At 47.2% G+C, this 966,990-nt stretch overlaps 10 protein-coding genes, 1 long non-coding RNA gene, 2 other non-coding genes and 2 pseudogenes across 24 annotated transcripts; 8 read left to right on the top strand and 7 right to left on the bottom strand.

Annotated features, from left to right (window-relative positions):
- Positions 1 to 62,315: 62,315 nt before the first annotated feature.
- On the bottom strand, positions 62,316 to 73,223 carry LOC140721134 (N-acetyllactosaminide beta-1,3-N-acetylglucosaminyltransferase 3 pseudogene; annotated as a pseudogene).
- On the top strand, positions 68,706 to 821,543 carry LOC140721129 (NACHT, LRR and PYD domains-containing protein 3-like). Its single transcript, XM_073036004.1, has 9 exons — positions 68,706 to 68,808; positions 70,368 to 70,427; positions 797,556 to 797,730; positions 803,315 to 803,425; positions 816,933 to 818,667; positions 819,943 to 820,029; positions 820,185 to 820,355; positions 820,511 to 820,678; positions 820,843 to 821,543. The coding sequence occupies exons 4-9, from the start codon at positions 803,332 to 803,334 to the stop codon at positions 820,928 to 820,930; spliced, it is 2,343 nt and encodes a 780-aa protein (XP_072892105.1). The 5' UTR covers positions 68,706 to 68,808; positions 70,368 to 70,427; positions 797,556 to 797,730; positions 803,315 to 803,331; the 3' UTR covers positions 820,931 to 821,543.
- Positions 84,705 to 89,349, bottom strand: LOC140721091 (uncharacterized). Its single transcript, XM_073035956.1, has 2 exons — positions 89,321 to 89,349; positions 84,705 to 85,212 (listed from the first exon to the last, which is right to left on the bottom strand). Exons 1-2 carry the CDS (start codon positions 89,347 to 89,349, stop codon positions 84,705 to 84,707), a joined length of 537 nt encoding a protein of 178 aa, XP_072892057.1.
- Positions 102,188 to 404,180, top strand: LOC140721127 (NACHT, LRR and PYD domains-containing protein 3-like). 2 transcript variants are annotated; one of them, XM_073036001.1, is made up of 13 exons: positions 102,188 to 102,302; positions 122,349 to 122,447; positions 126,614 to 126,901; positions 127,332 to 127,498; positions 130,265 to 130,436; positions 130,535 to 130,600; positions 134,093 to 135,830; positions 137,263 to 137,349; positions 137,510 to 137,680; positions 398,290 to 398,460; positions 402,631 to 402,801; positions 402,957 to 403,124; positions 403,262 to 404,180. In XM_073036001.1, exons 2-13 carry the CDS (start codon positions 122,438 to 122,440, stop codon positions 403,347 to 403,349), a joined length of 3,297 nt encoding a protein of 1,098 aa, XP_072892102.1. In that variant the 5' UTR covers positions 102,188 to 102,302; positions 122,349 to 122,437; the 3' UTR covers positions 403,350 to 404,180. The 2 variants fall into 2 exon arrangements, with proteins under 2 accessions (XP_072892102.1, XP_072892103.1); XM_073036002.1 differs by lacking the exons at positions 398,290 to 398,460; positions 402,631 to 402,801; positions 402,957 to 403,124; positions 403,262 to 404,180 and adding exons at positions 137,838 to 138,005; positions 140,605 to 141,345.
- On the bottom strand, positions 153,716 to 160,583 carry LOC140721132 (uncharacterized). Its single transcript, XM_073036008.1, has 2 exons — positions 160,566 to 160,583; positions 153,716 to 155,479 (listed from the first exon to the last, which is right to left on the bottom strand). Exon 2 carries the CDS (start codon positions 155,073 to 155,075, stop codon positions 153,768 to 153,770), a length of 1,308 nt encoding a protein of 435 aa, XP_072892109.1. The 5' UTR covers positions 155,076 to 155,479; positions 160,566 to 160,583; the 3' UTR covers positions 153,716 to 153,767.
- On the bottom strand, positions 170,068 to 173,866 carry LOC140721084 (uncharacterized; annotated as a pseudogene).
- LOC140721083 (uncharacterized) lies at positions 215,746 to 240,806 on the top strand. Its single transcript, XM_073035950.1, has 8 exons — positions 215,746 to 216,031; positions 217,324 to 217,549; positions 223,933 to 224,101; positions 225,194 to 225,357; positions 228,660 to 228,756; positions 231,459 to 231,818; positions 232,394 to 232,560; positions 240,591 to 240,806. The coding sequence occupies exons 5-8, from the start codon at positions 228,747 to 228,749 to the stop codon at positions 240,804 to 240,806; spliced, it is 753 nt and encodes a 250-aa protein (XP_072892051.1). The 5' UTR covers positions 215,746 to 216,031; positions 217,324 to 217,549; positions 223,933 to 224,101; positions 225,194 to 225,357; positions 228,660 to 228,746.
- On the top strand, positions 240,876 to 271,495 carry LOC140721128 (NACHT, LRR and PYD domains-containing protein 3-like). Its single transcript, XM_073036003.1, has 8 exons — positions 240,876 to 240,935; positions 245,105 to 246,842; positions 261,623 to 261,709; positions 266,255 to 266,425; positions 269,799 to 269,969; positions 270,125 to 270,295; positions 270,451 to 270,618; positions 270,783 to 271,495. The coding sequence occupies exons 1-8, from the start codon at positions 240,890 to 240,892 to the stop codon at positions 270,868 to 270,870; spliced, it is 2,640 nt and encodes an 879-aa protein (XP_072892104.1). The 5' UTR covers positions 240,876 to 240,889; the 3' UTR covers positions 270,871 to 271,495.
- trnas-gcu (transfer RNA serine (anticodon GCU)) lies at positions 283,910 to 283,991 on the top strand. The gene has a single exon. It is a non-coding gene; the product is annotated as a tRNA-Ser (tRNA).
- trnas-uga (transfer RNA serine (anticodon UGA)) lies at positions 335,744 to 335,825 on the top strand. Its single transcript has one exon. It is a non-coding gene; the product is annotated as a tRNA-Ser (tRNA).
- LOC140721090 (uncharacterized) lies at positions 482,781 to 666,338 on the bottom strand. The gene is made up of 5 exons (XM_073035955.1): positions 666,282 to 666,338; positions 665,402 to 665,573; positions 665,238 to 665,303; positions 546,863 to 547,250; positions 482,781 to 482,859 (listed from the first exon to the last, which is right to left on the bottom strand). The coding sequence occupies exons 1-5, from the start codon at positions 666,336 to 666,338 to the stop codon at positions 482,781 to 482,783; spliced, it is 762 nt and encodes a 253-aa protein (XP_072892056.1).
- On the bottom strand, positions 666,502 to 679,606 carry LOC140721139 (uncharacterized). Its single transcript, XR_012097321.1, has 3 exons — positions 679,530 to 679,606; positions 671,920 to 672,012; positions 666,502 to 666,646 (listed from the first exon to the last, which is right to left on the bottom strand). It is a non-coding gene; the product is annotated as an uncharacterized lncRNA (long non-coding RNA).
- On the bottom strand, positions 723,391 to 740,347 carry LOC140721138 (uncharacterized). 4 transcript variants are annotated; one of them, XM_073036017.1, is made up of 4 exons: positions 740,190 to 740,347; positions 738,599 to 738,766; positions 727,000 to 727,125; positions 723,391 to 725,668 (listed from the first exon to the last, which is right to left on the bottom strand). In XM_073036017.1, the coding sequence occupies exon 4, from the start codon at positions 725,259 to 725,261 to the stop codon at positions 724,545 to 724,547; it is 717 nt and encodes a 238-aa protein (XP_072892118.1). In that variant the 5' UTR covers positions 725,262 to 725,668; positions 727,000 to 727,125; positions 738,599 to 738,766; positions 740,190 to 740,347; the 3' UTR covers positions 723,391 to 724,544. The 4 variants fall into 4 exon arrangements, with proteins under 4 accessions (XP_072892118.1, XP_072892121.1, XP_072892120.1 ...); XM_073036020.1 differs by having other exon boundaries at positions 738,599 to 738,762; XM_073036019.1 differs by lacking the exon at positions 740,190 to 740,347 and adding an exon at positions 739,815 to 739,922.
- On the top strand, positions 761,739 to 763,903 carry LOC140721131 (uncharacterized). The gene is made up of 2 exons (XM_073036007.1): positions 761,739 to 763,282; positions 763,367 to 763,903. The coding sequence occupies exons 1-2, from the start codon at positions 761,739 to 761,741 to the stop codon at positions 763,464 to 763,466; spliced, it is 1,644 nt and encodes a 547-aa protein (XP_072892108.1). The 3' UTR covers positions 763,467 to 763,903.
- A 67,375-nt stretch (positions 821,544 to 888,918) lies between the features above and the next one.
- On the top strand, positions 888,919 to 950,180 carry LOC140721153 (NACHT, LRR and PYD domains-containing protein 3-like). 8 transcript variants are annotated; one of them, XM_073036035.1, is made up of 14 exons: positions 888,925 to 889,037; positions 897,798 to 898,033; positions 899,120 to 899,185; positions 906,425 to 906,587; positions 919,741 to 920,095; positions 922,393 to 922,734; positions 923,298 to 923,464; positions 931,486 to 931,657; positions 931,768 to 931,833; positions 945,629 to 947,366; positions 948,554 to 948,640; positions 948,792 to 948,962; positions 949,118 to 949,285; positions 949,450 to 950,180. In XM_073036035.1, exons 5-14 carry the CDS (start codon positions 920,068 to 920,070, stop codon positions 949,535 to 949,537), a joined length of 3,027 nt encoding a protein of 1,008 aa, XP_072892136.1. In that variant the 5' UTR covers positions 888,925 to 889,037; positions 897,798 to 898,033; positions 899,120 to 899,185; positions 906,425 to 906,587; positions 919,741 to 920,067; the 3' UTR covers positions 949,538 to 950,180. The 8 variants fall into 8 exon arrangements, with proteins under 8 accessions (XP_072892139.1, XP_072892136.1, XP_072892135.1 ...); XM_073036034.1 differs by having other exon boundaries at positions 899,120 to 899,207; positions 906,429 to 906,587; XM_073036040.1 differs by having other exon boundaries at positions 899,120 to 899,207; positions 919,741 to 919,835.
- The last annotated feature ends 16,810 nt before the right edge of the window (positions 950,181 to 966,990 follow it).

Raw genomic sequence — 966,990 nt, 5'->3', positions numbered from 1 at the left:
CTAATGTAGCTAAGGGGGCATTAATTGGCTTAAGGGACTTTCCTCCTGGTGTATAAGGGCTCACTGAACCACCGCATCTGCGCAAGTTGGCACTTTTCGTAAAATGATCGACGCTTCTGGCAGAAAATGGGATACCCAGCAATTTATTGTATCGTCTCAATTTACTATCCCGTACTGGCAGCCGTTGGTATTCCAGGTAAGGTCACGGAAATGCCGAGATCTGCGACATACTGTAGTCTTTAATTTATGCGCTGCAATTTAGAGCAGTCGTGTTTCGCTGTTCAAGTCTTTTCATATAAAATCACTCAGGAAATAATGAAAAAAGAAACAGTTTTCCTCGATTTGTTTAAAATGTGAGTTCCGTGACTTCGACGACTTTACTGTTTTTTTTTTTGTTTTAATGTACTGTATCATAACCTTACACATTTTTGTTTTGGATGTAATGAATTTGCCGCTGATATTAAACCTGAGTCTGGTTCAGATTCTAATACAAAGTGATTGTGTTTGATTCATGATGTCCTCTATCTGGAGTAGTTATGGTGACTGTCCTGTGTATTCAGCCAAATGGTATGTGCTGTCCTGGCTGTCAGTCCATTGGAAACTGATATCTGAAGGGTTAACGAAATTTTATAAGGTATCCAGGAGAAAAGTGAAATTAATCCAGAGGGAAAAGTGTTCTATGGAAATACCTCGAATTTAGGATTAACGAGAACCCAGTTTATTCTAGAGGGGTAGAGCTATGCAGCACTAAAAAGAGTTATTTCATCCAACGATTCCATGTCAAATAAGATGCTGCGCGATGTTTCAGCGTTCGCCTCACAACCTTTCAAACGCTTTATAACAATTCACCCGTCCAACTGCCTTTTGTTATTGGATCTCCTGCAGCCACGTCATCGCACAGCATGTTTCACCTAATTGCCACATTTGTATAAAAGTTGCCCCTCAAATACCTATTGAACCTTCCCCACTCAATTTATACCCGCGCCGTCAGGATCAGGATTCCGCAACCCTGTAAGAATAGACTGGGTGAATTTACACTGTCTCTGTCCCTTGTGGTTTTCTGTGCGTCAGTGTGATTAACTCCCATCTACCTGCGCTGCAGCGAGTAATGTCCGGCTCTGATCAATCTCTCTCTGCAAAGCAGTTTCTAAAATCCTGGAAACATTCTGGTAAATTGTTTCTGAATTAATTCAGTGTGAGCCTCTTCATTTAGAATGCGACCGCGATGTACAGGCATAACGTGCGCATTTGCATCCCCATCCAAAATTCTCTACCCCATTCCTTCACTGATGAAGCTTATCGATCCTAGCTTCGTAACCACCCTGTCCTCCTTATGTTCCACTTTCAGTGAATCATGTTCTTGAAATACAAGATCCCTCTATTCTCGAGACTCCACAGAGCCCTAATGTTCGCTGAGAAACTCCTACCGCGCTAATCTTTCCAAAACAAAAAAGTCCATGTTTCCCAATTAAGCTTCAGCATTCCATTATTTGACCAACTTACTGAACCGATAAAGAAAGCAGCCTGATGTTTGATAGCTGACCTCGCTCTCCATTAGACAATCTATTTAATTGCCGTCTGTAAATTTATTCCCAGGGTTTTGCACATTGTTATCCAAATCTTCGATATAGATGACACATGACAATTGGCCCGGCAACGATCGCCGAACCAATCACTATTCGCTGACTTGCGATCCCAGAAACAAATTTCTACAATGGATTTCTTCTCCCTACCACCAAGGATTACCATGATGGAACTGACGGCTTTGTAATGCATTGATCGGAACTCACACGGAGTATCGTGAGCAGTTGTGGGCTCCACCTCCAACAACAGATGTGCTGGCATGTGGGAAGGTCCAGACGAGGTTCGCGAGAATGATCCCAGCAAAGAAAGTGCGAACATGTGAGGAATGTTCGATGTTTCATGGACTGTACACTTTGGGGTTCAGAAGTGGGATCTCATTGTAATATATCAATATTGAAAGCCCGCATACTGTTGATGTGGAAAGGATGTTTTCAATGGGGGGGGGGGAGTCTAGGGCCAGAATTCACAGCCTCAGTTATGCGTCCAATTAGAACAAAACTTAGGGGGAAATATAATTTGACTCCTTGGTGCTGATGAATCCATCCCCTGTCAATTTAATCGAAATATAGCAAATCCATGGTTGTTGCCCCTCTGACGTTCAGGTGTAAACTGTTCTCCTTGTGCAGAACACATTGAAAAAAGTGATACCAATATTCCAATATTCCAGAAATCTGAGTCTTTGCGCTTTCCACATAAACTGCAGCCACGAATTCAATTGACTTGACTTCCAATTCTTAGCATCACTCGCAGAAGACGCTCGCATTAATCCACATTTATTAAAAGGATTGCATTACCACTTCCGTGGCTTGCTTTTAACCTCTTCGCGAGCTGCTTACTTTCACCGAGAAATACTCCGTCCGGTTCCCTGCCTGTGTCTGTTGTGCAATCGTGCACAGCCAGTCCCCTCTGAACGCTGGGAAAGAACGCGAGACCAGCATAAATGAACATCTCCATCGGTATTGACCGGAGAGAAGAACATGGGGCCAAGAGAGTTAATGAGGGTTGCCCTCAACCGGTCTGATCCAAATATACCCTGTTGTCTGTTCTCTGCTTCATAAAACCATCGGAGTTCGAACCGCTTTCCTTCGCGGAACTGGCGAGAGCTCAGTTACCTGTCGCTGAAGGGGTGTCAGGGTGATCGATCACCAACATCTCATCTCAGTCAGCGCAGGCATATTGTGGGAAGTGGCGCGATCTGGACTATAAGCCTTACAATGCAAATAAAATCACGCTGAGCATTCGAGACCCATTAAGCAATGAATATTTTTCTTTTGTTTCAGTTAATTTAGCGGCGATTGTGATCCTGTCTCGCAGAAATTGTGGGCTCTCCAAATGTATCACTCGCTACCTCGTGGCCATGGCGGCAGCTGATCTGATGGTCGTTGTCTTTGGTGTTGTTTTGGAAAGAATCAATGCTCTCTATTTGTATGCTGACTTCTTGATGAAACCTGGGCTGTGTGCTCTGGGACTTATTCTGGGGAGTGCAACCATGGATTGTTCCGTTTGGCTGACGGTCGCTTTCACTTTCGATCGCTCCGTGGCGATCTGCCTTCAGAAGCTACGGCCCCGATATTGTACGGAGAGAATAGCGACCGTGGTGATCGTGGCAGTGGCCGTAGGTAGCTGTGTTCAGACATTTCCATTTTACTTTGCAGGAGAACCAGGGGCGTGCATTCCCAAACCCGAGTACTATACATCATCCCTGTGGAGAGGTTACGAGTTATTTGATATCATCATGACCCCATTATTACCAATTGGTTTAATTCTGCTGTTCAATGTTTTAACCACCAGATCTATTATAGCAGCGAATATGGTTCGCCGTGGACTTCGGAGCAATACTGACAACAAAAGTGATCCAGAGGTTAAGAACCGGAGAAAGTCAATGGTTTTGTTGTTCTCTCTGTCCGGCAATTTCATATTATTGTGGATAACGAACATTGTACACTCCATGACCTGGGCAGCGGTAAACGTTCATTTCACAGACAAATATTACAACACGCCTTCATTTATCCTACAAGTGTTCGGGGATATGCTGATGCTGCTCAGTTCCTGCACCAACACGTGTATCTATGGACTGACACAGAGGAAATTCCGGGATGAGCTGAAGAATGGGGCGAAGTATCTGTTTACACTGAATGGGAAGCTCTGTAAATAAAATGTAAATGTAATTATCACAAATTGTGTTTTGTCATAAATATGTAGATATATTTGTATCGCTGTTCAGTGGCGTACTAATTTCTATTTTCACTCTATAACTCATTGTGTTTTGCATAGAAACGTGACCAGCGAATTAAGCAGCAACAAACTGATTATTATCTTTGCGCACCACGTGCTTATTTATACCTAAACATTAGATTAAATTCCTCTGTGGTAGATGAAGAACTGAAACTCAGAACTAAGAATGACGAAGTTCAAATATCAAAGTAGTTTTATAAAATAATACGCCGATGACACGAGATACGACAATGAACATGCAAAATCAGACAAAATGTACAAAGCACTGTGAGTCTGTAGAAATTTGTAAACGTTTAAATGCCGAATCTGGGGAAACTTTTACCAATATACCTGCAATACATTTGCAATATCTGGTCTCCAATCCAACCACATTACTCCGAACTCTGCTAACTTCTTTTCCATTGCGAAAGAGGTCGGAAGTCACAACTGCAAATTTCTCTCCATAGATGCTGCCTGAATTGCTTAGCTTTTTGCTGCGTGTATAAAAACTCGGCTGAATCTAAATGCATGCTGTACGTCAGTGACCCTTATGCATGTGCAGATATCAATCATGTCAGTGTCACGTGCTAATATTCAGTATTACGAAATCAACAGCTATGCATGTTGTGGAAGTGGGGTGTGATTGGGGACATCCTATTCCCTTCACAAACACGTAATCAGGATTGCAGGAATTCATGACCATGTAAGGGTTTCAGGCACCTGAAGGATCACCAGTGCCTTTCGTTATTACGTCCTTTTCCCGCGTTTATACAAACTCATTGGAATTATAGTACTGTGTCATTTAGTTTCCTTCCATTAAATCAGATCTAACTATGTTGTAGTCCAAGAGGTTCCGAAACTATTTATGCCATGTACTTTTACCATTAGCAGAGGGGTTCGTGGACACCAGAATGGAAACTCTATTGCAACGGAAAATATTACTGTTGAATCTTGCATTATATTTAATAGATTTCAAAGCACAGCATGTTCTTTTTTTACATTTTGTGAGCAAGGGACGGAAGCATTCCTTCATTGCCTGTGTGACCACTGTAGCTTTGCCACAGATGGTTATTTAACTGAGGAGCAGGAGAGAACATTACGCGTATTTTCCCGATTTCTTTTATAATTGAAACGTGAGCAAGTATTGTGTTGCAACTGTTATGAGTGATGAACAGTTCTGATGGACAGTGGGGTGCAGAGTTACCCATCACCCCCGCCCCGTGAACCACGAACCATTACTGTTGCTATGCTGCTCATGAGAGAGAGAGATGGAAAACATGCAAGAGCATCTGCTACAGATAAGAGAGGGGAGACAGACTCTTGATTTACTGTATTATGACTTCTGCAAGGGTTATTTATCTTCTACTATTTTGCTCATTAACATTCCTCAGTGGAATGCAGGAGTGCGCTGGTTTGACGGACACAGTCATTCAAAATTGATTGATATCTGAGTAGGGATAAAAGACAGGTCTGGAGAGACACCCTTCAGACACACCAGGAGACACACTAGTGGACACTGATTGAGTGTTGGAACCCACAAGGAAAGGTTGGGGCATCGGAGACCGAACCAGGAGATCGGTCAGTTAAACTCACAGTGTTACAGCAGGGCCGGTGGAGACTTGAGTGTGCGTCCACTCATGCCAGAGTGACGAGTCCACCACAGAGGAACGGTCTAGCTGAATGACAGAGGGGTCATAACTGAATGGCCACAACGACCCGACGGATTTAGAAAGGAGTAAAAGGTTTGCCTGCCGCAGCAGTTGCTGTTACATCTCTCTCTCTCTCTCTCTCTCTCTCTCTCTCTCTCTCTCTCTCTCTCTCTCTCTCTCTCTCTCTCTCTCTCTCTCTCTCTCTCTCTCTCTCTCTCTCCAACGATTACAACACAACAACCATAACTACATCAGCACTCATGAACTGAACTGAACTTTATACTTTTCTATAACAATTCATTTGCCCCTAGACATCGATAGAGCTTGTTTATTATTGCTTATTATTATTCCTACACTTTTAGGTTTATTATTGCTAACTTGTGTTTTATATATATATATATATATTCATTAGTGGTATCGTTTTGCTTATTTTACTAATAAACACTTTTGAATATAGTACCACCAGACTCCAACGGATTCTTCGTTCTCTGCTGGTCTGACACCCAGTTACGGGGTATGTAACACAACACCCGAGTGCAAAATGTCCTTCCATATCCGGACAAAGTTCTCCGGCGATAAAGACCCCAGACAAATCCTAAAGAAGGGGCTCGATCAGAAACATCGACTGTTTATTCAGCTCCAACATTTTGAGTGAATTTCACTAGATCTCCGTCATCTGCGTTATCTCTTAAATTTGAGATATAATCGGCATGATAATTGTTTGATGTAGTAGGCATTCTGTATGAATCATTTATCACCGAGAGCGGCCATTTCAAGCGCATGGCTTTGCGTCTTTCTCTGTCCGGGTGTTATTCTCTGCCTCCGGGATGAACTAAATGCCGATCAGTCTGTACGTAATTAGCAGTGTTCTCCTCTTACCGAGGAAAAAGGCCTGGCAGCACAGAAGTCTTTGGAAAACATAACCACCCTCCTAATTTCCAGAATTAAGTTGACAGCCCAGGCTGTGTTTTCTCCCTACAAAGGACCAACCGTTTACTTCTGCATTTTGTACGAGTTTTGAAGAATCACGGCGAATTTGAAATTGAGACAGAAAAGATGTTAAAGAACCCTCAATTGCCCGCCACTGCTGAACAAGACAGATTCTTGATCAAAATCTGATTTCAATTGAAATGCATTGATACAACGTTCCCTGAAATGCAGATCATTAGAAATAGCTCCTGCGAATTGAATCGAGTTAAAGCAATGATGCTGCTCTCTGGGACAGTGATTATAAATTTCTGCAAATTTGCTGATATTTTGTTCCACTCCTGAAGCTGAAGTGACCTGAATTGATAAAGTGTGACTGTATTACACTTTATTTAATACTGAAGTTATTAAACAAACTGTGTTAGTTTGAGATGCACCACCGTTCTGAGGTGTTGTGTCGTTCGTATAAAATCCATCACTATTAGGAGCAGATAATTAGGCGTGATTAAATTTTGTTTATTTTAGAGGAGGGGAAAGGTGATAGATGAATCCAGGTGAAAGGCGAAGAGCTGGAGCGGAAGAAATCTGATAAGAGAGCACAGTGGAGTGCAGGAAAGCTGGAAGTAGTTAGGGACGCCGTGTGAGGTGATAAGCGGGTGAGAATAGCCCAGAGTGGGGAATAGAAGGAAAGGGAGAGGGGGGGGGGGAGGGATCTCTTTTTATCGACATTCATGACACCAGGTTGGAGGCCACCTAGACGGAAAATAAGTTGTCTCTCCTGCCTCTTGAGGTCAGCCTCACTGGGGCACAAGAGGAAGCAATGGACGGAACATGTCGGATCGGGAAAGGGAATCAGAATTAAAATGTTTGGACGCCGGGAAGCTCCGCTTTTCACGGATGGGGCGGTGGTGCTCGAGGAAATCAGCCCCAGTTTATCCCGGGTCTCTCCAATGTAGAGAAGGCCGCACTTGGAGCACCAGACACAATGGACGATCACAGCAGATTCGCAGGTGAAGTTTTGCCTTACCAGGCAGACTGTTTGGGCCCGGTCTGATGGTGAGGGAGGAGATGAAGGTGCGGGTGTAGTACTTTGGGTGCTTGCAGGGATATGCACCGCGAGGGAGATAGGTGCCGAGGGCTGAATGAAACAGGGCGTCATGGAGGGAGAGATCCCTGTGGAAAGCAAGAGATGGGAACGGGAGCTAGTGATATCTTTGTTGGTAGCATCACTTTAAAAATGGGATCATCCCATTCACGCTCACCAAGTTTTCCGCCACTTTACCGGCGATGGACTTCCTACCATCCCATGACGTTGCGCACCCCAAAAAAAATCATTATTTTCAACTTCCGCCATCTCCAAAGAGATCGTAGAAACAATCTTATTTTTACCTCTACCCCCAACCACACTCCGCTTTTCACAGCGATCGCTTCCACCGTTATTCAATTGCCATTCCGTCCGTCACCATTCATCTCCCTCCCGGCGCTTACCCCTGCAAGCGGCCACAGCGCTACACCTGCCCATCCACCTCCTACCCCACCACGGTCTTTGTCCCCAAGCAGCCCTTCCAGGCGAGGCAACAATTTACCTACGAATCCACTGGGATAGTCTGTGTGTCCAATGTTCCCGAAGCGGCTTTCTCTACATTGGCGAGATTCAGCGTTAATCGTGGGACATTTCGTCGAGCAGCTCAGCTCCATCCGCCAAAAACAGATCTTCCCGCAGGCCAAACATTTTAATTTCGCTTCCTACTCCTGTTTGGACATGTCGTTCCGCAGCTTCCTCTCTTTTTCTATGATGAGACCATCCTCAGGGTGGAGGAGCAACAACCTATATGTTGTCTGGGTAGCCTCCTCCCTGACGGCATGAATATCGAATCTCCTTCCGGTATAAATAATGATCACCCTTCTCCTTTTGTTCTCTTCCTCAATCTGGCCTTTTACCTCTTCTCTGCTGCCTATCACCTCCTCGTCGGTCCTCACCAGCTTCCCTTTCTCGTAGGGTCCATTCTCCAGTTTAATCAGATTCATTCCTCTCGATCCTTTTCGTTTTCCTGTCAACCAGGCTTGATCTATTACCTTCCAGCTATCCGTCTCCTCCTCTGTTACCTTCTTTATTCTGGCGTCTCACCACTTCGTTCTGGAGGAGTGTCTCGGCCCGACACTTCGCCTGTTTATTCATTCCCAAAGATGCTGCCTGACCCGCCGAGTTCCTCTCGCAGTTTGTTTCTGTCGCTTTTAGTGTTTTTGTTGAGAGACATCGTGACGGAGCTGAAAGTCAAATGTGTCATTGCGATATTTTTGAGCCATTGATGCCTCTTGCATTTCACAATAATGAAGTTGAATTAAAAGCCGGGCGCCCCATAATGTTCATGTTATTAATGACTCTGAAAACCTGTACTCAGATAAAGCACTTTAATGGCCAGGAGCTTTCCATCCTTGCGGCTGCAAACATTTGGAACGAGTTACTCTCAGAAACATCAAGCTGTCATTGTCTCACGATGTGATTCTGAAGTGGTCATTGGTCTAATGATACATTAGTAGATTTGTAGGTGGACAGTGTGGGATTTATTTGTCAGTTTCATGGCTCCGATTTGTGACTATCCCATTGACGAGGTGAATGCTATGAGTGAGTTGATTAGGTAGTAGTTCGTTATAACATTGAAACTTGCAATGTGTTTGAACAACATTGCTTGATATTCAGGGTGTGTTCTCCAGTATTCTCATTTTGTTGGTCTGGCGCTAACATTTGGGATTATGTCACACCATGTATTTTGTTCTAGTCTACTTTATGTGATACATTCGAGAGGTTACCGAGTGTTTCAGCCTGCTGAAGGAAATGAGCAAAGTTCCGAATGACAATAGATGAGCTTGGCAGGGATCCTCAGGGAAGAGTGAAGGGCATAAAGTGTTGAAACTGGAGAGTTCTGTCCATTCATCCAGGGAGAATTTGGAGTGACACCGATAATCAATGGGCAACATTCTGATCTCCTTATTGAAAGGAGAAGAGATTGACGCTGGTCACGTAGGCCACCAGTGTGGAATCCATTTCACAATGAGTGACAGAGGAGAGTTCAGCACCTCCTCCGGCTGCTGCCTGAGCTCAGTCTGACAGACGAGGTAAAGAGCTCAGATGTTGCAGCACGTAGCACAGGTCATAAAGAATGAAGGCATTTTCAAACAATGTGGGACGTCCACCGCATGAATCATCTTGTTCCAGATAACCATCACCCCATACAATGTCCATACAGGATGAAATCTCCTGAGAGGACTAGCAGGTACAACCGAAGATTTTGTGAGGTCCCGCATCTTGGGGTCGCTGAAACTCTGACTACTACTAGAAGCCTGGAGTCTGCCGCGGGCTCTACTGGCCACTGAATTGTTCGTGATGGTGAAACCATCGAGCAGGACGACAACGAGGAATGGGATCAGAGTTGAAAATACAGAACGAAGGACACCCATTACTGTCCAAAATAGTGACACAAGTAACTCTCATCTCGACATGCAAAGGCATGTTAAAGGAAGGATATATATGGCCGACAGATAGCGGTTGACAGTTTCAGAGATTGCACTCTTTCCCCGCGATGGTATGACAATCGTCACCACGTTCACTGTGAAAAGCAGAAGTACAGAAATCATACATCAAACTGAGAGCCTGGGTGTGCCAATGTCTGTTTTATCGCCCCAATATATCAGCCACTATCGTTACAAGTGAATGGACAAGACATTGAACAGGTGCGGAAGTTTGAATAGCTTGGCAGCTGTCTGAAAGATGACGGGAGATGTGAAGTTGAGATCAGAAGGGGAATAGGTATTGGCTAAGACCCAGTTCATGAAGCTAAATGATCTACTATGCAATCAGAAGGTAGACATCCAAAAGTAGAATCCGCTTCGTCGAGTGTTACGTGTGGTCAGTGCTGAGGTGAGGATCAGAAACATGGACCCTGAGGAATGATGACATGAAACGAATTGATGCTTTTGAAACGTGATGCTGTCGACGAATGTTGAAGATCAGCTGGTAGAGTAAGTTTCAAATGAGAGGGTTTTGTCTGAAGTTGATAGACCACGGAGAGCTTTCTAAGCCCCTACCTCTCCTTGTATAGAAAACCTATCATCACCCACCCACCGTATTTTCCCACTCGTATTTGTTATTCACATCTTGGAAAAAAGGCACAAGCGGTTGAGTCTATCTTTGCCTCTTACGATCGTGCATAACTCTATCAAGTCACCTCTCATCCTCCAAAGAGATAATCCCAGGCTCGCTCCAGAGCTTTCCAATCCAGAACGAATCGATTTTTGCTTCGCAGTAGCAACGTATCTAACCAGATCCACATCTCTACCGTTTTCCGGAACTGTGCCAATGAATATACAATTTTAAGAGTTTAAACTTTCTTTCAAATACCCATACAGTGCCTATGAAAAGTATTCACCAACTTGGAAGTTCTTGTTTTATTGTTGTACAGCATTGTATAATAGTGGATTTAATTTGGATTTTTTTATCAGCAATAAACATAAAAAATTCACTCCATGTTAAAGTGAAAGCAGATCTCTAAAACGTGATCTAAACTAATTACAGATATAAAACTTAGCGTGACTGGGGTAGAAGAAAGAGAATGTGGGAGGGCGAGATTGGGGTGATATATGGGGAGGGGGAGCGGGAGAGAGAAAGGTGGCGAGAGTGATAGAGCTAGGTAGAGAGAGTGAGAGAGGGGAAGAGGGACATGGAGACGGAGAGAGAGAAACTGTGCAGAAAGCGAGTGTGGAGAGAGGGGGATTTGGGGGTAGAAAGAACCTGGGAGTGAGGTAGGAGAGAGCAATGTGCAGCGAGAGAGAGAGAATGACTGGAGGGGACAGTGGAGAACAGAGACAGGAGAGAGAAACCGTGTAGAGAGAGAGGCTGGGTGACGAGAGAGATTTCAAATGGCTGAAGATATAGGAGCCTGGGGGAGACCGAGATGCCCAGAGAGACACAGGGGGGAGAAAGTGACCAGGCCTGGGCAGAGATGTGGGAGACTGTGCGGACGTGGTAAGTCATGGATGAGGGGGTCTTGGGAAGAGTGAGTGAGTGAGTCAAAACCGAGAAAAATGTACCCTGAGGGTCTAGAGGGCTTTCCGCCACGCATAGCATTCTGGGACTGCAGTGCCACCATTGTAAAGTGGGGCCGAATAATCCAACCCGCATCTGCGCTCTCCCTCCCTCGTAACATTCTTCGCCACCGCTCTCTCTCTCTCTCTCTCTCTCTCTCTCTCTCTCTCTCTCTCTCTCTCTCTCTCTCTCTCTCTCTCTCTCTCTCTCTCTCTCTCTCTCTCTCTCTCTCATCTCCAACCTCCCTCCTTGTGGACGACATTTCCGAATATAACGTTTACAGTGCTGTATGCTGCTTTCGTCGTCGTCGTTAGGTCGCATCTGGAATTTCCAGCTTGCGAACGATTTCCCGCATGTCGCTCTGTCCCGACACTTGTCCACAACATCCCTAGTCTTGTCCAGCTTGGTCCAAACCTTGACGTTATCCAGCCACGTTGTTCTTTGCCTTCCTCTTAGTTTCTTTCCCTCCACCTTTCCACATAGCAAGTCCGACACGATGTTATCTCTCCACGATATGTCCACAATAAGCAACTTTTAACTTTATGATCTTTTCCAGCAATATCCGTGGTCTATCAACTTCAGACAAAACCCTCTCATTTGAAATTTACTCTACCAGCTGATCTTCAACATTCGTCGACAGCATCACGTTTCAAAAGCATCAATTCGTTTCATATCATCATTCCTCAGGATCCATGTTTCTGATCCTTACCTCAGCACTGACCACACGTAACACTCGAGGAAGCGGATTCTACTTTTGGATGTCTACCTTCTGATTGCATAGTAGATATTTTAACTTCATGAACTGGGTCTTAGCCAATACCTATTCCCCTTCTGATCTCAACTTCACATCTCCCGTCATCTGTCAGACAGCTGCCAACCTATTCAAACTTCCGCACCTATTCAATGTCTTGTCCATTCACTTGTAACGATGCCATCATGAGTGAGTCTTCAGTGTTTGTTTTGCTTACCACCATCGATTTTGTTTTCATAGGGTTGATTTTTAGTTCGCATTCAAGGCTTTTCTCATTCACTTTATTCAGTATAATTTGCAGTTCTGTCAGCTAACAACGCGGTTTCGTCCGCATACCTGATGTTTCCCACCTTCCGGCCTCCGATTGGAATACCTGTTTCCTGATGGTCTCATTCCCGGAATATCCATTCTCCGTAGAGGTTGATCAAACCAGGCGAGCCAACGCAACCTTCAGCAATATCCGCACACCTGATGTTTCCCACCTTCCGGCCTCCGATTGGAATCCCTGTCTCCTGATGGTCTCATTCCCGAAATATCCATTCTCCATAGAGGGTGATCAAACCATGCGAGCCAACGCAACCTTCAGCAATATCCGCACACCTGATGTTTCCCACCTTCCGGCCTCCGATTGGAATCCCTGTCTCCTGATGGTCTCATTCCCGAAATATCCATTCTCCATAGAGGGTGATCAAACCAGGCGAGCCAACGCAACCTTCAGCAATATCCGCACACCTGATGTTTCCCACCTTCCGGCCTCCGATTGGAATACCTGTCTCCTGATGGTCTCATTCCCGGAATATCCATTCTCCGTAGAGGTTGATCAAACCAGGCGAGCCAACGCAACCTTCAGCAATATCCGCACACCTGATGTTTCCCACCTTCCGGCCTCCGATTGGAATCCCTGTCTCCTGATGGTCTCATTCCCGAAATATCCATTCTCCATAGAGGGTGATCAAACCATGCGAGCCAACGCAACCTTCAGCAATATCCGCACACCTGATGTTTCCCACCTTCCGGCCTCCGATTGGAATCCCTGTCTCCTGATGGTCTCATTCCCGAAATATCCATTCTCCATAGAGGGTGATCAAACCAGGCGAGCCAACGCAACCTTCAGCAATATCCGCACACCTGATGTTTCCCACCTTCCGACCTCCGATTGGAATCCCTGTCTCCTGATGGTCTCATTCCCGAAATATCCATTCTCCATAGAGGTTGGACAAATCCGGAGAGCCTTCCGCCTGGTTTAATACATGCCCATGGTGATAGCCCATTTTCTGCCCTGACCGCCGCTTCCTGTTTCCAATACAATTTCCTTATTCTCCCATCCCAGATCGTACTTGTTCAGCATCTCTGTTACTTTCTCATGTCTTTCTTTATCAAAAACCTTTTCATATTCAATAAAGCATAAGTAGATGGTCTTTTGTGCCTCAGTGCATCTGTCCAGGAAGTTTTCCATCGCAAATGTTCCTTCCCTTGTTCCTGAGCCTTTACGAAAACCAAACTGTGTTTCTTCAGTTTCACCGCTGATTGTACCTTTCATTCTGCCGAACACTTTTTTCAACATTAACTTGACGCAGTGAGACATTATGCTTATCGTCCTGTGTTCGTTACATTTTATTGTCCATGGCTTTTTTGGTAAGTCGATAAATACCGATTTGAGAAAGTCCTCCGGAAGATTTCCTGTCATATAACTGTTGTTTAGTATCGCTGAAAGGTTCGATTTTCCCTTCGGGCCAAGTGATTTCAGAATTTGAGTGGAAATCTTATCTTCACCGGCCGCCTTTCTGACTTTTAGACTCCAAATCGCACTTTCCATCTCTGACATCAATTGTTTTTCTGCTGATTAGTCATTTGATTTGATTGTGGTAAATCCTCAATCCTGCTATCTTCAAATAATTCCGAGATGTATTAAACTCATCTGTCCATGATCTCTTCTTTATCATGGCATGGATTACCACTACCGTCTTCCATACACCCAGCTGATGGCACAGTCCTCCTTCATTTCCTCATATCCTTTGCCTGTTGGTGGAGGCCTCTATAATCATGACTTCGTTCATTCTGCTCAATTTCACCGCACTGTTCATTCATCCAATTCTCTTTCGCTTCTTTACATTGTCTTTCAATCAATCGGTGCAAGACTTTGTATCGTTCATTATCCCGATGTTGTACCTGATGCTGCTTTAGGTTGTGAAATCGCAGACCTGCGTTTTCCTCTTAAGAATATCCTCTCCTCACCAATACTCCTCGCAACGATCACGCGGCTGCACAAGTCAGATGGGTGGAAACGGATGAACCACAAATCAAGAAAACAACATTATGACCGGATTCTATTGTTCTACGGTTTCGCACGCTTCACTGCTACTAGATCTAAAGGCAAGCCTTGTACTTGTACCTCAGAGTTCCACACATGTGGACTCTCCATGATATCTTGCTCAAATAAAAGATTATCCAATTGAAATCTGGTGTCGAATTTCATTTTGAAATATCTCTGACAAATTGCTGTAGTCCAGCAGGATCCCGACAAAACGGGGTGGCCCGATGGAGTAACTGAGAGTCGCAGAGGCAATTTCGAGTTCGCCACCCTTTGGGTGTTCCGCTCTGTGCCTCCCTGATCCTGGCCCATGACCGGGTAGAAAGGATGGGATCGGCGGAACCAAGTAGGAAAGACCACAGTATTATGTGAAGTATTGTCTGAAATAAGGAGATCCGGATCCGGATCCTAGTCCCACCCAAGATATTCTCCGATTAGTAAATAAAACCAATAGATATAAATAAGACTTGAAGAGAGGAATGTAACAAAATTTCTTTCGCGCTTGTGCCTGCGACTGACTGTCTTTCCTTTGCAGGACCAGGTAAGTAGATTGAAGTAGGATGGGAAGTAGTACAGTAACGTTGATCAGGAATGCGGAGGAGTTGAGAGAATTCCCTGTAAAGATAAAGATGAAAACAAGGTAAGTAGATTGAAGGAAGATGATAAGTAATGATAGTAATGTTGATGAGTGAAATGCGGGGAGAGTTTTATCTGTAAAGGTAAAGAAGAAATCAAGAAAGAAGCATCCGAATGTTGAACGAGGAAAGAAACCACTGGGAGATCCGCTGGTGTCTCCCGGCTGATGAGGTCTGGTTGGAAAGTGGGTATACTAGCCATGTGATTCCTTTTACTAGTGGCTTGTGTAGTTGGACCAAAGGACGGTGGCTCTACGGGGATCATTTTAGTTAAAGTATATCAAATATTTTCAACAGGAAACTGGTAGCGGAGACGGAGATCCTACGTGGGATTATGATTATATAAAAACGTGCTTTGACTTATGCACTTAACTTTGTTTATTGGTGCCTGTCTCATCGGAGGATGTTGTCCTTGCTTTGATAAGTGGTTGTGTGTTGTGTATGTTCTGTGTGCGCTGCTGTGCTTCACACCCTGGGTCGGAGAAACGTTGTCTCGTTTGTCGGTGTGCGTGTGCGTAGTTAAATGACAGTAAACTGGACTTGAGTTGAATAAGTGCTGGAGTCATCTAAGAGACACCAAACTCCGAAACAACAACAACAACAAAAAATAGACTGACTGACTAAACAATGTCCAAACAAAAGAAAGTGGAGGCGTCTCAATGTTTATGTCCTCACCTAGACAGCCTGTGACCAGGCCGGAATCAGGTCTGGACAAAGTTTTCATGTCAGCAGAAGCGATACGACAGAATCAAACACCCCGAACCCGCTCAGTCAAACGAAGCAGAGGAGCAGGAGGGGGACAAACAGCAAGACAAAGAACTATGCAAGGAAAGATGAGCCCAGTTTTAAGGTCGCTTCTGAACGGTCGAGGGGTCTCAAAAAAAGGACATGTCTATAATTTGCGTATTGGAACAGGAAACGGGGAGAAATAAGAAAGAAGCGAATTCAGAACTCGATCTTGTTACAGAATATCCAAAAAAAAAAAATATTATTGGCACCACCGCAGTAATTGGGCTATAGACCCCGTATGAAGTTCGGGCTATGGGACAAATTTGTGAAATTTATAACTCCTTGCCTGGAAATGTTGAGATGTTCTGAAAACTTGTGTGCGGAACCGACTTGGACTGAAGTACAAAGCGCGTTTGAATTCCCCAGAGGAATAGAGGGGGAAACGATAATGATGGATCTTCCGTTACCATGGGGACGTGGTTAAAGGGGACCGTGTTCGACTGCCCGAGTGGGGCAATCAGTCAGCAGAGTGATTTTGGAGAGGGAACCTACCCGAGTGGGGCAATCGGTCAGCAGAGTGATTTTGGAGAGGGATCCTACCCGAGTGGGGCAATCCGTCAGCAGAGTGATTTTGGAGAGGGATCCTGGTGCAGGCAAAAATCAGAAGACAATATAACTGACTTCATTTCCCGTTTCCCTGACACATGATAGAATTGCAGAACAACTCTGCGCTGCCAAAGACAGAATTCAAAAAAACACTTGGACTAAGATTTTAACCAACGACAGCTTATCCTGACATGCCGACCTCTGAAGCATTTCCATCGCACCGCCCGATACACTGAAACATCTCAGCCGAGCGATCACCAGAAGCTCCTTTCTGTGCGTAACAGAGCAGAAACTCTTTCTTTAACTGGACACATCTATTATGGTCCAATGGACAAAGTGGCAGTAGGGTTTTTGAGTGAACAACAGAATCAACGAGTTGAATTGCCAAACTCAGCCCCTCATGTCACTATAGTCAGAAAAGACTGCAACTTCTCAACTACTCGGACCCGTGCGTCAGACTTTACTGGAGTTAAACGGCACACAGTGTCTAACTCTGCCTAATACTAACGCTGCTCTACAACTCCATTCCGCTCAGGCTGGATGTATAATATTTCCTTCTTCATCGTTAAAACAAAGTTTGTCATCTTTGCTCCCCCTGCTTTGCCTGAGCATGTCGTACACGCGTGGCTTTCGCAGGCACCTCCCTCTCGGTGGGCGATAAACAAACATCACGAGGGGCTTGTACATTCCGCCCCACCACACGAAGACTCTATACATAGAAACATAGAAAATAGGTGCAGGAGTAGGCCATTCGGCCCTGCGAGCCTGCACCGCCATTCAGTCAGATCATGGCTGATCATCCAACTCAGAACCCTGTACCTGATTTCTCTCCATACCCCCTGATCCCTTTAGCCACAAGGGCCATATCTAACTTCCTCTTAAATATAGCCAATGAACCGGCCTCAACTGTTTCCTGTGGCAGAGAATTCCACAGATTCACCACTCTCTGTGTGAACAGGTTTTTACTCATCTCGGTTCTAAAAGTCTTCCCCTTTATCCTTAAACTGTGATCCCCTCGTTCTGGACTTCTCCAACATCGGAAACAATCTTCCTGCATCTAGCCTGTCCAATCCCTTTAGAATGTTACACGTTTCAATAAGATCCCCCCTCAATCTTCTAAATTCCAGCGAGTATAAGCCTAGTCGATCCAGTCTTTCTTCATATGAAAGTCCTGCCATCCCAGGAATCAATCTGGTGAACCTTCTTTGTACTCCCTCTATGGCAAGAATGTCTTTCCTCGTGCTTTTATATACACGACAGATCATGTATACGGCTACATGATTTGTCACTGGAGACAATGTAAAGCATGAAACCTGTCATAAAGCACTATTCGATCAGGAAGGGCTTGTATCAACCTGCAGTCCCGGCAATTCTCTTAGTTTACCAGTTCCAAAAACAGGTCGTGATAATGAGTGACTTTTTTTTTGCAATACTTAAGGGCGATTAGCAGGATAGCATGTGAAGGGTTTACTGATGGCAAGTTATCAGAACGACACGGGACCGCAGAGAACCCAGTGCATAGTGCTCTGCACAATTACCAGCAGTTGTGAGAGGCATACCTAGGTGTCCAACATCTGTCACCGATACTACAATTAAAAAACATAGAACATAGAAACCTACAGCCCATTACAGGCCCTTCGGCCCACAATGTTGTGCCCACCATGAAACCCACTCTAGAAACTGCCATGGATTTCCCCAGTGCATAGACCTCTACTTTTCAAAGTTCCATGTACCTGTCCGAGAGGCTCTGAAACACCCTATTGTATTCGCTTCCATCACCGCCGCCGGCAGTGTATTCCACGCACCCAACACTCTCTGTGTGAAAACTGAACTCTGACATTCCCTCGGTACCTATTTCCAAGCACCTTAAAAGCATACCCCGCGTATTAGTCATTTTGTCCCGGGGAAAAAAAGCCTCGGGTTATCCACAGGATCAATGCCGCTCATCACCTTATACATATAATTATGGTAGAAACGTCCGATCCTATTAAATGGGATCTCGCTGATGAAGTGTGTCGGCCCGGAACATTGACTGTTTACTCTTTTGCATAGATTCTGCCCGGCTTGCTGAGCTCCTTAGGATTGTGTGGGTATTACTTTGATTTCCAGCGTCTGCAGATGTCCCCAGTTTGCGATTAGACGTCAACAGTCAACAACATTGGAAACTGCGCTGCCTTCACCAGGCAAAATTAACCCCGGGTCATTACCAACTCCGGAATGCGAAGCTCTTGTCATTTAATCTTGCCAGGCAATTATGTTGTAGTCTTTAAGCCACTCAATCTGATTGGGAGATAAATTGGACAAGACTAGAATGTCGTCGCTTGGGATTCACGCTGCTTTTGTGCTCACGGTGGCCAGAGATTGGACATAATCCTTACGTATCACTCGAAACATTATTTCTGATAAAGCGTTGAGTTAGTATTAACTGGCGTGAGATGCATAAATCTATTCTGCGCTCGAAAAGGTATCTGCCGTGTCGACTCTTGCTTCCGTCAACCCCGGGCGAGGAGAATCACCAGTGTTGTATAACGCTGATCGGTGGCAGGACAGACATCAGTGAGACGGAACTGGAAATGCAACAGAGTGAGTAATGTTCCGTCAGAAAGCGGTAAAACATCTTTTAAAGTAATTTTAATTCGGATTTCCGGTATCATTCTTTTATTTTTCATACATCGATAAAACTTCCAGGTAGAGCTTAGTTAGTCGAGAGAGAAAAAAATAAACAAAAAACTTTTTCCTGTTGCTCTTGACGTTCATTAAATTTCAGCGTACTTTGGTGATCAATATAAATATATGTTCCTGTAATGAGATATACTTTGCTCAGTACGCGACCGGACGGAAGAGTGGTCAGAGAGAAAGAGAACAGAGGGAAACAGAGGGAAAGAATCAGACTGTGACGGGGCCTCGGGATGTGAACAGAGATAAAGCCGGAGAGATGCGGGGACAACGAGGGAGCAGGTCGGAGATGGAGATGGAGTTGAAAAAGAAGGAAAATAACGCACACACGCTCTGTTCCAGCCCGATCATGTTTCCCTCACGGTGAAACTCACTCGTCTACAATGAGATTAGATTTTGTTCAAAACGGGACCGGACTTGTGGACAGAGAGAAACAGGCAACAGAGGAAACAGATTTTCACGGGACCACCGAATGTGAACGGAGATAAAGAGGCAGATAGGAAAGGACAAAGCGGAGCAGTCCGGAGATGGAAAAGGAAAGAAAACACACACACACACACACACACACACACACACACACACACACACACACACACACACACACACACACACACACACACACACACACACACACACACACACACACACACACACACACACACACACACACACACACACACACACACACACACACCTCCGCTATGTTTCAGTCTGATCACGTTCCCCTCACCGGCGTGGGGGAAGGAGTGAGCGAGGACAACGTGAGAGATATTGGGAGTAAAACACCGTGAGCGTCACTGAAAAGGATGAATCAGAAACAACGGAGAGAATGGAGAAAAGGGAGAGGATTCTTCCTAACTGGACCAACCCAGAGTAAAACGCTGTCAGATGTAAGGGAGTTTATTAAAATAAAACGGGCAGGGACTGACTATAGACCCTCCATCGGGGTGAATTACAGCTGAGGTGACCGCTACATATTACATATTTGATGAAGGACACATTTCACCTGTACGGGCTAAACAGTGAGTGAAATATATCATCACAAAACACATGCGTATTTCAGAGCGCTCAGTTGTTACCCGTGGTTCTACATATCGGAAAGTGGATAGATTATGGAGGAAACATGGTGTTCGACTGAAATCTCTGGCAGAAACCAACAAGTGGCTCTATGTTTTGAGGCATTTGGTTAACAGTTTTAGCGGGTATTTCACCGCGTTTTTCAGCTCCTCTCTGAACTTGCTCTGAGTCACGGCGTAAATACATGTGTTGGTGCAGGAGCTGACGATCTGCAGAATCGTCGCCGTGGATTCTGCGATATAAATCGGATCCGTGTCCGTGTCACGAGGGATGTTTGCAATCAGTACGTAAATATCAAAAACCAGCAGTGTTAACCACAGAAATATAAAACTACCGGTTACACTGAATAGTAAAACGACCGATTTCTTTCGGTTCTCCATCTCCGGGTCCTTGTCATTCTTTCCGTTACTGCGGCCCCGGAGCCCCATCCGGACTTTATTAGCGGACAAAATCCGTCTAACTGTCAGAGCATTGAACAATAAAATCAGAATAAACGGGAGACAAGGCATGTAAATGCGATGTATCATAATAAGTGCGGCCCACGAGGGAGAAGTATAGAAGCTCTCTTTGGTGGCACAGCCATAGAAAACTCCATCAATTATCACCACAGGCTCCAATGTAAAGTAGAAAGGGATACTTTCCAAACAGCCCAACACACTCACTGTCCCGATAACCACAGCCGCCGTTCTTTCGGGACAATATTTTGTTTTCAGCTTTTCACAACAAATGGCCACAAATCTGTCACAGGTGAAAGCGACTGTCAGTCAGACAGAGAACCCGGTGCTTCCTATGAGCAGGCAACGGGCGACCCTGCAAACGGGAGTCCAATGGAGGAAGGAAGACCTAAAGTATATGAGAACAGTCCACCTCAGCAGAGGGTCAGAGATAACGACCAGGAGTTCGGCCGCTGCCATTCCCAGCAGTTAGCGAGTGATGCATTTGGAGAGACCGCACTTTCCTCGGGACAGGATAACAATCGCCATCGGGTTAACTGAAAGAGAGAGGGAGGGAAACAGAGAAATTACTGACCTGTCAGGGCAATAGAACAAAATTATTATTATTAGATTTCATCTTGTGTTTTTTTTATCCTGCTTCAAATGGTGGATACTGGACCCAGAACATATGAACTCGCTGACGGTGTGCAATATCGGCGTGACAGAGAACTCTCCGCGAGTTTTGTAAATGGGTTCAATCTGGGTGAATTCCCAAACCGACCAGATGACAGCTGGGTAAACGTTTCCTGGCCGCAGTAAGGAATGGGTCTGATATACCAACGTCACTGGTCTGAGCCGCACAGGAATGAAATGAAATCCACATCGGCGGTTCCCTCTGCTCATATTTCTAACATAATGAGCCATTTTCGTTGTTCCATCACCCAGTCAGGCAATTCATAGTCGATTCATACGGACGGAACAGAAGGTCGTCTGGCTCCCACGGATGCAGTGTAGCCCGGAGTCATCCTGTGCAGACATTTCGATTCACAATTATTACATGATACCGAGACAGCGGAGAGGATTTCAGTCAAAGGCAGCATCTCGGCTCCAATATGGAGCACTGCCTGCTACGAAAACAATGGGATTAATATTGTCAGCGCCTTCCGCCCGTGACTGAAATGCGGGATCTGGACAGGTGGCTGTGGAAACAAGTAGCGAGAGAAACACTTCAGAACATCGGAATTAACTCTCAGTTTCTGCCGTTTGCAGGTGTGACGGCGGCTTACCGGGAATTCCAACGGCTGAAATAACAGGGTAGTAAATGTCTTCAATCCGCCAGATTACTGGATATCCCATTTGAGTGACGCAGTGAACGCTATTGCTCTGAATTCCACAGCTCGGCAAGCCACTCTGGGCTGACGTACTGCAACAGGCTCTGATTTATACAGGGAATCGATCTCCAGTGACAAGGTCCCACCTCTGACCATTGTTATTGAACACACAAATTAGATCACCGGCAGTGTCTCAGATGTGAATTATGTGGGGATGTAACGCGAACACATCAATATCATTAGCATTACCTCAGTCAGATCCATTTGTGTAATTCGAGCAAAATGTGCAATGAGACCAGTAAGTGAGCAATCAGCTTCATTTACAACATTCCACAGTTGTATTGACAGAGATTCCAACTGTTCCCATTTTCCAACCTGAAACTTTCACTGTGGTTCTCTTTCCACAGGCATTCCGGAATCGATGTTTCCAGCATTTTCAGCAATTTTCACTGTTATGCCTGCTGTTTCATCTACAAATAGCTCCGGTTTCCCCTCAGTGTGCTCTGGATCCAGGGACACATGAAAACCCCTCTCAGTCTCCTCCCGCGGACTTTAATTTAATACCATTCACTTTTTCTTAATTCAGCAGTTCCACTCTGGCCGCTCAGACATCAAACCCATCCCACCCCGTCCGACGATGTGTCACCATATACAAAACATAGTCGTTGTGTACACAGACACTCTGTCCAGTTCTCCTTCAGACTTTCACTTTGGTTCTCTTTCCACAAGCAAACGGGAATCGGTGCTTCCAACATTTTGGACAATTTTCACTGTCACATCTATTGTTTCATCTACAAATAGACCTGGTTTCCCCTCAGTGTGCTGTGGAACCAGGGACACTCTCAGTCTTCTTCTGCAGACTTTCAGCTAATGTCATTCACTTTGTATTTTTTTTAAATTCAGCAGGTTCACTTTGACCGCTCAGCTGTTAAACCCGCCCCATTATGCTCCATTATGTGCCGACAGATATAAACATACCCGCTGTGTACACAGACACTCTGTCCAGTTTTCCTTCAGACCTGGACGGCATCGATGTTTACGTCAGTTTGATCACTTTCCCTGTATAATGTTTATTTTCGACACCGTCGATAATTCCAGAACTGTCCACGTTTCCCTCCAACTCTTAAACTATCTTCTCCACATCTGTAGTATCTGTGTGTACCTATGTTTATATGTATGTGTGTGGGTGTGGGTTTGTGCGTATGAGCGCGTGCGTGTTTTTATGTGTATATGTGTCTGTCTGTGTGTGTGTGTGTGTGTGTGTGTGTGTGTGTGTGTGTGTGTGTGTGTGTGTGTGTGCGTGTTTTATTGTGTGTGCGCATGTGTATGGATGTTTGTGTGCAACTCTTATATATCACAAAATTTATACGCATAAAATGTGTTGTTCGTGCTGTGGATTTTGAACAGTAAAGTGACGGACAAAGCCGCTGTTGAATCCGCCTGAGGAACAGCGAGATGCTGAAACACTGTGGCGTTCAATTAGCTGTAGGAATATAATGAGATGATAAGGCTTTCATTCACTGTCCTGTGGGTTCCGAGCACAACCACAACACGTTTCTCCATGGTGTAAATACCGGCATCATTTAACAAAATACTTTCTGACGTGTACAGATTCCATTCCGATATGATCTCATGGTTTAACATAAAAATACCCATGTCTTTGGCATTTCCTTTACAGTGTCCTTCGCAGGACCATCAAATAAAGCCATATTAAAAGTATTATGAACGCACACACAGACACACACACACACACACACACAGACACACACACACACACACACACACACACACACACACACACACACACACACACGCACACAAACACACACACATACACATAAACACTCTTACACACATGCACTCACACGCATGTAAACTTCCACATACACATATACACTATTTATGACATACACACGCACATACACGCACGCGCACACCGATACACTCTCTCATACTCACACACACTCTCTGTGCATTTCATACTGTATATACCAGTTTCTCCTCTAGTGCGGAAGTGTGGGGTACATTCTGTATCTGACAGTCTCTGCCACAGTGTGAGACTGGGGTTTCATCTTGTATTTCTCAGTCTATGCTACAGTGTGAGAGTGTGGGTTTCATTCTGTACCTCTCAGTCTCTGTTACAGTGTGAGAGTGTGGGTTTCATTCTGTAACTGTCAGTCTCTGCTGGAGTGTGAGAGTGTGGGTTTCATTCAGTATCTGTCAGTCTCTGCAAAAGTGTGAGAGCGTGGGTTTCATTCTGTATCTGTCAGTCTCTGTCACAGAGTGAGAGTGTGGGTTTCATTCTGTATCTGTCACTCTCTGTTACAGAGTGAGAATGTTTGTTTCATTTTGTATCTGTCAGTCCCTGTTACAGTGTGAGAGTGTGGGTTTCATTCTGTATCTGTCAGCCTCTGCTACAGTGTGAGAGTGTGGGTTTCATTCTGTATCTGTCAGTCTCTGATCGAGCGTTAAGTGTGTCCTCTCAGTCCTGTAGCCGGAAGCCACTGATTCAGTGGGAGCGGGTCTATTTTTTACCTTAATTCTCAAATCTAGTAACTGATCTTAAAGTAGTTGCTGTCTCCCCCGAGCTATTTTTGGAACAAGAGTCTCCTACGGTTGGTTTATGCTATAATTGTGAGATAGAGAGATCATCAATGAATAATGTCGGTTGTTCGGAGCAGTACATTCAGGATAATAGAGTCATGGGGCAAACAGACTATTCGGCCCGGCATCATTCTGCATGCTATTTCTTACACAAACAGATACAGCCAAATAGAACAGCACCTGGTCTGTAATTGTCTATGGCTTGGCAATGCAACTTCTTCAATGTTGATTGAAAATAAACACTTTAGATAAGTGCTGTAATTTAAATATATAAGTGAGTAAGTAAATTCATAAATTGATGGATATAAGACAAACAGAGGCAGAATGTTTCATATTCCAGCAGCATGTATATCAATAGATTTCCCTCAACAATTCTAAATTGCTTCCTTCACCGAGTATCTTCTCTCTTAAGAGTTTGCGGATTATTTTATCCGTCCCTCAATGTGCACAACTGTGTGAGTTTGTTCCAGTGATGTCCCACTCATAAATGATGTAATATTTATTTTGATTTTCTTATGTGAGCTTCAGATTGGTCTGTATCGCGTCATCCATGTTTTATTGATTCCCATCCTCATACAACTCCCGACCATTTCTGCTTTCTGCAGGGATGACACCCTATGTGACTTCCTTGTCCCTCCCCACCGATCTTCCTCCTGGCACTTATCATTACAACTGGAACAAGCGCAACATCTGCCCTTACACCCCCCCTCCCTCAGGCCCCAAACAGTCCTTCCAGGTGTGGCGACACTTCACCTGCGAGTCTGTTGGTCATCTAATGTATCCGGTCGTTGAGAGCTCCTATATATCAGTGAGACCCAGCGTAGATCGGAAAGCCCCTCCCCCTCGTCGAGCACCTGCCACGAAAAGCGGTGGCCTTCCATTTCGATTCTACTTCCCGTTCCCATTCTGATATGCCCGTCCGCGGCCTCCTCTACTGCCAAGGCGGCGACACACAGATTCGAGTACTGACACCTTGTATTCCGTCAGGGTAGCTTCCAATATTATGGCATGAACATCCATTTCTCTAATGGCTGGTCATTGCCCACACTCACCCCCACAACCTCTTCACCATTCCGCATTCATGTCTCCCTTTCACAACCCCTTACCTGATTATCCCCACAACTTATATATAAATGACAATACCTCATTTCCTGAATTAATGGAAAGGCTGAACTGCTGGGAACAACAACGTTTTTAGGAAGTTCAGTTTATTCATGCGCTTGTAGAGCAGGTGTGGATTTATTTTCGGAATGTCAAAATTACTTGACCCTTTCGACCGAGCGGTAGAGACTTCTAAAATGTTTCAAAACAAAAGTAGCGGGGGAGATCAAAAGAACTTCCAACTGCTCTCTGAATCTGGTCTGGGTCACTCCGTAGATAAATGTATTCGTGCAGCTGCTGAAATTCTGAATCACAGAACCCCAAAACTGTGCCTGAAAAAGCCGAATGGACCTTTCCAGGTCTGTGTAGAGGCATCGCATGAGAATGAAGACCAGAGTGGTTGTCGCCCAACAGAGAAGGAAACTCGCCGACAGGCTGAAGAGCAGAATGATGGATTGTCTCCGACTCTGCATCTCCGGATCCCGGTGTTTCCCGCAATTTCCCCGTTCCTTCAGCCCCCTGCGGACTCTGCTCGCCGCCAGTATCTGTCTGACGGTCAGAGCATTGAGGGTCAAAATGAGGAAGAAAGGAAGTAACGGATTCAACAGACGGTCCACCCAATAAAACCCCTCAAACGATGGCGAGAAAGGCACTATGGGTCTACTGAAACAAATCCAATTACCCCTCACCAACAACGCTATTCTTTCCATATACATGAAATAAAATGGTATGTTTTTAAGAAAGAAACCGAGAGATAGTGCGCCCATCACCATACCCGCAATTCTGGGTGTGCAGTATTTTGCTTGAAAAGTAGGCGAGCAAATGGCCACAAAGTGATCGAAAGTGAAAGCGACAGTAAACCACACGGAACAGTCAACGGCCACGTGACACCGGACGTAGTGGACAAGGCAGAACGGAGCGTTGTACAGGACTCCGTCACGAAATCCGTATGCTCGACCCAGCTGGTAAAACAGGACTTCGATAATCACCAACATTAGATCCGCCGCAGCCATCGCCATCAGGTAGCGCCTGACGCATTATGAGAGACCGCAGTTTCCTCGGCAGAGAATGATGATCGCCACAAGGTTAACTGCAGTGAGACAAAAACGACCAACATTAAGAATTTAACAAAACCAAACACATTTTGCGTGAAGATACAGCCATGATCTGTTCGCTTGAAGTAAAATCCGTTGTTCATCTCTGCTGGACATTATCAGTGGAAGTAAAGAATACCTGTGTTTTTGCGGTTTGTTTGAAAGCCTGACCGCAGCACAAAGCGCTTTACAGGAGCACCTGCTGCTTTGTCTCCTCACGTTCACCGATGCAGCAGCGATGAGTAGAGTCCAAGAATGATAGATCTCAGAAACGATCCCTTCGGCCCATATCTCCATGCCATCTGAGGCCATCTGAGGCCATCCAAGGCCATCTGAGCTGCTCGCGTTCGTTCGCTTTTGGATCACATCTCTCTAAGGCTTTCACATTTGCCAAATTGCCCAGGTGTATTTTAAATATTGTTAATGACTCTCTATCGCCCATTTCCTTTGTCAGGCTGTTCAATACCCAGAGCAACTTCTATGTGAGAAAACGTCGCTCGGAATCCAGCTACATTTCTGCCCTCTGATCTTAAATCTACCCCCTTTTGTTCACGATCACCCAACCACACGGAGATGAATGACTGTATCTATACATTATCATAGCTTTATGCATCTTTTATGGTGAAATGGAATCCTACTGCACGGCCACGCCGTTGGAATTCCTGACTTTAGACGAATCTCTTACACCCTTTCCTAACAAGCCGGCCTCGGTGACGAAGCACATGACACTACTGAGTTGCTGTCAAACCTCATTTGTTTCACAAATGTCCTTTAGGGATGGAGAACATTCGCCTTTTTCTGGATCTTATGTGACTGTAGACCCAAGATTGCGGTGGATTGTTACGTTAATCATCCGATCGGGAAAATTAGAGAGACGGTAATAATATCAGAATTGCCTGTGATGCTCACTTCCCGTGAACCTGAACCAGAAAAGGGAACAGAATTTCACAAGTTGAAATCAAAGTTATTTACTGCCAGTGTAAACTTTAATCTACTGCTCACGTGACAGGGTTGGAAGGAATGAGGTCCGCTAATGACGGGAGGTTATGCTGGACATGGGTTGTTTGTGTTGTGTCTGTACAATTCGAGGTCTCACGTCACAAATGAGAAGACTACAGGCAGTTCCAGTGACAAGTCTGCATGAACCAGGTTAAAATATTAACAGGGCAGGAGATTGAGAGGAACGAGACGGCATTTTAGGGATTTTTAATAAACACCGATTAAAATCACATCAGCAGTAGCAGAGAGCGGCTGGAGGTCTCTGCTTCCGTATAAGTAATCGAAAGGCACTTACCCGGGATGCCGACAATTGTAATCACTGTGTAACAAATAGCCCTGTCTTCAGGCATTGTTAATCCAAGGCTGTTAGTATTTGCAATTCTTTTCGGAATATTCCCAATTTCTAAATATCATAAAAGTTGTAAATAGCCACTAAGTAAACTCAAACAGTTATAACAACGCCCAGAGAGCAAATTTCTTTTATGTCTGCAGAGTAAAACTTTTCACGGATCACACGTTGTTGAGAGTCCACCGCGTCTGGATGTTTCCGTCCTCAGTGTAGCTGAAGCACAGAATGGCATTCTTTCTTAGAATAATCAGTTACTAATGATGAAAACAACTTGTACATTACTACTATTTACTACAAATAATTACTACTAATTAGCAATTATTTCTCTGTTTTAGCGAACCATAATGCCAATGGGGAAATAATACGCCTTATTTCATTGAACTGAAAACAACACCAGTCTTGTAGCCTCAAGGGACGGCTAACGCTAGAACTACATCACCTTTGCCCAGTAACTCGTTTTATTGCACATGTTAAATACAGCAAAATAATACAGAAAGACATGGCAAAAGTAAAGGCAAACAAATGAGGTAACAACAAATTTCACTTTTGCCCAGTAACAAGCCTTATTGCATTCGTTGTATCTGTCGTCCCTTTCATCGGTGAAGACACAATGGATGTAGGAACTGTTTCCAGCGTCACCTCTCTGTGGGAGTAGGGAAGATGTTGTGCAGTGGTGCATTGGGGCCACCCGGTGGTCCGTGTGTCCGTGTGTGTTGCTATTGTAGTGGCTGTGAAGCTGGTATTGTGGCGGTGAAAAGTACTCGGGATGAGCCATCATATTACTCATCACTGCAAATCCCTCTGCAACAGAGTCAGTCAGTTTTTCAATGTTCGTCATCAGTCGGGTCATACAATCCGTGAACTCCCTGTCGGTTGCCTCCATACGCTCCGGTGTTTGCTTTTTTTAAGTCCTCCTGCGTGAGAGCCAACAGCTGTCCGTCGTTTGGCAATTTCATTTTAAGTTTTTCTAGTCGCACCAACGCGCACCAAATCCTTCACGGCGAGGTTCGACACCAAACATGTCGCTTGATTTCGGTAAATGTGGCCTGCGCATGCCCAGTAGGAGAAGATTCGCCCAAATAACCATTTTAATGTGGACGGAGGTACTTTCAAAAACGCCTCGGGTGGACGCCTATAGTTTTTACACGAAACCGGCGTTTTCAATATTATCCGGTATAATGATTCACGTAGCTTATGATTCACTTACATTGCACCGGTGACTTTTTCCTGCAGATGATACATTGACATTAATGTTTTGTACTTTTTGGCGCAAACCCTCACTGTTTGCACTGTCACCGAGTCAGTCACAAACACAGATGTTGGCAAGTATGTGGCGCGAAATGCAAACCAATGACCCCAGCATAACAGACATTATCCGCTGCTGTACCCGACAGAGAGAAAAAATAGAAAGCATTGTATCAACATCAGTGTAAATGCAAATAAGTACCAGTGAAGATATTACAGAGTCACCAGGTTGGATTTCAGAAAGAAATTGATTCGGGGGAAAAAGTGCGTATAAAGCTGCTAAAGTTACGTAAGTAAGTGTGTACCTCTAATATACATTATAACGTGTCTGTATAAAATTTCCTACTCGTTCTGTGGATTTTGAAACGATGAAGTAACGGACAAAGCCGATGATGAATCCACTCGAGGAACAGTGAGATGCCGAACTTCTGTGGCGAGCAATTCGCTGTAGGAATACAATGGGCTGATAAGGCTGCCATTCACTGTCCTGTGGGGTACGAGCACAACCATCCACACGTTTCTCTCCGGTGTGAATACCGGCATAATTTAACAAAATACTTTCTGCCATCTATAGATTCCAAACGGATTCTTCTCATGGTTGAACGTAAAAATGCCCGTGTTCTTGGCATTACCTTCGCAGTGCCCTGCAGAAATAAATGCAGAACCGAAAAGTAGGGCCACACCATCACATAAAACCATATTAAAGACATTATTAGCACACACACACACACACACACACACACACACACACACACACACACACACACACACACACACACACACACACACACGCACGCACACACAGCCCATACACACACACAACACACACACACACACACACACACACACACACACACACACACACACACACACACACACACACGCACACGCGCGTGCGCAGGCAAATGAGTATCAGCACGCGCATTAAATTCTTTGTCGATCTCCCAGTTCATGCCTTTCTCCTCCCAGTCGGAACGCGTTGAATACGATATTTCACGGTGGAGTCAGAATATCGATTAAAGGATTGAAGAAACAAAAGCGACATTGAAACAGCTGCAAGGCCATGTTGTAGAAATAAGGATTATTCACAGTAGAATTAAAGAAGAAGAACAATAAAGTGTGTAACACTTACCCAACAGGCTGGTATATGTCTAGGGAGAAAAGAGATCCAGCCACACACCAACCCACTTCCCGTACACGCAGGTGCTGTGAGAATCGCGTTCATGCCTCGCGCCCGCCAACAGTATCAAACCCACAACAAATACCGTTATGAAATACACTTTAAAGAGTTTACTAAAATTAAAAGAGTATTAGGCAGTACAATATATATATACAAGAAAAAAGCAAAAGACGCCAACTTATCAAAGTTCAGTCAGTTTAGTGCACATCGGTGGAGCTCATCCAGCGAACCACTCGACCCCTCGGTCGTTGTCCTCCCGAAACTCCCACTTCGGACTCCCCGGTGGTCGTCCGAGCGCACGTTCTCCTTCCTCGGCGTCATCCTCCGGACTCTCCTCACACCCCAAGCCCGCGCAACCCCTCCCCCAAGTACCCAGCCTCACAAAACACAGTAACATTCCGCATTGATTAACAAATGAATACAATTACCATATCAGCCATTCCAAAGCGAAACAACGGCAAGAGAAACTTTTAACAGACAAAGAAGCATTCCTACTCGTAAGAAACCAAAGAAGTCCTTTTTAGTAACATACACAGGACATTGTACAAGTGGGAGAACAGAGTAATAGGATTGAGCATGCAGTTGATTACAAGGTAAAAATGAAGAGAGGGTTACAGTGCTATAGTGTGAGAGTGTGGGTTTCATTCTGTATCTGTCACTTTCTGCTACAGTGTGAGAGAGTGGGTATCATTCTGTGTCTGTCAGTCTCTGTTACAGTGTGAGAGTGTGGGTTTCATTCTGTGTCTGTCAGTCTCTGTTACAGTGTGAGAGTGTAGGTTTCATTCTGTGTCTGTCAGTCTCTGTTACAGTGTGAGAGTGTAGGTTTCATTCTGTATCTGTCGGACTCTGCTACAGTGTGAGAGTGTGGGTTTCATTCTGTATCTGTTGGACTCTGCTACAGTGTGAGAGTATGGGTTTCATTCTGTATCTGTCAATTTCTGCTACAGTGTGAGAGAGTGGGTTTCATTCTGTGTCTGTCAGTCTCTGTTACAGTGTGAGAGTGTGGGTTTCATTCTGTATCTGTCAGTCTCTGCTACAGTGTGAGAGTGTGGGTTTCATTCTGTATCTGTCAGTCTCTGCTACAGTGTGAAAGCGTGGGTTTCATTCTGTATCTGTCAGTCTCTGCTACAGTGTGAGAGTGCGGGTTTCATTCTGTATCTGTCAGTCTCTGTTACAGTGTGAAAGTGTGGGTTTCATGCTGTATCTGTCAGTCTCTGTTACAGTGAGAGAGTGTGGGTTTCATTCTGTATCTGTTGGACTCTGCTACAGTGTGAGAGTATGGGTTTCATTCTGTATCTGTCAATTTCTGCTACAGTGTGAGAGAGTGGGTTTCATTCTGTATCTGTCAATTTCTGCTACAGTGTGAGAGAGTGGGTTTCATTCTGTGTCTGTCAGTCTCTGTTACAGTGTGAGAGTGTGGGTTTCATTCTGTATCTGTCAGTCTCTGATACAGTGTGAGAGTGTGGGTTTCATTCTGTATCTGTCAGTCTCTGTTACAGTGTGAGAGTGTGGGTTTCAGTTTTTATTTGTTTGCCTCAGCTTCACCGTGATATTGGTAACTGATATTGTCCTTCCCAACTCAGACTGGTTCAAGCCAAACACTCGGCGCAGACCAACAGGTCACAGGTTGTTCCTTCTCATTTGAAAATGGTTTGCTTTCGATCATCAAAAACAAAACAACTCATTGTGTCCACCTGTAGTTGCTTTGATGAAGCCATCCCTGAGAACGGACCTCCATTCCTGAGATCACATGGCAAGAACAAAAGCATCTTCTTTGTCTATTTCCATTGCCTTTGCCTCGGTTCTGTTCACTGATTTGCAGATTATAGTTTTCTGAACAACATATATGTTCGTCTGTCGATATGCGTGTCTGCACATCTACTTATCTATCCATGTATCTCTCTAACTATCTGGTCGTTTGCCGGTGTGCCTGTCATCTGCCTGCCTGTTTCTCTGTCTGTCTGTCTATATAAATATATATCGTTCATCTACTTCTTCCCAGATATTGTGACTTTGATCAAGCGCACTTCACAAGAGTGCAGACAATGAGAAGCCGTTTTGAATATTTAAATACTTCTTTTCTCAGTCTTAACGGATTGATATCCACAAGGTAGATACGCCGTGACATGGGGGTGATGTCAGTTCACCATTCAATTGTCACTTCAAGGATATTTACAAAGGCCGACTGAATTCCATAATCCAGTAGACAGCGAGTCGGCAGAGTGTAATCCCTCACTTGCTGTCCCAGTTTTAACTGTATTGATGATATATGGTTTGTTGGACATGGAGTACAACAATGAAGTGAAGGTTCACGTGAACTGGCTGCGAAAATGAAGCACAGTGAGTGGACAATCAACTCAAATGAAAATACATGTTCTCAGCCCTAATGTGGTGTCTGGACATGCAACGTAATAATGTAAAAGAATGAATGCCGTTCTCCCTTATCAGAGTGCCAATTATTGCTGTCATGTTTATGCATGGAAAGTCCCTGCATGAAGTCCTCGTACTGAGCGCTCAGGGCTCAATCGGAAGAGTTGCATTTTTCGTATTACTGTTTGAGATATCGCCAATGGATTGTGTTTATATCGTTTTGTTAATTTTGAGTCTGAGTCTGAGCTAATTCCAGACTTTACTCTGCATTTGAGTTTATCCTGATCCAAACCTCTCTCGTTACGTTCACAAGATCATACGGCTCCTGTGTCATCCAATCTCAAGATCGCTGTGTCGTTCGTCCCACAACCGATATAAAATTTGACCAGGAAGGGGAGGACTTCTAAGTGGAACCTAATCAACAAACTACTAGTGGCCGCGGACGAAGCAACCTTGAATGACTCCCCGAAAGTCTTTTGAATTTTGGAGGAAAATAAAATGTCGGTGAGAAACACAGACTACTGCAATTCGAATACGCTGCACAGTAAAATTCTGAGGTCAAGATCTAATGTGATAGCTAAAACTATATGGTCATAATTTTGCACTTTGCGACATCCCGTCTCCACTAGCAATGATTATTCTTGTTAATGCACACACACACACACACACACACACACACACACACACACACACACACACACACACACACACACACACACACACAGACACACACACACACTCACACACACACACACACACACACACACACACACACACACAGTAGTAGATATTTAATGCATTTTTTGTTTTTTTTAATTGTTGGACTTGAATTATTTTTACACATTCACCAACCATATGTTAATTTTGCGATCAAATGCACGTGTTTGTTTAATCGAATCCATAATCACGAATACTTAACGCACAGTCAAGCTAAGATTCTGTTTTAATCGAATAAGATATACAAATTCTATTGCTCTACCCCGATGCAGCTTCATGGGGAGTAAATAAATATCCCCGAGTCTAAAAATACGTCAGTCACCTTGTCAAACTGAAATGCAATATTTACATTATTAGCACCACGTTTCAATTATAAATGATTTTTTTAATGACGACATGCTTTATGGTACAGTCTATTGGAAGACAAAGCGATGTTTTGCAAACGTCTTCCCTAAATATTATTTATGTATATTTATAATCTATTACATTTATATAATATTTATATTTATTTTAATATTTATTATAATATTATAATATCATTTAATTATAATATTTATAGTCCTTTAGCGGTTTTATTTAAATTATTAACGCTATTTTCTTCATCTCTGAGAGTAGTGAAACCCGTAAAATCTGCAGGTGGTTGTGAATGACAGTATTATGGACACCTGGTTATGGAAATGTGTTTGACGTATGAGTACGATTGGCATCTCAGGCTTACCGGGTCCGAATGCGCTGCTAAAGAGGAAACTAAGTGAGGAAGAGAGTTGTACCACCGACTGCGGCGAACATGTCAGTAGTTGACAGGGAGGATTTCACTTTGAAGGCGACGAACAGCTGGTCCTCTCGGATCAATTTAAACAGGGATGGCCATATTCAGAGTTCAAAGTAAATTTATTACGAAAGTAGCCACATGTCACCAAATAGGTGGAAACGACTAGCCACTTGTTGCTTCACTTTTTCTGGCAAAAGAACTCGGGTTTCTAGGTACACAGCCAACAGCCATCTTGCTGCTTTCGATCTGCCTATCAGGAGACACCAATTTCCTGTAGAAGCACCAAACTCGATTCCGCCCGCTTCCATGGCCACGAAATCCGGAAGCTCCGAAGGCGCCCTTATATTCTAGGCTGAGTGGAAGAACGGCCAGTCGTGAGACCCTGATGGCGGGTCCATTCCCAATAATAATTCAAGTCAGCGTGTAACGCCAGGCCAGGATCTTCAAAATAAACCTAAAAGGGAAGAAGAGAGGTATTAAAGACAGAAATAGAGCTGCTTCCGAAGATGCAAACAAATGAGTCGCCGTTAGACGCCATTTTGCTCCTAAGCTACAGCCCCGTAATTACCACTGTTAAAGAAAAGGTGAACCAATGGAAGAGCATGGTTCTTCATGGAAGACATCCCCACGATCTAAGCAAGCTCGATAAATTTAAAAAAATGCCAACAAAAAAAAACATAGTCATTCGAAAGCATTACAGGACCTTGTAACCGCTCAACACAATCTGAATAGTTACACAGCCACAATCAAATGCAAACATCATTCATCTAAATCTGGCTTTAAAATGCAAACCTGGAAATGACGTCACACCTTACATGCATACAATTCGATTCATTTTTAGAGTCAAAATACCATAAATTATATTATGTCAGATCAACTGATTGCAGACTGGACAATCCATAATAACAGGTCGGTGCAGTAGTACAGGATAAACAAGCAAGGGCAACTTATTTATTAGATCTAGCCATTCCAAAGACACATAAAATACGGAAATCAATAAGAGACAAATCCCGAAGTCGAGACCTCGGGGACGCGGATCTCAGTCTAATTTCACAAACAGGCGAGTCTTAACAGTCTCCGAATAACCAGCCTTACACGTGTTATATGTTCCTCACACCGGTTAGAAAAGATCGAACTGTCATCGAGATACCCTCACTATATAGCATTGTCATGGCACCGATGGGGCAGTAGTGTGGTTGCCATCTATTTACTAAGCACCTCAAGGAAGTCAGAACACTCGGGGGTGAGGTCGTATTTGACATCATCAGACGTCACAGACTCGGTACATTAATGGAAAGTATTCTTGGAGAGGGTATATATAATTTTCTGGACAGACAGGGTCTGATTAGGAACAGTCAACATAGATTTGTGCGTGGAAGGTGATGTCTGACAAATTGAATTTTTGCCACATTTCTTCATAGGCTTTCTACATATTGTGTCAAGAATCCTTCCAGAACACATTTAACGTGGAAGCATTGGAAAGGGTACAGAGGAGATTTACCAGAATGCTGCCTGGTTTAGAGAGTATGGATTATGATCAGAGATTAAGGGAGCTAGGGCTTTACTCTTTGGAAAGAAGGAGGATGACAGGAGACATGATAGAAGTGTACAAGATATTAAGAGGAATAGACAGAGTGAACAGCCAGCGCCTCTTCTCCAGGTCACCACTGCTCAGTACAAGAGGACATGGCTTTAAGGTAAGGGGAGGGAAGCTCAAGGGGGATATTAGAGGAAGGTTTTTCACTCAGAGAGTGGTTGGTGCGTGGAATGCACTGCCTGAGTCAGTGGTGGAGGCGGATACACAAGTGAAGTTTAAGAGACTATAAGACAAGTATATGGAGGAATTTAAGTTGGGGGGTTATATGGGAGGCAGGGTTTGTGGGTCGGCACAAAATTGTGGGCCGATGGGCCTGTAATGTCCTGTACTATTCTATGTTCTATGTTCTAACAAACTCCACTCCATCTAAACCCCTAGCTCTTAGGAGATGCAATTCGATATTTGGGATATTAAAATCTCCCATCACGACAACTCTGTTCTTCATACAACTTTCCAGGATCGGTTTCCCTATCTGCTCCTCGATGTCCCTGTTACTATTGGGCCGCCTATAAAAAACACCCAGTAAAGTTATTGACCCGGTTCAGTATCTACAGAATGGAGTAACGAGCGGCTTCACCGGGAATGACGAGCTTCATGAAGATTTTGCACATTTCCTTGCACACACAATCTGGACTGAGTTTGTCACTTTAACGTTTATACAGCCTGACGGTGTTGGGACGTTACGTTGTCAGATATTACTGATACCCGTCTCAGAGTCGGCGTATAGTTAATGAACAGATCTGTAGCCTTCAAATAGAACACAATCCAGAAGTGTTACAGTTCATATTGGATGGTTTTGATGAATTCAATGACAAAATTGTTTTTGCTGACAGCCGGAGAGACAGAGAACCCCAATACACATGCACAGATCCTGAATTCCGTTGCAGGATGTCTGACATTGTGTACAGTTTAATCCAGGGCATGCTGCTCCCAGAGTGTTCAGTGCCTATGACCAACCGTCCCGCTGGGTTACTGACGACGCTGAACCTGAGTGAAAATAAACTTGGAGATTCAGGATTGAAACTGGTGTCTGCGTCTCTGAGGAACCCGGAGTGTAAAATACAGACACTGGTGTTAAGTACCAGACTGTGGGAGATCGCGTTTACAGTCACTGGGTGTCTGACACTGAATATTAATGTGATCAGTAATTGTGTTACTGATAAACACTGGGGATTTGTACTGTCTCCTGTCTTTCTGTGTCCTTCACCCTCACTCTCTCTCATCTCCAGGCTGCACATTGTCGGCTTCACAGATTCTGGTGCCGAGGATCTCGACTCCGCTCTCAGTACAAACCCATCACTGACAGTGCTGGATCTGGTATCAAACTGGCTGACACAATGATCTGTCCCTGCTCTCCAGCGCCTCCTACTGACCTTCCCAATCGGATAAGTGCTTGTGTTTATAATGTGATAAAGTTTCAGCCGATTCGTGGGTTTTCTGGCAGCGTTTGTGGATGAGTGTTATTGAAACTTTAATCCACTGTCCTGTTACTGACACTGTTGTGTAATATGTTTATTTCATCTGTATCCTTCCATCTGTTTCAGTCCGCGGTACAATCAGTTCAGTCAGAAATGGAAGAAGGAACTGAGATCTCTGCAGGAAACCACACCCGGACTGAGAGTGAGATTGTGAACAACTGAATGTGTGAACCGTGGTTTGGGATTGGGACATTTTGGCCGCTTCCCCGCCGTCCCCTTTAAAGCCATCCTCCCCTTTAACGGCCGCGCTCCGGGTTTCATTCCCAACTGTTCCATCGGGCCCGGCTCCAGTCGAACGCTGTGACATTGAGGCAGCCCCGCAGTGAGGCTCGTTCCTCATCCTCGCATCACTCACGGAGTCAGACACACAGTGAAGCTCATTCGACCTCGTCTCCTCAGACACTGAGTGAAACTCCCTGCACGTTCCATTCAGCATTCCGGGGATCACAAACACAATGAAAGTCGGTCCACATCATCCCAACAAACACGCCCGGGGCCTGACAGAGAGTGAAGCTCCCTCCGCACCATCCCATCCCACACTCCTTGTGTCCGAAAGAGAGAGCAGCTCCATCCGTATCATCCCATCCCACACTCCTTGTGTCCGAAACAGAGAGCAGCTCCATCCGCACCATCCCAACCCACACTCCTTGTGTCCGAAACAGAGAGCAGATCCATCCGCATCATCCCATCCCACACTCCTTGTGTCCGAAACAGAGAGCAGCTCCATCGGCACCATCCCATCCCACACTCCTTGTGTCCGAAACAGAGAGCAGCTCCATCCGCATCATCCATCGCACATTCCTCAGGGTCAGACGCAGAGTGAAATTCCGTATACACCGCCCAATCACTAACACCTGGGGTCAAACACTAAGTGACGCTCTTTCCGCATCCTCGCATCACACATTTACGGGGTCAGCCACAGGGGGAATCTCCCTCCCCACCGTCCCATTACACACACCCGTGGTCAGACACAGAGTACATCTCACTCCACACTGTCGCATCACACTCTCGACATGTCAGAAACAGTGAAGCTACTTCTACAGCGTCGCCATGGATGAAATGATTAACCAATGGATAGACATGAACTTCTATGGACATCACCTAAATCGGAGCAGATAGATAGATAGATAGATAGATAGATAGATAGATAGATAGATAGATAGATAGATAGATAGATAGATAGATAGATAGATAGATAGATAGATAGATAGATAGATAGATAGATACTTTATTCATCCCCATGGGGAAATTAAACTTTTTTCCAATGTCCCATACACTTGTTGTAGCAAAACTAATTACATACAATACTTAACTCAGTAAAAAATATGATATGCATCTACATCACTATCTCAAAAAGCATTAATAATAGCTTTTAAAAAGTTCTTAAGTCCTGGCGGTAGAAGTGTAAAGCCTAATGGCATTGGGGAGTATTGACCTCTTCATCCTGTCTGAGGAGCATTGCATCGATAGTAACCTGTCGCTGAAACTGCTTCTCTGTCTCTGGATGGTGCTATGTAGAGGATGTTCAGAGTTATCCATAATTGACCGTAGCCTACTCAGCGCCCTTCGCTCAGCTACCGATGTTAAACTCTCCAGTACTTTGCCCACGACAGAGCCCGCCTTCCTTACCAGCTTATTAAGACGTGAGGCGTCCCTCTTCTTAATGCTTCCTCCCCAACACGCCACCACAAAGAAGAGGGCGCTCTCCACAACTGACCTATAGAACATCTTCAGCATCTCACTACAGACATTGAATGACGCCAACCTTCTAAGGAAGTACAGTCGACTCTGTGCCTTCCTGCACAAGGCATCTGTGTTGGCAGTCCAGTCTAGCTTCTCGTCTAACTGTACTCCCAGATACTTGTAGGTCTTAACCTGCTCCACACATTCTCCATTAATGATCACTGGCTCCATATGAGGCCTAGATCTCCTAAAGTCCACCATCATCTCCTTGGTAGATGTCGACAGGAAGCGTCCAACGCCTGTTTCAATGTTGGAGTCCACCTTCCAGACACGGAGTGGTTGCTTGTGGTAAAAGGGTGTCAGGTGGTTAGCACAAAAATATCAAAATTACACAATAAAATTCCAACAAATTCAAGACGATGAAAGCAGAAAATGCCGAGGAAAACACAGAAGCTATCGAACACATTACAGAATCCTGCAACAGTTTAATTTAGTCTGATTTCTTACACAGGCAGAAAGCAGTGGTAAGAGTCATTCACCAAAACCGTGCTTTACAATAGAAACGCCTGATACAAAAGGTACTATACTTTAGTATAAATACAGTTTCAGAGGCCGAGTCCTACAATTATATTACGACTGATCGTTCATTGCAGATAGGGCAGTACCCGATACCCGTCCGGATATAATATTGCAGGGTAAACCAGTAAAATCAACCTATAAAGAGGCATGGCTATCCAAAACACGCAGAACACCACAGAAATCAGTAAGGGAGAGTCATCTGAACTACGCTGGCGTAAAAGAGGGAAATGAAAGATACAACCATTCCAGATAACACACCACTTACAGAAAATCGAAAAGCGAAGATACCGGAAATATGCTGACTTGAAAGGGGAAATAGAAAGTCCATAGTACACGATCAGGGTAAACATTGTCCCAATATAAATATCTACAACTGGTGTTATCCCTAAGTCACCACACAATGACATAGAACTATTACCCGGCAAAATCTATGTAAATCTCTCGAAAGCCACAATGCTAATCACCACGAGAATAGTCCGAAAGTTGCTAGCAATTGAGAAATGAGTGTGCTTTCCCATGTCCATACCTCAGGCTTTACCAGTTTTAGCTGAGAAAAGTGATAATAAACTTGCGACTGTACTGGAGAGAATGCAGAGGAGATTCGACATGCAGTTTCCTCGGGTGGGAATTTAATCGAAATCGTCAGGTGAGATGACAATCTTTCCCTGGAGCAGAGTGGGCATCTGGGCTTTCCATAGGAATTTGCACAATTATAATCAGAATGCATGATTTCTGCGGTGTTAAATATTTCTCCACAACAGGGTTTTCTAACGCGAAGGACAAGTGTAAGGTTTACTGTAAGTTCGTGCGGACTGTTGACTTTCTTTTTCGTTTTATTCTTGTGCAAAAGTAACGAATGGCTTACATATCTGCCGATTTGGTCTTAAATGTCCTCAGATCCTGAACAGCCCTATCATTGTCTAAAGGGTTGTGGCTGTAACGGGAGCGGGAGTATGGTGAAGAAAATGCTGGAATGAGCTGAGTAATTGTTAGGAGGTGGAGGTCGCGGGCTGCGGACGCCGAAGAGTCTGTTCCCGTGCTGTGTCTATCTCGGGCTATAAAACAGTTTATTTCTCACCTCTGCCTCGTTCTCCGGTGACCGTCAGTTCCATAGTAACAAGATGAAAACACTGCGACCGCCTCTGACAAAATCTTAGATATTCTGTTCATTAATTAGTTGAATAATTGGCGTGAGTGGATATTTCGCTGCGCTGATGAACTGCTCTCTGAATTTGGACTGAGTTACCCCATAAATAAACGTGTTTGTGCAGCAACTTAATATCATCAGCATGATTCCAGAGTGTTGAAGTATGTATTCCGAATCGTTGTAATTATTTGGATCCAATCCGGCGATGCTGTAGTAAAGGAATTCGGCAACTTTTACCGACCACAGGATGATGAAGCTTCCAGAGATTGTGAGAAGTAAGATAACAGACCTCCTCCTGCTCTCCATCTCCGGGTCACTGCGGTTCTCCGCCTTGTTCTGACCCCTCAGACCCTTACGGACGCGACTAGCCACTAAAATGTGTCTGACTGTCAGAGCGTTGAACTGTAGTATTAACACGAACGGGAGTAATGGCGTTAGAACTGTGGTAAACCAGTCATATCCCACCCACCCGGGATCCGTATAGTAGCCCGGCTTTATAATACAGTCCCAGGGTATATTGTCAATCACTTTCATAGAGTGATATATGAAGAAGTAGGGCACACTGGTAAAGCAGAGCAGAACGCCGGTTGTTGTGAGAACCACAGCCGCAGTTTTCCCGGTGCAATACTTTGCTTTCCGTTTCTGACAACAGATGGCGACAAACCGATCAAATGTAAACATGACGGTGAACCAGACAGAACAGTCAGTGGCTGTCTCTGCCAGTGCAGAGATCACACTGCACACGGGGGTGATGTCCAGGAAAGTCCCGGGGAAGTAATAATAACTGATCCGCCGCAATATGACATTAAACACGAAGGTTAGTAGATCCCCCGTCGCCATGGCCACCAGGTAGCGAGTGGTGCAGGTGGAGAGGCCGCACTTTTCCCGGGACAGGATCGCAATCGCCACTAAATTCACTGGGGGAACAGCAAACAGAATGAGTGAATTACTGTCTCACCGATCAGTGGGTCTCAGAGCAGAGACAAGCTGGAAATTGAGAACAATCAAACAGTGAAGACAACTCATTTCTGGGGGTTTAAAAGGAGTAATGCGTGAATCTCAGATCCTTCTCACGAATGCATGCGGGGTGAACGGAGAAGGTACTCGATACTGGAAAAGGAACAGGGTTTGGGAAGGAGGCGTTATCAACGGATCGCCGAGACCGCTTGAGAGAAATCAATATAAATCTCCCCCCGTCAGGTTTTGGACTGATGTGTAAAACCTGGGTACCTCGGCAACTTTCTCAGCGATGCTGGTTACCGCGTTCCTGTCACCTATGTCCTGGCACTCTCACTGTGCAGCGAAGTCCCGCTCCCTCCACCTCTGTCCATCTACAAAGTTCAAAGCAAATTCATTTCCACCGTTCCAATGCCTGCGTCTCCTTCTTGACCCCCCGTTTATCACCCGCACACAGCACCTCCCCCACCTCCGCTTGGATGGCTTCTTTTAAATTCCGCAACTACCCTTGGCCGGGGTTCCTTCACACGCTCTCAACGAATCCGATCAGAAAGTTTCAATTTTCGTTTTTGAGGTTTATGCTTGACCCGCTGAACTTTAAAGTATTTTGCGCGCTAGTGCTTATAGCATCAAAGACAGTGTAGGTACTCCAAAAGATCTGTCTCTTTTGGGGCCGCTCCGAAATACTTCAACATTATTCTAAATGTTCCGAAGCATATTGTACAAGAACGGAGTATCGCGTGCACCTTACCCCATCTGACCCCTAACGGACACCGCTGGGCTTGCTCTTAACTCCTGCTTCACTTCACGGATAACAGGGCGTGGTAATAAACCCTGGTACAAAACACGCACACAGGTCCTTACTTGACTTATATTCGGATTCTGACTTACAAATAGATAGATAGATAGATAGATAGATAGATACTTTATTCATCCCCATGGGGAAATTCAACTTTTTTTCCAATGTCCCATACACTTGCTGTAGCAAAACTAATTACATACAATACTTAACTCAGTAAAAAAAAAATATGATATGCATCTAAATCACCGTCTCAAAAAGCATTAATAGCTTTAAAAAGTTCTTAAGTCCTGGAGGTAGAATTGTAAAGCCTAATGGCATTGGGGAGTACTGACCTCTTCATCCTGTTTGAGGAGCATTGCATCGACCACTCTCCCCAGAATCTCAAAGTCCATTCGCTTCCGGCGTTCCCTTCAAATTTGCAGGTATTTTTTTAATCAGAGCGCAATACCTTGAATTTTGAATTTAAAGCACGTTGCTCTAATGAAACGGTATTAAACCAACTAGCCGTAAAGGTGGCGAGCGCGCTGGATTATCGGGGTTTACTTGACAGCGGCTTTGCATTGATAAATCACAACTGCCTGCTGTGAATCTACAAAATGAATCCATCTACCCGATCTTCCTCTCTACGGCCGCTTCAGCTGCCGGTTTACTTCCAGCAGAAGCCGTGAATTAAAAAGCAAGGGAACTTCTGAACGAACACAGAGATTGGTCGCAATGTGAACACCGCACTCTCTGACACTCCGACATCACAGCGCTGTCGGTCACTGAACGAGTCCACGGACCGCGCACACAAAACTTAAAATGTTAATTTGCTTGTGTTCTTACCAGGAACACCGATCACGGCAATGACCAAGTACCATATCTTCCTCACACGGTAAAAGGTTGCAAGCATGAGATTCACCCTCTCTTCCAGCTGTCCGCGATCTCGCTGGAGAAACTCTGAGCTGACGAATCTCCACGCTCACTCATTTATACTCGGTCCATCACACGGACTATTTAATATCACACAAGGCTGACGTGTTTTCGAACAGCTGGGGTTAAAATAAACATGATGTCATTCAAGTAAACTCCCAGTTGTGATGAGATATGAATAGCTTGACACGAAATTGCAAAATCTGGAAGATGAAGAAATGACGATTGGAGAAGTCAGTGAATGTTGTTGTGAGACAATCTCAGGCTCATCTCTCGGTTTCATGATTGTTATTGTTGATCTTGTCCATTCCGAGGATCCATGGACTTTGTCACCATAGACCAATATTATACTATCAATGGGCTGTTCTGTTTCACTCTGGTAATTGTCTCGGTTATAGATCTTGCAATAGAAATATAAAATAAAGAATAACATGTTTGTATGTTCCTGTAACGTAGTGAAGAACCTTAAACTAATATCATATTCAGGCTCACGGAGATATTGAATGCATGTAAACGTTTAATCAGATTTACTGCAACACGCACAAAATGCTGGTTGAACTCAACAGGTTAGGCAGCATCTTTGGAAATGATTAATCTGTCGGCCTTTCTGGCCAAGAACTTTCTTCACATTAATTAACACTTCGTCGCACCTCACCTCCTTCAACAGAAGCAGGATTTCCCAGTGGCAAACCATTTTCTTTCCGATCCCCGTTCACGGTCCGATATGTCGACCCGTGGCTTCCTCTCGTGCCACAATGAGGCTACTCTCAGGCCGGATGTGCTACACCTCAAATTCCGTCCAGGTAGCCTGCAATCTCATGGCAAGAACATCGATTTCCGTTGAGTTCCGATATTTTCCCCTCCTTCCTTTCCCCACTTCGGCCTCTTATCTCTCCGCCTGATCTGCCTATCGCCTTCCCATGACGCCCCTCTTCCTTGGATCCACTCTCCTCTCCTATCAGCTTCCTTCTTCTGCAGCCCTTTGCCTTGTTCACCTATCATCACCCAGACTGTTATTTCGCCAACCTGGCAACACCCATTCCCTTCTAGCTTGTACTTCCCTCTTCCCAAAAGGTTCTTATTCTGCCATCTTCCTCCTTCCTTTCTGCCCCCTAATGAACGGTCTTGGCCCGAAACGACTTCTGTTTGTTCATTTCCATAGATGCTGCCTGACCAGCGGAGATACCCCCAGCGTTTTATATGTGAATACAATTGATATACATGCAGTCCTTCGTGTAGTAAACCAGCGGCCACCAATGCTCGCACCGGAATGAAGCAAAGTAATTCAACCGCCGTACACACGACCCTCGAATTTGTGTATATGTTTAAACCGACATAGCATCTGCATTCATTGCATTTGTAACAAGAATTGTTTGGCAGATGCGCTAAATTGCTAGCGTTGTTGATAGTGTTGTAGACAATGGTATTTGCCTATTGTTTTAATGTTCCTAATATGCCACTTCGATTTACTTATGTATTGAATGGTCTGAACAGAATGGCTCATGAGAAGAGCCCTTCGCTCAATGGGTCGTCGGTTGTGGGATTAAATTGGTCATTTTGTCAGCTCATCAGCGAAGGGCAGACAGGGGTCAATATTGAGGTACGAGATTCCCTTCCATGGGTGAGTATGGCTGGGATATTCACGAAGAGTGACGGAGTTCTCGGGAGTGCTGATGTGGACAGGAAGAAAAAAATGGAAGTCCAAACATCAATAAAAGTATGGAAGCAGATTTACAATGGGGCATCCAATACGTTCTGAACAGATGCCGTCACGGACGGGAAAAGTCATGATGCAATAATATATAATAGTAGTCTGATTTTCTGCTCCCCGTGAGTGATGGACGTGATTGCTGTGGAGCCGCTGCACAAGTGTTTCACCAGGAAATTGCCGAACGTAGAACATTTCCAATATCAGCGGAGAATCTGTCATTCTCTCCTTGAAGCGGAGGACCAGAGGACCAGAAGCTAAACTATTATTAGCGACATACAGTGGCTTGCAAAAGTCTGGGGCACCACTGGTCAAAATGTATGTTACTGTGAATATTTAAGTGAAGAGAAGTTGAAATGATTTCCAGAAGTCATAAAGTTAAAGATGAAACTTCTTTTCATCATTTTAAGCAAGATTAAAATGAGTGGAGGGTTATGGGCTGAGTGCGGGTAGGTGGGACTAGGTGAGATTAAGAGTTCGGCACGGACTAGGAGGGCCGGAATGGCCTGTTTCCGTGCTGTGATTGTTATATGGTTATATATGGTTATTAGTATATTATTTTTGTTTTGTACAATTTTACAGTGAAAAATAGGGAAGGTGCACCATTCAAAAGTTTGGGCACCGCAAGAGATTTGAGCTCTGAGATAACTTTGTCCAAGGTCGGTCTCAGACCTTAATTAGCTTGTTAGGGCTGTGCCGTGCCGACCGAGCCTACTGCACTTTCAGGGTTCACAATGATGTCTCCACTACATTGGAAAATAAAACACAACCTGGATTTGCTCGGACAGCGAGCATGGTTGATCCTGAGCTCATCCCAATTTAATGCTTAATCCACTGATATTCGGACTTCTTTCTTCTGTCTGGGACGTTGTCCACTGCCAATTTAGTCATAACATAAATGAGGAGAACAACATCTCATCTTCCAGCTGGACACCTCACAACGATAGGGAACACACTGCTGTTTTTTTACTTATTCCGGCTGAATTATCTTTCGTTGTTACTCCGATGATGCCCATGACCCCTTCCTGCCCCGGTACCATATAATCCTAAATAACGGCCAGTATTTCTCATAAAGTTCCATGGTCTAATTGATCTTTCACCGCTCTGTCATCTCCACGTTGAAAATTGTCACACTTGCACCCCTGACCCAATCCCGTGGGTTAGGGTTAACGGGGTTTCACTTCCTACACACTCTGCTACTTTGGGCTAGGAATAACGAGGATAGCAGAACCAGGACATGGAACTCGGAACTAGGAGCCTGGGCTTGGACTCCGAGCCAGAGACTGGACAAGGACCCAGAACCTGGGTCTTGACTCGGTCTCGGACTCCAGAACCAGGCGAGGACAAGACGAGGCAACAGGACGAGGAGAGGCAACAGGACTGGACGTCAGACTCATGGATAGGACAAGGGAACCCCAGCACAGGACGAGGGAATCCCAGCACAGGACTGGGCAAGATACTCTTGGGCTGGGCGAGGCACATGACAAGACGAGAACACAAAGCGCTGGCTTGGACAGGACAAAGACCTTGGAGGTGACTGGGACTGGACGAGACTCCGAACCCTTGACTTGGTCGAGGAAGAGACAGGAACGCAGAGCCTTGATCAGGGAAGAACAGGAACGCAGAATACGGAACCGAAGGAGAGACAGGAACGTGGAACACAGAACAGGGAACCCTCCTTGGGTATAGTACGTAGGGCCGGGACACATTACACAGAACACTGAAAACAACGAAACAGGTCCCAACGCTAGGTAGCGACGAAACGGCCGGACCTACCTAGAGGAGTCTTGGACTTATTGAGACAGTTACAAACAGGGTGGTGCTCCAGACACAGGCAAGGCGAGGCAAAGTTCCAGGCGGAGACAAGGCTAGGCGAGGAAAGGCTCCAGGCAGAGGCAATAGACAATAGGTGCAGGAGTAGGCCTTTCGGCCCTTCTAGCCAGCACCGCCATTCACTGTGATCATGGCTGATCATACACAATCAGTACCCTGTTCCTGCCCTCTCCTCATATCCCTTGACCCCGCTATCTATAAGAGCTCTATCTAACTCTCTCTTGAATGCATCCAGAGGCTTGGCCTCCACTGCCTTCTGGGGCAGACCATTCCTCATATCCACCGCTCTCTGGGTGAAAAAGCTTTTCCGCATCTTAGTTCTAAATGGCCTACCCCTTATTCTTAAACTGTGGCCTCTGGTTCTGGACTCACCCATCAGCGGGAACATGCGTCCTGCCTCTAGCGTGTCCAATCCCTTAATAATCTTATTATTAAGGCGAGACAAGGCGAGGAGAAGCAAGGCTCCAGGCACAGTTTGCAGGGCAGGGCTTCAAGCGTAGGGAAGGAAGGGAACAGTTCTGCCTTAGGGTAACGGCAATGATGGCCTGACTTGCCCAACGGAGGCAAGGACCGGGAGGGACAGATCCCATCGTAGGGTAACGGCAAGGACGGCCTGACGTACCCCACGAAACCCTCACAGAGGCAAGGACAGGATACCGACGGCACGAAACCCACACAAAGGCAAGGACAGGATATTGACGACAGAAACCCCACAGAGAAAAGGACAGGATACTGACAAGACGAACCAGCCACCCGCCTCGAACCCAGGGCCACTTAAATTCCCGGCCACAAGACGAGAATCAGGTGCCTATGATGAAGCCCAAATGAGACAAGGGACAGCCGGAAGACGCGGAGTCTGGAGTCCACGGACCGTGCTGTGTGCCGGAACGCGAATTTCACGGACCGGACCATGACAGTTACAAAGTAGTGGGGCAGCTTTTTTTCCAGTAATCTGAATTCGTTTACCAGAATTTGATCAGGATTGGTCGTTGTCCCCCTATCCAGATACTTCTGACAGACTGTAAGGCTGCTTAGCTTCGCTAGGTGCTGAAAGGTTTATATGTTGAAAGGTCCAATTCAATTAAAAAATTGTATGCAATATACATCCTGAAACGTATTTCCTTCTCAAACATCCACAAAAACAGAGAAGTGCCCCAAAGAGTGAACGACGGTTAAACGTGAGAACTCCAAATCCCCCCTCCCCAGCTCCCCTCTCCCCGAGTGCGGCAGCGAGCAACAATCCCGGCAAAATGCGTCAACACCACCACCGAGCACAAACGTGAGGTAGGCAACACCAAAGACACAGACTTGCAGTTACCCCAAAGACTTCTCGTTACATCTGGCATTCGACAAACCACAGGTTATCTCTCCCCCTAATAAGGGAGAGGGAGGTGTCCCCCATTTTCACGGCGAGTGGGAGACATAACAGCAACCGAGATCCGTGCCTGAAAACAGTAAAGCTCTCGGGTCTTCTGGCCCACAGCAAAAGTGTTTCCGGCCTCACCGGTGACACACGGGTCTCTTGCCGTGACACCGACCCTCGACCCGGCCATCTCCAGAGCCCCGAGATCTCAGGCTTCCAAGTGCGGCCGAGACTCTCAGGCCGAACCCTTGGCATATCGGATAACGGACAGTTCTGATACTCCAGTCCCATTCCCGCAAAGAACCGAAGTCAGCGTGTAACTCCAGGTCAAGGTCTTCGAAAGAACCCTGAAAAAGAAAAATGAAAACATGAAAGATGTTAATAGAGCTGTTTCCGAAGATGCGTGCGAAGGAGTCATTTAGTGGCATCTTAACTCTGCCTCCACATCCGTGCATCTTGTTTCCGATCTGTGACCACTCTCCCTCTGAGGGGTAAATGCACATTTCCCACCCGATCACGGTGCTCTTCATAATAACACATGTCGGGCAAACGAATTTAGACCACAGCCTTTCCAGCAAAAAAATGGCTGCCTATCATTGGCTGATATTCGTGTCTCTCTGAGCCACAGTGTTCTGTTCTTGTTCCGTGCTGGGTCCTCTTTTGCAGCCCCTGTTATCATCTAGCATCTCAGAATTGTTCCCCAAAATGTCATAAACTTGGACAAAGTATTCTCTCCTCTTTCAGTCCACAAGCCTCACTCAGCCCCGCAGTTATTCTCATTTAAGTCCATTAGGATATCGGCTACATTTCTGGTGAGTCGCAGCAGAATTTTACCTTGCCTTTTTGAATCCGCCACTGCAAACCCCTTTTCGAATATGAATACCGGCGAAAATTATTAATTGGTGTCTCTACTATACATTCTTTCTCGCCGTCTACTTTATCTCGATTGTTCCTCTTAGTCCAAGCACTTTCTACGACAGGTCGATTGACCTCAGTATGTTCAGTAACTGATTGTCGCTTGAACCAGTTTCAACCAAGTTGACCAGTGAACTGTCTTGATCACCTCTCTCCATCCTCATTCATTATTGAACATTCCTCTCAAATTTTAAATACACTTGACAGACCCCTATGACATATAACCCAGGAATTCTCTACTGAGGCGAAAGTTTCGAGACATTGGAAAAGTTTATCAACTTCTGCACTCAAAATTCTATCCTGAATTGTTACAGAATTTCAAATCTAGACAGACCTCCCCTCTTATCGGTGCATTAACATACCGCGTCAAAAAAACAGCAATTCACTAACATAATGAACTCACTTCCCTGTAATCCATTTGCCACTTGGTTCTCTCACTCAATATTTGGGAAATAAAAGCCCCCTGTACCTATAGCATCAATCTCAGAACTTGCCTGTTTTGTAATTGAGAAGAGGGTAACGCAAAGTCTCAGTGTGGAGACTCCACTGGTCATGGTGAATGAAGGAAAATAAAGAAGCTGTGATAAAGATTTGGATGATTATCCATGGGACAATGTGAGGCAAGGAGGGTAAACGAAACCAGAGAGAAAGGATGCTTAATTGAGAATTGGGTAGAATAGCGGCAGTAAACTGAAGTGCAGCGGGACCGATTATAAGAAGCAATAATGTTTTCCATGACGTGGAGACTCTTCTTGAAGAGAGGTTGTCCACCTTAAGGAGAGGGCAACATATTTGCGAGGAGGGCGGGTGCGAGGAGCGAGAAAATAATGCATTTGAATCAGTTTCTGATGGTTTGTGAAAGAAGAGTGAGTGATAAGAGGCAAATCAGCTTGTAGCGATGTGGAAGGATTGAGTGCAATGTATACTGATTTAAATCAGGAGTGGTGCAATTCCTCATGGTTATGACTATGATCGGCAGCCCACTTCCAAACATCTCCCGCCAGTACCCAGACAGGACTATGCTACCTTCTTCCATCCCCTTCCCCACATGCGACCAGTGAGAAAGTCGCAACGGAAGGAGACAGAGGCAGGAATCTGAAAGCAGAATATACCATGCAATGCATCCTTTCTGCCTCACCCAGAAGCTTTTGTGCCAGAACACTTAGCTGCCTTTTAAAGTCTCAGAATTACATTCTCCACACTGGACTGTGCGAAAATACATGGATAGGTGAGCAAGTGAAGAATTAAATAATCCGTTAAGTCACTTCTAGGTATTAACAGAGGATACCGCTAGACGTGCAAACCAGACAAGCGCCAAGCACCTGACCACATTTACGTCAGATCCATGAATGGTGGTCCAAGCGCTATAATTATTCAACATTACATCGAGAAATTTTAGAGCCAGAGGTCACATAAATTTCGTTCGGAACTTTACTGTGTCGCAGCACTGACAACATAGAAAATCCATGGTAATGTTTCATCGGTCTGTCATTACACCCACGGAGTGGAGACTCAGTATGGAGTATGGAGTACTCAGCATGGGGACTCAGTATGGAGTATGGAGTACTCAGCATGGAGACTCAGTATGGAGTATGGAGTACTCAGCATGGAGACTCAGTATGGAGTATGGAGTACTCAGCATGGAGACTCAGTATGGAGTATGGAGTACTCAGCATGGAGATTCAGTATGGAGTATGGAGTACTCAGCATTGAGACTCAGTATGGAGTATGGAGTACTCATCATGGAGACTCAGTATGGAGTATGGAGTACTCAGCATGGAGACTCAGTATGGAGTATGGAGTACTCAGCATGGACACTCAGTATGGAGTATGGAGTACTCAGCATGGAGACTCAGTATGGAGTATGGAGTACTCAGTATGGAGTATGGAGTACTCAGCATGGGGACTCAGTATGGAGTATGGAGCACTCAGCATGGAGACTCAGTATGGAGTATGGAGTACTCAGCATGGACACTCAGTATGGAGTATGGAGTACTCAGCATGGGGACTCAGTATGGAGTATGGAGTACTCAGCATGGAGACTCAGTATGGAGTATGGAGTACTCAGCATGGAGACTCAGAATGGAGTATGGAGTACTCAGCATGGAGACAGTATGGAGTATGGAGTACTCAGCATGGAGACTCAGTATGGAGTATGGAGTACTCAGCATGGAGACTCAGTATGGAGTATGGAGTACTCATCATGGAGACTCAGAATGGAGTATGGAGAACTCAGCATGGAGACAGTATGGAGTATGGAGTACTCAGCATGGAGACTCAGTATGGAGTATGGAGTACTCAGCATGGAGACTCAGTACAAAGTTATCGGCTGTGAATAAGTAAGTGCAGGAGTGAGTATATTAGGCAGGACACACACTAAAGTAATATACCTTTAATTAGGTGATAAAGGCGATAGTTCCGGACTGGATTTGGTAGGCAAATGTTCCCAGTAACACACACAAAATGCTGGTGGAACGCGGCCGGCCATGCAGCATCTATAGGGAGATGCGCTGTCGACGTTTCGGGCCGAGACCAGTACCCTGTTAAATATATATTCATTCAGCGGTGGTTATGGGGATTACTAAACATGCTTCTATACAGCAAAACTTTCAATTAAATTACATCCTATGTTTGAGCGGAATTTAGAGGCCAGAAAACGTGGAAGCCGCTAGGGATTCGGTGACGCGATGACTGCATGTTTTAAATTGTTGAATATCAACTTGAGACGATACATAGCCTCCAGCGTCCATATGCTTGAAACTCGAAAGGATTTCTTAAATGTTTGAATGATTCTAATTATTGCTTAGCTGTGAACTGTTCAACACTTAATAGTACGACGTGTTCTGCAAAAGTTTATAATGTGAATGCATTGAGATTGTAAAATATTGCACGAGGACAGGACGTTTGCGGGTTCACTTGACAAACAAGGAGAGGTAATTCGGTCGTAAATGAACGGAAAGCAGTCGTGTCTTTGTTAGGTTTGTATTGACAGGATGTTTTAATTAATCCTCTGTTTCATCACAGGATATGACTGTCTGGAAAAGTCTAGTTCGTTGAGTGAAATGCATTTCCAGGTATATGAGTTGAATTTCAGAGAGTGGGTCTTTCCGAAATTACATGAAGTGTTAGTGTATGTGGGCCGCAACCACCCCGATCTTTCTTTCCTCTGGTCCTTGGAATATCTGATAAGGGATTACAATCTGGTATTTAACTGTTTATTCTGTATGCGCCAATTATCTACAACGGGTTTGAACGCAGAAAAGGACATGCTTTCACTTTGTTTTGCATGTACCTGTGTACTTATATTGTGTTCTTTTACTTGTCTACCTTGTTATTGATTTCAGAGGGAGTCGCCGATTTCACACCGGCCAGGTGGAATCGTGGTAAAAAGGTATCCATGTATGATAAACCCACTGTTCAAAGGGAAATTGGTATTAGGATAAATGCATTTGTACTCGAATTAGAAATTTGATTTTGGCATGTTGGAATGCTGGTTCACTTGCCTGGTCAGACTTTAATTTGACCATCCTGCAGCACTTAGATAAACGCTGAGTCTCAGAATGCAACTGCACGTTATACTGTATCATCCGATATATTTGGATAGCACCACAAGATGCTGCTAAATGTCGACTTTGGGGCCTCCATTGGAAAAGGTTGTTCCGATGTTAATGTAGCATCCGCCCTGTTCTATGTAACGGGTGTTCAGATTATACAGTATAACGTGCGGTTCCATCCTGAAATTCACCATTTTGCTGACATCGGTAAATTATCCAAGTGCTGCAGGATGGTCAGATTACAGTCTGCCTCTCAGAGCACTGTAACAGCAGAGTCGAGACAAACTAGTATACTGTACTAAACTTTATACCCTCTTGCAGAACATCACTGGTCCCTGTCCTCCAGGCAGAATTCCCTCCAATTACTATCTAATCTGCCAATTTGCTAATTCTGAGTCCACGAAACCAGGTTTCCCGAGATGGAATGCCGTCTAGCTTTCTGAACGTGCCTACCATGCCTAGCCTGGTGAAACACATGACCAAGTTAATACATCCCACATCGGTATTTGTGGGACTTAAGCGGTATTTTTTTTTACAATTTCAAAGAAATCAGTCATGGGCATAAAGGATGACCATCCATTACAAAACCACGCTGCCTATCCCCAACTAGAATACGTTTCTCGAGATACTCAAACATTTCCACCTTAAAAATCCTCTCCAATAGCTTGCCAACAACTCACGGAAGACTCATTGGCCTGTAACACTCAGGACAATCCTCACGGAATTCTTAGAACAAAGAAAAAAACATTTGCCACCCTCCAATCCTCCGGTACTACTTCTGTGGATAGTGAGACCACAAATATCATGCCCAAATTCGCAGCAATATCTTCGCCCGCTTTCAACAGCGTATCTCCCTTCTAGAAAAGGCGAATGATTATTTTAATATTTTATAAGTTTCCAGCGCGTAATTGTTACCGTCGGTATATCTGTGTTTTGTTACGCTTAATCCTAATTAATCAAGGTCCCGCTCACTGTTGAATGTATAAGCAAAGTATCATTAAGGACCTTCACTGCTTCCTTGCACTTCAGACGAATGCTTACCATTTTATCTCTCAGCTCTCCCACCCTCTGTCTCGTCACCCTCCTGTTCTTCTCGTACCTTAATGCGATTTTCCAAAGTCGCCTCATGTCCCTTTCTAAGTTCATTGTTCGTTTCCGTCCAGGCTACATTGTGACATTCCACAGCCCTGCCTGATCGTTTCTTCCTGACCCTCAAATATCTTTCTTTCTTCTTCTTGACGAGGTGTTCAATATCGTTGTCAATCAGGTTTACTTTACACTACCGTCCTTACCTCGCCTCAATGAGACAAGTCTATACTGAACCCCAATGCAAGTCGATAAAGAATCACCTGTTGTGCAGATCAAGGAGCAAACCCTCTCCCGAATTCGGCTCCCAAGCTGTTACCCATTAGCACCAATTAAATACAGTCTGCATCTATCCCGGTGTATTTATCGGACATTTCGAATAGTTGACCCGCGAAGAGATCTATTACCTGATCCTTCTCCTTTTCTGGTGCAGGATCCAGGAGGGCCTGTTCTCCATTCCACCTGTCCGATAATTGTGCCAGGACTCATTTCTGGACACAAATGCGAAATTCAGTCATATCTATACCCTTTAACGCGAGGAAGTCCCGAAGAATTTTATTGAAATTTAAGCTGCCTGTGACAACAGCTTGTTAATATGGCACCTGTCCAAAATATATCTACGCATCTCCGCGCTGTTTCTGTATCTGTGTGTGTGTACACACACCACACACACACACACACACACACACACACACACACACACACACACACACACACACACACACCACACCATACACACACACACACACCACACACACACCTCCCGCACACACACGCACACATCACACTCAACACCCACACACACACACACCACCCACACAGACACACACACACACACACAAACACCACCCACACACACACACCCACACACACATACACCACCCCCCACACACGCACACACCACCCACACACACTCACACACACACAGCACACACACACACACACACCACCCACACACACACACACACACACACACACACATATATATTTTATTTTATTTATTTATTTATTTATTTATTTATTTATTTATAATTTTTGGTGATGGGGTGCGGGTCTGCGGTCTGTACAGAATGCTCACAAACTAGTGATTGCTCCCTTTCTGCTCTGAGATCTACTCCCAGTCTATCAATAGACAGTCACTCCACGGTTCCTTCCCTTTCGGACTCTGCGTGCTATCATACTCTCCCCGTGTTTCAGTGGGACTTCCTTTACTTTCTTTTACCTGATTCCATTTTGAAATATATGAACCCGGGAAAGTCCAGCAGCCATTCCTGCCCTTGCGGTCTGGCATAATCTCTCAGTTGTGTGCTGGAAGGATTCATGTCAATATAAAAAAGAAAGACAATCTATCGAACAGTCCATACCGGATCTAAAATTAGAATAGGGAACGGATGAGGTGACAGATCTCTCCGCAGGTCACATTTTTAGAACGACAGGGCAGAACTCTCCTTCATTTACCGTACACGGGGTTATGACCAGGGAGCATGAGATGTATTGAACTGGAGATCTGCGATGTGTGGTGCTAACTGGCCAGAACATGGAATGGTAAATAAGGAAATAATGTACTGAAGGAAATGCACAACAGATATGTGGAGATTATTCACTAAACACTTACATGGGTTCAGTATAGGCTTGTCTCATTGAGGCAAAGGATGATAGCGTAAAATAACCCTTGCTGACAAGAAATATGGAACAGCTCGTCAAGAAGAAGAAAGGAAGATACTTAAGGTTTAGGATCAGATAGGGTTATGGCGAGTCACAATGTAGACAGAAAAGAATTTAACAATGGACTTCAAAGTTAGAAGCGGAGTAAAGATGCACTAAGATAAGTAAAGAACAGGAGGAAACCTGATAGAGTGTAGGCAGATCAGAGGTAAAAGAGGAAAACTTGTGTCTGGAGTCCAAGGAGGCAGTGAAGCTCCTCACTGAATACATTGATCAATGTGAACACAGCTTAAAAAGACAGATATGCTCGAACATGCCGACGCTGAAAAGAGGATGCGATAGAAACTTGGAAAACATGATAGATGATTCCCCGATACCGGAAGGGATATACTCCAGGTAATAGATGATTCCCCGATACCGGAAGGGATATACCCCAGGTGATAGATGATTCCCCGATAGCGGAAGGGATATACTCCAGGTAATAGATGATTCCCCGATACCGGAAGGGATATATTCCAGGTGATAGATGATTCCCAGATACCGGAAGGGATATACTCCAGGTAATTTTGGAAGGCGAGCTCAGATATTGTTGTGCTTTTGGGCAGGATATTTGTGTCTTCGCAGGCCATGGAAGTAGAACTAGAAAATTGGAGGGTGGAAAATGTTATTCATTTGTTGACGAAAAATAATAGGGATACTTCTTGGAATTATTGACCAGGGAGTCTTACATCAGTAGTGGGTAAACTACTGGAGGGTATTATTGAAGAAGGAATTTATGAGTATTTAGAGAAACGTAGTCTGGTTAAGGACAGACAACATGATATGTTGTCCTTTATGAGTCAGATTGAATTATTTGAAAAAGTGAAAATAAAACAAACAGAAGAATCAGAACAGTCGATGTGGGTGCATTAATTACGGTCAAGTATTTGATCAGCTCCCCAAAGTGGACGCATTCAGAAAGTCAGAGGCATGGAATCGAGGGAAACCTGGTTGTGTTGATTCAGGATTGGCTTCCTAACAGAAGGCAGATGATGTCGTAGACAGAATGAATTCTGGATGGAAGACAGCGAGCAGCCGTGTTCCGCATGCAGAGTCGAAATTTCGGTACACTTCATAACTTTCTTTCGAGTTTGCAGTTAAACTGCTGAAATAGGGCTGACGGAAATAGTCGATTTAATCTGAACACAGAGCAGCAGCTGGATAATTTATGGAGTTAAGACTGACGACGTAAGCAAATCGCTGAACGATTGACTGGACCGGCACGTTGTCTAAACTGACCTGTCATTTACGTATTACAGGGCAAATGCAACATTGACTTCAAAGCACTACAACTCAAAACCAGCATTTCAATGTGTCCAGCAGCAGCTTTTGCTGCTCATTAAAATAACCAGCCTTTGCAAAATGCCAATTTCAAATTCCCAATTGAAGTACACACCATTTTATCATAATGCCAATTTACCTCTGAATCGTGGTTTTATCGCATCCAGTGCAGATACGCTCATATTTCGATCTATTTAACCCTGAATCCACATGGCCGGTGTGGAATCCGTGTCTCCATCTAAAATCATTAATATATGAAACACACAAATCTACACAAACTAAAATCGCAGCGAAAGCAAAGCAAATATCCAGGCTTACACTTGTCTTCCTTCAAAACCATCACAGGCAATTGGGGAATGCAGAATAAACAACTTCAAAAGTTTCCATCTTCTCATGCAATAACCATCCATTAACTCAGTCTCCATGCTTCAGTGTGTGCGAGGCCAGAGGGATCGAACAGTATCAAAGACTGTCTAGATGGTTCGGTGCTGTGAGACACTGAAGTTCTAACCCAGACATACAGTCAGTCAGCCATAGGAAACCACTGCACAGAAACAGGGTCTCCAGCCCGTCAGGACCGGGAGGAATTGTTTAAACTGCCTACTGCCATCGACCTCACCCGGACCGTGGCCATCCATATCCCTCTCATCCGTGGACTTCTCCAATCAACTCCTAAACGTTGACATCGGAATCTCAATTATCATTTGTGTTGGCAACACTCTGACCACCCTCTGAGTGAAGAGGTTTTCACTCATGTTTCCCTTAAACATTTCATATTTCACCCTTCACCTATGATTTCCAGTTGTATTCTCGCCCAACATCAGTGGATAAACCCCTCTTGCATTTACACTCTCTATACGCCTCATAATGTTGTATACCTCTATCAAATCTCCCATCTGTCTTCTACCCGCTCGGGAATAAAATGCTGACATATGTAATCTTTCCTTTTAATTAAAAAATATTCAGTCCGTCAAGGCACTAGCCGTGTAATTTTTTTTCTGCATTATTTTAAATTTATTTTCATTTTTCGCGCACACAGTATTCCAAATTAGGCCCCGATAAAGCCTTAAACAACAGCAAGGTAACGTCACAACTCCTGCACTCAGTACTTTGGTCTATGAAAGCCAATGTGCGAAAATCTTTTTTTTTATGACCCTGTCTTACTCTGGTGTAACTTTCATTGAATTATGGACCTGCATTCCCAGATTCGTTTGTCCTATCGTATTCCTCAGTGCCCTATTTCTCATTGTGTCAGACCAACCCTGACTGGTCCGCCAAAGTGCAAGATCTAACTCTTGTCTGTGTTAAATGCGATCTGACATTTTTCAACCCATTTTTCCAGCTGGTCCAGATTCCGTTTCATGCTCCGGTACTCTTCCTCGCTGTCGACTACACCCGCAATGTTGCTGTCATCGGCAAATTTGCTGATCTTGTTAACGACATTATCATCCAGATAGTTGATATAGATTACAAATAACAACGGGCACAAGAACGATCCCTGGGGCACTCCACTCATCACAGGTCCGCAGTCAGAGAGACAACCATCCATTACCACACTCTAGCTTCCCCAACGTATCCAATGGCGAATCCAATTTGCTACCTCATCGTAAAAGCCAAACGACTGATCCTTCTCGAACATCCTCCCATACGGAACCTTGAGAAATTCCTTGCTGAAGTCCCTGTTAGACGGCATCCACTGACTTGCCTTCCACACCATTCCTGGTAACTACCTCTTAAAGCTCTGTGAGATTGGTTAGACATGACCTACTACGCACGGGCCCATTCTGACTATCGCTAATGTTCTTGTTTGTCCAGTTACTTCCCTTCATACTCCATGACCAGCGTAGTCTGAACAACAAGGACAATTCATCATTACATAATACTGAGCGAGTCCCTTCCAAGCAAAGCTATCGAGATCATCCAGCGGTCGGGACTGATATTTATGGCCTAATATTTTTTTAATTCTCCTGCACTTTATTATCCGACGCATTGAGAGTAGTCTGGAAGAGCTAGGCGTTGTAGCTTTAAATAATTAATCGATTTACTTAACTATAGCAAGATACGGTACGCTCGGTCGAACGCAGAACATAGAATATTACAGCACAATACACAAGGTTCTGATAGGCTTTCAACTAATGTAAGTTCGATCTAACACATCCCCCCTGCATCTCCATCAGAATCAAAGGTTTCAAAGGTACATTTAAAGAATCAGAACAGATTTAATATCACAGACATACGTCGCGAAATTGTTAACTTTACGGTAGCAGTACAAAGAAATACTGGATAAATAAATATAGAGAAAACAAAACTGAGATACAGGTGGCGGCGGGGAAAAAAGCTGTTCCTGAATCGCTGAGCATGAGCTTTCAGGCTTCTGTATCTCCTTCCAACAAGTATTTTTTATTATTTCTACTAAAAGCACGTAGATTTACACACTGTCGCTGACAGCAACATTGCGGGTGTAGTCGACAGTGATGAAGAGTACAGAAGCATGAAGCGGAATCTGGACCAGCTGGAAAAATGGGTTGGAAACACTTGTCTTAACAAGTAGCTACTCTTCTGAGCATGGTCTCGGGTTTATTGCTCTGATTAGATTGTCCCAGAGTCAAGAATCAGTTCAGAGTCCACGCCCTTCACATAACAAATGGCGACTTGTTTGAGAATGGTCTCAGGTTTAGCAGATCATTACCTGAAGCTTCCTGTGTCCACATTCAGCTCCTGTGATTAAATTATTCCAGTGCAAGAATCAGTTCATAGCCAACAAAATGGGGGAAAACAGAGAGAACTGGTTTGTATGCTTCCCTGTCCTTGATCAGTCTGTAGTTTCTTCTGGCCAACAGTGATTTATGAGCCATTCAATCTGACACGACGGTATCTTTCTCGGGTCTGCTGTCGTCTGAATGCACAGGGGTGGATGATGGAGGTTTTGCAGAGATGCCGAGTGCTGTAGGGGTCGAAGGGGTTTACAGAAATGCGGTGTGATGTAGGGGTTTGAACGGTTTTGTTACGTACCCTGTAACGGGTTAAAAGAACCAGCAGAAATGGAACACACCTGGAGTCTGGTATTGTTACAAATAAAACACTACTTATCTGTATCCACGTAATCTCGTAATATAAAACCAGATAAATCAAACAGGTTAGCAGAGTTTATGCATATATAAGTGTGTAAATATAAAACCCCAAACTTCTTCAATCTTAGGTGGTAAATGATACAGTCTTACGATGGTATAGGCATGACGTCAGTTCAGTTCGTGATATTAAGTTGAGTAGAATTGAGGAGCGAAAGAGAGAGGTGATTGTTTTCCAAGTAAGCTGATGTCGTCGATCTTTCCGTTGCCTTCCAAAGTCCTGTTAAAGTTTTGTGATCACACAAAAGAGTACCGCCTTCACGCAGTAAAGCTATCAAAGGTTAAACACACCGATAACATTCCACCGGTCACCCCTTTGCCACACTGCGATCAAAACCCACACTTTCGTGGGCACTGAATGTTCATCCAGTGTCTATTTCTTCTGCATTTCTGTCCGTGTCTGTGTGTCTGTCTGAAAAGTCAGCTGACCTTGAATATATCCCAAACATGCTGAACGCCAGCTGCCCATTTATAGCTCCGCCCTTCCGTAACCATGGAGACTCACGGCCTGCTCGGTGCTCTCTCGCTGTCTCTCTCTCTCTCTCTCTCTCTCTCTCTCTCTCTGAATCGGTGTACACCAAATTTCTCTCTTTTTAAAGGCACAGTCCATATTGAATACACCTTAGCATCTCGTCACAGTTTTTACAGATAGTGAGGTGTGTCAGCACACTTCTCCACCAATGTGGAAATGCAGTTTACTTGTAGTACCAAACTGGCATTCCTGTCTGTAACAAAATGAAACGCGTCTTGTGTCGGAGTGTTTTGCTAATAATGTTCGTGCAACATTATGCTGAGTGATCCTGAGTACCTGACTGCAGACCGCAGTCCCTACACTATAATGGCAGAATATGGCATTAAAGGCAAAACTTTTGGCAGTGCGTAGGATCAGAGGGATCTTGGGGTCCGAGTCCACAGAACACACAAAGCTGCTACAAAGGTTGACTCTGTGGTTAAGATGGCATATAGTGCATTGGCCTTCATCAATTGTGGGATAGAGTTTAAGAGCTGAGAGGTAATGTTGCAGCTATATAGGACACTGGTCGGATCCCACTTGGAGTACTGTGCTCAATTATCGTTGCCTCACTACAGGAACGACATGGAAACCATAGAAAGGGTGCCGAGGAGATTTACAAGGATGTTGTCTGAATTGGGGAGCATGCCTTATGAGAATAGGTTGAGTGAACTCGGCCTTTTCTCCTTGGAGCGATGGAGGATGAGAGGTCGCCTGATAGAGGTGTACAAGATAATGAGAGGCATTGATCGTGTGGACAGTCAGAGGCTTTCCCCAGGGCTGAAATGGCTGGCATGAGAGGGCATAGTTTAAGGTGCTTGGAAGTAGGTACAGAGGAGATGTCAGGGGTAAGATTTTTTTACACAGAGAGAGGTGAGTGCGTGGAATGGACTGCCGGCGGCGGTGGTGGAGGCGGAAACGATACGGTCTTTTAAGAGACTCCTGGATGGTTACATGGAGCTTAGAAAAAGAGGGCTATGGGTAAAGCCTAGGTAGGTCTAAAGTAGGGACATGTTCGGCACAGCTCTGTGGGCCGAGGGGCCCATATTGGGCTGTAGGTTTTCTATGTTTCTACTCAGACGACGGCAAAAGGGTTTGTCCCACCTTCCTTTAATTTGCTCTTACTAATCAATCCCAAATGCCGATTGGCCACTAGTTGATTGGTCACCGATTGCTCTATTGCACTGCCGTGAGCTGCCCCTCGGACAATGAGCCTTATTGAAGTCCCCTCCTCTCCAGATTTCCGATGTCCTGGTTGGCCACTAGTCAAAGCTACCGGACTTACCTCTCAGTGATGGCCATGGCAATGACAGCAACATGACACTGGCAACCGAGTACATTGTCTCGGACAAGACACCTGCCAAATCTAATGCCACTCCCCTTCGCACTACATATGGACTGCCGTCTATGTATGCATATTGACCTGTTGTCCGCACATGTTCATTGATCTCTTTCCCTCTCTGCAATGTGAATACTCCAGTTAAAGCCATCTCCTGCGTGTGTGCTTCTATTTGATATGTAGTTACACAGACACAATGCAGGCTGACATTTGACTACAGAAGTGATGACCATAAGTTTCTCTATTCCTCCAACCCTGAGACAATTTTAGATCTAGATTCTTTGTTGTCCTCACAGTTCCAGTCCAAGAAACACATTTGTGTCTTTCATATTTTGCAAGGGACATGTAAGAAACGGCAAGAAAAAAATACACAGATATAACTGCTACTAAAAATTTTATTGGTGGCTTATTATACAAATGCCCCAAGTGAACATGCTGTACCTATCTGCACGCAATGCAACAAGGACTGCTCACTTGGAATAACTTTACAATTGACTTAAATTGTGGTGCGCCTATCAATATTGTAATGTCATTATGGGTGCAGTAAGAATTAGGCTGAGTGATGACACCTGACAGCTTTACAAACATTTGTGGAATGTAGAAAGGCACCAACCCTATGAATTAATGTATCCTCCAATATAATTTAGGAATTAACCTTCTTACATTGCATAAACAACTGATTAACACATGTTTACAAACTGCATTACATTCCAACAGTTGCTACATTCTCTCATGACTCATGCGGTCCTTTTCGTGGATGCAGACTTCTGGGCAGCATGAGCACAATTCAGATTAGCATCATGCACCGCATCCCACATCAGTAGCAGTTTGAAAGGCTGAAAACGGTGCACTAGCAGTAACTCACGGTAATAGCAAGGATTGAAAGAGTCCTCTTGGGTTGAAGGAACACTGATACCAGCTGCCCTGAATCCACTATGGGAGCGTGGGGCTAGTCCAGCCTTGGCCAGGCACATCCCCAAAAATACATCATCAATGGGGTATAGTTCAAGGTCTTGGGCTATGTGGTAAATGATATGAGCTGTATACACAGACATAAGTATGCCCCCTCCATTAACGTATGGTGGGTAAGACTTGATAGTGGTCACTATTTCTGGCACATAATACTTGCTCGACTTCTGGCGTTTGGGCCCAAACCCATAAATGAGACGGCCCACAAACAGGTGTTGGTGAACCTTCATGCCTAGCAAGTAATCAACCATGTTATCGGTGTTGGCAAAGACATCTTCATCTCCATTGAAGATGAATTTAGCACTGGGGCAAAATTCACAGACCCACTGCAGCAACTTGTATTGTTTGAGGGTGAGGTTGAAAAAGGTATCCAAGAAATCCCATTGTAGGACATCTCTGTGTTCTCTGTTTTCCATTGCTAACAGCTGATTCAATTTCCTACTTTCTTTTTGGTCAGGAGAGACACCAGAGATAAAGACTCTCTTAATTAGGACCCCATTGAATTCGCGTTCTTTGCCCCAGGTCTTCCTTACCACTTCCCGCCGATCCTGGTTGAAAGGGTGAGATTTGATCACCAGGAGCAGGAAGACATTCTGAGATCCTTCTCGACCACCACATTTGTCTGGGACATTTTGAATCATGTTAAATTCTCGACAGTGTTTATACATCAAGAAGTTTTTTATGTGCTCTTTCTCTTGATGAAATGAGGACAGGTGCAACAATGTCCTGTTCGCGTGGCACTTTGGCTTGAGCACTGATTTAGTTGCATCAGCAGTAACAACCTTGGGCAGATCTTTGCGATGAACAGTTTCTGCAACATCATCAGTCTCTCGACGTTTGTCATTATTCCAGAACATGAAGAACAATCCCAGAGTAATCAAAACACCCAGCAGTACTTTCACATAGAATTGCTGATGTCTTCTCATCTTTCACCTGAAATAGAGAAAAAATATGGAGTAATTCAAAGAAAACTTTACATTTACATGATGCTTGAGAAGAATGAGAAGTTTAAACTGTAATGAGGTTCACTAATGCTTTGTAATATTAACCTCAAAATGGTGGTGAGGTAAGGAATAGGCAAGGCCCTACAGAAAGTTTAATTGACCTGAAGCATTCCATCCCAGCAGAAAAACAAATCTACCTATAGGATACCATCTGTCATTAAACTGAAAATCGTATAGTTTCTTTCGGTGCATTAAAGATATATTATTCCAAAGGCTTTATTCCACCTCGCTTCAGAGCTTTCATCACTCCTCTCGGGGCTTAAACTGAGCTGGGCCAGACATAGAGCAATATAGCACAATGCAGGCATTTTGGCCCATGATGTTGCACCAACCTTTTAATCTGCTCCAAGATCAATGTACCCCTACTCTCTCAAATAGCTCTCCATTTTTTTATTTCATTCATGTGTCTATCTGGAAGCCTCTTAAATCTCAGTAATGCATCGACCCTTATCACCACCCAGGCTGTGCATTCCATACACCCACCATTTTCTTTTAAAAATTACTACTTCTGACAATCCCCTAAACTTTTCTCTAATCACCTTAACATTATGCCCCATCTTATTAGTCATTTCTGCTCTGGGAAAATGTTGCTGGCTGTCCACTCTATCTATGCATCTTATCAACTTATACGCCTCTATCAAATCACATCTCCTCCCCCTTTGCTCTAAAGAGGAAGGCCCCATCTCGGTCAACATTCAGTTTAAGTTCACAGGTTATTGATACTATGGAAGATGATCTATTATTGACCATTGATTAGTAACTGAATATATGGCAGTGCAGGGAAGGTAACGTGTTAGTACAGCTACTGAAAGCATCTGATTTTCAGGGCATTTCAACCTGGTCTATGTATGCCTACAATAGGAGAAACAAAGAGAAGTATACTCAAGGACCTTGGCTTTTTGCTTCTATTTTAACCAGAGAAGTGTATTCAAAGTTAAATTAGCAGTGGCCCACCCACCCTGCCATCCATTGGTCAAACCACTTTATGAAAGGCTACAACTAAGGCATAACTAGTCCCAATGGCAAGGCTGATTCCACCCAGACATTCAGTAGTAAGCAATTGTGACAAGACAGCGAAGCCATCGCAGGCCCATATCTATTGAAGGAAAACGGCACCAGCATCACCTATGGCAGGAATTTACGCTTCATGAAGAGCAGTGAACCTTGTAATCCAGGAGCCCAGAGAAAGCACAAGTAACTGATAGCAGAACAAGGCAGATAGATAGCATGATCCACAATGTGTATGAGTAAAACCTTGGATGCCAGGAGCCGTGGAAAGACACCAGTGACTGATAGCAGAACGATGTGTACAAGTAAAACTATTTGCACAGGGATGCAACTTGTGTCACTTTAGAATTATGGAATCCTAGAGTAATGCGATCTAAACAAGCCCTTCGGCTCAACTGGTCCATACCAACCACAGCATCCTCCCTGCTAGTCCCAGTTTTCTAGTTTGGCCCATAACTCTCCAAGCCTCTCCCTTCCATGTACCCGTCCAAATGCCTGTTAAATGTGGCAGTGGAACCCACTTCAACCACTTCCTCTGGTAGCTTCTTCCAGGTATTCACAATCCTCTGTGTACTGAAGTTAACCCATTGATCTCTTTTCAATTTTTTCCCTCCTCTCTTCTATCTGTGACCTCTCATTTCGGACTCTCCAACTCTCCAATAATGACAATCCACCTTATCAATACCCCTTATGATTTTAGACTTCTGAGGTCACCTCTCATTCTCCAAGGAATAAAGGTCCAGCATGGCTAACCTCTGTGTAATCCATGCCCTGTAGTCCAAAGAAACATCCTCCTAAATCTCTTCTGCACCCTCTCCAACTTGGCAGTGTCTTTCCTATAACAGGGTAACCAAAATTGTAGATAATATTCCAAAAGTGGTCTCAACAACAAATTATGTAACTGCAAATAATTCGCCGCTCCTGAACTGTACACCATAACTGATGAAGGCTAGCATGCTAAACGAGTTTTTTCACCATCCTGCCTTTCAGTGAACTGACTTGTCAGCGCCTTGCCATTCATTGTACAAGTTCTACTTCATTTGAATGTCCATCACCTCACAAATAACCATATAACAATTACAGCACGGAAACAGGCCATCTCAGCCCTTCTAGTCCGTGTCGAATGCTTACTCTCACGTAGTCCCACCGACCTGCTCTCAGCCCAGAACCCTCCATTCCTTTCCTCTCCATATACCTATCCAATTTTTTAAAAATAACAATATCGAACCTGCCTCTACCACTTCTACTGGAACCTTGTTCCACACAGCTACTACTCTCCGAGTAAAGAAGTTCCCCTTCGTGTTACCCCTAAACTTTTACTCTCTGTCTCTCAACTCATGTCCTGTTGTTTGAATCTCCCCTACTCTCAATGGAAAAAAGCCTATCCCCGTCAACTCTATCTATCCCCCTCATAATTTTAAATACCTCTATCAAGTCCCCCCTCAACCTTCTACGCTCCAAAGAATAAAGATCTAACTTGTTCAACCTTTCTCTGTTACTTAGGTGCTGAAACCCAGGTAACATTCTAGTAAATCTTCTCTGTACTCTCTCTATTTTGTTGACCTCTTTCCTATAAATCGGCGACCAGAACTGTACGCAATACTCCAAATTTGGCCTCAGCAATGCCTTGTACAATTTTAACATTACACCCCAAGTCGTATACTCAATGCTCTTATTTATAAAAGCCAGCATACCAAAAGCTTTCTTCACCACCCTATCCACGAGATTCCACCTTCAGGGAACTATGTACCATTATTCCCAGATCACTCTGTTCTACTGCATTCCTCAATGCCCTACCATTTAACATGATTGTCTTATTATGAATAGTTCTACCAAAATGTAGCCCCTCACACTTATCAGCATTAAACTCCATCTGCCATCTTTCAGTCTACTCTTCTAAATGGCCTAAATCTCTCTGTAAGCTTTGAAAATCTGCTTCATTATCCACAACGACACCTATCTTAGTATCATCAGCATACTTATTATTCCAATTTACCACCCCATCATCCAGATCATTAATGTATATGACAAATAACACTGGTCCCAGTACAGATCCCCGAGGCGCACCACTAGTCACCGGCTTCCAACGTGACAAACAGTTATCCACCACTACTCTCTGGCATCTCCCATCCAGCCACTGTCGAATCAATTTTACTACTTCAATATTAATACCTAACAGTTGAACCTTCCTAACTAACCAACCGTGTGGAACCTTGGCAAAGGCCTTACTGAACTCCATATAGACAACATCCACTGCTTTACCTTCGTCAACTTTCCTGGTAACCTCTTCAAAAATTCAATAAGATCTGTCAAACATGACCTTCTTCGCACAAATCCATGTTAACTGTTCTATCTAGATAATTATATATACCATCTCTAAGAATACTTTCCATTAATTTACCCACCACTGACGTCAAACTGACTGGCCTATAATTGCTCGGTTTACCCTTAGAACTCTTTTTAAACAATGAAACCACATGAGCAATACGCCAATCCTCCGGCACAACCCCCTTTTCTAATGACATTTGAAATATTTCTGTCAGAGCCCCTGCTATTTCTACGCTAACTTCCCTCAAGGTCCTAGCAGATATCCTGTCAGGTCCCGGAGACTTATCCACTTTTATATTCCTTAATAGTGCCAGTACTTCTTCTTCTTTAAACAGCTAAGGTATTTGTAAAGTAAAGGAGATAGCGGGGTAACACACCGACGGGAGTAACTTAAATAGACCTTTTAGTCAGGAAAGTCATCTGATTGATAAGGTTATTTATTTCCAGTAAGTGAGCACTAATCTGATGGTGAAATATGTTGTATTCTTTTGGACGTGGTTATCTCCAGTTTGCAATCTCCACATAGTTGTTGCCCTTCAGTGTAATGGTCCAATTGTGGACAAATATTTAAGATTGCAGTATGAAGTTGTCTCTGAGATCAGTGCTGTTCCAGGTTGCCGGGGCACAGTTAAATCTGGCGAAAGGGAATGTCCAGTGTTCAAAAGAAAAGATTATTTCAAAATCATAACTTTTCACCAGAGTTCAGAAGTCCCATCCTGACTGCGTCTTTCCTACAAGCCCACAGCGATTTCTGCCCTCAGCTGTCACTGAAGTAAATTGGTCCCAAAGTAAAGAATAATTTCATGCGATGACACCACCCGATCTGAACCAGGATGCGGGTCGCGGTTGCTCCCTGGAGCAGATCGATTTGTCGTGAGATACTGTATGTAATCTTTGTCACCGTCTACTGAGGTGCAAAATTAAGCCTGGATCGAACAGCACATCAGAACCATTGGCTCGAAGGAGTTTTTGTGTCGTTTAGTTCTTGCGCTGTGGAGCAGGGTGTGGAGTTACGTGCTGATGAGTGTGACGTGCAGGCTTATGTGTGTGTTGTCAACTGAACATTACTCTGATTGTGTTCACTTACTGTTTGGTCCCACGGAACTCCGGTGCTCGGATTCGCTGGTAACAGAATCAGGAGCTCAGCACAGAGTAAACACAGAGACTGTAGTGGGTGGGCAACGTTACGATGAGTTAATACGCCCACTTGTGACGGCAGGTTTTCTAGTGTTTCTTGTTATGGTCCGGTCCGGAGCCCCTATTCCGGGTCTTGATCTGGTCCGCGGACTCCTGACTCCGGGTCTTGTAGCCGTCCCTCCTTTCACCCTTGAGCTAATTAGTCACACCTGTGGATCATTCTGGCTTGTTTGGACTCAAGGAGGCGCAACTGTTGCCCATCGGCTGGTAGGTGGATATAAGGGGCTCTGAGACTGAGTCTAGTTGGGGGTCGTCCTGCTCTGAACCTGTTTTGTCCTGCTTCCCTGGTAGGTGCTCGTCCCGCGGTTCCGTTCGGTTTGCCTTGCTCGCGCTGTCCGACTGTCCGACTGTCCATCCCGTTTTGACCTCCTCGTCCTGTGTTGCGCTGGTCGCCCTGTTTTCCCTGTGCAGACCCGTGCGTCATGTTTGTCCTGCTGGTGCTGTTCGCCTGGTCTTCGTTCCTGTTCGCCCCGGCTTGGTGTACCCATCGCTAATCAACTAGTTCTGTGAGTCAGTTTCAGAGTCACCCTGGACTTAGTCCCCTTCCTATCCCTTGCCTCCGTCGGGTAAGCCAGGCCAGATTGCCGTTGCCCGTCGGAGGACTTTGCTTCTTTCTTACCCCTCGCCTCCGTCGGGTAGGTCAGGCCAGATTGCCGTTACCTGGCGGAGGGCTCTGCCACTTTCCTACCCCTCGGTCCCGACGGGTGGTACCCCGCACCTGCCCAGTTTACCGCGTCTTGCCCAGGCCTCTGTGTTCACGCCTGGGAGGCGGCAGTGCCAATGAGTCATCCAAAGGTCTCTGCCCCTTACTTACCCCTCGCCTCCGTCGGGTAGGTCAGGTCAGATTGCCGTTACCTGGCGGAGGACTCTGCCTTGCCATGAACCCCAAGATCCTGCCTTGCCATGAACCCCAAGATCCTGCCTTGCCATGAACCCCAAGATCCTGCCTTGCCAGAATCCTCAGGATCCTCCTGCCTTGCCTGAGCTATCTCTGAACACCAGGATCACCTTTGAATGCCACGTTCCTCACGCCACGGTCACCCCAACTTGTTCTATCCTTTAGTTGTCCCTGTCCTGCCCCTAGTACTTCAGTGCCTGCGTCCTGCATTTGGGTCCATTCCATGTCCCCTTATGACATTTCTACCATTTCAATACTGTCTTTAACATTGAGTGGCTTTGCGGATCCGTCTGATTTTTTTGCAGGAGTGAGTGTGCTATTTTAGCAAAGACAACAAGTATGTGTCAGTGATATTAAAAATTAAACTTTATGAGTTAAATCTCATTGCTGATAACAAATATCGATGTGCACTGTGTTATGCTCCTCCGGTACCTAATAATACGGCCACTGATTGTATATCCATGGTCTTCTACTGCCGTTGCTCATTCAGTCCAATGTTCGACATGTTTCGCGTCCAGTGATGCCTCTCTGCACAGTGCAGTAGTTCGTGATTATTTGAGTTACTGTCTTCCTGGCAGATTGAATCAGTCCGCCTTTAACCACCGATCTCTCTCATTACCAAGGCGATTTTTCTCTCTCAGAATTGCCGCTACCTGATTTTTTTCACAGCATCATTCTCCGCAAACTGAGACTGTTGAACTTGACAATCCCAGGAGTTCAGCAGTTCCTGAGATATTCAAACTGCACCGTCTGGCAACGACAAACATTCCACTCTCAAAATCACTGAGATCACATTTCATCTCCATGGTGATGTTTGTTTGGAGACAGAACGTACCCTGTGCTAAGGAACAGGTCACGGAGTGACCCACTGATAATGCTGTGAGTTTAGTTAATGATTATCACCAGGAGCTGACTGAGCATTAACCAGCGTGTGTTCATTACTTACAGAACCCGTAACACAGCCTCACTGGGACAGGGTGGTAACAGAACCTGGAGCCGCGGTACACGGTAAGAAGCAGTATATACTGATATATAAACATCACAAAGGCAGTCAGCCACTTTTATGAACACGAATGGAATTGATAACGTTGATCGACATTAGAACTGTAGCGAATCGCTTTTAAGTAAATTAATAATTCCTTTCGTCTAATTGAATGCATCGACTTCCTGTGTATTTCCCGCGGGAAACCGGGGCAGTTGACAGTGTTATCGGAAACGCCGCACTTTCAACCCGGCTCCGAATCATCAGCAAAGACTCGGGAGCTGCGAGTTCCCCGCACCTCGGAACTGTCCGCGGGCTACTGCTTGCAGTAACAGGAAGACAGATCCGTCCATACTCGGGGCTTTACCGATCCCCGACCGAGGGAACTGAGGATTCGCTTTGTTTATTCCTTCACTGGCGGGATTGATACTATCTGTCCATCCTAAACGGCATTTCGGTTGGTGGACAAAAGTATGGAAACACCCACACTGGAGATTACAGCCGGGCGGGGGGTGGTCGTGGGGGGAGGCGGTGTAAGGAGTTGATGGTTCCATTATATAGTCGGTTGGTGAGATCTGTTGTGGATCACCGTCTGCAGTGTTGTTTCCCTTCTGTCAGATGTGAGTGGGTAGGTGGGAAACCAGAGGAAGGTTTACCAGACAGATATCTGCCCCTGCGAGTTTTTCTATGAGGAATATGTTGTGATCTTGACTTGTGGTGTTACATAAAACAGGGGAGACATGCTTATATACAGTACAGTTTTTTAAAAAAAAATAACAATGCATTGGATTTTATCCGCGGATATTTAATTTCATTGGCATCTTGCATTCACTGTGACCCACCCAGATCAGACTGTGATCTCGGCGCATCAATCCTGCCTCTCACCTGTAACATCTCACTCATTTGTGTATCACTACACTGCAGGATTACAATATTAAATGAAAGACTCTCCTTCTGCTGAATATTGAGGACGGTGATTACCATGACACACTAGACCCGGAGAGGGAGAGAGAAAAACATCTCGGCTGTCTTCAGCTGGCGGTGCTTGGTTTCAGACCCTCACAAAACAGGAACTATTTAGTCCACGTCCCTGTCAAACTCCGCAGCATACTTTATGTCTCATCGAAGTTCCCATTCATTTTACAAAATTTCCGCAGATACAATCAAGTAAATTGTTATAAAAAAATGTATACAAGCAGGTATACATTCCATCACCAACTACTGCTCTATACATGCTGGAATCTTTCCTGCCACACCCTGGGCTCGTAGCTTGTAACTCTTACCTCACCAGGTGTTGCATTCAACTAAACCTCTGGTAGTTCTACTAACAAAAATAAACAATTCCTGGGAAAACTCAGTGCAGGATAATACTTCACAATGATGTCAAATGTTACAGGAAACTTTACTGATATACTGTACATCATTGAGGTGGGTACACTGGGGCTGGAGAGAGGTTGCTCGAGATGTGAGTGAATGAGGAGATGGAACATTTGGGTGAGGGATCAAGGACAGTCACTGGTGGTCATTCAGCAATACACAGGGACTGAATAAAACGTTAGAAAAAGATTCTAAAATGACAAGCCTAGATCAAACAACAATGACTTTGGCTTAGGCACATTGCCCCTCCCCAAACCTTATCAAAGCGCCATAGAAAGTATCCCATCCGGATACATAACGCCTTCATAAGTCTACCGCTCTACCCTTGACTGCAAGGAACTGCAGGGAAATGTGGGCACAGCTGAGGACATGACAGAAACCAGACTCCCCTCCCTGGACTGTGACTGCACTTCCCATTGCATCAGTAAAGCAGGCAGCATCAAAGATCCTCAAAACCCTCGCTATTCTCTCTTCTCAGCCGGATCGAAGATTTAAAAAAAAAACATTGAAAACACACAGCACCAGGCTCCAGGAAACCGTCCAGGCTGCTGTTGTAAGCACATTGAATGTTCCCCGGTGATAAGTTGGACTCTTGATCTCCCAGTCTAACTCGATGTTCACTGCCCTCTCTCTGTAACCATAAGGATTTGTAACAATATGTTATCACCTCAATGTGCTGTTGTAATGTGCTGTACAAGTTTGAGAAACCCAGATCACTGGAAAAGGCTTATTTGTTGCATTTATTGGGGTTATAAAACCGGAAACATTGGCTGCGCTTCAGCAAGTCGGAACAGTGGCATGGATTCAACAAAAATAAACACAACGATGGCCACCCAAAACGAGAGGCCGTGAGAGATCTGGATCTCTCTGCCTTGTCTGAACGGGCGAAAGATGTATCTACTCAGACTGATGGAGCAGTGTCCCGAAGGTGCGATTACTCGGTTTAACCTTCTCTGTCTGCAAGAACACAACAGGGGGAAGGGCCGCTTCCCGTGCCCTGGAATAATGTAAAACAATTGTAGACACCGGCTATCGATCCAGGTGAAGTTTGGACCCGATGCGGGACTGGGTGACGAAGGTAAAGTTCCCGGGATAAACCTCAATGGATGAGTGCAGTCTCGGTATCACCACCCCATCACGCTCCTAGGACCAGGGCAAGAGGGACTGAGCGGCGGCTCATCTCAGTCGGTTTGTTGTGAAGGTCCCACAACACAGACCGACCCCGGCAGGTTCTGTCCAGCAAGCGCAGGGAGGCCACCAGATCGGGGAAGTTAACCTGGTGCATTACCTTACATCAGACGTCCACACTCGGGACTCACCGATGAGAACTTGTTTTCACGCCCGGACGGTGAACCCTCCCCCGGATTCCCGACTCTGGGGGTGATGGTCGTCTCCCAATCCGGATCCTACAGACGATCCGCCGCCGCCGCCGACCCGCTTCAACACAGAACTGAAGGAAGGCAGGACTGTAATTTATGTCATCAGAGCTGGGGGCGGAGCCTCGGAAACAAGGCAGATCTGCGGTAAAATGGGAGCGGGGAAAAGGTTCACGTGACTTACACATGCATGTACGTCCATGAAATGTTGCAAGGTTTTGAAATTTCCGCCATCAGCTGAGATTCAATCAATAAAGCTTTCTTAAAAAATATGCGAATATATCACAGATCTTGTAGCTATGTTTAGATTGTGACGAGATCCGAAAGATTATTGTAAAGTGGACTGTTCCTTTAAAAGAGAGAGGGGGGAGCGAACAGCTTGTGTGCTAAATCAGCAGCAGGGAGACAGAAAGTCTGTGAGTTGCCTTGGAAACTGAAAGGCGGAACTATGTGATGGACAGCTCGTGTTCAGCACTTGGAGATATATACAAGGTCAGTTGACTTTTTAATCAGACACACACCAGAGACACACAAGACACACCACAGGAGACACACACCAGAGACACACAAGACACACCACAGGAGACACACACCAGAGACACACAAGACACACCACAGGAGACACACACCAGAGACGCACAAGACACACCACAGGAGACACACACCAGAGACGCACAAGACACACCACAGGAGACACACACCAGAGACACACAAGACACACCACAGGAGACACACGACCCCTGAGGCAAGGAGGACACTGGTGAGCTTTGTGTGCCCACGACAAGGGTGGGGTTTTTGCTCGCAGTGTGGACAGAGGGGTGACGGGTCGGGAGCTATCAGTGTGTTTAACCCTGGTCTGGGGTTGATAAATTCACCACAGAAGACGGCAACCCTTTCTTGCGGTCACAGTCGGTGACTGTAAGCTTCGGGAGCAGGAGGAGGACGTGAGGATCGACATCGGCATTGGAAGACAAACCAACACCCTAACTCTCTCTCTCCAACTCTACTCAAACCAAATTCCTGAAATGAACTGATTACTTACCATCCCACCGTGAGACTGTATCACCCAATCACCTGAGCTGGGGAAGCTTATTTACTCACCTGTATATGTGCATAAGCTCTGCTAACATGTTTAATTTATCTCGTTTTATATTCCTTTATTCACGTACTTACTAATAAAATAGAGTTTATAACGGCAGACTCAGACTCCGTGTAGGCCCATTTCTGCTGGCTCTTTAACCCGTTACGGGGTACGTAACAGGCGTCCAAACCCAAAGGCAGTATTCCAAGTTCGGGCTCACCGACCTCGTCAATACCTGCTGCCTCCCGTCTGAGGTGTCTGACTTTGTCTGACTCGGTGGAAAAGGAATGCCGTCTTTTTCAGCCGGATGGTCTTGGTTCAGTGAATAAAGGGTTAACCTAGGTGCCGGTGGAAATTGAGGATTCTCAGTTATTTGTGTTGGACGGTGTTCTAAAAGTTGGTGATGAGTTGAAAGTTGGTGATGCGAATTTTATTGGAAATATGTAGAATGGCTGTTTCTGGATTTTTGAATAAAGAACTTGGGAGGTTTGGACTGGTTTCGCGACCTTTGTCCCTGCTTGCAGGGCAATGGCCTGTAAATTATGTGAATCTCTGTTGAATTTTGTTTTCGCAATAGGAAGTAAACACCTTCAAGGTTGTGGAGTTGTTTTTCACGATTGCAATATAGAGAGAAAGGATTGTTTTGGTTTTGAGAGACCACCTGACTGGGTTACTATGGAGACGAGTAAAGCTGAAAGTCGAAAGATCGGAATGGATGGGTTGTTTGGGAATTTTCATAATGTAAACATGATCTTCGTAAGCTTAGTAATGTTGCTGGGTTTGGTAAATATTAGGTTGGCACCTATCCAGGGTGAAGTTTATTCAACAATACAGCTAACAAGCAAGCTTGTGTCTGACGACACACGCACAGATACTGATGTGAACCTCACATGCGCAGTAGCCCGAACCCTGTCTAAAAAAGCTGCTGATGCAATTAGATAGATAGATAGATAGATAGATAGATAGATAGATAGATAGATAGATAGATAGATAGATAGATAGATAGATAGATACTTTATTCATCCCCATGGGGAAATTCAACTTTTTTCCAGTGTCCCATACACTTGCTGTAGCAAAACTAATTACATACAATACTTAACTCAGTAAAAAAATATGATATGCATCTAAATCACCGTCTCAAAAAGCATTTAATAGCTTTTAAAAAGTTCTTAAGTCCTGGAGGTAGAATTGTAAAGCCTAATGGCATTGGGGAGTATTGACCTCTTCATCCTGTCTGAGGAGCATTGCATCGACAGTAACCTGTCGCTGAAACTGCTTCTCTGTCTCTGGATGGTGCTATGTAGAGGATGTTCAGAGTTATCCATTATTGACCGTAGCCTACTCAGCGCCCTTCGCTCAGCTACCGATGTTAAACTCTCCAGTCCTTTGCCCACGACAGAGCCCGCCTTCCTTACCAGCTTATTAAGACGTGAGGCGTCCCTCTTCTTAATGCTTCCTCCCCAACATGCCACCACAAAGAAGAGGGCGCTCTCCGCAACTGACCTATAGAACATCTTCAGCATCTCACTGCAGACATTGAATAACGCCAACCTTCTTAGGAAGTACATTCGACTCTGTGCCTTCCTGCACAAGGCATCTGTGTTGGCAGTCCAGTCAAGCTTCTCGTCTAACTGTACTCCCAGATACTTGTAGGTCTTAACCTGCTCCACACGTTCTCCATTAATGATCACTGGCTCCATATGGGGCCTAGACCTCCTAAATTCCACCACCATCTCCTTGGTCTGACAGTGGTTTAATTTATGAGAATTTTGTCAGAGACTTTTCTGCCTTCCACATTGCATCAGAATGTGGGTAGTAAGGAGGAGGAGAAAGGTTTGTCCTTGTCCTGGGATGAATTTTTAGCGGAACAAAGTCGAGATTCTGAAATTGCTGCGTTAAGGGAGACAGCTCTCACAGGAGAGGAGGTTCAGAGAGAGTCAGTAGGATATTATCTTAAGGATGGGGTGTTACTGAGAAAGCGGAGATCACCTACTGTGCCTGCAAGTGAGAATTGGGCCATTGAACATCAAGTTGGGGTCCCGAAAGACTACAGGGCTGAGATTTTAAACATGGCTCATAGCATGCCTTTAGGTGGACACTTTGGAGTGAGGAAGACAGTAAACAGCATTATGAAGGAATCCGACTGGCCTAATTTAAGGAAGCATGTTGTGAACATTTGCAGGACTTGCCATACCTGTCAGGCTGCGGGAAAACCTGATCAGGTGATCCCAGCGGCACCACTTAGACCAACACCTGCTTTTGGTGAACCTTTTTCTAGGGTCATAGTGGATTGTGTTGGCCCATTGCCAAGGACTGCAGCTGGTTATGAGTGTGTGTTAACCATCATGTGTGCGATGTCTAGGTTCCATGAAGCTGTGCCTCTCGGGACCGTCAAGGCCAAGACTGTGGTAAAAGCACTTATCAAACTTTTCACACTGGTATGTCTACCTAAAGAAATCCAATCTGAAGTAACTTTACTTCGAAAACATTCCAGGGGGTAGTTAAAGAATTGAGAGCTAAGCACATTATGTCACCTTTGACCCTACTCAGAGAGCATTGATCAGATCAGAATGTGAGTAGGAGCGGGCTCAGTTACGTTTCCGAATTCAGAGACAGACTTAACAAGGCTTGTGACCTTGTGAAGCAGAATTTACAGCACTCTCAGATAAACATGAAACAGAGGTATGACAGAAGAGCGAGGGAGCAGAAATATCGTGCTGAAGAAAGGGTCCTGATGCTGTTCCCTCTCCTTACCAACCCCCTTCAAGCGAGAGTTAGTGGACCATATGAAATAATTAAGAAAATTGATCCTTTAAATTATGTTATTAGGACCCCTGAGCGATGAAAGGCTACCAAGCTCGTCCACGTAAAAATGATCAAACGTTATCATGACCCCGACCCTGCACCAGTGAGTACGGCCGGTGTGTTTAACCCTGGTCTGGGGTTGATAAATCCACCACAGAAGATGGCATCCCCTTTTCTGTGGTCACAAGTTGGTGACTTTTAAATAGGTTTCGGAAGCAAGGAGGATGACTTGGAGGATCGGCATCGGCACTGGAAGATAAACCAACACTCTAACTCTCTCTCTCCAACTCTACTCAAACCAAATTCCAGAACTGAACTGATTACTTACCATCCCACCGTGAGACTGTATCACCCAATCACCTGAGCTGGGGAAGCTTGGGCACACACACACACACACACACACACACACACACACACACACACACACTCACACACACAAACACTCACACACACAAACACACACACACACACACACACAAACACACACACACACTCACACACACACACTCACACACACAAACACACACACACACACACAAACACACACACACACACGCACACACACACACACACAAACACGCACACACACACACACAAACACACACACACACACACACGCACACACACACGCACACACACACACACTCACACACACAAACACACACACACACACAAACACACACACACACACACACACACACACACACACACACACACACACACACATATATATATAGATAGGTATGCGCACATATAAACTCTGCTAACCTGTTTACTTTATTTCCTTCTATATCACTTTATTCACGTAGTTACTAATAAAATAGAGTTTATAACGGAAGACTCAGACTCCAGGTGAATCTGCTGGTACTTTTTAACCCTGCCGGGTGATTGACTGGGTGAAGGAGGAGGTTAAACGCCGGAGTGGAAACATGAGGAGTGAAGCTGGTAAAAGGAGCCTCCTGAACACATTGCACTACCTGTTTGAGTCTCAGAATCGTGGACTGGCTCAGGCCGCACTGGGATCTGTGGAAACACTTTCATTCAGTGGAATGACACTGACTCCGATTGACTGCGCGGTCCTGTCTCATGTCATCGGACTCTGTGATACAATATAACATTTCGACCTGGGACACTGCCTCATTCAGTGTGAAGGAATCCTGCGGCTGGGACCCGGGCTGCACAAGTGCCAGGAGTTGAGGTAACTTGACTTGTCTCTTCCTTTGAACTGTGAAACCGTTCCATTGTGTTGGTTCAATGTAAAGGAATTTGGATAAAACTGTAGAAAATCAGATTAAGAAGAATTGTGACAAATGCCCAGGGGATCGATCAGTAAATCTCCAAGGCGGGAGGGTTCTGTGGTTCCTTGTGAAGGGATGTTGGAGACTTCATCAGATCAGTGAACAACGGCCATTGGTTTAATGGTAGTAAATCACAGGAATTACCGTGTTTCTCACTGCCTGTGACACTTCCATTGACAATATTCTTTCTCACTGTTACTGACACCCAGACCGACACTGACTGCAGCAGGTGGGTCAGAGATTCACACTCCCTTCCCGGTGAGGGACAAGAGACCGTCAGCAAACTGTCCCAGTGAGAAGGAAAGAAATAGCATTGTGAGATTGTACTCTCCTGCCCTTCCCCATGTGTGACTATCACCATCAGTCCACCTGTGTGACTGTGCTCACTACGAGATACCCAGAACCCATGCGCGCATCTCCTCTCCCGATTGTGGGACTTAAGTCACACCCACCCCTCCAGAAAAATCGGTTTCTGCGTCATCCGGTCTGTTGGATTAACTTCTCCCATCGGTTTACTGCTGTGGGACCGCTCTTCCCCATCCCCCTTCATCCTGCGGGATCTCTTTTCCCCATCCCCTTGCTCCTCTGTGGTCTCTCTTCCACTTCCCCCTTCCTGCTTTGGGATCTCTCTTCCCCATCCCGTTTCTCCTGTGGGATCTCTCTTCCCCATCTCCTATCCTCATGTGGAATATCTTGTCCGCATTTCCGTCCCACGTTCTTGTTCTGTCTTCCCCTATCTTTTCCTCAGATGTAGTCTTTTCTCATCGACAGTTCCACATTCATAAATCTTCCTCACTGTGGGCCTGCCCTTTTGACCATTTCACATCAGGAACACTTTTGTAACCATCGGGAAATGAGACAGAACATGAGGAGTTTACAAAATCACATTTGCCGACTAAATTGCTGCATTCGGTGAATAACCTGGATATGGACAGTGAGGGACATTGAGAGTGATGGGAACTCCGAATAGTGATTTACTGAAGTGCTTAACGTTCTTGAACTATCCGAATGAGAGAAATTCCCTCCGATGTACGGTTTGAATCACTTTGTTCTTCAATTTGTCTGTTTGTGTTTAGATTCGGAAAGAATGGACTGGGAGATTCAGGAGTGAAACTGGTGTCTGCGGCTCTGATAAACCCGGAGTGTAAAATACAGCAACTGTGCTAAGTACCAGACTGTGAGAGATTGTGTTTATGGTGACCGTCAGTTCCATAGTAACAAGATGAAAACACGGCGACCGCCTCTGAGAAGATCTTAGAAATTCTGTTCATTAATCAGTTGAATAATTGAAGTGAGCGGGTATTTCGCTGCGCTAATGAACTGCTCTCTGAACTTGGACTGAGTTACCCCATAAATAAACGTGTTTGTGCAGCAACTTAATATCATCAGCATGATTCCAGCGTGTTGAAGTATGTATTCCGAATCGTTGTAATTATATGGATCCAACCCGGCAATGATGTAATAAAGGAATTCGGCAACATACACCGACCACAGGATGATGAAGCTCCCGGAGATGGTGAGAAGTAAGATCACAGACCTCCTCCTGCTCTGCATCTCCGGGTCACTGCGGTTCTCCGCCTGGTTCAGACCCCTCAGACCCTTACGAACGCGACTGTTCACTAAAATATATCTGACTGTCAGAGCGTTGAACAGTAGTATTAACAGGAAAGGGAGTAATGGCGTTAGAACTGTGGCAAACCAGTCATATCCCACCCACCCGGGATCCGTATAGTAGCCCGGCTTTATAATACAGTCCCAGGGTATATTGTCAATCACTTTCACTGAGTGATATATGAAGAAGTCGGGCACATTTTTAACACAGATCAGGACGCCGGTTGTTGTCAGAACCACAGCCGCAGTTTTCCCGGTGCAATACTTCGCTTTCCGCTTCTGACAACAGATGGCGACAAACCGATCAAATGAAAACATGACGGTGAACCAGACAGAGCAGTCAGTGGCTGCCTGTCCCAGGGCACCGATCACACTGCACACGGGGGTGATGTCCAGGAAAGTCCCGGGGAAGTAGTAATAACTGAGCCGCCACAGTATGACATCAAAGATGATGGTTAGGAGATCCGCCGTTGCCATGGCCACCAGATAGCGAGTGGTGCAGGTGGAGAGGCCGCACTTTCCCCGGGACAGGATCACAATCGCCACTAAATTCACTTGGGGAACAGCAAACAGAATGAGTGAATTACTGGCTCACCGATCAGTGGGTCTCAGGGCAGAGACAAGCTGGAAATTGAGAACAATCAAACTGTGCAGACAACTCATTTCTGTGGGTTTAAAAGGAGTAATGCGGGAATCTCAGATCCCTCTCACGAATGTATGCGGGGTGAACGGAGAAGGTACTCGATACTGGAAAAGGAACAGGGTTTGGGAAGGAGGCGTTATCAACGGATCGCCGAGAACGCTTGAGAGAAATCAATATAAATCTCCCCCCGTCAGGTTTTGGACTAATGTGAAAACCTGGGTACCTCGGCAACTTTCTCAGCGATGCTGATTACCGCGTTCCTGTCACCTATGTCCTGGCACTCTCACTGTGCAGCGAAGTCCCGCTCCCTCCACCTCTGTCCATCCACAAAGTTCAAAGCAAATTCATTTCCACCGTTCCAATGCCTGCGTCTCCTTCTTGACTCCCGTTTATCACCCGCACACAGCACCCCCACCCCCCCACCCCCACCTCCGCTTGGATGGCTTCTTTTAAAATCCGCAACTACCCTTGGCCGGGGCTCCTTCACACGCTCTCAACGAATCCGATCAGAAAGTTTCAATTTTCGTTTTTGAGGTTTATGCTTGACCCGCTGAACTTTAAAGTATTTTCACTTCATAAGCTAGTGCTTATGTAATCAACGACAGTGTAGGTACTCCAAAAGATCTGTCTCCTTTGGGGCCGCTCCGAATTACTTCAGCATTACTCTAAATGTTCCGAAGCATATTGTACAAGAACGGAGTATCGCGTGCACCTTACCCCATCTGACCCCTAACGGACACCGCTGGGCTTGCTCTTAACTCCTGTTTTACTTCACGGATAACAGGGCGTGGTAATAAACCCTGGCACAAAACACGCACACAGGTCCTTACTTGACTTATATTCGGAGTCTGACTTACAAATGAAATCGACCACGCTCCCCTGAATTTCAAAGTCCGTTCGCTTCCCGCGCTCCCTTCAAATTTGCAAGTATTTCTTTAATAGGAGCGCAATACCTTGAATTTTGAATTTAAAGCACGTTGCTCTAATGAAACGGTATAAAAGCAAATAGCCGTAAAGGTGGCCAGCGCGCTGGATTATCTGGGTTTACTTGACAGCGGCTTTGCATTGATAAATCACAACTGCCTGCTATGAATCTACAAAATGAATCCATCTACCCGATCTTCCTCTCTACGGCCGCTTCAGCTGCCGGTTTACTTCCAGCAGAAGCCATGAATTAAAAAGGAAGGGAACTTCTGAACGAACGCAGAGATTGGTCGCAATGTGAACACCGCACTCTCTGACACTCCGACATCGCAGCGCTGTCGGTCACTGAACGAGTCCACGGACCGCGCACACAATACTTAAAATGTTAATTTGCTTGTGTTCTTACCAGGAACACCGATCACGGCAATGACCAAGTACCATATCTTCCTCACACGGTAAAAGGTTTCACGCATGCTGTCTGAGATTCACCCTGTCTTCTAGCTGTCCGCGATCTGGCTGGAGAAACTTTGAGCTGACGAATCTCCACGCTCATTCATTTATACTCGCTCCATCACACGAACTATTTAATATCACACAAGGCTGACGTGTTTTCCAACAGCTGGGGTTAAAATAAACATGAAGAAGAGGGCCTTTAAAGATGGTGATCGGTTGGAGCTTAAAAGAGTTCAGAAGGAACTCAGAGTACAGGTAAGGGGGGCAAAGGAGCAGTATAGGAGGAAGCTAGAACAAAAGCTGCAGAAAAAAAGCATGAAGGAGGTGTGGGATGGGATGAAGATCATCACCAGATGCGGTGCAAAGCGGGGGGCAAACATAAGTGGAGATGTGGAGAAAGCGAACCAGCTGAATAACTTCTTCAATAGGTTCGACAGCACAATCTCATCCTCACCGCAGAACTCCACACCAGGCTTACTTCCCTCACAGGAAAATAGCCACTCACAGGAGACCTTGCCCACGCCCAGGATTACGGTTGCACAGGTGGAAGGTCAACTGAGGAAGATCTGTACCAGCAAGGCGGCTGGACCGGATGGAGTTTCCCCACGATTACTGAGGGTCTGTGCGACTGAGCTGGGAGAACCACTACAACGCATCTTCAACATGAGCCTAGATCAGAGAAGAGTACCCAGACAGTGGAAAACATCCTGTATTGTCCCGGTCCGAAGAAACCACAACCAAAGGAGTTGAATGACTTCAGACCTGTTGCCTTGACGTCGCACGTGATGAAGACCATGGAGCGGCTGATAATACAGAATCTGAGGCCACAAACCAGGCACGCCCGGGATCCGCTTCAGTTTGCGTATAAGGAGAAGGTGGGAGTGGAGGATGCTATCACGTATTTGCTGCACAAATCACTCTCTCACCTAGATGGGGTCAGTTGTGCTGTGAGGATCACATTCCTTGACTTCTCTAGTGCCTTTAACACCATCCAGCCCAAGATCGTAAGGCACAAACTAACGGATATGGGAGTAGACTCTCACATGGTGGATTGGATAGTGGACTACTTGACAGATAGACCTCAGTATGTGCGGTTGGGAGACTGTAGGTCTGACACGGTGGTCAGCAGCACAGGAGCGCCGCAGGGAACCGTACTCTCTCCGGTCCTGTTCACCCTGTACACATCAGACTTCCAATATAACTCGGAGTCCTGCCATGTGCAGAAGTTCGCTGATGACACGGCCATAGTGGGGTGTGTAAGGAATGGACAGGAGGAGGAGTATAGGAAACTGATACAGGACTTTGTGATATGGTGCAACTCAAACTACCTGCGTCTCAATATCACCAAGACCAAGGAGATGGTGGTGGACTTTAGGAGATCTAGGCCTCATATGGAGCCAGTGATCATTAATGGAGAATGTGTGGAGCAGGTTAAGACCTACAAGTATCTGGGAGTACAGTTAGACGAGAAGCTAGACTGGACTGCCAACACAGATGCCTTGTGCAGGAAGGCACAGAGTCGACTGTACTTCCTTAGAAGGTTGGCATCATTCAATGTCTGCAGTGAGATGCTGAAGATGTTCTATAGGTCAGTTGTGGAGAGCGCCCTCTTCTTTGTGGTGGCGTGTTGGGGAGGAAGCATTAAGAAGAGGGACGCCTCACGTCTTAATAAGCTGGTAAGGAAGGCGGGCTCTGTCGTGGGAAAAGTACTGGAGAGTTTAACATCGGTGGCTGAGCGAAGGGCGCTGAGTAGGCTACGGTCAATTATGGAAATCCCTGAACATCCTCTACATAGCACCATCCAGAGACAGAGAAGCAGTTTCAGCGACAGGTTACTATCGATGCAATGCTTCTCAGACAGGATGAAGAGGTCAATACTCCCCAATGCCATTAGGCTTTACAATTCAACTGCCAGGACTTAAGAACTTTTTAAAGCTATTATTAATGCTTTTCGAGTTAGTTCTTACTGAGTTAAGTATTGTATGTAATTAGTTTTTGCTACACCAAGTGTATGGGACATTGGAAAAAAGGTTGAATTTCCCCATGGGGATGAATAAAGTATCTATCTATCTATCTATCTATCTATCTATCTATCTATCTATCTATCTATCTATCTATCTATCTATCTATCTATCTATCTATCTATCTATCTATCTATCTATCTATCTATCTATCTATCTTTCTATCTATCTATCTATCTATCTATCGTGAAGGGCCACCAGAAATGTCTCTTCAGAAGGGATAGAGTTCGATCGATCCCGGGATGGCAGGCGAAACGAGAAGTGCCCCCACTGGAGAACCTGAGACCGAACAGCGTCGGGCAGGAAGAGACGACCGGCGGGTCCATTCCCTGGGTCAGGATGAGTCCGTTGCGACTCGCTGACTATGGATTCCATCTCCCAGGTGAGGGCAGCCACCACACCGGATGGTGGAAGGATGGTCTCGGGGTTCGGAAGGCCCTACTCGGAGAAGATTGACGAGAGAGAGCTTCGGGCTTCCCGTTCTTGGACCTGGACGATAGGCGAGTGTGAATCTGAAACGGCCAAAAAGTAATGCTCAAATGGCTTGGCGGGAGGTCAGGCGTTTAGCGGTTTGGATGTATGCGAGGTTCCGGTGTTCCGTCCAGACGATGAATGGATGTTCCGTTCCCTCCAGTCAGCGTCTCCACTCCTCCAAAGCGAGTTTGACGGCCAGTGACTCCCGGTTCCCTACGTCGTAGTTCCGTTCTGCGGGGTTTAGGCGGCGAGAGAAGGAGGCGCAGGGATGGAGCTCTTGGTCTGGGCTGGAGCGATGAAAGAGGACCACTCCCACCCCAGAGTCGGAGGCGTCGACTTCCACAATGAATTGACCAGACGGGTCAGGTTGGACCAGGATGGGAGCGGAGGTGAAAGCATCTTTAGCTCCGAGAAGGCCGAGACGGCTTCGGGGGTCCAGTTTAAAGGTGTCGCAGGAGAGGTGAATCGAGTAAGGAGCGCTGCCACCCGGCTGTAATCCCTGATGAAGCGACGGTAGAAGTTTGCGAACCCCAGAAATCGCTGGAGTTGCTTAAGCGTCGTGGGGTTTGGCCACTCGGCCACCGCCCGGGTCTTTTCGGGATCCGCCCTCACTTGGCCGCCCTCAATGATGTACTCCAGCAAACTGACGGAACGGGCATGAAACTCGCACTTCTCTGCCTTAACGAATAGCTTGTTCTCCAAAAGCCTCTGAAGAACCTGACGGACATGGTGCGTGTGTTCCTGAAGACTGCGGGAGAAGATTGAGATGTCGTCCAAATAAAAGAAAACGAAACGGTTAATAAATTTCGTAAGGACATAGTTTATCAGGGCTTGGAAGACAGCGGGGGCATTGATGAGGCCGAATGGCATGATCAGGTATTCGAAATGACCAAGAGGGGTGTTACAAGCTGTTTTCCCACTCATCTCCCTCCCTTATCCTGACCAGGTGATAGGCACTCCGCAGGTCCAACTTAGAGAAAATTGTGGCTCCGTGAAGGGGCTCGAAGGCAGAGGTGATAAGGGGCAGTGGAGACTTATTCTTTATGGTGATGTTGTTCAGGCCACGGTAGACAATGCAGGGGCTCAGGGAGCTGTCCTTCTTCCGCACGAAGAAGAATCCTGCCTCTACAGGGGAAGATGAGGGTCGGATAATGCCCGCCGCGAAAGAGTCATTTAGGTAAGCCTCCATTGCTTCCCTTTCTGGTCGGGCAGGTTATACAGCCGACAGATGGGTAGAGGGGCGCCGGGGAGAAGGACCCACTTGTAAATTGTCCAGAATGTCCCGTTACTAACATGACTCAGTGTGTTTCATCATATTACTTTGCGGCGTTCGTAACAGGAGCCACCGGATGTGATCACAGAAACGGAGAGAAAGGGTGAAGACCGCGAAGACCAGTTTAGGAAAGCGAGATCGAGGATATGGTGTGGGAAGGAGAGTGGTTAAGCAGGCGGGGTGAGAGAGGTCAGCGAGATTACACGAGTTGCTTGTTTCTGAAGGACTTTAGAATGGAAGCGCTGTAATCCCAGAATTCCCTGCAGGACGAAAAGTCCTCTAATCGCTCAGTGCATTTATGGACAGTATTCTCTGACTCACACTTTCCGACCTAATCCCAGTCTCTCTCTCAACCCATAGTGTCTATTTCCCTCCCAAGTATTTTAATTTCGCGTCTCTCTGTATCCAGCAGTCTCCCCAACCCACCTTCCCCCCGGCCAATTTCTCTCCCTACCCGCTTTCACTCATATCTTACACCCCCCACCGCTGTCTTGGGCTCTCCCTTTCCGAGTTCTCTTCCAATCTTCCTCCTCACATTGATTTTTCCACATCACAAATTTCTGTTCTCACTCCAGATCTCTCGAGTTCCCCGGTCTCCCTCCCCCTGGTCTTTCTCTAAGCCCTCGGTCTCTCCCTCTACCCCGCCCCACCCGGTCTCGCTCAGTTTCTCTCCCCCACTGCCGTTTCTCCTCTCCTAAAATCTCGGCTGCGTCTCTCTCCCTCCCGTCCTTCTCAGATTCTCGCCACCGTCTCTTTACATTCCCCAGTCTCTTTCTCCTCAGTGAGGAAGACTAACGGAGCATTAAGCGGGATCTGGACCAATTTGAACAACGGGCTGAAAAATGGCGGGACGCATGTAACACATACACAAGTGTCAGATGTTGCACTTTGGGAAGACCAGCCAGGGTTGATCTGACACACTGAGAAACAGGGCACTGAGGAGTACGACAGAACAAATGAATCTGGGAATGCAGGTCCATATTCAATGGAAGTTGTGGCGCAGTTAGAAAGCTTTTCGTACATTGGCCCTCATAGACGAAAGTACTGAGTACAGGATTTGGGCTGTTATGTCGATGCTGCTTAAAAAATTATTGAGGCCTAATTTGGAATAATGTTGTGTTTTTGCTCAACTACCAACAGGGCAGAAATAAATACGTTTGAACGAATACAGAACAAAGTTACAAGGCTATTGCCGGGACAGGATGTTTTGAATTAAAAGGAACGATTAGGTATGTTAGCACTTTATTCCCGAGCGGGTGGAAGACTGAGGGGAGATTAAGATAGAGGTATACAACATTAAGACGCGTATAGAGAGTATAAATGCAAGCGGGCTTTCTCCACTGATGTTGGGCGAGAATACAACTAGAGATCATGGGTGAAGGGTGAAATGTGAAATGTTTAAGGAAAATAGGAGGGGAAGCTTCTTCACCCAGATGGACTCCAAAGTGTAGACAGTGCTGCCTACGTAAATGGTTATTGAGATTCCGATGTGAACGTTTAAGAGATGACTGGATAGGTACTGGTATATGAATGGCCACGGTCCGGGTGAGGTCGATGGCAGTAGGCAGTTTAAATAATTCCTCACTGACCGGACGGGCTGAAGACCCTGTTTCTGTGCAGTGGTTTCCTCTGGGTATCTCACTGGATATCTGGGTTAGAGCTTCAGTGTCTCACAGCACCGACCAATCTAGAAAGTCGTTGATACTGTTCGATTCCTCTGTCCTTGCACACACTGAAGCATGGAGACTGAGTTAATGGATGGTTACAGCATGAGAAGATGGAAGCGCAGATGTGAGATGATGATGGATGGAAGCTTTGGAAGTTGCTTATTCTGTATTCTCCAATAGCCTGCGATGGTTTTGAAGGAAGGCAAGTGTCAGCCCGAATATTTGCTTTGCCTTCGCTGCGTTTTTAGTTTGTGTAGTTTTGTGTGTTTCATTTATTATTGATTTCAGAGGGAGACACGGATTCCACACCGGCCATGTGGATTCAGGGTTAAATAGATCGAAATATGAGCGTATCTACACTCGATATGATAAAACCACGATTCAGAGGTAAATTTGCATTAGGATAAATTGATGCGTACTTGAACTGGGAATTTGGAATTGGAATTTTGGAAGGCTAGTTATTAAAACCTGCTGAACACTTTGAAATGCTGTTTTTAAGTTGTAGGGCTCCACTGTAAATGATTGCTTTGAAGTCATTGTAGCATCTGCCCTGTAATATGTAAATGACGGGTCAGATTAGATAACGTGGCGGTTCAGTCAATAGCTGAGCGATCTGTTTACGTCTTCGGCCTTATTTCCATAAATTAGCATCGTTACTGTAATATGTAAATGACGGGATAGTTAAGATAACGTGCCGGTGCCGTCAATAGTTCAGCGATTTGCTTACATCGTCACCCCTAATTCCATTAACTTTCCAGCTGTTGCTGGGTGGTCAAGTTAAATCGGTTATTTCACTCAGCCCTGTTTCGCGGAACACTGTAACTGCAGAGTCCAAAATAGAGTTGTAACTTGTACCACAATTTCGACCCTCCGTGCGGAACACGGTTGTCCGCTGTCTTCCAGCAGGAAGTCACCCTATCTACTACATGATCTACATTCTGTTAGGAAGCCAAATCTGAAGCAACGCAACCAGGTTTCCTTCGATCCCATGCCTCTGACTTTCTGAATGAGTCCACTATGGGGAACTGATCCAACATCTGACCAGAATTAATGCCCCCACATCGACTGTCCTGCGTCATCTGTTGGTATTATTTTCATTTTTTTTCCAAATAATTCAATCTGGCTCATAGAGGACAACATGCCATGTTGTCTCTCCGTAGCCAGACAACATTTCTCTAAATATTCATAATTTCCTTCTTCAATAATCCTCTCCAGTAGTTTACCCACTACTGATGTAAGGCTCCCTGGTCTGTAATTCCAAGAAGTATCCCTATTATCTTTCGTTAACAAATGAATAATATTCCCCCTCCCCAAGTCATCCAGTTCTACTTTCGTGGCCAGCGAAGACACAAAGATTCTGTCCAAAAGCTCACTAATATCTTCTCTCGCTTTCCCAAATTACCTGGACTATATCCCTTCTGGCACCGGGGAATCATCTATCATAATGTTTTCGAAGTTTCCCCCGAATCCTCTTTCTGAGCGTCTGCCGTTTTACGCTGTGTTCACATTCATCAATGTATTCAGTGAGGAGCTGCACTGCCTTTTGGGACTCCAGACACAAGTTGTCCTCTGATCTGCCCAGACTCTCTCCAGTCTCCGCCTGTTCTTCACAGTGCAATTCGCAAAAAACTTCTCAAGTCCCCTTCTACCTCTTCTAACTCGATTGTTTATTTTTTCCTTTCTACATTTTGACCCGTTATAGCCTTACCTGATTCTTTCTTCCTAATTTTTTACTATCGTTCTTTCTTCCTCTTGAAGAGTTGTTCCAACTTTCTTGTCACCCAGAGTTACTTTACGCTATCATCCTTTCCCTGCTTCAGGGAGACAAGCCTATACTGAACCCTATGTCAGTACTCCCAATAAAATCCCCTCATATTTGTTGCGCATTTCCCTGAGTGCATCATTTCCCAATTTACCTTCCCAAGTTGCTGTCAGGTCGCACCATAATTCGCTGATCCCCAATTAAATAGATCCCATGCTCCCTGATCAAGGTAAATGGAGGGGAGTTGTGCCCTGTTGTTCTGTAGTGCTGAGCCGCGGAAAGATCTGTCACCTGATCCGTTTCCTTTTCTAATATTAGATCCGGTACGAATTGTTCGCTAGACCACCTGTCTTCTTATAGTGACATTAATCCTTCCTGGTCACAACTGAGAAATTATGCTATAACGAAACATTTTTCCTTAGGGAGTTTCCAAAGAATATTATGGAAGTTTAAGTTACCCGTGCCAATAACATGACAAATGTCCATGTCCCGCTTCCTGATCGGTTCCTCACTGTTCCCGTTGCAGTTTTTTTTCTTTTGTTAGAGGGGCTGCTGTATAGAATAGTCCAAGTGAGCTGATCACATACCTCTGTTTGTCTCACTGCTGCCGTCCGTATCTGCAGCTGCGATAATATCCCTGGTTTCCCATCGCACTCACTTTCCACTTTGTTACCCGAACCTGCCCATTTTGAAACATCTAAACCCCGGAAATTCCTGAAGCCATCCCTGCCCTTGTGACAGTCGAGTGTCTGTGATAGTTTGGAAAATACTTCAACAAGTATAACAATCACGCCAGTAGCATTGAACGTTTGTATTGCTACCTACCTGAACTGTATGAAGTCAGCAATACTCCGCCAATTCTGCATTTTCCGGAACCCCAGGCATAAGATTGTTTGAATTAATGACATATTTGCCAAGCCTGTTCACTATAAAACGGCTTTATTTGAAAACTCCGCTGAATCGTCAGTAGACACGGGCATTATCTACACAGATGGCCATTTAAAGTAAACACATACTTCATTCCATTCCTCAGCTCCTCTCTGAATTTCCTCTGTGTTAGTGTATAGATACAAGTATTGGTGCACATGCTGAGCATTTGAAACATGAACCCAAATTGCTGTAGGATGTATACCGGGGAACTCAAATATCTGTCCTGGTAATAATAGTTTTGCGCTTGCCATTTCAGAGAATAGGCTACAGAGGGCATCGAAAATAATATGAAATTAACTGATATAGAAAACAACAAAATCATCGATTTTCTGCGTTTTTCCACCTCGGCATCTTTCTGATTGTCGCTGCTGTGCCGAAGCCTTCTGCGGACTCTATTTGCCACAACGATATGCCTTACGGTTAACCCGTTAAACACCAGGATTAAGCCTATTGGTATCAATGGCGTTAAAATACGGTCCAGTAATGCGTATCCTCTCCACACGGGTGAAGTAGCGTACTTATATGTAAGGGCGCAACGCCAGGGCATGTTATCAATGATGACGTAAGGTTCAATGGCAAAGTAAAAGGGGGCACATTTCCCGCAGCTCACTATAACAACGGTCACGATCACCAGCGTTGCTGTTCTGTCGTGCAGTATCTCTCCCGCAGCTTTCGGCAACATATTGCGATGAAGCGATCGAAGGTAAAACTGACCGTGAACCAGACAGAACAGTCCCTCGTTACAACCCGAAATACAAGTGTCAGTGCGCATACAGGAGTGATGAGCAGGGTTCTGGAATACATGTGGATATTGTTGGTTTGTTCCACTAAAGCAACAACGATAACCACCATTAGATCCGCTGCTGCCATTCCAACCAGGTAACGGGTGATGCATTTGGAGAGTCCGCATTTTCCTCGAGAAAGGATCACAATCGCCGTTAAATTAACTGCAAGAAATTTGGAAACAAAATAGAAATTTGATCAGCTCCCTGAATGCCCCCATTCTACCGATGCTATGCAGGTTATGGTCTGTTTGGAAGTGGAAAGCGGGAATCCAGTGTGTGCGGTCTCGGTCGCTGCACTCCGGCTGGAGGACAGTGACGGATGTGAGTGTCAGTGGATTGGCGACATTCCCACAGTTTCGAGCGAGGCATCCGAGTTCCACGACTCACGTACCGGTGAGCAGTCGATCGCTCCTGTAAACAACACCATTTCTATTATTAGAGGCGAAATAGCTGAAGGGATTGTTTGTAGCGGTGACAACGTGGCATCATGGAGATATAAAGCACGAGTGCTCCTTTACTGACTCACGGAAGAACAGTCTTACATGTTGGAAATATACTGGACCTTCATTTAAATAAACTCCCACGTTGTTATATGGTCGAAGAGTCTGCACTGATAGAGACTCGGACCTAGAAAAGCAGAGACCAGCATCACTTAAGAAAGCCTAGGATGGTTAAATTATGAAACTGTGGCAATGTCGGCACCAACATAATTGACAGAAGAAGAAAACACTTCGATCGAAGTACGGAAAATGGAAATAAAACCATTAGATGCCTGAATCCTCCATTCCGGAAACACGTTTCAGACGACGGTAGAAACTGTGCTCAGTAACAGTGCGGATACCGCAGCAGAGTAACGACGGCACCATACATAAAGTAACCAGCTCCGGCATCTTACCGGGGACACCAACCGCTACAAGTGTGGGATAGAAAATGGCCGCGATGTAGTAAATCGCCGCATATCCCATATTCCGTCAGAAGCAGCGTTCAGTTGTACGGAGCGTTTCAGCTGCTCAGATGGACTGGTGATCGGTTTAGCAGACTTTTATTGAGGAGAGAGCAATTCCACTGAGGCAATTAGCGTGGCGATCACGTCAGGGACATTAGTGTAAACCAACTGCAAAAATAATAACGTTAAACTATTTTTACTCAATGTCCCTGTGTCATTAATTTTACTCCTCAAGGGATATTGCAATCTATTTACTTTAAAACAAAATATGATGTGAATTTTCCATGTTAATTTCCATGATACATGGCTTCAGCTATTTAAATAGGACGTTTTTTGTATCTGTGTTACTTTTAAAGTCGGCATGCATATTGAAGTCGATTTATTTTGTAATATTTGACCGTGCACATTCGCTTCTGAAATTGAGGGAAGGAGTTTGTTCTGGCGGGTGAACTGGAGAACACTTCTTTATTAAAGGGGAACATCCGTTCATTCTTTTCTTTCGTTCATTCCGTCATTCCGGGCGGTGTGAGTGATGGAATTGACAATGCCAGCTGACATGTATTACAATAACACTGCACTTCTATTCCTCCAAATAATTCAAAAGATCGACAGCGATATTCCAGAGGCCTGTGATCAAAAAGGGAACGTGTCCTGGGAAATTAGCGAGGGCTGAGGACAGTTTGAAGAACAATGTTTTCCAGCGCACACATGGGCGGTTTGGCAGGAACCTGACCTCTGCCAGTGAATGACCTGACCACCACATACCCGTGACGTGCGATGCATTCTATTTAACTTTAAAGATATGCTCAAACCAGCTACAATTCTACCAGTATTTTGTCATCCATTCTATGTTTGAACAAAAGTAACAGGTAAAATCTGTGAACATTCCGCAGGTTTTCAGGATATTAATTGCCACGAAGTTGTCTGTTTTTCTCCTGATCTGCTTTCCGGTATATTGTCTTTCATACAAACATAGAAAACCTACAACACAATATAGGCTCTTCGGCCCACAACGTTGTGCCGAACATGTCCCTACCTTAGAAATTACTAGGTTTACCCATAGCTCTCCATTTTTCAAAGCTCGATGTACCTATGCAAAAGTATCTTAAAAGACCCTATCGTATCCGCCTCCACCACCGTTGTTGGCAGCCCATTCCACGCACTCGCCACTCTCTGCGTAAAAACACATACCCCTGACATCTCTGTACATACACCCAAGCACCTTAAACCTGTGTCCTCTTGCGTCAGCCATTTCAGCCCTGGGAAAAAGCCTTGAAACTTGGTTCGAAAAAAGAGGGATGTCTACAATAGATATAGGCAGCATGGAGTAAAGGAATTGCTCGAGGAATATAAAGAATGTAAAAGGAAACTTAAGAAAGAGATTAGAAAAGCTAAAAGAAGTTACGAGTTTGGTTTGGCAAATAAGGTGGAAGTAAATCCGAAAGGCTTCTACAGTTATATTAAAAGCAAGAGGATAGTGAGGGATAAAATTGGTCCCTTAGAGAATCAGGGTGGTCAGCTATGTGTGGAGCCGAGGGAGATGGGAGAGATTTTGAACGATTTCTTCTCTTCGGTATTCATTAAGGAGAAGGATATTGAATGGTGTAAGGTGTGGGTAACAAGTAAGGAAGTTATGGAACCTATGACAATTAAAGAGGTGGAAGTACTGGCGCTTTTAAGAAATTTAAAAGTGGATAAATCTCCAGGTCCTGACCGGATATTCCCCAGGACCTTGAGGGAAGTTTGTGTAGAGATAGCAGGAGCTCTGACGGAGATCTTTCAGATGTCATTAGAAACGGGGATTGTGCCGGAGGATTGGCGTATTGCTCATGTGGTTCCATTGTTTAAAAAGGGTTCTAGAAGTAAGCCTGGCAATTATAGACCTGTCAGTTTGACATCAGTGGTGGGTAAATTAATGGAAAGTATTCTTAGAGATAGTATTTATAATTATCTGGATAGACAGGATCTGATTAGGAGTAGCCAGCATGGATTTGTGCGTGGAAGGTCATGTTTGACAAAACTTATTGAATTTTTTGAAGTAGTTACGAGGAATGTTGACGAGGGTAAGGCAGTGGATGTAGTCTATATGGACTTCAGCAAGGCCTTTGACAAAGTTCCACATGGAAGGTTAGTTAAGAAGGTTCAGTCGTTAGGTATTAATGCTGGAGTAATAAAATGGATTCAACAGTGGCTAGATGGGAGATGCCAGAGAGTAGTGATGGATAATTGTTTATCGGGATGGAGGCCGGTGACTAGCGGGGTGCCTCAGGGATCTGTTTTGGACCCAATGTTGTTTGTAATATACATAAATGATCTGGATGATGGGGTGGTAAATTGGATTAGTAAGTATGTTGATGATACTAAGGTAGGAGGTGTTGTGGATAATGAGGTGGGTTTTCAAAGCTTGCAGGGAGATTTATGCCGGTTATAAGAATGGGCTGAACGTTAGCAGATGGAGTTTAATGCTGAGAAGTGTGAGGTTCTACATTTTGGCAGGAATAATCCAAATAGAACATACAGGGTAAATGGTAGGGCATTGAGGAATGCAGTGGAACAGAGAGATCTAGGAATAACTGTGCATAGTTCCCTGAAGGTGGAGTCTCATGTAGATAGGGTGGTGAAGAAGGCTTTTGGAACGCTGGCCTTTATAAATCAGAGCATTGAGTACAGAAGTTGGGATGTAATGTTAAAATTGTACAAGGCATTGGTAAGGCCAAATTTGGAATATTGTGTACAGTTCTGGTCACCGAATTATAGGAAAAATATCATTAAATTAGAGAGAGTGCAGAGACGATTTACTAGGATGTTACCTGGGTTTCAGCACTTAAGTTACAGAGAAAGGTTGAACAAGTTAGGTCTCTATTCATTGGAGCGTAGAAGGTTGAGGGGGGATTTGATCGAGGTATTTAAAATGTTGAGAGGGATAGATAGAGTTGACGTGAATAGGCTGTTTCCATTGAGAGTAGGGGAGATTCAAACGAGAGGACATGATTTGAGAGTTAGGGGGCAAAAGTTTCAGGGAAACACGAGGGGGTATTTCTTTACTCAGAGAGTGATAGCTGTGTGGAATGAGCTTCCTGTAGAAGTAGTAGAGGCCAGTTCAGTTGTGTCATTTAAGGTAAAATTGGATAGGTATATGGACAGGAAAGGAGTGGAGGGTTATGGGCTGAGTGCGGGTAGGTGGGACTAGGTGAGATTAAGAGTTCGGCACGGGCTAGGAGCGCCGGAATGGCCTGTTTCCGTGCTGTGATTGTTATATGGTTATATATGGTTATCCACACGATCAATGCCTCTCATTACCTTATACACCTGAATCAGCTCACATCTCATCCTCCGTCGCTCCTAGGATAAAAGGCCGAGTTCACTCAACTGTTTTCATAAAACAATCGTCACTATGAGTATGTACAGAACAGCGGATGTGTTCAAGCTCGCCTGTCAATCACACTTCCTTCTGCTCCTGCAGTGCACCGCTCCGTGCCGATTGTGGTTCTCGTACCGGTGAGCCACCCTCGGCTTATTGGAGAGAGTCTCACCACTCTGTTTCCATTGTGGAACTCGCACTAATGTGCGGCCGTCGGTGGATTCGAGCAAGTAGTACCTCTGCCTTCAAATGTATTCTCCCAAAGAGAAACACCTCGTAACATTCGGATTGAGCTCCATCTGTAATTTCTCAGGGCTGCTCTGCGTCCTGTCACTGTCCTGTTGAAATCGGTGACAACCTTCTAAAATCATTCATAAAAACCCAAAAGCCGGGGGTCTGAAACTGATCCGTGCAGGACACCACTGGTTACCGACATCCAGGGAGAAAACGCTTGATCTACAACTACAGTCTGCCTTCTGTGGGCGTCAGTCCTGAATCCACCAGCCAACTCTCCCTGGATAACAAGCCTTCTGACGCTATGAACGGTCCTACCATGTTTAACCGTTTCAAATGCCTTATTAAGATCTATTTATACCAGATAAAGTTTTCTACCTTTACCAATGTGTTTTGTTACATCCTCACCGAATTGAACCAGGCAGTGAGCTATGACCTGCCTCTCCCAAAGCCATTCTGATTCTCCGAAATCAAGTTCTCCCAAACCTTGCAAATTAGGTTTCTTGGAATGTTCTCCAATAATTTGCCCGTCACTGAAGTAGGATGCACTGGGCTATGATATACAATGGTATCTTTACTCCCTTTCCCGAGCAAAGAGATAATATTTCCATCTCCAATCCCCTGATAGTGCATGTGCGGCAGTGATAACGCAAAGGTAATCGCCAAGGGCGCAGCAATCTCTTCCTCCGCTTCCCACAGTAACCTGGGGTTTCTCGCAACTTCACAAGAGGACTTATCTATCCGAATGTTTTTCAATCGTTCCTGTGCATCCTCTTTTCTAACCTCGTCCAGTTGTCGCACGTAAGCCCGTTTGACGGTTCCTCACAAACGCCAGGATCTCTCACTGGTGAAAATTGAAGTGAAGTCCTCATTAAGGACCTGTCCCACCTCCACCAACTCCAGTCGTATCTTTCATCATTATCCCAGACCGGTCCTACTCTCACTCTACTCATCCACTTCTTCGCACACATCTAGAATGTCGCGGGATTTTCATTAATCCCGCTGTAGGCCTTCTGTAGAGGTTTCAAGTTCTCCTCATTCCATTCTTCAGTTCGTCCCTGGCTGCCTTGCAACTCTACAGCCGTGTCCGATCCTAGCTTTCTAAACCTGGTTAGTTTAATTCTTTCTCTTAACTAGATGAACATCTCTGTCAAACATAGTGGATTCACCTACCCAGAACCGTATGTATGTGCTGCCTAAAGTACCTCCTCATTTCTGTTGTGCATTTTCCAGGGTACATCCATTCCCAGTTTTAGCTCTGAGATTCCAGCCTAAACCATCGTAATTCCATTTAGCTAATTCATTAATTTGGAAATTTCGGTCCTGTGGAGAGATAGCAGGACAGTGTCGTCAGTTCGGGGACTGACATAGGTTCGTAGGGAGAGATCGTGGTAACGGGATTTGTTTGGGGACTGACAGGCGGGTGCGGGGACAGAGCTGGGCAGTGTGATTAATTCGGGGACTGACATAGGTTCGGGGGAGAGATCGCGGTAAGGGGATGCGATTGGGGACTGACACGCGGGTGTGGGGAGAGAGCAGGGCAGCGGGTTGGTTTGAGGACTGACTCAGGACTGTGGAGAATAAGCTGGGACTGAACGGGGCATTGGGGTTAGTTTGGGGTGACACGAGGCTGGGGAGATAGCGAGATGGTGGCATTATTTTGGTACTGGCACAGGTCTCTGGGATTAGTGTTGGTTTGTCCTTCAATGCCAATGCCAGTTCTCCACGCCGTCCTCCTTTATTTCGAAACTTATTTAAAGTCAACATCTTGTGGCCACAGAAAGGCGACCATTTCCACCGTAACGCTATCAACCCCGGCCAGGGTTTAACACACCGATAGCGTTCCACCGGTCACTCCTCTGTCCACACTGTGAGCAAAAGCCCCACCCTCGTCGTGGGCCCTCAAAGCTCACCAGTGTCCTTCTTTCCTCTGGCGTCGTGTGTCTCCTGTGTGTCCCGTGTGTCTGAGTAAAAAGTCGACTGACCTGGCATATATCTCCAAGTGCTGAACACCAGCTCTCCATCACATAACTCCGCCTTTCGTTGTCCAAGGCAACTCATAGACTTTCTCCCTGCTGCTGAAATAGCGCACAAACTGTTCTCTCTCTCTCTCTCTCTCTCTCTCTCTCTCTCTCTCTCTCTCTCTCTCTCTCTCTCGTTTAAAGGAAAAGTCCACTTTAGAATAATCCTTCAGGTCTCGTCACACCTCTCTTCTGTCAGGAAGAATTTTGATGAAACAGCAAAATTTGCGTCTTAACTATCGATTATGCAGCTTAAAGCAATACATGTGTAATTATTAGGTAACAGCAAAGCATTACAAACTTTAACTTCGCATCTAGTCAAACAATCTGCTGTATCACTGTCAGTGCCTTTCACGTGTTTTACTTACATGTCATACTCTTACAAGATCAGACTCCAGTTAAGCAACCTTCTATTCTTATCCTTCATTTTACACAGAAACACGAATGAATTATGGTCCGTGTAAACCACATGTGGTTTCCGCGCAGGACATATGTAGACATCGAAGCATTGCAATGCTAACATGAGCGCTAGCAACTCTTTTTCAACAGTGGAGTAATTTTCCTGATGCACATTAAATTTCTTTGAGAAATGAACTACGGGATGTTCAATTTCATCATCATGCTTTAACCATATAACAACTACAGCACGGAAACAGGCCATCGCGGCCCTTCTAGACCGTGCCGAACACTGACTCTCACCTAGTCCCACCGACCTGCACTTTTGCAACAATACCGCCCCAGCAGCTTCACCAAGAGCGTCTACCGCCATTGGAAATGGTTTAGTGAAATCAGGTGCTTTCAGTACAGGGTGACAACACAGAATGGTTTTCAGGAGGTCAAATGCCTCTTGGCAGAGGTCATTCCACACAAATCTTTCACTCTTCCCTAGGAGTTTCGTTAGAGGGAGAGCAATGTCTGCGAAGTTCTTACAAAACTTACGGTAATACCCAACCATTCCTAAAATCCTTCATAACGCTTTCCTGCCTGTCGGAACGGGAACCTCAGGAATAGTCTGAACCTTGGCCTGCATAGGTGTCAGCTGGCCCTGGCCTATTACATATCCAAGATACGTGACAGTGGCGCGGCCAAATTCACTTTCAGCGAGGTTTACAGTGCGATTTCCCTTTGACAGCCTTTCAAACAGTTTCTCTACTGCTGAGATATGCTCCTCCCAGGTGTTATTCCATACAGCCAAGTCATCAATATAAATCACTGTATTCTTTAAATCCTGAATCACTGAATTCATCATCCTTTGCATCATCCCTGGAGCAATTTTCATCCCACACGGTAAAACATTGTACTCATACAATCCAGATGGTGTCACAAATACAGATATTTCTTTCGCCCTTTCAGTTAATGGAACACACCAGTAACATTTCAACTGGTCAATCTTCGTAAGGTATTTAGCCTTCCCCACTCTGTCAATACAGTCATCCGCTCTTGGAATGGGATAAGCATCTGCCTTAGTTACTGCATTAACTTTCCTGTAATCAGTACAGAATCTCATACTCCCATCCGACGTAGGGACAATCACGCACGGTAACGCCCAGTCTGAAGTGGATGGCATAATTATGCCGGCTGTTAACATATATTCAATTCCTTGTTTAACCATTTTATTTTTGTCTTGGTTCATTCTGTAAGGGTGCTGCTTAATCGGATTAACTTCATCTACAATTACGTCATGCACCACAGCCGTACAGGGCCTTGGAATGTCAGGGAATAAATCTTTATACTTGGTAATTAAACTCTTCAGTTGTTTACGTTGCTTTGACTGCAAATGCTGAGTCTTTCCATCAAGATTTTTCAAAACATCAGAAGTTCTGAGTCTTGTGGAAACTACGCGGAGCTCTGGTATCCCAGTACCAGACACCACAATCTCCTCCGTTGTTATAACGGTACTCACTGGTGCAGGGTCTGGGTCATGATAACCCTTGATGATATTTACGTGGACGATCTGCGTAGCCTTTCATTGGTCAGGAGTTCTAATAACATAATTTAAAGAATCAATTTTCTTAATTATTTCACATGGTTCACTAAATCTCGCTAGCAGGGGGTTGGTAAGGAGAGGGAACATGATCAGGACCCTTTCTCCAGAACGATATCTCTGCTCCCTCGGTCTTCTGTCATAGTCCTGTTTCATGTTTATCTGGGCGTGTTGTAAATTCTGCTTCACAAAGTCACAAGCCTTGTTAAGTCTGTCTCTGAATTCCTAAACATAACTCAGCACGCACCTACACACATTCTGATCTGACCATTGCTGTCTGAGTAGGGTCGATGGTGACACAATGTGCTTATCTCTCAATTCTTTAACCAACCCCCGGAATGTTTTTGAAGTAACGTTACTTCAGATTGGATTTCTTTAGGTAGACATATCAGTGTGAAAAAATTTGATAAGTGATTTTACCACAGTCTTGGCCTTGATGTTCCCGAGAGGCACCGCTTCATGGAACCTAGACATCGCACACATGATGGTTAACAAATCCTCATAACCAGCTGCAGTCCTTGGCAATGGGTCAACACAATCCACTATGATCCCAGAAAAAGGTTCACCAAAAGCAGTTATTGGTCTAAGTGGTGACGCTGGGATCACCTGATTAGGTTTTCCTGCACCCTGACAGGTATGGCAAGTCCTGCAAAAGTTCACAACATGCTTCCTTAAATTAGGCCAGTAGAATTCCTTCCTCATGCTGTTTACTGTCTTCCTCACTCCAAAGTGTCCACCTAAAGACATACTATGAGCCATGTTTAAAATCTCAGCCCTGTAAACTTTCGGGACCACAACTTGATGTTCAATGTCACAATCCTCACTTGCAGGCACAGTAGGGGATCTCCACTTCCTCAGTGACACCCCATCCTTAAGATAATATTCTACTGACTCCTCTCTCTCTGAACCTACACTTCTGTGAGAGCTATCTCCTTTAAAGCAGCAGCTGATTTTTAGACATGCTTCGGGTCACTGCGCATGTGAGGTTCACATCAGTATCTGTGCGTGTGTCGTCAGACACAAGCTTGCTTGTTAGCTGTACTGCTGAATAAACTTCACCCTGGATAGGTGCCAACCTAATATTTACCAAACCCAGTACCATTACTAAGCTTGCGAAGACCACGTTTACATTATGAAAATTCCCAAACAACCCATCCATTCTGTTCTTTCGACTTTCAGCTTTACTCGTCTCTATAGCAACCCAGTCAGGTGGTCTCTCAAAACCAAAACAATCCTTTCTCTCCGCATTACAATCGTGAAAAACAACTCCACAACCTTGAATGTGTTTACTTCCTATTGCGAAAACAAAATTCAACAGAGATTCACATAATTTACAGGCCATTGCCCTGCAAGCAGGGACAAAGGTCGCGAAACCAGTCCAAACCTCCCAAGTTCTTTATTCAAAAATCCAGAAACAGCACCTTTCTCCATATTTCCAATAAGATTCACATCACCAACTTTCAACTCATCACCAACTTTTAGAACACCGTGTAACACAAATAACTGAGAATCCTCAATTTCCACTGGCACCTAGGTTAACCCTTTATTCGCTGAACCAAGTCCATCCGGCTGAAAAAGACGGCATTCCTTTTCCACCGAGTCAGACAAAGTCAGACACCTCAGACGGGAGGCAGCAGGTATTGAAGAGGTCGGTGAGCCCGAACTTGGAATACTGCCTTTGGGTTTGGACGCCTGTTAAGTACCTCGTAACGGGTTAAAGAGCCAGCAGAAATGGGCACACACGGAGTCTGTGTCTGCCGTTATAAACTCTATTTTATTAGTAACTACGTGAGTAAAGTAATATAAAACGAGATAAAGTAAACAGTTTAGCAGAGTTTATGCACATATATAGGTGAGTAAATAAGCTTCCCCAGCTCAGGTGATTGGGTGATACAGTCTCACGGTGGGATGGTAAGTAATCAGTTCAGTTCTGGAATTTGGTTTGAGTAGAGTTGGAGAGAGAGAGTTAGAGTGTTGGTTTGTCTTCCAATGCCGATGCCGATCCTCCACGTCGTCCTCCTGTTCCCGAAAGTTATTTAAAAGTCACCAACTTGTGACCACAGAAAAGGGGATGCCGTCTTCTGTGGTGGAGTTATCAACCCCAGACCAGGGTTAAACACACCGATATCTCCGCACCGGTCACCCCTCTGTCCTCACTGTGAGAAAAAACCCCACCCTTGTCGTGGGCACACAAAGCTCACCAGTGTCCTCCTTGCCTCAGGAGTCGTGTGTCTCCTGTGGTGTGTCTTGTGTGTCTCTGGTGTGTGTCTGCTGTGGTGTGTCTTGTGTGTCTCTGGTGTGTGTCTGATTAAAACGTCAACTGACCTTATATATATCTCCAAGTGCTGAACACGAGCTGTCCGTCATATAGCTCTGCCTCTCAGTTTCCAAGGCAACTCACAGACTTTCTGTCTCCCTGCTGCTGAATTAGTACACAAGCTGTTCGCTCCCTCTCTCTCTAGTTTAAAGGAACAGTCCACTTTAGAATAATCCTTCAAATCTCGTCACGATCTAAACATAGCTACAAGACCTGTGATATATTCGCATATTCTTAAGAAAGTTTTGTTGTTAGAATCTCAGCTGACGGCGGAAATTGCAAAATTTTGCACAATTTCATGGACGTACATGAATGTGTAAGTCACGTGAGTCCTTTTCCTGCTCCCATTTTACCGCAGATCTGCCTTGTTTTCGAGGCTCCGCCCCCAGCTCTGATGACATAAATTACAGTCCTGACTTCCCTTCAGTTCTGTTTTGAAGCGGGTCGGCGGCGGCGGCGGATCGTCTGTAGGATCCGGATTAGGGGACGACCATCACCGCCAGAATCGGGAATCCGGGGGAGAGTTCACTATCCCGGCGTGAAAACAAGTTCTCATCGGTGAGTACTGAGGCTGGTCCCGAGTGTGGACGTCTGATGTAAGGTAATGCACCCAGTTAACTTCCCCGATCTGGCGGCCTCTCTGCGCTTGCTGGACAGAACCTGCCGGGGTCGGTCTGTGTTGTGGGACCTTCACTACATACCGAATGAGATGAGCCGCCGCTCAGCCCCTCTTGCCCTGGTCCTGGGAGCGTGATGGGGTGGTGATACCGAGGCTGCACTCATCCATTGAGGTTTATCCCGCAAACTTTACCTTCGTCACCCAGTCCCGCATCGGGTCCAAACTTCACCTGGATCGATAGTCGGTGTCTACAATTGTTTTACATCATTCCAGGGCGCGGGAAGCGACCCTTCCACCTGTTGTGTCCTTGCAGACAAAGAAGGTTAAACCGAGTAATCGCACCTTCGGGACACTGCTCCATCTGTCTGAGTAGATCCATCTTTCACCCGTTCAGACAAGGCAGTGAGATCCAGATTTCTCACGGCCTCTCGTTCAGGGTGGCCATCGTTGTGTTTTCTGTTTTCTCTGCATGAGCTCTCTCTCTCTCTCTCTCTCTCTCTCTCTCTCTCTCTCTCTCTCTCTCTCTCTCTCTCTCTCTCTCTCTCTCTCTCTCTCTCTCTCTCTCTCTCTCTCTCTCTCTCTCTCTCTCTCTCTCTCTCTCTCTCTCTCTCTCTCTCACTGTAAAGATCAAAAATGGACTAAGCAATAACATGGATGGGAAGAAGGAGGAGGTCCTGCAAGGAGAGTTTAGGGAGTAAGGTGCAAAGTTGAAGAACAGGACCTCCAGGGTTGTAATCTCAGGATTTCTACCAGTGCCACGTGCTAGTGAGGCTAGAAATAAGGAGATAATGAAGCTAAATATGTGGCTAAGGAGCTGGTGTAGGAGGGACGGCTTCATGTTTCTGGACAATTGGGCCTCGTTCCAGGGAAGGTGGGACCTGTTCAGACGAGACAGGTTGCAACTGAACTGGAAGGGGACTAATATCCTTGCAGGAAGGTTGGCTAGGGCTGTTCCGGAGGTTTGAACTAGATTTGCAGGGGGAGGGGAGCCAGAGTATTAGGGCAGATAGTGAGGTGTAGAAGGATAAAGGTCATGCGAGAACTGCAAGCATAGTTCACGTAGTAAAGCCAGATCTAACATTTAAAAACATTTTGAGGAAAGAGAAGCAGAATAAAGGGTGTAAAGGTAGAAGGGCTTAAGTGAGTGTACTTCAATGCAAAAAGTATCAGCAACAAAGGTGATGAACTGAGAGCTTGGATACATGAATTATTACGGAGACCCGGCTGGCACCAGGGCAGGAATGGATTCTCAATATTTCTGGATTTCAGTGTTTTAAAAGGGATAGAGAGGGCGGAAAAAGGGCAGGACGGTAGCATTACAGGTCAGGGATATTATTAGAGCTAGAGAAAGGCTGGGTAATGTAGCAGGATCCTCTTCTGAGTCAGCATGGGTGGGTCAGGAACAGGAAGGGAGCAGTCACTCTATTTCGAGTATTCTATAGGCCCCCTGGTAGCAGCAAAGATACTGAGGAGCAGATTGGGGGGCAGATTTTGGAAAGGTGTTAAAATAATGGGTGACTTTAACTTCCCTAATACTGATTGGCACTTGATTAGTTCAATGGTTTGGATGGGGCAGAGTTTGCTAAGTGTGTCCAGGACGGATTCCTGTCACAGTATGTTGACAGGCCGACTAGGGGGAATGCCATACTGGATCTAGTATTAGGTACGAACCGGGTCAATCACAGATAACTCAGTGGGTGAGAATCTGCGGACAGCGACAACCGCTCCCTGGCCTTTAGCATTATCATGGAAAAGGACAGAATCAGAGAGGACAGGATTTTTTTTTTAATTGGGGAAGGGCAAATTGTGAGGCTATAAGGCTAGAACTTGCGGGTGTGAATTGGGATGATGTTTTTGCAGGGAAATGTACTATCGACATGTGGTCGATGTTTAGGGATCTCTTGTAGGATGTTAGGGATAAATTTGTCCCAGTGAGGAAGGTAAAGAATGGTAGGGTGAAGGAACTATGGGTGACAAGTGAGGTGGAAAATCTAGTCAGGTGGAAGAAGGCAGCATACATGAGGTTCAGTAAGCAAGGATCAGATGGTTCTACTGAATATAGGGTAGTAAGAAAGGAGCTGAAGAAGGGGCTGAGGAGAACAAGAAGGGGATATGAGAAAGCCTTGGCGAGTAGGGTAAAGGAAAACCCCAAGGCATTCTTCAACTATGAGAAGAGCAAAAGGATGACAGGAGGGAAGGTAGGACAGATTAGAGATAAAGGTGGGAAATGTGCCTGGAGGCTGTGGAAATGAGCAAGGTCCTCAATGAATACTTCTCTTCAGTATTCACCAATGAGAGGGAATGTGAAGACGGTGAGGACAATATGAGTGAGGTTCAAGATCTGGAACATGTTGATATTAAGGGAGAGGAGGTGTTGGAGTTGTTAAAATACATTAGGACGGATAAGTCCCCGGGGTCTCACGGAATATTCCCCAGGTTGCTCCACGAAGCGAAGGAAGAGATTGCTGAGGATCTTTCTGTCCTCGTTGTCCACGGGAATAGTAGCGGAGGATTGGAGGGAGGCGAATGTTGTCCCCTTCTTCAAAAAAGGTAGTAGGGATAGTCCGGGTAATTATAGACCAGTGAGCCTTACGTCTGTGGTGGGAAAGCTATTGGAAAAGATTCTTAGAGATAGCAGCTATCGGCATTTAGAGTATCATGATCTGATCAGGGACAGTCAGCATGTCTCTGTGAAGGATCGTGTCTAACAAGCCTGATAGAGTTTTTTTTCAGGAGATAATCAGGCATATAGATGAGGGTAGTGTAGTGGATGCGATCTACATGGACTTTAGTAAGGCATTTGACAAGGTACCACAAGGTAGGCTCATACAGAAAGTCAAAAGGGAGGTGATCCAGGGAAGGTTGGCCGGTTGGATTCAGAATTGGCTTCCCTGCAGAAAGCAGAGTGCCGTGGTGGAGTAAGTACATTCGGAATGGAGGGTTGTGACTTCTGGTGTCCCGCAAGAATCGGTTCTGGGACCTCTAATTTTCGTGATTTTTATTAACGACCTGGATGTAGGAGTTAAAGGGTGATTTGGCAAGTTTACAGACAACATAAAATCTGGTGGTGTTGTGGATAGTTTTGAGGATTGTCGAAGACTGCAGAGAGACATTGTTAGGATGCAGAACTGGGCTGAGAAGTGGCAGACGGAGTTCAACCCGGAGAAGTGTGAGGTGGTTCATTTTGGAAGGACAAACTCCAAGGCAGAGTACAAAGTAAAGGGCAGGATACTTGGGAGTGTGGAGGAGCAGGGAGATCTGTGGGTACATGTCCACAAATCCTTGAAAGTTGCCTCACAGCTAGATAGGGTAGTTAAGAAAGCTTATGGGGTGTTAGCTTTCATAGGTCGAGGGATAGAGTTTAAGAGTTGCGGAGTAATGATGCAGCTCTATAAAGCTCTGGTTAGGCCACACTTAGAGTACTGTGTCCAGTTGTGGTCGCCTCACTATAGGAAGGATGTGGAAGCATTGGAAAGGGTACAGAGGAGATTTTACAGGATGCTGCCTGGTTTAGAGAGTATGCATTATTATCAGAGATTAAGGGATCTAGGTATTTACTCTCTGGAGAGAAGTAGGATGAGAGGAGACATGATAGAGATTTTAAGAGGAATAGATAGAGTGGATAACCAGCGCCTCTTCCCCAGGACACCACTGCTCAATACAAGAGGCTGTGGCTTTAAGGTAAGGCGAGGACACTTCAACGAGAATATTAGGAGGTTTTTTACTCAGAGAGTGGTTGGTGCGTGGAATGCACCGACTGAGTCAGTGGTGGAGGCAGATACACTATTGAAATTTACGAGACGACTAGACAGGTATATGAAGGAATTTAAGGTGGAGGGTATTATGGGGGCAGGGCTTAAAGGTCGGCACAACATTGTGGGCTGAATGACCTGTACTGTGCAGTATTGTTCTATGTTCTATTATCAAACCTTTCCCACAAAAATGAGAATATTTAGTTCTCCTCTGGTCGGCTGGCACATCACCTATAACTATGACCGTTTTGTATGTCTCTGCCAGCGTTCGCGCAGTTTCAACACTAGCGTCCCAAATGTTTCCAGGGAATATGTTGTCAGGCCTGGCGATTTATCCATCTATACTCACTTCAAGCGAGCAAGCACATGTTTCGTAAACTGGACATAACCCATGACCTGACGAACGTTTCCTCATTTCTATGTCTCTATATCTGTCTCTCAAGTACATGCACACCCAGATAAATCATTGAAGATCTCCCCTATTTCTTTCGGCTCCATGCGTACATGAGCACGCTGATCTTCAGAAGTTCGTATAACCAGTTAACGGGCCAGTAAGGAAACAACGGGTTTTCTTAAATAAATATACTGCCACCAAAGAGTTTGTTATTCGTGGAAATGTGCTTACCACAGTAATTGTTTATAATAACGATTCCTGGAATGAGAAGCCTTATGTATTTGGAGCATTCGCTGTCCCTGGGCCTGTTCTCAAATGGCTGATGGGGGCACGCTGGGACGGGGAAACTCACTGAAACGTGGCAAATACTGACGTCTGCATCTAGTGGACGGATAAAGATGTTTTCATCAGGAGAGATGTCTTGGAACAGATAGCACAACCTCACAAATCACTGCGATGTATCTACAAACCTTCTCCTCCATCATTCTATCCATTAGTAGGGTCAGAAACTTGCCTGTATTGTCAACTGTACTTTTACGTTATTCGAAGCTACAAAAATTTGATTGAAAACTTTTAATCGCTTAACTAAGCAAAGAAGGAAATTTCATGACTATCACCACAATGTATTGTGTAATGTATTTTGTAAATAACAGATAACCGACTTTTGAAGCAGACTGACCGTATTTAATGACCAGCTTCAGCACTGCTGCAAGTGTTGTGGAGAAGGAACTGACAGCAGATTTACTTGATACTGGTATTTTAGTTTGAGCATTTCAACATTTCTGAGTGTTCAGTATTCATTCTGTTCATAAGCAAACTCAAAACATGTGAGGTTGAGACAGTTACTTCCTTTTTGCTTTGCTTCTGGTGAGCCTCTTCCTCAGTCACCGGGGTAACAGGACACCAGAACTTCAAGGAGGGAAGATTTTATCCAACTGTAATTACTGTGGAGGCACAGTGACCTCAGGAACCGGTGTGGATTCCAGGATGCTTTGAGCATTTACTGTATGGAATATATGACGCCTGTATTGCAATGAAGAGATGAGCAATGAATGTTGGGATTGCATCTTGCAACCAGTCAACATTTGTGCATTAAAAGAAAAGAAAAATCTACTCTACTCAGCTTCCAGGACTATAATAACTATTTAATATTTAAACAGATTGTTCCTGTTCCACTACAGGAAATAAGGCTAACTAACTAACCTGGTCTAGGTCTCACTCAACGATAAAATAATCACCAAGTATGCTCAGTTTAGATTAGTTGAAATATATCCGCGTCCGCGTTGTGACACAAGACCCGGAATTCAACACCGATCCCCGTCCAGACAAAGCTTCCTCTATGTTACTATTCCGTCATGGGTTGGTTCAGGAGTGTTATATTTGAACTGGGAATAGCTGAGACACTGCAGCACGTTACTGGGCAGTAAAGAATCCTGGGCCATGGGTTATAAGGCTAGGATGGGGAGACAAGGAATATAGTATTTGCAGTGTTTGGGCTTCGCCCGAGCTTATTGCTTCAACAGATGGGACTGACCGTTCCTCCTTCCGCAATGAAGCAAAAGTTTCGGTCAGATTGACATGGGTTGCGGGGCAATTTAATTACACTGTCTTGTGTGAGACGTCGGGAAGATGTGCGAATGTTTTGGCATGGATTAGGACCCCGTGAGGTTGGGTCCTGGGCTATCACAGAGGTTTTGACCTATATATAATGGACCCGTCGATCAAGCTGCTCGGGCACATAAAGTGATGAGTTAGTAGTTATGTTCTGTGCTCAGATGTTTTCTTCTGGAGGTCCTTTGGAATCAGTGAAGAAAATGAGTTACCCTTCCTTCCCTCACAGTGAGAGGCTGTGAATTAATGGGCTGCTCCATGTTTGCCAGTAAACACGATCCGGTGTTTAGTGTTCAATCCGTGTTTGGAAAGTCCCTCTCACTGTTCCCTGCGGTCAGCTAGTGCGAGTCAAATAGAAACTCCAGAGGGAGAAGCTAAAGACAGGCGCATCGATATTGCAGAAGTACTATCATTGCAGTGGTGTACAGGGAATTACCGAGGCAGGAGAGGGGAATTGGCCAGAATCACTCGCAGGGATGGCAGCAGAGCAGCAATTTGTGGGAAGATGGAGGACTGGTGAGGTTGTAAAAACAAACAAAAAGTCATTGGGAAGGTAAAGGTGAAATAACAAAGATAACGAACCAATATTAAAGATGTTACTAAACGTTTCTTCAGATTTATGAAGTGTAAAAGAGAGGCTCGACTGGATATCAGAACGCTGGAAAAGGACACAGGAGTGGTAGTAAAGGGGGGGGGGGCAGCAATGGCGGCCGAACTGAAGATACATTTTACACCAGTCTTCATAGAGGAAGACACTAGGACTGTATTGGAAGCTCCTGGTGTCAGGGGGCATGAAGTGTGTGAAGTTAGCATATTTAGAGAGAGAGATTTCTTGGGAAACTGAAAGGTCTGAAGTTAGATATGTCACCTGGACTAGATGGTGTGTACCCCAGAGTTCTAAAAGTGGTGGCTGAATGGATCGTGAGACATTAATAATGTTCTTTCAAGAATCACTAGCTTCTGTAATGGTTCCGGAAGACTTAAAAATTGCAAATGTCACTTCACTCCTCAAGAAAGGAATGGGGCAGAAGGGAGTCCATATGTCAGTTTGTTTGACCTCAGTATTTAGGACGATATAGAAGTTGATTATTAAGGATGTGGTCTCAGGGTACTTTGAGATCCGTCAGAAAATAGGCCGTAGTCTTGCCTGATAAATCTAATGGGGAGTTCTTTGAAGAAATAATAAGCATGATAGACAAAGGAGAATCTGTTGATGCTGTGTATTGGATTCTCAGAACACATGTTGCTTAACAAGCTGCGAGATCATGGCGTTACCAGACAGATTCTGAAATGGATAACGCAGTGTTTGATTGGAAACCACTCCCAGTGACTCGTGATACTCCACAGGAGTCTGCTTTTGGACCGATGATCTTCCGTCATATGTTAATGATTTTGACAATTGAAATGATGACTTTGTTGCAATGATTGCAGGTGGTATGAAGATAGTTGGAGGAGCATGTGGTTTTGAGGATTTAGAAAGGTTACAGAAGGACAAAGAATAATTAGGAAACTGGGCAATGAAATGGAATACAGTGTCGAGAAGTGTATGGTCATGCACTTTGGTAACGTAATTAAAGTGTTAAATATTTTCTAGATAGAAAAGAAAACTGAGGTGCAAAGGGACTTGGGAATCCTTGTGCAGGATTCCCTAAAGTTTAATTTGCAGGTTAAGTCTGTGGTGGGGAAGTCAAATGCGATGTTAGCATTCATCTCAAGAAGAATAGAATATAAAAGCAGGGATGTAATGTTGAAACTTCATAAAGCACCGCTGAGGCCGCACTGGGAGCGTTTTGAGCAGGTTTGGGCCTCTTAACTTCGAAAGGAATGTGTTGTAATTATATAGGATTCAAAGGTTGTTCACGGAAGTGATTCATATGTCATATGACCCGCGTTTGATGCCTCTGGGCCAGTATTCACTAGAATTCAAAAGCATGAGGGGTGACCTTATTGAAACCTAACGAATGGTGAAAATAACTTTGATAGAGTTGCTATGGAGATGATGGTTCCTCTGATGGGCTAGTCTACAAGCAGCTGACCGTACCTCAGAATAGAGGGGTGCCCTATTAGAATGGGGTGAGCAGGAATTTATTTTGCCATAGAATGTTGAATCTGTGGAAGTTTAGCTTTTGCCACAGGCAGCTGTGGTGGCCAAATCTTTGTGAATATTTAAGAGAGAGGTTGATAGATTCCTGATTGGTCAGAGCATGAATGGATATGGTGAAAAGGCAGGAGACTGGGAATGAGAGGAAACTTGGATCAGTCATGATGAAATTGTGGAGTAAACTCAATGAGCCAAATGGCCCTAATTCTGCTCCTATATCGTATGGTCGAGTGGAGATAGAACATAGAATAGTACATCACTGGAACACGCTCTTTGGGAGCAAACTTGGAATCATTTTCCTGAACCGCCTTTTAATCCTCTCCATTGTTAATGCATCCTTTCTTATGTTAGGGGCCCAAAGGTGCTAAGAATGCTCTAAGTGTTGCCTCATCAGGACTTTATAAATTCTCAACAGTACATCCTTTCTTTTATATTACAGTCCTCTAGAAATGAGTCCAAAGATCGCATTTGCCCTCCTCATCACCGACGTATCCTGTACATTAAGCTGCAGGAAAACTACACAAGCCTTCCCAAGTCTCTTTGCACCCTTTTAAAATAATTTTGGCCCAGTTTGTCCATTATCACACAATTAAAATGGGGAATCTTCTTATTATTCTCATGTAACGAGGTGCAATGAAAATCCTGTTGAGTATACCGTCCATACAGAACAACAGAACAGAACAGTACATTGAGCTGATATCAGATAAACAATAACAGAGAGTAGCAATGCATTATTGTTTCACAGAAACAGCAGGGCAGGTAGACAAATGGTGCAAGGTCATAACAAGTTATATTGTGAGGTTAAAGTCCACCTTATCTTGCTGTGGACCGTTCTTTTTTCTTACAGCAGAATGGAAGCCGTTCTTAACCTTGGTTGTAGTGTTTTCTAGTTTTTTAATCTTCTACCCAAGTAGGACTGACTGTCCAGCGCTGCGAGGTGATGCTGTGCCTGTTTTATCGATCACACAGGAAGCTACAGGCACAGTCCATGGTGGGCAGACAGCTTTCCACGATGTCCTCAGCTGTCCACAGCTCTCTGAAGTTCCTTGCAGTCATGAGTAAAGCGGGAGCCGTACGAACGCCTAAGGTATCTTGTTGGGATAATCCCTATGGTAGGTTGATGAAATTTAGTGAGGGACAAAGGTCACAATTCAAAGTTCCTGTTGTTTGTGTTACGGATTCAGCAACAATAAATATATGAGTGAGGCACGGGTTTTTATAACAAATAAAACATTTATTAATCACTGAAAAACAAACCCCCTAAAACGACTAACGCAACCGGAAATCAACTGCTGTGCGGCAGCTTAAACAGTTCTTAAAGGGTTAAAGCTTAAACAGTTCTTAAAGGAAAAAAGCGAAAACAGTTCTTAAAAGTAGTACTGCAAAAGTCCGAAATGCTTACAGTCCATTAAAGAAGAGACTTTTTAGTCGATTTAAATTCTCTTTCACGTCGTGTTGTTGCGGTTCCCAGTCGAACTATACTTTTCCCGGAGAATTTACGAAGATGAAAATGAAACGGCTTAAAGTCACTGACCTTTCCTTTACAAAACTGTACCCAACCCTTTCTGCTATTATTCGCAGGGGTTAACACGGGGACAGCCAACGAATTCCTTCCGAATGAGGATCAAACAAGGTCAAACCTGTTTCACTGACGAAATCGAATTTCCTCGATCTTTTAATTCCCGAACTCCGATCTTCACTCTCCACTGATTTTTAACTGGCTGTATTATAAAGAAACTGCCAGCAATGACCTTTTAAACTTTAGGCATTAAATAAAACTACACCTTTCAACTAAACTGCGTCATAATATTGGACCACGCAGTGGCATGGAGTCAAAATGGCAAATCCAGCCACGAACTGCCAATCTTCACAGGGAGGGATCCTCTTTTTATACCCTGTTAAAAAAACCTGTCACATGACCTCTACTGGCGGGAAAATGACGTCACTCCACCATCACAAGACCATTACCTTAAGTCCAGTATAGCTTCAACACCACTGTCACGTGACAAGAACAAAGATACCCACGGGTACGTAACATTTGTTCCAACTTCATCATCTGAGAATCTTTTCATTCAATATTAATTTAGTATCTGCGTGTTGCTGGTGGACCACCTGTGATTTTCATTGATTCCTTCTCCCACCTGGTTCCATCAGCTTACTCCATGTCGATTTTGTTCAACATTTTTCCAGCTTGTATCCCGTCAAGTTAATGATACATATCAACCATCTTGTTCAACCTCTGTCCAGTCTGTATCCCATCACCTCAATGCTATATATCAACCACCTAGTTTAACCTTTGTCCAGTCTGTATCCCACCACCTCAATGATATATATCAACCACCTTGTTCAACCTCTTCCCAGCCTGTATCCGACCACCTCAATGATATATATCAATCATCTTGTTCAATCTCTGTCCAGTCTGTATCCCACCACCTCAATGATATATATCAACCATCTTGTTCAACCTCTGTCCAGCCTGTATCCCACCACCTCAATGATATACATCAACCATCTTGTTCAACCTCTGTCCAGCCTGTATCCCACCACCTCAATGATATATATCAATCATCTTGTTCAACCTCTGCCCAGCCTGTATCCCACCACCTCAATGATATATATCAACCATCTTGTTCAACCTCTGCCCAGCCTGTATCCCAGCACCACAATGATATATATCAATCATCTTGTTCAACCTCTGTCCAGCCTGTATCCCACCACTTCAATGATATATATCAACCATCTTGTTCAACCTCTGTCCAGTCTGTTATCTTCCACTTCAATGATATATATCAATCATCTTGTTTAACCTATGTTCAGTCTGTATCCTTCCACCTTAATCATATATATCAACAAACTTTTTCAGCCTCTGTCCAGCCTGCATCACAACAACTCAATTATTATTTTCCCTTTCGTTTATTTTCGGTTCTTTATCTCTTGAGTGCGCCTTGCATTTATAGCTTGTAAATACATCTAACTGTGTGGTCATTTTCAAGGAATCTTTTACCTGTATTCCCATGTAAGTTCATCTTTTGACGTACCACAGACCATTGCCAATACCTGTGCAAGTCATACCCCGGTTCATCTTGCCAAATTGCAACAGCTCGCTGTTCTTTGCATTAAATTCCCCCGCTAGTCTGTAACCTGACTTCCCAGCTGCTCAAGATTACAACGCACCTTTGGTAGCCTTTCTCACTGCCTGCTACATTCCATCTCAGTGTAATCAAACTGTTTGCTGCTCTAGTTTGCCACATTTTCATCTGTTATCTCAATCATTACTATCAGTACCAGGCACCCAGTCGCTTTCCCTGCAGCACCTCGCGAGTTTCATGACTCCATTCAGAGCACTCTCTGGCTTTTCCGCTTGCTTCATCCTGAGTACTACGTACCTTTCCCTTTTGGGCCAGCCTCCCATGCAGAATAACTTGATAAGACATGACCTGCCAGTCTGACTGTCCCTCATCAAGCCCAGTATTTCGAAAAATGATAAATTCCATTTCTTAAAATACCTTCCACAGACATACTCAAGGCTGATGTCAGGATCACGTGCATATAGTATCCCTTCTTTTTTTTCTCGCCTTTCTAACACAAATGAGCAAAACCATCTATCGTCCCATCCTCTGGCATATCACCTGTAGCTCTATGTATTCTATATGTCTCTGACAGTGTTCGAGCAGTTTGTGCACTGGCCTCCCACAGGGTCCGAAGGAACACCATCTTAGGCCCGGGGTGTTTGTCCATTCTAATTCATCAAGCACCTGTTCTGTAATCTACATACAATCTATAACAAGACTAACGTTTCCCGATTTCTATAGTCTGTGTATCTGTCTGCCAAGTAAATACAGGCAAACAAAAATCATTGAACATGTACCCCATCTCTTTCGGTTCATTGACTAGATAGCACACTCATCTTTTTTGACTGTTAATCGGGCACTAAGAAACAATACATGTCGCTTAATAAATTATTCCGCCACCAAATTGTCTCTATCCGAGGGAATGTGTTCATTACAGTTGTTGTTTACAAAGTTCACAAGATTGATTCTAGAATGAAAAGTTTTATGTCTGAGGAGCATTTGGTCTTTCTGGGCCTGATCTCAGTGGAGGGGTGGTGACTCTGGAAACAGAAACGTCAATGAAATCCTGAGGTCTGGATAGAGTGCTAGGGACAGGATGTTTTCACCAATAGGGGAGTCTAGGATCTGAGATCACAAGCTCACTCTATTCAGTTGTATCTGGGGACTTTCTCTTCCATCATTCTGTCCAGTAGCAGGATCTGAATATCACCTGGATCAATGCCTGGGGTAGATCGTAGTTATTTGCAGACACAAGAATATGATGGAATTTTTAACAACTTAATTGAACAAAGAAGGACACTTAATGGTTATCAGCACAGTGTATTGTGTGATGTCTTTTGTAAATATCCCATAGTTGCCATTTGAAGCAGATAGGCCACATCCAACAACGTGTTTGATTTTGGAACAGCTTCTGCACTGCTGGAAGTTCTGTGGAGATGAAACTACCAACAGATTTACTGGAGGCACCTCGAGACAGGGTTAAAACAGCCATTTGAATTTTATCTTCCACATTACAAAATGGCTGAGAGCCCAGTATTCATTTTTGTCATAATGAAACTCAGAGCATGTGAATTCCTTATTTCCTATTTTTAGTTAGTTCTGCTGAGACACTTCCTCCATCACCAGGGTAACAGCTCACTGGAGTTGCAAGGAGTGTTGAACATTTTATTGCTCTCTCCACAACGTCCTTCAGTGGCCTCAGGAGCCGGTGTGGAGGCCCGGATGCCTTGAGCATTCACTGTATGGAATTTATCATGTTTATATTGGAATAAAGAGAAAAAGAATGCATTTAGATATTTATTTATTTATGCACATCCCTTCAGGATGCCACAAACATCTTGCAGTCAGCCTATGTCTGTGCATAAGAAAGACAATAACCTGTACTAAGTTTCCAGTGATTTATTTTCAGTTTTATATTAAAAGCATTTTCTTATTGTTTCATTATGGGAGATGTGGCGGCGAATTGCAGTGATCCTTGTCCCGCTCCGCAGTTCGATAACGATAATAAACAGAAGCGCTCAATTAACCTTCTGCAGACAAGTTAAAATATATTCCCACCAACTGGCGACCCATGGCCCGGGTTCCCCGCCCAGTTAAAGCATCATCAGGCTCTAGTTCTATTATGAGATGGAGCGGTGTGTTAATTTTAGAACTGGGATTAGACCAGATACTGCTGAATATTACCGACAGGAAAGAGTCCTGGGAGTGTTGGTTATTGGTCTATAATCCTGGGATGGGACTCCAGGATTACGGAACTGACAGTGTTCTCCTGAGAGATATTACAACTAAACATATCATTACCTTCCTCGCTCGCACCCCGCCTTCTTCTTTCAACAGGGATCACTCAACAATTGCCTTGTTCATTCTTCCCTCCTCATTAATCTCCCTCCAGCCATTTATCCCTGCAAGCGGACTAAATGCTACACCTCCCCGTACACCTCCGCCCTCACCTCCATTCAGACACAAAACAGTCCTTCCAGGTGAGGCAACACTTCATCTGCGAATTTGCTGGGGTCATTTGTTGTGTCCCGAGCTCCCGATGCGGCCTCCTTTGCTTTGGTGAGACCCACCATAAACTGGGAGACTGTTTTGTCGAGTATCTCTGTATCATCTGCCGCAAGGGGTACTTCCCAGTGGCTGAAGTTTTTCCTCTTGTACCAAAATGAGACCACCCCCAGGGTGGAGGAGCAACACCTTATATTCCATCTGGTACCCTCCAACCTGATTGTACGAATATTGAATTCTCCTTCCAGTAAACAAACTCCCCCACTCCCACTTCTCTATTCTCCACTCTGAACTTTCATTTCTGCTCACCAGCCTATAATTTCCCCGGGTTCCTCCTTCCCGTTCCCCTATTGACAACTCTCGGATTCTTTTATCTCCAGCCCTTGACCAGTCCATCACTTGACTTCACCTATCACCTTCCAGCTCGCCTCTTTCCCCTCCTCTACCTTTTTATTCAGATATCTTCCCCTTCCCCCCCATAGCAATGAAGAAGGTTCTTTTCACAGAATGTCGAACTACTCTTTCCATAGATACTGCCTGATGTGCTGAGTTCCTCCAACATTTTGTGTGTGTTGCTTTGGATTTCCAGCGTTTGCAAGCTTTCTCCTGTTTAAGTGTGGTAATTACCGTAACAATTATTTGGGTTTCGTTGAGATTATATCGGGATTACGTTGTAAAATCCCGCTCCCCATACTAACACGGGTTACATAGACCAAAGAACAAACTGCCAGAGGAACTCAGTGGGTCGGGCAGCATCTATGGAGGGAAATGGACCGTCAACATTTCGGGCCGAGCCCCTCCCTCTGGACTGAGATTGGACAGGAACTAGTCAGAGAAAAGAGGTGAGGGGTGGGGATGGGGCAAGAGCTGGGGAGTGAGTGGTGGATACAGGTGAGGTTCAGTTGGAAGACAGTCTGTACGTCACGGGATCCCCTTTCTCCCTACCATTTCGTTTTTTGCTTGAGGCCCCGCCCATGCTCTGATGACGCAGCTATCAGCGTAAAATACACACAGTCTTCGGATGGGCGGTGGTTTTCTTTCCGTTCTGTGTTGAAACGTATCAGCGGCGTGAAGCCGGGGGTCGAAACACTGTCTACGGGGCAGATGAATCAAGTTCCCATCGATGAGTATTGAGGCCGGTCGCGATGCGGGAACGAGACCGACAATTTCCTATCGGTGAGTCCTGAGTCCGATCCGGAGGGGGGAAGCCCGATGCGATGAGCGGGATGAGGTGGTGATGCCGGACTAAACCCATCCGTTAAGTTGTACCTCGGGCACTTCATCTCCATCACCCGGCCCGGTATCAGATCCAAGCTTCGGCCGGATCGATGCCTGGGGTCGATAATTTTCCCAGTACACTGGAAGGGGCCATTCGTCCTGTTGTGTTCTTGCAGACAGAGAAGATTAAACAGATTAATTGCACCGTCTGGACACTGATTATCTCATTGTTACAGTCAGGAAGGAGGTACAGAAGCCTAAAGACATACACTCAGTGATTCAGGAACAGTTTCTTCCCCTCTGCCATCCGATTCCTAAATGGACATTGACGCTTTAGATATTACCTCACTTACTTAATATACAGTGTTTCTGATTTCGCACATTCTTTTAAATCTATTCAATTCATGTAATTGATTTACTTATTTATTTGTTAGTACGTTCAAGTAAAATAATAACAGAGTGTAAGAAAGCATTATGCTTACAGTTTGCGAATGGAAACCGTCATTGAGCCCGTTGGAATGTTTCTGTTTTATTTTATCTTCGACCCGATGGGAGGGTGAGAAGTGAGAACGTTCAGGGTTGTGGTGATCGTTTATTTTTCGGCTGCTTTACTGAGGCAGCGGGAAGTATAGACAGATCAGTGGAGTGGATCAATGATTTGTTCTGCTGGGTCCACAGCCCTCTGCATTTTCTTAGTCACGGGCAGAGCAGTATCCATACGAAGGTGTCAGGGATATGGATGGGATACTTTTCATGGTGCGTTGATAAAGCTTGTTGAGTGGAAAACAACATATACCGAACTTCTTATTGTTTGTTCTGGCTTTGTTATTTTAGAACCTGTTAGCTAGTATCTAGTGGTATGTGTGTTGGCGCGTGTTCTAGTGGACAAGGTATTGGACTACTAACCTGAAGGTCACTGGTTCGAGCCTCAGCTGAGGCAGCAGGTTTGTGTCCTTGAGCAAGGCACTTAACCACACATTGCTCTGTGACGACACCGGTGCCAAGCTGCTTGGGTCCTCGTGCCCTTCGTTTGGACAACATCGGTGGCGTGGAGAGGGGAAGTCTTGCAGCCTGGGCAACTGTCGGTCTCCCATACAACCCTGCCCAGGCCTGCCAATTGTCCTGTTATTCCTGGAAATGTGTTCAGTACACTTGTTGCTAAGGAATGATCAGTTTTATGCATGAGGAGCATCTGATGACCCTGGGCCTGTGTTCAGTGGAGTTCAGTGGGATGGTGCTTGGGGGCTGGGGGTGTGAGCGGCGGTAATGATTTTCACAACTGAATAACGACAAGCCTGGATACAGTGGGAATGGAGAGGATGTCTCGATTAGACGGAGAGTCTGAGATCTAAGAGTTTAGATTCAGAATAAAGAAGCTTCACTTTAAAAAAGTCAACTAAATAGAGAGAGTACAGAGGAGATTTACTAGAATGTTACCTCGGTTTCAGCACCTAAGTTACAGAGAAAGGTTGAACAAGTTAGGTATTTATGCTTTGGAGTTTAGAAGGCTGAGGGGGGACTTGATAGCGGTATTTAAACTTATGAGGGGGATAGATAGAGTTGACGTGGATAGTCTTTTTCCATTCAGAGTAGGGGAGATTCAAACAAGAGGACATGAGTTGAGAGTTAGGGGGCAAACGTTTAATGGTAACACGAGGGGGAATGTCATTAATCAGGGAATGGTAGCTGTGTGGAACGTGCTACCAGTAGAAGTGGTAGAGGCAGGTTCGATTTTGTCATTTAAAAAAATTGGAAAGGTATATGGACAGGAAAGGAATGAAGGGTTATGGCCTGAGTGCAGTTAGGTGGGACTAGGTGAGACAAGCTTTCGGCACAGACTAGAAGGGCCAAAATGGCCTGTTTCCATGCTGTAATTGTTATATGGTTATAAAACTGTGATGAGAGAAATTACTTTAGTCAAATGGTTGATCTGTGGAATTTGTTACCGCAGAGGGTGGTGGAGACTGCCGATGGTTATATTCATGTTCTGGATTGCTAAATAGGTTGAGTGTTATAGCAGGGAAGCAAGAATATGGTGTTGGAAAAAAATCCTCCAAGATTGATTATAGAGCATGACCAAATCACCTAATTCTACTCCTATGTATTGTGATCTGTATCTTATACCATGACAGAACAATGACTTCATTGTATCCCATCATAAATAAGAGAAAATCTGCAGTTGGTGGAAATACAAGCAACACACACAAAATGCTGGAGGAACTCAGCAGGTCAGGCAGCATCTATGAAAGAGGGTAGAATCGACCTGGCCTGATGAGTTCCTTCAGCCCTTTGTGTGTGTTCTTTTGTATCCCATGTCTGGTTTTGAAACGTGTGAGGGACAGTTACAGATTCCTTCACTCGGATCATTATATATGCGTTCAAGATTTAAATTTTCGTTTAATGCTTTGTTCTCCTTTGTATTGTTAACATGCTTCATTATCTCTCTGGTTAAAGTTAGCCCTGGTCTGCGAGATTTACAGGAAGAAAAGTCCACGACTGGAAGCAACCCGCAACTGAAGACAAGGGAACAACAACAATGAACCAGCCCGAGGACTGAGAGCACCAATTCGAGAGAACCCATCTGACTCGGAGTTTCCATTGATTTAGTCAGGAGAAAGTTTGCTGAGTCTCATTTACCCAAACACTGGTTCTTTAGACATTACATTTCTGTACCAAGGAATAGAGGAAATAGCTGGAGTGGGACTGAATGAGCCTAGCAATACCAGTTATGACTCTATCAGACCCAGTTGCAATCATTCCAGATTTACAAATGTGCTGTCTGCATTAGCTCTGTGAAGCCACGCATATTCCCTTATTTTGTTTGCTCATTTCAAACGTCATCTCTGCAGTTTCTTTGCTTGTCTGTGCTCGGTCACAATGTTCTCAAAATGCGTTGAGAATTTCCTCCCTTTATAAGAGGCCGCAGTTGTTTCCAGCTGTAGTGATTGCAGAAATGTGGAATTACTATGAACTACAGCAACATGTCATTGACTCCTCTGTCTATTGCAAGCTGCAATGATATACTTGCCCTCGAGTATATCGTCGTGCAAGCCTCTGCTAACAGCAAACCCTCTTGAAGCCAAATGTCCCGGCACCACATTTCTTTCAGTCCGAACTAGAAAATGCCAAACAATATTTTACATTTACATACCCTGTCGTCATCAAGTGCTTTTCTACTAATAAATTGTCAGAACCTACGAATCTGTGATTAAGCAGAATTGGGTTTTACAATGAAGTTATTTTCCCATTTGACTCTGTACCAAAGGCATGGGTTAAATCTGTTCTTGAGATGAACAAATGTTCTTGCAGCAGAACTGCTGGAGCTGGCAAGGTCGGATTAAACTCAGTCGTTGCGGAATGGGAACCAGTGTGTTTGGTCAGATGATAGAAGAGTTGATATAAAGGCAGATGCAATGTTCAGAGAGACTGTGGAAGGATCGGTTGTGGACAGGGCATCATGTAGTCAGTTGGAAATATGTTTAATTCAATACAATAAGTATTAAGAGTAAGAGTAACTTAGAACATGGATGGTACATGTTATCACCATTACACAGACCTGACTGTTACAAGGGCAGGATTGGTGCTTGATGCTCCAGGTCTTAGTTATTTCATAATACGCATGGGGGGAGGGGGGTGAAAAGGGGAGAATTGTCTTTACTAATTAGGGATGGTATCACAGCAACATAAACAGAGGACATCAATGTAAGTGAAATTCAGAAACGGGAAGGGGGCTATCATTCAGGGAGTATTCAATAGGCCTCCCCCAAAGCCACAGGGATAATGTGAGAAAATAAGTTGACAGTTTTGGGAAAGGTGCAAAAACAACAAGGTTATTATCATTATTGACCTCAAGTTTCCTGATGTTGATCCCACCTCCTTGTTCCAAAAGGTGTCAGTGGGGCAGAATGCGTTGCGTGTCCAGGAGGGATTCTTGACATAGTATGTGGATGGGCTAACTGGAGGAGTTGCCCTACTGCATCTAGTATGAGGCAATGATGTTGGTCAAATGACAGATGTCACGATGGGTGACCTTTTTAGATAGTGACCACAACACCATAACTTTTATCATGGTCATGGACAAGGATAGTAGCAGACGATACAAGGCAGTATTGAATTAGTGGATGGATAGTTACAATGGTATGAGGAGCAACTTGGGAGTGTAAATTAGGAAAACATTTTCAAAGGGAAATGTACAATGGAACTGTGAAGGTTGTTTCAGGAACACTTGAGTGCGGTCGGGGTAGATTTGCTGCAGACGCAGTTAAAGAATTTTTATATAAACGAACCATGGTTCACAACAGATTAGAGCATTTAAGCATTTGGAGAAGCATAATCTTATTACAGGTTGCCATTTTGGCTTTTTGATGGTGAGTGGAGAAAATGGAAGGGGAGGTGCCGGAGATAATTTTCCGCAGGATGGACCAGTCACACACAGAATATCTACTAACATTTGTATCGACAGAGACTGATCAGGAGTCACCATGGCATGGTGCATGGAAAGTTGTGTTCAACAACACTTCTTAAAGTTTTTCAAGATGATTGTCAATAAGGGTGGTGGAGTGGATGTTGTACATTGAAGTCCACTAAAGCCTTTGGCAAGGTACCTCATGACAGCTTGGTCTGGAAGATAAGGTCCCATGCGGTACAGAGAGTGGAAGTTAGATGGATTCAAAAGTTCCCTCGAAGGTAGCAAGCAAAGAGTGATGGTTGAAGGTTTCTCCTCAGAATGGAGGCGGGTAACTAGTGGTGTACCGCAAAGCTACAAATTGGGACATTTGATATTCGTTATTTGATAGCAATGATTTGAATGCAAGTGCACAAGGCTTCACTGGTAAGTTCACGGATGACACAAAATTAGTAGATGGTACTCACGGTGAAGATGATCGTAGCTTAGAGGAGTTGTAAATAGATTGCAAGACCAACACGAGCAGCAACAGTTTCATAGAGAGGCTGGTGATTATGTGGAGGGACCTGCCAGAGGAAGTGGATGAGGCAGGCACAATGGTATAATTCAAGAAGTGGTTGGGATGTGAAGATAGAATGAAGAGGCCAGGAGGGAAATGGGCCAAATACAGGAAATTGGGGCCATCTCTGTGTGCACTGTGGTCAGCATTGTATCGATGGGCTGAATGGTTTGTACCTGTGCTCTTGCTCTGTGACTCTATCAGTAGGATGCCTCAGATATCACTGGACAGACGTACAACGTGGCGTAGGAGTTGATGTTTGGTCTCTAAGTGAAATGCTGTTGGGATACAGAGGACGGCGATACTGTCACATTTGCAAAGTAATCCTGCTCTCTCTGACTCACAGTCTGTTTGTTTTGTGTAATTCAGGACATCACCAGCAGGTGGGGCTGTCATGCACAGCGATCAAAGTGTAAACAAGACGACGACAATCAAAACAACCGTCAGTCGGAATCAGAATGGCTGCAGGTATGTTCACGGGGATCTTTATAATGAATCTTCTGCCCTGTTGGTGCACAATAGTTCAGACGAAGAAACTTACACAGGCGCTAACAGGGCTGAGAAAAGTTTCATCAAGCAGTATCATTGATCCCACTGGTATAGCGGCTTTGTGTAATCGATCAATCCAACAGTTCCAGTGTAGGGACCTGACTGACACCAGGCAAATGACTCCGCTCACCAGGCAAAGCTTCACCTGAGTGAAAGAAGCAGGAGACCCTGAATCAGCAGGTTGAGAGTGAAACACTAACAGGAATGTGACAGCGGTGTTGTTTGTTTCGTAAAAGTCCAGTTTCAAGGTTTGTTGCACATCAGGGCCTGTTTAGAGTTGAAAGACATCTCCAACTTTCGTTTATAAAATTTAGAGGCAGGAGGTAAGAACATTTCCGGGATTTCAGAGATTTTGTGATAATACAACATTTCAGGTGTTGTCAGGGCAGATATCAACTCCCCCCTCGCTGCACAAAGTAGATGAGGGGAATTTTCCGAACGGTGTTTTCTGTAGCCAAGCCGTGAACGTTGCCAGCCTTGGAAACGGCTGAGGATCAGGAGACACTTCATTTTAGATAGACTTGTTGTCTGCTTTGGTGCATCACTGTCTGAAATGGAGGGGCTACTGCACAGGACCGAGAGAAGCTGCAGAAGTTTGTAAGTCTAGTCAGCTCCATCTTGGGCACTAGCCTACAAAGTACCCAGGTCATCTTCAGGGAGCAGTGCATCAGAAAGGCAGCGTCCATTATTAAGAACCCCCAGCACACTGGGCATGCCCTTTCCTCACTGTTAGCATCAGGTAGGAGGTACAGAAGCCTGAAGGCAGACACTCAGCGATTCAGGAACAGATTTGTCTCCTCTGCCATCGGATTCCTAAGTGAATTTTGAATCTTTGGACACTACCTTACCTTTTTTTTTAACGTTTTTTTTGATGTGCACTCTTTCTGATTCTGCACGTTTTTAAAAAATCTATTCAATATAAGTAATTGGTTTATTTGTTTATTATTATTATTATTTTATTTTATTCATTAATATTTTTCCCTGCTAGATTATGTTTTGCATTGAACTTCTGCTGCTGAGTTAACGAATTTCACGTCACGTGCCGGTGATAATAAACCTGATTCTGATTCTGTTTTAATACCCCAATCCATGTCTGGTTAGTGGCCAAATGGTGAACGTGAGCTCTCTGTATTTCTCTCGTGAGATGATCTGCTACCTGAATTTAAATTCCCAGTATCTGTGATGAGAGACCTGGTACAACCAATGACCAGCTGTCTCTGTTTCCTGTAGGCATTGTGATGGTGCTCAACTCTGTAATTCCGGGTGGAATAAAACACAGATTACAGCCTGGACACAGGTCCCAGCTAATTCATACTGTTTTAAATGTCTCTGAGCTTGCCCGATTTCCCAGCCACTTTTCCCAGATTTCCCTTGCAGACTTCTTCGATCCTTTTTCCTGCTTACGTCTTCTCAACTTTGTAATTTTATTTGTGTTCACAGCCTCCTCTGGCTACACATAATTAATACACATCACCCACCTCGTGGAAAAAATGCCCCTTCAATCCCTTTTGAATGAATGAATGAAAGAAATTTTATTTCTGTCAGTACAAGCATAACCAAAAAAAAAACAAACATCATGTTCAACGATGATTTCATAAGACAAAACTAAATAATAAAAAACAACAAGAAAACATAGATATTCTTTAAAACTGACCGAAAGGGCGGAGGCTGAAGCTACAGCTTGTTATACAAAAAGCAGATTTGCAGACAATCGTCACATCAAAAAAAAATCATCATCTTTTAACACGAAATCCAATTCCAAGTGTCACAAGGTGGGTGTTGGGAGTGGACCCAAAAGCAAGACACAGACACTGAACTTCCAGGAACGGGAGTAGGCGTGAGAAGGAAGCAAGGGAAGTGAGGAAGAAAGGACGCTGGACATGACACAGGGTTCTGGTCCTGGGCTAGGACTTAACTAGGATAGCGGAACCGACATAGAACTGGGAACCAGGAGCCTGGGCTTGAACTCCGTGCCAGAGACGGTACAAGAACCCAGAACCTGGGTCTTGACTCGGGCTCGGACTCCAGAACCAGGCGAGAACAAGACGTGGCTACAGGGCAAGGCACATGACAAGATGAGAACACAAAGCCGTGGCTAGGATGGGACAAGGACCTTGGACGTGACTGGGACTGTAGGAGACCCCGAAGCCTTGACTTGGCCGAGGAAGAGACAGGAACGTAGAGCCTTAGTCGAGGAAGAACAGGAACGCAGATCACTGAGCCTTGCTCGAGGGCGAGCAGGAAAGCAGAACACAGAGTCGAAGGAGAGACAGGAACATGGTACACCGAGCCGGGACCCCTCCTTGGGTACAGGACGTAGTGCAGGGACTCATTACACAGAACGCTGAACACGGCAAGACAGTTCCCAACGCTAGGTAGCGGCCAAACGGTCGGACCTACCTAGCGAATGCGTGAAAATGGACAGTCTGTTCCATACAGGGCGAGACCCCAGGCAGAGGCAGAGGCGAGGCTCCAGGCAGGGCGTCGGAGGGAAGGAAGGAAACAGTACAGCCTCAGGGTAACGGCAATGACAACCTGACTTACCCAACGGAGGCAAGGACCGGGAGGGTCAGATCCCACCGTAGGGTAACGGCAAGGAAGAGAGGACCGGATACCGATGGGACGAACCCACACAGAGGCAAGTACAGGATACTGACGAGACGGACCACACAGAGATAAGGACTGGATACTGACAAAACGAACCAGCACCTAAACTCGAACTCAGGGCCACTTAAATTCCCGGATCAATGACGAGAATCAGGTGCCTACGATAAAGCCCCAAATGAGACAAGGGACAGCCTGAAGATTCGGAGTCTGGAGTCCACGGACCGGACCGTGAGCCGAAACGCGGACTTCACGGACTGGACTATGACACAAGTATCATTTATTTACATTACTCCCATTCATTTAAAATCACGTATTTTTATATTTGTTCATTAAATTATTTTTAAATAGTTTTTTAAACTTGTTGAATGTGGTGAATGTTTTTTTTTTTAATTCTTACTGCAACTGTTGCCCCCTCCGACTGAAATACAATGATTTTTTTACATTTGGACTTATCCTTTGTTTTTGAAATATACATGTTCCTCTTAAATCATGACGACTTTTTTTCATTTTAAACAACCTTTGGATACCTTGTGGTAACTGCCAATTTTTCACTTTATACATAATTTTAAATTTCTGCCCTCGAGTCTCAGACTCCCCTAACCTGGGAAAAAAGACTGTGACTATCTGCCCTACCTACACCATGATTTTTTTTATGTACGTGTGTAAGGGCACCGTTAAAGCTCCCATGATCCGGTGCAAACTGTCCCAGCCGAACCATATAACACAAAAACCAAACAACCCCATCCAGTAATGTTCTTGTCAATCTCCTCTACACTCTTTCCAGCTGAGTCACGTCCATCCTATAGATTAGCAACTGCAAAAGCGAGATTTTAAGTTTAGCTACTAGAACTGCACGCAAGACTCTCCATTTGCCAATAATTTGTACGGTTGTTCCCTGACGATCATTATCCAGGAGACGGGATGGGACCCAGGGGACCAGGCATCATGGACTTCAAGGTTATGGTCAGTCTGTAACCCAGGAGACTGGACATTGTTCGTTTCAAGGCAATAGTCATTCTGTGACCCAGGGGATAAGACAGTGTGTGACAAAGCAAACGGAGAACATTTAATCTGGAGGATTTGACCATGAGTAATCCAGTGGCTTGTCTGTGAGTGACACAGGTGACTGGACATTTTGTGATCCAGAGAGATTCATGTATGGGAAAGATAATCCCAGTGATAATTCCCGCTATCACCTGATGCCGTTCCAGTAATAACCTCTGGTTATCAGTCTGTTCAACTAATGTGTATTCGGTGATCAGTGTTACTGTGTCTGTCCAGTTCTTTTTCTGGGAGTGGATGTGTCCAGACACCGGCTTATCAGGATGGTCACCTGGCAGGAGGTGTGGTTCACATTCACCAGCACAGTCCCACTCCAACTCTGGTTTTGCGGAGTCTCGACTCTATTGCAGACACCCATTGTGAATGCTTGTTCGAGTATAAATCACTCTAAACCTGCTATTCATCATTTACTTCAGGTGGGAAATTAAATCGGGTACAGAAAGTACTCAAGCGGTTTTTACCAGGCGGATCATCGAGGGAAGATGATCGGGACACGGGAAACAAGGTACCAAAGCAGGGTCAGATTGAGAGCAATGTCCCAATGGAATGCGGTCCGGCCGCAGAGGAGGAGGAGCAAATTCAGCCCAGAGACAGTGACGTCAGAGACACCAATCAGGACCCTGGAACCAGCACAAGTGAGGCGACTGACGGTCAGCTGGGAAGCTCATTAAACACGGAATTGTCAAGTGCCCAACAAGGAGCAGGTGAGTGAAATATGAGGGTGATGTGTTCAAAGAATGAGGTAGGAAGCGGGTAAATGTGATTCCTTGTTGGAGGGCTGGTCAGAGAGGGAAAATGTGTTGATGTGGTGCATGTGGTGTAGTGAGGCACCTGTTACCCCACTACAGGAAATGTGCTACCTGCTCTGAGGATTTCCAAGATGTGTATCGGAGGAAATGCAGCTGTCTGGATAAAAGAGTATTTCTAGGATATGAGTTATGGGAAAAGTACTCACCAGGATGGAGAGAGTATCTCTGGGAAGCGACTATCATTGACAGTCCCAACATTTGTTGCCCATTTTAAACTGAAATCAGCAAGTGGGTGGGACGGTGGTAGAGACAGGTTTCTAGTGAATGTGGTCCTTCTGGTAACGTCATGCCCAGCGCATTGATGGGTCGGTTTTTATATTCGCAGAGCCGGTGTTTACAATCTCCGACCTCCTGGCACAGGGGGAGGAGTATCGACTGTACCAACTGACAAAGTACTACAGAGACAGACTCAAACAGGCGATTGAAGAAAAGGTTGAAAGACTCGGTTGGATGTTGACAAAGGAGGGACATCTCAGCAGAGAAGAAAATGAGGTGAGTGTATTTAGTGTATTGTTACTGAACTGCTGATATCAGAGGGAATAGTGATCAATATTAATCTCCTGCACGTTCTAGGAGTTCGACATGACAATGGAGACTTTGATCTCTGACTTGACTCCAACAGATCTGGTTTCAGCTGTTAAGGTGGGGAGCACTGGAAACTGCAGGTTCAGCGTCACCTTTTCCTCTCATACCTGCTGTATTTATCAGTGTGATATAAGAACAGTGACTGCATATCTGGACTGTTGAACAGGCAGTCAGTCTAAAATTAATTTTGTATTTTACCTGTACCGTCGGTCAAATTCACCTCAGTTCATTAATCCAGGATGAATATTAAACTGTCGGATTGTAAATTGGGCAAAATGGCTTCACTGCTGTACTTGAGCGAGGGAAACCTGCTAACCACAGCACAGCTTGTCTGAATTCCCAAGCAATGAGTGGCTGACTTGTCATAGTCATAGAAAAGTACAGTACAGAAATAGGCCCTTTGGCCCATCTATTCCATGCCGGACTACTGAAACTGCCTATTCCCAATGACCTGCACTGGGCCATGGCGCTCTACACCCTTATCATTCATATATCTATCCAGACTTCTCTTAACCGCTTGTACCACTTGCGCTGCTAGCCGCTTCCACACTCTCGCCACCCTCTGAGTGAAGAAGTTTCCCCTCATTTACCCTATCTGTGACCCTCATAATTTTGTGTACCTCTATCAAATCACCCTTTCATCTTCTGCATTCCAAGGTATAAAGCCCGACTTGTTCAGTCTTTTCTTATACCTCAGGTCCTCCAGTCCCGGCAACATCCCTGTGAATTTTCTCTCCACTCTTCCAACCTTCTTTACATCTGTCTTATAAGTAGATGATCGGGTCTGCACACAATACTGAAAAATAGGCCTCTCCAACGCTTTATACACGTTCAACATGATATCTCATCTCCTGTACTCACTATTTTCATTTATGAAGGTTAGTGTGCCAAATCCTTTCTGATCTATCTACCTTTGTCGCCACTTTTAATGAATTATGGACCTGTATTCCGGATATATTGTTCTACCACACTCCTTAGTGCCCTACCGGTTACTGTATGTTGTGCTTGTCTGCATTAAATTGCATCGGTCATTTTACAGCCCATTTTTTAGCTGGTTTCGACACCACTGCAAGCTTTGGTCGTCTTCCTCACTCTCCACCACACGTCCCCACTCTTGGTGTCATCCGCAAATTTACTGATCCAGTTAACCACATTTTCATCCAGATCATCGATATAGATGACAAACAACAACGGACTCAGCACTGATCCCTGTAGCACCACACGAGTTACAAACTCCCAGTCAGAGATGCAACAGTCTCTCACCACTCTCTGCCTTCTTCAGAAAAGCCATTGTCCAATCCAGTTTACCAGTTTACCTTGAATGCTGAGGAACTGAGCTTTCTTGCCCACACTCCTTTGCGGAACCTTGTCAAATGCCGTGCTAAAGTCCATGTAGACAACACACACATCCTTCGGTTCAACAACTTTCCCGGTAACTTCCTGGGAAAACATTAAGATTGCTTACACATGAACTACCACTCACAAAGCTGATATCTCATGACACCAAAAATCAATAGGTTGTCCTAAAAGGACATATATATCCAAAAAATGGTAAGCTATTTTACATTATTAGCCAGGCTACATTCATATTCTCTCTACGTACGGCTTTTTAGTTGCTTTCTGCTGTCTAGTAAAAGCTACCCAGTCCTCCAGCTTTCTACTATATTTTTCTATATTCTATGCCCTCTCCTTTGCTTTTGTCCTGGCATTGACTTCCTCGTCAGCCACGGTTGATCATCCTCCCTCTGGTATAATGTTTCATCTTTGGGATTATGTACCTCTACCTGCGCCTTCCGAATCGCTCCCAGAATCCTCATCTATCCCTGCTCTGCTGTTGCCTCTGCTAGTGTCCTCTTCCATTTTTGTTTTGCCCAGCTCCTCTCTCATGCCTCTGTAATTCCTTTATTCCACTGTAATACGGATACCTCTAACTTTTACCTTCTCCTCTCAAACTGCAGTGTGAGTTCTGCTATATTATGATCACTGCCTCTTTATTTACCTTAAGCTCCCCAATTAAATATGGTGCAATACACAACAGAGACTCCAGAGCTGCCTTTCTTATAGTGGGTTCAACCACAGGCTTTTCTCAAAAGCCATCTCAGAGGCATTCTGTGAAGTCCCTCACTTGGCATTGACCTGATTTTCCAAAGCTACCTGCATATTGAAATTCCCCATGACTATTTTAACATTGACCTCTTTACATGCCTCTTCAAATTCCCACTGGAATTTGTAGCCGACAACCTGGTTACTGTTCCATCAGAGTAATTTTTCCTGTGCAGTTTCTTCACAGCTACATCGTCCAGTCCGATGTCACCTCTTTATAAGGACTTTTATTTTTCTAAGAGAACAGAGTCAACCCAACCATTTAAGTATGTATCCATAGATGTAAGCACCCAACAATGATCTTATTTCAGCAACGATACAGTGATGCCCGCCATCCATTTCTTTTCCTCTCTCACTCTCCCCCTCTTCCGTTCTTGTTGTGGCATCGTTTTGCCGTAATGTTGCACATTGATGGACAAGTAAATTAATCATGTTGAATATACTGCAGGGTGTCAGTAAATCCCTATTCTTACACAATATAGATTTAGAGTTTCATTCAGTTACTGTTTCCTGCACATTCTCTATATCTGTCTGTCTGCTCCACAATAAGTCCATTGTTTCCTTTTGTAGAAAGTCACTGAACTGACAGAGAAAGGAAACCGGACAGAGGGTTCCAGACTCTTCCTCAGTTTGGTAAATGGCAAAGGCTCCCAGGCCCGGAGGGCGATGTGGGAATCCTTTGTGACATGGAGGTCTGAGTTACCAAAGTTGGACAGAATACTGAGGGAAATACAGGAGCTCGGTACGTTAAAAACACACACTGAACACAAAGACACATTGTAATAAACAGTTTTAATTATATTAGTTCTATTTTCATGGACATTATTTTGATTTAAACAGGTCCTGATCCACAAGAATACATGAACATTGCCCAAGGGTTATCTGAATTACCCTCTGGCCTGATAGGTGAGTGATGTTCAAACTCAGTTTGAACCAGTTCAAATCAGATCTGAAATGTTTGACTGTGACTTGATAGAACCTGGGAATCAAAGTTCACCAGTAATCATTCGCTGATCTCTGGTTCAGGGTACAATATCCCGTTGCAGCCTGAATATTCTACCATGCATATTTCCACTAATCCAGCTGGTGGCCCTGGTGAAGCCTTCACTCCATGTCCTAACGCTCTGGGAATGCCCACACACCCCAAGCAGGGTCTTGATATACTGTATCGTTCAGTCCAGGGGACTTTTCTATCTTCAGATACTTCACCTTCTCCTTCGTAATAGCAGTTGCAATCAATTCTGTCCGCTGATGCTCTTTACATTTTGTAATTTCGCTAGTGACTTCCACAGAGTTTGTCTGGCATTTCCTCTTCACCCGTTACTATATCTGCAACATCATTTTCCAGCTATCCGATAGCGACCCTCTCAATTTTACGAAACTACTTTGGTGTTCTCTTCTATATTATTGACCGTACCCTTACATTTCCTGCACATTTCATGTGTACATCTAGAAGAATGTATATCATAGTTGCCTCCGACATGACCCAGAAAATAAATTACAGGAACCCACTGCACTGTGAAAAAAATACCCACGTTTTGTAAGTTTACCCCATCTCATCCTAACCAAATGCCCTTTGGTATTAGATACCTGTCATATGTGAAAAAAACAACAACAAAATACAGGCTGTGTACACAAACTCTTATCTCTCAAACTTGTACACCTCTGTCAGATCTCTATTCTATCAACAGATAAATAAAGTAAACAGAGTAAACAAAGCAAGTTTATCAAACCTCTACTTGTAGCACATGCCACCGAATCCAGGCAACACCCTGATGAATCTGTTCTGCACCCTCTCCAATCCTTCCAAGAGCTGGACAATCAGAAGTGAGTACAATACTCCAGATGCTCCAACAAACCAGAAGACCTTGGAGCAGAACTAAGCCATTCGGCTCAGTGAATTTGCTCTTCAATTCCTCTCTACCCCATTATCCCAGTAAACGTTGACAATCTTCCTAATCAGGAAAATATCGACCTGCATTTTAAATACACTCAATTACTTGTCATCTTCAGCTGTTTATGACAATAATTTCACAGATTCACCACCGCCAGTGAAAGAAGTTTCTCCCAGTGTGGTTCCCCGTCAGCAAGGGCTATTCCCCGCATTTATCAAGCATGTTAATTTTCTGTATGAGCCTCCCATGTGGGACCTTGTCAAACACCCAAATAATATCCAAGCAGACAATATCCATGTGTAACTTCATCCATCACCTTTGGCACCTCCTCGAAGAACACAATCAGGTTGGCAAAATGCTACTTCCCCCGCCCAAAACCTCGCTGCTGAACCCCAAACCACCTCAAACATTCTCTCTTTCATATTCCCATGGGGCAGAAGATATAAAAGGCTGAATGTATGTACCACTAGCCTCAAGGACAGCTTGAATTCTGCATTTATAAGACGATTGAAAGGTCACCTACTATGTTATTATTGGCTTCTCAATGACAAGACAATTTTACATATAATATTGTAATATCATACATCTCGTAACTAATTACCACACACAGATAGCCACAACAAACATACAGAAGTGTAGTAAGAATACAGTTTGGGTGTGAACGGATTTAAGGAACAACTGATAATAGATTATGCAATTCTATAGCAAGCCCTGGGGAAAGCCGAAATCTTTCAATATTATATTGTCTATCAAAAACCATTTGATTCTGTCCCTCGCGTGTATAAGAGAAGTTCCTAATATATATAAGATGCACCCAATCTTTGTGAAGTTTCTACAACATCTGATGAAGCAGTGACTTATAATAATCGCCATATTAACAACCACCGGGGAACAACCACTGTTATCAAAATAAATGGAGACATTTTCCAGAGCGAATTACAAAGCCCACTATGGTTGTCTAATTTACTGAAATGGGCACAAAGCAGGTATCAAATCAGAAAAAAATAATGAACAGATTATACTTTGACACAGCTATTCAGGGATGATCGGAAATTAGTTCTTGCATCACTAAAGCTAACACAATTAATTCAAATAATGGTACTAATTTCCAAAGAAACCATATACAGCATAGCTACGCATATTTGTGTGATTCTATAAAATTAAATTAAATAAGTTGTGTAGAAATAGAAATAAAAAAAGAGATTAGTGAGTCACTATCGATGGGTTCAATATCCATTCGGAGACTGGATGGCAGAGGAGAAGTTGTTCCTGAATTGTTGAGTGTGCGTTTTACTCCGATGCTGTACAGTAGTCCCCATGAACCAGACGGTGATGCAGCCAGTTACAATGCACTCCGTTACACCTGTAGAAATATTCGAGTGATGTTGGAAACTCCTGATGAAATATAGCCGCTTTTGTGCCTTCTTTGTAGCTGCCTCGATATATTGGGGCCAGGTTAGACACTCGGAGATATTGACAGCCAGGAATTTGAAATTGCTTACTCTTTCCATATCAGATCTCTCTGAGGACTGGTGTGTCGTGTTCCCTCATCTTGCCATTACTGAAATCCACAATTAGCTCTAAGGATATATTTTCATCAACGCAAGGAGGATTCAGCACTCCGTACAAGCATATGTAATTCTGATAAGGGGTACACATCACTGAACAGAAATGAAAACATAAGCCATAAAAATGAAGAAACTATCATAAGAAAAGAAAGTTAACAAATGGAAGAGTGTCCTGTCTTGCGTATCCAGTCAGCTGGGACACAATATCCATGGTCGACTCTGATAGGCGGAGGCATCATAATACAGTGCCCCACACTCCACCGGCCAGACTGATCAGTAACAGTTGCCAAGACTTCACCACCCTCTCGACACACACACGACGCTTATGGTCTTTGCCATTCACGGAGATTCCTTTCCATCTTTCCTCCGCTCCTCCATCACTGAGACTGAAAAATATGCATTTTCATTCTTGTCGTTCCGATGGGCTATCGATCCGAATCTTCACTGTGATCCTGTCCACAGATGATGCCCGACTTGAGTATTTCCAACATATTCTGCTCCAATTTTCATACAAGAGCAGTGGACATCTGTAACCCCCTAGTGTGCAGCTTTGCCAAAATGCAGAGTGTCCTGCTCTCCATATTTCCCCACCAGATTAACATTAACCTATCGTCTGTTAATGATGCAAACAATGCTTTAAATACAGTGAAATGTTGTTGTAACGGGAGTGCAGTCAGGATTGGAATAGGATATCAGGGGAATGTTCACCTTCACAAATAATTCATGCCAGAATATGAGGACTGGACATTTTCTGGGACATCCATCACTGTCAGTTCCGGTGTCTGTGAACAGAGTTTTACTTTCTGTCCTAATATCCATGGAAGCATTGAATTACTCCATGCAATTTCAAACACTGAATGTTGGAATGTAGTTATAAAGTTCTTTATCAGATGAGCTATTTAACATTTTCACAATGTTCTCTCTTCCCATGGAAGATGTTCAACAGAAACACAAGGAGACTCTGCGGGCACAAACTGAAACGCTGAGAGTGAACACGATCCTGATGAGGGAGAAGGTGAAGGTTTTCCAGCTGGTTGATCGATACGCTGAGCTCACGGTCATTTCTACTGTTCGAGATCGGAGAATGGTGGAACATGAGCTGCTGGCAAGAGGCAGAGACCACGAGGAGTGGAGAGAGAAACATCTCCGCAGAGAGCTGGAGAAAATCCGGATTGATCAGTTCTTCCAGAGCAGCTTTTCCCGGAGTAAATCCAAATCTGGGAGTTCGTCAGCAGTGGCCGGAGTCCCGGGGATCGGAAAAACAACAATGGTACAAAAGATTGTTTATGACTGGGCAACGGGGAAAATATATCAACAGTTCCAGTTTGTCTTCAGTTTCAAATTCCGCGATTTAAACAGTATTAACTGTCGAATTAACCTGAAGGAACTGATTCTGGATCAGTATCCTTACTTTGGGAATATCCTGAGAGAGGTCTGGAAGAACCCAGAGGGGTTGCTGTTCATATTCGATGGTTTGGATGAATTCAATGACAATATTAATTTTGCCAACAGTCGGAGAGGCACAGAACTTCAGTACGCATGCACAGACCCTGAATTCAAGTGCAAGGTGTCTGACATTGTGTACAGTTTAATCCAGCACAAGCTGCTCCCAGGGTGTTCAGTGCTGGTGACCACCCGTCCCAGTGCGTTACATTTATTGGAAAAGGCGGAGATCGGGATCTGGGCTGAAATTCTGGGATTTGTTGGTGAGGAACGGAAGGGATATTTTGAAAGCCATTTTGAAGATCAGACAGTGGCAGCAGCTGTTTTCAGACACGTAGAGGAGAACGATATTCTGTATACCATGAGCTACAACCCCTCCTACTGCTGGATCCTCGCTCTGGCACTGGGTCCCTTCTTCACACAAAGAGTCAGGGATCCGCAGAGACTTCCCAAGACCATCACTCAGTTATATGCCTATTATATTTATAACATCCTGAAAAATCACGGCCGTGAGATTGAGAACCCCCGTGATGTGTTACACAGGGTAGGTCAGATGGCCTTCAGAGGAGTGTTTGATAAGAAGATTGTGTTTACAGATGGAGATTTGATCAACTACAATCTGCAGCCTTCCCAGTTCCTGTCCGGGTTCCTGATGGAGCTTTTGGAGAGAGAGGATTCTGCCCGGAGCGTGGTGTACACATTCCCACACCTCACCATCCAAGAGTTTGTAGCTGCCATCGCACAATTCCTGAATCCACATCCCGGAGATATCCTGAAATTCCTCATCACAGCCCACAGCATGACAGATGGTCGATTTGACGTATTTCTCCGTTTTGTTGCTGGTCTCTCCTCCCCAATGACAGCTCGGGGCCTGGAGAAGTTTCTGGGTCCATTTCCTCATCAAGCAACCTGCCGGGTGATTGACTGGGTGAAGGAGGAGGTTAAACGCCAGATTGGAAACACAGAGTGTGAAGCTGGTAAAAGGAGACTCCTCAACACATTGCACTACCTGTTTGAGTCTCAGAATCATGGACTGGCTCACGAAACTCTGGGGTCTGTGAAATCACTTTCATTCAGTGGAATGACGATGTCCCCGATTGACTGCGCGGTCCTGTCTCATGTCATCGGTCTCTGTAATACAATAAAACACCTCAATCTGCAGGGCTGCCAAATTCAATGTGAAGGAATCCAGCGGCTGGGACCCGGGCTGCATAAGTGCCAGGAGTTGAGGTAACTTGATTTATCTCTCACTCTGATCTATGAAACTGTTCCATTCTCTTGTTTCAATGTTAAGGAATTTGTGTAAAACTGTAGTAAATCAGATAGTGAAGAATTGTGACAAATGCCCAGGGGATCAGTCAGTAACTCCCCAAGGAAGGGAATCTTCTGTGGTTCATTGTGAAGGGATGTTGGAGACTTCATCAGATCAGTGAACAACGGCCATTGGTTTAATGGTGGTAAATCGCAGGAATGACCGTGTTTCTCGCTGCCTGTGACACGTCCATTGACAATGTTCCTTCTCACTGTTACTGACACCCAGACCGACACTGAATACAGCAGGTGGGTCAGAGATTCACACCCCCTTCCTGGTGAGGGACAAGAGATCGTCAGTAGTCCGTTTCAGTGAGAAGGAAAGAAATACCATTGTGTGATAGTCCTCTCCTGCCCTTCTCTATCACCATCAATCCATCTGAGTGACTATGCTCACTACCAGATACCCAGCCCCATGGGCGCACCTTCTCTCCAGATTGTGGGCATCAGTTCCCTTCCCGTGCAATCTATTTCTGCATCCTCTCATCTTGTGGGATTATCATTTCCCATCAGTATCCTCCTGTGGGATCTCAATTCCCCAATCCCCTTCCTCCTGATAGATCTCTCTTCCCCATCCCCTTTCCTCCTGTGGGATCTCTTTTCCCAATTCCCATTCCTCCTCTGGAATGTTTGTTCCCTATCCCACTTCCTCCAGTGGGATCTCTCATACTCATCCTCCTTCCTTCAAACCCCCTTCCTCATGTGGGATCAATCTTCCCGCGGGAGCTCTCTTCCCCATCCTGTATAATTCTCTGGGATCTCTCCTCCCCATCCAGTGTTCTGTCACTTCCCCATTCACATTCCTCCTGTCGGATCTCTCTTCTTCATTCCATTTCCTCCAGTGAGATCTCTCTTCCCCATCCCCCTTCCTCCTGTGGGATGGTTCTTCCTCTTCCCCCTTCTTCCTGTGGGATATTTCTTCCTGATCCCTTTCCTCCTGTGGGATCTCTCTTTCACAACCTCCTTCTTCCTGTGGGATCTCTCTTCCCCATCCCTCTTCGTCCTTCATGTTTTGTCTCCCTATCCCTTTTCCACAGGTGGTGTCTCTTCCACCATCTCCAATTGGCATTTCCCCAGTTACTCACTGACCCTCTCACATCAGGAACATTTTTCTAACCAACTGGGAACGTGACAGAATTTGTGGAGTTTACAGGGTCACACCGACAGACTATATTACTGACATTCGGTTAATACCCTGGAGCTGGGCATTGAGGGACATTGACTGTGATGGGAACTCCGATCAGTGATTTACTGGAGGGTTTAATGTTTGCTGAAATAGCCGAGTGAGAGACATTCCCTCAGACCCACAGTTTAAAACATGTTCTTCATCAATTTGTCTGTTTATGTTTAGACTTGGGGCGAATAAACTGGGAGATTCAGGAGTGAAACTGGTGTCTGCGGCTGTGAGGAACCTGGAGTGTAAAATACAGAAACTGGGGTAAGTACCAGACTGTGGGAGATTGTGTTTACAATCACTGGGTGTCTGACACTGAACATTAATGTGATGTGATCAGTAATTGTGTTACTGATAAACACTGGGGATTTGTACCGTCTCCTGTCTCTCTGTGCCCTTCACCCTCACTCTCTCTCATCTCCAGGCTGGAGAATGTCGGTCTCACAGATTCTGGTGTCGAGGATCTCGCCTCCGCTCTCAGTACGAACCCATCACTGACGGAGCTGGATCTGAGTGTTAATAAACTGGGAGATTCAGGAGTGAAACTGGTGTCTGCGGCTCTGAGGAACCCGGAGTGTAAAATACAGACACTGTGGTAAGTACTAGACAGTGGGAGATTGTGTTTACAGTCACTGGGTGTCTAACACTGAACATTAATGTGATCAGTAACTGTGTTACTGATAAACACTGGGGATTTGTACCGTCTCCTGTCTCTCTGTGTCCTTCACCCTCACTCTCTCTCTCAACTCCAGGCTGCACAATATCGGTCTCACAGATTCTGGTGTCGAGGATCTCGCCTCCGCTCTCAGTACGAACCCATCACTGATGGAGCTGAACCTGAGCTATAACTCTCTGACAGACCGATCTGTCCCCGCCCTCCGCCGCCTCATACTGACCCTCCGGAGTCTGGAGCGGATCCAGTGAGTGTTTGTGTTAATGTTCAATCTGATAAAATATCAGCGGATCCGCGGGTTTTCTGGTGATATTTGTCTGTGAGTGTTGTTCAAATATTAACCCAGGGGTGTCAAACTTATCTTAGGTCTCAGACCGGATTGGGCAAAATGCGACTTCATGCGGGCCGGATCAGCTGTGAATACGCGAGTGCTCCCACAGCTTTCGTTGCCTCCGTTTTTTCAACCTGCTCTCATGTGCCTCAGTCTCTGCGAGAACTACAAAGTGTTTCACTTTACGAATTTCGTTTCTTATGAAGAAGATTTCTTAGCAAGCATTATTTTTATTATTGGTATTAACTTACAGTCATAGGCTGCAAGAAAGTTGTGACGAGAGAGAGAAAAAAACGATGCTCTTTTAGCTAAGATTGTTTTGGGAGCCACACCCTTGCCATTAATAAACCTTTTGAAATCGAACATTAGCAGACACAAAAGTAGACCTAACGAAACAAACTGTTAATGTAGGCTACACAACTGCAGCTAATTTTTTATTAGCCTGCTTCCAGCAATCAAACTTAGACAATGAGCACAGTTAGCCTCTAATTTTTATTGAAGTAATCACATTTACAATAATAGAATAGTCAAAAAATGAATGAGTCACAATATTATGACACTCAATATTTATAATTTTTCACTTGCTGCTTCCAGACACCTGACATCTCTTGGCTTTAACCGGCCTCTCAATATTAGGGACCAGTTTCTGGGCAGTTGTGATTATCATAATGTCATTTAGATGTCTGTGTGTCAGCTGCAAGCGCAGCTTGAATTTGTTAATCTTCATTATGGAGCTGCCTACTCACAGATATATCTTGTCCCGAACATGCAAAGGATCTTTGAGACAAAGTCTGTCATCTCGGGGTACATCGGTCCCAGATATTGATAGAATGAGTCCAGATCCACAGTCTCAAATCTGTATTTCAAAGTTGAGTTACACTGAATTTTAATTAGTTCCATTTGGAGTTCCTCCGGCACATCTGATGCTGTGTTGACGGCAAACGGCGAGCAAAATAGTGAGAATTCCTTCTCGAGCTGAGGGAAGGCTTGGAAGCGATTCTGAAATTCACTTTTCGACCGTGATATTTTGTCCTTGTACCTGTCCATATTGTCATTATTCCCATGAGCGACACGCACAAACTGCAAAGAGGATAAATGAACTGAGTTGCTCCGGACAGCTACATCCCCCACAGGCCTAATTTAATTTGAAAGGCATGAATGCTGTCGTAGTATTCCATAAAAAAATTGTTGCGGCCTTGCATGTTAACATTAAGCACAGATAAGTGCTCTGTTATATGCAACAAAAATGCAAGATCATGAAGCCAGTCTGGGTCATCCAGCTCTGCCACTGGCTTCCCTTTCTCGTTCATGAATAGTCCAATTTCCGCACGTAATTGAAAATAAAAACTTTTGAGCACAGCCCCTCTGCTCAACCAGCGGACTTCTGTGTGGTAGGGGAGGCCGTGTCCAATATTACTTTCGGACAAATGAGTTTCAAATTGCCGATTGTTGAGTCCCTTGGCTCTAATAACATTAACTGCTTTGATAACTACATCCATGACGTTGTCCATTTTAAGGCTCCTGCTACATAATGCCCCTTGGTGTAAACTACAAAGAAAATTCCAGAATTTCTGCTCTGGATTCTCTCTGAGTTTCACAACAACACCTGCCGTTTTCCCGACCATGGACGGTGTATCATCTGCTGCCATGCTGACAGCGTGGCTCCAGTCAACCCCCAGTCTGCCCAAGGCCTCGTCGAGGCTGGAGAAAACGTCTTTCGCCGTTGTAGTGTTTGCGATGGGCACCATCTCCACAAACTCCTCGGTGACGGTCAAAGACGCATCAACACCACGAATAAATATTCCAAATAGAGCTACATCAGTCACGTTGGTGCTCTCATCAATTGCAACAGAGAAGGCAATAAGTGACTTCACTTTGTCTTTTAGTTGACTGTTCAAATCTCCTGCAAGGTCCCTGATTCTCTCTGCCGCAGTATTTCTTGACAAGCTGATATTACCAAAAGCCTGTCTCTTCTCAGGGCACACCAGCTCAGCCGCCGTCAGCATGCGTGCTTTGATGAATTGGCCCTTTGAGTATGGCTTCGACGCAGCAGCTATTTTGTTGGTAATGATATAGCTGGCCTTGACAGCTCCATCATGAGTCTCTCGACTTTTGTTGGCAATAATATAGCCGGCCTTGACGGCTCCATCATGAGTCTCTCGACTTTTGTTGGCAATAATATAGCCGGCCTTGACGGCTCCATCATGAGTCTCTCGACTTTTGTTGAACACTGACTGTTGGTGGTAGGTGCTTATGCACAGCGGGTGGTTAACTGCCGCCTATAGTTTTATAATTACACACAGTAAGCTGCCGGTGCAGCAAGCGACACACACCGCGGTGGAAAAGAGGGCGGCTGCCGTACAGATGCATATAACTGGTGGTGAATATACTTCTTTATTCCCCCAAATCATCCCGCGGGACGGTAGTTTGACACCCCTGAATTAACTCCAGTCCCCTGCTATTGATACTGTTGTCTGATCTGTTTATTTCATCGTTATTCTTCCATCTGTTTCAGGCTGTACGGGAATCAGTTCAGTCGGACCGGGGAGAAGGAACTGAGATCTCTGCAGGAACCCAGACCCAGACCGACAGTGGAGCTGTGAACATCTGAATATGTGAACATCCCCGCCCGCGGGATGGGGACATTTTAGCCGATTCCCCGCCCTCCCCTTTAACGTCCAACCTTACTTTTAATGGCCGAGCGCCAGGTTTAATTCCGAACGGTTCAAATGAAACTGGCTTCACTCTCTTGCTCTCTGACATCGGAAGCGTTCCTGCAGTGACGTATTTCCGCCTGCTGTCCAGCAGTGCGGCCTCCGTCGGATGTGCGCGTTTGAGGCTTCCCCACGTAAGATCCGGGAATTCACACAAACAGGAAGAGCCCGGGGCCGGGGCTCAGTCTGGGAAACCGGTGTCCTAGGATGGGATTATCCCAGGAGATAATCCTTTTGTTCACATTGGGTTGAGGACCGTGCATTTGGTAGACTGGCCAATGTAATGGTGTTAATTTGACAAATACCTTAGATATGACACTAGATCCAGGACACAGCCCCCAAATGTAATTTTAATGATTATCGGTTCCCCGGTATGGAGCGAAGGTGAGATCATTCAATCTGTCACCGGTTGTCGTCGGTCAGTTAATTGTATGTGACTGTGAGTGAGTCGGGAGCAGTTTATTAATTCCCGCACGTCAGCAGCTCACACATTGTTTAATTTACATTTGTCATGATGAAATCAATAAACCACTGTAACTTCCTGTCTTGGTGTGGGATTTGAGTCTCATTAGAGGAGATACAGTGACCTGGGGGATACTGCTGCCCGGTGAACTGCAATAATGGGTCTGAGCTCCTCATACAGGTACAGCAGCGTCTCAGCTCCAGGCTGAGGGATGTCAGTCTGGTGGTGTTTGGTCCCCAGGATCTCCTCACGCCCCATCCCCATCCAGGCTGTCCACCGTTTCCCCGCACCCATACGTGTACTATCCTGACCCCTACAGTCCTGCGCACTCTCCTTGCTCTCACAGCCAAAAACGACAAAAGAGATTGGAAGCTAATATACTGTATAATATCTGACCTGCGCCCACAGAGGTCGTGAAAAAGAGAATGGAACAGAAGCAAACAGCTTGGGGTGTCAGAGTGAAGCTCCGTCTGCATCGTCCCATCAATCTCTCCTTTGGTCAGACACAGATCAAAGTACTCTCCACAAAGAGACATCAGATATTTCTGGGGTCAGAAATAAAGTGAAGCCTCCTCCTCAAAATATCATCACACTCTCCCAGGGTTAAAGCACAGAGTGAAGCTCCATCTGCATCTACACAATTCCAGGGACAGAACCACACTGCAGCTCGTTCCACCACCATCTCGCCCCGACTAACTCCTCGACACCTACCTATCAAATAGTCCCCCGTCAGAAACTCAGAGAAGCTCCCTCCGCAGCATCATATCACACACTCCCCGGATCAGACACAGAGTGAATCACCCTCCACACCGTCCCAGCACACACTCCCGGGGTCAGACACAAAGTGAATCTCCCTCCACACCGTCCCATCACACACTCCCGGGGTCAGACACAGAGTCAATCTCCCTCTAGACTGTCCCATCACACACTCCCCGGATCAGGCATAGAGTCAATCTCCCTCCACACCGTCCCATCACGCACTCCCGGGGTCAGACACAGAGTCAATCTCCCTCCACACCGTCCCATCACGCACTCCCGGGGTCAGACACAGAGTCAATCTCCCTCAATACCGTCCCATCACACACTCCCAATATAAAACACACATTGAAACTCCCTCTGCAACATTCCATCGCTCACACACAAGGGCAGACACAGAGTGAAACTTCCTTCACATATCCTTTCACACGATCTCCCTCCGCACCACCCTACCTCACACTCCCTGGAGAATGCTCTCTCATCGTCTTTCCATTAAACACTACAGTTGTTGGCCACAGAGTGAATCTCCCACCAGCCCAACCCATTACACATTCCCTGAATCAGACACAGAATGCATCTCCCTCCAAAGCTTCTCATCAGACACACGCCGGCTCAGACGCAGAGTGCAGATCCATCCATACCATCTCATCACAGAATCCCTGGATAAGTCAAATTAATCTCCCTCCAGACTGTCCCATCACACACTCCTGGGGTCAGACACAGAATGAAGCTCCTTCCTCACCGACCCATCACAAACTGCCTGGATCAGACACAGAGTGATCTCCCTCCCCAACGTCCGATCAATCACTCCAGTGTTTAGACACGGGGTGAAGTTCCCTTCATTACGTCACATCACATACTTCCCAAATCAGACACAGTGTTAAGTCCTCCACACCATCCCATCACACACTCAGGGGTCAGACACAGAGAATTCCCTCCACACCATCCCATGATACTCTCCCAGGGTCATTATTGAGAACATTTCACTCTGGCCTGTGCCATTACAAAAATCCTGTGTCAGACACAGAGTCACATCACAGTCACAGGGTCAGATGTTGAGAGAATCTCACTCTGCACCGCTCTACATCACACACTCCTAGGGTCAAACACACAGTGAAGCTCCCTCTGCACCGTCGGATCACACACTCACCAGGAACAGACACAGAACGAAGCTCCTTCCACACTGTCCCATCACACACTCCCGGGGTCAGACTGATGCACCATCAATAACTCTCTGAGACGTGAGGCGAGATATCGACTTTAATTGAATGGAAGAAAGAACAAGCAGCAATTGACCACCATGCTACATCCTGGAGACTGAGGGCAGGGTTCAGGCTTCAATCGCCTTTCTACCGGGGCCTGTGGGAGGAGCCACGGTCAGTGGGAGGAGCCACAGGAGCAGTCAGCGGGGGGGGGGGGGGGGGCGTATCCAGACAGGTATATGTAGTTCACCACACAGACACAGCGTGGAGCCGTTCTGAATCATTTGGGAGAAATCGAGGAAAAACTGCTATACGAAGTTCGTGAGATCTTTGGAAGTGGCTCGAAATGTCTCTTGGACATCTGAGAGAGTGGCTGGGTGAGTGTGGAAGCATCGTTTGAAGTTTTCTGCCAGATTGGGCTGGGTTTCTCGACGGCTAACTGCGTAGCACCCAGCTGTGACCGCTGGCAACTCCCCAGGAAGCCGATTCGTGTTTTAAAACCGGAGACAAACACTGTTGTTCCCCCACTGACATCGGGACAACCTCCTTTCACCTTTATCGTCGTGACTCCCGTTCGGTGTAGGAGCCGAAACATCGTTTGAGACGTCTCGACCTCTCACGGCCTGGAAGTTCTGCAGGACTAACGGAGCCTTTCCTGGCGTTGGAATTTCTGGCGCCGGGCCAGCAAGGTACTGTCGAGTACAAACTTTTCCGGCCAGTTACTCAACTCGCTCCAGGACTTTATAAGCAGCAGCGGCATATAATTCTCGATTCGGACACAGAAGCAACATGCCGGACAGGTCTCCAGTGAGTCGCAGGCCTTCGGGGAGTTATGCAAAGGTGGCTGCCTCTCCAGCCTCGGACAACGTTTCAGTCGGTGAAAGTGGAACGTGGGGTGCAATGTATTTTGCGAACTGGAACTACCCTGGAAAAGTGCGCGAAGGCTATGGAGGACTTGTTGGGGAGAGATGGTATTTTGGCCACCGAGAAAGAGTTCGGGAAGGCAGTGTTTTATCTGATGAGTTGGTGCATCGGGCCCTCAGTAGGGGGATCACGGTGGAAAACATCTTTTTACAGATGGAGCTGGTGACAGCTCCCACACAACGCATCGTCCTCGGTCACGTTAAGCCTTTCATCCCCAACGAGGACCTACTTCCCACACTAGCACGCTTGGGGCAAGTAAGGTCAGAAATATCTGCCATCAGACACAAATTTAAGAGAGGCACCCTCCGTACCATAATCTCTTTCCGGCGTCAGGTATTCATGCTGGAACAAGAGGACGACGTTGAGGGCCGGTTTACTGTCCAGCACGAGGGATAGACTATCAGGTGTATTGGAGCTCTGAGCGCCCACGGTGCCATGCGTGCTGGGAGGTGGGGCACTTTCGGAGGGACTGTCCTAACACCCGAAACCCTAGGGAGTCCACTTCCGGCACCAATGCCCAGATACCTCTGCCCCTGATCCTATTTCTGCGCCTGCCCCTATTCCTCCATCTGTTCCAGTCTCTGCTCCTCCCCTGTGGTTCAGGCGAGTGTTCCTGAGGCTACGTGCAGGGAGGTTCAGGAGAGGGACGGGGTGGAGCCTGTGCGGAGCAAGAAAGCGAATAAGAAGTCCAAGCACCTTAAGAAGTCTTCTCCCGGGACCGCAGAGCTCACGCCCATTTGCCCTGAAGTGGAGCGGGAGGCTCGGGGAAGTGCGCAGTTGGACGGGGTGATGGAAGCAGAGAGTACCGCTCCATCGGTGAATCCCGCACCTGTGTGCTCCTCCGGCTTTAAGAGGAGAAGGGAATGTTCCCCCAAGGGGGCATGGAATATACATGCGGGGGAGTCGCAGGAAGGGTGGGAATCCGGGTAAAGGTTGGTTCTACCTGAATCCCCAGATGTAGCCACCAGTCCTGTGGTAGGTGGAATGGCTGTACCGGAAGCTAGTGCTAGCCCTGTTTGCACAACTAAGTCATACTTGGAGTACTTCACCCAGGACTTAGCAGTAAGCGCCTCCCTGGAGGCAAGTGTATTAAACAGTATGAGCGGAGAGGAGACCAAGCTCTCTCACTGTCAGCATCAGGCTGCCAGTGAATCCCTTAGATCAGAGCTGCTGGGGTCCCCTTCATACCTGTCTCCTGGGGAGGGTGATATAACCTGCATGCGGACCTCATCAACTAATGGCCTGCAGGGAGTCTCTGGGGATTATCCCTCCATCGTCGTAACTGTGGATAAGACTGATGCGCTGGTGGAGCGGGAAGGTTTGAGTGAGGTACCCGCTGCGCAGTGTGGGTTACAAGTGCAGCCACCTATTAGAACACATGAGGAGAAAGATGGGGGATCTGTCTGCAGTGAGGGGTTGGAGGGAGACTCTTTTGATAACGAGACAATGGACATCCTCACCATTCCTGAGAAATCGCCGTTGATACCTGTGGAGGAAATCAGAGAGTTCATTCACTCCTCTGTGGGTGCAAAGCATCGGCCTAAACTAGCATCGCTTCGCTGGCCGAGTCATCCTCAGACGGAAGGGGAAGAGGAATGCAGTGTCAAGGAATGACAGGCGGCAGCTGAAATCCTTCCTGGATGACCTGGTGAGGGACATCAGAGTGGAAAGCAGCCTCGCTCCTTCCGGAGACGGTGGGTCACAGGGTGACGTTGGCATCACTGGGGCCCGGAAAGCAAACAGCATTCTTGCTTCTTTTTCGGAATAGTGTGGTTGAGGGCGCCTCCGCTCTCACCGGGAAGGGTACTGGTGCTGAGGCCTAGTATACTCCCGACATGAAGCTCACTGTAGCTGGTCTAAATTTTAATGGTAGCAGGGGTTCTCTCCGCAGATAAAACAATCTCGCAGTCCTCAGGCATGGGAGATATGCGGTGAATGACCTGTAGGGAAACCATACCATCCCGGGAGACGAGTCCGCTTGGCTCCTGGAGTGGCCGGGAGGGGTCTACATGAGCCTCCTCAGCTCCAACTCTAGCGGGGTGGTGATCCTGTTGGCCTCGACCTTCCAGCCGGAAATGGTAAAAGCTCAGGATGACGTGCCCGGCCGCCTGCTCCATCTGGCTGTGCGCCTGGATGGTGAACCTCTGCATTTCATTAACGTGTATTCCCTGAGGATCGGGGTGATCTGGGGGAGCACCCGACACACAGCGGCCACCGGGACAAGAGGGCCATCATGGAGGCGGAGAGCTTCTGGATGATAGCCTCTCCCAGATAGGGCACGGCCAGAATGTCCCGTGAGTTGATCCAGATGACCAGTGTGCTCGGGACGCCGGCCAACGAGACGGCAGTGACACTGCCACACACCGAAGATGCCCTCACCCGAACGGCGGCAGAGCGGGCGGCCGTCAGGATGGTCACCCTGCAGAATCGACAGGCCCCGGATTACCTACTGGCGGCCGTCAGGATGGTCACCCTGCAGAATCGACAGGCCCCGGATTACCTACTGGCGGCTGTCAGGATGGTCACCCTGCAGAATCGACAGGCCCCGGATTACCTACTGGCGGCCGTCAGGATGGTCACCCTGCAGAATCGACAGGCCCCGGATTACTTACTGGCGGCCGCCAGGATGGTCACCCTGCAGCATCGACAGGCCCCGGATTACCTACTGGCGGCCGCCAGGATGGTCACCCTGCAGCATCGACAGGCCCCGGATTACCTACTGGCGGCTGTCAGGATGGTCACCCTGCAGAATCGACAGGCCCCGGATTACCTACTGGCGGCCGCCAGGATGGTCACCCTGCAGTATCGACAGGCCCCGGATTACCTACTGGCGGCCGCCAGGATGGTCACCCTGCAGTATCGACAGGCCCCGGATTACCTACTGGCGGCTGTCAGGATGGTCACCCTGCAGCATCGACAGGCCCCGGATTACCTACTGGCGGCTGATGGTGGTACCTGTGCAGTCATTGGTAAGGGGTGCTGCACGTTTACCCCTGACGTCTGGAGCAACATCACCCACTGGGCTGCTCACATTCGGGACTCGGTGGCAAAAATTCAAAAATCGAGGGACAAGCTCCTCCGGCACGACACCTCATGGGGAAACTGGTGGCCGTTTGGGTCCTCAGTGGGGTGGTGGGCAACTGTCATTCACTGATCGATTGCACTCAAACTCGTTATCATTCTGTGTGTATATTATGCTGTGCTTGTCAAACTATTCAGAGCACGTCTGCCTTTCTTTAGAAATAGTTAAGTGTAAGACTTACATTAAGATATGTTACTTTCCTTCTCACTGCGTTACATGTAATGAATTGGGAGATTCAGGAGTGAAACTGGTGTCTGCGGCTCTGAGGAACCCGGAGTGTAAAATACGGAAACTGGAGTAAGTACCAGACTGTGGGAGATTGTGTTTACAGTCACTGGGTGTCTGACACTGAACATTAAAGTGATCAGTAATTGTGTTACTGATAAACACTGGGGATTTGTACCGTCTCCTGTCTCTCTGTGTCCTTCAGCCTCCCTCTCTCTCATCTCCAGGCTGTGGGATGTCGGTCTCACAGATTTTGGCGTGGATCCGACGGGTAGACTGTATTGGAGGGGTCGTGACTGTCACGTGACGGAACTGCCCACTACCTGGTCGGAAGGCACACCACCTGCCAATCAAAGTTTGACCCCTCCTCGCCCATCAATGCGCACCTCACCATTGGTCCCTTTAATTAGCCTTCCTTGTACTTGGCCTCGAGCAATTGGCCTTTGTAATCGGCTTAATTCTGCTGGCACCCACCCATTGCCCCCACTGTGAATTACCAGGGCAGGACCCTCCAGCCCTGCTGCACTATAAGGGATGCCACGTGTGCTGGACCCTTTCCCTTTGCCAACTCCGAGGGGCCACCCTGCTTCACCCCAGGCTGAGAACCGTGGAACGGAGCTGGAGGAATTGTTGGTGAGCTGTGTATTGAATACTGTTGGGAGCGTTGATTACTGTCCCTAATAACATAGAGCCGAGCCTTCACAGAGTCAAGGGGTGGAAAGTATCGTATTGACTTTTCCCTTGGTTGTGCATGTGTGCGTGTACTTTGTTCCCAGGCGATTTTCCCACGTTCGATAGTAATTGTCGGTATGTGTTTTATTGCCGATCTGACTTTCCCCACGACTGCTGTAAATTGTGTGCGTGTTGCTTCTGTTGCCATTTTCCCACGCTTGACTTCTGTAAATAAAATCCTTTACTACCATTACTGTGTGTGTCCGAAGTCCTTGCCTTTGAGACCTACCGAATCTGTTTCCCCACTTAAACAATTGCTCAGCCAATTTACACTTTACTATGTTCATGCGATATGGGTGTTGTTTAATCGGTTTGGCTTGACCAATATCTATGTCATGTACTGCGACCGTGGTTTGCTTGGGAACATCGGGAAATAAATCTTTAAACTTCAGAATTAATTCCTTCAGCTGATGTTCTTGCTTTGGCTGCAGGTGAGCCAACTTGTTCTCAATGTTTTCTAGAACAACCGAGTTCATTAGCCTAACTGGGACCACGTTTGGCTTGTGAAATGTCTCAGACGAGTCAATTGTTTCATTCTCAGGGTTGCCAGATTCATATGATTTGACAACAACACTCACTGCCTGTCAAAAAAAAGGCTTTATCATATTATCTGTAACACCTGTGTTAGTTTACGTCGGTCGGGTGTTTTAATAACATAATTCACATCATTAATTTGAGAGACTATTTCATACAGTCTGTTGAATTTCGCCTGAGGTGGATTCGTCAACATTGGAGAAAAAATAAGTTAAGATAAGATAAGATATCCCCCACCTGGTATTTTCTTTCGCAAGCCCGCTTATCAAACCAACACTTCATTTTGTTTTGAGAAATCTTTAAGTTTTGTCTTGCTAGAGTACAGGCCTGGTGTAGTTTATTTTTGAACTTCAAAACATAGTCTAACAAGTTAACATGTACATTCCCATCAACCCACTGTCCCTTTAACAAGGTCAAAGGTCACCTCACTCTGCGACCAAATACAAGTTCAAATGGACTAAAGCCCAGTGATTCCTGTACCGACTCTTACTGCGAACAAAAGCAAATATATTCCTTCATCCTAGTCTTTTCCATTTTCAACACAGTATGTCTTTTGTTGGCGTGTGCGTGCGTGCCTCCGATTATGTATTTTTCAAGCCTTTACAAGGCACGGAGCGAGAGAGAGAGATTGTGTGGTACACATTATGTCTTAATCATTGTTTTGAGGGTAGAATGAAATCTTTCTAGAACCGACTGTGATTCCGGATGGTACGCGGACGATGTAATTTGTTTAGCTCCCAGTTCATAAACTACCTGCTGGAATAATCCAGATGTAAAATTACTTCCTTGATCAGACTGGATTTCTTTAGACAAACCAAATAAAGTAAAAAAACTTGGTAACAGCCTTCACCACAGTTTTAACTTTAATATTTCTGAGAGGTACTGCCTCTGGGAATCTGGATGCAGTACACATAATAGTTAGCAAATACTGATGGCCAGCTTTAGTCTTTGGCAATGGGCAAACTCAATCCAGGATAACTTTAGAAAAGGGTTCACCGAATGCAGGTATAGACTACAGTGGGCCAATGGGATGACCTGATTAGGTTTACCCACAACTTGACAAGTGTTACAGGTTCTGCAAAAGGTCACAACATCTTTCCTCAAATTAGGCCAGTAAAATTATTTCATAATCCTGTTTACAGTTTTATTCACTCGAAAATGTCGACCTAATGGCATACTATGGGCCAAAGTTAAAATTTCAGCCCTATAAACTTTAGGAACTACAACTTTGTGAAAAATTGCCCATTCCTCACTCGCTGGTATAGCAGGTGGCCTCCACTTCCTCATTATCACTCCATCCTTGTGATAATACCTTACTGGCACTTCCTTAATCTCATCATCTGAGAGAGCTGTTTCTTTCAAAGCTTCAATCTCAGGGTCTTCGTTCTGTTCTGCTATAAACTCCTTCCTAGACAGGGATAAATCTTTCTCATCAGACTTACTACCTGAATCCTGTTGAAACAATGAAGGCAGAAAAGTCCCTGACAAGTCATCATAACCTGAATCCCGATTTTGGCTATCATGGGTAGGTATCAGAATCATGCTGCACAGAACTGTCTGTGTCGGCAGACATTTTAGCCATACTTCGAGTTACTTTGAGTTACTGCGTAGGAAGGATAAATGTTAAAATTATCTGTGGGTCGTCAGTGGTTGGCTTAGTTGTCAACTACACTACAGGAACAACTTTACCATCTGCCAGGTCATTCCCTAACAGCAAAGTAACATCTTCACTGTGTCATAATTAGCTGCATTTTCAATTGATAGGGCAGAATGAGCTTGTTGAGCCTTACCCTTAATTATACATTGTAACTAAAGAGTCCAGCTTCCTTTCGGCCACTTTTGACTTTGAGCCACTTTATCAAAATGCTGTAAGTATTTACCAACCTCAGTCTCATCAAATGGAGGGACCAATTTAACTTCCTGGCTGGCAATAAACGGTGCAACCAACTCCTTTGAGACAGCAACTTCTTTCTCGAGCCTTAACTTCTCTATCACAAACTGCCTCTGTCTTTCTCCTTCTTCCCTCTGTTTTTCTGCTTCCTCAGCTTCAAAACTTTATGCTTCTTCTGTCTGTTTGTATGCCTCTTGAGCATCAAACCCCCTCTTTCTCTCGTTCTCTTCAGCCTCTAATTTAAGTACATCAATCTTCAATTGTTCCAGTCGTAACTGGATCTCCTCTTTACTCACAGGAAACCTCTTTAACACTTCTTTATCAAATACCTTCATAGATATATAGTGCTCAACTATTTTCCTCTGAATTTCTGGCTTTCTCATAGTCCCCTATGGTGGCTGCAATTCCCAGCCGCACCATCAACTGGGCATATTAATGTGTCCTGTAGCCGACCGTCCTCCTGATAATCTGGGAAACGACTGATGGGGCTGGGGCTGGATAATTGGATTGTGCCATTCTACTACAGCCAGAGGGGTGTTCTCTGGAGCTACTTCATTTATGGCATATCTTTTTAAGGAGAGGAATGTTTTCTCTCCCATGCAATTTACTATTGAATGGCCAGCATCCAATATAAGCCCACAGCCAGGAGCTGAGTGGTGTCTCTAGGTCTGAGGAGTATTTCGCTATGTTGTTGTAACCCAGTTTTGTTCCGTTTAGCTGATTCAAGTTTGGACTGTAGAACAGTTCTGTTGAGATTATAAACATTTTGGGTAATAAAACCCCTATTTTTTTCACCTGTACCTGCTCTCCCAGTTTTATGCTTCCCCTGGTCCTTCACACATTCTTTCCTCCTTAAGGTTCTGCCCATTTGCAATAGTCAGCAATTCATTCTTTTTTGCTTTTCCTAATGCCTCAGGGGGTTGGCGCTTCCAGACATATATAAATATCCATTGCTGCTGATTTCCACACACAAATAAATCAAAAGGGATTTTCCCCAATCAGATTGATAATTATTTGATCAATAAGCCCCCAAATTTGTTCATATCCCAGACGCAGGCCCCAATTTTGTTATGAACCATAATGCTTTAGAAACAAACCAGCAGCAATAGACTACACCTGGAGTCCAGTTTTGATGATAAAACCACTGTCTTTATTTGTAACTACTTATAAAATTGTTACTTAAACAATTTAAACAAAAGTTACCGTAGATTCCGGACTACAGAGCGCACCTGATTTTAAGCCGCTGGCACTAATTTTAGAAATAAAATCATTTTTTTAAATGTAAACGCCGCACCGGATTTTAGGCCGCACCGGATTTTCGGCCGCAGGTGTCCCACGTTGTAATATGAGATATTTACACAGAAAGATATTACACGTGAGGATTTTTTTAACTTTTAATTAAATCCATATGGTAACAAAAACAAATACATATTGCAAATGCTTTTTTTCGAACCGTGCCTGTACGCGGCTACTTTTAAATATACGTTGCGTATACTTCTTTACTGAACAACATTCCAATATCTCCTAACGACTGGTAAAAAATATATATACTGCAGCCTACCAGGAAAAGTTATTGATACCTTTAACTTAAAAGCAGAGTTCGCTCAGATCCAAAGCCGCTCGCGTAATCCGCTCCCCCCCTCCTTTCCGTTTCATCGCAAACGGCATTTAAAAGCAGAGTTCGCTCGGATCCAAAGCCGCTCGCGTAATGCCGCTCCCCCCTCCTTTCCGTTTCATCGCAAACCGGCATTTAAAAGCAGAGTTCGCTCGGATCCAAAGCCGCTCGCGTAATGCCGCTCCCCCCTCCTTTCCGTTTCATCGCAAACCGGCATTTTCCCACAAGACGCCGCGAAACCGGGTGTGACGTCATAGCATCCCGCGATGTAGTACAGAAAACAAATATAGTTTAAACTAAGTAGGGTAGGTAGCACAATGCTTCGAGTGTTTTCCATGTTGATGAGGGTGAGTACAAATGACTGATTTACAATAATTTAATTGTGAAAGTGCGCTTGATTTATCGTACAATTTCATTGGACCTCTGTGAACTACTCATCAATTTTATTGGTCTACTGTTACGAGGCAAAATGTTTACGAGGCGGCATGAAAAAAACCTTGCATTAGCCGCTTTGGATTATTGGCCGCAAAGTTCAAAGCTGTTCAAAATGTGGGAAAAAAGTAGCGGCTTAAAATCCGGAATCTACGGTAAGTGTTATGTGTATAAATGTGTGTAAATATAACTCCCAAACTACTGAGCTCGGGGGAAACAAGGCTTTGAGTCTTGAGATGGTAAAGTTCAGTTCATCCACAGAATAGGTGATCAGAGAGAGATAGTTGTAATCCAGGGTAAATGTCGAGAGAAGGCAATTATGTCGAATTCCACAGGTTCCACGGCGGTAAAATGAGAGAACAGTCGCTGTAGATTTTATCCGTCGTTCCAAATCCACATACAAATTATCACCGAAAGCGAATTGTCACAAGAGGTATCGTCGTCACACCCAGGAAAGGGTAAGACATAAGTGGTCTCCACAGGATACGCCAAATCCGATCCAAACCTATGGATCAAACGAGGTGACAACCACACATTCGATATACGGTGAATTGATAATTAACTCGCCCTTGTGGGCATAGGAAATTTCTGAAAAATGACCCTTGGCCACGAGCTCCCTGGTTTCGATCCTTCCATTTTTCCTCCATCTCCGTCTGACTCTGAGCGTCCATGTCCTCGGTTAAAACTAAACAAGCTGCAAGTCAAACTGATTCACCTTCTTAACCTCACACTTTCTCTCTAATAATGACAGTCCACAGCAAACGAAACCTAGGGATTCATAACAACGGCCACTCCCTGTTGTGATCTGACTGGTGTGCCAGTAGTTGAGATGACTGATTGAATCCTATCCCACATTCTGAGCAGGTGAACAGCTTCTCCCAGTGTGAACTCGCTGATGTCTCTGTAGGTAGGATGACTCAGTGAACCCCTTCCCACAGACTGAGCAGGTGAATGGCTTCTCCCCAGTGTGAACGCTCTGATGTACCTTCAGTTTAGATGAGGTAGTGAATCCTTTCCCGCACAGTGAGCAGGTGAACGGCTTCTCTCCAGTGTGAACTCACTGGTGCACCAGTAGGTTGGATGACTGAGTGAATCACTTCCCACAGACTCAGAAGGTGAATGGCTTCTCCCCAGTATGAACTGACTGGTGTGCCAGTAGTTGGGATGACCCAGTGAAACTCTTCCCACGGTCTGAGCAGGTGAACGGCTTCCCCCCAATGTGAACTTGCTGATGACTCTGTAGGTGGGATGACTGAGTGAATCCCTTCCCACAGACTGAGCAGGTGAACGGCTTCTCCCCAGTGTGAATTCGCTGATGTCTCTGTAGGTTAAATGACTCAGTGAATCTCTTCCCACAGACTGAGCAGGTGAACAGCTTCTCCCCAGTGTGAACTCGCTGGTGTCTCTGTAGGTTGGATGACTCAGTGAATCCCTTCCCACAGACTGAGCAGGTGAATGGCCTCTCCCCAGTGTGAACTCGCTGATGTCTCTGTAGGTAGGATGATTCAGTGAATCCCTTCTCACAGACTGAACAGGTGAATGGCTTCTCCCCAGTGTGAACTCGCTGATGTCTCTGTAGGTTGGATGAATCAGTGAATCTCTTCCCACAGACTGAGCAGGTGAACGGCTTCTCCCCCGTGTGAAATCGCTGATGACTCTGTAGGCTAGATGACTCAGTGAATCTCTTCCCACAGACTGAGCAGGTGAACGGCCTCTCCCCAGTGTGAAATCGCTGATGTCTCTGTAGGCTGGATGACTCAGTGAATCTCTTCCCACAGACTAAGCAGGTGAACGGCTTCTCCCCAGTGTGAACTCTCTGATGACTCTGTAGTCTGAATGACTGAGTGAATCCCCTCCCACAGACTGAGCAGGTGAATGGCCTCTCCCCAGTGTGATCTCGCTGATGTACCAGTAGGTTGGATGATGCAGTGAATCTCTTCCCACAGACAGAGCAGGTGAATGGCTTCTCCCCAGTGTGAACTCGCTGATGGACCAGTAGGCGGGATGACAGTGTGAATCCCTTCCCACATTCTGAGCAGGTGAACGGCTTTTCTCCAGTGTGAACAAACTGGTGTGCCAGTAGTTGGGATGACCAAGTGAATCTCTTCCCACAGACAGAGCAGGTGAATGGCTTCTCCCCGGTGTGAACTTGCTGATGTACCAGTAGTTGGGATGACACAGTGAATCTCCTTCCACATTCTGAGCAGGTGAACGGCTTCTCTCCAGTGTGAACTCGCTGATGACTCTGTAGGTTGGATGACTCAGTGAATCCCTTCCCACAGGCTGAGCAAGTGAACGGCTTCTCCCCAGTGTGAACTCGCTGATGGCTCAGTAGGTGGGATGACTGAGTGTATCCCTTCCCACAGACTATGCAGGTGAACGGCCGCCCCCTGGTGTGAAGTCGCTGGTGAGCCATTAGATCAGATAACCGAGAGAATCCCTTCCCCGAAATTCAGCAGATGACAGCCTGTGCCCAATGTGATCTAACTGATTGGTGTGTCCACAGGTGGGATGACCAACAGAATCATTTCCCACACACAGAATGGCCTTGCCCAGTGTGAACCTGCTGATGTACCTTCAGTTGAGATAACCGAGTGAATCCATTCCCACTGTCTGAGCAGGTGAAAGGCCTTTCTCCTGTGTAAAATGACGGGCGTGCCAGTTGGTCAAATGACCAAGTGAATCCCCCCCCCCACAGTCTGAGCAGGAAGGATGGTCGATTGAATTCCTTGCTCCACTTCTTAAATATCTAGACAGAGACAACAAAACTGGTGTGCCGTGTTTGAGCTTCATGGAGACAAATTCCTTCTTGTTTTTAACCTGTAAAAAGATTTACAAAATCCATCAATGGGTGTAGGACAATATTTCAGATGAGATTACATGAGTTGCCAAGGATTGATCTGGTATCACACTGTTACAGTGAGGTCCTACCCAAGTTGGACAGAGAAATCATCTCCTGACTGGGCAGAGTGCTGGTATCTGGAATGACCATCACTTCCCTGATGCTCTTCCTGTCTCTATAAGAATGGGGCATTTCTGCCGTCTCCAATCTGTGACCTGGCTCAGTTTGACTCTCCATTGGTATTATTCCCTGCTCCTGCTGAGCAGCATGGGTGCCTGGCCCCACAGTAACTGAAACAGTATCACACAAATAGTCTTTCTTGACGTGCAACTGGGATGTTCTCTTATGTATTATTAACTTAAAGTGCCACAATTTTAACGCCATATAAAAAATTCCTGCTGAGATGAATGGTTGGTCCGCACAGCTGTTAAAAGGGCTTAGAGTGAATGTTTGTAATATTTCAGGTTCGTGTAGAAAAGTACAACACAGAAACAGGCCCTTTGGGCCATCTAGTTTGTGCTGAACTATTTAAATAGCCCACTCTCATATATCCCTACCATCCAGGTACCTACACGAACCTCTTAAATGTTGAAATTGAGCTCACATGCACCACTTGTGATGGCTGCTCATTCCAAACCCAGATGACCATCAGTGTGAAGAAGTTTCCCCTCATGTTCCCCTTAACATTTCACCTTTCACCCTTAACCAATGGCCATTGGTTGTAGTCCCACACCAATCAGTGGTAAAAGCCAGCTTGAATTTACACCTTCCCTTTAGTTGAATATACTCAAACGGCGCTTTCTAAATGGTCACCTATGTCGATGTCATTGATAGGTCGAATAAATGCTATAAAAATGGCTATTCTACCAAAATTTTATATATATTTCAAGCAGTTCCCTCTTTTGTTCCAAAAACATTATTTGATAAAATAGATTCTTTGATTTTATCTTATGTTTGGAATAATAAAGGCTCTAGAGTGAATAAACTTTTATTGCAAAAATCAAAAAAAGATGGAGGACTGGCTTTACCAAACTTTAGATGTTATTATTGGGCAATTAATATTCGTTATATTACTTTTTGGATTTATGATACAGACGACCAAGATCGCCCTTCATGGTTACAGTTGGAGGAAAATCCAGTAATGGGGTTTTCGTTAGCTTCTTTATTAGGAGCTCCTCTTCCGTTTTCGTTCTCCAGAATAGGTAGACAAGTTCTTAACACTATTGTTAAACATACTTTTAAAATCTGGTTTCAATTTCATAGATTTTTTGAATTAAATTATTTTTTACTTTCTAGTAATGTTTATTCTAATTTCTTTTTTAAACCATCAACTTTGGATAAGGCTTTTTTAACATGGAAAATTAAGGGAATAAAGACTTTCTTAGATTTGTTTTTACAAGATTGTTTAATGTCTTTCTCACAGTTAATGGATAAGTATGATATCTCTAATACACATTTTTTCAGGTATTTACAGGTTAGGAATTTCTTACATGATTTTTTACCGAATTACTCCTTGGCCTGCTCTTCAAATTTGGCTTACGTTATTTTTCAGTTTAAACCTTTTCAAAAACAATTAATAGCTATCATGTATAAACAGTTAATGAATGCTCACATGTCGCCTAATGATAGGGTTCAACGTACCTGGGAAGTAGAACTTCAACATTCACTTTCAGATAATCAACGGAGTAAAATTTATTACTTAGTCAATAATTCATCTATCTGGTCATGCTATATCTTAATTCAGTTTAACATAGTACATAGGGCTCATATGTCCAAAGATAAATTGGCGCATATTTTACTGAATATAAGCCCTATTTGAGACAGATGTAACACAGAAATGGCCACTTTAACTCATATGTTTTGGTCATGTGTAAGTTTAAATAATTTTTGGAGGAATGTGTTTGGAATATTATCTGAAGTTATAGATATGGATGTTTAACCTAATCCACTTACAGCAATTTTTGGGATTATTCCAGAGGAAGCAAGCAAAGTGTCTGCTTCCACCCAACATGTGATAGCTTTTTCAACTTTACCGGCTAGGAGAGCTATTTTGCTACATTGGAAAGAATCTAACCCACCTACTGTTTTCTATTGGCTCTCCTCCATTATGTCATGTCCAAGCTTGGAGAAAATTAGAAGCCGAACATTTGATACATCCTTTAATTTTGAACAAGCCTGGCGACCTTTCATTCAAAATTTTCACATGATTTAAATTTATTATTTTTTTTAAAATTCTCTTCGGGGAAAATCCTTATCCATGAAGGTTTGGAGATGACTGGAAGGATGTATTTTTTTTCTCTCTGTTTTCTTTAATTTTATCCTCAATTGGACTGCCCAATCTTTCTTTTTCTTTCCTTTTTTTCTCTTTCTTTTTTTTTGTTTTTTGTTTCAGTTTAGTTAGTGGGTTTTTTTCCTTATCAATAAAATCTCCAATCTTTTTTTATGATTATTATGAGTTATAGTTTTTTTTGACCATTGTATATATAACAGGATAATATTTTACTTATTTGATTTTGATATTATATACTTTTTGTTTTTACTGTTGCTGTTTATATGTCTTTTATATTATCTACTTGTTAAACTCCTCTTCCGATTTGTATATTCTTTATTTGGAAATCAATAAAAAAGATTGAAAAATGAATTTACACCATCTATGCCCCTCTTTCACAATCAAATCTCACCTCAATCTTCGACATTCCAAGGAATAAAGTCCTGAGAAGATGAACTGATCTCCAAAAGTCATGAAGTTAAAGATGAAACATTCTTTTCAACATTTTAAGCAAGATTAGAGTATTATTTTTGTTTTTACAATTTCAGAGTGGAAAAAAAAGGAAAGGAGCACCATGCAAAAGTTTGGGAACCCCAAGAGATTTGAGCTCTCAGATAACTGTTACCAAGGTCCAGCCCTTAATTAGCTTGTTAGAGCAATGGCTTGTTCACAGTCTTTTTTTTTATTAAACTTTTTTTTATTGTGTTTTCAAATAATTACAGTCTTCATTAGGAAAAGCCAGATGTTGCAAATTTCAAAGCTCTATAAATACCCTGACTCCACAAACTTCGTCCCAACAATCAGAGCCATGGGCTCCTCTAAGTCCCTGCCTAGCACTCTGAAAATTAAAATACATGATGCCCACGAAGCTGGAGAAGGCTATAAGAAGATAGCAAAGCGTTTTCAGGTAGCCATTCCCTTAGTTCGTAATGTAATTAAGAAATGCCAGTTAACAGGAATGGTGGAGGTCAAGTTGAGGCCTGGAAGACCAAGAAATCCTTCCAAGAGAACTGCTCATAGGATGTCCAGAAAGGGAAATCAAAACCCCCGTTTGACTGCAAAAGACCTTCAGGAATATTTAGCTGACTGAAGTGGTGGTGCACTGTTTTACTGTGCAGGGACACCTACACAAATATGACTTTCATGGAAGAAACATCAGAAGAAAACCTTTCCTGTGCCCTCGCCACAAAATTCAGCTTCAGATATTTGCAAAGGAACATCTAAACAAGCCTTATGCATTTTGGAAACAAGTCCTCTGGACTGATGAAGTTAAAAAAGAACTGTTTGGCTGCAATGAGCAAAGGTATGTTTGGAGAAAAAAGGGAGCAGAATTTTATGAAAAGAACACCTCTCCAACTGTTTAGCATGGGGGTAGATTTGGGCTTGTGTTGCAGCCAGTGACACGGGGAACATTTCACTGGTAGAGGGAAGACTGAAATCCATTCAATACCTGCAAATTCTGGAAGCAAAGATCACACCGTCTGTAAAAAAGCTGAAAATTAAAAGAGGATGGCTTCTACAACAGGATAATCCTAAATGCACTTCAAAATCCACAATGGACTACCTCAGGAAGCGCAAGCTGAACATTTTGCCATGGACCTCACAGTCCCCTGGCCTAAACATCATCAAAAATCTGTGGATAGACCTCAAAAGAGCAGTGCATGCAAGACGGCCCAAGAATCTCACAGAACTAGAAGCCTTTTGCAAGGAAGAATGGGCAAAAATCCCCAAACAAGAATTGAAAGATTCTTAGCTGGCTACAGAAAGCATTTAGAAGCTGTGATACTTGCCAAAGGGGTTGCTACTAAGTACTGACCATGCAGGGTGCCCAAACTTTCACTTCAGGCCCTTTTCCTTTTTTATTATTTTGAAACTGTAAATGATGGATACAAAAGAGTAATCTTGCTTAAAATATTAAAGAGTGTGTCATCTTTAACTTTATGCCTTTTGGAAATCAGGTCATTGTTTTACTCGCTCAGCTATTCACAGGAACAGAAAGGTGCCCAAATTTTTGCATGTCACTGTATGCAATTTTCTTGCTAAATGATGCTTTAAAAAGCCGGACTTCCAAATATCACTCCCCTTCTTTCCACTTGCAAATTCTCCAGCAATTCTTGCATCACCACAATACACACAGGTAACACCAGTTTCTGTATTGGGCATAAATATTTCCCCTGAACCCTCCCTCAGGTGACTGACGGTGATGAACTTGGTGATGCCAATGAATATGAAGGGAAGGGCAGTAGTCTGTCTCATTGGAGTCTGGCACATTTGTGATGTGAAAGCTACTTGTTGCCCAGGGCAAAGTTGTTTGATATCATTATGTACCCAGACAGAATAGGTCAAAACATATCCTCACGTGTAGAAAACTCCAGAACAAGCAACACACACAAAATGCTGGAGGAACTTAGCAGGCCGGGCAGCATCTATGGGAAAGAGTACTAATGCTGAGTTCCTCCGGCATTTTGAGTGAAATTCCTCCGGATTTCAAGCAGCTGCAGGTTTTCTCTTGCTGCGGTTGGAGGCAGAACAAAGGTGATTTTCTCAACAGCTGATAGAAAGATTTTGTTCTCCTTTTCAGAGTTCCTAATCCTTGCATTCAGATTGCTCGAGCTCAGCTCCGTCTGTGAGATCTATCTGCTCCCATTCCCTGATTAGCCGGAAGCTTCCCGGGGCCCGCGTACGGATCCTGGGGCTGAGAGAGAGGAAAAAGACCTGCCTGTGCCGAGTTTGCGGGCTACAGTCTCCGGTTCTCACAGCAATTGTCACTCAATTAGAGTGGAAAATGCCCTTACCTTTCCGCTCCTCCCGACATTTTGTATACTGCGCGCATGCGTAATTATCGGAGACGGCAGCAATCCTGACGCCTGCGCATTTGATCGGTGCTTCAAACGACAGCGAAATTTTAACCGCGGGGCTTTATGGGTAATCATGGTGCCATTAAAAATTTCTGCAAGCGTCGGTTCCATGTCCATATCTCAGGTCTTTTTTGTGTGTAGAAAACTCAGCAGCTTTCTTAACGCAGAAAGCGGCGCCCATAAACGATACACTCAATATCAACAAGCACTTCGTGTATCTCATGCCAAAGTACAATCCTCTTACAAATGCAGATGTGAAACAAAAGCGATTTTGCAGTTGCTGGAAATACAGACAGACAGACAGACAGACACACACACACACACACACACACACACACACACACACACACACACACACACACACACACAATACTGGAGGAACTCTGCAGTTCAGGCAGCAACTAAGCAGAGGAGTGCACAGTCTAGACATGCAGAAGGGGCTCGGCTTAAATGCTGCCCATTTATTCCTCTCCACATTTGCTGCCTGATCTGCTGATTACCTGCAATGTTTTGTAGAAATTAACCATTTTGTTTTTCAATTAACCAGTTTCCAAATGTTTCTCATCTTTCATTCATAGCCACATCCTGCTGGTCTGGTTCCTCTTCCTCCTCCTGCTCGTAACCTCCAGACCCCGTCTCTTTCCTGAGCCCCAAAGCCCTGACTCAGGCTGGCAACTCTTCGGTTTCTGACTCTGCTCCACTGAAGATTCACTCGCTAGTCTGCTGTTAGGCTTTAGAGGTGCATTGCAACAACCCAGCTGTCTGAAGCACAGTCCTTTGAAATTGGTGAAAATGACACAAAATTTGAAAAGAGCAGGGAAAAAGGAGTTTAACCACCTTAGTCCAGAGCCCTGGGGAAGGTCAAATACTCAGCGAGCTCATCGTGTTAATTAGCCTGGGGGAAATCATGCAGGAAATTCATGCAGGTGTACAAGATGATGAGAGGCATTGATCGTGTGAAAAGTCAAAGGCTTTTTTCCCAGGACTGAGATGGCTAACACGTGAGGGGCATAGTTACGTACACAACGCTGGAAGAACTCAGCAAAAGGGGGGGAGGGCATAGTTAAGGTGCTTGGAAGTAGTTCAAGGGAGATGTCAGAGATATATTTTTTTATACAGAGAGTGATGGGTGGGTGGACTGCACTGCCAGTGACGGTGGTAGAGACGGGTACAATAGAGTCTTTTAAGAGAATCTTAGAGAGGTACATGGCCCTTAGGAAAGTAGAGGGTTCTGTGGTAGGGTAATTCTAGGCATTTTCTAGAGTTGGTTACATGGTCGGAACAACATTGTGGGCCGAAGGGCCTGTAATTTGCAGCAGATTGCTCTGATTCTAAGAAATTCAAGGGAAATCTCTTCTCCCACAGAGCGGTGACAAGTTGCAACAGGGAGAGTGAGACATAAATTTTAAAATACTGATATGGAACAGAAACCTGGGCAGAGAGCAGATAGACCGAGTGGCCTCTCTAGTGTACATTGTGAGTTTGGCAGTGACAGTAAGTACCTGCGACATGGGATTTGATACAGAACTGATTTATCTTTCACAGCTCCACAATATTAAACACCAGTCTAGTTTAAGGCTAACATCAGCAGAACAGACTCCTCCAATGCTCAGTGACCAGGGTTCAGTCCTGGGTGCGATGAGCAGCCACAAGAACTGCAGAATCTGACAGTAACAGTCCCTCATGAACCTGCAGCTGCCTTCAGTCACCGTGATGGTTAAACATTTAACACGGAGCTGATTTGAACTTCCTCCCTGATGTGAAGTTGCTGGTGTTGCAGCAGCTGGGATGATTGAGTAAAACTCTTTGCTCACTCCGGACAGAAATGTCGCCTCTATTTATTGTGAACTCACCGGAGCATCACAAGGTGGGTTAACTGAATGAGTCTCTTCGCACACACGGAGCAGGTGAACGGCCGCTTCCCAGTGCAAAGCTGTAGATCTCGGTCTTCGGTCTCGGCTCGAAACGTTGACTGCTCATTTACACGGATGCTGCCCGACCTGCTGAGTTCCTCCAGCATTTTGTACGTGTTGCTTTGACCACAGCATCTGCAGTTTACTTTGTCTTCAAGCTCTGGTGAACTGAGAGATAGAGCGGAACTAACGTGCTGTTATGTTTGAGATTCCCATACACAAATCCTTTGAATTTTCTATACTGTTAAAAGTTTATACAGCACGTCAGTGGGTGAAGGACAACATTTCAACTCAGGTCAGCAATGGTCTTGAACATCGGGAGTAGGTGATTAGGCTTTTTCGTTGGAGATCGATAAACTGCCGGTAGTGTGTGTCTGGATGAGTGGGTTGTTTTCAGACTGGAAGGAGGTAGCGTTTGGAGTACCCCAGAGATCAGTCCCTGACCACAGTTGTTCACAGTTTAATGTCCTGGCGGAGGCAGCGAGATGTGAGATGTCCCAGTCTGCTGGTGACGCAGAAAGAGTGGAGTTGGGGGAGGGGAGGCTATTCACATGCAATTTCGTAGCTTTGCAATCAGTACATAGTGCACTGTGGGGCTGCAGTGGCGGGTTCCAATCTGCTAATGACATTTGCTGACCACACTACATTGATCGGCCGAATCCCAAGTAACGAGGCAGCCTGCAGAGAAGAAGTCATCACCCCGACACACGTTGAGTTTCTTTTCCTTCTCCAGAGAGCCACGAAACAAAGAAAGAGCACGAAAGTCGTTCGATAGAAAAATCAAACTCCCACCACAACCCCAGCATAAAAAAGAACGACATCCCGATCATCAATCCACAACCCCCCCCCCACACACACACACAAAAGGGAACAATAACATCGAGCCCCCGCAAATAAACACCCCTACCCCGCACAACTGCGGAGGAGCCGGTGTCACCAGTGCAGAGGAGGCCGCATCGGGAGCAGCGGACACAATAGGCGACCCTGGAAGATTCACAGGTGAAGCGTCGCCTCACCTGGAAGGATGTTTGGACAACGGAGAGAGTTCGGCAGTCCGGCCCTTTCACTGTGACACCCCGAACTCCACATCAAATCCGTCCAAACGAATCTGGGCGAACTTTAATGACCAATAAATATAATTCCTCTCAGCGATCATCTGTCTGAATGATTCCCTGACTCTGAGAGGAAGGGGTATCTATGGTCCACACTGTCAGGGTGTTGAGTTTACCAGGAGACAAAGACTGCAGGGACGAGAGGTTTTCTGTTGACTAATACACTGTGTGTGGACCCCGCTGGCAATTCTGGTGTTGTGTCCCGAATCGAGACAAACACCACGCTGCCTATTCCACCAACAACACGGCACAGCCGGACACATAACAGGGGACTTCACATCCCACAACACTGGATTCAGTGATGAAACCCGTCATTAATGTTGTTGTCCCACTGAAAACTCCATTAAGGTGCTTTTAAATGCCAGCGCTCGCCCACAGGTGACGTCAGACACAGCTCCCCACGCGCCTGACGTCACACATGGGCTTCCCACACCGGGATCTGCCCTGACGTGCGCGGTGTCTTACGTCACCCACGCGCTGCTGTGCTCGAGCTTTATCGGTTTAACGGCTGGACTAATAATCATGTGACCAGCCCCTCCCCCACCGCTTTCAACAGAGGATTCAGGGGCTGCGCTATTCCCATTGGTGCGAAGCGATGTCAATCACCGGTTACAGCCAATCGCGGAGGTGGACAAGCCGAGTGGGCGTTACCCCGCTGAGTTCGTCTCCCGCTCAAGCGCCGACCGCCTCCTCAGAGCGGAGAAAACCTCAAAGTAAATGTCCGCTTTCTGATTTATTTCCATTTCCCTCCGAGGGAAGTTGGGGCGTTTGTGAAGCGTCTCCTACGGCCGAAGTCTGATGTATCGCCGAAAGGTAGGAGGAGACCGCTCGGCCCGTCGGTTTGATGCCGGTTCCCCGGGGAGGGAGGGAGAGGGGGATTTTATTGAAAGGATGAAAATGGTGAGAGAGGGGGCGGACAGGATGTTTGTCCCGGCGGGGACAGGAGGGGCTCATCTGTGGAAATGTCTGAGCCGACGGTGGCGTCGAGCAGAGGGATTCTCCACATTAGGGGGCAAACACCGGCAGACTGTTGCCCTGCAAGCGGGGCCGATGGTCCGGACAAAGTGACAATTATTTGTGCTTTGTTGAGATTGTACCTGGAATATGGTGTAAAATCCCGCTCCCCACACTAACACGGGTTATACAGACCAAAGGACAAACTGCCGGAGCAACTCAGTGGGTCGGGCAGCATCTGTGGAGGGAAATGGACCGTCAACATTTCGGGCCGAGACCCTCCCTCTGGACTGAGAGTGGACGGGAAATAGTCAGAGAAAAGAGGTGAGGGGTGGGGATGGGGCAAGAGCTGGGGAGAGAGAGGTGGATCCAGGTGAGGGGGGAGGTGGGAAGGTGGAAATAGTGACAGGGGTGGGAGGTGAGTAGTTGGGGCAACACGGGGCTTCAGAAGATGGAAATTAATTCCATAGAGGATTAACAAAGAGGTTAGAGAGTATTTGTTATAGAGAGTGCAATGAAGATTCACCTGACTGATCCCTGGAGTGGTGGGGTCATCATATGAAGAAAGATCAAATGTGATAACCCTTTCATTTAGAGAATCGAGGACTGAGAGGTGAACACATTGAAATGTTCAACATCATTACCAGTTGAACCAGGGATCCCAGTCTCTGAAACAGGGATGGACTGTCCGGGACTGAGATGAGGGGAAACGTCTCCACTCCGAGGGTGTTGAATGTCCGTAAATCCCCACCACAGAGAGCTGTGAAGACTCAGTGATCGTCCTCACATAAGACAGAGGCCGCCAGATGTGTGGAGACCGAAGGGATTGAGGAAATGAGGATCGGACAGAAACATATGGCTGAGATGGGAGAGCAGCCGCCACCTTGCTGATGGTTAGAGGGGCTGAATGGCCTCCTGCTGTTTCTCACTTGATGTTTCAGTGTTCTTGTCCAGCAAGGCTCCGGAGGAATGTGAATAGAAATTAGTGTTTATAAACACAGAACTGATTTAAATGAAACGTGAACATTTCCTGTTTGGGTCTGAATTATGTTTTGGACCTGGATGGGAATTGAGCCGGTGACTCTGTGAACAGGGGGTGGAGGGAAAGGGATCGGGGAAGATATGGTGTGGAAAAATAATCATGTATCTGGGGTAAATATGGAATAATGTGGGGAATGCGGTGGATGGGTCGGGCAGTGTGTGAGGGGCAAGGAGCAGAATCATCAGTTCAGGAGGGAGACCCTCCACCCGTCACCTGATCCCGTTTCCCATTCATGTTTTTCTGCAGATCTGCAGCATCTGCGGGTCACTGCTCTACGTGTACGTGTAGCTTCACCTTTCGCCCGTTCAGACAAGGCAGTGAGATCCGGATTGGTCACATCCTCTCATTGTGGGTGGACAATGTTTTTTTTCTCTGCAATAGTTTCTGCATGTTTCATTTCACTGTTTCAACGTGCTGAAGTGCAGCCGATGTTTCTGGGTGTCTGACCCGTTTATGTGAGAATTTAGTCTTTTCTATTTCTCTGAGCTTCTCATAAATGTGTAAAGTTCAGTTCAGCTTCACTTCAGAATTTCCAAAGCATCAGCCAGTCAGTCAAATTGCTCCACACAATTAAAATAGCTTATTACATTTTTTTCCATTTTTGTACTATATATATGTATATTCTTATTTTAAATCACAATTGTTAAAATCTATTGTTATGAATTAGGTTCTACTGCTGCCTCAGGGTCAACGAATTTCATGTCATATGCCGGTGTTATTAAACCTGATTCTGATATTGATATGGGAGACACACCACCAGTCACCTGATCCCAGTTACGGCAGATCGTAATGTGAGATTGAAGCATTTTCCATATATTTGTTTATCACTGAAATGACAACAGTTCAGCTTCCTTCTGTGGTTCCAGAGCAGAAGCTCAGTCTGTCTAATATTTCCACACAATTAAAATGGGGAATTTGTTTATTATCATCATGTACTGAGCTACAGTGAAAGTCTTGCCTGATGTACCATCCACACAGATCGATATATTACAACACTACATTGAGCTGATATATGACAAAACACTCACTGTAACTAAGCATTGTGGCTGCAGTTACGTACCCCGTAACTGAGGCACTTACCAGCAAAGATAGAGAGGTCTGTTGAAGTCTGATGGTACTATTTTTAGAAGTCTTTATTCATAAAGGGGCACAAAAATAGGATTAATACAAACAATCAGATAATATATGTCGTCAATACTCAATCTAAAGCGCGGGTATATTCATAATCATCAATAAGAAATAACTCTATCGTTTGTCTCGGGGTTACTGTATTGTCCGATGAAGAAGTAAAAGTCAATTGTCATTAAAGATTCAGCTCTTTTTCGGGTTGGGGAGAGAGACAGTCTTAAACTTGCCCGGGTCTTTTGATGAGGCCAATCCGTTGCGTCGGGGGAGTTGGTTCCCCGTTGTTAGTTCAAAGTCGTTTTCTGTGGTATCAGCCACCGGTTCCCAGACAAGGGACAAGCTTATGGCTTCCTTCAAATGGCCTCCCGCTATTACGGGATCGCTAGCGTTTCTTCTGGTGCGTCTGAGGGGCCGTCTCTACAGCCCCTCTTTTATCTTGACTCACAGGGTAGTAGATGTCAATCAGGATGGGGGTGATGCAATCTCTCTCTCAACCAGCCCACTTTGCCTGAGGACTTGCACGTAGCAGTCCCCAATCCACAAATACGTCTCCAAGAGACAATGGCCAATGTCGCGTCATTTTGCATCGTCGGGGAACGAGGCATTCGGCACGTCTCTCTCCCATTTCCTGGGTCCACTGACCCAACCCACTAGTGCCCTTGCGATTCTCACAAAGGAGGGGGCTGCGGGCATAACACTGCAGAGAAACTGCAGTGCAGATAGACATATGGTGCAGGGTCACGTCGAGTTACATTGTGAGGCCGAGACCATTTTATCATTCATTTGGCTTATAACTGCAGACAGGAAGCCATCCTTTAGCCTGGTGTTACGCACTTTAAGGCTTTTGTATCTCTTCCCCGATGGGGGAGCGGGTTTGCAGCAAGAATGTCCAGGTTGTGAGGATCTTTGAGTACATGGCCTGCTTTTCCGAGGGAGGGGAAGTGTAGGAAGAGTCCATGGAGGGGAGGCTTGTTTCTCTGATGTTCTCTGCTCTCCAAAGTTCTCTGCAGTTCCTTGCAGTCATGGGCAGAGCAGTAGCCATACAAAGGCATGAAGTATCGACATGGAGCTCAGAGACCTCGGCCTTCACCCTGCCTTGTGTAGCTGGATCCTGGACTTCCTGTCAGATCGCCGGCAGGTGGTAACAGTGGGCTCCATCTCCTCTGTCTCTCTGACCCTCAGCACACATAACTCACAGGGTTGTTTTTTTGGCCCTCTCCAATACTCTCTGTGCACCCATGACTTGTGCTGCCACCCACAGCTCAAAATCTGCTAATTACATTTGCTGACAGCACTACATTGATTGACCTAATCTCAAATAATAACTTTCAATCGATCAAATGCCACCTGACAAGGCTCGGTCCTAACAAACTTTTCACCCTTCTTCAGGAGATTAGTCAGAGGAAGAGCGATAGCAGCAAAGTGCTTACAGAACTTAAGATAACATCCATCCATTCCCAGAAACCTTCTAACAGCCTTCTTCGCAGTCAGAATAGGAACTTGAGAAATTGCTTGGATTTTTGCCCGAACAGGAGCCAACTTGCATTGACCTACAACATAGCCAGGACAGGTCACAGTGGCATTGTCAAATTCACTCTTAGCTAAGTTAACTGTCAGGTTGTCCTAGGAAAGCCTGTTAAAAAGCTTTTCTACTGCAGAGATATGCTCTTCCCAAGTGTCACTCCCTGTGACTAAGTCATCAATATAGGCATCTGTGTGTTCTAACCCTCGAATTACAAAATCCATCATTCTCTGGGATGTTCCTGGAGCATTTTTCCTTCCAAAAGGCAAAACATTGTATTCATACAACCCAAATGGTGTCACAAATGCAGAAATTTCTCTACCTCTGTCCATCAATGGAACACACCAATACCCTATCAACAGATCAATCTTTGTAAGAAATTAGCTATTCCAACCTTATTGATGCAATCATCCACCCTAGGGATAGGATAGGCATCTGTTTTTGTTACTGCATTTACCTTCCTATAATCAGTGCAAAATCTAACACTACCATCAGGTTTGGGCACATTAACGGGGGGTGACTCCAATCTGATGCTGAAGGACTAATAATACCATTTTCCAGCATTTTCAATTTCTTGCTCAGCCAATTTACACTTGTCTACATTCATGCGATATGAGTGTTTAATCGGTTTGGCTTGACCAATATCTACATCATGTACTGCGACCCTGGTTTGCCTGGGAATATCAGGGAATAAATCTTTAAACTTCAGAATTAATTCCTTCAGCTGTTGTTGTTGCTTTGGCTGCAGGTGAGCCAAACTGTTATCAGTATTTTCTAGAACAACCGAGTTCATTAGCCTAACTGGGACAATGTTTGGCTTGTGAAAAGTCTCAGACGAGTCAATTGTACCATTCTCAGGGTTGCCAGATTCATATGTTTTGACAACAACACTCACAGATGGTGCCTGCTTGTCAAAATAAGGCTTTATCATATTTATCTGTACCACCTGTGTTAGTGTACGTCGGTCGGGTGTTTTGATAACATAATTCACATCATTAATTTGAGAGACTATTTCATATGGTCCATTGAGATTCGCCTGAAGTGGATTTGTCAACATTCTTCAACATAAGGTAAGCACCTTATCCCCTACCTGCTATTTTCTTTAGAAACCCTATCAAACCAACACTTCATTTTGTTTTGAGAAATCTTTAAGTTTTGTCACACTAGACTACAGGCGTGGAGTAGTTTATCATTGATCTTTAAAACATAGTCTGACAAGTTAACATGTACATCCCCATCAATCCACTGTTCCTTTAACAAGGTCAAAGGTCCCCTCTCTCTATGACCAAATACAAATTCAAATGGAGTAAAGCCCAGTTAATCCTGTACCAACTCTCTTATTGGGAACAAAAGCAAATATATTCCTTCATCCTAGACTTTTCCATTTTCAACACAGTATGTCTTTTTTTTGGCATGTGCGTGCGTGCGTCCGATGATGTCTTTTTCAAGCCTTTACAAGGCATGGAGCGAGAGAGAGAGAGAGAGAGAGAGAGATTGTGTGGTACACAGTTTGTGTTAATCATTGTTTTGAGGGTAGAATGAAATCTTTCTAGAGCCCCTCGTGATTCTGGATGGTATGCAGACGATGTAATTTGTTTAGCTCCCAGTTCATAAATTACCTGCTGGAGTAATCCAAATGTAAAATTGCTTCCTTGATCAGACTGGATTTCTTTAGGAAAACCAAATAAAATAACTCGGTAAAGCCTTTGCCACAGTTTTAGCTTTAATATTTCCGAGAGGTATTGCCTCTGGGAATCTGGATGCAGTACACATAATAGTTAGCAAATACTGATGGCCAGCTTTAGTCTTTGGCAATGGGCCAGCACAATCCACTATAACTTTTGGAAAGGTTTCACCAAATGCAGGTATAGGCCGCAGTGGGGCCTCCTATCTAACTGACACCGACTTGACAAGTGTGACAGGTTCTGCAAAAGGTCACAACATCTTTCCCCAAATTAGGCATGTAGAAGTATTTCATAATCCTGTTTACAGTTTTATTCACTCCAAAATGTCGTCCTAAGGGCATACTGTGGTCAAAGTTAACATTTCAGTCCTATAAACCTTAGGAATTACAACTTGGCGAACAATTGCTCATTCATCACTCGCAGGTATAGCCAGTGGCCTCCACTTCCTTATTGACACTCCATCCCTGAGATAATACCCTACTGGCACTTTCTTAATCTCATCATCTGAGAGAGTTGTTTCTTTTAAAGCTTCAATCTCAGGGTCTCGGTTCTGTTCTGCTATAAACTCCTTCCTAGACAGGGATAGATCTTTCTCATCAGACTTACTACCTGAATCCTGTTGAAACAATGAAGGCAGAAAAGTCCCTGACAAGTCATCATAACCTGAATCCCGATTTTGGCTATCATGGGTATCAGAGTCATGCTGCACAGAACCGTCTGCATCGGCAGACTTTTTAGCCATACTTCAAGTTACTGCGGAGGAAGGATAAATGTTAAAATCCATCGGTGGGTCGTCAGTGGTTGGCTTAGTTGTCAACAGCACTGCAGGAACAACGTTACCATCTGCCAGGTCATTCCCTAATAGCAAGGTAACATCTTCCACCAGTAAACTGGAGAATAATCCAATTTTAACAGGTCCCGAAACCAACCCTGACTGTAAAGTTACCTTGTACAATGGCACGAAAACCATACCACCCCCAATGCCTTTAATAAGATTTACCTCACCATTTTCAGTCTCATCACCAAATTTCTAAACTTTTGTCTGTATGATTCTGGGACGAACTCATAAGCTTTGAGCACAGCCTGTTTCACTATGTCATAATCAGCTGCTTCATCAACTGTCAAAGCAGAATAGGCTTGCTGAGCCTTCCCCTTAATTACACTTTTGAAGAGAATAGGCCTATTTTTTTATTTGTTAAGAGGAGTTGTGGTTTCTTGATTATATTTATAACAGCATAACATTCTACTTCAAGTCCAGTCAAGTCACTGTTATTGTCATTTCGAACATAACTGCTGGCACAGTACATAGTAAAAATGAAACAACATTTTTGAGGACCATGGTGTTACATGACACAGTAAAAAGAAACTTATCTGATTTTCACAATATATACTTTTTTTTGCTGTTTACATGTCTTTTGTGTTATCGCCTCTGATTTGTATTTTTTTATTGGAAAATCAATAAAAAGATTGAAAAAGAATGAAATGAGAATAGGCCACTTTAAACTCTGAGCAACCTTCTCAAAACGCTGAAAATATTTAACAACCTCTGCCTCGTCAAACGCAGGTACCAATTTAACTTCCCGACTGGCCTCAAACATCACCAGAGTACCTTTCCTGCAATTTTTCTATCCTTTCCAGCTCGAGCAGCCTCTTTCTTTCTGCTTCCTTGCTGTTTTTCTGCCTCTCTACCCTCAAATTGCCTCTGTCTTACTGTAGCTTCCATCTTTAATTTTTCTAACTTCTACAGGAGCTCAAGCTCATGAGGTTTACTTTCAGGAAACACCTCCAACTCCTCCACTTTAAGCACACCCTCAGATACATAATGTTCCGCTATTATCCTCTGCATCTGTGCCCTCCTCATTGTCAATTTCACCTTACAAGTTTTAACGTTTTAGCAATACTCAACAACTCAATCCGTCTGGCATCCTCTAATGCCTCAGAGGTTGGCGCTTCCACAAACCTATCAGCATCCGCTGCTGATTTTCCACACACAAATAAATCAAACGGGATTTCCCCAATGAAATTGATCATAAATCAATCAAAACGCCCCAAATTTGTTCATATTTCAGATGCAGGCCCCAATTTCATTACGAACCATAACACTTTAGAAACAAACCAGCAGCAAATAGAGTTCACACTGGAGTCTGGCTTTGATGTGAAAACCCCCCTCTTTATTAGTACCTACTTACTATGTAGAAACTTGTGCAAGATAAACAAAAGTTAACAGAGTAATGTGTATATATGTGTATAAATGTAACTCTAAAACTATTGAGTTTAGGGGAAACAATGGTCTTGAGATGGTAAAATATGAAAGTTCAGTTCATTCATGGAATAGGTGATGAGAGAGAGATATTTGTAATCCAGGCTAAATGTTGAGAGAAGGCAATTATGTTGAATTCCACAGGTTCCATGGTGGTAAAATGAGAGAACAGTCACTGTAGATTTTATCCATCGTAATTCCAAATCCACATACAAATTATCACCGAAAGGGACTTGTCACAAGGAGTATTGTCTTCAAGTGAATTACCTCACCACAGCCATGCAAGGGTTAACACATCAGTTGTCTTCACAGGATATCCCAAATCAGATTGACTCCCATGGATCAAACGAGGTGACAAACACACATTCGATGTACAGTGAATCGATAATTAACCCACCCTTGTGGGCATAGGGAAGCTCCAAACAGTGACCCTTGGGCACCAGTTCCCTGGTTTCAATCCTTCCATTTTTCCTCCTTCATCTCCGTCTGACTCTGAGTGTCTGTGTCCTCGATTAAAACTAAACAAGCTGTGAGCGATGTAAACAAGCTGCAAGTCCAACTGATTTGACTTCTTTATCTCTCTCTCTTAAAATGACAGTCCACGGCAAACGAAACCTCGGGATTCATAACAACGGCAACTCCCCATTGTGAACTGACTGATGTGCCAGTAGTTGGGATGACCGAGTGAATCGCTTCCCACATTCTGAGCAGGTGAACGGCTTCTCCTCAGTGTGAACTCGCTGATGACATTGTTGGTTGGATGACTGAGTGAATCCCTTCCCACAGACTGAGCAGGTGAATGGCTTCTTCCCGGTGTGAACTCGCTGATGTCTCTGTAGGGTGGAAGATTGAGTGAATCGCTTCCCACATTCTGAGCAAGTGAACGGCTTCTCCCCAGTGTGAACTCGCAAGTGACTCTGTAGGTTGGATGACTGAGTGAATCCCTTCCCACAGTCTTGGCAGAGGAACGGCTTCTCCCCAGTGTGAACTCGCTGATGTCTATGTAGGTGGGATGACTGAGTGTATCCCTTCCCACAGTCTTGGCAGAGGAACAGCTTCTCCCCAGTGTGAACACGCTGATGTACCAATAGAGTGGATGACTCAGTGAATCCCTTCCCACAGTCTGAGCAGGTGAACGGCTTCTCCCCAGTGTGAACTTGCTGGTGTCTCTGCAGATGGTGTGACCGAATGAATCCCTTCCCACACTCTGAGCAGGTGAATGGCCTCTCTCCAGTGTGAATTCGCTGATGAATCTGTAGTATGGATGACTGAGTGAATCTCTTCCCGCAGACTGAGCAGGTGAACGGCTTCTCCCCAGTGTGAACTCGCTGGTGTCTCCATAGTGTGGAAGAGTGAGTGAATCCCTTCCCACAGTCTGAGCAGGTGAATGGCTTCTCCCCAGTGTGAACTGACTTGTGTACCAGTAGGACGGATGACCGAGTGAATCCCTTCCCACAGTCTGAGCAGGTAAACTGCCTCTCCCCAGTGTGAACTCCCTGATGTACTTTTAATTTAGATGAGCAAGTGAATCCCTTCCCACAGTCCAAGCAGGTGAACGGCTGCTCCCCGGTGTGAACTCGCAGGTCAGCCATTATGTCAGATGGCCGAGTGAATCATTCCCCACAAATTCAGCAGATGACCAGCCTCTGACTGGTGTGTCCACAGGTGGGAAGACTGACTGAATCCTTTCTCACACACAAAACAGGTGAATGGCCTTGCCCAGTGTGAATTTGACTGATGTATCTTCAGTTGAGATAACCGAGTGAATCCACCCCCACTGTCTGAGCAGGTGAACGACCTTTCTCCTGTCTAAAATGACGAGTGTGCCAGTTGGTCAAATGACCAACCTAATCCCTCTCCACAGTCTGAGCAGGAAGGATGGATGATTGAATCCCTTGCCACACTTCTTAAATATCTAGACAGAGACAGCAAAACTGGTCTACCGCGTTTGAGATTCCCAGCGACAGATTCCTTCTCATTTGTATCCTGTGAAAAGATTTACATAATTCATCAATGGGTGTAGGGCAACATTTCAGATGAGATTACTTGAGCTGCCAAGGTTTGATCTGGTATCACACTGTTACAGTGAGGTACAACCCAACTTGGAGAGAGAAATCATCTCTCATCTGGACTGCCAACACAGATGCCTTGTGCAGGAAGGCACAGAGTCGACTGTACTTCCTAAGAAGGTTGGCGTCATTCAATGTCTGTAGTGAGATGCTGAAGATGTTCTATAGGTCAGTTGTGGAGAGCGCCCTCTTCTTTGTGGTGGCGTGTTGGGGAGGGAGCATTAAGAAGAGGGACGCCTCACGTCTTAATAAGCTGGTAAGGAAGGCGGGCTCTGTCGTGGGCAAAGTACTGGAGAGTTTAACATCGGTAGCTGAGCGAAGGGCGCTGAGTAGGCTACGGTCAATTATGGATAACTCTGAACATCCTCTACATAGCACCATCCAGAGACAGAGAAGCAGTTTCAGCGACAGGTTACTATCGATGCAATGCTCCTCAGACAGGATGAAGAGGTCAATACTCCCCAATGCCATTAGGCTTTACAATTCTACCGCCAGGACTTAAGAACTTTTTAAAAGCTATTATTAATGCTTTTTGAGATAGTGATTTAGATGCATATCATATTCTTTACTGAGTTAAGTATTGTATGTAATTAGTTTTGCTACAACAAGTGTATGGGACTTTGGAAAAAAAGTTGAATTTCCCCATGGGGATGAATAAAGTATCTATCTATCTATCTATCTATCTATCTATCTATCTATCTATCTATCTATCTATCTATCTATCTATCTATCTATCTATCTATCTATCTATCCTGACTGGGCAGAGTGCTGGTATCTGGAATGACCATCAATTCTCTGATGCTCTTCCTGTCTCTATAAGAATGGGGCATTTCTGCCATCTCCAATCTGTGACCTGGCTCAGTTTGACTCTCTCCAGTGGTATTATTCCCTGTTCCTCCTGAGATGCATGGGTGCCTGGCCACACAGTAACTGAAACAGTCTCACGCAAATTGTCTTTCTTGACGTGCAGCTGGGATTTTCTTTTATGTCTTATTAACTTAAAGTGCCACAATTCTAACACCATATAAAAAAATCCTGTTGATGTGAATTGCTGGTCCACACAGCTGTTAAAAGGACAGAGTAAATTTTTCTATTATTTCAGGTTCTTGTCACAGTTATAGAAAATTACAACACAGAAACAGACCCTTTGGGCCATCTGGTTTGTGGTGATCTATTTAAACTGCCCACTCCCATACCCCTATCTTCCAGGTACCTATACAAGCTTCTTAAATGTTGAAATCGAGCTCACATGCACCACTTGTGCTGGCTGCTCATTCCACACCCGGATGACCATCTGTGTGAAGAAGATTCCCCTCATGTTTCCCTTAACATTTCACCTTTCACCCTTAACCCATGGCCTCTGGTTGTAGTCCCATCCCCAGCTCAGTGGAGAAAGCCAGCTTGGATTTACACTATCTATGCCGCTCTATCACAATCAAATCTCCCCTCAATCTCCTACAGTCAAAGGAATAAAGTCCTGACCTGTTCAATCTTTCCTTATAACCCAGTACTCCAGACCTGGCAACATCCTTGTGAATTTTCTCTGAACTCTTTCAAAGTCCTTACATCTTTCCTGTAGGTTGGTGACCAAAACTGCACTTAGTACTCCAAATTAGGCCTCACCAATGTCTTGTACAAAGTCAACATAACATCCATCTCCTGTACTCAGAACTTTGGTTCAAGAAGGCCAATATGTCAAAATCTTTCTTTCCGTCCCTATCGAACTGTGACACCACTTTCAGTGAAATATAGACCTGTATGTCCAGATTCCTTTACTCTACAACACTCCTCCATGTCCGACCAGTCACTGTGTAAGATCTACCCTGGTAGTTCCTACCAAACTGCAACCCCTCACAAGTTTCTGCTTTAAGTTCTACCTTCCATTTCTCAAACCATTTTTCCCGCTGGTCCAGATCTCACTGCAAGCCATGATAGTCTTCCTCGCTGTCCATTAGACCACCAATCTTGGTGCTACCCACAAATTTGCTGATCCAGTTAACCACACTATCATCCACATTACTGATATAGATGACAAACAACAACAGATCCTGCACTGATCCCTGTGGCAACCACTAGTCACAGGCCTCCAGTCAGAGAGGCAACTATCTGCTACCACTCTATGGCTTCTCCCAAAGACAGTGTCTCATCCAATTTACTGTCTCATCTTGAATGCTGAGTGACTGAACCTTCTTGACCAACCTCCCATATGAGACTTTGTCAAGTGCCTTGCTAAAGTCCATGTAGACAACACCTACTGCCTTGCCTTCATCCACTGTCCTGATAACTTCCTCGAGAGACTCTCTAAGATTGGTTAGACATGACCTACCATGCACAAGGCCATGCTGTCTATCCTTAATCAGTCCACATCTATCCAAATACTTATATATCAGGTTCCTGCACACACATTCCAGTAACTTTTCCACTACTGTTGTCAAGCTCACAAATGTAAAAACACCTCCACCTCTGTAATCTGTACAGGATCCATGAATCTGATGCTGCATTGCCTCACTTCTACAGACTGTGTTCATCTACTGCAATAATAGGAAGCAAAAAAAAATCTCCCCCATCTATGTTGTCTCCTCATATGGATTACCATTCTGATCTTGCAAAGGATTAATTTCATCCCTTGCAATCTTTTCACTCTTAACATATCTGCAGAATCCCTGAAGATTCTCCTTCACCTTGTCTGCTGGGGCAAACTCATGCCTTCTCTTATTTCTTCATAAGTGTTCACCTGAATTTCCTGTATTTCATAAGTACCCCATTTGCTCCTATCTGCCTGTACCTGGTATGCATCTCCTTTTTATTGATCTGGGAGAGGAAAGCCAAAGGGGTGATAGAGCTGCATGGTGGGAGGTGGGGGTAGAGGGGTTAATCGAAAGTTGCAGGGGGAACGGGAGCCTGAATAATGCGAAGTTAACCAAAGTTGTTTTGCTCCTTAACATATAACAGAGATATCTACAGCACATTACAGGCACTTTGGCTCACAGTCCTGTGCCGACCATGTAACCTACTCTAGAAGCTGCCTGGAACTTCCCCAGCACACAGCCCTCTATTGTTCTGTGTACCTATCTAAGAGGCTGTTAAAAGACCCTATTGTATCTGCCTCGAACAATGCTGCTGGCAGTGCATTACGCACATCCAGCACGCTCTGTGTAATAAACTTACCCCTGACATCCCCTCGGTATCAATTTCCAAGCACCTTAAAAGACTGTATGCCCCCCATATTAGCCATTTCTGCCCTGGGGAAAAAACCTCTGGCTATCCACACAATCAATGCCCCTCATCATCTGATACACGTAAAAAAAGGCTCTGAACATAAACAAGGAAATAATACATTGCTTTGAGGATTTGTTTGAGGTATAGAAGATAGTTTTTTCTCTCTCACACAGAGAGTGGTGAGTGCATGGAATGGGCTGCCTGCAGCCGTGGTGGAGGCGGAAATGAAAGGGTCTTTAAGAGACTCCTGGATGGATACATGGAGTTTAGAAAGTTAGAGGTCTAGGGGTAAGCCTAGGTAGATCTAAGGTAAGGATATGTTTGAGCCAAAAGGTCTGTATTGTGCTGTAGTTTTCCTATGTTTCTGTGTAGACAAAATATAAGGGTATAGAATGGGTAAATGCAAGCAGACTTTTCCAACTGATTTTAAGTGTGACAACAACCAGAGGTGATGGTTAAGTGGGGAGGTGAAAATTTATGGGGAATATGAGGAAAACCTCTCACTGAATTGACCGTGAGAGTGTGGAATGATATGCCAGCACAAGTGGTGTATGGTAGCTCGATTTCACCATTTAAGAGAAGTTTGGATGGGTATCTGGATGGTAGGTGTATGGAGTGCTATGGCCCAGTGCAGGTGATTGCATTCCACAGCTTGAATGTTTTTCCAGCATTGAGAAGATGGGCCAAATGGCATGTTTCTGTACTGAACTTCTCCATGTTTCAATGACAGAGAAGCTGGCCAGACTCGATTGGAAGGGATACTGGCAGCAGTGACAATGGAGCAGCAATGGCTGGAGTTTCTGGAGCAATTTGGGAGCTCAGTGATGGATACATCCCCAAGTAGTGGAAGCATTGGAAAGGCAGGAGGACACAACTGTGGCGAAATGACAAGCCAAACACAACATAAAAGCCAAACAGAGGGCAAACAAAAGAGCAAATATTATTGGCAAGCTTTTAGAAGCCAACAGATGACAACTAAAAAAAAGGTCAGATATGCTATGGGCATGGAATGATGATATTGTAGCCATTAATGCATCTTGGTTGCACCCAACAGCCTGAGGCATTTAGAGGAACAAAATATCTGGGGCCTCGATTCCTCTTGAAAACCAAGGTTCCCTGCACCATTTGCATCTCAACTTTTATTTTGACAGGCACACACAAACTCTACACCCTTAAAATTTCACTTCTGAAGGCCTCCCACTTACTAAGTACTCCTTTGCCAAAAAAGATTCTGTCCCAAACCACACTTGTCAGATCCTTTCTGATACCATCAAAATTGACCTTTCTCCAATTTAGAATCTCAACCTGTGTTCCAGACCTCTCTTTTTCCTTATTTACTTTGAATCTCATGGCAGTATGATCACTCATTTCTGTCACCAGCCCTGGATCATTTCCTAACTGATTATTTCACACTTCTACATCAGAAATTCTACATCCTGATGAAGGGCACATTTGACAAACTCTACCCCATCTAGTCCTTTTACAGTATGGGAGTCCCAGTCAATATATGGGAAGGTAAAATCGCTTACAATCTCAGCCTTTGTTTCTTGGCATAGTCTGTGATATCTCTACAAATTTGTTCCTCTAAATCCCTCGGATTGCTTTGTGTAACCAACTCCCAGTAATAGCAACAATATCAGAATTCCCTGTCCTGAGCTCATCTGGCTTTCCTACGATGCTTCTTGCATTGTGATATTCACAGCTCAGCTCATTCATCACACCATGCTCAACCTTTTGATTGCTGACTCTATCTGAGGTCTGAACAACATCTTGGCAGATGGCGTTTAATGTGAATAAGTGTGAGGTTATCCACTTTGGGAGTAAGAACAGGAAGGCAGATTATTATCTGAATGGTATAGAGTTGGGTAAGGGAGTCCTTGTTCATCAGTCACTGAAGGTGAATGAGCAAGTGCAGCAGGCAGTGAAGAAGGCTAATGGAATTTTGGCCTTTATTACAAATGGAACTGAGTACAAGAGCAAGGAAATCCTCTTGCATTTGTACAGAGCCCTGGTGAGACCACACCTGGAGTATTGTGTACAGTTTTGGTCTCCAGGGTTAAGGAAGGACATCCTGGCTGTAGAGGAACTGCAGTGTAGATTCACGAGGTTAATTCCTGGGATGTCTGGACTGTCTTACGCAGAGAGGTTAGAGAGACTGGGCTTGTACACGCTGGAATTAAGGAGATTGAGAGGGGATCTGATTGAAACATATAAGATTATTAAGGGATTGGACAAGATAGAGGCAGGAAATATGTTCCAGACACACACAAACACCACACCCTTAAAATTTCACTTCTGAAGGCATCCCACTGACTAAGTACTCCTTTGCCAAAAAACATTCTGTCCCAAATCACACTTGTGAAATCCTTTCTGATACCATCAAAATTGACCTTTCTCCAACTTAGAATCTCAACCTGTGTTCCAGACCTCTCTTTTTCCATATTTACTTGGAATCTAATAGCATTATGACCTCTGGATACAAAGTGTTCCCATACACTAATTACAGACACTAGCCCTGGATCATTTCCTAACAGCTTATTGCACACTTCTACGTCAGGAATTCTATGTACTGATTAAGGGCACATTTGACAAACTTTACCCCATTTAGTCCTTTTACAGTATGGGAGTCCCAGTCAATATATGGAAAGGTAAAATCGCTTACAATCTCAAATGTTGTTTCTTGAGATAGTTTCATGTTTCTTGGTAAAGTCTGTGATCTCTCTACAAATTTGTTCCTCTAAATGCCTCAGATAGTTGGGTGTACTCTGCTCCCTGTAATAGCTATAACATCATAATTCCATGCCCTGGGTTAATCTGGCTTTCCTACAATGCTTCTTGCATTGTGATATACACAGCTCAGCACATTCATATCAACATGCCCAACCTTTTAATTGCTGACTCTGTCTGCAGTCTGAACAACATCTCTCTGGTGTCTAGAAAACAACCTCTCCCTCATTGTCACAAAAACAAAGGAGCAGGTTGTGGACGACAGAAAGAATGGATACAGGATAAACACTTCTAACATCAATGGATCTGCTGTTCAGAGGGTGAACAGCTTTCAGTTCCTCAGCATACACCTTACCGAGGATCTCACCAGGTCTGTACATACCGGCTGTCTGGTGAAAAAGGCACAACAGAGACTCTTTCACCTCAGACGGTTGAAGAAGTTTGGAATGGTTCCCCAAATCCCAAGAACTTTCTACAGGGGCAACTTGAGAACATCCCGAGAGTTTGCATCACTGCCTGGTATGGGAACTGTACTTCCCTAGTCGCGGGACTCTGCAGAGAGTGGTGTGGACAGTCCAGCCCATCTGTATATGTGGATTTCCCACTATCCGGGATATTTACATTATTGTGTAAAGAGGACCTGCAGGATCATTGGGGTGCTCAGTCATCCCAACCACAGAATGTTGCAGCTGTTACCATCCGGGAAACGGTACCGCAGCATAAAAGCCAGGACACCAGGATCCGGGACAGCCTCTTCCACCAGGCCATCAGACTGATTCATTCATGCTGATACAATTGTATTTCTGTTATCTTGAATGCCCTGTTGTACATATTAATTATTATAAATTGCTAGAAATTGCACATTTAGATGGAGACATAACTTAAAGATCTCTACTCTTTAAAGAGTATGAAGGATGTACATAATAAAGTCAATTCAATTCACCCTCTCCACTATCTGTTCTGTCATTCTGGCTCCAATCCTCCCTGCAACTTTAGTTTAACCACCCACCCCACAGGGGAGCACTAGCAAGCCTTGCCACTATGATATTAGTCACCTTCTAGTTCTGTTCTCCTAACTAACAAATCCCCCATCTCCCCTTTGACTTTCCCCCATCAGGTAATCCCCCCCACAGCAGTTTCTAAAGTAGTCCACCAATTCTTGTGGGGGATGGCCACAACAGTACTCTGTGATGGCTATTTCACCTCATTCACCTTCCTGACTCTCACCCAGTTTCCGGTGTCCTGCAGCCTGGGTGGAACTCACATCTCTTCATTTCAAATCCATCACCCCATCTGACTGCCAGATGATCTGGAATTCATCCATTTCAAGTTCCAGCTCCTTAACGTGCAGGGTTACAAACTGCAGCTGGATGCACATCTTGTTGGTGAGGGCATCAGGGACACTGCAGTCTCCACACCTTCCCACCAATGTCCCCTCTGATTTAAAATATGTTCACAAAAACCTTGTGCTGCGCAATATTTACCCAATGACAACAATATGGTGTGCACTGAATTTTACATTTTGAGGTATTCATTCAACAGCTAGCAAATCACTGAAAGTAAGAACTTTGATCTCCTCTCAGTTCGATCGAGTTCATCTGCACTCTCACACAGCCTATGTAGCAAGCCTGTAGCTGGTAATGAACGATGTTCTCTTCAGAGCTTTTGCATACTATCCATATCTGATTTGTTTGCTAAATGATGATTTAAAAAGTCACATTTCCAAAGATTACTGGACTTCTTCCCACTTGCAAATACTCCAGCAACTTTTGCATCATCACAATACACTCAGGGTCCTCCACTTTCTGTATTGTACATATATATTCCCCCTGAACCCTCCCCCAGGGGACTGACAGTGATGAACTCAGTGATGGTAATCCCAATGAATATGAAGGGAAGGGCAGTAGACTGTCTCATTGGAGCCTGGCACATTTGTGATCTGAAAGCTACTTGTTGGCCAGGGCATAGGTGTTTGATATCATTATGTAACCAGAGAGAATGGGTTGAAGCATGTTCTCACCGGTAGAAAATTCCAGAACAAGACGTGGTAGAACAAGGCACACACACAAAATGCTGGAGGAACTCAGCAGGCCTAGCAGCATCTATGGAAAAGAATATTATTGCAGTAGTGATATCACGTGTCAGAACGTAATGTTTCAGAGTTCCGAGCATGCGCAGTAATGAAGAATGATCGAAAAGCATGGTAGCGTATAACATGGTTTTGTTCCTGTTAAATAGAAGGTCAACTCTTCCGGAATATTATTTGTTATGAGTAACCCACTGTACGTATAAAGCACACAACACCCCTGACATCTCCTTCCAACAGGCTTCCAAACACCCTAAAACTGTGCCCTCTCCACAGATTTTCTCTTTTTTTATGAGTGGAGGTAGAACAAAGGTGATTTTCTCAACTGCTGCTGTAAAAGATTTTGTTCCCTTTCTCCGAGTTCCTAATCCTTGCACTTAGATAGCTGGAGCTCAGCTCTGTCTGAGAGATCCTTCGGTTCCCATTCCCTCATCAGCCGGAAGCTCCCCGGGGCTGAGAGAGAGGGAAGAGAGCAGGACTGTGCCGGGATTGCGGGTCACAGTGTCCGAAGCTCAGAAAGATTTCCCTAAATCGGTGTTGCAAACTTCACGTGGCGAACACTCTTACCTTATGCTGATCCTTCCATTTGTGCACTGCGCGCATGCGTGATATCCGGGTAAGTGAACAACGCAGACACCTGCGCATTCAATCGGTCCTTCAGTGAAAGCGAAATTTTTAACGCACAGATTTATGGGTAATTACTGCCATTGAAAGTTTCTGCAAACACCGGTTCCATGACAATACTTGTTTTTTTGTGTGTGGCGGCTCCCATAAACAATATAGTCCATATCAGCAGGCACTTTGTGTAAGAAAAAAAAACCACCACACTAGTGCAGTCATCATCTCTGTACCAACTTCCACGCAACTTAAACTTAAACCTATGCTCCCTCGTGTTAGCCGTGCCAGCCCTGGGGAAAAGCCTCTGACTATCCACACGACCAATGCCTCTCATCATCTTATACACTTGCATGTTTTTCTCCAGGCTGAATAAGATGATATCCAAACTGTGGTTCTCAAATTCTTCAGTGCTCCAGGCTAAGGTGGTTAAACTCCTTCTTCCCCGCTCTTTTGAACGGTTTGGGTCACTTCACTAATTTCAAAGGACTGTGCCTCAGACAGCTGGGTTGTTGCAATGTGCCTCTAAAGCCTGACAGCAGACTAGCAAGTCAATCTTCGATGGAGAAGAGTCAGAGTTGCCAGCCTGAGTCAGCACTTTGGGGCTCCAGAAACAAATGAGGCCTGGAGTTTAAGATGAGTAGGAGGAAAAGGAATCACACCAGCAGGATGTGGCTGCAAATGAAAGATCAGAAACATTGTGAAACTGTTTGATTGAAAAAAGGTGGTTAATTTCTGCAAAGTACTGGAGGAAATCAACAGATCAGGCCGCAAATGTGGAGAGGAATAAATAGATTACGTTTATACCGAGCCCCTTCAGCATGCCTAGACTGTGTGCTCCTCTGCTTAGTTGCTGCCTGAACTGCAGAGTTCCTCCAGCATTGTGTCTGTGCATCTCTCTATCTCCAGCAACTGCAGAATCTCTTCTGTTTCATATCTGAATTTGCAACAGAATTCTACTTTGGCATTAGATACACTGATTTGCTGTTAGTATTGACGTTTTTGTTTATGGGAGCCGCCAAACCAAACAAAACTGAGCTGTGGACATGCAACCGGTGCTGCAGAAACTTTCAATGGCACCGTGATTACCTATAAATCCATGCATCAAAAATTTTGTGGTCGCCGAAGCACCGATGTAATGCGCAGGCGTCAGCGTTGTTAATGTACCCAAACATCACGCATGCGCGCAGTGCACAAACGGAAGTATCAGCATCCGGTAAGAGTGTTTGCCACGAGGAGTTTGCAACACCGTTTTAGGGATATTTCTCTGAGCTTCGGACACCGTAGTCCGCAATTCCAGCACAGTCCTGCTCTCTTCCCTCTCTCTCAGTCCCATGATCCATACACGGGCCCCGGGGAGCTTCCGGTTGATGAGGGAATGGGAACCGATGGATCTCTCAGACAGAGCTGAGCTCCAGCTATCTAAATGCAAGGATTAGGAACTCAGAGAAAGGGAACAAAATCTTTTACATCACCAGTTGAGAAAATCACCTTTTTTTCTACCTCCAATCACAAACAAGAGAAGACCTGTAGGGAGGGCACAGTTTTAAGGTGCTTGGAAGCCTGTTGGAAGGAGCTGTCAGGGGTGTTGTGTTCTTTATACGTACCGTGGGTTACTCATAACAACCATATTCTGGAAGAATTGACCTTTTATTTAACAGCAACAAAACCACGTTTTACACTGCCATGCTTTTCGATCATTCTTCATTTCTGCGCATGCTCGGTACTCTGTACCATCCCTTTCTGACACGTGATATCACAACGAGGGGGGAATTTTTTTTACGCAGAGTGGCGAGTGTGTAGAATGGACTGCCGGCGACTGTGATGAAGGCGGATACGATAGGGTCTTTTAAGAGGCTCCTGGATAAAAACATGGCACGTAGAAAAATAGGAGGTTATGGGGAACTCTAGGTAATCTCTAAAATAAGTAATGTTCAGCAGAGCATTGTGCACCAGGCCTGTATTATGCTGTGCTGTAGGTGTTTTCCAGGGGGGGTGGTTTCTATGTTGGAGATCCAAGAAACACAAATGCTGGAGGAACTCAACAATAATATTCTTTTCCATAGATACTGCCCGGCCTGCTGAGTTCATCCAGCATTTTGTGTGTGTTCCTTGTTGTTCTGGAACCTCTTGTTCTGGAATTTTCTACCAGTGAGAACATGCTTCAAGCCATTCTCTCTGGCTACACAATGATATCAAACACCTTTGCCCTGGGCAGCAAGTAGCTTTCACATCACAAATGTGCCAGATCCCAATGAGACAGACTACTGCCCTTCCCTTCATATTCATTGGCATTGCCATCAATCAGTTCACCACCTTCAGTCCCCTGGGGGAGGGTTCAGGGGGAATAATTATGTACAACACAGAAGCTGGTGTTACCTGTGTGTATTGTGGTGATGCAAAAGTTGCTGGAGAATTTGCAAGTGGGAAGAAATTGAGTAATACTTAGAAATCTGACTTTTCAAAGCATCATTTAGCAAGCCAATCAGATATGGACAGTATGCAAAAGTTCTGGTAAGAAAATCCTTCATTACCTGCTACATAGGTTGTGTGAGAGTGCAGATGAACTCGATCAATCCCAGAGGAGATCATAGTTCTTATCGACAGTGATTTGCTAGCTGTTGAAATGAATACCTCAAAATATAAAATTCAGTGCACACAATATTGCTGACACGGGGTAAACATTGCACAGCAGAAGGTATTTGCGCACATATTTCAAATTGGAGGGGACATTAATGGGTAGATGGGGAGACCTCCAGTGTCCCTGATGTCTTCACCTACAAGATGTGCATCCAGCTGCAGCTTGTAATCCAGCACTTTAAGGAGTTGCAACTTGAAATGGATGAATTCTGGATCATCCAGCAGTTGAATGGGGTGGTAGGTATGACATGAAGAGAGGTGAGTTCCACCCAAGGTGCAGGACACAGGAAGGAAGGAAGAGTCAGGAAGGGGAATGAGGTTAAATAGCCATCACAGAGTACTGTTGTGGCCATCCCCCACGAGAATAGGTGGACTATCTTAGAAACTGTTGGTGGGAATTACCTGGCAGAGGAAAGTCAAAGGGGGTGATAGGGGATTTGTTAGTTAGTGGAACAGAACTAGAAGGTGACTACTATCCTAGTGATAAGGTTTGCTTGTGTTTCCCTGTGGGGTGGGTGGTTAAACTAAAGTTGCAGGGAGGATTGGAGCCAGAATGACAGAACAGATAGTGAAGAGGGTGAATTGAATTGAATTGATTTTATTACTTACATCCTTCATATACTTAAAGGGTACAAAATCTTTACGTTATCTCTCCATCTAAATGTGCAATTGATAGTAATTTATAATAATTAATATGTACAACAGGACATTCAATTGTATCACCATGAATTAATCAGTCCAATGGCCTGGTGAAAGAAGCTGTCCCGGATCCTGTTGGTCATGGCTTTTACGCTGAGGTATCGTTTCCCGGATGGTAGCAGTGGCAACAGTCTGTGGTTGGGGTGACTGAGCTCCACAATGATCCTACGGGTCCTTTTTACACAATAATGTAGATAAATAGATAGATAGATAGATACTTTATTCATCCCCATGGGGAAATTCAACTTTTTTTCCAATGTCCCATACACTTGTTGTAGCAAAACTAATTACATACAATACTTAACTCAGTAAAAAAAAAATAATACCCTGTAGTAATGTAAATGTAAATACCCTGGGTAGTGGGAAGTTCACATCTACAGATGAACTGAGCTGTCCACACCACTCTCTCAGTTCCCTCAGACTCTCAGGATGTTCTCAAGTGTGCCCCTGTAGAAAGTTCTTGGGATTTCGGGAACCATTCCAAACCTCTTCAACCGTCTGAGGTGAAAGAGGTGCTGTTAAATCGAGGGATAGACTTTAAGAAATGTGATGTAATGATGCAGCTCTGTAAAGCTCAGGTTAGGCCACACTTGGAGTACTGTGTCCAGTTCTGGTCGCCTCACTATAGGAAGTATCTGGAAGCATTGGAAAGGGTACAGAGGAGATTTATCAGGATGCTGCCTGCTTTAGAGAGTATGGATTATGATCAGAGATGAAGGGAGCTAGGGCTTTACTCTTTGCAGAGAAGGAGGATGAGAGGAGATATGATAGAGGTGTACAAGATATTAAGAGGAATAGACAGAGTGGACAGCCAGCACCTCTTCCCCAGGGCACCACTGCTCAGTACAAGAGGACATGGCCTTAAGATAAGGGTAGGGAAATTCAAGGGGGATATTAGAGGAAGGTTTTTCACTCAGAGAGTGGTTGGTGCGTGGAATGCACTGCCTGAGTCAGTGGTGGAGGCAGATACACTAGTGAAGTTTAAGAGACTACTAGATTTAAGGTGTTTAAGGAATTTAAGGTGGGGGGTTATATGGGAGGCAGGGTTTGAGGGTCGGCACAACATTGTGGGCCGAAGGGCCTGCAATGTGCTGTGCTATTCTATGTTTTATGTACACGTGTATTGTGATGATAGAGTTTTAGTGAGAAAGAGCCCAGTGAACATACCTGTGTCTATTATGACTCTGACTGTTGTTGGTCGATTGTTGTCTTCTTGTCTGCCCTCCGGGTAGAAGAAAGCACCACCTGCTGGCGATGACCTGAATTACACAATAAACCAGAGCATGTCAGTTACTCTGCCCTTCATAATTTAAAACACTTCTGTAAGATTGCTGCTCAGTCTCCGACATTCCAGGGAGTAAAAACATAGAGTGGACATTCTCTCCCCAGAACGGACATCTCTGACCCTGACAACAGACTCACAAATCCCTGCACTCTTTCCACTTTAACCAAGCCTTTTCAAACATATAGCGGCCAGAACCATACTTTGTACTCCAAACACAGTCTCACCAACGACTTATACAATGGCCTAAGCCTTTACAGTTTGAACGACCTGGATGCAATCCCCGCCGCTGCCAGTAAGAGTTTGCAGGTTCTCACTGTGATCGCATGGGTTTCCTCCGGGTGATCCGGATGCCTCCGTCCCCACACAGTAGGCAGGTTATTTGGCCATTGTAAATTGTCCTGTGACAAGACCAGGATCAAATCGGGGGACTTAATAAGCAGCATGGCAATAGTCGGGCCATAGCATCACCGCAAATCCTTACAAACGTGCTGTGTCTCCAGTGCTACCTAATGCCATGATCGGGCTGGAGATAACCGGAGGCCCCGTGACTCAGCCCCATTCAGCGGAGCCTGATCCCGCTTCCAACGGCATGGAGCCACTCACAATGTTTCTTATGAATCCGTATTTGTTGCACAAAAGGAGAAAACCAAAAATAAAATTTTCCCGCAGAGGGCTATAATGTACACTCTAAAAATATTGTGACATATTGCGATAGCCTTGTCAATTGGCTCGTCTCTCAATACGTAGCTGCAAAACTTCAAAAGATACTTACCTTCACCCAATTGACAGATCTTATTCTGGGGTCTATGACACTGTACCCATAACAACCACAAAATGCTGCTGGAAATCATAGGTCACACAGCATCTACGGAGAATAGGCAGACGACGTTTCAGGTCGAGAGATTCCTCTCCATCGATTATGCCAGGCCTGCGGACTTCCTCCAGCATTTCGCGTGCGAATCTCTTTTTTCCACATCTGCTGGATCTCTATTGTTTACTATCTCCGGATCCCCCTTTTCACTGCTGTTAAGTATATAAAATCACACTTATTGTGCATTAATACTACCTCTATATCTTGAATTAAGAACATTCAGATTCCTTAGTTAACATCTACGCAGATTTTTCCCCTTTGAGCTGCTGTTCTTTCACAACACTGTGTAATCTGTAATAATGGACATCTAGACCCGGTCTTACAGTCACATCTCTGTAGCACTGTTCGGCCGGCCTCAGTTATGATGCTTTCAGAGTAGTAAAGAAAACAATATTAAAGTTTTCCTTTGGATACCAGAAGGGCTTAGACAATGGATATAATTTACTTGGATTTTCGGAAGGCGTTTGATAAGGTGCCACACACAAGACATGTTAAAATCAGGATAAAATCCGATTGCGTTATAGAGAAGATACTGCCATGGAGAGTGGAATGCCTGCCAGGCAAGAGACAACATGTGGGAATAAAAGGGGGCTTTTCTGGCTGCCTGCCCATGATTACCGGTGTTCCTCAGGGGTCAGTAATGGGATCGCTGCTTTTCACATTGTTAGTGATTTAGATAATAGAATTGATGGCTTTGTGGCAATGTTCGTAGATGGAATATAGCTGGAAGGGTAGGAAGCAATGCGATTGCAGCAGGAATTAGACAAATTGGAAGGATGGGCAAAAAAGTGGCAGATGGAAGAAAATGTTGGGAAATGTATGACAATGCGTTTTTGGTAAAAGAAACAATAGCGCAGACTATTATCTAAATAGGGAGAATTTTCAAACATCAGTGGTGTAGGGGGATTTAGGCGTCCTCGTGCAAGACTCCCAGTAGCTTAATTTACAGGTTGCGTCTTAGGGAAAAGGGAAATGCAATGTTGGCATTTATTTAAATAGGAATAGAATATCAAAGCAAGGAGGTAATGCTGAGTCTTTATAAGAGACTAGTCAGCCACACTTGTAGTATTTCCAACAGTTTTGGAAACAGTTTTCAGCATGGATGTGTTGTTTTGGAGAGTCCAGAGGAAGTTCACGAGCATGATTCCGGGAATGAAGGAGTTAACATACGAGGATCATTTGGCAACTTTGGGCCTGTACTCACTGTAATTTAGAAGAATGCGTGGGGATCCGATTGAAACCTACTGGAAGGATTAGATAGATGGCTGTTGAGGGGATGTTTCCGATGGTGGCGGTATCCTGAACTGGAGGGCACAGCCTCAAAATTGAGGGATAACACTTTAGAACAGAAGTAAGGAAGAGTTTTTTTTAATAGCCAGAGAGTAGTAAGTCTGTGGAATACTCTGCCACGGACTGCACAGGAGGCGAAGTCCGTGCGTATGTTAAAGGAAGAAGTTGATCGTTTTGCTGTTCCTTCTGGGCATTAAAGGATACGGCGAGAAGGCAGGTGTATGGGGGTTGAGTGGGATCTGGGATCAGCTATGATGGACTAGCAGAGCGGACTCGATGGGCTGAATGGCCTGATCCTGCTCCTCTGTCTTATGGTCTGAGGTTCAGGGGCTTGGAGATGCTGGATGTGGTGATACATTGGTTTGGCCATCGGCTTCGCGGGAGAAGCCAGCAAATGCTGAAAGATGGTTTAACCCTCTGACTGGAGACCAATGGGTAGTGGGATGCCCCAGGGACCGGTGCTGGGTCTATTGTTGCTTATCATCTATGTGAACGCCCTGGATGATTTAATTGCGGCTTTAGTTTGGCGACAGGTAATTTACATGTGTTATGGGCAGTTTGTATTAAATTGATTTACAATGACTGTAGTCAGAGCTTTTGTTGTGAACATACCACGCAGAAATTGACCACTCAGCCCATCGGGCTTTCTGCGCACACAGTGAAATCATGGTTTTCGTTCTGTAATACCACCTGCCGCTTTCTGTAACTGTTTCCCCATCCCCACCTCCAACTGTATCGAGGCCTGAAGCAAAATCAAAGTCTTTGCTTCTACATGACGCTGAGGAGATCAGCTCGAAACACCCAGAATAAACACAGTCACAAACAGGAAAGAACACACATTCATCTGAAATGACAAGTTTGGAAACGGAACCCGTGTTGGCAAAACAGCTTTTCACACGCTGGCTTTGAAATCGTAACCTCTGGTTCGAGAACTGTTTTTAACCTTGACATAAATTGTGGAAAATCTCACCCGTGCAAACAGCAAACTGCAGGATCACTGACACCACCACCGCCAGAGGAGGGTTACAATAGAACTGATGACTTCTTGATCACTGACCCAAAACACAGACAACGTGCTGATTGGGAATAAAGATCCGGAAAATAAAATCAGAAGCTGAGTTAGTCTCACCTGAATTCAACAAGAATGTTCTGTCTCCGTGTCGGTATATTTTCAAGTCGTTTGCTGCTAACTTCAGTCCAACCAGTCCAGCGACAGATATTTAGAAGCTGCGGGGGAGGGGCTGGTGTTGCTGTTCTGTGAGACTCACAGCGCGATTTTCTGTGTGCAAGCTGCTGCCAGTCCGCACGGCGGATTCTCTGCTGAAACCACACAGACCAGTTCGACACTCCTCTTCAACTGTGCACAAAGGTGGATTAATGTTGTATTTAAGTATTTCTGTTACAGGAAAATAAAACAATAAACACCCGTTGATATATAAAAGAAAGTTACCCAATGTCTGCAATCTGAATGACTACTGGTTATAATTGCTACCAGACTTTGTGAGATTCCAATATTTAATTTTACTCCAAACTCTCTACATTTATAGTTTTAATATCATTTTTTTTGCAATTTATTTAAATAAATTGATCTTTGACATTCTCCAGAGCGACTGTCCGAGTAGTAAAACAGCAAAATCTCACGGTCGCTCTGTTATTCTGAGTAGTTAGTTTTTATTTTGTGTGAGTGCGTGTGTCTCTCTGCGTGACAGAGTGAGAGAGAGAGGGCGGGAGGGGGAGAGAGGGAGAGAGGGAGAGAGGGGGAGAGGGGGAGAGGCAGAGAGTGAGAGAAATCGAAGAAGGGACCTGTGGGACATTTTAGATGTCATTCTCCGTGGGCAAGGTTCATCTGCACTGACTCAGTAGAAACCACCGTAGAAAATGTGTATGACAGAAGGGAACGTCGTCGTTTCTTGTAACGGATCTGGTCAACAATTAATTTGTTAACTTGACCGTCTCCCTTCTCCCCTTGTATTCCCTCCCGACCCCGACAAAAAGCCGAGCCCCGCTGTAAACGCTCACTGATTTGCAGAATCGGAGACAACATTTACCTCTGATGTTGATACCGGACGGGGTTCAGTGGCGGTCCCAGATGACAAACATGCCGACCATGCACCGAGAATTCAGTCTGTACTGCTGCTGCCGATGCTGTTCGGTTATACAGTGTCAGTCGCTGATTACAGATCCGGATGAGCCGGGGTTAATGAGGCAGTCCGCAGTTCTGATCCCTCACCTGCTCGCCGGTCTGGTCCAGGTCGGTCAGCGGGAGGAGAGGGGACCAGGACAAATGCAGCAAACACAGACAGAACTACAGAGACTTTGTGAACCTTCCCTCGCGGTCGCAAGTAGTTTCTGTCTGGATTTCCGTGCAGATCTCACTTTTCCTTCTCATTCCTCTGACGCAACCAGCGGGGCGGAGATTCTCCGTTTTATTCGGCCAGTCTCAGGCTGTGAGTTTGATCCAGTCGGGTTGAGGCTCCACCCTGTGTGTGAACGGGACAGACCGGCGCAGGGCGAGTTTCAGCTGAAACACTCCACACCCGTCACAGCTATTTCGGGGTCCCATTCTTTAAGACGTGACGGAGCGGGAGGATTAATGTAGGAGGGGGGAATCACCAGTCAGAGAAAATGTCACGACAGTGCTCCGGCAGGACAGACTGCAAACAGGACTAGTGAGGCGTTTTGTGTGGAGCTGAGAAATAAGAAAGCTATGGCCACTTTAACGGGACTGTGGCGACCCATTTCCTAGCACACTCGAACCGGCTCACAATTAGCCAGCGTGCAGGCACAAAGGCTAGGTCCGCAACAAAGGGAGAAAAGCCTGCGGGGTTTGCGAGTACGTGTCTCTTGGAGCATCCGCGCCCGGGGAGGGCGGGATGAGGGAGGCTTTAAAGCAAGGCTGTGGAGTTCGAATAAAATGGACAAGGGAGGATAGAGTTTGTCAAATGTGTCGAACAACTTTTCCTTCATCAGTACCAAAGGTCCCAACAAGCGAGTATACAGTATTGAATCTGTTATGAAGGAATGAGGCAGGGCAGGGGACAGAAGTTTGTGCATAGGAACACTTTGCATCCAGTGACAACGATGCCAATAACATGCACTTAAATATGCAAAACTTAGGCCTGATCCGTGCGTTGAGATTCTGAGTTGGAGAAAGCGCAATTTTGATGGTGTCAGAGTGGATCTGGCAAGTGTGGATTGAGACAGGCTGCTGCTTTGTGGCAAAAATGTACTTGGAAGGTGTGAGGCCTTCAAAAACAAAATTTTGAGACTACAAGCTTGCAAGTGCCACGCAGAACTAAAGGTAAGAATAGCAAGTCTAGGAACGCTGATATGCAAGAATTATTGAGGCGCCGGTTAAAAGAAGAAAGGAGGTGAATGGCAGAGAATGGCAAGTAGGATCAAATGAGGTCCTTATGGAGTCTAATACATGCAAGAGAACGCTCAAGAGAGAAATCCGGGCGGCTAAAAGAAGGCATGAAGTTCCTCTAATAGACAAGGTGAAGAGAATTATTGAGGATTCCACAAACATGATCCCAGCAAAAGGTTTGCACTGAATAAAGTTGGACCTCTGGAAGATCAAAATGATAATCTGGTGTAGTCTGATATAGCGGTATTTCAGTGGAGTAAGGGAAATTACTGTGTGAGAAGAGAGGAGTTGGCCAAAGTAAATTGAAAGGAGCTGCTGGCAGGGATGTCAGCAGAGTAGCAATGGCGTGACTTTCTGGAAAAAAATGAGGAAACCGCAGGACATGTGTATTCCAAAAATGAAGAAATGCACCTATGGCAAAACAGTATAACCGGGGCTGACAGGGGAAGTCAAAGCTATTGTAAAAGCAAAAGAAAGGGCATACAACAAAGCAAAAAATAGTGGGAAGATAGAGGATTGGTTGGCTGCCAGTAACTAGTGGTGTTCCGCAGCAGTTGGTGTTGGACGCATTTCTTTTCCTGCTGTATGTTAAAAATTTAGATGATTGAACAGATGCGTTTATCGCCAAGTTTGCAGATGATAGGAAGATTGTTGGAGAGGCAGATAGAGCTCAGGAAACAGGTCAGATGCAGAATGACTTAGACGGATTAGGAGAATGAGCATGAAAATATTCGAAAATGCATGGTCATGCACTTTAGTAGCAGAAATAAATGTGTGGACTATTTTTGTATAACGGGGAGAAAATCCAGGAATCTGAAATGCAGAGGGACTTGGGACTCCTTGTGCAGAACACCCAGAAGTTTAATTTAAAGGTTGAGTCGGTGGTGAGGAAGGCAAATGTCATGTCAGCATTCATTTCAAGAGGTCTAGAATACAAGAACTAAGATGTGATGCTGAGGTTTAACAAGGCCCGGGTGAGGCTTCACCTTGAGTTTTGTGAACAGTTTCGGCCCCTCTGCTTAGAAAGGATGTGCTGGTATTGGACAGAGTCCCGAGGAGGTTCACATGGACGATTCTGGGAAAGAAAGTGTTATCACAAGGAACGTTTGATGACTCTGGGTCAGCACTTGCTAGAATTCAGAAGTATGAAGGGGAATCTCATTGAATCCTTTTGAAGCTGAAAGGGCTAGACCGAGTAGATGTGGAAAGGACGTGGAAGAGTCTAGGAAGAGGACACAGCCTCAGATAGAGATCGGTGCTTGTCCCTTTGTTGTTTGTCATCTATATCAATGATCTGGAGGATAATGTGGTTCACTGATGAGCAGATTTGCGGATGGCACCACCTTTGGGGCTGTAGTGCACAGTGAGGACGGTATCATGGCTTGCAGAAGGATCTGCATCAGTTGTAAAGTGGGCTGAAAAATGGCTGATGGAAATTAATGCAGAACAGAGCAAGGCTTCGCACTTCTCTCAGACCTACCAAGCTATGTCTCACACAGTGAACATTGGGGCACTGAGGACTGTGAATAAACAAAGAAATCTGGGGACACAGCTACATAATCCAGTAAAAGTTGTGCCACAGGTAGATAGGGTCCTCAAGAAAGCTTTTGCCACGTTGCCATTCATACGTCGATGTATTGAGTACAGGAGACAGGCTGTTATGTTGAAGTTGTATAATACGGTGGTGAAGTCTAATTAGGAGAACTGTGAGCAGTTTTGGTCACCTACCTACAGGAAAGGTGTAAACAAGGTTGAAGGAGCACAGAAAAAATACCAGCATGTTGCCGGGTCTGGGGAACCTCTGTAATAAGGAAAGATTGCGGAGGGTAAGACTGGATTCCTTAGAGAGTGTAAGATTGAGAGGGGATTTGATAAAGGTAAACACAATTACAAGGGGCATAGATGGGGTAAATGCAAGCAGGCTTTTTCTATTTAGGTTGGGTAGGGTTACAATCAGGGTGAAATGTGAGAAGTTTATGGGGAACGTGGAGGGAAATATAGCAACATAGATAACCTACAGCACAATACAGGCCGTTCGGCACACAATGCTGTGCCGAACATGTACTTACTTTAGAAATTACCTAGGTTTACCTCTAGGCAATTCGTCTTCAGTCAGAGCGTTGTAACAGTATGGAATGAGCCTGCAGTACAAGTGGTGCGGGCGAGCTTGATTTCAATATTCAGTCGAAGTTTATATCAATACATGGGTAGTAGGGATATGGAGAGTTATGATCCCGGTGTAGATTGGTGGGGGTAGAAAGTTTAACCGGTTTCGGTATTGACTAGATGGGCTGAAGGGCCTGTTTCTGTGCTGTTGTTTTATATGACTCCATGTTCCGGGACAAGTAATTTCACCCTTTATTCTGGAAACAAACAAAAACCGGTTCGCCCCTGTACAATTCAGGAATGTTTATGAATATTCATTTATTGACTCCAGCATTAACTGATTATTGTATTTCCATCTGGGCAATTCTTGCCACAGAAACATCTTCGCCCTCGGTTAACCAGCGGGTTGTTGAGTCTCACTGCATCTGAAAGATTTGAGAAATTTATTTTTCTTAACAGATGCCCATTCTAAATGGCCAGAAACTGTGCCCATGTAGGGAGTGAGTGGTTGTTTGGAAATGGGCGCTATTGAGGGAGTGACGCACGAACTTGAGATGGGCGTCCTCACTGTTAATGGAATGGCCGTCGGGGAGGGAGAGACGGAGAAGCTGACTATCTTCACTGCAGTTAACCCGGCGGTCAGGGAGGGAATGACTGATTTATTGAAAATTAGAACCAGCCAGGGAGTTGTGTGGTAGGAAAAATGGGAGTCAGGAAGGGAATCATTTCCAATTTTAAAATATTTAAGGGAGTGCAGACAAAAGCGCTGATAACATTCGCAAACTGATAGGTTATGGTCTACGGCAGAGAGAGTGAGTGGAGAAGACAGGGACTGTGGTGAATGGAGAGAGTGGGGGAGGGAGAGAGAAAGGGAGGAGAGAGAGAGACACACACACACAGATATAGATGGAGAGTGAGGAACACCAGGAGTTGGTGACAGAAAGTGAGAGAGGGATAGATGAAACAGGACGGGAGAGATGAAGAGAACGCTGGGGAGAGAGAGGGCGAGAGATTGGAAAACAGTTAACTTCAAGGAAAGAGTTTGCAGCGTGGGATACGGAGACCTATACTGGGCGCAGGAAACCCCCGTTGTGGCGTAAGGAACAGTGCAGAGGCACACACAATTCTGATGGGTAGAGATAGGGTTAATGCAAGCAGGCTATTTTCCACTTAGGTTGGGTGTGACTGGACCTAGAGGTCATGGGTTAAGTGGGACGTGGAAGGTGAAATATTTAATATGAAGATAAGGGGAAACTCCTTCGCTCAGAGACCGGACAGAGTGGGAACTAATGGCAGTTGGATGTGGGTTTGATTTCCAATAACGAGACACAGATTCACAAAGTCATAGAAAAGTACAACACAGAAACAGTCTGTTCGGCCCATCTATTCTGTGAAAAAATCTGCCTATTCGCATCGACCTGCCCCGGACCACAGCTGTCCATGCCCCTGCCATCCAGGTACCTATCCAACCTTCTGTGAAACGCTGAAAACGGGCTCGCATGCAACAACTGCGGTAGCAGCTCGTTCCACGCTCTCACCATCCAGTGAGTGAAAAAGTTTCCCCTCACTTTCCTCTTCAGCGTTTCAACTTCCATCCATCGCCCATGACCACTGACTGTAGTCTCGCCCAACCTCAGTGGAAAAAGAAACAGGAGAAAACCTGCAGATGCTGGAAGTCAAAGCAACACGCACAGAATGCCGCTGGGACACAACAGGCCAGGCCGCATCTATCGAAAAGAGTAAACGTTTCAGGCTCAGTCCTGATGAAGGGTCTCGGCCCGAAACGTCGACAGTTTACACTTGTGTATGGATGCTGCCTGGCCTGCGGAGTTCCTCCAGCATTGTGTGTGTGTGTGTGTGTGTGTGTTGTTCAGTGGAAAAATCCTGCGCACATTTACCCTATATGTACCCATTATTTATTATGCCTCTGTCAAATCCCCTTCTATCTTCTATGCTTCAAGTATTAAAGTGCTAACCTATCTATACTTTTCCTTAAAATTCAGGTCCTCCAGATCCGATAAGATCCTTGGAAATTTCTTCTGGACTGCTTCAACTTGATTTATAGCTTTCCTGTTAGTAGATGACCAAACCTGCACACAATATTCCCAGTCAGGCCTCAATGGCGTCTTATACAACTTCAACATTACATCCTGTCTCCTGTAATCAGCACTTTCAATTATGAAAGCCAGCGTATCAAAGGCTTTCATTTCAACCCCTATATACCTCTGCTGCCACTTAAATGAATTACGGACCGGTATTGCCAGATCCCTTTGTTCCACCGCACATCCCAGCGTACCGTTCACTGTGGAAATCTTACCCTGGGTGATCCGACTGAAATGCAGCACCTCGCACTTGGCTGCATTAAAATCCATCCACCAGTTGTGGAAGGAACACCTTGGCAGGACCTGAGAGTTTGTCAACCGAATTTGCCTCCAGGCAGCAACGTGTCCGCCTCTGTAATACGTATATGGTCAATAAGCTGCTTCGCCTCACTTCTATATATTCTGAGCAGATTCTGCCTCCGTCTCCCGAGTAAAACTGATAACACCCACAGCACCTATAACTATCGGCTTCATGCATTGATGACCATTCTGGATTCCAATTCTGTCCCTCGCAAATCTACTGCTCTTTCCTTTTCTGTAGAATCCTCTTCGGATTCTAGTTCACGTTGTCTCCTTCGGCAACCTCATGTCTTCTTTAACTTTCCTGATCATTTCTTAAATGCTCTCTTGCATCTCCCATACCCCAGAAGTAACTCATTTGTCCCCACCTGCCGATATCTGCTAAGCGGCTCCATTTACTTCTTCAATATCTGCCTCAATATCTCTTGAAAACCAAAGTTCTCTAAACCTGTTATATTTACCTTTCATTCTGATAGGCATGTACAAGCTTGGTACTCTCACAATGTCACTTTTGAAGGCCTCCCGTTTGCCAAGTCACCATTGCCTGATGACAGCGTGTCCCAAAGCACAATTCTGAAAGCCTTCTTAGATACCATCAAAATTGGCACTTCTCCAATTTATGATCTCAACCCGCAGGCCAGACCGTTCCTTATCCATATTTACATTTAAAATAATGGCATTGTGATCGCTAGATGTAAATATTTAACCTACACAATCTTCTGTCACTAGCCGTGTCTCAGTATCTAATCGGAAATCAAATCTCACACACTCTCTCGATTGGACTTCCACGTAATGATGAAGGAAACTTTTCTGAACACATTTAACAAACACTATCCAGTCTAGGAATTTTGAGCATGGGAGGCCCAGTCAATGTGTCGAAAGTTAAACTCACCTACTTTCACAAACTTATGTTTCTTTGAACAGTCTGTGATCTCTGTACAAATGTGTTCCTCGAAATGCCTCGGACTGCTGGGTGGTCTGTGATACAGCCCCAGTAACGTGATCCTACAGTTCTTATTACTCAGTTGTACCCATAACGCCTCACTAGAGGAACTCTCCAGTCTGTTCTGATGGAGCACTACCACGGTATTTTCCCTGACTGGAAACGCGACCACTTCTCCTTTAACCCCTCCCGCTCTGTGGCGTCTAAAACAACGGAACCCCGGAATATAGATTTGTCATTCCTGCCCCTGTCATAGCCAAGTCTCACGAATAACTACAATATTGTAAATCGTGTCGATTCATGTCCTGATCTCATATGCCTTTTCTTCAATATTTCTTGCATTGAAATATACGCAGAGCAGGACATTAGTCTCAACATGCTTTACCTTTTGATCCCTGACTTTGCCTGAGGGCTTAACATCTGTTTGAGAGACTTGGGTAAGTATGTGGATGGGCGGGGTATGGAGAGCAGGTCAGTGGGAATCGGCAGATTAATAACTTGTCACGGAGACGGGGGGCAGTGAACAGTAACCTCCCGGTGTGGAATACGGAGACTGAGAATCGTGTGCGGTAAAACTCCCCGCTGTCGGATATGGCGACCAGAACCATACGCCGTAAAACTCCTGGCATTCAACCGTAAGCCCACGGTGGATTTGTTCGATGACTTGTGAACATACATGATTAACGACCCTGCAACTGGGGACTGAATGAATAGTTGGTCCAACAGTTCTAATCAGACACACCATCTCCCCGCCTTTCTCCCTCACTCCTCACAGTCCCTCTTCCTCATAGGGCCCTTTACTCCAGCCTTCCCTTCTTGCTCACTGTCTCCTCACCGTCTCACTTCTCCCTCACCTCTTCCTTATCATCATCCGTCTCAATCATCCTCGCTTCCTCACTGCCTCTCTCCCTTCCCCTTCCCTCTTCCCTATCCCTCTCAGTTACACCCCTACTTGACCAGTCTCCCACTTTATTTCACCCCTTTCCTCGCTATTTCCTTCTCTTTCACCCCTCTCTCTATATCAACAATAGGTCAACGGAGAACGCCATCTCCACGGCACTTCACTCTGCCCTGACCCACCTGGACAACCCCAACTCTTGCGTCAGAATGCTGTTCATTGACATTAGTTCGGCTTTCAATACTGTGGTCCCCTCCAAGCTGATCGGCAAACTTCGCCAACTTGGTATCAGCTCATCCCTCTGCAATCGGACCTTGCACTTTCTGACTAACAGACCCCAATCAGTTAAGTTAGACAACCTCTCCTCCCCTACTCTCACCCTAAACACCGTCGTGCCTCAAGGCTGTGTGCCGAGCCCTCCTCTGTACTCCCTTTTCACCTATGACTGTGTTCCTCTACATGGTTCTAACTCCATAATCAGGTTCGCAGACGACACCACGGTGGTTGGCCTGATCAGAGGGGATGACGAGACGGCCTACAGGGACGAGGTCCTGTACCTGGCCGCATGGTGTGCCGACAACAACCTGGCCCTTAACACCCAGAAGATCAAGGAGATGATTGTGGACTTCAAGCACGCTAGGAGCCACACTCACGTCCCCATCTACATCAACGGAGCTGTAGTGGAGCGTGTATCAAGCTTCAGATTCCTTGGTGTCCACATTTCCGAGGATCTTACCTGGTCCCTGAACTCGTCCAACCTGATCAAGAAGGCACAAGAGCGCCTTTATTTCCTGCTGAGCATCAAGAAAGATCACCTCTGTCCCAGGATACTGACGGACCTTTACCGCTGTACCATTGAGAGCAGACTCACCACCTGCATCTCAGCGGGTGCTATGTTACGTACCCCGTAACGGGTTAAAAAGAACCAGCAGAAATGGACACACCTGGAGTCTGTGTCTTCCGTTATAAACTCTATTTTATTAGTAACTACGTGAATAAAGTAATATAGAACAAGATAAGGGAAACAGGTTAGCAGAGTATATGTATATATAAGGGAGTAAAAAATGTTCCCAAACTTCTCCCAGCTCAGGTGGTGAATGATACAGTCTTACGATTGGTATCGGTATGAAGTCTGTTCGGTTCTGGATATTGAATTGAGTAGATGAAGAGAGAGAGAGAGGGGGATGCTTTGTCTTCCCAGTGCCGATGCCGTCGAGTCGTCCACGTCGTCCTCCTGCTCCCGAAACTTATTAAAGTCACCGACTGTGACCACACAAAAGAGAGTACCGTTTTCACGCGGTAAAGCTATCAACCCAGGCGAGGGTTAAACACACCGATAGCTTTCCACCGCTCACCCCTTTGTCCACGCTGTGAGCAAAAACAGTGTCGTGGGCACACAAAGCTCAACCAGTGTCAGTGTCTTCCGTGTCTCTGATTACAAACCCAGTTGACCTTGTATATATTCTACAACTGCCGAACACCAGCTGTCCATCATATAGCTCCGCCTTGCAATCTCCAAGGCAACTCATAGGCTTTCGTTGTCCTCTCTCATCTCAGAAAGAGCACAAGCCGTCCGCTCTCGCTCTCTTTTTAAAGGAACAGTCCATATTTAATAATCCTTCAGATCTCGTCACAGACACGATTGGCAGCTCATCCAGGGGATGGAAAACTCTGATCCCAATCTTCCGCTGCCTTGCAACTCGACCCCTCACGGGATGAAACCCACAAGGCAAAACCTGGAGCTGGGGCTCCTAAGGCAGTCTGATGTTGTGTTCAACGCAGACTGGCTACTCCTGTGATGCTTCTGGTGCCAAGCTGTGTCAGTCTCTGCTGTTCCTTTGGGTTGACCAGATGCATGGAGACGGGAGCGTGCTACATGGGCAACAGCTTGCTCTGCATAAGGCAGTGTCCTGGCTTGCGTATCGAGTCAGCTGGGACGTAACAGTCATGGTCGACTCTGACAGACTGAGACTTCATAAGACAGTGTCTCACACCCCACAACCTGCATACTCACCAGCTGCATCTCAGTGTGGTATGTTACGTACCCCGTAACGGGTTAAAAAGAACCAGCAGAAATGGGCACACCTGGAGTCTGAGTCTTCCGTTATAAACTCTATTTTATTAGTAACTACGTGAATTAAGTGATATAAAACGAGATAAAGTAAACAGGTTAGCAGAGGTTATGCACATATATAGGTGAGTAAATAAGCTTCCCCAGCTCAGGTGATTGGGTGATACAGTCTCACGGTGGGATGGTAAGTAATCAGTTCAGTTCTGGAATTTGGTTTGAGTAGAGTTGGAGAGAGAGAGTTAGAGTGTTGATTTATCTTCCAATGCCGATGTCGATCCTCACGTCCTCCTCCTGCTCCCGAAGCTTACAGTCACCGACTGTGACCACAAGAAGGGGATGCCGTCTTCTGTGGTGAATTTATCAGCCATAGACCAGGGTTAAACACACCGATAGCTCCCGACCGGTCACCCCTCTGTCCACACTGTGAGCAAAAACCCCACCCTTGTCGTGGGAAACAGAAAGCTCACCAGCGTCCCCATTGTCCCTGGAGTCGTGTGTCTCCTGTGGTGTGTCTGATTAAAAACTCGACTGACCTTGCATATATCTCTGTAATGCGGAACACGAGCTGTCTATCATATAGCTCCGCCTTTCAGTTTCCAAGGCAACTCACAGACTTTCTGTCTCCCTGCTGCTGAATCAGCACACAAGCTGTTCGCTCCCTCTCTCTCTCTCGCACTCCCTCTCTCTCCCTATCCCTCTCTCTCTCTCTCTCTCTCTCTCTCACTCACTCTCTCTCCCTATCCCTCTCTCTCCCCTCTCTCCCTCGCACTCTCCCTCTCTCTCCCTCCCTCTCCCTCTCTCTCCCTATCCCTCTCTCTCTCTCTCTCCCTCCCTCTCCCTCTCCACTCTCTCTCTCTCCCTCTCCCTGTCTCCCCCCTCTCTCCCTCTCTCCCTCCCTCTCCCTCCCTCTCTCTCCCTATCCCTCTCTCTCTCCCTCCCTCTCTCTCTCTCTCTCTCTCTCTCTCTCTCTCTCTCTCTCTCTCTCTCTCTCTCTCTCTCTCTCTCTCTCTCTCTCTCTCTCTCTCTCTCTCTCTCTCTCTCTCTCTCTCTCTCTCTCTCGTTCGTTTAAAGGAACAGTGCACTTTAGAATAATCCTTCAGATCTCGTCACAGGTACGGCAATTGTCCCGTATCGGACCGCAAATCACTCCAGTGTGTGGTGAAAACTGCCCAGCGGATTATCGGCACCCAATTGCCCACCATTGAGGACATCGACCATAAACGCTGCCTGGGCAGGGCGAAAAGCATTATCAAGGATGCATCTCACCCTAATCATGGACTTTTGACTCTCCTCCCATCTGAAGGAGCCTCCACTCCTTCACCAGCAGGCTCAGGGAGAGCTTCATCCCTGAGGCTGTGACCCTGCTGAACCTCACATCACAGCGCTAAGCAATGCTGCACCCATATTGTCCTGTCACAGTACTGTTATATTTGTGTACTGTAACACTTAATTCTATATTCGCAGTTATTTTGTAAATAACTCTATTCTTTGCATTTCTGGTTAGATGTTAACTGCATTTCACTGTCTTTGTACTGGGTACAAAGTTGAATCTAATCCAATCTAACCTAAAAACAAACCGTACTCCTCTCTCCTGCATCTCTTCATCTCCTCACTCTCTCATGCCTCGCTCTTCATTTTTCTCATACTCTCTCTCCCCTTCTCCCTTTCTATTCCGTCTGTTTCTCTTACTCTCCCATTCTCATTCCCATCCCGCAATCCCTGTCCCTACCCCTATCACCCGCCATCTCACTCTCAATCTTAGTCACCCTCTGTCTTCCCCTCTCTATCTCCCCTCCCTCTTACTCCTCTCTCACTCCATCTCAACTGCCTCTCTGTAACCTCCTCCATCTCCAGCTCTCTCCCTCTCTGTCTGTCTCCTTATGTCCCACCCTCTCCACCTCGCTCTCCCAAACACTCTCACTGCTGGCACCCGTATCCCACCGTCTTCACCTCTCTCTCACCCTCTAAATGTACCGCTCACACCATGCGTTCTCCCTCTTTACGCGTGCTCTCTCTCCTTCTCTCTCTCCCCCTCCCTTCCGTCACACCCTGTGCTCTCCACCTCAACCCAACAAATATCAACAGTATGTAAATGCCAAGCGGCATTTGTAATTGGGATCGTTGTAGGTTCCAGATCCTCAGCAATGGTCTCTATATATGAGGAGCAGAGGGTTCTTGGGGTCCGAGCCCACAGGGCACTTAAACCTACTACGCAGGTTGACTCTGTGGTTAAGAAGGCATACGGTGCATTGGCCTTGATCAATCATGTGATTGAGTTTAAGAGCCGAGAGGTAATGTTGCAGTTATATAGGACCCTGGTCAGACCTCACTAGGAGTACTGTGCTCAGTTCTGGTCTCCTCACTACAGGAAGAAAGTGGAAAGCATTGAAAGGATGCAGAGGAGGTTTACAAGGATGTTGCCTGGATTGGAGAACATGCTTTATGATAATGGATTGAGTGAGCTCGGCCTTTTCTCCTTGGAGTGAAGGAGAATGAGAGGTGACCTGATAGAGGTGTACCAGATAATGAGAGGCATTGATTGTGTGAATAGTCAGAGGCTGTTCCCCAGGGTTGAAATGGTTAGCAAACACTACCCAATCTAGGCATTTTGAGCATGGGAGTCCCAGTCAATGTGTGGAAAGTTAAAATCACCTACTTTCACAAACTTATGTTTCTTTGAACAGTCTGTGATCTTTGTACAATTGTGTTCCTCGAAATCCCTCGGACTGCTGTGTGGTCTGTAATATAGCCACAGTAACCTGGTCCTATCTTGTCTCATTACCCAGTTGTACCCATAACGCCTCACCAGAGGAATTCTCCAGTCTGTTCTGATGGAGCACTACCACCATATTTTCCCTGACTGGTAACGTGACCACTCTCCTTTAACCCCTCCCGCTCCATGGCGTCTAAAACAATGGAACCCTGGAATATGTATCTGCTACTCATGCCCCTGTTATAGCCAAGCCTCATGAATAACTACAATATTGTAAATCGTGTCGATTCATTTCCTGGTCTCATCTGCCTTTTCGTCAATGCTTTTTGCTTTGAAATATACGCAGAGCAGGACATTAGTCTCTACATGCTTTACCTTTTGATTCCTGACTTTGCCTGAGGGCTTAGCATCTGTTTAAGAAACCTGAATAAGTACGTGGATGGGAGGGCTATGGAGAGCAGGTCAGTGGGAATCGGCAGATTAATAATTTGGCACTGTTTCGGGGAGCAGTGCACAATAACCGGTGTGGAATATGGAGACTGAGAATCGTATGCGGTAACACTCCCCGCTGCTTGATATAGAGACCAGAACCTCAGGCGGTAAAACTCCCGGCGTAGAAACGTAATCTCACGGTGGATTTGTTCGGTGACTTGTGAACATACATGATTAACGATCCCGCAAGTGGGGACTGAATAAAAACAAAGTCTAACAATTCTAATCAGGCACACCATCAGCTCGCCTTTCCCCCTCACTCCAGGCTACTTACACTGTCTCCCTCATCACTTCCTCCTCCCAGTCCCTCTTCATTATCCGGCCCTCCAGCCTTCCCTTCTTGCTCCTTGACTCCTCATCGTTTCGCCTCTCCCTCACCCCCTCCTTATCATCGCCTATCTCAATCATCGTTACTTCTTCACCGCCTTTCTTCCTCTCCCTTCCTTCTTCTCTATCCTTCAAAGTTACACCCCTATGACCAGTCTTCCAGTCTTTCACCCCTTTCCCCGCTCTTTCCTTCTCTTTCACCACTCTCTCTACTCCTCTATTAACAAAATGTACTCCTCTCTCCTGTCTCTCTTCATCTCTTCACTCTCTCATGCCTCTCTTCATTTCTCTCACACTCTCTCCAATCTATCCATCTGTTTATCTTACTCTTCCATTCTCTCTCCCATCCCACAATCCCTGTCCCTACCCCTATCACCCGCCATCTCACTCTCAATCTCGGTAACCCTCTGCCTTCCCCTCTCAAGCACCCTCTCACCTCACTCAAACTCGTCTCTCTCACTCACTCACTCATATGCCTCTGTAACCTCCCCCAATTCCAACCCTCTCCCTCTCTATCTCTCTCCCTGTCCCACACTCTACCCCTCGCTCTCCCAAACACTCTCCCTGCTGGCTCCCGTATCCCACACTGTCTGCCCCCCTCTCTCACCCTCTAAATGCATCGCTCATCCAACCCGTTCTCCCTCTTCGCTCCCTCTCTTACTCTCTCAACCGCCTCTCCCTCTCGCAATCTATCTCTCTGTCCGTTCTCTCTCTGTCTGCTCTCTCTCTCTCTTCCTCCCTCCTGTCACAGCCTGCGCTCTCACCTCATCCCATACACACATCAACAATATTTAAATGCCAAGTGGCATTTATAACAAGGATCTTTGTAAGTTCCAGATCTTCGGTAATGATCTTTATATATGAGGATTAGAGGGATCTTGGATTCCAAGTCCATAGGACACACAAAGTTGCTACGCAGGTTGACACTGTGGTTAAGAAGACATCCGGTGCAATGGACGCTATCAATCATGGGTTTGAGTTTAAGAGACGAGAGGTAATGTTGCAGCTAAATAGGACCCTGGTCAGACCCCAATTGAAGTACAGTTTTCAATTCTGGTCATCCTCAGGGAGGATGTGGAAACCATAGAAAGGGTGCAAAGGAGATTTACAAGGATGTTGCCTGGATTGGAGAACATGCCTTATGAGAATTGGTTGAGTGAACTCGGCCTTTTCTCTTGGAGTGACGGAGGATGAGAAGTGACCTGATAGAAGTGTCCAAGATCATGAGAGGCATTTTGTGTGGGAAGTCAGAGGTTTTTCCCCAGAGCTGAATTGACTAGCACGAGAGGGCAATGTTTTAAGGTGCTTGGAAGTAGGTACAGAGGAGATGTCAGGAGCACAATCCCCACCATGCGAGATTCAGAAGACAGTTGGTCACATTTTGATCACTGATCCAAACACAGACAACGGATGTTTGCAAATGAAGATACAAAATACATTATCAGAAAACGAATTATTCTCATCTGAATTCCATCTTCTCATCTTAATTCCCCAGGAGTATTCTGAGAGGAGGGATGTTTTGAAGTTGTTTCTTTCAGCTAGCCCCGCCCGCTGCCTCCACACGCTCCCTCTCGCGGATCATTCGTAACCAGGGCAACACTCAAAATGCTTGGGAAACGCTGCAGGCCAGGCAGCATCTATTGATGGGAATAATAGGTCGACGTTTCGATCCAAGACCCTTCAGCAGGACTGGAATGGAAGGAGAAGAGGCCTGATCATTGATCGATTTGGAAGGTACGTGTTGTTGTTCTGTGAAACTCTGAGGCCAGGGTCTGTGTGCAAGCAGCTGCCTGTGTTGTCCCATTCCTGAGAACAGGGAGCCGCCTTTGGGCTGAAATCAAATCGAACCGGTTCCGTAAATCACTCTCATTAGGGTGTGTACAAAGTCGCTTTAATATTGTATTTAACCCTTTCCGCAGCAGGGAAGAGCGATAGAATCTGTATCTATCCGAACCTTCTTTTTCAATTTTTTAACTTAGATTACAATTTTCTACAGTTGTTTAAAAAATATTTTTCACGATTCATTTAAATAAAGGAGTTATCGTTATTCCCAACTGTAGCATTCCTTAATATAGAAACATAGAAACCCTAAATCACAATACAGGTCCTTCGGCCCACTAAGCTGTGGCGTACATGTCCCTCCCTTAGAACTACCTAAGCTTAGTCATAGCCCTCTATTTTTCTAAGCTCCATGTAGCCATCCAGGAGTCTCTTAAAAGACCCTATCGTATCCGCCTCCAGCACCGCCGCCGGCAGCCCAATCCATCACACCACTCTCTGCATATATAAAAAAAAACTTGACATCTGCTCTGTATCTACTTCCAATACTTTAAACCTGTGCCCTCTCGTGCTAGCCATTTCAGCCCTGGGAAAAAGCCTCTGAATATCCCCCCGATCATTACCTTGTACCCCTCTATCAGGTCACTTCTCATCCTCCGTCACTCCAAGAGACAAGGCCGAGTTCACTCAACCAATTCTCATAAGGCATGCTTTCCAATTCAGGCAACATCCTTGTAAATCTCCTTTGAACCCTTTCTATGGTTTCCACATCCTCCCTGTAGTGAGGCGACCAGAATTGAAACATTACTTCAAAGTGGGGTCTGACCAGGGTCCTATAGAGCTGCAATATTACCTCTCGGCTCTTAAACTCAATCCCATGATTGATAAAGGTCAATGCACCGTATTCCTTCTTAACCACAGAGTCAACCTGCGAGGCTGCTTTGAGTGCCCTGTGGACGCGGACCCCAAGATCCCTCTGATCTTCATATATAAAGAACATTACCAAAGATCGGGAACCTGCAAAGATCCTTGTTATAAATGCAACTTAGCATTTAAATATTGCTGTTGTATGTATGGATGAGGTGGAGAGCGAAGGGTGTGTCAGGAGGGAGGAAGAAAGAGAGAGAGGAGACAGAGAGAGACAGAGAAGGGAGAGAGAGTGAGAGAGAAATCAATTGAGAGAGAGGAGGGTTGAGAGAGTGCGAAGAGGGAGGACGCGTGGGGTGAGCGGTGCATTCAGAAGGTGAGAGAGAGGAAGAAAATGTAGGATACGGGACCCAGAATGGAAAGTGTTTGTGAGTGCGAGGGGGAGAGGGTGGGACGAAGGGAGAGAGGGAGAGGGAGAGAGGAGGAGATGGGGAGGGGAAGGCAGATGGTGACTGAGATTGAGAGTGAGGTGGCGGGTTATAGAGGTAGGGACAGGGATTGTGGGATAGGAGAGAGAATGGAAGAGTAAGAGAAACAGATGGATAGAGGGGAGAGAGTGTGAGAGAATGAAAGGCATGAGAGAGTGAGGAGATGAAGAGATGCAAGAGAGAGGAGTACGATTTGTTGATAGACTTGTAGAGAGAGGAGTGAAGGAGAAGGAGAGCAGAAGGAAAGGGGTGAAAGTGAGTGGGAGCCTGGTCGAGTAGCAGTGTAACTGAGAGGGTCAGAGAAGAGGGAAGGGGAGGGAGAGAGGCGGGGAGGAAACAAGGATGATTGAGAAGGGCGATGCTAAGGAAGGGATGAGGGAGAGGTGAGACGATGAGGGAGTCAGGGAGCAAGAAGGGAAGCCTGGGGTAGAGGGCCGGATAATGAAGAGGGACTGTGAGGAGTGTGTGGTGAGGAGTACGGGTTAAGTAGCCAGGAGTGAGGGAGAAACGCGAGGAGATGGTGTATCTGATTAGAATTGTTAGACTAACTATTCATTCAGTCCCCAGCTGCAGGGTCGTTAATCATATATGTTCACAATCACCGAACAAATCCACCATGGGAATACGACGGGAGTTTTACCGCATAGGCCACTGGTCTCCGTATCCGACAGCGGGGAGTTTTACCGCACACGGTTCTCAGTCTCCGTATTTCACACCAGCTCCGTGCCAAATTATTATTCTGCTGATTCCCACTAACCTGCTCTCCATAGCCCTCCCATCCACGTCCTTATCCAAGTTTCTTAAACAGATGCTAAGCCCTCGGGCAAAGTCAGGAATCAAAAGGTAAAGCATGTTGAGACTAATGTCCTGCTCTGCGTATATTTCAATGCAAGAAGCATTGAAGAAAAGGCAGATGAGATCAGGGGTTTCGACGCGATTTACAATATTGTAGTCATGGAGAGGCTTGGCTATGAGTGACCGATATATATTCTAGGGTCCCGTTGTTTTAGACGCAACGGAGCGAGAGGGATTAAAGGAGAAGTGGTCGCGTTACCAGTCAGGGAAAATACCGTGGTAGTGCTCCGTCAGAACAGTCTGGAGAATTCCTCTAGTGAGGCGTTATGGGTACAACTGAGTAATGAGAACTGTAGGATCACGTTACTGGGGCTATATCACAGACCACCTAACAGCCTGAGGCATTTCGAGGAACACATTTGTAGAGAGATCACAGACTGTTCCAAGAAACATAAGTTTGTGAAAGTAGGTGATTTTAACTTTCGACACATTGTCTGGGTCTCCCATGCTCAAAATGCCTAGATTGGGTAGTGTTTGTTAAATGTGTTCAGAAAAGTTTCCTTCATCATTACATGGAAGTCCCATCGAGAGAGTGTGCGAGATTTGATTTCCGATTAGATACTGAGACACGGCTGATGACAGAAGATTGTGAAAGCCTTGACACGCTGGCTTTCATAAATCAAAGTGCTGATTACAGGAGACAGAATGTAATGTTGAAGTTGTAGAAGACACCATTGAGGCCTGACTGGGAATATTGTGCGCCGGTTTGGTCATCTACTAACAGGAAAGCTGTAAATCAAGTTGAATTCAAGTCCAGTGGAAATTTACAAGGATCTTGTCGGATCTGGAAGACCTGATTTTTAAGGAAAGAAGGATAGGTTGGCATTTTATTTCTTGGTGCGTAGAGGGTATTTGACAGAGGTATAATAAATACTGACGGATACATATGGGGTAAATGCAAACAGGAGTTTTCCACTGAGCAAAACACACACACAATGCTGGCGGAACTCCGCAGGCCAGGCAGCATCTATACACAAGTGTAAACTGTCGACGTTTCGGGCCGAGACTGTTCATCAGGACTGAGCCTGAAACGTTTACTCTTTTCGATAGATGCCGCCTGGCCTGTTGAGTCCCAGCGGCATTGTGTGCGTGTTGCTTTGACTTCCAGCATCTGCAGATTTTCTTGTGTTTCTTTTTCCACCGAGGTTGGGTGAGACTACAGTCAGTGGTCATGGGTGACGGATGGAAGTTGAAAAGCTGAAGAGGAAAGTGAGGGGAAACTTCTTCACTCACTGGATGGTGAGAGTGTGGAACGAGCTGCTACCGCAGTTGTTGCATGCGAGCCCGTTTTCAACGTTTCACAGAAGGTTGGATAGGTACCTGGATGGCAGAGGCATGGACGGCTGTGGTCCGGGGCAGGTCGATGCGAATAGGCAGATTTTTTCACAGAATAGATGGGCCGAACAGACTGTTTCTGTGTTGTACTTCTATGTCTCTGTGAATCTATGTCTCGTTATTGGAAATCAAACCCACATCCAACTTCCATTAGTTCCCACTCTCTCCGCCCTCTGAGCGAAGGAGTTTCCCCTTATGTTCATATTAAATATTTCTCCTTCCACCTCACACAACCCATGACCTCTAGATCCAGTCACACCCAACCTAAGTGGATAAAGCCTGCTTGCAATAACCCGATCTATACCCTTCAGAATTGTGTGTGCCTCTGCACTGTTCCTTACGCCACAACAGGGGTTTCCTGCGCCCAGTATAGGTCTCCGTATCCTACGCTGCGAACTCTTTCCTTGAATGAATCTCTCTCTCTCTCTCTCTCTCTCTCTCTCTCTCTCTCTCTCTCTCTCTCTCTCTCTCTCTCTCTCTCTCTCACTCTCTCTCTCTCTCTCTCTCTCTCTCTCTCTCTCTCTCTCTCTCTCTCTCTCTCTCTCTCTCTCTGTATCCCCCCTCCCGCCCTCCCTGTCCCTCTCCCCCACCCCCTCCCTCTCTCCCTCCCTCCCTCCCTCCTCCTCCTCCTCCTCCTCCTCCTCCCTACTCTCTCCACTCACCACAGTCTCTGTCTTCTCCACTCTCTCTCTCTCTGCCGTAGACCATAGCCTATCAGTTTGCGAATGTCATTAGCGCTTTTGTCTGCACTCGCTTAAGTATTTTAAAATTGGAAATCATTCCCTTCCTGACTCCCATTTTTCCTACCACACAACTCCCTGGCTGGTTCTAATTTTCAATCAATCTGTCATCCCCTCTCTGACAGCGGGGTTAACTGCAGTGAAGATAGTCAGCTTCTCCATCTCTCCCTCCCCGACGGCCATTCCAATAACAGCGAGGACGCCCATCGCAAGTTCATGCGTCACTCCCTCAATAGCGCCTATTTCCAAACAACCGCTCACTCCTTACATGAGCACAATTTCTGGCCATTTAGAATGTGCGTCTGTTGAGAAAGATAAATTTCACAAAAGTTTCAGGCGCAGTGAGAATCAACAACCCGCTGGTTAACCGAGGGCGAAGGTGTTTCTTGTGGCAAGAATTGCCCGGATGGAAATACAATAATCAGTTAATGCTGGTGGCAATAAATGAATATTTATAAACATCCCTGAATCGTACATAGGCGAACAGGTTTTAGTTTGTTTCCAGAAGAAAGGATTAAATTACGTGTCCCGGAACATAGAGTCATGTAAAATGACAGCACAGAAACAGGCCCTTCAGCCCATCTAGTCAATACCGAAAATGGTTGAACTGCCTACCCACACCGACCTACACCGGGATCATAACCCTCCATATCCCTACTACCCATTTATCGGTACAAACTTGGACTCAACATTGAAATCAAGCTCGCCCGCACCACTTATACTGCAGGCTCATTCCATATGGAGTCTCGACCCGCTGAGTGAAGACGAATTGCCTAGAGGTAACCCTAGTTAATTTCTAAAGTAAGTACATGTTCGGCACAGCATTGTGGGCCGAAGGCCCTGTATTGTGCTGTAGGTTATCTATGTTTCTATATTTCCCTCCACGGTCCCGATAAACATTTCACATTTCACCCCGATTGTAGCCCTAGCCAACCTAAACAGAAAAAGCCTGCTTGCATTTAGCCCATCTATGCCCCTTGTAATTGTGTATACCTCTATCAAATCCCTCTCAATCTTCCACTCTCTAAGGAATCCAGTCTTACCCTGCTCAATCTTTCCTTATGACTGAGGTCCGACAGACCCGGCAGCATCCTTGTATTTTTCTGTACTTCTTCAACCTTCTGTACACCTTTCCTGTAGATAGGTGACCAAAACTGCACATTCTCCAAATTAGACCGCCACCCTATTATACAACTTCAACATAACATCCCATCTCCTGTGCACAGTACATCGATGTATGAATGGCAACGTGCCAAAGGCTTTCTTTACGACCCTATCTACCTGTGGCACAACTTTTACTGGATTATGTACCTGTGTCTCCTGATCTCCTTGTTTAATCACAGTCCTCGCTGTGTAAGAATTAGCCTGGTTGGTCTGAGAGAGGTGTGAACCCTTGCACTTTTCTGCATTGATTTCCATCAGCCATTTTCAGCCCATCTTTACAATTGATGCAGATCCTCTGTAAGCCATGATACCGTCCTCACTGTCCACTACAGCCCCAAGCTTGGTTCTATCCGCGAACCTGCTCATCAGTAAACCACATTAGCCTCCAGATCATCGATATAGATGACAAAGAACGAACGACAAAGCACCGATCCCTGTGGCACGCCACTATAAAGCCGAATCCTGAATGCATCCCAAATGCCGAGCGACTGAACCTTCTTGACCAGCCTCCCATGCGGGGCCTTGTAGGCAACATCCAGTATATCACCGTCATCCACTTCCCTGGTAACTTCCTCGAAAAAGTCTATAAGAAGGCATACTGACTATCCTTGTCTTTTTCCTACTCAACCCCATTTCACGGCCGTCACCCGGTAACTTTTGATGTCATGTCCAATCAAGAACCTATCAGTCTCTGGCTTAAATACACCCAACGAATTGACTTCCACAGCTGCATGTAGCAGCTACATATTCACCACGTTTAACTAAAGAAATGACTCCGCGTATTTGTGTTGAAAGGCTGACCCTCTATCCTGAGGGAGTATCCTCTTGTCCTAGACTTTCCCACCTTTCCACATCTACTCCGTCTAGGCCTTTCAACATCCGAAAGGATTCAATGAGACCCCCCCCCCCACCACATCCTTCTGAATTCCAGCGAGTGCTGACCCACAATCGTCAAACATTCCTCCTGTGATAACCGTTTCATTCCTGGAATCGTCCATGTGAACTTCCTCTGGCTCCACTCCAATACCAACACATCCTTTCTAAACTGAGGGACCCAACTGTTCACCATTCTCAAGGTGAGGCCTCATCAGTGCTTTGTCAAGCTTCAGCATCACATCGTTGTTCTTGTATTCTAGACCTCTTGAAATGAATGCAAACAATGCATTTGTCTTTTTCACCACTGACTCAACCTGCAAGTTAAACTTCCGGGTGTTCTGCACAAGGGCTCCCAAGTCTATTTGCATTTCAGGTTCCTGGATTTTCTACTCATTATACAAAAATAGTACGCACTTTTATTTCTACTACTAAAGTGCATGACCATGCATTTTCGAATATTTGCCACTTTCTTGCCCATTCTCCTAATCTGCCTGTCCTTCTGCATCTGACCTGTTTCCTGAACTCTACCTTCCTCTCCAACATTCTTCTTATCATCTGCAAACTTGTCGACAAATCATTTATTCTGCCATCTAAATCATAATTGTGCAACAGAGAAAGAAGTGTTCCCAACACTGACCTCTGCGGAACACCACTAGTCACTGGCAGCCAACCAGAAAAGGATCCTTTTATTCCCACTCGCTGCCTCCCATCAATCAGCCAATGCTCTAACTATGTTAATAACTTTCATGTTATACTACGGGCTCTTAACTTAGTAAGTAGCCTCATGTGTGGCAACTTGTCAAAGGCCTTTTGAAACTCCAAATATACAACATCCACTGCATCCCCTTTGTCTATCCTACTTGTCATTCCCTTAAAGAATTCCAACAGGTTCGTCAGGCAGGATTGTAAGGGATAAAACTGATGCTCTCTGTTACCAACTACATTATCATTTCGCTTTCATTTTTAATATACTTGAAAAAAATCTTTTACTATCTACTTTGATATTATTTGCTAGTTCGCTTTCATATTTTTTTCCATTCTAAAGGTTTTTTTCGTTGCTCTCTGTAGGTTTTTCAAAACCTCCCAATCCTCTATCTTCCTGCTAATTTTTCTTTGTTGTATGCCCTTTCTCTTGCTTTTGCAATAGCTTTGACTTCCCTTCTCAGCCACGGTTGTGTTAGATTGTCATTTGAGTATTTCTTCATTATTGGAATACACATGTCCTGCTCCTTCCTCATTTTTCTCCAGAAACGCACATTTTGCCATTCTGCTGACACCCCTGTCAGCAGCTCGTTCCGATTTACTGTGGCCAGCTCCTACCTCATAACACTGAAATACCCCTTACTCCACTGAAATACTGCGACATCAGACTACATCAGATTAACATTCTGGTCTTCCAGTGATACAGTTTTATCCCTTGCAATCCTTTTGCTCTTATCATGATTGTGGAATCCTCAATAGTTCTCTTCATCTTGTCTATCAGAGGAACTTCATGCCTTCTTTTAGCCCCCCGGATTTCTCTCTTGAGCGTTCTCTTGCATGTATTAGACTCCATAAGGACCTCATTTGATCCTACTTGCCATTCTCTGCCATTCACCTCCTTTCTTCTTTTAACCAGCGCCTCAATAATTCTTGCATATCAGCGTTCCTAACTTGTTATTCTTACCTTTCATTCTGCCAGGCACTTGCAAGCTGGTAGTCTCAAAATTCCGTTTTTGAAGGCATCACACCTTCCAAGTACACTTTCGCCACAAAGCAGCAGCCTATCTCAATCCACACTTGCCAGATCCATTCTGACACCATAAAAATTGCGCTTCCTCCAAATTCAGAATCCCAACCCACGGGTCAGGCCGAACCTTTTGTATATTTAGGTGCATATTACTGGCATCGTGGTCACCGGATGCAAAGTGTTGCTATGCACAAATGTCTGTCCCCTGCCCTGCCTCATTCCTTCATAGCAGATTCAGTATTGCACACTTACCTTTAGGCTTCTGTGTACTGATGAAGGAAAAGTTCTTCGACACGCTTGACAAACTCTATCCCACCTGTTCCATTTACAGTATAAGATTCGCAGTCATTATGTGGAAAGTTAAAATCACCAAGTGTAACAACCTTAAGCTTCTTGCAACAATATACGATCTTACAAATGTCTTCCTCTAAATCCCTAGGACTGTCGGGTTGTCTTTAATATCGCCCCATTACCGTGGCTGTACCTTACTTATTTCTCATTTCCACACAGAATGCCTCATTAGTCGGGTTCTACAATTTGTCCTGACGGAGCACTGCCGTGACATTTTCTCTGACTGGTAACGCCACCCCTCCTTCATTAATCCTCTCCGCTCTGAAACGCCTTAAATAATTTGACCTCGAATTAGCTGTGACGGGTGTGGAGTGTTTGAGTTGAAACTCGCCCTGTCCCGGACAGCCCCGGGTGGGTGGAGCCTCAAACCGGCTGGATCAAGTTCACAGCCTGGGATTGGCTGAATAAAACGGAGAATCTCCGCCCCGCTGGTTGCGTCAGAGGAATAAGATGGAAAAGTGAGATCGACACGGAAATCCAGACAGAAATTACCTGCGACCGCGAGGGGAGGTTCACACAGCGTCTGTCATTCGGTCTGTGTTTGCTGCATTTGTCCTAGTCCCCTCTCCTACTGCTGACCGACCTGTACCAGACCGGTGAGGTGGTGTGGGATCAGAACTGCGGACTGCCTCATTAACCCCGGCTCATCCGGATCTGTCTATCTGTAATCAGCGACTGACACCCTAAAACCGAAGAGGGTCGGGAGCAGCAGCACAGACTGAATTCTCCGTGTATGGTCGGCACGTTTGTCATCCGGGACAGCACTGTCCGGTTTCAACATTGGTGGTAAATGTTGTCTCCGTTTCTGCAAATCAGTGAGCTCTTGCTTACAACGGGGCTCGGTTTCTGTCGGGATTGGGAGGGAATACAAGGGGACAATGGAGCTCTGTCACGTTCAAGTTGAATTAATTATTGGCCAAATGCATTACAAGAAACGACGTCGTTCCCTTCAGTCATACAAGATTTTGTAGGGCAGTTTCTACTGAGTCAGTGCAGATGAGCCTTGCGCACGGATAATGAGATTTAAAATGTCCCCCGTGGCAGGGCCGGGTCCCTTCTCCAATTTCTCTCTCTCTGTCACAGTCACACACAGACACACACACACACACACACACCCACACACACACCCACGCACAAAATAAAAAGTCACCACTCAGAATAATAGAGCGACCGGGAGAATTGACTGTTTTACTGTCCGGGACGTCGCAGTGGAGAATGCCACAGAGCAATTTATTTAATTAAAGGGCAAAATATAATATTAAAACTACAAATGATGGGAGTTTAGGGTAACATTAAATGCTGTAATCTCACAAACTCTGGTAGCAATTGCAACAAGTAGTCATTCAGATTGTAGACACTGTGGGTCTTTTTTTTCTCTACTATCTGGTGATTATTGCTGTATTTTCTGTAACAGAAGTAATTAAATACAATATCAAGCCAGCTTGGTGCAGTTTAAGTGGAGTGTCGAACTCGTCTGTGTGGTTTCAGCAGAGAATCCGCCCTGCGGACAGGCAGCAGCTTGCACACAGAAAATCGCGCTGTGAGTCACAGAATAACAACACCAACTCCGACTGAGTGCGAGCAGAAAGCATCTTTCACTCTGATAGTAACATACGAAATATCCCACGGGCAGTGACCCGTCACCGATCTCTCTCAAACAAGAGAAAATCTGCAGGTGCTGGAAATCTGAGCAACACGCACAAAATGCTGGAGGAACTCTACAGGCCAGGCAGCGTCTATGGAAACGAGTACAGTCGACCTTAGAGACCCTAGCTAATGTATTTTACATCGCATCATTGGTTCTATCGCTCTCCCTGTAGCAGAAAGGGTTAAACTTTCTTCACGGTTGAATGACAGTGTTCTGTCGAACCGCTTTGGATTTGAATTCAGCGGAACGGAATGGCAATTGTAACAATTAACCTTCAGACTGCAGACACTGGGGAACATTTTTTTTTCTATATCATCCTGCTTTTATAGTTTTTTCTTCTGCAACAGAAATATTTAAATATTGTTATAAATTAGCTTTGTTCACAGTTGTATGTGAGGGCGGAATGTCCAACTGGTTTGCTTGTTTTCAGCAGAGAAGCCGCTCCCGCTCTGAGGAATGTCTGCGTGTCGGAATCCGTCCTGCGGACAGGCAGCAGCTTGTACACAGAAAATCGCGCTGTGAGTCTCACCGAACAGCAACCCGGCCCCTCCCCCGCAGCTACTAACTGAAGTTCGTCTGATTGTCTGATATGAAATTGGAAGAAAACGACTTGAAAATATATCCACACGGAGACTGAACATTCTTGGTGAATTAAGGTGAGAATAATTCAGCTTCCGATATGTATTTCGATCTTTATTTCAAATCATTCTGTGTTTTGGATTAGTGATCAATAGCTCATTCGCTCCATTTTAACCCCCTATTTGTGATCCTGCCATTTCCTGTCAGCGTCGTTGAGATTTTCCACAGTTTATGTTTATAAAGCCGATCGCTAACCAGGGTTTACGTTTTCAATGTAAGCGTTTGGAAAACCTGTTCGGTCAACACGATTTCCATTTCCAATACTTGTCATTTCAGATGTTTGAGACTGTGTTTGTTGTGGGTGTTTCGAAATGATCACGCTGACATCCTGTAGCAGCAAAGATTTTGATTCCTTTCAAGGCCACGGCAGACAGTAAACAGCGGGTGTGGGCCGGTGGTGGGAAAAGGTGGTGTGACCGGTTACAGAAAGAGGCAGGCGGCAGGCGGGATTGCGGAGCGAAAACCATGATTTTATTGCACGGGATAGAAGGCTGGATGGGATGAGTGGCCGATTTCTGCGTGGTATATTTACAGTAAAGGTCTGACTCCAGAGTTATTGTAAAACAATTTTAAAAATACGGACTATCTCTCATGCAAATTACCTGTCTCTGAACCAAAAACAAACATTGCAGTAATTAAATCAACCAGAGTGCTAACAGAGCTTATAAGCAACAATGGACCCAGCACCGATCCCCGAGGAACCCCACTAGTCACTGGTCTCCGGTCAGAGGACCAAAACATTTTCTACCGCTTACTGGCTTCTCCCAGGAAGCCGATGCCGAAGCTATGTTACCAACGCTTCCTTAACGTTAAGCCACTGAAGCTTCTTGACTTAACCTCCGATGTGGGAATCTGCCGAATGCCCTGGTAATTTTTTCTAAATTATTCAAGTTATTTTTCATTCGGTGAATTACCTCTTCCTTTCCCCCCCGGAACAGGAAGTGTCACGTTGTTCCAGTCTGATAATTCATGAACAACATTTTTGATTATTCGCTCACAGTTGCACTCAGACCCCACCCTCTGCCTTACAGTGTGTTTACAGAATTCACCCTACTACTGCACCCCTTTCGCCAGAAGAATTATCATGATCTGGCTCTGTTTTCCCCGCCCTCCCCCCATTCACACAGTTTTCTGAACTTCCCAGTCAGCGTCCTCTCCGTGTTTCTCAAAATCAAAACCCTACTTTTTATTTTGTTCTTAATGTCAGCTGTATGTTATGCAAAACTGTATCCGAGATCTTCTGAGTATCGATATGGAGGTCTCGACAGAATTTTTTTACTATTCCTAAATCATCATATTTGAGTTGGGCCTGTTTGCGATTGGGGAGATACGGCTGTAAGATGCCCGGGTCTGGGTGCTCACAGATCACACGAATGCTGTGAAGGAACAGCAGCTAAAAAGCAAAGATGCGACGTCGACATTAAGTGAGAGTTCCGAGCGTTTTCAATTTTGATATAAATTTGATGCAAAGTGGGTGTGATTGTAAATCAATGTCAGCAGGGAAATGATGCTACGAAAGGAGTGAACACCATAGAGTCTGCAAGAGATGTTTGAGATTTGGAACAGTTCTCTAACCAGGTGTTACAACTGCAAAGCGAGCGCGCGAAGAGCTGTTCAGGCAACATGAGTTCCCTTTTATCAGAACTTGCCGTTTCCGATAAATGTTGGTTGTCTTCTCTTTGAGAGTGTGTTTATTGTGGGTGTTTCGAGCTGATCTCCTGAAAGTCCTGTAGAAGCAAAGACTTTGTTTCTGTTCAAGGCCTCGATACACAGCAAACAGTTGGGGGGGGGGAGTGTGACCACTTACAGAAAGCAGCCGGCGGCATTGCGGAACGAAAGCCATGAGTTCACTGCTTGGGTCAAGAAGGCTCGGTGGGGTAGTGGCCAATTTACTCCTGCTATGTTTACAAGAAATGTTCTGACTACAGACTGATTGTAAACCAATTTAATGAAGTCGACCAAGCCTCAATAGTTTTCTTTACTATTCAAAAAGGGAAAAATAACTGTTTCGAGGATGATTGTACTGGCGTGGATGTTATGTAGCCTCTTCCCTGATGGACTGATGTGAGTGGGACAAACAGTCCCTGACCAGGGTGTGTTGGACCTTTAATGATATTATGGTACTTTTCCACCATCTTTCTGTGAATATGTGCTTGATGGCAGGTCGGACTTGCTTGGGAGTTTGGATTTGCAATCGTGTGAGCAGAGTGGACAGCAATGGTCTCAGCACAAGGCTGAGGGTCACAGAGGTTGACGACGATGGGAAGACAGAACCAGCTGTGCACCCTGACTGTCTGTCGTCTGTTGGTTAGAAAGTCCACCACCCAGTTGCACAGTGGTGTCTTTGGACGGAGGCGTGGGAATTTGTTCACCAAGGTTTGTGGGACAACAGCGTTGAATGCCGAAATGAAATCCAGAAACAACATTTTGACCTAATTGTCTTTTTTTAGGCATGTCAGGCCAAGGAGAATGAGAGATGCAATGCCATCTACCACTTAGCGATTCAGTCGGTAAGCATACTGGTGAGTGACCAGTGAACAAGGATTGGAATTTTTGATATATGCCATTATCAGCCGTTCAAAGCACTTAATGCTGATTGGCGACAACTCCACTGGGCAGTAGGTCACTTTGTTCTGAATATGTAGGGTTCCTTGGTACAGGGATAATGGTGGTTGATTTAAAGCACGTGGGAACAGCAGCCTGGATGAGTGAAGTGTTGACGATAGCTGTGAAGACATCAATGTGCATATGTACACTCTTTCTGTGAGCTCAGCCTGGATGCTTTCTGGCCAGAGTCCTCATTACCTTTGCTGTTACCGACATTGGATGTTCAGCTCTGAGGGTAGTGGCTTTCCTGGCTGGCTTGCGTTTGGAATGCCAGGGAGGGGGGCATCATTGGTACAGTCAAGCCTTACGTAGTCTATAAACCCTTGATGCCCAGCCACATACACCACTGTTCGTTTCACAGGGTTAGCGAGTCCGAACCGAAGGGCACAGATACAATAGAGCAGAGAGATCGAATAGACCTGCGAGTTAATCTCAATTGTTACGAAGGATGAACAACTCTGATGGGCAGAAGGGTGCAGATGGCCCCTGCCCCCCCCCCCCTTTGAGAATCGCCAATCACTACTATTTCGATGCTGCTACCAAGGAAGTAAGAGAGACAAAAGGAAATCTGCCAGGGCAGTTGTTATTGATAACAGCTCATGAAAGAGAATGAGAGAGAGAGAGAGAGACAGCTAAGAGACACAGCTAAGGAGGAACGTCTCCTACTGACAAAAGAGGAGATTTAATGCTATTGTCTTTTGGAGAAGGATTGTTTACTTGGTACTGTTCTATTCATTGAAATTCCTCAGGGAACAGCCAGAGTGGGCTGGTTTGATGGGTTACGTCATTCAAACCTGATTGACACCTGAGACCCCGTGAGTGGGGATAAAAGTGAGGTCTGGGGTAACACCCCTCAGACGCACCGGGAGAAACGCTAGTGAGCATCAGAAACCCACGAGACAGGGTGGGACATCGAAGACCGAACGAAGGGTCGGTAAATTTTAACTCACAGTGTTTTACAGCGAGGCCGGTGGGGGCTTGTGTGTGTGTCCACCCTTGCCTGGGTGACGAGTCCACCACGGAAGAACGGTCTAGCTAAAGGACGGAGGAGTCCCATTTGAATGGCCACAACAATGACACATCGACAGATCGAAATCATAAAGGAAGGTTGGCAATGACCATAGCTGTTACTGTATGAGCGCTCTCTTTCTCTCGTCTCTCTCTCTCTCTCCAAGTGCAACACATCGACCGACAACTACCGCAGTCTGCATGAACAGAACTGAACTTTATATTTCCATCTGACAATTCATTATCCCCTAGACAACGATAGAGCTTGTTTTAGTATTGATTACTATTATATCCACACTTTTAGGTTTAGTATTGCTAACATATTATCTGTATATTTGCATTGATATTGTTTTGTATATTTTTACTATTAAACACTGTTGAAAATAGTACCACCAGACACCAACGGACACTTCTATCTTTGCTGGTAAGACACCCAGTGACGGGGTTCATAACAAAATACACAGAGGCAGTGAGTACGTGGAGTGAGCTGTTCAGTGTTTGCATCGTTGGTTATCTACCGCGGGTTCAGTATCCTCACCGTGTTTGGAAATTCACACTCACCATCGCCTGTCTGTGAGCTGCTGTTTATTTAAATAAAAAACACTGGATGCTGGAGACCTGAAATCAAATCAAAAAAATGTTCAAAGCCATTTCGATACAGGGTGTTGGACCTGAAAAATCATTTTTCGACAGATGATCTTTATCTGTTGAATGTTCATTTCGTTTCTAGCTTTTTAGTACATTGCTTTGGAAGGGGTTAAGTCTCTTGGGAAGCGCAGTTGAGTGCAACTGGGAAATTTGGTTGAAAACTATCAGGTTGAATCTGTGTTGATGCCACCCAATGTGGAAAATGGGAAAGATGTGCTAAACTCTCGGTGTGGGCTGTGACCCAGTGAGGTTGGGTCCCGGGATAGATGCCACTATTTTTTTAACCAGATAAATTTAATTCGGGGATCAAGTTTCCCGGGTTTATGAAATGATCTGTTAGTATTTCTGTTCTGTGCTCAGATATTTGATTCTATAGTTCCTTTGGAAGAAAAGCAGGGAATTGAATTTCCATTCTGTCCCCCATAGGGTGAGCCTGTGATTAAACATGTTGTTTTGTGATTGCACCAGTAGAAATAGACGAGGGTTTCAGAATTCAATTCACATTTGGAAATTCCCCCTCACTCTCACCTGTCTATCTGCCAGCGGGAGTCAAAGTGAAACTCAAGATGCTGGAGATAGAACAGAACATGGAACAGTACATCACAGGAACCAGTCCTTCGGCCACAATGGTGTGCTAAACCAGCTAAAAAAGATATCAAGCCCCCCCCCCCAAAAAAAACTAATCCGTCCTACTTACACAATATCGATATCCTCTCGATCTTCCTCACACCCATGTGCCTATCTAAACGTGTCTTCAAAGACTCCGATGTATTGTCTTCCACCACCATAACAGGCAGCTCATTCCATGCATTCACCACTCCCTCCCTGAGTAAAACATCTTACACTCACATTCCCTTTGCATCTACTCCCTCACACCTTCAATGCATGTCCTCTGGTATTGGACATTTCTAACCAGCGAAGAGATACTCCCTGTCTACTCTATCAATGTCTTTCATAATCTTACAAACCTCTAACAGATTTCTCCTCAGTCTCCACCGCTCCAAGAAGAACAACCCAAGATTTCCAGTAAAAATTGGGTAATATTTGAATCCATTCTGATGAAAGGTTAGGAAACCGAATTGTTAACTTGGTCCTCTCCCCACGGAAATTCCTTACCTGCTGAGCATTTCTAGTGATTCCAGTTTCTCTTTATTACATTCACTCTGGAACATGTTAAATTTTCTGCGAATGGAGCAGTGCAGCTACACTCGTTTTGTGATTGTAGAACAGTAAAGAAATCAGAGCATTTCCCTGTAAATTATCCTGGTACCAGTTGTCTCTCCTTTTAATCTTGGACATGTGTTCAGTACAATTGTTGATAACAAGGTTCACAAAGTAAGTCGGGGAATGATGAGTATGCATGTGGAGCATGTGATAGCCCTCAGCCTGAGTTCGGTAGAGTTCAAAGGGATGGTGGTTGTGGGGGTGGGGGGTGGGAGTGATTATTTACAACAAGCCTGGATACGTGGGAATGGAGAGGGTGTCTTAATTAGACGGAGTGTCTGGGATCTGAGAGTGCAGCCTCAGAATAAAGAAGCTTCACTTTAAAACAGAGACGAGAGAAATTACTTTAGTCAAATGTTGGTTGATATGTGGAATTCGATGCCACAGATGGTGGTGGAGGCTATTGTTGGGTACATTCATGTTCTGGATTGTGAGGTTGAGTGTTATAGCAGGGAAGCAAGAATACAGTGTTGGAAATAAAAATCCTCCACAATTGATTATGGAGCAGACTAGAATGACCGAATCACCTAATTCTACTCCTATGTATTATGACTTGTATCTTATATCATGACTGAGCATCCCATGTGTATGTGTATGTGTATCCCATCACAAACAAGAGAGAATCTTCAGATGCTGCGAAACAACACATACAAAATGCTGGAGGAATTCAGCAGGCCAGGCAGCATCTATGGAAGAGAGTCGAGTCGACATACAGATGCTGCCTGTTCTGATGAGTTCCTCCAGCATTTTGTGTGTGTTCCTTTGTATCCCATGTCAGGTTTTGTAAAGTGTGAGGGACAGTTCCAGATTTCTGCACTCGGATCATTATTTATGCGTTCAAGATTTAAATTTCAGTTTAATGCTTAGTTCTCCTTTGTGTTGTTAACGTGCTTCATCATCTCTCTGGTTAAAGATAGACCTACAGTGAGAGATTTACTGGAAGAAAAGCCCACAAATGGAAGCAAACCATGACTGAGGACAAGGGAACAGCAACAAGTGAACCAGCCCGAGGACTGAGAGCATCAACTGGAGAGAACCATTCTGACTCAGAGTTTCCATTGATTCAGTCAGGAGAAAGTTTGGTGAGTCTCATTTACTCTAACACTGGTCCTTCAGACATTACATATCTGTAACAAGGAAGGTAGGAAATAGCTGGAGCGGGACTGAATAAATGTAGAAGTGCCAGTTACGTCAGTTGCAATCACTCCAGATTTGCTAATTGCTGTCAGCATCCCAGCTCTGTGAAGCCACACACATTCCCTTACATAACTTGCTCATTTCAAACTCTTATCGCTTCTGCTGTTTCGTTGCTTGGCTGTGTTAGGTTGCGATCATCTCAAAATGCATTGAGAATTTTCTCCAGTACATTATCCTGGAACCAATTGTCCTGTTTTCCCCCCCCCGGAAATGCATTCAGTACAGTTGTTGATAACAAGGTTCAGAGAATAGTCCGAGGAATGATAAGCATTATGCATGCGGAGCATTTGATGGCCCTGGGCCTGTGTTCAGTGGAGTTCAAATGGTTGGCGGGTTAGGACGGGGGTGATTATTTACACGGACTGAATGACAAGAAGTTTGGTTGCAGTGGAAATGGAGAGGGTGTCTTGATTAGACGGAGAGTCTGGGATCTGAGAGTGCTGCCTCAGAATAAAGAAGTTTCACTTTAAAACTGAGACGAGAGCAATTACTTTAGCCAAATGTTGGTTGATCTGTGGAATTTGGTGGAGGCTGTCGTTGGGTATATTCATGTTCTGGATTGCTAAATAGGTTGCGTGCTATAGCAGGGAAGCAAGAATACGGTGTTGGAAAAAAAATCCTCCATGATTGATTTTGGAACAGACTAGAATGACCGAATCACCTAATTCTACTCCAATGCATTATGATTTGTATCTTATACCATGACTGAGTGATGACTTCTTTTTATCCCATCACAGACAAAAGAAGATCTTCAGATGCTGCCAAGCAACACACACAAAATGCTGGAGGAAAGCAGCAGGCCAGGCAGCATCTATGGAAGAGAGTAGAGTCGACATACAGATGCGGCCTGGCCTGATGAGTTCCTCCAGCGATTTTGTGTGTGTTTCTTTGTAACCCATGTCAAGTTCCAATACGTTTAATTCTTTGTTCTGCTTTGTATGAGTAACATGCTTCATTATCTCTCTAGTTAAAGGAAGACCTGACCTGTGAGATTTATTGGAAGAAAAGCCCACGACAGGAAGAAAATCACAACTGAAGATGAGTGAACAGCAACAATGAACCAGCCCGAAGACGGAGAGCAGCAAATCGAGATAACCCATCTGACTTGGCATCTCCATTGATTCAGTCAGGAGAAAGTTTGGTGAGTCTTATTTACCCAAACACTGGTCCTTTAGACATTACATTTCTGTATCAAGGAAGGTAGGAAATAGCTGGACTGGGACTGAATAAGCCTCGGAATACCAGTATGCGTCTGTCAGACCCATTTGCACTCACTGCAGATTTGCTAATTACTCTGGGAAGCCACGCACATTCCCTCATATTGTTTACTCATTTCAAACTCTTATCAGTTCTGCTGTTTCCTTGCTTGGCTGTGTTACGTCACAATAATCTCAAAATGCATTGAGAATTTCCTCCCTTTATAAGTGGGCGCAGTTTTTTCCTGCTCTAGTGATTGCAGAAATGTGGAATTACCGTGAACTACAGCAACGTATCATTGACTCCTCTGTCTATTGCAATCTGCAACAATATACTTGCCCTCGAGTATGTTGTCGCACAAGTCTCCGCAAACCCTCTTGAAGCCAAATGTCCCAGCACCACATTTCAATCTTAACTAGCAAATGCCAACAAATAATTTACATTTGTATACCCTGTCGCCATCAAGTACTTTTCTACTAATAAATTGTCAGAACCTACGAATCTGTGATTAAGCATATTTAGGTTTTATAATGAAGTTATGTTCCCATTTGGCCCTGTACCAAAGGCATGGGTTATATCTGTACTTGAGATGAATAGATGTCCCTGCAGCCAGGACTGCTGGAGCTGCCAGGGTTAGTTTAAACTCAGTCGTTGCGGGATGGGAACCAGAATGTTTGGTCAGATAATAAAAGAGTTGATATAAAGGTAGATGCGAAGTTTACAGAGACTGTGGAAGGATCGGTTGTGGACAGGACATCATGTAGTCAGTCGGAAATGTCTTTAATTCAATACAATATGTATTAAGAATACGAGTAACTTAGAACATGGATGGTACATGTTATCACCATTACACAGACCAGACTGTTACAAGGGCAGGATTAGTGTTTGATGCTCCAAGTTTTAGTTGTTTCATAATACATATGGGGGGGGGGTGAAAGGCGGAGAATTGTCTTTACTAATTAGGAATCATATGATAGTTACATAAACAGAGGACATCAATGTGGGTGGAAATCAGAAAAGGGAAGGGGGCTATCATTCTGGAAGTATTCTATAGGCCTCCCCCAAAGCCACTAGGATAATGAGAGCAGATAACTTGGCAGTTTTGGGAAAGGTGCAAAAACAACAAGGTTATTATCATTATTAATCTCAACTTTCCTGATGTTGATCCCACCTCCTTGTTCCAAAATGTGTCAATGGGGCAGAATGCATTGTGCTTCCAGGAAGGATTCTGACGTAGTATGTGGATGGGCTAACTGGAGGATTTGCCATACTGTATCTAGTATGAGGCAATGATGCTGGTCAGGTGACAGATGTCACGATGGGTGATCTTTTTGAGATAGAGACCATAACACCCCAACTTTTATCAATGTCATGGACAAGGATAGTAGCAGACGATACGAGGCAGTATTTAATCAGTGGATAGATAGTTACAATGGTATTCGAAGCATCTTGGGGGTGTAAATTGGGAAAACATTCTCAAAGGGAAATGCAAGATGGAACTGAGAAGTTTGTTTCAGGAACACTTGAATGTGGTTCAGGGTAGATTTGTTCCACACACAGTGAAAGAATGTTTATATAAACGAACCGTGGTTCACAAGGGATGAGAACATTTAAGCAAGAGGGAAAAGGAAGCATTATTTAGGTACAGTAAGCAACATTCAAGCGAGGCTCTAGAGAATTATATGGTATCCTGGAAGGAACTTAAGAAGCGACTTAGAAGTCAAAGGGAACTTGAGAAGTTCTTGGGAAGTAGGATAAAGGAAAGCCCAAGGCGTTCTTCATGTGGGTGAAGAAGTGGAGGAGGAATAGCTTGAGGGTAGGATACTCAGGAGCAAAGATGGAAACATGCCTGGACGATGCAGTGATAGGTGAGCTGCTTAATGAATGCTTTGATTCAGAGTTACCAATGAGATGGACAGTGATTGTGATGATAGCATAATATTGCCATTCTGCTAAGAAAGTGATGTTGTTCAATCTACCAATAAACACCATGTTACTACAGAAAGTGAGGGGTGATTACAGGGCATTGACAATGAACATTGCAACCTCTCTGGCCACAGGGATAGTAACACATGATTGGAGGCTGTCAAATGTTGTTATGTAATTCAATAAACCGAATGGGTTTAAATCCTGGGGATGATAGACCAGTGAGTGTTACATCAGGGGTGGGCAAACCCTTGGAGTGGTTACTGAGGGATAAGAAATTTGAGCATCTGGAGAAGCATAATCTTACTACGGGTTGCCATTTTGGCTTTTTGATGGTGAGTGGAGAAAATGGAAGGGTAGGTGCGGGACATAATTTTCCACAGTATGGACCAGTCACACACAGAATATCTACTAACATTTGTATCGACAGAGACTGATTAGGAATCACTACGGCATGGTGCATGGAAAGTTGTGTTCAACAATACTTTTTAAGGTTTTTCAAGATGATTATCAATGAGGGTGGGGGAGTGGATGTTGTACATTGAACTCCAGTAAAGCCTTTGGCAAGGTGCCTCATGACAGCTTGGTCTGGAAGATAAGGTGCCATGCGGTACAGAGAGAGAAAGTTAGATGAATTCAAAAATTGCCTTAAAGGTAGCAAGCAAAGAGTGATGGTTGAAGGTTTCTCCTGAGAGCGAAGGCGGGTAACTAGTGGTGTACCACAAAGCTACAAGTAACATTTGATATTTGTTAGTTGATAGCAATGAAGTGAATGCAGGTGCACAAGGCTTGACTGGTCAGTTCATGGGCGACGCAAAATTAGTAGATGGTACTCACGGTGAAGACTATCGTAGCTTATAGCGGATCTAAATGGGCAGAGGAGTGGTATATAGATTGCAAAACCAACACGAGCAGCAACGGTTTCATGCGGAGTTTAGTGATGATGTGGAGGGAGCAGCCAGAGGAAGTGGGTGAGGCAGGCACAATTGTATACTTCTAGAAGCAGTTGGGATGTGAATATGGAATGAAGAGGCCAGGAGGGAAATGGGCTCAACACAGGAAATTAGCACCATCTAAGTGTACACTGTGGTCAGCATAGTCTTGATGGGCTGAAGGGTCTGTATCTGTGCTCTGTTGCTCTGTGACTCTATCAGTAGGATGCGCCAGGTATCACCGGACCGACATGCAGACATGGTGTGGGAGTTGATGTTTGTTCCCTAAGCACACTGCTGCTCTGATACAGAGGCTGACAGTACTGTCACATTTGCAAAGTAAACCAATTCTCTCTGACTCACTATCTGCTTGTTTTGTGTAATTCAGAGCATCACCATCAGGTGGGGCTGTCCTGCATCACGACCAAAGTGTAAACAAGACAACGACAATCAACAATCGTCAGTCAGAATCAGAATGGCTACAGGTATGATCACTGGGATCTTTATAATTAAACTTAAGCCCTGTTGATTAAGAAATTTACACAGGCACTAACAGGGCAGAGAAAAGTTTCATCAAGCAGTGTCACTGATCCCACTGGTAAAGCGGCTTTGTGTAGTCGGTCAATCCAACAGTTCTAGTTCAGGGACCTGACACCGGTAATGGTCGAATGACTCCGCTCACCAGGCAAAGCTTCACCTGAGTTAAAGGAGCCGGAGACCCTGAATCAGCAGGTTGAGAGTGAAACATTAACAGGAATGTGACAGCGGTGTTGTTTGTTATGTAAAAGTCCAGGTTCAGGGTTTGTTGCACATCAGGGCTGGTTTAGAGGTGAAAGACATCTTCAACTTTCATTTATAAAATTCAGACGCAGGTGATTGGAGCATTTCCGGGATTTCAGGAATTGTGTGATAATACAACATTTCACGTTTTGGCAGGGCAGCTATCAACTCCCCCCTCGCTGCGCAGAGTAGATGAGGGGAATTTTCCGAACTCTGTTTTCTGTAGCCGAGCCGAGAACATTGCCAGCCTTGGAAATGGCTGAGGATCAGGAGACACTTCATTTTAGATAGACTTGTGGTCTGCTTCGGTGCATCACTGTCTGGTATGGAGGGGCTACTGCACAGGACCGAAAGAAGTTGCAGAATGTTGTAAATCTAGTCAGGTCCATCTTGGGTACTCGCCTACAAATTTCCCAAGACATCTTTAGGAAAAGGGGTCTCAGAAAGTTAGCGTCCATTATTAAGGACCTCCAGCACCCAGGGCATGCCCTTTTCTGACTGTTATCACCAGAAAGCAGGTACAAAAGCCTGAAGGTACACAACTCAGCGATTCAGGAGCAGCTCCTTCCCCTCTGCCATCCAATTCCTAAATGGACATCCAATCTTTGGACACTACCTTACTTTACTTTTAATATACATTCTTTATGATTTTGCATGTTTTTTTTTTAAATCTATTCAATATACGTAATTAGTTTACTTATTTGTTTATTATATTTTATTTTATCCATTATTATTTGTTACCTGCTAGATTATGTGTTGCATTGAACTGCTGCTAAGTTAACAAATTTCACGTCACATGCCGGTGATAATAAACCTGTTTCTGTTTTTCATCCACCAATCCATGTCCGGTCTGTGGCCAAAAGGTGAATGTGATTTCTCAATATTTCCCTCTTGAGATGATCTGCTACCTGAATTTAAATACCCAGTATCTCTGATGGGAGACCCGGTATAACCAATGACCAACTGTCTCTGTCTCCTGTAGGCACTGTGATTGTGCTCAACTCTGTGATTCCAGGTGGAATGAAAGAGAGATTACAGCCTGGAAACGGGTCCTTCGGCCCAACGAATTCATGCTGTTCTAATTGTCTCTGAGCTTGCCCGATTTCCCAGCAGCTTTTCCCAAATTTCCCTTGCAAACTTCTTCTATTCTTTTTCCTGCCCACATCTTCTCAACTTTGTAATTTTATTTGTGTTACAGCCTCCTCTGGTTGCACGTAATTTATACTCATCACCCACTCCGTGGAAAAAAAATGCTTCTTCAGTCCCTTTTGTACGAATGAACGCATGAAAGAATGAATGAAATTTTATTTCGGTCAGTACAAACATAACAGAAAACATCATTTTCAACGATGATTTGATAAGACAAAATTAAATAATAATAATAAAACAAGAACATGTAGATATTCTTTAAAACTGACCAAAAGGGTGTCAGCTGAAGCTACAGCTTATTATGCCTTCCCCTCTTACTTATACAGAAAACATATTTGGCGTCAATCATCACATCAAAAATGTCATAATCTTTTAACAAAAATTCAGTTCCGAGTATCATTTATTTACATCACTGCCATTCATTTTAAATCATGCATTTTTATATTTGTTCATTAAATGTGTAAGGTTACCATTCAAGCTCCCATGATCCAGGGCAAACTGTCCCAGCGAAACCATTTAACACAAAAACCAAACAGCCCCATCCAGTAACGTACTTGTCAATCTCCCCGACACTTTTTCCATCTGAATCACATCCATCCTATAGATTAGCGACTGCAAAAGCGAGACTTTAAGTTTAGCTGCTAGAAATGCACGCAAGACTCTCCCTTTGCCAATGACTTGTACAGTTGTTACCTGACAATCATCATCCAAGAGATGGGATGGGACACTGGGACCAGGCATCATGGGCTTCAAGGTTATGGTCAGTCTGTAACCCAGGGGACTGGACATTGTTCGTATCAAGGCAATGGACAGTCTGTGACCCAGGGGACAAGACAGTGTGTGACAAAGCAAACAAAGAACGTGTGATCTAGAGGATCGGACCATCAGTAATCCGGTGGCCTGTCTGTGAGTGACACAGGTGACTGGACAGTTTGTGATCCAGGGAGATTTATGTCTGTGGAGAGATAACCCCATTGATAATTCCCGCTCTCACCTGATGCCGTTCCATTAATAACCGCTGGTTATCAGTGTGTTCAACTAATGCGTAGTCGGTTATCAGTATTACTGTGTCTATCCAGTTCTTTTCTGAGAGTGGCTTATTGGGATGATCTCCTAGCAGGAAGTGTGGTTCACATTCAGCAGCACAGTCCCACTCCAAATCTGGTCAGCCGGAGTCTCAGCTCCATTGCAGACACCCATTGTGAATCTTTGTTCGAGTATAAATCACTCTAAACCTGCTATTCATCATTTACTTCAGGTGGGAAATTAAATCGGGCACGGAAAGTACTCAAGCGGTTTTTACCAGGCAAATCACTAAGGGAAGATGATCGGGACACGGGGAGCAAGGTGCCAAAGCAGGGTCAGATTGAGAGCAATGTCCCAATGGAATGTGGTCCGGCCGCAGCGGAAGTGAAGCAAATTCAGCCCAGAGGCAGTGACGTCAGAGACACCGATCAGGACCCTGGAAACAGCACAAGTGAGGCGGCTGCCTGTCAGCCCAGAGACAGTGACGTCAGAGACACCGATCAGGACCTTAGAACCAGCACAAGTGAGGCGACTGCCTGTCAGCTTGGAAGCTCATTGAACATGGAATTATCAACTCCCCCACAAGGAGCAGGTGAGTGAAATGTGAGGGTGATGTGTTCACAGAATGAGGTAGGAAGGCGGGTAAATGTGTTTCTTTGTTGGAGGGTTGGTCAGAGAGGGGAAATGTGTGGGTGTGGTGCATGAGGTGTAGTGGGCACCCGTTACCCCACTACAGGAAATGTATTCCCTGCTCTGATGATTTCCAGGATGTGTATCGCAGGAAATGCAGCTATCCAGATAAGAGAGTATTTCCAGGATATGAGTTATGGGAAATGTATTCGCCAAGATGCAGAGAGTATCTCTGGGAAGTGACTATCATTGACAGTCCCAACATTTATTGCTCATCTTAAACTGAAATTGGTGAGTGGGTGGGACGGTGGGAGAGATAGGTTTCTAGTGAATGTGGTTCTTCTGGTAATGACTGGCCCAGCGCATTGATGGGTCTGTTTTAAGGACAATGTTGGAGATTAGGGCAAAATATGTGTTTCCAGCTGAAAGCAGGTGAACACTGAGGTTCAAGACATGACTGGTTTGTTGAGTTGGGTGAGAGCGGTGGAGACAAGCGATATTTGCGTCTGTGACTACATTCTCTTTTTATATTCGCAGAGCCAGAGTTTACAATCTCTGACCTCCTGGCAGAGGGGGGCGAGTATCAACTGTACCAACTGACAAAGTTCTACAAGGACAGACTCAAACAAGCGATTGAAGAAAAGGTTGAAAGACTCGGTTGGATGTTGACAAAGGAGGGTCATTTCAGTAGAGAAGAAAATGAGGTGAGTGTCATAAGGGGGGCGTTGAGACGGGACCCAAATGTTGACACTGAAGTACTAGGAACAGGGTGGGACAAAGCTAAGGGACTGGACATGGCGTTCCTGGAGCTCGTGGGGTTGCTGGCCATCGTGGTGATCTTCGAGTTCGTGGAGATCCGGAGGCTTGGGGTTCTTGGAGGCTTGGGTAGAACGAGGCTACAGTCCTGGGTTCTTGGGAATCTTGGAGACTTGGGTTTCTGATGTCCATGGAGACTTGGAGACCTTGGGTACTTGGGTTCCTGGAGTTCATGGAGACAGACAGACAGACAGACATACTTTATTGATCCCGATGGAAATTGTGGTCCTGGAGGAATTGGAGTGTTTGGAGTCTTGGGTAGCTCCAGGCTAGAGCCTTGGGTTCTCTGGAGACTTGGAGTGCTTGGAGGCTTCCGTACTTGGGCTCCTGGAGTTCTTGGAGACTTGGGTTTCCTGGAGGACGGGGTGCTTGGCGGCTTGTTTGCTCAACGCTAGAGTCCTGGGTTCTTGGAGCTAGCCTCCTGGGCAGGCCGCGGGACTCCTGAGCAGGACACGGGACACAACCCGACGGAGACAAGGAACAGGAAGGTACAGAACGGGCCAGAGTCTTGGCTTCTTGGAGCTAGCCTCCTGTGCGGGCCACGGGACTCCTGAGCAGGACGCGGGACACAACCCGACGGAGACAAGGAACATGAAGGTACAGAACGGGCCAGAGACTTGTGTTCTTGGAGCTAGCCTCCTGTGCGGGCCACGGGACTCCTGACTTACCTGACGGATGCAAGGGAAAGGAAGGAAGCTTGGTCTGAGGTGGTTTCAAGACTCGAGGTGGCCGGTAAACTCAGCGGGCTACAGAACAGTCAAATCCATAACTCACTGAAAGAACTCGCCTTCCACCAGTGGGTTACACCAAGCAGAGACTGACAGGACAACCCCCCAACTACCCTCAATCCCAGAGCCACTTTTATTCCCAGCTAACAAGATGAGCATCAGGTGCAAATGCTTGAGTCCAATCCGAAACGAGGGACAGTCAGAGGACCCGGAGTCCGGAGTCCGTGGACCGGAATGTGGATTTAGGACCGGACCATCACAGTGTGTGTATCTAGTGTATTGTCACTGAACTGGTGCTATGAGAGGGAATAGTGATCAATATTAATCCCGGCACGTTCTAGGAGTTCGACATGGCAATGGAGACTTTGATCTCTGACTTGACTCCAGCAGATCTGGTTTCAGCTGTTAAGGTGGGGAGCACTGGGAACTATAGGTTCAGCGTCACCTTTTCCTCTCACACCTGCTGTATTTAGCAATGCGATATAAGAGCAGTGACTGCATATCTGGACTGTTGTACAGGCATTCAGTCCAAAACTAATTTTTTCATCTTATCAGGGCTGTCGGTCAATTCCTCTCAGGTCGTTAATTCAGGATGAATATTAAACTGTGAGATTGTAAATTGGGCCATCTGGGTTCACTGCTGTACTTGAGGGAGGGAAACCTGCTAACCACAGCTGGTCTGATCTCCACCTGAGCTCCCAAACAATAAGTGGCTGACTTGTCATAGTCATAGCAAAGTACAGCACAGAAACAGGCCTTTTGGTCCATCTATTCCATGCTGGGCTACTGAAACTGCCTATTCCCATTGACCTGCACCGGGCCATGGCGCTCTATACACTTATCATTCATGTATCTATCCAGACTTCTCTTAACCGCTTGTACCACTTGTGCTGCTAGCTCGTTCTACACTCTCACCACCCTCTGAGTGAAGGTGTTTCGGTAGGGAACGAAATAGGTCAAGTGATGGAGGTATGTGTTGGGGAGCACTTCGGGCTCAGTGATCAAAATGCCATTAGCTTCAATATAATTTGGAGAAGGATAGGACTGGACCCAGGGTAGAGATTTTTGATTGGAGAAAGGCTAATTTGAGGAGATGCAAAAGGATTTAGAAGGAGTGGATTTGGGACAATTTGTTTCATGGGAAGGATATCATAGAGAAATGGAAGTCATTTAAAGGTAAAATTCTGAGGGTACAGAATGTTTATGTTCCTGTTAGGTTGCAAGGAAAGGTTAAAACTTTGAGAGAGCCATGGTTTTTAAGGGATATTGGAAACTTGGTTAGAAAAAAGAGAGATATCTACAATAAATATAGGCAGCATGGAGTAAGTGAGGTGCTCGAGGAATATAAAGAATGTAAGAAGAATCTTAAGAAAGAAACTAGATTAGCTAAAAGAAGATACAAGGTTGCTTTGGCAAGTAAGGTGAACATAAATCCGAAGGGTTTCTACAGTTATATTAATAGCAAAAGGATAGTGAGGGATAAAATTGGTCCCTTAGAGAATCAGAGGGGACAGCTATGTGTGAAGCCGGAAGAGTTGGGGGAGATTTTGAACAACTTCTTTTCTTCGGTATTCACTAAGGAGAAGGATATTGAATTGTGTAAGTAAGGGAATCAAGCAGGGAAGTTATGGAAACTATGACTATTAAAAAGGAAGAAATACTGGATCTTTTAAAGAATATAAAAGTGGATAAATCTCCAGATCCAGACAGGATATTCCCTAGGACCTTGAGGGATCTTAGTGTAAAAATAGCAGGGGCTATGACAGAAATATTTCAAATGTCATTAGAAACGGGGATGGTGCTGGAGGATTGGCGTATTGCTCATGTGGTTCCATTATTTAAAAAGGGTTTTAAGAATAAACCTAGAAATTATCGGCCTGTTAGTTTGACGTCAATGGTGGGTAAATTAATGGAAAGTATTCTTAGAGATGGTATATATAATTACCTGGATAGACAGAGTCTGATTAGGAACAGTCAGCATGGATTTGTGCATGGAAAATCATGCTTGACAAATCTTATTGCATTTCTTGAAGAGGTTATGAGTAAAGTTGACAAGGGTAAAGCAGTGGATGTTGTCTATATGGACCTCAGTACGGCCTTTGACAAGGTTCCGCACGGAAGGTTAATTAGGAAGGTTCAATCGTTAGGTATTAATATTGAAGTAGTAAAATGGATTCAACAGTGGCTGGATGGGAGATGCCAGAGAGTAGTGGTGGGTAACTAAACACAAAGTATGCTGCAGATGCTGTGGTCAAATCAACAGTTTCGGTCCGGAACGTTGACTGTTCATTGCAGCGGATGCTGCCCGACCTGCCGAGTTCATCCAGCTTGTTTGTATGTGGTGGATAACTGTTTGTCAGGTTGGAGGCCGGTGACTAGTGGTGTGCCTCAGGGGTCTGTACGGGGTTCAGTGTTGTTTGTCATATACATTAATGATCTGGATGATGGGTTGGTAAGTTGGATTAATAGGTATGCAAATGATACTAAGGTAGGTGGCGTTGTGGATAATGAAGTAGGTTTTCAAAGCTTGCAGAGAGATTTAGGCCAGTTAGAACAGTGGGCTGAACGATGGCAGATGGAGTTTAATGCTGATGTGTGAGGTGCTACATTTTGGTAGGAATAATCCAAATAGGACATACATGGTAAATGGTAGGGCATTGAAGAATGCAGTATAAGGGAGTGATCTAGGAATAGTGGTGCATATTTCCCTGAAGGTGGGATCTCATATGGATAGGGTGGTAAAGAAAGCTTTTGGTATGCTGGCCTTTATATATCAGAGCACTGAGTATAGGTGTTGGGATGTAATGTTAAAATTATACAAGGCATTGGTAAGGCCAAATTTGGAGTATTGTGTACAGTTCTGGTCACCAAATTATAGGAAATATGTCAACAAAATAGAGAGAGTACCGAGAAGATTTACTAGAATGTTACCTGGGTTTCAGCACCTAAGTTACAGGGAAAGGTTGAACAAGTTAAGTCTTTATTCTTTGGAGCGTAGAAGGTTGAGGGGGGACTTGATAGAGGTATTTAAAATTATGAGGGAGATAGATAGAGTTGACGTGGATAGGCTTTTTTCATTGAGAGTAGGGGAGATTCAAACAAGAGGACATGAGTTGAGAGTTAGGGGGCAACAGTTTAAGGGTAACACAAGGGGGAATTTCTTTATTCAGAGAGTGGTAGCTGTGTGGAACGAGCTTCCAGTAGAAGTGGTAGAGTCAGGTTCGGTATTGTCATTTAAAGTAAAATGGGATCAGTATATGGACAGGAAAGGAATGGAGGGTTACGGACTGAGTGCGGGCCAGTGGGACTAGGTAAGAGTAAGCGTTCGGCACGGACTAGAAGGGCCGAAATGGCCTGTTTCCGTGCTGTAGTTGTTATAATGTTATATGGTTATATGCACATATCAGAATGGGAATGGGACATGGAATTGAAATGTGTGGCCACTGACAGGGTGTAGGTTTTTGCAAGGGGGGGCGGGAAAGTAACTTCCGCCACCACCAACGGGTCCAATGTATAATTCTCCGTAACCTCTGCCACCTCCAATGGGATCCCACTACCAAGCACATCCTTCCTTCCCACCCCCTTCTGCTTTTCACAGAGATCACTCGCTACGCGACTCCCTTGTCCACTTGTCCCCCCCATCCTTTCCCACCGATCTCCCTCCTGGCACTTATCCTTGTAAGCGGAACAAGTGCTACACCTGCCCTTACACTTCCTCCCTCACCACCATTCAGGGCCCCAGACAGTCCTTCCAGATGAGGCGACACTTCACCTGTGAGTCAGCTGGTGTGGTAAACTGCGTCCGGTGCTCCCAGTGTGGCCTTTTATCTATTGGTGAGACCCGACGCAGACAGGGAGACCATTTTGCTGAACACCTATGCTCTGTCCGCCAGAGAAAGCAGGATCTCCCAGTGGCCACACATTTCAATTCCACGTCCCATTAACATTCTGATATGTCTATCCATGTCCTCTTCCATTGTCAAAATGAAGCCACACTCAGGTTGGAGGAACAACACCTTATATATCGGCTGTGGAGCCTCCAAACGGATGGCATAAACATTGACTTCTCTAACTTCCGTTAATGCCCCTGCTGCCCTTTTTACCCCATCTCTGATATATTTATTTTTCTCCCCCTTCTTTTTTTTATCTCTTTCTGCCCATCACTCTGCCTGTTCTCCATCTTGATCTGGTGCTCCCCTCCCCTTTCTTTCTCCCTAGACCTCCCGTCCCATGATCCTTTCCCTTCTCCAGCTCTGTATCCCTTTTGCCTATCACCTTTCTGGCTCTCAGCTTCACCCCACCCCCTCCAGTCTTTTCCTATCATTTCACATTTTCACTCCCCCTCCTACTTTCAAATCTCTTACTATTTTTCCTTTCAGTTAGTTCGGACGAAGGGTCTCAGCCCAAAACGTCGACAGCGCTTCTCGTTATAGATGCTGCCTGGCCTGCTGCGTTCCACCAGCATTTTTTGTGTGTATTGTTACGTATCCCGTAACTGGATCACTTACCAGCAAAGATAGAGAGGTCCGCTGAAGTCTGATGGTACCATTTTCAAACGTTTTTATTTATAAAGGGTTAGAAACGTAAGGTTAATACAAACATTCAGATAGCATACGTCATCAATACTCAATCTAAAGCGCAGGGGTAGTACTACTCAATAAGAAATAAGCTCTATCGTTGTCTAGGGGTTAAACGATTGTCCGATCGAAATATAAAAGTCACGCCAGTTCATGGAGGCTTTTTGCCGCTTGAGGGACCGCTGGATGTTCACGGGTTGGAGAGAGAAAATAAACTTGCCAGCCTTCTGGACTCAAAGCGTGAGATCGAGAACGGGAGTTCCTCGTTGTCAGTCCGAAATCCTTTTCGGGGTTATTAGCCACTCGATTCCCTAGCTAGGGAACCCAAATCACACGTGGCTTCCGAGCAGCTTCCCGTTATTACGAGAGGAATGAGCGATGGTCTCCGTCTGGTGCGTCGCTGGAGTACCGCCTCCAGCCGTCCCCTTTTTATCATGACTGGCAGATTTGTAAATGTCAATCAAGGTAGGGTGATACCATCCCCACACCACATGGCCCGAGGGTGTCCATGTCCCTGATAGCTGGCACGTACTATAGAGTTGCAATTCACACAGGTGCCTCTAAGAACAATGGTCAACTCCGTTGCATTGTCTCTCATTTCCTGGGTCCAAGACCCGAATTAATAGCGATCTTGCGATTCTCTTGAAGGAGGGGGCTGGTCCCGCACCCTTCGGCCCCTCAGAGCTGTGGTACATTCATAACAGTATCTAACTTTGCTGCCACTTTGAAATAATTATGGACCTGTATTCCAAGTTCACTTTGTTCTACCACAATCCTCAGTGCCCTACCGGTCACTGTCTAAGATTGACCCTGCTTCGTCCTTCCAAAGTGCAACACGTCACACTTGTCTGCATTAAATTGCATCGGTCATTTTTCAGCCCATTTCTCAGCTGGTTTAGACACCACTGCAAGCTTTGGTAGCCTTCCTCTCTCTCCACTACACGTCCCCACACTTGGAGTCATCTACAAATTTGCTGATTCAATTGACCACATTTTCTCCAGGTCGTTGATATAGATGACAAACAACAACGGACCCAGCACCGATCCCTGTGGCACAGCACGAGTTACAAACTCCCAGTCAGAGATTCAACAGTATATAACCTCTCTGTCTTCTTTGAAAAATCCAATGTCAAATCCAATTTACCACTTTAACTTGCATGCTGAGCAACTGAACTTTCTTGCCCACTCTCCTGTGCTTTACCTTGTCAAATGCCGTGCATTCCTTCGACAACAGCCATTTCCTTCGATTCATCAACTTTCCCGTAACTCCCTGGAAAAACTTTAAAATTGGTTAGACATGAACTACCACTTGATGTCTTATGACCCCAAAAATCAATGGGTTGTCCGAAAAGAGCATATATATCAGACAAACCTTTTGGTGAGCTATTTTACATTAGTAGCTAACCTACTTCATATTTCGTATTTTCTCTACTTACGGCTTTTTAGTTGCTTTCGGCTGTTTAGTAAAAGCTTTCCTCCATATCTTTTTCTATATTCTGTGTCCTCTCCTTTGCTTTTGTGCTGGCATTGACTTCCTCGTCAGCCACGGTTGATCATCCTCTCTCTGGTATAATGTTTCATCTTTGGGATTATCTACCTCTATCTGCGCCTTCCGAATCGCTCCCAGAATCCTCATCTATTCCTGCTTTGCTGTTGCCTCTGCTAGTGTCCTCTTCAAATTTATTTTCCCAGCTCCTTTCTCGTGTAATTCCTTTATTCCACTGTAATACGGATACATCTAACTTAAACCTTCTCCCTCTCAAACTGCAGTGTGGGTTCTGCTATTTTATGATCATTGCCTCTTACGGGTTTATTTAGCTGAAGCTCCCCAATCAAATCTGGTGCAATACACAACACCGAATCCAGATCCGCCTTTCCTAGAGTGGGTTCAACCATAGACTTTTCTCAAAAGCCATCTCATAGGCATTCTATAAATTCCCTCACTTGGGATTCAGCACTGACCTGATTTTCCAAAGCTACCTGCGTATTGAAATTCCCCATGACTATTTTAACACTGAGCTCTTTACATGCCTCTTCTCTCTCCCACTGGAATTTGCAGCCCACGCCCTGGTTACTGTTCCATCAGGGTCATTTTTCCTAAGCAGTTTCTTAACATCTACATCGTCCATTCCGCTACCACCTCTTTATAAGAACATTTATCTTTCTATGAGAACGGAGTCAACCCAACCCTTTCACCTACCCGCCTATCCTTTCGATTAACTATTTATCCTTGGATGTAAGCACCCAAATATAATCATCTTTCAACGATGATTCAGTGATGCCTGCCATCCATTTTTGCTGTCTCGCTCTCCCCTCTCTTCTGTTCTTGTTGTCACATCTTTTTGATGTAATGTTGCACATTGATGGACAAGTAAGTTAATCACATTGAATATAATCTAGGGTATCAGTAAGTCCTTATTCTTACACACTATTGATTTAGAATTTCCTTCAGTTACTGTTTCTCTGTTAATGACTGAACCCAGAGAGGATGAGGCAGCAGCCCAGTGACTGCATCCGTTCTGAAGCTACTGGGAACATGAACAGATATTTTCCTGCATATTCTCCATGTCTGTCTGTCTGCTCCACAATAAATTCATTGTTTTCCTTTTATAGAAAGTCACTGAACTGACAGAGAAGGGAAACCGGCCAGAGAGTTCCAGACTCTTCCTCAGTTTGGTGATGGGCAAAGGCTCCCGGGCCCGGAGGGCGATGTGGGAATCCTTTCTGATGTGGAGGACTGAGTTACCGAAGTTGGACAGAATACTGAGGGAAATACAGGAACTCGGTATGTTAAAACCACGCATTGAACACAAAGGAATATTGAAATAAACATTTTAGTTACATTGATTATTTTAGCTCTGTTTCCATGGATTTTGTTTTATATTTAAACAGGTCCTGATCCACAGGAATACATGAACATCAGGCAAGGGTTATCTGAGTTACCCACTCAACTGATAGGTGAGTGATGAAATGTACAGTTCAAATCACATCTCAAATGTTAATCTCTGACTTGGCAAAACCTCAGAATCAAAATTTGCCATTAATCATTCGCCGATCTCTGGATTCAGGTTACAATTCAGAGAATCTCTCTTTGCAGCCTGAATATTCTACATTGTATTTTTGTCCTAATCCAGCTGTTGGTACTGCTGAAGTCTTCACTCCAGGTCCTCATGCTCTGGGAATTCCCACACACCCCAGACAGGCTCCTGATACACTGTATGACCCAGTCCAGGTGACTTTTCTATCTTCAGACCTTTCATATTCCAAGCCCCTTTTCCTTTGTAATAGCACTACACTACACTTCTGTTTGCTGATATTCTTTACCTTTTGTAATTCCGCTCGTGACTTCCACAGAGTTTGTCTGGCATTTCCTTTTCGCCCGTTACTGCAACTACAACATCATTTTCCAGCGGTCATCTGGGAAAGAAAAAAAAATACTTTAGATACTTTGAAATCCTTTCTTATATTATTGACCATATCCTTGCACTTCCTGCACATTCATGTATATCTAGCAGCATCTATAACATATTTGCCACCGACATGACCCGGACAGTAACTTCCATGCACCCACAACTCTGTGAAGAAACTTACCACAATTGCTGTAAATTTACACCATCTCACCTTAACCAAATGCCCTCTGGTATTAGACATCAGTCTTATGTAAAACAAATAACAATAGACAATAGGTGCAGAAGTAGACCATTCGGCCCTTCGAGTCTGCACCGCCATTCTGAGAAACCATGGCTGATCATCTACTATCAATACCCGGTTCCTGCCTTGTCCCCATATCCCTTGAGTGTAGAAATCTCTCAGTGTTATATTGTCTATCAAAAACGATTTGATTCTGTCTCTCACATGGTTAAGAGGTTTCAATATTATATAAGATGCATCCAATACTTGTGAAATTTCTACAACATCTAATGAAGTACAATAAATGCCCTATTAACAAGAACAACGGAACAACTTCTGATACCACAATAAATGGAGATATTTTCCAGAGTGACACACTAAGCCCACTATGGTTTCGTCTGGCGTTAAACCCACTCTTGAATTTCCTGAAACAGACAAAAATTAGGTATCAAATCAGAAAAAAAACAAACGAATTATACCTTGACACAACTATGCAGGGATAATTGGAAATTATTTGCTCTTGCATCAGTGGAGTTAAAACAATTAATTCAAATAATGGAACTAATTTCCAAAGAAAACATATACAGTATAGCTACGCATGTCTGTGTGATTCCGTAAATAAGTGTGCAGAAATAGAAATATAAAAGAGATTATTGAGTCACTATCGATGGGTTATTTGTCCATTCAGAAACTAGATGACAGAGGAGAAGTTTCTGAACTGTTGAGTGTGCGCTTTACTCCGATCCTGTACAGTAGTCCCCATGAACCAGACGGTGATGCAGCCAGTTACAATACTCTCCAAGTTACACCTGTAGAAATATTCCAGTGATGTTGGAAACTCCTGATGAAATATAGCCACTGTTGTAGTTTCTTTGTGGCTGCATCCATATATTGGGTCCAGGTCAGATACTCGGAGATATTGACTGCCAAGAATTTGAAATTGTCCACACTCTCCACTTCAGATCCCTCTGTGAGGATTGGTATGTTGTGTTCCCTCATCTTACCCTTTCTGAAATCCACAATTATCTCTAACGATATATTTTTATCAACGCAAGCAGGATTCAGCACTCCATCCAAGCATATGCAATTCTGATAAGGGGTACACATCACTGAATGCAAATGAAAGCATAACCCATAAAAATGAAGAAACAATCATAATAGGAGAACGTTAACCTTGGAAGAGTGGAAGAGTGTGACTCCCCATGGAATACATCCCCACGATCTGAGCGCACTAGATGTCGACAAGGAAGCGTCGAGCCCCTGGCTCAGAGTTGGAGACCTCTTCCCAGAAACAGAAGGGAGCATACAGGACCAGGTGGTTAACACATCTAGTTATCAATAATGAGGAATAAAGGCCAACAGGTTCAAGATGATAAATGCTGAAAATTACAAGAGAAGCCAGAAACAATTGAACACATTACAGGATCCTGCAGTAGTTTTACTCAATCTGAGCACTGCACTATCAAGTGGTAGACAACTTTCACCAACATCTTGCTTAAACTACAACTGACAAAAAAACACCATCCCTCACTATAAATACAAGTCTGCTCCACATTTAGAGTTAGAGTCCGACAAATCCACCGTAACCGATTCATTATTACAGATAGGAAAATTCATAATAACTGTCCGGCTATAATTGTACCGGACAAACTAGCAAAAACAACTTTTTAAATAGATATTGCCATTCCAAACACACATAAATTACAGATATCAATTAATAAAAAACTTTAGAAATATGCTGAATTAAAAGAGGAAATTGAAAGATTGTGGAACATGAACACGATACACATTATCCCGATAATAATATCAACAACTGGTATCATCCAAAAAGCATTACACGATAGTAATAAAGAATTAGCTCCACACAGCAATGTTCATGTAAATCTTCCGAAAGCCACAATAGTATACACCACGAGAGTAATCTGAAATTACCTATCAATTTAAAATGAGTGTGCTTTGATTTGCCCGTACCTCAGGATTTGCCCGTTTAAGTTAGAAAAAAATAAAAAAATAAGTTTATTTATAAAGCACTTTTCATCGGGACGATGTCGTTCAAACTGCATTACAATGGGATAAAGTTCAAACTAGAAAATAAAAGACAAAATAATTTCAATTACAAGCAAGGTTCAAATTCCTAAAAAAAAAGTTTTACGCTGGTGCTTAAAAGTGACTAACAGAGTCTACATCTCTTACGTAGTACTTGCCTAAGTCTTGGTCTCCCTAGTTATATATATCTGCCTCAGAATTTTGTGCAGTACTGCACCATTTTTCTGTGTTGAATTCTACAGTTTAGGAGAATAGTTCAAAAACTTTAAAAAAATCTGACCTGTCAATGATCCTTTGGCCTTGTACCTTATAGTCTGCCTGCACTGTATTTTCTCAGCAACTGAAACACTGTTTCCCTGCACTATTCTGTTCCGTTTTTCCTTGTAGGACCTCATTGCACCGATGTGATGTAATGACCTATTTGGATCGCGTGCATAAGAGTTTTCATTATACCTTGGTACATGTGACTATAATAACCCAAATTGCCAAGTTATTGTTGTCAATATCACAGAGCTGCTTGGTTGCTTAAGATTGTTACACCCAGGGCTGGTAGTGGGGAAACACTCCCACGACCTATTAAATGCTCCCAGTGGCGTGCGACTCAAACAGCCTCTGACAATCAGGTCCAGCTCCTGGCCTTCACGTGTGACTTTGCTACTAAGCTTGGCAGAGGCATTTTTTCTGATAGGAGAAAGGGCAAATGCGGGTTACTGCCACCTGACAACCAGTCGCTTCGGGCAATTGGGGCTCGTCGTTCGTGACTGGCAGCTCATCCAGAAGAAGGAAAACAGTGATCTCACGCTGTTACTTTGGGAGTAAACCCAATGGGAAAAGTATAACCATATAACAATTACAGCACGGAAACAGGTCATCTCGGCCCTTCTAGTCCGTGCCGAACGCTTACTCTCACCTAGTCCCACTGACCAGCCCTCAGCCCATAACCCTCCATTCCTTTCCTGTCCATATACCTATCCAATTTTGCTTTAAATGAGAATACCGAACCTGCCTCTACCACTTCTACTGCAGCTGGAGCCCCTAAGACACTTAGGTTGCATTCAACGCGGTCTGGCAACTCCTGTGACACTTCTGGTGCCAAGCTGTATCGGTCTCTGCAGTTCCTTTGTGTTTATCGTCTGCTAATGATGCAAACAATGCTTCAAATATACTCAAATGTTGTCCTAACGAAAGTGCAGTCAGGATTGCAATTGGATATCGGGAAAATTCTCTTCAAAATTAATCAATAACAGGATATGAGTTAGGACATTTTCTGGGACATCTATCACTGTCAATTCTGGTGTCTGTGAACACAATTTTACTTTCTGTCTCAGTATCCATGGAAGCACAGAATTAATTCATGTAATCTCAAACACTGAATGTTGAAATGCAATTATGAAGTTCTTTGTCAGTTGAGCAATTTAACTTGGTGACCATGTTCTCTGTTCCCATGGAAGATGTTCAACAGAAACACAAGGAGACTCTGCGGGCACAAACTGAAACACTGAGAGTGAACACGATCCTGATGAGGGAGAAGGTGAAGGTTTTCCAGCTGGTTGATCGATACGCTGAGCTGACGGTCATTTCTGCTGTTCGAGATCGGAGACTGGTGGAACATGAGCTGCTGGCAAGAGGCAGAGACCACGAGGAGTGGAGACAGGAACATCTCCGCCGAGAGCTCGAAAAAATCCAGACTGAGCAGTTGTTCCAGAGCTGCTTTTCCCGGAGTAAATCCAACTCTGGGAATTCAGCAGCAGTGGCCGGGGTCCCGGGGATCGGGAAAACAACAATGGTACAGAAGATTGTTTATGACTGGGCCACGGGGAAAATATACCAACAGTTCCAGTTTGTCTTCAGCTTCAAATTCCGGGATTTAAACTCCATTAACTGCAGAATAAACCTGAAAGAACTGATTCTGCATCAATATCCTTACTTTGGGAATATCCTGAGAGAGGTCTGGAAGAACCCAGAGGGATTGTTGTTTATATTCGATGGTTTGGACGAATTCAATGACGAAATTGATTTTGCTGACAGTCGGGGAGACACAGAACCTCAGTACACATGCACAGATCCTGAATTCAAGTGCAAGGTGTCGGACATTGTGTACAGTTTAATCCAGCACAAGCTGCTCCCAGGGTGTTCAGTGCTGGTGACCACCCGCCCCACTGCGTTACATTTATTGGAAAAGGCAGAAATCAGTGTCTGGGTGGAAATCCTGGGATTTGTTGGTGAGGAACGGAAGGAATATTTCATCAGACATTTTGAAGATCAGAAGGTGGCGGAAGCTGTTTTCAATTATGTGAAGGAGAACGAAATCCTATACACCATGAGCTACAACCCCTCCTACTGCTGGATCCTCGCTCTGTCACTGGGACCCTTCTTCACACAAAGAGTCAGGGACCCACAGCGAGTTCCCAAGACCATCACTCAACTGTACTCCTACTATATTTACAACATCCTAAAAAACCACGGCCGTGAGATTGAGAGCCCCCGTGATGTGTTACTCAGGGTTGGTCAGATGGCCTTCAGAGGAGTGTTCGAGAAGAAGATTGTGTTTACAGATGGAGATTTGATCAACTACAATCTGCAGCCTTCCCAGTTCCTGTCCGGGTTCCTGATGGAGCTTTTGGAGAGAGAGGATTCTGCCCGGAGTGTGGTGTACACATTCCCACACCTCACCATCCAAGAGTTTGTAGCTGCAGTCGCAAAATTCCTGAATCCACATCCCGGGGATATCATGAAATTCCTCACTGAAGCCCACAACACGACCGATGGGCGATTTGAGGTATTTCTCCGTTTTGTTGCTGGTCTCTCCAACCCAATGACAGCTCGGGGCCTGGAGGAGTTTCTGGGTCCATTTCCTCATCAAACAACCTGCCGGGTGATTGACTGGGTGAAGGAGGAGGTTAAACACCAGATTGGAAACACAAGGAGTGAAGCTGGTAAAAGGAGCCTCCTGAACACATTGCACTACCTGTTTGAGTCTCAGAATCGTGGACTGGCTCAGGCCGCACTGGGATCTGTGGAAATATTTTCATTCAGTGGAATGACAATGACTCCGATTGACTGCGCGGTCCTGTCTCATGTCATCGGACTCTGTGATACAATAAAACACCTCGACCTGGGGAACTGCCACATTCAGTGTGAAGGAATCCAGCGGCTGGGACCCAGGCTGCACAAGTGCCAGAAGTTGGGGTAACTTGATTTCTCTCTCACTCTGAACTGTGAAACTGTTCCATTGTGTTGTTTCATTGTAAAAGAATTCTGATAAATTTGTAGTGAATCTGATTGTGAAGAATTGTGACAAATGCCCACAGGGTCAGTCAGTAATTCCCCAAGGATGGGAGGGTTCTGTGGTTCCTTGTGAATGGATGTTGGAGACTTCATCAGATCAGTGAACAATGGCCATTGGTTTAATGGTAGTAAATTACAGGAATGACCGTGTTTCTCGCTGCCTGTGACACGTCCATTGACAATGTTCCTTCTCACTGTTACTGACACCCAGACCGACACTGACTGTAGCAGGTGGGTCAGAGCTTCACATCCCCTTCTCGGTGAGGGACAAGAGATCGTCAGCAGACTGTCCGAGTGAGAAGGAAAGAAATACCATTGTCAGATTGTCCTCCCCTGCCCTTCCCTGTGTGTGACTTTGCTCACTTCCAGATACGCAGAGAGCGAGGGCGCATCTCCTCTGGGCCTCTGTTCAGACCCAACACACACGTACAAAAAATTTCTGCATCCTCTCATCTTGTAGGATTATCATTTACCCTTGGAATGCTCCTGTGGGACCTCTCATCCCAATCCCCCTCCCATTCTTTGGAATCTCGCCCCCATCCCCATTCCTCATGTGGGCTCTCTATTACTCTTTCCTCATTCTCCTGTGGGATGTCTTTCCCACACCCCCCCCCCACCCTTCCTGTGAGATCTCTCCTCCCCATCCCCATCCTCCTGTAGGCTCTTTACTACTCTTTCCTCATCCACCTGTTAAATGTCTTTTCCACACACCCCCCTTCCTGTGAGATCGCTCTTCCCCAACCCCCTTCCTCCTGTGTGATTTCTCTTCCCAATTCCTCATCCTCCCGTGGGAACTCTCTTCCACATCCCCCTTCTTCCTGTGGGATCTATTTTCCCCATGCCTCATCCTGCTGTGCAATCTCTCTTCCACACTCCCATGCCACCTGTGGGATCTCCCATCCCCATCCCCTTCTTCCTGTGGGATTCCTTCCTCCTGTGGGTTCTCTCTTCCCCATCCCCCTTCCTCCTTTGGGTTCTCTCTTGTCCATCCCCATCCCCCTTCCTCCTGTGGGTTCTCTCTTGCCCATCCCCATCCCCCTTTCGCCTGTGGGAACTCTCCTCCCCATAGAATCATAAAATCATAGAACACTACAGCACAGAAAACAAGCCATTCGGTCCTTCTAGTCTGTACCAAAACCTTATTCCGCTAGTCCCATTGACCTGCACCCAGTCCGTAACCCTCAAGTCCTCTCCCATCCATGTATCTATCCAATTTATTCTTAAAGCTTAAGAGTGAGTCCGCATTTTCTACATCAGATGGCAGCTTGTTCCACACTCTCACCATCTCTCAGTGAAGAATTTCCCCCTAAACCTTTCCCCTTTCACCCTGAAGCCGTCCTCCTGTAATTTATCTCTCCTAATCTATGTGGAAAGAGCCTTTTCGCATTTAACCTGTCTATACCCCTCAGAGTTTTGTAAACCTCTTTGAAATCTTCCCCCATTCTTCTGCGCTCCAAGGAATAAAGTCCTAACCTGTTCAATCTTTCCCTGTAACTCAACTCCTGAAGACCCGGCAACATCCTAGTAAATCTTCTCTGCACTTTTTCAACCTTACTGATATCCTTCCTATAGTTCAGTGACCAGAACTGCACACAATACTCCATATTTGGCTTCACCAATGTCTTATACAACCTCACCATAATATTCCAACTCCTAAACTCAACTTTGATGTATTAATGCCAGGGTGCCAAAAGCCTTCTTTACAACCCTGTCTACCTGTGACGCCACTTTCAGGGACTTATGTATCTGAACCCCCGGATCCCTTTGTTCCTCCGCACTCTTCAGTGCTCTACCGTTTATCGTGTATGTCGTACCTTGATTTGTCCTTCCAAAATGGAACACCTCACACTTGTCTGCATTAAATTCCATCTGCCATTTTCTGGCCCATTCCTCCAGTTGGTCCAGATTCCTCTGCAAGCTTTGAAAGCCTTCCTCGCTGTCCACAACACCTCCATCTTAGTGTCATCCACAAACCTGCTGATCCAATTTATCACATTATCATCCAGATCATTGATATAGACAACAAACAACAATGGTCCCAGCACAGATCCCTGAGGCACAGCACTAGTCACAGGCCTCCAGTCTGAGAAGCAATCATCCACCACCACTCTCTGTCTTCTCCCACACAGCCAATTCGAATCCAGTTTACAACCTCTCCATGGATACCTAGTGTCTGGACCTTTAGAACTAACCTCTTATGTGGGACCTTGTCAAAGCCCTTACAAAAGTCCATGTAGACAACATCCACAGCCTTTCCTTCATATGCATTCTTGGTAACCTCCTCGAAAAACACTACAATATTCATTAAACATGATCTACCACACACAAAGCCATGCTGACTATCTTTAAGCAGCCCTTGGCTGTCCAAATCCTTGTATATCTGATCTCTCAGAACACCTTCCGATAATTTACCTACTACTGATGTCAGGCTTACTGGCCTGTAATTACCTGGTGTACTTTTGGAACCTTTTTTCAAACAACGGAACAACATGAGCTGCCCTCCAATCCTCCGGCATTTTAAATATTTCTGCCAGGGCCCCTGCAATTCCTACATTAGTCTCTCTCAAGGTCCAAGGAAACATCATGTCAGGCCCGGGGGATTTATCTACCTTTATTTGCTGTAAGGCAGCAAGCAGCTTCTCCTCTTTAATCTCTATATGTTCCATGACACTGCTGCTTGCTTCCCTGAATTCCATAAATGCTATGCCAGTTTCCTGAGTAAATATTGATGCAAAAAAACTGTTTAAGATCTCCCCCATCTCGTGAGGCTCCACACATAGACGACCACTCTGATCTTCTCGGGGACCAATTTTGTCCTTTACTATTCTTTTACCCTCAATATACTTGTAGAAACCCTTCGGGTTTACCTTCACATGATCTGCCAAAGCAACCTCATGTCTTCTCTTTGCCTTCCTGATTTCCTTCTTTAGTATTCCCTTATATTTTCTATACTCTTCAAGTATCTCATTTCTTCCCTGTTGCCTATACCTGCTAAACACCTACTTAACCAGATCACCAATATCCCTTGAAAACCAAGGTTCCCAATGCCTGTTAACTTTGCCTTTAATCCTGGCAGGAACATGCAAACTCTGCACTCTCAAAATTTCACCCTTGAAGGCGTTCCACTTACTGAACACATCCTTGCCAGAAAACAACTTATCCCAATCCACTCTTCCCAGATCCTTTCTCATTTCAACAAAAATGGCCCTTCTCCAATTCAGAACCTTAACTGGTGGACCAGTCCTATCCTTATCCATAATTATCTTGAAACTAATGACATTATGGTCACTGGACCCAAAATGTTCACCTACACATACTTCTGTCATCTGACCTGTCTGGTTCCCTAATAGGAGATCAGGTACTGCACCCTCTCTCGTTGGTACCTCAATATTTTGATTCAGAAAACTTTCCTGAACACATTTGACAAAGTCCACGCCATCTAACTCTTTCTCAGAGTGGGCATCCCCGTCAATATGCGGAAAGTTAAAATCCCCTACTATTACAACTTTCTGTTTCTTACATCGGTCTGCTTCCTCTCTACAGATTTGCTCCTCCAATTCTCTCTGCCTATTGGGTGGTCTATAATACAACCCTATTCATGTGGTCGCACTTTTCCCGTTCCTCAGCTCCACCCATATGGCCTCTGTAGACAAGCCCTCCAGGCTGTCCCGTCTACGCACAGCTGTGATATTCTCCCTGACTGGTAATGCCACTTCTCCCCCTTTCATCCCTCCCCTCTATCACGTCTGAAACAATGGAAACCCGGAACATGAAGCTGCCAGTCCTGCCCCTCCTGCAACCAAGTCTTACTAATAGCAATAATGTCGATATCATTATGCCAATCCACGTCCTAAACTCATCTGCCTTACCTACCATACTCCTTGCATGGAAATAGATGCACCTGAGAACATTTCTATCATGTATAATCCTTTGATATCTGTCTGTACAAGCAGTCCTCGTATGACCCTTATCCTCCTCCACCTCACTATCTGCTCTAACACTCTGGTTCCCCTCCCCCTGCAATCTAGTTTAAAACCCCCCGGAGCAGAACTTGCTAACCTACCAGCAAGGATGTTAGTTCCCCTCCAGTTCAGGTACAAACTGCCCAATTCGAACTAGTCCCACCTCCCCTGGAAGAAATCCCAATTGTCCAGAAACATGAACCCCTCCCTCATGCACCATCCCCTCAGCCACGTATTTAGCTGCATTATTTCTAGCCTCACTAGCCCGTGGCAGGGGCAGCAATCCTCCTGTGGGATCTCGCTTTCCCATCCCCCTTTCATCCTCTGGCCTCTCTGTTCCCACTCCCCCTTCCTTCCAACTGTTGGATCTCTCCTCAGCATCCACCTTCCTCCTGTGGGATCCCTCATCCCCATCCCTCTTCCTCCTGTGGGATCTCTTCACCATCCACCTGACCCCCGTGGGGGCTCTGTTTCCATCCCTCCACTTCCTATGGGATCTTGCTTCCCCATTTCCCTTCCTCCAGTACATCTCTCTTCCCCATCCCCCTTCCTGCCGTGGGATCTCTCTTCCCCATCCCCCTTCCTCCTGTGGGATTTCTCATCACCAGCTCCCTTCCTCCTGATGAATCTCTCTTCCGCATCCCCATTCCTACAGTGGAATCTCCCTTCTCCACCCCGCATGCTCCTGTGGGATCTCTCTTCCGCATCCCCATTCACCCTCTGGGGCCTCTGTTCCTATCACACTTCCATCTGTGGGATCTCACTTCCCCCATCAACTTCCTGCTGTTGGATCTCTCTTCCGCATCCCCCTTCCCCCTGTGGCATTGAAGCTCCCCACCCCTTTCTTCCTGTGGAATCTCTCTTCCCCATTCCCCTTCCCCCTGTGGGATTTAAACTCCCCACCCCTTTCTTCCTGTGGGATCTCTCTTCCCTATCCCATTTCCTACTGTGGGATCTCTCTTCCCTATCCTCCTGAACCCTGTGGGGGCTCTGTTTCCATCCCTCCACTTCCTATGGGATCTTGTTTCCCCATTACCCTTCCTCCTGTACACTTCTCTTCCCCATTCCCCAACCTCCTGTATGATCTCGCTTCCCCACCCACTTCCCCCTGTCTCATCTCTCATCCCCATGCCCCATCATCCTATAGGACCTCTATTCCCCATCCCCCTTCCTCCTGTGGGATCTCTCTTCCCCATCCCCCTTCATCCTGTGGGATCTCTTCCCCATCCCACTTCCTCCTGTGGGATCTCTCTTCCACATCCCCCTTCCTCCTGTGGGATCTCTCTTCCACATCCCCCTTCCTCCTGTGGGATCTCTCTTCCCCATCCCCCTTCCTCCTATGGGATCTCTCTTCTCCATCCCCCTTCCTCCTGTGGGATATCTCCTCCCCCTCCCCTTTCCTCCTGTGGGAGCTCTCTTCCCCTTCCCACATCCTCCTGTGGGATATCCCTTCCCCATCTTCCCGCCTGAGTGAACTCTCCTCCCCACACCCCTTCATAGAATCATAAAATCATAAAACACCAGCGCACAGAAAACAAGCCATTCGGCCCTTCTGCTCTGTGCCGAAACTTTATTCCGCTTGTCCCATTGACCTGTACCCAGTCCATAACCCTCCAGACCTCTCCCATCAATGTATCTATCCAGTTTATTCTTAAAGCTTAAGAGTGAGTCCACATTTTCCACATCAAATGGCAGCTCGTTCCACACTCTCACCACCCTCTGAGTGAAGAATTTCCCCCTAAACATTTCCCCTTTCACCCTGAAGCCCAGTCCTCTAGTGATATCCTTCCTATAGTTCAGTGACCAGAACTGCACACAATACTCCTGATTTGACCTCACCAATGTCCTATACAATCTCACCGTAATATTCCAACTCCCATACTCAGTACTTTGATTTATGAATGCCAGGATGCCAAAAGCCTTCTTTACAACCCTGTCTACCTGTGATGCCACTTTCATGGACTTATGTATCTGAACTCCCAGATCCCTTTGTTTCTCCGCACTCCTCAGTGCCCTACCATTTACTGTGTATGTCCTACCTTGATATGTCCTTCCAAAATGCAACACCACACACATGTCTGCATTAAAGTTGTGACTAGTGGTGTGCCTCAGGGATCTGTACTGGGTCCAATGTTGTTTTGTCATATACATTAATGATCTGGATGATGGAATGGTAAATTGGATTAGTAAGTATGCAGATAATACTAAGGTAGGTGACGTTGTGGATAATGAAGGTTTTCAAAGCATGCTGTTCAAAGATTTAGGCCAGTTAGAAGAGTGGGATGAAAGATGGCAGATGGAGTTTAATGTTGATATGTGTGAGGTGATACATTTTGGTAGGAATAATCCAAAAAGGACATATATGGTAAATGGTAGGGCATTGAAGAATGCAGAAGAACAGAGTGATCTAGGAATAATGGTGCATAGTTCCCTGAAGGTGGAATCTCATGTGGATAGGGTGCTGAAGAAAGCTTTTGGTATACTGGCCTTTATAAATCAGAACATTGAGTATAGGAGTTGGGATGTAATGTTAAAATTGTACAAGGCATTGTTAAGGCCAAATTTGGAGTATTGTGTACAGTTCTGGTCACCGAATTATAGGAAAGATGTCAACAAAATAGAGAGAGTACAGAGGAGATTTACTAGAATGTTACCTGGGTTTCAGCACCTAAGTTACAGAGAAAGATTGAACAAGTTAGGTCTTTATTCTTTGGAGCATAGAAGGTTGATGGGGGAATGATAGAGGTATTTAAACTTATGAGGGGGATAGATAGAGTTGACGTGGATAGGCTTTTTCCATTGAGAATAGGAGAGATTCAAACAAGAGGACATGAGTTGAGAGTTAGGGGGCAAACACTTAAGAGTAATATGAGTGGTAATTTATTTACTCAGAGAGTGGTAGCTGTGTGGAATGAGCTTGCAGTAGAAGTGGTGGATGCAGGTCCGGTATTGTCATTTAAAGTAAAATGGGATAGGTATATGGACAGGAAAGGAATAGAGGGTTATGGGCTGAGTGCGGGTCAGTGGGACTAGGTGAGTGTAAGCATTCGACACGGACTAGAAGGGCCAAAATGGCCTGTGACCTTTCTGTAATTGTTATATGGTTATATAGTTATTAGTCCTGCCTCTCCTGCAACCAAGTCTTACTAATAGCAATAATGTCGATATCATCATGTGCCAATCCACGACCTAAACTCATCTGCCTTACCTAAAATACTCCTTGCATGGAAATAGATGTACCTGAGAACATTCCTCTCACGTACAAAACATTGATATCTGTTTATATCTGTCTATACAAGCAGTCCTCGCATGACCTTTATCCTCCCCCACTTCACTATCTGCTCTAACACTCTGCCCCCTCCCCCTGCAATCTGGTTTAAAACCCCCGGAGCAGAACTTGCTAACCTACCGGCAAGGATGTTAGTCCCCCTCCAGTTCAGGTGCAAACTGTCCAATTCAAACTGGTCCCACCTCCCCTGGAAGAAAGCCCAATTGTCCAGAAACATGAACCCCACCATCATGCACCATCCCGTCAGCCACGTATTCAGCTGCATTATCTTCCTATTTCTAGCCTCACTAGCACATGGCACGGGTAGCAATCCACCTGTGAGATCTCTCTTTCCCATGCCCCTTCCTCCTGTAGGATCACTCATCGATTCGGCTTCCTCCTGTGGGATCTCTCATCCCCATCCCCCTTCCTCCTGTGGGATCAATCATCCATCCGGCTTCCTCCTGTGGGATCTCTCTTCCCCATCCCCCTTCCTCCTGTGGGTCCTCTGTTCCCATGCCCCCTCAACCTGAGGGATCTCTCTTTCCCAAACCAATTCCTCCTGAGGTTTCTCTCCGACTCATCACCCATCCTCCTGTATGATCACTCTTCCCCGTCCCCCTTCCTCCTGTGAGATCACTCTTCCCCATCCCCCTTCCTCCGGTGAGATGGCTCTTCCCCATCATCCGTCCAGCTATATGACCTCTCTTCACCGTCCCTCCTCTTCCTGTCAGATCCCTCTTCCCCATCCCTCTTCCTCCTGTGGGGTCTCTCTTCAGAAGGAAAGGTGAAGGGGAAGGGAGATCCCACAGGAGGAAGCGGGATGGGGAGAGAGCCCAGAGGAGGAGGTCAGATGGACGAGTGATCTAAAACCAGGAAGGGGGATGTGGAAGGGAGATCCCACAAAAAAAGTGTGAATCCCTATTCTCCCTTTCTCCTGTGGGGTCTCTGTTCCCATCGCCCCACTTCCTGTGGGATCCTTCCACATCCCCCTTCCTGCTTTTAGATCACTCGTCCTCCTCTGATCTCTCTTCGTAATTCCCCTTCTTGCTGTTCGGCCTCGGTTCCCATTCCCCTCTTCCTGTGGCATCTGTCTGTCTCATCTTCCTTCCTCCTGTGGGATCTCTCATTCCCATCCCCCTTCCTCCTGTGCGTTCTCTCTTCCCCATCTCCCTTCCACCTGTGGGATCTCACTTCCCCATCCACCTTCCTCCTGTGGGATCTCTCTTCCCCATTCCTCCTGTGGGATCTCTCATTCCCATCCCCCTTCCTCCTGTGGGATTTCTCTTCCCATTCCTCATTCCTCCTGTGGGATATCTCTTCCTCTTACCCCTTCCACCTGAGGGATCTATCTTCCCCATCCGCCTTTCTCCATTGGAATCACTTGTCAATCCGACTTCCTCCAGTGTGAACTCTCTTCCACACCCCCTTCCTCCTGTGGGATCTCTCACCCCACCCTCTTCATCCGATGGGATTTATCTTCCCCACCACCTTTCTTCCTGTGGGATCTCTCTTCCCCATCCCCTTTCCTCCTGTGTGATCTCTCTTCCCCATCCCCTTTCCTCCTGTGGGATCTCTCTTCCCCATCCCCCTTCCCGCTGTGGGATCTCTGTTCCCCATCCCCCAATCTTCTTGTGGGATCTCCATTCCACATCTTCCTTCCTCTTCAGGGATCAAACTCTTCCCCATTCCCCTTCCATCTGTGGGATCTCTCCTCACCATCCCCCTTCCTGCTGTTAGGCCTCTGTTCCCATTCCCCTCTTCCTGTGACATCTGTCTTTCTCGTGTCCCTTCCTCCTGTGAGATCACTCTTCTCCATCCCACATCCTCCTGTGGGATATCCCTTCCCCAACCCTGCTCTTGGATCTCCCTTCTCCTTCCCCCTTCATTCTGTGGGCTCTCTCTTTCTCAACCCCCTTCCTCCTGTGGGATCTCTCTTCCCCATCCCATTTCCTCCCATGGGATCTCTATTCCCCATCCCTCTTCCTCCTGTGGGATATCCCTTCCCCATCCCACTTCCTCCTGTGGAATATCCCTTCCCCATAACCCTTCCTCGTTTGGGATCACTTGTCCATCTGACTTCCTCCTGTGGGATCTCTATTCACCATCACCCTTTCTCGTGTGAGGCCTTTGTTCCCATCGCACACTGTTCTTTTGGAATCTCTCCTCCACATCTTCCTTCCTATTGAGGGATCTATCTCTTCCACACACCCTTCCACCTGTGGGATCTCTCTTCCACATCCCCCTTCGTCCTGTGGGATCTCTGATCCCCACCCCCTTCATCCGATGGGATTTATCTTTCCCACCACCTTTCTTCCTGTGGGATCTCTCTTCCCCAACCCTGCTGTTGGATCTCCATTCCACTTCCCCCTTCATGCTGTGGGCTCTCTCTTTCCTAACCCTCTTCCTCCCGTGGGATCTCTCTTCCCCATCCCCTTCCTCCTGTGGCATCTCTATTCACCATCACCCTTTCTCGTGTGGGGCCTCTGTTCTCATCCCCCACTCTTCTTTTGGGATCTCTCTTCCACATCTTCCTTCCTCTTGAGGGATCGCTCTCTTCCCCACCCCTTTCCACCTGTGGGATCTCTCTTGCACATTCCCATTCCTCCTGTGGTATCTCTTTTCCCCATCCCCCTTCTTCCTGTGGGATCTCTCTTCCCCATCCCACTTCCTGCTGCTGGGCCTCTGTTCCCATTCCCCTCTTCCTGTGGCCTCTGTCTTTCTCATCTCCCTTCCTCCAGTGGGATATCTCTTTCCCATCCCACTTCCTCCTGAGGGATCACTCTGCCTCATCTCCCTTACTTCTGTGGGATCTCTCTTCCCCATCCCCCTTCCTCCTGTGGGATCTCTCTTCCGCATCCCCATTCCTGATGTGCGTTCTCTCTTCCCCATCCCCTTTCCTCATGTGGGATCTCTCTTCCCCATCCCCCTTCCTCCTGTGGGATCTCTGTTCCCCATCTCCCAATCTTCTTGTGGGATCTCCTTTCCACATCTTCCTTCCTCTTCAGTGATCAAACTCATCCCCATCCCCCTTCCTCCTGTGGGATCTCTCTTCCCCATCACCCTTCCTACTCTGGTTTATCTCTTCCCCATCCCCATTCCTCCTTTGGGATCGCACGTCCATCCGACATCCTTCTCTGGGATCTCTCATCCCCATCCCCCTTCCTCCGATGGGATTTATCCTCCCCACCCCCTTTCTTCCTGTGGGATCTCTCTTCCCGAACCCTGTTTTGGATCTCCCTTCCCCTTCCTCCTTCATGTTGTGAGCTCTCTCTCTCCCAAACCCCTTCCTCCCGTTGGATCTCTCTTCCCCATCCCACTTCCTGCTGTGGGATATCCCTTTCCCATCACCCTTCCTCTTTTGGGATCACTCGTCCATCTCATATTCTCCTGTGGGATTGCTCTTCCCCCTCCCCATCCTCCTGTGGGATCTCTCTTCCCCATCCCCCTTTCTCCTGTGGGATCTCTCTTCCCCATTCCTCCTGTGGGATCTCTCATTCCCATCCCCCTTCCTCCTGTGCGTTCTCTCTTCCCCATCTCCCTTCCACCTGTGGGATCTCACTTCCCCATCCACCTTCCTCCTGTGGGATTTCTCTTCCCTTTCCTCATTCCTCCTGTGGGATATCTCTTCCCCATCCCACTTCCTGCTGTGGGATATCCCTTTCCCATCACCCTTCCTCTTTTGGGATCACTCGTCCATCTCATATTCTCCTGTGGGATCGCTCTTCCCCATCCCCATCCTCCTGTGGGATCTCTCTTCCCCATCACCCTTCCTCCTCTGGTTTATCTCTTCCCCATTCCCATTCCTTCTTTGGGATCGCACGTCCATCCGACATCCTTCTCTGGGATCTCTCATCCCCATCCCCCTTCCTCCGATGGGATTTATCCTCCCCACCCCCTTTCTTCCTGTGGGATCTCTCTTCCCCATCCCCCTTTCTCCTGTGGGATCTCTCTTCCCCATTCCTCCTGTGGGATCTCTCATTCCCATCCCCCTTCCTCCTGTGCGTTCTCTCTTCCCCATCTCCCTTCCACCTGTGGGATCTCACTTCCCCATCCACCTTCCTCCTGTGGGATTTCTCTTCCCTTTCCTCATTCCTCCTGTGGGATATCTCTTCCTCTTACCCCTTCCACCTGAGGGATCTATCTTCCCCATCCGCCTTTCTCCATTGGAATCACTTGTCAATCCGACTTCCTCCAGTGTGAACTCTCTTCCACACCCCCTTCCTCCTGTGGGATCTCTCATCCCCACCCTCTTCATCCGATGGGATTTATCTTCCCCACCACCTTTCTTCCTGTGGGATCTCTCTTCCCCATCCCCTTTCCTCCTGTGTGATCTCTCTTCCCCATCCCCTTTCCTCCTGTGGGAACTCTCTTCCCCATCCCCCTTCCCCCTGTGGGATCTCTGTTCCCCATCCCCCAATCTTCTTGTGGGATCTCCCTTCCATATCTTCCTTCCTCTTCAGGGATCAAACTCTTCCCCATTCCCCTTCCATCTGTGGGATCTCTCCTCACCATCCCCCTTCCTGCTGTTAGACCTCTGTTCCCATTCCCCTCTTCCTGTGACATCTGTCTTTCTCGTGTCCCTTCCTCCTGTGAGATCACTCTTCCCCATCCCACATCCTCCTGTGGGATATCCCTTCCCCAACCCTGCTCTTGGATCTCCCTTCTCCTTCCCCCTGATCCCCACCCCCTTCATCCGATGGGATTTATCTTTCCCACCACCTTTCTTCCTGTGGGATCTCTCTTCCCCAACCCTGCTGTTGGATCTCCGTTCCATTTCCCCCTTCATGCTGTGGGCTCTCTCTTTCCTAACCCTCTTCCTCCCGTGGGATCTCTCTTCCCCATCCCCTTCCTCCTGTGGGATCTCTATTCACCATCACCCTTTCTCGTGTGGGGCCTCTGTTCCCATCCCCCACTCTTCTTTTGGGATCTCTCTTCCACATCTTCCTTCCTCTTGAGGGATCGCTCTCTTCCCCACCCCTTTCCACCTGTGGGATCTCTCTTGCACATTCCCATTCCTCCTGTGGTATCTCTTTTCCCCATCCCCCTTCTTCCTGTGGGATCTCTCTTCACCATCCCCCTTCCTGCTGTTGGGCCTCTGTTCCCATTCCCCTCTTCCTGTGGCCTCTGTCTTTCTCATCTCCCTTCCTCCAGTGGGATATCTCATCCCCATCCCACATCCTCCTGTGGGATCTCTCTTCCCCATCCCCCTTCCTGCTGTGGGATATCCCTTTCCCATCACCCTTCCTCTTTTGGGATCACTCGTCCATCTCATATTCTCCTGTGGGATCGCTCTTCCCCATCCCCATCCTCCTGTGGGATCTCTCTTCCCCATCCCCCTTCCTCCTGTGGGATCTCTCTTCCCCATCCCCCTTCCTCCTGTGGGATCTCACTTCCACATCCCACTTTCTGGTTTTGGGCCTCTGTACCAATTCCACTCTTCCTGTGGCATCTGTCTTTTCCACCTCCCTTCCTCCAGTGGGATCTCTCTTCCCCATCCCCCTTCCTCCAGAGGGATCACTCTGCCTCATCTCCCTTCCTCCTGTGGGATCCCTCTTCCCCATCCCCCTTCATCCTGTGGAATCTCTGTTCATTATCACCCTTTTGGATCTCTCTTCCCCATCCCTCTTTCTCCTCTGGGATCTATCTTCCCCTTTCCTTTCCTCCTGTGGGATCTCTCTTCCCCCGGTGGGATCTCTCTTTCCCATCGGCATTCCTCCTTTGGGATCACTTGTCCGTCCGACTTCCTTCTGTGGAATCTCTCTTCCCCATCTCCTTACTCCTGTGGGGTTAAACTTCCTCACCCCCTTTCTTCCTGTGGGATCTCACTTTCGCATCCCGCTTCCTCCTGTGGGATCTCACTTCCCCATCCCCCTTTTGCCTGTGGGATCTCACTTACACATCCCGCTTCTGCCTGTGGGATCTCCCTTCCTCATCCCCCTTCCTCCTGTGGGTCCTCTGTTCCATGTCCTCTCTTTCTGTGGAATCTCTCTTTCCCATCCCCATTCCTCTTGAGGTAACTCTCCTACTCTTCCCCCTTCCACCTGTATGATCTCTCTTCCCCATCCCTCCTCTTCCCGTGGGGTCGCTCTTCCCCATCCCTCTTCTTTCTGTGGGATGTCTCTCCCATATCCCTTTCCTCCTGTGGCATTTATCTTCCCCACTCCCTTTCATCTTGTGGGAATCTTTCTTCCCCATCCCAGTTCCTCCAGTGGGATCACTCTTCCCCATCTGCCTTCTTCCTCTGGGATCTCTTTCGCCATCCACCTTCGCCTATGGTGCCTCTGTTCCCATCCCCCGATTCTTCTTGTGGGATCTCCCTTCCACATACCCCTTCCTGCTTTTAGATCACTCGTCCATCCGACCTCCTCCTGTGGGCTCTCTCTTCGCAATCCCCCTTCCTGTTGTTGGGCCTCTATTCCCATTCCCCTCTTCCTGTGGCATCTGTCTTACCCATCCCCCTTCCTCCCGTGGGATCTCTCTTTACCATCCACCTTCCTCCTGTGGGATATCTCTTCCCCATCCGCCTTCCTCCTTTGGAATCACTAGTCCATCCGACTTCCTTCTGTGGAATCTCTCTTCCCAATCACCTTACTCCTGTGGGATTAATCTTCCCCACCCCCTTTCTTCCTGTGGGATCTCTCTTACCCATCCCACATATTCCTGTGGGATCTCTGTTCCCCATCCTCCAATCTTCTTCTGGGATCTCTCTTCCACATCTTCCTTCCTCTTCAGGGATCTATCTCCTCCCCTTCTCCCTTCCATCTATGGGATCTCTCTTCCCAATCCCCCTTCCATCTGTGGGCTCTCTCTTCACCATCCCCCTTCCTGCTGTTGGGCCTCTGTTCCCATTCCTCTCTTCCTGTAGCATCTGTCTTTCTTATCTCCCTTCCTCCAGTGGGATCTCTCTTCCCCATCCGCCTTCCTCCTCTGGGATCTCTTTTCCCCATCCACCTTCTGCCTGTGGGGTCTGTTCCCATCCCCCCACTTCCTGTGGGATCTCTCTTCCCCATCCCCTTCCTCCTGTGGGATCTCTCATCCCCATCCCCTTCCTCCTGTGGGATCTCTATTCACCATCACCCTTTCTCGTGTGGGGCCTCTGTTCCCATCCCCGACTCTTCTTGTTGGATCTCTCTTCCCCATCACTTTACCTCGGGTGGGTCTATTTCACTGTGTCCAATTGACATTTCTGCATTTCTGACAGGAACATTTCGTTTAGCCATCTGGAAATGAGAGAGAATATGTGGAGTTTACAGGGTCACACCGACAGACTAAATTACCGACATTTGGTGAATACGCTGGAGCTGGGCAGTGAGGGACATTGACAGTGATGGGAACTCCGACCAGTATTTACTGAAGAGTTTAATGTTTCCTGAAATATCCGAGTGAGAGAAAATCCCCCAGACCCACGGTTTGAATCACTTTATTCATCAATTTCTGTTTGTGTTTAGACTTGGGGGGAACCAGCTGGGAGATTCAGGAGTGAAACTGATGTCTGCGTCTCTGAGGAACTCGGAGTGTAAAATACAGAAACTGTGGTAAGTACCAGACTGTGGGAGATTGTGTTTACAGTCACTGGGTGTCTGACACTGAACATTAATGTGATCAGTAGAAACAAAGAAACATAGAAAACATACAGGGCAATACAGGCCCTTCGGCCCACAAAGCTGTGCTGAACATGTCACTACCTTAGAATTACATCGGTTTTACCCATAGCCCTCCATATTTCTAAGCTCCATGTAGCCATCCTGGAGTTTAAAGATCCGATCATTTCCGCCTCCACCACCGCCGCCAGCAGCCCATTCCACGCACTCACCACTCTCTGTGTAAAAAAACTTACCCCTGACCTCTCCTCTGTACCTACTTCCAAGCACCTTAAAACTATGCCCTCTCATGTTAGCCATTTCAGCCCTGGGGAAAAGCCTCTGACTATCCACATTATCAATGCCTCTCATTATCTTGTACACCTCTATCAAATCACCTCTCATCCTCTGTCACTCCAAGAGAAAAGGCCGAGCTCACTCAACCTATTTTCATAAGGCATGCTCCCCAATCCAGGCAACATCCTTGGAAATCTCCTCTGCACCCTTTCTATGGTTTCCATGTCCTTCCTATAGTGAGACAACCAGAATTGAGCACAGTACTCCAAGTGGGTTCTGATCAGGGTCCTATATAGCTGCAACATATAACCATAACAGCATGGAAACAGGTCATCTTGGCCCTTGTAGTCCGTGCCGAACGCTTACAATCACCTAGTTCCACTGGCCCGCACTCAGCCCATAACCCTCCATTCCTTTCCTGTCCATATTCCTATGCAATTTTACTTTAAATGACAATACCGAACCTGCCTCTACCACTTCTACTGGAAGCTCATTCCACACAGCCACCACTCTCTGAGTAAAGAAATTCCCCCTCGTGTTACCCTTAAACTTTTGCCCCCTTACTCTCAAATCATGTCCTGTTGTTTGAATCTCCCCTACTCTCAATGGACAAAGCCTTTCCACGTCAACTCGATCTATCCCCCTCATAACCTCTCAACTCTTAAACATTACCTCTCGACTCTTAAACTCAATCCCACGACTGATGAAGGCCAATACACCGTATGCCTTTTTAACTACAGAGTCAACCTGCATAGCAGCTTTGAGTGTCCTATGTACTCGGACCCCAACATTCCTCTGATCCTCCACACTGCCAAGACTCTTACCATTAATACTATATTCTACCAGCATATTTGACCTACCAAAATGAACCACTTCACACTTATCTGGGTTGAACTCCATTTGCAGCTTCTCAGCCCAGTTTTGCATCCTTTCGGTGTCCCGTTGTGAACTCTGACAGCCGTCCACTCTATCCACAACACCCCCAACCTTTGTGTCATCAGCAAACTTACTAACACTACCCTCCACTTCCTCATCCAGGTAATTTTTAAAAATCACAAAGACTCGGGGGTCCCAGAACAGATCCCTGAGGCACTCCACTGTTCACCAACTTCCATGCAGAATATGACCTATCTACAACCACTCTTTGCCTTCTGTGGGCAAGCCAGTTCTGGATCCACAAAGCAATGTCCCCTTGGATCCCATGCCTCCTCACTTTCTCAATAAGCCTTGCATGGGATACCTTATCAAATGCCTTGCTGAAATCCATATACATTACATCTACTGCTCTACCTCCATCAATGTGTTTAGTCACATCCTCAAAAAAATCATTCAGGCTCGTAAGACACAACCTGCCTTTGACAAAGCCATGCTGTCTATTCCTAATCATATTTTGCCCCTCCAGATGTTCATAAATCCTACCTCTTAGGATTTTCTCCATCAACTTAACAACCACTGAAGTAAGACTCCCAAGCCTATAATTTCCTGGGCTATCCCTACTCCCCTTCTTGAATAAGTGAACGACATTCGCATCCCTCCAATCCTCCAGAACCGCTCACGTCCTCATTGATGATGCAAAGATCATTGCCAGAGGCTCAGCAATCCCCTCCCTCACTTCCAGCAGTAGCCTGGTGCACATCTCTTCCGGTCCCGGTGACTTATCCAACGTGATGCTTTCCAAAAGCTCCACCACATCCTCTTTCTGAATATCTATATTCTCAAGCTTTTCAGTCCACTGCAATTCATCCCTACAATTGCCAAGATCCTTTTCCGTTATGAATACCGAAGCAAATGGTTTATTAAATACGTCTGCTATTTCCTCCGGTTCCATACACACTTTTCCATTGACACACCAGTTTGGTCCTATTCTCTCACATCTTATCCTCTTGCTCTTCACATACTTGCAGAATGCTTTGAGGTTTTCCTTAATCCTGTCCGCCAAGGCCTTCTCATTGCCCCTTCTAGCTCTCCTGATTTCATTTTTAAGCTCCTTCCTGCTAGCCATAATCTTCCAGATTCATATCATTACCTCATTTTTTGAACCTTTCGTAAGCTCTTCTTTTCTTCTTGACTAGATTTACAACGGCTTTTGTACACCATGCATCTTGTACCCTACCATCCTTTCCATGTCTCATTAGAACGTACCTACTCAGAACCCCACACAAATATTCCCTGAACATTTTCTACATTTCTTCGGTATGTTTCCCTGAGAACGTCTGTTTCCAATTTATGCTTACAAGTTCCAGCCTGAAAGCCTTATAGTTCTCCTTACTCCAATTAACGGTTTCCCTAACTTGCCTGTTCCTATCCCTCTCTAATGCCATGGTAAAAGAGATAGAATTGTGATCACTATCTCCAAAATGTTCTCCCACTGAGAGACTTGACCCCTGACCAGGTTCATTTCCCAATACCAGATCAAGTACAGCCTCCCCTCTTGTAGGCTTATCTACATATTGCGTCAAGAATCCTTCCTGAACAAACCTAACAAATTCCACCCCATCTAAACCCCTCACTCTAGAGAGCTGTCGATCAATATTTGGGAAGTTAAAATCTCACACCTCAACAACCCTGTTATTGTTACTTCTTTCCAGAATCTGTTTCCCTATCTGCTCCTCCATGTCCCTGTTACCATTGGGTGGTCTATGCAAAACACACAGTAGAGTTATTGACCCCTTCCTGTTCCTAACTTCCACCCACAGAGACGCCGTAGACAAGCCCTCCATGACGTCCTCCTTTTCTGTAGCCATGACACAGCCTGATCAACAGTGCCAGGTCCCCACCTCTTTTGCCTCCCTCCCTGTCCTTTCTGAAACAATTAAATCCTGACACTTGAAGTAGCCATTCCTGCCCCTGCACCATCCAAGACTCTGTAATGGCTTCCACATCATAGCTCCGAGAGCTGATCCATGCTCTAAGCTCATCCGTTTTATTCATCATACTCCTTGCATTAAAATAGACACATCTCAAACCATCGGACTGAGTGCCTCCCTTCTCTATCACCTGCGTATCCTCCCTTTCACACTGTCCCCAAATTCTCTCTAATTGTGAGCCAACCTCCCTCTCCACCATCACATCAATTTAGTTCCCTCCCCCCAGCAATTCTAGTTTAAACTCTCCCCAGTAGCCTTAGCAAACGTTGCTGCCAGGATATTGGTCCCCCTGGGATTCAACTGCAACCCATCACTTTTGTACAGGTCACACCTGCTCCAAAAGAGGACCCAATGATCTAGAAATCTGAATCCGAGATCACTACCTTTTGAGGACCTGCTTCTCAAATTACTTCTGAACACCCTGTACTCTGTTTTCAGGACCTCTTCCCTATTCCTACCTATGTCACTGGTACCAATATGTACCACGACCTCTGGTTATTCTCCCTCACACTGCAGGATATCTTGGACGTGAACAGAAAATCCTGGACCCTGGCACCTGGGAGGCAAACTACCATCCGAGTTTCTTTCCTGCATCCACAGAATCGTCTGTCTGACCCCTTAACTATAATCCCCTATCTCTGCTGCCTTCCTCTTCCTTTCCCTGCCCTCCTGAGCCACAGGGCCAGACTCAGTGCCAGAGATTTAGCTGTTGTTGCTCCCCCTCCAGCAGTACTCGAACAGGAGCACTTATTGTCAAGGGGTACAGCCACTGGGGTACTCTCTAGTACCTGACTCTTGCCCTTCCCTCTCCTGACTGTGACCCACTTCTTCAGTCTCCCGTGGCCCCAGTGTGACCACCTGCCTGTGACTCCTCTCTATCACCTCCTCGCTCTCCCTGACCAGACGAAGGTCATCGAGCTGCATCTCCAGTTCCCTAACTCGGTCCCTAAGGAGCTGCAGCTCGACACACCGGGTGCAGATGTTGCCGTCCGGGAGGCTGGGAGTCTCCAGGATCTCCCACATCTGACACCCAGCACAGAAAACCAGCCTCACACACATACTCTCTGTCTGTATTGTAAACAGATAACCTACCTCGCCTCGACCCTTTATCACCGAAGTCCCGTTGAGCCAAAGCCTTCCTACTCTGTCTCCCGCTCCTCTGACACTCGCTCTGTAAATCTGTCTTCCTTTTAAACTCTTCTCGCTCTTCTCACTGGCCAACTTGCGCAGTCGTGCTTAAGAAAATAATCAGTAATTGTGTTACTGATAATCACTGGGGATTTGTACCGTCTCCTGTCTCTCTGTGTCCTTCACCCTCACTCTCTCTCATCTCCAGGCTGAAACGTGTCGGTCTCACAGATTCTGGTGCCGAGGATATCGCCTCCACTGTCAATGCAAACGCATCACTGACAGAGCTGGACCTGAGTGGTAATAAACTGGGAGATTCAGGAGTGAAACTGGTGTCTGTGGCTCTGAAAAACCCAGAGTGTAAAATACAGAAACTGTGGTAAGTACCAGACAGTGGGAGAATGTGTTTACAGTCACTGGGTGTCTGACACTGAACATGAAAATGATCAGTAATTGTGTAACTGATAAACACTGGGGATTTGTACCATCTCCTGTCTCTCTGTGTCCTTCACCCTCACTCATCTCCCAGTTGTGGGGTGTCGGTCTCACAGATTTTGGTGCCGAGGATCTTATCTCCGCTGTCAGTACAAACCCATCACTGACCCATCTGAACATGGGTGATTCAGGAGTGAAACGGGTGTCTGCTGCTCTGAGGAATGCGGAGTGTAAAATATAGAAACTGGAGTAAATACCAGACTGTACGAGATTGTGTTTTCAGTCACTGGATGTCTGACACTGAATATTACTGTGATCAGTAGAAACAAAGAAATATAGAAAATATAGAGCACAATATTGGCCCTTCAGGCTCGTAAGGCACGACCTACCTTTGACAAAGCCATACTGTCTATTCCTAATCATATTTTGCATCTCCAGATGTTCATAAATCCTGCCTCTCAGGATCTTCTCCATCAACTTACCAACCACTGAAGTAAGACTCCCTAGGCTGTAATATCCTAAGCTATCCCTACTCCCTTTCTTGAATAAGGGAACAACATCCGCAACACTCCAATCCTCTGGAACCTCTCCCATCCTCAGTGATGATATAAAGATCATTTCCAGAGGCTCAGCAATCTCCTCCTGCACTTCCCACAGTAGCCTGGGGTACATCCCGCCATCTCCCGGTGACTTATCCAACTTGATGCTTTCCAAAAGCTCCAGCACATCCTCTTTCTTAATATCTACATTCTCAAGCTTTGCAGTCCGCTACAAGTCATCCATACGATCACCAAGATCCTTTTCCATCGTGAATACTGAAGTGAATGATTCATTAAATACCTCCGCTATTTCCTCCGGTTCCATACACACTTTTCCATTGTTACACCAGTTTGGTCCTATTCTCTCACATCTTATCCACTTGCTCTTCACATACTTGCAGAATGATTTGGGGTTTTCCTTAATCCTGTCCACCAAGGCCTTCTCATGGCCCCTTCTAGCTCTCCTGATTTCATTCTTAAGCTCCTTCCTGCTAGCCTTATAATCTTCCAAGATTCATATCATTACCTCATTTTTTGAACCTTTCATAAGCTCTTCTTGTCTTCTGGACTAGATTTACAACGGCCTTTGTACACCACGGATCTTGTACCCTACCGTCCTTTCCATGTCTCATTGGAACGTACCTACTCAGAACCCCACGGAAATATCCCCTGAACATTTTCTCCATTTCTTCTGTCCGTTTCCCTGAGGACATCAGTTTCCAATTTATGCTTACAAGTTCCAGCCTGATAGCCTCATAGTTCCTCTTACTCCTATTAAAGGTTTCCCTAACTTGCATGATCCTATCCCTCTCTAAAGGCTATGGTAAAACAAATAGAATTGTGATCACTATCTCCAAAATGCTGTCCCACTGAGAGACCTGACCCCTGACCAGGTTCATTTCCCAATACCAGATCAAGTACAGCCTCTCCTCTTGTAGGCTTATCTACATATTGCGTCAAGAAACCTTCCTGAACAGACCTAACAAACTCCACCCCATCTAACCCCCTCACTCTAGGGAGATGCCAATCAATATTTGGGAGATTAAAATCTCACAATTCAACAACCCTGTTATTATTACTCCTTTCCAGAATTTGTCTCCCTATCTGTTCCTTGATGTCCCTGTTACTGTTGGGTGGTCTATACAAAACACCCAGTAGAGTTATTGGCCCCTTCCTGTTCCTAACTTCCACCCACAGAGACTCCATAGATAACCACTCCATGACTTCCTCCTTTTCTGGAGCCGTGACACTATCCCTGATCAGCAGTGCCACACCCCCACCTCTTTTGCCTCCCTCGCTGTCCTTTCTGAAACATCTAAAGCCTGGCACTCGAAGTAACCATTCCTGCCCCTGCACCATCCTAGTCTCTGTAATGGCCACAACATCATAGCTCCAAGAGCTGATCCACACTCGAAGCTCATCCGCTTTATTCATCATACTCCTTGTATTAAAATAGACACATCTCAAATGATTGGACAGAATGTGTCCCTTCTCTATCTCCTGCCTATCCTCCCTTTCGCATTCTCTCCAAATTTTCTCTATTTGTGAGCCAACCTTCCTCTCCTCCGTCACATCAGTTCATTTCCCACCCCCAGCGATTCTAGTTTAAACTCTCCCCTGTAGGCTTAGGAAACCTTCCTGCCAGGATATTGGTCCCCTGGGATTCAAGTGCAACCCGTCATTTTTGTGCAGGTCACACCTGCTGCAAAAGAGGTCCCAATGATCCATTAATCTGAATCCCTCCCTCCTGCTCCAATCCCTCAGCCACACGTTTATCCTTAACCTCATCCGATTCCTATTCTCACTGTCTATTTGCACAGGCAGTAATCCCGAGGTTACTACCTGTGCGTTCCTTTTTCTGAACTTATATCCTAACGCCCTGTAGTCTGTTTTCAGGACCTCTTCCCTTTTCCTACCGATGTCATTTGTACCAATATGTACCACGACCTCTGGCTGTTCTCCCTCCCACTGCAGGATATCTTGGACGTGATCAGAAAATCCCGGACCTTGGCACCTGGGAGGCAAACTACCGTCTTCATGTGTTTCATTCCTGCAGCCAAAGAATCGCCTGTCTGACCTGCTAACTACAGAATCCCCTATCACTACTGCCATCCTCTTCCTTCTGAACCACAGGGCCAGAGACATGGCCACTGTTGCTTCTCCCCCCCCCCCCCCCCCTTAGGCCGTCCTTCCCTCGAGCAGCACATGATCAGGAGTACTTATTGATAAGGGGTACAGCCACTGGGGTACTCTCTAGTATCTCCTTCTTGCTCTCTAGTGCCTGCTTCTTGCCCTTCCCTCTCCTCACTGTGATCCACTACTTCAGTCTCCCGTGGCCCCGGTGTGACCACCTGCCTGTAACTCTTCTCTATCACCTCCTCGCTCTCCCTGACCAGACGAAGGTCATCGAGCTGCATCTCCAGTTCCCTAACTCGGTCCCTAAGGAGCTGCAGCTCGACACATCGGGTGTAGATGTTGCCGTCCAGGAGGCTGGGAGTCTCCAGGATCTCCCACATCTGACACCCAGCACAGAAAACCAGCCTCACACACATACTCTCTGTCTGTATTGTAAACAGATAACCTACCTCGCCTCGACCCTTTATCGCCGAAGCCCCATTGAGCCAAAGCCTTCCTACTCTGTCTCCCGCTCCTCTGACGCTCGCTCTGTAAATCTGTCTTCCTTTTAAACTCTTCTCGCTCTTCTCACTGGCCGACTTGCACAGTTGTACCGTCTCCTGTCTCTCTGTGTCCTTCACCCTCACTCTCTCTCATCTCCAGGCTGGAGAGTGTCGGTCTCACAGATTCTGGTGCCGAGGATCTCGTCTCCACTCTTCGTACAAACCCATCACTGACAGAGCTGGACCTGAGTGGTAATAAACTGGGAGATCCAGGAGTGAAACTGGTGTCTGTGGCTCTGCGGAACCCGGAGTGTAAAATACGGAAAGTGCGGTAAGTACCAGACTGTGGGAGATTGTGTTTACAGTCACTGGGTGTCTGACACTGAACATTAATGTGATCAATAATTGTGTTACTGATAAACACTGGGGATTTCTACCATCTCCTGTCTCTCTGTGTCCTTCACCCTCACTCTCTCTCATCTTCAGGCTGTTCAATGTCGGTCTCACAGATTCTGGTGCCGAGGATCTCGTCTCCGCTCTCAGTACAAAACCATCACTGACGGAGCTGAACCTGGGTGGTAATAAACTGGGAGATTCAGGAGTGAAACTGGTGTCTGCGGCTCTGAGGAACCTGGAGTTTAAAATACGGAAACTGGGGTAAGTACCAGACTGTGGGAGATTGTGTTAACAGTCACTGGGTGACTGACACTGAACATTAATGTGATCAGTAATTGTGTTACTGATAAATACTGGGGATTTGTACCGTCTCCTGTCTCTCTGTGTCCTTCACCCTCACTCTCTCTCATCTCCAGGCTTAAACGTGTCGGTCTCACAGATTCTGGTGCCGAGGATCTCGTCTCCGCTCTCAGTACAAGCCCATCACTGACGGAACTGGACCTGAATGAAAACTCTCTGACAGACCGATCTGTCCCTGCTCTCCGCCACCTCATACTGACCCTCCTGAGTCTGAAGCTGATCCTGTGAGTGTTTGTGTTAATGTTCAAACTGATAAATTATCAGCGGATCCGCGGGTTTTCTGGTGATATTTGTCTGTGAGTGTTGTTGAAACATTATTCCCAATCCCCTGTTACTGACACTGTTGTGTAATCTGTTTATTTCATCTTTATTCTCCCATCTGTTTCAGGCTGCGGAGGAATCAGTTCAGTGAGACCGGGAGGAAGGAACTGAGATCTCTACAGGGAGTCAGACCCGGACTGAGAGTGTTCCTGTGAACATCTGAATGTGTGAACATCCCCTCCCGCGGGATGTGGACATTTTTGCTGATTTCCCGCCCTCCCCTTTAACTCCCGCCCTTACCTTTAATGGCCGCGCGCCGGGGGTGATTCCCAATGGTTTTAACAGAACCGGCTCGGGTCTCGCTCTGTGTGTCGCTCGGAGCGTTCCAGCAGTGACGTGTTTCCGCCTGTTGTCCGGCGGGGCAGCTTCCGCCGGATGTGCGTGATCGAGACTACCACGTGACACCCGGAGAATGACCCAGACAGGAAATGCCCGGTGTCCGGGGCTCAGTCTGGGACACCGGTGTCCCGAGGTGGGATTATCCCTGGAGAGAATCCTTTTGCTCCCTTTGCTGAGGACGGTGCATTCGGCAGCCTGGCCGATATAATGATGTTAAATTGACAAATCCCTCGGCAGTGACCCTGGATCTGCAGTGATCCCGGACACGGCCCTGAAGTGTGATTTTATAATCAACGGTTCCCCGATGCAGCGTGACGGTGAGAAACGGGACTGATTATTCAAACTGTCACTCGTTGTCGCCGGTCAGTTAATTGTGTGTGACTGTGACTGAGTCGATTTACATTTGTCATGATGATATCAATAAACCGCTGTAACTTCCTGTTTTGGTGTCGGACTTTAGACTCATTAGAGGAGAAACAGTGACCTGGGGTTACTGCTGCCCCCTGCACCCGGTGAACTGAAATAATACATGGTAAATGGTAGGGCATTGGGGAATGCAGTAGAACAGAGTGATCTAGGAATAATGGTGCATAGTTCCCTGAATGTGGAATCTCATGTGGATAGGGTGGTGAAGAAAGCTTATGGTATGCTAGCCTTTATAAATCAGAGCATTGAGTCTAGGAGCTGAGATGTAATGTTAAAATCGTACAAGGCATTGGTGAGGCCAAATTTGGAGTATAGTGTAAAGTTCTGGTCATCGAATTATAGGAAAGATGTCATCAAAACAGAGAGTACAGAGAAGGTTTACTGGAATTTTACCTGGGTCTCAGCACCTAAATTACAGAGAAAGTTTGAACAAGTAGGGTTTTATTCATTGGAGCGAAGAAGGTTGAGGGGGGATTTGATAGAGGTACTTAAAATTATGAGGGGGATAGACAGAGTTGACGTGGATAGGCTTTTTGCATTGAGAGTAGGGGAGATTCAAACAAGAGGACATGAGCTGAGATTTAGGTGGCAAAAGTTTAGGGGTAACATGAGGGGTAACTTCTTTACTCAGAGAGTGGTAACTGTGTGAAACGAGCTTCCAGTAGAAGTGGAAGAGGCAGGTTCAATATTGTCATTAAAAAAAATTGCATAGGAATATGGACAGGAAAGGAATGGAGGTTTATGGGCTGAGTGCGGGTCGGTGGGACTCGGTGAGAGTAAGCATTCGGCACGGACTAGAAGGGCTGAGATGGCCTGTTTCCGTGCTGTAATTGTTATATGGTTATAATGGCTCTGATCTCCTCACATTGGTACAGCAGCGTCTCAGCTTGAGGCTGAGCGATGTCGAACTTGCAGAGTCTGGGTGCCCAGGATCTCATCTCCACCAACCTCCATCGTAACTAACTGCCCCCGATTTCACTGAGGTCCTGAGTAAAAAAGGGATGGGGGATAGATTACCGGCGTTGAGCACTGGGGTGAAGCTCCCTCTACATCATCCTATCACACACTCCCGGGTCAGACACAGAGTGAATCTCGTCCACACCAACCCATTACACACTCCCGGGGTCAGACACAGAGTGAAGCTCCCTCCATACCGTCACATCACACACTCCTGGGATCAGTTACAGATTGATCCTCCCTCCACACCGTCCCATCACAAATTCCCGGGGTCAGACACTGAGCTGATCTCCCTCCATCCCATCTCATCACAGACTCCCGGGATCAGACACAGCGTTGAGTTGTTCTGAATGTGCTGAGAGAAATCGAGGGAAAACTGCTGTATTAAGTTCGTGAGATACTTCGGAGGTGGTTCGATACGTCTGTGAGCGGCTGGTTTAGCGTGGAAGCTTCGTTTGGAGTTTTACTGCCAGTTTGGACGGGGTTCGTTGACGGCTGCGAACTGTGTAGCTCCCAGCTGTGGCCGCTGGCAACCCGCCAGGAATCCGACTAGCTCGAAAAACCAGAGACAAACGCCGTTGTTCCCCCCTTAACATCGGGACAACCTCCTTCTAACTTTACCGTCGTGACGCACGTTCGGTGTAGGAGCGGAAGCATCGTTTGAGATGTCTCGACCTCTCACGGCCTGGAAGTTCTGCAGGACTAACGGAACCTTTCCTGGCGTTGGAATTTCTGGCACTGAGCCAGCAATGTACTGTCGAGTACCAACTTTTCCGGCCAGTTACTCAACTCGCTCCAGGACTTTATAAGCAGCACCACCACCGTATCATTCTCGATTCGGACACAGAGGTAACATGCCGGACTGGTCTACAGGGAGTCGCAGGCCTTCGGGGAGTTATGCAAAGGCGGCTGCCTCTCCAGCCTCGGACAACGTCCTGTTTCGGTCGGAGAAAGTGGAATGTATTTTGCCTCCTGGAACTACCCTGGAAAAGTGCGCGGAGGCTATGGAGGACTTGTTGGGGAGAATGGTGTTTTGGCCACTGAGAAAGAGTTCGGGAAGGCGGTGTTTTACCTGAGGAATGATGAGTTGGTGCATCGGGCCCTCAGTAGGGGGATCACGGGGGAAAACATCTTTTTACAGATGAGCTGGTGACAGCTCCCACGCAACGCATCGTCCTCGGTAACGTAAGGCCTTTCATCCCCAGTGAGGACCTGCTTCCCGCACTGGCCCGCTTGGGGCAAGTACGGTCAGAAATAACTGCCATCAGGCACAAATTCAGGAGGCGCACCCTCCATACCGTAATCTCTTTCCGGCGACAGGTATTCATGCAGCTGGAAAAGGGGGACGAAGTTGAGGGCCGGTTTACTGTCCGGAACGAGGGGGTAGATTATCAGGTGTATTGGAGCTCTGAGCGCCCACGGTGCCATGCGTGCGGGGAGGTGGGGCACTTTCGGAGGGACTGTCCTAGTACCCGAAAACCAAGGGAGTCCACTTCGGGAACTAGTGCCCCTGCTAGCTCTGCCCCGATCCCATTCCTGCTCCTACACCTGTGCGGGCCCCTGACCCTGTCTCTATCCCTGTCCCCATTCCTACCCCTGTGCCGGCCCCTGACCCTGTCTCTACCCCTGTCCCTATTCCTACACCTGTGCCGGCCCCTGACCCTGTCTCTACCCCTGTCCCTATTCCTACCCCTGTGCCGGCCCCTGACCCTGTCTCTACCCCTGTCCCTATTCCTACCCCTGTGCCGGCCCCTGACCCTGTCTCTATCCCTGTCCCTATTCCTACCCCTGTGCCGGCCCCTGACCCTGTCTCTACCCCTGTCCCTGTTCCTACCCCTGTGCCGGCCCCTGACCCTGTCTCTATCCCTGTCCCCATTCCTACACCTGTGCCGGCCCCTGACCCTGTCTCTACCCCCTGCCCCTATTCCTACACCTGTGCCGGCCCCTGACCCTGTCTCTATCCCTGTCCCTATTCCTACCCCTGTGCCGGCCCCTGACCCTGTCTCTACCCCTGTCCCCATTCCTACCCCTGTGCCGGCCCCTGACCCTGTCTCTACCCCTGTCCCTGTTCCTACCCCTGTGCCGGCCCCTGACCCTGTCTCTATCCCTGTCCCCATTCCTACACCTGTGCCGGCCCCTGACCCTGTCTCTACCCCTGTCCCCATTCCTACACTTGTGCCGGCCCCTGACCCTGTCTCTACCCCTGTCCCCATTCCTACACCTGTGCCGGCCCCTGCTCCTGCCCCTGCCCCGTCTCTACCCTGTCCCTATTCCTACGTCTGTTCCAGTCTCTGCTCCTACCCCTGACCCTGTCTCTACCCCTGTCCGTATTCCCACGTCTGTTCCAGTCTCTGCTCCTACCCCTGTGGATCAGGCGGGTGATCCTGAGGCTACGTGCAGGGAGGTTCAGGCGAGGGACGGGGCGGAGCCTGTGCGGGGAAGGAAAGTGAGGAAGAAATCCAAACACTTTAAGAAGTCAGCCCCCGAGACCGTAGAGCTCACGCCCATTTGCCCTGAAGTGGAGCGGGAGGCTCGGGAATGTGCACAGTCGGACGGGGTGATGGAAGCGGAGAGTACCGCTCCATCGGTGAATCCCGCACCTGTGTGGTCCTCCGGCTTGAAGAGGAGAAGGGAATGTTCCCCCAAGCGGGCAGAGAATGTGGATGCGGGGGTGTCCCAGGAAGAGGTGGGAATCTGGGTGGATGTTGGTTCTAACCCCGAATCCCCAGATGTGGCTTCCCAATCTGTGTCGTATTTGGCTGAGGGACGAAATTCAACATTTCCAATTCTGTTATTGACGCTAAATGTATATTAACATATTGATCATGACACAAATATATTTATATATTGATTACGACACAGATGTATATTCATCTATTGTAAATTATGTAAAACGTATGTTCCCATATTGTTACTGACATGTGTTACCGCTCATCCCCTGTTGTTCTGCTCCTAAAACATATTTCAATATTGTCACTGACAGAGAATTGTATAATTTATGTTCCGTGTGTTATCTGAATGTACTTGGCTGTGATGCTGCCATAAGTCAGTGTTTCTCTGTTCCTGTACCTTCCCGTACTTGTGCACTTGGCAATAAATTCAAGAGGACCTGAGAAAACTCAGTGAGATTTGATTATTGATGATCATAAGACCATCAGACAGAGGAGCAGAATTAGGCCACCCGGCCATCAAGTCTGCTCCACCATTCAAAATGGTTAATCCTTTCTTTCTCCTCCTCAACCCCAGTTCCCAGCCTTCTCCCCGTAACCTTTGATGCCATGTCCGATCAAGAAGCGATCAACCTCTGCCTTAAATACACCCAACGACCTGTCTTGCACAGCTGCCCGTGGCAAGAAATTCCCCAAATTCACCACCCTTTGGCTAAAGACATTTTCCGAATCTCTGTTTTGAAAGTTCTCCCCTCTATCCTGAGTCTGTGCCCTTTTGTGCTGGATTCTCCCTCCATGGGAAACATCTTTTCCACATCTACTCTCTCTAGTCCTTTCAGCATCCGACTAGTGTCAAGTCAAGTCACCTTTTATGGTCATTTCGATCATAACTGCTGGTACAGTAAACAGGAAAAACGAGACAACACTTTTCAGGTGCAACATGAAACAATACAAAAACTACACTGAACTACGTTAAACAACGCAAAAAAAAAAATAAATACACCAGATTGCAGATCTACCCTGGACTGCATAAAGTGCACAAAACTGTGCAGGCTTTACAATAAATAATGAACAAGACAATAGGCACAGTAGAGGGCAGTACGTTGCTATCAGTTCAGTCAATGAGATCTCCCTCATCTTTCTAAATTTCACTGAGTACAGACGCTAAGCCATCAAACGTTCATCGTATGATAACCCTTTCATTCCTGGAATCATCCTTGTGAACCTCCTCTGGACGCTCTCCTCGGCACCTCGGTCGGTCAAATGTAAAGAGACCGTACACTGTCAAATGCAAGACCCTGAACTGTGTTGATGAGCAGAAGGATATTGATTTACAAGTTCGCAGCTCCCTGAATATACCTACAGAGATTGATAAGGTGGTTAAGGATGCGAATGGCATGGTTGCCTTTGTTAGTCGAGGCACTGAATTAAAAAACCAGGAAGTTACGTTGCAACTTTATAAAACTCTATAGCAGTATGTACAAATAATTCAGTGTCTGTGTATTGTCGCAGTGGCCACAGTCTGAGTGGAACGAGTGAGAGTGGTGATCTTCAGGCTTTAGATTTTTGGGGCTTCAACGAAGAGAGACTTCAGAGAAAGAAAGAAAGAAAGAAATAGATAGATAAATAAATAAACAAACAAACAAACAAACAGACAGACAGTCAGACAGATAGATAGATAGATAGATAGATAGATAGATAGATAGATAGATAGATAGATAGATAGATAGATAGATAGTAAATAAAATCTCGAGGTAAGCTACATCTGATCAGTTAGGACAACTGAGAGTCCAGGCAGGATAGTTGAATACTCCTCTTCACCAATGTCGGGAGGCAGGGAGACCTCCAGTGTTCCTGATGACTACAACTGCCAGAGGTGCATCCGGCTGCTGCTTCTAACAAACCGCGTTACGGAGCTGGAACTGGAACTGGATTAACTCCGGATAAATCGGGAGGCTGAGGGGAGGCAGCTAGCACAAACAAAGTGTTAGTTACACCCAAGGTGCAGGACACATGAAACTGGGTGACCATCAGGAAGAGGAAAGGGGTTAACGAGCCAGTGCAGAGTATCCCTGTGGCCAGACCCTTCACACTTTGGACACTGTTGTGGGGCGGTGATCTAACAGAGAAAAGCCACAGTGGCCGGGTCTGTGGCACTGTGTCTGCCTCTCTGACATGTTATCGGTTATGCAGATTCCTGCATATCAACCACTGATGAAACTAGTCAAACGAGTTCAGAGGGAGATACAAACCTGACCAGAGGGAGGAACCCCGGCATTTCGGGGCGGTTTTGTAACCACGGACTGGATCATGTTCAGAGAGGCGGCTACCTACGACGGACAGATCAACATCGATGAATATGCGAGATCTCTGAAGTGTATTGATGACGTCACCGTTATTAACAATATCTACCTGAGAACAAATCATGGCTAATGGCTGGCAATAGTCAGACAGACAGCCAGACAGCCAGACAGACATTATTGATCCCGAGGGAAATTGGGTTTCGTTACAGCCGCACCTACCAAGAGTAGTGAAGATTATAGCAATGTAAATCCATAAATAATTAAATAATAATAATGTTAATCATGCCAAGTGGAAAAATAAGTCCAGGACCAGCCTATTAGCTCAGGATGTCTGAAACTCCGACGGAGGAGTTGTAAAGTTTGATGGCCACAGGCAGGAATGACTTCCTTTGACGCTCAGAGTTGCATATCGGTGGAATGAGTCTCTGGCTAACAGTACATAATAGAATGGATGTGAGATCGGGATTCTGCCGTCATGTCGCGGGAATATGGCAGCTCTCAGGTCTTTTCTGCTCAGTTTGATACACGGAACGACGTTCCGGGACCGAATGCAACCCGCCCCCCTCCATACACCCAAGGAACAGACACTCCGTCTTGCCTGTTGATATGAACTGGGGTGAAGAGCAATGGCGGCGGCGGGTGTGCGTGAGGGAATGGGGAATGCGGGTCACGATCATATCAACCGGGTCCTTACTGAATAGCTGCTGCTGCGTGTTCATATATTTTTATTCAGATGTCCCCATGAACTATTTCGATTGGTGTCGTTCAGTACAGACAAGGTGGGACAAAGGGCATTTTTCTGTGTGTAATCTTCCATGTTCAGTGGTACTGACGAATTAAGTTAGTATTTGCCTTCCTCTTTGTTTATAATGAAGTTTTAAATAGTCGAGCAGAAAAAGTGAATCATGTTACATTCATGTAAATGTATTTACAAATTTCTAAATTTACCAACTTAGAAAGGGGCCAACGAATGGCAGGGGGAATTTAACTTGACAAGATGCTGGGCTTTGTAAAGTTAAGGCAAGGCAATTCTTGCATAGTAAATGGCAGGGTGCTGGCGAATTCGTAGAATTGGATGAACCAAGCCTGTGGAAGCATATTCGTTGTAACCGGTTATACACGTAGACAAGGCATTAGACTGGAAAGCATACCGGGAACGTTTCATAAGAATGTTACCTGGAACACCCGGTTTGAGTTATAAGGCGAGGTTGCGTAAACTGACAGATGTCTCCCTGCTGCACAGGACGCTGAGGGGTGGATTAACGAGATGTTTTATATCATGAGGGTCTGCAGCAGTGAGAGTGATGAGAAGGACTCTGCAGAGAGCAAAACCACAAAAACACAAAGTCTTACAGGTCGGCCTCCCTACCGAATATCTCAAGGAAATGCGATGCACGCTTCGAGGGATGCAACAGAACACTTCCCTGCTGAACAGCCGCTCTCTGTAGCAGCAGCAGAGACGAGAACAAATCTGCAGAGAGCCAGTCCCCGTCAACATAACACTTTCCAGCTGAGCAGCCGCTATCTGCAGCAGCGGCAGAGACGAGAGCAAATCTGCAGAGAGCCAGTCCCCGTCAACATAACACTTCCCAGCTGAGCAGCCGCTATCTGCAGCAGCGGCAGAGACGAGAGCAAATCTGCAGAGAGCCAGTCCCCGTCGAGATAACGCCTTACAGGTGAGCAGACGCTGTCGGTAGCAGTGGTACCGAACGTGAGATGGATTCCGCAGAGAGCAAACTCACATGAACATGGAGTCTAACAGATTGGCAGCCGCTGTCTGCAGCACCGGTAGACATAGGAACGACTCTGCACGCAGCCGGTCCCCATAAAGCTGCCGGGTCAGTCAAAATCCCAGGCCGACTGCTCAGGCAGTGTGCACGCCAGAGTACTGACGTCATCATGGACATCTTCAAAATCTTACAGGCTGCCGTCCCCATATACATCAAATCAGCCGGTGTGCTATGTGAGCAAACAAGAACACACACAAAATGTTCGTGGAACACAACGGGCCAGGCAGCATCGATAAGGAGAAGCACTGTCGACATTTCGGGCCGAGACCCTTCGTCCTGACGTCCACCAGCATTTTGTGTGTTGTTCTCCAGCTTTTTACCTCTTTCCCCAATCAGATCTTCCCTTCTCCAGACAACAACACACACAAAATGCCGGTGGGACACAGCGGGCCGGGCAGTATCGATAAGGAGAAGCACTGTCGACACTTCGGGCCGAGACCCTTCGTCCTGACGTCCACCAGCATTTTGTGTGTTGTTCTTCAGCCTTTTACCTCTTTCCCCAATCAGATCTTCCCTTCTCCAGACAACAACACACACAAAATGCCGGTGGGACACAGCGGGCCAGCCAGCATCAATAAGCAGAAGCACTGTCGACACTTCGGGCCGAGACCCTTCGTCCTGACGTCCATTCTCCAGATAACAACACACACAAAATGTCGGTGGAACACAGCGGGCCGGGCAGCATCGATAAGGAGAAGCGCTGTCAACATTTCGGGCCGAGACCCTTCGTCAGTTTGAATTTCCAGCATCTGCAGATTTCCTCGTGTATGAGACGTCAGCATTCATTTTGTATGGACTACAAAATTAAATGCTGAGGCTTAATATAATCAGACAGCACATCGGGGATAATGAGCAATTTCGATCACCTTATCTAAGGAAGGATGCACGGCCATTGGAAAGGTGCCCGGGAAAGCACACGGCAATTATCCCGAAATTAAAGGGTTAACGTGCGGGAAGCGTTTGATAAATGTTGGGTGATATCACTAAAAATTACAGAATATTGAGAGACTTTGAGAGTGTGGATGTGGTGGAAATAATTCACATAGTGGGGAAAGTCTAGGATCAGACGGCACTGCCTCAGAATACAAGGGCTTCCCTTTAGAAGAAAGATGAGGAGAAATTTCTGCCATCTCAGTGGTGAGTCTGTGGAACCCATTGCTATGGACGGCTGCAGAGGCGGAGTCATTGGCTGTTTATAAAGCTAAAGTTGGTAGTTTTCTGATCAGTCAGGGTGTCAAAGGTTACGGCAGAAGGCAGGAAAATGGGGGTTGAGGGAAATAATAAAGCAGAGCATGCAACAGTAAGCACCCCCCCCCCCCGCCACGTTTCAGGAAAAAGCATCAGCGCCCACCACCCACCAAATAAGCAATAGCAAAGTCCCCAAAGAGAGATGTGCCCAAAGGTGAGAGAGCTTTACCGGATATGTACTGGGCCGAACCCACCACAGACTGTAGGAACTCACATTCAAAGGCATTGAATGAAGCCATGCCGAATTTCCGCAAACTCCTAAGAAAACAGAGGCGCCGTCGTGCTTTCTTAACAATTGCACGTGATGGGTCCAGGACAGATCCCTGAAATAGTTGCACCCACAAATTTAAAGTTGCTGACCCTCTCTCGTCCTCCGAAGAGGACTGGCTCATGGACCTCTGGTTTCTCCTTCCTTTTGACTTACTTGCATGGAGTGAGACGTGGGGCAGGGTGGAAGTTGCAGACAAAGCTGATGCAATTGTCAAGCTCAGCACGACTGCAGGAAGCGGCAGCAATGCATTGGTCGACGTAGCGGTGGGAGCGTTGGGGTGCATTACCGGGGAAGGTTTGGTACATGGACTGTTTTACGAAAATGCAGACGTATCTGGGTCCTATGCGAGTTCCATGGATACCCATTGAACTTAGAGTAAGTGGGAGGAGCTGGAGGACAAACTGTTGAGGTGAGGACCGGTTCTGCCAGACGGAGGATGGTGGTGACGAGGGGAATTGTTTTTTATTTTTTGTGAAATAAGTGGAGAGCTTTAAGGCCCTTTTGATGGGGGGAACTGGACATCCATAGAGAAAATCAGACGGTCACGGCCAGCGAATATTAGTCAGTTCATGGAGAGCACTGAGAAGCCCCAAGGAATTGTTTATGAAAGTGCTTTCAGAAATACTGCAAAGACTAGACACATACTATTATAGGTTGCTTACAACGAAGACGAGGCATTACGTTTTCCCCGAGGGTGGTGTACCCGATTAATCCCCACTCGGAATTGAGACAACCATGTTGCAGGGAGTGAGAGACAGAATGGAACCGAATCCGCCAGTTTGGCAAAACGACCGTGACAGGACTCGAATCTGTAATCTTCTGATGACTTCCAATCAAGCACCGAAGTCAGACGCCTTATCCATTAGGCCACACGGTCCTATTGCAGGAGAAATGTCAGGGGGGAAATGAGGAACTTGCTGACTGCTGCAAGTAGTTTCCCACGTGTAGACTGATTTCCCAACCGAGCAGGCAGTGTTTTTCATCCCAGGTGAACATTCAGCCATTGTTTTCAATATCTCTACATTCATTCTGGCTTTGGGCTCTTCATTTAAATTCAATTATCTCTTTCTGTCACACAGAAAGGAATTCTCAAAAGCACACGTCACTGACTTTAGCGGCGGCGTTATACTCTGGGATTGGAATCCCAATTAGGATTGCATAAGCAGGGCCAGGAGTGAGTGGACGATCAGGGTCGATGCCATTCATTTGACAATTCCTGGGGAGCGGTTGTCAATGGTACCCAGCACAAAAAGTCTACCAGCCAGAAGGGGAACGGAAGAGGAAGGGAGAAACGGAGAGAGATGGAGAGATACAGGGGTGGTGGGAGGGGAGGGAGGGGGAGAGGGAGAGAGAGAGAGAGAGAGAGAGAGAGAGAGAGAGAGAGAGAGAGAGAGAGAGAGAGAGAGAGAGAGAGAGAGAGAGAGAGAGAGAGAGAGAGAGAGAGAGAGAGAGAGAGAGAGAGAGAGAGAGAGAGAGAGAGAGAGATGACCTCGGATGAGTTAGGGAAAACGAAATCGCAGGTTAGCTCTCTGGGGTTTACAGAAGATCCCGTTTGAGTTGGTCTGTCGGTCTGTCATTCTCCAGCTATTGCTTCCCATTGATGTATCTCCCTCTCCGTGTAGGTGGAGGTGTCTGAAAGCTACTGCCTGGTCTCTACAAGATAGGCGATAGTCCGCCACATTAAAACAGCAACCCCTTTGCTTGCTGTTCGATGGTACATTGAGAGTGTGGAAGGTGGAAAGTGCGTTCGGAGAGAATCAAATTCGACGAGAAGTAAGTGATGTAATGTAGAGCCGGATAATGTCTCGTCGGCAGGTAGAGATGAAAACGTCCGGGGAGGCAGAGAGTTAGATCGGGTTGTCCAAGAATTAGAGGAGGATTTCGAGACGGGAGAAGTGATTATCAGTGCGGGGTTGAAAATTCGTTCAGAAAAGGTAGGGTCGGAAACGGAGGTCAATGTGAAGTACATATCACCTCCCAAACATCAGCTCGTCCCGAAAGTTTGAGAAGCTTCAACGCGTTGTGTATGTAAGTTTTTGTAGAAGTACATCACAGACGCGACACATAACATTATATGTTGCGTATAATGAAGACGTGATATTTCGCTCCGTTTCCCAGCAGGGCGGAGTAATCTGGTTAATCCCCGTGCGTGCAGTTGTTTCACATGAGGCAAATGTGCTGCAGAGAGTGGGTGACAGAATGGAACCAAAACAGTCAGGTTGGTAAAACGACCGTGATCGGACTCGAACCTGCAATCTTCTGATGACTTCGAATTCAGACGCCTTACCCATTAGGCCACACGATCGTCTTCAGCAAGAAATGCGAAACGTGCGAATTGCCGTCAGGCATTTCCGCGCGATGACTCATCTGCTGACCGATCTAAACGTAATTTTAAAACGCAGTGTTTTCATCCCAGATGAACATTCGACTACGGTTGTTAATATCACCAAATTTTGCAACTTTCGTTTAAATGTAATATTCTGTTTCACTGTTTCTCTTACCAAAAAAAGCCATCCGTAAAGACGCACGCCACAGACTTTTGAGGCGGTCTTATATTCTGGGATTGGAATAAACGAAAATGGTCCAATAAAATGAATTCGTCATTGATAGAGAGGCGTGCTATCTTCTATATTTCAGCCAGCACTTGCAGACGCCAGAACCGACCGGCCTGCGTTTGTGTCGGTGAAGGTTAGGACATTGGGATCTGCTGCCTCAGGCAGTGCTGGGTGCGCTTCAGTGTTTCTCTAGTTTAGTAGCTATCGGATTCTTACAATTGCCAATACACGAAAAGCCGTTTATTTTGGAGCCGGATGAGAATTAACTATAATATCCGTTTTCTTGAAGTCAGACAACATGATAAATAAGCCACTAGACGTATATTTACTTCGATACAGTGCTATCTCACCGTACAGCTCGAAACACGCTGTTTCTCAGAGTTACAGAGCACTGAATCGATCAATCTGGCATAGCACGGCGGTAGCGGCTGAAATGCCAGTAATAGCTAGTTCTGTTTTTGCTGTGGTTAGCATCTATCTCCGTAAGCCTTCCTTCCCCATGTCCATGAATTCCAATAAGCATTACAGGCAAACTAAATAGAGGTGGAATCTGAAAACAAATGTGTAGAACATAAGCGGAGATTTTACGTGCTGTGAAGAAGTTCATAACTTTGGAACAGAAGAGATAGAAGAACAGACGATGTGGCCTACAGGTTAAGGCGATGGACTGCTAATCCATTGTGCTCTGCGCGCGTGGGTTCGAATCCCACCCTCGTCGCGACCTCTGTATCTGAGGAGCCATCGGTTGGAAAACATCCAGATCTACAGTGTTTACCAGATAGTTTGTTTTGTGAGTCATGAAAAATAATGTTCACAATTAGAAGTTGTCTCCAAATTTGCCCATAAAACAATAGCATTAGGAAAGGAATTAGACCGTTGAGACCATCGGGAATGGCTGATACATTATCCCTCTCAACCCCAATCTCCTACCTTCTCCTCGTCACACGTGACCCTCTTACTGATTATGGAACTGTCAATCACCTCTTTTAATACATCGATTGACGGCCTCCACGGCTATCTGTGGCAATAAATTCCACAAATTCCTAGCCATTTGGCTACAGAAGTCCTTCCTTATCTCTGTTCTAAATGGGCGTCCTTATATTCTGGGGTTGCTTCCTCTCTTCTTATACTTCTCCACGACCAGCAGCATCCTCTCTATGTCCACTATACCCAGGCCTTTCAATAATCGACAAGTTTCAATGGCATCAGCGCGTCATTCTTCGAAACTACAGAGAGTACAAACTCATTAAACGCTTTTCATATTTCACCTTGAAATTCCCGGGATCATTCTCGCGAACGTCCTCTGGACCGCTTCCAATGCCAACATATTCGCTTTTGCATCAGGGAGCCAAACTGTTCACTATATTCCAACTGCGGTCTGACCAATGCCTTATAAAGATTCAGAATTACATCCTTCCTCCAAGGAGGAATACATTGGATGAGTGTAAATTGCATTGAGCGATGGGCGGAATTAAGCTGAAAGTCATCACTGTTGTTGTAATGGGCACTCGGGAGGCAGTCACGCACGCAGTTAAGATGGCCGGGGTCACTTACTTTAAAGAAGCTGGCAAGGAGGTACAAGGAAGGAGTGATACAAGGGTGGGAGTGACAACCCGAGTTAAAATGGCCGACAGGGTGGGTATGATTAATTGAAAATGATCACCATGGAGCCAGTTGCTTGTTGATTAAAATAGGAGCCAGGGATGGATTAAAGCCAGAATATAAAATTATCAGTGGGGAGGGAGTGACTCGCCGACATAACATTGTCACCAGGGAGGGAATGACTCGCGGACCCGGGAGGGAGGGATACACTATCAGCAAAGTGGAGGCCAGGAACGGAGTGTAAAACTGACAAGTCAGAAGTAATGGCGGGCCGACCGGAAATAGTCCCTGTCTCCTTTGTTATAATGGCCGACACGGAAGAAGAGACGGGCAGTCTGAAAGCAGCCAACAGGTAGGGAGAGACCCACCGGTATAAAATGGCCAAAACGGATGGAGTGGCACATTAATGGGCCGATTTAAATTGTTGACTGGGAGAGAGTGACGGACTGAACTAAAATGGCCGCTGATTCGCTTACATTTGTTGACGGGGCGAAAGTTCCTGTCAGAAAATGGAGACCAACGTGGATAATCCAATGGCAGAACGGGGAGGAGTGAAAGGACGGTTAGGTAGTGGAATTATAGGACAGTGAGGAGAGCGATAGTGGTGAGTAACTTATTCAATAGTTGAAGATGGGTGGGTGGTGAGAGTGCCTGCTTCCCAGATCAGCCGCTGGCTAGCATAAGATGGACGGGAGCAAATGGGAGAGGGAGGGAACGAGGGGATAATGGAGAGTGAGGAGTCGGTGACGCGGTCAGGGTGGATGGGACGGAGAGCTGAGCACCTGATCCCCTCCATGATATTATTCCCTTTCCCCCTTTCTTCAGTGAATCACTGCCCCACCCTCACTGTCCCGTCACTCCTCACTCCGTCCCTTTACTCCTGAAACACTCGGCTCTCTGACCATTCCCTATCCTCTCTATCGCCGCCAAATTGTCCTGGCTGGTGCCCAGCGAGTTGCTCAAAGACGGAGGGAGGTTGCGAGTGGGGGAGCGAAAGTTCCCATCACAAAATATTCCCTATCCAGGATGAGGTACCGCCAGAGAGAGGGCGAGCGGCTGGGGAGGAAAATGACGGGACTGATGGAACGACTAGGACAGTGGATGATAGAGGGATGTAGAGTTGGGAGAGAGGTGTGAAAGTTGGCAACACGCAATATCAGTCAACCAGCGAAAGATGTACAACATCGAAGTGGTGCGTGGATCGAGGGGCGTGGGAGGGTGGAGTTTTGCAAGTGACTGGCGCGGAGGAAAGTGACGACGGTGAACGTGAGGGAGTGACTCACCTATTGGTGGAGAGGTGGTTGAGAGGGTCGGCACTTCTTGTCACAAAATGGCTGCTTGCAAAAGTTTAGGCGGACAGCTGTGAGAGAGGAGGGCTATGGAAAGGGGAGTGGGGATGGGCTAGTTGGGATTGAATCAACAGGGAGAGGAATGTGCGGACGGTGAAAGTCTTTCTAAGATAGTAGGAGAATCCAGCCCAAATTGGCCGTCAGCCAGGATGAGATGGAAAGTGATAGAGAGCTTAGCGAGTGGACAGAGAGTGGACAGAGTGGACAGAGAGTGGAATTCTTCAGGAGTAACGGGACGCAGTGATGAGTGACAGGACAGTGAACGTGGGCAAGTGTCTCACTCAAAGGAGGACAAAGGCAATAATGGGGTGGAGGGAATCAGGAATGACGGGACGGTGAGGTGGGGCAGTGACTAAGTAAGGGGGAATGGCAGTGGGGTGAAGCTAAGGTCAGATTTCCATCACAAAATGACCGCTGGGTGAGAATACGATGCACGACGAGTAAAGCCGAGCCGATGGTGACGGGATGGCGAGGGCGGAGTGGTCAACTCACAGCATGGTTGGATCTGGGGTGCGCAAGGGGAGGAAGGTGGTTACGAGGAGAGACCAGAATCCTTAACCGGTCTCCGAACCCCGCCCTACTATTTGGCTGCCCTTCTCACGCCGTTTGCCTCAACTGCATCAGACTGTACGGTGGAGTGGGAGGGGATCGTCAGAGACTTCCGTCGAAGGCACGAGTGAAGGCGTGTATTCTGGAGAAGATGGAGACGAGGTCTGTAGTTCCGGACTGGTTGGCATGGGTGACGACAATCCACGGCAGGGAGACGCGGAACGGTCAGAGATTGCAGAGCAGAGTGGTGAAAAGGAAGGGGTGGAGAGAGGGGACAAGATGAGTACAACCATCATCACCCGGTGTCAGCCATCACCCCACCTCTCTCCCCCTTTCTCGCTTCCTCTCCACCGTCTCCTCCCCACACCCCTTTCTTCACCACACCTCTCAGTTTTTTCTCTCCCTTTCTATCATCCCCTCTCTCTTCCATCTCTCTCCACATCACTCATTTGCATCTCTGCCCTCTTTCTCTCATCTCTCCCCACACACACCTCGTACACTGAAAAATCCTACTCACCACAGAAGCCTCTTCCGTGAATCATTCGATGTTCTTGCAATTGACGGTGCAGATGAGGACGGACATCATCAGCTCCTCGAAACAGCTTATCATAAAAGTCACCGTGACCACACTCACGGTCCCGTGAGAGAGAGAAAGAGGTCGGGAGAGGTTGGAGTGGGAGGGACTCGCCGTGGTGAATGGAGAAATGGATAGAATGAGACGCAGAGAGGGGCGGAATAGAGAGAGGTCGAGAGATACAGTAGGTGGGGAGCGAGCTGGGAGAGAGGAAGTTGGGAAAGGAGGGGGAGAGAGAGTGTGAGAAGGGTGAAAGTGAATGCTGAGACAGAGGTAGAGGAAGAGGGATAACAAGACAAAGGGAGAATGGGGTTACAAGTGAGGAAGTGAGGGTTATATAGGTGAGAGTGGAGTATCCCATCTACCGTGTGGGCGTTGTCAGACTGTCATGTGACTTCACCGGATGGGTCGATGTCGCCGGCTTCTCAATCTATCAATTCACGTTTGGCCTACAAATTCTGTGCGTGTGAGGGTGCTAATTTTTTTTTCTGCGTGATTACGAGTCAAGCAGACCTGTTCGGCTGCACTGGATACGATTAATATTTTTACGTAAAACAATGGTGACGAGGATGCGATCTGTGACACTCGCTCTTTTAGAATCTATGTTCACATTTGAACAGTGGCCATAATTGGACAAGTTCAGTAACACTGTGTTTCACAGACAACGAGGTTTGCGTTGAAAAATTTGACTAGTTCTTCGCGGCAAACAATATCACTGAGCCAATCAAAAGGTTACTATCTTGCTCGGTTTATGCAGACTGGAAACAAACAACATCGTCCGAAGTTTGATGAATCTCGATTTGCTTTCTTTGAAATTTTCTGAGGAACTTCTGAGATTAATTGTATCTCATTACAATCCTAAACCATTAGACTGTTGCGACGCACTTCCCAGCGCACTCGAACCGGCTTACAAAGTGGCGCGCGCCGGAATAGAGGCTGGTCCCAAAAAGGGCGCCAAGCCTGCTTCACCAGCAAGGGGAAAAACCCGCGCGCGGGACGGGACTGTGAATACGTGCCCCCTACAGCATTCCCGCCCGGGGAGAGCGGGATCAGGAAGACTTTAAAGCGAGTCCGCGAAGTTTGAATAAATCTCTTTTGCAAACTGCAGCTCACCGACTGCGTGTCGTTATTTCAGCGCTGCATGTAGCACACCGCGAAAAGATATTGTGCATCGCGTTAGATTCAGCTCTCGTTTTCAGCTAGATGAATCGTTAGCAACGTTTTTTGCTGAATTAAGAAAACTGACTGAACTTTGTGCTTACGTTGCTGTTCAAGGAGTTATGATATAAGATAGCTCACTCGTCAGAGTGATGTTCGCATTCAGCGTCGCTTATCGGCAGAATCAGAGCTCTCACTTCAATCAGCCTTTGATATCACAAATGGCATCGAAGCGGCGGATAAAAATGCAGTTTTGTTGCCAGAGTGCCAAGTACAAAGAGCTGTGACATCATCTACAAGGGCGGCAGATGGTACTGACGTTAACAATGTGTCCTTAGCTAAGAATCACAGGAATTATACTCCGGGATTTCCGATGTTACCGTTGCGCTGAATTTCACCAGAAGCCTACTGGCTGTTGACACCAAGACTCATTAAGTTCTACTTGCCAAAAGAAAGGGCACTTGGCCAGTGTTTGCCGAACTCGGCCTCCATCCAAACCAAAACGTTCCACAGTATCCGATCTCTTCCTATTGATCAGGATGTGGCTGGCCAAGCTACGTTCTGGACAGTGGTCACCAACTTCCACTTTCCACGAGTGTCGATAGTAGGACGCTCATCAATCCAATGCAAAACAGAGGTGTTGAAATTCACCGATGATGTAAGTCACCATTCCATAAATAAACAGCCCAAATATTATATTTTTATAATTTTTTCCTGGTAAACGATTGCTGCAAACAAAAGGCTCTATCTTTCCATTCGGAGCTGAGCTTCGGAACGCCTGTATGAACCGGCATTTCTGCGTGTGAACTGAAAGCTCAAAAGCGCTGGACGGTGCTTCTTTGAAGGCCGAATCTAGCCGTCGGGGTCCAGGTCGGTGATCCGAGAAAGAGCCAATGTGCAGCCATTGCTGGAGCGGACTTAGAGGCGATTCGATGTGGCAGTACAAAGGCGAGGCGGAGTCCGACCCCGTGTTCGAGACCGAGGACAGATCCGAGATTAGATCGTTTTTGAAGTGGGGCCGAATTGGAAATTTCGGAACAAGCAGAACCGAGGCGGTGAGGCCAGGCCCGAGAGATTTTTGAAGCACAAGGGCCCGGGACCGAAAACAGGAACGACGCAATGTTTGGACGTTTTAAACGACGGACCAGATTGGATGAGGGACGTGTCGCTTCGGCTCGGTGCTCCGCGACGTTTACTCGGTGCTGCACTGAACTGAGGCAGGGACATATCCCTGAAACGGTTTTTGCAATGTCTGGCTACCTGCCTGTCAAGGGATTCACTTTCCTGAACTTCAGTCCTGAAAGTTATTTGGTGAGGTTTATCGTTTGCAGCATTGGCCATTCCGGATTGTTTTCTCTGTACATTGGGGGTTTGACCGTCATCTTTCTTAACCGGTTCCATTGGCTTTCTTTGTTTTGTGGTTATTTGTAAGGAGCCGGATATAAATGTTGAAAAAAGTATACCTTGATAATAAATGCACTTCCGAGTTTGAACTGTAAACATGTACGTCTTCATCGATGGGTCAGCAGTGGAAAGGCCGAGAGGTTTCCATTTCCATTTCCCGTCCACTGCTCTGCAGATGATGAGCTGGAGAAGAGGCAATTACGAAAAAGTATAAGATGATTAATGATGTCAAAGTCTGTGAAGATATGTGATGTGCAAAAGACTCCAGAAAATTTCTAGAGATATACACTGGACAGTATGCGGGCTGTTCAATCCCGTCAGGTGTGGAGGCGCTGATACAGAACATCGGAAAAAGTCAAAAAGTGTTGTAAAGTCAGTCAGCTCTAGCAATGGCATCAGGCTCCCCCCATATTCAAAGAGCAATGTCTGAGGAAGACGGCATCCATCATTAAGGACCCTCAGGATCCAGAGCACTTTGCATTGCTGGCACCAATAAGGAGGTACCTGGTCACAAGACACTCCCTGAACGTTTCATTAACACATGATCGCATAAAGCTTACAACAATATGGCATCGCAGGAACTCGGTTGTGCCCATATTTTAGTCTGTTCCATTATCAATCTGACCCTTTCCTACTACATGGCCCTCATCTTTCTCCTTCAGCTACCTGCCTATTTGAGAGTCTGTGGAATGTCACTAACGGATACGACACTACGTCACTGAGTACAGAGCGCTACACGTACACACCACTCAGTGTGTAAAAGAAATGCCTCTGCCATCACCACAATACTTTCCGCCCAAATCCATCAAGTTATGCCTCCATGTATTCGCCATTTCTGCCTGGGAAACATACAGTATCTCTTGCTGTACAATCGGTCTCTGCCTCTTATAATTTTCTACACCTTTCCAACGTCACAGCTTATTTTCTGAACTCCTGAAACAAACCTCTAGCTCGCTCAACCTCTCTTCATAATCCTGGCGTCATCACAGTAAATCTCCTCTGCTCCATCTCTAATGATTCGACATCCTTCCTATAATATGACGATCAGAACGGAACAGAAAACTGAAAGTGAGGATTCAGCAGGGTTTTATAGGGTTACAAAATTATCTCACGGCTCATACACTCATTCCCCTATCTAATGAAGACCAGCACAGCTTCTGCCTTCTGCGGCCAATCCAATTCTGAATCCGCACAGGTAATTGGAACACAGGAACTCATGCCTCCTACCCTCCTCAATGAGCTTATCGTTGGGCGAATAGGCCATTATAAAATCCATATTCACAATCTCCAGTCCTCGGTTTTAATCAATATGTCTTGGCAATTCCTCACGGCATTCAATTATGCTCGTGAGACATGTTCTGCTCTTCTGTACGTCCTGTCGACTATCCCTAATCAGTCTGTGCTTCGGCAAATCAATAGAATACAATTGAACTTTATTGTCACGGCTGAAAACAACAAAATTGCGGCGCTGCTCCAGCCTGGGCAAAACAGATATTTGCAATGCGTGCGGTATGGATTCATTAAAACAAGACAAATACTTTATTTATATAAACAAATGATTTCGGTAGCACTCACGGGCCATTGGCCAGGCAGGGCGCAGCATTATACAGCAGAAAAACGGCCCTCGGGATGAAATTTCCATCTAAGGCCATGGTGAAGATGTTTCCCTATCTCCTACCAGATGGCAGGAAATTAAACAAACAGTGTCAGGATCGAGTGGGTCTTTACTGTTGCCGTAGGCATCGAGAGTTCGATTTTCTCCCATCCGGGAGTTGAGCCGCAGAGATGTTTGGAGCCGTCCTAAACCACCGTTTGAATGGTTTTCAATCTGTCTCGCTGGATTAAGAGTACAGCACTGTCATTGCGTGTGTCAGTATGCTCTCTATCGCACATAAAATGTTGACCAGCTATTTTTGAGACAGATTAGCTCTCACTAATCACCTCATATAGTAGAGTCACTGTTGTGCTTCTGTTGCTAACGAGCTTTTTGCTGATGGACCGAGAGAGCTCCTCGGTGGTATTCATCCCCAAAAACCTGAACCTCTGACCACTCCCCATTACGTCACCATTTAGGGATAGCGGGGCTTGTTCGAGACTTCTTGCATGTTTGAAGTCGATTACCATTTCTATTGTCACCTTAATGCTGGTCGAAGTTTGAGGTTCATCCTCTTTATATGCAGATTCATTAGTCTTTGTGATTAGGCCAGTACCTGTTGTGTCCTCTGCGACTATGATGACGGAGTTTGTAGCAAGAGCGGGAGTGCAGTGATGGGCGAAGAGAGAGAGAGAGTAGAGACGTGGGCTCCGTACACACCACTGCGGGTACCTGTGTTGAAGTTTTAGGGATTTGATGCGCACTTGCTTCGTTTCAACGTTTCGTTATGAATAGTGAGGACATCTAATTTCCAATTACAGGTCGATGTGCCGAGAATTGAGGAGTTCCTAAACGTATCTCCAGAAATTCTCCCCAATTTTGCCCGTCACTGAAGTAAGAGTAATTGGTCTATTATCCCCAGGGTTAATCCTGGAACCTTTCTTGAACAAAATAGTGATATTTGTCAGAACCTCCCACCATCTAATGCTTCGCACCTATTCCAGTGGGGACGCACAGATAATCACCAAACCCGAAGCAATCTCTTCCCAGACATCCATTAGTAACATGTGCTATATTCCTTTCCCTACCGGGGACTTATCTATCCTCATTCTCCTCAAAATCTCCAATGCATCTTCCTTCGAAACCTTGACATATTCCAGCATGTCAGCCTGTTCACGCTGCCCCCACATTCATCAAATTCCCTCTGGGATTCCTACTCTGTGCTCAACGGAGTATTTGTTTAATAGTACTCGTCCACGGGATAAAATCTGTTGGGAACCTCTGCACTGGTGAAGACTGAAGCACATCATTCATTGACGACCTCGACTACTGCCTCCGACTGCAGGCACATGTATCTTTCCTCTTGTATCCTTCATCGCTTCTGCGCTCTCGTCCTCCTGTTCTCCTCCTCGCCAATGTACACTCCTAACACTTACGTCCATTGTTTGGCTCCTTCTTGGGGACCTTGTAACTCTCCAGAAACCTCTCCGATGATCTCCACTTCTTAAGCCTTAAGCATACTTCATTATTCCTCGGGAATGGATATTCCACATCTCGGTACAGCCATGACCCCTTCGAGTTAGCATACTTTCCCTACCTCAGTGGGACTTACCTACCCAGAACGCCAAGCAAGGACACACTAACGTTGGGCATTTCCGTGAACACATCCGTTCCTAGCTTACATCCCCAGGTTCCTGCCTCATAGCATCATGATGGGTTCTCCTCCAAAATTAAACACTTACCAATATATTCTGCTCATATCCTTGTCCATGGCTGTGCAACAGTTCAGGCAGTTGTCGTCAGTATCACCAAAATATTCGCTAAGCCTCGTATATCCGGACATGTGTTGAGAGTTAGGGGGCAAAAGTTAAAGGGTAACACGAGGGGTAATTTCTTTACTCAGAGAGTGGTGGCTGTGTGGAATAAGCTTCTAGTAGAAGTGGTAGAGGCAGGTTCGGTATTGTCATTTAAAGTAAAATTGGATAGGTATATGGACAGGAAAGGAATCGGGGGTTATGGGCTGAGTGCGGGTCAGTGGGACAAGGTGAGAGTAAGCGTTCGGCACAGACTAGAAGGGCCGAGATGGCCTGTTTCCGTGCTGTAATTGTTATATCGTTATATGGTTATCTTAGTTCAGCTTATTCTCTTCAAGCACCGGCTTTCTAAATTATTTCTAAGCTTTTCTAAATTAAAAAAAAAACTACGTCACTGTTTGCATTATTTTTGCGCTACCTCTCTTACTTATTTATTTCTTATTGTTTATTTTAGCGCTTTTGGTCGTATTGCGCCATTCAGACATCTCACGACGTTTACTGGAGATAGTAAACGTGATGCTGGTTCCGATTCTGATGATGGAAATGAGGAGCCAATGATGATCCATAATATGCACCGTCATTTATTGAGACCTTATTCGGAACTAGAAAAGCCGATGCCCATTCGGTATTGGTAATATTTGTCCCAAGGGTTATAGTGGAGATTTTAAGCCTTTAACGTTAACAGTGAAGGGATACTTCGATACATTTCGTACTGTCAGTGTCAATCATGCCTGCACAATGGGCTGCTGAGCTCATTGTGACTGAAGAAGCATGGACAAAGTTGGAATGAGGTGATGAAATCTGTATTGTCTACAATTACATTGGGCAACTAATGCAGAATGTGCAAGCTCCCTCTAATGTTCATATGACGTGGTGTTGGTTTCAGGATAAATCGTGAGCTGACTCAAAGCTAACATTTGCTTTGAGAGATATGGAGGGAGATGTCATTCAATTAATATCAAATAAAATGAATGTGAAGGCAGCAATAAAGTAGGTGACAGGTCATGACTGGCATTTCAATACAGATTGCGTGGAACAGCTTTAAAAACTTTCTGATTGTATACTTTACCAGAAGGCGTTATGGACTGAGCTTTCAATATTCCCTGTGGTGCCGAGAAAGCACAAAAGTAGAGACGGTACCTTGTTTGTTAACTGACTGTAACCAGCTGGAGTTATTGTGCAATCTTTGCTGCTGTTGTTTTTTTTTAAACGGGACATAGATTAAGGTATAAAAGGGCAGAGAGCTCAGAGCACAGGCGAGTGGCGCTTAGGGAAGGGGTGCGGCACATTTTGTACAACACCCGATAATGGCTCTACCAACAATCCGGCATGTAAGGATTGTTTTTTACTCTATTCTCGCAGCTTTCGGTGTTCCGGGTAAGTCGACACATCCTCTGTCTGAAATGTTATGGACGGTCCTCCATTAACAGACATTTCACTGGGTGTTGTTTATCGGCGAAACCAACCCAGCGCGGAGACACGGCAGACTACTGCTGCTGAAAGGGTCGTCTCCGCTCTCCACGCTGATCCAGGATCAAGTTCACTGCCACCCCCGCCTCCAAAGTTCATCGCAGACGATGCTGCTGAAATTCAGAGAGATCAATCCTCTCCGCTGTTGAACATTGCCAGCGGAAATTTGATACCGCAGATTGAAATAAATTTTGTGACCGAAATTTTGGTGAATGAGCAGTGGAACAGAACGAATTGTGGAACGCTGTGGATTGTACAAACTGCCGCCGTAGCTGAACTATTTGTCTCTGTCTCTGTCTCTCTCTCCGCCTCCCTCCCTCCCTCTCTCCCGTTCTGTCGTTCTGTGTCTCTGTCTCTCTCCCACCCTCCCTTTCTCTCTCTCTCTCTCTCTCTCTCTCTCTCTCTCTCTCTCTCTCTCTCTCTCTCTCTCTCTCTCTCTCTCTCTCTCTTTCTCGCTCACTCGCTCTTTCGCTGTCACTCCCTCCCCCCTTTGTGGAATTCCGATCAAACCTTTGATTATATGTCTTACCCGTACCAGTTGGGAATTATAGTAAATATAGCTAACACAAGAATGGGGTGTCCAGCTAGAGATTTGAATTAATCTCTCCCTATCGCACCTTTAAGCTGACAATGAATGGGATCCAAATGGCAGATATATCTAAGTGGAAGAGCTTATTTATTGGTAGACGCTTCTGAAACTCTTCTAGTTTAAGCTAGATTGTGTAGAAGCGACAATAGGCGAGTCAGTGAATTCCGATCCTGTTCACTGGGTCCTGTCCTCATTCATTGATTAAACCGAGGGAACGAGTGCATCGGTTTCACCCTGGGACTGGTGACCTGGTGGCCAGTACTGGCTCAATAGTAATGAGTGGAATCTGTCGGCTGCACATCAGCCGACCCTCCTGCAGCTACTGGGTTCAGCTCTATCACGGCTCTCATTCCCTACAGCTGGTGTCTGAATGGGGCTTAGAGGGTTGGAGTCATCGAAATGACTATCGCACGGGTAGGGAATGTAGGGCGCAAGGGAGGTATGGGGGAAGCTGGTGATCTCTCCTATTTTTCTGAGTTGTGATGGCGAATGAGCAGCAGTGTTGCCCCCTCTCGGTTACATCGCCAAGGGAAATCGAGAGCATTTCACCAGCAACTGAACCCAGAGCAAATGCACGTTCAGCTCCTATCAATTTTAGTTCTCTGAATTGGAAGATTTTCTTCTGTCTTGGAACACATTGCGGCAGTAATTTTGCCGATCACTGTCGGAATAGTATTTTCACATTGGATTCTGAGAACAATTCTCCTCTCCCTGTTTGTAACTCACAATTTCTGACTCTTTCCCTAGCTAACCTACTGACGATGGTGGTCCTCTCCCGAGGGAATTGCGGCCTTTCCAAATGTATGTCCCACTACATGGTCGCCATGGCAACGGCAGATCTCCTGGTGATGATGGTCTGTGTAATTGCGTATCATATCGACATGTACCAGTTTCCATTCTCCTTCCTGTCCTACACATCTGCCTGTAAGGTCGTCCTGTACTTCACGTCGACCAGCCTGCAAACCTCGGTCTGGTACACTGTCATGTTCACAGCCGATCGGTTTGTAGCGATCTGTTGTCAGAAGCTTAAAGCGAAATATTGCACAGCGAGAACAGCTGTTGCTGGCATTATAACGGTGCCGCTCCTGGTGCATTTACAGAGGGTCCCGTTTCTATTTGAGTCTAACCTGTGCGTATAGTTAACGGTATTCAATGGGGCTGTCAGACGAGCTCGTGGTTCAGGTCGTCAGTTGCGGGAGTCGCATTCTCCTTTCTGCAGAGTATGTTAACGTTTATATTACCTTTCGTTCTGATAGCCCTGTTTAACTGTCTGACAGTGAGATGCATTTTATTAGCCAGTAAAGTACGGCGCGGACTGCGCGGTCACAGCAGTCAAGCGCAGAAGGATCCCGAGATGGAAGGCCGCCGGAAATCCATCATTTTACTCTTTAGTGTATCTGGCAGTTTCATTCTGTTGTGGCTGACGGTCGCCGTGAGCTTTATGACCACCCGACTCGCAGGGACCGCGCATTATGACGGCGATTACACCGACTCTGCCTATGTCGCCACTGAAGCTGGCTATATGCTCATGTACCTGAGTTCCTGCACGAACACCTGCATTTATACAGCGATCCAAGCTAAGTTTAGAGAAGACATGCGGCTGGTGTTAAAATCCCCTTGGACTTTGTTTTTAATATTGGTTAAAAAATACAAATAAAGCAAAGCACATGCTCCTAAATGTCGAAAGTTCATTAACCACTAATTCTCCGCATCGGGCATCCGTCATTGGGTCGCGATGTATATTTGGGTTTTATGTATAATGGGTCGCGTCATTCAATTGACTTGGAATAAAGAACACTCCATTTCCGTGCAGGTGCGTCCTTCATAACCGTGACGTCATCAACAGTCCAGGCACCTGATCGCTCATTCACTCGTTGCGCTTCAAAGCTGCGTTGACGCTCAGGGCTCATTTGGCCGCAGCGTAACTCGGGTAAAGGTGGAGCAACCGCAGTGACCTTTATACTGGTACCGGAGATACGCCGCGGTCACGGCTGTGACAGAGCCATCTTCTTGTAGGTTGCAGCGGGGAGTCATTATTACATAGATTCTATCCCAGCTCAATTATGGCGACCAATGCCAATCCCCAGAGCCATAATACAGCCCGTATCCCTCTCTACCTCTGTTAATCCAGACACGTTTCCATTATTTTATTATCACCTGCATCCAGCACGTCTGCTGTAGACATAAACACGCAGCACCGGGTGAAAAGAGAATATCTTCCGATCTGTGTATTCATGTGTCTGTAGTTTTAGCCACTGCTGACGAGGGAAAGACAAAGTTGTTGTCTATACACCTCCTCCTAATTGTATAAACTTCTACAAGGACCCTTCACTTTATTTTCTACTTGAAACAATCAAACTTCTCCTTATAGTTTATCCCCTTCCCCACAGACCAGGAAACAATCTGGTAAATTTTGATCCACCATCGCTCAGTCCTTACAACATCCTTCCCATGGCGTGGCACACGTTGCTCTCAGTCTGTTTTAACCAGTGCTCCGTACAACTGTAAGACCGAGTCGGAATTCTTCCACTCAAAGCCTCGGTGAACAATGCACGTATAACAAACAACCCTTGTATTGTCCACTTATCCCACTGCATTCAGAAAGGTATGACCTAGCATTGCAAGGTTACAACTAAAAGTGACCCTGCGAAGGTCTGTATGTCGTCCCAGAATTTTATTTCACCAAGTGCATTAAGTTTACATTTTGGTTCACATACTGTTTTGCAAACAATAAAGGACCCAGCAGCAAATCTACACTCGCCGCTTATTGCCGGCGTCCGGGAAGAGAGAGGCACACACATAGTACCATTTGCATCCACTTACCGAGATAATATTGTGACTAGTTTGCCAATTCATCTCGGCGTCCCTGTATCTGCCATGGGAGCCTTCTTAGAAATATTACTGAAGTCCATCCAAACTCCACCTACCTTCCTGCTTCGTTAAATCATCGAGATTATTCCTTTAAAATCTCAGTTATATTTGTAAGATATGACGTCCCCGGCACAAGACCACCCTGACTCCTTATTCGCTTAGATGAACTGCCTTCTGAGCTGTATATACATAAAATTTCTTAACCAGATTTTTTCCCATGACATTCCCACACTGATACACAGAGCTCTGATCTCAATATTCAAGAAATGAAGTGATAAGGGGAGCAATGTGGAATTGCTGATGAAGCTACGTTCTGGTAACCAACTTCCACTTTCCTCGAGTGTTGACAGTAGGGCACTCATCAAATCCAATGCAAAAAAGATGCGCTGAATTTCACTGATGATGTAGGTCACCATTCCATAAATACACAACCCAAATATTATTTGCCGAGCAGTTGCAAGAAGGTAAAATGGATTCCCAGACACTAACGTATTTTGATATTGATAAAGGAGTTGAAGTCTAAGAAAGCACGCTGAAATGGCAAATGATCTACTCCTCATAAGACGTATGAAGGCTTTGGCCCGGAATTACGTTTGATGGCCGAAAATTGATGAAGGCATCGAGCACATTGCTCGTGCATGCGACCTATAAACGCTCCCATTTGCCAACCAGTTGGCAAATTTGCATCTCCCATTTGCATTTGCCAACCAGTCCCTGGAGACGTTTACACGATCACTACGCGGATTCCCTGGTCATCGCCGATGGGAATTTTAAATAGATTGAGGACAAAGCGGTTAAAACAGGGGTGTCAAACTCATTTTAGGTCACGGGCCGGATTGAGCAAAATGCAGCTTCATGCGGGCCGGATCAGTCGGACGCGTGCAAACGCAGCTTTCGTTGCCTCCGTTTTTTCAGCCTGCTCTCATGTGTCTCAGTCTCTGCTATAACTACAAAGTGTTTCACTTTACAAATTCCGTTTCTTATGAAGAAGACTGGCGAGCAAGACTGCCGAATAAACACTAAAAACCCTGAAAACATGGTGCCTGAATAAACTCAGCATTAGCCATATCATACGCCATAGGCGCTTCGATTACTGGGGCCAGCTTTAATAGTAATTAGATATTATCTCGCTGGCCAAAGATAATTCCACCGCGGGCCAGATTTGGCCCGCGGGCCTTGAGTTTGACATATATGGGTTAAAACTTCGACCGGCCTTTCGACGATAAACATTTTACGTACACTATTTTGTACGCATGGTATCCCCGATACTGTGATAATTGTCCCGCGTTTACAAGTAAGGGATTTTAACTATTTTACAAGGCAGTGGAGTTTGATCGCAACATACGCTCGTTTATCACCCATCTTCAAACGGTATGGCTGAATACGCTGTTCAGACTGTCGAACAAGGGACACAAAAGTTTAATGGGAACATACTCCACTGGATCCAGTGGCTTCTTTTCCGGATGCAGGAAAACCTCACAAACCACCTCACAGGTATTTACGGACAGCAAGCTCCATTCCAGATTAGATTTATTGCGACAGAACCGGAAGACCGGGTAAGAGAGACAATGAAACAGCGGTCCGATTGAAATGCCGTACATCGGAACTTTGAAGTGGGAGATCCAGTTTACGTTCGCTGGAACCCTGGATGAAAGGAGAAGTCGTGGTGAAAGAGGACAGGCAAGAAACTTCGGCACGTGAGGATGATAGTGCATGCCGCCGACATCTGGACCACAACGGGAGAAGGTCAAGTGAATCCCTCGTTCCACAACGATCTAGTGAACAAGCCAGTTTAGCCCGGCAACCTAAGGAAGAGAATCCCCAGTTGAAATCACGGGATTCGGTGAATCTCTCGAACCTGGGTTTATTGGATTGCGGCGATCAGAACGAACCAGTAAACCGGAGGAATATTATCAAGCTTGTTTCGCCTAAAAACATATAGAACGGAGAGATGTCCAATCCACGGGGCGACTGTTTATTGGTGTGTCATGTGACGTGACGGGATTGGTCGATTGATCAGTTAACGTTTGGCCTATAATTCCGTCCGTGTGATCGTGTTCATCGTGTCGTTCAGCGTTCATCACTTAGCTTATCCACCACAGACCATTTAAATGCGAGGAACACCAACTTGTTTGTAGAGTAGTTTCGCTCGGAGAGTGGCGGAATCCGGAGGACAGAAGTAACAGGTCTTAACCCAATGCCCTGAAACTTAAACAGACGGCCCTCTAACACCTCTCGGCTGGCGTCTGTATGTAATACATACTGCAGCCGAGGCTTTGCAAAAGACAACACAGACGCTTACATCAGCGGCTTTTTCAGCAGCCAAACCTGCTCAACTTTCTCAAAATATATCCGGAAGGCTGAGATAAACTTCATCAGCATCTTCTTACGTTCTTCTATCCCAAAGGAGAGTAAACGGACAGAAGCTGATTCAAAGGTCGACTTTCTTGCAGTCGTCCTTCATGAAGCATTTTTGGTACCCACAGAATTGAAGGAACGAGCGCAGAGCGCTCACAGTCTGAGGCCTTGTCCACTTGGTCACCGCCTGTGTCTTTGACTAATCCGCAACTACTCCATCCCGTGAGAATATGTACTCAACATAACTGACGGACAACTTGCAGAACTGGAACTTGTCTAGTGGCAGTTTTAACCTTCGAGCTTTCAGGTGGCCAAACACCTTCAATAGCTTCGCCTCGTGTTCTTCCAGGGTGGAACCGAAGACAATGAGATCATTCAGGTAAACCAGGCCCTCAAGCAATTTCATATCTCCCACAGTTTTCCCCATGGCACGCAGGAATGTAGCAGGGGCTCCTGATATGCCCTGGGGAATTATTGCAGACTGAGGTAATCCACGTGGACGTATGAATGCGGTCTTCTCCTAGTCAGCCTCACTCATGAGCATCTGATATACCCACTCCTGAGGTCCAGTATACTGAACAGTGTCGCTCCACACAGTCAGGCCAGCGCTTCCTTGAGTCTCCAACCAGTACACTGGTCTGCGACTGTGCGTCGGTTCACAGTTCGATAGTCATCAGATATTCGGACCTTCTCATTCTTCTTCCTCACTACCACTATCGGGGTCGCATAGGGACTGCTGGACGTTGTAATAATCTCAGCCTCCTTCAGCTTCGCATGTACAGCGAACGTCCTCCATTTCGGCGGGTGCGAGTGGCCGAGACCTTTCTCTGAATGCGGGCCCTCTGTCACTCGGACGGTGTGGCGAGTGCTCATGGAACAACCTACATCGAACTTGTCAGTGGAAAAGACATCTTGGAACTTCAACATGTTCTCTGTCAAACTCCGGGTTCCAGAGAGTCACCAAAGTTGGATGACTTGGCTGTGAACCTACCATTTCCTGGAGATATTTTCTCTCCTGCTTGTCCCATGGGGAAACTAGACATTACAGTCACAGAAAAAAGCTGTACCATCCGCATTCCCCACCTGAAGGTAACCTTCCTCTCCGAGGTGTTCCTGATAATCACTGTCTATCTGTACAACCCACGGCCTTTGCCGTTCGGGACTCACCAGTACCCCAGCAGGTAAGCGAAACTCCTCCATGGTCTTCCGGGGCATCCAGCAATCAGCCATTCCGGGATATTTGCGATTTCTAATCACTCGAGCGACTTCTCCAGGCCTAGCACGACGTGTCAGGTCCGGGTGTACCCCACAGTTCCACGTTTGTGCTCAACATCCAGGCTGGGGTTTTTGTTGCCGTTCCTCAAAAGCGGCTCTGAAAACTGGGTGAATCGGCAAGGTTTTCAGAAAGCTGTCGCCAACTTTCACCTTCAGGTTCCCACTAGCCTCCGCACAATAGGAGTATCTGTTCCCACAGGAATTGAAGCTTCGCTCATCGCAATCGGGTCCGGACCTGCCAACAGCAAGTTATCATGGACCTCACCTACTCCCAGATTTGCCTCCGAAATCTCCAGCTTCAATGACAGGTAACCAGCATACGGGTAGTCATCAGTACCAAAGTCCCAGAGCTCTAGGCACTGAGCGGTGTCTATGGTAAATGCGTCAAATGCCAGTTGCAGAAGGGTCTGTATAGCAGAAAAGCTGGGAACTTGCGTCGTATGTCTCCAGCATAAATCCCTCGATCCGTAGGGATACACTGGAGCTTGGCGCCACTAAGCCTGCAGGAATAGTGTTTTTCGCTTCAGTGTTTCCCTTGATAGATTGATAGGAACGTGTTCCGAACGAGAAGCCAGGATGTTCCCTCACTGGATCTCTCCGAAGTTCCCCGACTTACCCGCACTTCGCAGAAACGAGAGCAACTTGTCTTTAAATTCTCCGCTCTCAGCTACAGGAAACTCGGCTTCTAACTCGGCACTTCACATACACTTCTCTCTTCTCTGAAAGCATGGACGGCCCATGGCCCCGCCTCTCCAGATACTATCATGGTACCAGGCAGATCCACTCCCGCTACGTCTGCGCCAGTCTGAAATAAAACGAAATATTTGCCTGCTGTTTGGTCTAACTTCCCTTCCATGATTGTAAACTTTCCTAATGCTCCAACGGTACTTAAAACCCTAAGTAACAACTCATCTGGGCTGCGTATATCCAGCCCGGTCAGAGCACACGCATCCATTTGAATCGCTCCAACACTCAATCCCTGCGGCGTCCATACCCACGTGCCTGAATCATTTTTCCGGACCTTAGTTCAACACAGGTTTATACACAAGCTCACTCAATCAACTCTTAGAGCAATGGCACAGCGTTCAACCAATATAATCCCAGAACGTAACGCTAGATGCTAGACAGAGTGATACAGCATGCAATTTGGAATGCCGGAGCATAACAACAACTTGATAAAACATCTAGAATATCATGTAGATTTTGATGCTACCATATAAAAGAATTGCTTTGGAGAAAGTGTGAAATCCACGATAAATCTGCCTCAGATATGAAGAGAGCCCATATGAGCTGAGTTTATTTTCCTTTGGCCAGATCTGATAGTGATGTATAAACCCATAGAAGTGTGACCTATAATAAGAGGGCACGAGTTAAGGTAAGGAGTAAGAGGTTCAGGGAGAATATTAAGAAGAATTGTTTTCACCCAGTGACAGATTGATAACGATACTCCCTGAATGAGACCGCCTTTACTGGGCATCTCTGGAAATGAAGCTCGTTCGCCTCTCGCTAACAGCCACTCGATTCCGCGACAAAATACGACTTTTCTCAGCCTTCCTACCCCTAGGGTGTATAGGAGTTTGTTTCGCCAAATCGCTGGGGTTGCGATGTCCCGCCCACCCGATTCCCTGCTTGTCTGAACGCAGCATTGTCTACTGCACCATCATTGGAGGGCCGGCAGGAAGTAACAGATCGCACACTGCATACCGTTACAAACAATGATATCTATGAACGTCAACTTAACCAGAGGGTTAGTGAAAAAAAGAAAACATAAATAAAAGGGCCTGTTATAATTCAACAGTCAAATGTGCACAGGTTGGAAATCCAATCTTGCAAAACAGCCATGGTCACCGATCGTTGGTAGACTTCCGCAATTTGTCTCCATCGAAACGCGTTTTCGCCACCGGATCACATCCTACGACCGATTCTCTCCACCGTCCTGCATCCTCTCTCCAGAGGAACGAGGAAGAAGACAAACCTTCGTGTGGCTCACAAACTACACCAGTCCCCGCCCTCAGCGTTATCTAGAACCTTCTCCCAGTCCCACCATCCTAATTAGACCAGACACGTTCCTCAACGTCTACCTTCAACGATAACCCGAAAAACGGCTGAAAACAGAGCAAACTGCTCCTGAGATAAGCTGCTAAAGCGAGATACCTACAGCACAGCAGTGAACATGTGAACCGGGGCGTTCCGTAATGATCGTCGAGGAGGGGAGCACTGCGCAAAATCAAACATTTTATTCTCAGGCACGTACAAAGGGTTTCGACAATTAGTGCCAGAATGCTCCCTGATTTACCTATTGTAATCTGAGGTTCTATGAACTGTCAAAGAACCCCTGCTCCCTGCTTCTGCATGTTTCACTATCTGAACCCGAGAACAGCCTGCTTCAGATACAGCTCACTTTATCCTGATGCTTTACTGTGCCCGTGTACTGATGCCCCATTACGCAGTTCATCTCTGTATAGCAGATTGATAAGCACTTTATCTATTCACTGAATTATGTCCTGAAGTCCAACTTTCAACATCATCTGATTACACGGTAACATTTTTAATATCTTTGCTAGGACTTATTTGCATTACATCCTATGTTGACACAATGGTTTCCCTTTTCTCTGACTCTGGGACTAAAAGCGACGGCAACGGTAGAGGATCGGGTCTGTAATGCAGGGGGTCGTTGTTTTGTATTTCGCGCTGCATTCTTGCCAATATCTGTGTTTGCTGTGACTACGGTAACAGTAACAACATCAATGGTCTGCGCCAATAACGTCAATGTTAATGTATCACAAACAAACACAAATCACCTGAACAAAGTAACTGTGAAACGTATAAAAAGATGCGTCATCGCGGAAAAGCAACAAGGCAGTTTATTGTTTAATTAGATTTACTATCATTGGCATTTGAGCAAAGACTCCACTCGCAATGTGAGAGTGGAATCAGCGCTGATGAGGTGGACTCACCCACAGGATTACAGACACCTGTCGTCACCAGCGATGCGCAGATAATGTCCTGTCATTACACGCAGTAGTTTGACAACATCGCATCTGGTGTTGCGATCCTAGCATCGGCCGTCTCTTGAGGCTTCATGATGCTGAGCGTTCGGTTCCATGAACTCAGAGGCGTGTTATTTCCCCATCGGCATTACGGTTCGCTAAAGTAGAGATATCATTGCTAATTAGCGGTAATTAACACCAATCACTGTACAAGCTGTTTTCATTGTCGGTAACTGATTATTCTATAAAAGAATGCCAGTTCGTGACTCAGATACAGTTAGAACAGAAACACGCAGATGCGGTGGACTCTCAACAACGTCTGAGCCGTGAATATTTCACCCGATAAACGCTAAAGAAATTCCTTCCTGGAAATTGTTTTTGAGTTTATTTCCTGGCGCTGTCTTTCATGGAAAGTAGAAATTGGTAACATTCCGAGCAGAACTGCAAATTCTAACAGCCTACGATTAACGATGCTACAAGACAGGACTGTTTGTTACACAGTGATTGTGATTGTCGGTATTCCCGGTAAGTACTTGTCAGTTACTTATACGGAAGCGGACCTCACCCCACTCTCAGCTACTCCTGGTGTTATTTTAATCCGTGTTTATTAAAACAAAAAGCCCATGCCATATTTTTATTTACGGGGTGACTTTCTGTTTCTCACTCTCATTCCATGTCAGAATTGTTGTGTAGGCGGGCCGCATTCATATGGGGTTGCTCCAAAATATCCCGATCGCTTGAAACAATTTGTAGAGCCAGAGCTGTTCACTGATCACCTCATCTGTCAGCACTCCCTTTCAGATCTTCAACTCGTCCCCGTCAGTCCCGAAAATGCTGTCTCGTTCCTCTCAGTCTCCTGCTCTGTAGCTATTTTAACCTGTGTCTTGCGGACTTGTCAGTGGAACTGCCTGCTGTCTTCTCATTGGTGACGTGAGACCTCGATCTGTACAGACACAACACTCACAATCCATGTCAATAAAAATCTCTTGTCATTAGCGGACCATACTCCTTAGAACCCGTTCACCTGAGCGATCGATTGAGGTTTAAGCTCACAGTAAATAGCTTCGTTTTCAACTCGCTGAGACCGTCTGCCATCGCTTACTTGTGTTGAGTTGTAGTTCATGTTTGATGAGCATAAATGCATGCGTTGCAGTAAAACTAAAAGAAAACAAAGAAAGCATAGGTACGTTGAGCTCAGTAAAACAGGGAGCTATGGGTAAGCCTAGATAATTTCCAAGGGAGGGACATGATCGGTACAGCTTTGTGGACCGAAGGGACTGTATTGTTCTGCACGTTTTCTGTGTTCTGTGTTCTAAAACGGGGGAACGTTGCTGTCGTGCAAGACCGTGGTTTTGGAATCTGGCCTGGCAATCGTATTACAACCGGGGCTTCCCTGGCTCTTCTTCTGAAGAATCTCTGGCGCTTCCCTTGCTGATGTCACCTTTGTATAATTCTCCGTCCGCACATTAGTTACACGACCTTTCTCCTTGGAGATGCCATGCTTGGAGGTTTGGTGACAGTTCCGGCGTCGTCTTATAGGGCAGGCCAAAATACACTAAAGGAGGGCAGGCAGGACGTTCAAAGATGCAGAATGGCCGGAGTTGTAAGGACAGTTTCGGCCGTGTGTCATTTTATTCCCTCAGGCAGGTGATTGGCAGATGAGCGTAAAACACTGATAATGTATAGGTACAGTCACTGTGTCCAATCAGCTTCGCTCCATGGGCTTGGGGAATCACGAGCTATAGGTTTAAGGTCAGAAGGCAGAGATGTAGTTGTATTTCGAGGGGTATTTTATCACACAGAAGATGGTCTCTGTAGGAAGCAGCCTGGCAAACGAAGTGGCTGATACAGGGTCATTAACAATATTAGACACCTGGACAAATTCATCAGTGTGAAAGGTTTATGGAGATGCGATCCAAGCGTGGACAAAGGGGACAGGCTTAAATGGGCGGAATGGAGATACTGGGCCGAGGTTCCTGTGCTCGACTATTCTCGGACTCTACTTATAGCTGCTACAATCATGAATGTGAAGAGATAATGTGAACATCCTCGACTGTAAAGTGCTTTATGCTGCGGCCAGCTGGTGAAAAAAGCCATATGAACACATTTTATTTACTTCCAGTGACACAGCCCAGTGGATTTTATTGCAAGCAAACAAAAAATGTTGGTATGACTACACAAAATGTGGTTTGACTTTTAATTCTTGTCTTTGGTCCTTTTTGTTTTACTGCAGTTAACCTTATGGCAATCATCGTTCTCTGCCGAGGAAAATGTGGTCTCTCCAAATGTGTGACGCGCTACCTGGTGGCGATGGCTGCGGTGGATCTAATGGTGGTGATTATCGAAGTCCTGTTCTACCAGATGGGTTAAGTATACAGACTATACAGATTCCTGGGCAACGCTCCGTTCTGCTTTGTCCACTACGTCCTGTGTCACGTGGCCGTTGACTGTTCCGTGTGGTTTACTGTCGCTTTCACTTTCGATAGCTTTGTGGCCATTTGCTCCGCTAAATTTGAAACAAAATACTGCACCCCCAGAATTGCAGGCTTGGTGATCGGTCCATTATCTATCGGTTTCTGTTTAAAAAACATCCCATTGTATTTTCTGTATATAGAAACAATAGCGTTGATGGTGACGGGTAACTGGGTCTATTTCGGTAGACCCCGGCTTCTTTTCTCGGGATCGTTTGCGGGGTTTTATTGGGTGGACCGTCTGCTTAATCCGCTACTTCCTTTCTTCTTCATTTTGACCCTCAATGCTCTGACCGTCAGACAGATACTGACGGCGAGCAGAGTCCGCAGGGGACTGAAGGGACGGGGAAATTGCGGGGAACAGCGAGACCCGGAGATGGAGAGTCGGAGACAATCCATCATTCTGCTCTTCAGCCTGTCGGCGGGTTTCCTTCTCTGTTGGGCGACAACCACTCTGGTCTTCATTCTCATGCGATGCCTCTACACAGACCTGGAAATGTCCATTCGGCTTTTTCAGGCACAATTTGCGGGTTCTGTGATTCAGAATTTCAGCAGCTGCACGAATACATTTATCTACGGAGTGACCCAGACCAGATTCAGGGAGCAGGTGAAAGTTCTTTTGATCTCCCCCGCTATTTTAGTTTTGAAACATTTCAGATGTCTATACCGCTCAGTTGAAAGGGTCAAGTAGTTCTCCCATTTCGAAAATGGTGTGCGTTATGGTGTGGTAAGGGAGAAAAAGAGGAACTCTATCCGTAATGGGGCGGCGGGAGAATGGTGTAAGGGCAGATGTGTGTGAAATGGAAGAAATCCGGGTGAGGCAGTGTTGATGTTGGAGGAGAGGAAGCCCCTTTCTTTGAAGAAGTCGGACAGCTCAGTTGCTCTGGAATGAAAAGCCTCAGCCTGAGAGCAGATACAGAGGGGACGGAGGAGCTGAAAGAAGGGGTGGCTTTGTTTACAAATGACAGGGTGGAAAGAGGTACCGTCCGGACTGCTGTGAGTCTGTAGGTTTATTAAATATACCAGTGGATAGACTGTCTCGGGAGATGGAGATAGAGCTGGAGAAAGAGAACGGAGGTGCCGGAAGTGGACCAGGTCAATTTGAGGGCAGGGTGGAAGTTGGAGGCAAATTTGAATAAATCGACGAGCTCAGCAAGATGCGGGAAGCGGCAACTATGCAATAATCGATGTAGCGTTGGATGATTTGGGGAACGTTGCTGCTGTAGGCTTTCAACTAGTCCCGGTGATCTATCCAACTTTAAGTTTTCCAAAAGATCCAGCAGATCCCCTTCCTTAAAATCTACCTGCTCAGGCTTTTCAGTCCGCTGTAAGTTATCCCTATGTGGGACTCTCAGTACCAGTAACTGTGATGTTAACTGTTCAGGCAAACGAAATGGCTTCTCCGTAATGTTACTTAATGCTGTAACGGGTTTCTGTATCTGGAATGTTTGGATTATAACTGTGGATAAGAGGTTGAACTAACCAATGGAGAATTGTCATGCTATCTCGTATGTGTGAGCTGAGAGGGAGTTCGCGGTCTTTTCCGGGAGGCGAGCGAGGAGGACGGACGTGTGAAGAGCGGACAGCGGTTCCAGGGCGGCGGATACTGGACGTCGGCGGTTCGCTTCGTGGCCGAACGTCTTTGTGGATGGAACCGGAGGCGTGAGCTCCAACGTATTAAAATATAATGTGCACAATCTGATAAACCTACTGATTTGGCGCCTTTCGGTTATCTTTTTTCACTAACTCTTCACTAAGAAGTATAACGTTGCAATTATCTACTCGCCTTTGGTGTATTGTCTGGCATTTATTTTGCGAGCGTGTACTTTTTAAAAATAGGCTCATCAGGCCGGTGCTAATGCCGGTTTCTGTGGCGTGAGACTCCCCCCACTCCGCACAGGGCGCCAGCGTACCGAGAGGTTAGCCCCCAGCAGTTTGCCAGTACCCACTTTCTGCTGGGTGGACTGAATAATTCCTTTGCTCAAGGACACAACACATTACCTCGGATGGGGCTCGAACTCAGGACCTTCAGATCGCTAGTCGAACCCCTTAACCGCTTGGCCACGCAGCACACCGGGGAGGAGGAGGGGCATTACACCCTATTTACATTGACGTTTTGCACTATTGGCGGGGCGACGACGGTTTACTTTAGGCGAACGGGGTTAAATTGGGGGCACGGATACACCTGCAATCGCCAAGATCATTTTCCCGTAGTGAATACTGAAGCAAACTACTCAGTAAGTACCTCCGCTGTCTCCCCCGGTTCCATGCACTTTTTTCCACTGTCACACTTGATTGGTCCTATTCTCTCACTTCTTATCCTCTTAAATTACTTCTAGAATGTCTTGGGGTTTTCCTTAATCTTGTTCGACAAGGCCTTCTCATGGCCCCTTCTGGCTCTCCTAACTTGTTTCCTGAGCTCCTCCTGCTAGCCTTATAATCTTCCAGCTCTCTATCATTACCGAGCTTTTTGAAACTTTCGTCAGCTCTTCTTTTCTTCTTGACTAGATTTACCACAGCCTTTGTACACTTCTTCGGCTTCTCTGCTCCAGGACGAGTAATAACAGCTTTTCCAGTCTAACCTGGGTCTGAGCTTCCTTACCGGTGGAACTATTCCCAGGAATATTCTCGGCTACATGACGGAGACGTCAACATCCATCCTAAACTGCCGGAACCAGAATTGGGAGCCACAGTCCAGCTGTGCCCAGCCCTGCTCCAACATCTTCCTGCTTCTGCCTCTGGGCTTCGAAGTGCCCGATGTCCCTCACTCCCCACTCTCTCACCGAAGCAGTGAAGATGTCCAACGCATCACAATCACATCGCTTCTCAGAGTGAGCAGTATCTACAGGAGGCGCCTCCTCAAGAAAGTGACGTCGTCATCAAAGGTCCCGTCATTCAGGTCATTCCGTCTGTCACAGCTGCAGTCAGACAGGACCCGTATGCGTGTCACGTGCTTTTGTCGTCATGCGGTAACCGTGAATTCCATTACAGAATAACACAGCTGTAAATTATAATAACTACAGTATGTACAGAAATAAATTAAATATACCGTGCAGAACGAAAGAGAAAAATACAGAGGAAGATTTCATCACCGGATAGATCTCTGTTCTGAAATCTGATTGCGGATGGAGGAAGCTGCTCCTGAAACGCTGAGTATGTGTGGTCGAGCCGCTGTACCCTCTGGGCGAGCGAGGGGAGTGGGGTGAACTCTTTACTGACGGATACAGCATTTTGAGGCATCGCCTTTTGAAGGTGTCATGGGTGCTTGGGAGGCTGGTGCCTATGATGCAGCCTTGCGAGAAAACATCTTCCAGCAGACTGATCTGATCCTGTGCAGCGGCCCCTCCATGGCGGACGGTGATGCTTTCAGTCAGAATGCTCTCCACGGTACATCTGGCGAAATGTGCGAGAGTCCTCCGTGACAGACCGATTCCTCTCAAACTCTGAATGAACTATCGCCGCAGTCGTGCTCTCTTTGAGATTGAACATATATATTGGGCCCGGGATGGATCCTCAAAGTGGGTAATACCAATGAAATTGAAACTGCTCACTTCTTCCACTTCAGGTCCGTCAAAGAGAGGACTGTCGGATGATCTCTCGACCTCGCCTTCCTGGGCATAGAGGCTGGGGCGGGGGGAGATCTGGCAGAACCTGATAGAGTTATGAGAGGCCCAGAAGGTGAACTGTTGTGGCCAAGTGTTGCGGAAAAATCTCAGGAACAGCAGACAGATTAAATCCGGCCGACCCAGAGAATTGTTGCAGACTGAAGGACTTTATTGCATGATATCATCGAGAGCTCGGACACCTAAAAGCGGTGCTCAGGGGCTGTGCTTATATTGCAGACCCAATTCATTATATAGACATAGTGTAGGTGACTAAAAACACTGACTTTGAAATACGGACTAATGTTCAACAAACAAGAGCATGACGTAAATATGGCGCCATAGCATTCTTGTTTAGACTTTAGCAAGGACTGGATTCTAAGACTTGCAACTCAGAGCTCAGCTAAATTTTAAGAGCATTCATAAGCGATTAGGTTAACCTCTGCATATCCAAAGAGTCTTAAATTCTTCCACACCAGGCTGGAAATATCAAGTGGGCGATGGTCTGTATTTAACGCGAGAGTACAGTAGATCAGAGGAGATGCGGGGAAGTTTTTTTTTCACAGATGATGGTGGGTGCCTGGAAAATCTGTCAAGTGTGGCAGTCGGTAATACATTGTTGTTTACGACGTTGTTGACGTTACGCATGAACACGCAGTGAACGAATGGAGATGGGTACCGGACAGTGAACAGAGTTTAGTCTCATTCGGTATCGTGTTCAGCGCAGGAGTGGTGAGTCACAGGGCTTGTTCCTGTTCTCTGCTGTTCCATGATCCCAACATGTCCAGGTGATGTGTTCATATGGTAATATCAGTCTGTTCATCATCTTCTGTCCATTCACCCCCTTTCATCTCGTTCTTCTGCACTGATGGGTGTAATATAAGACACTTTATCCTGCAACACTGGAGCAACTGTTCCGCGCATCATGTCCCTGACGGGGGGAACATTCCCGGCTATGCAGTGACGTAATCAGTGACGCCAAATTCTCAGGATTCTTCCATCAACCGCGTGCTGCAGTGAGCAGCTTTGGATGAATCCAAATGTGAAACTGAGCTCCCCTCGCATTCCCACTCACAAACTCAGTTCTGCACGGAACAAAGCTGTCACAATTTTATCAATGAAAAATCCATGGCATATTGCAGAGCAGTCTGAGGCTATCATAAGAAAATCGAAATTAATATTATATTATTTGTGAGTGGGAAATAACTCTAGTTAATTCATGGTCTGGTGCACATTGAGGAATAAGTGACCGAATCGGCAACATAAGAGTGCAGAATACACGGCGAAGGCAGCAATTTAGAACTGTGAGAGAAATGCATGTAAATGCTGCTCGAACATGAAACTCGCTACCTCTGTGGGTTTTATTTCAATCAGTTTATGAATTTAGGTATGTACTTACTTAATTAAATTAGTGAAATATTTATTTTTCTCATTTTTATTCGACATTTTAGAGATTATTTTACCAAATCATAGAAATATTCGGATCAGGTGCTGTTCGATTGGCTCTATGTGGTTTAGCAACGAATCACGAATCGCATATAGACAGATGCCGGGCCGAACGGACTGTTTGCCATGTGACCCTATCACACAGGATGTACTGCTCCATAAAACTGTCATCATTAATCAGTGCGCTGCCTCTCTCACAATTTTAACATAAACCAACTGCAGGAGACTGATGTTCTAAAAATAGCTCAGGGAATACAGAATCTATTTTAAGTGTATTTGCTGAATTTGAGGAACAGCGGGAAAGAAGGAGGAAAATAGACCCGCTCACACTGAATCAGAAGCTCACAGGTACAGGACTGATATGGATCACGAAATGCTCGAGAAGAGCCTGACAGATAAAGACTGACCGCCAACATCTCACACTGTAGCAGAGACTGACAGATAAGAAAATCGAAATGAATATTATATTATTTGTGAGTGGGAAATAACTCTAGTTAATTCATGGACAGGTACACATTGAGGAATATGTGACAGAATCGACAAACATAAGAGTGCGGAATACACGGTGAAGGGCGCAATTTAGAACTGTTCAAGTCAAGTCAAGTCATTTTTTATTGTCAGTTCGACCAGAACTGCTGGCATAGTACACAGTAAAAACGAGACAACGTTTTTCAGGACCATGGTGTTACATGAAACAGTACAAAAACTACACTGAACTACGTAAGAAAAACAAAACACAGAATAAAACTACACCAGACTACAGACCTACCCAGGACAGCATAAAGTGAACAAAACAGTGCAGGCATTACAATAAATAATAAACGAGACAACAGGCACTGTAGAGAGCAGTAAGTTGGTGTCAGTTCATGCTCTGGGTAATGAGGATTCTGATAGCTTGGGGGAAGAAACTGTTACATAGTCTGGTCGTGAGAGCCGGAATGCTTCGGTGCCTTTTCTCAGATGGCAGGAGGGAGAGGAGTTTGTATGAGGGGTGTGGGGTCCTTCATAATGCTCTTTCCTTTGCGGATGCAGCGGGTAGTGTCCGAAATGGCGGGAAGAGAGATACCGATGATCTTCTCAGCTGACCTCACTATCCGCTGCAAGGTCTTGCGATCTGAGATGGTGAGATTTCCGAACCAGGCAGTGATGCAGATGCTCAGGATGCTCTCAATACAACCCCTGTAGAATGTGATGAGAGAAATGCATATAAATGCTGCTCCAACATGAAACTCGCAGCGTCTGTCGGCTTTATTTCAATCAATTCATTAATATAGTTCTGCACTTATTTAATTAACATATTTAAAAATATTTATTTTCCTTATTTTATTTCAGCATTTAGAGATTGTTTTAACAACACATAGAAAGATACGGATCAGGTGCTGTTCGTTTGGCTCCATGTAGTTTAAGAACGAATCGCATGCAGAATGATGCCGGGCCGAACGGTCTGCTTGCCATAAGACTCCATTACACAGAATGTACTGCTCCATACAACCATCATCATCATCAGTGCACTGTCTCTCTCACAATTTTAACATAAACCAAATGCAGGAGACACCTGTTCAAAAAATAGCTCAGGGAATACTGAATATATTTTCAGAGTATTTACTGAATTTGAGGAACAGCGGGAAAGACGGAGGTAAAATAGACCCACTCACACTGAATCAGAGTCTCACAGGTACAGGACTGAGACGACACACGTAATACTCGAGCAGAGACAGGCAGATACAGACAGGACCCTACACTCACACACTGTAGCAGAGACTGACAGATACAGAATGAAACCCACACTCTCACACTGTAACAGAGACTGACAGATACAGAATGAAACCCACACTCTCACACTGTAACAGAGACTGACAGATACAGAATGAAACCCACACTCTCACACTGTAGCAGAGACTGGCAGATACAGAATGAAACCCACACTCTCACACTGTAACAGAGACTGTCAGATAGAGAATGAAACCCATACTCTCACACTGTAGCAGAGAATGACAGATACAGAATGAAACCCACACTCTCACACTGTAACAGAGACTGACAGATACAGAATGAAACCCAAACTCTCACACTGTCGCAGAGACTGATAGATACAGAGTAAAATGCATTTTCGCATACTGAACCAGAGAGTTGCACATGCAGAAGGCCACGCTCTCAATCTGTACCAGGGTTCTGATATCTACAAAATGAACCCCGCACTCTCACATTGCCCCGGAGACAGGTGGGTATAAAATGAACCACACTTGAACATTATACCGGTGACAATCAAGTCGAGATTTAAACCAACACTCTCTTATTATCCGACTGAAAGTCTCCCGTTAGTTGCTTATCTCTGCATTGTTGCCGTTCTCTCTCACAGTTCTTTATTTCATGTGAAATGCATATGAACTCTCTCTTCATTTTCAGCTTGCAGCCTCCAGCGTAATAAATACTTTGCTCTCCGGCAGACTGAGAAATTACGCTATATTCTCCCAACTCACTATTCATTTTCTTTCTCTAGGTTTTGCAGTATGGTACTGCAGCTGTTTAAATATCTTTTCTGTTTCCTCTATCCTTTTATAAATGATACGATTGGTCGTAAAATACCCTGGTTAACGGGTTCAGTGGGAGAAGAGAAGGAAATGGACAGGGAAATAGGCAAATAATTTAAGAAAGGACCTTGCGTTTATTTGTGTGTGTGTGTGTGTGTGTGTGTGTGTGTGTGTGTGTGTGTGTGTGTGTGTGTGTGTGTGTGTGTGTGTGTGTGTGTGTGTGTGAGTGTGTGTGTGTGTGTGTGTGTGTGTGTGTACGTGATTACAACGGTTTCTAATATGACCTTATCTGATGATGTGATCTTACCTGGCGATCCTGCATTTATTTCTACGAGGGCACCTCGGAGGGAATGACAAGGACACGTGTATTTTTATGCTAAAGCAGCAGATGAAGACCTCTGTGTACCGAGTGGAATCTATACATGACAGAGAATATTCTGTTCAATGATGCCTGTATTTTCACCAGAGACAAACCTGTTGATGGTTTCGTTCTTAACCCACAGTCAATGGACATGTCAGCCCATTATATTCCTACAGCTAATAGAACGCCACAGTATTTGAGCATCTAACTGCTCCTCAGTCAGATTCAACAGGGAAGAGAGTTTAAGAGATGGGGGGAGGGGTATATATGGACAGATCTGGACTTCAAGATAACGGAAATAATCATAATCATGGAGAAACTAATCACAATGACGAGAACATCGATGTCCCTCAAGTCTGATGGGGAACTGGACAGGGTATATCTGTACACACCGGTTATATTTTATATCTGATGGCACATAGTGGGACGGGGTGACGTGGGTTTGGTGTATGATGGGGAACTGGACAGGGTGTCTCTGTACACAGCGGGTATGTTTTATATCTGATGGCACATAGTGGGACGGGGTGACGTGGGTTTGGTGTCTGATGGGGAACTGGACAGGGTGTCTCTGTGCACAACGAGTATGTTTTATATCTGATGGCACATAGTGTGACGGGGTGGGGTGGGCTTGGTGTCTGATGGAGAATTGGACAGGGTGTCTCTGTACACAGCGGATATGTTTTATATCTTATGACACATAGTGGGACGGGGTGGGGTGACTTTGGTGTCTAATGGTGAACTGGACAGGGTGTCTCTCTACACACCGGGTAAGTTTTATATCTGATGACACATAGTGGGACAGGGTGGGGTGGGTTTGGTGTCTGATGGGGAACTGGACAGGGTGTCTCTGTACACAGCGGGTATGTTTTATATCTTATGACACATAGTGGGACGGGGTGGGGTGCGTTTGCTGCCTGATAGGGAACTGGACAGGGTGCCTCTGTACACAGCGGGTATGTTTTATATCTGATGACACATAGTGGGACAGGGTGGGGTGGGTTTGGTGTCTGATGGGGAACTGGACAGGGTGTCTCTGTACACACCGGGTATGTTTTATATCTGAAGGCACATAGTGGGACGGGGTGGGGAGGGTTTGGTGTCTGATGAGGAACTGGACAGGGTGTCTTTGTTGACAGCGGGTATGTTTTATATCTGATGGCACATGATGGGACGGGATGGGGTGGGTTTGGTGTCTGATGGGGAACTGGACAGTGTGTCTCAGTACACAGCGGGTATGTTTTATATCTGATGGCACATAGTGGGACGGGGTGGGGTGGGTTTGGTGTCTGATGGGGAACTGGACAGGGTGCCTCTGTACAGAGCGGGAATGTTTTATATCTGATGGCACATAGTGGGACGGGGTGGGGTGGGTATGGTGTCTGATGGGGAACTGGACAGGGTGTTTCTGTACACACCGGATATGTTTTATATCTGATGACACATAGTGGGACAGGGTGGGGTGGCTTTGTTGTCTAATGGTGAACTGGACAGGGTGTCTCTCTACACACCGGGTAAGTTTTATATCTGAGGACACATAGTGGGACAGGGTGGGGTGGGTTTGGTGTCTCATGGGGAACTGGACAGGGTGTCTCTGTCACAGCGGGTATGTTTTATATCTGATAAAACATAGTGGAACGGGTTTAGGTGGGTTTGGTGTCTGATGGGGAACTGGACAGGGTGTCTCTGTGCACAGCGGGTATGTTTTATATCTGATGGCACATAGTGGGACGGGGTGGGGTGGGTTGGTGTCTGATGGGGAAGTGGACAGGGTGTCTCTGTGCACAGCGAGTATGTTTTATATCTGACGGCACATAGTGGGACGGGGTGGGTTGCGTTTGCTGCCTGATGGGGAACTGGACAGGGTGCCTCTGTACACAGCGGGTATGTTTTATATCTGATGGCACATAGTGGGACGGGTTGGGGTGGGTTTGGTGTCTGATGGGGAACTGGACACGGTGTCTCTGTGCACAGCGAGTATGTTTTATATCTGACGGCACATAGTGGGACGGGGTGGGGTGGGCTTGGTGTCTGATCGAGAATTGGACAGGGTGTCTCTGTACACAGCGGATATGTTTTATATCTTATGACACATAGTGGGACGGGGTGGGGTGAATTTGGTGTCTAATGGTGAACTGGACAGGGTGTCTCTCTACACACCGGGTAAGTTTTATATCTGATGACACATAGTGGGACAGGGTGGGGTGGGTTTGGTGTCTGATGGGGAACTGGACAGGGTGTCTCTGTACACAGCGGGTATGTTTTATATCTTATGACACATAGTGGGACGGGGTGGGGTGCGTTTGCTGCCTGATAGGGAACTGGACAGGGTGCCTCTGTACACAGCGGGTATGTTTTATATCTGATGACACATAGTGGGACAGGGTGGGGTGGGTTTGGTGTCTGATGGGGAACTGGACAGGGTGTCTCTGTACACACCGGGTATGTTTTATATCTGAAGGCACATAGTGGGACGGGGTGGGGAGGGTTTGGTGTCTGATGAGGAACTGGACAGGGTGTCTTTGTTGACAGCGGGTATGTTTTATATCTGATGGCACATGATGGGACGGGATGGGGTGGGTTTGGTGTCTGATGGGGAACTGGACAGTGTGTCTCAGTACACAGCGGGTATGTTTTATATCTGATGGCACATAGTGGGACGGGGTGGGGTGGGTTTGGTGTCTGATGGGGAACTGGACAGGGTGCCTCTGTACAGAGCGGGAATGTTTTATATCTGATGGCACATAGTGGGACGGGGTGGGGTGGGTATGGTGTCTGATGGGGAACTGGACAGGGTGTTTCTGTACACACCGGATATGTTTTATATCTGATGACACATAGTGGGACGGGGTGGGGAGGGTATGGTGTCTGATGGGGAACTGGACAGGGTGTTTCTGTACACACCGGATTTGTTTTATATCTGATGACACATAGTGGGACGGGGTGGGGTGGGTATGGTGTCTGATGGGGAACTGGACAGGGTGTTTCTGTACACACCGGATATGTTTTATATCTGATGACACATAGTGGGACAGGGTGGGGTGGCTTTGTTGTCTAATGGTGAACTGGACAGGGTGTCTCTCTACACACCGGGTAAGTTTTATATCTGAGGACACATAGTGGGACAGGGTGGGGTGGGTTTGGTGTCTCATGGGGAACTGGACAGGGTGTCTCTGTCACAGCGGGTATGTTTTATATCTGATAAAACATAGTGGAACGGGTTTAGGTGGGTTTGGTGTCTGATGGGGAACTGGACAGGGTGTCTCTGTGCACAGCGGGTATGTTTTATATCTGATGGCACATAGTGGGACGGGGTGGGGTGGGTTTGGTGTCTGATGGGGAAGTGGACAGGGTGTCTCTGTGCACAGCGAGTATGTTTTATATCTGACGGCACATAGTGGGACGGGGTGGGGTGCGTTTGCTGCCTGATGGGGAACTGGACAGGGTGCCTCTGTACACAGCGGGTATGTTTTATATCTGATGGCACATAGTGGGACGGGTTGGGGTGGGTTTGGTGTCTGATGGGGAACTGGACAGGGTGTCTCTGTGCACAGCGAGTATGTTTTATATCTGACGGCACATAGTGGGACGGGGTGGGGTGGGTTTGGTGACTGAGCGGCCAAAGTGGAGCGGTTGTTTAAAAATAAAATGGAAGTCTGCAGGAGGAGACTGGGAGGGGTTTTCATATGTCCCTGGATCCAGACAACTCTGAAGGGAAACCGGATCTATTTGTAGATGAAACTGCCGGCGTAACAGTGAAAATTGCCGAAAATGCTGGAAACCTCGATTCCGGAATGATTGTGGAAAGAGAACCACAGTGAAAGTTTCAAATTGGAAAGTGGGAACCGTCGTGACCGCTGCCAGTACAACTGTGGAATGTTGTAAATGAAGCCGCTCATTGCTCACTTACTGGTCTCATTGCACAATCTTGTCGAATTACACAGAGGGATCTAACTGAGGTAAGCCAATGATACTGAGGTGTTCGTGTTACATGCCCACAGTATTTACACCTGAGACACTGCCGGTGTTGTAATTTGTTTGTTCAAAAACAATGGTGGGAGGCGGGACCTTGTCACTGGAGATCGATCCCCTGTATAAATCAGAGCCTGTTGCAGTACGTCAGCCCAGAGTGTCTTGCCGAGCTGTGGAATTCAGAGCAATCACGTTCACTACGTCACTCAAATGGGATATCCAGTAATCTGGCGGATAGAAGACATTTACTTCCCTGTTATTTCAGCCGTTGGAATTCCCGGTAAGCCGCTGTCAAACCTGCAACCGGCGGAAACTGAGAGTTACTTCCGATGTTCTGAAGTGTTTCTCTCGCTACTTGTTTCCACAGCCACTTGTCCAGTCCCCGCATTTCAGTCATGGGCGGAAGGCGCCGGCAATATTAATCACTTTGTTTTCGTCGCAGGCAGCGTTCCATATTGGAGCCGAGATGCTGCCTTTGACTGAAATCCTCTCCGCTGCCTCGATGTCATGCAATAATTGTGAATCGAAATGTCTGCACGGGAGGACACCGGGCTGTGCTGCATCTGTGGGAACCAGCCGTCCTTCTGTTCTGCCCGTAGGAATTGCGTAACTGGGTGATGTAATAACGCGAATAGCTCATTTATTTCAGGAATATGAACAGAGGAATTTACAGATGTGGATTTCATTTCATTCCTGTGCAGCTCAGAGCCTGTGATGCTGATATTTAATGTCCATCTCTCACTGCGGCCGTGGAAATATTGAAACAGCTGTCCTCTGGTCGGTTTGAGAATTCACCCAGATTTAACTCACTTACAACATTTTCGGCAAGTTCTCTGACACTCCGATAAAGCACACTGCCAGTCGCTTCATATGTTCTGCGTCCGGTATTCACTCTTTGAGGCAAAAAAAGAACAAGATCTAATCTGATTCTGTCACACTGCGGCTCGATTTCCCTGACTAGTCGGTAATTTCTCTGTTTCCCTCCCTGTCTCTTGCAGTTAACCTGGTGGCGATTGTTATCCTGTCCCGAGGAAAGTGCGGTCTCTCCAAATGCATCACTCGCTACCTGCTGGGAATGGCAGCGGCCGATCTCCTGGTCGTTATCTCTGACCCTCTGCTGAGGGGGACTGTTGACATATACTTTATGTATTCCTTCCTCAATCGGACACCCGTTTGCAGGGTCTCCCGTTGCCTGCTTTTAGCAAGCACCGGGGTCTCTGTCTGGCTGACAGTCGCGTTCACCTGTGACAGATTTGTGGCCATTTGTTGTGAAAAGCTGAAAACAAAATATTGTACCGAAAGAACGGCGGTTGTGGTTATCGGGACGGTGAGTGTTCTGGGCTGTTTAGAAAGTATCCCTTTCTACTTTACATTAGAGTCTGGGGTCATAATTAATGGAGTTCCCTATGGCTGTGTGTCCACAAAGAGCTTCTATACGTCTCCCTCCTGGGCCGCATTTGAGATGATTCGTCGTATTTTCATGCCTTGTCTCCCGTTTGTTCTGATTTTGTTGTTAAATGCTCTGACAGTCAGACGGATTTTTTCTGCAAATAAAGTCCGGATGGGGCTCCGGGGCCGCAGCACCGGAAACAATGACAAGGACCCGGAGATGGAGAACCGAAGGAAATCGGTCGTTTTACTATTCAGTATAACCGGTAGTTTTATACTTCTGTGGTTAACACGGGTGGTTTTTGATATCTGCCGACGGGCTGCAAACATCCCTCGTTTCTCGGTCACGGATCCGATTTATATCGCAGACTCCACGGCGGCGATGCTGCAGATCCTCAGCTCCTGCACCAACACATGTATTTACACCGTGACTCAGAGCAAGTTCAGAGAGGAGCTGAGGAACGCGGTGAAATACCCGCTGAAACTGTTAAACAAATTACTTAAATCATAGAGCGACCAGCTAGTTTCAGCAGTAGAATTAAATCAATCGCCATTTCCCTCCTTAAGCTATCAGCTTTCCGATATGTAGAACCACGGCTAACAGCATAGCGCTCTGACATACGCATGTATTTACTGGCGATATATTTCACTCGTTGTCTACTCCGTGCAGGTGAATTTTTCTCTTCATCAGATTCTTCTCAAATATGCTTCTCCAGCTTTAATTCACTCAGATGAACGCTCGGTCGAACTCAGGAACTGTCAGGGACAATCCACTGATGTCCCGCCCGTTTTTTTTTCGATTCCCTCCGTTACGTCTCGTTATTCAATTTCGTGATGGGAGGATCGTTTTACTCTGGTTTGTCCAGTCAGGATGGATCCGCCCCCGTTTCTCCACCCTGCGCCCTCTCCGCTGTTAATCAGTCTTCCATCTCGTGATGTTCACGGTGTTTCACTCCCAATGTCCCTGCCAATTCCCGCGATTCTGCTATAAATGCCCCGCTTATTTCTTCTGCCACGCCGGTACCACAGATTCGATTTCTGAGTTTCACCTTGAGGGGAACATGATCGGATTGGAACATGGCGGAGTCGTGTGTGTTTTATGTTTCTTTTTCAACTCAGTCTCCAACACCGGACCGCTCCCTCTTTGTCCCTGCATATCTCCGTCTTTATCCTTGTTCACCTCCCGAGGCCCCGTCACCATCTGCTTCCTTCCCCGTCCACCATCTGGTCCGCTACTCAGCAAAAGAAATCTCACTGCAGTATGTCGGAACATATACTGACACTGATGATAAAATGACGGTGACCTTTAAAGAAATTCCAAAGCAATAGATTAACTTTCTCTATCTGGAACTGAGTTCTATCCGAAAGTGCAGTCGATTTTTTGAAAAAGGAATTAGAATAATACTGGAAATCGAATTAAAAACAAAAATGACTGAAAGCGCTCAGCTGGTAAGGTAGGGTCGGTTAAAATATTAATTCATATTTCAGCTATCTCTGCTTACAGCTCATCACAGAGTGAGTATAATCAAGCACCTCTGTGGATCCGAGGACAGTATCTTTCACATCGCTGCGGCAAGCCACACATAGAAATATCGCAGATTGCTTTAAATGTTGTTGAATGAGGTGACATTGGCAATTTTCCAATCTTTTGCAAAGACATGCCAGAATCTATTGATTCTTGACGGATCAGTACTAATACATCCTCAATCTCTTCCGCCGCAACTTGGAGAACCCTGTGGTGTATTCTCATCATTTTCAGTTTCTGGACACCTTTTCCTTAATCAAAGCAACAGCACTCACCTCTGCCCCCTGGCAGTTTGCAAACTGCCTGGCGGACCAATCGAATCGTAGAGACAGAGAGAGTTTCCCAAAGGTCGGGAGAAGAGTTTTAAAAAACGAGTTTAATGCGGCTCGGCGCTTTGGAACAGTGGGTATGACTGCCAGGCAAGTTTCCTGTTCTGACCGTCAGATGTGGGATGTCCAGTAGACTTTCAGCCTCCCTGACGGCCGGATCTGCGCCAAGTACATCAACCTGCAGCTCCTTCCAGACCGACTTCGGGAACTGGAGCGGCAGCTCGATGACCTTCGGCTCGTTAGGGAGAGTGAGGAGGTGACAGACAGGAGCTACAGACAGGTAGTCACCCCGGGACCACAGGAGACAGATAAGTGGTTGACCGTTAGGAGAGGCAGTGGAGGGCGTCAGTTCGTGGAAAGCACACCTGTGGCTGACCCCTTAAAAATAAGTGCTCCATTTTGAGTGCTGTTGGTGGGGGGCGGGGGGCGGGGTGGTGCTACCTACCTGGTGGAAGCAACAGTGGCCGTGTCTCCGGCACTGATCCTGGCCCTGTGGCTCAGAAGGGTAGGGAACTGATGAAGAAAGCAGCGGTAATAGGGGACTCTATAGTTCGTGGGACGGATAGGCCATTCTGTGAACGTGAAAAAGAAGCAAGGATGGTAGTTTGCACCCCAGTTGCCAGGGTTCGTGATGTTTCTGATCACATCCGCAATATCCTGAAATGGGAGACTGAGCAGCTATGGGACATAATACATACTGGCAACGACGTAGGCAGAAAAAAGATGGAGGGCCTGAAAGCAGAATTAGGAACGAAGCTGAGAAGCAGGACCTCAAGGATAGTAATTTCCGGATTACTGTCTGTGCCACCCGACAGTGAGTATAGGAATAGAGTCAGGTGGAGGATAAATGCGTGGCTGAAGGATTAGAGCAGGGGGCAGAGATTCCGATTTTTTGATCATTAGGTCTACTCCTAGGGTAGGTCCGAACTGTACAAAAAGTACTGGTTGCACTTGAATACGGGGGGGGGGGGCGGCAATATCCTGGAAGGGAGGTTTTCTAATGCTATTGGAGAGGGTCTAAATAGATTTACAGGGGGTTGGACACGAACTGAAGAGACAGAGGATGGGGAGTTTGCAGCACAAGTAGATACGGCTTGTAGGGCGTTTGTGAGCAAGGATAGGCAGATGATAGAGCAAGAATGTACTCAGCCTGATGGCTTGAGATGTGTCTATTGTAATGCAAGCAGTATCATATACAAGGCGGATAAACTCAGAGCGTCTGTCGATACGTGGAACTGTGACATTCTGACCATTACAGCGACCTGGATGTCTCAGGAACAGGAATGGCTGTTGAGTGTGCCGGGGTTTAGGTGTTTCAAATAGAACAGAGAGGGAGGCAAAAGAGGTGGATGCGTGGCATGGTTCATTAGGGATATTGTCACGGCTGCAGAAAAGGAGAAAGTCATGGATGCATGGTCTACTGAGTCAGTGTGGGTGGATGTCAGAAACAGGAAAGGAGCAACAACTCTTCTGGTCGTTTTTATAGCCCCCCCCCCCAATAATAACAGTTATATCAAGAAACAGACAGAGAGGCAGGATCGGGAATGGTGCAATAATAATGGGGGTGTCGTGATGGGAGATTTTAACTTTTCTAATATTGTTGGGCATCTCCGTAGCGCAAGGGATTTAGCTGGCTGGAGTTTGGTGTGTGTGTTCGGGAAGGAATCCTGACGCAAAATGTGGATAGGCCAATTAGAGGAGAGGTTATACTTCATCTGGCATTGGGAGATGAATCTGGTCAGGTGTCAGATCTCTTGGTGGAAGCGGATTTTGGAGGTAGTGACTACAACACTAGCTCCGTCACCGTTGCGCTGGAGAGAGATAGGGAAAGACAATTTGGGAAAACGTTTAATTGCGGTAGCGGAAATTATGATGCTAGTAGGCAGGAACTTGGGAGCATAAATTGCGAGCAGATGTTGTCAGCAAAATGTATGGTAGAAACGTGACAAATAGTCAGGGAATATTTGCATGGAGTTCTGAATAGGAATCTTCCATTGAGACAGGGAACGGCTGGTGGAGTTAAAGAAACATTGTACATAAAATATCTAAGTAGAAAATATAGCTGAGAAGAAAAGAAAAACTTACGAAATGTTCAGGAAACTGGCTACTGTTAGAGCTCTAGAAAATTACAGGGTTGCTCTGAAGGAGCTTAACAGTGGAATGAAGAGAGTGAGAAGGGTCCATGGGAAGGAAAATCCCTAGACATTCTACAAGTACGTGACGAGCAATAGGATGAGCCATGAGAGAATAGGACCAATCAGGTGCGATAGAGACAACGTGTGCATGGAGTCGGAGGATTTAGCGGAGGTACTTAATGAACGCTTTGCTTTACTATTAATCAAGGAAAATGGCCTTGGTAATTGTGGGGATGACTTACAGCGGACTGAAACGCTTGAGCATACAGACGTTAAGAAAGAGCATGTACTGGAGCGTTACGGAAAACATCAGGGGCGGATGAGCTATACACCAGGGTACCGTGGGAAGCGAGGAAGGAGATTGATGAGCCTCTTGTAATTATGTTCGTGTTATCAATAGGGAGGGGAAAAGTACCGAAGAATTGAAGGGTTGCATGTGTTGTTCCCTTGTTCAACAAAGAGAGAGGAGATAACCCAGGAAATTATAGACCAGTTATTCTGACTTCAGTAGTGGGCAAGTTGTTGGAAAATATCCTGAGTGGCAAGATTTATGCGCATTTGGACAGACATAATACCCTTAGGGATAGACAGCATGGCTTTGTAAAGTGCAGGTCCTGCCTTACTCGCCTGATTGAATTCGTTGAGGATGTACCAAAAGACGTGCTGAAGGTGGAGCACAGCATGTTATATATATGGATCTCAGTAAGGCATTTGATAAGGTTCCCCATGAAAGCCTCCTTCAGAATGTAAGAAGGCATGGGATTCCATCGGATGTTGCGTAGTGTGTTCCGAATTGGCTTGCCACGGAAGTCAAAGAGTGGTTGCAGACGGGCCATATTCTACATGGAGGCCGGTGACCAGTTTGTGCCTTAGGGATCTTTTCTAGGACCCTTACTCTTCGTTATTTTTTTAAATAAATGACCTGGATGAGGAAGTGGTGGGATGGGTTAGTAAATTTGCTGATGACACAAAGGTTGGGGTGTTCTGGATAGTGTGGAGGGCTGTCAGAGGTTACAGCGGGACATTGATAGGATGCAAAACTGGGCTAAGAAGTGGCAGACGGAGTCCACCCTGATAAGTGTGAGATGGTTCATTATGGTAGTTCAAATATGATGACGGAATATATTTGTAATGGTAAGACTCTTGTCAATGTGGAGAATCAGAGAGATTTTTGAGTCCGAGTCCATAGGACACTCAAAGCTGCTACGCATGTTGACTCTGTGGTTAAGAAGGCCTTCATCAACCGTGGGATTGAGATTAGGAGCCGAGAGGTAATGTTGCAGCTATATAGGACCCTGGTCAGAGTCCACTTGGAGTACTGTGCTCACTTCTGGTCGCCTCACTACAGGAAAGATGTGGAAGCCATAGAAAGGGTGCAGAGGTGCTTTACAAGGATGTTGCCTGGATTGGGGAGCATGTCTTATGTGAATAGTCTGAGTGAACTCGGCCTTTTCCCCTTCGATCGACGGAGGTTGAAGGGTGACCTGATGGGGGTGTATAAGATGATGAGAGGCAATGATCTTGTGGATAGCCTGATCTTTTTCCAGGCTGAAACGGCTAACACAAAAGGGTGCAGGTGAAAGGTGCCTGGAGTTAGGTACAAAGGACAGGTCAGCGATATTGTTTTTTATGCAGAGTGGTGAATGTGCAAATGGGCTGCCGGCGACGGTGGTGGAGGCGGATATGACAGGGTCTTTTAAGAGACTCCCAGATAGGTACATGGAGCTGAGAAAAAATAGAGGGCAATGGGTAGCCATAGGTAATTTCTAAAGTAAGGTCATAGCACAGATTTGTTGCCCGAAGGGTCTGTATTGTTCTGTGGTCTTTCTGTGTTTCGATGTTTCTAAGCTGGCTTGGCAGGTGGCTCTTCGACGAGCTTCATCAGTGTTAGATATTCACTCAGAATTTGCACAGAACGACAAGGGAAACTAAATATTGCTTGTCTCCATGTATTCCCGATGAGCCTAATTCTCCCGTCCAATTCAGCATTGCTCAGTTCCCACACTGACCGTCGCCGTTGTTATGACACATTTCTGTGTATCCATTCGATTATCTGTGCCTGTTGCTGTGCACACTCAGTCCTCACTCTCATAACTTTAGAGGTTTCTGACTGCTTGCCAGTGGCAAAACAGTGCTATGTTTAAGATGCAGGTAAGGTTATTCGGTCCATCGTCTCCTAACCCATATTTCTCTCACTTGGTCCCATAAAATTCCAGACGCGACTCCTTGGGGCTGATGAGGTTTCGGCTCGCAGTGCACATTCTCGTCGTGTTCTCCAGAACCTGATCGCGCTCCGCTTGAGGAAGAGTTTCGGACATTAATTATTACAATGTCTGTCCTTTCCCCTGCAGAGATACTCTCTGACCCGCTGAGCTCCTGCAACAGGAAACTATAATCTCACTTTACATTTACTTCCGGAAAGCCCGTATCTGAATTTTGAGAGATACAATGACCGCCAACACTAGAATCTGCAGCATTAAACAATGGAGGAAATGAACGACTTGGACAGCATGTGGAGTGGATTGTCCACGCTTCGGTTCAAGATGTCTTATCTGGCCTTAGTTAGTGAGCATTCGGACGGTACATTCACAGATTAGTCAAACAAGGGGGATCAGTACATTCCATATGGATAGGTCAATACAATTAAATTAGCTAAATTGTGTGTAAAATAATAAATTTAGAGGAGAATCTGAAGGAATACTGCTGTGTTGCTTTCTGGGCTATGTATTCCCATCATCTCTCTTCAATCAATGACGCGCATCCGCTGGTGTTATTGACAGAAATTCGTGACAAATAGGAGGACTGAAGTAATCAGCAACATTCTTTCATCAGCATCAACACTAAACTTGTCATTGTTGTATGCTTACTATACGGGAAGCGATACAGTTGATTTCAGGTGCTAAACGGTAATGTACCGGTCCAGAACACGCCCTTGAGGAGGATGAGAAATTCAAGAGAAAGAAATCAGGATGACAAAACCCTACATGTTAACTCAGAAGACATGAGTTTGCTCGAGCTAAAGGAGAATCCTAAGTGCTTCTACCGATATGTTAGGAGCAGAAGGATTGCGGGGGACAACCTTGGTCCGCCGGAAGATCAGAATGATGTTCTATGCGTGGAACCAAAAAAAGGTGGGGGTGATTTTTATTTGGCATCTGTATTTACTCGCGAGACAGTCTCAGCGTGTAAGGAGTGAGACAAAGCAGTGGCGAGACCATGGACCCGATGCAGATTACAGTGGATGAGCTATTTTGCTGTCTTCAGGCAAATGACGGTGGGCGAATCCCCAGGGCCTGACAACGTTTTCTCTCGGACCCTGTGTGGGGCAAATAGGGAAAATTGCCGGACCATTACTTTCTGCACAGCAACCGCTCGTTTCTGCAGAGAGTCAGGAGTGCCGAGTTTCCTGGGGTGCACATCACAAGTGATATCACATAGTTCCTCAATACCACGTGTTTAGTTACGAGGGAACCGAATTGCCTCGAGTTCCAGGGGAGATTGAGGCAAGAGAAGCTTCCCGCCTCCATTCCAACCAGACCTAAGCGGAACACAGTCGGCAGTGTCCTTAGCAGCTGCATAACCGTCTCACACGGGAATTGCAAAACATCTGCACACGAACATTGTGATGGAGTGTGAGAACCGCTGAGAGAATCATCAGGGCTCCTTCGTCCACATCCTAGAAGCGCTGCGTTCACAGAGACCTCAACATTATCAAAGGCAACTCCCATTAGTTCTACTGAATCACAATATCATCGACCTCATACCGTCAGGAGGAACGTACCAAGGGATAAGAACAAACAAGGACTGTTGGGTTGGATAACATCTTCCTCGCCCTTTGAGACTTCTGAACACCCAGCTGACATCCGTTAATCATTACTTATGGCAAAGTCTGTAGAAATATACATATATATTTAACTATATGTCCTACTGTATATGTATGCTTGCCATCTTGTACGTCTCCAGAATATATTCAAATCTCTGTTAATATTGTTGTATATGTGATATAGATTTTTTGTTTCACAGCTTGGTTCCAGATAATTAGTTGATTCATTTAGATGTATACATGTTTATGGTTGAATGACAGTAAAATTGAAGCTTTATTTGAATGATAAGTTTGAAGAGGTTTAAGTGAAAATGCAAGAGATGGTCCCACAAAACAAATGGCTAACGACACCAATGGTATTCGGATGCACGTTTCCAAAGCAGAATGGATTACCAGTCCATCGCTTTAACTTCACCACCACCTCGTCGGTTATTCAGGGTCTGTATTTCTTTGGAGCACACACAATCTCTGTTTATGGTCCACACGTTTGCGTTATGTTCTATTTCTATTGATGTTGCATGTCCATGATTACCGGTATTCACGGACATGGATAAGGAAGGGTTGGAAGGATATGGGCCAACCACAATAGAATGCAAGTAGTTATCATAGCCCCCATAGACTTTATGGTCATGTTGAACATAAGTGTTCTATTCTATGCACAGTAACTCAGAGAACCTGTGAGTATTCTGTATAGTGGAAAAAGATAAAATTCTTTTGAATTAACAATGTCCAGTTGTTTCCTTATCACGCTGTTTGAATTAAAGTAAACGGATGTTACAGGAATTCACCACCTGATTCTAAAATAGTAACTTTTCATGTCTTGGGCAATCACGATAACACGGCAGCTAAAGACCCTTGGCCATTTCTAAACAATCTGACCATGTGGCCTAATGGATAAGGCGTCTGAGTTCGGCTCTTGATGTGAGACTATCAGAAGATTGCACGCTCGAGTCCGGTAACTGTGGCTAACCTGAAGCTCATGGCTACATGCATCGATTTCGAAGTGTCCGGCGCCGCGTATAAAATGACCGGATTACTCCGCCTTCTTGGGGAGCATAACCTCATCTCGTGTCTTCGTTTCACGCAACATTTAAATTTATATTTGTTGTCTGCGATGTATTTAGGAAGAGAAGCTCATAAACAACACGTTAGAGCTTCCCCCAACTGCTGATTGGAAGGCGAAGTGTGCTTCACATTCACAGGTCAGGCCGCACTAGAGGAAACAGTTGAACGTATTAACTATTGGGAAAAGAGTTTTAATCCACGTTTCCCTTTCATCAACAACATGCGCGGGGTCTGTCCTGATTAGGACCCAAAATATTCTCACCGGAATCCGGAAACATGACTATTTTTCAAGGAAGAACGATGGGCGATGACAGCCTGATAGGGTTGGAGATGTCAGATTTCAGTCTGAGGTGTGAGAACGCTGTGTTGTCTTGTACCCTGCCCAGTCCCACTGTGAATCTTTGAGAAGTATCACTTTGTTGAGCGTATTTCAAGCAACGATAATACGGAACTAATTGTGTAAAATTTGTTCACACCATCTACAGTAGTCATGTTGACTAAAACAGTAGTCAACATCGTCGGCAGGATATCTCAAAACATCTCGTCTTCAATGTCCGCAATCCTAAACTAGACTAATCCTATCTGCTCGTACCAAGTCCATTTAAATCTATTCTCAGCTTCTCTGTCAAAACAGACAACGCCTCCTTCTAAACAGCAGCAACAAGCTGGGAAAATAAATCTCCGACCCCATCCCCGGAAACTTGAAATCACTATCACGGGATAGATTAGTGATGTAAGACTTTGTGTTTAGGTCGCAGTTTCCACTGGAAAGGTAGTTACCAATCCAGTCCATGACAATTCGGCATTCTTCCTCCCTTTCGTTCTTTGTTTTCTACATTCTACACCCGATTTTGCTGAAGAAAAGTTTCTGTCATTGAGCAAATATCCCCATCCTGTTGTCTTTCACGATTTTCTCCTTTTCCCCTCGACTGTCAACAAGATGTGAATCATCCTTCACACACTCTCTCATTCCATCTCCATACCAGTTTTTACCCAAACAGCAATGTGGTGACGGCATCGGCGATGGCGATCATACTGGACGTGGAGCGGGGGAATGTGGATGATAGGTTGCACAGTTTGAATGGGAATCCTCTTGTGAGTTTCGACGTAGCTGCACCGGAAAGAGGTAAATACAGATAGTAAAGTCGGAAGGTGACGTGACAGGAGTTGGAAGGTCACGTGATGGAACAATGCTTATCGGTGAAAGGATAATCAGCGGAATGTGAGACGAACTTGGGAAACACACACAACATGCTGGAGGAACTCAGCAGGCCAGGCAGCATCGACCTGTGAAAATCTGTCCTGAATAAAGTTTTTATTGTGTGCCTTTCATCAAACGTCTCCACTGGTCATGGGACAAATACTTCTGTACACCCGCCTGAAATCATTCTAATTATCTACCGTCCACCAGCCGCCGGGACAGGAAATTTCTGAGAAGCATCACCCTATGCGAGAAAAGTATGCTTGGAATTGCGCTTTGAACTAGTGTCCCATGTTTGCGTCCCTTCCATTGGCAAGCGCATTCTAACGTGCACTAGATCAGGGTCCGTTATATTCTTATTTTGACTGAATCAAGTAACGATTACACTTGTAATCTCAAAGGAATACGGGCCCAACATATTTCGACATCAGACACTCCTCTCAACAACGGAAAGGACAACGGGTTTTCCACCAATTAACCTTAAATGGCTTCGGAGTTCAGTTGTGACGCAATCTGCGAATGCGGGCTCGTTTGTCTAGTAGTATGATACTCTCTTCGGGTGAAAAAGCATATGCGAGATGTCCCGGGTTCAGATCCCGGACGAGCCCCATTATTGGATATTATCAGCGATTTGCTTCAGAATTTTTGCATTGACGCGCAGGATAATTGGCTGTATCAAACAGAAACACTGAAGGAGGAATTAGAAATAGTTTTCAAAGCAGGTAAGCTTTAAGTGTCACATTTTAGCATGTCAGACCAACTGAGTCTGAATGATAGAGCACCGGAAGTTCAAATCAGCAAGGACAGAGAGACGTAGAAGGACATAGTTTGCTTAAACCCCTTCTCATATGCAGACACACTGTGGGAAAGGTGTTCGGCACGCTGGCCTTAGGAGGTCAGTATAGGAGTTGGGAGACTGTGTTGTTGTTGCACTCTGTTATGGAAATGCGTGTAAAATGGAAACAACGCAGCAATATTTGGAAAACGATGGGTTTGCATGCTGATGAGCGCTGTAGACATTAATGTGGAAGAACGAGAAACTGGCAAGTGAACTTATATAGTTTAACCTCTTCCCTTTTCCCGACCAGGACACAAGGGCCTCTAAATTGCATAGAATATCGGCTCATACATTTCATAGTGTTGCGTTTGGGTGCGGGAAAAAATTAGGTGACAAGCGAAACTTCTCACTCCGGTCACATTGTTGCGACAAACGCTTGTGATTTGGAGAGGCGTAAGTTTACCACTGAACTCATTTTCTCCTGATCCAGATTGAGTCTCAGTTCCGTTCTTCACCAACATCTGTCTTACGGATGAGACTTACTTCAGAATCAGAATCAGATTCGGCTTTAATATCTCCGACAGATGTCGAGAAATCTGTTAAATTAGCGGCAGCAGTGCAATCAATACATGATACATACAGAAATAAAAATCAGTCAAACATTCAATAAGAGTAAATATATGCATATTAATTTGTTAAAATAAATTAGAACAAAAACAGATAACAGAATGAGATTGTGTTCGTAGGTTCAATGTCCATTTAGACGTTGGATGACAGAGGGGAGAATTTGTTCCTGAATCATTGAGTGTGTGGTTTTAGGCTTCTGCACCTCCTTCCTGATGGTAACAGTGAGAAGAGGAATGTCCTGGGTGATGAAGTCCTTAATGACGGTCGCCGCCTCTCCGAGGCACCGCTACATGAAGATGTCGTGGATACAACGGAGACTTGTCCCCATGGCGGAGCTGACTAATTTCATAAATTACTACCAGTCTTCCCGCTGTCTTTTAGAGTGCTGTCAAAGAATCAGATGAAGTTCAATGGACGTACCTGAACATCACTGTCAGTTGTTGCCTCACAGTCTGGTGTGGGGCGGGGCTCCAATGCACAGGATCGAAAGCAGGTGCAGAAAGCTGTAGTGGCAGGCACGCCTCGCCAATATCGAGGACATGTTCGCAATACGGTGCCAAAAGAAGGCTGCGTGCATCATTCAGGACCTTCGCCAGACCAAACATGCCCTCTGCACATTCCTACCCCCTGGGGTGGGGTGGGGGATTGTAGCGTGCTGTGGTGGATGTAGAGGAGTCTGAAAATAGAAAATCACATTTTTATCAAGAGCCACTTCTTCCACTCAGTTTTGTCGTTTCTCAACACATGAACACATGAACTCTCCCAGACAATTCCCTTTTAAAATTTGTATTTATTTTATTTATCGCAATTTACAGTGCTGTACAGAAAATAAAAATAATGCTTAGTGAGAGAATAGGATCAGAGGATGGGAGTTATATACAGTCCTCTAGCAGTCGACGTTAAGTACAAATGACAACCGGAGCTACACAAGGCATGTAAAAATGGCAACATTACAATGGTCGTTGAAGGATCTCAATATGTAGGTAGTTTGAGAAAGTCCAGTTGTCGCTGGATACTCAGAGAGGGGATTTGTTTAATGCCTACTGAAATGGATTTTTAGAGTACGTTTTGGTTGAGCCCATTAGAAAAAGGCCATTGTGGATTGTGTGGTGTGTTGTGTTTCGACCAGGTAGATTAAGATACAGGAATGCTTGAGAGGCAGTGATTGTAATGTGATCGAATTTTTCCTGCAGTCTGAGAGCGAGAAGATAAATACAGAGTTACGAGTATTTCATACAGTAAGTGGAACTGCAGTAACACGAGTGAGGAGAATATAAATGTTCAAAGGGTTAATTTTACTGTCAAAGTCCGCATGTACAATACAACTCTGAAATTTGTCTGCTCCAGACAGCAATGAACTACCGAGAGACCATCGGTTTTCATGAAAGGACAAACATCAACCCCGGCTCGAAAAAAGTAAAGAAACAAATCTCGCAGACCCCAAAATGCCTCCTCCCCCGCAGCAAAAAAAAAAAAAAACAACCCAATAGTGACAATAAAAGAACCGGACCACGTCACTCGCGGAAATAAAGTCAGGAATGAAAACAGCCCTCGACCCCCTCACTCACATGGAAAAACAAAGGCAACAACAGTCGCCGACCACGTCACTGGCTGAAATAAAATCAGGGACCATAACTGTCCTCGACCCCGTTACTGGCAGAAAATAACAGGGAACTATGTCTGGAGCCGTCCAGGAGGATTGGAAAGTGGCTGTAGCATAGCTGACGGAAAATCCACAATGGCGAGTGCTTTTGGGGGGGGGGCAATTTGAGAGGTGCATCCCAAATAAGAATAAATATTCGAAAGGGAGGATGAGGCAACAATGGCTGATACTGGAAAGTAAAGACAGCATGAAGGCAAAAGTGAGGGCTTATAATACAACAAGCATTAGTGGGAAGCCGGAGGTTTGGAACCCTTTAAAAATGGCTAATAATAGAGAAAATACCATTTTTTCAGACATATGATATTAAAAGGGATGCGAGAGTGGATGTTAGAAAGCTGGGAAAATGACGCTGAAGAAACAGTAATGGGGGAAAAAGAAAAGGGACGAACTGAATGAATATTTTGCGCCAGGCTGCTCTGTGGAAGACACCAGCATAATGGCACCGAGGAACACGTGTCAGAGGGCATCGGTGAGAGTGGATATTATGGCTCTGGAGAAGGTGCCCGTGGAGCTGAAAGGTCTGAAGTTAGATGTCATCGGGACCAGTTGGACTACACCCAGTGTTCTGAAAGTGGTAACTGAAGAGATTCTGTCAGCGCTCCTTCACGTATCATTATATGTACACCAGCTCCATGACAAAGAAAGCCCAGCAGTGTCTCTACTTTATTGAGAAGGCTGCCACCCATCATCCGCATCACATTCTACAGGGGTTGTATTGACAGCATCCTGAGCAGCTGAATCACTGCCTGGTTCGGAAATTGCACCATCTCGGATCGCAAGACCATGCGGCGGATCGTGACGTCAGCTGAGAAGATCATCGGGGTCTGTCTTCCCGCCATTACGGACATTTACACTACACGCTACATCCGCAAAGCAAACAGCATCATGAAGGACCCCACGCACCCTTCTTACGAACTCTTCTCCCACCTGCCGTCTGTGAAAAGGCACCGAAGCATTCGGGTTCTCACGAACAGACTATGTAACAATTTCTTCCCCCAAGCTATCAGACTCCTCAATACACAGAACCTGGACTGACACCTTACTGCCCTATTGTCTTGTTTATTATTTGTTGTAATGCCTGCACTGTTTTCTGCACTTTATGCAGTCCTGGGTAGGTCTGTAGTCTGGTGTAGTTTTTTTTCTGTGTTGTTTTTTACGTAGATTTGTCTAGTTTTTGTACTGTGTCATGTAACACCATGGTCCTGAAAAACGTTGTCTCGTTTTTACTATGTACTGTACCAGCAGTTATTGTCGAAATGACAATTAAGAAATGACTTGACTTGATATTCCAGAATAGATCCTGATGGTTGGAAAACTGAGATTGTCACTCCACTCTGAAGGAAGTTGGGCTAAAGAAAGGAAAATATAAGAAATGTAGCCTGACTTCAACGTGTTCAAAAACTCAAAAGTTTCGAAGCACATTGAAGATCAAAGACAGTTGAGGAGAAAGGGAGAAGATTTGTCAAATAGTTCATCGTGTGGTACGGTGATGCACCTTGGAAGAAAGGATAAAAAAGTCTCTGAATGGGGAAGGTTTTCAGAAATCAGAGGTGCAAAGAGACCTTGTGCAATATTCCCTAAATGTTTACTTCCAGGCTGAGTCAGCGGTAAAGGAAGGCAAATGCAATTTTAACATTCGGTTCAGGAGGGGTAGAATATAAAAACAACAATGTAATGTTGACATATGTCCGTCATTGTAAACCTGATTCTGATCCTGATCTTTATCCCTAATACTGGAAATCTCCTTCATTTACGATACTGACGTCAGTGTTATCCCTCCACACTCCCGTTCCGACCTAACGGTGTTGAAACAAATTCCACAGCTGTCCAATTATACTATTTGTATCGGAATAATGAATCACCTTTTCCATTACTAAGCATAAATCAAGTAAAACCCACACTACAGGGGCAGTGCTACGGTCGGTGCTGAACATTGATGCGATGCTGAACATTCTTCAGCTGCGATGGCCGAGTGGTTAAGGCGTTGGACTTGAAATCCAATGGGGATTCCCCGCGCAGGTTCGAACCCTGCTCGCAGCGCTCACACCTACAACCCCACTGCCAATAAAATTTAACACCCTTGATGCTGTCTGAGCGCTGCACCCTCTGTGTTCAGTTGAGAACTGCGCATTTTTACACTCTTCAATACAATTCAATACAATGCATTTCTACTCAATGTGCAATGTTCATTTCTATTCCGACTCTGATCAATCCACTCGAGGCAGCTTAAACTCTCTGCAGTTCGGAATTTTACACACTTGTAAAACTAAAAGAATCAAACTCGGAGAACTGATATTTCAGCGACAGTGTAAAGCAGTGGACTCTGTACTTTCGCTCTACGATTCGCATGGCGAGGCATTTTCATCCTCTGTCAGATTCTAATCTCACTCAATTCCTGTGTTACTGTAGTTGTGGCAGAGTCCACCCGAGGGCATTAGCGTCTCCCTCAGCTGTAGCTGGAGCTTTCCCCTGATCAAATCTCCGGTACGTCTCTGCAGCTGGAGATGTTGCAGATCGCGGGCAGCAAGCGGTAGAAGCGAGCAATGTATGGTGAATGACCCACAGTGTCATTGACTACAGATCCCCAATCCCTGAGATTCGATGTAGTACAGTTCCCGGCAGTGAGATCATTCGTCAGGCCGACCCACAGTGTCATTGACTACGGATCCCCAATCCCTGCGATTCGATGTAGTACAGTTCCCGGCAGTGAGACCATTCGTCAGGCCGACCCACAGTGTCATTGACTACAGATCCCCAATCCCTGAGATTCGATGTAGTACAGTTCCCGGCAGTGAGACCATTCGTCAGGCCGACCCATAGTGTCATTGAGTACAGATCCCCAATCCCTGAGATTCGATGTAATACAGTTCCCGACAGTGAGACCATTCGTCAGGCCGACCCACAGTGTCATTGACTACAGATCCCCAAACCCTGAGATTCGATGTAGTACAGTTCCCGGCAGTGAGACCATTCGTCAGGCCGACCCACAGTGTCATTGACTACAGATCCCCAATCCCTGAGATTCGATGTAGTACAGTTCCCGGCAGTGAGACCATTCGTCAGGACGACCCACAGTGTCATTGACTACAGATCCCCAGTCCCTGAGATTCGATGTAGTACAGTTCCCGGCAGTGAGACCATTCGTCAGGACGACCCACAGTGTCATTGACTACAGATCCCCAATCCCTGAGATTCGATGTAGTACAGTTCCCGGCAGTGAGACCATTCGTCAGGACGACCCACAGTGTCATTGACTACAGATCCCCAGTCCCTGAGATTCGATGTAGTACAGTTCCCGGCAGTGAGACCATTCGTCAGGACGACCCACAGTGTCATTGACTACAGATCCCCAATCCCTGAGATTCGATGTAGTACAGTTCCCGGCAGTGAGACCATTCGTCAGGCCGACCCACAGTGTCATTGACTACAGATCCCCAATCCCTGAGATTCGATGTAGTACAGTTTCCGGCAGTGAGACCATTCGTCAGGCCGACCCATAGTGTCATTGACTACAGATCCCCAATCCCTGAGATTCGATGTAATACAGTTCCCGGCAGTGAGACCATTCGTCAGGACGACCCACAGTGTCATTGACTACAGATCCCCAGTCCCTGAGATTCGATGTAGTACAGTTCCCGGCAGTGAGACCATTCGTCAGGACGACCCACAGTGTCATTGACTACAGATCCCCAATCCCTGAGATTCGATGTAGTACAGTTCCCGGCAGTGAGACCATTCGTCAGGCCGACCCACAGTGTCATTGACTACAGATCCCCAATCCCTGAGATTCGATGTAGTACAGTTTCCGGCAGTGAGACCATTCGTCAGGCCGACCCATAGTGTCATTGACTACAGATCCCCAATCCCTGAGATTCGATGTAATACAGTTCCCGGCAGTGAGACCATTCGTCAGGCCGACCCACAGTGTCATTGACTACAGATCCCAGTCCCTGAGATTCGATGTAGTACAGTTCCCGGCAGTGAGACCATTCGTCAGGCCGACCCACAGTGTCATTGACTACAGATCCCCAATCCCTGAGATTCGATGTAGTACAGTTCCTGGCAGTGAGACCATTCGTCAGGCCGACCCACAGTGTCATTGACTACAGATCCCCAATCCCTGAGATTCGATGTAGTACAGTTCCCGGCAGTGAGACCATTCGTCCGGCCGACCCACAGTGTCATTGACTACAGATCCCCAATCCCTGAGATTCGATGTAGTACAGTTCCCGGCAGTGAGACCATTCGTCAGGACGACCCACAGTGTCATTGACTACAGATCCCCAGTCCCTGAGATTCGATGTAGTACAGTTCCCGGCAGTGAGACCATTCGTCAGGACGACCCACAGTGTCATTGACTACAGATCCCCAATCCCTGAGATTCGATGTAGTACAGTTCCCGGCAGTGAGACCATTCGTCAGGACGACCCACAGTGTCATTGACTACAGATCCCCAGTCCCTGAGATTCGATGTAGTACAGTTCCCGGCAGTGAGACCATTCGTCAGGACGACCCACAGTGTCATTGACTACAGATCCCCAATCCCTGAGATTCGATGTAGTACAGTTCCCGGCAGTGAGACCATTCGTCAGGCCGACCCACAGTGTCATTGACTACAGATCCCCAATCCCTGAGATTCGATGTAGTACAGTTTCCGGCAGTGAGACCATTCGTCAGGCCGACCCATAGTGTCATTGACTACAGATCCCCAATCCCTGAGATTCGATGTAATACAGTTCCCGGCAGTGAGACCATTCGTCAGGACGACCCACAGTGTCATTGACTACAGATCCCCAGTCCCTGAGATTCGATGTAGTACAGTTCCCGGCAGTGAGACCATTCGTCAGGACGACCCACAGTGTCATTGACTACAGATCCCCAATCCCTGAGATTCGATGTAGTACAGTTCCCGGCAGTGAGACCATTCGTCAGGCCGACCCACAGTGTCATTGACTACAGATCCCCAATCCCTGAGATTCGATGTAGTACAGTTTCCGGCAGTGAGACCATTCGTCAGGCCGACCCATAGTGTCATTGACTACAGATCCCCAATCCCTGAGATTCGATGTAATACAGTTCCCGGCAGTGAGACCATTCGTCAGGCCGACCCACAGTGTCATTGACTACAGATCCCAGTCCCTGAGATTCGATGTAGTACAGTTCCCGGCAGTGAGACCATTCGTCAGGCCGACCCACAGTGTCATTGACTACAGATCCCCAATCCCTGAGATTCGATGTAGTACAGTTCCTGGCAGTGAGACCATTCGTCAGGCCGACCCACAGTGTCATTGACTACAGATCCCCAATCCCTGAGATTCGATGTAGTACAGTTCCCGGCAGTGAGACCATTCGTCCGGCCGACCCACAGTGTCATTGACTACAGATCCCCAATCCCTGAGATTCGATGTAGTACAGTTCCCGGCAGTGAGACCATTCGTCCGGCCGACCCACAGTGTCATTGACTACAGATCCCCAATCCCTGAGAGTCGATGTAGTACAACTCCCGGCAGTGAGACCATTCGTCACGCCGGCTTTGTTTAATTCATAATCCGGTCCTGGCATTTTAAGTCGCCGTTCTGTAAGCACGTCAGCCGGGAGACCAGTTCCATGAGTTTACATTGTTGCTAAATAGAAAATCCCGAAACGTTACTCCCAGTGTAAGGGAGCACGTCAGTTACTGATGGCTCCCGTCCCGTTATGCCATATGATCACGGCTGCACTTCCCCACGTTTCAAGCTGTCTTCTTTGGCTGTTTCGCAACCCACGATTTCCTTTATTTTTTTTTAAAGCGCCCATACCCTATTTAAATCAGCCCTGTGCTGTAACATCCACAACCCTGTCTCGTCGAGTAATCTATGGTATCAGGAATGTATGTACAGATATTCCGCTTTAATTCGTATTTAAACGATAATTCCTCATCCTGTAAATTTTCCTCGACTGCACGCCTCATCCATAGCCTTAGATTCAGTCCTTATTCTATATTCTGCAGTGTACTGTGTTAACTTCAGTTGTTCGTCATTCATTCATTCCTCACTGGAGGTAAGCCAGTTAAATTGTTCCAAGCTTCTCCGGTGCTACTGTACCCTTCAGCATATATGCGGAGTGAAATTACCGTCACCGCATCAGAGCCAACCTCAGAAACCTGTACAGATATATTACAATGCTTTCTCTATTTCTAATTTCCAATCGAGTTGCAATGAACTACAATCTGCAGTTGCCTTGCAAAATACCTGATCCACCCATCTGCTCTCCATCTTTGATTCTTGAACAGTTTCCTTTGACGGTCTCACGGCAACCGATCGTCCTTTATTTCATACTAATCCCAACGAAGTACATGACCTCACACGTTCCGGCAATAAACGCTTTTGTCCAGTTTGCGCCCTCACTGAACGAACCAATTGCAGCCTAAATATTCTCATTGCAACCCGCTGTCCGGCTACGTCAGGTCATCAGCCTCACACAGTAAGGGCAGCTCATTAATGAGGGACGATAATAGACCGTCATGACAGTGCCGATGAAAATTCTTCCAATCTGCAAAGGAGCAACGGCGACACAGATGGCACCGGATATTAGGTTTGAACCTGGGTGTCTAAGGTTATGAGACAGAAACACACACTCAGCGGTTCAGGAACAGCTTCTTCCCCTCGGCCATCAGAATCCTGAATGGACTTTGAAGCTTTGAACACTACCTCATTTTTTGAATATACAGTATTTCTGTTTTTGCACATTTTTCATAATCTATTCAAAATGCGTAATTGATTTAGTTGTGTATTTATTATTATTATTATTATTATTGTTATTATTATTATTATTATTATTATTATTATTATTATTATTATTCTCTCTGCTAGATTATGTACTGCATTGAATTGTTGCTGCTAAATTAACAAATTTCCCGTCACATGCCGGTGATAATAAACCTGATTCTGATTCTCTGTTCAACGCGTACTTTCCCGATTCGATTTTTATTAACGACATGGATTTCGATGTACTGAGTTCTGGTACCGTACCCGACACAAATCCGGAGCCGGTAACACGTTCTTCTATAAATGCTGTTCCCCCGGCTGGGGAGATTCGAGAATTTGTGAAGCTGACATCCCATATTTCTGTCAGTACAATTTTCGCAGCATTTTTAGCTGAAAATATATACCAGATTAGGAGGTCCTGATTCAGTATTTCAACGCAAAACATTGACAATTTATTCCACCACACGCTCCTCACACCCGCTTATGCTGATGGACGTCTTGAGTTTCGACTGCGCGAAAATAACCGACAGTGACTCAGTTCATCTGTATCTGGTGACGGATCTAACCGGGGGGATCATGCATTATACGCAAGTGGTGATTACGTTAAAGTGAACTCAAATTTTTATTTATGCGCACATCTATGTGTACACAAGCGGAATGAAAAATGTACTTGCTGATGGGTGGGGACAGGTGGAAACTAGCCAAATCGACATGCCAATACAGTTTATTTAGCTACGATATTTTCACTTTGCAACCGAGTGTCTAACAATAGATTCTGAGTAGAAACAGGGCGATTGATGCCGGTGTGTTCTACAACTGTACGGATGCAGAGCGCCTCGTTTCGTTCACCAACGTACTTCCTTAAGTTAGACAGCGGACAATTTATCGCTCTGAGCAGAATCCTTGCATCCAAATCAGAACTAACTATGGAATTTTAAGAATTAATGGCGCTAATATAATATTAATTGCCTTTATAATTGAAGAAACAGGAAGAATGGAATCAAGAAGTATATAACGTGTGCCCTCTCTTGCTCCCTCTGTTGAAGGGCAATGTGTAAACGCAAGAACCATTTCTCCTCCTCAGTCCAAACGGTGATAATACTTACCAGCTCTGCAGCGTTCGAGTTTAAATGAAGGGACGGAAAGATCCAGTTCGTTTTGTCGGTGAGGTGAGTTACTCTGGTGGTCAAGAAAACACTGGGAGGAAAACAGTGGCCGAAAGTGAACATGAAATTGGTAAATTGTCGTGTAACTCTCTCCCTCCAACTGCCTTTCAAACTCCCCCGTTTATCTCTCTTGCCCTGTCTACGATGTGATTCTCTCTCCCTCTCCCCATCCTCCTCCTCCTCCTCACAAGTTCAAGCGAACGGGTGTAAGCTGGTGCTGAAATGTCGGGTCAAACAGGTAATATGACATGAAGGAGTGACGATTTTTCAAACAAATCTGCTCCTGGACTTTGGTTCAGTGCTCCGTTATGACACGACCACCATGTGAAATTTCGATTAGCTGAAAACACTTGAATTTTCAACTTATAAAAATATTTACATATTCAATAAGAAATGTTGTTCAGCCGCGGCTGGGAGAGGGGAGATTGAGATTATGACTGTTTCTCTGAAGAGGGCAGCACGGTCTCTGAACGCCAAAAGCTTTCGCAGTTCCATATCAGTCACTGTACTGATTGCTCTCTTGTCTAGCGAGCCATATTGACATAGACAAATCGGTTCGCTGACCTTCCGTCAAAATCAACCTCGCCGATTGTCACTGACGCGGTGTAATAGTCCGACATCAACCAATCTCGTCAAACTACGTGCATCCTACCTAGCTCCCATTCGTGTATGCGGTTGTCAATCCAATGTGTTATCCAATTGTGGAAAGGGTTACACCCAGGAGTTGTTCCCTCCCACAGACTCTGACTGCTTCTGCCTCCCCAAAGTCCGGTCAATACTGAGCAAAACTCAGAACAATGTCCCATTATATAACATTCATATCCATTTGCTCCTGATCGAAGCTGGGGGCGCTGTCAGGGCGTCGAAATAAAGGCGGGCGACAGATGTTTATCTCCTCTCACCGAGGGAGACGGTAGAAGATTTGCTGGAGGACACCGGCCGACTTTTGTCCGGCAACTGCGGTATGGGGAGTAGGATTGAGAAAAAGTCTGGGCCAGCCTGATCTTATTGAATGCCGGGGCTGACTGAAGAGGACTAGAGACTCGCCCTTCTTTCTGTTGTCTGTCTGTTTAAAGAAAAGGAATAAACAGGCCTTTCTTGGGCCTGCATTCTCCCTCGTGGATATAATAGTTCGCAATCTATGTCATCAGTATGCTTGAGGAATCATTTCCAAATCGGAAACTGGCACAAGATTTATATCTATCTTTTGTTAATGATGTAGAATTGTACAATTTATGTTCTGCGTACTGTCTGTCCTTTCGAGCCTGCAATGAAGCTGCAAGTGTTTCATTGTACCTGTCCCTCACCGTCCCTGTGCACACGGCAATAAACCCGACCGGACCTGACAATACTCACTGAGATTTGAACCGTGATGACCCCGGGCAGATGAGTCAAGGTGATGTAGGCAAACTGAGTGAGTAGGACCAGAGCCAATATGGGAAATGTATGGTCACCCTCTTCTACAGAGAGACAGCGTCTCTGAGTGGATTGAGGTGCAGTGACGAGTGAAGAAGATCAAATCTACATTGTACCGATTCCAAATTATTGTCTGTAAGACGTCGCACAGCCTGTAAGACGTCGCACAGTTATTTCCAGCTTTATTGAGACAGCACCTACGATATTTTTTCAAAGTCATGTTCTCCTTGTCTAACAAGTGTCATACAGAACAAATAACGAATCGCTGCAGGAACAGTGGACAGCGGGACAGGCAGCATTTGTGGACGGAGAGAGATAGTACACATTTCCGATCCACACACTGACACTGAACTGAACGTGGAGTGCAGATGACCAGTATGGGGAGTTAAGAAATGTGCAAGAGTTGGGCGGGTGCAAGTGTGGATGTGTGGTAGTCAGCTCGATATGGGAGACTTTTGGTATATTCACCATATGCAGAATTCTCAGAGCGAAAAGAGCAGGAAGTCCTTCTCGGAGGTAGAGAGGCTACAGAAGGTTGGTGAATGGGCAAAGAAGTGGCAGATAGAATGCAGTGCATGGAAATATTTTGTCACACACTTTGATTCAGCAATGAAGGAGCAGACTTTCTAAGAGGAGAGAAAATGCAAACAAGAAGACTGAGACGCTAAGAGCCTCGGGAGTCCGTGTACAGGCCTCCCATTGTGACGTACACACCGGCACCATAATGTCCCAAAGGTTAATTTGCAGGTTGAGTCTGTGATGAGGAAGGCAAGTGCGATGCTCGCATTCCTTTCAAGAGGACTGGAATATAAAACAAGGTTCTGATTCAGAGACTTTATAAAGAACTGGCGAGGCCTAGTTTGGAGTAATGTGAGCAGTTTTAGTTCCCTTACCTGAGAGAGTATGGCTGAAGCTGGAGAGGGTTGAAAGGAGATTCAGAGAAATGATGCTAGGATTGAATGGTTAGTGATATGAAGAGCGTTTGATGGCGCCGGGCCTGCATTCACTGGATGCGCGGGACCTCATTGGAAGCTGTCGAATGGTGAAAGGCCTTCACAGGGCGGATGTTGAGAGGATGTTTCCTGTGGTGGGAGAATCTAAGACCAAAGGACGCAGCCGCGAGATAGAGGAGCATCTTTTTAGAACAGAGATGAGGAGTGAGTTGTTCAGCCAGTGAGTGGCGAATCTGTCGGATTCGTTGCCACAGGCCCCTGTGGAGTCCGAGTCTCTTTGTATGTTTGTCAGAGATCGATAGATTCATAATTGATCAGGGCACGAAATGATACCAGCAGAAAGCAGGAGAATGGGGCTGAGAGGAAATGTCGAAGCAAACCCGATGGGCCAAACGGCCTAATTCTGCTCCTATATTTTGTGGTCTTAAGTTGCTGAATCAGACGGATGCAGGTTAAGCATGGAAAGGAATCGGGTTGTTGTGGCAGCAAGTTAATACACACGATAATTCAAAATAAGCACATTATCCAGTTCGCCGACCAGCCCCAACTAGGAGTTGAGGATGCCATTGTCTACCTGCTGAACCGTGTCTACGCCCACCTGGACAAGAAGGCGAGCACTGTGACGGAGGGTCATGTTTTTTTGACTTCTCCGGTGCGTTCAACACCATCCGCCCTGCTCTGCTGGGTGAGAAGCTGTGGATGCTTCCCTGATGTCATGGATTATTGATTACCTGACTGGCAGATCACAGTACGTGCGCTTGCAACACTGTATGTCAGACAGAGTGGTCAGCAGCACTGGGGCTCCACAGGGGACTGTCCTGTCTCCCTTTCTCTTCCCCATCTAAACCTCGGACTTCAACTACTGCACAGAACCTTGCCATTTTCAGAAGTTTTCTGAAGACTCTGCCACAGTTGGAAGCATCAGCAAGGGAGATGAGGTGGGAACGGTGGGCTACAGGGCTACGGTGGGAAACTTTGTCATATGGTGTCAGCAGAATCATATGCAGCTTAATGTAAAAAAGACTAAGGAGCTGGTGGTGGATCTGAGGAGGGATAAGGCACCGGTGACCCCTATTTCCATTCAAGGGGTCAGCGTGGACATGATCGAGGATTGAAAATACCTGGGGATGCGAATTGACAACAAACTGGACTGGTCAAAGAACACTGACACTGTCTACAAGAAGGGTCAGAGCCGTCTCTATTTCCGGAGGAGACTGAGGTCCTTCAACATCTGCCGAACGGTACTGAGAATGTTCGACGAGGCTGTCGTGGCCAGTGCTATCATGTTTGCTGTTGTGTGTTGGTGAAGAAGGCTGAGGGTAGCAGACACCAACTGAATCAACAAGCTCATTCGGAAGGCCAGTGATGTTGTGGGGGTGGAACTGGACTCTCTGATGGTGGTGTCTGAAAAGAGGATGCAGTCCAAATTGCATGCCATCTTGGACAATGTCTCCCATCCACTCCATAATGTACTGGTTAGGCACAGGAGTACATTCAGCCAAGAGACTCATTCCACCGAGATGCAACACTGAGCGTCATAGGGAGTCATTCCTGCCTATGACCATCAAACTTTACAACTCCTCCCTCGGAATGTCAGACACCCTGAGCCTGGTCCTGGACTAATGTTAAAGTTTAGATGGGGAAGTTTACACTATTCTTGGTTGGTGCGACTGTAACCAATTTCTCTCGGGATCAATAAAGTATGTCTGTCTGATTAAATTCCAGCCGGCAATTTTTTTTTATTGCCGAACCCGGGCCGCGGCGGTGAGACCGCCGAATCCTAACCACTAGACCACCAGGGAATCTGACGAAACTCGGCCTACAGCAACAGACAACTATCAAACCCAGCAAAATGTAAAACAAAACTTGTAGATAAATAATAATAATGAATAAATGTGATAAATATTGCCACGAATCTACTGCTCAGCACATGGCAGATCTCTTGCTCACCCAGTGCTTCTGGTTGAGGAAAACTCTGGACTCTGAATGAATCAGTGGGAAACACTCGTTCTCCAGTGTCTTTATAAAGATTGTGACATTCAGATCCTCTTATGAGCCCTGGGTAATTGTTGTTTCTGTCTGTCGCCTCGTAGTAATTCTGTAGTCGGCCCTCCGATTCCCGCGACATTGTTGCCGATACATCTGGTGTCTTGTTCCTCACACTCCGCCTGGGTGGAGGTAGCAGAAAGAAAATCAGACGTTCAGAATGCCCGAAATATGGTTTGGGGGTGGAATGCTAGGCTTTCCTGATCGTGCTCTAACAGTGGTCGAGTGTGCGGGAGCCCCTGCTACTGAGAATGACGTGCTGATGACAAATGAGCTTAGATTTCATTAAATAAGCCTGATAGAAACCCCGCAATGATTTGAAAGTTCTCAGGGTAGGCAGTTCCTCGTTTGCTGTTCGCGGCACTCAGTACATGGTATGCTTGCTTAACATCTCCTCTGGCGGTATGTGAAGTGCCGTCCGGATCAATAAGAAGAACCCTCTGGGTAAGCAGCACCGACAAAATTTAATCATTGGATGTTGTGATTGGGAGAACAAGGGTGCGGCAAGACCGCTATATACGGAGAGTATGAAGAATTTATTATGAAACAACACCACTGTTCAACATCCACCATCCCCCCACCCACCGCACCACAATACCGTCTTATCTTCTCCGAACGGTGGATTGAGAATCCTTCCGGCTGTTCCACCGAACTGAGCCATGTCTCCATGAAACAGAGAAGACAGCAATCCCTCATTTCCCTCCGAAACAGCAATGTTGCGCTTGTGTAATGCATCTTGTTTTCAAGTAATTGGCCTTTGGCTAAGAAGATGCCTGGTAGAGGATGCTTCATAGCCCGGCGATTTAGTCTGGCTTGAAGTCTTCCGAACCGACCTCTTTTCCGACAATGGTAATGGCTGACCTTCGCTGATCGCTGAAAGGTGCCGCACCTGCATTCCCGGGAGTCAAGTCCATCTGGTCCTTCAACAGCTCGTTAAACTGCCGATTAATTTAGACAGCTCAAAAGAACGTTTCTTAAAGGGAAATTAGGTGTTTCACATTGCAGCTACAGTGGCTCTGCAGAAATACATTTGGACATTTTGCGAGCTGTCGGCAATACGTCGCGTGAATCACCAGTGCCATCGTGGATCTTTGGATTTATAAACAAATCTCAACATTCCTAAAGCCTTGTCAGGTTTCCGTGTGGGAGGATGCTCGGGAAGAATCAGTCGCTTGGCTTTCACAATGAGGAAGTAAATTGGATTGGCCTTTCGGTACTTTGGGGAAGCGAGAGTGTGGTAATGGATGGTTGTCTCTCTGACTGGGGACCTGTGATGAGTGGCGTGTCCAAGGGATCGTTGTTGCGTCCGTTGTTGTTTGTCATCTTTATCAATGATCTGGATAATGATGTCGCTAACTGGATCAGCAAATTTGCCGATGACAACAACATTACGGGTGTAGTCGACAGTGATGAAGAGTACCGGAGCATGAAACGGGATCTGGACCAGCTGGAAATAATGGGTTGAAAAATGTCAGATCGGAATTAACGCAGACAAGTGTTAGATGTTGTACTTGGGAGGACCAGCCTGGGTTGGTCTGACCCAACGAGAAATAGGGCACTGAGGAGTACGATAGAATAAACGAATCTGGGAATGCAGATCCATAATTCAATGAAAGTTGCGGCACAGTTAGACAGGGTCGTAAAAACAGCTTTTCGCACATTGGCCTTGATAGACCAAAGTACTGAGTACAGGAGTTGGGATGTTACGTTGCTGTTGTTTCAGGCTTTATTGGGGCCCAATTTAAAATATTGTGTGCGGTTGGGCTCAACTATCTGCAGGAAAGATGCAAATAAGACTGACAGAATGCAGAAAAAGAATTACACAGCTATTGCCGGGACTGAATGTTTATAATTAAAATGAAAGATTACATATGTCAGCACTTTATACAATATTATGAGGCGTAGAGAGAGAGTAAATGCAAGCGGGCTTTCTCCACTGATGTTGGGTGAGAATACAACTGGAGATCATGGGTAAAGGGTGAAATGTGATATGTTTAACGAAAGTAGGAGGGGAAACTTCTTCACCCAGAGGGTCGACAGAGTGTAGACAGTGCTGTCAACGCAAATGGTAATTGAGATTCCGATGTCAAAGTTTAAGAGGTGATTGGAGAAGTACACGGATGAGAGGGATATGGATGGCCACGGTCCGGGTGAGGTCGATGAGAGTAGGCAGTTTACATAATTCCTCACTGACTGGACGGGCTGAAGACCCTGCTTCTGTGCAGTGGTTCCCTATGGATGTCTGACTGTATGTCTGGGTTAGAACTTCAGTGTCTCACAGCACCGACCAATCTAGAAAGTCGTTGATACTGTTTTATCCCTCTGTCCTTGTACACACTAAAGCACGGAGACTGTTAATGGATGGTAACAGCATAAGAAGATGGAAGCTTTTGAAATTGTTTATTTTGTATTCTCCAATTGCCTGCAATGGTTTTGAAGGAAGACAAGCGTGAGCCCGGATATTTACTTTGCTCTCGCTGCGTTTTCAGTTTGTTCAGTTTTGTATGTTACATTTATTAATGATTTCAGAGGGAGACACGGATTCCACACCGGCCATGTGGATTCAGGGTTAAATGGATCGAAATATGAGCGTATCTACACTCGAAACGATAAAACCGCGATTCAGAGGTAAATTAGCTTTAGGATAAATTGGTGTGTATTTGAATTGGGAATTTAGAATTGACATTTTGGAAGGCTGGTTCTTTTAATAAGCGCCAGAAGCTGCTGCTGAGCACTTTGAAATGCTGGTTTTAAATTGTAGGGCTCCACTGGACAGTGGAGCCCTACAGTGTCATTTGACGCTGGCTCAAATGACAGGTCAGTTCAGAAAACGCGCTGGTGCAGTCAATAGCTCAGCCATTTGCTTACGCCATCAGCCCTAATTCCATTAATTATCCGGGTGCCGCTGTGTGGACAGATTAAAAAGATTAATTACTCAGCCCTATTTCTCGGAGCACTGTAACTGCGGACTCGCAATAGAGTTGTAAAGTGTACCGAAGTTTCGACTCTCCATGCGGAACACGGCTGCCATTTGTCTTCCAGCCAGAATTCACTCTGTCTACTACATCATCTGCCTTCTGTTAGGAAGCCAATTCCGAATCAACGCAGCCAGGTTTCCCTCGATCCCATGCCTCCTGACTTTCTGAATGAGTCCACTATGGGGAACTGATCAAACGCTTGATCATAATTAATGCACCCACATCGACTGTCCTGGTTCATCCGTTAGTTTTATTTTCACTTTTTCAATTAAGTCAATCTGGCTCATTAATGACAACATACTATGCTTTCTCTCCGTAGCCAGACTACGTTTCTCCAAATACTCATTAATTCCTTCTTTAGTAATCGTCGCCAGTTGTTTACCCACTACTGATGTAAGACTCCCTGGTCTATAATTCCAAGAAGTATCCCTGCTTTTTTTCGACAACAAATGAATATCATTTTCCACGCCCCAATCTTGTAGTTCTACTTCTGTGGCCAGCGAAAACACAAATATCCTGTCCAAAAGCTCAACAATATCTGATTTCGCCTTCCAAAATTAGCTGGACTATAACTCTTCCGGCACCCGGGAATCATCTATCATAATGTTTTCCCAAGTTTCCAGCGCATCCTCTTTCTCAGCGTCGGCACGTTCGAGCATATCTGCGTTATTACGTTGTGGGCACATTGATCAATGCATTCAGTAAGGATCTTCACTGTTTCCTTGGTCTCCAGACAAGTTTTCCTCTTTTACCTCTGATTTGCCCACACTCTCCCCAGTCTCCTCCTGTTCTTCACAGTGCAACTCGTCAAGGATTTCTCAAATCCCACTATCACTCCTTTAAGTCCACTGTTATATTCCTTCCTGTCTACATTGTGACTCGTTATAGCGTTATTTGATCCTTTCTTCCTGTTCTGCAAGTATCGTTCTTTCTTCTTGACGTGTTGTCCAATTTTCTTGTCTCCCAGGGTTACTTTACACTGTCATCCTTTCCCTGCGTCACTGAGACAAGCCTATACAGAACCCCGTGTAACTGCTCCCTAAACAATCCCCACATATCTGTTGCGCAATACCCCGAGTGCATCATTTCCCAATGTACCTTCCTAAACTCCTGCCAGGCAGCACCATAATTCGCAGACCCCCAATTAAACACACCCCATACTCTCTGGTCCTATCCCTGGGCAAGGCAAATGGAGGGGAGTTCTGTCCTACCGTTCTGAAATGCTGACCCTCGGAGAGATCTGTCACCAGACCTGTTTCCCTTTCTAATATTAGATCCGGTACGGACTGTTCGCTAGCGCGCCTGTCTTCTTGAAGTGACACGAATCCTTCCTGGACACTACCAATAAATTATGCCATAATTAAAACTTTTACCCTGGGGAGATGCCAAAGAACATTATGGATGTTTCAGTTACTCATGTAAATAACCTAGAAAATGTCCAAGTCCCGCTTCACGATCGGTTGCTCATTGTTCCAGTTGCAGTTACTTTGTTAGAGGGCGGCTGCACAGAATACCCCAAATGGGGTGATTATGTTACTGTGTTCGTCTCACATTTTATTAACAAACGATCGCTCCACGTTGTCCTCCCTTTCTGCAGTTGTGATATTATCCCTGGTTAGCCATCGCAATCCCTTTACATCAGGGGTGTCAAACTCATTTTAGGTCACGGGCCGGATTGAGCAAAATGCAGCTTCATGCGGGCCGGATCAGTCGGACGCGTGCGAACGCAGCTTTCGTTGTCTCCGTTTTTTCAGCCTGCTCGCATGTGTCTCAGTCTCTGCTATAACTACAAAGTGTTTCACTTTACAAATTCCGTTTCTTATGAAGAAGACTGCCGAGCAAGACTGCCGAATAAATACTAAAAACCCTGAAAACCTGGTACCTGAATAAACTCAGCATTAGCCATATCATACGCCATAGGCGCTTCGATTACTGGGGCCAGCTTTAATAGTAATTAGATTATATTAGATAATTCCACCGCGGGCCGGATTTGGCCCGCGGGCCTTGAGTTTGACATATATGCTTTACATTATGTTAAACGACCCTGTCCATTTTGAAACATCTAAAACGCAGAAAGCCCTGAAGCCGTCCCTGCCCTTGTAACAGTCGAGTGTCTGTGATAGTTTGGAACATACTTCAACCAGTGTAATAATCACGCCTGTATTGCTACGAACCTGAACTTAAGATGTGGGCAATCTTCCGCCAATTCTGCAATTTCCTAGCGACCAGGCACATGATTGTTTGAGTTTATGACATATTTGCCAAACCTGTTCATTGCAAAACGGCTTTATTTGAAAACTCCGCTGAATCGTCAGTAGACACGGGCATTATCTACACAGATGGCCATTTAATGTAAACACATACTTCATTCCATTCCAGCACTTCTCTGAATTTCCTCTGTGTCAGTGTATAGATACAAGTATTGGTGCACATGCTGAGTGTTTGCAACATGAACTTAAATTGTTGTAGGATGTATACCGGGGAACTCAAATATCTGTCCTCGTAAAAATAGTTTTGCGCTTGCCACTTCAGGGAATGGGCTACATGGGGCATCCAAAATAATATGAAATTAGCTGATATAGAAAACAGCAAAATCATCGATTTTCTGCGATTTTCCACCTCGGCATCTTTCTGATTGTCGCTGCTATGACGAAGCTTTCTGCGGACTCTATTTGCCACAACGATATACCTTACGGTTAACCCGTTAAACACCAGGATTAAGCCGATAGGTAGCAATGGTGTTAAAATACTGTCCAGTAATGTGTACCCTCTCCACACGGGTGAAGTAGCGTATTCATATGTGCCGGTGCACCGCCACGGCGTGTTGTCAATGATGACGTAAGGTTCAAAGACAAAGTATAACGGGACACATCTCCCACAGCTCACTAAACCACGGTCACGATAACCACCGTTGCTGTTCTCTCGGTGCAATATCGCTCCCGCAGCTTTCGGCAATATATTGCGATGAAGCGATCGAAGGTAAAACTGACCGTAAACCAAACAGAACAGTCCGTCGTTACAGCCCGAAATACAAGTGTCAGAGCACATACAGGAGTGATAAGCAGGGATCTGGAATAAATGTAGATATTGTTGGTCTGTTCCACTAAAGCAAAAACGATAACCACCATCAGGTCCGCTGTTGCCATTCCAACCAGGTAACGGGTGATGCATTTGGAGAGTCCGCATTTTCCCCGAGATAGGATCACAATCGCCGTTAAATTAACTGCAAGAAATTTGGAAAGAAAATAGAAATATAGTCAGCTCCCTGAATGCCCCCATTCTACCGATGCTATGGAGGGTATGGTCTGCTTGGAAGTGGAAAGCGGAAATCCAGTGTGTGCGGTCTCCGTCGCTGCACTCCGGCTGGAGGACAATGACGGATGTGAGTGTCAGTGGATTGGCGACATTCCCACAGTTTAGAGCGAGGCATCCGAGTTCCACGACTCACGTACCGGTGAGCAGTCGATCGCTCCTGTAAACAACACCATTTCCATTAATAGAGGTGAAAGAACAGACGGGATTATCTGTAGCGGTGACAAAGTGCAGTCAATGAGATATAAAGCACGAGTTCTCATTTACTGACTTACAGAAGAACAGACCTACGTGTCATTTAAATAAGCTACCACGTTGTTTTAATGTCGGAGTGTCTGCACTGATAGAGACTCGGAACTAGAAAAACAGAGACCGGGCATCACTTCAGAAAGCCCAGCGAGGTGAAATTATGAAACAATGTCAATATCATCACGAACATAACTGATAAAGAAAAAAATCACTTCGATCAAATTATGAAACAACGACAATATCGACACCAGCTTAATTGAGAAAAGAAGAAAACACTGCGATCGAAATATGATAAATGAAAATAAAACCATTAGATGCCTGAATCCTCCATTCCGGAAACACGTTTCAGCCAACGGTAGAATCTGTGCTCAGTAACAGTGCGGATACCGCAGCAGAGTAACGAGGGCACCATACATAAAGTAACCAGCTCCGGCATCTTACCGGGGACACCAACCGCTACAAGTGTGGGATAGTAAATGGCCGCGATGTAGTAAATCGCCGCATATCCCATATTCCGTCAGAAGACGCGTTCAGTTGTACGGAGCGTTTCAGCTGCTCAGATTGACTGGGGATCGGTTTAGCAGACTTTTATTGAGCGGAGAGCAATTCCACTGAGGCAATTAGCGTGGCTGTCATGTCAGGGATATTACTGACAACCAACTGCACAAATACCTTGCGTTAAACTATTTATATCCCCGTGCCATGAATTTGACTCCTAAAGTGATTTTGCAATGTAATTATTTTAAAACAAAATTTGATGTGCTTTTTTTCAATGTTATTTTCCATTACACCTGGCTTCAGATATTTGAATGAAGATATAGTTTGTCATTGTTGCTTTTAAATCAGGCATTCATCTTGAAGTCGATTTATTTTGTAACATTTGACGGAGTACATTCGCTTCTAAAATTGAGGGAAGGATTTGTTCTGGCAGGGGGAACGGAGAACACTTCTTTATTAAAGGGGAACATTCGTTCATTCTTCACTTTCGTTCGTTCCAGTCATTTCGGGGGATTGAGTGTTGGAAATCTCTGTGACAGCTGACATGTGTTACAATAAAATACACTGCATATGTTCCTCCAAACACTGTAAAAGATTCACAGCGATATTCCAGAGACCGGTGATCAAAAAGGGAACGTGTCCTCGGGAGATTAGCGAGGGCTGTGGACATTTTGAAGAACAATGTTTTCCAGCGCACACATGGGCCTTTTGGCAGGAACCTGACCTCTTCCAGTGAATGACCTGACCACCCCATTCACGTGACCTTCGATGTAGTCTGTTTAACATTAAAGATATTCTCAAACCTGCCACAATTCTACCATTATTTATCCATTCATTCGGTCTTTGAACAAAAGTAGCAAGTGAAATCTGTGAACTATCCGCAGGTTCCAGGGCTGTTCTATTATTTGCCCAGAAGTTATATTTTCTTTCTCCTGATTTACTGTCAGGTATATTGAGTTTGTGCAGAACAACGGAAGTGTTCAAGCTCACCTGTCAATCACATTTCGACCTGCTCCTGCAGTGAACCGCTCCGTGCCGATTGTGGTATTCGTAGCGATGAGCGGGCCTCGGCTTATTGGAGAAAGTCTCATCACCCTGTTTCCATTGTGGAACTCGTACTAATGTGCGGCCCTCGGTTGACTCGAGAAAGTATCACCTCTGCCTGCAGATTCATCCTTCCAAAGTGAATCACTCCGTAACGTTCCGGGTTGAACTCCATCTGTAACTTCTCAGCGCTGCTCTGCGTCCTGTCACTGTCCTCTTGTAAACTCTGATTACCTTCTATACAATACATAATTCCTCCAACTTCCACATCATTGCAGATACAGTAACTCGCCGTTCCACTTCCTTATTCACGTTATTTTTAAAGCACAAATATTCTGGGTTCTCAGAACAGATCTCTGCAGGACACTACTGGCACCAGCATCCGGGGAGAAAACTCTCCATTCACAACTATCCTCTGCCTCCTGGGGCGTCAGTCCTGAATCCACAAGCCAACTTTCCCAGGATACCAGGCCTTCTTAAAGGTCCTACCATGGTTAACCATAAAAATAACCGTCACATCCTCACAGATTTGAACCAGGCTCGTGAGACATGATCTGCTCCTCACAAAGCCATACTGACTCTGCCAAATTAGGTAATGTTTCTTCAAATTCTCGTAAATCCTGTTTCTAAGAAAGTTCTCTGATAATTTGCCCATCACTGAAGTAGGACTCACCGCTTCCCGCAGTCACTCAGGCTTTCTCCCGACCACACAAGAGGACGTATTTAACCTACTGCATATTTTTTTCAAAAGTTCCAGTACATCCTCTCTCTTAACTTCGGTATGCTGTCGCACATCGGCCTGTTTAACGCTCTCCTCACAAATGTCCCTCTCACTGGTGAATACTGAACTAAAGTCTTCATTCAGGACTTGTACTTCTTTCCCCGACCTCAGCGGCTTGTTTTATCTTCTATCCCCGACCGGTCCGACACTCATTCCAGTCATCTTTTTCTTCGCATACATCTCGAATGGCTTGGGGGTTTCCTTAAAACCATTGTCCCCGGCTACTTTGTAAATCTACAGTAATCTCTGATCCTTGCTTTCTAATCCTCTGAATTCAGCTTCCTAAAGCTTCTTTCTTCCTCTTGTTCAGATGTTTCACATCGTTTGTCGACCATGGCTCCTTCACCCTACCGTCCCTTCCCTGCCGGAATGGAGCAAACCTGTCCAGAACCCCATGTAAGTGCAGCCTAAATTATATTCACAGTTCCGTTGTGTATTTCCCAGGAAATATCCGTTCCTGATTTATGCTTTGATGTTCCAACCTAATATCATTATAGTTCCAATTACTCTGTTAATAACTTTTGGAACTGACATGGGGCTGTGGGACGGGAGAGGGCAGTGTGATTAATTTGGACCCTGACACGGGGCAGTGGGCAGACAGTGAGGCAATGGGATGGGTATGGGGAATGACACGAGGTTGTGGGGACACAGCGGTGCATTGAGATTACTTGGTGACTGACCTGGGCCTGTGTGATTAGTGTATGTAACCCTTTTACGAAAGGAGGGTGCTGGACCCCTTATGATTTGTCTATCGACACAACCGATCTACGGACGGCGCAATGGCCACTGCTCTACACACCGTCCTTACACATCTGGAGAAGAAGGATGCTTATGTGAGAATGCTGTTCTTGGACTACAGTTCAATATTCAATATCATAATTCCCCCCAGGCTGGACAGGAAGCTCAGTGATCTCGTCCTTGACCCCGCCTCTCAGATCGCCAGTATGTTGTAAGAGTGGGTTCCCTCACCTCCACCCCTCTGACTTTCATCACAGGAGCCCCTCAGTGCCATGTACTGAGTACCTCCCATACTCTCTATATATCAATGTCTGTATCGCCACCCACAGCTCGTCTGTTAAGTAAATTTGCCGATGATACTATATTGATTGGACTAATCTCAAAATATAATGAAGTTGCCTGCACTTGTCCTGTCTAAAGTTCTTGCGTATATCTTTAGAATATAGTTCTGCCAATTATTTAATTAATTCTTCTATCTTTGATGATGAAGGAGCGATCGACTGCCTATACAGGGTTTGGCAACCTATAATACTTATTATTATGTTTTAATTGTTTTTAGCTCAAGGTGGTATAACTTGAAGTAGAGCCATCGCGAAGATTTTTCTCATTTCTCAGTTGGCTAAGAAATTGTGTGCTCAGATCGCTGGGATGTCTTCTATGGATGGACATGAGTGGTTCACTTGATCTTCCACAGTGTTGGGAGACTGTAGGTCTGACACGGTGGTCAGCAGCACAGGAGCGCTGCAGGGAACCGTACTCTCTCCGGTCCTGTTCACCCTGTACACATCAGACTTCCAATATAAATCGGAGTCCTGCCATGTGCAGAACTTCGCTGATGACACGGCCATAGTGGGGTGTGTCAGGAATGGACAGGAGGAGGAGTATAGGAAGCTGATACAGGACTTTGTGATATGGTGCAACTCAAACTACCTGCGTCTCAATATCACCAAGACCAAGGAGATGGTGGAGGACTTTAGGAGATCTAGGCCTCATATGGAGCCAGTGATCATTAATGGAGAATGTGTGGAGCAGGTTAAGACCTACAAGTATCTGGGAGTACAGTTAGACGAGAAGCTAGACTGGACTGCCAACACAGATGCCTTGTGCAGGAAGGCACAGAGTCGACTGTACTTCCTTAGAAGGTTGGCGTCATTCAATGTCTGTAGTGAGATGCTGAAGATGTTCTATAGGTCAGTTGTGGAGAGCGCCCTCTTCTTTGTGGTGGCGTGTTGGGGAGGAAGCATTAAGAAGAGGGACGCCTCACGTCTTAATAAGCTGGTAAGGAAGGCGGGCTCTGTCGTGGGCAAAGTAATGGAGAGTTTAACATCGGTAGCTGAGTGAAGGGCGCTGAGTAGGCTACGGTCAATTATGGATAACCCTGAACATCCTCTACATAGCACCATCCAGAGACAGAGAAGCAGTTTCAGCGACAGGTTACTATCGATGCAATGCTCCTCAGACAGGATGAAGAGGTCAATACTCCCCAATGCCATTAGGCTTTACAATTCAACCGCCAGGACTTAAGAACTTCTTAAAAGCTATTATTAATGCTTTTTGAGAGAGTGATTTAGATGCATATCATATTTTTACTGAGTTAAGTATTGTATGTAATTAGTTTTGCTACAACAAGTGTATGGGACATTGGGAAAAAAAATGTTGAATTTCCCCATGGGGATGAATAAAGTATCTATCTATCTATCTATCTATCTATCTATCTATCTATCTATCTATCTATCTATCTATCTATCTATCTATCTATCTATCTATCTATCTATCTATCTATTTCTTCATTTTTCTGAATTGTGCTCTCATTTGAGTTTAGTGGTGTGTATTTTGTATTAGTTTTACACATGCCGGCATGCAGTGCTCAATTCTGGTTTCGTTAAGAAAAACATCCTGAAGAGGTTTCTTTTTAAATTAACACCCCTCCCCTTCTCCCAGTTTCACCGATGAATTCACCCCCTTGTTATTTTTCCTCCTCTGCCCATTTTTTATTCTGACTTATCATCTTCTTTTTCCAAAGAAGCCAAAAATTCAAGGACAGAAGTTAGTGTAGATGCCATTACTAATGAGAAAATGTGCTTTGGAAGCTGGAACGCCTGGAGGTAGATAAGACTACTGGACCTGATGATGTACACCCCAGGGTTCCGAAAGAGGTAGTTGAAGAGTTTGACAAGAGTTTGGTCTATAATTCCAAGAAATATCCCTATTATCTTTCGTCAACAAATGAATAACATTTTCCACCCTTCAATCTTCTAGTTCGACTTCCGTGGCCAGCGAAGAAACATATAATGTCCAAAAGTGCAGAAATATCTTCGCTCGCTTTCCCAAAATACCTGGTATCCCAAATTCTGTTATTGGGAAATCATCTATCACAATGTTTTCCAAGTTTCCAGCGCATCCTCTTTCTGAGCGGCGGCATGTTCTGGCATATCTGCCTTTTTACGCTGTGTTCACATTGATCAATATATTCAGTGAGGAGCTTCACTGCCTCCTTGGACTCCCGAGACGAGTTTTCCTCTGATCTGCCCACACTCAGTCTCTTCCTATTCTTCACAGTTCTACTCCTCAAGGCCTTCTCAAGTCCCTTTCTAAATCTTCTAAGTCCATTGTTAAATTATTTCCTAGTTACATTCTGACTCGCCATAACCCTAGCTGATCCTTTCTTCCTAATCTTTAAGTTTCGTTCTTTCTTCCTCTTGACGAGTTGTTGCAACTTTCTTGTCACCCAGGGTTATTTTATTTTATCATCCTTTCCCTGCGTCAACGAGAAAAACCTATACTAAACCCGATGTCAGTTCTCTCTAAACAATCTCCACATATCTGTTGCGCATTTCCCTGGGTACATCATTTCCCAACGTACGTTCCCAAGTTCCTGCCAGGTAACACCATACATTGCAGACCCCAAATTCCAGGCTCCCTTCTCCTATCACTGTGCAATGTAAATGTCGGGGAGTTCTCCCTATCGTTTTGAAATGCTGACCCGCAGAGGGATCTGACACCGGACCGGTTTGCTTTTCTAATAGTAGATCCGGTATCGACTGTTTGCGAGTCCGCCTTTCTTCTTATAGTGGCATGAATCCATCCTGGACACAACTGAGAAATTATGCCATACCTGAACCTGTTACCCGACCTTGTCCATTTTGAAATATCTTAAACCAGGAAAGTCATGAAGCCATCCCTGCCCTTGTGACAATCGAGTGTTTGTGATGACTTGAACCAATGTAACACTAACGCCAGCAGCATTGAACGTTTGCATTGCTACCTTTCAGAACTGTATGAAGTAGGCAATCTTCCGCCAATTCTGCAATTTCCGGAATATGATTGCTTGAATTAATGACATATTTGCCAAACGATTTCATTGTAAAACGGCTTTAATTGAAAACTCCGCTGACTTATCATTAGACAGTTGCGTTATCTAGACAGATGGCCATTAAATGTAAACACATGCTTCATTCCATTCTTCAGCTCCTCTCTGAATTTCCTCTGTGTCAGTGTATAGATACAAGTATTGGTGCATATGCTGAGCATTTGCAACATGAACCCAAATTGCTGTAGGATGTATACCGGGGAACTCAAATATCTGTCCTCGTAAAAATAGTTTTGCGCTTGCCACTTCAGGGAATGGGCTACATTGGGCATCCAAAATAATATGAAATTAGCTGATATAGAAAACAACAAAATCATCGATTTTCTGCGTTTTTCTGCCTCGGCATCTTTCTGATTGTCGCTGCGGTGCCGAAGCCTTCTGCGGACTCTATTTGCAAAAACGATATGCCTTATGGTTAACCCATTAAACACCAGGATTAAGCCGATTGGTAGCAATGGTGTTAAAATACTGTCCAGTAATTCGTACCCTCTCCACACGGGTGAAGTAGCGTATTCATATGTGCCGGTGCACCGCCACGGCGTGTTGTCAATGATGACGTAAGGTTCAATGGCAAAGTAAATCGGGACGCATCTCCCGCAGCTCACTATAACCACGGTCACGATAACCACTGTTGCTGTTATCTCGGTGCAGTATCGCTCCCGCAGCTTTCGGCAACATATTGCGATGAAGCGATCGAAGGTAAAACTGACCGTCAACCAAACAGAACAGTCCGCCGTTGCAGCCGCAAATACAAGTGTCAGAGCGCATACAGGAGTGATGAGCAGGGATCTGGAATAAATGTAGATATTGTTGGTCTGTTCCACTAAAGCAACAACGATAACCACCATCAGATCCGCTGTTGCCATTCCAACCAGGTAACGGGTGATGCATTTGGAGAGTCCGCATTTACCCCGAGAAAGGATCACAATCGCCGTTAAATTAACTGCACGAATTTGAAAAAACAAAAAGAAATATAATTAGACTAAATGTAGATATTGTTGGTCTGTTCCACTAACATAACATCGATAACCACCATCAGATCCGCTAAAGCCATTCCAACCAGGTATGGGTGATGCATTTTCCCCGAGAGAGGATCACAGTCGCTGTTAAATTAACTACAAGATCATTGGAAATAAAATAAAAATATTGTTAGCAGCATCTCCGTGAATGCCCCCATTCTACCGATGCTATGCAGGGTATGGTCTGTTTGGAAGTGGAAAGCGGAAATCCAGTGTGTGCGGTGTCGGTCGCTGCACTCCGGCTGGAGGACAATGACGGATGTGAGTGTCAGTGGATTGGCGACCTACCCACAGTTTAGAGCGAGGCATCCGAGTTCCACGACTCACGTACTGGTGAGCAGTCGATCGCTCCTGTAAACAACACTATTTCCATTATTAGAGGTGAAATAGCTGAAGGGATTTTTTGTAGCGGCGAGAAAGTGGAGTCAAGGAGATATAAAGCACGAGATCTCATTTACTGACTTGCAGATGAACGGACCTACGTGTCGAAAATAGACTGGACCCTCATTTAAATAAGCTGCCACGTTGTTAGAAGTTCGAAGTGTCTGCACTGATAGAGACTCGGACCTAGAAAAGCGGAGACCAGCATGACTTCAGAAAGCCGAGCGAGGTGAAATTATGAAACAGTGACGATATTGGCACCAACTTAATTGACAAAGGAAGAAAACACTGCGATCGAGATATGGAAAATGGAAATAAAACCATTAGATGCCCGAATCCTCCATTCCGGAAACACGTTTCAGCCGACGGTAGCAACTGTGCTCAGTAACAGTGCGGATACCGCAGCAGAGTAACGACGGCACCATACATAAAGTAACCAGCTCCGGCATCTTACCGGGGACACCAACCGCTACAAGTGTGGGATAGAAAATGGCCGCGATGTAGTAAATCGCCGCATATCCCATATTCCGTCAGAAGCAGTGTTCAGTTGTACGGAACGTTTCAGCTGCTCAGCTGGACTGGTGATCGGTTTAGCAGACTTTTATTGAGGTGAGAGCAATTCCACTGAGGCAATTAGCGTGGCGATCACATCAGGGACATTAGTGACAACCAAATGCACAAACACTTACGTTAAACTATTTTTACTCACTCTGTCCCCGTGTCATGAATTTGACTTATCAAGGGATTTTGCAATCTATTTACTTTAAAACAAAATATGATGTGCCTTTTTCCATGTTATTTTCCATGATACCTGGCTTCAGCATATAAATAGCATATTTTTATATTATTGTTGCTTTAAAACAGGCATTCATATTGAAGTCGATTTATTTTGTAATATTTGACCGTGCACATTATCTTCTGAAATTGAGGGAAGGAGTTTGTTCTGGCAGGTGAACTGGAGAACACTTCTTTATTAAAGGGGAACATTCGTTCATTCTTTTGTTTCGTTTGTTCCAGTCATTCCGGGTGGTGCGAGTGATGGAAATCACGATGACAGCAGACATGTGTTACAATAAAATGCACTGCACTTATGTTCCTCCAAACACTGTAAAAGATCCACAGTGATATTCCAGAGACCTGTGATCAAAACGTTAACGTGTCCTGGGAAATTAGCGAGGGCTGTGGACAGTTTGAAGAACAATGTTTTCCAGCGCACACATGGGGCGTTTGGCAGGAACCTGACCTCTTCCAGTGAATGACCTGACCAAATCATACCCGTGACCTGCGATGCAGTCTATTTAACTTTAAAGATATTCTCAAACCAGCTACAATTCTGCTAGTATTTCGCCATGCTTTCTCTGTTTGAACAAAAGTAACAAGTAAAATCTGTGAACATTCCGCAGGTGCTCAGGCTATTATTTGCCACGAAACTGTCTGTTTTTCTCCAGATTTGCTTTCAGGTATATTGTCTTTCGTACAAACATAGAAACATAGAAACGTACAGCACAATACAGGCTCTTCGGCCCACAAAGCTGTGCCGAACATGTCCCTACCTTAGAAATTTCTAGGATTACCCATAGCCCTCTACTTTTCTGAGCTCCATGTACCTGTCCAGGAGTGTCTTAAAAGACCCTAACTTATCCGCCTCCACCATCGTTGCTGGCAGCCCATTCCATGCACTCACCACTCTTTGCGTAAAAAAAATACCCCTGACATCTCATCTGTACCTAATCCCCACACCTTAATCCTGTGTCCTCTTGTGACAACCATTTCCGCCCTGGGAAAAAGCCTCTGCCTATCCACACGATCAATGGCTCTTATCATGTTATACACGTCCATCAAGTCACCTCTCATTCTCCGTCGCTCCAAGGAGAAAAGGCCGAGTTTACTCAACTGTTTTCATAAGACAATCGTCACCGTATGTATGTGCAGAACAGCGGAAGTGTTCAAGCTCACCTGTCAATCACACTTCCTTCTGCTCCTGCAGTGCACCACTCTGTGACGATTGTGGTTCTCGTAGCGATGAGCGGCCCTCGGCTTATTGGAGAAAGTCTCATCACTCTGTTTCCATTGTGGAACTCGCACTAATGTGCGACCCTCGGTTGACTAAAGCAAGTAATACCTTTGCCTTCAAATGCATTCTCCCAAAGAGAATCACTTCGTACTTTTCGGGTTGAACTCCATCTGTGAATTCTCAGTGCTGCTCTGCGTCCTGTCACTGTCCTGTTGTAATCTGCGACAAACTTCTATACTATCCATAATTCCACCAACCTCCACATCATTGCAAATACAATAATCCACCCTTCCACCTCCTCATCCAAATCATTCATAGAAACACATAAGCCGGGAGTCTCAAACTGATCACTGCAGGACTCCACTGGTCACCAACATCCAGGGAGAAAACGCTCCATCCACAACTACATCCAATCTGCCTTCTGTGGGAATCAGTCCTGAATCCACCAGCCAACTCTCCCTGGATACCAAGCCTTCTGCCGCTATGAACGGTCCTACCACGGTTAACCGTATCAAATGCCTTATTAAAATCTACTTATACCAGATCAACTTCTCTGCCTTTACCAATGTTCTTTGTCACATCCTCACAGAACTGAACCAGGCACGTGAGGCATGACCTGCCTCTCCCAAAGCCATTCTGACTCTCCCAAATCAGGGTCTCCCAAACCTCGTAAATTCGGTTTCTAAGAATGTTCTCCAATAATTTGCCCATCACTGAAGTAGAATTCACTGGGTTATAATTTACAAGGGTATCCTTACTCCCTTTCCTGAGCAAATGGATAATATTTCCATTTCCAGTCCCCTGATACTGCATGTGCGGCAGTGATAACGCAAAGGTAATCGCCAAGGGCGCAGCAATCTCTTCCTCCGCTTCCCACCGTAACCTGGGGTTTCTCGCAACCTCGCAAGAGGACTCATCTATACCAATGTTTTTCAATCGTTCCTGTATATCCTTTTTTCTAACCTCGTTCTGTTGTCGCACATAAGCCCGTTTGACGCTTCCTCACAAACGCCAGGATCTCTCACTGGTGAAAATTGAAGTGAAGTCCTCATGAAGGACCTGTCCCACCTCCACCAGCTCCAGCTGTAAGTTTCATCTCTATCCCTGACCGGTCCTACTCTCACTCTAGTCATCCTCTTCTTCACACACATCCAGAATGTCGCAGGGTTTTCCTTAATCCTACTGCAGGCCTTCTGTAGAGGTTTCCTGTTCTCCTCATTCCATTCTTCAGCTCGTCCCTGGCTGCCTTGTAACTCTACAGCCGTGTCCGATCTCAGCTTTCTAAACCTGGTCAGTTTCTTTCTTCCTCTTGACTAGATGATCCACATCTCTGTCAAACATGGCTCCTTCATCTATCCAGAACCCTATGCAGGTGCTGTCTAAAATAACTTCTCATTTCCGTTGTGCATTTTCCGGGGTGCATCCGTTCCCAGTTTCAGCTCTGAGATTCCAACCTAAAACATCATAATTCCATTTAGGCAATTCATTAATTTGAAAACTTCGGGCCTGTTGGGAGTGGGCAGTGTGATTAGTTCTGGGGCTGACATAGGTTCGTAGAGAGAGATCGCAGTAACGTGATTCGTTTGGGAACAGACACGATGGTGTGGGGACAGAGAAGGGCAGCGGGATTAGTTTAAGGACTGGCACAGGGCTATGGGGAATAAGCTGGGATTTAACGGGTCAGTGGCATTAGCTTGGGGTGACACGAGGCTGGGGAGACATAGCGAGATGGTGGCATTATTTTGGTACTGGCACAGGCCTCTGGGATTAGTGTGTGTCCCCGTTTACGAAAGTTGGGTGCCAGTACAGAGTGAATCACAATAAAATACGAATTTTACTGTATTTATCAAAAGTGTTAGGTTTTGTGTTGTTCCATAAATAGCTGAAATGACAAATCGGGCTCCCCCGCCACATTCCTCCATCCAGTAGCTCCCTCTAACGGCCCAGCCCCGCATTCTCATGCTTTCACTCCAGCCATCCTTTGACCTCCAGGCTACGGAATCCCCGAGCCCAGGGGCACCGCCAAACACATGAGTGCCCTGACTTCTGATCACCCACCTACCGGACAGGCTCTCCCACGTGGATCACGGAGTGAGGTAAATCTCCATTCTTCCCTCATCTTTCTACAGTTTCTTCGGCCTCACGACCTATCGACCCGAAACACTTCGCAAGCGAGGACCCTCGGTATACACACTAGGGATGTTCCCGCGAAGACTGGAAAGAGGGCTGGCTGTATCCCATCCGTGTCCAACCTTTCCCCCCCCCCCCCGGGGCACTCCACCTCTCGCCGGCATGCAGGCACGGTCCCGATCGGGAAGGACAAGGGGCGCCAAAGAGGGCAGGAAGTCGATTTCAGTGGAGGGTCGCTGAGGCAGTGAGGATCAGGTCGGAGAAGGGGAGGGAGGGCGTCATGCAGATGAGAGTAGTCGGGAGAGGAAGGGCGTGTCGTCGCGAAGGCGGGTTAGAGAAGCAGATCGCGAGATGGGGTGGAGAAGGGGATCAAGGTGACAGGGAGGAATGGAGTTGTGATGTACCCATTAACAGGTTAAATAACCAGCAAAAATGGACACACCTGGATTCTGAGTCTTCCGTTATAAACTCTATTTTCTCAGTAACTACGTGAAAAATGGAATATAAAACAAGATAAGGTGAACAAGTTAGCAAAGTATATGCATATATACAGATGAGTAAATAAGCTTCCCCAGCTCAGGTGATTGGGTGATACAGTCTCACACTGGGATGGTAAGTAATCAGTTCAGTTCTGGAATTTGGTTTGAGTAGAGTTGGAGAGAGAGAGTTAGAGTGTTGGTTTATCTTCCAATGCCGATGCCGATCCTCACGTCGTCCTTCTTGCTTCCGAAACTTATTTAAAGTCACCAACTTGTGGCCACAGAAAGGGGACCGTTTCCATGGTAACGTTATCAACCCAGGCCAGGGTTAAACACACCGATAGCTCTCCACCGGTCACTCCTTCGTCCACACTGTGAGCAAATACCCCACCCTTGCCGTGGGCTCAAAAAACTTACCAGTCCTCGTTGACTCTGGCGTATTGTGTATCCTGTGTGTCTCGTGTGTCTGATTAAAAAGTCCGACTGACCTTGCCTATGTCTCCAAGTGCTGAACACGAGCTGTCCATCGTATAGCAACGCCTTTCAGTTTCCAAGGCAACTCACAGGCTTTCGCTCTCTCCCTGTGCTGAATTAACACACAAGATGTTCGCTCCCCCTCTCTCTTGTGAAAGGAACAGTCCACTTTAGAATAATCATTCAGATCTCGTCACACCTCTCTCCTTTTAGGAAGAAAAAAATCGATGCAAAATTTTTGTCTTAACTAACGATTTTACAGCTTAATGCAATATATGTGCAATTATAAGGTAACATAGCAAAGCATTACAAACTTAAACTTAACATCTAAAGAAACAATCCGCTATAACATTGTCAGTATCTTTCATGTGTTTTACATCCATGTCATACTCCTGCAAGATCAGACTCCAGTTAAGCAACCTTCTATTCTTATCCTTCATTTTACCCAGAAACACTGATGGATTATGGTCCGTGTAAACCACATGTGGTTTCCGCGCAGGTCAGATGTAGACATTGAAATATTGCAATGCTAACATGTGTGCCAGGGACTCTTTTTCAACAGTGGAGTAACTGTTCTGATGCACATTAAATTTCTTTGAGAAATAAGCTACTGGATGTTCAATTTCATCATCATCCTTTTGCAACAATACCGCCCCAGCAGCTTCACCACGAGCGTCTACCGCGATTGGAAACGGTTTATTGAAATCAGGTGCTTTGAGCATAGGGTGATAACACAGAATGGTTTTCAGGCGGTCAAATGCCTCTTGACAAAGGTCATCCACACAAATCGTTCACTCTTCCCTGGGAGTTTCTTTAGGGGGAGAGCGATGTCTGCGAATTTCTAACAAAACCTACGGTAATACCCAACGATTCCCAACAACCTTCGTTACGCTTTCTTGCCCGTCGGAACGGGAACCTCAGCAACAGGCTGAACTTTGGCCTGCACAGGTACCAGCTGGCCCTGGCCTACTACATAGCCAAGATACATGACAGTGGCGTGGCTAATTACACTTTTAGCGAGGTTTACAGTGCGATTTGCCTTGGACAGCCTTTCAAGCAGTTTCTCTACTGTTGAGATATGCTCCTCCCAGGTGTCATTCCATAAAACCAAGTCATCAACATAAGCCCCAGTGTTCTCCAAACCCTGAATCACTGAATTCATCATCCTATGGAACGTTCCTGGAGCATTTTTCACCCCAAAGGGTAAAACATTAAACTCATACAATCCTGATGGTGTCACAAATGCAGATATTTCTTTAGCTCTTTCTGTTAAAGGAAAAAACCAGTAACCTTTCACCTGGTCAACCTTTGCAAGATATTTAGCCTTCCCCACTCTGTCAATACAGTCATCCACACTTGGGATGGGATAAGCATCTGTCTTAGTTACTGCATTAACTTTCCTGTAATCAGTACAGAATCTCATACTCCCATCCGACGTAGGGACAATCACGCACGGTGACGCCCGGTCTGAAGTGGATGGCCTAATAATGCCGGCTGTTAACATATATTCAATTTCTTGTTCAATCATTTTATTTTTGACTTGGTTCATTCTGTGAGGGTGCTGCTTAATGGGACCAACTTCATCTAAAATTACGTCACGCACCACAGCCGTACACGGTCTTCGAATGTCAGGGAATAAATCCTTATACTTGTCCGCGTAAACCTCATTTGATTTCCGCGCAGGACGTATGTAGACATTGCAATGATAGCATGAGTGCCTGCAACTCTTTTTCAACAGTGGACTAATTTTTCTGATGCACATTAAATTTCTTTTAGAAATAACCTCCCGGATGTTCAATTTCATCATCATCCTTTTGCAACAATACTGCCCAGCAGCTTCACCACGAGCGTCTACCGCGATTGGAAATGGTTTATTGAAATCAGGTGCCTTGGCCGGGCCTACCACATAGCCAAGACACGTGACAGTGGCGTGGCCAATCTCACTTTTAATAAGGTTTACAGTGGGATTTCCCTTGGACAGCCATTCAAACAGTTTCTCTACTGCTGAGATATGCTCCTCCCAGTTGTCATTCCATACAACCAAGTCATCAATACAAGCCCCTGTATGTTCTGTACCTTGAAAAACTGAATTCATCATCCTTTGTAACTTCCCTGGATCATTTTTCATCCCAAAGGGTAAAACATTCTACTCATACAGTCCAGCTGGTGTCACAAATGCAGATATTTCTATAACCCTTTCTCTTAAAGGAACACAACAGTAACCTTAAACTTAACATCTAAAGAAATAATCTGCTATAACATTGCCAGTATCTTTCATGTGTTTTACATCCATGTCATACTCCTGCAAGATCAGACTCCAGTTAAGCAACCTTCTATTCTTATCCTTCATTTTACCCAGAAACACTGATGGATTATGGTCCGTGTAAACCACATGTGGTTTCCGCGCAGGGCATATGTAGACATTGAAATATTGCAATGCTAACATGAGTGCCAGCAACTCTTTTTCAGCAGTGGAGTAATTTTCCTGATGCACATTAAATTTCTTTGAGAAATAAGCTACCGGATGTTCAATTTCATCATCATCCTTTTGCAACAATACCGCCCCAGCAGCTTCACCACGAGCGTCTACCGCGATTGGAAACGGTTTATTGAAATCAGGTGCTTTGAGCACAGGGTGATAACAGAAGATGTCTTTCAGGCGGTCAAATGCCTCTTGGCAAAGGTGATCCACACAAATCTGCGAAAACAAAATTCAACAGAGTTTCACATACTTCTTTAACAGGCCACTGACCTGCAAGCCGGGTCAAAGGTCGCGAAACCAGTGCAAACTTCAAGAGTTCTTTATTCAAAAATCCAGAAACATCACCTTTCTCAATATTCTCAATAAGATTTACCTCACCAGCTTTCAACTCATCACCAGCTTTTAGAACGCAAGTGACTGAGTATCCTCAATTTCCACTGGCACCAAGGTTAACCCTTTATTCACTGAACCATCTGACACAAAAATATTGCATTCCATTTCAACCAAGTCAGACACCTCAGATCTTAACTGAATTTCAACACAAGATCCAACACCCTGGAAATGCGCAAGTGCTTCAACAAACTGAACACAGGCAATCGGGACAGCCGCCTCTTCTAGGCTTTCAATACCAGTCCCAGTTTCAAATTCCACGTTCCCCTTATTCTCCTAGCTACTCCCTGGAAAACTCCCATCTGGTGTACGCTCAACCTTCTGTGTTAAAAGAACCTCGTCTGCTAACCTAGCAGACTCCCTCAAGGTAGTGGCATCCTTTTCATCTCGGTATGCTCTTACGTCATCGGGAACACACTTCTTAAAGTCTTCAGTCACAATCAGCTCTTTCAATCTGTCCAAAGAATCAGTTACCCGTTCCGATTGAAGTATATAAATTTCTAACTCTTGAACTGTCTCTGTCTTTCTGCTCCGTCCTTATGTTTAAATGTCCCCCTAGCCGCATGTATCCTCCTCTTTTCTGCTTCATCAGCCTGGAGCTGTTTAATTGCATCTCATACTCACACTTCAGTGCTGCTACCTGAAGCTCAACCTCAGCCTCAGTAAGTACTTTAACTTCAGCAAACATTTCCAACACCTCCTCTTCCAATTTTCCCTCGGCTATATAATGCTGTACTATTAACAGCTGGATCTGAGCCTTCTTCATGCGAGTGGTCACTTTAGCCTTTTAACTTACGAGCAATTCCCAACAGTACTCCCCTCTTAGCATCATCCAACGCCTCAGGGCTTGGTTTGGCCACAAACTTATTAACTCCGAACTCCATTTCCGCTGTTTTCCACTCACGCAAATGGAAAGATAATTTTTCCAATCAAACCAACTAGTCAACCAAGACCCCAACAAGTTTTAGAATGGTTCCCACCAAATTTCTTCATATCATGGGCGAGCCCCCAAATTGTTACGTACCCTGTAATGGATTAAAAAGAACCAGCAGAAATGGATACACATGGAGTCTGTCTTCCGTTATAAATCCTAACACATTAGTAACTACATGAATAAAGTAATATAAAACAAGATATAAGTGTAAATATGGTTCCCAAGCTTCCCAGCTCAGGTGATACAGTCGTACGGAGGGATAGCAAGTAATCCGTTCAGTTCTGGAATTTGATTTGAGCAGAGTTGGAGAGAGAGAGATAGGAAGTTAGTTTGTTTTCCCAATGCCGATGCCGATGCTGATCCTCCACGTCGTCCTCCTGCTCCCGAAACTTAAAGTCACCGACTGTAACCACAAAAAGACGATGCCGTCTTTTGTGGTGGAGTTATCAACCCAGACCAGGGATAAACACACCGATAGCTCCCCACCGGTTACCCCTTTGTCCACACTGTAAGCAAAACCCCACCCTTGTCGTGTGCACACAAACATCACAAGTGTCCTCCTTGCCTCTGGCGACATGTGTCTCTTGTGTGTCTGATTAAAAGGTCGACTGACCTTGCATATCTCTCCAAGTGCTGAACACAAGCTGTCCATTATATAGCTCCGCCTTTCAGTTTCCAAGGCAACTCACAGACTTTCTCACTCTCTCCCTGCGGCTGAATTAGCACACAAGTTGCTTGCTCCCCCTCTCTCTCGTAAAAGGAACAGTCCACTTTAGAATAGTCCTTCAGATCTCGTCACAGTTGCTGCCGCAGTATCAGCATTAACGAGCTCGTCTACAAGTGTACCTAATAGAATAGCCACTGTCTGTATTCCCCATTTAGACAGTACTTCCCCGATCTCGAATATGAGCACGGTTGAGATCTCGGCCTAATTATTGCATTTTCCCCTGTTTTCCAACAAAAAGTTGTCGCTGACATGGCAATGCACCAAACACTGTTATGGTGGTGCGATGTTGGGGGTCATTGTCCCCTTTGAGTTCCACGGGTCGCGCGGTGACGTAAATGCTCCCGCGCGCGTGGAGTCTGTGGCTGCGCGGATGGAATTGCGAACAGCTAGAAAACATTTCCGAAATGTGGAAGCTTTCCTTTGCTGTACTGTATTATATAATACCTTCTATTGATAAATGAAATCAAAAGTATGTGATATACTTAAATTTCAATCAAAATATTCATAGATGCATATTGCAAAAACAACACATTGGAAGTGCCGCACAGTCTTCAGGCCGTTTAAACATTTCCTGCTGCGAGCAATGGTTGGTCCGCGCCCCTGTAGACAAAAAAGATCGAGGGAACGATGGAGCCTGCACAACGTCACAGCCGATACACATTGATCACGATTAACAAATAGATTTTAATAAGTTTCAGCACTACCAAACGAGTTCTAAAAAGCTCCTCCTCTCCGCTTGGGCAAGGTGCAAAGCTAGGTTAACACCATCACCCCCAACCCCCACGTACAAGTCCCTTGAAGTCATGAGCAAAGATGGTGAATTGTCCTGTGAGCTGCTTGTGAATATCACAAGCGCTGGTTATACGACCACAGACCCAGGCATACATTCTCTGAGTAGTATTGATAATGGCTGGGGTCACCCGTCTTGTAAACACACGGTCCAGAAGAATGCAATGGAAAGCCACTTCTTCAGAAATAAAATAATGCGAAGAACAATCATGGTCCTGGAAAGACCATTTTCGCCCGTCACACAACACGGCACGTAACGACCGCGACAGCAACAGTACCGAACTTCCTTTTGCAGATGGGATATTAAGGCTAAATAGACTGGACAGAACTGTTCGTCCCGCAAGATCTGTGGCGTTATGGAAATATTAAAGAATAACACAGAATAAATTAATTTCTCCCTATTTGATAGAGAGATGATGCTCAAGTACTGAATAGCAGAGAATTAACGTGGAACAGCGACTAGTCAGAGCGTCCAATTGTAGTAATGACTGAAGATCTTCCTTTAACTTCCTTGAAAATTCACTGCGAATTCTTCCATAATCTCCTCAGATACCTTTTGCAGAAACCTGGAATGCAGTCCGGCTGGTTTAGTTTAGTTATATAACCTCGTACCCTTCAGCTTCCCAGTCAAACTCTTCTTAGTCAAAGGTTTCGAAGGTATATATAATGTCAGAGAAAGCATACGATATACATCCTGAAATGTTTTCTCTTCGCAACCATCCACGAAAACAGAGGAGTGTCTCAACGAATGAACGACAGTTAAATGTTAGAACCCCAAACCACCCCGCTCCCCTCCCTCCCGCGTGTAAGCGGCAGCAAGCACGATTCTCCCACCCCCACTGGCAAAAAAACAGCTTCAGTACCCGTCACCGGGCACTCAAGCGTGCAGCAAAATCAACAGTAAAGACACAGACTTGCAAAACGGCAAAGACTACATTGTTCACCCGGCATTCGACACACCACAGGCTCTCTCTCTCCCCAATAAGTGAGAAAGAGATGTCTCCATTTCACAGCGAGAGGGGAGACACAACAAACAACTCGCTGCTTTACGATGTTAAAAGTCGCTTGCGTCGCTTTTCTCAATTTCTGATCTCATGTCTCTGGGCACACAGCCAAAGCAATTACAAACAGCTGCCCCAGATACTTACAAATTCAGACATTTTCCTACTGATTTCCACAGTGATGACTAATACAAAATACTTAGTAAGTTGGTCCGCCATTTCTTTGTTCGCCATTACTACCTCTCCAGCGGTCTTGCCTCTATTTTACTCTTTTTATATCTGAAAGCAAAGGTATCCTCTTTTATATTACGAGCTATCTTACCTGCAAATTTCTTATTATTCTCCGCTCATTATTACTCTTTAGGTAGTTGTTGCAGTTGTTTTTTTAAAACTACCCAATATTTTTGTTTCCCACTATTTTTTGTTATACGGTAGGCACTGAATTTTGCTTTATTTTTGTTTTTTATTTTCATTGTCGGCCACCTTGCCTCATCATCCTTTTTCACCGTGGATCTTGGCACTTCTCCGAAGTCTGAGGTAAGATTGAAAAATTATAGGATTTTTGACCAGTGAACTTTGGAAATTTCGCTCTTAAGGGAATTAACGAATTCTTTCAGCACATTGGATCAACTTTCTGAGCAGCGGAAACCCAATCCGTTTGAATATGTTGCTGGAAGCACTGTACGTTCCATGCGGTTTCGGGCAAAGGACAACATTCCCACCAGCCCGAACCCTCCTCAGGACTGCGCTTCTTACAGCAGCAGCCATCCCTTTCACACTCTGTGCTGCATTGTTCCCGGACCGAGGGATTGAGGATCGCTTCATTCAACACATTGCGCTGCTGTTTTCTTTATGTCAAACTGATGTCGTAGTTCTAAGGACAATTACTACATTGATAACTGGTTTGTTTGTAATTTCTTTAGAGGAAATGCTTTTGAACTTCAACATGCTTTTGGCCGATTTCGTAGAAATCTTTGTGGATCCAGAACTGGTTTGCTCACGGAGGCAAAGAGTGGTTGTAGACGGGTCAGATTCTACTTGGACCTCGGTGACCAGTGGTGTGCCTCAGGGATCCGCTCTGGGACCCCTACTGTTCGTGACTTTTATAAATGACCTGGATGAGGAAGTGGAGGGATGGGTTAGTAAGTTTGCTGATGACACAAAGGTTGGAGGTGTTGTGGATAGTGTGGAGGGCTGTCAGAAGTTACAGCGGGACATTGCTAGGATGCAAAACTGGGCTGAGAAGTGGCTGATGGAGTTCAACCCAGGTAAGTGTGAAATGGTTCATTTTGTTAGGTCAAATATGATGGAAGAATAGTGTATTAATGATGACTCTTGGCAGTGTGGAGGATCAGAGGGATCTTGGGGTTCGAGTCCATAAGACTCTCAAAGCAGCTGCGCAGACTGGCTCTGTGGGTAAGAGGACGTACGGTGTATTGGTCTTCATCAATTGTGGAATTGAATTTAGGAGCCGAGAGGTAATGTTGCAGCTATATAGGACCCTGGTAAGACCCTATTTGGAGTTCTGTGCTCAGTTCAGGTCGGCTGACTACAGGAAGGATGTGGAAGCCATAGAAAGGGTGCAGAGGAGATTTACAAGGATGATGCCTGGATTGGGGAGCATGCCTTATGAGAACAGGTTGAGTGTACTCGGCCTTTTCTCCTTGGAGCGGAGGAGGATGAGAGGTGACCTGATAGAGAAGTATAAGATGATGAGAGGCATTGGTCGTGTGGATAGTCAGGGGCTTTTTCCCAGGGCTGAAATGGTTGCCCCAAGAGGACACATGTTTAAGGTGCTGAAGAGTAGGTACAGAGGAGATGTCAGGAGTAAGTGTTTTACTCAGAGAGTGGTGAGTGCGTGGAATGGGCTGCCGACAACGGTGTTGGAGGCCGATACGATAGGGTCTTTTAAGGGGCCTTTGGATAGTTATATACAGCTTAGAAAAATAGAAGGCTATATGTAAACCTAGTAATTTCTAAGGTAAGGACATATTCGGTGCAACTTCGTGCGCCGAAGGGCCCGAATATTGCTGTAAGCGTTCTATGTTTCTGTGTTTCTAAATAGAGTGCTTTTTTTTTCGTTGTTACTGGATGAATGTCGGATTTTTTTGCTGTATTCGCAGGTATTAGCTAAAGGTTCGGAGGCGATGGTATTCGCTGCTATTTGGATCAATGCGACTTTAGTTAAATGAGCTTGTTTAGTTAAATGAGTTGAGCAGTTGCTGGCAATATACAAAATGTCGAGACATCTTGACAGCAATGTGGACAATGTTTGCTGCTGTAAGGGAAGCTCAAACTGGTGAGGTTATACGAGGTTATTTTTACGAGGTGGAACAGTGTGTTTTGGAATTCCCTTCCTCAAAGTGAAAAATAGACAGAGGTTTTTCGATGTGTTCAATTCCGCAGGACACAGTCAGTTTCTTGACAGCCAAGGGAGTGACGTGTTGCAGGCTGTGCAGTCTTGGGCCGCTGAAAACATAGTTCAGTTGAGATCAGAGAATATTATAGAGTGGTGGAACAGAACTGAGAGTCCGAATGACCTGCTACTAATTTAATATGCCAGCAGCAACCTCCGCCAAATAAGAGACCCAGTGAATTTAATATTCAGAGTTTTTTCATCCGTCACTGACGATAAACGATTGATATACACGTAAAGTAAATGCGTTGTCAGGCAAATTCACCAGCGGGAAATGATCTAAATTTCATATGACAGCGCTGTAATCCTGCATTAAGTGAATAATAAACTGAAGGAGAAGGGCATCACAATCTTGTTGACGACTTTGACTGGTAGTTATCTCTGGCAGATCTCGGCACAGCGGCTCCCCAGTTGCCCATTACCCAAATGCTAAAACTGCGGTCAGCTGTAAATGATGTTTTATAAATAGGCCAATTTAAAATCACTGCAATTCCAGGCTACGGGGGCACAGTTAAATCTGGTGAAAGGGGATGCCCACTGTTCAAAAGAGAACAATATTCCAAATGCATAATATTTCATCAGAGTTGAGAGCGTCCTCTCAACTCTGCAGAGACTGCTCTCTCTGCAATAAACCCGCAGCGATCTTTGCCCTGAGCTGTCGCTGGAGTTTATAATCTGACAATAAATTGCTCCCAAGGTGAATAATAATTCAAAGTGGCATCACCAACCGAACGGAACCAGGATGCGGGTTATGATTCCTCTCTGGAGGTGGTAAAATTTCGCACACTGAAGTATCAATTCTAGTTCGGACCACAAGTTAGAAAGACTCATTCAAGTAAGGTGAGTCTTTGTGTGGTTCAACTCAAGGGTTGTGGAACAGGGTGTGTCTTTGCACGCTGAATAGACTGAAGTTCAGGTTTATGAGCGTGTTATCAACTGAACATTGCTCAGGGTGTGTTCACTTAATGTCCATAAAACTCAGATGCTCGGATTCCCTGAAACTAGACCCAGGAGTTCTGCACCGGGTAGGAAGATAGACTGTATTTGGTAGTGTTATGGCGTTTTAATAAGCCCACTTGTCACGGCAGTATTTCTAATATTTCTACAATATCAATATTATCATTGACATCGCGCGGCTTTACGGATCTGTGTGTTCGATTATTCTGTGTGTGTTTTTTAGAGAAGACGAGGAAGATCAGACAGTGATATTTATATCTACAAATATTGTCGTAATTCTCGATGACGGTAGATAAAAATAGCAAATTCTACACTCATTGGACACTTTACTAAGTACCTCCTTTACCTAATAATGCGGCCACTTAGTGCATGTCCGAGTACTTCTGCTGCTGTTGCCCGTCCGCTTCAATGCTGACCACTGCACTACCGTCCGCTTCAGTGCTGACCACTGCACTACCGTCTGCTTCAATGCTGACCACCACACTACCGTCCGCTTCAATACTGACCACTACACTACCGTCCGCTTCAATGCTGACCACTACACTACCGTCCGCTTCAATGCTGACCACTGACTACCGTCCGCTTCAATGCTGACCACCACACTACCGTCCGCTTCAATACTGACCACTACACTACCGTCCGCTTCAATGCTGACCACTGACTACCGTCCGCTTCAGTGCTGATCACTGCACTACCGTCCGCTTCAATACTGACCATTACACTACCGTCCGCTTCAATGCTGACCACTACACTACCGTCTGCTTCAATACTGACCACTACACTACCGTCCGCTTCAATGCTGACCACTGCACTATCGTCCGCTTCAGTGCTGACCACTGACTACCTTCCGCTTCAATGCTGACTACTGCACTACCGTCCGCTTCAATGCTGACCACTGACTACCGTCCGCTTCAATGCTGACCACTGACTACCGTCCGCTTCAATGCTGACCACTGCACTACCTTCCGCTTCAGTGCCGACCAATGAACTACCGTCCGCTTCAATGCTGACCACTGGCTACCGTCCGCTTCAATACTGACCACTATACTACCGTCCGCTTCAATGCTGACCACTGCACTACCTTCCGCTTCAATACTGACCACTACACTACCGTCCGCTTGAATGCTGACCACTACACTACCGTCCGCTTCAATACTGACCACTACACTACCGTCCGCTTCAGTACTGACCACTACACTACCGTCCGCTTCAATGCTGACCTCTGCACTACGTCCGCTTCAGTGCTGACCACTGCACAACCGTCCACTTCAATGCTGACCTCTGCACTACCGTCCGCTTCAGTGCCGACCAATGAACTACCGTCCGCTTCAATGCTGACCACCGCGCTACCGTCCGCTTCAATGCTGACCACTACACTATCGTCCGCTTCAATGCTGACCACTGACTACCGTCCGCTTCAATGCTGACCACTGCGCTACCGTCCGCTTCAATGCTGACCACTACACTACCGTCCGCTTCAATGCTGACCACTGGCTACCGTCCGCTTCAATGCTGACCACTGACTACCGTCCGCTTCAGTGCTGACCACTGCACTACCGTCCGCTTCATTGCTGACCACTACACCACGTTTATGAACCTTAGGTTGTTTTCGCTGAGTTAGTAGAATTAGAGTTAACATAATTCTATCCTCGGGTACTGGATGAACAGGCACATTTGAAGTATTCGCTGGTGTTAGATGAAGATGGAGACTTGATTGTATCACTGCTATTTAGATGAAGACGTGTTCAATGGAAAAGATTATCCCAAATGAATGACTTCTCATCAGAGTTCACAGCGCCCTTCCTTCCTTTTGCTGAAGAGGCTGAAATTCCGCTTTATGAGCGTGTTATCAACTGGACATTGCTCAGGGTGTGTTCACTTACTGTTAGGGACATAAAATTCAGATTCTCGGATTTACTGAAACCAGACTCAGGATTCCAGCACCAGGTAAGAACAGGGACTGTATTGGGCTGTGTTGTGGTATTTTAATAAGCCCACTTGTCACGGCAAGTATTTCTAGCTTTTCTACCATATCAATACTATCATTTGCTGCTTTAGAGGAACCTGGAACACGTGAAGATAGATGAGGTTAATTTAATGAGTTGGAACTCTTTTCAAAGGAAAAGAGAAGCAGAGTTGTTGTTTTTTTCAACGTGTTTAATTCCACTGAACACGGATTATCTACAGGCAAGTGAGTGAAGTGTTGCAGACGGTCGCAGGGATGTCCCACTGAGATCACCGTCCATCTGTGATCATAGACAATGGCGGAACGGGACTGAGGGGGGCTAATGCCCTGTTACTAATTCAACATACTCTGATAAATAAGAAACCAAGTAGATTTAGTGTGTTTTCTCATCACTCTCTGACGAGGAACAGTACATGTTTTTGTAAAATATGGTCGAACCCTGTTGATGTAGGTGTAAAGTGAATAGGATGCCAAGCAAATTCGCCGCGGGAAATGGCCATAATTTCAGATGATTGATGCTGTGATGTGGTAACTTGTTTCCAGTAAGTGAGCAATAAGCTGAAGGGGGAGGGCGTTCTTATCTTGCTGGCGACTTTGACCACTTGCTATCTCTGGGAGATGGTTATCGCGGTACTGTCCATTACTGTAATGGTCCAACTGCGGACAGCTGTTGACCAATGGCTCTTTCCAAACAGACTGACCTTGAAGCCAGTTTTTGACAACTGGGTCACAGTTAAATCCGGACAAAGAGAATGTCCAGTGTTCAAAAGAAAATAAAATGCTCCACGTGCATAACACTTCATCAAAGTTCACGGCTCCCTTGCTTCTGCTGTCAATATGTCATAAACACACAGCGATCTTTGTCCTGAACTGTCGCTGGAGTTTGCAATCTGATAATAAACTGGTCCAAATGCGAACAATAAATCAAAGCGACGACGCCAACATAACCGGACCATGATGCAGGTTGTACTTCTTCTCTGGATCAGATGAAAATTTCTAAATAAACGCAATCATAGCTAGCAGTACTGAAGTAGTAATTCTGCCACGGACCAGATGTTAGAAAGTCTCACTCACGCAAAATGAGTCTTTGTGTGTTTCAACACAAGCGTGATGCGACAGGGTGTGCCTTTACATCCTGAATAGGGCAAATTTCATTTTAATGAGCGAGTTATCAACTGGACATTGCTCAGGGTGAGTTCACTTACTGTCAGAGCCATAAAATTCGGATGCTCGGATTGGCTGAAACCAGACGCAGGAGTCCAGCATCAGGTAAGGACAGAGCGATAAGGGGAAATGTTATGTTGTTTTATTAAGCCCACTGGTCGCGCTAATATTGTTAATGTTTCTATCAGTTCAATATTGTCCTCAGGATTGCGTGGATTAATGAATATGTGTATTTAATTTTGTTTGTGTATTTTTAAGCAAAGACTTTATATATCTGGCAGTGATATTTAGGATAAAAATTCCTGTAATAAATCTCACTGGCAGTTGATAAAAGTATGGAAGTCTACACTCAGGGGCACGTTTTTATGTACCTCCTGTACCTAATGATGTGACACTGAGTGAATGCTCGGGGTTCACTGCGGCTGCTCCCCGTCCAAATCCAAGGGCATGTGTTCAGTGACGCTCTCTTGCACACCGCTGTTGGAGTGCATGGTTATTTGAGTTCTTGCCGCCTTCCTGTCGGATTTAATCAGTCTGGCCAATCTCACTGAGCTCTCTCATTAACGAGGCCTTTAGAGCCGCCGCTCACTGGATGTTCCTTTGGTTTGTTTCCGGTCCATTCTCTGTAAACCGAGAGATTTATACGTGAAAATCCAAGTACCCGATCAGTTTCCGTAACACTCAGACCACCCGGTCTGGCACCAGCCATCACTCCACGGTCAACAGACACTTACATCACATTTATGTCCTATTCAGATGTTTGGCCTGAATAACAACTGAACCTGCTGACCATATCAAAATGTGTTTCTGCTTTGACTTGCAGGCAGATGATTAACAGATTCGCATTAATGAGCTGGTATACAGTTGTACCTAACAAAAGGGCCATTTCGTGCATTTCCCGTACAGACAAACCCTCACGCAACTCGAATATGAACACGGAAGAGATCTGAGCCTGATTATTGCCGATTTGCAAAATTAATAATAATTTCGCCTTGTCCAAGGGAGCATAATGTGAGGCAATGAGGCTCAAGTGCTCAACAATACAGAACTAATGTTGAGCAGCGAATAACTAGACGGTCCATTTACTTTAAATTTAAGAGCTTTTCGTTTTCGTTTCTCGAAAGATCACTACCAATGCCCTGATAATCACTTTTGCTACCTTTTCAGAACACTGGGTGTAGTAACTCCCCCATTATAGGGATGAGCAAGGATGAGATCTGGGTCAAATTGCGCAATTAAGCGTTCAGGATATCACGCAGCATCTCCGACAATCCCTGTTCTGATACTGTGTCTCCCACAGTGTCTTTTAAACAGATAGAATCTGACGTACGAGTTTGCAGTACTTTATGAGGGGAAGGCAGGAATATGGCATTGGGGGGAAAAAAAATCAGCCATGATTGAATGATGGAGCAGACTCGATGGACCGAATCACGTCATTCTGCTCTGATATCTTATCGTGAATGAATGATGAGTCCTTCGTATCCCGTATCAGGATTTGTGACGTGTGAGGGACTATTACAGATTTGTTCACTGAGATCCTTTTATTTGTCTTCAGCGTTTAAATTTCAGTGAGATTCGCTTTTGAAACACTGAGCAGAAATAGTTTGTTTTCTTTTGTATTGCTAATGCACTTTAGAAAGATAGAAACATGGAATAGTACAGTCGGCCCACAAAGTTGTGCCGACCCTCAAACCCTGCCTCCCATAAAACCCCCACCTTAAATTCCTCCATATACCTGTCTAGCAGTCTCTTAAACTTCACTAGTGTTTCTGCCTCCACCACTGACTCAGGCAGTGCATTCCATGCACCAACAACTCTCTGAGTAAAAAACCTTCCTCTAATATCCCCCTTGAACTTCCCTCCCCTTACCTTAAAGCCATGTCCTCTTGTACTGAGCCGTGGTGCCCTGGGGAAGAGGCGCCTGCTATCCAATCTATCTATTCCTCTTAATATTATTTATCTCTTTGGTTAAAGTTAGACCTGCGGTGAGAGATTTATTGGAAGAAAATCCCACAACTGGAAGCAAACCACGACTGAAAACCAGGGAAGAGCGACAAGTGAACCAGCCCGAGGACTGAGAGCAACGACTGGAGAGAACCCTTCTGACTGAGGGTTTCCATTGATTCAGTCGGGAGAGAGTTTGGCGAGTCTCATTTACTCGAACACTGGTCCGTTAGATAATACCTATCTGTACAATGGAAGGTACGAAATAGGTGGAATGGACTGAATGTGTTCAGAAGTACCTGTCATTCCTGTGCGTGACCCAGCACTAATCACTCCAGGTCTGGTAATGTGCTTTCAGAAGCCCAGCTCTTTAAAATCACTCTCATTCTGTCAGTGTTTGCTCCTTTGAAGGTCCTGCATCAGCTGAAGTAGCTTTTGGTCAGTTCTGATGTTTCCTTGTTACGTTATAATCATCTTAAAATGAGTTGACAATTTCCTCCCTTTATAAAAAGCCGCAAGTGCGTCTCGTGCAGTAATTGTAGAAATGTCGAATTATCATGAACTGCAGCAACATGTCATTGATTCTTCTGGCTATTGCAATCTGCAATGATATACTTACCCTCGAATATATCGTCGCGTAGGCCTCTGCTGAGAACAGACCTTTTTAAATGCAAAATGTCCCAACACTGCATTTTATTCAGTTCTCAGTAGCAAAGCGCAACCAATAGTTTTCATTTACATACCTTGGCCTCATCAACTACTTTTCTGCTAATTACATTTTCAGAACCTGTGAACCTGACATTAAGCAGAGGTAGAAATTCAAAGTTATTTTCCCATGGATGTTGTGCATGGGTCTTCAGCAAAGCCGTTGACAAGGTTTCACAGGGCAGCTTGGCCTCGGTGATTAGGTCCCATGCTGTCAAGAAAGAGCAAGTTGGATGTTTTCAAAATTAGCTTCAAGGTAGCAAGCAAAGAGTGCTGGTTGAAGGTTGAATGGAGGTGAGTAATTAGTGGTGTGCCGCAAGGCTACAAGTTGGGACCTTTGATATTCGGTATTTTATAGCAATGATCTGGATGCGGTTGCACAAGGCTTACATGACTGGTAAGTTCGAAGAATGCACAACATTAGTAGTTGCTGTTCGCAGAGAAGATTATCGTAGCTATAGGGGATCTAAATGGACAGTGGGTGGTAAAGAGATTGCTAAACCATCCAGAGCAGCAACGGATTCATGCAGATGTTGGGGATCATGTGGAGGAAACAGCCAGAGGAAGTGGATGAGGCAGGTGCAGTCGCATAATTCAAAAAGCAGCTGGGAAGTGTAGATGGAGTGAAAAGGCCAGAAGGGAAATGGGCCCATGACAGGAAATTGTGACCATCTCAGTGGGCACTGTGGTTGGCATTGTCTCGTTGGGCTGAACACTCTGAATTTGAACTCTATTGCTCTGTGAGTCTGTCAGTAGATGCGCCAGGTATCAGCGGACAGACATACAGACATGGTCTGGAAGTTATTATTAAGCGGGAATGTTTGGTCCCCAAGCCAACTGCCTCTCTGATGCAGAGGATGGAAATACTGTCATATCTGCAAAGTAACCCTGCTCTCTCTGAATCACTGTCTGCTTGTTCTGTAATTTAGAACATCACCAGCTGGTGGAGCTGTCCTGCACCAGGATCAAAGTGTAAACAAGACGACGACGATCAACAATCGTCAGTCAGAATCAGAATGGACAAAGGTATGATCACAGGGATCTTTGAATTAAACTTGTGTCGTGTTTGTACACAGTAGTTCAGATGAAGAAGCTGACACAGATGTTAACAGGGCATAGAAACGTTTCATCGAGCAGTGTCATTTATCCCACTGGTAAAGCCACCTTCAGTAATTGATCAAACTAACAGTTCTAGCCATTTCCAAATGACTCTTTCACCTATAAAAATATGATTGTGCTCAAATCTGTGATTCCAGGTGGAATAAAAAAGATGCTACAGCCTGGAAACGGGTCCTTCTGCCCATCTAATTCATGCTGATCTAAATGGCTGAGCTTGCCCCGTTTTCCTGAGCTTTTCCAAAATTTCCCTTGTAAAATTATTCTATCCTTTTTCCTTCCCGCATGCTCTCAATTTTGCAATTTTATTTGTGTTTGCGGCCTCCTCTGGATGCAGGTAATTTATATCCACCAGCCACCACGTGGAAAAATGCCCCTTTGGTCCCTTTTAAATCTCTGCCCTCAAGTCTCAGACTCCCCTATGCTCGGGAAAAAGACTGTGACCATCTATCCTATCTGCACCCCTGATTACTATATGTGTGTGTGTAAGGTCACGCTTCAAGCTCCCATGCTTCAGGGCAAACTGTCCCAGCCGAAACATATAACACAAAGAACAACACCCTAGTCCTGTACCGTAGTGGTCATTCTTCACTACACACTTTCCAGTTTAATCAGCTCCATCCTATAGATTAGCAACTGCAACTACATGCAAAACTCTCTAAACGAGACTTTGCCAATGACTTGCACAGTTGTTACATGACGATCATCAGGCGGGGTATAAGAAGGGAACCAGGGGAGCGGTCAGAATAGATCTCAAGGTAATGGTCAGCCTGTGACGCAGGGTACCGGACGCTGTGCGTTTCAAGGGAATGGTCAGTCTGTGACCAAAGGGACTGGATATTATGTGACAAAGCAATTGGGGAATGTGTGATCCAGCAGACTGGACCATGTGTAAACCTGTAGCTGGTCTGTGTGTGACACAGTCTACTGGACAGCAAGTGACTCAGGGAGATTTTAGCTTGTGGAAGATAATCCCGGTGATATTTCCCAGTATCACCGGAAACCGTTGCATTAAGATCCCATGGTCATCCGTGTGTTCAACTGCTGTGAATTCAGTGATCAGTATTACTGTGTCTATCCAGTTATTTCACTGGGAGTGAATATGTGCAGTCACCGGCTTATTGGGATGGTCACCTGGCAGGACGTACGGTTCACATTACTCAGCACAGTTCCACTCCAAATCCGGTCAGCCTGAGTCTCGGCTCCATTGCAGTCTGAATCAGTTTTGCTCATCTCTAAATCATACTCGTATAACCTGCAGTTCATCACTTATTTCAGTTGGAGAATTGAAACGAGCAGCGATAAGACTGAAGAGGACTTTACCAGGCGGATCATCGAGGGAAGATGATCTGGACACGGGAAGCAAGGTACCAAAGCAGGGTCAGATTGAGAGCAATGTCCGAATGGAATGCGGTCCGGCCGCAGAGGAGGATGAGCAAATTCAGCCCAGAGACAGAGACGTCAGATACACTGATCAGGACCCTGGGACCAGCACAAGTGAGGTGACCGCCTGTCAGCTCGGAAGCAAATTAAACATGGAATTGTCAAGTCCCCAACAAGGAGCGGGTGAGTGGAATATGAGGGTGATGGGTTCTCAGAATGTGGCAGGAAGGAGGGTAAAGTTGAAGCCTTTTTGGACGGTTGGTCAGATGAGAGGGGGAAAGTGTGGGTGTGGTACATGTGGTGTAGCGGCAGCTGTTACCCCACTGCAGGAAATGTACTACCTGCTCTGACGATTTCCAGGATGTGTATTGGAGGAAACGCAGCTATCCAGATGAGGAGAGTATTTCCAGGATGTGAATCAAGGGAAATGTATTCGCCAGGATGGAGAGAGTATCTCTGGGAAGTGAATATTACCGACAGTCCCAACATTGATTGCCCATCCAAAATTGTAATAGGTCAGTGGGTGGGATGGGGGATGGACTGGTTTGCATTAAATGTGGTCCTTCTATTAACCTAATGCCCAGGATATTGTGGGTTCGGTTTTAAGGCCAGTGTTGGAGATGGGGAATTAAACCGTTTCTGTGTCTGTGAGCAGGTTCAAGTCATGTTTTTTTTTTGTTTTTGTTCAGTTGGGTGAGAGCGGTGGAGACGAGCGATATCTGAGTTCAAGTCTACAGTTTCCTTTTTATATTCACAGAGTCAGAGTTCACAATCTCTGACCTCCTGGCACAGGGGGAAGAATATCAACTGTACCAACTGACAAAGTTCTACAGGGACAGACTCCAACAAGCAATTGAAGAAAAGTTTGAAAGACTCGGTTGGATGTTGACAGAGGAGGGACATTTCAGTAGAGAAGAAAATGAGGTGAGTGTAGTGTGTGTATTGTCACCGAACTGTATAGTGTATGGTGACCAAAATTAATCACCTTCACGTTCTACGAGTTCTACATGGGAATGGAGACTTTGATCTCTGACTTGTCTCTCGCAGATCTGCTTTCAGCTGTTAAGGTGGGGAGCACTGGGAACTACAGGTTCAGTGTCACCTTTTCCTCTCACACTTGCTTTATTGATCAGTGTGAAACAAGAGCAGTGGCTGCATATCTGGACTTCCAACAGGCATTCAGTCTGAAATTCTTTTCAAATCTTGTCTGAACCGTCGGGCAGTTTCATCTCATCTCATTAGTCCAGGATGAATATCAAACTGTCAGATTGTAAATTGGGACAACCGGCTTCACTGCCGTACTTGACGGAGGGAAAACTGCTAACCACATCCGGTCTTGACTCCATGAGTTTCCAAACAATGTGTGGCTGACTTGTCATCGGCCTTGAAACAGGCCTTTTGGACCATCTATTCCATGCCGGTCTACTTAAACTACCTATTCCCGGGCCATGGCGCTTTATATCCTTATCATTAATGGAACTATCCAGACTTTTCTTAACCGCTTGTACTACTTGCGCTGCTAGCTAGTTTCACACACTTAGCACCCTCTGAGTGAACAAGTTTCACCTTTGTACCCCTTGAACATTTCACCATTCACCCTTTACTGATAAACTGTTGTTCTAGTACCTCTTTACCTCAGTACAAAATTCCTGCTTGCACTTATCCTATCTATATCCCATGTAATTGTGTACACTTCTATCAAATCTCCGCTCAATCTTTCATGTTCCAATGAATAAAGTCCTGACCCGTTGACTCTTTTCCTATAACTTAGATCTTCAAGTCCTGGCAACATCCTTGTAATGCTTTTCTGTACTCTTTCAAACTTATTTCCATCTGTCCCGTAGATAGTTGAGCGAAACTGCACATAATATTCAAATTAGGCCTCACCAACGTCTTACACACCATCGTAACCCATCTACTGTATACGATATTCTCATTTCTGAAGGTCAATGCTCAAAGAAAATTTCTTTCAGAGCCTATCAACATTTGCCGCCACTTCCAATGGCTTATGGATCTGTATTCCCAGAACACTTTGTTCTTCCGGTCGCTGTGTAAGATCTACCCTGCTTGGTCAATCCGAAGTGCTACCTCTTGCACCTGTCTGCATTAAATTGCATCGGTCCCTTTTAAACCCATTCTCCGGTTGGTCTAGATCTCACTGTAAGCTCTTGTAGTCTTCCTCTTTGTCCACTGCACCTTCCCAATGTTGGAGTCATCAGCAAATTTGCTGATGCTGTTAGCCATAATTTCATCCAGATCAATGATATAGATGACAAACAACAACAGGCACAGCGCCGATCCCCGTGACACTGCACGAGCTACAGGCGCCAATCAGAAATGCAACAGTCTATAGTGACACTCCGGATTCTTCAAAAAAGTTATTGTCTATCCAGTTTACTACATTATCTAGGATGCTGAGCAACTGAATCTCCTTGACTAACCTACTATACTGGACCTTGTCAAATACCGTGCTAAAGTCCATGTAGACAATATTCACAACCTTCCCTTCATCGACTTTCCTGGTAACTTCCTCGAAATTCTTTAAGATTGGTTAGACGTGAAAGATCACGCACAAAGCCGATTATCTCATGACCACAAAAATCAATAGTTTGATCTAAACGGGAAAAAAGCACAAAACATAAAATAGATCTGCTGACTAGTGGATATCTCATGATCCCAAAAATCAACAGGTTGTCCTGAAAGGGAAGGGAAAAAACGAAAAAGAAATCTGCTAACTTGCTGAATATCTGACTAATGAGAGACAGGGACACACCATTTCAGGTCACTCTCCTTGGAGCTCGCAAACAGTGATTGTCTTGTCCTAGATCTGACCTATTCAGCCATGAGTGGTATTAGAAAATCAAGTGTGTTACACCCGTGAATGACTCTGTTCTCATTGGCGCTAAATGTAATTATTTAGACAGGCATTATCCAAAGGCAAGAGGAGTAATCTGTAAATATGTATACTCATCTATAAATTCATCATTTGAAGACTACTGCTTTACTGGTAAACCTTTAAATCTCTTTCAAAACTGTAACTCCTCAGACATGGTAGCAGTGAAATTGAGGGATTATTTTACAGTGCAGTGGACCATCAGGGAATTATGTTGATTTATTCCATATTTATTTTCCATTATTCATGTTATGAGAACCTTTTCAGTTCCCTACTGGTAACTGTTCTGGGAGACCAATCATTCTAACCCAGGACATCATTGCTCTTATTTCTCAGAGTAATGTCCTGAGCACATCCATCTTCAGTTACATCCTCGATTACCTTAATTCCATCATAGGTGTATGTTGCTTGAAGGCTAATCAAAGTTTAACTCATAATTCCTCAGTTAATCAGGAAGCCCATGCGTACATTCAGGAAGTGATCACCATTTTACAGCATGAGTGCCAGGCTGTAACCATCTCCATCATGAGAGAGCCGCACTGACATTCCTTAATGTTCTGTTGTTTTTACACATCATAAGACCATAAGGCATAAGAACACAAATAGGCTATTAGGCCCATCGATTCTGTTCCGCCATTACATCATAGGTGATTTACTATCCCTCTCAACTCCATTCTCCTGCCTTCTCCCAGTGAACTTTGCTGACCTGATTAATCAAGAAGATACCAACCTCTGTTTTAAATATACCCAGTGACCTGGTCTCCGCAGCTGTCAGTGAAAATTGAGAGGATCTCCACATCCTCTCAATGCCTTTCGATATTCCATAGGTTACAATTAGATTTCCCCTCATCCTTCCACACTCCAGCCAGTACAGGTGCATCCAGGATCCATTCCCATCAAAATCTGGTTTAATATCACTGCTTCTGTTAGTTTTGATTCCTCTCTGGACTTTCCACAATGCTATCACATATTTTCTCTCATCAGGAAACTAAAACCGCTCACAATATGCAAGTGTGGTCTAGCTAGTGCTTGTTCTTATATTCTACTCCTCTCGAAATTAATGCTAACATTTGTTTTTGCCTTTCCTAACACCGACGCAAACTGCATGGAATCCTGCGCTATGTCTCCTGAGACTCTTTACAACTCTAAAAAATAGTGTACGACTTCATTATTTCTGCCAAAGTGCATAGCCATGTACCTCCCTATAGTATATTCCAATTGCCACTGATTTGTCAATTTTTTCATCAGCGTAAGTCCTCCCGCGAAATCCCTGCTTCCTCAACGCTTGTTCGCACTCCCCATATCTTCGTAATGCGCGCAATCTGGGCCATAAAACCTTAAAATCATTGACAGAACGGAAAAAGAAACTGTCCCAAAACCAACCACTGCAAAACACCTCCGGTCACCAACATCCAACAAGAAAAAAGTCCTATTTGTTCCCATTTTGTGCTTCTTGACAGTTAGACAAATTCTGTCTGGAGAATAACATGGATCCTCTATCCATGTTAGTGTATTTCTTGTCCTACTGTCGGCCCTTGTCTTGTTAAATGGCGTCATGTGGGGCACCTAGTCAAAGGTCCTCGGGAAGTCCAAGTGAACAAGTTGCACTGGCTCCGTTGTCGACCCAGCATGCTATTCTCTCAAAAGGTTCCAACAGTTCCGTCAGGCAAGATTCCATTCCATGGATTTTGGTCTTTTTTTTAATCATGTGCGTCCAAATACCCCGAAAACATCATCCATTATCACTGCTGGCATCTTCCCAAACGCTGATCAGACTAACTGGCCTCTAATTTAAAATGGTCGGTCCTCCGGAACCATTCCAAACTCTAGTGATATCTTGAGCGATTATTACTAATATCTCCACAATCTTTATCGGACTCCTCTTTCAGAAGCAATCGGGTGCGATTGGTCTGAACTTATCTATCTTCAGAACATGCAGTTTCCCGAGCGCCTTCTCAGTAATAATTACAAATACATTCACTTCTGCCGCTTGACATTCTCAAGTATCTGGCACGTTCTAGTGTTTTTTTTACAGTGAATGCTGACGCAAAATACGTACTAATAAATTCCGCCATTTCCTTGTCCCCTGACAGTGCCTCTCTACTGTCATTTTCCAGTGCCCCAATATCCACTTTCCTCTATTTCACTCTTCATATATCATACGGACCTTTAGTTAAGCTATTTTACGTTATTCGCTATCCTACCTTCATATTTCATATTTTCTCTAATTACAGCATTTTCATTGCCTTCTGTTGGTTTGTAAAAACATCCCAGCTCTCCAGCTTTCTATTATATTTTGTAATATTCTGTGCCCTCTCCTTTGCTTTTGTGCTGCTTTGACTACCTCGTCAGCCACGGTTGATCATCCTCCCTTTAGAATAATTCTGCATGTTTGTGATCATTTGTCCTGCGCCTTCTGAATTGGCTCCGAGAAAAATCGGCCATCCCTGCTCTGCTATTGACCCTGTTAGTGTCATTTTCGAATTTACTTTTTTGCCCAGCTCCTCTCTCATACCTCTGTACTTCCTTTATTCCACTGAAACACTGATACATCTAACTTTACCTTCTCCCTCTCAAACTGCAGTGCGAGTTCCTTTATTTTATGATCACTGCCTCTTAACGGTTTATTTACCTTGAGCTTCCTGATCAAATCCTGTGCAATACACAACACAGAACTAGATCCGCCTTTCCTATAGTGGGCTCAATCATAAGCTTCTCTCAAAAGCCATCTCATAGGCATTCTACAATTTCCCTGACTCAGGATTCAGCACCGACTTGATTTTCCAAAGCTACCTGCATATTCAAATTGCCCCAGGATAATTTTATCATTCACATTCTTACATGCCTCTTCTCTCTCCCGTTGCAATTTGTAGCTCACATCCTGGCTACTGTAAACAGGCCTGTATATAATTTCCATCAGGGTCATTTTACCTATACAGTTTTTTAACATCTATATCGTCCAATCCGATATCACCTCTTTCTCAGGACGTTTCATTTTTAATGACAACGGAGTCAACGCAATACTTTCACCTACCTGCCTGTCCTTCGATTCAATATTTATACTTGGATTTAAGCTCCGGAATATGATCTTCTTTCAGCCACGATTCAGTGATGCCCACCATCCAGTTTTTGCTCTCTTGCTTTCCCCTCTTTTCCGCTCATGTTGTCATATCTTATTGATGTAATGTTGCACATTGATGGACAAGTAAATTAATCAAGTTACAGGGTGTCAGTGAATCCTTATTCTTACACACTATTGATTTAGAATTTCCTTCAGTTACTGTTTCTCTGTTAATGACTGAACCCAGGGAGGATGAGGCAGCAGCCCAGTGACTGCATCTGTTCTGAAGCTACCGGGGCCATGAACAGATACTTTCCTGCACATTCCCCATGTCTGTCTGGCTGCTCCACAATAAATACACTGTTTCCCTTTTATAGAAAATCACTGAACTGACAGAGAAGGGAAACCGGACAGAGAGTTCCAGACTCTTCCTCAGTTTGGTGATGGGCAAAGGCTCCCGGGCCCGGAGGGCGATGTGGGAATCCTTTGTGACATGGAGGACTGAGTTACCCAAGTTGGACAGAATACTGAGGGAAATACAGGAACTCGGTATGTTAAAACCACGCATTGAACACAAGGGCACATTGAAATAAACAGTTTTAATTATTTTAGTTCTGTTTTCATGGACATTTTTTTTATTTAAACAGGTCCCGATCCTCAGAAATACATGATCATCGCCCAAGGGTTATCTGAAATACCCCCTCAACTGAACGGTGAGTGATGAAATGCAAAGTTCAAACCAGATCTCAGTGACAGCGACTTGGTAGAACCTGGAAATCAAAATTCACCATTAATTCACTGATCTCTGTTCAGGTTACAATTCAGAGAATCTCTCGTTGCAGCCTGAATATTCTGCAATGTATTTTTCTACTAATCCAGCTGTTGGTTCTGCTGGAACCTTCACTCCAGGTCCTCCCGCTCTGGGACTGCCCACACACCCCAGGCAGGCTCCTGATACACTCTATGACCCAGTCCAGGTGACTTTCCTATCTTCGACCTTTCAGATATGGAACCACCTTCTCCCTCGTAATAGCAGCTGCACTCAAAACTGTTCATGGATGTCCTTTACATTTTGTAATTCTGCTAGTGACTTCCAAAGATGTCTGACATTTCCTTTTCACCCATTACTACATCTACAACATCATTTTTCAGCAGTCCAATGTTGACTCTCTCACTTTTTTTTACTCTTAAAAATATTTTGGTATCCTCTTTTATATTATTGACCATATCCCCGCATTTACTGCACATTTCATGTGTATATCTAGGAGAATCTATATCATATTTGCCTCAAACATGACCAAGGCAATAAATTACAGGCACCCACTACCATGTGAAAAACTCCCCACGTGCTGTAAATTTACCCCATCTCACCTTAAGCAAATGCCCTCTGGTACTAGACACCAGCCATATGTAAAAAAAACAAATTGCTGGCTGTGCACATAAACTCTTATCTCTTAATCTTACACACTTCTTTCAGATCTCTTTTCTACCAGCAGGGTAAACAACCCAAGTTTATCAAAGCTCTACTTGTAGCACATGCCACCGAATCAAGGCAACACCCTGATGAACCTATTCTTCACCCTCTCCAATCCTTGCAAGAGCTGGACAATCAGAAGTGAATACAATACTCCAGATGCTCCCTAAAACCATAAGATCCAGGAGCAGAATTAAGCCAATCGGCTCAGTAAATTTGCTCTTCAATTCCTCTCTACCCCATTATCACAGTAAATGTTGACACTCTTCCTAATCAGGAACATATCAACCTGCATTCTAAATATACTCAACTGCTTGTTTTCCTCAGCTGTCAATGACAATAATTTCTCAGATTCACCACCCGCCAGCGAAAGAAATTTCTCCCAGTGTGGATCCTCGCCAGCCAGGATGGGTATCAGTATTCTCAAGCATGATAATTTTCTCTATGAGCCTCCCATGTGGGATCTTGTCAAACACCCAAATAATATCCAAGCAGACAATATCCATGTGTAACTTCATCCATCACCTTTGTCCCCTCCTGGAAGAATTCAATCATGTTAGCAAGACGCTACTTGCCGCGCCCAAAGCCTCGCTGCTGATCCCTAACCCACCACAAACATTCCCCCTTTCATATTCCCATGGGGCAGAAGATATAAAAGGCTGAAGGTATGTACCACCAGCCTCAAGGACAGATTTAATTCTGCATTTCTAAGACTACTAAATGGTCACCTACTATGTTATTATTTGCTTCTTAATAATAAGACAATTTTATATATAAAATTGTAACATCGTGCATCTCGGAACTAATTACCGCTCACTTAGATGCCCACAAAAGACATACAGAAGAGTGGTAAGAATACAACTTGGGTATGAACGGATTTAAGGAACAACTGATAAAAGATTATGTAATTCTATAGCAATACCTGGGAAAGCAGAAAACTTTCAATATTATATAGCCTATCAAAAAGCATTTGATTCTGTTCCTCGCCTGTTTAAGATAATTTTCTAATATATGTAAGATGCACCCAATCTTTGTGAAATTTTTCATTTTCAATTTTGTTTTATTAATTTAAAAAATATAAGGATAGATACAAATCAGAGAAGTTATATCAAATGCATATTTAATAAAAGTACAAATAAAGAAAGGAATATACACTGTCAAAATCATGTATAGGATAATATTAAGTGAATATAAAAAAGGAACCGTAGCTCCACTTAACAATTCATAAAAAAAGACTCAAATTTCCATCATTGAGAAAGAAAAAAGAAACCACTAAACTAACCTAAAACAAACAAACAAAAAAAAAAAGAGGATTGGGCAGTTCATTTTGAGGATATAATTACCAAAGAAAGGAAAAATCTTTCTGGTCAAATGTGAAACTTCGCAGAGAAGGAAAAAAGTTACCTAAGAAAGTACAAAAAGAAAATTAGAGCATATGGAAATATTGAATGAAAGGTCGCCAGGTATGCTCAAAGTTAATAGATGCATCAAGCGTCCGACTTCTAAATTTCTCCAAGCTTAAACATGACATAATGGAGGAGAGCCAGAAAAAAAAAACAGAGTGGATGGATTGGGATCCTTCCAATACGACAAAATATCTCTCCTGACCAATAAAGTTGAAAAAGCTATCATACGTTGAGAGGAAACAGGAACATTTCTTGCTTCCTTTGGAGTGATCCCAAAGATTGCAGCAAGTGAATTAGGTTGTAGGTCCAAACCTATGATTTTTGATAACGTTCAAAAAACTTTGTTCTCTCTAGTCATATCCATCTTTACTGTTTTTTTTCAAACTATCAATTCTGGATAAGGTCTTTTTAACATGGAAAATTAAGGGAATAAAAACTTTTTTAGATTTGTTTTTAAAGAATTGTTTAATGTCTTTTTCGCAGCTATTGGATAACTATGATATATCTAATGCACAATTTTTTAGATATTTACAAGTTAGGAAATTTTTACACGATTTGTTACCGAATTATCTATTTGTTCATTTATCAAATATGATAGATGCTATTTTTCAGCTTAAACCACTTCAGAAAGGATTGATGGTTATTATATATAAACAGCCTTGTGTTCGCTCTGGAAAATGCCCCCTTTTATTTTGATAACAGTGGTTGTTCCTTTGTGGTTGTTAATAGGGCGATTATTGTATGCCAATGCTTCATTAGATGTTGTAGAAATTTATATATTATAAATTATATTATAATTACTATTATGATAATATTACATTTACAAATTATGTCTAATGATAAGGTTAAATGTGCTTGGGAATTGGAACTTCAGGAGTCATTTTCAGCTGATCAATGGAATAAAATTTATCGTTTAGTTAACAATTCATCTATCTGCGCCCGTCACTCCTTGATTCAGTTCAAGGTAGTGCACAAGGCGTATATGTCAAAAGATAATCTAGCGCATATTTTTTTTCTAATATAAATCCCACCTGTGATAAATGCAACGTGAGGTGGCTACCTTAACTACCTTAAAGTTTTGGTCTTCTATAAAGTTAAATAATTTTTGGACAGATGTCTTTGTGAAATTTCTACAACATCTGATGAAGCATTGGCGTACAATAATCACCCAATTAACAACCACAAAGGAACAATTACTGTTATCAGAATACAAACGGCTTGTATTTTGTAAATGGAGGCATTTTCCAGAGCGAATACAAGGCCCACTATGGTTTTGTCTAGTTTTAAATCCGCTTTCTAATTTACCGAAACCGACAAAAATCACTGCATCAAATCAGAAAAACAAAATAAACGAATGATACCTTGACACAGCTGTACAGGAATGATTGGAAATTAGCTGTTCTTGCATCAGTAAAGCAAAAACAGTTAATTCAAATAATGGAACTAATTTCTAAAGAAACCATATATAGCATATATAGCTATGCATGTCTGTGTGATTCTATGAAATTAAATTAAATAATTTGTGTAGAAATAGAATAAAAAAGAGTTTAGTGAGGCACTATCGTTGGGTTCAATATCCATTCAGAAAATGGATGGCAGAGGAGAAGTTGTTCCTGAATCGTTGAATGTGCACGTTACTCCGATCCCGTACAGTAGTCCCCATGAACCAGACGGTGATGCAGCCAGTTACAATGCTCTGCAAGTCACACCTGTAGAAATATTCGAGTGATGTTGGAAACTCCTGATGAAATATAGCCACTGTTGTGCCTTCTCTGTAGCTGCATCGATATATTGGGTCCAGGTTAGATACTCGGAGATATTGACAGCCAGGAATGTGAAATTGCTCACTCTTTCCACATCAGATCCCTTTATGTGGACTGGTGTGTTGTGTTCCCTCATCTTGCCTTCTCTGAAATCCACAATTAGTTCTAACGATATATTTTCATCAACGCAAGGAGGATTCAGCACCCCATACAAGCATAAGCAATCCAGATAAAGGGTACACATCACTGAACGGAAATGAAAGCATAACCGATAAAAAGGAAGACACTATCATAAGAGAAGATGTTAACCAATGGAAGGGTGTCCTGGCTTGCGTATTTAGACAGCTGGGACGCAACATCCATGGTCAACTCTGATAGGCGGAGGCAGCATAATACAGTGCCCTACACTCCACCTGCCAGACTGATCAGTAGCAGATGCCAAGAATTCACCACCCTCTCCACGCACACGATGTATACCAGTGAGACGCTTAAGGAATCACGGAGAATCCTTTCCATCTTTCCTCCGCTCCTCCATCACTGAGACTGAAAACTACCCATTTACATTCTTGTCGTTCCAATGGGTTATCAATCCGAAACTTCACTGTGATTCTCTCCAGTTGCTGCCCGACTTGAGTACTTCCCGCATATTCTGTTACTGTTTTGATGCAAGAGCAGTGGACACCTGTGACTCCCCAATGTGCAGCTTTGCCAAAATGCAGTATCCTGCTCTCCATATTTCCACACCAGATCAACATTAACATTGCCTGTTAATGATGTAAACAATGCTTTAAATATAGTGAAATGTTGTTGTAACGGGAGTGCAGAAAGGATTGGAATAGAATATCAGGGTAATGCTCACCTTCACAAGTAATTAGTGTCAGAATATGAGGATTGGATATTTTCTGGGACTTTCATCACTGTCAACTCTGGTGTCTGTGAACAGAATCTTACTTTGTCCTAATATCCATGGAAGTATGAATTTAATTCATGTAATCTCAAACACTGAATGTTGAAATGCAGTTATAAAGTTCTTTGTCAGTAGAGTTATTTAATTTTTTGACAATGTTCTTTGTTTCCATGGAAGATGTTCAACAGAAACACAGGCAGACTCTGCGGGTACAAACTGCAACACTGAGAATGAATACGATCTTGATGAGGGACAATGTGAAGATTTTCCAGCTGGTTGATCGATACGCTGAGCTCACGGTCATTTCTACTGTTCGAGATCGGACACTGGTGGAACATGAGCTGCTGGCAAGAGGCAGACAACATGAAGAACTGAGAGAGAGACATCCCCGCAGAAAGCTGGAAAAAGTCCGGACTGATCAGTTGTTCCAGAGCAGCTCTTCCCGAAGTAAATCCAAATCTGGGATTTCGGCAGCAGTGGCCGGAGTCCCGGGGGTCGGGAAAACAACAATGGTACAAAAGATTGTTTATGACTGGGCCGCGGGGAAAATATACCAACAATTCCAGTTTGTCTTCAGTTTCAAATTCCGGGATTTAAATTTCATTAACTGCAGACTAAACCTGAGAGAACTGATTCTGGATCAGTATCCTTACTTTGGGAATACCCTGAGAGAGGTCTGGAAGAACCCAGAGGGATTGCTATTTATATTCGATAGTTTGGATGAATTCAATGACAAAATTGTTTTTACTGACAGTCGGACAGACATAGAACCTCCGTCCACATGCACAGATCCTGAATTCAAGTGCAAGGTGTCTGACATTGTGTACAGTTTAATCCAGGGCAAGCTGCTCCCAGGGTGTTCAGTGCTGTTGACCACCCGCCCCACTGCGTTACACTTATTGGAAAAGGCTGAGATCAGTGTGTGGGCTGAAATCTTGGGATTTGTTGGTGAGGAACGGAAGGAATATTTCATCAGGTATTTTGAAGATCAGACGGTGGCCGCTGCTGTTTTCAAACACGTGAAGGAGAACGAGATCCTGTATACGATGAGCTACAATCCCTCCTACTGTTGGATCCTCGCTCTGGTACTGGGCCCCTTCTTCACACAAAGAGTCAGGGGCCCGCAGCGAGTTCCCAAGACCATCACTCAACTGTATTCCTACTATATTTACAACATCCTGAAAAACCATGGCCGTGAGATTGAGAGCCCCCGTGATGTGTTACTCAGGGTTGGTCAGATGGCCTTCAGAGGAGTGTCTGAGAAGAAGATTGTGTTTACAGATGAAGATTTGATCAAGTACAATCTGCAGCCTTCCCAGTTCCTGTCCGGGTTCCTGATGGAGCTTTTGGAGAAAGAGAATTCTGCCCGGAGCGTGGTGTACACATTCCCACACCTCACCATCCAAGAGTTTGTAGCTGCAGTCGCACAATTCATTAATCCAAATCCCGGGGATATCCTGAAATTCCTCACTGAAGCCCACAACACGACAGATCGGCGATTTGAGGTATTTCTCCGTTTTGTTGCTGGTCTCTCCTCCCCAATGACAGCTCGGGGCCTGGAGGAGATTTTGGGTCCATTTCCAAATGAAACAACCTGCCGGATGATTGACTGGGTGAAGGAGGCGTTTAAACGCCAGAGTGGAAACACAGAGAGTGAAGCTGGTAAAAGGAGCCTCCTGAACACATTGCATTACCTGTTTGAGTCTCAGAATCGTGAACTGGCTCAGGCCGCACTGGGATCAATGGAATCACTTTCATTCCGTGAAAAGACACTGACCCCAATTGACTGCGCGGTCCTGTCTCATGTCATCGGACTCTGTGATACAATAAAACAACTCGACCTGGAGAACTGCCAGATTCAGTGTGAAGGAATCCAGCGGCTGGGACCTGTGCTGCACAAGTGCCAGGAGTTGAGGTAACTTGATTTATCTCTCACTCTGAACTGTGAAACTGTTCGATTGTGTTGTTTCAATGTAAAGGAATTTGGGTTGAACTGTAGTAAATCAGATTGTGAAGAATTGTGACAAATGATCTTGGGATCGGTCAGTAATTTCCCAAGGACGGGAGGGTTCTGTGGTTCTTTGTGAAGGGATTTTGGAGACTTCAGCAGATCAGTGAACAACGGCCATTGGTTTAATGGTAGTAAATCACAGGAATGCCGAGTTTCTTGCTGCCTGTGACACGTCCATTGACAATGTTCCTTCTCACTATTACTGACACCCAGACCGACACTGACTGCAGCAGGTGGGTCAGAGATTCACATCCACTTCCCGGTGAGGGACAAGAGACCGTCAGCAGACTGTCCCAGTGAGAAGGAGAGAAATACCATTGTGAGATTGTCCTCCCCAGCCGTTCCCCGTGTGTGACTATCACCATGTCCACCTGTGTGACTGTGCTCACTACCAGATACACAGACCCCATGGGCGCTTCTCCTCTCCTGATTGTTGGCCACAGTTCAGACCCACCCCTCCCTTGCAATCTATTTCTGGATCATCTCATCTTATTGGATTATCTTTTCCCATCGGTATACTCGTCTGGGTCTTCTCATCCGCATTCCCTTCCTCCTATGGGATCTCTCATCCCCAGCCCCTTCCTCCTGCAGGATCTGTCTTCCTATCCCTTTTCCTTAGGTGGGATCTCTTCCACTGTCTTCCATCGACATTGCCTCAATCACAAATCTTCCTCACTCTGGGAGTTTCTCCCATCGTTCATCCCTGCACTTTCCGACCCTTTCACATCAGGTACACTTTTTTAGCCATCGGGGAATGAGACAGAATATGTGGGGTTTACAGGGTCACACCGATAGACTAAATTGCTGACATTCGGTTAATACACTGGAGCTGGGCAGTGAGGGACATTGACAGTGATGGGAACTCCGATCAGTGATTTACTGAAGGGTTTAATGTTTCCTGAATTATCCGAGTGAGAGTAATTCCGTCAGACACACGGTTTGAATCACTTTGTTCATCAATCTGTCTGTTTGTGTTTAGACTTCGGGAGAATGACGTGGGAGATTCAGGAGTGAAACTGGTGTGTGCGGCTCTGAGGAACCCGGAGTGTAAAATACAGAAACTGGTGTAAGTACCAGACTATGGGAGATTGTGTTTACAGTCAGTGGGTGTCTGACACTGAACATCAATGTGATCAGTAATTGTGTTACTGATAAACACTGGGGATTTGTACCGTCTCCTGTCTCTCCGTGTCCTTCACCCTCACACTCTCTGATCTCCAGGCTGTGGGATGTCGGTCTCACAGATTCTGGTGCCGAGGATCTCGTCTCCGCTCTCAGTACAAACCCATTACTGACGGAGCTGTACCTGGGTGGTAATAAACTGAGAGATTCAGGAGTGAAACTGGTGTCTGCGGCTCTGAGGAACCCGGAGTGTAAAATACAGAAACTGGGGTAAGTACTTGACTGTGGGAGATTGCGTTTACAGTCACTGGATATCTGACACTGAACACTAATGTGATCAGTAGAAAGAAAGAAACAGAGAAAATATACAGCACAATATAGGCCCTTCGGCCCACAAATCTGTGCCGAAAATGTCCATACATTAGAACTACCTAGGCTTTACCCATAGGCCACTATTTTCTGAGCTCTATGTAGCCATCCAGGAGTCTCTTAAAAACCCTATCGGTTCCGCCTCCGCCGACGTTGATGACAGTCCATTCCACGCACTCACTACTCCCTGCGTAAAAGGAAAACTTACCGCCGACATCTCCTCTGTAGCTGCTTCCAAGCACCTTAGAAATATGCCATCCTGGGCTAGCCATTTCAGCCCTGGGGAAAATCCTCTGACTATCCACATGATCAATGCCTCTCATTACGTTGTACGCCTCTTTCAAGTCACCTCTCATCCTCCGTCACCCCAAGAGAAAAGGCCGGGTTTAATCAACCTATTTTCCTAAGGCATTTTCCCCAATCCAGGCAACTACCTTGTAAATCTCCTCTGCACCCTCTCCATGGCTTCCACGTCCTTCTAATAGTGAGGCGACCAGAACTGAGCACAGTACTCCAAGTAGGGTCTGACCAACGTCCTATATTGCTGCAACATTACCTCTTGGCTCCTAAATTCAATTCCACGATTGATGAAGGCCAATACACCATACGCCTTCTTAACCACAGAGTCAACCTGCGTAGCAATTTTGAGTGTCCGATGGTCTCGGACCCCAAGATCACTCTGATCCACCACTCTGCCAAGTGTCTTACCATTAATACTATATTCTGCCATCACATTTGACATACCAAAGTGAAGTACCTCACACTTAACTGGGTTGAACTCCATCTGCCACTTCACAGCCCAGTTTTGCATTCTATCAATGTCCCGCTGTAACCTCTGACAGTCCTCCACAATTCCACAACACCCCCAAATTTGGTGTCATCAAGAAATTTACTAACCCATCCCTCCACTTCCTTATCCAAGTCATTTATAAAAATCACAAAGACTCGGGGTCCCAGAACAGATCCCTGAGGCACATTTCTGGTCACCGGCCTCCATACAGAATATGACCCGCCTACAACAACAATTTGCCTTCTGCGGGCAAGCCAGTTCTGGATCCACAAAGCAATCTCCCCTTGGATTCCATGTCTCGTAACTTTCTCAATAAGCCTTGCATGGGGTACCTTATCAAATGCCTTGTTGAAATCCATACACACTACATCTACTGCTCTTTCTTCATCAATGTGTTTAGTCACATCCTGAAAAAATTCAATCAGGCTCGTAAGGCACGATCTGCCTTTGACAAAGCCAAGCTGACTATTCCTAATCATATTTTGCCTCTCCAGATGTTCATAAATCCTACCCCTCAGGATCTTCTCCATCAAATTACCAACCACTGAAGTAAGCCTCACTAGCGTATTATTTCCTGGGTGATCCCTACTCCCTTTCTTGAAAAAGGGAACAACATCCCCGACCCTCCAATCCTCCGTAACCTCTCCCGTCCTCACTCATGATGCAAAGATCATAGCCAGAGTCTCAGCAATCTCCTCCCCCGCTTCCCACAGTAGCCTGGGGTACGTCCCGCCATCTCCCGGTGACTTATCCAACTTGATGTTTTCCAAAAGCTCCAGCACATCCTCTTTCTTAATATCTACACTCTCAAGCTTTGCAGTCCACTGCAAGTCATCCCTACAATCACCAAGATCTTTTCCGTCACGAATACTGAAGTGAATGATTCATTAAACACTTCCTCTATTTCCTCCGGTTCCATACGCATTTTTCCATTGTCACACTTGTTTGGTCCTATCCTCTCATATCTTATTCTCTTGCTCTTCACATACTTGCAGAATACTTTGGGATTTTCCTTAATCCTGTCCACCAAGGCCTTCTCATGGCCCCTTCTAGCTCTCCTGATTTCATTCTTAAGCTCCTTCCTGCTAGCCTTATAATCTTCCAGATTCATATCACTACCTCGTTTTTGAACCTTTTGTAAGCTCTTCTTTTCTTCTTGACTAGATTTACAACAGCCTTTGTGCACCACGGATCTTGTACCCTACCATCCTTTCCATGTCTCATTGGAAAGTACCTACTCAGAACCTCATGCAAATATCCCCTGAACATTTTCTACATTTCTTCAGTACGTTTTCCTGAGAACATCTGTTTCCAATTTATGCATACAAGTTGCAGCCTGATAGCCTCATAGTTCTCCTTACTCCAATTAAAGGTTTCCCTAACTTGCCTATTCCTATCCCTCTCTAATGCAATGGTAAAAGAGATAGAATTGTGATCACTATCTCCAAAATGCTCATCCACTGACAGAACTGACACCTGGGCAAGTTCAGTTCCCAATACCAGATCAACTACAGTCTCTCCTCTTGTAGGTTTATCTACATATTGTGTCAAGAAACCCTCCTAAACACACCTAACAAACTCCACCCCATCTGATTCCCTCACTCTAGGGAGATGCCAATCAATATTTGGGAAATTAAAATCTCACACTTCAACAAACCTGTTATTATTACTTCCTTCCAGAAACTGTCTCCCTATCTGCTCCTCGATGTCCCTGTTACTGTTGGGTGGTCTCTCCAAAACACCCAGTAGAGTTATCGAACCCTTCCTGTTACTAACTTCCACCCACAGATACTCCATGTCCTTCCTGAAACATCTAAAACCTGCCACTTGAAGTTACCATTCCTGCCCCTGCACCATCCAAGTTTCTGTAATGGCCACAACATCATATCTCCAAGTGCTGATCCATTCTCCTAGGCTCATATGCTTTGTTCGTAATACGTTTTATTCATCATACTCCTTAAATTAAAATAGACACATCTCAAACCATCGGTCTGAGCGCGTCCCTTCTCTATCACCTGCCTATCCTCTTTTTCGCACTGTCTCCAAATTTTCTCTATTTGTGAGCCAACCTACCTTTCCTCCATCACATCATTTCGCCCCCACCCAGCACTTCTAGTTTAAATTCTCCCCAGTGGCCTCAGCAAACATGCCCGCCAGATATTGGTCGCCCTGGGATTCAAGTTCACACCTGCTCCAAAAGAGGTCCCAAAGATCCAGAAATCTGAATCCCTGCCTCCTGCTACAATCCCTCAGCCACACGTTTATCCTCAACCTCATCCTATTTCTATTCTCATTGCCACGTGGCACAGGCATTAATACCGAGATTACCACCTTTGCGGTCCTGCCTCTCAACTTACTTCTGTACTCTTTCAGGACCTCTTCCATTTTCCTACTATGTCATTGGTACCAATATGTACCATGACCTCTGGCTGTTCTCCCTCCCACTGTAGGACATCTGAAACATCCCGTACCCTGGCACCTAGGAGGCAAACTACCATGTGCGTTTCTTTCCTGCATTCAAAGAATCTCCTTTCTGACCCCCAAACTATAGAGCCCCCTATCACTACTGCCTTCCTCTTCCTTTCCCTACCCTTCTGAGCCACAGGGCCAGACACTGTGCCAGAGGGACGGGCACAGTTGCTTCATCACCCCCGTAGGCAACCCCCCTCCAGCAGTACCCGAACAAGAGTACTTATTGACAAGGGGTACAGCCACTGGGGTACTCACTATTACCTGCTTCTTGCCCTTCCCTCTCCTGACTGTGACCCATTTCTTCAGTCTCCCGTGACCCCGGTGTGACCACCTGCCTGTAACTCCTCTCTATCACCTCCTCCCTCTCCCTGACCAGACGAAGATCATCGAGCTGCATCTCCAGTTCCCTAACTCGGTCCCTAAGGAGCTGCAGCTCGACACACCGGGTGCAGATGTTGCCGTCCAGGAGGCTGGGAGTCTCCAGGATCTCCCACATCTGACACCGAGCACAGAAAACCAGCCTCACACACATACTCTCTGTCTGTATTGTAAACAGATAACCTACCTCGCCTCGACCCTTTATCGCCGAAGCCCTGTTGAGCCAAAGCCTTCCTACTCTGTCTCCCGCTCCTCTGACGCTCGCTCTGTAAATCTGTCTTCCTTTTAAACTCTTCTCGCTGTTCTCACTGGCCGACTTGCGCAGTTGTGCTGAAGAAAATAATCATTAATTGTGTTACTGATAAACACTCGGGATGTGTACCGTACCCTGTCTCTCTGTGTCCTTCACCCTCACTCTCTCTCATCTGCAGGCTGGACAATGTCGGTCTGACAGATTCTGGTGCCGAGGATCTCGCCTCCGCTCTCAGTACAAACCCATCTCTGACGGAGCTGGACCTGAGTTATAATAAACTGGGAGATTCAGGAGTGAAACTGGTGTCTGAGGCTCTGAGGACCCCGGAGTGTAAAATACAGGAACTGTGGTAAGTACCAGACTGTGGGAGATTGTGTTTACAGTCACTGGATTTCTGACACTGAACATTAATGTGATCAGTAATTGTGTTACTGATAAACACTGGGGATTTGTACTGTCTCCTGTCTCTCTGTGTCCTTCACCCTCACTCTCTCTCATCTCCAGGCTGATGAATGTCGGTCTCACAGATTCTGGTGCCGAGGATCTCGCCTCCGCTCTCAGTACAAACCGATCACTGACGTGGCTGATCCTGGAATCAAACTCGCTGACAGACCGATCTGTCCCCGCTCTCCGCCGGCTCATACTGACCCTCCCGAGTCTGGAGTGGATCTGGTAAATGTTTGCTTTAATGTTCAATGTGATAAAATATCAGCGGATCCGCGGGTTTTCTGGTGATATTTGTCTGTGAGTGTTTTTGAAACATTAACACCAGTCCCCGGTTACTGACACTGTCGTGTCATCTGTTTCAGGCTTGTGGAGAATCTTTTCAGTGAGACCGGGAGGAAGGAACTAAGATCTCTGCAGGAACCCAGACCCGAACTGAGAGTGGATCTGTGAACATCTGAATGTGTGAACATCCCCACCCGCGGGATGGGGATAATCTGGCCGATTCCCCGCCCTCCGCTTTAACTCTCCCTTCCACTTTAACTCCCCGCTCACATTTAATGGCCGCGCGCCCGGGTAATTCCCAACGGATTTAACGGAACCGGCTCCAGTCTTGAGTTCATTGACATCGGAAGCGTTCTCGTAGTGACGTATTTCCGCCTGTTGTCCAGTGGCGCAGCTTCCTCCGAATATGCGGATTCGAGTCTTCCCACGTGACCGTGATCTCAATCAAATGCCATTCTTTCCCATTCATTCCCACCATCCGCACTCCCAATGACACCACCCCTTCCCATTCACTTCAACTATCCACATTCCTAACGGGACGCACCGCTACCCATTCGTTTGCGTCGTCCAAACTTCCAATAGACCCCACCCCTTCCCATTCACTCCCACTGTTTGCCTGCCAGTGGGCCCCGCCCCTTCCCATTTACCCCCACCGTCTGCACCCCTTCCCAATCACTCCTGTCGTCCGATCTCCCAGTGGGATCTGACCCTTCCCATTCACTCACACCATCTACCTCCCAATGGGACTCCTTTCAGTTCATTGCCAAAGGGAATGGGATCCTGGAAATTGGCGGGGACGCTTGATTTCTGTATTTGACAGAACTCGGAGCGGGGTTAACGAAATCTGATGGGAACGCCGGTGGGTTTATTAGTTACACGGAAAGTCGAGGGTGGTGTGGATGTTGACGGCTTTGTAACACTGACGATGCTCATCTCCTGGCGGAGACGGTGGATACGATCGGACGGAAGGACCTTCGCCGCGCCTTCCTGAAGATGGGGGGAGGGGTGGGTGCGTGCGAGAGAGGTTTATGGTTTCCATGTCCCAACGCCGGGTGATTCATTGCACCCGGTTCCCGGTGTCCACATAACACACAGGAAGTTATGCAGGGTACGGTTCCCGGTCTCCTTATCGAGTGGAGGGTGGTCGAGTGTGTCCGTCCTGCGAGGGGCTCCTGTTTGAAAAAAATGAATAGGGAGGGAACCACAGAAGGATTTAGAATGGTCACTAGGGAGGGAGTGAAAGGTTGACTGAAAATGGTCTCCGGTGAGAAAGTGATGGGCTGAGTGACAATGGGCGCCAGGGAGGGGGCGATGGGCCGAATTAAGATGGCCGTGGTCACCTTGTTTCTGATGGCCGACAGGGAGGGAGTGATACACTGACAAGAGAGTGGGAGAGAGAGGCAGAGTTAAAATGAACCGATAGGGTGGGGATTTTGCACTGACTGAAAATTATCACGGGGGGGGCGGGGAAAGTTATGTGCTGATTAAATATTGGATTCTGGATTAAAACCAGAAAATAAAATTAATACCAGGGAGAGAGTGACGCGCCAATATAACATTGTCTATAGGGAAGAGGTGACGCGCGCTTTGAAAATGGTTTCCAGGGAGGAAGGGAGGGATGCACTGAGAGAAAATGGACGCCAGGAGGTGACAAATCAGAGGGAGTGGCGGCCAGATCTGAAATAGTCTCTGAAACCTTTGTTACAATGGCCGACAGCGAGAGAGTAATGGACAGTCAACAGAGCGGGAGAGACGCACCGGGTAAAGTGGCTGAAATGCAGTCAGTGGCACATTGAGAAGAGAGAGGGGGTAATGGGGCAATGTAAAATGACCTATTGCTCTGACATAAAATGGCCGCTGCTTCGCTTAAACTCTCTGACGGGGCAGTATAGGGTTAGTGATATCTTGTTTAAAGTGGGTGCCGGGAAGGGAGGGGATGAGACTGCGATTGAATACGGCCGTCAGCATCGTTAATTTTGTTGGGAAAAAGGGAGAAATGTGGTGACTGAGGAGACCCCGTTCGGCCGGGTTGAAACGGGACCAAGGAGGGAGAGATGTGGTGACTGAAGGAGACCCCGATCGGCCGGGTTGAAACGGGACCAAGGAGGGAGAGATGTGGTGACTGAAGGAGACCCCGCTCGGCCGGGTTGAAACGGGACCAAGGAGGGAGAGATGTGGTGACTGAAGGAGACCCCGATCGGCCGGGTTGAACCGGGACCAAGGAGGGAGAGATGTGGTGACGGAAGGAGACCCCGCTCGGCCGGGTTGAAACGGGACCAAGGAGGGAGAGATGTGGTGACTGAAGGAGACCCCGTTCGGCCGGGTTGAAACGGGACCAAGGAGGGAGAGATGTGGTGACGGAAGGAGACCCCGCTCGGCCGGGTTGAAACGGGACCAAGGAGGGAGAGATGTGGTGACTGAAGGAGACCCCGCTCGGCCGGGTTGAAACGGGACCAAGGAGGGAGAGATGTGGTGACTGAAGGAGACCCCGATCGGCCGGGTTGAAACGGGACCAAGGAGGGAGAGATGTGGTGACTGAAGGAGACCCCGTTCGGCCGGGTTGAAACGGGACCAAGGAGGGAGCGACGCCTTGGATAAAGTGAGCGGCAGAGAAGGAGTGAAGGGCAGGTTGACTTCAATTAATCCCATCCTGTAAAATCTCATTTCAGGGAAACAGACACCATCAATTTGCGGGAGACTCCCGGAACTCCCGGGAGAGGTGGGATGTCTGCAATAGAGCAGCTCCTTAGCGGCCAGCCAGCTAGTTTAAATAACGTTAGCTATGCTAATGAACGAATGACACCCGTTAAACTCACCTCAACAGTGATTTTAACCCCCCCCCCCCCCCCATGGGCAATAGAAAACACAATGTTGCAGACAGTGCAGCGAGCAACACTCTCATTATTTTGACCCCTAATTAGGCAGGGGTAAACTTCAGTGTAGTTTGGGGTGAAGTACGTTTTGTATTTTCTGTTTTTGCAGTACTCTACCATGGCTCGCTCTCTCTCTCTCTCTCTCTCTCTCTCTCTCTCTCTCTCTCTCTCTCTCTCTCTCTCTCTCTCTCTCTCTCTCCCCCCCCCCCTCTCTCTCTCTCTCTCTCTCTCTCTCTCTCTCTCTCGCTCTCTCTCTCTCTCTCTCTCTCTCTCTCTCTCTCTCTCTCTCGTTCCCAAAAAAAACGATTTCCGTGATATTTTATATAAATTGCGGCGTCAGGGAGCCGCTATCAATATGCGGGAGCCTCCCGGAACTTCCGGGAGAGGTGGGATGTCCGACGCTTCACTTGAAATGGCCGCTGGGGAGAGAGTGGCGGCTTTGGTAGAAGTGAGCACAAGAGAGGGAGGGACGCGCTGATTTAAAATGGCGAATCCTTGGTTAATGTGGCCGCCAGGGATGGAGTGAGATACTGACTTACAATGGCCACTGTCACACGCAGAATCTATGGCGAAGGAACATGTGGTGCCCATGGATACAATCCCGGGATCGAATGTGTTATTGATTGTAATAACAGCATTTTAATTTGTGTTTTATATCGCCTTGTGCATTGTATATATGTTTTAAGTCCAACAATTTCGTCATTGAATAAGCTAATGTATATATCAGATATTCACTCATACACATATACATGTTGGTTTTGGGGAGGAGGTGAGGGATTTAAGAGGAAAAGGAGTACGAGGAGTGGACTGATGAGACAGTGAACGTGTCGAAGTCACTGACTCAATAGGGGACGGAAAGGGGAGGGGCAGAAGTTCCTGTCTGAACTGATGGCCGAAATGGAAAAGATAAAGACGGGGTGAGGAGGAGTGAAACGCCAGAAACGGAGCAGGAGTGATGTGATCGGGAGGAAGGGGAATGATGGGGTGGGGAGGGACCGGAAGCGATGGGATGCCGAGGGAGGGGGGAGTGGTGTGACGGGGAAGGAGGGGAAGTGATGGGACGGGGAGGGAGGGAGAATAATGGGACAGGGTGGGGAGGAACAGGATGGGAAGTGTGGGGGAGTGACTTACTCAATAGAGGAGGAAGGGTTGGTGGTGACATTTCCTTCGTAAATAAGACGGACGGCAAGAAAGGGGAGGGGTGTGCTAACACTGTCACAAAATGGCTGTCGGCAGAAGGTTAAATGGAGAGTTGGGAGAGCAAGGAGGGAGAGAAAGGAGAGGAGAGATGAGGAGTTGAGATTGAATAAACTGGAAGTGTGTGGAAGGTGAGGAAATGGATGTGCGCCATTATACGATGCTGGGAGAGCGGTTGTCAATGGTAAACATCACAAAATGGCCGCCAGCCAGGGTAAGATGGGCGGTGATAGAGGGAAGAGCGAGGGGACAGGGAGCGGAGTATTTCAGGAGTGACGGGAGCCGAGGGTGGGAGAGGGCGACTAGTAACAAGGGAGCAGGAACTGAGGGGTTCTCACGGGGGAGGAATGTGACTAGCACCGTTAATTCCTTCCCCCTCCGTCTCCAAAATCCCGCCTTGATGTTTCTTTCGGGCCGAGCCTCAGGTCGCTCGACTGTCCCATGGAGTAGGGGGACGTGTCATCACTGGGGCCCGTCAAAGGCAGGAGTGGGCGGCAGCTTGCTGGACAAGATGGAGGCGAGGATTGTCGGTGCGGGCTGTTTGGCGTGGATCATCACCATCTTCTGCAGGGTGGGGGAGAGGGAGGGATCAGTTTGAGGAGGGGAGGGGAGAAAGAGAAGGGGAGGAGAGGAGACTACCCACTCCCTCAGCCTCTCTCTCCCTCAATCCCCTCTCTCCCTCCCTGTCCCCTCTTCTCTCTCCATCTCATCCTCCACTTCTCTCTCCCCACCATATCCTCCTCTCTCCATCCCTCCCCACGCTTTTATTCCATTTCTACCCCCTCCCTCTGAACTGTCTAGTCCATCAGCAATAACAGGAACGATTCTCTAATTCCCTATAAAGTATGAAATTATAAGTATTATCTCGGATAAATTCAAGATTGGAAAAGACAGTGACATGCGAGTTTGCATTTGAACAATCGTTGGCAGGCGAAAAATGCAGATGTTGTCAATAAATTATTCCTTTTTAGGGTAGCAGGCAATCACATGTGCGGTACCGCACAGAATGGAGCCCGTCTGTCACGATATAGACTGGATTGATCATGTCGATAAGGTCGGGACCGGGCATTCTATTTATTTTTTTTTTCCGAAGTTCTGGGCGAGATGAAATTGGGCGATGTGGAGAATTATGAGGACGCCGGGATTATCCAGTGCAATTTAATGGATCTCGATGTGTGCGAAAATCCATGGCAATTAAAAAAAAAACGTGGATAAATGTAATGAATGGGGAAAATTAAAAGAGAAATGCTTCCAAAATAGCGATTTTCATAATTTATTGGAAATTTCTCGTGTGCCAATTCTCCGGTCGCCTGGAACACTGTTCACTGTTCACGTGTAAATAGGGCAACCAGTTCAAGTCAGAAATGGTCAGTTGATATTCTCAGCAAGTAACTTTTATCTCCGTCAGAGTCAAGTGTTCCTACTCCAACTTCGTCTCGATATTATGAGGCAAGAATTGGAGTGTCGCGTGCAGCCTGTGCTCCTTGCTTAAGAAATACCTACTCGCAATAGTGGAATGTTCACCATCTTGGTTTCTGACGTAGCTGTACTGTGATGGGTATTGGATTACGTGGACTGGACGCTCCGTCGCGAAGCTGCTTCATTCAAACAATGACCTGTGCATTCATTCACACTGAGCAAGATGAATGATTTGCAAATATTGCAGATAATCTCTGTCTGAGTTTACATGGTCGGCACAACATTGTGGGCCGAAGGGCCTGTAATGCGCTGTAGACTTCTATGATTCTATGATTGACAGTCTGGGTGCAGGGAATATGTATCCTGTCCCGTGCTGTCGAGGCCTAGGAGGCAAAATTTCGGAAGAATGAATACACTGTACACGACGGATATCAGACGAAATTACTTAATGCTCGTGAGTGGTGAATCATTGGAATCCGACAGCAGTGAATCTGAGGTTAACAGTAACTCAGCCTTACCCTTGATGGGTAGTGGAGGGCGATTAGGTTGGGGCTGCCTGATTGCAAATCATAATGTTTATTTCATTCCGTTCTCTTTCTCCAGTGAATTTAGTGTTGATTGTCATCCTGTTCCGGGGAAAGTGCGGCCTCCCCACCTGACACCACGTGGTTCCTGGTGGCCATGGCAGCGGCGGATCTACTGGTCATTATCACTGAGGTCGTTTGGTATCAACTCAATTATCATTATTTTCCCGTTTGTTTCCTGAACGTCCCCTCTGTGTGCACTGTTCTCCGTGTCCTGTCCCGCATTGCCGTGAACTGTTCCGTCTGGTTCACCGTCACTTTCACCTTCGATCGGTTTGTTGCCATTTGCTGTCAGAAACTGAAAACAAAGTACAGCACGGGGAGAACGGCGGCCGTGGTTCTAGCGCCATCTAGCGGTCTGTTCCGTCTGAAAAACGGCCCTGTCTACTTCACTTACAGAGAGATCATTAACAATGGACCATGGTTCTGTTATCCGAAGCCGAGTTACTTCACTCAACCGGAGTGGGTGGCGTATGACTGCTGTGACATCGTTTTAACTCCGTTCCTCCCATTCGGCGTAATTCTGCTGCTCAACGCTCAGACAGTCAGGCACATTTCAGTGGCCAGTCGGGTCCGTAGGGGCTGAGGGGTGAGCAAGGGGGGAAACATCAGTGACCTGGAGATGGAGAGCCGGAAGAGTGTCTTTACCCTCTCCGGCAGCTTCATCCTCCTGTGGATGACGAATGTTGCAGAATTTATCTACTATCACATCACCGGGATAGGATCACAGGGGAATGACTCGGAAATTATTTCAGCCTGTGCCGGGTATTTGCTGAGGAATTTCAGCTGCTGCACGAACACATTCATTTACGCCGCCACTCAGTCCAGATTCGGAGAGCAGGTGAAAAGCGCGGTGAGATATCCGTTCATTTCAGTACTCCGGTTCATTAACAGAGCAACCCGCAAACGAAGCTCAAACCTGCTCACAGTCAGCCCCGCTGCTCCCGACTTCTACCCTCTCTTCCCTAAGGTCAGTAAGTCTTGGTCAAGCGAACTGGAGAAGAACAAAGGACGCCCCCATGAACGACGCCCGGCCGATCCGAACACGAAGGCCTCAGTGAATAAGGACACGGAGAGGAAAATTGCAAAATACAAGAACACAGAACAATTATTGCGCGACACGTTAATTCCTCCGGGTACGTCCGCCTATAAGGTTTGGTTGGAAATAGGGGACAACAGGGACTCTGCTACCTTTTCTAGTGATTTACGTGTTGGATCAGCCCCATGGAGTCTTCTTCGGTTTGGTAAAAATCGGATATCGGAAAGGAGAATCTGAGAACGGACGTGGGGATCCTAATTGGGAACTGACTTACATGTTTTACTGAATGGGGAGAGGTGGAACAGCGGCAACAGCGCCCTAAGGTAAAGGCCAAGAAATGGAAGAATAATAGTTCAATGGCAGATTCTAGCGTCAGACCGAAGCCCCATTGGGTGGTTTGTAGCCTCAGCCGGCGCCTCCGCCTCCCTATGACGCCCCATGAATGATATCGAGATTATAGAAATGGCAGCGGGGTTGCAACAATAAAGACCCCAGATCGGGCAGCCAGCCCAGGGTGTGACCGCAGCAGATGTTCGCTCGCCTGGTACCGAACCCTGCCCCTTTGCCCGGTTCTCCCGGAGCCCGCGGGCGGGAACGGACGCTCTGTTCACGGAGGGTCGAGGTTCCACCAGACGGGGGAGAGGGGCCCTTCAAATCCCCCGGATAATAGTGGACGATATCCCTATTTAAAAAACCAGGACCCCGGCTGACGTACGCAGTCCGATCAGCGACGCCCCGGATCCACTAAGCAAACCTGTAGCTTTTCATAATTACGAAATGGGTTGTTTAAGATCACGGGAGAAAGGGGGCAATTCACACAGAAAGGGGAGGGGAAGCCGGGAGTTCGGCCAAGGTCCCGGGACGGGAGGCAGGACGGATGTCGGAAATGTGGGCGAAAGCGGCATTAGGCCAGAGAGAGCCGAGGCGGAGCGGAGAGAAGGGTTAGGAGAGGGCAATTGGAAAGAATCACCCACGAAGCCCCGGGAAGTGAAACATTTCACTCTGCATAACCCCTTCAGGTCCCAGTAGGGAGGGCACGAGGGGAAGACGATACAACCGGCTCTGATCGGGCTCCATGAGAAGCCGCAGGAGGATCCATTCCCGGATGTAGAAATAGCTGAGAAACGAGTCCGTGTCCTGGTCGATTCCGGCGCCACGATACCGTCCGTAAGCCCCTCTGTGGCACTGCCTGAGAGTACTATGAGTATAGAGACCGTGGGGATAACCGGACTCCCCATGACCGACCCATTTTCCCAGCCCGTAGAGATTAGTGTAGAAGGTAGAGGGATTGAAGAAACATTAGTCATAGCCAATAACTCACCCGTTAATCTACTCGGACGCAAGGCTTTGTGCAAACTAAAGTCGTAATTCACTGCCCTCCCCTGGGATAGTACCTTCTTCCCTTGAATACCCTCCAACCCTGACCCGCTCTGTCATGATCGAAAGGGGCGTGGCAGTGACGAGAGCGCGAATAAAACGTCGGATGAGAGTGATAATTGGTAGAACGTGGAGATGGTGGGATGCATGAGACAAATGGTGCTGAGTCTCTCTGGGCTTCTAAACGAGTTTAACTCTCCCGGCTGTCGCGGTCGCTGCTGACGACAGTTCTGTAGTGTCTCGGTGAGAATACAGCGATCGCCTGTGAGAATAGACTAGATATTTAGTTGTCTAACTGAGCTGAGCGGATATGTCTTTCTTTATTAAACTTTTTAGTGATTTGAAAAGAACATGTATACAAACAAGAGAATTATCTCAAATATACATGTCAAAAACAATACAAACAGAAAGTGAAATAAACATTATCAAAATCATACAAATAAGTAAATATATGTGAATATGTGTAATCATAATATGTAGTATATAGTAAAAACAGGAAACAGCTAATTCTGCTCTTATCAGTTAATAAAGAGGGAAAAAAATTAATTTAAAAAAAACAAAAAAAACCCATTACACTATATGAAAAAGGGGTGGGGGTGGAAATGGGCTGTGCAGTTTGTTCTGAGGAGACAACCAAAAAAAGAGGAAAGACTTTCAGATCAAATCTAAAACTTGGAAAATAAATAATTGGAAGAGTAATAAAAGAAATCAAATGAAAATGTCGTGAGTGGATATTTCGCTGCGCTGATGAACTGCTCTCTGAACTTGGACTGAGTCACGCCATAAATAAACGTGTTGGTGCAGCAACTTAATATCATCAGCATGTATCCGGAATGTTGAAGTATGTATTCCGAATCGTTGTAATTATTTGGATCCAGTCCGGCAATGGTGTAATAAAGGAATTCGGCAATATACACCGACCACAGGATGATGAAGCTTCCGGAGATGGAGAGAAGTAAGATCACAGACCTCCTCCTGCTCTCCATCTCCGGGTCACTGCGGTTCTCCGCCTTGCTCTGACCCCTCAGCCCCTTACGAACGCGACTGGTCACTAAAATGTGTCTGACTGTCAGAGCGTTGAACAGTAATATTAACACGAACGGGAGTAATGGCACCAGAACGGTAGAAAGCCAGTCATATCCCACCCACCCGGGATCCGTATAGTAGCCCGGCTTTGTAATACAGTCCCAGGGTATATTGTCAATCACTGTCACAGGTTGGTATATAAAGAGGAAGGGCACATTTATAAAACAGAACAGAACTCCAGTTGTTGTCAGAACCACAGCCGCAGTTTTCCCGGTGCAATACTTCGCTTTCCGCTTCTGGCAACAGATGGCGACAAACCGATCAAATGTAAACATGACGGTGAACCAGACAGAACAGTCTGTGACTGCCTGTCCCAGAGCATAAATCACACTGCATACGGGGGTGATGTCCAGGAAAGTCCCGGGGAAGTAATAATAACTGATCCGCCACAATATGACCCGAAATATGATGGTTAATAGATCCGCCGTTGCCATGGCCACCAGGTAGCGAGTTGTGCAGGTGGCGAGGCCGCACTTTCCCCGGGACAGGATCACAATCGCCACTAAGTTCACTGGGGGAACAGAGAAAAAAAAGTGAATTACTGTCTCGCCACTCCGTGAGTCTCCAGAGAGAGATAAGCTGGAAATTCAGAACAATCAAACTTTGCTGACAACAATTTCAGTCAGTTAAAAACGTGTAAACCCGCAGTCGCAGCCAATCACACGTGAGCGTGGGGTGAACGTGTACGGTACTCGGTACTGGCAGAGGACTAGTGTTGGGGAAGGAGGCATTGTCAACAGGTCGTAGACGGCGATTTGGGGAAATCATTCTAAATTTTCAGCCATTAGGTTTTCTGCTGATGGTCAAGTCCTGGAAACCAGATATATTGACTGCCGCGTTTCCCTCACCCAGGTTCTGTCACTCTCTCCATACATCGACTGCCTGCTCCCTCCGCCTCTGAACAACGTTCTCAGCAGACTCATTTTCATCCTTCTCTCATCGACTTCCGTTCGTCACCCGCACAGAGGAGACCCGCTTAGCTCGCTACTTTTAAATTCTGCAACTACTCCTCGCCGGGCTTTATTTTACAATGTGTCAAACCATCCGACCAGAAAGTTTGATCTTCGCATTGAAAGATTCTGTCTGGTTCGACGAACTTTTCATCTACTTCGTACGTTCGTGCTGAAATCATCAAAGATAATATAAGTCCGCTTGAACTTACGGATTTGCCTCTTTCGGATTTGCTCCAAATTACTGCGGGACGATTCTAAATGCTTCGATATTGGAACAAACCCTGCTAGATTAATTCGCACACAGACGCTTATTGGAATCTCCGAAACTCCCGATGGCTCGGGGTCCAACACACAACTAATGACGAACGATCTCCCTTGAATCACAGCGGCGCATCGCCTTCCGCTTTCCCTTCAACGTTGCAACATTTATCTTAAAACATGACGCATCACCTTTCAATCTGAATTTAAAGCTTGTTGCACTATAGATACGGAACAACTCCAAGTAGCTCCTAAAGGCGCCGAGCGCATTGGAGTTTGTTTGTTTTTTTTAGATAGCGGCTTTGCAATGATATTTGAAAACTGCTTGCTACGAAGCCACACAATGAATCCGTCTCACCGATCAGCTGCTCTACATCTGCTTCAACTGCCGGCTTAATTTCCGCCGAGATCACGTAATAAATGTAAAGGGGACATCGAACGAACTGAGAATTTTCTCACAATGTCGGCGCCGCAGTAACTGATACATCGGCATCACAAACCTATCGGTAACGAACGGGAGTAATGGCAGTAGAATGGTAGAAAGCCAGTCATATCCCACGCACCCGGGATCCGTATAATAGCCTGGCTTTGTAATACAGTCCCAGGGTATATTGTCAATCACTTTCACTGTGTGATATATAAAGAAGTAGGGCACATTTTCAAAACAGAGCAGAATGCCGGTTGTTGTCAGAACCGCAGCCCCAATTCTCCCGGTGCAATACTTTGCTTTCCGTTTCTGGCAACATATGGCGACAAACCAATCAAATGTAAAAGCGACGGTGAACCAGACAGAACAGTCGGAGGCCGCCTCTCCCAGGACAAAGATCACACTGCATACCGGGGTGATGTCAAGGAAAGTCCCGGGGAAGGAATAATAACTGACCAGCCAGAATATAACATTCAAGATGATGGTTTGTAGATCCGCCGTTGCCATGGCCACCAGGTAGCGCGTGGTGCAGGTGGAGAGGCCGCACTTGCCCCGGGGTAGGATCACAATAGCCACTAAGTTCACTGGGAAACAGCAAAAAGAATGATAATTACTCTCTCGCCGCTCCCTATGTCACAGGAAAGAAATAAGCTGGGAATTGACAACAATCATACTTTGCAGACAACTTATTTCTGAAGATTTGAAGCGTGTGGAGCGGGAGTGGAAGATGCCTCGCACAAGTACATGCAGGGTGAAAGGGTACAGAGTGTGACGGTTTGTCAACTAATCGCCAAGGGCGCTTTAGAGAAATCAATGTAAACCCGCAGTTACTTCGCACATTGCACGGTATCCGGTTAGAGAGTTTCAGCTTCCGTATTTTTTTAAAGATCTTGTCGGACCCGTTGAATTTTCAGCTATTTTGCACGTGAGTGCTTAATCTACCAATTTTCCAAATGAAAGGCAATATAGGTACTTCAAGACTTCTGTCTCTTTTAGTTTTGTTTCCAGATGGCTACAGGATGATTCTGAATGATTCGATGTTTATTGTTTTAGAGCGGAGTATCGTATGCAAGAACTCAGCATCCGTGAGAAAAGAGTAGCCAACGTTTCGGGCCGAGATCCTTCATCAGGAATGGGGGGAAGAGAGGGCCGAAGCCCAGTAATAGAGATAGGGGAGGGGGTAGGGCCTAGAGGCGAAAGGTGGAAAACCAATCAGAGGAAAGATAAAGGGGGGAGAGGGAGGGGATAAACACGAAAGAACTGTAGAGATAAAGAAGCAGAAAGTTGAAAGGGGAGAGAGACAGAGAGGGACCAGGGACAGGGGAAGGGGAAAGGGAGGGGGAGGGAATTACCGGAAATTGGAGAATTCAATGTTCATACCACCAGGCTGGAGGCTACCCAGACGGTAGATGAGGCGTTGCTCCTCCAACCTGAGTTTGGCCTCATCATGGCAGTAGAGGAGGTCATGATATCGTATGCATATTGCCCCGTCTGACCTCCAACTGACCCTGTTGGGTTGGCTCTTAAATGTCGCTTCAGTTCACGTGGGAACAAATCCTGGCGCACGCAAACGCGCACAGAAACTTATTTTAATTTTGGAAACTCCCGATGTTTCGGAGTCTAACTCACAAGGGATGTAATCCAATCACAAACAAGAGAAAACCTGCAGATGCCGGAAATCCGAGCAACGCACACAAAATGCTGGAGGAACTCAGCAGGCCAGGCAGCGTCAATGGAACAGGGTACAGTCGACAGTTCCGGCCGAGACGCTTCAGCAGAACGGACTTGCTGAGGGGGCTCGGCCCGTAACGTCGTCTGTAAACTTTTTCATTGTGAGTTTATCACAAGAGATGTCTACTTCTCCCCGCTGAATCTCACCGGCGATCCGCTTCCTGCATTCCCTTCAAACTTGCAGCGATTTCTGAAAACACTGCGCAATAATTTCAATTTGAATTTAAAGCATGTTACTGTATTGATTCGGAATAACACTAATAGCCCGTAAAGCTGCAGAAGCTCGAGATTATCGGAGTTTACTTCAACAGCCTGCCATGAATCATATCTCCGATCTTCTACTCTGCATCTATTTCAACCGCCAGTTGATCTTCAGTCGAGGGCACGGATTAAACAGCAAGATTTCTGAACGAACACGGAGATTTATCACAATGTCTGCACCGCACTCATTGATACACCGGCATCACAATGCTGTCGGTAACTGAACGAGTTCACAGACCGCGCACACAGAACCACAATTGTTAGTTCGCCTCTGTTCTTACCAGGAACACCGATAACGGCGATGATCATGAACCATATCTTTCTCACACGGGAAAATACGTCAAGCATTTTGTGTGGGATTCAGCCTGTCTTCCAGCTGCCCGCGATCTCGCTGAAAAAACTCTGAACTGATGAATCTCCACGGTCATTCATTTATACTCGCTCCGGCACACGGAATATTCAGCACTACACAAGGCTGACGTGTCTTCCAACAGCTGGGGTAAAAATAAAAATGACGTAATTCAAGTAAAATCCCAATTGTGAAGAGTTTGCAAAATCTCAAAGACAAAGAAATGACGATTCTCGCAACCAGTGAATATTATTATGAAACACTCTGAGGGTCAGCTCTCGTTTTCATGATTGTCATTGTTGATCACGTGATGTCCTTTCCTTGGCTCCATAGAATTTGTCGTCATTGGATAATTGTGAACCGTTATCGGGTTGCTCTGTTCACTGAGGAAATCGTCTCGGTTATGGATCTTGCAATTGAATCCGATGACGCCGATACTGAACACATGCAAACCGTGAATAAAATTAATTGTAGCACACACAAACTGCTGGAAGAACTCAGCAGATCAGGCAGCATCTATGGACAAGAATCAACAGTCGATGTTTCTGGCCTAGACGTCTTCTTCAAATTAATTAACGCTTCGTCGAGCACCTCATGTCCATCAACATCAAGCGAAATTTCCCGGTGGGCAAACATTTCGATTCCTATCCCCATCCCGAGCCGACATGTCGGTCCATGGCCTCCTCTTGCGCCATCATGAGGCCACCTACATAATGGAGGAGCAATATCTTATATTCTGTGCAGGTAACCTCCAGTTTAATGGCATAAACATTGATATCTCCATATTCTGGTATTCCCCCTTCCTTTTCCCTCTTCTTTATTTCACCACACTGGACTCTTACACTTCTCCTGACTTGCCTATCATCTCTTGTTGGTGCCCGACCTGTTTCCCTTTCTTCCATGATCAACTCTCCTCTCCTATCGGATTCTTTCTTCTCCAGACCGTTTGCCGTTTCCAAATATCTCCAGTCACATAATTCGCCACCCCTCCCCCCCACCTACGCACCTGGCTTCGCCTGTCACTTTCATGCTTTTCCGCATTCCCATCACTCAACCTTTTCACTCTGGCATCTTCTCCATCCGTTTGAAAAGTCGCAGCCCGAAACGTCAGTAGTTTATTCTTTTCCATAGATGTGCCTGAATTGGTGAGGTCCTCCGGCATTTTGTTTGTGCATCAAACTGATGTAGTCCCTCACACAGTGAACCAGCACCCATCCATTTCGCGCTAGCGTGAAGCCAGGCATTTCAATCGACCCTCCATTTGGTTCAAATGTTTAAACCTTCTACATTTATTGCACTTGTACGAAAAATGACAATTGTTTTACAGATGCACAAAATTGATAGCGCTGTTGACAGTGAGGTAGAAAGTCGCATTTACTTGTTTGGACGATCTGAACTGACCTTTCACGGCAAATATAACACGACATTGTATACCGTTTCATTTTGTCCTCCGTTGTGCACATCCATTGAATGGTCTGAATCGAATGACGCACATAAACAGCCTTTCACGTGTCCAGCTACTCCGTGCGGTTTTAAGTCAATGGGTCGTCAGATATGGTATGGAATTGATCGGCTTGTCAGATGGTCCTCGAAGGGCAAACAGGGGTGAATATTGATGTACATATTGATTCCGCTCCATGGATGAGTAGAGCTGGAATATTCACAAAGTGTGAGAAGTTCTGGAGAGTGCTGATGCAGGGACGGACAAGGAAATGGACGGTCAGAATTCACTGAAGGCAGAAGTGGAAGATTTAGCGTAAGTTCACGTAAGGTGTTGGCTTTCTTTGTGAACCGTTATTGACCCAATAACAGTCCCGAGGGTGAGTGTTAACTAGTTTCTCTTTCTACGCAGTCTGGTTCACTGGACGAGTTCTCCGAGTCTATGTTTCAGTCTTGGACCTTGAACATGGACTCAGGTCCAGCAGATCATTATCAAAAGAAGCAATAAACAACTCATTGCGCCCGCTTTTATTTGCTCTAATTAAGTCAGCCTGGAGGAGGAACTTCCATTCCTGCGAGCACATGGCAAGAACAACGAACTTCCCTTCGTCTAGTCTCGTTCCTGGTTACCGATTTACAAACTGGCTGTCTTTCTATCTATCTATCTATCTATCTGTCTGTCTATCTATCTATCTATCTATCTGTCTATTGGACTGTCAGTCTGTCTGTCCTCTACCTGCCTGCTTGTCTGTTTGCCTGTCTAACTGTTCATCTGCGGCTCTGCCAGATATTGCCACTTTGATCGAGAGGGTTTCACAAGGAGAGGGACAATGCGAAGCCGTTATGAAGATGGAAATGCTCATTTTCTCAATCTTACCGGATCAAGGTTTACATGATGGATACACTGTGACATGAGAATGACGTCGTTTTACCATTCCATGGTCAGGTTATGGGCGTTTACCAAGTCCGACTGAATTTCATGACCCATGAGCCACCCAATCTCTCACTTGGTGCACGTTTTTAACTACATTGATGATATATGGTTTGGTGGAGACAGACAGCAAAGCCTAAGTGAAGGTCCACTTGAACTGGCTGAGGAAATGAAGCACAGTGAGTGGACAATGAGCTCAAATGGAAATACCTGTTCTCAGCTATAATGTGGAGACTGGAGATACAACGGAATAATGTAAAAAATAATGATTCAGGAGAGGGCGAAGACTAACATCGAGTACCCTGCAGTCCACAACCAGGGAAGAGCTCCACTGTCGTTGTCCCGACTGAACAGCGGCTGGCATCCGATTTTGGAAACTGCAGTTCCCCGGAGCGTCGATAGATGCCGCTGTCCCTTTCCGACTCAGACTGACAATCATTGCTGCCACATTCCTTCACGGAAAGTCATGCGGCAAGTGATGGCGCATAACAACTCATCAGCCAAACCCCGGGACCCTAGGCAACGGTGATGTTCTTTTCCTGAAAATAACAGATGGGTGGACCTGTCTGTGATATTACTGGCTTTGAGATTGAGAGGAGAATTTGGAAGGACCCACGAAGAACAAAAATGTTAACAGCAAGAGACTTTACTGGCGCGGTGTCGGCTGAAAGAGCGGTGCTGTGTGGAATGAAAACAAAACTGAGACAAGGCGAGCAAGAACAGTGTGGGTGGGAATGCAACTAACTGAAAGTAGAGGGTGGGGGTGGGAGTTCCAAAGAGAGTGATAGAGTCATTAATGACACAATTTGTTGTTGACACGTTTCCCTGTGCACAACTGGAATAAATTGGCATCAGGAAAAATAAATGAACGGAAAGTTTGTGGAATGCAGAAGGAAAAGAGTGTCGGAATGTGCTGAAGAAACATAAAGTAACAATGGAACTGTTTATTGTCAGGCAGATCTATTACAAGAACGCCTGAAATTCAGAAATTAAACAGTTTTTTTTATTTTGCATGAAAAATACTTCAAAAATTGTGAACATGCGGCAGACCTGACTGTCAGTGTGAGCATCAGGCCGCCAGTCGGCTGAAGGGATTCGTTCCGAAAGGAGAAGCCAATTTCCTCAAGAAGCAAAATAATCGAGATTTAATTGTCTGCTGACACAGCCGGAAGGAAATCATGGAAAATGGAAGATGAACCAGGCCGGAATTAGCCGCGGGATAAAGTGACAGGGTCTGGGGGCTGAGGAGCTGCCGAATGAGTTCCCCGTTTTCCAGTGACAAGCATATGACATTCCGTATTGCTGCTAATTTGTGCAGCAATTATTGGTCTGCAGTAAACAAGAATAAAAACGAGAGAGATCAGAGGACAGAGGTTTAAAATTGACATGGGGGCAGTTCCTTCATATAAAGGCCGGGACATGTTTTGACTGAACTGTCAGAAGTGGCGATTAAGGTGGAAATATCGGCAACACTTAGAAAGCCATCTCGATGCTTGCAAGGATTTCAGAGGTTCAGAGGGATACTGGCTTAGTGAGGGAAAATGGGACCAGCTCGCGGGGCGTGGAGCAACTGAGGCGATGGGTCGGTTTCCGTAACCTATGACTCTAAAAATCAATTTTCATCCGACCGATTCCTTAGCCCGACTTTAAATGATGAGTTTATTTCTGAAAACCGTTTTACTCCTCCTAACCTGAGGCCAGCAACCCGAATGGTATTAAAGTCAAATTCATGGTGCCGCACTTGACTTGTTTACTGGAGATAAGATCAGTGGCCAAGAGTCAAAGTTACCCCTGAGCCCCTTCATATTGAACTGTTGCTTCAGTCTTGAGGAAAGACAAAATATCACTCCATAGGCCTGGGTCACAATACCTATGAGCTCTTCCCAAGTAGTTTCCAGCATCCCAGTTGTGTTAACATTCTCCAGCCTCTCGGTCCTTTACGCCTGGTTCGAGCATTTGGAAAATAAACTCCCCCGCCTGCTGACAAAATTGTGCTCAGGTCAGCGACGGCCAGCAAGAGTCCACTATAAACCGCCGTGTGAAATAGAGAAGGTCGCTCACTTGTGCAAAATCTGTATCCGTGAATTAGCAAAGGGGACCGTCACATCGGACAAAAGTGGGTTGGACAGTAAATTTCAGCATTGAAAACAATGTCCACTTTGTTAAAAATAGTATTCATGAAAACTCTGTTCAGCTAAATGTGTTAAAACCCATGTGAGTTTCATTCGCTGGAAATGAATTTACACGTGATTGTAATCCACAGAACAATATGTCCGTCCACTCAGTTACTGCTGTTTGCAAGAGATATTCTGCTGGGGTGCTGGGGGTGGGTGGGTAAGTTACAGAATTCTTCATCATTCTACTGAATAAAGGGAATTACAGGGGCACGAGGGAGAAAATTGCCCTGGCCGATCAGAGGAGGATACTGGCGGTGATGGCGGCAGAGCAGAGATGGCTGAAGCTTCTGGGAATAGTTCACGAGGCGCAGGATCGATATGTCGCACGGAGGAAGAAGCTGTCAAATGGCAGGGGTAAGCAACTGTGGCCGACAGGGGGAGTTACGGACTGCATAAAGGCCAAGTAAAGAGCAGATAAGGACGCAGAATTCAGGGGGAAGGATGATTGGAAAGCTTTTAATTTCCAACAAAAGGCTATAAAAAAGGAAAAGACGAACTAAGAGTAAACAAGGCCATAACATAAAACAGGAAGCTAAAACGCTTTTCCGTTATGTAATGTGTAGAAGGGAGCTGGGGGTTAATACTGGATCACTGGAAAATGATGTTGGTGAGGTAGTGATGTGGGGCAAAGAAATTGTAGAACTTAATGGGTACTTTCCATTTGTCTTCAGTAACGAGGCTCTGAATACAGCGCAGGTGATATTTTCCATATTACGCCTGTTAGAATCCGTGTGGACAGGATCAGGTTATTGGTTTATTTTGTGTGTCCGAGAGGAGATATGCTATATATTTATGAGATTATGAGCGGCAGAGTTAAGATCAGGGAGTCGGTATACGTTTCGCAAGGTTAAACGTCTATCATCCGATTGCATGCATTGAAGTTCATAGGGACAAACATATGAGAGCGGCAAATGACTAACAAAGAGCGGCGGGCACCAGAATTTGCGGATAGAAGCGGAGCGAATGCGATATCTGCGCTCAAGAGGTTCTCGGGCACACGAATGGACGGGGATCCGGCTCTGCTCGTGACCAAAGAATAAGCGTGAGACCGTGTTACTAGGTGCCGAAGGACAGTAGTCACGTGAACAGAACAGACTGCGACAGAGCCGTAGAGCGAGCGATAGAGAATTGAAGTGGAAAAGGGATGTGGTCATTGACTGAGGTGGAGAGTTACAGAGACCAACCTGTATATGGAAAGCAGTGACTGTCAGTACAGAGCGGTGAAACTCACAGTGACGTGTTTTAGTGCACGTTCGGACACCGAGTTCACAAAGCCCGACACTGTCCGCTGTTCCATGTCATATCGATCGTTTCTAACACTGTACAGATATCCGGCAAACAGAGTAAATATATTAGTGCTGTAAAAGTGGAGCATCGTCAACATGCTGTAGGTCAAATGGAACTCACTGCGTGTGACAGGATTCCGTACAGGAAACACAAATCTGACAAATACTGAATTTATTTAGAAAACTGATAACTCGAATGTTAAATAATCAGATTATAAATACTTCTCCGAAACTACGATTCGCGTGTTGTTTGGTGAGACTGAGTGGGGCAATATTGATCTAACAAGCAAAAGCGTCCCTCATTGAAAATAACATCAAGAGCCATAAGTATTCCATACACTAGCTGGAGGAAGTGCGTGGTTTAAGCAGAAATTCAGATTATGCCGAAAACACCACCCAAGGAGCAGCTAAGGAATCTGGGGAAGGGGGTCAGGGGTTTAGGGGAGGTGGAGATAAAATAGCGCCAAATGGTTCCCCTTTCAAGCCCATGCACGGAAACAGTTTTACTTCATCTCTTTCGTTTTTTTTCTTCCCAAGGTAGATGGGGATCTGTTGAACCCTAGGATCTGCAGCTGCACTCAGACTGTCATTTTTCGTTTATGTTTCCTGCTTCCGGAGCTCACTGACCGGCCGTTTTCCGACTTATCAGGGAACGTCCCGGCCGACGCGACACCGGGAAGCGGCCCTGCGCTGCCCTGTAGACGACCAATTCCATGCCGGTGTCGCCAGCCGAGGCTCCGGGGTAGAGGGAACATCAAAGTTTCGGCAAGGCGGTTGCAGCTGACGGACGAGCGATTGCAGTCACTGAGGCACATGGTCTGTAGTTTTCCGATCAGGACTGTAGGAATGATGGTGTTGTACGCTGAGCCACAGCCAATATAAAGCATCCTGATGTAGATATTTGTACTGTCCACGTGACCCAAGGCTGCGAGGAGATTCACTGAGATCGCTTCTGCTATAGATCTATGGTGGCGTAGGCAAATTGCAGAAGGTCAAGGTCCTTACTGAGACTGGAGGTGATTATAGACATGACCTACATCTCAAAGCATTTCATCACCGTGGACGTGAGAGCTCTGTATATTCTTCGTTACGGCACCTTTCACTGATCTTACTGGGCACTGGTATATTTGCTGCCCTTTTGAAGCAGGCGCGAACAATGCCAACCGTAGCAATGACATTGAAAATGTCTTTCAATACCGCTGCTGGTTGGGTGGCACAGCTTTCAGAGCCTTACCAGGTACTCCATAGGGGACTGCCGCCTTGCAGGGTTCACCCTCTTGATGGACAACCTGACGTCGGCCTCCAACGCAGAGGTCACAAGGTCACCGGATGCTGCAGGGATCCTCACAGCTGAAACTTCATTCTTCCTTTCTAATCGAGCATAAACGGGGTTGAGCTCGACTGGGAGCGAAACAATACTGTCCTTCATGATGTTGGGTTTTGCTTTGTCGGAAGTCATAGCTGCAAACCCTGCCAGAGTTGACGTGGATCCGACGTCCCCTCTAAGCTCTTTCGGAACTGTTTCTTAGCTCTGGAAATAGTCCTCTGTAAATGATACCAGGTTTTCCCGTACAGACCTGGTTCACCGAGTTAAAAGCCACAGATCTGGCCCTTACAAGACTACGAACCTCATTGTTCATCCGCAGATTTTTGATTGAGAATGTACAGAGAGATTTCATAGACAAACACTCATCCCCGCAGGGTTTAATGTAGTCGGTGATAACAGCGGCATCCTGGTGCTGATTGACAGCGAGCGGAGATGTTGTTTCCAATCTGCACAGATGGTGGACTCCAGAGTCGAAGGTGAATCCCTGAATAAAGTCCAGTCCTGTAAACGCTCCAGTGCCTCCCTTGTCCACATTGTCTTCCACCTCACTACTGGACTGGGATTCGAGAGGAAACTGATAGAAATAACAGGGCATTCATTGGTTATAGAGCGAGATTCCAAGATAGTATGGCCCCTAGGTAGCAGGGTCGGTGAAATTTCGGATGATGTCCTTAGCATTGTTAATGTGGGTGTTGGGGGTGGGAGGAAAGCCACCAAAGTTGTCAACCGCAGGCTTATCAAATGCATGGACAAGACGAGTAACGATGTCCTGCAAAGTGAGTTCCGGTATCTAGGTGATAGGTTAAAGGGCCGGACAACAAGGTCGGTGGTACCGAGATTGCTACCTGTACCACATGTCACTGACGCTTGAAATATGAACATGACACAGTTCAGCACGTGGGGAAGGAGACAGGATGCAGAATTTGGATCATTGGACTCTCTTCCACGGAAGACAGGACTTTCACAACAGGAACAGATTGCACGTCAACTGCACGGGAACCAATTTCGTTGTGTCGAGGTTTCCTGGTACTGCTCCGAGACGTTCAAAATGAAGTTGTGGTGATATGGAAATGAGTGTGACGGGTCATCTAGTGAAGTAGTTGTGGGGAATGTAGATATTATGTCTGCATTAAAAGAAATGATTGAAAGGTTGGGCATGGTGGGACTAATAACCTGAACTGCGTCTATTTCAATACAATGAGTGATTTAGCTAAGGATCAACACGTGGGTTTATGCGATTATAGCCATTGGTAACAATTGCATGCGGGGTGGCAGCGCCGGCAGCTCACTGTTCCGCGGTTCAGTTGTTTCATAAACGATAGAAAGGTGAGGTGGTTATTAAAGAGGAAAGGGTGGCATTACTGGTCATGGAAGATGTGACAACAGAGCTCGGGCAGGACCGACTGGAGGACTCCTCCAATGAGTCTGCATGAGTACAACAGAATTAAACCAAAGCGATGATCACGTTACTGACTACATTGAAGAGCGACGGAATTGAGAGGAGCAAATTTGCAGAAACGTCAGAAAAAATAAAGGTTGTGTTCGTAGTTCAGTTTAACATCCAACACATTGACTGGGACTTTGATTCTGTAAAGAAATGGATGGGATAGAATTTGCCAAATCTGTTCAAACGAATGCTGGGTAAGTGGGAGACCTTCAGAAGCGGTATTGAATGTACACTGCTCCTCTATTCCTATTAGAACAAAATCTAAAGTCCACCATTCTTACAGCAGCTTGCTCTTCAAGGAGTATACTTACTTTTGTTAGGCAGACGGGCTGTACAACAAACGTGAGGAATAACCACCATTTAAGAGAACACAAGAGGGAAATCAGCAGGTTTAGAATCTGCCCTGATTTTGCCCTGGAAGAAAACCTGAAGGGGACTTAGGAAGACAGGTGGATAAACAGAGAGATAGATAGAAAGTAAGATAGATAGATAGACAGGCAGAGAGATAGATAGACAGATAAATAGTATATAGACAGATAGACGGATAAATTTGTTTTGAATCAAATTAGGGAGGATAATGTCCAGATCCTTGGAAAGTTGTCCACGCGAACCTTGTGGGAGGCAAGTCCATTAATGTTTGGGGTCTCGGCTGAGATATTTAAAAGATCCTTAATCGCGGTTAAGAGACCAGGTGACTAGAGAACAGGTATTGTCCTTTTATTCCTGCTCGCAAAGGGCGCGCATTATGTCGGGAAATTACAGGTCAGTGAGTCTGAAGCCGGTAGTGGGTAAATTATTTCAAGGTACTCGAAGGGACGGTATATATACGGTAAGTATTTCGATAGACATGGCATTATTGTTGAAATTCAACGTGGCTTTGTGAGTGGTACGTCATCTCTAAGCAATCTTACAAACTTTTTTTTTCTAGGAGTTACTAGAAAATCTGATGAAGACGTGTCAGCGGATCTCGTTGATTTGGACATCAACAAAGATTTTGACAAAGCCCACATGGGAGGTTAGTCCAGACCGTTCAGTCCCTTTCTTTCAGTGGGATGTGGTAAACCGGATTCAACATGACTACGGTAGAAGCCAGAGAGTGAAGTTATATCGTTGCCACTCTGAATGGAGGCCTGATAATAGTGGAGTGCCGCAGTGATCACCGCCGGCTCTGTTGTTAATGCGGACGTGTGGGATGTTGCACACTGGGAGGACTGACCAGCGTGAGACGTACACATGGAATAGTACGGCACTGAGTAGCGCAGTGAACAAAGGGGTCTGTGAGTACAGATCCATTATTCATTGATAGTGGTGTCTGAGGGAGATCGGGTCGTAAAGCGGGTTTGGGCAGTTAGGCATTGACAAATGAGACTATTGAGCTGAGGATGTAATTCTGAAGTTGAATTGTACGTTGGTGAGACTCAGTTTGGAGTGTTGTGTGGAGTTCTGATCAACTACCTGCACAAAGAAATCACTGAGAGTGAACACATACAGAGAAAGTTTACAAGGCCTTTGTTGAAGCTTGAAGATCTGATTTATAGGGAATGCTTGAATCGGTTCGGACATTGATTTTGTTTTCCTGATCCTGAGCACAGGAGAATGTGGGGAGATTGCACAGAGGCATACAAATTATGAGGGGTAAATGGAAGCACGCTTTTGTCACTATTTGGGTGAGACTGAAACTGCCGTTCATAGGTTAGGGATGAAAAGTAAAATATTTAAGGGAAACTGATAGGGTACTTTATTTCGCGAGTGGGGAGACTGTGCAACTTGCTGCCGGTGAAATTGGTGGACGTGGGTTTGATATAACATTTCAGAGAAATTTGGGTAGGGACGTGAATGTAACTTTACGGAAGTCGAGGCAGAATTTGACACGGACTGGTTGTGTCCAGTTTCTTGTGCTGTGGTACACTATTTCTCTGACTCCTCTGAAATACATTGAATAAACATCGAACCCATTGTTTGTCATGCACCGCCAAGAGTTCAGTGTGTTACCCAATGTCACAATGAGTAAAAATAGACCGAAACATACACTGGTTGTTTGTTCACTGTCCTGTGGCTAATGTAACTAAGGGGACATTAATTGGCTTAAGGGACATTCCTCCTGGTGTACAAGGGCTCACTGAACCACCGCATCTGGGCAAGTTGGCACTTTTCGTACAACTGATCGACGCTTCTGGCAGAAAATGGGATACCCAGCGATTTATTATATCGTCTCAATTTACTATCCCGTACTGGCAGCCGTTGGTATTCCAGGTAAGGTCTCGGAACTGCCGAGATGTGCGACATACTGTAGTCTTTAAATTATGCGCTGCAATTTAGAGCGGACGTGTTTTGCTGTTCAAGTCTTTTCATATAAAATCACTCAGGAAATAATGAAAAAAGAAAGACTTTACATCGATTTGTTTAAAATATGATTTGCGTGACTTTGATGTCTTTACTGTTTTTTTTCTTGTTTGTTTTAATGTACTGAATCATAACCTTTTCTGTATAATCATAACATTTTTGTTTTGGATGTAATGAATTTGCCGCTGATATTAAACCCGAGTCTGGTTCAGATTCTAATACACAGTGATTGTGTGTGATTCATGATGTCCTCTGTCTGGAATAGTTATGGTGACTGTCCTGTGTATTCAGCCAAAGGGTATGTGCTGTCCTGGTTGTCAGTCCATCGGAAACTGATATCTGAAGGGTTAACGGAAGTTCATGAGGGATACAAGAGAAAAGTAAAATTAATCCAGAGGGAAAAGAGTTCTATGGAAATACCCTGAATTTAGGATAAACGAGAATGTCAATTTATTCTGGAGGGGTAGAGTTATGCAGCACGAAAAAGAGATATTTGATCTGAAGATTCCATGTCAAATATGATGCTGCACGATGTTTAAGCGATCGCCTCACAACCTTTCAAATGCTTCATAACCATTCACCCATCCAACTGCCTTTTATTATTGGATCCCCTGCAGCCACGTCATTGCGCAGCATAATTCACCTAATTGTCCCATTTGTATAAACGTTACTTACCCCTCAAATACCTATTGAACCTATCCCACTCAATTTATACCCGCGCCGTCAGGATCAGGATTCCGCAACCCTGTAAAAATAGACTGGGTGAATTTACACTGTCTCTGTCCCTTATGGTTTTCTGTGCTTCTGTGTGATTAACTCCATCTACCTGCGCTGCAGCGAATAATGTCCGGCTCTGATCAATCTCTCTCTGCAAAGCAGTTTCTACAATCCTGGAAACATTCTGGTAAATTGTTTCTGGACTAATTCAGTGTGAGCCTTTCCAACTACAAGGTGACCACAATGATCACAGTTATTTGTGTACAGGCGTAACACAGACGTGTACATTTCCATTCCCATCCAAATTTTTTTGCTCAGTTCCTTCACTGATGAAGCATATCGATGCGAGCTTCATAACCACCCTGTCCGCCTTATGTTCCACTTTCAGTGAATCATGTTCTTGAAATATACACACCTGTATTCTCGAGACTCCACGGATCCCTAATGTTCGCTGAGAATCTCCTACCTTTCTTATCTTTCAAAAGTAAAACCCTCCACGTGTCCCAATTAAGCTCCACCATTCCATTCTTTGTCCAACTGACTGAGCCGATGAAGATAGCAGCCTGATGTTTGATAGCTGACCTCACTCTCCATTAGACAATCTATTTTATTGCCGTCTGTAAATTTATTCCCCGGGTTTTGCACACTGTTATCTAAATCTTCGATATAGATGACACATGGCAATTGGCCCGGCAACAATCGCTGAACAAATCACTATTCGCTGACTTGCGATCCCAGACACAAATTTCCACCATGGATTTCTTCTCCCCACCACCAAGGATTACCATGATGGGACTGATGGCTTTGTAGCAAAATGTGCGGATGATACGAATGATGGGTGGGTAGGTAGGTATTGCTGAGGAAGCAATGCGATTGCAGCAGTGCTTATACATATTGGAAGAATGGGCACAAAAGTGAGAGATGGAATACAGTATTGGGAAATGTACGGTAATGCATTTTGGTAAAACTAACAATTGTGCGGACTGTTACCTACACTGCGCGATTGGACTACCAGTTTTACCACGCAAGCAAACTCACACTGAGCAATCGAGACATATTGAGAAATTACTGTCTCTTTTTTTTCACTCTTTTCTCAGTGAATTTAGCGGCGATTGTGATCCTGTCTCGCAGAAATTGTGGGCTCTCCAAATGTATCACTCGCTACCTCGTGGCCATGGCGGCAGCAGATCTGATGGTCGTTGTCTTTGGTGTTGTATTGGAGAAAATCAATGCTCTCTATCCGTATGCTGACTTTTTGGTGAAACCCCCGCTGTGTGTTGTGGGACCTATTCCGACGATTGCAGCATTGGATTGTTCCGTTTGGCTGACGGTCAGTTTCACTTTCGATCGCTACGTCGCGATCTGCCTTCAGAAGCTGCGGCCCCGATATTGTATGGAGAGAACAGCGACCGTGGTAATCGTGGCCGTGGCCGTAGGTAGCTGTGTTCAGTCATTTCCATTTTACTTTGCAGCAGAACCAGGGAAGTGCATTCCCAAACCCGAGTACTATACATCATCCCTGTGGAGAGGTTACGAGTTAATTGACACCATCATTACCCCGTTGTTACCAGTTGGTTTAATTCTGCTGTTCAATGTTTTAACCACCAGATCTATTATAGCAGCGAATATGGTTCGCCGTGGATTTCGGAGCAATACTGACAACAAAAGTGATCCCGAGGTTAAGAACCGGAGAAAGTCAATGGTTTTGCTTTTCGCTCTATCCGCCAATTTCATTTTATTGTGGATAACCAACATTGTACACTCCATGACCTGGGCAGCGGTAAACGTTCATTTCACAGACAAATATTATAACACGCCTACATTTATCCTGCAAGAATTTGGGTATACTTTGATGTTGCTCAGTTCCTGCACCAACACGTGTATCTATGGACTGACACAGAGGAAGTTCAGGGAGGAGCTGAAGAATGGGGCGACATATCTGTTTACGCTAAATGGGAAGCTCTGTAAATGAAATGTAACTGAAATTATCCATAATTGACTTTTGCCATAAATACGTAGAGTTTTTTGTGTTTTTTGATTAAGCAGCAACAATGTGATTATTATCTTTGCGCACCACCTGACTGTTCATTCCAGTCCGAATGAGGTCGGGAGTCACAACTGCGAATTTCCCTCCATAGATTCTGCCTGAATTGCTTATCTTTTTGCTGCGTGTATAAAACCTCGGCTGAATCCAAAATGCGTGCTGGACGTCAGGGTCTATTACGCATGTGCAGGTATTAATGATGTCTTTTTCACGTGCTAAACTTCTGTGATGTGACGTCAACATATAAGCTTACTGGGGTTGTGGGGTTTGATTGTGACATCACATTTCCTTCACAAACACATAATAAACACGGCAGGAATTCATGACCATGTATGAGTTTCAGGCACCTGCAGGATCGCTACACAGTGCCTTTCGTTACCCGCGTTTATACAAACTCATTGGGAATATAGTACTGTGTAATTTAGTTACCTTCCATTAAACTAGATCTAACTATGTTGTAGTTCCAACTGTGTTGTAGCCCAGGAGTTTCCGAAACTTTTTATGCCATGGACTCCTACCATTAACAGAGCGGTCCGTGAATCCCAGAATGGAGCCTCTATTGCAACAGAAAATATTCCTGCTGAATCTTGCATTGTGTTCACTAGATTTCAAAGCAGAGCATGTTCCCTTTTACATTTTCGTGAGCAAGGGACGGAAGCACTCTTTCATTGCCGGTGTGACCGCTGTAGCTTTGCAACATATCAGATTCAGATTCAGATTCAATTTATTGTCATTTAGAAACCACAAATACAATGCAGTTAAAAATGAGACAACGTTCCTCCAGAATGATATCACTAAAGTATATGACAAAATAGACTACACCAGAAAATCCACATAACGTTTGGCAATCCCCAATCCAGAGTCCGGAGAGGCTGCTGCTTATTAATACTGCGCTACTGTCTTAGCACGTTACAAAGGAAAGGAGCTCCAAATCCACCAGACAAAACAAGAGCACGGACTAAAGCCTCAAGACCTGCACAAAACCACATAGTTACAACATATAATTTCAACAACTGAGGACCAGGAGAGAACATTGTGCGTATTTTCCCGATTTCTTTTTATAATTGAAACTGGTGTCAGTATTGTGTAGCAGCACCTGAAGGAAAGCTGTCCTTACATATCCGAACCAAGTGTACTTCCACATCCGAACAGTGTCCTTCTACACCCGAACCAAGTGTCCTCCCATATCCGAACAAACTGTCCTTCCACATCCGAACAAACTGTCCTTCCACATCCGAACAAAGTGTCCTTCCACATCCGAACAAAGTGTCCTTCCATGTCCGAACAAAGTGCCCTTCAACATCCGAACAAAGTGTCCTTCCATATCCGAACAAACTGTCCTTCCACATCCGACCAAACTGTCCTTCCACAACCGAACAAAGTGTCCTTCCACACCCGAACAAAGTGTCCTTCCACATCCGAACAAAGTGTCCTTCCACATCCGAACAAACTGTCCTTCCACATCCGAACCAAGTGTCCTTCCACATCCGAACAAAGTGTCCTTCAACATCCGAACAAAGTGTCCTTCCATATCCGAACAAAGTGTCCTTCAACATCCGAACAAAGTGTCCTTCCATATCCGAACAAACTGTCCTTCCATAACCGAACAAACTGTCCTTCCACATCCGAACAAACTGTCCTTCTACAACCGAACAAAGTGTCCTTCCACACCCGAACAAAGTGTCCTTCCACATCCGAACAAAGTGTCCTTCCACATCCGAACAAACTGTCCTTCCACATCCGAACCAAGTGTCCTTCCACATCCGAACAAAGTGTCCTTCAACATCCGAACAAAGTGTCCTTCCATATCCGAACAAAGTGTCCTTCAACATCCGAACAAAGTGTCCTTCCATATCCGAACAAAGTGTCCTTCCACACCCGAACAAAGTGTCCTTCCACATCCGAACAAAGTGTCCTTCCACATCCGAACAAACTGTCCTTCCACATCCGAACCAAGTGTCCTTCCACATCCGAACAAAGCGTCCTTCCACATCCGAACAAAGTGTCCTTCCAAATCCGAAGAAAGTGTCCTTCCATATCCGAACAAATTGTCCTTCCACATCCGAACAAAGTGTCCTTCCAAATCCGAACAAAGTACTCCGGCGACAGAGACCCCGGACCAATCCTAAAGAAGGGGCTCGATCAGAAACATCGACTGTTTGTGCAGCTCCAAAATTTTGAGTGAATTTCGCTACATTTCAGTTATACTTGTAATCTCTAATATTTAAGATCTAATCGGCATTATAATTGTATAATTTTGTTATCAATCATCTGTATGCAATCATTTATCACTGAGAGTGGCCATTTCAAGCGCATGGCTTTGCGGATTTCTCTGTACGGCTGTTATTCTCTGGCTCCGGGATAAACTAAATTCCTATAAGTCTGTGCTTCAGTAGCAGTGTTCTCCTCTTACCGGGGAACTGACCCGGCAGCGCCAACGTCTTTACAGAACACAACCATCTCGCTAATTTAATTGATACCGCAGGCTGTAAATTTTTCCTGTTCAAGGATAATCCCTTTATATCTGTATTTTTGGGGGGGCTTTGAAGAGTCAGGGCGATAGTTTTCAAAACGTAGCTTTGAATTCAGCAGAAAATATGTTAATTGTTTTCAATTGTCTGCCACTCGTGAACAAGGGACATTTTGACTAAAACCTGCTTTTAATTGAATTGCATTGACACCGCGTTCTCTGAGAGGCAGATCGTCAGAAACAGCCTGTGCACATTGAAAAAAAAACCTGAAGTTAGAGCTATAGCGAGCTTTTCGGAATTGGCATTGAAAGACTATGCATGCCGGCAAAGATCAGTCATTACTGAAACGAATGCAAACGTAGGCGTGTGACGTCTTTAGACACACTGCTCGTGCACTCTTCTTCTGCTCTGCCTGTAGTCACACGCATTCGTCATTCATAGTCACAGATGAAAGTGGAGAGCTGATATACAGGAGCGCACAGAATATGTGAATGACGTCAAATTGATTAAAAAAATGTCAGCGGAATTTCTGAAATGAAAGACAAACTTGGTTAATAAATGTTGTGTGATGGAGAACAGGGGTTACAAAATGCTAAACCAGTTGTGTAGCATTTGGACAATAAAGATCATATATGGACTTGTCTGATGGAGTTGAATCCAAGTAAGCGCGGGGGCTACACTTGGAGTTCTACTGTAAGTGCAGGTATGCGATCAATGACAGACCGCTAACAGAAATGCCCACTATTGCTTTACAGAGCAATCTGTCCGCCGAAATACCGAGCACGTCGGCAGGATGTTATAAACGCATGTGGCATGTTTGCTATCAGTGGGAAGGTGAGTGAGTGGAATAGTCAGGAATTCATATAAACCTTCGGTAGGATTTCATTTACAGTTTTGTATTCAATGACAGTTACTGGGAGGATAGGACATAGACCATTACAGCACATCACAGGCGCAACGGCCGGCGACGTTTTACCGACCTTTGAATCTACCCTAAGATAAATCGAACCATCCGCTACAACACAGCCTGCTATTTATATCACCAATGTGCCTAAATAAGAGTTTGTGAATGCCCCCAGTGTATCCGCCTCTATGGGAGCGCTCCATGCACCCACCATTCTCTGTACAACGAACGTGCCGCTAACAAACCCGTACAGACCATAAGACCATAAGACATGGGAGCAGAATCAAGTCATTCAACCCATTGCGTGAACCCTGCCATTCCATCATGGCTCATCCTAGATCCAACTCAACCCCATTCACCTGACTCCTCCCCATATCCGTTGATGCTCTTAACAAATCAACAATGTTCCGGTCCAACTAAAAAAAATCCTCCACGCTAACAACTCAGTCAACTGTCGCATCGTCTGCAAACTTTCAATCCCGTCCCCACTACCCCAACCAAGCCATTTTTAAAAGTCGCAAGCAACAGTGGTTTCAGACCAGATTCCCCTGGAGACACCAATGGTCATAGACCTCCAAGCGGAATACTCGCCAAATACTACCAACCTCTGACTTCTCTGTGAAGGCTAATTCTGTATTCATACAGCCACATTTTTTGGCTCGTATGCCCCCAGAATTTATGGCTGACCCTACAATGCAGAACCCTATCAAACGCCTTACTAAAGTCCACCTGCAGCACATCCACTGTTGTACCTTCATCAGTGTGTGAGTCCCGGTTTGTCCTTTTTTTAATTTTGTGATATCACTCTGGAGGAACATTGTATCATTTTATAAAGCATGCATGCATTTCTAAATGACAATAAACGAGGACTGAGTGTCCTCATAATCTAAAAAAAAATTAAAAATGTGCTTCGTCACATCGTCACAGAATTCGTCAGGCTCGTGATTCATGACTTGATCCTTAGAAAGCCATGTTGACAATACTTAATCAGACCATGTTTCTCCAAATCCTGTCTGTCCAATAATTCAGCCACCGCTGAAGTAAGACTCTGGTCTGTCATTCTCAGTGCTATCTTCTCCCCATTTCCTGAACAGAGGAATCTCATTTGTCAGCCTGCAGTCGTCTGGTTCTACCCCTATGGCAAATGAGTATGCGGCAGCTTTTGAAAGAGTGCTTTACCGGGATACTGTCTGAATTACACGCTGTGACCAGGAAAATAAGGAATCGACCTGCAGATCCAGTGGTTCAGGAAATCCTGTCACTTCGGAGACGGGATTGCGGAATGTGAAAGTAAAGCCACAGAGGAACAACCGACCTTCTGAAATGTAGACATGGGGGGAAGTGGGTATGATGCGCCAACTTTGCTTTCGACCAACTCTCTCCATGCTTTTCCGCATGGAGAGTAGCTCAGTGATTGAATCGGGCGCCTGAGTTCCGGCATCACGTGATGAAACTAGTGTGATTGGTGTCTGGAGGGCGGACAATTCCACCCTCGCAACTAATCGGGTAAAACAGAAATCTCTGGACCCCTTGTGAGGAATACTGTATGAAATATGGTGCTCCCGTTACTGCGGCACAGTGAAGAGATTCCCACTCAAACCTATATCTGACTGACTATTTAAAGCAGGGGTGTCAAACTCATTTTAGTTCACGGGCCGGATTGAGCAAAATGCAGCTTCATGCGGGCCGGATCAGTCGGACGCGTGAGAACGCAGCTTTCGTTGCCTCCGTTTTTTCAGCCTGCTCTCATGTGTCTCAGTCTCTGCTATAACTACAAAGTGTTTCACTTTACAAATTCCGTTTCTTATGAAGAAGACTGCCGAATAAACACTAAAAACCCTAAGAACCTGGTACCTGAATAAACTCAGCATTAGCCATATCATACGCCATAGGCGCTTCGATTACTGGGGCCCCCTTTAATTGTAATTAGATATTATCTCGCGGGCCAATTTGGCCTTGAGTTTGGCATATGATTTAAAGTAATGAAAATACGGCCCCCTTGGTCTGGCCATTGAGGTATTATGTTTGTGTCCAACTGGTTCCAATGCAACCCCTCTATTTGCCCCTTGTTTCTTCCATCTGTCGTCGTTACAACGGAAGTGGTTAAATTAACTGTACTCGTCACACGGTTTATGCCGTTTACAATCCAGTTGGTTCTCTGCCCAATTTACTAGTCCAGTCATTTGCAATTTTCACCTCGAATGCAAATTATGTTAACTTGTACATGCGAAACTCAGGTAGATTTGCCCATAATTTATAAAATATTTCCCCGCACTCTACTTGGAAAATTGGCTGAAATTTCTAGCTGTGGAACACAATCCCGCATATTCCAGGTATCACTTTCGAAATGATTTAGTTTCTAAATGGGCCATCCGAATTGAGCGCAGCGCTACTCTCGCCAGTGGCAGGGAGAGAACCATGCGCCATGTGGGAATCTGATCCAAGTTTTCAGCGGCACGGGGATGAATGAGAAAAACTTCAACGCAACACATTTTTGTTTCCGCATCCGTGATGCTTTATTATTGTTGTGGTTAAAGCCAGACTCAAATGCTCCATAACCACAGATGCTTTCTCGGCCCGCGGTGCTGGAGCCTAAGATGCTGAAATCATGTTTCGCATTGCTCCATCTGGGCGCTGTTTCTTTGCAGGGATGTATTGCTGATTCGCCTTTGATCTTGTTTCCAGCTGTTTGCATTCGGATCCGACGACTCTGCTCTGTAGGACAGAGATTATAAATTGGTAGATTGCAAGTTCAAGTTCAAGTTGTTTTTCTTTAATTGTCGTTTCGACCATAACTGCAGGTACAGTACATCGTAAAAACGGTACAACGTTTTTCAGGACCATGGTGCTACATGAACAATACAAAAACTACACTACACTACAGGCCTACCCAGGACAGCATAAAGTAAACAGAACAGTACAGACATTGCAATAAATATAAACAAGACAATGGGCACAGCAGAGGTCAGTAGGTTGGTAGTCGGATGGCTTGGGGACAAATCTGTAACGGAAAAATCAGCTGAATGGTGGCGCCCCGGATTCCGTCCGTTTCTGTACTCCCGCGGAGTATTTCGTTGCCACAGATGTAGTCAATTTAATGTCCATTTGCGAGCAGAATGGACGGGAGAGCCGGCTGCCTCGGGCTTACTTTTTTCCTGGTACGGACTCCTGCCCTCTCACCTAGCCTCCGCTTCCTCGCACACTACTTACGATATCTCTTTACCACTCTGGAAGCTGAAATAGCCTGGGCTGGTAAAGTGAGACAGCTTCTGTTTTATTTTGAGGTGCCCCTCCATTGTGAGGTATTGCGTTATTACAGGGTATTTTGTCGTTCGTATAAAATCCATCACTATTAGGAGCAGAACACGCGATACACCTTTGTATATTTTTGTGCTGAATTTTATTCCTGCAGAGATTGTGAGTAGAGATGATTGTCTTCTTTTTACATTTTCTCCGAAAACACGAACCGCGTGAATTATTTCTGAATAATTCACTCATGTGCGCGACTCCATCCATTTCAAATTTTATTACACAACTAATTCAGCAGATGCTGAAAATCCAAGGCAACACACACACACAAACAGACACACACACAGCCACTCACACACACACACACACACACACACACACGCGCACAAAGACACACACACTCACAGACACAAACAGACACACGCACAAAGACACACACTCACAGACACACGCGCGCGTGCACGCACGTACACACACACACAGGGAATTGTGGGATGAATGCAGCTGGGCGGGCAGCATTAATTGACGCACCATCAATAACTCTCGGAGACGGGAGGCAAAAGATAGGCTTTTATTAGCTGCAAACGTGACCAAAACTTCTTGGAGACAGAGGGAGGATCAGTGCCTCCAATCGCCTTTATACAGGGGTCTGTGGGAGGAGCCACAGGAGCAGTCAGCAGAGGGGCGTGTCCAGACACGTATACACATAGTTTACCACATTTATGAAAATGAATAAACGGTTGATGTATCGGATAGAAATCTTTCTTCAGGTCTGGAGAGTAAGGGGGAAGACGCCAGAATAAAATGACGTTCGCGGGGAAAGGTGAGAGATGAAACCAGTTGAACGACGAAGGGCTGGAGCGGAAGGAATCTGATAAGAGAGGACAGTGGAGTACAGGAAAACCGGAAATATTTAGGGACGCCGAGTGAGGTGATAGGCGGGTGAGAATCGGCATGAACCAGCGTGGTGAATAGAAGAAGAGGGGAGGGGGAGGGATCTTTTTATCGGCATTCATGACTCCAGGTTGGAGGCCGCCTCCAGAGGAGTTGTCTGACAATAAGTTGTCGCTCCTCCCTCTTGAGGTCAGCCTCACTGCGGCGCAAGAGGAAGCGATGGGCCGAACATGTCGGATCGGGAACGGGAATCGGAATTAAAATGTTTGGACGCCGGGAAGCTCCGCTTTTCACGGATGGAGCGGTGGTTCTCGAGGAAATCAGCCCCAGTTTATCCCGGGTCTCACCAATGAAGAGAAGGCCGCACCAGGAGCACCAGACACGATGGACGACCACAGCAGATTCGCAGGTGAAGTGTCGCCTTACCTGGCAGACTGTTTGGGCCCGGACTGATGGTGAGGGAGGAGATGAATGTGTGGGTGTAGCGCTTTGGGTGCTTGCAGGGATATGCACCGCGAAGCAGATAGGTACCGAGGGCTGAAAGAAACAGCAGAAAGCGGAGAGGTGGGGACGGGAGGTAGTGATATCTTTGTCGGTAGCATCGCTTTAAAAGTGGGATCAATCCGTCCGCGCTCACCAAGTCTTCCATCAGTTTATCGGCGATGGAGTTCCTCTTGCTCTAACCCACATGACGTTCCGCACACAAAAATAACATGTTGGCACTTCCACCATCTCCAAAAAGATCGTACAAACAAACTAATTTTTACCTCTCCCCCTTCCCCTCCCCAAACCACACTCCGCTTTCCACAGGGATCGCTTCCTCCGTTATTCCATTTCCCTTCCGTCCCTCTCCATTGATCTCCCTCCCAGCACATATCCCTGCAAGCGGCCGCACCGCTACACCTGCCCATTCACCTCCTACGAATCCGCTGGGATAGTCTAAGTGTCCAATGTTCCCGAAGCGGCTTTCTCTACATTGCCGAGATCCAGCGTTAATCGGGGGATCATTTCGTCGAGCAGCTTGGCTACATCCGCCAAAAACAGATCTTCCCGCAGGCCTAACATTTTAATTCCGCTTCCTATTCCTGTTTGGACATGTCGTTCCGCAGCTCCCTCTTGTTCCACGATGAGAACATCCTCAGGGTGGAGGAGCAACAGCCTATATGTTGTCTGGGTAGCCTAACATCCTGACGGCATGAATATCGAATCTCCTTCCGGTATAAATAATGATCACCCTTCTCCTTTTGTCCTATCCCCCAATCTGACCTTTGACCTCTCCTCAGCTGCCTATCTCCTCCTCGTCGGTCCTCACCAGCTTCTTCCAGTGTCCATTCTGCAGTTTAATCAGATTCATTCCTCTCGATCCTTTACTTTTTCCTGGCCACCAGGCTTGACCTATCACCGTCCATCTATCCTTCTCCTCCGCTACCTTTTCATTCTGGCGTCTCACCACTTCGTTTCCGGTCCTGAAGGAGGGCCTCGGCCCGACACTTCGGCTGTTTATTCATTCCCGAAGATGCTGCCGGACCACCGGAGTTCCTCTGGCAGTTTGTCTGTGTTGCGTTTATTTTTGTTGTGAGATATCATGATGGAGGGTGAAATTCAAATATGTTGTTGCAATGCTTTCGAGCCATTGATGCCTCACTGCATTTCATTAATGCAGGTGAATAAAAACCGGGTGACCCATACTGTTCAGCGTTAATCGGGAGACCATTTCATCGAGCAGCTCAGCTCCGTCCGCCAAAAACAGATCTTCCCGCAGGCCAAACATTTAAATTCCGCTTCCTATTCCTGTTCGGACATGTCGTTCCGCAGCTTCCTCTTGTTCTATGATGACATCATCCTCAGGGTGGAGGAGCAACAGCCTATATGTTGTCTGGGTAGCCTCCATCCTGACGGCATGAATATCGAATCTCCTTCCGGTAACAGAATGATCACCCTTCCCCTTTTGTTCTATTCTCCAATCTGGCCTTTTGCCTCTCCTCAGCTGCCTATCACCTCCTCGTCGGTCCTCGCCAGCTTCTCCTCGGGTCCATTCTCCACTTTAATCAGATTCATTACTTTCGATCCTTTTCGTTTACCTGTCCACCAGGCTTATCTATCACCATCCAGTTATCCTTTTCCTCCGCTACCTTTTCATTCTGCCGTCTCACCACTTCGTTTCCGGTCCTGAAGGAGGGTCTCGGCCGACACTTCATTTCCATAGATGCTGCCTGACCTGCGGAGTTCATCTCGCAGTTTGTTTGTGTTGTGTTTAATATTTTTGTTGTGAGACACCGTGACGAAGGGTGCAATTCAAATGCGTTATTGCAATGCTTTCGAGCCATTGATGCCTCACTGCATTTCATTAATTAAGTTAAATAAAAACTGGGTTACCCATACTGTTCAGGTTATTAATGACTCTGAAAACCTGGACTCAGATGTGGAACGAGTTACTCTCAGAAACATCAAGCTGTCATTGCTCTCACGATGTGATTCTGAGATGGTCATTGGTCTGACGATACATTATTAGATTTGTAGGTCTACAGTGTTGAATTTATTTGTCAGTTTCATGGCTCCGATTCGTGACTATCCCATTGATGAGTTGTGTGTTCTGAGTGAGTTGATTAGGTTGTGATGTGTTATAACATTGAAACTTTCAATGTGTTTGAACAGAAACATTACTTGATATTCTATGTGTTCTATGCTTGTTTTGTTTGCGCGGCGCGACCCTCGTACGTTTCCAGTGCTAACATTTGGGATTACATCACAGCATGAATGCGGTTCTGGTCCACTCTATGTGATGCATTAGAGATGTTACCGAGTGCTTCAGCCTCCTTAACGAAATGAACAACGTTGCAGATGACAATAGATGAGGTTGGTCGGGGTCTACAGGGAAGAGTGAGGGGCATGAAGTGAGGAAACGAGACAGCTCTGTCCGTCCATCCATGCAGAATTTGGGGCGACACCGATAATCATTCAGATCTCCTTATTGAAAGGAGAAGCGAAGGACGCTGGACACGTAGGTCACCAGTGTGGAATCCATTTCACAATGAGTGACAGAGGAGAGGTCAGCCCCTCCTCCGGCTGCTGCCTGAGCTCAGTCTGACAGACGAGGTAAAGAGCTCGGAAGCTGCAGCATGTTCATTGAAAACTGACGTTATCTTCAAACATTGTGAGATGTCCACTGCGTGAACCCTCGCCTTCCAGATAGCCATCACCCATGCAATGCCCATAACAGGATGAAGTTTCACTAGACGACTAGCAGTGAAATCGAAGATTTTCTGCAGCTCTGCACCTCGGGGTCGCTGGGACTCCGACTACTGCTGGAAGCCCGGAGTCTGCCGCGGGCTCTACTGCCCAGTACATCGTCCGTGATGGTAAAACCATTGAGCAAGATAATAACAAGGTGTGAGAACACAGCTGAAAAGACTGAAGGTCGTTTAAGTAACGTTTTCTGGTTCTTCATGGTCCAAGATATATATACTCCCCCTAACATATGGTGGCCTTGCATGCAGAGATGGGAACGGCTGGCCACCATATGTTAGAGATATATTTTAGAGTCCAGAACGAATTGATTTTTGCTTCACAGCAGTGACGTGTCTACCCAGATCGACATCTCTGTTTTCTTTTCCCATTGTGTCACTGAATACTCACTTTTAAGCGTTTGAACTTTATTTCAAATACTCATACAGTGTCTACGAAAACTATTCGCCCCCTTGGAAGTTTTCATGCTTTATTTTTGTACAGCGTTGGATCACAGTGAATTTAATTCGGGTTTTCTTAACACTGATGGACAGAAAAAGTCTCTTCACCTCAAAGTGAAAACAAATCTTACAACGTGATCTAAATTAATTATAAATATAAAACACAAAATAATTGTTTGCACAGTATTCACCCCCGTTAGAATGGCACATTAAATCATCACTGGTGCAGCCAATTGGTTTCAAAAGACCAATAATTAGTTAACTGGAGTTCACCTGTGTGCAGTCAAAGTGTTTCAGTCGATTGTGTTTGGAAGGCCAACTGTTGGTGAGTCAAGATCCTGGCAAAAAAACTACATCGTGAAGCCAGAAGAACACTCCAGGCAAAAGTCACGGGATGGATATATGCAAATTTCCAAGTCACTGAATATCCCTTAAAGTGCAGTTAAGCCAATCATCAAAAAATGGAAAGGATATGGTACAATCGTAAATCTTCCTTGAGCAGGCATTCCTCAAAAACGGAGTGATTGTGTAAGAAGGGGACTAGTGAAGAGAGACCAGAAGATCCCTATGAGAACACTGCAGAAGGTGCGAGACTCAGTGGCTGAGATGGGAGAGAATGCACAAACAACAACTGTTGTCTGGGTGATTAACCAGTCGCAGCTTTATGGCAGACAGGCAAAGGAAAGACATTGTTGAAAAACAAACTTACCTGCGCTCTCGGCCATAGTTGCCACAAGCAGACTCGGAAAACTTGTTTGAAAGAGACTCTGATATGGAGAGGGAAACTGAGGGGGAGGAGGTATAAGAGGGAGACCGCTGTGCGCAAGTGATAAGGGAAAGGCTGGGAGAAGCGACATTGGGGCAAGAGACTGAGGAAGGTGGGCGTGACTGGGGTAGGAGAAAGCGAGTGTGGGAGGGAGGGAGAGAATGGGATGAAAGACGTGGTAGAAAGGGTACCGGAAGAGAGACAGAGAGTGAGAGAGACTGGGAGGGAGGGAGGCAGGAGGAAGGGAGACAGGGACAAGGACCGGGTATGGAGCGCCGGGGAGTTTGTGACATGGAGGAGAAGGAGACACAGGGTGAGAGACTGGGGGAGAGACTGGAGGATGAGAGAGGTAGGAAATGAGCCAAGTACTAAGAGAGGGACTGAGTCGTAACATACAGTTAGTGGAAAGGGAGATTGGGCTAGGGAAACGGGGAGAGAGTGACAAAGGAATAAACAGACAGGAAGGGAGATTGGTGAGGGAAGGAGATGGGCGACGAGACGAGGGAAAGAGGGAAGGCAAGAAAAGACGGAGAAGATAGAAGGTTTGGGGGAGAGGCATGCTGGGGAGCGACACACAGAGATCGGTAGGGAGGGTCGGGTGGAGCGAGTGGCCGGCGTGATGAGAGAGATTTCAGATTGGTAGAGAGATCGGAGTGCGGGCGGAAAGGCCTAAGATAGGGCTGGTGAGAGACCGGTCGGTGGAGGAGAGAGACTGTAACGGTATAAAGACGGGGGAGGGCACAGATTGCAAAAGAGACACAGTGAAGAGTGATAGGGCACTTAGAGTGCTGCGGGATGGTGAAGAAGGAGCCTGGAAGAGAGCGAGACGGGGGTGTACGGAGAGACCCTGGGGAGATAAAGAGTCCGGGGCCGGGAAGAGAGACGGGGGATATAAAGACTATGAGGGCAATGGTAAGTCTGGGAGGAGGGAGTGTGGGGAACTGTGAGTAGAAATTCAAAAATAAATGTACCATCAGGGTCTGGAGGGCTGTCCATCAAGCATAGTATTCTGGGATTGCAGAGTCACCATTGTAAAGTGATTCCGAATCCTTCAACCCTTCCCGTCTCTCTGACTCCTTCCCTTGACCCCACTCCTTCCAACCCGCAGTCACGATCACCCTGGGTCCAAACATTCTTCACGACCATCAAACTCGCTCTTTCCTCTCTGACCTCCAACGTCTCACCACGTGGGTGAAATTTCCGAATATAAAGTCTATATGGTTGTATGCTGCTTTAGATTTGTGACATTGCGGGCTTCTCCGTTTTCACTTAAGAATATCGTGCTTGTCACTACTACTCCTGAGAACGATAACACGCTGCACAAATGAGCAGAGTGTGAACGGATGAGTCATAAATCATGAAAACAGCATTATGAACTAACTCCATTGTTCCGCTCTGGTCTCACACACATCTCTGCCTCTGGTTATAAAGACAAGCTTTTTACTTCTACCTCATGTGGACTCTCTATGATATCATGCTCAAGTAAAAGATTCGCCAATTGAAATCTGGTACGAACTTCATTTTCAAACAATCTTTGGCTAATTGCCGTAGTCGAACAGGATCCCGACAAAACGGCGTCTATCGATGGGGTAAGTGAGGGTCGCAAAGGGAACTTCGAGATCGCCACCCGTTGCGTGATCCGCTTTGAGCCTCCCGGATCCTGTCCCATGACTGGGTAGAAAGGAGCGGCTCAGCATGGGCAAGTAGGACAGAGCGCAGCATTATGGGAAGTATTGTGGGAAGTGAGGACGCTTAGTAAATGAAACAAGTAGATATAAATAAGGCTTCAGGAGCCGAAAGGACGGAAATACTGTTCGCGCTTGTGCTTGCGACTGATCGTCTTTCCTTTGCAGGACCAGGTAAATAGATTGAAGGCGGATGGGAAATAGTGACAGTAAAGTTGAACAGGAATGCGGGGGAGAGAGTTCCCTGTAAAGATAAAGATTGAAACCAGTTAAGTAGATTGAAGGAAGATGGTAAGTAATGATAGTAATGTTGATGAGTGAAATGGGTGGAGAGTTTTCTCTGTAAAGGTAAAGAAGCAAACGAGAAAAAAGAACCAGAAGGTTGAACGAGTAAATAAATCCCGGGGAGATCCGCTGGTGCTGCCAATCTCCCCGGATGATCAGGTCTGCTTGGAAAGTGGCTTGTGTAGTTGGACACAAGGACGGTGGCTCTACCGGGGTCTTTTGAGTCATAGACAATTAAATACACCCTGGGCTGCGTTGGTCGGTGAGCATGTGTGTATTTAAATGACGATAAACTTGACTGGACATGAATAAGTGCTGGAGGTAGCAAAGCGAAATCAACCTCCATAACAAATAAAAATAGACTGACTGACACAACCATGTCCAAACAAAAGAAAGGGGAGGTATCTCAGTGCTTATATCCTCACTTAGACAGCCTGAGCCCAGGTCGGAATGAAGAATGGACAAAGTTTTACTGCTAGCAGAAGCTATACGACAGAATCAAACACCCGACGCCGCCTTGTAACACTCAGGCAACCGAAGCAGAGGGGCAGGAGGGGGACAAACCGCAAGATAAAGAACTATCGACGGAAAGATGAGCCGATTTTTTGGGTCGCTTCTGCACCGGTCGAGGGGACTGAAAAATGGGACATGACTATGATTTGCATATTAGAACAGGGACCGGGGGTGAATAAAAAGAGGCGAATTCAGAAGTCGATCCTGTTACACAATATCCAAAAAATTATGACTGGCCGGTAATCCGACCGTGAACGCCATCCAAAGTTCGGGCTGTGGGACAAACTTGTGAAATTTATAACTCCTTGCCTAGAAATATTCAGGTGCTTTTGTAAGTGGCGTGCGGAACCCACCTGGCCTGCAGTGCCAGGCTTTTTTGAAGTCCCCAGAGGAACAGTGGGAGAAACGACAATGCCAGTAATAACTTCACCAATAGAAAATGGTTAAAGGGGACCGTGTAAGGCTGCCATTGCGATCCATGCCGCCTACGTATTGATTTTGCAGAGGTTACCAGGTGCAGGCAAAAAACAGGAGAAAATATAACTGACTATTTCCTGTTTCTGTGACACATGGATATCTTCTGCTGGAATAGACTTGTAGGACGGTTCTGCTCTAGCGGTACAGATGGTACAGACACACTTAAACTGCCTAACGACGCTTATTATCTACGACAGCTTATCCTGACAGGCCGACCTCTGATGCATTTCCATTACACCGCCCGATACACTGAAACATCTCAGCCGAGCGATCACCAGAAGCTCCTTTCCATGACTAACAGAGCAGAAACTCTTTCTTTAACCGGACGCATCTATTATGGCCACAGAGGGCGTAGTGGCAGAAGTGTTTTTGAGTGAAGAGCAGAATGAGCGATTTAAGTTGCCAAATTCAACCTCTGATATCACTAGAGCCATCAAACTCCCTGCAACTCCTGAACTACTCGGACCCGTGCTTCAGACTTTACAGGAGTTAAACCGCACACGGTGTATAACTCGGCCTAATACTAACGCTACTCTACAACATCATTCCGCTCAGGCTGGATGTCCAATATTTCCTTCTTCACTGTTGAAACAAAGTTTGGTCTGTTTGCTCCCCCTGCCTGACCTGAGCATGTCGCAGTCTTGTTGCGTTCACAGTCACCTCCCTCCCTGGGGACGACACAGAAACATCACGAGGGACTTGTACATTCCGCCCCTCCGCAGGAAGACTGATGCTGTTCTACCCTCTAGACGGCAATATGATTTGTCACCGGAGGCACTGGAAGGCATCAAGCCTGTGTAAAAACGCTTTTGGATCAGAAAGTTCCGGTACCAGCTTGTGGACCCTGTAATTCTCCTGTTTTACCGGTTCCGAAACCAGGTCGTGATAATGAGTGACGATTTGTACAAGAGCTAAGGGCTATTAACAAGATAGTTGTACCTCATCCTCCCGTCGTGCCCGATGCTAACGTCATCCTCTCCAGTATTCCTGCCGCGTCTGATGTTATTCTGTTATAGACCCTGTTCTGCCTTTTTCTCCATCCCATTACACAAGGACAGTCAGTATTTGTTTGCTTTCACTTACAGTGGTGGACAGTGAACTCGGACCAGGTTGCATCATGGGTACACTGAGAGCCCCGCGGTTTATGCCGCAGCAGTCACACGGGATTTAAGCGCCCTCCGGTTGCCAGGGGTAGGTAGAATTCTACACGGTGCCGATTATCTGCTTATTGCCTCTCCCGTCCGGGTTAATTGTGAAAAAAAAGACACCATTGTTTTGCTGACAAACCAGACTGAAAAGGGACACTTGGTATCCTTCAATAAACTGCAGCTTTATCAGCCCACTCTACAGTATTTGAGACACAGACATTCTCAACGAACTGACCAATTCCCCAAAGATCGAATTGCAGCTTTTATTAATCACCACGTCCCTGCACCCGAACTGAAATGCTTGCCGTTTTTTGGAATGGACAATTATTGTCGAGATTGTATTCCTGAATATCGAATGATGGAGGATCCTCGTCGACAAGCCTCATTACCGAGCATGTCTGCCGAAATACAGTGGGTTGCTGGTGGCAATTTAACACATCGACATGGGGGCCTCAGACAATCCATTGCATATTATATAGTACAATTACCACCAGTTGTAAGAGGCATGCCTGGTTGTCTAAAATCTGTCGCTGACACTGAAGCTACGGGAGGAAAGTCCAATCCTATTGTATGGATCACCCTGATGAAGGGTCCAGGCCCGAAACGTCGACTGTTAGCTCTTTTACATGGATACTGCCTGGCCAGCTGAGTTCCTGCAGGATTCTGTGTGTATTCCTCTGATATCCAGCATCTGCAGATTTTACCTTGTTTGTGATTGAAGGACAGCAGTCAGCATCAAGAGGGCATGCGCAGCATACAGAGCACAAAGTTAACCGCTGTGCATTACCATCACCGGATTGCGATGGTCTTGCCATTTAATTTTGCCGGAATTATGTTATAGTCAGTAAGCCACTCGGTTAAGTTGGCCAAGACTAGAATGAAGTCCCTCGAAAAACGCATATGACCTCGCTATTTTCCAGTCTGATCAAGTTTCCCTCATGGTGAAACTCACCAATCTAAACTGGTGTACCGGCGTGGGAGAAGAACTAAGTGGGCATTTTCTGGTGAAATCGTGGTCATCCTGAGAGAGATTTGGAGCAATCGCCGTGAGCGTCACGAAAATTAAGAATGACAAACAACAGAGAAGGTGGAGAAAAGGGAGCGGATCCATCCTGACTGGACAATCCCGGAGTAAAACGCTGTGAGCTTCACCAGAACGAAGAATGAGATGTAACGGAGAGAATGAAAATAACTGGACCGTACCGGACAGTTACCGAGTTGGCAGAGTGTACATCGGTGCAAATTACAGCTGAGGCAATCCCTATATATTAAATATCTGATGAAGAACATATTTCTTCTGTACGGGGCAGACAACCAGTGAAATATGTCACCACTAAATGCATGTGGATTTCAGAGCTCTCTGTTGTTGCGTGGTTCGACATGTCGGCAAGTGGATAGATTATGCAGGAAAATGGCGATTGACTGCAGAAACCAGCTGGTTGTTCTATGATTTAAGGAATTTAGTTAACAGTTTCAACGGGTATTTCACCGCGTTCTTCAGCTCCTCTCTGAACTTGCTCTGAGTCACGGCGTAAATACATGTGTTGGTGCAGGAGCTGAGGATCTGCAGCATTGTCGCCGTGGAGTCTGCGATATGAATCGGATCCGTGTCCGAGTAACGAGGGATGTTTGCAATCAGTGCGTAGATATCAAAAGCCAGCAATGTGAACCACAGAAATATAAAACTACCGGTTATACTGAACAGTAAAACGACTGATTTCCTTTGGTTCTCCATCTCCGGGTCTTTCTCATTCTTTCCGGTGCGGCGGCCCCGGTACCCCATCCGGACTTTATTGGCGGAAACAATCTGTCTGACTGTCAGAGCATTGAACAATAAAATCAGAATAAAGGGGAGACATGGAATTAAAATACGATGTATCATCTCAAGAGCGGCCCACGCGGGGAATATATAGAAGCTGTCTTTTGTCACACAACCATAGGAAACTCCATTAATTATCATCGAAGATTCAAATGTAAAGTAGAAAGGGACACTTTCTAAACAGCCCAGAACACTCACTGTCCCGATAACCATAGACGCGGTTCTTTCGGTGCAGTATTTTGTTTTCAGCTTTTCACAACAAATGGCCACAGATCTGTCACAGGTGAACGCGACTGTCAGCCAGACAGAGACCCCGGTGCTTCCGATGAGCAGGCAACGAACAACCCTACAAACGGGAGTCCAATAGAGGAAGGAAGACCTAAAGTATATGACAACAGTCCAGTTCAGCAGAGGGTCAGAGATAACAACCAGGAGATCGGCCGCTGCCATTCCCAGCAGGTAGAGAGTGATGCATTTGGAGAGACCGCACTTTCCCCGGGACAGGATAACAATCGCCACCAGATTAACTGCAAGACAGAGGGAAGGAATCAAGGAAATTACTGACTACTCAGGGAAGTAGAGCAGCAGTGTGATAGATTTATTTTGTTTTGCCTCAGGGGTTCGATACCGGACTCAGAACATATGAAGCCGCTGACAGCGTGGATTATCGGCGTGACAGAGAATTTGCCGGGAGTTTCGTAAATGGATTAAATTTGGAAGAATTCTCAAACCGACGAGAGGACAGCTGTTTAAAAACTTCCACGGCCGCAGTAAGAGATGGACATTAAATATCAGCATCAGTGGTCTGAGCCGCACAGGAATGAAATGAAATCCACATCGGCGGTTCCCTCTGATCATATTTCCGAAATAAACGAGCCCTTCCAGTTTTTCCGTCACCCAGTCACGCAATTCACAGGCAATTCCTTTGGACAGAACCACAGAAGGACGGCTGGTTTCCATGGATGCTGTATAGTCCGGTGTCCTCCAGTACAGACATTCCAATTCACAATTAGTTCATGTCATCGAGGCAGTGGAGAAGATTTCAGTCAAAGGCAGCATCTCGGCTCCAATATGGAGCGCTGTCTGCCACGAAAGCAATGGAATTAATATTGTCAGCGCCTTCCGCCCATGTCTGCAGTGCGGGGACTGGGCAGATGGTTGTGGAAACACGTAGCGAGATAAACAGTTCAGAGCATCGGAGTTAACTATCAGCCTCTGCCGTCTAAAGATGTGAAAGCGGCTTACCGGGAATTCCAACGGCTGCAATAACCGGGTAGTAAATGTCTTCTATCCGTCAAATTACTGGATATCCCATTTGAGTGGCGCAATGAACGCGATTGCTCTGAATTCCACAGCTCGGCAAGACACTCTGGGCTGACGTACTGCAACAGGCTCTGATTTATACAGGGGATCGATCTCCAGTGACAAGGTCCCACCTCTGACCATTGTTAATGAACAAACAAATTACATCACCGGCAGTGTCTCAGGTGCAAAAGTTGTGGGCATGTAACACAAACACAATAATACCATTGGCATTCCCTCAGTCATATCCCTCTGCTATCCATCTGTGATCTCACTGAGGTAATGTCAATTACATGCAATTTGACCAAAATGTGTATTGAGACCAGTAAGTGAGCAATGATCGTTTCTGTTTCCAACATTCCACAATTGTGCTGGTTGCGGTCACGACTGATCCTATTTTCCTACATGAAACTTTCACTTCGGTTCTCTTTCCACGAGCAATCGGGAATCGGTGTGTCCAGTATTTTGGGAAATTTTCACTGTCACATCTATTGTTTCATCTACAAATAGACGTGGTCTCCCCTCAGTGTGCTGTGGATCCAGGGACACTTTCAGTCTCCTTCTGCAGACTTTCAGTTAAAGTCATTCACATTGTATTTTTTTATTCAGTAGCTTAACTTTGGCCGTTCAGGCAACAAAATCACCCTAACCCATCCCACTATGTGCCACCAGATATAAAACATACCCCCTGTGTACAGAGACACCCTGTCCAGTTCCCCATCAGACACCAAACCCACCCCACCCCGTCCCACTATGTGCCATCAGATATAAAACATACCCGCTGTGTACAGAGACACCCTGTCCAGTTCCCCATCAGACACCAAACCCACCCCACCCCGTCCCACTATGTGCCACCAGATATAACATATCTCCGCTGTGTACAGAGACACCCTGTTCAGTTCTCCATCAGACACCAAAACCACCCCGCCCCGTCCCACTATGTGCCATCAGATAAAAAAACATACCCGCTGTGTACAGAGACACTCTATCCAGTTCCCCATCAGACACCAAACCCTCCCCACCCCGTCCCACTATGTGCCATCAGATATAAAACATGCCCACTGTGTACAGAGACACCATGTCCAGTTCCCCATCAGACACCAAACCCACCCCACCCCGTCCCACTATATGCCATCAGATATAAAACATACCCGCTGTGTACAGAGACACCCTGTCCAGTTCCCCATCAGACACTAAACCCTCCCCACCCCGTCCCACTATGTGCCATCAGATATAAAACATATCCACTGTGTACAGAGACACTCTGTCCAGTTCTCCATCAACCCTAGGCGACATCGATGTTTACGTTATTTTGATCAGCCTCCCCCGTATTATGTTTATTTCCGACACCTTCTCTAAGACTAGAGCTGTCGACGGTTCTGCCCATCTGTTAACTTATATTTTCCACATATGGAGTTTGTGTGTGCGTGCGTGCGTGCGTGCGTGCGTGCGTGCGTGCGTGCGTGTGTGTGTGTGTGTGTGTGTGTGTGTGTGTGTGTGTGTGTGTGTGTGTGTGTGTGTGTGCGCGCGTGGGAGTGTGCATGTACATGCGTGTGTGTGTGTGTGTGTGTGTGCGCGTGGGAGTGTGCATGTACATGCGTGTGTGTGTGTGTGTATGCTGAAATACCTCTTATACATCTTATAATGTATGTGAATAAAATTACTTGCCCTGTTGTGGAGTTTGAAACGGTAAGGTGGCGGACAGAGCCGCTGCTGAATCCACCTGAGGAACAGTTAGATGCCGAAATACTGTTTCGTTCAATTAGCTGTAGGAGTACGTATAATGGGAATCAAATGGGTATATGCTGCAATGTGGAACATTGGATTATTCCAAATGTGAAACCTAAGCTTCCCTCACTTTCCTACTCACAAACTCTCTCAGTACCACACTGAATTGGATAAAATGGGTATAAATGCTGGTTATAAGCACAACCATCAACACTATTTCTCTCTGGTGTAAATACCAGCATGATTTAACAAATTCATGTATAGATTCCATGTCGATATGATCTCATGGTTTGTCATAAAAATACCCGTTTCTTTGGCATTTCTTTTACAGTGCCCTTCGTAGGGTCGTCAAATAAAGTCTCGTCATCAAATAAAGCCATTTTAAAAAGTATTATCAACACACACACACACTGATAGATACAAACTTTCTCACACATATGTATACACACGCACGTACACTTTCACACACACACTCTGCCACTCACATACACAAACGCGCATACAGATACCCTCTCTCCCTCCCTCTCTCTCTCTCTCTCTCTCTCTCTCTCTCTCTCTCTCACACACACACACACACACACACACACACACACACACACACACACACACACACACACACACACACACACACACACACACACACACACACACACACACCGCTCACTTTCTCTCCCATAGACTGCGAGTCTATGCATTTCATTCCGGACAAAGGGCGAGTTTCTCCTCCAGTGTGAGAGTGTGGATTTCATTCTGTATCTGTCAGTCTCTGTTACAGTGTGAGAGTGTGGGTTTCATTCTGTATCTGGCAGTCTCTGTTACAGTGTGAGAGTGTGGGTTTCATTCTAAATTTGCCGATTCTTTTATCCGTTCCTCAATTTGCACAACTGAGTGAGTTTACTCGAGTGATGTCCCACTCGTAAATAATGTAATATTGATTTAGATTTTCTTATGAAAACTTCAGACTGGTTTATACAACGCCATCCATGTTTTATTGATTATATAGTGACAGCCATGTTCAGTGCAGTACTGAGAGAGTTTGTGAGTAGGAATGTGAGGGAAGCTCAGGTTTCACATTTGGAATAATCCAATGTTCCACATTGCAGCATGCGGCTGACTGATGAACTACTGAGAAACTGGCGTCATCGCTCAGGCAAAAAAAGCCCACCCCACTCCGCCCCACTATGTACCACCAGATATAAAACATACCCGCTGTGGTCACAGACACCCCGTTCAATTCTCCATCAGCCCTGGGCGGCATCAATATTTACGTCATTTAGATCAGCCTCCCGTTTATAATACTTATTCTCGATACCTTGAAGTCCAGAACAGTCCACGGTTCCCTCTATCACTTAAACTATCTTCTCCATACCTGTAGTATCTGTGTGTGTGTGTGTGTGTGTCTGTGTGTGTGTGTGTGTGTGTGTGTGTGTGTGTGTGTGTGTGTGTGTGTGTGTGTGTGTGTGTGTTTATTTGTTTGTTCGAGAGTGCATATGTGTGTATGTGGGTGTGTGTATGTATATGCGTGCATGTATGCTTAAATACCTCTTATACATCTTATGATGTGTATGATTAAAATTTCCCGCTCGTGCTCTGGATTTTGAAACGTTAAGGTAACCATCAAAACCGCTGTTAAATCCACCTGAGCAACAGTTTGATGCTGAAATACTGTGGCGTTCAATACAATGCGCTGGTAAGGCTGCCATTCACTGTCCTGTGGGTTTTGAGCACAACCACCAACACGTTTGACTCTGGTGTAATTACCGGCATGATATTTTCTGTCATTTATAGATTCAACTCCGTAAACAGATATCTTCTTCTCCTGCTTTAACATAAAATACCAGTGTATCTGGGATTACCTCCCTGGTAGAAATAAATGCAGGATCGCCACATAAGGACACTCATTAGTAAAATTCATTTAGAAACCATTATCATCACCTTGTATAACTGCACCATGACCTCTCGGTCTTAAACTCAGTCTCACGATTGATGAAGGCCAATGCACCTTCTGCCTTCTTAACCACAGAGACAACCTGCGTAGCAGCTTTAAGTGTCCTATGGACTCGAACCCCAAGATCCCTCTAATCGTCCAAACTGCCAAGAGTCTTACCATTAATACTATATTCTGCTGACCAAACAAAATGCATTCTAGCAGTGTCCCATTGTAAATTCTGTCAGCCCACCAAACTATCCATAACGCACCCAACCTTTGTGTCATCAGCAAATTTACTAACTTATCCCTCCACTCCTCATCCTGGTCATTTATAAAAAAACACAAAGAATAGGGGTTCCAGAACAGATCCCTGAGGCACTCCACTGGTCACCGGCCTCCATGCGGAATATGACCCGTCTACAAACATACTTTGCCTTCTGTGGGCAGTCATTTCTGGATCCACAAAGCCATGTGCTCTTGGATCCGATGCGTCCTTACTTTCTCGATAAACCTTGAATGGTGTTCCTTATCAAATGCCTTGCTAAAATCGGTTTACACGACATCTACGGCTCTACCTTCATTCAATCAGGCTCGTAAGGCACGACCTGCCTTTGACAAAGCCATGCTGAGTGTTCTTAATCATATTGTGCCTCTATAAATGTTAATAAATCCTGTCGCTCAGAATCTTCTCCATCTATTTACCAACCACTGAACTAAGACTCACTGGCCCATAGTCTCCTGGGCTATCCCTACTCCATTTCTTGAATTGGAGAACAAGATCCGCCACCCTCCAATCCTCCAGAACCTCTCCCGTCCTGATTGATGATGCAAAGATCATTGCCAGAGGCTCAGCCAGCTCTTCCCTCGCATCCAGCTGTAGCCTGGGTGTACATCCAGTCCGGTCTCGGAGACTTACCCAACATGATGCTTTCCAAAAGCTCCAGTGCATCCTCTCTCTTAATATCTACATTCTCAAGCTTTTCAGTGTCTACTGCAAGACATCCCTACAATCGCCAAGATCCTTTCCCGTAGTGAATACTGAAGCAAAGTATTCTTTAAGTACCTCTGCTATTTCGTCGGGCTCCATAAACATCTTTCCATTGTCACACTTGATTGGTCTTATCCTCTTGCTCTTCACATACTTGTGGAATGCCTCGGGGTTTTCCTTAGTCCTGAATTATGTGTGTTTATGTTTTCTTTAAGCGGGTTCTTTGCTTTGTGGCCGCCTGCAACAAGACGAACCTCAAGGCTGTCTACTGTATACATACTTTGATGGTAAATGTGCTGTGAACTATGAACAAGTCGGGAGCAGACTTGACAGATAGACCTCAGTATGTGCGGTTGGGAGACTGTAGGTCTGACACGGTGGTCAGCAGCACAGGAGCGCCGCAGGGAACCGTACTCTCTCCGGTCCTGTTCACCCTGTACACATCAGACTTCCAATATAACTTGGAGTCCTGCCATGTGCAGAAGTTCGCTGATGACACGGCCACAGTGGGGTGTGTCAGGAATGGACAGGAGGAGGAGTATAGGAAACTGATACAGGACTTTGTGATATGGTGCAACTCAAACTACCTGCGTCTCAATATCACCAAGACCAAGGAGATGGTGGTGGACTTTAGGAGATCTAGGCCTCATATGGAGCCAGTGATCATTAATGGAGAATGTGTGGAGCAGGTTAAGACCTACAAGTATCTGGGAGTACAGTTAGACGAGAAGCTAGACTGGACTGCCAACACAGATGCCTTGTGCAGGAAGGCACAGAGTCGACTGTACTTCCTAAGAAGGTTGGCGTCATTCAATGTCTGTAGTGAGATGCTGAAGATGTTCTATAGGTCAGTTGTGGAGAGCGCCCTCTTCTTTGTGGTGGCGTGTTGGGGAGGAAGCATTAAGAAGAGGGACGCCTCACGTCTTAATAAGCTGGTAAGGAAGGCGGGCTCTGTCGTGGGCAAAGTACTGGAGAGTTTAACATCGGTAGCTGAGCGAAGGGCGCTGAGTAGGCTACGGTCAATTATGGATAACTCTGAACATCCTCTACATAGCACCATCCAGAGACAGAGAAGCAGTTTCAGCGACAGGTTACTATCGATGCAATGCTCCTCAGACAGGATGAAGAGGTCAATACTCTCCAATGCCATTAGGCTTTACAATTCTACCGCCAGGACTTAAGAACTTTTTAAAAGCTATTATTAATGCTTTTTGAGATAGTGATTTAGATGCATATCATATTTTTTACTGAGTTAAGTATTGTATGTAATTAGTTTTGCTACAACAAGTGTATGGGACATTGGAAAAAAAGTTGAATTTCTCCATGGGGATGAATAAAGTATCTATCTATCTATCTATCTATCTATCTATCTATCTATCTATCTATCTATCTATCTATCTATCTATCTATCTATCTATCTATCTATCTATCTATCTATCTATCTATCTATCTATCTATCTATCAATGTCAGGAAGGCGCGCTGGCCTTCATTTGTCTGGAATCGAGCTCAAACATGGTGAGAAAATGTTGCAGATCTGTAACGCACAGGTCAGACCACACTTGAAATGTTGAGCTTAGGGAGACGGTGGGAACGTTAAAGGGGGTGAAGAGCAGATTTACCAGGATACCACCTGGGCTATACACGCGGTGTTGTACAAACAATAAGTGGTAGTGATTGGAAGGCGCTGCCTGCTCTTTTGATGGAGATGGGTTCACTAGGAATTTTCAAAGGTAACTGCCAACACAGATGACGGGCGATTTATGTGTAGATATCGAAATTATACAAGAAGCAAAGTTAACGAGACGGCTCATATAATAATCAGCGCAAAGAAGGTAAGGCCACAGGGCCATTAGGAACAGGAGCAGAATTAGTCCAGTTGGTCAATCGAGTCTGCTCCGCCATTTCATCATCGCTGACCCAATTTTCCTTTCAGCCCCAATGTCTTTTTTTTCTCTCTCTCCATGACCTGCAGAATGAAGAATCTATCAGTTTCCGTCTTAAATATACATAAAGACTTGGACTCCGCTGTTGCCCGTGGCAAAGAATTGCAGAGATTCATCACTCTCTGGCTAACGAAATTAATTGTGTTCGGGGTTCTAAAAGGTCGGTCCTCTATTCTGAGGCAGTGTCCTCTGGTCCTAAACTCTTCCACATAGAAAGTATCCACCCCACATCCACATTCTGTCAAGACATTTCACCATTCGATTTGTTCTAATGACGTCACACCTCATTTTTCTGTTTTTCAGTGAATACCGGGCCGGAGCCAACAAACCCTCTTCAGATGGCAAGTCGTTAAATCTGGAATCTTTTTCGTAAGCCAGGCTTGAGCCCTCCCTAGTTTCAGAACTTCATTTCTAAGCGGGGGAGCGCAAATCTGCTCACAACACTCAAAGTGCAGCCCTAACAGTGACTTATAAAGTCTCAACGTTATATTAGATCGGGCGAGTGACTCTTTCCATAGCATTCTGTCGGTTATTTCTGAGGTGGTCAGGGATAATGGTTTTCCAAAGAATGGTCCCTCCCACAATTTCTCTCCTTTCCCCATTCGGTATCAGATGATTCTCGCCCTTATCGCTTTGCTAAACCTGACTTGTGCTGAAGCAATTAACGTTGACTTTTACTGCCCACGGGAAACTGCAGAATGACGCGCGAAGCATCACGGGTTCAAAATGCCGAAAAGAATCCTCCCGAGGATTCACAGATACTGGATCCCGAGGGAGCAGTGTGCGGTCAGTTCGATGGCTGAGTGTGGGTGCGGGTGTGCTCTGGGTTGTTGTTCGTGTGGATGTTTCTGGTGGGTGGTGGGGTTCTGTGGTGGTTGATTAATGGGCATCTGCTGAGCGTGAAGAGTTAGATGGGTGCCATGGGAGTGGCTGATGTACAGTTATGGGTCCACAGATTCAGGATTAGATGCACTGATCTTGTTTTATTGATCAAGCCAGTGCGGGAGCGGAGATGCAGTCGCGGTGCTTGTGGGGGAGGGGGTAAATGAGGACGGCTTCAGGGTCTGACGGGTGAGATACGGGCTGGGTGGTATTTGATAGAGGCTCGTGCTCAACGTCAGATGCCTGGGAGCTTTGGGGTCTGCTGGGGAGGAATAGTCGCAGTGTGAGCTGATGGGGAGGAGTGGAGTCAGCGAGAATGTGGGCGGTATGTGGTAATCGGAAAATGGGGAGGTAGGAATCAGTGGAAAACTACGTAGTGGGGTTTATGACCATTGGGGCCGGATGGACGGTTGACATTGAGTGGGAACTGCTGGAGAGGGCTGTGATCACTGGGGACGTGGAAATATCTGAGGGCAGTGGGAAATGGTGAAGGTGTTGTAATGTCAGTGGTAAGGCGGAGGAAGAATGACGTCACTGGGAACTGGTAGGTGTGTCGGGACATTCCGACTTGGGCCGTAAGTAGAAACAACCGGGTTTGTGTGGACCCATCCGGGACTTAGAAGTGTGCGGAGTCACTGGGGACTGGTGGGGGAGTTGTGGTGTTAATCTGAACGTGAACTAGGTCAGTGCGGTCAGTGGGATGTGTTGAGTTTTTGGTTATTGGGGACGTGGAGCGATGTGGGGTCAGTGGGATGTGTTGAGGTTTTGGTTATTGGGGACGTGGAGCGATGTGGGGTCAGTGGGATGTGTTGAGTTTTTGGTTATTGGGGGCGTGGAGCGATGAGGGGTCATTGGGAACTGCTGGGCGGATCAGCTGTTCTTTGGAGCGTGGAGAAAGTATGCTGTCAGAGATAATCTACCGGGAGGGGGGTAACCAGTCGAGGTTGTTGGAGCGGTGTGGGGCGATTGGGAACTTCGGGAATGAGTGGGGTCAGTGGGTAATCGCAGGTAGGAACAGAGACTGTGTTCTGGTGCGGAGGTAATGGGTTCAAAAGAGCTGTTGCTAATTTGCTCGGTCAGAGGAAGGGTGCAGAGGTGTGGGCTATGGAGGCCGGGTGAGAGTTAGAGGTCGTGGACGCTGGTGTTGAGGTTTACAGCGTGGTGACTGGTGGGGAGGTGGAGTCCGTGGAGTCTGGTGTTGAGGTGGAGTCCGTGGAGTCTGGTGTTGAGGTGGAGGCCGTGGATGCTGCTGAAAGCCTTGGAGGCCGTGGAGGCTGGTGTAGAGTTGGAGTCAGTGAGGATAGTTGGACCGCGTGAGGATTAAAGGGAAATCGATCGGAATGTGTGTGCGCGGTTAGTGGAGACGTTGCTCAATGTCGGGACTGTTGAGAGATTGCGGAGTCAGAGATTAATAGGGCGGCGCGACCACAGGGGTGCATCTTGTAGGGATCTGATGAGACCACTGGGAAAAGCTGATGGGAAGGATCAAAGTCATTGCCATGTGTCGATCGCGAAAGGGCGGGTTCAGAAGGAGGGCTCAGTGAGGCGGTGTCTGGTCTTGCAGTGTGTGTAAAACGTGTGGGGGTGTCCGTGATTTCAATGCGACGGGCCTGTGCTGATGGAGTTGACTCAGTGGGTTTTCGTGTGGGAGGTTTGGGCTCAGGAGGAGTGGTTCTTGAGGAGACGTGTGGTCATTGGGAACTGGTGGAAAAAGGGTGTGTTTAATGAGACAGCGTGGTGAGGGGAAATGGTCAGTGGTGGAGAGATGGGGGTCAATAGGTACAGCTCGTACGGAAGACGCTGGGTGACAGGAAGAGGCTAAAGGCGGAGTTGTGGTGTCTGTGGAAACTAAGAGATGCCGAAAGTCGGCCCCAGTAGGTACTCGGAGGCACGCGTAGTCAGTGTGGGAGTGTCGTGCACGAGGCGTGTTTTATTATCGGGAGTCACAATCTTCAGTATTTAATTTAATATGACATATTTTCCGATATTCCTTTAGCCTTCCTCTATATATCGGTTATGAGCCACCAAAGTTCTTCCGCTCCTCATTACTGTTTATGAAAAACAAAATACTCTTGCTACTGACATCTGAGGAAGTTCAGTGTAAATCTTTCACCAGTCCGGAGAAACAGCGACATCTTGTGGTTTGACTTTGTTTCTGTGGAGCCGCAGTTCCTGTAAATGCGCGGCATCAACTCGTTATGGCGATCTAATTATCGACAGGGAAACATCGAGCTTTGAAAAATGAATGATAAAGTTCACGTCACACAGAATCACACAGGAATAATTAATTAGCTTGTTAACGGAATCTTGTTTAAGAAATGGAGAATTGTGCATTCAGTCCCGCAGAAACATCAGGTATAAATCACCTGTTTTGATTTTGGATTTACAGTTTAAACTCTAAGAACAGGTGTGGAGGACTTAACAAACATGTGGTATGTCGTTGAAACAGAACAGACCATTCAAACCCTCGAATAAGAATTAAGCCATTCGGTCAATCCATTCCACTCCGCTATTCCATTTTGAGTGATTTGTTATCCTTTTCAAACCTATTCTCCTGCCATCTTCCGAAAGCTTTTGACGCCCTGATTAACCAAGAAGCTACAAATCTCTGGCTTAAATGTACCTAATGACATGACCTGGAGAGCCGGCTGTGCCAATGAATTCCGCCCCCTGGCTCCCCACTGTTGGAAACTCCTCTCCATATCTACTGTGTCAGGGCATTGCAGCATTCCAAAGGTTTCAATCAAATCCCCACTCGTTCTGCTGAACTCCAGCGGGTACAGTCCCAGAGATATCAATTCCCAGTGATTGCTTACAACCCGGCACCTTGCCACACCGGACGCAGCAAACAGCTCACAGTTCAGTTCCATCACCGCACAGCATTCTGCGAAAATGAGTGAGCAACCGGAATGTACGAAACAGGAAGTCACTGGCGCTGTGAAGCATTTCGCAAACTGCTGCATTATCATGCCGTGACACCAGCAACATGGAGATTACATGGGGTGACCGCCATAATAATGGCTCGAACTCAGTGTGTGAATGGTGAAGATATATGTGGAGTGTATAAAACGTAAAGTTCTTTAACTTGCTTCTAATATTCTGATGTTGGACATCATTACTGTAAAGGGTCAGAATTGTACACGTGCTAAACCTCGGTCAACTTGTATTTATTTTATGAAAATGCCGTCAGGCCGATACGAAATGTGTACCGACGTGGTGTCAAATTATAGACAAGTAGGGCCGAGGCAAAATCATATCTGATCCGTACACTGGGGCTTCGACTTTTGCTGAAACTAGATACCTTCAGCCAGACAGAACAAAAAGGAGAGACAGTAAGTCTCACCAGTAACGTGCTAATACAGTCGGCAAAGCGGAAATTTAACTGAAGGAAAATCTCCAAACACGAGAGAAAGAGAATGGATGTAGGGACTGGCAGACTCAAGTTTAGATAATGGGCACTTCTGTGTATTTGCAATACCGGATATTAGGGTGATTTAATGTGTAAGGTAAAATACATTTAACAGAAGAGCTATCTAATAACCCGAGCTATCTAATCTATAATAGAAATATATGTGGTTTTCTTCTGAAATAACGGACAGACAAAACGGCTGTGAGAATTAACGTTTTCAGGGAGTTCAATTCATTAATACGCTTGTAGAGCGGGTCTGATTATTTTGCGAAATTGATAAATTATTTGACCCTTTCATGTGAGCAGTACAGGCCTCTGAAACATTTCAAAACTAAAGTAGCCGGGGAGAGAAGAAGAGCTTTCAACTGCTCTCTGAATCTGGTCTGGGTCACTCCGTAGATAAATGTATTCGTGCAGCTGCTGAAATTCTGAATCACAAAACCCCAAAACTGTGCCTGAAAAAGCCGGATAGACATTTCCAGGTCGGTGTAGAGGCATCGCATGAGAATGAAGACCAGTGTGGTTGTCGCCCAACAGAGAAGGAAACTCGCCGACAGGCTGAAGAGCAGAATGATGGATTGTCTCCGACTCTCCATCTCCGGATCTCGCTGTTTCCCGCAACTTCCCCGTCCCTTCAGCCCCCTGCGGACTCTGCTCGCCGCCAGTATCTGTCTGACGGTCAGAGCATTGAGGGTCAAAATGAGGAAGAAAGGAAGTAGCGGATTCAACAGACGGTCCACCCAATAAAACCCCTCAAACGGTCCCAAGGAAGGAAGTGCGGGCCTATTGGTACAGAACCAGTTACCATTTATCAACAACGCTGCTCCATTCATATACAGGAAATAAAATGGGATGTTTTTTAAACAGAAACCGAGCGATAGTGCGCCAATCACCAATCCCGCAATTCTGGGGGTGCAGTATTTCGCTTTAAATTTAGCGGAGCAAATGGCCACAAACCGATCGAAAGTGAAAGCGACAGTAAACCACACGGAACAGTCAACGGTCACGTGACACAGGACGTAGTGGACAAGGCAGAACGGAGCAGTGTCCAGGATTCCGTAATGAAATCCGTATGCTTTACTCATCCGGTAGAACAGGACTTCGATAATCACCACCATTAGATCCGCCGCAGCCATCGCCACCAGGTACCGCGTGACGCATTTGGAGAGACCGCAGTTTCCTCGGCTGAGAATGATGATTGCCACAAGGTTAACTGCAGTGAAATAAAAAGGACCAAAAATAAGAATAAAGTAATTCAAACGGTTTTTTTTTTGCAGAAATGCAGCCTCCAATTGTTCTCTTGAAATAAAATCCATCGTTCATCTCCGCTGGACATTATCAGTGGAAGTAAAAAGATACTTTGTTTGTTTGAACACGTGACCGTAGCATAAAGCGTTTTACAGTTGCGCATGCTCACATTAATCTCTTCACGTTCACGGATGCAGCAGCTATGAGCAGAGTCCAGGAATGATGGAGCATAGAAACGGGTCCTTCGGCCCAATATCTCCATGCCGACCGACATGGCCACCTGATACAGTTGTCCGTGATTGGATCACATTCGTCAAACTGTCCACCTGTATTTTAAATAGTATTAACGACTCTGTTGCTCCCATTTCCTTTCTCAGGCTGTTCAATACACAGAGCAACTTCTATGTGAGGAAACGTCGCTCGTAATCCAGCTACATTTCTGCCCTCACTAAAATGCCACTCGGCCGAACCTCTCCCTGTAACTCAAACCCGAGAGTCCCTGCAGCATCTTTGTGAATACTGACTGCACTCTTTTCAGCGGACTTCTGCCTTTGCTATAACAGGGCGACCAAGACAGTTCACAGAACTCCAAGCGCGGTATCTCCAAGGAGAGGGGTAGTGTAATTGAAGTGCGCATCTACGCTTCTTTCCGAAAGTCTGAGTTACTATTCGATTGCAGGGTCAGATTCTGAAAACAAGACCTTGCACCGCTGCCACCTTCCCTCTGTTTTATTTTACTGATCCGGGGACAAACCATTGCTCTCGGTTGTTACCCGGTCTTAAAAGTGCTCGGCACTTGTAATGGTTTTTTTTAAAATCTGTAATATTCAAGTCAAACGATGACAAAACATAACACACAACACACGGAAACACTGTCGGGCAGTCACAATTGACAGGAAGTATGCAAATGTAAAATGTTCTGACGGGACGGCGTTGGTAGTTTCTTAACAGTGAGCGACTGAGTTCCATTCTGTCTTTATTGTGACCATTTTTGACAGTGTTTTAACATGAAACAATGTGAATACAAGTACGCTGAACTTACAATTTTCAATGTAAATGTGGTACGTTTAGTGTTTAGCACATTTATGGATTATATTCATTAATACAGTTAATTTCAGAGAATTTCATAATTATATTACCAAAGATTTCGAAAGATTTTTAGCATAATTTCAAAATGATGTTAACATGGTGTAAAAGAAATTCCAGCTGCTTGTCCACAAATGCCATGTTCGCGGGGGAGTCTCAATTATGGTGAGGCTCCGCACCCGCGTATCTTAGAGGGAACGGTGCTGACACCAAGGAACGCAGATAAGAATTTGGTGACGGGAAAAAAATGGGAATTGTCGAAGAGTAGAAAATAGAACGGCCATTAATTGAACAGTGTCTGGAGGAATAGAGGTGGAATAGATGAGTTTACTTTCAGAAAGAGGGAAGAGAATTTTTTTTTAGTAGAAATTGGTAAAGCAGTTCCAGTGACAAGCATGCATGAACCAGGTTAAAACAACAACAAGGCAGGAGGTTGAGAGGAACGGAACAACATTTTTAGGATTTTTAATGAACACCGATTAAAATCACATCAGCAGTAACTGAGGGCGGCGTGAGGTCTGTGCTTCCGTATAAACAATCAAAAAGTACTTACCCGGGATGCCGACAGTTACAATGACTGTGTAACAAATAGCACTCTCTAGAAACATTGTTAATCCAAGGCTGTTCCGTTTGGAATGTTCCCAATTTCTAAATTTCATAAAAGTTGTAAATAGCCAGTAAATGAACTCAAACAGTTATAACAACGCCCAGAAAGCAAATTTCCTTTCGCGCCTACTGAGTAAAACTCGTCACGGATCACACGTTGTTGAGAGTCCACCGCGTCTTGATGTTTCCGTCCTCAATGTAGCTGAAGCTCAGAATGACGTACTTTTATAGAGCAATCGGTCACCATTAATGAAAACAACTTGTACAGTGACTGGTGCTAATTACCGCTAGTTAGCAAAAATATCTCTGCTCTGACGAACCGTAATGCCAGTGGGGAAATAACACGCCTGATTTCATTGAACTGAACGCAACACCTGTCATGGAGCCTCAAGAGACGGCCGATGCTGGGATGGCAACACCAGATGCGATGTTGTCAAACTACTCCGTGTAATGACAGGACATTATCTGCGCATCGCTGGTGACGACAGGAGTCTGTAATCCTGTGGGTGAGTCCACCTCATCAGCGCTGATTCCACTCTCACATTGCGAGTGGAGTCTCTGTCTTGTCACTTCCCCGTGATGACGCACCTTTCATGTGATTCACTGTCACTTTGCTTGCGGGGATTTATTTTTTACTGGACATTAACATGAATGATTTCTGGCGCAAACCCTCACTGCTTGCACTGTTACCGGAGTCAGTCGCAAACACAGATGTTGGCGAGTATGCGGCGCGAAATGCAAATCAATGATCCCAGCATTACAGACATTGTCCGCTGCTGTACCAGACAGAGAAAAACAGAAAATATTGTGTCAACATCGGTTTTTATGCAAATAAGTACCAGTAACGATATTACAGAGGCACCAGATGATTTTCGAAGTTAGATTTCAGAAAGAAATTAATTCAGGGAAAAAGTACATATTAAGGTGCTAAACAGAGATGAACTGTGCAGTGGAACATCAATACGCGTGCACAGCGAAGTATCAGGATATAGAAAGAGAGCTGTTCCTGAAACACGCTGTTCTCGTGTTTAGACAGAGAAATATGGAGAAGCAGGGGACAGGGGTTCTTTGACATTTCATGAAACATAATTTACAACAGGCCAATAGCGTCACTTCCGCTTCAGCACATCAGGAACAGAGTGACGGTCCAAGGAGAGACGCATTGGAAAGAACGCAGCATTATGAACAGCATCAGTAACTGAGCTTTCGGGCGTGCAGTGGCTTCAGATTAGAGCGGCGCAAATATCTGAGTGCCGGGGAATGCGGATTGATGGTAAATCAGGGAGGATTCTGGCAGTAATTGTCGAACCCCTTTCTATGTGCATGAGAATAAAATTCTGCGTCAATTCAGCCACCGGACGTTAGGAACATCCGGGGAGACGCTTTCGAAAGAAAGCAACATTCTGAAACCAGCATCAGTAACTGAGATTTTGGCCGTACAGTGGTTTGGAATTCCAGCTGTTTCTATATCTGAGTGCCGGGGAAAGGGGATTAATGGTATATCAGGGAGCCTTCGGGCACTAACTGTCGAACCCCTTTGTATGTGCATGAGAATGAAATGGTTAATTGTGTGCAGCGCTCTCCTCCTCGAGGACAGGTATACTATGGATTCTATGAAAGCGAAGATAAGGTGCCTCCACCCAGAAGGTCATCTGTCCATATTCCTCAGCTGACACAGTCCACATGACAAGTTCCTCCAGCATCGTGCAGGTTCCTCATTGATTCTTTTACAGGAGTTTCTCAGCTTGTTCAAGGCCAAGTCAGGAGCCGCCGAATTCAAAAGTTAATTCCAAGTAGCTTTGTGGAATAAAATGTTGTTTTGCCCATTCATTGCTTAATTCACTGGCTAGAGTTGCACAAAAATGCGGTAATTATTTCTGGCTACAGCAGACTATGAGAGAAATGGTTAGTGTCCCATACTGATGCCACGCCAGACCCAGACTGATGGAAGTACCCTTACCCCGCTGGGGAACATCCCGCAGTTGCATTCGGTAACCGAGTCACAAAGCACAAAATCATGGAGAAGTCCGGCACTGAAACGGGCTCCTCTGCTCATCCGGCAGTGCGGAACTGATCCTCTCCCTAGTCCCGTGGACATTGCACCTGGACCATGCCGTCCATAACCCTCCCATTCGTATCGGATCCAATTTCCTCTTCAATGTTGAAATCGGTCCCGCATCCGCCATTTCCGTTGGAAGCCCGTTCCACACTCTCGCTGCCTCAAGAAGATGTCTCGCCGCATATTGCCCGGATATATTTCACCTTTCACCCGTAGCTCACTACTCTCGTCAAACCTCAGTGAAATACGCCTGCTTATGTTTACGCTATCCATACACTTCATAAACTGGAACTTCTCTTCCAAAACGTTCCCTCTTCCTCCAACGCTTGAGGGAACCCGAACCTATTCCTAACCTACTTAATCTTTAGCTCTAACTCCGGCCCTCCAGTCCCGGCATCATCCTTCTAACTTCTCTATGCACATTGATGTCGTCCATGCAAGTACGTGTCTAGAACAGACATTCAATACTCGATATAGGACATTGCCAACGCCTCATACAACTTCAACATAGCATCACAGCTCCTCTACACATTACTTTGATGTTTGAAATCAAATGTGTCAGTAGTTCTCCTTACGACCCGATCTGCCTGTGAAACCACTTTCAGGGAATTATGAATCGGTCTTCCCAGGTCTCTCTGTTATACCACACTACTCAATGCCCTACTTTTTACTGCTTAAGACCTACCACGGTTTGTCTCTCCATCCTCCCCCCCCCCCCCAAACTGATACACCACACATTTACCTGTATTCAAGACCATTAGCTGCTCTTGCTGTTTACTGCTCATCCAATATTTGTGTCATTTTCAAATCTGCAGATTCAGTTTATCATCTCATGAGTCAGATCACTGATACATATGACAGACAACAATGGACCCAGTGCAACACCTGCGGTACACCAGTAACTACAGGACCAGTTAGAGAGGCCACCGTCTCCCACCACTCTCTGGATTCTGCGTCGAAGACAGGGGTTCCCATTGTTTTTATTGCATGGAGTTCTTTCACCATCGTGCCGGTCGCTCATAGATTCAGTCACCGGAGTTTCTGAGCTTTCTCAAGGCCAGGTCAAGAGTCGCCAAATTCAGAGGTTAAATCCAAGTTGTTTTTTGGAATATAATATGTTGTTTTGCCAAATCATTGCTTAAGACTGACTAGAATTGCACAAAAGTGCGGTAATTATTTCTACCTACACAGACTATGAGAGAAATGGTCAGTGGTCCCATATTGATGCCTCGCCACACCCACCCTGACGGGAGTACCCTTACCCCGCTGGGGAACATCCCGCAGTGGCATTTGGTCACAGAGTCATCGAGCAGTACGGCACTGAAACAGGCTCTTCTGCTCATCCTCCAGCGCCGAACTGATCCTCTCCCTAGTCCCGTGGACATTGCACCTGGACCATGCCGTCCATAACCCTCCCATTCGTGTCGGATCCAATTTCCTCTTCAATGTTGAAATCGGTCCTGCATCCGCCATTTCCGTTGGAAGCCCGTTCCACACTCTCGCTGCCTCAAGAAGATGTCCCGCCGCATATTGCCCGGATATATTTCACCTTTCACCCGTAGCTCACTACTCTAGTCTAACTTCAGTGGAAAATGCCTGCTTGTATTTACGCTATCTATACCCTTCATAAATTGGAACTTCTCTTGCAAAACGTTCCCTCTTCCTCCAACGCTTGGGTGAATGCGAACCTCTTCCTAACCTACTCAAACCTTCCCTCCAACTCCCCTCCTCATGTCCCGGCATCATCCTTCTACTTCTTCTATGTACTCCGTCAAAATTATTGATATCGTTCATGCAGGTTGGTGACCAGAACACATACAATACTCGATATTATGCATTACCAACGACTTATACAGCTTCAGCATAGCATCACAGCCCCTGTACTCGTCGCTCCGATGTCTGAAGGCTGATGTGCCTATAGTTCTCTTTACAACCCTATCTGCCAGCGACGCCACCTTCAAGGGATTATGGGTCAGTCTTCCCAGGTCCCCCGTTATACTGCAGTACTCAATGCCCCCCCCCCACCTTTTACACTGTAAGTCCTATCAAGGTTTGTCCTCCCAAAGTGCTACACCACACACTGACCTGTATTCAAGACTATTAGCCACTCTCGCTGTCTACCACTCATCCAATTTTGCGATCATTCGCAAATCTGCAGTGTGAATTTATCAGACTGTCGGTCAGATTGTTGATCTATATAACACACAACAATGGACCCAGAGCAGCACCTGCGGTACACCAGTAACTACAGGCCTCCAGTTAGAGAGGCCACTACCTAGTACCACACTCTGGATTCTGTCTCTAGGACAGGGTTTCCAATATTTTTATTGCACGGAGCCCTACGATTAACCGAGGGGTCATTGGATACAAGAAAGGGAACCCCTGTTGTAAGCCAATGTTGCATCAAATTTACTACCGCTTCCACAGTGCCAAAAGACGGAACACTCCGGACCAACCTCTCAGGCCGGAATTGACAAAGGCTTTTTCTAAAATCTAGGCGGACATACACCACCGCCATTCCTTCATCAGCTTTCCTGGTCAGCTCCGCGAAAAACCTTGTAAGATTGGTGAGGAATGACTTCACACGCAGAGACCTATTCAGACCCGGTCTAACCAAATATTTACATCTTTGATCTCGTTGAATATTTGCTAATAATGTACCCACTTCTGACGCCGCGTTCAAGGACTTAGTCCCAGAAACTTTCTTAAGTAACAGAATTCATTTGCAACCATCCAGTTCTCAGACACCCGACCAGTGACAGACCTCGGCAGACGCAAATGCGGTGGAACAAACACGCCGGCAGATTGTGAGAATGAAAGCATGTTGAAATTTGATTTTGAGTTTTACAATAATGAACCGTAAGACGAGGGAAAGCGCACCAATCATCATAGAGAGATCAGATGTAGAATGAGTGAGCAGCTTTAAGTTCCTGGGTGCCAAGATATTTGAGGATCAAACCTGGTCCCAGCATATTGATGTAGTCATTAAAAAGGCAAGACAGCGGCTGTACTTTATTAGGAGTTTGCAGCGATTTGGCATGACAGGCTGCATCACTGTCTGGTGTGGAGGGGCTTCTGCACAGGACCGTAAGAAGCTGCAGGAGGTTGTAAATCTAGTCAGCTCCATCTTGTGTACTAGCCTACAAAGTATCCAGGACATCTTTAGGGAGCGGTGTCTCAGAAAGGCAGCGTCCATTATTAAAGACCTCCAGCACCCAGGACAAGCCCTTTTCTCACTGTTACCTTCAGGGAGGAGATAGAGAAGCCTGAAGGCACACACTCAGCGATTCAGGAACAGCTTCTTCCCCTCTGCCATCCGATTCCTAAATGGACTTTGAAAGCTTTGGACACTACCTCACCTTTTAATATACAACATTTCTGTTCTTTTTTAACAAATTTTTGATGATCCTTTCACTTGTTTATTATTATGTTTTAATTTATTTATTATTATCTCTGCTAGATAATGTATTGCATTGAACTGCTGCTGTTAAGTTAACAGATTTCACGTCACATGCCGGTGATACTAAACCTGATTCTGATTCTGGTTTGCTAAGCTGGGCTTGGACTGCGCTATAAATCTCCGCACTGAGTGCAGTATTGATCCGGTTGCATGGCGGCCCGGTATGGGAACACCGATGTCGCATAACGGCAACACCTGCACAAGGTAATGGATGCGTCCCATCCCATCACAGGAAAAGCCCCACACATCCGACAGGTGAAAACACAGGAAACTAGCGACACATCTACAACGTGTGACGTCACAATGAAGCAGATGGCGTAAGCAGGAGCGCCCACCTTCCAGGTGATTCTCTTCTACCCCGGCTTCCATCGGAAAGAGACACAAGACCAGGTTTAGGAACAGTTCTTCACTCCGACCATCAGGCACCTGAAACAACGCGGATTACTGATGTGATGTATTCATCTATCAAGTTATCTATTTTTCTGTCTGTCTAATTTTCTATTTACCTATATCTATCTATCTATCTATCTATGTATCTATCTATCTATCTATCTATCTATCTATCTATCTATCTATCTATCTATCTATCTATCTATCTATCTATCTATCTATCTATCTATCTATCTATCTATCTATCTATTTATTCAGTCATTCACTCATTAATTTACTTACTTACTTACGGTTTTGCAATTATTATTGACTCCCTCCGTTGGCCAGTGTGAACCATGGATGATGCAACCGAGATGTCTCCCTGATACACAAGCCAATATGCAAAGCCATTGCAACAGGACATGCAGAGCACGTAGTTGCCCCGTAGCTGTTGCGCCGGACTTTTCCTCGTAGTTTGCCACCGAAGCTTTCCCCAGGACTGGGTTTTGTCGTAGGTTTGAGAACAGCATTTTCCATCTACGTGATGTGTGCCAACCCCGGCTGACAAGCCCCATCCGTCCGAAGCCATGGTGAGCCGCCTCTGCTCTTCATCCTATCAATAGAAATGGTTCCGCCGGGCTTAGTAGTTAAACCTCATGTGATGGTCAGGAGCTGGACTGGTTTAGACGGTGTAGACAACTCAGAGGTTGCTTGGGAAACACACCATTGAGAGAATTTTTATGTACTGGTAGTTAATCAGCATTACCAACCCCGTCTATCTCAAGCATAATGAACTCTTTCATTCTGATTTTTATTTAGTTTTTTTTTTCAGCTCAAGCTGGTCCAACTTGCTGTATGTGCAGAGCCGAGGACACTTATTCTGGAGTTGTTTAGTATTGTGGCTTTCTGGAGATTTACATGTCTACTGCTGTGTAAGTCTAACTGTTTAATACTAATGCATGGTGTCATTGGGATGAGACCAGTGATGAATATTACTATTGGACAACGTATACTAGGCAATGTCTGTTCGGGAGGGTCTAAGATAATCTGGCGGAGGATTGGAACCGGATTGATCGTGTAGATGATGGACTGGTCGGTTTACAGAGCCAGTGGGTAGAGAGACTTATCAACAAAGGCTGATCATGGGGCAAAATTGCAGACAACTGGATGTTGCAATGCAGAAGGTGGACAAAATCGAAAAGGGTGAATGCAGGACTAAAGGTGTTATACTTGAAAGCGCACAGTATATGGAATAAGGGAGATGAACTTGTAGCAGAGTTACAGATCGGCATGTAAGGAGTTGTGGGCATCACTGAACAATGGCTGAGAGAAATTTTTAACTGGAAGCTTAACGTCCCAGGATTCATATTGTATTTGGAGGACAGGCAGATAGACGGATGGGTTGGTGTGGCTGTTGGTAAAAACAAAATGAAATCAAATCATTAAAAAAATAGGTGACATAATGTTGAATCATTGTGGGTAGAGCTAACAAACTGCGAAAATAAAGAAAAGACCCTGATGGGAGTTATATTCAGACGTCCAAACCAGAGTAAAGATGTGGTTTGCAAATTACAACGGGAGATAGAAAATACATGCCAAGCGGGCAATGTTCCGATCATCTTGAGCGATTTCAATATACAGGTAGATTGGGAAAATGAGGTTGGTGCCAGATCCAAACAGGGGGAACTTCTGGAATGCCTCCGAGATGGATTTTCGACCAGCTCTGGTTGAGCCTACTGCGGGATCAGCTGTTGTCGATTCGGTGTTGTGCAATGAACGGAAGTACTGTGCAATGAACGGAAGTACTGTGGTACACCTGTAACTGCAGACCTCCAGTTAGAGAGGCCACTACCTACTACCACCCTCTGGTAAATCCAACCACATGATAGAATTCACCCTGCAGTTTTGTCTTATGCTATTATACCCTGATCAGTTTCAATAGCATTTCAATCTTCTCCTTTAAGTCAGCACATTGCCGGTGTTTTTCATTTTGATTTACGAAAGTTGTGTGTGTCTGAAATGGCTATAAGTTGTTGTTGGATCAGGTTCTCTCTGTAGTAACGTACGCTGCCTTTTAGGAGTTAGCATTTTAAAGCAAGAACTTGGTGAATGACGCTTGCCACCTGATTTCACCTGTATCAGTAATCAAACTGGGTTAATCTGCTGCAGGATCCTCTGCTGCGTTTGATTGTTTCTGCTTTCGCGTGACATTGTCGGCTTGAACTTGTTGTTCTTTTCTTCTGTATTTTATATTGGTTCAGAGTTCACCACCTTGTGTTGCACCGTTCCTGGGAAGGACTCCAACTCTGAGCCAAACCTTCGACGTTTCCTTGTCGACATCGACTCTGTTCAAATCGTGGGGATGTCTTCCACAGAGGGTCATGTTCTTCCATTGGTTAACTCTTTCTTCCGAAGTGATAATTCGTTCATTTTTTTTCTAAATTGTACTTTTTTTTAAGTTTATTGATCTGGTATCCATATCAGAATTCCACATGCTCACTAAATCCTGTCTTCCTTGATGAAAAGTTATCTTTCGAAGTTTCATCTGACTAGTGTGTAAACTTATTACGTCTGTTATTCCTCTTCCGCCTCTGCCCGAGGTAAGTGCGCTCAAGTGTATGTAGTGTTTTCTAAAATTTGCATTTCAGTTGTTATTTTTCTTTATCTATTTTTCCAGATCGGTTTTGGAAAAAATATATATAATGTATTTGCAGCAAATCTGTTTGTTGCCTTTGTTATATGTTCACTATTGAGCTCTTTCTGGCACATTTTTTTTAAGCCCTGAAGTGATTTATTTCCATTCATCACACTATGATCCAATTCGTTTGCATTTTGATATCCCAGGTGTTTATCTGTTTCATTTCCATCCATCGGGAGTATCGGACCTTGCTGCTCTACTCGCTCTATTGCACCTTTCACTGTCTTTAATGTTCTGTGGTTGTCCAGTCCAAATGAGACGTTTCTCTAGTGTGGGGCAGAATTGAATGATTTTTGGTAGTCAACATAACAACATGAAAGCTTTCAGATATTCATTCGGGCTTCATTTAGAATTACAGAATCTATTATCAGTTATCTTTACATATTTTGACACCCTCACGGCATACTTTCTGCTCTTCTGAAATTATATTGTGATTATCTCAGTGAGTGTCGAATAGCTGTGGGATGCATGATGCTACAATTTTATATCCTGTTTGTAAACAGGTAAATTATTATCAATGGTATTATTGCTGCTGCATGTTTTTTTTTTCTTTTGCTCTCAGCTCCGGCTGCTAAACCCTGAGGCACGAGCAAACCTCACACACCTACTTCTCAATTCGTGTGAACTTTCCAGCCACTCTATTCGTGTAAACTATCATGGCGTTCTGGAGACTGACATCAGTATTGCTGTGTCGGCCTCATTGTTTAATGCTACTGTGTGCTGACTTTTGGATGATGCAGATGGAGCTTTCACAATTGAGACAATGCGTTACAGGTATTACCCATCAGCAATAACGATCAGTTAGTTACAGAAGGAGTTTGTATTTATTGACAAGTACCTTTACTGTCTGAGCTAAATCAGCACGTGAATGTGCACAGCCGACTAAGTTTCCATGAACCTGGGTAAACTGTCAAATAAGCGAAACAATGATTGCCGGTGAAGAGTGGGGTTCCACAGGGCCCCATGTTGGAACTGATTCTTCTTACGTTTCATGTCAATGATTTCAGTGATGGAATTCATCGCCTTTACTTACAATGTTTGCAGGCGATTTGAAGACAGGTGGATGGGCAGGGAGCTTTGTGTAAGTAGAGAGGCGACAGAAGCACCGACATAGATTAGGAGAATTGGGTAAAGAAATGGCAGATGGAGGGTAGTACCGTCAGAATTATATAAGCGAAGTCAGAATTAGATCCTGGTTTTCACTGTTGAAAAATTATGATTGACACAACCAAGATAATCCGGACGTGGATTATCCCGTGCGAAGTTCGGGCTATGGGACAAATTTGTGAAAGATAGGTGGAGGCGTTGGTAGTGCTGAGGAAGCAATGTGATTGCAGCAGGACAGAGGCAAATTTGAAGAATGAGCAAACATGTGGCAGATGGAATACAATATTGGGAAATATACCATGGTGCTTTTTGGCAAAAGGAACAATAGTGAACTATTATCTGATTGGGGAGAAGGTTCTAACAACAGAAGTACAGAAGGAAATATGAGTCCTCGGGCAAGACTCCCAGAAGGGTAATTTACAGGACGAGCCTCTGTAAAGAAGGCAAATGTAATGCTGGCATTTATTTAGAGTAAAGTAGAAGATATAAGCAAGGAGATAATGCCGGCAGTTTATAAGACCCTATTAGGCCATACTTAAAGCATTTAGGATCCATATCTCGGAAAAAGTGTGCTGTCGTTGGAGAGAGTCCAGAGGATGTTCAAGATGATGATTCCGGGAATGAAGGGGTTAAGTTATGAGGAGCGTTTGCCATCCTTGGGCCTGTACTCCTGCACTGACCTAAGTTTATTGAATGCGGGTGGTGGGGCGGCACATCTCACTGAAACCCACTCAACTCGCCTGTCTTTTACTATTTATATATATGAACAGCTCTTGATATTATTGGCTCACTTACCTTAATTATTCATCTTGTCTCTCCTGTGTGTGTTTTTTTTTTGGTTATGTAAAAGCTTTCCAATGTTCTAGGTTCCCACTGTTTTCTTGCTATTTTACGTGACCCCGCTTTTGTTTTTATCAAAAAACAGGAGCAAATCTGTGGATGCTGGAAATGCGAGCAACACAGACACAAAATGCTGGAGGAACCTCGGAGGCCAGGCAGCATAAATGGGAAATAGTAAACAGTCGTAACCCTAGGTGATTTCTAAAGTAAGGACATGTTCAACACAGCTTTGTGGGCTGAAGGGCCTGTATTGTGCTGTTGACTTTCTTCGTTTCGATGAGAGAGAAGGGCAGTGAGGAGGTATGGATGAGTGAGAGAGGTGCTGTGACTGGTCGGAAAAATTAGACTAACTGTATATTCATCCACAGTGCAAAGGTTGTTAGACGTGGCTAATCACAAATCACTGAGCAAATCCAGGGTGAGATTTCAGTTTTTGGTCTCTGTATTCCACACCAGGAGTTTCACCAGCGTCGGGTGTAAGCGGCTGTCTGGCCTTGCACATTCCACATTCCAGTGAGTGGTCGCTCTGCGAAAATGAAATCCAACCGGTTCAGCATTTCACTCTCATTCCGATGTGACAGCATTCACATTAGTATTCTGATTAACCATTTCTGCTGCAGGGAAGGTCAGCGAATCTGAAAACTGATATAAAGAACAGTACCAATGGTCTCGAAACTGCAACGTTACCAATTACCAGCTTGCTGTGAGTTTCCAGAATTTTCCTACTTTTTCCTTCAGACTCACATTAGCTACAGTTGTCTCTAAAAAATTATTTCATGATTCCTTAAAAAAACGAGGTTCTGACATTCACCAGACCATATGACTTGGAGCAGAATTCAGCCTATTGATTCAGCTCCGCCATCCCATCATGGCTGACCCCTGATCCCACTCAACCCCATACATCTGCCTTCTCACCATATCCTTTGATGCCCTGACCGATCAGGAGAATATCAACCTCTGCCTTAAATATACCCACAGACTTCACCTCCGCTACAGTCTGTGGCAGAGCATTCCACAGATTCACTACTCTCTGTCTAAAGAAAAAAATCCTTTTTTCATTTTTTCTAAACAGTTACCCCTCAATTTTGAGGCTGCACCCTCTAGGTTTGGATACACCCACCATCTTCTCCACATCTACCCTCACCGGTCCTTTCAACATTCCGTAGGTTTCAATGAGATTCCCCAGCATTCTTCTAATTCCAGTCAGTACAGGCCCAAAGCTGCCACATGCTCCTCATATGTGAACCCCTTCATTGCTGGAATCATCCTCATGAACCTCCTGTGGTCACTCAACAATGACAACACATGCTTTCTGAGATATTGGGCCCAAAACTGTTGACAATACTGAAAGTATGGCCCGATTAGTGTCTCATAAAGACTCAGAATTTTCTCCTTGTTGTTATATTCTATTCCCTTTGAAATAAAGGACAGCATTGCATTTGCCTTCTTCACCACAAACTCAACCTGTAAATTAACCTGCAGGGAGTCTTACCCGAGTACTCATGATCTTTTCTACACCTGTGATGTTTGAATCTTCTCCCCATCTAGATGACGGTCCGCACTATTGTTCGTTTTACCAAAATGTGTTATCATACAATTCCCAACACTGTATTCCCTTTGACACTTTTGCCCATTCTTCCAATTTGTCTGAGTCATTGCTTCATCCGCACTACCTATTGCTCCACCTGTCTTCGTATCATCCACAAACTTTGCCACAAAGCCATCCATTCCATTATCTAAATCACTGACAAATAATGTGAAGAACTGTGGTCCTAATACAGACCACTGAGGAACACCACCAGTCACCGGCAGCCAACGAGAAAAGGCCTCTTTTATTCCCACTGACAGCCTTCTGCCTGTCAGCCATTCCACTATTCCAGTAATGCCATAGGATTTTAGCTTGTTAAGCAGCCTCATGTGTGGCACCTTACCAAATGTCTTCTGAGAATGTAAGCAAATTACATCCACTGTCTCCCCTTTGTCCACCCTGCTTGTTACTTCCTCAAAGAACTCTAGTAGATTTATCGGGCAAGATTTCTCTTCACAAAAACCATGATGACTTTGACTTATTTTATCATTAGTCTGCAAGTACCCCGAAACCTCATTCTTAATAATAGACCCCAACTCCTTCCCAACCAATAACATTAGGATAACTGGCCTATAATTTCCTTTCTTTTACAGTCCTCGCTTCTTAAAGAGCGGAGTGACATTTGCAATCTTTCAGTCCAACAGATTTGCAGGTGAAGTGTTGCCTCTCTCTTGGAAGGACTGGCAGGTGTACTATTCTGGCCACCTACAGAGATAAGTGCCAGGAGGCAGATTAGTGGAGAAGGGTCCCTGCAGAAAGCAGAGTGTGTGTGGGGGGGCTGGGAGTGATGGAGGAGTTAAAGATGTGTTTAGTGGTAGGATCCCTTTGGAGATGACCGAAGTTGTGGAGAATGTTGTGTTGATACAGAACCTGGCTGGGTGGTAGTTTATGACAAGAGGAACACTATCACTGTTAAGGCAGAAGGAAATGGAGGAGATTCGGGTGAGAGCAGCATCAGTGGTAGAGGACGGGAAATGACATTCTTTGAAGAAGAACATCCCTGATGTCCTGAAGTGAAAATCCTCACCCTGGGAACAAATCTCAACACCCCCCTCTCAGCACCTCCTTCCCCACGCACACCCCGTCTCTCAGCACCCCTCTCCCCAAGCACACCCCCTCTCTCCTAGCACCCCTCTCTCTCCACACACCCCCCTCCCTCCACCCTCTCTCAACACCCCCCTCAGCACCCCTCTACCCGCGCACACGCCCCTCCCTGCGCATCCCCTCTCTCCGCACTCCCCTCTCTCAGCACACCCCCCCTCTCAACACCACCCTCCCTACATCCATCTCCCTCTGCTACGCACCATCTCCCTGCAAATGTTGCTCTACTATTTCCCCCTGCCGTCCCACTCCCTACTCTTCCCCTCCCTCACCAGGAGGGGCGGATAGAAAGTGGGGAAAGAGAAGAGGGGTGCGAATGGGACAGACGGGCGGTACCTGGACAGGAAAGAGAAAACGAGGGGTAAAGGCGCGAGAGAGCGGGGAAGGGTGTGGGGAAAGAAGGAAGGGGAGAGTAGGGAAATGGGAAGGAGAGTCCAGCGGGGAGGAGAGAGCATGGGATGAGGAGAGAGCGGGAGGGGGAGGAGAGAACGGGGGGTACGTGGGGAAGAGAAAGCGGGGAGAGGAGAGGGTGGGAGGAAAAGTAGACGGGGGGTGTTGGGAGGAGAGCACAGCGGGGATGGGGCGGGTGGGAGGACAGCGAGTGTTTTTGTAATGAGCGACAGACACTATATAACCAAATGATCTCGGGTGTAGCGGCTCAGCATGAAATCTCCGTGCACGGTGAGCACACCGTTCACCCGGGAACGCGCTGACTGAAATCCGTCCGGTTTCAACATCACAGTAAGTGTTGTCTCAGATTCTCCAGAATCAGTGAACGTTTACAACGGCGTTTGGCTTCTGTCGGGATCGGGAGGGAATTCAGTGGGAGAAGGGAACTCTGAAATCTTCAAATTAACGAATTAATTATTGACCAAATGGATTAAAAGAAACGATTGCCTTCAATTACAAACATTCTCCAGTTGTTTTCGACGCTGCAGAAAAGCCTTTCGCACCGACAATGATATGCGAAATGTCGCCACGGGGCAGGGAAATAGTTTCTCTCCCTCTTCTCCCTCTCACCCCTGTCACTCACTCACTGACATACACACGAAAAACTATTCGGAATACAGAGCTACTGTAAGATTTTGCCGTTCGGAACGTCGCAGTGAACAATGCCAGATATATTTATTTAATTAAATTGTGTATATAATATTGTATATATAATATAATATGTATAAGCTCTCGAAGTCTGATCGCAATTCTAACAAGTCGACATTCAGATTGCAGACACTGGTGAACTGGTGTTTTTTTTGGCCTGTAACAGAAATATTTAAATACAGTTAAATTAGCTTTGTTCACAGTTGAAGGTGAGCGCGGAAAGTCGAACTGGTTTGTTTGGTTTCAGCAGAGAAGCCGCTCCCTGCTCTGAGGGATGTCTGTGTGTTGGAATTCGCCCTGTGGACACAGAGAGTCGCGCTGTGAGTTTTCACAGATCAGCAACACCCCCCTTCCCCTCCTCCCCGGTAGCTACTAAATGACCCTCGCCTGACTCTGCTGTAAAGTTAGAATCTACCCACACGGAGAATTAAGGTGAGAATAATTCAGCTTCTGATATTGATTTCTGATCTTTATTTCCAATCGACACGGAACGTGTCGGAACCTGTGTTTTGGATTAGTGATCAAGAAGTTACTCGCAAACAAGAGAAAATTTACAGATGCCGGAGCAACACACACAAATTGTTGGAGAAACTCAGCAGGCCAGACAGCATCTAGGAAAAGAGTGAACAGACGACGTTTTGGGCCGAAATCCTTCGATAGGACTTGTCAGAAACGAGCCACGCTCCCGAATAATGGCTTCAAGACAAATTCAAGGAAACAAAGTTTATTAACAGTTCTGCAGAGCTGGGCCCCTTCAGAGAAGGGAACCCTGAACCTTACAGGGCAGCAGGTTTTATCCTTCTTCCTTACCACCCCTCCTCCCTGACTCGGGAGGTACATAGTCTTATCCCATTCCATATTTGGAGTTGTTTTTTTACACGTTTCTGTAAAACAATAGTCCATATCTCAGGACTTCAATGATTCCACAAACAGTTAATTTTGTCAAGGCTTCTGCATTCATAATTAGATCACACTTGTTTACAGACTTTAACCCAGACATAATTAAATCACATTTGTCCCTAAACATAATTAAATCACAGTTGTCCTTTGACTTTAACCCGGACCGGTCAGAAACGCACATCTTAATTTTGAATCTTACAATAAATACCACCCTTTTTCTTTTTAAGATGTGCGTTTCAGCTAGCATTTCTCTCACTCCCAGGGGGCCCACTTTCTTCTTTAATAGCATAAGTTTTAGCTCGTTTGTCCCATGATGGGGTATCGCTACTGCCTGGAGCTGGAATATACTGCGCCTGATCAGTGTTTGTATACAAGGAATCAAACACGGTAAAAGTAAGAGAATCATTAGACCCCCGCCTGCTACTAGGAGAGCGGTGCACCACCAACTACCTCCCAGTAGCCCGTCTAGCCAACTCATGTTCCCCAGGATCTCCAGATTTGTACTGGCACGTGGGCCAGTTTCCGAATTTTGTCGGATATTTTTAACACGGCCTTTCCACTGTCGTCTATCTTAAGGCAACAGTTTGTAAGATTGAACTTCCCACATACCCCGCCTTCAGCGGCCAATAGATAATCCACAGCCAGCCTGTTCTGGTATATTGCTGTTCGCATCTGGCTCTGCTGTTTTGCCAACAGCTCCAATGCCAGTGCCGTTTGATTGGTTATCACTTCTACCACCGCCTGCAGTCTAATAATTCGGTTTAACATGTAGACAGGAGTGCGATACCCCCACGACCCATCCTGGGCCCAGGTCGCTGGCCCATAGTATTCAATGATGCGAGCCGGTGGCCACTCATCACCCCACTCACCCACCTTTATCTCCCGTGTTTCTCTCCTTAATGAATCAAACAGCTTAATTCCCAGCTTCCGGTCACCCTCCTGATGCAGGAGGAAGAACTCCGGTCTTTCCTGGGACAGCTGAGACTTCTCATGGTCCCCCCCGTCCCATGTATCCTTTATTATAGACTTGGTAATAAGGTTTACTATTCTCCCAACATGTTTCTCTCTTGCTTAAATCATAGCATTGATCATTCACATGCGAGTGGGACACAAATGATCCTGGGAACACCCTCTGCCCCACTCGTACCACGGTTCTGCACTTGTCACATTTCCCTTCAATTTCCCCGACATATAGAATCAAATATATTACAGTCAATAATGTTACAGTCCACATAGAGTTCATTTTTGCTGCCTTTTCAGCCTCACCACCAACGGTTCTTCACCGGGAACACAGGTCCACTCAGTGTGGCTTTCGGGCTTCACCGGTCCTTTTACCCTGGATACGTGTGTCCACCCTTTTTCTTTTGTCCGTACAGCCGCCTCTGTTGTTAGCAGGACCTGGAAAGGGCCTTCCCACTGTGGCTGTAACTTCTCCGGCTTCCAGGTCCTTACCAGAACCCAATCTCCAGGCACGATCTGATGTAAAGCAAAGTCGAGCGGCGGAGTCTGGGCCAAGAGACCCTTTTTCCGTAGTTCTGCAAAGGAACGGGACAGTGCCAGTAAATAGTCCCTTACAAAGATATCACCCCCTTGTAGCGTGGGGTACCCTTCCACCTTATTCCAATACGGGAGTCCGAACAACATCTCATATGGGGATATTCCTATGTCCTTGCGGAGCGCTGTTCGTATTCTTAAAAGGGCAATAGGGAGACACTTAGTCCATGGTAGTTTGGTTTCTAACATCAACTTGGTCAGTTGTGCCTTTAGGGTGCTGTTCATTCGTTCTACTCTTCCCGAACTCTGGGGATGCCACGGGGTATGGTACTTCCATTCGATATCAAGTGCATCGCAAATTAACTGGTGCGTATCTCCTTCTTGGTACGTGGTAGTGACATTCCCGTTATTCCAGCTATCCTTTCTGGGGTAATGCATCGCTGTCCTTTACTGACCCAGTGTCCCAGATACCTTACTTCCTTTTCTACAAATTGTAACTTTTTCTTTGAGACCTGTAGCCCCTGCTTCCCCAGGAAGTTCAGTAGTCTGATGGTGTCTTCCTGCACCCCTTCCTGTGTTGACCCGGATAGTAATAGATCGTCCACATACTGTAGCAGTTGGCTCTCTGGAGCACATTGGAATTCTGCTAGTACTTGCTCCAAGACCTGCCCAAATAGGTTAGGTGATTCGGTGAACCCCTGTGGCAGGACCGTCCACCGGAGTTGTCTTTTCCGCCCCGTCGTAGGATTTTCCCATTCGAACGCAAACATGTCACGACTGCTCTCTTCTAGCGGGCAACTCCAGAAGGCGTCTTTTAGATCTATTACACTGAACCATTCATGGTCAGGGGAGATCTTACTCATCAGTGTGTAAGGGTTGGGCACTACCGGGTATCGGGTTTGGACAACTGCATTTAGACCCCGCAGGTCTTGTACCATCCGATAAGTCCCATCTGGCTTTCGCACCGGGAGTATTGGGGTATTATACGGTGACATACATTCCTCCAGTAGTCCGTCAGCGATCAGTCCTTCAATCACCGGCTGCAGCCCTTTTCTTCCTTCCATTGAAATAGGGTACTGCTTTCTCCGTACTGGCGAACTGTTAGGTAATAGTGAGATTTGCAAGGGGGGACGTTCAAACCCCCCCGGTTCCCTTCCTGGTACCATACCTCCGGGCTTATTTTCCTATCGTCTTCTTCCCTGAGGGCAAACAGCTGTACCATTATCTTCCCGTTCCTGGGCACAGTCCCGATGCCTAGCCTGACTTGCAGATCCCAACCGAGCAGGTTGAATCTCGCAGAGGGTAACAAAAGTAGGTCCTGTCCCGTTACCCTATCCTCATGTTCAATTTTCACGTTTTCTATAACAGGTACTTGTATTATTTTGCCTCAAATACCGGATACTCCCATTACCTTTGTTCCGGTTCGGGCGCCGGGAGGTATCTGGATTACACTAGATCTTTCGGCACCCGAATCTACCACAAAGGTTGTATCTGACCCTTGGGGACCTACTTTTAAATTTACCAGGGGTTCCTGCCGATAATTCATCCCCAAGGGGTGGAACCCCCGACTTCCCTAGTCTTCATCTTCCATCATAGCGTACGAACGCACTTCCCGTCGGTATCTGGGGCACTCGCGCCTGAAGTGTCCTTCTTCGTTGCAGTGAAAACATCTTAAAGCCTTCCTTAGCCCTCCTCCTTGCTCCTGGCTACTACCTCGATCCAACCATGGTCCCCGTCTCTCTCTCTACTATCTGCGGTTACTTGTCGCACTGTCTGGACCATTATCCTTGCCGTCTTCTGCTTCTCTTCATCCCTTCTTACAAACACTTTCTGTGCCTCCCTAAGTAGTTCACTTAAGGGTTTAGTATTCCAATCTTCTAGTTTTTCCAGTTTTTTTTTCTGGCCATGCTTTCGATACAAATTCAACACGAATCAGCTGTTGGCCAACCTCCGTCTCAGGGTCTTCGATTTGCGGAGCGGTAGGGGGCACATATGGGGCGGCAGGTGGTCGAGCACCTCCCATGTATTCTTTTTCTGTCCCCCTTCATTTATCGTTTTCAATTTATAACTATTTGTCGTTGGTAACCAGCATAGGGCATAATCACTTTCTTCGGGTTTAACGTTAGGTTTTGAATTCACGTACAGATTAAAGGCTTGTTGTACCCAATCCTCGCTAGACCCGAACTTAGGCCATCACACAGCCGACCCTTGGATCGGCTGGCGGGACCAGAATTCACAGTACTGTATCATCTTTCGCTTTGACTTCCCTTTCCGCCTCCCGTAATCCCAATTTTCTAGTATCCCTCCCAACGGACTATCAGGGGGTACCCCGGCATATTTTTCATCATTGGCGCCTGGATTTCCTTTACCCTTTTCTCTCTTAGACCCCTTATTCCCCATCTCGAGGACTTGCCCGGTTCCAATTCACCCGCAGGCACCCCGTAATTCCACGATTCTCGTGCACTACGTCTCTGCAGGAATTTAATTTGAATGTGACCCACCTAGCTCGGTCACTCCTGTCCAATTCCGGAACCTGTATTACCGCGATCGCCCAGGAATCCACACGCAGGCTACCCCGTGGTTCCACAATTCTCATGCACTACGTCTCTGCAGGATTCACCCGCAGGGTAACCCCGTAGTTCCACAATTCTTGTGCACTACGTCTCTGCAGGATCCACCTGCAGGGTAACCCCGTAGTTCCACAATTCTCGGGTACCACGTCACTGCAGGATCTCTTACCTTGGTCCTGTGCACAGAAATTACTCGATCGCTCACTGTCTCAGCTGCCTCGACAACCCCTCTTTGTTTCCTTGAGTCCGCCGGATATCACTCGCTCAAGCCGCGCAGGGCGACGAGCAAGGAATCAGGGACTGCCGAACTCGGCAGGGTGCACCTTCTCCGATGTCCTTCCTTGCCCCCCTCACGGCCGGAGTGTGGATCCCGGACGAGCGCCCCAAGTTGTCAGAAACGAGCCACGCTCCCGAATAATGGCTTCAAGACAAATTCAAGGAAACAAAGTTTATTAACAGTTCTGCAGAGCTGGGCCCCTTCAGAGAAGGGAACCCTGAACCTTACAGGGCAGCAGGTTTTATCCTTCTTCCTTACCACCCCTCCTCCCTGACTCGGGAGGTACATAGTCTTATCCCATTCCATATTTGGAGTTGTTTTTTTACACGTTTCTGTAAAACAATTGTCCATATCTCAGGACTTCAATGATTCCACAAACAGTTAATTTTGGCAAGGCTTCTGCATTCATAATTAGATCACACTTGTTTACAGACTTTAACCCAGACATAATTAAATCACAGTTATCCCTAAACATAATTAAATCATACTTGTCCCTAGACTTTAACCCGGACCTGTCAGAAACGCACATCTTAATTTTGAATCTTACAATAACATCATTATATCGGCCAGACTGCCGAATGCACCGTCCTCAGCAAAGGGAGCAAAAGGATTCTCTCCCGGGATCATTCCCCCTACCCCGGGACACCGGTGTCCCAGACTGAGCCCTGACCCCCGGGCTCTTCCTGTCTGGGTAATTCTTCGGGGTGTCACGTGGGAGTCTCGAACACGCACATCCAGCGGAAGCTGCCCCGCCGGACAAAAGGCGGAAACACGTCACTGCGGGACCGCTCCGAGCGACGCACACAGCGCGGGTCCGAGCCGGTTCCGTTAAAACCGTTGGGAATCAGCCCCGGCCCGCGGCCGTTAAAGGTAAGGGCGGGAGTTAAAGGGGAGGGCGGGGAGTCGGCCAAATGTCCCCATCCCGCGGGCGGGGATGTTCACACATTCAGATGTTCACAGATACACTCTCAGTCCGGGTCTGAGTTCCCGCAGAGATATCAGTTCCTTCCTCCCGGTCTCACTGAACCGATTCACGAACAGCCTGAAACAGATGGGAGAATAAAGATGAAATAGGCAGATTACACAACAGTGTCAGTAACAGGGGACCGGGGTTAACGTTTCAACAACACTCACAGACAAATATCACCAGAAAACCCGCGGATCCGCTGATATTTTATCACATTGAACATTAACACAGACACTCACTCGATCAGCTTCAGACTCGGGAGGGTCAGTATGAGGCGGCGGAGAGCGGGGACAGATCGGTCTGTCAGCGAGTTTTCACTCAGGTACAGCCAAGTCAGTGATGGGTTGGTAATGAGAACGGAGACGAGATCCTCGGCATCAGAATCTGTGAGACCGACATTGTCCAGCCTGGAGATGAGAGAGAGTGAGGGTGAAGGAGAAAGAGAGACAGGAGACGGTACAGATCCCCAGTGTTTATCAGTAACAAAATTACTGATCACACTAATGTTCAGTGTCAGACACCCAGTGACTGTAAACACAATCTCACACAGTCTGGTACTTACTCCAGTTTCTGTATTTTACACTCCCGGTTCCTCAGAGCCGCAGACACCAGTTTCACTTCTGAATCTCCCAGTTTATTATCACTCAGGTCCAGCTCCAGGTTCAGGAAACATTAAACTCTTCAGTAAATCACTGATCAGAGTTCCCATCACTGTCAATGTTCCTCACTGACCAGCTCCAGGGTATTCGCCGAATGTCAATAATTTCGTCTGTCAATGTGACCCTGTAAACTACACATATTCTGTACCATTCCCGATGGAGAGAAAAATGTTCCTGACCGAAATGCAGAAATGTCAATGGGACACAGTGAAATAGATCCACCCGAGTTAAAGCGATGAGGAACAGAGATCCCACAGGAGGAGGGAGTATGCGGAAGAGAACCCACAGGAGGAAGGGGGATGGGGAAGACAGATCCGACAGGAGGCAGGGGGATGGGGAAGAGAGATCCAACAGGAGGAAGGGGGATGGGGAAGAGATCCCAAAGGAAGAATTGGGATACGGAAGAGAGATCCCACAGGAGGAAAGGGGATAGGGAAGAGAAATCCCACAGGAGGAAGGGGGATGGGGAAGAGAGATCCCACAGGAGGAAGGGGGATGGGGAAGAGATCCCAAAGGAGGAATTGGGATGGGGAAGAGAGATCCCACAGGAGGAAGGGGGATGGGGAAGAGAGAACCCACAGGAGGAAGCGGGATAGGGAAAAACGAGCCCACAGGAGGAAGGGGATAGGGAAGAGAGATCCCAAAGGAGGAAGGGGGATGGGGAAGAGAGATCCCACAGGAGGAAGAGGGATGGGGAAGTTATCCCAAAGGAGGAATTAGGATGGGGAAGAGAGATCCCACAGGAGGAAGGGGGATGGGGAAGAGAGATCCCAAAGGAGGAAGGGGGATGGGGAAGAGAGAACCCACAGGAGGAAGGGGGATAGGGAAGACAGATCCCACAGTAGGAACGGGGATGGGGAAGAGACATACCACAGGAGGAATGGGGATGGGGAAGAGTGATCACACAGGAGGAAGGGGGATAGGGAAAAACGACACAACAGGAGGAAGGGGGATGGGGAAGAGAGATCCCACAGGAGGAAGGGGGATAGGAAAGTGAGATCCCACAGGAGGTAGGGGGAATGGGGAAGAGATCCTACAGGAGGAAGGGGGATTGGGAACAGAGATCCCAAAGGAGGAATTGGGATGGGGAAGAGAGTTCCCAAAGGAGGAAGTGGGATGGGGAAAGAAATCCCACAGGAGGAAGGGGGTTGTGGAAGAGACATACCACAGGAGGAAGGGGGATGGGGAAGAGTGATCCCACAGGAGGAAGGGGGATAGGAAAAAACGAGCCCACAGGAGAAGGGGGATAGGGAAGAGAGATCCCACAGGAGGAAGGCGGATGGGAAAGTGAGATCCCACAGGCGGTAGGGGGATGGGGAAGAGATCCCACAGGTGGAAGGGGGATGGGGAAGAGACATACCACAGGAGGAAGGGGGATGGGGAAGAGTGATCCCACAGGAGGAAGGGGGATGGGGAAGAGAGATCCCACAGGAGGAAGGGGGATGGGGAAGAGAGATCCCACAGGAGGAAGGGGGATAGGGAAGAGAGATCCCACAGGAGGAAGGGGGATGGGGAAAAACGACACAACAGGAGGAAGGGGGATAGGGAAGAGAGATCCCACAGGAGGAAGTGGGATGGGAAAGAGAGATCCCAAAGGAGGCAGGGGGATGGGAATGTGAGATCCCACTGGAGGTAGGGGGATGGGGAAGAGATCCTACAGGAGGACGGGGGATTGGGAACAGAGAACCCACAGGAAGAAGGGGGTTGGGGAACAGAGATCTCACAGGAGGAAGAGGGATGGGGAAGAGAGATCCCACATGAGGCAGGGGGATGGGGAAGAGAGATCCCAAAGGAGGAAGGGGGATGGTGAAGAAATCCCAAAGGAGAAATTGGGATGGGGAAGAGAGTTCCCACAGGAGGAAGTGGGATGGGGAAAGAAATCCCACAGGAGGAAGGGGGTTGTGGAAGAGACATACCACAGGAGGAAGGGGGATGGGGAAGAGTGATCCCACAGGAGGAAGGGGGATAGGAAAAAACGAGCCCACAGGAGAAGGGGGATAGGGAAGAGAGATCCCACAGGAGGAAGGCGAATGGGAAAGTGAGATCCCACATGCGGTAGGGGGATGGGGAAGAGATCCCACAGGTGGAAGGGGGATGGGGAAGAGACATACCACAGGAGGAAGGGGGATGGGGAAGAGTGATCCCACAGGAGGAAGGGGGATGGGGAAGAGAGATCCCACAGGAGGAAGGGGGATGGGGAAGAGAGATCCCACAGGAGGAAGGGGGATGGGGAAAAACAACACAACAGGAGGAAGGGGGATAGGGAAGAGAGATCCAACAGGAGGAAGGGGGATGGGAAAGAGAGATCCCAAAGGAGGCAGGGGGATGGGAATGTGAGATCCCACAGGAGGTAGGGGGATGGGGAAGAGATCCTACAGGAGGACGGGGGATTGGGAACAGAGATCGCACAGGAAGAAGGGGGTTGGGGAACAGAGATCTCACAGGAGGAAGAGGGATGGGGAAGAGAGATCCCACATGAGGCAGGGGGATGGGAATGAGAGATCCCACAGGAGGAAGGGGGATGGTGAAGAAATCCCAAAGGAGGAATTGGGATGGGGAAGAGAGTTCCCACAGGAGGAAGCGGGATCGGGAAGAGAGATCCCACAGGAGGAAGTGGGATGGGGAAAGAGATGCCACAGGAGGAAGGGGATAGGGAAGAGAGATCTCAATAGAGGAAGGGGGTTGGGGAAGAGACATATCACAGGAGGAAGGGGGATGGGGAAAAGTGATCCCACAGGAGGAAGGGGGATAGGAAAAAACGAGCCCACAGGAGAAGGGGGATAGGGAAGAGAGATCCCACAGGAGGAAGGGGGTTGGGGAAGAGACATACCACAGGAGGAAGGGGGATGGGGTAGAGTGATCCCACAGGAGGAAGGGGTATAAGAAAAAACGAGCCCACAGTAGAAGGGGGATAGGGAAGAGAGATCCCACAGCAGGAGGGCGGATGGGAAAGTGAGATCCCACAGGCGGTAGTGGGATGGGGAAGGGTGATCCCACAGGAGGAAGGGGGATGGGGAAGAGAGATCCCACAGGAGGAAGGGGGATGGGGAAGAGTGATCCCACAGGAGGAAGGGGGATAGGGAAGAGAGATCTCACAGGAGGAACGGGGTTGTTGAAGAGACATACCACAGGAGGAAGGGGGATGGGGAAAAAACGACACAACAGGAGGAAGGGGGATAGGGAAGAGAGATCCCACAGGAGGAAGGGGGATGGGAAAGAGAGATCCCAAAGGAGGAAGGGGGATGGGAAAGTGAGATCCCACACGAGGTAGGGGGATGGGGAAGATATCCTACAGGAGGAAGGGGGTTGGGGAACAGAGATCTCAGAGGAGGAAGAGGGATGGGGAAGAGAGATCCCATTGGAGGAAGGGCGACGGGGAAGAGAGATCCCACAGGAGGCAGGGGGATGGGGAAGTGAGATCCCACAGTAGGAAGCGGGATGGGGAATAGAGATCCCACAGGAGGAAGGGGACAGGGAAGAGAGATCCCATAGGAGGAAGGGGGTTGGGGAAGAGACATACCACAGGAGGAAGGGGGATGGGGAAGAGTGATCCCACAGGAGGAAGGGGGATAGGAAAAAAACGAGCCCACAGGAGAGGGGGATAGGGAAGAGAGATCCCACAGGAGGAAGGGGGATGGGAAAGCGAGGTACCACAGGAGGAAGGGCGTTGGGAAAGAGAGATCGCAATGGAGTAAGGAGGATGGGAAAGAGATATACCAACGAAGGAAGGGGGATGGGGAACAGAGATCCCACTGGAGGTATTGGGATGGGGATGGGAGATCCCACAGGAGGAATTGGGATGGGGAAGGGAGATCCCACAGGAGGAAGGGGGATGGGGAAGTGAGATCCCACAGGAGGAGAGGGGATGGGGAAGAGAGATCCCACAGGAGGAAGGGGGATGGGGAAGAGGGATCCGACAGGAGGAAGGGGGATGGGGAAGAGGGATCCTGCAGGAGGAAGGGGGATGGGGAAGAGAGACCCCACAGGAGGAAGGGGGATGTGGAAGAGAGATCCCACAAGAGGAAGGTGGATGTGGATGAGAGATCCCACAGGAGGAATGGGGATGGGAGAGATAGATCCTACAGGAGGAAGGGGGATAGGGAAAAGAGACCCCACAGAAGGAAGTGGGATGGGGAAGAGAGATCCCACATGAGGAAGACGGATGGGGAAGAGGGATCCGACAGGAGGAAGGGGAATGGGGAAGAGGGATCCCGCAGGAGGATGGGGGATGGGGCAGAGAGATCCCACAGTAGGGGGGGATGGGGAAGAGAGATACCACAGAAGGAAGGGGGACGGGGAAGAGCGATCCCACAGGAGGAATGGGGATTGGGAAAAGAGAAGGCACAGGAAGAAGGGCGATGGGGAAGATAGATCCCACAGGAGGAAGGGTGATGCGTGACAGAGATCCCAAAGGAAGAAGGGGGATGGGAGAGAGAGATACCACCGGAGGAGGGGGGATGCTGAAGAGAGTTCCCACAGGAGGAAGGGGGATTGGGAACAGAGAACACACAGGAGGAAGGGAGATGTGGAAGAGAGATCCCACAGGAGTAAGGGTGATGCGTGACTTAGATCCCAAAGGAAGAAGGGGGATGGGAGAGAGAAATACCACAGGAGGAAGGGGGATGAGGATGAGTGATCCCACAGGTGGAGGGGGGATGGGTAAGAGAGATCCCGCAGGAAGAGGCTGGAAGGCGAAGAGGGATCCCACAGGAGGAAGGGGGATGGGGAAGAGAGACCCCACAGGAGGAAGGGGGATGTGGAAGAGATCCCACAAGAGGAAGGTGGATGTGGATGAGAGATCCCACAGGCGGAATGGGGATGGGAGAGATAGATCCTACAGGAGGAAGGGGGATAGGGAAAAGAGACCCCACAGAAGGAAGTGGGATGGGGAAGAGAGATCCCACATGAGGAAGGGGGATGGGGAAGAGAGATCCCACAGGAGGAGGGGGGATGTGGAAGAGAGATCCCGCAGAAAGAGGCTGGAAGGCGAAGAGGGATCCCACAGGAGTAAGAGGGATCGGGAAGAGAGATCCCACAGGAGGAAGGGTGATGCGTGTCTTAGATCCCAAAGGAAGAAGGGGGATGGGAGAGAGAACCCACAGGAGGAAGGGGGATGGGGGAGAGATCCAACAGGAACAAGGGGTATTGGGAACAGAGATCCCAGTGGAACAAGTGGGATGCGGAACAGTGATCCCACAGGAAGATGTGGGATGGGATAGAGAGATCCCAAAGGTGTGAAGGGAGATGGGGAAGAGAGATCCCACAGGAGGAAGGGGGATGGGGAAGAGACATGCCACAGGAGGAAGGGGGAAGGGGAAGAGTGATCCCACAGGAGGAAGGGGGATGGGAAAGAGAGATCCCAAAGGAGGAAGGGGGATGGGAAAGTGAGATCCCACAGGAGGAAGGGGGATGGGGAAGAGAGATCCCAGATGAGTAAGGGGGATGGGGAAGGGAGATCCCACAGGAGGAAGGGGGATGGGGAAGAGAGTTCCCACAGGAGGAAGGGGGATGGGGAAGGGAGCTCCCACAGGAGGAAGGGGGATGGGGAAGGGAGATCCCACTGGAGGAAGGGGGATGGGGAAGAGAGATCCCACTGGAGGAAGGGGGATGGGGAAGAGAGATCCCACAGGAGGATGGGGGATTGGGAAGGGAGTTCCCACAGGAGGAAGGGGATGGGGGAGAGATCCTACAGGAACAAGGGGGATTGGAAACACAGATCCCACAGGAAGAAGGGGGTTGGGGAACAGAGATATCACAGGAGGAAGGGGGATGGGGGAGACTGATCCCACCGGAGGAGGGGGGATGCGGAAGAGAGATCCAACAGGAGGAAGGGGGATGGGGAAGAGATCCCAAAGGAAGAATTGGGATACGGAAGATAGATCCCACAGGAGGAAAGGGGATAGGGAAGAGAGATCCCACAGGAGGAAGGGGGATGGGGAAGAGAGATCCCACAGGAGGAAGGGGGATGGGGAAGAGATCCCAAAGGAGGAATTGGGATGGGGAAGAGAGATCCCACAGGAGGAAGGGGGATGGGGAAGAGAGAACCCACAGGAGGAAGCGGGATAGGGAAAAACGAGCCCACAGGAGGAAGGGGGATTGGGAACAGAGAACACACAGGAGGAAGGGAGATGTGGAAGAGAGATCCCACAGGAGTAAGGGTGATGCGTGACTTAGATCCCAAAGGAAGAAGGGGGATGGGAGAGAGAAATACCACAGGAGGAAGGGGGATGAGGATGAGTGATCCCACAGGTGGAGGGGGGATGGGTAAGAGAGATCCCGCAGGAAGAGGCTGGAAGGCGAAGAGGGATCCCACAGGAGGAAGGGGGATGGGGAAGAGAGACCCCACAGGAGGAAGGGGGATGTGGAAGAGATCCCACAAGAGGAAGGTGGATGTGGATGAGAGATCCCACAGGCGGAATGGGGATGGGAGAGATAGATCCTACAGGAGGAAGGGGGATAGGGAAAAGAGACCCCACAGAAGGAAGTGGGATGGGGAAGAGAGATCCCACATGAGGAAGGGGGATGGGGAAGAGAGATCCCACAGGAGGAGGGGGGATGTGGAAGAGAGATCCCGCAGAAAGAGGCTGGAAGGCGAAGAGGGATCCCACAGGAGTAAGAGGGATCGGGAAGAGAGATCCCACAGGAGGAAGGGTGATGCGTGTCTTAGATCCCAAAGGAAGAAGGGGGATGGGAGAGAGAACCCACAGGAGGAAGGGGGATGGGGGAGAGATCCAACAGGAACAAGGGGTATTGGGAACAGAGATCCCAGTGGAACAAGTGGGATGGGGAACAGTGATCCCACAGGAAGATGTGGGATGGGATAGAGAGATCCCAAAGGTGTGAAGGGAGATGGGGAAGAGAGATCCCACAGGAGGAAGGGGGAAGGGGAAGAGTGATCCCACAGGAGGAAGGGGGATGGGAAAGAGAGATCCCAAAGGAGGAAGGGGGATGGGAAAGTGAGATCCCACAGGAGATAGGGGGATGTGGAAGAGATCCCACAGGAGGAAGGGGGATGGGGAAGAGAGATCCCAGATGAGTAAGGGGGATGGGGAAGGGAGATCCCACAGGAGGAAGGGGGATGGGGAAGAGAGTTCCCACAGGAGGAAGGGGGATGGGGAAGGGAGCTCCCACAGGAGGAAGGGGGATGGGGAAGGGAGATCCCACTGGAGGAAGGGGGATGGGGAAGAGAGATCCCACTGGAGGAAGGGGGATGGGGAAGAGAGATCCCAAAGGAGGATGGGGAATTGGGAAGGGAGTTCCCACAGGAGGAAGGGGATGGGGGAGAGATCCTACAGGAACAAGGGGGATTGGGAACACAGATCCCACAGGAAGAAGGGGGTTGGGGAACAGAGATATCACAGGAGGAAGGGGATGGGGGAGACTGATCCCACCGGAGGAGGGGAGATGCGGAAGAGAGATCCAACAGGAGGAAGGGGGATGGGGAAGAGATCCCAAAGGAAGAATTGGGATACGGAAGATAGATCCCACAGGAGGAAAGGGGATAGGGAAGAGAGATCCCACAGGAGGAAGGGGGATGGGGAAGAGAGATCCCACAGGAGGAAGGGGGATGGGGAAGAGATCCCAAAGGAGGAATTGGGATGGGGAAGAGAGATCCCACAGGAGGAAGGGGGATGGGGAAGAGAGAACCCACAGGAGGAAGCGGGATAGGGAAAAACGAGCCCACAGGAGGAAGGGGATAGGGAAGAGAGATCCCAAAGGAGGAAGGGGGATGGGAAAGTGAGATCCCACAGGAGGTAGGGAGATGGGGAAGAGAGATCCCACAGGAGGAAGGGGGATGGGGAAGAGAGATCCCACAGGAGGAAGGGGGATGGGGAAGAGTGATCCCACAGGAGGAAGGGGGATGGGGAAGAGAGAACCCACAGGAGGAAGAGGGATGGGGAAGTTATCCCAAATTAGGAATTGGGATGGGGAAAAGAGATCCCACAGGAGGAAGGGGGATGGGGAAGAGAGATCCCAAAGGAGGAAGGGGGATGGGGAAGACAGATCCCACAGGAGGAAGGGGGATGGGGAAGAGACATACCACAGGAGGAATGGGGATGGGGAAGAGTGATCCCACAGGAGGAAGGGGGATGGGAAAGTGATATCCCACAGGAGGTAGGGGGAATGGGGAAGAGATCCTACAGGAGGAAGGGGGATTGGGAACAGAGATCCCACAGGATGAATTGGGATGGGGAAGAGAGTTCCCACAAGAGGAAGCGGGATGGGGAAGAGAGATCCCACAGGAGGAAGTGGGATGGGGAAAGAGATCCCACAGGAGGAAGGGGGTTGGGGAAGAGACATACCACAGGAGGAAGGGGGATGGGGAAGAGTGATCCCACAGGATGAAGGGGGATAGGAAAAAACGAGCCCACAGGAGAAGGGGGATAGGGAAGAGAGATCCCACAGGAGGAAGGGGGTTGGGGAAGAGACATACCACAGGAGGAAGGGGGATGGGAAGAGTGATCCCACAGGAGGAAGGGGGATAGGAAAAAACGAGCCCACAGGAGAAGAGGGATAGGGAAGAGAGATCCCACAGGAGGAAGGCGGATGGGAAAGTGAGATTCCACAGGCGGTAGGGGGATGGGGAAAAGTGATCCCACAGGAGGAAGGGGGACGGGGAAGAGAGATCCCACTGGAGGAAGGGGGATGGGGAAGAGAGATCCCACAGGAGGAAGAGGGATGGGGAAGAGATCCCAAAGGAGGAATTGGGATGGGGAAGAGAGATCCCACAGGAGGAAGGGGGATGGGGAAGAGAGATCCCACAGGAGGAAAGGGGATGGGAAAGAGAGATCCCAATGGAGGCAGGGGGATGGGAATGTGAGATCCCACAGGAGGTAGGGGGATGGGGAAGAGATCCCACAGGAGGCAGGGGGATCGGGAAGAGAGATCCCACAGGAGGAAGGGGGATGGGGAAAAGTGATCCCACATGAGGAAGGGGGATAGGAAAAAATGAGCCCACAGGAGAAGGGGGATAGGGAAGAGAGATCCCACAGGAGGAAGGGGGTTGGGGAAGAGACATACCACAGGAGGAAGGGGGATGGGTTAGAGTGATCCCACAGGAGGAAGGGGTATAGGAAAAAACGAGCCCACAGTAGAAGGGGGATAGGGAAGAGAGATCCCACAGCAGGAGGGCGGATGGGAAAGTGAGATCCCACAGGCGGTAGGGGGATGGGGAAGAGATCCCACAGGTGGAAGGGGGATGGGGAAGAGTGATCCCACAGGAGGAAGGGGGATGGGGAAGAGAGATCCCACAGGAGGAACGGGGTTGTTGAAGCGACATACCACAGGAGGAAGGGGTATGGGGAAGAGAGATCCCACAGGAGGAAGGGCGACAGGGAAAAAACGACACAACAGGAGGAAGGAGGATAGGGAAGAGAGATCCCACAGGAGGAAGGGGGATGGGAAAGTGAGATCCCACACGAGGTAGGGGGATGGGGAAGATATCCTACAGGAGGAAGGGGGTTGGGGAACAGAGATCTCAGAGGAGGAAGAGGGATGGGGAAGAGAGATCCCATTGGAGGAAGGGCTACGGGGAAGAGAGATCCCACAGGAGGAAGGGGATAGTGAAGTTAGATCCCATAGGAGGAAGGTGGTTGGGGAAGAGACATACCACCGGAGGAAGGGGGATGGGGAAGAGTGATCCCACAGGAGGAAGGGGGATAGGAAAAAAAACGAGCCCACAGGAGAGGGGGATAGGGAAGAGAGATCCCCCACGAGGAAGGGGGATGGGAAAGTATGATCCCACAGGAGGTAGGGGGATGGGGAAGAGATCCCACAGGAGGAAGGGGGATGGGGAACAGAGATCTCACAGGAGGAAGAGGGATGGGGAAGAGAGATCCGACAGGAGGAAGGGTGATGCGTGACTTAGATGCCAGATGAAGAAGGGGGATGGGAGAGAGAGATACCACTGGAGGAAAGGGGATGGGGGAGAGATCCTACAGGAACATGGGGATTGGGAACAGAGATCCCACAGGAACAAGGGGGATGGGGAACAGAGATCCCACAGGAAAAAGGGGGATGGGATAGAGAGATTCCAAAGGAGGAAGTGGGATGCGAAAGAGAGATCCCACAGGAGGAAGGGGGATGGGAAAGCGAGGTACCACAGGAGGAAGGGCGTTGGGAAAGAGAGATCGCAATGGAGTAAGGAGGATGGGAAAGAGATATACCAACGAAGGAAGGGGGATGGGGAACAGAGATCCCACTGGAGGTATTGGGATGGGGAAGGGAGATCCCACAGGAGGAATTGGGATGGGGAAGAGGGATCCGACAGGAGGAAGTGGGATGGGGAAGAGGGATCCCGCAGGAGGAAGGGGGATGGGGAAAAGAGATCCCACAGGAGGATGGGGGATGGGGCAGAGAGATACCACAGAGGGAAGGGGGATAGGGAAGAGAGATCCCAATGGAAGAAGGAGGATGGGAGATAGAGATACCACAGGAGGAAGGGGGACGGGGAAGAGCGATCCCACAGGAGGAATGGGGATTGGGAAAAGAGAAGGCACAGGAAGAAAGGGGATGGGGAAGATAGATCCCACAGGAGGAAGGGTGATGCGTGACAGAGATCCCAAAGGAAGAAGGGGGATGGGAGAGAGAGATACCACTGGAGGATGGGGGATGCAGAGAAGCGATACCACAGGAGCAAGGGGGATGGGGAAGAGAGATCCCACAGGAGGAAGAGGGATGGGGAAGAGATCCTACAGGAGGAAGGGGGAATCGGAACTGACATCCCACAGGAAGAAGGGGGATTGGGAACAGACATCCCACAGGAAGAAGGGGGATTGGGAACAGAGATCCCACAGGAAGAAGGGGGTTGTGGAACAGAGATATCACAGGAGGAAGAGGGATGGGGAAGAGAGATCCCACAGGAGGAAGGGGAAGGGAAAGAGAGATCCCAATGGAGTAAGGGGGATGGGTGAGAGAGATACCACAGGAGGAAGGGGATGGGGCGAGATCCTACAGGAACAAGGGGGATTGGGAACACAGATCCCACAGGAAGAAGGTGGTTGGGGAACAGAGATATCACAGGAGGAAGGGGGTTGGGGGAGAGCGATCCCACCGGAGGAGGGGGGATGTGGAAGAGAGTTCCCACAGGAGGAAGGGGGATTGCGAACAGAGAACACACAGGAGGAAGGGAGATGTGGAAGAGAGATCCCACAGGAGTAAGGGTGATGCGTGACTTAGATCCCAAAGGAAGAAGGGGGATGGGAGAGAGAAATACCACAGGAGGAAGGGGGATGAGGATGAGTGATCCCACAGGTGGAGGGGGGATGGGGAAGAGAGATCCCGCAGGAAGAGGCTGGAAGGCGAAGAGGGATCCCACAGGAGGAAGGGGGATGGGGAAGAGAGACCCCACAGGAGGAAGGGGGATGTGGAAGAGAGATCCCACTAGAGGAAGGTGGATGTGGATGAGAGATCCCACAGGAGGAATGGGGATGGGAGAGATAGATCCTACAGGAGGAAGGGGGATAGGGAAAAGAGACCCCACAGAAGGAGGGGGGATGGGGAAGAGAGATCCCGTAGGAGGAAGGGGGATGTGGAAGAGAGATCCCACTAGAGGAAGGTGGATGTGGATGAGAGATCCCACAGGAGGAATGGGGATGGGAGAGATAGCTCCCACATGAGGAAGGGGGATGGGGAAGAGAGATCCCACAGGAGGAGGGGGGATGGGGAAGAGAGATCCCGCAGGAAGACCCTGGAAGGCGAAGAGGGATCCCACAGGAGTAAGAGGGATCGAGAAGAGAGATCCCACAGGAGGAAGGGTGATGCGTGTCTTAGATCCCAAAGGAAGAAGGGGGATTGAGAGAGAACCCACAGGAGGAAGGCGGATGGGGGAGAGATCCAACAGGAACAAGGTGTATTGGGAACAGAGGTCCCAGTGGAACAAGTGGGATGGGGAACAGTGATCCCACAGGAAGATGTGGGATGGGATAGAGAGATCCCAAAGGTGTGAAGGGAGATGGGGAAGAGAGATCCCACAGGAGGTAGGGGGATGGGGAAGAGAGATCCCACAGGAGGAAGGGGGATGGGGAAGAGAGATCCCACAGGAGGAAGGGGGATGGGAAAGAGAGATCCCAAAGGAGGAAGGGGGATGGGAAAGTGAGATCCCACAGGAGGTAGGGGGATGTGGAAGAGATCACACAGGAGGAAGGGGGATGGGGAAGAGAGATCCCACAGGAGTAAGGGGGATGGGGAAGGGAGATCCGACAGGAGGAAGGGGGATGGGGAAGAGAGATCCCACAGGAGGAAGGGGGATGGGGAAGGGAGCTCCCACAGGAGGAAGGGGGATGGGGAAGAGAGATCCCACAGGAGAATAGGGGATTGGGAAGGGATATCCCACAGGAGGAAGGGGGATGGGGAAGGGAGATCCCACTGGAGGAAGTGGGATGGGGAAGAGAGATCCCACTGGAGGAAGGGGGATGGGGAAGAGAGATCCCACAGGAGGCAGGGGGATGGGGAAGAGAGATCCCAATGGAGTAAGGGGGATGGGTGAGAGAGATACCACAGGAGGAAGGGGATGGGGGAGAGAGATCCCACTGGAGGAAGGGGGATGGGGAAGAGAGATCCCACAGGAGGATGGGGGATTGGGAAGGGAGATCCCACAGGAGGAAGGGGGATGGGGAAGGGAGATCCCACTGGAGGAAGGGGGATGGGGAAGAGAGATCCCACTGGAGGAAGGAGGATGGGGAAGAGAGATCCCACAGGAGGAAGGGGGATGGGGAAGAGAGATCCCACAGGAGGCAGGGGGATGGGGAAAAGAGATCCCACAGGAGGAAGGGGGATGGGGAAGAGAGATCCCACAGGAGGAAGGGGGATGGGGAAGATACATCCCAATGGAGTAAGGGGGATGGGTGAGAGAGATACCACAGGAGGAAGGGGATGGGGGAGAGATCCTACAGGAACAAGGGGGATTGGGAACACAGATCCCACAGGAGGAAGGGGGATGGGGGAGAGCGATCCCACCTTAGGAGGGGGGATGCGGAAGAGAGATCCCACAGGAGGAAGGGGGATTGCGAACAGAGAACACACAGGAGGAAGGGAGATGTGGAAGAGAGATCCCACAGGAGTAAGGGTGATGCATGACTTAGATCCCAAAGGAAGAAGGGGGATGGGAGAGAGAAATACCACAGGAGGAAGGGGGATGAGGATGAGTGATCCCACAGGTGGAGGGGGGATGGGGAAGAGAGATCCCGCAGGAAGAGGCTGGAAGGCGAAGAGGGATCCCACAGGAGGAAGGGGGATGGGGAAGAGAGACCCCACAGGAGGAAGGGGGATGTGGAAGAGAGATCCCACTAGAGGAAGGTGGATGTGGATGAGAGATCCCACAGGAGGAATGGGGATGGGAGAGATAGATCCTACAGGAGGAAGGGGGATGGGGAAGAGAGTCCCCACAGAAGGAGGGGGGATGGGGAAGAGAGATCCCGCAGGAGGAAGGGGGATGTGGAAGAGAGATCCCACTAGAGGAAGGTGGATGTGGATGAGAGATCCCACAGGAGGAATGGGGATGGGAGAGATAGCTCCCACATGAGGAAGGGGGATGGGGAAGAGAGATCCCACAGGAGGAGGGGGGATGGGGAAGAGAGATCCCGCAGGAAGACCCTGGAAGGCGAAGAGGGATTCCACAGGAGTAAGAGGGATCGGGAAGAGAGATCCCACAGGAGGAAGGGTGATGCGTGTCTTAGATCCCAAAGGAAGAAGGGGGATTGAGAGAGAACCCACAGGAGGAAGGCGGATGGGGGAGAGATCCAACAGGAACAAGGTGTATTGGGAACAGAGGTCCCAGTGGAACAAGTGGGATGGGGAACAGTGATCCCACAGGAAGATGTGGGATGGGATAGAGAGATCCCAAAGGTGTGAAGGGAGATGGGGAAGAGAGATCCCACAGGAGGTAGGGGGATGGGAAAGAGACATGCCACAGGAGGAAGGGGGAAGGGGAAGAGTGATCCCACAGGAGGAAGGGGGATGGGGAAGAGAGATCCCACAGGAGGAAGGGGGATGGGAAAGAGAGATCCCAAAGGAGGAAGGGGGATGGGAAAGTGAGATCCCACAGGAGGTAGGGGGATGTGGAAGAGATCACACAGGAGGAAGGGGGATGGGGAAGAGAGATCCCACAGGAGTAAGGGGGATGGGGAAGGGAGATCCGACAGGAGGAAGGGGGATGGGGAAGAGAGATCCCACAGGAGGAAGGGGGATGGGGAAGGGAGCTCCCACAGGAGGAAGGGGGATGGGGAAGGGAGATCCCACTGGAGGAAGGGGGATGGGGAAGAGAGATCCCACAGGAGGATAGGGGATTGGGAAGGGAGATCCCACTGGAGGAAGTGGGATGGGGAAGAGAGATCCCACTGGAGGAAGGGGGATGGGGAAGAGAGATCCCACAGGAGGCAGGGGGATGGGGAAGAGAGATCCCAATGGAGTAAGGGGGATGGGGAAGAGAGATCCCACAGGAGGAAGGGGGATGGGGAAGAGAGATCCCACAGGAGGCAGGGGGATGGGGAAGAGAGATCCCACAGGCGGAAGGGGGATGGGGAAGAGAGATCCCAATGGAGTAAGGGGGATGGGTGAGAGAGATACCACAGGAGGAATGGGATGGGGGAGAGATCCTACAGGAACAAGGGGGATTGGGAACACAGATCCCACAGGAAGAAGGGGGTTGGGGAACAGCGATATCACAGGAGGAAGGGGGATAGGGGAGAGCGATCCCACCTTAGGAGGGGGGATGCCGGAGAGAGATCCCACAGGAGGAAGGGGGATTGGGAACAGAGAACACACAGGAGGAAGGGAGATCCCACAGGAGTAAGGGTGATGCGTGACTTAGATCCCAAAGGAAGAAGTGGGATGGGAGAGAGAAATACCACAGGAGGAAGGGGGATGAGGATGAGTGATCCCACAGGAGGAAGGGGGATGGTGAAGAGACATGCCACAGGAGGAAGGGGGAAGGGGAAGAGTGATCCCACAGGTGGAGGGGGGATGGGGAAGAGAGATCCCGCAGGAAGAGGCTGGAAGGCGAAGAGGGATCCCACAGGAGGAAGGGGGATGGGGAAGAGAGACCCCACAGGAGGAAGGGCGATGTGGAAGAGAGATCCCACTAGAGGAAGGTGGATGTGGATGAGAGATCCCACAGGAGGAATGGGGATGGGAGAGATAGATCCTACAGGAGGAAGGGGGATGGGGAAGAGAGATCCCACAGGAGGAGGGGGGATGGGGAAGAGTGATCCCACATGAGGAAGAGGCTGGAAGGTGAAGAGGGATCCCACAGGAGTAAGAGGGATCGGGAAGAGAGATCCCACAGGAGGCAGGGTGATGCGTGTCTTAGATCCCAAAGGAAGAAGGGGGATGGGAGAGAGAACCCACAGGAGGAAGGCGGATGGGGGAGAGATCCAACAGGAACAAGGTGAATTGGGAACAGAGATCCCAGTGGAACAAGTGGGATGGGGAACAGTGATCCCACAGGAAGATGTGGGATGGGATAGGGAGATCCCAAAGGTGTGAAGGGAAATGGGGAAGAGAGATCCCACAGGAGGTAGGGGGATGGGGAAGAGACATGCCACAGGAGGAAGGGGGAAGGGGAAGAGTGATCCCACAGGAGGAAGGGGGATGGGGAAGAGAGATCCCACAGGAGGAAGGGGGATGGGAAAGAGAGATCCCAAAGGAGGAAGGGGGATGGGAAAGTGAGATCCCACAGGAGGTAGGGGGATGTGGAAGAGATCACACAGGAGGAAGGGGGATGGGGAAGAGAGATCCCACAGGAGTAAGGGGGATGGGGAAGGGAGATCCGACAGGAGGAAGGGGGATGGGGAAGAGAGATCCCACAGGAGGAAGGGGGATGGGGAAGGGAGCTCCCACAGGAGGAAGGGGGATGGGGAAGGGAGATCCCACTGGAGGAAGGGGGATGGGGAAGAGAGATCCCACAGGAGGATAGGGGATTGGGAAGGGAGATCCCACTGGAGGAAGTGGGATGGGGAAGAGAGATCCCACTGGAGGAAGGGGGATGGGGAAGAGAGATCCCACAGGAGGCAGGGGGATGGGGAAGAGAGATCCCAATGGAGTAAGGGGGATGGGTGAGAGAGATACCACAGGAGGAAGGGGATGGGGGAGAGAGATCCCACTGGAGGAAGGGGGATGGGGAAGAGAGATCCCACAGGAGGATGGGGGATTGGGAAGGGAGATCCCACAGGAGGAAGGGGATGGGGAAGGGAGATCCCACTGGAGGAAGGGGGATGGGGAAGAGAGATCCCACTGGAGGAAGGGGGATGGGGAAGAGAGATCCCACAGGAGGAAGGGGGATGGGGAAGAGAGATCCCACAGGAGGCAGGGGGATGGGGAAGAGAGATCCCACAGGAGGAAGGGGGATGGGGAAGAGAGATCCCACAGGCGGAAGGGGGGTGGGGAAGAGAGATCCCAATGGAGTAAGGGGGATGGGTGAGAGAGATACCACAGGAGGAATGGGATGGGGGAGAGATCCTACAGGAACAAGGGGGATTGGGAACACAGATCCCACAGGAAGAAGGGGGTTGGGGAACAGCGATATCACAGGAGGAAGGGGGATAGGGGAGAGCGATCCCACCTTAGGAGGGGGGATGCCGGAGGGAGATCCCACAGGAGGAAGGGGGATTGGGAACAGAGAACACACAGGAGGAAGGGAGATCCCACAGGAGTAAGGGTGATGCGTGACTTAGATCCCAAAGGAAGAAGTGGGATGGGAGAGAGAAATACCACAGGAGGAAGGGGGATGAGGATGAGTGATCCCACAGGAGGAAGGGGGATGGGGAAGAGACATGCCACAGGAGGAAGGGGGAAGGGGAAGAGTGATCCCACAGGTGGAGGGGGGATGGGGAAGAGAGATCCCGCAGGAAGAGGCTGGAAGGCGAAGAGGGATCCCACAGGAGGAAGGGGGATGGGGAAGAGAGACCCCACAGGAGGAAGGGCGATGTGGAAGAGAGATCCCACTAGAGGAAGGTGGATGTGGATGAGAGATCCCACAGGAGGAATGGGGATGGGAGAGATAGATCCTACAGGAGGAAGGGGGATGGGGAAGAGAGATCCCACAGGAGGAGGGGGGATGGGGAAGAGTGATCCCACATGAGGAAGAGGCTGGAAGGTGAAGAGGGATCCCACAGGAGTAAGAGGGATCGGGAAGAGAGATCCCACAGGAGGCAGGGTGATGCGTGTCTTAGATCCCAAAGGAAGAAGGGGGATGGGAGAGAGAACCCACAGGAGGAAGGCGGATGGGGGAGAGATCCAACAGGAACAAGGTGAATTGGGAACAGAGATCCCAGTGGAACAAGTGGGATGGGGAACAGTGATCCCACAGGAGGATGTGGGATGGGATAGAGAGATCCCAAAGGTGTGAAGGGAGATGGGGAAGAGAGATCCCACAGGAGGTAGGGGGATGGGGAAGAGACATGCCACAGGAGGAAGGGGGAAGGGGAAGAGTGATCCCACAGGAGGAAGGGGGATGGGGAAGAGAGATCCCACAGGAGGAAGGGGGATGGGAAAGAGAGATCCCAAAGGAGGAAGGGGATGGGAAAGTGAGATCCCACAGGAGGTAGGGGGATGTGGAAGAGATCAGACAGGAGGAAGGGGGATGGGGAAGAGAGATCCCACAGGAGGAAGGGGGATGGGTAAGGGAGATCCCACTGGAGGAAGGGGGATGGGGAAAGGAGATCCGACAGGAGGAAGGGGGATGGGGAAGGGAGATCCCACAGGAGGAAGGGGGATGGGTAAGGGAGATCCCACTGGAGGAAGGGGGATGGGTAAGGGAGATCCCACTGGAGGAAGGGGGATGGGGAAGAGAGATCCCACAGGAGGATAGGGGATTGGGAAGGGAGGTCACACAGGAGGAAGGGGGATGGGGAAGGGAGATCCCACTGGAGGAGTGGGGAATGGGAAGAGAGATCCCACTGGAGGAAGGGGGATGGGGAATAGAGATCCCACAGGAGGCAGGGAGATGGGGAAGAGAGATCCCAATGGAGTAAGGGGGATTGGTGAGAGAGATACCACAGGAGAAAGGGGATGGGGGAGAGAGATCCCAATGGAGTAAGGGGGATGGGTGAGAGAGATACTACAGGAGGAAAGGGATGTGGGAGAGATCCTACAGGAACAAGGGGGATTGGGAACACAGATCCCACAGGAAGAAGGGGGTTGGGGAACAGAGATATCACAGGAGGAAGGGGGATGGGGGGAGAGCGATCCCACCTTAGGAGGGGGGATGCGGAAGAGAGATCCCACAGTAGGAAGGGGGATTGGGAACAGAGAACACACAGGAGGAAGGGAGATGTGGAAGAGAGATCCCACAGGAGTAAGGGTGATGCGTGACTTAGATCCCAAAGGAAGAAGGGGGATGGGAGAGAGAAATACCACAGGAGGAAGGGGGATGAGGATGAGTGATCCCACAGGTGGAAGTGGGATGGGGAAGAGAGATCCCACAGGAGGAAGTGGGATGGGAAAGAGAGATCCCACAGGTGGAGGTTGGGATAGGGAAGAGAGATCCTGCAGGAAGAGGCTGGAAGGCTAAGAGGGATCCCACAGGAGGAAGGGGGATGGGGAAGAGAGATCCCACTAGAGGAAGATTGATGTGGATGAGAGATCCCACAGGAGGAATGGGGTTGGGAGAGATAGATCCTACAGGAGGAAGTGGGATAGGGAAAAGAGACCCAACAGAAGGAAGTGGTATGGGGAAGAGTGATCCCACATGAGGAAGAGGCTGGAAGGCGAAGAGGGATCCCACAGGAGTAAGAGGGATCGGGAAGAGAGATCCCACAGGAGGAAGGGTGATGCGTGTCTTAGATCCCAAAGGAAGAAGGGGGATGGGAGAGAGAACCCACAGGAGGAAGGGGGATGGGGGAGAGATCCAACAGGAACAAGGGGTATTGGGAACAGAGATCCCAGTGGAACAAGTGGGATGGGGAACAGTGATCCCACAGGAAGATGTGGGATGGGCTAGAGAGATCCCAAAGGTGTGAAGGGAGATGGGGAAGAGAGATCCCACAGGAGGAAGGGGGATGGGGAAGAGACATGCCACAGGAGCAAGGGGGAAGGGGAAGAATGATCCCACAGGAGGAAGGGGGATGGGGAAGAGAGATACCACAGGAGGAAGGGGATGGGGCGAGATCCTACAGGAACAAGGGGGATTGGGAACACAGATCCCACAGGAAGAAGGTGGTTGGGGAACAGAGATATCACAGGAGGAAGGGGGTTGGGGGAGAGCGATCCCACCGGAGGAGGGGGGATGTGGAAGAGAGTTCCCACAGGAGGAAGGGGGATTGCGAACAGAGAACACACAGGAGGAAGGGAGATGTGGAAGAGAGATCCCACAGGAGTAAGGGTGATGCGTGACTTAGATCCCAAAGGAAGAAGGGGGATGGGAGAGAGAGATACCACTGGAGGATGGGGGATGCAGAGAAGCGATACCACAGGAGCAAGGGGGATGGGGAAGAGAGATCCCACAGGAGGAAGAGGGATGGGGAAGAGATCCTACAGGAGGAAGGGGGGAATCGGAACTGACATCCCACAGGAAGAAGGGGGATTGGGAACAGACATCCCACAGGAAGAAGGGGGATTGGGAACAGAGATCCCACAGGAAGAAGGGGGTTGTGGAACAGAGATATCACAGGAGGAAGAGGGATGGGGAAGAGAGATCCCACAGGAGGAAGGGGAAGGGAAAGAGAGATCCCAATGGAGTAAGGGGGATGGGTGAGAGAGATACCACAGGAGGAAGGGGATGGGGCGAGATCCTACAGGAACAAGGGGGATTGGGAACACAGATCCCACAGGAAGAAGGTGGTTGGGGAACAGAGATATCACAGGAGGAAGGGGGTTGGGGGAGAGCGATCCCACCGGAGGAGGGGGGATGTGGAAGAGAGTTCCCACAGGAGGAAGGGGGATTGCGAACAGAGAACACACAGGAGGAAGGGAGATGTGGAAGAGAGATCCCACAGGAGTAAGGGTGATGCGTGACTTAGATCCCAAAGGAAGAAGGGGGATGGGAGAGAGAAATACCACAGGAGGAAGGGGGATGAGGATGAGTGATCCCACAGGTGGAGGGGGGATGGGTAAGAGAGATCCCGCAGGAAGAGGCTGGAAGGCGAAGAGGGATCCCACAGGAGGAAGGGGGATGGGGAAGAGAGACCCCACAGGAGGAAGGGGGATGTGGAAGAGATCCCACAAGAGGAAGGTGGATGTGGATGAGAGATCCCACAGGCGGAATGGGGATGGGAGAGATAGATCCTACAGGAGGAAGGGGGATAGGGAAAAGAGACCCCACAGAAGGAAGTGGGATGGGGAAGAGAGATCCCACATGAGGAAGGGGGATGGGGAAGAGAGATCCCACAGGAGGAGGGGGGATGTGGAAGAGAGATCCCGCAGAAAGAGGCTGGAAGGCGAAGAGGGATCCCACAGGAGTAAGAGGGATCGGGAAGAGAGATCCCACAGGAGGAAGGGTGATGCGTGTCTTAGATCCCAAAGGAAGAAGGGGGATGGGAGAGAGAACCCACAGGAGGAAGGGGGATGGGGGAGAGATCCAACAGGAACAAGGGGTATTGGGAACAGAGATCCCAGTGGAACAAGTGGGATGGGGAACAGTGATCCCACAGGAAGATGTGGGATGGGATAGAGAGATCCCAAAGGTGTGAAGGGAGATGGGGAAGAGAGATCCCACAGGAGGAAGGGGGAAGGGGAAGAGTGATCCCACAGGAGGAAGGGGGATGGGAAAGAGAGATCCCAAAGGAGGAAGGGGGATGGGAAAGTGAGATCCCACAGGAGATAGGGGGATGTGGAAGAGATCCCACAGGAGGAAGGGGGATGGGGAAGAGAGATCCCAGATGAGTAAGGGGGATGGGGAAGGGAGATCCCACAGGAGGAAGGGGGATGGGGAAGAGAGTTCCCACAGGAGGAAGGGGGATGGGGAAGGGAGCTCCCACAGGAGGAAGGGGGATGGGGAAGGGAGATCCCACTGGAGGAAGGGGGATGGGGAAGAGAGATCCCACTGGAGGAAGGGGGATGGGGAAGAGAGATCCCAAAGGAGGATGGGGAATTGGGAAGGGAGTTCCCACAGGAGGAAGGGGATGGGGGAGAGATCCTACAGGAACAAGGGGGATTGGGAACACAGATCCCACAGGAAGAAGGGGGTTGGGGAACAGAGATATCACAGGAGGAAGGGGGATGGGGGAGACTGATCCCACCGGAGGAGGGGAGATGCGGAAGAGAGATCCAACAGGAGGAAGGGGGATGGGGAAGAGATCCCAAAGGAAGAATTGGGATACGGAAGATAGATCCCACAGGAGGAAAGGGGATAGGGAAGAGAGATCCCACAGGAGGAAGGGGGATGGGGAAGAGAGATCCCACAGGAGGAAGGGGGATGGGGAAGAGATCCCAAAGGAGGAATTGGGATGGGGAAGAGAGATCCCACAGGAGGAAGGGGGATGGGGAAGAGAGAACCCACAGGAGGAAGCGGGATAGGGAAAAACGAGCCCACAGGAGGAAGGGGATAGGGAAGAGAGATCCCAAAGGAGGAAGGGGGATGGGAAAGTGAGATCCCACAGGAGGTAGGGAGATGGGGAAGAGAGATCCCACAGGAGGAAGGGGGATGGGGAAGAGAGATCCCACAGGAGGAAGGGGGATGGGGAAGAGTGATCCCACAGGAGGAAGGGGGATGGGGAAGAGAGAACCCACAGGAGGAAGAGGGATGGGGAAGTTATCCCAAATTAGGAATTGGGATGGGGAAAAGAGATCCCACAGGAGGAAGGGGGATGGGGAAGAGAGATCCCAAAGGAGGAAGGGGGATGGGGAAGACAGATCCCACAGGAGGAAGGGGGATGGGGAAGAGACATACCACAGGAGGAATGGGGATGGGGAAGAGTGATCCCACAGGAGGAAGGGGGATGGGAAAGTGATATCCCACAGGAGGTAGGGGGAATGGGGAAGAGATCCTACAGGAGGAAGGGGGATTGGGAACAGAGATCCCACAGGATGAATTGGGATGGGGAAGAGAGTTCCCACAAGAGGAAGCGGGATGGGGAAGAGAGATCCCACAGGAGGAAGTGGGATGGGGAAAGAGATCCCACAGGAGGAAGGGGGTTGGGGAAGAGACATACCACAGGAGGAAGGGGGATGGGGAAGAGTGATCCCACAGGATGAAGGGGGATAGGAAAAAACGAGCCCACAGGAGAAGGGGGATAGGGAAGAGAGATCCCACAGGAGGAAGGGGGTTGGGGAAGAGACATACCACAGGAGGAAGGGGGATGGGAAGAGTGATCCCACAGGAGGAAGGGGGATAGGAAAAAACGAGCCCACAGGAGAAGAGGGATAGGGAAGAGAGATCCCACAGGAGGAAGGCGGATGGGAAAGTGAGATTCCACAGGCGGTAGGGGGATGGGGAAAAGTGATCCCACAGGAGGAAGGGGGACGGGGAAGAGAGATCCCACTGGAGGAAGGGGGATGGGGAAGAGAGATCCCACAGGAGGAAGAGGGATGGGGAAGAGATCCCAAAGGAGGAATTGGGATGGGGAAGAGAGATCCCACAGGAGGAAGGGGGATGGGGAAGAGAGATCCCACAGGAGGAAAGGGGATGGGAAAGAGAGATCCCAATGGAGGCAGGGGGATGGGAATGTGAGATCCCACAGGAGGTAGGGGGATGGGGAAGAGATCCCACAGGAGGCAGGGGGATCGGGAAGAGAGATCCCACAGGAGGAAGGGGGATGGGGAAAAGTGATCCCACATGAGGAAGGGGGATAGGAAAAAATGAGCCCACAGGAGAAGGGGGATAGGGAAGAGAGATCCCACAGGAGGAAGGGGGTTGGGGAAGAGACATACCACAGGAGGAAGGGGGATGGGTTAGAGTGATCCCACAGGAGGAAGGGGTATAGGAAAAAACGAGCCCACAGTAGAAGGGGGATAGGGAAGAGAGATCCCACAGCAGGAGGGCGGATGGGAAAGTGAGATCCCACAGGCGGTAGGGGGATGGGGAAGAGATCCCACAGGTGGAAGGGGGATGGGGAAGAGTGATCCCACAGGAGGAAGGGGGATGGGGAAGAGAGATCCCACAGGAGGAACGGGGTTGTTGAAGCGACATACCACAGGAGGAAGGGGTATGGGGAAGAGAGATCCCACAGGAGGAAGGGCGACAGGGAAAAAACGACACAACAGGAGGAAGGAGGATAGGGAAGAGAGATCCCACAGGAGGAAGGGGGATGGGAAAGTGAGATCCCACACGAGGTAGGGGGATGGGGAAGATATCCTACAGGAGGAAGGGGGTTGGGGAACAGAGATCTCAGAGGAGGAAGAGGGATGGGGAAGAGAGATCCCATTGGAGGAAGGGCTACGGGGAAGAGAGATCCCACAGGAGGAAGGGGATAGTGAAGTTAGATCCCATAGGAGGAAGGTGGTTGGGGAAGAGACATACCACCGGAGGAAGGGGGATGGGGAAGAGTGATCCCACAGGAGGAAGGGGGATAGGAAAAAAAACGAGCCCACAGGAGAGGGGGATAGGGAAGAGAGATCCCCCACGAGGAAGGGGGATGGGAAAGTATGATCCCACAGGAGGTAGGGGGATGGGGAAGAGATCCCACAGGAGGAAGGGGGATGGGGAACAGAGATCTCACAGGAGGAAGAGGGATGGGGAAGAGAGATCCGACAGGAGGAAGGGTGATGCGTGACTTAGATGCCAGATGAAGAAGGGGGATGGGAGAGAGAGATACCACTGGAGGAAAGGGGATGGGGGAGAGATCCTACAGGAACATGGGGATTGGGAACAGAGATCCCACAGGAACAAGGGGGATGGGGAACAGAGATCCCACAGGAAAAAGGGGGATGGGATAGAGAGATTCCAAAGGAGGAAGTGGGATGCGAAAGAGAGATCCCACAGGAGGAAGGGGGATGGGAAAGCGAGGTACCACAGGAGGAAGGGCGTTGGGAAAGAGAGATCGCAATGGAGTAAGGAGGATGGGAAAGAGATATACCAACGAAGGAAGGGGGATGGGGAACAGAGATCCCACTGGAGGTATTGGGATGGGGAAGGGAGATCCCACAGGAGGAATTGGGATGGGGAAGAGGGATCCGACAGGAGGAAGTGGGATGGGGAAGAGGGATCCCGCAGGAGGAAGGGGGATGGGGAAAAGAGATCCCACAGGAGGATGGGGGATGGGGCAGAGAGATACCACAGAGGGAAGGGGGATAGGGAAGAGAGATCCCAATGGAAGAAGGAGGATGGGAGATAGAGATACCACAGGAGGAAGGGGGACGGGGAAGAGCGATCCCACAGGAGGAATGGGGATTGGGAAAAGAGAAGGCACAGGAAGAAAGGGGATGGGGAAGATAGATCCCACAGGAGGAAGGGTGATGCGTGACAGAGATCCCAAAGGAAGAAGGGGGATGGGAGAGAGAGATACCACTGGAGGATGGGGGATGCAGAGAAGCGATACCACAGGAGCAAGGGGGATGGGGAAGAGAGATCCCACAGGAGGAAGAGGGATGGGGAAGAGATCCTACAGGAGGAAGGGGGAATCGGAACTGACATCCCACAGGAAGAAGGGGGATTGGGAACAGACATCCCACAGGAAGAAGGGGGATTGGGAACAGAGATCCCACAGGAAGAAGGGGGTTGTGGAACAGAGATATCACAGGAGGAAGAGGGATGGGGAAGAGAGATCCCACAGGAGGAAGGGGAAGGGAAAGAGAGATCCCAATGGAGTAAGGGGGATGGGTGAGAGAGATACCACAGGAGGAAGGGGATGGGGCGAGATCCTACAGGAACAAGGGGGATTGGGAACACAGATCCCACAGGAAGAAGGTGGTTGGGGAACAGAGATATCACAGGAGGAAGGGGGTTGGGGGAGAGCGATCCCACCGGAGGAGGGGGGATGTGGAAGAGAGTTCCCACAGGAGGAAGGGGGATTGCGAACAGAGAACACACAGGAGGAAGGGAGATGTGGAAGAGAGATCCCACAGGAGTAAGGGTGATGCGTGACTTAGATCCCAAAGGAAGAAGGGGGATGGGAGAGAGAAATACCACAGGAGGAAGGGGGATGAGGATGAGTGATCCCACAGGTGGAGGGGGGATGGGGAAGAGAGATCCCGCAGGAAGAGGCTGGAAGGCGAAGAGGGATCCCACAGGAGGAAGGGGGATGGGGAAGAGAGACCCCACAGGAGGAAGGGGGATGTGGAAGAGAGATCCCACTAGAGGAAGGTGGATGTGGATGAGAGATCCCACAGGAGGAATGGGGATGGGAGAGATAGATCCTACAGGAGGAAGGGGGATAGGGAAAAGAGACCCCACAGAAGGAGGGGGGATGGGGAAGAGAGATCCCGTAGGAGGAAGGGGGATGTGGAAGAGAGATCCCACTAGAGGAAGGTGGATGTGGATGAGAGATCCCACAGGAGGAATGGGGATGGGAGAGATAGCTCCCACATGAGGAAGGGGGATGGGGAAGAGAGATCCCACAGGAGGAGGGGGGATGGGGAAGAGAGATCCCGCAGGAAGACCCTGGAAGGCGAAGAGGGATCCCACAGGAGTAAGAGGGATCGAGAAGAGAGATCCCACAGGAGGAAGGGTGATGCGTGTCTTAGATCCCAAAGGAAGAAGGGGGATTGAGAGAGAACCCACAGGAGGAAGGCGGATGGGGGAGAGATCCAACAGGAACAAGGTGTATTGGGAACAGAGGTCCCAGTGGAACAAGTGGGATGGGGAACAGTGATCCCACAGGAAGATGTGGGATGGGATAGAGAGATCCCAAAGGTGTGAAGGGAGATGGGGAAGAGAGATCCCACAGGAGGTAGGGGGATGGGGAAGAGAGATCCCACAGGAGGAAGGGGGATGGGGAAGAGAGATCCCACAGGAGGAAGGGGGATGGGAAAGAGAGATCCCAAAGGAGGAAGGGGGATGGGAAAGTGAGATCCCACAGGAGGTAGGGGGATGTGGAAGAGATCACACAGGAGGAAGGGGGATGGGGAAGAGAGATCCCACAGGAGTAAGGGGGATGGGGAAGGGAGATCCGACAGGAGGAAGGGGGATGGGGAAGAGAGATCCCACAGGAGGAAGGGGGATGGGGAAGGGAGCTCCCACAGGAGGAAGGGGGATGGGGAAGAGAGATCCCACAGGAGAATAGGGGATTGGGAAGGGATATCCCACAGGAGGAAGGGGGATGGGGAAGGGAGATCCCACTGGAGGAAGTGGGATGGGGAAGAGAGATCCCACTGGAGGAAGGGGGATGGGGAAGAGAGATCCCACAGGAGGCAGGGGGATGGGGAAGAGAGATCCCAATGGAGTAAGGGGGATGGGTGAGAGAGATACCACAGGAGGAAGGGGATGGGGGAGAGAGATCCCACTGGAGGAAGGGGGATGGGGAAGAGAGATCCCACAGGAGGATGGGGGATTGGGAAGGGAGATCCCACAGGAGGAAGGGGGATGGGGAAGGGAGATCCCACTGGAGGAAGGGGGATGGGGAAGAGAGATCCCACTGGAGGAAGGAGGATGGGGAAGAGAGATCCCACAGGAGGAAGGGGGATGGGGAAGAGAGATCCCACAGGAGGCAGGGGGATGGGGAAAAGAGATCCCACAGGAGGAAGGGGGATGGGGAAGAGAGATCCCACAGGAGGAAGGGGGATGGGGAAGATACATCCCAATGGAGTAAGGGGGATGGGTGAGAGAGATACCACAGGAGGAAGGGGATGGGGGAGAGATCCTACAGGAACAAGGGGGATTGGGAACACAGATCCCACAGGAGGAAGGGGGATGGGGGAGAGCGATCCCACCTTAGGAGGGGGGATGCGGAAGAGAGATCCCACAGGAGGAAGGGGGATTGCGAACAGAGAACACACAGGAGGAAGGGAGATGTGGAAGAGAGATCCCACAGGAGTAAGGGTGATGCATGACTTAGATCCCAAAGGAAGAAGGGGGATGGGAGAGAGAAATACCACAGGAGGAAGGGGGATGAGGATGAGTGATCCCACAGGTGGAGGGGGGATGGGGAAGAGAGATCCCGCAGGAAGAGGCTGGAAGGCGAAGAGGGATCCCACAGGAGGAAGGGGGATGGGGAAGAGAGACCCCACAGGAGGAAGGGGGATGTGGAAGAGAGATCCCACTAGAGGAAGGTGGATGTGGATGAGAGATCCCACAGGAGGAATGGGGATGGGAGAGATAGATCCTACAGGAGGAAGGGGGATGGGGAAGAGAGTCCCCACAGAAGGAGGGGGGATGGGGAAGAGAGATCCCGCAGGAGGAAGGGGGATGTGGAAGAGAGATCCCACTAGAGGAAGGTGGATGTGGATGAGAGATCCCACAGGAGGAATGGGGATGGGAGAGATAGCTCCCACATGAGGAAGGGGGATGGGGAAGAGAGATCCCACAGGAGGAGGGGGGATGGGGAAGAGAGATCCCGCAGGAAGACCCTGGAAGGCGAAGAGGGATTCCACAGGAGTAAGAGGGATCGGGAAGAGAGATCCCACAGGAGGAAGGGTGATGCGTGTCTTAGATCCCAAAGGAAGAAGGGGGATTGAGAGAGAACCCACAGGAGGAAGGCGGATGGGGGAGAGATCCAACAGGAACAAGGTGTATTGGGAACAGAGGTCCCAGTGGAACAAGTGGGATGGGGAACAGTGATCCCACAGGAAGATGTGGGATGGGATAGAGAGATCCCAAAGGTGTGAAGGGAGATGGGGAAGAGAGATCCCACAGGAGGTAGGGGGATGGGAAAGAGACATGCCACAGGAGGAAGGGGGAAGGGGAAGAGTGATCCCACAGGAGGAAGGGGGATGGGGAAGAGAGATCCCACAGGAGGAAGGGGGATGGGAAAGAGAGATCCCAAAGGAGGAAGGGGGATGGGAAAGTGAGATCCCACAGGAGGTAGGGGGATGTGGAAGAGATCACACAGGAGGAAGGGGGATGGGGAAGAGAGATCCCACAGGAGTAAGGGGGATGGGGAAGGGAGATCCGACAGGAGGAAGGGGGATGGGGAAGAGAGATCCCACAGGAGGAAGGGGGATGGGGAAGGGAGCTCCCACAGGAGGAAGGGGGATGGGGAAGGGAGATCCCACTGGAGGAAGGGGGATGGGGAAGAGAGATCCCACAGGAGGATAGGGGATTGGGAAGGGAGATCCCACTGGAGGAAGTGGGATGGGGAAGAGAGATCCCACTGGAGGAAGGGGGATGGGGAAGAGAGATCCCACAGGAGGCAGGGGGATGGGGAAGAGAGATCCCAATGGAGTAAGGGGGATGGGGAAGAGAGATCCCACAGGAGGAAGGGGGATGGGGAAGAGAGATCCCACAGGAGGCAGGGGGATGGGGAAGAGAGATCCCACAGGCGGAAGGGGGATGGGGAAGAGAGATCCCAATGGAGTAAGGGGGATGGGTGAGAGAGATACCACAGGAGGAATGGGATGGGGGAGAGATCCTACAGGAACAAGGGGGATTGGGAACACAGATCCCACAGGAAGAAGGGGGTTGGGGAACAGCGATATCACAGGAGGAAGGGGGATAGGGGAGAGCGATCCCACCTTAGGAGGGGGGATGCCGGAGAGAGATCCCACAGGAGGAAGGGGGATTGGGAACAGAGAACACACAGGAGGAAGGGAGATCCCACAGGAGTAAGGGTGATGCGTGACTTAGATCCCAAAGGAAGAAGTGGGATGGGAGAGAGAAATACCACAGGAGGAAGGGGGATGAGGATGAGTGATCCCACAGGAGGAAGGGGGATGGTGAAGAGACATGCCACAGGAGGAAGGGGGAAGGGGAAGAGTGATCCCACAGGTGGAGGGGGGATGGGGAAGAGAGATCCCGCAGGAAGAGGCTGGAAGGCGAAGAGGGATCCCACAGGAGGAAGGGGGATGGGGAAGAGAGACCCCACAGGAGGAAGGGCGATGTGGAAGAGAGATCCCACTAGAGGAAGGTGGATGTGGATGAGAGATCCCACAGGAGGAATGGGGATGGGAGAGATAGATCCTACAGGAGGAAGGGGGATGGGGAAGAGAGATCCCACAGGAGGAGGGGGGATGGGGAAGAGTGATCCCACATGAGGAAGAGGCTGGAAGGTGAAGAGGGATCCCACAGGAGTAAGAGGGATCGGGAAGAGAGATCCCACAGGAGGCAGGGTGATGCGTGTCTTAGATCCCAAAGGAAGAAGGGGGATGGGAGAGAGAACCCACAGGAGGAAGGCGGATGGGGGAGAGATCCAACAGGAACAAGGTGAATTGGGAACAGAGATCCCAGTGGAACAAGTGGGATGGGGAACAGTGATCCCACAGGAAGATGTGGGATGGGATAGAGAGATCCCAAAGGTGTGAAGGGAAATGGGGAAGAGAGATCCCACAGGAGGTAGGGGGATGGGGAAGAGACATGCCACAGGAGGAAGGGGGAAGGGGAAGAGTGATCCCACAGGAGGAAGGGGGATGGGGAAGAGAGATCCCACAGGAGGAAGGGGGATGGGAAAGAGAGATCCCAAAGGAGGAAGGGGGATGGGAAAGTGAGATCCCACAGGAGGTAGGGGGATGTGGAAGAGATCACACAGGAGGAAGGGGGATGGGGAAGAGAGATCCCACAGGAGTAAGGGGGATGGGGAAGGGAGATCCGACAGGAGGAAGGGGGATGGGGAAGAGAGATCCCACAGGAGGAAGGGGGATGGGGAAGGGAGCTCCCACAGGAGGAAGGGGGATGGGGAAGGGAGATCCCACTGGAGGAAGGGGGATGGGGAAGAGAGATCCCACAGGAGGATAGGGGATTGGGAAGGGAGATCCCACTGGAGGAAGTGGGATGGGGAAGAGAGATCCCACTGGAGGAAGGGGGATGGGGAAGAGAGATCCCACAGGAGGCAGGGGGATGGGGAAGAGAGATCCCAATGGAGTAAGGGGGATGGGTGAGAGAGATACCACAGGAGGAAGGGGATGGGGGAGAGAGATCCCACTGGAGGAAGGGGGATGGGGAAGAGAGATCCCACAGGAGGATGGGGGATTGGGAAGGGAGATCCCACAGGAGGAAGGGGATGGGGAAGGGAGATCCCACTGGAGGAAGGGGGATGGGGAAGAGAGATCCCACTGGAGGAAGGGGGATGGGGAAGAGAGATCCCACAGGAGGAAGGGGGATGGGGAAGAGAGATCCCACAGGAGGCAGGGGGATGGGGAAGAGAGATCCCACAGGAGGAAGGGGGATGGGGAAGAGAGATCCCACAGGCGGAAGGGGGGTGGGGAAGAGAGATCCCAATGGAGTAAGGGGGATGGGTGAGAGAGATACCACAGGAGGAATGGGATGGGGGAGAGATCCTACAGGAACAAGGGGGATTGGGAACACAGATCCCACAGGAAGAAGGGGGTTGGGGAACAGCGATATCACAGGAGGAAGGGGGATAGGGGAGAGCGATCCCACCTTAGGAGGGGGGATGCCGGAGGGAGATCCCACAGGAGGAAGGGGGATTGGGAACAGAGAACACACAGGAGGAAGGGAGATCCCACAGGAGTAAGGGTGATGCGTGACTTAGATCCCAAAGGAAGAAGTGGGATGGGAGAGAGAAATACCACAGGAGGAAGGGGGATGAGGATGAGTGATCCCACAGGAGGAAGGGGGATGGGGAAGAGACATGCCACAGGAGGAAGGGGGAAGGGGAAGAGTGATCCCACAGGTGGAGGGGGGATGGGGAAGAGAGATCCCGCAGGAAGAGGCTGGAAGGCGAAGAGGGATCCCACAGGAGGAAGGGGGATGGGGAAGAGAGACCCCACAGGAGGAAGGGCGATGTGGAAGAGAGATCCCACTAGAGGAAGGTGGATGTGGATGAGAGATCCCACAGGAGGAATGGGGATGGGAGAGATAGATCCTACAGGAGGAAGGGGGATGGGGAAGAGAGATCCCACAGGAGGAGGGGGGATGGGGAAGAGTGATCCCACATGAGGAAGAGGCTGGAAGGTGAAGAGGGATCCCACAGGAGTAAGAGGGATCGGGAAGAGAGATCCCACAGGAGGCAGGGTGATGCGTGTCTTAGATCCCAAAGGAAGAAGGGGGATGGGAGAGAGAACCCACAGGAGGAAGGCGGATGGGGGAGAGATCCAACAGGAACAAGGTGAATTGGGAACAGAGATCCCAGTGGAACAAGTGGGATGGGGAACAGTGATCCCACAGGAGGATGTGGGATGGGATAGAGAGATCCCAAAGGTGTGAAGGGAGATGGGGAAGAGAGATCCCACAGGAGGTAGGGGGATGGGGAAGAGACATGCCACAGGAGGAAGGGGGGAAGGGGAAGAGTGATCCCACAGGAGGAAGGGGGATGGGGAAGAGAGATCCCACAGGAGGAAGGGGGATGGGAAAGAGAGATCCCAAAGGAGGAAGGGGATGGGAAAGTGAGATCCCACAGGAGGTAGGGGGATGTGGAAGAGATCACACAGGAGGAAGGGGGATGGGGAAGAGAGATCCCACAGGAGGAAGGGGGATGGGTAAGGGAGATCCCACTGGAGGAAGGGGGATGGGGAAAGGAGATCCGACAGGAGGAAGGGGGATGGGGAAAGGAGATCCCACAGGAGGAAGGGGGATGGGTAAGGGAGATCCCACTGGAGGAAGGGGGATGGGTAAGGGAGATCCCACTGGAGGAAGGGGGATGGGGAAGAGAGATCCCACAGGAGGATAGGGGATTGGGAAGGGAGGTCACACAGGAGGAAGGGGGATGGGGAAGGGAGATCCCACTGGAGGAGTGGGGAATGGGAAGAGAGATCCCACTGGAGGAAGGGGGATGGGGAATAGAGATCCCACAGGAGGCAGGGAGATGGGGAAGAGAGATCCCAATGGAGTAAGGGGGATTGGTGAGAGAGATACCACAGGAGAAAGGGGATGGGGGAGAGAGATCCCAATGGAGTAAGGGGGATGGGTGAGAGAGATACTACAGGAGGAAAGGGATGTGGGAGAGATCCTACAGGAACAAGGGGGATTGGGAACACAGATCCCACAGGAAGAAGGGGGTTGGGGAACAGAGATATCACAGGAGGAAGGGGGATGGGGGGAGAGCGATCCCACCTTAGGAGGGGGGATGCGGAAGAGAGATCCCACAGTAGGAAGGGGGATTGGGAACAGAGAACACACAGGAGGAAGGGAGATGTGGAAGAGAGATCCCACAGGAGTAAGGGTGATGCGTGACTTAGATCCCAAAGGAAGAAGGGGGATGGGAGAGAGAAATACCACAGGAGGAAGGGGGATGAGGATGAGTGATCCCACAGGTGGAAGTGGGATGGGGAAGAGAGATCCCACAGGAGGAAGTGGGATGGGAAAGAGAGATCCCACAGGTGGAGGTTGGGATAGGGAAGAGAGATCCTGCAGGAAGAGGCTGGAAGGCTAAGAGGGATCCCACAGGAGGAAGGGGGATGGGGAAGAGAGATCCCACTAGAGGAAGATTGATGTGGATGAGAGATCCCACAGGAGGAATGGGGTTGGGAGAGATAGATCCTACAGGAGGAAGTGGGATAGGGAAAAGAGACCCAACAGAAGGAAGTGGTATGGGGAAGAGTGATCCCACATGAGGAAGAGGCTGGAAGGCGAAGAGGGATCCCACAGGAGTAAGAGGGATCGGGAAGAGAGATCCCACAGGAGGAAGGGTGATGCGTGTCTTAGATCCCAAAGGAAGAAGGGGGATGGGAGAGAGAACCCACAGGAGGAAGGGGGATGGGGGAGAGATCCAACAGGAACAAGGGGTATTGGGAACAGAGATCCCAGTGGAACAAGTGGGATGGGGAACAGTGATCCCACAGGAAGATGTGGGATGGGCTAGAGAGATCCCAAAGGTGTGAAGGGAGATGGGGAAGAGAGATCCCACAGGAGGAAGGGGGATGGGGAAGAGACATGCCACAGGAGCAACGGGGAAGGGGAAGAATGATCCCACAGGAGGAAGGGGGATGGGGAAGAGAGATACCACAGGAGGAAGGGGATGGGGCGAGATCCTACAGGAACAAGGGGGATTGGGAACACAGATCCCACAGGAAGAAGGTGGTTGGGGAACAGAGATATCACAGGAGGAAGGGGGTTGGGGGAGAGCGATCCCACCGGAGGAGGGGGGATGTGGAAGAGAGTTCCCACAGGAGGAAGGGGGATTGCGAACAGAGAACACACAGGAGGAAGGGAGATGTGGAAGAGAGATCCCACAGGAGTAAGGGTGATGCGTGACTTAGATCCCAAAGGAAGAAGGGGGATGGGAGAGAGAAATACCACAGGAGGAAGGGGGATGAGGATGAGTGATCCCACAGGTGGAGGGGGGATGGGGAAGAGAGATCCCGCAGGAAGAGGCTGGAAGGCGAAGAGGGATCCCACAGGAGGAAGGGGGATGGGGAAGAGAGACCCCACAGGAGGAAGGGGGATGTGGAAGAGAGATCCCACTAGAGGAAGGTGGATGTGGATGAGAGATCCCACAGGAGGAATGGGGATGGGAGAGATAGATCCTACAGGAGGAAGGGGGATAGGGAAAAGAGACCCCACAGAAGGAGGGGGGATGGGGAAGAGAGATCCCGTAGGAGGAAGGGGGATGTGGAAGAGAGATCCCACTAGAGGAAGGTGGATGTGGATGAGAGATCCCACAGGAGGAATGGGGATGGGAGAGATAGCTCCCACATGAGGAAGGGGGATGGGGAAGAGAGATCCCACAGGAGGAGGGGGGATGGGGAAGAGAGATCCCGCAGGAAGACCCTGGAAGGCGAAGAGGGATCCCACAGGAGTAAGAGGGATCGAGAAGAGAGATCCCACAGGAGGAAGGGTGATGCGTGTCTTAGATCCCAAAGGAAGAAGGGGGATTGAGAGAGAACCCACAGGAGGAAGGCGGATGGGGGAGAGATCCAACAGGAACAAGGTGTATTGGGAACAGAGGTCCCAGTGGAACAAGTGGGATGGGGAACAGTGATCCCACAGGAAGATGTGGGATGGGATAGAGAGATCCCAAAGGTGTGAAGGGAGATGGGGAAGAGAGATCCCACAGGAGGAAGGGGGATGGGGGAGAGATCCAACAGGAACAAGGGGTATTGGGAACAGAGATCCCAGTGGAACAAGTGGGATGGGGAACAGTGATCCCACAGGAAGATGTGGGATGGGATAGAGAGATCCCAAAGGTGTGAAGGGAGATGGGGAAGAGAGATCCCACAGGAGGTAGGGGGATGGGGAAGAGTGATCCCACAGGAGGAAGGGGGATGGGGAAGAGAGATCCCACAGGAGGAAGGGGGATGGGAAAGAGAGATCCCAAAGGAGGAAGGGGGATGGGAAAGTGAGATCCCACAGGAGGTAGGGGGATGTGGAAGAGATCACACAGGAGGAAGGGGGATGGGGAAGAGAGATCCCACAGGAGTAAGGGGGATGGGGAAGGGAGATCCGACAGGAGGAAGGGGGATGGGGAAGAGAGATCCCACAGGAGGAAGGGGGATGGGGAAGGGAGCTCCCACAGGAGGAAGGGGGATGGGGAAGAGAGATCCCACAGGAGAATAGGGGATTGGGAAGGGAGATCCCACAGGAGGAAGGGGGATGGGGAAGGGAGATCCCACTGGAGGAAGTGGGATGGGGAAGAGAGATCCCACTGGAGGAAGGGGGATGGGGAAGAGAGATCCCACAGGAGGCAGGGGGATGGGGAAGAGAGATCCCAATGGAGTAAGGGGGATGGGTGAGAGAGATACCACAGGAGGAAGGGGATGGGGGAGAGAGATCCCACTGGAGGAAGGGGGATGGGGAAGAGAGATCCCACAGGAGGATGGGGGATTGGGAAGGGAGATCCCACAGGAGGAAGGGGGATGGGGAAGGGAGATCCCACTGGAGGAAGGGGGATGGGGAAGAGAGATCCCACTGGAGGAAGGAGGATGGGGAAGAGAGATCCCACAGGAGGAAGGGGGATGGGGAAGAGAGATCCCACAGGAGGCAGGGGGATGGGGAAGAGAGATCCCACAGGAGGAAGGGGGATGGGGAAGAGAGATCCCACTAGAGGAAGGTGGATGTGGATGAGAGATCCCACAGGAGGAATGGGGATGGGAGAGATAGATCCTACAGGAGGAAGGGGGATGGGGAAGAGAGTCCCCACAGAAGGAGGGGGGATGGGGAAGAGAGATCCCGCAGGAGGAAGGGGGATGTGGAAGAGAGATCCCACTAGAGGAAGGTGGATGTGGATGAGAGATCCCACAGGAGGAATGGGGATGGGAGAGATAGCTCCCACATGAGGAAGGGGGATGGGGAAGAGAGATCCCACAGGAGGAGGGGGGATGGGGAAGAGAGATCCCGCAGGAAGACCCTGGAAGGCGAAGAGGGATTCCACAGGAGTAAGAGGGATCGGGAAGAGAGATCCCACAGGAGGAAGGGTGATGCGAGTCTTAGATCCCAAAGGAAGAAGGGGGATTGAGAGAGAACCCACAGGAGGAAGGCGGATGGGGGAGAGATCCAACAGGAACAAGGTGTATTGGGAACAGAGGTCCCAGTGGAACAAGTGGGATGGGGAACAGTGATCCCACAGGAAGATGTGGGATGGGATAGAGAGATCCCAAAGGTGTGAAGGGAGATGGGGAAGAGAGATCCCACAGGAGGAAGGGGGATGGGGGAGAGATCCAACAGGAACAAGGGGTATTGGGAACAGAGATCCCAGTGGAACAAGTGGGATGGGGAACAGTGATCCCACAGGAAGATGTGGGATGGGATAGAGAGATCCCAAAGGTGTGAAGGGAGATGGGGAAGAGAGATCCCACAGGAGGTAGGGGGATGGGGAAGAGTGATCCCACAGGAGGAAGGGGGATGGGGAAGAGAGATCCCACAGGAGGAAGGGGGATGGGAAAGAGAGATCCCAAAGGAGGAAGGGGGATGGGAAAGTGAGATCCCACAGGAGGTAGGGGGATGTGGAAGAGATCACACAGGAGGAAGGGGGATGGGGAAGAGAGATCCCACAGGAGTAAGGGGGATGGGGAAGGGAGATCCGACAGGAGGAAGGGGGATGGGGAAGAGAGATCCCACAGGAGGAAGGGGGATGGGGAAGGGAGCTCCCACAGGAGGAAGGGGGATGGGGAAGAGAGATCCCACAGGAGAATAGGGGATTGGGAAGGGAGATCCCACAGGAGGAAGGGGGATGGGGAAGGGAGATCCCACTGGAGGAAGTGGGATGGGGAAGGGAGATCCCACTGGAGGAAGGGGGATGGGGAAGAGAGATCCCACAGGAGGCAGGGGGATGGGGAAGAGAGATCCCAATGGAGTAAGGGGGATGGGTGAGAGAGATACCACAGGAGGAAGGGGATGGGGGAGAGAGATCCCACTGGAGGAAGGGGGATGGGGAAGAGAGATCCCACAGGAGGATGGGGGATTGGGAAGGGAGATCCCACAGGAGGAAGGGGGATGGGGAAGGGAGATCCCACTGGAGGAAGGGGGATGGGGAAGAGAGATCCCACTGGAGGAAGGAGGATGGGGAAGAGAGATCCCACAGGAGGAAGGGGGATGGGGAAGAGAGATCCCACAGGAGGCAGGGGGATGGGGAAGAGAGATCCCACAGGAGGAAGGGGGATGGGGAAGAGAGATCCCACAGGAGGAAGGGGGATGGTGAAGATAGATCCCAATGGAGTAAGGGGGATGGGTGAGAGAGATACCACAGGAGGAAGGGGATGGGGGAGAGATCCTACAGGAACAAGGGGGATTGGGAACACAGATCCCACAGGAGGAAGGGGGATGGGGGAGAGCGATCCCACCTTAGGAGGGGGGATGCGGAAGAGAGATCCCACAGGAGGAAGGGGGATTGCGAACAGAGAACACACAGGAGGAAGGGAGATGTGGAAGAGAGATCCCACAGGAGTAAGGGTGATGCATGACTTAGATCCCAAAGGAAGAAGGGGGATGGGAGAGAGAAATACCACAGGAGGAAGGGGGATGAGGATGAGTGATCCCACAGGTGGAGGGGGGATGGGGAAGAGAGATCCCGCAGGAAGAGGCTGGAAGGCGAAGACGGATCCCACAGGAGGAAGGGGGATGGGGAAGAGAGACCCCACAGGAGGAAGGGGGATGTGGAAGAGAGATCCCACTAGAGGAAGGTGGATGTGGATGAGAGATCCCACAGGAGGAATGGGGATGGGAGAGATAGATCCTACAGGAGGAAGGGGGATGGGGAAGAGAGTCCCCACAGAAGGAGGGGGGATGGGGAAGAGAGATCCCGCAGGAGGAAGGGGGATGTGGAAGAGAGATCCCACTAGAGGAAGGTGGATGTGGATGAGAGATCCCACAGGAGGAATGGGGATGGGAGAGATAGCTCCCACATGAGGAAGGGGGATGGGGAAGAGAGATCCCACAGGAGGAGGGGGGATGGGGAAGTGAGATCCCGCAGGAAGACGCTTGAAGGCGAAGAGGGATTCCACAGGAGTAAGAGGGATCGGGAAGAGAGATCCCACAGGAGGAAGGGTGATGCGTGTCTTAGATCCCAAAGGAAGAAGGGGGATTGAGAGAGAACCCACAGGAGGAAGGCGGATGGGGGAGAGATCCAACAGGAACAAGGTGTATTGGGAACAGAGGTCCCAGTGGAACAAGTGGGATGGGGAACAGTGATCCCACAGGAAGATGTGGGATGGGATAGAGAGATCCCAAAGGTGTGAAGGGAGATGGGGAAGAGAGATCCCACAGGAGGAAGGGGGATGGGGAAGAGACATGCCACAGGAGGAAGGGGGAAGGGGAAGAGTGATCCCACAGGAGGAAGGGGGATGGGGAAGAGAGATCCCACAGGAGGAAGGGGGATGGGAAAGAGAGATCCCAAAGGAGGAAGGGGGATGGGAAAGTGAGATCCCACAGGAGGTAGGGGGATGTGGAAGAGATCACACAGGAGGAAGGGGGATGGGGAAGAGAGATCCCACAGGAGGAAGGGGGATGGGGAAGGGAGCTCCCACAGGAGGAAGGGGGATGGGGAAGAGAGATCCCACAGGAGTAAGGGGGATGGGGAAGGTAGATCCGACAGGAGGCAGGGGGATGGGGAAGAGAGATCCCACAGGAGGAAGGGGGATGGGGAAGGGAGCTCCCACAGGAGGAAGGGGGATGGGGAAGGGAGATCCCACTGGAGGAAGGGGGATGGGGAAGAGAGATCCCACAGGAGGATAGGGGATTGGGAAGGGAGATCCCACTGGAGGAAGTGGGATGGGGAAGAGAGATCCCACTGGAGGAAGGGGGATGGGGAAGAGAGATCCCACAGGAGGCAGGGGGATGGGGAAGAGAGATCCCAATGGAGTAAGGGGGATGGGTGAGAGAGATACCACAGGAGGAAGGGGATGGGGGAGAGAGATCCCACTGGAGGAAGGGGGATGGGGAAGAGAGATCCCACAGGAGGATGGGGGATTGGGAAGGGAGATCCCACAGGAGGAAGGGGGATGGGGAAGAGAGATCCCACAGGAGGCAGGGGGATGGGGAAGAGAGATCCCACAGGAGGAAGGGGGATGGGGAAGAGAGATCCCACAGGAGGAAGGGGGATGGTGAAGATAGATCCCAATGGAGTAAGGGGGATGGGTGAGAGAGATACCACAGGAGGAAGGGGATGGGGGAGAGATCCTACAGGAACAAGGGGGATTGGGAACACAGATCCCACAGGAGGAAGGGGGATGGGGGAGAGCGATCCCACCTTAGGAGGGGGGATGCGGAAGAGAGATCCCACAGGAGGAAGGGGGATTGCGAACAGAGAACACACAGGAGGAAGGGAGATGTGGAAGAGAGATCCCACAGGAGTAAGGGTGATGCATGACTTAGATCCCAAAGGAAGAAGGGGGATGGGAGAGAGAAATACCACAGGAGGAAGGGGGATGAGGATGAGTGATCCCACAGGTGGAGGGGGGATGGGGAAGAGAGATCCCGCAGGAAGAGGCTGGAAGGCGAAGACGGATCCCACAGGAGGAAGGGGGATGGGGAAGAGAGACCCCACAGGAGGAAGGGGGATGTGGAAGAGAGATCCCACTAGAGGAAGGTGGATGTGGATGAGAGATCCCACAGGAGGAATGGGGATGGGAGAGATAGATCCTACAGGAGGAAGGGGGATGGGGAAGAGAGTCCCCACAGAAGGAGGGGGGATGGGGAAGAGAGATCCCGCAGGAGGAAGGGGGATGTGGAAGAGAGATCCCACTAGAGGAAGGTGGATGTGGATGAGAGATCCCACAGGAGGAATGGGGATGGGAGAGATAGCTCCCACATGAGGAAGGGGGATGGGGAAGAGAGATCCCACAGGAGGAGGGGGGATGGGGAAGAGAGATCCCGCAGGAAGACCCTGGAAGGCGAAGAGGGATTCCACAGGAGTAAGAGGGATCGGGAAGAGAGATCCCACAGGAGGAAGGGTGATGCGAGTCTTAGATCCCAAAGGAAGAAGGGGGATTGAGAGAGAACCCACAGGAGGAAGGCGGATGGGGGAGAGATCCAACAGGAACAAGGTGTATTGGGAACAGAGGTCCCAGTGGAACAAGTGGGATGGGGAACAGTGATCCCACAGGAAGATGTGGGATGGGATAGAGAGATCCCAAAGGTGTGAAGGGAGATGGGGAAGAGAGATCCCACAGGAGGAAGGGGGATGGGGAAGAGACATGCCACAGGAGGAAGGGGGAAGGGGAAGAGTGATCCCACAGGAGGAAGGGGGATGGGGAAGAGAGATCCCACAGGAGGAAGGGGGATGGGAAAGAGAGATCCCAAAGGAGGAAGGGGGATGGGAAAGTGAGATCCCACAGGAGGTAGGGGGATGTGGAAGAGATCACACAGGAGGAAGGGGGATGGGGAAGAGAGATCCCACAGGAGTAAGGGGGATGGGGAAGGGAGATCCGACAGGAGGAAGGGGGATGGGGAAGGGAGATCCCACAGGAGGAAGGGGGATGGGGAAGGGAGATCCGACAGGAGGAAGGGGGATGGGGAAGAGAGATCCCACAGGAGGAAGGGGGATGGTGAAGGGAGATCCGACAGGAGGAAGGGGGATGGGGAAGGGAGATCCCACAGGAGGAAGGGGGATGGGGAAGGGAGATCCGACAGGAGGAAGGGGGATGGGTAAGGGAGATCCCACTGGAGGAAGGGGGATGGGGAAGGGAGATCCGACAGGAGGAAGGGGGATGGGGAAGAGAGATCCCACAGGAGGAAGGGGGATGGGGAAGGGAGCTCCCACAGGAGGAAGGGGGATGGGGAAGGGAGATCCCACTGGAGGAAGGGGGATGGGGAAGAGAGATCCCACAGGAGGATAGGGGATTGGGAAGGGAGATCCCACTGGAGGAAGTGGGATGGGGAAGAGAGATCCCAATGGAGTAAGGGGGATGGGTGAGAGAGATACCACAGGAGGAAGGGGATGGGGGAGAGAGATCCCACTGGAGGAAGGGGGATGGGTGAGAGAGATACCACAGGAGGAAGGGGATGGGGGAGAGAGATCCCACAGGAGTAAGGGGGATTGGGAAGGGAGATCCCACAGGAGGAAGGGGGATGGGGAAGGTAGATCCCACTGGAGGAAGTGGGATGGGGAAGAGAGATCCCACTGGAGGAAGGGGGATGGGGAAGAGAGATCCCACAGGAGGCAGGGGGATGGGGAAGAGAGATCCCAATGGAGTAAGGGGGATGGGTGAGAGAGATACCACAGGAGGAAGGGGATGGGGGAGAGAGATCCCACTGGAGGAAGGGGGATGGGGAAGAGAGATCCCACAGGAGGATGGGGGATTGGGAAGGGAGATCCCACAGGAGGAAGGGGGATGGGGAAGGGAGATCCCACTGGAGGAAGGGGGATGGGGAAGAGAGATCCCACTGGAGGAAGGAGGATGGGGAAGAGAGATCCCACAGGAGGAAGGGGGATGGGGAAGAGAGATCCCACAGGAGGCAGGGGGATGGGGAAGAGAGATCCCACAGGAGGAAGGGGGATGGGGAAGAGAGATCCCACAGGAGGAAGGGGGATGGGGAAGAGAGATCCCACAGGAGGAAGGGGGATGGGGAAGGGAGCTCCCACAGGAGGAAGGGGGATGGGGAAGGGAGATCCCACTGGAGGAAGGGGGATGGGGAAGAGAGATCCCACAGGAGGATAGGGGATTGGGAAGGGAGATCCCACTGGAGGAAGTGGGATGGGGAAGAGAGATCCCAATGGAGTAAGGGGGATGGGTGAGAGAGATACCACAGGAGGAAGGGGATGGGGGAGAGAGATCCCACTGGAGGAAGGGGGATGGGGAAGAGAGATCCCACAGGAGGATGGGGGATTGGGAAGGGAGATCCCACAGGAGGAAGGGGGATGGGGAAGGGAGATCCCACTGGAGGAAGGGGGATGGGGAAGAGAGATCCCACTGGAGGAAGGGGGATGGGGAAGAGAGATCCCACAGGAGGAAGGGGGATGGGGAAGAGAGATCCCACAGGAGGCAGGGGGATGGGGAAGAGAGATCCCACAGGAGGAAGGGGGATGGGGAAGAGAGATCCCACAGGCGGAAGGGGGATGGGGAAGAGAGATCCCAATGGAGTAAGGGGGATGGGTGAGAGAGATACCACAGGAGGAATGGGATGGGGGAGAGATCCTACAGGAACAAGGGGGATTGGGAACACAGATCCCACAGGAAGAAGGGGGTTGGGGAACAGCGATATCACAGGAGGAAGGGGGATAGGGGAGAGCGATCCCACCTTAGGAGGGGGGATGCCGGAGAGAGATCCCACAGGAGGAAGGGGGATTGGGAACAGAGAACACACAGGAGGAAGGGAGATCCCACAGGAGTAAGGGTGATGCGTGACTTAGATCCCAAAGGAAGAAGTGGGATGGGAGAGAGAAATACCACAGGAGGAAGGGGGATGAGGATGAGTGATCCCACAGGTGGAAGTGGGATGGGAAAGAGAGATCCCACAGGAGGAAGTGGGATGGGAAAGAGAGATCCCACAGGTGGAGGGGGGATAGGGAAGAGAGATCCCGCAGGAAGAGGTTGGAAGGCGAAGAGGGATCCGACAGGAGGAAGGGGGATGGGGAAGAGAGATCCCACTAGAGGAAGATTGATGTGGATGAGAGATCCCACAGGAGGAATGCGGATGGGAGAGATAGATCCTACAGGAGGAAGGGGGATAGGGAAAAGAGACCTCACAGAAGGAAGTGGGATGGGGAAGAGTGATCCCACATGAGGAAGAGGCTGGAAGGTGAAGAGGGATCCCACAGGAGTAAGAGGGATCGGGAAGAGAGATCCCACAGGAGGCAGAGTGATGCGTGTCTTAGATCCCAAAGGAAGAAGGGGGATGGGAGAGAGAACCTACAGGAGGAAGGGGGATGGGGGAGAGATCCAACAGGAACAAGGGGTATTGGGAACAGAGATCCCAGTGGAACAAGTGGGATGGGGAACAGTGATCCCACAGGAAGATGTGGGATGGGATAGAGAGATCCCAAAGGTGTGAAGGGAGATGGGGAAGAGAGATCCCACAGGAGGTAGGGGGATGGGGAAGAGACATGCCACAGGAGGAAGGGGGAAGGGGAAGAGTGATCCCACAGGTGGAGGGGGGATGGGGAAGAGAGATCCCGCAGGAAGAGGCTGGAAGGCGAAGAGGGATCCCACAGGAGGAAGGGGGATGGGGAAGAGAGACCCCACAGGAGGAAGGGCGATGTGGAAGAGAGATCCCACTAGAGGAAGGTGGATGTGGATGAGAGATCCCACAGGAGGAATGGGGATGGGAGAGATAGATCCTACAGGAGGAAGGGGGATGGGGAAGAGAGATCCCACAGGAGGAAGGGTGATGCGTGTCTTAGATCCCAAAGGAAGAAGGGGGATGGGAGAGAGAACCCACAGGAGGAAGGCGGATGGGGGAGAGATCCAACAGGAACAAGGTGAATTGGGAACAGAGATCCCAGTGGAACAAGTGGGATGGGGAACAGTGATCCCACAGGAAGATGTGGGATGGGATAGAGAGATCCCAAAGGTGTGAAGGGAGATGGGGAAGAGAGATCCCACAGGAGGAAGGGGGATGGGGGAGAGATCCAACAGGAACAAGGGGTATTGGGAACAGAGATCCCAGTGGAACAAGTGGGATGGGGAACAGTGATCCCACAGGAAGATGTGGGATGGGATAGAGAGATCCCAAAGGTGTGAAGGGAGATGGGGAAGAGAGATCCCACAGGAGGTAGGGGGATGGGGAAGAGTGATCCCAAAGGAAGAAGGGGGATTGAGAGAGAACCCACAGGAGGTAGGCGGATGGGGGAGAGATCCAACAGGAACAAGGTGTATTGGGAACAGAGGTCCCAGTGGAACAAGTGGGATGGGGAACAGTGATCCCACAGGAAGATGTGGGATGGGATAGAGAGATCCCAAAGGTGTGAAGGGAGATGGGGAAGAGAGATCCCACAGGAGGAAGGGGGATGGGGAAGAGACATGCCACAGGAGGAAGGGGGAAGGGGAAGAGTGATCCCACAGGAGGAAGGGGGATGGGGAAGAGAGATCCCACAGGAGGAAGGGGGATGGGAAAGAGAGATCCCAAAGGAGGAAGGGGGATGGGAAAGTGAGATCCCACAGGAGGTAGGGGGATGTGGAAGAGATCACACAGGAGGAAGGGGGATGGGGAAGAGAGATCCCACAGGAGTAAGGGGGATGGGGAAGGGAGATCCGACAGGAGGAAGGGGGATGGGGAAGAGAGATCCCACAGGAGGAAGGGGGATGGGGAAGGGAGCTCCCACAGGAGGAAGGGGGATGGGGAAGGGAGATCCCACTGGAGGAAGGGGGATGGGGAAGAGAGATCCCACAGGAGGATAGGGGATTGGGAAGGGAGATCCCACTGGAGGAAGTGGGATGGGGAAGAGAGATCCCAATGGAGTAAGGGGGATGGGTGAGAGAGATACCACAGGAGGAAGGGGATGGGGGAGAGAGATCCCACTGGAGGAAGGGGGATGGGTGAGAGAGATACCACAGGAGGAAGGGGATGGGGGAGAGAGATCCCACAGGAGTAAGGGGGATTGGGAAGGGAGATCCCACAGGAGGAAGGGGGATGGGAAAGGGAGATCCCACTGGAGGAAGTGGGATGGGGAAGAGAGATCCCACTGGAGGAAGGGGGATGGGGAAGAGAGATCCCACAGGAGGCAGGGGGATGGGGAAGAGAGATCCCAATGGAGTAAGGGGGATGGGTGAGAGAGATACCACAGGAGGAAGGGGATGGGGGAGAGAGATCCCACTGGAGGAAGGGGGATGGGGAAGAGAGATCCCACAGGAGGATGGGGGATTGGGAAGGGAGATCCCACAGGAGGAAGGGGGATGGGGAAGGGAGATCCCACTGGAGGAAGGGGGATGGGGAAGAGAGATCCCACTGGAGGAAGGAGGATGGGGAAGAGAGATCCCACAGGAGGAAGGGGGATGGGGAAGAGAGATCCCACAGGAGGCAGGGGGATGGGGAAGAGAGATCCCACAGGAGGAAGGGGGATGGGGAAGAGAGATCCCACAGGAGGAAGGGGGATGGGGAAGAGAGATCCCACAGGAGGAAGGGGGATGGGGAAGGGAGCTCCCACAGGAGGAAGGGGGATGGGGAAGGGAGATCCCACTGGAGGAAGGGGGATGGGGAAGAGAGATCCCACAGGAGGATAGGGGATTGGGAAGGGAGATCCCACTGGAGGAAGTGGGATGGGGAAGAGAGATCCCAATGGAGTAAGGGGGATGGGTGAGAGAGATACCACAGGAGGAAGGGGATGGGGGAGAGAGATCCCACTGGAGGAAGGGGGATGGGGAAGAGAGATCCCACAGGAGGATGGGGGATTGGGAAGGGAGATCCCACAGGAGGAAGGGGGATGGGGAAGGGAGATCCCACTGGAGGAAGGGGGATGGGGAAGAGAGATCCCACTGGAGGAAGGGGGATGGGGAAGAGAGATCCCACAGGAGGAAGGGGGATGGGGAAGAGAGATCCCACAGGAGGCAGGGGGATCGGGAAGAGAGATCCCACAGGAGGAAGGGGGATGGGGAAGAGAGATCCCACAGGCGGAAGGGGGATGGGGAAGAGAGATCCCAATGGAGTAAGGGGGATGGGTGAGAGAGATACCACAGGAGGAATGGGATGGGGGAGTGATCCTACAGGAACAAGGGGGATTGGGAACACAGATCCCACAGGAAGAAGGGGGTTGGGGAACAGCGATATCACAGGAGGAAGGGGGATAGGGGAGAGCGATCCCACCTTAGGAGGGGGGATGCCGGAGAGAGATCCCACAGGAGGAAGGGGGATTGGGAACAGAGAACACACAGGAGGAAGGGAGATCCCACAGGAGTAAGGGTGGTGCGTGACTTAGATCCCAAAGGAAGAAGTGGGATGGGAGAGAGAAATACCACAGGAGGAAGGGGGATGAGGATGAGTGATCCCACAGGTGGAAGTGGGATGGGAAAGAGAGATCCCACAGGAGGAAGTGGGATGGGAAAGAGAGATCCCACAGGTGGAGGGGGGATAGGGAAGAGAGATCCCGCAGGAAGAGGTTGGAAGGCGAAGAGGGATCCGACAGGAGGAAGGGGGATGGGGAAGAGAGATCCCACTAGAGGAAGATTGATGTGGATGAGAGATCCCACAGGAGGAATGCGGATGGGAGAGATAGATCCTACAGGAGGAAGGGGGATAGGGAAAAGAGACCTCACAGAAGGAAGTGGGATGGGGAAGAGTGATCCCACATGAGGAAGAGGCTGGAAGGTGAAGAGGGATCCCACAGGAGTAAGAGGGATCGGGAAGAGAGATCCCACAGGAGGCAGAGTGATGCGTGTCTTAGATCCCAAAGGAAGAAGGGGGATGGGAGAGAGAACCTACAGGAGGAAGGGGGATGGGGGAGAGATCCAACAGGAACAAGGGGTATTGGGAACAGAGATCCCAGTGGAACAAGTGGGATGGGGAACAGTGATCCCACAGGAAGATGTGGGATGGGATAGAGAGATCCCAAAGGTGTGAAGGGAGATGGGGAAGAGAGATCCCACAGGAGGTAGGGGGATGGGGAAGAGACATGCCACAGGAGGAAGGGGGAAGGGGAAGAGTGATCCCACAGGTGGAGGGGGGATGGGGAAGAGAGATCCCGCAGGAAGAGGCTGGAAGGCGAAGAGGGATCCCACAGGAGGAAGGGGGATGGGGAAGAGAGACCCCACAGGAGGAAGGGCGATGTGGAAGAGAGATCCCACTAGAGGAAGGTGGATGTGGATGAGAGATCCCACAGGAGGAATGGGGATGGGAGAGATAGATCCTACAGGAGGAAGGGGGATGGGGAAGAGAGATCCCACAGGAGGAGGGGGGATGGGGAAGAGAGATCCCGCAGGAAGAGGCTGGAAGGCTAAGAGGGATCCCACAGGAGTAAGAGGGATCGGGAAGAGAGATCCCACAGGAGGAAGGGTGATGCGTGTCTTAGATCCCAAAGGAAGAAGGGGGATGGGAGAGAGAACCCACAGGAGGAAGGCGGATGGGGGAGAGATCCAACAGGAACAAGGTGAATTGGGAACAGAGATCCCAGTGGAACAAGTGGGATGGGGAACAGTGATCCCACAGGAATATGTGGGATGGGATAGAGAGATCCCAAAGGTGTGAAGGGAGATGGGGAAGAGAGATCCCACAGGAGGAAGGGGGATGGGGAAGAGAGATCCCACAGGATGAAGGGGGATGGGGAAGAGACATGCCACAGGAGGAAGGGGGAAGGGGAAGAGTGATCCCACAGGAGGAAGGGGGATGGGGAAGAGAGATCCCACAGGAGGAAGGGGGATGGGAAAGAGAGATCCCAAAGGAGGAAGGGGGATGGGAAAGTGAGATCCCACAGGAGGTAGGGGGATGTGGAAGAGATCACACAGGAGGAAGGGGGATGGGGAAGAGAGATCCCACAGGAGGAAGGGGGATGGGTAAGGGAGATCCCACTGGAGGAAGGGGGATGGGGAAAGGAGATCCGACAGGAGGAAGGGGGATGGGGAAGGGAGATCCCACAGGAGGAAGGGGGATGGGTAAGGGAGATCCCACTGGAGGAAGGGGGATGGGTAAGGGAGATCCCACTGGAGGAAGGGGGATGGGGAAGAGAGATCCCACAGGAGGAAGGGGGATAAGGAAGAGAGATCCCAATGGAAGAAGGAAGATGGGAGATAGAGATACCACAGGAGGAAGGGGGACGGGGAAGAGCGATCCCACAGGAGGAATGGGGATTGGGAAAAGAGAAGGCACAGGAAGAAATAGGGATGGGGAAGATAGATCCCACAGGAGGAAGGGTGATGCGTGACAGAGATCCCAAAGGAAGAAGGGGGATGGGAGAGAGAGATGCCACTGGAGGATGGGGGATGCAGAAGAGCGATACCACAGGAGCAAGCGGGATGGGGAAGAGAGATCCCACAGGAGGAAGGGTGATGGGGAAGAGATCACACAGGAGGAAGAGGGATGAGGAAGACATCCTATAGGAGGAAGGGGGAATCGGTACAGACATCCCACAGGAAAAAGGCGGATTGGGAACAGAGATCCCACATGAAGATGGGGGTTGGGGAACAGAGATATCACAGGAGGAAGAGGGATGGGGAAGAGAGATCCCACAGGAGGAAGGGGGATATGAAAAAACGAGCCCACAGGAGAGGGGGATAGGGAAGAGAGATCCCACACGAGGAAGGGGGATGGGAAAGTGAGATCCCACAGGAGGAAGGGGGATGGGGAAGAGATCCTACAGGAGGAAGGGGGATTGGGAACAGAGATCCCACAGGAAGAAGGAGGTTTGGGAACAGAGATCTCACAGGAGGAAGAGGGATGGGGAAGAGAGATCCGACAGGAGGAAGGGTGATGCGTGACTTAGATGCCAAAGTAAGAAGGGGGATGGGAGAGAGAGATACCACAGGAGGAAGGGGGATGAGGATGAGTGATCCCACAGGTGGAAGTGGGATGGGAAAGAGAGATCCCACAGGAGGAAGTGGGATGGGAAAGAGAGATCCCACAGGTGGAGGGGGGATAGGGAAGAGAGATCCCGCAGGAAGAGGTTGGAAGGCGAAGAGGGATCCGACAGGAGGAAGGGGGATGGGGAAGAGAGATCCCACTAGAGGAAGATTGATGTGGATGAGAGATCCCACAGGAGGAATGCGGATGGGAGAGATAGATCCTACAGGAGGAAGGGGGATAGGGAAAAGAGACCTCACAGAAGGAAGTGGGATGGGGAAGAGTGATCCCACATGAGGAAGAGGCTGGAAGGTGAAGAGGGATCCCACAGGAGTAAGAGGGATCGGGAAGAGAGATCCCACAGGAGGCAGAGTGATGCGTGTCTTAGATCCCAAAGGAAGAAGGGGGATGGGAGAGAGAACCTACAGGAGGAAGGGGGATGGGGGAGAGATCCAACAGGAACAAGGGGTATTGGGAACAGAGATCCCAGTGGAACAAGTGGGATGGGGAACAGTGATCCCACAGGAAGATGTGGGATGGGATAGAGAGATCCCAAAGGTGTGAAGGGAGATGGGGAAGAGAGATCCCACAGGAGGTAGGGGGATGGGGAAGAGACATGCCACAGGAGGAAGGGGGAAGGGGAAGAGTGATCCCACAGGTGGAGGGGGGATGGGGAAGAGAGATCCCGCAGGAAGAGGCTGGAAGGCGAAGAGGGATCCCACAGGAGGAAGGGGGATGGGGAAGAGAGACCCCACAGGAGGAAGGGCGATGTGGAAGAGAGATCCCACTAGAGGAAGGTGGATGTGGATGAGAGATCCCACAGGAGGAATGGGGATGGGAGAGATAGATCCTACAGGAGGAAGGGGGATGGGGAAGAGAGATCCCACAGGAGGAGGGGGGATGGGGAAGAGAGATCCCGCAGGAAGAGGCTGGAAGGCGAAGAGGGATCCCACAGGAGTAAGAGGGATCGGGAAGAGAGATCCCACAGGAGGAAGGGTGATGCGTGTCTTAGATCCCAAAGGAAGAAGGGGGATGGGAGAGAGAACCCACAGGAGGAAGGCGGATGGGGGAGAGATCCAACAGGAACAAGGTGAATTGGGAACAGAGATCCCAGTGGAACAAGTGGGATGGGGAACAGTGATCCCACAGGAATATGTGGGATGGGATAGAGAGATCCCAAAGGTGTGAAGGGAGATGGGGAAGAGAGATCCCACAGGAGGAAGGGGGATGGGGAAGAGAGATCCCACAGGATGAAGGGGGATGGGGAAGAGACATGCCACAGGAGGAAGGGGGAAGGGGAAGAGTGATCCCACAGGAGGAAGGGGGATGGGGAAGAGAGATCCCACAGGAGGAAGGGGGATGGGAAAGAGAGATCCCAAAGGAGGAAGGGGGATGGGAAAGTGAGATCCCACAGGAGGTAGGGGGATGTGGAAGAGATCACACAGGAGGAAGGGGGATGGGGAAGAGAGATCCCACAGGAGGAAGGGGGATGGGTAAGGGAGATCCCACTGGAGGAAGGGGGATGGGGAAAGGAGATCCGACAGGAGGAAGGGGGATGGGGAAGGGAGATCCCACAGGAGGAAGTGGGATGGGAAAGAGAGATCCCACAGGTGGAGGGGGGATAGGGAAGAGAGATCCCGCAGGAAGAGGTTGGAAGGCGAAGAGGGATCCGACAGGAGGAAGGGGGATGGGGAAGAGAGATCCCACTAGAGGAAGATTGATGTGGATGAGAGATCCCACAGGAGGAATGCGGATGGGAGAGATAGATCCTACAGAAGGAAGGGGGATAGGGAAAAGAGACCTCACAGAAGGAAGTGGGATGGGGAAGAGTGATCCCACATGAGGAAGAGGCTGGAAGGTGAAGAGGGATCCCACAGGAGTAAGAGGGATCGGGAAGAGAGATCCCACAGGAGGCAGAGTGATGCGTGTCTTAGATCCCAAAGGAAGAAGGGGGATGGGAGAGAGAACCTACAGGAGGAAGGGGGATGGGGGAGAGATCCAACAGGAACAAGGGGTATTGGGAACAGAGATCCCAGTGGAACAAGTGGGATGGGGAACAGTGATCCCACAGGAAGATGTGGGATGGGCTAGAGAGATCCCAAAGGTGTGAAGGGAGATGGGGAAGAGAGATCCCACAGGAGGAAGGGGGATGGGGAAGAGACATGCCACAGGAGCAAGGGGGAAGGGGAAGAGTGATCCCACAGGAGGAAGGGGGATGGGGAAGAGAGATCCCACTGGAGGAAGCGGGATGGGAAAGAGAGATCCCAAAGGAGGAAGGGGGATGGGAAAGTGAGATCCCACAGGAGGTAGGGGGATGTGGACGAGATCCCACAGGAGGAAGGGGAATGGGGAAGAGAGATCCCACAGGAGTAAGGGGGATGGGGAAGGGAGATCCCACAGGAGGAAGGGGGATGGGGAAGAGAGATCCCACAGGAGGAAGGGAGATGGGGAAGGGAGATCCCACTGGAGGAAGGGGGATGGGGAAGAGAGATCCCACTGGAGGAAGGGGGATGGGGATCAGAGATCTCACATGAGGAAGAGGGATGGGGAAGAGAGATCCCACAGTAGGAAAGGTGATGCGTGACTTAGATCCCAAAGGAAGAAGGGGGATGGGATAGAGAGATTCCAAAGAAGGAAGGGGGATAGGGAAGAGAGATCCCAATGGAAGAAGGAAGATGGGAGATAGAGATACCACAGGAGGAAGGGGGACGGGGAAGAGCGATCCCACAGGAGGAATGGGGATTGGGAAAAGAGAAGGCACAGGAAGAAATAGGGATGGGGAAGATAGATCCCACAGGAGGAAGGGTGATGCGTGACAGAGATCCCAAAGGAAGAAGGGGGATGGGAGAGAGAGATGCCACTGGAGGATGGGGGATGCAGAAGAGCGATACCACAGGAGCAAGCGGGATGGGGAAGAGAGATCCCACAGGAGGAAGGGTGATGGGGAAGAGATCACACAGGAGGAAGAGGGATGAGGAAGAGATCCTATAGGAGGAAGGGGGAATCGGTACAGACATCCCACAGGAAAAAGGCGGATTGGGAACAGAGATCCCACATGAAGATGGGGGTTGGGGAACAGAGATATCAAGGAGGAAGAGGGATGGGGAAGAGAGATCCCACAGGAGGAAGGGGGATATGAAAAAACGAGCCCACAGGAGAGGGGGATAGGGAAGAGAGATCCCACACGAGGAAGGGGGATGGGAAAGTGAGATCCCACAGGAGGAAGGGGGATGGGGAACAGAGATCCCACAGGAAGAAGGAGGTTTGGGAACAGAGATCTCACAGGAGGAAGAGGGATGGGGAAGAGAGATCCGACAGGAGGAAGGGTGATGCGTGACTTAGATGCCAAAGTAAGAAGGGGGATGGGAGAGAGAGATACCACAGGAGGAAAGGGGATGGGGGAGAGTTCCTACAGGAACAAGGGGGATTGGGAACAGAGATCCCACAGGAACAAGGGGGATGGGGAACAGAGATCCCACAGGAAAAAGGGGGATGGGATAGAGAGATTCCAAAGGAGGAAGGGGGATGCGAAACTGAGATCCCACAGGAGGAAGCGGGATGGGAAAGCGAGGTACCACAGGAGGAAGGGCGTTGGGAAAGAGAGATCGCAATGGAGTAAGGAGGATGGGAAAGAGATATACCAACGAAGGAAGGGGGATGGGGAACAGAGATCCCACTGGAGGTATTGGGATGGGGAAGGGAGATCCCACAGGAGGAAGGGGAATGGGGAAGAGGGATCCAACAGGAGGAAGGGGGATGGGGAAGAGGGATCCCGCAGGAGGAAGGGGGATGGGGAAAAGAGATCCCACACGAGGATGGGGGATGGGGCAGAGAGATACCACAGGAGGGGGGGATGGGGAAGAGAGATACCACAGGAGGAGGGGGAATGGGGAAGAGAGATACCACAGGAGGAGGAGGAATGGGGAAGAGGGATCCCACAGGACGAAGGTGGATGGGGCAGAGAGATACCACAGGACGAAGGAGGATGGGAAAGAGGGATCCCACAGGAGGAAGGGGGATGCGGAAGAGAGATGCCACAGAAGGAAAGGGGATAGGGAAGAGAGATCCCAATGGAAGAAGGAGGATGGGAGATAGAGATACAACAGGAGAAAGGGGATGGGGGAGAGAGATCCCAATGGAGTAAGGGGGATGGGTGAGAGAGATACTACAGGAGGAAAGGGATGTGGGAGAGATCCTACAGGAACAAGGGGGATTGGGAACACAGATCCCACAGGAAGAAGGGGGTTGGGGAACAGAGATATCACAGGAGGAAGGGGGATGGGGGGAGAGCGATCCCACCTTAGGAGGGGGGATGCGGAAGAGAGATCCCACAGTAGGAAGGGGGATTGGGAACAGAGAACACACAGGAGGAAGGGAGATGTGGAAGAGAGATCCCACAGGAGTAAGGGTGATGCGTGACTTAGATCCCAAAGGAAGAAGGGGGATGGGAGAGAGAAATACCACAGGAGGAAGGGGGATGAGGATGAGTGATCCCACAGGTGGAAGTGGGATGGGGAAGAGAGATCCCACAGGAGGAAGTGGGATGGGAAAGAGAGATCCCACAGGTGGAGGTTGGGATAGGGAAGAGAGATCCTGCAGGAAGAGGCTGGAAGGCTAAGAGGGATCCCACAGGAGGAAGGGGGATGGGGAAGAGAGATCCCACTAGAGGAAGATTGATGTGGATGAGAGATCCCACAGGAGGAATGGGGTTGGGAGAGATAGATCCTACAGGAGGAAGTGGGATAGGGAAAAGAGACCCAACAGAAGGAAGTGGTATGGGGAAGAGTGATCCCACATGAGGAAGAGGCTGGAAGGCGAAGAGGGATCCCACAGGAGTAAGAGGGATCGGGAAGAGAGATCCCACAGGAGGAAGGGTGATGCGTGTCTTAGATCCCAAAGGAAGAAGGGGGATGGGAGAGAGAACCCACAGGAGGAAGGGGGATGGGGGAGAGATCCAACAGGAACAAGGGGTATTGGGAACAGAGATCCCAGTGGAACAAGTGGGATGGGGAACAGTGATCCCACAGGAAGATGTGGGATGGGCTAGAGAGATCCCAAAGGTGTGAAGGGAGATGGGGAAGAGAGATCCCACAGGAGGAAGGGGGATGGGGAAGAGACATGCCACAGGAGCAAGGGGGAAGGGGAAGAGTGATCCCACAGGAGGAAGGGGGATGGGGAAGAGAGATCCCACTGGAGGAAGCGGGATGGGAAAGAGAGATCCCAAAGGAGGAAGGGGGATGGGAAAGTGAGATCCCACAGGAGGTAGGGGGATGTGGACGAGATCCCACAGGAGGAAGGGGAATGGGGAAGAGAGATCCCACAGGAGTAAGGGGGATGGGGAAGGGAGATCCCACAGGAGGAAGGGGGATGGGGAAGAGAGATCCCACAGGAGGAAGGGAGATGGGGAAGGGAGATCCCACTGGAGGAAGGGGGATGGGGAAGAGAGATCCCACTGGAGGAAGGGGGATGGGGATCAGAGATCTCACATGAGGAAGAGGGATGGGGAAGAGAGATCCCACAGTAGGAAAGGTGATGCGTGACTTAGATCCCAAAGGAAGAAGGGGGATGGGATAGAGAGATTCCAAAGAAGGAAGGGGGATAGGGAAGAGAGATCCCAATGGAAGAAGGAAGATGGGAGATAGAGATACCACAGGAGGAAGGGGGACGGGGAAGAGCGATCCCACAGGAGGAATGGGGATTGGGAAAAGAGAAGGCACAGGAAGAAATAGGGATGGGGAAGATAGATCCCACAGGAGGAAGGGTGATGCGTGACAGAGATCCCAAAGGAAGAAGGGGGATGGGAGAGAGAGATGCCACTGGAGGATGGGGGATGCAGAAGAGCGATACCACAGGAGCAAGCGGGATGGGGAAGAGAGATCCCACAGGAGGAAGGGTGATGGGGAAGAGATCACACAGGAGGAAGAGGGATGAGGAAGAGATCCTATAGGAGGAAGGGGGAATCGGTACAGACATCCCACAGGAAAAAGGCGGATTGGGAACAGAGATCCCACATGAAGATGGGGGTTGGGGAACAGAGATATCAAGGAGGAAGAGGGATGGGGAAGAGAGATCCCACAGGAGGAAGGGGGATATGAAAAAACGAGCCCACAGGAGAGGGGGATAGGGAAGAGAGATCCCACACGAGGAAGGGGGATGGGAAAGTGAGATCCCACAGGAGGAAGGGGGATGGGGAACAGAGATCCCACAGGAAGAAGGAGGTTTGGGAACAGAGATCTCACAGGAGGAAGAGGGATGGGGAAGAGAGATCCGACAGGAGGAAGGGTGATGCGTGACTTAGATGCCAAAGTAAGAAGGGGGATGGGAGAGAGAGATACCACAGGAGGAAAGGGGATGGGGGAGAGTTCCTACAGGAACAAGGGGGATTGGGAACAGAGATCCCACAGGAACAAGGGGGATGGGGAACAGAGATCCCACAGGAAAAAGGGGGATGGGATAGAGAGATTCCAAAGGAGGAAGGGGGATGCGAAACTGAGATCCCACAGGAGGAAGCGGGATGGGAAAGCGAGGTACCACAGGAGGAAGGGCGTTGGGAAAGAGAGATCGCAATGGAGTAAGGAGGATGGGAAAGAGATATACCAACGAAGGAAGGGGGATGGGGAACAGAGATCCCACTGGAGGTATTGGGATGGGGAAGGGAGATCCCACAGGAGGAAGGGGAATGGGGAAGAGGGATCCAACAGGAGGAAGGGGGATGGGGAAGAGGGATCCCGCAGGAGGAAGGGGGATGGGGAAAAGAGATCCCACACGAGGATGGGGGATGGGGCAGAGAGATACCACAGGAGGGGGGGATGGGGAAGAGAGATACCACAGGAGGAGGGGGAATGGGGAAGAGAGATACCACAGGAGGAGGAGGAATGGGGAAGAGGGATCCCACAGGACGAAGGTGGATGGGGCAGAGAGATACCACAGGACGAAGGAGGATGGGAAAGAGGGATCCCACAGGAGGAAGGGGGATGCGGAAGAGAGATGCCACAGAAGGAAAGGGGATAGGGAAGAGAGATCCCAATGGAAGAAGGAGGATGGGAGATAGAGATACAACAGGAGGAAGGGGGACGGGGAAGAGCGATCCCACAGTAGGAATGGGGATTGGGAAAAGAGAAGGCACAGGAAGAAGGGGGATGGGGAAGATAGATCCCACAGGAGGAAGGGTGATGCGTGACAGAGATCCCAAAGGAAGAAGGGGGATGGGAGAGAGAGATACCACTGGAGGATGGGGGATGCAGAAGAGCGATACCACAGGAGCAAGGGGGATGGGGAAGAGATCCTACAGGAGGAAGGGGGATTGGGAACAGAGATCCCACAGGAAGAAGGGGGTTGGGAAAGAGAGATCCCAAAGGAGGAAGGGGGATGGGAAAGAGAGCTCCCACCGGAGGAAGGGGGATGGGGAAGAGAGATCCCACAGGAGGAAAGGGTATGGAGAAGAGGGATCCCACATGAGGACGGGAGATGTGGAAGAGAGATCCCACAGGAGGTAGGGGGATGGGGGGGGGGGAGAGATCTCACAGGAGGAAGGGGGATGGGGAAGAGTAATCCCACCGGAGGAAGGGAGAAGGGGAATACAGATCCCACAGGAGGAAGGGGGATGGGGAAGACAGATCCCACAGGAGGAAGGGGGATGGGGAAGAGAGATCCCACAGGAGGAAGGGGGATGGGAAAGAGAGATCCCGATGGAGTAAGGGGGATGGGGGAGAACGATCCCACTTGAGGAGGGGGGATGGGGAAGTGAGATCCCTCAGGAGGAAGAGGGATTGGGAACAGAGAACCCACAGGAGGAAGGCGGATGGGGAAGAGAGATCCCACAGGAGGAAGGGTGATGCATGACTTAGATCCCAAAGGAAGAAGCGGGATGGGAGAGAGAGATACCACTGGAGGAAGGGGGATGTGGGGTGAGATCCTACAGGAACAAGGGGGATTTGGAACAGAGATCCCACAGGAACAAGGGGTATGGGGAACAGTGATCCCACAGGAAAAAGGGGGATGGGGATCAGAGATCGCACAGGAAGAAGGGTGATGAGGAACAGAGATCTCATAGGTGGCGTGGGATGGGGAGGAGAGATCCCACAGGACGAAAGGGGATGGGGAAGAGAGATCCCACGGGAGGAAGGGGGATAGGGAAAAGGGAGCCCAGCGAAGGAAGTGGGATGGGGAAGAGAGATCCCACAGGAGGAAGGGGCATGTGGAAGAGTGATTCCACTGGAGTAAGAGGGACGGGGAAGAGAGATCCCACAGGAGGAAGGGGGATGGGGAAGAAAGATCCCACAGGAGGAAGGGGGATGGGGAAGAGGGATCCCGCAGGAGGAAGGGGGATGGGGAAAAGAGATCCCACAGGAGGATGGGGGATGGGGCAGAGAGATCCCACAGTAGGGGGGGATGGGGAAGAGAGATACCACAGAAGGAAGGGGGACGGGGAAGAGCGATCCCACAGGAGGAATGGGGATTGGGAAAAGAGAAGGCACAGGAAGAAGGGGGATGGGGAAGATAGATCCCACAGGAGGAAGGGTGATGCGTGACAGAGATCCCAAAGGAAGAAGGGGGATGGGAGAGAGAGATACCACTGGAGGATGGGGGATGCAGAAGAGCGATACCACAGGAGCAAGGGGGATGGGGAAGAGATCCTACAGGAGGAAGGGGGATTGGGAACAGAGATCCCACAGGAAGAAGGGGGTTGGGAAAGAGAGATCCCAAAGGAGGAAGGGGGATGGGAAAGAGAGCTCCCACAGGAAGAAGGGGGTTGGGGAACAGAGATCTCACAGGAGGAAGAGGGATGGGGAAGAGAGATCCCACATGAGGAAGGGGGATGAGGATGAGATCCTACAGGAGGAAGGGGGATTGGGAACAGAGATCCCACAGGAAGAAATGGGTTGGGGAACAGAGATCTCACATGTGGAAGAGGGATGGGGAACAGAGATCCCACATGAGAAAGGGGGATGGGGATGAGATCCTACAGGAGGAAGGGGGTTTGGGAACAGAGATCCCACAGGAAGAAGGGGGTTGGGAAAGAGAGATCCCAAAGGAGGAAGCGGGATGGGAAAGAGAGATCCCACAGGAAGAAGGGGGTTGGGGAACAGAGATCTCACAGGAGGAAGAGGGATGGGGAAGAGAGATCCCAATGGAGTAGGGGGATGGGGGAGAACGATCCCACTGGAGGAGGGGGGATGGGGAAGGTAGATCCCTCAGGAGGAAGGGGGATTGGGAACCGAGAACCCTCAGGAGGAAGGGGGATGGGGAAGAGAGATCCCACAGGAGGGAAGGGGATGGGGAAGAGAGATCCCAATGGAGGAAGGGGGTTGGGGAACAGAGATCCCACATGAGAAAGGGGGATGGGGATGAGATCCTACAGGCGGAAGGGGGTTTGGGAACAGAGATCCCACAGGAAGAAGGGGGTTGGGAAAGAGAGATCCCAAAGTAGGAAGCGGGATGGGAAAGAGAGATCCCACAGGAAGAAGGGGGTTGGGGAACAGAGATCGCACAGGAGGAAGAGGGATGGGGAAGAGAGATCCCACAGGTGGAAGGGGGGATGGGAAAGAGAGATCCCAATGGAGTAGGCGGATGGGGGAGAACGATCCCACTGGAGGAGGGGGGATGGGGAAGGTAGATCCCTCAGGAGGAAGGGGAATTGGGAACAGAGAACCCTCAGGAGGAAGGGGGATGGGGAAGAGAGATCCCACAGGAGGTAGTGTGATGCATGACTTAGATCCCAAAGGAAGAAGCGGGATGGGAGTGAGAGATACCACTGGAGGAAGGGGGATGTGGGGTGAAATCCTACAGGAACAAGGGGGATTGGGAACAGATCCCACAGGAACAAGCGGTATGGGGAACAGTGATACCACAGGAAAAAGGGGGATGGGGATCAAAGATCGAACAGGAAGAAGGGGGATGAGGAACAGAGATCTCATAGGTGGCGTGGGTTGGGGAATACAGATCCCACAGGAGGAAAGGGGATGGGGAAGAGAGATCCCACAGGAGGAAGGGGGATGGGGAAGAGTGATCCCACAGGAGGGAAGGGGATGGGGAAGAGAGATCCCAATGGAGTAAGGGGATGGGGGAGAACGATCCCACTGGAGGAGGGGGGATGGGGAAGGGAGCTCCCTCAGGAGAAAGGGGGATTGGTAACAGAGAACCCTCAGGAGGAAGGCGGATGGGTTAGAGAGATCCCACAGGAGGAAGGGTAATGCGTGACTTAGATCCCAAAGGAAGAAGCGGGATGGGAGAGAGAGTTACCACTGGAGGAAGGGGGATGTGGGGTGATATCCTACAGGAACAAGGGGTTTGGGAACAGAGATCCCACAGGAACAAGCGGTATGGGGAACAGTGATCCCACAGGAAAAAGGGGGATGGGGATCAGAGATCGCACAGGAAGAAGGGTGATGAGGAACAGAGATCTCATAGGTGGCGAGGGATGGGGAGGAGAGATCCCACAGGATGAAAGGGGATGGGGAAGAGAGATCCCACCGGAGGAAGAGGGAAAGGGATAAGGGAGCACAGCGAAGGAAGTGGGATGGGGAAGAGAGATCCCACAGGAGGAAGGGGCATGTGGAAGAGTGATCCCACAGGAGTAAGGGGGACGGGGAAGAGAGATCCCACAGGAGGAAGGGGGATGGGGAAAAAAGATCCCACAGGAGGAAGGGGGATGGGGAAGAGAGATCCCACAGGAGGAAGGGGGAACGAGAGAGAGGGATTAAACAGGATGAAGGGGGAAACGGTTGAGAGATCAGCCAGGAGGGGCAGAGATGTGGAAGAGAGATCCCACAGGAGGATGTGGGATTGGGAAGAGAAATCTCACAGGAAGAAGGGGGTTGGGGAAGAGAAATTGCACAGGACAATGGAGCATGCCAAAGAGAGATCTGACAGGAAGAAGTCAATGGAGAAGAGAGATCCCACAGGAGGTAGGGGGATGGGGGGGGGGAGAGATCTCACAGGAGGAAGGGGGATGAGGAAGAGAGATCCCACCGGAGGAAGGGGGATGGGGAAGAGAGATCCCACAGGAGGAAAGGGTATGGAGAAGAGGGATCCCACATGAGGACGGGAGATGTGGAAGAGAGATCCCACAGGAGGTAGGGGGATGGGGGGGGAGAGATCTCACAGGAGGAAGGGGGATGGGGAAGAGTAATCCCACAGGAGGAAGGGAGAAGGGGAAGACAGATCCCACAGGAGGAAGGGGGATGGAGAAGACAGATCCCACAGGAGGAAGGGGGATGGGGAAGAGAGATCCCACAGGAGGAAGGGGGATGGGAAAGAGAGATCCCAATGGAGTAAGGGGGATGGGGGAGAACGATCCCACTTGAGGAGGGGGGATGGGGAAGAGAGATCCCTCAGGAGGAAGAGGGATTGGGAACAGAGAACCCACAGGAGGAAGGCGGATGGGGAAGAGAGATCCCACAGGAGGAAGGGTGATGCGTGACTTAGATCCCAAAGGAAGAAGCGGGATGGGAGAGAGAGATACCACTGGAGGAAGGGGGATGTGGGGTGAGATCCTACAGGAACAAGGGGGATTTGGAACAGAGATCCCACAGGAACAAGGGGTATGGGGAACAGTGATCCCACAGGAAAAAGGGGGATGGGGATCAGAGATCGCATAGGAAGAAGGGTGATGAGGAACAGAGATCTCATAGGTGGCGTGGGATGGGGAGGAGAGATCCCACAGGACGAAAGGGGATGGGGAAGAGAGATCCCACGGGAGGAAGGGGGATAGGGAAAAGGGAGCCCAGCGAAGGAAGTGGGATGGGGAAGAGAGATCCCACAGGAGGAAGGGGCATGTGGAAGAGTGATTCCACAGGAGTAAGAGGGACGGGGAAGAGAGATCCCACAGGAGGAAGGGGGATGGGGAAGAAAGATCCCACAGGAGGAAGGGGGATGGGGAAGAGAGATCCCACAGGAGGAAGGGGGAAGGAGAGAGAGGGTTTAAACAGGATGAAGGGGGAAGTGGTTGAGAGATCAGCCAGGAGGAGCAGATATGTAGTAGAGAGGTCCCACAGGAGGATGTGGGATTGGGAAGAGAAATCTCACAGGAAGAAGGAGGTTGGGGAAGAGAAATTGCACAGGACAGTGGAGCATGCCAAAGAGAGATCTGACAGGAAGAAGTCAATGGGGGAGAGAGATCCCACAGGAGGAAAGGGTATGGAGAAGTGAGATGCCACATGAGGAAGGGAGATGTGGAAGAGAGATCTCACAGGAGGAAGGGGGATGGGGAAGAGAGATCTCACAGGAGGAAGCGGGATGGGGAAGAGAGATCTCACAGGAGGAAGAGGGATGGGGAAGAAAGATCTCACAGGTGGAAGAGGGATGGGGAGGAAAGATCTCACAGGAGGAAGGGGGATGGGGAAGAGAGATCTCACAGGTGGAAGAGGGATGGGGAAGAGAGATCTCACAGGAGGAAGAGGGATGGGGAGGAAAGATCTCACAGGAAGGGGGGGGGTTGTGTGGAAAAGATCCCACAGGATGATGAGTAAAGAGTAATAGAGAGCCCACAGGAGGAATGGGGATGGTGGCGAGATTCCAAAGAATGGAAGGGAGTTTGGGATGAGATGTCCCATAGGAGGATTCCAAGGGTAAATGATAATCCTACAAGACGAGAGGATGCAGAAATTTTTTGTACGTGTGTGTTGGGTCTGAACAGAGCCCCAGAGGAGATGCGCCCTCGCTCTTTGCGTATCTGGAAGTGAGCAAAGTCTCACACGGGGAATGGCCGTGGGAGGACAATCTCACAATGGTATTTCTTTCCTTCTCACAGGGATAGTCTGCTGATCGTCTCTTGTCCCTCACACGGGAAGGGGGTGTGAATCTCTGACCCACCTGCTGCAGTCAGTGTCGGTCTGGGTGTCAGTAACAGTGAGAAGGAACATTGTCAATGGACGTGTCACAGGCACCGAGAAACACGGCCATTCCTGTGATTTACTACCATTAAACCAATGGCCGTTGTTCACTGATCTGATGAAGTCTCCAACATCCCTTCACAAGTAAACACAGAACCCTCCCGTCCTTCGGGAATTACTGACTGACCCCGTGGGGATTTGTCACAATTCTTCACAATCTGATTTACTACAAATTTACCGAATCCCTTTACATTGAAACAACACAATGAGACAGTTTCACAGTTCAGAGTGAGAGATAAATCAAGTTACCCCAACTCCTGGCACTTCTGCAGCCCGGATCCCAGCCGCTGTATTCCGTCATACTGAATGTGGCAGTTCTCCAGGTCGATGTATTTTATTGTATCACAGAGTCCGATGACATGAGACAGGACCGCGCAGTCAATCGGGGTCAGTGTAATTCCACTGAATGAAAGTGTTTTCACAGATCCCAGTGCGACCTGAGCCAGTCCACGATTCTGAGACTCGAACAGGTAGTGCAATGTGTTCAGGAGGCTCCTTTTACCAGCTTCACTCCTCGTGTTTCCATTCTGGCGTTCAACCTCCTCCTTCACCCAGTCAATCACCCGGCAGGTTGTTTGATGAGGAAATGGACCCAGAAACTCCTCCAGGCCCCGAGTTGTCATTGGGTTGGAGAGCCCAGCAACAAAATGGAGAAATACCTCAAATCGCCCATCTGTCGTGTTGTGGGCTTCAGTGAGAAGTTTCGTAATATCTCTGCCATCTGGGATCAGGAATTGTGCAATTGCAGCTACAAACTCTTGGATGGTGATGTGTGGGAATGTGCACACCACGCTCCGGGCAGAATCCTCTCTCTCCAAAACCTCCATCAGGAACCCGGACAGGAACTGGGAAGGCTGCAGATTGTAGTTGATCAAATCTCCATCTGTAAACACAATCTTCCTCTCGGACACTCCTCTGAAGGCCATCTGACCAACCCGGAGTAACACATCACGGGGGTTCTCAATCTCACGGCCGTGGTTTTTCAGGATGTTGTAAATATAGTAGGAGTACAGTTGGGTGATGGTCTTGGGAACTCGCTGTGGGTCCCTGACTCTTTGTGTGAAGAAGGGGCCCAGTGCCAGAGCGAGGATCCAGCAGTAGGAGGGGTTGTAGCTCATGGTGTATAGGATCTCGTTCTCTTTCACGTGTTTGAAAACAGCTTCTGCCACCGTCTGATCTTCAAAATGTCTGATGAAGTATTTCTTCCGTTCCTCACCAGAAAATCCCAGGATTTCAGCCTGGATACCGATCTGAGCGTTTTCTAATAAATGTAACGCAGTGGGGCGGGTGGTCACCAGCACTGAACACCCTGGGAGCAGCTTGCCCTGGATTAAACTGTACACAATGTCAGACACTTCACACTGCCACTCGGGATCTGGGCACTGGTGCTTGAGTTCTGTGTCTCTCCGACTGTCAGCAAAATCGATTTTGTGTTTGAACTCATCCAAACCATCGAATATAAACAGCAATCCCTCTGGGTTCTTCCAGACCTCTCTCAGTAAATTCCCAAAATAAGGATACTGATCCAGAATCAGTTCCCTCAGGTTTATTCTGTTGTTAATGGAGTTTAAAACCCGTAATTTGAAACTGAAGACAAACTGGAATTCTTGGTATATTTTCCCCGTGGCCCAGTCATAAACAATCTTTTGAACCATTGTTGTTTTCCCGATTCCCGGGACTCCAGCCACTGCTGCCGAACTCCCAGATGTGGAGTAACTTTGGGAAAACCTGCTCTGGAATAACTGATCAGTCCGGAGTTTTTCCAGCTCTCCGCGGAGATGTTTCTCTCTCCACTCCTCGTGGTCTCTGCCTCTTGCCAGCAGCTCATGTTCCACCAGTTTCCAATCTCGAACAGTAGAAATGACCGTGAGCTCAGCGTATCGATCAACCAGCTGGAAAACCTTCACCTTCTCCCTCATCAGGATGGTGTTCACTCTCAGTGTTTCAGTTTGTGCCCGCAGAGTCTCCTTGTGTTTCTGTTGAACATCTTCCATGGGAACAGACAGTGGACAAACTGTTAGATGCCTCAACTCAGAACTCAGTATTTAAGCACACACGAGTTAGCTCAAAGCTATTGCATTAATTGGATTCATCAATGGATATTCCTACAGTAAAGTAAATTTGATTAACAGACCCCAAAATGGACAGGGAGGCCTGGTCTAGATAAAAATCCGATCATCACATTTCCACATTAACTGTGCTGTGAAGGTCAGTATTACCCTTGTAGTTTACTGACCGACGACTGTCCTGTACCGAATAATCTCCCACGACTGTCATAACTGTCATTTTCTTCTATGGAATAAACTTTTAATCGGATCCTGTCATGGGTGTGTGGTGTCTCACTTGTGACTGAAACTCAAAGTGTGTTTGGATCCTGTCAGGAGTGTGTCGGGTCTCACAGTGTGTCAGGAACCTGTCATGGGTGTGTGGTGTCTCACTCTGTGACTGGAACTCAAAGTGTGTTCGGTACCTGTCAGGAGTGTGTCGGGTCTCACAGTGTGTCAGGAACCTGTCAGGGGTGTGTGGGATCTCACAGTGTGTCAGGACCCTATAAGGTGTGTGTGGGTCCACAGTGCGTTAGGAATCTGTCAGGGGTGTGTGGGGTCTCACAGTGTGTCATACCCTGTCAGGGGTGTATGGGATCTCACAGTGTGACAGGACCCTGTCAGGGGTGTGTGGAGTCTCACAGTGTGAAAGGACCCTATAAGGTGTGTGTGGGTCCACAGTGCGTCAGGAATCTGTCAGGGGTGTGTGGAGTCTCACAGTGTGTCAGGATCCTGTCAGGAGTGTGTGGGGTCTCACAGTGTGTCAGGACCCTGTCAGGTGTGTGTGGGTCCACAGTGTGTCAGGAACCTATAAGATGTCTGTGGGTACACAGTGTGACAGGACCCTGTCAGGGGTGTGTGGAGTCTCACAGTGTGTCAGAACCCTGTCAGGGGTGTGTGGAGTCTCACAGTGTGTCAGGACCCTATAAGGTGTGTGTGGGTCCACAGTACGTCAGGAATCTGTCAGGGGGGTGTGGGGTCTTACAGTGTGTCAGGATCCTGTCAGGGGTGTGTGGGGTCTCACAGTGTGTCAAGACCCTGTCAGGTGTGTGTGGGTCCACAGTGTGTCAGGAACCTGTCAGGGGTGTGTGGGGTCTCACAGTGTGTCATGCCCCTGTCAGGGGTGTGGTGTGTGACACTGTGTCAAGACCCTGCCAGCGTTGTGTGGCATCTCACTGTCTATCAGCACCTTGTCAGTAGCGTGTGGGGTCTCACAGTGTGTCAGGGCCCTGTCAGGTGTGTGTGGTGTCTCACAGTGTGTCAGGACCCTGTCAGGAGTGTGTGGGGTCTCACAGTGTGTCAGGATCCTGTCAGGAGTGTGTGGGGTCTCACAGTATGTCATACCCTGTCAGGGGGGTATGGGATCTCACAGTGTGACAGGACCCTGTCAGGGGTGTGTGGAGTCTCACAGTGTGTCAGGACCCTGTCAGGGCTGTGTGGAGTCTCACAGTGTGTCAGGACCCTATAAGGTGTGTGTGGGTCCACAATGCGTCAGTAATCTGTCAGGGGTGTGTGTGGTCTCACAGTGTGTCAGGATCCTGTCAGGAATGTGTGGGGTCTCACAGTGTGTCATATCCTGTCAGGGGTGTATGGGATCTCACAGTGTGACAGGACCCTGTCACGGGTGTATGGGGTCTGATACGGTGTCAGGACCTTGACAGGGGTGTGTCGGGTCTCACAGTGTGTCAGACCCTGTCAGGGGTGTGTGGGATCTCACAGTGTGTCAGGAAACTGTCAGGGCTGTGCGGGATCCCACAGTGTGTCAGGAACCGGTCAAGGGTGTGTGGTCTCCAGTGTGACAGGACCCTGTCAGGGGTGTGCGGGATCTCACAGTGTGTCAGGAACCTATAAGGTGTGTGTGGGTCCACAGTGTGTCAGGAGCCTGTCGCGGGTGTGTGGTGTCTGACATGGTGTCAGGACCTTGACAGGGGTGTGTTGGGTCTCACAGAGTGTAAGACCCTGTCACGGGTGTGTGGGGTCTCACAGTGTGTCAGGAACCTGTCAGGGGTGTGTGGGGTCTCACAGTGTGTCAGGGCCCTGTCAGGGGTGTGTGGGGTCTCACAGTGTGTCAGGAACCTGTCAGGGGTGTGTTGGGTCTCACAGTGTGTCAGGGCCCTGTCAGGTGTGTGTGGGGTCTCACAGTGTGTCAGGGCCCTTTCAGGTGAGTGGGGTCTCGCAGTATGTCAGGGCCCTGTCAGGTGTGTGGGGTCTCGCAGTGTGTCAAGACAATGCCAGGCGTGTCTGGGGTCTCACATTGTGTCAGGACACTGCCAGTTTTTTATGGTGTCTCACAGTGTGTCAGGACCCTATCAGGGGAGTGTGGCATCTTAATGTGTGTCGTGAACCTGCCACGGGTGTGTGGCGTCTCAAAGTGTGTAAGGACAGTGTGAGGTGCATGTGGTCTCACAGTGTGACTGTATCCTGTCAGATGTGTGTTGGGTCTTATTGTGTGTCCGGTTCCTGTCAGGGTTGTGTGGGGTCTCACCGTGTGTCAGGACTCTGTCATGGACGTGTGGGATCTCACAGTGTGTCAGGAACCTGTCAGGTGTGTGTGGGGTCTCACGGTATGTTAGGAAGCTGCCACGGGTGTGTGGCGTCTCAAGTGTGTAAGGACCCTGTGTGGTGTGTGTGGTCTCACAGTGTGACTGTATCCTGTTAGATGTGTGTGGAGTCTTACTGTGTGTCAGGTTCCTGTCATGGACGTGTGGGATCTCACAGTGTGTCAGGGCCCTGTCAGGTGTGTGGGGTCTCGCAGTGTGTCAAGACACTGCCAGGCGTGTCCGGGGTCTCACATTGTGTCAGGACACTGCCAGTTTTTTATGGTGTCTCACAGTGTGTCAGGACCCTATCAGGGGAGTGCGACATCTTAATGTGTGTTGTGAACCTGCCACGGGTGTGTGGCGTCTCAAAGTGTCTAAGGACCCTGTGTGGTGTGTGTGGTCTCAGAGTGTGACTGTATCTTGTCAGATGTGTGCGGGGTCTTACTGTGTGTCCCATTCCTGTCAGGGTTGTGTGGGGTCTCACCGTGTGTCAGGACTCTGTCATGGACGTGTGGGATCTCACAGTGTGTCAGGACCCTGTCAGGTGTGTGTGGGGTCTCACGGTATGTTAGGAAGCTGCCAGGTGTGTGTGGGGTCTCACAGTGTGTCAGGACCGTGTGGGGTCTCACAGTGTGTTAGGGCTCTGTCAGGACCGTGTGGGGTCTCACAGTGTGTCAGGGCCCTGTCAGGCGTCTGTGGGGACACACGGTGTGTCAGGACCCTGTCAGGTGTGTGTGGGGTCTCACAGTGTGTCAGGACTCTGTCAGGAGTGTGTGGGGTCTCACAGTGTGTCAGGGCCCTGTCAAGTGTGTGGGGTCTCACGGAGTGTCAGGACACTGCCAGGCTTGTCTGGGGTCTCACATTGTGTCAGGACACTGCCAGTTTTTTATGGTGTCTCACTGTGTGTCAGGACCCTGTCAGGGGAGTGTGGCATCTTAATGTGTGTTGTGAACCTGTCACAGGTGTGTGGCATCTCAAAGTGTGTAAGGACCCTGTGTGGTGTGTGTGGTCTCACAGTGTGACTGTATCATGTCATATGTGTGTGGGGTCTTACAGTGCGTCAGTTTCCTGTCAGGGTTGTGTGGGGTCTCACCATGTGTCAGGAACCTGTCAGGGGTGTGTGTGCTCTCACAGTTTGTCAACACCCTGTCAGGAGTGTGTGGTGTCTTAAAGTATATCTTACTCTGTCAGGGGTGTCTGGGATCTCACAGTGTTTCAGGACACTGTCAATGATGTGTGGGGTCTAACAGTGTGTCGGCACCCTGTCAGAAGTGTGTGGGGTATCACAGTGTGTCAGGACCCTGTCAGGTGTGTGTGGGGACTCACAGTGTGTCAGGACGCTGTCAGGGGTGTGTGGTGTCTCAAAGTGTTTCAGGAGCCTCTGAGAGTTGTGTGTGGTCTCATAGCGTTTCAGGACACTGCCAGGCGTGTCTGGGGTCTCCCTTTGTGTCAGGACACTGCCAGTGTTTTATGGTGTCTCACTGTGTGTGAGGACCCTGTCAGGGGTGTGTGGGGTCTCACAGTGTATCAGGTCCCTGTCAGGGGAGTGTGGAGTCTTATAGTGTGTCCAGACCCTGCCAGGTGTGTGTGGGGTCTCACAGTGTGTCAGAAACCTGCCAGGGGTGTGTGGGGTCTCACCATGTGTCAGGACCCTGTCAGTGGTGTGTGGGGTCTCTCAGGGTGTCAGGACCCTGTCAGGGGAGTGTGGCGTCTTATAGTGTGTCAGGATCCTGTGAGGTGTGTGGGGTCTCACACTGTGACTGTATCCTGTCAGGTGTGGGTGCGGTCTCACAGTGTGTAAGGAACCTGCCAGGGGTGTGTGGGGACTCTCCATGTGTCAGGAAACTGTCAGTGGTGTGTGGGGTCTCACAGTGTTTCAGGACCCTGTCAGGGCTGTGTGGGGTCTCACAGTGTGTCAGGACCCTGTCGGTTGTGTATGGGGTCTCACAGTGTGTCAGGACGCTGTCAGGGGTGTGTGTGGTCTCACAGTGAGTCAGGGCCCTATCGGGATTGTGTGTGGAGTCTCACAGTGTGTCGGGACACTGTTTGTGATGTGTGGGGTCTCACACCGTGTTATGACCCTGCCGATCGAGTGTGGGATCTCACAGTATCTCAAGACCCTGTCTGGTGTGTGTGGCATCTCGCAGTGTGTCAGAACCCGTCAGGTTTGTGTGGGGTCTCACAGTGTGTCAGGAACCTGTCAGGGGTTTGTTGGGTCTCACGGTGTGTCAGGAACCTGTCAGGGGTGTGTGGGGTCTCACAGTGTGTCAGGACTCTGTCAGGTATGTGTGCGGTCTCACATTGTGCCAGGACACTGCCAGTTTTTTAAGGTGTCTCCCTGTGTGTTAGGACCCTTTCAGGGGAGTGTGGCATCTTAATGTGTGTCGTGAACCTGCCACGGGTGTGTGGCGTCTCAAAGTGTGTCAGGACCCTGTGAGGTGTGTGGTGTCTCACAGTGCGTCAGGTCCCTGTCAGGGGTGTGTGGGGTCTCACAGTATGTCAGGAACCTATAAGGTGTGTGTGGATCCACAGTGTGTCAGCAACCTGTCAGGGGTGTGTGGGGTCTCACAGTGTGTCATGTCCCTGTCAGGGGAGTGTGGCATCTTAATGTGTGTTGTGAACCTGCCACGGGTGTGTAGCATCTCAAAGTGCGTAAGGACACTGTGAGGTGTGTGTGGTCTCACAGTGTGACTGTATCCTATCAGATGTGTGTGGGGTCTTACTGTGTGTCATGTTCCTGTCAGGGTTGTGTGGGGTCTCACTGTGTGACAGGACACTGTCGGGTGTGTGTGGGGTCTCACAGTGTGTCAGGAACCTATCAGGTGTGTGTGGGGTCTCACAGTGTGTCAGTACCCTGTCAGGGGTGTGTGGGGTCTCACAGTGTGTCAGTACCCTGTCAGGGGTGTGTGGTGTCTCACAGTATGTCAGGAACCTATAAGGTGTGTGTGGATCCACAGTGTGTCAGCAACCTGTCAGGGGTGTGTGGGGTCTCACAGTGTGTCATGTCCCTGTCAGGGGAGTGTGGCATCTTAATGTGTGTTGTGAACCTGCCACGGGTGTGTAGCATCTCAAAGTGCGTAAGGACACTGTGAGGTGTGTGTGGTCTCACAGTGTGACTGTATCCTATCAGATGTGTGTGGGGTCTTACTGTGTGTCATGTTCCTGTCAGGGTTGTGTGGGGTCTCACCATGTGTCAGGACTCTGTCATGGACGTGTGGGATGTCACAGTGTGGCAGGACCCTGTCTGGTGTGTGTGGGGTCTCACGGTGTGTTAGGAAGCTCCCTGGGGTTTCTGGGGTCTCACAGTGTGTCAGGACCCTGTTAGGTGTGTGGTGTCTCACAGTGTGTCAGGGCTCTGTCAGGAGTGTGTGGGGTCTCACAGTGTGTCAGGGCCCTGTCAAGTGTGTGGGGTCTCACAGTGTGTCAGGACTCTGTCAGGGGAGTGTGGCATCTTAATGTGTGTTGTGAACCTGCCACGGGTGTGTGGCGTCGCAAAGTGTGTAAGGACCCTGTGTGGTGTGTGTGGTCTCACAGTGTGACTGTATCATGTCAGATGTGTGTGGGGTCTTACAGTGCGTCAGTTTCCTGTCAGGAGTGTGTGAGGTCTCATAGTGTGTCAGGGCCCTGTCAGGTGTGTGGGGACTCGCAGTGTGTCAAGACACTGCCAGGCGTGTCTGGGGTTTCACATTGTGTCAGGACACTGCCAGTTTTTTATGGTGTCTCACTGTGTGTCAGGAACCTGTCAGGGGAGTGTGGCATCTTAATGTGTGTTGTGAACCTGCCACGGGTGTGTGGCGTCTCAAAGTGTCTAAGGACCCTGTGTGGTGTGTGTGGTCTCAGAGTGTGACTGTATCTTGTCAGATGTGTGCGGGGTCTTACTGTGTGTCCCATTCCTGTCAGGGTTGTGTGGGGTCTCACCTTGCGTCAGGACTCTGTCATGGACGTGTGGGATCTCACAGTGTGTCAGGACCCTGTCAGGTGTGTGTGGGGTCTCACGGTATGTTAGGAAGCTGCCAGGTATGTGTGGGGTCTCACAGTGTGTCAGGACTCTGTCAGGACCGTGTGGGGTCTCACAGTGTGTTAGGGCTCTGTCAGGACCGTGTGGGGTCTCACAGTGTGTCAGGGCCCTGTCAGGCGTCTGTGGGGACACACGGTGTGTCAGGACCCTGTCAGGTGTGTGTGGGGTCTCACCATGTGTCAGGAACCTGTCAGGGGTGTGTGTGCTCTCACAGTTTGTCAACACCCTGTCAGGAATGTGTGGTGTCTTAAAGTGTATCTTACTCTGTCAGGGCTGTCTGGGATCTCACAGTGTTTCAGGACACTGTCAATGATGTGTGGGGTCTCACAGTGTGTCGGCACCCTGTCAGGAGTGTGTGGGGTATCACAGTGTGTCAGGACCCTGTCAGGTGTGTGTGGGGACTCACAGTGTGTCAGGACGCTGTCAGGGGTGTGTGGTGTCTCAAAGTGTTTCAGGAGCCTCTGAGAGTTGTGTGTGGTCTCATAGCGTTTCAGGACACTGCCAGGCGTGTCTGGGGTCTCCCTTTGTGTCAGGACACTGCCAGTGTTTTATGGTGTCTCACTGTGTGTGAGGACCCTGTCAGGGGTGTGTGGGGTCTCACAGTGTATCAGGTCCCTGTCAGGGGAGTGTGGAGTCTTATAGTGTGTCCAGAACCTGCCAGGTGTGTGTGGGGTCTCACAGTGTGTCAGAAACCTGCCAGGGGTGTGTGGGGTCTCACCATGTGTCAGGACCCTGTCAGTGGTGTGTGGGGTCTCACAGTGTGTCAGGACCCTGTCAGGGCTGTGTGGGGTCTCTCCATGTGTCAGGAAACTGTCAGTGGTGTGTGGGGTCTCACAGTGTTTCAGGACCCTGTCAGGGCTGTGTGGGGTCTCACAGTGTGTCAGGACCCTGTCGGTGGTGTATGGGGTCTCACAGTGTGTCAGGACGCTGTCAGGGGTGTGTGTGGTCTCACAGTGAGTCAGGGCCCTATCGGGATTGTGTGTGGAGTCTCACAGTGTGTCGGGACACTGTTTGTGATGTGTGGGGTCTCACACCGTGTTATGACCCTGCCGATCGAGTGTGGGATCTCACAGTATCTCAAGACTCTGTCTGGTGTGTGTGGCATCTCGCAGTGTGTCAGAACCCGTCAGGTTTGTGTGGGGTCTCACAGTGTGTTAGGACCCTTTCAGGGGAGTGTGGCATCTTAATGTGTGTCGTGAACCTGCCACGGGTGTGTGGCGTCTCAAAGTGTGTCAGGACCCTGTGAGGTGTGTGGTGTCTCACAGTGCGTCAGGTCCCTGCCAGGGGTGTGTGGGGTCTCACTGTGTGACAGGACACTGTCGGGTGTGTGTGGGGTCTCACAGTGTGTCAGGAACCTATCAGGGGTGTGTGGGGTCTCACAGTGTGTCAGTACCCTGTCAGGGGTGTGTGGGGTCTCACAGTGTGTCAGGAGCCTGTCAGGGGTGTGTGGGGTCTCACAGTGTGTCAGGAACCTATAAGGTGTGTGTGGATCCACAGTGTGTCAGCAACCTGTCAGGGGTGTGTGGGGTCTCACAGTGTGTCATGTCCCTGTCAGGGGAGTGTGGCATCTTAATGTGTGTTGTGAACCTGCCACGGGTGTGTAGCATCTCAAAGTGCGTAAGGACACTGTGAGGTGTGTGTGGTCTCACAGTGTGACTGTATCCTATCAGATGTGTGTGGGGTCTTACTGTGTGTCATGTTCCTGTCAGGGTTGTGTGGGGTCTCACTGTGTGACAGGACACTGTCGGGTGTGTGTGGGGTCTCACAGTGTGTCAGGAACCTATCAGGTGTGTGTGGGGTCTCACAGTGTGTCAGTACCCTGTCAGGGGTGTGTGGGGTCTCACAGTGTGTCAGTACCCTGTCAGGGGTGTGTGGTGTCTCACAGTATGTCAGGAACCTATAAGGTGTGTGTGGATCCACAGTGTGTCAGCAACCTGTCAGGGGTGTGTGGGGTCTCACAGTGTGTCATGTCCCTGTCAGGGGAGTGTGGCATCTTAATGTGTGTTGTGAACCTGCCACGGGTGTGTAGCATCTCAAAGTGCGTAAGGACACTGTGAGGTGTGTGTGGTCTCACAGTGTGACTGTATCCTATCAGATGTGTGTGGGGTCTTACTGTGTGTCATGTTCCTGTCAGGGTTGTGTGGGGTCTCACCATGTGTCAGGACTCTGTCATGGACGTGTGGGATGTCACAGTGTGGCAGGACCCTGTCTGGTGTGTGTGGGGTCTCACGGTGTGTTAGGAAGCTCCCTGGGGTTTCTGGGGTCTCACAGTGTGTCAGGACCCTGTTAGGTGTGTGGTGTCTCACAGTGTGTCAGGGCTCTGTCAGGAGTGTGTGGGGTCTCACAGTGTGTCAGGGCCCTGTCAAGTGTGTGGGGTCTCACAGTGTGTCAGGACTCTGTCAGGGGAGTGTGGCATCTTAATGTGTGTTGTGAACCTGCCACGGGTGTGTGGCGTCGCAAAGTGTGTAAGGACCCTGTGTGGTGTGTGTGGTCTCACAGTGTGACTGTATCATGTCAGATGTGTGTGGGGTCTTACAGTGCGTCAGTTTCCTGTCAGGAGTGTGTGAGGTCTCATAGTGTGTCAGGGCCCTGTCAGGTGTGTGGGGACTCGCAGTGTGTCAAGACACTGCCAGGCGTGTCTGGGGTTTCACATTGTGTCAGGACACTGCCAGTTTTTTATGGTGTCTCACTGTGTGTCAGGAACCTGTCAGGGGAGTGTGGCATCTTAATGTGTGTTGTGAACCTGCCACCGGTGTGTGGCGTCTCAAAGTGTCTAAGGACCCTGTGTGGTGTGTGTGGTCTCAGAGTGTGACTGTATCTTGTCAGATGTGTGCGGGGTCTTACTGTGTGTCCCATTCCTGTCAGGGTTGTGTGGGGTCTCACCTTGTGTCAGGAGCCTGTCAGGGGTGTGTGGGGTCTCACAGTGTGTCAGGAACCTATAAGGTGTGTGTGGATCCACAGTGTGTCAGCAACCTGTCAGGGGTGTGTGGGGTCTCACAGTGTGTCATGTCCCTGTCAGGGGAGTGTGGCATCTTAATGTGTGTTGTGAACCTGCCACGGGTGTGTAGCATCTCAAAGTGCGTAAGGACACTGTGAGGTGTGTGTGGTCTCACAGTGTGACTGTATCCTATCAGATGTGTGTGGGGTCTTACTGTGTGTCATGTTCCTGTCAGGGTTGTGTGGGGTCTCACTGTGTGACAGGACACTGTCGGGTGTGTGTGGGGTCTCACAGTGTGTCAGGAACCTATCAGGTGTGTGTGGGGTCTCACAGTGTGTCAGTACCCTGTCAGGGGTGTGTGGGGTCTCACAGTGTGTCAGTACCCTGTCAGGGGTGTGTGGTGTCTCACAGTATGTCAGGAACCTATAAGGTGTGTGTGGATCCACAGTGTGTCAGCAACCTGTCAGGGGTGTGTGGGGTCTCACAGTGTGTCATGTCCCTGTCAGGGGAGTGTGGCATCTTAATGTGTGTTGTGAACCTGCCACGGGTGTGTAGCATCTCAAAGTGCGTAAGGACACTGTGAGGTGTGTGTGGTCTCACAGTGTGACTGTATCCTATCAGATGTGTGTGGGGTCTTACTGTGTGTCATGTTCCTGTCAGGGTTGTGTGGGGTCTCACCATGTGTCAGGACTCTGTCATGGACGTGTGGGATGTCACAGTGTGGCAGGACCCTGTCTGGTGTGTGTGGGGTCTCACGGTGTGTTAGGAAGCTCCCTGGGGTTTCTGGGGTCTCACAGTGTGTCAGGACCCTGTTAGGTGTGTGGTGTCTCACAGTGTGTCAGGGCTCTGTCAGGAGTGTGTGGGGTCTCACAGTGTGTCAGGGCCCTGTCAAGTGTGTGGGGTCTCACAGTGTGTCAGGACTCTGTCAGGGGAGTGTGGCATCTTAATGTGTGTTGTGAACCTGCCACGGGTGTGTGGCGTCGCAAAGTGTGTAAGGACCCTGTGTGGTGTGTGTGGTCTCACAGTGTGACTGTATCATGTCAGATGTGTGTGGGGTCTTACAGTGCGTCAGTTTCCTGTCAGGAGTGTGTGAGGTCTCATAGTGTGTCAGGGCCCTGTCAGGTGTGTGGGGACTCGCAGTGTGTCAAGACACTGCCAGGCGTGTCTGGGGTTTCACATTGTGTCAGGACACTGCCAGTTTTTTATGGTGTCTCACTGTGTGTCAGGAACCTGTCAGGGGAGTGTGGCATCTTAATGTGTGTTGTGAACCTGCCACCGGTGTGTGGCGTCTCAAAGTGTCTAAGGACCCTGTGTGGTGTGTGTGGTCTCAGAGTGTGACTGTATCTTGTCAGATGTGTGCGGGGTCTTACTGTGTGTCCCATTCCTGTCAGGGTTGTGTGGGGTCTCACCTTGTGTCAGGACTCTGTCATGGACGTGTGGGATCTCACAGTGTGTCAGGACCCTGTCAGGTGTGTGTGGGGTCTCACGGTATGTTAGGAAGCTGCCAGGTATGTGTGGGGTCTCACAGTGTGTCAGGACTCTGTCAGGACCGTGTGGGGTCTCACAGTGTGTTAGGGCTCTGTCAGGACCGTGTGGGGTCTCACAGTGTGTCAGGGCCCTGTCAGGCGTCTGTGGGGACACACGGTGTGTCAGGACCCTGTCAGGTGTGTGTGGGGTCTCACCATGTGTCAGGAACCTGTCAGGGGTGTGTGTGCTCTCCCAGTTTGTCAACACCCTGTCAGGAGTGTGTGGTGTCTTAAAGTGTATCTTACTCTGTCAGGGCTGTCTGGGATCTCACAGTGTTTCAGGACACTGTCAATGATGTGTGGGGTCTCACAGTGTGTCGGCACCCTGTCAGGAGTGTGTGGGGTATCACAGTGTGTCAGGACCCTGTCAGGTGTGTGTGGGGACTCACAGTGTGTCAGGACGCTGTCAGGGGTGTGTGGTGTCTCAAAGTGTTTCAGGAGCCTCTGAGAGTTGTGTGTGGTCTCATAGCGTTTCAGGACACTGCCAGGCGTGTCTGGGGTCTCCCTTTGTGTCAGGACACTGCCAGTGTTTTATGGTGTCTCACTGTGTGTGAGGACCCTGTCAGGGGTGTGTGGGGTCTCACAGTGTATCAGGTCCCTGTCAGGGGAGTGTGGAGTCTTATAGTGTGTCCAGAACCTGCCAGGTGTGTGTGGGGTCTCACAGTGTGTCAGAAACCTGCCAGGGGTGTGTGGGGTCTCACCATGTGTCAGGACCCTGTCAGTGGTGTGTGGGGTCTCACAGTGTGTCAGGACCCTGTCAGGGCTGTGTGGGGTCTCTCCATGTGTCAGGAAACTGTCAGTGGTGTGTGGGGTCTCACAGTGTTTCAGGACCCTGTCAGGGCTGTGTGGGGTCTCACAGTGTGTCAGGACCCTGTCGGTGGTGTATGGGGTCTCACAGTGTGTCAGGACGCTGTCAGGGGTGTGTGTGGTCTCACAGTGAGTCAGGGCCCTATCGGGATTGTGTGTGGAGTCTCACAGTGTGTCGGGACACTGTTTGTGATGTGTGGGGTCTCACACCGTGTTATGACCCTGCCGATCGAGTGTGGGATCTCACAGTATCTCAAGACTCTGTCCGGTGTGTGTGGCATCTCGCAGTGTGTCAGAACCCGTCAGGTTTGTGTGGGGTCTCACAGTGTGTTAGGACCCTTTCAGGGGAGTGTGGCATCTTAATGTGTGTTGTGAACCTGCCACGGGTGTGTAGCATCTCAAAGTGCGTAAGGACACTGTGAGGTGTGTGGTGTCTCACAGTGCGTCAGGTCCCTGCCAGGGGTGTGTGGGGTCTCACTGTGTGACAGGACACTGTCGGGTGTGTGTGGGGTCTCACAGTGTGTCAGGAACCTATCAGGGGTGTGTGGGGTCTCACAGTGTGTCAGTACCCTGTCAGGGGTGTGTGGGGTCTCACAGTGTGTCAGGAGCCTGTCAGGGGTGTGTGGGGTCTCACAGTGTGTCAGGAACCTGTCAGGGGTTTGTTGGGTCTCACGGTGTGTCAGGACCCGGTCAGGGGTGTGTGGGGTCTCACAGTGTGTCATGTCCCTGTCAGGGGAGTGTGGCATCTTAATGTGTGTTGTGAACCTGCCACGGGTGTGTAGCATCTCAAAGTGCGTAAGGACACTGTGAGGTGTGTGTGGTCTCACAGTGTGACTGTATCCTATCAGATGTGTGTGGGGTCTTACTGTGTGTCATGTTCCTGTCAGGGTTGTGTGGGGTCTCACCATGTGTCAGGACTCTGTCATGGACGTGTGGGATCTCACAGTGTGGCAGGACCCTGTCTGGTGTGTGTGGGGTCTCACGGTGTGTTAGGAAGCTCCCTGGTGTTTCTGGGGTCTCACAGTGTGTCAGGACCCTGTCAGGTGTGTGGTGTCTCACAGTGAGTCAGGACCCTGGCAGGGGTTTGTGGGGTCTCACAGTGCGTCAGGTCCCTGCCAGGGGTGTGTGGGGTCTCACTGTGTGACAGCACACTGTCAGGTGTGTGGGGGGTCTCACAGTGTGTCAGGGCTCTGTCAGGACCGTGTGGGGTCTCACAGTGTGTCAGGGCCCTGTCAGGTGTGGGTGGGGTCTCACAGTGTGTCAGGACCCTGTCAGGTGTGTGTGGGGTCTCACAGTGTGTCAGGACTCTGTCAGGAGTGTGTGGGGTCTCAGAGTGTGTCAGGGCCCTGTCAAGTGTGTGGGGTCTCACAGAGTGTCAGGACACTGCCAGGCTTGTCTGGGGTCTCACATTGTGCCAGGACACTGCCAGTTTTTTATGGTGTCTCACTGTGTGTCAGGACCCTGTCAGGGGAGTGTGGCATCTTAATGTGTTTTGTGAACCTGCCATGGGTGTGTGGCGTCTCAAAGTGTGTAAGGACCCTGTGTGGTGTGTGTGGTCTCACAGTGTGACTGTATCATGTCAGATGTGTGTGGGGTCTTACAGTGCGTCAGTTTCCTGTCAGGGTTGTGTGGGGTCTCACCATGTGTCATGAACCTGTCAGTGGTGTGTGTGCTCTCACAGTTTGTCAACACCCTGTCAGGAGTGTGTGGGGTCTTAAAGTGTATCTTACTCTGTCAGGGGTGTCTGGGATCTCACAGTGTTTCAGGACACTGTCAATGATGTGTGGGGTCTCACAGTGTGTCAGGAACCTGTCAGGGGTGTGTGGGGTCTCACAGTGTGTCAGGAACCTGTCAGGGGTGTGTGGGGTCTCACAGTGTGTCAGGAACCTGTCAGGGGTGTGTGGGGTCTCACAGTGTGTTAGGACCCTTTCAGGGGAGTGTGGCATCTTAATGTGTGTCGTGAACCTGCCACGGGTGTGTGGCGTCTCAAAGTGTGTCAGGACCCTGTGAGGTGTGTGGTGTCTCACAGTGCGTCAGGTCCCTGCCAGGGGTGTGTGGGGTCTCACTGTGTGACAGGACACTGTCGGGTGTGTGTGGGGTCTCACAGTGTGTCAGGAACCTATCAGGGGTGTGTGGGGTCTCACAGTGTGTCAGTACCCTGTCAGGGGTGTGTGGGGTCTCACAGTGTGTCAGGAGCCTGTCAGGGGTGTGTGGGGTCTCACAGTGTGTCAGGAACCTATAAGGTGTGTGTGGATCCACAGTGTGTCAGCAACCTGTCAGGGGTGTGTGGGGTCTCACAGTGTGTCATGTCCCTGTCAGGGGAGTGTGGCATCTTAATGTGTGTTGTGAACCTGCCACGGGTGTGTAGCATCTCAAAGTGCGTAAGGACACTGTGAGGTGTGTGTGGTCTCACAGTGTGACTGTATCCTATCAGATGTGTGTGGGGTCTTACTGTGTGTCATGTTCCTGTCAGGGTTGTGTGGGGTCTCACTGTGTGACAGGACACTGTCGGGTGTGTGTGGGGTCTCACAGTGTGTCAGGAACCTATCAGGTGTGTGTGGGGTCTCACAGTGTGTCAGTACCCTGTCAGGGGTGTGTGGGGTCTCACAGTGTGTCAGTACCCTGTCAGGGGTGTGTGGTGTCTCACAGTATGTCAGGAACCTATAAGGTGTGTGTGGATCCACAGTGTGTCAGCAACCTGTCAGGGGTGTGTGGGGTCTCACAGTGTGTCATGTCCCTGTCAGGGGAGTGTGGCATCTTAATGTGTGTTGTGAACCTGCCACGGGTGTGTAGCATCTCAAAGTGCGTAAGGACACTGTGAGGTGTGTGTGGTCTCACAGTGTGACTGTATCCTATCAGATGTGTGTGGGGTCTTACTGTGTGTCATGTTCCTGTCAGGGTTGTGTGGGGTCTCACCATGTGTCAGGACTCTGTCATGGACGTGTGGGATGTCACAGTGTGGCAGGACCCTGTCTGGTGTGTGTGGGGTCTCACGGTGTGTTAGGAAGCTCCCTGGGGTTTCTGGGGTCTCACAGTGTGTCAGGACCCTGTTAGGTGTGTGGTGTCTCACAGTGTGTCAGGGCTCTGTCAGGAGTGTGTGGGGTCTCACAGTGTGTCAGGGCCCTGTCAAGTGTGTGGGGTCTCACAGTGTGTCAGGACTCTGTCAGGGGAGTGTGGCATCTTAATGTGTGTTGTGAACCTGCCACGGGTGTGTGGCGTCGCAAAGTGTGTAAGGACCCTGTGTGGTGTGTGTGGTCTCACAGTGTGACTGTATCATGTCAGATGTGTGTGGGGTCTTACAGTGCGTCAGTTTCCTGTCAGGAGTGTGTGAGGTCTCATAGTGTGTCAGGGCCCTGTCAGGTGTGTGGGGACTCGCAGTGTGTCAAGACACTGCCAGGCGTGTCTGGGGTTTCACATTGTGTCAGGACACTGCCAGTTTTTTATGGTGTCTCACTGTGTGTCAGGAACCTGTCAGGGGAGTGTGGCATCTTAATGTGTGTTGTGAACCTGCCACCGGTGTGTGGCGTCTCAAAGTGTCTAAGGACCCTGTGTGGTGTGTGTGGTCTCAGAGTGTGACTGTATCTTGTCAGATGTGTGCGGGGTCTTACTGTGTGTCCCATTCCTGTCAGGGTTGTGTGGGGTCTCACCTTGTGTCAGGAGCCTGTCAGGGGTGTGTGGGGTCTCACAGTGTGTCAGGAACCTATAAGGTGTGTGTGGATCCACAGTGTGTCAGCAACCTGTCAGGGGTGTGTGGGGTCTCACAGTGTGTCATGTCCCTGTCAGGGGAGTGTGGCATCTTAATGTGTGTTGTGAACCTGCCACGGGTGTGTAGCATCTCAAAGTGCGTAAGGACACTGTGAGGTGTGTGTGGTCTCACAGTGTGACTGTATCCTATCAGATGTGTGTGGGGTCTTACTGTGTGTCATGTTCCTGTCAGGGTTGTGTGGGGTCTCACTGTGTGACAGGACACTGTCGGGTGTGTGTGGGGTCTCACAGTGTGTCAGGAACCTATCAGGTGTGTGTGGGGTCTCACAGTGTGTCAGTACCCTGTCAGGGGTGTGTGGGGTCTCACAGTGTGTCAGTACCCTGTCAGGGGTGTGTGGTGTCTCACAGTATGTCAGGAACCTATAAGGTGTGTGTGGATCCACAGTGTGTCAGCAACCTGTCAGGGGTGTGTGGGGTCTCACAGTGTGTCATGTCCCTGTCAGGGGAGTGTGGCATCTTAATGTGTGTTGTGAACCTGCCACGGGTGTGTAGCATCTCAAAGTGCGTAAGGACACTGTGAGGTGTGTGTGGTCTCACAGTGTGACTGTATCCTATCAGATGTGTGTGGGGTCTTACTGTGTGTCATGTTCCTGTCAGGGTTGTGTGGGGTCTCACCATGTGTCAGGACTCTGTCATGGACGTGTGGGATGTCACAGTGTGGCAGGACCCTGTCTGGTGTGTGTGGGGTCTCACGGTGTGTTAGGAAGCTCCCTGGGGTTTCTGGGGTCTCACAGTGTGTCAGGACCCTGTTAGGTGTGTGGTGTCTCACAGTGTGTCAGGGCTCTGTCAGGAGTGTGTGGGGTCTCACAGTGTGTCAGGGCCCTGTCAAGTGTGTGGGGTCTCACAGTGTGTCAGGACTCTGTCAGGGGAGTGTGGCATCTTAATGTGTGTTGTGAACCTGCCACGGGTGTGTGGCGTCGCAAAGTGTGTAAGGACCCTGTGTGGTGTGTGTGGTCTCACAGTGTGACTGTATCATGTCAGATGTGTGTGGGGTCTTACAGTGCGTCAGTTTCCTGTCAGGAGTGTGTGAGGTCTCATAGTGTGTCAGGGCCCTGTCAGGTGTGTGGGGACTCGCAGTGTGTCAAGACACTGCCAGGCGTGTCTGGGGTTTCACATTGTGTCAGGACACTGCCAGTTTTTTATGGTGTCTCACTGTGTGTCAGGAACCTGTCAGGGGAGTGTGGCATCTTAATGTGTGTTGTGAACCTGCCACCGGTGTGTGGCGTCTCAAAGTGTCTAAGGACCCTGTGTGGTGTGTGTGGTCTCAGAGTGTGACTGTATCTTGTCAGATGTGTGCGGGGTCTTACTGTGTGTCCCATTCCTGTCAGGGTTGTGTGGGGTCTCACCTTGTGTCAGGACTCTGTCATGGACGTGTGGGATCTCACAGTGTGTCAGGACCCTGTCAGGTGTGTGTGGGGTCTCACGGTATGTTAGGAAGCTGCCAGGTATGTGTGGGGTCTCACAGTGTGTCAGGACTCTGTCAGGACCGTGTGGGGTCTCACAGTGTGTTAGGGCTCTGTCAGGACCGTGTGGGGTCTCACAGTGTGTCAGGGCCCTGTCAGGCGTCTGTGGGGACACACGGTGTGTCAGGACCCTGTCAGGTGTGTGTGGGGTCTCACCATGTGTCAGGAACCTGTCAGGGGTGTGTGTGCTCTCCCAGTTTGTCAACACCCTGTCAGGAGTGTGTGGTGTCTTAAAGTGTATCTTACTCTGTCAGGGCTGTCTGGGATCTCACAGTGTTTCAGGACACTGTCAATGATGTGTGGGGTCTCACAGTGTGTCGGCACCCTGTCAGGAGTGTGTGGGGTATCACAGTGTGTCAGGACCCTGTCAGGTGTGTGTGGGGACTCACAGTGTGTCAGGACGCTGTCAGGGGTGTGTGGTGTCTCAAAGTGTTTCAGGAGCCTCTGAGAGTTGTGTGTGGTCTCATAGCGTTTCAGGACACTGCCAGGCGTGTCTGGGGTCTCCCTTTGTGTCAGGACACTGCCAGTGTTTTATGGTGTCTCACTGTGTGTGAGGACCCTGTCAGGGGTGTGTGGGGTCTCACAGTGTATCAGGTCCCTGTCAGGGGAGTGTGGAGTCTTATAGTGTGTCCAGAACCTGCCAGGTGTGTGTGGGGTCTCACAGTGTGTCAGAAACCTGCCAGGGGTGTGTGGGGTCTCACCATGTGTCAGGACCCTGTCAGTGGTGTGTGGGGTCTCACAGTGTGTCAGGACCCTGTCAGGGCTGTGTGGGGTCTCTCCATGTGTCAGGAAACTGTCAGTGGTGTGTGGGGTCTCACAGTGTTTCAGGACCCTGTCAGGGCTGTGTGGGGTCTCACAGTGTGTCAGGACCCTGTCGGTGGTGTATGGGGTCTCACAGTGTGTCAGGACGCTGTCAGGGGTGTGTGTGGTCTCACAGTGAGTCAGGGCCCTATCGGGATTGTGTGTGGAGTCTCACAGTGTGTCGGGACACTGTTTGTGATGTGTGGGGTCTCACACCGTGTTATGACCCTGCCGATCGAGTGTGGGATCTCACAGTATCTCAAGACTCTGTCTGGTGTGTGTGGCATCTCGCAGTGTGTCAGAACCCGTCAGGTTTGTGTGGGGTCTCACAGTGTGTTAGGACCCTTTCAGGGGAGTGTGGCATCTTAATGTGTGTTGTGAACCTGCCACGGGTGTGTAGCATCTCAAAGTGTGTAAGGACACTGTGAGGTGTGTGGTGTCTCACAGTGCGTCAGGTCCCTGCCAGGGGTGTGTGGGGTCTCACTGTGTGACAGGACACTGTCGGGTGTGTGTGGGGTCTCACAGTGTGTCAGGAACCTATCAGGGGTGTGTGGGGTCTCACAGTGTGTCAGTACCCTGTCAGGGGTGTGTGGGGTCTCACAGTGTGTCAGGAGCCTGTCAGGGGTGTGTGGGGTCTCACAGTGTGTCAGGAACCTGTCAGGGGTTTGTTGGGTCTCACGGTGTGTCAGGACCCGGTCAGGGGTGTGTGGGGTCTCACAGTGTGTCATGTCCCTGTCAGGGGAGTGTGGCATCTTAATGTGTGTTGTGAACCTGCCACGGGTGTGTAGCATCTCAAAGTGCGTAAGGACACTGTGAGGTGTGTGTGGTCTCACAGTGTGACTGTATCCTATCAGATGTGTGTGGGGTCTTACTGTGTGTCATGTTCCTGTCAGGGTTGTGTGGGGTCTCACCATGTGTCAGGACTCTGTCATGGACGTGTGGGATCTCACAGTGTGGCAGGACCCTGTCTGGTGTGTGTGGGGTCTCACGGTGTGTTAGGAAGCTCCCTGGTGTTTCTGGGGTCTCACAGTGTGTCAGGACCCTGTCAGGTGTGTGGTGTCTCACAGTGAGTCAGGACCCTGGCAGGGGTTTGTGGGGTCTCACAGTGCGTCAGGTCCCTGCCAGGGGTGTGTGGGGTCTCACTGTGTGACAGCACACTGTCAGGTGTGTGGGGGGTCTCACAGTGTGTCAGGGCTCTGTCAGGACCGTGTGGGGTCTCACAGTGTGTCAGGGCCCTGTCAGGTGTGGGTGGGGTCTCACAGTGTGTCAGGACCCTGTCAGGTGTGTGTGGGGTCTCACAGTGTGTCAGGACTCTGTCAGGAGTGTGTGGGGTCTCAGAGTGTGTCAGGGCCCTGTCAAGTGTGTGGGGTCTCACAGAGTGTCAGGACACTGCCAGGCTTGTCTGGGGTCTCACATTGTGCCAGGACACTGCCAGTTTTTTATGGTGTCTCACTGTGTGTCAGGACCCTGTCAGGGGAGTGTGGCATCTTAATGTGTTTTGTGAACCTGCCATGGGTGTGTGGCGTCTCAAAGTGTGTAAGGACCCTGTGTGGTGTGTGTGGTCTCACAGTGTGACTGTATCATGTCAGATGTGTGTGGGGTCTTACAGTGCGTCAGTTTCCTGTCAGGGTTGTGTGGGGTCTCACCATGTGTCATGAACCTGTCAGTGGTGTGTGTGCTCTCACAGTTTGTCAACACCCTGTCAGGAGTGTGTGGGGTCTTAAAGTGTATCTTACTCTGTCAGGGGTGTCTGGGATCTCACAGTGTTTCAGGACACTGTCAATGATGTGTGGGGTCTCACAGTGTGTCAGGAACCTGTCAGGGGTGTGTGGGGTCTCACAGTGTGTCAGGAACCTGTCAGGGGTGTGTGGGGTCTCACAGTGTGTCAGGACCCTGTCAGGTGTTTGTGGTGACTCACAGTGTGTCAGGACGCTGTGAGGGGTGTGTGGTGTCTCAAAGTCTTTCAGGAGCCTCTCAGAGTTGTGTGTGGTCTCATAGCGTGTCAGGACACTGTCAGGCGTGTCTGGGGTCTCCCTTTGTGTCAGGAAACTGCCAGTGTTTTATGGTGTCTCACTGTGTGTGAGGACCCTGTCAGGGGTGTGTGGGGTCTCACAGTGTATCAGGTCCCTGTCAGGGGAGTGTGGCGTCTTATAGTGTGTCCGGACCCTGCCAGGTGTGTGTGGGGTCTCCCACTATGACTGTATCCTGTCAGGTGTGTGTGGGGTCTCACAGTGTGTCAGAAACCTGCCAGGGGTGTGTGGGGTCTCACCATGTGTCAGGACCCTGTCAGTGGTGTGTGGGGTCTCACAGTGTGTCAGGACCCTGTCGGGGCTGTGTGGGGTCTCTCAGGGTGTCAGGACCCTGTCAGGGGAGTGTGGCGTCTTATAGTGTGTCAGGACCCTGTTAGGTGTGTGGGGTCTCACACTGTGACTGTATCCTGTCAGGTGTGGGTGCGGTCTCAGTGTGTAAGGAACCTGCCAGGGGTGTGTGGGGACTCTCCATGTGTCAGGAAACTGTCAGTGGTGTGTGGGGTCTCACAGTGTTTCAGGACCCTGTCAGGGCTGTGTGGGGTCTCACAGTGTGTCAGGACCCTGTCGGCGGTGTGTGGGGTCTCACAGTGTGTCAGGACGCTGTCAGGGGTGTGTGTGGTCTCACAGTGAGTCAGGGCCCTATCGGGATTGTGTGTGGAGTCTCACAGTGTGTCGGGACACTGTTTGTGATGTGTGGGGTCTCACACCGTGTTATGACCCTGCCGATCGAGAGTGGGATCTCACAGTATCTCAAGACCCTGTCTGGTGTGTGTGGCATCTCGCAGTGTGTCAGAACCCGTCAGGTTTGTGTGGGGTCTCACAGTGTGTCAGGACCCTTTCAGGGGAGTGTGGCATCTTAATGTGTGTCGTGAACCTGCCACGGGTGTGTGGCGTCTCAAAGTGTGTCAGGACCCTGTGAGGTGTGTGGTGTCTCACAGTGAGTCAGGACCCTGCCATGGGTGTGTGGCGTCTCAAAGTGTGTAAGGACCCTGTGTGGTGTGTGTGGTCTCACAGTGTGACTGTATCATGTCAGATGTGTGTGGGGTCTTACAGTGCGTCAGTTTCCTGTCAGGGTTGTGTGGGGTATCACTGTGTGTTAGGAAGCTGCCAGGGGTGTGTGTGCTCTCACAGTTTGTCAACACCCTGTCAGGAGTGTGTGGGGTCTTAAAGTGTATCTTACCCTGTCAGGGGTGTCTGCGATCTCACAGTGTTTCAGGACACTGTCAATGATGTGTGGGGTCTCACAGTGTGTCAGCACCCTGTCAAGAGTGTGTGGGGACTCACAGTGTGTCAGGACCCTGTCAGGTGTGTGTGGGGACTCACAGTGTGTCAGGACGCTGTCAGGGGTGTGTGGTGTCTCAAAGTGTTTCAGGAGCCTCTGAGAGTTGTGTGTGGTCTCATAGCGTGTCAGGACACTGCCAGGCGTGTCTGGGGTCTCCCTTTGTGTCAGGACACTGCCAGTGTTTTATGGTGTCTCACTGTGTGTGAGGACCCTGTCAGGGGTGTGTGGGGTCTCCCACTATGACTGTATCCTGTCAGCTGTGTGTGGGGTCTCACAGTGCGTCAGAAACCTGCCAGGGGTGTGTGGGGTCTCACCATGTGTCAGGACCCTGTCAGTGGTATGTGGGGTCTCACAGTGTGTCAGGACCCTGTCAGGGGAGTGTGGCGTCTTATAGTGTGTCAGGACCCTGTTAGGTGTGTGGGGTCTCACACTGTGACTGTATCCTGTCAGGTGTGGGTACGGTCTCACAGTGTGTAAGGAACCTGCCAGGGGTGTGTGGGGACTCTCCATGTGTCAGGAAACTGTCAGTGGTGTGTGGGGTCTCACTGTGTGTCAGGAACCTGTCAGGGGAGTGTGGCATCTTAATGTGTGTTGTGAACATGCCACGGGTGTGTGGCGTCTCAAAGTGTGTAAGGACCCTGTGTGGTGTGTGTGGTCTCACAGTGTGACTGTATCATGTCAGATGTGTGTGCGGTCTCACAGTGTATCAGGGCCCTGTCAGGTGTGTGGGGACTCGCAGTGTGTCAAGACACTTCCAGGCGTGTCTGGGGTTTCACATTGTGTCAGGACACTGCCAGTTTTTTATGGTGTCTCACTGTGTGTCAGGACCCTGTCAGGGGAGTGTGGCATCTTAATGTGTGTTGTGAACCTGCCACGGGTGTGTAGCATCTCAAAGTGCGTAAGGACACTGTGAGGTGTGTGTGGTCTCATAGTGTGACTGTATCCTATCAGATGTGTGTGGGGTCTTACTGTGTGTCATGTTCCTGTCAGGGTTGTGTGGGGTCTCACCATGTGTCAGGACTCTGTCATGGACGTGTGGGATCTCACAGTGTGGCAGGACCCTGTCTGGTGTGTGTGGGGTCTCACGGTGTGTTAGGAAGCTCCCTGGGGTTTCTGGGGTCTCACAGTGTGTCAGGACCCTGTCAGGTGTGTGTGGTGTCTCACAGTGTGTCAGGACCCTGGCAGGGGTGTGTGGGGTCTCACAGTGCGTCAGGTCCCTGCCAGGGGTGTGTGGGGTCTCACTGTGTGACAGGACACTGTCAGGTGTGTGTGGGGTCTCACAGTGTGTCAGGGCTCTGTCAGGACCGTGTGGGGTCTCACAGTGTGTCAGGGCCCTGTCAGGTGTGGGTGGGGTCCCAAAGTGTGTCAGGACCCTGTCCGGTGTGTGTGGGGTCTCACAGTGTGTCAGGACACTGCCAGGCTTGTCTGGGGTCTCACATTGTGCCAGGACACTGCCAGTTTTTTATGGTGTCTCACTGTGTGTCAGGACCCTGTCAGGGGAGTGTGGCATCTTAATGTGTGTTGTGAACCTGCCATGGGTGTGTGGCGTCTCAAAGTGTGTAAGGACCCTGTGTGGTGTGTGTGGTCTCACAGTGTGACTGTATCATGTCAGATGTGTGTGGGGTCTTACAGTGCGTCAGTTTCCTGTCAGGGTTGTGTGGGGTATCACTGTGTGTTAGGAAGCTGCCAGGGGTGTGTGTGCTCTCACAGTTTGTCAACACCCTGTCAGGAGTGTGTGGGGTCTTAAAGTGTATCTTACCCTGTCAGGGGTGTCTGCGATCTCACAGTGTTTCAGGACACTGTCAATGATGTGTGGGGTCTCACAGTGTGTCAGGAACCTGTCAGGTGTTTGTGGTGACTCACAGTGTGTCAGGACACTGTCAGGTGTGTGTGGGGTATCACAGTGTGTCAGGACGCTGTCAGGGGTGTGTGGTGTCTCAAAGTGTTTCAGGAGCCTCTGAGAGTTGTGTGTGGTCTCATAGCGTGTCAGGACACTGCCAGGCGTGTCTGGGGTCTCCCTTTGCGTCAGGACACTGCCAGTGTTTTATGGTGTCTCACTGTGTGTGAGGACCCTGTCAGGGGTGTGTGGGGTCTCACAGTGTATCAGGTCCCTGTCAGGGGAGTGTGGCGTCTTATAGTGTGTCCGGACCCTGCCAGGTGTGTGTGGGGTCTCCCACTATGACTGTATCCTGTCAGGTGTGTGTGGGGTCTCACAGTGTGTCAGGACCCTGTCAGGGGTGTGTGGGGTCTCACAGTGTGTCAGGAACCTGTCAGGGGTTTGTTGGGTCTCACGGTGTGTCAGGAACCTGTCAGGGGTGTGTGGGGTCTCACAGTGTGTCAGGACTCTGTCAGGTATGTGTGCGGTCTCACAGTGTGTCAGGACCCTGTCAGGGGTGTGTGGGGTCTCACAGTATGTCAGGAACCTATAAGGTGTGTGTGGATCCACAGTGTGTCAGCAACCTGTCAGGTGTGTGTGGGGTCTCACAGTGTGTCATGTCCCTGTCAGGGGAGTGTGGCATCTTAATGTGTGTTGTGAACCTGCCACGGGTGTGTAGCATCTCAAGGTGCGTAAGGACACTGTGAGGTGTGTGTGGTCTCACAGTGTGACTGTATCCTATCAGATGTGTGAGGGGTCTTACTGTGTGTCATGTTCCTGTCAGGGTTGTGTGGGGCCTCACCATGTGTCAGGACTCTGTCATGGACGTGTGGGATCTCACAGTGTGGCAGGACCCTGTCTGGTGTGTGTGGGGTCTCACGGTGTGTTAGGAAGCTCCCTGGGGTTTCTGGGGTCTCACAGTGTGTCAGGACCCTGTCAGGTGTGTGGTGTCTCACAGTGAGTCAGGACCCTGGCAGGGGTGTGTGGGGTCTCACAGTGCGTCAGGTCCCTGTCAGGTGTGGGTGGGGTCTCACAGTGTGTCAGGACCCTGTCAGGTGTGTGTGGGGTCTCACAGTGTGTCAGGACTCTGTCAGGAGTGTGTGGGGTCTCAGAGTGTGTCAGGGCACTGCCAGGCTTGTCTGTGGTCTCACATTGTGTCAGGACACTGCCAGTTTTTTATGGTGTCTCACTGTGTGTCAGGACCCTGTCAGGGGAGTGTGGCATCTTAATGTGTGTTGTGAACCTGCCATGGGTGTGTGGCGTCTCAAAGTGTGTAAGGACCCTGTGTGGTGTGTGTGGTCTCACAGTGAGTCAGGACCCTGGCAGGGGTGTGTGGGGTCTCACAGTGCGTCAGGTCCCTGTCAGGTGTGGGTGGGGTCTCACAGTGTGTCAGCACCCTGTCAGGAGTGTGTGGGGTATCACAGTGTGTCAGGACTCTGTCAGGTGTGTGTGGGGTCTCACAGTGTGTCAGCACCCTGTCAAGAGTGTGTGGGGTATCACAGTGTGTCAGGACCCTGTCAGGTGTGTGTGGGGACTCACAGTGTGTCAGGACGCTGTCAGGGGTGTGTGGTGTCTCAAAGTGTTTCAGGAGCCTCTGAGAGTTGTGTGTGGTCTCATAGCGTGTCAGTACACTGCCAGGCGTGTCTGGGGTCTCCCTTTGTGTCAGGACACTGCCAGTGTTTTATTGTGTCTCACTGTGTGTGAGGACCCTGTCAGGGGTGTGTGGGGTCTCACAGTGTATCAGGTCCCTGTCAGGGGAGTGTGGCGTCTTATAGTGTGTCCGGACCCTGCCAGGTGTGTGTGGGGTCTCCCACTATGACTGTATCCTGTCAGCTGTGTGTGGGGTCTCACAGTGCGTCAGAAACCTGCCAGGGGTGTGTGGGGTCTCACCATGTGTCAGGACCCTGTCAGTGGTATGTGGTGTCTCACAGTGTGTCAGGACCCTGTCAGGGGAGTGTGGCGTCTTATAGTGTGTCAGGACCCTGTTAGGTGTGTGGGGTCTCACACTGTGACTGTATCCTGTCAGGTGTGGGTGCGGTCTCACAGTGTGTAAGGAACCTGCCAGGGGTGTGTGGGGACTCTCCATGTGTCAGGAAACTGTCAGTGGTGTGTGGGGTCTCACTGTGTGTCAGGAACCTGTCAGGGGAGTGTGGCATCTTAATGTGTGTTGTGAACATGCCACGGGTGTGTGGCGTCTCAAAGTGTGTAAGGACCCTGTGTGGTGTGTGTGGTCTCACAGTGTGACTGTATCATGTCAGATGTGTGTGCGGTCTCACAGTGTATCAGGGCCCTGTCAGGTGTGTGGGGACTCGCAGTGTGTCAAGACACTTCCAGGCGTGTCTGGGGTTTCACATTGTGTCAGGACACTGCCAGTTTTTTATGGTGTCTCACTGTGTGTCAGGACCCTGTCAGGGGAGTGTGGCATCTTAATGTGTGTTGTGAACCTGCCACGGGTGTGTAGCATCTCAAAGTGCGTAAGGACACTGTGAGGTGTGTGTGGTCTCATAGTGTGACTGTATCCTATCAGATGTGTGTGGGGTCTTACTGTGTGTCATGTTCCTGTCAGGGTTGTGTGGGGTCTCACCATGTGTCAGGACTCTGTCATGGACGTGTGGGATCTCACAGTGTGGCAGGACCCTGTCTGGTGTGTGTGGGGTCTCACGGTGTGTTAGGAAGCTCCCTGGGGTTTCTGGGGTCTCACAGTGTGTCAGGACCCTGTCAGGTGTGTGTGGTGTCTCACAGTGTGTCAGGACCCTGGCAGGGGTGTGTGGGGTCTCACAGTGCGTCAGGTCCCTGCCAGGGGTGTGTGGGGTCTCACTGTGTGACAGGACACTGTCAGGTGTGTGTGGGGTCTCACAGTGTGTCAGGGCTCTGTCAGGACCGTGTGGGGTCTCACAGTGTGTCAGGGCCCTGTCAGGTGTGGGTGGGGTCCCAAAGTGTGTCAGGACCCTGTCCGGTGTGTGTGGGGTCTCACAGTGTGTCAGGACACTGCCAGGCATGTCTGGGGTCTCACATTGTGCCAGGACACTGCCAGTTTTTTATGGTGTCTCACTGTGTGTCAGGACCCTGTCAGGGGAGTGTGGCATCTTAATGTGTGTTGTGAACCTGCCATGGGTGTGTGGCGTCTCAAAGTGTGTAAGGACCCTGTGTGGTGTGTGTGGTCTCACAGTGTGACTGTATCATGTCAGATGTGTGTGGGGTCTTACAGTGCGTCAGTTTCCTGTCAGGGTTGTGTGGGGTATCACTGTGTGTTAGGAAGCTGCCAGGGGTGTGTGTGCTCTCACAGTTTGTCAACACCCTGTCAGGAGTGTGTGGGGTCTTAAAGTGTATCTTACCCTGTCAGGGGTGTCTGCGATCTCACAGTGTTTCAGGACACTGTCAATGATGTGTGGGGTCTCACAGTGTGTCAGGAACCTGTCAGGTGTTTGTGGTGACTCACAGTGTGTCAGGACACTGTCAGGTGTGTGTGGGGTATCACAGTGTGTCAGGACGCTGTCAGGGGTGTGTGGTGTCTCAAAGTGTTTCAGGAGCCTCTGAGAGTTGTGTGTGGTCTCATAGCGTGTCAGGACACTGCCAGGCGTGTCTGGGGTCTCCCTTTGCGTCAGGACACTGCCAGTGTTTTATGGTGTCTCACTGTGTGTGAGGACCCTGTCAGGGGTGTGTGGGGTCTCACAGTGTATCAGGTCCCTGTCAGGGGAGTGTGGCGTCTTATAGTGTGTCCGGACCCTGCCAGGTGTGTGTGGGGTCTCCCACTATGACTGTATCCTGTCAGGTGTGTGTGGGGTCTCACAGTGTGTCAGGACCCTGTCAGGGGTGTGTGGGGTCTCACAGTGTGTCAGGAACCTGTCAGGGGTTTGTTGGGTCTCACGGTGTGTCAGGAACCTGTCAGGGGTGTGTGGGGTCTCACAGTGTGTCAGGACTCTGTCAGGTATGTGTGCGGTCTCACAGTGTGTCAGGACCCTGTCAGGGGTGTGTGGGGTCTCACAGTATGTCAGGAACCTATAAGGTGTGTGTGGATCCACAGTGTGTCAGCAACCTGTCAGGTGTGTGTGGGGTCTCACAGTGTGTCATGTCCCTGTCAGGGGAGTGTGGCATCTTAATGTGTGTTGTGAACCTGCCACGGGTGTGTAGCATCTCAAAGTGCGTAAGGACACTCTGAGGTGTGTGTGGTCTCACAGTGTGACTGTATCCTATCAGATGTGTGAGGGGTCTTACTGTGTGTCATGTTCCTGTCAGGGTTGTGTGGGGTCTCACCATGTGTCAGGACTCTGTCATGGACATGTGGGATCTCACAGTGTGGCAAGACCCTGTCTGGTGTGTGTGGGGTCTCACGGTGTGTTAGGAAGCTCCCTGGGGTTTCTGGGGTCTCACAGTGTGTCAGGACCCTGTCAGGTGTGTGGTGTCTCACAGTGAGTCAGGACCCTGGCAGGGGTGCGTGGCGTCTCACAGTGCGTCAGGTCCCTGTCAGGTGTGGGTGGGGTCTCACAGTGTGTCAGGACCCTGTCAGGTGTGTGTGGGGTCTCACAGTGTGTCAGGACTCTGTCAGGAGTGGGTGGGGTCTCAGAGTGTGTCAGGGCACTGCCAGGCTTGTCTGTGGTCTCACATTGTGTCAGGACACTGCCAGTTTTTTATGGTGTCTCACTGTGTGTCAGGACCCTGTCAGGGGAGTGTGGCATCTTAATGTGTGTTGTGAACCTGCCATGGGTGTGTGGCGTCTCAAAGTGTGTAAGGACCCTGTGTGGTGTGTGTGGTCTCACAGTGAGTCAGGACCCTGGCAGGGGTGTGTGGGGTCTCACAGTGCGTCAGGTCCCTGTCAGGTGTGGGTGGGGTCTCACAGTGTGTCAGCACCCTGTCAGGAGTGTGTGGGGTATCACAGTGTGTCAGGACTCTGTCAGGTGTGTGTGGGGTCTCACAGTGTGTCAGCACCCTGTCAAGAGTGTGTGGGGTATCACAGTGTGTCAGGACCCTGTCAGGTGTGTGTGGGGACTCACAGTGTGTCAGGACGCTGTCAGGGGTGTGTGGTGTCTCAAAGTGTTTCAGGAGCCTCTGAGAGTTGTGTGTGGTCTCATAGCGTGTCAGTACACTGCCAGGCGTGTCTGGGGTCTCCCTTTGTGTCAGGACACTGCCAGTGTTTTATTGTGTCTCACTGTGTGTGAGGACCCTGTCAGGGGTGTGTGGGGTCTCACAGTGTATCAGGTCCCTGTCAGGGGAGTGTGGCGTCTTATAGTGTGTCCGGACCCTGCCAGGTGTGTGTGGGGTCTCCCACTATGACTGTATCCTGTCAGCTGTGTGTGGGGTCTCACAGTGCGTCAGAAACCTGCCAGGGGTGTGTGGGGTCTCACCATGTGTCAGGACCCTGTCAGTGGTATGTGGTGTCTCACAGTGTGTCAGGACCCTGTCAGGGGAGTGTGGCGTCTTATAGTGTGTCAGGACCCTGTTAGGTGTGTGGGGTCTCACACTGTGACTGTATCCTGTCAGGTGTGGGTGCGGTCTCACAGTGTGTAAGGAACCTGCCAGGGGTGTGTGGGGACTCTCCATGTGTCAGGAAACTGTCAGTGGTGTGTGGGGTCTCACTGTGTGTCAGGAACCTGTCAGGGGAGTGTGGCATCTTAATGTGTGTTGTGAACATGCCACGGGTGTGTGGCGTCTCAAAGTGTGTAAGGACCCTGTGTGGTGTGTGTGGTCTCACAGTGTGACTGTATCATGTCAGATGTGTGTGCGGTCTCACAGTGTATCAGGGCCCTGTCAGGTGTGTGGGGACTCGCAGTGTGTCAAGACACTTCCAGGCGTGTCTGGGGTTTCACATTGTGTCAGGACACTGCCAGTTTTTTATGGAGTCTCACTGTGTGTCAGGACCCTATCAGGGGAGTGTGGCATCTTAATGTGTGTTGTGAACCTGCCACGGGTGTGTAGCATCTCAAAGTGCGTAAGGACACTGTGAGGTGTGTGTGGTCTCATAGTGTGACTGTATCCTATCAGATGTGTGTGGGGTCTTACTGTGTGTCATGTTCCTGTCAGGGTTGTGTGGGGTCTCACCATGTGTCAGGACTCTGTCATGGACGTGTGGGGTCTCACAGTGTGTCAGGACCCTGTCAGGAGTGTGTGGGGTCTCACGGTGTATCAGGTCCCTGTCAGGGGAGTGTGGCGTCTTATAGTGTGTCCGGACCCTGCCAGGTGTGTGTGGGGTCTCCCACTATGACTGTATCCTGTCAGGTGTGTGTGGGGTCTCACAGTGTGTCAGAAACCTGCCAGGGGTGTGTGGGGTCTCACCATGTGTCAGGACCCTGTCAGTGGTGTGTGGGGTCTCACAGTGTGTCAGGACCCTGTCGGGGCTGTGTGGGGTCTCTCAGGGTGTCAGGACCCTGTCAGGGGTGTGTGGCGTCTTATAGTGTGTCAGGACGCTGTCAGGGGTGTGTGTGGTCTCACAGTGAGTCAGGGCCCTATCGGGATTGTGCGTGGAGTCTCACAGTGTGTCGGGACACTGTTTGTGATGTGTGGGGTCTCACACCGTGTTATGACCCTGCCGATCGAGAGTGGGATCTCACAGTATCTCAAGACCCTGTCTGGTGTGTGTGGCATCTCGCAGTGTGTCAGAACCCGTCAGGTTTGTGTGGGGTCTCACAGTGTGTCAGGACCCTTTCAGGGGAGTGTGGCATCTTAATGTGTGTCGTGAACCTGCCACGGGTGTGTGGCGTCTCAAAGTGTGTCAGGACCCTGTGAGGTGTGTGGTGTCTCACAGTGAGTCAGGACCCTGCCATGGGTGTGTGGCGTCTCAAAGTGTGTAAGGACCCTGTGTGGTGTGTGTGGTCTCACAGTGTGACTGTATCATGTCAGATGTGTGTGGGGTCTTACAGTGCGTCAGTTTCCTGTCAGGGTTGTGTGGGGTATCACTGTGTGTTAGGAAGCTGCCAGGGGTGTGTGTGCTCTCACAGTTTGTCAACACCCTGTCAGGAGTGTGTGGGGTCTTAAAGTGTATCTTACCCTGTCAGGGGTGTCTGCGATCTCACAGTGTTTCAGGACACTGTCAATGATGTGTGGGGTCTCACAGTGTGTCAGCACCCTGTCAGGAGTGTGTGGGGTATCACAGTGTGTCAGGACTCTGTCAGGTGTGTGTGGGGTCTCACAATGTGTCAGCACCCTGTCAAGAGTGTGTGGGGTATCACAGTGTGTCAGGACCCTGTCAGGTGTGTGTGGGGACTCACAGTGTGTCAGGACGCTGTCAGGGGTGTGTGGTGTCTCAAAGTGTTTCAGGAGCCTCTGAGAGTTGTGTGTGGTCTCATAGCGTGTCAGGACACTGCCAGGCGTGTCTGGGGTCTCCCTTTGTGTCAGGACACTGCCAGTGTTTTATGGTGTCTCACTGTGTGTGAGGACCCTGTCAGGGGTGTGTGGGGTCTCACAGTGTATCAGGTCCCTGTCAGGGGAGTGTGGCGTCTTATAGTGTGTCCGGACCCTGCCAGGTGTGTGTGGGGTCTCCCACTATGACTGTATCCTGTCAGCTGTGTGTGGGGTCTCACAGTGCGTCAGAAACCTGCCAGGGGTGTGTGGGGTCTCACCATGTGTCAGGACCCTGTCAGTGGTATGTGGGGTCTCACAGTGTGTCAGGACCCTGTCAGGGGAGTGTGGCGTCTTATAGTGTGTCAGGACCCTGTTAGGTGTGTGGGGTCTCACACTGTGACTGTATCCTGTCAGGTGTGGGTACGGTCTCACAGTGTGTAAGGAACCTGCCAGGGGTGTGTGGGGACTCTCCATGTGTCAGGAAACTGTCAGTGGTGTGTGGGGTCTCACTGTGTGTCAGGAACCTGTCAGGGGAGTGTGGCATCTTAATGTGTGTTGTGAACATGCCACGGGTGTGTGGCGTCTCAAAGTGTGTAAGGACCCTGTGTGGTGTGTGTGGTCTCACAGTGTGACTGTATCATGTCAGATGTGTGTGCGGTCTCACAGTGTATCAGGGCCCTGTCAGGTGTGTGGGGACTCGCAGTGTGTCAAGACACTTCCAGGCGTGTCTGGGGTTTCACATTGTGTCAGGACACTGCCAGTTTTTTATGGTGTCTCACTGTGTGTCAGGACCCTGTCAGGGGAGTGTGGCATCTTAATGTGTGTTGTGAACCTGCCACGGGTGTGTAGCATCTCAAAGTGCGTAAGGACACTGTGAGGTGTGTGTGGTCTCATAGTGTGACTGTATCCTATCAGATGTGTGTGGGGTCTTACTGTGTGTCATGTTCCTGTCAGGGTTGTGTGGGGTCTCACCATGTGTCAGGACTCTGTCATGGACGTGTGGGATCTCACAGTGTGGCAGAACCCTGTCTGGTGTGTGTGGGGTCTCACGGTGTGTTAGGAAGCTCCCTGGGGTTTCTGGGGTCTCACTGTGTGTCAGGACCCTATCAGGGGAGTGTGGCATCTTAATGTGTGTCGTGAACCTGCCACGGGTGTGTAGCATCTCAAAGTGCGTAAGGACACTGTGAGGTGTGTGTGGTCTCATAGTGTGACTGTATCCTATCAGATGTGTGTGAGGTCTTACTGTGTGTCATGTTCCTGTCAGGGTTGTGTGGGGTCTCACCATGTGTCAGGACTTTGTCATGGACGTGTGGGATCTCACAGTGTGGCAGGACCCTGTCTGGTGTGTGTGGGGTCTCACGGTGTGTTAGGAAGCTCCCTGGGGTTTCTGGGGTCTCACAGTGTGTCCGGACCCTGTCAGGTGTGTGTGGTGTCTCACAGTGAGTCAGGACCCTGGCAGGGGTGTGTGGGGTCTCACAGTGCGTCATGTCCCTGCCAGGGGTGTGTGGGGTCTCACTGTGTGACAGGACACTGTCAGGTGTGTGTGGGGTCTCACAGTGTGTCAGGGCTCTGTCAGGACCGTGTGGGGTCTCACAGTGTGTCAGGGCCCTGTCAGGTGTGGGTGGGGTCTCAAAGTGTGTCAGGACCCTGTCCGGTGTGTGTGGGGTCTCACAGTGTGTCAGGACTCTGTCAGGAGTGTGTAGGGTCTCAGAGTGTGTCAGGGCCCTGTCAAGTGTGTGGGGTCTCACAGTGTGTCAACACCCTGTCAGGAGTGTGTGGGGTCTTAAAGTGTATCTTACCCTGTCAGGGGTGTCTGCGATCTCACAGTGTTTCAGGACACTGTCAATGATGTGTGGGGTCTCACAGTGTGTCAGCACCCTGTCAGGAGTGTGTGGGGTATCACAGTGTGTCAGGACTCTGTCAGGTGTGTGTGGGGTCTCACAATGTGTCAGCACCCTGTCAAGAGTGTGTGGGGTATCACAGTGTGTCAGGACCCTGTCAGGTGTGTGTGGGGACTCACAGTGTGTCAGGACGCTGTCAGGGGTGTGTGGTGTCTCAAAGTGTTTCAGGAGCCTCTGAGAGTTGTGTGTGGTCTCATAGCGTGTCAGGACACTGCCAGGCGTGTCTGGGGTCTTCCTTTGTGTCAGGACACTGCCAGTGTTTTATGGTGTCTCACTGTGTGTGAGGACCCTGTCAGGTGTGTGTGGGGTCTCACAGTGTATCAGGTCCCTGTCAGGGGAGTGTGGCGTCTTATAGTGTGTCCGGACCCTGCCAGGTGTGTGTGGGGTCTCCCACTATGACTGTATCCTGTCAGCTGTGTGTGGGGTCTCACAGTGCGTCAGAAACCTGCCAGGGGTGTGTGGGGTCTCACCATGTGTCAGGACCCTGTCAGTGGTATGTGGGGTCTCACAGTGTGTCAGGACCCTGTCAGGGGAGTGTGGCGTCTTATAGTGTGTCAGGACCCTGTTAGGTGTGTGGGGTCTCACACTGTGACTGTATCCTGTCAGGTGTGGGTACGGTCTCACAGTGTGTAAGGAACCTGCCAGGGGTGTGTGGGGACTCTCCATGTGTCAGGAAACTGTCAGTGGTGTGTGGGGTCTCACTGTGTGTCAGGAACCTGTCAGGGGAGTGTGGCATCTTAATGTGTGTTGTGAACATGCCACGGGTGTGTGGCGTCTCAAAGTGTGTAAGGACCCTGTGTGGTGTGTGTGGTCTCACAGTGTGACTGTATCATGTCAGATGTGTGTGCGGTCTCACAGTGTATCAGGGCCCTGTCAGGTGTGTGGGGACTCGCAGTGTGTCAAGACACTTCCAGGCGTGTCTGGGGTTTCACATTGTGTCAGGACACTGCCAGTTTTTTATGGTGTCTCACTGTGTGTCAGGACCCTGTCAGGGGAGTGTCGCATCTTAATGTGTGTTGTGAACCTGCCACGGGTGTGTAGCATCTCAAAGTGCGTAAGGACACTGTGAGGTGTGTGTGGTCTCATAGTGTGACTGTATCCTATCAGATGTGTGTGGGGTCTTACTGTGTGTCATGTTCCTGTCAGGGTTGTGTGGGGTCTCACCATGTGTCAGGACTCTGTCATGGACGTGTGGGATCTCACAGTGTGGCAGGACCCTGTCTGGTGTGTGTGGGGTCTCACGGTGTGTTAGGAAGCTCCCTGGGGTTTCTGGGGTCTCACAGTGTGTCAGAACCCTGTCAGGTGTGTGTGGTGTCTCACAGTGTGTCAGGACCCTGGCAGGGGTGTGTGGGGTCTCACAGTGCGTCAGGTCCCTGCCAGGGGTGTGTGGGGTCTCACTGTGTGACAGGACACTGTCAGGTGTGTGTGGGGTCTCACAGTGTGTCAGGGCTCTGTCAGGACCGTGTGGGGTCTCACAGTGTGTCAGGGCCCTGTCAGGTGTGGGTGGGGTCTCAAAGTGTGTCAGGACCCTGTCCGGTGTGTGTGGGGTCTCACAGTGTGTCAGGACTCTGTCAGGAGTGTGTGGGGTCTCAGAGTGTGTCAGGGCCCTGTCAAGTGTGTGGGGTCTCACAGTGTGTCAGGACACTGCCAGGCTTGTCTGGGGTCTCACATTGTGCCAGGACACTGCCAGTTTTTTATGGTGTCTCACTGTGTGTCAGGACCCTGTCAGGGGAGTGTGGCATCTTAATGTGTGTTGTGAACCTGCCATGGGTGTGTGGCGTCTCAAAGTGTGTAAGGATCCTGTGTGGTGTGTGTGGTCTCACAGTGTGACTGTATCATGTCAGATGTGTGTGGGGTCTTACAGTGCGTCAGTTTCCTGTCAGGGTTGTGTGGGGTATCACTGTGTGTTAGGAAGCTGCCAGGGGTGTGTGTGCTCTCACAGTTTGTCAACACCCTGTCAGGAGTGTGTGGGGTCTTAAAGTGTATCTTACCCTGTCAGGGGTGTCTGCGATCTCACAGTGTTTCAGGACACTGTCAATGATGTGTGGGGTCTCACAGTGTGTCAGGAACCTGTCAGGTGTTTGTGGTGACTCACAGTGTGTCAGGACACTGTCAGGTGTGTGTGGGGTATCACAGTGTGTCAGGACGCTGTCAGGGGTGTGTGGTGTCTCATAGTGTTTCAGGAGCCTCTGAGAGTTGTGTGTGGTCTCATAGCGTGTCAGGACACTGCCAGGCGTGTCTGGGGTCTCCCTTTGTGTCAGGACACTGCCAGCGTTTTATGGTGTCTCACTGTGTGTGAGGACCCTGTCAGGGGTGTGTGGAGTCTCACAGTGTATCAGGTCCCTGTCAGGGGAGTGTGGCGTCTTATAGTGTGTCCGAACCCTGCCAGGTGTGTGTGGGGTCTCCCACTATGACTGTATCCTGTCAGGTGTGTGTGGGGTCTCACAATGTGTCAGCACCCTGTCAAGAGTGTGTGGGGTATCACAGTGTGTCAGGACCCTGTCAGGTGTGTGTGGGGACTCACAGTGTGTCAGGACGCTGTCAGGGGTGTGTGGTGTCTCAAAGTGTTTCAGGAGCCTCTGAGAGTTGTGTGTGGTCTCATAGCGTGTCAGGACACTGCCAGGCGTGTCTGGGGTCTCCCTTTGTGTCAGGACACTGCCAGTGTTTTATGGTGTCTCACTGTGTGTGAGGACCCTGTCAGGGGTGTGTGGAGTCTCACAGTGTATCAGGTCCCTGTCAGGGGAGTGTGGCGTCTTATAGTGTGTCCGAACCCTGCCAGGTGTGTGTGGGGTCTCCCACTATGACTGTATCCTGTCAGGTGTGTGTGGGGTCTCACAGTGTGTCAGAAACCTGCCAGGGGTGTGTGGGGTCTCACCATGTGTCAGGACCCTGTCAGGGGTGTGTGGGGTCTCACAGTGTGTCAGGACCCTGTCAGGGGTGTGTGGGGTCTCACAGTGTGTCAGGAACCTGTCAGGGGTTTGTTGGGTCTCACGGTGTGTCAGGAACCTGTCAGGGGTGTGTGGGGTCTCACAGTGTGTCAGGACTCTGTCAGGTATGTGTGCGGTCTCACAGTGTGTCAGGACCCTGTCAGGGGTGTGTGGAGTCTCACAGTATGTCAGGAACCTATAAGGTGTGTGTGGATCCACAGTGTGTCAGCAACCTGTCAGGTGTGTGTGGGGTCTCACAGTGTGTCATGTCCCTGTCAGGGGAGTGTGGCATCTTAATGTGTGTTGTGAACCTGCCACGGGTGTGTAGCATCTCAAGGTGCGTAAGGACACTGTGAGGTGTGTGTGGTCTCACAGTGTGACTGTATCCTATCAGATGTGTGAGGGGTCTTACTGTGTGTCATGTTCCTGTCAGGGTTGTGTGGGGTCTCACCATGTGTCAGGACTCTGTCATGGACGTGTGGGATCTCACAGTGTGGCAGGACCCTGTCTGGTGTGTGTGGGGTCTCACGGTGTGTTAGGAAGCTCCCTGGGGTTTCTGGGGTCTCACAGTGTGTTAGGACCCTGTCAGGTGTGTGGTGTCTCACAGTGAGTCAGGACCCTGGCAGGGGTGTGTGGGGTCTCACAGTGCGTCAGGTCCCTGTCAGGTGTGGGTGGGGTCTCACAGTGTGTCAGGACCCTGTCAGGTGTGTGTGGGGTCTCACAGTGTGTCAGGACTCTGTCAGGAGTGTGTGGGGTCTCAGAGTGTGTCAGGGCCCTGTCAAGTGTGTGGGGTCTCACAGAGTGTCAGGACACTGCCAGGCTTGTCTGTGGTCTCACATTGTGTCAGGACACTGCCAGTTTTTTATGGTGTCTCACTGTGTGTCAGGACCCTGTCAGTGGAGTGTGGCATCTTAATGTGTGTTGTGAACCTGCCATGGGTATGTGGCGTCTCAAAGTGTGTAAGGACCCTGTGTGGTGTGTGTGGTCTCACAGTGTGACTGTATCATGTCAGATGTGTGTGGGGTCTTACAGTGCGTCAGTTTCCTGTCAGGGTTGTGTGGGGTCTCACCATGTGTCAGGAACCTGTCAGTGGTGTGTGTGCTCTCACAGTTTGTCAACACCCTGTCAGGAGTGTGTGGGGTCTTATAGTGTATCTTACTCTGTCAGGGGTGTCTGGGATCTCAGAGTGTTTCAGGACACTGTCAATGATGTGTGGGGTCTCACAGTGTGTCAGGAACCTGTCAGGGGTGTGTGGGGTCTCACAGTGTGTCAGGAACCTATCAGGGGAGTGTGGCATCTTAATGTGTGTTGTGAACCTGCCACGGGTGTGTAGCATCTCAAAGTGCGTAAGGACACTGTGAGGTGTGTGTGGTCTCATAGTGTGACTGTATCCTATCAGATGTGTGTGGGGTCTTACTGTGTGTCATGTTCCTGTCAGGGTTGTGTGGGGTCTCACCATGTGTCAGGACTCTGTAATGCACGTGTGGGATCTCACAGTGTGGTAGGGCCCTGTCTGGTGTGTGTGGGGTCTCACGGTGTGTTAGGAAGCTCCCTGGGGTTTCTGGGGTCTCACAGTGTGTCAGGACCCTGTCAGGTGTGTGTGGTGTCTCACAGTGAGTCAGGACCCTGGCAGGGGTGTGTGGGGTCTCACAGTGCGTCAGGTCCCTGCCAGGGGTGTGTGGGGTCTCACTGTGTGACAGGACACTGTCAGGTGTGTGTGGGGTCTAACAGTGTGTCAGGGCTCTGTCAGGACCGTGTGGGGTCTCACAGTGTGTCAGGGCCCTGTCAGGTGTGGGTGGGGTCTCAAAGTGTGTCAGGACCCTGTCAGGTGTGTGTGGGGTCTCACAGTGTGTCAGGACTCTGTCAGGGGTGTGTGGTGTCTCAAAGTGTTTCAGGAGCCTCTGAGAGATGTGTGTGGTCTCATAGCGTGTCAGGACACTGCCAGGCGTGTCTGGGGTCTCCCTTTGTGTCAGGACACTGCCAGTGTTTTATGGTGTCTCACTGTGTGTGAGGACCCTGTCAGGGGTGTGTGGAGTCTCACAGTGTATCAGGTCCCTGTCAGGGGAGTGTGGCGTCTTATAGTGTGTCCGAACCCTGCCAGGTGTGTGTGGGGTCTCCCACTATGACTGTATCCTGTCAGGTGTGTGTGGGGTCTCACAGTGTGTCAGGACCCTGTCAGGGGTGTGTGGGGTCTCACAGTGTGTCAGGAACCTGTCAGGGGTTTGTTGGGTCTCACGGTGTGTCAGGAACCTGTCAGGGGTGTGTGGGGTCTCACAGTGTGTCAGGACTCTGTCAGGAATGTGTGCGGTCTCACAGTGTGTCAGGACCCTGTCAGGGGTGTGTGGGGTCTCACAGTATGTCAGGAACCTATAAGGTGTGTGTGGATCCACAGTGTGTCAGCAACCTGTCAGGTGTGTGTGGGGTCTCACAGTGTGTCATGTCCCTGTCAGGGGAGTGTGGCATCTTAATGTGTGTTGTGAACCTGCCACGGGTGTGTAGCATCTCAAGGTGCGTAAGGACACTGTGAGGTGTGTGTGGTCTCACAGTGTGACTGTATCCTATCAGATGTGTGAGGGGTCTTACTGTGTGTCATGTTCCTGTCAGGGTTGTGTGGGGTCTCACCATGTGTCAGGACTCTGTCATGGACGTGTGGGATCTCACAGTGTGGCAGGACCCTGTCTGGTGTGTGTGGGGTCTCACGGTGTGTTAGGAAGCTCCCTGGGGTTTCTGGGGTCTCACAGTGTGTTAGGACCCTGTCAGGTGTGTGGTGTCTCACAGTGAGTCAGGACCCTGGCAGGGGTGTGTGGGGTCTCACAGTGCGTCAGGTCCCTGTCAGGTGTGGGTGGGGTCTCACAGTGTGTCAGGACCCTGTCAGGTGTGTGTGGGGTCTCACAGTGTGTCAGGACTCTGTCAGGAGTGTGTGGGGTCTCAGAGTGTGTCAGGGCCCTGTCAAGTGTGTGGGGTCTCACAGAGTGTCAGGACACTGCCAGGCTTGTCTGTGGTCTCACATTGTGTCAGAACACTGCCAGTTTTTTATGGTGTCTCACTGTGTGTCAGGACCCTGTCAGGGGAGTGTGGCATCTTAATGTGTGTTGTGAACCTGCCATGGGTATGTGGCGTCTAAAAGTGTGTAAGGACCCTGTGTGGTGTGTGTGGTCTCACAGTGTGACTGTATCATGTCAGATGTGTGTGGGGTCTTACAGTGCGTCAGTTTCCTGTCAGGGTTGTGTGGGGTCTCACCATGTGTCAGGAACCTGTCAGTGGTGTGTGTGCTCTCACAGTTTGTCAACACCCTGTCAGGAGTGTGTGGGGTCTTATAGTGTATCTTACTCTGTCAGGGGTGTCTGGGATCTCAGAGTGTTTCAGGACACTGTCAATGATGTGTGGGGTCTCACAGTGTGTCAGGAACCTGTCAGGGGTGTGTGGGGTCTCACAGTGTGTCAGGAACCTATCAGGGGAGTGTGGCATCTTAATGTGTGTTGTGAACCTGCCACGGGTGTGTAGCATCTCAAAGTGCGTAAGGACACTGTGAGGTGTGTGTGGTCTCATAGTGTGACTGTATCCTATCAGATGTGTGTGGGGTCTTACTGTGTGTCATGTTCCTGTCAGGGTTGTGTGGGGTCTCACCATGTGTCAGGACTCTGTAATGGACGTGTGGGATCTCACAGTGTGGTAGGACCCTGTCTGGTGTGTGTGGGGTCTCACGGTGTGTTAGGAAGCTCCCTGGGGTTTCTGGGGTCTCACAGTGTGTCAGGGCCCTGTCAGGTGTGTGTGGTGTCTCACAGTGAGTCAGGACCCTGGCAGGGGTGTGTGGGGTCTCACAGTGCGTCAGGTCCCTGCCAGGGGTGTGTGGGGTCTCACTGTGTAACAGGACACTGTCAGGTGTGTGTGGGGTCTCACAGTGTGTCAGGGCTCTGTCAGGACCGTGTGGGGTCTCACAGTGTGTCAGGGCCCTGTCAGGTGTGGGTGGGGTCTCAAAGTGTGTCAGGACCCTGTCCGGTGTGTGTGGGGTCTCACAGTGTGTCAGGACTCTGTCAGGAGTGTGTGGGGTCTCAGAGTGTGTCAGGGCCCTGTCAAGTGTCTGGGGTCTCACATTGTGCCAGGACACTGCCAGTTTTTTATGGTGTCTCACTGTGTGTCAGGACCCTGTCAGGGGAGTGTGGCATCTTAATGTGTGTTGTGAACCTGCCGTGGTTGTGTGGCGTCTCAAAGTGTGTAAGGACCCTGTGTGGTGTGTGTGGTCTCACAGTGTGACTGTATCATGTCAGATGTGTGTGGGGTCTTACAGTGCGTCAGTTTCCTGTCAGGGTTGTGTGGGGTATCACTGTGTGTTAGGAAGCTGCCAGGGGTGTGTGTGCTCTCACAGTTTGTCAACCCCCTGTCAGGAGTGTGTGGGGTCTTAAAGTGTATCTTACCCTGTCAGGGGTGTCTGCGATCTCACAGTGTTTCAGGACACTGTCAATGATGTGTGGGGTCTCACAGTGCGTCAGGACCCTGTCAGGGGTGTGTGGGGTCTCACAGTGTGTCAGCACCCTGTCAGGAGTGTGTGGGGTATCACAGTGTGTCAGGACTCTGTCAGGTGTGTGTGGGGTCTCACAGTGTGTCAGCACCCTGTCAAGAGTGTGTGGGGTATCACAGTGTGTCAGGACCCTGTCAGGTGTGTGTGGGGACTCACAGTGTGTCAGGACGCTGTCAGGGGTGTGTGGTGTCTCAAAGTGTTTCAGGAGCCTCTGAGAGTTGTGTGTGGTCTCATAGCGTGTCAGTACACTGCCAGGCGTGTCTGGGGTCTCCCTTTGTGTCAGGACACTGCCAGTGTTTTATTGTGTCTCACTGTGTGTGAGGACCCTGTCAGGGGTGTGTGGGGTCTCACAGTGTATCAGGTCCCTGTCAGGGGAGTGTGGCGTCTTATAGTGTGTCCGGACCCTGCCAGGTGTGTGTGGGGTCTCCCACTATGACTGTATCCTGTCAGCTGTGTGTGGGGTCTCACAGTGCGTCAGAAACCTGCCAGGGGTGTGTGGGGTCTCACCATGTGTCAGGACCCTGTCAGTGGTGTGTGGGGTCTCACAGTGTGTCAGGACCCTGTCAGGGGAGTGTGGCGTCTTATAGTGTGTCCGGACCCTGCCAGGTGTGTGTGGGGTCTCCCACTATGACTGTATCCTGTCAGCTGTGTGTGGGGTCTCACAGTGCGTCAGAAACCTGCCAGGGGTGTGTGGGGTCTCACCATGTGTCAGGACCCTGTCAGTGGTATGTGGGGTCTCACAGTGTGTCAGGACCCTGTCAGGGGAGTGTGGCGTCTTATAGTGTGTCAGGACCCTGTTAGGTGTGTGGGGTCTCACACTGTGACTGTATCCTGTCAGGTGTGGGTGCGGTCTCACAGTGTGTAAGGAACCTGCCAGGGGTGTGTGGGGACTCTCCATGTGTCAGGAAACTGTCAGTGGTGTGTGGGGTCTCACTGTGTGTCAGGAACCTGTCAGGGGAGTGTGGCATCTTAATGTGTGTTGTGAACATGCCACGGGTGTGTGGCGTCTCAAAGTGTGTAAGGACCCTGTGTGGTGTGTGTGGTCTCACAGTGTGACTGTATCATGTCAGATGTGTGTGCGGTCTCACAGTGTATCAGGGCCCTGTCAGGTGTGTGGGGACTCGCAGTGTGTCAAGACACTTCCAGGCGTGTCTGGGGTTTCACATTGTGTCAGGACACTGCCAGTTTTTTATGGAGTCTCACTGTGTGTCAGGACCCTATCAGGGGAGTGTGGCATCTTAATGTGTGTCGTGAACCTGCCACGGGTGTGTAGCATCTCAAAGTGCGTAAGGACACTGTGAGGTGTGTGTGGTCTCATAGTGTGACTGTATCCTATCAGATGTGTGTGAGGTCTTACTGTGTGTCATGTTCCTGTCAGGGTTGTGTGGGGTCTCACCATGTGTCAGGACTCTGTCATGGACGTGTGGGATCTCACAGTGTGGCAGGACCCTGTCTGGTGTGTGTGGGGTCTCACGGTGTGTTAGGAAGCTCCCTGGGGTTTCTGGGGTCTCACTGTGTGTCAGGACCCTATCAGGGGAGTGTGGCATCTTAATGTGTGTCGTGAACCTGCCACGGGTGTGTAGCATCTCAAAGTGCGTAAGGACACTGTGAGGTGTGTGTGGTCTCATAGTGTGACTGTATCCTATCAGATGTGTGTGAGGTCTTACTGTGTGTCATGTTCCTGTCAGGGTTGTGTGGGGTCTCACCATGTGTCAGGACTCTGTCATGGACGTGTGGGATCTCACAGTGTGGCAGGACCCTGTCTGGTGTGTGTGGGGTCTCACGGTGTGTTAGGAAGCTCCCTGGGGTTTCTGGGGTCTCACAGTGTGTCAGGACCCTGTCAGGTGTGTGTGGTGTCTCACAGTGAGTCAGGACCCTGGCAGGGGTGTGTGGGGTCTCACAGTGCGTCAGGTCCCTGCCAGGGGTGTGTGGGGTCTCACTGTGTGACAGGACACTGTCAGGTGTGTGTGGGGTCTCACAGTGTGTCAGGGCTCTGTCAGGACCGTGTGGGGTCTCACAGTGTGTCAGGGCCCTGTCAGGTGTGGGTGGGGTCTCAAAGTGTGTCAGGACCCTGTCCGGTGTGTGTGGGGTCTCACAGTGTGTCAGGACTCTGTCAGGAGTGTGTAGGGTCTCAGAGTGTGTCAGGGCCCTGTCAAGTGTGTGGGGTCTCACAGTGTGTCAGGACACTGCCAGGCTTGTCTGGGGTCTCACATTGTGCCAGGACACTGCCAGTTTTTTATGGTGTCTCACTGTGTGTCAGGACCCTGTCAGGGGAGTGTGGCATCTTAATGTGTGTTGTGAACCTGCCATGGGTGTGTGGCGTCTCAAAGTGTGTAAGGACCCTGTGTGGTGTGTGTGGTCTCACAGTGTGACTGTATCATGTCAGATGTGTGTGGGGTCTTACAGTGCGTCAGTTTCCTGTCAGGGTTGTGTGGGGTATCACTGTGTGTTAGGAAGCTGCCAGGGGTGTGTGTGCTCTCACAGTTTGTCAACACCCTGTCAGGAGTGTGTGGGGTCTTAAAGTGTATCTTACCCTGTCAGGGGTGTCTGCGATCTCACAGTGTTTCAGGACACTGTCAATGATGTGTGGGGTCTCACAGTGTGTCAGAAACCTGCCAGGGGTGTGTGGGGTCTCACCATGTGTCAGGACCCTGTGCAGGGCTGTGTGGGGTCTCTCAGGGTGTCAGGACCCTGTCAGGGGAGTGTGGCGTCTTATAGTGTGTCAGGACCCTGTGAGGTGTGTGGGGTCTCACACTGTGACTGTATCCTGTCAGGTGTGGGTGCGGTCTCACAGTGTGTAAGGAACCTGCCAGGGGTGTGTGGGGACTCTCCATGTGTCAGGAAACTGTCAGTTGTGTGTGGGGTCTCACAGTGTTTCAGGACCCTGTCAGGGCTGTGTGGGGTCTCACAGTGTGTCAGGACCCTGTCGGTGGTGTCTGGGGTCTCACAGTGTGTCAGGACGCTGTCAGGGGTGTGTGTGGTTTCACAGTGAGTCAGGGCCCTATCGGTATTGTGTGTGGAGTCTCACAGTGTGTCGGGACACTGTTTGTGATGTGTGGGGTCTCACACCGTGTTATGACCCTGCCGATCGAGTGTGGGATCTCACAGTATCTCAAGACCCTGTCTGGTGTGTGTGGCATCTCACAGCATGTCAGGACCCTGTCAGGAGTGTGTGGGGTCTCACAGTGTGTCAGGACCCTGTGAGGTGTGTGGTGTCTCACAGTGAGTCAGGACCCTGGCAGGGGTGTGTGGGGTCTCACAGTGCGTCAGGTCCGTGCCAGGGGTGTGTGGGGTCTCACTGTGTGACAGGACACTGTCGGGTGTGTGTGGGGTCTCACAGTGTGTCAGGATCCTATCAGGGGTGTGTGGGGTCTCACTGTGTGTCAGTACCCTGTCAGGGGTGTGTGGGGTCTCACTGTGTGTCAGGACTCTGTCAGGTATGTGTGCGGTCTTTCAGTGTGTCAGGACCCTGTCAGGGGTGTGTGGCGTCTCACTGTGTGTCAGGAAACTGTCAGGGGTTTGTTGGGTCTCACGGTGTGTCAGGAACCTGTCAGGGGTGTGTGGGGTCTCACAGTGTGTCAGGACTCTGTCAGGTATGTGTGCGGTCTCACAGTGTGTCAGGACCCTGTCAGGGGTGTGTGGGGTCTCACAGTATGTGAGGAACCTATAAGGTGTGTGTGGATCCACAGTGTGTCAGCAACCTGTCAGCGGTGTGTGGGGTCTCACAGTGTGTCATGTCCCTGTCAGGGGAGTGTGGCATCTTAATGTGTGTTGTGAACCTGCCACGGGTGTGTGGCGTCTCAAAGTGTGTAAGGACCCTGTGTGGTGTGTGTGGTCTCACAGTGTGACTGTTTCATGTCAGATGTGTGTGCGGTCTCACAGTGTATCAGGGCCCTGTCAGGTGTGTGGGGAGTCTCACAGTGAGTCAGGACCCTGGCAGGGGTGTGTGGGGTCTCACAGTGCGTCACGTCCCTGCCAGGGGTGTGTGGGGTCTCACTGTGTGACAGGACACTGTCAGGTTTGTGTGGGGTCTCACAGTGTGTCAGGACTCTGTCAGGAGTGTGTGGTGTCTCAGAGTGTGTCAGGGCCCTGTCAAGTGTGTGGGGTCTCACAGAGTGTCAGGACACTGCCAGGCTTGTCTGTGGTCTCACATTGTGCCAGGACACTGCCAGTTTTTTATGGTGTCTCACTGTGTGTCAGGAACCTGTCAGGGGAGTGTGGCATCTTAATGTGTGTTGTGAACCTGCCATGGGTGTGTGGCGTCTCAAAGTGTGTAAGGACCCTGTGTGGTGTGTGTGGTCTCACAGTGTGACTGTATCATGTCAGATGTGTGTGGGGTCTTACAGTGCGTCAGTTTCCTGTCAGGGTTGTGTGGGGTCTCACCATGTGTCAGGAACCTGTCAGTGGTGTGTGTGCTCTCACAGTTTGTCAACACCCTGTCAGGGGTGTGTGGGGTCTTAAAGTGTATCTTACTCTGTCTGGGGTGTCTGGGATCTCACAGTGTTTCAGGACACTGTTAATGATGTGTGGGGTCTCACAGTGTGTCCGCACCCTGTCAAGAGTGTGTGGGGTATCACAGTGTATCAGGTCCCTGTCAGGTGAGTGTGGCGTCTTATAGTGTGTCCGGACCCTGCCAGGTGTGTGTGGGGTCTCCCACTATGACTGTATCCTGTCAGCTGTGTGTGGGGTCTCACCATGTGTCAGGACTCTGTCATGGACGTGTGGGGTCTCACAGTGTGTCAGGACCCTGTCAGGGGTGTGTGGGGTCTCACAGTGTATCAGGTCCCTGTCAGGTGAGTGTGGCGTCTTATAGTGTGTCCGGACCCTGCCAGGTGTGTGTGGGGTCTCCCACTATGACTGTATCCTGTCAGGTGTGTGGGGGTTCTCACAGTGTGTCAGAAACCTGCCAGGGGTGTGTGGGGTCTCACCATGTGTCAGGACCCTGTCAGTGGTGTGTGGGGTCTCACAGTGTGTCAGGACCCTGTGCAGGGCTGTGTGGGGTCTCTCAGGGTGTCAGGCACTGTCAGGGGAGTGTGGCGTCTTATAGTGTGTCAGGACCCTGTGAGGTGTGTGGGGTCTCACACTGTGACTGTATCCTGTCAGGTGTGGGTGCGGTCTCACAGTGTTTCAGGACCCTGTCAGGGCTGTGTGGGGTCTCACAGTGTGTCAGGAGCCTGTCCGTCGTCTGTGGGGTCTCACAGTGTGTCAGGACCCTGTCAGGGGAGTGCGACATCTTAATGTGTGTCGTGAACCTGCCACGGGTGTGTGGCGTCTCAAAGTGTGTCAGGACCCTGTGAAGTGTGTGGTGTCTCACAGTGTGTCAGGACCCTGGCAGTGGTGTGTGGGGTCTCAGAGTGTGTCAGGACCCTGGCAGGGGTGTGTGGGGTCTCACAGTGGGTCAGGTCCCTGCCAGGGGTGTGTGGGGTCTCACTGTGTGACAGGACCCTGTCGGGTGTGTGTGGGGTCTCACAGTCTGTCACGCCTCTGTCATGGACGTGTGGGATCTCACAGTGTGATAGGGCTCACAGTGTAATGGAGACCCTGCCATCGTTGTGTGGCGTCTCATTGTGTGTCAGGATCCTGTCAGGGGTGTGTGGGGACTCACAGTGTGTCCGCACCCTGTCAAGAGTGTGTGGGATATCACAGTGTGTCAGGTCCCTGTCAGGGGAGTGTGGCGTCTTATAGTGTGTCCGGACCCTGCCAGGTGTGTGTGGGGTCTCCCACTATGACTGTATCCTGTCAGGTGTGTGTGGGGTCTCACAGTGTGTCAGAAACCTGCCAGGGGTGTGTGGGGTCTCACCATGTGTCAGGACCCTGTCAGTGGTGTGTGGGGTCTCACAGTGTTTCAGGACCCTGTCAGGGCTGTGTGGGGTCTCACAGTGTGTCAGGACCCTGTCGGTGGTGTGTGGGGTCTCACAGAGTGTCAGGACCCTGTCGGTGGTGTCTGGGGTCTCACAGTGTGTCAGGACGCTGTCAGGGGTGTGTGTGGTTTCACAGTGAGTCAGGGCCCTATCGGGATTGTGCGTGGAGTCTCACAGTGTGTCGGGACACTGTTTGTGATGTGTGGGGTCTCACACCGTGTTATGACCCTGCCGATCGAGTGTGGGATCTCACAGTATCTCAAGACCCTGTCTGGTGTGTGTGGCATCTCGCAGTGTGTCTGAACCCGTCAGGTTTGTGTGGGGTCTCACAGTGTGTCAGGACCCTTTCAGGTGAGTGTGGCATCTTAAAGTGTGTCGTGAACCTGCCACGGGTGTGTGGCGTCTCAAAGTGTGTCAGGACCCTGTGAGGTGTGTGGTGTCTCACAGTGAGTCAGGACCCTGGCAGGGGTGTGTGGGGTCTCACAGTGCGTCAGGTCCCTGCCAGGGGTGTGTGGGGTCTCACTGTGTGACAGGACACTGTCGGGTGTGTGTGGCGTCTCACTGTGTGTCAGGAACCTATCAGGGGTTTGCTGGGTCTCACGGTGTGTCAGGAACCTGTCAGGGGTGTGTGGGGTCTCACAGTGTGTCAGGACTCTGTCAGGTATGTGTGCGGTCTCACAGTGTGTCAGGACCCTGTCAGGGGTGTGTGTGGTCTCCAAGTCTGTCAGGACTCTGTCATGGACGTGTGGGATCTCACAGTGTGATAGGGCTCACAGTGTATCGGGACCCTGCCATCGTTGTGTGGCATCTCGCAGTGTGTCAGGACCCTGTCAGGGGAGTGTGGCATCTTAATGTGTGTCGTGAACCTGCAACGGGTGTGTGGCGTCTCAAAGTGTGTCAGGACCCTGTGAAGTGTGTAGTGTCTCACAGTGTGTCAGGACCCTGGCAGTGGTGTGCGGGGTCTCAGAGTGTGTCAGGACCCTGGCAGGGGTGTGTGGGGCATCACAGTGGGTCAGGTCCCTGCCAGGGGTGTGTGGGGTCTCACTGTGTGATAGGGCTCACAGTGTAATGGAGACCCTGCCATCGTTGTGTGCGGTCTCATTGTGTGTCAGGATCCTGTCAGGGGTGTGTGGCATCTTAATGTGTGTCGTGAACCTGCCACGGGTGTGTAGCATCTCAAAGTGCGTAAGGACACTGTGAGGTGTGTGTGGTCTCATAGTGTGACTGTATCCTATCAGATGTGTGTGAGGTCTTACTGTGTGTCATGTTCCTGTCAGGGTTGTGTGGGGTCTCACCATGTGTCAGGACTCTGTCATGGACGTGTGGGATCTCACAGTGTGGCAGGACCCTGTCTGGTGTGTGTGGGGTCTCACGGTGTGTTAGGAAGCTCCCTGGGGTTTCTGGGGTCTCACAGTGTGTCAGGACCCTGTCAGGTGTGTGTGGTGTCTCACAGTGAGTCAGGACCCTGGCAGGGGTGTGTGGGGTCTCACAGTGCGTCAGGTCCCTGCCAGGGGTGTGTGGGGTCTCACTGTGTGACAGGACACTGTCAGGTGTGTGTGGGGTCTCACAGTGTGTCAGGGCTCTGTCAGGACCGTGTGGGGTCTCACAGTGTGTCAGGGCCCTGTCAGGTGTGGGTGGGGTCTCAAAGTGTGTCAGGACCCTGTCCGGTGTGTGTGGGGTCTCACAGTGTGTCAGGACTCTGTCAGGAGTGTGTAGGGTCTCAGAGTGTGTCAGGGCCCTGTCAAGTGTGTGGGGTCTCACAGTGTGTCAGGACACTGCCAGGCTTGTCTGGGGTCTCACATTGTGCCAGGACACTGCCAGTTTTTTATGGTGTCTCACTGTGTGTCAGGACCCTGTCAGGGGAGTGTGGCATCTTAATGTGTGTTGTGAACCTGCCATGGGTGTGTGGCGTCTCAAAGTGTGTAAGGACCCTGTGTGGTGTGTGTGGTCTCACAGTGTGACTGTATCATGTCAGATGTGTGTGGGGTCTTACAGTGCGTCAGTTTCCTGTCAGGGTTGTGTGGGGTATCACTGTGTGTTAGGAAGCTGCCAGGGGTGTGTGTGCTCTCACAGTTTGTCAACACCCTGTCAGGAGTGTGTGGGGTCTTAAAGTGTATCTTACCCTGTCAGGGGTGTCTGCGATCTCACAGTGTTTCAGGACACTGTCAATGATGTGTGGGGTCTCACAGTGTGTCAGAAACCTGCCAGGGGTGTGTGGGGTCTCACCATGTGTCAGGACCCTGTGCAGGGCTGTGTGGGGTCTCTCAGGGTGTCAGGACCCTGTCAGGGGAGTGTGGCGTCTTATAGTGTGTCAGGACCCTGTGAGGTGTGTGGGGTCTCACACTGTGACTGTATCCTGTCAGGTGTGGGTGCGGTCTCACAGTGTGTAAGGAACCTGCCAGGGGTGTGTGGGGACTCTCCATGTGTCAGGAAACTGTCAGTTGTGTGTGGGGTCTCACAGTGTTTCAGGACCCTGTCAGGGCTGTGTGGGGTCTCACAGTGTGTCAGGACCCTGTCGGTGGTGTCTGGGGTCTCACAGTGTGTCAGGACGCTGTCAGGGGTGTGTGTGTTTTCACAGTGAGTCAGGGCCCTATCGGGATTGTGCGTGGAGTCTCACAGTGTGTCGGGACACTGTTTGTGATGTGTGGGGTCTCACACCGTGTTATGACCCTGCCGATCGAGTGTGGGATCTCACAGTATCTCAAGACCCTGTCTGGTGTGTGTGGCATCTCACAGCATGTCAGGACCCTGTCAGGAGTGTGTGGGGTCTCACAGTGTGTCAGGACCCTGTGAGGTGTGTGGTGTCTCACAGTGAGTCAGGACCCTGGCAGGGGTGTGTGGGGTCTCACAGTGCGTCAGGTCCGTGCCAGGGGTGTGTGGGGTCTCACTGTGTGACAGGACACTGTCGGGTGTGTGTGGGGTCTCACAGTGTGTCAGGATCCTATCAGGGGTGTGTGGGGTCTCACTGTGTGTCAGTACCCTGTCAGGGGTGTGTGGGGTCTCACTGTGTGTCAGGACCCTGTCAGGGGTGTGTGGCGTCTCACCGTGTGTCAGGAAACTGTCAGGGGTTTGTTGGGTCTCACGGTGTGTCAGGAACCTGTCAGGGGTGTGTGGGGTCTCACAGTGTGTCAGGACTCTGTCAGGTATGTGTGCGGTCTCACAGTGTGTCAGGACCCTGTCAGGGGTGTGTGGGGTCTCACAGTATGTGAGGAACCTATAAGGTGTGTGTGGATCCACAGTGTGTCAGCAACCTGTCAGCGGTGTGTGGGGTCTCACAGTGTGTCATGTCCCTGTCAGGGGAGTGTGGCATCTTAATGTGTGTTGTGAACCTGCCACGGGTGTGTGGCGTCTCAAAGTGTGTAAGGACCCTGTGTGGTGTGTGTGGTCTCACAGTGTGACTGTTTCATGTCAGATGTGTGTGCGGTCTCACAGTGTATCAGGGCCCTGTCAGGTGTGTGGGGAGTCTCACAGTGAGTCAGGACCCTGGCAGGGGTGTGTGGGGTCTCACAGTGCGTCAGGTCCCTGCCAGGGGTGTGTGGGGTCTCACTGTGTGACAGGACACTGTCAGGTTTGTGTGGGGTCTCACAGTGTGTCAGGACTCTGTCAGGAGTGTGTGGTGTCTCAGAGTGTGTCAGGGCCCTGTCAAGTGTGTGGGGTCTCACAGAGTGTCAGGACACTGCCAGGCTTGTCTGTGGTCTCACATTGTGCCAGGACACTGCCAGTTTTTTATGGTGTCTCACTGTGTGTCAGGAACCTGTCAGGGGAGTGTGGCATCTTAATGTGTGTTGTGAACCTGCCATGGGTGTGTGGCGTCTCAAAGTGTGTAAGGACCCTGTGTGGTGTGTGTGGTCTCACAGTGTGACTGTATCATGTCAGATGTGTGTGGGGTCTTACAGTGCGTCAGTTTCCTGTCAGGGTTGTGTGGGGTCTCACCATGTGTCAGGAACCTGTCAGTGGTGTGTGTGCTCTCACAGTTTGTCAACACCCTGTCAGGGGTGTGTGGGGTCTTAAAGTGTATCTTACTCTGTCTGGCGTGTCTGGGATCTCACAGTGTTTCAGGACACTGTTAATGATGTGTGGGGTCTCACAGTGTGTCCGCACCCTGTCAAGAGTGTGTGGGGTATCACAGTGTATCAGGTCCCTGTCAGGTGAGTGTGGCGTCTTATAGTGTGTCCGGACCCTGCCAGGTGTGTGTGGGGTCTCCCACTATGAATGTATCCTGTCAGGTGTGTGGGGGTTCTCACAGTGTGTCAGAAACCTGCCAGGTGTGTGTGGGGTCTCACCATGTGTCAGGACCCTGTCAGTGGTGTGTGGGGTCTCACAGTGTGTCAGGACCCTGTGCAGGGCTGTGTGGGGTCTCTCAGGGTGTCAGGCACTGTCAGGGGAGTGTGGCGTCTTATAGTGTGTCAGGACCCTGTGAGGTGTGTGGGGTCTCACACTGTGACTGTATCCTGTCAGGTGTGGGTGCGGTCTCACAGTGTTTCAGGACCCTGTCAGGGCTGTGTGGGGTCTCACAGTGTGTCAGGAGCCTGTCCGTCGTCTGTGGGGTCTCACAGTGTGTCAGGACCCTGTCAGGGGAGTGCGACATCTTAATGTGTGTCGTGAACCTGCCACGGGTGTGTGGCGTCTCAAAGTGTGTCAGGACCCTGTGAAGTGTGTGGTGTCTCACAGTGTGTCAGGACCCTGGCAGTGGTGTGTGGGGTCTCAGAGTGTGTCAGGACCCTGGCAGGGGTGTGTGGGGTCTCACAGTGGGTCAGGTCCCTGCCAGGGGTGTGTGGGGTCTCACTGTGTGACAGGACCCTGTCGGGTGTGTGTGGGGTCTCACAGTCTGTCACGCCTCTGTCATGGACGTGTGGGATCTCACAGTGTGATAGGGCTCACAGTGTAATGGAGACCCTGCCATCGTTGTGTGGCGTCTCATTGTGTGTCAGGATCCTGTCAGGGGTGTGTGGGGACTCACAGTGTGTCCGCACCCTGTCAAGAGTGTGTGGGATATCACAGTGTGTCAGGTCCCTGTCAGGGGAGTGTGGCGTCTTATAGTGTGTCCGGACCCTGCCAGGTGTGTGTGGGGTCTCCCACTATGACTGTATCCTGTCAGGTGTGTGTGGGGTCTCACAGTGTGTCAGAAACCTGCCAGGGGTGTGTGGGGTCTCACCATGTGTCAGGACCCTGTCAGTGGTGTGTGGGGTCTCACAGTGTTTCAGGACCCTGTCAGGGCTGTGTGGGGTCTCACAGTGTGTCAGGACCCTGTCGGTGGTGTGTGGGGTCTCACAGAGTGTCAGGACCCTGTCGGTGGTGTCTGGGGTCTCACAGTGTGTCAGGACGCTGTCAGGGGTGTGTGTGGTTTCACAGTGAGTCAGGGCCCTATCGGGATTGTGCGTGGAGTCTCACAGTGTGTCGGGACACTGTTTGTGATGTGTGGGGTCTCACACCGTGTTATGACCCTGCCGATCGAGTGTGGGATCTCACAGTATCTCAAGACCCTGTCTGGTGTGTGTGGCATCTCGCAGTGTGTCAGAACCCGTCAGGTTTGTGTGGGGTCTCACAGTGTGTCAGGACCCTTTCAGGTGAGTGTGGCATCTTAATGTGTGTCGTGAACCTGCCACGGGTGTGTGGCGTCTCAAAGTGTGTCAGGACCCTGTGAGGTGTGTGGTGTCTCACAGTGAGTCAGGACCCTGGCAGGGGTGTGTGGGGTCTCACAGTGCGTCAGGTCCCTGCCAGGGGTGTGTGGGGTCTCACTGTGTGACAGGACACTGTCGGGTGTGTGTGGCGTCTCACTGTGTGTCAGGAACCTATCAGGGGTTTGCTGGGTCTCACGGTGTGTCAGGAACCTGTCAGGGGTGTGTGGGGTCTCACAGTGTGTCAGGACTCTGTCAGGTATGTGTGCGGTCTCACAGTGTGTCAGGACCCTGTCAGGGGTGTGTGGGGTCTCACAGTATGTGAGGAACCTATAAGGTGTGTGTGGATCCACAGTGTGTCAGGACCCTGTCAGGGGTGTGTGTGGTCTCCAAGTCTGTCAGGACTCTGTCATGGACGTGTGGGATCTCACAGTGTGATAGGGCTCACAGTGTATCGGGACCCTGCCATCGTTGTGTGGCATCTCGCAGTGTGTCAGGACCCTGTCAGGGGAGTGTGGCATCTTAATGTGTGTCGTGAACCTGCAACGGGTGTGTGGCGTCTCAAAGTGTGTCAGGACCCTGTGAAGTGTGTAGTGTCTCACAGTGTGTCAGGACCCTGGCAGTGGTGTGCGGGGTCTCAGAGTGTGTCAGGACCCTGGCAGGGGTGTGTGGGGCATCACAGTGGGTCAGGGCCCTGCCAGGGGTGTGTGGGGTCTCACTGTGTGATCGGGCTCACAGTGTAATGGAGACCCTGCCATCGTTGTGTGCGGTCTCATTGTGTGTCAGGATCCTGTCAGGGGTGTGTGGGGACTCACAGTGTGTCAGGATCCTCTCAGAGGTGTGTGTGGTCTGACAGTGTGTCAGGACCCTGCCAGGGGTGTGTGGGGTCTCACAGTGTGTCAGGACCCTGTCAGGTGTGTGTGGGGTCTCACAGTGTGTCAGGAACCTATAAGGTGTGTGTGGGTCCACAGTGTGTCAGGAACCTGTCAGGAGTGTGTGGGGTCTCACAGTGTGTCAGGTCCCTGCCAGGGGTGTGTGGCGTCTCACAGTGTGTCAGGGACCTATAAGGTGTGTGTGGGTCAACAGTGTGTCAGGAACCTGTCAGGGGTGTGTGGGGCCTCACAGTGTGTCATGTCCCTGTCAGGGGTGTGCGGGGTCTGACACTGTGTCTGGATCCTGCCAGCGTTGTGTGGCGTCTCCCTGTCTATCTGCACCTTGTCAGGGGAGTGTGGCATCTTAATGTGTGTCGTGAACCTGCCACGGGTGTTTGGCGTCTCAAAGTGTGTAAGGACCCTGTGAGGTGTGTGTGGTCTCACAGTGTGACTGTATCCTGTCAGATGTGTGTGGGATCTCACAGTGTGTCAGGACCCTGTCAGGTGTGTGTGGGGTCTTACTGTGTGTCAGGTTCCTGTCCGGGTTGTCTGGGGTCTCACAGTGTGTCAGGACCCTGTCAGGTGTGTGTGGGGTCTCACAGTGTGGCAGGATCCTGTCAGGAGTGTGTGGTTTCTCACAGTGTGTCAGGACACTGTCCGGTGTGTGTGGGGTCTCACTGTGTGTCAGGACACTGCCAGGCGTGTCTGGGGTCTCACAGTGTGTCAGGACACTGCCAGCCTTTTATGGTGTCTCACAGTGAGTCAGGACCCTGGCAGGGGTGTGTAGGGTCTCACAGTGTGTCAGGTCCCTGCCTGGGGTGTGTGGGGTCTCACAGTGTGACTGTATCCATTCAGCTGTGTGTGGGGTCTTACAGTGTGTCAGGTTCGTGTCAGGGTTGTGTGGAGTCTCACTAGGTGTCAGGACCCTATCGGGTGTGTGTGGGGTCTCACAGTCTGTCAGGACTCTGTCACGGACGTGTGGGATCTCACAGTGTGATAGGGCTCAAAGTGTATCGGGACCCTGCCATCGTTGTGCGGCGTCTCATTGTGTGTCTGGACCCTGTCAGGGGTGTGTGTGGTCTCACAGTCTGTCAGGACTCTGTCATGGACGTGTGGGATCTCACAGTGTGATAGGGCTCACAGTGTATCGGGACCCTGCCATTGTTGTGTGGCATCTCGCAGTGTGTCAGGACCCTGTCAGGGGAGTGTGGCATCTTAATGTGTGTCGTGAACCTGCCACGGGTGTGTGGCGTCTCAAAGTGTGTCAGGACCCTGTGAAGTGTGTAGTGTCTCACAGTGTGTCAGGACCCTGGCAGTGGTGTGCGGGGTCTCAGAGTGTGTCAGGACCCTGGCAGGGGTGTGTGGGGCATCACAGTGGGTCAGGTCCCTGCCAGGGGTGTGTGGGGTCTCACTGTGTGACAGGACCCTGTCGGGTGTGTGTGGGGTCTCACAGTGTGATTGTATCCAGTCAGTTGTGTGTGGGGTCTTACAGTGTGTCAGGTTCGTGTCAGGGTTGTGTGGGGTCTCACAGTGTGTCAGGACCCTGTTAGGGGTGTTTGTGGTCTCACAGTGAGTCTGGGCCCTATCAGGAGTGTGTGTGGAGTCTCACAGTGTGACTGTATATAGTCAGGTGTGTGTGGGGTCTTACAGCGTCTCAGGTCCGTGCCAGGGTTTTGTGGGGTCTCACAGCGGGTCAGGACACTGTCAGGGGTGTGCGTGGTCTCACAGTGAGTCATGGCCCTATCCGGAGTGTGTGTGGGGTCTCACAGTATGTCAAGACCCTGCCAGGTGTGTGTGGAGTCTCACTGTGTGTCAGGACCCTGTCGGGTGTGTGTGGGGTCTCACAGTCTGTCTGGACTCTGTCATGGACGTGTGGGATCTCACAGTGTGATAGGGCTCACAGTGTAACGGGACCCTGCCATCATTGTGTGGCATCTCGCAGTGTGTCAGGACCCTGTCAGAGGAGTGTGGCATCTTAATGTGTGTCGTGAACCTGCCACGGGTGTGTGGCGTCTCAAAGTGTGTCAGGACCCTGTGAAGTGTGTGGTGTCTCACAGTGTGTCAGGACCCTGGCAGTGGTGTGTGGGGTCTCAGAGTGTGTCAGGACCCTGGCAGGGGTGTGTGGGGTCTCACAGTGGGTCAGGTCCCTGCCACGGGTGTGTGGGGTCTCACTGTGTGACAGGACCCTGTCGGGTGTGTGTGGGGTCTCACAGTCTGTCACGACTCTGTCATGGACGTGTGGGATCTCACAGTGTGATAGGGCTCACAGTGTAATGGAGACCCTGCCATCGTTGTGTGGCGTCTCATTGTGTGTCAGGATCCTGTCAGCGGTGTGTGGGGACTCACAGTGTGTCAGGATCCTCTCGGAGGTGTGTGTGGTCTGACAGTGTGTCAGGACCCTGCCAGGGGTGTGTTGGGACTCACAGTGTGTCAGGATCCTGTCAGAGGTGTGTGTGGTCTGACAGTGTGACAGGACCCTGCCAGGGGTGTGTGGGGTCTCACAGTGTGGCAGGGTCCTGTCAGGAGTGTGTGGGTTCTCACAGTGTGTCAGGACCCTGTCCGGTGTGTGTGGGGTATCACTGTGTGTCAGGACACTGCCAGGCGTGTCTTGGGTCTCACATTGTGTCAGGACACTGCCAGCTTTTTATGGTGTCTCACTGTCTGTCAGGACCCTGTCAGGGGAGTGTGGCATCTTAATGTGTGTCGTGAACCTGCCACGGGTGTTTGGCGTCTCAAAGTGTGTAAGGACCCTGTGAGGTGTGTGTGGTCTCACAGTGTGACTGTATCCTGTCAGATGTGTGTGGGATCTCACAGTGTGTCAGGACCCTGTCAGGTGTGTGTGGGGTCTTACTGTGTGTTAGGAAGCTGCCAGGGGTGTGTGTGCTCTCACAGTTTGTCAACACCCTGTCAGGTGTGTGTGGGGTCTTAAAGTGTATCTTACCCTGTCAGGGGTGTCTGGGATCTCACAGTGTTTCAGGACGCTGTCAGGGTTGTGTGGGGTCTCACAGTGAGTCAGGACGCTGTGAGGTGTGTGTTGGTTCTCACAGTGTATCAGGACCCTGCCACGGGTGTGTGGCGTCTCAAAGTGTGTCAGGGCCCTGTGAAGTGTGTGGTGTCTCACAGTGTGTCAGGACCCTGCCAGTGGTGTGTGGGGTCTCAGAGTGTGTCAGGACCCTGCCAGGGGTGTGTGGGGTCTCACTGTGTGACAGGACCCTGTAGGGTGTGTGTGGGGTCTCACAGTCTGTCACGACTCTGTCATGGACGTGTGGGATCTCACAGTGTGATAGGGCTCACAGTGTAATGGAGACCCTGCCATCGTTGTGTGGCGTCTCATTGTGTGTCAGGATCCTGTCAGGGGTGTGTGGGGACTCACAGTGTGTCAGGATCCTCTCAGAGGTGTGTGTGGTCTGACAGTGTGTCAGGACCCTGCCAGGTGTGTGTGGGGACTCACAGTGTGTCAGGATCCTGTCAGAGGTGTGTGTGGTCTGACAGTGTGTCAGGACCCTGCCAGGGGTGTGTGGGGTCTGACAGTGTGGCAGGGTCCTGTCAGGAGTGTGTGGGTTCTCACAGTGTGTCAGGACCCTGTCCGGTGTGTGTGGGGTATCACTGTGTGTCAGGACACTGCCAGGCGTGTCTGGGGTCTCTCCATGTGTCAGGACTCTGTCATGGACGTGTGGGGTCTCACAGTGTGTCAGGACCCTGTGAGGTGTGTGTGGGGTCTCAGAGTGTGTCAGGACACTATCAGGGGTGTGTGGTGTCTCACCTTGTGTCAGGACACTGCCAGTGTTTTATGCAGTCTCAATGTGTGTGAGAACCCTGTCAGGGGTGTGTGGTGTCGCACAGTGTATCAGGACCCTGTCAGGTGAATGCGACATCTTAATGTGTGTCGTCTCAAAGTGTGTAAGGACCCTGTGAGGTGTGTGTGGTCTCACAGTGTGACTGTATCCAGTCAGTTGTGTGTGGGGTCTTACAGTGTGTCAGGTTCGTGTCAGGGGAGTGCGACATCTTAATGTGTGTCGTGAACCTGCCACGGGTGTGTGGCGTCTCAAAGTGTGTAAGGACCCTGTGAGGTGTGTGTGGTCTCACAGTGTGAGTGTATCCAGTCAGTTGTGTGTGGTGTCTTACAGTGTGTCAGGTTCGTGTCAGGGTTGTGTGGGGTCTCACAGTGTGTCAGGACCCTGTCAGGGGTGTGTGTGGTCTCACAGTGAGTCAGGGCCCTATCAGGAGTGTGTGTGGAGTCTCTCAGTGTGTCGGGACGCTGTCAGTGGTGTGTGGGGTCTCACACTGTGTTATGACCCTGCCAATCGAGTGTGGGGTCTCACAGTATGTCAAGACATTGTCCGGTGTGTGTGGCCTCTCGCAGTGATCTTGACCCGTCAGGGTTGTGTGGTGTCTCACAGTGTGTCAGGACCCTGTCAGGGGAGTGTGGCATCTTAATGTGTGTCGTGAACCTGCCACGGGTGTGTGGCGTCTCAAAGTGTGTCAGGACCCTGTGCAGTGTGTGGTGTCTCACAGTGTGTCAGGACCCTGGCAGGGGTGTGTGGGGTCTCACGGTGTGTCAGGTCCCTGCCAGGGGTGTCTGGGATCTCACAGTGTGTCAGGACGCTGTCAATGATGTGTGGGGTCTCACAGTGTGTCAGGACCATGTCAGGGGTGTGTGTGGCCTCACAGTGTGTTCGCACCCTGCCAGGGGTGTGTGGGTTTTCACCATTTGTCAGGACCCTGTCAGGGGTGTGTGGCGTCGTATAGTGTGTCAGGACACTGCGAGGTGTGTGGGGTGTCACACTGTGACTGTATCCGGTCAGGTGTGGGTGCGGTCTCACAGTGTGTCAGGAACCTGCCAGGGGTGTGTGGGGTCTCACCATGAGTCAGGAACCTATCAGCGGTGTGTGGGGTCTCACTGTGTAAGGAACCTATCAGGGGTGTGTGGGGTCTCACTGTGTAAGGAACCTATCAGGGGTGTGTGGGGTCTCACTGTGTGTCAGGACCCTGTCAAGGGTGTGCGGGTCTCACAGTGTGTCAAGAACCTATAAGGTGTGTGTTAGTCCACAGTGTGTCAGCAACCTGTCAGGGGTGTGTGGGGTCTGATAGTGTGTCAGGACCCTGTCACGAGTGTGTGGGGTCTCACAGTCTGTCAGGACCCTGTGAGGTGTGTGTTGGTCCACAGTGTGTCAGGAACCTGTCAGGGGTGTGTAGGGTCTCACAGTGTGTCAGGTCCCTGCCACGGGTGTTTCGCGTCTCAAAGTGTGTAAGGACCCTGTGAGGTGTGTGTGGTCTCACAGTGTGACTGTATCCTGTCAGATGTGTGTGGGATCTCACAGTGTGTCAGGACCCTGTCAGGTGTGTGTGGGGTCCTACTGTGTGTCAGGTTCCTGTCCGGGTTGTGTGGGGTCTAACCATGTGTCAGGACTCTGTCATGGACGTGTGGGATCTCACAGTGTTTCAGGACGCTGTCAGGGGTGTGTGGCGTCTCACAGTGTATCTGCACCCGGTCAGGAGTGTGTGGGGTCTCACAGTGTGTCAGGACCCTGTCAGGTGTGTGTTGGTCCACAGAGTGTCAGGAACCTGTCAGGGTTGTGTTGGGTCTCACAGTGTGTCAGGTCCCTGCCACGGGTGTTTGGCGTCTCAAAGTGTGTAAGGACCCTGTGAGGTGTGTGTGGTCTCACAGTGTGACTGTATCCTGTCAGATGTGTGTGGGATCTCACAGTGTGTCAGGACCCTGTCAGGTGTGTGTGGGGTCTTACTGTGTGTCAGGTTCCTGTCCGGGTTGTGTGGGGTCTAACCATGTGTCAGGACTCTGTCATGGACGTATGGGTTCTCACAGCTTGGCCGGACCCTGTCAGGTGTGTGTGGGGTCTCACTGTGTGTTAGGAAGCTGCCAGGGGTGTGTGTGCTCTCACAGTTTGTCAACACCCTGTCAGGTGTGTGTGGGGTCTTACTGTGTGTCAGGTTCCTGTCCGGGTTGTGTGGGGTCTAACCATGTGTCAGGACTCTGTCATGGACGTGTGGGATCTCACAGTTTTTCAGGACGCTGTCAGGGGTGTGTGGGGTCTCACAGTGTATCTGCACCCTGTCAGGAGTGTGTGGGGTCTCACAGTGTGTCAGGACACTGTGAGGTGTGTGTGGGGTCTCACAGTGTGTCCGGAGCCTCTCAGAGTTGTGTGTGGTCTCATAGTGTGTCAGGACACTATCAGGGGTGTGTGGTGTCTCACCTTGTGTCAGGACACTGCCAGTGTTTTATGGACTCTCACTGTGTGTGAGGACCCTGTCAGGGGTGTGTGGGGTCTCACAATGTGTCAGGACCCTGTCAGGTATGTGTGGGGTCTGACTGTGTGTCAGGACCCTGTCATGGGTGTGTGGGGACTCACAGTGTGTAAGGACCCTGTCAGGTGTGTGTTGGTCCACAGTGTGTCAGGAACCTGTCAGGGGTATGTAGGGTCTCACAGTGTGTCAGTTCCCTGCCACGGGTGTTTGGCGTCTCAAAGTGTGTAAGGACCCTGTGAGGTGTGTGTGGTCTCACAGTGTGACTGTATCCTGTCAGATGTGCGTGGGATCTCACAGTGTGTCAGGACCCGGTCAGGTGTGTGTGGGGTCTTACTGTGTGTCAGGTTCCTGTACGGGTTGTGTGGGGTCTAACCACGTGTCAGGACTCTGTCATGGACGTGTGGGATCTCACAGCTTGTCCGGACCCTGTCAGGTGTGTGTGGGGTCTCACTGTGTGTTAGGAAGCTGCCAGGGGTGTGTGTGCTCTCACAGTTTGTCAACACCCTGTCAGGTGTGTGTGGGGTCTTAAAGTGTATCTTACCCTGTCAGGGGTGTCTGGGATCTCACAGTGTTTCAGGACGCTTTCAGGGGTGTTTGGGGTCTCACAGTGTATCTGCACCCTGTCAGGAGTGTGTGGGGTCTCACAGTGTATCAGGACCCTGTGAGGTGTGTGTGGGGTCTCACAGTGTGTCAGGAGCCTCTCAGAGTTGTGTGTGGTCTCATTGTGTGTCAGGACACTATCAGGGGTGTGTGGTGTCTCACCTTGTGTCAGGACACTGCCAGTGTTTTATGGAGTCTCACTGTGTGTGAGGACCCTGTCAGGGGTGTGTGGGGTCGCACAGTGTATCAGGACCCTGTCAGGGGAGTGCGACATCTTAATGTGTGTCGTCTCAAAGTGTGTAAGGACCCTGTGAGGTGTATGTGGTCTCACAGTGTGACTGTATCCAGTCAGTTGTGTGTGGGGTCTTACAGTGTGTCAGGTTCGTGTCAGGGGAGTGCGACATCTTAATGTGTGTCGTGAACCTGCCACGGGTGTGTGGCGTCTCAAAGTGTGTAAGGACCCTGTGAGGTGTGTGTGGTCTCACAGTGTGACTGTATCCAGTCAGTTGTGCGTGGTGTCTTACAGTGTGTCAGGTTCGTGTCAGGGTTGTGTGGGGTCTCACAGTGTGTCAGGACCCTGTCAGGGGTGTGTGTGGTCTCACAGTGAGTCAGGGCCCTATCAGGACTGTGTGTGGAGTCTCTCAGTGTGTCAGGACGCTGTCAGTGGTGTGTGGGGTCTCACACTGTGTTATGACCCTGCCAATCGAGTGTGGGGTCTCACAGTATGTCAAGTCATTGTCTGGTGTGTGTGGCCTCTCGCAGTGATCTGGACCCGTCAGGGTTGTGTGGTGTCTCACAGTGTGTCAGGACCCTGTCAGGGGAGTGTGGCATCTTAATGTGTGTCGTGAACCTGCCACGGGTGTGTGGCGTCTCAAAGTGTGTCAGGACCCTGTGAAGTGTGTGGTGTCTCACAGAGTGTCAGGAGCCTGGCAGGGGTGTGTGGGGTCTCACAGTGTGTCAGGACCCTGTGAGGTGTGTGGTGTCTCACAGTGAGTCAGGACCCTGGCAGGGGTGTGTGGGGTCTCACAGTGCGTCAGGTCCGTGCCAGGGGTGTGTGGGGTCTCACTGTGTGACAGGACACTGTCGGGTGTGTGTGGGGTCTCACAGTGTGTCAGGATCCTATCAGGGGTGTGTGGGGTCTCACTGTGTGTCAGTACCCTGTCAGGGGTGTGTGGGGTCTCACTGTGTGTCAGGACCCTGTCAGGGGTGTGTGGCGTCTCACCGTGTGTCAGGAAACTGTCAGGGGTTTGTTGGGTCTCACGGTGTGTCAGGAACCTGTCAGGGGTGTGTGGGGTCTCACAGTGTGTCAGGACTCTGTCAGGTATGTGTGCGGTCTCACAGTGTGTCAGGACCCTGTCAGGGGTGTGTGGGGTCTCACAGTATGTGAGGAACCTATAAGGTGTGTGTGGATCCACAGTGTGTCAGCAACCTGTCAGCGGTGTGTGGGGTCTCACAGTGTGTCATGTCCCTGTCAGGGGAGTGTGGCATCTTAATGTGTGTTGTGAACCTGCCACGGGTGTGTGGCGTCTCAAAGTGTGTAAGGACCCTGTGTGGTGTGTGTGGTCTCACAGTGTGACTGTTTCATGTCAGATGTGTGTGCGGTCTCACAGTGTATCAGGGCCCTGTCAGGTGTGTGGGGAGTCTCACAGTGAGTCAGGACCCTGGCAGGGGTGTGTGGGGTCTCACAGTGCGTCAGGTCCCTGCCAGGGGTGTGTGGGGTCTCACTGTGTGACAGGACACTGTCAGGTTTGTGTGGGGTCTCACAGTGTGTCAGGACTCTGTCAGGAGTGTGTGGTGTCTCAGAGTGTGTCAGGGCCCTGTCAAGTGTGTGGGGTCTCACAGAGTGTCAGGACACTGCCAGGCTTGTCTGTGGTCTCACATTGTGCCAGGACACTGCCAGTTTTTTATGGTGTCTCACTGTGTGTCAGGAACCTGTCAGGGGAGTGTGGCATCTTAATGTGTGTTGTGAACCTGCCATGGGTGTGTGGCGTCTCAAAGTGTGTAAGGACCCTGTGTGGTGTGTGTGGTCTCACAGTGTGACTGTATCATGTCAGATGTGTGTGGGGTCTTACAGTGCGTCAGTTTCCTGTCAGGGTTGTGTGGGGTCTCACCATGTGTCAGGAACCTGTCAGTGGTGTGTGTGCTCTCACAGTTTGTCAACACCCTGTCAGGGGTGTGTGGGGTCTTAAAGTGTATCTTACTCTGTCTGGCGTGTCTGGGATCTCACAGTGTTTCAGGACACTGTTAATGATGTGTGGGGTCTCACAGTGTGTCCGCACCCTGTCAAGAGTGTGTGGGGTATCACAGTGTATCAGGTCCCTGTCAGGTGAGTGTGGCGTCTTATAGTGTGTCCGGACCCTGCCAGGTGTGTGTGGGGTCTCCCACTATGAATGTATCCTGTCAGGTGTGTGGGGGTTCTCACAGTGTGTCAGAAACCTGCCAGGTGTGTGTGGGGTCTCACCATGTGTCAGGACCCTGTCAGTGGTGTGTGGGGTCTCACAGTGTGTCAGGACCCTGTGCAGGGCTGTGTGGGGTCTCTCAGGGTGTCAGGCACTGTCAGGGGAGTGTGGCGTCTTATAGTGTGTCAGGACCCTGTGAGGTGTGTGGGGTCTCACACTGTGACTGTATCCTGTCAGGTGTGGGTGCGGTCTCACAGTGTTTCAGGACCCTGTCAGGGCTGTGTGGGGTCTCACAGTGTGTCAGGAGCCTGTCCGTCGTCTGTGGGGTCTCACAGTGTGTCAGGACCCTGTCAGGGGAGTGCGACATCTTAATGTGTGTCGTGAACCTGCCACGGGTGTGTGGCGTCTCAAAGTGTGTCAGGACCCTGTGAAGTGTGTGGTGTCTCACAGTGTGTCAGGACCCTGGCAGTGGTGTGTGGGGTCTCAGAGTGTGTCAGGACCCTGGCAGGGGTGTGTGGGGTCTCACAGTGGGTCAGGTCCCTGCCAGGGGTGTGTGGGGTCTCACTGTGTGACAGGACCCTGTCGGGTGTGTGTGGGGTCTCACAGTCTGTCACGCCTCTGTCATGGACGTGTGGGATCTCACAGTGTGATAGGGCTCACAGTGTAATGGAGACCCTGCCATCGTTGTGTGGCGTCTCATTGTGTGTCAGGATCCTGTCAGGGGTGTGTGGGGACTCACAGTGTGTCCGCACCCTGTCAAGAGTGTGTGGGATATCACAGTGTGTCAGGTCCCTGTCAGGGGAGTGTGGCGTCTTATAGTGTGTCCGGACCCTGCCAGGTGTGTGTGGGGTCTCCCACTATGACTGTATCCTGTCAGGTGTGTGTGGGGTCTCACAGTGTGTCAGAAACCTGCCAGGGGTGTGTGGGGTCTCACCATGTGTCAGGACCCTGTCAGTGGTGTGTGGGGTCTCACAGTGTTTCAGGACCCTGTCAGGGCTGTGTGGGGTCTCACAGTGTGTCAGGACCCTGTCGGTGGTGTGTGGGGTCTCACAGAGTGTCAGGACCCTGTCGGTGGTGTCTGGGGTCTCACAGTGTGTCAGGACGCTGTCAGGGGTGTGTGTGGTTTCACAGTGAGTCAGGGCCCTATCGGGATTGTGCGTGGAGTCTCACAGTGTGTCGGGACACTGTTTGTGATGTGTGGGGTCTCACACCGTGTTATGACCCTGCCGATCGAGTGTGGGATCTCACAGTATCTCAAGACCCTGTCTGGTGTGTGTGGCATCTCGCAGTGTGTCAGAACCCGTCAGGTTTGTGTGGGGTCTCACAGTGTGTCAGGACCCTTTCAGGTGAGTGTGGCATCTTAATGTGTGTCGTGAACCTGCCACGGGTGTGTGGCGTCTCAAAGTGTGTCAGGACCCTGTGAGGTGTGTGGTGTCTCACAGTGAGTCAGGACCCTGGCAGGGGTGTGTGGGGTCTCACAGTGCGTCAGGTCCCTGCCAGGGGTGTGTGGGGTCTCACTGTGTGACAGGACACTGTCGGGTGTGTGTGGCGTCTCACTGTGTGTCAGGAACCTATCAGGGGTTTGCTGGGTCTCACGGTGTGTCAGGAACCTGTCAGGGGTGTGTGGGGTCTCACAGTGTGTCAGGACTCTGTCAGGTATGTGTGCGGTCTCACAGTGTGTCAGGACCCTGTCAGGGGTGTGTGGGGTCTCACAGTATGTGAGGAACCTATAAGGTGTGTGTGGATCCACAGTGTGTCAGGACCCTGTCAGGGGTGTGTGTGGTCTCCAAGTCTGTCAGGACTCTGTCATGGACGTGTGGGATCTCACAGTGTGATAGGGCTCACAGTGTATCGGGACCCTGCCATCGTTGTGTGGCATCTCGCAGTGTGTCAGGACCCTGTCAGGGGAGTGTGGCATCTTAATGTGTGTCGTGAACCTGCAACGGGTGTGTGGCGTCTCAAAGTGTGTCAGGACCCTGTGAAGTGTGTAGTGTCTCACAGTGTGTCAGGACCCTGGCAGTGGTGTGCGGGGTCTCAGAGTGTGTCAGGACCCTGGCAGGGGTGTGTGGGGCATCACAGTGGGTCAGGGCCCTGCCAGGGGTGTGTGGGGTCTCACTGTGTGATCGGGCTCACAGTGTAATGGAGACCCTGCCATCGTTGTGTGCGGTCTCATTGTGTGTCAGGATCCTGTCAGGGGTGTGTGGGGACTCACAGTGTGTCAGGATCCTCTCAGAGGTGTGTGTGGTCTGACAGTGTGTCAGGACCCTGCCAGGGGTGTGTGGGGTCTCACAGTGTGTCAGGACCCTGTCAGGTGTGTGTGGGGTCTCACAGTGTGTCAGGAACCTATAAGGTGTGTGTGGGTCCACAGTGTGTCAGGAACCTGTCAGGAGTGTGTGGGGTCTCACAGTGTGTCAGGTCCCTGCCAGGGGTGTGTGGCGTCTCACAGTGTGTCAGGGACCTATAAGGTGTGTGTGGGTCAACAGTGTGTCAGGAACCTGTCAGGGGTGTGTGGGGCCTCACAGTGTGTCATGTCCCTGTCAGGGGTGTGCGGGGTCTGACACTGTGTCTGGATCCTGCCAGCGTTGTGTGGCGTCTCCCTGTCTATCTGCACCTTGTCAGGGGAGTGTGGCATCTTAATGTGTGTCGTGAACCTGCCACGGGTGTTTGGCGTCTCAAAGTGTGTAAGGACCCTGTGAGGTGTGTGTGGTCTCACAGTGTGACTGTATCCTGTCAGATGTGTGTGGGATCTCACAGTGTGTCAGGACCCTGTCAGGTGTGTGTGGGGTCTTACTGTGTGTCAGGTTCCTGTCCGGGTTGTCTGGGGTCTCACAGTGTGTCAGGACCCTGTCAGGTGTGTGTGGGGTCTCACAGTGTGGCAGGATCCTGTCAGGAGTGTGTGGTTTCTCACAGTGTGTCAGGACACTGTCCGGTGTGTGTGGGGTCTCACTGTGTGTCAGGACACTGCCAGGCGTGTCTGGGGTCTCACAGTGTGTCAGGACACTGCCAGCCTTTTATGGTGTCTCACAGTGAGTCAGGACCCTGGCAGGGGTGTGTAGGGTCTCACAGTGTGTCAGGTCCCTGCCTGGGGTGTGTGGGGTCTCACAGTGTGACTGTATCCATTCAGCTGTGTGTGGGGTCTTACAGTGTGTCAGGTTCGTGTCAGGGTTGTGTGGAGTCTCACTAGGTGTCAGGACCCTATCGGGTGTGTGTGGGGTCTCACAGTCTGTCAGGACTCTGTCACGGACGTGTGGGATCTCACAGTGTGATAGGGCTCAAAGTGTATCGGGACCCTGCCATCGTTGTGCGGCGTCTCATTGTGTGTCTGGACCCTGTCAGGGGTGTGTGTGGTCTCACAGTCTGTCAGGACTCTGTCATGGACGTGTGGGATCTCACAGTGTGATAGGGCTCACAGTGTATCGGGACCCTGCCATTGTTGTGTGGCATCTCGCAGTGTGTCAGGACCCTGTCAGGGGAGTGTGGCATCTTAATGTGTGTCGTGAACCTGCCACGGGTGTGTGGCGTCTCAAAGTGTGTCAGGACCCTGTGAAGTGTGTAGTGTCTCACAGTGTGTCAGGACCCTGGCAGTGGTGTGCGGGGTCTCAGAGTGTGTCAGGACCCTGGCAGGGGTGTGTGGGGCATCACAGTGGGTCAGGTCCCTGCCAGGGGTGTGTGGGGTCTCACTGTGTGACAGGACCCTGTCGGGTGTGTGTGGGGTCTCACAGTGTGATTGTATCCAGTCAGTTGTGTGTGGGGTCTTACAGTGTGTCAGGTTCGTGTCAGGGTTGTGTGGGGTCTCACAGTGTGTCAGGACCCTGTTAGGGGTGTTTGTGGTCTCACAGTGAGTCTGGGCCCTATCAGGAGTGTGTGTGGAGTCTCACAGTGTGACTGTATATAGTCAGGTGTGTGTGGGGTCTTACAGCGTCTCAGGTCCGTGCCAGGGTTTTGTGGGGTCTCACAGCGGGTCAGGACACTGTCAGGGGTGTGCGTGGTCTCACAGTGAGTCATGGCCCTATCCGGAGTGTGTGTGGGGTCTCACAGTATGTCAAGACCCTGCCAGGTGTGTGTGGAGTCTCACTGTGTGTCAGGACCCTGTCGGGTGTGTGTGGGGTCTCACAGTCTGTCTGGACTCTGTCATGGACGTGTGGGATCTCACAGTGTGATAGGGCTCACAGTGTAACGGGACCCTGCCATCATTGTGTGGCATCTCGCAGTGTGTCAGGACCCTGTCAGAGGAGTGTGGCATCTTAATGTGTGTCGTGAACCTGCCACGGGTGTGTGGCGTCTCAAAGTGTGTCAGGACCCTGTGAAGTGTGTGGTGTCTCACAGTGTGTCAGGACCCTGGCAGTGGTGTGTGGGGTCTCAGAGTGTGTCAGGACCCTGGCAGGGGTGTGTGGGGTCTCACAGTGGGTCAGGTCCCTGCCACGGGTGTGTGGGGTCTCACTGTGTGACAGGACCCTGTCGGGTGTGTGTGGGGTCTCACAGTCTGTCACGACTCTGTCATGGACGTGTGGGATCTCACAGTGTGATAGGGCTCACAGTGTAATGGAGACCCTGCCATCGTTGTGTGGCGTCTCATTGTGTGTCAGGATCCTGTCAGCGGTGTGTGGGGACTCACAGTGTGTCAGGATCCTCTCGGAGGTGTGTGTGGTCTGACAGTGTGTCAGGACCCTGCCAGGGGTGTGTTGGGACTCACAGTGTGTCAGGATCCTGTCAGAGGTGTGTGTGGTCTGACAGTGTGACAGGACCCTGCCAGGGGTGTGTGGGGTCTCACAGTGTGGCAGGGTCCTGTCAGGAGTGTGTGGGTTCTCACAGTGTGTCAGGACCCTGTCCGGTGTGTGTGGGGTATCACTGTGTGTCAGGACACTGCCAGGCGTGTCTTGGGTCTCACATTGTGTCAGGACACTGCCAGCTTTTTATGGTGTCTCACTGTCTGTCAGGACCCTGTCAGGGGAGTGTGGCATCTTAATGTGTGTCGTGAACCTGCCACGGGTGTTTGGCGTCTCAAAGTGTGTAAGGACCCTGTGAGGTGTGTGTGGTCTCACAGTGTGACTGTATCCTGTCAGATGTGTGTGGGATCTCACAGTGTGTCAGGACCCTGTCAGGTGTGTGTGGGGTCTTACTGTGTGTTAGGAAGCTGCCAGGGGTGTGTGTGCTCTCACAGTTTGTCAACACCCTGTCAGGTGTGTGTGGGGTCTTAAAGTGTATCTTACCCTGTCAGGGGTGTCTGGGATCTCACAGTGTTTCAGGACGCTGTCAGGGTTGTGTGGGGTCTCACAGTGAGTCAGGACGCTGTGAGGTGTGTGTTGGTTCTCACAGTGTATCAGGACCCTGCCACGGGTGTGTGGCGTCTCAAAGTGTGTCAGGGCCCTGTGAAGTGTGTGGTGTCTCACAGTGTGTCAGGACCCTGCCAGTGGTGTGTGGGGTCTCAGAGTGTGTCAGGACCCTGCCAGGGGTGTGTGGGGTCTCACTGTGTGACAGGACCCTGTAGGGTGTGTGTGGGGTCTCACAGTCTGTCACGACTCTGTCATGGACGTGTGGGATCTCACAGTGTGATAGGGCTCACAGTGTAATGGAGACCCTGCCATCGTTGTGTGGCGTCTCATTGTGTGTCAGGATCCTGTCAGGGGTGTGTGGGGACTCACAGTGTGTCAGGATCCTCTCAGAGGTGTGTGTGGTCTGACAGTGTGTCAGGACCCTGCCAGGTGTGTGTGGGGACTCACAGTGTGTCAGGATCCTGTCAGAGGTGTGTGTGGTCTGACAGTGTGTCAGGACCCTGCCAGGGGTGTGTGGGGTCTGACAGTGTGGCAGGGTCCTGTCAGGAGTGTGTGGGTTCTCACAGTGTGTCAGGACCCTGTCCGGTGTGTGTGGGGTATCACTGTGTGTCAGGACACTGCCAGGCGTGTCTGGGGTCTCTCCATGTGTCAGGACTCTGTCATGGACGTGTGGGGTCTCACAGTGTGTCAGGACCCTGTGAGGTGTGTGTGGGGTCTCAGAGTGTGTCAGGACACTATCAGGGGTGTGTGGTGTCTCACCTTGTGTCAGGACACTGCCAGTGTTTTATGCAGTCTCAATGTGTGTGAGAACCCTGTCAGGGGTGTGTGGTGTCGCACAGTGTATCAGGACCCTGTCAGGTGAATGCGACATCTTAATGTGTGTCGTCTCAAAGTGTGTAAGGACCCTGTGAGGTGTGTGTGGTCTCACAGTGTGACTGTATCCAGTCAGTTGTGTGTGGGGTCTTACAGTGTGTCAGGTTCGTGTCAGGGGAGTGCGACATCTTAATGTGTGTCGTGAACCTGCCACGGGTGTGTGGCGTCTCAAAGTGTGTAAGGACCCTGTGAGGTGTGTGTGGTCTCACAGTGTGAGTGTATCCAGTCAGTTGTGTGTGGTGTCTTACAGTGTGTCAGGTTCGTGTCAGGGTTGTGTGGGGTCTCACAGTGTGTCAGGACCCTGTCAGGGGTGTGTGTGGTCTCACAGTGAGTCAGGGCCCTATCAGGAGTGTGTGTGGAGTCTCTCAGTGTGTCGGGACGCTGTCAGTGGTGTGTGGGGTCTCACACTGTGTTATGACCCTGCCAATCGAGTGTGGGGTCTCACAGTATGTCAAGACATTGTCCGGTGTGTGTGGCCTCTCGCAGTGATCTTGACCCGTCAGGGTTGTGTGGTGTCTCACAGTGTGTCAGGACCCTGTCAGGGGAGTGTGGCATCTTAATGTGTGTCGTGAACCTGCCACGGGTGTGTGGCGTCTCAAAGTGTGTCAGGACCCTGTGCAGTGTGTGGTGTCTCACAGTGTGTCAGGACCCTGGCAGGGGTGTGTGGGGTCTCACGGTGTGTCAGGTCCCTGCCAGGGGTGTCTGGGATCTCACAGTGTGTCAGGACGCTGTCAATGATGTGTGGGGTCTCACAGTGTGTCAGGACCATGTCAGGGGTGTGTGTGGCCTCACAGTGTGTTCGCACCCTGCCAGGGGTGTGTGGGTTTTCACCATTTGTCAGGACCCTGTCAGGGGTGTGTGGCGTCGTATAGTGTGTCAGGACACTGCGAGGTGTGTGGGGTGTCACACTGTGACTGTATCCGGTCAGGTGTGGGTGCGGTCTCACAGTGTGTCAGGAACCTGCCAGGGGTGTGTGGGGTCTCACCATGAGTCAGGAACCTATCAGCGGTGTGTGGGGTCTCACTGTGTAAGGAACCTATCAGGGGTGTGTGGGGTCTCACTGTGTAAGGAACCTATCAGGGGTGTGTGGGGTCTCACTGTGTGTCAGGACCCTGTCAAGGGTGTGCGGGTCTCACAGTGTGTCAAGAACCTATAAGGTGTGTGTTAGTCCACAGTGTGTCAGCAACCTGTCAGGGGTGTGTGGGGTCTGATAGTGTGTCAGGACCCTGTCACGAGTGTGTGGGGTCTCACAGTCTGTCAGGACCCTGTGAGGTGTGTGTTGGTCCACAGTGTGTCAGGAACCTGTCAGGGGTGTGTAGGGTCTCACAGTGTGTCAGGTCCCTGCCACGGGTGTTTCGCGTCTCAAAGTGTGTAAGGACCCTGTGAGGTGTGTGTGGTCTCACAGTGTGACTGTATCCTGTCAGATGTGTGTGGGATCTCACAGTGTGTCAGGACCCTGTCAGGTGTGTGTGGGGTCCTACTGTGTGTCAGGTTCCTGTCCGGGTTGTGTGGGGTCTAACCATGTGTCAGGACTCTGTCATGGACGTGTGGGATCTCACAGTGTTTCAGGACGCTGTCAGGGGTGTGTGGCGTCTCACAGTGTATCTGCACCCGGTCAGGAGTGTGTGGGGTCTCACAGTGTGTCAGGACCCTGTCAGGTGTGTGTTGGTCCACAGAGTGTCAGGAACCTGTCAGGGTTGTGTTGGGTCTCACAGTGTGTCAGGTCCCTGCCACGGGTGTTTGGCGTCTCAAAGTGTGTAAGGACCCTGTGAGGTGTGTGTGGTCTCACAGTGTGACTGTATCCTGTCAGATGTGTGTGGGATCTCACAGTGTGTCAGGACCCTGTCAGGTGTGTGTGGGGTCTTACTGTGTGTCAGGTTCCTGTCCGGGTTGTGTGGGGTCTAACCATGTGTCAGGACTCTGTCATGGACGTATGGGTTCTCACAGCTTGGCCGGACCCTGTCAGGTGTGTGTGGGGTCTCACTGTGTGTTAGGAAGCTGCCAGGGGTGTGTGTGCTCTCACAGTTTGTCAACACCCTGTCAGGTGTGTGTGGGGTCTTACTGTGTGTCAGGTTCCTGTCCGGGTTGTGTGGGGTCTAACCATGTGTCAGGACTCTGTCATGGACGTGTGGGATCTCACAGTTTTTCAGGACGCTGTCAGGGGTGTGTGGGGTCTCACAGTGTATCTGCACCCTGTCAGGAGTGTGTGGGGTCTCACAGTGTGTCAGGACACTGTGAGGTGTGTGTGGGGTCTCACAGTGTGTCCGGAGCCTCTCAGAGTTGTGTGTGGTCTCATAGTGTGTCAGGACACTATCAGGGGTGTGTGGTGTCTCACCTTGTGTCAGGACACTGCCAGTGTTTTATGGACTCTCACTGTGTGTGAGGACCCTGTCAGGGGTGTGTGGGGTCTCACAATGTGTCAGGACCCTGTCAGGTATGTGTGGGGTCTGACTGTGTGTCAGGACCCTGTCATGGGTGTGTGGGGACTCACAGTGTGTAAGGACCCTGTCAGGTGTGTGTTGGTCCACAGTGTGTCAGGAACCTGTCAGGGGTATGTAGGGTCTCACAGTGTGTCAGTTCCCTGCCACGGGTGTTTGGCGTCTCAAAGTGTGTAAGGACCCTGTGAGGTGTGTGTGGTCTCACAGTGTGACTGTATCCTGTCAGATGTGCGTGGGATCTCACAGTGTGTCAGGACCCGGTCAGGTGTGTGTGGGGTCTTACTGTGTGTCAGGTTCCTGTACGGGTTGTGTGGGGTCTAACCACGTGTCAGGACTCTGTCATGGACGTGTGGGATCTCACAGCTTGTCCGGACCCTGTCAGGTGTGTGTGGGGTCTCACTGTGTGTTAGGAAGCTGCCAGGGGTGTGTGTGCTCTCACAGTTTGTCAACACCCTGTCAGGTGTGTGTGGGGTCTTAAAGTGTATCTTACCCTGTCAGGGGTGTCTGGGATCTCACAGTGTTTCAGGACGCTTTCAGGGGTGTTTGGGGTCTCACAGTGTATCTGCACCCTGTCAGGAGTGTGTGGGGTCTCACAGTGTATCAGGACCCTGTGAGGTGTGTGTGGGGTCTCACAGTGTGTCAGGAGCCTCTCAGAGTTGTGTGTGGTCTCATTGTGTGTCAGGACACTATCAGGGGTGTGTGGTGTCTCACCTTGTGTCAGGACACTGCCAGTGTTTTATGGAGTCTCACTGTGTGTGAGGACCCTGTCAGGGGTGTGTGGGGTCGCACAGTGTATCAGGACCCTGTCAGGGGAGTGCGACATCTTAATGTGTGTCGTCTCAAAGTGTGTAAGGACCCTGTGAGGTGTATGTGGTCTCACAGTGTGACTGTATCCAGTCAGTTGTGTGTGGGGTCTTACAGTGTGTCAGGTTCGTGTCAGGGGAGTGCGACATCTTAATGTGTGTCGTGAACCTGCCACGGGTGTGTGGCGTCTCAAAGTGTGTAAGGACCCTGTGAGGTGTGTGTGGTCTCACAGTGTGACTGTATCCAGTCAGTTGTGCGTGGTGTCTTACAGTGTGTCAGGTTCGTGTCAGGGTTGTGTGGGGTCTCACAGTGTGTCAGGACCCTGTCAGGGGTGTGTGTGGTCTCACAGTGAGTCAGGGCCCTATCAGGACTGTGTGTGGAGTCTCTCAGTGTGTCAGGACGCTGTCAGTGGTGTGTGGGGTCTCACACTGTGTTATGACCCTGCCAATCGAGTGTGGGGTCTCACAGTATGTCAAGTCATTGTCTGGTGTGTGTGGCCTCTCGCAGTGATCTGGACCCGTCAGGGTTGTGTGGTGTCTCACAGTGTGTCAGGACCCTGTCAGGGGAGTGTGGCATCTTAATGTGTGTCGTGAACCTGCCACGGGTGTGTGGCGTCTCAAAGTGTGTCAGGACCCTGTGAAGTGTGTGGTGTCTCACAGAGTGTCAGGAGCCTGGCAGGGGTGTGTGGGGTCTCACAGTGTGTCAGGTCCCTGCCAGGGGTGTGTGGGGTCTCACTGTGTGACAGGACCCTGTCGGGTGTGTGTGGGGTCTCACAGTCTGTCAGGACTCTGTCATGGACGTGTGGGATCTCAGAGTGTTAGGGGGCTCACAATTTATCGGGACCCTGCCATCGTTGTGTGGCGTCTCATTGTGTGTCAGGGCCCTGTCAGGGGTGTCTGGGTTCTCACAGTGTGTCAGGACCATGTCAGGGGTGTGTGGGGCCTCACAGTGTGTTCGCACCCTGCCAGGGGTGTGTGGGGACTCACAGTGTGTCAGGACCTTGTCAGGGGAGTGTGGCGTCGTATAGTGTGTCAGGACACTGCGAGGTGTGTGGGGTCTCACACTGTGACTGTATCCTGTCAGGTGTGGGTGCGGTCTCACAGTGTGTTATGACCCTGCCAATCGAGTGTGGGGTCTCACAGTATGTCAAGACATTGTCCGGTGTGTGTGGCCTCTCGCAGTGATCTTGACCCGTCAGGGTTGTGTGGTGTCTCACAGTGTGTCAGGACCCTGTCAGGGGAGTGTGGCATCTTAATGTGTGTCGTGAACCTGCCACGGGTGTGTGGCGTCTCAAAGTGTGTCAGGACCCTGTGCAGTGTGTGGTGTCTCACAGTGTGTCAGGACCCTGGCAGGGGTGTGTGGGGTCTCACGGTGTGTCAGGTCCCTGCCAGGGGTGTCTGGGATCTCACAGTGTGTCAGGACGCTGTCAATGATGTGTGGGGTCTCACAGTGTGTCAGGACCATGTCAGGGGTGTGTGTGGCCTCACAGTGTGTTCGCACCCTGCCAGGGGTGTGTGGGTTTTCACCATTTGTCAGGACCCTGTCAGGGGTGTGTGGCGTCGTATAGTGTGTCAGGACACTGCGAGGTGTGTGGGGTGTCACACTGTGACTGTATCCGGTCAGGTGTGGGTGCGGTCTCACAGTGTGTCAGGAACCTGCCAGGGGTGTGTGGGGTCTCACCATGAGTCAGGAACCTATCAGCGGTGTGTGGGGTCTCACTGTGTAAGGAACCTATCAGGGGTGTGTGTGGTCTCACTGTGTAAGGAACCTATCAGGGGTGTGTGGGGTCTCACTGTGTGTCAGGACCCTGTCAAGGGTGTGCGGGTCTCACAGTGTGTCAAGAACCTATAAGGTGTGTGTTAGTCCACAGTGTGTCAGCAACCTGTCAGGGGTGTGTGGGGTCTGATAGTGTGTCAGGACCCTGTCACGAGTGTGTGGGGTCTCACAGTCTGTCAGGACCCTGTGAGGTGTGTGTTGGTCCACAGTGTGTCAGGAACCTGTCAGGGGTGTGTAGGGTCTCACAGTGTGTCAGGTCCCTGCCACGGGTGTTTCGCGTCTCAAAGTGTGTAAGGACCCTGTGAGGTGTGTGTGGTCTCACAGTGTGACTGTATCCTGTCAGATGTGTGTGGGATCTCACAGTGTGTCAGGACCCTGTCAGGTGTGTGTGGGGTCCTACTGTGTGTCAGGTTCCTGTCCGGGTTGTGTGGGGTCTAACCATGTGTCAGGACTCTGTCATGGACGTGTGGGATCTCACAGTGTTTCAGGACGCTGTCAGGGGTGTGTGGCGTCTCACAGTGTATCTGCACCCGGTCAGGAGTGTGTGGGGTCTCACAGTGTGTCAGGACCCTGTCAGGTGTGTGTTGGTCCACAGAGTGTCAGGAACCTGTCAGGGTTGTGTTGGGTCTCACAGTGTGTCAGGTCCCTGCCACGGGTGTTTGGCGTCTCAAAGTGTGTAAGGACCCTGTGAGGTGTGTGTGGTCTCACAGTGTGACTGTATCCTGTCAGATGTGTGTGGGATCTCACAGTGTGTCAGGACCCTGTCAGGTGTGTGTGGGGTCTTACTGTGTGTCAGGTTCCTGTCCGGGTTGTGTGGGGTCTAACCATGTGTCAGGACTCTGTCATGGACGTATGGGTTCTCACAGCTTGGCCGGACCCTGTCAGGTGTGTGTGGGGTCTCACTGTGTGTTAGGAAGCTGCCAGGGGTGTGTGTGCTCTCACAGTTTGTCAACACCCTGTCAGGTGTGTGTGGGGTCTTACTGAGTGTCAGGTTCCTGTCCGGGTTGTGTGGGGTCTAACCATGTGTCAGGACTCTGTCATGGACGTGTGGGATCTCACAGTTTTTCAGGACGCTGTCAGGGGTGTGTGGGGTCTCACAGTGTATCTGCACCCTGTCAGGAGTGTGTGGGGTCTCACAGTGTGTCAGGACACTGTGAGGTGTGTGTGGGGTCTCACAGTGTGTCCGGAGCCTCTCAGAGTTGTGTGTGGTCTCATAGTGTGTCAGGACACTATCAGGGGTGTGTGGTGTCTCACCTTGTGTCAGGACACTGCCAGTGTTTTATGGACTCTCACTGTGTGTGAGGACCCTGTCAGGGGTGTGTGGGGTCTCACAATGTGTCAGGACCCTGTCAGGTATGTGTGGGGTCTGACTGTGTGTCAGGACCCTGTCATGGGTGTGTGGGGACTCACAGTGTGTAAGGACCCTGTCAGGTGTGTGTTGGTCCACAGTGTGTCAGGAACCTGTCAGGGGTATGTAGGGTCTCACAGTGTGTCAGTTCCCTGCCACGGGTGTTTGGCGTCTCAAAGTGTGTAAGGACCCTGTGAAGTGTGTGTGGTCTCACAGTGTGACTGTATCCTGTCAGATGTGCGTGGGATCTCACAGTGTGTCAGGACCCGGTCAGGTGTGTGTGGGGTCTTACTGTGTGTCAGGTTCCTGTACGGGTTGTGTGGGGTCTAACCACGTGTCAGGACTCTGTCATGGACGTGTGGGATCTCACAGCTTGTCCGGACCCTGTCAGGTGTGTGTGGGGTCTCACTGTGTGTTAGGAAGCTGCCAGGGGTGTGTGTGCTCTCACAGTTTGTCAACACCCTGTCAGGTGTGTGTGGGGTCTTAAAGTGTATCTTACCCTGTCAGGGGTGTCTGGGATCTCACAGTGTTTCAGGACGCTTTCAGGGGTGTTTGGGGTCTCACAGTGTATCTGCACCCTGTCAGGAGTGTGTGGGGTCTCACAGTGTATCAGGACCCTGTGAGGTGTGTGTGGGGTCTCACAGTGTGTCAGGAGCCTCTCAGAGTTGTGTGTGGTCTCATTGTGTGTCAGGACACTATCAGGGGTGTGTGGTGTCTCACCTTGTGTCAGGACACTGCCAGTGTTTTATGGAGTCTCACTGTGTGTGAGGACCCTGTCAGGGGTGTGTGGGGTCGCACAGTGTATCAGGACCCTGTCAGGGGAGTGCGACATCTTAATGTGTGTCGTCTCAAAGTGTGTAAGGGCCCTGTGAGGTGTATGTGGTCTCACAGTGTGACTGTATCCAGTCAGTTGTGTGTGGGGTCTTACAGTGTGTCAGGTTCGTGTCAGGGGAGTGCGACATCTTAATGTGTGTCGTGAACCTGCCACGGGTGTGTGGCGTCTCAAAGTGTGTAAGGACCCTGTGAGGTGTGTGTGGTCTCACAGTGTGACTGTATCCAGTCAGTTGTGCGTGGTGTCTTACAGTGTGTCAGGTTCGTGTCAGGGTTGTGTGGGGTCTCACAGTGTGTCAGGACCCTGTCAAGGGTGTGTGTGGTCTCACAGTGAGTCAGGGCCCTATCAGGACTGTGTGTGGAGTCTCTCAGTGTGTCAGGACGCTGTCAGTGGTGTGTGGGGTCTCACACTGTGTTATGACCCTGCCAATCGAGTGTGGGGTCTCACAGTATGTCAAGTCATTGTCTGGTGTGTGTGGCCTCTCGCAGTGATCTGGACCCGTCAGGGTTGTGTGGTGTCTCACAGTGTGTCAGGACCCTGTCAGGGGAGTGTGGCATCTTAATGTGTGTCGTGAACCTGCCACGGGTGTGTGGCGTCTCAAAGTGTGTCAGGACCCTGTGAAGTGTGTGGTGTCTCACAGAGTGTCAGGAGCCTGGCAGGGGTGTGTGGGGTCTCACAGTGTGTCAGGTCCCTGCCAGGGGTGTGTGGGGTCTCACTGTGTGACAGGACCCTGTCGGGTGTGTGTGGGGTCTCACAGTCTGTCAGGACTCTGTCATGGACGTGTGGGATCTCAGAGTGTTAGGGGGCTCACAATTTATCGGGACCCTGCCATCGTTGTGTGGCGTCTCATTGTGTGTCAGGGCCCTGTCAGGGGTGTCTGGGTTCTCACAGTGTGTCAGGACCATGTCAGGGGTGTGTGGGGCCTCACAGTGTGTTCGCACCCTGCCAGGGGTGTGTGGGGACTCACAGTGTGTCAGGACCTTGTCAGGGGAGTGTGGCGTCGTATAGTGTGTCAGGACACTGCGAGGTGTGTGGGGTCTCACACTGTGACTGTATCCTGTCAGGTGTGGGTGCGGTCTCACAGTGTGTCAGGAACCTATCAGATGTGTGTGGGGTCTCACTGTGTCAGGACCCTGTCAAGGATGTGCGGGTCTCACAGTGTGTCAAGAACCTATAAGGTGTGTGTTTGTCCACAGTGTGTCAGCAACCTGTCAGGGGGGTGTGGGGTCTGATAGTGTGTCAGGACCCTGTCAGGGGTGTGTGGGGACTCACAATGTGTAAGGACCCTGTCAGGTGTGTGTTGGTCCACAGTGTGTCAGGAACCTGTCAGGGGTGTGTGGGGTCTCACAATGTGTCAGGACCCAGTCAGGTATGTGTTGGGTCTCACTGTGTGTCAGGACCCTGTCAGGGGCGTGTGGGGACTCACAGTGTGTAAGGACCCTGTCAGGTGTGTGTTGGTCCACAGTGTGTCAGGAACCTGTCAGGGGTGTGTGGGGTCTCACAATGTGTCAGGACCCTGTCAGGTATGTCTGGGGTCTCACTGTGTGTCAGGACCCTGTCAGGGGTGTGTGTGGTCTCACAGTGTGTCAGGAGCCTATAATGTGTGTGTGGGTCCACAGTGTGTCAGGAACCTGTCAGGGGTGTGTGGGGTCTGATAGTGTGTCAGGACCCTGTCAGGTGTGTGTGGGTTCTCACAGTGTGTCAGGACACTGCCAGGCGTGTCCTGGGTCTCACATTCTGTCAGGACACTGCCAGTGTTTTATGTTGTCAAACGGTGTGTCAGGACCATGTCAGGGGAGTGTGGCATCTTAATGTATGTCGTGAACCTGCCACGGTTCTGTGGCGTCTCAAAATGTGTGAGGACCCTGTGAGGTGTGTGTGGTCTCACAGTGTGACTGTATCCTGTCAGATGTGTGTGGGATCTCAAAGTGTGTCAGGACGCTGTCAGGTGTGTGTGGGGTCTCACAGTGTGTCAGGAACCTGCCATGGGTGTGTGGGGTCTCACCATGTGTCAGGACACTGTCAGTGTTGTGTGGGGTGTCACAGTGTGTCAGGACCCTGTCAATGGTCTGTGGGGTCTCACAGTGTGTCAGGACCCTGTCAATGGTCTGTGGGGTCTCACAGTGTGTCGGGACCCTGTCGGGGCGGTGTGGGGTCTCACTGTGTGTCAGGACCCTGTCAGTGGTCTGTGGGGTTTCACAGTGTGTCAGGACCCTGTCAGGGTAGTGCGGCATCTTAATGTGTGTCGTGAACCTGCCACGGGTGTGTGGCGTCTCAAAGTGTGTCAGGACCCTCTGAGGTGTGTGGTGTCTCACAGTGAGTCAGGACCCTGTCAGGGGTGTCTGGGATCTCACAGTGTGTCAGAACGCTGTCAATGATGTGTGGGGTCTCACAGTGTGTCAGGACCATGTCAGGGATGTGTGGGGTCTCACAGTGTGTCAGCACCCTGTCAGGAGTGTGTGGGGTCTCACAGTTTATCAGTTCCCTGTCAGGGGACTGTGGCGTCTTATAGTGTGTCAAGACACTGCCAGGTGTGTGTGGGGTCTCACAGTGTGACTGTATCCTGCCAGGGGTGTGTGGGGTTTCACCATGTGTCAGGACCCTGTCAGTGGTGTGTGGGGTTTCACAGTGTGTCAGGAACCTGTCAGGGTTGTGTGGGGTCTCACAGTGTGTCAGGACCCTGTCCGACGTCTGTGGGGTCTTACAGTGTGTCAGGAACCTGTCAGGGGAGTGCGACATCTTAATGTGTGTCGTGAACCTGCCACGGGTGTGTGGCGTCTCAAAGTGTGTAAGGACCCTGTGAGCTGTGTGTGGTCTCACAGTGTGACTGTATCCAGTCAGTTGTGTGTGGGGTCTTACAGTGTGTCAGGTTCGTGTCAGGGGAGTGCGACATCTTAATGTGTGTCGTGAACCTGCCACGGGTGTGTGGCGTCTCAAAGTGTGTAAGGACCCTGTGAGGTGTGTGTGGTCTCACAGTGTGACTGTATCCAGTCAGTTGTGCGTGGTGTCTTACAGTGTGTCAGGTTCGTGTCAGGGTTGTGTGGGGTCTCACAGTGTGTCAGGACCCTGTCAGGGGTGTGTGTGGTCTCACAGTGAGTCAGGGCCCTATCAGGACTGTGTGTGGAGTCTCTCAGTGTGTCAGGACGCTGTCAGTGGTGTGTGGGGTCTCACACTGTGTTATGACCCTGCCAATCGAGTGTGGGGTCTCACAGTATGTCAAGTCATTGTCTGGTGTGTGTGGCCTCTCGCAGTGATCTGGACCCGTCAGGGTTGTGTGGTGTCTCACAGTGTGTCAGGACCCTGTCAGGGGAGTGTGGCATCTTAATGTGTGTCGTGAACCTGCCACGGGTGTGTGGCGTCTCAATGTGTGTCAGGACCCTGTGAAGTGTGTGGTCTCTCACAGAGTGTCAGGAGCCTGGCAGGGGTGTGTGGGGTCTCACAGTGTGTCAGGTCCCTGCCAGGGGTGTGTGGGGTCTCACTGTGTGACAGGACCCTGTCGGGTGTGTGTGGGGTCTCACAGTCTGTCAGGACTCTGTCATGGACGTGTGGGATCTCAGAGTGTTAGGGGGCTCACAATTTATCGGGACCCTGCCATCGTTGTGTGGCGTCTCATTGTGTGTCAGGGCCCTGTCAGGGGTGTCTGGGTTCTCACAGTGTGTCAGGACCATGTCAGGGGTGTGTGTGGCCTCACAGTGTGTTCGCACCCTGCCAGGGGTGTGTGGGGACTCACAGTGTGTCAGGACCTTGTCAGGGGAGTGTGGCGTCGTATAGTGTGTCAGGACACTGCGAGGTGTGTGGGGTCTCACACTGTGACTGTATCCTGTCAGGTGTGGGTGCGGTCTCACAGTGTGTCAGGAACCTATCAGATGTGTGTGGGGTCTCACTGTGTCAGGACCCTGTCAAGGATGTGCGGGTCTCACAGTGTGTCAAGAACCTATAAGGTGTGTGTTTGTCCACAGTGTGTCAGCAACCTGTCAGGGGGGTGTGGGGTCTGATAGTGTGTCAGGACCCTGTCAGGGGTGTGTGGGGACTCACAATGTGTAAGGACCCTGTCAGGTGTGTGTTGGTCCACAGTGTGTCAGGAACCTGTCAGGGGTGTGTGGGGTCTCACAATGTGTCAGGACCCAGTCAGGTATGTGTTGGGTCTCACTGTGTGTCAGGACCCTGTCAGGGGCGTGTGGGGACTCACAGTGTGTAAGGACCCTGTCAGGTGTGTGTTGGTCCACAGTGTGTCAGGAACCTGTCAGGGGTGTGTGGGGTCTCACAATGTGTCAGGACCCTGTCAGGTATGTCTGGGGTCTCACTGTGTGTCAGGACCCTGTCAGGGGTGTGTGTGGTCTCACAGTGTGTCAGGAGCCTATAAGGTGTGTGTGGGTCCACAGTGTGTCAGGAACCTGTCAGGGGTGTGTGGGGTCTGATAGTGTGTCAGGACCCTGTCAGGTGTGTGTGGGTTCTCACAGTGTGTCAGGACACTGCCAGGCATGTCCTGGGTCTCACATTCTGTCAGGACACTGCCAGTGTTTTATGTTGTCAAACGGTGTGTCAGGACCCTGTCAGGGGAGTGTGGCATCTTAATGTATGTCGTGAACCTGCCACGGTTCTGTGGCGTCTCAAAATGTGTGAGGACCCTGTGAGGTGTGTGTGGTCTCACAGTGTGACTGTATCCTGTCAGATGTGTGTGGGATCTCAAAGTGTGTCAGGACGCAGTCAGGTGTGTGTGGGGTCTCACAGTGTGTCAGGAACCTGCCATGGGTGTGTGGGGTCTCACCATGTGTCAGGACACTGTCAGTGTTGTGTGGGGTGTCACAGTGTGTCAGGACCCTGTCAATGGTCTGTGGGGTCTCACAGTGTGTCAGGACCCTGTCAATGGTCTGTGGGGTCTCACAGTGTGTCGGGACCCTGTCGGGGCGGTGTGGGGTCTCACTGTGTGTCAGGACCCTGTCAGTGGTCTGTGGGGTTTCACAGTGTGTCAGGACCCTGTCAGGGTAGTGCGGCATCTTAATGTGTGTCGTGAACCTGCCACGGGTGTGTGGCGTCTCAAAGTGTCTAAGGCCCCTGTGAGGTGTGTGTGGTCTCACAGTGTGACTGTATCCTGTCAGGTGTGTGTGGGGTCTTACAGTGTGTCAGGTTCGTGTCAGGGTTGTGTGGGGTCTCAAAGAGTGTCAGGACTCTGTCAGGGGTGTGTGTGGTCTCACAGTGAGTCAGGGCCCTATCAGGATTGTGCGTTGGGTCTTACAGTCTGTCGGGACACTGTTAGTGATGTGTGGGGTCTCACACTGTGTTATGACCCTGCCAATCGAGTGTTCGGTCTCACAGTATGTCGAGACCCTGTCTGTTGTGCGTGGCATCTCGCAGTGTGTCAGGACCCGTCTCGGTTGTGTGGGGTCTCACAGTGTGTCAGGACCCTGTCAGGGGAGTGTGGCATCTTAATGTGTGACGTGAACCTGCCACGTGTGTTTGGCGTCTCAAAGTGTGTCAGGACCCTCTGAGGTGTGTGGTGTCTCACAGTGAGTCAGGAACCTGGCAGGGGTGTGTAGGGTCTCACAGTGTGTCAGGTCCCTGCCTGGGGTGTGTGGGGTCTCACCGTGTGGAAGGACCCTGTCGGGTGTGTGTGGGGTCAAACAGTGTGTCTGGAACCTATCGGGTGTGTGTGGGGTCTCACAGTGTGTCTGGACCCTGTCAGGGGTGTGTGGGGCTCACAGTATGTTAGGACCCTGTCAGGAGTGTGTGTGGAGTCTCACAGTGTGTCGGGACTCTGTCAGCGGTGTGTGAGGTCTCACACTGTGTTATGACCCTGCCGATCGAGTGTGGTGTCTCACAGTATGTCAAGACATTGTCTGGTGTGTGTGGCCTCTCACAGTGTGTCAGGACCCTGTCAGGGGAGTATGGCATCTTAATGTGTGTCGTGAACCTGCCACGGGTGTGTGGCGTCTCAAAGTGTGTCAGGACACTGTGAAGTTTGTGGTGTCTCACAGTGTGTCAGGACCCTGGCAGGGGTGTGTGGGATCTCACAGTGTGTCAGGACCCTGTCATGGACGTGTGCGATCTCACAGTGTGAGGGGGCTCACAATATATCGGGACCCTGCCATCGTTGTGTGGCGTCTCATTGTGTGTCAGGACCCTGTCATGGACGTGTGGGATCTCACAGTGTGAGGGGGCTCACAACACATCGGGACCCTGCCATCGTTGTGTGGCGTCTCATTGTGTGTCAGGACCCTGTCAGGGGTGTCTGGGATCTCACAGTGTGTCAGAACGCTGTCAATGATGTGTGGGGTCTCACAGTGTGTCAGGACCATGTCAGGGATGTGTGGGGTCTCACAGTGTGTCAGCACCCTGTCAGGAGTGTGTGGGGTCTCACAGTTTATCAGCTCCATGTCAGGGGACTGTGGCGTCTTATAGTGTGTCAAGACACTGCCAGGTGTGTGTGGGGTCTCACAGTGTGACTGTATCCTGCCAGGGGTGTGTGGGGTTTCACCATGTGTCAGGACCCTGTCAGTGGTGTGTGGGGTTTCACAGTGTGTCAGGAACCTGTCAGGGTTGTGTGGGGTCTCACAGTGTGTCAGGACCCTGTCCGACGTCTGTGGGGTCTTACAGTGTGTCAGGACCCTGTCAGGGGAGTGCGACATCTTAATGTGTGTCGTGAACCTGCCACGGGTGTGTGGCGTCTCAAAGTGTGTAAGGACCCTGTGAGCTGTGTGTGGTCTCACAGTGTGACTGTATCCAGTCAGTTGTGTGTGGTGTCTTACTGTGTCTCAGGTTCGTGTCAGGGTTGTGTGGGGTCTCACAGTGAGTCAGGGCTCTATCAGGAGTGTGTATGGAGTCTCACAGTGTGTCGGGACACTGTCAGTGGTGTGTGGGGTCTCAAACTGTGTTATGACCCTGCCGATCGAGTGTGGGGTCTCACAGTATGTCAAGACCCTGTCTGGTGTGGTGGCATCTCTCAGTGTGTCAGGATCCGACCGGGCTGTGTGGTGTCTCACAGTGTGTCAGGACACTGTCAGGGGAGTGTGGCATCTTAATGTGCGTCGTGAACCTGCCATGGGTGTGTGGCGTCTCAAAGTGTGTCAGGACCCTGTGAAGTGTGTGGTGTCTCACAGTGTGTCAGGACCCTGGCAGGGGTGTGTGGGGTCTCACTGTGTGACAGGACCCTGTCAGGAGTGTGTGGGGTCTCACAGTGTGTCAGGACACTGTCAGGGGAGTGTGGCATCTTAATGTGCGTCGTGAACCTGCCATGGGTGTGTGGCGTCTCAAAGTGTGTCAGGACCCTGTGAAGTGTGTGGTGTCTCACAGTGTGTCAGGAACGTGGCAGGGGTGTGTGGGGTCTCACTGTGTGACAGGACCCTGTCAGGAGTGTGTGGGGTCTCACAGTTTATCAGCTCCCTGTCAGGGGACTGTGGCGTCTTATAGTGTGTCAGGACCCAGCCAGGAGTGTGTGGGGTCTCACACTGTGACTGTATCCTGCCAGGAGTGTGTGGGGTTTCACCATGTGTCAGGACCCTGTCAGTGGTGTGTGGGGTCTCACAGTGTGTCAGGACCCTGTCAGGGTTGTGTGGGGTCTCACAGTGTGTCAGGACCCTGTCCGTCGTCTGTGGGGTCTCACAGTGTGTCAGGACCCTGTCAGGGGAGTGCGACATCTTAATGAGTGTCGTGAACCTGCCACGGGTGTGTGGCGTCTCAAAGTGTGTAAGGACCCTGTGAGGTGTGTGTGGTCTCACAGTGTGACTGTATCCAGTCAGTTGTGTTTGGTGTCTTACAGTGCCTCAGGTTCGTGTCAGCGTTGGGTGGGGTCTCACAGTGAGTCAGGGCTCTATCAGGAGTGTGTGTGGAGTCTCACAGTGTGTCGGGACACTGTCAGTGGTGTGTGGGGTCTCACACTGTGTTATGACCCTGCCGATCGAGTGTGGGGTCTCACAGTATGTCAAGACCCTGTCTGGTGTGGTGGCATCTCGCAGTGTGTCAGGAACCGACCGGGTTGTGTAGTGTCTCACAGTGTGGCAGGACCCTGTCAGGGTGTGTGGCATCTTAATGTGCGTCGTGAACCTGCCATGGGTGTGTGGCGTCTCAAAGTGTGTCAGGACCCTGTGAAGTGTGTGGTGTCTCACAGTGTGTCAGGAACCTGGCAGGGGTGTGTGGGGTCTCACAGTGTGTCAGTTCCCTGCCAGGGGTGTGTGTGGTCTCATTGTGTGACAGGACCCTGTCGGGTGTGTGTGGGGTCTCACAGTTTGTCAGGACTCTGACATGGACGTGTGGGATCTCACAGTGTGAGGGGGCTCACAATGTATAGGGTCCCTGCCATCGTTGTGTGGCGTCTCATTGTGTGTCAGGACCCTGTCAGAAGTGTGTGGGGTCTGACAGTGCGTCAGGACCCTGTCAGGAGTGTGTGGGGTCTGACAGTGTGTCAGGTCCCTGCCAGGGGTGTGTGGGGTCTCACAGTGTGTCAGGACCCTGCCAGCGTTGTGTGGCGTCTCACTGTCTATCAGCACCCTGTCAGGTGTGTGTGGGTTCTCACATTGTGTCAGGACACTGCCAGTTTTTTATGGTGTCTCCCTGTGTGTCAGGACCCTGTCAGGGAAGTATAGCATCTTAATGTGTGTCGTGAACCTGCCACGGGTGTGTGGCGTCTCAAGGTGTGTAAGGACCCAGTGAGGTGTGTGTGGTCTCACAGTGTGACTGTATCCTGTCAGATGTGTGTGGGATCTCACAGTGTGTCAGGACCCTGTCAGGTGTGTGTGGGGTCTTACTGTGTGTCAGGTTCCTGGCCGGGTTGTGTGGGGTCTCACCATGTGTCAGGACTCTGTCATGGACGTGTGGGATCTCACAGCTTGTCCGGACCCTGTCAGGTGTGTGTGGGGTCTCACTGTGTGTTAGGAAGCTGCCAGGGGTGTGTGTGCTCTCACAGTTTGTCAACACCCTGTCAGGTGTGTGTGGGGTCTTAAAGTGTATCTTACCCTGTCAGGGGTGTCAGGGATCTCACAGTGTTTCAGGACGCTGTCAGGGGTGCGTGGGGTCTCACAGTGTGTCAGCACCCTTTCAGGAGTGTGTGGGGTCTCACAGTGTGTCAGGACCCTGTCAGGTGTGTGTGGGGTCTCACAGTGTGTCAGGACGCTATCAGGGGTGTGTGGAGTCTCAAAGTCTTTCAGGAGCCTCTCAGAGTTGAGTTGTCTCATAGTGTGTCAGGACACTGTCAGGTGTGTGTGGGTTCTCACAGTGTGTCAGGAACCTGCCAGGGGTGTGTGGGGTCTCACCGTGTGTCTGGAACCTGTCAGTGCGGTGTGGGGTCTCACAGTGTGTCAGGACCCTGTCAGTGGTGTGCGGGGTCTCACAGTGTGTCAGGACCTTGTCGGGTAATGCGACATCTTAATGTGTGTCGTGAACCTGCCACGGGTGTGTGGCGTCTCAAAGTGTGTAAGGACCCTGTGAGGTGTGTGTGGTCTCACAGTGTGACTGTATCCAGTCAGTTGTGTGTGGGGTCTTACAGTGTGTCAGGTTCGTGTCAGGGTTGTGTGGGGTCTCACAGTGTGTCAGGACCCTGTCAGGGGTGTGTGCGGTCTCACAGTGAGTCAGGGCCCTATCAGGAGTGTGTGTGGAGTCTCACAGTGTGTCGGGACACTGTCAGCGGTGTGTGTGGTCTCACACTGTGTTATGACCCTGCCGATCGATTGTGGGGTCTCACAGTATGTCAAGACATTGTCTGGTGTGTGTGGCATCTCGCAGTGTGTCAGGACCCGTCAGGGTTGTGTGGGGTCTCACAGTGTGTCAGGACCCTTTCAGGGGAGTGTGGCATCTTAATGTGTGTCGTGAACCTGCCACGGGTGTGTGGTGTCTCACAGTGTGTCAGGACACTGCCAGGCGTGTCTGGGGTCTCACATTGTGTCAGGACACTGCCAGTGTTTTATATTGTCAAACTGTGTGTCAGGACCCTGTCAGGGGAATGTGGCATCTTAATGTATGTCGTGAACCTGCCACGGTTGTGTGGCGTCTCAAAATGCGTAAGGACCCTGTGAGGTGTGTGTGGTCTCACAGTGTGACTGTATCCTGTCAGATGTATGTGGGATCTCACAGTGTGTCAGGACGCTGTCAGGTGTGTGTGGGGTCTCACAGTGTGTCAGGAACCTGCCATGGGTGTGTGGGGTCTCACCATGTTTCAGGACACTGTCAGTGGTGTGTGGGGTCTCACAGTGTGTCAGGACCCTGTCAGTGGTCTGTGGGGTCTCACAGTGTGTCAGGACCCTGTCAATGGTCTGTGGGGTCTCACAGTGTGTCAGGACCCTGTCAGTGGTGTGTGGGGTTTCACAGTGTGTCGGGACCCTGTCAGGGCGGTGTAGGGTCTCACAGAGTGTCAGGACCCTGTCAGGGGTGTGTGGGGTCTCACAGTGTGTCAGGACGCTGCCAATGGTCTGTGGGGTCTCACAGTGTGTCAGGACCCTGTCAGGGCGGTCTGGGGACTCACAGTGTGTCAGGACCCTGTCAGTGGTCTGTGGGGTTTCACAGTGTGTCAGGACCCTGTCAGGGTAGTGCGGCATCTTAATGTGTGTCGTGAACCTGCCAAGGGTGTGTGGCGTCTCAAAATGTCTAAGGACCCTGTGAGGTGTGTGTGGTCTCACAGTGTGACTGTATCCTGTCAGGTGTGTGTGGGGTCTTACAGTGTGTTAGGTTCGTGTCAGGTTTGTGTGGGGTCTCAAAGAGTGTAAGGACTCTGTCAGGGGTGTGTGTGGTCTCACAGTGAATCAGGGCCCTATCAGGTTTGTGCGTGGAGTCTTACAGTCTGTCGGGACACTGTTAGTGATGTGTGGGGTCTCACACTGTGTTATGACCCTGCCAATCGAGTGTGCGGTCTCACAGTATGTCAAGACCCTGTCTGGTGTGTGTGGCATCTCGCAATGTGTCAGGACCCTGTCAGGGGTGTGTGGGGTCTCACAGTGTGTCAGGCCGCTGTCATGGACGTGTGCGATCTCACAGTGTGAGGGGGCTCACAATATATCGGGACCCTGCCATCGTTGTGTGGCGTCTCATTGTGTGTCAGGACCCTGTAATGGACGTGTGGGATCTCACAGTGTGAGGGGGCACACAATATATAGGGACCCTGCCATCGTTGTGTGGAGTCTCATTGTGTGTCAGGACCCTGTCAGGGGTGTCTGGGATCTCACAGTGTGTCAGAACGCTGTCAATGATATGTGGGGTCTCACAGTGTGTCAGGACCATGTCAGGGGTGTGTGGGGTCTCACAGTGTGTCAGCACCCTGTAAGGGTGTGTGGGGTCTCACAGTTTATCAGCTCCCTATCAGGGGACTGTGGCGTCTTATAGTGTATCAGGACCCTGCCAGGTGTGTGTGGGGTCTCACAGTGTGACTGTATCCTGCCAGGGGTGTGTGGGGTTTCACCATGTGTCAGGACCCTGTCAGTGGTGTGTAGGGTCTCACAGTGTGTCAGGACCCTGTCAGGCTTGTGTGGGGTCTCACAGTGTGTCAGGACCCTGTCCGCCGTCTGTGGTGTCTTACAGTGTGTCAGGACCCTGTCAGGGGAGTGCGACATCTTAATGTGTGTCGTGAACCTGCCACGGGTGTGTGGCGTCTCAAAGTGTGTAAGGACCCTGTGAGGTGTGTGTGGTCTCACAGTGTGACTGTATCCAGTCAGTTGTGTTTGGTGTCTTACAGTGCCTCAGGTTCGTGTCAGCGTTGGGTGGGGTCTCACAGTGAGTCAGGGCTCTATCAGGAGTGTGTGTGGAGTCTCACAGTGTGTCGGGACACTGTCAGTGGTGTGTGGGGTCTCACACTGTGTTATGACCCTGCCGATTGTGTGTGGGGTCTCACAGTATGTCAAGACCCTGTCTGGTGTGGTGGCATCTCTCAGTGTGTCAGGACCCGACCGGGTTGTGTGGTGTCTCACAGTGTGTCAGGACCCTGTCAGGGGAGTGTGGCATCTTAATGTGCGTCGTGAACCTGCCACGGGTGTGTAGCGTCTCAAAGTGTGTCAGGACCCTGTGAAGTGTGTGGTGTCTCACAGTGTGTCAGGACCCTGGCAGGGGTGTGTGTGATCTCACAGTGTGTCAGGTCCCTGCCAGGGGTGTGTGGGGTCTCAATGTGTGACAGGACCCTGTCGGGTGTGTGTGGTGTCTCACAGTCTGTCTGGACTCTGACATGGACGTGTGGGATCTCACAGTGTGAGGGGGCTCACAATATATCGGGACCCTGCCATCGTTGTGTGGCGTCTCATTGTGTGTCAGGACCCTGTCATGGACGTGTGGGATCTCACAGTGTGAGGGGGCTCACAATATATCGGGACCCTGCCATCGTTGTGTGGCGTCTCATTGTGTGTCAGGACCCTGTCAGGGGTGTCTGGGATCTCACAGTGTGTCAGAACGCTTTCAATGGTGTGTGGGGTCTCACAGTGTGTCAGCACCCTGTCAGGAGTGTGTGGGGTCTCACAGTTTATCAGCTCCCTGTCAGGGGACTGTGGCGTCTTAAAGTGTTTCAGGAACCTGTCAGTGGTGTGTGGGGTCTCACAGTGTGTCAGGACCCTGTCAGGGTTGTGTGGGGTCTCACAGTGTGTCAGGACCCTGTCCGTTGTCTGTGGGGTCTCACAGTGTGTCAGGACCCTGTCAGGGGAGTGCGACATCTTAATGTGTGTCGTGAACCTGCCACGGGTGTGTGGCGTCTCAAAGTGTGTAAGGACGCTGTGAGGTGTGTGTGGTCTCACAGTGTGACTGTATCCAGTCAGTTGTGTGTGGTGTCTTACAGTGACTCTGATTCGTGTCAGGGTTGTGTGGGGTCTCACAGTGAGTCAGGGCTCTATCAGGAGTGTGTGTGGAGTCTCACAGAGTGTCGGGAGACTGTCAGTGGTGTGTGGGGTCTCACACTGTGTTATGACCCTGCCGATCGAGAGTGGGGTCTCACAGTATGTCAAGACCCTGTCTGGTGTGGTGTCTCACAGTGTGTCAGGACCCTGTCAGGGGAGTGTGGCATCTTAATGTACGTCGTGAACCTGCCATGGGTGTGTGGCGTCTCAAAGTGTGTCAGGACCCTGTGAAGTGTGTGGTGTCTCACAGTGTGTCAGGACCCTGGCAGAGGTGTGTGGGGTCTCACAGTGTGTCAGGTCCCTGCCAGGGGTGTGTGGGGTATCACTGTGTGACAGGACCCTGTCGGGTGTGTGTGGGGTCTCACAGTCTGTCAGGTCTCTGACATGGACGTGTGGGATCTCACAGTGTGAGGGGGCTCACAATATATCGGGACCCTGCCATCGTTGTGTGGCGTCTCATTGTGTGTCAGGACCCTGTCATGGACGTGTGGGATCTCACAGTGTGTCAGAACGCTGTCAATGATGTGTGGGGTCTCACAGTGTGTCCGGACCATGTCAGGGGTGTGTGGGGTCTCACAGTGTGTCAGCACCCTGTCAGCAGTGTGTGGGGTCTCACAGTTTATCAGCTCCCTGTCAGGGGACTGTGGCGTCTTATAGTGTGTCAGGACCCTGCCAGGTGTGTGTGGGGCCTCACACTGTGCCTGTATCCTGTCAGGGTTGTGTGGGGTCTCACAGTGTTTCAGGACCCTGTCCGTCGTCTGTGGGGTCTCACAGTGTGTCAGGACCCTGTCAGGGGAGTGTGGCATCTTAATGTGCGTCGTGAACCTGCCATGGGTGTGTGGCGTCTCAAAGTATGTCAGAAACCTGTGAAGTGTGTGGTGTCTCACAGTGCGTCAGGACCCTTGCAGGGGTGTGTGGGGTCTCACAGTGTGTCAGGTCCCTGCCAGGGGTGTGTGGGGTCTCACTGTGTGACAGGACCCTGTCGGGTGTGTGTGGGGTCTCACAGTCTGTCAGGACTCTGACATGGACGTGTGGGATCTCACAGTGTGAGGGGGCTCACAATGTATAGGGACCCTGCCATCGTTGTGTGGCGTCTCATTGTGTGTCAGGACCCTGTCAGAAGTGTGTGGGGTCTGACAGTGCGTCAGGACCCAGTCAGGGGTGTGTGGGGTCTGACAGTGTGTCAGGTCCCTGCCAGGGGTGTGTGGGGTCTCACTGTGTGTCAGGTCCCTGTCAGGTGTGTGTGGGGTCTCACTGTGTGTCAGGTCCCTGCCGGGGGTGTGTGGGTTCTCACATTGTGTCAGGACACTGCCAGTTTTTTATGGTGTCTCCCTGTGTGTCAGGACCCTGTCAGGGAAGTGTAGCATCTTAATGTGTGTTGTGAACCTGCCACGGGTGTGTGGCGTCTCAAAGTGTGTAAGGACCCTGTGAGGTGTGTGTGGTCTCACAGTGTGACTGTATCCAGTCAGTTGTGTGTGGGGTCTCACAGTGTGTCAGGACCCTGTCAGGGGTGTGTGTGGTCTCACAGTGAGTCAAGGCCCTATCAGGAGTGTGTGTGGAGTCTCACAGTGTGTCGGGACACTGTCAGCGGTGTGTGGGGTCTCACACTGTGTTATGTCCCTGCCGATCGAGTGTGGGGTCTCACAGTGTGTCAGGACCCTGTCAGGGGAGTGTGGCATCTTAATGTGTGTCGTGAACCTGCCACGGGTGTGTGGTGTCTCACAGTGTGTCAGGACACTGCCAGGCGTGTCTGGGGTCTCACATTGTGTCAGGACACTGCCAGTGTTTTATGTTGTCAAACTGTGTGTCAGGACCCTGTCAGGGGTGTGTGGCTTCTTAATGTATGTCGTGAACCTGCCACGGTTGTGTGGCGTCTCAAAATGTGTAAGGACCCTGTGAGGTGTGTGTGGTCTCACAGTGTGACTGTATCCTGTCAGATGTGTGTGGGATCTCACAGTGTGTCAGGACGCTGTCAGGTGTGTGTGGGGTCTCACAGTGCGTCAGGACCCTGTCAGGGCGGTGTGGGGTCTCACAGTGTGTCAGGACCCAGTCAGTGGTCTGTGTGGTTTCACAGTGTGTCAGGACCCTGTCAGGGCCGTGTGGGGTCTCACAGTGTGTCAGGACCCTGTCAGTGGTCTGTGGGGTTTCACAGTGTGTCAGGACCCTGTCAGGGCGGTGTGGGGTCTCACAGAGTGTCAGGACCCTGTCAGTGGTCTGTGGGGTTTCACAGTGTGTCAGGACCCTGTCAGTGTAGTGCGGCATCTTAATGTGTGTCGTGAACCTGCCACGGGTGTGTGGCGTCTCAAAGTTTCTAAGGAACCTGTGAGGTGTGTGTGGTCTCACAGTGTGACTGTATCCTGTCAGGTGTGTGTGGGGTCTTACATGGTGTCAGGTTCGTGTCAGGGTTGTGTGGGGTCTCAAAGAGTGTAAGGACTCTGTCAGGGGTGTGTGTGGTCTCACAGTGAGTCAGGGCTCTATCAGGATTGTGCGTGGAGTCTTACAGTCTGTCGGGACACTGTTAGTGATGTGTGGGGTCTCACACTGTGTTATGACCCTGCCAATCGAGTGTGCGGTCTCACAGTATGTAAAGACCCTGTCTGGTGTGTGTGTCATCTCGCAGTGTGTCAGGACCCGTATGGGTTGTGTGGGGTCTCACAGTGTGTCAGGACCCTGTCAGGGGAGTGTGGCATCTTAATGTGTGACGTGAACCTGCAACGGGTGTGTGGCGTCTCAAAGTGTGTCAGGACCCTGTGAGGTGTGTGGTGTCTCACAGTGAGTCAGGACCCTGGCAGGGGTGTGTAGTGTCTCACAGTGTGTCAGGTCCCTGCCTGGGGTGTGTGGGGTCTCACCGTGTGGCAGGACCCTGTCGGGTGTGTGGGGGGTCTTACAGTGTGCCTGGACCCTGTCACGGGTGTGTGGGGCTCACAGTATGTCAGGACCCTGTCAGGAGTGTGTGTGGTGTGTCACAGTGTGTCTGGACTCTGTCGGCGGTGTGTGGGGTCTCACACTGTGTTATGACCCTGCCGATCGAGTGTGGGGTCTCACAGTATGTCAAGACATTGTCTGGAGTGTGTGGCCTCTCACAGTGTGACAGGACCCTGTCAGGGGAATGTGGCATCTTAATGTGTGTCGTGAACCTGACACGGGTGTGTGGCGTCTCAAAGTGTGTCAGGACCCTGTGAAGTGTGTGGTGTCTCACAGTGTGTCAGGACCCTGGCAGGGGTGTGTGGGATCTCACAGTGTGTCAGGACCCTGTCATGGACGTGTGCGATCTCACAGTGTGAGGTGGCTCACAATATATCGGGACCCTGCCATCGTTGTGTGGCGTCTCATTGTGTGTCAGGACCCAGTCATGGACGTGTGGGATCTCACAGTGTGAGGGGGCTCACAATATATCGGGACCCTGCCATCGTTGTGTGGCGTCTCATTGTGTGTCAGGACCCTGTCAGGGGTGTCTGGGATCTCACAGTGTGTCAGAACGCTGTCAATGATGTGTGGGGTCTCACAGTGTGTCCGGACCATGTCAGGGGTGTGTGGGGTCTCACAGTGTGTCAGCACCCTGTCAGCAGTGTGTGTGGTCTCTCAGTTTATCAGCTCCCTGTCAGGGGACTATGGCGTCTTAAAGTGTGTCAGGACCCTGCCAGGTGTGTGTGGGGCCTCACACTGTGACTGTATCCTGTCAGGTGTGTGTCGGGTCTCACAGTGTGTCAGGAACCTGCCAGGTGTATGTGGGGTTTCACCATGTGTCAGGACCCTGTCAGTGGTGTGTGGGGTGTCACAGTGTGTCAGGACGCTGTCAGGGTTGTGTGGGGTCTCACAGTGTTTCAGGACCCTGTCCGTCGTCTGTGGGGTCTCACAGTGTGTCAGGACCCTGTGAGGTGTGTGTGGTCTCACAGTGTGACTGTATCCAGTCAGTTGTGTGTGGTGTCTTACAGTGGCTCAGGTTCGTGTCAGGGTTGTGTGGGGTCTCACAGTGTGTCAGGACCCTGTCAGGGGTGTGTGGGGTCTCACCGTGTGGCAGGACCCTGTCGGGTGTGTGTGGGGTGTAACAGCGTGTCTGGAACCTATCAGGGGTGTGTGGGGTCTCACAGTGTGTCTGGACACTGTCAGGGGTGTGTGGGGCTCACAGTATGTCAGGACCCTGTCAGGAGTGTGTGTGGAGTGTCACAGTGTGTCGGGACTCTGTCGGCGGTGTGTGGGGTCTCACACTGTGTTATGACCCTGCCGATCGAGTGTGGGGTCTCACAGTATGTCAAGACATTGTCTGGTGTGTGTGGCCTCTCACAGTGTGTCCGGACCCTGTCAGGGGAATGTGGCATCTTAATGTGTGTCGTGAACCTGACACGGGTGTGTGGCGTCTCAAAGTGTGTCAGGACCCTGTGAAGTGTGTGTTGTCTCACAGTGTGTCAGGACCCTGGCAGGGGTGTGTGGGATCTCACAGTGTGTCAGGACCCTGTCATGGACGTGTGCGATCTCACAGTGTGAGGGGGCTCACAATATATCGGGACCCTGCCATCGTTGTGTGGCGTCTCATTGTGTGTCAGGACCCTGTCATGGACGTGTGGGATCTCACAGTGTGAGGGGGCTCACAATATATCGGGACCCTGCCATCGTTGTGTGGCGTCTCATTGTGTGTCAGGACCCTGTCAGGGGTGTCTGGGATCTCACAGTGTGTCAGAACGCTGTCAATGATGTGTGGGGTCTCACAGTGTGTCCGGACCATGTCAGGGGTGTGTGGGGTCTCACAGTGTGTCAGCACCCTGTCAGCAGTATGTGGGGTCTCACAGTTTATCAGCTCCCTGTCAGGGGACTGTGGCGTCTTATAGTATGTCAGGACCCTGCCAGGTGTGTGTGGGGCCTCACACTGTGACTGTATCCTGTCAGGTGTGTGTGGGGTCTCACAGTGTGTCAGGAACCTGCCAGGGGTGTGTGGGGTTTCACCATGTGTCAGGACCCTGTCAGTGGTGTGTGGGGTCTCACAGTGTGTCAGGACCCTGTCAGGGTTGTGTGGGGTCTCACAGTGTGTCAGGACCCTGTCCGTCGTCTGTGGGGTCTCACAGTGTGTCAGGACCCTGTCAGGGGAGTGCGACATCTTAATGTGTGTCGTGAACCTGCCACGGGTGTGTGGCGTCTCAAAGTGTGTAAGGACCCTGTGAGGTGTGTGTGGTCTCACAGTGTGACGGTATCCAGTCAGTTGTGTGTGGTGTCTTACAGTGTCTCAGGTTCGTGTCAGGGTTGTGTGGGGTCTCACAGTGAGTCAGGGCTCTATCAGGAGTGTGTGTGGAGTCTCACAGTGTGTCGGGACACTGTCAGTGGTGTGTGGGGTCTCACACTGTGTTATGACCCTGCCGATCGAGTGTGGGGTCTCACAGTATGTCAAGACCCTGTCTGGTGTGGTGGCATCTCGCAGTGTGTCAGGACCCGACCGGGTTGTGTGGTGTCTCACAGTGTGTCAGGACCCTGTCAGGGGAGTGTGGCATCTTAATGTGTGTCGTGAACCTGCCATGAGTGTGTTGCGTCTCAAAGTGTGTCAGGACCGTGTGAAGTGTGTGATGTATCACAGTGTGTCAGGACCCTGGCAGGGGTGTGTGGGGTCTCACAGTGTGTCAGGCCCCTGCCAGGGGTGTGTGGGGTCTCACTGTGTGACAGGACCCTGTCGGGTGTGTGTGGGATCTCACAGTCTGTCAGGACTCTGACATGGACGTGTGGGATCTCGCAGTGTGAGGGGGCTCACAATGTATAGGGTCCCTGCCATCGTTGTGTGGCGTCTCATTGTGTGTCAGGACCCTGTCAGAGGTGTGTGGGGTCTGACAGTGTGTCAGGACCCTGTCAGAGGTGTGTGGGGTCTCACAGTGTGTCAGGTCCCTGCCAGGGGTGTGTGGGGTCTCACAGTGTGTCAGGACCCTGCCAGCGTTGTGTGGCGTCTCACTGTCTATCAGCACCCTGTCAGGTGTGTGTGGGTTCTCACATTGTGTCAGGACACTGCCAGTTTTTTAAGGTGTCTCCCTGTGTGTCAGGACCCTTTCAGGGAAGTGTAGCATCTTAATGTGTGTCGTGAACCTGCCACGGGTGTGAGGCGTCTCAAAATATGTAAGGACTCTGTGAGGTGTGTGTGGTCTCACAGTGTGACTGTATCCTGTCAGATGTGTGTGGGATCTCACAGTGTGTCAGGACCCTGTCAAAGATGTGTGGGGTCTCACAGTGTGTCAGGACCATGTCAGGGGTGTGTGGGGTCTCACAGAGTATCAGCACCCTGTCAGGAGTGTGTGGGGTCTCACAGTGTGTCCGGATCCTGACAGGGGTGTGTGGGGTCTCACAGTGTATCAGGTCCCTGTCAGGGGAGTGTGGCGTCGTATAGTGTGTCAGGACCCTGTGAGTTGTGTGCCTTCTCACACTGTGACTGTATCCTCTCAGGTGTGTGTGGGGTCTTACTGTGTGTCACGTTCCTGTCCGGGTTGTGTGGGGTCTCACCATGTGGCAGGACTCTGTCATGGACGTGTGGGATCTCACAGCTTGTCCGGACCCTGTCAGGTGTGTGTGGGGTCTCACTGTGCGTTACGAAGCTGCCAGGGGTGTGTGTGCTCTCACAGTTTGTCAACACCCTGTCAGGTGTGTGTGGGGTCTTAAAGTGTATCTTACCCTGTCAGGGGTGTCAGGGATCTCACAGTGTTTCAGGACACTGTCAGGGGTGCGTGGGGTCTCACAGTGTGTCAGCACCCTGTCAGGAGTGTGTGGGGTCTCACAGTTTGTCAGGACCCTGTCAGGGGTGTGTGGGGTCTCACAGCGTGTCAGGAACCTATAAGGTGTGTGTGGGTCCACAGTGTGTCAGCACCCAGTCAGGTGTGTGTGGGGTCTCACAGTGTGTCAGGACCCTGTCAGGGGAATGTGGCATCTTAATGTGTGTCGTGAACCTGACACGGGTGTGTGGCGTCTCAAAGTGTGTCAGGACCCTGTGAAGTGTCTGTTGTCTCACAGTGTGTCAGGTCCCTGGCAGGGGTGTGTGGGATCTCACAGTGTGTCAGGACCCTGTCATGGACGTGTGCGATCTCACAGTGTGAGGGGGCTCACAATATATCGGGACCCTGCCATCGTTGTGTGGCGTCTCGTTGTGTGTCAGGACCCTGTCATGGACGTGTGGGATCTCACAGTGTGAGGGGGCTCACAATATATCGGGACCCTGCCATCGTTGTGTGGCGTCTCATTGTGTGTCAGGACCCTGTCAGGGGTGTCTGGGATCTCACAGTGTGTCAGAACGCTGTGAATGATGTGTGGGGTCTCACAGTGTGTCCGGACCATGTCAGGGGTGTGTGGGGTCTCACAGTGTGTCAGCACCCTGTCAGCAGTATGTGGGGTCTCACAGTTTATCAGCTCCCTGTCAGGGGACTGTGGCGTCTTATAGTATGTCAGGACCCTGCCAGGTGTGTGTGGGGCCTCACACTGTGACTGTATCCTGTCAGGTGTGTGTGGGGTCTCACAGTGTGTCAGGAACCTGCCAGGGGTGTGTGGGGTTTCACCATGTGTCAGGACCCTGTCAGTGGTGTGTGGGGTCTCACAGTGTGTCAGGACCCTGTCAGGGTTGTGTGGGGTCTCACAGTGTGTCAGGACCCTGTTCGTCGTCTGTGGGGTCTCACAGTGTGTCAGGACCCTGTCAGGGGAGTGCGACATCTTAATGTGTGTCGTGAACCTGCCACGGGTGTGTGGCGTCTCAAAGTGTGTAAGGACCCTGTGAGGTGTGTGTGGTCTCACAGTGTGACGGTATCCAGTCAGTTGTGTGTGGTGTCTTACAGTGTCTCAGGTTCGTGTCAGGGTTGTGTGGGGTCTCACAGTGAGTCAGGGCTCTATCAGGAGTGTGTGTGGAGTCTCACAGTGTGTCGGGACACTGTCAGTGGTGTGTGGGGTCTCACACTGTGTTATGACCCTGCCGATCGAGTGTGGGGTCTCACAGTATGTCAAGACCCTGTCTGGTGTGGTGGCATCTCGCAGTGTGTCAGGACCCGACCGGGTTGTGTGGTGTCTCACAGTGTGTCAGGACCCTGTCAGGGGAGTGTGGCGTCTCTCAGTGTGTCGGGACACTGTCAGTGGTGTGTGGGGTCTCACACTGTGTTATGACCCTGCCGATCGAGTGTGGGGTCTCACAGTATGTCAAGACCCTGTCTGGTGTGGTGGCATCTCGCAGTGTGTCAGGACCCGACCGGGTTGTGTGGTGTCTCACAGTGGGTCAGGACCCGACCGGGTTGTGTGGTGTCTCACAGTGTGTCAGGACCCTGTCAGGGGAGTGTGGCATCTTAATGTGCGTCGTGAACCTGCCATGAGTGTGTTGCGTCTCAAAGTGTGTCAGGACCGTGTGAAGTGTGTGGTGTATCACAGTGTGTCAGGACCCTGTCAGGGGTGTGTGGGGTCTCACAGTGTGACAGGACCCTGGCAGGGGTGTGTGGGGTCTCACAGTGTGTCAGGCCCCTGCCAGGGGTGTGTGGGGTCTCACTGTGTGACAGGACCCTGTCGGGTGTGTGTGGGGTCTCACAGTCTGTCAGGACTCTGACATGGACGTGTGGGATCTCGCAGTGTGAGGGGGCTCACAATGTATAGGGTCCCTGCCATCGTTGTGTGGCGTCTCATTGTGTGTCAGGACCCTGTCAGAGGTGTGTGGGATCTGACAGTGCGTCAGGACCCTGTCAGGGGTGTGTGGGGTCTGACAGTGTGTCAGGTCCCTGCCAGGGGTGTGTGGGGTCTGACAGTGTGTCAGGACCCTGTCAGAGGTGTGTGGGGTCTCACAGTGTGTCAGGTCCCTGCCAGGGGTGTGTGGGGCCTCACAGTGTGTCAGGACCCTGCCAGCGTTGTGTGGCGTCTCACTGTCTATCAGCACCCTGTCAGGTGTGTGTGGGTTATCACATTGTGTCAGAACACTGCCAGTTTTTTAAGGTGTCTCCCTGTGTGTCAGGACCCTTTCAGGGAAGTGTAGCATCTTAATGTGTGTCGTGAACCTGCCACGGGTGTGAGGCGTCTCAAAATATGTAAGGACTCTGTGAGGTGTGTGTGGTCTCACAGTGTGACTGTATCCTGTCAGATGTGTGTGGGATCTCACAGTGTGTCAGGACCCTGTCAAAGATGTGTGGGGTCTCACAGTGTGTCAGGACCATGTCAGGGGTGTGTGGGGTCTCACAGTGTATCAGCACCCTGTCAGGAGTGTGTGGGGTCTCACAGTGTGTCCGGATCCTGACAGGGGTGTGTGGGGTCTCACAGTGTATCAGGTCCCTGTCAGGGGAGTGTGGCGTCGTATAGTGTGTCAGGACCCTGTGAGTTGTGTGCCTTCTCACACTGTGACTGTATCCTCTCAGGTGTGTGTGGGGTCTTACTGTGTGTCACGTTCCTGTCCGGGTTGTGTGGGGTCTCACCATGTGGCAGGACTCTGTCATGGACGTGTGGGATCTCACAGCTTGTCCGGACCCTGTCAGGTGTGTGTGGGGTCTCACTGTGCGTTACGAAGCTGCCAGCGGTGTGTGTGCTCTCACAGTTTGTCAACACCCTGTCAGGTGTGTGTGGGGTCTTAAAGTGTATCTTACCCTGTCAGGGGTGTCAGGGATCTCACAGTGTTTCAGGACACTCTCAGGGGTGCGTGGGGACCCACAGTGTGTCAGCACCCTGTCAGGAGTGTGTGGGGACTCACAGTGTGTCAGGACCCTGTGAGGTGTGTGTGGGGACTCACAGTGTGTCAGGACGCCATCAGGGGTGTGTGGTGATTCAAAGTCTTTCAGGAGCCTCTCAGAGTTGTGTGGTGTCTCACCTTGTGTCAGGACACTGCCAGTGTTTTATGGAGTCTCAATGTGTGTCAGGACCCTGGCAGGGGTGTGTGGGGTCTCCCCGTGTGTCAGGTCCCTGTCAGGGGAGTGTGGCGTCTCTCAGTGTGTCGGGACACTGTCAGTGGTGTGTGGGGTCTCACACTGTGTTATGACCCTGCCGATCGAGTGTGGGGTCTCACAGTATGTCAAGACCCTGTCTGGTGTGGTGGCATCTCGCAGTGTGTCAGGACCCGACCGGGTTGTGTGGTGTCTCACAGTGGGTCAGGACCCGACCGGGTTGTGTGGTGTCTCACAGTGTGTCAGGACCCTGTCAGGGGAGTGTGGCATCTTAATGTGCGTCGTGAACCTGCCATGAGTGTGTTGCGTCTCAAAGTGTGTCAGGACCGTGTGAAGTGTGTGGTGTATCACAGTGTGTCAGGACCCTGTCAGGGGTGTGTGGGGTCTCACAGTGTGACAGGACCCTGGCAGGGGTGTGTGGGGTCTCACAGTGTGTCAGGCCCCTGCCAGGGGTGTGTGGGGTCTCACTGTGTGACAGGACCCTGTCGGGTGTGTGTGGGGTCTCACAGTCTGTCAGGACTCTGACATGGACGTGTGGGATCTCGCAGTGTGAGGGGGCTCACAATGTATAGGGTCCCTGCCATCGTTGTGTGGCGTCTCATTGTGTGTCAGGACCCTGTCAGAGGTGTGTGGGATCTGACAGTGCGTCAGGACCCTGTCAGGGGTGTGTGGGGTCTGACAGTGTGTCAGGTCCCTGCCAGGGGTGTGTGGGGTCTGACAGTGTGTCAGGACCCTGTCAGAGGTGTGTGGGGTCTCACAGTGTGTCAGGTCCCTGCCAGGGGTGTGTGGGGCCTCACAGTGTGTCAGGACCCTGCCAGCGTTGTGTGGCGTCTCACTGTCTATCAGCACCCTGTCAGGTGTGTGTGGGTTATCACATTGTGTCAGAACACTGCCAGTTTTTTAAGGTGTCTCCCTGTGTGTCAGGACCCTTTCAGGGAAGTGTAGCATCTTAATGTGTGTCGTGAACCTGCCACGGGTGTGAGGCGTCTCAAAATATGTAAGGACTCTGTGAGGTGTGTGTGGTCTCACAGTGTGACTGTATCCTGTCAGATGTGTGTGGGATCTCACAGTGTGTCAGGACCCTGTCAAAGATGTGTGGGGTCTCACAGTGTGTCAGGACCATGTCAGGGGTGTGTGGGGTCTCACAGTGTATCAGCACCCTGTCAGGAGTGTGTGGGGTCTCACAGTGTGTCCGGATCCTGACAGGGGTGTGTGGGGTCTCACAGTGTATCAGGTCCCTGTCAGGGGAGTGTGGCGTCGTATAGTGTGTCAGGACCCTGTGAGTTGTGTGCCTTCTCACACTGTGACTGTATCCTCTCAGGTGTGTGTGGGGTCTTACTGTGTGTCACGTTCCTGTCCGGGTTGTGTGGGGTCTCACCATGTGGCAGGACTCTGTCATGGACGTGTGGGATCTCACAGCTTGTCCGGACCCTGTCAGGTGTGTGTGGGGTCTCACTGTGCGTTACGAAGCTGCCAGCGGTGTGTGTGCTCTCACAGTTTGTCAACACCCTGTCAGGTGTGTGTGGGGTCTTAAAGTGTATCTTACCCTGTCAGGGGTGTCAGGGATCTCACAGTGTTTCAGGACACTCTCAGGGGTGCGTGGGGACCCACAGTGTGTCAGCACCCTGTCAGGAGTGTGTGGGGACTCACAGTGTGTCAGGACCCTGTGAGGTGTGTGTGGGGACTCACAGTGTGTCAGGACGCCATCAGGGGTGTGTGGTGATTCAAAGTCTTTCAGGAGCCTCTCAGAGTTGTGTGGTGTCTCACCTTGTGTCAGGACACTGCCAGTGTTTTATGGAGTCTCAATGTGTGTCAGGACCCTGGCAGGGGTGTGTGGGGTCTCCCCGTGTGTCAGGTCCCTGCCAGTGGTATGTGGGGTCTCACCGTGTGTCAGGACGCTGTCAATGATGTGTGGGGTTTCACAGTGTGTCAGGACCATGTCAGGTGTGTGTGGGTTCTCACAGTGTGTCGGCACCCTATCAGGAGTGTGTGGGGTCTCACAGTTTATCTGCTCCCTGTCAGGGGACTGTGGCGTCTTATAGTGTGTCAGGACACTGCCAGGTGTGTGTGGGGTCTCACACTGTGTCTGTATCCTGTCAGGTGTGTGTGGGGTCTCGCAGTGTGTCAGGAACCTGCCAGGGGTGTGTGGGGTCTCACCATGTGTCAGGACACTGTCAGTGGTGTGTGGGGTCTCACAGTGTGTCAGGACCCTGTCGGTGGTGTGTGGGGACTCACAGTGCGTCAGGGCGCTGTCAGGGTAGTGCGGCATCTTAATGTGTGTCGTGAACCTGCCACGGTTGTGTGGTGTCTCAAAGTGTGTAAGGACCCTGTCAGGTGTGTGTGGTCTCACAGTGTGACTGTATCCAGTCAGGTGTGCGTGGGGTCTTACAGTGTGTCAGGTTCGTGTCAGGGTTGTGTGGGGTCTCAAAGTGTGTCAGGACCCTGTCAGGGGTGTGTGTGGTCTCACAGTGAGTCAGGGCCCTATCATGATTGTGCGTGGAGTCTCACAGTGTGTCGGGACCCTGTTAGTGTTGTGTAGGGTCGCACACTGTGTTATGACCCTGCCGACCGAGTGTGGGGTCTCACAGTATGTCAAGACCCTGTCTGGTGTGTGTGGCATCTCGCAGTGTGTCAGGACCCGTCAGGGTTGTGTGGGGTCTCACAGTGTGTCAGGACCCTGTCAGGGGACTGTGGCATCTTAATGTGTGTCGTGAACCTGCCACGCGTGTGTGGCGTCTCAAAGTGTGTTAGGACCCTGTGAGGTGTGTGGTATCACACAGTGAGTCAGGACCCTGGCAGGGGTGCGTGGGGTCTCACAGTGTGTCAGGTACTTGCCAGGGGTGTGTGGGGTCTCACTGTGTCACAGGACCCTGTCGGGTGTGTGTGGGGTCTCACAGTGTGTCAGGAACCTATCAGGAGTGTGTGGGGTCTCACAGTGTGTCTGGACACTGTCAGGGGTGTGCGGGGCTCACAGTATCTAAGGACCCTGAAAGGGGTGTGTGGGGTCTCACAGTGTGTCAGGAACCTTTAAGCTGTGTGTGGGTCCACAGTGTTTCAGGACCCTGTCAGGGGTGTGTTGGGTCTCACGGTCTGTCAGCAACCTGTCAGGGGTGTGTGGGGTCTCACAGTGTGTCAGGACCCTGTCAGGTATGTGTGGGGTCTCACAGTTTGTCAGGACCCTGTCAGGGGTGTGTGGGGTCTCACAGCGTGTCAGGAACCTATAAGGTGTGTGTGGGTCCACAGTGTGTCAGCACCCAGTCAGGTGTGTGTGGGGTCTCACAGTGTGTCAGGACACTGCCAGGCGTGTCTGGGGTTTCACATTGTGTCAGGACCCTGTCAGGGTAGTGCGGCATCTTAATGTGTGTCGTGAACCTGCCACGGGTGTGTGGCGTCTCAAAATGTGTAAGGACCCTGTGAGGTGTGTGTGGTCTCACAGTGTGACTGAATCCTGTCAGATGTGTGTGGGATCTCACAGTGTGTCAGGACGCTGTCAGGTGTGTGTGGGGTCTCACTGTGCGTTAGGAAGCTGCCAGAGGTATGTGTGCTCTCACAGTTTGTCAACACCCTGTCAGGGGTGTCTGGGATCTCACAGTGTGTCAGGACGCTGTCAAAGATGTGTGGGGTCTCACAGTGTGTCAGGACCATGTCAGGGGTGTGTGGGGTCTCACAGTGTATCAGCACCCTGTCAGGAGTGTGTGGGGTCTCACAGTGTATCAGGTCCCTCTCAGGGGAGTGTGGCGTCGTATAGTGTGTCAGGACCCTGTGAGCTGTGTGCCTTCTCACACTGTGACTGTATCCTCTCAGGTGTGTGTGGGGTCTCACAGTGTGTCAGGAACCTGCCAGGGTTGAGTGGGGTCTCACCATGTGTCAGGACTCTGTCATGGACGTGTGGGATCTCACAGCTTGTCCGGACCCTGTCAGGTGTGTGTGGGGTCTCACTGTGTGTTAGGAAGCTGCCAGGGGTATGTGTGCTCTCACAGTTTGTCAACACCCTGTCAGGTGTGTGTGGGGTCTTAAAGTGTATCTTACCCTGTCAGGAGTGTGTGGGGTCTCACAGTGTGTCAGGGCGCTATCAGGGGTGTGTGGTGTCTCAAAGTCTTTCAGGAGCCTCTCAGAGTTGTGTGTGGTCTCATAGTGTGTCAGGACACTGCCAGGCGTGTCTGGGGTCTCACCTTGTGTCAGGACACTGCCAGTGTTTTATGGAGTCTCAATGTGTGTGAGGACCCTGTCAGGGGTGTGTGGGTTCACACAGTGTATCAGGGGCCTGTCAGGGGAGTGTGGCGTCTTATAGTGTGTCAGGACCCTGTGAGGTGTGTGGGGCCTCACACTGTGACTGTATCCTGTCAGGTGTGTGTGGAGTCTCACAGTGTGTCAGGAACCTGCCAGGGGTGTGTGGGGTCTCACCGTGTGTCTGGAACCTGTCAGGGCGGTGTGGGGTCTCACAGTGATTCAGGACCCTGTCGGTGGTGTGTGGGGACTCACAGTGCGTCAGGGCGCTGTTAGGGTAGTGCGGCATCTTAATGTGTGTCGTGAACCTGCCACGGTTGTGTGGTGTCTCAAAGTGTGTAAGGACCCTGTCAGGTGTGTGTGGTCTCACAGTGTGACTGTATCCAGTCAGGTGTGTGTGGTGTCTTACAGTGTGTCAGGTTCGTGTCAGGGTTGTGTGGGGTCTCACAGTGTGTCAGGACCCTGTTAGGGGTGTGTGTGGTCTCACAGTGAGTCAGGGCCCTATCAGGAGTGTGTGGAGTCTCACAGTGTGTCGGGACACTGTCAGCGGTGTGAGGGGTGTCACACTGTGTTATGACCCTGCCGATCGAGTGTGGGGTCTCACAGTATGTCAAGACATTGTCTGGTGTGTGTGGCCTCTCGCAGTGTGTCAGGACCCGTCAGGGGAGTGTGGCATCTTAATGTGTGTCGTGAACCTGCCACGGGAGTGTGGGGTCTCACAGTATGTCAAGACCCTGTCTGGTGTGTGTGGCATCTCGCAGTGTGTCAGGACCCGTCAGGGTTGTGTGGGGTCTCACAGTGTGTCAGGACCCTGTCAGGGGACTGTGGCATCTTAATGTGTGTCGTGAACCTGCCACGCGTGTGTGGCGTCTCAAAGTGTGTTAGGACCCTGTGAGGTGTGTGGTATCACACAGTGAGTCAGGACCCTGGCAGGGGTGCGTGGGGTCTCACAGTGTGTCAGGTACTTGCCAGGGGTGTGTGGGGTCTCACTGTGTCACAGGACCCTGTCGGGTGTGTGTGGGGTCTCACAGTGTGTCAGGAACCTATCAGGAGTGTGTGGGGTCTCACAGTGTGTCTGGACACTGTCAGGGGTGTGCGGGGCTCACAGTATCTAAGGACCCTGAAAGGGGTGTGTGGGGTCTCACAGTGTGTCAGGAACCTTTAAGCTGTGTGTGGGTCCACAGTGTTTCAGGACCCTGTCAGGGGTGTGTTGGGTCTCACGGTCTGTCAGCAACCTGTCAGGGGTGTGTGGGGTCTCACAGTGTGTCAGGACCCTGTCAGGTATGTGTGGGGTCTCACAGTTTGTCAGGACCCTGTCAGGGGTGTGTGGGGTCTCACAGCGTGTCAGGAACCTATAAGGTGTGTGTGGGTCCACAGTGTGTCAGCACCCAGTCAGGTGTGTGTGGGGTCTCACAGTGTGTCAGGACACTGCCAGGCGTGTCTGGGGTTTCACATTGTGTCAGGACACTGCCAGTGTTTTATGTTGTCAAACTGCGTGTCAGGACCCTGTCAGGGTAGTGCGGCATCTTAATGTGTGTCGTGAACCTGCCACGGGTGTGTGGCGTCTCAAAATGTGTAAGGACCCTGTGAGGTGTGTGTGGTCTCACAGTGTGACTGAATCCTGTCAGATGTGTGTGGGATCTCACAGTGTGTCAGGACGCTGTCAGGTGTGTGTGGGGTCTCACTGTGCGTTAGGAAGCTGCCAGAGGTATGTGTGCTCTCACAGTTTGTCAACACCCTGTCAGGGGTGTCTGGGATCTCACAGTGTGTCAGGACGCTGTCAAAGATGTGTGGGGTCTCACAGTGTGTCAGGACCATGTCAGGGGTGTGTGGGGTCTCACAGTGTATCAGCACCCTGTCAGGAGTGTGTGGGGTCTCACAGTGTATCAGGTCCCTCTCAGGGGAGTGTGGCGTCGTATAGTGTGTCAGGACCCTGTGAGCTGTGTGCCTTCTCACACTGTGACTGTATCCTCTCAGGTGTGTGTGGGGTCTCACAGTGTGTCAGGAACCTGCCAGGGTTGAGTGGGGTCTCACCATGTGTCAGGACTCTGTCATGGACGTGTGGGATCTCACAGCTTGTCCGGACCCTGTCAGGTGTGTGTGGGGTCTCACTGTGTGTTAGGAAGCTGCCAGGGGTATGTGTGCTCTCACAGTTTGTCAACACCCTGTCAGGTGTGTGTGGGGTCTTAAAGTGTATCTTACCCTGTCAGGAGTGTGTGGGGTCTCACAGTGTGTCAGGGCGCTATCAGGGGTGTGTGGTGTCTCAAAGTCTTTCAGGAGCCTCTCAGAGTTGTGTGTGGTCTCATAGTGTGTCAGGACACTGCCAGGCGTGTCTGGGGTCTCACCTTGTGTCAGGACACTGCCAGTGTTTTATGGAGTCTCAATGTGTGTGAGGACCCTGTCAGGGGTGTGTGGGTTCACACAGTGTATCAGGGGCCTGTCAGGGGAGTGTGGCGTCTTATAGTGTGTCAGGACCCTGTGAGGTGTGTGGGGCCTCACACTGTGACTGTATCCTGTCAGGTGTGTGTGGAGTCTCACAGTGTGTCAGGAACCTGCCAGGGGTGTGTGGGGTCTCACCGTGTGTCTGGAACCTGTCAGGGCGGTGTGGGGTCTCACAGTGATTCAGGACCCTGTCGGTGGTGTGTGGGGACTCACAGTGCGTCAGGGCGCTGTCAGGGTAGTGCGGCATCTTAATGTGTGTCGTGAACCTGCCACGGTTGTGTGGTGTCTCAAAGTGTGTAAGGACCCTGTCAGGTGTGTGTGGTCTCACAGTGTGACTGTATCCAGTCAGGTGTGTGTGGTGTCTTACAGTGTGTCAGGTTCGTGTCAGGGTTGTGTGGGGTCTCACAGTGTGTCAGGACCCTGTTAGGGGTGTGTGTGGTCTCACAGTGAGTCAGGGCCCTATCAGGAGTGTGTGGAGTCTCACAGTGTGTCGGGACACTGTCAGCGGTGTGAGGGGTGTCACACTGTGTTATGACCCTGCCGATCGAGTGTGGGGTCTCACAGTATGTCAAGACATTGTCTGGTGTGTGTGGCCTCTCGCAGTGTGTCAGGACCCGTCAGGGGAGTGTGGCATCTTAATGTGTGTCGTGAACCTGCCACGGGTGTGTGGTGTCTCACAGTGTGTCAGGACCCTGGCAGGGGTGTGTGGGGTCTCACTGTGTGTCTGGACGCTGTCAATGATGTGTGGGTTCTCACAGTGTGTCAGGACCCTGTCCGGGGTGTGTGTGGTCTCACAGTGAGTCAGGGCCCTATCATGATTGTGCGTGGAGTCTCACAGTGTGTCAGGACCCTGTCAGGAGTGTGCGGGGCTCACAGTATCTCAGGACCCTGAAAGGGGTTTGTGTGGTCTCACAGTGTGTCAGGAACCTTTAAGCTGTGTGTGGTTCCACAGTGTGTCAGGACCCTGTCAGGGGTGTGTGGGGACTCACAGTGTGTCAGGACCCTGTCAGGAGTGTGTTGGGTCTCACGGTCTGTCAGCAACCTGTCAGGGGTGTGTGGGGTCTCACAGTGTGTCAGGACCATGTCAGGTATGTGTGGGGTCTCACAGTTTGTCAGGACCCTGTCAGGGGTGTGGGGGGTCTCACAGCGTGTCAGGAACCTATAAGGTGTGTGTGGGTGCACAGTGTGTCAGCACCCTGTCAGGTGTGTGTGGGGTCTCACAGTGTGTCAGGACACTGCCAGGCGTGTCTGGGGTCTCACATTGTGTCAGGACACTGCCAGTGTTTTATGTTGTCATACTGTGTGTCCGGACCCTGTCAGGGTAGTGCGGCATCTTAATGTGTGTCGTGAACCTGCCACGGGTGTGTGGCGTCTCAAAGTGTGTTAGGACCCTGTGAGGTGTGTGGTATCACACAGTGAGTCAGGACCCTGGCAGGGGTGCGTGGGGTCTCACAGTGTGTCAGGTCCTTGCCAGGGGTGTGTGGGGTCTCACTGTGTCACAGGACCCTGTCGGGTGTGTGTGGGGTCTCACAGTGTGTCAGGAACCTATCAGGAGTGTGTGGGGTCTCACAGTGTGTCTGGACACTGTCAGGGGTGTGCGGGGCTCACAGTATCTCAGGACCCTGAAAGGGGTGTGTGGGGTCTCACAGTGTGTCAGGAACCTTTAAGCTGTGTGTGGGTCCACAGTGTTTCAGGACCCTGTCAGGGGTGTGTTGGGTCTCACGGTCTGTCAGCAACCTGTCAGGGGTGTGTGGGGTCTCACAGTGTGTCAGGACCCTGTCAGGTATGTGTGGGGTCTCACAGTTTGTCAGCACCCTGTCAGGTGTGTGTGGGGTCTCACAGTGTGTCAGGACACTGCCAGGCCTGTCTGGGGTCTCACATTGTGTCAGGACACTGCCAGTGTTTTATGTTGTCATACTGTGTGTCCGGACCCTGTCAGGGTAGTGCGGCATCTTAATGTGTGTCGTGAACCTGCCACGGGTGTGTGGCGTCTCAAAATGTGTAAGGACCCTGTGAGGTGTGTGTGGTCTCACAGTGTGACTGAATCCTGTCAGATGTGTGTGGGATCTCACAGTGTGTCAGGACGCTGTCAGGTGTGTGTGGGGTGTCACTGTGCGTTAGGAAGCTGCCAGAGGTGTGTGTGCTCTCACAGTTTGTCAACACCCTGTCAGGTGTGTCTGGGATCTCACAGTGTGTCAGGACGCTGTCAATGATGTGTGGGGTCTCACAGTGTGTCAGGACCATGTCAGGGGTGTGTGGGGTCTGACAGTGTATCAGCACCCTGTCAGGAGTGTGTGGGGTCTCACAGTGTATCAGGTCCCTCTCAGGGGAGTGTGGCGTCGTATAGTGTGTCAGGACCCTGTGAGCTGTGTGCCTTCTCACACTGTGACTGTATCCTCTCAGGTGTGTGTGGGGTCTCACAGTGTGTCAGGAACCTGCCAGGGTTGAGTGGGGTCTCACCATGTGTCAGGACTCTGTCATGGACGTGTGGGATCTCACAGCTTGTCCGGACCCTGTCAGGTGTGTGTGGGGTCTCACTGTGTGTTAGGAAGCTGCCAGGGGTGTGTGTGCTCTCACAGTTTGTCAACACCCTGTCAGGTGTGTGTGGGGTCTTAAAGTGTATCTTACCCTGTCAGGGGTGTCAGGGATCTCACAGTGTTTCAGGACGCTGTCAGGGGTGCGTGGGGTCTCACAGTGTGTCAGCACCCTGTCAGGAGTGTGTGGGGTCTCACAGTGTGTCAGGGCGCTATCAGGGGTGTGTGATGTCTCAAAGTCTTTCAGGAGCCTCTCAGAGTTGTGTGTGGTCTCATAGTGTGTCAGGACACTGCCAGGTGTGTCTGGGGTCTCACCTTGTGTCAGGACACTGCCAGTGTTTTATGGAGTCTCAATGTGTGTGAGGACCCTGTCAGGGGTGTGTGGGTTCACACAGTGTATCAGGGGCCTGTCAGGGGAGTGTGGCGTCTTATAGTGTGTCAGGACCCTGTGAGGTGTGTGGGGCCTCACACTGTGACTCTATCCTGTCAGGTGTGTGTGGAGTCTCACAGTGTGTCAGGAACCTGCCAGGGGTGTGTGGGGTCTCACCGTGTGTCTGGAACCTGTCAGGGCGGTGTGGGGTCTCACAGTGTGTCAGGACCCTGTCGGTGGTGTGTGGGGACTCACAGTGCGTCAGGGCGCTGTCAGGGTAGTGCGGCATCTTAATGTGTGTCGTGAACCTGCCACGGTTGTGTGGTGTCTCAAAGTGTGTAAGGACCCTGTCAGGTGTGTGTGGTCTCACAGTGTGACTGTATCCAGTCAGGTGTGTGTGGTGTCTTACAGTGTGTCAGGTTCGTGTCAGGGTTGTGTGGGGTCTCACAGTGTGTCAGGACCCTGTTAGGGGTGTGTGTGGTCTCACAGTGAGTCAGGGCCCTATCAGGAGTGTGTGGAGTCTCACAGTGTGTCGGGACACTGTCAGCGGTGTGAGGGGTGTCACACTGTGTTATGACCCTGCCGATCGAGTGTGGGGTCTCACAGTATGTCAAGACATTGTCTGGTGTGTGTGGCCTCTCGCAGTGTGTCAGGACCCGTCAGGGGAGTGTGGCATCTTAATGTGTGTCGTGAACCTGCCACGAGTGTGTGGTGTCTCACAGTGTGTCAGGACCCTGGCAGGGGTGTGTGGGGTCTCACTGTGTGTCTGGACGCTGTCAATGATGTGTGGGTTCTCACAGTGTGTCAGGACCCTGTCCGGGGTGTGTGTGGTCTCACAGTGAGTCAGGGCCCTATCATGATTGTGCGTGGAGTCTCACAGTGTGTCAGGACCCTGTCAGGAGTGTGCGGGGCTCACAGTATCTCAGGACCCTGAAAGGGGTTTGTGTGGTCTCACAGTGTGTCAGGAACCTTTAAGCTGTGTGTGGTTCCACAGTGTGTCAGGACCCTGTCAGGGGTGTGTGGGGACTCACAGTGTGTCAGGACCCTGTCAGGGGTGTGTTGGGTCTCACGGTCTGTCAGCAACCTGTCAGGGGTGTGTGGGGTCTCACAGTGTGTCAGGACCATGTCAGGTATGTGTGGGGTCTCACGGTTTGTCAGGACCCTGTCAGGGGTGTGGGGGGTCTCACAGCGTGTCAGGAACCTATAAGGTGTGTGTGGGTGCACAGTGTGTCAGCACCCTGTCAGGTGTGTGTGGGGTCTCACAGTGTGTCAGGACACTGCCAGGCGTGTCTGGGGTCTCACATTGTGTCAGGACACTGCCAGTGTTTTATGTTGTCATACTGTGTGTCCGGACCCTGTCAGGATAGTGCGGCATCTTAATGTGTGTCGTGAACCTGCCACGGGTGTGTGGCGTCTCAAAATGTGTAAGGACCCTGTGAGGTGTGTGTGGTCTCACAGTGTGACTGAATCCTGTCAGATGTGTGTGGGATCTCACAGTGTGTCAGGACCCTGTCAGGGTAGTGCGGCATCTTAATGTGTGTCGTGAACCTGCCACGGGTGTGTGGCGTCTCAAAATGTGTAAGGACCCTGTGAGGTGTATGTGGTCTCACAGTGTGACTGAATCCTGTCAGATGTGTGTGGGATCTCACAGTGTGTCAGGACCCTGTCAGGTGTGTGTGGGGTCTCACTGTGCGTTAGGAAGCTGCCAGGGGTGTGTGTGCTCTCACAGTTTGTCAACACCCTGTCAGGGGTGTCTGGGATCTCACAGTGTGTCAGGACGCTGTCAAAGATGTGTGGGGTCTCACAGTGTGTCAGGACCCTGTCAGGGGTGTGTGGGGTCTCACAGTGTATCAGCACCCTGTCAGGAGTGTGTGGGGTCTCACAGTGTGTCCGGACCCTGTCAGGTGTGTATGGGGTCTCACACTGTATCAGGTCCCTGTCAGGGGAGTGTGGCGTCGTATAGTGTGTCAGGACCTTGTGAGTTGTGTGCCTTCTCACACTGTGACTGTATCCTCTCAGGTGTGTGTGGGGTCTCACAGTGTGTCAGGACCCTGGCAGGGGTGTGTGGGGTCTCACTGTGTGTCTGGACGCTGTCAATGATGTGTGGGTTCTCACAGTGTGTCAGGACCCTGTCCGGGGTGTGTGTGGTCTCACAGTGAGTCAGGGCCCTATCATGATTGTGCGTGGAGTCTCACAGTGTGTCAGGACCCTGTCAGGAGTGTGCGGGGCTCACAGTATCTCAGGACCCTGAAAGGGGTTTGTGTGGTCTCACAGTGTGTCAGGAACCTTTAAGCTGTGTGTGGTTCCACAGTGTGTCAGGACCCTGTCAGGGGTGTGTGGGGACTCACAGTGTGTCAGGACCCTGTCAGGAGTGTGTTGGGTCTCACGGTCTGTCAGCAACCTGTCAGGGGTGTGTGGGGTCTCACAGTGTGTCAGGACCATGTCAGGTATGTGTGGGGTCTCACAGTTTGTCAGGACCCTGTCAGGGGTGTGGGGGGTCTCACAGAGTGTCAGGAACCTATAAGGTGTGTGTGGGTGCACAGTGTGTCAGCACCCTGTCAGGTGTGTGTGGGGTCTCACAGTGTGTCAGGACACTGCCAGGCGTGTCTGGGGTCTCACATTGTGTCAGGACACTGCCAGTGTTTTATGTTGTCATACTGTGTGTCCGGACCCTGTCAGGGTAGTGCGGCATCTTAATGTGTGTCGTGAACCTGCCACGGGTGTGTTGCGTCTCAAAGTGTGTTAGGACCCTGTGAGGTGTGTGGTATCACACAGTGAGTCAGGACCCTGGCAGGGGTGCGTGGGGTCTCACAGTGTGTCAGGTCCTTGCCAGGGGTGTGTGGGGTCTCACTGTGTCACAGGACCCTGTCGGGAGTGTGTGGGGTCTCACAGTGTGTCAGGAACCTATCAGGAGTGTGTGGGGTCTCACAGTGTGTCTGGACACTGTCAGGGGTGTGCGGGGCTCACAGTATCTCAGGACCCTGAAAGGGGTGTGTGGGGTCTCACAGTGTGTCAGGAACCTTTAAGCTGTGTGTGGGTCCACAGTGTTTCAGGACCCTGTCAGGGGTGTGTTGGGTCTCACGGTCTGTCAGCAACCTGTCAGGGGTGTGTGGGGTCTCACAGTGTGTCAGGACCCTGTCAGGTATGTGTGGGGTCTCACAGTTTGTCAGCACCCTGTCAGGTGTGTGTGGGGTCTCACAGTGTGTCAGGACACTGCCAGGCGTGTCTGGGGTCTCACATTGTGTCAGGACACTGCCAGTGTTTTATGTTGTCATACTGTGTGTCCGGACCCTGTCAGGGTAGTGCGGCATCTTAATGTGTGTCGTGAACCTGCCACGGGTGTGTGGCGTCTCAAAATGTGTAAGGACCCTGTGAGGTGTGTGTGGTCTCACAGTGTGACTGAATCCTGTCAGATGTGTGTGGGATCTCACAGTGTGTCAGGACGCTGTCAGGTGTGTGTGGGGTCTCACTGTGCGTTAGGAAGCTGCCAGAGGTGTGTGTGCTCTCACAGTTTGTCAACACCCTGTCAGGGGTGTCTGGGATCTCACAGTGTGTCAGGACGCTGTCAATGATGTGTGGGGTCTCACAGTGTGTCAGGACCATGTCAGGGGTGTGTGGGGTCTGACAGTGTATCAGCACCCTGTCAGGAGTGTGTGGGGTCTCACAGTGTATCAGGTCCCTCTCAGGGGAGTGTGGCGTCGTATAGTGTGTCAGGACCCTGTGAGCTGTGTGCCTTCTCACACTGTGACTGTATCCTCTCAGGTGTGTGTGGGGTCTCACAGTGTGTCAGGAACCTGCCAGGGTTGAGTGGGGTCTCACCATGTGTCAGGACTCTGTCATGGACGTGTGGGATCTCACAGCTTGTCCGGACCCTGTCAGGTGTGTGTGGGGTCTCACTGTGTGTTAGGAAGCTGCCAGGGGTGTGTGTGCTCTCACAGTTTGTCAACACCCTGTCAGGTGTGTGTGGGGTCTTAAAGTGTATCTTACCCTGTCAGGGGTGTCAGGGATCTCACAGTGTTTCAGGACGCTGTCAGGGGTGCGTGGGGTCTCACAGTGTGTCAGCACCCTGTCAGGAGTGTGTGGGGTCTCACAGTGTGTCAGGGCGCTATCAGGGGTGTGTGATGTCTCAAAGTCTTTCAGGAGCCTCTCAGAGTTGTGTGTGGTCTCATAGTGTGTCAGGACACTGCCAGGCGTGTCTGGGGTCTCACCTTGTGTCAGGACACTGCCAGTGTTTTATGGAGTCTCAATGTGTGTGAGGACCCTGTCAGGGGTGTGTGGGTTCACACAGTGTATCAGGGGCCTGTCAGGGGAGTGTGGCGTCTTATAGTGTGTCAGGACCCTGTGAGGTGTGTGGGGCCTCACACTGTGACTGTATCCTGTCAGGTGTGTGTGGAGTCTCACAGTGTGTCAGGAACCTTCCAGGGGTGTGTGGGGTCTCACCGTGTGTCTGGAACCTGTCAGGGCGGTGTGGGGTCTCACAGTGTGTCAGGACCCTGTCGGTGCTGTGTGGGGACTCACAGTGCGTCAGGGCGCTGTCAGAGTAGTGCGGCATCTTAATGTGTGTCGTGAACCTGCCACGGTTGTGTGGTGTCTCAAAGTGTGTAAGGACCCTGTCAGGTGTGTGTGGTCTCACAGTGTGACTGTATCCAGTCAGGTGTGTGTGGTGTCTTACAGTGTGTCAGGTTCGTGTCAGGGTTGTGTGGGGTCTCACAGTGTGTCAGGACCCTGTTAGGGGTGTGTGTGGTCTCACAGTGAGTCAGGGCCCTATCAGGAGTGTGTGGAGTCTCACAGTGTGTCGGGACACTGTCAGCGGTGTGAGGGGTGTCACACTGTGTTATGACCCTGCCGATCGAGTGTGGGGTCTCACAGTATGTCAAGACATTGTCTGGTGTGTGTGGCCTCTCGCAGTGTGTCAGGACCCGTCAGGGGAGTGTGGCATCTTAATGTGTGTCGTGAACCTGCCACGAGTGTGTGGTGTCTCACAGTGTGTCAGGACCCTGGCAGGGGTGTGTGGGGTCTCACTGTGTGTCTGGACGCTGTCAATGATGTGTGGGTTCTCACAGTGTGTCAGGGCCCTATCATGATTGTGCGTGGAGTCTCACAGTGTGTCAGGACCCTGTCAGGAGTGTGCGGGGCTCACAGTATCTCAGGACCCTGAAAGGGGTTTGTGTGGTCTCACAGTGTGTCAGGAACCTTTAAGCTGTGTGTGGTTCCACAGTGTGTCAGGACCCTGTCAGGGGTGTGTGGGGACTCACAGTGTGTCAGGACCCTGTCAGGGGTGTGTGGGGTCTCACAGTGTGTCAGGACCATGTCAGGTATGTGTGGGGTCTCACAGTTTGTCAGGACCCTGTCAGGGGTGTGGGGGGTCTCACAGCGTGTCAGGAACCTATAAGGTGTGTGTGGGTGCACAGTGTGTCAGCACCCTGTCAGGTGTGTGTGGGGTCTCACAGTGTGTCAGGACACTGCCAGGCGTGTCTGGGGTCTCACATTGTGTCAGGACACTGCCAGTGTTTTATGTTGTCATACTGTGTGTCCGGACCCTGTCAGGGTAGTGCGGCATCTTAATGTGTGTCGTGAACCTGCCACGGGTGTGTGGCGTCTCAAAATGTGTAAGGACCCTGTGAGGTGTGTGTGGTCTCACAGTGTGACTGAATCCTGTCAGATGTGTGTGGGATCTCACAGTGTGTCAGGACCCTGTCAGGGTAGTGCGGCATCTTAATGTGTGTCGTGAACCTGCCACGGGTGTGTGGCGTCTCAAAATGTGTAAGGACCCTGTGAGGTGTATGTGGTCTCACAGTGTGACTGAATCCTGTCAGATGTGTGTGGGATCTCACAGTGTGTCAGGACCCTGTCAGGTGTGTGTGGGGTCTCACTGTGCGTTAGGAAGCTGCCAGGGGTGTGTGTGCTCTCACAGTTTGTCAACACCCTGTCAGGGGTGTCTGGGATCTCACAGTGTGTCAGGACGCTGTCAAAGATGTGTGGGGTCTCACAGTGTGTCAGGACCCTGTCAGGGGTGTGTGGGGTCTCACAGTGTATCAGCACCCTGTCAGGAGTGTGTGGGGTCTCACAGTGTGTCCGGACCCTGTCAGGTGTGTATGGGGTCTCACACTGTATCAGGTCCCTGTCAGGGGAGTGTGGCGTCGTATAGTGTGTCAGGACCTTGTGAGTTGTGTGCCTTCTCACACTGTGACTGTATCCTCTCAGGTGTGTGTGGGGTCTCACAGTGTGTCAGGAACCTGCCAGGGGTTTGTGGGGTCTCACCATGTGTCAGGAACCTGTCAGTGATGTGTGGGGTCTCACAGTGTGTCAGGACCCTGTCCGTCGTCTGTGGGGTCTCACAGTGTGTCAGGACCCTGTCAGGGGAGTGCGACATCTTAATGTGTGTCGTGAACCTGCCACGTGTGTGTGGCGTCTCAAAGTGTGTAAGGACCCTGTGAGGTGTGTGTGGTCTCACAGTGTGACTGTATCCAGTCAGTTGTGTGTGTGGTCTTACAGTGTGTCAGGTTCGTGTCAGGTTTGAGTGGGGTCTCACAGTGTGTCAGGACCCTGCCAGGGGTGTGTGTGGTCTCACAGTGAGTCAGGGCCCTATCAGGCGTATGTGTGGAATCTCACAGTGTGTCGGGACACTGTCAGTGGTGTGTGGTGTCTCACATTGTGTTATGACCCTGCCGATCGATTGTGGCGTCTCACAGTGTGTCAAGACCGTGTGTGGTGTGTGTGGCATCTCGCAGTGTGTCAGGACCCGTCAGGGTTGTGTGGGGTCTCACAGTGTGTCAGGACCCTGTCAGGGGATTGTGGCATCTTAATGTGTGTCGTGAACCTGCCACGGGGTGTGGCGTTTCAAAGTGTGTCAGGACCCTGTGAAGTTTGTTGTGTCTCACAGTGTGTCAGGACCCTGGCAGGGGTGTGTGGGGTCTCACAGTGTGTCAGGTCCCTGCCAGGGGTGTGTGGGGCCTCTCTGTGTGACAGGACCCTGTCGGGTGTGTTTGGGGTCTCACAGTGTGTTAGGACTCTGTCATGGACGTGTGGGATCTCACAGTGTGAGGGGGCTCACAATGTATCGGGACCCTGCCATCGTTGTGTGGCGTCTCATTGTGTGTCAGGACCCTGTCAGGGGTGTGCGGGGACTCACAGTGTGTCAGGACCCTGTCAGAGGTATGTGTGGTCTGACAGTGGGTCAGGACCCTGTCAGGGGTGTGTGGCGTCTCAATGTGTGTCAGGTCCCTGCCAGGTGTGTGTGGGGTCTCACAGTGTGTCAGGACACTGCCCGGCGTGTCTGGGGTCTCACACTGTGTCAGGACACTGCCAGTTTTTTATGGTGTCTCACTGTGTGTCAGGACCCTGTCAGGGGAGTGTGGCATCTTAATGTGTGTCGTGAACCGGCCACGGGTGTTCGGCGTCTCAAAGTGTGTAAGGACCCTGCGAGGTGTGTGTGGTCTCACAGTGTGACTGTATCCTGTCAGATGTGTGTGGGGTCTTGCAGTGTGTCAGGTTCCTGTCATGGACGTGTGGGATCTCACAGTGTGTCAGGTCCCTGCCAGGGGTGTGTGGGGTCTCACTGTGTGACAGGACCCTGTCGGGTGTGTGTGGTGTCTCACAGTGTGTCAGGACTCTGTCATGGACGTGTGGGATCTCACAGTGTGAGGGGGCTCACAAAGAATCGGGAGCCTGCCATCGTTGTGTGGCGTCTCATTGTGAGTCAGGACCCTATCAGGGGTGTGTTGGGTCTGACAGTGGGTCAGGACCCTGTGAGGTTTGTGGTGTCTCACAGTGTTTCAGGACCCTGGCAGGTGTGTGTGGTGTCTCACAGTGTGTCAGGTCCCTGCCAGGGGTGTGTGGGGCCTCACTGTGTGACAGGACCCTGTCAGGTGTGTTTGGGGTCTCACAGTGTGTCAGGACTCTGTCATGGACGTGTGGGATCTCACAGTGTGAGGGGGCTCACAAAGAATCGGGAGCCTGCCATCGTTGTGTGGCGTCTCATTGTGTGTCAGGACCCTATCAGGGGTGTGTTGGGTCTGACAGTGGGTCAGGACCCTGTGAGGTTTGTGGTGTCTCACAGTGTTTCAGGACCCTGGCAGGTGTGTGTGGTGTCTCACAGTGTGTCAGGTCCCTGCCAGGGGTGTGTGGGGCCTCACTGTGTGACAGGACCCTGTCAGGTGTGTTTGGGGTCTCACAGTGTGTCAGGACTCTGTCATGGACGTGTGGGATCTCACAGTGTGAGGGGGCTCACAATGTATCGGGACGCTGCCATCGTTATGTGGCGTCTCATTGTGTGTCAGGACCCCGTCAGGGGTGTGTGGGGACTCACAGTGTGTCAGGACCCTGTCAGAGGTATGTGTGGTCTGACAGTGGGTCAGGACCCTGTCAGGGGTGTGTGGCGTCTCAATGTGTGTCAGGTCCCTCCCAGGTGTGTGTGGGTTCTCACAGTGTGTCAGGAACCTATAAGATGTGTGTGGGTCCACAGTGTGTCAGGAACCTGTCAGGGGTGTGTAGGGTCTCACAGTGTGTCATGTCCCTGTCAGGGGTGTGTGGTGTCTGACACTGTGTCAGGACCCTGCCAGCGTTGTGTGAGTTGTCACAGTGTGTCAGGACCCTGTCAGATGTGTGTGGGGTGTCACAGTGTGTCAGGGCCCTGCCAGGGGTGTGTGGGGCCTCACTGTGTGACAGGACCCTGTCAGGTGTGTTTGGGGTCTCACAGTGTGTCAGGACTCTGTCATGGACGTGTGGGATCTCACAGTGTGAGGGGGCTCACAATGTATCGGACCCTGCCATCGTTATGTGGCGTCTCATTGTGTGTCAGGACCCCGTCAGGGGTGTGTGGGGACTCACAGTGTGTCAGGACCCTGTCAGAGGTATGTGTGGTCTGACAGTGGGTCAGGACCCTGTCAGGGGTGTGTGGCGTCTCAATGTGTGTCAGGTCCCTGCCAGGTGTGTGTGGGTTCTCACAGTGTGTCAGGAACCTATAAGATGTGTGTGGGTCCACAGTGTGTCAGGAACCTGTCAGGGGTGTGTGGGGTCTCACAGTGTGTCATGTCCCTGTCAGGGGTGTGTGGTGTTTGACACTGTGTCAGGACCCTGCCAGCGTTGTGTGGGTTGTCACAGTGTGTCAGGACCCTGTCAGATGTGTGTGGGGTGTCACAGTGTGTCAGGGCCCTGTCAGGTGTGTGTGGGGTCTCACAGTGTGTCGGGACTCTGTCAGATGTGTGTGGTGTGTCACAGTGTGTCAGGGCCCTGTCAGGTGTGTGTGGGGTCTCACAGTGTGTCAGGACACTGCCCGGCGTGTCTGGGGTCTCACATTGTGTCAGGACACTGCCAGTTTTTTATGGTGTCTCACTGTGTGTCAGGACCCTGTCAGGGGTGTATGGGGCTGACTCACAGCGCGTCAGGACCCTGTCAGAGGTGTGTGTGGTCTGACAGTGGGTCAGGACCCTGTCAGGGGTATGTGGGGTCTCACAGTTTGTCAGGAACCTGTCAGGGGTGTGTAGGGTCTCACAGTGTGTCAGGACCCTGTCAGGGTTGAGTGGGGTCTCACAGTGTGTCAGGACCCTGTCAGGGGTGTGTAGGGTCTCTATTCAATGTATTCGGCTGTGATAGCGAGCGTAGGAAAACACTGATCCTGGACATGTTCACTTTAGAGAATGTGACAGTGGCAGAAATGATGTTCTTCAATAATCAGGGAGTGTATCTGTTTCATATTCAGAAATGGGTTTGGTGATTTCACTGTCGTGTCTGTTCCCTCTGCAAACAGGATGAAGGACAATGAGGAACAAGCGTGTAGCGATTTACTAAACCCGTGTTCAGGGACACTGAGGGGTTTCATTGACCGGATGTGGACTGGAGCAATATTTGCAGAGGTCCCAGAAGCGCAAGTAGTTTGTAAACTTCCTGATTCGTCTATCTCTGGTCCCATATTTAAATTATCATCTTTGGGATTTGTTCTTGTAAATCAAAGAGATTGAACCAGGGTTCTGGCCAAGATTCCTTGTATTTCTGGTAAGAGTTGCTCTGTGTTTGAACAGACCAGTTGGGATGTTACCTGTTTTTCTAATTAAAGTGACGCTATTATTACTATTCTGTGACTGGAACTTCAGTGGACGCCCAACTCTAAGAAAAAATAATCTGCAGGTACTGGGGGAGTTTAGAAAATGGTTAAGGATGAGGCTGTTCAGGAGGGGGCAGTGGCTGGCAAGAGAAGGTTTTGACTTCTTGGTGTGAAGAAATATGGTTTTTTTCCATTTTCCAGATCGCCCCCTTCTCCACTCAGACTCCGGTGGGATCTGTAGTTGCAGGCCCCAGAGCGGTGTGACCACTTTCCTCAAAATGTCCTTTGAAAACTCTCCCGCTAGCAAACACGTTTCTCTGTGTCTCACTGTGATCTCTGTCACAGTGCCAGTATTTACCTATTCAGATCCTTGTGGCTCAACAACTGAACCGCCCTACGCAAAGTACAACCGTTGGTGGAAACAAAGGACAAGTTTCAACTTGATGAACTCTGCTTCAGTCTCATCTGGGCCACTACGTACCGTTCCGATCGCCCCACTACCGGAGGGATGTTGAGGCTTTAGAGAGGAAGCAGAAGATGTTTACCAGGATGCTGCCTGGTTTAGAGGGCATGTGCTATCATGAGAGGCTGGATAAAATTAGATTTTCCCTCGTTCATCGGAGGCTGAGGGGAGCTCTGACACAGGTTTACAACATTTTGAGAGACATAGATAGAGTGGACAGAGAGAATCGGTTTCCCGCAGTTGAAATGTCTGTTACCGGAGAGAATATATTGAAGTTGAGAGGGTGTAGAATGAAGGGGGATGTGAGGGATAGCTTATTTTTTAAATCAGACAATCGTGGCTGCCTGGAACACACTGCCTGGTAAGGTGGTCGAGGCAAATTATTAGAAGCTTTTAAGGGACTTTTGGATAGTCACATGGATGTAAGGAAGATGGAAGCATGTGGACATGGTGTAGGAAGGAGAGATTAGTCTTCAGGTTTGTTTGATTTATTTCATAGCTGTTTCGGCACAATATTATTCGCCTAATGGCCTTTTCCTGTGTTGCACTCTTCAACGTTCAATGCACGTTCACTTACCTTTCAGCTCACTGAGAATCTTTAGTAAATGTTGAGGGGGAATTGGTCGATGGGAAGGATCACAACCTGTTTGAATTTAAACAAAATGAGGAAATCATTTTTGTAAAATTTTAAAGTGCGGTGTATTCAATCCAAATTTGAATTAATCTCTGATATAATCTCACCATATATCTGTATTTCCTTCAGTATGTTGTCCAAATTTGGGACACCAATCCGCATTTTCACAAAGGTTTCCCACATCACCCTCAGGGTGCGGGAGTCTTTCACCATCACCAGACTCAGGAAGAGTTTAGAACTGTCCGCCCGCTCTCCCTTATCAGCGAGATCAGAGATTTTCTGTGAAGAGTAACGGTGAACATATTGGGGACTGACAGATTCACAGAGAATGAGAAGTAAATGATGTGCGCTGTAACGGGATCACACTGAGCAGTCACCCGGACGGGTGCTGATCCTGTCTGGACATGGACTGTACATTCCGAGTGCAGAGCACACGGAGGGACATTCACCGTGATCCTGGTCCACCAATCAATGAGATCCTGGCTGGTCTGTGACCGCTTCATTGACGTGGCTCCAAATCCATAAATAATTCCTCACCGGATTTGACCGTGTAAAATAAAATCAGAAAATAACGATCACAGATGAAGAAAGAAGTCAGGAGGGTTTTTATAACAGAGTGAGCAGTCTCGGAGAAGTTGCAGAAAAGATGATGTGATTCATCTCCTCATTCCGCCAGTGTCCAACATGACAGCGGATTACCGGCTGACACCTGATGCCTTTCCTTTGCCTTTTCCAGTGGAGATTTATTCAGTGATTACACTTTACAACATGGCGGTATTCCCCGATCGATACTATTTGCAGTTATGGATTGTAACAGAATGATCTCCACCCAGAACAGAACACACTCGAGCTCCTGTGGCATCCAGTCATAATGCCCCGGTTCTCACTGAATCCTGCCGTCACACTGTACACTCTTCCCGAAATAAAAGTTTCTACCTTATTTCCATTTAAGCTCGTTTATTGCAGCATCATAGAACTGTTGCCTACTCGCCTCGCTCTGAACATTGAGCCACCAGCAGGGGTATTTACAACTTTTTCAATCATCGCTTGAGATTCACAGCTTTAAGAATTATATATATTTATTTCTGATTTGTTTTTATGCTTTATTATCCGATGAGTGAGAGTCCCGACACCCATCAGTCCTGTGATGTGTGAAAATTCAAACCCACTCTCCCTCCCACTCACCCGATGTTCCTCTCCACTGAAGTGATTCTCGGCCGTTAACACCAGGCTCACTCCGTGCACCCCTCCTTCCATCGCCTGCTCCAGCCTGTCCCGGTAGAAGTCCGTCAACTGCAGCAGCTGGAAATCGTCCCAGCTCGCCAGGAGCTCGGTGATCACTGAGCTCGGACCTGTGAAGGAAAATTAGGAGCATTAAAGAAATTACTACTCCGTATTGTTTCAAACTGTGTCTCATAAACAGAAAATGAAGAAAACTATCACCGTGAAGACAACGCAAGTTGGAACAGAATCAAGGCCCGTTGCTGCCAGAGAACCGGGGCTCAGGTACATTTTACCTGCGGCGATACAGAACAGGAAACTGCGGCAACATCGACCATTTCCAAAGAAAAAGACCAACAAGAACTACGCAAACGTGAAGGAAGGAGCATGCGCAAACGCGAGCAACCTGAACTACAAATCCCTGTTACGATTGAAACCGGAAGTGAAAGTGAATCTGAGGCAGATTCAGATTCTCTGGATAAATCAGACGAAGATGGAGGTAAAAGTTTTTCTGGAAATATAGAAAAAACTTTGATGCAAATAATGCGTAAATTAGAAAATATTAAACGCATTAAAAGAAATCAAAAAAAGATAAATCTGGAGATTATGTTTGATAAAATGATAAAAAGACAGGAAAAAATGGAAAAGAGAATTATAGACTTGGAAGCCACAACGGAAGACATGGTTGAAAGAATGAATAAAATGGAAGATAATATCTCTGCCTGGACATCAGAAAGAAAACAATTGTTGGAAAAAGTGGATAAGCTAGAAAATTTTAGCAGACGAAACAATATTAAGATTGTTGGACTTAAAGAAGATATAGAAGGAGAAGATCCAATAAAGTTTTTTCAAAAATGGATCCCTGAAAACTTGGAAATGGAAGAAGAAACTCTAATTGAAATTGAAAGGGCTCACAGAGCCTTAAGATCAAGACCTCAAGCTGATCAAAATCCCCGATCAATGTTGATAAAATGCTGAAGATACCAAGATAAAGAAAAGATCCTGAAGGCGGCTGCCCAATGTGCTAGAAAGAGTAAAAGGACATTGATGATAGAAGGGAAAGCAGTTCTTTTCTATCCTGATATAAGTTATAAACTTTTGAAGAGAAAGAAGGAATTTTTATGGGAAAAGGGTTATAAATTCATAATGCGCCACCCAGCAACACTGATAATTTTTTTGGAGGATGCAAAAAGATTTTTTTACCGATTATCGAGAAGCGGAGGAGTTCGCACAAAAACTCCTAGTTATTCGCTACCTACACATAGAGATTTCCAAGCGTAATCGATTAAAGATGAAGACAGAGACAGTGAATGGAATTGATGGACATTTAAGAATGATACAGGGGGCGAAAGGCAAAATTTGAGAGATATTAATTGCAAGTAGTATTTTTTCTTTTTTCTTCTCATATATATATACTTTTTTATGTCGCGGGGGAGCTGGGGGAGCTTTGGATCGATTACTACGGGATTCACGTGTGTAATCATGGCGATTGCAACAGAGGGGGCTAATGTTGTGTACTTTTTTATCCACAACATTTGTAGAGGGGTATTTTGCTTTTTTCTTTATAATCTATTTTTCTTCTATCTTTCTTTTTTTGCCTGGATGATCGGTGGGGACACACATAGCAACATGGGGAATTTTAAAAAGATTCCCCAAGGTACCACGAAAGTTGAAAGAGTAACCCAATTAAAAATAATGACTAATATACTAAATTTTTAAAGTTTTAATGTTAATGGGCTTAATGGACCGGTGAAAAGAAAAAGAATCTTAACACACATTAAAAAAATGAAAATAGATATACCTTTTTTACAAGAAACACACTTAATAGAGAAAGAACATCAGAAGTTAAAAAGGGATTGGGTTGGAAATGTTATTGCAGCTTCATTTAACTCATAGGGGAGAAGAGTTGTAATTTTGGTTAATAAAAATTTACCAATTAAAATACAAAATGTATTAATTGATCCGGCGGGGAGATATTTAATTATACATTGCCAATTTTTTTCAGAACTATGGACTCTTATGAATATTTATGCACCAAATGAAAATGATGTAAAATTTATACAAGAGGTCTTTTTGAATTTGGCTAACGCACATGACAAAATATTAATAGGTGGAGATTTTAACTTTTGTCTACATCCAGTTTTAGATAGATCAACAAAGGTTATCACAAAATCAAAAGTAGCAAAATTAACTTTATCATTGATGAAAGATTGATATATGGAGAAGAATTAACACAAAAGTAAGAGATTATTCATTTTATTCAAATAGACATAAAACTTATTCAAGGATAGATTTTTTCCTATTAACGAATATTCAAGACAGAGTGAAAAATATGGAATATAAAGCAAGAATATTGTCAGATCATTGATAATGACAATGATAATGATAGATAAAGAGGAATCAATTTATAGATGGAGATTTAATTCAATATTACTAAAACGTCAAGATTTTTGTAATTTTATGAAAAAGCAGATTCAGTTTTTTTTAGATACAAATTCACATTCAGTTGATGATAAATTTATATTGTGGGAAGCAATGAAGGCATATTTGAGAGGTCAGATAATAAGATACTTCTAAAATTAAGAAGGAATATATGATAGAAATAGATCAATTGGAAAAAGAGATTACAAAATTAGAGAAAGAATCTCAAAGATATATGACAGAAGAAAAACGAAGACAACTTGTTAATAAGAAGTTACAATATAATACACTTCAGATATATCGAACAGAAAAAGCAATTATGAGAACTAAACAGAGATATTATGAACTAGGTGAAAGATCACATAAGGTTCTTGCTTGGCAGTTAAAAACAGACTAGACTTCTAAAACGATAAATGCAATTCGAACAAGAGTAAATAAAATTACTTATAAACCTTTAGAAATTAATGAAACTTTTAACAATTTTTATCTTGATAAATTGATGATATTACCAATAACATTAGTAGGTAGAGTAAATACCATTAAAATGAATATATTCCCTAGATTACAATACTTATTCCAATCACTACCAATACAACTACCCCAGAAGTTTTTTCAAGAGTTAAATAAATATGTGAGGAAGTTCCTTTGGAAAGGTAAGATGTCAAGAATATCGTTGGAAAAATTGACATGGAAATTTGATCAAGGAGGGTTACAACTTCCAAACTTTAAGAATTATTATAAAGCAAATCAACTTAGATTTATTGCATCTTTTTTTGAGAAAGATAGACCAGCATGGATTAGAATAGAACTAGATAAAATAGGAGAAAATACACCAGAAGATTTTATATATAAATGGGAATCTAAATGGATACGGGAAAAGAAAGAATCTCCTATATTAAAACATTTGATTGACTTATGGAATAAGATAAATGTTGACGATGAGATAAAGAAATCTTTATTAGCAAAGAGATCTTTAATTCAAAATAGACTTATTCCTTTTACAATGGATAATCAACTTTTATATAATTGGTTTCAGAAAGGGATTAGATATATAGGAGATTGTTTTGAAGGAGGTATATTAATGTCATTTGATCAATTAAAGAATAAATATAAAGTATCAAACAACACTTTTTTTTGTTACTTCCAATTAAGGGCTTATTTAAGAGAAAAATTGGGTCAAACAATGTTATTGCCGAAATCTAATGAAATAGAAACTTTTATTCAAATTCAAAAAGGAAAAACTAAAAAATTTATTTCTTGTATGTATAGTTTGATTCAAAAACAGGCAATTAAACAAGGAATCCATAAGCCAAGACAAAAATGGGAAATTGACTTGAATATTAAAATTGAAGAAACAAATTGGTCAAGACTATGTCTTGATAGTATGACAAATACAATAAATGTCCGGTTAAGATTAGTGCAATATAATTTTTTACATCAATTATATATTACACCACAAAAAATAAATAAATTAAACCCAAATTTATCTGATCAGTGTTTCCGATGTAACCAAGAAATTGGTACTTTTTTACATTCTAATTGGTCTTGTTCTAAAATCAACCTTTTTGAACAAATTTAAGAGTTTTACTGGAACAAATTATTGGAACACAACTTCCACATAACCCAATATTATTTTTATTCCGCGATATTGAAGGGATAAAACCGAAACCCACATTGAATAAATATCAGAAAGAATTCATAAAAATTGCACTGGCAGTAGCCAAAAAGGCTATTGCAGTTACTTGGAAATCGGATTCATTCTTAAGTATAGATCGTTGGAAGAATGAAATTTCTAGCTGTATTCTACTTGAAAAAATTACTTATAATTTAAGAGATAAATATGAAACATTTTTGAAAATTTGGCGCCCTTATTTACAAAAGACAGGATTAAATATATAGGTGCTCCGAAGATAAAATAATTGGTTATTTGGGGAAAGAAATAAATATATATACTAAAGTTAATATGAACTCCGTGGAGCATGTGGGGATCTTCCGATATCCAGACATTCCTTCTTTCTTTCTTTCTTTCTTTCTTTCTTTCTTTCTTTCTTTCTTTCTTTCTTTCTTTCTTTCTTTCTTTCTTTCTTTCTTTCTTTCTTTCTTTCTTTTTCTTTTTCTTTTCTTCTATAGGGATGTTGGGGGGGGAGGGTAGATATTTTTTTTTCTTTCTGTAATCATTTGAAAACTCAATAATTTTTTTTTAAAACAAAACACAGTCCGAAATATATATGTGGGAGAACGGGTTTGGGCCAGAGGGTAGGGGTCGCCGGGGTGTAGGAGGTGGCATAGTTCCATCTGTTGAAGTCTGCTCTTTCGTGTCCCCAGGAAAATACCTCCCTGTTTGAAAGGACTCTGCTTATTGCTGTGATTATAGTAACCCATCACCATCACTCTCCTGGTACTGCCCATCACCACCGCTTTGCTCTGGGTTACTGTCTGCCTACCTGGTCAACCCTTCCTCAGCAAATCTCTGGGATATCTCATAAAATGCTGCAGGTACTCAGCAGGTCAGATAGTATCTATGGAGGAGAATAAACAATCAACATTTCAGACCAAGGCCCTTCATCAGACTGGAAATGAGGGGACAGAAATTCTAAATATTGTCACATTCCTTTCTATTCCTTGTGGTCCTGATCAGAAATGTTGACTGTTTATTCCTGTCCATGGATGCTGCCTGACCTGCTGAGTTCTGCCAATATTTTGTGTGTCTTTTTGTTGGACGAAACTGTCAGCATCTGCAGAATGTCTTGTCTTCTGGAGTAACTCGCTATTTTAATGTGCATCACAATCTGTTAGAGGAGCAGGAGCAGACGGTAAGTGTACTCCTTCCACGTGTGACTGTGTTTCCCCCAGAGATGTTAACTCTCTCTCTCTCATCTCCCTGCTCAGTTTTCACAAATATTTTGAGAATTGCCATTATTGAATTAAACCCAGACGCAGAATCCCCAGAGTATTTATAAATTAAAATAATTCGCCAACATACCCGTGTCCTTTCCTGATGTTGACGTCACTGGAGCTCCTCCACTGCTCGAACCTTGACCCATTTTGGGGACAGGCGTGATCAGTTTTTACTGCTCTATAACAAAACAAAACAACAACAGGAGGGTCAGCCATTAATTAAAGGAGAATACTGTTTTGTTTTTAAACGGAGGCAAACACTTCCAAACATCTTGGGCTGATCCACTGAAGCCTTGACATGGCCTGATCCACCTGTGCCCATCCACCCACAGTCACACAATGTCCATTTCCGATCTCTCCATGGATTGTGCACTGGACCAGGATTCTCCAGGGTATCTACTCTCTGCATTGCAGGCAATTCCCTTTTTGGAACCAATCTTGTGTCCTGGACCAGGAGTGTTGCGTCTACGGAATGGCAAGGCAGATTGAGCAGACAGCGCCCACTGCTTTGGTCCTCCTACCACTGGTGGCACTGTGGTGAGTAATGGACAAGTGTTACAGCAGTGTGGGGTGAAACATTTCTGCTGACAATGAGACTTCTATTCCTCTTGTCACTGGATTATACAGATTTCTCAGTCACACCTGATTCTTACCGTCTTCGTTCAGGTTATCATTTCCTGGCCTTGACACCTATGGCAATATAGGATTGAGTGTTTAGAGAGACAGTCTGACATCCTGAACAATGCAATATCACAAGTAGCATCGTGACGTCTTGTCCTGAACCAGTATAGTTTTTCTGGAAGGATTTCAAAACTATTATTAGAACCAAAACTCGGTTAAGATTTCTTTGAGCCTATCACCTGGCTATTATCAGATAGTTAGTTATATGACACCTTGTTAAACACAATGTCGACATGCCATACATCCAAAACAACAAGTTGGGAAAAATCATTAACATAAATAAAATAAGATGCTGGTGTTATTCAACAAGACAGAGAGTATGTTAATATTTCAGGTGGAAGACTCTGTATCAGCTGAGCCTGTGTGTAGGAGCCATGTATCTGTTCTCTATCAGTATTGCATCCTGCGTTGTGTATTTATGATATTTTTTATGGTAACTAGTTGCATCATTGGAGGTGTGGTACACGCAAAGGGAGTCAGTTATATATTTGTGCTTTGTTCCATGCAGTACACAGCTGTAATGCCCTTCCTTCAGACAACATTGGTGGCGTGGAGAGGGGAGACTTGCAGCTCGGGCTACTGCCGATTTTCCATAAGAACAAAAACCTTGCCCAGGCTTGCGCCCTGGAAACTTTCCAAGGTGCAAATCCATGTCTATCGAGACTACTACACTAACCAGCTGGGGACTGACGGATGTCATATATTTTGTTATTATCCACTCAGATACGCTGAACTTAAACTTGGGTACAGATCAGTTTTATCACTTCAAGATTGTATGTTTACTGATTGCTAATAAAGGATCGAATACTTATCACTGACATTTGTAACAATCATTATCGGATTTGAGGGCACATCATGTAAGTAGAGCAAACCTGTGGGGGGGGGGGGGTCGCCAGCAATGGCAAATTGGCTTGGTTACATTTCACCGCTACATTCTCAACAGATGTTTCTCAACCTGCCGATCACTTAAATATTCTGAGATGCTGAGTATTTTGCTTCAGTTTTCACCAGTGAAAAGAACCTTGGCAATTGTGGGGATGACTTACAGCGAACTGAAACACATGAGTGTATGGACTTTAAGAAAGAGCATGCGCTGGATCTTTTGAGAGGTTTTAAGTTAGATAAGTCACCGGGACTGAACGGGATATACCCCATGCTACTGTATGAATCGAGGGAGGAGATTGCTAATCCCCTGACGATGATCTTCACATCATCAATGAGGTGGGGAGAAGTACCAGAGGATTGAAAGTTTGCAAATGTTGTTCCCTTGTTTAAGAAAAGGAGAAGATAACTCAGGAAATTATAGACCAGTAAGCATTTGGAGAGACATAATCTGATTAGGGATAGTCAGCACGGCTTTGCCGAAGGCAGGTCACGCCTTATGAACCTGATGAATTCTTTGAGGATGTAACAAAACACATTGATGAAGGTACAGCAGTGGAAGTACTATATATGCATTTCAGTAAGAGGTTACCTAAGGTTCCCCATGGAAAGCTCATTCAGAAAATAATGAGGGATGGGATCCAAGGAGACCTTGCTTTGTGGATCCAGAATTGGCAAGCCGACAGAAGGCAAAGGGCAGTTGTAGATGTTCCATATTCTGCATGGATGACGATGACCGATAGTGTTCCGTTGGGTCTGTTCTGGGACCCCTTCTCTTTGTGATTTTTACAACTGACCCGGATGAGGAAGTTGAAGGATGGGTTAGTAAGTTTGCTGATGACACAAAAGTTGGGAGTGTTGTGGATCGTCTGCAGGGTTGTCAGATGTTACAGTGCAACATCGATAGGGTGCGGAACTGGGCCGAGAAGTGGCAGATGGATTTCAATACTGATAAGCGTGAAGCGGTTCATTTCGGTCAAATTTCAAGATAATATAATATTAATGGTAATACACTTGTCAATCTGGAGGATCAGTGAGATCTTGGGGTTAGTGTCGATAGAACACTCAAAGCTGCTGCACACGTTCACAGTGTTGATAAGAAAGCATATGGTGTGTTGACATTTATCAGCCATGGAATTGAGTTCAAGAGCGTGAGGTAATGTTACAGCTATATAAGACCTTGATTAGACCCCGCTTGGGAGTACAGTGTTCAGTTCTGGCCACCTCGCTACAGGAAACGATACGGCTGCTATAGAGGGAGCACAGAGGAGATTAACAAGGACTTGCTTTGGATCCAGAATAACAATTATTTTGTTCTCCTTTACACTTGTAAACAATCTTGAATCTTGAACCTTGGGGATAATACCACGACCATCTCATTATCTATGCTCCCACATGATTTCATAAACTCCTACCCTCATTGTCCTCTGGAATAAAGATCCAGCTCGGCCAACCTCTTCCTATGACTCGGCCCTCTAGTCCAGGCAACATCTTCAGCAAACTCGTCTGCACCCGATCCAACTTGATAGTATCTTTCCTACAGCAGGGTCAACACAACTGTACAGAATACTCTGTGTAGCCACACCAACAATATAATGCCCATAATCCAGAACACAATGTCCTAACTGATGAAGGCCTGCATGATTAAAGCCTTCTTCTTCACCCTCTATACTTGCACATCCACTTTCAGTGACTGCACTCTTGTACTCCCAGATCGCTCTGTTCCACAACACTTGGTGCCCTCCCATTCACTATACCAGCCCCACTTAGTTTGACTGTCCAAAATGCACCATCGCTCACTTGTCCAAGTTGAAAACCATTTGCCATTACTCAGTCCTATCTCCATAACTGACCAAGATGTCTTTGAAATTCATTGTCACCTGTTGCCTTATAAGCCGGTCTCCCGAATTTAGTCTCCCTGTATGCACATGACTGTGTCGCCACCCACAGCTCTAATCTGCTAATTAAGCTTGTCGACGACACCACATAGATTGGACTCCTCTCAAGCAATAACGAGGTGGCCTACAGGGAAGTGGTCATCTCTCTGACACAATGGTGGCAAAGTAACAACCTTCCTCTCAATGTCACAAAAACAAAGGAGCTGGTTGTGGACTACAGGAGGAATGGAGACGGGCTAACCCCTATTGACATCAATGGATCTGGGGTTGAGAGGGTGAACAGCTTTAAGTTCCTCGGCATCCACATCACCGAGGATCTCACGTGGTCTGTTCAAACCAGCTGTGCGGTGAAAAAGGCACAAAAACAGCTCTTTCACCTCAGACGGTTGAGGAAGTTCGGTATCGGCCCCCAAATCCTTAGAACTTTCTACAGGGGCACAATTGAGAGCATCCTGACTGGCTGCATCTCTATCTGGTATGGGAACTTTACTTCCTTCAATCGCAGGACTCTGCAGAGAGTGGTGCGGACAGCCCGGCGTATCTGTAGTTGTGAACTTCCCATGATTCAGGACATTTACAAGGACAGGTATGTAAAAATGGCCCGAAAGATCATTGGGGACCAGAGTCACCCCAACTACAATCTATTCCAGCTGGTACCATCCGGGAAACGGTACCGCAGCATAAAAGCCAGGACCAACAGGCTCCGGAACAGCTTCTTCCACCAGGCCATCAGACTAGTTAACTCACGCTCAATTGAGTGTACTCTATATTACATGGACTGTTCAGTATATTATAAATTATTATAAATTACTTTCATTGCGCATTGCACATTTTGAACGAGACGTAACGTAAAGATTTTTACTCCACATGTATGTGAAGGATTTAAGAAATCAATTCAATTTAATTCAATTCAAACTTGCTCATCGTGCCATGTACATTCATATACAAATCAGTGGCATGCATAGTGAAATTACAGAAGTCTCGACACTGACACACACATCCCACCCGTCACAGGTCTCCATTCGCTAAAACCATTTTCGATCATCTCCCTCTGCTTCTTGTTCTGGAGCCCGGTGTGAATCCACCTCGCCAGCTCCCCGTGACTCCCACGTGACCGAACCTTCCCGTTCAGCAGCCATGCGGGATATTGATACAGACTTTAACAATGTTCAGATGAACAACATCACTGCCCAACTTCACCTAACTCCCTAGTTAACTCTTAAATAATCTCCAAAATACTTGACAGATATGATGTCCTAGTGGGCAGTTTAGACGGTGATCTTCCGATAGCCAATGTCCAACATCCCAGGATTTCAGCTTCACTGTAGACTGAGAAAATTCCGATCCCAGCTGTCGAATTACCAACCTGGACTGAAGCCCGTATACTGCCAGTTCCATATACTCAGAGTCAGCGACCCAATACTATCACCCATACAAAGACGCTTTGGTACCGGCAATTTGCCATGGTGTTCCTGCCATTTCCGATTCACAAACTAAGGTGGAATTGGAACCTAATGACCTTCTGCCGGCGCCGGTGCTCAGGCTGGTTCCCCGGTCTGTATAGAGGATGCGGATACACTTCAGCCTGACCCCAGCAGCTAAACCGAGCACATTTGATCACAATCTTCCTGCTGTGTGGGATCTTGCCCAGCACAGCTAGCTGCCATGTTTCCTGCAGTGTAGCAGGAACACAATGTAAAATTATAAAGTAGAAAATGCTGGGAACTCAGTACATCAGACTACATCTCTGAAAGGAGAAATGGTGGAAGACCCAGTTCCAGAACCGAGACTGTCCAGGATGCTGCCGATCTGCTGAGCGTCTCCAGTATTTTCTGCTCTTCACTTTAAATTTCCTGCAACTGTAGTATTTCTCCCTCTTCATTTTAATGCACAGATAGTAACTGATTGCTACCCTAGACTGTAAATACCATCCCACCCCAACAAGTTTGCTAGTTCTCAGTTCATTCTGAGCCTGGTGTAACACATCCCATACAGTCAATGCTCACAGCATCCTTTCCTCCCACTATCATTCTGTTACATTTGCTCCTGAGGCCACTGTCTCTACGCTGAGAGACGGTGACCACAGAGCGATAAAAAATGCGCAACACTTGCTGCAGCTCTGACGGACCGTTACCCTGGAAACAGAGAAAATGGTTCACCGAAAATAAACAAAAAATGAAATACCAAACTCAACATCACATGCTATGGATTACATTATGGCAAAGGTTACACTGTAGCCATTTTGTAACGGTGAAACTAAAATTGAAATGGCTGCTTTTTCCCTGCCACGTGTTGTGTTCAATTAAACCTCTGGTAGTCCTAACTGTCAAAAACACAATTCTGGAAAAGATGCAAAGCAAAACTTCACAATGAAGACAAAGTTTGAAAGAGAGATTGCTGAAATATATCATTGCACCAATGGGAACAGTCTGGGCAGAGGTTGAACAAGATGGTTCATATATATCATTGAGGTGGTGGGATACAGACTGGACAGCGATTGAACAAGATGGTTGATATATATCATTGAGGTGATGGGATACAGACTGGACAGAGGTTGAACAAGATGGTTGATATATATCATTGAGGTGATGGGATACAGGCGGGACAGAGATTGAACAAGATGGTTGATATATATCATTCAGCTGGTGGGATACAGGCTGGACAGAGGTTGGATAAGATGGTTGATATATATCACTGAGTTGGTGGGACAGAGGCTGGACAGAGGTTGGATAAGATGGTCGATATATATCACTGAGTTGGTGGGACAGAGGCTGGACAGAGGTTGAAGCAGATGGGCAAGGGATGAGCAGATGGAGCCAGATGGGAGAATGGGATCAAGGGCGATCTCTGATGGTCCTCCCGCAATACACAGACCCTGAAATAATAGTACGCACGAGTAGATAACAGATTCCAATATAACAAAACCAGAACAAACAATAAGAATTTTGATATATGTCATTTTCTACTCGATACGCTTTATCAATTCACCGCAGAAAGTATCCCATCCCGATGCTTCACATCTTCATACGGCTACTGCTCTTCCTTTAATTGAATGAATTAGTGGAGAACAATGATAGAGCTGAGTACGTAATAGAAACCAAGCTCCCCTCCATGGACTCTGTCTATTCTTCCCACTGCCTCAGTAAAACAGCCAACATAATGAAAGATCCCCACAACCCTGGACATTCTCACTTCTAATGCTCCATCGGGCCGAAGATAAAATAGAACAGAAACATGCCACCGGGTTCAAGGACGGTGTCCATTCTGCTGTTAGAAGCGAACAGCGTGATGAGTGGACTCCTGACCTCACAGTCTAAATCGATGTGACCTTTCACCACATATCTACCTACACTGCACATTCTCTGTAACCAGAATGATTTGTTTTACCTCAATGTACTGCTGCAATGTATTGATCTGTGCGCAGAATACCGGAGAGACGATTTTCACTCAACCTCTGTACATGGAAAACAAAACAAAGTTTCCCCATTTCAATCGTGTGTAAATATCAGACAGCCTGGGTTGCTCCTTTGGAAATTCTGGAGGGAGTGTACACATTTCCGAGAAACCCAGATAAATGAACAAGACTTAATTCTCGCGTTAATAGGGTCAGATATCGTGAAACACTGTCAGCATTTCGGCAAGTCGTAGCAATGGAAAGAAGATGGAAATAAACTTCCCAGTCCCCCGAAAGGACGTGAGAGATCTGGATCTCACTGTCCTGTCTGAGCTGGTAAAGATGATACTACTCATACACGTGGAGCAGTGTCCCGAGGGTGCGATTACTCTGTTTAACTCTCTCTGTCTGCAAGAACACAACAGGGCGACCGGCCGCTTCCAGCGAGCCGGAAATATGTGAAACAATTATCGACCCCAGGCGTCGATCCAGGTGAAGTTTGGATCCGATACCGGGCCGGGTGATGGAGGTAAAGTTCACCAGGTACATCTTAATGGATGGGTTCAGTCTCGGCATCACCACCTCATCCCGCTCCTGGGACCAGAACACCAGGGGCTGAGCGGCGGCTCATCTCAGGCGGTTCGGTGTGAAGGTCCCATAACCCGAACCGACCACGACAGGTTGTATCCAGGAAGCGGGTCGAGACCACTGGTTCGAGGATGTTAACGGGACTCCCTGCCCATCATCAGGTGCCCCCCTTCCCCCGGGATCGGCTTCAGTACTCACCGATGGGAAAATGTCGGTCGCATTCACCCCTAGTAACCGGTTATCAATACTCACCGATGAGAACTTGATCAATTGTTCCCGCAGAAAGCGATCGGTCCTCCGCTCCCAGCCGACGACCCGCTTCTACAGAGAACGGAACGAAAACCATCGTCCTTCCGGAGTCTGTGAGAGCGGGGGCGGGGCCTCGGAAGCGAAAACCTGAGATACTGCAGATCTGCGTTTGAAATGGGAGTGAGGACCTGGATCACGTAACGAGTGGAGGATTTCCCACCTGAACCGGTGACTCTGCTCCTCGCTCCTCACACACTGCCCGACCTACCGGCCGCATTTTACATATTATTTCATATTTAGCCCAGCTACATTTTTAATCTCTCCCTCTGCATCTTCCACGTCCCCATCGCTCCACCACCCGGTTCTCAGAGTTACGGGATCAATTCTCATCCCGGTCCGACACTGAATTCCCACCCGAAGAAGAATTGTGCAGGTTTCATTGAAATCACTTCTACGTTTATAAACTCTAATTTCTATTCACATTCCTCCGGAGCCTCACTGGACAGGAACACTGAAACCTCAAGTGAGAAACAGGAGGAGGGGCTATTCAGCCCCTCTAACCATCAACAAGATGACGGCTGTTCTCCCATCTCAGCCACATGTTTCTGTCCGATCCTCATTTCCTCGATCCCTTCGGTCTCCACACATCTGCCGGCCTCTGTTTTATGTGAAGACGATCACTGATCTTCATCGTCCTCCAGGAATCAGTCTGGTGAATCTCTAAAACAAACTCTCTCTTACTTGTTAGATAATCCTCCATAGAATTTAATTCCATTTCTGCAGCCCCGTGTTGTCCCAATTACTCACCTCCCACGCCTGTCACTCTTTCCACCTTTCCATCTCCCCCTCACCTGGATCCACCTCTCACTCCCCAGATCTTGCCCCATCCCCACCCCTCACCTCTTTTCTCTGACTATTTCCCGTCCACTCTGAGTCCAGAGAGAGGGTCTCGGCCCGAAATGTTGACGGTCCATTTCCCTCCACAGATGCTGCCCGACCCACTGAGTTACTCCGGCAGTTTGTTCTTTGGTCTGTATAACCCGTTTTAGTATGGGGAGCGAGATTTTACACCATATTCCAGGTGCAATCTCAACAAAGCACAAATAATTGTTACGGTAATTGCCACACTTAAACAGGAGAAAGCTTGCAAACGCTGGAAATCCAGAGCAACACACACAAAATTCTGGAGGAATTCAGCACAGCAGGCAGTGGCTATGGAAAAGAGTAAACTGTCCACATTTTGGACCACGAGCCTTTTTCATTCCTGAGGAGGAGGGGGAAGTGATCTGAATACAAATGTCGGGGGTGGGGATAAAGAGGGGAGCTGGAAGGTGATAGGTGAAGTCAAGTGATGGTCTGTTCAAGGGCTGGAGAGGAAAGAATCAGAGCGTTGTCAATAGGAGAAAGGGAATGAGGGGACCCAGGGAGAAATGAAAGTTCAGAATGGGTGGGGGGGGGGGGGAGAGGTGGGATTTGTTTACTGGAAGGAGAATTCAATATTCATACAATCAGGTTGGAGGGTAGCCAGATGGAATATAAGATGTTGTTCCGCCACCCTGAGGGCGGTCTCATCTTGTCACAAGAAGAGGCCATTGATCGAGACGTCGGAATGGGAATCAGAATTAAAATGTTTGGCCACTGCAAAGTCTCCCTTGTGGCAGATGATACAGAGATGCTCGACAAAATGGTCTCCTAATTTATGGCTGGTCTCACCAATGTAAACGAGGCCGCATGGGGAGCTCACGACAAAATAGATGACACCAGCAGGTTCACAGGTGAAGTGTTGCCTCACCTGGAAGGACTGTTTTGCTTCTGAATGGAGGTGAGGGAGGAGGTGTACCGGAAGTTGTAGCACTTAGGCCGCTTGCAGGGTTGAGTGGCTGGAGGGAGATTAGTGAGGAGGGATGAATGAACAAGGCCATTGTGGAGGGAGTGATCCCTGTTGAAAGAAGAGGGTGGGGTGGGCGAGGAAGATAAAATATGTTTAGTTGTAAGATCTCTTTGGAGATGGTGGAAGTTGCAGAGGCTGAAGGGGTGGTAGGTAAGGACAAGAGGAACTCTATCACTATTACAGTGGTAGGAAGATGGGGTGAGCACGGAGTACGGTAAATGTGAGTGAGGACAGCATCAATAACGGAGGGAGGACAGCATCTGGGAACAGATGCAGCAGAGGTAATGAAACTGAGAAAAGGGTAGAGCATTTTACAGGTGATAGGCTGGGAAGAGGTATGGTCGAGATTATCATGGGAATCAGTAAGTTTATAAAAGATGTTGGTTGACAACCTGTCTCTAGAGATGGAGAGATCTGGAAAGGGCACGGATGTGTCAGAGATGGAACAGCTTACACTAAATAGCTCTTGGCAGGCTAGTGTAGAGACTGCAGGAGCCCTGGCAGAAACGGATGTTGCTGGTATTTAAAGAACTGGGTAACAGGGGTAGATTGAAAAAGTTAGAAATTGATTCCGTGAAGCACAAGAGATTGTGATGCTAGCAGAGGTTCCCAAACTTTTTTTATGCCACGGACCCCTACCATTAACCGTGGTGTCCGTGGCCCCCAGAATGCGAAACCCTGCCAGAGGTTTACAAAGGATACCCCTGCTAGAGGTATACAAACAATGATGGTATAAATAGGGTGAATTCATATAAGGTTTTGCCACTCAGTTTGGGTGAGGTCATGTGTTTAGGGCAAAAAGTGAAATATTTACGGGGAATCTGAAGAGGAACTGCTTCACTCAGAGGCTGGCACGAATGCAGATTCAGGTTCAATTGCAAAATTTAAGAGAATTTTCTACGGGTTCACGGATAAAGGAGGTATTGAGGGCTGTGGTCTGGGTGCACGTGGATGGGACTGAGCAGAGAATGGCACAGACTAGATTGGGTGAAAGCCCTGTTTCTGTAAGAGGATGAATTACATCGTGTGTCCTACACAATTCCATTTCCCAGGAGACTGTGGCGGTCAGGAAGGCTGGACAATGGGTAGTGAAACTTCCCGGCACCCGCCGAACCCCCATCAAGGATATATATATCTAACTCACCCTATGCAACCTCCATCACCACTAGTTTAACAGTTCCTTTCAGTCACTGCATGGCTTTAAAGTAAGTGGAGGGATGTTCAAGGGGGATATTAGAGGAAGGTTTTTCACTCAGAGAGTGGTTGGTGCGTGGAATGCACTGCCAGAGTCAGAGGTGGAGGCAGATACAATAGTGAAGTTTAAGAGACTACTAGACAGGTATATGGAGGAATTTAAGGTGGGGGAGTTATATGGGAGGCAGGGTTTGAGGGTCAGCACAACATTGTGTGCCGAAGGGCCTGTCATGTGCTGTACTATACGTTCTATGGTCTATGTTCTATGTCCAGACACTTCTCTGCCTAGCGTCATTTCGTGGACATACAGTCAATGTATTAAGCTATCATATGTATTGTGTGTGTGTGTGTGTGTGTGTGTGTGTGTGTGTGTGTGTGTGTGTGTGTGTGTGTGTGTGTGTGTGTGTGTGTGTGTGTGTGTGTGTGTGTGTGTGTGTGTGTCTGTGTGGTGTGTGTGTGTGTGTGTGTTTAATCATTATTGTGGACGAAATCACTGTCCTACTTCATCTATCTCCACAGTGACCTCTTCAAAAGTCTCCAGAATACTTGACAGGTGTGTTGACCCACTGGGTGGAGCAGATGGCGATCCTCACTACAGACAGAATAAATTCCAGTCCCAGCTGTAAAATTAACAACCTGGATTGAAGCGCGTACACTGCTAGTTCTGTATTCTCAGAGACTCCATCTATATTATAAGTGACACACAGAAAATTTGTTTGCGGAGATTTACCATTTTCGATTCACAAACTAAGGTGGGACGGGAAACTAAGAATCTTCTGCCTGCACTGTTGCTCAGACTGGTTTATCAGGCTGTCGATTGTGAGAGCATACGGACACACCAGCTTCTCTCCAGTATCTGTCTTTGATCACTGACTTCTTGCAGTGTGGGGTCATGCCCAGCATAGTTGGCTGCAATATTTCCCTCAGGGTATCAGAAACACAATGTAAAATTATAAAATAGGAAATGCTGAGAACTCAGTACATCAGACTACATCTGTGAAAGGAGAAATGGTGGGAGACCCAGCTTCAGAACTGGGACTGTCCGAGATGTCACCGATCTGCTGAATGTCTCCAGCATTCTCTCTTTTATACTTTAAATTTCCTGCAAGAGCAGTTCATTTTATTATTTTTTTAATTATTATTATTTTTAATAAATGCGCAGATATTAACTGATTGGAGGGTTGCGGATGTTTTTACCTTATTCAAGAAAGTGAGTAGAGATAACCCATGAAATTATACACCAATGAGACTTACTTCAGTGGTTGGGAATTTGATCGAGAAGATCCTGAGAAGCAGGAGTTATGAACATCTGGAGAGGCAAGATATGATTAGGAATAGTCGGCATGGCTTTGTCAAAGGCAGGTCGTGCCTGATGAGCCTGAATGATTTTATTGGGGATGTGACTGAGCACATTGATGAAAGTAGAGCAGAAGATGTCGTGTGTATGGATTTCAGCAAGACATTTGATAAGGTACCCCTATGCAAGGCTTATTGAGCAAGTAAGGAGGCATTGGACCCAATGAGACCTTGCTTTCTGGATCCAGAATTGGCTTGTCCACGGAAGGCAAAGTGGATGTCTGTCACCAGTGGAGTGCCTCAGGGATCTGTTATTGCAACACTTCTCGCAATTTTCAGAAATGACCTGGATGACGAAGTGGAGGGATAGGTTAGTAGATTTGCTAGGATGGGGGTGTTGTGGATAGTGTGGAGGGCTGTCGAGTTTACAGCGGAACATCGACTGGGTGAAAAACTGGGCTGAGAATTGGCAGATGGAGTTCATCCCAGATGAGTCTGAGGTGGTTCATTTTGCTAGGTGATCTATGATAGTAGAATATAGTATTAATTGTCAGACTCTTGGCAGTGTGGAGGATATGTGTGATCTTGGGGCCCGAGTCTATAGGACACTCAAAGCTGCTGCGTATGCTAAGTGTGGTTCAGGAGGCATGCGGTGCATTGGCCTTCATTAACCGCGAGACTGAGTTTAAGAGCCGAGAGGTAATGTTACAGCTATATAGGAACCTGGTCAGACCCCACTTGGAGTACTGTGCTCAATTCTGGTTACCTCACTATCCAAAGGATCTGGAAGCTATAGAAACTGTGCAGAAGTGATTTACAAGGTTGTTTCCTGGATTGGGGAGCATGCTTTCTGAGAACAGGTTGAGTTAACTTGGCCGTTTCTCCTTGGAGCGATAGAGGATAAGAGGTGACCTGATAGACGTGTATAAGATGTATAAGGCGGAGGCTTTTCTCAGGGCTGAAATGGCTAATACGAGAGGGCACAGTTTTAAGGTGCTTGGAAGTAGGTACAGAGGCGATGTCAAGGGTAAGGTTTTCTTTTACGCAGACAGTGATGTGTACGTTCCATGGGCTGCCGGCAACGGTGGTGGAGACGGATAGAGTAGGGTCTATTAAGAGAAACTTGAATACGTAAGAGGGGTAATTTATATGTTGCTGGCCTAAGGTAGAAGAAGTCATTTTTAGAAAACCGAGCAAATTTTCTTTTCAACATGGTCCCATCCTACATGTAAATACTTAGTCCAGCGGTCGTGGAGCATACGGATCCTTTCATTGTAGAAGTCACCGTCTTGGACTTCCAGAGTGGTCGCCAGAACGAGTAATTGATGAGTTTGTGGCCTAAGGTAGACGGAACATATAGGGCCTTTGAAGAGACTCCTGGATAGGTACATGTAGCTTAGAAAAATAGAGGGCTACGAGTAAACCTAGGAAACTAATAAAGTAAATGGTTCGGAGAGCACTTTTGGCCGAATTGCCTGTGTATTATGCTGCAGACTTTCTATATTTCTATATTCTCAGTTCATTCTATACAGCCAATGAGCTCCACATTCTTTCCTCCCACTATCATACTGTTGCATTTGCTCCCAAGGTTCCTGTCTCTACGCTGAGAGGAAGTGAACACAGAGCGAGGAAATTGTGCAACACCTCTTGCAGTCCTAGTGGTTTGTTACCATGGAAACGGAGGAAGTGGCTCAACAAAGGTAACTGAAAAAGGAAATAACAAACTCAACATCATTCGCTACGAGTTACATTGTGACAAAGGTTAACACGGCAGCCATTTTGAAATAATTAATCTAATATTGCAAAGGCTGCTTTTAACCATGTCTCGTGCTGTATTGAATTAATCGTATAGTAGTTCTGGCTAACAAAACATGATTCCTACTCTAGTGATCAATAATATATTGCCATAAATATATCAAATGACAGCCTCAACCACCGTCGTTACAACAAACTCCACAGTTCCACCACTCTTTGGCTGAGGAAGTTCCTCTCATCTCAGGTTTAAAGGGAAACTTCTTGATTCTGAGGCTGTCCTCTCAGATCATAAACTCTCCGTCTGATGCAAACATCCTCTCCATGTCCACGGTCACAATGCTGTTCAGCATTCGTAGGTTGAAATAAGATCCCGTCCACCTCTATTCTTCTGAACTCCAGAGTACAGGCCCAGAGTCATCAAATGCTTGTCAGATATAAACCCCCTCATTCCTGAGATGACTCTTGTGAACCATGTGAGCAACAGTTGTACTGAACACATTTCCATGAACAACAGGGAAAGTGCTACCAGGATAATTCACAGGAGGAAACTATGGTTTCTTTACTGTTCCACTAAGTATCACTAAACAAGCGCCTGTGCACAGGTCCATTTCCAGAGGAACAAAGTTAGCGACTTGGGTTCTCAACCGTACGTCAGAATGGCTTCAACTATTTCCCGTTTTTAGTGAAGATTTCCAGCATCTTGAGTATCTATCTGTTTTCCACTGACGGAGAGACAGATGATAGTGGGGGGGGGGGATTTCCAAAAATTGTTTGAACACCAAACTCACGGGTCTATTTCTACTGTTGTAAACACGGAACAGCCCTTTCACTTACAGCCTGTCCCTGTGAGAGATAGAATGGTAACTCATCCTCTCCTCAATATAGCAGTCATTGCTTCCAAAGGAAATCCAAAAACAAGCATCCGAGCATAGAAAATAAATACCGGTTCAACTCCTCATAAACCTGCGCAGCTTGATCCCAGGGTCCATTGTACTTGGATCTAAATCTGTGATATCCCAGACCAAAGATTCTATGCCGGACTTTTACTTCCTTTAGAAATTACTTAGAGTTACCAATAGCCCTCTATTTTTCTATTCAGGAATCTCTTCAAAAGGTTTATCCTTTCCTCCTCCACCAGTGTCGCCGGCAGCCCATTCCATGAACTCACCACCCCCTGAGTAAAAGTATTACCCCTGACATCTCCTCTGTATCTACTTCCCAGCATATTAAAACTGTGCCCTCTCTTGTTAGTGTCATACGGGGCCGATGGAAGCGGACCCAAATAGAAGACACAGACACCGAAATACTGGGAAATAAACTATATTTATTAAGAATGCTAGAGAAGCCAAGAAGCGTGGACAAAATGATAGCACGAAGGTACATGAAGAGTGACAAACTGGAAACATGAACTTGGACTTGGGACTAAAAGTTGACAGGGAACTCAGGTCGTAACTCGGGACTCAGGGCGGCAGACTCATAGTTTCAGCCTGCCACATCTTGACTCGGTCTTGGCTTGGACTTGACTCGGACTAGACTCGGACTTGGCTGTCGAATTGGACTTGGAACTTAGCTCTCGTCTTCGACTTGGAACTTGACTCTCGACTGCGGCTTGGAACTTGATTCTCGACTTGGACTTGGACCTTGACTTTTGACTTGGACTAGGCTTAGACGTGACTGAGACACATGGCGCAGAACACTGAGCCGATGCTTCGCCTTGTACATAGAGCTGGGACTCCTCTTAGACACAGGGCACGGAACACTGATCCGGGGCGCCTACTTGGACACAGGACATAGAGCAGAGACTCTTATTAGACACAGGACACGCAACACTCAGGGTAGTGGAAAACGGCCGGACCTACCCAGCGGAGGAGAGAAAACGGAAAGACAAAACCACACAAAGGTAGACTTTTATTTAACTTAAAACAAAAAGATGATCCAAGTGACTACAAGCCGCTGACGCCGCCCAGTTACCACAGACAGCGGCTCCAGTCTCACTCCGGCGGGTTAACTTGACTGGAATTCTGACGCAGTTACTGATGACGACGGTCCAGCAAGGAATCACTGGACCACACAGCAATTTATGCTGCCAGCCCGAAACGAGAATCGGGTTCCTCAATTAAGGCGCCCTACGGAACAAGGGAGAAAAAGAATAGCCGGAATACGGAATCCACGGACCGGACTGTGAAGCGGAATGCGGTCTTCACTGACCGGACCGTGACAGTTAGCCATTTCAGCCCTGGCAAAAAGCTTCTGAATATCCACGCGATCAATGCCTCTCATCATCACATACACCTCTATCAGGTCACCTCTCATCCTCCGGTGCTCCAAGGAGAAAAGGCCGAGTTCACCCAATAAATTCCCATCAGGCATGCTCCCCAATCCAAATAACATCCTTGTAAGTCTCCCCTGTACCCTTTCTATGATCTCCACGTCCTTCCTGCAGTGAGGTGACCAGAACTGAGCATAGTACTCCAAGTGGGGTCTGACCAGTGTCCTATACAGCTGCAACACTACCTCTCGGCTCCGAAACTCAATCCCACGGTTGTTGAAGGCCAATGCACCAAATGTCTGCTCAACCACAGAGTCAAGCATTGAACAGCTGTGTAGCAGCTTTAGGTGTCCTATGGACTCGGACACCGAGATCCCTCTGATCCTCCACACTGGCAAGGGTCTTAACATTAATTCGATATTCTGCCATCATATTTGTCCTACCAAAATGAACCACCTCACACTTATTTGGGCTGAACTGTATTTGGCACCTCTCAGCCCAGATTTGCATCCTATCGATGTCCCGCTGTAACGTCCGACATCCCTCCACAATATCCACAAAACCCCAACAGATTATACACGCAAATTTACTGACCCATCAGCAAATTTACTGACCCATCCCTCAACTTCCTCATCCAAGTCATTTATAAAAATCACGAAGAGAAAGGGTCCCAAAACAGATCCTTGAGACACACCACTGGTCACCGACCTCGATGCAGAATATGACCCACCTACCACCACATTTTGCCTTCTGTAGGCAAGCCAATTTTTGGATCTACAAAGCAATATCCCTTTGGATCTCATGCCTTCTTACTTTCTCAATAAGCCGTGCATGGGGTAACTTATCAAGTGTCTTGTTGAAATCCATGCACACTAAACCTATTGCTCTACCTTCATCAATGTGTTTAGTCATACCGTCAAACAATTCAATTATGCAGGTAGCCTTTGACAAAGCGATGTTGACTATTCCTAATCATGTTATGCCCCTCCAATTGTTCATAAATTCTGCCACTCAGGATGTCTTCCATCAACTTACCAACCAGTGAGGTAAATTTCACTGGTTTATACTTTCCTGAGCTATCTCTACTCCCTTTCTTGAATAAGGGAACGACATCCGCAACCCTCCCATTCCCGGGAACCTCTCCCGTCCGCACTGATAATGCAAAGAAAATCGCCTGAGGCCCAGCAATCTCCTTCCTCGCCTCCCACAATAGCCTTGGCACATCTCGTCCGGTCCCGGTTACTTATCCAACTTGATGTTTTCCAAAAGCTCCAGCACATCCTCTTTCTTAATAGCTATATGCTCAAGCTTTTCAGTCAGCTGTAATTCATCCTTACAATCGCCAAGATCCTTTTCTGCAGAGAAAACTGAAGGAAAGTATTCATTAAATACCTCTGCTATCTCCTCCGGTTCCAGACTCATTTTTTTCCACTGTCACACTTGATTGTTCCTATTCTCTCATGTCTTATGGTTTTGCTCTTCACATACTTTATTAATACCTTAATCCTACCCTGAATGCCTTTTCATGGCCCCTTTTGGCTCTCCTAATTTCATTCTTCAGCTCTTGCCGGCTAGCCTTATAATCTTCTGGATCTCCATCTTTACCAAGTTTTTGAACCTTTCGTCCGCTTTTCTTTTCTTCTTGACTAGTTTCTCAACAGAATTTGTCCACCACGGTTCCTGTACCCTACCATTCTTTCCCTGTCTCATTGGAGCGTACTTACGCAGAATCCCATGCAGATATCCCCTCAATATTTGCCACATTTCTTCCGTACATTTCCCTGAGAACACCGGTTCCCAATTTACGCTTCCATGTTTCCACCTGGTAGACTCATTTTTCCCCTTACTCTAAATAAATGCTGTCCTAACCTGTCTCTTCCTATCCCTCTCCAATACTATGGTAAAGGAGATAGAATTGTGATCACTATTTCCAAAATGCTCTCCCACTGAGAGTTCTGACACCTGACCAGCTTAATTCCTCAATAACAGATCAAGTACAGTCTCTCCTCTTGTAGGCCTATCTACATATTATGTCAAGAAACCTTCCTGAACACATCTAACAAACTCTACCCCATCTAATCCCCTTGCTCTAGGGAGTTGCCAATCAATACTTGGGAAATTAAATTCTCCCACGCCGACGACCCTTACACCTTTCCAGAATCTGTCTCCCTATCTGCTCCTCGATATCCCTGTTACTATTAAGTGGTCGATAAAAACACACACAGTAGAGTTATTGACCCCTTCCTGTTCCTAACATCCAACCACAGCGATTCAGTAGGCAATCCGTCCAAGGATATACGGTGTGTCGGAAAGATAGGTTAGTCAGTAGAGGGGATGGTGTGGCCTGTGTATAAGAAATAATATTAAATCCTGTGAAAGATATGACATAGTATCGGAAGGTGTAGAGTCTTTATGGGTTGAGTTAAGAAATGGAAAGGATAAAAGGACCCTAATGGCAGTTTTATAAAGGCCTCGAAACAACAGCCGGAATGTGGATTAGAAATTAGAGCAGGAAACAGAAAACGCCTGTAGGAAGGGCAATGTTATGATAATAGTTGGGGATTTTTAACATGTAAGCCTGGAGAACATGCCAGGTAACCTCAGGGTAGCCGAAACACATTGTAAAATTATAAAATAGAAAATGCTGGGAACTCAGTACATCAGGGTACATCCGTGAAGGAGAAATGGTGGAAGACCCAGTTTCAGAACTGGGACTGTCCGAGATCCTGCCGATCTGCTGAATGTTTCCAGCATTCTCCATTTTTACTTTAAATTTACTGTAACAACTGTTTTTTGTTTATTTTTAATGCACAGATATTAACTGATCGGAAGGTTGCGGATGTTGTTCCCTTATTCAAGAAAGGGAGTAGAGATAGCCCAGGAAATTATACACCAATGAAATTTACATCAGTGTTGGTAAATTTGTGGAGAAGATCCTGAAAGGCAGGATTTCTGAACATTTGGAGAGGCATAATATGATTAGGAATAATCGGCATGGGTATGTCAAAGGTGGGTCGTGCCTTACGAGCCTCATTGGTTTTTAACGATGTGACTGAATACTTTGATGAAGCTAGAGCAGTACATGTATTGTATATGGATTTCAGCAACGCGTTTGATAAAGTACCCCATGCAAAGCTTATTGAGAAAGTAAAGACGCAGCGGTCCAAGGAGATCTTGCTTTGTGGATCCAGAACTAGCTTGTCCACAGAAGGCAAAGAGTTGTTGTAGTCTGCATTGAGGTCGCTGACCAGTACTGTGCCTCAGGGATCTGGCACCCTTCCCTTAGCAATTTTTAGAGATGCCCTAGATGAGGAAGTGGAGGGATGGTTAGTAAATTTGCTGATGACACTTAGGTTGGGGGAATTGTGGATAGTGTAGAGGGCTGTCGAGGTTACAGCGGGACATCGATCAGATGTAAAACTGGGCTGAGAAGTGGCAGATGGAATTCAATCCAGAAAAGTGTGAGGTGGTTCATTTTGCTAGTTCATCTATGATGGTAGCATATAGTATTAATTGTCAGACTCTGGGCAGTGTGGAGGATCTAAGTGATCTTGTGGTCCGAATACAAAGGACACTCAAAACTACTGCGTAGGTTAACTGTGTGGTTCAGAAAGCATACGGTGCATTGGCTTTCATCAACAGAGGGACTGAGTTCAAGAGCTGAGTGCTAATGTTGCAGCTATATACGACCCTGGTCAGACCCAACTTGCAGTACTGTGCTCTGTTCGGTTACCTCACTACCCGAAGAATGTAGGAACTATAGAAAGTGTGCAGAAGAGATTCACAAGGATGTTTCCTGGATTTGGGAGCACGCCTTCTGAGAAAAGTTGAGTTAACTTGGCCTTTTCTCCTTGGAGCGACGGAGGATGAGAGGTGATCTGATAGACGTGGATAAGATGATATGAACATTGATCGTGTGGATAGTCAGACGTTTGTTCCCAGGGCTGAAATGGCTAATACGAGAGGGCACAGTTTTAAGGTGCTTGGAATTAGGTACCCAGGCGATGTCAGGGGTATGTCTTCTCTTTTACTCAGACAGTGGTGTGTACGTGGACAGGACTGCCCCCGACGGTGAGGGAGGTGGATAGAGTAGGGTCTTTTAAGAGCATCTTGGATATGTACATGGTTCTTAGAAAAGTAGGGGGCTATGGGTATCCTTAGGAAATTTCTGAAGTAAGTACGTGTTTCGCACAGCACAGTTGGCCGAAGGGCCTATGTATTATGCTGCAGATTTTCTATATTTCTATATTCTCAGTTCATTCCATATAGCCAATGCTCACAGCACCCTTTACTCCCACTATCATTCTGTTGCGTTTGTTCCCGAGGTTACTGTCTCTACGCTGAGAGGAGGTGAACAGAGAGCGAGGAAGTTATGTAACATTTCTTGCAGTGCTAGTGGTTTGTTACCATGGAAACGGAGGAAGTGGCTCAACAAAAGTAACTGAAAAAGGAAATAACAAACTCAGCATCACGCGCTATGAGTTACATTGTGACAAAGGTTAACACGGCAGCCATTTTGAAATGATGATTCTAAAATTGTAAAGGCTGCTTTTAACCATGCCTCGTGTTGTATTGATTTAATCGTATAGTAGTTCTGGTTAATAAAACATGATTCCTACTCTAGTGATCAATAATATATTGATATAAATATACAAATAACAGCCTCAACCACCATCGTTGCAACAAACTCCACAGGTCGACCACTCTTTGGCTGAGGAATTTCCTCTCATCTCAGGCTTAAAGGGAAATTTCTTTATTCTGAGGCTGTCTTCTCAGATAACAGACTCTCCGTCTGATGCAAACATCCTCTCCATGTCCACTGTCTCCATGCTGTTCAGCATTCTGTGGTTTTAAATAAGATCCCGTCTACCTCTATACTTCTGAAATCCATAGAGTACAGGCCCAGAGTCATCAAATGGTTGTCCGACATAAACCCTCTCATTCCTGATATTACTTTTATAAACCATGTGAGCAGCAGTTGTACCGAACATAATTCCATGAACAACAAGGAAAGTGGTACCAGGATAATTCACAGGGGAAAACAGTGGTTTCTTTACTGTTCCACTAAGTATCACTAAACAAGCGCCTGCGCACAGGTCCATTTCCGGAGGAAAAAAGTTCGCGATTTAGATTCACAGCCGTTCCTCAGAGTGGTGTCAACTATTTTCCGTTTTTGTGAAGATTTCCAGCCACTTGAGATTCTGCCTGATTTCCACCGACTGACAGGCAGGTGGCAGTGAGGGGCGATTTCTAACCACAGTTTGAACACCAAATTCATGGGTCTATTTCTGTTGCAAAGACGGAACAGCCCATTTACTCACAGCCTCTCACTGTGAGGGATGGGATGGTAACTCATCCACTCCTCAGTTTCGCAGTCATTGCTTCCAAAGGGACTCCCGAAACAAACATCTGAACCCAGAACAGAAATACTCGCTCACACACCATAGCCCTAGGCAGAGTGATGCCCGAGTCTATTGTACTTGGATCTAACACTATGATATTCCAGGATCCACCCACACAGAGTCGCACAGCTGAATCTGCCACTCACCGAACCTGGAATCCCCGTACGTCATCCCTACATCTCACAGTGCGTGATGTAATCAGGGATTTCCCCAAAACCAATGTCCAGCGCCCCAAAAATGTTGATTCATTGTGAAAGGAGGAGCAGTCAGCTCCCATCTGTGGAAGTACTGTCCTGGGCCAAATCCCAAATACTGACAGGTCTATCTGCCCAGTGTTTCCCAGGATTACAACTCAAACAGCAACTCGCCCAGGACTGCTTGTTGCAAGTAATATGCTGCAGTGCCTCGGCCATTCAGAGTTCAAACACTAACACTCCGACATTAACCTGTGGCACAACGGGAATCTGATGATCTTCTGACTGAGACAGATGTTGGGCTGGAAAACCTGGGGCGGGGCACCTGCAGGCATGTTTCACATTTCACATTGTCTCCACCAGCTAAACTGAACACAATTTATCATTATCCTATTGTTCAATGAGATCCTGCCCAGCACAATTGACCATCGCATTTCCTGTAGGCTAACAGGAATAAAACGAGTTTAACGTCAAATTGAAATTAAAGTGCTGGAAACACGATACATCATATTGGATCTGTGGAAAGAGGAACTGTGGAAAATCCAGTGTCGGAACTGGGACTGTCCAAGATGCTGCCCGATCTGCTGAACGGATATAGCATTTTCACTTTTCACTTTATATGATACACAACTATTAACAGATTACAAGATACTTGTGATGCCTGAACAAAGTTGCACAAATATAATGCCAATATTCATTAGTTTTCTCTTCAATCCAATACAGGGATGAGCAGTTAATACACGGTAGAAAATAAATTGTTGATGTATAAATTGGTGGGATACAACTGGACAGAGTATCTACAAGGTGGTTGATATATATCACTGAGGTGGTGGGACACAGGTTGGACAGTGGTTGATCAAGATATTTGATATATATCATTGAGATGGGGGGATGCAGGCTGGACAGAGACTGAACAAGATGGTTGATATGGTTGATATTGTATCCCATCAGTGAAGTGATGGGATACAGACTGGACAGAGGTGGAACAAGACGTTTGATATATATTATTCAGGTGGTGGGATACAGGCTGGACAGAAGTTGAACATGATGGTTGATATATATCATTGAACGTAAGTTAACTTAAATCTATACACCCTCTCAACTCCAGATCCATTGATATCAACTGGGGCTTCCCTCTGTCCGTTCCTCCTTTAGTCCACAACCAGCTCCTTTGCATTTGCTACATTACGGGAGAGTTTGTTTTATTGACACCAGTTTGTCAGGGTGAATGACCTCTTCCCTGTAGGTTGCCTTATTGTTATTTGAGATTAGGCCAATCAGTGTACTGCCGTCAGCAAATCTGATTAGCTGTTTAGAGCTGTGGCTGGCAACACAGTCATGGGTGCACAGAGAGTAAAGGAGGGGTCTAAGGAGAAGACCCTGTAGGGTATGTGTGCTGAGGGTCAGAGAGAGAGAGGAGATGGAGCCCACACTTAACACCTGCCGGCGATCTGACAGGAAGTCCAGGATCTAGCTGCACAAGGCAGGGTGAAGGCCGAGGTCTCTGAGTGTCTTGTTGATACTTCATGCCTTCGCATGCCCACCGCTCTACCCATGACTGAAAGGAACTGCAGAGAACTTTGGAGAGCAGAGAACATCAGAGAAACAAGCCTCCACTCCATGGACTCTCCCTACACTTCCCCTCCCTCGGAAAAGCAGGCCATGTACTCAAAGATCCTCACAACCTGGACATTCTTGCTGCAAACCCGCTCCCCCATCGGGGAAGAGATACAAAAGCCTTAAAGTGCGAACCACCCGGCTCAAGGACGGCTTCCTGTCTGTGGTTATAAACCAAATGAATGATAAAATTTACCCGACCTCACAATGTAACTGGACGTGACCCTGCACCATATGTCTATCTGCACTGCACTTTCTCTGCAGCCGTAATGCTTTGTTACAGTGATTGTTCTGTCGTATATCAGCTCAATGGACTGTTGCAATGTATCGATCTGTGTGGATGGTACGTCAGGCAAGATTTTCACTATATCTCGGTACATGATGAGAATAAACAAATTGCCCATTCTAATTGTGTGGAAATATTAGATAGGCTGAGCTTCTGCTTTGGAACATTAGAAGGAAACTTAACTGAACTGTCGTCATTTCTGAGGAATGCAAATAAATAGAAAAGGCTTCAATCTCGCATTACGATCTGCAGTAACTGGGAACAGGTAACCGGGTCTCCCACATCAATATCAGAATCAGGTTTAATAGCACCAGCATATGTCATGAAATTCTTTGTCTTTGCGGTAGCAGTAGAACCTAATTCATAACAGTAGATTTTAACAATTATGAATTACAAAAATATACACATTAAATAGTTAAATTATATAAGCAGTGCAAAAATAAAAATAAAAACTGTAATAAATCCTTTTAATTGTGTGGAAATTCTGGAGCAAAGCTTAACTAAAGTGTACACATTTATGAGGAGCTCAGAAAAAGAGAAAAGCCTAAATTCTCGTATGAATGGGCCATATACCCAGAAATATTGGCTGCTCTTTGTCAGGTCGAAACAGTGGAATAGGCTATAAGACCACAAAATATTGGAGCAGAAGTTGGCCATTCGGCCCATAGAGTCTGCTCCGCCGTTCAGTCATGGGCTGATCCAATTCTTCCAGTCATCCCCACTCCCCTGTCTTCATCCCGTACCCTTTGATGCCCTGGCTAATCAAGAACCTATCTATCTCAGCATTAAATACACCCAATGTCTTGGCCTCCACAGCCGCTCATGACAACAAATTCCACAGATTTACCACCCACCGACTAAAGTAGTTTTTCCGCATCTTTGTTCTAAATGGACGTCCTTCAATTCTGAAGTCATGCCCTCTTGTCCTAGCATCCCCTATCATGGGAAATTAATTTTGCCATATATAATCTGTTCAGGCCTTTTAGTATTCAGAATGTTTCTATGAGAACCCCACTATTCTCCTGAACTCCAGGGAATACAGCCCAAGAGCGGCCAGACCTTCCTCACATGGTAAACCTTTCATTGCTGGAATCATTCTCGTGAACCTTCTCTGAACCCTCTCTAATGTCATTATATCATTTCTAAAATAAGGATCCCAAAACTGCACACAATAGTCTGTGTGATCTCATGAGTGCCTTATAGATCCTCACCATCGCATCCCTGCTCTTATATTCTATACCTCTAGAAATGAACGTCACATTGCATTTGCCTTCTTCACCACAGACACATCCTGGAAGTTAACCTTTAGGGCATCCCGCACAAGGACTCTCAAGTACATTTGCATCTCTGCATTTTGAATTCTCTCCCCATCTGAACAATAGTTTGTCCGTTTATTCCTTCCACCAAAGTGCCACTTTTTTGCCCATTCCCCTAAACTATCTAAGTCTCTCTGCAAGCTCTCTGTTTCCTCAACACTACCCGCTCCTCCACCAATCTTGGAATCATTGGGAAATTTAGTCACAAATCCTTTTATGCCGTAGTCCAAAGCATTGACATTCATCGAAAATTTCTTAATTCAGCCTGTAGAGACTCTACACCTTCCAATCCTATGTCATCTCTTTCCAATGATTTAATATTATTTCTTGTACACAGGGCCACACCACTTCCTGTGCCCACTCACCTATCTTTCTGATACACCTTAAATCCTTGGACGTTCAGCTCCCAATGGCAGCCATTCTTTAGCCAAGTTTCGCAGATGGTCACAACGTCACGTTTGCCAATCTGTAGCTGAATTTCAATATCGTCAATTTTATTCCTTATGCTGCGTGCATTCAAACACAACACTCTCAGTCCAGCATTTGTTGCTTTCAGTTTTAATTGCCCCACGACTCTATTGCCCTGTAACTCATGCCACTGGCTTTGATTAAACTTTATCCCCCGCCTGTTTCTCTATAATGTCCGTTGCGCGCTATCTTTGATTTATTTCTGTTTTGCACTTCATCAGCCCAATCACTCCGGTTCCCATTCCCCTGCCAAATTCGGTTAAACTCTCACTAACAGTCTATTACATCTGCCCGCTAGGATATTGAACCCCTCACGGGTTCAGGTGCAACCCATCCTTTTTGTACCGGTCATACCTCCCCGGGAAGAGTTCCCAGTGATTCAGAAATCTGAAGCCCTGCCCCTTACAAAAGTCTCTCAGCCACACTTTAATACCCCTGATCATGCTATTCTTTCATCACTAGCACGTGGCGCAGGCAGCAATCCTGAGATTACCACCCCAGTGGTCCACGGGGGTCTGTGTTGGCAACATTTCTTTTTACGCTGTATCTCAATGCATCAGATGACAAATATTGCTGGTACTGTGGCCAAATTTACGAATGAAGTCGAATATTGAAAGTCCTGAATAGAGAGGTCGTGAAGGGCTGCAGTATCTGATTATCACAATGCCATAAATACAACTGAAATATACAAACGATAGGCCTGCTCCGCGGCCTGAGATTCTAAATTGGAGAATGGCGCTTTATTCACAAAATCCTCACAGCCCACAGTGACTGTGCACTGATCCCAGCAATGGAACCCGCCACTGCAGCCCCACCGTGCACTCTGTACTGATTGCAAAGCTACAAAATTGCATGTGAATAGCCTCCCCTCCACCAACTCCACTCTTTCTGCGTCACCAGCAGACTGGGACATCTCACATCACTCTACCTCCGCCAGGACGTTAAACTGTGAACAACTGTGGTCAGGGACTGATCTCTGGGGTACTCCAAACGCTACCTCCTTCCAGTCTGAAAACGACCCACTCATCCAGACACACACTGCCGGCAGTTTATCGATCTCCAACGAAAAAGCCTAATCACCTACTCCCGATGTTCAATACCATTGCTGACTCTGAGTTTACCACCGTCAAATGCCAGGAGGGACATAATAATCAGAAAGTCTCTAGTCACAGCCGTGTAAATAAAATGTGATCTCAGTAGGTGTGTGGCGCATGCTGAGAATGCGAAAGAGACAGACAAACTGAGCCAAGTCACAGACTGATGAAGGGGAGGAATGATCCATTTTGATACAGAGAGGGAAGCAGAGAGTTTGATGTTGTGCCTGATGCCGGAACCGTGGCCAGTTAGAAGATGAAGTCTTGTTCCACTAAATTGTTTTGAACAGTGAAAGTGTTTTTCTCAGAAGGCACCATGGAGACTAAAATTATCTGGGTTGAAATGTTGTCCTTCACCCACTGACGTGCTTTGTAAGCTTTTAATAGTGTAGAAAAGTCCATATCGGTGATCTGATTGGATACACCGCCATGACGTTAACAGCAGTGAAATGTCAATCACTGGCTCTCATTTTGAAAGGGATTCAATCGGCCATCGCAGATACACCAACAGCTTCACACTGGGAAACGACCGTTCACCTGCTCCGTGTGTGTGAAGAGACTCATTCAGTTAACCCACCTTGTGATGTTCCGGTGAGTTCACAATAAATAGAGGCCACATTTCTGTCCGGAGTGAGCAAAGAGTTTTACTCAATCATCCCAGATGCTGCAGCACCAGCAACTTCACATCAGGGAGGAAGTTCAAATCAGCTCCGTGTTAAATGTTTAACCATCACGGTGACTGAAGGCAGCTGCAGGTTCATGAGGGACTGTTACTGTCAGATTCTGCAGTTCTTGCGGCTGCTCATCGCACCCAGGACTGAACCTTGGTCACTGAGCATTGGAGGAGTCTGTTCTGCTGATGTTAGCCTTAAATTAGACTGGTGTTTAATATTGTGGATCTGTGAAAGATAAACCAGTTCTGTATCAAATTCTGTGGCTCAGGTGCTTACAATCTCTACCACACTCACAATGTACACTAGAAAGGCCTCTCGGCCCATCTGGTTCCTGCCCATGTTTCTGTTCCATATCAGTATATGAAAATCTACCCCAGCCGTTCCCCTCTCACTTTCCCTGAGATGACAGGTTGCAACTAGTTACCACTCTGTGGGATAGGAGATTTCTCTTGAATTTCATAGAATCATAGAAATCTACAACACATTACAGACGCTTTGGCCCACAATGTTGTGCCGACCATGTAACCTACTCTAGAAACTGCTTAGAATTAGTCTCTTAAAAGACCCTATTGTATCCTCCTCTACCACCGTCGCTGGCAGTGCATTCCACACACACACCACTCATTCCTTATAAAAACTTAGCAATGACATCTCCCCTGTACCTACTTCCAAGTAGCTTAAACCTATTCCCCCTCGTGTTACCTGTTTCAGCCCTGGGAAAAAGCCTCTGGCTATCCACATGACCAAACGCCTCTCATCATCTTCTACATCCGCATGAATGAATTATACGAAGTGACAGTCACACATCCGTTGTGCACTGCGTGCTGATGATCAGATCAACCCAACCTTTTGGGCACAGCAGTGACAAGCTGATCTCTCTCTCTCTCTCTCTCTCTCTCTCTCTCTCTCTCTCTCTCTCTCTCTCTCTCTCTCTCTCTCTCTCTCTCTCTCTCTCTCTCTCTCTCTCTCTCTCTCTCTCTCTCTCTCTCTCTCTCTCTAACAGGCTGCCGCTGTTTGTGTCTGACGTCACAGCCCCGCCTCACTCAGCCACTTAAAGCGACACTCACAGTAAACGAATCTGCGGTCTCGTAACACAATGCACCTCTAAAGTCTGACAGCAGACTAGCGAGTGAATCTTCGTTGGTGCAGAATCAGAAACCAAAGAGTTGCCAGACTGAGTCAGGCTTTGGGGCTCCAGAGAGAGATGGGGTCTAGAGTTTACGCGGAGGAGGAATCAGACCAGCAGGATATGGCTACAAAAGAAAGATCAGAAACATTTGGAAACTAGTTGACCGAGAAAAAAAGCGGTTAATTTCTGCAAAATACTGCTGGAAATCAACCGATCCGGCAGTAAATGTGGAGAGGAATAGACAAAGTTTAGACCGAGCCCGCTCCGCATGCCGAGGCTTATTTGCTGCCTGAACTGCAGAGTTCCTCCAGCATTTTGTATGTGTGCGTCCCTGTATTTCCAGCAACTGCAGAATCTCCTGTGTTTTACACCTGCATTTTACTTTGGCATTAGATACACTTTGATATTGAGTGTATTGTTTATGGGAGCCGCTTTCTGCGTTAAAACAGCTGCTGATTTTTCTATATACACGAAAAAAAAAAGAGGTATAAACATTGAACCGGTGCTTGCAGAAATGTTTAATGGCACCGTGATTACCCATAAGGCGCTGCGTTAAAAATTTCTCTGGCGCTGAAGCACTGATAAAATGCGCAGGCGTCAACGCTGATGACGTCTCCGAGTATCACGCATGCGCGCAGTACACTGAAGGCCTTGGAAATATCGGGAGCAGGTAAGAACGTTTCTCTGTATTTTTATCTGAAGCACCGACTTCAGGACAATACCTGTGAAATCTGGACACCGTGGTCCGCAATCCCGGGATAGTCCTGCTCTCGTCCCTCACTCTCAGCCCCACGATCCGTAAGCGGGCTCCGGGGAGCTTCTGGCTGATGAGATAATCAGAACCGATGGATCTCTCAGACGGAGCTGAGCTCCAGCTATATAAATTGCAGGATTAGGAACTCGGAGAAAGGGAACAAAATCTTTTACATCACCAGTTGAGAAAATCGCCTTTGTTCTACCTCCAATCACTAATAAGAGAAAATCTGCTGATGCTGGAATTCCAAGCAACACACACAAAATGCTGGAGGAACTCAGTATTAGTACTCTTTTCCACAGATACTGCCTGGCCTGCTGAGTTCCTCCAGCATTTTGTGTGTGTTGCTTGTTCTACCTCCTGTTGCTCTGGACTTTCCTACCGGTGAGAACATGTTTTGACCCATTCTCTCTGGGCCCGTAATAATATCAAGCAGCTTTGCCCTGGGCAACAAGTAGCTTTCACATCACAAATGTGCCAGACTCCAGTGAGACAGACTACTGCCCTTCCCTTCATATTCATTGGCATTACGTTCACTGAGTTCACCACCGTCAGTCATTGGGGGAGGGTTCGGGGGAATATTTATGTAGAGTACAGAAACTGGCGATACCTGTGTGCATTGTGGTGATGCAAAAGTTGCTGGAGAATTTGCAAGTGGGAAGAAGTGGAGTGATATTTGGAAATCTGACTTTTTAAAGTGTAATTTAGCAAGCAAACAACATATGGACAATATGCAAAATCTTTGGTGAGAAAATCCTTCATTACCCGTTCCATGCCTGCTGCATAGGTTGTGTGAGAGTGCAGATGAACTGGATCAAACCCAGAGGAGATCAAAGTTCCTATTGACAGTGATTTGCCAGCTGTTAGAATGAATGCCTCTCTATATAAAATTCACTGTGCACATCTTGTCACTGGGTAAAAAATGCACAGTATCTGCAGGCTGATTACTACAAATTAGAGGGAATATTGGAGGGAAGGAGGGGTGACCTCCAGTGTCCCTGATGCCCTCACCTACAACATGTGCATCCAGCTGCAGCTTGTAACCCTGCACTTCAATGAGCTGCAACTTGAAATGGGTGAATTCCAGATCATCCAGCAGTTGGAGAGGGTGATAGATATGACATGAAGAGAGGTGAGTTACACCCAAGGTGCAGGGCACAGGAAGCTGGGTGAGAGTCAGGAAGGGGAATGAGGTTAAATAGGCATCACAGAGTACTCTAGTGGTCATCCCCCACAGCAACAGGAAGACCACTTTAGAAGCTGTTGTGGGAATTCTCTGGCAGAGTGCTAATAGGGGATTCGTTAGTTAGGGGAACAGAACAATAGGCAACTAATATCCTAGTGGTAAGGCTTGCCAGAGGTAGTGGTGGGGGGTGGGGGGGGTGGTTATGTGGTTAAAGTAAGTTGTAGGGGGAATGGGAGCCAGAATGACAGAACAGGTAGTGGAGATGGTGAATTGACTTGAATTGACTTCATTATATACATCCTTCATATAGATGAGGAGTAGAAATATTTACGTTACGTTACCATCTAAATGTGCAATGTGTAATTTAAATTGTTTTATAATAATTAGTTTGTATATAGGACAGTCAAGAAAGCAGAGAAATCAATTAATCTGTCTGATGGCCTGGTGGAAGATGATGTACCGCAGCCTGTTGGTCCTTTTGCTGTGGTACTGTGTCCTGGATGGTAGCAGCAGGAACAGTTTGTGGTTATGGTGAATTTGGTTCCCGATAACCTTTGTGCACTTTTTCTACAAATCCATACCCCTGCCATCCAGGCTCCCATCCAAACTGCTTTTAAATGGTGAAACCGAGCTCATATTCACCACTTGTGCTGGCATCTCATTCCACACTCTCAAAACCATTTCAGTAAAGACCTTTTCCAAATGTTTCCATTAAATTTTCACATCCCCACTTACCCATGACCTCTGGTTATTATCCCACCCAACCTCAGTGGAAAAAAGCTGCTTGCATTTACCCTATCTATACCCTCATAATCTTGTATACTTCTAACAATTTCCCAAAGCAATGTATAATTTCCTTGACTATGTTTAGAGACTTTTTTAGGTGTATAAGATGATGAGGGACATTGATCGTGTTCATAGCCAGAGGTTTGTTTTCCCAGGGCTGAAATGTTTAACACGGGGGAGCAGAGTTTTAAGGTGCAAGGAAATAGATACCGAGGAGATATCAGGGGTAACTCTTTTACATCGAGAGTGGTGGGTGCGTGGAATGCATTGCCGGCTATTTGACTGACAGTGTTTCAGTTACTGTGGGGCCAGGAACCCATGCAGCTCAGTGGGAACAGGGATAATACCAATGTCTCTCCAAACTGAGCCAGGTCACAGATTGGAGATGGCAGAAATGCTCCATTCCTATAGAGACAGGAAGAACATCACAGCATTCAATGCTCATTCCAGATACCAGCACTGTGCCCAGTTAGAGGCCTTTCACCTGCTCAGACTGTGGGAAGGGATTCACTCAGTCAGCCCACCTACGAGCACACAGGTCAGTTCACACTGGGGAGAGGCTGTTTACCTGTTCATACTGTGGGAAGGGATTCATTTTGTCGACTCAGCTGCTGAGACACCAGTCAGCTCACACTGGGGAGAAGCCATACACCTGCTCAGCATGTGGGAAGGGATTCACCCGGTCATCCGCCCTAATGGCTCACCAGCGGGTTCACACCGGGGAGCGGCCATTCAACTGCTCAGACTGTGGGAAGAGATTCACTCAGTCAACCCACCTACGAGCACACAGGTCAGTTCACACGGGTGAGAGGCCATTTATCTGCTCATACTGTGGGGAGGGATTCACTTTGTCATCTCAGCTACTGAGGCACAAGTCAGTACACACTGGGGAGTGGCCGTTCACCTGTTCAGACTGTGGGAAGGGATTCACTCAGTCATCTCAACTGAAGGTACATCAGAGAGTTCACACTGGGGAGCGGCCGTTCACCTGCTCGGACTGTGGGAAGGGATTCACTTGCTCATCTAAACTGAAGGTACATCAGCGAGTTCACACTGGAGAGAGGCCGTTCACCTGCTCAGACTGTGGGAAGAGATTCACTCGCTCATCTGAACTGAAGCTACATCAGCGAGTTCACACTGGAGAGAGGCCGTTCACCTGCTCAGTCTGTGGGAAGCGATTCACTCGGTCATCTCATCTGAAGGTACACCAACGAGTTCACACTGGGGAGAGGCCGTTCACCTGCTCAGACTGTGGGAAGGGATTCTCTTGCTCATCCGAACTGAAGGTACACCAACGAGTTCACACTGGAGAGAAGCCGTTTACCTGCTCAGACAGTTCCTCATATTCACTTCCTCATCTGAACTGAAGGTACATCAGCGAGTTCACACTGGAGAGAGGCTGTTCAGTTGCTCAGACTGTGGGAAGGGATTCACTCAGTCATCCCACCTGCAAGCACACAGGTCAGTTCACTCTGGGGCGAAGCCATTCACCTGCTCAAGCCTGAATTATACCTCTGAGTAGGCACTATGGCGTAACATACGCAGTAGACCATGCATGTCATCTACACGGTTGTGAACATTTCTACTTGTGCGTTCGTGTGTCTACGTCGCTCTGCCAAAACGCTAGTTGGTGTTGGGGTTCTATTCCACTGTGTTGAATTGACTCGAGTGGAGTTGGGAACGATGGCGACTGCTGAGTTCATCTTGTTGGAGTTGGAGCTAATAGCTGTTGAACAAGAGTTACTTTTATTGAAATTACTGCAGCGCAGAAAAGAGAGAAGTTTTTCCATTTCTTTGTGCTTTCTGCAACGACCAAACCGATGTTTGTGGAAATTTCTTTCCACAAATTTGATGCCATTTTCAAGTCTTTATTGTGTGCCGACGAAGGGTCGTGCAAATGTACATATTTTCTGACTTCCTCACTTACCCTCTCCTCAATTTGTTCCACTTTCCAACTTCGAAGCAACAGGGAACGTGTAGGAGGAAACTGGCTGCTGCCAAGTAGACCAATCACAGTTCTTGCTGTCTGTGTCGCCACGACGTGTAGCTACATTTTTGGGAATGTGTGCCTTAGGCTACATTAGGCAAAAGACTCTCTTGGAGGCACTACATGGTGTCGCTTTCTGGCTTTGCTCCGTTCATTTTAAATTTACTTACCACCCCTTTAATATCTTTATCAAAGTGTTTATAACACTTTTATATGTTTGAATTTGAACTTTAATCGACTAAAATGGCTTTCAGAGGAAGAAAGGCATTAGCTGAAGGCAAGGAAACCGGTGATGGAAATGGAAAGAAAGAAGATGTCTTTGAACAGCCTAAAAAGTTTCAACTTACTTTACCGGCTATCTAGAATCTTTTGGATGAAAAACTTGATGAAAGGCTTACTACCTTGGAAGTATGGTTAAAGGAGAGCAAGGCAGGTTGGCCACACTTGAAAAGAAGAACGAAAAACAACAGCGGCAATTTTCAGCACTTATTAAAGCTGGGAAACAGAGAGATCACAAAGTGAATTCTTTGGAAAAGAAATGAACTTTGACCACTCATACATTGGAGCAGAATAAAGTCAAGATTATTGATTTGGAGAGTCGAAGCCACAGACTAAATTTGCGAATAATAGACTCAGTGAGGACGTTGAAAGTCGGGATCTTACTCAGTTTTTTTCTCAATTCTTAATGGAGGTCTTTGGCTCGGAGGTTTTTTCTTCTCTTCCTGCGCTCGACCGCGCACATTGGGCGCTGAAACCAAAACCATCGAAAGGGTTAAAACCGCATCATCTAATTCTTCGATGTCACAATCTGAATACTAAGGAGCAATTCATTCGGATTCTCGTCAGAAAGGAGTTACTGAGCATCAGAATCTTAAGTTTCATTTTGTTGAAGATTTTTGACCTGAGGTTATGTAAGAAAGATTGCATTTTAAAATGGTGATGTCAGAATTATGTCAGAGGAATCTTTGTCCAGCTTTGTTACATCCTTTTCACCTAAGGGTTGCTCTGCCCGATAAATCATTCAAATGGTTTAAATCCGTGGATGAAGCAAAACAATTTCTCGAAGATCTAAGCTTGAATGCGGATGTCTAATGTTTTGATGATCAACATTTGAGCTTGGATGTCTATGAAATTTACCGTTTCTTTATGTCTGTGTGTATCTGGTTTATTAGTTAACAACCAGCTTATAGATTTCGACACTTTAGAACTTTGCCCTTGGGTTGATTACAATCGTACTGTGTTTTGACGTTCGGATGTTTATGATGTTTCCATGTTAAAGTTTCTTTCTTTTTCCTTCATTGTTTTACTTTTTTTATTTTTAATTATTTGCTTTTGAAAATCATTAAGACTTTGATTTGCTGATTATTTCCTTTTTCTTGAAATATTATTAAGATTGTATTTTGTGTCATTTTTTAAGACCTTTTCTTTTTAAATGGTCTGCAATTGGCTGTTTTTCTCTAACATCTGCTTGACATTCCTCTCGTAATATTTTGACTATGGGTGGTTTGTTTTTTATATTTTTAAATTTGGAGATTTGCCCTCAAGGGAGACGGGGGTAGGGAGGTTCTTAGATAGTTGTCTGGCTGTCTATTGGCCAGGTTTTCGGTCTTTGTGTGTGTGTGGGGTGGGGTAGGGCTATTTTTAGTCTAGTATTTTTCTTTTGGGCTGAATTGAAACTGCAAAAATGTCTATATTGTCGTAACTTCCGTTTCCTCTTTAAACTATTTTCCCTCTTTCTGATTCTTGAGTTTCCTATGCAATATGGTTAACCCTTTACATACTACATTGTTTATTTAAGGAAAATGGATATTATTAATTGATTTTGTCATTATTAATTCTGTTTCATGGAATACGAACGGTTTGAATCATCCAATTAAATGGAAGAAGATTTTTAGAGTTTTTCATAGACTGAATGCTCAGATTATTTTTGCGCAGGAGACTCATGTGAGTAAGGAGGATAATCAGCACTTCTTTAGGTTTTGGAAAGACCAACAGTTTCACTCTAACTCATCGACTAAGGTGAAAGGTGTTTCTTTTTTTTATAGACTCCTAGATTTCATTTGTTCACTATGATACAAATTCAGACCAATTTGATAGACTTCTATTAAACACCGGTTAACTTTATGACAATAAATTCGTTTTGGTTAATATTTATGCACTAAATACTGACTATCCTGAATTCCTTAAGCACTTATTTGCATTTCTTCCCAATTTTAATGAATATATGGTAATAATGCGTGGAGATTTTAATTGTTGTCTGAAACGTATGATGGAGAAGTCTGTGCCTAATCAGGTACTTACAAACAAATCTGCTATTTTTATTAATTCCTTCTTAGTTGACTCTGGAATTTTAGAAATTAGGAGGTTTTTACATCCTAATGAAAAAGAGTTCTCATTTTTCTCATGTATATCATAATTACTCTAGAATACTTTACATCTTTATTGATTTTCGATTAGTTTCATTTGTCACTGCCTGTGAATATGATACAATTGCCATTTCCGATCATGCACCTTTGAAATTATAAGTTTAGTTAACTGATGTAACCTTTGGTACCAAACAATGGCGGTTCAATTCTATTTTACTTCAGGGCTTAAATTTTAATAATTTCATTAAAGGACAGATTACCTTTTTCTTTTCAACTACCTCAACGGAAGAAATTTTCAGTGGGATATCACGCAATGCCTTTAAAACATATATTCGAGGGTAAATTATTTCACACTCTGCTGGATTGAAAAAAAACAAATTAATAATGAAATACGTACATTGGTTGATAAGATTAAAGAAAGTGATAGAAAATATTCTATTACTCCCAATTTGGAGCTTTATAAAGAGAGAGTTGAATTTCAGATGCAACATCATTTGTTATTAACATCCCCGATTGAAAATCAGTTACTTAAAACTAAGAGTCATTTTATATATTTGGTGATAAATTGGGTAAATTATTGGCTAACCAATTAAAAACTGCTTTGGCGAAACTTCAGATTAATAGGGTTCATAAACAGGATGGTGCTTTGACGGTTAACCATGATGAAATTAACAATTTTTTTCAAGAATTTTATACCAATCAGAATTTCCTGATGATTCTACCATAATGCATGAATTTTTAAGGAAATTAAATATTCTGAAATTATCAGTTGATGAACATTTCGTATTAGACACACCCATTACTGAAGAGGAAATAAAGAAAGCAATTTATTCAATGAATTCTGGTAAAGCACCTGGTCCGGATGAGTATACAGCTGAATTTTTAAAATCTTTTTCCGATTTACTTTCTCCCTGGTTAGGTAAAATTTTTAAAGATGCTTTATTTGTACTTAAGTTGCCACAAACATTTTATGAAGCATCTATTTATTTAATTCCTAAAAATTATAAAGATCTCACTGAATGTGCATCAGACAGACCGATATCTTTGTGAATGTTGAAACTAAAATCCTTTCTCAAATATTAGCAATTAGATTGGTGAAGATATTGCCACAAATTGTCTCCGAGCATCAGACAGGATTTATTAAAAATCATTATACACATTTTAATGTTTGGAGGTTAATGAACATTGTATACACTACTTTATCTAAGACTCCAAAATGTGTTATGTCGCTCGATGCCGAGAAGGCGTTTGATACATTTGAATGTGAATATCTGTTTAAAATATTTGAGAAATTTAATTTTAGCCTAAAATTTATATCTTGGATCCAATTGATATAACGTATACCTTTGGCTTCTGTTTCACTAATGATCAGAGATCCCCTTTCTTTAGGCTTTTCCAAGGTACTAGTCAAGGCTGTCCTTTGAGCCCCTTACTATCAGATATTAGCCTGGAGACCTTGGCAATTGCTATTCGTGATTCACCCAGTATATTTGGTGTTACTCATGGGAATGGGACGCGTAAAGTATCACTATATGCAGATGACCTTTTGCTATATATTTCTAATCCAGAGAAATCCATTCCTGCAGTAATAACACAACTTGCTCAGTTTAGTAGTTTTTCTGCTTATAAACTGAATCTTAATAAAAGTCTGCTTTCTCCATTAAATATGCAGGTCTCAATTTATAGACAGTCACCATTTAGATTGCTTGCTGATTATTTTATTTATTTGGGTGTTAAAATTACTAAGAAGCACAACGATTTATTTAAAGTTAATGTTTACCCTTAATTGATCATGCTAAACATTTGTTTACTAAATGGTCCCCATTATCCTTATCCTTGATTGGTTCCATTAATGCTATTAAGAGGATTATTTTGCCTAAATATCAGTACCTATTTCAGGCGGTATCAATTTTTATCTCTAACTTTTTTATATACTATTGATTCTAAAATTTCTGCATATATATGGCAGAATAGAAATCCCAGGTTATATTAGAAATATTTACAGAAATCAAAAAAAGGAAGGCGGCTTGGTTTTGCCGGATCCTAGATTTTATTATTGGGAATTAATATTCGATATTTAACGTTTTGCACACAAGAGTTGGATGAACCTTGAGCGGGAGTCTCGACCGAAGTTTTCATTGGCTTCTATTTTACGGGCTGTGCTTTCCTTTGCACTTACTAAATTTAATAAGCAAATGGTAATTCCAATAATTAAGCATACAATAGGAATATGGTTTCAATGTTGGCAATTTTTTGGACCAAATAAATATATACTGTCAAGTTCTATGACATCTATTTTTTTCTTTCAACCATTTAGAATTGATCAAGCTTTTCTTTTATGGAAAACAAAGGGAATATCATGTTTTCGTGATTTATTTATGGATAATCTTTTATGGCTTTTGAACAGTTTTCTAATAAAAAATAATTTGCCTGGATCACTCTTTTTCAGATATTTACAGATTAGAAACCTTTGAAGGTTATTTTGCCTTCCGTTCTGATATCACATCAAATTGAAGTTACGGAAAAAAATAAGTTTAAATCCAGATCAGAAGAGTTTAATATCATTTATTTAGATTTAATTATGAAAATACGCTTAGATACTTCTGATAAAATTAAGAATGAGTGGGAAAGATAACTTGGGATACCTTTACCTATACAGAAATGGGAGAAAGTTCTGGAACTAGAAAATACCTCTTCAGTGTGTGTCAGACATGCCTTCATGCAATTTAAGGTGGTTCATCGGGCTCGTATGTCCAAGGATAAGTCCTCTTCTAAAAAAAATATTGGAAGGGTATTTTGAGATATTATCTCAGTAGTTCTGTGTATTGATTTACAACCACATCCTATTACCGCAATTTTTGGAGGACCGGTGATAGACTATAGTCATTTATCCTCGTCAGCTTGTCGTCTAATTGCATTTGTTACATTAATAACCATCAGATCTACTTTACTTAAATGGAAAGATTCCAATCTCCCTACTACATTTGAATGGTTTTCCCAAACCATAGCATGTCTAAACTTGGAAAAAATTAGGAGTGGTACTGTGGTTCCTTCGGTTGAATCTGAAGAGACTTTGAGGCCATTTATTCAATTTTTTCATATTATGTAAGTTGACCCTTTCCGAATCTTGTGTAATAAGTTTTTGTTCATGTTCAGAGGAGCGGAGTTAACGCCAAATAATTTCAGCCGTTGTAATATGACAGCCCAATTTTGTCTGTTTTTTTTAGTTTAGTGTTTTTTTCTAGTTTACGATTTTTTTCTCCTTATATGATATCTCTTTCATGATTAGTTGCTATGAGATTGGGAGGTTAAACTATATTTGTCATTTGGAATCTGTGCTTTTACATGATAACCGACATTAATGTAATCCCAATCTCTTTGTATCATTATATTATTGCTATGCTTATTAAATTTGAAACGTAATAAAAAGATTGAAAAAGAAAAGGAAACTGGCTGCTACCAAGTGGACCAATCACAGTTCTTGCAGTCTGCGTCGCTGCGATGCGTAGTTGCATTTTTAGGAATGTGCGCGTTAGGCTACGGCATACGGTACAGCCCAGGGTGCAGCGTCGGGTACGCGGCTACGTAGAGCCTACGGCGTAGACTGGACGGAGAAGAATAACTCAGGCTTCAATGTGTGGGAAGGGATTCACTTGGTCATCTCAACTACAGAGACACCAGCGACTTCACACTGGGTAGAGCAGTTTAATATACGGGGTGATAGCCACCCGCCCCCCCACACCTCCAGCCCGACCAAACTTAAGAAATCTCATTTGGGTGAATGCTGTGTGATGTGTCCCATGTTACAGACCAGTACCCCGAAGTAACAAACGATACACAATATGCAGTTAAGCGATTGAGCTCTATAATTCTTACTTTGACTATAGGGTTAGTAAAGAAACTGAAAGAAAAGAAAAAGGGCCCGCTCTCTTCATTCACGTCTTCTCATCTCTCCCCAGCCAAAAAACCGTGAAAATCTCTCTTCCAGACTCACAAAAAAGAATATTTCTGTCATTGGACAGCCCCACACTGGAAAGCCCTACTTCCTCTAGTCGTAAGCTAAACATTGCTACTACAGAGAAACCATTACCTCAGCAGTGAAACATTACAGAGAGGCCGTTACTTCAGCAGTGAAACCTTACAGCGTGTTACACTTACCACACACTACCGGTTCACACTGGGAGAAAGTTTCAATAAGCTGCATGCTGAATATTTGTCCATCACCGTTGCTGAATGCAATTTCGAGAGTGACTGTCGGTGCTGAACTCTGCAATTATTGGTGCTGCTCACCACACCCGGGTCACCAGGCATGAGAACGGTTTCTTCTGCTGCATATTCACCTTTAATGGGACTAGATCTGTGACAAATAAATCCATTCTATATTGAACACTGTCTCCGGTACTTAGTGAATTTATAACACACCTAGTGTACAGCAGAGAGTCAACTCAGGCCGGCTGGACCCTGCCAGTGATTCTGTTCCACAGCAGATCTTTCAAATCCTCCCCTGTTGTTCACCTCTCACTGTCCCTGTGAATGAGTTCCAAATAGTCACCACTCTGTGGGCGAAGAGGTTTCCCTTGAATTCTCTGCAGAGCGAAGAAGTCGAGCTGACTGCAGTTCTGTCTGAGATGTTCTTCGCCCCTCAAATCTCTATGCATCACAAAGAGGAAGTAGGATTCTAAAGCTAAGGTGACAAAACAGTGGCTGATAAGAGAAACCAAAGAAAACATAAAAACCAAGGAGAGGTCATAGAGCAAAAATCACTAGTATGTAGGAGGATTGGGAAGATTTTAAAAACCAACAGAATGCAACTAAAACAATTAAGAAGGAAAAGATGGAACACTTAAGTGAGCTAGCCGGTAATATTAAAGAGGATACCAAATGTTTCTTCAGGTAATTATAGTGTAAAAGAAAGGCGGAAACGGATATCGAACCACTGAAAAATGATGCTGGAGAGGTAGTAATGGGCTGGGGGTGTAAGGTGATGGCAGATGAATGAATAAGTATTGTACATCACTCTTATCTCTCGAAGACCCCGGCAGGAATATGGAAGTCCCAGATGTCAGTGGACTGAATGTGTGAAGTTACGTTACTCAGGAGAAGGTTCTTGGGAAACAGAGATGGTCTGAAGGTAAATAGGTTCCCTGGATCAGATGGTATACACCCCAGAGATCTGAAAGAGGTGGCTGAAGAGATGTGGAGGCATTAGCAATGATTTTTCGAGTATCGTTAAGGAAATAAAATCCTAAGTTTTTTTCCCCTTCACTACTCCCCCTCTCGCAGTTTCACCCATCACCGACCACTTCTTCTACCCTTTTCACCCCCACACTTCTTCCTCTGACGTCTCATCTTTTTTTCCCCCAGTCCTGACGAAGGGTCTCGGCCTGAAACGTCGACTGTTTACTATTTCCCATATATGCTGCCTGGCCTCCTAGGTTCCTTCAGCATTTTGTGTTTGTGTTGCTTGGATTCCCAGCATCCACAGAACTTTGCAGTTGATACAGATAAGAGACAGATAGTTTAGAGCAAAGCTGCAGTCTGCAAAATGACTTCGATAGGTTTGGAGAACGGACAACGAAGTCGTGGATGAAATGTACGGAAATGTACAGTGTATGTAAATGTACGGTCATGTACAATTGGTGGAAGGAATAAGGGCGTAGAGAAAAATAAATAAATGGGAGAAAATTCAAAAATCAGAGGTGCATAGGTATTTGGGAGTCCTTGAGCAGGAGTCCCTAAAGGTTTGCTTGCAGATTGTGTTGATTAAGGATGACAACTGTAATGTTAGCATATCAGAACAAGGATGTGGCACTGTGGCTTTAAAACGCATTGGTGAGATCGCTCTTGGTGTATTGTGAACAGTTTACAACCTGCGAAAACAGATGTGCTCGTATTGGAGAGGGTCCGGAGAAGGTTCATGAGCAACGAAAGGGCTAACGTATGAGGAGCGTTAGCCGGATTTGACCCTGTACTCGCTGGTCTGGAAGAAAGAGAGGGGATCTCATTGAAACCTATTAAATATTGAAAAGCCTCGACAGAGTGGCTATGAAGAAGATGCACCCTATACTGTGTGAGTCTGGGACCAGAGGCCACAGCCTCAATATATAGGGCATCCACTGACAAGAGATGAGGAGGGATTTCTTTAGTCAGGGAGTGGTAAATCTTTAGAATTTATTGCCACGGACGGAGCAGACACCAAGTCACTGAGTGTATTTTTAATGGATGTTCAAAGATCATGGGGAGAATGCAGGAGAATGGGGTTGAGAGAGATAATCAAGTGGACACGAAAGAATGGCGGAGCAGATTCGATTGGCTGAGCAGCCTCTGCGTGAAATCTTATGCTTCATGGTCTGAAGAAGTGGCGAGTGAGGTTGCATTAGGGTTAGGGTATGGTCAGTGTATCCGCGCCTGGATTATTGTATTCAGTTTTGGTCGTTCTGCTACAGGAGAGAGGACGTCAAGCTGGAATGAGTGCATTGGAGATTTCCAGGAATGGTGCCGGTACTCGAGGGACTGAGTTCTGGAGAGAGGTTGGGCAGGTTGGGATTCCACACCTTGAAGTGTAGGAGATTGAGGCTGACCTTGTGCAGGTGTTCCAAACTATGAGTGTACAGAAATGGGGAATGTGTGCAGTCCTTTTCCCCACCTTTGTGGAATCAGCAACCTGAGGGCACCGGTTTAAGGTGAGACGGGATTGATTTAATAGGGATCCCAGGGGAAAATTATTAACCCACTCTCCCTTCCGGTTCATTGTTTAGCTAACACGATGAGTGAACTCTCAGGTTGGAGGAGCAACACCTCATATTCTATCCGGGTAGTTTACAACCTGATAACATGAACATCTTTTCTTTTCATCAACCCACACGCCCGTCTCCTCCATTCTGTCTCCCCACTTCTTTCTTCTCCTCTGCGGATCGTCTCCCTCTGGTTCCTCTTTTACTTCCGTTTTCCCATTGTCAACTGTCCTTTCCTATCAGATTCCTTCTTTTCAGCCCTTTGCATTTTCCACCTACCACCTCAAAACCTCTCACTTTATCTCCCACCTCCCCCACCCACTCACCTTCACTCTTATCTGGCTTCACCTATCATCTACCAGCTTGGACTCTTTCCAGAACCCGCACCATCTTATTCCGGCTTCTCCTCACTTCCAGTCCTGATGAAGGGTCTCGGCAGGAAATCTCTCTTTGGCTTTAACCCCTCTATAGAAGCTACCTGACCTCCTGACTTCCTCTAACATTTTGTGTATGTTACTCTGCATCTCCAACATCTGCAGAATTTCATCGGGACAGAGTGCAGAATGCAGAGACTACATCGGGTCTCACTAATGTCGAGGAGGCCACACCTGGAAAACTGGAAACGATGGATGACCCCAACAGTCACGATGCTGAAAAGTTGCCTAATATGGAAGGACTGTTTGGGACTCTGACTAGTGGTGAGGAGAGTGGTTAGGGGCAGGTCTGGAACTTCATCGACTTGCACTCCTTCTTACCGCTGTAAATCTCTCCCTTTTGTGGACAAAACTGCCACTTGGTGGTGATTTACCACAATAACAGGATCCCCTGATTTGTGGAGTCCATTGTCACCAGGTGGCGCTCTGTCGCAATAACGCTGAGAGACAGAAATGTGACGCTGCAGCCTGCTGAAATGTTTCTTCAAGATTCAGGGTTGTTTAATTCCATTTCCAGCAGACACGTGTAAATGAGGTCGAAATAATTATTACTCCGGCTCCAATATAGCACAAAAACACAATAGTAACAACATATATCCCCAGCATATATACTGTGCACGGATTGATTGTATGTTCATAAAGTGACGCTCGGCATAGGATGCCTGCATATAAGATGACAGACAGGAAATGTTAGAGGTGCCTGGTGGTGTGGAAGGGTGGGTTAGTGGGTAGAGATATTTATCAGCTTTACTGCTTGGGAAAAGTATCTGTCCCAGAGGCTGGTAGTCCTGGTGAGGATGCTGCATATCTACCCCCCGATGTGAGTGGGACAAACAGTCCATGAGTGGGATGGGTGGAGGTAGATTATGAAAATTAGATTGGTGCTTGATCTCAAGAGAGGGCATTTGGAAAATACTAATGAGATGCTTTTAGAATAGCTTGTAATTGTGCCCTCTTGAGAAATGTTGATTCTGGATTGGGTGTTGTCCAAAGAACCAAACTTGATAAGGGAACTTATGGTAAAGGAACCATGTTGACGCTGTGATCATAACATGTTGCAATTCACCCTGCACTTTGAGAGGGGAAAGGTACAACAAGATGCATCTTTATTAGTAGGGTGAGGGGAACTACGGAGGCACGGGAGAAGAGCTTACCGAAGTTGATTGGAAGGGGACACCAGCAGGGATGATGGCAGAATAGCAATGGCTGGAGTTGCTCCACTTGACAGCCTCAGGGTTGAAGAGAAACACATCATATTCCAACTGCACAGATCCAACCTGAAGGCATGAATATCGATTTCTCCTTCCAGTAAAAAAATTACTGCCCACCTTTCCTTCTACTTTCTCCCGAGTAACGTAACTTTACACATTCTGACCACTGACATCTGGGACTTCCATATTCCTGCCAATGTCTTCTACAGATAAGAGTGATGTACGATACTGATTCAGTTCATCAGCCATCATCTTTCACCCTCACCCCATTAATACATCTCCAGTATCATTTTCCATTGGTTTGATATTCGCTTCTGTCTCTCTTTTACACTATATGTGCCTGAAGAAAAAATAGTATCCTCTGTAATATTACTGGCTAGCTGACCTAAGTATTCCATCTTGTCCTTCTTACTGATTTTAGTTGCATTCTGTTTGCTTTTCAAAGCTTCTCAATCCTCCAACTTCTAGTAATTTTTGTTCTGTGCCCTCTCTTTGTTTTATGTGGTGTCTTTGGTTTCTCTTATCAGCCACGGTTTTGTCACCTTACCTTTAGAATACCACTTCCTCCCTGTGACTTCCGAATTGCTTCTAGAAATTCCAGCCATTGTTGCTCTGTTTTAATCCCTGCCCGTGTTCTTTTCAAATCAATTTTGACAATTTTTTCTCTCATGCCTCTCTAATTCTCTTTATTCCACATCTGACTTTTAGTTTCTCCTTCTCTAATGTCGGGGTGAATTTGATCATATTAAGAACACTTGCCCCTGTGTTCTTTGGACTCAAGTGAACTAATTTATTCCGGTTCATTACAGCACCCAATAGCTGATACCCAAGTGGGCTCAACCACGAGCTGCTCTAAAAAAAGCATTTTGTAGGCATTCTAAGAATTTCTCCTCTTGAGACCAACACCATCCTAATTTTCCTAATCACCTGCATGACAATCCCTCATGACTATTGTAGCATTGCCCTTTTGGCGCTCATTTTCTATCTCTCATTGTAATTTGTGGACTACTTACTTACTACTGTTTTGGGGTCACTATACAATTCCATCAGGGATTTTTTGTACATTTGCTATTCCTTAATACTACCCACAGATTCTACACTGCCCAACGCTATGCCACCTCTTATCTAATGATTCTATTTAATATTTCACCAACAGAGCCACACAACCCCACGACCGGCTTGTTATTTCACTAAACATATAAATATCTGGGAAACAGGAGGACCTGCAGATGCAAGAAATCAAGAGAAATTCACACAAAGTGCTGGAGAAGCTCAGCAGGTCAGGCAGCATCTATGGATGGGAATCAACATTTCCGGCCATGACCCTTCACCGGGTCTCGTGATAACCACGTATCTGAAAAATCAACAAGCAAAGACAACAGAAAGTAGTGCAATATTGGGAAAACCTTTGACAAAATTTATTTCAAGGCTTTAAAAAACTGTCGAACAGAGCTCAATGGTTAACAAATAGAATAAAGGCAATAAACACTTCCATCAATACCGACATTGACTTTTTCTAATGAAAATATCTTAGTCCCATTTCAATCAGTAAAATTTACAAAGATAAGTAAGAACTGAAATGACAAGTTTAGAAAAGACTATTTACACTCAACCCCACTGAGATTAACACTACCTTGGACAGAAGGAGGAAGAGGAATAACAGACATGAGAAAGAAAATCACATAAGACCATAAGACAAAGGAGCAGAATCGGACATTTGGCCCATCGAGTCTGCTCCACCATTTCATCATGAGCTGATCCAATCTCCCCTTTAGTCCCATTCCCCCACCTTCTCACCGTAACCTTTGACACCCTGACTACTCAGATACCTATCAATCTCTGCCTGAAGCAAACCCAATGACTTGGCCTCCACTGCTAGCCATAGCAACAAATTCCACAGATTCACCACCCTCTGACTAAAAAAATTTCTCCGCATCTCTGTTCTGAATGGGCGCCCTGCAAACCTTAAGTCATGCCCTCTTGTACTAGACTCCCCCAGTCACTCTCGAAATTGCATTCAGCAACGGGGATGGACAAATATCCAGCCTACAGCTTATTGAAACTTTCCCCCCAATGTGAACCCAGTCGTGTGTTACAAGGTTAGATTACTGAGTGAATCCCTTCCTATATTCACAGCAGGTGAATGGCCTCTCCCCAGTGGAACACAATGATGCAGCCTTGGTGGAGACGGTTGAGAGAATCTCTTCCCAAAGTCTGAGCAGACGATCAGCCTCTAACTGGTGTGAACTCGCTGGTGTTTTAGTAGACGAGATGATCGTGTGAATGCCTTCCCACATTCACAGGTCGACGGCCTCTCCCCAGTGGAACTCACTGGTGTGCCAGCAGATCAGATGACTGAGTGAATCCCTTCTCACAATCTGAGCGGTTGAAATCTCTCTCTGCTGTGTGAACTGACTGGTGAGTCAGTAGGTGAGATGATGTGGTGAATCCCTTTCCACAGTCTGAGCAGGTGAACAGCGTCTCCCCAGTGTGAACTGGCTGTGTGCTTGTAGGCTAGCTAACTGTGTGAATCCCTTTTCACAGTCTGAGCAGGTGAACAGCCTCGCCCCAGTGTGAACTCGCTGGTGTCTCTGTAGGTTAGATGAATGAGTGAATCTCTTCCCACAGACTGAGCAGGTGAAATCCCTCACTGCAGTGTGAACTGACTGGTGAGTCACTAGGTGAGATGATGTGGTGAATCTCTTCCCACAGTCTGAGCCACACAACCCCATCAGTTCCATTATCCAGATCACTAACAAATCATGTGAGAAGTAGCGGACCGAATACTGACCCCTGAAGAACACAAGTCACTGCTGGCCAACCAGAAAAGGCCCCTTTTATTCCCACTCGCTGCCTCTTGGCTGTCAGCCATTCCTCTGTCCATGCCAGTATTACTTCGGATTTTTATCCTGTTAAGCAGTTTCATGTGTGACACCTTATCAGATGCCTTCTGAAAATCCAAGTAAATGATATCCACCGCCTCTCGTTTGTCCATCCTGCTTATGACTTCCTCGAAGATCTCTAACAGACTTGTCAGGCAAGATTTCCCTGTACAGAACCTATGCTGGCTTTGACTTATTATATCATTAGTCTCCTAGTACCCCAAAACCTCATCTGTTATCAAGTGATTCTTGACGGGTCATGACCAACGCATCTGTTATCTCTCCAGCAACCTCTCTCAGGACTCTGGGATGTAGTCCATCTGCTCCAGGTTACTTATCCACTTTAAGAACCGAAGTTTGCCTAACACGTTTTCCTTTGTAATAGCAATGGCACTTACTCCTGCTCCCTGACACTCACAGATCTCGGGCACACTGGTGGTGTCTTCCACAGACAAGACGGATGCAAAGTACCTATCAAGTTCATCTACCAGCTCTTCCCCATTTGTACCCCATGAGCATCATTTTCCAGTAGTCCAATATCAACTCTCACCTCCCTTTCGTATTTTTTTTTATAACTGGTTTATATTATTGTATAGTTTGCTGTCATATTTCACCTTTCCCCTTATAGCTTTTATTTTAAATTTGCCTGTTGTTGGATGTTAAAAGCTACCCAATTATCCAACCTACTACTCACTTTTGCTACCTTATATGCTTTTATACAGTCCTTAACTTCCTTTGTCAGCCACGATAGCCTAGCCCCGCTGTTTGAGAACTACGTCTGTGGGACATATCTATCCTGCACATTATGAACTATTCCCAGAAACGTCAGCCATTTCTGCTCTGGCGTCATCTCCACCAGCATCCTCCAATCCACCTGGGGAATCACCTCTCTCACGCCTCTGAAATTCCCTTTCATTCCATTGAGATACTATGCATCTTGCCTGTGCTTCTCGCTCACAATTTGCAGTAGAAATTCAATCATATTATGATCACTGCCTTCTAATGGTTCCTTTACATTGACCTCCCTAATAAGATCTGGGTTATTACACAACACCCAATGTAAGATAGCAGTTCCCCGACTAGGCTCAACCATCAGCTGCTCTAAAAAGCCATTTCGTTTGCATTCAATACATCCCCTCTTTTGCGAACTCACGCCAATCTGACTTTCCCAATCCTCCTGCAGATTGAAGTCACCCACTACAGTTGTGTCATTAAATTTATTACATAAATGCCAAACATTCAGCAGTACCTGGGCCAGAAGTGAGGATACATGCTTTTACCAAGGAGAGAAGGTGTTTTTGAAGCTGAAAGGCCTGAAGGTGGATAAGACACCGCAGAGTTCAGAAAGAGGTAGCTGAAGAGATTGTGAAAGCATTAGAGTCATAAATCACTACAACACAGAAAAATGCCATTCGGCCAGTCTAGTCCATGCTAAACAATTAATCTTCTGAGTTCCAACAACTTCCACCTGGACCATAGCCCTCCATATGCTTCTCATCCAGTGACCTAAGCAAACTTCTCTTAAAGATTACAATCGTCCCTGCCACTTGCTCTGGCAGCTCAGTGCACACTCTCCCCGCCTCTGAATGAAGAAGCTCCCCCTTAGTTTTCACTTCAAGTGATGAGTAATGATCTATCACAAATCACTAGATTTTGGAATGGTTCTGGTGGACCAGAAATTTGCACATGTCACTCCACAATTTAAGAAGAGAGGGGGCACAAGAAAGAAAATTATTGAACTGTTAGTCTGACCTTAGTGGTCAGGAAGATGGTAGAGTGTATTAAGAGTGTGTTTTTTGGGTACTGTAATTGGGGAAACATGATGAAGTAGGCCAAAGTCAGCCGGATTGTTTCGAGGAAATCTTGACTGACAAATCTCTTGGAATACTTTGCGGAAATAACAGGCAAGATAGATAAAGCAGAGGCAGTGTATGTTGTTTGCTCGGATTTTCAGATGATCTTCAACAAGGTACTCCATGCAAGGCTTATTGAGAAAGTAAGGAGGCATGGGATCCAAGGGCACATTGCTTTGTGCATCCAGAACTGGCTTGCTCACAGAAGACAAAGAGTGGTTGTAGACTGGTCATATTCTGCATGGAGGTCGGTGACCAGTGGTCTGCCTCAGGGATCGGTTCTGGGTCCCCTACCCTCAGTGATTTTTATAAATGACCTGGATGAGGAAGTGGAGGTATGGGTTAGTAAATTTGCTGACGACACAAAGGTTGGGTTAGGTTGCAGGGGGATATTGATAGTCTGCAAACCTGGGCTGAGAAGTGACAAATGGAGTTCAACTCAAAGAAGTGAGATGTGGTTCATTTTCTTCGGTCAAATATGATAAAATATAGTATTAATGGTAAGCCTCTTGGCAGTGTGGAGGAACAGAGGGATCTTGGGGACGGAGTACATAGGACACTCAAAGCTGCTATGTAGGTTGACTCTGTGGTTAAGAAGCCATACTGTGCATTGGCCTTAATCAACCGCAGGCTTGAGTTTAAAAGCCGAGATGTAATGTTGCAGCTATATAGGACTTTGGTCAGACCCCACTTGGAGTACTGAGCTCAGTTCTGGTCGCCAAACTACAGGAAGGATGTGGAAGCCATAGAAAGGGTGCTGAGGAGATTAACGAGGATGTTGTCTGGATAGGGGAGCATGCCTTTTGAGAACAGGTTGAGTGAACACAGTCTTTTCTCCTTGGAGTGATGGAGGATGAGAGGTGACCTGATGGAGGTGTACAAGAAAATGAGAGACATTGATCGTGTGGATATTTCGAGGCTTTTTCCCAGGGCTGAAATTGCTAGCACGAGAGGGCATAGTTTGAAGATGCTTGGAAGTAGGTACAGAGAAGATGTCAGGGGTAAGTTTTTTACACAGAGAGTGGTGAGTGCTTGGAATGGACTGCCGGCAATGGTGGTGGAGGTGGACACGATAGGGTCTTTTAAGAGACTCCTGGATAGGTACACGGAGCTTAGAAAAATAGAGAACTGTAGGTAACCCTTGGCATTTCTAGAGCAAGGACATGTTCGGCATCGCTTTGTGAGCCAAAGGGCCTGTAACGTGCTGCAGGTTTTCTATGTTTCTAAGGTGCTGCACGTGAGGCTGCTTAACAGGATCACAGCTCATGGAATTACAGGAAAGAAACTTGTACTGACAAGGGAGAAAGAGTCAGAATAATGTGGGCAATTCTGTTTTGCTGTCGGTAACTAATGCTGTTCTGCAGGGGTCAGTAATGAGACCGCATCGTTTCATGTTAAATCTGAATGATATGGATGATGGAATTGATACCTTGGTGACGAACATTGCAGTTGATACAAAGATAGGTACGGGACAGGTAGTTTAGAGCAAAGCGGGAGTCTGCAGAAGGACTTCGATAGATCTGGAGAATGCCAGCAAAGTAGCAGTTGAAATACAGTGTATGCAAGTCATGTACATTTGGTGGAAGTAACTGGGCGTAGAAAAAAAATAAATGGGAGAAACTTGAAAAAATTAGAGGTGCATAAGTGCTTGTGAGTCCTTGAGCAAGAGGCCCTAAAGGTTTGCTTGCAGATTGAGTTGATTAAGGATGACAACTGCAATGTTAGCAATATAAGAGCAAGGATGCGATACTATAGCTTTATAACGCATTGGGCAGATCACTGTTGGTGTATTGTGAGCAGATTCCGACCTGTACTTCCGACTTATTATCTGAGCAAAGGATGTGCTCGTATTGGAGTGGGTCCAGAGAAGTTTCAAATAATGATTCCAGGAAGACCAAGAGTGGATGACCAGGATGAGGAAGTACGTGGGAAGGGATTCACTCAGTCATCCAACCTACAGAAATTTATCAATATCCACTGCTGCTGATTTCCACACACAAATAAATCAAAAGGGATTTCCCCAATCAAATCGATAATTAATCGATCAATAGCCCCCAAACAACACGGCACAGCCGGACACATAACAGGGGATTTTACATCCCACAACACTGGATTCAGTGATGAAACCCGTGATTAATGTTGTTGTCCTTCTGAAATCATAAGAAACGCACATTAAGGTGCATTTAAATGCGAGCGCATCCCCACAGGTGACGTCACACAGACCCCCTCGCGCCTGACGTCACGCATGGGCTTCCCACACGGGGATCTGCCCTTACGTGCACAGCGTCTTACGTCATCCATGCGCTGGTGAGCTCGAGCTTTATTAGTTTAATAGCTGGGCTAATAATCACGTGACCAGCCCCCCCCCCCACCCCACCGCTGTCGACAGAGGATTCAGGGGCTTCGCTATTCCCATTGGTGCAAATCGTCGTCAATCACTTGTTACCACCAGTCGCAGAGGTGGACAAGTCCAGAGGGCGTTACCCCCGCTGTGTTCGCCTCCCGCTCCGGCCTCAAACTCCACATCACAGTGGAGTAAATGTCTGTTTTTTGATTTATTTCCATTTCCCTCCAAGGGAAGTTGGGGTGTTTGTGAAGCGTCTTCTGCGGCCGGAGTCTGATGTGTCGCCGAGAGGTAGGAGACCGCTCGGCCCGTCGGTTTGATGCCAGTTCCCTGGGGAGGGAGAGGAGGGATTTTATTGAAAGGAAAAAGATGGTGTGAGAGGGGGCGGACAGGATGTTTGTCCCGGTGGAAATCTGTGGAAATGTCTGAGCCCACGGTGGTGGTGAGCAGAGGGATTCACATTGGGGGGGAAACACCGACAGATGGTTGACCTGCAAGTGGGGCCAATGACAGGGGTAGGAGGTGAGTGGTTGGGGCAACACGGGGCTGCGGAAGATGGACATTTTTTGCACAGAGGGTTAACAAAGTGGTTAGCGAGTATTTGTTATAGAGTGTGCAATGGGGTTTCAACAGACTGATCCCTGAAATGGTTGGGTCATCATATGAAGAAAGATTAAATGTGATAACCCTTTCATTTAGAGAATCGAGGACTGAGAGGTGAACACATTGAAATGCACATCATTACCGGTTGAACCAGGGATCCCAGTCTCTGAAAAAGGGGGTGGATGCCTATATTTTATAATAAAACCCCTATTGTTTTACCTTTACCTCCTCTCCCAGTTTTATGGTTGCCCTGGTCCTTCACACCCCCTTACCTGCTTAAGATTCAGCCCATTAGCAACAGTCAGCAATTCATTCTTTTTGGCTTTTCCTAATGCCTTAGGGGTTGGCGCTTCCAGAAATTTATAAATGTCCACTGCTGCTGATTTCCACACACAAATAAATCAAAAGGGATTTCCCCAATCAAATCGATAATTCATCGATCTATAGCCCCCAAATTTGTTCATATCCCAGACGCAGGCCCCAAATTTGTTACGAACCACAATGCTTTAGAAACAAGCCAGCAGCAATAGACTACACCTGGAGTCTGATTTTGATGTTAAATCTGTCTTTATTAGAATCTACTTGTAATATTGCAACTTAAACAAGATAAACAGAAGTTAACAGTGTTAAGTTTGTAAATGTGTGTAAATATAACTCCCAAACTATTGAGCTCGGGGGAAACAAGGCTTGGAGTCTTGAGATGGTAAAGCATGAAAGTTCAGTTCAACTACAGAATAGGCAATGAGAGAGAGAGAGATTTGTAATCCAGGGTAAATGGCAAGAGAACACAAATATGTAGAATTCCACAGGTTCCACGGTGGTAAAATGAGAGAACAGTCGCTGTAGATTTTATCCGTCATCATTCCAAATCCACATACAAATTATCACTGAAAGTGACTTGTCACAAGGGGTATTGGCTTCAAGTGAACTACCACACCACAGCCAGGCAAGGGTCAACACATAAGTGGTCTCCACAGGACATCCCAAATCAGATCCACTCCTATGGATCAAACAAGGTGACAACCACACATTCGCTGTACATGAATCGATAATTAACCCACCTTTGTGGGTATAGGAAACTTCTAAACAGTGACCCTTGGTCACTAGTTCCCTGGTTTCGATCCTTCCATTTTTCCTCATTCGTCTCCGTCTGACTCTGAGTGTGAGTGTCTGTGTCCTCGGTTAAAACTGAACAAACTGTGAGCGATGTAAACAAGCTGCAAGTCAGACTGATTCACCTTCTTAATCTCTCTCTCTTAAAATGACAGTCCACAGCAAAGAAAACCCAGGGATTCATAACAACGGCCACTCCCCACTGTGCACTGACTGGTGTGCCAGTAGTTGGGACGACTGAGTGAATCCCTTCCCACATTCTGAGCAGGTGAATGGCCTCTCCCCAGTGTGAACTCGCTGGTGTCTCTGTAGGTTAGCTAACTGAGTGAATCCCTTCCCACAGACTGAGCAGGTGAATGGCTTCTCCCCAGTGTGAACTCGCTGATGACTCTGTAGGTTGGATGACTGAGTGAATCCCTTCCCACAGACTGAACAGGTGAACGGCTTATCCCCAGTGTGAACTCGCTGATGACTCTGTAGGCTGGATGACCGAGTGAATCCCTTCCCACAGTCTGAGCAGGTGAACGGCCTCTCCCCAGTGTGAACTCGCTGATGCCTCTGTAGGGTGGAAGAGTGAGTGAATCTCTTCCCACAGACTGAGCAGGTGAATGGCCTCTCCCCAGTGTGAACTCGCTGATGTCTCCGTAGGGTGGATGACTGAGTGAATCCCTTCCCACAGACTGAGCAGGTGAACGGCTTCTCCCCAGTGTGAATTTGCTGGTGTACCAGTAGTTTGGATGACTGAATGAAACTCTTCCCACAGTCTGAGCAGGTGAACGGCTTCTCCCCAGTGTGAACTCGCTGATGTAGCTTAAGATTAGATGACGATGTGAATCCCTTCCCACAGACTGAGCAGGTGAACGGCTTCTCCTCAGTGTGAACACACTGGTGTGCCATTAGGTCAGATGACCGAGAGAGTCCCTTCCCCGAAATTCAGCAGATGACCAGCCTCTGCCCGGTGTGATCTGACTGGTGTGTCCACAGGTGGGATGCCCGGCAGAACCTTTTCTCACAAACAGAACAGGTGAATGGTCTTGTCCAGTGTGAACTTGCTGATGTACCTTCAGTTGAGATGACCGAGTGAATCCATTCCCACTGACTGAGCAGGTGAACGGCCTTTCTCCCGTGTAAAATGCCGGGCTTGCTAGTTGGTCAGATGACCGAGTGAATCCCTCCCCACAGTCTGAGCAGGAAGGCTGGTCGATAGGATCCCTTGTTCCACTTCTTAAATATCTAGACAGAGACAACAAAACTGGCGTGCCGTGTTTGAGCTTCCTGGAGACAAATTCCTTCCCATTTTTAACCTGTAAAAGATATACAAAATCCATCAATGAGTGTAGGACAACATTTCAGATGAGATTACTTGAGTTGCCAAGGTTTGATTTGGTATCACACTGTTACAGTGAGGTTAAACCCAAGTTGGACAGAGAAATCATCTCCTGACTGGGCAGAGTGCTGGTATCTGGAATGACCATCAATTCCCTAATTCGTTTCAAGTTCCAACTCCTTAAAGTGCAGGGTTACAAGCTGCAGCTGGATGCACTTCTTGTAGGTGAGGGCATCAGGGACACTACAGGTCTCCCCATCTTCCCTCCAATACCCCCTCTAACTTGTAATAACCAGTATGTACATAAATCTTGCACTGTGCATTTTTTTTTACCCAGTGACAAGATGTGCACAGTGAATTTTATATAGAGAGGTATTCATTTTCACAGCTGGAAAATCACAGTCAATAGGAACTTTTATCTCCTCTGGGTTCGATCCAGTTCATCTGCACTCTCACACAACCTATGTAGCTGGCCTGTAATGGGTAATGAAGGATTTTCTCACCAAAGTTTTTGCACATTGTCCATATGTGGTTTGCTTGCTAAGTTACGCTTTAAAAAGTCAGATTTCCAAATATCACTTCACTTCTTCCCACTTGCAAATTCTCCAGCAACTTTTGCATCACCACAATACACACAGGTAACACCAGTTTCTGTACTCCCCTGAAGCCTCCCCCATTGACTGACAGTGGTGAACTCAGTGATGGCAATTCCAATGAATATGAAGGGAAGGGTAGTAGTCTGTCTCATTGGAGTCTGGCACATTTGTGATTTGTGCTTCCCTGGGCAAAGGTGTTTCATATCATTAAGTACCCAGAGAGAATGGGACAAAACATGTTCTCATGGGTAGAAAGGTCCAGAACAAGAGGAGGTAGAACAAGCAACAGACACAAAATGCTGGAGGAACTCAGCAGGCCAGGCAGCATCTATGGAAAAGAGTACTAATGCTGAATTTTGCCAGCATTTTGTGTGCGTTGCTTGGATTTCCAGCATCTTCAGATTTTCTCGTTAGTGATTGGAGGTAGAACAAAGGTGATTTTCTCAACTGGTGATGTAAAAGATTTTGTTCCCTTTCTCCGAGTTCCTAATCCTTGCATTTAGATAGCTGGAGCTCAGCTCTGTCTGAGAGATCCATCGGTTCCCATTCCCTCATCAGCCGGAAGCTCCCCGGGGCCCGTGTACGGATCGTGGTGCTGAGAGAGAGGGATGAGAGCAGGACTGTTCCGGGATTGTTGGCCACTGTGTCCGGATTTCACAGGAATTGTTCCGAAGTCGGTGTTTAAGATGAAAACACGGAGAATCGCTCTTACCTGCACCCGACATTTTCAAAGCCTTCTGTGTACTGCGCGCATGCGTGAAACTCAGGGACGTCCTCAGCCTGACGCTGGTGCATTTCATCGGCACTTCAGCACCGGCAAGATTCTTAATGCATGGCCCTATGGGTAATCACGGTGCCATTAAACATTTCTGCAAGCACCGGTTCAATGTCCATACCTCATTTTTTTTATCGTGGGTATAGAAAAAATCTGCAGCTGTTTTAACACAGAAAGCTGCTCCTATAAGCAATATACTCAATATCAACGTGTATCTAATGCCAAAGTAAAATGCAGATATAAAACACCGGAGATTCTGCAGTTGCTGGAAATACAGAGACACACACACACAAAACGCTGGAGGAACTCTGCAATTCAGAGAGCAACTAAGCAGCGGAGTACACAGGCTAGGCATGCTGAAGGGGCTCTGTCTAAACGTTTTCTATTTATTCCTCTCCAAAATTTCTGCCTGATCTGTTGATTTCCAACTGTGTTTTGCAGAAATTAACCACCTTTTTTTTCGATCAACCAGTTTCCAAATGCTTCTAATCTTTCACTTATAACCACATCGGGCTGGTCTTATTCGTCCTCCTCCTCTGGACCCCATCTCTCTCTGGAGCCCCTGACTCAGGCTGGCAAATCTTCGGTTTCTGACTCTGCACCATCGAAGATTCACTCGCTAGTCTGCTGTCAGACTTTAGAGGTGCATTGTGTTGCGAGACCGCAGGTTCGTTTACTGTGAGTGTCGCTGTAAGTGCCTGAGTGAGGCGGGGCTGTGATGTCAGACACAAGAAGAGAGAGAGAGAGAATGTCAAAACCACAGTGAGCTCATCATCTTATTCACCCTGGAGAAAATCATGCAGGGAATTCATGCAGGTGTATAAGATGATGAGAGGCATTGGTCGTGTGGATCGCCAGAGGCTTTTTCCCCAGGTGGCTATGTGGTAGAGTAATTCTAAGCAGCTTCTAGAGTAAGATACATGGTCGGCACAGCAATGTGGGACAAAGCATCTGTAATGTGTTGTGCATTTATATGTTTCCATGAAATTCACGGGAAATCTCCAATCCCACGGAGTGGTGATTAGTTGCAACCTGTCATCTCAGGGAGAGTGAGAGGGGAATGACAGGGAGAGATTTTGATATACTGATACGGAACAGAAACATGGGCAGGAACCTGATGGGCTGAGTGGCCTTTCTAGTGTACATTGTGAGTGTGGTAGAGACAGTAAGTACCTGAGACACGGGACTTGATACAGAACTGATTTATATTTCACAGATCCACAATATTAAACACCAGTCTAATTTAAGGCTAACATCAGCAGAACAGACTCCTCCAATGCTCAGTGACCAGGGTTCAGTCCTGGGTGCGATGAGCAGCCGCAAGAACTGCAGAATCTGACAGTAACAGTCCCTCATGAACCAGCAGCTGCCTTCAGTCACCGTGATGTTAAACATTTAACAAAGAGATGATTTGAACTTGCTCCCTGATGTAGGAGCGCTCAGACTGTAGATGTAGGGGGTAAGGAAAAAAAAAGAGATAATAAAGTTGTTTGCACCATTAGGGATAAGTTTCTTGAATGCATCTATTTTAATGCTAGGAGCATTGTAAGAAAGGTGGATGAGCTTAGAGTATGGATTGATAACTGGAAATATGATGTTGTATCTATTAGTGAAACATGGTTGCAGGAGGGGTGTGATTGGCAACTAAATATTCCTGGATTTTATTGCTTCTGGTGTGATAGAATCAGAAGGGCAAGAGGGGGAGGTATTGCAATGCTTGTCCGAGAAAATATTACAGCGGTGCTTTGACAGGATAGATTACAGGGCTCATTTAGGGAGCCTATTTGGGTGGAATTGAGGAATGGGAAAGGTATAGAAACACTTAGAGGGGTGTATTATAAACCACCTAATTGGGCGCGAGAATTGAAAGAGCAAATTTGTAAGGAGATAGCAGATATTTGGAGTAAGCACAAGGTTGTGATTGTGGGAGATTTTAATTTTCCACACATAGAAACATAGAAAATAGCTGCAGGAGTAGGCCATTAGTCCCTTCAAGCCTGCACCGCCATTCAGTATGATCATGGCTGATCATCCAACTCAGAACCCTGTACCTGCTTTCTCTCCATACCCCTGATCCCTTTAGCCACAAGGGCCATATCTAACTCCCTCTTAAATATAGCCAATGAACTGGCCTCAACTGTTTCCTGTAGCAGAGAATTCCACAGATTCACCACTCTGTGTATGAAGAAGTTTTTCCTCATCTTGGCCCTAAAAGGCTTCCCCTTTATCCTTAAACTGTGACCCCTCGTTCTGGACTCCCCCAGCATCGGAAACAATCTTCGTGCATCTAGCCTGTCCAATCCCTTTAGAATTTTATACGTTTCAATAAGATCCCCCCCAATCTTCTAAATTCCAGTGAGTATAAGCCTAGTCGATCCTAGTTCATCCATGCAATCTTTAAATGCTTGCCATTGCATATGAATGTTGAGGAACCAACTAGAGAAAAGGCCATTCTACATTGGGTATTGAGCAATGAGGAAGGGTTAATTAGCAATCTTGTCGTGCGAGGCCCCTTGGGTAAGAGTGACCATAAGAGTGGTGGAATACTTCATTAAGATGGAGAGAAACATAGTTAATTCAGAAACAAAGGTACCCTTAAGGAAGGGTAACTTTGAAGGTATGAGACGTGAATTAGCTAAGACAGACTGGCAAATGATACTTAAAGGATTCACGGTGGATATGCAACGGCAAGCATTTAAAGATTGCATGGATGAACTACAACAATTGTTCATCCCAGTTTGGCAAAAGAATAAACCAGGGAAGGTAGTGCACCCATGGCTGACAAGGGAAATTAGGCATAGTATCAAGTCCAAAGAAGAAACATATAAATTAGCAAAAAAAAGTGGCGCATCTGAGGACTGGGAGAAATTCAGAGACCAGCAGAGGAGGACAAAGGGCTTAATTAGGACAGGGAAAAAAGATTATGAGAGAAAGCTGGCAGGGAACATAAAAACTGACTGTAAAAGCTTTTAGAGATATGTGAAAAGAAAAAGATTGGTCAAGACAAATGTAAGGACCTTTAAGTCAGAAACAGGTGAATTGATCATAGGGAACAAAGACATGGCAGACCAATTGAATAACTACTTTGGTTCTGTCTTCACTAAGGAGGACATAAATAACACTCCGGAAATAGTAAGGGAATGAGGGTCTAGTGAGATGGAGGAACTGAGGGTAATACATGTTAGTAGGGAAGTGGTGTTAGGTAAATTGAAGGGATTAAAGGCAGATAAATCCCCAGGGCCAGATGGTCTGCATCCCAGAGTAGCCCAAGAAATAGTGGATGCAGTAGTGATAATTTTTCAAAACTCCTTTGATTCTGGATTAGTTCCCGAGGATTGGAGGGTGGCTAATGTCACCCCACTTTTTAAAAAAAGGAGGGAGAGAGAAACCGGGGAATTATAGACCGATTAGTCTCACATCAGTGGTGGGGAAAATGCTGGAGTCGGTTATCAAAGATGTGATAACAGCACATTTGGAAAGAGGTGAAATCATCGGACAAAGTCAGCATGGATTTGTGAAAGGAAAATCATGTCTGACGAATCTTATAGAATTTTTTGAAGATGTAACTAGTAGAGTGGATAGGGGAGAGCCAGTAGATGTGGTATATTTAGATTTTCAAAAGGCTTTTGACAAGGGCCCACATAGGAGATTAGTGTGTAAACTTAAAGCACATGGTATTGGGGGTATGGTACTGATGAGGATAGAGAATTGGTTGGCAGACAGGAAGCAAAGAATGGGAGTAAACGGGACCTTTTCAGAATGGCAGGCAGTGACCAGTGGGGTACCGCAAGGCTCAGTGCTGGGACCCCAGTTGTTTACAATATATATTAATGATTTAGATGAGGGAATTAAATGCAGCAACTTCAAGTTTGCGGATGACACGAAGCTGGGTAGTGGTGTTAGCTGTGAGGATGCTAAGAGGATGCAGGCTGACTTGGATAGGTTAGGTGAGTGGGCAAATTCATGGCAGATGCAATTTAATGTGGATAAATATGAGGTTATCCATTTTGGTTGCATGAACAGGAAAACAGATTATTATCTGAACGGTGGCCAATTAGGAAAAGGGGAGGTGCAACGAGACCTGGGTGTCATTGTACACCAGTCATTGAAGGGAGGCATGCAGGTACAGCAGGCGGTGAAAAAGGTGAATGGTATGCTGGCATTCATAGCAAAAGGGTTTGAGTACAGGAGCAGGGAGGTTCTACTGCAGTTGTACAAGGCCTTGGTGAGACCGCACCAAGTGTGCAGTTTTGGTCCCCTAATCTGAGGAAAGACATTCTTGCCACAGAGGGAGTACAAAGAAGGTTCACCAGATTGATTCCTGGGATGGCAGGACTTTCATATGAAGAAAGACTGGATCGACTAGGCTTATACTCACTGGAATTTAGAAGATTGATGGAGGATCTTATTGAAACGTATAAAATTCTAAAGGGATTGGACAGGCTAGATGCAGGAAGATTGTTTCTGATGTTGGAGAAGTCCAGAACGAGGGGTCACAGTTTAAGGATAAAGGGGAAGATTTTTAGGACCGAGATGAGGAAAAACTTCTTCACACAAAGAGTGGAGAATCTGTGGAATTCTCTGCCACAGGAAACAGTTGAGGCCAGTTCATTGGCTATATTTAAGAGGGAGTTAGATATGGCCCTTGTGGCTAAAGCGATCGGGGATATGGAGAGAAAGCAGGTGCAGGGTTCTGAGTTGGATGATCCGCTATGATCATACTGAATGGTGGTGCAGGCTCGAAGGTCCGAATGGCCTACTCCTGCACCTATTTTCTATGTTTCTATCCACTGTCAACCCTTTAAATATCATTAGATATCAATCTTAGCTAATTCATGTCTCATATCTTCAAAGTTGCTCTTCTTTAAGTTCAGAACATTTGGTTCTGAATTAACTATGTCACTCTCCATCTTACTGAAGAAATCCACCATATTATGGTCACTCTTACCCAAGGGGCCTCGCATGACAAGATTGCTAACCATCCCTTCCTCATTGCTCAATACCCAGTCTAGAATGGCCTGCTCTCTAGTTGGTTCCTCGACATGTTGGTTCAGAAAACCATCCCGCACACATTCTAAGAAATCCTCTTCCTCAGCACCCTTACCAATTTGGTTCACCCAATCTATATGTAGATTGCAGTCACCCATTATAACTGCTGTTCCTTTTTTGCACGCATTTCTAATTTCCTGTTTAATGCCATCCCCAACTTCACTACTACTGTTAGGTGGCCTGTACACAAATCCCACCAGCGTTTTATGACCCTTAGATTTACGCAGCTCTACCCATATTGATTCCACATCCTCCAGGCTAATGTCCTTCCTTTCTATTGCGTTAATCTCTTCTCTAACCTGCAACGTTATCCCACCTCCTTTTCTTTCCTGTCTATCCCTCCTGAATATTGAATATCCCTGGATGTTGAGCTCCCATCCTTGGTCACCCTGGAGCCATGTCTCTGTGATTCCAACTATATCATATTCATTAATAACTATCTGCACATTCAATTCATCCACCTTATTACGAATGCTCCTTGCAGTGACACACAAAGCCTTCAGGCTTGTTTTTACAACACTCTTAGCCCTTATACAATTATGTTGAAAAGTGGCCGTTTTTGATTTTTGCCCTGGATTTGCCTGCCTGCCACATTTACTTTTCACCTTTCTACTTTTTCCTTCTGCCCTCATTTTGCACCCACTCTGTCTCTCTGCACTTGTTCCTATCCCCCTGCCACATTAGTTTAAATCCTCCTGAACAGCAGCAGCAAACTGCTAGGTCTAGGAGGAGGGACAGCCCTTCAGTGATTCCTGTGTATGCACCCTGGAAGCCTCAAGAAATGATAGTGATCATGAATCAGGCCCCAGATAGAAAAGAAAAACCAGCACAGTTTGCTCAGTGTGTCCACAGTACTACACAAATGTTTAATGTGACTCCGCAAGATTTATTCGGTCTGTGCTGCATGATTCTCTCAGCTGATGAAGGGCAGAAATGGAAGGTAAAATTGAGATACCAAACCTATCAGGAGTTACAGGTGGGAAACCATAATGAGAATGAACAGACAGACCAGATTATTCAAGCCTTGGAAAGGGCTCTCCAGCAACCTGTAAACATCACTAAAGTACCTGAATGCAAACCTAAGCCTGGGGAATGGGACCAGACTATTGAGAGCGATTTGTGGCCTGCTACGGCACCTTCGCAGGAGACCAAGCCTTTAATGATGGGAATCTATCCCCCCAGTTCAATGCCCTACTGCTCCAATGCTTACCAACTAAGTTAGCCAACATGATTAAAACAAATAAAATGGATTGGCCAGAGAATGACCGAAATTGAATGCGACGAGCTCTGACATATCATTAGGACCCAACTTTCGAATCTCGATCAAACCTGAAGGGAACTAATATTAAAGGTGAATATGCTCAGCGGGAAGAAGGACGCGAGCGGGCTATATCTGAGGAACAGAAATGGGAACAAAAACCTACCAAGGGACAGGTGGGGACAACAACCCGTTTAGAAACTGATGAGAAGATGCTTCCAACCATGAGTGCCAACCCTCAGGAAGAGCCCAATGTAATATTGCAAGTTGCTGGAAATCCAGTTCCATTTATGATTGATATGAGGGCAACCACAACACTCTCGATCAGGAAATAGTATCGGAAAAGGAATTCCAGCTATCAGATGCTACAATCACTCTGTCTGGGTTTGAAGGCACGGAACATACGTATTCACGTACCCAGCCACTGTAGGTGGAATTCCAGGGGAACCAGTGTGAGGTTTCAATTACAGTCACCACCAGACGGGGGTGTAATCTCATAGGGAGAGACTTGCTTTGTCCGTTTGAAGTCGAGATTCTATGCACGGACAAGGATATAATGCTGGAACTGCGAACAACTGATAGCTTCCTCAGTTTCTGACCACACAGTGGTGGGCACTTTATCTGAACTCCAGTACATTTGAACCCCTTCTGCCAGCAGCCGACTCTCATGTGACTCTGTGCTATGACCCTACATGGTGCTCAACTGAGGAAAGCTAATATTATGCACCCCTCGAGTGACAGAAATTCCCAGTCATGGTGATTGGAGAGGTTAAAGGAAGAGACGGCATTGCATTTCTTGCTGAATTTCCAGATTTCTTTTGGTGACAGACAGGACTGGTGGTTCCCAATACCACCTTCAGGGTTTGCCCTGGATTCAGAATATAACAATATTCTGACTATGCAATAGTGACGGACAGTGAAGTAATTGAACAGGCCTCTTTTGAAGCGGCTGTCTCCACCCAGAAGGCTGAGCTGTTTGCTCTGACTCGTGCCTGTATCCCAGCAACAGACTAAAGTGGGAACATTTACACAGACTCCCGTTATACATTTGGAATTGTATATGACTACAAGGCTCTCTGGGAACATGGGGATTCCTGACTTCCTCTGGCCGCCCCATTAGTAATGTCACCTTTGTAAAGAACTTACACACCGCTCTATAGCCACCTCGAGTTTTGTTCTTCTCAGGGGGACGCCTCTGAGGAGGAGTGAAAACTGTGGTCCCAGATGGGGTGCCAGAAATACCCCAACATAGGTTTTTGGATCTCCCAGCGGGACAGGTTTGTGTTCCTACACAGTTTTTACCAATATTGGTTGATTATATACATAATTGTACACACCTGGGAAAGGAGGGAATGGTTGGTAACCTGTACCCTGCACATCGGGTATGACTCCCTTGACAGGTGGATCTTTTTTGTGTCTACAAGTTGATTTTATTGAATTGCCTAGAGTACACTGCTATAGATACTGCTTAGTTATTATAGATGTGTTTAGTAGATGGATTGAAGTTATTCCAACTACCATTAATACTGCTGTGACTGTTGTGAAGGTATTATTACGGGAAATAATTCCCAGGTACAAGCCACAGATGCTGAGTTCAACAATGGCTCACACTTTATGGTGGAAGTAAATGAAGGAGTATGTAACAAACTAGCTATCAAGCAACAATTCCACTGTGTACACCACCCACGGGCCGCTGGCAGAGTGGAAAGAGCCAATGGCACTCTGAAGAGTAAACTGGCCAGACTAACAGTGGAAACTGGACTCACTTGGTTGAAGGTCCGACCATTAGCCCGATTCCACATGAGGGTTACCCCACAGGGGAAAACAGGGTTGTCACCAGCTGAAATCATTTCTGGACGGCCCACGAGGACACCCTGGGAACAAAGTCTCAGGATTAAAGGCAAAGTGAATAAGAATAAGGAACCTTGGTTCTCGATGGATATTGGAACTCTGATAAAGAAGAGAGAGATGTATGACATGTATAAGAAACAGGGAGCAAAGAAGGTACTTGAGTAGTATAAAAAGTGCAAACAAATACTTAAGGAAGAAATCAGGAGGGCTGAAAGAAGACATGAGGTAGTGTTGGCAGTCAAGGTGAAGGATAGTAAGAGCTTCCACAGGTATATTAATAGCAAAAGGATAGTTATGGGATAAAATTGGTCCTCTTGAAGATCAGAGCGGTTGGCTATGTATGGAACCAAAAGAAATTGGGGAGATGTTAAATGGTTTTTTTGTGTCTGAATTTACTAAGGAAACTGGCATGGAGTCAATGGAAATAAGGCAAACAAGTATTGAGGTCATGGAATCTATACAGATAGAAGAGGAGGAGGTGCTTGCTATCTTGAGGTGAGTAGATAAATCTCCAGGACCTGACAGGATATTCCCTCGGACCTTGAAGGAGACTAGTGTTGAAATTGCAGGGGCCCTGGCAGATATATTTAAATGTCGTTATCTATGGGTGAGGTGCCAGAGATTTGGAGGATAGCTCATGTTGTTCTGTTGTTTAAAGCAGGCTCTAAAAGTAATCCGGGAAATTATAGGCTGGCAAGTTTGATGTCGGTCATGGGTAAATTATTGGAAGGAGTACTAAGAGATAGGATCGACAATTATTTAGACAGACAGGGACTTATTAGGGAGAGTCAACATGGCTTTGTGCCATGTTTAACAAATATATTAGAGATTTTCGAGGAGGTTACAAGGAAAGTGGATGAAGGCAAGGCAGTGGATGTAGTGGACTTCAGTAAGGCCTTTGACAAGGTCCCGCATGGGAGGTTAGTTAGGAAGATTCAGTCACTAGGTATACATGGTGAGGTAGTAAATTTGATTGGGAATTGAGAATGGGAGAAGTCAAAGAGTGGTAGTGGAGGATTGCTACTCTGAGTGGAGGCCTGTGACTAGTGGTGTGCCACAGGGATCAGTGCTGGGTCCATTGTTATTTGTCATCTATATCAATGATCTGGATGATAATTTGGTGAATTGGATCAGCAAATTTGTTGATGATACAAAGATTGGATGTGTAGTGCACAGTGAAGGTTTTCAAAGCTTGCAGAGGGATCTGGACCAGCTGAAAAAATGGCAGATGGAGTTTAATACAGACAAGTGTGAGGTATTGCACTTTGGAAAGTCAAACCAAGGTAGAACATACAAGTTAAACGGCAGGGCACTGAGGAGTGCACTAGAACAGAGGGATGTAGGAATACTGATACAAAATTCCCTAAAAGTGGCATCACATGTAGATAGGGCAGTAAAGAGAGCTTTTGGTACATTGGCCTTTATAAATCAAAGTACTGAGTGTAAGAGTTGGAATGTAATGGTGAGGTTGTATATTGCATTAGTGAGGGGGAATTTGGAGTATTGTGATAGATAGATAGATAGATAGATACTTTATTCATCCCCATGGGGAAATTCAACTTTTTTCCAATGTCCCATACACTTGTTGTAGCAAAACTAATTACATACAATACTTAACTCAGTAAAAAATATGATATACATCTAAATCACTATCTCAAAAAGCATTAATAATAGCTTTTAAAAAGTTCTTAAGTCCTGGCGGTAGAATTGTAAAGCCTAATGGCATTGGGGAGTATTGACCTCTTCATCCTGTCTGAGGAGCATTGCATCGATAGTAACCTGTCGCTGAAACTGCTTCTATGTCTCTGGATGGTGCTATGTAGAGGATGTTCAGAGTTATCCATAATTGACCGTAGCCTACTCAGCGCCCTTCGCTCAGCTACCGATGTTAAACTCTCCAGTACTTTGCCCACGACAGAGCCCACCTTCCTTACCAGCTTATTAAGACGTGAGGCGTCCCTCTTCTTAATGCTTCCTCCCCAACACGCCACCACAAAGAAGAGGGCGCTCTCCACAACTGACCTATAGAACATCTTCAGCATCTCACTACAGACATTGAATGACGCCAACCTTCTTAGGAAGTACAGTCGACTCTGTGCCTTCCTGCACAAGGCATCTGTGTTGGCAGTCCAGTCTAGCTTCTCGTCTAACTGTACTCCCAGATACTTGTAGGTCTTAACCTGCTCCACACTGGCTCCATATGAGGCCTAGATCTCCTAAAGTCCACCACCATCTCCTTGGTCTTGGTGATATTGAGACGCAGGTAGTTTGAGTTGCACCATATCACAAAGTCCTGTATCAGTTTCCTATACTCCTCCTCCTGTCCATTCCTGACACACACCACTATGGCCGTGTCATCAGCGAACTTCTGCACATGGCAGGACTGCGAGTTATATTGGAAGTCTGATGTGTACAGGGTGAACAGGACCGGAGAGAGTACGGTTCCCTGCGGCGCCCCTGTGCTGCTGATCACCGTGTTAGACCTACAGTCTCCCAACCGCACATACTGAGGTCTATCTGTCAAGTAGTCCACTATCCAATCCACCATGTGAGAGTCTACTCCCATCTCCGTTAGTTTGTGCCTTAAGATCTTGGGCTGGATGGTGTTAAAGGCACTAGAGAAGTCAAGGAATGTAATCCTCACAGCACAACTGACCCCCTCTAGGTGAGAGAGTGATTTGTGCAGCAAATACGTGATAGCATCCTCCACTCCCACCTTCTCTTTATACGCAAACTGAAGAGGATCCTGGGCGTGCCTGGTTTGTTGGCTCAGATTCTGTATTATCAGCCGCTCCATGGTCTTCATCACGTGCGACGTCAAGGCAACAGGTCTGAAGTCATTCAACTCCTTTGGTTGTGGTTTCTTTGGTACCGGGACAATACAGGATGTTTTCCACTGTCTGGGTACTCTTTTCTGCATTGTGTGCAGTTTTGGTCACCGAATTACAGGAAGGATATTAATAAGGTTGAAAGAGTGCAGAGAAGGTTTACAAGGATGTTGCCAGGACTTGAGAAACTGAGTTACAGAGAAAGGTTGAATAGGTTAGGACTTTATTCCCTGGAGCATAGGATAATGAGGGGTGATTTGATAGAGATGTATAAAATTATGATGGGTATAGATAGAGTGAATGCAAGCAGGCTTTTTCCACTGAGGCTGGGGGAGAAAAAAAAACAGAGGACATGGGTTAAGGGTGAAGGGTGAAAAGTTTAAAGGGAATATTGGTGGGGGGGGGAGAGCTTCTTCACAACTGGGTCTGACTGGTACTGGCATAACTGGTTCTTCTGGGCACATTCAGTCTCACTCCCAACTATTTCCTACCTTCCTTTGTACAGGTATGTAATGTCTAAAGGACCAGTGTTTGAGTAAATGAGACTCACCAAACTTTCTCCCGACTGAATCACTGGAATCTCCGAGTCAGATGGGTTCACTCCAGTTGATGCTCTCAATCCTCGGGCTACTTCACTTATTGCTGTTCCCTCATCTTCAGTTGTGATTTGTCTCCAGTTGGGGTTTTTCTTCAAATAAATCTCTCACCGCAGGTCTGACTTTAACATGAAAGATAATGAAGCACGTTAACAATGAAAAGGAGGACCAAACATTTCTGCTTAATGTTACTAGGAACAAAACTCACTGAAATTTAAACGTTGAAGGCAAATATAATGATCTCAGTGAACAATCTTTAATTGTCCCTCACACATCACAAAACAATACGGGATAAGAAGGAGCCATCATTCAGTCATGGTAAGACACAAGACACAGGAACAGAATTAGGTGATTCAATCCATCTGGTCTGCTCCACCACTCAACCATTCAATCATAGCTGATTTTTAATCCAACACCATATTCCTGCTTTCCTCCTGTAACCCTGAAGCTACTCAGCAATTATCAGTATATTAATCTTCACAAATAGACACAAATGGCAGCCTCAAACAAATTCTGCGGCAACAAATTCCACATATCAGACATCTTTTGGCCAAAAATTTTTTCTCATCTCAGTTTTAAAGGAAAGCATCTTTATTCTGAGACGGTGCTCTCAGATCACAGACTCTGTCTAATGGAAACATCCTCTCCATGTCCACTGTATCCAGGCTTTTCAGCATTCGGTAGGTTTACTTAACCATACATCCCTCCACCACCCCCACCGTCCCTCTGAACTCCATTGAGCACAGGTCCAGAACCATCAAATGCTCCTCATATATAAATCCGATCATTCCTGAGATTATTCATGTGAACCTCATTAGCAACGACTGCACTGTACACATTTCCAGGAATAACAGACAAATCGGTTCCAGGATAATTTACAGGGAAAAGTTGTGCTTCCTTTACTGTTATACTATCACTCCATTTCCAGGTTGAAACAGGACCATTTCAGGAAATTTGTATTACAGATCCTAGGATACAGATCTTGTCTTGTACATACTGGACCGACCGCCGTCGCTGGGCTATGAACGCGCAGGAGTAATGTATGGCTCAGCTCTACTGCGGGGAGCTGAGGCTCGAACCATTCTCCCCCTAGACTTCCCAGTCCCTCGGTAAAGCAGGCAGTGAAACCAAAGATCCCCACAACCTGGGACGTTCTCCTTTCTCACCCACCTCACTCCGGGAGAAGACACAACAGCCATAAAGCTCCAGGACAAATGTGAGGAGCCTCAGGAAACGAGGCGAGTTCGGGGAAGTTAATGAGTCTCAGCAGCCAACATCACACCACGTGATCTGGCGTCACAAAGCGGAGGGCGGGGCAAATCTGCGACTCACAGCCTCACGTGACCTGACGGCGGGACTTCCATTTCAATTCTGTGAAAACAGACAGCCTGGGCTCCTGGTTTGGATCGTTCAATGCAGATTAAGTGAAGTCGACACATTTCTGACGAGCCCAGATAGTTGGGAAACAAGTGAATTCCTGGCCCTCAATTCGGGGCTCACGGCCAACATCGGATCTCCCCGCTCGGGATCGGTCTCAATACTCACCGATGGGAAAGTGATATCTTCGGCCCGCAGACAGTGATCCCGACGGAACAGACGAAAGTCTTTCCTGAACACACAGCCGACCCACTTCAGCTCTGAGCGAAGAGGATTACACCGTCCACCCGGAGACTGTGAACATGCGCGAAGAGATTGTACATCATCGGGAGGCGGGGCCTCGGAAACAGATACGTAGATGCTGCCCATTTGCGGTTAAATGGGAGGGGCAAACGGGATCACGTGTCAGGATTGGCGACACCCCCTCCCCACCCAGGCAGAGACTCCAGCTACTCATTAGTCTGTGGATAGAAGCAAACTTGCCGCTCACATCTCCTCTCACCTTAAATGTATTAGACATTTCAACCCCCAGGAAAAATATATCGTCTTTCCACTCTATCTATTCCTCTTGTAATCTTATAAACGTCCATCTAGTCTCACCCCAGCCTGCGCCGCTCTGGAGAAAACAACACAAGTTTGTCCAGCCTCTCGTTATAGCTCATGCCCTCTAATCCAGGCAGTGTCCTGATAAACCACTTCCCCGCCCTGTCCAAAATCCCAACATCCTTTCGGGAATGGGGGCGACCAGAACTGTATGAAACACTCCAGATGTGGTCTAACTAGTTTTATAAAACTGTGTTACGAAATGTAACGTTTTAGAAAAGAACCAGCAGTAATGGAGTTCACACTGGAGTCTGGTTTTGATGTTAAAACCATTCTCTTTATTAGTATCTACTTATAGTAACTTAATGAAATAAAGGAAAGTTAACAGTGTTATGTGTATATATGTGTAAATATAATTCCCAAACTATCGAGCGTGAGGGAACAAAGCTTAGAGTCTTGAGATGGTAAAGTAGGAAAGTTCAGTAATCCACGGAATAAATAATGGGAGAGAGATATTTGTAATCCAGGGTGAAACGTAGAGAAAAGGCCGTTACTTCAAAATAACTGCCGACGACGTTCTTATCCGCTGAATCCGTCCACATACGAGTTATCAGCGAAAGTGACCTGTCACAGGAATACCGTCTTCCCGGGGTTACCACACAACATACCCAGGCAAGGGTTAACACAAGATATTCCAAAACTCACACCTATGGATTATACGAAGTGACAGCCACACACGTTCGTTGTGGTTCTGTGTACTGATGATCAACCCACTCTTGTGGGCAGAGGAGAGTTCCAAGCCTCAGCTGCGACTAACTGAAGCGATCAGCGTTTCCAGTCTCTCTCTCTGAGTCTTTAGACTGGCTGACTGCCTGTCTGCAGATCGCTCTCTCTCTCTTATGGTTCAGTCCACAGTCAGCGCTGTCAGCCTGTGACTGACGTCATAGTCCCGCCTCCTTGGATAGATAGATAGATACTTTATTCATCCCCATGGGGAAATTCAACATTTTTCCAATGTCCCATACACTTGTTGTAGCAAAAACTCATTACATACAATACTTAACTTAGTAATAATATGATATGCATCCAAATCACTAACTCAAAAGCATTAATAATAGCTTTAAAAAAGTTCTTAAGTCCTGGCAGTTGAATTGTAAAGCCTAATGGCATTGGGGAGTATTGACCTCTTCATCCTGTCTGAGGAGCATTGCATCGACAGTAACCTGTCGCTGAAACTGCTTCTCTGTCTCTGGATGGTGCTATGTAGAGGATGTTCAGGGTTTTCCATAATTGACCGTAGCCTACTCAGCGCCCTTCGCTCAGCTACCGATGTTAAACTCTCCAGTACTTTGCCCACGACAGAGCCCGCCTTCCTTATCAGCTTATTAAGACGTGAGGCGTCCTTCTTCTTAATGCTTCCTCCCCAACACGCCACCACAAAGAAGAGGGCGCTCTCAACAACTGACCTATAGAACATCTTCAGCATCTCACTGCAGACATTGAATGACGCCAACCTTCTAAGGAAGTACAGTCGACTCTGTGCCTTCCTGCACAAGGCATCTGTGTTGGCAGTCCAGTCTAGCTTCTCGTCCAACTGTACTCCCAGATACTTGTAGGTCTTAACCTGCTCCACACATTCTCCATTAATGATCACTGGCTCCATATGAGGCCTAGATCTCCTAAAGTCCACCACCATCTCCTTGGTCTTGGTGACATTGAGACGCAGGTAGTTTGAGTTGCACCATATCACAAAGTCCTGTATCAGTTTCCTATACTCCTCCTCCTGTCCATTCCTGACACACCCCACTATGGCCGTGTCATCAGCGAACTTCTGCACATGGCAGGACTCCGAGTTATATTGGAAGTCAGATGTGTACAGGGTGAACAGGACCGGAGAGAGTACGGTTCCCTGTGGCGCTCCTGTGCTGCTGACCACCGTGTCAGACCTACAGTCTCCCAACCTACAGTCTGAGATCCCTCTGATCATCGACACTGTTCAGGGTTTTGCATTTAACAGTGTACTGACTCATACATTCGACCTACCGAGCTGCCAAGATGATCATCACTAATCAAATCTCACTGAGATTTCTCAGGTCCTGTTGAATTTATTGCCAAGTGCACAAGTACGGGAAGTTACAGGTACAGAGAAACACTGACTTGTGGCAGCATCACAGGCAAGTACATTCAGATAACACACGGAACACAAATTATACGATTCTCTGTCAGTCACAATCTGTAAATATGTTTTAAGTCATTAACGATATATAAAATACATTTTGTCATGATCAATATTAAAATGTGCATTTTGAGTCAACAACAGACTTGGAAATAGATAGATAGATAGATAGATAGATAGATAGATAGATAGATAGATAGATAGATAGATAGATAGATAGATAGATAGATAGATAGATAGATAGATACTTACCTGTCTCCATTCCTTCTGTAATCCACAACCAGCTCCTGTGTTTTTGTCACAATGTGGGAGAAGTTGTTTTCTTGACCCCACTGTGTCGGGGTGATGACTTCTTCTCTGTAAGTTGCCTCGTTATTATTTGAGATTAGGACAGTCAGTGTAGTGTCGTCAGCAAATTTAATTAGCAGTTTGGAGCTGTGGGTGGCGACGCAAGTCATGAGTGCACAGAGTAAAGTAGGGGGCAAGAAGCCACCCCTGTGGGGTATGTGTGCTGAGGGTCAGAGAGCGAGAGAGGTGAGCGAGCCCATACTTACCACCTGCCGGCGATCGGACAGGAAGTCCGGGATCCATCTACACAAGGCAGGGTGAAGGCCGAGGTCTCTGAGCTTCTTGTCGATACTTCATGCCTTCGTATGGCTACTGCTCTGCCCATGACTGCAAGGAACTGCAGAGAACATCAGATAAACAAACCTCCCCTCCATGGACTCTTCCTACACTTCCCCTCCCTCGGAAAAGCAGGTCATGTACTCAAAGATCCTCACAGCCTGGATATTCTTGCTGCAAACCCGCTCCCCCATCGGGGAAGAGATACAAAAGACTTACCCGGCTCAAGGACGGCTTCCTGTCTGTGGTTATAAGCCAAATGAATGATAAAATGGACTCGACCTCACAATGTAACTCGACATGACCCTGCACCATATGTCTATCTGCACTGCACTTTCTCTGCAGCTATAATGCTTTGTTACATTGTTGTTTTGTCATTTTCATTTTTCATTTTTAGAATCTTTTTTATTGCTACATAATCTTCGACAGCTATAAAATGATACAAAACTTCAATATATTAATATGTATGCAATTAATAAAGCTGAAAGAATTGATTGTAAATGATCAAAATGGAATGATACATGTATAGAAAAAGGAGGAAAAAAAGAACCCCATCTAACTCGGGAAAAAAACCCACTAACTACAAAAAAAGGGAAGAAATCCATTAGGAATGAAACCCACGAGCAAAACGTTTGACCATCATCTAAATATAAAATAAATCATCAACCTCATTTCATATTTATAAAAAAAATTGTAAAGAAACCATATAGCATAATTCATATTAAATGATAATATTTGGCAAAGAACCCCATCTTCTCACAAAATCGAATCGAAGATCAAAAGTTCTACTTCTAATTTTTTTCAAACTAAGACATAACATTCCTTGAGAAAACCATTCAATTAATGTAAGGGAAGAAATATCTTTCCATTTTAATAAAATAGCCCTTCTTGTCAGTAGCATAACAAATGCAATTACTTGTTGATCTGAAGATGAAATATCCTGAATCTGATGTGGAGCTATTCCAAATAGAACAGTCAACCTATTAGGTAGTAAATTAATATTCAGAGCTTTAGAACTTGTTGAAAATAAAGACTTCCAAAACGATTTTAATGATGAACATGACCAGAACATATGTGACAATGTAGCAACTTCAGTTTTATATATATCACAGCATTTGTCTTTACTAGAACTATTTTAGATAGTCTCTCCTTTGTTAAATAATAACGGTGAACAATTTTAAATTGAATTGGCACATATAGAAGAAGAATTTCCGTTTTTCAAAACTCGAAGCCAATCTTCAATCTCCATATTAAGTTCTCTCTCCCAATCTTGTTTAATCTTTAGTGATAGGTTCGCTTTTTGTAACAAAAATAAGTTATACATTCTGCTAATGGAAACTTTCTCGAAGGGATTCAATTTCAAAATGCTATCGAACAAATCAGATACTTGTAAATATGGAAACTTAGGTAAACATTGTTGTAAAAAATGTCGAAACTGAACATATTGCAAAAAATGTGTATGGGTGAGAGGAAATTTATTAATTAACTCTTCAAAGGTCATCAATCGACCTTCACAAAATAAATCTGTAAAAGAATGGATCACTTTATTTTTCCATAGGAGAAAAATGGGGACAGTTGTTGAAGGTTTAAATGAAATGTTTCGATACAAAAAACTGGACAACTAACTTGTTTCAAATTTTAAAAATTTACGAAACTGAACCCAAATCGGTAGGGATTGTTTAATAAACGGGTAAAGATATAAATTTGGAATTTTAGAGAGCTGTAAAGGTAATGGAGCTCCTAATATTGAAGTTAAATGAAATTGTTTAACAGCTTTTAATTACAAATCAACCCATAATGTTTTTTGGTTCTTATCAAGCCAATATAACCAAAAACATAATTTTCTATATTCACAGCCCAATAATACAGTCTTAAATGAGAAAGTGCAAGTCCACCATCTTTTTTTAGATTTTTGTAAATGATACTTATTAATTCTTAGTCTCTTATTGTTCCAAATAAAGGAAGAAATAAGAGAGTCAATTTGATTGAATTTTTTTTTAGTTAAAAAGATATGTATACCAAACAAGGCAGTAAGGGGATTTGGGTCAAATTGGACCCTAAAAAGTTGTGAAAAGGTATGGAATACTTCCCGCCAAAACTTTTCAATTGTAGGGCAAAACCAAAACATATGAATTAAAGAGGCATCAGCAGAGTTGCATTTATTACAAAGTGGAGAAACATTCAGATAAAAACTGGACAGCTTCTGTTTAGAAATGTAAGCTCTATGAACCACTTTAAATTGTAGAAGAGAATGACGAGCACAGAAAGATGATTTATTAACCCGTTTAAGAATTTTATTCCATCTATCATCAGAAATCTGACAATTTAGGTCATCCACCCAAGCTTTTTTTATTTCATCTAAACAGTCTTGTCGAGAATCAATCATCAAGTTATAGATACCGGTAATAGAACCATTAACAAAAGGTTTTAAATTTAAAATATGGAAATATGGAAACTTAGGTAAATATTGCTGTTAAAAATGTCCAAACTGAACATATTGCTGAAAATGTGTATGAGCAAGAAAAAATTTGTTAAATAACTCTTCAAAGGTCATCAGTCGACCATCACAAAATAAATCTGTAAAAGATTGGATCCCTTTATTTTTCCATAGGAGAAAAACAGGGTCAGTTGTTGAAGGTTTAAAAGAAAAGTTTCGATATAAAAAACTAGACAACTTAAATTGTTTAAATTTTTTTAAAAAACGAAACTGAACACAAATCCGTAGGGATTGTTTAATAACCGGGTAAAGAGTTAAATTTGGAATTTTAGAGAGCTGTATAGGTAAACTACTTAAAACTACTTAAGTAAACTACTTAAGAACTTTTAAAAAGCTATTATTAATGCTTTTTGAGAGAGTGATTTAGATGCATATCATATTTTTACTGAGTTAAGTATTGTATGTAATTAGTTTTGCTACAACAAGTGTATGGGACATTGGAAAAAATGTTGAATTTCCCCATGGAGATGAATAAAGTATCTATCTATCTATCTATCTATCTATCTATCTATCTATCTATCTATCTATCTATCTATCTATCTATCTATCTATCTATCTATCTATCTATCTAATGGAGCTCCTAAAATTGAAGTTAAATAAAGTTGTTTAACAGCTTTTAATTCCAAATCAACCCATAATGATTTTTGGTTCTTACCAAGCCAATATAACCAAAAACATAATTGTCTAATACCCACAGCCCAATTAAATTCACAGTCTTAAATTAGGAAGTGCAAGTCCACCACCTTTTTTAGATTTGTGTAAATGATTCTTATTAATTCTTGGTCTCTTATTGTTCCAAATAAAGGAAGAAATAAGAGAGTCAATTTGATCGATTTTTTTTAGTTAAAAAGATACGTATATTTTCGAAAATGTATAAAAATCTAGGTAAAATCATCATTTTCACAGCATGAATACGACCTATTAAAGAAAAAGTAAGTGGATTCCATCTAGAAAATAGTTGTTTCATGGAGTCCATTAAAGGAACTACGTTCGCTTTATAGAGATCTTTATATTTTTTAGTAATTATAATAGCTAGATATCTAAACGTATTAACAATTCTAAAAGGAATACCATAATATATACTAACATGGACATTTAATGGAAACAATTCGCTTTTATTCAAGTTAAGTTTATATCCTGAAAATGTACCAAAATATAGAAGTGCTTCCAAAACATTAGGAATTGATTCCTCAAGACTTGAAATAAAAACCAAAAGATCATCTGCATAAAGAGAAATCTTATTTATGGTTCCATTCATAGAGATACCATGAATACTTTTAGCTTCACGTAGTGTTATAGCTAAAGGCTCCAATACAAGATTAAACAATAAAGGGCTTAAAGGACATCCCTGTCTAGTGCCACGAGAAAGTGAGAAAAAAGAAGAGCTGCAGTTATTAGTAATGACAAGCTCAAGGGCGGCTTCCTCTCTGTGGTTATAAGCCAAATGAATGATAAAATGGACTCGGCCTCACAATGTAACTCGACGTGACCCTGCACCATATGTCTATCTGCACTGCACTTTCTCTGCAGCCATAATGCTTTGTTACAGTTATTGTTCTGTCGTATATCAGCTCAATGTTCTGTTGTAATGTATCGATCTGTGTGGATGGTACGTCAGGCAAAGTTATCACTGTAGCTCAGTACGTGATGATAATAAACAAATTCCCCATTTTAATTGTGTGGAAATATTAGACAGACTGATTTTCTGCTCTGTAACCACAGAAGGAAACTGAACTGTTTTCATTTCTGAACTGAACTGGACTGTTGTCCAGACTTTCGTTATAGCTCGTGCCCTCTAATCCAGGCAGTATCCTGGTAAACCTCTTCTGCGCCCTCTCCAAAGCCCCGACATCCTTCCGAGAATGGGGGCGACCAGAACTGTGTGAAACACTCCAGATTTGGTCTAACTAGTTTTATAAAACTGTTGTTACGAACTGTGACGTTTTAGAAACGAACCAACAACAATAGAGTTCATACTGGAGTCTGGTTTTGATGTTAAAACCACTTTCTTTATGAGTATCTACTTGTCATATAGTAACTTAACGAAGTAAAGGAAAGTTTACACTGTTAAGTGCATATATGTGTAAATATAACTCCCAGACTATCCACCCTGAGGGAATAAATCTCAGAGTCTTGAGGTGGTAAAGTAGGACAGTTCAGTAATCCACGGAATAAATGACGGGAATGAGATATTTGTAATCCAAGGTGAAACGTAGAGAAAAGGCCGTTACTTCAAAATACCGTCGTCGAAGTTCTTATCCGTTGAATCCGTCCACATACGAGTTCTCAGCGAAAGTGACCTGTCACAGGAATACCGACTTCCAGGGGTTACCACACAACATACCCAGGCAAGGGTTTACACAAGATATTCCAAAATCCACTCCTATGGATTGTACGAAGTGACAGCCACACACATTCGTTGTGGTTCCGTGTACCGATGATCAACCCACTCTTGTGGGCAGCGGAGAGCTCCAAGCCTCAGCTGCGACTAACTGAAGCTATCAGCGTTTCCAGTCTCTCTCTCTCTCTCTCTCTCTCTCTCTCTCTCTCTCTCTCTCTCTCTCTCTTTAGGCTGGCCGACTGCCTGTCTGCAGATCGCTCTCTCTCTTATGGTTCAGGCCACAGTCAGCCTGTGACTGACGTCAATGCCCCGCCTCCTTGGAGTCTGCGATCCCTCTGATAATCGACACTGTTCAGCAAATCTAATTAGCAGATTGGAACCCGACACTGCAGCCCCACAGTGCACTATGTACTGATTGCAAAGCTACGAAATTGCATGTGAATAGCCTCCCCTCCCCCAACTTCACTCGTTCTGCGTCACCAGCTGACTGGGGCACCTTATATCTCGCTGCCTCCGCCAGGACATTAAACTGTGAACAACTGTGGTCAGGGACTGATCTCTGGGGTACTCCAAACGCTACCTCCTTCCAGTCTGAAAACGACCCACTCATCCAGCCACACACTACCGGCAGTTTATCGATCTCCAACGAAAAAGCCTAATCACCTACTCCCAATGTTCAATAGCATTGCTGACTCTGAATTTACCACCGTCAAATGCTAGGAGGGACATAATAATCAGAAAGTCTCTAGTCACAGCCGTGTAAATAAAATGTGATCTCAGTAGGTGTGTGGCGCATGCAAGGAATGGGAAGAAGACAGACAAACTGAGCCAAGTCACAGACTGATGAAGGGGAGGAATGATCCATTTTGATACAGAGAGGGAAGCAGAGAGTTTGATATTGTGCCTGATGCCGGAACTGTCAGTTTGAAGATGAAGTATTATTCCTCCAAATTGTTTGGAGCTGTGACAGGGTTTTTATCAGAAGGCACTATGGGGACTAAAATTATCTGAGTTGAAATGTTGTCCTTCCCCTCATGGCATTGCATGGAGTAGACGTGTTTCTCAAACAGCTTCGTTCTTTTTAAGTTACTGAATCCAATCTGCGTTGCTGTCTCGTGCTAAAACTTCTGGAAAAAAGAAGAGGATCATTATGTGACTGTGGAAGCTATTGCGGAGCTAATTCGGAAAGCTCAGAGCGAAACGTCTGAACCACATTCGGATGTGTGTTTAAAGGTTACCACAGAGCTTAAACGAATGGAGATTCTGCTGCAGACTATTCAAAACACTTTGCAGGAACAGACTACTCAGATTCAGGAACATGAAGATGCTGTAACGAGACTCGATACTAAGACGGATGAGTTGGGGAAGTTCGGAGATAAACAATCGAAAATCGTTGAATTTCTAAGACGAAAGATTGTCGCCTTGAGAATAGATCAAGAAGGAACAATATACGAATTTTGGGTCTTCCTGAGTTGGTCGAAGGCAATCGACCTTCAGAATTTTTTGCAAAGCTGTTGGCTCGTATGTTTTCTGACGTTTTGGAGACTCCGCCTTGAATAGACCGGGCACACCGAGACCCAGTGTTTAAATCCTCTTCTCAGCAGAAACCTCCACCTGTGATCATTGCGTTTCTTGAAAAGAAAGGTTACTATAATTCGCCATCTCGTCGGGTAGGTATGATTAACTTTGAAGATGATAAGATAAGGCTGGTCGTTGATTATTTGCCCGGGGTATTAAATGAACGTTTTAAGTATTAAAAAAAAAGTCATGGCTGAGTTATATAACAAAGGTTATAAACCTTCACTAAATTACCCCGCTCGTCTCAAGAACATTTTGAAAAATGAAATGTTGTCCTTCATCCACTGACAAGCTTTGTAAACTTTTAACAGTGTAGAAAAGTCAAAGGATCTGTGTATGGGAATCACAAACACAACAGCTCGTTAGTTCCGCTGTATCTGTCAGTTCACCAGCGCTTGAATGCCGCCGATCCTTGAATGTGGAGGCGGAGATGCTGGAGAAGACAGCGCCCCACTTGCTACAAGGAGAGCCCGAACACGTGTCCATGTCCGTGATCTGATTGGATACATTGCCATGACGTTCAGAGCACCGTGACGTCATTCACTGACTCTCATTTCGGAAGGGGTTCATCCGGCCATCGCAGATACACGGACAGCTTCGCTTTGGGAAGCGGCTGTTCACCTGCTCCGTGTGTGCGAAAAGACTCATTCAGTTTACCCACCTTGTGATGCTCCGGTGAGTTCACAATAAATAGAGGCCACATTTCTGTCCGGAGTGAGCAAAGAGTTTTACTCAATCATCCCAGCTGCTGCAACACCAGCAACTTCACATCAGGGAGGAAGTTCAAATCAGCTCCGTGTTAAATGTTTAACCATCACGGTGACTGAAGGCAGCTGCAGGTTCATGAGGGACTGTTACTGTCAGATTCTGCAGTTCTTGCGGCTGCTCATCGCACCCAGGACTGAACCCTGGTCACTGAGCATTGGAGGAGTCTGTTCTGCTGATGTTAGCCTTAAACTGGACTGGTGTTTAATATTGTGGATCTGTGAAAGATAAATCAGTTCTGTATCAAATCCCGTGTCTCAGGTACTTACTGTCTCTACCACACTCACGATGCAAACTAGAGAGGCCACTCGGCCCATCTGGTCCCTGCCCATATTTCTGTTCCATATCAGTATATCAAAATCTACCCCTGCCGTTCCCCTCTCACTCTCCCTGAGATGACAGTTTGCAACTAGTCTCCACTCCCTGGGATAGGAGATTTCCCTTGAATTTCATGGAAACATATAAATGCACAACACATTACAGACGCTTTGGCCCACAATGTTTTGCCGACCTACTCTAGAAACTGCTTAGAATTACCCTGCCACATAGCCCTCTATTTTCCTAAGCTCCATGTACCTATCTAAGAGTCTCTTAAAAGACCCTATTGTATCCGCCTCCACCACCGTCACTGGCAGTGCATTCCACACACACACACCATTCTTTGCTTAAAAATCTTAGCTCTGACATCCCCTCTGTACCTACTTCCAAGCAGCTTAAACCTATTCCCCCTCGTGTTAGCCGTTTCTGCCCTGGGAAAAAGCCTCTGGCTATCCACACGACCAATGCCTCTCATCATCTTATACATCTGCATGAATTTCCTGCATGATTTTCTCCGGGCTGAATAAGACGATGAGCTCACTGTGGTTGTGACGTTCTTCAGGGCTCTGGACGAAGTTGGTTAAATTCCTTCTTCCCCGCTCTTTTCAAAGTTTTGGGTCATTTTCACCAATTTTAAAGGACTGTGCCTCAGACAGCTGGGTTGTTGCAATTGTTACGGACCAGCAGCAACAGATCACTAATGGAGTCTGGTTTCGATGTTAAAACCACTCTCATTAGTATCTGCTACAAATATAAAAGATTAAATGAAATAAACAGAAGTTTATTTGCGTATATACAGCTCCCGAGCTCTCAAGCTTGAGAAACAATGCTTAAAGTCTTAAGATGATAAAGTGGAAAAGTTCAGTAATCCACGGAATAAGTGAGTGAGAGGAGAGATTTGTAAATCCACACGAACGTCTAGAGAGAAGGCAATTACGAAGAATTCCACACACATTCCACGCTGGGTAAACGAAATAACAGTCGCCGAAGAACTTATCCGTCGATTCGTTCCGAAATCCACTTAGAAATATCACCAGGTGACAGTGGCAGGAATATCGTCTTCAAGTGGTTACCACAGAACACCCCGATTCCACGTAAGGGCCAACAAAAGTGATACCACAGGATACTGCAACAAATCCTCACATATGGATTATACGAAGTGACAGTCACACATCTGTTGTGCACTGCGTGCCGATGATCAACCTAATCTTTTGGGCATAGCAATGACAAGCTGAACTCTCTCTCTCTCTCTCTCTCTCTCTCTCTCTCTCTCTCTCTCTCTCTCTCTCTCTCTCTCTCTCTCTCTCTCTCTCTCTCTCTCTCTCTCTTCCTCTCCCTCTCCCTCTCTCTCTTCCTCTCCCTCTCCCTCCCCTCCCTCTCTCCCCCCTCTGTCTCTGCTGCAGCGCGTGTGTGACGTCACAGCCCCGCCTCACTCAGGCACTTAAAGCGACACTCACAGTAAACGAATCTGCGATCTCGCAACACAATGCACCTCTAAAGTCTGACAGCAGACTAGCGAGTGAAACTTCGGTTTTGCAGAATCAGAAACCAAAGTGTTGCCAGCCTGAGTCAGGGCTTTGGGGCTCCAGAGAGAGAATGGTCTGTAGTTTACGAGGAGGAAGAGGAAGAGGAAACAGACCAGCAGGATATGGCTACAAAAGGAAGATCAGAAAAATTTGGAAACTGGTTGACCCCAAAAAAAAGATGGTTAGTTTCTGCAAAATACTGGTGGTAACCAAAAGATCAGACAACAATTGTGGAGAGGAATAAATAAACAACTTTTAGACCGAGCCTCTTCAGCATACCTAGACTGTGTACTCCTCTGCTTAGTTGCTGCCTGAGCTGCAGAGTTCCTCTAGCATTTTGTGTGTGAGCGTCTCTGTATTTCCAGCAACTGCAGAATCTCTTGTGTTTTATATCTGCATTTTACTTTGGCATTAGATACACGTTGATATTGAGTACATTGTTTACGTGAGCCGCTTTCTGCGTTAAAAGAGCTGCAGATTTTTTCGATACACCCGAAAAAAAAATGAGATATGGACATTGAACCGGTGCTTCAAGAAATGTTTAATGGCACCGTTACTACCCATAAGGCCCTGCGGTAATACTTTTTGTCAGGCACTGAAGAACTGATGAACTGCGCAGGCGTCAGGCTGATGACGTCTCCGAGTATCACGCATGCGTGCAGAACACAGAAGGCTTTGAAAATGTCGGTTGCAGGTAAGAGCGATTCTCTGTGTTTTTATCTTAAACTCCGACTTCGGGACGATTCCTGTGAATTTCTGACACCGTGGCCAGCAACCCCGGGACAGTCCTGCCCTCTTCCCTCTCTCTCAGCCCCACGATCCGTACATGGGCCCCGGGGAGCTTCCGGCTGATGAGGGAATGGGAACCGATGGATCTCTCAGACAAAGCTGAGCTCCAGCTATCTAAATGCAAGGATTAGGAACTCGGAGAAAGGGAACAAAACCCATCTGTGGACACTTTCTGGAGGTCCAAGATACGTATGTTCCACGACCGCTGGACTAAGTGTGTGAATGTAGGAGGGGACTATGTTGAAAAATAGATGTGCTAGATTTTCTAAAATTGACTCCTTCAACCTTAGGCCACAAACTTATCTATCACCCCTTTTATATAGGGAAAAGCAGTATAACATTAGATGATCATCACCATAAGATGAAAGTTTAAATCTTAGCCTTTGTTTTAAATTAACACTTAGTCTTTCCTGTGATTAGAAAATAGGAATCTTGGCTAAATTACCAGACATAAAGTATGGTGAGGTACAGTGCTAGCATTGTAGATTAGCAAGGATTCTACTTTGGGTTGGACTTCCAGAGCACACTTACTGGATATCCACAGGACAGTATTGTTGAAGACTAAGACAGTACTTTCAAATAGAATTGGAAAGGAAATTTTACCACCTGGTCATTTGCCACCTCTTCTTGTGATTCTGCTCCTAAATGTGAAGACATGGAGAAGTGAGTTTAAAATTATGCCATCGAACTGGTTGTAAGAATGGACCACACCTATTGGTCCTCATTTGCTTTATTCAGAGCCTTGTCAATAGCATGAATAACTGAATAAACATTTCAATAGAATGGGGTGGATTAAACTGAATATATAGGATCTTTAAATTATACCCCTGCCCACTTATTATTTTCGCTGGAAAAGAGATGTTGAAATTCTAAGTAATCCTGACTAAAGTGTAATATGGTTTTTAAAAAAGCTCAAGGTCAAATAAGTGTGAGACATTTGTAGAGCATTTTATAGGAAGGGACATTAAAGACAGTCATCATTCATGCAGATTTTTCCTCCCAGCACTGCCAAAAATACACAAACCACCCCACCTCCCTACAGATCTACTCCGTGCTGTGCCTGATGAACCAGCCAAGATTAGCAGTTCACCATCTGTGGGAAAATTGAGTGCAAATACCTAATAAGTTTGGGATGTGTATATTCGTCTCCCAATTTATGATGTAGGATCATTGATATAATGCTGCTTTGTGTGTAAAATATACAATCCTCTTTGTTCAAATCTTTATTAGCTAGTGAACTTACAAGTTTGCTTCAGGGAGTTAAGCAATTTAATTTTAAACAATAGCATGAATTGATAAATGTTACCAATTTTAAATAGCAAAAAGTTTATAGTATTTTTTTTCCTGGGAAAAAATAAAAGGGGGAAAAAGACTTTGGGTCCGAAGTTTGAATAGTGTTATGATGTGACTGCATTTTTCAAAAGAAAAGAACAAAAATTGTAGTTATCCAAATGCAGAAAGGTTAATCCTACATTAAATGTGAATTGCGATTAAGAGATCCAAGATAATGTGTATTTAATAAAATAATTTAAATCAAATTATTGCTTTAAATCTACATTATACATTCAAGAATGCATTTTAGGTAGCTCAACACCTCATGCAGGTCAGTCAGGTATGTCCGCTCCCTTTAAACTTGCACGTTTCTGTTTCCCAGATGCCTTTGAAACTTTCTTTGACCTTATTTTCTGAGCTTCTTTTAAACTTGCAGGTTATGTGGAACACATCATTCTATTATGTGATGTCTAAAAACAGTGATTTGGAAGTGAGGAATGATGTATTAATATGAGAACATCTAATAATACAGAAAATCTGCTAGTCCGACACCCAAGACCCAACCATGGCAGGTTCACTAAGTTTTACTGTGGTTAGTCACAGGTTTGGAGGGCTGTCGCCTGAAAGTAATGATCATTAATCACCATCAATGTAACATAGTTCACACTAAAAATAAAAGCACAAGGGAGAAATCGGCCTCTGCCGCACCTTTTTTTTTTAGAGTGCTCAGTGGTTCATTTGAAATCAGGTCCAGAATTTACCTGCACTTCTGATGGGAAATCTGTTGGATGTGTTTCTGACAAACATACACCCAAAAAATGTTATGAGTCAATGCACCAAGTGGATTGAACGCCAGCACTTTTGAACGGTGTGTTTCAGCCTATTCTGTTTCAATCTTTATGAAACATGAAAGAATCTGAAAGGTCTAGAACTTGATACAGGGCTAAAAGATTATGAGAGGCATAGACAGGGTGGATAGTCAGTACCTGTTTCCCAGGGCACCAATAGCAAACACCAGAGAGCATATGTATAAAATTAATGGAGGGAAGTTTAGGGGAGACATCAGGGGTAAGTTTTTTTTACACAGAGGGTTGTGAGTGCCTGGAATGACTTGCCAGGGGTGGTGGTGGAGGCTAAAACATTAGGGGTATTTAATAGCCTCTTGGACAGGCACATGGATGAAAGAAAATGGAGGGTTACGGGGTAGTGTGGGTTTAGTTCTTTTTTTTAAGGATTATATGGGTCGGCACAACATGGAGGGCTGAAGGGCCTGTACTGTGCTGTAGTGTTCTATTCTATGAATCTAAAATCTTTTACATCACCAGTTGAGAAAATCATCTTTGTTCTACCTCCAATCACAAAGAGGAAATCTGCAGATGCTGGAAATCGAAGCTACACACACAAATTGCTGGAGGAACACAGCATTAGTACTCTTTTCCATAGATGCTGCCTGGCCTGCTGAGTTCCTCCAGCATTTTGTGTGTGTTGCTTGTTCTACCTCCTCTCGGTCTGCACTTTTCTACCGGTGAGAACATGCTTCCACCAATTCTGTCTGGCTACATAATGATATCAAACACCTTTGCCCTAGCCAACAAGTAGCTTTCACATCACAAATGTGCCAGACTCCAGTGAGACAGATTACTGCCCTTCCCTTCATATTCATTGGCATTACCATCACTGAGTTCACCACCGTCAGTCACCTGGGGGAGGGTTCAGGGGAAATTTTTATGTACAATACTGTGTGTATTGTGGTGATGCAAGAGTTGCTGGAGAATTTTCAAGTGGGAAGAAGTGGAGTGATATTTGGAAATCTGAAATTTAAAGCATCATTTAGGAAGAAGATCACAAATAGGTGGTTTGCCAAAGCTGTGGCGAGTAAATCCTTCATTAACCTGTTACATAGGTTGTATGAGAGTGCAGATGAACTCAATCAAGCCCAGAGCAGATTAACGTTCTTACTGACAGTGATTTGCTCGCTGTTGAAATGAATACCTCTCTATATAAAATTCAGTTTGCACATGTTGTTGTCACTGGGTAAAAATTGTACAGCACAAGATTTTTGCACACACTGGTCATTACAAGTTAGAGGGGACACTGGTGGGAAGGCGGGGAGACCTCTAGTGTCCCTGATGCCCTCACGTAGAAGGTATATATCAAGCTGCTCTTTAAGGAGTTGGAGCTGGAAATGGATGAATTCCGCATCATCCAAGCGTCGGAGGGTGTGATAGGTATGACGTGCAGAGAGTTGAGTTACACCCAAGGTGTAGGACATAGGAAACTGGGTGAGAGTCAGGAAGGAGAATGAGGTTAAATAGCCATCACAGAGTACTCTTGTTGCTATCCCACACAACAACAGGTGGACACTTTACAAATTGTTGGGGGGGATTACCTGGCAGAGGAAAGTCAAAGGGGGTGATAGGGGATTTGTTAGTTAGGGGAACAGAACTAGAAAGGGACTAAGGTCCTAGTGGCAAGGCTTGCTAGTGCTCCCCTGTGGGGTGGGTGGTTAAACTAAAGTTGCAGGGAGGATTGCAGCCAGAATGACAGAACAGATAGTGGAGAGGGAGAATTGAATTGAATTGACTTTATTACATACATCCTTCATATACATGAGTTGTAGAAATCTTTATGTTACATCTCTGTCTAAATGTGCAATATGAAATTTATAATAGTTTATAATAAATAGTATGTACAACAGGAGAGTCAGGATAAATAAAAGTACAATTGTATCAGCATGAATTAATCAATCAGAGGGCCTGGTGGAAGAAGCTGTCCCTGGGCCTGTTGGTCCGGGCTTTCAGGCTGTGGTACCGTTTCCCAGATGGTAGCAGCTGGAACAGTTTGTGGTTGGGGTGACTCTGGTCCCCAATGATCCTTTTTACACAGTGGCCCTTTTTACACACCTGTTTTTGTCAATGTCCTGAATAGTGAGAAGTTCACATCTACATATGCGCTGGGCTGTCCGCTCCACTCTCTGTAGAGTCCTGCAACTGAGTGAAATACAGCACCCATACCGGACAGTGATGCAGCCAGTCAGGATGTCTCAATTGTGCCCCTGTAGAAAGTTGATAGTATTTGGGGCCCCATCCCAAACTTCCTGAACCGCCTGCGGTGAAAGTGGTGCTGTTGTGCCTTTTTCACCACAGAGCCAGTATGTACAGACCAGGTGAGATCCTCGGTGTTGTGTATGCCAGGGAACATAAAGCTGTTCACCCTCTCAACCCCAGATCCTGGGTCAGCCTGTCTCCATTTCTCCTGTAGTCTACAGCCAGCTCCTTTCTTTCAGTGACATTGAGGGCAAGGTTGTTTTTTTGACACCAAACAGATGTCTTTCAGACCTCAGGGCATGAAGTTATGATATTGTAGCCATTACTTGGACTTGTCCTTAGCCCAACAGTCTGAGGGATTTCAAGGAACAAATCTGTAGGGAGATTGCGGACTATGCCAAGAAACAAAGGTTGATAAAGTGAGTGATTTTAACTTTCCATTTATTGACTGGAATCCTAGGCTGTAAAAGGACTAGATGGGGTAGAGCTTATCAAATCTACCTTAATCAGTACATAAAATTCCCAATGTAGAAGTGTGCAATAAGCTAATGGGAAGTGATCTAGGGCTAGTGACAGAAATTAGTGTATGGGAACACTTTGTATCTACTGATCATGAGATTCCAAGTAAATACAGAAAAACAGAGGCCTGGACCTCTCTTGAGATTCTAAATTGGAGAAAGGCCAATTTTTATGGTATTTGCAAGGATTTGACAAGCGTTAATTGGGACAGGATTTTCTTTCACAAAGGAGTACTTGGTAAGTGGGAGTTCTTCAGAAGTGAAATTTTAAGGGTGTAGAGTTTGTATGTGTCTGACAAAATAAAAGTTGAATGGTAACTAGTGCAGGGAATCTTGGTTTTCAAGAGATATTGAGGCCCTGGGACTGTTGGGTGCAACCAAAACTCATTAATGACAACCATTTCATAATTCCACTCCCGAACTCATCTGACTTTCCTTTAGTTGTCTTCTGTTGGATTCTAAAAGCTTCCTAATGGTCTTTTGCTCTTTTGTTTGCCCTCTCCTCTGTTTTTATGTTGGTTTTGGATTCTCATTTAACCCACGGTTGTGCCCTGCTGCCTTTCCAATGCTTCCATGTCTTTGGGATGTATCGATCACTCAGCTCTCGAATTGCTCTCAGAAACTCCAGCCATTGCTGCTCCGTTGTCACTCCTACCTTTTCCCTTCCAAACACGTTTGGCCAGCTTCTCTGTCACAGAAACATGGAGAAGTTCAGTGGACAAACAGGCTATTTGGCCCATCTAGTCAATGCCACATAAACATTTAAGCTCTCTAATGCAACTACCTGCACCGGGATCATCACCCTCCATACCCGTACCATCCAGGTACCTGTCAAACTTCTCTTAATGGTGAAATCGAGCTCATATTCACCACTAGTGCTGACATCTCATTCTACACTCTCACGACCATTTCAGCAAAGAACTTTTCCAAATGTTCCCATTAAATTTTTACCTTCCCTGCTTACCCATGACCTCTGGTTGTCGTCCCACCCAACCTCAGTGGAAAAAGCTGCTTGCATTTACCCTATCTATACCCTTAGAATTTTGTTTACTTCTAACAAATCCTCAAAGCAAGGTATAATTTCCTTGTTTATGTTTAGAGCCCTTTTTAGGTGTATAAGATGATGAGGGGCATTGAGTGTGTGGATAGCCAGAGGATTTTTTCCCAGCGTTAGAATGGCTAACAGGAGGGGGCATAGTTTTAAGGTGCTTGGAAATATATGCCGAGGGGATGTCAGGGGTAGGTTTTTTACACAGAGAGTGTTGGATGTGTCGAATGCACTGCCAGCAGCGGTTGTCGAGGCAGATACAACAGGGACTTTTAACGCTCTCTTAGATAGTTACATGGAGCTCAGAAAAATAGAGGGCTATGCGCTAGGGAAACTCCAGGCAGTTTCTAGAGTAAGTTACATAGTCGGCACAGCACTGTGGGCCAAAGGGTCTGTAATGTGCTATAGATTTCTATGATTCTATGACATTCAAGGGAAATCTCCAAACTCACGGAGTGGTGACTCGTAGTGAATAATGGGAAAGTTACTGGAATGTATGTGCAGGAACCAGAAATATAAGTATTTGGATAGATGTGGACTGATTAAGTATAGGCAGCATGGCTTTGTGCATGGTAGGTCATGTCTAACCAATCTTATAGAGTCTCTCGAGGAAGTTATCAGGGAAGTGGATGAAGGCAAGGCAGTGGATGTTGTCTACATGGACTTTAGCAAGGCACTTGACAAAGTCTCACATGGGAGGTTGGTCAAGAAGGTTCGGTCACTCAGCATTCAAGATGAGACAGTAAATTGGATGAGACACTGTCTTTGGGAGAAGCCAGAGTGTGGTAGCAGATGGTTGCCTCTCTGACTGGAGGCCTGTGTCTAGTGGTGTGCCACGGGGATCAGTGCTGGATCTGTTGTGGTTTGTCATCTGTATCAGTAATCTGGATGATAGTGTGGTTAACTGGATTAGCAGATTCATGACCACCAAGACTGGTGGTGTAGTGGACAGCGAGGAAGACTATCATGGCTTGCAGTGCAATCTGGACCCCCTGGGAAAAATGGTTTGAGAAATGGAAATTGGAATTTAATGCAGACAAGTGTGAGTTGTTGCACTTTGGTATGACCTACCAAGGGAGGTCTTTCACAGTGACTGGTCGGGCACGGAGGAGTGTTTTAGAAGAAAGGGACCTGGGAATACAAGTCCTTAATTCACTGAAAGTGGTATCACAGTTAGATAGTGAAGGAAAAAAAGATTTTAGCCCATTGGCTTTCATGAACCAAATACTGACAATAGATGGATATTATGTTGACTTGTAAAAGAGGCCTAATTTGGAGTATTGTGTGATGTTTTGGTCACCTACCTACAGGAATGATTTAAAAGAGATTCAGAGATTTCAGAGAAAATTCACAAGGATGTTGCCAAGTTTGGAGGACTTGGGTTATAAGGAAAGATTGAACAGGTCAGGACTTTATTAATTGGAATGTAGAAGATTGAGGTGAGATTTGATTGTGGTAGAGGGGCATAGATAGTGTAAATGCAAGCTGGCTTTCTCCACTGAGATGGGGGTGGGACTTCAACCAGTGGCTAGGGGTTAAGGGTGAAAGGTGAAATGTTAAGGGGAACATGAGGGGAAACTTCTTCACACAGATGGTCATCTATGTTTGGAATGAGCAGCCATCCCGATTGGTGCATGCGAGTTCGATTTCAACATTTAAGAGGCTCGTGTAGGTACCTGGATGGTAGGGGTGTGGGAGTGGCAGTTTAAATAGTTCAGCACAAGACTAGATGACCCAAAGGACCTGTTTCTGTGTTGTACTTTTCTACAAGAACCTGAAATATTACAAAAATTCACTCTAACCCCTTTTAGCAGCTGTGCGGACCAACCATTCATCTCAGCAGGAATTTTTTAATATGGTGTTAAAACTGTAGCACTTTCCGTTAATAATACATAAAAGAAAATCCCAGATGCACATCCACAAAGACAATTTGCGTGAGACTGTTTCAGTTACTATGGGGCCAGGCACCCTTGCAGCTCAGCAGGAACAGGGAATAATACCAATGGAGAGAGTCAAACTGAGCCAGGTCACAGATTGGAGACGGCAGAAATGCCCCATTCTTATAGAGACAGGAAGAGCATCAGAGAATTGTTGGTCATTCCAGATACCAGCACTCTGCCCAGTCAGGAGATGTTTTCTCTGTCCAACTTTCGTTGAACCTCACTGTAACAGTGTGATACCAGATCAAACCTTGGCAACTCAAGTAATCTCATCTGAAATGTTGTCCTACACCCATTGATGGATTTTGTAAATCTTTTCACAGGATAAAAATGAGAAGGATTTTGTCGCCGGGAATCTCAAACACGGCACACCAGTTTTGCTGTCTCTGTCTGGATATTTAAGAAGCGGAGCAAGAGATTCAATCGACCATCCTTCCTACTCAGACTGTGGAGAGGGATTTAATTGGTCATTTGACCAAATAGCAAGCCTGTCATTTTACACAGGAGAAAGGCTGTTCACCTGCTCAGACAGTGGGAATGGATTCACTCGGTTATCACAATTGAAGGTACATCAGCAAGTTCACACTGGGCAAGGCCATTCATCTGTTCTGTGTGTGAGAAGGGGTTCAGTCGGTCTTCCCACCTGTGGACACACCAGTCAGTTCACATCACACCGGGCAGAGGCTGGTCATCTGTTTAATTTCTGAGAAAGGATTCACTCAGTCATTTGACCTAATGGCTCGCCAGCGAGTTCACACTGGGGAGAAGCCATTCACCTGTTCAGTCTGTGGGAAGGGATTCACTCATTTATCCCAACTACAGAGTCACCAGCAAGTTCACACTGGGGAGAAGCCATTCACCTGTTCAGTCTGTGGGAAGAGATTCACTCATTTATCCCAACTACAGAATCACCAGCGAGTTCACACTGGGGAGAGGCCGTTCACCTGCTCAGTCTGTGGGAAGGGATTCACTCAGTCATCCAACCTACTGGTACATCAGCGAGTTCACACTGGGGAGAAGCCGTTCACCTGCTCAGAATGTGGGAAAGGATTCAGTGACTTATCCAGCCTACTGAGACATCAGCGACTTCACACTGGGGAGAAGCCGTTCACCTGCTCAGAATGTGGGAAAGGATTCACTCAGTCATCCCAACTACTGAGACATCAGCGAGTTCACACTGGGGAAAAGCCGTTCACCTGCTCAGAATGTGGGAAAGGATTTACTGATTCATCCACCCTACAGAGTCATCAGCGAGTTCACACTGGGGAGAAGCCGTTCACCTGTTCAGAATGTGGGAAGGGATTTACTCAGTTATCCAAAGTACAGTGTCATCTGCGAGTTCACACTGGGGAGAGGCCATTCATCTGCTCAGACTGTGGGAAGGGATTCACTCGGTTATCCACCCTACAGAGACATCAGCGAGTTCACACTGGGGAGAAGCCGTTCATCTGCTCAGAATGTGGGAAAGGATTCACTCAGTCATCCCACCTACAGAGTCATCAGCGAGTTCACACTGGGGAGAAGCCATTCACCTGCTCAGTCTGTGGGAAGGGATTCACTGAGTCATCCCAACTACAGAGTCATCAGCGAGTTCACACTGGGGAGAAGCCGTTCACCTGTTCAGAATGTGGGAAGAGATTTACTCAGTCATCCCAACTACAGAGTCATCAGCGAATTCACACTGGGGAGAGGCCGTTCACCTGCTCAGTCTGTGGGGAGAGATTCGCTCATTCATCCACCCTACAGAGACACCAGCGAGCTCACACTGGGGAGAAGCCTTTCATCTGCTCAGAATGTGGGAAGAGATTCACTGAGTCATGCCAACTACTGAGTCATCAGCGCGTTCACACTGGGGAGAAGCCGTTCACCTGCTTATTCTGTGGGAAGAGATTCACTGATCCATCCACCCTACAGAAACACCAGCGAGTTCACACTGGGGAGAAGCCATTCACCTGTTCAGAATGTGGGAAGAGATTTACTCAGTCATCCCAACTACAGAGCCATCAGCGAATTCACAATGGGGAGAGGCCGTTCACCTGCACAGTCTGTGGGAACGGATTCATTGATCCATCCACCCTACAGAGACACCAGCGAGTTCACACTGGGGAGAAGCCATTCACCTGTTCAGAATGTGGGAAGAGATTTACTCAGTCATCCCAACTACAGAGACATCAGCGAGTTCACAATGGAGAGAGGCCATTCACCTGCTCAGAATGTGGGAAGGGATTTACTCAATCTTCCACCCTACTGAGACATGAGCGTGTTCACTCCGGTGAGAAGTTGTTCAATTGCACAGAATGTGGGAAACGGTTCACTCTGTCATCCCACCTTCTGCAACACCAGCGAGTTCACACTGGAGAGAGGCCATTCACCTGCTCAGAATGTGGGAAGAGATTCACTCGGTCTTCCACACTACAGAGACATCAGCGAGTTCACACTGGAGAGGAGCCATTTACCTGCTGAGAATGTGGGAAAGGATTCACTCAGTCATCCCAACTACTGGCACACCAGTCAGCTGTTATGAATCCCTAGGTTTTGTTTGCTGTGGACTGTCATTTTAAGAGAGAGAGAGAGATTAAGAAGGTGAATCAGTCTGACTTGCAGCTTGTTTACATCACTCCCAGCTTGTTTAGTTTTAACTGAGGACACAGACACTCAGAGTCAGACGGAGATGAATGAGGAAAAATGGAAGGATCGAAACAAGGGAAATAGGTGCCAAGGGTCACTGTTTGGAATTTTCCTATGCCCACAAGTGTGGGTTAATTATCGATTCAGCGTACATCGAATGTGTGGTTGTCACCTCGTTTAATCGATAGGAGTGGATCTGATTTGGGGTATCCTATGAAGACCACTGATGTGTTAACCCTTGCCTGGGTGTGGTGTGGTAATTCATTTGAAGACAATACGCCTTATGACAAGTCACTTTGGGTGATAATTAGTAGGTGGATTTGGAAGGATGACAGATAAAATCTACAGTGACTATTCTCTCGTTTTACCACCATGGAACATGTGGAATTCGACATATTTGCCTTCCCTTGACATTTACCCTGGATTACAAATATCTCTCTCATCACCTATTCTGTGGTTGAACTGAACTTTCATAATTTACCATCTCAAGACTCCAGACGTTGTTTCCCCCGAGCTCAATAGTTTTGGATTTATATTTAAACACATATATACACATAACACTGTTAACTTTTGTTTATCTTGCTTAAGTTACTATATTATAAGTAGATTCTAATAAAGATAGTTTTAACATCAAAAACAGACTCCTGGTGTAGTCTCCACGAGGAAATCTGCAGATGTTGGAAATTCAAACGCACACAAAATGCTGGTAGAACACAGCAGGCCAGGCAGCATCTATAAGGAGAAGCACTGTCAACGTTTCAGGCCGAGACCCTTCGTCAGGCAATCTCCTGAAGAAGGGTAAAAAGTTTGTTTGGACCGAGCCTTGTCAGGAGGCATTTGATCGATTGAAAGTTATTATTTGAGATTAGGCCAATCAATGTAGTGTTGTCAGCAAATTTCATTAGCAGATTGGAGCTGTGGGTGGCAACACAGTGTCATGGGTGCACAGAGAGTAAAGGAGGGGGACAAAGAGAGAACCCTGTGGGTTATGTGTCCCTGAGGGTCAGAGAGAGAGAGGAGATGGAGCCCACTCTTACCACCTGCCAGCGATCTGACAGGAAGTCCAGAATCCAGCTACACAAGGCAGGGTGAAGGCCGATGTCTCTGAGCTTCTTGTCGATACCTCACGCCTTCGTATGGCTACTGCTCTGCCCATGACTGAAAGGAACTGCAGAGAACTATGGAGAACAGATAACATCAGAGAAACAAGCCTCCGCTCCATGGACTCTTCCTACACTTCCCCTCCCTCGGAAAAGCAAGGCATGTACACAAAGAACCTCATAACCTGGACATTCATGCTGCAAACCTGCTCCCACATTGGCAGAGAGATACAAAAGCCTTGAAGCGCTTAACACCAGGGTGAAGGATGGTTTCCTGTCTGCAGTTATAAGCCAAATGAATGATAAAATGGACTCAAACTCACAATGTAACTCGACGTGACCCTGCACCATATGTCTATCTGTACTGCACTTTCTCTGCAGCCATAATGCTTTGTTACAGTTATTGTTTTGTCGTATATCAGCTCAATGTACTGTTGTAATGTATCTATCTGTGTGGATGGTACGTCAGGCAAGATTTTCACGGTAGCTCAGTACATGATGAGAATAAACAAATTCCCCATTTGTATTGTGTGGAAATATTAGACAGTTTGAGCTTCTGCTCTGGAACCTCAGAAGGAAACTTAACTGTTGTCATTTCTGTGGAATACAAATAAATGGAAAATGCTTCAATCTCACATTACGATCTGCGGTAACTGGGATCAGGTGACCGGTGGTGGGTCTCCCATATCAATATCAGAATCAGGTTTAATAGCACCGGCATATGTCATGAAATTCGTTGTCTCTGTGGCAGCAGTAGAACCTAATTGATAACCATAGATTTTAACCATTGTGACTTAAAATAAGAATATACATTTTAAGTAGTTAAATTATATAAATAATACAAAAATATTTTTTTTAAATGTAATAAACTATTTTAATTGTGTCGACTATTTGACTGACTGGGTTGTTGCTTTGGAAGTAGTGGAGTGAAGCTTAACTGAACTGCACACATTTATGAGAAGCTCAGAGAAATAGAAAAGGCTAAATTCTCACATCAATGGGTCAGACACCCAGAAACATTGGCTGCACATCAGCAGATAAAAACAGTGGAATGAAACATGCTGAAAATATTGCAGAAAAGAAACATATTGGCCACCACAACGAGAGGACGTGACAGATCCGGATCTCACTGCCTTGTCTGAACGGGGAAAGATGAAGCTACACGGACACATAGAGCAGTGACCCGCAGATGCTGCAGATGTGCAGAAAAACTTGAACAGGAAACGGGATCACGTGACCGGATTGGTCTCCCACCCCCAGACAGATGTCCAGCTACCCACTACACTGTGGAAATAAGCAAACTTGCGCTCACATCTCCTCTCACCTCAAATGTATTAGACACTTCAACCCCCAGGAAAAATATATCGTCTGTCCACTCTGTCTAATCATCTCGTAATCTAATAAACATCCATCCAGTCTCAAACCAGCCTGCGCCGCTCTAGAGAAAACAACACAACTTTGTCCAGCCTCTCGTTATAATTCATGCCCTCTAATCCAGTCAGTATCCTGGTAAACCTCTTCGGCGCCCTCTCCAAAGCCCCGACATCCTTCCGAGAATGGGGGCGACCAGAACTGCATGAAACACTTCAGATGTGGTCTAACTAGTTTTATAAAACTGTGTTACGAACTGTAGCGTTTTAGAAACGAAACAGCAGCAAAATAGTTCACAGTGGAGTCTGATTTTGATGTTAAAACCACTCTCTTTATTGGAATCTACTTATGATGTAGTAACTTTTAAAAAAATGGAAAGTTAACAGTGTTATGTATATATATCTGTAAATATAATTCCCAGACTATTGAGCCTGAGGGAAAAAAGCTCAGAGTCTTGAGATGGTAAAGCAGGAAAGTTCAGTAATCCACGGAATAAATGAATCGAGAGAGATATTTGTGATCCAGGGTGAAACGTAGAGAAAGGGCCGTTACTTCAAAATAACCGCTGACGACGTTGAATCCGTCCACATACGAGTTCTCAGCGAAAGTGACCTGTCACAGGAATACAGTCTTCCAGGGGTTACCACACAACATACCCAGGCAAGGGTTAACACAAGATATTCCAAAGTCCACTCCTATGGATTATACGAAGTGACAGCCACACACATTTGTTGTGGATCCGTGTACCGATGATCAACGCACTCTTGTGGGCATAGGAGAGTTCCAAGCCTCAGCTGTGACTAACTGAAGCGATCAGCTTTTCCAGTCTGTCTCGCTCTTTAGACTGGCCGACTGCCTGACTGCAGATCGCTCTCTCTCTCTTATGGTTAATCCACAGTCAGCGCTGTCAGCCTGTGACTGACGTCATAGTCCCGCCTCCTCACGCCGGCGCTCTTAAAGAAACAGTCACAGTACGACCGCAGACTCGGAACAGCTGCAACACAACTTCCCGACTTTTGAACTCAATGCTTCAACTAATAAAGACAACCACGCCATTTGCCTTCTTAACCACCCGATCAATCTGTGCAGTCTCTTTAAGGGAGCGATGAACTGGGAGTCTAAGATCCCTCTGATCATCGACACTGTTCAGGGTTTTGCATTTAACAGTGTACTGTCTCATACATTCGACCTACCGAGCTGCCAAGATGATCATCACTAATCAAATCTCAGTGAGATTTCTCAGGTCCTGTTCAATTTATTGCCAAGTGCACAAGTACGGGAAGGTACAGGGACAGAGAAACACTGATTTGTGGCAGCATCACAGGCAAGTACATTCAGATAACACACGGAGCATAAGTTATACGATGTTCTGTCAGTAACAATCTATAAAAATATGTTTTATGTCATTAACAATATTTAAAATACATTGTGTCATGATCAATATTAAAATGTACATTTTGTATCAATAACAGACTTGGAAATGTTGAATTTGCTCCCTGTCTCCATTCCTCCTGTAATCCACAACCAGCTCCTTTGTTTTTGTCGCAATGAGGGAGAGGTTGTTTTCTTGACACCACTGTGTCGGGGTGATGACTTCTTCGCTGTAAGCTGCCTCGTTATTGTTTGGGATTCGGCCGATCAAAGTAGTGTAGTCAACATTGATTAATTAGCTGATTGGAACCCGCCACTGCAGCCCCACAGTGCACTATGTACTGATTGTAAAGCTACGAAATTGCATGTGAATAGCCTCCCCTCCCCCAACTCCACTCTTTCTGTGTCACCAGCAGACTGGGACATCTCACATCTCGCTGCCTCCACCAGGATATTAAACTGTGAACAACTGTGGTCAGGGACTGATCTCTGGGGTACTCCAAACGCTACCTCCTTCCAGTCTGAAAACGACCCACTCATCCAGACACACACTACCGGCAGTTTATCGATCTCCAACGAAAAAGCCTAATCAACTACTCCTGACGGTCAATACGATTGCTGACGCTGAGTTTAACACCGTCAAATGCCAGGAGGGGCATAATAATCGGCAAGTCTCTAGTCGCAGCCGCGTAAATAAAATGTGATCTCAGTAGGCGTGTGGCGCATGCTCAGAATGCGAAGGAGACAGACAAACTGAGCCAAGTCACAGACTGATGAAGGGGTGAAATGATCCATTTTGATACAGAGAGGGAAGCGGAGAGTTTGATATTGTGCCTGATTCCGGAACTGTGGCCACTTAGAAGATGAAGTCTTGTCCCCCCAAATGTTTTTGAGTTGTGACTGTGTTTTTATCAGAAGGCACCATGGAGATTAAAATTATCTCAGCTGACATATTGTCCTTTACCCACTGAAGTGTTTTGTAAAATTCAGCAGTGTAGAAAAGTCAAAGGATCTGTGTATGGGAATCACAAACACAACAGCACGTTAGTTCCGCTGTATCTGTCAGTTCACCAGCGCTTGAATGCCGGCGAACCTTGAATGTGGAGGCGGAGTTGCTGGAGAAGACAGCGCCCCACTCGCTACATGGAGAGCCCGAACACGTGTCCATGTTCGTGATCTGATTGTATACATCGCCATGACGTCATAGTACGGTGACGTCATTCACTGGCTCTCATTTTGGAAGGGATTCAGTCGGCCATCGCAGATACACCAACGGCTTCGCACTGGGAAGCGGCCGTTCACCTGCTCCGTGTGTGCGAAGAGACTCATTCAGTTAACCCACCTTGTGATGCTCCAGTGAGTTCACAATAAATAGAGGCCACATTTCTGTCCGGAGTGAGCAAAGAGTTTTACTCAATCATCCCAGCTGCTGCAACACCAGAACTTCACATCAGGGAGGAAGTTCAAATCAGCTCCGTGTTAAATGTTTCACCATCACGGTTGACTGAAGGCAGCTGCAGGTTAATGAGGGACTGTTACTGTCAGATTCTGCAGTTCATCATCTTATACACCTGCATGAATTCCCTGCATGATTTTCTCCGGGCTGAATAAGACGATGAGCTCACTGTGGTTGTGACGTTCTTCAGGGCTCCGGACGAAGTTGGTTAAACTCCTTCTTCCCCGCTCTTTTCAACGTTTTAGGTCATTTTCACCAATTTAAAAGGACTGTGCCTCAGACAGCTGGGCTGTTGTAATTGTTACGTACCAGCAGCAACAGATCACTAACGGAGTCTGGTTTTGATGTTAAACCACTATCTTCATTAGTATCTGCTCCAACTATAAAAGATCAAACGAAATAAACAGAAGTTAACTGTGTTGTGCGTATATATAGCTCCCAAACTATCAAGCTTGGGAAACAATGCTTAAAGTCTTAAGATGGTAAAGTAGAAAGGTTCAGTAATCCACGGAATAATTGAGTGAGAGGAGAGATTTGTAAATCCACACCAACATGTAGAGAGAAGGCAATTAGGAAGAATTCCACACACATTCCTCGCTGGGTAAACGAAATAACAGTCGCCGAAGATCTTATCCGTCGATTAGTTCCGAAATCCACTTAGAAATATCACCAGGTGACAGTGACACGAATATCGTCTTCAAGTGGTTACCACAGAACACCCCGATTCCAGGTAAGGGCCAACAAAAGTGATACCACAGGACACTCCAGCAAATCCACACATATGGATGATACGAAGTGACAGTCACACATCCTTTGTGCACTGCGTGCCGATGATCAACCCAATCTTCTGAGCATAGCAGTGACAAGCTGTAGTCTCTCACTCTCTCTCTCCCTCTCTTTCCCGCTCTCCCTCACTCTCTCTCTCTCTCTCAAGTCTGAAGCAGGCTGCAGTCGCTTGTGTCTGACGTCACTATCTCGCCTCACTCAGGCACTTAAAGCAACATTCAGAGTAAACGAACCTGCGGTCTCGTAACACAATGCCCCTCTAAAGTCTGACAGCAGACTAGCGAGTGAATCTTCGATGGTGCAGAGTCAGAAACCAAAGAGTTGCCAGACTGAGTCAGGGCTTTGGGGCTCCAGAGAGAGATGGGGTCTAGAGTTTACCAGGAGGAGGAGGAATCAAACCATCAGGATGTGGCTACAAAACAAAGATCAGAAACATTTGGAAACTGGTTGACCGAAAAAAATGTGGTTAATTTCTGAAAAACACTGGTGGAAATCAACAGATCAGGCAGAAATTTTGGAGATGAATAAATAGAAAACGTTTAGGCAGAGCCTCTTCAGCATGCCTAGCCTGTGTACTCCGCTGCTTAGTTGCTCTCTGAATTGCAGAGTTACTCCAGCGTTTTGTGTGTGTGCGTCTCTGTATTTCCAGCAACTGCAGAATCTCCTGTGTTTTATATCTGCATTTTACTTTGGCATTGGATACACGATGATATTGAGTATATTGCTTATGGGAGCCGCTTTCTGCGTTAAAACACATGCAGATTTTTCTATACACACACGAAAAAAATGAGGTATGTATATTGAACCAGTGCCTGCAGAAATCTTTAATGGCAGTGTGATTACCCATAAGGCAGTGCATTTAAAATTTCGCTTGCGCTGAAGCACTGAACAAATGCGTAAGCGTCAGGGTTGCTGACGTCCCCAAGTATTACCCATGCGCACAGTACACAGAAGGCCTTGCAAATACCGGGTGCAGGTAAGAGCGATTCTCTATGTTTTTATCTTAAACAGCGACTGAGGGACGATTCCTGTGAAATCCGGACACCGTGATCGCAATCCCGGGACAGTCCTGCTCTCTCCCCTCTCTCTCAGCCCCACGGGCCCTGGGGAGCTTCCGGCTGATGAGGGAATGGGAACCGATGGATCTCTCAGACAGAGCTGAGCTCCAGCTATCTAAACGCAATGATTTGGAACTGGGAGAAAGGGAACAAAATCTTTTACATCACCAGTTGAGAAAATCACCTTTGTTCTTCCTCCAATCACTAACAAGAGAAAATCTGCAGATGCTGGAAATCCAAGCAACACAAATTGCTGGATGAACTCAGCTTTAGTACACGTTTCCATAGATGCTGCCTGGCCTGCTGAGTTCCTCCAGCATTTTGTGTGTGTTCTTGTTCTGGACTTTTCTACCGGTGAGAATATGTTTTGTCCCATTCTCTCCGGGTACATAATAATATCAAACACCTTTGTCCTGGGCAACAAGTAGCTTTCACATCACAAATGTGCCAGACTCCAATGAGACAGACTACTGCCCTTCCCTTCATATTCATTGCCATTACCATCACTGTCAGTCACTTGGGGGAGACTTCAGGGGAAATATTTATGTAGAATACAGAAACTGGTGATACCTGTGTGCATTGTAGTGATGCAAAAGTTGCTGGAGAATTTGCAAGTGGGAAGAAGTGGAGTGATATTTGGAAATCTGACTTTTTAAACATAATTTAGCAAGCAAACCACATATGGACAATATGCAAAAGCTTTGGTGAGAAAATCCTTCATTACCGGTTACAGGCCTGCTACATAGGTTGTGTGAGAGTGCAGGTGAACTGGATTGAAGCCAGAGGAGATCAAAGTTCCTATCGACAGTGATTTGCTAGCTGTTAAGATGAATACCTCTCTGTATAAAATTCACTGTGCACATGTTGTCACTGGCTACAAAATTCACCGTACAAGATGTATGTGCACACTGGTTATTACAAATTAGAGGAGATATTGGAGGGAAGGAGGGGAGACCTCCAGTGTCCCCAATACCCTCACCTAGAAGATGTGCATCCAGCTGCAGCTTGTAACCCGGCACTTTAAGGTGTTGGAACTTGAAGTAGATGAATTCCGGATCATCCGGCGGTTGGACGCGGTGATGGATGTGACATGAAGTGAGGTGAGTTACACCCAAGGTGCAGGACACAGGAAACTGGGTGAGAGTCAGGAAGGGGAATGAGGTTAAATGGCCATCATTGAATAATCTTGTGGCCATCCCCCACAACAACAGGTAGACCTCTAGAAAGCGTTGTCGGGGGAATTACCTGGCAGAGGAAAATCAAAGGGGTGATAGGGGATTCGTTAGTTAGCCGGACAGAACAAAAGGCGACCAATATCTTAGGCTTGCTAGATGTAGCGTGGTGATGGGGGTGATATGGTTAAAATACTTTGTAGAGTGAATGAGAGCCACAATGACAGAACAGATAGTGAAGAGGGTGAATGGAATTGAATTGACTTTATTACATAAATACTTCATAAACATGAGGGGTAGAAAACTTTACATTACATCTCCTTCTAAATGTGCAATGTGTAATTTATAGTAATTTATAATAGATAGTTTGTACATAGGACAGTCAATATAACATAGAAATGCAATTGTATCTGCATGAATTAATCAGTCTGATGGCCTGGTGGAAGATGATGTCCCGGGAGCTGTTGGTCCTTTTGCTGTGGTACCGTTTCCTGGATGGTAGCAGCAGGAACAGTTTGTGGTTGTGGTGAATTGGGTCCCTAATATCCTTTGGGCTCTTTTTACACACCTGTCTGTGTAAATGTCCTGAATAGTGTGAGGATTTCACATCTACAGATGCGTTGGGCTGTCTGCACCACTCTCTGCCGTTTCCTGCAATTAAGGGAAGGACACTTCCCATACCAGGCAGTTATGCAGCCAGTCAGGATGCTCTCAATTGTGTTCCTCTAGAAAGTCCTTAGGTTAAAGAGACATCTGAGGTGAAAGAGGTGCTGCTATGCTCTTTTCACAACACAGCCGGTACATACAGACCATGTGAGATGTTTGGTGACGTTTATGCCGAGGAACTTAAAGCTGTTCACCTTCTTAACCGCAGATCCATTGATGTCAATAGGGGTTATCCTGTCTCCATTCCTCCTGTCGTCCACAATCAGCTCATTTGTTTTTGTGTGACAACGAGGGAGAGTTTGTTTTCTTGACACCAGTCAGATGTTGTTCAGACCGCAGACAGAGTCAGCAATCAAATGGTTGAGCCTGGTGCGATGAATGTGCTGAGCTGTGTATATCACAATGCAAGAAGCATCGTAGGAAAGCCCGATTAGCTCAGGACAGGGAATTATGATATTGTAGCCATTATTGGGACTTCGTTTCACCCAACAGTCTGAGGGATTTAGAGGAACAAATTTGTAGAGAGATCGCAGACCATGCCAATTAACAAATGCTGATTCAGTAAGTGATTTTAACTTTCCATATACTGACTGGGCCTCCTATACTGTAGAAGGACTAAATGGGGTAGAGTTTGTCAAATGAGCCTTAATCAGTACATAAAACTTCCGGTGTAGAAGTGTGCAATGAGCTTTTGGGAAATGATCCAGGGTGGCGACAGAAATTCCTGATTATAATGCCATGAGATTCAAAGTAAATATGGAAAAAGAGAGGTCTGGACCACGGGTTGAGAGCCTAAATTGGAGAAAGGTCAATTTTGATAGTATCAGAAAGATTATGACAAGTGTGGTTTGAGACAGGCTGTTTCCTGGCAGCGGAGTACTTGCAAGTGGGAGGCCTTCAGAAGTGAAATTTTGAGGGTGTAGAATTTGTATGTGCCTGCCAAAATAAAAGCTGAAGGGGAACTGGTACAGTGAACCTTGGGTTTCAAGAGATATTGAGGCCCCGGATATTTTGTTCCTCGACATGTCTCAGACTGTTGGGTGCTACCAAGACCCATTAAGGATGACTAATCATAATTGCACTCTCTGAGCTCATCTGACTTTTTTTTGTTGTCTTCTGTTGGTTTCTAGAAGTTTCTGAATAGTTTTTGCTCTTTTGTTTGCCCTCTCTTTGGCTTTTATGTTGGCTTTGGCTTCTCATTTTAACCACAGTTGTGTCCTCCTGCCTTTCTAATGCTTCTACTCCTTTGGGATGTATCGATCACTCAGCTCCCAGCTCCAGAAACTCCAGCCATTGCTGCTCCATTGTCACTCCTACCTTTTCCTTCCTAGCAAGTTTGGACAGCTTCTCTGTCATAGAAACATGGAGAAGTTCAGTACAGAAATGGGCTACTTGGCCCATGCAGTCAATGCTGAAAAAAGCATTTAAGCTGTCTAATGCAACTACCTGCACTGGGACCATCGCCCTTCATACCTCTACCATTCAGGTACCTATCAAACTTCTCTGAATTGTGAAACCGAGCTCATATTCAGCACCAATGCTGGCATCTAATTTCAGACTCTCACGACCATTTCAGTAAAGAGCTTTTCCAAATGTTCCCATTAAATTTTCACCTTACCCATGACCTCTGGTTGTCATCCCACCCAACCTCAGTAGAAAAAGTTTCTTGCATTTACCCTATCTATACCCTCATGATTTTCTATACTTCTAACAAATCCTCAAAGCAATGTATAATTTCTGTGCTTATATTTAAAGCCATTTTTAGGCGTATAAGATGATGAGTGGTATTGAATGTGTGGATAGCCAGAGGTTTTTTCCACAGGGCTGAAATGGTTAACATGAAGGGACATAGATTTAAGATGCTTGGAAATAGATACCAAAGGGTTGTCAGTGGTAAGTTTTTTTATACAGAGAGTGGTGCGTGCATGAAATCCACTGCCAGTTGCGGTGGTCGAGGCAGATATAATAGGGTCTTTTAACAGCCTGTTAGATAGGTACGTGGAGCTTAGAAAAATAGAGGGCTATGCACTATTGGAAATCTGGACAGTTTCTAGGGTAAGCTACATGGTTGGTACAACATTGTAGGCTGAATGGCCAGGAATAGGCTGTAGATTTCTATGTGTGGTGTTCAATGTTGAACAGCAAAATAACTTCTCTTCTTTAAACTGTACAGGGTCCACGATTTTAATGCCGCTTTTCTACACTCCCATAGACCCTTTGTCCATCTCCAGAGTAGATAGAAATGAAAAAATATTTAAGATCTCCCCCATCTGCTTTGTTTCCACACGTGGATTGCCATTCCGGGCTTCCAGACGACCAACTTTGTGCCTTGCAATCCTTTTGCTCTTAATCTATCACTAGAATCCCTGAGGATTATCCTTCATCTTTTCTGTGATGGCAACCTCATGCCTTCTTTTAGCCATCCTGATTTATGTCTTATGTGTCCTCTTGCATTTCTTAGAAACTGTAGGGAACCTTTTTTTTCCAAGAGATATTGAGACCCTGGTGAAGCACAAAATGGAGTTGCATAACAGGGAGTTGCAGGCAGGTTCTTATGGAGTATAAGAAATGCAAGAGAACACATAAGAAATAAAATAAATAAATCTTTACCTTTTATTCTGACAAGGAGATACACACTTTGTACCGTAGATGTCGGATTATAAGCCGCTACTTTTTTCCCACATTTTGAACAGCTTTGAACACTGCGGCCTTTACTACGGAACGGCTAATGCATGATTTTTTTTCATGCCGCCAAAAACATTTTGCCTCGTAACAGTAGACCAATAAAATTGATGAGTAGTTCACAGAGGTCCAATGAAATTGTACGATAAATCAAGTGCACTTTCACAATTAAATTATTGTAAATCAGTCATTTGTACTCACCCTCATCAACATGGAAAACACTCGAAGAAAAGCACTGTGCTGCCTTTATGGCAGTTATTTAGTTTATAATATTTTCGCTTAGTAATTCATTTGTTAGTTAAAGTTAGAAGTGTTTTAACTACCGTAGATTCCGGACTACAGAGCGCACCTGATTAAAAGCCGCTGGCTCTAATTTTAGAAATAAAATCAATTATTTAATTGTACAGGCCGCACCGGATTTTAGGCCGCACCGAATTTCTGGCGGACCGGATTTTCGGCGCACTGGATTTCCGGCGGACCGGATTTTCGGCGCACTGGATTTCCGGCGGACCGGATTTTCGGCGCACCGGATTTTCGGCCGCTTGTAATATGAGATATTTACACAGAAAGATATTACACGTGTTGGGCTTCAAATTCTGCCCTGTGTTCGTTTTGGAAGAGAGACAACCAACACCGGATTACAGTGCAGCGTGGCTTTATTGCAGAACGCGTTTTGCCTTCCCCTTACATTCTGCTCTTATTTATACTCCTTTTTCCCCCAAACCAAACCCTCGCTACACATATTTGGTAAGGCTAAACTTTGTTATACCTACCGGTATTTGGTAACATCGGACACTTGTGTCCTTATTGGCCCGATACCATTCACACACAAGTTTTACTGTTTTTTTGTTTACTGAATCGCTAGCAGTTTCGGTGCAGCGGAATCCTCAGTTTCGCTCCCTCCCTCCCTTGTACTGCTGTCTAATTGTATTGTAGGAAAAAGACTGTGGGACTTGAGAGGTTAATGGGTTGCTATAAGCTCCCACTGAGCAGGTGGTATTTGGTGGGGTAGTGGGTTGTTAATGTAGCAGGATGGATGGCGTCGGGCCAGGAAATGTAACAATGCAATCAGTCCCAGCTCGTCAACCGTAACGCGTCCTAAATTGTCCTGTGGTAACTGTACCGTGTAGGCATGTAGGGGCACTGTACACTGTACAGGATGTCATTGTTTTAAGAAGATATTTATTGCTCTCATTGTTCTAAGGGGATATAGAAAGGGGCCAGGGGCTGTGAGGTGCAGAGAGAAGACAAGCGGAAGACAGGGAGAGGACGACATGCAGTCCGTGGAGAAGGACAACAACTAGCAAGACCAGAAGGAACCCCAGGTGGGGACGAAACATCCCAGGTGAAGACCGCGTTCGCTGGCGTGGGTGCTTCATCACACCTGTTCCTGGCCCCGTATGAGTCGTGTGGGAGTGGGATTAACCACACGTTGATAAGTATTGCTTGTATCGGGAAAAGGGCAGTTGCACAGCGTGGGTAGTTAAGCTAAGCCGCTTTCCACAATGAAGTGTCATTTACCTTACCAATAAATAAGTGTAATACTGTGATCTGGTGTACAGTCTCATTCTTGTCGCAGATACATTTTCTCTGATACCACGTTCCTGCTTGGTCGGATAACTTTCCGTCCATAACACTAATATCACGTGAGCCATTCCTGACCTGAAGCGGCAGTCCCAAATTAAATCCTAACACACGTGAGGATTTTTTAAACTTTTAATGAAATCCGTATGGTAACATAAACAAATACATATTGCAAATGCTTTTTTCGAACCGTGCCTGTAACACGGCTACTTTTAAAATACATACCTATCGGTAACACACAAATTACATTGGGTATACTTTTTTACTGAACAGTGCATGAACAACATTCCAACATCTCCTAATGACTGGTTAAAAAATATATATATTCTGCAGCCTACCAGGAAAAGTTATTGATCGCCTTCTTCATCTTCCTCCTGTGCACTAAAACCATCAAAGTCCTCTTCTTCAGTGTCCGAATTGAACAACCTCAGGATCTCATCACTTACTTCAATCTCTTCGTTGTCGCTCTCACTTGAGCGCACGCGATCCTCTTCATCACGCAGCAGTCCAGCCTTTCGAAACCCGTTGGTGATGGTGGATGTTATGACATGGCTCCAAGCATTTAGGATCCACTGGCAGACTTGAGTTAAAGATGCTCTTCGCATGTGGCCTGTTTTGGTAAAGGATTTCTCGCCGCTCGTCATCCAAGTCTCCCACTCAATGCGTAGTGCCACTTTAAATGCCCGGTTCACGCTGATGTCCAGTGGCTGCAAATACTTCGTGGTGCCCCCAGGAATCACAGCTGGAATTGAGTTTGTACTCTTGATGGCAGCTTTCACTGAATCTGTTATATGAGCCCTCATGCTGTCCATAACGAGCAACGCCTTTTTTATGTGAAAAAATCCCCTCGGTCGCTTGGCGTAGCACTCTCTGAGCCAATCCTTCATTAGACTCTCCATCATCCAACCTTTCTTATTGACTTTCACCATGATTTCTTTTGGGAATTTTTCCTTTGGCATTGTCAGCCGCTTAAAAATCACCATCGGTGGAAGCTTTAGTCCGGATGCTGTGCAGCTCAGAACACAAGTAAAATGCGTTCTCTCATGGCCACTTGTTTTCAGTATGATGGACGAGTCACCTTTTTTATTAACAGTCCGAGTGAGAGGCAGGTCAAACGTCAAAGGTACTTCATCCATATTTATGATTTCATCTGGCCCGATGGAATTCTCTGCTATCTTTGTTTGAGTGAATGTGCGGAAGTTAGCAAGTTTTTCCTCATGGTCGGGAGGGAGCTGCTGACAGAGTCGTGCGTACCCTGATGGACAGGCCTTTTCGTCTCATAAATCTAAAACACCACGATGGCCCACCTCTAAAATCTTCGATTTTCATTTTGGTGGCGATTGCTTTAGCCTTCAGTCTGATCTGCACGGTGGAAACACCGCGGCCGCCTGCTCTCTGTGTGTTAACCCAGTCTTCAAGAAAGTTTTCAAGTTCGGGCCATCTGCTGTGATTACTTCTGAAAGCTTTTGTCGTCTTTTTGCATTGATTCAGTTCTTCGCGCTGGCGTCTCCACCGTCTCACCATCGATTCATGTATGCCAAGATTACGCGCAGCAGCTCGATTTCCTTGTTCAACCGCTAGATTGATTGCCTTTAACTTAAAAGCTGCATCATATGCTTTTCTTCGAGTGTTTTCCATGTTGATGAGGGTGAGTACAAATGGCTGATTTACAATAATTTGTGAAGTGCGCTTGATTTATCGTACAATTTCATTGGACCTCTGTGAACTACTCATCAATTTTATTGGTCTACTGTTACGAGGCAAAATGTTTTGGCGGCATGGGAAAAAACCTTCTATTAGCCGCACCTTATTATAAGCCGCACCTTATTATAAGCCGCTATGTTCAATGCTGTTCAAAGCATGGGAAAAAAGTAGCAGCTTATAATCCGACATCTACAGTATATTTGTTTTCTGTACTACATCCCAGGATGCTATGACGTCACACCCGGTTTCGCCGCGTCTTGTGGGAAATACCGGTTTGCGATAAACGGGAAGGCGGGGGGTGAGCGGCGGAGCGGCGGAGCCAAAACGCTGCTTTTAAGTTAAAGGCGATCAATAACTTTTCCTGGTAGGCTGCAGTATATATATTTTTTACCAGTCGTTAGGAGATATTGGAATGTTGTTCAGTAAAAAAGTATACGCAACGTATATTTAAAAGTAGCCGCGTTACAGGCACGGTTCGAAAAAAAGCATTTGCAATATGTATTTGTTTATGTTACCATATGGATTTAATTAAAAGTTAAAAAATCCTCACGTGTAATATCTTTCTGTGTAAATATCTCATATTACAACGTGGGACACCTGCGGCCGAAAATCCGGTGCGGCCGAAAATCCGGTGCGGCCTAAAATCCGGTGCGGTTTGTACAAGTACAAAATTGATTTTATTTCTAAAATTAGAGCCAGCGGCTTTTAATCAGGTGCGCTCTGTAGTGCGAAATCTACGGTAATTGCTGCTGTGATATGCTAACTTTTTTTTCCGGTAAGTGAGCAATAAACTGAAGGAGAAGGACACCCTGTGGACTTTGACCGGTTGTTATCTCTGGGAGATGGTAATCTCTGCACAGTTGCTCCCCAACTAGCCCACTACGGACAGCTGTTAAACAATGGCTCTTTACAAATAGGGTGACCTTGAGACCTGTTTTTCACTTCTGGGTCACAGTTAAATCTGGAGAAAGGGTATGTCCAGTTTTCAAAAGAAAAGAAAATACTCCAAGTACATAATATTTCATCAGAGTTGAGAGCGCCCTTCCTTCTGCTGTCTCTGTGAGATAAACCCAGAGCGATCTTTGCCCTGAGCTGTCGCTGGGGTTTATAATCTGACAAACTGTTCCCAAGCTGAACAGTAACTCAGAGCGACAACACCGGCAGAAGCGGACTAGGATGGTCGTGCTTACTTTCTGGAACAGATCAAAATTTCGAGAGAGATATGATCTTTGCAACGCTTGCATAGAAGTATTAATTTTGGCTCTGATCACTGGTTAGAAAGACTCGTTCAAGCAAGATGAGTCTTTGAGTAGTTTAACGCAAGTGTTGTGAACAGGGTGTGGTGTTACATGCTGAATAGACTGAAGTTCAGGTTTATGAGCGTGTTATCAACTGAACATTACTCAGGGTGTGTTCACTTACTGATCGGGCCATAACATTCAAATGTTTGGATTCGCAGAAAACAGAGTCAGGAGCTTAGCCCCAGATAAAGATAAGGACTACACGGGGAAATGTTATGATGTTTTATTACGTCTACTGGTCACGGTGGTATTTCTACTGTTTCCATCAGTTCAATGTTGTCTTTAAAACTGCGTGCCTTTACAGATAAGAGTGAATTTTATTCTGTCCGTTTATGCTTTTTAGCAAAGACGGTGTATATAGAACGTAGAATAGTGCAGCACAGGTCAGGCCCTTCGGCCCACAATGTTATGCTGACCCTCAAACCCTGCCTCCCATATAACCACCTACCTAAAATTCCGCCATATACCTATCTAGTAGCCTCTTAAATTTCACTAGTGTATCTGCCTCCACCACAGACTCAGACAGTGCATTCCACACACCACCCACTCTCTGAGTGAAAAACCTTCCTCTAATATCCCCCTTGAACTTCCCTTCCCTTACCTTAAAGTCATGTCCTCTTGTACTGAGCAGTGGTGCCCTGGGGAAGAGGCACTGGCTGTTCACTCTGTCTATTCCTCTTAATATCTTGCACTCCTCTATCATGTCTCCTCTCATCCTCCTTCTCTCCAAAGTTTAAAGCCCTCGCTGCCTTAATCTCCGATCATAATCCATACACTCTAAACCAGGCACATCCTGGTAAATCTCCTCTATACCTGTTCCAATGCTTCCACATCCTTCCTATACTGAGGCGACCAGAACTGGACACAGTATTCCAAGTGTGGCCTAACCAGTGTTTTATAGAGCTGCATCATTACCTCGCGACTCTTAAACTCTATCCCTGGGAGTGATATTTAAACTAAAACTCTCGCTGGCAGATGATATACACATGGATGTCAGTGGGCTCTTTATTATATACTCCTGTACCTAATATTGAGGTCACTGAGTATATGTTTGGGACCTTCTGCTGTTGTACCCCTTCCAAATTCAATGTTCGTCGTGTGTGTGTGTGTGTGTGTGTGTGTGTGTGTGTGTGTGTGTGTGTGTGTGTGTGTGTGTGTGTGTGTGTGTGTGTGTGTGTGTGTGTGTGTGTGTGTGTGTGTGCGGGTAAGGGGTTTCTTCTTTATGTTACTGCATATGTTAATCAAATTGGCTTCTTTGTTTGTTAAAAGTAAAATTGCTTCTTTGTTATGGTAACCGGAGAAAGAGTGCTTTTTCTCGCAGTTTGTTTGGGTTTTAATTACTAATAATGAGAATTGTATTCATTTGTTAACCAATTAGGATATATGTTATTCTCTTTTTCTGGGTCTGTAACCTAGTGTTGGGCAGGCTTTCGGGGGCTTTGGAAAGGAGACAGGAGGGCGGCGGGTGGTGCTGGAGGCGCTCTGGTCGACCACCGAGGTTGGTCCCAGGCGCGCGGGTGTGGACGTGGGAGAAGATCGAATAGTGGAACGAGGATTTCGATGGTTGAGCTCCAACGATTGTGCACTAATTGACTAATAAGTTTTGGCGCCTTTTCTTTCCTTTCTTTTATAAATATTGTATCGCTATTATTCAATTATTTCTAGTACGATTAATAAAGTGTATTCTGTAAACGTACATGGTGTGCGGTTTGATATTGTGTGTGTGAGTTTGTACCAGTGTGCGTTTTACAGCATCCACGTGTAAGGGATGTGCGGTTTGGTGAGTGGACGAATTATCCCCGAGACATACACCAGCCGATCGCGTAAGCGTTACATTTGTGAGGGTGCTCGTCCGCGATTGAATTCTTGGTAAGCTGTGTAAATCGCCACGTTCAGTAGTGCGGAAATGGATACAGATAGGATTTTAAACTGGTGTGAGTTAGAGGACGTACCGGTGAATTATGCGTATCTGTTAAGCGGGGTGGTTTTCCGCATTTCGGAAGGTGAGTTGGTGCGGGGGTTGATTTTGGTCAAAGGTATGGGCAGGTAGAACTGGTTTCTCGAAGTTGTGGTAAAGAGGTGGAGGCTAGCTGGGTGTTGGTTCGTACGATTGTTGACGTCATGACGTTGGAACTGCCTGTGACGGTCAGCGTCCCGGGGGAGGCGGGGCCATGGGGCCCCGAAGGAATCCACACACCGGAAAAGGAGGTAGAGGTGGCCAAAGGGGTGGTGCTAGTAACCATTAAGGGGGAGTCAGAGCGGGAAGGCTTGGCCAGGTCCCGCCCCCCCCGCCCTCCCCAGCTAGAAGGGAGGCCTCCAAGCAGGCAGCCGCCCTTAATTCCTTGGTGGCAGCGGCCAAGAGGCCACGGCCGAAGCTGGGGTTTTCTCAGGAACCAAGCTTAACCCGGACGGGGAGGTTGGCTACGATACCTGGTTCAAAAACACGTACCTGTTATTAGAGGCGTGGCCAGGCTTGGATGAGGAAAAAAGACAGCTATTGATAGGAAATTTGAGGGGCCGTCGTCATTTGGGAGTTGAAAGCCTAAATGCCCTCAGCTTCACCTGCGGAGTATTTAGAAGCTTTGGAGGGAGCGTTCGGAACGTCAGGGGTATACGACAGCTGTGGGGAAGAGGGACACTTTCGGAGGGATTGTGAGATACAAGGCGCCCAGCGGAGGGCAAAACCTCGGGCGACTAAGAAGGGAGATTTGTCGGGAAACTTAGGAGAGACTCAGTGAGGGAACGGACTGGAGTCTCTGGAGGAACACGTTCCCAGAAATCAGCCAGGGGACCACCGAAAGCCCAAGCCTTTATTCCGGCTTGGCTGGTGGGACCTCGTTTCAGCGCATGCCTAAGGATAGATGAGTTTATGCAAAAGCCATCCTTGACACAGGATCGCAGGTTACCTTATTGTACCGGTCGTTCTACAATAAATATCTAAAGCACTTGCCTAGTAACTCCATTTGACGCACTGGAGAGTGTAAGTGAGGGTGTTTACCAATACGATGGGTATCCGTCAGTGAGATTGGAGTTCTCGAAGAGTGATGTGGGAGTGTCTGAAGCTATTGAGACGTTGGTGTTGGTTTGTCTGGACCCGGTGGAAACAGGTGGCGCTGCCCTTCTGGTGGGAACTAACTCCCCTCTTGTGCGACGGCTCCTGGGAGCCTGTAAGGAGAAGGCGGGGGAGAATTTCTTGGAGACCCTTTTGGTACACCCAGTGTTTCGAGCGGTGTTCGAAGAAGTGGGTAACCCCCAAGGGCTGGATCCTGAGTGCAAACAAGGGATGGTGCGGTGTACGCAGGCGAGGCCTAAGGTGATATGGCCAGAGGAGGTGGCACTAGTGATGGGGATTCCCAGATTCCCTGGAGCGCCGGCAGGTGAAGCCCAGTGAGTAGACGCCCCGGAAGATCTTGAGGGGGCAAACACAATTTCTGGCGGGGGTGCTAGTGAGGCCCGAAGTGCAGAGGCCAGCAGTGTTACATGCGAAGTGGATAGCCGTGAGTGTCAGGAACACTACGGAGAGAGAAATCACATTTAAGAGAGGGACGCCGCTTGCGCATTTGTTCCCGGTGACAGTATTGTCTAGTGCCCCTGTGAGACCCACTAAGGGAAAAGGATTGGAAAACAGAGGAAAGCTGACCGCTGAGGCCTTTAACTTTGGGGACTCTCTTGTGCGGCCGGCGTGCAAACGCAGGCTGGTGGAGAAGATGCTGAATAGAATTCCATAAATATCTTATTAATTTCATAAGGATTTAAAGTTTATGTTCTATCTGGTCGACGAATTTTTAAAATCTATCTTCTGACCATCCCAGCCTTTAACTGACCATCTAAAAACTTAGATTTATCTAGTAAAATTTATTATCTAGTCAATAATTCATTTATCTGCGCATGCCATACGTTAATTCAGTTTAAGATAGTACACAGGGCCCATATGTCCTAAGATAAATTGGCTCATATTTTTCCTAATATAAGCCCTATTTGTGACAGATGTAACGTGGAAGTGACTACTCTAACTCATATGTTCTGGTCATGTGTAACTTAAACAATTTTTGGAGGGATGTGTTTGGAATATTATCTAGAGTTATAGATATGGATGTGCAAGCCAATTCACTTACAGCAATTTTTGGGGTTATTCCAGACGAAGCAAGTAAAGCGTCTGTTTCCGCTCAACATGTGATAGCCTTTTCAACTTTACTGGCTAGGAGAGCTATCTTGTTCTACTGGAAAGAATATAATCCGCCTACTGTTTTCTATTGGTTCGCCTCCATTATGTCATGTCTAAGCTTGGAGAAAATTAGAAGCCAGACATTTGAGACATCCTTTAATTTTGAACAAGTTTGGCGACCCTTTATTCAATATTTTCACATGATTTAACTTATTTTTTTTTTAAAATGTTTCTTTATTCTCTTTTGGGGAAAACCATATCCGTGGAGTTTCGAAGATGACTGGAAGGATTTTTTTTTCTCTCTATTTCTCTTTCTTCTAATTTTATCCTCAATTGGACTGCCCAATCATTCTTTTTCTTTTTTCTTCTTCTTTTAGGTTAGTTAGTGGGTTTTCCCCCTTTATCAAATAAAATTTCCAATCTTTTTTTATGATTGCTATGAGGAGTTGATTTTTTAACCATTGTATATATAACAGCGTAACATTTTACCTATTTGATTTTGATAAAATACACTTCCTGTTTTTTTTTAAATTCCTGTTTATATGTCTTTTGTATTATCTGTTTGCTAAACTTCTCCTCTGATTTGTATATTCTTTATTTAAAAAATCAATAAAAAGATTGAAAACGAAATGGAGAAGATGTTGAAGATGGAAGATGCTTTTTCTCTTGGCGAGTTTGATGTGTGCTGCTCCAAGAGCACTCGTCATATCATCCGAGTGACTGAGGACTGATATTGTGTGTGCGAGATTGTATTAGTGTCCATTTCACAGCATCCACATATACGGGAGGCACGGTTTGGCGGGTGGTCGAATTTTCCCCTAGACATACACCAGCTGATCGCGTAAGCGTTACATGTGTTTGTGTGTGCGTGTGTGTTTGTGCTTGTGTGTGTGTATTTGTGTGTGGGTGCTTGTGTTTGTGTGTGCGCGTGTGTGTTTGTGTGTGTTTGTACTTGTGTGTGTGTCTGTGTGCTTGTGTGTGTGCTTGTGCTTGTGTGTGTGTTTGTGTGTGTGCTTGCATGTGTGTTTGCATTTGTGTGTGTGCGTATGTGTTTGTGTGCATGTGTGTGTGTGTTTGTGTGTATGCGTGCATGTGTGTTTCTGTTTGTCTGTGTGTGCGCGTGTGTCTGTGTTTCTTTTCTTTGTGTGTTTTATTCAAAGTCTGGGTACATCTGGTAGTGATATTTGAAATAATAAGTCCTGAAATAAATCTCACTGACTGCTATTAAAAATATCTAAATCGACATTCAGTGGCCACTTTATTGTGAACCTCATGTACCTACTCATGTGGCCACTGACTGCATGTTCATGGTCTTCTGCTGTTGTATCCCGTCCACGTCAATGGTTGGCATGTTACATGTTCAGTGTTTCTCTTCTTCACCCCACTGTAATGCGTAGTTATTTGAGTTCCTGTCAGATTCAACTAGACTGTCCATTCTCCTCTGATCTCACTCATTAACCAGGCGTTGTTGTCATCAGAACTGCCGCACACTGGATGCCGTATTTTCTGCCCCATTCTCTGTAAACTGATACTGCTGTGCATGAAAATCTCTGGATTTCAACAGTTTTTGAGACATTAAAGCTGCTCCGTCTGGCACCAACAATCGTTCCACGGTAAATGTCACTGAGATCGCAGTTATCCCCATTTCTGCATTTTGATTTGAATAATAACGAAAAGCTCTTGAACTTCATACTTATAAAAAAAACTTACAGAGCTGCGGCCAAGTGATTGGCTGTTATTCATTATCCAGCTGGCGTAGAGGCGTACCCAATAAAATGGCCACGTTCAGGAGAAGCAGTTTTTTAATTAATTTTGTAATCCTGCCATGTAATGGTCCTTGACAAACAAGTGAGTGAGATGTTACAGGTGAGATGTAGTATTGAGGCGCCGAGATCACAGATGGATCTGCGTTCGACACAGTGAATGCGGGATGTGATTTTTTAAAAAAAATCTCCCATATGCAAGCTATGGCTGAAAAAAAACTCATCCAGTGAATTTAATGTTAAAGGTGTTTTCATCACACGGTAAAGAGAATCAACTCAGGTATTTGTAAAATAAATGTACCAACGGGAGAAAAGAAAGCATACCCAACAGTCATAATTCTATCTGATTGATAAGGTTTATTTTCAGAAAGTGAACAATAATCTGAAGGGGAAACATAGTCTTATCTTGCTGTACACTTAATGACGTGGTTATATCCAGATTGTAATTGTGACAGTGTTGCTGCCTTGCCCATTACAATGATCCCAATGGGGAGAAATGCTGAAGATTGCTTTACAAGCGGTCCGACTCTGTGATCAGTGCAGCTCCAGGCAGAGGAGGCACAGTTAAAAGGGAATGTCCAATGTTCAAAAGGAACGGTTATTTCACCAGCATGAATAGTGCCCTTACTTCTGCTGTCTTTGCTTAATAAACCTACAGCCATCTTTGTCTAAAGCTCTTGACCTTCATTCTTTAAAAAAAAATACTAACAGTGCTGCTGCCACATGATTGGCTGGTCTGCATTAACCAGCTGGAGTCGAGGTGTACACAATAAAATGGCCAAGTTCATGAGAAGCAGAGTCTTTTGATAAATGTTGTAATCCTGCAGGTCCTTGATCAGCAAGTGAGTAAGATGTTAGAGGTGAGAGGAAGTATTGAGGCTCTAAGATCACAAAGAGATCTGCGTTGGTCACAGTTAATGTGGGATCTGAATGTTATTAAACCTCCCATCAGCATCCTCTGGCTGACAAAGCATATTCTGTGAATTTAATGTTAAAGGGATTTCCATCTCTCAGTAAGGGGAAGTAGCTCATGTATTTGTAAAGTAAATGTGATAGCGAGGAAACACACCAATGGGAGAAAAGCAAACAGAACCATTAGTCATAATTTTATCGGATTGATCAGGTTATTTATTTCCAGTAAGTGAACACTAATCTGAAGGTGAAATATCTTCATATTCATGATTGTAATGGACTTACTGTGGACAAATACTGAAGGCTGGTTAATAAACGGTCGGATTCTGAGATCAATGCAGCTCTAGGGTGGAGGAACAGTTAAATCTGGCACAAGGGATGTCCAGTGTTCAAAAGGAACGATTATTTCAAACCTGTAACCTTTAACCAGAGTGCACAGTGCCCTTCCTTCTGCTGCCTCTGTTTAATAAACCAACAGTGGTCTTTGTCCTGAGCCCTCTCTGGGTTTACAGTCTGACAATAAACTGCTCCCAAAGTAAACAATAAATTCCTGCGATGACAACAACCGAACTGAACCGGGATGCAGGTTGCTGTTGCTCACTAGAGCAGATCGAATTGTCGGGATGTATGTAATATTTGTCACCGTGCACCGAAGTACAACAATATACCAGAATCGAAGCGGACAATAGAAACATTTGCTTGAAACACACAGAATGCTGGATGAACTCTCTAAGCCAGGCAGCTTCGATGGGACAATGCATAGTGGTCCTTTCTGGCCGAGATCCTTCATCAGGGCTGGTGAAGAAAGCTGAGAAGTCAGAATTAGAAGTTGGGGGGAGGCGAGGGGCGGAAGGTGATGGGTGAACAGGCAGGGGGATGGGTGTAGTACAGAGCTGGAAGTTGTTTGGTTTAAAAGATATAGCGTTACAAAAGGGGAGTCTAATAGGCATGGACAGAAGTAGTTTTGTGTCTTTCGTTCCAGCTGCGGCGAACAGGGCGTGGAGTTGCATGTTGAATAGTGAGAGGCCCAGGTTTATATGGGTGTTATTAACTGAACATTGTTTAGAGTGAGTTCTCCCATTGTTTGTCATAGCACCTGTTTCACCTGTTCAAAATGGTTTTTAAAACTGTTTTTATGAATATCTATTTTTTTTAAGTGTGCGTGTGTGTTTTTCAGGTAGGACGGTGTGCATCTGTCAATGATATTTAACTTCTTGCAGTAAATCCCATAAGCCAGCTGGTGGCGCAATGACATCAATGCCGTACTCCGGAGCGATGGCTCCATAGTTCGAATTGAGTTGAGCGTTGAGCTAGCCGCTCAGCCTCGTAAAGAAAAAGGGTCGAGTCAGGAACGTTCATATCGTCACCTGGTTAATCCGAAAGGAGACCAATCCTGACACAACACGCCAGATAAGAATGGCTGACTGTCTGGTGCGACACTCTAAAAACAAAAATACATCCCATGGCTGTTGATAAAAACTTCAAAATCTTCATTCAGTGGGCACTTTATTAAGTACATCCTGTATCAACTGCGTGCATGTCCATTTTCTTCTGCTGCCGTAACCCATCCTCTTCAATGCAAGACATGTTACAGCTTCACTGATGCATTTTTGCACGCTGCTGTTGGAGCGAGATTATTAGAGTTACTGTCGTCTTCCTGTCAGATTCAAATTCTCCTCTCATCTCTCATTAACAAGACGTTTTCACCCACAGCTCTGCAACTCACTGGGTCTTTTTTTATTTGCAACAATCTCTGTGAACTGAGACTTGTGTGCGACAATCCCAGGAAATCTGCAGATTCTGAGATACTCAAAAAAACAATCATATCACAGTCACAGTGACTGAGGTCACATTTTGTCCCCCATCTGATGTTTATTTTGACCAATATCCGAATCTCTTGACTATTTCTGCATGTTTTTATTACAGTGCCTGAGCTACTGCCGCATGATTTGCTGATCAGCATTAACGACCAATAAAATGACCACTGAGATTATTTCCGATTCAGTCATCGAACTCACCCACATCTCGTGTATTATCAATAATGAGATCTGGGCCCGTTTATTGCCAGTTGATCTGTTTCCTACAGCAGGATACAGCTGACAGATTGTGGACCAAATACTCTTGATAAAAAAATTGGGGAAATCTTAAAGGGATGCTTGTTCTTGTCGTTCAGTCGTTAAGTCGAGTCCGACTCTTCGTGACCTCATGGACTATGGAGTCCATAGGGTTTTCATGGCTGATACGGAAGTAGATTGCTACTCCTTTCTTCCACGCTGATACTGCTGCTGCCCAGCTTGGGACCCGGCTGGGTTTGAATTCAGGACTATCTGCATCGAAGTCCATTGCTGATGCCACCACAACAGCAGCTGGCCCTAAAGAGATGCACAATGCTACAATCTATACATAGTAATCGCGATCAAGAAATTCATCTGAACGTGGCACAGTATCGTGCTTTCTGTTACAGACAGAATCCTGAGGCAGAATAAGGCGATCAATTTTTCACCCGGCGGCTCTCTGTTATCAAAGAAATGAGAATCTCTAAACACACAAAAACTCAATTCACCTCATCAGGGGAAATGTGTTGATCAATGAATACATAAAAGATCCAATTATTCTGATGTATGGAGCTTCCAGTTTTCGCTTATTGATGGATCACAACTAATGTCTCCACAATATCTTTGGCTACCTTTTTTAGAATCCTGGGTGTAGGTCAACTGGTTCAGGTAACTTACCTACATTCAGATCTTTCAGCGCACCAAGTTCTTTCTCCTGAGTAATGGCCTGTACGTGTACTTCTACACCAAACACTCGAATGTGACAGACTACTGGTAAAGACTGACACAAAATATTTAGATATTTCATCCACTATTTGATATCCCCGCCCCACCCCCCCCCCCCACTTTACAACTTCTCCAGTATCACTTTTCAGCGGCTCGATATCAACTCTAACCTCTATTTCACTCTTCAGGCATTTGAAAATTCTTTTGGTTACATCTTTTACATTATTAGCTATTTTACCTTCATATTTTAGCTTTTCGCTCCTTATTGCTTATTCAGTTGCCTTCTGTTGTTTTTTAAATGCTCTCCAGTTCTCTATCTTCAGCTTTTTTTTTGCTATCTACGATAACGTTTCGAATCAATATGCAGATAATGGAACAACAGCAGGACTTTTCTAGGAATTCCAGCCTTTGCTGCTGTGTCGTCATCCCTGCCATTGTTCTTTTCCAATCCATTCTGCCCAATTCCTGTCTCATGCCTCTGTAATGCACTTTAATCCACTGTAACACTGATACATCTGACTTCGGCTTCTCCATCTCAGCTTCCAAGGTGATGTCGATCACAATATGATCACTTGCCCCTGAAGGTTATTTTACCTTAAGGAATCTCATCAATCCTCGTTCAGTGCACAACAACCAATCCAAGATAGCTAATCCCCCAATGGGTTCAAACACGAGCTGTAATTTTAAAAAAAGCCCTTTTGGTGCCGCTCTCGAAATTCCCCCTTCTGGAATCTAACCTGATTTTCCCCAATCTACCTGCATATTGAAGTGACCATGAGGATTGTAACATTACCCTTTTGGCATGCAGTTTCTATCTCCCATTATAATTTGTACAGCACATCCTGACAACTGTCTGGGGGTCTTGTAGGTAATTCCCATTAAGGTGTTTTTCTCTTGCGGTTCCTTAGCTCTATTCACAATGATTCAACACCTTCCGGGCCTATGACACCACTTTCTATGATTTATATCTTTTTTTTACCAACGAACAACTCCGACCCCTCTGTGCCTTCCTGCCTGTCCTTTCGAAACAAACTGTATCATAGGACATTAAGCTCCCAGCTATAATCTTCTTTCAGCCGGGATTCAGTGACGCCTACATCATAATACCTGCCAAAGTGCGGATGTGCTGTAAGTCCGTCATTCTTGTTCAATATACTGCCCGTATTCAAATATAAACCCATCTCTCCACTGTTCACCTTTTTCGATTTTGCCCAACTTTTACGTAGCAACTAATCCCATTGATTACAATTTTGCCCTATCAACAGCCTCTCCTCACTACACATTGTCTCTGTTTGTAACCAGGAAACTTCATCTTCACCACTATTATCTGAACTTCCCTGTGATACCTTTTGCATTGAAATATAAGCAGCTTAGGTTTCCATTCACACCTTGCTCAAGCATTTGATTCTTAAATTTGCCTGAGGTCTTTCCAACATCTGCCTCCTCAACTTCTCCGCTAACTGTTCGGGCACTCCGCTTCCCATCCCCCTACAAACTGTGTTTAAACCCCATCCCCCCAACATTGTCCGTCTGCAGTCCCATGCCCTTCTCAACACTTTCTGATACTGGGCCTTCCACAGTTTCTCTTTACATACATCCGATCTGATGTAATGAGTTTCCAGCACTTTAATTCAATTTTATATTAAAAGCATTTTAGTCCTCTTAGGCTACAGGAAAGGTGACGGTCAATTGTGCTGGGCAAGATCTTATTTAACAATAAGATAATGATAAAATGCGTACTCTTTAACTGCTGGAGACAATGTGAAATGTACCCTAGCCTGCTGGTGACCCACACTCAGGTTTTCCTGCCCAATATCTGGCCCAGACAGAGGATCAACCATAGGTTGATGCAGGAGTGTTAGTTTTTGAACTCTGAATGGCCAATAAAACTGCAGCATATTAAGGAGTCCTGGGAATATGGAATCGTCAATATTTGGCATTTGACCAGGTCAGTAATTCTGCAGATGGAGCTGGATGTTCCTCCTTCCACAATGAATCAGAAGTCTCGGGCCGCTGTACATTGGTTGTCGGTGAAATCCCTGATTAGATCAGTCACTGTGAGATGTGGAAACGACGTGCGAGAACTCTGGTGTCGGGAAGTGGCAGGTTCTGCTGTGTAATTCAGTGAGGTAGGGTCCTGAGTTTCCACAGTTTTTGACCCAGGTAAGATGGACCTAGGATGGAAGCTACCTGGGTTTTCAAGGTATTGAGCGAGTCCTGGGAAAATTGGTGCTTGGACTATTATCCTGGGATGTAGACTCCGAGCATACTTGGGACTTGACCAGGTCAAATCTACAGATGGAGCTGGATGTTCCTCCTTCCACAATGAATCAGAAGTGTGGGGCAGCTGGACATTGGTTGTGGGAAATCCCTGATTACACCACTCACTGTGCGATGTGGGGACGATATGCGAGGAATCTGGGGTCGGTAGGTGACAGGTTCAGCTGTGTGACCCTGAGAGGTTGGGTCCTGGGATATCAGAGATTTTGACTCAGGTGAAAAGGATCTGGTGTTCAAGCTGCTTAGGCTTATGAGCTGTTGAGCGAGTAATTCTGTGGGATCAGATGGTTGTTTCTGGAGTTCGTTTGGAAGCAATGACTGCTAATCTGAAGAGAGAACGAGTCATCAAGTTTGAGGTGGTCATTAAATGTTTACAGCAGTAGAATTGGAGCCGGGGGTTCAGTGTTCAAACCGCGTTTGGAAATTCCCCCTCAGTCTCAGCTGTCTCTCAGGCAGTGGAAGTCCAACAGAAATACAAGATGCTGAAAATCTGCACTAAAAACTGAAAATGTTTCTAGCCATACTGACGAAAGGTTGTAAACCTGAATCGTTACCTTCTTTCTTCTCCCCAATGTTGTTCCTTACCTGCGGAGCGATTCTGGTAACTGCAGTTTTTTTTTTTTAGATTCACCCCGGAATGGTTTAAATGTCCTCAAATAGAACTGTTTTACCCTGGAAATGGAAATGGCTCATTTTGTGATAGTAGAACAGTAATGAAACCATGGCTTTTCCCTGTAATTTATCCTAGGACGATTTTGCCTGATATTCCTGAGAATGCGTTCAGTACAGTTGTTGCTAACAAGGTTCACAACAATAATCTCAGATTTGATCGAAGCACGCCTGCACAGGCGCGTGGACGTCAGCAAGTAAGAACAGCTGAAGGAGTTTAAAATGAAGACAGCTTTATAGAGCGGACACTGAGTAGAGGGAGAAAGTGTAGGAGGGCTTTAGCTCAATGGCTTAGGCGATAAAGGGTCGAGGCGAGGAAATTTCCCTGTGAAAAATAGGAAGAGGTAGTTTGTTTCTGAGTCCAGTTGGTCTGTGCTGCGTGTCAGATATGGGATGTTCAGGAGATTCCCAGCCTCCGGGATGGCCACATCTGACCCAGGTGCGTCGAGCTGCAGCTCCTTAGAGACCGGGTTAGGGAACTGGAGTTGCGGAGGTGACAGAGAGGAGCTCTAGGCAAGTTGTCACACCGGGACCTCGGGAGACAGATAAGTGGGGAACGAAGGGCAAAAGTCAGATACTAGAAAGTACCCCTATGGCTGTCCACTTGACAATAAGTACTCATTTTTGAGTACTGTTGGGGGAATGGCCTACCTTGGGAAGCAACAGTGGCCACGCCTCTTGCACAGAGTCTGGCCCTATGGCTCTGAAAGGGAAGGAAAGGAACTCTAAAGTTAGGGGGTCTGAAAGGCGATTCTGTGGACGCAGGAAAGAAACTCGGAAGGTAGTTTGCCTCCCAGGCGCCAGGGTCCGGGATGTTTCTGATCGCGTCCAAGATATCCTGCAGTGGGAGGGAGAACAGACAGAAGTAGCGATAAATATTGGTACCAAAGACGTAGGTAGGGAAAAGGAGGAAGTCCTGAAAGCAGACTACAGTGAGTTAGGAAGGGAAAAGCAGGACGTCAAAGGTAGTAATCTCCGGATTACTGCCTGTGCCACGTGACAGTCAGCATAGGAATAGAGTGGGGGTGTTTAAGGAGGGGTAGCACCTCTGATGGGGGGGGGGGGGGGAGGTGCTGCCGTATCCTTTTTCAGGGCAGCATCCACCTTTGGTCCCCACCTGGTGCTCATGTCTCACCCGTGGCTCGAAGTAACTGTAACACGTCCAGCGGCTACACTCCGGTAAATCATCTCGGCAGACGGGCCAAACCAGGTGAGCGTAGCCGATGGGTCTTTGACTCTCGGTGAGGTAGGGGATCGGTCTATCCCAACGTGTGAAGTCTGGCCCTGGCAGATTGAGTGCAGGAGACCGATTAACGGTCCAATGGTCAAGAAGGCAGGCCAGCAGGCGTTTATGGAGCGTTAAGAGTACGACAAGACACTTAGACGTCCTGGTCATCCAGTGCAAGATGTGGTGATCTCTTAAAGTCATCCGACAAACGCAAACTACTGCTGTAACCTGCCGAGTACATGATTTCCCACTATGTCAGAGCGGCGTAGAGGGAAATTGTTGGCTAACTGGAATTTCCAGATGCGACCTATTGACGATGGAGGATAAATGCGTGGCTGAGTAATTTGAGCAGGGAGCAGGGATTCAGAATTCTGGATCATTGGGACCTCTTTTGGGACAGGTGTGACTTGTACAAAAGGGACGGGTTGCATTTGACTGTCAGTGGGACCAATATCCTTGGCGAAGAGGGTGGGAACCGAAATGAAGAGACGGAGGAAGGGGCGGTTGGCTCTCAAATAGAGAAAGCTTGTAGACAGTGCGAGAGGGAGGACAGGCAGGTGATAAGAGAAGGGATAGGCTCAGACCGATGGTTGAGATGTGTCTGTTCCAATGCAGGAAGCATCATGAACAAAGCGGATGAGCTTAGAGCGTGAGTCAGCACACGGAGCTATGATGTTGTGGCCACTACAGAGACTTGGATGGCTCAGGTGTAGGAATGGTTATTGAGCGTGCCAGTCATTAGCTGATTCAGAGAGGACAGGGAAGGAGGCAAAAGAGGTGGAGTTGTGGCACAGCTGATCAGAGATACTGTCACAGATGCAGAAAAGGAGGAAATCATGGAGGGATTGTCTACAGAGTCTCTGTGGGTGGAAGGTAGAAACAGGAAGGGGCCAATAACTCTACAGTGGGCTTTTATAGATCACCTAATAGTAACAGGGATATCGAGGAGCAGATATGGAGACAGATTCTGGATACGTGTAATAAAAACAGGGTTGTTATGGTGGGAGATTTTAACTTCCCACATATTGATTTGATTCTCCCTAGAGCAAGGGCTTAGATGGGGTGGAGTTTGTTAGCTGTGTTCAGGAAAATTTCCTGACAGAATATGCAGATAAGCCTACAAGAGGAGGGGCAGAACCTGATCTGGTATTTGGAAATGAAGCTGGTCAGGTGTCAGGCCTCTCAGTGGGAGAGCGTTTTGGAGATAGTGATCACAATTTACCATAGCATTGGACAGGGATAGTAACAGACAAAGTAGGAAAGCGTTTAACTGACGTAAGGGGAAATATGGAAACCACAAGAACCAATAGAAATATGGAAATACGGAAATTGGAAACATAAATTGGGAACAGATATTCTCAGGGAAATGTACGGCAGAACGCGGCAAATTTGCACAGAATATGTATGTGGCGTACGGCATATGTACTTTCCAATGAAACAGGGAAAGTATAGTAGGGTACAGGAACCGTGGTGTACAGAAACAGTTAATAATCTAGTCAAGAAGAAAATAAAAGCTTACAAAAGGTTAAAAAAAAAAAACTAGGAAATCATAGAGATCTAGAAGGTTATAAGTCTAGCAGGATGGAGCTTAAGAATGAAATTGGGAGAGCCAGAAGGGGCTATGTGATGACCTTGTCGAGCAGGATTAAGGAAAACCTCAAGGCATTCTACTGGTATGTCAAGAGAAAGATGACAAAACGTGAGAGAATAGGACCAATCAATTGTGACCCTAGAAAAACCTGAATGGAATCGGAGAAGATAGGAGAGGTAATTAATGAATACTTTGCTTCAGCATTCACTATGAAAAAGGATCTTGGCGATCGTAGGGATGGCCTACAGCGGATTGTAAAGCTTTAGCATGCAGACATTAAGAAAGAGGATGTGCTGGAGGTGTTAGTAAGCATCAAGTTGGAAAAGTCTCTGGGACCGGACGAGATGTACGCCAGTCTACCATGGGAGGAGAGGGAGGAGATTGCTGAGCCTTTGCATCATCAATGGGGACAAGAGAGTTTCCGGAGGATTGGAGTGTTGCAGATGTTGTTCCTTTATTCAGGAAACGGTATAGAGATAGCCCAGGGGATTATAGATCAGTGTTTCTTGCTTCAGAATCAGAATAAGAATCAGAATCAGACTTTAATCAGTGGTTGGAAATTTGACGGAAAAGATCCTGAGAGGCAGGATTTATGAACATTTGTAGAGGCATAATATGAGCCAGATTGAATTTTTTGAGGATGTCACCAAACAGATTGATGAAGGAAGAGTGGTAGATGTAGTGTATATGGATTTCAGTAAGATATTTGACAAGGTACCCCATATAAAGCTTATTGCGAAAGTCAGGTGGCATAGGATCCAAGGGGACATTGCTTTGTGGATACAGAACTGGCTTGCCCATAGAAGGCAAAGAGTGGTTGTAGACAGGTTATATTCTGCATAGAAGTTGGCGCCTCATGTGGCTTGTTCTGGGACCACTGCTCTACGTGATTTTTTATAAATGAACTGGATGAGAAGTGGAGTGATGCGTTAGTAAACTTGCTGATGACACAAAGGTTGCGGGTGTTATGGACAGTGTGGAAGGCTAACAAAGGTTACAACGAGACATTGATAGGATGCAAAATTGGGCTAAGAAGTAACAGCTAGAGTTCAACCTATATAAGTGTGAGGTGGTTAATTTTGGTAGGTCAAATACGATGGAAAATTATAGTAATAACGGTAAGACCCTTGGCAGTTTGGGGGATCAGAGAGATCGTGGGGTCCGAGTCCATAGGACACTCAAAGCTACTGCGCAGGTTGACTCTGAGGTTAAGAAGGCACATGGTGCATTGGCCTTTATCAACTGTGGGATTGAGTATGAGAGCCGGGAGGTTATGTTACAGCTACCCTGATCAGTCCACACTTGGCGTACTATGGTCAGTTCTGGTCATCTCACTGCAGGAAGGATGTGGAAACTATAGAAAGGGTGCAGAGGAGATTTACAAAGATGTTGCCGGCATTAGGGAACATCCTTATGAGAATAAGTTGAGTGAACCCGGTCTTCACTCCTTGGAGCGGCGAAGGATGAGAGGTGACCTGATAGAGGTGCATAAGATGATGAGAGGCATTGATCATGTGGATAGTTAGAGGCTTGTTCCCAGGGCTGAAATGGCTAACACAGGTAGGTACAGAGGAGATGTTAGGGATGTTTTTTATGCAGAGAGTGGTGAGTGCGTGGAATGTGCTTCGGGCGATGGTGTTGGAAGCGGATACGATCAGGTCTTTAAAGAGACTCCTGAATAGGTACACAGAGATTAGAAAAATAGAGGGCTATGGGTAACACTAAGCAATTTTTAAAGGAAGTTCATGTACGGCACGGCATTGTGGGCCGAACTGCCAGTATTGTGCTGTAGGTTTTCTATGTTCTATGTTTCTATGAATAGTTGGATTTCTTTATGACCAGCAATTGATGGCTCAGGGGCAGTGCTCAATGGAGTTCAGAGGGAGGGTTGGGGATGTGGTGGTAAATCTACCGATTGCTGAGGAGCCTAGATGCTGTGTACATGAGGATATTTCCACTCGAAGGAAAGTCTGGGATCTAAGAGCACCGTCTCAGAATAAAGACGCTTCCCTTTAAAACTAATATGAGAAGAATTGCTTCAGTCAAAGGTTGGCTGATCTGTGGAATTTATTGCCGCAGGGGGTTGTGGAGGCTGCTATTGGTCTTTATTTAAAGCAGAAATCAAAATGTTCGTGATTGTCAAGTAGTTTCAGGATTACAGGAGAAAACAGGAATATGTTGTTGTCTTCAACGTTTTAATTTCAGAGATTTTTTTTTCTTAAGAACATTGAGCAGAAATGATTTGTTGTCCTTTATATTGATAACGTGCTTAATTATCTCTTTAGTTGAAGTTCGACCTGAGTTGAGATATTTATTGGAAGAAAAGGCCACGACTGGAAGCAAACTACAACTGAAGACGAGGCAACAGCAACAAGTGAACCAGCCCGAGGAATGGGAGCACGAACTGGCGAGAGCCCTTCAGGAACGGAGTTTCCATTTATTCAGTCAGGAGAAAGTTTGGTGAGTCTCATTTACTCAAACACTGGTCCCTTAGACATTAGGTACCTGCACAAAGTAAGGTAGAAAATAGTTCGACTGAGACTGAATGTGCCTTGAAGTATCATTTGTGCCACTGTCGGACCCAGTTGCAATCACTCCAGGTCTGGTGATGTGCTCTCAGTATCCCAGCTCTTTAAAATTACTCCCATTCCCTCAATTTTTGCTCATTTTAAGCTCTTGCAGTTTCTGAAGTAGCTTTCACTCAGTTCACGTGTTTTCTTGTTTGGCTATGTAGCATCATAATCGTTTCACACTGTTTTGACAATGTTCTCCATTTATAAGATGCTCCAACTGTTTCGTGCTGTAGTGATTGCAGAAATATGGAATTAACATAAACTATAGCAACATGTCATGGATTCCTCTGGCCTTTGCAAGGTGCAGTGATATAGAACATAGAAAATCTGAAGCACATCATAGGCCCATAATATTTCGCCGACCATGTAACCTGCTCTAGAAGCTGCCAAGGATTTCCCTACCGCAGAGTCCCCTCTTTTTCTAAGCTCAATGGACCTACTTAAGAGTGTCATAAAAGACCCTATTGTATCCACCTCCGCAATCTTCGCAGGCAGTGCATTCCATGCACCCACCAGTGTCTTTGTGAAAAACTTACCTCTGACATCCCCTACCCAGTTCCAAAAACCTTAAAACTATGCCCCCTTATGTTAGCCATTTCAGCCCTGGGAAAAGTCCTCTGGCTATTCATACAATCAATGCCTCTCACCATCTTGTACACCTCTATCAGCTCACATCTCATCCTCCGTCGCCCCAAGGAGAAAAGGCCAAGTTCAGTTAACATATTCTCATAGGGCATGCTCTCCAATCCAGGCAACATCCTTGTAAATCTCCTCTGCACTATCTCTATAGTATCCACATCTTTCCTGGAATGAGGTGATCAGAACTGAACACTGTATTCAATGGTGTCTAACCAAGGTCTTATATAACTGTAACATGAACTCACGGCTCTTGAACTCAATCCACGGTTAATGAAGGCCAACATACCATACGCCTTCTTAACAACACTGTCAACCTACGCAGCAGCTTCGAGTGGACATAGGCCCCAAGGTCTCATTCATCCTCCAGACTGCTAAGTGTCTTGCCATTAATATTATACCTTGTCTTTAAATTTGACCTAACGAAATGAACCACTTTACACTTACTTGAGTTGAAGTCCATCTGGCCCTTCTCAGCCCAGATATGCTCTTGCCCTCGAATATATCGTCGTTCAATGTGTGATGGTGTGATGGTGTTGGAGATGCTGCTCCCGACACGGACTGACGGGAGTCTCCCAGTCAGGGCCCAGGAGGCTCAGCTTTTCCCTCAGAAGCAAACATTATGAGGGATGTTTGTGTTGAATGCTGAACTGAAGTCTATGAACAGCATCGGAACATGTGTGTTTCTTTTGTCTGGGTGGGTTAGGGCCAGGTGGAGGGTGATGACAATGGCGTCATCTGTTGAGCGGTTGGGACGGTATGCAAACTGCATGGGGTCCAGTAAGGGGGACAGCAGGGGTCTTGATATGCCTCATGACGAGCCTCTCAAAACACTTCATGTTGATGGATGTAAGTGCAATGGGACAGTAGTTATTTAGGCAGGACACTGAAGACTTCTTCGGCACGGGGACGATGGTGGCGACTTTGAAGCATGTTGGAACGGTGGCGCTGCTCAGGGAGATGTTGAAGATGTCAGTGAGAACATCTGCTAGCTGGTCTGTACATCCTCTGAGCACTCTACCAGGGATGTTGTCTGGTCCAGCAGCCTTCCGTGGGTTGAACTTGCACAGGGTTCATCTCACATCGGCCACGGTGAGACACAGCACCTGGTCATTTGTAGGAGGGGTGGACTCCCTCGCCGCCAAGTCATTTCCGCCTCAAAACGGGCGTAGAAGTTATTCACGCATCTGGGAGGGAGGCTTCAAATGCACAGTCGGGTGATGTTGTCCTGTAATTGGTGATGTCCTGGATGCCCTTCCACATGCGCCGCATGCGACATGCTGTCCTGGAAGTGGCTGTGGATTAGCTGAGCATGTGCACGCTTTGCCCCTCTGATGGCTCGGGACAGTTTGGCCCTTGTTGTTAGGGCTGCCTTGTCGCCTGCTCTAAAGTCGGAGTCGCGAGACCTCAGCAGCGCACGCACCTCCGCGGTCATCAGTGGCTTCTGGTTAGCGCGTATAGTGATGATCTTGAACAGAGTAACAACATCAATGCACTTGCTGATGTAGCTGGTCACTGATGCTGTGTACTCCTCTAAGTTGGTAGAGTTGCCATCGGTTGCAGCTTCCCTGAACATGTGCCAGACGGTGTTCTCAAAGGAGTCTTGAAGAGCAGAGATGGCTCCTGCTGGCCAGGTTTTCACCTGCTTCTGAACAGATCTGGAGCGCCTGATGAGCGGTCTGTATGCTGGGATTAGCATAACAGAGATGTGGTCTGAGTAACCAAGGTGGGGGAATGGCTCAGCCCGGTACGCTTCGGGGATGTTTGTGTAGACCAGGTCCAACACGATTTCCCCCCTCGTTGCAAGGTGCACATACTGATGGAATTTGGGGAGCACTGACTTAAGGTTAAAAACACCGGCGACAATAAACAGTCCATTAGGGTGTGCGTTCTGCATTTCGCAAATAGCCCCGTACAGTTCACAGAGCGCCTCCTTAGCATTAGCACTGGGGGGAAATTTATACACCGAATATACAAACGGAGGTTAATTCCCGTGGCAAATAAAATGGTCTGCATCTAACAGCCACAAACTCCACTTGCGATGAGCAGTGTCTGGAAACAAGCACAGAGTTCTTACACCATTCTGCGTTCATGTAAATACACACACCACAACCGCAAGTCTTACCGGAGAGAACTGCATCCCTGTCTGCTCAAAACAAGGGGAGCCCGTCTAGCTGAATGGCAGCGTCCGAAATTACGTCAGTGAGCCATGTCTCCGTAAAAACGTACGCAGAACATACTCTGTACTCCTTCCGCATATTTCGTTGGAGTCGGATGTTGTCCAATTTATTGTCCAGGGAGTGGACATTAGAGAGCAGAATGGACGGGAGAGCTTTTAGCCTGGCATGGACACCTGCCTCGCTTCTGCTTCCTCGCACATCGCTTTCATCATCTCCATCTCCGGCTACCAGCATCAGGCGAGTCCAAGGAATGTAGGCCCGTTCCCCTCAGCAAGCAGAGGTCGAGTAACTCAACCAGCAGATCGTTGTGAAGGTTTGCTTTTGGGCAATCTCTGTATCTGGTGATGATAGATAGCCGCTCTGTTATCCATGTGCCCTAATCGAAAATAGTGTATCAATCTTAAATTAGAATATTTAATTAAAGTAACACCAGGTCTGAAAGGCCGCTGCTGCCATGCCATGCCACCTCATAGGACATGAGTACAGTGGAATGATAGGCTGTGAACAAAGCATCATGCAGTCATCTATGCTTACTTCAGGACTAAGAACAAGAGCAACTTAGAAAGAAAATCAGAAGATAGAATTACAACGTTGTGGCCATTACAGAGAATTGTCTGTGACAAGGGCAGGACTGGCTGTTAAATGCTGCAAGGTCTATTGGTTTCATAATGCATTTGGAGGAAACTGACAGGCAGGCAAGTGTGATTAATGATCAGAGATGGTATCCCAGCTGCAGAAACAGAGGACATCATGGAGGGACGCTCGACAGATTCGGTATGGGTAATGGTTAGAAACAGGAAGGGAACCATCGGTCTCGGAGTATTCTATGGACTCTCCCAGTGGCCACCGTGACAAGCTTAATTCACAAGATGAGACTGTGTTAAAGAAGGCAAATGCATTGTTGCCGTTTGTTTCCAAGGGAATAGAATATAGCAACAGGGAGATCATGCTGAAACTTTCTAAGACACAAGTCTGGCTGCACTAGGAGCATTTTCAACAGTTTCGGGCCCCATGTCTAAGAACGGATGTACTGTCTGTTGCAATGAATGAGGCGAACTCAAGTGCAGGACACAGGCACGGAGATTTAGTTAGGATGGGGACGTGAGCACAAATAGGAGGGACAGCAGGAAGGCAGAAGATAGAATTTATCTTGACTCGGAGCGTAGAAAGGGAAGCGGCAGACAAAACCCTTCTTAGCAATGAGAGGCGGAGTAACGCAGGAAAACTTCGGTGCTGAAGTAAAACCTGGAAGACTTATCTTGACATGGAGAGGCTGGCTTTCACAGGTAAATATTGGAACTGAAGTCGAACTTAGAAAACTGATCCAGACACGAAGAGACTGAGTTTCACAGGTAATCCTCGATTCTGGAGCAAAACTTAGAACCCACAGTCCTAAGCGGCCGGGAAATGTTAATTATCACACAGGCAAAACCAACAATCTGGCAGCTAGTGGTTGTAACACCGAGGTTCTTCCGCTGCAGGTCTTGCTGGAAACTAGGTGTGCCATCATTAAAGAGAATTAGGAGCAAATCAGAATCAGACTTTAATCGCCAAGCACCTATGCACATACAAGGAATTTACTTCCGGCAGATGTTGTCTCTCTGCTCATAACAATAATAATGATAAATATAAATGAAAATATAGATTATACATACAGGTAGTGCAATACAAGTAATAGTTAGCCGACAGTTAACCGGCAGTTAACTGTTTAGCAAAGTGACCGCAATAGGGAAAAAACTTCTCCAGTGCCTATTAGTCTTAGTCTGGAGGGATCTGAAGCGCCTACCAGATGGAAGCAGATCAAACAGTCCGTGCGCAGGATGGGAGGAGTCCTTTATGATGTTCCCCGCCCTCTTCTTCAACCTGGAAGAGTACAGGTCCACAATAGAGGGCAGGGAGGCTCCAATGATGCGCTCGGCAGTCCTCACTGTGCGCTGTAGTCTGGTTCTATCCTGCTTGGTGGCGGCTCCAAACCACACAATGATGGAGGTGCACAGGACCTTAAATGGGAAATTAACGGTCGGAATCATGGCCCAATCAACGAAAATTAGGAGAAAATAGGACATTAACAAATGAGACCATGACACTGTCATTGGAGAGAATTCAGAGGAGAGTCACGAGGATAATTCCGAATGAAGTGTTTAACAAATGAGGAGCATTTGGCAGCTTTGAGCCTGTACTGTCTGGAATGTAGAATAATACAGGGGGATCGCATTGAAACTTACCGATTGTTGAAAGGACTGTATAGGGTAGATGTGGAGAGGGTGTTTCCTATGTTGGGGGCATAGAGACCTATTGGGCACAGATTCAAAATTGGGGGGCAACTGTTTAGAACAGAGGTGAGGATAATTTTCTTTTTTTATCAACGAAAGTGTAGTAAAACAGTGAATTGTTCTTTCACAGACTGTGGTCGAGATCAAGTCCGTGGTATATCTAAAGCAGAAGTTGATTGTTTTTTGATCAGTCAGGGCATCAAATGATCTGGCGAGGGCAGGTGTATGGTGTTGAGTGGGATCCGGGATCAGCTATGGCGGAATGGCGGAGCAGCCCTGATGGGCTGAATGGCCTAATTCTGCTCCTATGTCCTGTGATGATATGGTCTAAGTATTTTTACGAGTTTTAGTGATGTGTTTAACCTGGATTTTCACTTTGAAGGCAGCAAAGTAACTGAGATGGGAGCGAATTGGACTGCAATTTTGCGTTTCTTCCCTTGGCCAGTTTATGCCAGAAACGGGAAGCCCACTGGAAGCATTGAACATGGAACAGGTTAGTAGATTGCAAAACATTTCAAATTAAACATTTAGTAGTCACTCAAATATCACTTAAGAACTCACACTAATTCTGAAATTGATGAAAACACAACATAATGTGTGAACATATATTTCAAAGGGCAGGCATGTTTTAGTACTCTGTGGGACCGTTTTAGAAAATGTAGCTCTGGAAAAAGATGAGCAGAAGCCAGTGGATATGGCATAGAATTTAATTCTCCCTCTTGCCTTCTTTTACGGCATGACCCAACAAGTCCACTCCACCAAATGTACGCCAGTGACTAATTAAACTACTAGCACAAACATATTTGTAATGCAGGAGCAAACCGGCAATACGTGTGGTCACAGAGAGAAACGTATAAACTCCTTAGACAAAAGTGGGATTTGAATGCAGGTCATTGCTGTTGTAAAGCGTTCTGCTAACCTCTATGTTACCATATCGCCCTAAACTAAATTGCTAACCAGTTAGCCCTTAACCTCTAACTCAATCTTCAAATCCAGGCAATATCGCTGTAACTTTTCTCTGCACTCTTTCAATCATACTATTAACATTCCTGTCGCTAGGTGACCAGAACAACACACACTGCTCTAAATTGGGCCTCACCAATTTCCTTATGCAATTCCCCATATCATGCCAACTCCTCTACTCAATACTTCGATTTATGAAGCCTAATGTGCCAAAATCTCTGGTTTCACACTACCTGCCTGCGATACCACTGTCAAGGAAATATAGCAGATTTCCCTGTCCTACCACACTCACAGTGCCCTATAATTCACTGTGTAATTATTATGCCCAGTTGTCCTTCCAATGTGCACATTTGTCTCCATTAAAGCTGATGTGCCATTTTACAGTCTGTTTCCTGGTAAATCCCTCCTGTTAATAGGAATCGGACCGTGTAGAGTACATGGGTTTCGCGCAAGGGTTCCCAACTTTGAGTCCATAGACCCCTTGGTTAATGTTGTGGGTCCGTTGCATAATAAAGGGCGTGACCCCTAATTTAGTGTATTGAGGAAGATGTTTCGAAAGGACTAGAAGAAGAAATTTTCAGGCAGAGGGTTGCTGCAATCTAGGAGATTTAAATTGCTGCAAACTTTAGGAGATCTAGGCCCCATATGGAGCCAGTGATCATTAATGGAGAACGTGTGGAGCAGGTTAAGACCTACAAGTATCTGGGAGTACAGTTAGACGAGAAGCTTGACTGGACTGCCAACACAGATGCCTTGTGCAGGAAGGCACAGAGTCGAATGTACTTCCTAAGAAGGTTGGCGTCATTCAATGTCTGTAGTGAGATGCTGAAGATGTTCTATAGGTCAGTTGTGGAGAGCGCCCTCTTCTTTGTGGTGGCGTGTTGGGGAGGAAGCATTAAGAAGAGGGACGCCTCACGTCTTAATAAGCTGGTAAGGAAGGCGGGCTCTGTCGTGGGCAAAGTACTGGAGAGTTTAACATCGGTAGCTGAACGAAGGGCGCTGAGTAGGCTACGGTCAATTATGGATAACTCTGAACATCCTCTACATAGCACCATCCAGAGACAGAGAAGCAGTTTCAGCGACAGGTTACTATCGATGCAATGCTCCTCAGACAGGATGAAGAGGTCAATACTCCCCAATGCCATTAGGCTTTACAATTCAACCGCCAGGACTTAAGAACTTTTTAAAAGCTATTATTAATGCTTTTTCAGATAGTGATTTAGATGCATATCATATTTTTTACTGAGTTAAAAAATTGTGTGTAATTAGTTTTGCTACAACAAGTGTATGGGACATTGGAAAAAAAGTTGAATTTCCCCATGGGGATGAATAAAGTCTCTATCTATCTATCTATCTATTCTACTAATTGGATTTGATGGAGATGCCAGAGTGTAGATGTAGATCGTTGGCTCTTTGACTGGAGGCCGGTAACTAGTTGTGCTCTGCAGGCATTTAGTCCAGAGTCCGTCATTGTTTCCATTTATATGAAGGATCTGGATGATAATGTGGTAAACTGGATTAACAAGCTTGAAGAGTACATAGAGGTTGGTGGTGTATGGACAAGATCAAAAAGAACGAGAAGTGTGAGATGTTGCATTTTGTGAGAACAAACCAGAGTACCATACACAAGGTAAACATTAGAGACACTGAGCAGTGTGATCAAACAGAGAGATCTGTGAGTACAGATAGATAATTCCTTTTAATTAGGATTAGAGGTAGATTGGGTGATAAAGAGAGCTTTTGGCACATTGGCCTTCAGAAATTAACGTATATTACTGGAGTTCTGATGTTAAGTTGAAGTTCTATTGAGGACTAATTTTGGAACATTGTGTAAGTTCTTGTCACCTACCTAGAGGAACTGTATCAACAAGACTGAAAGAGTGCAGAAATAAACACAAGGATGTTGCTGGAGTGTAGGGCCCTGATTTATAGGGAAAGGTTGAATAATTCAGACTTCATTCACGAGAGAGAAGGAGAAAAAGAAATTTTATAGTTATATAGTATAATGAGGAGTCTAGACTGGAAGTAGAGTTCATGAGTTAAGGATGAAGGGTGAATTGTTTCATGGGAACAACAAATGGATCATCTTCACTCAGACAGTGGCGAGTATGTGGAACAAGCTGCCTGCCGAAGTGGCGCAATTTCAACATTTAAGAGAATTCTAGATGGGTACATGAATGTCAAGGACATGTAGGGCTATGCACTTGGTTTCAGGTCGATGGGAAGAGGCAGATTGATATTTCGGCCAAAGGGCCTGTTTCTGTGTTGTTCTGTTCTATGATTCTAAGGAATTACTGGACGGGGGATGGATTCACTGACCACTCTGGTGTGCACTAAATTAGTGACTGGGAAGAGAGGTCTCTGAGAAATTGACCCAGGAAACAGGAGGTCACCCAGAGTGGAGTGGTGGTGATGTGCAGGTCAGACAGTGTTACTGGACAGAAACTAGGATTTGAAATCCATAATCATGGAATTAGTGGAGTGCTGTCAAGGAACAGGTCAAAAATAGAGATAGTCACAGAGGACTACAGTACTATGGCCAATCTAGTCCGTTCCTCAGTAGACAAGCTATCCAGTCTTCCCTGTCTCAGCATTTTCAGGACACGTTCCTTGTTTAGTAATGCCACACCTTACCCTGTATTCCCTATCGCTCTGTCATGTCTAAAACAATGGAAATGGGGGATATTAACCTGCCGGTCCTGCCTCTTCAGAAACCAAATTTCGCTAATGACTACCAATTCTATTCTCTAGGCTTAACTGTCTTACGAACAATACTCCTTGTTCTAATATAGACGCAACTCTTAACAATACTCCCACTATGCTTAACCTTGCCAATCCTTACTTTATATGTAGGCCTGGTTAGATTGTCCGCACAACTCCAGTATCTGCCCTAGTACAGTGCTTCCCATCCACTGAGACTACTCCTAGGCTGGGTGAGGCACTGGAACTGGATACATAAACCAGCCCGTGGCGTTCCTAACTGTGATTTCCTCAATGTAACGAACATTACCGAGAATCTGGAATCTGCAGCGTTCGCGGTTACAAAGATACTAACTTGTTAAGTGATCTTGATATGAGGGTGAAGGTAGAGGCAGAATGAGGCTGAGGAATAGATGGAGAGTGAATTAGAGATGGAGGTTGAGAAAGGTGGGTGGAAAGAAGAGAGCGGGTAGCTGCAGATCAAAGTGAGTGTGTGGAGTGATGGGGATGACAGAGAGGAAGCCTGAGAGATAGATAGACCATAAGACATAAGACATAGGAGCAGGCTGAGACCAACTGGGCTATTGAGTCTGCTCCGCAATTCAATCATGGCTAAACCTTTTTTATTTCTCCTCCCCAATCCCAGTTCCCGGTCTTCTCCCCCGTAATATTCGATGTCATATCCAATCAAGAACATATCAATCTCTGCATTAAATATACCCAACGATCTGGACACCACAACGAATTCCACACATTCACCATACTTTGGCGAGGGAAATTTTTCTGCATCTGTTTTGAAAGGGCGCCCCTCTATCCCGAGTCGGTGCCCCCTTGTCCTAGACTCTCCCACAATGGAAAACATCCTTCCCACACCTACTCTGTCCAGGCCTTTCAACATTCGAAAGGGTTCAATGAGATTCCCCCTCATCCTTCTGAATTCCAGTGAGTACAGACCCAGAGCCATCTAACTCTTCTCGTGTGATAACCCTTTCATTCCTGGAATCATCCTTGTGAACCTCCTCTGGACCATCTCCAATGGCAGCACATCTTTTCTAAGATGACGGCCTCAAAACTCAATGTGAGGTCTCACCAGTGCCCTCAAAGCCCTCAGCATCACATCTCTGTTCTTGTATTCTAGATCTCTTGATACGAATGCTTACATTGCATTTGCTTTCCTCACATCCGACTCAACCTTCAAGTTAACCTTTGGGATGTTCTGCACAACGAGTCTCAAGTACCTCTGCATCTCAGATATTTGGATTTTCTCCTTATTTAGAAAGTAGTCCGCACATTTATTTCTACTACCATAGTGCATGACATGCAGTTTGCAACATTAAATTTCATTAGCCACTTTCTTGCCCATTCTCCTAATCTGCCTAATTCCTTCTACATCCTACCTGTTTCCGCAACACTACCTGTCCCTCCACCAGTCTTCATATCCTCTGCAAACTTAGCAACAAAGTCATCTATTGTGTCATCTAAATCATTCATATACAGTATGAAAAGAAGTGTTCCCAACACCAACACCTGTGGAACACCACTAGCCACTAGCAACCAACCAGACAAGGATCTTTTTATTGCCAAAATGCTGGTGGAACGCAGCAGGCCACCAGCATTTTGTGTGTGTTGCCTGAATTTCCAGCATCTGCAGATTTCATCGTGTTTGCGTCCTTTTATTCCCACTCACTGCCTTCTTCGAATCAGCCAATGCTCTGCCCATCATGGTAACTTTCCTGTAAAACCACGGGCCCTTAATTTGGTAAGCAGCCTCATGTATTGCAACTTGTCAAAGGCCTTCTGAAAGTCCCAATATACATCACCCACTGCATTCCGTTTGCCTATCCTTTTTATCGCCTCAGATAATTCCAACAGGCTCATCAGGTAAGATTGTCCGTTATGGAAACTATGCTGACTTTGTCCTATCTTGCGCTGTCCTAAGTACTGCATAACGTCATCCTTAACAATTGACTCCAATGACTTCCCAACCACTAAGGTCAGGCTGACTGGTCCATAATTTTCTTTCTACAGCCTTCCTCCTTTCTTAAAAAATAGAGTGACATTTGCAATTTTCCCGGCTTCTGGTACCATGCCAAAGTCTAATAATTTTTGAAAGATCTTTTTTAAAGCTGCAATAATCTCTAATGCTACCTATTTCATAACCCTAGGTTGCAGTTCATCAGGTCCAAGTGATTTATGCACTTTCTGCTCCTTCAGCTTTTTCAGCACATTCTCCTTTGTAATATTAGCCACCCACCTCTCTTCCTTCACACACACCAACATCTGGCATGCTGATAGTGTCTTCCACAGTGAAAACTGATGCAAAATATCATTTTGTTCATCTGCCATCTCCTTGTCCCCCGTTATTATTTCTCCTGCCTCATTTTCTGGTGGCCCTATATCCACTCCCACCTCTTAGTTTTTCTGCATACTTAGAGGTGCAGATGAAGACACGAAGCTCAGGCTTGGACAGGGCTGGAACACGGCGCCTTGGTCTCACAACACAGGAACACAGAGCGGGGATCCCTCCATTGGAACAGGAGTAAGGGCTGAGGATCTACACAGAGTCAGAACCCCTCCAGACTTAGGGCCAGGACTCGTACACAGAACACAGAACCAGGACCCCTCCTTGGGAAAATGACTTAAAGCTGGGGCTCTATACAGTGTTAGAAACCCTCCTTGGGAACAGGACCTTGGGCCGGGACTGCTTCCTTGACACGGACACTAAATACAGGGACAGAAAGAGACAGTTCCAAACTCAACAATAGATACCTCCATATCTTGGCATGGTAAGGCTCCAGTCTGACTCTGGCGGTTCAACTTTACAGCAATACAGGCAAGGACCCAGGCGAGGTTAGAGGCAAGGTAGCAGGCGAAGGTTAGTGCCAAAGTAACTGTTGAGGCAAACTGCCAAAGTAACTGCCAGGGATTCAGAGGGTTTGGGACAGAAAGAAAAGAGAGAACAGTCCAGCAGCCTGACACTGAATCCCGAAGCCATTTATGGAGCCAGCCCGAAACGGGAATCAGGTGCCTTAATTAAGACAGGCAATGGAACCAGGTATGATGATGTAGCCATCACTGAATCGTAGCTGAAGGATGATTGCAGTTGGGAGATGAATGCCCAAGGTTACATATTATACAAGAGGGATAGGAAGGCAGGCAGAGTGGGTAGTGTGGCTCTATTGGTAAAAAATAGCATCAGATCAGTAGGAAGATGTTACATAGGATTGGAAGATGTTGAATCTTTGTGGGTTGAGTTAAGAAACCATACGTGTAAAAAGACGCTGATGGCAGTTATGTAGAGGCCTCTAACAGTGGCTGGGAGGTGGACCACAGGTTACAACAGGAAATAGAAAAGGCGAGTCAAAAGGGCAATGTTATGGTAGTCATGGGACATGTTAACATGAAGGTCAATTGGGAAAATCAGGTTGGCAATGGATCTCAACGGAATGACTTTGTTGAATGCCCGAGGGATAGCCTTTTTGAGCAGTTTGTCGTTGAGCCTACTAGGGGATCAGCTGTACTGGATTGGTCGCTATATAATGAACCAGAGGCGATTAGAGAACTTGAGGGAGAAGAACCCTTATGAAAATGAGATCGCAACATGAGTGCGATCAACTAAAATCATTAGAAGGGAAAAGATGAAATATGAAAGGAAGCTTGCAAATAATGTCAAAGTGGAATATAAAAGTTTTTTTTCAAGTCAAGTATGTTAAAAATAAAAGATAACTTGCAGTGGATCTAGGACCGCTAGAAAGTGAGGCAGGAGAAATAATAACGGGGGACAAGGAGATGGCTGATGAACCTAAATCAGTATTTTGCATTAGTCTTCTCTGTGGAAGACACTAGCTACACGCCTGATGTTGAGAAGTTACTATTACAAGAGAGACGGTGCTCAAACTGCTGAAAGACCTGAAGGTACACAAGTCACCGGGACCAGATGAACTGTACCCTGGGGTTCTGAAAGACGTAGCGTTAGAGATTCTGCTGGCATTAGAAATTATCTTTCAAAAATCATTGGACACCGGCGTTGTGTCAGAGGACTGGAAAATTGCAAATGCCACTCCACTCTTTAAGAAAGGAGGAAGGCAGCAGAAAGGCAACTATAGACCAGTTAGCCTGACCTCAGTTGTTGGGAAGATGTTAGAATCAATTGCTAAAGATGAGTTGATGGAGTACTTGGTGACACTGGACAAGAGAATACAATGTCAGCATGGTTTCCTTCAGGGAAAATCCTGCCTGACGACTCTTTTGGAATTCTTGAAGGAGATTACAAGTAGATTAGATAAAGGTGATGCATTGGATGTTGTACATTTGGAACTCCAGAAGGCCTTTGACCAGCTGCACACACATGAACTGCTTACCAAGTTAAGAGCCCATGGTATTACAGGAAATTCACTAAAATGGTTAGAGCATTGGCTGTTTGGCAGGAGGCAGCGGGTTGGAATAAAAGGTCCCTTTTCTGGTTGGCTGCCAGTCATGACTCAGTTCAGTCTTTCGACTATCCAGGTGTACGCATCACTCAGATATCTTCACCCCACAAGGTCCTGCTGCCCATGAAATCCCCAAACACTGCTTGTGAATCGCCATACCCTGCTGGGTGTTGATACACCAGATAATCCCAGATTGTCTGAGGACAGAAGAACAGTGAAGTTCTTCCACACTTAGGATGACATGACGGAGTAGCGGTTAGCGTACTGCTTTTCAGCATCAGTGATCTAGGTTCAGTACCCGCTGCAGTCTGTAAGGAGTTCGTATCTTCCTTCTGTGACCGCGCGGCTTTTTCCAGGTGCTCTGCATTCTTCCCACATTGCAATGGTAATCATAGAAAAGTACAGCACAGAAATAGGCTTGTTGGCCCACCTCGTCCATGCTGAACATCTTAAATTGCCTACAGCTACCGACTTCCTTCTATGTACTATCCAAACTTCTCTTGAACGTTGAAATCGAGAATGCATGCACCAGTTGTGCTGGCACCTTGTTCAACACTCTGACGCCCATCGGAGTGAAGAAATTTCTGCTCACATTCCCCTTAAAACATTCACCATGGCCTCTTGTTGTAGTCCACACCAACTCTGTGGAAAAGCGTTCTTGCATTTGCTCCATTTATACCGCTCTTAATTTTGAATACCTTTATCAAATCTCCCCTCAATCTTCCAGATTCCAAGGAATAATGTCCTAATCTATTATACCTTGGGTCCTCCAGACCCAGCAAAATCCTTGTTAGTTTCCTCTGTACTCTTTCAACCTCATTTACATCTCCCCTGTAGGCTGGTGACAAAAGCTGCACACGATACTCCAAATTAGACCTCACCAATGTCTTGTACAACTTCAAAACATCTCATCTCCTATACTCAGTACTTTGATTTATGAAGGCTTTATTTATGACCCTATGGATTAGCGGAGGAATGGAGACAGCTAGCACTTATTGACATGAATAGATCTGTGGTTCAGAGGGTGAACAACTTTAAATTCTTCGGCATAAACATCACTGAGGATCTCATGTGGTCTGTATGGCGTAAAAGGCACAGCAGCGTCCCTTTCACCTCAGGTGGTGAGGAAGTTTGGTGTGGGCTCCCAAATCTTAAGACCTTTCTACAGGGGCACAATTGAGAGCATCCTGACTGGCTGCATCACTGCCTGGTATGGGAACTGTACTTCCCTCAATCGCAAAACTCTGCAGAGAGTGGTGCGGACAGCCCAGAGCATCTGTAGTTGTGAATTTCCCATTATTCAGGACATTTACAAAGACGTGTGTAAAAAGGGTCCAAAGTATCATTGGGGAACTGAGTCACCCCAACCACAAATTCTTCCAGCTGCTACCATCCAGGAAACGGTACTGCAGCACAAAAGCCAGGACCAAAAGACTGATGAGCTCATGTTGATACAATTGTATTCTTATGTTATATTGACTGTCCTGTTATACATACTATTTGTTATAAATTACTATAAATCACACATTGCACATTTAAACGGAAATGTAACATAAAGATTTTTATTCACGTATATGAAGGATGTAAGTAATAAGTCAATTTAAGTCAATCCAGTTCTACCTGTGACATCATTTTCAATGAGATAAGGACCTGTATTTCCAGATCCCTTTGTTCTACTACACTTCTCAATGCCCTACCATTCACTGTGTAGTACCCTGGTATGTCCCACCAAAGTGCAACACTTCACACTTGTCTGTGTTAAATCCCATCTGCCATTTTCCAGCCCATTTTCCCACCTGGTCCAGATTCCACTGCAAATCATTACAGGCTTCCTTGCTGTCCTAATCTTGATGTCATCTGCAATTTTGCTGATCCAGATAACCACGTTATCATCCAGATTGTTAATATACATGACAAAGAACAACGGAGCCTACTCCAAGCCCTGCAGCACTCAGGTGACAGGACTGCAGTCATAGAGGCAACCATCGACTACCACATTCAGGCTTATCCCTCAAAGCCAATATCTAATCCAATTTACCAACTCACCTTGAATGCCGAGTAACTATACCTTCTTGACCAACCTCCCACGCAGGACCTTGTCAAATGCCTTAATAAAATCTATGTAGACAACATTCATTGCCTTTCATTCATCAATTTTTCGTGTAACTTCCTCGAAGAACTCTTTAAAATTGGTTAGAAATGCCCCACGCACACACAGCCATGCTGACTATCCTGAATCAGGCCATGCCCAGATGTACAGGTCAGTAGGTCAGTTGGTCACATCGGTATATCTGGGCTGTGTGGGTGCATGGACTGGAAGGGGCTGTCACTGTGCTGTATCCCTAAAATTAATGAAGCAATTCCTTCAGCCCGAATCCCACTCAGCACAATTTGCGCGAATAATGATCTATAATTCATTTAGTCCACATTACGACCGTGGACTGCACGTACCTCTGGTAGTGCCCTGATGCACCGTAAAACTGCCCAAAACTCTGGCTGGATCGTAACACACTGTGAAGCACCTCGCACTTCCAACAGTGTCCTCGTACATCTTTGAACCCTGTATACCACCCTGGAGGTTTCCTCATCCACTGACGTCCCATGTACTCTTGGCAGTGTCCTGATCCACTGAACCTCTCTTCTCTGTAATATATTCAAAGTGTTTTTGCAATTTGCTTAATCACCATCATGTCATGCCCCAGACTGTACTCATAATTCCTTTCAGGTTCTTGTCCTCAGCTCCTTTCAGAATAGTTTTCTTTGCTTAGTGTTCTCTCTAGCTGTGCAAACCTCTTTTTATGAGTTAAATCTTTGATATACCTTGATTTTCAAAGTTTTTCTCACCAACGGGTACAAATTGGTACCAAACACCCACCATTTACTTTCGAATGACTCTGGCTTACTTGGTGAGCAATTATGTTCAATCATCTGCTCTCAGTGCTGTTGTATACAGTCAAAATCATCCCTCCCCTATTTCAAGATGCCTATATCCAGCTCATCTTTTCTCCTTTCCATAAATGCTATGAAGCTCAGCTTCATTATCACCAAATTTAAAATGCTTTAACTACATGCCCTGCTACCTTCATGAATAGTACAGGACCAGATCTGCCCTTGTCTGGCATGACTGTCCATGGACGTCTTTCAAAGTAACTTCTCTTCAATGCGCTTTAAAACTTGCACCCTCTGCAAGCTGTTAATATAAGGCAATTCATGTTCATTTTGGGAAGCCAAAATCTTCTACTCCTACAACACTCTTAGAATCTCTGTGTGATTTATCTACTCCAGTATCTCCTGCTGACTGTTCGGCGATTGTGGAGTACCTGAATCAAAATGGTCACTCCCTTTCTGCAAGGAAGGGATGAAGTTCATTTATAAGTTGGATTCAGCTTCACGGTTCAATAGAATGACATTCTCTTCAAACATGTAGATAATTTCATTGAGATGTCATCTCAGATTTGTTACTTGCACTGATATTTATTGTTAATTACGTTAATGGGCAAGAACTGGGAATCTAACATGTCATTGGTGAATATGTTAAAACTAATATTATGGATCTGGCTGCAGTTTCAGAGACAGAAATTAGAAGGGGAATAAGAAGGTAGATCGTTTTATGAATCTTTAGGGCATCAAAGGATATAGGAGGAAGGCAGGCATATGGTGTTGAGTTGGATCCGGGATCAGCCAGGATAGAATGGCCTATTTCTACTCCTATGTCTTATGATCTAATAAAGTTCAATGGTCCATGGAAATTAGCGCCCAAGTTAAGAAATCCAATTCAATATTCGCTACTCTTAGACTCCCAGACTCCATAGACGCTTATGACATCCTCTTGACTCATAGTGTCAACTGTCTTTGAAGTACATTGCAAACTGTAACTCATCTTCTTTTCCTGTTTATCAGATTCATTTTATAACATTGCAATACACACCAATAGATGACAAGACTATTGGCCAAAGAGCAATTGAATGTATCCAAAAGCCAAAATTCCACATAACTCATAAACAATTTTGAGTCAGTTTAGTTCAGTTCAGTTTCAGTTTGTCATTGAGAAACCCAATTGCAATGCAGTTAAAAAATGAGACAACGTTCTCCAGAATGATATCTCAAAAGCACATGACAAAACAGACTACACCAGAAAATCCACATAACGTTTGGTAATCCCCAAATCTAGAGTCCAGAGAGGCTGCTGCGTATTAATATCGCGCTACCGTCTTAGCACATTCCCCGGAAAGGAGCTCCAAATCCATCAGACAAAAACAAGACTACCCAGACACACCAAGTCCGCAGACCAACTCTACCACCCAACAAACCAAAAACTGAAGCTACAAAACCTACAAAAAAAACACATAGTTACATATAGTTGCAACGTGCAGACAGTACCACAATTGATAAAAACAACAGACCATGGGCACAGTAAAAATAGTCCAAAGATGTTAAAAGACTCTAAGTTTGAAGGAAACCACCGCACAGTTTCCACAAATCCTCAGGGTCCCGATAGACTCATCATCCCACGCAGGCGGCAGAAGAGAGTACCCCAGCTATGGACTCCCACAGTGAAAGCTCTGTTAGAGCCAGCCTCGCAGATGCAGCCCACAGCGAAAGCGCCCTTACCGCAGCGAACTCAGAGTCCGTCGAACCTCTGAGCCTCCGACCATCCCCTCTCTGAGCACCATCCTATGCTGAGCGCACTACGGCGCCCCAGTCAACGGCCACTGGCAACGCGACCCCAAGGACTGGAGGCCTGTTCTTCTCAGCAGAGACTTGGACCTCACAGCAGCAGCAGTAACAAAGAAGGCCTTCCTGGAGATTTCCAGATGTTCCTCCGTGCTCCCACGTCTGTTTTCCATCAGATTAGGATTGTGCATGGCACCCCGCTTAACAAATATCAGCTCCCGAGTGGCCGCTGCAAATTGAGCCCTTCCATAGCTACAGTGAAAATCCAACATTTGACAGTAAACGACTGACCATAGTTGTCTGGCATGATCAAAATGAATTTTCTCAAGAAACTCATCTCAGATTTTTTTTCACATTCGGTCCTGATTTATGCGAACAACATCCCAGAAAACAAATACAGCAATAAAGGAGATTCTGGGAAGAGATTGAGGAATCTTATGGAATGGACATTATAGCTCAGAGCCAGGACTGTCAGTGAAAATCTGGAAAATGTGGAGAAGCAGAATGGCTGGTCTGAGGGACCAGAGGGATCACGTGAGAATTTGCATTCGAATGGGTTATATAGATAGCGACGAGCAGAAGTAGTCTAGGAACAGGACTTAAATTTGTTAATTGAAAACATTTCTGTGCATTTGTAGTGCAGAACGATGAGTGTGATGTTGGGTGAATGGGGCTTAAGAGAGTAGGAGAACCGATGTGTAATTTTCAGACAAATTCAGGATGATGAGATACGAGGGATGAGACCAACAGATCGCCAGAATGGCTCATCAGGAAGGGCTTGTTCCCATCACTGTCAATGTCCCTCACTATTCATCCTCACTCTCTGTGTTTCTACACTGATCAGGAAGTGTTATTCCCATCACTGTTAATGTCCCTCACTGCTAATGTCCCTCACTGCCCATCCTCACTCTCTGTCTTTCTACACTAATCAGGAAGGGGCTGTTATGAATGAAATTTTGCAGTCATTAGTGATGATCTTTAAAGAATTTCTGGAAAATCACGTGTGCCGTTATGTGGGCAGTAGGACATAACAAAATATCAGAGGGATCATTTACCTTCATTGCTCACTGAATACAAGTCTGATCTTTTCTTGGTCATTGAATATCGTCTTGTCCACAGAGTCATCCATAGAAACTTTGAATTCCTGCAATATTAGTTCAGTGTGAAAACTCCATCTGAATCTGTGTTTTTAACAAGTGTAATGTGGTGATTATTTTATTTTTCTGATGGAAGATATTCAGCATAAACACAAAGAGACTCTACGGGCACAAACTGAAACACTGAGAGTGAACACAATTCTGATGAGGGAGAAGGTGGTTGATCGATTGATCAACCAGCTGATTGATCGATACGCTGAGCTCACGGTCATTTCTACTGTTCGACATCGGACACCAGTGCAACATGAGGTGCGAGCAAGAGGCAAAGAACATGAGTACTGGAGAGATAAGTATCTCTGCGGAAAGTTAGAAAAATTCCGTACTGATCATTTCATCCAGAGCAGCTTTTCTGGGAATAAATACAATTCTAGGAGATCAGCAGCAGTGGCTGGAGTGTCGGGGATTGGGAAAACAACAATGGTACAAAAGATTGTTTATGACTGGGCCACGGGGAAAATATACCAACAGTTCCAGTTTGTCTTCAGTTTCAAATTCCGGGATTTAAACTCCATTAACTGCAGAATAAACCTGAGGGAACTGATTCTGGATCAGTATCCTTACTTTGGGAATTTCCTGAGAGAGGTCTGGAAGAACCCAGAGGGGTTGCTGTTTATATTCGACGGTTTGGATGAATTCAAACACAGAATCGATTTTGCAGACAGTCGGAGAGATACAGAACCCAAGCACCAGTGCCCAGATCCCGAGTGGTGGTGTGAAGTGTCGGACATTGTCTACAGTTTAATCCAGGGCAAGCTGCTCCCAGGGTGTTCAGTGCTGGTGACCACCCGTCCCGCTGTGTTACATTTATTGGAAAAGGCTGAGATCAGTGTCTGGGCTGAAATCCTGGGATTTGTTGATGAGGAACAGAAGGAATATTTCATCAGGCATTTTGAAGATGAGATGGTGGCTGCAGCTGTTTTCAAACACGTGAAGGAGAACGAGATCCTGTATACCATGATCTCCAACCCCTCCTACTGCCTGATCCTCGCTCTGGCACTGGGTCCCTTCTTCACACAAAGGGACAGGGACCCGCAGCAAATTCCCAAGACCATCACCCAAATCTGCTCCTACTATATTTACAACATCCTGAAAAACCACGGCGGTGAGTTTGAGAACCCCCGTGATGTGTTACTCAGGGTTGGTCAGATGGCCTTCAGAGGAGTGTCCGAGCAGCAGATTGTGTTTACAGGTGACGATTTGATCCAGTACAATCTGCAGCCTTCCCAGTTCCTGATGGAGCTTTTGGAGAGAGATGATTCTGCTCAGAGCGTGGTGTACACATTCCCACACCTCATCATTCAAGAGTTTTTAGCTGCAGTCGCACAATTCCTGAATCCACACCGCGGGGATATCCTGATATTCCTCACTAAAGCCCACAACACGACAGATGGGCGATTTGAGGTTTTTCTCCGTTTTGTTGTTGGTCTCTCCTCCCCAATGACAGCTCGGGGCCTGGAGGAGTTTCTGGGTCCATTTCCTCATGAAACAACCTGCCGGGTGATTGACTGGGTGAAGGAGGAGGTCATACGCCAGATTGAAAACACGAGGATTGAAGGAGGTAAAAGGAGCTTCCTGAACATATTGCACTACCTGTTTGAGTCTCAGAATCATGGACTGGCTCAGGCCGCACTGGGATCTGTGGAAACACTTTCATTCAGTGGAATGACACTGACCCCGATTGACTGCGCGGTCCTGTCTCATGTCATCGGACTCTGTGATACAATAAAACACCTCGACCTGGAGAACTGCCACATTCAGTGTGAAGGAATCCAGCGGCTGGGACCCGGGCTGCACAAGTGCCAGGAGTTGAGGTAACTTGATTTATCTCTCACTGTGAACTGTGAATCTGTTCCATTGTGATTTGGGTAAAACTGTCGCAAATCAAGTGACAAATACCCAGGGGATCGGTCAGTAATTCCCTAAGGACCGGAGGGTTCTGTGGTTTCTTGTGAAGTGATGTTTGAGACAATGTTCCCTCTCACTGTTACTGACACCAAGACCGATACTGACTGTAGCAAGTGGGTCGAAAATTCACACCCTATTACGTATCCCGTAAAGAGATACGAGACCGTCGGTGGACTGTCCCGGTGAGATGGAGAGAAATACCTTTGTGAGATTGTCCTCTCCTGCCTTTCCACATGCATCATACCATCAACAGTCCGACTGTGTGACTTTGCTCACTACCAGATACCCAGACCCACCCCTCGCTTGCAAGCTATTTACGGATCCTCTCATCTTGAGTATTATATTTCCCATCGGTATCCTCCTGTGGGATCTCTCATCCCCATTCCCCTTCCTCCTGTAGTATTATCTTCCTCATCCCACATCCTCATGTGGGATCTCTGTTCCCCATCTCCCTTCCTCCTGTGAGATTTCAAATCCCCAGCCCCCTTCCTCCTGTCGGATTTTTCTTCCCCTCCCCTTTTCCTCCTGTGGGATCTCTCTCCCCAATTCCTTCTCATGAGGGATCTCTCTTCCGCACCCCCCTGTGGGATCTCTCTTCTCTATCCACCTTCTTCCTATGGGTTCTCTAATCCCACCCCATGGGATCTTTGATGTCCATCCCCTCCCTCCAGTGGGATTTAACTTCCTCATCCTCCTTACTCCGTTCGGTTTTCGCTTCCCCATCCCACTTCCTCCTGTCGAAATTCTCATTCCCACCTCCCTTCTTTTATTTGATTTCTCCCTTCACTATTCCAATTTCCCCTGGTGGACATCTGTTCCTCCTGCAGGTTTGGTCGCACTATCCCTTTTGCTCAGCTAGGGTCCTTCCACAATCTCCCATCGACATTTCTCAATTCAAAAATTTTCCTCACTGTGGGACTCTTCGGCACACGTCAGGCACACTTTTTTTGCCATTGGGGAATGAGACAAAATATGTGGAATTCACAGGGTCACAACGACAGACTAAATTACATTTGTTGAATACACTGGAGCTGGTGAGTGAAGGACATTGACAGTGATGGGAACTCTGATCGATGATTTACTGAAGGGTTTAATGTTTCCTAAAATATCCAAGTGAGAGAAATTCCCCCAGACCCACGGTTTGAATCACTTTGTTCATCAATCTGTCTGTTGGTGTTTAGACTTGGGAGGAATGAACTGCGAGATTCAGGAGTGAAACTGGTGTCTGCGGCTCTGAGGAACCCTGAGTGTAAAATACAGAAACTGGGGTAAGTACCAGACTGTGGGAGATTGTGTTTACAGTCACTGTGTGTCTGACGCTGAACATTAATGTGATTGGTAATTGTGTTTCTGATAAACACTGGGGATTTGTATCGTCTCCTGTCTCTCTGTGTCCTTCACCCTCACTCTCGCTCATCTCCAGGCTGAGGGATATCGGTCTCACAGGTTCTGGTGCAGAGGATCTCGTCTCCGCTCTCAGTACAAACCCATCACTAACGGAGCTGGACCTGAGTGATAATAAACTGGGAGATTCTGGAGTGAAACTGGTATCTGCGGCTCTGAGGAACCCGGAGTGTAAAATACAGAAACTGGGGTAAGTACCAGACTGTGGGAAATTGTGTTTACAGTCACTGAGTGCCTGACACTGAACATTAATGTGATCAGTAATTGTGTTTCTGATAAACACTGGGGATTTGTACCGTCTCTTGTCTCTCTGTGTCCTTCACCCTCACTCTCTCTCATCTCCAGGCTTGACAAAGTCGGTCTCACAGATTCTGGTGCCGAGGATCTCGTCTCCGCTCTCAGTACAAACCCATCATTGACGGAGCTGGACCTGGGTTACAACTCGCTGACAGACCGATCTGTCCCCGCTCTCCGCCGCCTCATACTGACCCTCCCGGGTCTGGAGTGGATCCAGTGAGTGATTGTGTTGATGTTCAATGTGATAAAGTACCAGCGGATTCGCGGGTTTTCTGGTGATATTTGTCTGTGAGTGTTGTTGAAACATTAACCCCGGTCCCCTGTTACTGACACTGTTGTGCAATCTGTTTATTTCATCTTTATTCTCCCATCTGTTTCAGGCTGCCGGGTAATCAGTTCAGTCGGACCGGGGAGAAGGAACTGAGATCTCTGCAGGAACCCAGACCCGGACTGAGAGTGACCGTGTGAACATCTGAATGTTTGAATATCCCCATTTGCAGGATGGGGATAGTTTGTCCGATTGCACACCCTCCCCTTTAACACTCTCCTCCACTTTAACACCTGCCCTCCCCTTCAACTCCAGCCCTTACCTTCGAGGGCCGCACTCCGAAGGTTCTTAATGAACGGGTTCCAGTATTGCGCCCTGTGACATTCAGAGCATTCTCGCAGTGACGTATTTCCGCCTCGTGAGACCCCCGGGAATTACACAGACAGGAAGATCCCGGGGGCTGGGGCTATTCCGGGAGTGAATCCGTTTGCTCCCCTTGCTGAGGTTGGTGCATTCGGCAGTCTGACCGATATAATGATGTTAAATGGACAAATCCCTCGGCAGTGACCCTGGATCTGCAGCGATCCCGGACACGGCCCTGAAGTGTGATTTTATAATCATCATTTCCCAGATGCAGAGTGATGGTGAGAAACGGGACTAATTATTCAAACTGTCACTCGTTGTCGCCGGTCAGTTAATTGTGTGTGACTCTGAGTGAATCAGGAGCAGATTATTTCTTCCCGCACGTCAGCAGCTCACACATTGTTTGATTTACATTTGTCATGATGAAATCAATAAACCGCTGTAACTTCCTGTCCTGGTGCCGGACTCGAGTTTTATTTGTGGTTTCTGCTGCCCCCCGCACCCTGTGCACTGCAACAGTGGGTCGGAGCTCCTCACACTGACACAGTAGCGACTCAGCTTCAGGCTGAGGGAGGTCGGATGCCCTGGATCTCATCTCCACCAAAGCCCCTTCCTGGTTAACTAATCCCCGCAGGCAGATAAAATTGACGATAATATTACACGTGAGACCACTGAGGTCCCGAGTACGAGACGGATGGGTGATGGAATAACGACGTTACACACGGAGTGAAGCTCCCTCCACTGTATGCCGTTATACACTCCTAGGGTCAGACACAGAGAGAAGCTTCCTCCACACCATCCCATCACACACTCCCGTGTTCAGACACCGAGTGAATCTCCCTCCGCACCGTCCCATCACACACTCCCGGGGTCAGACCCAGAGTGAACCTCCCTCCGCACCGTCCTATCATACACTCCCGGGGTCAGTCACAGAGTGAATCTCCCTCCACACCGTCCCATCACACACTCCCGGGGTCAGACCCAGAGTGAACCTCCCTCCACACCGTCCCGTCACGCACTCCCGGGGTCAGACGACACAGAGTGATTGCGCTGGGTGAAATCGAAGAAAAACTGCTGTCTAATCTTGCTGCTAACATTGTGCTTGCTACAAAGCCCCAGAATCTGGGAAGGCTGTCACTGTCATAGGCTGCGAGTGCACATTGGGAAGGTGGGGGGGGGGGAGTTGTCGATGTGACCTCTACATCAGAGATGGAAACGGGTTTGTACAGCCTCGTGGGAGATATAATGGGAGAGTGGATTCGTATGTAGTGGCCTATCGGGAGTGACAAAGGGGCGGGGAAGGGGTGAGGGGAGAGAAGGTTTTACCAAGGGAAGCATGGTCTCGGGTGTGTGGGAACAGGAGCTATCGAATAGTCCATTTTCGCTGTTGTTTTAGATTATCATACACGGTAATAGGAGAGTGATGATGTGATTTCCTGTGTCACGGGTATAGATAGTCGCCTCAAGTGAGGACTTTGTGGAGATGCAATTTTCCGTTGTTTAGCAGAACTGTTTTCATGATTATACTGTCCAGGTGATCTAAAGCCGTGTGAAGTCCATTGAGATCGCATCTGCTGTAGAGCTATTTTGGTGATAGGCAAATTGCAGTGGGTCCAGTTCCTTGCTGAGGCAGAAATTGATTCTAGCCATGACCAACTTCTAGAAGTATTTCATCACCAGAGATGCGAGTGTCACTGGACGGTAGTCATTAAGGCAGCTCACAGGTGTGAGCTTCGTGTTACCTGTCAGCTGTATCAATTATTTGGTTGAGAATGTGCTGGGTATGGGTGGTAAGTTTACAGCAAGTAAGTTCAAACAATTACCTTTTTTTCTGAGCAACAGTAAGTATAAACACCTCGTCTAATTCACTCTCCCCGCTCAGCTTCTCCCAGTCCACCATCTTCGCCCTTCTCCCGCACCTACCCGCTATTCACCCTCATCCCCCAGGAGTCATTGTTCAAGGTTGAAAAGTGAAATATTTTAGGGGAACCTGAGGGTGAGTTTCTTCACTCAGAGGTTTCTGGGGGTGTGGAACAAGCTGCCTGTGGAAGTGGTGGATGTGGGTTCGCTTTTGACATGTAACAGAAAGTTGGAGAAGTACAGAACGGGAGATGTACGGGGAGAGGATAATATGCAGGAAGGTGTGGGTGTAATATGCAGGTAGGTGTGGGTGTAATGTGCAGGTAGGTGGGACTAGGAAGAAATATCCGTTTGGCACGGAGGAGTTGAGCCGCAGGGTCTGTATCTTTGCTTCTGTGTTCGATGACTCTCCTGTGTTTCCTACTCTGTATTCGGCCTCCCCCTCCCCTTAACGCCATCCCTCTCCGCTCCGTCTTCCCTCTCACCCCCACAGAGCGAAAGGTGAAATAATCTTGGGGAATCTGAAGGGGAATTCTTCACTCGGAGGTTGGTGAGAGTGTGGAATGAGCTGCCAGTGGAAGTGGAGGATGTGGGTTTGATTTAGACACTAAAGAGAATTTTGGATGAGGACGTGGCTGAGAGTGTATGAAGGGTATAGTAAGGTGAATGGAACTAGGCAGTAAAACACAAATAAGTCGGCATTGACTAGAAGGGCCGAAGTGCTGCTGGGCTCTGTGTCCCGAATAACATTCTGATGTGTAATTTCCACAGTCAGTACTTTGCTGCTAATGACTGAACCCAGAAACTTACAGAATGGGCGCACAGGCTGCTGAGTGACTTCCTGTGCTCAAAGTCACTGGGATGTCCCATTACTGAGCAAATATTGTCTTCTCCATTCTCTTTTACTCTGTCTGTCACTCAACAAGTTTGTTTACAGGAAACCACATAACTCATAAAGAAGGGAACTCCATCTTCCTCCGCCTGGTGATGGAAGAAAGCTCTCAGTCCCAGGGAGTGATGTGGGAATCCTTTGGATTGGCAAAGCTGGAGTAGACGTTCTGGCTAGGGAGGACTCAGCGATATTGGCGAGGTCCCCAGCAATGGTCGATAACCCGTGGAATCAGGTGCTGGGACTTACCCAACTTAATGCTCTGTAAGAGACGCAACACTACGTTTACTTCCAAATGCCCTAACATGTTAATGCTCGCAACACTGATCGTCTTAATCTCCACATCTATCTTGGTAAATACTGATTTAAAGTACTCATTAAGGACTTCATCGACATCCTTCGCATCCAATCAAATTCTCCCCTCTCCTTTCTCTTCGAGTGCACTTCCTAGTTATTCTCTTGCTGTATGTCGAGAGCGCCATTATTCCCACTTGCCAGGAACGTTCCTCATTCCCCTTTTAAGATCTTTTCTGGTTTCTTCAAACCTCCCAGCTTTCCCTTTGATTCAAGCTTTCTCAGCTTTATATACTTTTGCTTTTCTTTCTTGGCAGTATTCATGATCTCCCTCAACACCCACGGTTCTCTTACTTCCTTGTCCTTCCTTCTGACTAGAACATACCGGCCCTGTACTGTGTGCAAATGATCTTTCAACACACTCCAAATGTCAGATATGGATTTTCCCTAAAACAGCTGTTCCCAATTAACAGTCCTGCGATCACCCTGTATTCTGTCTTCAAATTCGTCCTTCCAGAGTGAATCACTTCATTCCTTTCGGGGTTGAACTCCATCTGACACTTCTCAGCACTGTTCTGCATCCTGTCAATATCTCGTTGTAGCATGCAGTAACCGTCTGCACTATCCACAGCTCTACCAACCTCCACATCATTGCAAATACAATATCCCACCCTTGCCCTTCCTCATGCAAATAATTTATGAAACACAAAAAGCTGCGATTCTCAGAACTGATCTCTGCAGGGCACCACTGATCACCAGCCTCCAGCGAGACAACGCTCCCTGCATAATTCTCCTCTGCCTTCTATGGACAAAAGCCAATTCTGAATCCTGCTGCCAGCTTTCCATGGTAACCATGCCTCCTGAAAGAACCTATCATGGTGAAGCGTATCGAACGTCGCTTGAAAATCCATTTACACCGGATCAATTTCTCTACCTTTATCAATGTGCTTTGTCACATCCTCGCAGACTTTAACCAGACTCGCGAGAGATGACCTTCCCCTCACAAAGCCTTGCTGACCCTCTCTAATCATGTTAAGCTTATCCACATTCTTGTAAATCATGGCTCTTAAGAACCTTCTCCAATAGTTTTCTACCTCCGAAGTAAGACTGCAGTATAATTTTCGGGTTATCCCTAACCCTTCTCTTGAACAAATGAACAATATTTTCCATGTCCAATCCTCTGACACTACTTCTGAAGCCAATGATAAGGCGAAGATCATCTCCAGTGGGGAGACAATCTCTTCCCCAACTTTCCACAGTAGCCGAGGCTGCATCCCGGCCACACAAGATAGAACTTACCTATCATAATGTTTGTTAAAATTCCTAGCACATTGTCTCTCTTGACCTCGAAATGTTGTCGTATATCAGCCTGTTTAACGTTGTCCTGATAAAGGTCAAAATCCCTGTCTTGTAAAATCTTCTTTAAGAACCTACACACCCTCCCCTACCCCCGGGCGTTTTTTATTTTTAGTCTTCTCTCCTTAACCAGTACTACCCTTCCTCGAGTCATGCGCTACTTCACTTAAATCTAGAATGTCTTGGGATTTTCCTTAATCCTGCTTGCTACGTCCGTGAGCCCTTTATTCTAGTTCTCTTCATTCCATTCTTCAGTTCGTCCCTGACTGCCTTATAACTCTCTACAGTTCTGTCTGAAGCTTGCTTCCTAAACTCTAAGAATGCTCCTTTCGTCGTCTTAGCCAGATGTTCCACATCTCCTGTTAACAGTGTTTCCTTCACCCTACCATTATTTCCCTGCCTCAATGGCAAAAATCCATCGAGAACCCCCATGCAACCTCCACCTTTTTCAAGATTTATACTCCGAGGTTGCAGCCGACTAGGCTCAGAAATACGCCTCACAATTAATCACTTTAGAGACTGGCACAGGGCTGTGCGGGGAAAGGGGCAATGGGATCTGTTTAGAATTATCAAGGGGCTGTGGAACTAGTTTCGGGACCGACATGGGGCTGTTGAGAGAGAGTGTGAAAGCAGGATTAGTTTGGGGACTGACACGGGCTGGTGATTTAGTTTCGGCACTGATTTGGTGCTTACGGGAAAGAATGATAAAGCAGGATTAGTTTGGGGACTGATGTAGAGCTGCAGACAATGAACAGGGAGTGGGAATAGTTTAGGGACTGACGGGTTAGGAGGACATGACGAGGCAGGGGGATTATTTTGGGTAGTGGACTGAGGCTGATTATTGTGTATTCCCGTTTACGAAGGGAGGCGGCTGGAATAATCACACCAAAACATTAATTTTGTTATAGTTTCCCCTTCCTTCCTCCCACTCTCTCCCTCATTTTCTTCCTCCCACTGCCTAGACTCTCGTCTCCATCTCTCTCTCCCCGCCTTCTTTCCCACGTTTATCTCTCCCGTCCTTCTCTCCACATCCTCTGGTCTCTCTCTGCCCGCAGTCTCTTTGCTCTCTCATCCGTCTCTCACAGTCTCTGCCTCCCCCCAGTCTCTCTCCAACATCGAGCCTCTTCCCAACGCCTGCCCCTGTCTCCCGCCGTTTCTCTCTCGCTACTCATACCCGTTCGGTGTCGCTCTCATGCAGACTCTCCGCCTTTCTCCACCTCGTTACTCTCTTGACCTCGAGTCTCTCTGCGGAGTCTCTCTTTCCCACACTTCCCGCTATCTCCTCGTGTCTCTCTCTGTCCCACTTTCGCTGCGCCCCGATCTCTCTTCTCCCTCACCCTCCCTGTCTTTCCACAGTCTAATCTCCTGCCACATATCGATCTCTGTCCATGCAAAATCTTTCCACACCTCTACTCTCTGGCTACTGTAGATATCTATCCTTACCCCGGTCTCTCTCTCCATCCATCGACACATCCCACTCCGCCTTGTATCTTTCTCCCCTCCTCGGTCTCTCTCACAAACCGCAAGGTCTCACTTTCTTCAGATTCAGATTCCCAATCACCTCTTCCAGATTCTACCACACTAGTCTCCCCTCCGCAGTCTCTCTCTCTTTCTCCACTCTCACTCCTCCGTCTCTATGCCTCTCTCTCTCCCTCTCCCACAGCCTTTCTTCTCCAGTCATTCTCTCATTCCCCTATTCGATCTCCCTGCCGTACATTCTTCCACCTAGAATCCCTCTCGTCTCCGATTCCGCTCTGTCCTCTCTTCACGTTCCCCACCCCTCACCGTCTTTCTCACCCCGTCCGATTTGCACAACTGTCTCTTTCCCCGTTTCTCTCGGTTTGAGTTTCCCCCAGTCTCCTCCATCCCTGTCCATCTCCCGACATTTCAATCCGTTCCCCCAGTTTTTATCCTCCCGTCTCTCTCCTATCGTCTCTCTCCACCACCCAGTCTGATCTTCTCCACACACTCTCTCTGTATTCCTCGACCGTCGCCCATCCCCAGTATCTGCATCACTCCCCAAATCTCTATTTCCCTCAGTCACTCATCTCGTATCACTGGAAAGACTATTCTTCACTTTGTCAACATCTCTCTCTCTCTCTCTCTCTCTCTCTCTCTCTCTCTCTCTCTCTCTCTCTCTCTCTCTCTCTCTCTCTCTCTCTCTCTCTCTCTCTCTCTCTCTCTCTCTCTCTCTCTCTCTCTCTCTCTCTCTCTCTCTCTCTCTCTCTCTCTCTCTCTCTCTCACACACACACACACTCTATCTACTCCCCAATATCCTGCAATTAACACGGGTAGAAATTCAATGTCGATCATTCGAGGGGGTGTGGGGGTTAGACAGAAAGGGGAGAAGAGTGCACGGACTAGAAAATGTGGGCACGTGGAGTGCTGAAGACGAATGGTGAGTATTAGGTTGAGAGGAGATCGAAGAAGAAGTGTAGGGAAGGGACAGTAAGAGAGTAAGAGTGACTGAGAGAGCAGGGTCTGCCGTGGATTGAGGGTTGAGAAGGTAAGTGGAAACTAGAAGATAAGCGTACTGTGGTGAGAGACAGGAAGGTTATGGTACCGAGGCATCTAAGTAAGGAAATACTTTCGTAATGAAAGCTCACTACAGAAGAAAAAGTTAACCAATGGTTGAACATGACCTTTTATGAAAGATATCCCAACGGTCTCATACAAACGGAGGGTGCAATAGTTCGATCCCAACACGAAGTGTTATTCATAAACAATGGGATGAGGGAGGATTTGTCTAGTGTAGTCTGGGAGCACAGGCTGTATGGTGGGATGGTTCAGGAACAGTGGACGACTTTCAGAGAGCTTTTTCACGGTGCTCAACAGAAGCATATTCCAGTTAAAAGCAACGAGAGTGAGGGTGGGGAGAGCCGGCCTTAGGCAACGAAGGAAATAAAGGAAGTCATCTAAAAGCTAAACGCTCGTGTCTGTAAAGTCACCAAGAGCGGTGGGAAATTGGAAAATTAGCAAGACATTAAAACACAACAAAAGAACCACAAAGGGTGCGAGAACGAAAGAGAAGGTACTTTATGAAACTACCAGCTGAGTCCCATCCTGGGCAGCAGCAGATTCTGCGCGGAAGAAAGGTCTGACAATCTATCTCCGTATCTCGCCATGAAAAACCCGGTGGACCCCATGGTCCATGAGGTCACGAAGAGTCGGACTCGACTAAATGACCGAGCAACGATAAAATGGGGAAATAGCCGAGTCATTGAATGTCTATTTTGTGGGGTCGGTCTTCACGGTGGAAGACACGTCTAAGTGATATGTCATGCGATGGGATGTGAGGACCTGGATGCAATAGCTATCACGAAAGAGGTAGTGCTGAGCCAACGTGTGGGCCTGAAGATAGTTTCTGATGATGGTCTGTTCCCGATGGAATGTATCCCAGGGGACTGAATGAAATGGCAGAAGTTATAGACGAGGCTCTGGTGTCAATTTACCAAAATTTTCTGCACTCTGGGCAGGTCCCGGCGGATTGGCAATGGCGAATGTCACGCCACTGCTCAGAAAAGGACGCAGGCAAAAGGCAGGTAACTATTGGCCAGTTAGTTTAACATCTGTAGCCGGGAAAATGCTTGAAGCTATCATTAAAGATGAAATAACGAGGTATCTGGAGAGAAATGGATCCATCAGGCAGACGCAACATCCTTTTAGCAAAAACTGGTCATGTTTGGGGAACTTACTTTTCTGGAGCAGGGTTGGAATCTGTGTTTTTCATAGATATTCGCTCAATGATGGTCAGAATACACGTGTTCTGTACTCTTAAGCGTTTCTCCTTAACAAAGTTCACGTAGACTTTTCATTCATAGGCAAAAGACTAACGGAAGGAATGAGTTTCCTTTTTGCCGAGTTGGCCTTAACTATCCTCAGATCCCGGCCCGCTCTATCATTATGAAAAGGGATGTGGTGGCGATGTGAGCGGGAATATGGTGAGACGAAAATAGCAAAAGGTAGGTTGAGTTTAATAATTGCTAGGACCCAGAGGTCTGTTCCCCTGCTGTGCCTCTCTCGGGCTCTGAACCATGTTTATTCTCCCCGCTGCCACGTTCTTAGATGACCGTCAGATCTGTAGAGTCATGATGACAAACAGCGACGGCCCCTGAGAACAACTTAGATATTTTGTTTATTACTTAGTTGAATAATTGGCGTGAGCGGATATTTCGCTGCGCTGATGAACTGCTCTCTGAACTTGGACTGAGTTACCCCATAAATAAACGTGTTTGTGCAACAACTTAATATCATCAGCATGTATCCGGAATGTTGAAGTATGATTTCGGAATCATTGTAATTATTTTGATCCAGACCCGCAATGATGTAATAAAGGAATTCGACAACTTTAACGGACCACAGGATGATGAAGCTTCCGGAGATGGTGAGAAGTAAGATCACTGACCTCCTCCTGCTCTCCATCTCCGGGTCACTGCGGTTCTCCACCATTCTCTGACCCCTCAGCCCCTTACGGACGCGACTCGCCACTAAAATGTGTCTGACTGTCAGAGAATTGAACAGTAGAATCAACACGAACGGGAGTAAAGGACTCAAAACAGTAGAAAGCCAGTCATACCCCATCCACCCGGGATCCGCATAGTAGGCCGGCTTTCGAATACAATCCCAGAGTATATTGTCAATCACTTTCGCAGGATTAAATGTAAAGAATTCAGGCATATTTTTAAAAAAGAACAGAACGCCGGTTGTTGTCAGAACCGCAGCCGCAGTTTTCCCGGTGCAATACTTTGCTTTCAGCTTCTGGCAACAGATGGCGACAAACCGATCAAATGTAAACGTGACAGTGAACCAGACAGAACAGTCAGTGGCTGCAAATCCCAGGACAGCTACCGCACTGCATACCGGGGTGATGTCCAGGAAATTACCGGGGAAGTAGTAATAACTGATCCGCCACATTATGACGTCAAAGGTGATAGTAAGAAGATCCGCCGTTGCCATGGCCACTAGGTAGCGAGTGGTGCAGGTGGAGAGGCCGCACTTTCCCCGGGACAGGATCACAATCGCCAGCAAATTCACTAGGGGAACAGCAAAAGGAGCGAGTGAATTACTGTCTCGCCTCTCCGTTCTTTTTCAGAGCAGAGACAAGCTCGGAATTATCATAAGTCAGACTTTGTGTTTTCTAGCACATTCCTGTAGATTTAAAACGTGTAAAGCGGGAGTCGCAGTTGCCCCATGTTGGTACATGCTGGGTGAAAGGGTACGGTGCTCGTCACCAGTAGAAGTGCACGTTCGGAAAGGATGCTTTTCAACTGATTGCGGGGGTGGGGGGCACTTTCGAAAGACCAATACAAACCTCAAGGTGTTCGGCTGATGTATAAAAGCGTGGATACGCTTGCACGATTCTCAATGATGGTTATTGCCGCGAACCCGTTACCTCTGTTTATGGCACTCTCCTCATACAGCGAAGCACCAACCCTCGGCCACTGTCCACTTAAACAGCGAATTTATTTCCCCTGTTCGCATGTCTTGGCTTAATCTTCTACTCCCGTTTGTTAGCCGCCCATAGGGTCTGCGCCGGGATTCTTTCACACTCTGTCAAGGTATCCAATCGGAAAGGTCTAATTTTTGCTTTTCAAAGATTTTGCCAGACCCGCTGAGCATTTCAGTTCCTTTGAGCGTTAGTGCCTAAACCATACAATTTCCGAAGGAAAGACAACATAAGCACTTCAAAACATCAACACACACAAAATGCTGGTGGAACACAGCAGGCCAGACACATTTTGTGTGTGTTGTTGTTTGAATTTCCAGCATCTGCAGATTTCCTCGTGTTTACACTTCAAAACATCTTCCACTTTTAGGAATTGTTCCAAGTTACTGCAGTATTATTCGAAATATTTCGATGCTTATTGTTCCAGAGCGGGGATCTCCTGAACCCTACCCCGTCACTTCGCTGATAATCAGGCGTAGAAACAATTCTGGTAAACTAATACGCTAACACACCTTATTTGAATTTTTGATACCCCCGATGATTCAGAGTTTAAGATGTCTACCGCTCTCTCCTCAATTTCCGTTCCCTTCAGACTTACAGTAATGTCTTAAAACACGGCACAATACCGTTACACCTGAATTTAAATCATTTTGTGTTATAGCTACAGAATAACGCCAAGTAAACCATCAGTGTGTCGAGCGCGCTGGATCATCGTAGTCTACTTCCACGACAAGTTTCCATTGATAAACCAGAAATGGCCGCCATGGGTCCACAAAACTGAATTCAGCCCCCAGATCTTCCACTCTACCCCTGTTTGAACTGCCGGTTCATTTTGAGACTAGACCACAGAAAAGTAAAAAGAAAAAAACTGCAAGATAACTTCTGACCGAACACAGTATTGTCACAATGGCTGCACCAATGCACCGACATCACAACACGGTCGGTGACTGAACAAGTGCAAAGACCGCGCACACAGAACTGCGAATGTAGTTCGTCTAGGTTCTTACCAGGAACACCGATAATGGCAATGATCATGTACCAAATCTTTCTCACACGGTAAAATGTTTCAAGCATGCTCTGTGAGATTCAGCCTGTCTTCCAGCTGCCCGCGATCTCCCTGAAGAAACTCTGAGCTGACGAATCTCCACGGTCATTCATTTATACTGGCTCCAGCAGGCTGACTATTCAATACTACACAAGCTGGGGTAAAAATAAACATGATGTCATACAATTAAAATCCCAATTGTGATGAGGTATGGATAGCCTGACACGAAACTGCAAAATCTTAAAGACAAAGAAGTGACGATTCGAGAAGTCAGTGAATATTGTTGCGAAACACTCTCAGGTTCGCCTCTTGGTTCAATAATAGTTATTGCTGATGTTGTCCCTTCCTAGACTGCATGGACTTTGTCATCATAGACCAAAGCGATACTGCCATTCAGCTGCTTTGCTTCACTCTGGAAATTGTCTCGGTTATGGAAATTCATGTTGTTTGCAGGTCCTTGTAATATCGTCCGGAGCCTTAAAATAATGTCACAACCAGGCTTATGGAGATACGGAACGAATGCAAACCGTTAATCTAATGGATTAACGCTTTGTCCAGCCACGCAGCCCCAACCGTTAAAGGTGTCATTTCCCGGTGGACAAACCATTTCAAAATCTATCCCCATTCTCGGTCCGACATGTCAATCAACGGCCTCCTCTTATATTCCGCCAGGGTAACCTCCAATTTGTGGCATGAACAATGGTATCTCTATCTTCCGGTACTTTTTCACTCATCTTTCCCTCTTCATTAATTCCCCACTCTGGACTCCAAATCGTCTGCCGCTGCCGCTGGAGCACCTCCTCTTCCCCTTTATCCCATAATTTACTCTCCTTTCCTATCAGATTCCTTCCTCTCCAGCCCTTTGCATTTTCCACTTATTTCGCCCCACAGCACCACCCACCTGCCGTCACCTACCATCTTCCAGCTTTTCCTTCTTCCCCTCCACCAACCTTCTTATTCGCACATCTTCCTTCTCCCTTTCGAACCCATTTGAAGGGCCGTGGCTGAAACGTCGACCACTTATTTATTTGCATAGACACTGCCTACCTGATATTGGTACACATGCAGTTCGTCACAGAGACTGAATAAAGCTCCATGGTCTCATTTATCTTTCACCGCCCTGCCACCTCTATGTTGAGAATTCACACACCTACACCCTTGACCCAGTTCTCAGGGCGAGTTTTTGTTTATTCATTTACGGGATGTGGGCTTCGCCGTCTAAACCAGCATTTATTACTCATCCGTAGTTGCCCTCGTGAAGGTGGAGGTGAGCTGCCTTCTTGAACAGCATTCCCTGCGGTGTAGGGACATCCACACTGTGTTGTTAGGGAGAGATTTCCATGTTTTTACCCAGTGACAATGAAGGAATGGCGTTGTGTTTCCATTTCAGGATGGTGAGTGCCCTGAAGGGGGATTCCCACATGGTGGTGTTCCCAGGTATCTGCTGTTCTCATCCCTCTAGATGTTAGTGGCTGTGGACCTGGAAGGAGCTGCCTCAGGAACTATGGCGTGTTGTTGCAGTGAACTGGGTCAGGGGTTCAGGTGTGTCAGTTATCTACATGGAGATGGCGGGGCGGTGTTATAGGTAGTTACACTGCTGCAACTGTTCATTGGTGGTGGAGGGATTGCATGCGTGTGGAAGGGGTACCAATCAGGTGGGCTGTCTTGTAATAGATGGTGTCAAGCTTCTTGAGTGTTGATGGAACTGTACACCTCCAGGCGAGTGGCAAGTATTCCAACACAGTCCCGACCTGAGCATTGTAGATGGTAGACGGGCTTTGGAGAGTCACAAGTTCAGTTAGTCTCCGCAGGAGCCCTAGCCTTTGTCCTGTTCTGGTAGCCACGGTGTTTACGTGGATACACCAGTACAGTTTCCTGTCCATGGTAACCGCCAGGAGGTTGATAGTAGGGGATTCAGTGATCGTAGTGCCACTGAATGTCAAGGGATGATGGTTGGAGATGGATGAGTTTTAGCAGGCTTCCCCTCCTACGTAGTTTGTTTCATTGAATGAGTTCTCCAAATCTAAGATTCTGTTTCAGAGTTCGGAATAAAATCTGTCACGTGACTCGCGCTTCGAAACAATCGTGGGTCATAAATTTCCCAAACAGGTCGAACTGTGGATCTATTATCTGGAAATAGTCTTAGGTTTCGCAGATAATCATCAACAAAAACAAGATAAACAAAACTGAACTCATTACGTCCACTTGCATTTGCTCTGATGAAGCCATCCCGAGAAAAAAATCTCCATTCCTGCCACCACATGGAAAGAACAACGACCTCGTTTTCCCTATTTACTGTTTTGCACGTTATGTCTTTCTGGACAACATATCTATACATCACCTATCAGTCTGCATCTCTGTTTCTCTCTCTGTTTCTCTGTGAAATTAATTATCTTTAATCTGCTGCAGTGCAAGATATTGTGACTTTGATCGAACGGATTTCACAGAGAGAGAGACAATGAGAAGCCGTTTTGGAGACGGAAGTGATTCTTTTTCAACCTCACTCGATCGATATACAGATGGGCACTCCATGGGAACGACGTCTGTTTATCATTCATTGTCACGTCGAGGGTATTTACAAAGGCGCGTGTCAGGGTCCATTAGCCAGCGAGTCGCCAGAGTGCAATCTCTCACTTAGTGTCCTAGTTTTAAATACAGAGATTATCTATTATTTGGTGGTCATAGCCTGCGAAAGTAATTGAAGGTTCACGTGAAGTGGCCGAGAGAATGAAGCACAATGAGTGGGCAATCAACTCATATGAAAATACAAATTCTCAGCCCTAATGTGGCGTCCCGACATGCAATGGAATAACGTAAAAAGCCTGATTCAAGACAGGATGAAGATTAACATCAAGTCCCCGGTAGTTCACAACCAGGGTAGAGCTCCACTATCATTGGCCGGACTGAAAAGTGGCTAGTGTCGAGGATTCACCACTCTGGTTGCCCGGAGTGTGGTTCGATGCCGCTGTCCATTTATGATTCAGGCTGCCAGTTATTGCTTTTCATAGAAAGTCTGTACTTATTAGGCTGTCCTGATTACTCAGTGCCCAATCGTAAGAGTTCCCTTTCAAGTACTACTGCGTGTGATTTCACCTTTAGATTGGGTTTGTGCCTTCCTGTTAATTTTAAGTCTGAGTCTGAGTTAATTCTAGATCTTACACTACACGGTTTCACTGCTACTCTGGGTTCTCTCCTTACATCCACATGATCATCAGGCTGATACGGCACCCAAATACAAGATCGTCTCTCCTAAATATTAATGAGCTTCAGCGGGTTATTAACATTACTAAAGTTATTTTTTCATCACTGGGACAGTTTGAACAGTGCACCCTCTGAATTGTACAAGTGATTGCGAATGTTATGGGTACTTGGTTATGGAAGCATGGCTGATGGATGGGTACGATCGGCATATCGGGGTTCTGGGGTATAAAAGCGCTGATAAAGATGAAGCTAACTGAGGAAGAGATTGCACGACTTAGTGTGGAGAGCATCACTGAAGTTCATAGGGAGTTATCGCCATGGAGGGACCGATCAGCTGGTCTTCTCCGATCAACTTCACGTTCAAGGTTGAGAGTAATCAATGTAAGACAGGGCGGGCAACCCCTGCGCAAAAATAAATAAATAAATACATACATACAATAACAAACTGTGCAAATAGAAATGGTAAGAAATTAATTGTTTGAAAACGTATGCCATTTAAAATTGTAACAGATAAAATGAACTGAAAAGACAATTTTTATAAAACACTTTGGACACTCGTTGATCATAGATTAACACTCTCCAGGACGGAAGGGAGAAGTCACATGAAACGTCACAATATATTTACATTGATGTGCCGTAAAGGTAAAAAAAAAGGATGTAAAGAAGAACTGATAGATTCCCAAATATTACATCAACCTCGGAGAACAAAATAATTCTTTCATGTTGCTCTGTCCAGTGCGGTTCTGTTCAGCTTTAAATCTGCACTCTAGTTTACTGCATCGGACCAAGATTGTGTATTAAAACAGAAGCAAAGAAATGAGCTATACTTTAACATACCTTCTAAACATGCATGATTTAATGTTATATGTTCCATCATCAGTAAAGCTACAACAAATAATTCAAATAGTAGAACTGTTTTCAAAAGATATAAACACGAATCCTGGACTGGATAAATGCAGAACAATAAATATCAGGAAAGGCGCAATAGAGCTAATAGAATACAAAACAGAGCAGTTACATACAATACAACCGACGGATAAACATTTGGGATATCAGCAAGTAAAGTTAGAAGGTCATAGTACAATAAAGGAAAAAAAATAACTTCTGACAGAATTTACTTCAAGGTTTAAGAAAATCGGCCGAACATAGCTAAAAAGATAACAAAGACAATGAATATTTCCCCTAAACCGATATTAAGGTACCCCTCTGGCATAATAACTTGGTTCGAAACCTGTCTGGAATCCTTACAAATATAAACAAAAACTGAAAATACAGATTTTATAAAACAATATGGACAGTCGTGCATTATAGATTAGCACGACGTAGGACTGAAGGGAGAAGACAAAAGCAGACACAAAATAAAATGCACGCCAGTCAAATACACGCATTCCACCCGAGCATATGCAATTTGGATAAGCGATACACACCACTGAACTCAAACGAAAGCACAACTCGGAAAACTGAAGAAATTACCTCAATAGAAGGCAGCCGTTTAAAGGTGGTGACCCTCCAAGGATGAGATCACCAGGGTGTGAACGGACGAGATAAAGAAGTGTCCAATGCCTGGCTCAGAGTTTGGGACCTCTTCCCAGAAACAGATGCGTTCCTTTTGGCAATACTGGACCAGGTGGCTAACACAGAAGAGCGTCAATGACCAGCAAATTTAACGTGATAGATGCAGAAAATGCCAAGAGAAACCTGAAACAATTTAACACATTACAGGATCATGCTGCATTGTGTAACTCAATCTGATTATGTACATGGACACAATCATTTATCTGCTTTAAAATACATTTTAAAAAGACACCATACCTTACTATAAACAAAACCCTGATCAGTTTCAGCGTCACAGTCCTACAAATTATATTACGACCCATCTGTAATTACAGGCAGGTCAATCCAATAAAAGTTTAAGAAATACTGAAACAATACAGGATCAACAAGCAGGAACATGCAGATGTAGTCATTCCAAAACGCACATAACATACAGAAATCAGTAAGTGACAAACACCAGTAATATGCCGAATGAAGAGGAAACGGAAAGGCTATGGATCATGAACAGGGTGCACATTGATCCAATAGCAATATTGACAATTGGTATCGTTCCACCTTCACTTCACAATGGCATTCACTGATTCGGACCACACGGCAATATTGATGTAAACATCCGGAAAGCCGCAATAGGCACCACCAAGAGAATAGTATGAAAGTTCCCAGCAATTGAGAAATGACTGCACTTGGCTATTCCCTTACCTCATGTTTCACCGGCTTGGGCTGAGAGAAAATAAAGCAATATTAATATGCGTACACACTTGCCGGATTTAGAAATGCTCAGCAGATATGAAGGTCAGGTGGGAAATAAAATGTCATTTTGGCTTTGGTCAGCATCTATTCTCAATATAACAGGCGTCTGAAGCCAAAAGATGCCTATAAGTATAAAACTCAATACCCTTTCACCTTATAAATGAGATCATGTCTACTGAATAGACCATAAGAACATAGGATATAGGAGCAGAATTAGGGCAATTGGCCCAGCAAGTGTGTTCCGTCAATTCATCATGGATGATCAACTTAGCCCCTCAGTTTTAATCTCCTGCCTTCCTTTCCACCCAACACCACTCTCATATCCATCCATGCTCTGACCAATGAATAATCTGTTACACTTGACTTTAAATATACATAAAAAGGGCACACAGAGCTACCAGTGTCAACGAATTCCACAGATTCTCTACTCTCTGGAAAAAGAAATTCCTCCAACTCTCTGTTCTAAAAGGATGTCCCTCTATTCTGATGTTGTTTCCTCTGCTCTTGGTCCCTCGCAACAAAGGAAACATCCTCTCCACATCCACTCTGTCAAGGTCATGCAACACTCGATAGGTTGCATTGAGTTCGCCCCTCATCCCTCCGAATCCCGGTGAATACAGGCCCAGAGCATCAAGCGCTCTTCATATGAGAAGGTGTTCAACACTGCAATCATTTTCATGAACCTCCATTTAACCCTGTCCAGTTTCAGTACATGCCTACTAAGATAAGTGGCCCAAAACAGCACACAACAGTGAAAATGAGGCCTCATATGTGGTTTGTAAAATCTCAATATTACTTCCTTACTTTTATATTTGTGTCCCCTTGAACAGAATGGCAGCCTCGTATTTGCCTTCCTCTTTAGGAAATCCTGCACAAGGACTCCCAAATCCATTTGTACCTCGGATATTTTTTCTGTATTTTCTCTTTATTTAGAAAATAGATAACCCTTTCATTTCTTCTACCGAAGTGCATGACCATGCACTTCCCGACATTGTAATGAACAGAGCACTAGGAGAGCGGCAGAGGGGATTGCCAGGACATGCTGGAACTAGCGCTGGGAGTGACAGTCAGCGAGCCGATAGTGGTGTACTGGTGAATGGGCAGCTTCTCACCGGGACACCCAAGAATGATACAGCCTGCATTCAAATTCGACCGCGAAGATCTCAAAATGCAACTTCTGCAGGTGTTTCTCGTAACAGAACCCCACTGGCAACTGAGAACACACGACTCATTCGGAAAAGACAAACACGCATGAAATGGACATTTTAAGTGCGTTTGTTGTCCGTCGTTTCCGTCATTTCAATTGAAGTACACACACTTACAAAGTGCGTACATTATGGAGTGATGGTACTTGAGACTGGCATGACAGCGTACAAGGATAAACTTCCTCAGCAGTATATAGCGCGAAATCACTCCATACAAGTAAATGCACAAGGAATAGCAGATCAGCGAATAGCGATAATAAAGAACATATAATATAATCCCTACAGACATGTAAAACCAAACACAATATGAAGTTGCGCAAGAGCTGGAGAGAAATCAAACCAAAGAACACAACAATGGTGTACAAAAAAACATTGAAGTTGACAACCAAACCCTGGAGGAGCTATTAAAAATAGATTCACTTCAACAACGGTTGCACAACCTTCCGGTAATTGTAACATCATAGACGCACAGCCTCCGCAGAATGTTGATGATGAATTAGAGTTTTGAGACAAAATTTTCCTAACTGTTATCGGCACCCAATAACATATTGCATAATAGTGAGTGTCCGAAACTCGCACAGAGGAGGATGAGGATTAATAGGCATAAAAATATACATATCAGTCAGCTAAATCTTCTGATAATATGTTTCCATCAAGGAAATCGGGACTCAGCACTCAGCGGGAGGATGTGCATTTCTGATAAAAAGTACACACTACTAAACTTAAATGAGAGCATATCCCAAGAAAATGTAGAAACTTCTACCACATGAGTAAAAATTAACCCAAGGAAAAGCAAGACCCTGCATGGAAGACACCCCACGATCTGAGCAGTCTGGGCGTCGACATGGAAGCGTCGTCCGCATTGCTGAGAGTTGTCCAGCTCCTCCATGAGACAGAAACGCTCCTTGTTGCAATGCCGATCCAGCTGGTTAACGCAATAGTATTATCAGATATAAATAATACAAGACCAACAAATGCAGGGTGGTAAATGCAGAAAATGCCAAAAGAATCCAGAAACAACTTAACACATTACAGGATCCGGCAGCAGTTTAACACAATTTATTATTTACACAGACACAATCAAGGGACAAATGTCAAAATATTGGGAAGGAGATCAAAACATTGGTTTCAAATATAAACTTAAAAGACACACTCCCCGACTGTAGATAAAAGACTGATCCAGTTTTAGAGGCAGAGTCCGACGAATTATTTTACGAACTATCCGTTATTATAGGTAGGAGAATCCATAATATGCGGCCTGATAAAACATTACAGGGTAAACAATCAAGAACCAAGAACCAATCATTCAGACCTTCTGATGAGTCCCTAGCAGGGCCAGGTTTGCCGACTGGCAACAATCCAATAGCCGCCCCTAACTCCCACGACCTTGTTCTTGTTGTCTAATCTCTGAAGCCCTGCTCTTTAGCTTCTTCCTGATCACTGGGAGGAGATATACAGCCAAGTGATCAGATTTCCCGAAATGTCGTCTTGGAAAATTCTTCATCCCTAATGGCAGTGTAGCAATGGCCGAGTGCGTTGTGACACTCGGAGCTGCAGGTTACATTGTGAAGATAATTGGGCAGAGATTTCTTCAAAAAAGCCTGATTGAAGTTTGCGTCAATGATTTTAAAGATTGATTGAAGTCACCAAAATTATTTGGAAGAAGTCGGGCTGGACGGTTTCTTGTTTGCTGATGACATCATTCAATATCAAAGTCGGCATTTAGCGGCTTGTAAACACTGGTCAGGATAACGAGGAATCTCCTGTATTTAGTCATTAGAGGATTGGGAAAACAAGAGTGCGACAAGAGAGCTGCGTCCTAGCAACTCAGAGAGTTTATTCTGAAACACAAATTTCCAGCTTTTGCCGGAGTGAGGGAGGGCAAAGTGCCACGGGATAGGGAGGTGCTCCGAAAGAGTTCGATTACACAGTCATGTCTGTGATATGATAGGATGTTTGCTTCTCTCTCACTGCAGGCGATAGCTCAGTCAGGATAATCCCGTGCAGGTTTGGTGAGGGCCAAGGTCCGATCCGTTTCTACAGTTTATGTGGTGAAATCAACTGAGGTTGCTGGCTTGTGGTCCAGCAGCTGGGCCTCCCACTCCACAGTGCAGCGGACGACCAGGGAGAGCCTTGAGTGGGGAGCCAAGAGGAACCCAAAGTGAAAGGAATGGAATGGACTCGTGGTGCACAAGCGGTGTGGGCGTCTGCCTGTCACAGATCCCAAGGGAGTTTCGTCAATGGCCGTGATGTCGATGGCGTGAGAGAAAGTTGCGGCTCGGCTTCCAAGCTGCATGGGACACACAGTCCCATCCAGAAAGTAATCTGCTGCGCTGGAATAGAGGGCCTCCTTCGCGTGTGGAGCCGACGGGTTGTGGAGGAGGGCAGAGGGAGTGAGACGGACTGTGGTAATGGAACGAGGGGCTGGGGAGAGCCGACTCGGTTGATATTTGATGCGTTTGTGGTCGGCTCCACCGTATTAGCTACTCGTGTTTTTGCTATCCGCGCCGAAGCTCGTTGTTGTTAAAGCATTTCCCCCTAACTGCGTGGATTCTGAAGCCATTGGTTCATGATTCCATAAGATCTTTGTCAATACGGAGAGCCAGACTGAAGAGGTGTTAGAGGTCGGTGGGCAACTCCCAAGTAAACAGCTCATCTTTCAATTGCTCCAAAGGCCGTGATGGAAATGGACAAGCGTCTGTTCCGTCAGTCTAGCAGAACCCCTGGGCGATGATCCTGGATTCCGCGGCACAATCCTTGTCGCAGGACAAGTATCAGATCCGGTGCCTCCTCTGCACATCTCGGAAGGCCCAGCTCTCGTCAGCGGTGAAATCTTTATACTTATGCAAATGCTGTCTTTATTAGCGGTTGCCCAGGTCAAATCTCGTCCAGTCAATAGACAGACTAAGAAGACGATCTTGTCACGGTGTATAGAATACAGAGAGCGCTGGAGCTCGAAGTGTTAGACGCTCTGGGACAGGAAGTTGCAATGCCGGGTTAGAGATTCATCGTATCCGTTTGTGCAGCAGAACTCGCGGTTCAGAGACAAGACGATTCCAGGCGAGGAGGTGCTCCACCGAGGCGCAGAGCTGCATGAGAGTGGCGGACCGTAGTTAATGACTCTCTGCTGCTTCTGGATCGTGTGTTCATGCCGGCAGACGATATCCTTTCTTCAAACATATCCTTTCTTCAATCGACGTTTCACTCATCGATTCAGGAAAGACTGAGGAGTTTGATCTAAAAGGAGAACAGCGGAGAAGATTCAGCGGCGATCGATAAAATTAATCAGAACCGGCAACATAACGAGCCACGAAGGGCCACAAAGCGAGAGAGATCAGAAACTAAGTACAACATGCAACGGGCTCATCTTCAGGCAGGGGGGTGAAAGCTCGGAGCAACTGGTTCGATGAGTGAACAGGGGCTGTGGAAAAGAATTGGGGTCAAAATGACACTGATATCTGAACTGTTCCATTCTCCTGATGGCACACCACTGCGTCAGCTCCATTGTAATCACATCGTTGACCGATGGGGAGCAGAAAGTTACCCGATGCTAATCGGGCCAATATTATATATTTCTGCACTATGACATTTCCCCTCAGTGAAGTCAAGTATTAAACACCACATTATCAATTCGCATCACTACCTTCACTGATATTTGGAATTCCATTACCATGTCCTTCTCAGAAAGGCAGCGTCCATTATTCAGGGCCTCCAGCACCCAGGACACGCCCTTTTCTCATTGTTACCATCAGGGAGGAGGTACAGAAGCCTGAAGGCACACACTCAATGATTCAGGAACAGCTTATTTCCCTCTAGCAGCCGATTCCTAAATGACCAATCTTTGGACAATACCTCAGTATTTTTTAGTATACAGTATTTCTGTTTTTGCACGTTTTTCAAAATCTATTCCTTAAATGTAACTGTTTTACTTGTTTATTTACTATTATTGTTTTATTTATTATTATTATTATTATTATTATTATTATTATTATTCTCTCTGCTAGATTATGTATTGCATTGAACTGCTGCTGCTAAGTTAACACATTTCACGTCCCCTGACGGTGATAATAAACCTGATTCTGATTCTGAATCAGCACTCACGAGAACCCGTCAGTCTCTGTCAATATCGTAGCACTGTTCGCCCATGGACGATCATCACCACGTACCTCAATATTGATCCCGACCTGACGTTCAGTATCCATCTAATGAAATTAATCCCGTATCCCACGACCCATTGATATATTACTGCAACGAGTATCTAGTCACAGTGGAAGTATTTCCTTGTGTGCCGCTCAGTTCAGATCACTCAAGACATAAGCACTTCGTCACGAGCAAACTACAGAATATGGAATACTGTGTAGTATTCCCAATGGAAATGCTGGTCAGTTCGTCAAATACGTAAACCCGATCACCTACCTCACTATCAACAACGCTACCAATTAGTTGTCATTGTTGGTACTAATGTAATGAATGCAGATGCTCTGCCGGTTTAAACATTTTCACCGGTTCGAGGGTCGTGTGTACGGAGATTGAATTACTTTGCTTCATACCGCTGCGAACATGTGACGGGCCGCACCAGTGCTGGAGGGACACAGACGGTCAGGCAGCATCTATGGAAATGGAAAAGCGTTTGACTTTGCGGGGGCGAACCCAGGAAAGAGCTGGAGAACAAATGGAGGAAGATGCCGGAATAAGAATGTTTGGGTAGCGGGAGGAGAACAAGCCGGAAGCTGCTAGGTGAAGTCACGTGATTGGAGTAGGGTGAACAAGTAAGTGTCTTGGAGGGAATTAGCGGAATAGGCACAGTGCTTGAGAAGAAGGAATATAATAGGAGAGGAGAGCGGACCATGGGAGAAAGGGAAGGAGGGGAGGCACCGGGGGAGAGGAAAGACAGACGAGGAGAAGATTAAGAGTCCAGAGTGGAGAAGTAAAGAAGAGGGAAGGGGGAGGTGGAAATACCGGAAGATGGGGATACCCATGTCCATGCCATAAGATGGAGGTTACTTTGACGGAATGAAAGGAGTTACCCCTCCAATCTGACAGTGGCCAATCGTGGCAGAAAAGGAGGCCATGGATATGTCGCACCTGGAATGGGGATAGAAATGGGAACGGCTGGCCGCTGGAAAACTTTGTCGATGCAGCTGGGGTGTTCGACGATGCGCTAATGAATCAGGAAATGGGTCCCGGCCAGAGCGTCGACATATTTCCAGAGATGCTGCCTGACCTGTTGAGTTCTTCCGGCATTTTGTGTGTGTTGCGATTCATTGGATGAACGGTTTGGTAAGTTGGCTGTCTTCGTAAGCTTGGAAGCGATATTAGTTTAAGGCCCTTCACAATGTTACAAAGGGACATACAAAAAAAATTATTCTGTTTTACATAATTCTATTGTAAGATCTGTCACCGGAGCAATTCTCAGAGTGAAACAGAGCAGCCGATGAGGATACAGCATTGGTCTATGATGTCCACCCCATGGGGCCAAGGAATGGACAGGATCTACGATAACAATCACTAAACCGAGAGGCGAGTCTGGGAGTGTTTCACAACACTCACTGACTTCTCCAATCGTCATTTCTTTGTCTGAGATTTTGTAATTTCGTGTCATGCAATCCATATCTCATCGCAATTGGGATTTTAATTTAATGACATCATGTTTATTTTTACCCCAGCTGTTGGAAAGCACGTCAGCCTTCTGTAGTATTGAGTATTCAGTGTGCTGGCGCGAGTATAAATGAATGACCGAGGAGATTCATCAGCTCAGAGTTTCTTTAGCGAGATCGCGAGGCAACTGGAAGACAGGCTGGATATCACACAACATGCTTGAAACATTTTACCGTGTGAGAAAAATATACTTCTTGATCATGGCCGTTATTGGTGTTCCTGGTAAGAACAGAGGCGGAGTGAAGTTTACAGTTTAGTGCCCGCGGTCATTGGACGCGTTCGGTTACCGACAGCGTTGTGATGCCGGTGAGTGCGGTGCAGACATTGTGACAAATCCCTGTGTTCGTTCAGAAACTCCCTCGCAGTTTAATCCGTGGCCTCGGCGGAATGTAAAGCGGCAGTTGACACAGATGTAGAGTGGAAGATCGAACAGTTAGATTCATTTTGTGGATTCAGAGCAGGCAGTTCTGATTTACCAATGCAAAGCCGCTGTCAAAGTAAACTCCGATAATCCAGCGCGCTCGGCACCTTTTCGGGCTAGTTGGTATGATTCCGTGTCAATAGCGTAAGATGCTTTACATTCAGATTTATCGTACTGCGCTGCGTTTTAAGAAATCGCTTCAAGTCTGAAGGGAAGGCGGGGAGCGGATCGCCGCTGAGATTCAGGGGAGAACGGTAGACATCACTTGTGAGTAAGACATCGAACCATCGTGAGATTCCAAAATTCAAGTAAGGGTCTGTTAGAGTTTCAGTACACCGGGGCTCGTTTCCATGTCCTACGATACGTGTAGTGAAGAGCCAATCCAGCAGTGTCTGTGGGAGATCGGACGGGGTAAGGTACATGTGATACTCCGCTCCGAAACAATAAGCTTGGCAGCATTTGGAATAGTACGGCAGTAATTTTGGAACAACCACTAAAAGATGCAAATATTTTGAAAAAAAAACACATACATTGGCTTTCTTTTGGAAATTGGATGGTTTAAGCACTAACGTTCAAAATACATGCTAAATCTTTAAAATCGGGAAATAGAACTTCCTGATTGCAACCGACCACGGTCAAACGTAGTTACAGAATTTTAAAGAAGCGAACTAAGGGAGGTTCCTGTACGCGGATGGCAAAAAGGAGTTGAGGAGGAGGTGAAGTCACGCGAACGGGAGACAGAAGCGGCGGGATCGGGGCTCCGCTCTGAGGGGCGATTCCAGGACGTATCTGACGGAAACGCAGCAAACATCGTCGCCGAGAAATTGCCGAGGTATCCAGGCTTTGTATATGTCAAAACCTTGATCGTTGGACATTTGGAATTATTTCTCTAAACCAAAGCATATACGCCAATTCGTTGACAATGCATCCTTCCCAAACCCTGCTCCTTTTCCAGGACCGAGCACTGCTACCATTCAGCCGGCATGCATGCAGTTGTAAGAGAAATCTGCGATTCCCGCTTTACACGTTTTAAACTCCGGAAATGCATTGTCAGCAAACTTTGATTGTTCTGAATTTTCAGCACATCTCTGTGTTGAGAGCCGTGGTGCGGCGTGACAGTAATTCACTCATTATTTTTTCTGCTGTTCCCCCAGTGAATTTAGTGGCGATTGTGATCCTGTCTCGGGGAAAGTGCGGCCTCTCCACCTGCACCACTCGCTATCTGGTGGCCATGGCAACGGCGGATCTACTAACCATTATCTTTCAGGTCATATTGTGGCGGATCAGTTATTATTACTTCCCCGGTTCTTTTCTGGAGATGACCCCCGTATGCAGTTCCATCTCTGTCCCAGCAAGGGCAGCCACAGACTGCTCTGTCTGGTTCACCGTCACTTTTACGTTTGATCGGTTTGTCGCCATCTGTTGTCAAAAGCTGAAAGCAAAATATTGCACCGGGAAAACTGCAGCTGTAGTTTTGACAACAACCGGCGTTCTTTTCTGCTTTAAAAACGTGCCCTACTTCTTTATGTATCGACCTCTGAAAGTAATTGACAATATACGCTGGGACTGCATTCGTAAATCGAGCTACTATACTGATCCTGGGTGGGTGGGATACAGCTGGCTTTCTACCGTTCTAGCGCCATTATTCCCGTTTGTTTTAATACTACTGCTCAACGCTCTGACAGTCAGACACATTTTAGTGGCTAGTCGCGTCCGTAAGGGGCTGAGGGGCCAGAGCAAGACGGAGAACCGCAGAGACCCGGAGATGGAAAGCAGGAGGAGGTCTGTGATCTTACTCCTCACCATCTCCGGAAGCTTCATCATCCTGTGGTCGGTAAAAGTTGCCGAATTCCTTTATTACACCATTGCTGGATTGGATCAGAATAGTTACAACGATTCGGAATATATATTTCAACACACCGGATACATGCTGATGATATTAAGTTGCTGCACAAACACGTTTATTTATGGGGTAACTCAGTCCAAGTTCAGAGAGCAGTTCATCAGTGCAGCGAAATATCCCCTCACGTCAATCATTCAACTAATTAACAAACAAACTATCTAAGTTCTTCCCAGAGGCGGTCGCAGTTTCTGTTTTCCATCTCGACACGGCAGAACTGACGGTCATCGGAGAACGTGGCAGCTGCGAGAGTGGTTGAGAGCCCGAGCGAGACCCAGATCCGGAACAGGCTCTTCGGCAACTGCAGCCGGCGACTTCCACCTCCCACCGGTCATTAAACTCAAACCACCTTCTGTTTGTATTTCCACCTCCCACCGTTCATTAAACTCAAACCACCTTCTGTTTGTATTTCCACCTCCCACCGGTCATTAAACTCAAACCACCTTCTGTTTGTATTTCCACCTCCCACCGGTCATTAAACTCAAACCACCTTCTGTTTGTATTTCCACCTCCCACCGTTCATTAAACACAAACCACCTTCTGTTTGTATTTCCACCTCCCACCGGTCATTAAACTCAAACCACCTTCTGTTTGTATTTCCACCTCCCACCGGTCATTAAACTCAAACCACCTTCTGTTTGTATTTCCACCTCCCACCGGTCATTAAACTCAAACCACCTTCTGTTTTTATTTCCACCTCCCACCGGTCATTAAACTCAAACCACCGTCTGTTTGTATTTCCACCTCCCACCGGTCATTAAACTCAAATCACCTTCTGTTTGTATTTCCACCTCCCACCGGTTTAAACTCAAACCACCTTCTGCTTGTATTTCCACCTCCCACCGGTCATTAAACTCAAACCACCTTCTGTTTGTATGTTTCACCTCCCACCGGTCATTAAACTCAAACCACCTTCTATTTGTATTTCCACCTCCCACCGGTCATTAAACTCAAACCACCTTCTGTTTGTATTTCCACCTCCCACCGGTCATTAAACTCAAACCACCTTCTGTTTGTATGTTTCACCACATTCCCGCTGCCGTTACCGCCACACGTCTATCGATAACAAATCCCGTCCTCCGGTGTCAATGCTCACCGGTCAAGTGATCGGCATATCCGTTGCTTCTCGCTGACGGTGAGGAAATGGAGCACCGAGCGGAAACATTGCCGGCACAAGGAGAACGGGCGGAATTCACACTGAGCGCACCGGAGACCAGCTCGGGATGGCTCCGTGCTCGCAGTGAGTAGACAACACCGCAGTGAGATTTAACTGTTCGCATCCAGCATCGGATCGGCACGTCCGCCAACACGGATTGAGCAGACAAAGTCCACGTGCACAAGCATCCTAAGATCAACTGTCTAGTTAACCTGAATCCAGCGAGTTTGTATCAATTTCCTGATGTGTTCACCTGCACAGGGAGTGTCTGCAGAAGGTCCGATTATCAGTAAAGTTGACTTATATTACTTTGTGAGAAAAACACGTTTCCTCCTCATTTCCCTGGATGTTTGGCGGGGATGGGGGAGGGATAGGCATCCGTTAGTCTCGTGAGACCATGGATTTGCGCCTTTGGAAGTTTACCAGGGCGCAGGCCTGGGCAGGATTGTACGGAAGACCGGCAGTTTCCCAAGCTGCAAGTCTGCCCTCTCCACACCACCGATGTTGTCCAAGGGAAGGGCAAGGGGCCGATACAGATTGGCACCGGTGACGTGTGGTTAAGCGCCTTGCTCAAAGACACAAAACGCTGCCTCAACTGAGGCTCGAACTAGTGAGCTTCAGATCAGTAGACCAAGGCCTGAACCACCTGACCACGCGCCTGCACGGGTGGGAGAGTAACAAAAACCTGTAATGACTTCTCAATTGCCAAAAGCTTTCCGTCTATTCTAGTGGTGTTTAGTGTTGTGGCGTTTTGGACAATTACATAAATATTGTTGTGTCAGCTTAATTGTTTAATATTATTATGTAGTGACTTTAAGGTGGAAACGGTTGTAGATATTACTGTTGTACAATATATACACTGTTCATACCATCGTCTATCCATTTTCTCCTTGAAGTCATAATATTTCTACTGTTTTCACTTCTGGATTTCAGAATGTTGTGCATCTTTGGAATCGGTCCATGAAGGAAGTTGTTCTTGCTGGTGTGTCCTGTAATATTCTATCGGGAAGGTTATTATGGATATGTAATAATAGATCGGTCCTCGTATCAATATGTACTCCGGCTCTCAGACTGAATGAGGATTGTATTGATAGTAATGGACCGTATCCTTCATGAGTTTGTGTTTGAAAGCAAGTTTTTGGTGAATGATGCTTGCCACTTGGTTCTGCCTGTGTGAGTAATCGGATTGAACTAAACTGTTGCAAGACCCCTGAATGTGTTGGATAGTTTCTGGATTCTCCTGGCGTTTTCTCCTTTTGTCATCTTGCTGGTCTATAACTGTGTAAATTATTTTTTTTTAAGTTAACACTGATCCTACATTGCCGCAGAGGGAATGGAAACTCCACTCACACCCTGTTTTTGAATGTGTGCAACTCGGTCACATTCCTCTTCCCTCCCCTCTCCACAGTGCTCTCGACTATTTCGTTTCTCCCTTCCATCCTACCCCTCAGCATTCTCTCAGCCCACTCCAACCTCTCAGCACACCCTCCTATCTCTCAGCTTCGTTCCTCCATCCTCTCTTATTCTCCTCTCCCTGATGTCCTCCTCCTACCCCTGTCTCACACTTCTCAAACCCATTTTCCCTTACTCTCACTTCCCATGCCCCCTTTCAGCCTACAACCCTCCACAATTCGGTTCAATTCAATTTAAATTTAATTGTCATTTATCCATATATGAACACTCATGAATACAGACAGACAAGACAGCGTTACTACGGGGTCAAGGTGCGAAGACACAGCACCAACACTCACACACAGTGAGCACACACAAGATCATGATGACGTAATAACTGTCCCGGCACCCACCTTCCCAATCCACCCCCTCCCCCACTCCAGTGACGCCGTGACTTCATGCATACGTCATCACACCCACACAGAACATCAGTAAAAATACAACAACGCAGGACATATATAGTTTAACACTTGACATCCCAGCCCACCGATATCATCTCTTGATGCTCCCCGATCACCTGCTCGGCGACACCGCGGCTTTGTGGCGCAGTTTCCCTCCCGACCACCGACTCCGACAATGTCCAAAGAGTGAAACGGTGAACCAGAAGTTTGAGAAATCGATGATAATACCCAACAGACACACACAGTGAGGACACACAAGGACACAATCACGTAATGAAAATCTCGAGCCCCACTTCCCCTCTCGAACACTACCAGCTCCCTTCGACGAGGGGCTGAGAGACTGGGTCTATGGAGAGAGAAAAACGGAGGGATGGGGAGAATTGGAGGGGAAATTAAGTCTGCGGTAAGCGAGACTGACGCAGACATAGTGGGGAATATGATAAATACTAAGAGAGAAGAGACAAGGGTGAGAAGAGACTTCGGAAAGAGTAAGACGAAGCGGGTGGAGATACTAGTGGAAAGGGAAACTGGGAGAGAGAGCCGAAGGGAAAGACACAGGGACAGAGATTCGGACGCGAGAGAGAGACTGGGGAGAACTCGTTACAATTGTGGGAGAGACGGAGTGGTCAGGGAGAGAGAGAGAGACTGGAGGGAGGGAGACTGGAGAGAGGGAGAGACTTGAGGATGAAGAACACCTGGAAGAGAGTGACTGGCTGACTGGATTGCTGAGGAGAGTGAGACCGGGGCGGGATGTGACAACAAGAGAGAGAGTGGTGGGTTAGAGAGCAAAACCATGCGAAGATTGAGAGGGACCTTGGATGCGGAGAGTGGCCATGGTGAACAAACAGATCGGGGTGGGTAATGCTCGTAGATGTGGTTTGGGAAGAGAGATCGGAGTGGGGATGGAAATTGGGTTGGGCAGAGAACAGGATGAGGAGCGAGATCGGGGCACAGAGAGACGGAGAGAGAGGTTGAAACCTGGGAGAGAGATGGGTAGGGGGAAGCGACTGGAGTAAAGAGAGCCTGGAGGAAAGAGAGATGGGGGGGGGATAGGTAGCGATTGAAAATGAGCGAGAAAGAGACCGGGCTCGGGAGAGACACGAGGTTGGAGAGACGGGAAAGAGTGACTGAGGGAGTTAGAGACTGGTGGGAAGGGGAAGAGACTGGGGATTAGAGAAGGACAGATGGGTGGGGTGACACACGGGGTGTTATAGTCTGAGGGACAGAAAAAACGGCAGAGATTGACGGGGCAGAGAAAACGGGCTAGAGAGAGGCGGGGGGAGAAACGGTGGAGATACGGCAGTGGGAGAATGTTATGAGAGAGAGAGAGACCGGAAGTGAGAAAATACTGGGTCGAGAGACGGAAGTGAGAAAGACTGGGTAGAGAGAGCGACGTAGAGAGAGTACGGAGAGAGATAGACTGACGAGGAGATAGTAAGGTAGAGAGAGAAACTGGAGGATAGAGAGACTGGGGGAGAGGGAGAACGGGTACAGCGAGTGGGGAGGGAGACAATAAGAGGGGGGCTGAGGGTATACAGAGAGTGGGGTTAGAGACGCTGTGAGTTCCGAGAGATGCTGAGTGATATGGAGAGAGAGGGCGAGGGACACTCCAGAGCAGGTGGGCGGGGGGCAGAAATACTAGGAGAATAGACAAGGAGAGAGACATTTTGGGGATAGATAGATTGGGGAGAAAGAGATTGGAGGAGAAAGACGATATACGTGTGCCCGTTCAGTGAGGGGTACAGCTTTTCTGGGCTGAAAGAGAGACTAAGGGGTAGAGGGGATGATTGTTTTTTGAGACAAACTGGGTAGGAAGAGACTTTGGGAAAGAGAATGAGGAACGGGAAAGACGAGTGGAGGGACACTGGGGACCAACAAAGACAAGGGAGAAGGCGGGCGAGATAGACGAGGGACAAAGGGTCGGGGAAGATAAGATGTGAAGAGTGAGAGCGCTGGTGGCGAAAGAGAAGGGGCCACTGGGAAGAAACGAGATGGAGTGATAAGGAAGAGAGCGAGAAAGAGCGAGAGGGGTAGAGACTGGACGAAGAGATTGGGAGAGAGAGAGGGGATCTGGGTGACGGAGAGTCTGGAGTGCTGAGGAGAGAGAAAGCGGGGAGGGAGTGTGAGACTAATTTGCAAAGAGGATGGGAACAAGTGCAGAGAGACAGAGGGGTGTAAAATGAGGGTAGAAGCAAAAAGTAGTAAGGTAAAAAGTAAAAGTGGCAAGCAGGCAAATCCAGGTCAAAAGGCAAAAAGGGCCACTTTTCAACATAATTGTATAAGGGCTAAAGTGTTGTTAAAAACAAGCCTGAAGGCTTTGTGTGTCAATGCAAGGAGCATTCGTAAAAAGGTGGATGAATTGAATGTGCAGATAATTATTAATAAATATGATATCGTTGGAATCCCAGAGACATGGCTCCAGAGTGACCAAGGATAGGAGCTCAACATCCAGGGATATTCAATATTCAGGAAGGATAGACAGGAAAGAAAAGGAGGAGGGGTAACATTGCTAATTAGAGAGGAGATTAACGCAATAGAAAGGAAGGACATTAGCCTGGAGGATGTGGAATCGATATGGGTAGAGCTGCATAACACTAACGGGCAGAAAACACTGTTAGGAGTTCTGTACAGGCCACCTAACAGTAATAGTGAGGCTGTGGATGGCATTAAACAGGAAATTAGAAATGCGTGCAATAAAGGAACAGTTGTTATAATGGGTGACTTCAATCTGCATATAGATTGGGTGAACAAAATTGATAAGGGTGCTGAGGAAGAGGATCTCTTGGAATGTATGCGGGATGGTTTTCTGAACCAACATGTCGAGAACCAACTAGAGAGCAGGCCATTCTAGATTGGGTATTGAGCAATGAGGAAGGCTTAGTTAGCAATCTTGTCGTGCGAGGCCCCTTGGGTAAGAGTGAACATAATATGGTGGAATTCTTCTTTAAGATGGAGAGTGACATAGTTAATTCAGAAACAAAGGTTCTGAACTTAAAGAAGGGTAACTTTGAATGTATGAGAAGTGAATTAGCTAAGACAGACTGGCAAATGATACTTAAAGGGTTGACTGTGGATATGCTATGGCAAGCATTTAAAGATCGCATGGTTGAACTACAACAATTGTTCATCCCAGTTTGGCCAAAGAATAAACCAGGGATGGTAGTGCACACGTGACTGACAAGGGAAATTAGGGATAGTATCAAGTCCAAAGAAGAAACATATAAATTTGCCCGAAAAAGCGGCAAGCTGAGGACTGGGAGAAATTCAGAGTCCAGCAGAGGAGAACAAAGGGCTTAATTAGGAAAGGGAAAAAAGATTATGAGAGAAAGCTGGCATGGAACATAAAAACTGACTGTAAATGCTTTTATAGATATGTGAAAATAAAAGAAGATTGGTTAAGACAAATGTAGGTCCCTTACAGTCAGAAACAGGTGAATTGATCATAGGGGACAAGGACATGGCAGACCAATTGAATAACTACTTTGGTTCTGTCTTCACTAAGGAGGACAAAAAGTAATTTTCCCGAATTATTACGGGACCGTTGGTCAAGTGAGATGGAGGAACTGAGGGAAATACATGTTAGTAGGGAAGTGGTGTTAGGTAAATTGAAGGGAGTAAAGGCAGATAAATCCCCTGGGCCAGATGGTCTGCATCCCAGAGTGCTTAAGGAAGTCGCCCAATAAATAGTGGATGCATTAGTGATAATTTTTCAAAACTCCTTAACTTCTGGATTAGTTCCTGAGGATTGGAGGCTGGCTAATGTAACCCCACTTTTTAAAAAAAGGAGGTAGAGAGAAACCGGGAAATTATAGACCGGTTAGTCTGACATCGGTGGTGGGGTAAATGCTGGAGTCTGTAATCAAAGATGTAATAACAGCACATTTGGAAAGAGGTGAAATCATTAGACAAAGTCAGCGTGGATTTGTGAAACGAAAATCATATCTGACGAATCTTATAGAATTTTTTGAAGATGTAAATAGTACAGTGGATAGGGGAGAGCCAGTGCATGTGGTATATTTAGATTTTCAAAAGGCTTTTGACAAGGTCCCGCACAGGAGATTAGTGTGCAAACTTAAAGCACACGGTATTGGGAGTATGGTATTGATGTGGGTAGAGAATTGGCTGGCAGACAGGAAGCAAAGAGTGGGAGTAAACAGGACCTTTTCAGAATGGCAGGCAGTGACTAGTGGGGTACCGCAGGGCTCAGTGCTGGACCCCAGTTGTTTACAATATATATTAATGATTTAGACGAGGGAATTAAATGCAGCATCTCCAAGTTTGCGGATGACACGAAGCTGGGCTGCCGTGTTAGCTGTGAGGAGGATGCTAAGAGGATGCAGGGTGACTTGGATAGGTTAGGTGAGTGTTCAAATTCATGGCAGATGCAATTTAATGTGGATAAATGTGAGGTTATCCACTTTGGTTGCAATAACAGGAAAATAGATTATTATCTGAATGGTGGCCGATTAGGAAAAGGGGAGGTGCAACGAGACCTGGGTGTGATTGTACACCAGTCATTGAAGGTGGGCATGCAGGTACAGCAGGCGGTGAAAAAGGCAAATGGTATGTTGGCATTCATAGCAAAAGGATATCAGTACAGGAGCAGGGAGGTGCTACTGCAGTTGTACAAGGCCTTGGTGAGACCGCACCTAGAGTATTGTGTGCGGTTTTGGTCCCCTAATCTGAGGAAAGACATTCCTGCCATAAAGGGAGTATAGAGAAGGATCACCAGATTGATTCCTGGGATGGCAGGACTTTCATATGAAGAAAGACTGGATCGACTAGGCTTATACTCACTGGAATTTAGAAGATTGAAGGGGGATCTTATTGAAACGGTTAAAGTTCTAAAGGGATTAGACAGGCTAGGAAGATTTTTTCAGATGTTGGGGAAGTACAGAACGAGGGGTCAAAGTTTCAGGATAAAGGGGAAGCCTTTTAGGACCGAGATGAGGAAAAACTTCTTCTCTCAGAGAGTGGTGAATCTGTGGAATTCTCCGCCGCAGGAAACAGTTGAGGCCGGTTCATTGGCTATATTTAAGAGGAGGTTAGATATGGCCATTGTGGCAAAAGGGATCAGAGGGTATGGAGAAAAAGCAGGTACAGGGTTCTGAGTTGGATGATCAGCCATGATCATACAGAATGGCGATGCAGGCTCGAAGGGCCGACTGCCCCTATTTTCTATGTCTCTATGTGAAAACGAGACGGGAGGCAGTAGCGAGTGATTTGTCGGGGGTTGGTGAGAAGCTCGGAGGGAAACCTCAGGGTTGGAGAGTGACGCAGATGAGTGACTGTGAGGTGAGAGAGAGAGACGATGAGAAAGCTTGCTAGAAGTGAGGCGAGAGACTAGATGTTAGATAGAGCCGGCAGAGCAAGAGACTGTGGAGTGTTATAGAGAATCTGAGGGATGAGACACAGACTGGGATGAGGGAGGATGGGGCATTGTGAGTCAGAGTAAACGTTCATGTACCGTGATTCATTAGAGGGCTTTCATACGCGCTCGTCATTTTAGGATTGCACAACTTCCATTGTAAAATCCCTCTGAAACATCCATCCAGCCCTTTCCGTCTTGTACTGCCCCTTCCCTCCCTGTCACACTGATCCCCTCTCCACCACATCTCGCGATCCCCTTCTCTGACCCGCCCTCGCAACAATTCCCACTTCCTCTCCCGACCACCCTCTTCTGTATGACGCCCTCCTCCGACCTGACCCACACTATCTCCGTGACACCTTCACTGAAATTGTCTTCCCTGCCCTCTTTGGCGCCCCTTGTCCTTCCCGATCGGGACCGTGCCTACCTGCCGGAGAGAGGTGCAGTGCCCCGGAGAGGGGGGCGGGTGGTGTACGCGGACGGGATACAGCCAGCCCTGTTCCCAGTCTGCAGTCGGATTTGGAGTCGCAACCGGAGCTCAGTGCAGACGAGAGCCGGGGTGGATTGGAAGTGGGTAGGGAGAATCTGGCCCGTGTCCCGCCGCCTGTACCTTGAGTACCCGGGATTCCCCTCCACCCACCAGGTCCCTTCTGCTCCTATTGAATACGGTGATTCACCGGTGCCTATCCACATCCGGATGCAAAACGCCCCCGAGCTCCTGCCTCTGTCCCAGGCGGTAAGGGTGCTGAAGGCGCGGGAGCATCCTGAGTGTGTGTTCAGAGGGGCCTCGACTGCGAGGCGTTTTGGATCCATAGGTCCTGAGGCCGAAGAGGCTGTGGGAAGGTGAGGAAAGGTTGGAGATTTACCTCACCTCCGTGATCCATGGGGGAGAGCCGGCCCGGTGGGTGGGTGATCAGAAGTCCCGGCACTCGTGTGTTTGGCGGTGCTCCTGGACTCTTGGATTCTGTAGCCTGCAGGTCAATGGAACGCTAGAGTGAAAGCATGGGAATGCGGAGCTCCCCCGTTAGGGGGAGCTACTGGATGGAGGGATGGGGCGGGGAAACTCGATTTGTCATTGTAACTATTTATGGAACAACACGAAACGGACACGTAAAAAATACAGCAAAATTTGTATTTTAGTGTGCTTCACTCTGTACTGGCACTCACCTTTCGTAAACGGGACACACACTAATCCCAGAGGCCTGTGCCAGTACCAAAATAATGCCACCATCTTGCTATGCCTCCTCAGCCTCGTGACACCCCAAACTGACTTCACTGCCCCGTTGTCCCAGCATATTCCCCATAGCCCTGTGTCAGTCCTGAAACTATCCCCGTGCCTCGCTCTCTCCCCACACCATCGTGTCAGTTCCCAAACGAATCCCGTTACAGCGATCTCTCCCCACGAACCTATGTCAGTCACCGAAATAACCATACTGTCCTGCTAATAGTGGAGGATTACAAATACCTGGGGACACGAATGGACAATAAACTGGACTGGTCAAAGAACACTGAGGCAGTCTACAAGAAGGGTCAGAACCGTCCTTATTTCCTGAGACTGAGGTCCTTTAACATCTGCCGGAGGATGCTGAGGATGTTCTACGAGGCTGTGGTGGCCAGTGCTATCATGTTTGCTGTTGTGTGCTGGGGTAGGGGGCTGAGGGTAGCAGACACCAACAGAATCAACAAACTCATTCGTAAGGCCAGTGATGTTGTGGGGGTGGAACTGGACTCTCTGACGGTGGTGTCTGAAAAGAGGATGCTGTCCAAGTTGCATGCCATCTTGGACAATGACTCCCATCCATATTACAATGTGCTGGTTAGGCACAGGAGTACATTCAGCCAGAGACTCATTCCACCGAGATGTAGCACTGAGCGTCATAGGAAGTCATTCCTGCCTGTGGCCATCAAACTTTACAACTCCTCCCTCGGAGTGTCAGAAACCCTGAGCCAATAGGCCGGTCCTGGACCTATTTCCCCTCGGCATGACTAACATTATTATTTAATTATTTATGGTTTTATATTGCTATATTTCTTCACTATTCTTGGTTGTTGCGGCTATAACGAAACCCAATTTCCCTCATGATCAATAAAGTATGTATCTCTGTCTTTCTGTGTGTCTATCTCCCCACAGGCCCGAAGTTTCCAAAGTAATGAATTGGCTAAATGTAATTGTGATGCTTTAGGCTGGAATCTCAGAGCTAAAACAGGGAACGGATGCACCCTGGGAAATGTACACCGGAAATCAGAAGGTATTTTAGGCAGCACTTGCACGGGGTTCTGGACAGGTGAAGGAGCCATGTTTGACAGAGATGTGGATCATCTAGTCAGGAGAAAGAAAGAAGCTGACCAGGTTCAGAAAGCTAGGATCGGACACGGCTGTAGAGTTACAAGGCAGCCAGGGACGAACTGAAGAATGGAATGAGGGAACTTGAAAACCCTAGGGCATTCTAGATGCATGTGAAGGTGGATGACTAGAGTGAGAGTAGGACCGGTCAGTGGTAGAGATGAAACATGGCTGGAGTTGGTGGAGGTGGGACAGGTCCTTAATGTGGACTTTACTTCAATTTTCAACAGTAAGAGCGATCCTAACATTTGGGAGGACAGTTCTACACGGGCTGATGTGCAAAAACAGGACGAGGATGAAAAAAAGTGGATGTACAGGAACTTTTGAAAAACATTCGGATAGGTAAGTCCTTTTGTGTTGTTGCGAGAAACCCCAGGTTACTGTGGGAAGCGGAAGAAGAGATTTCTGCACACTTGGCGATTACATTTGCGTTATCACTGCCGCGCTTGTAGTATAGGGGACCAACTTCAGTGACGGGCAAATTATTGGAGAAGTTTCTTAGAAACCGAATTTGCAAGGTTTGGGAGAACTTGATTTCGGAGAATCAGAATGGCTTTGGGAGAGGCAGGTCGTAGATCACTGCCTGGTTCAATTCGGTGAGGATGCAACAAAACACATTGGTAAAGGTAGAACATTTTATCTGGTATAAATAGATCTTAATAAGGTATTTGAAACGGTTAACCATGGTAGGACCGTTCATAGCGTCAGAAGGGTTGGTATCCAGGGAGAGGTGGCTGGTGGATTCAGGACTGACGCCCACTGAAGACAGATTGTAGTTGTGGATGGAGCGTTTTCTCCCTGGATGTCGGTGACCAGTGGTGTCCTGCGCGGATCAGTTTGAGACCCCCGGCTTTTGTGTTTTTATGAATGATTTTAGAAGGTTGTCACCGATTTCAACAGGACAGTGACAGGATGCAGAGCTGCGCTGAGAAGTTACAGATGGAGCTCAACCCGAATGTTACGTAGTGATTCTCTTTGGGAGAGTGGATTTGAAGGCAGAGGTACTACTTGCTCAAATCAACCGAGGGTCGCACATTAGTACGAGTTCCACAATGGAAACGGAGTGATGAGACTTTCTCCAGTAATCCGAGGGCCGCTCATCGGTACGAGAACCACAATCGGCACTGCAGGAGCAGAAGCAGAAGGAAGTGTGATTGACAGGTGAACTTGACCACATCCGCTGTTCTGCACAGACTCATAGTGACGATCGTCTTATGAAAGCAGTTGAACTCGGCTCTTCTGCTTGGAGCGACGGAGGATGTGAAGTGACCTGATAGAGGTGTACAGGGTGATGAGAGTCATTGATCATGTGGATAGTCAGAGGCATTTCCCAGGGCGGAAATGGTTGCCACAAAAGGACACAGGGTTAGGGTGCTTGGGAGTAGGTACAGATGAAATGTCAGGGGTAAGTTTTCTAAGCAGAGAGTGGTGAGTGCGTGGAATGGGCTGCCAGCAATGGTGGTGGAGGCGGATACAATACGATGTTTTGAGAGACTTTTGGATAGGTACATGGAGCTTAGGAAAATAGCGGGCTATGGGTAACGCTAGGAATATCTAAGGTAGGGACATGTTCGGCACAACATTGGGCCAAAGGGCCTATATTGTGCTGTAAGTTTTCTATGTTTCTATGATTGTATGAAAGACAATATACCTGAAAGCAAATCAGGAGAAAAACAAACAACTTCGTGGCAAATAATAACCTGAAAACCTGCGGAATGTTCACAGATTTTACCTGTCACTTTTGTTCAAACATAGAATGGATGGCGAAATACTGGTAGAATTGTGGCGGGTTTGAGAATATCTTTAAAGTTAAGTCCACTGCATCGCAGGTCACGGGTATGGGGTGGTCAAGCCATTCGCTGGAAGAGGGCAGGCTCCTGCCAAACATCACACCAGTGCGCTGGAAAACATTGTTCCTCAAACTGTCCACAGCCCTCGCTAATTTCCTGAGGACACGTTCCATTTTTGATCACAGGCCTCTGGAATACCGCTGTGGATCTTTTACAGTGTTTGGAGGAATATGTGCAGTGTATTTTATTGTAATACATGTCAGCTGTCATGTCATTCCCATCACTCACACTGCCCGGAATGACTGGAATGGACGAAAGAAAAGAAAGAACGAATGTTCCCCTTTAACAAAGAAGTGTTCTCCATTTCACCCGACAGAACAAACTCCTTCCCTCAATTTCAGAAGCGAATGTGCTCCGTCAAATGTTACAAAATAATTCGACTTCAATATGCATGCCGACTTTAATAGCAACACAGATATAAAAATATCCTATTTAAATTGCCGAAGCCAGGTATCATGGAAAATAACATGGAAAATTCACATCATATTTTATTTAAAATAAATAGATTGAAATATCCCTTGAGGAGTCAAATTAATGACACGGGGACAGTGAGTAAAAATAGTTTAACGTAATTGTTTGTGCAGTTGGTTGTCAATAATGTCCCTGACGTGATCGCCACGCTAATTGCCTCAGTGCAATTGCTCTCACCTCAATAAAAGTCTGCTAAACCGATCCCCAGTCCACCTGAGCAGCTGAAACGCTCCGTACAACTGAACGCTGCTTCTGACGGAATATGGAATATCCGGCGATTTACTACATCGCGGCTATTTTCTATCCCACACTTGTAGCGGTTGGTGTCCCCGGTAAGATGCCGGAGCTGGTAACTTTATGTATGGTGCCGTCGTTACTCTGCTGCGGTATCCGCACTGTTACTGAGCACAGATGCTGAAACGTGTTTCCGGAATGGAGGATTCAGGCATTTTCATTTTTCATACTTCGATATTGACACCGTTTCATAATTTGATCGAAGTGATTTTTCTTTTATCAATTATGTTCGTGCCGATATTGACATTGTTTCATAATTTCACCTCGCTAGGCTTTCTGAAGTGATGCGGGTCTCTGCTTTTGTCGGTCCGAGTCTCTATCAGTGCCGACACTTCGACCTTATAACAACGTGGCAGCTTATTTAAATGACGGTCCAGTCTATTTGCGACTCGTCGGTCTGTTCTTCTGTAAGGCAGTAAAATAAAACTCGTGCTTTATATCTCCTCGATGCCACTTTGACACCGCTACAAATAATCACGTCTGTTCTTTCACCTCTAATAATGGAAATGGTGTTGTTTACAAGAGCGATCGACTGCTCACCGGTACGTGAGTCGTGGAACTCGGATGCCTCGCTCTAAACTGTGGGAAGGTCGCCAATCCACTGACACTCACATCCGTCATTGTCCTCCAGCCGGAGTGCAGCGACCGAGACCGCACACACTGGATTCCCGCTTTCTACTTCCAAACAGACGATACCCTACGTAGCATCGGTAGAATGGGGGCATTCACGGAGCTGACCGTATTTCTATTTTGTTTCCAAATTTCTTGCAGTTAACTTAACGGCGATTGTGATCCTATCTCGGGGAAAATGTGGACTCTCCAAATGCATCACCCGTTACCTGGTTGGAATGGCAACAGCGGATCTGATGGTGGTTATCGTTATCGCTTTAGTGGAACAGACCAACAATATCTACATTTATTCCAGGTCCCTGCTCATCACTCCTGTATGCACACTGACACTTGTATTCGGTATGGTAGCGACGGACTGTTCTGTTTGGTTTACGGTATGTTTTACCTTCGATCGCTTCATCGCAATATGTTGCCGAAAGCTGCGGGAGCGATACTGCACCGAGAGAACAGCAACGGTAGTTATCGTGACCGTGGTTATAGTCAGCTGCGGGAAATGTGTCCCTACTTACTTTGCCATTGAGCCTTACGTCATCATTGACAACACGCCGTGGCGGTGCATCGGCTCATACGAATACGCTACTTTACCCGCGTGGAAAGCATACGAATTACTGGACAGCATTTTAAAACCATTGCTGCCAATTGGCTTAATCCTGGTGTTTAACGGGTTAACCGTAAGACATATCGTTGCGGCAAATAGAGTCCGCAGAAAGCTTCGACACAGCAGTGACAATCAGAAAGATGCCGAGGTGGAAAAACGCAGAAAATCGATGATTTTGGTGTTTTCTATATCAGCTAATTTCATATTATTTTGGATGCCCTCTGTAGCCCATTCCCTGAAATGGCAATTGCAAAACTATTTTTACCAGGACAGATATTTGAGTTCCCCGGTATACATCCTCCAACAATTTGGGTACATGTTACAGTTTCTCAGCATGTGCACCAATACATGTATCTATACACTGACACAGAGGAAATTCAGAGAAGAGCTGAGGAATGGAATGAAGTATGTGTATACATTAAATGGCATCTGTGTAGATAACGCCCGTGTCTAATGACAATTCAGCGGAGTTTTCAAATAAAGCCGTTTTACAATGAACAGGTTTGGCAAATATGTCATTAATTCAAACAATCATATGCCTGATCATCCGGAAATTGCAGAATTGGCGGAAGATTGCTGATTTCAAACAGTTCAGGTAGGTAGCAATACAAACGTTCAATGCTGCTGGCGTGATTGTTACATTGGTTGAAGTATGTTCCAATCTATCACAGACACTCGACTGTCACAAGGACAGGGATGGCTGCAGGGCTTTCCGGGTTTTAGATGTTTCAAAATGGACAGGGTCGGGTAACAGCGTGTAAAGGGAGTGCGATGGGAAAACAGGGATGGTATCGCAGCTTCAGAAAGGGAGGACATCGCGGAGCGTTCGTTTGTTAATAAATTGTGAGACGAACACAGAAACATGAAGGGCGCGAACACCCTGTATGGAGTACTCTGTACATCGGCCCACCAGTTTAACAAAGAGACTGCAACGGGAACAGTGAGGAACCGATCGGGAGAGGAACTTGGACATGTACCATGTTATTGGAACGGAAATCTAAAACTCCCACAATATTATTTGGCTCCTCCCCAAGGTAAAAGGTTTAGGTATGGCATAATTTCTCAGTTGTGTCCAGGAAAGATTCATGTCACTATATGAAGAAAGGCAGACTAACGAACAGTCCATACCGGATCTAATATTAGAAAATGGAAGGATTCAGATGACACATGTCTCCGCTGGTAAGCGTTTCAGAACGACAGGGCTGAACTCTCCAACATTCACCTTGCACCGGGCCGGGGAGCGTGGAATGTATTTACTTGTGAGTCTGCGATGTATGGTGCTACCTGGCAGGAACTTGGGAACGTACATTGGGAAATTATGTACTCAGGGAAATTGAGCGACATATTTGTGGAGATTGTTTAGAGAGCACTTACGTGGGGTTCAGTATAGGCTTGTCTCACTGAGGCAGGGAAAGAATGAACTGAATCAGAATCAGAACCAGATTTAATATCATCTGGATATGTGGTGAAATTTGTTTACTTTACTGTACAGTACAGTGAAATAAAGAATAGATAAATTTAGAGGAAAAAAAACATGAGTTGCAGGTGGCGGAGGGTGAGAGTCTGTTCCAGAATCGTTGAGCCTGAGCTTTCCGGCTTCTGTATCTCCATCCCGATGGTAACACTGTGCAGAGGGCGAGACCTGTTGGTGGGCAACTTTAATGATGGACGCCACTGTTGCAAGTAGCACCCCCCAGTAATAATGATCAGTGAGGTACAGAGAATCCGTATTTACCAACAAACAACTTTTATTATTTCAACTAAATAAGCACGTAGTCTCAGGCGCCATCTTCACTCCACGACACTCCATGAGCGGTCAATGAAGAGTAAAGGTATCAACGCTGGCCAGAGACACGGGAGAGAGAGACTGCGGAGAAAGAGACCGGGGACAGAGGCAGGTGAGACAATATGATATGTTGTCCTTTATGGGTCAGATTGAATTATTTGAAAAAGTGAAACTAAAACAAACAGAAGAATCAGGACAGTCGATGTGGGGGCATTAATCTTGGACGGGCATTTCATCAGCTCCCCATAGTGGACTCATTCAGAAAGTCAGGAGGCATGGGATCGAGGGAAACCTGACTGCGTTGATTCAGAATTGGCTTCCTAAACGAAAGCAGATAATGTGGTAGACAGAGTGAATTCTGGCTGGAAGACAAAGGACAGCCGTGTTCCGCATGGAGAGTGGAAACTTCGGTACACTTTACAACTCTATTGCGAGTCCGCAGTTACAGTGCTGCAAGAAATAGCGCCGAGGAAATAACCGATTTAATCTGATCACACAGCAGCACCTGGACAATTAATGGAATTAGTGCTGACGACTTAAACAAACCGCTGAGCGACTGACTGCACTAGAGCGTTTTCTGAACTGACCTGTCATTTACATATTACAAGGAAGATGCTACAATGACTTCAAAACAATCTTTTCGAATTGAACCCTACAACTTAAAACCAGCATTTCACAGTGTTCAGCAACAGCTCCTGGTGCTTATTAAAAGAACCAGCCTTCCAAAATGCCAATTCCAATGTCCCTAATTAAGTACACACCAATTTATCCTAATGCCAATTTACCTGTGAATCGTAGTTCTACCGTATCTGGTGTAAATACGCTCATATTTCGATCAATTTAACCCTGAATCCACATGGTCGGTGAGGAATCCGTGTCTCCCTCCGAAATCAATAATAAATGAAACATTCAAAATTGCACAAACTAAAAACGCAGCGAAGGCAAAGCAAATACTTGTCTTCCTTCAAATCCATCGCAGGCAATTGGAGAATATACATTCTCTATACACGTCATAATGTTGTATACCTCTATCAAATCTCCCCTCAGTCTTCTACCTGCTCGGGAATAAAGTGCTAACTTATGTAAACTTTCCCTTTAATTCAAAACATTCAGTCCCGGCAATAGCCGTGCAATATTTTTTTCTGCATTCTTTCAATCTTATTTGCATGTTTCCTGCAGGTAGTTGAGTCCAACCGCACACAATATTCCAAATTGGGCCCCAATAAAGCCTGAAGCCAAAGCAACGTAACGTCCCAACTCCTGTACTCAGTACTTTGGTCTAGGAAGGCCAATGTGCGAAAAGCTGTTTCTACGACCCTGTCTAACTGTGCCACAAATTTCATTGAATTATGGACCTGCATTCCCAGATTCGTTTGTTCTATCGTACTCCTCAGTGCCCTATTTCTCATTGTGTCAGACCAACCCTGGCTGGTCCTCACAAAGTGCAAAATCCAACGCTTGTTTGCGTTAACTCCGATCCGCTATTTTTCAGTCATTTTTCCAGCTCGGCCGGATCCCGCTTCATGCTCCGGTACTCTTCCTCGCTGTGGACTACACCCATTATGTTGTTGTCATCGGCAAATATACTGATCCAGTTACCGACATTATTATCCAGATCATTGATATAGATGACAAACAACAAAAGGCACAGCAACGATCTCTGGGACACTCCACTTATCACAGGTCCCCAGTCAGAGAGACAACCATCCATTACCACACTCTAGCTTCCCCAACATACCCAATGGCGAATCCAATTTACTACTTCATCGTGAAAGCCAAGCGACTGAACCTCCTCGAACATCCTCCCCTACGGAACCTTGAGAAATTCCTGGCTGAAGTCCCTGTTAGACGGCATCCACTGCCTTGCCTTCCACACCATTCCTGGTAACTACCTCGTAAAGCTCTGTGAGATTGGTCAGACATGACCTCCTACGCACTGGCCCATAATGACTATCGTTCATGTTCCTGTTTATCCAGATACTTCTTGTCATACCCCATGACCAGGGTAGTCTCAACACCTCATTTCGTAGTTCTTGACGAGTCCTTTCCAAGCAAAACTATCGATATCATGCTGCGGTCGGCATTCACATTTATGGCCTCTTGTTTTTAAGTTCGCCTGCACTATTACCAGACGCATTGAGAGTAATCTGGAAAAGGAAGGCGTCGTAGCTTTAAATAATTAATCGACTGGACTTAAATAGTAAGATATGGTACACTAGATAGAGCATAGAGCATTGAATATTACAGCACAGTACAGCCCATCGTCTCACGAGGTTCTGACAGACTTTCAACTAATTTAAGTTCAAACTAACACATCCCCGCTGCATCTGAATCAGAATCAGAACCGGATTTAATATCATCGGGGTATATGGTGAAATTTGTTAACTTTACTGTAGCAGTGCAATAAAACAGAGTATAAATAAATTTAGAGAAAACAAACATGAGTTGCAGGTGGCGGAGGGGAAGTGTCTGTTCCTGAATCGTTGAGCCTGAGCTTTCCGGCTTCTGTATCTCCATCCCGATGGTAACACTGTGCAGAGGGCGTGTCCTGCTAGTGGGCAACTTTAATGATGGACGCCACTGTTACAAGAATCATCCCCAGTAATAATGATCAGTGAGGAACAGAGAATCTGCATTTGCCAACAATTAACTTTTATTATTTCAACTAAACAAGCGCCTAGACTCACACGCCATCTTCACTCCATGATACTCAATGAACAGTCAATGAAGAGAAAAGTTATTACCGGGGAAAGGAGTCGACTCAGGCCAGCAGGACAGGAGAAAGGAACTGGGGAGAAAGAAACCGGGAGAGAGACTGGCGAGGTAGCGACAGAAAGATGAGGGTAGAGAAAGACCGTGGGGAGGGAGGCCGGGGAAGCCGAGGGATCTGGTGTGGAGAGAGATCAGGGGTTGGTGAAAGATTTTAGATAGGGAGAGAAATCGGAGTCGGGAGTTTGGTGTCGGTAGAAAGCGGGGAGGGGCGGAAGAGCCAGGAGAGAGATCCAGTTAACGAAATTATTAATAAGATTTTGGTATAGATTACAAATGACAACAGACACAGCAACGATCCCTGCGGAACTCCTCCCGTCACTGGCCTTCAATCAAAGACACAACCATCCATTATCACACTCTAGCTTCCCCAACATAGCCAATGGCTAATCCATCTTACGACTTCATCGTGAAAGCCAGTCCCGACTGAAACATCTCGAGCATCCTCCCATACGTAATCTTGCAAATTCTTTGCTGAAGTCCCTGCAGACGGCATTGCTGCCTTGCCTTCAACACCATTCCTGGTAGCTACCTCGTAAAGCTCTGAGAGATTGGTTAGACATGACCTACTACGCACTGGCCCATACTGACTATCGCTAATATTCCTGTTTGTCCAGATACTTCCCTTCATACCCCATGACCAGCGTAGTCTGAACACCGAGGATAATTCATCATTACGTAATACTTGACAAGTCCCTTCCGAGCAAAACTATTGATATTATCCTGTGGCCGGCACTGGTATTTATGGCCTATTGTTGTTAAATGATCCTGCAATATTATCAGACGCGTTGAGAATAGTCTGGAAAGGAAGGCGTCGTAGCTTTAAATAATTAATCGACTGGACTTAAATAGTGAGATGCGGTACACTAGATAGAGCATAGAACATAGAATATTACAGCTCAGTACAACCCTTCGTCTCACAAGGTTCTGACAGACTTTCATCTAATTCAAACTGACACATCCCCGCTGCAACTGAATCAGAATTAGAACCAGATTTAATATGATAGGCGTACGTCGTGATATTCGTTACTTTACGGTAGCAGTACAATTAAATACAAGATAATTACATATAGAAAAAAAACAAACCTGAGTTACAGGTGGTAGAGGTGAAGAGGCTGTTCCTGAATCGCTGAGCGGGAGCTTTCAGGCTTCTGTATCTCCATCCCGGTGGTAACACTGTGTAGATGGCGGGACCTGTTGGTGGGGCAACTTTAATGATGGACACCACTGTTACAAGAATCACCCCTTGTAATAATGATCAGTGAGGTACACAGAATCTGTATTTACCAGAAAGTAAATTTTATTATTTTAACTATAAAACACGAAGGTTCAGAGGCCATCTTCACGACACTCCATGAATTGTCAATGAAGAGAAAAGTTATTACCCGGAAAAGGAGTCGACACTGGCCAGAGAGTCGGGGGGAGGGGGAGGGGGTGGTTACTCGGGAGAATGAAACGGGGACAGAGACTGGTGAGGTAGCGTGAGAAAGATGAGGGTAGAGAGAGGCCAGGGAAGTCGAGAGATCTGGTGTGGAGAGAGATCGGAATCGGGTGTTTGGTGTTGGCAGAAAGCGGGAGGGAGAGAGCCGGGAGAGAGAAACGGGAACGGAGAGGGGACTATGCAGATACCGGGGGGTAGAGAGCGCGACTGGATGAGAAACAGAATGGCGGAGGAAACGTCCGGAGGGAGGGTGAGGGGTTGGGGTAGGTAGAGAGAGAGGCTGGGAAAGAGAGGTCGGGGTTCGGGAGAGACGGGATAGAGAGAATGTGAGAGACGGGTGGGGGGAGAAAAAGAGTGGGGAATGTAGAGAGACGACGGCGAGAGTCTGAGAAGGGAAGGACGAGAGGGTGCGAGAGACGCGGCCGAGATTCTAGGAGAGGAGAAACGGCAGAGGGAGAGGGAAACGGAGGGAGACAGAGTAGGGGCGAGTTAGAGGGAGAATTGTATGACAGAAATAGGGTAGAGATGGAGTAGAGCATATATGTCAAACTCAAGGCCCGCGGGCCAAATCCGGGCCGCGGTGGAATTATCTTTGGCCCGCGAGATAATATCTAATTACTATTAAAGCTGGCCCCAGTAATCGAAGCGCCTATGGCGTATGATATGGCTAATGCTGAGTTTATTCAGGTGCTAGGTTTTCAGGGTTTTTAGTGTTTATTCGGCAGTCTTGTTCGGCAGTCTTCTTCATAAGAAACGGAATTTGTAAAGTGAAACACTTTGTAGTTATAGCAGACACTGAGACACATGAGAGCAGGCTGAAAAAAACGGAGGCAACGAAAGCTGCGTTCGCACGCGTCCGACTGATCCGGCCCGTGACCTAAAATGAGTTTGACACCCCTGGAGTAGAGACCTGGGAGAGAGACCGGTGGGGTAGTGAGCGACCGAGGGGTCAGAGAAAGGCCATGGGGGGGGGGGGGAGGCCGGGGAAGCCGAGAGATCTGGGGTGAGGAGACGTATTCGGGAAAGGGAGAGAGATCGATGTGAATAAGGATATTGGAAGAGAACTCGGAAGCGGAGACGTCGAGACGGGGTAGGGGGGATGTGGGTTGGGGGAGTGTAGGAGTGACGGCGGGTATGGAGAATAACTCATGTGAGGGAGAGGTTGGAGGGAGAGACCGGGATCGGGGTGAAAAGCGATAGTGAGAGAGAAGTAGGCTTAGATACTTGTGGCCGGAGGGGTTGGAAAGACGGGTGGATAGAGAGAGACGTGAGTAAATGACTTTAGGACGGAAATAGACACTGGGATTGAGAGAGAGAGAGAGAGAGAGAGAGGGAGAGAGAGAGGGAGAGAGAGAGAGGAGAGAGAGGAGAGAGAGAGAGAGAGAGAGGAGAGAGAGAGAGAGAGAGAGATGAGAGAGAGAGAGAGTGGTGGAGAGGAGAGAGAGAGAGAGAGAGAGAGAGAGTGAGAGAGAGAGAGAAGAGAGAGAGAGAGAGAGAGAGAGAGAGAGAGAGGAGAGAGAGAGAGAGAGAGAGAGAGAGAGTGGTATGAGGTCGGGAGGTATGAGTCAGAGAACACTGTCCATAAATGCACTAGGGGATTAGAGGACTTCCCTCCTGCAGGGCATTCTGTCATTACAGCGCTTCCATTCTATAGTCCCCTCTGAAACAAGCAACCCGTGCCATCTCGCTGCCCTCTCCCACCCCGCCTGCCTGACCCCACTCCTTCGCAGACTTTTTCTGCGATCTCCCTTTCCTCAACCGGTCTTCACCCTCCTTCCCCATCTCTGTGACCATACCCGTTGGCTCATGTTACTAACGCGCAAAGTGGAATGATGAAACACTTATAATCAGTCATGTTACAAATGGGACACTCTGCGCAATTTATAGTGTGGGGGCCGAACCGAACCCACCCAAGACGACAAACACGGACACTGGAAAGCCCGCGCGAAGCGAGTGCCTCATACGTGAAGAGTTCCATTCGATACACCCCGCGCTATAAAACAGCGCATGCGCACCTGTCACATTGTCGCAATGGATCTGACAGAGCCGTTTACATCCTATCACTGCACTTCTCCCCCATCTCCACGACACCTTCTCTTCCCTCCGACCTGACCCTCGCTCCCTTTCTCCATTGGGATCACTGTCCCTTCATCCGAACCCTGCGCTTCTCGGAAAGCACTGTCTACCTGTCTACAGGCGGGAGGCGAAGGTTGCCCAGGAGGATCAAGCCGGGGACAAAGCCTGCAACCTGTCCAGTCTGGAGTCGCAGATGGTGCTCAGTGCACCCTGGAGACGGCGCGGAATGGAGCTCGGGGAGAGTCCCTTGGCGAGGATCTGGCCTGTATCGTGGTCGATCATACCCCGGAGCACCCAGCCCCTTGCGTTTCCATCTACCTCTTTTGGATATGGAGACCCACCGGTGCCTCACCTCATTCCCAGCCCAAAACCCCCCAGACTCTTGAGTGGCCTTTCCGAGTTACCGCAGGCTTCTGGCTCAGGCGCTCTCTCCCCACAGCCCGTGTCTGTCCCCGAACTAATCATTCTGTCCCACACTCTCCCCACAGTCCGTATCCCCAAACTAATCACTCTGTCCCACTCTATTCCCACACCCCGTGTCAGTCCCTGAATTAATGACACTGTCACACTCTATCCGCACAGTTTGTGTCAGTCTCCAAACTAATCAGACTGTCCCACTCTCTCCCCACAGCCCGTGTCTGTCCCCGAACTAATCACACTCTCCTGCTCTGTCCCCACAGCCCGTGTCAGTCCCTGAACTAATCATACTGTCCCGCACTCTCCCCACAGTCCGTGGCAGTCTCCAAACTAATCACACTCTCCCGCTCTCCCCTACAGCCCGTGTCAGTCTCCGAACTAATCACACTCTCCCGCTCTGTCCCCACAGCCCGTGTCTGTCCCCGAACTAATCACACTCTCCCCGCTCTGTCCCCACAGCCCGTGTCTGTCCCCGAACTAATCATTCTGTCCCACACTCTCCCCACAGTCCGTGGCAGTCTCCAAACTAATCACACTGTCACACTCTCTCTCCTAGACTCCATGTCGGCCGGCGAACTATTCACATTGTCCCACTGTCTCTCCCAACAGTCCACGTCAGTCCCCAGACTAATTCCACTGTCTCTCTCTCTCCACCCATCCCCGTCCTTGTCAGTCTCCAAACTAATCACACTGTCACACTCTCTCTCCTAGACTCCATGTCAGCCGGCGAACTATTCACACTGTCCCACCGTCTCTCCCAACAGTCCACGTCAGTCCCCAGACTAATTCCACTGCCCCTCTCTCTCCACCCATCCCCGTCCTGTCAGTCTCCAAACTAATCACGCTGTCCCACGACCTCCCTTCAGCCCGTGTCAGACCTCGAATCATACCGTCCCACTAACTCCCCGCAGCTCTGTTTGTATTCCTAAATGAATTAGTTGTGGGAAGTGGAATTATGATGCTCTAAGTCTGGAAACAGACTTTAAATCGGGGGGGATGTGCTCTTGGAAATGCACAACGGTAGGATGGAGGCATTTTAGGCAGCACTTGCATGGGGTTCCGAATAGGTTTGTCCCATCGAGGCAGGGAAAGGCTGGTAAACTGAAGGAACAATGGGTGACAAGAGATGAGGATCATCTCGTCAAGAGAAAACGTAGCTGATTTAAGGCCTCGTCTCGGAAAGGACATGATCACCGATATCATAGCAAACAACGGAATATCAGCTGGAACCTTGTTAGTGCAAGTGGTTTCGATGGGACATCCAGGTGTTGTTTTTAAATCAATATTTACATTGTCCAACAAGAGGAGAAGTTGTACTGGATCTGGCGTTGGGCAATGAACCTGGCAGCTGACCGACATTCCAGACCAAACAGTTACCACAACCCCTTAAATATGACCATAGCTGCAGAGGACAAGCATGGACCTTGTGAAAGAGTATTAAAGTGGAGCTGGTTAAATTACTGGAGCATCGTGCAGGAACTAGGGGGAGTTAATTGGAAACGCCCTACGGTAACTTGTACTAAAACGTAGACATCCTGGAAACCAATTCCCTTCTTATTGGATGCACCTGATGTGGTGAAATGGTTTCGTTACTGAACACAGGTACCTCGGCAGTGATTTTGAAACTTCTGTGTGAAGCCCCTCTAGCTCGTCTGCTTCAAGGAGAGAATGACACGTTCTCCACTGATATCTGAAATGATCCGCGTTCGGCGGCTTCCTGATGAAACACATCTGCAGCGGTTCCACATCCTTTACGTATTGGAAGAAAAAAGGTTGCGATTCTCGAATCATACCAGTATCAGATATTATTGAATCGTAACCTTTCCCGCCAGTGACGGCAGGTTTTCGGGATGCACCGAACTTTACATTATCAATACACTTCTCCACTTTCACTGATGCTTGGAATGCAATTCCTTGTCCGTCTCTACATCAGCATCCTCGAGAGCCCGGTCACTCTTTGTGAATGTCCCAGCCCCACTCACCCATGGAAGGTAATCACCACGTACCTCCATATTGACCCATATCTGCCCTTCGATGACGATCTGACAAACTGATCAATTTCATCCCATGACTGACTTGTAACTACAACGAGTATCCGGACACAGTGAAATCTCTTCTTATGAGCCATTCATTTCAGACTATTCAACACATCAGTTCATCGGGATAGCACGATAGTAAATAAAAACAAAATAATATACAATCTCGTGTTGCATTCAGAGTGCAAGTGCAGTTCAGGTTATTAAATATGAAAATACTACTCTCTAGCTCACTATCAATAGCGCTACCAGTATACTACATCTGCAAAAACAATTGTCATTGTTGGTGCAATGTGATTAAAGCGGGTGCTACGTCCATTTCAGCTTTTGAACCAATTCGCTGTTCATTCGTACGGTGATTGAATTACATTGCTTCATACCGGGGCGAACCCCGACGGGAGCTGGTTTATCATGTGAAGGACTGCATCAAGCTGATGCTCATACAAGACGCTGGAGGAACTCAGTAGCTCAGGCTGCATCTATGGAAATTAATAAACAGTAGAATTTTCGTTCCGACCCTCCAACAGTAACGGAAAGGAACGGGAAGATGTCAGAATAAGGAAGTTGGAGAAGGAGTGGAGGGCAATCTCAAAGCTGCTAGGTAAAGTCAGGCGTTTGGGGAAGGTGGGCCGAAAAGGTGGCTGGAAAGGGATGAATAGAAAAGGCAAAGAGCTGGAGAAGGAACAATCTGATAGGACAGTGTATCATGCGAGAACGTGGAATTGGAGAGGCCCCGAAGGGAGGTGACAGGCAGGTGGGTGAAGAGCAAGAGGTCAGAGTGGGGGAGTAAAGAAAAGGGAGAGGGGAGGGTGAAAATACCGGAAGATAGAGATATTCATGTTCATGCCATAAGGTTGGAGTTTACCGGGACAGAACATAAGATGTTAGATAGATAGATAGATAGATACTTTATTCATCCCCATGGGGAAATTCAGCATTTTTTTCCAATGTCCCATACACTTGTTGTAGCAAAAACTCATTACATACAATACAATACTTAACTCAGTAATAATATGATATGCATCTAAATCACTAGCTCAAAAAGCATTAATAATAGCTTTAAAAAGTTCTTAAGTCCTGGCAGTTGAATTGTAAAGCCTAATGGCATTGGGGAGTATTGACCTCTTCATCCTGTCTGAGGAGCATTGCATCGACAGTAACCTGTCGCTGAAACTGCTTCTCTGTCTCTGGATGGTGCTATGTAGAGGATGTTCAGGGTTTTCCATAATTGACCGTAGCCTACTCAGCGCCCTTCGCTCAGCTACCGATGTTAAACTCTCCAGTACTTTGCCCACGACAGAGCCCGCCTTCCTTATCAGCTTATTAAGACGTGAGGCGTCCTTCTTCTTAATGCTTCCTCCCCAACACGCCACCACAAAGAAGAGGGCGCTCTCAACAACTGACCTATAGAACATCTTCAGCATCTCACTGCAGACATTGAATGACGCCAACCTTCTAAGGAAGTACAGTCGACTCTGTGCCTTCCTGCACAAGGCATCTGTGTTGGCAGTCCAGTCTAGCTTCTCGTCCAACTGTACTCCCAGATACTTGTAGGTCTTAACCTGCTCCACACACTCTCCATTAATGATCACTGGCTCCATGTGAGTCCTAGATCTCCTAAAGTCCACCACCATCTCCTTGGTCTTGGTGACATTGAGACGCAGGTAGTTTGAGTTGCACCATATCACAAAGTCCTGTATCAGTTTCCTATACTCCTCCTCCTGTCCATTCCTGACACACCCCACTATGGCCGTGTCATCAGCGAACTTCTGCACATGGCAGGACTCCGAGTTATATTGGAAGTCAGATGTGTACAGGGTGAACAGGACCGGAGAGAGTACGGTTCCCTGTGGCGCTCCTGTGCTGCTGACCACTGTGTCAGACCTACAGTCTCCCAACCGCACATACTGAGGTCTATCTGTCAAGTAGTCCACTATCCAATCCACCATGTAAGAGTCTACTCCCATCTCCGTTAGTTTGTGCTTTAATATCTTGGGCTGGATGGTGTTAAAGGCACTAGAGAAGTCAAGGAATGTAATCCTCACAGCACAACTGACCCCATCTAGGTGAGAGAGTGATTCCTGCAACCTGAGAGGGGCATCATCATGGTGGCAGAAGAGCCGGCCATGAACCGACATGTCGGCCAGGGAATGGATTTAGGAAATGAAATGATTTGCCACTGGGAAATTCAGCTTTTCATTGATGGAACTGGTGTGATTGGCGAAAAATTAATTAATTTGATTAAAGTTCTCGGCCAGAAACGTCAGCAGTTTATGCATTTCCACAGATGGTGCCTGAGCTGCTGAGTTCCTCCAGAATTGTGTGTGTGTTGTGTTACAGCAACATATTCTATTTTATATATTTCTACAGCAAGATCCATGAACGAGACAATTCCCAGAGTGAAACAAAGCAGCCCCGTGATAGCATATCATTGGTCTGTGATGAGTCTGTGGAGTCTCGGAATGGAGAAGATCAACAATAACGATCATGAATCCGAGAGTAGAGCCTGAGATTGTTTCTCAACAACATTCACTGACTTCTCCAATCGTCATTTCTTCATCTTTGAGATTTTGCAATTTCGTGTCAAGCTATCCATACCTCATCACAATTGGGAGTTTATTTGAATGACATCATGTTTATTTTTACTCCAGCTGTTGGAAAACACGTCAGCCTTGTGTAGTATTGAATATTCAGTGTGCTGGAGTGAGTATAAATGAATGACCGTGGAGATTCATCAGCTCAGAGTTTCTTCAGCGAGATCGCGGGCAGCTGGAAGACAGGCTGAATCTCACACAGCATGCTTGAAACGTTTTACCGAGTGAGAAAGATATATTACATGATCATTGCCGTTATTGGTGTTCCTGGTAAGAACATCGGCGATCTAACAGTTTGTGTGCGTGGACTTTAGACTCGTTCAGTTAACAACAGCGTTGTGATGCTGGTGTATCAGTAAGTGCGGTGCAGACATAGTTGCAAAATTCTGTGTTCACTCAGAAGTTCCCTTGCAGATTAATCCGTGATCTCGTCAGAAAATAAACCGGCAGTTAAAACAGAGTGTAATATCTCGGAGATGGATTTTTATTTTTTGGATGTCTGTCACGCAGTTTTGATGTATCAGTGCAAAGACGCTGACAAATTAAACTCCGGTAATCCAGTGCGTTTGGCACCTTAACGGGCCACTTGGCGTTCTTCCGTATCAATCGTGCAAAATGCTTTAAATTCAAATTCATATGTATTGCACCGTGTATATGGAAATTGCTGCAAGTTTGATGGTAACCCAGGAAGCAGAACCTCGTTGAGATTCAGGGAAGAGCGGTAGACATCACCATTGAGTTAGACTCCGACCCATCGAGAGTTTCGAAAATTCAAATGAGAATCGATGTGCGTTTTAATGGGCCAGGTTTTGTTTCTCCGCGCTATTATCCGTGAGGTGAAGTGTCCGTTAGAGTTTAGACAGGATCAGATACAGGTGAGACTCCGCTCTGGAACAATAACCATCAAAGCATTTAGAAAGGTGCTGCAGTAATTTGGAGCAACCCCTAAACGAGGCAGATGTTTTGAAGTACAGGTGCATACATTGTCTTTCCTTTGGAAATTTGATGGTTCAATCACGATGTTTCAAAATACCTCAAACGTTCAGTGAGTAAGTCAAAATCTTTAAAAGCAAAAATTGGAAATTTCTGATCGTATGCCTTTAAATAGTGTGAATGAATCCCGCCAAGAGTAGTTGCAGAATTCAAAAGAAGCGAACGAAGCGGGCCGCTGAGGGCGTGTTACAAACGTGTAAAGAGGTGGTCAAGGCATGCGAACGGGGGAAATAAATTTGCTTTGAACGTTTTACGTGGACAGAGGTGGGGAGACTGTGACTTCGCTCTATGGGAAAAACGCCAGAAGGTAGGGGACAGGATCGCGGTAATCACCATCGCTGGGAAGATTGGCGAGGCATCCGATCTTTACACATCAGCGGAAAACCAAATGGTGGAAGATTTATATTGATTTCATCAAAGTGCCTCGGTGATCACTTAACAATGGCTCATTCCAATCCCTGAATCCGCTCCCAGTACAGAGTGTCGTTACCGTTCGCCCAGCATACACGCGGGTAAGGTATCTGAGGTTCTCGCTTTACACCTTTTAAACCTCCAGAAATGAGTTGTCTGCAAAGTTTGTTTGTTCTCTGTTTCCAACTTATCTCAGCCCTGAGACGCAGGGAGCGGGGATACAGTAATTAACTCATTCTTTTTGTTCTTCTCCCAGTGAATTTAGTGGCGATTGTCACCCTGTCCCAGGGAAAGTGCGGCCTCTCCACCTGCACCACTCGCTACCTGGTGGCCATGGCAACGGCGGATCTACTAACGATCATTTTTGATGTCATATTGTGGCGGGTCAGTTATTACTACTTCCCCGGAACTTTCCTGGACATCACCCCCGTATGCAGTGTGATCTCTGCACTGGGTGTTGCAGCCACAGACTGTTCTGTCTGGTTCACTGTCACGTTTACATTTGATCGGTTTGTCGCCATCTGTTGCCAAAAGCGGAAACCAAAGTATTGCACCGGGAAAACTGCGGCTGTGGTTCTGACAACAACCGGCGTTCTGCTCTGTTTTATAAATGTCCCCCACTTCTTTATATTTCATCCTGCAAAAGTGATTAACTATATACCCTGGGATTGTATTAAAAAGCTGGGTTACTATATGGATCCCAGCTGGGTGGGATATAATTGGCTTTCTACAGTTCTTACGCCATTACTCCCGTTCGTGTTAATAATACTGCTCAACGCTCTGACAGTCAGACACATTTTAGTGACTAGTCGCGTCCGTAAGGGGCTGAGGGGTCAGAGCAAGGCGGAGAACCGCAGTGACCCGGAGATGGAGAGCAGGAGGAGGTCTATGATCTTACTTCTCTCCATCTCCGGAAGCTTCATCATCCTGTGGTCGATAAATGTTGCCGAATTCCTTTATTACACCATTGCCGGGTTGGATCAAAATAATTACAACGATTCTGAATACATATTTCAACACTCTGGAGAAATGCTGGTGACATTAAGTTGCTGCACAAACACGTTTATTTATGGAATAACTCAGTCTAAGTTCAGAGAGCAGTTCATCAGCGCAGCGAAATATCCGTTCACGTTTGTTATTCAACTAATTAATAAACAAAATATTTAAGTTCTTATCAGAGGCGGTCATTGTATTGTCCATCTTAACACTACAGAATTGGCGGACATCGGAGAACGTGACAGCGGCGAGAATGAAACTTGTTTAGATCCCGAGAGAGACACGGCAGCGGAACAGGCCTTTCGGCACCCGCAGCCTGCGACCTCCACCTCCAACCAATTGTTAACTTCAACCTATCTTTTAGATTTTTTTTTGTTCCCATAACGCTGCCTTCGTCACGGCCAAAGACCTTTCGATAAAGAATCCCGTTCTCCAGCGTAAATACTCAACAGTCAAGTGACCTATAACGTCGTTTATTCTCGATAACAGAGAGGAAGCGGCGTACCTTGCGGAAATGTTGCCGTCACAAGGAAATCGGCTAAATTCACGCAACGCGCCCCAGAATCAGATCGGGTCTGGTCCGCACTTGAAATGAGTAGGCAGCGCCCCGAAGAGATGTATCCAACATCCGCACGTCCTTCAACACGCAACGAGCGGGGAATATCTACCTGTAGAGGGACCCTGACTTTCACTGGGAGTGTATCTGTGTCCAGTGAGTTGGTATTAACTTTGCAATGCTTACCTGCATTGGGAATGTTCAGAAAGAGGTCCAATTTCTGTTTACAGAAAATCTATTTCTCACAGTAGCTTGCATGACATTGTGAGGGAGGTGCCGGTCATTTTTATTTCCCCATGTGTTTGTTAGGAGGAACAACGCATCTTATTGACGGAAACATGGTATAAGCCGCCGATGAGCACTTTATTAAGGTTTGGGGCTAAGGCCCAATAGTCAATTTAGACAATCAAGTGGCATTAGATGCAGGGGCAGAATTCAGCCATTCGTACCATCAAGCTTTTCCGCGATTCTACTTTGTGTGGTCTGTTCTCAACCCCAGTTTCCTCCCTTCTCCCAGAAAGCATTAGCATCCTCAGCAGTTATTTTCTTCTGGCTAAAAGGATAACTTAGCCTCCACACCATTTATAATGCCAGCATTGTATTTGCATCCATACGACCGATTTAACCTGAAAGATGCCATTGGGGAATCCAGGGCAAGAAATCTTAACTCCATATGCGTCTCTTCCTTCTGAATTCTCTCCTAAATCAGAAACTTTTCTACACATTAATCGCTCATTCCAAAGTACACACCCACACTTTCTCAGACTGCATTCCTGCTGTCACTCTCATGCCCATACTGTCAATCTGACCCCTCTGTCGGCGACACTATTTGTCTCTGCAGGTAAATCTGGGACACCTGAATCCCATCTATTAGCTGACTCTCCCCTGTTCAAAATCTCTGTTCAGTAGTTTCCTGGCTTATCTCTGCTTGCTTTATATAACAACACTACATTAGCTGTCTTCCAGCCTTTCCAAATTAGACAGCAATGAAATCTTAAACAGCATCAACATAACATCCTCAGTCCTGTACTCAGAACATTGGCCTATGAAGTCAAATGAAGTCAAAAGCTTCTTTTTTTTTACGACCCGGACCGTGGCCATCCACAACTTCCAAAGCAAAAGGCCTCAACACGCATTCTAAAGAACTTAGGAGAGTGAGATGTAGAGAGCTAAGGCTAGCATACATCAGCACTTCATAGAATTTCGGAAAGATATGCAGCCTTCGAATTTCGCATCAGTTGCTGCAAATCACTCTCATCCGTGTATTTCTGCAATCATCTCTTAAACGTTGACATCGGTATCTCAATTACCATTGGTGTTGTCAGCACTGTCCACACTCTGACCACCCTCTGGGTGAGAAGCCACCCCTCATGTTTCCCTTAAACATTCCACATTTCACACTTCACCCAAGATCTCCAGTTGTATTCTCGCTTCAGTGGAGAAAGCCCGCTTGCATTTATTCGCCTCGTAATGTTGTCTACCTCTATCAAATCTGCCCTCAGTCTTCTACCCGCTCGGAAATAAAGTGCTGATATATTTAATATTTCCTTTTAATTCAAAACATTCAGCCCCGGCAATGGCAGTGTAACTTCTTTTCCTGCATTCTTTCAATCTTATTTGCATCTTTCCTGCAGGTAGTTGAGTCCAACCGCACACAATATTCCAAATTAAGCCCCAATAAAGGCTTAAACAACAGCAACGTAACATCCCAACTCCTGTACTCCGTACTTTGTCATCGGCAAACTTGCTGATCCAGTTGATGACATTATTATCCTGATCGTTGATATAGATTACAAATAACAACGGACACAGCAAGGATCCCAATTTACTTCCTCATTGTGAAAGCCAAGCGACTGACCCATCCCGACCATCCTCCCATGTGAAACCTTTCAAATTCCTTGCTGAAGTCCCTGCAGACGGCATCCGCTGCCTTGCCGTCAACACCATTCCTGGTAACTACCTCGTAAAGCTTTGTACCTTTCGTTAGACATGACCTACTACGCACTGGCCCATCCTAACTATCGCTAATGATCCTGGTTGTACAGATACTTCCTTCATATGACCAGCGTAGATTTAACACCGAGGACAATTCCTCCTTACGTAGAACTTGACGAGTCCCTTCTAGGCAAAACTATCATTATCATCCTGTGGCTGTCTCTGATATTTATGGCCTATTGTTAAATGATCCTGCAATATTATCAGGCGCATTGAGAGTAGTCTGGAAACGAAGGTGTCGTAGCTTTAAATAAATAATCGACTGGACTTAAACAGTGAGATGCGGTACAGTAGATAGACCATAGAACATAGAATATTACAGCACAGTACAACCCTTCGTCTCACGAGGTTCTGACAGCCTTTCAACTAATTCAAACTGACACATCCCCGCTGCAAGTGAATCAGAATTAGAAACAAATTTAATATCACAGGCATATGTCGTGTAATTTGTTAACTTTACGGTAGCAGTACAATTAATCTCCCTCCCGTTGGTAACACTGTGTAGAGGGCGTGTCCTGTTGTTGGGCAACTTTAGTGATGGACACCACTGTTACAAGAATCATCCCTGTAATAATGATAAGTGATGTACAGAGAATCTGCACTTATCAGCAAGTAAATTTTATTACTTCAACAATAAAACACAAAGGTTCAGACGCCATCTTCACTCCACGACACTCCATGAGCAGTCAATGAACAAAAAGGTCATTACCCGGGAACGGATTCGAGGATGGCCAGAGAGAGGGACTCGGGAGAAAGAGACGGGATAGAGACTGGTGAGGAACCGAGAGAAAGCGGAGGGCAGAGAAAGACCATGGGGAGGGAAGCCGGGGAGGCCGAGGGATCTGGTGTGGATTGAGATCGGAATCGGGACTGTGGTGTCGGTAGAAAGCGGGAGGGGGATAGCCGGGAGAGAGATAGGGGAACGCGACGGAGAGAGAGTGACTGAATGAGAAATAGACTGGCGGAGTGAAAGTCCAGAGGAACCCGAAGGTTCGGGAGGGGGGGGGAGAGAGAGAGAGAGAGAGAGAGAGAGAGAGAGAGAGAGAGAGAGAGAGAGAGAGAGAGAGAGGAGAGAGAGAGAGAGAGAGAGGGGGCACGGCAAGAGGAGCCGCGGTTACGGAGAGACCGGAGAGAGAGAATGTGAGAGACGGGTGGGGGGAGAAAGAGACTGGGGAATGTAGAGAGACGGCGGCGAGAGACTGAGAATAGGACGGGAGGGGAGGGGAAGAGAGATGCAGCCGAGATTCTAGGAGAGGAGAACGGCAGAGGGAGAGAGAAACTGAGCGAGACAGAGTGGGGCGGGTAGAAGGAGAATTGTATGACAGAGCTAGGGTAGAGAGATGTGGCAGAGACTTGGGACGAAATGACTGAGGGGAGTCTGGGATAGAGACCGGTGAAGTAGAGAGAGATCGACGGGGAGGGGGCCGGGGAAGTCGAGAGTTCTGGGGTGAGGAGAGATATTTGAGTATCGGGGTGTGGAGGGAGATTGGAAGAGAACTCGGAAGGGGAGATTCCGAGACGCGGCTGTGTGATGGGTAGAGAAGGAGTGACGGCAGGTTGAGAGAGAAACTCGTGGGAGGGAGAAAACAGGATTGGGAGTCAAAGGAGAGAGAGACAGGCGGGTTTAGGTACTGGTGGCCAGAGGAGTTGGGGAGATGGGTGAATACAGGGAGACGGAGATTATAAGAGCTGGGGAGGGAAACAGACACTGGGGGAGAGAGAGAGAGATAGATAGATAGATAGATAGATAGATAGATAGATACTTTATTCATCCCCATGGGGAAATTCAACATTTTTTTTCCAATGTCCCATACACTTGGTGTAGCAAAAACTCATTACATACAATACTTAACTCAGTAATAATATGATATGCATCTAAAATCACTAACTCAAAAAAGCATCAATAATAGCTTTTAAAAAAAAGTTCTTAAGTCCTGGCAGTTGAATTGTAAAGCCTAATGGCATTGGGGAGTATTGACCTCTTCATCCTGTCTGAGGAGCATTGCATCGACAGTAACCTGTCACTGAAACTGCTTCTCTGTCTCTGGATGGTGCTATGTAGAGGATGTTCAGGGTTTTCCATAATTGACCGTAGCCTACTCAGCGCCCTTCGCTCAGCTACCGATGTTAAACTCTCCAGCACTTTGCCCACGACAGAGCCCGCCCTCCTTACAAGCTTATTAGGACGTGAGGCGTCCTTCTTCTTAATGCTTCCTCCCCAACACGCCACCACAAAGAAGAGGGCGCTCTCAACAAACTGACCTATAGAACATCTTCAGCATCTCACTGCAGACGTTGAATGACGCCAACCTTCTAAGGAAGTACAGTCGACTCTGTGCCTTCCTGCACAAGGCATCTGTGTTGGCAGTCCAGTCTAGCTTCTCATCTAACTGTACTCCCAGATACTTGTAGGTCTTAACCTGCTCCACACATTCTCCATTAATGATCACTGCTCCATATGCGGCCTAGATCTCCTAAAGTCCACCACCATCTCCTTGGTCTTGGTGATATTGAGACGCAAGTAGTTTGAGTTGCACCATATCACAAAGTCCTGTATCAGTTTCCTATACTCCTCCTCCTGGCCATTCCTAACACACCCCACTATGGCCGTGTCATCAGCGAACTTCTGCACATGGCAGGACTCCGAGTTATATTGGAAGTCTGATGTGTACAGGGTGAACAGGACCGGAGAGAGTACGGTTCCCTGTGGCGCTCCTGTGCTGCTGACCACCGTGTCAGACCTACAGTCTCCCAACCGCACATACTGAGTTCTCTCTGTCAAGTAGTCCACTATCCAATCCACCATGTGAGAGTCTACTCCATCTCCGTTAGTTTGTGCTTTAAGATCTTGGGCTGGATGGTGTTAAAGGCACTAGAGAAGTCAAGGAATGTAATCCTCACAGCACAACTGACCCATCTAGGTGAGAGAGTGATTTGTGCAGCAAATACGTGATAGCATCCTCCACTCCCACCTTCTCCTTATACGCAAACTGAAGCGGATCCCGGGCGTGCCTGGTTTGTGGCCTCAGATTCTGTATTATCAGCCGCTCCAAGGTCTTCATCACGTGCGACGTCAAGGCAACAGGTCTGAAGTCATTCAACTCCTTTGGTTGTGGTTTCTTCGGTACCGGGACAATACAGGATGTTTTCCACTGTCTGGGTACTCTTCTCTGATCTAGACTCATGTTGAAGATGCGCTGTAGTGGTTCTCCCAGTTCAGTCGCACAGGCTCTCAGTAATCGTGGGGAAACTCCATCCGGTCCAGCCGCCTTGCTGGTACAGATCTTCCTCAGTTGACCTTCCACCTGTGCAGCCGTAAACCTGGGCGTGGGCCAGGTCTCCTGTGAGTTGCTATTTTCCTGTGAGGGAAGTAAGCCTGGTGTGGAGTTCTGCGGTGAGGGTGGGATTGTGCTGTCGAACCTATTGAAGAAGTTGTTCAGCTGGTTCGCTTTCTCCACATCTCCACTTATGTTTGCCCCCCGCTTTGCACCACATCCGGTGATGTGAGAGAGAGAGAGAGAGAGAGAGAGAGAGAGAGAGAGAGAGAGAGAGAGAGAGAGAGAGAGAGAGAGAGAGAGAGAGAGAGAGAGAGAGAGAGAGGAGAGAGAGAGAGAGAGAGAGAGAGAGAGAGGGATGAGGTAGGGAAGTGTGAGTCAGAGAATACTGTCCATAAATACACTGAGCGATTTTGACTTTCCTACCTGCGGGACATTCTGGGATTACAGCGCTTACATTCTATAGTCCCTCTGAAACAAGCAACCCGTGCCATCTCTCTGACCTCTCCCACCCCGCCTGTTTGACCCGAGTCCTTCCCACACCGTATCCGCGATCTCACTTTCTTCAACCGGTCTTCGCGATATTCATCCTCCCTCCACGTCTGTGTGACCACAAAACACTGCTGTTGTAAGGAAAGCGCAGAGTGGTATGATGAACCTCTCATACAGAGTCATGTTAGTAACGGAATACTCTGGGCAATTTCTAGCGTTGGAGGCAGGAACCGAACCCACCCGAGAAGAAAAATATGGAGACTCGAAAGCCGGCGCGGAGACAGCGCCTAGTACGCAAAAGAGGTCCAATAGACAATGGTGTTCAACTCTGTTTTGCTTCAGGATTTAAATATTGTTAATTTCATTAAAGAACAGATTGTATTTTTCTTTTCAACTAACTCAACGGAAGAAATTTCCAGTGGAATATTATGGGATACCTTTAAACTATATAGCCGTGGGCAAATTTTTTTCATACTCTGCAGGAAGAAAGCAGAGGGTAGTAGTGGAAGGAAAGTATTCTGCCTGGAGGTCGGTGACTAGTGGAGTGCCGCAAGGATCTGTCCTGGGATGCCTGCTGTTTGTGATTATTATAAATGGCCTGGATGAAGAGGTGGAAGGAAGTTTGCAGATAACACGAAGATTGGAGGAGTTGTGGGTGGAGCTGTAGGTTATCGAAGGTTACAGGATGCAGAATTGGTTGAAAAGCGGCAGATGGAGATCAATCCGGGGAAGTGTGAGGTGATGAATTTTGGAAGGACAAACCAGAAGGCTGAGTGCAGGGTTATTAGTCGGTTACTTAAGAGTGTGGATGAACAGAGGGACTTTGTGATTGAAATCCACATATTCCTCAATGTCCCTGCACAGGTTGATAGGATAGATAAGAAGGCCTATGGGATAATAGGGGGATTGAGTTCAAGAGTAGTGAGGACATGTTGCAAATCTACAAACCTCTGGCGAGAGCACACTTACAGTATTGTGTTCAGTTCTGGTCACCTCATTATAGGAAGGATGTGGAAGCTATGTGACAGTACAGAGAAGATTTACCAGGGTGTTGTCTGGATTTGAAATCAAGTCTTATGAGACAAGGTTAGCAGAGCTGGGACTTTTCACTTTGGTGCGTAGAAGAATGAGAGGGGACTTGCTAGAGGTCTACAAGACTATGAGAGGTATAGATCAGATGGGTGGTCAGTACCTGTTCCCCAGGGCACGAATAGCAAACACCAGAGGTCATAGGTACAAGGTTAAGGGAGGGAAGCTTAGGGGAGACATCAGGGGTAAGTTTATTACATAGAGGTTTGTGAGTGCCTGGAATGATTTGCCAGGGATGTTGGCGGAGGCTAAAACATTAGGGGTATTTAGGAGTCCCTTGGACAGGCACATGGATGAAAGAAATATAGAAGGTTACGGGGTAGTGTGTGTTTAGTACATTTTTAAAGGAATATATGGGTCGGCACAACATTGAGGGCTGAAGGGCTTGTACTGTGCTGTAGTATTTGAGTGTCTAGTGTCTAGAAGTCCCACTCATAGCAGATAATTCAAAGGTTAATTTATTATCAAAGCATGTATCCGTATACAACTCTGACTTTTTTCTCCTCCAGACAGCCATGAAAAAAAGAAAGAACATGAACGCCGTTCAGAGAGAAACATAAATCCCCCCCCACACACACACATAAATAGAATGGCAAGCCGATCGTCAACCTCAAAAAACTCCTCTCCCCGCACAAAACGCAACAAGAACATCAACATCCCCTCTCCCCCAAAATAAAACCTAACGCCGCACAAATGTGGAGGAGTTGGTGTCACCAGTGTCGAGGAGGCTGCATCGAATTAGGCGATCACAGGGGGATTCGCAACTGAATTGTTGCCTCATCTGGAAGGATGTTTGGACAATGGAGAGATTTCAGCCGTCCGGCTCTTTCACTGTGACATCCCGAACTCAAAACTAAATCCATCCAACCAAGTCTGGGCGAGGTTTTATGACCAATAAACTTAATTCCTTTCTGCGCTCAGCTGTCCAAAAGATTCACTGACCTTTAGAGGACGGGATATCTATGGTCCACATGTTAAGGCTGTTGAGTTTACCAGGAGACAAAGACTGCAGGGACGAGAGGCTTTCTGTTGACTAATACAATGTGTGTGGACCCCGCTGGCAATTCTGGTGTTGTGACCCGAATCGAGACAAACACCACGCTGCCCACTCCACCAACAACACGGCACAGCCGGACACATAACAGGGGACTTTACATCCCACAACACTGGATTCAGTGATGAAACCCGTGATTAATGTTGTTGTCCCACTGAAATCATAAGAATCGTCCATTCAGGTGTTTTTAAATACGAGCTCTCCCCCACAAGTGGCGTCACCCACACACTGCCGTCAACAGAGGATTCTGGAGTTGAGCTATCCCATTGGTGCGAAATGATGTCAATCACTGGTTACACCCAATAGCGGATGGAAAGCATCCAAGAGGGCGGTAACTCCGTTCCCTCAGCGAGCACCCCGTCAAAGCGGAGCCAACCCCATAGGAAATGTCCCTCTTTTTGATTTATTTCCATTTCCCTCCGAGGGAATGTTCGGCGCTTGTGAAGTGTCTCCTGCGGCCGGAGTCTGATGTACCGCTGAGAAGTTGGAGGAAACCGCTCGGCCCATCGGCTTGAATCAACTCCCGGGGGAGTTAGGGATCCTGTCAGAAGACGGAGGGGAGGGGGATTTTATTGAAAGGATACCGGTGATGTGAGAAGGAGCAAACACGATATTTGTTCCGGTGGGGATAGCTCTGGAAATGTCTGAGACCATGGTGGTGGTGAGCTGGAGGACAAACACCGAAAGACTGTTGACCTCCAAGTCGGGCCAATGGTCCCGGAAAAAGTGGGGATAGGAGTGGTGTTGGGGCGCAATGATAGAATGGCCCGGGATCTTATTGGATGACAGTACAGTCTGGAAGGGCCGAGTGGCCTGCTCCTGTTCCTGATGTCTCTGTGTTTAAGGCGATGGAATAACCAAATCCTTCCTGGGTCTGCAAGATGTTTCAGTGTGTGTTGTAAGGACCGGTGGTTGGAGCCCAGTTTTTCACAAACTGTATCAGCAATCTGACCGAGGGATCAAATCCAACATTTCTAAGTCTGTTGTAGACACAAAAGTATAGTTATATACTGATAATGAAACAAATGTATATTAAGATATTGTTAAGGACATAAAACTTATATCTCTACATTGTTAATGAGATTTCTAAGTCTGTTATTGATACATGATATATCCATATATAATATATATTATTGATACATAATATATATATATATATATTATATCATTGCATACAACCTGTATTTAAAAACATAAAACACATTTCGATATTGTTAATGACAGAGAATCGTATTATTTGTGTTCCGTGTGTTATCTGAATGTACTTGCCTGTGATGCTGCCACAGGTCAGTGTTTCTCTGTACCTGTACGTTCCCGTACTTGTGCACTTCGTTATGAATTCCACAGGACCCCACAAAACTCAGTGAGGTTTGATTATCATCTTGTCATCTGAGTGGGAGAAATGGAAAAAAACAGTACACTGTTAAATACAAGAACCAGAACATTGTTGATGAGCAGAGGGATCCTGGAGTCCAAGTTCACCGCTGCCTGAAAGAGACTACTCAGATCGACAGAGTGGTTAAGAATGCAAATGGTATGCTTACCTTTACAATCAAGGCGTTGATTTCAAATGTCAGGAAGTTATGTTAAAGCTCGAGTTAGGCCACATCTGGAGTATTTCACATAGTTCTTGTAGCCTCAATCTGGGAAGAATGTCGAGGCTTTGGAGCGAGTGCAGACGAGCTTTACCAGGAAATTTCCTGGATTACAAGGCATGCATAATTTCAAAGGGCATATACCAAAGTTTATATTGGTTCGTTCTAGCTTTTTCACTTTAGGATCATTTATATCATAGTATGCGCTGTAAATTCAGTCTATTTCTGTAGGACCATCAGTGATTGTCCTTGATGTGTTCTTCCACCAAGTTCTATCTGCTCATTCCGTGCTCATATTGTACCTGTAGCTTATCAATAATTATATATCAGCGATCTTTCTCCTACTCACACCTCATTGTGAAGTATTCTGCCTTACTGAGTTATTTCCGCGCTCAGTGCTTGTTACCTAGAACTAGAAGAGGATTTATTGAATGCAGCATGAGGTAGGGTAAAGGCAGCCATTTCAAATTTTTGTTTCAACGGTATGAAATGGCAGCTGTGTTAATTTTATATAAAGACACTTTACAGGACAATGTCGGGGTAGCAGACTGTCACCTGAAGTTTAACTGAAGTTGGTTAACGTAAAAAGACAATGGTCCGAAAGACTTGAGTAAATAAATAAGACAATAATTTCAAAAAAAAAATTCAAGTTTTGGAATGGCCGAGCCAAAGCCCTAGCGTTAATCCCATAGGAATGTTGTGGAATGGCCTGAAGCAGCAGCTCAGGCAAGGAATCCCACCAACATCCCAGATTTGAAGAGTGATGACTGTGTGTACTGAATGAAGAGAAAACTAATGATGATCCCTTTTCCATTCTGGTTCCATCTGCTCATTCCCCACACATCTTGTTTAAACTCTGTCCAGCCTGTAACCCACCATCCCAATGATATACATCAACCATCTTGTTTAACCTCTGTCCAGTCTGTGTCCCACCATCTCAATGATATATATCAACCATCTTGTTCAACCTCTGTCCAGTCTGTATCCCACCACCTCAATGATATATATCAACCATCTTCTTTAAAATCTGTTCGGCCTGTATCCCACCACATCAATAATATATATCAGCTATCATGTTCAACCTCTGTACAGCATTTATCCCACCACCTCAATGATATATATTAACCATCTTGTTCAACCCATGTCCAACCTGTATCCAACCACCTCAGTATGTATCAGCCATCTTGTTCAACCTCTGTCCAGTCTGTATGCCCTCACTTCAATGATATATATATCAAACTTCTTGTCAATTTCGGATCAGTCTTTATCGCATCAATAATTACAATTTTAGGTTCAACGTTACAAAATGGCGAAGTGTTAATCTTGACAGCATTTAAAGTGAGTCTGTTATTGCATTTTTTTGTCATTTTTGAAGACCCACATTCTCTGTTGCCAGGGTAACCGCCCATGTAACTTGCAGGGAGTGATGCACATTTTTATCGCTCTCTGGTCACGGTCCCTCAATGAGAGACATGGGCCTCGGGAGCAGATGTGACAGACTGATAGTGGGGTGGGGAGGATTTTGTGAGTAGTGAATGTAACGACCGTATTAACTCTGTGTTGGAATGAAGACGAAACTAATGAATGTGGGCATTACATTTCTGCAACGTTGTTCAGGCCGTCACAAACATCCTGTAATCAGTCAATAATTGTGCATAATTTAAAGTAAAAGGAGAAAAAGCTGGAAACGTTCAGCAGATCGGGCAGCAACTTGGACAGTCTCAGTTCAGATACTGGGTCTTCCACAGTTTCTCTTTCGACAAATCTAATCTGATGAAACGAGTTTCCAGCACTATTATTTCAATTTTATATTAAAAACATTTTATTCCTGTTAGCCTACAGGAAATGTGATGACCAGTTGTACTGGGCAAGACCTGATTTAACAAAAAGATCGTGATAAATTGAATACGGTTTAGTTGCAGGGGACAATGTGAAACGTATCCCCGGTATCTGGTGACTCACGCCCAGGTTTTCCAGCCTGATCATTGGTCCAGTCAGATGACCATCAGGTTCCCATCCTGCCATAAGTTGACGCAGTGTTAGTTTTTGAAATCTGATTGGCCGAAACACTGCATCATATTACCGGTAGCAAGGAGTCCTTGGAGAGTTGCTGTTTGGACTGTAATCATTGAAACTACTACTGTCGCCTCATTGTGAATTATTTTGCCTCACTATCGGTGTTTATTAACTAGAAATAGCAGAGGATTTATTAAATGCAGCCTGAGGTAAGGTAAAGGCAAACATTACAATTTTAGTTTCAACGTTATAAAATAGCTGTGTGTTAATTTTATATCAAGTCATTTTACGGGAGAATGTCAGCGTAGCACTCTGTCAACTGAAGTTTAATTGAGGTTGGATAACGCAACAAGACAACGATCCAGAAGACAAGAGTAAATCAATAATAGAATAATTACAAAAGAAAATTTTAATGGCCTAGTCAAAGTCCTAACGTTAATCCCATAGGAAAGTTGCGGAATGGGCTGAAGCAGCAGTTCCTTCGAGGAATCCTACCTCGAAGCAGCAGTTCCGTCGAAGCAGTTTTGTAAGGCGGAATGACATAAAATTCTTCCAGGCCGATGTGCAGGAAGATCAGCAGTTAACGGAAGCATTTGGTTGAAGTTATTGCTGTACGGGGGATTGGGGGCGCAGCGGGGGGGGGGGGGGGGTGTGGGGCTTCACACCAATTAATGAAAGCCACCGTTCACAGACTTATTTTGAACAAGTACATGCAATATTGAATGATGTTAATATTGTCATAACGAGACTCACAGCGTTTAAAACTGACCCTGTTGTTTACATTTTCGGTCATTTTTGGAGAGCCGCTTTCTGCACTGCCAGGATAACAGCCCATGTGACCGGTACGGAGTGGTAAACATTTTTATCGCGCTCTCGTCACCGTTGCTCAGTGAGAGTTAGTAGCGTCAGGAGCAGATGTAACAGACTGATAAAGGGGTGGGGATGATGCTGTGAGCATTGACTGTGTGTACTGAATAATTCCTGTGTTGAAATGAAGAGAAAGCTAATGATGATCCCTTTTTCCATCTGGTTCCATCTGCTCATTCCCCGCGCATCTTGTTCAAACTCTCTCCAGCCTGTATCCCACCACCTCAGTGATATATATCAACCATCTTGTTCAGCCCCTGTCCGTTCTGTATCCCACCACCTCAATGACAGTCTGTATCGCATCAATAATTACAATTTTATTTTCAACATTACAAAATGGCGAAGTGTTGATCTTGACAACATTTAAAGTGAGTCTGTTATTTCATTTAATTTTTGTCATTTTTGGAGAGCAATTTTCTCTGTTGCCAGGGTAACAGCCCATGTGACTTGCAGGGAGTGGTGCACATTTTTTATCGCTCTCTGGTCACGGTCGCTCAGTGAGAGACAGCGGCCTCGGGAGCAGATGTAACATACTGATAGTGGGGTGGGGAGGATGTTATGAGCATTGACTTTATCGACGGATTTATCCCTGTGTTGGAATGAAGACAAAACTAATGAATGTGGGCATTACATTTGTGCAACTTTGTTCAGGCCGTCACAAACATCTTGTAATCAGTCAATAGTTGTGCATCATTTAAAGTAAAAAGAGAAAATGCTGAGACCGTTCAGCAGATCGGGCAGTAACTTGGACAATCCCAATTCAGATACTGGCTCTTCCACAGTTTCTCTTTCCACACATCCTATCTGATGAAACAAGTTTCCAGCAATACTATTTCAATTTTGTATCAAAAGCATTTTATTCCTGTTAGCCTACAGGAAATATGATGGCCAATTGTGCTGGACACGACCTCACTTAACAATAAGGTAACGATAAATTGTTTTCAGTTTAGCTGCAGGGGACAATGTGAAACGTTGGTGACTCATGCCCGGGTTTTCCAGCCCGATCATTGGTCCAGTCAGATGATCATCAGCTTCCCGTTCTGCCATAGGTTGATTGAGTGTTAGATTCTGAACTCTGATTGGCCGAAACACTGCATCATTTTATCGGTAGCAAGGAGTCCTAGAGTTGCGGTTTGGGCTGTAATCCTTAGTACTTATACAGATAGGACACGATGTTCCTCCTTCCAAATGAATCAGAAGTCTCGAGCATCCGGACATTGGTTGTGGGTATATCCCTGAATACACCACTTGCTGTGAGATGTGTGGACGATGTGCGAGGCTGCTGGCGTCGGTAAGGGACAGGTTCAGCTGTGTGACCCTGTGAGGATGGGTCATGGGATATCATAGTTTTAGATCAAGTAAAATGGACCCGGGGGTCAACTTGCCCAGGTTTATGAGGTGTTGAGCGAGTATTTCTGGTCTGTGGGTTCATTGTTCAAACCGTGTAAACAAACTACAACTTTTCGCACTAAATTGTTCTGGTATCAATTTGCCTGTTGTTCCTGGGAATCTGTTCAGTTCAGTAGTTGCTAACAAGGTCCACATGAATAATCTCAAGAATAATCGGCTTTATGTATGAGGAGCATTTGATGGTTCTGGAACTGTGCTCAATGGAGTTCAGAGGAGCGGTGGGGGTGATGGGGGGATGTATGTTTAAGTAAACCTACCGAATGCTGAAAAGCCTGGATACAGTGGACATGGAGAGGATGTTTCCATTAGACAGGGAGTCTATGATCTGAGAGCACCGTCTCAGAATAAAGACGCCTACTTTTAAAAGTATGATGACAGACAGGCAGACAGACATACTTTATTGATCCAGAGGGAAACTGGGTTTCGTTACAGCTGCACTAACCAAGAATAGAGTAGAAATACAGCAAAATAAAACCAGAAATAATTAAATAATAATAAGTAACTTATGCCAGGGGAAATAAGTCCAGGACCAGCCTATTGGCTCAGAGTGTCTGACACTCCGAGGGAGGAGTTGCAAAGTTTGATAGACACAGGCAGGAATGACTTCCTATGACGCTCAGTGTTACATATCGGTGGAACGAGTCTCTCGCTGAATGTACTCCTGTACCTAACCAATACATTATGGAGTGGATGGGAGACATTGTCCAAGATGGCATGCAACTTGGACAGCATCCTCTTTTCAGACACCACCATCAGAGAGTCCCCACAACGTCACTGGCCTTACGAATGAGTTTGTTAATTCTGTTAGTGTCTGCTACCCTCAACCTGCTGTCCCAGCACACAACAGCAAATATGATAACACTGGCCACCACAGACTCGGAGAGCATCCTCAACATCGTCCGGCTGATGTTAAAGGACCTCAGACACCTCAGGAAGTACAGACGGCTCTGACCCTTCTTGTAGACAGCCTCAGTGTTCTTTGACCAGTCCAGTTTATTGTCAATTCGTATCCCCAGGTACTTGTAATCCTCCACCATGTCCACACTGACCCTTTGAAGTGTGGGGGAGAGGAGTGAAGGAAAGATATGTTTGTTGCTAGTATCCCGTTCGAGATGGCGAATGTTACGGAGAATTGTATGCTGGTGGCAGAACCTGGTGGTGTGGTAGATGAGGACCAGAGGAAACCTCTCCCTTGTGGGGCCGCGGGTGGATGGGCTGAGGGCAGACGGAAGATGGGCGTAAGAAATGCGGATTAGGGCAGCATTGCTGCGGAAGAAAGGAAGAAGGAGGACATCTCATTAGTTATGGAATGAAAAGCCTCATCCTGAGAGCAGATGCGGCGGAGACAGAGGAACTGAGAGAAGGGATGGAATAGGTATAGTGCAGGTAGCTGTGAGAATCAATGGGTTTATACAAGATGTCAGTGGATATACGGCCTCCTGAGATGAAGAAAGATAGTTCGAGAAAAGGGTTCGACGAGTCAGTAAATGGACTAAGTAAACTTGACAGCAGGTGCAGGAAGAAGCACCAATGCATTCGGCAGTGTTGTGGCAGAGGAGTTGGGAAGCGATATCGGTGCAGGCTTGGAACAAGGATTGTTCCACATTCCCGGCAGTGAGTAGGGGGTTAGGTCGAAGGTACATTGTGCTTATTGTAAATGTTATTGTGTAGAGGAGTGACATGACTTCACTTCTTTGGGCTTAGTTGAGATTGTACCTGTAATAAGGTGTAAAATCCCGCTCCCCATACTAATACGGGTTATACAGACCAAAGAACAAACTGCCGGAGGAACTCACTGGGTCGGGCAGCATCTGTGGAGGGAAATGGACCGTCAACATTTCGGGCTGAGACCTTCCCTCTGGACTGAGAGTGGACGGGAATTAGTCAGAGAAAAGAGGTGAGGGGTGGGTATAAGGGTGGGCTGGGGAGGGAGAGGTTGATCATGGTGTGGGGGAGGCCGTGGGGTAGAAGTGGCGACAGGGGTTGGGAACTGAGTGTTGGGGGCAGAACAGAGCTGTAAATGATGGTGCCAAGATGAGGCCACCCTCGCGGTGGACGGTCAGCTCGTTAACTTCCGGCTGGGAGCTCTCACCTCATGGTATGAATATCGATTTCTCAATTTGGTGATCAACATTTCCAATTTCCACACTTACCCTATTCCCCAGACTGACCTTTCACTGCTTCTCACCTGCCCACTACTTCTTTGTGGAACCCCTCTTACTTATCTTCAGTCCAAAACGAGGGTCTTGGCCCGGAATGTCCACTGTTTGCACATTTCTATGAATGCTATCTGACCTGATGCCTGCCTCCTGCATTTTGAGAGAATTATTTTCATAGAGGATTAACAAAGAGGTTAGGGAGTATTTGCAACAGAGAGTGCGATAAAAATTCAGCAGACTAATTCCGAGGCTGCTGGAATTCTTATATGAAGAGCGATCAAATTCGAAAACTCTTCCATTTGGGGAATCGAGGACTGACAAGTGAACACACTGAAATACCCAACATCCTTAACGAGTGAACTGAGGATCCGAGTCTCTGAGACTGGTGACGACTGTTCGAGACTGAGATGAGGAAACGTCTCCACTCCGAGGGCGGTAAATGTAAATCCCCAGCACAGAGGGCGGTGAAGACTCAGTGACCGTCTTTACATAAAACAGAGGCCGGCGGATGTGTGGAGACCGAAGGGATCGAGGAAATGAAGATCGGGCAGAAACTTGCGGCTGAGATGGGAGAGCAGCCGCCATTTGTTGATGGTTAGAGGGGCTGAATGGCCCCTCCTGGTGTTTCTGACTTGATGTTTCAGTGATCCTGTAAAGTAAAGCCGGAGGATTGTGAATAGAAATTAGTGTTTATAAACATAGACTGATTTACATCAAACCTGCACAGTTCCGTTCTGTGTATAAATTCTATGTCAGACCGGCATGGGGACTGAGCTCTTGACTCTCTGACCAAGGAGAGCAGAAAGGGGAAGTGTACAGAGCAAAGCGTTGAAATGTAGCTGCTGTCAATATGAAATACTGTGGAAAATACAGCATGTGGGTCGGGCAGTATGTGAGGGGCGAGCAGCGGAGTCACCGGTTCAGGAAGGAGAATCTCCACAAGTCACCTGAACCCGTTTCCCGCTCCCATATTACCACAGATCTGCAGCATCTGCGGGGTTTTGTTCCCCCGTGTATGTGTGGATTCATTTTCCGTCCGTTCAGACAACTCAGTGAGATCCAGATCTGTCACGTTCACTCACTGAAGGCTGTTTTTTTTCTTCTTGACTCTACTCCACTGTTACGACCTGCAAAGCGTAGCCAATGTTTCCCAATGTACCATCGTATTTCTGAGAGAATTAAGCTTTTTCCAATCACCTGGGCTGCTGAAAAATTTGTAAACTTCCTGTTAAGCCTCCCTCTAGAAGTTCCGAAATAGCAATCCAGGCTGAATAACATTTCCACACAATTAAAACGGGCTATCGGTTTATTAGTTTTCTGTTGTATTTTTGCACTACTTATTTAATTATATATATATATATATATATATATATATATATATATATATATATGTGTGTGTGTGTGTGTGTGTGTGTGTGTGTGTGTGTGTGTGTGTGTGTGTGTCTGTGTGTGTGTGTGTGTGTGTGTGCGTGTGTGTGTGTATACTTATTGCAATTCATTGTGTCCGGTATTGTTATGTATTGCATTCTGGTGCTGCCGTAGATTCATTTATATGCATTTATCAGAAAATGAAGTTTCTATCCAGAATTTCCAAAGGAAGACTCCAGCTGTCTTATATTTCCGCACAATTAAAATGGAGAAACTGTTTATTTTGTCATGTACCGAAGTTCAGTGAAAGTCTTGTAATCGGTAAAATCCAGGCAGATCAATACAGTATATTAAGGTGAAATCGGGTAAATCAATAACAGCGTAACAAATTGTTGTGGTTACAGAGAAAGTGCGGTGCAGGTAGATATGTGGTGCAAGGTCACATCGAGGTACATTGTGGGGTCAGGAATCCATCTCGTCACACTGGGAATATTCAGTTCGCTTATAACAGCAGAATGGACACCGTCCTTGAGCCTAATATTATGCTTCTGTTTTATTTTATCTTCGACTCGATGGGAGGGCGAGAAGTGAGAATGTCCAGGTCTGTGGGGATCTTTGATTATGTTGCCTGCCTTACTGAGGCTGCGGGCAGGACAGACAGAGTCCATGAAGGGGAGACTTGTTTCTCTGATCTGCTCAGCTGTGTTACAGTTCTCTGCTGTCTTCAGTCCGGCATGTATCTCATCAGCTCAGTGGTATACATATTTCAACAACGGTTCTTACAACAGTTGTCTTCATTGTGAAGTATTTTCTTCCGCCTTGTACCTCATTGAGTTTTCCAGGAATTGTTTTTTGTTGGCTAGAACTACCAGAGGTTTAACTGAATCAACACGAGGCAGGGTAAATAGAGCCATTACAATTTCAGTTTTTCTGTTACAAAATGGCTGCTGTGTTAATCTTTGTCACAATGTCACTCATAGCGGATGATGTTGAGTTTGTTATTTCCTTTCTCAGTTATCTTTTGGCGAGTACTTCCTCCGTTTCCTCGGTAACAACTGGCCAGAACTGCAGCAGGAGTTGCAAAACTTTATCGCTCATTGGTCACTGCCTCTCAGCATCCTGTCAGTGGCCTCGGGAGCAAATGCAACAGAGTGACAGTGGGAGGAAAGGAGGCTGTGAGCATTGACTGTGTGGAATGTGTTACACCAGGGTCAGAGTGGACTGAGAACTAACATATTTAATGGTTGTGGCGATGACATTTTCATCACACGGCCGAACACTTTGGGTTGCCACAAACATTTCTGGAATCAGCTTATAGCTGTGTTTTAAATAGAGAGGATATAATACTGTTGTAGGAAACTTAAAGCAAGAAGAAGAAAATGCAGGAAACGCGCAGCAGGTCGACAACACCTTGAACAGCCCCAATTGTGAATCTAGGTCTTCCAACATTTCTCCTTTCACGGATGTAGCTGAGTTCGCAGCATTTTCTGTTGTATAATTTGACATTATGAACATTTTGTTCCTGCTACACAGTGGGAAACATGGCAGTCAACAGTGCAGCGCAAGATCCCACGCAGCGATGACATAGGGATCAAATGTGCCTGGTTTAGCTGCTGGGGACAGGCTGAAGTGTATCCGCATCCTCTATACATACCGGGGAGCCAGCCTGAGCACCGACCCCGGCAGAGGGTCATTAGGTTTCAGTTCCACCTCAGTTTATGAATCGGTAATGTCAGGAACACCACGGCAAATCGCCGGCACCAAACATCGCAGGGTTGTGTGTTATTATATTGGGACGGAGTCTTTGAGAAAATGGAATGGGCTGTTTGAGGCTTCCGCCCCTTGGTAACTACACAGGTGTTTATTGGAAACTTCTCAGTCTGCAGTGAAGCTGAGGATCCAGGAGATTGGACATTGGTTGAGCGGAAATCACCGACTACACCACGTTTTATCTGTCAAGCGGGATCGATGACAGGAAGCAGAGAGTGATGACTGAAGATGGATTGAGCGAATGCAGGCTTGTGACGAGTGGGATGTGAGTGCTAATATTGAGCCTCTACAATTCATTATCCAGTACATCAACATGAATATGAATGTGCATGGCATGGTCAGCAAGTTTGATATAAAAGTCGGGAGTCTGCTTGATATTGCAAGAGGTTACAATAAATTTTAAAAGATCTTGATCAATTACAGAGATGGGATGTGTAATGGCAATTGGCTTTAAAATTGGATAAGTGGCTGATGGTGCATGATGGACAGTTAGACCATGGTGGGACTGAAATAGTGAATGGCGGGGCACCAAATGTTGATGAAAAGACCAACCGGGGAGTACAAGTGTACGTCTTCCTGAAAGTGGACGTGCAAGTGTAAAGTTTGGCAAAGAAGGCTTTAACCATGCTGGCCTTCATCAGTTGTGGCATTGAGTTTTGTGCTATGGGCATTATATTGTAGTTATATAAATTACTGGTGAGGCTACACTGGGTATCATACACAGTTTTGTTCACCCTGTTGAAGGAAAGAGATTAACCAGCTGGAGAGCGTATCGAAGAGACTAGTGAAAATGCTGACTAGACTAGTGGGCCTATGCATAGGAAGAGGTTTGCCAAGCTGGATCTTTATTCCATGGAGCAGAAGAAAATGAGGTGACTTTGTCGGAGTTTATAAAATCAGGAAGTGACATAGATAATGTGGTTGGTCATGATATATTCCCCAGCATTCAAGATCCAAGTTACTTAATGTCATTCCAGTACACAAGTGAAAAGGAGAATAACATACTCTGGATCTGACGCAGGAACAAAAAAAGCACAGAAAGATAAAGACCACAATTATAAAAACACACAATACATATGATAGCTTAAAACATTGATCGTATGTCCATGAAATGATGGTAGGCAGAGGAGTGTCTGGACATATGGTGACTGACAGGAAATTTTAAAATAGTTGTGATGGGGGTGTGAAGGGGAGAGTTAGTGGGTGGAGTTGTTGATTTGCCTTACCGCTTGAGAAAAATAACTATTTTTGAATCTACTGGCCTGGAGCCGATGCCATGTAGCCTCTTCACTGATGGGAGTGGGACAAACAGTCCATGCGCAAGAGTGGGTGGGAACCTCCATGCTGTTGCCGGCCTTTTTCCCGCATGCACTAAACATTGTCCATTCTTTTCAGCTTCTTCAGAAAGTCGAGGTGTTGGGGAGCGAGCATTGTGAAATGTGTTCTGGGACCATGAGGGCTTGTATGAGATGTACACGCCCAGGAGTTTGAAACTGCTTCCAGTTTCCACAGCTATGCTGCTGATGTAAAGACGTGTGTGAGTGGTTCAAGTTCTACTGAAGTTGATACCCATCTCCTTTGTCTCGTTGACATTGAAGAACAGGCTAGTCCGTAGTCATTTGCTTCTGAAGGTATAGATTTACTGTATACTTTACAATTTATTGTCACCAAACAATTGATACTAGAGCGTACAATCATCACAGTGATATTTGTTTCTGCGTTTCGCGCTCCCTGAAGTACAAATCGAAATAATTATAATAAAAATATAAATTATAAATCATGATTAGAAAATAAACAAATAGAAAAGGGAAAGTAATGTAGTGCAAGTCAGGTCCAGAGATTTGGAAGGTACGGCCCAGATCCGGGTCAGGATCTGTTCAGCAGTCTTATCGCAGTTGGAAATAAGTTGTTCCCAAATCTGGCCGTACGAATCTTCATGTCCCTGAACCTTCTCGCAGAGGGAAGTGGGATAAATAGTGTGTTGGCTGGATGGGTCTTGTCCTTGATATCCAGGCAGCACTGCTCCGACAGCTTGTGGTGTAAAGTGAGTGTAAGGATGGAAGATTGGTTTGTGGGATGTGCTGGCTATGTTCACGATCTTCTGCAGCTTCTTCCGGTCTTGGACTGGACAACTTCCATACCAGGTTGTGATGCACCCTAGAAGAATGCTTTCTACGGTGCACCTATAAAAAATTAGTGAGGGTTTTAGGAAACAGGCCAAATTTCTTCAGCCTTCTCGGGAAGTAAAGGCGCTAGTGGGCCTTTGTGGCAGTGGACTCTGTTTGATTAGACCAAGTCAGATCATTTGTGATATTCACCCCGAGGAATTTAAAGCTTTTAAAGTTCCACCTGCGCACCACCGATGTAGATGGGGTTGTGCGGTTTGAAGACACGATGAGTGAAGTGTTGACGATGGCCGTGAAGTCGTCAGTAAGATGGTTTCCACACTGACGGAGTATTTGACCTGGGATGTTTTCTGACCCGGCAGCCTCACAGGGGTTGAATCTCTGCAGAGTCCTCTCATCTGCTGTTGTCACAAAGTGTGGCTGTTCTCCTCGGAGAGGGTAGCTTTCGTGACTTGCTCGAGTTGCGGGCCGCGAAGCATTGATTAGAGCGCCAGGGAGAGGAACGTGACTGATGCAGTCAGAGCTATTTGTCGTAACGTAGTCTGCAATGCCGTTGATGCCCAGTCAAATATACCAATGATTTTTCCCCAGGGTTGGGGCGTTCGAAACCAAAGGGCACAGATACAATGGAGCGGAGAGACCAGAGACACCGGAGAGGTAATCTCAACACACAAATGTAGTGAGTACCTGGAACGAGTTGTTCAGTGTTTGCATCGTTGGTTATTTACCTGGGGATCAGTATTCTCTCCATTTTTGGAAATTTCCATTCACTTTCAGCTGTCTGTGACAACTGGAAATTAAAGAAACACTCAAGTTGTTGGAGACCTGAATTCAAATCAGAAAGAAGTTTGAAACCATTCCGACACAGGTTGCCGGAGCTGAAGCATGAACTTTGTTTCTCGTTCCGTAGATATTCTTTATCTGTTGAGTGTTTTTTGTATTTGCAGTTTAACCTATTTATATCATCATAGTTTGTATACCTCTAGCAGGGGTATCCTTTGTATACCTTTGGCAGGTGTTCGCAGTCTGGGACCCACGGCCGCCACGGTTAATGGTAGGGGTTGTGGCATAAAATGGTTTGGGAACCTCTGCTAGCATCACAATCTCTTGTGCTTCACGGAATCAATTTCTAACTTGTTCAATCTACCCCTGTAACTCAGTTCTTTAAATGCCAGCAACATCCGTGTCTGCCAGGGCTCCTGCAGACTCTACACTAGCCTGCCAAGAGCTATTTGATGTAAGCTGGTCCATCTCTAACACGTCCTTGCCCTTTCCTGATCTCTCCATCTCTAGAGCCAGGTTGTCAACCAACATCCTTTATAAACTTACTGATTTCCATGATAATCTCGACCATACCTCTTCCCAGCCTATCGCTTGTAAAATGCTCTACCCTTCTCTCAGTTTCATTGCTTCCGCTGCATCTGTTCCCAGGATGTGGCTGTCCCCCCTCCGCAATTGATATTCTCCTCACTCACATTTACCATACGTCCGTGCTCACCCCATCTTCCTCCCACCGTAATAGTGATGGAGTTCCTCTTGTCCTTACCTACCAACCCTTCAGCCTCTGCAACTTCCACCAATTCCAAAGAGATCTTACAACTAAACATATTTTTATCTTCCTCGCCCACCCCACCTTCTTCTTTCAACAGGGATCACTCCCTCCATAATTCCCTTGTTCATTTATCCCTCCTCACTAATCTCCCTCCAGCCATTTATCCCTGCAAGCGGCCTAAGTGCTACACCTACCCGTACACCTCCTCCCTCACCTCCATTCAGACACTAATTAGTCCTTCCAGGTGAGGCAACACTTCATCTGCAAATACTACAGTTGCAGGAAATTTAAAGTAAGGAGTAGAAAATGCTGGAAACGCTCGCAGATCGGCAGCATCTTGGACAGTCTCGGTTCTGGAACTGGGTCTTCCACCATTCCTCCTTTCACAGATGTAGTCTGATATACCGAGTTCCCAGCACTTTTCTACTTCATAATTTTACATTTTGTTCCTGCTACACTGCAGGAAACATGACAGCCAGCTGTGCTGGGCAGGATCCCACACAAAAGGAAGATTGTGAACAAATATGCTCGGTTTAGCTGCTGGGGTCAGGCTGAAGTCTATCCACATCCTCTATACAGACCGGGGAACCAGCCTGAGCACCGGCCCCGGCAGAGGGTCATTAGGTTCCAATTCCACCTTAGTCACGGCAAATTGCCGGCACCAAAGTGTCTTGGTATGGGTGATGATATTGGGCCGGTGACTCTGATGATATGGAACTGGCAGTATACGGGCTACAGTCCAGGTTGGTAATTCGGCAGCTGGGATCGGAATTTTCTCAGTCTGCAGTGAAGCTGAAATCCCGGGCGGTTGGGCATTGGTTATGGGGAAATCACCATCAACACTGCCCAATAGGTCATCATATCTGTCAAGTATTTTGGAGATTATTAAAGAGTTAACTAGGGCGTTAGGTAAAGTTGGGCAGTGATGTTTTTCATCTGAACTTTGGTAAAGTCTGTAACAAGATCCCGCATGACAGCTGATCGGGGAGGTTCGGTGACGTGGGATTCACGGGGAGCTGGCGAGGTGGATTCACACCGGGCTCGAGAACAAGAAGCAGAGGGAGATGATTGAAGATGGTTTTAGCGAATGGCGATCTGTGACGAGTGGGATGTGTGCGTCAGTGTCGAGGCCTCTGTAATTCATTATTCATGCCATTCTGTATGCCATTTGCCCCTACAATTAAACGAAGTGTCTCTGGACCCCAGGTTGGGAACACCCGCTAGAGATATAGAAATCTATGATGGTACAAATAGGGTGAATGCAGGTAGGCATTTTCCCCTCAGGTTGAGTAAGATCATGGATTTAGGGGAAACAATGACACATTTAATGGGAATGTGAGGGGGAACTACGTCCTTAAGCTGTTTTCTCTGTATGACATATTGTTGTTACTGATGAGCCCCACCACACTGTGACATCAGCGAATGTTTTCAACGTGGTTATTGGGTGTTTGGCCATGCAGACGTGTGTGAGCACAGTGTACAACAATGGGCTCAGCACGCAGCCGATTTCAGGATAATGGGAAGGAACAGCGGTTGTGCAACCTGACTGTCGGCGGTCTGTTAGCTAGGCAGCCCAACATCCAGTTGCGCAGTGGTGTAATTAGATGGCTGAGAAGGAATTTGTTCACCAGTGTCTGTGGGACAATAGTGTGACATGCCGAACTGAAATTCAGAAACAGCATTCTGACACAAGTGTCCCTGTTTTCTATGTGTGTCAGGCCAAGGGGAATGACAGATGCTATAGCATCTGCCCTGGAGTGATTCGATAGGTAGGTTTATTGGTGAGCGCCCAGTGAGTAAGGATTGGAGTTTTTGATACGTGCCCTTATCAGCCGATCTGAGCACGCCACACTGATTGGCGTCAGGTCCACCGGGCAGTCGTCTTTTTGTTCTGTATGTGTAGAGTTCGTTGGTACAGGGATGATGGTGGCTGATTTGAAGCCGCTGAGAACGGCAGCCTGGAAGAGTGAAGTGTTGGCAATGGCCGTGAAGAGATCAATGCGCTGATGTGCACACTGTATGCGAGCTCAGCCTGGATGTTTTCTGGCCCAGCACCCTTGCAGAGGCCTTATTACGTCTTCTGTTACAGACATTGACTGCTCGGCTCTCGGGGTGGCGGGGGGTAGTTTTCGTGACTGGCTTGTGTTGTGCCTCGAAGCAGTGTTTAGAGCGCCAGGGAGGGAAGCGTTACTGGTACAGTCAAGGCTACCTTTTCCCTCACGTAGTCTGTGAAGCCCTTGATGCCCAGCTACATACACCAGGCTTCGTTTCCCAGGGTTGGGGAGTCCGATCGAAGGAATCTGAGAGGTAATCTCAATACACAGAGGCAGTGAGTACCTGGAATGAGCTGTTCACTGTTTTCATCGTTAGTTATTTACGTCGGTTTCAGTATCCTCACCGTGTTCGGAAATTCCTTCTCACTGCAGCCTGTCTGTGAGCAGCTGAAATTTAAAGAAACACTCAGGATACTGGAGACCTGAGATCAAATTAGAAATTGTGAAAAGCCATTCCGTCACAGGGTGTTAGACCGGAGAAATTATCTTTCGTCAGATTATCTGTTGAGTTTTTTTTATTTCATTTGAGGCTTTTTAGCACATTGCCTTGGAATGATTCAAGTCTCTTTGGAAACGGAGTTGTGTGGAACTGGGAAATTGAATTGAAAAATATAAGATGGAATTTAATGCAGATAACTGTGGGGTGTTGCATTTTGCCGGGACAAATGAGGATATGACTAACTCATTGACTGGCAGGGCGTCTGCGATGTGGGACAAACCAAATTGACATGGGAATACAGGTCCATAATTACTTTAAGGTAGCAGTAGGGTTAGATAGTCTCTTAAAGAGATCCCAGGTTGGAGACCACTGCTGGAGATATATAAAAGTATTATTGTATAAATAGTGTGAATGCAGGGATGTGTTTGCCCCTCAAGTGGGGTGAGGTCATGGATTTAGGGCAAATGTGAGATATTTAAGGGGAATTTGAGGGTGAACTGATTCACTCTGAGGGCGGTGCGAATGCTGAAACAGCTCTCAGCCGAATGAGAGATGAAGGTTCAATTGTCGTATGCAAGAGATGTTTGGGTAGGTACATGGGTGAAAGTGGTCCAGAAGGCTATGTTCTGGGTGCAGGTGGATGGCACCGGAGCGAGCATAGCACGGACTGGATGGGCTAATAGTCCTGTGTCTGTGCTCTAAGGGCTCTATGAATCTAAATTAAAACTTGAACACATAATCGACATTTGTTGCAGAGGGGCCGTATCCAACAATGTGTTTTTATTTTGAACCTGCGTCTGCACTGTTGGACGTTCTGCAGAGCTGGAACTACCAGGAGATTGTCTGAATGCACCTCGACAGGGTAAATACAAACGCTGGAATTTTAGTTTCACCGTTACAAAATGGCTGAATGTTCAGTTCGTCTTTGCCATAATGAAATTCAGAACATGTCACGTTGAGTGTGTTATTTCCTTTTTCGGTTACCTTTGCCAGCCACTTCCTCCGTCGCCAGGGCAACAGCTCAACAGAGCTGCAGGGAGAGTTGATCATGTATATCTCTCTCTGGTACTGACTCTCGGCGGAGAGAGAGTGGCCTCAGCAGCCGGTGTTGACACGAAGATGCTTTGAGCATTCACTGTGCGGGATGGATCTTGTCTGTGCTGGAATGAAGAAACAACTAATGATTGTAGGGGTTGCATTTATGCACTTCTGTTCAGTGTGTCAAACATCTTGTAGACAGTCAGTGTTTCGTGCATCAAAAGAACAAATAAAATCTCCTGTACTCAGTTTACAGTGCTATATTTTCAATTTTATATTTCAAACATTTTGTTCTTATTACACGATGGGCAAAGTGGCTGCTAATTTACCTGGGTTAGATCACTCTCACCAATAAAATAATGAACGAATGTGCTCAATGTAACTGTGGAGACAAGTTGAAATGTATCAGCACCCTCTTCGTGACCCAGTGTCCATGTTTCCCGGCTGAAGCCCGTCCAGACAAAGGATCATCAGGCTCCAATTCTGTCATGGGTTGGTGTGGGAGTGTAAGTTTTTGAACTGGGATTAGCTGAGACACTGCCGCATATTACCGGCAGCAAAGAGCCCTGGGAGAGCTGGTGCTTGCGATACAATCTTGGGATGGGAGCTCCAGGAATATGTAACTGGCAGTGTTTGGGCTTCGGACTAAGTCGGTTCTTTTACAGATGCGGCTGGATCTTTCCGCAACGGAGCAGACGTCTCCGGGGGCTGGATATTGGTAGCGTGAATCTCTCAGTGTGAGATATGGAAAAGATGTGCGAGGCTCTCGGTGAGGGCTGTGACCCTCTGAGGTTGGATCCTGGGATACCTCACTTGTTTTGACCCAGATAAAATGAACCGGGGATCAAGTTGTCCGGGTTTATGAGATGTTGAGCGAGTATTCCTGTTCTGTGCTCAGATGTTTGGTTCTGAAGTTGCTTTGGAAGCAAAGCGGAGAATGAGTTCCCATTCCATCCCTCACAGGGAGAGGCTGTGAATAAATACGCTGTTTTGTGTTTGCACCAGTCGAAATAGATAGATAGATAGATAGATACTTTATTCATCCCCATGGGGAAATTCAACTTTTTTCCAATGTCCCATACACTTGTTGTAGCATAACTAATTACATACATAACATAATAGACCGGGATTATGTACATACATACATAATAGACCGGGATTTCAGAAATCAATAGACATTTGGAAATTCCCCCTCACTCTCACCTGTCTATCTGCCAGTGGGAGTCAAACAGAAACTCAAGACGCTGAAGATAGAACAGAACATGGAACAGTACATCACAGTAACAGGCCCTTCGGCCACAATGGTGTGCCAAACCAGCAGAAAAGTAAATCAACCTGCCCCCAAAACTAATGACTCCTAACTACACAATGTCCATATCCTCTCAATATTCCTCAGACCCATGTGCCTATCTAAACGTCTCTTAAAAGCCTCCAATGTATTTGCTTCCACCGCCATAACAGACAGCGCATTCCAGGCATCCACACCTCTCTGAGTAAAACAACTTACCCTCACATTTCCTTTGCAACTATTCCCACACACTTTCATCGCATGTCCTCTGGCATTAAGACATTTCTAAACAGCGAAAAGATAATCCCTGTCTACTCTGTCAATGTCTTTCAGAAACTTATAAACCTCTATAGATCTTCCCTCAGTCCCCACCGCTCCATGGAGAGCACCCCAAGATTTTTCACTAAAAACTGGATGAATCCATTCTGACGAAAGGTTAGGAAACTGAATCGCTAACTTTTTTTCCTCTCCCCACAGCAATTCCTTACCTGCTGAGCGTTTCTAGTGATTCCAGTTTCTCTTTATTACATTCACCCCGGAACATTTTAATTCCTCTGTGAATGGACCAGTGCACCTGCTCTCGTTTTGTGAGGGTTGATAGAAGAGTAAAGAAACCAGATTTTTCCCAGTACATTATCCTTGTACCAAATGTCCTGTTTTTCCCGGAAATGTATTCAGTAAAGTTGCTGCTAACAAGGTTCTCAAAATAAGCTGAGGAATCATAAACTTTATGCGTGTGGAGCAATGATGGCCCTGGGCCTGTGTTCAGTGCAGTTCACAGGGATAGTGTTCGGGTGGGGAAAGATAGAGCGGGAGTGATTATTTATACCAACTGAATAACAACAAGTCTGGATGCAGTGAGAATAGAGTGGGTGTATTGATTAGCCGGAGAGTCTGGGATCTGAGAGTGCTGCCTCAGAAATAAAGAAGCTTCATTTAAAAACTGAGCTGAGAGAAATTTCTTCAGCCAAAGGTTGGGGGGAATGTGAAATTTGATGTCACAGAGGGTGGTGGAGGCTATCGTTGGGTATATTCACATTCTGGGTTGGTAAATAGGTTGAGTGTTATAGCAGGGAAGCAAGAATAAGGTGTTGAAAAAAATCATTCATGAATGATTAAGGAGCAGACTAGAATGACCGAATCATCTAATCCTACTCCAATATATTTTGACTTGCATCTTATACCATGAATGAACGATGACTTCTTTGTATCCCATCACAAACAAGAGAAAATCTTCAGACGCTGGAAATCCAAGCAACACACACAACATGCTGGAAGAACTGAGCAGGCCAGGCAGCATCTATGGAAGAGAGTAGAGTCGACATACAGATGTTTCCTGGTCTGATGAGTTCCTCCAGCATTTTGTGTGTGTTCCTTTGCATCCCATGTCAGGCTTTGAAAAGTGTGAGGGACAGTTCCAGATTTCTTCACTCGCATCATGATATATGCGTTCAAGATTTAAATGTCAGTTTAATGTTTTGTTCTCATTTGTATTAGGAACATTCTCTATTCTCTCTGGTTAAAGTTAGACCTGCGGTGAGAGGTTTATTGGAAGAAAAGCCAACGACTGGAAGCAAACCACAACTGAAGATGCGGGAACAGCAACAATTGAACCAGCCCGAGGACTGAGAGCATCAACTGGAGAGAAACCTTCATTGATTCCATTGATTCAGCCATGAGAAAGTTTGGTGAGTTTCATTTACTCTAACACTAGTCCTTTAGACATTACAGTTCTGTACTAAGGAAGATAGGAAATAGCTGGAGCGGAACAGTATAAATGTAGAAGTGCCAGTTATGCCAGTTGCAATCACTCCAGGTCTGCAAATGTGTTGTCAACATCAGCTCCGTGAAGCCACGCACAGTCGCTCATATTGTTTGCTCATTTCATACTTGTCACTCCTGATGTTTCCTTGCTTGTCTGTGTTACGTCATAATAATCTCAAAACGCGTTGAGAATTTCCTCCCTTTATAAGACGCCGCAACTGCTTCCTGCTGTAGGGATTGCAGAAATGTGGAATTAACATGAACTACAGCAACATGTCATTGACGCCTCTGTCTATTGCAAGCTGCAATGATATACTTGCCCTCGAGTATATCGTCGTGCAAGCCTCTGCTAAGAACAAACCCTCTTGAAGCCAAATGTCCCGGCACTGCATGTCATTCAGTCCTAACTAGCAAATGCCAACCAATAATGTAAATTTACGTAGCCTGGTGTCATCAAGTATCTTTCTACCAATAAATTGTCAGACCTGTGAATCTGTGATTAAGCAGTAACAGGTTTCGCAATGTTCCCATCTGACCCTGTACCAAAGGCATCTGTACTTGAGATGAACGAATGCCCTTGCAGCCAGGACTGCTACAGCTGCCGGGGTCGGTTTAAACTCAGTCATTTCGGGATGGGAAGCAGCGCGTTGAGTCAGATGATGAAGGAGATGATATTAAGTTAGATGCAATGTTCAGATGGACTGTGGGAGGTTTGGCTGTGGACAGGGCATCATGTAGTTAAAAGCAGCAACAATTCCACCCGCAACCCCGTCACTCCCTCTGTCAGCCTCCTATTCTTCCTGCCGGTGTTAATCGCGGGAGTTACGAACTCTTTGTACTCACTGGCCAGTGAAATTAAAGCCTTTGATTCCATTCAAAGCCCAGTTTCTTTATAAAGAGTGGAGTTGAATTGTTTTCGAAATAAACATGGGGGAATGCGTAACGAAAGTTTAAATCAGAACAGTACCAATTTCGGAGGGCAGAGTGGTCCACTTATGCATTAGAAAAGTTCTATCAGTTTAATTAGTATAAGCCAATATAACAGATGGATATTAATGTTATTGTGGAACTGAAAAGAAAAATGACATTGATTAACCACATACATGGAGGTTTGTGTGCTAATGTTGTACCCAGCGTGTTGCGGATCGACCATGACTCACTCGGCGAGCTGGCCAGCGCAGTACGGGACCGAGGGACGCCCTCCCCGTTCCCTGTTACTGACTCTACAGTCTCCCCATCTACCGCGCGCACCAGCTCACCGCCCCGCCCACTGCCCACGCGCGCCCACTCGCGGAGCATCGTCACCATCGCTCTGCCGGGCTGACGTTGAGACGATTTGAGAATGCTGCGCGTGCTCGGTATCTCTCCTGAAGTGACGTGCATTTCACTTATCCCTCATTGGTGACAGCAAATAAAAATTTAGCATATGAACCAATGGGGATGTGAGCGTCGTCATTTAGGAGTTCCCTCCGTAGATCCCGCCACGTGTTTCCTAACCCGACTCCCGGAAAAGATCCAACATGCTCATTTCTTTAATGTTACTCTTACTCGGCAAGGAGTTGGCGGAGCTGTAAGGTTGACGGATTGAAGTAGGAGAACAGGGGTTTATCTCCTCTGAAGTAGCGAGGACAAATAAGGCTTCAAGTCAAGTCAAGTCTCTTTTATTGTCATTTGGAACATAACTGCTGGTACAATACATAGTAAAAATGAGACAACGTTTTTCAGGACCATGGTGTTACATGACACAGTACAAAAACTAGACTGAACTACGTAAAAAAAAGAAACAACACAGAAAAAACTACACTAGAATACAGACCTACACAGGACTGCGTAAAGTGCACAAAAACAGTGCAGGCAACAATAAATAATAAACAGGACAATAGGATAAGGTGTCAGTCCAGGCTCTGGGTATTGAGGAGACTAATAACTTGGGGGAAGAAACTGTTACATAGTCTGGTCGTGAGAGCCCGAATGCTTCGGAGCCTTTTCCCAGACGACAGGAGGGAGAAGAGATTGTATATGGGATGCATGGTGTCCTTCATAATGCTGTTTCATTTGCGGATGCAGCGTGTAGGGTAAATGTCCGTGATGGCGGGGAGAGAGACCCCGATGATCTTCTCAGCTGACCTCACCATCCGCTGCAGGGTCTTGCGATCCGAGATGGTGCAATTTCCGAACCAGGCAGTGATGCAGCTGCTCAAGATGCTCTCAATACAACCCCTGTAGAATGTGATGAGGATGGGGGGTGGGAGATGGACTTTCCTCAGCCTTCGCAGAAAGCAGAGACGCTGCTGGGCTTTCTTTGCTATGGAGCTGGTGTTGAGGGACCAGGTCAGATTCTCCGTCAGGTGAACACCAAGAAATTTGGTTCTCTTTCTGATCTCTACCGAGGAACCATCGATGTTCAGTGGGCAGTGGTCGCTCCGTGCCCTCTTTAAGTCAACAACCATCTCTTTTGTTTTGTTCACATTACGATACGGGTTGTTGACTCTGCACCAGTCCGTTAGCCGCTGCACCTCCTCTCTGTAAATTGACTCGTCGTTCCTGCTGATGAAACATACCGCGATCGTGTCATCGGCCAACTTGAATATATGCTTCGAGCTGTGTGTTGCAGCACAGTCGTGGGTCAGCAGAGAGAACAGCAGTGGACTGAGCACGCAGCCCTGTGGAGCCCCCGTGCTCAGTGTGATGGTATTGGAGATGCTGCTCCCGATCCGGACTGACTGAGGTCTCCCAGTCAGGAAGTTTAGAATCCAGTTGCAGAGGGAGGTGTTCAGGCCCAGTAGGCTGAGCTTTCCGATCAGTTTCTGAGGGATGATTGTGTTGAATGCTGAACTAAAGTCTATGAACAACATCTGAACGTATGCGTCTTTTTTGTCCAGGTGGGTTAGGGTCAGGTGGAGGGTGGTGGCAACAGCGTCATCCCTTGAGCGGTTGGGACGGTACGCAAACTGCAAGGGGTCCGGTGAGGGGGGCAGCAGGGTCTTGATATGCCTCATGATGAACCTCACGAAACACTTCATGATGATGTATGTAATTGCAACGGGACGGTAGTCATTTAGGCAGGACACTGAAAACTTCTTCGGCACGGGGACGATGGTGGCGGCCTTGAAGCACGTTGGAATGGTGGAGCTGCTCAGGGAGATGTTGAAGATATCAGTGGGAACATCTGCTAGCTGGTCTACACATCCTCTGAGCACTCTACCAGGGATGTTGTCTGGTCCAGCAGCCTTCCGTGGGTTGACCCTGCACAGGGTTCTTCACACGTCGGCCACGGTGAGACACAGCGTCTGGTCATTTGTAGGAGGGTTTACTTCCTCGCCGCCATATCATTTTCCTCCTCAAACCAGGCGTAGAAGTTATTCAGCGCATTTGGGTGGGAGGCATCACCTGCACAGTCAGGTGATGTTGTCCTGTAATTGGTGATGTCCTGGATGCCCTTCCACAGGCGCCGCATGCCACCGCTGTCCCGGAAGTGGCTGTGGATTCGCTGGGCGAGTGCACGCTTTGCTCCTCTGATGGCTCGAGACAGTTTGGCCTTGCTTCTGTTAAAGCCGCCTTGTCGCCTGCTCTGAGGGCGGAGTCGCGAGTCCTCAGCAGTGCACGCACTTCTGCGGTCATCCACGGCTTCTGGTTAGCGCGTATAGTGATGGTCTTGGGCAGAGTAACATCATCAATGCAATTGCTGATGTAGCTAGTCACTGATGCTGTGTACTCCTCTAAGTTGGTAGAGTCGCCATGGTTTGCAACCTTATTGAACATGTGCCAGTCAGTGTGCTCAAAGCAGTCTTGAAGAGCAGAGATGGCCCCTGCTGGGCAGGTTTTCAGCTGCTTCTGAACTGGTCTGGAGCGCCTGACGAGCGGTCTGTATGCTGGGATTAGCGTAACAGGGATGTGGTCTGAGTTTCCAAAGTGGGGGCGGGGCTGTGCCCGCGTCGGGGATGTTTGTGTAAACCCGGTCCAACACGTTCTCCCCGCTTGTTGCAAAGTCCACATACTGATGGAATTTGGGGTGCACTGACTTAAGGTTCGCGTGGTTGAAATCACGGGCGACAATAAACAGACCATCAGGGTGTGCGTTCTACAGATCGCTAATAGCCCCGTACATTTCATAAGCGCCTCCTTAGCATTAGCGCTGGGGAGAAATGTCGACACCGAATATAAGCATGGAGGTAAATTCCCGTGGCAAATAAAATGGACCGCATCTAACAGCCACAATGAGCAGTGTCTGGAAACCAGCACAGAGTTCTTACACCATTCCGTGTTGATGTAAACACACAAGCCGCCACCGCGCGTCTTACCGGAGAGAGCTGCATCTCTGTCCGCACGAAACAAGGCGAGTCCGTCTGGCTGAATGACTGCGTCCGAAATCCCATCAGTGAGCCGTGTCTCTGTGAAGACACACGCAGAACAAACTCTGTACTCCCGCCGTCTGGCTGAATGACTGCGTCCGAAATCCCATCAGTGAGCCGTGTCTCTGTGAAGACACACGCAGAGCAAACTCTGTGCTCCCGCCGAGTATTTAGTGTTCAGTATTCAGTATATTATTAGGGGACACGGGTAAAGTGTTGACCTGCAAGTGCAGTGTGAGGGGAGATTTTGAGAGCAAGTCACGATTACTATACGACACAATGGGCTGGAGCGACCCAGTGGCTGTCTTTTGTTTGAGGTGTCTGGGTTTAAACAACGGAGTGAACAGACCCACCTTGGGCCTGCAGTCTGTCCCAGTGGGTGTTGTGGGGACAGACCCTTGGAGCATGATTGCTCCCTGTCTGTATTAGGGACAAAATGCAACATTTACATGTCTGATATTGACTGAATGAAAACATCTATATTTATCATGTATTCTGTTTATGATACAATCATTGTCCAATTTATGTTCAAGTTTAATAACCCCGGCACATGCCTGATGTCACGTGTGGGATCCCCACACCGGGATCTGACGTCACTCTGTGCCCCCACATGCCTGATATCACGTGTGGGTTCCCCCTCACCAGGATCTGAAGTCACGTGTGCAGTTCCTTACGTCACACTGGCGTTGAGACGGTCGAACATTACCGGCTAAGGTAACAATTACCTGACCCACCAACCCCACCCCACAGTCAACAGAGGAGTTACACTCTTCACATAGGTGTGAAGCCATGTTTATCACTGGTTACGCCCAATAGAGGAGGCAGAGCAGCTGAGAGGGCGTTACCTCAGCGGCCTTCATCTCCCGCTCTCGCATCGAACTCCCCGTCAATGCAGAACAAGCCTCAAGTAAATGTCCTGCTTTTTGATTTATTTCCACTTCCCTCCGAGGGAAGTTGGGGGGTTTGTGAAGCGACTCCTGCAGCCGGAGTCTGATGTACTGCTGAGAGGTAGGAGGAGACCACTCGGTTCATCGGCTTGATGCCGGCCCAATGGGGAGGGATCTCGGCAGAAGGGCGAGTGTGAGGGATTTTGCTGAGAGGATAAAGAAGGTGTGTGAGGGGGTTGACAGGGTGGAGTCCGAGAGGATGTTTATTTCAGTGGTGGATCCAGGAGCAGGATGGGGGAAGGAGCCCATTCACAGTGGGGAAGGGACATGAGGGGCTCGTCTGTGGAAATGTCTGAGCCCACAGTGGCGTCGAGCAGAGGGATTCACCACTTTGCGGGTCAATCACTGGCAGACTGTTGAGCTGCAAGTGGGGCCAAATGGTCTGGGTAAAGTGGTATAGAGTGGTGTTGGGGGGCAAGGATGGAACAATGTTGGGTCTGATTGAATGACAGGATAGACTGGACGGGCTGAATGTCCTGCTCCTGTTCATGTTGTCTGTGTGTTTAAAGAAAAGAATAACCACATCCTTCTTGGGCGTGCAGGATGTCCCAGTGAGTGTTGTAGGGACCGGTGCTTGGAGCCCAGTTGTTCCCAAACTGTGTCAGCAACTTGGCTGAGGGACCAAATCAACATTTCCAAGTCAGCAAAAACAGTATTTATGACTATTGACACTATATATATATATTTGTATGATGGTTATGACATAAAACTTGAATTTCTATATTGATAATGATACAGAATTGTATAATTTATGTTCCGTGTGTTATCTGAATGTATTTGCCTGTAATCCTGCCACAAATCAATGGTTCTCTGTACCTGTACCTTCCCATACATGCGCACTTGACATAAATTCCACAGTTCGTGAGAAAACTCAGTGAGATTTGATTCGTGATGATTATCTTGGCACCTTTGTAGCTCAATTATAAAGAGATAGTACACCTAAATGCAACACCCTTAACTGTGTCGATGAGTAGAGGGATCAAGGAGTCCCAAGTTCATCGCTCCCTCAAAGTGGCTACACAGATTGACAGGGTGGTTAAGAAGGCAAATGACATGCTTGCCTTTATTAGTCAAGATATAGCATTTACAATTCAGGAAATTATGTTGCAGGTTCATGAACCGTGAGTTTGGCCACATCTGAAGTATTTCATACAGTTGTGGTTGTCTCATTCAAGGAAGGGTGTCAATGGCCCTGGACAGGGCGCGAAGAGGTTCACCAGGATATTGCCTGGATTAGAAGGCATGAGCTGTAACGTGAGGCTGGACAAACTTCGGTTGTTTTCTCTAGAGCTGCACAAACTGGGGTGAGACGATGGAGGCTCATAAGGTTACGAGATGCATAAATACAGTAGTTAGAGAATAACTCTTTACCCGGGGAAGAAATGTCTAAATCAATATGCATGCATTTAAAGTGAGAGGGGTAGTTTGAAAGGATATGTGAGGGGCAAGTGTTTTTTTTTCCACACAGAGTGGTGGGTTGCTCGAATGTGCTGCCGTGTGTGATGGTAGCGGCAGATACATTGGGGACTTTTAAAAGATGTTTAGATAGACACATGAATGTGAGGGAAAATTGTGTAGGCAGAAGGGATTAGTTCAGTTGGCAATTTGATTAATTAAATAGTTTGAGCACAAAATTGTTGTCCGAAGGGCTGTTCCTGTTGTACTGTTCTATGTTCTGTGTCTCTTGTCGAAAGGTTTCGGGGTTATGCATGCAAAATAAATGAGTGGAAACAACAGGTCAGCTGGAGCCCAATGTGGAAAATGTGAGATCACCCACTTCTGTAGGACAAACCGAAATCCTGAGTGTGATTAAATGGAGATGGACTGAGGCGCATTTGGTAGGGAGGAAGGTCCTGCTATTCTATCTCTGTCATTCTAGAATCTTTGTACAGTAATATGCATTTTTAATTCAGTATCTATGTATTGTTGGAGGACCATCAGTGATTATCCTTGATCCCTTCTCTCACCTCGTTCAATCTCCTTATCCCCACCACCTCATTCAACCTCTGTCCAGTCTGTATCCTATCACCTCAATGATACATATCAACCATCTTGTTCAACCTCTGTCCAGCCTGTATCCCACCACCTCAATCATATATATCAACCATCTTGTTCAACCTCTGTCTAGCCTGTTTCCCACCAGCTCAATGATATATATCAACCATCTTGTTCAACCTGTCCAGCCTGTATCCCACCAACTCAATGATATATATCAACCATCTTTTTCAACCTCTGTACGGCCTGTACCCCACCACCTCAATGATATATAATCATCCATCTTTTTCAACCTCTGTTCAGCCTGTACCCCACCAACTCAATGGTATATATCAAATGTCTTGTTCAATATCTGTCCAGCCTGTATCACAACAATGATTATACCAACAATCGCTCTTCTGTCGCTGTCTTCATTGTGAAGTATTTTGCATTACTGAGTCATTTCTGAAATCGGTGTTTGTTACCTGGATTACCAGAGGATTTATTCAATACAGCACGTGGTAGGGTAATGACAGCCATTCTGATTTTAGTTTCAATGTTACCAAATGTCCACTGTGTTAATCTTTGTTAGGAAACAGATTGATAGTGGGATGCGGAGGATGTTGTGAGCACTGAATGCATCGACTGTATTACCCCTGTGTTGAAATGAAGGCAAAACTAATGAATGTGGGCATTAAAGTTGCGCAGCTTCGTTCAGGCCATCACAAACATCTTGTAATCAGTCAATAGTTGCGCAACATTTCAAGTAAAAAGAGAAAACGCTGAGAGCATTCAGCAGATCGGGCAGCATCTTGGACAGTCCAGTTCTGACACTGGGTATTCCACAGTTTCTCTTTCCTCAGATCCAATCTGATGTACCGTTTCCAGCACTTTACTTTCAATTTTATATTAAAAACATTTTATTCCTGTTAGCTGGTAGGACATGTGATGATTGTGTTGTGCAATATCCCATTTTCTTAACTCCAGATATGCCACCAGTTCTGATCCCACTGTGAGAACATTTATATCTGACAGGAGGCTGTACGATCCCATGACCTTCTCTTATGCAGAGGTCACTGACACCCTCTCTCCATTCCCAATCTGTACTCGCAGCCCATGACGGTGATGGCTGTCTAGGGTAGAACCATAGAACAGTACGGCACAGTACAGGCACTTCAGCCCTCTATGTTGTGCCGACCCATATAATCATTAAAAAAAGTACTAACCCCCACACTACCCCATAACTCTCCATTTTTCTTTCATCCATGTGCCTGTCCAAGAGGATCTTAATTACCCCGAATGTTTTAACCTCCACCACCATCCCTGGCAAGTCATTCCAGGCACTCACAACCCTCTGTGTAAAGAACTTACGCCTGATGTCCCCGCTAAACTTCCCTCCCTTAATTTTGTACCTATGCCCTCTGGTATTTGCTATTGGTACCCTGGGAAACAAGTACTGACTATCGGCCCTATCTATGCCTCTCATAATCTTGTAGACCTCTATCAAGTCCCCTCTCATTCTTCTACGCTCCAAAGAGAAAAGTCCAGCTCTGCTAACGTTGCTTCATATGACATGTTCTCCAATCCAGGCAACATCCTGGTAAATCTCCTCTGCACCCTCTCCATAGCTTCCACATCCTTTCTATAATGAGGTGACCAGAATTGAACACAATACTCTAAGTGCGGTCTCACCAGAGATTTGTAGACTGAGACTTCTGGGACTCTGTAACAAACACAATGTTAACAGCAAGAGTAGACAGTAATTAATTAATATGAAGAGAAGATTGTTGCTTCCTGACGTATCCTGTCAGATCCAATGGATCAGATCCTCCCTAGTTTACCACTTAATTTGCCCCATGTCCGTCCTCCACGTCCAATAACTGCGTCCGATAACGCTCAATATCCCGCCCTCCCTCTACTGTGCCAATCGCTCCAAATCCTTCCCAGCATTCAGCCCACATTCGCACATATAGACAGCACCTCTTCACGCAGCTCCACCCTCCCAGCAAGGGGACCCGCATCTAACTGATCCCACAATCCCGGCTGAGGCGCAAAACCGGAACTGAAAGACTGGAGAGCCTGGAGCCTCTGGCTGTTGGGAAGAGCTCGAAACCGGACATTTCCCACTGCAACTCACCCTCTATTTACTCAAAGCCGAGATCAGCCCCTTCCTCACCGCCGCTCGTACAGGAGTCCCGCCGGCGTCAGCTGGAGTCGGCACTGCGCCTGCGCTCTGCAGGAGGTTCACTGCGGCACCATCCATGGCCGCAGGTCACTAGGTCACAGCGTTTGGCTGTCCGGTTCTTTCACTGTGACACCCCGAACTCCACATCAACTCCATCGAAACCACCCAGGGCGAACTTTAATGACCAACAAACCATAATTGCTCTCAGTGATCAGCGATCTGAATGATTCAGTCGCTTTTAGAGGAAGGGATACCTAAGGTCGACATTGTGGAAGTGTTTAGTTTCCCAGGAGACAAGACTGTGTACGGGAGGTGTTCTGTTACCTGATGCAATCTGTGTTTTCCCTGTTGGCAATTCCAGTTAACATCAATAAAACTGTTGTTTATGAAAATCCTAAACAACGAGACTCTGCACTGACTGCAGCCACTCCATCCCAAAGCAGATCACCCTGGAGAGTCGTCCCCTCTGATGACACATTGATCACATTGCGCATGCTCGCATTCCCGGATGGGCGGTGTTTTCCTTTGTATTCTTTGTTGAATAGGTTTCAGGGTCGGGAAAAGTCCCCTGGGCGGGGAGCCGCGGGATGGATCACTGACTGCGGGGTGAAGACATATCTTTCCCATCGGTGAGTATTGAGACCAGTCCCGAGTGAGGAGGTCTGGTGCAGGGCAGAGAGACCCGTTATCTCAATCGAACTGGCGGCCTTCGCCCCGCTTCCTGGACGGAAACTGCCGGGGTCAGTCCGGGTTGTGGGAACTTCATACCAAACCACCTTGGATGAGCTAACGCTCAGCCCCTGTTATTCTGCTCCTCGGGAGGGGTGAGGATGAGACGATGATGCTGGGACCACACCCATCTTTCGGCCGTTGGGACAAGGCAGTGAGATCTACATCTGACATGTCCTTCCGTTGCAGGTGGGGAATATATTTCTCCTGACTCCATTCCACTCTTCCAACCTGCCGAAATGCAGCCTGTGTTTCTGGGTATATTACCCATTTGTGTGAGAATTTAGTCTTTTCTATTTTTCTGAGCTACTCAGAAATGTGTACACTTCAATTAAACCTCCCTCCCGAATTTCCAGTCTATCTGATATTTCCACACAATTAAAATGAGGATCCGGTTTATTGTCACGGGAGACCCTCCACCAGTCACAGGATCCTGTGTCCCCCTCTCATTTTACCGCAGATCTGCAGTATCTGCAGGTTTCATTTCAGCCCCGCCACCCCCTGCACTGATGGTGCAACAATCACTTTGCGCATGCTCACTGTTCCTGGATGGGCGGCAGTTTCCTTTCCATTCTGTGTTGGGATTGTCTGCGGGGTCGGGATTGGGAGAGGACCCTCGCCCCTGAGGCAGTGAACTGGGGGAACATCACCAGCACAGGTTGAACTAAATGCAGCGTGAGGCAGGGTAAAAGGAGCCAATACAACTTCAATTTCATTATTATAGAATGTTGCCGCGTTACTCTTGCTCATAATGAAACTCACAGTACATGATGTAGAGCTTTGTTGTTTGCTTTTTTGGTTATCTTTGGTGAGCCACTGTTCAGTAACAGCCCAGGAAGGAGTGCTGCATGTTTTGTTTTTTTTAATTGTCTGATCACTGTCCCTCAGTGAAAGAGACAAGTGACGTCGTGAAAAGAGAATGCGTTAAGGAAATGGAGCTGCAGCTCGATGTCATTTGCCTCATACGGGACGCTGAGGAAGTTCAAAGTAAAAATTATCAGAGTACCTTTCAAACCACCATCCCCTCAAAACTATTCAGCAAATTCCAAGACCTGACCTCAATACATCCTTGTGCAATTGGATCCTGGATTTCCTCACTTGTCGACCCCACTCAGTACAGATTGCCAAAAACATCTCCTCCACAATCTCCATCAGCACAGGAACACCACAGGGATGTGTACTTAGCCCCCTGTTCTACTCGCTTTACACCTGTGACTGTGTGGCTAAGTACAGCTCCACCACCATATATAAGTTTGCTGATGACGCCTCTGTTGTGCGCTCTATCAAAAGGGGTGGTGAATAATCATACAGGAGGGAGACTGAAAACCTGGCTGAGTGGAGTAATAACAACAACCTCAATATCAATAAGACCAAGAAACTGATTGTAGAATTCAGGAGAGGGAAGCCCGAGGTCCTTGAGCCAGTAATCATTGGAGAATCAGAGTTGGAGGGGGTCAGTAACTTTAAATTCTTGGGTCTCACTCTCCGCGGTCCTGTCCCAGACCCATCATATAAATATAATTGCGAAGACAGTACGACAGTGCCTCCACTTCCTCAGGAGTAAGTAGAGATTCGGAATGTCATCAAAAACGTTGGCAAAGCTCTGCAGATGTGTGGTGTAAAGTCTGCTGATTGGCTGCATTACGGACTGGTCGGGGAACACCAATGCTTTTGAGCAGAAAATACTTCAAAAGGTACTGGATTTGGTCCAGTATGTCACGGGTAAAGGTCTCCCAAATATTGAGTTTATCTACATGAAATGTTGCCGTAGAACAACAGCATCCATCATCAAAGATCCTCATCGTCCAGGCAATGCACTTCCCTCGCTGCTGCCATCAGCTAGAAGGTACAAGTGCCTCAGGACACGCAACACCAGGTTCCAGAACAGTTACTATCCTACAAACATTTGTATGTGAATGTACAAGGTTTGACCAGTAAGTTCGCAGATGGCACAAAATTAGTGGATGGTGTTCACGGTGAAGATTATCGTAGCTTATAGGGGATCTAAATGGGCAGAGGAATGGTAAAGCGATTGAAAAACCAACTCGAGAAGCAATGGTTTCATGTAGAGGCTGGTGATTATGTGGAGGGAATTGCCAGAGGAAATGGATGAGGCAGGCACAATTGTATAATCCCAGAAGCAGTTGGGATGTGTAGATTGAATGAAGAGGCTAGGAGGGAAATGGGCCCATCACAGGAAATTACAACTGAATCTGCCTTCACTGGAGTATCTGGAATTATATTACAGACTCTAAACTCGTTTGTTTTTAAATTTTCAGGTCTCTTACAAATCAACCTCATTCGATATCCCCAAGTCTTTACAATTCTACCATTTAATATTTCCCCAATCTATTTTCTAGATTTAAATCATCTTAACCAGCATACTCTATTATCGTATCTGTTCTGAGCAGAGCAAATGTAAGCTGTCTGGATGTGTCAAGTTTCTCATCGTCAAAATTGTTTTCTGTCTCCTTTCTGCCCTGTCTGGAGAGCCTTTATATTTGTGATAGTTGTGGGAGGAACCAGCCTTTTTCAAAGTACCTACCTCTATTCTCTCTGTGCCTGTGCTTCTATTTATGCAGCCCAGGATCCTTTATCCTTTTTAAACCACTTTGCAATTGGGGAGATGTCCAGAGAGTAGTAGTTAACAATCACCTATACACCTGTTATATTCTTGTTTTCACCCCCACCAGATCACTATTTTAAGGAATGTCCAAAAGAGTTTATTGTTTATAGAGTCTATTTTAAGGAGATTGACTGTTGATATTAACAGGGAATGTTTTGTCCCTAAGCCAACGGATGCTCTGATACAGGGGATGGCGATACTGTTATTTGCAAAGTACTGCAATCGTACTCTCTCTGACTCACATTCTACTTGTTTGTAATTCAGGGTATCACCGGCAGGTGGAGCATTCCTTCACCGGGACCAAAGCGTGAACAAGACGACGACAATCAACAATACTGTCACAATCAGAATGGACAGAGGTATGAATTCAGAGATTGTGTGATAAACGAGCATTTCTGGTTTTGGAAGGGCAGCTATCAACTCCCTCCTGGTTTTCTGGGCTGCTGCGGAAGGGAGATGAGCGGAGTTTCCGAAATCTGTTTTCTGTAGCCGAGCCGAGAACATTGCCGGAGTTGTGAATGGCTGAGGATCAGATGACATCTCATTCTGGATAAATATGCGGTTTGCTTCAGTGTTTTAATACCCGAATCCATGTCTGGGCTGTGTACAAATGGTGAATGTGAGTTCTCAATATTTCCCTATTAAGATGATCTGATACCTAGATTTAAAATTCCCAGGATCTCTGATGGAAAACCCGGTATAGCCAATGACCAAATGTCTCAGTCCCCAGCAGACATTGTGATGGTGCTCAACTCTGATTCCGGGGGTAATAAAACAGAGATTACAGCCGGGACACAGGTCCTTCGGCCCAACTAATTAATGCTGATCCAAATGTCTTTTGTGCTTGCTCCATTTTCCCACAGCTTTTCCCAAATTTCCCTTATAGACTTCTTCTATCCTTTTCCCTGCCCACATCCTCTCTCTTTAAATTTATTTGTGTTTACTGCCTCCTCTGGCTGCATGTAATTTATACCCATCAGCCGCCACGTGAACGAATGCCCCTTCGGTCCATTTTAAATTTCTTCCCTCAAGTCTTAGACTCCTCTACCCCGGGAAAAAGACTATGACCATCTACCCTATCTACGCCCCTGATTATTTTTATGTACGTGTGTAAGATGTTCAAGCTCCAATTATCCAGGGCAAACAGTCCCAGACGAACCACATAACAGAAAACCCAACATCCTAGTCCAGTGACATACTGGTCATTCTCCACTAAATTCATTCCAGCTTAATCAAGTCCGTTCTATAGAACCAGAGCTCCAGAGCAGATAGTGGAGCGGGGGTGAAAATAAATAATGTTAAAAGTTCCTGCAAAGTCAGTAAGTGTCTTTGATGGTGGTAATAATCTTATGAGGTGTGTCTATTTCAATGCAAGGAGTATTGTGGCGAACGCTGACGAGCTGAGGGCCTGGATTGACACCTGGAATTACATTATAGCCATTAGTGAAACTTGGCTACAGGAGGGGCAAGACTGGCAGCTTAATGTTCCAGAGTTCCAATATTTCAAACGTGGTAGGGGCAGAGGAATGAAGGGTGGCGAGGTAGCATTGCTAGTCAGGGAAAATGTTACACCAGTGTTCAGGCAGGACAGATTAGAGGGCTTGTCTACCGAAGCTATATGGGTGGAGCTGAGAAACAGGAAAGGAATGACCACATTAATGGGGTTGTATTATAGACCACCCAACATTCAGCGAGAATAGGAGGAGCAAATCTGCGAAGAGATAACAGACAACTGCAGGGAGACAAAAAGTGAATAAAGATCGATCAGGTCCTCGGGTTGAGGTTCTAAACTGGAAAAAGGCCAAATTTGAAGAAATGAGAAAGGATCTAAAAAGCTTGGATTGGGACAGGTTGTTCTCTGGCAAGGGTGTGACTGGTAAGTGGGAGGCCTTCAAAGGAGAAATTTTGAGAGTGCAGAGTTTGTATGTTCCTGTCAGGATTAATGGCAAAGTGAATAAGAATAAGGAACCTTGGTTCTCGAGGGATATTGGAACTGTGAAAAAGAAGAGAGAGATGTATGACAGGTATAGGCAACAAGGAGCAAATAAGGTGCTTGAGGAGTATAAAAAGTGCACAAAAATACTTAAGAAAGAAATTAGCAGGGCTAAAAGAAGACAAGATGTTGCGTTGGCAGTCAAGGTGAAGGATAATCCAAACAGCTTCTACAGGTATATAAAGAGCAAAAGCATAGTAAGGAATAAAATATGTCCTCTTATAGATCGGAGTGGTCGGCTATGCATGGAACCAAAAGAAATAGGGGAGATCTTAAACATGGTTTTTGCATCTCTATTTACTAAGGAAACTGGCATTGAGAGAACGGAAATAAGGCAAACAAGTAGTGAGGTCATGGAACATATACAGATTGAAGAGGAGGAGGTGCTTGCTATCTTGAGGGAAATCAGAGAAGATAAATCCCCACGACCTGATAGGGTGTTCCATCGGATCTTGAACGAGACTAGTGTTGATATTGCAGGGGCCCTGGCAGATAAATTTAAAATGTCGGTATCTACGGGTAAGGTGCTAGAGGATTGACGGATAGCTCACGTTGTTCCATTGTTTACAAAAGGATCTAAAAGTAATCCGAGAAATTACAGGCCGGTAAGTTTGACGTCATATCTTTATTTAATTTCCCAGTATCACTGGACACCGTTGCGTTAAGATCCCGTGGTCATCATTCAACTGCTGTGATTTAAGTGATTGGCATTACTGTGTCTATCCTGTTATTTTACTGGGAGTGAATGTCTCCAGTCACCGGCTTATCGGTATGGTCACCAAGCAGGATGTACGGTTCACAGTAACCAGCACAGTCCCACTCCAAATCTGGTCAGCCAGAGTCACGGCTCCATTGCAGTTTGAATCAGTTTTGCTCAGATCTAAACCATACTCTTATAAACTGCAATTCATCACTTATTTCAGGTCGGACATTGAAACGAGTAGGGAAAGTACTGAAGAGGTGTTTACAAGGCGGATCATCGGGGAAAGCTGATCGGGACACGGGAAGCAAGGTACCGAAGCAGGGTCAGATTGAGAGCGATGTCCCAGAATGCAGTACGGCCGCAGCGGAAGTGGAGCAAATGCAGCCCAGAGACACCAATCCGGACCCTGGAACCAGCACAAGTGAGGCGACTGCCTGTCAGCCCAGAGTCAGTGACATCAGAGACACTGATCAGGACCCTGGAACCAGCACAAGTGAGGCGACTGCCTGTCAGCCCGGAAGCTCATTGAACACGGAATTGTCAAGTCCCCAACACGGAGCCGGTGAGTGAAATATGAGGGTGATGTGTTTGCAGAATGTGGCAGGGAGAAGGGTAAATGCGATTCCTTGTTGGAAGGTTGGTCAGAGAGAGGGGGAATGTGTAGGTGTGGTACATTTGGTGTAGTGGGGTACCCATTACCCCACTACAGGAAGTGTACTACCTGCTCTGAGGATTTACGGGATGTGCATTGGAGGAAAGGCAGTTGTCCAGATAAGAGAATATTTCCAGGATGTGAATTAAGGGAAATGTATTTGCCAGGATGGAGAGTGTATCTCTGGGAAGCGAATATTACTGACAGGCCCAGCATTTATTGCCGATCCAAAATTGAAATAGGTGAATGGGTCGGTTGAGGGATGGACTGGTGTGCATCAAATCTGTTCCTTCTATTAACGTAATGCCGAGAACATTGTTTGGTAGGTTTTAAGGCCAGTTGGAGATTGGGAATATATCGGTTTTAGTGTCTGTAGGTAGGTTCAAGTCATGTTTTTTTGTTGAGTTTGGTGAGATCGGTGGGAACGAAGAATATTTGTGTTCAAGCCTACATTTTCCTTTTTATATTCACAGAGCCAGAGTTGACAATCCCTGACCTCTTAGCAGAGGGGGAGGAATATCGACTGTACCAACTGACAAAGTTCTATAGAGACAGACTCAAACAAGCAATTGAAGAAAAGGTTGAAAGACTCGGTTGGATGTTGACAAAGGAGGGACATTTCAGTAGAGAAGAAAATGAGGTGAGTGTAGTTTGTGTATTGTCACTGAACTGCTGGGAATAGTGACCAAAATTAATCTTCACGTTCTTGGCGTTCTACCTGGCAATGGAGGCTTTGATTTCTGACCTGTCTCTCGCAGATCTGGTTTCAGCTGTTAATGTGGGGAGCACTGGGAACTACAGGGTCAGCCTCAGCTTTTTATCTCCCACCTGCTGTATTTATCAGTGTGATATGAGAGCAGCAGCGGCAAGTAATGGAAACTATGACAATTAAAGAGGAGGAAGTACTGACACTTTTAAGGAATATAAAAGTGGATAAATCTCCAGATCCTGACAGGATATTCCCTAGGACCTTGAAGGAAGTTACTGTAGAAATAGCAGGGGCTCTGACAGAAATATTTCAAATGTCATTAGAAACCTGGATGGTGCCGGAGGATTGGCGCATTGCTCATGTGGTTCCATTGTTTAAAAAGGGTTCTGAGAGTAAACCTAGCAATTATAGGCCTGTCAGTTTGACGTCAGTGGTAGGTAAATTAATGGAAAGTATTCTTAAGATGGTATATATAATTATCTGGATAGACATGGTCTGATTAGTAATAGTCAGCATAGATTTGTACGTGGAAGGTTGTTTGACAAATCTTATTGAATATTCTGAAGAGGTTATGTGGAAAGTTTACGAGGGTCAAGCAGTGGATGCTCTCTATATGGACTTCAGTAAGGCCTTTGACAAGGTTCCGCACGGAAGGTTAGTTAGGAAGGTTCAATCGTTGTGTATTAATATTGAAGTAGTAAAATGGATTCAACAGTGGCTAGATGGGAGATGCCAGAGAGTAGTGGTGAATAACTGTTTGTCAGGTTGGAGGCCGGTGACAAGTGGTGTGCCTCAGGGATCTGTATAGGGTCCAATGTTGTTTGTCATATACATTAATGATCTGGATGATGGGGTGGTAAATTGGATTAGTAAGTATGCAGATGATACTAAGGTAGGTGGCGTTGTGGATAATGAAGTAGGTTTTCAAAGCTTGCAGAGAGATTTAGGCCAGTTAGAAGAGTGGGCTGAAAGATGGCAGACGGAGTTTAATGCTGATAAGTGTGGGGTGCTACATTTTGGTAGGAATAATCCAAATAGGACATACATTGTAAATGGTAGGGCATTGAAGAATGCAGTAGAACAGAGTGATCTAGGAATAATGGTGCATAGCTCCCAGAAGGTGGAATCTCATGTCGATAGGGTGGTGAAGAAAGCTTTTGGTATGCTGGTCTTTATAAATCAGAACATTGATATAGGAGTTGGGATGTAATGTTAAAATTGTACAAGGCATTGGTAAGGCCGAATTTGGAGTATTGTGTACAGTTCTGGTCACCGAATGTTAGGAAAGGTATGAACATAATAGAGAGAGTACAGAGAAGATTTACTAGAATGTTACCTGGGTTTCAGCACATAACTTACAGGGAAAGGCTGAACAAGTTAGGTTTTTATTCTTTGGAGCGTAGAAGGTTAAGGGGGGACTTAATAGAGGTATTTAAAATTATGAGGGTGATAGATCGAGATGACGTGGATAGGCTTTTTCCATTGAGAGTTGGGGAGTTTGAAACAAGAGGACATAATTTGAGAATTAGGGGGCAAATGTTTAAGGGTAACACGATGGGGAATTTCTTTACTCAGAGAGTGGTAGCTGTGTGGAATGAACTTCAGGTAGAAGTGGTAGAGGCAGGTTCGGTATTGTCATTTAAAGTAAAATTGGGTAGGTATATGGACAGGAAAGGAATGGAGGGTTATGGGCTGAGTGCGGGCCAGTGGGACTAGGTGGGTGTAAGCGTTCGGCACGGACTAGAAGGGCCGAGATGGCCTGTTTCCGTGCTGTAATTGTTATATGATTATATATATCGGGACTTCGAACAGGCATTCAGTCTGAAACTGATTTCAAATCTTGTCTGCACTGTCGGGCAGATTCACCTCATCTCATTAATCCAGGATGAGTATTAAACTGACAGATTGTAAACTGAGACAACCGGCTTCACTTCTGTCCTTGACAGAAGGAAACCTGCTAACCACATCCGGTCTTGGCTCCGTGAGTTCCCAAACAACGTGTGGCTTACTTGTCATAGTCTTAGAAAAGAACAGCATAGAATCAGGCCTGTTGGTCCATCTATTTCCATGCTGGACTACTTAACTATGTATTCCCATTGACCATCACCAGGCCATGGCGCTTTATACCCTCATCATGCATTGATCTATCCAGACTTTTTTTAACCGCTTGTACTGCTTGCGGTGCTAGCTAGTTTCACAATCTTAGCACCCTCTGAGTCAACAAGTTTCACCTTTGTACCCCCTGAACTTTTCACCTTTCACCCTTTACTGATAACCTCTTGTTATAATATATCTTTACCGCAGTACAAAATGTTGCTGCATGTATCCTGTCTATACCCCATGTAATTGTGTAAACTTCTCTCAAACCTCTCCTCAATCTTCCACGTTCCAATGAATAAAGTCCTATCCCGGTCACTCTTTTCTTATAACTTAGGTCTTCTAGTCCTGACAACATCCTTGTTTTTGTTTGTGTACTCTTTCAAACTTATTTCCAGCTGCCCTGTAGGTAGGTGAGCAGAACTGCACATAATATCCAAATTAGGCCTCACCAACGTCTTATGCAACATCATATCCCATCTACTGTACACGATATTTTCATTTATGAAGGTTAATGCGCTAAGAAACTTTCTTTCAGATCCACAACTTGAGCACATTTGCCATCACTTTCAATGACTTATGGACCTGTATTCCCAGATCACTCTGTTCTACCACACTTTTCAGTGCCGTACCGGTCGCTGTGTAAGATCTACCCTGCTTGGTCCTTCCAAAGTGCAATTTGTCTGCATTATGTTGCATCGTCCCCTTTTAAGCCCATTCTCCAGTTGGTCTAGATCTCACTGCAAGCTCTTGTAGTTCTTGCAAGCGTAAGCTCTTGTTAGCTCTTGCAAGCTCTTTGTCCACTGCACCATCCCAATGTTGGTGCCATCCGCAAATTTGCTGATTCTGTTAACCATAATTTCATCCAGATCATTGATATAGATGACAAACAACAACAGACACAGTACCGATCCCCGTGACACTACACGAGTTACAGGCGCCAATCAGAAATGCAACAGTCTGTAGCCACACTCTGGATTCCTCCAAAAAGCCAGTGTCTAATCCAGTTTACTACCTCATCTCGGATGCTGAGCAACTGAAACTTCTTAACCGAGATGCTATGAGGGAACTTGTCAAATACCGTGCTCACATCCATGTAGACAATATCCACAAACTTGGCCATAGCAAATTTCCTGGCAACTTCCTCGAAAATCTCTAAGATAGGTTAGTCGTGAAAGATCACGCACAAAGCCGATATCTCATGACCGCAAAAGTCAATAGTTTGACCTAAAAGGGAAGAAGAAAGCACAAAACATTAATCTGCTGACTAGCTGATGTCTCATGATCTCAGCAATCAACAGGTTGTCCTTAAAAAAGAAGATCAATAGGTTTACCTGAAAGGGAAGGGAAAAAATGAAAAAAGAATTCTGTTAACTTGCTGAATATCTAACTAATGAGAGACAGGGACATCCCATTTCAGGTCACTCTCCTTGGATTTCACAAACAGTGATTGTCCTGTTCTAGATCTGACCTACTCAGCCATGAGTGGTATTAGAAAATCAAGTGTGTTACACCCGTGAGTGACTCTGTTCTCGTTGGGATTCATCGGCGCTGTATGTAAAAAATCAGACAGGCATTATCCAAAGACAAGAGCAGTCATCTGTAAATATCATCTAAAATTCATCATCTGGAGACGCCTGCTTTACTGGTAAACTTTTAAATCTCTTTCACAACTGTAACTCCTCAGACATGGTAGCAGTGAAACTGAGGGATTATTTTACAGTGCAGTGGACCATCAGGGAATTATGCTGATTTGTTCCGTAATTATTTTCCATTATTCGTGTTATGGAAAAACTTTCCAATTCCCTACTGGTAACTGTTCTGGGAGATCAATGATTCAAACCCGGGACATCATTCCTCTTGTTTCTCAGAGCAATGTCCTAAGCCCATCCATGTTCAGTTGCATCCTCGACTACCTTAATTCCATCATCAGTGTATGTTCTTGTCAGACCACTTGTCTGAGTGCTGCCGGTACCATGTAACCCAGTACTACCTGTCGCATGGTCGGATGGTTGGTGACTAAACCAGCTCCCCCACCATGCTGGCCTGGTGAGGAGGGTGGCTAGACACCCTGCAGGACGAAAAACAAGACCTGTCAAAGGGCGGATGACCCCTCTGTCAGGGTCAACGGCCAACTAGAAAACAAGCCCGGAAAGGGCATCCCTCGCATCGAAGCTTGGTCTGGCCATTCACTGCAACAGAACTTCCCCCAGCCGTCTTGGACCCAGGCAGGCTTCGGATCCAGGAGGGGAGTCGAGAGGGTGGATCTGGACTGGTAAAACGCCCTACTCACCTAAAATCCACTCACGCCCACGGTTCCTTTCTGAGGAGTGGGGTACCACCCCACTAACTGACTGAAAGGAACCATCATCATCCTATGGGATGGATAGCCAGAGATAGAGAGAGAGAAAGATGTTGCTTGAAGACGGTTCAATGTTTAATTCATAATTCCTCAGTAAATGAGGAAGCCCATGCCTGCATTCAGGAAGTGATCACCATTTTGCAGCACGAGTGCCAGGCAGTAGCGATCTCCATCAAAAGACGGCCGCACTGACATTCCTTAACTTTCTGTTGTCTTTACACATCATAAGACCATAAGGTATCGGAACACAAGTAGGCCATTAGGCCCATCTTCCTACTCCGCCATTACGTCATGGGTGATTTACTATCCCTCTCAACTCTATTCTCCTGCCTTCTCCCAGTGAACTTTGCTGACCAGACTAATCAAGAAGGTACCAACCTCTGTTTTAAATATACCCAATGACCTGGTCTCCGCAGCTGTCAGTGCCAATGGATTCGACAGATTCACTACTCCTCGGCTAAAGAATCTCCTCATCTCTGTTCTAAATGGACGTCCCTCTATTTTGAGGTTGTTCCGTCTGGTTCTAGACTCTCCCACATTGAAACATCATCTCCACATCCTCTCAATGCCTTTCGATATTCCACAGATTACAAATAGATTCCCCTCATCCTTCCACACTCCAGCCAGTACAGGCGCATCCAGGAATCATTCTCATCAAAATCAGGTTTAATATTACTTGTTCTGTCAGTTTGGAATCCTCTCTGGACTTTCCACAATGCATCGCGTATTTTCACTGATCAGGGGACTAAAACCGTTCACAATATACAAGTGAGGTCTGGCCAGTGCTTGTTCTTATATTCTAATCCTCTCGAAATGAACGCTAGCATTTGTTTTTGCCTTTCCTAACACCAACTCAACCTGCAAGGAATCCTGCACCAGGTCTCCTGAGACTCTTTAGAACTCTCAAAAATATTCTATGTCTTCATTATTTCTGCCAAAGTGTATGGCCATGTACCTCCCTATACTACATTCCAATTGTCACTGATTTGTCAATTTTTTCATCATTCATGTCCTGCTGCAAAATCCCTGCTTCCTCAACGCTTCCTGTCTTTCCCCATATCTTCGTAACGTGCGCAATCTTGTCCATAAAGCCTTCAAATCATTGACATAACGGAAAAAGGAATTCTCCCAAAACCAACCACTGCAGAACACCACTGGTCACCAACATCCAACAAGAAAAAGCCCCATTTGTTCCATTCTGTGCTTCCTGACAGTCAGTCAAAATCTGTCTGGAGAAAATCATGGATCCTCTATCAATGCTAGTGTCTCTCTTGTCATACTGCCGCTCCCTGTCTTGTTAAACGGCGTCATGTGCGGTACCTGGTTAAAGGTCCTCGGGAAGTCCAAGTGAACAACTTGCACTGACTTTCCGTTGTCGACCCAGCATGCTGTTCTCTCAAAAAATTCCAACAGTTCTGTCAGACAAGATTCCCTTCCATGGATGTTGGCCTTTTTCTTATCATGTGCGTCCAAATACCCCGAAACATTATCCTCAATTATCGACTGCTGACGTCTTCCCAAACGCTGATCAGACTAAATGGCCTATAGTTTAATATGATCGGTCCTCCGGAACCATTCCAGAATCTCGTGATTCTTGAGTGATCATCACTAATGTCTCCACAATCTCTTCAGCCTCCTTTTTCAGAAGCAATCGAGTGCAGTTGATCAGGTCTTGTAGCTTTAGTTTTTGGTTTGTTGGGTGGTAGAGTTGGTCTCCTGACTTGGTGTGTCTGGGTAGTCTTGTTTTGTCTGGTGTATTTGGAGCTCCTTTCCGGGGAACGCGCTAAGACAGTAGCGCGACATTAATACGCAGCAGCCTCTCTGGACTATGGATTTGGGGATTACAAAACGTTATGTAAATTTTCTGGTGTAGTCTGTTTTGTCATATGCTTTTGTGATATCATTCTGGGGAAACGTTGTCTCATTTTTTAACTGCATTGCTTCTGTGGTTTCTAAATGACAATAAACAGAAACTGAACTGAACTTAACTGACTCATCTACCTTCAGAACTTTCAGCTTCCCGAGTGCCTTCTCCTTAATAATGGCAAGCACACTCACTTCTGCCACTTGACATTCTCAAATATCTGGCACGTTCTAGTGTATTTTTTACAGTGAAGACTGACGCAAAATACTTACTAATACCTTTTGTCATTTCTTTGTCCCCTGACAGTACCTCTCCACTGTCATTTTCCAGTGGCCCAAAATCCACTTTCCTCTCCTTCACTCTTCATATATCAGACGGACCTCTTGGTGAGCTATTTTACGTTATTCGCTAGCTTACCTTCATTTTACATATTTTCTCTACTTACGGCTTTTTAATTGCCTTCTGTTGGTTTGTAAAAGCATCCCAGTCCTCCAGCTTTCTACTATATTTTGTAATATTATGTCCCCTCTCCTTTGCTTTCGTGCTGCTTTGACTATCTTGTCAGCCATGGTTGATCATCCTCCCTTTAGAATAATTCTTCATCTTTGTGATCACTTGTCCTGAGCCTTCTTAATTGCTCCGAGAAACTTCAGCCATTCCCGCTCTGCCATTGTCCCTGTTAGTCATGTTCGAATATATTTTTGCCCAGGTCTTCTCCTATGTCTCTGTAATTCCTTTATCCAACTGTCGCACTGATCCATCTGACTTTACCTTCTCCCTCTCAAACTGCAGTGTGAGTTTTGCTATTTTATGATCACTGCCTCTTAAGGGATTATTTACCTGAAGCTCCCCAATCAAATCTGGCTCAATACACAACACCAAATCCAAATCCGTCTGTCCTATCGTGGGATCAACCATAGGCTTCTCTAAAAAGCCATCTCATAGGCATTCTATAAATTTCCTCACTCAGGATTCACTGACCAGATTCTCCAAAGCTACCTGCATATTGAAATTCCCCATGACTATTTTCACATTCCCCTTTTTGCATACCTCTTCCCTCTCCTGTTGTACTTTGTAGCTCACATCCTGGCTACTGTTAACAGGCCTGTATCATCAGGGTCATTTTACTTATGCAGTTTCTTAACATCTACATCGTCCAATCCGATATCACCTCTTTCTCAGGACTTTTCATTTTTAATGACAGCAGCTTCGACGCAACACTTTCACCTACCTGCGTATCCTTTCGATTCAATATTTATCTTTTGATTTAAGCACCCAACTATAAACTTTTGTCAGCCACTATCCATTTGTTTTTGCTCTCTCTCTCCCCTCTCTTCAGTTCTTGTTGTCACATCTTGTTGATGTAATGCTGCACATTGACAGACTGAGGAATTTAATCACATTGCATCTACTGCAGGATGTCAGTGAATCCTTATTCTTTCACAATATTGATTGAGAATTTCCTTCAGTTACTGTTTCTCTGTTAATGACTGAACCCAGGGAGGATGAGGCAGCAGCCCAGTGACTGCATCTGTTCTGAAGCTACCGGGGCCATGAACAGATATTTTCCTGTACATTCTGCATGCCTGTCTGTCTGCTGCACAATAAATTCATTGTTTCCTTTTATAGAAAGTCACTGAACTGACAGCGAAGGGAAACCGGGCAGAGAGTTCCAGACTCTTCCTCAGTTTGGTGATGGGCAAAGGCTCCCGGGCCCGGAGGGCGATGTGGGAATCCTTTGTGACGTGGAGGACTGAGTTACCGAAGTTGGACAGAATACTGAGGGAAATACAGGAACTCGGTATGTTAAAACCACACACTGAACACAAAGCACATTGAGATAAATATTTTAGTTATTTTAATTATTTTAGCTCTGTTTTCATGGATGTTTTTTTTTAAATATTTAAACAGGTCCTGATCCACAGGAATACATGAACATCACCCAAGGTTTATCTGAATTACCCACTCAGCTGATAGGTGAGTGATCAAATGCACAGTTCAAACCACGTCTCAAATGTTAGTCTCTGACTTGGCAAAGCTTGGGAATCAAAATTCGCCATTAAACATTCGCTGATCTCTGGATTCAAGTAACAATTCAAAGAATCTCTCTTTGCAGCCTGAATATTCTACAATATATTTTTTTCTATTAATACAGCTGTTGGTTCTGCTGAATCCATGTAGACCACATCTACCACCATACCTTCATCAATTGCTTTTTGTTACCTCTTCAAAAAAACTCAATTAGCCTCGTGAGGCAGAACCTTCCCTTCACAAAGCCATGTTGACCCAGACAGTAAATTCCAGGCACCCACAACTCTGTTAAAAAACTACCCACAATTGCTGTAAATTTACCCCATCTCACCTTAACCAAATGCCCTCTGGTATTAGACACCAGTCATATGTAAAAATAAACAAACAAAATACAGGCTGTCGACCCAAACTCTTATCTCTCAAACTTGCACACCTCAGTCAGATCTGTATTCTACCGCCAGAGTAAACAAAGCAAGTTTATCAAACCTCTACTTGTAGCACATGTCACCGAATCCAGGCAACACCCTGATGAACCTGTTCTGCACCCTAACCAATCCTTCCAAGAGCTCGACAATCAGAAGTGAACACAATACTCCATATGCTCCCTGAAACCATAAGATCCAGGAGCAGAATTAAGCCATTCGGCTCAGTGAATTTGCTCTTCAATTCCTCTCTACCCCATTATCCCAGTAAACGTTGACACTTTTCCTAATCAGGAACATATCGACCTGCATTTTAAATATACTCAATGAGGTGTCTTCTTCAGACGTCTATGGCAATAATTTCACCGATTCACCACCCGCCAGCCAATAAATTTCTCCCCGTTTGGGTCCCCGGCAGCCAGGACAATTCCCCACAGTTCTCAAGCATGTTAATTTTCTGTATGAACCTCCCATGTGGGATCTTGTCAAAGACTCTGCCAGTATACAAGTAGACAATTTCCATGTGTAACATCATCCAACACCTTTGTCACCTCCTGGAGGAACTCAATCAAGCTGGCAAGACGCAAACCCGACCCAAAGCCTTGCTACTGAACCCCAAACCACCTCATACATCCTCTCTGTCATACTCCCATGGGGCAGAACATATAAAAGGCTGAAGGTATGTACCACCAGTCTAAACGACAGCTTTATTCTGCATTTATAAGACCACTAAATGGTCACCTACTATGTTATTATTAGCTCCTAATAATAATAAGGCAATTTTATATCTAAAATTATAGCATCGTACATCCCGTAACTAATAACAACTCAGATAACAACTTAGATAACCACAATATACTCACAGGACAGCAGACAGAATACCGTTCGGGTTTGAACAACAGATAAAAGATTATGTAATTCTATTTCAAACCCTGTAGAAAGCAGAAATCTTTCAGTGTTATATTGTCTATCAATACAAAACACATCTGATTCTGTTCCACGTGTGTTTAAAAGGTTCCAAATATATATAAAATTCATACAATACTTGTGAAATTTCTGCAACATCTGATGAAGCATTCGCGTAAAATAAACGTCCTATTAACAACCACAGAGGAACAACGACCACTATCAAAATAAATGGAGGGATTTTCCAGAGAGACTCACTAAGCACACTATGGTTTTGTCTAGCTTTAAGCCCACTCATAATTTACTGAAACAGACAAAATCAGGTATCTAATCAGAAGAAAATACGAATTATACCTTGACACAGTTATACATTGATGATTTTAAATTATTTGCTCTTGCATCAGTAAAGCTGAAACAAATAATTCAAATAATGGAACTAATTTCCAAATATATAAGCATGAACTTTAGACTAGGAAAGTACAGAACATGATTAAACATAAAGAAAGGTGCAATAGGAGCGGTGGAATATCAAAGAGAGCATTAGGATACAATGCAACAGAATATGAAACGTATATTTAGGATATCAATAAGCAACGAAAATAGATAATCGTGTGATAAAGGAAAACCTGCCAACAAAATTTACTTCAAAGCTGAAAATCTGAATTTACTGCAAGGCTGAACAAACTTTGAATTTACATCGAGGATCAAGAAAATCTGCCAAACAGAGCTGAACAGTAAAAATATAACAAAGGTAGTAAACACTCACTGTGCCCATATTGACGTATTGGTTTGGTATAATATCCTGGTCTGAAACGGATCGGGAAATATGCAAAGAAAAATAAGAACTTAAATAGCAATTTCTGGAAAACACCATGTGCACTGGAAAGCGCGTAGACTGATATGAACGAGGACAGTATGAGGATGATGAATAACAGATCTAGAAAAATGAGACAACAGCCAGATAAAAATTTTCAGGGTCAGGGTTAATATCATGGATACATTTCGTGAAAATTGTTTTTCTGCGCCAGCAGCACAATTACAGTAAAGCGTGTGCGCTGAGCGTGTATTTATGTATTCAATTGTAGAAATAGAATTGTATCAGCATGACTTAATCAGTCTGATGGCCTGATGAAAGAAGCTGTCGTGGCTTTAACACTGCGGTACCATTTCCCGGATGGTAGCAGCTGGAACACTTTGTGCTTGGTGAGACTTGGGTCCAGAATGATCCTTCGGGCACTTTTTACCCCCTGTCCCTGAAATGACCTGAATAGTAGGAAGTTCACATCTACAGATGCACTGGGCTATCCGCACCACTCTCTGCAGAGTCCTGCAATTGAGGGAAGTACAATTCCCATACCAGGCAGTGATGCAGCCAGTCAGGATGCACAAAATTTAGGGGCCCATCCCACATGTACTCAATCATCTCAACCATCTGTTTTGCTGTTTTTCTTTTTTTTTTGTTCAGTCTAGAGAATAAGCCAGGCAGGATGTTGGAATGCTCCTCTTGCAGGATGTGTGAAGTCAGGGAGACATCCGGTGTCCCTGACAACGACACCTGCAAGAAGTGCACCCAGCTGCAGCTCCTAACAGACCGCGTTAGGGAACTGGAGCAGGAGATGGATGACCTCCGGATCATTCGAAAGACTGAGCAGTTTATAGATAGTAGCTTCCAGGAGGTAGTTACACCTAAGGAACAGGGCACAGGTAATTGGGCTACCGTCAGGCGAGGGAAGGGGAAAGGGCAGTTACTGCAGGGTTCCCCTGTGGCCATTCCCCTCCAGAACAGGTATACCAATTTGGATACTGTTGGGGGGAAGGATTACCTGGGACAAACTGCGGCAGCCGGATCTCTGGCACTGAATCTGGTGCTGCAGTGCAGAACGGGGGAGGAAGAAGAGGAGAGCGGTAGTGATAGGGGACTCCATAGTCAGGGGTACAGACAGGAGATTCTATGGTCGTAACAGAGACTCCCAGATGGTTTGTTGCCTCCCGGGTGCCAGGGTCAGGAATGTCTCTGATCGCCTGCACAGCATTCTGAGGTGGGAGGATGATCAGCCAAATTCCGTGCTACACATCGGAACCAATGCCATAGGTAGAAAGAGTCAGGGTGTCCTGATTAGTGAGTACAGAGAGCTTGGTAGGAAGTTGAAAAACAGGACATAGAGGGTAGTAATCTCTGGATTGCTTCCTGTGCCACGTGCCAGTGAGGGTAAGAATGCGATGCTCTGGCAGATGAACACGTGGCTGAGAAACTGGAGTAGGGGGCAGGGTTTCAGATTTCTAGATCATTGGGACCTCTTCTGGGGCAGGTGGGACCTGTACAACAGAGACGGGTTACACCTGAACTACAAGGGGACCAATATACTTGCAGGGAGGTTTGCTAGTGTTATTGGGGAGGGTTTAAACTAGATTGGCAGAGGGATGGGAACCAGAGTGCCTGAGTAGATAGTGGAACGGTGGTAAACATAAATAATGGTGGTAGTTCATGCAAAGCCACAAATAGCAAGGTTGTGGGTGGTGGTAATAATATTCTGAGGTGTGTATATTTCAAAGCGTGGAGTATTGCAGGAAAGGCAGACGAGCTGAGGGCCTGGATTGACACATGGAATTATCACATCATAGCCATTACTGAAACTTGGCTACAGGAGGGGCAGGACTGGCAGTTCAATGTTCCAGGGTTCCAATGTTTCAGATGTGATAGAGACAGAGGGATAAAGCGTGGGTGGTGGGTTTGCTAGTCAGGGAAAATATTACAGCAGTGCTTCGGCAGGACAGATTAGATGGCTTGTCTACTGAGGCCCTATGGGTGGAGCTGAGAAACCGGAAGGTATGACCACATTAATAGGGTTGTATTATGGACTACCCAATAGTTAGCGAGAATTGGAGGAGCAAATTTGCAGAGAGATAACAGACAACTGCAGGAGACAGAAATTTGTCATTGTAGAGGATTTTAATTTTCCACACATTGCTTGGGACTCCCATCCTGTTAAAGGTCTAGATGGGTTAGAGTTTGCAACATGTGTTCAGGAAAGTTTTCTAAATCAATATATAGATGTACCAACTAGGGAGGATGCAATATTAGATCTCCGATTAGGAAATGAGTTAGGGCAGGTGACGGAAGTGTGTATCGGGGAACACTTTCCTTCCAGTGATAATAACATCATTAGTTTCAACTTGATCATGGATAAAGATAGATCAGGTCCTCGGGTTGACGTTCTAAAACTGAAAAAGGCCAAATTTGAAGAAATGAGAAGGGATCTAAAAATCGTAGATTGGGACAGGTTGTTCTCTGGCAATGATGTGATTTGTAAGTGGGAGGCCTTCAAAGGAGAAATTTTGAGAGTGTAGAGTTTGTATGTTCCTGTCATAGTTGAAGGCAAAATGAATAGGAATAAAAAGCCTTGGTTATCGAGGGATATTGGGACTCTGATAAAGAAGAAGAGAGAGATGTATAACATTTATAGGCAACAGGGAGGAAGTAAGATGCTTGAGGAGTATACAAAGAGTAAGAAAATACTTAAGAAAAAATCAGGAGGGCTAAAAGAAGACATGAGGTTGCTTTGGCAGTCAGGGTGAACGATAATTTTAAGAACATCTACAGGTATGTTAAGAGCAAAAGGATAGTAAGGGATAAAATTGGTCCTCTTGAAGATCAGAGTGGTCAGCTATGTATGGAACCAAAAGAAATGGGGGAGATCTTAAATGGGTATTTTGCATCTCTATTTACTAAGGAAACTGGAATGGAGTCTATGGAAACAAGGCAAACAAGTAGGGAGGTCATGGAAGTTATACAGATTAAAGAGGAGGAGGTCTTGAGGCAAATCAGAGTAAATAAATCCCCAGGACCTGACGGGGTATTCACTCGGACCTTGAAGAAGACTAATGTTGAAATTGCAGTGGCCCTGGCATAAGTATTATGTCGATATCCACGGACCGGGTGGCAGAGGACTGAAGGATAGCTCATGCAGTTCTGTTGTTTAAAAAAGGCTCAAAATGTAAGCCATGAAATTATAGGCCGGTAAGTTTGACATCGGTAGTCGGTAAATTATTGGAAGGAATACTAAGAGATAAGGTCTCCAGGTATTTCGGTAGTGAGGGACTTATTAGAAAAAGTCAGTATGGCTTTATGCGTCATGTTTAACCAATCCATTAGAGCTTTTCGAGGAAGTTTCCAGGAAAGTGGATGAAGGGAAAGCAGTGGATGTTATATACATGGACTTCAGTAAGGCTTTTGGCAAGGTCCCGCATGGGAGGTTAGTTAGGAAGATTCAGTCGCTAGGTATACATGGAGAGGTAGTAAATTGCATCAGACATTGGCTCAATGAAAGAAGCCAGAGAGTGGTAGTGGAAGATTGCTACTCTGAGTGGAGGCCTGTGACCAGTGATGTGCCACGGGGATCAGTGCTGGGTCCATTCTTATTTGTCATCTATATCAATGATCTGGATGATAATGTGGCAAACTGGATCAGCAAATTTGCTAATGATACAAAGATTGGAGGTGTAGTGGACAGTGAGGAAGGTTTTCTAAGCTTGCAGAGGGATCTGGACCAGTTGGGGGAATGGGATGTAAAATGGCAGATGGAGTTTAATGCGGACAAGTGTGAGGTATTGCACTTCGGAAGATCAAACCAAATTAGAACATACAAGGTAAATGGCAGAACACAGAGGAGGGCAGTAGAGCAGAGGGATCTGGGAGTATAGATACATAATTCCCTAAAAGTGGCGTCACAAGTAGATAGGGTCGTAAACAGAGCTTTTGGTACATCGGCCTTTATAAATCAAAGTACTGAGTATAAGAGTTGGAATGTAATGGTGAGGTTGTATAACACATTAGCGAGACCGAATTTGGGGTATTGTATGCAGTTTTGGTCACCGAATTACAGGAAGGATATTAATAAGGTTGAAAGAGTGCAGAGAAGGTTTACAAAGATGTTGCCGGGACTTGAGAAACTGAGTTACAGAGAATGTTTGGATAGGTTAGGACTTTATTCCCTGGCATGTAGGAGAATGAGAAGTGATTTGATAGAGGTGTTTAAAATTATGATGGGTATAGGTAGAGGGGATACAAGCAATACAAGCAGGCTTTTTCCACTGAGGCTAGGGGAGAAAAAAAACAGAGGTCATGGGTTAAGGGTGAAGGGGAAAAGTTTAAAGGGAACATTGGGGAAGGTGCTTCTTCACGCAGAGAGTGGTGGGAGTGTGGAATGAGCTGCCAGCTGAAGTGGTGAATGCGGGCTCACTTTTGACATTTAAGAAAAACCTGGACAGGTATATGGATGAGAGGTGTATGGAGGGATATGGGCCAGGTGCTGGTCAGTGCGACTAGGCAGAAAAATGGTTTGGCACAGTCAGGAAGGGCTGTGCTGTAATGTTCTACGGTTCCATGGTTCTATCTGAGGTGAAAGAGGTGCTGTTGTGCCTTTTTTCACCACACAATTGATGTGTACAGACCACGTGAGGTCCTCAGTGATGTGAATGCCAAGGAACTTAAAGCTGTTCACTGTCTCAACCCCAGACCCATTGATATCAGTGGGGGTTAGCCTATCTCCATTCCTCTTGTCTTTGCGACATTGAGGGAGAAGTTGTTTTCTTGACACCACTGTGTCAGGCTGATGACTTCTTCTGTGTAGGCTGCCTCGTTATTACTTGAGATTTGGCCAATAAATATAGTATACTCAGCAAATTTAATTAGCAGATTGGAGCTGTGGGTGGCGACACAGTCATGCGCATACAGAGAGTAAAGGAGGGAGCTTAGGACACAGCCCTGAGGGGCTCCTGTGTTGAGGAGCAGAGGGGCAGAGATGAGGGAGCCCACACTTACCACTTGCCGGCGATCTGACAGGAAATCCAGGACCCAGCTGCACAAGGCAGGGTGAAGGCCGAGGTCTCTGAGCTTCTTGTCAAGCCTGGAGGGAATGATGGTATTGAATGCTGAACTGTAGTCTAATAACATCATTCTCACATAAGCATCCCTCTTCTCCAGATGTTTAAGGAGGTGTGCAGAGCAGTGGCTATTGTGTCATCTGTTGATCGGTTGTGTCGGTAGGTGAATTGTAGGGGGTCCAGTGTGGGTGGTAACAAGCTGCAGATGCAGTCCTTGACCAGCCTCTCAAAGCATTTGCTTATTACTGAGGTGAGTGCGACAGGACTCAAACGTTCAGGCATGTTGCCTTAGTCGTTTTAGGTACAGGAACAATGGTGGATGATTTGAAGCAGGAGGGAACTCTTCACTGGGAGAGGGTGTGATTAAAAATATCCGTAAATACACCTGCCAGTTGTGCCGCGCGCATCCTGAGTACCCGCCCTGGGATGCCGTCCGGTCCCTCAACCTTGCGACTGTCCACTCGTTGGAAACACCTGTGAACTTCAGCCTCAGAGATGACCAATGTGCAGGTCGCTTTGTCGGCTCTCCTCGGGGACTCAGTGTTGGCGATATCGAACCGAGCGTAAAGAGGCTTAGATCCTCTGGGAGACAGGCAGCGATGTTGGCAGCACCACTGCAGTTAGCTCTGAAGTCTGCATTGGTGTACAGACCTGCCATAAGCTGTGTGTGTTGTTGGTGGAGAGTTGTGCCTGAATACGATCTCTGTATTGTCGTTTCGCTGCCCGGATAACTTTGCATAGATCAGAGCTGAATTTCTTGAGCTGCTGCTGATCACCGGCATTGTAAGCAGTCGGTCACACGGCAAGTGCTGTTCACACGGAACTGTTGATACAAATGTTGTGGTTTGGGAAGTCCTGACCGATTTCTGAAGGGAAGCATCTCCCCTCTATGACAATAACACACAACTGGGGGATGGTGTTATTACACAGTTGTGATAATAACAGCCGGGAACTCCCTTGGCAGCCAGAAAGGTTTACACAGCAGCACCAGGTACTCAGGATCCGGGGAACAAAAGGATTTGAGGGAATGGGCATTCCGGGGTTCCACCAAGCATTAATGATCATGAAACATACCCTAAATCCTGTTCTCTTCCCAAATGTGTGTGTGTGTGTGTGTGTGTGTGTGTGTGTGTGTGTGTGTGTGTGTGTGTGTGGGGGGAGGTGGGGGGGGAGTGTGGTGGCACTGGATGACGACACGACTGTTGGTGACTGTAGGGGCCAATTCTGGATCTGCAGGCCCGGGAGCAGTTGGGACAGAGGGGCAGCTGGGATGCAGGCGCTTGGATAGTTGGATCCTTCTTGCATCCCCTCTACTTTTCAGCAGTCGCTCTTCTGGGTTCCTCAAAATTCTTGGCTTTTCCGTGGATCAGCGGCTGCCACTCGTTGACCTCCATATTTACCTGAGAGAGCCTCTGCTTAATTTGGTCCTTGTACCTCCTGCGCGGGGCACCACGATCTCTCTTGCCCTGAGAGAGTTCTCCGTGGAGTACTGCTTTCGGTAACCTGGAGTTTTCCATGCGAGGTACGTGGCCTGTCAGACAGCGGATCTGGCTGAGCAGCAAAGCGGCTTCAGGGCCTGGAAGTTGAACATATAGAGCTATGCATGTCTGTGTGATTATATGAAATATTAAACTAAATAAGTAGTGCAGGAATAGAAATTTAAAAAGAGATTAGTGAAACAGTATCGATGGGTCCAATGTCCATTCAGAAACTGGAAGTCAGAGGAGAAGTTGTTCCCGAATCGTTGAGTGTGCGCCTTACTCTGATCCTGTACAGTAGTCCCCATGAACCAGACGGTGATGCAGCCAGTTACAATGCTCTCCAAGTTACACCTGTAGAAATATTCGAGTGATGTTGGAAACTCCTGATGAAATATAGTCACTGTTGTGCCTTCTTTGTAGCAGCATCGATATCTTGGGTCCAGGTTAGATATTGAGAGATACTGACAGCCAGGAATTTGGAATTGCTCACTATTTCCACATCAGATACCTTTATGAGGACTGGTGTGTTGTGTTCCCTCATCTCGCCTTTTCTGAAATCCACAATTAGCTCTATTGACATATTTTTATAACGCAAGCAGGATTCAGCACTCCGTACAAGCATATGCAAATCCAATAAGGGGTACACATCACTGAACGAAAATGAAAGCTTAACCCATAAAAAATGAAGAAACTATCATAAAACGCTAACCAATGGAAGAGTCTGACTCCCCTCGGAAGACATCCACACGATCTGAGCCGACTAGATGTCGACAAGGAAGCGTCGAGCCCCTGGCTCTGAGTTGGAGAACTCTTCCCAGAAACAGAAGGGATCATTGTCGCAATACAGGACAAGGTTGTTAACACATGTAGTTATCAAAAATACAGAATAAACGACCAATAGGTTCAAGACGATATATGCTGAACATTACAAGAGAAACTAGAAACAATCCGACTTTACAAGATCCTGCAGTAGTTTAACTGAATCTCATTACTCGCACAACCACAATCAAGTGGTGGACAGCATTCACAAAAACATTGCTTAAACTACAACTGATGAAAAACACCACAACTTACAGTAAGTACAAGCCTACGCCACTTTTAGAGTCCTATCGGCGTCCTTCATATCATACTGCGTCCGATCATTATTTCAGATAGCATAATGCAGGATATGCGTTCGGATGTAATTTTACAGAATAAACAAGCAAAAGCAACTTTTTAAATATATATAGCCATTCCAAACACACATAACTTACAGAAATGAATTAGTAAAAAAATGCAGGAAATATGTTGAATTAAAAGGACAAAATGAATGACTATGGAACACGAACAGGGTATTCGTTATCCCAATCGTAATATCATTAACTGGATCATCCTAAAGGCTTTACCGAATAGTATTAATAAATTAGGCCCACACGGCGATACTTGTGTAAATCTTCGAAAACCCTCAATACTATACACCACGAAAATAGTCTGAATTCTCCTATCAATTGATAGATAGATAGATTGATAGATACTTTATTCATCCCCATGGGGAAATTCAACTTTTTTCCAATGTCCCATACACTTGTTGTAGCAAAACTAATTACATACAATACTTAACTCAGTAAAAAATATGATATGCATCTAAATCACTATCTCAAAAAGCATTAATAATAGCTTTTAAAAAGTTCTTAAGTCCTGGCGGTAGAATTGTAAAGCCTAATGGCATTGGGGAGTATTGACCTCTTCATCCTGTCTGAGGAGCATTGCATCGATAGTAACCTGTCGCTGAAACTGCTTCTCTGTCTCTGGATGGTGCTATATAGAGGATGTTTAGAGTTATCCATAATTGACCGTAGCCTACTCAGCGCCCTTCGCTCAGCTACCGATGTTAAACTCTCCAGTACTTTGCCCACGACAGAGCCCGCCTTCCTTACCAGCTTATTAAGACGTGAGGCGTCCCTCTTCTTAATGCTTCCTCCCCAACACGCCAGCACAAAGAACTGACCTCTCCACAACTCTCCACAACTGACCTATAGAACATCTTCAGCATCTCACTACAGACATTGAATGACGCCAACCTTCTTAGGAAGTACAGTCGCCTCTGTGCCTTCCTGCACAAGGCATCTGTGTTGGCAGTCCAGTCTAGCTTCTCGTCTAACTGTACTCCCAGATACTTGTAGGTCTTAACCTGCTCCACACATTCTCCATTAATGATCACTGGCTCCATATGAGGCCTAGATCTCCTAAAGTCCACCACCATCTCCTTGGTTTTGGTGATATTGAGACGCAGGTAGTTTGAGTTGCACCATATCACAAAGTCCTGTATCAGTTTCCTATACTCCTCCTCCTGTCCATTCCTGACACACCCCACTATGGCCGTGTCATCAGTGAACTTCTGCACATGGCAGGACTCTGAGTTATATTGGAAGTCTGATGTGTACAGGGTGAACAGGACCGGAGAGAGTACGGTTCCCTGCGGCGCCCCTGTGCTGCTGACCACCGTGTCAGACCTACAGTCTCCCAACCGCACATACTGAGGTCTATCTGTCAAGTAGTCCACTATCCAATCCACCATGTGAGAGTCTACTCCCATCTCCGTTAGTTGAGACATGAGTGTGCTTGGCTATGCCTGTACCTCAGGTTTTACCAGTTTAGGCTAAGATAATAATAATAATAATAATAATAATAATAATAATAATAATAATAATAATAATAATAATAATAATAATAATAATAATAACAACAACAACAACTACTACTACTTTTTTATAAAGCACCCTTCATCCAGACGTTGCCGTTCAAATCGCATCACAACGGAATAAAGTGCAAACTAGAAAATAAAAGACAAAATGTGTCAGTCCTAATATACACCTCAGACGTCTGCACAGTACTGTAGTTTTAGGTGCTGAATTCTACAGTTTAGGAACATAGTCCCAACAAAACTCAACGCTGACCTCCCAATGATCCTTTGACCTTCTACCTTATTGTCTGCCTGCACTGCATTTTCTCGGCAACTGAAACACTGTTTCCCTGAACTATCCTGTTCCGTTTTTCCTTGTACGACCTCATTGCACCGATGTGATGTAATGATCTGTTCGGATCGCATGCAGAGAAGTTTTCCATTTTCAGTGGTGCATGTCACAATAATAAACCAATTTACCGATTCATTGTCAATAATACAGCGCCCCTTGGTTGCTTAAGATTGTTATAACTGGGGGGGGGGGGAAGGGGGGGTGACAGTGCGGATGAGCTGCCACGACCTATTAAATGCTCCCAGTGGCGAGTAGCCTCTGTCCAGCTCTTGGCCTTCACGTGTAGTTTAGCCACTATGCCCGGTGGAAGCGTTTCTTCTGACAGGAGAAGGGACAAAGGCGGGTTACTGGTGCCTTACAGCCAGTCACTTTGTTCAGATGGGCTCATCAGCCGTGATTGGCAGCTCACCCAGGAGTAGGGAAACTCTGATCTCAAAACTCCACTGCCTTGCAACTCCACCCCTCATGGGGAAGAGTTTGGGAGTAAACCCAGTGGAAAATTTCTTGACCTGGAGCCCCTAAGTCAGTGTTAAATGGTGTTCAACGCAGACTGGCATATCCTGCCAAGCTGTGTCAGTCTCTGCCGATCCCTTGTGTTCATCAAATGCATGGAGAGAGGGAGCTTGCTACATCGGCAGAAGCTTCCTCTCCATATCGGAGTGTACCGGATTGCAGGGGCAGGACATCCACGGTCGACTCTGACAGATGGAGGCCTCATTAGACAGCGCCCCACACCCCCACAGCAAGACTGATGAGTAGCAGTTTCCAAGACTTCACCACCCTCGCCCACAGACACGATGTACATCACTGAGACAGACGCTTGCGGTTTCTTCCATTATCACAGATTCCATCATTCCACCAATCCTCCATCACTGCGATTGAAAACTACCCATTTCTTTCTTGTCATTCCGATGGATTATCGATCCACAACTTCACTGTGATTCTCCCCCAGACGCTGCCCGACTTGAGTATTTCCCGCATATTCTGCTCCTGTTTTGATGCAAGAGCAGTGGACACCTGTGACTCCCCAGTGTACAGCTTTGACAAAATGCACAGTGTCCTGCTCTCCATATTTCCACACCAGATCAATATTAACATCGTCTGTTAATGATGCAAACAATGCTTTAAATATAGTGAAATGTTGTAACGGGAGTGCAGTCAGGATTGCAATAGAATATTCAAGATTCGAAAACTTTATTGTCATTCTAACTGTACATCAGCTCTGCAGGGCAGAATGAGACAACGTTTCCCAGGAGCAATGCAATCATAACATAACAAACGCAACAATAAATAGTAAACACAACAATAAAAAGAAAAACACAACAGCCACATGTCAGTTAAAATCAAGTTAAAAGTGTCCAGTGCAGTTAAAAATGTCCAAAGTAGAGTCAGATCGAGCAGCTATTTAGCAGTCTGACTGCCTGTGGGAGGAAGCTGTTTAGCAGCCTTGTGGTTTTAGTTTTGATGCTCCTGTAACGTTTGCCTGATGGCAGAAGAACAAACAGTTCATGGAGAGGGTGTGCGGGGTCTTTAATGATGTACCGTGTCTTCTGGAGGCATCGACTCTGAAAGACGTCTTGGACAGAAGATAGGGAGACCCCAATAACCTTCTCTGTTCCCCTAACAACCCTCTGCAAGGTTTTCTGTCGGCAGCACTGCAGCTGGAGTTGGTACTCCACAACCTGGTGGTTGTGATGCAAAAGGTCAGCACACTCTCAACCACTCCTCTGTAGAATGTAGTTAAGATGTTAGTGGGGAGTGATGCTTGTTTAAGCTACCTTAAAAAGTGCAATCAGGGGAATGTTCACTTTCACAAATAACTAGAACCAGAAAATGAGGATTGGACATTTCCAGGGACATCCGTTACTGTCAATGCCGGGGTCTGTGAACAGAATTTTACTTTTTGTCCTAATATCCATGGAAGCATTGAATTTATTCACGTAATCTCAAACACTGAATGTTGAAATGCAGTTATAAAGTTCTTTGTCAGATGAGCCATTTAACATTTTGAATATGTTCTCTGTTCCCATGGAAGATGTTCAACAGAAACACAAGGAGACTCTGCGGGCAGAAACTGAAACACTGAAAGTGAACACGATCCTGATGACGGAGAAGGTGAAGATTTTCCAGCTGGTTGATCGATACGCTGAGCTCACGGTCATTTCTACTGTTCGAGTTCAGACACTGGTGGAACATGAGCTGCTAGCAAGAGGCAGAGACCACGAGGAGTGTAGAGAGAAACATCTCCGCGGAGAGCTGGAAAAAATCCGGACTGATCAGTTGTTCCAGAGCAGCTTTTCCCGGAGTAAATCCAAATCTGGGAGTTCAGCAGCAGTGGCGGGAGTCCCAGGGATCGGGAAAACAACAATGGTACAAAAGATTGTTTATGACTGGGCCACGGGGAAAATATACCAACAGTTCCAGTTTGTCTTCAGTTTCAAATTTCGTGATTTAAACAGTATTAACTGTCGAATAAACCTGAAGGAACTGATTCTGGATCAGCATCCTTACTTTGGGAATTTCCTGAGAGAAGTCTGGAAGAACCCAAAGGGATTGCTGTTTATATTTGATGGTTTGGATGAATTCAATGACACAATTGATTTTGCTGACAGTCGGAGAGACACAGAGGCTCAGTCCACATGCACAGATCCTGAATTCAAGTGCAAGGTGTCTGAAATTGTGTACAGTTTAATCCAGGGCAAGCTGCTCCCAGGGTGTTCAGTGCTGGTGACCACCCGCCCCACTGCGTTACATTTATTGGAAAAGGCGAAGATCAGTGTCTGGGCTGAAATCCTGGGATTTGTTGATGAGGAACGGAAGAAATATTTCATCAGACATTTTGAAGATCAGACGGTGGCGGAAGCTGTTTTCAATTATGTGAAGGAGAACGAGATCCTGTACACCATGAGCTACAACCCCTCCTACTGCTGGATCCTCGCCCTGGCACTGGGCCCCTTCTTCACACAAAGAGTCAGGGACCCGCAGCGAGTTCCCAAGACCATCACCCAACTGTACTCCTACTATATTTACAACATCCTGAAAAACCACGGCCGTGAGATTGAGAACCCCCGTGAAGTGTTACTCAGGGTTGGTCAGATGGCCTACAGAGGAGTGTCCGAGAAGAAGATTGTGTTTACAGATGGAGACCTGATCAACTGCAATCTGCAGCCTTCCCAGTTCCTGTCCGGGTTCCTGATGGAGCTTTTGGAGAGAGAGGATTCTGCCCGGAGCGTGGTGTACACATTCCCACACCTCACCATTCAAGAGTTTGTAGCTGCCGTCGCACAATTCCTGAATCCACATCCTGGGGATATCCTGAAATTCCTCACAGAAGCCCACAACACAGAAGATGGGCGATTTGAGGTATTTCTCCGTTTTGTTGCTGGTCTCTCCAAACGAATGGCAGCTCGGGGCCTGGAGGAGATTCTGGGTCCATTTCCTCATGAAACAACCTGCCGGGTGATTGACTGGGTGAAGGAGGAGGTTCTACACCAGATACATAACTCTGCTGGTAAAGATGATACAAGGAGCCTCCTGAACGCATTACACTACCTGTTTGAGTCTCAGAATCGTGGACTGGCTCAGGCCACACTGGGATCTGTGGAAAAACTTTCATTCTGTGAAATGCCACTGACCCCGATTGACTGCGCGGTCCTGTCTCATGTCATCGGATTCTGTAATACAATAAAACAGCTCGATTTTTGGAACTGCCGAATTCAGTGTGAAGGAATCCAGCGGCTGGGAACCGGGCTGCACAAGTGCCAGGAGTTGAGGTAACCAGATTTCTCTCTCACTGTGAAATGTGAAACTGTTCCATTGTGTGGTTTCAATGTGAAGGAACTTGGGAAAAAAAATGGAGTAAATCAAATCATGAAAAATTGTGACAAATGACCAAGGGTCAGTAATTCCCCAAGGACAGGAGGTTTCTGTGGTTCTTTCTGATGGGATCTGGAGACTTCATCAGATCAGTGAACAACGGCCATTGGTTTAATGGTAGTAAATCAGAGGAATGGCCATGTTTCTTGCTTCCTGTGACACGTCTATTGACAATGTTCCTTCTCACTGTTGCTGACAGCGACACCGACAGTGACTGCAAGAGTTGAGTAGGAACTTCACACCCTCTTCCCGTTGAGGGACAAGGGAGGGTTAGCTGGCTTTCCCAGTGACAGGTAGGGAAATACCACTGTGAGATTGTCCTCCTCTGCCCTTCCCTGCAAGTTGCTATCTCCATCACTCCACCTGTACCCAGGACATACTCCATACCCGATACCCAGTCACCATGTGGGCATCTTTTCTCCTGATTGTGGACCTCAGTTCAGATCAACCTCTCCCATGGATCTACTTCTGCATCACCTCCTCTTGTGGGAACATCTTTACTCAACGCTATACTCTTGTGGAACCTCTCTGCACAAGTCCCATTCATCCTGTGCATTCGCTTCTCCACATCCTTCCATCACCCTTTCCCCTGTGGTGATCTCTCTTCCAACCCCCGATCACTCGTCTTCATTCCGCTTCATGCTGTGGATTATCTCTTCCCCATCCTCCATCCCCCTATGAGATCACTCTTCCCCACTCTCCTTCATCCTGTGGGATCTCTCTTCCCCATCCCCATCATCCTCTCAGGATCACTCCTCCTCATTCCCCATCACTCTATAGGGAACCCTCTTCCTTGTTCCCCTTCTTCCTGTAGGGATAATTTTCCCACCGTGTTTCCTTTGGTAATTCTCACATGAGGGACACTATACCAACTGTTGGGGAAGGAGACAGAATATGGGAAATTACAGAGTCACACTGTTACACTAAATTACTGACATTTGGTAGTGACATTTGACAGTGATGAGAATTCCGATTAGTTAATTACTGAAGGGTTTCATGTTTTCTGAAATATCTGAGTGAGAGATATTCCCTCAGACCCACGGTTTCAATCTCTTTGTTCATTAGTTTGTCTCTTTGTGTTTAGACTTGGGGGGAATGACCTGGGAGATACAGGAGTGAAACTGGTGTCTGCGGCTCTGAGGAACCCGGAGTGTAAAATACAGAAACTGCGGTAAGTACCAGACTGTGGGAGATTGTGTTTGCAGTCACTGGGTATCAGACATTGGACATCAAGCTGAACAGTAATTGTGTTACTGATAAACACTGGTAATTTCCAATGTCTCCTGTCTGTATGTCTTTCACACACTCTCTCTCATTCCCAGGCTGAATGATGTCGGTCTCACAGATTCTGGTGCTGAGGATCTTGCCTCTGCTCTCAGTGCAAACCGAACACTGATAGAGCTGAACCTGAGTGTTAATAAACTGGGAGATTCAGGAGTGAAACTGGTGTCTGCGGCTCTGACGAACCCGGTGTGTAAAATACAGAAACTGTGGTAAGTACCAGACTGTGGGAGATTGTGCTTACAGTCACTGGGTGTCTGACACTGAACATTAATGTGATCAGTAATTGTGTTACTGAAAAACACTGGGGATTTGTACCATCTCCTGTCTCTCTGTGTCCTTCACCCTCACTCTCTCTCATCTCCAGGCTGTGGGATGTCGGTCTCACAGATTCTGGTGCCAAAGATCTCGCCTCCGCTCTCAGTACAAACCGATCACTAACGGAGCTGGCCCTGAGATCAAACTCGCTCACGGACCGATCTATCCCTGCTCTCCGTGGCCTCATACTGAAGGTCCCAAGTCTGGTCTCTATCGAGTGAGTGTTCCTGTTAATGTTCACGGTGATAAAATATCAGCGGATCTGTGGGTTCGCCGGTGATATTTGTTTGTCAGCGTTTTTGAAACATTAACCCAGGTCCCCTGTTACTGACACTGTTGTGTAATCTGTTCATTTCATCTTTATCCTCTCATCTTTTTCAGGCTGTGGGGGAATCGGTTCAGTGAGACCGGGGGGAAGGAACTGAGATCTCTGCAGGAACCGAAACCCGGACTGAGAGTGAACCTGTGAACATCTGAATGTGTGAACATCCCCGCCCGTGGGATGGGGACATTTTGACCGATTCCCTGCCCTCCCGTTTGATGACAACGCTCCAGTTTTAATTCCCAGTGGTTCGAACGGCTCTCTTCTCAAACCAAGCACTCTTTGACGTCGGAGGAGTTTGCATAGACATGCATTTCCCCTTTCTGACCAGCGGCTCTGTTTCTGCTGGATGTCCTGGGTGCTCATTTAATGAGGTCTTGGGGAATTACACAGACGGAAAGAGCCAGGAGGTGGGACTCAGTCTGGGACACCAGTGTCCTGAGGTGGGAATATACTGGGAGAGAATACTTTTTTCTCTTTGCTGAGGACAGTACATTCAGCAGTCTGGCCAATATAATCATGTTAAATCGACAAATACCCTGGTAGTGACCCTCGATCTGCAGCGATCCCGGACACGGCCCTGAAGTGTGATTTTATAATCATCGGTTCCCCGATGCAGAGTGACGGTGAGAAATGGGACTGATTATTCAACCGGTCACTCGTTGTCACCTGGCAGTTAATTGTATCTGACTCTGAGTGAATCAGGAACAGCTTAGTTATTCCCGCAAGTTAGCAGGTTACACATTGTTTAATTTACATTTGTCATCATAAAATCAATACATCGCCATAACTTTCCGTCTTGGTGTAGGACTTGATTTGAAGTTGCTCGGGAACCCCATCACCCACAGCGATCCAGAGCTTCTCGCAGAGGCACAGCTGAGGCGGAGGGAGGTTTGCTACCCAGGATCTCGTAACCCCTAAAGCACCCAAGCTGATCCCATGCTTTCTTCCCGTCTGCCCCCACTCTCCCAAGCTCTGTCCAATTCTTAACCACAGCACAGCCTATAACCCTGCTTTTTGTGCCATCCCTTTCCCTATCTGACTGTCCCTTAAATGTCTTGAATGTATCTGCCTCAATCACCACCCTCAGCAGTGCTTTCAGACACACGCCTCTTTTTGTAAAAATAAATTATCCCTGAAATCTTTTTCCACACCGTAACCTTGGCGATTTTAACATCTCTTAAACCTTCCCAATGAATCTGCCTCTACCACCACCCCACGCATTATAGCCCACACACCAGCAGTCTGTGTAAAAAAAGAATAAACCCTGCACCTCACATGTCCTTTGGAATTACCCCATCTCACCTTTAAAATGTGCCCTCTATTATTTGACATTTCAACCGTGGGGAAAATACTGTCTGTCTGGTAGATCCATGTCTCTCATAAATTGTATAAAATTCAGCAGATCTACTCTTAGCCTCTCCCGCTCCAGAGACGACAACTCCAGTATGTCCAAATTCTCATTATAGTGCATGCTCTCTATTCCAGGAAGCATCCTGGTTAGCACCGGCTGTATCTTCTGCAAAGCCTCGATGTCTTTCCTCTGATGGGGCCACCAGAGTTAATTACAGACGAAATTTATTTTTGTAAACTCTCCATGGTATCATCTTTCCTGAAAATCAACCAGTCCTTATCTCATTAAGTAGCCTCATGTGCAGCACCTTCTCAAATACCCTCTGAAAAACCAAGTAAACTAAATCCACTGACCTCCTTTGTTGATGCTGATTGTTATATCCTCAAATTTGCAACAGGTTTCCCATTACGGAACTTATGCAGACTTTGCCCTATTTTATCATGTATCCGGACACCTCATACTCCAACATTTTCCTAACCATGAAGTAAGACTAATTGGCCGACACTTTCCTATTTTTGCCTCCTTCCTTTCTCAAGGAGTGGCGTGACATGTGTAATTTCCAGTCCACAGGAACCATTTCAGATTCGAGTAGTTCACAAAGGACACCAGTGATGCCTCCACGATCTCTGTAGCTACTCTTTCAGAAATCTGGGGTGTAGTAGAGACTGTGCTGACTGGCTGCATCACGGCTTGCTACGGAAACAGCAATGGAATTGAACCGAAAATCCTACAAAATATAATGGATTTGGCACAGTGGTTCATGGGTTAAACACTCCAAACCATTGAGTAGCCCTGAGAGAGTGGGGCTGACAGAAACAGGCCAGTTTATGGATATAGCTCTGAGAGAGTGAGACTGAGAGACACAGGCCAGTTTATGGATTTAACTCTGAGAGAGCGAGAGGGAGAGACACAGGCCAGTGTGTGGATATGACCCTGAGAGAATGTTCAGAGACCCCTGACTCTCCCTTCCCCCATCCCACTTTCACTCTGCCTCCTCTTCTAGCTGCCTATCACTTCTCTCATGATTCTACCTTCTTCTACTACCCATAGTGCTTTCCCCTTACATTCCTTCTTCACCTCTCCTGCCTATCCCCTTCCTGCTTCCCCTCCCCCACCTCTTGATCTTTCCTCTGATTGGCTTTTCTCCTGGCACCTTCCACCCACCCCCACCTTCTTTATAGGGCCCCTGCCCCGTCGTTCATCTGTCCTGATGAATGGTCTCGGCCCGAAACGTTGGCTGCTCATTTCAACGGATGCAGCCCAACATGCTGTTCATCCAGCTTTTGTACGTGTTGAGTGTATAAATATGTCCCTGTGAGAGCAGGACTGAGAGACACTGGTCAGTTTATTTATATACTCCTGAGAGAGTGAGTCTGAGAGACACTGGTCAGTTTATTTATATACTCCTGAGAGAGTGAGTCTGAGAGACACTGGTCAGTTTATTTATATACTCCTGAGAGAGTGAGTCTGAGAGATACTGGTCCGTTTATTTATATACTCCTGAGAGAGTGAGTCTGAGAGACACTGGTCAGTTTATTTATATACTCCTGAGAGAGTGAGTCTGAGAGACACTGGTCAGTTTATTTATATACTCCTGAGAGAGAGGGAGTCTGAGAGACACTGGTCAGTTTATTTATATACTCCTGAGAGAGTGAGTCTGAGAGACACTGGTCAGTTTATTTATATACTCCTGAGAGAGTGAGTCTGAGAGACACTGGTCAGTTTATTTATATACTCCTGAGAGAGAGGGAGTCTGAGAGACACTGGTCAGTTTATTTATATACTCCTGAGAGAGTGAGTCTGAGAGACAATGGTCAGTTTATTTATATACTCCTGAGAGAGTGAGTCTGAGAGACACTGGTCAGTTTATTTATATACTCCTGAGAGAGTGAGTCTGAGAGACACTGGTCAGTTTATTTATATACTCCTGAGAGAGTGAGTCTGAGAGATACTGGTCAGTTTATTTATATACTCCTGAGAGAGTGAGTCTGAGAGACACTGGTCAGTTTATTTATATACTCCTGAGAGAGTGAGTCTGAGAGACACTGGTCAGTTTATTTATATACTCCTGAGAGAGAGGGAGTCTGAGAGACACTGGTCAGTTTATTTATATACTCCTGAGAGAGTGAGTCTGAGAGACACTGGTCAGTTTATTTATATACTCCTGAGAGAGTGAGTCTGAGAGATACTGGTCCGTTTATTTATATACTCCTGAGAGAGTGAGTCTGAGAGACACTGGTCAGTTTATTTATATACTCCTGAGAGAGTGAGTCTGAGAGACACTGGTCAGTTTATTTATATACTCCTGAGAGAGAGGGAGTCTGAGAGACACTGGTCAGTTTATTTATATACTCCTGAGAGAGTGAGTCTGAGAGACAATGGTCAGTTTATTTATATACTCCTGAGAGAGTGAGTCTGAGAGACACTGGTCAGTTTATTTATATACTCCTGAGAGAGTGAGTCTGAGAGACACTGGTCAGTTTATTTATATACTCCTGAGAGAGTGAGTCTGAGAGATACTGGTCAGTTTATTTATATACTCCTGAGAGAGTGAGTCTGAGAGACACTGGTCAGTTTATTTATATACTCCTGAGAGAGTGAGTCTGAGAGATACTGGTCAGTTTATTTATATACTCCTGAGAGAGTGAGTCTGTGAGATACTGGTCCCCTGTATGTATATACCGCTGTGACAGTGGGAATGAGTGAGCAGAGGCTGAGTACGAGCTTCACTGCAGGTGATGTAAGGCCGGGTAAGCTCCTTTAATTAATCTAATTAGCTTATGAGTAGGTAATGGAGGCAGCAGTTAGGGCAGTTGAGTGCTCCGTTTGCAGTATATGGGAAGTCAGGGCGGGCACTGTTGTCCCTGATGACTACACCTGCAAAAGGTGCATCCAGCTACAGCTCCTGACAAACCGAGTTAGGGAACTGGAGCTGGAGTTGCATGAACTTCGGATCATTCGGGAGTCAGAGGCAGAAATAGGCAGGAGTTTCAGAGAGATAGTCACCCCTAAAAGTCAGGAGGCAGGTAGCTGGATGACTCAGGAGAGGGAAGGGGAATAGATAGGAAGAGCAGAGCACCACTGTGACCGTTCCCATCAACAAGAAGTACACCGTTTTGTATACTGTTGGTGGGGACGACCTACCAGGGACAAGTTGTAGTGGCCGCGTTTCTGGCACCGAGACTAGACACTCAGCTCAGAAAGAAAGGAGGGAAAAGAGGAGTGCAGAAGTGATAGGGGATACGATAGTTAGGGGGACAGATAAGAGGTTCTGTGGGAGAGATTGAGAATCTCGGATGGTCTGTTGGCTCCCTGGTGCCAGGGTCCGCGATATCACGGATCGAGTTCTCAGTATTCTCAAGAGGGAGGATGAGCAGCTGGATGTCGTGGTCCATGTAGGGACCAATGAAGTGGAAAGGAAGACGGAGGAGGTCCTGCAAAGAGAGTTTAGGGAGTTAGGTGCAAAGTTGAAGGACAGGACATCCAGGGTTGCAATCTCAGGATTGCTCCCCGTGCCACGTGCTAGTGAGGCTAGAAATAGGAAGATAATACAGCTAAATACGTGGCTAAGGCGATGGAGCAGGAGGGAGGGCTTAATGATTCTGGCCAATTGGGCTTCCTTCCAGGGAAAGTGGGACCTGTTCCGACGGGACGGTTTACACCTGAACTGGAAGGGGAATAATATCCTTGCGGGTAGGTTAGCTAGTGCTGCTCTGGCGGGTTTTAAACTAGATTTGCAGGGGGAGGGGAACCAGCGTGTTAGAACAGATGGTAAGGTGGAGGAGGATAAAGGTTCTTGCGAGAATTGCTTGTATAGACAGAAATCAAAGGTTTGTATGTGATAAAAATGTTCTCAGGTGCCAAACTGGGGAAGAGGTGTCTGGCTTTCAAATAGAGAATGATAGGAGACAGAGAGTGAAGGAGGATAGGTAGGTGATAGAGAAGGGACCGAAGGTTTGAAATGTATATTTTAACGCAAGGAGTGTTATGTACAAAGCGGATGAGCTGACAGCGTGGATCAGTACGTGGGGATATGATGTGGTGGCCATTACAGAGATTTGGATGGCTCAGGGACAGGAATAGTTACTTCAAGTTTTTACATGTTTCAGGAAGGACAGGGAGGGAGGCAAAAGAGGTGGGGGCGTGGTACTGTTGATCAGAGATAGTGTCACGGCTGCAGGAAAGTTAGAAGTCATGAAGGGATTGTCTATGGAGTCTCTGTGGGTGGCGATTAGGAACAGGAAGGGGTCAATAACTTTACTGGGTGTTTTTATCGGCCGCTCAATAGTAACAGGAAACAGGAGGAGTAGATAGGGAAACAGATCCTGGAAAGGTGTAATAATAACAGAGTTGTCGTGTCGGGAGATTTTAATTTCCCAAAGATTGATTGGTATCTCCCTACAGCAAAGGGTATAGATGGGGTAGAGATTATTAGGTGTGCTCAGGAAGGTTTCTTGACACAATATGTAGATAAGCCTACAAGAGGAGAGGCTGTACTGGATTTGGTATTGGGAAATAAACCTGGTCAACTGTCAGATCTCACATTGCAAGAGAATTTTGGAGATAGTGATCATAATTCTATCTCTTTTACCATAGCATTGGAGAGAGATTGGAACAGACAAGTCAAAAAAGCCTTCAATTTGACTAAGGGGAATTGTTAGGCTATCAGGCAGGAAAATTGGAAGCTTAAATTGGAAACAGATGTACTCAAGGAAAAGTACGGAAGAAATATGGCATATGTTCAGGGAATATTTGTGTGATGTTCTGCATAGGAACGTTCCAATGAGACAGGGAATTTATGGTAGGGTGCAGGAACCGTGGAACACAAAGGCTGTAATAAAGCTGGTCAAGATGAAAAGAAGGGTTTACGAAAGGTTCAGCGAGCTAGTTAATGTTACAGATCTAGAAGATTATAAGGCTAACAGGAGGCAGCTTCAGAAGCAAATTAGGAGAGCCAGAAGGGGCCATGAGAAGGCCTTGGCGGGCAGGATTAAGGAAAACCGCAAAGCATTCTACAAGTATGTGAAGAGCAGGAGGATAAGACGTGAAAGAATAGGGCCTATCAAATGTGACAGTGGGAAAGTGTGTATGGAAACGGAGAAAACTTAATGAATACTTTACTTCAGTATTCACTGTGGAAAAGGCTCTTCGTGATAATAGTGAAGACTTGCAGCAGGTTGAAAAACTTGAGCATGTAGATATTAAGAAAAAGGATGTGCTGGAGCTTTTGGAAAACATCAAGTTGGATAAGTCGCCGGACCGGGATGGAAAGTACCCCAGGATACTGTAAGAGGCGAGAGAGGAGATTGCTAAGGCAATCACTAGGGACGGGAGAGGTTCCAGAGGATTGGAGAGTTGCGAATGTTGTTCCTTTATTCAAGAAAGGGAGTACAGATAGACCTGGAAGTTATAGACCAGTGAGTCTTATCTCAGTGGTTGGTAAGTAGATGGAGATGATACTGAGAGGCAGGATTTATGAACATTTGGAGAGGCATAATATGATTGGGAATAGTCAGCACGACTTTGTCAAAAGCAGTTCGTGCCTTACAAGCCTGATTGAATTATTTTGAGGACGTAACTAAACATATTAATGAAAGAAGAGCAGTAGAAGTAGTGTATTTGGATTTCAGCAAGGCATTTGATAGGTACCCGATGGAAGGCTTATTTAGAAAGTAAGGAGGCATGGGATCCAGGGTGACATTGCTTTGTTGATCAAGAAATGGCTTGCCCACAGAAGGCAAAGAGTGGTTCTAGACGGGTCATTTCTGTATGGAGGAAGGTTGCCAGTGGAGTGCCTCAAGGATTTATTCTGGGACTCCTACTCTTCGTGATTTTTATAAATGACCTGGATGAGGAAGTGGAGGGATGGGTTAGTAAGTTTGCTGATATCACTAAGGTTGGAGTTGTTGTGGATAGTGTGGAGGGATGCCAGAGGTTATAGCGAGACATTGATAGGATGGAAAACTGGACTGAGAAATGGCAGATGGAATTAAATCCAGATAAATGTGAAGTGGTTCATTTTGGTAGGTCAAATATGATGGCAGAATACAGTATTAATGGTAAGACTCTTGGCAGTGTGGAGGGTCAGAGGAATCTTGGGGTCCAGGTCCGAGTCCATAGGACGCTCAAAGCTGCACAATTTGACTCAGTGGTTAAGAAGGCGTAAGGTGTATTAGCGTTAATCAATCGTGGTATTGAATTTAGGAGCCGACAGATAACATTGCAGCCATATAGGACCCTGTTCAGACCTCACTTGGAGTACTGTAAACACGAGGAAATCTGCTGATGCTGGAAATTCCAGCAACACACACAAGATGCTGGTAGAACGCAGCAGGCCAGGGAGCATCTACAGGAAGAAGTATAGGCGACGTTCCAGTCCGAGACCATTCATAAGGACAATCTGAAAGAAACGATAGTAAGATTTGAAAGTAGGAGACGCAGGGGGAAATCCGAAATATTAGTAGATAGGAGGGGGAGGGGTGAAGCTAAGAACTGGAAAGGTGAGTGGGAACAGGGATACAGAGCTGGAGAAGGGAAAGGATCATGATTCGAGGCCTAGGGAGAAAGAAAGGGGGAGGGGAACAGCAGAGGGAGATTGAGAACAAGCAAGGAGTGATTGCGAGAGGGGCAGAGAGACAGAGAAAAAAGGGCGGGAATAAATAAATAAATCTGAGATGGGGTAAGAAGGGGAGGAGGGGCATTAATGGAAGTTAGAGAAATCAATGTTCATGCCATCAGGTCGAAGGGTACCCAGACGGAATATTAGATTGTTTTTCCTCCAACCTGAGTGTGGCTTCATGTTGACAGTAGTGAAGCCATGGATAGACTTATCAGAATGGGAATTGGACGTGGAAATAAAATGTGTGGCCACTGGGAGATCCTGTTTTCTCTGGCGGACAGAGCGTAGGTGTTCAGCGAAACGGTCTCCCAGTCTGCGTAGGGTCTCACCCATATATAAAACGCCGCACCGAGAGCACGGGACACAGTATACCACACCAGCCGACTCACAGGTGAAGTGTCGCCTCACCTGGAAGGACTGTCTGGGGCCCTGAATGGTGATGAGGGAAGAAGTATAAGGGGAGGTGTAGCAATTCTTCCGTTTACAAGGATAAGTGCCAGGAGGGAGATTGGTGGAAATGGATGGGGGGGGGGGGGGAACGAGCAGACAAGGAAGTCGCGTAGGGAGCGATCCCTGCGAAAAGCAGAAGCGGGGGGAGGGAAAAATATGCTTGGTAGTGGGATCCCGTTGGAGTTGGTGGAAGTCACGGAGAATTATACGTTGGACCTGGAGGCTGGTGGGGTGGTAGGTGTTAAGTACCCGTGACACGTGACAGTTGTGTACTTGTCACGTTACAGGTGTTAAAGCTATACTGCATTTGAGGAAATGATCTTGTGATGGTGGAGTGACGTCATTTTCCGGCCAGTAGAGGTCATGTGACAGTTTGTTTTTACAGGGTACAAAAGGAGGACCCCACCCTGTGAGGAGGGGCAGTTCGTGGCTGGATTTGCCATGTTGACTTCATGCCACTGCGTGATTTAATGTTGTGACGCAGTGTGGTTGAAAGATGGAGTTTTATTTAATGCCTAAAGTTTAAAAGGTCATTGCCAGCAGTTTCTTTATAATACTGCTAGTTGAGAATCAGTGGAGAGTGAAGATCGGAGTTCGGGAGTTAAAAGATCGAGGAAAGTCGATTTCGACGGTGAAACAGGTTCGACCTTGTTTGATCCTCATTCGGAAGGAATTCGTTGACTGTATTCCTGTTAATCCCTGTGAAATAGCAGAAAGGTTTGAGTACAGTTTTGTAAAGAAAAGGCCAGTGCCTTTAAGCCGTTTCATTTTCCATCTTCGTAAATTCTCCGTGGGAAAAGTATAGTTCGACTGGGAATCGCAGCGACACGACGTGAAGGAGAATTTAAATCGTCTTTAAAAAGTCTCTCCAAAGTCTCTCCCTTAAATGGACTGTAAGCATTTGAACTTTTGCAATACAACTTTGAAGAACTGTTTTTGCAACATCGCTTTAAGAACTGTTTAAGCTTCATTGCTTTAAGAACTGTTTAAGGTGCCGCACAGCAGCTGATTTCCGGTTACGTTAGTGATTTGTTTATTTTTGGGGGTTTGTGTTTCAGTGTTTAATAAATGTTTTTGGAGTTACTGAGGAAGGCCGGCGAATTTCCTGAGCTGAGCAACAAGAGCTGGCTTTCTGACTTTGCGTTTGCTGTGGATATTTTTTCACACATGAATGAACTGAACGTGAAGCTACAGGGGAAGGATCAGTTTGTGCATGACATGTACACAAACGTGAAAGCCTTAAAATCCAAGCTGGCTTTTTTCTCCAGGCAAATTTTGATTAAGTTATTCACTCATTTTCCCACACTAGCCACGCTGGAAGAGGCCGGCGCAAACGTGAAAAAAATACAGCGAGTCACTGGATGCGCTGCACAGAGAATTCTGCCGTTGCTTTTCTGATTTTGAAAAAATTGACAAGTCACTTCAGTTGGTGGCCTGTCCCCTGTCACAAGATCCTGAAACAGCACCAGAGAAGCAACAGCTGGAACTGATCGACCTTCAGTCTGACCCCGTCTTAAAAGAGAAGTTCAACTCTCTTAAACTGAATGACTTTTATGCTTCACTTGGTAAAGAGGTGTTTCCAAACCTCCGGAAGACGGCACAGAAGATGCTGGCGTTGTTCGGTTCGACCTATTTGTGTGAACAGGCGTTCAGCGTCATGAACATTAAGAAAGCCAGCCACAGATCCAAGTTAACTGACCAACACCTCAGATCCATCCTGAGAATCGCCACAACAAAACTAAATCCAGACTTTGATGCGCTGGCTAAAAAGGGAGACCAACAACACTGTTCCCACTGAAATTAAAAATAAGTTTCTTCGTTGTGTTATGTAAAAAATGCATTTGAAAATATTTTTTTCAATAAGCCTTACATGTTACATGTCATTTCTGTTAAGTGATGGACATGAGTAGTGCGCAGGTGCACGTACGTTCTCAAAATAAAAAATGCGCTCCAGATCAAATAACGCGCTCCGCATACTGGCGCGCTGTCACTGTTCTGTCCTTGTGCTGGTCGTTGTTGAGTTTTGGCACAGGGGAGAATTGAATAAGAAGGAGCAGGACAAGTAGACCTGTATCTCCTACCGTTTTTGAAATAAAGACAGTCAGGAGCAGAGTGATGATGATAATATTTTGAAGGATAACAGAATTTTCAGTGTTTTAAAATAATAACTGTTACTATTAAAAGAGCTGTATTTTATTCATTTAATTTTGAGTGTTTTAAAAGTCATTTCAATAAATAGCTAAATACCATGGGACTTCAAAGACAGAGATTTTGCGGTAATGCATTTGTTCATTTTCAATTGAAATTAAAACACGTTTTCTACATATCCCATGATATTTTATTTTCTCTTATGAGGTAGCAAGTCAAAATTTCTTAAATGCATTTACTTCAATGCTAGGAGCATTGTAAGAAAGGTGAATGAGCTTAGATCATGGACTGATACCTGGAAATATGATGTCGTAGCTATTAGTGAAACATGGTTGAAGGAGGGGTGTGAAAGGCAACTAATTATTACTGGATTTCGTTACTTCAGGTGTGATAGAATCGGAGGGGCAAGAGGGGGAGGCGTTGCATTGCTTGACAGAGAAAATATTACAGCGTTGCTTTGGCAGGATAGATTAGAGGGCTCGTCTAGGGAGACTATTTGGGTGGAATTGAGGAATGGGAACGGTGTAGTAACACTTATAGGGGTGTATTATAGACCACCTAATGGAGAGCGAGAATTGGAGGAGCAAATTTGCAAGGAGATAGTAGTTATTTGGAGTATCACAAGGTTGTGATTGTGTGAGATTTTAATTTTCCACACATAGACTGGGAAGCCCATACTGTAAAAGGGATGGATGGTTTGGGGTTTGTAAAATGTGTGCAGGATAGTTCATTGCCGCAATACATAGAGGTACCACCTAGAGAAAGGGCAGTGTTGGACCTCCTGTTAGGGAATGAGATAGGTCTGTCATGATTCCTTCTGGCATCTGGCTATCCTCCTCAGGAATTGGGCCTTTATAACCTCGTTTAGTTCCCAATCAATTCCCAGGTTCCAATAAATACGAACACCTGCATTCCATCAACTAAAGTAGTATAAGAATACTGTGACCACTACTAGAAGGTGTCACTCGTTGGTCGACTCGTGTACGAGTAACCTCACTCCGTGGTGTTTAGGACTAACAGTTCCAAATCCAGCCTTGTTCCTGAATTATCTACCAAGACCAAGACTCCGGGTAAATGCTCTCTTGGAACGATTACTACGCTCGCTACAACGGCAGCGTCTCCCGATACGGCCTCCGCGCCCGTGTTCAGCATTTGGGTTCGTTCCACCGCCACGTCCTTGCAACAGGCCATTCTATAATGTGCCTCCAAGTGTCTCGCAAACCACCCGCTTAATAATCGACTCCAACACTTCCCCAACCACGGTTCAGAGTATAATTTATTTTCTTCTTCCTCTCTCCGTTCTTGAAGAGAGGAGTGACAATAGCAATCTTCTGTTCATTTGGGACTATGTCAGAATCAATTGATTATTGAAACTTGCCCCTTCAGGCATCTCTTTCAGAATCCTGGTCCAGGTGACTTCTGTACCTTTTGAGCTTGCAGTTTTCTAAGAACCTTCTCAACAGTAATGGCACAATTCCAATATCTCTGCCCCCTGCCGCTCCTAACTTCCACAGTGCACACAGATACAATAAGTACTTATTCCGTTCGCCCGCCATTTTCTTGTCCTGCTAATCCCACTTCTCCAGCATCGTTTTCCAGCGGTCTGAAATCCAATATCGCTTCTTTTTACACTTTATGCATCTGAGGAAACATTTGTCATCCCCTTCAAATTGTGGGATCGTTTTCCTTCGCATTTCATTATTTCAAAGACATCATATATTAATTATTTCTTGCCTTCTACTAGCAACAAGCTTACCACTACATTACTTTTTTTCTTCTATAAGCTCTGTCTTCTCTTTGGGTTTCATGTTGGCTTCGACTTCTCATGATAGCGACGGTGGTGTCATATTGCCTTTAGAATACTTCTTTTTTCGATGTACATATTATTCGGATTTCGAAATGCTTCAGGAATACCCAGCCATTGCTGCTGTGCCGTCATCGCTGCCAGTGTTCTTTCCCAAACAGTTTTGGCCAGTTCCTCTCTCAAGCCTCAGTAATTCACTTTTCTTCACTGATATACGAGGGGTGATTGATATGTTCGTGGCCTGAGGTAGAAGGAGTCAATTTTAGAAAACCCAGCACATTTATTTTCCCGCATAGTCCCATCCTACATTTACACACTTAGTCAAGTGTCGTGGAGCATACGGTGCCTTCCTTGTAGAAGTCGGCGTCTTGGACCTCCAGAAGCAGTCGACAGCAGGGCTGATTGATAAGTTCATGGACAAGGGTAGAAGGAGATGAGTTATACAGCTCTCGTTACATGCACGAGCAGGTCAACTCTTTGAGTGATGATGCAGGAAGTTTGAAGTTAATAACTCATCTCCTACCGAGATTTTCTAAAATTGTCTCGTTCAACCTTAGGTCACGGACATATCAATCACCCCGTATCTGCCTTCATCTTCCCTTTGTTAAATTCCAAGCTGAGTTGTATCACCTTGTCAGGGGAACACGAGGGAGAGATATAAGTGGAGAAAGTCAGACGAGAGAAACGTGGCGTAGAGAGACAAACCGAAAGTAAGATGAACGTGGGAGAGAACAACGAGGAAGAATCAAATGAGTAGACAGGGAGTAGACATGAGTAGACAGCAGCAATGAGAAAGTGAGGGCGAGAACGTAAGACTGGGTTGGAGAGAGGCAGAGTGAAAGAGAAATCGTTGATAAAGAGATGTCGTAGCGGAAGACTGAGGGAGAAAGAGATAGTGGGCGAGAAGTGGAGGGGTGAGAAAGGCTGAGGGGACAGAGAGACTGGGATAGAGAGACGAGTGTATGGAGAGAAACACTGGGGGGAAGAGGTATGAGAGACAGAATGCTGTGCTCAAGTGATAAGAGAAAGGCTTGGACAAAACATTGGGGCTGATACAGATTGGGGAACGACAGCGTGACTGGGGTAGGAGAGAGATACTGGGGTGAAAGATGGTGGAGTGAGTGTCTCAGGAGAGAGAGTGTGTGTGAAAGAGATTCGGAGAGAGAAAGACAGGGGTTGCAAGAGACGTGGAATAGGACTGAGTAGCGAATGCCGGCGGACTTAGTGACAAAGCGGGAGAGGGAGACACAGGGAGAGGGAGAGGGTGACAGGGACAGAGGCGGAGTTGGAGGATGAGAGAGGTAGGGGCTGAAACGGCTACTGAGGTGAGAAAAGAACTGAGTGAGAAGAGATTGTGGAAAGAAAAACTGGGCTAGGCAAACGGGGAGATAATGATAAGTGAGAAAAGAGACAGGAAAGAAGATGGGGAAGGAGCGAGACGGGCGAGAAGACAAGGGGAAAGAGGGAAGGCGATAGAAGATGGTGATAGAGATGGGAGTCGAGCGAAAGATTGCAGGATAGGCATGCCAGGGAGCGATACCGGGGTGGGTGGGGGGGTGTAGAGAGAGAGAGAGAGAGAGAGAGAGAGAGAGAGAGAGAGAGAGAGAGAGAGAGAGAGAGAGAGAGAGAGAGAGAGAGAGAGAGAGACGAGGGCGAGGGTAATAGTAACTATCTTTTCTTTCGGTTAGTCCTGACGGAAGGTCTCGGCCCGAAACGTCGACTGTACTTCTTCCTATAGATACTGTTTGGCCTGCTGCGTTCCACCAGCATTTTGTGTGTGTTCCGTGAGGGGCTAGAGGGCTTTCCTTCACGCATAGCATTCTAGGACTTCTGTGACAACGTTGTGAAATGCGGCGGAAACGTCCAACCTTCCCGTCTAGGTGACTCCTTCCGTTGACCCCACTCCTTCCAACCCGAATCCACGATATCCCTCGCTCCAAACATTCTTCACCCATCACCCTTCCTTTCTCTCCCTCTCTGACGTCCAACTTTCCTTCCTGTGGATGAAATTTCCGAAAATAAATTTGACAGGGCTGTATGTTACTTAAGCTTTGTGACATTGTGGACTTCTGCCTTTTCCACTTCAAAATATCGTGCTTGTTACCGGTACTCCTTAGAACGATAACGCAGCTCCACATATGAGATAGGTGTAAACGGATCAGCCACGCATTAAAAAAATATGAACGAGCTCATTTGTTTGTTGAGGTCTCAAACGCTTCTCTGCTACTGGATATAAACACAAGCGTTTTACTTCTACCTCAGAGTTCTACACATGTGAAGTCTCCATGATATCCTACTAAAATAAAAGATTCGCCGATTGAAGTCTGGTATCAAACTTCATTTGGAAACAATCTCTGGCAAATTGGCTTTGTCGAGCTGGATCCCGACAAGAGGCTGTCGAACGATGGAGTAACTGAGTGTCGCAAAGGCTACTTCTAGTTAGCCACCCGTTGCGTGATCAGCTTAGAGCCTCTCTGATCCTGGCTCATGACCGTTTAGAGAGGACGGGATTGGCAAGACAGAGTAGGAAAGATCGCTGCATTATGCGAAGTGTTGAGTGAAGTAAGCAAGTCAGGATCCGGATCCTAGTCGCAGCCAAGATGTTCTCCGACCGGTAAGTAAAACCAACAGATATAAATAAGACTTCAAGACTCTTCTCTTTCCTTTCCAGGACCAGGAAAGTAGATTGAAGTAGAATTGGAAGTACTAGCAGCAACTTTGATACGGAAAGCGGGAGAGAGAGTTCCCTGTAAAAATTAAGATGGAAATCAGGTAAGAAGATTGAAGGAAGACGGTAAGTAATGATTGTAAAGTTGATGAGAGAAATGCGGGGAGAGTTTTCTCTGTAAAGATAAAGAAGAAAACAAGAAAGAAGCACCGGAAGGTTCAACGAGTGAAGGAATCCCTGGGAGATCCGCTGGTGCCAATCTCCCTGCTGATGAGGTCTGTTTGGAAAGTGGATATACAAGATATGTGATTCCTTTTAATATTCGCTTGTGTGGTTGGACACAAGGACGGTGGCCTATTGGGTGTCTTTACAGATAAAGAAAATTTAAAAATTTAAGCAAGAAAGTAATAGAGGAGACGGAAAACCTAGGTCGGATTTAATTAAGTGTTTTCATTTAAACACTTTACTCAGTTTATTTATGCCTGCTCCATCTGTGGATTTTGTCCTTGCTTTCAGAGGTGGGTCAGTGCTGTGTGTGTTGTGTGTGCTGTTGTGCTTTACATCCTGGGTTGCAGAAACATTGCCTCGTCTGTCGGTGTGCATGTGTGGTTCATCTTGACAGTAGAGAAGGCCATGGACTGAGATATCAGAATGGGAATGGGAACGTGGAATTAAAATGTGTGGCCACTGGGAGATCCTGCTTTCTCCGGCGGACAGAGCATAGGTGAGATGAAGCCACACTCAGGTTGCTGGAACAACACCTTATATTCAGTCTGGGTATCCTCCAACCAGATGGAACGAAAATTGATTTCTCTAACTTCCGTTAATGCCCCTCCTCCCCTTCTTATGCCATCCCATATTTATTTGTTTGTTTGTTTGTTTATTTATTTATTTTTTTATTTCTGTGTTTGTTTATCTATCTATCTATCTATCTATCTATCTATCTATCTATCTATCTATCTATCTATCTATCTATCTATCTATCTATCTATTCATTCATTCAATTATGCATTTATTTATATATTTCCTCCTTTTCTTTTCCTCTCTTTTTTCTCTCTGTCCCTCTCACAATCACTCCTTCCCTGCTCTCTTTCTTCCTCTGGTCCTCCCCTTCACATTTCTTTCTCCCTCGTCCTCTTGTCCCATGATCCCACCTTCCCCTTTCTTCACCTGTGTATCCCTTTCGCCAATCAACTTTCAAGATCTGAGCTTCATCCCTCCGCCTCCTGTCTTCTCCTATCATTTCTGATCTTCCCTCACATTCCCACTTTCAAATCTCAAGCTATTCCTTCTTTTTGTTCGTTCTGACGAAGGGTTTCGGCCCGAAATGTCGACTGTAGTTCTTCCTATACAGGCTGCCCGGTCTGCCGTGTTTCAGCAGCATTATCAGCGTGTTGCTTCAATTTCCAGCATCTGTAGATCTTCTCGTGTTTGTGTTTTAAAATAACTCTTTTCCTGTTGCTCTGTAAGTTGATTAAATTTCAGCGTACATTTTTTATCAGTACAAATATATGTTCCTGCAATGAGAGTTAATTTGTTCAGAACCGGACAGAAGGCGTGGTCAGAGAGAAACAGAGAACAGAGGGAGAAGGAGAGAAACAGACTGTGACGGGGCCTCGGGATGTGAACAGAGGTAAAGCCGGAGATGTGCGGGGACAACGAGGGAGCAGGTCGGAGATGGAGATGGAGTTGAAAAAGAAGGAAAAGAAAGCACACACGCTCTGTTCCAGCCCGATCATGTCTCCCTCACGGTGAAACTCACTCGTCTGCAATGAGATTAAATTCTGTTCCGAACGGGACCGGACGTGTGGACAGAGAGAAACAGGGAACAGAGGAAACAGATTTTCACGGGACCTCAGGATGTGAAAGGAGATAAAGAGAGAGATATGAAAGGACAAAGCGGAGCAGTCCGGAGATGGAAAAGGAGTAGGAGTTGCTCTCTCTCTCTCTCTCTCTCTCTCACACACACACACACACACACACACACACACACACACACACACACACACACACACACACACACACACACACACACACACACACACACACACACACACACACACACACACACACACACACACACACACACTCCGCTACGTTTCAGTCTGATCACGTTCCCCTCATCGGCGTGGGGGAAGGAGTGAGGGAGGACAACGTGAGAGATATTGGGAGTAAAACACCGTGAGCGTCGCTGAAAAGGATGAATCAGAAACGATGGAGAGAATGGAGGAAAGGGAGAGGATTATTCCTAACTGGACCAACCCACAGCAAAACGCTGTCCGATTTAACGGAGATTATTAAAATCAAACGGGCGGGACCTGACTGCAGACCCTCCATCGGGGTGAATTACAGCTGAGGTGACCGCTACATATTATATATTTGATGAAGGGCACATTTCACTTGTACGGGGTAAACAGCGATTGAAATATATCATCACAAAACGCATGCGTATTTCAGAGCGCTGAGTTGTTACCCGTGGTTCGACATATCGGCAAGTAGATAGATTACGGAGGATACATGGTGTTTGTCTTAAATGTCTGTCAGAAACCAACGAGTC

The sequence above is a fragment of the Hemitrygon akajei genome, unplaced genomic scaffold (genome assembly GCF_048418815.1).
Source record: "Hemitrygon akajei unplaced genomic scaffold, sHemAka1.3 Scf000050, whole genome shotgun sequence".
Classification (NCBI taxonomy): domain Eukaryota; kingdom Metazoa; phylum Chordata; class Chondrichthyes; order Myliobatiformes; family Dasyatidae; genus Hemitrygon; species Hemitrygon akajei.
The sequence above is the reverse complement of the archived record's forward strand: the minus strand, read 5'-3'. Positions and strand labels throughout refer to the sequence as shown.

Bases quoted from the DNA above. Each gene is read 5' to 3' on its own strand.
- LOC140721091 (XM_073035956.1), bottom strand. From the start codon at position 89,349: ATGGTGCGACCTGACAGCAACTTGGGAAG. The intron at 85,213-89,320 runs GTAAATTGGGAA...CTTCTCCCGCAG, and splicing joins CCTGACAGCAACTTGGGAAG to TCTTCAGGAACACACGCACC.
- LOC140721127 (XM_073036001.1), top strand. The intron at 137,681-398,289 runs GTAAGTACTAGA...TCTGATCTCCAG, and splicing joins TGTAAAATACAGACACTGTG to GCTGTGGGATGTCGGTCTCA. The intron at 402,802-402,956 runs GTAAGTACCAGA...TCTCATCTCCAG, and splicing joins TGTAAAATACAGGAACTGTG to GCTGATGAATGTCGGTCTCA.
- LOC140721132 (XM_073036008.1), bottom strand. From the start codon at position 155,075: ATGGCTCACCAGCGACTTCACACCAGGGGGCGGCCGTTCACCTGCATA.
- LOC140721083 (XM_073035950.1), top strand. The intron at 231,819-232,393 runs GTGAGTGAAATG...TTATATTCGCAG, and splicing joins AACTCCCCCACAAGGAGCAG to AGCCAGAGTTTACAATCTCT. The intron at 232,561-240,590 runs GTGAGTGTCATA...TTCCTTTTATAG, and splicing joins TCAGTAGAGAAGAAAATGAG to AAAGTCACTGAACTGACAGA.
- LOC140721128 (XM_073036003.1), top strand. From the start codon at position 240,890: ATGAACATCAGGCAAGGGTTATCTGAGTTACCCACTCAACTGATAG. The intron at 269,970-270,124 runs GTAAGTACCAGA...TCTCATCTTCAG, and splicing joins TGTAAAATACGGAAAGTGCG to GCTGTTCAATGTCGGTCTCA. The intron at 270,296-270,450 runs GTAAGTACCAGA...TCTCATCTCCAG, and splicing joins TTTAAAATACGGAAACTGGG to GCTTAAACGTGTCGGTCTCA.
- LOC140721090 (XM_073035955.1), bottom strand. From the start codon at position 666,338: ATGATTGAAAAAGTTGTAAATACCCCTGCTGGTGGCTCAATGTTCAGA. The intron at 547,251-665,237 runs GTAAGTGAACGT...TTCCCATGGAAG, and splicing joins GATTCTCAGTGAGCTGAAAG to ATGTTCAACAGAAACACAAG. The intron at 482,860-546,862 runs GTTTGTCTTCAG...GTTACCCTGCAG, and splicing joins AAAATATACCAAGAATTCCA to GTGGATCCTGCAGAGACGTA.
- LOC140721138 (XM_073036017.1), bottom strand. From the start codon at position 725,261: ATGGCACACCAGTGTGTTCACACTGAGGAGAAGCCGTTCACCTGCTCA.
- LOC140721131 (XM_073036007.1), top strand. From the start codon at position 761,739: ATGGCTCGCCAGCGAGTTCACACTGGGGAGAAGCCATTCACCTGTTCA. The intron at 763,283-763,366 runs GTTGTTCAATTG...CACTGGAGAGAG, and splicing joins CGTGTTCACTCCGGTGAGAA to GCCATTCACCTGCTCAGAAT.
- LOC140721129 (XM_073036004.1), top strand. From the start codon at position 803,332: ATGGGAGCGAATTGGACTGCAATTTTGCGTTTCTTCCCTTGGCCAGTT. The intron at 820,030-820,184 runs GTAAGTACCAGA...GCTCATCTCCAG, and splicing joins TGTAAAATACAGAAACTGGG to GCTGAGGGATATCGGTCTCA. The intron at 820,679-820,842 runs GTGAGTGATTGT...CATCTGTTTCAG, and splicing joins CCGGGTCTGGAGTGGATCCA to GCTGCCGGGTAATCAGTTCA.
- LOC140721153 (XM_073036032.1), top strand. The intron at 922,735-923,297 runs GTGAGTGAAATA...TTATATTCACAG, and splicing joins AAGTCCCCAACACGGAGCCG to AGCCAGAGTTGACAATCCCT. The intron at 931,834-945,628 runs GTGAGTGATCAA...TTCCCATGGAAG, and splicing joins ATTACCCACTCAGCTGATAG to ATGTTCAACAGAAACACAAG.